An 895871-nucleotide genomic window follows, 5' to 3' on the forward strand; every position below is an offset into this window, starting at 1 on the left:
TGCAGGTAGCAGGACTTTCATGTGCGAAGTCACGGGGATGAGACAAAGCCAAATAGATTAAGATAATTCATATATCAAAAAATTGGTGAGCAGTGAGAGGATAAGAAGCAAAAGGCGCAGGTAAGTGGGAGAGTGACTCATATTTAAACAGCCATGCTAAAGAGTTCTAATTTCCACGAGCAGACTTTAGAAAGCCAAATCTAAAAAAACCAAAGAATGACAGGATCAGATTTTCATTAGAGACAATTTATCCTAGCAATTCAAACATTTCTTACATCAAGGCAACAAACTATGTTTAGTGCTATACCTTTGCTATGATAGGAAATAAAAATTGATAATGAGTTTTGCTGTGATAGTTTTCAGGCTGGTCTATGTAGAAGCTATTATCACTATCCCATAAAAGGTGGCAGGACCTTTAGGCACAGAACTTAATACTTCTACTTGATCCAATGTCTTGAATGAAAAGAAAGGGTAATTGATTCTTTGATCTGCCTCATTAGAAAAAGTTTTAAAAATTAGTTTGTTATGGTACATAAATATTTTATTAATATTCATAAAACTAATGTTCTGTGTCCCTTTCTACACGTTATGTACATTTTATTGTGGTCTGGGAATAGTACTTTGCTATTTCCTCCCATTATTCAGCAGATAATTATAAAGTAAGCAGATTTAATTGGCTAATAACTACCTACACTGTCAGACACAATCAATGATGCCTTGTATACTTCATCTCATGAAATCTTCAAGCAAATTTATGGAGCAAATATCACCATGCCCAATTAAACTGATGAGGAAATGAATGCTCAGAAAAGTAGGTAACTTGCCCAAGAACATAAAACTAGGAAAAAGTACAGCCCAGATTTTACCTCTTTCCACTATTTTTAAGGTCAAACCCATGGGAATTTGTCTAGTCACTTGTAGGTTGCATCTCACCTGCAAGAAAGAAAACAGGAATTAGTTAAGATTAAGATGTATGCTAAGGCACAGATGTATCCAATATTCTTATATCTCGACACAATAACGATGCCTACCTATCATTACTGAGTGCCTCATTATGCCCTCAGCCCCTGGAATCACTCTCGTAGGCTTGACAGCCACACCACAGTGTGAGTATTGTGATCAGCATTATACCGATAGAAACCTGAGGCTTAGAGAGAATAAAGAATTTGCTTGATGCATAAGAGATAAGTGCCATGGTTAGGATTCAACCCGGTTCTGACCCGAAGAGGAGCTCTTGTCCCTTCCGTAAGCCATCATTATTGTCTTTAGCCAACTCCTAACTTGCTGACCATCCTAACCCACTTCAAGCCGTAGCCGCTGGGCAAGAGGCAGTCAGTTCATTCACCACTTCAGATAAAGTTGTTCAAAGAAGTACAATTTTCACATTTAAACCACATTATTATTATATATTTTTCTTGTAAAGGCAAATCATAAAAATATGGCACTTTGATAATTTATTTGATAAATCAGGATTGACAATCTTAATATGGTTGTTATAACAGCCAGAAAATAAGGAAAATATAAAAAACTCAGTTTTGTTGTTTTTAGAGAAAAATGACAATTATTGTGTTCTATCATTAGCTGCTTTGTATATGCTTGACACTTTGAGATTAGCTACAGGTAAATAAAAGGACACTTTGTACTGACATTTACCATTTATATTTATATTTAAAAATATAAAGAGGGTGTAAAGTGCCCTGCTTTTAAGAAGCTATTGTTTTAGAATTTTCTACTTGAATATATATTGTCATCTATAAACCCAGTCATTTTCTTTCTATGATGGATTACCTTATCAGTTTGAAATAAAATCCAGCATTGGTGGGTTAGATATTTTGAAGTAAGAATGGCTCTTCAGGAATATGACACTCTGATAATGTTTTCAAGGATTGAAATTTTAACCACTAGGAATCTTTATAAATATTTACCCCAAGACTGATGTACCTGAGAGAACTTTCCAGTAGTGTGCCTCATCAAAACCCTGAGGACCAGAATCCTCCACAGCCACCCAGCTGGCTGTGCCCAGGCCACAGTGTGTGTCTTCCCTGACACCCTTGGCTATCAGGTTGTCTCCACCAATATGAGCTCACTCTTCCAGGAAATTCTTGCTCAGGAATAAAAATTGAAAATATTTTCATTATTTGTTCTGGGAACTTCTTAACAATACATTGGTCTGAACAGAAACTACTCAATATATTCTGGGAATATCCCTCTTCAGGACCACATGCTCTGAAATGATAGTTTTCTCTCCGAGACTCACTTTGAAAATCCAGCTATGCCATGTGCATCTCTTCTAAACTTGTTATGTCATGAACTTGCCTAATTCTAATCAGTCTCACATTCAAAGGCCCTCCTTAAATCAGACCTTCCAAAACACACAAACATCCCACTTTGCCTGCCCCTCTCCACAGATGAGAAAACCTTGTCAAGGGGGACTAAGTTCTTTGTATCAACAGATTATTTCAGCTGTATTCTTTTAGAGCAGCATTTGACAGACTCAAGTAATTCCTACACACAGACTAGAATATATATCTATGTCCTCAGTTTTCAGTAAACAGGTATAAAAATGACTTAATTTTGAATCATCAAAAATCTAAAGGCTTAATTCTAAATATTACCAACAACCTTCTTGGATATTTCTGTGAACATAAAAAAAAACTTGAATGATAACTCTCTCCCACATGCCCTTTCCATCTCCAGAAGATCATCTAGATCAGAGGTAAAAAATATATATATATATAAACAATGAACAGAACCAGGGGGAAATGAAGAAAAAAAAAAACAGAGGGAAGAGGGGGAGGAAGGAAAGAGAAGCAACAAAGACAAGAAAAATGATCATTTCCTGGTAACACATAGTTTTTCAAAAGTCAATAAAAAGTGAGTACAAATTCTTTATAGTCAACAGCAGAAGTTAATTCATGGGCGTGGACAGGCACAACGCCGGCTCCACAGGTACAGCAAAGCACTCTGACGCTTTTTTTAAGTTGTGTGTATGTGTATTTTAACATGTATTTAGTGCTTAGTGTTCACAAGGAGTTTCCTAAGCACTTCACAAATATTTAATTCTCATAGTCTGTGAATTATGAATGATTATAATCATCACACATTTCAAAAAGAATTCACAAAGTGGCTAAGTAACTCGTGCACAGCTGAGGACAGGTTTATGCCTTCCCTTCTCGACTCTTCCCCATCTGTTCTGCCTATTCTCTCCCTCAGCCTCTGGCCTGCATCTGTCCCTTCCCTGGCTCACCTTCCTGCACTTCCTTCACCATCTAAAACAGTAGTTTGCCGAGCACTGAATCATGGCTGGTGTCACAGGGTGAAATAAATATATTTGGGTATATTGCATTGAATAACATATTTTTGTTTAATTTTATTTTCTTTTTACTTATTTTCAATATAACTTCTAGAAAATATAAAGTTACATTTTTATTGAATGGTGTGCTGTCTGACCATTCATTCTCCAAGAAGCCAAAAGAATGTTCAAAAAAAGGGGGGAAAAAAAAGAGAAAATATTCTACTTTTTACTGTTTCTATAACTCCAAAATTACAATGCTTTTTTCTCTTTCTCTTTTGAGGGAGAAATCCTAAGAATATGAGAATAGTTGAGAACTATTTACATGTTTAAGCAAGAAACAAAGTGGCTAATCATACCATAAAATTCATAAACATATCAAATATGCTTGTACAACCTGAAAATAAACTCATTTTAGCTTTGTTTGTATTTTTATAATTACCAATCTACATAATCAAATTCTGTTTTAAAAGATCACTGTTATAGTTGAAATAATTTTTCAATACATGATGTTGAATTAGAAGCTGAGGGAACCTATTAGTAATAGGTTCAGGAATTCCTATGCATGAGGGCATGACATATTCTCAAAATTTGTCAGGAGCAAAGCCATTATTGACTAATAACATCAACATCAGCCTAGACACCTTGATCAAACACTCCTTTATTGCATGTATATGAGAAGGGCTAATTAGGAGACATATACAATGCCCTCGCTTTTAGCAGACAGACACATAAGCCTTGAATGCAACAAAAGTGATGAGCAGAGGGCTGAGGCAGAAACCAAAGGAGACAAGTCTAATGTAAACCAAATGCTCCAAATGCTGAGCATATGTGATCTTAAAAAGTCTCTCACTATGAGGCAGATATTTATATTTTTGTTTTACCTAAGAATCAAAAAAGTTAAGTAACTTGTCCAAATCACCCAGCCGGCTAATGGAATAGCTAGAATTTAAACCCAGGTCTGACTCCAAATATCATGGTTCTCCCACTACATTATACTGAACCTCCTCCTTGGTTGAGAAAAGTACCAGACCTGGCAGGAGATGAGTAGATGATGGAGGCAAAGTTGGGAATACCACCTGGGCGTTTTTGCAAAGGTGGAAAAGATGGTGAGGGCCTGAACAAGGGTGATTGTATTGAAAATTAGGAGGGAGGCCAAGTTCAAGAAAACATTTCAAAAAGTAGGATTATTATTACTTTTAGATTAGCTAAGAAAATTGGCACCTATGCTTCATTTGTCACTTAATACCCACTTTTTTTTTTTTTTTACCCCAGGTGAACAAAAACCCTGAAGCTTAGCTGAATATCTAATACTGGGACTTCTAAAGTGAGCAGCCCATGGTGAGGCCTGGGGGCCAGCTCTATAATCTGTAAGAGGTGTGACGATATCAGAGGAACAAATTTGTCAAAGACATTTTACAAATTTAAAATATAATCTAAATTATGATTTTCATAGAAATCTCATTTATCATTAGGTTCTTAAGAATTACAAATTAGCTATAGGATGGCCTCAATTAGCTTATACGAGCAAATATTCTGTTAATGGGGTGCACTTCTTCCCAGCAAATTCATCTTCATGTCCATCGTGCCTTATGTTTAAGTTGATTAAATTTTCATTGTCTTGTTTTGTTCATACACAAATGAATCAGGGTTCAAAATTGATTAATTGAAGTAAAAATGAAGAGGTGCAGTTCCAACGCAAATATTTCAACTTAGAAAAAAACACACTCCTGTGGGCAGACATTAACATTCTCCCCAGTGATATATGAGGAAACTGAGGCATGTAGAGATTCCTTAAACTAGGATTACTAAATTCCTAAGTGGCAGAGCTTGGATTTGAACCCTGCCATTGTGGATCTGGAGCCCGTAGTTGTAAGCACTGTGATACGCTGCCACACAATTAATGAGGGAAATTTGTTCTATTAGCACCCAAAACCAAAACCTGTGAGATTTTTTTTTTTTGCTGAATTAATGACAAATTTTAAGCCATTATTTATACTTAGATTCAGTACTAATGAAGCACCTGCTAAGTGTGAAAAAAGGAAGGGCATTCGTACTAGAATAAAACTGGTTCAACTCAAATGCCAATCCACAAACTACATTCACAGAAAGCAGCTGGCATTGCAATATGCCTCTTGGTCTTAATGCTGTGTTGAAGGAAATAGTAGAAATTGAAAAATTACCTTTAAACACTGAATATACATGTTCTTATCATTCTTTGTGAAGAGGTAGGAAGTGAGTTTGCTTTTTTAACCTAAGTGTGCTCTTGAATTAAGGGAAGGTGTAAGTGCTATTCAAGATTTTTTTTTAAGGGAAGAAAGAGATAAAGATATTTCTTTATTATTCAGATAATACTATTATGACTATCTCTAAAATTTCATGTAACTTTATCAATTTTGTATCTCAAAGATATTCAGTGTCTTAAATATGCTGAACCCATAACTTTTAAGCCAAAATATCATAATTTTTAATGTTGAGGAAAATATAGCAGAATTCCTGAATAAAACAAACTATGGATTAAACAGTTTAATCACCTGGAATTAACACCCTCACAACACTTGATTCTTTTTTAATTCAGTGGAGAAAAGAATCAATGGTCCATTATTGAATATATTTACAAACTATGCTAAGATCAAATACATTTAAAATTGCTTTCCGAGACCTATACACCCAAGGACTGGATTAAGAATCCATTCATAGCTATTATTCAAGTTACAAAACTTTCTCAGTGTTTGTGTGAGGTATTTGTCACCTTAATTGCTTTGAAGTACTGAAATTAGTAAAGAGTGAAAAAATCTTATCATTACTTTTGGGTCCATGTTCAATCCAAACATCCAAAACTTCCTGATAGAGTTACCAAACAATTACTATCATATTAGTGACTGATCATCATGTTAGGATTTTCTAATTTAATAGAAATAAGATATAACATACTTAATTGTATTAGATAGATTTGGTTCATTGAATATAACAGTATAACACCCTTAAAAGTTACTTTAAAATAATAGAAAGTTATATCTCTCTGTCTCTTTCTCTTTCTCTGTCTCCCTTCTTCAAGAAGTTGGGTGGATGGCAGTCCAATGTGGCTGTAGTTTCATTTGTCAGTCTAATCTGTCATTCTATCACTAGGTTGCATCCTCAAGATTATCACATGAGCCAAGATGGCTGCTAGAGCTCCAGCCATCTCATCTGCATTCTAGATGAAGAGAAGGATGGTAAGAAAGGCAAAAGAGCAAAAAATGGACCCACAGAGCTTAACCAACCATCCCATACACTACATTTTAAACTTGTACTTACTTTCATTGGCCAGAATTAGTCACATGGACTTATCTAACACTAAAGGAAGTCTTTTAAAAAAAAAAAGTTTATTGGGGTAACATTGGTTAATACAAATATATAATTTTCAGGTATACATTATAATTTGACATCTATATATTCTATTGTGTGATTAACACCCAGAGTCCAGTTTCTTTTAGCTACCATATATTTGATCCCCTTTACCCACTTCACCCTCCCCCTACACCCCTATATTTGACCCCCTTTATCCTGTCTACCTCTTCCTTCCTCCCTCACCCTCTACTCTCTGGTAACCACTAGATCATTGTCCATGTCGATAAGTCTCTGTTTGTCCTGTTCATTTGTTGCTTTTAGGTTTATATTCCACATATAAGTGATATCATGTGATTTTTCAACTTTTCCTGTCTGGCTTATTTTGCTTAGCATGATTATCTCGAGGTCCATCCAGGTTGTCGCAGATGACAGTATTTCATGTCTTCTTATGGATTAGTAATATTCCACTGTATACATGTACCACAGCTTCTTTAGCCAATCATCTCTCATAGGACACATCAGTTGCTTCCATATCCTGGCCATTGTGAATAGTGCTGCAAGAACATCAGTGTGCAAATATCTTTTTGGATATGGGTTTTCAAGTCTTTGGAGTAAATATCCAGTAGAGGGATTGCTGGACCATATAGTAGATCAATTCTTAGATTTTTGAGGAACCTCCATACTGTTTTCCATAGTGGCTATACCAATTCGCAGTCCCACCAGCAGTGTATGAGGGTTCCTATTTCCCCACATGCTCTCCAACATTTGTTATTACTTGTCCTGTTGATTATAGTAGCTATTCTAACAGGTGTGAAATGGTATCTCATTGTGGTTTTGACTTGCATTTCTCTAATAGTAGCGATGTTGAGCATCTTTTCATATATTTGTTGGCCATTTGTATGTCCTCTAGGGAGAAGTGTCTGTTCAAGTCCTCTGCCCATTTTTTGATTGGATCGTTTGTTTTTTTGTTGTTGTTACTGAGTTGTATGAGTTCATTGTATATTTCGGATATTAGGCCTTTATCGGAGGTATTGCTTGCAAATATACTTTCTCATTCGGATGGTTGTCTCTTTACCCTGTTCATGGTTTCTTTTGCTGAGCAGAAGCTATTTAATTTGATGTTGTCCCATTCATTTATTTTTTGCTTTTACTTCCCTTGCCTTTGAGGTCAAATTCATAAAATCCTCTTTAAATCCAAGGTCCTTGAGTTTAGTTCTTGTGTTTTCTTCTATGCATTTTATTGATTCTGGTCTTATATTCAGGTCCTTAATCCATTTTGAGTTATTTTTGGTGTGTAGTGATAGACTACAGTCTAGTTTCATTCTTTTGCAGGTGGCTTTCCAATTTTCCCAGCACCATTTAATGAAGAGGCTTTCCTTTCTCCACGGTATGTTTTTGGATTTTTTGTCAAAATTATTTGCCCATGGCTGGCTTTGGAAATTAGGGTCTTTTGTGCTTCCATACGAATCTGATGATTTTTTGCTCTAACTCTAAAAAATGCCGATGAAATTTTGATGGGGATTGCATTAAATCTGTATAATGCTGTAAGTAATATGGTCATTTTAACTAGGTTGATTCTTCCAATCCAAGAACATGGAATATCTTTCCATTTCTTTGTATCTTCACTGATTTCTTTTAATAGGGTTTTGTAGTTTTCATATACCTATATAGATCCTTCACATGTTTCGTTAAATTTATTACTAGGTATTTTATTTTTTTGTTGGTGTTGCAATTGCAAAAGGAATTATTTTTTCCACTTCTTTTTCTGACATTTCATTATTAGAATATAGGAACACTATGGATTTTTGAACATTGATTTTGTATCCAGAGACTTTACTGTATTTTCTTATTTTTCCTAGTAGTGTTCTTGTGGAGTCTTTAGAGTTTTCTACATAGAGAATCATGTCATCTGCAAATATTGACAGTTTGACTTTTTCGTTTCCTATTTGGATTCCTTTTATATCTTTCTCTTGCCTGATTGCACTTCTAGGACCTCCAATGTTATATTGAATAATAATGGCGATAGTGGACAGCCTTGCCTTGTTCCTGATCTTAGAGGGAAGGTTTTTAGTTTTTCACCATTAAGAATAATGTTGGCTGAGAGTTTGTCATGTATGGGCTTTATTATGTTAAGGTGCTTTCCTTCTATACCGATTTTGTTAAGTATTTTGTCTGCGTTCATGAGAGATTGGTCTGTAGTTTTCTTTTTTTGTGTTATCTTTACCCAGGTTTTGGTATCAGAGTAATATTGGTCACATGAAATGAGTTCAGAAGTATTGCCTTCTCTTGGATTTTCTGGAAGAATTTGGGGAGAATAGGTATTAAATCTTTTTTGAATGTTTGGTAGAATTCACTGGTGAAGCCTTCTGGTCCTGGACTTTTACTTTTTGGTAGATTTTTGATGATTGTTTCAATTTCCGCACTGCTGATCGGCCTATTTAGATTTTCCAGTTCTTCTTGATTCATCTAAGAAGGTTGTATTTTTCTAAGTATTGGTCCATTTCTTCTAGGTTATTAAATTTGTTCTTATATACTTTTTCATAGTATTCTTGCATGTTCCTTTGTATTTCTGTGGTGTATGTTGTAATTCCCCCTCTTTCATCCCTGATTTTGTTTGTTTGTGTCCTTCTTTTTTCTTTAGTGAGGGGTTTTGTCAATTTTATTAACCTTCTCAAAGAAACATCTCCTTGTTATATTTATTTTTTCTATTTTTTTTTGTTGTTGTTGTTGTTTTCAATTTCATTTATTTCTGCACTAATTTTGACGATTTCTTTCCTTCTACTAAGTTTAGGCCTCAATTTTTCTTTCTTTTTAGTTTTCTAAAATGAAGCATTAGGTTGTTTATTTGAGATCGTTCTTATTTTCGGAGATAGGCCTGTAAGGATATGAACTTTCTTCTTACAACCGCTTTGCCATGTCCCAAAAGATTTGATACATTGTGCTATCATTATTATTTGTTTCTTGTATCTCTTGATCTCTTTTTTTATTTCTTCCCTGACCCAGTTATTCTGCAGTAGCATGTTGTTTAATCTTCACGTATTTGTGGTTCTTCCTGTTTTCTTTTTGCAGTTGATCTCTAGTTTCAAAGCATTATGATCAGAGAATATGGTTGGTATGATTTCAACCCTCTTATATTTGTTGAGGCTATCTCTGTGTACCAGTATGTGGTCAATTCTTGAGAATGTTCCATGTGCACATGAGAAGAATGTATAAGCAGCTGTTTCGGGATGAAAGGTCTGTAAATGCCAATTATGTCCAGTTGGTCTAATGTGTCATTTAAGGATGTTATTTCCTTATTGATTTTCTGTTTGGATGATCTGTCTATATCCTACAGTGAGAGATTTAGGTCCCCTACTACGATAGTGTTTTGGTCTGTTTCTCCCTTTAGTTCTGTTAGTAATTGCTTTACATATCTCTTCTTGGTACATGATTCCCTTTATCATTATGAAGTGTCCCTCAGTATCTTTCTTTATCTTTTTTATTTCGAAGTCTATTTCATCTAATATTAGTATCGCTACTTCTGCTTTTCTTTGAATACCATTTGTTTGAAAGATCATTTTCCACTCTTTTACTTTGAGTCTATATTTGTTTTTGGAGCTGAGATGTGTCTCCTGGAGGCAGCATATGGTTGGGTTTTGTTTTTTTGATCCATTCTGCAACTCTGTGTCTTTTTATTGGTGAGTTCAGTCTATTTACATTTAGGGTGACTATTGAAATATGAGGTCTTCTTATAGCCATTTTATTGTTTGCTTTCTTGTAGCTCAGTGTTTCCATTGCTTCTTTGTCCTTGTGTTTCTGTTTTCTTTATTTTGGTTGGGTTTGTGGGTTTTGTCTCTGGTTCTTCTTGTTTTATGTTATATATACTTAAGTTCTAAATCTTTGGTGTGTGGTTACCATTATGAATATGAAAAGGATAGTTATATATATATATATATATGTAATATATATATATATAGTTTTATATATATAGTCACCCATTTTCTCTGCATATACCTTATCTCTTTTCCCCTTTGCTAATTTGGATCTTTGAATCCTCCCCTTTTCAGTCATTGTTATCTCAATTTGTTCCTACGTATGTTGAATGTTCGTTACTATCTTGCTCTAGTAATTCTCTTATTATTTAAGCTTCTATTTGCCTGATAGTCATTTTATTCCTAATTATGTATTTTTTGTTTTGTTTTTTTTATTTTGTGAGCTCACACCTTTCAGTATTTCCTGTAGCGCAAGCCTCGTAGTGGAGAATTCCCCCAATTTTTGTATGTCTGGAAAGATCTTAATTTCTCCTTCATATCTAAAGGAGAGTTTAGCTGAATACATTATTCTAGGCTGGTAGCTCCTTTCACTTAATAGTTTAAATATTTGATTCCATTCCTTTCTGTCTTGTAAGGTTTGTGCTGAGACGTCTGAGGATAATCTAATGGGTTTTCCTTAATAAGTTACTGTCTTCTTTTCCCTGGCTGCCCTGAGAATTCTGTCTTTGTCATTCATTTTTGATGACTTTAATACAATGTGTCTTGGTGAAGGCCTTTTGGAGTTGAGATAATTGTGTGTTCTGTTGAATTTTTGAATTCCAAGCTCGAGCTCATTCTTTAGATTTGGGAAATTCTCGTCCACTCTTTGTCTGAAAATGCTTTCTACTCTGCTCCTTTTCCTCACCTTTGGTAATGCCCATTATTCTTATGTTTCCTCACCTGATGGTATCAGCTAGTTCTTATATTTCTCTTTCATTATTTTTCATTCTTCAGTTTTTCTCTTCTTCCTTCTGATTTATATTTCTAGATTTCTGTCTTCATATCACTGAACCTTTCCTCATTTGGTTGACTCCATTTCCTAAGCTTGCTATTTCATTTTTCAGCTCTTGCAGTGTGTTTTTCATCTCCAGAAGTTCTATTTGTTTCCTTTTGAGGGTTTAAGTCTCCTTGCTCTGCTCATCTAGTTGTTTTTTCAATTCTTGAAATTGTTGATTTGAGTTGTTTTGGATCTCGTTGAGTTTTTCCAGAAGTACCATCCTGAATTCTTTGTCATTTAAGTCGCATATTTCTGTCTGTAAGCTTATTTTCTGGACATTTTTCTCTTTCTTTCTTAGAAGGCTTGTCACTTTGGTTGTTCATGGTGTTTAATGGACTATTTCTGTGCCTAGGCATTAATGGAAGTGTATTTTGTTGTTTTTCCGGAAAGAAGATTTATTATATAAAGGTCTCTCTTTAGCCTGTTGCAAAGAAGGTGTTTTTCTTTTGGTTTCCAGTAGGTGGCGTCTAAGCTTCTTGGATCCCTGCTTTATATAAAGCCTAAATGTCTTTTTTACTTTCTTGTAGATATTTAGTCACACTTGCTACTCTCAGTTTCAGTTCCTGTCAGTGTTAGCAACAGTTTCAGTAGTGTTTGCTCAGATTCCCTGGGGCTCCATGGTGTTCGGTTCTAACGGTAAGGGGGAGAGGGGCTCTCTGGGTTGGGGGTTCAGTGCTGCAGCTCAGCCTCGGTTTGGAACTGGGGCCGGTGAAAATCAACTGTTGTTTTTTTGCTATCCTGTCCCACTTCTCTGCTTTCTGCTCTGATGACTTGCCCCTGTTGCCCGCCGCTAAGTCCAGGCACTTCCAAGCAGGGCTGATCAGGGAAGTCGCCGCACCTTCACCCCTCCCCCTCCTCCTGCATGGAGCTTGAGCGGCTGCAAGAGGAAGCCTCTTTATTTGTTCCAGTCTACCACCTAGCACCAAGGGTTCTGACCTGTGGTAGCACTTATGCACAGATCCCATGCTCAGATGTGCTGGTGTGCAGTTTGGGTGTTTTTTGTTGAGTTTTAGATGTTCAGCTTATTGTTGTTTCAAGGGGAGAGATATGAGAATGTCTCTCACTCTGCCATGTTTCCCAGAATTCCCCGAAAGTCTTTTATTTTAGATAACAATGCACAAAACTAAGAAGTGGAGTTCAGAGTTTTGTTACTTAGTGGGAAGAGAATGGATGTTGAAAGTAGTTCTCAACCACTGAACCAATATGATGTGGAGAAACACATGTGGCTCATTTATCCAGGAGAGAATTGGGTGAAAGTTCTTCAAATAATAGCATCCCTTTACTGTAATTTGTTAAATTATTATTTTTAAATACTTTTTATTTATCGTTTTTTAATTCAAATAAATCTTTTTACTTCCTAAAATGGAAGTTTGCAAGTGTTGGACACTCATGAAATGAATGGTATGTGCCCAAAATTTGATATACACTTATTGTCATGACTCAATTTGAGGGGGTAAAAAAGCCCAGTTCCTCTAAACACCAACCCCACAGAGTTCCACTCTCCGCTGATCCTAAAATTCTCATCCATGGAATGAGCATGAGTTTTGCTGTATTGAACAAACCAAATAGTTTACAATTTATGACTGTTTCCTTGGCTGAAATATGAGCTATAGGGGGGCCATACCTCTACTATAGTCATTGTTATTTCTCAGGGCAAGGGACAGTCCCCAGACAGAGTTTGAATATGAAATAATATATCACCCAGTTTTACTCAAGGTTCTTGAATGATAAGCTATATGAGAATACTTGGAAAATTTTAAAAGTAGAGTTATATAGTTTATATCATATCATATCATAATATTATATTATATTATATTATATTATATTATATTATATTATATTATATTATATTATATTATATTATATTATATCATATTACATTATATTACATTACATTATATTATATTACTATACTATATAAGAATTGTGATTACCAATAATCTTCAGTACAGTAATGGCTTTTAGCTTTACAAATCTTGAGTTATCTTGAAAAAAGTTATCTAATTATATTATGTAGTATAATTATAAGTTCTGAGTTTTCTTTCCGTTTCCAGCATACCCATACTACACGATCTTTGGGAAAAAACACTGAGCTTGTCTAGATCCTAATTCTCTTTCCTATGAAATGCAGAAAATATATATTTTAATGTTCTAGAAAATGTGGAGACTATGACTAGTAGAAAAGGAATAGAGAAAAGTATAGGGGCTTCAGCAGACAGGAAAAAGATTGAGTCACAGCTCTGCCACTTTCCAACTGTGTATCCTGGAAATTAAAGGACCCCAGTGTGGGCCCCAGGCCTGTGAGACCAGAGCCTCCTCTAACCCGCTCCAGCTCTCTGCACTGGCCTGAGAAGCTTTGGGATCTGAAATGCAGCCCAAGCCTCTGTGGGCTTTGCTTGACATCATACCCTAGAGTGGCCACCTTGTCTGCTGTTCTATTGCCCTACCAGTTTTCCTGGGAACACTTCCTAATATATTCACTGAAAGCCTGGTCTCAGGGACTTGTGGGTGGAAGACACCACAAGAATAAAGGAACAACTAGAGGTAGAGAAGGGGCGTGGCCGAATATGGCATCATCAACACACAGTCCTGCCCAGAACTGGTCTCTTAATTTGCAGATGGCACCCATGGGCAGCCAATGAAAAAACTGTCACTCTGTACACTACACTTTGCAAAATCCTACTTAACAGACAAATCATTGTGTTTTTTTCACCCTAAATGTGGAAAACTATTATTCACATTAGCAAAAACTGTAAGGTACTTAGATGAGATATTTGGTAAAAAACTAAAAACATCTGAATCTGTATGAACACAGTTTTTTTTTTTATCTTTCCATCTAAAGGTTTTGGCACTAAGTAAACAGAGCCTGAAAAATATCACAGCTTGACTCATGTTAGCTAATATTACATAGATTTAGAAAAACAAATTGGCCAAGACACAGTTTTTCAAAACTGCTATGCAATAACCTAATGCTAATTTCTCCAGTGCAATTACATTTGGATCTGGCACTAAACAATGAGTAAATCTACTTTTCAATATCCCTTTTTAGCCTGTTCCTATGACTGAATTATGCACATTTCCCATGATGCTCTTAATTTCAAAACTCATTTCCTATCACAGTGCATATCATTTTTCTGAATGTTCCCTCATGATTTTGAGGCTGTTTCTGTATTTGATTCCTCCAACACCTGATTTAGGGCACACGGTGTGAGGAAAGCCATGTCACATATAGATAGATAGTTTGCTCCTTAGTAAAAAGATTGCTTTATATGATCCTTGGAGAGGAACTCATTGAAATGGAAAAGAGGGATTTACATGTATTTCATGGATCATGATAATGACCTAGCTTCATCACCTCTCAACAACTCATTTTAATTTGTTTTTCTTCCATTTCTTTTGCTCTAGTAATTCTTTTTCAGTTAAGCCTACAGAATATTCTATTTGAAAATTGGTCCAATTTATTCTCCAATTTAATTTGCTCAAAAGCCCTGGGTAGTAGATTTATAATCAATTGATATCCACTCTCTATTTTGTAGACCCAGAACAATTTGTCTTAATAATGTTCATTAATAGTTCTTAACATGTGTGAAGGCTTTTTCTAAAAATACCCATAATACAGTTTACTTTTATTAGCTTTGGGGAATCCAAGGAGTAATCAGACAAAAGTATAACCTACAATCATAGTGTCCTATTACTCCCAAGGATCACCAAACGAGCATCACCTCACTGTGCATCTTCCTCAGGGATAATCCCTTGCAGGATATACTTTCAAGCTAGAAAGAAAGGCCATTTTGCCTCTGCACCCTCCCACCTAGAATGAGGAGAATTCATCTATTTCAGCTGGATCATGAAACTGTCAAGGGACTCGTGACAGCATCCTATCAGAAGATAGAAATAGTGAGTTCCATGAAGCTACTCTCTCAGCATATGCCTAAAGCTACAACGATGTGTTCCAGCCACATTACCTTACTGACTTTGGCAAGATGTTCGAGCATAAACATGTTTTGGGTTAAAACACTGGAAACAGAGACCTAGACTCTATTAAATTTTCCATCTTTTGCAAAGTCTCACAGCTCCTCATTCAAGCACTGTACTGTGGGACAGGAGTACCTAAAACTTCAAGTGATGCCTGAGAAAGATAAGTGCCAACTTCAAAGTAAAGGGTCAAAACTACAGTTCGAGACCACCCAGAAAAACATCCAGGTTCCCGAGAGAAGTCTATGGAACTGTTCAAGGGAGAGTAAGGACCAAGAGAAGCCCCCAGCCACTTCAACAAGGAATGTTTAAATTTCAGTTCAGCAGCAAAGTAGGAACTCAAACATGAAGTCCAAGGTGGAGCTAAAATTTATTTTACTTCATTTTTTTAAATTACTTGTACAGCGATCCCACTTGAATCAAGATGTTCAGAGACGCAAAGTTATGAGATGGGTGAGAAATTGCCCTTACTAAGAAAAGGACTGGGTTGCACATCTAGCTCTGTTACTTACTAACTGTGTGTTCTTGGATGAGTTTTTTTAACCTTTCTTGGCCTCATTTTCTTCCATTATATAGGGCATAGGTTTAATTTAATTTAGTATTACATTCCTACCTAGAAATAAAAGGCCCAGTCTCCTATATAAATTCTTTAAACAACTCAAAATGAATCTGTCATGAGAGTAAGACCTAGATTGGATTCCTTTTTGATGTAAGGCTTTGATAGACAGAACTAAGAATCTCTGCCCTGTTCAGTTTTGCCAACATGTTCTCAGTACCTTTACTGCACATGCCAAGTGCTGCTGACAGCGTCCAATAAGGAAGAAGAGAGATCCAAGGAAAGAGTCACGAAGGTGGAAATTTTGCATGAAGGGAATTTAGTGGGCAGTTCTCTTAGGATCAAGTCCTGTAGGAGCAGGACTGGGCCGATGGAGGGACTGAACTGTACTGCAGTCACTGCATGAATTCAGCTGAACCCACGGGGCGCCCCAGAGCTGAGATGGTCCTGCAGAGCTCTTCCACTTTGACTCAAGGTAACTGGACCTTTAAACTCATCCACCTTCATTAGATAAATCCTTAGACCCTAGCAGCCCTGTAGAGGGAGCATGGTCTGACCACGGCAGCTTACTTCAGGAGAGGGGCCCAGCTGTGAGCTACTGGCCACCCACACTCCCAGAAGCTAGGGGAAGGGGAATTACTGCTTCAGCCTGGTAGTGAGGGACTGGGTGGTCTACCCAGCATCCACCTTAACCATACTCTATGCAACAGGGAGTCCTCTTTCTAAATCACTGTATTACAAAGAAGAATGTATCAAGTGCTGTGGTAAAGTGGGGAAAAAAAAGCAGAACAGTATGATCTGAAAAAAAATAGGATTAACTCTGTGAAAGGTCAGTTTCAAAAAAAAATTCTAACAGGAGGATTTTAACACAGAGCTAAAGAGTAAAATGTATTCAGTATCAGCTTTTCCACTCTTAGGTAATGACTGAAGAGAATTGAAGGCACATGTCTATAAAAATATTTGTACATGAATGTTCATAATAGTTTTATTTGTAATAGTCCCAAACTGGAAACAACCCAAATGTCTAGCAACAGGTGAATGGTAAATAAATTGTGGTACATTTATGAAATAAGGTACTCCCAGCAATAAAAGATTCTGAATTGATGATACATGCAACAATCTTATGATGAGTGAAAGAAGCCAGACAAAAAAGAAAGAGTACATTCTGTATGATTTTATTTATATAAAACTCTAAAAGATAAAAATGAATTTGTAGTTCCAGAAAGTAGATCAGTGATATCAAGAACAAAATGCATTGAACAATTAAAGATGTGATCTAATTCATTGTATTTTAATAGAGGGGATATTTGTTTGAGTTGGTTTCCGTAAGAATACTAGTTTTTGAGAAAATTGAAAATACTGAAAGTTAAATTTCCTTCATTTCTGAGAATTTTAGAAATATTCATTTTATATAAATGCTTATTTATCTCTAAGTTAATTAGAATATAGTTTCTTTCATTTAAGAGATTTTATAATCTAATTTATTAATACCATCTGGAGATAGGAAAATACTACACATTCACAAATGAGAAATAAAGGTTTTTCTAGGTAACAGACATATAAACATATGATTCAAAGATAGCTTATAACTTCAATTTAAAATATCAGCTATGAAAAAAAAATATCAGCTATGGGTCAAAGGTAAATTTAGAATTACAAACTCACTGTTTCATATCAAAGAACTGTTCCCTTCCCAAAGAGTCTAAATCCTTAACTGACTTGAGCTCAAAATAGACCTATAAAACAAACTAACAGATCAGATTCTTCATTGCCTTTCACCAACAGACGTAAGATCTCTATAAAGTATCAATTTATTCAGAAATTGCCAAATGGGTAGGTTATAAAACCCAAAGAGCCAGCACCAGAAAGCAACTAAGTACAAACACACACATACAAAAAGCACAACCAAATCCTTACACAGCTACTGGTAGAGAATCCTGATAAGGGTCAGAGCACAGAACTGAGAGTTGGTCACACTGTTGGGTGCCCATATGGCCTATCAGGAATGCAGCCCTTTGAAGGCCTCCTTACCTAGGGCAAGAAAATAGAGATTTGAAAGAGTGGTGAAATTATATGGAGTCACATCACCACATTGTCAAATACAAAATGCTTCATTCAGAGTCTGATGGGAATTATAAAGAAGAATAGAGATGGGCTCTATCTCAGAATACACAGGCAGTCCTTTATGTGAGCACTTTTTTGGAATACAAAGGGTGGGGAGATTTTGGAAAACAAAAGGACAAGAGGTGGATTTCTTAAGCATTGCTGTTTTTCAGGAGCACTGGGCTCAAGTCAAGTTCAATATTGTCAGTGGTTGGCTGGGTTCAGGGGTGGAGATGGGGAGAAAAAACAAGAAGGAAAGATTACAAAGGGTCACAAAGAAATTTGTGTTGTGATGGGTAACTTCTTTATCTTTACAGAGTGATAGTTTTACACATTATAAAAATGTGGAATATTATCAAATTGTACATTTTAAATATATGCAGTTTATTGTATGTCAGTTATACCCGAAGAAAGAAGTTGGGAAAAAATCCGTTTGATAGATTCACCTTACTGGCAAAATGTTTCAGGGATCATATGCTAATGTTATATTACATTCAAAATTTTGAAAATCCAACTACTATTAAAAACATATTTTACATGTATTCAAAGAATGAGCCCTTGTACCAAACTATACTCTGTATTTTAAAACTAATAATCATTTCAAGAGATATAATTATCCTAGATGTTATAAAGTTCTATCATTATTTTGAATTCTTAAAATTCAATCACTTGACTTAGATTTATTTTCTCAAGTCAGCTACTGCCATTACTTTATGAAAGTCTAGATTTCTGCTTTAATTCTAATTTGCTTTAATGTAATGAAAGCATCTCCAAAAAGTTATGAGAAGCATAACTTTTGTCAATTAACCATCATTAAAGTCAAGAAAATAATTCAATATTAAATTTTTATTCACTTTGTCATAAAGCCAACTTTAAAATAATCTAGCCTCTCTTTCAATTTCTGCTAATCAAGATTAAGGGAGGGAACTGAGAATCATATTCAGCTGGTGCATGTGTGTGAACATCATGTAGTTTATGTCAGCTGATGGGTCAAACAAAGCATGCTTTAAAATTGCTAGAGTAGAAGTCTTAATTGTTCTCTTGGATGAGAACCGAAGGCAGAATAAAAGCAGGGAAGAGAGAAGCAATAATAAGGACACAGAATATATAGTAGGCAGACATAATTAAATGTGGGGTGAGGGAGATTGCCTTTAGGATAACCACTGTTTTCTACCTTGTATTATTGAAAAGAGGTTGAGATATACAAACAGAGTCCAATGGCTGGGCCTGAAACTCAGATTTGGGATAGAGTTTGAGGTACTTATGCATCAGCCTGGGGAATATGAAGTTACCTGTTTTATAAAGGAGATATGCAGCTCAGCACAGAACTATGTCAGCCCAATAGATCTGAAAAACTGAACAAAAATAAAAACACTCTTCTACACCTCAAGGAAAAAAGTTGTGGTATTTAATATAAGAAACTGTTAAAGCCATTTGCTACTTGGTTTAATTCTTAATCACTGGAAAATATTTAAATTACTTTAGCAATATTCTTTTTTCATGAAATCATTTACAGCTAACAAATCATGATCTGGTATTGCTCACATATTGTAATTTTATTTTCAGCCTTCCATATACAAATTACTTACAAGAAAAATGGTTTGTCCTTGTTATGGGTTAAGTTATGCTCCTTCAAAATTTATATGCTGAAGTTCTAAACTCCAGTACTTCAGAATTTGATGTTATTTGGAGACAGGATTTTTTTTTTATGCACAAACATTATTTATTATCAGTATTCTACAACGTACAAACTTGTAGAGTAACTTAAATACAATAAAAGGCAGAGATAACTCTGAAGAACGTGCTTGATAGGACATTCAATATTTTTCTTAGAGATAAGATCTTTAAAAATAATTAAGTTAAAATGCAATCATTAAGTTGGGCCAGAATTCAATATGACTAGTGTCCTTATAAGAAAAGATTAGGACACAGACACATATACAGGGAGAATTCCATGTGAACACGAAAAGGCCTATGTACAAACCAAGGAGAGAGGCTTGGAAGAGATCTTTTCCTCACAGACCTCAGAAAGAACCAACCCTGTCAGCACCTTGACCTCTAACTTCTCACCTCCAAAACCATAAGACAATACATTTAAGCAACCCAGATTTTGATAGTTTGGTATGGCAGCCCTAGAAAACTAATACAATCTCCAATATGCTTTTAGAATGTTTAACTTACTCTGTTTATACCATATTGATATATTTTTTAATTTAACCTTTAGGTCAGTCCTAAAGTTGACTGTCATCTAAAGTCCACCCTGACTGAAATATAAGCAGCAAGCTGACAAATTAATTATTATTATTTTTTCTATTTTTTAAGTGTTTAAGAAAAACATCTATATATTGCTCATGTGTAGTTGCTAGTTCACCCAAGAGCAGCCGTGGGGCACTGAAATGAATATCCCCACATGGAGATAATTGTAGTGTGCATTACAGCCACAAGAGCAGGCAGTCAGCATGGTTTTAAATTTTCCCTGTACCAGTGGTGTGCCAGTTCTGAAATTAATATACAAAAAAAGTTTTTTCACTCAGAATAAAAGAACACTTGTTCAATCCTGATAAGTTAGGGAAAATTGCCTGATGTAAAAGACACATTTTTTGGTGGAAATAAATCTGACAAACTTATTAAAAACCAGTTGGAGAAATAAAGCAGTTCATCTTAGCATTAAAAAATTGTTAGATTCGCTAAAAATGTGAAACAGTGAAGGTTCTGCCATTTTGTGATTCATGGTATTCTCACTCAAGTCATCTCAACGTGATAAATTTTAGTAAATATTCAATGAAGAAGTTGAAGTTTTATGATTTTTTCCCGATTCTGCTTTCCTGGAGGCTGGCTGCTGGTGATATTAGGTAGTTAGGTAGGCGTGAGACGTGGAGGAATGAAGGAATAAAGGCTCCGCCCAAAGATCTCCCGGAAATACCCATTTTACAGTTCTAAATTATCCCTGCTTCCTGAGGAACAAAGTAGAAACTCACAAAATACTAGCTAGCTTAATCTGGCCACAAGCACATGCACAGTTAGTAGTACCCTAACCTCCCAGTGACATGGCTTCATTAAACCATCATTATAATATCATGCTTATGCCACGAAGTTCATGAGTCTAATTATAGCAGACTGAATTCTGAGTAATTGCATGCGCAGTAGGCAAAGGGTTATTTAATAGCAAAATGTCAATCAAAATGACCTTGTGTGTCAATCATTTAGCACCACCCTTGTAACCACCCACCACAGCCACAATATAAAGGTTTACTTCATGAATTCTACAGTTACAGACCTCTTCACTGTAACCTGCCTCTTCCTACTTTAATCAAACCCATTTCTCTCTTGAAACATACTTTAATAAATCTTACTTTTTCTAAATTTCACTGATCTGTAATTCTTTGATGCATTGGCAAAAAGAACCAAAGTAGCTTTCAGTGCTACCAGGGCATGACAGATTTTAATCACCTAAACAGTAACAGTGGGAGAGGACTACATTCTCTGCATGTGAAAACCGACGATACTGTCTACAGAATTTGGAAGTAAATTTTCAAATGATTACAATAATAACAAATATGGCAATCACTTCTCCTTGCTATTAGAAGTATACTATTGTTCATGCGAAGCAGATTTTTAATTAAGTAAATTACTAAGGTACCCTATGTAAAAGAGTTCTTTAAAAAGATTAGAATCTCTTCAAAGAGATTCTAGTAATTAAAGAGTTGTACTTTCCCCACAGCCTTTGGTAAAGTGTCATACTTATCTAACTTTGGAGTCTAGTGTTACACATTTTTGAAATTCCACTGTATACTTTATAATAATTTTTTTTAAGTAGATGCTCTTAACACTTTTTTCCTTTTACAGATTCTTACAGGTCTCTCTCTCCATCTCCTTCTCTCTTTCAATATAACTGCCTTTTCTTTCCCTCTCTTTCCTACTCTCTCCACCTGATCTTTCACTTCTATAGTTAAGTAATCTCATTTAATTTATTTGCTTTGTAATCTAGTGTCAAGTTGTATCAGTTAAGTTGAATTGGGCTGCAATAATTGTGTCTTGGCTACACCTATATTGAACAATAAAGACACATGCTATCTCACATAACACCATGTCTAGCGATGTGGCAAGCTGCAGGGTTGGTTGGCTCATTGACTTAATTCAACTAAAAGCCAAGTTCCATCCATCTCTCTTTTTGGCTCTCCTAAGAATCACCTTTATTCCTAACAGTCCCAGGCCCGATGTGATCCAGAGGATGAACACAGTTTATTTCTTCCTATGGCACTCCCTTAGGAGCAAGGTTGCTTTTCCTAGAATGCCTATCGCAGACTTTCTCACTCCTCTTGGGCTCTTCCCTGAACCAGTTGTTGATCAGGGAAGGAGAGATCAGTTGGGCTCGCTCCTGTGTCTTCCCTTGCCATTCTTGCTGTGGATTTTTGGTAAGGTAGACTGTTATTATCATCCTGATACTCCCAGTGTTCAGGCTTCTTGCTCTTTGATTTTCCTGCATTCTTCAGCCTTAAAAATTTAGCCTATCACACTGGGCTGATGTCAATCGCCTCTCCATGTCTACAAATCTCTTAACTCCAAAATCTTTCCAGTGTCTTCTTCTCTCCAGTCCCCATCACTAAACTAGTTGACTGCCTTGCTTGTCATGATACAGTTAATTGCCAACACAAATTTAGCAGGGCCCAAGGCTTCACTCCCACCTAGAACTTGGCAGGGTATAGCAGCCACACACCTGAGGAGATGCACAATTCAGTGGTAAAGAAAGAGAAGAGAAATTTGAGATGTGGTATTTTCAGAACCCTCTCTCCAATTATTAATTTTTATCCTTATTTGCACTCATTTGAGTTAGGATTCTCTTACTTCAACAAAAAAAGCCCTGTCTAATCAACCACTCACTAGCTAAATTTCTCCAAATCTTTGATTTTTGCTGGAATTAACATGCTATCAAGAGGAATTGCACAGACCAAATTGAGCAACTTGTAAGGAAATAGCAGAATCCTTAAGGAGTTTCAAGGCAAGCCAGGAAGATCTAATGCTGTGTGAAGTGGTGAGAGTAGGGTTATAAAAGGAAATCAGAGATAAGAACAAGAGGAAATGAGATCAGAAGAAGGAGGGGTTGAATTAACAAGCAAGGACAGCTCTGTGGGTGGGCACAGACTGGCCCAGAGGAACAGACCCAGGGTAGATGCCCTTCTTCTTAAAGGAGGAAAAAACAGTAGTTACCTCTCAAAATTGACGTGAGGTAGCATATAAAGTGCTGAGCACTTTGTTTTGGCAAATCGTAGATTGTTTTTCTCCCTAGTTCTTGTCAATAAATTGTTTTGAGAAATGGCATTTTCAATGAATTGTTGTTGAAGAATGACATAGTCTATCTTTTTAAATTAATCAATGCTCCTCATCCCTTTTGCCTTGTACAACATGGAAACTGATGTCCTCTTTTGCATCACCAGTGATTCAAGTCTTCCCAGTTAGCCAGACTTCCTCCATCAGTCTCTCCTCACCTTTGTAAATGTCTTTGCTAAGAGTCAGAATTTTAGAATTAACATAGGCTTGAATTCACAGAAGTGAAATGTAGATTGGTGTTTTGCCAGGGGCTGGGAGTGGAGGAAATGGGAAGATGTCAGTCAAAAGGTATAAACTTACACCTGTAAGATGAGGAAGTCTTGGGGATCTAACAATATTGTATTATATACTTCAAAGTGATCAAGAGAGTAGATTTTAAATGTTCTCATTACAAAAAAAAAATAATTATGTGAAGTAATGAACATGTTAACTAATCTTATTGTGGCAATCATTTAGCAATACATATGTGTATCAAATCACCATGTTATACATGATAAACAATGTTCTCTGTCATTTATATCCCAATAAAGCTGGAGAAAAAGAAATAACATAGGCCCTATTATTCCTTAGTTGATTGCTTAATTAAAACAGTGCTTGATACATTGGCTATTAATATTTTATTATTAATATTGTTATTGGAAAATAAATCTGAGAAGTAAATTCTTTATCTACAATATCTAAAATAAAAATATATTAATAATGTTTTACTTATGTCAGAGAGAAATGCACATATGGGCCAGAGGTTTCTTAATCTATCAGTAGCTTCAGTAGCTTATTATAATCTTAATATTTTTGTGTGCCTCATTCTGAAACACTCTTCCCACAGGTAGTTTATTTGGCCAGCTTACACACACATACACGTGTATAGAAATTATTATTTTATATACATATATATAGAGAGAGAGAATACTGATATTAGTCAAATTAGAAATAACACTGAATTAAACTCACTTGACATATATTCTAGTCTTGGATCTGCAACTAACATTGGATAAGCCACTTACTTTCTCTGGCTTTACTTTTCTACAACAATAAAATACAAGATTGGATTAGATCATCTTTTCAGGATCTTTCTTTTCTAAACACATATTATTAAAATTCTACTGAAACAATTTCAACCCTTGCAGTCATCTTATTGTTACTCTATTGTTTCTTGTATTTCTCACTAAGAGAATCATTTTTAACACTATCTCTGATAACAGTAGCTAATATTCATAACAGAAATCATCTAGTCAAGGCTACACTTATAATGGATAAGTCATATCAAAATGAAATTAATAAGGATAGAGTTTACTTTAAAAAACACATTGGAAAAAAACAAAAGAAATTCTATGTTCATCAAGAAAATTGTCCTGGAACTAGCAAATTCATTTAATCTAATAATTCCACATTAATATTGTTTTATACTTGGAGCTGAGTCACATGAAAGCTTATTAATGTAAAACAGATCAAATCAACATCTTTATTCTAGATTTTTCAGCCACTTCTCTAAGATGACCTAAGGGAAATCATTCTGGTAATGATAGGTTATATGAGAATATCAAATTTATAGTAGAATAAAATTGTAATATCTGTTGAAATTCCTAAAAGGTAAGCATTTCCAATTTTGAATAAATAAAATTTAACAAGTGATATATTTTTTTTTCTGATTCATACCATGAGTAAGAAATTTAGTTTTGTGACATTATTCATGGGAATAAAAAGTAATATTTATATTTTAATTCAACTACCACGAGTTTGATTTTTAAAGTTCTGTGACTAGATCCCTTTAGTGTTGGTCAAAATTAGTGGTGTCTTAATCCTCTCAGCTAAGATAAATATTGATTCTTTGAAAATAAACAATGTGAAAGACATTCTATGACAATGAGAGGCTGAGGTCATATCAAGGGTCTCCTATTACCCATTTATCTTGTACCCAAAATACTATTAAACATTAATTATTACTTACATTAGTTTCAGCCTTCTGCTGGATGCAAGCCATCTGCTAGACAGAGTTCTTTTTTCCAAAAGTCTTCTTCGGAACCTCATCCTCTTCTGAAGGGCAAATACAGAGGGTTTAACATGTAACCATATGACTGTTTAGGTGCTCCGGACACCCCCATGTGACCTCTCCTGGGACAGAAATGATGAGCTAATGTACAACCAATAATTTTGTATTTGATAGGTGATCAATTGGTAAATTTGTCTTTCTGATCTAAGATTTAAAAGTCCACAAGCATTACAAATTTTACTTTTTCAATATGCACAATGAGTATTTCAAAGAAAGGTGTTAATAAATCCTGATGTGATTAATTTAAAGATGATAGACAACAGTCACATTTTTCCAACCCCACAGAACTGTTTCCATGAGAAAGGTAAGACAGCATGACTAAAGGGTATCTACAAATACTTGGCAATATAGATTTTACCAATACTGTTACTGGTGAGTTGAAATGATGAAGGAGAATCTGTTAGGAAGACCATGGTTAGAGCTATGTGAAAGGACTAAAACTATAGACACCAATTCACTTTATAATTAGCCTTCTGTATTAATTTCCTATTGGATTTATGTCCCAGTGTTTCTGTCTCCACTCACTTTCACTCTCTTTCCCCAGATTTTTCCTGACAATGCATACTAGTATTTACCAAAGATTCATTTATTTTCAAAAAATCTCTTTTAGGCAGTCTCAAGGCTGATGATCATCAAGGCAGAAGGTCCCTTCACCTGCCTTTACTCAACCTTGGTGGGCCTAATCTTTAGCATTTTTCACCTTATATCTGGTATAAAATTAAAAAAAAATCTTTTCTTCAAGCTATTAATTAAACTCATGCATGTTCAGTACTTACAGTGTAGGTTTAATTTTCCCTGTCTTGTGTTCAGCTACATAAATCTAAAAAAAAAATCGAAAGATTATACCTTAAAATGTTAATGTACTAGTGTTCAAAATATTTTTAATTAAAAATGATGAGTTGTATTTATTCATTAGTTTGATAAAGATTAAAAAAAGCTAAAATCAATCTTAACAAGGATTTTTGGAAATAAGCCTTCTATTACACTGCTATTAGAAGCATATATTTCTACAATTCTGGAGGAAAATTTGGCAAGATGTATCAAAAACTTTAAAAATGTTAATATCTTGAATCCAGAAATTTTATTTCTAAAAATAAGACTTAATAAAGTTAAAATGTGTGCAAAGATGATAATTGCAGCATTGTTTATAAGAAAAAGATAGAAATATCTTCATTATTAAATAAAAGGGTAGTTTAGTTATTTATGGTGCATTCATATGATAGAATGTTAAAATGATTAAAAGGTTATTTTGAATTTTGATGCACTAATCAAGTGCATATAATTTCTAAAATTTTCTCTGAAGAAGAAAATCGTAAGCTTTAAAACAATGTAAAAATTAACAACATATTAGCATTGGTTATATCTAGTTGATGAAATTGCCGTTAAATGTTTATTTCTTTTAAATATAAATTTTAAAATTTTACTACCCTAATTTACATTTTTATATCTTTCAAAATTATTTTTTACAACTTTCAAGTCAATGCCATTTTTTAAAAGTCATCAGGACTGCTAATGTACCTACTCCATAATAATATTGAGCCAAATTTTTGAAAAGGCAGATAAACCTCTTCAGAAACAAACAAACAAAAAGAAGCCAGCAAAGGCATGGATAATTTAAATCCACAGATAGTTTAAAACTTATTTTTATCTCTTTTCTTTTTAAACAAAAATGCCTATCAATTACCAAGAAAGAAAATCAATCACTGAGTTTAATCTCAGCAATTCTTTGTGTTCCCTGACAAAATTAGAGGATTATGATGAGTGAACTAGAGCAAGAGGAATCATATATCAAAATAACCCACCAATTATGTATTAATTGTTCTATTGATTTGGTCAAGTTTGGCTATAAGCCCTTAATAGTCAACATTCATACTAATCAAAGAGGTTGAAAGGGCTCAGAATTTTTCTAGGGCTATTTCTGGAGTAAGTTGTTAAGGAATGAGGTATAGATACCATGCTATTTCTTGTCATGGTATTTTCTACACTGCTTTTTACCTTCATAATTATTATCTCCTATTAGATTGTAAACATTGAAGAGAAAGGACACATCTGTTCTTCTCACCATCATATTTCCGTTCTCCTCCATATGCCTAGTATTAGGCTACATTGGCAGTACACCGTATTTGTTAAATGAATGAATCAATGAATAACACATGCCTTGTTGATGCTCTTCCACCCATAAAGTGTATTGCAAACCTTCAGTTTCTGCTGCTTCTGATCCTGTGCTCTCACCAGCAAGGTTAGACGAGAACCCTCCCACCACACATTAGGGGAGACCATGGGCAACTTCCCTTCACCCTCCCAGGTCCTCTCACTCAGCCTGGGTATCCTCATCTAACAAGAACAGTTATATCTGCCTGGAGAACTACTGTGAGATGATATAGCCACTAGAGCTCTTAAAAGGCTGGAATAGTGTCTTCACTCTCCTTGAATCCTTAGTGACTGACTAAGGGTGGGCACCAGTGCTCTTGGTAAATGTCATTTTCCTTTCTCCCCTCCCTTCCAGCTATGAGGCTCGACCAGAATGCTAGGTAAACTTATTTGTAATAAAGAAGAGAAAACAAGTTGCTTTACCAGTGTTATAATTCAATTCCACACATTTCTTAGTCCCGGAAGGTCTCAAAAGGAAGAATTGGTCTGAAAATCTTTCAGCAATTCTCTAAACTGCCATTTGGCGCCAGGATAATTATTAACACCAATCTAATAATAGGAGGACAATCTGTTTGTAGATATTTTCCTGGCAGTGGTTATGGTGGTTTTAGTCCACTTAGTATCATTAAAAAAAGTTTCATTCTTTTACATTATTATCAAGCTGTGAATTTTTTACAGTTAAAGATTTTTTTCAGTGTTATGACAAAGACTTTGGGACATTTTCCTTTTACCTTTATTCATTCTCAGAAAGGAGTTGTTATTTTTAATAATAAAAAATTTATATATTTTTCTTAGAATTTTACATATGCTTTGGCTCTCTGAGATTTTACTTTCTCTTTCCTCAAACACATTTTGAACTGCTTTTCTTTTTTTAAGTTAAACAGCATTTTTTTAAGTTAAACAGCTTTTTTTTTAAGTTAAATAGCTTTTTTTTTTTTAAGTTAAACAACACAAACCAGAAAAATTTGTGTTTTCTGGTTTAAGTATTGATATGTGCATTTTTCTGTTTTCTGAAATTTTATTTTATGAAATAAATAACATTCATAAAATGGTACACTAACAATAAATTATAAAAGAGTGAAATAAATATTTTTAAAATCAGAGATTATGGTACATCCTCTTGATTAAACATAATGTTTCTGACATTGTTTTTCCCGCTTTATGCCATAACACCTTCCCGATTTTCTCATCTGTGAAGAGACTGTGTAAGTTCATAAAGCAACAGTTTCTATTGCTGGTAATTGTGATAATTGCATTCCCACTCGTTTTCTCTCCTACTTCATATTGTTATGGGATCGCATTCACCACCACATAATTATAGTTATCAAACACCTGTTATGTTTTATTCAGAATCTAAAAGCATTAAATACCACCTTTCGCTGTTGACTCCCAAATTTATGCCTCTAGCCTTGATGTAACCTTAAGCTTCAGCATCAAATTCAATTGCATACCTGATATCTATACATGACTATTTAATGGGTATTTCAAACTCAACTAATCACAAACATAGTTCTTATAAATAAGCCCTTAAAGATATTATCCTCCCAGATTTTCCTACCTCCATACCTGGCAGCAACTTCCACTCAATTACTAAACATAAAAACCAAGAGATAACATAAAGTCCTCCCTATTATTTATTCTTCACATCCAATCTAAACAGATATTAACCCACTTTTCTTCTTGGCTGAACAATTAACAAGCTTCTTTTTTTGATCTATACATTCCTTTCTGCTCTCTAGCCAAAATGATCTTTATAGAACACAGACCAGATCATTTTAACCCTAAACTATGATATGAACCCCTTCCCATTGCAGTTTGAAAAAAATACTGTTTTTAATGCTGGTTTTTTATGGGCTTACTAAATAATATCTTTGTGTTCTCCTAGACACAGGAGATAGGCACATAGTGAGGAAAGCACAATCTTTACTTCTGTTAACACGGTTAAGATAATGCAGCTCCAGGTGTGAGCCAAATGGCGCTATGGACACTGCAGCCCTGGAATGGACAGTAGTACTGCTGGACTCTCACAAGTTTTATGACAAGAGGAGGCAGAGCTCATCATATGGCAGAGCACAGATGTGACGCAGGCCGTCTGTAGGCAGGTGGGTTCCTGCAACAGAGAGAGAACCCAGAAGGGCCATGTGCTGCTGCTTTGTCTAGTCTCACCACTCAGCATACTCACTGGTCCCCTTAGGATAGAAAGAAGCCAGGAACATTGCCCTATTGGAGAACTCTCTTTGCAAGGGCACACAATTCTTCCAATCAGCATGGCTACAAGACTTTCCCCCATCTGGTTCCTGCCCTACTCCACTCGGAAGACTTCTTTACCATACCTCAGTCACAGTAACCTCCTCTCTCATCCTCAAATATATCAAATTCTTACTGCCTTCATGTATTTGTATTTGTTCTTCTCTCTGCCTGCAAAGGGCCCATCTCATCCCTGGATGCTTTTCATCCTTAACGTCTCAGATCAAATGGCGTGTCCTCAGAGATGGAAACAAGACTCCAGATGAAACATTAGAAATGTGTCCAAATCTATCAGTAATAATTATTCCTACTGGAAAGAGATTTAAAAAAAAGAAAATTCCATCAATATGACACTTATGTAAAGTTTAGAAACAGAAATGTTGAAAATAAAAAATTGGAAAAAGATAAGCCAAGCAAATCAAAAGGTAGTATAGAGATATTAATACCAGACAAAAGAGACTTTGAAAATAAATCATTAAGACAGATGGAGATGGTATATAATAATAAGAAGAAACAACTAAGCTAGTAGATATAATGAAATCATGAACTTGTATATACCTAACAAAATAGCCCTGTGGCATAAATAGATGATAGATTAGATAGATAAATGATAGATCAATAGATGATTGATAGATAGATAGATAGATAGATAGATAGATAGATAGACAGATAGATATAGATAGATGATAGACAATCTCAAAATCCAATGGAATCTTAAGGAAAATTGCTAAAACTTTTATAATTTGATGATGAGGGGATGTAATACATCTTCATTAGAAACTGATAGATCAAGCAGGAAATGCTAAGCCGCACTGGCTTCAGGATGCCTCACAAGATGGCGAAGGCTGGGTGGTCAGTAAGCAAATAGGAAGCTGATTTATGTCCAGTCAGAACAATACGCAAAAGTAAATGGACAATAAAGAGAATGTCTAATAAAATTATAGATGTGGCTACAGAGATTTCTATGGCAGAATGTTGAAAATGCAACTGGTTTCTTTTAGTTGCTTATGTTAAAATGTGAGAGAAATAAAATGAGTTAAAAAAAGGAACTTTTATTTTCAAGCAAAATTTAGAAGAAACAAACAACAACAACAACAAAATAAAAAACAGAACTTTCTGAGTTCCAAAATACAAATGTCTTTCATCCCCAGTATCTTGTAGTAAAAGATTCTGAACATTCCAAATTTCCTCAGAGCAAAGATCAAATTCAGGATGCTGCCAGTAAAAGAACAGCCTCAGGAACAGAAAGCTGTAAGACACTGTTAAGACTTCAGAAAGAATTAAGGCAAAATCTCAGACTCTCTCAGGAACACAAAAAAGTTTCAGTTTCTAAGTATCTTAAGAGTGTATGTACCTCCTAGACTCTCTCAAATAGACACTGGGGCCTCTAAGAATTTTAATTTATCCTACATCACCCTGACTTTCAGCTCAAAGTAGAAGGCGATCTGTCTGGAAGAGATTTAAGTAGAAGGTGATCTGTCTGGAAGAGATTTATGAGTGTGGCTTTTATTTGATCAAATAAATTTATAATTTGATACATAGAATCTCTATTAAACTTTTTAAAAGACTTATACTATATCAGACTAAACAGATTGGAGGTAGTTCAAAATGAAAAGAAGATTGTAGGCTTTCAGCTTTCTATGGAAGAAAACAGACTGTGTAGGAATGGGTTAACTTAGCAGAGTTCCTCACACCCTTCACACCCAAGGAAGGCCTATCTTCAGAACTGCCTCCTGGGAGATGAATTCTGAGTCACTGGAATACTCTTGCCTGATAAGAGTGATTTTGTATACTAGAGGCCTTAGAACAGGCGATACTGATTTGACTGGTTAGTTTATGCTAATAATATGATTTATGATGAATGTTTGCTTTTGTTAGGGGTGTATAAATTCTTCCCCACACCATCTCAACTGTTCTGGGACCAGAGCTACAACTGTGGTATCTGATTCAGGGATAATCTCCTAGCAAGAACTTTACCTCTAAACAGTTATGGTAGAATTATTAAGGTCTTCATGGGATTTACTGTATCTTTACCTGCTCTAGCAAAATTAGGATTGACAGTAAATGCAGCTATATCACCTGGTGGTTGAGATAGTTCAACCACTAGTTCTGTACCCATGTAAGCTTACTCCATATCCATGGAAGTAGACGCAGGAGGAGGCACTTGCTACACAAGTATTGTTGATGTATATTTGAACCAGCACAGTCATGGTACCTAATGTTCCTTCCAAATTGAAAAAGTTTTGGTAAAAATAAATGAGAAATGGAAAAGAAGAGAAATATTAGCTGAGGGGAAATGAATGCATAAATGATCTATGAAACAAGAAAAATCCAATATTATATTCCCATCTCAGTGGAGGCTCAAAGCAAGGAATTATACCGTCTTTCAGTTCAATTATTCCATATACCTGAAAGAGTGAAGCCATTTGTTGCCAATACCACACCTGCTTTTGTATCTGACAAGGTTGAATAGAAGTTTGCAAACCTGAGTGGCGTCACTCTGGGAGACATTTCAGTCATACAATATGATGATAAACTAGATTAATTTTTAATAATGAATGGGACTCTAATAATGTGTCAATATCTTTCGACTCTTAATTTTCAGGTTACATCTATTACAAAAGATATCATTTGGGAAGGAATTTCTGGGAACTACCCTGCATATAATCATTGGGCCTGGCAGATTGATTTGTGTAGCTATAAACTTGATGACCAAATGCTTAGAAAAGTCCCTCATTATAATGGATAAAACATAGCAATGGCATGCCTGACATGCTACAGTATGTTGTGCACAAACATATAACAGTCTTTTTTAGTGGATAAAAAGTTATGAAAAATAGAAAAGAATGATGAAAATTAAGCAGTAGGGAGCACAAGGTGGGTCCAAAATTCTCTGGGAAATAGCCTCGCTCTAAAACAAGGAAGGCTGTGGGTTGCTTTATGTCATACTCAGACTAATTTACATTTAAATGTGACTACCATTCACCTGACTCTAGTATAGGGACCTAATATTTTCGGACACAGAACAAGTATATAACTGCACTCAGGTCGTTAGTACACAATGGCAACAACATGCATGGTGGATTAAACAACACTGACCCACAAAATAGAAAAGGGATTTATGGGAAGTTTGGTGCTTGTCTAGGTATCACAGGTCAAGTTGAATTTGCTTTTAATGAGGAGTGGTATTCAAGAAGAAAAGATTTATTAGCTAGAATAAACAGATTAGAGAGAATTCTCTCCAAGGAAGAAGGCATAGAATTGGAGTCATCCTGGAAAGACAGTGAAGCTTTAGTGAAGCGGCTCACGCAACCTCAACAAACAAGGACACACAAAGCTAGGACTCAGCATTGACAAAGGCTAGTCCCTGGCCTAACAGAGCCTTTTGACTATTTTAATATAGATGAAGGCTGAAATAGCCCTGGGACAATGGCCTTCTATCCTAGCTGCTGAGATCCAAGGAGAACACCGACGGGAAACTTAAGGAGCACCAAACCTCCTTGTGGGCACTTATAATTAACTTCAATCCACTACGACAACTTTCGCCCTAAGAATAGGTCAAAATAAGACATATCCTGTAGTGCATTTAGCAAGGATAGAAAATATTTTGAATACCACATGTGCCATTCCTGTAGGAAAGAGGTAGGCCCCATTATATAATAGCACACAATGAAAACTAGTTTCAGTACAATCCTATAAACTGAGACAAGATGACTGGCTTTGCTCCAACCAACTTGGAACCCACAAATAACAAAATTATGGCCAATTGTAACTATATAATATCTGGTATATGGGCAGAATCATGAGCCTAACAGCTTCTAATCCCCGTGAGCCCTTCTAGTGAATCACCAAAGCTGAAAGTGGTCTTGAGAATGGTGTCTTGCTCCAAACAAATGTTATTTCTCATAGAAAAGAAATGTGACTCAGGGAGGAGCCAAGGGAAATTGAGAAACACTCCCAAAGGGCAGAATTGGAACCTAATCAAAAAACTAGCAATTTGCTCCTGCCAGGATTTTAGAATCCTTTGGACCAGTGACTGCTACAGGACTCTTATTTTCCCCTTTTCTGATGAGCAGTATCTGCTCACCAATGTGGGTTGGGTAAGTGGAAGACAGGTAATTTGAATCTCAAATTCACAGGTCTTCAGATTGAGAGGGCCTATTCCCAAGGAGCCTCATCTGCACTTGGACCTAATTTAGGTAAGAAGATCCCGGATCCAAGACCTGAGGCCTATGTCATAGTATAATGAGACATTTGGAAGTAATTATAGGGGTGAATGTATAATATATATGGTAGTATAATTCTGATACCAGTTTTAGTGTGTGTGTGTGTGTGTGAGTGTGTGTGTGTGTTTAATGCACTGCTAAGCAATTCTGCAACAGCAGTTGAGTTCCTACAATTCAACTTAGTTCTGACATTATCTACCTAGAGATAGCATCAGACCTCACAGGTTAAGGACTCGGTCCTACAAGACTGCCTATTCCCTATTTTAGACACCAAATGTAAGTGCAGGTTGTCACCTGTGCTTCTGACCAATCAGCTATAGATCAGAGGTTCCAACAACCCCCTCCTTGGGTTTGATTAATTTGCTAGAGCAGCTCACAGAATTTGGAGAAACATTTTTCTTACTAGATCACCAGTTTATTATAAAAGGATATAACTCAGGAACAGCCTGATGGAAGAGATGCACAGAGCAAGGTAGTGTGGTAAGGGAAATGGAGCTTCCAAGCCCTCTCCTGGAGTGCCACTGTCACAGCATTTGCATGTGTTCACCAACTAGGAAGATCTCAAAACTTGGTTCTTTTGGGATTTTATGGAAGTTTTATTATACAAATATGATTGATTAAATCATTGGCCATTGGTGATTGAACTCAATCATCAGCTCCTCTCCCTTGCTGAAAGTCTGTGGGGGTGGAGGGGACTGAAAGTTCCAATCTTTTAATCATATGGCACACTCTACTGGTAACCAGCCCCATCCTTAGGTGTCCAAAAGTCACCTCATTATCATAACAAAGTATATCTTTATGGCTATTATCACACAAAATTGCAAGGGGTTCAGGAGCTCTGTACCAGAAACAGGATGAAGATCAAATATATATTTCTTATTGTAAAGCACAATATCATAAGTAGAAACATAAATCATTAGGTGTCAAGAGATAGACTACGGTAGTCTGTTGAATAAGTACCTCATTTAACCACATCTCCCAATATTTGTGCTTCCTTTTGAATTCAGTCTGGGCGGGAGACTTGATTCACACCTTCTGACCCTCTAGTCTTCTTTCCTTAACTGCTCCCACAGCGCTACCACTGACTGCCCCCCTTCTCATCCAAACCTCCTTCCTCCCCACGCCCGTTCCAAAGAACATTGTGGAAAAAATGTTGTGCCAGTTTTGTGCCTATTCTTAAGTTCTCAAAGCTTCTATTTTTGCACTCTTGGGAGCCCTGAGCTTCCCATATAAAAATTTCGTTGGAGAGATCATGTGAAGAAACTTTGTGTGGGACCATGTGCATAGGCCACAGAGAATGAGAGGAAGTAAGAATCGGGGAGAAAAAAGAGAGAAGAGGAGAGGAGAGGGAGAGGAGAGAGGAGAGGAGAGGAGAGAGAGGAGAGGAGAGGAGAGAGAGGAGAAGAGAGGAGAGAAGAGAAGAGGAGAGAAGAGAAGAGGAGAGGTGAGGACAAGAGAGGTGAGGTGAGGTGAGGCGAGGAGAGACACTGAGACTATGCAGAAGAGAAATGAGGAAGAGCCAACATAAGATCCTAAGGCCTTAGACATATCACCCCTCTCGAGTGGTCCCAAGCAGCGCTCCAAGCTGTTAGGCTATCTTAACTGAGGAACCAGAAATGAGTGAAAAGAATATCTTGAACTTTCCATTCCCAAAAGACATCACATGGAGTGGGATGAACAACCCTCCTGAGCCTTGTCTGAATTCCTCCTAACTACAGAATCATGAGCACATAAAAAAAGGCTATGGTTTCTAATCAAAAACATTCACAATATAGAGGACAATCTGGTGATGGCCAGAGGGGAGGGGGTTTGGGGGGCTGGGAGAATGGGGTGAAGGGATAAAGAAGTACAAATTAGTAGTTGATAGATGGTCATGGGGATGGGGAGCTCGGCGTAGGGAATGTAGTCAGCATTAATGTAACGGCTAGGTAGAGAGCCAGAGAGAAAGAGCAATTAGGGGGATCATTTATAAACTATATAAATGTCTAACCAATGTACTGTATACTTGAAGCTAATAATAACATAAAAAAATTTTTTAAAAGGTTATGGTTTGAGCTTCAAAAATTTAGAGTAGTTTGTTTTGCTGCAACAGATATTACTTTAACAACCACTCTCCCAGGGTTCTACTCACTTTTATTTTACCAACTAGTTCTCCCTTCTCATCCAGAATTAAAGTCAAATGTTATTCATTTATTTTACTGGTAGATAAAATATCGGATATTAGTTTAAGGAACTGAGTCAGAATCCAGTTCTTCCACACTGACTCTGTGACTGTTTCTCAACTTCAAGTTTCCTTTTCTCACGCAGATATTGGGAATATAACATTGCCTCAGTGCCTTGTGATGAGGATTAAGTAAAATAATAATAGTGAGATGTGTTTGAAATAACTAAGCTTATTTTTCATTTGTTCTTCTCACAACTGAGACTATTAATTTTTAGATGGAGGAGCCTCTCCCCACTGTGCCCATTGTAGGACAGTCAAAATGGTGATTACACAGGCCATGTTCAAAGGTGTCTGTCAGATACTGTAACATGTTAGCTATTCCAGCCACAGAATGGGAAGCCACAGCCTTCCAAATGATACATTTTAGACTTACATATATTTTACAGTGACTATTTTGACTACCACTGAGATTATAGGGCCTTTAAGTAATTACTTTTCCATTCGGCATGAGCATAAACTTTGAAATTAGGCAAACATGAACTGAAATCCTGGCTTTATTGGTTACTCTTTGTGTGATTTTGGATGTTAACTCTCTGTAATCTACTTCCTTTTTTCGTGAAATGGAAATAGTACACAAATCACTATTGCTATGATATTTTTTGTTGGTTAGATATTATCATATCTATATTTTATGCTATATATAGAGCACCTATTCAATTTTTCTTTAGTTTTGTCCATAGCTTCCATGAAAACAAAATGTTTCTAATAAAAATAGTTGTTCTTAATTACCAGTACTATAATCAATATTTATCTATTCATTTTGAAGAATTTACATAATTTTACACAGGAAGTGCCTATTTTCTATTTCGTGAATAGAAAGACTTTTTGTGGTGGTTGTTTTTTTAATTAATGTTAGAATAAATTCTTATTGAATTAATTAGCCAATAGATAGTAGGACTTCAGAGAAAACTGAAGTTCTGCTGTCCCTTTGCAAAATACTATCTGCATAATCCAAAAGATCATTAATGAAGATAAAATAACTCCAATTTGGAGCTTTAAATTTGAACTGTGCATATTTATATTTTAAATGTTATACTATCTTCTTTCAGTCTAGTAATAATTTGCATTTTTTGTATAATTTTAATGCAAAAACATCCCATTAAACATGGAAATATGGTGGCATAATATACTATAAGGAAAAGATACTATTCATACACTAAGAAGGATACATAATTCATATCAGAATAGATGGCTTTGAGTTTAGGAAATATGTTTTTTAGGGAAAAGATAAGGCCCCTAAGGTATAATCTATAAGGAGATGGAGAACAAAGAAAGCTAATTTTTCCAATTTAAGAAAATGATAGTGAGACTAGGAGAGAGAAATTGAGTAACACAGAGACCAAGAGAAAATTCAAAGATATGAAGATTCCATAAGAAAGAGCTATCTAGGCAACATGCCTCTCCTTTATCTTATAGACATTTCTGAACTCTCCCACAAAATCTGTAGCTTCCTGAAGCATCTTGTCCTTTTGAATGTTATATAATGTCTCCCCCAGGCCATGTCATCTTAGGTGGTTTACTGGGCTATAAGCCTGGGGCTTCATTCTGAGGCATATTTGCATACTTTTGCAAATATTCTACTCCTTTTGCAGAATCTGCCCTCAAGTTTAAATCTACAAACAGCAGCTAGAGTAGAGTTTTGTAAATTAAAATAATATTCAGGCACACTGGGACATTCACATCCTATATTATCTTGGCACTCTTGGCAAGAGCTCAAAAGTAATTGTACATTGTAGTAATATTAAACAAGCCCTTTAAATTTTTTTCTGAAGGTAGTGATACAATTTCAATAGCTTTTTCCCTTCCCTAGGCATTTATAAATACCAAATTGGTTCAGTAAAGAGGCACTATTAGAAGGCGTCATCGTAAACTGCACCTCTTAAAACACTTTTTCAGTATATCACATAGAAATCACCACAACTATGGTACTGAAACAGATAGTACAGTTGTGCTGTTTAACACCCAAGCCCCTCCTTGGACTGTTAAATCCAATGAAGAAATTTATGTCATGAAAGGATAGATTATGTTACTGGTGCTGGTCAGCAGTATGTTTTCATAAGACCACACGTTTCTTGATGTTATATTATACAGTAGAAGAGAGAGATCTTATGACACATACCAGACCACTGTCAGAAATACAGAAGTTTAGTTGTAGGACACTCTAGGTTTGCCTCAGATAGAATCAAAGCCTCTTAGGATAGTTTTCAAGAAGTATATTTACAGAAACCTAAATTTTCACCATTTTTTTTTATTTGAGAAGCTCTTCTGAAGAAAGAGGGCAGAATAAAATAATGAAAGAATGAAAGAATGAAGTCAGAAGACAACATCTTATTTTCTGAAAATGAACAAAATAAGCAATAACAAAGCTTAAAAGCAAAGAAAACCATGCAGAAATCTTCCTACAAAGGAAGGGGTACATCACACTATTTATTATCTTTAAAAAGAGAATATTAAAGAAATAACAATAAAAGATACTAAGGATTTTTGAGTAGCTAACACTCTTGTTTCTCAACCCACAAAAATAATAAACCCTCCAAAACATTAATAATACCACCTAATTTTCAGAAAAGTGAGCTAATGGGATTTGGTTCTTTTGGAGGTTAGCCCCCCAAAACATAGAAAACCATTTTAAAGTAAAAATGCCTCTCACCACTTCAATAACTCACCACCTCCACTGTAGGCTGAGGGGGGCAGGGGAGCCAGGATTTGTCTTATTTTATTTTAAAAATTTTTAGTGGTAATAGAAAGGGATAAGAAGGTATTTGCTTAGGCTTCTTGGAGAAAAAATATCAATGTCAAAAAGGAAAACTCATCAATTATTGTATTAGTTTGTTAGGGCAACCAAAGCAAAATACCACGGATTATGGCTTAAACAACAGGAATTTATTTTTGTACAGTTTTGGAAAATGGAAGTCCAAGATCAAGGTGTCAGTAGGTTTGTTTTCTCCTACAGCCTTTCTCCTTGGCTAGTAGATGGCTGCCTTCTAGTTGTGTCCACACAAGGCCTGTTCTTTGTGCATGTGGTCCCCTGGTGTCTCTTCTTTTAAGGATGCCAGTCATAATGAATTAGAGCCTCATCCATTTAGCCACATTTTTACTTAAAATCTACCTTTTTAAAGGTCTTACCTTTAAATACAATCACATTCTGGAGTGTTGGAGGTTAGGACTTCAACACATAAAATTGGGAGGAGACACAATTAAGTCTTTAACAATTGTCTAAAATAAACTATAATCTATAAATAGAGATTTAGTGAAGATTGAAGACAAAAAAAAGTGAGTAGGAATTCCATTTTTTGGCATGAAAATGCAAGGAGCTCCATGGATCCACTCCACAATAGAACTGGTCAAAATTATAAAAAGACAACCATTTAAAGCTTCTGTAACTAGTTGTAAGGCTAAACAGAAGCATTTTTTTTTTCAAGAACACCTTAAAAAAGTAAGAATAGAAAGAGTCAATGGCATTTAAACCATGACCCATTGTTTGCTTTCTCCACTGTGATGGAAAATCCATTCCAGGTGAGTGTATGCAAGAAAACAGGATTCCCTCTCTCCCCAGTAACCAGATGGAAGACTAAAGTATCTTTCTGGAAGAGGTAGTATGTCAATATTTCTCAACCTGTCTCCAGCAACCTGTGGTAGAAGCTCAGTTCCAAAAAGATGCAACTAAGATATGGGCGTTTTCTTCTTCCACAGTCCCTATTTATGGAATTAAGACTCTAACTTGAGTGAGGATACTGAAAATACTGGAGCCCAGACTGCCTTCAGCTCATCTTGGCTTATAAGGCAAAGATTTCACACCTGGATAGGCAAGCCAAGAAGACCAGAGATGAATTTGCCAATTAGAAAAAAAAAATGTTACTTAGATTATAGCTGACTTCTTATCAGAATCATCAGAAATAATAGGAATCAAAAAGAAATGGGATATTTTCAAAGTGCTCAAAGGAAAAAAAACTTTCAACAAAAATATTATATCCAGCAAAGTTATCTTTTAGACATGAAAACAAAATATAGACATTCTCATGTAAACAAACACTGAGAGAATTTGTTGATAGCAGACATACCTTACAAGAAATACTTAACAAAATTCTTCAGGACGAAAGCAAATGACAGTAATTAGAATCCATATGAAAAAAAAAAGGGCTCTGATAAAGGTTATTATGTATTTACAAAAGACAGTATAAATGCATATTTCTTCTCTTTTCTTCTCTTAATTGATTTTAAAAGCAATTACATAAAATAAGATGTATATAATTGTATTGCTAGACCTATATAAAAATGTAATATATTCACCAATAACAGCACAATGGAAGAGAATGGGAGAAAAGCTGTATTGGGCTATGAAAATAACTCCAGATGGTAACTCAAAGCCATAGGAACAAATGAAGGGGATTAGCCATGATAAAAAATAAGGTTAATATAACAAAAGATATAAATATCTCTCAGAACAAAAGTAAAAATCAAATGTATTTGTTACTGTATTAGTTTATTTAATGCAGTAAGTCTTCAGCGTCATTGATAGATTCTGAGACTAAGTGAAACAACTTATAATAAAACCAATTTTATCATATGCTCGTTAACATAATCAAGAGTTAAGTTCTCATTCCATCTTATCAATGTTATAAACATTATCTGAGGACCTGCTGTATTAGTTTATTAGTACTTATTAGGGCTGCCATAACAAAATACCAAAGCACATGACCTAAACAATAGAAATTTATTTCTCACAGTTCTGGAGGCTGAGAGTACAAGATCAAGGTGTCAGCAGGGTTGGCTTCTCTGGGAGCCTCTATATGGCTTGTAGATAATTGTCTTCTTCTCCCTGTCCTCACATGCTCTTCGCTCTGTGTGTGTACATGTATGACATCTCTGTGGCCTAATTCCTCTTCTTAAAAGGTACTGCTTATATTGGGTTAGGGCCCATTCCAATGACCTCATTTTAACTTAATTACATCTTTAAAGACCCTATCTCCAGATATAGTCCATTCTCAGAAACTGAGAGTTAGGGTTTCAACATATGGATTTGGGGGACCACAATTCAATCCATAACAGTTACATAACACTTCTTCAAAGCCTACACTTTCACCAGTGGACAGAGGCAGGGTACTCAGAAGGTGTCACTTTTTGAAAGAAACTGTTTTGCTTTAATTCAAGGGGATGATTTTTATCTTCATTTTCAAATCTGATTAAATATTAACTACTACTATAGATGAATCAAAGAATCTGCTAAATATTTACAGAAAGATAAATAAATTATTGGAAATTTGTCAGAAAAGAAAACATTCACCTTAATTCTCTAATATTGCCAAGTTAAGGCTCTAGCATAAAAGGCTGTGGCATTTCTGAAGTAGCTGAGGCACCTGTTAATAATAAAAACACCACTCTGCTAGCAGCAAACAGTCTGAGGGACCCCAACAGCAGACTAACTTCTCTTAAAAGCCACAAGGCAAGACCATCAGGCACGTGGGGCCCTAACATCCAGGTTGCACATCTATCTCTAAGACCAAGCCGAATCCCACTTCAGAGAGGTTAAGATGTGCCCTTTGCCTTGACACAGTTTTACCCAGGAGGGCTCAAATTTAAATGGAAAGATTTCAGTCTTTCTTACATATAAAAAATATATTCTGTCATTTTTATTTTTATGAATGTAGAAAATGGAATTTTATATATAATGTATTTAAGAAAATCATATTATATCCTGGGCACCTATCTAACACTCCTAATCTCTATGGTTTAAAGATTAATTATCATAAAACTCCCGTGGCTTAAGAATTTTTGGATAATTCATGCTGAAGCTCAGTGGCCAGTTCTAGGCCTGATGTCACAGGAGCCACCAGAGCTGCTCAGCCTCCAGAATGAAGGAAAAAAGCACTCTGGGCTGTCTGAGCACTTTGCACAAGGCTCATACTAGATTCTTTCACATGTTCATCTTATCCTCACAAGTGTAGGAGGTATATACTATTTCCTTTTTGTTAAGAAAACAGGTTCAGAGCAGTTATTTTCGATTGTCAGTAGCTCATAAGTAGAAATGCCAAAATTCCATCCCGGGTTGTCTTCCTCTAAAACCTATGCCCTTTAGAATGCACGGGACTTCAGTAGAGTGCAGGGGGAAATGCATGGCCTATACTGGCCATCAGTGCATGGCAACCTGGTATATGGCATTTTTTGTAAAATGGAATCTTAATAACTTCTTAGGGACACTTAATCAGCACAAAAGAAGTTATATGGAGTTTTCAAGTTTTTGAAACTATAATTTCGAACAAGTATGTATATGAATTATTTTCAAAAGAACCAAGTAGGCCCAGAAGACCAGCTTATGTCAAAGAAGTTTCTGAGTGCCCAGTAAATATTTCTTGAGTGAAAGGATAGAAATACTTCAGGTAGTGGATAACTGAGAAACAGCATGCTTCCTATGGTGATGCACACTACATTTTCAGGCAGACTGACTCATTATGTAGTGTTGGGTAAGCTGTTAGTCCTCTGTGCCTCAGCTTTCTTATCTGTAAAATAAGTATAAAACTAATAGGTTAATGGACAAGTAACTTGCAGGACATCCAGACACTGGACTATTATCCAGTGTCAAAAGAAATGAGCTATCAAGCCATGAAAAGACATGAAGGAAACCTTTAAGCATATTACTAAGTGAAAGAAGACAATCTAAAAAAGGCTGCATAGTGTAAGATTCTACATGATATAGCAATATGACAGTCTGGAAAAAGAATAACTATGGAAGCAGTAAAAAAAAAAAAAAAAAAAAAGTGGTTCCCAAGAGTTAGGGAAGGGAAGGGATAAACAGAAATAGATATAAAATGAATACCTATCTTAGCCAGCCTGTCATGAGAACTACTGTAAACCAGTAAAACTGGGGCATCGTCAGCACTAGAGTCTCTTACTGCTACAATTACTTTTGTGCTAGCATTCTGAAGAAGGTAAGCGACCACATCCATTAATCTTGCAGACTACTTCAATACAGCCAAGGAAAGGAGGAAAGCCTTCTTTCTAAGCCAATGTGGATGAGTTAGCCAGATACTGAATGTTTTTTAAAGTAGAGGTTCACAAACTTGAGCACTAATAGACTGAATGGTTATGTCCTTCAAATTCATATCTTGAAGCCCTAACCCGATGTAATAGTATTTGGAGATGGAGCCTCTGGGAGGTAATTAGGTCATGAGGGTAAAGCCCTGAAGAATGAGATTAGAGCCCTTATAAAAAGAGACATGTGAGAGATACTCTCTCTCTCTCTCCTCCATGTGAGAACACAGCAAGAAGGTGGCCATTTGCAAACCAGGAAGAGGGTTCTAACCAGGAATGGAATTGGCTGGCACCTTGATCTTCATCTTCCTAGTCTCCAGATTCTGGGAAATAAATTTCTGTTGCTTAAGTAATGCAGTCTATGGTGTCTTTGTGATAGCAGCCTGAACTCATTGAGACATTGAATGAACATCAACAGCATTTGGAGGGCTTGTTTAGATACAGATGCTGGTCCTACCTCTCAGAGTTTCCAGTTCAGTAGGTATGGGATTGGGCCCAAAACGTCACATTTCTAACAAGTTCTCAGAGGTGCAAATGTTGCTGCTCTGAAAACCACACTCTGAGAATCACTAGTTTACTAAAAAGTCTGGTCCCGGGTTGGAGCTGGGGACAATGACCCAGGTGAGATTTATCAGTACAGGTGGCTAGGCAAGATACATTTAAATAACTGATGCTCCTGGCAGATCCAGAATTGCTTGACTTCATATTTTTTTCTATGAGGTAAAACCTAGGAACATATGAAAATTTGTAGGTCTCAAAACAATGAAAAAATAAAAGAAATGAAGCCTTCAGTTCTAGCAAAATGTCCCAGGCTTATCTATACTAGGAAAAGGAAGGGACCAATTTTTTAAAGTAAATTAAACTCCTAAATATTTTTTTAAAGTAAATTAAATCAATTTTTTAAAGTAAATTAAACTCCAAAATTTCCTATTAAAAGACAAGGGAACAACAAAGAAAATAGGCATATACCACTACTTTAGAAAATTAGATGGCAGAAAGAAGCATTAATAGTCTCATTAAAAAATTATGAGATACTAAAAACCTGGATAATTCAAAAGATAAGGAGAGAAAACATTCCAAGGCAGAGCCCATGCCAAGGAATAGTTTTCTATAGAAACCTCAGGTCTCAGCAGCATCGGCTTCCTTTATCTGCCAAGAGTGATTCTCCAAGGGAATAGCCATGCAGAGGTGGGAACACCTGCCCAAGGAGGCAGGCATGGCAGTCCTAAGCAATTCAACAGCAAGAAGTGATGCCTGCACGGGAGAAATAGAAGCCGTGTCATTTGTCAGAGACCTATCCTCAGCTCAACTCTAGGAGGTCAAGGACTGCCTGAAAAAAAGGGCGGGGGGCATTGGAAATAGAGGTGTGATCTTGCTGAAAGGGAAAGAAATGTACCTCAATAAAATCTTGGGTCTGCAGCTGTAATAAGTACAAATTTCTAATTTTTGCAAGAAAATTTGCAAAATACTGAGAGGAAGCAATGCACAGATGCGCTTTCTCCCAGCTTACTCCGTGAGTTCTCCCAATTAAACTTAATTTCATGCATTGGTAGAGATTGATTGACATTGTGGTGAGACTGAAACAAAGATTCTCTAGATTTTCTTTCTTCCCTCAGACATCTCATCTTTGCCCTGGTTTCAGGTTGGTGCCAACAGTGTGGTTCTACATTGTATTAATTTTTAGGTTCTGTGAACATCAGTTTGCTCCAGTTAACTGTGATACCAACAGCGATTTGCTTATATATGTGTATATTATGTATGTATGCATGTGTGTGCATACATATATACATCTATCTGTGTATATGTATGCACATAGATGTGCCTGTTTGTGCATGTATGTAGATGTAGATGTGTGTGTATACGTATACACACACATACATGAATGTATATATATGCATGTGATGGGAATGGAGCTGGTGGTGTGGTTTGTGTTCTATTAGCTCGCTAGATTCTTTAGAAAGTAAAACAGTGAAAGACTTGCATTACTTTGAATTGGTTGTACTTCTAACATCATGAAGAAAGTGGGTTTGGCAGTGACAGCCTGAGCTACAGCTGCTACCAGGGATCGCAGTGAAGACTTTCTGGCTGAAGCTGAGAGAAATAAAAAATGAAAAGGATCATTTTTGGTTTCACTTTTCTCCCCAGAAATCTGTTAATGTACAGAAATTTACAATGGTAAAATCTGGAGCATTTTTATTTTGCTGGCATTGTATAATGAGTATTTTTAGTTGGTCTTTTAGTCACAGTTTATAACATCTGGACATCTATACTTGACTACACAGTTGGGCAGGACCAGGGCTGGAGAATTGAACAGGAAGACAATTGTCATCCTTGGAACAATAATGTCCTAGAGCAAAAAGGGGTGCGGTGAATAACTGTGCTGTTATTCCAGCACAGTTGTGTCCAGATACCACTGACATATATCTGGAGTGATGCAGGCAAACCTGGAAGCCGGGCACCCATTTCATGAAAGCTGGAGAAAGGCTAATGAAGAAAACATTAACCTGCTGATTTCCTCCATCCAGGAATCAACCAAAAGCCTGTTATAGAAAATGAAACTCCCAGGAATGTTCTTCATGCCTTGGTTATTAACATGAGACACTTCTACTAGAAGAACATCTCTGGCCACTGGCCTCTGCCTCTATCCCTTCTCATTATCCCCGAAAGCGTCATGGCATCCCTGATTGGTGAATTCTGAGAGGTGACTGAGCTTGTCTGTGTTGCTCAACTTTTTCCTCTCCTGAAGGTAGCTGCTTGTCCTCCTGGCATGCAGTCTGTGCTTCCTCATGTAGTCAGCCCTCCAGTCTGCAGGGGAAGGCCTACATCTTGAGAGGGCAAGTCAATTCAGGCTGATGGTGATGAGGCAGGAGGGAGTGGGCATGGGGTTACTGGCTAGATTGCATCTGCATTCCCCACTTAAGCCTCATCGGCAGCACAGAAAAAATAATTTTGACCACCTGTCTGATTTCTGTATTTACTTCTCCATTGGTTCCAAACTTGGAGAAGGGACTGAAGAATGCATGATTATCAGTGCTTAAACCTCAGCTGTGGTAACAAAACATTTTACAGGATATGGCTAGATTGGTTGTGACTCATGAAGAGTGTTAGCTACAGCTTTCTCATTTCTATTTGCAACTTTGACACTCTGGCTCTCCCACTGCTAAAAAGGCTGGGACACATGCTCTAGAGGAATCATGATGTCTGTCTTTTCACCAGATTTATCACTGAAACTCAGCTAACAATTATGTCAGGTAGGGGAAGGTGAGGAAAAGTAAAATCTGCACAGATGCATAGTTCTAAATTGTAGTTCCAACTTTCTCCTTCATAACCCTTTAACTGTTACTAACCAAATCAAAACAAAACAAAAAAAAACTATGCAAACCATTCCTTCACTCTGTGAACTCCTAGAGTTTGTAATGCCTCTCTAACGCCATTCACTGTACGCTAACATATTGTAGTATTCATGCCTTATCTGATATCTGACTTTAAGCTACACAAGGCCAGTAACATCATTCTGTTGATCGCATACCCCTAGAATAGTGACTCGCAAAAACGACTTGATGTAAGTTTGTCCAATGAATGAAGTTTTATCTCCTATAGAAAGTATTGAAAGAGCTCACCATTACCACTTTGTACGTTCATCCTGTGGGGAATTATTCTTTACCACCCAGAAATTGTGAATTGCATTTCAGATGAAAGCTTTGGATTAAAACAGGCCTTTCTGGCAAAAGTACCTCATGTCACTAGCTGCAAGTGGTGCCAGGATACAAAACTGAGCCAGGTCCCATCCAGCTTTCAGATTTCAATTAACATCAATACTCATATATTTAAAATGTAAGCAAAATTCTTCAAAAGATCTTAAATTGTGTTGAAATGAGGATGAAATATGCTGCTGATCTGAGACTTGGCATGGCAAACAGAATTTCTCAGCCCTTTGATCAATACTGAAATGGATTGAGAGTCTTTCAGTGGAAATAACCATGTAGGTTATGCTGTCACCATCCCTCCTCTTATAGATGAGGAAACTGAGACTCAGAAAGGGTCATCGGTGTGGTCAATGACTTCACAACTGGTTAGGGTTGAGAAGGGACAGTACATACACCCACTGGCTCCAACTGAGACTGGACCATGAATACCATAGCAGAAATTCAGAGTTCATCCAAATCTGGCTGCTGAAAGAGCCATTAATGATCTTTGAGCATAAGAGTCTATGATCCAAGTTGTAGGAAGAATGGGCTGGAGGCCATGCTTGAGGTGAGGAAGAGGCAGAAAAGCATAGGTTAAGGAGGCCAGTAGGGAGACGCTGAGGCAAGGGGAAGCATGTAATGAACAATGGAAAGTTGTGTTTTAGGGGACAATTTGTGTAGACCAACTGAAAGAGCATTTTATAGAAATTATTTGTTTGATAAACTGCTTTCTAAACAAAATAACAATTATTAATCCTTGTTATGTTTTGTTATACTTATTTTCCAGGTCTCTTGCTGGATTTTCCCTCTGGGCAAGACATAATACAATGATGAAGTTAGAGTTTTAGCCGCGACAAGTAAAATAGGTCTCCTTTCATCCATCTCAGAGGAGGAAACAAAAAGCCCTGAATACACGAGATAGCATACATCCACACTTTGGAATATTATGCTGCTATGAAAAGACTGAAGTAGAGATTCTGTAATGATGTAGATCATTCCAAGAACACACATGTTGTTCTGTGAATAATACGAGTAAGAGAACACTATTAAAATACCAACCTATTTACTTAAAAAACAAACAGAACAAAGTTAGCATGTGCATGCCTCTTTGTTCATAAATACAGAGAAAACTACCTGGAATCATCTCTAGAGAAAAACGGAGCACATTCCTATTAGCCGATAGCCATGTGCTCTCTTCGAATTTTTGCTAACAAGAATATATTTACATGATATATTTTGTTAAAAAATAAATTTAAAAGCATGGTTACTATACCAATTATTTTTGTATTACAGACGCAAAGTAAATCTCTACCACATTTTCTTGGCTTATGGAGACAAGCAAAGTTAGAGCGAGAAAACTGAGAAGATGTGACTTTTAAAATATAGAGACAAACAGATACAGGAGCCTATAGCTTGGTGAACGCTGGTGTGGTGATGTACACATCTCTCCAGAGTCTTCGGCTGCTGTCACCATGACAAGACAGCAGACCCAGGGATCTAGCCAGTGATTCTAAGATGTAGTTTATAAGAATTTATTGCAGTCTACTGTACAGTTTGATCAACAATGTCTGTGCTTCTGTTTCCTTGATTTTCTATAATAAAAGTCCTTTCTTTTCATTAATTTAGCCTTAATAGATCAAGTAAGACAACCTCGCCATAGCAAGCCAACTTTTCTAACTCACGGAAAGATTAAAATGATATTAAAATTTTCACCTCAGTCTCCTTTCCCATCCTTCCTCCTTTTTTTTTTTTTTCACTTATCAAAATGATTTGCGTTTTTACTGGTCTATTTTATTTTTGTTTTGAAAACTACTTGGGTTCCTAAAAAAAGATGATCCAGCAATTAAATAATTGTTTTCAAGATTAATTAAGGATTGCCTAGAGGATTATAATTTAATTACAAACATACTATCCATAAACTACAAAAAAATAAGCAACTAACTTGAAGCTGTGGGAATATTGTTACTATAGATATTAACAAATGCTGAATGTGTCCCTTTTTAAAATGAGAAAATAACCTTCAGCTTCTTTAAAATGTAGAGTTTGGCATTTTACTAAATTTCATAGGGAGAAAATGTAATGAGTCAATAAACCCAATTTGGAGGCTGGTTATTGTCACATAAATTAATTTGCCTGCTAAATGATCAGATTCACATCCACCTTTTTCCCCACCATCTGCCTCACAACAAAGTTGGCATTGTACTCCTTTGAGGACGAACTGTAAAAATGTCATTACTTAAAGGCTTATTATACATTGAGTCATGCTAAACCCCAATTTCCCTGTACTTGCTGGCTGACCAGGTAAAGAACAGAGTTTGGAATTTTTTTTCAAAAAATTATATACACCAGTGGTACACCTCGAGGCATCAGTTTTTATTGGGCTACTATCCAAAGGAGCAGTGCTGCCATGTGACCTTGGACTCCTGCTTGGCAGGCCACCCCCATTTAGTGGTAAAATGGCAGGCCACGTTTTCATGGCTCGGTTTTGACTTGTCTCTCCAAACACTTGTGATCTGTGAAATCTCTCCTGACTGTCACACTGAGTGATCCCATTCCATTTCTCTGTGCAATCAGGCACCTGGCAGGCTTTGCCAAACAGAATGCTGGTCAGGGAGGGGTATGCTGGAGCCAGATTTTTGCTCTAGCCAAGTTCTAAATATGACCCTAATGGAATCCAAAGGCCAAGATAACCCTGACTAGGGTCTTCATACAGTCCTTGTTTGATGGAGAAGGGAAAATATGTTCAGTGGAAAAAACATAGTAACTGTAAAAGAACTATTTAATATTTAAAGATTATTAAAAATCAGAAATTAAATACAAAGTCACAAGTAATGGCCTTTTTTAAATAGCTAAGCTATAACACCCAGTGGTAGGTAATTTTTTGTGTGTTTTTATTTTTTGCTTTTTCATTTGTATTCTTCTCTAGCAGTCAAGATAGCATTATATACACTAACCCATTCTATGCTGTGTAACTCCTCCTGTTTACGCTTCATTAGAATGACATGGAGTAGATTTCTTGTTAGATAATTCAAATTTCTTTGGAAATACGTGACATATAAATAATGGCAGCTACCCAAGAAAATAGCTGATAATTATATAAGTTGAGGAAAAGATAATGGGAAATATATTTTGACCTCAGAATTTTAGAAATATATTGTTAATCCACTAACAATTCTGAGGATTTGCAAATATGCAAAAATAAATACAACATAAAGAGAGATGGTTCATGCCTATAGGGCTCCTTGTCTAATTCCAGCAGGAAATTCAGGCAAGTAAGAAAACAATCCACTATAGCATATGATATAAGAAAATATTATGTTAGGTATACTACATGAACAGAGTAAAGGTATCATGGAAAGTCTCCTGGTGACAAGGCCAGGGGTCCCTTAAGCAGGAGGATCCATATAACTGGAGGTCACAGAAATGAAGTTTGCAGTAAGGCCCCCAGGAGCCGCCAACTCTAGCATGGAATGTGATTGGCAAGTGTGCCAAGATATAGGCCAGAATTCAGCTCTCAAGGTTTTCAAATGTCATGCAAAGGACTTTGGGATCTATCTAGTTGTGAGCCACTGAAGAATTTTAGGCAGAAGGATAATGTGAGTTTTAGAATGTTCATTTATTCTAACATTGTAGGAAACATATTGGGGTGGGGTAAAATCTGAGAGAATCAGATTAGAAACTATTGTGAATTAATTTATAATCTTCAGGCAGGAGATTATAAATCAAGACTAAACTGCAGAAGGAATACAAAGAAGGATGGGTTTAAGATAATGAGCAGGAACAATTCATAGCAATTGGTGAAAATGACATCACCAGTGAGGAAAGGGAGATGTCAAAGATGACTATCAGATGACTATAAATGACAACACACTAGAATAATGTGGAATGACTTTCCATTTCCAATATACATTTTAAGAATTAAAAGCAATGAGAGACACTGATTATACAATTTACATGAAGGATAGACGATTAATTTTATGGATGGGAAGTAATGAGATTATGCTATTCCAACAGCATGGAGATGAAGCTGTAGAAAAATGACAGAAATCTTATCAAATACTATTTATCAAGCAACCATCTGGAGAAACATTTTGGCAAAGTATGACAACATATTTTAAAAGGTAAAGACATAGGGAAAGTGGGTTCAAGATTTAATTTTTTTAAAATTTGGGTTAAAAGTAGTGAAATGGCAGATAAAACATTGAAACATGCTAAGTATGTCTCCTGTTGGTGGCAGTGGCAGTGGCAGTGGGAGGGATCTGGAAGTCAGTTAAGAAAAGACGATGACAAGAGCACAGAGGACAAGGGCTACCTGCATACATGTGAACCCACCTGAGCATAGAGAGAAGCACTCAGTCTCAAGGGAGCAAAGTGGTTCAAGTGGCAGAAGAGGGCATTCAACCCTCCTCTTGAGTCCCAAGCCATTTTCTCTGAGCTTGCCATGTGCAGTGCCAGCCCCTGGGTCAGCTAGGAATTCTAGTCTCTGTAAAAGATCTGTTGAAAACTCAGTGAGTTTTCTCTATAAGATTCTGAAACATCTGGCTACTCTGAGTGTTTGGATAGCTTAAGGGAAACTCAAAATGATGAAAGGCTGATGAGTCAAGCACAAAGTATAAAGGGCTCCAGTCTGACACGAAACTTGTTAGTTTAATTTAAGTTGTGGAAACTAACTAAATCAATCATACTTCAAATATTTACCTTGAGACTTATATTATCTGAACCTGCTGTCTTTATTTACTCCAAATTGGATAATTTGCAGAGAAGACTTAATTCTTCATAGACTCAGCTTGAAGGATTCATTTCTGGAAGAAATTGGAGAATACAATCATGGCTTTGGTATAGTAGAGTGAAAGAGGATCCTTGCCAAGGTTAATCCTGAGGAAGGCCCAAAACTCATCCTGCATTGTGGTCTTATGTAAACACTCCCAACCTTCCACATATAGACTGAGTTGAGGAGAATGCTATTAAAAATCAAAGGCATTATAGAAACAGAGAAATTAAATTTATAAATTGTCAATTGTCTTCAGAAAATCTATCTATTGAAAAGATATTCTGTGAATTATTTATGTGATTTGAGCTTACTTGTATTTGAATGATTCTTGTCCTAACTCTAGTACCACAAAGCAGTCCAAAAACTTTTCATCCTTGTACTTTGTAAAAACATTTTTGATCATTTTCATATCATGAATGTTAGTGGAAATGGCAAAATCCATCTAAATTAGTTGAAATCTGATTTTTATTTTATTCATAGATACTCTTAAATTTTCAATTAAAAAATATTTGGCTTTGAGGCTGCCAGTTCGACAACATCAAACTTTTCCAAAAAAGTGGCGTTAAATTAAACATTGACTTCATTTAAAATTTGATTTTATTTTAAGTGTGTTAGAAATTAGGCATATTTATTTACTCTAGTAAAGAGCTCTCTAGGTCAAAATGCCTTTTAATAGTGTTGGCTCATTTTAAATTTTGGAAAAAGTTAGTTATGACAGGATATAATAATAGAAAATCAACTTTATTGTTCAGAATTTTTTATAGATTAAATCTTTTATGTCTCTGTAAGTTGCATTTCTGATTATGATTTATGAATTCCTATAAAATTTATTAATATTCTTTAATGTTTTATTATTATTTAATATATTTCAACATTCTATTATTGTTCCACTTCATTTTTACTTACAATTTTCATTCTCTCTCATTTTTTCTATAGTCAAAAACTACATGTCTAACACATCTTTAAATACTCTATTATTACTCAGTAATAATGAAGTAAATGTTTACTACAAAGATGTTGGTATAAAATCAATACCCAAACATATGGACATTTACATTTCATTTTTATTCCTGAATATTATCATAAATCTAAATACTAGTCAATTAAGAGGTGCTTGCTATTGGAATAGAATTTGCATTCTTTCAACAGAGATAAAAAGTAAAAACTTAGTTAAATGCCATAGATATATTTAATGTTGAATGAACACACACAGACACAGACACACACAGATACTGACACATACACACACACAACAAATGAATCATCAGTTTACCAAAAGTACTCGGGGAAGTTTGAAACTAATATATATTTGTCTTACAGCCAGAGGCACCAGAAAACTTATTCTACACACTCATTCAGATCTGTACTAGCAATTCTGAACTGGTACTATTGAAATTGAATTCTGTTAACTCACTTTGATAACATAACTAAGTCACTGAATATTGTCTGCTCACTACAGAAGCAAGTACAATTTTTCATGTACTGCTATTGCAACTTGAAAAATACATAGTGTTAACTATGCATTTCTTAAAAACTGTGGAAAAATATATTCTACTATTCAAAATAAAATGTACACAGTTTAATACATACATAATATTAAAAGGATATCTAATGAAAAACAACTACTTGATTTTAAAAGACTCTGGAGCTCAGTCTGGAAAATCTATAAAGTCATAATTAATGACTATCCCAATGCAATATTTTTGTCTCTGGTCTCCTTATCACGACTTGTGATAAACATAAATATTTTAAGAAAAAATTTTCTTATCTGTTTCTCACAAAATTAATATAGACTACTGTGTAACAATCACAATGGACTTCAGGAGTGCCAAAGTAAACAGGTTGGAAAAACATAGTGCACTCTCAGGGTCTGATTTGAGAAGATTCTTCAAATAATTTCTTGGTGTCTTGGTAGTTGAAAGACTGTCATCCTTTACTTCAGGGGACTGTACATGCATAATCTCAAAGCTATTTCTATGAATATGACAGTAAACCCCCAACAGAATGGGGATGTGTCTATAGCCTCTCTCCAGCTTTACAGTAATTGGCATAGATTCGATGTTCAATAAATATTTGCCGAATGACTGGATGGAACATTTCTAACATTAATGAGAACTAATTAGAACATTTCTAACATTAATGAGAACTAATCAAAGTCAAGAAAAGCCTCGAACAATTAGAAGATGCCAAGAACACATTGTATGCACTTCATATTCTATTTATATTGAATTCAACTTGATAGTTATGAATTAAGGTAACTACATAGTGAATATATTCACCAACGTAATCAGAGTCTACTTAATGCACCAGCCAGGAATACATATTGCTCAAAAGACCAAAGAGATCAATGGATAGCAAATAAATGCAAACACATCCTCACAAAAACCTGGGAATGGTGGAGATAACAGCTCAAAGTGTGATTCTAGTGAACAAAATGGTAGTGATGCCCTGCTGGTTGGCTGAGGACTTATTACTGAGCTAGCTCATATTATGAAGCTACCATGCTACATTAAGTCATAACACACAGAACTGGACAAGACAGTTGAGTGCCAATGGGAGACTGCAGATGGGCAGTTGATATTTTTGATTCAGAAAATCATACTTAGGCCTCCTGCCAGGTAGGCCCCCTAAAGCAACTTATTTTTGGATCCTTGAAAAATTGGGCCCTCACCCTTCCTTTCTGCACATTGCATTTCTCAAGGAACACCCTGCCTTTCTTTTCTAAATATTGGCTCTAGGACTGTTCTTATTTCTCCAGTTACTTTCTTCTTGCTGTCTCAGAAATATGCTGTGTTATTTTGGTTCTTACTATTTTACAAGAAAATTGGAAAGCATGGGGGGAGTTTCAAAGACTCAGGAAACCACATGAAAATAACTGGCATGAATTCTTTGTGCCCAATACCACTCTAAGTATTCTCCTCCTATTAGCACATCTAATCTTCAAAGCAAGCCAAGCAGGCAGGTACTATCATGATTAGTCTTATTTTTTAAAATGAGGAAACCAAAGTTTGCACTGTAGTTATTTCATTACTTGTATTGTAATATACAAAAATTCCTTATTTCTCACAGTATTTTCTTTGACTCTCTTCTAAAAGGCCTAGAAGTTTCTCTGTTATGAAACGATTTCTTCTTTGATTCCTGGAGTTCATCAAATCTACTCTCACAACTCCATTAAACATTCTCTTAATATCTTATACCTTCTCTGTGTGAAATAAGGGGAAATGGCACTTACTGAGCTATTTTACTAGTTGTATTACATAAATTCTCATAGAAAACTTAGGAAGTATTTTTGCTAATTCATAGAAGAAGACTTGGTTCTACACTTTTGCATCATTCCATGCTGCCTGCCTTTCAGGCAAGTCATTCATGACTAGTGATGCAGCCCACAACAAAAGATTGGTAGGGGAGAAGGCAAACTGTCTCTGTAGATTCAGAAGATGAAGCCAGGGGCACAGGGACCAAAGTCTAGAGGCCTCGACTGAGCAGGGAGAGAAACAGGGTCCAAGCATGAACACAGATGTTACCGTCCTGATTTGGCACACACTCACAGGGCTAAGCTGGGAACAACTGCATGTGTGTGTCATGCCTGAACTAAGTTCCTTGGCTCCCATATCTATCTCTCAGGTCACTTCGATGTGCCTTTTCAGATACGCTCTTCACCTTTCTCTGCCCTCCCCTAGACTCTACACTACCCCTAGAAGCTCCTGGTACCAGCAGGAAGCCCAGTGGAGAGAGAGAAAGAAGCTGAGCTTCTTTCCCTGGCTCCTCCCAGCCCTACAAGTGGAGTCCTTCCACTTAGGTCCCAACTCTCTCTAAAGTAACTGACTGATTATGTCTTTCCCTTCAAGTCTGGAGACAGCCCTGCTGGTTGCTCATATCCAGTCCATCCCTTTGTAAGTAGCCCTTTATTAAACCTTTCTAAATGATCCTCTGCAGATCCCTTGACCGATACATATATACAACTGCAAAACCAGTTTGAAAAATATTTTTATGATAGATTCCTAACTAAAGAAATTACAGAAAATAAAACAAATTAAATATAAGAAATTATACTTTTTCTGAAAGCCATACCTATTTAAAATTAATTTTTGAGCTGTCGAAGTGATGCATTTCCATGACATTAATAAGTCCAACAGTTTACCTCATTCTCCACTTCTCTACTCAGGGGCAATCTTCTCAAAAGCTACCACATTCAATTCATTTAGCATTACCTCAAGGTTTATCTCCATATTTCCAGTTTCAAATAATGCACAAAATGTCTGGTTTTTTTTTGTTTGTTTGTTTGTTTTTCAATTTGGTTAGATATAGTCTACTGACATCTGGTTGTAAATGGTAGAGATTTAGTTCTCTATCCTGACTACCGCTATTTTTCTTCCACTTTCCTCCTGATGTAAGGATATTGCAATGTTTTGTGTATAAATACTATTGACTTGTGAATATTTTTTCACTGCTGATCCAATCAGTGTACTATAAGTACATTTTCTCTTCTGTACAATATTAGTAATTGACTCATTTTTTTATTAGCTTAATTTTTCTATTTCCTTGTCTCTAACTCTCCTTAAACTTTTTAACAGTGTTATTTAAACACTTTTGGACACAATTTTCCACATAGTCAAACACATCTCATAGTTGATAGGTTCTGGTTTTCTTATCTCCCAGAGCACCCTGCTTAGGCTTTGACAAAAATTAGATACGTAGTTCTGCAGCTCAGCAGCCTCCCTGAACATTCGTTTCCCTCTTATCTGCATCATGTCACATGTTATTAAAACCTACATCTTGCTCTATTCCGATTTATACCTTTGTATTGAGAGAATGCGCGTTCTTTTCTATGGAAGTGTGTTTGAGTGGTAAATTTTTTGTGAACTATTCTGTATGGAGTTGTTTTTGCTCTACCCTCATAGAGTAGAATTATTTTTCTTTATAATTTAGGAGGTGTGTCTTCAATGTCTTTCTCAGTTCCATGCAATCTTTAAAAGAATTAGAGCATTATAATCTTCTGTTTGTGTTTTAAACATTTATTTTAATCTCGCAATATTTTTAGACTCTTTTCTTTATTTCTCACTGTATTGAGAAGTCAACTTAAGGGGAGCACAGACATGTAACTCAGATATTATTGTTCTTTAGTTTTGAAAAAATTCTGCATTTAAAAAATACTTTTCTTTGTTCTATTTTTTAATTTTATTTTGATTTTGATTTGTCATTTTTTTTTAAATTTCACCTCTCATAGTTATATTTCTTTCTATCAACACATATTTGGCCCCTTTTACCTCATCTATCTCCCTCCTCCCCCTCCCGCCCTATCCTCTGGTAACCACTAGTCTATTGTCCATGTCCATGAGTCTCTGTTTGTCTTGTTCATTTGTTGCTTTTAGATTTATATCTCACATATAAGTGATATCAACTTTTTCTGTATGGCTTATTTCGCTTAGCATGATTATCTTGAGGTCCATCCAGGTTGTTGCTAATGGCAGTATTTCATCGCTTCTTATGGCTGATTAACATTTCATTGTATACATGTACCACAGCTTCTTTAGCCAATCATCTAAGGTAGGACATTTTGGTTGCTTCCATGTTCTGGCCACTGTGAATAATACTGCTATGAACATCAGTGTGCAAATACCTTTTCAGATATGAGTTTTCAAGTCTTTGGAGTAAATACCCAGTAGAGGGATTGCTGATTATACCCATTCCAACAGGGGTAAGAAGGTATCTCATTGTGGTTTTGATTTGCATTTACCTAATAGCTAACGAAGTTGAGCATCTTTTCATATATTTGTTGGCCATTTGTATGTCCTCTAGGGAGAAGTGATTGCTCAGGTCCTCTGTCCATTATATGATTGGATTGTTTGTTTTTGTTGTTATTGAATCATATGAGTTCTTTGTATATTTTAGATATTAGGCCCTTATCAGAGGAGATGCTTGCAAATACATTTTCCCATTCAGATGGTTGTCTCTTTACCTTGTTGATGTTTTCTTTTGCTGTGCAGAAGCTTTGTAGTTCGATGTAGTCTTATTCATTTATTTTTGCTCTTACTTCCCTTGCCTTTGAGGTCAAATTCATAAACTTCTCTTTAAGTCCAAGGTCTCTGAGTTTAGTACTTATGTTTTCTTCTATGTATTTTATTGTGTCATGTCTTATATTCAGGTCCTTAATCCATTTTGAGTTAATTTTGGTGTGTGGTGATAGACAAAAGTCTAGTTACATTCTTTTGCAGGCAGCTTTCCAATTTTCCATTTATTGAAGAGGCGTTCCTTTCTCCATGGTATGTTTTCAGCTTTTTTGTCAAAAATTATTTGCCCATATAAATATGGGTTTACTTCTGGACTCTCGATTCTGTTCCACTGGCCTGGGTGCCTGTTTTTCTGCAAATTCCATGCCGTTTTGATTATTGTCACTTTGTAGTATAATTTGAAGTCAGGCAGAATGATGCCTCCAGCTTCGTTGTTTTCTCAGGACGTTTTGGAAATTCGGGGTCTTTGGTGCATCCATACAAATCTGATGATTTTTTTGCTCTATTTCTTTAAAAAATGCCAATGGGATTTTGATGGGGATTGCATTAAATCTGGTAATAAGATTATTTTAACAATGTTGATTCTTCCAATCCAAGAACATGGAATATCTCTCCATTTCTTTGTATCTTTTTCGATTTCTTTTATTAGGATCTTATAGTTTTCATCATATAGGTCCTTCACATATATTGTTAGATTTATTCCTAGATATTTTATTCTTTTTGTTGCAATTGCAAAGGTTACTATTTTTTCCACTTCTTTTTCTGACACCTCATTATCAGAGTATAGAAAAGCTATGGATTTTTGAACATTGATTTTGGATCCAGAAACTTTACTGTATTTGCTTATTATTCCTAGTAGTATTCTTGTGGAGCATTTAGGGTTTTTTTATATAGAGAATCATGTCATCCACAAACAGTGACAGTTTGACTTCTTTGTTTCCTATTTGGATGCCTTTTATATCTTTCTCTTGCCTGATTGCACTCTATAAGAACTCCAGTGTTATTCTGAATAACAGTGGTGATAGTGTACAGCCTTGTCTTGTTCCTGGTTTTAGAGGGAAGGTTTTTAGTTTTTAATTATTAAGTATAATGTTGTCTAAGGGTATGTCATGTATGGGCTTTATTATGTTAAGGTACTTTCATTCTATACCGATTTTGTTAAGTATTTTGGTCATAAATGGATGCTGTATCTTGTTGCAGGCTTTTTCTGCATCTATTGATATGATCATATGACTCTTATTTTTTAATTTGTTTATGTGCTGTATCACATTAACCGATTTGCATATGTTGAACCATCAATGTGCTCCTGAGATGAAGCCCACTTAGTAGTGGTGTATAATGTTTTGAATACGTTGCTGTATTCAGTTCGCCAGTGCCTATTTAGGACTTTTGCATCTGTGTTCGTGAGACATATTGGTCTGCAGTTTCCTTTCTTTGTATTATCTTTGCCACGTTTTGGTATCAGGGTAATATTGGCCTCATAAAATGAGTTGGGAAGTATTGCCTCCTCTTGGATTTTCTGGAAGAGTTTGAGGAGAATAGATATTAAATTTTCTTTGAATATTTGGTAGAATTCACTGTTGAAGCCATCTGGTCCTGGACTTTTACTTTTGGGTAGGTTTTTGATGATTGTTTCAATTTCTATACTGCTTATTGGTCTATTTAGATTTTCCAGTTCTTCTTGTTTCAGTCTAGGAAGGTTTTATCTTTGCAAGCACTGGTCCATCTCTTCTAGGTTATTAAATTTGGTGTTATATACTTTTTTAGAGTATTTTTGTATGATCCTTTGTATTTCTGCAGTGTCTGTCGTAATTTCCCCTCTTTCATCCCTGATTTTGTCTCCTCTTTTTTCTTTAGTGAGTCTAGCCAGTGGTTTGTCAATTTTATTAACCTTCTTAAAGAACCAGCTTGGTTGCATTTATTTTCTCTATTGTTTTGTTTGTTTGTTTTTCCATTTCATTTATTTCTGCTCTAATTTTGATATTTCTTTCTTATTTCTTTCCTTCTTCTAATTTTAGTCTTCATTTGTTCTTCCTTTTGAGTTTTTTAAGATGAAGCATTAGGTTGTTTATTTGTGCTCGTTCTTGTTTTTTAATATTGGCCAGTAATGATATTAACTTTTCTCTTATGATTGCTTTTGCCATGTTCCAAGAGTTTTGATATGTTGTACTATCATTACCATTTGTTTCTATGTATCTCTCTATCTTTTTTTTTATTTCTTCTCTGACCCAGTTATTCTTCAGTAGCATGTTGTTTAATCTGCATGTATTTGTAGTTCTTCCTGCTTTCTTTTTGCAGTTGATCTCTAGTTTCAAAGCATTATGATCAGAGAATATGGTTGGTATGATTTCAACCCTCTTATATTTGTTGAGGCTATCTCTGTGTACCAGTATGTGGTCTATCCTTGAGAATGTTCCATGTGCACTAGAGAAGAATGTATAAGCAGCTGTTTTGGGATGGAAGGCTCTGTAAATGTCAGTTATGTCCAGTTGGTATGATGTATCATTTAAGGATGTTATTTTCTTATTGATTTTTCTGTTTGGATGATCTGTCCATATCCAACAGTGGAGTATTTAGGTCCCCTACTACAATAGTGTTTTGGTCTGTTTCTCCCTTTAGTTCTGTTAGCAATTGCTTTATATATTTAGGGACTCCCTAATTGGGGGCACAGATATTAATAAGTGTTATGTCTTCCTGGTACATGATTCACTTTATCATTTGAAGTGTCCCTCGGTATCTTTCTTTACCTTTTTTATTTTGAAATCTATTTCATCTGATATTAGTACCACTACTCCCACTTTCCTTTGAATACCATTTGCTTGAAATATCATTTTCCACCCTTTCACTTTGAGTTTATATTTGTCTTTGGAGTTGAGATGTATCTCCTGGAGGTAGCATATTGTTGGGTTTTGTTTTCTTAAGCTATTCTGCAACTCTGTATGTTTTTTATTTTTGAGTTCAGTCCATTTACATTTAGGGTGGTTATTGAAATATGAGTTTTTCTTATAGCCATTTTATCTTTTGCTTTCTGGTATTTCAGTGTTTCCATGCTTTCTTGTCCTTGTGTTTCTGTTTTCTTTATTTTGGTTGGCTTTTGTGGATTTTCCCACCTATTCTTCCTGTCTTATGTTATATACTTCAGTTCTGAATCTTTGGTGTGTGGTTACTATTATGAATGTGTAGTTATATATATATACAGTCATCCATTTTCTTGTGTATGTGCCTTATCTCCATTCCCTTTTGCAAATTTGGATCTTTGAATCCTCCCCTATTCTGCCATTGTTGTCTCAATTTCTCCCTATGTATGCTGAACATTCATTACTATCTTGCTATAGCAATTCTTTTCTTATTCTGTAAGTTTATAATGCCCTGTTCTTAGTAAGGATTGCACTCCTCTGCTTCTATCTGCCTGCTAGTTGCCTTACTCTTAATTATGCATATCATTTTGTTTTAGGTGAGCTGACCCTTTTCAGTATTTCCTGTATCGCAGTCCTCGTAGTCCAGAATTCCTTCAGTTTTTGTTATGTCTAGAACAGTCTTAATTTCTCCTTTATATCTAAAGGAGAGCTTTGCTGGATACACTATTCTTGGCTGGTAGTTCCTTTCATTCAATAATTTGAATATTGGATTCCACTCCTTTCTGGCTTGTAAGGTATGTGCTGAGAAGTCCGATGATAATCTGAGTTTTCTTTTATGGGTTACCTTCATCTTTTCCCTCTCTGCCCTGAGAACTCTGTCTCTGTCATTGATTTTTTATCATTTTAATACAAGGTGTTTTGGAGAAGGCCTTTTGGGATTGAGATTATTGGGTATGGTGTTGACTTCTTGAATTCCAAACTCCAGCTCATTCCTTAGATTTGGGAAACTCTCGTCAACTATTTATCTGAAAATGCTTTCTAATCCCTGCTCCTTTTCCTCCCCTTCAAGAATGCCCATTATTCTTATGTTTCCTCTCCTGATGATATCAACTCGTTCTTGTATTTCTCTTTCATTATTTTTCATTCTTCGGTTTCTCTCTTTTTCCTTCTGATTTATTGCTAGGTTTCTGTCTTCGATATCACTGATCCTTTCCTCCACTTGTTCGACTCTATTTCCCAAGCTTGCTATTTCATTGTTTTCAATTATTGCAGTGTGTTCTTTATTTCCAGAAGTTCTATTTGGTTCTTTTTGTGGGTTTCAATCTCTTTGCTAAAGAACTCATTCTGGTCATCTAGTTGTTTTTTCAGTTCCTGAAATTGTTCATATGACTCATTTTGGATCTCACTGATTTTTTTCAGAAGTACCATCCTGCATTCACTGTCATTTAAATCACATATTTCTATGTCTGTTAGCTTATTTTCTGGAAATTGTTCTCTTTCTTTCTTAGCTGCCTGTCACCTTCGTTATTTATGGTGTTTAATCGACTATTTCCTTGCCTGGGCATTAATGGAAGTGTATTCTGTTGTTTTTGCAGAAAGAATATTTATTACGTAAAGGTCTCTCTTTAGCCCGTTGCAACGAATGCATTTTTCTTTTGGTTTCCAGTAGGTGGTGTCTAAGCCTCTTGGATCCCTGCTTTATAAAGCCTTAATAATGTCTTTTTTCTTTCTTATAGATGTTTAATCACACTTGCTACCCTCAACCTCAGTCCCTGTCAGTGTTAGTGACAGTTTCGGTAGCATTTGCTTAGATTCCCATGGGTCTCTCAGTGTTCAATCTTAGCGATATCGGGGAGGGCCTGCGGAGGCTGGTTTGGTGAATGGTGGCTGCGGCTCTTCCTCATGTTTTGCAGCCTCGGCTAGTAATAATCAACTGCTGCTTCTCTACCATCCCCACTTTTTTGACTTCTGCCTTGATTTCCGAGCACTGCGACTGCGTGGAGCTCACAGCTCTCTTAGGCAAGATTGTTCAGGGAACCTGCTACACCTTCTCCTCTCCCCTTCCACCTGTAGGGAGCTCTGGCTTTGAGAGGCAGCTTCTTCATTTCTCCCTGTCTATCTCCTGGAGTTCTAACCTGTGGTAGCTCTTATGCACAGATCCCACGCTCAGATGTGTTGGTGTGCAGGTTAGGTGTTTTTTGCTGAGTTTTATATGTTAAGCTTATTCTTGCTTCAAGGGATGAGATCTGGGGATGTCTTTTACTCCACCATGTTTCTGATATCAGTCTAATTTTTTTTCTTTTTAAATAAAATTCTTTATAGGACTTTGGATCTCACAGCTATTTTTCTTATTTTCTTATCTTTCCCCTTTTTCATTTTTTACCACATTATTTTGATGTCTTCTGGTAGGTTTTCTCCATTCTATCTTCTACATCTTCAGATAAGCATTTTAGTTTCTGTTCTCACATAGTTTATTATCCAAAGTTCTTTCTTGTTCCTTTTTTGTGCCTTCCAATATTTTTTCTTGAATAAAATGTCATTTATTATTTCCTTGAAGGTATTAAGTATAATTTTTAAAGTTTTATTCTAATATCTTTATTATCATTTGCCTACCAATTTCCTTTCTATTTTTATATTTTGTTTCCTTCTCTTTTTTATTCATTGCCTTTGTGACTTTATTGCTAGCAATCGTTGGCTGTTAATTCATAATTAAGATGAGATATTTAAAAAAACTTATTGAAACATCTTCATGCTGAGAAGGACTTGTAAGTGGTGAGCTTCCTTGAAGATAAGACTTCTGGGGATCTGGATGTCTCCCAAGTCCCTTATTTCAGGCCTTTCCCAGGAAGCTGTTTAGTTTCTCCAGAGAAGTGTCAACAAGTCTCCCACTGAGAAGGGAATGCCAGGATCCAATCAGAGGAGGACGATGAACATCTCACCATTCACCTCTTAGTTCCCTTGATTTCTTCAGCTCATCCCCAGCACACTCTTTGCTGAGCCTGCTGATTTTGGGTTCAATGTGGCTCATTTGCACCAGGGAATGAATCTCTAGTGTCCTTGTGGAAAAGGGTTTTTGTGGAACAGAGCAGAGGAGTAGGAGAATCTAAAATCCAACTATCGCGCTCATTCCAGATATTCCTCCTGTTCTCAATCTTCATCCTCTTTTGAGGTCTTTTTAGAGATTCCATGCTTGGCTGGGCTGTGCTGAGCAGAAGTTCCTCTGCAGGCACTTCCGGTTCTGTATCTGATGAAGAATAGATCAAAAGCATCCTTCATTTTTGTTTATGGGCTAATGTTTTTCTAAATTTTTTTCCTCATATTGGTGTAGAAGAAGTAAAAGAGTGCAATTTCACATTGTAACAGCCACCCAGAAACTTGGCAGTTCCCCCAAAAGCTTTGTCTTTCCATTTCAAACTTTTCCTTTTATTTCTAGGTGAAGAGAAAGAACTTATGGATCTTGTCTTCAATTCAAATGTAAACATTAAAATTTAACATTATTTATGTAGAGATGTTGGTTGCAGTCTTTTCTGTTATTATTCTCAAAGATTAAATTATTATTTTTCCTTTTCTGTTTCAGAGGACATCTTTGCATTGAGTGTTCTTTAAGACTGTGGGGGAAAATGTACATAGAAGAAGCTGTGCTGTGCCAGAGGCTAAGACTCAGTATCTTGACTGAACACGTAGGAGAAACTATATAGCACTGTCACAAAGAAGAGCCAAAAGCTAGCAGTTGTAATGAATAAAACTTTGCATTAAAGTCTAAATATGAATAGCACTGCCATTACCTTGGCTAAATATTCCTCTAGGCCTTAAGCTATTAGATATTTGTGGAAAGTTATTAAATAGAATGGGTGACTTTACTGACAAAATTCCTATTAACCTGCTTGAGTGACAGAGAGTTCAATATCCCTGAAAGGCACTAGAAATTTCCCCCAAAATTATTTATCTCCAGCTTAAAGACAGCTAGAGAAAGCCCGAAAACAAAACCAACTGAACAATAACAACTACAAAAAAAATCTTGTCTCTTAACTATTTAACTTTTATTCATGCCCACTTCTATCATAAAACACATGAACATCTTGTGAAAAAACACATTTATGTAGTGAATAAAACATTTAAATTAGTAGACTGAGTAAAGCAGATTGCTCTCCCCAATATAAGTGGACCTCATCCAATTAGTTGAAGGCCTGTATAGAACAATAAGCTGACCCTCCACCAAGTAAAATAATTCCACTGACTGATAGTCTTCAAATGGAAACATCAGCTCTTCCTCATTCTACAGCACCTTCTGGCCCTCACACTCAAACTGGAACATCAACTATCAGCTCTGCATATTTTGGACTTGCCAGCCTCCATAATCATGTAAGTAAAGTCCTTATGAATAGATAGATGGATGGATGGATGGATGGATAGATAGATAGATAGATAGATAGATAGATAGATAGATAGATAGATAAGGAGAGAGGAGAGAGAGAGAGCATCCTACTGGTTATCTTTCTCTGGAGAACCCTGATTAATACACATGGTTGGTAGTACTGACCACCCCTATCCCTTATATCTTGACCACTGTCACTGAGTGTCATGTCACATAGGAAGTGCAGGTCAATTACTACAACTGAGGGCCTTGACCACAGCTGCACATTGGAATCCCCAGAGTAACATCACAAAGTACATATATAGTGATTGCTCAGAATCTCCAGGGGGTGTGCCTATGTTTTGGAGGTTGTGATCCCAGGTTATAGAACATCACTTGCAAAATTTCACAGGATGACATGACCTAAGAAAACTGGGGTATCATTAACTCATGAAGCATTGGAGGGCCTACTCTTTTCATTGCACCTGGAACACAACAGTACACTTTATTCTTTCACTTAGCAAAAATGTATTGATCCCCTCCTGTATCGCAGTTCCTAGATTCTGAGAAACAGCATCTGCCGAAAGACAGAAGTCCTTCTCTCCTGGGGCTTACACTGTGATGGGGTGGAGGGGAACAAGCACATCAGATGGCAGAAACAATCATGTCATATGGCCATCAATAAGTGGGATGGAGTGTGGCTATGTAGGGAGAGTGGTGAGGGAAGGGGTCACTGGTAATGTGGCATTCCATTAGACTCTAAAAGAAATAAGAACCAATTTGGCAAAGATCAGGAGAAAAGCAGAGCAACAGCTAAGTCCTGAGTCTATTAAAAATTTAATCTAGTAGTTTTATGATCATGGTTTTCCAGATGAAAAGTCAAAGCTCAGAAAGGCTGGAAGACCACTCCTAGTCATATAGGATCTATCTGTTATTAGACACTCATTGTTATATTGTGATTAAGTATAGCTACTTGGCATTGATTAAGATGGTGTTGAGATTAAAATATTTTCCCTATAATACAAAGTTTTTTTTAATGTATTAGTTAGGATTCTTTGGTGATAAACAACAGGAATCCATTCTACATAACATGTGAAAAGGAATTAGTTTAAGCCAGATTCCCAGAATAAAAGGGAAACTGTAGAATTAGGCTTTGGAATGATTGTAACCAAGGGTAGCTCTGGAGACCTGGGTAGCAGGGATGAGTGAACACCTGAATATTTTGGGAACAGAGTCTGGAATGGCTAGAGAGCATCTCGTTGGCCTAGCAGGTCACCATTGATTGCAAAGGATAGGGGAAAACAATTTTATTTACAGTCCTAGCAAGATTGAGATAATGTGGGGGGTTACAGGGGTTACAGCACAAAATGTGGGTGCTGTGACCTAAGGAGGAACAGGCATTGGGTAGGCAAAACAAAATATGTCCATCTTTTCCTAATTCACAGCTCTGGCTTATTCTTGGTGATGCTGAATGAAAAGTAGTCCAAGCTAATCTGGGCAATTTCTCAATGCACCTTATTCCTAACAAGTGGGGAAAATATGGTTTAGTAAATGTAGAGTTGGGTAAAATCCCAAAGAAGGTAGAATTTCCAAGCCAACAGGAATAACTCTTTTATAATTGTTGACATTTTTTTTCAAGAGAATATAGCTATCAGAGATTAATAGAACATTAGGAGCTCTGTAATTAATGGTCTGAATTAGGTTTGATTTTGTATTTAACTAAATTTCCAATGATTGAAGAGCTGCGAATTATGAATTCTGAGTTTAGAGTTATGTTGGTATCATGGTAGAGTGAGAAGATTCTATTCTTTCTTTCCTTAAATTTGTTAAGTTGGACAACTATAACTCAACAAAGGATCCCCTGCTCAACAAACAAATACTCCTGCAAGAGCCACACATCAGAACATCTGAAGGTGGACATATTGAAACAAGTATGAGGGGAGTGAAAGGAGAAAGAACAAAGATGATGGCCCAGACAAAATTCGGTGCCCACCATGACTCCAGTGACCATGGAGGTGGTGGAGAAACTCAGCAGCAACTCTCACACTATAGCCTGGAGAGTAAGAGGGGTGGAAGCAGTCTCCCTCTCCTGCCCCCCAGGAAAAGGCATTTCCTTTCTCTCTTTCCCACCAGATCTGGATAGAGGAGGCTGAGAAGCCTTAAACAAAAACCTGGAAATGTCAGACTTGCCCCTGACCACACTGACTGGCAGAGCCCAGTAAAGAAAGTTGGAAAGCTTTAAACATCACAGCAATGCTAACACCCTTTGCTAGGAGGGGGGTGGAGCTGTGAAATGGAGAACTCACCTCTCCTGCCCTACCCACTCTGGCAGGGCCTCCTAGAAGCAGTGGAGACACCTCCAATAACATAGTCTGGCCAACAGTCATTAGTAAAAAGGAGGTAAATCTAAGAGTTCATAAAACTGGGTCTCCACCACCTGCTACCATCTCACAACACAGCAGTGGTGCCTTGTACAGAGGTAAGCTGATCACAGAGAGTAAACCCACCATCCCAAAGAGTATGTGGCATTTACTTTAACCAAAGTGATGCCACTAAACCATAATCCCAGAGGTGTAAATAGTGCAGGTAAGAAAAAACAAAAACCTGTGTTATGTCATTTACTGGAAAACTAAGTAAAGTGCCCTGCATGTCAACTTGCTATACAGTTGAGAACAAAACAGTATTTAAACAAGAAAAGAAATCACTACATCAAATGCACAAACAGAAACAATTCATCAAAAACTATGAACAATTAAAGTAATTCAGTAGCACAGAAAGAAAATGAGAAGTCTTTAGGAACCAAACTCAAAATCATGGAAGACTATAACTTAAATGACCAAGCATTCAACATTACAGTTATGAAGAAACTCAATGACATAGAAGAAAACTCAGAGAGGAAGTTCAATTGCTCTCAGAAGAAAAAATATATATTAATGAACAAAAAGAGTACTTTACCAAAGATAGTGAATCTAAAAAAGAACCAAACAGAAATGCTGGAGCTTAAGAACTCAATAAATGAGATAAGAAATGCATTAGAGAACAGTGGAAATAGAGCAGACCAGATGGAAGAGAGAATTTGTGAACTTTAAGATAGAAACCTAGAAATGACCCAGGAGAAAGAGGACAAAGAGTTTTTTAAAAAATGAAAAAAAACTCTACAAGAATTATCTCACTATATTAGAAAGAACAACATAAACATAATAGGTATAGCAGAAAGAAAAGGGAGTGAGAAGGGAACAGAGAGCCTACTCAAAGAAATAATTGATGGGAACTTCCCAAGCCTATGGAAAGAACTGGACTTTAGAATAGAGGAAGCTAACAGAACACCTAATTATATCAATGCAACAAACAAACAAACAAACAAATAAAAACCCTCTTCAAGATACATTTTATTCAAATTTTCAAAAATTAATGACAAAGAGGGGGTGGCTCCTTAGTGTAGTGGTTAGCACATTTGCTTTACACGCAGAAGGTCCTGGATTTGCACCCCAGGTGGAGCCACAGACCATATCATGAGTGCGCCAGGCCCCAGGAACATGCCATGAGCATGTGGGAGAAGATGCCTCGCCTTCAGAGATCCAGTTCTTAAGAGGAAACAGCAACATTCATAGGTCAGGGGTGGAAGGGGGGGGCAATTAAAGAGGGAAAAAAATTAATAACAGAGAAAAAATTATCAAGGCAGCCAAGGAAAAAATACTAACCTACTAAAGAAAAGCCATTAAATTATAATCAGATTTCTCAGTAGAGATATTACAAAACAAGAAAAGTGGAAGGAAATACTCAAAATACTGAAACAAGAACTATCAGCCAAGGAAAATACATCCAGCAAAGTTATCCCATAGATACGAAGGAGAAATAAAGGTTTTTCCAGACAAACAAAAGCTGAGAGAATTTATCATCACAAAACTTGCATTATAAGAAATGTTTAAAGGAGCACTTCTGCCAGAAACAAAAAGACAAAAGTATGCAAAACATGGAGGAAGATGACTAACAGACAGGCCGAAGCAGAAAGCCACAATTCTACTTCAGAAAAGGATATTAAACACAATTATAAAGTTTAAAGGTGAAAAAAAGGCATTAAAAATAACTATACTGCAATTTGGTAACAAATACACAACATAAAGAGAGACAATTTGTGACAAAAAAAAAGTATAAAGGGGGAGGAGGAAAAGGATTGACTAGATATAAGTGAATGAAGATAAGAGGCAATCAGAAGAAAAGGGACTATTGTATGTATGAGATTTTTACACAAACATAATGGTAACCCTCATAAAAATAATCCAAAGCTGAGACACAAAACATTAAAAAAAAAAGGAGATGGAGAAAAAATAGGAAACTACCAAATTAAAATCACAGACAGAGCCACAAGGGAAAAGAAACAATGGAGATACAGAACAACCAGAAAACAAAAGGTAAAATAGCTGTAGTAAGTCCTCACGTGTCCATTATCACCATAAATGTAAATGGACTGAACTCGCCAGTCAAAGGAACAGGGTAGCAGAATTAGAAAAAAAAAAGATGCAACTAAATGTTGCCTGTAGGAGACTCACCTCAGATCTGAAGATAAACATAGGCTTAAAGTAGCTACCACGGCAACACTTGGCATCCAGAGAAAAGAATGTATAGCAGTATTTATATCAGAAAAAATAGAGTGCAGTACAAAAAACGAAATAAGAGTCAAAGATGGGCATTTCATAATGGTAAAGGGGACAATTCATGACAAAGACATAACACATCAATATATGTGTCACCACCTGGGAGCACCACAATATATAAAGCAATTATTAATAGACCTAAAAGGAGAAATAGACAAAAATATAATTATAGTAGAGGACCTAAATACTCCATTGACAGCAATGGATAGCTCATCCAGACAGAAAGTCAATAATTAGACCATGTGGCCTTGACACATTAGACTACATGGCCTGAATCAATATCTTTAGAACTTTTTAACCAAAAACAACAGACTATACATTCTTTGTACAATCTAGTGTACATAGAAAATTCTCAAGAATACAGCATATGTTGGGGCACAAAACTAGTCTCAAGAAATTTAAGAAAACTGAAATCATGCCAAGGATATTTTTCAAACACAATATGAAACTAAAAATTAATAACAGAAATCTGGAAAAAATACAAATATGAGATTAAACAACATGCCACTGAACAATTAGGTAAAACAAGAAATAAAAAGAAGAAATTAAAGGATACAGAGTGACAAATGAAAATAAAAACAAGACATACCAAAATTTGGGGAATGCAAAAGTAGTACTAAGAGGAAAGTTGATTGCATTACGGGCCTACCTAAAGAAAGAAACAAACAAAAATCTCAAACACTCTAACATTACACCTTAAAAAACTAGAAAAAGAAAAACAAATGAGCCCAAAGGAAATAATTTAAAAAATCAGAGTAGAAAAAAATGAAATTGAGAACAAAAGAACAATTAAAAATTAATGAAATAAAAAGATAGTTCTTTGAAAAAATAAACAAATTGACAAACCTCTGTTTAGACTGACTAGGAAAAATGGAAGACTCAAATCAATAAAACCAGAAGTAAGAAAGGAGAAGTCACTATAAACACCACAGAAATACGAAGGATTACACAAGAATATTACTATGGAAGGCTATACCTCACCAGATTTGATAACCTAGAAGAAACAAACAAATTCTTAAAAATATACAACCTTCTTAGAATGAATCACAAAGTGGAAAACATAAATAGACCAATTATTAGTAAGAAAATTGAAACAGTAATAAACAAAAAAATCTCCCAAAAGAAAAAAATCCAGGACAAGATACCTTCACTGGTAAATTCTACCAAACATTCAAAGAAAATTTAATTGCTACCTTTTCAACATCTTCCAAAATTTGAAAAGATGGACTACTTCCTAACTTATTTTATGAATTCAACATTACCGATACCAAAAACAGGCAAGGACAACCGAAATAAAAAATAAAAAAATAATAGGCCAATATCTCTGATGAACATAGATGCAAAAATCCTAAACAAAATAGTAGCAAATCAAATAGAACAATACATTAAATGTATCATATATCACGATAAAGTGGGGTTCATTCCAAGGATGCAAGGATAGTTCAACATCCGCAAATCAATCAACTTGATATACCACATTAATGAAATAAGATATGAAAAAATCATGTTATCATATCAATAGATGCGGAAAAAGTGTTTGACAAGATACATCTATTTATTATAAAAATACTCAATAAAAATGGGTATAAAAAGAAAGTTCCTCAACATAATAAAGGCCATATATGACAAACTTTCAGCTAATATCATACTCGATGGTGAAAAGCTAAAAGTTTTTCCTCTAAAGTCAGGAACAAGACAACAAATACCCACTCTCACCACTGTTATTCAACATAATACTGGATTCCCTGGCCAGATAAATTAGGCAAGGAAAAGAAATAAAAGACATCCTAATTGGGAATGAAGAAGTAAAACTGTCACTATTTGCAGATGACATGATTTTATATGTAGAAATCCTAAAGATTTCACCAAAAAAAAAAACTATTCAAAACAATGAACAAATACAGTAAAGTTGTAAGATACAAAATCAATATACAAAAATCTGTTGCATTTCTATACACTAACAACAAAATATCAGAAATGAAGAAAACAATTTCATTTACAATTGCAACAAAAAGAATAAAATATCTAAAAATAAGCTTAATAAAGAGGTAATGGACCTGTACACTGAAAACTACAAGATACGATTTAAAGAAATTGAAAATACAAAGAAATGGAAAAGTAATCCATATTCATGAATTGGAAGAATTAACATTATTTAAATGGCCATATTACCTAAAGCAATATATAGATTTAATGCGATCTCTATCAAAATCCCAAAGGTTATCTTCACAGAAATAGAACCAAAAAAACCTTCAAATTTGAATAGAACCACAAAAGACCCCGAATAGCCAAAGCAATCCTGAGAAAAAAAAGAACAAAGTTGGAGGTAACAAATTCCCTGACTTCAACTATATTACAAAGGTACAGTAATTGAAACAGCATAATATTAGCAGAAAAAACAGACACACGGACCAATAGAACAAAAATGAAAACCCAGAAATAAGCTCATCCATAGATGGACAACTAATTTTGAGAAAGAATCCAAAAATGTACCATGGAGAAAGAAAATTCTCTTCCATAAATGATGCTGGGAAAACTGGAAATCCACATGCGAAAGAGTAAAACTAGACTGCCATCTGACACCATACACAAAAATTAACTAAAAATAAATTAAAGACTTGAATATAAGACCTGAAACAATAAAATACATAGAAGAAAACATAGGCATTAAACTTATGGACATTAGTCTAAAAGAGTTTTTTGCGAACTTAATCCCAAAGACAAGGGAAGTAAAAGAAAAAATAAATGAATGAGACTACATCAAACTAAAAAGCTTCTCTACAACAAAAGAAACCATCAACAAAACAAAAAGTCATTCAACCAATTGGGAGAAGATATTTGCCAATGACACCTCTGAGAAGGGGTTAATTTCCAAAATATATAAAGAACTCACACAACTCAATAACAAAAAACAAACAATTCAATTTAAATTTTAAAAATAGGCAGGGGACCTAAATAGACACTGCTACAAGGAAGAAATACAGATGGCAACAGATATATGAAGAAAAAAATGCTCAACATCAATAGATATAAGAGATATGCAAATCAAAACTGCAATGAGATATTACCTCACACCAGTTAGAATGGCTATTATCAATAAGACTGGAAATGACAAGTGTTGGAGAGGATGTGGAGGAAAGGAAAACCTTGTACACTGTTAGTAGAAATGTAAATCATTGTAGCCACTATGGAAAACAGCACAGAGTTTCCCTGAAAAATTAAGAATAAAGTTACCATATGACTCAGCAATCCCACTTCTGGGTATCTACCTCAAAAATTTGAAAGCACTTTCTCATAAAGATATACATAACCCTATGTTCACTGTAGCATTGTTCACAATAGTGAAGACGTGGAAACAACCAAAGCAAACTTCGATGGATGATTGGATAAAGAAGTGATATGTATTTACGATGGAATACTACTCAGCCATAATAAAGATGAAGTATTGCCATTTACAACATCATAGATGAATCTTGACAGTATTTTGCTAGGTGAAATTAATAGAAAAGGACAAGAACCATATGTTTTTACTCATATGTGGCATATAAAAAAATGCAACAAATGGACAAACAAAATAAAAAAAAAAAAAACCTCATAGATACAGAAAACAGAATGGTCGTTACCAGAAGGGAAGTGGGTGGGGGAAAGATGAAAAGGGTAAAGAGTGTCAAATATTTGGTGAGGAAAGGAAACTAGAAAAAAGGTGGTGAGCACATAATAAACAGATGTCGTATTATAAAATTTTGTACTTGAAATGTATATAATGTTATTAATCAATGTAACTCCAATAAATTTAATTTTTAAAAAATTAAATTCATAGAAATATAGAGTAGAAAAGTAGTTGCCAGGGGCTGGGAAGTAAGGAAAATAGAGAAAGTTTGGTAAAAGGTTACAAACTTTCAATTATAAAATGAAGAGGGTCCAAGGATTTAACATATAACATGGTGCTTACAGTTTTGTTACCACAGTGTTGTATAGCTGAAATTTGCTAAGAAAGTAAACTTAAATGTTCTCACCAAAAAAGGGGGAGCAGGTAAAATATGTGTGGTAATAGATGTGTTAATTAACTTAATGGTGGGAAATCCTTTCAAATACATCAAATCATCACATTTTACATTTTAAATATCTTACAATTTTGTCAACTATACTTCAATAAAGCTGAAAAATCCAAAAATGAATAAAATAAAAATGATTTTCTGTGAAGCTATAATATTAAATAACTAATAACTAAATAATAACTAAATAATAAATAAATAAATAAAATTCTGATTTAAAAGAAAGTAGCCAATTGTTTCATCCTGGAAATTATTTTGTACAATAAATCAAAGAAGTAGAACTTGGGTTCCTGGTTTTCCTCCTTAAGCAGAAGTCAAATTGAATATATTTTATTACAAAATAACAAGATATTTTCTCACTGTTTTAGTTGCATCATGTCCTGCTAGAGTTTACATATTTAATATTAATAGAGTATATCATAAAGATTTTTAGTTGTATTCTGTTAATTCCTATATTTAATTTCTGCTTACATATTCTATTGCACATTCAGGAAACACTTGAGAGTTTGCTCTATGCCTCTGTCCCGGGTCTACTGGGATACAAAGACACAAGGATGAATGGAACTTTACAGAGGTCATAGTGTAGCCAGTATGAATGGAGGACAAACACGCTGTCTATTGATTGCTTCTTCCGTAACAACTGCAGCATCATCATTCCCATTGCACAGAAGAGTTTGTCCCTGTAGTCTACAGAGCTGAAGGTGACGGTGTTGGAATTTCCACCCTGTGCTCCACAGCCTGTGCTATTTTAATAAGACAAGTCTTCTTCAGAGGAGCTAGATATATACATGGCTGCATATGATTTGATAAATGCTGTAAGAGGTTGTACACTCAGCTGTGGGACAACAGAAGAATGCACAATTCATTCTACCTGGAGAGGTAGTGACATTTGACTTGCATCTTGAAGAATATGTAAAATTATTCCAGGCAAAGAAGAGCAGAAAAGGCCTTTCAAACAGAAATATATATATACATCAGAAAAAGCATAGAGACTTAAAATCCACAGAAACTCTGTGGATTAATAAATAGCCACATGATATGGTACGTGATGAAAGCAGAGCCAGAAGATGATGCCGAAAAGGCCAGCCAGAGCCAATCATGAAGGTCACAAAACAATCAAAATTAGTTTTGTGTTCCTTGCTTGCTAGCTTGTTTTTTAAGCAGGAACATGACCAGAGCTGTGCTTATTATAAAAATGATATCACTGCCCATGTGGAGCACAGATGGAAAGAGAAGCCAGAGTGAAGAAGTGCACAGTGAGGAGAGCACTGAAAGTCTGGGACAGTGAGGTGGGAACTATTAGAAAGACTCGACAGGTAGCAAACCTCTAGTTTCTGTCACAGGGGCCTGAGGAAGGTAGGGTAGTAGTAAAACTGTCCATTCATGGACTGTCAGGAATATGGCATAAGGAAAAAGCAAGTGCTTATTCTAATTTTGTTTGCTCAATATACTCAGTATTCTCAAAATATTGATGACTGTAGCCAAATGTGGCCACTTGACAGAAACCATAAACTGATGTTTCATTTTCCCTATGTGGAGATATAGATATATAGGCTTGGGAGGTCTATATATTTATACATAACTACCTTTATCTGTCTCATACATTGACTAAGATGATGCCGATTTTCAGATGCAACCTTATAGTTTTTAGAAAATATATATGTTACAGAATGGTTTTTATATGTATGTATATTTGTATGATTTTAAAATATATGTATTTATACATCTATATAATCGTACATAATTCAGTGAATATATAAGACAACCTAATATTTTACCCCAAATCTTAGCATAGACTTAACTAAGAAAGAGATTATTAAAGGAGGATATTATTGCTTTGAATTGAGATCTTCTGGGACTATTAGACTGAGAGCAGAGAAAGCAGAAGCCAAGAAAGAAAAAGAGGATTACAAATAAGAAAAGGTACGTTTTACAAATATGTATTTAGGTATCTGTCCTTTCAGACCTATTTCACAAAATGTGTTTTTCACTTTGTAAACTATGTTTTATAAAATTATTAATATACTAGATATTCCAAATGTTGAATCCTGAGTATCATATTACAATGTAGACTCAGTATCAGAAACTTAAAATCACATAGATGTGGTGAAAATATGATAGAAATATTTAAATATCATTAATAGCACTTAAATTAGGTTGACACATTCCATTTGTTTGGCATCAAATAGAATATTTCTCTTCCCACTTCCTATCAACAAAATCACAACTCTAAATCCATTAATCTCTAAGAATATGTCTGTGGGTATTGTTTCTTATAGAATTATGTTGACATCTGTTAAATATGAGTAATAGGTTATCATTATAATTTTTTACCATGTTTTTAAAATATTTGAAATATTTTATAATTAGTTTTTTAAATGATAAATATTAAAAGGGAATATCTGTAGGTGCAGAACGATATAAAGTTTTTAAATAAAAGAAATTGTAAGAAGAGGATCTTCACACTGCTCAGTTTAATATCCTACCCTTAGTTTGGCATGACAGGTAGAGAGACACTCTGTGACAGGCACAGCCTGGCACAAACAGAATAATTCAATTCCAGAAAAGAGGATAAGCCTTCTTGTGCCTTAAGAATTTTAACTTCTGAAATGCTTTTTTATTTGTTTGTTTGAATGTGTAGCACTAGGGTGAGGGCCTTAAATTTTCACTAAAATAAATTGATTAGGCAAAATACAAATTTCTATTTTACTTCTACAGTATAAATTTAATTACCTTATTAAAGTAGCTTCCTTTTTTGTTGTTGTTCAAGGTAATACAATTAAGTATATTGAAGATGTCAGAGTGATCCAAGTAAAATTATTAAAGGAAGATAGGTTTTATTTTCAGAACTTTGGTCGAATTTTAGTAAAAATAAACCATATATAAAAATCAGGGTTGTTAAATTTCATGTTGTATTCTGTCATTACATTAAGGTATAATGCAAGACACCTTGACAAAATCTGACCAGGAGAAAGAAGCAGAATTTGAAGCCATTTTAGGACAGATTAGTGCATAGCTTTGTCTTCTTTAAATATACAAAAGTAATCTATTGTAAAATAAATCCACCTACCACCCCAAGTGGTCTTTCTTAAACAAGAGACAGATAATTCTGTTCAAATCCTCAAACAGATTCTTAATTCCTCAGAGTAATTGCCAGAGTTCCTAAGAACACATCTCTGATGTCTGGAAGCTGTCCTGGCCCTCGCAGATAGACCTAGTGTTCTCCTGTTGAACACAAATCATTTCACAGAACACCACCATCAGACAAGGTCATTTGGAGGGCATCCATTAAGACAAAAACAAGACCACTAAATCAAGTCTGAACACATTGGAAATATGTTTAAACCACAAAGTGACCAAATATCCCCCTCTCCTGGCAAGAATAAGTAACTGCAGCTTTTAAGTAAATTCCAGCTTTAGCCTTGCTTCTTTTCTTTTTCTTTTTTTTTTTAATTTTTTTTTATGGTGACATTAATTAAAGAAATCCAATAACTTTCAGCTATGTACTTTAACAGTAAAGCATATATATGTTTACACTGTGTGTTCACCTCCCATAGTTAGATTTCTTTCTCTCACTACATATTTGACTCCTTTTCCTGGTCTACCACCCCTCTCCCCCAACCGCCCTAACCTCTGGTAACCACTAGTCTGTTGTCCATGTCCATGAGTTTCTGTTTGTTTATCCTGTACGTTTGTTCCTTTTAGGTTTATATCCCACATATAAGAGATATCATGTGACTTTCGACTTTTTCTGTCAGGTTTATTTCGCTTAGCATGATTATCTCAAGATCCATCCATGTTGTCACAAATGGCAATATTTCATTTCTCCTTATGACTGAGTAATATTCCATTGTATATATATACCACAGCTTCCTTATCCATCACCTATCATAGGACACTTCGGCTGCTTCTATGTCCTGACCACCGTGAAAAATGCGGCTATGAACAACAGTGTGCAAATATCTTTTCAGATATGTTTCAAATTTGGGGGGATAAATATCCAGTAGAGGGATTGCTGGATCATATGGTAGATTAATTCTTAGTTTTTTCAGGAAATTCCATATTGTTTTCCACAGTGGCTGTATCGATTTACAGTCCCTCCAGCAGTGTATGAGGGTTTCATTTCCTCTGCGTCCTCTCCAACATTTGCTATTACTTGTTTTGCTGATTATAGCTATCCTAACAGGTGTGAAAAGGTATCTCATTGTGGTTTTGATTTGCATTTTCCTAACAGCTAGTGATCATGAGCATCTGTTCATGTGTTTGTTGGCCATTTGTATGTCCTCTAGGGAGAAGTGTCTGTTCAGGTCCTCTGCCCATTTTTTGATTGGATTGTTTGTTTTTTGCTGTTATTGAGTCATATGAGTTCTTTGTATATTTTGGATATTAGGCCCTTATCGGAGGTATTGCTTACAAATATATTTTCCCATTTGGATGATTGTCTCTTGACCTTGTTGATGGGTTTTTTTTTTTTTTTTTTTTGCTGAGCAGAAGCTTTTTAGTTTGATGTAGTCCCATTCATTTATTTTTCTTTTACATCCCTTGCCTTTAAGGTCAAATTCATAAAATCCTCTTTAAGTCCAAGGTCCTTGAGCTTAGTTCCTATGTTTTCTACTATGCATTTTATTGATTCTGGTCTTAAAATTAGGTCTTCAATCCATTTTGAGTTAATTTTGGTGTGTGGTAATAGACAACAATCTAGTTTCGTTCTTTTGTAGGTTGCCTTCCAATTTTCCCAGCACCATTTATTGAAAAGGTTTTACTTTCTCCACTATATGTTTTTGGCTTTTTTGTTGAAAATTATTTGCCCATATAAATATGGGTTTACTTCTGGACTCTCGATTCTATTCCACTGGTCCATGTGTCTGTTTTGCTGCCAATACTATGCTGTTTTGACCACTGCTGCTTTGTAATATAATTTGAAGTGAGGAAGAGATGCCTCCAGCCTCATTCTTTTTTCTCAGGAAGGCTTTGGCATTTCGGGGTCTTTTGTGCTCTCATACAAATCTGATGTTTTTTGTTCTATTTCTTTAAAAAATGCCAATGGGATTTTGATGGGGTTTGCATTAAATCTGTATAATGCTTTAGGTAATATGGTCATTTTAACTATGTTGATTCTTCCAATCCAAGAATACCTTTCCATTTCTTTGTATCTTCTTCGATTTCTTTTAATAAGGTCTTATAGTTTTCATTATACAGGTCCTTCACATGTTTCATTAGATTTATTCCTAGGTATTTCTTTTTGTTGCAATTGTAAAAGGAATTATTTTTTCCACTTCTTTTTCCGACACTTCATTATTAGAGTATAGGAACGCTACGGATTTTTAAATGTTGATTTTGTATCCAGAGACTTTACTAGATTTGCTTATTGTTTCTAGTAGTGTTCTTGTGGAGTCTTTAGGGTTTTCTATATAGAGAATCACGTCATCCACAAATAATGACAGTTTGACTTCTTTGTTTCCTATTTAGATGCCTTTTATATCTTTCTCTTGTCTGGTTTCACTCACTAGGACCTCCAGTGTCATATTGAATAAGAGTGGCGATAGTTGACAGCCTTGCCTTGTTCCTGATCTTAGAGGGAAGGTTTTTAGTTTTTCATCAGTAAGTATAATGTTGGCTGAGGGTTTCACATATATGGCATTTATTATGTTACAGTGTTTCTATACTGATTTTGTTAAGTGTTTTGATCATAAATGGACGCAGTATCTTGTCAAAGGCTTTTTCCGCATCTATTATGATCATATGATTCTTATTTTTTAATTTGTTTAAGTGGTGTAACACATTAATTGATTTGCATATGTTGAACTATCCCTGTGCCCCTGGGATGCAGCACACGTGATGGTGGTGTATAATCTTTTTAATATGTTGCTGTATTCGGTTCACTAGTATCTTATTTAGGATTTTTGCGTCTGTGTTCATGAGAGATATTGGTCTATAGTTTTCATTTTTTGTGTTATCTTTACCAGGTTTTGGTATCAGGGTAATATTGGCCTCATAAAATGAGTTGGGAAGTATTGCCTCCTTATCGATTTTTTGGAAGAGTTTCAGGAAAATAGGTATTTAATCTTTGAATGTTTGGTAGAATTCACTGGTGAAGCCATCTGGTCCTGGACTTTTACTTTTTGGCAGGTTTTTGATGATTGTTTCAATTTCCATACTGCTGATTGGTCATTTAGATTTTCCAGTTCTTCTCGATTCAATCTAGGGAGGTTGTTTTTTCTAAGTACTGGTCTATTTCTTCTAGGTTATTAAATTTGGTGTTATATACTTTTTCATAGTGTCGTAAGATCCTTTGTATTTCGGAGATGTCAGTCGTAATTTCTCCTCTTTCATCTCTGATTTTGTTTATTTGTGTCCTTTCTCTTTTTTCTTTAGTGAGTCTAGCCAGGAGTTTGTCAATTTTATTAACCTTCTCAAAGAACCAACTCTTTGTTGCATTTATTTTTTCTATTGTTTACTGTTTTCAATTTCATTTATTTCTGCTCTAATTTTGATTCTTTCTTTCCTTCTGCTGACTTTGGGCTTCATTTGTTCTTCCTTTTCTAGTTTTCTAAGATAAAATGTTAGGTTGTTTATTTGGGCTTGTTCTTGGTTTTGGAGATAGGCCTGTAACGATATAAACTTTCTTCTTATGACCACTTTTGCCGTGCCCCAAAAGTTTTGGTATGTTGTACTTTCATTATCATTCATTTCTATGTATCTCTTGAACTCTCCTTTTATTTCTTCTCTGACCCAGTCATTCTTTAGTAGCATTTTGTTTAATCTCCATGTATTTGTGATTCTTTCCACTTTCTTTTTACAGTTGATCTCCAGCTTCAAAGCGTTATGATCGGAGAATGTGGTTGGTATGATTTCGACCCTCTTATATTTGTTGAGGCTATCTCTGTGTCCCAGTATGTGGTCTCTCCTTGAGAATGTTCCATGTGCACTAGAGAAGAATGTATAAGCAGCTGTTTTGGGATGGAAGGCTCTGTAAATGTCAATTATGTCCAGTTGGTCTGATGTATCATTTAAGGGTGTTATTTCCTTACTGATTTCTTTTGTTTGGATGATCTGTCCATATCCGACAGTGGGGTATTTAGGTCCCCTGCTATTATAGTGTTTCGTCTGTTTCTCCCTTTAGCTCTGCTAGTAATTGCTTTACATATTTTGGGGCTCCCTGATTGGGAGCACAGATATTAATAAGTGTTATGTCTTCTTGGTACATGATTCACTTTATCATTTGAAGTGTCCCTCAGTTTCTTTCTTTATCTTTTTTATTTTGAAGTCTATTTCATCCAATATTAGTACTGCTACTCCCACTTTTCTCTGAATGCCATTTGCTTGAAATATCATTTTCCACCCTTTCACTTTGAGTCTATATTTGTTTTTGTAACTGAAATGTGTCTCCTGGAGGCAGCATATGGTTGGGTTTTGTTTTTTGATTCAATCTGCCACTCCTTATCTTTCTATTTGTGAGTTCAGTCCACTTACATTTTGGGTGATTATTGAAATATGAGGTCTTCTTATAGCCATTTTATTTTTTCCTTTCTGGTAGCTCAGTGTTTCCATTGCTTTCTTGTCCTTGTGTTTCTGTTATCTTTATTTTGGTTGGCTTTTGTGGGTTTTCCTTCTGGTTCTTTTTCTTTTATGTTATATACTTCAGTTCTGAATCTTTGGTGTGTGGTTTCCATTACGAATATATAAAGGATAGTTATATATCCATATTAGTCCATTTTCTTCTGTGCGTGCCTTATCTCCATTCCTCCTTGTGAATTTGGATCTTTGAATCCTCCCCTATTATGCCATTGTTGTCTCAATTTGTCCCTATGTATGATGAACTTTCAATATTATCTTGCTATAGCAAATTTCTTCTTATTGTTTAACCTTATAATGCCCTGTTCTTAGTAAAGATTGCACTCCTCTGCTTCTATCTGCCTGCTAGTTGCCTTACTCCTAATTATATGATTTTTTTTTCATGTTGTTTTAGATGAGCTGACTCCTTTCACTATTTCCTGTAATGCAGGCCTCATAGTGGAGAATTCCCTCAATTTTTGTCTGTCTGGAAATGTTTTTATTTCTCCTTCATATCTAAAGGAGAGCTTTGCTGGATACATTATTCTTAGCTGGCAGTTCCTTTCATTTAATAATTTGAATATTGGACTCCACTCCCTTCTGGTTGTAAGGTATGTGCTGAGATGTCTGATGATACTCAAATGAGTTTTCCTTTATAGTTACCATCTTCATTTTCCCTGGCTTCCCTGAGAATTCTGTCTTTATCGTTAATTTTTGATAACTTTAATGCAATGTGTCTTGGTGAGGGCCTTTTTGAATTGAGATAATTGGGTGTCCTGTTGACTTCTTAGATTCCAAGCTCCAGCTCATTCCTTAGATTTGGGAAATTCTCGTCATCTATTTATCTGAAAATGCTTTCTAATCCCTGCTCCTTTTCCTCGCCTTCGAGAACGCCCATTATTCTTATGTTTCCTCTCCTGATGATATCAGCTCGTTCTTGTATTTCTCTTTCATTATTTTTCATTCTTCGGTTTCTCTCTTCTTCCTTCTGATTTATTGCTAGGTTTCTGTCTTTGATATCACTGATCCTTTCCTCCATTTGTTCGACTCTATTTCCCAAGCTTGCTAGTTCATTTTTCAACTCTTGCAGTGTGTTCTTTATTTCCAGAAGTTCTATTTGGTTCTTTTTGAGGGTTTCAATCTTCTTGCTAAAGAACTCATTCTGGTCATCTAGTTGTTTCTTCAGTTCCTGAAATTGTTGATATGTCTCATTTTGGATCTCATTGAGTTTTTTCAGAAGTACCATTCTGAATTCTCTGTCATTTAAGTCACATATTTCTATGTCTGTAAGCTTATTTTCTGGAGATTTTTCTCTTTCTTTCTGAGCTGCCTTGTCACCTTGGTTGTTCATTGTTTTTAGTGGACTATTTCTGAGCCTAGACATTAATAGAAGTGTATTCTGCTATGTTTCCAGAAAGAAAATTTATTATATAAAGGTCTCTCTTTAGCCTGTTGTAACGAAGGTGCTTTTCTTTTGGTTTCCAGTAGGTGGCGTCTAAGCCTCTCGGATCCCTGCTTTATATCAAGCCTTCATAATTCCTTTTTAATCACACTCGCTACCCTTAGTCTAAGTTCCTGTCAGTGTTAGAGACCGTTTCAGTAGCATTTGCTTAGATTCTCCTGGGGCTCTGTGGTGTTTGGTCTTGGAGGATATGCCGGGAGGGACCCTCTGAGTTGGGGGTTGGGGGATGCAGTTCAGCCTCCCGTTATGCAACTGCAGCTGGTAAAAATCAGCTGTTGTTTCTCTGCCATTCCTGCTTTCTCTCATTTTCCTTCTGATTTATTGCTTGGTTTCTGTCTTTGATATCACTGATCCTTTCCTCCATTTGTTGGACTCTATTTCCCAAGCTTGCTAGTTCATTTTTCAACTCCTGCATTATGTTCTTTATTTCCTGAAGTTCTAGTTGGTTCCTTTTGAGGGTTTCGATCTTCTTGCTAAAGAACTCATTCTGCTCATCTTGTTGTTTTTTCAGTTCCTGAAATTGTTGATATGTCTCATTTTGGATCTCACTGAGTTTTTTCAGAAGTATCATCTTGAATTCTTTGTCATTTAAGTCACATATTTCTATGTCTGTAAGCTTATTTTCTGGAGCTGCCTGTCACCTTGATTATTCATGGTGTTTAATGAACTATTTCCCTGCTTGGGCATTAATGGAAGTGTATTCTGCTGTTTTTCCAGAAAGAAAATTTTATATAAAGGTCTCCCTTTAGCCTGCTGCAAAAAAGGCTTTTTTTTTTTTGGTTTTCAGTAGGTGGCATCTAAGCTTCTTGGATCTCTGCTTTATATAAAGCCTAAATGTCTCTTTTATTTTCTTATAGATATTTAATCACATTTGCTACTCTTAGTTTCAGTCCCTGTGATTTTGGTAGCATTTGCTCAGATTCCCCTGGGCTCCGCGTTGTTCATGTTGGAGGGAATGGGGGGCCAGGACTCCCTTGTTTGGGAGTTGGGGGCCGCAGCTCAGCCTTGGTCTCACAACTGGGGCTGGTAAAAATCAGCTGTTGTTTCTCTGCAGTCCCTTCCCGCTTCTCTGCCTTCTGCCTGATGACTGGGCCCTGCTGGCTGCGAACAAGCCCCAGCACTTCCAGGCAGGGTTGTTCAGGGAAGTTGCCACACTTTCACCCCTCATCCTCCTCCTGCAAGAATCTCCAGCAGCTACGAGTGGCAGCGTCTTTATTTCTCCCAGTCTACCGCCCAACACCCGAGTTTCTGGCCTGTGGTAGTTCTTATGCACAGATCCCGTGCTCACATGTGCTGGAGTGCAGTTTGGGTATTTTTTGTTGAGTTTTAGATGTTCAGCTTATTGTCATTTCAAGGGGAGAGATCTGAGGATGTCTCTCACTCCGCCATGTCTTTTTGTAATTTTCTTTTTTGTACTATCTTTTTCTGATTTTAGTATCAGGATAATGATGACCTCATAAAATGAGTTTGGAAATATTTCTTCTTCAATTTTTTGGAATAGTTTGAGAAGGCTAGATATTAATTCTTTAAATATTTGGTAGATTTCACATGTGAAGTTGTCTAGTCCCGGGCCTTTGTTTTTTGAGAGTTTTTTGATTACTACTTGAATTTCATTGCTAATAATTGGTCTGTTCAGATTTTGTTTCTTCCTGGTTCAGTCTTGGAAGGTTGAATGTTTCTAGAAATTTATTCGTTTCTTCCAGGTTGTCCAATTTGTTAGCATATAATCGTTCATAGTATTCTTTAATGATTCTTTGTATTCCTGTGATGTTGTTTGTCACTTCTCTTTCATTTCTGATTTTATTTATTGTGCGCTCTCTCAATTTTTTCTTGATGACTCCAGCTAGAAGTTTGTCTGTTTTGTTAATCATTTTAAAGAGCAAGCTCTTGATTTTATTGACTTTTTTCTATTTTTTTCTTTATTTTATTTTAATTCTAATTTTTATTATTTCCATTTTTCTACTTTGGGTTTTATTTCTTCTTTTTCTTGTTCCTTAAAGAGTAAAGTTAGATTTTTTCTTTCTAATTTGAGATTTTTCTTGTTACTTGATATAGGCATGCATAGCCATAAACTTCCCTCTTAGAAATGATTTTGCTACATCCCATAAATTTTGGAAAGTTTTGTTTTCATTTGTATTTGTCCCAAGGTAGTTTCTGATTTCCTATTTGATTTCTTCTTTGATCCTATGGTTTTTTAGTAGCATGATGTTTAATCTCCATTTATTTGTGTTTTCTCCATTTTTCTTCCTGTAGTTGATTTCTAGTTTCATGTCTTTTGGGTTGGAAAATATGCTTGATATAATTTCAATCTTTTTGAACTTATTGAGGCTTGCTTTGTTGCCTAATATGTGCACTTGAGAAAAATGTATATTCTACAATGTTGAGATGTAATGTTCTAAAAATGTCAATTATTGAGTAGATCTGACCTAATGAGACATTAGGGCCATTATATCCTTATTAGTTTTGTCTGGATGATCTATCCGCTGAGGTAAGTGGGGTATTAAAGTGCTCTACTCTTATTGTATTACTATTAGTTTCTGCCTTTATGTCCATTATTTTCTTTATATACTTAGGCACTCCTATTATGTATGCATAGTTATTTACACTGTTATATTTTCTTCTTGGATTGACCTCTTGGATTGACTTCTTGTAATGTCCTCTTTGCCTCTTTTTACATCCTTTGTTTTCAAGTTTATTTTGTCTGATATGAGTATTGCTACTCTAGCTTTTTTAAAATTTCTATTTGTATAGAATATCTATTTTCACCCCTTTACTTTCAGTCTTTGGGTGCCTTTCAATGTAAAGTTAGTTTCTTGTAGGATGTACATACGTAGATGGGCCTTGAATCTTTTTTTTTTTTTTAATCCATTCAGCCACCATATGTCTTTTAATTGGAGCATTTATTCTATTTACATTTAAAGTAGTTATTGATAGGTATGTGCTTATTGCCATTTTGCTAATTTTTTTAAAAATTTTTTCTGTTCCTTTCTTCTCCTCTTGATCCCTTTTTGGTTTGCTGGTTTTCTTTAGTGTTTTGTTTGAGTTTCTTTTACTTTATTTTTTTGTCTATTTTTGGATTTTGATTTGTGGTTACCATGAAGTTCATATATATTTATCTACATCTATAATATCCTATTTTAAGCAGACAGGCAATTAAGTTCAAATGCGTTTTAAAAGCACTACATTTTTACTCCACCTCCTTTATGCTTTTGACGTTATATTTTATCTTTTTGTTTTGTGTATCTGTTTATGTAGTTACAGTTAATTTCACTACTTTTGCCTTTTAATCTTTATGTTAGCTTTTTAAGTGGTCCCTTCACTATTTTTATTACATGTTTGCCTTTACCAGTGAGATTTCTTCTTTCCTCTATTTTTTCAAAACATTTTGTTATGGTCTTTTCATTTCTGCTTAAAGATCCTCAAACATTACTATGAAACCAGTGGTGGTAAACTCTTCTAGTTTTGGCTTTTTCAATTTTGAATTATAACCCTTCTGGGCATGGTATTCTAAGTTGTAGATTTCTTAGGACTTTAAATATTTCCTGCTACCCTCTCCTGGACTGTTGAGTTGCTGCTGAGATCAATTGATAGCCTTATGTGATTGCCTTTGTTTGTGACTTGTTTCTTCTTTCTGCCTTCAAAATTTTCTCTTTTTCTGGTAACTTAATTACAAGATGTCTTGGCGTGGGTCTCTGCAGGTTTATCTTGTTTGGAACTCTGTGCTTTCTCAGCTTGGATGTCTGTTTCCTTTACCACATTAGACAAATTTTTAGCCATTATTTCTTCAAATATACTTTCTGCCTCTTTCGCTCTTCTCCTTCTGGAGTCCTTATAATGAGAATGTTACAGTGAGTGATGTTGTCCCAGAGGTCCCATCTAACCTCAGTTTTAAAATTTTTTCTTTCATGTTGATGCTCTGATTGGGTGATTTTCATTATTCTGCCTTCTAGGCTGCTAATCTGTTCTGTAGTAATCTGCTGTCCATTCTTTCTAATATATTTTCATTTTTATTATTGTCTTTTTCATCTGTTTTTTTTTTTAAGTATATTTTCTAACTCGTCGTTGAAGTTCTCTTCGATTCTATGCCCAACTTTGTTAAACATTCTTGTGACTATTTCTTTGAATTCTTTATCAGGAAAATTACTTGTCTCTGTTTCACTGGATATTTTCTCTGTTTTTTTTTTTCTTTCTTTCTTCTTCTTCTTGGTTTTTCATTTGGGGCATAGTTTTATGTCTCCCCATTTTGTTTGACTTTCCGTGTTTGTTCTTATAAGTTGGAATGAAATATCTATCTCTCTTGTGTAGAAGCAGCCTCTTTGTAGACTGTGTGCTGCTGGTTTTAGCAGATTATTTTGAGCCAGAGCAGTGCAAGTGGTGTCTGGTGTGCCACCTGGCTAGAAGTAGTGGATTCCTAATGGTGCAGCCATTTGCACAGTAGCTCCTTATTCTGGTTGTCCATGGACAGAATGGAATTGGGGCAGGGCAGCCTGATGTGTGTGGCTTCTTTGACCTTCTGAGCTGGGCAGGGCTGCCCAGTATGCATACAAAATGCCCTGTTGTTTTAATTGTCTGTTGCCTGAGCTAGGTCTGTACAAGGCTGCCCTGTGTGCATGCAGAACAATGCCTTGCTAGTTCTGCACTTTCTCTGGTTGGGGCAGCCCTGACTGTGCACACAGCAGTGCCTACTAGTTTCACACTTTCTTCAGATAGGGCAGCACTATGTGTGGGTGCAGCCTAATGGGTGTTTGCAGCAGTACCCTGTTGTACCCACTGGACCAATTTCTAGATGGAAGGGCCCCGTGCCCGTGCACTGTGGCATCCTCCTCTTTCTGATGGACCTAGCTCTGGGACGGGTAGCCGGGAATGCACTCAGAGGCCTGCAGTTCAGACAGAGCCTCTATATAGAGCTCGCACCGACTATCCAATTGTAGGGAAAATGTAAATAATGGCAGTCACTGTTTCCTCCAATCTTGGAGGGTTTCCTGAGCTCCAAGTGACCTCTTGCCATTCCCCATCTTTCTCTACGTGGTCTCTATTGTGTGTGTGTGTGTGTGTGTGTGTGTGTGTGTGTGTGTGTGTGTGTGTGTGTGTAGAAGCTAGCTATTCAATTAGCCTTCAGCTGTATCTCAGGAGGAATTTCTCTAAATATAAGTGTACATTTGATGTGTTCTTGGGTGTGGGTGAGCCCACTGTCATTCTACATTGCCATCTTGGACTTTCCTACGACAGTATAGATTTTAAATGTGATGTCTTTGGTCTTATCTTCAACAATACTCTATTAATTTAAAAACATTAATTAAATTAGATGGAAAAGTGATTAGAAGTTTTTTTTTTTAATTTAAAAGCAAAAGGTAAAAAGCCACATTGTATTGGAGAAACACCAAAGGCCACTAAAACACACTTGTGGTTGAGGAAATTGGATTTATTACTTCTCACAGCTAGGAAGATTGCACAGAGTGTAAACCATGGACATCTCCGCAAGGGAGTGTTGGAAAGAAATGATTATAGGATTTGGGCTTGTATTAGGTGATTTTCCAGGATGTTTCAAACAAGCTGAGTTTTACTAAGGATGGATACTGCCAGGAAGCAGGGACAATTTTGTGATTGCGTATCTTAATTAATCTTGTCTTATTAAGAAGCAAGGCTAGGAAAGTGACCCCAGAAATATGGCAGAATGAGAGACATCCCCAGATATCTCTCCTTGAAACAACAATAAGATTTACATCTAAAACTCAACAAAAAACACCCAAACTGCATACCAGCACATATGAGCATGGGATCTGTGCATAAGAGCTACGACAGGTCAGAACCAAGGGTCTCGGGTGGTGGACTGGAAGAAGGAAAGAAGCTGCCTCTCACAGCCGCTGGAGCTCCCTGTAGAAGGAGTGGGGAGGAGAGAAGGTGTGGCGAGTTCCCTGAACAGCCCTGCTAGGGAGTGCCATGAGCTCCAAGCAGCCGGTGGCAGTGCCCAGTCATCAGGGCAGAAGGCAGAGAAGCGGGAATGGCAGAGAAACAACAGCTGATTTTTACCAGCTGCAGTTGCATAACGGGAGGCTGAACTGCATCCCCCAACCCCCAACTCAGAGGGTCCCTCCCGGCATATCCTCCAAGACCAAACACCACAGAGCCCCAGGAGAATCTAAGCAAATGCTACTGAAACAAACGGTCTCTAACACTGACAGGAACTTAGACTAAGGGTAGCGAGTGTGATTAAAAAGGAATTATGAAGGCTTGATATAAAGCAGGGATCCGAGAGGCTTAGACGCCACCTACTGGAAACCAAAAGAAAAGCACCTTCGTTACAACAGGCTAAAGAGAGACCTTTATATAATAAATTTTCTTTCTGGAAACATAGCAGAATACACTTCTATTAATGTCTAGGCTCAGAAATAGTCCACTAAAAACAATGAACAACCAAGGTGACAAGGCAGCTCAGAAAGAAAGAGAAAAATCTCCAGAAAATAAGCTTACAGACATAGAAATATGTGACTTAAATGACAGAGAATTCAGAATGGTACTTCTGAAAAAACTCAATGAGATCCAAAATGAGACATATCAACAATTTCAGGAACTGAAGAAACAACTAGATGACCAGAATGAGTTCTTTAGCAAGAAGATTGAAACCCTCAAAAAGAACCAAATAGAACTTCTGGAAATAAAGAACACACTGCAAGAGTTGAAAAATGAACTAGCAAGCTTGGGAAATAGAGTCGAACAAATGGAGGAAAGGATCAGTGATATCAAAGACAGAAACCTAGCAATAAATCAGAAGGAAGAAGAGAGAAACCGAAGAATGAAAAATAATGAAAGAGAAATACAAGAACGAGCTGATATCATCAGGAGAGGAAACATAAGAATAATGGGCATTCTCGAAGGCGAGGAAAAGGAGCAGGGATTAGAAAGCATTTTCAGATAAATAGATGACGAGAATTTCCCAAATCTAAGGAGTGAGCTGGAGCTTGGAATCTAAGAAGTCAACAGGACACCCAATTATCTCAATTCAAAAAGGCCCTCACCAAGATACATTGCATTAAAGTTATCAAAAATTAACGATAAAGACAGAATTCTCAGGGAAGCCAGGGAAAATGAAGATGGTAACTATAAAGGAAAACTCATTTGAGTATCATCAGACATCTCAGCACATACCTTACAACCAGAAGGGAGTGGAGTCCAATATTCAAATTATTAAATGAAAGGAACTGCCAGCTAAGAATAATGTATCCAGCAAAGCTCTCCTTTAGATATGAAGGAGAAATAAAAACATTTCCAGACAGACAAAAATTGAGGGAATTCTCCACTATGAGGCCTGCATTACAGGAAATAGTGAAAGGAGTCAGCTCATCTAAAACAACATGAAAAAAAATCATATAATTAGGAGTAAGGCAACTAGCAGGCAGATAGAAGCAGAGGAGTGCAATCTTTACTAAGAACAGGGCATTATAAGGTTAAACAATAAGAAGAAATTTGCTATAGCAAGACAATATTGAAAGTTCATCATACATAGGGACAAATTGAGACAACAATGGCATAATAGGGGAGGATTCAAAGATCCAAATTCACAAGGAGGAATGGAGATAAGGCACGCACAGAAGAAAATGGACTAATATGGATATATAACTATCCTTTATATATTCGTAATGGAAACCACACACCAAAGATTCAGAACTGAAGTATATAACATAAAAGAAAAAGAACCAGAAGGAAAACCCACAAAAGCCAACCAAAATAAAGATAACAGAAACACAAGGACAAGAAAGCAATGGAAACACTGAGCTACCAGAAAGGAAAAAATAAAATGGCTATAAGAAGACCTCATATTTCAATAATCACCCAAAATGTAAGTGGACTGAACTCACAAATAGAAAGATAAGGAGTGGCAGATTGAATCAAAAAACAAAACCCAACCATATGCTGCCTCCAGGAGACACATTTCAGTTACAAAAACAAATATAGACTCAAAGTGAAAGGGTGGAAAATGATATTTCAAGCAAATGGCATTCAGAGAAAAGTGGGAGTAGCAGTACTAATATTGGATGAAATAGACTTCAAAATAAAAAAGATAAAGAAAGAAACTGAGGGACACTTCAAATGATAAAGTGAATCATGTACCAAGAAGACATAACACTTATTAATATCTGTGCTCCCAATCAGGGAGCCCCAAAATATGTAAAGCAATTACTAGCAGAGCTAAAGGGAGAAACAGACGAAACACTATAATAGCAGGGGACCTAAATACCCCACTGTCGGATATGGACAGATCATCCAAACAAAAGAAATCAGTAAGGAAATAACACCCTTAAATGATACATCAGACCAACTGGACATAATTGACATTTACAGAGCCTTCCATCCCAAAACAGCTGCTTATACATTCTTCTCTAGTGCACATGGAACATTCTCAAGGAGAGACCACATACTGGGACACAGAGATAGCCTCAACAAATATAAGAGGGTCGAAATCATACCAACCACATTCTCCGATCATAACGCTTTGAAGCTGGAGATCAACTGTAAAAAGAAAGTGGAAAGAATCACAAATACATGGAGATTAAACAAAATGCTACTAAAGAATGACTGGGTCAGAGAAGAAATAAAAGGAGAGTTCAAGAGATACATAGAAATGAATGATAATGAAAGTACAACATACCAAAACTTTTGGGGCACGGCAAAAGTGGTCATAAGAAGAAAGTTTATATCGTTACAGGCCTATCTCCAAAACCAAGAACAAGCCCAAATAAACAACCTAACATTTTATCTTAGAAAACTAGAAAAGGAAGAACAAATGAAGCCCAAAGTCAGCAGAAGGAAAGAAAGAATCAAAATTAGAGCAGAAATAAATGAAATTGAAAACAGTAAACAATAGAAAAAATAAATGCAACAAAGAGTTGGTTCTTTGAGAAGGTTAATAAAATTGACAAACTCCTGGCTAGACTCACTAAAGAAAAAAGAGAAAGGACACAAATAAACAAAATCAGAGATGAAAGAGGAGAAATTACGACTGACATCTCCGAAATACAAAGGATCTTACGACACTATGAAAAAGTATATAACACCAAATTTAATAACCTAGAAGAAATAGACCAGTACTTAGAAAAAACAACCTCCCTAGATTGAATCGAGAAGAACTGGAAAATCTAAATGACCAATCAGCAGTATGGAAATTGAAACAATCATCAAAAACCTGCCAAAAAGTAAAAGTCCAGGACCAGATGGCTTCACCAGTGAATTCTACCAAACATTCAAAGATTAAATACCTATTTTCCTGAAACTCTTCCAAAAAATCGATAAGGAGGCAATACTTCCCAACTCATTTTATGAGGCCAATATTACCCTGATACCAAAACCTGGTAAAGATAACACAAAAAATGAAAACTATAGACCAATATCTCTCATGAACACAGACGCAAAAATCCTAAATAAGATACTAGTGAACCGAATACAGCAACATATTAAAAAGATTATACACCACCATCACGTGTGCTGCATCCCAGGGGCACAGGGATAGTTCAACATATGCAAATCAATTAATGTGTTACACCACTTAAACAAATTAAAAAATAAGAATCATATGATCATAATAGATGCGGAAAAAGCCTTTGACAAGATACTGCGTCCATTTATGATCAAAACACTTAACAAAATCAGTATAGAAACACTGTAACATAATAAATGCCATATATGTGAAACCCTCAGCCAACATTATACTTACTGATGAAAAACTAAAAACCTTCCCTCTAAGATCAGGAACAAGGCAAGGCTGTCAACTATCGCCACTCTTATTCAATATGACACTGGAGGTCCTAGTGAGTGAAACCAGACAAGAGAAAGATATAAAAGGCATCTAAATAGGAAACAAAGAAGTCAAACTGTCATTATTTGTGGATGACGTGATTCTCTATATAGAAAACCCTAAAGACTCCACAAGAACACTACTAGAAACAATAAGCAAATCTAGTAAAGTCTCTGGATACAAAATCAACATTTAAAAATCCGTAGCGTTCCTATACTCTAATAATGAAGTGTCGGAAAAAGAAGTGGAAAAAATAATTCCTTTTACAATTGCAACAAAAAGAAATACCTAGGAATAAATCTAATGAAACATGTGAAGGACCTATATAATGAAAACTATAAGACCTTATTAAAAGAAATCGAAGAAGATACAAAGAAATGGAAAGGTATTCTTGGATTGGAAGAATCAACATAGTTAAAATGACCATATTACCTAAAGCATTATACAGATTTAATGCAAACCCCATCAAAATCCCATTGGCATTTTTTAAAGAAATAGAACAAAAAACATCAGATTTGTATGAGAGCACAAAAGACCCCGAAATGCCAAAGCCTTCCTGAGAAAAAAGAATGAGGCTGGAGGCATCTCTTCCTCACTTCAAATTATATTACAAAGCAGCAGTGGTCAAAACAGCATAGTATTGGCAGCAAAACAGACACATGGACCAGTGGAATAGAATCGAGAGTCCAGAAGTAAACCCATATTTATATGGGCAAATAATTTTCAACAAAAAAGCCAAAAACATATAGTGGAGAAAGTAAAACCTTTTCAATAAATGGTGCTGGGAAAATTGGAAGGCAACCTACAAAAGAACGAAACTAGATTGTTGTCTATTACCACACACCAAAATTAACTCAAAATGGATTGAAGACCTAATTTTAAGACCAGAATCAATAAAATGCATAGTAGAAAACATAGGAACTAAGCTCAAGGACCTTGGACTTAAAGAGGATTTTATGAATTTGACCTTAAAGGCAAGGGATGTAAAAGAAAAATAAATGAATGGGACTACATCAAACTAAAAAGCTTCTGCTCAGCAAAAAAAAAAAAAAAAAAAAAAAAAACCCATCAACAAGGTCAAGAGACAATCATCCAAATGGGAAAATATATTTGTAAGCAATACCTCCGATAAGGGCCTAATATCCAAAATATACAAAGAACTCATATGACTCAATAACAGCAAAAAACAAACAATCCAATCAAAAAATGGGCAGAGGACCTGAACAGACACTTCTCCCTAGAGGACATACAAATGGCCAACAAACACATGAACAGATGCTCATGATCACTAGCTGTTAGGAAAATGCAAATCAAAACCACAATGAGATACCTTTTCACACCTGTTAGGATAGCTATAATCAGCAAAACAAGTAATAGCATATGTTGGAGAGGATGCAGAGAAAAAGGAACCCTCATACACTGCTGGTGGGACCACAAATTGGCACAGCCACTATGGAAAATAGTATGGACGTTCCTCAAAAAACTAAAAATTGATCAACCATATGATCCAGCAATCCTTCTACTTGAAAACTCATATCCGAAAAGATAATTGCACACCGATATTCATAGCAGCACTATTCACAGTGGCTAGGACATGGAAGCAACTAAAGTGTCCTATGACAGATATTGGCTAAAGAAGCTATGCATCTTGCAATGGAATAGTATTCAGCCATAAGAAGAGATGAAGTATTGCCATTTGTGACAACCTGGATGGACCCTGAGATAATCATGCTAAGTGAAATAAACCAGACTGAAAAAGTTGAAAATCACATATCACTTACATGTGGGATATAAACCTAAAAGCAAGAAATGAACAGGACAAACAGAGACTCAGAGACATGGACAATGGACTCGTGGTTATCAGAGAGTAGGGGGTGAGAGAGGAGGGAAGAGGTAGACAGGGTAAAGGTGGGGTCAAATATAGGGGTTTTGGAGGAGAGTGAAGTGGGTAAAGGGGATCAACTATGTGGTAGCTGAAGGAAACTGGACTTTGGGTGGTAATCACACAATAGAATATATAGATGTCAAATTATAATGTACACCTGAAAATTATATAATTGTATTAACCAAAGTTACCCCAATAAACTTAATTTAAAAAAAAAGAAAAGAAAATTACAGGCCAATATCTCTGATAAACACTGATGCAAAAATTCTCAACAAAATATGAGCAAACCAAATTCAACAATATGTTACCCTAAAGTATATATATTACCCTAAAGAATCCATTCATAACTGCATCAAAAAAATTAAATATCTAGGAATAAATTTAACCAAGGAGGTAAAAGACCTGTGCTCTGAAAACTATAACACACTGAAGAAAGTAATTGAAGGTTACACAAATAAATGGAATGTATATACCGTGCTCATGGATTAGAAGGGTTAATTTCATTAAAATGTCCATACTACACAAAGCAACCTACAGATTCAATGCAATCCCTATCAAAATACCAATGGTATTCTTCTCAGAACTAGAACAAATAATCCTAAAATTTATATGGAATCACAAACAACCACGAGCAGCCAAAGCAATCTTGAGAAAGAACAAAGTTGTAGGTATCACACTTCCCGATTTCAAAATATACTATAAAGTTGTAATAATCAAAATAGTATGGTACCGACACAAAATCAGGCACACAAATCAATGAAACAGAGTAGAGAGCCTAAAAAGAAACCCTCATTTATATGGTCAATTAATCTATGACAATAGAGACAAAAATATACAGTGGAGAAATGGCAATGTCTTCAACAAATGGCACTGGGAAAACTAGTCAGATACATACAAAAAATAGGACACTAGACCATTCTTTTACACCATATTAAAAATAAATAAATAAACTCAAAGTGGATTAAAGTCTTAAATGTAAGATCTGACACCATAGAACTCTTAGAAGAAAACATAGGTAGAAAACTATTTGACATTAGTCTAAGTAATTTTTTTAGGTATGTTCTCTTGAGTAAGGGCAACAAAAGCAAAAAAGAAAAAATGGGACTTTATCAAACTAAAATGCTTCTGCACAGTGAAGGAAACCATCAACAAAATGAAAAGACAATCCCCTCGAATGGGAGGAATATTTGCAAATTACATATCTGATAACAGGTTGATATCAAAATTATATAAAGAAATCATACCATTAAAAAACAAAATTAATAAACAAACAATCCAATTAAAAATGAGAAGAGAACCTAAATAGATATTTTTCCAAAGAAGACATGCAGATGGCCAGCTGACATATGAAAACACTCAGCATCACTAATCATCAGGGAAATGCAAATCAAAACCACGATAAGATATCACCTCACAAGTTAGAATGGCTATTATCAAACAGTCAACAAATAAGGAGTGTTGGCAAAGATGTGGAGAAAAGGGATCTCTCATGCACTGTTGGTAGAACTGCAAATTTATACAGCCACCATGGAAAACAGAATGCAGAATTTTCAAAAAAGTCAAAATAGAACTACCATACCACCCAGCAATTCCACTTCTGAGTACTTATCTGAAGAAAACAAAAGCACTAATTTGAAAATACGTATGTACCCCTATGTTTGCTGCAGTGTTATTTACAATAGCCAAGATATGAAAGCAACATAGGTGTCCATTGATAGATGAGTGGATAAAGATGTGATTATATATATCATATATATCATATATATATGTGTATATATATATATATAGAATAGTACTCAGCAACAAAAAATGAAATCTTGCCATTCGCAACGACAAGGATGGACCTAGAGCGTATTATGCTAAGTGAAATAAGTCAGACAGAGAAAGACAAATGAGGTCCTGCGGGGTTAAGACTTTAACATTTAATGGTGGGGTGGTGGGCAAAATTCAGCACATAGCGCCTAGCTTAGGGAAATGTTACCTGAGACCAGGCAACACTCTTTCCATCCTATCCTCAACATGAAATTGTGATGCAGACTTTGTCTTCCGGTGTCTCTTCCTCGGGAGGAAAGAGTACCATGTGTAAATGATAGTTCTGTCAGCGAAGCTCCCATCATAAAATAACAGTGATATTTTGAGACCTCTCAGATGGTCTCTGAATTTTAATGGAATTCCTAGATCTGAAAGTGTCTGAATAAACTGATAAAATTATTTCCTGAAGCTGGAAAGCTGAAGACAGGACCTTAATCTCACTGCCGTGTAGGTCTGCACCCTGTGCGGCCATCACACAGATTCCTCTGCAGATCCCTGCTTCCTACACTTCTAAGTCCACGGCTGCCTGCCTGCCTGCCTGCCTGCCCTGTTGGAGGTGTGGAAGGCCCCATGAGCTGTCGCCTTCCCCAACACTGTCTGTCACCTGGATCAGTGATCCCCAAAGCTTCAACTGCCCTCCACACAGTTGTGGTGGAGAGGAGAAAGAAGGCAAAGGGAGGAAGAACTATCTCTGTTACGGTGAGCTTAGGCAACACCTGGGGTGCACTGACCAAGTTTAAGGGTCCCCTGCATCCCTGAAGCTTGGCAATAAAGCTGCCTCTGGAAAGAAAAGTGGAAGGAATACCAGCATTGGAGTTAGCAAACTCAGGTTCAAAATGCACTCTGCCACTTACTAGCTACAGCTTCAGGCATGTTAGCGCACATCTGTAACCAGTTTTATCACCTATAGCTGCGCTGCTCAAAACAGTAGCCACTAACCACAAGTGGTTACTGAGCACTTCAAATGTGGCTAGTCCAAAGAGAAAGAAACTGTAAATACACACCAGATTTCAAAGCACAAAAACGAAGAATACAGAATATCTCATAAACAATTTTATGATAATTACCTTTGGAACTATAATATTTTGGAGATATTGGTTAAAAATATATAAAAATTAATTCCACCTGTTTCTCTTGCTTTTTTAATATGCCTATTAGAAAATTTAAATAACCTACCTCACTGGTGTCACATTTCTTTTGGATGCACTGATCTGTAGCACGAGTGCGAGGACAATTTGTCCTGTTGCACCCAGAACAGTCTTAAATTACACCTTGTGTCCTTATGGAATTACTCAATTTGGCACTTTTCCTGGATTTTGATTTTAATTTTAAACAAAAATTAAATGTACTAACTAATCTACTAACAGTTACATTGAAATAAGCTGGAATGTGTTCATAGATTCGCACTCTGTACTTCAGCTCTGCCACTCCTCATTTAGAGAGAGAGAGAGACACGTGTACAGTGAGCAGAAGCCGCCCTATGGCAGTTCTGGGCTTTTCTGGGCTCTTTCCAGAAGCAATTTTACTTAATCTCTCTTTCAAAGACACATTCAGGCACTTATGGACTAAAAAAAATGCACTCAGAAACACACGTGTTTACAAATACATGTGCATTTTGACAGCTGCAGCTTCTTTTTAGATTAGAACGGCACTGCAGCTGGTGTGGACACATGGTGAATGATGTCCGCACCACGACCAAACCTAAGTGCTTCTCTGCTCCACAGTTTTCTTAATTTAGTAAGACTACCATTTTTACCATGCTTCTGCATTCCACCCACAACCTTATCACCTCAAGTATTTTCCACTTGGTAGAATTTACTCTGCAATTACTAAGTGCTTCAACATCTGTAGAGAATTTTCTCAGTTAAAAGTATTATGGTCCACAGAGAGAAGTCAGTGGAAAGCACCAATAATTTCAACTCTATTAACTCTGCAACTTTGAAAGACTGTATGTAATTTTATTTTTAAAATTTTTCAATAATAACAATATTGAAAAAAATCATTTTCAGAAAAATACCAGTGCCATGATGTTTATATATATAATTGATTAGAGTATTTGAAATATATACCAAGAATAATGATTCCATTCATGTTATTTCAATAATCAGCTAATGTATATAAAGTAGCTTAATTTTTTCTTTAATATACACAGATATATGCTATTTTTGTTTTTAGAAAGGATTGATATTTGAAAATAATTTTTGAATATAATTACAGGTCTATCACTATACTAAAATCATTGTTTTGGTCAATTAATTGATATCTCTTTTTTTTTTTTTTTAATTTAAAGACTCACTTTTCATTCTCTAAAGTATTCCAGGCTAGATGGTCTACTATTTGGTTACCCCAGCCCAGAGGCAATCGTTAGCCTCTCCCACAGGGTTATATGGAGATTAGATACTGGACATATGTCCCAAGTCTGCTGGCTGCAGTATGGGATGTTTAACATATACATTCTTTCAGCTGCTTCAGTCCTTCTGTGGCTTCCCAGCCTCCTAGGGCTTTCCATAATGTTCCTCTTTCCGTCATTTCCATTTGCATCGTCTTCAAACGCCTTAGCAATGCGTCTCAGTGTTACTACACCTTATTACTGTGTTAAAGTAGCCTATAACTAAGAACTGAACCATTAGCATGTAAAATTTCTCACCCAATTTGCCTTTTTTGAGCTCTCCTTTTAGAGACTTCATAACATCCTATGGGACCAGAGGAAGTATCCTTTTCTGTGCAATGACTAAATGATCTCAGTTTAGAATTCGTATTACCTAGTAACTGTACCTTTCAAGTCAAGAGAAAACTAATTAATTCAAGGTCCTAGTAGCATAATTTTTAATCATTACCTAATTCATTAATATATGTTTAATTGTTAAACAAAATACAGTTTAATTTATTATGTTATATTTATGTTAAATATACTAATTTACTATACTAATTATTAAGACATCATCAAACACCTAAGATGGCTTAAATGTGAGTATGTAAATTTAAAAAAGTACCCAAGAAAGATGAAATAAAATTTCTTTTATCATTTTGAGTTATATTTACATTTTCTAACATGTGATCTTTTCATATTTTTTAATTTAGACTCTATAAGTTAAAATAGAAAATAAAAGCTAATAAATCAGTAAAAATCTGTCCTACCTTAAATTCTAAAACATGTGGGGATCAGGTGAATTCAGAGAAAAAGACTGACCAAACTTTCTCCTTCTCATTCCGTTTTGATTTCTAAGCCTGTGCTATGAAGCCCCAGCACACCTACGTAACATCCTCCCATGGAGGAGAGACGCATTCAGGTCCCCAGCCAGCCTTGTCTTGACGAAGTAGTCACGGAGCTCCCCATCATCTCCTTACTGGACCAGCAGTATCCGTAAAAGTTCAGGATCTCTAGACCTTCCAACAGCTGTATTCTTTTATGAACATAATCACTGAAAGCTCGTTATAGATCAGGCTCACTGCTGATATTAAAACAGAGGTCCTAGTTTAAAAATTTAAAACAATCAGTGATCTGGATAATAAGATTTTTTAAGCTTAAAAAAAAGTCTTACCTTGCTTTGATCCTAATATTTGATCTTTTTTGGCTAGTTCATTCAAGTACCATAAATTATGCTAATAGAGCTATTGAAAGTGAACTAACTCAATTAACTAATATAAATTGGTATAAATATATTATGTATTATTATTCACTATTGCATAATGTGTTAGGAGATATAGAGGAAGATTGTACCTTAGATTTGAATCCTAGCTCAACTGCTAACAAACTACATGATCTGAGGCAACTTATTTAATTTTTCTGGAATCCTATATCCATAAACAGGATTATGCTTGTTTGCACAAAAAGGAAACCCCAAAATGACAGTTTCTTAAATAAGATAGCTACGTGTTTATACCAGTCATAAACTACATAGTCATTTGGTCTTCGCAAACTTGCTATTTTTCTGATCTTTCATCCTCAAGTTCTGAGTCCAGTGGCTCTTATCTTTAAGATTCCCTCCAGGTCCAATATGGTACCTAGAGTTCCAGCCATCACTTTCATTCCCCAGGAGGCAAGAAGAATGAAGAGGAGAGAGTCAGAAGCCCAATTAAGTTAGGTTTCCTCAAATACTTCCCAGAAATCCCATACAGCACTTCTACTTACATCTCAGTAAACACAATGTAGTCTCATGGTCTTTTCTAGTTGTAAGAAAAGATAGAGATTTAAGCTTTTAACTAGGTGCATTGACAATCACAAATGTAATAAAATTACGCTCCTTAGGAAGAAGAAAATAATAGATATTGGGCGGCAGCTATTTCTAACAGTGTATTTATACATAAAATGGAGTAAATAATGCCTTACCATTTTGAGAATGAAAATAATATATGTAAAGTACTTAGCTTAGTATTCGAACAATAACTATCATTGTTATATATATATATTTTGAAATTTACAGTGCCACCTAGGTAATTTTGATAAACTTAGAATCATTGCTAGAATCAAAAGTACACAGCATTGTCTTTTTGGTATTCTTCCCTAAATATTTAAACTGCATTTAATCATGAGGAATCAATCAGACAAATCCAGAAATTGGGAAATTCAATGAAAAAGAAACCAACCTGGATCTTTCAATAAGTCAATGTCACAATGACAAGATAGAAAGACAAAAAGAAAGGAGGGAGAGAGGGAAGGAAAAGGGAAGGGAGAGAGGGAGGAAGGAGGGAGGGAGAGAGGAAGGAAGGAAGGAAGGAAGGAAGGAAGGAAGGAAGGAAGGAAGGAAGGAAGGAAGGAATAGGAAGGAAGGAAGGAAGGAAGGAAAGAAAAGCAAGCAAGGGTGGTGTTCTAGGTTAAAGGAGACAGAGCAACTGAATTCAAGAAGTAAAACTTGACTGGATCCTGGATTAAAAAAAACAAAAAGAACTACAAAAGACTTTTGTGAATAATAGAATAAATTTAAATATAGGGTAGGTATTAAATATTATTGAATTGATATAAAAATTTTGGCATGTGAAAATGATAATGTAAAGGGGAGACTGGGAGATATGGGCTGAAGTAGTTAGAGATAGTGTCACAATGTCTGAAATTTATTTTTAAATGTTTTTGGCAGGGAGGGGGAAATGTTTTTATATACACAGAAAACAACAGCACCAGGCACCAGGTGCCCCTCTTCAGAAGCCTGAGTCCCAGCCCCACAGACCTCTATACCAGCATTAGCTGAGCAGCACCTTGTCCCAGAGATTTCTGTCTTTGGGTCCACTGGACTCCCTCTAAGCTTCCATTTTAAAATCCCAACTTCCTATTTCACCAGCCCTAGGTATATTAACTACTTCCTAAATTTGCTACCTTTGTGGTATCTTAGTGTCTCTTTTTTTAGTTTTAAGTTCTTAAATACCTAGTTAACAATTTCTTATATGAAATTCTCTGCTGAAACAATTTGTGTGGTTCTGTCTCCTGATGTGACTCTGAAAAAAATACAGAAATTTGTGCTATGAGTGGTCCCAGTAAGTATACCTAAGAAATGGATCATTTTGGTTGTGATCTTAGGCCTGAGCACAGTGCAGAGCTCCTTGCCAACAGAAGCTTGTCATCTAAGGCATATAGGAGCATCATAACTAATCTTCATAATCACCTGTGCTTGATAGTAATTAAATGACTGCAAATAAAGTGTCTGCTGCCATTGGCCATTATGCAGCAATGGATTCTACTAACATTATGATATGGAATAGTTTCCTTAGAGTACTTGCAGAAAGAAAGTGAACAGCTCAGGTATTTAAACTCTCATCTCTTGTCATGATCACAGAGCCAGAAAGCTTTCATAGCAGTCCTAAAGGAGTTTCCTATGTCTTGTCCTACACAGTTATAGTGTTGAAAATTATACACAAAATTTGATAGGAAAGATTGCAGAATTATAATGTAAGCTGAAATTACAGCCACTCAAGTCTCTTGACTAAAAGTTACAGCAGTGATTGAGAAGAAATGGAATTCTAAGCTTTTAAAAGGGACATCAAGTTGAACTCAGAAAAAGCTGAAAATCTTTTAACTCTCAAGTCTCTCTGATCTTTTCCTTGCCATTAGTCAGACTTCTCCACAGAAACAGAATCGGTAGGATATAGATAACTGATAGATGATGATGATGATGATGATGATTATAGATGATAGATAGATGACAGATAGATAGATGATAGATGATAGATAGATAAATAGATGATAGATAGATAGATAGATAGATAGATAGACAGATAGATAGATAGAATTATGAATTATTGGTTCACATGATTATGGAAGCTGAGAAGTCCCCAAGGCACCCATTTATAAGCTGGAGACCCAGGGAAGCTGGCACTGTAGTTTGAAGGCATGAGAACTGGAGAGCCAGTGGTGTTCTAAAGACCTGTCAACCAGAAACACCAAGAGCAAGAGAAGACCAATGTTATGGCTCAAGCAGTAAATTCAACCTTCCTCCACATTGTGTTCTATTCAGGCCCTCAGTGGTTGGGATGAGGCCCACCCATATGGGGGAGAGCAATCTGCTTTATTGAGTCCACTAATTCAAATGTTAATTTATTCCAGAAACAACCTCATAGAAACCCCCCAAAATATTGTTTGAACAGCTATCTGGGAATCTATCGCTCAGTCAAGTTAACACATAAAATTAATTATCATACCAGTGGAATAAGCCCACCCTCCCTGATCTGAGCCTTCCTTTACTTGAAGACATGTAATAAGCTTGCCTAGAGTAGTTTCCATGTGAGAGGAAGCCAATTTTCCTTAAGATCCAACAACTGGTGAGACCCACAGCTGGTGATGTTACATACCAATATCTTCAGGGCAAAAGAAACAAAGTCGGACTCTGGAGGATATATTTGTACACAACTTAATTGAAAGATTTTGCTAATTTATATTATCAGAAAGGTGAAAAATCTGTATGAGAATGAATTCTCATAATGCTAGATCAAGGAGGATATTTTTAAAAACTGTAAAGAGCCAAATTTATTGAAATGTTTACACCTGCTAGAGATTCTAGATTTAATGTGTTAGCTCATGCTGTTGTAAATAGATCTGATAGTTTATTTCATTAGACTCAGTGAAAAATAAATCTGAGAAAAATAAATATATTGGAGTGGTTATATCATTCTGTGACCTGTATACCCACCCACTACATTCCCTAAGAGGAGCCAGAGAACCCTCTCTCCATAAAGGAATTGAAAAATGCATCAGTGAGGGGAGCACTGGTAACCTTGCAAACTCTGTCATGACTGTCATCCACACACCAGATATCATGGAAGGAAATGCTACCATTGAGATGGATTGCTCTTTTCAAAGAGTGTAACAAGGTTTTAGAGTGGCAGAGTTCAACTGGTAGTGCCTAACTTTCAAAGACAAAATGAGTACAAATGAAGGAAAAGAGAAGTAGTCATCAAAATATTTTGAACCACAGGGATCCTTTGCTGGGCTAATTGATTATGGTGTCCCTATGAATGAAGGAGATAGACAACCTACTAAAATGTTACTTGAGCTCTAGAACAGGAAACCTCCAGGTCTGTGACCAGAATCTTGACTTACATAACCACAACAGAGTCATTGCCTTTTACGTAGGTTCTCTATCTAAGCCATTCACAAACCCAGAGTGAAGGCCTTGACTGAAGGCACTTGACTTTGGCAGATCCTCTTGAAGAAGAACCCTGCAACACTAATACAAGTGTATACTATAAGTCCTCTCCTGTACTTCCCCAAAGGGGCCTGTGGCCAGTTTATGAAGTTACTATGGCCTGGGAAAAGGGAAATACCGAAAACTTGAGGATTACCAGGCATTGGTTCTGTATTGACACAATTTTCTGGGGACCCAAATTGCCATTGTAGTAGTTTAGCAAAAGTAGGAGCTTATAATGGTGAAACAATAAATGAAGTTTAGGCCCAGGTCTGAATCATGGAGTCAACATGTTCATGAACCAAATTTATGGTTATTTTTCTACTTTTGCTGAATATATAATTGAAAAGACATACTCAGCAACTGGCAGGATCCTCACATTGACATTCTGACTCCAGGAGCAAGGTACATTATGATAGAAAAGACCAAATAGAAACACTTAAAACTTTCTCTCCCTATCACAATACAAACCAGTGAGTATACACATTACAGGGCTAATTTAAGATATCTGTACATCATCGAAGACTAGAAAGATGTAGGGTTGGTGGTATTCATAACATCCCTATTTAATTTGCCTCTTTGTCTCTTTTAGAAGATAATTGATTCTTGGAGAATGACATTGGATGATCATAAACAAAATCAGATGATGACTCTAAATATAGCTGCTATTCCACATGTACTGTCTTTACTAGAGCAAATTAACACACTCTTTGATATGCAGATATTAATTTTCCAAATGCTCCTTTCTCTATACTAATTAATAAGGACCACCAGAAGCAGTTCACTTTACCTGACACAACCCATAGTACATCTCACAGTCTTATGTCGGTTGGTTCATCAATTCTCTTGCTCTTTTCCCTAATATGGTTCACAATATATTGATCATCTTAATAATCCAGGGAAAATATCACACTAGTCCGTTGCTTTGATGGACTTTCAATAATTGCTCCAATGAGCAAGGCATAGAAAATACTTTGGATGCCTTGGTAAGATACATGTAAAACAAAGTGTGGGCAATAAACTCCATGAAAATTTAGGACCCTCTCATTTCAGTGATATTTCTGTGGCCCAATGATATAGAGCATTTTATAATTTTATAAAGGAGAATGACAGGTTACTACACCTTGTGATGGCTACCACTGAAACAGGCATAATGCCTGATGGGCCTTTTGGATTTGGGATTTGGGTGGGTCTTTTGGAATAATATTCGAGTGTGCTACTCTGACCTACATATCAAGTGACCCAGATACCTGTAAGTTTTGAGAGCGAAATCAAAAGCAAGAGAAGGCCCTGCAGCATATTCAGCCTATAGATGCTCTTCTACTTGGGCTTATAACCAAGCATGTATAATGATACTTGTAGTGTCTGTGAATGCACAGAGTCTCTGGAAAACACTAATAAGGAAGTCACTCCTCAGATCTCTACTATTTTATAATAAATTCAAGGCTTCTGAAGATAACAATGTGGGGTTTTTTGAAGAGAGTGGGAGATTGGAGAAATACTTTCTGGTTTGCTCTTAGGACCTAATAAAAGCTGAATGCCTAGTGATCCTTCATCAAGTGACCATGAGAACTAAGCTGCCTGTCACGAATAGGTGATATCTGACCCACTAAACTATGATATTGGACATGTGTAGCCACAATTTATTATCAGGTGGAAAAGGATTTAATATCTTGCTTGAGCAAGTCATAAAAGTACAAGTTATAGGGCCAGATAGATAAGAAAACTTTCATCTACTCCTACCAGATTGCTTCCTTCCCTTCAAACCATACCTATAACTTCATGAAAAGTTTCTTATGACATGTTGAAAGAGAAAGAAAAAGACTGGGCCTGGTTGAAGATAATTTTACCAAATATCCTGACTTCAACTGGAAATGAATTATGGGCCCACTCAGGAGTGGCCTTGCAAGAAAGTAGTAAAAGGAAATCTCTCCATTGGAAAATAGGAATTCAGTGTCCATGGAACTGACTGATCTCACCATATATACCCTCACCTAGAATCGGCCAGACTAATATAACAAGAAAATAATCTATGGAAAACTCACTTATAATGACAGTCCAGTGATAGTGGGGGACCCTGAAAGCATGATCTTTTAGCTCACAGAATACAACAAACACTTTAAATCCATGACAACAAATGATGCTGTTTCTCCCATAAAATATGCTATACTGGTTCAGGAATCAAGGAGGTGAAAGTGGCAATAGCTCATCTTAGAAACCCACTCATAAAATTTTCATTTCTCATTCTCGACACTTTGAACTCTGCTACTTTGGAGGCCTTGGTTCAGAGCAGAATTCTATGACCAGGCATGATTACTCCATTAAATTAGAAGTAGTGACTTGTCTACCCTTTCACCTTTTGGAATCCTCATACCACTGAAACAACCAGCAAAAGGAGATAATTTTCCTAGTTATTTGATCCTGATTATCAAAGAGAAGTTGAATTTCTCCTACACAGTGAAGGCAAAGTGGATTATGCCTGGAAAACAAGTTCACTGAGTGACTCTTCATACTTCCATGCCCAGTAAGAAAACTTTACAGGAAAACTCTAGCAAAAACAAAAACAAAAATACAGAACCATTGTAATTCAGAGTTTGGCAGTAATGGTTTGGGTTATCCTACCAGGTAAAATATCCCAGTCAACTCAGTTCTTATAAGAGGGCAAAATAAATATACATTGACTAGTAGAAGAAGAATGTTATAGGACTGTAAAAGCTATGGACACTGCCTTTCTTGCTTCTGTCTACATATTAACCAGTTTCTTCTGTCTTCCTCTTCCCATTATTTTTTATACAAGATCTGTTGGTGATGGTTAGTGTTTAGGTAGCAGAACAGTCAAATAGATTTGTGATTGAATTTGAAGAGTAATTAACAACACTCAGAAATACATAGTATGATTGTTGAGACTGTGTGTCTTTGTTTTGGGGAAAGTGTGAGAAACTCTTTTTACCAAGGATAACTGCAGCTCATTAGGAAGATGTACAGAGTTGTTTTGGATGCTTTAATGAAGTTCAAAAATGTGTGGAAAGGTATATATGATCTTCAGTGCCAATTATGAACATACTTCTTTTAGCTTCGAACTCATCCTTCTAAACTCTTCTGGGACTGCAGACCACATTTATATTTTACTCACTGGCTCCACATTACACTCTTCCAATCAGGGGCAAGTGGGTGCTCATAAGATTAGAGGAAGAAAGAAGATACTACTTCCCTGTTTCCTGCTTATTCTGGCTTCAGCTTCTTGTCTGTGTCACCAGGTAATGTTCCCTCGCTCTAGCTGTAGCAGCTTGTTCCAACAGCAGCAGTTGAAGCACAGACCTAGGCTCATCATGTCCCTTCCAAGACACCAGCACCAGTTGACATCTCCTCTCTGAAAGTCTGGGTCTAGCCTCCTAAAGCCTTTTGTGAACCCAGAGACACCAGTAGGGTCAAGCAACCTTCCTTCCTCAGAGGACTGAGTCTGCTCTACAATATCCCTTATCCAAAGAGGTAAGTTCTAAGAATTCTACCCATTTTGCTTTATTCTCCCAGACTGAGAAGCAGTACCCAATTTCTGATGTTGCTACCTCTATAAAAAGGTGTGTCTGCCCTTCTTAGTTTTCAGTTCTTCAATATTAGTTAACAGTTGTTACATAAATTATCTCTATTAAAAAAAGAAAAAAACTGGTGTGATTTCTATTTCCTGACTGTCCTCTGACTGATCCAGTTAACAAAATAACTTTGAATTTTGAGGATTTGGGCACAAAACCTGGTGTACCACTGACTAGCTGAATAACTTTGGGTAAATTTGTCAGTCTAAGTCTTAGTTTTTTCATCTGTAAATATGAGGTAATAACATTGGGTAAAGCTGTAAGGATTAAGTGATAAATTTCAAGAACAGGTTTATTCATGAAAATCACATCTCAGATGTTAAAAATAATAATAATGATATTTTCCTATTACAGAAAACTCTCCTAGAAGGATTTCGAGACACTGCAGATTTGTAGAAAGAAAATGAGGTGAAAAGGAATAGGAAGTATTTACTTTCACTACAAACCACTCTGTATTGTTTGGATTTTCTACCACAGGTATAGTATTTCATTCTATTTTTTAAAAAGAGGTTATGTGGGCAGTGGATTATGAGTTATTTTTGCTTTTCTATAATATTTTCAAATAAAAATGAATTGGTGCTGGACTAATGGGAGAAGGGTCACATTACAAACTTTCAACACTGCAGATCACAAGGGTCTGATAAAACATCCTCTGTCCCATTTTACAACAACTCATCCCAGCTGCTGGCCTACTGAAGCCTCAGCATCAGGAAGGACAGGCACTCAGTTTGTGAAGAACAGGGCAATTCTCTGCTTCAGTAATTATGGCTTTTAGTCACATAAGGAATATTGCAGATTATGTTAGACGAGGCTTGTTTCAATTTATTATATATTATTCTATAAAGTATTATTTATTATTCCACATTTGTGTGAAAGATAATGTCTTCAGTAGGCTAGAAGCAGAATGTGACTAGGGAGTTTACCAAAAAGAACTGATTCAAAAGCATGCTTACTGATTATGATCCTTATTGGAGCAGGGACAGAAAAAGAACTGGTTATGTATTAGCAAAAATCAAATTGTGATTTAAAGACATTAATTTAGTTAACCAAATGTATGCATGTGATTAAAATGCAATATTGCTATGATTATAATGCAATCAACAAATTATTAAACTACAATCAAAATGTAAACAAGTCCTATGTGTCTGCCAGAAGTCTCCTCATCTCATTATTTTAACTCAATCTGTAAACCAATTTTTAGTAAATAGACTCTCATATTTCTCAACTGCCACACATTTTATTCTTTTTCTTTTTATTTGTTCACTGAAAGAAAATATCACAGGGATATTTTTAAAGAATATAGGGTATCTTTCCAAATATAATTTTTAAAAGTATATGAATCAGGATTAATCACTGTTATTATACAAAATAGATCTGCTAAAAGAAAAAAAAGTAAATTTAAGCATCTCATTCATTTGTTTATAATGTCACTATTAAGCAACATGTTAGTGAATGAGAAGCTTAACTCTATTTTCATCACTGGTAAGTTAGTTTACAAATTGATTTTTGAAAGATTATAGTCTATAAATGTGCTCAACGCTAGCATTCGATGTAACTACACTTTAAAAATATTTCAATGCAGGTGACTATTAGATGTTAAAATTATGAAATTTCCAAAATGTAACTATGAAAACAGTGCATTTTTTATACCATTCATGTTAACCACAGTCCTAACTTCCTTTGCTCTGCCTACATTTTTAAAAATACCTTGCTTATTTTCTTATCCTAAATCATACAAGAAAGAAATAAACGCTAAAATATTTCACCCACCTTATTCCAGTAGATACCCCTAAAAGAAAATCTAAAAATTTTTCATCAACAGTATCCTCATTTTTATTTCAATTTAACATGGTAGTGCCTATTGATTAACACAAACTGTCTTTTCCAGGCTTCTTTAGATTCTTATTATCTAAGCTTCAATAAAGCTTTGTTCTTCATTAGAACGTTCTTACTAGAAACTCTGTAGCTAGATGTTGTAATGTAGGAGGGCTGGGCTGTATTCGAAGGTTGAGACACAAAGAGCTATTTCATTTAAGTAAAATAGAGTGTCTCAGAATTGTTTTCTTTGACTAGGGTGGGTCCCAGGGACAATTATGGTATCTGAGGGTTTGCTTCCCAACAGCCTACTTGAGAACAAGCATTGTCTGTCTCTAGGACTGGAAGAGTTTAGTCATCTTAAAATTCACTTTGTTGTTAAAGGAATTGCAATTTTTCTTTTCTCTCCTTTAAAATAACAATCTACTAAGCTAAAGCAAAAAAGGTTAAAATATAATATTTTCTGATTCTAATCTTTAAACACTTGAAAGTTATGAATAAAATTAATGTATAAATATTATTAGGTATTCTATTTTTTGTTATCATTTTTATACAAAATTTTCATGAATCTACTTTTTCCACATGTTTGCCTTTTAATTATAATAAAATAGTCTATGACTTACTTATTCATTTTATAGTTAAATTTTGAATTTTTCTAGTTGTTAATAATACATTATGCAACTATCTTTATACAAAGAAAGTTTTTCTCACCTTTGGAATAAGAAGATAAATGAATTGGTGCAATCCATAAAACCAAAAATTTTTTAAATTATAATATTAAAGACAGAATTTGTTGAATTTTAAGAACACATTATATAAAACAATAATAATATGTGCAAGGCAATGTTCTGAGTGGCTTACACATATTAACATTTTTTTCTATTTATTTATTTAGTATGGTGATATCGGTTAACAAAATCCAATAAGTTTCAGCTGTACACTTTGACAGTAAGGCATATATATATGTTTAATATTTAGAACAATTTCATAGATGTAGGATAACCATTTTACAGATTAAAAAAATCAAAGCACAGAAAAATTAAGCGACTTGCTCAAGGTCACACAGATAACATGAAAAACCTGTTATTTGATCTCGAGCCATTTGGCATCAGACTGTACCTCCCAATAGTTACGCTGTTCTGCCTCTCCGAGTATAAGAGTAGAAGATCCAATCAGTAAGAAAGACTGGATTAAGATCATGGACTAAAAACAAAATGATAGGAAACACAAATAAAAGGAAGCAAAGAAGGAAGAGAGGAAGGGAGAAAACCAGGGAGAGAGGGAGAAAAAGAGGGAGAACAGAAAAAGAAAAAGAAGAAAGGACAGAAACAAGAAATTCCTAAGGGTGCTGGAAAACAGGAAATAGGAATCAATGGAAGAGAACTTGTGAGGAATTTCTGAATGCTAAGGCCATATATGAGTCTCACCCCCCTGGAGCAGGTGGACTGGCTGAGAGCTCTCCAGCGCCCCACTGTGTCTCCTACTCACCCCCGCACAGGCTGCAGTAGCCTTCAGCAGCTAGTTAGACCAGAGCTTTAAACCTGAAACAAGCCCTCTGAAAAGAACAAACTTACTGACTCAGGAAGATTTCTAATGGGGAATAAATACCTGAGAGAGAGGCAAGTATATCTCAAGAACCTCTGGATCATGATAACAAACATAAAAAAGAAAGAAATATAAAAGAAGCTTTTACCCAGAATGAGAATACCACACAGCCAAGTAAAGATGACTTTACTTTGTCCTTTGGGATTCTTGGGCTGCCTGATTCTGTCATGCTTGTGACCCTAAAGTGAAGCTGCCATTCATACATCTTACCCACCTTACTGACCTGCCTAAAATTAATTTTCTCACTCAAGGCAGAAGCTATTGAGAAAAATGGACCTACAAATCAGAGAAATTCACAGCAGCAACCTGCAGGGGAGTGGGGAGAATCACCAGATAGAACAATTGATCCTAAAAAATCAGAAGTGATTCAGGAAGCAGAGAATAATTTAGTAAAAAAATTACTTAAAAGTTATCAAGAAGATTTGAGAGGAAAATGCATAAAAAAAGAACAGTTATCTATGAAAAAAAGGGGCAGAAACAATAAGTTAAAATGTGACCGTCATCTGGGGGTAAGACATTCTATGTCTTAACTGTGGTGATGGTTAAATGGCTGTGTGTTTTAGTCAAAATTCATAGAACTGTACACTAAAAGGGGTAAATATTATAATATGCAAATTATACTCAATAAATATATTCTTAAAATAGTTTTAAATGTGATTGCACATTTAAAAAATTAAAACAGGTAAGTGGGAAAAAATGACACATTTAAATTAGTAATCTAAAAGAGTAAAAAGACAAAGTCAAAACTCCATGAACACAAAATAAAAAGACAAAAAGAACAATATGCAAAAACATTTTACAAGTCTGGAAGGATAAATTCACAAAATCCAATATGCTTTTAGTAGGGGAGTTTCAGTAGGAGAAAAAAAAAATGTAGAGAGAGGAAAAAATTAAATGAGAATATTTTTCCCAGCTAAAGAGAGGCACAAGTTCTTAAAATTCAAATGGCTAGTAAAATATCAAATGAGATAAGTAATCAAAGACCACTACCTAAACACATCCTGATGAAATAATAATAATAATTAATAATAATAATAACTAAAAGGACAAATATAACTCTTGATAGCGATAGAAGATGGGAGAACAAGGATCAGACTGGCATCGGAATTCTTATTGGCAATTACGTTGTTATTAAATAATGAATGTTATCTTTAGAGTTCTGAGGGAAAATACCAGGTTTCTCCACTGGAAAGGCACTATGTCCCCTTTCCATACTCTATTAGAAGCCAGTCACTATGCCTAGCCCATTTCTCCTAGAGGGAGAAGTATTAAAGAATACATGGACATATGTTAAAAATACCACAGTAAGAAATAGATTTTTTGGAGTCGATATATTGAAGCTATGCAAATATTCTGTTTCTCTTAAAAGTTTTAGGCTAAGCCTTCAGCTCATCTTCAAGTATCTTCAGTATGTTCCTACTTCTTAGTTCTGTCTTGTCATAGTTTTCCTCCAATATAGCAGCACATATTCTCCTTTCTTTTATGTTCCTGTCTAAACTAACACAGACCACCCCTAATCCTCTTACCACTTTCATTTTACATATAGCATAAACTGACCTTATCTTACATAATTACCTCCTACAAATTTTCTGAGGAAGGGATTTTGTTTATGTTCTTCACTACTTTATAGAATGTCAACATAGAGCCTGAAGTGTTTGATAAATAAAAAATGAAAATTAGTACAAATTGCAACCAAATAATTACAATATTGTAATTTATATTGACGTTAACTAATATTTCTCATCTTTTTAAAACCTTAGCCTATTATTCAGCCAACATGTTATCGAATATCTTCTATATGCAGGAGGTACATGGAGGGAGAAGGAAAAAAAATATATCATGAATAAAACATAACCCTGACTCTTGTTTACTCTTGTTTATAAATGCACAGGTCTTCACAGTGTCACTCAAGATGAAGGCCATAATAGACAAAATTCTGAATAATACTAAAACAAAGGATAAATAACTAGTAAGTTTGCCTGCATAAGTCAAAAATGGTCTCACGGGTGGAGTCACCATTTTAGTTTGGTCTTAGAAAATGAATTAGCCACTTAGAGAACAGATCAGAGGGTATTCTAAATGGAAGAAGAAAACTATAAACAGTAATAAGCAAACATGGAATCTTGAAAGAAGTTAGTGAATAATTGGTATGATGAGAGCCAGAGCCATCTTCATGGTTGAGCAATCCGTACAATTGCACATGGTCCTACTTTCAGAAGGACCCCATGCTTAATTTAATTTTCTGCTGTCACTGGTTTGCAATTCTTGATAATTTTATCTCTGAATTTGTATTTTATAAATAAAATGCAATGGGATGATAGAGTATGCACATGATCCACTGGCAGATAGTGTTGACAATGTCCCATGAGAATTCCTATGGACCCCTCACATGTGAGAGTTTAGCAAAATTTAAAGAGAAGAAGGGTAAGTGGTGAGTCTACCACTCAGTAAGCAGGGACACTGATGGCTCAGGTTGGCCATGCTTTCCATTTGAACCAGAACTTTCTCAGAACAAAGAAAGAAGGCATGCTATAAAATTCGAAAAACCATGAAAGTCTATCATATCCTTTATTACTTGTGTTCTCCCCTGTATTTACTAAAGATAATGATATTGAAAGGAAAAAAAGGTAGGGCAACTCATAGTTTCTTTCCTTTTCAGTCTTTTCTTACTCATCAATAAGCCAAAGACAGAGAGCCTTGATAAAATGTGCAAGTATAGAGAAGCAAAATGGAAACAGTTGAGTTTATTTTGTGTAGTGTTTCTGCTCTTCTCATAAGAATGAAGTATATATGCATGTACAAGTCAGGAAATATGAATAGTGTAAATTCAGTAATTCTGCATATGAGTTCAGTGCTTTTATATCTGCAGTTAAAGCTGCCATTGAACAACATGAAGATGAAGGGCAAGAATCATGTTAATAACTGAAAATCTTGAGGGCAGAAAACTTATTTGAAGAAATTATGGCTGAAAACTTTCCTAACCTGGAGAAGGAAATGATGTATAGATCCAGGAAATCCAGAAAATTACAAGTAATATGAATCCAAAGAGATACACTTATTATAGACTTATTATAATTAAAATGTCAAGTTAAAGACAAAGAGAAACTCTTCAAAGCAGCAACAGAAAAGATTATTTTACATACAAAGAAATTCCTGTAAGACTATTAGCAGATCTTTCAGCAAAAAATTGCAAGGCAGAAGGGAGTGGCACAATATAATAAAAGTTCTAAAAAGGAAACAAAACAAAACAAAAAACTTCCAACCGAGAATACTTTCCCCATCAAAGCTATCATTCAGAATTTAAGGAGAGGTAAAGTTTTCCAGACAAGCAAAAGCTAAAGGAGTTCATCACCACTAACCCAGCCTTACAAGAAATGTTAAAAGAACTTTTTCAAAATAAAAAGAGGGCTAATTAGTTATAAGAAAACATATAAAAGTATAAATCTCACTAGTAAAGGTACATATATAGAAAAGGTGGTAGATTAAACACTTATAAAGCTAGTATAAAAGTTAAAAGACAAAAGTATTAAAAATAACTATAACTACAATAATAAATTAAAGGATACACAGGATAAAAAGATGTAAATGTTACATCAAAAATATAAAATATGTGTGCGGGGTAAGAGTAAATACATAAACCTTTAGAATGCATTCAAACTTAAGTTGTTATCAACTTAAAATTGGCTATTATAAATATAGGTTATTATATATAAGCCTCATAGTAACCAAAAAGCAAAAGCCTGTAGTAAATACACAAAAGGTAATGAGAAATGAATCTAAGCATACTAGTAAAGAAAGTCATCAAATCGCAAAGGAGTAAAGCAAGAGAAAGAGAAAGAAACAGAGGAACTACAAAACAGCCTAGAAAACAATGAACAAAATGGCAATATTAGCACACCTATCAATAATTACTTTATGTAAATGAACTAAATTCTCCAATCAAAAGACTGAGTGGATTTAAAAAACAAGATCTATTCATATGCTGCCTGTAAGAGACTCACTTCGGATATAAGAACACATTTTGACAGAGTGAAGAGGTGGAAAAAAATGTTCCATGAAAATGAAAACCAAGAAATCTGGCATAGCTATACTTATATTAGACAAAGTAGACTTTTAAAAAAAGACTGAATAAGAGACAAAAAGGGCATTATATAATGATAAAGAGGTCTATCCAACAGAAGGATATACTATTTATAAATACGTATGCACTCAACATAGGAGCACTAAATATATAAAGCAAATTTTAACTAACCTAAAAGGAAAAAGAAATTGACAGCAGTATAATAATAGTAGGGCACTTTAATACACCATTGACATCAATGGATAGAACATCCTGACAAAATATTAATAAATATTGGCCTTAAATAACACATTAGACCATAAAGATTTAACAGACATATACAGAATATTCCATCTAGAAGGAGCAGAATATACATTTTTTCTCAAGTGCACGTGGAACTTTCTCCAAGATAGGCCACAAAATAAATCTTAATAAAATCTTAATAACATATATCTATCTTGTAGAAACTATATCAACCATCTTTTTCTTTCACAAATGCTATGAAACTAGAAATCAATTACAAGAAGAAAACTAGAATATTCACAAATATGTGATGATTAAACAACATGCCACTGAACAACCAATGGGTCGTGAAAAAATCAAAGGAGAAATAAAAAAACATTTTTGTGATGCAGCAAAAATAGTTCTAAGAGGAAAATTTATAAAATCCTATCTCACAAAGAAGAAAAACTTTAAATAAACAACCTAAATTTACACCTAAAGGAACCTGAAAAAGAAGAACTATGCTAAAAGTTAGTAGAAGGAAGGAAATAGCAAATATCAGAGTGGAAATAAATGAAATAAAGACCAAAAAAAAAACAATAGAAAAGATCAATAAAATAGAATTGGTTCTTTGAAAAGATAAATGAAATTGATAAACATTTAGCTAGACTCACCAAGGAAAAAAGAGAGAAGACACCAATAAATAAAATTAGAAATAAAAGAGATGTTACAATATATAATACAGAAATACAAAGCATAAGAGACTACTATGAACAATTATATACCGACAAGTTGAACAACCTAGAAGAAATGGATAAATTCACACAACCTTCCAAGACTGCATAATGAAGAAAATCTGAGTAGACTGATTGCAAGTAAGGAGATTGAATCAGTAATCCAAAAATTATCCAACAAACAAGTCCAGGACCAAACAACTTCATTTGTAAATTCTATCAAACATTTAAAGAATAGTTAATAACAATCCTTCTCAAATTCTTCCAAAAAATAAAAGAAGACGGAACTCTTCCAAACTCATGTTACTAAAACCAGACAAGGACACCACAAGAAAAGCAAATTATAGGCCAATATCTCTGATAAACATAGGTGCACAAATCCTCAGCAAAATATTAGCAAACTAAATGCAATGATACATTAAAAGTATTGTACAGCTTGATCAAGTGGGATTTCTTCCAGGGAGGCAAGGATAGCTCTACATATGCAGATCTGTCAATGTGATACACCACATTAACAAAATAGAAAATAAAAATCATATAATTATCACAATAGATGCAGAAAAAGCATTTGAAAAAAAATGCAACATCTATTTATGATAAAAACTCTCAACAAAGTAGGTAAAGAGGAAATGTACCTCAACATAATAAATGCCAAACCAACAACTAACATCAGACTCTATGGTGAAAAGCTGAAAGCTTTTCCTCTAAATCAGGAACAAGGTAAAGATCCACGCCCATGCCACTTTTATTCAACACTGTATTGGAAGCCCTAGCCAGAGCAAATAGGCAAGAAAAATAAATAAAAGGCATCCAAATGGGAAAGGAAATAGAAAAATCATCGCTATTTGTAGATAACATAATAAACATAAAACACCCTAAAGACTTCACACACAAAAAAAATTAGAACTAATAAACAAATTCAGTAAACTTGCAGGATGCAAAATTGATAAACAAAGATTGGTTGATTTTCTATACACTAATAATGGACTATCAGAAAGAGAAATTAAAAAAACAATCTCATTTACAATTGCATCAAAAAGAATAAAATACTTGGAACAAATTTAACCATGGAGCGAAAGACCCATATCTTGACACTTATAAGACATTGATGAAAGAAATTGAAGATACAAAAAAATGGAAAGATATTCTGTGTTCATTGATTAGAAGAATTAATATTGTCAAAATGTCCATACTACTCAAAGCAATTTACAAATTCAATACAATCCCTTACAAAATTCTAATGACATTTTTCACAGAAATATAACAATTCTAACATTTGTATAGAACCATGGGAGAACTATTGGGAAAGAAAAACAAAGCCGGAGACATCATACTCTCTGATTTTAAACAATATTACAAAGCAACAGTGATGGAAATAATATGATATTGGCATGATAACAGACATATAGATGAATGGAACAGAATAGAGAGCCCAGAAATAAACACACACAATATATGGTCAATTAATTTATAACAAAAGAGCCAAAAATATACAATGGGGAAATGACAGTATCTTCAGTCAATGTCATTGGGAAAATTGGACAGCCACATGCAAAAGAATGAAACTAAACTACTATTTTAGACTATACACAAAAAATTAACTAAAAATTGATTAAACGCTTGAAGGTAATACTTGAAATCATAAAACTCTAGAAGAAAACACATACAGTAATCTTCTTGACATTGGGTTTAGTGATGAGGTTTTGCATCTGACTCCAAAAGCAAAGGCAACAAAGCAAAAATAAACAAGTAGGACTATAGCAGTCTCTCCTTAGCCACAGTTTTACTTTCTGTGGTTTCAGTTACCTGCAGCCAAGTGCAGTCTGAAAATATTAAATGGAAAATTCCAGCAACAAACAATTCACATGAATTAAATTGCACACTGTTCTGAATAGCATGATGAAATCTTGCACTGTCCTGCTCTATCCCACTTGGGACATGAATCATCCCTTTGTCCAGCATATCCATGCTGTATACGCTATCCATCCATTAATCACTTAGTTGCTATTTTAGTTATCAGATTGACTGTTGCAATGTCGCAGTGCTTTTGCTCAACTCACTTTTATTCTACTTGATGACCCCAAAGCACAAGAGTAGTGATGCTGGCAATTCCAATATGTTTCCTTTAAGTGAAAAGGTATGGATGTATAAGGAAAAAAAAAACGTATATAGGGTTTAGTGCTATTCATGGTTTTGAGCACCCACTGGGGATCTTGAACTGTATCCCTCGCAGATAAGGGGGACTACTGTACACAAAACTAAAAATTTTTGCACAGCAAAGGAAATCATCAACAAAATAGAAAGACAGCCTGTAGAATGGGAGAAAATATTGGCAAGTCATATATCTGATAAAGGGTTAATATCCAAAATATATAAAGAAATCATACAACTCAATAGCAAAAAAAAAAAAAAATCCAATTAAAAATAGGCAGAGGATCTGAATAGGCATTTTTCCAAAAAAGACATACAGTTGGCCAACAGGCACATGAAAAGATGCTCAACAGCATTAATCATCAGGGAATTGCAAATCAGAATCACAAGATAACACCTGTTAAAGTATTTATTATCGAAAAAGACAAGAAATAACAAGTTTAGGCAAAAAAGTGAGGAAAAGAGAATACTTGTGCACTGTTAGTAGCAATGTAAATTGGTGCAGCCACTGTGGAAAATAGTATGGAGTTTCCTCAAAAAATTAAAAGTTGATCTACCATATGAGCCAGCAATTCCACTTCTGGGTATTTATCTGAAAAAAATAAAAATACTAATTTAAAGAGATATATGTATCTTCATGTTTATTGCAGCATAGCCAAGATATGAAACAAACCTAAGTGTCCATCAATGGATGAATAGATAAAGAATAAAAAAGAAAGAAATCTTGCCACTTGTCACAACATGGATGGCAAAGTGGATGGATCTTGAGGGCATTATGCTAAGTGAAGTAAATCAGACAGAGAAAGACAAATACCAAAGGATGTTGCTTACAATGTGGAATCTGAAAACAATAACAATAACAACAACACAAAACAAGCTCACACATACAGAGAACAACAGAACAACAGAGAACAACAGATTTACCACACATGGGATTGAAGTAGGAGAAATGGATGAAGGGGGTTAAAAGGTATAAACTCCCAGTTATAAGTATAATGTACAGCATGGTAACTATAGTTAATAACAATATATTGCATATTTGAAAGTTGCTGAGAGAATAGATCTTAAAAGTCATTATAAGAAAAAATTTTTTTGTAACTATGTGTGGTGACGGATGTTAATAGACATTGTTGTGATCATTTCACAATATATATAAATATTGAATCATTATGTTATATACCTAAAACTAATGTTATGTCAATTATACCTCAATAGCTTTTTTTTTTATTTTTCTTAGAACAATATTAAATAGCAAATTAAATGACAAGTTTAGAAAGAGATGGTAGAAGAAAGAGAAAAAAAATTTAGATGCTTTCATGCTTTATGAACAAGGGGCCTGTGCTTTCATTTTGCACTGAGTCTTATTGAAGATAAACAAAGCCAGGCACTAGTTAAAATGTTAAGGTCAAACTTTAATCAGTAAAAACTATGGCAATAGGGAAAAGAGTCCAGAGTGAACTGAACTCAACTTCAGTTTACTCCAAGGTGACTAGGTGTTTTGGAGGAAACAGGGAGGAAAGTAAATAGAAGCTCAGTAGAGTCAGGGAAGTGAATAATTGCAAAAAGCAGGAAGAAAGTTGGGCGGTGTGAGCAGGATGCTGAGTTTTCTAACAAGTGCTTATCTTTATCAAAGTTAGGCTCATACCTTCACGCAAAGGCTAGGAGATAGGGCCCCTATCTTCAAATGTTGTCTGGAACAAACAACGTATTCTTGGGCAGCCTTGAGCTTTCCCAGGCAGGAACTTAAGAGACTAGTGTAGTCATCTGAGAACTGTGACCTTGAGCTGTTAGAAACTATGCTAGTATTTGTTCAAGTCTGTTAGCATAGAGAGTGGACAAAATCATCTGGGCTGAGAGACTACAGTTTCCATAGGTCAAGGTTGAGGCCTCGTAGAGAAGAGGGCTCAGAAGAGTGTGGTGAAGAGAGAGTCTTTGTCAGCCTCACAAATTATTTGGGCCCTTCCAGGTGCCCACAGTTCATGCAATGACTAGGATGGTGATAGGAAAGAGAAGGTGACTTCATGTTGTGGATTCATATTCCAAAGTGGCTTTCTAATTCTAAATGATCATTTTTTAGCACATATTTTTTTCCAGAGGAACAACAGCATACATTTAGTAAATTCCCATTAAAAGTTATTCATAAATTTTATAAATTCCTTTCCTCATAGTGCCTGAAAGGACTTTAGAAATCATTCCCAACTTTTATTTTAGGAACAAGATAACTAGGACCCTAAAAGTTTGATTAGTAGGAACTAGTGAGAAACATTAGTGTCTGTCAACAACTCATGATAGAACGTGTATTTACTTTGTTTTATTCCCTTTGTGACATAAAATGGGTATTTTTGTTTGTTTATTTGGTTAATCTCCTTTCATAAGGTGGAAAGGGCAAAAACAGAGGAAAAGCAGTTCACCACCGTGAAGCTTTAATGATTACAGAGTGCTTTCACAACAGCATTTCACTTGACCCTCAGATTGGCATGGCAGATGATACGATTTTTCTATAATGGCTGGAGACTTTCAGGCTCAGAAAAGTGAAAAGACCAATAACATTCACTTCTGAACCTCCTCTGATGGCATGCTCTCGGAAATCTGTCTCAGTTAGCTCAGGCTGCTATAATAAAAATACATAGACTGGGTGATTTAAATAGGAGACATTTATTTCTCACAGTTTTGAACACTGGGAAGTCCAAGGTCAAGGTGCTGTATAATTTAGTTCCTGGTGAGAGCTCCTCCTGGTTTGCAGACAGCAGCCTTTTCACTGTGTGATCACATGGCAAAGGGAGAGAGATTATTTCTCTGGTGTCTCTTAAGGGCACTAATCTTATTCATGAGGTCATCTTCCTGAGTTAACTACCTCCAAAGGCCCCACCATCACATTGGGGGGGTTAGTGCTTGAACGTACAAACAGGAGAGGGAGCACAAATATTCAGTTCCAAACAAAATCCTAATACCTCATACCCATTAGTTAAAAAGTAACATAAAGTATTATATCCCCAACTCTTCATTATCGCACAGTGACAGGGAAAGAATACATAAAGTTTTGCCTCAGATGCTGTCAAATTATGCTTTCAAACTATGCATGTAATCAAAAGTAAAACTATTTTTGGCTAAATATTTTTTTAGTGTCTTAAATTCTGATTTCTGGCAAACCATAAAGAGTTAACACTAATTCTTTTTCAGTTTCTCTATTTTGACTCTTCAAAGTATCAATATGAATATTGTGTTGCTCCATGGTACAGAAAATAAGCTACTTTAAGTATATGCTTATATATTTAAGACTAAATGCGTCATTTGTAATGTCTGTTCGAAATTAGGAAGGTTTTCTCTAAATTCAGCAGTGGAGAAAATTAGCTCCATAAAAATTATTTAGAACTATATGGAAATGTTTTGTTTGTGTTTCAAGAAAGAAAAGTAATGAGTATCTAGGATCATTAAACTCTAAATTAAAAGTTCTTGTGCTGAAACAATTACTAAATAGTGAAAACATCTTTAAAGCCAATAATATGTTATGTCATTTTGGAAAAGATAACTCATTTGGGGAGTGTTAATGTGACTAAAATATTTAGTGAGCTTTATTCACTATCTAATATGGACTAGTTCACGAAGAGCAGATACGTTTGCTGATGTAGATAAGCAATAAGGAATCTACTTGTAGCATTTCAGAAATCTCATACATTAATATATGGCTCCTATAGGAAATTTTTCATCCATTCATATGTTTATTCACTTCACAAAAGCCTGTTGAGAGCTGGATCAATAAGACAAGGCTTCTGCCTGCCAGCCTGATAAGAAAGACAATCCAATCAAGTACGCCAGGAGTCCGTCCTGGAGTAAGTGGAGACGGCCAGGATAATCCATGCAGTTCAGAGTAATTTCAAAATAAGTCAAGTGTTCTCTTTACTTAGGTTTTCCTAGAACCTAACTCTGAGACAAGGTGTGTCCGTGATTTGGGTTTTGATGCCAGAGAAGCACCACCTGTGGAGAGGGGAAGTGAGCTGGGAAGTGAGAGAAGCCAAGAACGCATGTGTTATAATACTGCAGCTTCCCCGGGGCTCCTAGAGGTAAGTCTTGGCTGTGGTGCTAGAGTAGGGAGTAAGACCAGCGAGCTCCACGACAACAGCTGGGGGCACCTGTTGGGTAGGGGCCCAGCGTTGGGTAGAGACTCCGATGGGCTTTACATGGGTCTCTTAAACACTCTAAGTGAACATAAGACCCTCCTAATACTTCTTATGTGTCCCTTGGTCTCTCCTGGAAAAAATTCTTTCACTCCCAGCCGCTTCAGCTTTTAGATCTCTTTCTTCTGTCTCTGGTTTGGAAAAAGGTGAAATGCTGGAAACAATTTTAAATTGTTTGGTTTTGCCCTGAATTTTATTTAAGCCACACTACAGGCACTAAGATTGATCATGGGAGCACAGAGAGCAGAGTGGCAACCTATGCCTGGAATGGCTGGAGAAGGCCTCTTAGGAGGTGAGGCTTACAAAGAAAGAGGAGTTTAAAAGGTGGGGAGGGGAGTAAGGCTATCCTCGGGTGAGGAAAGAACATGAGCAAGTACATGTGCTTCGTGCCTGTAGTGCAGGCTACGACGGATGTTAAATAAGAGGGCTCAAGTTAAATAGGGACAGATTATATGCTGGAGAATTAGAAAGGATAGCTGCAAAAAAAAAAAAAAAAAAAAAAAAGCTTTCCTCCAAACTGGCTTAATAACACTAAAAGTTTACTTAACCCAAAGTTAAGTACAAGGACAAAATAGGAAGACGGAGAAAGGAAGCTGGGGTGGGGTGGGTAACATAGCCAAGTCTTCATTTTTTCATAATGGAAATCGTAAGTACTAAGTGCTAAGTAATCATAGAAATAATGAGTAACAAGGAAGAATAAAAAATAGCAATAAATGATGTTACCTAAAAGCAAGTCTATTAGATATTGCTAAATAAGCTAAAAATGATTGTATCTGGAAATGAGACTCAGAATGGGGAGGGAGAGACAAAAATTGATGAACAGTAATTTAATTTTTAAAACTATGAATATGAACATGCGTTACTTTGATAAAAGTAAGGTAATTTTATTATAACTTCTCAGTTTAATATTAAATGGATGTAGTTGATCAAGAAATATTATTTGTATGATAATCTATAAAATGTGTACTATCTGTATCTCCCCTTAAAAGATCCATTGAATATTATGATTGGGAGCTCTGAAAAAATTTTCTTGCTTCCTTAAAATTTATTAGAATTATGGTTGATAAAGCCTCCATATTATGGTTGTTTAGTGTGTTAAAAGTTTACTCTATAATCCGTTTAAATAAATTTCCATAAATACAGTCACTTTGAAGACCAAAAATTAGGAGAACAAAATGAATAGTTTGCTATTCCCCTCTCTAGAATTCAGCGGACACTTTAAAGCTGTAGAACTTTTAATCTAATTCAAATTTGCAAGATTAAGTGCTGAAACCTTGAGGAAGAGAGGCCACTAGAAGTGCATTCTTGGTTTTTTTAGTTTTTATAATAGAAAAGATTAAACATTAAAGCGTTTTCTGCTGAACAATCATTAACCTACAATCATTTTATAAAATCAATTTTCTAATGGCATTATTTTATTACCTATAGGTGAATGTTATTAACTCTTTAGCTAGGTCCCCTCATCAACAAAACCCTTGATCGCCAGGTGACAATCTACAAAGTCAGACATATTCAACAGAAAGACGGGATGTGCTTATGATACTCTGCTTCACAGTTTTGTCAAAAGTGTGTCTATGCACCTGTGTGGGTGTGAGCACATGCATACGAGGCTTTTCTATAATGACTGGAAAATAATTGATGCTTTAAAGTCCTTGTAAAATATCAAATGCAAATAAAGCGAATAACTTTTTCTAAAAATTTCTATCAGGGGCATTGCATCTGTCACTTATTGGACAGTAATTTGATATGCAAAGGCATCTGTACATCTTCTGCTGTCACAGATAGTAAATAACCCATCAATATATTATTGTGTAGTGTTTTTTACCTTAGATTTAGAATTACAATGCGAACCAGTTACCAAGAACAATAGTTACCTGGTTTTTCTGTGCTCACTCCCTGTTTCCACTGGGTAGGCCTCAGCCACCATGTTATCACCTCTGTCACCTAGTACTCTTGCTAACCTTTGGTGCATATTTTTATAATGGTCAATCAGAGTTGATTAATCACATACTGTGGCCATGAGATAATGCAAAGCTATAGAAACTGAGTTCCATATTGCAGCATTGGCTTCATTTGCTATTAACTAAACACATGAGTTAATCTGACTCTGTGCTAGGTCAAAAAACACAGATCATGTAACAAATTGTGGTATATTATGAACTCCAAGTTCAGCTACTCGTGATTGCCACTATGAAGAGAAAAGAAACAAACAAACGAAAAGGATGAGGTGAGACGGTCTACTTTGCAGTAAAACTAATGAACAAATTAAAATGGTAGATTAACAACTGTAAATTAACAATTTAGGCAAGAGACAGATTTATCAGCTATTTTATTATAAAAATTTGCGTTATAAGAGTTAAGTCTGCCAATTCCTTGTCCGGTACTTTGAAATCCACTCCCAAAATATTGAGTATTGGTAATTTTATAATAGGTATGAGTTACTCTTTTTACTTTTTAGTATAAGTAATCTCTCAAAAATTAGACAACCTTTTTGATTCGATGTGATTTAGTAATATGACATCTATCATGGTTTATATAATTAACACTCAAACTGCCTTATTTCCTTTAGGCGCTATCCTTGAAATGTGCAGCATTACCACAAGGTGGCAGTAGGGCTCCTGCTTTAAGTAATCTAAACGTTTCTTGAGAACCAAATTTCAACCAAGAATTTTGTACAAATTCTGTATGTAAATCCAGTGTCCATTAAAGCTACCAAACATAACAGATTAAGGGTACATAGGAATCTTATGGGTATGTGCCTCAAGGAAATTTGTGTCTGTTCCTAGCTGTGTCAGGACCTCAAGGATGGTCTGACGCTAAGTAACTGCTCAACGAATATTTCTGGAGAGGAGAAAGAATGATAGAAGGTTTTCTGAAGTGGATATAATTTGGCACCCTCCTCAATAATAACAACTATATTATTATCAGCAATAAATTATTATATTCTATTTATAGACTTTTTGTCTTAGAGTCAAACCCCTCCAAGGACTTGCCTCATTCTGTGATGAAAACGTAACCTACATTCCAGAGGCTCTCTGGGGAAATTTAATCGGCTATGTTTGCCATATTTACTCCTTCAAGAATATCAGTGTGGATTGAAGTAAAAATGTTCACTTGTATTTCTAGCAATCTTCAATACATCAAAGAAGGGAGCAGAAAGGATAGGCTGGCTAGAAATGGCTACGTGGTAACAATAATATAATTTACATTTCAATATGAGTGGAAGCAAGCAATTTCTATCTTCCTGTATTCTAGACTGTGTACTAAGTGCTTACTGCCTGCTTCCATGTTACCCTGCTGGGTATGCCTCAGCCTTCTTACCTTTAAAATGAGGATAATGCTACCTTCCTCCTGGAGTCAGTATATCAATGAGGTGGTACATGTAAATAGCTCACCACAGTACTTGTCAACACTCAATCAGCTTTAACCAATATTCTAGACCTGCAGACTCGGCGATAGATTCCAGGAGGTTGACAAATTTCATTCAAGTCACAAACCTAGGAAATGATGGAACTGGACCTTGAACCCAGGTTCACTAGTTTCAAAGCCCATTCTGTGTTCTGTATTGAGAAACCTTTCTGACTTGTTTTCTTCATCAAAATATTACTTTTCCTTCTTACATTTGCAGTTTCATCTGCTGTGTTCTTTTTGTAAATTTTCTCTAATTGAGTAGTTTTGAAAATTTTTTGTCACATACCACTTGAACATCTGATATAAATTCTGCACTATTTCCACCCCCAATCCAATGCCAAGACAATCTTGCACATCATTTCAAGAAGTTTACATGCCCCCGAAGTTCTTTCAGGGGATCTAAGTTTTAAAAGTCCATTCCAATCCTCTTTAACTAAATATCTTGTTTTTCAACTATTTTTGATATTTAATTGGTACCTGTTATACTGAGTGTTTGTGTCCTCCTTAAATTAATATGGTGAAACCCTCACCCTCAGTGTGGCCATATTTGTAGATGGGTTCTCTCAGGAAGTATCAAGGATAAACGAGGTCATAAGAGTGAGGCCCTGATCTGATGGGATTAGAGTCCTTATTAGAAACACCAGAAAGCTCTCTATGTTTAGTTCTCACTTTCTCTCCCTCTCTCTCCCTCTTTCTTCTCTCTTTTTCCTCCCCACTCACACGCACTGAGAAAAGGCCATGTAAGGACATAGAGAGAAGGCAGCTATCTGCAAACCAGGTAGAGGGTCCTCACCAGAAACCAAATGGGCCAGAACATAGATCTTGGATTTCTAATCCCTAAAATTGTCAGAAAATAAATTTCTGTTGTTTAATCCACTTAGACTGTGGTATTTTGTTATGGCAGCACAAGCCAACTAAGACAGTGCCCTAATAAGAAATGTATCAAATCCACAACCGCTCATAAACTCACTCTTTATGGAAATTTATGTTTTATGTTTTAAATTTTATTTTTAATAAACACATGCTTAGAGAAAATTGAAATAAACAGAAAAATATAACTAAATTAGCAATTTACTTCTTTTCTCCAGATTAAAGGTCACTATAAAATTTTAGGATGGTTCTAAAATATAGTTTTGATCATGTTACATATATAATTCTATATGCTTCTTCAGTTAACATTATTTAAAAACATTTCTCAATTTGATGTGTTAAAATAGCTTCATTAAATTCCTTCAAATATAAATATTTTCTAATTTAGGTTATTTTCAAATTTTGGACAAATTTTAAAATATATTTAATGTTACTCTTTGAGTGAATCACGGTATTAGGTTATTGGATCCTGTATCAATGTATGTTTTTTAAAGGCTTTTTGATATATTCTAAGAAATGTATCAAATGTTTCTAAATAAGAAAATAAATTTTTTTTATATTTTATAAGCAATTCATGCATGTGATATATATACAGTTTTTGCTTTACATGGTTCCAGTATGCATGATTTTCCATGATCATAATTTAGTTAAATAACACTAGTTCAGCTCAGTTCAAATTACACTTACAATGGTTGTATAGTAAAAAATTTGGCCATTTCCAAAGAAAGATGTGACCTTTGTCCCAGTTCCTGGGAGATAATCTCTAAACCTCTGAAATTTCTGGAGGAATAGGAGTGTCTTTGTTATACATGGTAGATTTCTAAAACAGCACTAATGGTTTATGCTACAAAGTGACTCATGGGCCACTTTATATCAGCCCAACATCTGGGGAAGATGGCAGGGTTAGAGACTGAGTTCAACCATGGGGCAATCACTCAATCAATCGGTCAGTCATGCCTACACAACAAACTTTCCAATAAAAACTCTGCACGCTGAACCTTGGGCAAGCTTCCTGGTTGGCGATACTCCATGTGTTGTTGCATATTGATGCCAAGAGGGTAATGTGTCTGGAGGTCAATGGAAGATTTGTATTTGGAAACTTTCTAGAAATATTTAATGTATGATAGCATATCGTAATTAATCAATCCTCTAGAGATGGATATATGGCTCTCATAACAATTATGAAATACAATAAAAGTATGTATGTGCTTTTTAATTTTCAAAGAGCTTTTACATTCATTGTTTTATTTATCACTCAAACACTCCTAAAGCTTATCTGCTTTTGACAGCAAATTATTGCTCTTTTTGATAAGTGATTCAGAAAATTCTAGATAGATAGAAAGACAAGCAGACAGACAGACAGATAGGCGATAGACAGACAAACAGAAAAATGGACAGAGTCATTATATAATCATGGAGTCTTACTGCTGGAAGATCATGCTATTGACAGTGTTCATTTTAAGCTATAAAAGATAAAGAGAATTGCCCCACATCACATAGCTATGTGGCAGAGGTCTCCTGATGCATAAATCTTCTTCTACAACACCAAGCTTCAATTCATTTACCCATAGAATAAGTTTAAATTAAAATGATTCTAAAGAAAATAATATTTCTCTCTTGACACCCATTATAAAAATTAAAAAATACATTTCCATGGATAATTATTCTCAAAAAATGATGACATGAGAGTGACATCAGAAATATGGAGAAGTGAGAGACATCCCCACTTCTCTCCCCTTGAAGCAACAATAAGCTGAACATCTAAAACTCAACAAAAAACACCAACCTGCACACAAGCACATCTGAGTGTGGGATCTGCACATAAGAGCTACCAAAGGTCAGAACCCTGAGAGTCAGGCAGTTGACTGGGAGAAACATAGAAGCTGCCTCTCGCAGCTGGAGCTCCCTACAGGAGCAGTGGCATGTTTCCTGAACAGCTCTGCCTGGGAAAGCTGTGAGCTCCACCTGGCCTGTGGCTGCGCCCAGGCATCAAGGCACAAAGCAGAGAAGTGGGGATGGCAGAGAAGCGGGGACAGCAGAGAAAAAACAGTTGATTTTTACCAGCTGGAGTTGCAAAATACAAGGCTGAGCCGCATACCCATTCCCCAACCCAGAGGTCTGCTCCCTGTATAACCTCTGAGACCAAACTCCACAGAGCCTCAGGGGAATCTGAGCAAATGCTATCGAAACTTTTGCTGACACTGACAGGGACTGAGACTGAGGGTGGTGAGCATGACTGAACATCTGTAAGGAAAAAAAGGGCATTATTAAGACTTTATATAAAGCAGGGATCCAAGAGGGTTAGAGGTCACCCACTAGAAACTAAAAGAAAAACGTCTTCTTTGCAACAGGCTAAAGACAGATCTTTATATAATAAATCTTCCTTCTGGAAAAAATGCAGAATACACTTCCATTAATGCCCATTAAACACCACGAACAACCAAATAGTCCATTAAACACCACGAACAACCAAAGTGACAAGACAGCGCAGAAGAAAGAGAAAAATCTCTAGAAAATAAGCTTACAGACACAGAAACGTGTGACTTAAATGAGAGAATTCAGGATGGTCCTTCTGAAAAAACTCAATGAAATCTAAAACATTTCATATCAGCAATTTAAGGAATTGAAAAAACAACTAGATGAGCAGAATGAGTTCTTTAGCAAAGAGACTGAAACTCTCAAAAAGAACCAAAAGAAACTTCTGGAGATGAAGAACACACTGAAAGAGATGAAAAATGAAATAACAAGCTTAGGCAATATTGTTGACCAAATGGAGGAAAGGAGCAGTGACATCAAAGACAGAAATCTGGAAATAAATCAGAGGGAAGAAGAGAGAAACCGAAGAATGAAAAAGAATGAAAGAGAAATACAAGAACCAGCTGATAACGTCAGGAGAGGAAACAGAATAATGAGCATTCTTGAAGAAAAGGAAAAGGAGCAGGGATTAGAAAGCATTTTCAGACAAATAGTTGATGAGAATTTCCCAAATCTAAGGAATGAACTGGAGCTTGGAATTCAAGAAGTCAACAGAACACCCAGTTATCTCAATATAAAAAGGCCTTCACCAAAACACATTGTATTAAAGTTATCAAAAATCAATGACGAAGAAAGAATTCTCAGGGAAATCAGGGAAAGAAGACAGTAATCTATAAAGAAAAATCCATTAGATTATCATGGGCTTCTCAGCACAAACTTTACAAGCCAGAAAGGAGGGGTATCCAATATTCCAATTATTAATGAAAGGAAGTACCAGCCAAGAATAATTTATCCAGCAAAGCTCTTCTTTAGATATGAAGGAGAAATAAAGACATTTCCAGACATACAAAAACTGAGGGAATTCTCCACTATGAGGCCTGCATTACAGGAAATACTGAAAGGGGTCAGTTCACATAAAACAAAATGAAAAAAAAAAAAAAAAGATACATGAGTATGAGTAAGGTGACTAGCAGAGAGATAGAAGCAGAGGAGTGCAACCCTTACTAAGAACAGAGCATTATAAGCTTAAACAATAAGAAGAGATTTGCTATAGCAAGATAGTATTGAAAGTTCATTATATATAAGGACAAATTGAGACAACAATGGCAGAATAGGGGAGGATTCAAAGATCTAAATTCGGAAAGGGGAATGGAGATAAGGCACACACAGAAGAAAATGGACGACTGTATATATATAACTATCTTTTACATATTCATAATGGTAACCACATGCCGAAGATTCAGAACTGAAGTATATAACATAAAACAAGAAAGACCAGAGGGAAAACCCACAAAACCCAACCAAAATACAAAAACAAACACACAAGGATAAGGAAGCAATGGAAACACCGAGCTACCAGAAAGCAAAAAGTAAAATGGCTATAGGAAAACATCATTATTTCAATAATCGCCCTAAATGTAAATAGACTGAATTCACCAATAAAAAGGCACAGAGTTGCAGAATGGATCAAAAAAAAAAAAAAAATCCAACCATATGCTGCCTCCAGCAGACACATCTCAGCTCCAAAGACAAATATAGACTCAAAATGAAACGATGGAAAATGATATTTCAATCAAATGGCATTCAGAGAAAAGCGGGAGTAGCAGTACTAATATTGGATGAAATAGACTTCGAAATAAAAAAGATAAAGAAAGATACTGAGAAACACTTCATAATGATAAAGGGAATCATGCACCAAGAAGATATAACACTTATTAATAACTATGCTCCCAATCAGGGAGCCCCAAAATATATAAAGCAATTACTAACAGAAATAAAGGGAGAAACAGACCAAAACACTATTGTAGTAGGGGAACTAAATACCCCACTGTAGGATGTGGACAGATCATCCAAACAGAAAATCAGTAAGGAGATAACACCCTTAAATGACACATTAGACCAAATGGACACAATTGACATTTACAGAGCCTTCTATCCCAAACAGCTGCTTATACATCCTTCTCTAGTGCACATGGAACATTCTCAAGGATTGACCACATACAGGAACACAGAGATAGACTTAACAAATATAAGAGGGTTGACATCATACCAACCACATTCTCCGATCATAATGCTTTGAAGCTGGAGATCAACTGTAAAAAGAAAGTGGAAAGAATCACAAATACATGGAGATTAAACAACATGCCACTAAAGAATGACTGGGTCAGAGAATTAATAAAAAGAGAGATCAAGAGATACATAGAAACAAATAACAATGATAGTACAACATATCAAAATTTTTGGGACACGGCAAAAGCGGTCATAAGAGGAAAGTTCATGTCATTATAGGCCTATCTCCTAAAATAAGAACGAGCCCCCAAACAACCTAATGCTTCATCTTAAAAAACTAGAACAAGAAGAACGAATGAAGCTTAAAGTCAGCAGACGGAAAGAAATGATTAAAATTAGAGCAAAATTAAATGAAATTGAAAAAATAAAATAAATGCAACGAAGAGCTTGTTCTTTAAGAACGTTAATAAAATTGACAAACCCCTGGCTAGACTCACTAAAGAAAAAAGAGAAAGGACACAAGTAAACAAAATCAGGGAAGAAAGAGGAGAAATTATGAGAGTTATCACAGAAATACAAAAAATCATAAAAAATATTATAAAAAAGTATATAACACCAAAGTTAATAACCTAGAAGAAATAGACCAGTACTTAGAAAGATACAACCTTCTGAACCTGAATCAAGAAGAACTGGAAAATCTAAATAGACCAATCAGCAGTATGGAAATTGAAACAATCATCAAAAACCTACCAAAAAGTAAAAGTCCAGGATCAGATGGCTTCAACAGTGAAGTCTATTAAACATTCAAAGAAGATTTAATACCTGTTCTCCTCAAACTCTTCCAAAAAATCAAAGAGAAGGCAATACTTTTATGAGGCCAATATTACCCTGATACCAAAACCTGATAAAGATAACACAAAAAAAGAAAACTACAGACCAATCTCTCTCATGAACACAGATGCAAAAATCCTAAATAGGATACTAGCGAACTGAATACAGCAACATATTAAAAGATTATACACCACTACTAAGTGGGCTTCATCCCAGGGGTATAGGAACGATTCAACAGATAAGAATCAATTTATGTGATACACTACATAAACGAATTAAAAAATAAGAATCATATGATCATAATAGATGCAGAAAAAGCCTTCAACAGGATACAGCATTCATTTATAATTAAAACACTTAACAAAATCAGTATAGAAGAAAAATACCTTAATATAATAAAGGGCATATATGACAAACCTTCAGTCAACATTATACTTAATGGTGAAAAACTAAAAACCTTCCCTCCAAGATCAGGATCAAGGTAAGGCTGTCCACTATCACCACCATTATTCAATATAACACTGGTGGTCCTAGCAAATGCAATTAGGCAAGAGAAAGATATAAAAGGCATCCAAATAGGAAACAAAGAAGTCAAACTGTCACTATTTGAGGATGATATGATTTTCTATAAGAAAACCCTAAAGACTCCACAAAATATACAAGAAACAATAAGCAAATACAGAAAAGCTTCTGGACACCAATTCAATGTTAAAAAAAAAAACCCATAGCATTCTTATACTCTAATAATGAATTGTCAGAAAAAGAAGTGGGAAAAATAATTCCTTTTGCAATTGCAACAAAAAAATAAAATTCTTAGGAATAAATTTAATGAAACATGTGAAGGACCTATATGATGAAAACTATGAGACCCTATTAAAAGAAATCAAAGAAGATACAAAGAAATGGACAGATATTTCATGTTCTTGGATTGGAAGAATCAACATAATTAAAATAACCTTATTACGTAAAGCATTACACATATTTAATGCAATCCTCGTCAAATCTCAACATTTTTTTAAAGAAATACAACAAAATATTGTCAGATTTGTATGGAAGCACAAAAGACCCCAAATTGCCAAAGCCATCCTGAGAAAAAAGAACGAGGCTGAAAGCATCACTCAGCCTGACTTCAAATTATTCTACAAAGTGACAATAATCAAAATGGCATGATATTGGCATAAAAACAGACACACAGAGCAGTAGAATAGAATCAAGAGTCCAGAAATAAACCCATGTTTATATGGGCAAATAATTTTTGACAAAAGAGAGTGGAGAAAGGAAAGCTTCTTCAATAAATGGTACTGGGAAAACTGGAAAGCCACCTGCAAAAGAATGAAACTAGACTGTTGTCTATCACCGCACACTAAAATTAACTCAAAATAGATTAAGGACCTGAATATAAGACCTGAAACAATAAAACGTATAGAAGAAAACATAGGAACTAAACTCAAAAACCTTGGTCTTAAAGAGTTAATGAATTTGACATCAAAGGCAAGGAAAGTAATAGCAAAAATAAATAAATGGGACTACATCAAACTAAAAAAGCTTCTGCACAGTAAAGAAACCATCAACAAAGGAATGAGACAATTGTATGAATGGGAAAATATATTTGCAAGCCAATGGCTCCGATAAGGGCCTAATATCCTTAATATACAAAGAATTCTTAACAAAAAAAAAAAAAAGAAGAAAAGAAATCAATTAAATAAAAAAAAAAAAAAAAATGGGCAGAGGACCTGAACAGACACTTCTCCCTAGAGGACATACAAATGGCCAACCAATATATGAAAAGATGTTGAACATCACTAGCTATTAGGGAAATGCAAATCAAAACCACAATGAGATACCATCTCCCACCTGTTAGAATAGCTATAATCAACAGAACAAGTAATAACAAATGTTGGAGAGCATGTGGAGAAATAGGAACCCTCATATACTGTTGGTGGCACTGCAAATTGGTATAGCCACTGTGGAAAACAGTATGGTCATTCCTCAAAAAACTAAGAATTGATCTACCATATGATCCAGCAATCCCTTTACTGGATATTTACCCCAAAGTCTTAAAAACTCATATCCAAAAAGATATTTGCACACTGATATTCATAGCAGCATTATTCACAGTAGCCAGGACATGGAAGCAACCACAGTCTCCTATGATAGATGATTGGATAAAGAAGCAGTGGTACAATGGAATATTACTCAGCCATAAGAAGAGATGAAATATTGCCATCTGCGACAACCTGGACGGACCTCGAGATAATCATGCGAAGCAAAATAAGCCAGACAGAAAAAGTTGAAAATCACATGATGTCACTTATATGTGGGATATAAACCTAAAAGCAACAAATGAACAGGACAAACAAACAAAGACTCATGGACATGGACAATAGATTAGTGGTTACCAGAGGGTTTGGAGTGGGGAAGAGGGCAGGTAGACGAGATAAAGGGGGTCTAATATGTGGTGAGAGAACGGAATCTAACTATGGGAGGTGAACACACAATGTAAATATATGTATGCCTTACTATTAAAATATACAGCTGAAACTAACTGGGTTCGTTAACCAATGGCACCAGAAAAAATTAATTAATTAATTAATTTAAAAAATGTTATATAAAAAGAAACACAAGTTGGTAGTTACAAAATGGTCATGGAGATAAAAAGTACAGCATAGAGAATGTGGTCAATAATATCGTAATAACTATATGTGATGTCCGGTGGGTACTAGAAATATTGGAGGGATCACTTTGTAAGTTATACAAATGTCTAACCACTATGTTGTACATCTGAAACTAATATAATATTAAATGTCAACTTTAATTAAAAAAATAAAATAAATTTTAAAAAATGGTGATGAGACGAGAGCAAAAGGGGGTACACAGGTATTGTGGCTATGTGCATTAGCTCTACATCATATGTATCTCTGCAAACGGTGAAGTGAGTAATATTATGGATCTGGTGCTCAGCTGGATCCAGGTTTACCTCTGAGCACTCTAAGACCCACTTTCTTTATCTATATAATGGGACTTATAAAAGTAGCATTTGTCCTAAGAGGGTATTGAGAGGACTAAAATTTTAAAATCCGCAAAAAGTATTCAATGTGGTGCCAAGTATACAACAAGTGCTCAGTAAATTTTAATTATACAGGTTTATATTAATGAGAAAAATTTTCCTAACTTCATTTGGTATGTAGCCCAAACTGACTAAAGCAATGTCCTTTGAAAGAGTGCCCATCTCAAATTGTAGAATTTCCACATACCCCACCCTATGTTCTTGCTCCTTTTGGAGCTTGGTCCTCTTTCTTTGAATACTCACAAAAGTTGGTCAAATCAATTAGTGTCAGACTTAAAACTGTGGGTTTCTCAAGAACAAACTAAGGAACTTAAAAATATTAATGCACATTCTTGGGGCCCTAAGAATATTGATATTTTAGCCATACTTCAGACAAATTTCAATTCAATTTGTCTGAGGTATGGCTAAAATAGTGATATTTTTTAAAAGTTTCTTAGGTATATTCAAGAATGAGATCCAATACTCTAAGTTATTATGACCTTTATCATTAAAATTTGAGGTTTTATAATTAAAATTCGGCCTTGCATAAGAAAAAAATTCACTAAGGAAACTCTGACTTACTACTGCATGACTTTAAATCAGGTACTAAGATATATCAAAAAACTAAAAGATATGATATCTAAAGGAATAATATATGACAATATTGCCTTACCACATAGAATATCAATAGAGAGAATTATTAAAAAAATAGAAATTCTGGAGTCGAAAAGTATAATAACTGAAATAAAAAAAAAATCACTAGAGGGACTTAACAGATCTGAATGGCAGAAGAAAGTCTTGGAAAATGTAAAGATAAGCAAAAGAGATTATCTAGTCTGAAAAAGAAAAAGAATGAAGAGAATTCCAGAGACCTGTGGACATCATAAAGCATGACAACACATAACAGAGTTCCTGAGCGGGGAGAAGAGCAAGAGGCAAAAAAAGTATTTAAAGAAAAAAATGAGTGAAAACTCCAAATGCGTAAAGGTATAAATCTAATCATCAAAGAAGCTCAATTAGCTCCAAATACTATAAACGCAAAGAGATTTATGCCTTAATATTCACAGCCAAACTATCAAAAGACAAAGACAAAAAAAGAAAATCTTAGAGCAGCAGGAGGAAAAAAGACTCATCCTGTACAAGAGATCCTCAATAAGACTGAAAGCGAACTCCTCATCAGAAACTACAGAGGCCACTAGGCAGTGGGATGACATATTCAAAGTGCTGAAAGAAAACAACTGTCAATAAGAATTCCAATCCAGCAAGACTATTATTATTCAAAAAGTAGGAGTCATTAAGATAATCCCAGGTAAACAAAAAAATGCATCACTAACAGTCCTGCTCTACAAGAAATACTAAAGGAAGTCCTTCAGATTGAAATGAAAGACATCAGTAACTCAAATCCACATGAAACAGAGTGCTGATACATGTAACTGCATAGGTGCACATTAAAGACGGTGTGGTTTTGCATGCAAGTCTTTTCTAATCCTATCTGATTTAAAAGACAATTGCATAAAACAATAATTTAAAAATGTATCAGTGAGCTTATAATGTATAAAGTTGTAATGTTAAAGATAATAATAACACAAGAGGAGGGAGGAAAGAGTGCTATACTGGGACAAAGTTTCCGTATGCTATTGAAATTAATATTTTTAAAGTTAGCATACCAATGTTAGGTAGCTAGTCAGACATGAACGATAGAGAAAAAAAGGAACAGAGACCCAGCCCAGAGACAGCCCTAAGAACACACCATTGGTAGTTAAATAATCACTCCTGCACTCTAAGAGACAAAGGACTGGAGGGCCACAAACCTATAGCTGGTTTAATCCTGCCACAGATGTTTGTGCAGAAGGTACCACCCTACCTGCCTACAACCTCAGCCTATTGAATTCTGGGTAAACACATGCACAAGTAGGCAGGGAGTTATAAGACAGCCAACTAAGTGTCAATCAAAATGACCTCATATGCCAAGCACCCACCACGGCCCTAATATAATACAGACTACCCCCTTCCATAGGGTTACAGCTCTCTTTCCATGCAACGACTTGCTCCTCAGGGGGAGTGTATCCTTGTTTCCACACAGTTAGTCAGTTTAGGCATGATCCGCTTCTACCTCAAAATGTACCTTTAATAAATCTTACTTCTCATAACTGTCACTGAGTTGGAATTCATTTCTTCGTCAGCCATAAGAACCAAGACTCGCTCCAATCACCCTAACAGTAACACTAATTGTAATCTCTAGGGAAACCACTAAGAAAATAACTCCAAAAACTACAGTAAAATAGTACGATAGCAAATACTTATTTAACCTAAAAGAAGGTACTAATGAGGAATAAAGGAGTGAATGAATGGAAGATATAAAAAAAATACATAGCAAAATGGCAGAAATAAATCTTATTGGTAATTATGTTAAGTGAAAATTGATTAAATACTCCAACCAAAAGGCAGAGATGGTAAAATAAATTCAAAAATCATGATCAACTATACACAAAGAAACACATTTTAGGTTCAAAGACTCAAATTGGTTGAAAGTAAAAGAGTGGTAAAAGATAAAGTATGGAAATAGTAATCGAAAGAAAAATGAAGTGGCTATACTAATATCAGACAAAGTAAACTCTAGATAAAATTGTTACTAAAGATAAGGGACATTTCATAATGATAAAAGGATCAATCAATCAGGAAGACAAGAAAATAAAATAATTACAGACAAAAAATAAAATAATAATGAATAGGTAAATGCATACAGACAGAAAAGTTGTCAGAGGCTGGGAGGGGATAATGGGTATGGGGTTTCTTTAGGGGGTTATAAATATCTAAAATTAGAACATACTATGCGTATACCATATTAGTGAATACACTAAAAACTACTGAATTATACACGATAAAAGAGTAAATTTTGTGGTTTATAAATTATATCACAATAAAGTTGTTATACAAACAAAGAAAGCAAAAGCTTCTAGAATGTTGCATTGTGGTCTTATTATTGTCCGTTAGGTAAATAGAGGAGCCTGACAGCATAAGTGTAACGCCAGCTTTATCGTCCTCAATTATTTCTGTTCTTAAACACTTTTAAAGGTAAAGTTGACTTTATTCTCCTTTGCTAAATAATAGCCATGACCTAAACAGTTGCCACATGTTTTAGCTCTTGACTAGAAGTTGACCAGGGAAAGCAAGACATAGAACACTTGTACTTTCTGTAGAGAAAAACATACTAAATTAATGATTCAATGACCAACTGTCTATATGATATTACCTTACAAACTCCCTAAATCACCTTGGACTGAGTGCTTAATCTACTTTCCAGTCATTTACTGGGAGAAAGGAAACTAAGGATCCAATGTTATTCATAGAAACTGCCAGAACTGACTATTTCTAGTGGACATTATTCATCAGAAATTAAATTAACAGCATATTTTCAACTGCTTGGCAAATAACCAGATAGAAAATACTGTCTTATAAAAGATGTCACCTAAATGGAGCAGCATACTTAGGACTTACTTATCTTAATGAAAACCACCTCCTTATGTATTAAGTAGGTAGAAGTATAGAATTCCTGATCATGCATACATATATTTACATATATGCCATATGTGTGGCAGGCTTCTTTCTAAAATATGATTATATTTCTCTCCCTAAATGTCTCTATCTTTTAATACCAAAATTATTTAGTTATCATGTCATAGTGCCTTTGCAGAGATGTGGATTGATATTTGGAATAAATATGATAATATTCTGATATGAAAATATCTTTTGTGTTATAATGAGAATCAGCTACATACTAAAGCACATTTATCAGTTATAATGATGTAGGGAGCACCATTTTAGTGTCAATTGTTGATGACAATTGAGAGGCTGCATGACTTCAAAGTTTTTACTAACTTTGTTTATGACCACTAAACAGTCACTAAAGTTTCAAATAATAGAGGAATCAACTAAACAGTCACTAAAGTTTCAAATAATAGAGGAATTAACAATAGTCGCTAATAATTTGATAACAGGAGTTTTTTACATTATAGCATTGTTTTAAATAAAGCAATAATTAATCAAACTTTGTATGCAAATCACTACATATTAAGAAGTAGAATCCCTATGAGGCAGATTATCATCATTCAATCTGCAGTTCAGCAAACAATGTTTATATAGAGCAATACTCTGGACTCTGCAGGGCTGCCTGCTCTTCCCTCCTGCTCCTGTCCCACTCTGCCCAAGTGCACGCCCTCATGAGTCCACAAAATCATTCCACCCAAACCCTCCCCACCCCAACCCCTGATTATGCATAGTGTTATCTCCACCTAATTTATATTAAAAGTTTGCTTGCTTACACGTTCCTTTCCTTCTCCTCTATTAAACTCCGTATGCAGAGATCTCGTTCACTCCCTCCAGCATGAGAACAACACCTGCACACATCAAGCCCTCAGTGCATATTTGCTGAATGAATAAATAAATTTAATTTCAGGCTATGAATGAAAAACATTGCAACTTCTCCTGGCTCCCTAGTTATACATAAACATGAAAGTCAATGAACTTTGAATCCTTCACCAGTTAGGAGCTGGAGCTTGGCCTTTGTCTCTCAGGCAAATTTTTGTCCTTCCTTAGTCTCACTTGTGAAAACTCCTGACTAGAAAGTCTTGGATTCTAAGAAAAGATTTAATGAGAATTGATTTGTCCAAGATCAGAGAGAACCAGAAAAATATAGAGGTGTAATTGGTGGCAGTTAACATTTGGTGAACAGAGTGACAGATTATATCTAAATGTTTGTGTTATTTTAAGACTCTCTCATAATTGCATGTTATTTTAATTCCTAGTGGTGAGTGACACTTGCTTGATAAAATCCCATCTGCTTTCTTCTGCCTTCCGGAGCAGCTGCATGTTGCTGGAGGAAATTACAAACCAAGCTGAATGGTTTCGCTTTAAATTCATGACCACAAAACTAAAACAGGCTCTTATCAGCTCGGGACTCCTACTATGTTTCTTTAGTAAAATAATATTCCCACTCTTCCAGGCAACTGCTTTAAACATTTTTCTCTTTACTAATCTCCTACCCATACTTGTTTCACTGAGACTCTAGAAGCCATAAATTAGGCACCTCTCATCTTTCTATTACCAACTCTATACAGCTATCGGGATCTGCCCCATCTTTTCTTCATTCTATTATAGGCCGAATTATGTCCCTCTCCAAAATTCAGATGTTGAAGTCCGAACCTCCAGTACCTCAAAATATATGACTGCTATAAACCCAATGTTTATGTCCCTCCCCCCTCACTCCCCACCCACACCCCGCCAAATTCATGTTGATGGCGTTGGGAGATGGAGCCTTGGGGTGATTAAGTTATGAGGGCAGAGCCCTCATTAATGGGATTCGTGCCCTTATAAAGGGAGCCCAAGAGAGCTTCCTTGCTCCATAAACCAGGGAACAGTTTCTTACCAGACATCAAATCTGCCAGTGCCTTGATTTTGAACTTCCCGGAATTCAGAACTGTGAGAAATAAACGTTAAGACACTCAGGCTTTGCTATTTTTTTTCATATGTATATATTTTATTTCCATGGATATTATGCCTTGTATTTGATTAAAGCCCCTATGGCATCTGGACTATTCATACTCAGTGTATACTTGCTGTTTTGAATTTTAAATATGGGGTCAAATATATGGTGGAGCTGCTGTTATTGTCATTTCTGTTACATTAAAAGGGTAAAATATCCCATTTGTAGGAAATATGAGCTTTACTCCCTAGATAAGAAATAAGAAAGTCACAGCTTCTTAATTTCTCCAAATCAATTTTTTTTCTGAATTCCCAAAATAAGCAAGTTCAACCATAGGCTCTACTGGAGTTTCTTCCACTCCCCTCAGGGTTGAATAAGGTCCTCAGCTTCCTATACCTTCCAGAACACTGGCCGCTGCCAACATTTTCACTGTCCAAGTCCAAAGGATTGGAAACTCAAATAATTCTGAGATAAGTTTGAAGACGGTGTTTAACAAAACAAACCCCCAGGATTTAAGTCTCCCAGGGACACACACAGTTGTTTCCCTCTGACATCCCCCCACTTTCCTAAAGTCCTGTGTGGAAACCCCCTGAGACCATGTTCCACTGGGTTCTCCCATCAATAACAACTGCTTTAGTCCACCCCCCCCCCCACTTTGCGGAGGTCCAGGTAGACTCTACTGGACTTCTCTCTAGGAACCTGTTTTAAAAATAAAGATAACTTTTGTTTTGTCCAAGTTTTTTAAAAAATGGAATTAGGAGAAGACAAAATTCTAGATATAGGTGAAAACAGATGGAACATATAACTAAAATTTTATTTATTTTATTTATTTAATCCAATAGAATTGTATTATGAGCTTACTCTTCGCCAAGCACAGTTCTAGATATCAGCTGCAACAACAAACAATGTTTCTGCCAGCATGGAGCTTATATTTTATAGAAAGACAATATATTTTAGAATCTATGTTCATTCAATTAATGATAGGTGCTATTTTTACCAGGGGCCAGGCAATGGACTGTGCACATTATGAACATTGTCTCATGTATCCTTTACAATAACCTTGTGAGGGTAGCATGACTGTCGTTAGAACAGAGATGAGGAAGATAGAGCTTAAATACATCAACTAGCAGGGCCAAGTTTCCTCAGCTACTTAAGGACTAGTTGCACATGAATGTGAGCTGTCTAATTTTAAGCTCAGACTAAACTACCATGCTAGATAATCACCCTCACGGCCCCATTGGTCATAATTCTTCCTCTGGGTGACACAGAGGCTTATCCTCTCATCAAACTACAACCCTTCAATATCAGAGGTAGGTCTCATGTCCTAAGCCAGGACACCACAGCTTAGTGTATTTCTACAGTTGCCTTGGTCAAGCCACAATCATCCTATGAAGGTTCTTAGAGCATCTCTTTATATAGCCATCTCCTACTTTTGAGTGCAAATGAAGAGAAAAGACCAAGTCCTCTACTATTTTCTATTTTAATTTGGTCTTTCTCCAAGCAACACCACACGCACATACACACACACATACATATACACACACACACACACATCACCTCTTAAATCTTTAATCATGACATTTGGTACAAAGATCTGAAATGGGGGAATTTACAGCTATATGTCACAGCTTGTTTTTCACAGAATTTAGAAGTTGTTTTTTTTTAGCAGAATTATCAAGTGTTACTATATTAAATTCCTTTATGTTCCTATATTGTTTCCAGAAAATTTTGATTTCTTAAGGATTAAATAAAAACTAATTCCAAACCCAGAAAGAAAAAAATTAACATTAAAATAATATTTTCTGTTCTGTAGTTTTTATTTGAAAAGTTCTAAGTCATATATAGTCACAATCTTCATTAATTGAATCTCGAAAAGATACAGAATATTAAGTCACTCAAGGCAGAATTTACATTTTAGAATAGAGAAGTACAGGAAACAAATGGCATAAACAAAGTTGTTTGAACTTTGAATTCTAGCTCTGCAACTTCAATTAGCTGAGTGATCTCAGGAAAATTACTTCAATTATCTAACCTTATTTTTGGTAAATTGAGGATAATGGTTTCTTATCTCATAGGATTTGGGGGGAAGTTTAACATGAGATAACAGTAGCTTCTGACTCAACTTTAATAGTCAATAAATGTTCTCCGTATTTTTGATGATGGTTATCCTTACCATACTCTCATAACATGTAAGTAAGCAAGCTTTGCTGTCCTCAATACTACCGATTAAGATCTTTAATATGAAAACACTTGCTTTATGAGACTCAACACTCAAATGCTCCCCACCATATTCAGTGGCTTTACCTGGATTTTCTAGGCAAATTAATGTCAAATATTTCTATATAGCCGTGTATTCAAAGATGCCCCCTGGGGAATACCAATACCCCACACGTTATTAGATATTCCATGAGAAAAATTCTGAAATTAATAAATTTGAGAAATAATTTAAATGATAGTCCTTCTTGAAAATTCACATGCACATTGCATAATAAGGGCTCATTATGCACATTGCATAATAAGGACTCCTTATAGTAAATAACCTATTTAAATTTGTTTTAATCCAACATTTTCTGAAACTATTTGTGCATGAAATATTTTTTCATAAACCATAGAGTACTATCTCTCTGAACTCTAGTGTTTCACAGAACTCAGTTTGTGAACACTTTATTAGAATATGGAAAAATGAAATAAATGACCACAAGGATAATCACCATGGAAGAACTACAGAAAAGTTGTATGGAAATAATTGTTTGGAATGTGCTTCCTTGGTGCTAAGGAACTCTGAGTCATTTCTTGAGGAAGTTGTTTTCTTGGAGATCATTGGCTTGAAATAAAACACCACATTATGCATAAGGCAAAGACGTGTACACTACTATTGGCTCAGGTTCTGTGAAAGTGGTCTGTTTATTTCGGCAGTGCCCATGTTAGTATTGCTATCATTTATTTTTAATAATATGGTTTAATTTGTAATTCTGTATTTCGAATACTGTTTTACCTTTCAAAAGTAAGCTGTCACACCAGGTAATTTCATAAATTGTGTAAACATAGTTTCTGCTTCCTAGTTTAGCAGCAATGGTGTGCAGGCAAAGGCACGGCCTTAAAGTCACAAACTTGGCTCAAGATAGAACTTTGTTACAAGCAGGCGTACCCTTTGGAGATCAGTGTCTTATTGGTAAGACTGAAACTTATGCAGTAGTGTTTCATGTAGTGTTCAATTCTGTGTACACATAAGGTATTAGTATGAAAGTTAATATTATAAGAAACTGGAGAATAAATGTCTACAAATGTGTATGAGCAAAAAATAAAAATTATGATTAAAAATTTGAGGAGGATCCTATTCCTCTTTATTAAGATTTCTAAATGAGATTTCTGTCCCATTTCCCCAAAAGGAACTATATCACACAACCAATTTCAGCCTTTCACACCATTTTCCATGTACAAATTGATTTATCTGAGCAGGGAGAAGTCAACATCTGACATCCAGGCCCCCTGTCATTTACTGGCTATGATGTTCACCTAGACCTTGGCGTCCAGCTCCTTGCTTTCTACTCATGGCTTCCTGCTTTTCTCCTCCCCAGGTGGCCTCCCTGGGCAGGCTAGGACTACAGAGTGGTGGGGAAAAGGGAGGGGAGCCTGCAGTTGATAATGTCAATTCAGAGATGCCATTAATAGCAACCTAATTTTCTTGCTCCACTTAGAAATTCTTAAAGCTGTTTTTATTTTTAATGTTTAATTATGGTAACACACCTCACATAAAATTTACCATCTTAACCATTTTTAAGTATACAGTTCAGTATTGTTAACTACATTCACTTGTCATCCTACCTGTCTCCAGAATTTTTCATCTTGCATAATTGAAACTCTTATACCCGTTAATCAACTCCTCCCTATTTGCCTTCCCCCTAGTCCCCCAACCACCAGGGTTCTCCTTTCTGTCTCTATGAATGTGACCACTCTAGGTACCTTATTAAGTGGAACCATACTGTATCTGTCTTTTTGTAACTGGCTTATTTTACTTACAACAACTTCTTCAGGATTCATCCATGTTGTGGCAGGTATCAGAACATCATTTCTTTAAACAGCTGAAAAATATTCCATTGTATATATACACTACATTTTGTTTCCATTCATGTATACGTGGAGACTGGGTTGCCTTCATCTCTTGACTACTGTGAATAACGCTGTTAAGAATGTGGGTGTACAAATATCTCTTCGAGACTGCGCTTTAAATTCTTTTGGATATATACCCAGAAGTGGAATTGCGGGATCATATGGTGATTCTATTTTTAACTTTTTTGAGGAACTGCCCTACAGTTCTCCATAGCAATTATACTATTTTACATTTCTACCAACAGTACACAGGTTCTTTTTCTCCATATCTTCACCAACACTTATATATATATATATATATTTTTAACTAGAAACCATACTAATGAATGTAAAGTGATATTGTGGTTTTGATTTGCATTTTCTTAATGATTAGTGATGTTCAGCATCTTTCATATGCTTATTGGTTTTGAAACTGTTAAGTTGCAAAATGTGGCAAATCCTTACAGGGCTAGTTATTTCATTATTAGATTCCCATCAATAATGCTAATCGTCTGATCCTTTTTCCTTATTTGGAAGCATTTTTCAGAAATCATGCCTTAAATGTATCTACACATCTGCAACAAAAGACATTTTAAAGTCTTGTGTTTTTACCAAGAAACATTACGATCATCTCAATAAACACATTTTTAAAAAAGAATACGTTATCATAAGCTTGGCCTACTAGCTGTAACAGTTGGGAAATTTTTGTCCTTATCCCTGGGTTGGTGGCCATATTAGTTTTCTAGGGCTGCCATAACAAAATACCACAGCCTGGGCGATTTAAACAACAGAAATTTATTTTCTTATGGTTTTGGAGGCTAGAAGTCCAAAATCAAGGTGTCATCAAGATTGATTTCTTCTGGGTTGATTTTCTCTGAGGCTTCTTTCCTTGGCTTATAGATGGGCTTCTTCTCTCTGCATATGTCTTGTGTCATAATCTCTTCTTGTAAAGGCACCAGGTACTTTACATTACATAATATATATATATATATCACATATTATAATACATATTATATGTTATATATATTATATTATGCATTATATAATATATATGTATATTTATATTAGGAAAAAATGTAACCGCAGAGGTAAAAGATCTCTACACTGAAAACTATGACATTAATTAAAGAAATTGAAGAAGATACAAATTGAAAGATATCCAAGATGCTCATGGATTGAAATAAGGCAACTCCAGGAGCAGCAGCAGAGTCAGTGAAAGCAAAGAAGGTAGTACCCAGGCAGGCATCCCAAGGTGAGGTGCCAAGAATCGTGGAGCCCTGTCATCAGTATACATAGCATGTATAGCACATGGGTGAACTGAAGCTGCCCTTCAAAGAGAGCCTTTTGCACCTTTCTTATCTCAACTCCAGAACTTAGAGGTCACCTCAGCACCATCCCTGGGCCCTAACCTGAGTTTATCTGCAATACCAGAATCACTTTTGTTGCAGGTTGACTGTTCATGCTTCCTTATCTTTATTCCTTCTCCCTTTCTAGACAGTTATTTTTTTCATAACATTAGTAGTCTTGCCTTCTCCCTCTCTTCTCTTCTCCCACTTTTCTTCACTGGGTGATATGAGTCTCAATAGACAGTGTTGGAATGCGTTTAAGAGTCTTAAAATAGAAAAAAAAGTTTGAAAAGCACATTCTTAAGAAAAAAAAACATAATGCCTTCTGGTTTCTTGCACTTAGGATATGTTAAAACTAAAGATGGATTCTAAATGACTTAAATTTACATTACCAGGATCAGTTTAGTAAAAATTGATTGAATTCTAGTTTGTACTAGGACCTGATGTACAAATTCATAACTAGGAGGAAGAATGAGACACATAACAAAGAATGGGTTTGAGGAAACAGAGAGTTTGTTTTCTTCCAATGAACAGCAGAATATATGAGTGTGGAGCTTAGGAAAACATCGAGGTGGCATATAGATTTCCAAGTCGACAAGTTCTATTCCAACTTTCTATTTAATTTCAGGTCAATCTTCCCCTAAAATTAGAAACACATATGTTCAATAAAAGCTAGAAGTTGTGAGATTTCCACAGATTATAATCTACTTCTGGCCAATCACCTGCACAGAGGAATCCAAGCACAGTACCAGGTGGAAATGTTTTATTGACCTCTGAGTTAGTCCAATGCAGGATTACTCTTTCTTGTGACACAAGTCACTTTAATTTCTCCAACATTTGTTCCTCCTCCTTTTTCTGTTGTTGGTTTTGTTTTATTTTGCTATTAATGCCTTTGGCTTCATACTGGTAAACATTTCACTTTTGAGTTCTTCAAACACTATTTGACATTTCAAATAAGTGAATTAAAATGGAAAGTTGCAAAACAGAAGGAATATATTTTAAACTAGCAATGTACAAAAATACTATAGCCCTATAAAACTACCTAAAAGTCTTATATTTGACGAATGCATCGTAGGGTCATTGTACAGAAAGTAAGCAAATAAACAGGTAAACAAATAAGTAAAATAAGCAAGTAAATAAGCAAACAATCATGAACATAAAATTCAGGGAAAAGCTACAAAGTTGTATATTAGATAGCCCTACTAAAGCAGGATATGAAAATGAAATGTTAGGCTGCTACTTGCTTTGTTTTGGGAGCTCTTAGTAGCCAGAGTAAACATATGAGATCAGGACTTACGTGGTATATAACTTTTCTCACTATTAAAATGTTCACCCAGAGGAGGTGAAGGTCAAGGGTGGCTCACAGGCAGGTGCTGACAGTGGCAGGGACCTTCGAATGTGTTCAGTTCCTCCAGCGCACTTCAGCACTTCAGTCAGATTAATTTCCTGGGTAGAAGCTCTTCTCAGCTTCTAAAGAAGCCCTTTATGTCACTACATATTTGACTCTGTTTGCCCTCTTCATCCCCTAGACTTCAGGTGGAGAACATATAATAGAGTATACAGATGTCGTATTTTAAAGTTATACATCTGAAATTTGTATAATGTTACTAACCAATGTTATCCCAATAAATTTAATGTTTTTAAAAAGCATAAATAGAGCATTTAAAAATCAATTTAACTCTAAATAGCAAGAGAAGTGAATCGAAGATCATATCAACTTCAGGGACCATAAAGGGATAAAACTAGCAACACAGGAGCCTGGAGTTCTGTTTAGTTATAGTGCGTAAAACTCTGGTTCGAATGTCAGTGAAATGGGAATGGCAGTAGTAATCCACTAATAGTAACCAGCTTCATCAGTATTTTCCAAATGCACTGATCTCAGCAGACTCAAATCTGAACATACCTTATTCTAGACCTACCACCATTTATGTACCATAATGTGAAACTTCTTGTGCTCTAAGAGAGTATTCGTGGTCACTGAAAAGTAATTTAAGCAAGAAGAAATTACAATTCAAATGCAGGTATCATAATGTTGAATATTAAATGTTTATTAATTAAAACTGCCTTTGGAAATGATTGGCAATAAAATTTTAATAACTTGTACAATATTAATACTGAATAAAATTAATTTGCTAATAAAGTTAGTATACTGAGTGACCTTACATAAAAAGTGTAAAAAATATTTACAAATTATATTTATGGTGTCACATTAATATTTTAAGATTATAAAAAAAGTATGAGGTTGGAGGGAGAAAAAGGGATTGAGAAAGTATCTGATTAATGATTCTGAATTTAATTCATCCAAAAAGCACAATTCCTTGAACTACTGCAAGTCATGATAGCATCCTGTACAGATTATGTTGGATTCTTCTGATAAGGTGAGTTTCTAGAAATAACCTTTTCAATATTAAGAACCAAATATTACTTGTGTGTGTTTACAAACATATTTAATAAGAAAGAGCATCCTGTTTGCTCAGAGAATACATAGCAAAACCACATTTAGGGAAATACTAACTTTTGGTAGAGCTATGACCAGGGATGATATTAAGGAAAGGGAGTGACTTTATATGAGAGTCAGGTGCCTTTGATAGGAAAGTCCCATCATTTCAGAAGTTTTTCAAGCCTGGACAATTGATGTGAAGGAAAGTTAAGCATCGGATGTTTAAAATTGAAACTGAAAGATCTTTCTAATCTTGAAATTATTCGGTAATAGTTTTAAACATTTAGAAATAATTCTTAATCTGATGTCATATTGGAGATTTGTGATGCCTTCTTTGTTTGATTTTTTGTATGTCAGTTGAAAATATCTACTTTAATATTTTAAAATTTAGAATGCCATTACTAGACATACATTCAAATAAACTAATGTCCCAACTTATTAGGCAGCATCAGCAATTTACCTACTATGAATAGAGAGAGAGAGGGGAGGACAGAGAGAGAGAATCACAGGAAAGATATCTTATCCCCATGAATAAGTACACCGAAGCAGTACTCTTTGGAATATCACTTGTTTGATAGAACCCACGTATTACTATTTGTATTTCTACTTAAATCTCAAATATTATTTTAAAGTTATGTATTATTCCGTATTCAAAGTTGAATAATGCTCATCTTTTATATTTATAGAGAAACTTTGTATCAATTGTGAACTAAGACAATTTGCTATACCGTTTAGTTACTTTTAAACATCTATAGCCTAGCTGTGTTATAAATGATATATGCTTGAAGTAAAATATTTAAAAAGTTAAAGTAGAAACATGGTTATGTGAGTCATATCACAAACACTAGGATGTAGTGTGGGCTAACTAATTTCCCAGAAAACAGCTTACTGAAAAAAAAATAAATAAATAAAACATTTAGTATATATAACTAAAGCATCAGGACTCTTCCCAGATATTATCATAGTTTAAACAAATTTGGAATTTTTTAAGGGAAGATGGTTTTATTCTTTTAAAATATGCCAATGAATGAACTTATTAATTTATGTATCTTTTCTTTCATACGCTTGCACTGACCACATACACCTTGAAATAAACCTATGTTGTTGTTTTCCTTTGCTTACTGATAACTGCCACAACTTAAAAAATATCTAGAAATAAATGTGAAATTTTTATAGAACATCCAATTCTAGATCACATTGGTAACGATGCCTTTTAAATACAAATACACATACTTTTCCCCAAAGTACTCTAAAAAACCGTCATGAACAAAGGTAAAATTTCCTGTCCTGCATTGTACATATATTTCAAGTTCTTATCAAAACAACTCTGTAACCTGGCAGAGGAGCTAAAGCAAATAAGTGACATACAGGCATAAAAAATAGCCAATTATCTCAAGAGTGAAGGTTTCACATAGATGCTTGTAAAGCAGGCACTCATTCTCCAAAAGGAGAGAAGATGGAATGATTTAAGTTACTGCAGATGTTCTGGCACAATTGCAGGTTAACTAGTATCTGACTAAAGATTTGTTTTCAAGCCCCTGCTCAGCATGATGCCCTGTGCAACCTTGAGTAAGTCATTCATAGTCTCTGGGCCTTATTCTTTTCATCTCTAAGCTCTCATTTAATTCTAAGCTCTTTGGATATGTTATAGAATTCAAATAGATATTTCTACACCCATGTTCATCATAGCATTAATCACAGTAGTCAAAAGGTGGAAACAACCCAAATGTCCATCAACGGATGAATGGATAAGCAAAATGTGGTATTAATATACAATAGAATATTATTCAGCCTTAAAAAGAATGGAAATTCTGACACATGCTATGACACAGATGAAACTTGAAAATACTCTGCACACTGAGATAAGCCAGACACAAAAGGATAAATATAATATAGTTCCACTTATATGGGGTATATAGAGTAGTCAAATTAATAGAGACAGAAAGTGGAATGGTGATTGCCAGGGTTTAAGGGAAGGTATTGTTTAATAGGTACAGACTTCAGTTTGGGATGATGAAGAAATTCTGGAGATGGATAGTGGTGATGATTGTACAACATTGTGAAATGTACTCAATGCAACAGAGCTGTACATTTAAAAATGGTTAAAATGGTAAATTTTATGTTACGTGTATTTTACCATAATAAAAAAATCATTAAAAATGTAAAAAGACAAAGATCCAGTAAAATTCTCTTTTAACTATTATAATAATAGTGACCAGTAAAGAATGAAAAATGTATTCTTATATAATATTAATTTATTCTTACATAATATCAATGATGAAAGATTAGAATAAATTCTAAAAATTTTTGACACTCACATTTACTTGAATAGAAGAATGTTCACTTCCTGAAAAAAATTCATTTCTTTAACTTCTAAACTACCTTAGCCATTTCAAAACATGACTTCCTGCTATATTATTACAGATGCTAAAGGAGAAATCATTTCAAATCATTGTTATGTCTAGGTACTTTTTCTTTTACTTTTTCTTTCTTCTACTTAAACCAAATGTCTCACATTGTAATTTAATCTCATTTCTTATTTTTCAATCTCTAGTGGATTTGTGGTATTTCATTCATCAAAGAAGATTCCATTTCCAAAACATTTTTAAAATGTGGTAATTAAACCAGCTTTAGGGAAGCAACCCTCATCTTAGATTTAGGTAAACTTTGATTTTCCTCAGAGGATGAGAAACAATGACTGGAGAAGAGCCAAACCGAATTCCTGAAACTGAAGCTTTTCCTTCAGGAGATCTGGTTAGATTGTAGTCATAGTGGTTTGGGTAAAACCCAGTGATGTTACCAAAACAAGGACCATCTGCACCCAGTCAACACCTACGCCCCGATAGGGAGCTCTTGTTTGTTGGTTTGACTTAATTAAGATATAGTTTTAGCTTTCCATGACCAATCTGTATCATATTCAATTATAATTTGCCTTCTTGATGTGCTATCTACTTAAAAGCAGAGTTGTGAAGTTTAAAAAAATCTATTTTAAAAAATTTTCTTTTGGAATGCTCAATCACAAAATATATCTAATAGAATCAATTAATCTCATTTTAAGTAAAACAAATTATAATGATAAATGTAATACTGCTAGGATATTATTTCCTTCTGGTCAAATATTTGCATTATCCAGAAACTAAAATGAATATTCAACGCAAAACTGGAGATTAGGTTTTCTTCTGGTCTTACCCCCCAAGTAATTACATTGTGCTAAAATGTATGAAAATAAAACACATATTGAAATCAGTATCTTTTATAGGTAACTTCAAATTTTGATTTATGAACGAGAATATAAAACATCTCATAAACATACTTTTTAGCAAGGAGATAGTTCAATTAATACATGAGTTATCAGCTCCTGCTTTTCTTAGTGACAATCACTCTTTAAGTCAATAAAAATTGACTTAAGAAGGTAGAACTAGCCAAAATTTGCGAAAAATAAGCTCACTGGTTCTGACAGAGGTGGAATGACATCTTTGCCTCCTGTCTCCAAATTTATGTAGCATGTTCCATAGTGTTAGTTTGCCTGGCATCTAAGATTTGAACAGAACTTTGCACATTACAAAGAAACAACACAGAGGCAGAAACTAGTTGGAAACAAGGCTGGCCGCTTCCAACCTTAATATCTTGATGTCAGCTATACTGCCTACTACTACGTCATTAAGAAAAGCCACAGTTGTTTTTATAACACTTAGGAAAGTTATGTTAGCTAAAGGTGAAGCAGAAATCACAGAATTAACTGAGAACTACTACAGATTAATATTCCTTTCATCCAGGCACTGAACAAGGCACTGAGGGGAACATAATGCATGGTCAAGTTAGGTCACACCCTACTCACAGCTCTCCAGAGTCTTTCAAATCTGTGATCCTCGACTGCAAAGCTTGCCCTTTGCTCACCTTCCTGGGTGTCTCCTCATCTCATTCCCAGGGCTCCCCAAGCCCACTGGGCTTGGTGCTTTTCCTCACAAGTACTAAGCACAACTCTTGCTCAGGACATTTGCATTACAGTTTCCTTGGTTAAAGGAGTCACCCTCAGATATTATCCTCGCTTCACTCAGGTCTCTGTTCGAATAACATCTTTTTACTCAGGCCTTCCTGGGCAACAACTATGTACATGTGGACTTCTCATTCCAACATAGGTTATTCCTCAGGCTACTTCATTTATCCCCGTAAGACTTATTCCTGCCTGATGTATCATACATACATTTGTTTACTGATTTATTATTTACAAAACAGAAAAATAATTAAGGAATCTAACATGATATTAAGAATTAGGTCAGAAATGTTAAATAACATTTATGTCCCCATGAGAACATAAGATCCATGAAGGCAGAGACTTTATTTCATTTGATGCTATGTTCCCATGGATTTAGAACAGTGCCTAAAACAGAGAAGATAGTCAATAAATATTTGTTAGAGAAAATAAATAAATGAATGAAGAGAGAGGCAGACATGTCACAGAGCAATAACCACATGGAAGCGCAGACTCCAAGTTCTTCTGGGGAAGAGGGCAGAGAAAAGGCTTCCCAGACAAATGAAATTTGAGAGAGATCTTGAAGATAAAGAGATAGATCCTAGGCAGAAAAGGAGGAAAAAGTATTATATTGCAGGAGGGGAAACATGTGCAAAGGCATGAAGTTACAACATGGTTAGGTTCAAGGACAGGTGGGAAGTTTGATGACAGTGGAAACAAAGTGGAGTCAAACTATAAAATGTTTCATACACTATGTGGTAACAAGTAAAGAAATAAAAACTCATAGCAGTGAGCATGGGAAGTTAGGTTCCTGGCATAGTCAAGCCAGATACTTACAAATGTGCATCAGTGTTGAGAGACACCAGGAAGTGATAATGCCACTCCTTTGAGGACCCTTTGCCAGCAGCCCTAGGCCAGAAGCAGAAATTGAAGAAAGGCAAGAACCCAGATAGTGCAACTAGAAGGGACACAGCCAACCCTGGGGAACAGCCAAGAGGCAACTAAGGAAAACCATCACCTCCCCCCAGCTTCCCATCATCTTCAGCCTTCCCATTAGCTGAATCTAAGTGGAAGTCTAAACTGAGGAATTTTTGCTGATATGGTCCATAGGCTTCCTGGGCCACACTGCAGGACAGAGAGAAAATTCTGAGGGACAATGAGAAGATATTCACTGGAGAAGAACTCTCGAGTGGGAAAAATGCTTCAATGGGCAGCTAGGGATAGATGGTGAGACCCCAAAGTCATGCCCAGGCTCATCGTTAAATACATACACAGGCAGCAATGAAAGAAGTTAGATTTTATCCCAGAGAAGGAGATGAGGGAAGAATGTAAGGAGAGAGAAGGGAAGAGTGGGAGAGAAAACCACTGTCTACTACACACGGTCCAGCTTCTCCCCAAAGACCACAGACCTTCAGCAGTTCTGCACATTCCTGAGTAGATCCATGGTTCATATGACTAGATCATTATTATTTGTGTGTGTGTAATCTCATAAAGGGACTAGGTGTCACATATGGGTCAACTTGGTGTTACCCAGAGATAGCTCTTGCATAAACAGAAGTATAGAAACAGAACAGGCCCTGAAATTCCCACTTATCTTTCAAAGTTCTTAGTTTTCCACTGGCTATGACATTGCCAAGGATTGCTCAATTTTACTGAGATCTTTTGGTTCCAAAGAGTTATGAGTTAAAATTATTAAGAAATGTGAATTTTTCTCTCCAAGCAAGGGTCAAAATATGGAGGAATTTATATACGGGGTTGTCATGGCAGCCATATGGAAAGTGCATGGAGTGGAAAGAGAATGAGGGCAGAGTGGCCACTTTAGAGGCTGTGGGAAAAGCTTAAGCAGGAAAGACGATGTCCTTGCCTGTGGCAAGACTGGTGAGTCAGCTCTGGGATCTTCTTGAGTATTATCGTACACTTAGGCCATGAATATCATTCTCAATATAATCACCCATAGCCTGTATGAGTTCATATATTCTTAGTCCCTAAACTGTTTCATTCAACATCTGCCATTTGTTCAACCGCATTAATCACTTCCTCTGTGCATTTTCTGATGCTGTTTTTTCCCTTGCTCCTTAAGTTTGTTTTAAACAAGGGTAATAACTTCCCTTTTCTCTTCCATGCAATGTGATACAGTGGTTCCGCTAAAGCCCCTATCTTTCATGTACACTCTTTACCATCTGTTAGTTTCATGAATTAATCATTCTAACTAGGGAATGATGGTTTCACCTTACTAGTACACAGGAAAATGTAAAGCTTCTGTTATGTAATATTGTGAAACACAAAGATGATTATTTTTTTCTTTTTACTAAATGTCATTCCTTTTCTTTAGGAAAAAACTATTTCAAGAAAACATGCTGATTTTTCATTAGTAAAATGTTCTTATTCTTTCTTATTTTCAACAAAGACATAAGTAGGATGCTGGGCTTCAACATATTAAATTTTAGCATTTTAAAAAGGCTAGAGCTTTTAGAATATCATTGACATAGCCAAACCTCATTGTACATAACCACTTCCTGTTCTGCACGCTTGTCTGAAAAGGCACAACTTAAAAGGAATGTCCGATTTAAAAGACCATTGTCCTTGGTAGAGACAGCAGCTTCCTAGAATTCAACAGTCCTGTTTCCTGTAATTTTCATCTTTGGAAAAACCATGATTTTTATGAGATATGACATTTATTTATGAGATTTTTTTAAATTGTCTAACATGAGCCATTTTGTAATAACTACATAAAGACAAAGATATAAACTGAGCCTCTTACAAAATTCACCTACTAACACTCCCACATTTTTCAACTAAAAAAAAAAAACAACACACACTTTTATGTACTTTAATACACCCTTCAGCTACTTATTTTAATAGCATGATCCATCATGAATTTTTATTTATTTTTGATATAAACTAGTTAAAACACTGTTGGACTTTTTTCTGCGGAGCATTGCAAAAACACTAAACAAAATCCCAATATACAAAAGTTTACTCATTGCATAGATATGGTGACATGCACCTAGGTTGTTTGAACCACTTGATTGTTTCTCAGTAGTTTACAAAACAGAAAAAGAATTAAGGACTCTAATGTGCTATTAAGAATTAAGTCAGAAATGTTAAAGAAAACTACTCCCCCAAAAGATGCATTTGGCATGTAAGAATCCAGCAAAACTGCTACTAAATCCTTTATTCTCATCTCATCTAAAATTACTAAGAATGAAAAATCCAAGGCAGTTTATTCAATTAAATTACAATGTATTTTAAAAGTTACGAGTTTGATTGGAATTCAATAAGGTACTCGACCCATTTCTGTCAAAATGTGAACCTCAAACCACCTGTGTCAGAATTAACTGTGGCATCAAAAATTCCATTTCCTAAATGTAGAAACACTTGGACCCCATAGCTTTGGCTTCTCTGACACGTGACAATGTTTCTTTCACCTCTGCAAAGCCTTGAGAAACTGCCGTCAGGAGCATGTGGCACTCCTATTCTGATCTCATGAGATAAATCCCAAAATGGAGAGAACAAAAGCATGAAATGTTCTTTGATCTTTATATCTTGCTCTAGAGCTTCTATATGCTTGGAACTTTGTTATATTTTTGTTACAAAACAGATATAGTTCTCTCACTGCCCTCAAATAAGAAAGAGTTGCAGTTTAATGCTGTTAACACTAATAAAAATGGGTAGTAGGTCCCCTTGCAAGGCAGCCTCTATAAAGCTTGACCGTGGATAACTTAACTAGCCAATATATGACACTCATTAAGTGCTGGGAATGTTTTGAGGGCTTTACCAGTGGTGTTGACATAGTGAACCTTTAGATAAGACTATCAGTTAGGTACCATTATAAATGAACACATTTTTGGTCACCTCTCCTGAGAGCACTGGATCTCAAGTTCTCAAAACTTTGAAACACATCACTCCAAAACAAAACACAACAAGCAAAAAAATTTTGCATAAGCAGATGTTGAAATTGGTTTTGAAAATATTTTAGTACTTGTATTATTTTGGGTGTAAAATAAAAACACTATTGAAATACTCTTCTGTCAGGAGCTCTGACGGAAATTTGGGCTATAACAAAGGAAAAGGTGTCTCTCTTCACATTTGGATAAGAAGCTCTTAAAATTTTGGGAGCTGCTCGAGATCTCAGTATTCTGAATTGGGGCTGGGGTATGGAGTCCAGAACACTTATGTGGAAGCTGTCACCTCCTCTACGTCACCTGAACAAGCCAGGGAACTCTTAGTTCCCTCTACCTCCCCAATGTCAAACCAATAGCAAAGAGGAGATAAGGTAATCTTTAATAAAAGAGGAAATCTTTTTCAATGCAGCATCTGCAGAAAGTACGGTTCACCCTTTTAATGTTAAAACATAATCATGTTGTTGAATGTTTTTCAAATGGTTCAAATTGGAGAAGGGAGGACAGGACACACCTCATATGAAAGTTCCTCTAAGAAGGACAAAGCTTCACACTGGGTGGGTAGAAGAGCTCATCTTAAAATGAAATCTAAACTGTGTGGGACTCTTTCTTTTAACACCTTACAATATCCAAATTTCGTAGGAAAGTGGAAGATTGTGAGATATAGGAAGGAATCAACATCTACTAACAGCTTATCATACTTTATACTTACCTTATTTTTAAATGTCTGGAGCAATTAAAAAAGAGTCATTGCAGTTTTGCATATCAGTTAGGATATATTACATTTTAAATAATGTAATAATCACATATGATCCCCACACATATGTGTGTATATGCACACACATATATACAGAGAGAGAGAGAGACAGAGACATACACAAGACAGAGAAAGAAAGACAGAGACAGAGAGGGTGTCAGAAAATACAGAGAGACATTGAGATTTATTTTAAGGACTTGGGTCATGTGATTGTGTGGGCCGGCAAGTCCAAAATCTGCGGAATGGGCTGTCAGGCTGGAGACCCAGGGAAGAATTTATGTTTCAGTGCAAGTCCAAAAGCACTCTGAAGCGGAATTCCCTCTTTCTCAGGGGACTTAGTCTTTTTATCTCTTCTGGCCTTCAACTGATTGGATGGGGCTCTTCCACATTATGAACGGTAATCTGCCTTACTCTAAATCTGCTGAATTAAATGTCGATCTCTTCTTTAAAAAAAAAACCTTCACAAAAATATCTAGACTAGTATTAGACCAAATGTCTAGACCCAATAGCCTACTCAAGTTGTCACATGAAATTAGCCATCATAGTAGGAAAACAGCCAAAATTGTATTGATGGGTGTTTTGTCAATTTAGTAACATTTCCCATTTTTATGGAATTTTAGGGCTGGAAAAACTTTTAAAGATGAAATATCTTAAAATCATAGATGTTTAAATGACGACTCCTAAATCAGAGGTGATAGTTGTCAAAATCATAAAGGGCCAGCGCTTTAGCTCTCTATTACATCCCTAGCACGAAAGCAAGCCTTGGCACTTAAGAATTAATCATCTATATTCTAATACATGTAGTACTACTATGTGTCAGGCATTGTTCTTCACAAACATTATCATTAAGTCCTCATAACAGTCTTAGAATGTGGGTACTCTATTATTCCTATTACAGATAGGAAACAGAAACATGGTAATATTGAGAGACTTACCCAAACTCATATGGCTAGATGAAGCAGAAGTGACATTAAGAAATTACTTCACCCTATTGATTTAATTCTGGGTGCAAAATGTTAAATAATAATGACTCTTCTGTCTACTCTTCCCTTTCCAATTTAACTAGGGTCCTAAAGTCAACTCCTAATCTGCATTTACATAGACATTTTCACAGGCCAGAGTGGACAACCAGGAATTCATACAGAACAAAATCCTGAAGGATTCATGACGAACAACAGGGCCCTGATCTCAAAGGTGACTCACAAGGTTTTTTTAGAATGGGGATTAAAACTCTAACAAGAAGACAGAATGAAAGACATCTCAAATAGTTTGCCATTGTGCCCCAAATAGGCAAGTGCTTATCCTCAGACAGGAGAAAATTGAAATATCTGGGCTCCATCTGGTAGATTAGAGATAGACAAGGTGAACCTTGTTACTCAAATATCCTTTGACCTAGTCCTGGGTACACTTGTTTCATATGTCTTGAGAGAGAAGGATATACTATGCTATGCTCCCTTTAAAAGAGATCATATGAAAGTGTTAAACAGTTAAATAGTAAAACAAAACAATAAAACCTCTCAGTTCTTGCAGCCACAGATGTATTGGCGCAAAGCAGGAAGGACATATGATTCTGCTTTAGAACACTATTTTCACAGTATGATCCCATGCCCCATTCAGATTTACTAAATCAGAATCTCTGGGGACGAAGGCCGGAAATTGGAGTTTTAACAAGTTCTCCATGTGATTCGCATGCACATCAGAGTCTAAAAACTACTACCTTAGTGGATATTTTTTTTGTTGTACCTCAAACTAAATCTAGAGGTGACACTTTCTCCTTTTCCCATCCACGAAATTCATGGCATAAGCTCATTTCACCAATACAATCCAAACAGAATGCAGAGGCATTGGCGAGCATGTTTGAGAAACAACATAGTACAGAGCAGCAATTCTCAAAATATGGTCTCAGACCAGTGGCTTGGGCACCCACGGGGAGCTCCGGGGTGTGGTTCAGCAAGCTGTGGTCCAAGGAGCTCTTCAGATGATCTTGATGCTGTGAGAACTTGAAAACTGCTGGTATGGAGGACAAATCATGGGCTTTTGAGGAAACTCTGGGATTAAAGCCAAAACAGGGTGACCTTGAGCAACGTGCATAACTTTCTATTGTTTCCCCAGTTCTAAGCGAAAATATGATTATTCATTCACTCATTCAACAAATATTTATTAAGCACCTACTTTGTTAGGGTAAAAGGCTAAGCTACTATTAAAAGAGCCTCAAAATGTGGAATGACTTAAAGAATAACAATTCTTCAACATTCAAAAAACATTCAAAAAAATGTTTTCTTCTTTTCACATAATAGTTGCAAAGTGAGCTGTCCGTGTTGGTAGGGTAGCTATTTCATGTGACCATTCATATTCAGGGATTGAGTTCCTTTCACTCCATTTCCCTTGGGTATTGTTGACATCTGCCAGGCTGAGGCCAGACACTGTGGGAAAGGGAAGGAGTGCCTAGTGTATGCAGACACTGTGGTAAGGCTTTTTGGCCCAGAAGGGCACAAAATCACTACCACTCACATTTCATTGCTCAATATTTCGTCATTTGGCCAAAATTCACAGTGCAGGTTGCTGGAAAATGTCCTGGTCCTGTACCAGGAGGAAAGGAGAACATATTTTGCTGCACGTCTCGCAATCTTCACTAAGCCAGTCTGCACTAGGCACTGCTCTGGCTTTTGGGATACAGCAGTGTTGGAGAGAAGAATGAAGTGCCCGCTCACACGGAGCTCACATTCTTGTAGGATGAGAATCATAAATACATAAATGGCACAATGTCACATACGGATGAGTGAAGAACATAAAATGGGACTGGGAGACAGACTGGGTCTGAGATAGGAGGGAAAATCTCTCTGAGGAAGTGACATTGCAGATGAGAAATACGAGAAAGAAAATAAGAGATAGTAAAATGTAAATGGCATAGCACGTATTATGCTATATATCTTTAAGAATTGTGATGATTAAGATTCAGTATGGCAGATTCACATAATTAGAAAAAGAAGGCTTTCTAGATTACATAAAACCCAAATCAGATATTTTACCTACCCTACTGTGGAAGCAAAACATTCTTAGAGATCAAATGGAATTTATTAATAGAAATTAAAATCTGGAGCATTTAGAGGTGCAGAACTGCTTAAGTTAACATCAAAAATTGCCTAAGTTACCACTTGAAGATCAGCTACAAGGAAGCAGCAGGCACTCAATGCAGATAAGCCTGAGGCAAAAATTTCTGTCGAAGAGGATTGCCTTAACACATGCAACAGGAGAAGAAATCTGCAAAAGATAAACTTGCCTGGCTAAAGTTTTCACTAATTGTAAAGAAAGAAATATTGAAAGCTAATTTAGAAAAAGCCAATTTAAGAACTCTAATATATATTAATAATTTGTTGCATAAAATTATGTGGACCTGAACTATAAACTATACAATTCTTATCGCACAGTAATCCTCATTAAATCCTTTCTTATCACCTACATTTTATAAAGTCCCAGGTTGAAGAACTCTTAATTTAATTATAGTTTTATTACAAATAAAAATGATATTGGCCTTGAGAGCTCAGAGAGATTGGAGGCTGGGAAAGGAAGAAGTGAACTTAGGCAAGTATATGCCATCCTCTTATAAAATGAGGATTCAAGGAAGACCATCTATGCTTGATAGAACAGGAAATGCAGCCTTACATAAACTAAATAGAAAATATAGTAGAGGAAATAGATTCAAAGGAAAAAATAGGAGAGCAGCAAGAATGAAATAAGTGAACAATTTCCATATCCATTATTGGAAGAGGATAAAAATGTCTAAATATGACAATCAATAAACAGCAGTTTAGATGATAATAAACAGCAGTTCACATATATTTTTGGAATAAGGGCAGATGAGTATCACAAGAATTTTCAAAGGAACGTTTAAGAGTGGTGTCCCTTGGGAAGAGTAAGCCAGAAGGTTAAGAAGGATAAGTAATGAAACTGTTGATTTTGTTTTAAGTTCTATAAAGATTTGGTTTTTATTAACCATGACACACATACTTTCATACAATTAAAAAACAAAATTAAAAAAAAAAAAGCCTTCGCAGGCATCATTATAAATAAATATCTAGATCAGTAGGAACTGACAATGAACTTTAAGTATTGTTCTGATGCTTAGATATTCACAACAGATAAGCAATACCCTTTGTGACATTGATTTTCAGTGTGCTATCTGAGGACAGCCTATATCAGACATGGGATGTGTCAAAAATCTCTGCGCCCAACTCAGAACTACTGACTGAATAGAGAGGGGAAGATGATGAGAATCAGCATTTTTAACATAAGAGGCTCAAGCCTTCTCTCATTGAAGAAAGTCAAAAGATTAACCCTTTAGAGTATTTTAAACTTTAGATTCTACAAAAATATGAGATGATAAAGCTACTGCTGTTTGGGATACAATGATACTTCTTAAATCAACAATTTTCTTTTACAATAGGGGCAAGTAGTAACACCTGATGTGATAGCTACTAACTATCTCAATCAGTACTTTCCAGAACCCCAGAGTCAGCAGTGAGACAGAAAACACAGCACTCAGGACCACATGGACAGTGACGTGGAGAGGTGGGACATCTCTATTCTGTAAGAACAATAAGAACGACAGTTAAGATCAAGAGATAACAGAACAGAGAGTGGCACCAGGGATGAAGCAGGTAGGCACGTAAGGCATCCATATTTGGACATTGCCAAAGGAAGATGTATATTTGGAAATAAGGTAAAACCTACAGCAATTAAACTGGTGGGATCTGGGGGCCAAAGACTATTTCTCTTACCACAGTTATTTTCACTCATAGTCTTTGATTACCTTGCTAGTATTGCCTAAGAAAGAAAATGATTGTCCATAAAGAAAGAAGATTGTCAGTGGTTTTGTTTTTTTGACCCAGATATTGAAAATATTTTTAATCAATATATGCATTTTTAGCAAGCACTTATTACACACAGCTTGTGGTTCATTTAACATTTTTTGTCCCTCCATTATATCTGAATTTAAGGTATGAAAGGTAAGTAAGAGAACATGTTTGCCCTCAAAGATTCAATTCAGTTAGGAAAGCAAATAAGTAAATGATTATAGAAGTGATGAAGAGGCAGTGTAACTCTCCTGGGAAGAGTCAGAAGGGTTGGTACAGTCAGAATGGAAAGCTTGAAGAGGGCTACAAATTGCCTAGCAGACTCTGCAGCTACAAACAGCTTGACAGCTGGAAAGATTGTGATGATAGATGACAGCGGAGAGGGAGATAGTGGCTTCAGTGGTTCTTATCTAGAAGAAATTTTGAAAAATAAAAAAGACGTCAGTGAAAATCAGAGAGTGGATAACTCCAAGCACCCATCTCTTCATGGAGACATAAAAAAAAATCAGATGGAAACTATCAGAGCTAACTTTACCAGAGCTATGGAAAACAGCCACAAATAAATGCTGAGTGAAAGAAAAGCCAACTTAAAAATGATAGGAAACCTTTACGGCATTTTTACCTGCCTTTGTCATACCCCTCCCAGTTTAGCAGTAGCTGTGAAGACATGAGATCCTGGTCCCTGGCTCTGGAAGGAGCAGAGCAGACCTTATTTGCAAAGAATGTATATATCTGTTCTAATCTGTCTGGGAGCTATACAAAGGACTGACGCAACATTTGTTTTTGTTTCACCTCAGAACTCACTTAGGTTGGAAAAGCAGCAGGCATTCCTCAAAAGCTTTGCAAGGTAAACTAAAAACCTATAGTCACCAGGAACAAAAGATTACAGTTTAGGTACATGATAAAGTGACAAAAACCTGAAGAAAAAGCCAGAGAAAGAGTTCCTTTAGGAAATTAGGACATTCAAAAGCTCATGTACACTAGGGAATTTCGAAATTCAAGCATACACTCAAGACAGGATGTATGCTCACAAAAGAACTGAGCAGGACTTTGTTTTTCACTTCTGGCTGATTTCTAGATTCAGTGCAAGCAGGAAGAGGAAGCTAAGACAGTGCTGTAAATGGCCTGGCTAAGTGTTGAAGGAGTGCACTAGTACAGGGTCAATCTGCAAAGACTGCAAGAGGGTTTTTTGGGGTTTTTTTTGTTTGCATTCTCCAAACACTAGCTGAATACTAGCTAAAGGAACAGAGGCTTCAGAGACCACACATGATAAAGAATACACACTTTACAAAAATAATTTGGAAGACTCACTAAACAAAAAACATTCTACCTCACACAACAAAAACAAATTCTGCAGAGGGAAGAGAATCTGATTTTCATACTTACTACATTATAATGTTTGAAATGTCATTTTCTACAAGAAATTGTGAAGCACACAAAGAAACTAGAAAGCATAGCCCATTCATAGAAAGAAATTAACAGAAACCGTCCCTGAAGAAGTACAGATTAGGACTTATTAGATAATAACTTTAAATTAACTCTCTTAAATATGCTCAAAGAATCAAAAGAATGCTGTTAAACAGAGAAAGAATATCAATAGAGATATAGAAATTATAAAAGAAACCAAATAGAAATTCCAAAGCGGAAAAGTATAATATGCGAAATGAAAATGAACTGTAAGACTTTCACTGGACACTTTGAGCTCCTCATGCCTCTGAATGAATGGGCAGACAAGCGAGTTACTATACTAGCTGGAGTGACTGATCCTTATTAAAAGGGGGAATTGAATTGGACTGTTCCTGCACAATGAAGGTAAGAAACAGCATGTCTGGAATATGTATCTCTTAGTACTACCATGCTTTATGATTAAATTCAATGAAAAACTATAACAACACAATACAGGCAGGAATGAAAATGTCCCAGATCCTTGTGTTATAAATGTGTATATATCAAAAAAAATCTTTATTTCTTCTCTTCTCTCTCTTATCCCCTTATTATGTAAGATGTGTTAACTTTACTTCATAGTATTTCAGTACTGGTTACTTGAAACCACAATATTCAAGTTGCGGGACATGAAGAAGAGTGAACATCACCCAAGAACTTTGCATCATTCTCTGTGGAAGGGGTTAGTGCATTTTTGCTTGTATGCAGATAGTTGTATCATGTTAGGCAGAAGTCTGACTTTGTTATTGTTTTTCATCTGGAGATAAAATATGGTTTAAGGAGATGTTGTACACATGGGGGTCAAGTTGGCAACAGGTGGACAGTGATTGTTATTTGTCTTGGTCTATTTGAACTTCTATAACAGAATACCATAGACTAAGTAGCTTATGAACAATAAAAATTTATTTCTCACAGTTTTGGAGGTGGGGAAGTCCAAGATCAAAGTACTGACATATTTGGTATCTATTGAGGACCCATTCCTAGATCACTGATGGCCTTCATCTCTCTCTGTTCTGACATGGCAGAAGGAGTGAGGGATCTCTCCAAAGCCTCATTTATAAGAGCACTAATCACATTCATGAGGATTCCTGCCTCAAGACCTAATCAACTCTCAAAGGCCCCATCTCCAAATACCACTACACTGAGCATTAGGATTTAACATATGATTGGGGCAGGGGCAGACATAAACATTCTATAGTAGTGGTCTCTAAACCCCAGGTCTGGACTGGTACCAGTCTGTGGCCTCTTAGGAACTGGGCCACACAGTAGGAAGTGAGCAGTTGGCAAGGGAAGCTTCATTGGTATTTGCTCCCAGCGCGGGCATCACCGCTTCAGCTCCACCTCAGATCATCAGGCATTAGATTCTCATAGGAACACTGGTCCCTGGTGCCAAAAAGGTTGGGGACCATTGGATAGCATTAATGTCATATGTCAACTTGGCTGGGCTTTGATAATATTGGCAGGACTCATTTAGTTAGTTGAAAATCTTAACAAAAGCTGAGGTTTCCAGAAGGAGAAGGAATAATGCCTCAAGATCGTAACATTGAGGTCTTACCTGAATTTTCGGCCTGCCAGCCACACTCCTATGAATGTCAGACTCAAGACTGCAATATCAGCTTTTACCAGTTCCCAGTCTGCCTATCTGACTATCCTGCAAATATTAAACTTGCCAACCTCTACATCTGCATAAACCAATGTCTTAAAATCCTCCCCAATCTGGAGATCCCTATCTAATATAATGAGCAAACTAAACACAAAGGTAGCAAAAAGGTAGAAAATAATAAAGATTAAAGTGGTAGTAAATGAAATAGAGAATAGAAAAACAAAATCAATGAAACTTAAACTCAGTTCTTTGAAAATATCAACATAATTCACATTTAGTAAGACTGATGATGAAAAAAAGAGTGAAAATGCGAATAACTAAAATCAGAAATGAAAGTACAGCCTTATGACCTTACAGAAAAAGAAAGGATTATAAGAGAATACTATGATCAATTGTATACTAATAAGTGCATAATCTAAATGAAAGAGACAAATTCTTATAAATATACAAATTACCAAAACTGATTCAAGAAGAAAAAGAAATCTGAGTAGACTTATGACAAGATATTGAATCAGTAATCAAATGTTTCTCAATAAAGAAAAGCACAAAGTAAATGGCTTCACTGTTGAATTCTACCAAATGTTTAAAGAAAAATTAACATAAATCCTTCTCAAACTCTTGCAAAAAAACAAGAGTAGGGAATATTTTCTAACTCTTTTTATGAGGCTGGTATTACACTGATACCAAAGTCAGGCAAATACGCCACACACAAAAATAAAACTACAGTTTATCCCTTATGAATATAGATGTAAAATTACTCAACAGAGGAACCAGCAAGCTGAATTCAGCAGCATAGTAAAAGAATTATACACCAAAAGAAAGTGAGATTTATCTCTGGAACACAAGGGTGGTTCGACATAAAAAAAAAAAAAATGAATCTGTCATACAATTAATGGAATAAAGTAAAAAAAAAAAAAAAAAAGCCAATTAATGAAATAAAGCAAAAAAACCCCCCAAAAAACCATGTGACCATTTCAATTGACCCAGAAAAAACATTTGACAAAAATCCAACACACTTTTATGATAAAAAAAAAAACACTCAGAAAACTAAGAGTAAAAGGGAACTTCCTCAAACTGATAAAGAGCATTAATGAAAACCTATAGCTAACATACTCAATGGTGAGAGACTAATATGTTTCCTCTTAAGATCAAGAATAACACAAGGATGTCCATTTCTACAACACTATTATGTTGCTGCAGATTTGTGGTTCCAAGGTGAGGAGTACGAGACTCGGGCAGTTGGAAGAAAACATAGGGAGCCGTAGACAACTGCGACAAAGCTCTTTATTCCAGCAAGGGCACAGCGAGCCTCATAGGGCAGCAGTGTTATCCAGCAAGGGCACACCCCCCACCCCCACACACGCATGGCAGCAGCGCCTTTTATACACGAGTTAAACAATAGTGGCACACTGCCAGATGATGGGAGCCCACGCATGCGTACTGGGCACATGGTTACATAAGGGGAGTAGTGCTGAGCTTTCTTCTGCTCGGAAATTAGCTACAGGTGTGGGTGGGACCCTGATTACGGTTATCTTTCTCCGCACAACTAATTAACATTACACTAGAAGTTCTGCCCAGAGAAATTAGCAAGGAATAAAAAACATTCAATTTGGAAAGGAAGAAATTAAACTGTATTCACAGATGACATGATCCTTTGTATAAAAAAAAAAAAAATTCCAAAGAATCTACAAAACATCTACTACAGTTAAGAAATAAGTTTGGCAAATTTGCCTAGTACAGGATCACTACACAGACATCAGCTGAGATTCCATACATTAGCAATGAATAATCCTGAAAGGCAGTTAAGAAAACAATTCCCTTATAATAGCATCCAAAAGAATAAAATTCCTAGGAATAAATTTAACCAAAGAGATGAAAAACTTGAATACTGAAAACTACAAACATAGCTGAAAGAAACTTCCCAAGAGGCAAATAAGTGGAAAGACATCCCACATTCATGAACCGGAAGACTTATATTGTTAAGAGGGCAATTTACAGATTCAATGAAATCCCTATCAAAATTCCAATGCCCCTCCTTTTTATTTGCCAAACTTGGAAACTTTTCCTCATATTTCTATGGCAATCTAAGTGACTCTGAATAACCAAACAATATTAACAAAGAAGAATAAAGTCAGAGGACTCACATTTCTCAATTTCAAAACTTACTACAAAGCTATGATAGTCAAGTACTGGCATAAGGATAGATATATAGACCAATGAAATAGAATTAAGATAAACAAACTCATACATCTATGGACCATTGATTTTTAACAAGGGTGCAAAGACCATTCAATGAGAGAAAGAGCATTTTTAAAAAATGGTGCTAGGACAACTGGATATTCACTTGCAAAAGAATGAAGTTGTACTCCCTACCCTATACCATATACAAAAACTAATTCAAATAACTAAAACCATAAAACACTTAGAAGAAAAATGAGGGGTAAATATTCATGACCTTTATTTAGCAATAGATTCTTAGACATGACCCAAAGCATAAGCAACAAAATAAAAAAGATAAACTGGAATTCAAATTTAAAAACTTTTGCACATTTAAAGACATTATCAAGAAAGTGAAAAGACAACCTATAGAATGAAATAAAATATTTGCAAATTATATATCTGATAAAAGTCTAGCATCCAGAATATTAAAAAAGCTCAACAACAAAATAATAACAAAAAATCCAGCTGAAAATGGGCAAAGGACTTGAATAAATATTTCTTCAAAGAAATATACAAAATGGCCAACAAGCACATGAAAAGATATCCCTCATTCCCAGTCATTAGGGAAATACAAATCATACTACAATGAAGTATCACTTCACACCCACTAGGACGGCTATAGTCAAAAAATGGAAAATAAGTATCGATGAGTGTGTAGATAAGTTGGAACCCTTGTACGTTGCTCGTGGAAATGTAAAATGGTTCTGTTGCTGTGTAAAACAGTTTGGTAGTTCCTCAAAAAGCTAAATATCCAATTACCACGGCTACACTCCTAAGTATTTTTAAAGGATTGAAAATGGATATTTAAATTCATTCACATGTGTGTTCATAGCAGCCCTTTTCACAAGAGACAAAAGGTGGAAACAGCCCAAATGTCTCAATGGATTAATGGATGAAAAAATTGTCGTATATACATACAATGACATATTATTAAGCAACAGAAAGGAATAAAGTACCGATACATGCTGCATTATGGATAAACTTCAAAAATATAATACTAAGTGAAAGAATCCAGGCATAAAATGTTACATATTGGACAATTTAATTTAGATGAAATATCCAGAACAGTTAAATACATAAAGACAGAAAAAAGATCAGTGGTTCCAGGGGAGAGGTGAGAAGGGGAATGGGAGATAACTGCTTAATGAGAATGTGGTTTTGTTCTGAGGAGACAAAAATTTTTAGAACTTAATATGGGTGGCAGTTTGCACAACATTGTGAATATATTAAATGCCCATAAATTATCCACTTTGAAAAGGTTAATTTTATGTTAATTTTACCTCAACAAAAAATGCAAAACAATAATAATAAAGTCCAAGACATTAACCCACACCAATTAAATCAGAACTTCCAGGTGTGAGACCTAGGAACTTTTAATTTTTAAAAGCTTCCCAGGTAATTCTAAGGAATATGCAGGATTGAGAACCACTGGGCTGGATTGTGAAGAATTTCCCTTTTAATAATACTTTGTTTGAATGTTTGTTTTTCATAGTTAGAGAAAAGAAAGCCACCGAAGAATTTTAAATAGAACAACAGACGAGATATGTCCCTTAAGATTTTGGTAGCAGAGTGAAGATAAATGAGGGGGCTAAGAATGGAATTGGGGAGACTGGGTGGGAGTGGGTTATCGGGACCAACATAGGCAGAGTCAATAAAGACTGAGGAGACTCAAGATATGAAAACAAGCCTGATCCCATCTGATCTCAGAAGCTAAGCAGGGTCAGGCCTGGTTAGTACTTGGATGGGGAGACAAATCTAGGAAGACCAGGTGCTGTAGGTGTAAAAAATAAAAAAATTAAGAGATGGTAAGTTGACAAGGTTCTTGCAATCTGTGAGGTCAACCAAGGGTTGTCTGGCCTTAAAAAAAAAAAAAAAAGAAGAAAAGAAAGAAATGAAGGAAGGAAAGAAGGAAGAAATGAAACACATGTGGAGGATGAGCGAGGATCCCAAGGATAGAGGTTTAACTTGCTGTTTTCTGGCTCAGACAATTGAGTAATTAGTGCCATCATTAACTGGAAGAAAGTCTGGGGAGATGGGAATGAGAAGAAATGCTAAATCCCAGGTTTGCCTTAATTTAAGATATGTTGAGCTTGAGGTGATGTGCCCATAAAATATGTGGGTAGAGCCGCATAATGAGCAGTCAAAAGTCCTCGCCTGGATGTCCGAAGGTGCTGATTGGCTTTTCACAGCATAACCTATCTAATACATATGAGATTCACAAAAAGACAAGTTAACACCAACAATAAATTAAGATTGGCAGTAATCTCATAACAATTCGGAGGGCATTTCAATAAAACTGGACATTTGAAGCTTAAACTGAATTATAATCATAAGCGATAAATGCTTTCTCACCAAAAAAAAGTAAAACTTATATTTTCCCCCATGACTTAACTTATGACTCTAAAGCTGAAGGTTTCTAAGTCCCTTAGTTAATACGAAGGCCTCTCCTTTGAGGAACCATCAAGATTTCTCTACTAGTACTTGTATACCTATAACCATTATGAGACTCTAGGTCCCAGAAACTAGCAGAACAAAAATTGGCAGGGGAGGAGGAAAGAGGAAGATTGACTCTGAGGTGCACAATATCCTAGCAGATATATAGGCCCAGTTACGGGTGGCTGCCTGAGCAGCACAGGCAACCCAGGGGAATAAGGATTTTCTAATACCTGACGCAGCAGCCAGATGTGTAGGCCCTTTGAAGAGGCAGTTTAAAAAGAGACACTATTGTCTCAAAAGATGAGAGAAGTTTAATTTCCCTACTTCTGCTAAGTACAATTAAAAATCCCTGGACATCACATATAAAATAAACATAAGAAGACTGAAAGTTGGAGAAAATAAGCCAGAGTGGCTAGGGATTTGTGGACCTAAAGAATGGCCCAGTGGTGAGTTCCCTGGGTTTTCTTTTTGCCTCATTATCCCAGGTGCTGGAGAAGCTGACAGAAAAAGTTCCAACATAAGCCTGTTATCTCTAGTGAAAAGATGAGGAGACGGACAGTCTAGTAATACAGAAAGCTTTTAGACAGTAACTGCTCTATTATCAAAGAAATCAACCTCTAGAATATGGAAAAAAACAAGGAAGGGATTCTCCCACAGAGCCTTCAGGAAGAATGTCCTGTTGACACCTTGATTTTAGCCTAATAAGCCTCATTTTTCAGATTTTTGACACCCAAAACTAAAAGATAAAAAAATTTGCATTGATTTAAGTAAGATTGTGATGATTTTTTATAGCATCGATAAGAAACTAACTGAAATTTTGGTACCAAGAGTAGGTACTGCTATAAGAAATACCTAAAAAATGTGAGAGTGGCTTTGGAATTATGTACGCATCAAAATAGAAGAATTTTGAGAATGATTTAAAAAACCTCAGATAGTCTTGAACAGACTGTTAATTGAAATATGGATGTTAATGGTTTTGCTAGTGAGGATTCAGAAGGAAGGCACGTGGCGGAGAAAAAGTGATAGTCTTAGAGAATAATTAATCATAAACAGGCTGTTAATAGAAACAAAGATATCAAAGATGCTGAAGTGAGCACTCAGAAGGAAATGAGGAAAATGTTATTGCAAATTGGGGGAAATAGGAATCATGATATATAGTGGCAGCAAGTTTAGCTGAACTGTTTCTTATTGTGACTTGGAAAGCAGAACTTGTAAGTGATGGACTTGGATACTGTTAAAGAGTTTTCATGATGCTTGTTAAAGACAGTAAGGCTGACCTTATTCAGGGGGACCACTACAGTGGGATTTTGTAGTAGGGGAGAGAGATCGACCTCAACTCTGTATATGTGTAACCATGCAAAGACTTCTTTAAAATGAGTTTTTCTTTTCTTTCTCCTTGATTCAAACTGACCTTGTCTTCTTTTCTTTCCTTATCCTTCCACTTTTGCACATACTCCATAACCACTCCCTTAATCACTAAGCCCTTGGGACATCAGATTCTAGTCATCCTCAGTCTTAGAAACAATACCTCAGGCCTCTTGACCACAGAAACAGAGTTTCAGTCAAACTAAAGATAACATCTTGACCAGCTGTTTCAGCTCCAGACCCATTAAGGTGGAACAACCCTATTAGCCACATGCCTTGAAATCAGACAGAACATGGACATCAGGACCTGATGCAATGATCAAATGCCTCCTACCCTAGGACCTGATGCAATGATCAAATGCCTCCTACCCTAGCCTCCTACCCAATCAGTAGAGCCCACAACTCCAACTCCTTTAGCTACCATGACTAATGATCTTTCCCCTATATGACCTAACCAGAGGCCTTCAGGAGCCAGGTCTTTGAACACTAGCTCACTTGTGTCTCTGGGCTTGGTGCCATTTCCTTAAATAAACCTTCACTTTCCTTTGCTGCAAACTCCAGCTCATATCTCATTTGGCTTTGATGCACGCAGGCAAAATGAACCCCCTTTAGTTTGGTAACATACAGAGAAGTAAAGATTTATAGCCAAGGAGCAGGGTGTGTATGTGTGTGAGAGGATGAGTATATGAAAATTTACTAAGAGGAAGTATTAGGGGTAGGGGGATTCTTGCTAAACTGACTTGACAGGATTTTTGCTAAAGGGAGAACAGAAAAGGTTGGGTATAAGGAATTTGTTCAGATATCAAAGGTAGTCAGATACCAAGGGCAGGGAAAGAGGAACTTGATCAGACATTAAGAATGAAGATCTTCACTAAATTGACCCAGTAGGAGTCTTACTAAAAGGAGACTAAATAGGCCAAGGACAGAGCCCAGGGGCAAGGCCTAGTCAAAAAGGGGATTCAGAGGATCTTAACCAAAGGCTGGTCAAAGGCTGGTCTTTGTCAGTATCTAGCTGAGAAGATTTTTAGGCAGTGTCAAACACATTGCTTGGTTTCTTCTTGCTGCTATTAGTAAAATGTGAGAGGAAAAAGGTAAATTAAAGGAAGAATTGTCAAGCAAAAAGAAATCAGAACTTGATAATTTGGGAAAAACTCTCATCCTATGCAGATTGCAAAAGATGCTAAATTTAAGAGATTCGTTATCAGAAAAACATTCTCAGAGAAAGCCAGGAGTATGGCTGGACCAAAAGGATGGAGTATTCAATCACACAGGGGGCTCTTTGAAGAGGTTAGGCTTTTGACTCATGGATATCCTCAGCTATCTAAGCATAAACCAGGAATAGGTATGAGATTATTCAGGAAAGATTTGGACAGGAACCTCTTGGCTAATGGAGTGAATCTCTAAGACATACATAGGAAACTCAACAGGTTCTTGGCAGAAACACTGAACTGAACTGAAATAAAATGGACAGACAAAACAAAATGAAAAAAGGCTGCCAAGGCTGTCAGACTTCTAAAATGCCACAGGCAGGAATAGGCTGATAAGACTATTCTACTAAAAATACTTGCTACCTTTCATGATAAAGGAAGGATGACTCCAGGTGTGGAGCCAGGCACTCAGAGAGCAGAACTGCAAGCCAGAGGTCAGAGTCAGGAATTCAGAAGGTGAATCAGTGAGCAAAGATGATTATTCCCAGGTGCTTGTTATGGCACGAACGATTCTGAGACCCATGGAGCCAATTGAGATTAATTATGAGCCTTTATTAGCCAGCACTAGATCAGCCCCGGCACTAGATCAGCCCCGAGCTTTCAGAGGAGGCAGCTTATAAAGCTTAAGACCACATCCTGGTGGTCTTCTGAACAAGCAAGCAGATTACAGAAGTGGAAGTTGGCTGTTAGCATATCTTTGCCCAGAACCACACCCTTAATTAACAAGTGGATTACAGAAGCAGACATTGGCCATCTTCATGTCTTATACAATACAATTCCTAACCCACACCCAAGCAAGTAGGACAACTTCTGGTATCTAAAGATATTTCTTCCCTGTAGCTGACTTAGCTAGTTGGTTCACTTGAAAATTTTTCACTCTAACATTCCCCACTGGTTTTCAGGGGAATTCAAACCATTGAATCTTCAACCTGGAGTGGCCGGTAGTGAGTTCTGAGAACCATGAGTTTTACTGCCTGTACCCGCTTTCTGACATAGGCAGTTATCCAATTAATTACACATGACCCAAACAAAAGGCCCAGGATGACTAGAATAAGAGGGCCTGTAATGGCTGTCAAGAGAGTTGTTAACCAAGGGGTGTTATTATGACAGGAAAGGGTCCGTCCCAGTGGGGCTCAAAGGCGGCTGTATGTATCTTCTTTACCCAAATCTAGTCACCAGGAGAGTGGCTAAGAGGTTTGAGTGACTGTCCAGGGCTCTCCTGGGTGACGGAGACTAAGTGTTGAATCTCTTTTCTTGCCAAGTGTAGTGCCTGTAAAGACTTAAGTAGTGAGAAATTGGGAATTTCAGTCACCTTTTCTACCCCTATCTTGGGTAGGAGAGGTGTAGGTCTCCCAAACGTGATTTCATATGGGGCGAGGTAAAGGGTACATCTCACCCTAAGAAGGGTAAGGGGGAGAAGGCTCACCCAGTTCTCGCCAGTTTCAAGTTTAAACTTGGTTAAAGTTTCTTTTAATGTACTGTTCATTCTTTCTACCTGGCCTGAACTCTGAGGTCTATATATACAGTGTAGTTTCCAATTAATACCTAACATTTTGGCTAAGGTTTGACTTGTTTTGGCGATGAACACCGGGCCATTGTCGGACCCCAGTGTTAAATGGCAAGCCGAATCAGGGTACTATTTCTGATACTAATTTCTTAGCTACTACCTGAGCAGTTTCTCTCTTAGTTATGAAGGCTTCAGTCTATCCTGAGCAGGTGTCGATGAACACGAGTAGATTCTTAAATCCAAAAGTTCCAAGGATTACTTCTGTAAAGTCTAATTCCCAATGTTCTCCCGGGGCTTGGCCCCTGAGTCTTGATCCAATTTGTACTTCAACAGGAGGCCCAGGGTTAACTTGGGTGCAAATATGACATCTTGTTGTTACTTCTTTCGCAGTTTTGTGTAGCCCTGGGATATAACAGTCTCTTTTCAAAAGTTCAATTAACTTTGTCCCTCCTAGGTGGGTGCTCTGATGGACTAGTGAGACTAGTTCCCAACCTAGGGCACCAGGTACTAGAGTGCGTCCATCTGGGAGGTGGATCCACCCAGTGGGTCCTTCAACCCCCTTTAGCTTACTGAGTAATTCAAGTTCCCCCGGGGGTGTAGACGGGTGAGTCTGAGAGCATCCTGGGGGGCAGAACTGGAAGAATGTCAATAGGCCCCACTGGTTTTCGGGCGGCTTCCTTTGCGATTCCTTTGCTATTCGGTCGGCAAAGGCATTGCCCCGGGCTACCTCAGACTCTGTTCTCTGGTGACCTGGATAGTGTATGATAGCTACTTTCTTAGGCAGCCAGATGGCTTCCAGGAGAGCTAGGATCTCTTTTCCGTTCCTGATTTCCTTCCCCGCTGAGGTGAGTAATTCTCTCTCCTTATAGAGTGCCCCATGAATATGTGCAGTAGCAAAGCCATACCTGCTGTCTGTATAGATGTTAACTGTCTTCTCCTTACCCCATTGGAGTGCTTGGGTCACAGCGATGAGTTCGGCTCGCTGAGCTGATGTTCCGTGGCTCAGGGCCTGAGCCCAGAAGACAGTCCCTCCGGTAACTACTGCCGCCCCAGCATACCTGACTCCCTCTGTGACGAAGCTGCTTCCATTGGTGTACAGTGTGGCATCTGGTTGTGGCCACGGGACGTCAGTCAGGTCTGGCCTGAGGCAGGTGATATTATCCAAAAGTTCGAGACAATCATGTGATGGCTGTTGAGGGTCATCTCAGGCAAGAGGGTGGCTGGGTTAAGAACAGAAGTTTTCAAGAATTGTACTTGTGGGGAGTTAAGGAGAAGAACCTTGTATTGAGTGATCCATGCATTTGAAATCCAACGATCAGGGGGGCTGCGGAGCATGGTTTCCACCACATGGGAGGCTATAATCTGGATAGTCTGCCCTAAAGTCAACTTCAGTGCTTCTTTGGTGAGGATGGCCATGGCCGCTATGGCCCGCAAGCAATTAGGCCACCCTGCTGCAACACAGTCCAGTCTTTTGGAGAGGTATGCAATGGGTCTCTTCCAGGGTCCTAGTGTCTGGATGAGGACCCCCTTCGCTATGCCTCTAGTCTCAGTCACAAAGAGTTGGAATGGCTTGTCTAAAGTAGGTAGAGCCAAAGCAGGGGCTGTAGTCAAGGCTATTTTTAGGGCTTCAAAAGCCTCATTTCTTCTTTTCCCCAGCTCAAGCCCTCAGACTTTCCTCCAGTGCTCATATACATAAGCTTGGCTAACTCTGCAAACCCTGGAATCCAGAGCCTCCAGTAGCCTACGGCTCTGAGAAACTCTTGGACCTGCCGCTTAGTGGTGGGTTGGGGTATTTTTAAAATGGCTTCAATTCTGCATGATGACAGAGTCCGGTGGCCTCCTTGTATTAAAGTCTTTTCTTTAGGTAGGGGCGTTGGGTATTCTGCAAAACTGAGTAAGTAGCCCCCATATCCACTAAAAAGTTTACAGGTTGGCCCCCGGCTTGCAATGTTACCCTGGGCTCCTGGGGGCTCATAATGTAGGAGCCCTGACCTCCTCATTCTGCATCCTCCAACATAATGAGTGGGGCCTTTTTCCCTGGGCCCTGGCCCTTTTCAGGGGACACGTTCTTCCAGTGTTCTTTCTTCTTACAGTATGCACATTGGTCCTTCTCTAAGTTACTCTGACCCCGGTCCGCCTTTCCCTCGGGGTGTTGGCTTGGCCCTTGCCCATCCTGGTCCCATCCCGGACAGGCGGGACCCGTGACTTATCCTGTCCAACAAACATAACCTTCTGGACATCATCCCTGTTGCTGAACACTTTCTGGGCAATCTCGAGAAGCTTAGATAAGTTCTCTCCCTCAAACCCTTCTAGTTTTTGCAATTTTTCTGATATCTGGGGCCGACTGACTAACAAAGGCTAGATTAATGGCTCCCGAATATTTGGGTCCTCGGGGTCAATGGGAGTATACAGTCTATAAGATTCTAGTAACCTCTCTAAAAATGCTGCCAGTGACTCATCTTTAGTCTGAATAACCTCACTTACTTTGGATAAATTAACTGGTCGGCGAGCCACTGCCCAGAGGCCTTGGAATAACAACTGGTGATACCTCAGGAGAGCCTTCTTACCTTGATCTGTGTTGGGATTCCAGTCGGGTCGGGTGCTGGGAAATACAAGTTACCCATGTGGGGTCACTGGTGGGCTGCCCAGTGGGGTCCGAGACCCCTCTTGCAGCTTCTCTTAGAATACGTTCCTTCTCTGTAGTGAACAAAACCTGTAAAAGTTGCTGGCAATCATCCTACATCTGTTGGTGGGTAAAAAAAATGGATTCTAAAAGGGAGGTCAAGAATTGGGGTTTTTTCTAAGGACAGAGTTTGCAATTTCCAATTATACAGATCACTAGTTGAAAAGGGGACATACCACCATGAAAGAGGTCTGGGTGTCTCCCCTAGGTGGGGTTGTCTGTCGGAGAGGCACCAGGACAGCTGCAGGTTGCAACGAATTGGGGATGGGGTCAGGATCCTGCGGAGGGTAGTAGACAGCCCCTGTCCGAGTGTATGGTGGGCTCCGAAGAGGGGCTGCCTCCCGAGAATCAGGAGGCCTAAAGGGGTTACCAAGAGAGCAATAGGGAGGGGGATTGAGGATCTCTGGATCCTCCGGAGGTGCCTGTAGAACAGGTTCAAGGGGTTTCTGAGGTGCCGGAGTGCTCCTTGGTTCTGCCAGAAGAACCGTATGAGAGGCAGGCACCGGCAGAGAGTCAGCCACTGGAGAGTCTGACTTACTCTGACAATTTTTCAGATACTTAGGAGCATCAGACACGATGTCTATCCAAACATTTCAGTAATGGGCCTGATCAAGGTGACCAGGATTCCCATAAACAACACTTCTGACTCTGAATGCAGTCTGCAAATCAAAGGAACCCTCAGATGGCCATCCAACTCCGAAGGTCAGCCAGTCTACTTGGCAGAGCCTCTGGAGATCAAACGGAGTGACTGACGACCCATAACCTCGGGCCTGTCGCCTGAAATCCTTAAAATTGTCCACAAGGCACTGCAAGGGAGTGGGGTTTAGAAGAAGCCTGTCCCATGGTGGCAGGAATGGATGTGAATGAGAATAAAAGTCCTGTGAAAGATAAGAATGTTAGACAAGGTCCACTCGGTGACTAGGTGGCCACTCGGGCGGTGCTGTAGTAGCGGTGCTGTAGCAGCAAAAAGAAGAATTAATAAACTAACAAGAAAAATCACATGAGATATTCAGGGACCAGAACAATCAGACAATGAGACAAACTTGACGGAAACCAAAGTAAGTAAACTTATGAGGACCAAGGCAATAGGAGGGTAACAGTACATTCGACCAGTCCGGACAAACATACACAATACAGACAGACAAAACGGACTACAGATAACACAAAATGCTAGCGTATCAGAAACCGAATCCGAAACAGGTACTGGGTCAGGGTCTGAGGTCTCACACCTGACAGTACTAGGGAAGTTGTGCCGCGTCCAGCCTTCCACTAGTTCTCAGGGCCCACAGACAGAAACAGGTCTAAGAGGACTCTTAGACTAACTCACCAGTGAGACTGGAACAGAAGGCTCGTGTCCAATTTTCAGAAATTTTTGTCCACCGGTCTCTCTGATCTAGGGCCGCCCGATGTCCGGGGCTGAGGAACATCTCTCAGTGGCCGCCCCCTGGACGCGGTCGTGCCCCGCCCGGAGCGACCGGGGTCTTGGGTCTCGGAGAAAACTCCCCTTCTCTCTCTGGGGAAAATCTCGCTGGGGCCTCCAAATGTTATGGCACGAACGATTCTGAGACCCATGGAGCCAATTGAGATTAATTATGAGCCTTTATTAGCCAGCACTAGATCAGCCCCGGCACTAGATCAGCCCCCGAGCTTTCGGAGGAGGCAGCTTATAAAGTTTAAGACCATATCCTGGTGGTCTTCTGAACAAGCAAGCAGATTACAGAAGTGGAAGTTGGCTGTTAGCATATCTTTGCCCAGAACCACACCCTTAATTAACAAGTGGATTACAGAAGCAGACATTGGCCATCTTCATGTCTTATACAATACAATTCCTAACCCACACCCAAGCAAGTAGGACAACTTCTGGTATCTAAAGATATTTCTTCCCTGTAGCTGACTTAGCTAGTTGGTTCACTTGAAAATTTTCCACTCTTTAACATGCTGAAACCTAATGGAGTTTGCCCAGTTGGATTTCTAAATTGCTTATAATCAGTAACTCCTTTTTTTCTTTCCATTTTCTCCATCTTAAATAGGAATGTCAGTAACTAGTATCCTATACCTGTCCCACCATTATATTTTGGGAACAGATAACTTGTTTTCTAGTTTTACAGGTCCACAGACTTACTGGAATTTTGCCTCAGGCTGGATTATGCAAATTTAAAACAAGGCATACAGAGCATGTTCTTTGAGTACAATGAAATCAAACTAGAAATCAATAACAGAAAGATAACAGAAAAAAATATCCAGACTTGGAAATTAAACAATATACTTCTAAATAGTCCATAAATTAAGAAGGAATCTCAAGGGCAATAAAGAATACATTAAATTAAATGAAAATTAAAACCTAATATATCAAATTTTGTGGGACACAGCTAAAGTAGCACTAAAAGGAAAGTTCATAGCACCCAAATGTTTAAATTAGAAAAGAGTAAATTTCCAAATAAATTATCTAAGCTCTTGAAGCACTAGAAAAAGAGCATAATAAATCCAAAAGAAGCAGAAGTTATTAATAAAGATATGAACAAAAATGAATAAAATTGAAGGAAAAAAACATTAGAGAAAATGAAGGAAACAAAAGTGTGTTTTTATTTTTATTTTTTTGTAAAGATCAATAAAGTTGACGGGCCTCTAGGAAGACTGATAGAGAAAAAAGAGAGAACACAAATTACTAATATCAAGAATGAAACAGGGGATATCCCTATAGATCCTGCATTCATTAAAATGAAAAAAGAACACCAAGAAACTCTATACACATAAATTTTGCAACTTAAATGAAATTACTACAACTCATCCAATATGAAATAGATAAGTTGAATAGCCCTATAATTCCTAAGTAAATTGAATTTTTAACTAAAAACTTCCTGGAAAAAGAAATCTCCAGGCCCAGATGGTTTCATTGATGAATTCTACCAAATTTGGGTTTAAAAAAAATAACACCAATTGTACACAATCTCTTCCAGAAATTATAAGAAGAAGAAATACATTCTAACTCATTCAATGAAGACAGTATTACCCTGATATCAAAACCAGACAAAGGTGTTAGGACCAGGAAGGTCCTAGATACACACACACACACACACCCCCTCTGTAGTGTGGGATGCAGACTCCTCCCTTACCTTCGTGTGGGAATCAGACCTTGCATCCTGGTTAGCAACACTACATGCTCACCTCCCACTTCACTGGATGTTCTTCCCTACCCCGCCAATTTACCCACCCAAAATATTTCCACAAAAAAAAAGCCTGCCTCAAGCCCCATATAATTTTCAGGTCCGCTTGCATTCGGAGCTGATGCCATCTTCGGTTCAGCCAGGCTGTCACTCTGATACAATAAATCTTGCTTAACCCCTTTGGCCTTGTGTGGTCCTCCTTCGGCGAATCTAACAAAGCCAGTATTAAAAAATGAAGACTACAGATCAATATCTCTCATGAATATAGATGCAAAAATTCTTAACAAAAAATTAGCAAACAGAATTCAGCATTAAATAAAAAGAATTTTACATCATAAGCAAATGTTATTTATTCTGCAGATGCAAAGCTGTTTCAATATTTGAAAATTAATGCTATCCACCATATTAACAGGCTAAAGAAAAATCACATGATTAGGTCAAAAGAAATAGAAAAAGTTTTTGACAAAATTCAACATCCATTTATGATAAAAACTCAGCAAAGTATAATAGAGGAAGAACATCTTCAATTTGATAAAGACTATCTATAAAAAACCTAAAGATAAAATTACGCTTAATGGTGTAAGACAATTCTTTTCCCCTAAGATCGGGAGTAAAGAAGAATTTTTATCGGTAATCAACATATTACTGGAAGTTTTAGGTAGTTCAAGAAGATAAGAAAGAAAATAAAGGCATACAAATTGGAAAGAAATACACTGTCCCTATTTGTAGTTGGAATGATAGTCTATATTAAAATCTCCAAAAATCTATTGACACATAAAAACTCCTAAAAGTAATAAGTGAGTTCAGCGAGGTCACAGGACACAAGGTTGACATACAAACACCAACTGTATTTTATATACTAGCAATGAATATGCGGAAACCAAAATTAAAAATTAAATATCACTTATAATCACTCAAAAAGTGATAAATACTTAGGTGTAAATCTAACAAAGTATATACTGAATTTGTATGTTAAAAAATACGAATAAAAAAATCAACAATGTTATTAATTGAGAGCTATCCTGGGTTCATAAATGGGAAAATTCAACATAGTGTGTCAATTATCTCCAAATTTTGAGATATAGGCTTATCATAACTCTTCAAAAAATCCCAGAAATATATTTTTATACATACAAGATTATTCTAAAATTTATATGAAAAGGCAAAAGAATTAGAACAGCTAAAAGAATTCTGAAGGAGAATAAAATGAGTTGAATCACTCTAATTATTATTATATAGCTTATTATATAACTAAAATAGTAAGACTATGTGGCACTAGCAGAAGGATAAAGTCATAAATCAGAAGAGAGAACACAGAAATGGCTCCATATGTATATACTGCCAACTGAGTTTTGACAAAGGCGCAAAAGCAATTTAATGGTGAGAAGACAGTCTTTTTAATGTTGCTCGAGCACTAGAATGTTACAGAAAATAAATGAACCTCAATTTAAACTCCATACCTAATATAATACATCAACTCGAAATATATCATAGATTTAAATATAAAATGTAAAACTACAAACTTTTAGAAGATAACATAAGAGAAAACCTCTGGGACATAGGGTTTAGTGAGGTGTTCTTAAACATGATTCCTAAACATCAACTTATAAGATAAACTCGATATATTGGACTGCATCAAAATTAAAAACTTTTGCTCTGTGAAAGACCCTGTTAAAAGATTAAAAAAAGACAAGTGATAGACTGGGAGAAAACATTTGCAAACTACAAATTTGACAAAAGAATCACATATAGAATGTCAAGAACTTTCAAAACACATTTAAAATACCAAAAAATTCAATTAGAAAATGATAAAAAGACAAAGAAACACTTTACTAAAGAAGGTATACCAATGATAAGCACATAAAAAATGTTCAATGTCACTACAATTAGAACAGCTAAAATAAAAATATAGTGACCATATTAAAGATTGGGGAGGATGAGGAGAATCTAGTCTTATATATAGGTGAGAATGTCACATGGTACAGACACTGGAAAATTGCTTGGCATATTCTTAAAAAAAATTACAACTAAACATATAATTACCATATGACCCAGCAACTGCACTTCTGGATATTTATTTCAAAGAAATGCAAGCTTGTGTTTACAAAACAACCTGTACACAATTGTTCATAGCAGTTTCATTTGTACTAGCCCCAAAATGAAAACCACCAAAGTGTCTCTCAATAGATAGATGGTTCAATTAACTGTGGTACATCTATATCATGGAATACTACTTTACAATAAAGAAGGACAAACTATTGATACATGCAACATCTTGGGTGGGTGTCAAAGACGTCACCTTGAGTGAAAAATGTCAATCTCAAAATGTCACATATTATATGGTTTCATTTCTATAACTTCCTTTACATGACAAAATATAGACATGAAAGACAGATTAGTGATTAGCAGGGGTTAGGGATAGAAGAGGAAGGGCGGATGTGATTATACAAGGATAGAAGATGTGAGATATTTGTGATGATAAAATAGTTCTGTCTTGAATACAGTGATGGTTTCAGGAATCTACACATGTAATAAAATTACATAGTTATATATACAGAAGTGATATCAGCAAGATTATAGACATAGACTAGGAGGTCCTAGCCCTCCTCCTCCCACAAAAACAATGTTTGAACAAGTACTCATGGAATAAAATAGATCTGGAAAAGTTCCAGAACACAACAAAAATCTTCGGGAACCCAGAGGAGCATAAAAGCCAAGGATGGCCAAATAGAAAGGTGTAGGAAGCATTTTATCAGGGTCAATCTCATACCCTGGCACAGCTCAGCATTGAGAGTGATTCCCTCAGCTGCAACTTCCCAATTTGAGGGAAAAGGAGAGTAGCAGTCCTTACCACTGCAGTAGACACCCTCAGCCTTTGCCACTGACTCCCTTAGTCTACGCTGATGCTGATAAAACTGCCCAAAGCTACATTGCTATACTGCACCTTCCCTAGCCATAGCCATCTCTGCACCAACTGTCCCTGCTCAGCTGGAGCTACCTCTGGAACTCTCTTGCCAGGACTGGAGCCACTGCGCGCGCACATGTGCCCACACGCACGCACACACTCACACACATACACACACATACACACCAGCCATGATGCCATGTGCTCCCTCATAATTGGTATGACCACATATCCCCCAGAACCAGCATGCTCATGGACGTCAAGAACTGGTGTCCCATTTACATCCCTGAAATGGTGGGTGCTAGACCTGCTGCTTCCATGTACCCCAACCAACTGACAAACACACACATACTGCAGGTGAAGTTCTTTCCTCACCAAAGCCACTCCAGTCTGGAAGAGGTGACTATTCCTTCAAATGTACAGACACCAACACAAAGCTATGAGGGACACAAAAAAATTAAAGAAACACGACACCACCAAAGGAAAACAATAAATTTACAGTAACTAACTCCAAAGAAATGGAGATCTACAAATTGCCTGACAAAATTCAAAATAATTGTTTTAAAGAAGCTCAATGAGCTATAAGACAGATAAAGAATTAAATCAGCAAAACAGTGCATGAACAAAACAAGAAGTTCCACAAAGAGAGAGAAATGATAAAAAAAGAACCCAACAAATTCTGGAATTGAAGAATACAATGCATGAAATGAAAACTTCAATAGAGAGCTTCAATAGTAGATTCAGTCAAGCAGAAGAGTTATACACGCATATTGCACCAACGTCAAGTTCCTAGTTTTGGTATTGTATTATAAATATGTAAGATATTAAACTGAATAAAAGGTACATGAGAACTCTCTGTACTACCCTGGCAATTTCTTTTGACTCTGTAACCATTACAAAATAAGAAGTTAAAAAAAAAGAAACAGGTCGAAATGTATTCAAATAACAAAATGATTAAGAATCTTGAAAGATAATTTAAAAGGAATTTTTTTCTTGCTAATACAGAAAACAAAAGTAGTCTTCAGAAGAAAAATGACAACAAAATTTGTAATAAAGCAAAATGAAAATGGCATGATTTTGAGAAAATGGTAGACTATAACAAAGAAGCATCTATTTAAACATTTTTTTCTTAATTGATATACTATTTCTAGAGTGACCAATATTTGCATAGTCCTAGTAATAGCTAGACTCAGGTAGTGATCTTCTGGCATCATCAGACAACAGCCATCAAAACTTTGGCAAGATTCCCAAGAGCACATTGAGGAGAGAAAAATGATATGAATAAACATGAACTGAAAATTTGGTAAAGACTGACAAAATGTGCAGAACAGCAGGATCCAGTCCAATTTACAGGTAGGTAATAAAACCATGTAGGTTATAAAGAGGTGAAAAATAGCTTAAAAACAATGAACAGGGCTAGAGTCTGATAACCCAAAAGTGTGTTACAGTTTTCTATTGAAACATAGTCAAAACAAAAGGTTAATTTTCACAAGGTATGCTAATAGACCATTAATTATGTGCATTAACTAGTTTATGGTTTTTACTCCTACTATTTAAGTTAGGGGGCTATACAATACACATATGTTTATGAAGTATGTATTTCTGTTGTATGACTTATTTTTTATTGTTAGTGTTATCAAACTAAAAAGATCTTGAATCATATTTTGGGTGTTGTTTTCTTGTCTGCTATTGATTCTCTTATTATTTAGTGACAACACTTTAGACCCTCTTATCTTGCCTTGAAGAACTGGGGCTAAAATCCTCAGAGAGCCATTGTTACTAAGCATGAAGGTAGTGGCAAAGGAACTTATCTGCCCATGTAAGTATAATTTTCAGCTTAATAATACCAACAATAAATAGGTCCCTTGGTACTCAGCTTCTTTGAATATCTAATGGTGATACTTACCATGTTCACATTGTTCTTTTCAGAAAAGTGGGAAAATTATCCAGGCTTCTGCAGATAGACTGAGCCATATAAATAGTTCTGGCCAATGAGTTCTGGGCAGAAATGATGTGGGTCACTTCCAGATTTGATCATTTATTTGCTGGCATAAGACACTTTAAGAGCTCTCTTTTCCCATTGTAAAAACTGTAGAATGCACAGCTTAATATGCTGGTGTCTGGAATGCTGAGCTAATCCATGGAAGACAGCTGCCTAGAACGTCAGCTGATAAACTTTTGTCGTGCTAAGCCATTTTAATTTTGTGTTATTTGTTAGAACAGCATAATCTAGCTTATACAGATTGTTATAGTTGAATGAGTTATGTATCGGGAAGCCATGTAATTTATTATACAAACCTGGACACTACTAAGAGTAAACGGGTACACTATTAATAATTACAAGAGAAAAACATTCATAAACTGGGAATACCCTGAGCAAACTCGGATGTATGGTCGGTCACCTTATGTCTGCAGTAAGTAAAGGAAGAGGTGTAATACCTGACCATCAGACAGCTTTCCAATAGTATTTTCAGTGGTATGTTGGGAGTTGAAACCACAGCAGATTGGACAAGTTTTAGATCATAAATCAATATAGACAATTTTTTTTCTAGTAATTTTGAATTTGAATTCATACTTTATGGAACCAATAAGAAATTTTAATTTGAATTATACTTTCATGTCAACTATCTCCAGATGATTAAAAAACTCTAGGCTCTTATATAAGAAATCATTGAGGAGGCTCTGCTGGCCATGAGCCATAAGTTTACAGTGGTTACTGCTGAGATGACCACTGTACCAGGTAGTGGGACCTTTCACTTCTGTTTCTCCTGATCCCATTCTACCTTTCAGGCATGAGAAAATGTAAAGATGGAAAATCCAAGTCTAAAAATCCAGCCTCCCTCAATAAACCAGGCATCCATTTCTTCTGAAGTTTTGCCTCCTGCTTAGAGCACTGCTTGATAAATAGGTTTTTGTTTTATTTTGCTGCTCAGTTGGAGCCAGGGTTGTCAGTTTCATTCCCATTCTGGGGAGGGTATGGGGGTTTACTGTTGTGTAAGAAAGCCTGCTTTCTGCCTTGCCGATAACGTCATCTCTTCAACGAGGAAAAAATACACGACTTGGATACCTGCTAAAACAGATTAAGGGAAAAAGAAAAGGTAGAGAATAAAAACATAAACTAGAATCTCAGAGATATATTTCATCTTTCAGCCTTTTAATTAGAAATTGAAGAAAGCTAAGAAAACAAATAGTCCTGCCTATCACAATCTAACTACAGCTTACCACTAAGGCCAAAAATTCACTATAATTAATAAAACATCATTATTTAATTCCTTAGTAAGAATTCTAGATTTTAAAAAGAGTTGTCTAAATAAAAAACACTCCTGGAGGAAAATCAAGCTGATTTTATATACTAGGCATCTTGGTGTGAATTTCCCTACTACATCATCTAGTCTTCCAACATGGTTCTAGCTGAGTGCTGAGTCCAACTGGACACACTGTAGAGAAGTAGAGAAAATGCTGGGTCATAGTACAACACAGACGAGGAAGATGTGAATGTGACTATAGAGGGGTACCTATACTGCCTCGGGGAGCATGAAGGCACTGTTTACTGAAGTTAGCAAAAAGAGGATAGCTGTGATACACTCTGCTCATGTTACACACTGATTTATAGCTAGTCCTGGCAGCAGGGGCAGTGGAAGCATTCTCATCCAACCATTTGTCACTTGGACTGCCTTGACCTTCAAAGTGGGTAACAGTGGACACTTTTCCAGACTGATTGGTGTGAAACAGAGTCTGTAAATATCCTTGAAAATTTGACATAGAATTTAAATCACATTCTGATTTATCCAGCATTTTGCTGAAAGGAATAGAGTTGATTATTTGGGCCAAGGCTCTGTTTTAGAATTTTTTATTTAAAAGTCTTTTTCTGCCCTAATAATGGATTTGTTGTCACAACCCCTATTTTTAATATTATTTTTAGCAAGCTATTCCATTTAATTAAAAAAAAACCTATTTTATCTATTTTAAGACCAGTTGGTTCTATTCAATTCCTTATAATTACTGTGTTCAAGATTATCAACCTATTTAGAGAAGGAAATACTAGTTATCACTTCAGTGCCTGGACTCATTACTGTGGTTCAGTATCTGATCAATAAAGACAGGCTTCTCGACCAAGAAATTTATCATCTTCATTTCAAAATTCAAATGCCATAGCTTAAGCAAAAGTGTGCGTGTGCACGCGCACACACACACGCACGCACACACACACACACACACACTTCATTAATACTGTGAATCATGAGGCAAAATCAAATGGTTTGATTTCACACCAATACAATGTACAGTGTAATTTTTAGTTCTGAAATAAGGCACTAGAGTCACACATTTATGGAAAATGTGTAGAAACGAACATGGCTCCTTGTTGCCTGCAGCATGAAATCTAATGACCACCAAAATCTGGTTGTAGTTTACCTTTCTAGACTTAGTTTCCATTAACCCTTCTTCTGCACTCTATGTTGTAGATAAATGAGATAAATCTCTGCTCTTTGAAAATGCACCATGAATTATCTATTTCAGTGTTACTCTTTATACTATTCTCTATCCTAAAATGACCACTCTCATCATCTTTGTAATGTAAAAATGCTAAACTTCAGATCTTGATTCAAGTTTGATTTCTAACATGGAGCATTTCTATAAAGCAACTGCATCTTATTTGTACTCTTATGTCATAGGTCACTTTGCATTGTATTATTTTAATGCATTTATTAAAAAGCAATTATGCCACTAATTGCTGTATATTTTCAGCATCTACCATAGTTTTTCAAAAAATGATCATTGAATTTTTTAAGATTCTTTACAAATTAATTTACAAATTATTACATAAATTACAAATTTATTACATAAGTTTATAAAAGGTTATTTATAGTTTCAATGTATCTAGTTTACAACAGATTTTCAATGATGGAAAAGTGACTATGCAGATTAAAAACCATAATAATTTTATTATTATTTAATTTTTAATTTTTATAAGAGTTTGAGCCAAACTGATGACATATGCCAGGGAACAAGATCTTAAATGCTTTCCAAACAATATTAATTTTAATGTTAGAGTTAGTCACTATTTCCTGCAGATAATAAATCAGAAATACTTATTTTCCTAAGTTTCTTTTGATATTGTTTCCTTTCACTGAAACAATTTACAGTATCCTATCAATATTAAATCTACCATAATTGCCAAGTTGGTTAATACTCAATCTATCTGTAAAACATTAGGAGCTCATATTTTATTGCAGCATATGTAAAACAAAATGAAATATAGAATACAAATATAGAGAATTTCAGAACTAAACTTTAGAAGTCATTTGGTGAGCTCCTAATTATTTAACCTGCAATATCTCCCATGCCCAGCATATCTTACTACCTAAAAAGTACTTGCTGCATGTATAAGTGAATCAATCAATTATCTATAGTGTTTGTCTTCTCTTCCTCATAAGTTTATATATTATGAAAATTCTATTCAATACTATTTGTGGAGCCTCTACCTTGAGCAGGCCACTGTGCTGGGTCCTAGGACTCTATTAAGCTTCTCACAATCTATTTGGAGAGGCCTGTCAACAAATTAAATGTGAACACAGCTATAAGAGAAGTTAAAATTAAAGTAATATGGGAAAGGTAATACAAAAGGAAGAATCAATTAATTTGGCCTGTATAAACTTTATTAAATGGAGAATGGGAGGCACAAATGGTTTTTAATTTTCTTTCTCCCTTTCCTTTCCTCTCTTTCCCCCTCCCTCTCCTCCTCCTTCTTAGCAGAAACATAGTATTTTATTTACAGAATATAATTCTCATGGTATCAGGGAATAAATAGTATAGAAATGAGTACTTTCAGTATTTTTCTTTCTCTATTTGTAAAAAACTAACCTTATCAAATTCGAAGGTTACATGGCATTACTTTTCAAGTTTATAACATGTTATAAATGTTATATGCTAATCTCTGTAATTAGCCTTGGTATGAAAAAAAGAAATCTAAAAATGGATCTGAATCCAGATGCAGGATGAAGGTTAGCTTGTTCTTCTATTACATATTAATCCCTAAAAACTGAGTAATTTATTATTTTTTAAATTTACTAGTGCCTGAATACCCACGGTAGAACGGAGATAATGAAAACTTGGAAAAAGGAGGAGAGAAAGAGGTTGAAAGTTTTCATGGAAACAGAACATTTTAAATGCTATTTTTGTCAATAAAATAACATCCGCATTATATTTACTGCTTTAGTAGTTTAAAATATATATAACTATGATATATAGTTAGCTAATTAGGGCAATTCCTCCCTTAAACTGTTATTTTAATGACAAGGAAAACCACATAATTATATTTGAATTCCATAAAGCAGTCTGTTTTGCAAAATTTGAAACTAAGATATAATGTAAATATTTATCATAGGGAAATAATTTTAACTTATTGTACTTTATTAGGGAGAGAGGCAAAATCTGATATGTAAAGGGAAGACAGGTTCCAGGGAAAGAAGAAAATAGGCAAAGATATAATTATTCCAATTGTTTAAGATGAAGCAATTAAAGTTCTTATACCATCACTTCCAAATTGTTATTTCATATATTTAAATGTATATAGCAATAAATTATCTAACTCATCAACTTCTTAAAGCCTCCTGACAGAAAAAACATATAAAAATAAATATAGCATGTTAGACAACCCAATCTCTCAAATCATTTTATAATTTTCTCTTTCATAAGACTGGCACTTGTCCTTCCCTTCGTATTTTCGCTCAATCGCTATCAATTTAATTAAATAGCAGATATTATACATCACTTTAAATACTATTTAGCCAATTTAATATTACAATAGGATAAAATTATAGTAGGCAAATGCAACAAATAACCTCAACACTTCTCAACTTAGGTGATCAAAGGGGCTATCTGTATAGCTTTCTCTGTCTATAATGACTTCTAAGTTAGCTGAAAAGAGGTGAAGAAAACAGTAGCCCATTATCAGGTAAGCTATTTTAAATAAATTTTATAAAGTGAGAAATGGGGCCTAAAACAGTCTGTCATTTAAATGTCTTCGATAGTTTTATATATTGTCAGAGAAGAGGGATCTATATATAAAAATATGACAGATAAGTACATATATTATGGTTTAACATGATTAAAGACATTACATTCCTAATTAATATTCATTTCTAATTGGTATAGTAAGCACAACAGATTTTGTTTTTAATATTAAATAGAGTAGAAATTTTGGAAGTATCCACTTAAAGAACAGCATTAAAAGAATTTGGGAAAGTATAATTTTATTTTTAATTGCAATTAAAAACATGCAATCCCGTATTAGATTTCAATGGTTATTAAATATGAGAAGTTAAAACAAATTTTCTGCTTTTCAGTATTTTGTTATGAATTCTTTTGGTGGAGGGAAGAGATAGGACACAGTGAGATATGTGCATTTACATTTTCTGTCTCATAAGAGTTGAATTCATTGATGTGCCATGTTGCTTTAAAGATTATTATAATTTTACATAAACTTTGTCATGGCATTTTTTTTTTAACATATTCGGAAGTTTAAGAAAATATAGAATAGCTTTAAAATGCTGGAGTCTACTGACCAATTTGGTATTCCGGCTGGGTAGCTTCAGAGAGAAAAAAAATAAAGTAAAAATAAAGTATGGTTACTAAAGGTTAAGGCTCATTAAAATAGCAGTGGTGCACAATTCTGGAAATTTTTCAAGTGTGGAAACAGTTTCAAGCTTGAGCAGTCTTTTTGGTCACATGCACAATCACGAATAGCATCTTTGAATGTGAACAATGACAGCAACAAAACAACATTATTTCATGGATCAAAGGATTGAGAAAGGTTCATAAAGGAACAAATATTGGGGTAGGTTCATGGTCAACGAGTACAATTTCCTTAGATAGCAGATGATTATTATAGAGATTAGGAATACCAGAAATGGAGCATTTTCTCCAAAAGAAGCGTATTTTCTACCCAATTTCATGTTATAAATTATATGTATTTTAGGAAAAAAAATGTATGTACTGAAAAAGTATATTTCATTGTTTGAACCCATAGTTCTCAAACTTTAGCATTCTTCTGATTTGTCCAGAGGAATTGTTAATTTGGGGTGAGGTCCCATGAATTTGCACTTCTAAATTCCATTATGATTTGATGCCTTTGGTCCCAGGCCATATTTTTAGAACCACTAGTTTAAACAAAGTCTTTCGCTTTTCTCTAGAGGACAGATATTTTTATGTTGTCCTAGAGCTCTTGATCCTTAATTTTGACTATAATGTTTCTCAATACGTAAAGTAATGATAGTGACAACAGAGGAACACAATACTAAAGAGCTATAATAGAAAGTGCTAATGGCTACAAAGGTTGTAAATTAGAAGATATCCTTTAATCTCTGTAAACTCTAAAATCGCTTCATATTTTCTCAATTTGTAAATTATATAGGTATCACTTTGTAAAGTAGGGTATTAAGCTTTCTCTTTCATTTTCAAATTCTAGTACTACTCTAGAAAACATTACCATCTTCCCAACAAAGTAACTTTGTTTCTTAAAATCAGTAAGGAAATGCTGATGTGTTTTTGTTTTTCAAACAGAGAAAAATAAGTACAGTGAAACTACCAGAGAGGAAGTATATGTGGGGGGAGGAGGTGATGGTCTTATAGCTATACTGACAATAGTACAAGGAAATAAAAGTTGCAGAACAAAACAGTTCCATATTTAGTAGGATTTAGTTCTGGGTTTTTCTAAGACACTGAAGGTCAAATCAAAGATATAAGGAAATTCTTTCAGGCCTCACAGACCAGACTTGGCACTATAATCCAACACACTTTTTGTAAATAACTAGATGATTTAAGGTTAATCTTGGCAATAAATGGAGACCTCCAATTCTGAGGCCTTAGAAAAGACACAAAACTCTGCCATGCTGTGGGAAATGTGAATTCCTAGGATGGCGATAGTAGTCTGTATGTTGAATTTGATTTATTTCAATAAGCATTTGTTGAATGTGTTATGTACTGAAAAAACAGAGCATTTCTCATACCACAAGGCTCCTACTTACACAGTATTTTGTATTCGCAAAGTACTTTTTTTTTTTTGCTTAATATTAAAATTGAAGCAACCTGGTATGAAAAATTAAGTTATTATAGCAAGTGTTACTTGCTGTTGCCAGGACCAGATTTGCTGTAACAATGGACCAACAACACTAGGAATAAATTGTCTGTGGGCTACCTAAATTATTCAAAGTTTAAATGAATCTCTAACTAGTTCTAGATGATGGAATAATTTAAAATGTAAATTACCCATTCAACAAATGCAGAGTACCAACATTGTTGCAGTGTACTAGGCACTGGAGAGTAATAGTGAACACAATGGGCAAGTGCCCAGACTTTGAGCATTACAAATTAGTAGGAACACACACACTCACCAGAAGTAAATTATACATGAAAGATGTTAAAAAGAAGCATAATTATAAATGGTCTGAAGTGGAGATGGGGTGGCACCATGAGGTATACTACAAGCAGGTCCATGCCTTTTTTGCTGTTCATCTATTCACCCACAAGAATAGCACTTTGTCCTGTTTATTAACAAGGTATTAAAAACCTTATTAAAAATGATCTGTGGTCAACTTTAATACAGTAGAGGAAGAAGAGGAATAAAAGCCTTAGAACACTGAAAAATTCCTATAACTGAATGGAGAAAGTCAATACTTAAATGGGGAAGGCTGTAAACAGTTTAATAATTTCAGCTATTTTCCTAACAACCATTTCTACTTATTTTGCTTATGGTAAGATATTTTCATGTGCTAAAATTTCTGTTTGGAACGGTAGAAAGCTAATCCTGAAAGATTGTTATGATTCCATCACAGGAGTGCTCTAGGACAAGGCAGAGAGCCAAAGCTTCAGTGACCACAGGCTCTAATTCAGAAGACAGATGAATATAGATTCTGCAGTTAGGAGCTAAGTATCCACTATATATGCATTTATATTTTAAACCCAAATTAAGTTGTTGAGTTGAATGTCACACCACCTTAGTAGCACTTTTGTTCTTCTTGGTAAGTTATTTTGTGACCTTGCATGCATGTTCTTTCATGATATATTAAGTACTTTTTGCACACAGTCAACTATGGTGGGAAACAGTAACCTAGACAAGACATCAAGGATGTTCTAACTAATTCTAATTTACCTTTACATAACCTATAAGCGTGGGTGGCCTACAATCTCTGCCAACACATTTGAACATCAAAATCGAATAGAATTCAAGCAAAGCGAGCCTACCGGTGGGCTGGAGAGGTATACACAAAGATTAGTGAATAGTATAGCAGAACACCGGCACAAAAATTACAGTACTTAACAAGAAGACATACTGCATTTTATGCATACTGAAGCTCACTCTTAAAATTACAAAGAGCTTGTTGACTAGATTCATCAAGGCAACATTTTCTCAGCTCTCTAGAACCTACGTCTCCTCTCTTCTCAAATTTCTATCCCTCTTCCTCAAAAACCTTTCCTTCTGGTAACGGGCTATGGGATGTTTAACCAAGCCAAGAGAAACCTGCTTGGCATACCACCATCACCGATGGAAAGCACTCAATTTGTTGAATGAAGAACACACGTTACCGTGGGACCAATAAGCTCAAGTCCCTAGCCAGGCCGAAAACGCTGGCTCTACGGGTACTCAGGGAGGCGGCGAAGAAACCGAGGGTACACAGGGAAACACGCGGGCCCCAGCGGCGGAAGCGTTAACGCGAGATGGACAAACTTTCTCAAGGCACAATCTTGAGAAAAATTCTTGGCTCTTCAGATAATCTGGTAAGCACTCTTCACAAAAGCCTCCGTAGAGTTACCCTGCAGGTAAGCACGCTCGCAAATACTCCGACACCGAACGGTCTTGTTCCCGAGCGCGGCGGAGTTGAACGGCCTCACTGAGGTAGGGCGTCCATCCCTGTGATCGCAGCTCCGCCACCACAGCCCGCCTCACGGGCACTCTGCCCCAGAGCCTCCAAACGCAGGCAAGGTGGCGTGGAGGCTGAGATCCTACTCTCGCGGGATCTCTCCCAATCGCTACGGTGCCCAGGCCCCAGTCAAGACCTCGCGTTTTTTGAGCCTGGGGGCGGAGCGATCCCAGAGGGGGCGGAGCCGGATAGAGGCGTCCCCAGGCCTTGTTGACTTCAGCATCCTCGAGCGGCTCTCGCGCCTGAGGCTCTCTGCGCATGCCCAGGATTCCGACGACTCTAGAGGCCGCGACGGTCCGGCTTTCTCAGCTGCGGGTCCGGGCGCCGCCCCTCCCCCCGACGGCGGCGTTGGCGACTTTGGCGGCGTTGTTTGGCGGTGGCGGCGGTCGGCTGCTGCGGAGCCGGCCGAGTCTTAGCGCCTGACCCTGCGCGCCGCTGCGGCGGGTCGGACCGACCGCCTCGCCGCAGGTACTGCCGCCACCCGTGCTCGGGGTCGTGCGGGTCGGCGTGTTGGGCGTGCTTGGGTCAGGCGGGCGGCGGGGTGTCGAGGGAGGTGGGGAGATCCGCGGCCAAGGAGTTGAGGGGGTGAGGGATTGAGGGAGTCTGAGAGGTACGGAGCGGCAGGGAGGTCGGGGGCCAGGCGGCTGAGAGGGGCCGGAGGCGGACTGTCCTGTAGCTCTGGCCGGCTCGGGGGCCAAAGACTCCGCGACGCTGCGGTCCTCAGACACCCGCGGGCCTTTTCAGACCCACCCCGTGACACTGTTGTTGTTTTGATTTTGAAGGAAGAGAACCCAGCCTACGTAAGCTCAGGACAGCCTTGGAGGCCGAGGCTGGGGAGGGATTTAAGAGGCTAGACTAGGCGCTACGAACATTTTCTTACTTTCTGTTTTTCCGTGTAAGCGTTTACTACTGTTTAAGTGTGGTGCCCGCTAGTCCTTAGAATATTTTAAACAGTTTGGAGAGGACTCAAGTGTAGAAGAACCAGAGAGAGTAATTTTGCAAATTCAAGATTTCTTTTTTAACTCCTAGTACTGTTTTTGTATGTCCTCCTTTTAAAATTGGGAAATCATAACTATATTTTTAAATTAAAAATTAGAAGAATTGGGGTATGGAGGATAAAGTATGGTTTTACCAGTAGTTATTTTCTCCCAGTTATTTTTAATTACAAAAGTACTACGTACTATTTAAGAAAAAAATTAAGCAGCCAAACACCGGAGACGTCGCTACCTTCCCCCCCCACCTTTCCCCCCTGTTTATACCCATGGTAGCCAGTCTTCAAGTGTGATTAGCCATGCAGGGTTTTTCTGTGTGTATGATAAATATGTTTTAAAAGTAACATTGGGATCATATATAGTATATAGTTTTAGCCACAATATTCACAGATATTCTTCCATTTTATAACCTCATTCTTTTCAAAAGCTACATAGTTACACACTTTCTTATTGCTGAACGTTGTCTCCAAATTTTCTGTAATCTTTTAGCTTTTAAATAGCTTTTTAAAAGGGCTGAAACATTTTGCAACATAATGTGGTAAAACTTTCAGAATGTCTAAGGGCCAGATGGGGATACTTACACATATTAGGCAAGTTGAGTAATATGTTTACACAGACCTTAATGGTAGTTTACATGAGGCTTAGATGACTTCATAAAGCAGGTTACTAAAATAGTTTACTTTTTGAGTTTTGAAGTGCATTTTTCAAAGTAAATTTAAATTCCATATGGTCAGTTGAAAATAAATTCAATTCCTTAAACATGAACTGGTTCACGTGTGGTAAAAAGGTAAGGTAGAAGGCCAGTGGCTCAGAAGTTTGTATTTCATACAGGTTAAAAACCCTCAGAAAACAGCCAGGGATAAAATATTTTGATAGTAACCCATAGAGAGTAAGCCGTAAGCCGTAAGGGTAATAACTACACTATTAAGACGGAAAGCTAGGAACTCCCTATTACATTTTGTATTTCTGTGTGCAGAAGAGCTGGAGGCTTTGTTGGTTTAATCACTGATTTGTATTTATTAAAAATGTACTGTGTATTCATCTTGGTGCTAGCTTCCAGGGAAAACAACTGAGTAAGATAATCACAGAGAACACTCTGTCTGGTTCTAAACATGTATAGCCTGAAATCTTAGGCTCATTTGTGTAACATTTTATTATTTAGAGGGCTGTTTAAAAGGAATCCAAAGCATCCATGGCATTTTAGTTACCCCTGCTGGTAATATGCTCATATATTTTTCACAACAACATAGGTAGTATTCTCCCTATTCTATAGATTAATAAATAAAAGCTCTGAGAGATTAAACTGTTCAAGGTCCCATAGCTGTTTTAGTGGTGGTGACTGCATTAAACTCAGGTATGCTTAATCCAAGAACCTGCTTTCTACTCTGCCATGCTACCTTCCATTAATGAAGACTGCCTTAACATGTTCCTTAGAGACGTGAATATAATCATATGTAATAAAAAATAATCTAAAGGATAAATAGTGTGAAACTCAAATTGTTTATTTTTAGATGAGGTTTTTGGTGGTGTAATATTAAAATCTTAAATTCCTTGAACCAATGCCATTAATCAAGAAGATGAAGAGATGTGTTACTTTAGTCACTTCGCTTGATGCTCAGGTAAATTTGGATATGATAGTAAGTCGTAGTTTCTACAGGTGCTTTTGTTTCTTACAAACTTGAATAATCTCATTACATTTAACAAGTTTATGAACCCAGTTACACTATTTGTAAACTATAAACTGATGAAAAGAATAGAAAGAGGGCCCTAACAACATTAAAATGTGCTTATTTCATTTTTGGTATTTTAAAGTCCCTTAAAAATGCACGATGACAATTTAATAGGATTTGTGTCATAATATTATGTTACATTAATCTATTTTAGTTTTCCAGCAGATCTGACAACTGTGGTTTAAAGAAATATGGCAAATACTGAAGTTAATAAAGTATGGTCAGTTGTAACATGTACTTGAGGAAAAAACACCCATAGAGGGAAATATTTGAGCTTTTATTCTTGGCAATTGTTAAGGATAGTAATTGGATTCACATCTAAATGGCATATCTGCCATCTATTATCTCTTGGACATCTTAACACTGGATCTGAGTGGGTTTTATAGTTGTGGTACCCAACAATGTTTCTGTACCAGAAAGAAAGTTTATTTTCAACGTTAGCCTGAAAATCCTTTTGGGGACATATATTCCTGAGTAGCCAAAAATCAATAAACTATTTAGATCCTATGAATGCTAACAGAAGCATCAGGTATGAACTCCTGGTGGTTTAACTATAAAACAACTATTGTGATTTGTCATAAAAGACCTATTCCTTGACAGTTCTGTTTTTAAGGAAACTGGTTAAGATGAAAGAGAAGCTGAAATACAGGGAGAAAAACCTGAAAAATGGCTGTCAAGTAGACAAAAGGAGAGAGTTTCCTCAAAGAGAATAGGTCATCAGAGTCAAACCTGTAGATGGATATCAAAGAATATGAGAATTTAGACATTGTAGTTCTTTGAGCTTTGGCATACTGAAAAAATAGCTAATTATTGTCCTGTGTTAGAGGTGTGTTTTGCTGGAGGTTGACTTGGAATAAGGAACACTTCAGTAACTTGCAGGCTCTTAAAAACCTATAATAATCACATTATTGTAAATCAGTTCAGATTATAATCTAAAGTAAAAATGAGCATCTGAAGAGCTGTGGAATATGAAGTGCTGTGAAGTTCTTGTCTTCGTTATTTCTCCAAGCCATTATCTCAGACTTGTCCTTTTTGCGATTTTTGTTCATTTTTTAATCTCATTTCTTAAATACAGGTGCTACTTTAGATTGAGTTCTCATCTTTTTTAGAGGTTTTTTTTTTTTCCCCCCTCTTTTCTGGCCCTACGCAAACCCACGGTTTCCACTGTTCATTCTGTTCTGTTTGTCGAGGCCACAGTTCTGCATCACCAGCCTCATTTTCTTCTTCTGCGTTCACACTTGACTTTTGTGGTTCTCCTTGTTAAACTCTTTAAGTGGCTGTCATTTTTTTTTTTAATCTTGAATCAGTAGATTTAAAATTCAGCTGTTTCCTTTGTAAATTTAATAATTTCTCTCATTTCCTTGTTTATATTAATGAGTTTAAACATTTTCTTAGGCTCAACATCAACGATCATTTTTAATTCTTCATTCTCTCCTTTTTTTCAGAATTTTTTTGTCATTTTATTGCATTGTGGTACCTGATTCTCCTGTCTCTGTTCTATTTTCCCAGCAGCTAAGTACTTTAAATCCTTTTGCCTCAACTTCCATTAACAGGAGACATCCCTAATCTCTAGATTTTACCATTTATCATGCATACTGTTATCAAATTAATTGTTCTAAATGCAGCCCTGATCATGTTTTCCCTGCCTAACAGTAGCCAAACAGTGATTGAATGCTTTATCAACCATTATCCCTCTTTGTTCTAATTGGTCCTCATAATAGTTTTACATTGTAAGTACTATTATCCCACTTTACAGATGAAGAAATTGAGTCATTAGCCTGAAGGTGTTGCTAGTAGGTAGAACTGGAATTTGAATCTTAAGCACGTCCTAACTTTCAAATCTGTTCTTGACATACTGCAGATCAACTCTGGAATAAAGTCCTTGTTCCTCAGTGTTACTTTCCAAAATGGCATTATTTGGCCCCAGTGCTCCTTTTCAAATTTATTTCTTGTTTCATTCAAACTTAAATTTACAGTCTTTCTGTAAAAATAAAGTAAAATTTTTTAGCTTCTCATGCATTTTCACTTCTTGGGATTTTCTTCCTGTCTCATCTCTGCCTTTTGAAGTCTTCCATGTACAGACTAGCTTATATACAATATTTCACGACAGCTTCCTCTTCCCCGACTGTATGGTAGTAAGGTCTCCTCTCATTCATATAATTGTTTAACTTCTTAATAACTTTCTACTCTGAATTTATTTTTGAGTACTCTAAAGTAGTAATTGAATTATGAAATGCTTGAAAGCAGAAAGCATGTCTAATTGTTCTCCCATTGGATGCTCAAGAAATAATGTGCGAACAAATATGAAAATGATCACTGGTCAGGTCAGGAGCTGCTTTAATGGCATTTAAGTAGTATTTGATTTTAGTCGCTAGATGGCACACGATAGTTTATTGGCGTTTTTATTTGTATATGTAACAAAACCAGATTTTTTTTTTTTTGTAGGATATCAGGTGAGTTTTTATTTTCAGATTGATTACTAGGTAATTATGATAAGCTGTTTATTTTTAAAAAATTCAGTTTTTTCCCTGTATGACATGTCTCATTGTTATAGTATATAAATTTTTTTAACAAGTAGCTTGACATTTGAATAATTTTCCATACTGTTGAATTTGACACATTTTCACATGAACTATATAATATTTTCATAAGCTCTCTAGCCTCACATTTTCTTCTGTGCTGATATGGATATGAAAAATAGAATAAAATTATGTCTATACTGCAGTGTCATTTTATTCCTTTTGGTGATATCAGGAAGCTTCAACTATGTGATCAGCTGAAATGCCCTCACACAGATTATATGTAACTCTTTGCTTCATAAAGATCCATGTGAAATTTTGGAGTTACTGAATCTCTCAAGGTTAATAGTTACCATGAAGAAGTTACAGTGATATATTTCTCCAATATTTTAACCTCTACATCCTAGGTTGTATTATAGTTTAACCACTTAATAAGTAATTCCTGCTTTATTTATAATCTTTGCTGTTAGGAATTGCGAATGTAGGAAACCTTGGTGATGGTGGTGAGGGTGACATTTGATTTTTTCTTTTTGGAATGCTAAATGCATGATTAGAAAGGAATGAGATTGATTCTCTAATTAATTGGTCAGTATATTTGCTCTCAATTTTATAAAGTATTATAATCGCAAGTACTTTCCTGAAGATAAAAGTTTTAAGCAAGTTTGAAATCATTGATTTTTAAAATAGATAACCGTCACATAGTTCAAGTGGTACAAAAAGTTTTATAAACTGAAATTGTCTCTTCCTTAGCCTTTCACTTTCCCCACTGGGAGGTAGCAACTCATCTCTGGAATGATAGGAAAGAAACAATTTATTTGTATAGAAGTAAATATGAGTAGGTGACCTTTTTTTTACACTTACATAAAGATGAGTTGCACTGCAAACCTTTTTTCATTTGTGTCTTTCACTCAATATCTCTCTAATATTCCATATTGGATAAAGAACTTCATTCTTAAAAAAATTTATAGATCGAATATAATTTATTTGTCCATATTCTCTATGGATGGCATTTAGATTGTTTCCTTTTTTTTTTTTTTTCCTGTTACACCTGTTGAGGCAGCAGTGTGAAGGAAGAAAATAAGTAGATTTTTCCTTGTGGGGCAAATAAAGTTTGAAATTTGAATTGGATGTTCCTTGGCAGGAAATGAAATAGATTCCTTTTCTGTCCTGATGCTTAATGGGTAAGTGAACAGAGAGGAGGTTGGAATCATGGAAGATGCTAGAATCCGTAGTTGGCAATTGAATTGGAAGGTTAGGGATGGCCTTGGTTGGTAACAGCTCCTATGACCAGTTGTCTGCTCTGGGCAAGAGTCAACCCTGCATGTATTGAGTTCTGTGCTTAGAAGTGATACTAGCCATCTGGAAACTGGTCTTTGGGACTATGGGCTATAATAGTATATTTAACATAGGAAAATCTGTTCAGGGGATGAATTAAGATCCTTGGATCATCTAGAAAGAAATGTCATGGCCTAAGGTGCAACATATTTTCTGTAATTTTTTTGTAGAATTATATGTTCAAAAATAAGATTTAAACTATGAACTAAATGAAGCTAAGCAAATTCCTTCAGTAAACCTCCGCCATCCACATGTTTCATGTGGGTTGCTTGGGTAATAGTTTTTAAACAGTGTGGTGTGAATCCTTTCAGGCTTTTTTATGTAAACAAAAATCATATAGTCATGCATCTTAAGAATGTCAATCAGAATCTTATTGAATAACAATAAGGATGATAAAATAATTTTATGAAATAAATGAATAGATGATGATGGGATATAAGGTAAATAGTGAATGCTATTTGGTTCCTTCAGACCAGGATGTTATAATTACAGAGCATTACTTTGTAAAGTAAAACAGCTACTTAGTTTCTGTACCTGGTCTATCTGGCTACTCCTAGCAAGTCATTTCAAGTTTCCCAAGATGTGCTTTTAATTAGCAGTTTTGACTTACTGAATAGTGATATGTTATTTTTTCTTCATTTTTTAATCATTCTGTGCTGCGAATGGGATTTGAGTGTTTCTGATAGGCATCAAAAATAGTTTTTAGATATTTGATAGCTAGGTCATTTCTTTTTACAGTTATACTGTATATGCTGCCTAGGTCTGTATGTTTAGATTTTTTTTTTTAACGCAAGTAAAAGGTCATTTGTTTTTGCATCTGTCCCCATCTAATAGCAGTAGGAATTCAATATAGAAAGACTAGAAAATATGGATAAAGTAGAAACAGATTATCAGCATATTATCACTAAGGGATAGTATGTCCTTTAGTTAGTTCTGAGAGACTTCTATGTTAACGAGAACACAACTAGAAAAGCCCAGCTTTATACATTTTGTTGCCATATAAGGCAAATAGATTTGATGATGGAAGCATGGAAAATGTGAGTGCTTGAGTTTTCACTGACCTAGATACTTTGTTTGGTAATCACAGCTGTGGTAGGGCCTCAACTTAGCATGTCAGGTGATCTGTGCACATATATGGCCAAGCACTTGACAGTTTAGCTGTTGGTGATGGGAGCTACAAGTGTGTTGGTGGATGGATCAGTCAAGTGATCTCTCCCTGCTTCTGGGTTACCAGTTTAGAGCTTTGGTTTTGATCATATGTCATTGTATTTTCATAGTTCATCTTTGAAATACTGACTTCAAGTTTGTTAGAAATATTTAGAAATGCCATAGTTCAAAAAATAAACACAAAACAATTTTCGTTACAGTAATTAGGATGGTTTATTTTATCCCTGTGACTCTTGTAAGTCCTAGTACTCTGCTTCCATGTTTTCGTAGTTTCTTGATGACTACAGTGGATTTTAAAATCCTTGGTCACCTTTCTATTTAAATATAAGAACAAATTTTGGAACACATAAAGGTAGTCATTATAGTTTGATCAACTGTCAGTGGTCCATGTATTGTAAATACCATCCTAAAAGAATTACTTTAAATACTTGTAAACCATTTTAATGGACTTGACTTTTTTTCTGCAAATAGAATGATTTGGATCTCTTTATGAACCAGAGAAATTGGAAAAATAAAAGATTTAGACTTTTCTGTGATTCACTTAAATATCTTTGTACTGTAACCATGAAATTAATTTGGATCTAGAGGAAAGAGAGAGAGAGAAATCACCATAGACTTATAAAGTAGTTGAGCTACTTGATTATGGCAAAAAAGCTTTATATAAGCTTTTTCTTGTTGAAGAGTTCAGTTATTACTGTATTTTAATAATACAGTAATAACTGGTTTTATTGTATCTAGATAATAAGATGAATGCAGTTCATACTAATAAATTTTTATGTCTGTGATTACACACACACATACATACACATACATGTAGACACAGCTCCAGTAGGCATTGTTCACATAGAATACAACATAATTGGCATTCCCTGTACTGCTTCAGGAAAACTCATACTATGTTCGTTTGAATGGTGCTTCCTCGAATTGTGCAATATAAAATTGTAATATCTTTAGATGCTTTAACATTTTTTTGTTTTCATAGAACTTTCTATTTATTTAATCTTAACAGTCTTGTCAAGAGGCAGGCAAGTATCATTCTCATTTTATAGATGCGTGAACTAAGACAAAGTTACTTCCTTTTCCTGAATCTGTCTTCTTTTTTTATAAAATGATATATAGTGTTTAAGGACACTGGACTTGGTGTAAGGTAGGTCTAGAACTCAACCCTAGTTCGGCCTCCTAAGCAAGTTATTTAATCCCTTTCTTTGGTTTCTCATTCTTGAAAATAATATTAGAGTTTTGTCAAGGTTGATTTAATGTCTTTAAAACAGGCTGGACCTTTAAATGCAGTTAAGTACTCAACAAATGATAGTTGTACTAATAACAAAGGTAATATTTTTTGAGTCATACTACTTTTTAAAGATTATGAGATTAACCAACACTTGGCAGAGAGCAAGGGACCTAATACAGTGGTGGTATTCATTTAATTAAAGGCCAGACTTGGGGGCAGTCTCACCATCAATACTGTGGACATGGAGAGCAAGGAGTTAAAAAAAAGGGCCTAAGGATAGCAAGAACAGTAATTGATTACAGTCAAGGACAGGCAGTTGAACCACATTAGGTCTAATATAGTTGTATGTAAAATAAAGCAGATTTGAATCTTCTAGTCACACAAGAAATGAGATATTACTGCATTGAAAGGGACAGAAAAAAATTCTAAATTGTGGAGTATTTATACAGTACCCATTGGCCTCTGAGGTGTTCTTGCCATGCCATTATCACTAATGTTTCTTGTAATGATTTGGAACCACTAAGAAATGGTTGAATTATGTTGGATATTCTCTAAGGCCATGGAAGTGTTAACACTATATATAGAAAGACTTTTGTTAATTTGTTTTTAATCTTTGAAACTTAAAGGAGGCATCTTTCAGTATCTAACAGTTCTTTTTCCAGTAGTGCTAGATAAAAATAACTTTATTTTACAAATTTGAATATGTACATTATTTCATTTGATTCTTAAAGCTGAGTTATAGTTGATGGTAAGATTAATGGCTGGTATGAAGTTAATGGCCACTGTTATGGTAAGGGCCAGGAGTTCAAATCTTCATAAATATGTTTGATTCTGGGCTTTTTTTCTTGCTGATAGCCCAAAGCTTGTTTAAAAAGTTTAGTGTCTGCTTGCCTCCTTTTGTACGTGTTAGTGCCTTCTGTTCCATAGAGCATTATTAAAATCAAAGCCTACTCCTAAATGTCTTAATTTCCTTTTGCCTAGTATGTCTACCCATTCATTTTTAGTGATACACAAAAAGCATTTACCTGCAGGGCAGTCTGTTCTTAAAAGGGTGCTCCCTCTTGAGGCCAACCTGGAATCATGCTACATTAAAGTTTGGACAATTTTGGATTTGCTGCAAATATCTTGGTGGTTATCAAAAGCTAAGAAAAGGTCAAGGCTATCATGTGCAGAGTTTTATTCATGCTGAATTGAATTTCTTATAAGTACTCAGAATGACTCTGTAGTAGCTTTCCACTACCCTAAAAGGTCAGGAGTTAAGCAGGAATAGTCATAAGCAGTTTTAAGCTTGATCTTTATATTTAGGCACAATTTTTCCCAATGGTGTAAGATAGTAGAAATATTGAAAAAATATTTTGTGTTACTGTGTCCAGGGGTTTGGTCTGGGCAAACATTCTGTTTTATAAGATAAAATGATTACGTGGTTTAATAATAACTAAACCGAAAGGTTGATTGTTTTATTTGTTGCCATGTTTCCATTTGTTACTACAGATTGAGTTTCAGGATCTTCATAAAGTTTTTGTACAGTTAGTCTATGGTATAGTTATTCCCTCAGAGAACTTGAGGCTGTCTTAAAAATGTTGCCATTCATTATATATGAGACAATAAATTCAAGTTCTATCAAGGAATAAGAGTGTATCTTGCCAGCGATTATCCTTGTGATGTGTTATTTTTTCCCTGTATTTGTGGGTGAGAAATAGGAGAGGTGGAATGGATTAGGGCTGCAGATGTACACATTTAAAGTGGATTTGTTTAAGTCCCTATGGAGCAGCATTCTGTTGGAGAGTAGAGGACAAATAAAGTTTGGGTGGTATAATAAACAAATAATTCCTCCCTCCCCCAAAGATTTTCATATTTTAATCCCTGGACCTGTTACTTTATATGGCCGAAGGGAATTAAAGTTACTAGTCAGCTGACTTTAAGATAGGAAAACTATTCTGGATTATTCTGATGGGCTTAGTGTAATCACAAGATTCCTTAAAAGTGGAAGGAGGAGGCTGAGTGAGGAGGACTCAGCTGGATGTTGCTCTTTTTGAAGATCAAGGTCATTGGCCAAAGAATGAATGATGGACACTAGACGCTGGAATATGCAAGAGAACAATCCCCTCTAGAGCCTCCAGAAGAGAATGCAGCCCTGTCTACACCTTGCTTTTAGTTTAGGCCAGTGAGATCTGTTAGATTTCTGACCTACAGAACTGTAATAAACTACAGTTTTAAGCCATTCCATTTGTAGTACTTTATTATGGCAATAATAAGAAACTAATTCAGTTAAGTGTATTGTGACCATTTGATTTAGGGAAATGATTGCAAAGCAACCTCTTCATCCAATAAAATATTAGTATGACATTTACAAAATTGATGAAACTAGTGTTACTGTGTTAAAAATAAATAAACTGGTGCTACTTGAGCCCTGCTGCATGGAATTTCCTGTCATTTTTGCAGCATCCCGAAGGTACCTCTCAATTTCCACAGCTTCTTTATTTATTGATAAAAGTGGTATACTGGGCAGGTGAATCAAAATGATATAAAGGATGCTATTGGAGTTACAGTAATCTAGCTAAAATTGATAAGGATAGTGACAATGAGATTTTCAGTAAGAGGAATGGGAGTAATTGAAAAGAGTGGCTAGTTTGAAAGGTGAGGGCCTATGTAGAAGGTTTTGGTTTCAGACATATTAAATTTGAAATTATGGTGGGAACCCCATCCCTGGGAAATTAATCTAGAAACTTATCAAATACATTGGAAATTTTATACTAAAGAGCAGGATGATTTTGAATCAGCAGAGCAAGAAAAAGGAGAAATATTTACCTGCCCTAAAATCCCTGAGGCAATATGTTGGAGAAAAGCAGTGACAAAATTAACAGCTGTTTAAATTGCTTTTCTGGCAGACAGAAGCTGAGGTCCTTGTACATTTGCTACATGGAACCTTCAATTTGGGTGAAAGTCTCATACTAGAAGAAGTTGTACATAACCTTTGTTCTCAGTAGGAAAGAAAGATTATGTCTGTGCATTCACTGTAAAAACACAAAAATGAATTTCTATTGTAGACTCGCTAGCTATACAAAATGGAGAGGTTACAGTAAGGTAGTTGGATAAAAAAAATTAGTAAAATTATTATCTTTGAAAGTATTTTTGTTCCTGCAAAACACATGTCTCCTACTCAGCACACATTAAAATAAATCAAATACCATATATAAACTTAAGACTACCTTGTAATTATCACTCTTCTTTGCTGTTCAGTTATTTCATTTTTAGTACAGTAGCTAAGTATGTCATTTACTGTTGCTCTCTTCCAGAATTGTTTTCTGCTAAATGAGTGATATAACAAATTTATTGAATTCTTTAGTGCTTGTTTACATATTTAATTTTTCCTCTGTGTTCCTACAACTTTGGGGCGGCTTTATTCCAGTGTTTTATGATGGTCTTTTTCTTCATTATTTGAGATGCCACTAGCAAAAAGTAACCTTTACTATTGCTTGTCTCTAGCATTTGTCTCAAGAATTTGGCTTTGCTTTTTCTCTGCTCCTTTATTCCTTTGTGAATTTCTGTTTTTAGCTTGCCTACTATGCCTACATCAACTTTAATGAGTTTTTTTCAGTGGTTTTATTTTGTCCTTTTCCAAGTGTGCTAATAATCATGGAGGAAGAAAGAAACAGGGGTACCAGAAAGATCATCTGCTTCAGCTCAGAAACTCATGTTTCAGCTGACTCCCAGGACATGAGGCCACTAAAGCATCCTCCTGTCTAAAAGTTTGATGTTTTGATGAATTTCCTGAGATGGCCAAATTGGCAGCCGCTGCCCTTGGTTCTGTTAGCTCTTCCATTTCCCTCTGTGATCAGGATGGACAGCTCTCGTAACACAGAAAAGCTTGTAACAATTATTTAATATTTTGCTAAAAAACTAAAACACCTAAGTACTTAGAAGTTAAAAAAAAAAAGAGGGGTTAGTGTTTGCAGGATATAACAATTTAAGTCAAGTCAAAGGAAATGTGAAATGTTTTGTCTGGTGAAGTATCAGGATCTCTTGTGTTCTCAGTTCATTTTACTGCCTAACTTCTTGTCTTTCATTCTCCAAATGATGTGAGTATATAGTCTCTCTGGTTTTCAGGATTGTATCAGTGAAATCCCAACAAGAAAGAGAAACCACACAGTAATTTGAACATAGAGAATTTAATATAAAGAATGATTAACTGTAACAGGATTGGTTAGTAAGTAAAGAGGACTCTAAAGAGTATAAAAATAGATAATAAGGAGCAGCCACTATCTCTAAGGGCTATAAATGAGCACCTAAGGAACAGGCCCATCCAGGGCTGAGATCTAGACCTTGTTGAGAGGGTGTGTACTCACTATGGGTGTGAAGTTGCTGCGGTGCCTCCTTAATGGAGAATTTGCCCAAAATCTCCCTGGGGTGCCAGGGAATGATGTTCACAGAGAGGTTTCACCAGAGGCTGTCTTCTGAAAACCCCCTAAGAGCTAGAGAACTCATATACTGAAGGAGCCAGCCAAGCAGCTAGCTAGTTTCCTCCTAATAGTAATCTCCCTACTTCCCATCCTGAGGATACTGAAGTATCAACTTTTCTACCTTTTGGGGGAGACTGTGTCATATCTACTGCAGTCTTCTCTGGTTCCCAACTTAACCATAGTAACATTAATTGAAACCACTGAAAATTACTTGTAAGTTTTAATACTTTGTGATAATAGTTTTGATATCATAGGTTTATCTTTCTCTGGCTGTTGCATTTCTTCTTGATTTGCTTTTATTTTGAACTCTTGACGCATTTACCTTGAGCTTTTTTTTTTTTTAATGTAGTATTACCAACTAAATTGTAAGTTCCTTAAGCCTTTTGTCTCTTCTCCAATGAAATGTACCACAAAGGAGGCTATATAATGCAGTGGAGTATATAACTTACCTAGTGCATAGATACGTGTGCTATTTTTTTCCATATTTTAAATAACTGGGAAATAAATTATTCATTAGTTGCAGGCTTTGAATTATCTCCTCTTTGTTATAAGGCACACCAGTCTCAGAGGCAAAACAATCCATGGGGTCTGTGTATCTCAAGTATTGGTCTCACCCTTTCATTTTGATTAAATGAATGCCATGCCAAAGATATTTTACTCATTTAGTCTCTTTCACCATTTACTGATTGTTTTCTGTATATTAGACTGTCTGCCAAGTCAGTGGTACCCACCCTTTTTGGCACCAGGAGCTGGTGCTCCAATGAGAATCTAAAGCCTGATGATTTGGGGTGGAGCTGAGGTGGCGATGCTACTGCTGGGGAGCAGTTGCAAATACAGATGAAGCTTTGTTCACATGCCCGCTGCTCACCTCCTGCTGTGCAGCCCAGTTCCTAACCAGTGCTGGTCCGTGTCCCCGGGAGTAGGGGACCCCTGTGCTAAGTGCTAGACATAAACAGGTATTTAGTATATAAAGCCTTTCCTTTAAGAGACCATAGTCAAATGGGTGGGAAGCAGAATAATAACCTTGTGGAGAGGTGATAGATATATTTAAGGCATTTGGAGAGCATTGAAAAAAGGCACTATTATGTGTCCCTGCAAGATTTGTATTGAGGAAGCCTTAAGCCCTACTGTAGCTATTTTTGACAATGGCTTCACTAGGGAAGTAATTAAGGTAAAGTGAGGTATAAATGGTGAGCTTTGATTCATTAGTGTCTTTAACAAAAGATGCTAGAGAGTTTGTTCTCACACACAAAGGAAACGCCATGTGAGGAGGACACAGGGAGAAGGCAGCCATACAAGACGAGAGTACTCACCAGAAACTGACCATGCTGGCATCTTGACTTTGGATTTCCAGACTCCAGAACTATGAGAAAATTTCTGGTTAAGCCACCTAGTCTTTGGTATTTTGTTATGGCATTCTGAGATGACTAAGATAAGCATCTAAGTGTTCTGGAAATGGGCTTTGAGAAGATTTCTAGGAGGGGATTCCTTCTCGTAGAATGACTGAGAGAGAATTGTTGATTACTAGGCTTCTGATAAATTTAGTTATTTAGTAAGGTACTTAAATTCTAATAATGAAGTAGACAAAATCAGGTCTGTCATTCCAAATGGAGGTTGAACTCATTATATTCTGCCTGCGGATGCATGTGCAAATGCAGCCATATTTGTAATACTGTTGTCAAGTGGGATGGAGTTATTAGCATGGAAATCTGGGAACTTAACTGCTTCTGTCTCATAACCTATTTTTCTGTGGAAGATGAAGTATGGCCATTTGTTGAATAGAGACCCCAATCTTGTGAGGATGATGACAGTGCAAATGAGTTTGCTGTGGGGAATGGGAGCCAGAGGTGAATAAAAACACAGAGGTATTGCTGGATCTTACTGAAATTCCATTTGAGATTGAGGAACACAAATCTAGTGGTACCAGTCCAAGTAGTGGATTTCTTTCCTTGGTAGCAATACATAACATAAAAGACTTCACAGAGTATGGAGATTATTGGATTGGTCCAAGGTCGAGTTTGCAAGAGGAGTGAGGCAGAAAGTTAGAATGAGGGGTTTAGAATAATGGAGAGTTCGTGAGTGAAGCCATGTTCATGGGACCTATTTGCTTTGGGAAGAAAGTGATAACTGGTGTCAGCAAGTTATAGCCTATGTGCCCACTGCCTGTTTTTGCATAGCCTACAAACTAAGAAGTGTGTTTATATTTTTTAAGTGGTTGGAAAAATTAAGAATATTATGATGTGAAAACTATATGTAATTTGTGTCTATAAACAAACTTTTGGAACACAACCATACTCCTTCATTTACATGTTGGTAGTGGTTGTTTTTGCTTGACAGGTAAAGAGTTAAGCAGAAACTATGGCCTGCAAATCCTAAGATATTTACTATCTGGCCTTTGATAGAAAAAGATTGCTAGAGGACTAGTGACACTGAAGATTAACTTAATTAGAAAAAGAATGAACAAATTACATGTAAGATGTAATTGTGGAATAAAAGAAGGATTCAGAAGTTAGTGGGTGGGTAGGTCTTCAGAGTTTAAGGAGAGTGTATTTGTTACCTTTGAAGCTCGAATGGTTACCGAAGATTCCCAGAATGATCCTAAAGAGTTGGGGATCAGAGAAGACTATAGTTGAGTTGCCAGAGGCCCCTCTAAAAATGGAAGAGTTGATACTTCAGTGTCTTCAGTATGAGAACTGGGGAGATTATTATTGATAGGAAAAATGTAATAAAAGTGCAAAACAGGTTCTCTTACACCTTTTCCAACAAGAGTGTTTTTTAAAAATCTATCAATCTTTTAGGGTTTCATAAACATGTATATGTTTTCTATATATATACATCTATATATACATATACATGTATATGTGTTTTCTATAGCTTCTATATTTTATACATATACATGTATATGTATATATATTTGTGAATGTACATATATTTTTTTCTCTTACTCGAATCATGACTTTACACTGATTACTCCAAGTCCATCCAATCTCACAAGGTATTTTCCCAAGGTCTCCCAGTCATTCTATGCTTTGATATCTCTCAGAAACACCACAGAGTAATTGAGATCTCATTGAAAATTGGCACCTAAGATCCAAAAGATTTTTTATTAGTATTAGATAGACATGTTTTTATTTTTTTAATTGAAGAAATGATTTTAATTTCTAATAGACATAATTTTTTATACATTTGATAAATATTTTTTGAAATGGGAACTTTTTTTGTGTGTGGATTAAGTAGGTTTGTATTAAATAATAGAAACAGGTAACAGGGACTGTTATAGGCTGTTTACATGTATTATCTCAGATACTTTTGAAATAAATTCTGTGAGGTAATTATTGTTAATATCGTTTTTTACCACGTAGCAGCTGAGCCCTAGAGAGGTGAATTATGTTTTCTGAGGTCACGTAGCTAGGAAGTTGTAGAATTATGGTTCTGACCTACAACCCAAAATGTATTATATGATCCTTTAAGTATAATTTTTATTTATATTGAAAGCACATCGTTAGAATGATTCTTAATGGAACATATAACTTGATAATGAAATAATAATTTGGTATACTAACATGTATTCTACAAATGATCCTTCTAAGAATAGCAAATGAGTAAAGTAAAATTAACAATATTCTTGTTGATATAAATCCTGTTGAGTTCTAACCAAAATTTTACGTCGCTGAGTTGTGTGATTCACCATAACCTGTGTGGATTCAGAATAGGCATATTTACTCATTATTACATGATTTTTGTCTGGAGATTGATGATAATTCATGAACTTTCTTGGGAAGAAAGTAACAACAAGAATAAAAATAGTCAAATAGGAACACAATGATTTTAGCTATCCGACTTTTATTACTATGTTTAATATAATAGTTTAATTTTTGGTATTTTTTTTTTCCTTACAATCTCCCACAAGCTGTCATAAGTCAGGATTTAGTAATATTGTTCGCTCCCAATAACTAAAATACTGAAATTAAGAAAAATTTTAATTTTTTTTAAAAGAAAGCATTATGCTCACTTAGTTTTAAGAAATCTAAAAGGGATAGATTAGGTTTTTTGCACTTATATATTCTAATGTTTTAATAGATTTTTCTCTTGTCTAAAATAATTAAATAATGACTTATGAAACATGTGTTTCTTTCCAACTTATGTGATCTTGGACAAGGCAACTGCTGGGACTCAATTCTTTATCCATGAAATAGAGTGATCTCTTCTGTAATTTTTACCTAATAAGCTGTACAAATTGACCTTAGATTCTGGAATATGGTCTCTGAACCCTCCATGCCTATCATGGTTCCTGAGTCATAAATAAATGATCAGTTTTTATTTATCGAATAAGGAAATTACTAGATGAATTCTTTGTGCAAAACACTTAAAAAGTAAAATATCAAAATGTAAGATAATATTAATTGCTTTGATAAACTTTCAAACATTGAGTATTTTAAAATATATTGTTAAACATAATTTTACTCACATAATTTAACTATTATTTATACTTAGAAACCCAATCTAATTAGCATAATAGTTCTCTATGTTATTAAGAGTCTTTAGTTCTATGAATTCATTTTAGCCAAATGCAAAGTAATTGTTAGACATTTGCCTGAAAATACACACTAACCATTTAAAAGATTAATTTCCTTGAACAAAGACTGTCTATGTGAACTGAAGCCATCCATTGACATTCTCTCCTCAATGTGCCTGTGTCCTACTCCTTGCTGGGCCAATAGTGAAGATATTGTTAATGCAGCCTGAAGGGAGGTACTGAATTATAGTTTCTAAAGCTTTCACAAGCATTTTGGTTATTCTGTTTGGACCATTTTGTCCAAATGAGTTTTTTTGACTCTAGGAACCATCGATGACAAATTAATCATTTAAACTTAAGGTGAGCTTCCTATCACTTACTTTAGACTCTGTAGCACTATTATGATCTTATGACAATTCTTTTTTATGGACTTCTTAAACTTTCTCTGGGTCATAAATAAAAATAAGGATAAAAATTATTTGTCCCAATAAATGAAATGAAACTATAGTATCAGTGTGGATTTGTGTATACGTGCGCGCATGCCACTTTTCTCAAGGGTCTCAGACCTACATTTTTAGTTGTATTTTCTTCTGATAATGTGAATATTGGTTGTAGTGTATGACATAAAATCTATGAATAAGTCCAAAACATCTCTGTGTTATTTGGGAAATGTAGAACAAATAATTTAGTCTTTTTTTTTTTTCTCCATTCGTATGGTGTAGGAAATACCTAGGGTAATTATGAAATTATATGAGTTGGTAATGAAGAACTTTGAAAATTAAGAATTATATATAACTAGATATTTTGTTTTATGCAACTTTTATTAGTATCTGTCCATAGGAAAATAATGATCATTTTTCTATTTGTATAATAAATGCACTTGGACTTTTGAAAGTTTTTAAAAGTGCCCTCAGTAGAATTTGATATAATATAGTGACTTTGTCTTCCAGATGGAAAAAACAAAACTAGAAAAGATAATGGCTTGCTCAAAATCATATAGTGTGACAGTGGCAATCTTTGCATTTCACAGTATGTTAAGATGTAGAAAGAGTATCTTGTGAGCTTGTTTTGGTTTACTCAGTGACATAATAGTGGAAGAGAAAAGCTACAGATCATTTGATGAGTAGCTCCCATGTTGTGTAATTTTGCTTAGAAATATTTTTAAAAATTTAATTTGAATATTCTGTGTGAATTCATAATTTTTCAAATAAAATAAATCCCACTTTGAAAGCCTGAGCAAGAGGAGCTAAAAATGTGTACTTTTTTTTATCTCATGCTTCTCTCTTGATCTCAGTACATCCTAAGAAGCATCGTCAGTCAACGGACTGAAACCAAAAAGCTCAGCTACCATTTCAGTGTTTTGGTTCAGACTTTTTCTGAGTTAGAAGAGATAAACGACTTACCTGTTTTAAAGGTTTTTCTAGGCTGTGGCTCCTGTAAGGATTTTTTAAAATTGTGTTAAGGATGGTTAGTATAGCACTTCTTATATTTCTTGAAAAATTGAAAGATGTTGAACAGTAATGCTGAAATCTGAGTCAGTACTCTTTGAGGATTGATTTTGTTAGCTCAAAGATATATGGAACTTTGCACGTTGAGGGCGTTTGTATATGGTTGAGGTTGTGTTTGGGAATTGTGCAGTGATATGGGTTTGAAGAGGTCATATATTCAGATCTTTAAAAGAAGAGGAGAGACTTTTTAGAGTTACATGATATCCTATAATTTTCAAAATAATAACATTTTAGATTGATTTGCTTCATATCTTGCTTTAAAATTTTTTTTTCATATTCCATTATTATAACCTCATATTCTATGACTTAAACTCTCATAGAACTACTACTAACCATTGTTTTTCCATCTTCTTGGAGTTCATGCTGTTCTCCACTGCTCCAGGGTGAGAATAGGAAAATTAAAAGTATGAGGGGGAAGGTGGAGAGAAAAAATAGGCATTAGAAGCAACACTGGAATAGTGGAATTGAGAATATAACTGAAGTCTATATGTGAATATAGGCATCTTAAAACTTGCCAAATATCAAAATATAGAATGTGGATACTTCCAACAGAAAACTTTCTTTTGCTTAAATTATTTGTAGTAGTGAATTGAAGGGTTAGGGGAGTAAACAATCAAATTATTTTGAGATGTGATTTATCAGTTGTCTCATCAGATGGAGATTCCAGAGTTCAAGGGATATAGATAAAAAAATATACCTTCATTTTGCTGTAGCGAATGTTCAAATTTGAAAGGATTTCCTAAAGTAGAAACCTAGAAGTTACTCTCACAGTGTTTTACATTTATTTGCAATTTATTAAATGCTAAAACCTTTACAACTGTGATGAATATTTTAAATATAAAATGTGATTTTACCTTCATTATTTTATCTTATTGAGTTTACAATCTGGGCAGAAAAGATGTGTCGAACCAAAGAAAATTATACAAGAGAGATAATTTTTGCTAAATTACATAACAAATGCTCCATCAGCAAAAACAAAAATTAGCACAGGCAGAAGTTAGCTAGTGAAGTTACTAAGAAGAGATTAGGTCCCTGACTGCGACGTGAGCACAGAAGGGCAGTTGGTCCTAATTTAGGCGCCTCAGCCTAGTTTATGGCCCAGAGTGTGACAGAAGGTACTGCTATTTTTTTTTTTACATTAACCTCTCTATTTCAGTCAGCTTATTTGTGAATGTGTGTATTCTTTTGGCTTCTATATACAGTGTTCTTTGGTTTTTCTTCTTGACACTGACATTTCTAATTTCAGGATTTACATTTATTTTTGCTCTGTAGTTCTGTCTTAAGGAGTTCACTGGTTGATAACTTCACTGGATTTCAGAACTGGTACTTCTTTGTTTTCCCTTTTTGGTCTTTTGTGTTTAAAAATTAAAGTTTCGAATATGCCTTTTGTCATAGAAGTGAAAGAAAGTGAAGTATTTATTAAATATGTGTGTATTGGAGGTTTATATGCAGTGCACTATATCCTCTTCACAAATTTAGGATGCAGTTATTTTTCCCATTTTATAGACAACAAAACTGAAGATCGCAGGTTAAGTATATTTGCCCGAGGCTGCAGTCAGTAAACAATATCAGATGCTTTATTTCCTACTATCCATTCTTTCTATGGAACCACTAAAAAGGGAGGAAAAAGAGGAAATAAGAGGGTGAGAAATCTGAATCGAACATCTTTTCAATTAAGAGAATAAAAAGCTTTTGAATTATGAGTCAGGAGCTTCTGTACAAATTGTTCTGTTTCAGAAAGGTTTCATGACTTGACAGTCTCTCTGAACTTTTTTTTTTTTTTAGACAAGGCAACCCTTGGTTGACCTCACAGATTGCAGGGACCTTGGCAGCTTGCAATCCCTTATTTTTTAATTTTTTACACCTGCAGCACCTGGTCTTCCTTGGTGGTCTCCCATCCAAGTACTATCCAGGTCTGGCCCTGCTTAGCTTCCGAGATCAGATGGGATCGGACTTGTTCAGGGTAGCATGGCTGTAGACAGTCTCTCTGAACTTTGGTCTTCTTATCAGTAAAATGAGGTTAATGCTTTTTCATAGGAGTATGGTGAAGAAATAGAGCTCAGTGTATGGTATGTAGTAGATATGTGGGGAATTGCATGTATATGTTGTCACTACTAAAAAATAGGTTTGTATTTATCATTGAATGTAGAGTTAATTAGATGGTCTTAGCTTTTGGCATGTGAGTATTGAACCTTAGCTTAGCTTATTTCCTTTTCTTTTTTCCTTATTTTATACAGTTGACCCTTGAACAAAATGGGTTTGAAGTGTACAAGTCCACTTATACATGGATGTTTTTCAGTAAATACATATAATACTGTAAATGTATTTTCTCAACATTTTTTTCTCTAAATTACCTTATTGTGAGAATACAATATATAATACATATAACATACAAAATATATGTTAATTATTGGTAAAGATTCTGGTCAACAGTAGGCCATTAGTTAAGTATTTGGGAAGTCATGTTATACATGGGTTCTCGACTCGGTGAGGGGAGGGGTGAGGAGGGTTAGGGTCTGTGCCCCTAACCTCCGTGTTGTTTGAGAGTCAGCTATATTTATATTTCATCATAACTGTTTGTCATCATTGAGAAAAATTTTTCCCTCTGTAGTTGCCTCCACACTTAAAACAGCCTTGGTCCATGACTCCCATGACAAGACCTTTGAGGGCATGAGGAAGAAAGATCCTTTGTGTTCATGCCCTCAGATAGTGTGTTCCCCTTGGGATCACTGGTCTCTCCCCCACAAAGGTTAGTGAGCTTTGTCCTCACCTTTGCAGAGAAAGGAGCAGCAAGGAGCGATTGGCTGCTTGCCACTGGTTACTAGCAGGGACTTAAAGTGAGTCAGCATTCATTCTCTTCTCTTTCCACTCTGACATCTGTCTGCCATCTGTCTGCTTCCGACCTCCTTTGACTTGTCTTTAACCTTTTATAAAACACTCCCTAAGCTTCCTGAAAGACACCATAATATTGAACTGGGCCTTCAATAATTCTTCCCCTAAACCAAATACATTAAAGCCACACTTAATTTTCAGAGAAGAGCAAGTAACTTTTGTTAAGCAGTCAGGGGACTGGTTACATCCTGGTGCATCCATGTGGTAAGATATTTTGCCTCTTGATTTTGGAGTAATTTTTGATGGCATGAAAAAGTGCTTAGGACATATAAAATGATAATCTGAAATATATACAGTGTAATACCAATATTGAGATTTAAAAAGCATATAGATGCTTAAAAAGTAACGGGCGCTTTGAATGTCAGGATTATGAATAATTTCTATTATTTTATTTGGTTTTCAAATTTCCTATGAATGCATATACTACTTTTATAATCAAGTCAGTGAATATTACGAAAATTTAATATTCATTTCCCACACAATTTTAGCAACAATGAACATGGTAAAATGATGTATCTTTGAAGCTCCATAGTATAAATTATTTATATTATCTCTTTTTTGTTCCCTGTTTTCCTACTGTAGATTATTTTATTTGTAAATATATTTTCATTCCTTAGGAAATTATTTTCCATGTGTCTGTTATATTTCATTTCGTATATATATCCCCTTTATTTTTACCTTTACTTGTCAGTTTTGTTCAAATAATGCATGTACACAGTTTAGAGTCAAGTGATACCATAGGCCTTGAAGACAATGCATAACAGTTCTTGGATTCAGTCACCTGTTACCACCCTGTGGCTCACACTCCAGAAGAAACAATGCATTTAGCTATTTCATATGGAACTTACTTCCACATTGCTAACTAAGATGCTTCTGTTCTTCATTAATTTTAGACAGCATTTTTTACTTTCTCTTATGAAGGTGTTAACTCTCTTACCCCTCTTTACCTCTTCCCTCTCATCCTCCCTGTGGGGTTAAATGACTATTTAAATTTAAAGCAATTGCGTTCCCCATCCCCTCTACCAAATAATATATTGTAATTATATTCCCTTTCTTTTACAGTTTTGTTTTTTTCCTTAACATCTTATTTTAAAATTAGTCATACAGTATGCCTCTCATTCCCTAAAAGCCATCCTTGGTTCCTATTGTCTGTAGGAGAAAATCCAAGTTCAGTGCGTGTATAACCTGTGAGCTTACCTGGCTCACTCTTCATTTTTCCAGCCTCACCAACCACTACTTTCTACACCAGAGCCTCAACTCTAGTTACTGTTTTGTAGTGCCTTGAGTGGGCATATTGCCTCTTTTCTCCTTGTCTTTCCTGTGTACAGTCTTGAACACCTGTCCTTCTGCCTTCTGTGCTTACCAAGGCTTCATCTTCTCTAGGAAAGTCTTTCAGTCCTTTCATCCCCATTCCCACTTCCAGCATGTCTGGGTTAGGTGTCCCATAACACCCTTGTATATAATTCTACTGTGGCTTTACTCATCTGATTTTATAATTGTTTCTGCTAGCTGTTCTCCAGATGTGGTCTGGGGTCCCTCAGGCCTCCTAAGATCCTTTAAAGCATCTAAGAGGTCAGCTGCTAGGTTTTTCTACTATAACATCTGAAAACAACTAATGTTTGCAACACAGCTTGTGAAAAAAATAACCTTGGGGCATGCCACTCAAAACCTATGCATCTGTGTAACCAGTTTACGAGGAAAAACAATAGCAATCTTAAATTTTTAGCACAGCTAAATCTGTGGGATTTGCACCGAGCATCGCAGTCAGTCCTTCACAGCCTTAAATGCTAGGTAGAGTTCATCTTTCTCCTTTGAGATTTAGGCCTTGGAATATAGTTTGCTATGGATATCATTTTTATCAGAATTTAAAAATCTGAACCTGGATATAGCTTTCATTAGTCTGTTGTTTTAATTCAGGGACAGTGTCTTAGCATTTTTTTTTTTTCATCTGCATTCATAGCTTCTAATTGCATCTAATTGCTATATATAATTTTCACCTTTTGCTTAAAGTCTTCCTAATTTGCTAAGGTATCTCTGTAATACATGATAGCTTGTACCTTCCTGTCACTTCAGCACATGAATAGGTATTGTAAACCACCACAACTTCCTCATTATCTCTACATCATTACCCTAAGTACTAAATGTATGCGATAACTTGTGTTAAACATGCATTGTCACAGATTGTACCTCCTATTCCAGGAAACCTTTCTTGACTGCCTCCCACCTGGATATCCTCATGGCTTTCTGTTCAGATCTGTTTGTCTTTCTTACCAGACCAGAGAAAAAGGAGTTTGGGAAATCTGGTTTCACAATTTTGCACTGCATGTTGACAAGGTCATGTTTTTTGCAGCTTCTGAGTACCTGGTCTCAGGTCTGTTGGAGTAGGTCTGAAGCACAAATTACACTGCGCTTTCTAAGATGAAAAATGTAATTGTCCCTTCCTTGTTAATATCTGTGACAGACTCTGTTGTCTATAGTAGATGTTCTTAGAGTGGAATCATGGTGTTACTGAATAAAAGGAGATTGGTTTTGCCTGCATGCATCAAAGCCAAATGAGATACGAGCAGGCGTTTGCAGCAAACAAAGGTTTATTCAAGGAAATAACGCCAAGCCCAGAGACGCAGGTGAGCCAGGGCTCAAAGACCTGGCTTCCTGATGACCTCTTGGGCAGCAGTTCCCAATCTTTTTGGCACCAGAGAAGGACTAGAGCTTCTATGAGAATCTAATGCCTAATAATCTGAGGTGGAGTTGAGGCGATGATGGGTTGCAAATACAGATGAAGCTTCCTTCGCTCCCCCACCACTCACCACCTGCTGTATGTTTGGGTTACTAGTAAGCCACAGACCAGTACCAGTCCGTGGTCCCAGAGTTGGGGACCCCTGCTCTAGGGCATAGGTTATAGAGGGGAAAGATCATTAGTCATAGTAGTTAAGGGAGTTTGGGTTGTGGGCTCCACTGATTGGTCAGGGCTAGGAAGGAGGCAGTTAATTGCATCAGGTCCTGATGTCCTCGTTCTGTCTGTTTCGAGGGGATGTGGCCCACAGGGTTGGTCTGCCTTCATGGGTCTGGAGCTGAAATACAGCTGGACAAGATGGTATCATTAGTTTGACTGAAACTCTGTGGTCAACAGACATGAAGCTTTGTTTCTAAGACTCTGATGCTGACCAGAATCTGATGTCCTAAGGGCTTTAATGATTAAGAGTGTGGTTGTGCAATATGTGCAAAGGTAGAAGAATAAGGAAAGAAAAGAAGCAAGTGGTCATGGTGCGTGCTATTAGACTAGACAAAGCCAGTTTGAATCAAGGAGAGAAGAGAAAAAGTCATGTTAAAGATGTGAAACTTTTTGCAGTTACAATGGATCCCTAGGAACTCAGGAACCTTCTGAAATTGTATGTAAAACTTCTGATTTATATTTTAATAGAGAGGGCATAGATATAATCAGACTCAAAAAGATTCAGGCCAAAAAAGAAATCACTAGCCTGCAGGTCTTACAGTACTGAAAAGTACCCAATTGCATGTAATTTCTCAAAAGTATCACGTGGTCTCTTGCTTAAATACCAGTTCTTTCCTCATCCTATAATTCCTTTACCATTTTAAAGCCATTATACAAATCATACCTTTAAGAAGATGTTCCTTGATCCCTGGATTCAGTTCCCACTTTGGGTTCCTTTGGGCTCATGTGTTATAGCACTCTATCCATTTACAGGTGATTTCTCACTTGTAAGCAGACATGTGAATGCCTTCCTAATGGGCTCATTGTAACTTTTAATGAGATAATATACAGATAACGCTTAGCCCAGTGTCTGTCAGCAAATGGTAGTAGTTCTTGTTTTCTTGATTCTTCCTCTTGTCTTTCTCACCAAAAGTGTGAGCTTCTGTGCAGTAAAGTCAGTGTTTTGCTGTGATAATTTTGGGTAGGTTAGAGTTCAGTAGGACTTGAGAAGAGTGAGGTCATTCTTCAGCCCTAGGACCAAACAAGGGGAATAATTTTTCAAACTAGTAAATTAATGGCATTTCCAGTAGAGCTATTTGTTAAACATCTATGCATAGTCAGAATTAGTTTTATAAAATCCTTAGGCATTTACCACAGTGGAAACTAAAGGAACTATCTTTCCATCTAGAAAAAGTAGTCACTTTTTCTTTAATCTTGGGAAGACATTCATTCTTTCGGTATGAAACCAGGTGAAAAAAGTTAACCTGCGCTTAGAAGCCATGTCATTAAAAAATAATCTTTAAATGCCAGAATTGCACTCAGGGACTTGAGATGCTTGAGCTATAAAAGGATGCCCAAACTACAACCCACTGAAGGAACAGCAGATTGACATCACCTATGCATTACATGCTATGAAATAACACTTGTGAAGGAGAATGGTGTTGTAACTTGTACTTTTTAAGTTATTTTATTTTTTGGATGTGGGAGCATTGGAGCCAGCCACATTTGTGTGAGTTTGAATGAATGTGATGTGAATTTACAGTATTTCTTCTCAGAAAGTTTAAAGAGATCATAGGAAAAGACAAAAGGGGATATAGACAGACACTGGGACAGGCTCTGGTGAGAAAACTGTCCAGTAATGTTGCAGCAGCTCTGTACCAGAGGTCTGAGGATCCTAATGAAGCTTGAGACCCAATTGCTTTTCTTGAGCATTCATCCTTGCCAGAGTTAGCCCTTGTTTTTGGTCACGAGTCTTTCATTTCTCGCTTTCCCTCTTTTAATACTTATTAACTATAGTTGAATAGAGCTTATTAACTATAGTTAATCTACTTATTAACTATAGTTGAATAGAGCTTAAATTGTGTATCCAGTATTGTGTATTGACATTTTAATTTAGTCTCAAGGTGCATTTGTTTCCATACAAAGATGCTGAGTTTGACTTGTTAAAAAAGTTAATTGTATGTGTATGTATGTAACATATGTTCTATTGCTTAAACTATTCAAGTTGTTAATGAAATTTGTGGTTTTATTTCTCACAAGGTTTACCAAATGAAATTTTTATACACACACACACACACACACTTTAAAAATGTGAGTCTGTTTTTATTTTTACGTTTTGTAATCAGTTTTTGGATATGTCATTCTTTGAGTTAACATTTTGCATTTATATGGTGTGTTTAGGAATTGTTAGCAGATTTTTAAGTGTAGGAGTTTTAATCAAGTAATCTGTACACATTAGACTAGGTTTACTATATTCTAAAGAAGGTCACATGGCTTGGTGAATAAGAGCATAGTTTCTGGGTCTGAAAGACCTGGGACTGTGTCCCAGCAATGTCACTTCTTAGAGCAGCACTATAATATGGCACCTAGTGGCCACACATAGCTATTAAGCACTTGAAATGTGGCTAGTATTGACTGACTGAATTTTAAATTGTATTTAATTTTAATTAATTTAGTTCTAGGGAGACACATGTGACTAGTGGCTACCATGAAGGGCCTCACAGTATGAGGTGACTTAACTTTTCTGTGTTCCAGATTTCCCATCTGTACAGATGAGGCCATATCTAAGCTATCTTTTGTGATTGTTCTAAAAACAAAAATTAATATATTTAACACCGTGCCTGTAATAGCTAATAGCATATGCCCTTGAGAAATGTTAGTTGTAATGACTATTACATATTTAATAAACTGAAATTACTTTCTTTTGAGCATTAATTTAAACCTGTTTATTTTTATTCCCTTTCAGGATTAATTTATTTTTGGAAATCAAGTGCAATATTAAAAGGAAATCAAACCATACTACATTATTGGAAGCCATTTCTGCTAATTTTATTACATTTTAAAATTTATGATTTGATTTGAATACTATCATGGGAGGAGCTGTGAGTGCTGGGGAAGATAATGATGACTTAATTGATAACTTAAAAGAAGCTCAGTATATCCGCACTGAAAGAGTGGAACAAGCCTTCAGAGCAATTGATCGTGGAGATTACTATCTGGAAGGCTACCGAGACAATGCTTACAAGGACTTAGCCTGGAAGCATGGGAACATACACTTGTCAGCACCTTGCATTTATTCTGAAGTTATGGAAGCATTGAAACTTCAACCAGGATTGTCTTTTCTTAACCTGGGAAGTGGAACCGGATATTTAAGTACAATGGTGGGCTTAATTTTAGGTAATTTTATTTTTGTAAAATTCTTTTTAAAAAGTAAGCTGTTTGTATTACTGTTTATAATTTACAGTGTTTGTAACTTTGTGTACAGTATATGTTTGTGTATACTCAAAAGTAGTTCTTTTTTTAAATGGAAACACAAGGTATTAGTAATCTTATTCTTAGCCTTGACCCTGATAGTTAGCTTCTACATTCAGTCCTAGACTAAAAAAAATCTTGGAACTGTTTCCCCAGTCATTGTCTGTATTTAAATTGAACAGCTGGTAGGCAGGAGACTCAGTAGTGTAATATAATGTATTTCAGATAAAGTATTCTGACTGCATAGATTTTGATGGTTATCAGTGTCTCATTTTAAAGGGAATGGTGCCAGGTTTTTTAAAAAAGATACAGGAGTATATGGGATACAAAGAGTATGGCACTGGTGGAACAAAGCAAAGGATTTGAAAAAAATAGGAGAGAGAAGTATATGTTGTCACTAAGCTTTCAGCATACTTATTGTCTCTTGTGCCAGGCATTACTTCTGGTGAGAGTATACAGCAGTGATCAAAAGGGACAGATACCTCTGCCTTTGAGAAGCTTGTTGGGTGCTTACTACGGGAACTAAGCATTGTTTAAAGCATTTTATATACAGTAACTTATTTAAGGTTCCTAATAACGTTTCTGTGAACTATAAACTATTATGATTCTCATGTATATAGGTGAGTTAAACTGAGGGATAGAGAAGTTAAATAACTTGCCTAAAGTCACATAGCTAGGAAGAGACAGCTGGAAAATATGGAATATGGGTGGAAAAAGCATGGCTGGAGGAAAATCTATAAAACATTATGATGATGAATGGAGGATGAAAACCATGAATTTTACTAAGCCATTTAGTATTTACTGAGTGCTACTGTGTGGTAGGCATTAATGTAGAGCATTAATGGCCCATAACATGGACTCTTACCCTTGAGTTCACAGACTGGTGTGGGTAGAGAGACAAAGACCAGTTTCTCATCCAGTGTGATATGTGTTATAATTGAGATATACGCCCAAGTTTTAGGAATGATACTGGTTTAAAATTTACTCTCAAGTGATGGGGAATCATTGAAAGGTTTTAAATAGAGAAATGACTATACTCTAGTAGGATAACTATGTCCCTGTGTGCTGCGACAGTCCTGGCTTATCCCTGTTGTTCTAGCTTCAGTATTAATAATGTCTTTTTCTTTCCCAAAGTGTCTCAGTTTGGACAATAAATTATGTGGTCACATATGGCACTCAAGGCATTTTTCAGTCCTGAAATTTCCCTTTCCTGCACACTGGCTGTCTTCTTACTTTCTCTCCTAGTCATGGAACCTGCAATGTATTTCTTTAAAAAAAAAAAAAAAAAAAGTACTTTCCTCTCATAGTTAAGTCAGTTCCTGATACATAACAACTGCTCAAAAATGGTAGCAAATTATTAATTTTTACCAATAAAGAAATTTATCGGCTAAATGTAAGCCGATAAACTTACTAAATGTAAGTTCTCCTTTCCCAAGACAGGAATTTCTCTGCAGATTGGGAAGCCTATCATTTCTATCACAGTGCCTCTTTGAGAACGGAATCTCTAGGAGTTGAGACTGCTTCCAAATCAAAGGAACTTAGTAGGGGAGTAGGGAGAGCTTCTTTTCAAAAATGAGTTACCCTCCTTGAACCAGTGCATTTCTTGACCAGCTCTGACAACTTTAGGCTGGAGTCCAGGCTTCTTACCATGTTTGGCAGTCTCAGAGCACCTGTTATCCTGTCTTCTACTTCTCCAATCTTGTCAACTGCCTCTTACTGAGGGAGGTCAGTGTAGCCAGAAGCCTGGCCAGAAGAGAGAGATCATAATTGGGAAACATCAGCAGTGAGGTGGCCCTCTTAAACCCCATTTCTTAGTCTCAGTCTCCAAGAGATGAGATCCTGTGCCCAGATGCATTTACAGGGCAACCTCAAAATTCATTGTATCTTGAATGTCTTACTTAATTCTTACCAGAGAGCAGTGTGGGGAAACAGACCCTTGTCTAAATGTTCCATAATGCACTAGATATTTTCCTTCTGTTACAAAGCTCCAGGGAGTCATGGGTCTTTAGTTACATGCATGACTGGTCACTGGACATTATTCTAGGACTTAACTGTGTATGATCCTGCAATATCAAGACCAAGATATCGTTCTTCTGATGGGAAATATTCATTTTGTGAGACAGGTAAAAGTACTTCAAAGAAGAAAAGGGAGAAAGAATAGAGTCTGTAAAACTATGATTATAGCTAATAAATCTTGGATCTATCCAGCTTTCGAGGAAGCTTAATCTTTTTTTCCCATCTCTTTTTTTTGTTTTGTGTTTTGAGAGCGTTTGAGTCAAGGAAGGGAGGCTACATCCATAAAAATCGCTTGGAAACTAGATCCAAAGAAGGATGCTCACATGCTCCCTATAATTTTCTGAGCATGGTGAATCACATATGTATGGTTCTATTGCTCCACAGTGACCTTATTAACAGAAGTTCTCTCCTTATTAAGTAACTCTAACACCATGGCTCTCGGCCACATTTATCTCCCATTTACAAGATGGGGATGACAGGTGCTCACCATCAACAGTGGTTCTCATCTGAGGACATGCTCAGTATAATCTGGAGGAATCCAGGCTAAGGCAGGGAGAGCAGGGCATCTGTGCTTTGATGATACAGATAAGGAAGATATCCCTTGAGTTTTCATGCCACTCCAGAAACACACTTATAGAGAGGTTGCGTTACCATCTTGAGAGAGCTATTGTTGTTCACTGAGAGGAAGTTAGGTTTATATTAACTTCAGGAAATTTCTTTTGAGTAAAGGACATTTAAAACAGTTTTTCATAAATGGAGTTTATTTTTGCCCCAGATCTGGAGAAGAAATCACCTCATTTAGACAGTTTGTTTATTTTCAAATTGAAGATAAATTCTTGTTCCACTCATTTCTTGAGGGTCTTCCTAGAACCAAGGAATTTCACAAAGAATCTTGTATTTAATCGATTCTCCTCTCAGTACTGTTTTCTTATATCTAGGCAATTCCATTGAAAAATAGGGTCTAAGAAAAGAAGCCTCCAGGAAGAACCAGGAAGGCAAGTTATTCTGATAATCTTTCTGATTCAGGTAGGAGTGGTTCTCCATTCTGATCCTTTTTGCTTAGGGATTCACTACCATTTTCTAATATAACCCATAATATAAAAATTAAGATTTCTTATAAAACCTATAACATCAGGGACCACTGAACTTAATGACTTCCTTAGTCTTTTGCCTATTTCCTCAGTTAAAAGGAGTAACTGCCAGAATCATTCCAATACTCTGTATACCACTACCTCAGCACTGCAGTATTATTTTCTAAGGGTGAAACAATTGGTAAGCTTGTGTGCCTAACAGGAAACACTGTCAACATGTGTAAATAGCAACAATTGCCGTATTGTCCAAAAGGGCTAATTAGTTAAGTGATACGATGTCAGCATGTTTGGTCTCTGTACTCTTTCTCTTTTTACCACAGGACATGGAATGGTCCTTATTCAGCTACCCTTATATTGCCTTTGACCTCAGATACTCATGTTTTCTCTTTCATTTTAGCCCCCCTCAGTTCAGTGAGTTTTATTAAACTTGCAGAGCTATCAATTACTGTAATCCAGTTTGAGAACACTCTCATCATCCCAGAAAAATCCTTCATGCCCAGTTGTATCTACTCCCTGTTCCTACTCCTGCCCCTGGCAAACACTCATCTACTTTGTCACTATAGATTTACCTTTTCAGTACATTTCTTATCAATGGAATTATATAATAAATGGTCTTTTGTGTATCTTAGCATTGTTTTCAAGGTTCATCCATGCTGTAGCATGTATTAGTATTCCATTCCTTAGGGCTGAATAACATTCTGTTGTATGGGCATAGCACATTTTGTTGCTCCATTCACTTAATGGACATTTGGGTTACCACTTTTTGGAAGTTATGAATGATGCTATGAATATTCACATATAAATTTTTGTGTGAACATTTTAATTTCTCTTGGGTGGATTCCTAGGAGTGGAATTGCTGGGCTGTATGGTAAGTTTATGTTTAATTTTTAAAGAACTTGTCAAACTTAAAAAATGGTTGCACCATTTTGTAGTCCCACCAACACTGTAGAGGTTCCAGTTTTTCCATGTCCTCATTGATGCTTGTTATTTTCTTATTAATAGGCATCTTAGTGGGTATAAAGTGATATCTCATCGTGGTTTTATACTTCTCTAAGGACTGATGATATGGAACATCTTTCCTGTGCTTTTTGGTCATTCTTATATCTCTTCTTTGGTGAAATGCCCATTCATATCTTTCCCCCATTTTTTAATTAAGTTGTTAGTATTCTTAATTAATTGTAAGTGTTCTTTATACATTATTCAGATATTTTCCTCCATTTTTTGATTAAGTTGTTAGTATTCATATTAGTAAGTTGTAAGTGTTCCTTATATAATTTTGGATACAATCACTTTATCAGAAATATAATTTTTAAATATTTTTTCATGCCCTTTTAGAAGGCTCTTGGCTCACTTCAGGCCATCAGATTCTCCCTCCGTGTGGTCCTCTGCGTCCCCCCACCTTGTTTTTATGGGGGAGTAAGACAGCACGTTCCGCAAGTTTCCAGGGTTCTCTTTAAGGTAGATTGTATTTTCTACATTTAACCAAACCCCAGTTTTCTCTCTGTCTGCTGTCCTCCTTTTTTTTTTTTTTTTTTTTTGGTGGTATAGAAGGAGGAAATTTTATTTTTTTTCTTTTGAGAAATTACAAATGTTGCTCTTGGTATGTGCTTTATTTTGGGATCTGAGCACATCTGTTTGGAAAAGAACCATTTCAATTAGGCTACTTGTCATTTTTCTGAAATCAACAAAGCGCTTCACTGTTTAAACTGTTATTTCTTAGTCCTCGTTAGGCTTTCGTGTATCTTCTGCCCGTACACCCTGTATCGAGTTGCCACTACTATTCTATATTTTATGGTTTTTTCCCCCCTCGTCACTTCTTTTGGTCGTGGAGTGGAAACATTACTCTTGAACATCTCCTCTATTGCACCTACCTCTGAAAATCAGTGATTTGTGTTTATGGATATTACTACTAATCATTCCAGAGCAACAAATAGTAAATAATAAAAATATATTAGGAAACAGTACAGGCTTTAGAAATTTTACAAAGTCTTCATAGCAATTTTTTCTGGTTATTATTTCCACATACTGTTCTTGGAAATTGTAAGGCAATCCTATCAGTGGTGCGAAAAGTCTTACTTGTGGTTCTCTGTGCATCTTGAGTTGTTAAATTAGGAATTAACTCTTCCCAACTTGGATCGTCTGTGTACCAAATACAGTCGATTCTTGTGAATTTGCCTACTTGCTAAAATTTATTTGTAACCCTCAAATTAATACTTGGTGGGGCTTTTGAGGTCATTCACACACGTATACAGAGGAGTGAACAATTTGAGTCTCTGTGAGCATGTTCCTCCCTAGCAGGGGTGGAACAGGTGAAGCTCCGCCCTCCTGTTTCCCCAGTCTTACAGGGTTAGTCACAAGAGGGAGACAGAAGTGGGCAGTGCGGTACAAGCACCTCTGGCTCTGAGACCCATTTCTGGTTTCATTAGTGGGGCATCCTCACACAAATTACTTATCACTTTTGAAGTTTATTTTTTTCTTTTGTAAAATAAAATAGGCTTAACCAGGATGAGGTTTCAGAATTTCATATTATCTGTTTCATATATGTTCACATGTATCCATATTGCCCTGGTATCAGTGGTTCTCTTTTGCTAATTGTTTGCTGGACTTTTTATAACATAAACTATCACAAATAATGAGTATTGATTGTATATATTTCAGAAAATTACTAAATCTTTTTGAAGTTATATGTGTGAAATAATTTGTGAGTCTCTATCTCCCAGTGTAGGAGCTGGTGCCTACAGAATTGTCTTCTCATAGTCTTACCTAGGCTGGCTTGGATCTTGTACTGAGTGCCGCAGATTAAAAACAGATTGACTTGAGTTGGTAGGGCTGCTTGGCCTGCTGAAGTTTTTGGTCCTTTCTGGAACCTGCCTTCACATTCTCTCTGGGTGGCTCCTGCAGGGTTAGTTCATCTCGCCTCCCAGACTTTTGACTTTCAAAGGTTGTTTCCCTGAATTTCAGATCTCTTTGCTTTGCCTTTATAAACACTCCTGTCCTTTTATGGAAGCTTTTTTGGCTTTAGCCTGTAGTGAAGGGCAGATCATTCTTCTGTCTTCAAGTAACAGCCACAAACAGAGGATTCACAGGTTTCTAGCACCAAGGTCTATCTGCCAAGTTCTAGACACTCTTGAATCTATCAAACTGTGCCAACAAAGTGGAAATTTAAATGTATAGTGCTTACTGCATATTTCTTCAGTGTACACAAGATTCTAAAAGTTCAGCCTGTCTCCAACTCAAGTTACCCTTTCTTACTCTATCCCACAAAATACAAAGCAGATCAGATTTTCTTCCTTCCTCCTCCTCTGTTTCCCATTTTGGTGAAAGGTGCTTTTTTCATCCCAAAATTACTCAAGGCAGAATCTGAACATCAGTCTCTTTCCTCTCTAATTATATTTTGTGGAGGTAATATATTCATAGGGTTAAAAAATCCAAAAGAATCAAAAGGCATAATTTGGAAGATTTTTCTTCTCTCTCTCTCCCCTCCATTTTATCGAGTTGCCTCCCCAATTCAAGAATAACTTTGTAGATTTCTAAGATTCTCTCCATTTTTGCATAATATAATTGAACCCATGAACAATGCGGGGGTTAGGAGTGCCCACCCCCTGGGCAGTTGAAAATCCACACATAATTTTTTTCCCACATGTAACTTTTGACTCTCCTCAAACTTAATAACTACATTCCCTTGGTATCTGTGGGGAACTTGTTCCAGGACCCTGCAGGTACCAAAGCCTGTGGATGCTCAAATCCCTTATGTAAAATGGTGTAGAACAATGCATACAGTTGGCTTTATACATTCGAGGATTCCCAACTGTGGATCAAAAATACTGTGGTGGTTGAATCCATGGCTACAAACCCTAGGGATACAGAGAGCTGACTGTATATATTTTTAAAAATCTGTGTATAACTAGACCTGTGCAATTCAATCCCGTGTTGTTCAATGGTCATTGGTACTTACATGATGATTATAGAGATGATAATTGAAGTCAGAAGAACTTTCTTAGGTACATAAAAAATATGTATTACATTTTAGAAGATTTCTATTAGACCGCTAAAATTAATAAGAAATTTATTTTGAATGGAATGTATTTTAACATTTACTTCTGTTAAATGCCTCATTCTGTGATAATATCAGACAAAATAGATTTGACATATACTTACGATTTTTTGCTAGTATATTTTTAAATCAAGACATGAAAAGTACGCATTTTTTGTTTTGTATGTATGATTTGCCTCAGTCTTATTTGTAAACCCTTTAAACTTGGGATCATAGCTACATTTATGTACTTTATTATTCTTTCAAAAAGTAGTTATATTTGACACTCTGTCAACTGCTGAGGATACAGTAGTATGCAAGACACATCTCATACCTTTGAAATTGTGCATGTCATTTCTGCACTAGCATTGTGTGAACTCTATGGGCCCTTCTTCATTTAGTTCAGTAAGTATTTGTTATTTATATTAATTGATCACTCTGCTGACCCCGGATTATCTTCAGGTACTTCACAAATACATATGCAGTGGAATGAAAGAGCTGATAAAAATGGCTTCCAGGAGAATGATACATTAAAAATGAACTTGGATCAAGATCTAAAGCTGTTTAAATTAGCTTTTAAAACTATTCTTTACTGTGTTATAGTTGAGCACATTTTCCCTCAGTTTATTGATTTTGCTTTGGTAGAAACTTATCTCTTTTTTAAATTCCAGTGTAGCTGTATGAGGTATAATCACAAATTGCTCTGGACATATTAGACTTGAATATTTTCAGCCTGCTGAGTAGAAATATGTAAATGAACTGATCGTGACATCTGTTCTTGATATTTTTGACATTTTAGACGTAGTTACATCGGGGTTTGGGTCCATTTTCCGTAACTGTTTAAACCAACATTCAGATTTTGTGTAAACATATTTCTGTGATTCACATGTAATAAAACAGCACATATATCCATAAGCTGAGATGAGCCCAAGGGACTGGAACCTGAACTTTCTGGTAAATTTCAAGACTTGCTTCATGAGGACTTTACTAAACCTAGAGAGCAGAGAACACATCTGTAGTCTTAGATATAGCCAGCCAGCTGGAGAATGGTTAAGCTAACAGCAAGATTCAGTAAACATTTGAAAGTGTTTGTCTTTAATATGCTTTTTTAGTGTGATATAGTAGTATGATGGAGAAACCATAGAAAATTAATTATATCTTAATAAGTAGCAGTACATTAGATCAATGTCTCTTTAGTTAGTGATTAATTTTTTGCTGATTCTCTCCTTTACCTTTGCACTGTTTAGTGTCTACATTATACCCTAAGATGGTCATGGAAAAAAAGAATGAAACTTATACTTGTTTGCATTTCACCTGTTATTTGTCTCTGAATTTTTATGAAGTTACTTATAAATCTTCTCAAAGATGCTTAATTTCGTACAACTAAAATTAGTAATAAAATAATATAACTTTTTTTGAAGATGTTTTTACATATATATATTTTAGTTCTCATTGAGAAACTTTATACTAGTTTCATAGAAACCAAATAACTGATTAACCTGCTCCCTCTTGTGGTAAATATTTAGTTTTATCCAAAATGATTTTATTTGTAGTCATGTACTCTTGGTATCACTTTACTAATGAGAACAGAGATTTGGATAGTCCAAAGAGATTTTAAAAATTATTTAGATTGGGCTTTGTAATAATTAAGAAGGTATGGCGGGTGTGGTTAACCTGAGCTGAGCTGCATGTTAAGGTACCTGCAGAACCAGAGCTACACCTGAGAGATCCCTCTACCTCTTGGGGGTGGGACACAAGCATTTACAGTTTAAATTAAATTTAATCTACTTTTAAACTTAATTTAAAAATTCCAAGGTTATTCTAATATGCAGTCAGGGTTGAGAACCACTTATATAGGTTATGGTTTTGTTTCTATGACTAACCAGTTTGGTATGCAATGAGAGGGCACATTATAAGTTCTAATGATTTGTACCCATCTTGTACTTTATAGTATGTGAAGCACTTCTACATAATTTACATGGTTTTCTCTGGGACCCATTTTATACAGTAGGAAAGTCTTCAAATGGTAAGTGACTGGTCTCAGATTGTATAGCTGTGAAGAGGAGGAACCAAGGTTGAACACTTAAGACATCTGCCTTTAAATCTACTATTTTTCTCACTGTCCCACAGTGTTTAGATCTGAGTCCTCAGTTGAAATGATGGATCTTGAATTAGTTCACCTTTAGAGCTTTTCTAGTTATGTATTATGAAGTATATTTTGCTTGTGGCTATGTGTTTTATAAATTAGCCTTACTTAGAATTCTGAAGGTACCAAGAACTTTATTTAAATGTTGAGTGAAGCTCTCAGATTTCTTTGGCCTGCTTCAAGAATACTTCTGCCCTGCACACTATACCCAAAACAGCTTTTTGAAGTACTTCAGAGTCAACATAGATGTAAATAAGAAATGTAGATATTGCATAAATACTTCATACTTATATTTAGTAATTATTGACCTTTATGTATAATCTTTGATTATTGACTAGTAGATGATAAGTGAGCTAGATTAGATCCAACTACTACAGAAGAAAAAATCTCGGTTTTATTATATTGGAGTTTTATTATATTTGTTATTACTCTTATTAAATGGGTTATTAGCCTTAAAAATAATTTTTAATATGATATACCTGGGTTTTTCAAATAACTTTGTCATAATAGACGATTGTATATAGTTCTTTCTATTTTCTCTTTAATATTTAGCCATTTTTAAAAATGTGTTACAAAAATTAAGCATTTATTATTTCATAGAAAAATCTTCATATTGGCAAATATAGAGTAACATTAGAATCTATTGAATACAAAGTCAAATACTTCATCTGTTAGACGATGTTAGAAAGTGTTAATACTTTTCTTATGGATACCATTTCATTTTTTCTATTGACAGCTTGTACCTTTCTGTGTGTTTATATTGTTTATTTTTTAAAAATTTTTATTTTTAATCTCTGACAAGCTCATTTTTTATTGAAAAGCTGTACATGCATACAGTTAAGACAAACTTTAGACAAGGGGTATAATAAAAAAATCTCTTATCCTAGACCTCTTAGTCTCATTCCTTAGAAGCAGTATGTATGCTTTTTTAGGTTTCTCTGTTTCATCTTTCTGTTCTATTGAATACAAATGTCAAATATAAGTTGTAATAAAAAGCACCACATAACATTTTTATCATACATTTGATGTGTTCTAGTTGTATACTGCATTATAAATAAATGAGATATTGGTGACATTGCTATTTAAGTTCTGCCTTTTATTAATGCATTCTTTTTATTTTCAATATGTTAATTGTCAATTTATTAGTGATAATTATAGATATGTCTCCATGTTATTTTAAAAATAAACAGTTACATCTATTAAAAAATCATAATGATGTCGGCACTAGAAATCAATGCATAGTAGTATATTCTATGTATATGTTTATTGTCAGATCCTTTGTTGATGAAATTGTCTTCATCTGTGTCAAGGTGATGTTAAAAAGAAGTTATATGAAAAATGTTCTTGATATTTTCTTTAAAAACTTTAAACCTTATTTTCAAAAGTTGCCACTTTGCTTTTAGATAGTAAGAAAGCAAGGAAAGGAAAAAGAGACCATTGTCTTCTTTAAGTGAACAACCTATGTAGTAGTCTCTTTTGACCCAGAACTCTGAAGTTCACACTCCCTCTGTTCAGGCATTTTCAGATGTCGAATAGAAGCCTTGATTTTCGGATTATTTACTTGACACATTTATTATAGTGCTTATGCATTCGGTCTAAAGGAAACTTCAGATTCCAGCAATATTGACCTTTGTTGATCTCTTATAGCCCTAGTTTTCTTAAAAATGGTTGATTGATATAACTAGATTCTTAATGGATAATGGATATAAAAGTCTATTATGTTTTAGGTTCAATGGGTTACCTTAAAAGGTTAGAAAAAAGCAGATCAATTTCATTGAACAATATTTTCCGTACTATGTACCTAATGTTAAGTAGTTGTAGCTTAATTTGAGTTTTTAAATGAAAACATTAATCAGTTTTCCTAACATTCTTTGTTTCCTTATGGAAATTCAGATTTTGAAAATATTTAGATTCAATCTTATATTTAAAAAAATGACATCACTGCTTCTCTAGATTTGATTTTTTTGCCACTTTTATTTTTTGAAAAAAATTTTAGTTTTAATAAATTTATGGTAATGATAAGGAATCTCAAGAGGTCTTAAATGGCATTGGATGAATATTCCAGTTTTAACATAAGACCAATGAACAGTTCGTTCAGAATAATTTATTTTAAAAACTATAAAAACATTGCAAAGAAAATTCTGTTGTGGTTTGATGGATCAAGTACCTTTTTAATCTTTTTATTTGAATACATTTTTAAAGTAGAGTCATTTTTTTTTTTGTGATAGAAATATATAGTAGGTTAAAGCATTATCTTTATCTGATGTTGGCTTGAAGATAGTATCTGAAAATTTTGGTGTAATTTTTATAGTTTAGGTACTTCCTAGATCACAAATCATTTTTTTCATGTGCCCTCTAAACATAATTGATAGCTGATTTTTTATTTTAAAATTTCAATATAGTATTTTTAATGATATTTAGTTGGTGGCATATCTACTTAAGTAGTTCCTAAGATAAATATAAGATGCAGATACAAAATAAGTCCATATAAGATACAGAAAATAAGGAACACACAAACACACACTTTTCCCTAGGAAACCAATCTCTCAGTAAAACAACAAATGTAAATTAGAAAACCCGGTTGACAGTTGCAGAAAGGAGCTGGCATAACTAGAAGAAATTGTGTGTTACTTTCACGTGGGTCATGGAGCATGCACAGTAGCCTTAGGAAACGTAAATCCAGTTAGTCATAATCGCAGAAAATTGTTACCAGGGTGGAGAAAGAGCCATCTCAGAAACATCTGGGGCTGAGAAAGCTCTCCTGTATTTCTCTCCCGTATTTCTCATCCCTAGAATGTCACTCATTCTTGGCTATGTATAAAAAAAATACCAGGTAAGAAGTGTGAAGTATGCTGAAACAGGAGAGTAAAATCAGTTCTGCAACAAGTAACTGATGGCCACATTCTGCTAGATGATGGGAGCTCCAAAAGGCAGGATGTGGTCTTGGCCCTTGAGGAAGTTAGCATTTACTGGATAGTAGTCAGATGTCATGAGATATTTATACAATATCTATGTCAGCCTATGGTTTCAGGATTTTAGAAATTATCAAATTTTTAACAATAAATATAATGATAAAGAACTTAAACCTCATATAGTGTATGACTATTTCTTTGGCAATATTGTCCTGATAGATAAGCATATTTTTAAGTTAAAGTAATGTTACTAGATTTCTGATGAGCTTTTTAAATCTGTGGCTAGCAGATATTCAAATATTTCACGTCTTCTTTAAATGCTCCTGTGATAAATGAACAGAAATTAAAAGCTCTGTAATGACATTAATTTTTTTTATAAAAATGCTGCTACGATTGCAGGTCCTTTTGGAATAAATCATGGGATCGAGCTTCATTCAGATGTGGTGGAATATGCCAAGGAAAAACTGGAGAGCTTCATCAAAAATAGTGATAGCTTTGATAAGTAAGTATATCTATAGTTTTGGTTTTAAAGCACTTGATAGATATGTGTGACATGTCTGTTTTCAATACTATTATTGATCCTGAGTTCCTCAGTTGAATGCAGTAAAAATCAATGTAGTATAAAGTGAGAGAAGAATTTAACTTAGAAAAATTATTCTATAGTATAATTTTTATTTTATAAGTCTGTAGTAAATAATAAATGAAAAAAATTTAATTTTATGCTACTATCACTTTATTAGTAGGGTAATATTCCATTTATTAAATATCATACAGGTACCTTTCTTGAAGATACAAAGATGCTTGAATTGGAATACTTTTCTGAAACTAGTTTTATACCTTTGGGATAGTAATTTAATAGTTCTGCCCTCTTTATTTGTAGCATAAGGGTGATAACCTGTTAGCATATAAATGGCTTAAAAACACTCAATTATTTTGTAATATATCTAGAGGAAATTATGATAGAAATACATTGATATATCTTGTATGATAGGGTTTTGTTTGAGAAATTTGTTTATAAAACCATTGTATTGGACTCATACTTTGCCTTTGAGGAAATACTGCATAGACTCCTTGAGCTGGCAGGGAAGTCTATTTGGTGCATAACGTTTCTAAAATTCATCAATGATAGTACTATGGAGCAAGGGCTTCTTATGCTAAAGTCCATGATCTCTGTGACATTATATAAAATTTGGAGGGCATTTATATCTCAACTAAGTCATATTTTCAAAGAATTCCTCAAAGATAAAAGGAATCACAAGCTTAAAACTTACTCATTTTATGTAAGTAAGTTTTAGTGCAAAAATATTCACAATTTCAACTTAGCCTGCTGGGAGTGTGCCTTACTCATCTCTAGGCCCCGGCCATGACCATGGAGGTGAGCCACTTGGAAGAATCTGGATGAGAGCTGAGGATTTTTTTCTAGAGTTTAGGCTTGGGGACAGTGCCAAGATGGAAGCCAAGAAAGCCCTGTGAATAGCCCCTAGAGTGTATCTTTCTCTGCATCTCCCTGCCCCTTCCCCTTACCCTTTCATTTCCCCTTGCCAGTTTGTATCTATCCTCTGGCAAGTGGCGCTTGATTGGTTGAAGAACAGAAAACTGATACACTGCAGTAAAATCCTCAGTGTTGTAGAGGGAAGGGGAAGTTTTGTATCTACCAAGTGTGATTGTAACTAGGTTATTCTTCAATAACAGACAAGCTTGGGAAAGTTTGGAACTGTTATTTTGTTTTATGACTAATTCTCAATGGATATGAGCAAATCATTTGAATTTTCTGCATCAATTTGCTGAACATTCTTTATCTTATTTACGTTTGTCTTTATAAATAGTTAATATTTCACATTTTGAATCATTCTTCTAGTGCTTACCGTGTTGGTTCATATTCTCTTTCTAAGAATAACGTTGACGAATAAAATACTTTTTTGCCTAAGTAATTTTATAAGAAATTGAGATTCAATTTAGCATTCTTTTGTTTTTCTTTTTGTCTGATGATTAGTAGCATATTAAGAGCTTAAAATCTGGACCTAAATATTTTTATATTGTTTATTAAAACTATAGAATTTTGTTAAATTTATTTAATTTCTACTATTTTAAGTATTGTTTTGATGTTGAAACTGTACACACAAGGACCTTTTGAATGCATTTGAACTTAGAAATTACAAAAGTAATATTAGTAAAAGCAAATTTCTGAGGTTTGTTGTAAGGTCTTTTATGTCTGTTAGCTACATCTCATGTATTAATACTTGAGGGCATAGATACTCAGTTTTGGGTCATAAATCAGGCAGAACAAACTCTAGGAAGAATCTGGAATCACTGAAGCACCTCTATACAAGTATCTATGGACCTCAAATTTATTGCTGACAAGTGGGCATGGTCCTGGGAAAAAGTAAAATATGTCTTATTTAAAGCATTTTTCTATGTTGATGTAACTTAAATAATCCATAACAGATAAGTTTGAAAACTATATTTAAGTGCCTCAATTTTTTAAAATTTTCTAAAATCATTTTCATGTAATTGTAAAATGATCAAATTTCCCCGGCTTATATTTCTTGAGTTTTCTTGTTTACTGAGTCATTTAGATTATTATTTATAAAATGATGAAGCATAAAATATGGTTATGTGACTGATCTAAATGTTTCTTTATACTTTTTAATGTTATTTTAGTTAAAGTAATGGGACATGTTATAGTTATTTCTGAAATGTTGCAACTAATTTTTAGGACAGATTCTTCTGTTAATAAACTAGTCTAGAAAATGAGACAGTTCTGGAAATGTTATTTATTCTGAATTTCAAGTAGCATTCTGAAATATTAGTTATATATTTCAGAGTATAAAAGTATTTTGCATACAAAGAGTAGTAGGTACCTGGGAAAATGTTTCATTTTGTGTAAAGTCGTGAGTGATTGAAAGTTAAGTATTCAAAGTTGATGAGTCATTTAGTGGGCTCCTTTTTTGTCTTTTTATAACAAGTGATTTTAGTGACAAATTATAAAGATATAGTAGTTTTCTTCCTATCTTTTTTGTGTTTGATGATTTCCTTGAAATTTTTCTTGATGTTTGTGGATAGTATTTCTACTTATTTTCAGTTTTTTAAGTTAAAAATAACTTGTCCTCTAAAGTAATTTTAAAAGTACCATTTCAAAGAAGTTTCATTATATTTAGTTGTATACAGGTCATCAAAATATATATTTTAATTAATGAAATATAAAGTAACTCAGGAAAATTAATTACTATTTATGTATTTCTTAGTACCAGATTATCTTTGATTATGTATAACACAGAATTGATAACTAAAACCTCATACTCTTCCAATCTTATTTATCCTGTTGGTTTGGATCTTTTTTTATCAGTTCCTTTTTTTCAAAAGTATTGTCATGTCATGCTTTATAAAGTTTCTTACATATATCTATTGGAGATCACAGTGAAATTCTAAATATGGTAGGTGAGAAAAAATTGATAAACTCAACATTCAAATGTATAGTATCAAATGACTTTAAAAGTACAAATGTGTGTTTTCGTGTGTGCTCTATGAAGCAAGCTTGGTTTCTGAGTCTTCAAAGTAGTATGCATCCCTTGTTTGAGAAACAAGTATCCTTAGTATAATTTATGTACTTACAAACTTTTTTCCTATGTCTTAGTCCCTTATCAACAGATGAAATAATTTGGAGAAGATACTTTGAATTTACTTTGCTTAGAGATGGGAAGGAAGATTTATTCCTTTACCTGTGGTATTCCCAGATTCCATATATGAAATCTGGTTTTCAATATATGAATTTATACTGATGTTTGATTCAAGTGTTCTCTAAAACATTGGCAAATGTTTCCATTAAAGGACCAGATAGTAAATATTTTAGTTCTCCTGGGCTAAATGGTCTTTTTTGTAACTGCTCAGCTCTGCTGTCAAAAGCAGCCACAGACACTATGTAAAGAAATGGGCATGGGGCATTCTGTGTGTGTTACGTGCTATTGAGTCGGCTCTGACTCCTGCTGACCATCTGAATGAGTGATCTCCACAGCATCCTGTTCTCAACAGCCCTGCCCCCTATAGAGTCATTCCTATGGCTTCTTTTACGGAGTCAGTTCATCTCATATTTGATCTTGGTCTTTTCCTGCTGCCTTCTATTTTTCCCAGTGTTATTGTCTTTTCCAAAGATCTCTGACTTCTCATCATGTGCCTGAAGTAGGAAAACTTTAGTTTTGTCATTTTTGCCTTCAGTGATGTTTGAGGCTTAATCTGCTCTGGGACTCACTTGTTCATTTTTTTCGGTGGTCCAGGGTATCTATTATAGACACTTTATCAAAACAAGGGGTGGATGGGATTTGGCCTGTTACCCATAGTTTGCTGACCCACTTTCTATTCTTCCCACACACTCTCCAGAACATCTTTATTTTAGCCCTCTCTGGTCTAAAGAAGTCTTTGGGCCTCTTAGGTATCTGGCCTTCATGAAGGAAGGAGAAGGTTGGGAAAGGTGAAATTAATATGAATCAGTATTTGACATATACAGTAAGCAAAATAATCTCTCCATCTGTAGTTACTTGGAAGGGTAAGTCAGTAAACCTTTACCTTTTAAATATTTTGCAAATGAATTAGTAATTGGTATAGCATTTATATATATAACTACATTTACGCATTTATATAATATATAAACATGTGCATGTAGTTGACTTAGCTTCCTAGACTGCATGCTTTGGAGTTTTCCATTTCCTTGTAAGACGATAGACCTATTCCCCCTCCCTTCTTGAGGATACTATAGCTGATTTTGGAAGTATTCTATCAGTAGCCAAATGAGTACAATATAGTTTGATTTATTGAAGATTTTCATTTTATTTGAATGGAGTCGTTTCTATATAGTTTGTCATATAAATGAGTCATGATATGAATACCAAAAACAGTAATGAGATGATAAAAATAATAGTGCCTAATATGTATTGTCTGTTGATTAAGTACCATGTACCATTCTAAGTGTTTTATCCACAGTCGAAGCAATATTGGTGTCCACATTTCCCAGATGGGAAAACAGAATTAAAGAGGCTGTAACCTCGGCTAGGTCAGTCTTTTTATTTAATTCTAATTGAGCTATGTTAATGTAAACACTGATTTATTCTAATATTTCTTCCAGCCATAAGCTGCTACCAATGAATTACAGCCAAGCAAGTTAGCCCCAGATACAAAGTTGAAGGAGTACTTTTATTTTCATCATTTATTTCCTTCTAATGAGAATTAAGGAGCGCTAACATGGTTAAATGCACTATAGCATTTTTATTACAAAGCGCTCCTACCCTGGTAATTAATGAGACCTACAACGAGAATTACTTTTGAGGACAGAAGCAGTGCATTCCTCAAATTTAGTTGAAGTGTAAATTTTAAATTCAGAGATAGTGTAGTCTTGTATTTTAGAAAGTTTAATTGATTTATGGCAATATATAGTGTCTTTTGTTTTTAATTATAGGTTTTAATTTTTCACGTGATACGATTTGCATTGGAAAACTTAAATGCTTCTGTATTGTCAGCTTTACCACTAAAGTAGTTCTGCTTCATCTTTAAGAGAATTATAGCATAGTTGAACTAGTTTTGTTATCTATTAATATATATTCAACATTATTTCAAAATATTTCTCAGATATTTAAATATTTTTATATGCTGGTAATTTTCAGATGGTAGTTTTATAGCAATTATTGCAGTTTGTAAACAGTTTTTAGTGACAAACATTCAATTGGCAGGACAGAGAAATGCTTAAAAATAGTCCTCAAGGCTGTCAGTTATATATTTTAACATCATTTAGAAATGGCGTAAAACTAGAATGGCTTCAAACACATTATTAAGAGAAGAAATTATTGTTAAAAACATGAAATCTCGCTTTTGCATGAAGTATTTGTCACGTTTCCTATATAAAGTTTAGAAATTGTTTTTCATCCTATGGATTTTCCTGAAGCTTCATTCAATAAAAAATCACTGGATTTACTTTTAACACTATGCTTTAAATAATGCTTGAATTATTCTGAGGTGAGTTTGAAGTTGGAAGGAAACACTTGGAAAGGTAAAGTCTTTGGTTTTTAATTTTTAAAAAATTAATAGCTTAATTATTGGTTGTAAGAGTTTTTGAATAGTATAACTGCATTTGGAGATCAAAAGATTAACATTTCCCTGGGTTTTCTTCCCACTGGAAAGTTCTGAAGTTTTGTCGTGTTCTAATGAAACAGTCATAGCTCTTAAAACTCAAAATGTGTATTTTGACGAAGTGTTTTACGAAAAAGGAGTTTCTGTGATTCATTTGGCAGGTTGTTTTGGATGAGGTATGAGAACAAGGTAGGATTTTTTCCTAAGTCCTTGAAATCCTTTATTCCATTGGAATAATTGTCTAAAATTTCAATGACAGCATCCTGTGGCACATGATTAACTAGGTGTGCAAATTGTCAGCCCCCACTTCAACAGTGTATTGAAGGGGAATGTTGTTTTTTCTACTCTCAGTCAGCTCCTAGACCTAGACTATCCGTCTAAGAGGGAAGCTGCAGGGCAAGGCTAGGTCACCCTGATCTCCTAGCAGCTTATCAAAAGAATTATATGGGCAAGTTGGCAAGGTCCCTGCTGTGAACGAAATCATCTGTCCATCTCAAGATGAAGATATTCCAACATGCACCTATAAAGAAAACCACTGCTAAGGTAAGTGATTAGAATCCTGGTGTTATTTCGGGCAAGTGTTCATGTTGTAAACAAGATATATGTGTGTTCTCTATTATCCCACATGATTTTCAGTGTACATTTCAGTAGGAGTATGTCAAATATTTTTCCCTCTCTACATAAGAGAGTCTAAAAAGTACTCATTAGATTTTAAGGTTAAGTCTAAAGTGAGTGAGTTTATAGTTATTACCCACATTTCAGAACTATTTTTTTTATACAGATAACATTGTTGGGAGGTATAACAATGTAATTTAGGAGTATGAGTCATCTCTTTCTGGGAAACTTTGTTTTGGTATTTTTCTTCAAAGAATAAAAATGATTGCTACTTTTCATTTTAATAACAGACATAAACTTTTAACGAACTCTCCTAAATCAAGTATAAGAACTAGGGAAAGAATGCATAAGCTGTAGTTCTTTGTGTAGAATTATAACCACTTAGGAAGTATCATTTTGCTAGACCTCTTGCTGTTTTAGTATTTTCTTTTCCTCTTTCTTAGATTTCACTTAGTGTGTGGTTGATGTGAAAAGGTGGTGGAATTTGGATTTTCTCTTTCATGATTTTGAATGTAGATTTTATGTGTAAATCTATAAACAGTCTAGTACTATTGTATAATGACCTGAAAATTTCTGGTTAGTTTATTGCTACAGTCTTCCAGATTATGCAGAAATTGTATCTGTGGTTTAAATATGTCCTTTGCCTCTATAAGTTTGTGGCAACTTAGGTAAGATGCAGCTTTCAGAAGATAGTAAAAGCCTAAGGTAGAAAATATTTTCTTTACTTTCTTTTCTACATTGGAAGAATTAATAGGAGTTATAATTTACTCTGATAACCTGGTAGCCATCATCTATGTCTCAGATCAGTATTTACTCTTGATATATATTATATGAACATGATATATGGATATGAGCATATACATAAACATTTATGAAAATTTTTAATCAGATTTTTTTGAAAAAATAGTTCAATTGGTATGAATTTATTTACACAAAATGCTATTATAAAAATAAGCCATAATTTTAGTGTCAGAATACAAAATATCTAAGTAGTATCCTCAACTGTGTACCTACTCAGAAATAAAAAGCTCATCTATAAGTCCTTTAGTAGGAAAGATGATCCACAGTCCACGTATATATGAAAAAAATAATGTTGTAAGTATATGCAATTTGAAAATAGTGTTTTCTTTACTAATGTGAAGGATTCATGTATTATTGGTGGAAAAGTTCAAGTCATAATTTTAAGTTTAATAAATAATCCTTGGATAGAACACTTTCTGGTAGACATTTTTTAAATAACTAGTGTTATTGGTTGTGTTGCAACTTCCTTGTAATGTGTTTGGTTGGCCTATGAATTCTCTATTTTATTCTAGATATTTTAGTGCCAACATTTCAAAATATTACAATTTTTTTTTGAATTTTACTAATGTCCTTGAAGTTTTACTATTTTGTATTTAGAAATAGTCCAATCCTTTTAGAATATTGTCTCAAGTCCAATTAAACTTTAAAATTTGAGTATTCTTGTAAAGGAAATTAAGTATGTTAAATGAAAGTGTAAAGACCCCATATGCATATGTCCTATTTGCACTAGTAGAAATTATTTATGAATTTAGGGATCTAATTTTTCTCTATAATGATCCTTTGTAATATACCCTAAGTAGAAGCAAGTATACTTGTTCTGATCTGTGTTAAAAGAGAAAACATTAAGTTGTTTCCTAGAATAATGGTGGCTTATTTAAGATCTTCAGAAAAGCTCCCAAAATGTACCTTTCAGTTATCTAGTTGATTTATTGATTGAAGGCAAGGGTTTGTTTTCTTTTACTATTTGGGTTTTCCTTCTTTTGGCATTTTGGGGGGAAACACATGTATTATGTAACATGAAGCTAGTTATTTATAGTAACCAATTTAGTAAAACAAGAGCCATCATGGTAGAGTGCCATAGGCATTTGTGTCTATTTTTTGTTTGTTTTTTTATTTCTGGGCAAGTTTCTAGTCCTGAGATTTTTGTGATTAATGCTTAATTTTTCAACTTTGGGTTCGTATTCAAAGTTGGTAGATGGCAAAGTTGACAAAACATTTATGTTTCTTACATGGTTCACTTATTTAGTGAATGTTTTTTGAGGACTGGAATAGGTTAATGAGACACAATTAAAATTCAGAAGAAATATTCAGAGATAGCAGGTAAACAAGGAGAATGTTTCAAAGGGATGATTGTGTTAAGGAGAAAGTCTTTGAAACTCCTGTTTACAGGTGATAAGTAGAAAGATATGCATGTATACACACATATACACACATATAAAAGATATTGAGGTACTTTACTTTTTTACTGAATCTTTGAAATTCCAGGTGAATTTTATTCTTACAGTACATTTCAGTATGGATTAGCCACATTTTAAGGGCTCACTATCCACAAGTGGCTAAAGGCTGCCATCTTGGATAGTGTGGCTCTAGATTGTCCTGCCTCATTTTTAAGATCATAGCTTCTCATTTCTCCAGACCATTCTCTGATTCCCCAGATCTGTTAGCTTCCTTTCATCCTCAGTCTCATTGAATTGTGTTTCTTTCCTTTAGAGCATTTGTCATAGTTGTAAATTAGATTGTTTGATGTTTGTCTCTTCCACAAATGTAAGCATGAGGGTTTCCCATTGTATTTCCAGTCTTTACATACAACTGGTGCTCAATAAAGAGTATTTGACATAATGAATTTTGCTAATTACTAGTACACAAGGTAACTTGATCAGAGTTACACATTTAATTTTACAGTCGGGCATTACATTTTTTCTAATTCATTTTGTTATAATGAGAATGTATAAAATATCACTCATATGAGAAGTAGTTTCAAGTTGTTCACTTGTAATTGTGTTTTCCTAGGAAACAGTTCTGTAAACTCACGATTGTAAATAGTAGGAAGCTTTTAAAACTATAAGAATATTTTTGAGTTCATTTAATAGACTTGATGGTAAAAGAGGTTTAATAATTCAAAATATTGTTTGTTTTCTGTTCACATCCTGAAAATTGACTGACTTAAATTATTATAAAATTAAATTACTTAAAGTGACTCCTTATAAGAATGAAAATTTTTGGACAGACTTCATTGAAAATAGTAGTCTAACTTTTTAAAGAAATACTTTTTCTGAGTTTGGTAAAGTGATTAAACTACCAAATATATTTTGGTTATATTTTAACAATTATACTTAATCTTGAGTATGAAAGAGAAATTAAACAGTTTCTAAAGCAGGTAAATTTACACTCTTGTGTGTTATTATGCAAGTGGAAAGAATTAGATACTGTTAAAGAGTTGGGTAAGATTTCATTGCAAAATTAATATCTTAAGTGTATGTGGAAGGGATAGTAGGCATTTATCAAGGGAAGAAGAGAAGAAAGAGTATTTCAGTCAAAGGAACAGCACATACCACAGCTATAAGGTTTTGGAACACTCTGATAGTTCCTCTAAGTAATTAGAAGCAAATAATTAAATCTGGCTACAATAAGTAATTGTGGGTGGAGGGCAGAGACAGAAAATGAGTCTGGAAAGACACTTTGACACTAGGATGATACAGAGCCCCACATGACCTTTAAAGGAGCTTGAACCGATCTTGCCTTGTTGGGAGCAAACATTGGAAGGGAGACCTGAAAAGTGTAAGCAGTGACATTAAAATAAATTTTAGTTACAATAAAAGAAATAATGGGCATATACTACTTTAGTGTGGGGATATGGGTATACATTGTTTACTCATCCCCATCCCAACCCCTTCAACCCTTCCCACCCCACTCCTACACCTCTTTACCAATAAGACAGGAAATTGAGGACAAGAATACTGTTAAACTCTTAATGTCAGGGATCATAATGTGAATGTGTTTTAATGAGTTTTAATGGCAACTTACTATGTAATAAGTTTATTAATTACCAGAGAACAGGATATGTTTTACAAAGTAAAAATAATTGTGATTCAATCAGTATCATTTTTCACTGCATGCTGAAACTTAATGTAAATTTCATCCTCAAATGATAGCCTGATTTTGCTGTGTGGTCATATTAACTTTAATCAACTTAAAAGTAAAAGGATATTCTATTAATTTAAAAAAATGATTACATGTTTTATTAGAGTATTGAGGTTTTAATTATATGTCATTTATTAGAGAATATTTTCAGATTTGTCAGAATTTAAGTAATAAAGAAGTCTAAATAGGGAACTTTGTAAAAGCACAACTCTATATACCATGAACCAACACTGTAACCAGGAACAAGTCATCAGGATAAAATGCCTTTGCTTGGAAACCATATTTCTTCTTTGGTTGCACAGGGAGACCTCAGGGGCCAAAGGAGCAGTAAGAAAGATCACTATTCATTCTGCTCTCTGTCCCAGTCCTATAACATAGCTCTGCTAAAATTTACTAGGAAAATCTCCCTAATCTTAGTGGTTGCAAGGGTATATGGTCATACTGGTGTCTTCCTGACAAAGCTTTGCCACTGTTAACTGCAGCAAAAATGTCAAGCACAGATGAATACTGAACAAGCCCTTCGCATTTCCACTGGCTCCTGAGCTTTTTTTGGAAAGAGCAGTGGAAAGTGAAGCCTTTTCTCTCTCTTTTTTTTTAATCCTTGTGATTCTCATTGTTATCATATATCATTCGTGGGGTGTCACAAGATTGTAGTGTGATGGACTTTTTATTTTTTAAGTCTTCAGTGAGGTTTCAGTGTGGCAAAAAATAGGTTATGTTTTCAAAATATGTATACTGTATCATTGATAATAAAATATATTTGATCAGTGTGAAACTTTACAAATGTGATATTTCAGTCAAATTTCACAATGATATTTTATCCTTAGAATTAATTTTGGTAACTTCACTATTTCAAAGAACTGGATTATGTTTAATTTTTTACATTAATTTTTTTCTTTAAATGAATTAAAATATATTTGTTTTTCCATACAGATTTGAGTTCTGTGAACCTGCATTTGTGGTTGGTAATTGCCTCCAGATAGCATCTGACAGTCATCAGTATGATCGAATTTATTGTGGAGCTGGAGTCCAGAAAGACCATGAAAACTACATGAAAATATTACTAAAAGTTGGAGGCATTCTAGTCATGCCTATAGAAGATCAGGTAACTTCTACTGTCTTTTTGCTTAATGGCATAAGAAACAAACATATTAGTTTAAGATGGGAAGTATAATATCTGTAAAAGTACATTGCAATTTTTAAAGAAGAAATACTCTTCTTAGGTGTGTTTACATAGAAAAACTTTGAAATGAACTCTTAACTATTTAACCAAAGCAGATATAGAAAAGATTCCTATATTAGGATTAGAAGAGACTTGGTCTTTCATCAGAGCTTAGCTACTGCCTGTATGGTGAAGTAGTCCCCCCTTATCCTTGGTTTCAGTTACCCATGGTCAGCCATGGTCTAAAAATATTAAATGGAAATTTCCAGAAATAATTTTGAGTTTTAAATTGGATGATATTCTGAGTAGTGTGATGAAATCTTGAGCCTTCTTGCTCTGCCCTGCCTGAGACATGAATCATCCCTTTGTCCATCATTATCCACAATATATACACTATCTGTCCTTTAGTCACTTAGTAGCCGACTCAGTTATCATCAGATCGACTGTTGCAGTAATGCAGTGCTTGTGTTCAACTTTTATACTTAATAATGACCCCAAAATGCAAGTGTAATGGCAATTTGGATATGACAAAGAGAAGCTATAAAGTGCTTCCTTTAAGTGAAAAGGTGAAAGGTCTCAACTATTAATAAGATATTGTATCATCTCACATCATCACATGAAGATGGGTGAGTACAGTACAATAAAGTACTTTAAGAGACCACGTTCACATAACTTTTATTATAGTATGTTATAATTGTTCTGTTTTATTATTAGCTGTTATTGTTAATCTCTTACTGTGACCAATTTATGAATTAAACTGTATCATAGGTATGTATATATAGGAAGAAAATATTATAAATAGGGTTCAATGCTATCAATAGTTTTAAGCATCCACTGGAGGTCTTGGAACATGTCTCCTCTTGATAAGGGACACTATTGCATTTGCTGAGCTGCTCCCTCCTTTTCTCACCTGGAGGCATTACATTGAATGTGACACTCTCTACTAGCTGCTCCATTTCCGACATTCTTTAATTCTTGAACATATAAAGTAGAAATACTGTTTGAGGTTTGGTTCGGACTGCTTAACTCCACTAAAGTAACAAGTAAATTTTAAATCTTTGTTTAGACTCATTTGAAAATACTTTTCAGCCATTTGCCTGCTGTGGTGTGGAATTGTTAAGTATAATATATATATGAAATACTACTTTATTCAGAAAATGGATCTTTCAAAAGCAAATTCTTTAAAAATTTATAAAAATTATTTTTAAAAATATTTTTAATATTTATATTTACCCAAATATGAGATGTTTAAAACACCTTGTGGTTTATATGGTAGAAGATAGATTTTCTAAGATGCCTGGTACCTAGCATGATGTTTTGGAGTTTATGTATCTTGGGGGGAACAATCCCTTCACATCACAACATGTTATTTGCATCTAAGTAGATTTTACCATTTTCATGTACTGTGCTTTGCAGCAAATCATTTGTCAGTTATTAAAAAGACCTAATATAAAAACATTCATAAAAAAACATTCCTGGAAAAATGTTGTTACTTGACTGTTTCCAGAGTTGAGATTCTCAGATAAACAGTCTTTTCTGTTTTTCTTTAAAGCTATATTTTTTGGACATTTAAAACATGGCTTGTGCTTGCTTCGACAATACTAAAACATGGCTTTCCATTTATGTTTTATTAAATATTGTTATGTATTGTTATACAAATGTAAAATATAATAATGATTTTTATAATATAAATTGAAAATGTTAACTTGATCAAGCCATGTACTGAGCTAATCTTTTTTTACCAAGGACTGTTGGCGGGTGTTTGCTGAGTAAGTGCAACTTCTAATCTTATTGTGACTAATTACATTTATTTGTGAAATATCAAGTTGAGATTAGAATATCTTATTACCATCATGGAAGATCTTGAAGTTGACTCACTAGTACAGTAATCAAAACATGGTTTTATTAACATAATGCTTTAACCAAACAACTGAACCTATGTGAAACATATTTTCGGAGCCAGTGGCAAGCATGAATTGGAATAATACCACTAGAAGCCATCAGACCCCAAAAATGATATGCAGTCACTTGGCCATATTTGGATATTCTCTTTGCCTTGAAATATCTATCTTGAACAGCAAATATTTGTGATTCCTTCTGTATTATGTTATAGTAAATACTTAAATGAAAGTGATTTGGTTGCATTCAAATACAAGTGATTATATAGCAATCATTGGCAATTATTTCATTAAAACAAAATTGTGACTGGAAGGCAATTACATTTCCAAAATTAAGCTATTCTATTTCTTTTTTTCCCTCTAAATAGTTAACACAAATTATGCGAACTGGACAAAACACTTGGGAAAGTAAAAATATTCTTGCTGTTTCATTTGCTCCACTTGTGCAACCAAGTAAGAATGATAATGGCAAACCAGATTCAGTGGGACTCCGTAAGTAACCATTGGTCCTTTCCCATTGAACTGTGACTTTAACTTTGATGCTCAGCATTTAATGAACTATATGATTATGAAGAAATAAATATATATGCAGTAATATATTCAGTGGGTTTAGTCAACTATTTTTTTCTTTTTTGATAAAGCCCCTACCTTGTACCAGATACCGTTAGCTGCCTTCACAGAAACATGACAAGAAGGGGCAAGTTAAACAAAATAAATTTAACTCCTTGCTATAAGTGGATAGAGTTAGTTGTTTGAAGGTAGAAAAATGGTGGACTATATAGAAAGTATTGATGGAGGAAAAAGAGGTATCTAAAGTTTGCCTGGAACAACTAGCTGAGCAATGGTACCATTGTTTGATGTTTGGAAGACTGCAGGTGGAATAGTTTGGAAATAGGTGTAGGAAGATCAGATATTTTATTTTGGCCATATTCGAGTTTTCTATTAGCATATAAATATCAGGTAGTCAAGTGAGTGTACACCTACTGCATTTGAGATTAGAATATCTTATTACCAAGGGAGGTATAAATTGAGAATCCTCAACATAAGGATGGCATTTTAAGCTATGAGAATGGATGAGACCACTTAGGGGAGAGTGAAGATATAGGGAAGAGGTATTAGGATTGAACCTGTGGTCCACCAAATTCAGAGATGAAATGGAGGAAGATGTACTAGCAAAGGAAGGGCCAGAGAGATGGGAGGACACAGTGAGCACAGTGTTTTGAAACCAAGAAAGAAAAGTTTTTCAGAAAAGGGAGTGATCAGCTTACTGAAGGCTAGCTACTAAGACCTTAAGAAAGAAGAAGAAACCATTAAGTGAAGTTCTTAATAAATGAACCTTACCTTAGTAGAACTTTTGCTTTAATTTGCTTTTTAATTGAATTTATATCATAGGAACCTGGGTTTGTAAAGAGATTCAATTTTATTTTCAGTTTTCATTTTACCTTCTTTTGAGCTCTGATTTTATGGCCCTTTGGAATGATATAAAGAATTATATGAAGTAGTATTTTTAAAGTGCTTGGCATGTAATAATTGCTTAATAAAAAGTAGTGTTGGGATTTGGGGAGGATCAGTAAATTATACCTGTTTATCCCTGCTCAAGTTCTTACCAATGGAAAGATGGACTTGGGATCAGAAAGCTAGGAATTGAAATGTCAGCTTTTGTTACCAACCAAAGTAGGTGGGAGAATATGGTTTAAGTCTCCACCCTTAAATTAGACAGACTTACCCAGCCAGTTACCCACAACACTGGCTAAACCCCCTACTGTGTGAGCTTACCCTCTAAACATGTAGGTAAGTAGAGCTCAGTGTACGTACTTGTAAGTAGACATATCGTAATGAGGGATGAGATCTCATATCTGTTTTTATTTACCTATGTTCACAAAACTAATCATTGGCAGAAATAGGACTTGAACTCCAGTCTAGTCAAAAAAGATAGATTTTGGGTATGCTCTGGGATCAAAAGAGACTTCTTTCTTTCTAGACCTAGAATTAAGTAATTGTCACTTGTATTCAAATGAGTTATACTATTATTTCAATGAAGTCTACTTTTCTTGTTGACTATATACACCCCTCTCCACATATATACTTGTGTGTGTGTGTGTGTGTGTATGTGTATATGTATAACGTATATACTACATAGTATATAGTGGACTATGCTATAATTATTGAATACTTAAAAATCTCTGTGCTAAAAGCAACAGTAGTAACAAAGTAAAACTATTTTCCCTCCTTATTTTCCAAGTATTGGAATTATAGTTTATGACACTTTTGTTAAGCCTATTCAAACTGGTTGGAGAGTTGTAAAGAGAAGCAATGAAAAAATTCCCTGACAATTTGGTTTCGACAGTGGCCTAACCATAAGCATAATGCGCATCATATATAACTTTACTTACAGAGTTCCTTGTAGATTTCTGCATAATGGCTATTTAAGTGTTTTACTTTGTAATTGACACTATTACAACCTTCAGCATTCTTCTTTTTATCTGATAATCTTCCTAATTTAGTTTCCTTTAGAAGAGTCTTGGTTGTAAATGTGGTTTTATAGTAACACATTTTAAGAATGGCATGGATGATGATGTGCTTTAAACAAGCATTTTTGTTCTTCCTCATTTTTAAGGATGTTAACACAGATTGATCTGGGTAGTTAATAAGACTGTCATTGGTTGGGTTTATTGACATTTGTAACTGTGAAAGTAAAGTAGGAATAAATTTGGTAGAAAAGGACAAAATGGGAGAAGAGCCTAAATTAAAAATAAAAGTCCACCATACTTCTGAAATATTTATAGGTAAAATAATGTCTAAATTTCTTATCAAAATAATATGGAGTGGGGATAGGAAGAGGAAATGGGAGTGCTGATGAAGTCAGGTTAGCCACAAGGGATAATTGTTGAGGCCGACTGTCAGGTATATGGGATTCATTATACTATAAACTCTATTTTCGTTTATATTTGAAAGTTTCTAATAAAAAATGAGTTAAGAATTATGAGTTTTTAAAAAATAACTTCATATAGTAATGTTCTTATATTACTTCATATAGTAATTTTTTCATATAGAATGAAAAAATTTTGAAAATTTGTCAAAATTTAATAGAATATGTGGAGAATAAGAAAAGTTTCATTTTTTGTTTAAATAGCTTTCTGGTCAGAGAACATTATTTTATTAATCATAGGGTGTTAAAATATGAAAGAATGTTAGTACCAAAAGCCCCTAAGAAAATATACATGTAAATCCTTTGCCAAATGTATTTTGTAGCTATGGAATTGCTCGTGTGAGCAGTTACTAAAATGTAACAGTTCCCCAAGTTATGCCTGTATACTTAAGCCCTTATCACTCACACTGACTTTGAGGCACATGATTTATACCCTCTTTAATAAAGAATTTGTACTACCATAAAAAAAAAGTAACAGTTCCTCAGATTTATCACTAATTTTTATTCAACTTAAAGGCATATTCCTTTCTCTTTTTTGGTATAGAACAGTCTAAAAATAAGGACACAGTGCTTAAAGTTCAGGGCAGGCCCTTTAGGAGAGGTAAAGGAAAAAATGCTATACCAAACTAAAAGAAAACTGTTTTCTCTGCATACAACCCACCAGTATTTCTGTATTCCAGATGTGTGGATTTTTCCACACACAGCAGTGCTTCAATTTTTTGTGAATACCAATGAGGTGTCTATGATCTCATTGATGTTCACAAAAAATTGAAGCACTGCTCTGTGTTTCAATCTTTTATGTCTGACATAGCCAGTCTTAGCACAGACCCCACAGGTTAAGAGCTCTGTCCCAAAGGACTTCCCCCTCCCTCCAGCTTCAGATACCAGTTGCACATCCTGTGTCATCTGTGTTTCTGACAACGTGCTATAAATTAGAGGTTCCCGTGACCACCTCCTAGAGTTTGATAGTTTGTGGCTCACAGAACCTAGGAAAAGTTTTACAGTTTACTTACTAGACTACTAGTTTATTTTAAAGCAGGAACAGCCAGATGGAATTGATGCATTGGACAAGGTATGCTACCTGCTTCGTACTTCCACGTGTTCATCAGCCCTGAAGCTCTGTTCACCCTTTTGGTTAGGGTTCTTTATGGAGACTTGATTGATTAACTCGATCTCCAGCCCCTGTTTCCTCCCTGTGGGGGGAAAGGGGAAGGGTGCTGAAAGTTCCAGTTCTCTAATCACATGGTTTGTTCCCCTTGGCAACCAGCCCAGTATCCTTAGGGGTTTACAAAGTCACCTTATTAACATAAACTCATGTGGGGTTGAAAGGAACTCCTATGAACAACAAAATATGACTCATATAACTCCTTTCACCTTTATGATCTTATTTAGGAAATTTCAAGTGTTTTAGGAGCTCTGTGTCAGGAATGGGAAGCCAAATGTATATTTCTTATAAATCACAGTATCACAAGGAATTAAGGAGACTCCATAAATTTTGGCGCTGTACCACATTGAGCTATGTGAAGTTGCTTTTTTTGTAGGGTAAAAATGGCCAAAACTGGTTGATTGGAGGGTTTGACCTAAATAAAATGTCTTTTTCAGTCTATGTTAACAAATGAACATGAAAGTGCTTGACTGCTAGGTTCTTATAAAATCTGTATAGAGATTACCTTTTGGGAAATGAATAGAGCTTACACGTATGTGTTAGAGATAACCTTAATTGTAATTATGGAGTGAAAACTTCAAAATAAGATTTTATAGCAGTCAGGATTAGTATTATCTGGTCTATTAAATTCTTATAACTGGAAGCATGGGAGTGTCAAAGAATAAAAAATATTAGGGATTTTTGAATAGGTAAGGCTGAGAATTATCTAGAAGTTTTTGTATCATTCAGAAGAACTTTGAAATGAAGCTCATGTGGATGCTATTTTTGTACTTATGAGTGTTAGAAGCTACTAAAGTCAAATCTGACTTCTTTTCAACTCTGAGTCTAATTGGTTCTTTATGAAGTTCAGGTATTCTGACAGTTTGGGATTGAAAAGTTCATCATTGTAAGAGTGTCCCTGGAATAGCAGACAGTGTTGGCAGAGAAAAGAACATAATTAAGGAGTTTAAAGAGAATACCAATAATGTGAGAGAAGTTCAAGAGACAGCTGAGACGACTAATTATAGCTTCTATTTCTTAACTCCTTTATAATTTCCAAAACTCTGAAAGGTTTATTTTCTACCCTCCTCTTTTGCAGCATTCACTCACAATTCTAGGCCTTTTCTTTGTTTATACTCCCTCTTGGGTCGTTGCTTTCCTAATCCTTGCCTGTCACGATGGGCTGGTGACTCCCACATTTCTATCTCTGTTCCTGACCTTGCTCCTAAATCCCAGCCATATTTAACTGCTTGATTAGAAAGGAGCATAGACTCTGAAGTCACATGCCTACATTCAGGTCACAATTCATGTCACCTATGACCTCTGTGACCTTGAGCGAGTTATTTAACCTCTCTCTACTTCATTTTCCTCATTTAGCATTAAGTGAATTATTGCATATAAAATGTTGTCATTACTGTTCCTGAAATCTGCATTTTTGATATGTAATAGACACTTCAGATTTAACACAAACTAAACAAGTATTTTCTTCTCTCCAAACTGTTCTTCCCCTTTGTCATGGTCAGTAATTGACATTGGCATCTGCCTTTTTGATTGGGCCCCAAACTCCCACATCAGGTCCCTGTCCATCCTGTCTTCAAAATATATTTCAAAATATATTTCAAAATATATTTCAAAATATATTTCACTTTTCTCCATCTTTACTGCCATCCCCCCTTACTCCCATCTCTTATCAAGTGTGGTCACATCTCACTGGATCACTGGGGTGTTCCAGCTGACCTGCATTCTTTCATTAGAATCCATACTCCACAGAGGAGCCAGAGTGTCATTTTCATTGTATTACAACCTCTGCCTTCTTAAAACCCTCCAATGGCTGCATGGCAAATACAATGTGCATTCTTTACCGAGGCCTACAAGACCGTGCATGATCAGATCTCTTAGTGTTTTCTTCCTGCTCTACACTTCATCTACACTAACCTTCTTTTAGCTTCTTGAATCTGCTAAGCTTGTTTACCTCTTAGGGCTTTGATAGTCCCTCTGCCTCAAGATATTTCTATGGCCGTTTCCTCATGTCATTTAGATCCTAGCTCAGACGTGACTATCAGGGAGACCATTTGGACTACTTAGTTGAAAGTAGCCATACCCTGATGTTACTTTCTACATCATTGGTGTGTTTTTTTTCCATATTCCCTGTTTTTTTCCCCCATAATTATTTGTATCTACCCCCTCCCCCAAATATATAATCTCCATGAAATCAGGGACTTTCGTAGGCTAAATCATCCACTCTGTATAACTTTAACAATTCTAGCATATAGTTCTTTAACAATACCTGGCATATATTTGAACACATAGTTGTTGAATGAATATTAAATAACTTAATGAACAATTTTGGGAGGTAAGCAGAGTAGGTGGTATTTTACATGTTTTAACATGAGGGATGAGATCTCATATCTGTTTTTATTTACCTATGTTCACAAAACTAATCATTGGCAGAAATAGGACTTGAACTCAAATTGTTGTGTGTTGTTTCCACTTCATATAGTTGGGCGGAGGTCCAAACGAAAAAAATGGTTTCAAGCTAAACCTACCCAATATAGATCTTTGGAATTCTTTTCCATTTTAGGTTTCAGTAGGGAGTTGAAAAAAGACAATTTTGTAAGAAAAGATTTTTCTTTTCTCCACATGTAATAATGCTGAGAGATCTTTGAATTGGTCTAAAAGATCTCCTACTCTGGGGTTTTAGGAAAAGCCGCATCTACTATTGCAGGGTGTATCCAGTTTGTGATTGGCCATAGCCCCAGGTACTTGGGTATGGTAGGCTGTTGCCGTGAGCCTTGGATAGGATGTTGTATTGTGCAAGGCTGGCTCCTACAGGGCCCTGTGGGGTGTACAAAGGGGAGATGCCACAGCTCTTCCCCTCCTAGAGCTTGCAGTCTGATGGCAAAGACAGACCGTATACGAGTAACTACACAAGGCAGGATTTCAAATGTTATAACAAGTTTGGAAGGGAGGTATGCAGAAAAGAGTACCAAAAGTAAAGAAATAAAAAACAAACAAGGATTTTTTGATACTGTTTAACTGAGGAGGATTGTGTTTTGTTTTGCTTAGGTATTTGAGAAAGATCTTAGATAATAGTTTAATTTTCCCAGGGGAGAAATGAACTTTAGGTAAAAACTAGAGAATTTATTTATCTATGTATAAAGTATTGGAACAGGCTACAAAGAAGAGTATGTAGTTCTAGGGCTTATTTATGCATTTATCTATCTGTGGGAGATGAGAGTGAAGAATAAAGGATGTGTTTCAACTTTGTGATGTACACACAGGCTTGTATCTAAAATCATAGCTTTAGAGCTTAGACTCAGGCAGCTGTTTTAATGTTGCCTTTGAGTTTTTTAATAGACTTTTTCACATCAAAAAGTATAAAAGAAATACGTATGGTAAAAATCTCTGCCGTTCTTGTCCCCTAACTATTTAACTCTCATGTACTGTTTATAAGTTCTTATTTTTCCTTCCAAAGAATTTTTATGAATATACATGGAGACATACACATCTGTACATAAAAACTTCTGCACTATCTACTGTTCTCAGTACTTAGAATGGTGATTGGCATTTGGGAAGCAACCTGAAATCTTTGTTATTTGAAAGTCAGAATTTTTATTCTTTCTTTGTTTTCTAACATTCACTAAAAGATATATATATTTTGTTCTGTGGGGAAATGAATAATATGTTTTATTTATGTTTTGTGCGTGTTGTTTGTTTGTTTTAGCCCCCTGTGCTGTCAGGAATCTACAGGACTTGGCTCGTATTTACATTCGACGCACACTTAGAAATTTCATAAATGATGAGATGCAGGCCAAGGGGATTCCTCAACGGGCTCCACCCAAAAGGAAAAGAAAGAGAGTTAAACAGAGAATTAACACTTATGTGTTTGTGGGTAATCAGCTTATTCCTCAGCCTCTCGACAGTGAGGAGGATGAAAAAATGGAAGAAGATAACAAAGAAGAGGAAGATAAAGATCACAGTGAAGCCATGAAACCAGAGGAGCCTCCTCAGAATTTACTGAGAGAAAAAATCATGAAGCTCCCCCTCCCTGAATCTTTAAAAGCTTACTTGACATATTTTAGAGAAAAATAACTTAAATCAAGAAGAAAGAATGCCTACTGATAATTCCTTTAGTCTTGAAAATGTAGCATTTGTTAGAAGTTAAGAGGAGAGCAGTCTCTCTCAGAGCGAATTATAGTGGGAAAAAAGTATAACTTGTTTCTGTCTTAGTAATACAAATAATGTATTCAGTGATTTAAAAAATCCTTTTATAAAATATATTTTTCTTTAAATCTTGGAAAAATTACTGTTTTAACTCAGTGACTTCAAGAGTGGAATGCAACAATAGTCAAGACTGTGTACTATAAATCCTTTTCTGATTCCTTACAGATTTGTAGTCGTGAGGATTAGATTTAATTTTATATAAAGTTAAATAATTGTTAAGCATATATGATCTTATTTGAATTGCAGTTATTTGCATTTCCTCTATGAAAACTTTCTTATCTAACGAAATCAAATACTTTGTAGACCCACTTACCATACTTTTTTTTGCAGTCACTATTGCTGAGTTACTCTAGATGTATTCCGGGCATATATGAGTGCAATAACAATACAGATATTGAATAATTTAGCTTTAAAAAAAAGTTTCATGGAATTCAACAGCACTGCTACTTTTGCTTTTGAATCTATTGCCAAAAGACATGGGGAAAATATTCGCTTCTCTCATAGAGATTTTAAGAGCACATCAAGTGATTGATTAAAGGAAAAAGTATATACTTAATACAACTCTTAATTTGTATGGACCCTTTACATTTTCAGTATTTAAAAATAATGAGGTTATATTACTCTCTTGAGTTTTAGAAGATAGTATATTTAGGACTTTTTTTTCTGTAATATACTGTATAAAGTATTTAGTTTAAAAAAATCCATCGTTCTATGACTGTTGATAGCACAGATGGTGAGTGAATAAGTACCAGTGATGGCCACTTTTTGGATCATGTTTGGTAGCACGGCCAGAGCAGATTTGGTCAGCAGGGTGCACTTTAGCAAGTGGAACTTCTAGTTCATCTGAGTATTTATCTTTGACAAGGTAGGGCTGAGCTAGCCTACATTTGCTTTAAAATGCATCTTTGTAGTAGAAGAAATACTCACAGAAATTGTATGTAGTTTAGAGTCATAGTGTAATCTTTGGGACCTATGTTGTGCTCATTTTATTTCTTCCCATGTTTTTCTTGTTATTTCTTTTGGTAAAATAATGATTTTCATTTTTTGCTTAATGTCACATACTTAAACTATCCATCATTTGAATGTTAATTGTAGCTTATCAGTGATAACACGGGTAGTGAATGCCATTATTAGTTTCTTTTCATCCAATTAGGGCCTGAAAACAGTCATTCCTTGTTCAGAAGGTATACGCGTATAACATATTTAGTAATTAGTATTACAAGGATTATATATTTTTAAAATGAAAAATTTGAGAGTGTCACTTATTACCACCAGCATCACTATTACAATAGTTGTTCAAATATGTTTAAAGAAACCCAATCAGTGTACAGTGAAGGGATTATCTCTCTGCAAAGATTCAACTATTAGTAATATATAGATGGTTTCAAAAATTTCAACTCTGGTAATTCACATCTACCAACAAGTATTTGAAATATTCTAAGTATGAGTTATCCCAAGTAAATGAGCATATTTTAGTCGTGTGAAAGTAATTTCATGAAAGGTTATTTGTTTTATACCAGTGACTGACAGAGGCTATGAGTTGAGAGTATCTCCACAGTTTTTCTCAGATGATTACTAAGCTGTTATTTAAAAATGCCCCATCTCATTTCTATCAAGGAAAAAAAAAATTTGTAAGTTGTCATCTATTAAAAATGTTGATTTCTTATTGAATTAAATGTTAGTTTTAGAATTTTGATCTTGAGTTCCTGGTGACCAGGTATTTTTATCTATTACCACCCCCAGCCCCCCCACAATACACACATATACATGTGCATGTGTGCAGACACACACAGACTGTTGTTTTTGGAGCTGTGGTCCAGATATGGAAACACTGATATTCTTAAAGGATGATTTTACTGTTCAGGAGAGAGTTTTTGTTAAGGATAAATTTGAAGATTGACTTTTTCATATTTTTTTTTTCTGTTGACCTTGGCAAAGTATTAAGTAGATTTTGTGATCATTGCATATTTTTGGTCATTGAAATGTATCTTCGTTTTTTCAATGCATTCATTTTACAGTTGTGACTTTAAAGAAGTAGAAATAAAAAATGAAAATTCAAGTGAAATTTATCTATTAATGGAATATTAGAATGATTAAGAATACGTTGGGGTTTGTGTTTATTTTTTTAATGCATTCATGTTTACTTGAGTATAGGTAATCGTGCTTTGTAAGTGGAGAAGTAGCAAATAAAGATGAAGTAGAATTAATTGAAAATGGTGAGGAATATATTCATGCAATTTTACAGCCAGATAAAAGAATAGAAATAATCTAATTCAGTCTTATTTTGCAAGAGAAAGTAGGCCTAAGAAAGTAGCATGGTTTTCCTAAGTCAGACAGCTAGTTGGAGTCAGCTCGAAATAGCATTCAGCATCTGATAAATCCCAAGAAGTTTGTCAATGGCAGCATAACTACTAAGAAAATAAATCTACACTGCTTAATTGGTCAATATATTTCATTCTAGTATTAATAAAGGAAAATGCCATTAAAATGGCATATACGGTGATTAAAATAAAATATGAAAAATGTAAGTGTTGGTTTCTAGCTGTCTGAGGGAATAAAAGCAAAACCTGTTAAACTATGGGAAGACTTGGAAAATTATTTTAAATAAACAATTGCATATAATTAAGCATAATTCTCCAGTGGCGTGGCTTTTTCTTTTTTAATTTAGAAAACCTCTACATCTATGGATATATGCTGAATTACAGTTACAGTTGTCTGGATTTTTTTTTTTTTTTTTTAGGCAAGGCAACCCTTGATTGACCTCAGAGATTATAAGGACCTTGTCAGCTTACAATCCCTTATTTTTTATTTTTTACACCTACAGCACGTGGTCTTCCTAGGTGGTCTCTCATCCCAGTTCTAACCAGGCCCGACCCTGCTTAGCTTCCAAGATCAGACGGAATCGGGCTTGTTCAGGGGTAGCATGGTTGTAGACCCAGTTGTCTATATTTGGACACCTCATTTCCTTTTGACTATCGCCAGCTCTAAGGAGTGTAGGGTTTTTTAAAAAAATTATTTTTATAAAATATTCAGTAGATCTGAAGCTTATTCATAAGATGTGTAAAGTACAAGGAATAATTCAGTGTACATGTAAATACAGCAAGTCACAGCATCGTTGATAAGTTCTTGGAAACTGACTTGAAATGCTGTATAATGAAACCAATTTTATATGCTAATCGATATAAACAAGAGTTAAGTTTCTACCTTCTATTTCTGGTCACATACTTCTAAATAAAGACCGAAACACTGATGATATTAAACATTGAGATATGAGTGATACATTTAAGAAGATGAATGAAAATAAGATCTTTTCCAACCCACTTATTCCAGCTAAGAGTTGTGGGTGGCCAGAATGTATCCCAGCAGCTCAAGGGCATGAGGCGGGACAGGACATCCTTCCATCGCAGGGTGCACTACACACACCCACACACTGGGACAATTTAGACATGCCATTTCACCTCAAGTGCACATCTTGGGGTGTGGGAGGAAACCAGAGCACACACAGAAAACAGTATCTGCCAGGAATCAATTTTTTTCTCATAACAAAATGATGTTGAAGGAAATGACTTTTTTTTTTTTTTTTTTTTTTGGTGAGGATCTGCTTTAAATGTGTGTTTTGACCACGAGGCTTGATTACCATTACCTGTGCCCCTTCCCAGTCTCATCTTAATTCCAACCTCCTCATGGGTAACCCTTTTGTGTTTATCATTACTTTGCTTTTTGCTATAGTATTTTATCATGTGCTTGTATTTGTAAACTATATTATTCGGCTTAATGCATGCTTATATATGTGTATCATGCTATATGCATTCTTTTGTAGCATACTTTTTCATTCCACATTACCGTTCTGAGGTTGGTCCGCATTGTATATAGTTAGGTTACTTACATTCACAACTCAGTTTAATTATTCATTCTAGTGTTGATGGACACTTGTTGTTCCATCAAAAAGTTTAATCTTTAACATTCTTCAATATGTCTTGTGGCTATACATGTGCAAGAGTCTTAGTGTATATATCTAGGATAAGTACTGGGTCACGGGACAAGTTTCTATTCGCCTTTACTAGATTGTGCATTTTTGTTTGTCAAAATAGTATAACACTATATGTTCCTTCTAGCACTGTTTAAATGTTTCAATTTTTTCATATACTCACCTACATTTGATAGTTTTGTCTCTGGTAGTGTGAAGTGATATATGGGCTTTGTTACTAAAGAGAGTTTTTTTACAAGTGTTTATTGATTTTAGGTTTTCTTTATACAAAGTTCCTATTCAAGGATTTCATCATTTATTTGGTTGATTCTTTTTAAAATTAGCTTGTAGGATTTCCTTCTGTAATCTGGATATTGATCCATTGTCAGTTAAATATGTCACAAATATTTTTTCTCAATTTGTGGTTTCTGTTCTCATCTTTTTTTGTGGTGTCCTGATGAATTGGCATTTTCAGTTTTGATTGTGTTCAATTCATCTTCTCATACTCTCAATCCCAAGATCATGAAAAAAATTAGCATAAATATATATATATATAAGTGTATATATATATATATATTTTTTTTTTTTTAACTAAAGTCCCACGATTTTTGTGATTCACATTTAAGTCAATAGCATACATGCTATTGCTCTTCATGTTAGGTGAGAAATAATAGTTCAGTTTCTTCATTTTACCTTATCAATTGTTTTAGCACCATTTTTTGAAAAATCTCTGAACTGCATGTTAACTTTATTATAAATTGTTTTCTTATGTTTGTGCTCTGTATCTAGGCTTTCTTTATTAGTTGATACATTGATCCCTTTGCTTCACTGTATTGTTTTACTATAAATGTATAATACTTGATCTAGTAAGGTAAGTTCCTTCAACTTATATTTCAGAAGTTTCTTGGCTATTCTTAGACCCTTAGACTTTTATATACATTTTAGAGTCAGCTTCTGAGATTAACACACATGCGCGTGAGCACACACACACGCACAATCCTCTTGAGATTTCATTTGGAATAACATTGAATTTAGATCAATTTGTGTGAGAACATATTTATGATGTGGAGTCCTTAAATTTATGAATATGGTACTTCTCTCTTATTTAGGTCTTATTAAATATCTTAATAATATACAGTTTTATCTCTGACCTCTTTTATTAGATTTATTTGTAGATATTTTGTACTTTTCAATGCCATTGTACTCATTAAAATTATATTTTGCTTCTTTTATTGATTTCTGTACATTATTTAAATCGGCACAGCCTTATGATTCTTGTAAGTTTTCTATAAGAAATAGAAAATCAAGTCACCTTTAAATAAAGATAGCTCATTTTTTCTTTTGAGTTTTATTTTATTTTGCCAGACTTGTTGGTTGGAGCCTCCAGTATAGTGCTGAATAGAAGTAATGAACAAGAGCAGCCTTATTTCTTATTTTTTCACCTCTATATAGTCATTTTTAATAAATGGCTTGGTGTGCCATGCACACACACACACACACACAGACACATATACATATATATACATATATACATTTCTGCAGTTCAGAGTAGTGTTCTATAAATGTTAGTTGAATCATTTTTAATTGTTAAAACCTAATATAGTCTAAACATCTTGTGTGTGTGTTACACCATCAGTTTTTTAGCAAAACTTTTCACTTTGATGATGAAATATCACTTCCTTGTAGTTCTTTCAGTTTTTGCTTTGTATATTTTGATGTGATGATACTACGCTTTAGGTTTGCTATGTCTGGTGATTTGAAACTTTAACATTTAAGGACTCTGTATTCTTTGTTTATAGCAGTTTTTTTTTTTTTTTTGGTTAGTAGCTATTGTATCTAGTTAGTATTGTATTTTTTTAAATTTCCAACCTTTTCTGTATCTTTATGTTTAAAATGTGTTTCTTATTAATGACATATAGTTGAGTTTCTCAAAAATGTTTGGACAGTGAATTTTATTTGAAGCATTCTACTCATACATTCATTCTAAAAATTACTACAGAATAATATTTTGTGCTATACATCTGTTTTATGTTTTTGTTTTCTCCTTTTTTTAGGATTATTGTTTTCTCCTTTTTTTAGGATTATTGTTTCTCCTATTTTTTTGTCCATTCTCTTTTTCTGTTCTTTTATTGGTTATCCTCAACATTTTAATACACGCATCCAAATTATCAAAGTCTAAAGTTATTCACACCCCTATCTTCCTCCTAAGTGATACAAAGCACTTTGGAACACTTTAATTCTGAAGTCATCACCTCAGAATTATATGCTAGTGAATCATATGTTTTATTTCTAAAGTTTTAAGCCTCTATTGTACACCATTACTAATGTTTATTTAATCAATGCTTAATTAACTTTACTCCCACATTTACACTTTTTTCCTGCTCATTTTTTCCTTTTTCTGTAGTACATCCTTTTGAATTTCTTTTAATGAAAGACTGCAGGTAGCTAACTTAGTTTCGTCTGTCTGAAAATAATATATTCTTCTCTTGGCATTGATAATTCTCTAGTTTCATATACTATGCTGAGGTATAACACACACACACACACACACACACACATATATATATATATATATATTTTTAATAAATAATTTATCTTACCTGGTATTTTGTAGCTGTGTGATTTGGTCTCTCATCAATTCTGGAAATTCTTGGTCTTTTTTTTTTTCCTTATGAATATTGCTTCAAGTTTTTGTCTCTCAGCATTGCATTCTAAAGAATTTGTTCAAATATATCTTCCAATCACTAATTCTTCCTTCGATTGCTTTAAATTTACTATTAAACCCTTACACAGTTTTAACATGTTAATTTTTAATTTCTAGTTCTGCTTTTTCAAATCTGCTTGGTTTTATAATTTTCTACTCAAATATGTCCAATTCTTTAAACACACTGAACCTAATTATTTTATATTTCTCATATCTCATTCCAATATTTGAATACCAGTAGGTAAGCTTATGTTCATTATGTTTCTGATGGCTAGTTTCATAACTCCATTTTTCTTGCATTTTGTGGGGTTCAACTGAGCTCGTATTATAAAACTTTATATGTGAGAATTATTAGAGACTTGGTTCGTTCTTGCCAGAAGCACTACTAGCTCATGATCCCTTTAAATTCTTGGTTTAAGTATTTCTAACCACTTAGGTATAGTGGCCTAAAAGTCCATGTAAAAAATTTAGTGATATTACATCTCCAGGGAGATTTTATTCCCTCATAGCAAGATTTGAAATGGGCAATTTTCCGTGTAGTATCTGGGTAGATGGAGGAAAGGGCTAAGGTGGATTATTTCTAGTTCATCCTTAATGAATTTGACGGAAATGCAGATTTTCCAATTAAGTCTCCCCATTTAGGAAAGAGCTTTTTTCTTCTCTTTCCCGTACCCCTGCTATCCCAATATCTGAAGCTAATTTCACTTGGTTAAGCAAATACTTGAGCTGGACCAGCCTTCACTGCTTACTTACCTTTCTGGCTCCTCATTTTCACTTCATTTTTGGATTCTTGTATATATGTCCTATTGCACTGAACACATTGATGCATTAGAAACTTCATAATATCTAGAACATATATTAGTTTTCTAATGGAGATTTGTCCTAGAGCATTGTCAAACCTACAGTCTCCATAGTGGCTGTGTCATGCATTTGGTTCTTCTGTGCCTTACAGTTCTCACCCTATACCCAGAGTAGGTAATCAGATTTTTTTTCCCTCATTGAATGTCAACTTAGCATTCTAAAGTACAAAGTTTTTAGTTCTTCCTTCTGGAAAAAATTCTCTATGAATATAAAGTCTGTTATATTTTGAACTGAAAACATAATGCACAAATGTGCATGTCTCATCTAAGTACTCCAAAATCACAAGCATTGGCAAGAGCATAGTAATTATAGGAGTGGAATTAAGAAGAAATTGGCTTTTTTGGTTAATGCTATACTTAGACAATAAAAGACACATTAACAACATCAAACATACTTAAAGGTTAATGTATGTTAAATTCATGGAGATTTAATTTTTTTCTTCTGATCATATTTTAATCAAAAGCCTCACATATTTAAATTTGAACATTTTGCCAAAAGAGGGCAGTATTCACCTATAGTAGAATGTAAAGGGCCTGACAATTTCCTGGGGGAAAAAGACTATAAAATTTAATACAATTTGACAACACTAGCACTCCACTCACTAGATTTGTAGTCTTATCTGGTCATCTGGGATTGTTGCCTAAATTGGACCATCCAAGTTTTAATTTGTTCTTCTGTTACTTTTACATTTTTAAAAGTGCTAGTTTAGGGATGATATTTGTTTGAGATTTTCAGTCCTTAAAGATAAAACCAAAAACCTTTCTCAAATATTTGTTTACAGAGTGATCAAAAAATGCATGTTTAACTTAAGAAGGCTGCTGTTTTCACCAGTGTCCCTGGAGAGGATCCGCTCACCCTAGTGAAACGTGGCCAGTTAAAACTGCTCATGAAAAATGAGACTCCAGCCAACAGCGCAGCCAACAGCGCAGCCAACAGCGCGGCCACCGAGTTCAGAAGTGTCTCAGCCTTGTTCTGCTTTACATACTTAAACATGTTTGTCTATCATTCTGTCTCCTCTACAAGTAGGTATATGAGTTTGAGATTTAAACATAGTTTTAAACATTAAATATTAAAGGAAGAAATCCGAAGTAGCTGGTTTGAATCCTATATGAATGAAATTCTATAGAATAGAATATATAGAAGGAAATGAAACCATTTTTCGAAAACAAAGTTTGGAGACTGGGAAGGACTTTGTGTTCCCAGATCAACTAATTAGAATTCTGCCTGCCCTTTAAGATCTGGTAATGTTATCAGATAAGACCAAACGCTCCTCTGTATGGATACGATAAATAAGTAATCAACTTGAGGTTCAAAAGGACAACTAGGGGCTAAAAGGCTGGAGCTCACAAACAATGTGCAGTGGAAGCTGGAAAAATTTTTTTGCATTATGCTGCCTAAAGAGCACATTTGTTGCACAGAGAGGCTTTTGCAGTGTGACAAGCTTCTCCGGGTCCTGGGAGTCCAGCTCCCTCTATAGCCACCTGGTGCCCTCGGCCCTGTAATGTGATCCTCCTGGATTGGGCAGGGGCTGCGTTTTCCCTGGGAGACACACTTAGCCAGGGCTCCCAAACTCGGCACAGCCCAGCAGCAACCACCACCGCCGCTGCGGCTGCTCTTCCTTCTGCTGCTTCGCTTCCAGCAGCGAACGGAACGATGGAAGCCAGATTGCTCTGCTGGACCACTTGCTCTCTTCCGGCCACGCGGTGCCTGCCAGTGCTGCCCTGCCCTAGCCGGTGCCTGGGCTTGAAGCGCGCCTCCGCGGCATGTGGTCTTGACGCTGGATCACATTCCTCAGGTGCCGCGGCAAACCGCAGTCCTGCAAGTGCCCACGGTTCCCCGTTCAGTGCTGCGTCATTGCCCTCTGCCATTCTTTTAATTTAGGATTCCCGATGCTCACTGCTTGGATATTTGGAAGAGATTTTTCAATTTTCAATTTTCAAACAACTTAGAAAATATGAGTAATGGTAAGCTGAAATACATATATTTGCCCTAAGTGCAGTTCTTTCTTCCAACATCTTCCAAAACTCACCATTGAGAATTTTCATCTTTCTTCTTCAGTAATTTTCCTGAATAGGTTCTCTATTACCTTTCATCCTCTCAAATTTTTCAGACTCTTAATTGGGTCAGCATGTGTCTGTCCCATTTGGAAAGAACTAATTTAGCTTCTGCATGTGGTTCCAATTTACCTGCTGGCAAATTGCATTTCTTTTGTTTATTTTTGGGCTTTGTATTGCGTGTGCATTCCAGGTGGGTGATGTTCTCAGCCTGACGCCCTTGAAACACTATTGGTTTTCCAAAGCAGACCCTCCAATGGTCTGCTAGAACTCTGGGTGCATAGAAACCTTACTGAGCAATGACTAACAACGAATCAGCACCTAGGAGGCATTAGGGGATGGTAGAATAAACCAGAATTTAGGACTCAAATGGGCCTGGATTCAAATCCTACTTCCTTGTGTTTAATACGGGATAATAAACCTGTATCACTGAATTGACATTTAGATTAAATTAAATAATATATGTGATGTGAAAATCTTTTATTATCATAATTTTCAAGCTTTACACCATGAGAGAAGAAAAGAAAAAAAATACAGAAAAGTTATACTGATTTAAAGGGTTCATTGCCCTAAGATAAAGTTTTTGCAGATTGTGTCATGTCCATGGAAGAGAGAACTGCTTTCACTTTTTCAAGTTCATTCTTGAACAGAGAGAAAAAACCTAAGACTACTGGAATTTTGAGATAAGAGACGATAAGAAGCTCAGCACTGTATATTTTTGGTCATAATCATTAAATGAGGATTTAGCTTGGTAATGAAAAATTGAAGTTGGTAGTTGATAGTTCCATAGAAAATGACATATGTGGTTCATCATCTTCTTAGTAATTTTTGTTAAGCATTCTGTTAATGGTATATGCTTGAAAATATCAATATAAGTCTTAATCTAAACTAACAGGACAGTTTCTTGAACGTGAGACCATTGCACTGCATTGTCGGAGCACAGCCTTAAAGGGGCCTTCGTACTTGTATCCACTCTTTTGTTCTTTTGTAATGGTTCTGGTAGACAGTAACAAAGCCTTAGATACAGGATGGCTTGTCTAATCAAGTGCTGTGGACTTAAATAAAATGTTATCTAAAATCCAGTCTGGACTAAGATTTTGCTTCTTAGGTGTTTCAAAGAAAAAATATTAGAATTCATTAGACACTGTCTTTTGGAGGTAATGAATGGAAAAAAGAGAACATTGTCCATGTCATTGTGAAAAGCCTTCCACAGTGTGTGGAGATAAAGGCTAACGCCTGTCTGTGAGCCTGATGGCACTACTGGTAACATGAGTGTTGCTTTGGGTGCGTTCTCAACTTCTTGATGTGCCTCAGTTTCCTAATCTGTAAAATGGAGATACTAATAATGTTCACCTTCTAAGATTATTCTGAAGATTAAATCAGTCAATGCATGTTAAATGTTTAGGGAAGTATCTGGCTGTACCAAGCACTATAAAAGTTTTCACAACTATTAATGATTATGTTTACAATTAAGGACAGGAGCTACAAACTCAAATACCTGCAGGAAATTGGCTGGCAAAGTATTTGAGGGAAGTGGGGTGAATGGAAGATAAACTACTATGTAAGTAGAATGATAGACAACAGCTGACCTTGAGCTTGGAGTCTATGGGGGACAATGAGGAGAGAGAGGCCTGATGGCCCAGCTCAGTTACTGAGCTGATTGCTGCCCTGTGGACATTTGGGCTTACTGTTGATGAGCTTACTAGATTTTTCAAGAAAATACGGATATCAAAATAAAAATCTCTGATTTTTAAACATTAGCAGATAATTAATTTTTACATATAATTTATTGGGGTGACATTGAAATTACATAGGTTTCAAATGTACAATTCAATAATACATCACATGTATATTGCATTGTGTGTTCACTACTCAAAGCTAATTAAATTTTTAAAAGTGAAAAGCCCAACTGCACATATTTGTAGGTTACTTTTAGCCCAGGACCTTTAGTTCGTCAGTTCTGTTAGAGAGAGGGTATAAAAGCTGAGAAATATATGCAAACTCTATAAAAACTGGTACACTACTTCTTATGGGCCAAAAATCCTGGACATAAGCCTACATTTTCAGGTAAACAATATCATGAAGGACTACAACTGACCTGCATTAAAATAAAAAATCTGAAAACAAAAAGCCAATCAGCTTTTGAAAGCTAAGATAAATGGGGCCTGGCTACATTTCCCCCTAACAGTAGAATCAAGAGGTTTTGTTAAACCACACTATTCAGTGTTAACAATGTAAATAACATATTTAACACTATAAATAGCCAAAGTGCTTAGTAAGTATTAATTAGGAGTATTGTTATAATTTCCCTGATATTTTACATGTTTTTAAAATTTTAATCTAAATACAGAAAATATTTTCCTCAACCATAGATAAGAAAACTTCACTATACTTAAAGGCTGATTATGGTTAATCAGGGTTTTAAGTTTAAAAAGATGAAAAACTGCTCTCCCAAATATTAATTTGATTTCATCCACAACTATATCATTGAGCATTCAAAGCAAATATTATTTACCAAATAGTCTACTACTATTTAGAAACTCTCACTCCACATACTATGTATTTTAGTAAAGCAAATCTTTCAAAATTAGAACTAGCAAACGAAAAATTTCTATTAATGAATACATCTTTAGGGAGCCTGCCGAATAATCAGAAGCATTCTTTAGCTTTGGCTCATTCTACTCTATTCCAGGGTCTTTAGGTTATACTTTCAGAATATTAGTTGCTGGTTAAGAAAAGTGATGTTCTTAGAAATCCCGGGAGTGGAAAGATTGAGACTCAGATGGACTCAGATTGCAATTGAACATACTCTAAATACCATCTTGATTGCATTAGAAAAATGTATACGCTTAGGGCTCATTTGATGATTGAGGATGTCCCCAGAAGTTCACAAGTATGTACAGTGCGAAGTTTTAAATATTTGATTTAAAGGCATTTCCCTTATGTACAAAGCTTGCTTTTCCCTTCAAATAATGCAAAACTAGAGCAAAAAGCTGGGGGTAGGAAATGGGAAAATAAGATTTAAGCTCAGTCATGAAAAAATGTATCCAGCTGGTAAAAATTTCATCTTGTTTAAGAAGAAAGTGGTATTACTTCAGCTCTTTCCAATTTCCATTCCAGCTAGATTTTTTTTTTTCTTTAATCCTCAGGGGTTACTTTGACTTTTGAAATGGAATTTTTCATAACTTTTTTATAACTGACATAACTTATTGGCTTTGAATTATCACTTAACAGTAGTGAATAGCCTGGAACTCCCTAAATAGTTTCCCCATTTGGTGTAATTGCAGTGAGGCATGAGGAGACCCAGCTGAGTTGCATCCAAATTCAAACCTAATCCTGTTGACCTGTTAAGGAAAGAAGTGGAACTGAAAGTCGAAATGCGCTTCTTATGTAATTGCCTATTAATAAGTCAGGGCAGTCTATTTCATCAATGTCCCCAGTCTTGGGCCTTAACATGGGTTCAGCCTCACTGTCCTCATGATGTAGGCCAGCATGGTCCTATGAGAGGAGCTGGAAGAGTCTGTTCTGGAAGGCCAGGCGAGTACTCATGGAGCCCAAGTGAGAAGAGTGGGTGAAAGGATAGTGAGAAAGCAGTTAAGGGGTGCAGAGAGGTAAAAGTCCATTGTCCAGAGTGCGACCTACCCTTGGTATTTGGGAGTCATCTTTCAATCAGACCAACTTATAGGAAAATTAGGTCAGGAGATAAATGAATTCCATTTGGGACATGTTAATTGTGTATTCCCCTGTGGGACAGTTGAAGATGTCCAGTAGGCATCTGTAGGAACCCGGAGCTACGGCTCTGTGCTGCTCAGTGCCCCTGTAAAGTGTGTACCAGGAAGGTGTGCGGTGAGAGGGGTGAGACCAGACCAGGTCTCCAGGAACACACCACTGAAAGGGAGAAAGTGAGCCCACAAATGAGACAGAGAAGGAACGGCTAAGAAGGCCAAAACAAGGAGAGGAGAAGGATGTTTCCGAGAGTGAGGTGTGACCCAGGTGCCACAGAGCCCAGCTTGGACACTGAAAGACAGCTAGGCAATCAGGACGTTGGATGGCTTGGCAAACACAGTTTCAGCAGTGAAGTGGGAACAGAAACCAGTTTGCAAGCGTTAAGGAGTAATAGGCTTGCTTTTCCAGATTTCGGAACTTGACCCCCACCAAGGAGGTGACCCTTAGCATCCCCATCTCTGAGCCTCAACATCCTCATCTGCATAATAGGGATGAATAATTGCCTAAGTGATGCCTGGATCCACGTTGGTCTGGTCTCAAAAGTTCCTACAGCAGCCTGTACTTAGGTGAGAAAAGCTGAGTAAGTTAATGAAATAGCAGTGTTTTCTACACTAAACTCTGCATTTCAATCCCTACTATAGATTCTATAACCGAGATGAAGGGAAGCATTACACAACAACAGCTTTTGGCAGAGTAGTTACAATACAAGGCAGTAAAGCCATGGTCCCCATTCTAGTTTTAGAACTAGTGCATATGTGAATAGTTGAAGTATAGGTCTGGTTCAGGAAAGACCAATCTGTTTTGCATTTATGGAGTAAGAAAGGATGGCAAATGTCCTATTTGTCGATTGGATGGGTAATGCAGATAGTAGAAATAAATGACAATAAAGGAGTGAAAATTTTGAAGAATAGACAAAATGTGTTGAGTTTTTCCTGGGTATGATCATGGAGCAGGTAGGGGCTCAGAAATACGGTAAACTAAGGAGAAATACATAGGCAAAGAATGCAGTCTGAGAGTCACTGGGTGCGCATTAAGTTGAAGGAAAGACATGAGATTTCTTAGGAGGCGCTTGTAGAATGAGAAAAGGTTACAGAGACTGGGACTCTGGAAAGCCCATAGTCAAAGAAACAAAAAATGTAAACAAGAGTCTGGATTGTCTCCTGTGGTGGTGTAGGGTGTGCACTGCGCAACTCCACATTGTGAAGAGAATGGTGCCCCTGCACTTGTACAACATGGTGACTCTGCACAACTCCACACTGTGAAGAGAATGGTGCCCCTGCACTTGTACAACATGGTGACTCTGGGGGCAAGAAAAGAAGAATTAGAGAAGAACACAGCAACCAGGAAAGGAGGAGGAGTACCAGGAAAGGGTATTCTTAGTAGTTCAAGAAGGAGAAGGAGGGTAGTCAAACCTGGCAGAGGATGTTGAGGTAGCAGGGTAAAAATTTTGCCTTCAAGAAGTTGGAAGAGAAGAAAATCAAAGTAATTTTATTGTTTTTGTTTGTTTTTTAAAGGACGAGGGAGTGTTTTATGTATGTGGTAGGCAAAGGGAATGAAAGCCGGATAGGAAGAATGAGGGTATGAAAGAAGAGATGGGGATGTGTTTTCATTGGACCTGGTAGTTCCAAGGAGAGGTGTTAGGAAGCATATTAGTGTAGCAAGTAACTGAGAGCTTGATGTCTGGATAGACCAGGCAGGATGCAGACCTCTTATATGAGAGGCAGAAAATCCAGCAGGATAGTGAGCCAAGGCATCTGAAGGCCATCTGCAGCAGATGTCCCAACCCAGGCACAGTATGAGTCTAACACTGATGTTTCTGGCTCTAAAAGGAGAGAGAAACATTATAATAATGTTGAGAATAACATTATTATAATGTTAAGCAATGAGATATTTTTTGTTAAGTTATTTTGCTGCTTCAATGGCATCTTTCACAAATAATTTCTGTAAGGTATTGCTTTATTCAGTGAAGTGGTAAATTTACTTCAGGTAATTGGCTTCGTCAGTTCAGGCTGCTATAACTAAATATCATAGACTGAGTAGCTTCAACAACATTTATTTCTCACAATTCTGGAGTCTGGGAAGTCCAAGATCAATGTGCCAGCTGATTTGCTCTCTGGTGAAGGCTCTCTTTCTGGTCCAGTGAGATAGCTGCCTCTCTCTGCATCCTTACATGGAGGAGAGAGAGATCATCTTTCTCCTGTCTCTTCTGATAAGGGCACTAATAATTCATGAGGGTTGCAGCCTCATGACCTAATCACCTCTCAAAGGCCACACCTCCTAATACCATCACATTGGCGATTAAGGCTTCAATATATAAATTTTGAGAGGACTCAAGCATTCAGTCCATAGCAGTGATTCAGGTTTGAGTTATCTAAATATTTATCAAAAACAATTAGGTTACTGATATAACTTAAACATCCTCGTGTGTCTTTTATTTAGCTTGTATGTTCCTTTCTGCTCTGAGATACAATAAACTACTTCCGAGGATACATGGAGGGCATGTGTTACACAATTCTCCTTTTTGCTATTGCATAAAATTGACCATGTGTGACCAAAATTGAAATTGCAGGAACTTTTCCACATGCAAAATGAAAACATTTAAGTATTCTGCCTTTCTTTCAGGGTAGCCTCAACAAATGACACAACATAGTTTTATTGTCAAAATCCAGATTACGTATTGAAAAACTAAGTTATGTTTAAAAACTTTTATTTTATTGATCTTTCTAATCAGCGTAGATAACTTTGTCAGTCCTTTCCAGTGATTCTTTATCTGAGTAGCAAAAAAACCAAAACACAAAAACTATGCAATTCTGACTGTTTTATAAATATGATTTTAGCTAAAGATACTTAAAAAAATTTCCAAAGTCTACTAACTTCATTTTTTAAACAAACCAAACTAAAAAGACCTCATTTAGCCTCAAATGCCACAGAGTGCTAATGATTAGATATAATATGATCAGTCTCCATAATATTTTGTCTAAATGATTTTTAAGAATAAGAACATAGATTTTAAAATTCATCTACCAATGTCACCTGGGGTGTGAGTCCTGTACTTAGAAGAGGCAACTGCCTACACATATGGTTTGAAAACAGCTTAGAGGTCTCCCACAGACAGCTTCCCCGACAGCTTACCAGATCCTGGCTATTGCTGTGATCTGCCCGAGGGTTACATCATCTAGGATCCCAATGAAAGGTATCCATTTTATCTTGCAAGAATGTTGTACTCTTATCAATTAAATAAGATCCCCAGATCAGTTCATTAACTTTGTACCTAACCAGAGTCTAGCCCCTGATACAATTCGAATGTAAGTGTATGGTGCTTCCCAATAGGCTTTGTACATGCTGCTCTCTCCGCCTGGAATACACACCTGCCTGCTGTTCCTCACTGACCTCACTTATCCTTCAGAAGTCTGCTTGGAGCTCACCTCTAGGAAGCTTCCAGGTCTCCTTTCCCTTACCTCCAGCCTGCACAAAATGGCTTTTCTGTTTTATCTGAGCATGGGAACTTTTCACACGAGATTGGTATCATTCACTCATTCTTGATGGACGGGGTCCCTCCAGGGCAGAGAAGACAGGCATCTTTTTTCTTTGAACGCCTAGGGCGGAGCCTGCCAACATAAAATATGTTGAATGAGTGAATGAATCAACTGACAAAATGAAACTTGAGGGGTGCCAATATCACCCATCTGGCAGTTTTGTGACGGCAGTACTTGCATTCTAAGAAAGCTGGAGACAGCTCTCTGGCATGGAGATGGCCTGACTGAAACGATTTCTGAATTGCACATCTTATCGATTGCCTCACCTGTGCTGAAGATGACAATTCTCACAGAAAGGACATGTGGCATTTAACTGCAAGCTTTGAGAAGAAAACATAACCCCAGAGGAAAAAATCCTCAAGGAAAATCAGGTAAGGGAGAAAAGAGAATTAGAGGCCAAAAATGTGGACAGGTAAACAGGAGATATCTGAGTGCTAACCGAGTGTGTGACGCTGTGTGTGCTGGGGGGATGGAGGTGGGGATGGGGGTGCTAGACAAGTAGGAAGAAACTTACGAAGATCTCTATTTCTTAGGCTTCATTCTCCTCCTCTGTGATATAGTGCTTACTATATGTGAGGAACTATTTAAATGTTACCTGCTGAAATTAGTTATAGCCATTGAAGCCCAGAGGTACAAATGGCAATTCTGGAAGGTTCAGTTTCTAGTTTTAAAAAATAAGGTAGGTTATAAATATAATTTACAAAGGTTGATAAAATGATCGAGTTACGGTATTTGTTGAAACTAAAAAAGTTACTACTGAGAAAGCATTAGAAACACTCCCTCTTAAGTGTGACTTTACTAAGGTTGCTAAGTGTCTGAAATGATGATTTAATGTTCAGAAAATGTTATTTTTTTCTCAAACTCAAGTTTTTACAGGTTGTGAGAAACATGAGAGTTAAATTAGTAGCATAGAGACTAGGTTTAGTAGATTGTAACCTTTTGATAAAATTTGTATATTTCGGCTTTCCAGTATAGCACACGTGTTTCAATATTATGGTCATCCTGCTCAGGTCTTGTTCTGGTCCCAACGTCACCACTTTATTTTAGCAAGCAGTTTTGTGTTCCTAGAAAGGAGGAGATTCTCCGAAGTCCCCATTGATTATAATATAGAAACATTTCCTAGTTCTCCTAGCCATGAATGGCACAGCTTTGAACGAAGTTTTATACCAATTTAAACCATAATTATAAATTGTTAACCTTTTCCCCCCCAAATTTCAGTGTGTATTTATAAGGATTCTGAGATTTATGTTGTGGGAAAATGTTCGCCTCATCTCTCCTTTGGGAGATATGTGTAGGGTAGAAGGAGAATCTTATTATTTTTTATTATTATTAGTTTCAAGTTTACAGTACATTGATTAGACATTTACGAAGTTTATAAAACGATACCCTTGATTGTTCTCTCCTCTGGCTCTCCACCTAGCCATTACATTATTGTTGACTGCATTCCTTATGCTGTGCTCCCCATTTCTGTGACAATCTATCGACTGCTAATTTGTACTTCTTTACCCCTTCACCCTATTCTTCCAGACCACCGATTCTGGCCGTCACCAGGTTGTTCTCTATATTTGTAAGTCCGTTTATGATTAGTTTGTTCTTTTTGTTCCTCAGATTCTGCATATAAGTGAAATCATATATTTATCTTTCTCTGTCTGACTTATTTTACTCAGCATAATAACCTCTAGGTCCATCCATGTCATTGTGAATGGTAGGATTTCATTTTTTTTTAATGGCTGAGTAATATTTCATTGTATATATAAACTATAACTTCTTCATCTAAACTTCTGTTGATGGGCATTTAGGTTTCTTCTATATCTTGGCTACTGTAAATTGTGCTGCCATGAACATAGGGGTGCATAAAACTTTACAAATTATTGTTTTGGTTTTCTTTGGATAAATATCCAGAAGTGCAATTGCTAGATCAAGAGGTATGTTCATTTTTAATATTTTGGGAAACATTCAGACTGTTTTTCAAAGTGGCTGTACCAATTTGCAATCACACCAATAATATATGAGGGTTCCCTTTCTCCACATCCTTGCCAACACTTGTTCTTTAATTAATTAATGATAGCCATTCTGACAGGTGTGAGATGATATCTCATTGTGGTTTTAATTTGCATTACTTTGAGGATTAGTGACCTCGAGTATCTTTTCATGTGTCTATGCGCCATCTGTATGTCCTCTTTGGAGAAATATCCATTCATGTCTTCTGCCCATTTTTTAATTGGATTGTTTGTTTTTTGTTGTTGTTGTTGAGTTATATGAGTTCTTTATGTATTTTTGGATATTAACCTCTTATCAGATGTGTCATAAACTAATATCTTCTCCCATTGAGGCAGTTGTATTTTTGTTTTATTGATGGTTTCCTTTGCTGTGCAAAAATTTTTTAGTTTGATATCATCCCATTTGTTTATTTATTTATTTTTGTTTCCCTTGCCTGAGGAGATATGTCCAAAAAGAAATTACTAGTAGCAATATTGGAGAGATTACTGCCTATGTTTTCTTTTAGAAGTTTTATGGTTTTGGTCTTACATTTAAGTTTTTAATCCATTTTGAGTCTGTTCTTGTACACAGTGTAAGAAGGTGGTCCAGTTTCTTTTTCTTTCTTTCTTTCTTTCTTTCTTTCTTTCTTTCTTTCTTTCTTTCTTTCTTTCTTTCTTTCTTTCTTTCTTTCTTTCTTTCTTTCTCTTTCTTTCTTTCTTTCTTTCTTTCTCTTTCTTTCTTCTTTCTTTCTTTTCTTTCTTTCTTTTTCTCTTTCTTTCTTTCTTTCTTTCTTTCTTTCTGGTCTTTCTGTCTTTCTTTCTGTCTTTCTTTCTGTCTTTCTTTCATAATCTTTCTTTCTTTCTTTCTTTCTGTCTTTTCTTTCTTTCTTTCTTTCTGTCTTTCTTTCTGTCTTTTCTTTCTGTCTTTCTTTCTTCTTTCATCTTTCTTTCTGTCTTTCTTCATCTTTTCTTTCTTTTCTTTCTTTCTTTCTTTCTTTCAACTCTTTCTTTCTTTCTTTCTTTCTCTCTCCTCTCTCTCTCTCTCTCTCTCTTTCTTCCTTTCTTTCTTTGTATATATCTGTCCAATTTTCCCGACACCATTTATTGAAGAGAATTTTTTAAGTGTGTTTTAGTGCATACACAGCTGTAGTAGTATGGAGCTTTAGAGTTCTTAAAAATAAAAGAGGATAGAGATAGTAAAAAGACCAGTGGTTGTCAGAGGTGGAAGGGAGGAAGGATGAATAGACAGAGCATAGAAGATTTTTAGGGCAGTGAAACTATTCTGTATGATACTACAATGGTAGATCAGTGTCATTATACATTTGTCTAAACCCATAGAATATACAATACCAAGAGTGAACCCTGATGTAAACTATGGACTTAGAGTATAACAATGTGTCAGTGCAGGCTCATCATTTGTAATTGCACCACTCTGGTAGGATGTTGATAGTGGAGGAAGGTGTGTGGTCATGGAGTGGGTAGGGCTAGAGTATATGAGAACTCTCTGTTCTTTCTGCTCAATTTTTCTGTGAACATAATACTATTCTAAAAATAAAGTTGAATTAAATAAGTAAAAGAGGATCTCTGTGGGAGGCACAGTGCAGTGGTCTTGAAAGGATCAGCAAAATTTGGAATACTAGAAAATACTCAGAAGGAAGGGGGAGGAAGGAAGCTGGAAAAGCAAACCACTTCTGAGTTCAAATCTCCTGGGTAAAGTTGCAGATGAACCCAGTTTTAGTGTGTGTGTGTGTGTGTGTGTGTGTGTGTGTGTGGCAGGGGGACTTGTGACAGGTCTACAAAGAAATGAAGCATCTCGGTGTGTATTTGTTTATAAATATGAGCAGCCAGTCATCAAGATCTGAGAGCTGAGTAAAGAAAGCATACATAAATTTGTTTTAAAAGGTTAGGTCCTAGCAGCATTACTATTAATAATATGACAGTGGTTTCTGTGTGGCAAGTGTTTCCTAGGTGCTTGGCTTGACTAAATGTAGTCAGACAAGCAGACAGTTCTCACGACTCCCCTGGGAAGGAGGTATTATCTTTACTGTTCTGTCCTATCACAGATTCAGCTTGGGGCCTGCTTCTTGCTGGGGCTGAGACAGGCATGGCGGGCTCCAGGAGCTTTCATTCTAAGGGAGGACACAGACGGTGCTGTAGGAGTGGCTTGGTCTGGGATGAAAGGATTCACTTGTTTTGGTGGAGTGGTCCCAAAGGCTCATTTGCGTTTTGTGGTATCTGAATGAGCAGAAGGAGCAAAATTTCCAGAGTATAAGCTGACCATAGCCAAGTAGGGACTAAAGGTAGGGACAAGCATGGAGCTTTTAAGGAGAGAAAGGGCAGAAAAAGATGAGGAGAGAAGGTAGGCGGGAATACAGCAGGCAGGGTGTGGGTGGCTGTGATCTAAGTACAGAGACAGCAGTGTGAATCCAGCATGACTTTGGTTACAGAGTAACACAAAATCCTGTCATCATGGTGAGAGCAGGTGGGAGGAAGGGTGGGTGAGGAGACAGAGCCCTGAAGTCAGAGGACAGTGAAGCGGAGGGGGCCAGTGCCAGGCCTCACCCTCAGAGGAGCTGGCACTGCGGTGGGGTGGACCATGGTCATCTGCCCCGTCTCGCCTCCTGACACACACTACCTTCCTGATGGCTCTTCTTCCCCTTTGCCCCCCAAAGCCTCCTCTCAGTGGAGCAGCAGAATAAAGGATTTCTTCCAGATGCTTCTCTCCATGACCCGCAGTTGGGTCCCCAGGCCCCATCACACACCACCCTCTCCATCCCTCCCTGCTCCAAGTCACCAGGTCTTCCTACCTTTTGTACTTTGTGTTAATTTGCTTTTGTTGTTTTAAGCCAAGGCTTTTTACATCTACAGGACTGTCTCCAAACTCTTGTCTTTCCCTTAAACATTGGAGTGTAGGACAGAGTCTGAGAGAGCAGAATCTGTCATTGTCTGGATAAAGGAATAGAAATCTGGAGTCCCTGCTTTAGAGGAAAAAATAATGGTGCCACTCAGTTGCTCCTGGATGCTAGAAGAGGAAATAAGAAAAAGTCATAGCCTTAGAAAAGGCTTTCTTCTTTATCTTAAAAAATGTGATAGAACCTTCCACCAAAATAATAACAAATGAAATATAAATTTAAAAGAAAACTTTAAAAGTAGTTTAGTGGATTTTTAAAAATATTTATTTTTTGGAGTCTAAGGCAAGTTTTTTGATAATCTTCCTTCTTTAACTCTTGCCTCTAGAAGGTTGTCTATATGTAATACATTTTTCTTTCAAAATGGGATTCGTGCAAAAAAATCTATCAATGAAAATTAAAATGAAAAAAAAATTAACCTGTTCCCAACACTATGTCTAATTTAATCATTTTGTTTACTTACTCATGTAGTGATACCATGATTTTCTTCTTTAAAAAAACAGTTTAATTATCTATTAATAATCTCATAGATTTCAATAGATTGGAAGCTATGGATATTTCATTATGGGTCTTGTTGCAATTTAGATTAATGCTATAAACTTCCCATAATTGAAAAATAGGAAAAATTTTACTAGAGAAAATATTTTTCATCTATATTATGTTTAGAGCAATAATAATAATGGATACAATAATTCATTTTTCAAAAGTGATTGAATCTGAAACACAAACTCCTTTTAATTTCCAAATATTTGTTTTTATTTCTAAACTCTAAACTCCACTATTTCTGTGCTCTTTCTCCTAAAAGATCCTCATTGGGTGAAATTATCTGGTAAGAATAAACCTTTTTCTGTTCAAGAACTGGTACGTATTTTGTGGAAAATCCAGGCAAATGGAAGTCAGAAAGTGCAAAAGAGAAGAAGATAATGCTCACAGTTTCTTTGATATTATTTATTTTGATGTGACATTTTAAATAAGGCAGGTATGACTCATGAAGGTCATGAATCAGAATACCTGTTTTCTTCTGACCCCAAGAAGGTTTATTGATCTTGGGCAAATCATTTAAGCTCCAAGCATGTGGGTTTTTCCTTTTTCTCAATCTATAAAGTGAAGACTATAACCAGTAACTGAGCTGGACATTGCCAAATGCTGATCATCGCTCATCCCTGAAGACTGTGTCATACCCAGTCTCACCTTTGTTCACTATCTGATCTTGCTAGACTCAAAATATTCTTTCTGATGATGAGGACAACCAAATTTTATCTCTCTGTCAGGGCATTCTTCAAAGTACAGATCTTTTCTAGAAATATCAACATACTTGTCAATCAAGGATAAATTTCTAATTTTATGAACTAACACATCATCATATGAGTGACATAAAACACAGTGAAAAAAAAAATGAGGGTATAATATAGAGAAAAAAAACATAGCCCAATCTTCACACCCTTGTGCAGCAACTACTGAGAACCTGGAATTTGTCCTATAGAACAGGGAAAGTAAGAAGGTACAAAGTATGGTCAGCCTAAAATAGATGGCCGGATAACACTGTGTCCAAAGAAATGGGGTATAAAAAGAAACAGGGAGGGGAAACACACTAGTGGTATGCCCCAGCAAGAAAGCAGGGACTTTAGTTCTGGATCCACAAGGCTGAGAACACCAGAGTCCATTTCGACTTGGTCCTCCTGGAGGACTCGGTGCCCTGGAAAGAAGTTATGTGTAGGACAGAAAGCACGGCGCACTGAGGCTTTGGGGGCCTGAGCTCATAGCACTCTTACCTGAGTCAGCAATTTGAGAATGGGATCATCCTTGCCAGAAAAGCCAGAGAATTGAGGCCAAGAGCAGAGAGCACATTCCAGCACTGGGCCCCCCACCTGTGAGACTGTCGGCTTCCAACTCCACCTACAGCCCCGGGCAGCAGTGAGGAGCAATGACAGTAAGCCATTGTGAGGAGACTGCTGGGAACTGCTGGTTGGACTAACACTCCAAGGGACAGGATTTTTGACACCACAAGGGAAAGGAGGGTGCTCCAGGGATGGGGAATTACATTACATGCTTGACCAGGTCAAGATAGCAGCCTGTTCTGCATAACAGAAGGTAAGGGAGGGGAGCTGATTTACTTGAGAGTAAACATCAATCATGGTCAGACAGTATCTAAGGAGGGTTTGCTGAAAGTGACCTCTGTTTCCACGGGGCCCAGCTCCTGGGACAGACAGCAGCCACATCATGAACAGTTTCTCCTCCATAACACAAGGGCAATATATCCACAAGTCCTGAAAATAATGAGCCAATTTACATACGTTTATTACTAACTGTTATTGAGTTGATCAGAAGAGCGATAAAATCCCATTTTGTTCCTTTGAACTGTACTTTAAATGTGCATGTCCTCAAGTGTCACCTAATGACCACGCGTATTATTTCATTCAAGTCCTTTAACTGGTACAAATAACCAGTGTTATGTTGTTTGTAATGAAACCAAAACAGTGAATTCTGGACTTAGAATGAGGACAACTTTTAGAATGTGTGAAGTACAATGATCAAAAGCATTTTAGAAATGGCTACTTTGTTCTATCTAAAATGAAATATTTAATACTGCCAATGATCTTGATGACGAGCCCAGGACTTTTACTGGAGACCTTTTGCCTATCTTGGGTGTTTGTTTATAATTTTATGAATCGTAGAAATATCACCAAGTGGAGCATTTCAATTATTTCAATAAATAAAAGATACATTTAAAGATATCTTAACAGTAACATAAATTTTCCTACTAAAAAAAAGGTAAAATGAATATTTTTTCAATTGTTTTAGGCACTGAAACATGATTGTTTTCTACACATACCATTCTATGCTATGAAATTTACAGCAATGGTGTAAAGGGAAGCGATGCAGAATGGTTTCAAACTTCAGGAGAAAATCTTGTGCTGCCTAGTCAGTGCACTTCTGATGAATGCAGTGTTTATCATGTGTCATACTCTTTATTATGTTTGCAGGCAGCCCTCTATATTTTATTACTAGAAGCAAATTGTACTTGTTTCCTTGTAATATTGATGCAATTAGGAGCAATGCTCATGCGAAAAAAAGATGGAGGGTACAAAGATTGACTATATTAAGAGGAGTACATCAAATAGGCTATTCAACTGTCATATTTTCTATTTAGTGTTGTATGAACTGTCTAAAGGCTCTTACATTACTTTCATACTCATAATGATTTTACATTGAACTTAGAACAAATGTGAAAGAAATACAAAATCCATGAATGAGATTATAGTATAAGTTCATTATGCTGATCTGGTTAAGAATTCACAAAAATAATAAGAAAGCATAATTTGTCAAGTAGAAATAATTCGTTTTTGACTGGTAGCATATGCACTTTGGTTCTTTGGCAATTTTACATAGATCTTCGCACATTAACAAATATAAAAGTGATGTCTCATTGAAATGTATAGAAAAGAGGTGGTATAGAAAAGTAAAATTGTTTATCAATATGTCCACTTCTTGCTATAAAAAAAGAGACTTTTAAAGTTTTTGATCTCGTAAGACTTTACAGTTTGCTAAATTAAGAATATCTTGAGATTTCTAAATAATTGTATTATACCATTATTTATTCTACCAACAAATGCTTATTAATTTATATTTTCCCTAATTGATCTTTTTTTTGCAGGAGAAAATATGTAATCAAAATTTATTTGTCTCCCAGAAGAGATGGACAATCACTACTTTAGAATTTCAGTCATAGAATCTCCAAATCTAAGGAATATAATTTTATCACATTTATTTAAAATATTTCATTCCATTTGACCAATTCCTTTCCAGTGAGACTTCCGAGCCTTATTAAATCTAGTAACAGGCATTTCATGGTGATGCTAGAGTAGGAGTCCAGCCATCCGACTGACTAAACTCCTTGAATTCAGAATTCATATTCCTTATCCAGTTTCCCTCTGTTGTATGGAGATCGCCTTTCCCCCAAGATTTATGAGTACCATGTTTCAATAATGATTTCCATTATTTTACCCTCTGTTTATCCCCTATTGAAGGTAGTAAAGTATTATTTCCATACAGTTTAATTTTCATGATGCATGAGTGGGAAAAAGTTGAAATTTATAGTATTCTGTGTTATTTCAGCTTCTGATTCCTTTGTGAACTCTTCTGTTTTACAGGGATGTGAACTCTCTAGAAAGCCAAGCCAATATAGATATCTATATCTATATCTATATCTATATCTATATCTATATCTATATCTATATCTATATCTATATCTATATCTATATCTATATCATCTATATCTATATCTATAGCTAATCTACATCTATATATAAATAGATGTACTATGAATGAAGGAAGAGAAGATGAATAAGTTCTTTAAGGAGTGTGTAGTCTACTGAATGAAAATGAAAGTAACTCTACTAACAGGCGTGATGAGCCCTGCAGTAGAATGGAGCTAATAGGAGCACTTTATCCATATATGTTAGAACACAGCAGACTTCTTTCTGTGGTGGCTTTAAAATATGGCAGCTAATTTTTTAACATTCTTGCCATTGAGAGATAATATTTATGCCTCTTTCCTTGAACCTAGGATGCTGTGACTGCTTCAACCCAGAGTATGGTGAAAGCCTGAAACCTCCCTGAAGGCTGAGCAGCACTGCTCAGTTGCTGGGTGACTTGCTCCCAGTGGTGACAGTGGTACGAGTCTGGGGACAGCATTTTGAATGGCAGGGATTGAGATGACATCTTAGAGCTTATGACTGCTTGTGTCTATGTAAATGATCATATGTGACCTCTGTGATGCTGCTAGAATCACCACAGCTGAGAAAAGCTTTATGATGGCTAACTATTATTGGCAGCCTTTTCGTTGCCATTGACAAGTACCTTTATCAAAGCAGAAGAAGAAAAATGGAATTTATTGACACACGTATTCAGAGAATATCCTGGCTCAAGGTTGGAACAGAACTAGAAGCTCCATTCCATCAGAATTCATGCTCTATCTCTGTCTGTCCCTCACACCTGTGGGCTCAGCCAAACTTCCTGGGGCACACGGTTTCCTCGGCCAGTGAGGAAGGTCACCACTGGTGGCCCCAGATTCATTTCACTTCTTATTTATTGTGCTTCGCTCTGCCATCACCATCAGACCTGTTTTGATTCCTTTCCTCACCCTCACTCTCACTCTCTATTGTCCCCTACATATAGGATTTTGTGTTAGATAGGGCAGTTTTCTTTCACATACCTTGGAAACTCGCAAAGGTGTTGTGTGGATTTACCCTACCTGTTGTCAGACTGTGCTGTGTTGTGGCCATTCCTTGTTCACAACCTGGTCTAGAGGACACTAGACATTGGTTTATAGGGTGTGTGTGTGTGTGTGTGTGTGTGTGTATGTTGAGGGGTGCATATTTATTACATAGAGTTTGTGTGGTAATGAGAAACTATAAACCTATAAACATAAAATGTTAATATTTATCCATAGTCTGACTACAGTATTATATTTTCATTCTATTCCCTTTTTATTAGTGCTAATTTATTAAAAAATTTTTGTTTTTAATTATATGCAAATATAGTCTTTTAGAATTATAGCAGAGCCAGGTCTGGGTGATACCCCTTAGGTAAAAATAGAGACTCAAAAGAAACCAGTCAGCAACACAGAAGTTTCTTCTAAGTTGTCAGTTTTTGCATGCTTTTTAAAATCTCAGAACTGTAAATAGCAAAATTCAGTATGTTCTTTAGAAAGTAAAAGAGCACACTTTTGGAAAAGAATACTTGAAAACACTAATCATAAATAAAATATAGCTTCTGGCAACAATTGGAATGCCAAAAAGACATAAGAGTTATTTTAAGAGTTATCATTATTTTTCATTTAAAAGTGAAAGTGTGGGCGGCTGCATAGCAAAAAAAAGAGCTAGGTTTTAAACTCTAACAGCTTGAGTTTAAGTCTTGGCTCTGCTATTTTTCAGCCCTATAATCTAGGGTAAGATGCTTAATCTCTTGGAGCCCATTTTTTTCCCCTCTGTAATAATAATATCTAACTTTAAAAGTTGTGAGTATGAAATAAATAATGAGTATAAAGTATCTAGAGAGTGCCTGATCCATAGTAAACACTCAGTGAATTGTTGTGATTTAAAAAAATGTGTGTAGAGGAATGATGAGGAGAATTGGGATATTAGATGTACAATGTTTAGTGATTATTCTATAAGATCAAAAAATTAGAGATGAGGAACCAAGCCTACCACTGAGATCTGTCATTGTAGACATGAAAGAAGGGACTCATAGCCACACTCTCAGAGTTCCCATCTCAGGAGCATTTATAATAGCAAAAAATTCTTGTGAAGGAGTATAAGGTCAGACTGGTTTCAGTTATTTGTTAATTTATTGATAAATGTTTATTGTGGGTCTTGAGTTTGTAAAAATTTGTCAATCAATATCTATGGCTCTCATATCTGGCTCTATATTTCTGTTCCTTTTGCATTTTCCCAAATACACACTAAGAATAATTTCAGCACACCCGATCTGACTTTATAAAGCCTGTGTTTGGTACCAACTAAATTTGTGACTTAAAAAAGTCAATTAACAGAAACTTGAGAACTGAATGTAAAGTTGGAAAGTAAATTTGGCCATTTTTTTTTCTCTTAATGGTTAATGATATTTTATCTGGCACAAGGTACTCTGTGGCAGCCATGGGTTTGTTTTCTCCTTTTGATTATTTTTATGGAGCTTACATTTATTGAGAATTATTGCATTCTAAGAGCCAATCCAAGCACTTGGAATTTATTGACACTTAATTCTCACCACAATCCTGTGAGATAGATAATAATATTTTCCTGTTTTATGAATGTAGAGAATGGCTCAGAGAGGATGAGTGACTTGCTCACAGTCACTCTACTAGGTAAATAGTGGAAAACTGAAACTTGTTTTCTGCCTCAGAGGAAGCACTAATATTTAACAGAAGTTTTAGAGGCTACAATCTCATCTAAAAAAAAAAATGGGCATGTAGCTACAAGACACCATATAGGAAATGAGTAGCAAATGAATTTACTTCTATGTTTACTTTTACTTTAATGTCAAAATATTAAAGGTTTGAATCAATGCTTGTGTAAACCTGTAGAGAAATACATTAAGTTGCTAACTGTAAAATGTGGAATAGCTATGCTGTTTATGCCTGCATTTATTACTAGGCTATTAATATTAAAACTAGAACAAAACAACAGGGGAAGTAAAAGAAAAATTATTCTGATACGTGTTAAAATAAGGAAGATTTTATTCAGGACTGCTGTGATAAGTATTAAGACTATCACAGCAGGGGAAAGAGATTGGGTTCAACTCTGACTATAACAAACACAGCTGGGGATCTATGGACAATGAACAGAATGAGAGGTCAGTAGATGGAAAATTACTAAGAGGAGACATCAAGGATTAGGGGGATTCTTGCTAAACTGACTTAACAGGATTCTAACTGAAGATGGAACAGGATGATCACATATCAAGGGTGGGAGATCCTCTCTAAATTGACTTAGAAGGATTCCTGCTACAACTGGACTAGGGAGATCAAAGACAGGACCCAAGGATGAGGCCTAGTCGAGAAGAGGGCCCAGCAGAGCCTGACTAAAGTTTAGTTAAGGACAGGGTCTTTGTCAGGGAGACAGCAAGGAGTCTTATAAAGAATCAGAGAAATGTTTTATACCCAGATTTGAAAACAGAACTGTTTTAGTTATTTGAATGGCAAGAATGGAGCAGTATAAGTTGGTTTTGGTATTTTTCTTAATTGAGTAATTTCATGATAAAGTTAATAAATATTGGAATCATTGATTTTCTACCTATTCTTCACATAGCTTCTTCTCTACTGAAGATATAAAATTTCGTTAGCTTTGTTTTCACTCTTAAATCACTGAATTTTGTTTTTTTAGTAATCAGATCAGCCTGTAAATTTGCACTAATGACTTTTGTGGATGAATAGATACTAATTAGTAAGTGAGCTACCTAAGTAAAAACTATTGTATAAACATGTTCAACATAAATAATGGAGAACAAAACCCATAAAAAGCTAAGTGAATCTTTTGTATATATATTTAAGTTTGAAAGAAAATGAATCACTGAAACCATAGACTCTGAAACCTCTTGTTTGAGTAAGTTATATGCAAAGTACAATTTCAACAATGACTTAAAAATACTTTATGTATCTTATTCTCAGGAGTGAAAATGTATTACAATATTAAGTGCATTTTCTTGGTCTGTTAGATAAACTTTATAGAACAATTTGGAGGAATTAGTTGCACACATTTTCTACTTCAAATTATAATTTTCTTGTTTATTTATTTTTCTTTATTTCTGCAAATATCATATGATATTTTTCATTTATCATTATAAAAGGCCAAATTGATGTTCTAACAATACCAAGGTTCACTGTTTTGTATCCACCCTATCCACAGACTTTTAATTTGTCTTATTAAACCTCTTTTGTGAATTTAGCTAGATTTACATGGTTCTTTTAAATGTCTAATCAATCTAAAGTTGTTAATATTTTAATCTTCAGAGAAGTAACATCGATGATACTTCTCTGAAAGCAATAAAGAATAGTGTTCAAAATGACAGCTAATAAAGCATTTGTATTAATAACTAGTGAGTACCATTGGAAGTTAAGCAACTTTTATGAGGTTTAAATTATTGCTGTTAAGTGGGGAGAACAATTTTGATATTCCTCCGAACAAAGTAAGAGTTAGGTAGAACACAGATCACAGTTTGAAAATTCACTCAAAGTTCTGAATATTATGAAATGAAAGAATCTTGTTGTTTTAATTACCGTTAAATACTTAAAATTGCAGAAATCTTAAATGACTTTCTTATAAATTATACTATAATGGATTAAAGAAGACATTCATTTCAAAGTGCTGTATTGCTATTATGATGACAATTAGTATTTGACACTCTTTTTAAGTTAAAATGATCTTCGACATAGTAACCATCTTTTTATATACCAATTTACATGTTTCCTACAATTTTTCTGAATATCGATCCCAGGAGTAATGCTATTTTTTAAAATGAGTATTTCATAAAGGAAGAAAAAGACTTGCTAAAGATAGCTACAAATCACTTTTCCATATATTGCACATAAAGATTCAGCTCAGTAGAGCCACCTAGAATAACTGGTAATAAGAGATGGGCCACTACCGAAAATGGCTTATATCGTACATGCTTAATGGAAGGACTTTTCAACATGAAACTTTCAAAATACTGTTTCTTAGCAGAATATTGAATTTAATAAATGGTAAATAAAAGTAACTAATCTTGTAAACTATAGCAAATTAATCTGGTTACAGTTGATCTTCAAGAAGAGGAATCCCAATTCAAAATGCAGGCTGTGTTGTTTCTGTGATGGAAACTTGTGAAGAGACTCTGGAAAGTGAATATGTAAGGACTTGGCCACTGCTTCGCCTGTGGGTGTCTACTTTGCTCAGTGAGTCTGGTTCTCTGCCCTCCTCTACAACATCCCACCCATCAGGCAAGAAGACTGCACTACAGGCCAATTAATTCAGGTTGGGCTCTCTTCTTCCAGGGAGTCCTGGGGCCAAGGAAACAGAAATATGTCAAGGAGTGAGGTTGATGTGGTACTTCCCACCACAAGCTCTAAAGTTAGAGGTGAAAGCTAGAATCCCAGCTCCTTTGCTTACTAGTCCTGACCTTGACTATGAGAGAAAAAAAAAAGGTAACAAAAGTACTTACCTCATTGTGAAGATTAAATAAGAGAATATAAAGCACATTGTCTGACACTTAATGAACAATCAAATGCTACTTATTCCTTCTGTTTTCAAATGTTCGAGTGTAAATATCAATAATTGACTTATTATCATCCTACTATTTCTGATTCTTTCTATTCCAAGCTATGTTAGCCCCTCTTAATATTTCAGTCTACATCTTGTCTTGGAAATTCTAGACAATTATTGTGTTATTATAAATGTTAAAGTAGGCGTATGTAACTTACCTAGAACCATAGCAGGCATACTAGTGTGCAATAAAGATAATGTCTAACTTCTTTGTCTGCTGTCTCCATTAGCAGAGTCAGTGTCCCCTTAGCCTTCTAAGTTGGAACCCTTTCAGTCACTCTGTGGTTCCTCAGTCTTCTTGGCTCTCCAGTGACATCCATCCACTCCACTCTAACCTTATAACTCAGCCCCTCCCCACTGCATGAAAGAACAACCCCAGTGTCTCATAGTCCCAATGTCTTCAGCCTTTCTCCCTCCCACTCACCCTCCACACCAAGCCCAGAGTCATCTCCTTAGCCAATCACCAGGCTGCCTCAGCCTGAAGGTAAAATAAGATCAGTCACAAAGTTGGATTCCTCAGCCTCCTGGTCTGAGAAAATTCCTCCCAGAGTGTTCGAGCAATCCTCAGGGCTAACATTCTTGGCACTGGGACATCTACCATTTTCCTTTTCTGCCACAGCTTGCTGATGCCAATAGCAGTACCTCTTCTGGGGGCTGCCCAATCTACTGAAGCTACTTCACCTCCAGGCTCTCCCACCCCGTCCTCTAGTTGTTACCAGAATTTTCTTCCTAAAAATGCAAACCTGATCCTGAACAGCCCATTAGGTTCTCTGATACTACATGATTTCTCCAGAAAGAGCAGGTGCCAGCTGGTTACCATCCAGACAGTAAGACCCATAAGGAAGTGGAACCTTGAGGCACCTAGAATGTTCACACCAACCCATCAGTGTCCTGTGACCTTTCTCTCTAGCTGACCTCCTTGTTAACTCCTCTTACTTCTTATTTCTATAACTGTTTCTCCAGTCCCTCTGACAAGTCACTCTCTAGCTCTGGGGTATGTTATGTTTCTTTCTCACTCTTGCTCTCACTCTCACCTCTCCTTTTCTTTCCTCTGTGTTCTGGGACTGCCCTCGACACAAATGGCATACTTGCAGAGTCCTTCTCCCCTTAACAGTCCCCAATGATAACTTAGAAGACTTTGGTGTCTGAGAGACAGTTTTTGAGGCCCGGATGTCTTAGGGTGCATTTCATGTGTCCCTCCTGTAGACCTTGTTGTAAGGATTACAGTAGATAGAGTAGATTATGTCATTATTCATTACTTACATGTATGTTTATTTTTTCATTAGAATAAAGGCTCTTAGTGTAATTAGGAAAGTATATTGTTTATAGCTTTCCTAATTTAATCACTTGTTATAAAATAACTGATTGGTAGTCTGTGTTTACTAAAATTTGTCATAATGTACTGCGGTGAATGGGTTTTGTTTTAAAACTTCCCCCTAACATTCTCTGTGTTATTGAGATTTATCAGGAGCAGAATGTTCCTTGAGTCACTTGATAGATTTGGCTAGACATATTTTTGAAAACCAAAATGTAAGCTCATAGTTTAAAAACACTCTAGTTCTGGTGTTGTTTTTGGCTTCCGCAGGGAGACTGATGGTAGCATGTTATTGCATGTGTATCATTCTCTTTAGTGTTCCTAGTCACTACTATCACTGCTGCTGTTTTCTGTGTGTCTGTAAAGGCTAATGGGGAGGAAACACTTTCCATTCATGGGGGAAATGGTATAGTAAGCAGTGGTGGTTACTGTTAGCAAGGTTTCCATGTCTCGCATATGAAGAGCCACCCTCTCTCTCAGAGATGTCTGTCAAGTGGCTCATCTGCCACTGAAAGCCAGCATGACACAGTCACTGCCTCAAGACTATCTGGAGAATTTCTTCTAATTTTAACATTTTCATTTTCTCCATTTTAATTTGCTATGAAGATATTTATCTCACTGGAGATGTGTTTTGTCTGGTTTAGAAATGTGGGTAGCCATCTTGATTTTAAATTAAATGAATAATTTGCACCTCAGAGCCTGGTGAAGGCTTGTTATATCCTGATCAAGAGACAAGAAGAGAGAGGATTATACTAAGATTGCTGCCTCTTGAATTCAGGGACCAATGGGGTGGAAAGCCAGGTACACTCTGCAACAAGAAAATAATGAGGAGAACAAAAGCACATTTAAAGCAAGAGGCAGGAAACCTGGATCCCATGCGCTAAACCTCCTCCAGCTGAGCTAGAGTTCTTGGAGCCTCTGTTTTCTCTTTTGCAATATTAGCTCCATGAAGGCAGAAACTCTGTCTTGCTTTGTCACCTTGATAATAGCTATTCACATAAAACTTATTGATAGAATGAATGTATGGCAGTTCTAAGTTTATAGCTTTTAGTACAAAATTTCTGTTAAGTGTCAAAGTGTGTATCATGAGAAAAGGAAGAAATCATCAGATTCATAAAGGCATGCAGTTCTTGAATAGCTAGAGAGGAAAAGGGGCAAAGATTTTATATCGGGTGTTTAAAAATACCAAGAAAATGAAGTTGAGATCTGTAAAGTCAGCACCAAATATCATATATCCTGAACCAAGATAAAGTCTGCTCAGTAACAAAATCAGAGATGAGAAGTTACCTAAAGGTAATCTAGATCCAAAACGGCACCTGTGAGCTGTTTTGAGAGCCAAGGTTGGCACCAAAGCCCAAAAGCTAGCAGAAAGCTTTGAGTCATCAAACTTTTCTAATACTAGAGATACTTTTTGGAGAAATGGTAATTATTAGAGGGGATGTAAGGTTGTCTAAGAGTCCTCGCCTGCTTCTGAGACTCAAATACAAATTCTGAAGAGTGATTGGTATTTATTTCTATGTAAGCTGTACATAGGAGGCCATTAATAAATGTTTATGGAATTAATCAAAGATGTAATGTTAATTGAACTTTGGTGTAAGGAAACTAAGAAATATGCAGTTAATCAGAATTTATCTGTTTGCCAATGATATGCATTCTTATTCATTCTATGTTTTAGTCTGATATATAATGTATAGAATGGTGGTTCCTGGACATGCCACAATCTTGTTTTTAATTTATTATGTGAGTGTATGTGCACTTGAAAGGCTGAACTCAGCTTGGCATTGAGAGGTTCCTTTTTTTCCTCTCCTTTAAATTCTATATGGCTTATTTTGGATGCCAAGAAATTTATTCTAGTCCTGTGTGATTATCTGAAAATTTGAAACTTGGCTTTTATTGATATTATGAATTTAAAAAATTTTTTTTTTTTACCCAGAGGTTGCACTCATATATAACTTTGAATATCAAAATTAACTTCTGATAATTCATTTACTTCTAATATAGCAGAAAGGTCACTAAATTTCACATAGAATTTGGATTCTTATAAAGACTCAATTATCAGCTAGCTACCTACCTTGTACAAGTCAGTTAAATTCTTTTGGCCAGAGGAAACACTTTTGGAATGTCAGAATAAGGACTTTCAAAAAACCACTTCTCCATAAAAACAAGAACACTGGCAAAAACTCTCAAAATAATTTTTTTTTTTTTCAGAATTCTCAAAACTAACCAAAGGCTTTCAACAAAGGAGCATTACATAAGAAAAATGGTTAATCACAGTAAGAACAGTGATATTTGGGATATTTTAACTTGTGTTATTCTCTTCTTATTCTCCCCAGCTCCACAGTAGATTGAAAAACAAAAGCTTCCTAGTCATTTTAACCATGAAAATGAGCTTCCTAGAAGCTAGTAAGAAAGAAGACATGTTTGGAAAGCCTCTAAAAGATCATTCCCCAGAGAATTGCCACTATTTGACTTATTTGGAAAAGTCTTATTCACAAGTATTGTCTTTATTTGATCTGATTCAGAGTTATCTCTATGAGGAAAGCTTTATCCTTAGGGCAGTGGAAAACGCTGAGCAGCAAATTTTTAACATCACAGCTGCCTTAGGCAGTGATAACAGTTAAACAAGAGACTGACCTTTTTTTTTTTAAAGAAATCTGAGAAATGAGATATATGTAGGTAGATAAATGTAAAGAAATATGAAAGATAGGCAGTATGGCTCATAGGAGAGAAAAAGCAATCAATAAAAATTGTCCATAAGGAAGCTCAGATATTGGACTTACTAGATAAAGATTTAAAGTCAGCTATTATAAATATATTCAAAGATCTTGAGAAACCCATGTTTAAGATCTCAAGAAAACCATTTATCCCATACAGGACAGTATGTGATAATGTCTTATGAAAGAGATATAAATTATTTGAAATAACTAGATAGAATTTCTGGAATTGAAAAGTACAATAAATGAAAAAAAATAATTTACAAAAATTTTGAGCTGTCAGAAAAAAATCAGTGAATTGGAAGACAGGTCAATGTTAATTATCTAATTTATCTAGTCTGAGAAACAAAGGAAAAGTCTGTGGAAAAAGAAACAGAGCTTAAAAGATCCATGGGGTATCAAGTGTACCGACATATACATAATGAGAGTTCTAAAAGAAGAGAAGGGAGAAAAAGGGACTGAAAGAATATTTAAAGAAACAATGGCTGAAAACTTCCAATTCGATGAAGTACAATGTACATACCAAAGAAATTCAACTCCAAGTAGGATAAAAACAATCAGATCCACACTTACACATGTCTTGCTCAAACTTTTGAAAGTCACAGACAAAGAACCTTAAAAGTGGCCCACACTCCAAGAAAAGATAAAAGACAAAAGAAGACATTATATTCAAGGAGTGTTCAATAAGATTAACAGCCAGTTTCTCATCAGAAACTATGGAGACCAGGAGGCAGGAGGACGGCATATTCAAAGTGTAGGAAGAAAAATGTTAACCAATAGTTCTGTGTCCAGGAAAACTCTCCTTCAAAAATAAAAAAGAAATTGACATTCCCAGATAAACATATACTGAGAGGATTCATAACTACCATACCTGCTCTACCAGATATACTAAAGAAAATTTTTTTCAGGCTGAAATAAAAGGACACTAACCAGTAACTCAGATCCATACAAAGAAATAAAAAAAACACTGTAAAGATTACTACATTGCTAAAAGTATAAGTGTGTTTTTGTTTGTAACTCTTTTCTTAGCCCAACTTAAAAAATAAAACTAGATAAAACTATTTAATAAATTACATTAATCACCTTATAATATATAGAAATATAATTTGCATGATAATGACAGCACAAAAGAGTGGGGAGGAGACAGAACTCTAGTAACTTTTTATTTGTAAACTATTAAAATTAAAGTGGTATTAGTGCAAACTAGATTGTTTTAAGTTGAGATGTCCACTGTATTCTCCAAGGTAACCACTAAAAAAATAGCTCCAAAAAATATTGTAAAAGAAACAAGGGAATTAAAATTACACACTAGAGAAATTTAACAAGAAAAAAAAGGCAATAATAGAGGAATAAAGAACAAGACATGAGATATATAAAAAACAAAAAATAAAATGGCAGAAATGAATTATACCTTATTAATAATTATATTAAATGTAAATGGATTAAACACTAATCAAAATGCAATAAATGGCAGAATGAGTGAATAAAACATGATGCAACTCTATAATATCTACACACGTTGGATTCAAAGATACAAATAGGTTAAAAGAAAAAGAGTAGAAAATATACAGTATGCAACAGTAACCAAAAGAGAATTGTAGTGGCTCTGCTAATGTCAGGCAAAATAGACTTTAAGACAATTTTATTTTGCTAGAGACAAAGCAGAAGTTTTAAGAAAAATAACGAAAGGGTTTATTCATGATAATAATAAACATATATGCATCTAACAATTAATCCCCAAAATTTGCATGAAATAAAAATTGACAAAATGAAAGGGAGAAATAGACAATTTAACAACAATAATCAGAGACTTCGATATTTTTAAGTAATTCAAAGAATACAGAATGTGATCTCCTACTGCCTGAAATAGAATTTGAAATTAATACTAGAAAAAGATTTTGAAAATTCACAAATATGGGGAAATTAAGCAAAACACACCTAAATAAAAATGGGTCAAAGAAGAAACTACAACGTGAACTAGAAAATACTTTGAAGTGAATGAAAGAGAAAGCTCAATATAAAGTCACTTAAGAGATGCAGCTACAGCCATGGTTAGAGGGATATTTGGAATTCTAAATGGCTATATTAAAAAGAATAAAGATCATAAATCAAGATGTAAACTTTCATCTCAAAAAAAAATTAGAAAAAAGTGCATACTAAACCCAAAGCAAACAGAAAGAAGGCAATAATAAAGATTAAAGCAGAAATAAATAAAATAAAAGGTGCTAAACAGGAGCAAATCAACAAAATCAAATATTAGTTCTTTGAAAAGATTAACAAAATTGACAAACCTTTAAGTAGACTTGACTAATAAAAAAAGAAAAGATTTAATTTACTAGAGTCAGGAATTAAAGAGAGAACATTACTTCTGAAATTCTAGAAATAAAAAAATTATAAGAGATTACAAACAAATTAGACAAACCAGGTGAAATGCACACATTCTTAGAAAGACATAAAGTACAAAAACTGACTCAAGAAGAATTAGAAAATCTGAGTCACTACAAAGATGCAATAATCAAGACTGGATGGTAATGGTACAATACAGATCAATGGAATACAACTGAAAGTCCATAAATAAATTCTTACATTTGTGATCAATTGAATTCTGACAAGGGTGCCATGACAATTCAATGTGAATAGAAGAGTCTTTTCAACAAATAGTGCTGGAACAACTGTATATCCACGTGGGAATGAATGAAGTTGGACCCATTTCAAATAAAAAAAATTACTCAAGATGAATCATTGACCTAAATGTAAGTGTGAAAACTATGAACTCTTAAGATAAAATATGAGTAAATCTTCATGGTCTTTGGATTAGGCAATAGATTCTGAGATAAGATGCCAAAAGCACTGTGACAAAAGAAAAAAATAGACAAATCGTTCATCAAAATGAACAAATTTTGCATTTTAAAGGACACCATAAAGAATGAGAAGAGAGGACGTAAGAAACATGGTAGAGTGAGAGGTGTTGCCAGCTAGCTCCCCTTAAAATAATAATAAGCCGAACATCTAAATCTCAACAAATAACACCCAATCCACACACACGCACATCTGAATGAGTGATCTGTACATAAATGCTTCCAGAGGCATTGGGGTAGATTAGAAGGAACAAAGAAGCGGTCTTTCGCAGCTGGTGCTCCCTGCAGAAGGAGGGGGAAGGGAGAAATTGCGGCCAGTTCCCAGAACAGCTCTGCCTGAGAGATTGTGAGCTCCATGCAGTGGAACCCAGAGATCAGAGCAGAATGCAGAGCAGGAACTAACTGTGGAATTGCAATAACTGGGTCTTAGCAGCTTCGTTTTGGAAATATGAGGCTGAGACATGGAAACTAGCAGCAACCCCCACCTACCAACCCAGAGAATGACCTCCCTGCACCACATCTACTTTAAGACTGAACACTCAGAGCCCCAAGGGAATTTGAGCAAACGCTACCAAAACAGTCACTAGCAATGATAGGGACTGAGAATGAGGGTAGCAATCATGATTGAATATTTGTAAGAAAAAAAAAAAAACATTATTAAGTCTCAAAGCAGGGATCCAAGAAGCTTGGATGCCAACTACTGGAAATTGAAAGAAAAACACCTTCTTAGCAAAAGGCTTAAGAGAGACCTCTATATAATAAATCTTTCTGGAAAAAAAGCAGAATATATTCCGATTAAGGGAGAGAACTAGTTCATTAAACACCATGAACAGCCAAAATGACAAGGCAGCTCACAAAGATTTCCAGAAAATACTCTTAAATACATAGAAATATGCAACTTAAATTACAGATAATTCAGGATTGTACTTCTGAAAAAAACTAAATGAGATCCAAAATAACTCAGATTAACAATTCCAGAAGTTGAGAAAAAAAATTAGACCAGCAAAATGAGTTTTTTTAGCAAGGAGATTGAAATCCTGAAGAAGAACCAAGTAGAACTTCTGGAGATGAAGAACACACTAAAAGAGATGAAGAGTGAAATAGCAAGTTTAGGAAATAGAGTTGACTAAATGGAGGAAAGGATCACTGATATCGAAGACAGAAATCTAGAAAGAATTCAGAAGGAAGAAGAGAGAGGCCGAAGAATGAAAAACAATGAAAGAATGAAAGAGAAATACAAGAACTAACTGACACCATCAGGAAAGGCAATATAAGAATAATGGGTATTCCAGAAGGAGAAGAAAAGGTGAAGAGATTTGAGAATTTCCCAAATCTAAGGAATGAGCTGGATATTCGAATCCAAGAAGCTAACACACCTCTGCTTGGACCTTCTTCAGATGACTGCCTCATTCTGTAGGTCACAATTTAAATGTCTCCTTCCCAGGCAGGGCAGCCCTGATGTTTCTAAATAAACTCCAATGTTTAATCACTGCACTGTTTTCTACGTAGGACATTTTAGAATTTCCACTCTGTATACTTGGGTTTATTTTCTTTATTATCTCTGTCCCTATTTTGAGTATAAGAGTCACAGGGAAGAGCCATGAAGTGCTCTGATTAGCACAAAATAGGGTCTCAATGAATGTTGGTGGGAGGGAGAGTGGGAAAGAGGCTGGAAAATTCTCCATAGGCAAGCATTATTAACAGATCAATTCTTCATCAAAAAATACTCTTAGACATGACTATTTGTTAGTTTGCCATGTTTTAATACTTATGCTGTGAAAAACTAAAATCAATAAAAAAAATTAAACAATAATGCAGCACAGCATTGAGTGTTCTTAAACTGGACTGACCATCAAAGAGCTAAGGTCATCACTCTCTGCAATGTCCTAGCCAGGTGTCTGAGTGTTGAACTTAACCTGGGTCTCTATTTTGATGTGCTGTGAGATACCTTGCTTGGTTGGTGATGGGGTTATTACACAGATGAATACACTAAGGCGCAAGTACTTTTGGGAGCCTAAAAGCCCTTAGTAAATCCTGCTAAATTTAGCCGCCTCCAAACACCCCTTAGGTGCCACCACTTGAGGGCCTCTTTAAGACTCTTTACACATATCTCAAACTTCTCTAGTAGCTCTTGGGTTAATTTTCTCCAGAAAAGAAAAAAGCTCAAATTTCTAAACAATTAGTTTGGAACTCAGGCTACTCTAGTTGGTATTCACACCAAACAAATGTATACTCAAGTATGTTATCAACATTAAAAAGTCTATCAAAACTATCTTCTTGTCAAGACTAATTAGGAAATTTCTTGTCTTTAATAAGTATAAGGAAAGTTAATTTTTAACTTTGATTCTTTAATTCCATATTTTAGTTGGTGTTTTATTTTAACAAGGTAATAGACCAGGAGGAGGAAATAAAGTTAATATGGTTTACCAAACAGCTAGAAAACAAAAAACAAAAAACACTATTTATGGTGAAAGTGCAATATATAGCATTTTGTTCTAAATACAAATATTGTTTACCTGACATTTCAGGGTACAGAAATAAAATAAATCTTCCTTTAAAAGTCTGTCACAGGGTATAAGAAAAACATATACACTGACATATTCTCAAGGGACATTTTTACAATATGAGAAATACTTGAACTTTCCAACTCCATGTAATATTAATGTAGAACACCTGTGATTAGAATAACATGTATTTTACAAAGCAAGTTTTTTTTTTAATAAAATGGACCTGTGGCATTTGAAAACATCAGCATTAATATTCATTATATGTAGTTAGCATGTGCAAATAGCACCAGTAGTGGGTGAGTTAGGTTCTACCCCAAAGCAGGAGTCCCAGCGTAGCTTTGAAATTCTCTTTTCTTCTTTATACAACAGAAATACTTGTGTGCTTTAGTTCATTGGGAACTCCCTGTCTCCGACCACTGTTAGCTGGAAGAAAATCATTGAAACTTTTCAGTAGCTCCTTACCATATAGTGCGAGAGACATTATGTGTTATTTAAATATGTCAGGTTCACAGAGGCCTCAGGACATTTGCTGAGACTATATTATAAAGTACATACTCTAGAGACTAAGAGCCTGTTTCTGTCACTGTTAGTAGCCACTGTTACTAACCTGATGACTTTAGTTTTACTCTTATGTAAAATGGAGTGAGGAATAATCCCCATCTCAAGGGATGCTTCAACTAAGCTCATATCCAGTGCTCAATAAATGTGTCATTATTTTATTACATATTGCTTCTGATAAATAATTAGGGTATACTGTACAATAATTATACACACACACACACACACATACACATATATATATATACATACATACACATATGTGTTTACATATACATGCTTATTATGTACTACATTTTAAAATAAAAAGCTAAGGTTTAATGTTTCTAGTAGACCTGCCCATGTCACAATTAAGATTAAAACTCATAATATTTTCTGGTGTTTCTTTTCTAATGCTCTTGTTACTACATGCAATGATTATACCTACTTTACCTAAAATATTTTCCCCTACTTCAGTGCTTCCAGAGTTTATTGTCTGATAAGAGATATTCCAAAATTGCTTATTGAAAAAAATGAGATCTATTACAGAAATTGAAATCACTTAATTTAAATCACTTCTCTTGCAAGATTAAAAGGATTTCTTGTACACCTAACATAATGTATTGCACGCACGCATGTATACATTACTTTTTAAATAACTACATTCTTAGGAAATCTTGCAATGTTTGTATATTCTATAAAGCGACTGGGGTTAGAAAATCTTAGAGTTTAGGATGAACAACGAATATGGGAAATAAAATTAAAGCATCTTTGAGACTGAAATGATAAAGAAATAGAATTCTGCTTTAAAACATTCCATACACTCCTTAGACATACATCTTTTAAGTAAAATGAGCTAGAAGAAGCTATAGCAATAATCAACCCCAACTCTCTCATTTCTCAAAGGAGGAAAGTAAGGCCAAAAGAAAAAAAAATTATAATAGCTTTATTGAGATACAATTTGTATAACAAAAATTTTGCTCATTTAAAGTGGACAATTCAGTGATTTTTAGTATATTAACTGAGTTGTGAAGCCATCATCACTATCTCAATTTAGAATATTTTCATCACCCCAAAAAGATCATACTATGTCATTATCTCCCCATATTTATATTATTGCTCCCTATTCATTATCACTAATTATCTCATTGTCTCAACCTCCAATCCCTGACAATAACTAATCTACATTTCTGTCTCTATTGTGGACATATTCTGGACATTTACATAAATAAAATCATACAATATATGGTGTTTTCCAACTGGCTTCTTTCACTTAGCAAAATGTTTTCAAGTATCATCTATATTGTAACATAAATCAGTACTTCATCCCCTTTTATTGCCAAATAATATTCCATTGTTTGAATATGCCACATTTTGTTTATCCACTTATCAGTTGGTGAACATTTTGATTGTTTCCTGATGAATAACACCACCACGAATATTGCATACAATCCTATAGTGTAAAAATGTTTTGATTTTTTTGTTGTTATTTATCCAGGATTAAAATTGCTGGGTTTTATGATAATTTTATATTTATTTATTTATTTTTAATTAAATTTTTTTATGGTGACATTGGTTAACAAAATCCAATAAGTATCAGCTGTACACTTTAACAGTAAGGCATATATATATATATGTGTGTGTATATATATATATATATATATACACATATATATGTATATATATATATATACACACATATATATGTGTATATATATATATATACACACACACATACGCTGTGTGTTCGCCTCCCATAGTTAGATTTCTTTCTGTCACCACATATTTGACCCCCTTTTACCCCATCTACCTCCCCGCTGGTAATTCTATGTTAAATATTTGAGAAATTGTCAAGCTGTTTTCCAGTGCGGCTGCTCTATTTCACAACTCCATCAGCAGTGAATGAGGGTTCCAGTTTCTCTGCACCCTTGCTAACATCTCTTATTTTCTGTCTTTTTTATTTTAGCCATCCTAGTATGTGTAAAGTTACATCTCATTTTGATTTTGATTTTCATTTCTGTAGTTACTAATAATGTTGAACATCACTTCATGGCTATTTGTGTATCTTCTTTCCAGAAACAGCTATTCAAATACTTTGCCCATTTTCATTGTGTTATTTTTTTATTGTTGACATGGAAGTGTTCATTATATATTCCGGATACTAGATACTGGTCAGACATATAATATTAAAATAGTTCTTCCATTTTTTTGTCTTTCTCATTATTTTTTGTTTGTATGTTTGTTTATTATGGTGACATTGGTTAAGGAAATCCAATAAGTTTCAATTGTACAATTCAACAGTAAGTCATATATATATATTGTGTGTTTACTATCTGTAGTTAGATTTCTTTCTGTCACCTCATTTGACCACTTTTATGCCATCTACCTTCTCCCTTCTCCAACTACCCTCTGGTAACTACTAGTCTACTGTTCATGTCCATGAGTCTCCGTTTGTTAATCGTGTTTGTTTGTTGCTTTTAGATTTATATCCCACATATAAGTGATATCATGTGGTTTTCAACTTTTTCTGTCTGGCTTATTTCACTTAGCATGATTATCTCAAGGTCCATGGCAGTATTTCATCTCTTCTTATGGCTAAGTAATATTCCACAGCTTCTTTATCCAGGATTAAAATTGCTGGGTTTTATGATAATTTTATATTTATTTATTTATTTTTAATTAAATTTTTTTATGGTGACATTGGTTAACAAAATCCAATAAGTATCAGCTGTACACTTTAACAGTAAGGCATATATATATATATGTGTGTGTATATATATATATATATATATACACATATATATGTATATATATATATATACACACATATATATGTGTATATATATATATATACACACACACATACGCTGTGTGTTCGCCTCCCATAGTTAGATTTCTTTCTGTCACCACATATTTGACCCCCTTTTACCCCATCTACCTCCCCGCTGGTAATTCTATGTTAAATATTTGAGAAATTGTCAAGCTGTTTTCCAGTGCGGCTGCTCTATTTCACAACTCCATCAGCAGTGAATGAGGGTTCCAGTTTCTCTGCACCCTTGCTAACATCTCTTATTTTCTGTCTTTTTTATTTTAGCCATCCTAGTATGTGTAAAGTTACATCTCATTTTGATTTTGATTTTCATTTCTGTAGTTACTAATAATGTTGAACATCACTTCATGGCTATTTGTGTATCTTCTTTCCAGAAACAGCTATTCAAATACTTTGCCCATTTTCATTGTGTTATTTTTTTATTGTTGACATGGAAGTGTTCATTATATATTCCGGATACTAGATACTGGTCAGACATATAATATTAATGTCCATCTGTTGTAGGACATTTCAGTTGCTTCCATGTTCTGGCCACCATGAATAACGCTGCTTTAAACATTGGTATGGAAATATCTTTTCGGATATGGGTTTTCAAGTCTTTGGGGTAAATACCCAGTAGAGGGATTGCTGGATCATATAGTAGATTAATTCTTAGTTTTATAAGGAATCTCCAAACTGTTTTCCATAGTGGCTGTATCTGTGGTCTTATCAACAGTGTATTAGGGTTCCATTTTCTCCACATCCTTTCCAACACTTGATGTCACTTTTCTTGTTGATTACAGCTATTCTAACAGGTGCGAGATGGTATGTCATTGTGGTTTTGATTTGCATTTCCCTAATAGCTAGTGATGTTGAGCATCCTTTCATATGTTTGTTGGCCATTTGTATGTCTTCTTGGGAGAAGTCCTTTTCAGGTCCTCTGCCCATTTTTTAATTGGATTGTTTTTGTGGTTGTTGTTGCTGTTCTTGAATTGTATGAGTTCTTTGTATCTTTTGGATATTAGACCCTTATCAGAGGTATTGTTTGCAAATATATTTTCCCATTTGAATGGTTGTCTCTTTGCCTTGTTGATAGTTTCTTTTACTGTGCAGAAGCTTTTTTAGTTTGATATAGTATCATTCACTTATTTTTTATTTTACTTCTCTTGTCTTTGAGGTCAAATTCATAATATCCTCTTTAAGTTAAAGATCCATGAGTTTAGTTTCTATGTTATCTTCTGTAGAATTTATTGTTTCAGGTCTTATATTCAGGTCCTTAATCCATTTGGGGTTAATTTTAAATTTCATTCTTTTGTAGGTGGCTTTCCAGTTTTCCCAGAACCATTTATTGAAGAGGCTTTCCTTTCTCCACTGTATTTTTTGGGCTCATTTTCAAAAATTATTTGCTCATATAAATAGGGGTTTACTTCCAGATTCTCAATTCTGTTCTACTGCTCCGTGTCTATTTTTCTGCCAATACCATACTGTTTTGATTATTGTCACTTCGTAGTATAATTTGAAGTTGGGCAGAGTGATAACTCCAGGCTTGTTCTTATTTCTCAGGATTGCTTTGGCTATTCAGGGTCTTTAGTGCTTCCATACAAATCTGATGATTTTTTGTTCTATTCTTTTAAAAAGTGTCCGTGGGATTTTGATATGGAGTGCGTTAAATCTGTATAATGCTTTAGGTAATAAGGTCATTTTAACTATCTTGATATTTCTAATCTAAGAACATGGGATATCTTTCCATTTCTTCATGGCTTCTTCAATTTCTTTTAAGAGTGTTTTATAGCTTACATTGTATAGGTTCTTCACATGTTTTATTAGGTTTATTCCTAAGTATTTTATTCTTTTTCTTACAATCTCATAAGGATTTTTTTTTCATTTTTTTCTGACAATTCAATTTAGAGTATAGGAAGTCTATAGATATTTGGACATTGATTTCATATCCTGAAAATTTACTGTATTTGCTTATTATTTTTAGTAGTGTTCCCATGAAGTCTTAAGGATTTTCTATATAGAGACTCATGACATCTGCAAATGGTGACAATTTGACTTCTTTATTTCCTATTTGAATGCCTTTTGTTTCTTTCTCTTGCCTGATTACACTTACTAGGGCCTCCAATATTATATTGAATAACAGTGGCGATAGTGGACAGCCTTGCCTTGTTCCTGATCTTAGAGGGAAGGGGTTTAGTTTTTCACTGTTAAGTATAGTATTGACTTAAGATTTGTCATATATGTCCTTTATTATGTTAAAGTATTTTCCTTCTATACCTATTTTATTAGATGTTTTGATCATAAATGGATGCTGTATCTTGTCAAAGGATTTTTCTGCATCTATTGATATGATCATATGATTTTTATCCTTTTTTTTATTTGTGCGGTGTATCACATTAATCGATTTGCATATGTCCACCATCCTTGTGTCCCTCAGATGAAGCCCTCTTGATCATGGTCAATAATCTTTTTTAATGTGTTGCTGTATTTGATTCTCTAGTATCTTATTTAGAATTTTTACATCTGTATTCATGAGAGATATTGGTCTGTGGTTTTCTTTTTTTGAGTTATTTTTACCAGGTTTGGTACCAGGGTAATAATGTTGGCCTTATAAAATAAATTAGGAAGTATTGCTTCTTCAAATTTTTGGAAGAGTTTGAGAAGAATAAAAATTAGATCTTCTTTGAATGTTTGGTAGAATTCACCGATGAAGCCATCTGGTCCTAGACTTTTACTTTTTGGAAGGTTTTTGATGATTCTTTCTATTTCCATACTGCTGATTGGTATTGGTCTATTTAGTTTCTCCAGTTCTTCTTGATTCAGTCTAAGAAGGTTGCATATTTCTAAGAACTTGTCCATTTCTTCTAGGTTATTAAATTTGGTATCATAATTTTTCATAGTATTCTTGTGTAATCTTTTGTATTTCTGTGGTATCTGTTGTAACTTCTCTTTCATCTCCGATTTTGTTTATTTGTATCCTTTCTCTTTTTTCTTTAGTGCGTGTAGGCCAGAGGTTTGTCAATTTTATTAATCTTCTCAAAGAACCAGGTCTTTATTGCATTATTTTTTTCTATTGTCTCTTTGTTCTCAACTTCATTTAATTATGCTCTAATTTTTGTTATTTCTTTTCTTCTGCTGACTATGGGCTTCATTTGTTCTTATTCTAGTTTTTTAAGATGTAGTGTTAGGTTGTTTATTTGGGCTCGTTCTTGTTTTTTGAGGTAGTCCTGTAATAATATGAACTTTCCTTTTATTACCACTTTTGCCGATATGATGTATTTTCATTCTCATTCATTTCTAAGTATCTTTTGATCTCTCTTTTTATTTCTTTATGACCTAGTCATTCTTCAGTAGCATGTTATTTATTCTCCATATATTTGTGGTTCTTCCCATTTTCTTATTACAGTTGATTTCTAGCTTCAATGCATTATGATCAGAGAATATGGTTGGTATGATTTCAACCCTCTTATATTTGTTGAGGCTATCTCTGTGTCCCAATATGTGTTCAATCCTTAAGAATATTCCATATGCACTAGAGAAGAATGTATAAGCAGCCATTTTGGGATGGAAGGCTCTGTAAATGTCAATTATGTCCAGCTGGTCTAATGTGTCATTTAAGGATATTATGTGCTTATTGATTTTCTGTTTGAATGATCTGTCCATATTTGACAATGGGGCATTTAGATCCCCTACTATGATCATGTTTTGGTCTTTAGTTCTCCCTTTAGTACTGTTAGTAATTGCTTCATATATTTCAGGGCTTTCTGATTGAGAATATAGATATAAATGTTATACCTTGATGTATGGTTCCCTTTATCATTAAGTGCCCATCAGTATCCTTCTTTACCTTTTATTTCATGAAATCTATTTTACCAGATATAAGTACAGCTACACCCACTTTTCTCTGGATGCCATTTGCTTGGAGTATCATTTTCCCCCTTTTCACTTTGAGTCTATATTTGTCCTTGCAGCTGAGATGTATCTCTTGAAGAAAGCATATCGTTGGCTTTTTTTTTTTAATCCAATTTGCAATTCCTTTTTTTTATTGGTGAGATCAGTTCATTTACATTTAGGGTGATAATTGAAATATGAAGTTTTCTATAGCCATTCTAAATTTTGTTTTCTGGTATCATGATATTTCCATTGTTTCTTTGTCCTATGTTTCTGTCTGTTATTTTAATTTGGTGAGATTTTGTGGATTTTCCCTCTAGTCTCATTTGTTTATGTTATATGTCTCAATTTTGGATATTTTTGTGTGGTTACCATTAAGATTATGTAAAGGATAGTTATATATATATATATATATATATATGTACATACACACACACACACACACACACACATACACATACATACATACATACATATATACAGTAGTTCATTTTCTTCTGTGTGCACCTTACCTCCATTCCCCTTTGCCAATTTGGATCTTTATTCCTTCCTCTTTCTTGTTTTTGTTGTTTCAAATTGTCCCTCTTTATGCTGAATGTTCATTTCTAATGCGCAGTAGCAGTTATCTTCTTAATGTTTATACTTATAATGTCTTATTCTTAATATGGGTTACATTATCCTTCTACTGTCTGCCTGTTGGTCATCTTATTGATAGTTATATATTTTTTGTCCTTTTGTCTCAGGTGGAATGATCTCCTTCAGTATTTCATGTAATGCAGGCCTTGTGGCAGAGAATTCTCTCAACTTTTATATGTCTATAAAGAACTTTATTTCTCCCTCGTATCTACAGGAGAACTTTGCTGGATATATATATTATATTTGGCTGGTAATTCTTTTTACTTAATAGTTTGAGTATTTGGTGCCACTCCTTTCTTGCTTGTAAGGTTTGTGCTGAGAAGTTCAAAGATAGTCTAATGGATTTTGCCTTACTGTCTTCTTTTCCCTGGCTGCCTTGAGAATTCTTTGGCATTAATTTTTGACAATTTTAATATAATGTATCTTGGAGAAGGCCTTTTTGGGTTGAGATTATTGGATTTTCTATTTGCTTTTTGAATTCAAAGATCCAGCTCATTCATTAGATTTGGAAAATTCTCATTAACTATTTGCTGAATATGCTCTCTGTTCCATTCTCCTGCTCTTCTTCTGGTATACCCTTTATTCTTATGTTGCTTTTCCTGATGATGTCAGATAGTTCTTTCATATTTTTTTATTGTCAGGTATCTCTCTTCTTCCTTCTGAGTCATTTCCAGATTTCTGTCTTTGATATCACTGATTCTTTCCTCCACATGGTCAGCTCTATTTCCTAAGCTTGCTATTTCATTTTTTATCTCTTTTACTGTGTTCTTCATTTCTAGAAGTTCTGTTTGGATCTTTTTTAGGGTTTCGATCTCCATCCTAAAAAACTCAATCTGTTGGTCTATTTGGGTTCTACATTCTTGGAACTGTTGGTCAGATTTATTTTGCACCTGATTGAGTTTTTCAGAAGTGCAATCCTTAATTCTCTGTCATGTAAGTCACATATTTCTATGTCTTTAAGCTTATTTTTTGGAGATTTTTCTCTTTTTCTCTGAGCTGCCTTGTCACCTTGGTTGTTCATGGTGTTTGATGGATTATTTCTCTGCGTGGGCATTAATGGGAGTGTATTCTGCTTTTTTTTTTTTAAATGAAGATTTATTATATAGTAGTCTCTCTTTAGCCTGTTGATAAAAGGCTTTTCTTTTGATTTCCAGTAGGTGGCATCCAAACCTCTTAGATCTCTGCTTTGAGTTTAAATATGCTCGTCCCCCTTACTGTCCCCCTGTCTAATATACTGTATATTCAATCCACGATCAGAAATCCTCACTTCCAGCCTGTCTGTGGTACCACCATGGTTTGTGTTTCAGTACTAGTTGTGCAAATTCCCTGGTGCTAAGTCTAGGAAGATATCTGGCTGGGGGAGGCCCTGCTCTGTGTTGATGGGATGTGCTGCCAGGCTCCATATCTTAGCCTCCTGCTTAGCAATGGTAGCTGCTAATACCCAGCTGTTGTCCCTTCACAGTTAGTTCCCACTCTGCTTTCTGCTCTGATCCCTGGGCGCCACAGTATGGAACTTGCTTATCCCTCAGGCAGGGCTCTTCTGCAAATTCTCTCCTCCCTCTCCTTTTTCAGGGACCTCAAGTTGCACGTGGCAGCTTCTTTGTTCCTCTCAATCTATTCCCAAGACTCACAGGGTTCCAACATTTTGAAGCTCTGATGTGCAGATATTTCAGATGTGCTTGTGTGAAGGTTGGTTGTTATTTGTTGAGTTTTAGATGTTCAGCTTATTATTATTTCAAGGGTAGAGATCTGGGGAGACCCCTCACTTTGCCATGCTTCTGACATCACTCCCTGAACCTTCATCATTTAATGTTGTACTCTCTTGTGCTCTCTAGTAACTTGTGCAGAGTGAGCACTTAAAAATGTTTGCCAAATGAATGAATAGTGCCACAATTCTACTAGTTAAAATGACATGACTTGCAAAGCCTAGATGAACTGGCTTCCTCTCAGAGAAGCATTTGATATATAGGTATTCATTATATTTTTTTCTTTTACCACAATCTAATTTTAAAAAAATGGATATAAATTCCTATATAGTAAAATCTCTATTTCTCCACACTGATGAAATAAGTACTTCTGGTTTTATCCTTTTGCTATAGTTTTTTTTTTAACCTTGTACATAAACTGTACATTTTTCTGAGACTGGTAAGTGGTTTTATATTTCAGTATCAATCTTTCTGGCTTGTTATCAAAATAACTAGCAGAAAAATGTAAAAATAAGTTTCAGATCTTGGTAATAGAAATACATAGTTTGAGGGTCAAAGTGTATTAATTGGTTGAGGTTAAGTGTGATTTTTCTATCAAGTCAAAAAAAGTAATGCATGTGAGTTTGCTGTGTCTGAGATGTTTAATGGAGATAAGTTGCATTAAAGCCAGGCTTTGGCTTACCGTCTTTCAGTTTTGCTTATTTAATTGTAACCTTGCTTTTAGAATGACTTTTACCTGCTTGCTCTAAATGGTCAGTTCTTAGCTGCCATAATTTTCTCAGTAAACATTATACCCTTTTAATCATTTTATTTCTTTTTTGTTTTTCCTGCCTTGTAAAAGAATTCTTCCTAACTTGACCTTAGCTGAATTTCTTTCTGTTCTTTTTATTCTACTTGCTTCAGGCAGAAAATGAACCAGATCACCAATGAACCATTCAGTGTGAGATGTACAAGTTTAATACTTCATTGAGTTACTATTTTAAGATGACTATGATCTTATGGATCAGAGTGAAAATGTTATTTTTTAATTAAAAAGCAATTATAAATAAAATTATGTCAGTTTATAAACATTTGAATTGCATTCTCGTTTTTCAATTGTCTTGCAGAAATAGAGGGATTATTTCAATTCCTGTGGGTCTTTACTCTTTCCTTAAAGACATTCTTTGTTAAGGATTCTACCTGGTATTTATTGTCTCTTACTTGGGAAATCATGTGATGGTAACTTAAAGAGAAAAATGAGTAATCAGTATTCACAAATACTTTTTAAAAGTAGCTGATAGCAGTTTATGACTTTAAATGAATTTAAATGGACAATGGAAAGCCAAATTGGATTTCTGTGGAAACTGTTTTCATTTGGAGGGCAAATCTGTGCTCTGAATAATGATTGTGCTATTCCATATTTATTGCATGGTTATAAATGGTCAAATGCTCACTGATGTGAAGGGCTAATGGTACTGGCTGGAGGGGCCAAGTGTTGGCAGGCACTACTAGCCTTCCCTCAGAGATTTACCCATTGGTTTTGACCCAAAAAACCTTAGCTACCACCACTCATCCCCTCACATTGTTTACTCATTCTGTGTGAGCAGCCTTTGTAAGGCGGAAAGTATTCATAGGGAGCTGAGCTGTAATCACCAAATTAACTTCCATATGCAATCAAAGCCAATATTTTTCCCTCACTGGTAAATAAATTCCCTGGGGCTACCATAACTTGGTGCTTTATTATAATCAGCAAATATCGCTGAAGTCACAACCAGTAATTTTAAGTAAGGTAAGCATTGAGAAAATGAATGATAAGGACAGTTAACCTTATTGCAAGTGGCATACCTATATCTAAATCCTCCAAAACCCATTTGGCAGGAGATTGTGGGTGATGGTATATAGTTTTGGTTCATATTGCTAGAATACATATACTATATTAAAATAGCCTATCTATGTGTGAATTGAATTATAAAAGTACTTACCTTAGATCAGTAGTCCCCAACCTTTTTGGCACTCAGGACTGGTCTTGTGGATGACAATTTTTCCCTGGACCAGGGAACAGGGGAATGGTTTTGGGATGATTCAAGCGCATTACATTTATTGTGCACTTTATTTCTATTATTATTACATTGTAATATATAATGAAATAATTATACAACTCACCATGATGCAGAATCAGATGCCATCAGATACAGCTGTACAATTGAAGTACATTAATTCACTTGCCACTGTAAAGCCTGCCACCAGATACAGCTTATTATCTTTTGCCACTCACTGATAAGGTTTTGATATGAGTCTGTAAGCAATTGATTTATTACAGTCTCAGTGCAATCAAACCTCTCTGCTAATGTTAATCTGTATTCGCAGCTGCTCTCCAGAGCTAGCTTCACCACCTCAGCTCCACCTCAGATCATCAGGCAATTCCTTAGATTCTCATAAGGAGTGGACAACCTAGATACCTTGCATGCACAGTTCACAATAGAGTTTGTGCTCATATGAGAATCCATTTATTGTCTGATGATATGAGGTGGAGCTGAGGTGGTGATGCTAGCACTGGAGAGCAGCTGCAAATACAGATGGAACTTTGCTTGCTTGTCCACCACTCACCTCCTGCTGGTTAGCCCGGTTCCTAACAGGCCACAGATGGGTACTGGTCCAAAGTCCGGAGATTGGGTTGAATTATTTAATTTAGAGCAACATGTGTTTAATAAATAATAATAATAATAATAATAATAATAATAATAATAATAATAATAATGTAGTTTTTAAAAATAATTTGTTTTCTTGTTGTTGAGTTGTATGAGTTCTTTGTGTATTTTAGATATTAACCCCTTATCAGATGTATGATAAGCGAATATCGTCACCTATTCAGTAGGTTGTCTTTGCTTTGTTGATAGTTTCCTTTGCTATGCAAAAACTTTTTAGTTTGATGTAGTCTCATTTGTTTATTTTTTCTTTTGTTTCCCTTGCCTGAAGAGATATGTCCAAAAAGAAATTACTAGTAGCAATATCAGAGAGATCACTGTCTATGTTTTCTTCTAGAAGTTTTATGGTTTTGGGTCTATTCTTGTATACAATGTAAGAAGGTGGTGCAGAGGTTATTGTGCTGACTGAAATAAGTAGGACAAAGACAAATGCCAAATGATTTCACTTATATAAGGAATCTAAGGAAAAAAAAGAACAAACTAATTGAAAACAGACTCACAAATATAGAAGACAATCTGGCGATGGCCAGAGGGGAAGGAAATTAGGAGTGCTGGGAGAAAGTGGTGAAGGGTTAAAGAACAACAAATTAGTAGTTGATAGATGGTCATTGCGATGGGGAGCATGGTAAAGGGAATGCAGTCAGCAGTAATATAATGGCTATGTGTAGAGCCAGAGGGAGATCATTTCATAAACTATATAAATGTCTAACCAATGTATTGTATACTTAAACTAATAATAAAATAAAATAAAATAAAAATTTATTTTCCTATAAGGAATTTGCTCACAGCTGGATGAGTAAGTTCACCATGGGAAATCATTAGCTTTAGTCCAGCCCTCTCATTTTCCTGGTACAGAAGTTAAAGATTATGTGATTAGGGTGACCAGTGAGTGGCTGGGAGGATGCGGGAGCTATCTCCTCACTTCACACCTGGTTTCTTACCACCACAGTGCCTTGTTTTCTAGGTCTTCCAAGTATTTCATTATATAATAGGTTTAAAAAAATTTTTGTAAAGCTACATATAACATAAAATTTAACATTTTAATCATTTTAAGTGTACAGTTCTGTGACATGAAGTACATTGCTTATTGTTGTGCAACCATCGCGACCATCCAGAACTTTTTTCATCTTCCTAAATTGAAACTCTGTTCCCATTAAACATCTCCCTTTTCCCCTCTCTCCCCAAGCCCTGGCCATCACCGTTTTACTTTCTATCTCTATGAATTTGACTTCTCTAGGAACCTCATATAAGTGGAATTATATGGTATTTGTCCTTTGCGACTGGATTATTTCACTTAGCATGTCTTCAAAGTTTATCCACGTTGCAGCAATAGGGTTGTTTTGAGGAATTAATATATAAAATATATGTAAAGCAATTATGATAATGCCTGACATGTAGTAAGCTCTTTATTATAAGTTATTTTATCATTAATATTAATTGTATTAGTTTCCTATTGTTTCTGCAAAAAACTCCCACAAACTTTGTGGCTTTAAGCAATACAAATTAAATCAGTTTCACTGGGCTAAAGTCAAGGTGTTAGCAGAGCTGGTTCCTTTTGGCCACTCCAGGGGAGAATCTGTTTCCTTGAATTGTCTAGTTTCTAGAGACTGCCCATGTTACTGGGCTCATAGCCCCTTCTTTCATCTTCAAAGTCAGCAGCATAGCATCTTCTCTGTCTAACCTCTGCTTCTGTCCTTCCAACTTCTCTGTGACCCCCTTGCTCCCTCTATGAGGACAACAATGATGATGATGATGATATTATGAAAGGAGTATTCTTATATATGAACTCTGTGTGATCACAGCAGCATTGGTACCACCTGGGAGATTGTTAAGTCTCAGCACTCACCCAGACCTTCGGATTCAGAATGTGAATTTTAAAAACAGACCCTCTAAAGCTTTTGAGTGCACATTGATGTTTGAAATGCCCTACATGGACTCTTATTCTCCCCATGGTTATTTAAGATGTCTGTCCTTCATCATTTGTCTTAATGAAGACAATATGCATGGATAAAGATATAGCCTCAATTTTATTTTCTCTGCTTGATCTTTCCTTGCTAATGAAATTACCATATTAAAAATTCAGAATCTGAATATTTAAGGTGGTTATAGGATGTAATGATGTTTGCTTTATGACTGATTGTTGACACTATTTTTACCTGAAGTTTGTGTCTAACATAGGACACCCCCATTACTCTCTGCCTCCAGAGTTATTACTACAACTCAGGGAGGGTGAGTACTGATTTATGGCACTAGTAGCAGAGTGGGAATTTGCCTTCTGCTTTAGATCAAATTGTTTGAAGGTGAATAAAATCTGTTACTCTGGCACATATTTCCTTTTGGTTATTTAGCTTTTTCCATTAACATAAATATAAAGATAACTTCTTATTTTAAAGCCTTGCTAGAAGGATGTGCAGGATTTTAAATGGAATCTGAAGAGAGGGGCTGGACAAACAGCATCAGGTGTTTTTGTCGTTCTCTGTTACATGGACTTTCTTTTTCCCGTTTAGTCATTTTGTTTTGAATTATTTTGCTTTGAATAGTATTTGAGGATTTTTGAAAGCTGGAAGGCTTGTCTTGATGTAGTGTTGAATTACTGATGGAAGGTTCTTGAAAACTCCTTTCTATTAGAATGTTGTCTAGAGCTAGTTTTATATTAAAATTATCCTATAGAAATTTGATATTTTCTCCAAATATACAATAGAAGACAAAATAACAAATAAATGGGTTTTTCAACAATCGCGTTCTGTTATAAATATTCATTTTGAAATTACCTAGTAATATGAAACCAGCAAATACTGTTTCTATTCATAGTTAGAAATTTCTTCTACTTTCGTTCCTTCACAACATATTGGAAAAATAATGACCCCAGCATTTATTTCAAGAATGCTCCTAAAGCAAACCAGAAAGTATTAAAAGTGGAAGTTGCCTCCTTGGTTCTACATTTGATTGTTTATTTTTTATTTTAATTTTTTAAAATTAAATTTATTAGGTTGACATTGGTAAATAAAATTATATAGGTTTCAAGTGTACAATTCAATAATACGTCATTTGTATATTACATTGTGTGTTCACCAACCAAAGTTAAATTTGCTTCTGTCACTATGTATTTGACACCCTCTACCCTTATCCACCTTTTCCCTCCTCCCTTCCCTCTGTGTCTATGAGTTTTTGTTTGTTTGTCTTGTTCTTTTGTTGCTTTCAATTTTATATCCCACATATAAATGAAATAACATGATTCTCAACTTTTTTTTCTGACTTATTTCGCTTGGCATGATAATCTCAAGATTCATTCATGTTGTTGTAAATGACAATATTTCATCTTTTCTTATGGCTGAGTAATATTCCATTGTATATATGTACCACTTCTTTATCCAGTCATCTATCAAAGGGCATTTTGGTTGTTTCTGTGTCTTGGCCACTATAAATAATGCTGCAGTGAAAATTGGAGTGCATGTATCTTTACAGATAAATGTTTTCAATTTTGGGGGTAGGTATCCAGAATAGGGACTGCTGGATCACATAGTAATTCTATTCTTAATCTTTTTTAGCACCTTCATACTACTTTCCATAGTGCCTATACCAATTTACATTTTCACCAGCAGTGTATGAGGGTTCCTTTTTGTCCACAAACTCTCCAACACTTGTTATTACTTGTCCTGTTGATGATAGCCGTTCTAACAGGTGTGAAGTGGTATCTCATTGAGCCTTTGATTTGCATTTCCTTAATAGGTAGTGAAGTTGAGCATCTTTTCATGTATGTTGGCCATTTGTATGTCTTCCTGGGAGAAGAGTCTGTTCAGGTCCTCTGTTCATTTTTTTTAATTAGATTGTTTTTGTATTGTTGAATTGTATGAGTTCTTTGTATATTTAGGGTATTAGCCCCTTATCAGAGACATTGTCTGTAAATATCTTTTCCCATTCAGATGGTTGCCTCTTTGTTTTATTGATGGTTTCTTTTGCTGTGCAGAAGCTTTTTCATTTAATATAATCCCATTTATTTATTTTTGCTTTTACTTCCTTGCCTTAGAGGTCAGATTTATGAATTCCTCTCTAAATCTAAGGTCCATGGGTTTACTTCCTATGTTTTTATTCTATGTAATTTATTTGTTCAAGTCTTCTGGTCTTTGATTCATTTTGAGTTAGTGGGGTGACAGATAGCAGTCTAGTCTCATTCTTCTGCACGTGGCTTTCAATTTTCCCCACATCATTTATTGAAGAGGCTTTCTTTTCTCCATTGTATGTTTTGGCTTCTTTGTCAAAAATTATTTGTGCTTATATATAGGGGTTTATTTCTAAACTCTCAATTCTGTTCCATTGCTCTGTGTGTCTGTTTTTCTGCCAATACCATGCTGTTGTGATTATTGTCATGTTGTAGTATAATTTGAAGTCAGAAAGTGTGATACCTCTGGTCTTTTCCTTTTTTCTCAGAATCACTTTGGCTATTTGGCTTATGAATCTTTGTTTTATTTCTTAAATGCCTTTGAGATTTTGATGGGGATTGCACTAAATCTGTATATTGCTTTAGATAATATGGCCATTTTAACTAGGTTGATTATTCCAATCCATGAACACAAAATATCTCTTCATTTGTTTGTGTCTTCTCTAATTTATTTTAATAATGTCATATAGTTTTCAGTGTATAGGTTTTCACATGTTTAGTTTATTTCTCGGTATTTTATTCTTTCTGTTGCAATTGCAAAGAAATTAAAAAAAAATTTTCTGAAACTTAGTGTATAGAAACACTATGAATTTTTTTATACCTTGATTTTACATCTTGCTACTATATTTGTTTATTATTTCTAATTAATTTTTTGGTGGAGTCTTTAGGGTTTTCTATATAGAGTTCATGTCATCTGTAAAAAGTGACAATTTGACTTCTTTATTCCCTATTTAAATGCTTTTCTTTCTTTTGCCTGATTGCTCTAGCTAGGAATTCTAACTACAGTGGTGATAGTAGACAGCCTTGTCTTGTTCCTGATTTTAGAGAGAAGGCTTTTTTTTCCCATTAAGTATGATGTTAGCTGAGGGTTTATTGTATATGGCCTTCATTGTGTTGAGATACTTTTCTTCTATACTCATTTTATTAAGTGTTTTAATCATAAATGGATGTCATATCTTGTTAAGTGCTTTTTCTGCATCTATTGATATGATCATATAATTTGAAGCCTTTGTTTTGTTTATGTGGTGTATCTCATTAATTGATTTGCATATGTTAAACCAACCCTGTGCCCCTGAGATGAAACCCACTTGATCATGGTGTTTAATCTTTTTAAAGTGTTGTTGTATTTGATTTGCTAGTATTTTGTTTAGAGTTTTTGCATCTGTATTCATCAGAGATATTGGTCTACATTTTCTTTGTGTTATTTTTATCAGGTTTTGATATCAGGGTAATGTTGGCCTCATAAAATGCATTAGGAAGTATTGCCTCTTTTTCAAATATTTGGAAAAGTTTGAGAAAAACAGGTATTAAAACTTCTTTGAATATTTTGTAGAATTCACTGGTGGAGCCATCTGGTCTTGGACTTTTACTTTTTGGAAGGTGTTTGATGATTGCTTTAATTTCCATACTATTGATGTGTCTATTTAGTTTTTCCAGTTCTTCACAATTCAGTCTAGGAAGCTTTTATATTTCTAAGAACTTATCATTTCTTCTAGGTGTATTGAATTTGTTGGCATATAATCTTTCACAGTATTCTTGTATGATCTTTTTTATTTCTGTGGTATATCACATAACTTCTCTTTCATTGCTGATTTTGTGTCTTTTCTTCTTTAGTGAATTGAGCTAGAGGTTTCTTTAAGATCTTTAATTGATCTTTTAAAAAATCATCACTTTATTGCAAAAATTTTTTCTATTATCTTTTTGTTCTTAATTTCACTTATTCTGGTCTAAATCTTATTATTTCTTTTTTTTTTCCTGCTGAATTTGGTCTTCATTTGTTCTTCTTTTTTTTGTTTTTAAAGATGTAATGTTAGATTGTTTATTTGGGATCTTTCTTGTTTCTTAAGATAGGCCTGTAAGGATTTGGACTTTCTTTTTATTACTGCTTTTGCTGTGTCCCAAAAGTTTTTATATGTTGTATTTTAATTCTCATTTGTTCCTATATATCTCTTGTTCTCGCCTTTTATTTTTCCCCGAACACAATCATTCTTTAGTGGCGTGTTGTTCAATCTCCACATATTTATATTTTCTCTCTCTCTTTTTTTTTTTTTTTGCCGTTGATCTCCAATTTCAAAGCACTGCGGCTGGAGAATGTGTTTGCTATGATTTCAGTCTTTTTAAATTTGTTGAGGCTAGTTTTGTGTCTCTACAAACGATCTATGCTTGAGAATGTTTCATGTGCACTAGAGAAGAATGCATAAGCTGCTGTTTTGGGATGATAGGCTCTGTAAATCTTATGTCCATTTGGTCTAATGTGTCCTTTAGTGTTGATATTTTCATATTGATTTTTTGTTTGAATGATCTTTTCCTAGCTGTCAGTGGGGTATTAGGTCCCCTACTATAATTGTGGTTTTATTTCTCCCTTTAGTTCTGTTAGTAATTGCTTTATATACTTGGTGCGTCCTGATTGAGAGCATAGATATGTGTTATGTCTTCTTGATGTATGGTCCCCTTTATCATTATGGAGTGTCTTTCTTTGTCTCTTGTTACCTTTTTTATCTTGAACTCTATTTTGCCAGATATAAGTATAACTATACCCACTTTTCTCTGGATGCCATTTGCTTGGAGTATCATTTTCTCCCCTTTTACTTTGAATCTATATTTGTTCTTGCAGCTGATATGTATCTCTTGAAGGCAGCATCTGATTGGGTTTTGTTTTTCGATCCAATCTGCTATTCTATGACATTTTTTGATGAATTCAGTCCATTTACATTTAATGTGACTATTTATATATGGGTTTTTATTATAACTATTTATTGTAGTCATTGAATAAATACTTATTTAGCACCTTCTATATAACATGGTAGCTTGTTCACCTTTTCTCTTCCAATTCCTTATTATATAGAATATGCCACTAAAAGAATGATGATCATTTTTTCTACTCGATAACATCTTCGCCTATTATTTCTTTTTAAAATTAAATTTATTGAGGTCACATCAATATAGGTTTAAGTGTACAGTTCTGTAATACATCATCTGTATATTGCATTGACTACTCACTACCCAGTTAAATTTCTTTTCATCACCATATATTTGACCTCCTTTACTCTTATTTACCCCACCCCTTTTCTCTGATAAACACTAAACTGTTGTTCATGTCCATGAGTTTTTCTTTGTTTGTCTTGTTAGTTTGTCGCTTTCAGTTTCATAGCTCATATAAGTGAAATCATATGGTTCTCAGCTTTTTTCGTTTGACTTAGTTTACTTAGCATGACAATCTCGATTCATTCATGTTGTCGCAAATGGCAGTATTTCATCTTTTCTTACAGCCGAGTAATATATGTACCACATCTTCTTTATCCATTTATCTATTGAAAGACACTTTGGTTGTTTCTGTGTCTTGGCCACTGTGAATAATGCTGCTATGAACATCTGGGTGCATATATCTTTATGGATAAATGTTTTCAAATTTTGGGAGTAGATACTCAGAAAAGGGGTTGCTGGGTCATATGATAATTTTATTCTTAGTTTTTCAAGGAAACTTAATACTGTTTTCCACAAAGATATTTTAACATATGCACATCATTTACTGTGATATACCACATAACAAAATAAAGAATCAAAATCATATGTCCATAACAGTAGATGCAGACAAAGCATTTAACAAGATACAACATCCATTTCTGATTAAAATGCTTAATAAAAAGGGTATAGAAGAAAAATACCTCAACATAATAAAGGCCATTTATGACAAACTCACAGGTAACATCATACTTAATGGTGAAAAACTATAAATCTTTCCTCTAAGATCAGGACAAGGCAAGGTTTCTACAATCACCACTGTTAGCCAATATAGTTTTCGAAGTCCTACGTAGAGCAATTAGGCAAGAGAAAGAAATAAAAGGCATTCAAATAAGGAATGAAGTTGTCAAATTGTTGCTTTTTTGCAGAGGACATGATCTCTATCTAGAAAACCCTAAGACTCCAGCAAAACACTTTTAGAAATAATAAACAAATAAAGTTTTAGGGTACACAATCTATGTACAAAAATCCTTAACATTTCTATACAATGAATTTTCAGAAAAAGAAATGAAAAAAAAATTCATTTGCAATTGCAACAAAAAGAATAAAATACCTAGGAATAAACCTAATGAAGCATATGAAGGTCCTATACACCCCAAACCACAAAATATTATTAAAAGACATTGAAGAAGACACAAAGAAATTGAAAGATATTTCTATACCCATTTTATCTTTTGTTTTCTGGTAGCTTTGTGTTTCCACTTTCTTCCCCCTTGCATTTCTTCTGTCTGTTATTTTAGTTCGGTGGTATTCTACAATTTTTCCCTCTGCTCCCATTTTATTTACATTATGTGTCTCAGTTCTAGATTTTTTCCCCCCATGGTTACCATTAAGTTTTGTAAAGGAAACTTTATATATACATTTCCATTTGCAAATTCAGTGCTTACTTCCTCCACCTTTCTGCTTTTGTTGTCTCAAATTATTCTTATTTATGTGAGTTCATTTTTGAGTTGTAGTAGCTATTGTCAACTTTTTCTCTTTGTATTTATTTATTTATTTTGAATTTTTTATTATTATTATTATTATTATTATTAATTATTAATGACATTAGTTAATGAAATCCAGTAAGTTTTGGGTGCACAATTTAATATATATAGGATTGTATGGTTCCCTCCCATAGTTAGATTTCTTTTTTTCACCACATATTTGATCCCTTTTACCCCATCTACCTCCCAAATTCCCCCTCCCACCCTATCCTCTGATAACCACTATTGTCCATGTCCATGAGTCTCTGTTTGTTTGTCCTGTTCATTTGTTTCTTTTAGGTTTATATCCCACATGTGAGTGATATCATGTGGTTTTCAACTTTTTCTGTCTGGCTTATTTAGCTTACCATGATTATCTCGAGGTCAATCCAGGTTGTTGCAAATGGCAGTATTTCAATTCTTCTTATGGCTGAGTAATATTCTATTATATATATGTACCACAGCTTCTTTAGCCAATCATCTATTGTAGGACACTTCGGTTGCTTCCATGTCCTGGCCACTGTGAATAATACTGCTATGAACATCAGTGTGCAAATATCTTTTTGGATATGGGTTTCCAAGTCTTTGGGGTAAATAGCCAGTAGAAGGATTGCTGGATCATACGGTAGATCGAGTCTTAGTTTTTTGTTTTCCATAGTGGCTGTATCAATTTGTAGTCCCACTAGCAGTGTATGAGGGTTCCTTTTTCTTTTCATACTTTCCAACATTTGTTATTACTTGTCCTGTTGATTATAGTAGCTATTCTAACAGGTGTAGATGGTATCTCATTGTGGTTTTGACTTGCATTTCCCTAATAGCTAGTGATGTTGAGCATCTTTTCAAATATTTGTTGGCCATTTGTATGTTCTCTAGGGAGAAGTGTCTGTTCAGTTCCTCTGCTCATTTTTGATTGGATCATTTGTTTTTTTGTTGTTATTGAGTTGTATGAGTTCGTTGTATATTTCGGATATTAGGCCCTTATCAGAGGTGTTGTTTGCAAATATATTTTCCCATTTGGATGATTGTCTCTTTACCTTGTTGATGGTTTCTTTTGCTGAGCAGAAGCTATTTAATTCGATGTTGTCTCATTCATTTATTTTTGCTTTTACTTCCCTTGACTTTGAGGTCAAATTCATAAAATTCTCTTTTAATCCAAGGTCCTTGAGTTTAGTTCCTATGTTTTCTTCTATGCATTTTACTGATTCTGGTCTTATATATACAGTAGCTTAATCCATTTTGAGTTAATTTTGGTGTGTGGTGATAGGCAACAGCAGGTGGCTTTCCAGTTTTTCCAGCACCATTTATTAAAAAAGCTTTCCTTTCTCCACTGTATGTTTTGGGCTTTTTTTTTTTGTCAAAAATTATTTGCCCATATAAACATGGATTTATTGCTGGACTCTCGATTCTTTTCTCCTGGTCCGTTTGTCTGTTTTGCTGCCAATACCATAACATTTTAATTATCGTCACTTTGTACTATAATTTGAAGTCGGGCAGAATGTTGCCTCCAGCCTCATTCTTTTTTCTCAGGATGGCTTTTATAATTCAGGGTCCTTTGTGCTTCCATACAAATCTGATGATTTTTTGTTTTAGTTCTTTAAAAAACACTGAAGGGATTTTGATGGGGATTGCATTAAATCTGTATAATGCTTTAGATAATAAGTTCATTTTAAATATATTGATTCTTCCAATCCAAGAACATGGAATATCTTTCCATTCCTTTGTATCTTCTTCGATTTCTTTTAATAGGGTCTTATATTTTTCATCATATAGGTTCTTCACATGTTTTGTTAGATTTATTCTTAGGTATTTTATTCTTTTTGTTGCAATTGCAAAAGGAATATTTTTTCCTTTTTTTTTTGACACTTTGTTATTAGAGTATAGAAATGCTATGGATATTTAAACACTGATTTTGTATCCAGAAACTTCACTGTATTCGCTTATTGTTTCCAGTAGTGTTCTTGTGGAATCTTTAGGGTTTTCTATATAGAGAATCATCTCATCCATAAATAGTGACAGTTTGACTTCTTTGTTTCCTATTTGGATGCTTTTTATATCTTTCTCTTGCCTGATTGCACGCGCTAGGACCTCCAATGTTATATCAGATAACTGTAGCGATAGTGGACAGCCTCGCCTTTTTCCTGATCTTAGAAGGAAGGTGTTTAGTTTTCACCATTAAGTATAATGTTGGCTGAGAGTTTTTCATATATGGCCTTTATTATGGTAAGGTACTTTCCTTCTATACTGATATGTTATGTGTTTTTATCATAAATGGATGCTGTATCTTGTCGAAGGCTTTTTCTGAATTTATTGATATAATCATATGATTCTTATTTTTTAATTGTTTATGTAGTATATTACATTAATCTATTTGCATATGTTGAACCATCCTTGTTCCCCTGGGATGAAGCCCACGTGATAGTGGTGTAAAACCATCTTAATATGTTGCCGTATTCAGTTTGCTAGTATTTTATTGAGGATTTTTACATTTGTGTTCATGAGAGATATTGGTGTAGTTTTCTTTTTTTGAGTTATCTTTACCGAGTTTTGATATTAGGGTAAACTAGCATCATAAAATGAGTTGGAAAGTATTGCCTCCTCATTGATTTTTTGGAAGAGTTTCAGGAAAATAGGTATTAAATCTTTGAATGTTTGATAGAATTCGTTGGTGAAGCCATTTAGTCCTGGACTTTTACTTTTTGGCAGGTTTTTGTTGATGGTTTCAATTTCCATACTGCTGATCGGTCTATTTAGATTTTCCAGTTCTTCTTGATTCAGGAAGATTGTATTTTTCTAAGTACTGGTCCATTTCTTCTAGGTTATTAAATTTGGTGTTATATACTTTTTCATAGTATTCTTGCATGATCTTTTGTATTTCTGCGATGTCAGTCGTAATTTCCCCTTTTTCATCCCTGATTTTGTTTATTTGTGTCCTTTCTCTTTTTCCTTTAGTGAGTCTAACCAGGGGGTTGTCAATTTTATTAACCTTCTCAAAGAACCAGCTCTTTGTTGCATTTATTTTTTCTATTATTTTTTGTTCGTTTGTTTTTAGTTTCATTTATTTCTGCTCTAATTTTGATATTTTTTTCTTATTTCTTTCCTTCTCTTAATTTTAGTCTTCATTTGTTCTTCCTTTTGAGTTTTTTAAGATGCAGCTTTAGGTTGTTTATTTGGGCTTGTTCTTGTTTTTAGAGGTAGGCCTGTAATGATATGAACTTTCCTCTTATGACCGCTTTTGCCATGTCCCCCAATTTTTTATATGTTGTATTATCATTATCATTAGTTTCTCTGTATCTCTTGATCTCTCTTTTTATTTCTTCCCTGACTCAGTCATTCTTCAGTAGCATGTTGTTTAATCTCCATGTATTTGTGGTTCTACTCATTTTCTTTTGACAGATAATCTCTATTTTCAAGGCATTATGACCAGAGAATATGTTCGGTATGATTTCAACCCTTTTATATTTGTTGAGGCTATCTCTGTGTCCCAGTATGTGGTCCACCCTTGAGAATGTTCCATGTGCCCTAGAGCAGAATGTATAAACAGCTGTTTTGGGATGAAAGGTTCTGTAAATATCAGTTATGTCCAGTTGGTCTAAAGTGTCATTTAAGGATATTATTTCTGTATTGATTTTCTGTTTGGATGATCTGTCCATATCTGACAGTGGAGTATTTAGTTCCCATACTATGACAGTGTTTTGGTCTGTTTCTCTCTTTAGTTTTGTTAGTAATTGCTTTATATATTTTGGTGCTCCCTGATTGAGAGCATAGATATTAATAAGTGTTATGTCTTCTTGGTGTATGATTTATCATTATGAAATGTCCCTTAGTATCTTTCTTTACATTTTTATTTTGAAGTCTATTTCATCCAGTATTAGTACTGCTATTCCCGCTTTTCTCTGAATGCCATTTGCTTGAAACATTGTTTTCCACCCTTTACGTTGAGCCTATATTTGTCTTTGGAGCTGAGATGTATGTCCCGCAGGCAGCATATGGTTGGGTTTTGTTTTTTAATCTAATCTTCAATCTGTGCCTTTTTATTCATGAGCTCAGTCCATTTACATTTAGGGTGATTATTGAAATATGAGGTCTTCTTATAGACATTTTATCTTTTGCTTTCTGGTAGCTCGGTGTTTCCATTGCTCTCTTGTCCTTGTGTTTCTGTTTTTCTTTTTGATTGGCTTTTGTGTTTTTTCCCTCTGGTCCTCTTTGTTTAATGTTATATACTACAGTTTTGAATCTTTGGAATGCGGTTACCATTACAAATACATAAAGGATAGTTATTTATATACTCAGTCATCTCTTTCCTTTTGTGCATGCCTTATCTCCATTCCCTTTTGCGAATTTGGATCTTTCAATCCTCCCCTTTTTAGTTATTGTTGTCTCAATTTGTCCCTATGAATGCTGAATGTTCATTATTATCTTTCTATAGCAAATCTCTTCTTATTATTTAAGCTTATAATGAATGCCCTGTTCCTAGTAAGGGTTGCACTCCTCTGCTTTTATCAGTCTGCTAGTCACTTTATTCCTAATTATGTTTTTTTTTTTTTTGTCATTGTTGTAGGTGAGCTGACATCTTTCAATATTTACTGTAATGGAGGCCTTATAGTGAAGAATTCCCTCAATTTTTGTATGTTGAAAGGTCTCTATTTCTCCTTCATATCTAAAGGAGAGCTTAGCTGGATACTTTATTCTTGGCTTTCTTTTAATAGTTTGAATATGTGATTCAACTCCTTTCTGGCTTGTTAGGTTTGTGCTGAGAAGTCTGATGGTAATCTAATGGGTTTTCCTTTATAGGTTACCATCTTCTTTTCCCTGGCTGCCCTGAGAATTCTGTCTTTTTCATTGATTTTTGATCATTTTAATACGATGTGTCTTGGTGAAGATCTTTTTGTGTTGAGATAATTCGGTGTTCTATTGACTTCTTGAATTCTAAGCTCCAGTTCATTCCTTAGATTTGGAAAATTCTTATCACCTATTTTTCTGAAAATGCTTTCTAATTCCTGCTCCTTTTCCTCCTCTTCGATAATTCCCATTATTCTTATGCTTCCTCTCCTGATGGTATCAGCTATTTCTTGTATTTCTCTTTCATTATTTTTCATCCTTCGATTTCTCTCTCCTTCCTTCTGATTTATTTCTAGATTTCTGTTTTCAATATCACTGATACTTTTCTCCATTTGGTCTTATCTATTTCCCAAGCTCGTTATTTCATTTTTCAATTCTTGCAGTGTGTTCTTTATGTCCAGACGGTCTATTCGTTTCTTTTCGAGGGTTTCAATCTCCTTGCTAAAGAACTTATTCTGTTCATCTAGTTTTTTTTTCAATTCCTGAAATTATTGATGTGATTCATTTTGAATCTCATTGAGTTTTTTTCAGAAGTACCACCCTAAATTCTCTGTCATTTAACTTGCATATTTCTATGTCTGAAAGCTTATTTTCTCTAGTTTTTTCTTTCTTTCAAATGCTTTGTCACCTTGATTTTTCATAGTGTCTAATGGACTATTTCTTTGCCTCGGCATTAATTGAGGTGTGTTCTGCTTTATTTCCCGTCCCCACCCCCCCGCGCCCAGAACGAAGATTTATTATATAATGGTCCCTAGCCTGTTGTAAAGAAGGTGATTTTCTTTTGGTTTCCAGTAGGTGGCGTCTAAGCCTCTTGGATCTCTGCTTTATATAAAGTCTTAATAATGTCTTTTTTTTCCTTATAGATGTTTAATCATGCTTGCTACCCTCAGTCTCAGTTTCTGTCAGTGTTAGCAACAGTTTCGGTAGTATTTGCTCAGATTTCCCTGGGGCTCCATGATATCAGTCTCATTGGGTATGGGGGGAGTGGCCCTCTGGGTTGGGGGATGGGACCTCTGGCTCAGCCTCGGTTTGCAACCATGGCTGGTAAAAATCAACTGTTGTTTCTTTGCCATCCCCATTTTTCTGCCATCCCCATTTCTCTGCCTTCTGCTCTGATGACTGGGCTCTGCAGTTGGCCGCGTTGAGCTCACAGCACTCTCAGGCAGGGCTATTCCTCCTCCTCCAGAAGGAGCTTCGGCTCTGAGAGGTAGCTTCTTTGTGTCTGTCTCCCAGTCCACCGCCCTACACCTGGGGTTCTGACCTGTGGTAGCTCTTATGCACAGATTCCATGCTCAGACGTGCTGGTGTGTAGTTTGGGTGTTTTTTGTTGAGGTTTAGATGTTCAGCTTATTGGTCTTTCAAGGGGAGAGATCTCGGGATGTCTCTCACTCCACCATGTTTAATCCAATCTCCTATCATTGACTTTTGACAATTTTAATACAATGTATCCTGGAGAAGTCTTTTTGCATTGTGATAATAAAGTGTTCTATTACTTTCATGGACTTGTATATCCAGTTCCTTCCCCAGGTTTGGGAAGTTCTCAGCTATTATCTCTTCAAATATGCTTTTTGCTCCCTTCATCCTCTCACCTCCTGCTGAGATACCCATTATTTTTATGTTGGACTTTCTAATGGAGTCAGATAATTCTCCAAAAAGAATAGATTTTATTTTTAACTTTTTATTTTTAATCTTAGTTCTCTCTCCTCTTCCGCCTGAATTATTTCTATTTTTCTGTCCTTGAGCTTGCTAATTCTCTTCTATATGATCTGCTCTATTTCTAATGTGTTCTTCATTTCATTTGGTAAAATACTCCTTCTGTTCATTGATTTTATTTCTAAAATCATTATATTACTTTTCTGAGTTTTCTTGTAGCTCAATGAATTTTTTCATAACAGCTATTTAAATTTTTATTAGTTAAATAATAAAGTATTTCATGTCTTTGGGTTTGGTTCCTGAAAAGTTGTCACTTACTTTTGTGATGCTGAATTAGCATGATTTTACATGGTGTTTGATGAAAAATGCCTCTGATGCTGCATTTGAAATACCAAACACCTTTCTTATTTAGGCAAAGCTTTGTTTACAGATGCTCCTTGACTTATGAAGGTATTGCATGTTGATAAACCCATCTTAAGTTGAAAATATCTTTAGTTGAAAATGCATTTAAAACACCTAACCTACTGAACATCATAGCTTAGCCTAGGCTACCCTAAGCACACTCAGAAAACTTACATTACTTGCAGTTGGGCAAAAACATCTAACAAAAAGCTTGTCTTAAAATGCTCAGCATCAGGAGAGAGTATTGTACTGCATATCACTAACCCAAGGAAAAATCAAAATTCAAAATTTGAAGTATGGTTTCTACCAAAAGCATATCCCTTTTGCAATATCATAAAGTTAAAAAACAATCTTAAGTTGAACCATCATAAGTTGGAGACCATCTTTACTTTGGTTCAGTTCAACAGGTTGATGGTTAAGAGCTTTCTTTTTGTTATCCAGGTGATGCTAAAGCACAACGTTTTGGTTTCTCTTACTGGAGGCAACTTGCTGCTGCTAAGGTTGGAAGTGGACACAATGAAGAAAAGTAAAGGGTGGTATGTGAGAGATGTCCTTAGCGCTTGGGGCCTTAGGTGTGCTCATGACCTGGTAGGGGTTTCTCAGCTTGGGGGAGGGATGGTCTCAAAGGTCTGTGGGCCATCCACTTGCCATCTGGGGCAGACAGCAGGAGACGCTTTCCTTCAGTTTTTTGTGTACTTCTCTTTTCTTTTCTTATCCCCAATAACTTTTTCTCTCCATAGAGAGCAAAGGCTCCCTCCAGCTGTACTGCGGTGTTCAGGCACACCCCCATTCAGTGCCTTCATCCTCCACTGGCTCTGTCAGAAAGATTGTGGTGGCTCACTACCAGACCAGCCTCCACTACCTCTGCCATCATTGCTTCTACTTCCACCAGCTACACGGCCATGTCCCTTGCTCTGTCGCCTCCTCTGTGTTCCAATCCACCCACTTTCTGGTGCACAGATGGGTAGATCTCCTGGGTATCCTGGTATGCTGTGCAGAGGTGCTGTGTGTGTGTGCGTGTGTGTATACATATATATACTCAGCATATTATTGATGACATGTATATACCATATATATATATATATATATATATATATATGCTCTACCTACTGCTAAACTCACCTCTTTGCACCCACATACAGTTTTTTTTTTTTTGGTTATGGATTTCCAATTAGTTGTAAATCAAAGAGGAGTGAAAAAAGGCATGATTCATGCCACCGTGATGCTGACATTACTCTATATTTGATTTTTACACAGGCTTCCAGGTAGTCTACTTTTAAAAAATTTTTTTCAGTTACAGTTGACATTCAATATTATTTTATATTAGTTTCAAGTGTATAGCATAGTGGTTAGGCATTTATATAATTTACAAAATAATCTCCTCGATTAGTCTAGTACCTGCCTAGCACTATACATAGTTATTACAATATTATTCCCTATGCTTTTCTTTATATCTCCATGACTATTTTGCCTACTTTTGACAACACTACTTAAAACAATTCTAATGAGATTGGCAAAAAAGGTAATTTTAAATAAAATAGGAGGAGCATTTTATGTGTCTGTTTTCCCTTTTTACAAATGGATGATGCTGCATTAATACCTCTCTGGAACTTAACCTATTATTGCACTTATATTTTAGAATCTATTAAATTTCAAGAAACAATTAAATCAGTATCCACAATTAACTCCATTGGTTCTATAAACTGTGCTCTTTCATCATGTTGCATTTGATGGTCTGTATCTGGCAAGTGCTTAAAATTTTCCCTAAACTTCTTTCTCTCAAGAAATGTTGTCCTTTCATTTTCAAATGACATTATCAACTGCCTGCTGTGGTAAATAAAACAGTTGTTTTTCATGAAACTTGTGACAACATCTATTGGATTTTACTTCTGCCATCTTATTCGCTGATACATATATATTTTAAAATTTTCTTAATGTCTTGATGTTTTGTTCCCTCCTTTTCCCCAAACTTCACTGTCTTCATTTTGAAATAATTATAGATTTACAAGTGGTTGTAAGAAATAAACAGAGATTTCAAATACTAGTTACCCAGTACCCCTAATGGTAACATCTTGCAAAACTATAGTACAATATCACAATGAGGAAATTGACATTGATACAATCCATTGATGTTATTCAGATTTTTACCTGGTCAACGTGCAGCCCCCTCCCTTTCTCTCTGTGTGTTTGTGCATGTGTGCGTGTTTGTATGTATTTAGTTCTATTCATTTTTATCACATGAATAGGTTTATGTGAGCACTGCAATAGTGAAAAATACAGAACAATTCCAACAGAAGAATTTATTGTGCTCTCCTTTTTTAGTCATACTCACCCTTTCTCTTACCCTCAACTATGGCAACCATTAATTTGTTCTTCATATCTTTAATAATGTCATTTTAAGAATGCTATATAAAAGGAATCATGCAGTGCTCAACATTTTGGATTAGCTTTTGTGTTCAGTGTAATTCCCTTGAGGTTAAACCAAGTAGCGATGTGTATTGGTATCTCATTCTTTTTTATTGCTGAGTAGTATTTCATGGTATGGATATGCCACAAGTTGTTTAACATTCACCTACTAAAAGGCATTTAGTTATTTCCAGTTTTGAGGTGTCTGGGGTATAAATAAAGCAGCTATGAGCATTCATATACAGGCATTTTTTGTGAGCCCAAGTTTTAATTTCTCTAGCATACTTTCCAAATAGAGCAGCTATTGGGTCATATGGTAAGCACATGTTTAGTTTTGTAAGAAATTGCCACACTCTTTTCCAGAGTTGCTGTAACATTTTATATTTTCCCCAGTAACAAATGAGTGATCCAGTTTACTCACATCTTCACCAACATTTGGTGTTATCATGATTTTTTATTTTAATTAATCTGAAGTCGAAAATCATTTGGCTATATTTGTGTGGGTTTATTTTTGGATTCTCTATTCTGTTTCATTGACTTATATATTTATCCTTTCTCCAATACCACATGGTAGTGATACTGAAGCTATATAGCTTTGATATTAAAGCTATATAGGATCCTTGACATCTCAGATCGATTCTTCTCACTCTATTCTTTTTCAAAATTTTTGTACTGTCTTTTTAGCTATTCAGGTTTTGTGTCTTTCCATGTAATATTTAGATTAAACATGTTTATTTCTAAAAAAGAACCTTACTGAATTTTTATAGAAATCACATTAAACATATATATCAATTTGGGAAGAAATGACATCTTATTATATTGAATCATTCAGTCAACAAACATGGCATGCATTTTCATGTATTTAGATGCTCGATTTCTTTAATTAGCTTTAATAAGCATTTTGTAATTTTCATGATGTAGATTCTATACACATTTTGTTAGAATTATTTCTAATTATTTTATTTTATTTACATCGACTAAATTATATTGTGTTTTTAATTTTGGCTTCCACAAATTTATTATTTGTATATAGAAATGCCATTAATTTTTGTTTATTAATTTTGTATCTTGCAATCTCACCAAAATCATTTATTACTTTTAAATGTTTGCTTATTTGTTTGTTTGTTTATTTTTTTGTAAGTTGTCGGATTTATAAGTGTAAAGTTGTTTGAAGGCTAGCATGCTGCTGGCTGCTGGATGTGCAAGAGGTCAAGATAATTTCTGCTCTTGGCTCCTTACTATTCAGGATTACTAAATAATCATTATATATTTACAATTTTGCTAAGTTCCTAAAATACAAAATTTCACGAAGTTACAGAGATGTGTTATAGAAGGGCCTGTTTTATTCTGAGAGAACCTGGAAAGATTTATGTGAGGAAGTGACATTTCAGGTCATATATGAAGAATAAAGAGGAATTAACCAGGTGGGAGTCATGTCAGTCATTAGAAGTTTACACAAGACAGAGGGGGCAGATGTTAAGTGAGGAGACAATCACTTCTCAGCTTAGCACTCTTAACAGGAGTGATGAGTATAAATAGGTGCTAGCGAGATGAGCTGGTCAGAAAGGACCATCTGAGGATCTGATATCAGCCTTTGTAGAAAGGTAAATGCACTATATGTGAACATCTTTCAGGCAGGAGCAGGGTGCACTGGAGGAGGAGACAGGGTAGAGAAAGGTTTCAGGGGCAGAATATGCAGGTGAGAGGAGCAATCATAGACCACAGAGTCTTCCACCTGGTTCAAGAGGAATGATGTTCATCCGGGTAAGAAGAGGAGAAAGAGATATTTAGCCTGGCTTAGCCTTAAGCAGTTTGTTCATTCTTTCATTAATTGAAGAAAAGTTCATTAATGCCTCTATGTGCCAATACTGTTCTTAAATAATAGGCCTACAGAACTGGAGTTGAGCAAGATATCTGTGGTCCTTGCCTGCATGAAATTTATAGTCTCATGTAGTTCTCTTTTTTTGGGAACATGTGACTGTCACATATGACATAGCAAAAGAACAAATCAAAATGAAATAATGCAAATGTTATTGTTAGAGCTAAAACTGTATAAGAGTTCAGAGTAGAGGATAGAGGTGGTTTCATCGTTAGAAAAAGAGAGTTTTGTTTTTTATCTGCTTTTATTTAATAAAAGAAATATGGTAAGGAGATGATGGCTTTGGTTTCAGAAATGAGGATGTCTTTTAGGCAGTTGGAAATATCAAACTAGAACATTGAACTGAGGTCAAGACTGGAGATGTTGAGGAAATGATAAACATAGCATTCGATGCCAAGTCAAAGAGAATGAAAGAATAATCCGGAAAGTACATCTTAAAAATTAGTATGAAAGTTTCAACCTGTTTGTATTATGTTTCAATTAAATTTCTTAAATTGTTTTTTTAATTAAAATTTTGATTTTTTGTATCTAAAAAGAATTGCTCTTATATAGAGAGAAATTAATTTTAAGCATTAAAAAATGTCAGTGAGACTCATAAACTTTAATACTTAAAAGTCTTGAATATTTTTCTGATTAGTATTTACTTTTTAAAAAAAACTTTCTTGCTTTTAAAAAGTTTTAATTATAATTAAGATTTAAACAATGACTATTTGTTGAACAAATTAATTGATGAAGGAACATGATGATCATAGCATTTGCTCTTTATAACTCCCCTCATATTCATCAGAGCACTGGGATAAACATCAATTGAGTTAATGTATATTCGATGCTATAAAAATGTATAACAATTCTATATTAAATGTTATTCAAATATATACAATGTTATATAAATGTATACAGTGTTGTACAAATGCTTTTCTCAGCAATCTTACTTTTCTCAGAAATCTCTGCTTTTTGCTTGTCTAGCTTAGTTAAGGAATTATGTCAATCTCAAAGGTATGAGCACTCATTAAAAATTATTAACAATTCAAGTTGGGGATCTATTAGGATTAGAGTGTGGGGATAGGCATTTAAGGAGAAAGACACTTTTTTTCAGGGAGAGCCTCAAAACCTTTCCAGAAACATAGCTATACAATCTTTATCATTGAACCATCTATCTACCTCAGATATCTCTTTTTAGGATATCGATTTGAAGACTTGATCATGTGCAATGTTTTGCACATGAGACTTCCAAAAGGTTCATGGTACTCACCTTTCATGTTCTCAGGTCTCTGCAGTGCTAATTTTGCAAAGTAATATAATTCTGAGTCTCAGTGGCTTCATGCTTGACTTAGCACTGTCTTTTAATTTTCCTGGGAGGTTTTAAAGAGGAGAGCAGAAAATCCTGCCTACACATAATTTATTAGGTATCAGCCCAGAAAATACCAGATGGTTTTGTCTGGCATCTTCCTGTTGTATTTAGAGGCATATTTATTTGAAATTACTTGGCAAAATGCCTATTTATATTATCTGTATCTTTTATCTGTCTCCTATTAAAATGTTAAGACTATTACACAAATACTATATGTCCATGTTTATGAGCTATAAATTCCTAAAGAATTAGAGATTATTCACACATCCACTTAGACTCATTATATTTTTAGGGCCCAGATTATTTTCATCAGTTTACTAGAACAAGTGGGAATTGAGTAGACCAATTTATCTAGGCCATACACAAAAAGGAATTTAAGGTATTGAAAGAAAAATTCCAGGTATGTTCTCTATTTTTACTTTAGTTTTCCTTAATTCTTAATTCTTAGTATATGACTTAAAACTAGTCTGAACTCATTGTTTGTTTATCTCTACTCTTCCCTGACAAATGCTTTTTTTAAAAAAGAAAATTGGAGCTTTAAGGCCTCCTCCCCCAAAAAAAGTTAGAAAGACACTATTCTCTTGATCAAAGCCTCATAAATACTGACAGTGAAGTTTTATGTAACAACAAAAATTAGCCACTCTTTGCTAGTAAGATGAAAACATAATCCCCCAATTTGAGGGATATACTTTTAGTCAAGGATGTTTAATGTTAACTATAAAATAGGCATTCAAGATGTTTACTAATATAAAATATTATATTATTCTGCAAGAATGCTACTTAAAATTCACTGTGAGCCAAGTAAACCTTCCTATATTTAGTATTTAGTTTTTTTTCCTTTATTTATATTTGCCAACTGAAGGTCTTCACCATAAATTCAATGCCAACAGCAGTCCCTATCTTGAAGGGCATTGAAAAGGAAGACTTTATTCAGTGAAAACAGCTCAGTTGTGAAACAGCATGTCTGTGGAACAGCATGGCTGTGAGACAAGTCAATCACGAAATAGCACAATGGTGGAACAGCACAGCTGTGAGGTGGTCTGGGCAAGGTTGCCTGGGTGAGACAGCCCGAGCAAGAAGGCCTTCGTGTTACAGCTTCAGTGTTGCAGCTCAGCTCTAGTGTTGCAGCTCAGCACCAGTATTGCAGCTCTAGCTGATGTTGCAGTTCCAGTGAGGGAAACAGACTTCCATGGAAACAGACAGTGCACTCCACTGAGATACAGGTTAAGCTGGCTTGCATAGAGAAGAGTTCCCATCCCTGGTCCCTGATTTGCAAATGAAGACTCTAAATTCTCACAGTTTAATTGGTCCAAAAAGCACTGCCCTGATTGGTTGGAATGGAGCCACTCTGATTTGTTGATAAAGATGTAAATGAGGACATACTTGCACAGCTCCAATTGGACAGAGAAAGTCTCAGTCCTATTTGTTGAATTTTGATCCTAGAAACTCTCTTTCAAGAGTCAACTAGATGGCAGGAGCACAGTGCTAGAGGCTTGACACTCTAGTCTGTGGCTTTTCAGTGGAATGTAGCATGCGGGAGAGGCCTCTGGAAACAATGGCTGCTAGACTCTGGTTATGAATTTGGGCCCAATTAACCATGAAGAGTCCTTTTTGGCAGGTATATTCTTCTCAGGATTAACATTTCCCCCTTTCAGTAAAGAACTATCAGCAGACGTGTTGATGATTGATCAGGTGAGTTTGTCCTGTGTTCATGCCAGAGTTAACTTGGCTACCAGCTCTGGTTATGTCCAGTTCCTTGGTGGGACTCCCGTTTCAGGGCAGTAGCCAATAGAGCAACTAGAGACATTAGTTGATGAGAGGTCTCTCAGGCATCTGCCAAACTCAAAGAAAATTTTCAGTAATCAAACAATTTGGAACAGGTTAAAGTACAACATAGGTATTCAATTTGTAACATTAGAAGAAAGCAGAGGCAATTGACAAAATAGTATTTGGCATTGGGAGTAAAGGTTTTAACCAACATAAATTACAAACGTGAAAGAGATGCTGTGTCTTGATGGATTATTTTCATTCTTTGTGCAACCATTGATTAAGTTTTCGTAAAGGGTTTTGAACATTTGTTTATATGAAATGTCAATAACTTAACAATGAAGTACATAAAGCAAATTAGAACAATAACAAATAGAACAATTTGCAGCCCAGACCTTAAAATAACCTTGAGCACAGTTAGGAGCCAGCTGAAAATATCAGAAAATTTAAATTCTAACAAGCCAGTGGCACTAGAAGCAGAACTGGAATGCCACTTAAGGGATTTGGTAAAATTAAGGAGTTTGGTTGTTTCTAATTCTACCAGAGAAGAGATATTTATCCAGCTCTAGCAAGAGGTATTGGTTATGGCACAAACTGCCCCTTGGGCTACAAATAATCTAAAGCAATTCCATTGTCAGGGACTACTTGAGCTAGGGAATCTAAAGATCTTTATTGAGCTCTGATTACTCTAGTGGCTGAGTGGGCTATTCCGTTAACGGTTATGGTTAGATTTTCATCATTATATCTAACTGAGCTGTGCCAAGTTCAACTTATGAAACCACAATCCCAACAAAGCAGTTGTTTACATAATAATCTCAACATTCTACCTGCCATCATCTTGGAGTGATTAAGATTCAGCTACATCTGAGAAGAGTTTAAAGGAATGAGCTAAAGGGAAATCAGAAGCTAAAATTATAATCTTACATGCTTTCTATTGATGACATTTAAAATTATACAACAGTCTTATTTTTTATATACATAAATCAGTATTGGAATTTAGAAAAAGCATTGTTTATATCCACAGAAAGTAGCAGAATCACACTTAGATTTACAGAGAGGCATACTAACCTGTTTACCATGCAACTATTTGTGAAGTTTGTAATGGTTAGTAGGATAAAATCTTCATGAACACAGTACTAATATGAAGCAAATTTATACCAATTAAGCAAGCAACTCAAGTTTACATAAAGGTAAAGACCTGATAGTCCCAAGTTTCCAGGCATTTATCTCAGTGTTAACTTGGTTTCTTCTAAATATTAACCTATTAGAAGAAAGATTTCAAATATTTCTCCCCTTCCAATACATCATAATACTTTCATAAGTGAAAAGAGAACAATTCAATTTCTTCACCATTTTTGACCAATTTTGTGAATCTTATATAATATTGTTGTAGTGCTTAGGATAAGATAGATAACTCTAAAGAATTTAATGAATTGAATTGTTTAGGTTCCATAATGTTGCTAGTATTACACAATAAGCCTATCTACCATAAAGCCACATCTCTGGTTGAAACATTCCCTAGATCACCAATTGAGAAATTAAGACCAGCTGCTAATAAAGTCAGATTGTTCCTTAATTGTCAGATAATAGTTTTCTCTTTCCTATCAAATTAAAATTTCTTCATGAATAAGACCAGGTCTTATTCTTTTCATGCATTCTCTTTAGCACTCACTAAAGTGTTGTGGACATGAGCACTGTTTGGTAGATGATATCTGGAAAAGGATCTTTTCTTTCTTGGAGAAAGCACTAATCTATCAAGCGGCATACTTTAACTCTAATAGTACAATTTAGAGTTGTTAACGACTAAAATTACATTAACTGTTATCCATACTAATAAGTTTTTAAAAAATGTTAAGCTTATCCTCTCTGACATTTAAAATGCATTTCAATTTTTTAAAACATTAGCATGAAGTGGAAGATAATTTATTCAAAAAAAGAAGTAATCTGCAAAATACCGAACACTATTCAATGCAATTAGCCTTGAGAATGAAGTAAAGAGATACAGCTTAAGGTATTTGGGAAAAGAACAATACACATTCTAAAATATTCATAAAGATCATGTAGAACAGTTTTTCTTAGCCATCAATTTTATCTCACCATGTTACTCTATATTACTTCAATTGAAATACAGGTTCTTTCCACTTGAATAACTGATCACATATTAATATAGGGGTTAAAATCCTTCAAGCAAGACTCAAAGTACTATTTACATTTAAAATAATGTAATTTTCATAATACTAGCGGCACTTCATTCTACTAAGACATACAGATTTGGCTTCATTGACTGGTCAGAAACAAGGGAAAACACATATAGGTCCAAAACAGCTCCTTGTAGAAGAGAAATGTGAGGTGCAAATTTCCCTCAATAAATCATTCTCCTTTAGGTTGTGGGTGAAATTACTAGACTGTCACCTTCAGTGGTAGAGAGGCAGGGGCATGCTGAATAGAGATGTTTCCTGCGATAGTGGCCTTACAGAGAGGGATTTCATAAAAATCAACAGTAGAGTTAGGGATGGTTGAGAAATTGATACAGGAATAATGATAGGATTATCGGTTTTACCAGAAGTAGAGGCAGGCATATAGATGACAAATTCAGCATTTCTGATAGATTCTCTGAGGAGACTAAGGTTTGAAAGCATTGTATCATAACATTTCTGTTGTATCATACCAAGTTTTCTAATTTACCAGGTTAAAACAGCAAATATCAGAAAGTACTGTATAGACAATAAGGAATAACTAGAACACATAATTTAAAATATAGGAAAGGTGACTGCCTTGTCACAAGAGAATTAAGATCACTATTATACCCAAGAATACAATTACTATTATGACAGCTATGAAATAAGCATAAGGATTTATGAATAGTAGGGGTTGACTTTACTGGCCTGGTCCTGAATTTTGAGAAAGTCCATTTGCTTTTTATTCAAGAGGTTGTTGTCTACGGGTAACTTTAATTTGAGGTCTCCTAGAGGTTGGATGTTTAATCAGATGAATAAGGTGCAAGTGTGGGAGACTCGTAAATGAAAAATATAAACTTATAAATCAATACCTTTTAACTTTTCAATGCAGGGATTAGTTAACAATAGCTGGTATGATCCTTTCCAGGGAGGCTGAAGTGAGTCCTTATGGAGATACTTCTTTCGATGGGTCATATCTACAATCTGTAGGCCATGATGTTTGATGTCTTTGTCTCCCAGGAATACACTGTGGAGAGATTGCTCTATGAGCTTTCAATTAATCTCAAGAGTTCTTATAATTTCTTTGCTACAAGTCAGAAGGTCTTAATAAAGCAAATTTGTACATTTCTTTATCTAGCTTCACAGGTCTTTCAGTAACGATTTTAAAAGGAGACAATGTTTACCAAAGGGAGTGGATTTTAGGTTAAGCAATGCCAACGGAAGGGCTTTAGGTTAAGGTGGATTGAAAGATTTAACAAATTTTCCAGTGAATTTTGATTACCTCAGCAATCTGGCTTGTTCCATAAAACCAGGACTGGGAATGATAAGTGCAGTGGAGATGCTGCAATATTGGCCAAATTTTGTGTACTTCGTGCAGAATTTGTCTTGTAAAGTAGGTCCCCCAATTACTGTGGAGCTCTGTGAGAATTTTTCAAGCAGGAAAAATCCTTTTTAGAAGGATGTTAGTGACTGTTGTAGATGTAGCCCATCTACATGGGAATAGCTCAACAAGAATGCAAACACATCATCACTAGTACATTATTAACTTTGAGAAGGGGGTGATAGGATTAAAATCCACTGTTCAAACCTGATTAGTTTTATTTACCCCTTTTATAAAGAGGGATTTTTTTTAACTTTATTTATTGATTTAATTATGGTGACAAAGACTTCACAAGCAACTACAGAAGTTTAAATGGTTAGAAGTGAAATTTAGTTCTCTCAGTGTTAGGAAGATTTGGTTAATCCAATCAAAGATCTGCCCATACAGAACACAGGAGATAATTTTAGCAAACAAAATCCTTACTTTCCCTTTATAATTTCTTACCAAAAACACACCAATAATATAGGAAAACTTCTGTCCTTTTAACAGAGAAAGAAACCTTAAATCCAATTCATGTTAACATACTTAAATAAGTCCATTCCAACCTCAGTTAGTTTGAACATATGTAATATTTATTTTTTAAGATTCCTCAATATACGAACCTTCAACTTTCATAAACCTTTTAGCTTGTGTCCTATATTTTCCCTACTTATTCTGAAATGATTATTTTACTCACAAAATTCTTTTCCTTCAATAAAACATATATCCATTTCTCATACATTTCTTATTTTCCATAAAAAATAATTTTAAATCATTATAACATCCTAATTGAACTTCATCACAAGTGTCTGGATCTTAATCTGAGGTATCTTGTGCCCTTCTAAACTTGCAAAATGACACACTAGGTCTCTAAACTATTTTCCTGCTTGTATGCCATTTCACAAGACCTCAATGTGATTAGCCATAATCTTTAAAGACATGCCTGTTTTAATTAAACCAACAGGCTTAAGCTTTTTTCCTATTCACTAAAAATTAATCCTATATCAAGTACACTTGAAAAGCAATTGGAGTAGTTTCTGTTCTTTCTCCAATTTGGTTAAGCCAATGGAATAGGGATCCTTTGTAGCTTAATTTTGAAATTATAAACCTACAGCAGTAGAAATATTCCATATCTATCTATCTATCTATCTATCTATCTATCTATCTATCTATCTATCTATCTATCTATCTATCTATTTATCTATACACACATACACATAAACACACAGACAACACAATAATACAAAACTGAAAAGAAAAACTGGATCTAAATTATGTTTTCTGGCAGATAGACTAAGAGGTTTTGCTCAGATGGCCCAAGTGTTTGAATGATGTAGGAATTCCTCTGAAGCTGTTTTTAAAATCAATTTGTAATCAATCAAAAAAATACATTTTATTTTCTCTAAGAGGTTTGAGAAACTCTTATTTAAGGATGCCTCTTATGGTACACTTATCGACAAACATAATCAAAAGGAATAGAAAACAAGTGTTTACAACAAAATTGGGAAACTCAGAAAGAGTGTGGCCCCAGAATGATTGATTTTAAAGGGGCAAATATCCCTTGACAGGGAGAGAAGATGGCACCGGATTTGGAGCCTGAGCACCAGATGGCTGCTGTCCCCCCTGCCTTTAGTCACCAGAGATAGAGAAGATGGGGGAAGGGAAAAAAAGCCTCAGAAGCCATTTAAAATATGATACCATTCAGTTTGTTTTATGTTAGAGCTCTCAAAGTACCAGTTAAAATTTTTTTTCCATTGTTACTGGGAGGTCCAATATTTCTTTTGATTGATCACTCAAATAGATAAGCTCTGGGATTCCAAAGGAGCCTCATCTTAGCCAACAAATCTTAAGATCGTCTCATATAATTTTGTCCAGAGGCCTAGCGAATTCTAATTCTCTGGTCCATAATTTTCATTGTACAAGTAATCAGCAGAAGTCCCCTCCCCTGCCACCAGGAGATGACTGTTCCTCTGCTGCTACCAGGAGGTGGCTGATTAACACGAGAATTTTAGGACACAGGTTACCCATTTTACACTCCTTCCTATGGGTGGCATTCCTCTCTCCTGTCCCCACAGTACCTGTAGCATGAGCATCATCACATGCAGCCCTCCTTATAAAAGCATCATCTCAGATGCCATTTGCTTGAATGTCCCCACAAACTTTATGGACAAGACTATGTCCCAACCTGGAGGATATCCTCCTGATGCCAAATGTAATGGAAAGAAACACTTTCAAAGCACCAAATCAAACTCATATGGAGAGGCCCTCTTGGTCAAAACATATGAACCAAGATCAGCAATTGAGAGTCCCCTACCTAAACTGAATGAAGGCCCTAAGATCTCAACTAAAAGTGTGGGAGACCTTGGATCTGAGAGGACTTACCCCAACCCCTTCACGTTCTGCCAGGAAAATTACTGGGCTCCAGGGGCTCATGGAAGCACCAAAGCGTTGGTTCAGGACCACGTCGGGAGTGGAGTTGGGTGCTGCTTCTGATCCCATCACAGCCACCATGAAATGTTAACTCAAGGTCATTGCTGCCAATTCAATGCCAACGGGAGTTCCCAATTTGGGGTGCGGTCAAAGGGGAGACTTTATTTAGTAAGAACAGCTCAATTGTAAAACAGAACCTATGTGGAATAGCACAGCTATGAGACAGCTCAATTATGAAACAGCGTGGCTGTGGAACAGCATGGTTGTGAGGCAGCCCAGGTGATGCAGCCAGAGGGAGGCAGCATGGGCAAGGATGCCCAATGCTACTGTTCTGATGTTACAACTCAGCTCTGGTGTTGCAGCTTAACTCTGATGTTGCAGCTCAGCTTCAATGTTGCAGCTATGGCCAGGGAAACACAGTCTTTGATAGAACCTGATAGTGTACTTCACTGAGACAGAGGTGAAGCTGGTTAATACAGAGAAGAGTTCTCATGCCTGGTCCCTAATTGGTTCATTCTCATGCAAATGAAAACTTCAAATCCTCATAGTTTAATTGGTCCAAAAGCACTGTCCTGATTGGTTGAAATGGAATTTCTCTGATTGGTTGATAAAGATGCAAATGAGGATATAGCTGTGCAGCTCCAATTTGATGGAGAAAATCTCAGTCTTATTGGTCAAATTTTGATTCTAGCTCTCTTTTTAAATTTAAAAAAACTTTTTAAATTACAGTTGGCATATGATATTATATTAGTTTCAGGTGTACAAAATAGTGATTAGACTCATATAACTTACAGAGTGATCACCATGATATAATACCCATCTGACACCATACATAGTTATTACAATATTATTGACTATATTCCTTATGCTATACTTTACATCTCCATGACTATTTTGTAACTGCCATTTATACTTCTTAAACTATTCCCTTTTCTCCCTCATCCTCAGAACCCGCTTCTCATCTGGCATCCTACAAATTGTTCTTTGTATCCATGAGTTTGTTTCTGTTTTGTTTATTTATTTTGATCTTTATATTCTACATGTAAGTGAAATCATATGGCATTTATTTTTCTCTGTCTGACTTACTCCACTCAGTACAATACCCTCTACATCGATCCATGTTGTTGCAGATGGCAAGATTTTATTCTTTTTTATGACTGAGTACTATTCTATTGACTATATGAACCACTTGTTCTTTATCCATTTATCCGCTGATGGACACCAGGTTGCCTCTGCATCTTGGCTATTGTAAGAAATGCTATAATGAACATATGGATTCTCATGTCCTTTCAAATCAGTGTTTTGATTTTCTTTGGATAAATACCCAGAAGTGGGATTACTGGGTCCTTCTTTGTCTCTTGTTATAGACTTTGTTTTTAAGTCAATTTTGTCTGACATAAATATTGCTACTCTAACTTTTTTTTGTTTCTATTTTAATGAAATATTTTTTCACCTCTTTACTTTCAGTCTGTGTATGTCTTTCAATCTGAAGTCTTTTTTGTAGGCAGCATAAGTAGGGTTTTTTTTTTCTTACCCATTCAGTCACTCTATCTTTTGATTAGGGCATTTAATGCATTTACATTTAAAGTAATTGTTAATAGATATGTAGTTATGCCATTTTATTGTTCATATATTTTTAAAAATCTTTCTTCTTTCTTCTTCTTAAAGAAGTCCCTTCAATATTTTCTGTAATATTAGCTTTGTGATGATGATCTCCTTTAGCTTTTTTGGGGGTAGGGTGGGTGGGTCTGGGAGGCTCTTTATCTGTCCATCAAGTGATAGTTTTTCTGGATAGAGTAATCTTTGTTGTAAGTCTTTACTTTTCGTCATCACTTTGAATATGCAACCCCTTCTGGCCTGCAAAGTTTCTATTGAGAAATCAGCCAACAGTCTTATGTAAGCTCCCTTGTAGATAACTGCTTTTCTCTTGCTGCTATTAAGATTATCTCTTTGTCTTTAACCTCTGGCATTTTAATTAAGATGTGTCTTGGTGTGGGCCTCTCTGAGTTCATCTTGTTTGGGAGCCTCTGTGCTTCTGGGGCTTGTATATCTATTTCCTTTGCCAAGTTAGGGAACTTTTCCATCATTATTTCTTGAGATAGGATTTCAATTCCTTGCCTTCTCTCTTCTCCTTCTGTTACCCCTATGATGCGAATGTTGGTATGTTTTTTATTGTCCCAGAGGCCCCTTAAACTATCCTAATTTTTTTGGACTCTTATTTCTTGTTGCTGTTCTGATTGAGTGTTTTCTGCTGCCTTATCATCTAAATCACTGATACAATCCTCTGCTTCATCTAATATAGTGTTGATTCTTCCTAATGTAGTCTTCATTTTAGTTACTGTGTTCTTTATTTATGACTGTTTCTTTTTACGTTTTCTATCTCCAATTTTATGTTTTCTATCTTTTTGCTAAAGTTCTCACTGAGTTCATCTACTCTTCTAAGTTCATTGAGCATTCTTATTTATAAGCAATGTTTTGAACTCTGCATCTTGTAGATTGCTTGTCTCCATTTTGTTTAGTTCTTTTTCTGGAGCTTTGTTTTGTTCTTTCATTTGGGACATATTTTTTCATCTCCCCATTTTGGCTGTCTCCCTGTGTCTGTTTCTATGCATTAGGCAGGTCTGCTGTGTCTTCTTGTCTTAGTAGAGTAGCTTTATGTAATAGATGCCCTTTAGAGCCCAGTGGCACAGTCTCCCTGGACACCTGAACTAGGTGCTTAGGAGCTCTCTTTTAAGCATTGACTCAGATGGCAAGAGCATAGTGCAGGAGGCTTGAAATTCCAGTCTGTGGCTTTTCACTGAAATACAGCATGTGTGAGAAGCCTCTGAAAATAATGGCTGCTAACGTAACTTTGGTTATGAATTCAGGCCTAATTAACTATGAGGAGTCCTGGCAGATATGTTCTTCTCAGAATCAACATATTTCACCCTCTGTTGTTTATTTCGCCTTTATGTCTCCTCCTTTTCTGAAAATGAATCACCAATAAACTTGATTTCTATTCATGGTAAACACATAGTTTACAAATCTTTTACTCTTATTCTAATTTTTTAAAAACAAAATCTAACTGAGCACACTTAATTTACATTTTGATGAGATCTGTCAATTCTGGGTCAACCACTTGGGAATAAGGTGGAAGTCATAGTCTTAATTTTGTCTAGAGGGCTCCATTATGATTGGAAAGGAGAGAAGAGGGAAGGAAAACATGTTACTTATCTGCATTTTTTAGAATGCTAATGAAGTATGTTTCATAATCACAAAGAAGGCCAATACAGGATTTTTCTTTTTCACTTTGGGCTTAGATTTATTCCTAGATTCAATTCTAAAACAATTTTCTAGGGAATGCTCATGCTGCAAATAAGTACTGAGCACCTACTATGTGACAGGCACTGTTCTCAGAACAAAACATATAAATAGAACTTAGACTCTCACTAGAGCTGTTAGGAAACAAGCTGCTCTAAACACAGCCACAACACAGAGAACAATGAATTGTTGAAACACACTTGGGAAACCACATCAGTATTTATTTATACATAAACATCCATTATGATTATTTACTTTTCTGTCTGCTTCCATTTGACAGTTAGACCTTAGTGTCAGAGACTTTATCTTTATCATCTTTGTATCAAAAGGGCATAGACAAGTAATGTTACATAATAGACAGGTTATAACGTGGAATAAGTTTTCAACTCACTTTGGTGCATACCATGCACAATTACTGGATCATATAGCATATTTCCTTTTGTAAGAAACTTCTAAACTCTTTCAAAGTGGCTGTAATCATTTTGCATTCTCACTAGCAATGAACATTTCAGTTGCTCTACATCCTCCCCAGAATTTGGTATTGTTAGTATTATGGATTTTGGTCATTCTGATAGGTATGCAGTAGTATTTCTTTTCTTATATATATTTGCCATCTGTATATATACTTTGGTGAAGTGTCTGTTTTGATCTTTTGCCCAGTTTTTAATTGGATTGTTTGTTTTCTTATTGTTTAGTTTTAAGAATCTTTGTATATTTTGGATAACAGTTCTTTATCAGATATGTCTTTTGCAAATATATTCTCCCAGTCTGTGGCTCATCTTTACATTATCTTCACAGTATCTTTCATACAGCAGAAGTTTTTATTTTTATGAAGTCCAACTTATCAATTTTTTCTTTCACAGATCGTGCTTTTGATGTTGCATCAAAAAGTTATCACCAAATCCAAAGCCTTCTATATTTTCTCCTATGTTATCTTCTAACAGTTTTATAGTTTTGCATTTTACATTTAGGTCTGTGATCCATTATGAGTTAATTTTTGCAAAGGATATAAGCACTGTGTCTAGAGTTTTTTTGTATGTGAATATCCAGTTGTTCCAGCATCATTCATTGAAAACATTATATTTTCTTTACTGTATTGCCTTTGCTCCTTTGTCAAAGATACATTGACTATAAATTTATAGATCTATTAATGAGCTCTCTACTCTGCTCCCTTATTCTATTTGTCTATTCTTTTGCCAATACCACACTCTTTCTTGCTGTAATTTTGTAGTAAGTTTCGAAGTCAGGTAGAGTTAGTCATCTGGATTTTGTTTTTCTCCTTCAATATTGAGTTAGTTAGTCTGGATCTATTGCCTTTCTATATAAACTTTTTGTTGATATCCTTAAAATAACTCTGTGGGATTTTGGTTAGGATCTGTTGAATCTATAGATCATATTGGGAAGAACTGATAGCTTGACAATTTTGAGTCTTCTTACCTTAAATATGAAATTTCTTTCTATTTAGTTTGTGGATAAAAAAGGGGAAAGTAAGCTCACAGGGCAATCTAATCAATCTAAATTCCTAAATGAGCAGGTCGTGGTGGGTAGTCACAACCTAGGCATATAACTTTTTAGTAAAAGTTTTATCTTAGCCTTAAGCAAGCCCTGTCCAGTGTTTCTGTGCATCTAGGTTAACACATCTCTGAAATAACCACCCCCAAGAGAGTATATAATCTTAACTATCTTTTAATTCCATCCTCACCTTGCTTCCTCCCACTTAATATTCCTTTAGTTCCCTTCTTAAGTTCAAATGTATAAAAGAAGCTACAAAATTTATTCACTGGAGCATTTGAAATCTTGCTTTCTGGCATATGTTGTCAGTTTGGCTCAAACTCATAAAATTTCTCGGGTTTAGAAATTTCTTACATCAACAAATTCCTCTTTGATTTCTTTCATCAAAATTTGGTAAATTCTCTTATATAGATCTTGTATGTATTTTGTTAGATGTATAAGTAGGAATTTAATTTTGGAGGTGCTAATGTAAATGATATTGTTTTAAATTTTAAATTCAACTTATTTATTGTTCATATATAGGAAAGTGATTAACTTTCGCATATTAGTCTTGTGTTCTGCAACCTTGTTGTAATTGTTTATTAGTTCCAAGAGTTGTTTTGTCAATTCTTTTGGATTTTTTACATAGACAATCATGTCATCTGTTACTGTTGAAAAAGTTTACCTGCTTGCGAAAGAAATTATATTGTTAATTATGTACCCTTCCATTGAAATCTGTCTGCAAATATGTTATTGTAGAGTACAAAGCATAGCTCTTATATATATCCCTTAGTAGTATCAAATTTCTCCTCATTAAGACTTTCCTAACCAGTTACCACTAATTCTACTAAGATTAGTACTATATTTTGAAAGACTTATCAAATTCAAAATTCTTATATTTAAATATTATGTGTACATAAGGTAAAATATCATAGCTGACTACATCGTAGATATTTTGCAAGTGTCGAATAAAGTACTACACAATAGCTAGAGTAATCTTTTAAAAACACAAATTGCATCAAGTCACTTTCTTGTTTAAAACTCTCAGTATGGCTCTTAGAATGAAATTCAGACTGTCTTCATGGCCCAGGGACTCTGATTTGACCTTGCCAATATCCAACTATATCTCTCTGCTGCTCGCTATTCTTCCAGGACCGAACTTCTCCCTTGTCTCAGGTTACTGAGTCATTGCCTGGAAAGCTCAAACTTCTGATTTTCAAAATGCTGGCTCCTCCTGGCTTACAGAATCCTACAGTGTCCACTTCTCCATGAGATATTCCTGATCCCTTGGGGCTGAATCAGCCTACATGGCCACCCATTGTCAATGGTTGTCATATCCATCATTTTTACATCCTTTTTTTTAGATGTCTTTCTAGCACTTTTTAATGCTCAATGTTATCTTGTAAAATTATTCATTTACTTATCTATTATCAGTAATCTATCTACCACTATATGTGTTTTAAGAAAGTTGAGACTTTGGGGGAGCATGTTCTTGGTATCTCCCTTATTAGAGCAGAATGCCCAGTGTCTAGTTATGCAGTGGATATTTGTTGCAGAAATTAAAGGGCAAGCACTATAAAAATAATAAAGACATCAAACCTTGCAAAAATTGAGTATGGCATTATTATAAAATGTAGACAATGTAAAGGAGAAATATACACATACATGGATGTATAAAATAATTCACATAATTCTTTGAAGATAAACTGTTTTCCTTGGTTATTTTATTTTGGTGGCTTTTGATATCTTTTTCTTTTGCTTTATGATATACATATGATCACTTGCCACCCCTGGTTGTGACTGAGAATTGAATCCGGAGCTGCCTTCAAAGAAGTGTGCTGCCTTCCATGTCCTCTCAGAGACACTTTGGGACTTACAGGGCTTTTTCCTTAAGTCATGGAGAATTTTATCTCTTCAACTTTAAAGAATTTCTTAGGCTTTCTTCATTCCTTAAATGGTAATTTGTGAGATATTTTTCAGCTTTTTACCTTATCTGTAAAAGATTAATTTATTAAAAGTATGATAAACTCACATGAAAAAATACCCATCCAATTAGCAGCAACCTAGAGAATGACTAAAATCATTTATCAAGCATTTGTACCAGTTAGATTTTTAGCATTATTGTGACTAAATTAGAGTTTTGTACAAATGGATGGATTATAGATTAGAAAACCACTGAATCGAACTTCACTCTTTGCAAATATATTAGTGTTGCAATAAGATAGCTAGAGAGTACAGCCCTTCTGCAGGCTGTGTGATGGATCTATGATACAATTACAGGTTTTACTAAGCTTGATCTTTGCCACAAGTTTATTTAAGAAAAACAAAATATATAAGCTTGGTTTGAAATTTAGAAGTTGATTTTGTTTACAATGTACATTTACATTGTAAATACTTGGGAGAGATGTAACCTTTTTAGAAAATAGGAGATTAAAAAAAGGAAGACAAAGTAATTATATGCCATTATGGAAAGTTTGTCTGGAGGTATGCATCATAAGTAGAAGTATGTTCTGATCTAAAAATAGGCCAAAACAGATATTTAATTTTTGCTAAGTGACTATTTGGAATTTGTTGTTAATAACAAATCTGCCAGAGGCATCTAGTGTTTAAAAATATTTAAATTTTTTTAAGAAAAAAGGATAAATATATAAGATTTAAGAGAACAAAGTTTTACTTTCATCTTCTTTTCTCTCTTCTTTCTTTACTTTATATTCCCAAAATAAATCCTTGGATTTTATATCCTTCTAAGTCATCCTGCAATAGCAGACAACTTTAAACACTAGCATGGCCATGAAGAGAAACATTTTTATGGTATGTTGCATTATTGGGAATGTTTAATGTTCATCAATTTATTGTTATAGTGGGTTATGATACAAATGCTTATGAACCCCTACTGTGTGTCAGGACTAGCAGTTTTTGTATTCTTGTTTTCAGCTCAATTTTAGTGTGCTCAGTTGTAAAATAATCCATAAATTAAATACAAATGAACAAAACAAAATGCTATGTTCTTTGATACAGGCGCAACACTATAAGGCAGTTAGGGTTAGGATTTGGAATTCTCAGGCAAACTCTGTCTCATTCCTAGCCTGTACTTATGTGTACTTATTTTTTAGCATCTCAGGAACAATTTCTTGCTTGATGCAGAATATTTGTTCTAATTAGTACTATATTGGCATCATCTTGTAAGTGTGAATAGACTCATTAGACTCTCATTCAAGTTGTACTTAACATTCTTGAACATGGAGGAAGCCGAGACCAGGGTCATGATGTATTCTCATTCATGAGAGTGATGGAGTCTTGTTTGGAAAAGAGTTGAAACTTTTTACTAAAACTATGCAGTATTGTATGGGTTTAAAAATCTAGTACTGTGTAACTTATTTCAAATAAGGGTAACAAATAAAACAAAATTTTTAATAGAATCTACTATTTTTTTCAAATACTACAGTTTTTTAATGGCTCGATGTAATAAAAATATTAGAATAATTTACAGCAGATTCATAAACTTTATAAATTACTTCAAATTTTATCTTAGGTTAAGCTGTATGTTGTTTTAAGTTTGTTTAATGTTCTATGAATCTGTTATCTTATGACCTAGACTGTGCATTAAAGAATGGCCTAGGTGAATAACAAAGAATAACTATTAACAGAAAAACCCTATGAAAGGTTTGAAGATCTGCCTTCCTCACTTACTAGCTCTCTTTGCAAGGTCACACCTTACTTTTCCTGGTTCCTCGTGAATTTTCTGTGAATAAAGAGGTGTAAGAATGGAATATGAGGGCAAATGTGTGGACATTTCAATGAATTCCATTTTTCTGGTTTTCACCAAGTCCCTGGGGTGAGCTGGGATATAATAGGGTAGAGGAGCACTGAATAAGGGATACATATTCATAGGAACTGAGAGCTGTGCATGCTATCTTGGGCTCCAGGGATAATGGAACTCAGCGCTGCTTACCTTAGAGCTCCCTTTAGTGGAAGAAATGGACTATAAAAGCATCTATTTGATTGTAATGGAGTTATAGCTACACTCAGCGTGTCAAAATCCTGCATTTCTTTCTGTAATGTTTACGTTACAGAATCAGTGTTAGAATTTCAAGAGATTCAAGATAATTTTAGAGAATCCTTATTTTACAGTTAAAAAGCTAGGGTTCAGAGGTTGAAGTGATTTAATCAGGGCTACACCATTAGTTACTGACTGAGCTAGAACATCTGTGCCAATATTTTTTAAATGGTCAGTGGTCCCATTTGAATCTAATAAAGCGAATTTTTAAAAATCCAATGAAATTAGCTTACATTTATAAGATGATCTACGTTTTACCTATATTTGAATATTTGCCTATTCACTTTTTAGTTATTTTGAATATTTAGTATTAACCCTTGTAAAAAGCAAAATAAATAAATAAAGTATATTTCCAAAGAAAACTGGACTCTATCCCTAATCGGAATGTTCTTCAGGTGTCCCCTTTCTCCTAAGACTTATAATTCATGCCTGGGAGTGTTTAGTGATACTGATATTATGACAATGCAGCAGCTAATGGAACATGACACTACAGGGGCCTGAGGTAGGGAATGTTCACCTTCTCTAGGATGGGAAGCAGCACAATGCTTCCAGGAAGAAAGCACTTTGCTCTTGAATGTATTCTTAAAACCTCATATTTTGAAGATAACACTTTAATTTTATAGCTAGATTTATCAAAGAATGAAATAAGTAATGTTAGAAACACACTTACAAAAACAATTAGGATTTTTGATTAGTTTATTTAATTTTTCTCCAAGTATTACTAATAACAACATAGCTTTTATTTCTAATTCTGGTATTTCTTGCTGATGAGAAAGGTAAACAACTTGCCTAATGTGGCAAATGTCTTATTCTGTCTGTGATTGATTAGCATAGCACAATGTGAATGAAGGCAATGCTGTTGATCAGCCAATAAACATTTAGGGAAAGCTTGATATTTTCAAGGCATTGCTATAAGCATCACGGGTGTAAGAGAAACATTAAAAGGCCTTTATCCTCAGGAGCTTATTATGTGGTAGAATAGAAAAGACATAGAATATCCAGAAATAAGTAATAAACAGTTTATTCTAACAGTTCGAAGAGTATAGGTGGACCTTGTAAGAGTTAAAGAAGTCTGGTTACTGGGTGAGATGAGCAATTATGGAATGATTCATGGAAGAGCTGGGCAGGGCATGATCTGAAGTATGTATGAATTTTAATCAACTGTAGAGAAGGCAAAGAGCTAATAGCACTCACAAGGACAGAGCGAAGAATCCCTAACGATAAAAAGATGGACAGAGAGCTATGAGCTTTCAGATAAATTTTTTCTAAGTCTCTTTTGAACTAAATCAGCTTCCACAGGATTGGAATGAGCCCATAGAAAGCCTTTTACTCACTTACTGTGGACTTTGCTAGTGGTAGCTGTGACATTTTATCACCTAATAAGTACTATTCATGGCAATCTTGACAAGCAGCCTATTCAAAGGACAGACACACCTTCTGCAGGTAATAATTTCAGGTTCTATTGAATATGTTCTCTTTCTTGAGATATGTATTACTCTTGCTTTTTGCAATATTGCATGCTCATCATTAGCTAATTTATAAAACAAATATATATGTTGTTGCAGGCATTGCTTGGTGACATGAGAGTATGATAGAGAACCAAACAGATGAGGTCTCTGTTCTTCAAGAACTCTGGACATCCTTCTCAATCTCCTTTAACAACAATCTTACCCTGAAGATTATCAAGTAGTCATCTCTAGCTCCGAACTCTCTTTAGAACTCTGGCAAAATGTACACAACTGCCACTGGACACCTTTATTTAGATGTCATACTCAACAAATACCAAAGTGAAAAAGATGTCTTTACACTTACCTTCCAAACTGCTCCTTTCAAAGATATTTCACAGCTTGGTGAGTAGACCCACCATCCAGTAATAAGCTAAGAGAAAATCATGCTTCTTGATTCTTTTTTTTTCCTCTTCCCTTTTCTGGACCCCCTGTCCCCAAGACATACTCACATGCATTCAATTCAATCATTAAATTCTCCCATCTCATCACCACTTTGCCCCTCACTGATATTGTCTTTGTCGAGGTACATATCCTTTCTGTTCTAAGTTATTCCAAGTGGCTGCTACCTGACTCTCTGTTATCAGATTTATTTTCTTCAATCTATTCTTCTAGTTGTCATCACAAGTAAATTTTCTGGAAAAACAAATCAAATTATTCCCTTTCCCTGTTCAATGTTTTCAATGGCTTCCTACTGCCTTTTGGAAAAAGTCCAGACATGGTTCATATTGCCCTTGTTGACTGGATGCTACATGCTTCTCCATCCCCCGGCCATGGCCCACCTCCACTCATGAGCCATACTGTTAGGGAGCTCTTTCAGTTTTTCTGTGACTGAAACACTGCACGCAATGTTTCTCTCCACTTTCAGCTATAAGGAAGATTTTCTTGAGATTCTGAGCTAGGTTAGTTGTTGCTTCCGGGGTTGCTTCTACGGTCACCTGAGGGGTTCTGATGCTGAGATTACCTTTGCAGAATTGCTTGCCTAATTGTTGGCTTTACCTGCTAGATCTTAAATTCTGTGAAGGCAGCATCTGAGTCTGTTTTGCTATTTATTTATTTATCTATCTATCTATCTATCTATCTATCTATTTATTTATTTATTCATTCATTCATTCATTTATACTTTTCTCACTTGTATCTAAAAGGCTTAGAGGAATTAGGAATAGTAAATTAAAGAATCTGGTTTGAATTCAGGTAAATCTGACTTTCAAATTGTATTCTTTCCACCACATTCCTCTGTCTTCCCTAAATTAACCTTACACTAATAGAGAAGGTGAGGATTATTTTGGAATACTGTTCAGAAGGGAGAATAATTATCCTTTATAGATTTTTTTCAGGATGTTATGCTTTTAGACTTTAACTCTATGTCTTTTTATTCTATTTGTAATTTTAAAGAAAAAAAAAATCCTCCTGTGTTTCTCCTCTACTCTATGCTACCCTTAATACTTCACTTCTGACACTTGTGGTTACTGAATATGGGGGTTCATTCTCCATAGCAAGCAATTTTGTGACACCAGCTAGATGTGCTACAATTCAACTCCATTCTGACATTACCTAACTGGAGATAGCATCAGGTTTCACAGGTTAAGGGGATTCCATAGGACTGCCTCCCACCCCTTAGACACCCTTCACAAGCCCAAGTTGTTACATGTGCTTCTGACTGACCCGCTATTGTTAAAAAAAAAAAAAAAATTCAACTGAGTAAATTCAAAGACCTAACTGGCTTTATTTAATGATTTATTAATCAGGCAGCATCCCATCTAGCAATTAGACAGGCTCCCCAAGGAGCTGTACAAAATGGAAGGCTCTTATAGGCAGAAAGGAGAGGGAAAATGGAAGTTTCTATCAAAGAGTAGCATATATCAGGCAAGGTCACCTTCCTTTGGAGAAGAGCTGATATCTCTCAGGCATATTACCTCACCAGCACTGACCAGATAATTATAGATGGATTGGTTAAAGGTCACATTTCTAGGAGAGGCCGAAACTACAATTAAGTGTCAGTTTGCACAGGTAACTCCATTTTGGGCTTGTTTTTTTTTTTTTTTCCACACTATAAATCAGAGGTTGCCATGACCCCCTCTTTAGATTTGATTAATTTGCTAGAGTAGCTCACAGAACTCAGAAAAAGAGTTTACTTACTAGTGTCAGCCTAAAATCTAGGAGGCAATAATAAAACAAAATGTGTTTATTTGGGATCAAAGGAATAGAAATTTGGAAAGTACAAATACAGGCAGAAGCCCAAATAGTGTCCCCTCCCACAAGAGAGGGGCTCGGGGTTTTTAAGGGAGAATGGTAGGAATATGAGGTAAGTTGTATTAAATAAGTGCTCCTTGGTGCTAGATGAGGAAAAGTTAAGCTTGTACGTCATAGATTGGCTTGAGATTTGGTCATCAGGCAAAAGGCTAGATTTGTATTTCATCGATTAGCAAGTTAGTCATCGGCAAAGTCCAATTTCGTCAATCCTTACAAACAGGGTATTCTCATTCTTACTGAATTTTTAGGATGTTATTGGCTTGGTCTAGTTCAGAAGGTAAAGATGTGTGGGGCAATTCCTCTGAAATGGCTACTTGGCTCCATTTTAATACGGCTCTACTCATGTCATCTTTCCCAATACATTATCAGTTTTTTATAAAAGGTTATCACTCAGGAACAGCCAGATGGAAAAGATGCCTAGGGCAAGGTATGTAGTAAGTGGCAGGAAGCTTCCATGTCCTCTGTAGGCATGTCAGTCTCCCAGTGTCTCTCCATGAACTGCCTCCTTTTGGGTTTTTATGAAAGCTTTGTTATGTAGGTATGCTTGATTAAACCATTGGCCATTGGTACCTTGTTCAATCTTTAGCCCCTATCCCTTACCTGAAGGTCACAATCAGGGCTGAAATTTCTAAGCCTCTAAACACAAGGTTGGTTCCCCAGGCAACCAAACCCCATTCTTAGGGGCTTTTCACAAGTCACCTCATTAACATAAACTCAGGCATGGTTGAAAGTATTTTGCTATAAATAAGACACTTCTTTCATCTTTTTTTTTTTACCTGGAGCTATTTCAGAGCCTGGGGCTACCTGTGGATAAAAGGTCAAATATTGTAACAAAAGATTCTCCCATTCCTTAGAAAATTCCAAGGGTTTTAGAAGCTGTGTGCTAGGAACAAGATGAAGATCAAATACATAATTCTTATTATAATTACAATATTAGAGCTATAGAAGTGAATTGAATGTAAAGAGTTGTTTTTTTGTGGTCTTGTTAGGTACTTAGAGCTGAGTGACAGGGGAAAAAAGGAATGGAAGCCCAGCCCAGCGACAGCCCAAAGAACACCCCATTTGTAGTTAAAGAATCACTCCTATATCCTGAGAGACAAAGGACTGGAGGACTATAAACCTATAGCTGGTTTAATCAAGCCACAGACACTTGCACAGAATGTATTACTCTAACCTGGCTATAACCTCGGCCTCATTATATCATCATTATAATACCACACTGTTAGGAGAAGGATGGCTGTAGTAAGGCTCCCTCCCGACACCCTTAGCAGCTAACTTCAGAGCAGAAGTGACTCAGCACTTTTGCCCTTATGTAACCATGTGTCTGGTATGCATGCGTGAGCTTCTGGCAGTGTGCCACTATTGTTCAACCTGTGTATTAAAGGCACTGCTGCCCCGTGAGGCTGGCTGTGCTCTTTCTGGAATAAAGAGCTATGTTGCAGTTGCCTATGGCTCCCCACATTTTCTTCCAACTGCCCAAGCCTCGTACCCCTTACCTTGGAACCTCGAACTTGCAGCAACACACTTGGCATAGTCATGAGCAGGATTCCTAGATAAGGGAGCCGCCCGCCCCACTGGAAGACTGGAGGGACATGTGGCCCCTACAGAGCATGTGGTATCCGTGGTGGTGGTATTGATGACTCGATCTCCACCTGAGCCTTGGGAGGCAGTTGATGGGTCCCCGATAAGTATTGAGAAGATGCTCTGTTCCCTAGAGGAGCTGCTGCCAGAAAAAGCATGAGCCGCGATCAGCTGAGTGGTCTTGGTGCTCTTACCAGCTTTGAAGCAGAATATGAACAAAGCTCTAGGAGAGGCCATGCAGGTACAGAAGATTTGGCAAAAGGCAAATGACTTGGATGCAAGGGTGGAACAACTGGAAGCCGAGCTCCAAAACGGTCCATCATCAAAGTCGCCCTCAGAGGTGGGGGAAGACGTCCTGAAAGAAGTCCAGCTGGTGGCCCCACGGTGACAGAATTCACCTCGTATATCCAGTTTATACCTGCAGAATTGTGGGATTTGGGAAAATAATGTTGGCTGCAATCTGGTGAACCGGGTTGCTGCACCTTTGGGATGAGAGGACCAACAGTATCTCACTCTCCCCTGACGAGATGGAGTAATTGGCATCCACAGCTATACAGCCCTAATTACAGCAGCATCTACAGAAGAGTCGCCGTTTGGCTGAAGGTCAAGCAAACCACATCCTGATGGAATGGCTTACTGCTGCTGTGCGGACAGTTTAGAATGAAGCCGGAGAACTCCCAGAGCATGTGAATAAATAGCAAACGTATGCTGAACTAACACAGATTATTCGTGAACTGGCATGTGACAAGCTATATTTAATTTGAATACTCAGGGACCAAATGATGAATGGTTTATGGCTGGCACGTGGGACCTAGTGTTAGGGGCTGCCCCCTCTACTGCTTTTGGCATGTTGGTTGCTATCCTGGCTCCTTTTGTGGGGTAGCATATACATGAAGTGACTACAGTAACGGCTGCTCTGGGGCATGTAGAGGCAGACGCTGTAAGGTGGGCTGCAGAAATTTCCGTGTGGTAATGCCCAGAGCCCCGAGGGGCGAGAAGAAAAAGAAAGCTCCTGGGTAAGGTCCTATTCGGGTAACCAGAATGCAAATGTGGACTGATTTTTCAGCTTTAGGAGTCGATCAAGACAAGATAGACTGCCAGCCTAATGCAGTATTATTAGAACTATGGTGGCAATTGAAATGTGAACAGCAATTCTGGCGTGGACAGAAACCTCCCACTGAAAGAGCTAGGCCTGTGGCCTTGAAGAACTTTTTGAAACCCTAGGACTCTCTGTTGACCCTATATGATTAGGGAGAAGGCTGAGGTGCTCATTTGGAGGGGATAGGCAAGGACCGGAGGCCACACATGGAAATGGCAATTCACTGGTCCCCATAGAATATGCAATAAGTCCTAGCACTGGTGGATACTGCCCAACTCTAGTCTTATCTATGGAAATCCAAACAGATTCCCTGGGCCAGCTGCCTATATAGACGGCTATGGGGGTAAGACTATTAAGACCAAAGCTGTGACTTTGTCTCTTGGAATAGGATGTTTGCCTCCACGTCCATATAAAGTATATGTTTCTCCAGTGCTAGAATACATCCTAGGGGTGGATATATTGCAAGGGCTCAATCTGCAGACCTCTCCTGGTGAATTTCATTTACAAATTTGGGTGGCGAATACTGTAGTGCAGGGACATACTCATCACCTGCCACAGAAGCTGCCAGAACCGAGGCTCATTGTCAATGTTAAGCAATATTGCTTGCCTGTGGACATAATGAAATCGGGATTACAGTCTAGGAAGTGAAGAAAGCTCAAATTACGTGCCCCACTTATATTCCTTATAATACCCCTGTGTGGCCCATGAAGAAGTCTGATGGCTCTTGGGAATGACTGTGGACTATTGGGAATTGAATAAAGCGACTCTCCCATTACATGTAACAGTACCATCCATCTATCATCTAATGGATCAACTAACTGTAAAGCTGGGAACGTATCACTATGTCTTGGATTTGGCTAGTGCTTTTTTTCTCCATAGATTTGGCTCTTGAAAGTCAAGACCAATTTGCCTTCACATGGGAAGGAAAACAATGGACTTTTGTGGTATTACTCCAAGGCTACTTATATAACTCAACAATTTGCCAAGGGTTGATAGCCAAGGATCTGGCAACTTGGATCCAACTGGCAATGGTGGAATTGTTTCATTTTATTGATGATGTCATATTAACCTCTGCTTCCCTTACAGATAGAAGAAGCAGCACCGGCACTGTTGCAGCACCTGTAATCATGTGGCTGTGCATAAATGCAACTAAGGTTTGGGGACCAGGCTTATTTGTCAAATTCTTGGGTGTTGGCTGCTTGGGTAAGATGAAAGCATACCCACGACCCACTACAATTAAAGAATAGCAGAGTTATGTGGGCTTTTTGGGATACTGGAGAGTGTTTATGCCCCACCTAGCACAGCTAACATGGCCATTATGTGGCCTGATGAAGAATGGGGCTCTTGGGACTGGAACAAAACAGTAGAGAAGGCATTTACTGCCATCAAATGGGCAGTGCAGCAAGCCCAAGTCCTGCAGGTAACAGATCCAAGTAAATCCTTTGAATTGGATGTGCATGTAACAGCAGAAGGATATGGCTGGGGCCTATAGCAACATTCATAACTAACTAGAACCCCGGTGGATTTTTGGTCCCAACCATGGAAAGGCACAGAGAGCTAGTACTTCCTAATAGAGAAGCAATTAGCAGCTGTATAAGCAGCCTGCAGGCCACTGAGGCAGTGACTAGCACGGCCAAAGTGCAGGTGTGCACCACTGACTCTATACAGGGTTGGTTACACACATGGATACAGGTCCCCAAAACAGGCGTGGTCCAAACCCTTACCCTGACAAAATGGGGTGCCTACCTGGAACAACGGAGTGCCATAGCCGCCAGTCCTGTGGCCATGGAATTACAGACGGTTTTAGGCCTGGTTAAGTTTACCACGGACAATATACTGAATGCTGCAGTGCCTACAGATTTAGAAGTGTCTCCCTACAAAGAAGGGAAGCCGCCCATACCCTCTGATGCATGGTACACAGATGGGTTCAGTAGGGGTCAGAGAGCCAAATGAGTAGCTATAGAAGTGTAACCAGCTACTGACCATTTTTGATATGATACAGGTATGCACTAAAGCAGCCAATGGGCTGAACTACATGAATGGTTATAGCCCATAAAGATGGCCCCTTGTCTATTTGGACTGACAGTTGGGCAGTATTCAAAGGCCTAACATTATGGTTGCCTATGTGGAAATGGCGAAACTAGCTAGTGAGCCACAGGCCCTTATGGGGACAAGCCATGTGGCAAGACCTTTGGGAGACAGGACAAGTAAAGGACATAACTGTGTATCACGTTACGGGTCACATCCCCTTGGTAACTCCAGGAAATGATGGAGTGGATGCACTCTCGCATGTGCGATGGCTAGAAAAGGCTCCTGCCACTGATGTGGCACACTGACTTCACAGATAACTGTAGCACATGGATGCCAAAACTGTGTGGACAGTGAAACAACAATGGAAACTTCCCTTGAAGTGAGAAGATGTCACAGATGCCTGTGTCAAGTGTCCGGTGTGCAGACAGGATACGCCACATCCTTGCCACATGTGCAGGTAACAAGGAGAAGGGTCCCATTGACCATGTGACAGATAGATTACATAGGACCTCCTCCAAAAGCTCACGGGGCATCTTATGCCCTTACGACAGTGGACACGGCTACCAGGTTATTGTTTGCATGTGTGGCTACAGACCAAAAACATACTATTCAAACTCTCAAACACTTCTGTGCCTTTTATGGTAGGCCGTTAGTGGTGGAAAGTGACCAAGGGACTCATTTTACTGGGCATGAGGTACAAATGTGGACCAAGCAAATGGACATTCAATGGAAATTGCATACCCCATATAATCCCAGGCAGCAGTCACGACTGAGCAGTACAATGGGCTGTTGAAACAGCACCTACGAGTAACCGTCAATCCCCCTGGACTGTGAGGTTGGGTGTCCTGCCTGTGGGATGTGTTACAGGCCCTGAATGAGCAACCTCATGCTGGAGGTAACTCCCCAGTAGAGCTGCTGTTACATAGGGCTGTGGCCCCAATCCAATAATAGGTAACTACCACTGAAACTCTGTTGAAACCTGGTCATAGACTCAAGGGCAATATATTCCTACCTGCCCCTACTTGTCTGAAAAGGGAAGAAACAGTGCAATGGACTTGGCCGTGGAAAATAAATGCACTGCATTGTCATTGGGTAGGTCTAATAGCCCCATGGGGCAAGGAGCTAGAGGTGAACTTACAGGTCATTTCTTGAGTAATGACTTACTGGCCACTGCAAATAACTGCGAGATATCCCACAGGAGAGATGGATTAAGAAGAATGTACCATCTTGAGGGGAACCTTTGTGTTATCACCATGGCCTGTCATGAGTTCTCCCATATTGTGTCATGTTGCCATGGCGGGATCAATGCTGCAGGGGGAACGGGTATGGTACCGACGTCCAGGCCGCGGCCCCTCGGCGGCAACAGTCTTATCACAAGATAAAATGCTGGCATGCATCTTGCCTGAGGGAAAGGTATAAGAGAGGAAGGAATCCTGAAAGGGTGGAGTGTGAGGTTCCTTCCTGGGAACCTCAGATCTGCAGCAACACATATGTCTATGTCTGGTACATGAATCTAATTATAACAGACTGAATTCTGAGTAAGAACATTCTCAGTACGCATGAAGTTATATAAGAGCCAAATGTCAATCAAAATGAACTCACATACAACTCATCTAGGACCTCCTATCATGGCCCACACCTTCCCACTTCTGTGTTGTTATAGTCCTGTTCACTGAAAACCCACTTCTCCCTTGGAGTGTACCACATCTTTTATCTTTTCACCTCCCAAATTGCACAGGGCTTCAACTTTCCTTAGCATGGTTCATCTCCTAAAATATACTTTCAATAAATCTTACCTTTCATAACTCTCTGTTCTGGAATTGTCTCTGTGACAGTGAAAACAACTGAGAATCTCCAGTGTTACAGAGGCAGTGCTGGAGTTCCGGTTGCTTCAAATGGTATAACAGTCTGTGGTCATATTTTTGTACCAGGTAAAACTTGTCAGATTGGAATTCTGAGTCCCTTCTCTATCATTTGAAGATAGTCTACAGATTAAAGCTGAACGATGGGCTGAAACTCTTTGTTTCAGGGTTACTTTCTGCCCAGTGAACGTTGGTCTAGTCAGAAGGTTTTGCTGAAATTTTCTCTGGTTTTGTGGCCTCTAAGTTATCAACTTTGGCTCTTTCAGGCTGTCACTCACTAGAGGCCTCCTCTTTTAATGAACAGATATCCTACAGCTGTGCTGGGACAAGATTTGGGAGGAAAATGAGGTTTGCCTTTGCTTTTGAGCTTGTGCCTGCCTGAGTGTTCGTTTTATTTGGCAATATTGAACACTTGTTTTTCTCTGCAAGTTCACCAGGCCAGGCCCTTAGAATGACACTATTTAGGGTCAGAGAGGAGCTGCCAGCATAAAGGAAAAGTGCCACGACAAATCACTGTTTGAATAAGTACTTTATTCAGTTACAAGGGTGGTATTTGATGTTTAATCCTAATTGTTACCCCCAAATAAACCAGTTGGTAGGTACAAAATCCACTTGATTTTTGATAGATAATGGTGTAACCACACACAAACTTCATTTCTTTAATATAGTTTTTTTCCTCTGATTCAAGCTGACTTTGCCCAGATAATGGCATTGTGACTCACCTTTTTCCGCCCTTATTCTCTGTATGCCTGCTCCTTTAATTATTAAGCCTTAGGACATAAGATTAACTGAGCCTCAGGTCTATAATTGAAGACAATAGATTTCCTTTGGATTTTAACTAAGAATATTTTGGCTTTACATGTGTTTCAGCCCCAGTCCCATCGAGGTAGAACAACCCCACCAGCCACGGGACCAGAGGGGATGGCGCCGTGGCTGATTCCAGAACCAGACACAGTGATCAATTACCTCATCCCCCTCCAGCTGTCCAATCAGTAACACCTATAACCTCAACTCCCTTAGTTTCCTTGACTACTTATTTTTCCCTAAATAATCTGTATTTCTGAAATACCTGGGGAGCCAGGCCTTTGAGAGATAGCCAGCCTGTGTCTCTAGGACTTGCAACTCTGTAACAAACCTATTTTGCTGCAAAACCTGAACGTATTTCTTCTTTGGCTTGATGCACACAGGCGGATGGACCCCTTTATTGTCCCAATAATGATGGCTAAGTTAATTTTACTTGAATTTAGGGATTATTCAAGGGAGAATTCATCTAATATTCTGCTCATAAAATACCCAAAATAATTATAAACATTCAAGATTGCACATTTTTTTTTTTTGCATTTTGGTTAATAAAAAAACAAAATGCTATGCATAAGTGCTCAGAAAAACATACATTTATTCACATGTGATTCATATAATTAATGTTGTGATTATGTCAAATAAACCTGATTATTAATAATATCTATTTTATAGATAATAGCTGATAGTGAACTTATGAAAATAGAAATGAATTAAAACTTCCATTTACAAAGACATTTTCAAAATGCAATAAAAATTACTTAGTATTAAACATACTTTTTAATTGAAATTATAGGAGTGGCATTGGTTAGTAAAATAGATTTCAAGTGTACAATTCAATAATACATCATATGTATATTGCATTGTGTGTTCACCAACCAAAGTTAAATTTCATTTAATCACTATATATTTGACTCCCTTTACCTATCTACCTCTACCTTCCCTGTTTCCCTCTGGTAACCACTAATCTGTGGTCCTTGTTCATGAGTCTCTGTTTATTTGTCATGTTGGTTTGTTGCTTTAAGTTTTATATCTCACATATAAGTAAAATCACACGAGTCTTAACTTTTTCTGTCTGATCTATTTTGCTTAGCGTGATAATCTCAAGATCCATCTATGTTGTCGCAAATGGCAGTGTTTCATCTTTTCTTACGGCTGAGAAATAGTCCATTTTATATGTGTACTACTTCTTTATCCAATCATCTATCAAAGGACACTTCAGTTGTTTTCATGTCTTGGCCACTGTGAATAATACTGCTGTGAACATCGGGGTGCATGTATCTTTGCAGTTAAATGTTTTCAAGTTTTTTGGGTCAATATCAAAAGAGGAATTGCTGGGCCATATGGTAATTCTAGTCTTAATTTTTTTGGGGAAACTCCATACTGTTTTCCATAGTAGCTGTACCAATTTACATTCCTACCAGCAGTGTATAAGAGTTCCTTTTTCTCTACAACCTCTCCAACACTTGTTATTACTTGTCCTGTTGATAGCCATTCTAACAGGTTTGAGGTGGTATCTCATTGTGTTTTTGATTTGCATTTCCCTAATAGTTAGTGAAGTTGAGCATCTTTTCATATGTCTGTTGGCCATTGTATGCCTTCTTGGGAGAAGTGTCTATTCAGGTCCTTAGCCCTTTGTTAAATTGGATCATTTTTGTTGTTGTTGTTGTTGAGTTGTATTAGTTCTTTGTATATTTTGCTTATTAGGCCTTTATCAAAGGCGTTTGCAAAATATTCTCTAATTCAGCTGGTTGCCTTTTTGTCTTGATGGTTTCTTTTGCTGTGCAGAAACTTTTTAGTTTGATATAGTCTCTCATTTAGTTTTGCTTCCACTTCCCTTGACTTTGAGGTCAGATTGATGAAATCTTCCCTAAATCCAAGGTCCACAAGTTTAATATCTATGTTTTCTTCTATGAAATTTATTATTTCAGGTCTTAGATTCTGGTCTTTGATTCATTTTGAGTTACTTTTGGTATATGGTGACAGTTTCATTCTCTTGCATGTGGCTTTCCAATTTTCAGCGCACCATTTATTGAAAAGGTTTTCCTTTCTCCATTGTATTTTTTTCTCCTTTGTTGAAAATTATTTACCCATGTATATGGGAGTTTATTTCTGGACTCTCAATTCTGTTCTGTTGGTCTGTGTGTCTGTTTTTCTGCCAATATCATGCTGTTTTGATTATTGTCATTTTGTAGTATAATTTGATGTTAGACAGAGTGATAATTTTGGCCTTGTTCTTTTTATCTCAGGATTGTTTTGGCTATTCAAGATTTTTGTACTTCCATACAAATCTGATGTTTTTTGTTTGTTTATTTTATTTCTTTAAAGAATGCCTTATGGATTTTGATGGGGATTGCATTAAATCTGTATACTACTTTAGGCAATAAGGGCATTTTAACTATGTTGATTCTTCCAATCCATGAACACAGAATATCTTTCTATTTCTTTGCATCTTCTTCAATTTCTTTTAATATCTTATAGTTTTTGGTGGATAGGTCCTTCACATGCTTTGTTAGGTTTATTCCTAGGTCTTTTATTCTTTTTGTTGAAATTGCAAAAATAATTTTTTTCATTTTTTTTTTTGCAAATTCATTGTTAGAATATAGGAACACTATGAATTTTTGTACTTTGATTTTGTATCCTAAAACTTTATTTATTACTATATTTTTTTTGGTGGTGTTTTTAAGGTTTTCTATACAGAGAATCACATCATCTGCTGAAAGTGACAATTTGACTTCTTCATTCCCTATTTGGGTGCCTTTTATTTCTTTCTTTTACCTAATTGCTCTGCCTAGGACGTCCAAAACTATACAGATTAACAGTATTGATAGCAGACAGCCCTGTTTTTTCCTGATTGTAGAGGGAAGCTTTTTAGTTTTTCACCATTAAATATGACGTTAGCTGAGGGTTTGTTGTATGTGGCCTTTATCATGTTTGGTTACATTCTTTCTATTTCCATTTTATTAAGTGTTTTAATCATAAATTGATGTTGTATCTTGTCAAGTGCTTTTTCTGCATCTATTGATATGATTATAATTTTTTTTGCTTTTGTGGTGTATCATAGTGAGCAGTTTACATATGTTAAAACATCCTGTGCCCCTGTGATGAAACCTCTTGATCATGGTGTATAATCTTTTTAATGTGTTGTTGTATTTGATTTGCTAGTATTTTATTTAGGATTTTTGTATTCATCAATATCTCTGTATTCATCAGGGATATTGGTCTGTAATTTTCATTCTTTGTGTTATCTTTACCAGGTTTTTGTATCAGGATAATGTTGGCCTCATAAAATGAGTTAGGAAGTATTGCCTCTTCTTCAATTTTTTTTGGAAAAGTTTGAGAAGAGTAGGTATTAAATGTTCTTTGAATGTTTGGTAGAATTCACTAGTGAAGTCATCTGGTCCTGGACTTTTACCTCTTGGGAGGTTTTTGATGACTTTCAATTTCCATTCTCTTGATCAGTCTATTTAGATTTTCTAGTTCTAGTTCTAGGAATGTTGTATATTTCTAAGAACTTGTACATTTCTTCTAGATTATTACAATTGTTGGCATATAATCTTTCAGAGTATTCTCATAAGATCTTTTGTATTTCAGTGATATCTGTCATAAATTTTCTTTTACATTTTTTATTTAGTTTATTTGTGTCCTCTCTTTTTCCCTTAGTGATTCTGGCTAGTAGTTTGTCAATTTTACTAATTTTCTCAAAGAACCAACTCTTTGTTGCATTAATGTTTTCTGTTTTGTTCTCAATTTCCTCTAATTCTGCTCTAATTTTTATTATTTCCTTTTTTCTACTGTCTTTGGGCTTCATTTGTTCTTCTTTTTCTAGTTTTTAAAGATGTAATGCTAGGTTGTTTATTTATGATCTTTCTTGTTTCTTGAGATAGGCCTTTAATGATATAAACTTTCCTCTAGTTACTGCTTTTTTGTGTCCCAGTAGTTTTGGTATGTTGTACTTTGATTCTCATTTGGTTCTATGTATCTCTTGATCTCTCTTTTTATTTGTTTGACCCTCATTCTTTAGTAGCATGTTGTTCAATCTCCACATATTTGTGCGTGTATGTTTTTCCCCCTACTTTCTTTTTACAGTTATCCAGTTTAAAAGTATTATGTTTGGAGACTATGCTTAGTATAGTTTTAATATTCTTAAATTTGTTGAGGCTAGTTTTATTTCTCAACATATGGCCTATCCTTGACAATGATCCATGTGCACTAGAGACGAATGTATAATCTGGTGTTTTGAGATGAAAAGCTCTGTAAATGTCGATTTGGTCCATTTGGCCTAATGTGTCATTTAAAATTGATATATTTTTTTGTTGATTTTCTATATGGATAATCTATCCATAGATGACAGTAGGGTATTTAGATCCCCTACTATAATTGCGCTTTTGTCAGTTTCTTCCTTTAGTTCTGTTATTAGTTGCTTTATATATTTTGATGCTCCCTGATTGAGAGCATATATATGATATTTATATATCATATTTATTCATGATAAATGTTATGTCTTCATGATGTATGGTTCCTTTTATCATCATGAATTGTCAATCAGTATCCTTCTTTACTTTTTTTATTTTGAAGTCTCTTTTGTCAGATATAAGTATGGCTATGACCACTTTTCTCTGAATGCCATTTGCTTGGAGTATCATTTTCTCCTCTTTCACTTTGAGTCTATATTTGTCTTTGCAGCTGAAATGTGTCTCTTGAAGGTAGCATATGGTTAAGTTTTCTTTCTTGATATAATCTGGTACTCTGTGCCCTTTTATTGTTCAGTCTAGTCTATTTACATTTAGAGCGATTATTGAAATGTGAAGATTTCCTATACCATTTTATCTTTTGTTTTCTGGTACCTTGGTGTCTCCATTGTTTCTTTGTCCTTGTGTTTCTGTCTGTTATTTTAATTTGGTAGTGTTTTATGATTTTTTCCTCTGTTCTCTCTTGTTTTATGTTATGTGTCCTAGTTCCTCAGTTTTTGTTTGTGGTCACCATTAAGTTTATATAAAAGAAAGTTGTGTGTATACAGTAGTCCTTTTTCTTCTATGCTCTCCTTATCTCCATTCCCCTTGAAGATTCAGATTTTTACTCCCTCCCCTTTTCTGTTTGTATTGTCTCAAATTATACCTATACTTGCTTTACATTTATTTCTATGTTGCAGTAGCTATTATCTTCTCTTTTAAAGTATTTTTTCACCTTTAACCATTATGTAATATTTAAACTTAAAAACTGTTCTTAATAAGGCTTGCAGTTTCCTGCTTTTGTTTGCCTGTTAGTCATCTTACTCATAGTTATATATTTTTTGTCCTTTTGTTTCAGGTAGAAGGACCTCCTTCAGTATTTCAGGCCTTGTGGTGGCAAATTCCCTCAGCTTTTGTATGTCTGAAAAGGTCTTCATTTTTTCTTCATATCTAAAGGACAACTTTGCTGTATATATTATTCTTGCCTGGTAATTTATCTTTTTTGATAGTTTGAATATGTGGTTCTACTGCTTCCTAGCTTATAAGGTTTGTGCTAAAAAGTCTGATGATAATCTGATGGGTTATCCTTTATAAGTTATTATCTTCTTTTCCCTAGATTCTTTGAGAATTCTTTCTGTTTTTAATTTTTGACCATTTTAATATAATGTTTTTAGAGAAGAACTTTTTGGATTGTGATAAGTGTTCTCTTTGCTCTTTGGATTCAAGAATCCAGTTCTTTCCACAGGTTTGGGAAATTCTCATCGAGTGTTTGTTCAAATATGCTCTCTGTTCCTCTCTCCCTCTCTTCTAGTATACCCATTATTCTAATAGTGCTTTTTCAGATAGTGTCAGATAGTTCTTGTAGAGGTCTTACTATGTATTTTTTTACTCTCAATTATCTTCTTCCTTTTAAATCATTTCCAGATTTCTGTTTTCAATATCACTAATTCTTTCCTCCATCTAGGCAACTCTATTTCCTAAGCTTGCTATTTCATTCTTCATCTCTTTTATTGAGTTCTTTAGCTCCAGAAGTTCTATTTTTTTTTTTTTTTCTTTTAGAGTTTCTGTGTCCTTGGTAAAGTATTCCTGTTTTTCATTGATTTTATTTATAAGTTCATTATGCTGCCGATCTGAATTTTCTTGCTTCTCGTTTTTTTTCAGAAGTGCAAACTTGAATTTGCTGTCATTTAAATCACATATTTCTATATCTCTAAGCTTATTTTCTGTAGATTTATTCATTTTCTTTCTGAGCTGCCTTGTCACTATTGTTCATGGTGTTTGATTAGTCGACTTTGTCTCCACCTACGCATTAATGGGAAAGTATTCTGCTTTTTTTAAAATGGAAAATTAACTATATAGTGATCTCTCTTTAGCAGGTTGATAAAAAGAGGTTTTTCTTTTGCTTTCCAGTAGGTGGCACCCATACCTCCTGCACTGCCCAGGCTTCTTGGATCTCTGCTTTGAGGTTTAAAATGCCATTTATTCTCTGGGGAAGTCGTGTGTCTCCTCTGCGACCAAGTTACCTTGGTCCCAGGGCTCCACCTCCATGATAGAATGTGAAAGGCGATCGGGGTCTGGGACTCTGAAAGCCTCTGAAGTCCGGTAGGGACCAACAGACAGATGTAGTGCTCCTCCGCTTCCTTCCCAATTTTCTTAACTAGGTGGGAATGGGGTAGATTGGGAGAAACCAGCAGTATGTCTGTGGCTGTTTTCCTTCCAATATTCCAGGCTCTCAAGTTTCAGCAACCTTGCTTACTTATATATCTCCATCCCTGTCATTGAGAATGGCTGCAGTGTGTGTTTTAGTTCTAGTTGTTGTAGTTTCCCCTGGTATGTCATGCTTGCTCTGGGAGGGTGCACTTTGAGATGTTGGGGGGAGGCGACCAGGCTCCGTGACTGAGCTTTTTGCCTGGCAATGTCAGTTGCTAAGACACAGCTGTCACCCCTCTGCATTCGGTCTCTTTCCTCTGTCTGCCATGACCGCTCCGCACTAATGCCGAAAGTACTAATCACTCAGGCAGGACTGTTCTGGGCCTCAAAGAGTGAAAACCACCACCTAACTCTTCTCTGTATCTTGCAGGGAGCTCCAGGCCACATACGCACCGTCCTGCTCCCCTCCCTTTCCTTCTTCCTTTCTCACCGGATTTACCTACCTTCAGAAGCTTCGATGCATAAATATCTCAGATGTATCTATGTACTATGCTGAGTGTTATCTATTGTTTGTTGAATTGTAGTCGTTAAGTCTGTTATAACTTTAAGGGGAGCGGTCAGGGGAGATGCTACATGCCATGCTTCTGAAATCACACTAAGCATAGCTTTTTAAAAAGTAGTTCAGACACAAAAAATGTCATACATGTTTTCTTTTTTAAAGAACAATTTGCTTCTTTATCATTTTTTGTCCTAAACTCAGATAAAGCTTATCTTTAGTTTGTGAATATTTTAACACAAATGAAAAGTTCATGATCCTGGAGAATTAAAAAAAAAAAATCCAGCTTTTAAAGATACAAAATCAATAGAGAACTTCATGCTGATAATCAACATAAGAATTTCCAGTTATATTTATAAAGAAGTGAAAATCTTCAGTTCTTGGAGTATCATATGAATGGTCACAATGAAAATTGTAAAATGAGATACTTTAGCAGACGTGCCCATCTTCGAGTTTTATAGCACATGAAAAAATATGTTACAATGCATTTTTAAAAACAATTTTATTAAAAATATAACTGAAGCAAATGTGACTGTGAAAAATGCGCCCTTTTATGGCAATGTATGTCAATACAGATAAAGACAAGCTCTTGTTTTATCTATGGTAGGTATTTCTTGGTTGCCTTGTGTGTGTCTGCCATGCTTTCTGAAGAGAAAAATGTAGTTATTTAATGCTGGAAAGCGTGTCGTTGAATTGAAAACTAATTCCTCTTTCACTTAACTTCCAATGTGGCCAATGACAATGGTGCTCCTTGACTCTAATCACTTACCAAAAGGAGGTGGGGCCTTCCTGCTGGGTTTAGGGCTAAAGATGGGAGTCCTGACACCAATCACCCACCCTCTCCATTTCCAGTTCCTGATTCCCAGGTGGGCACACTTCTCTCAGAGCTGCCTATGGCTGTAATGTTGGTGGCCATTTGGAATAACCCCAGGCCTGCTTCCTTTCCCTAGCACTACTTACTCAGGCACCCATTCCTTCCAAGTAGGCCTTGCTTTCTCAGGCTGTTACATGAAGAACAACCCATTTAAGAAAAGTGGTGACCACTCTTGGCTTTCTCTCACTTAGAGAGTAATTTAGTCAGTAGTACTGGTAATAAAAAAATCTTCTAGCTCGTTTACTTGAAGGACAACAGTTTAAGACAAAACATATTCAGCATGACACACTTTGCTTTTAGGTGACAATAATTTTTTGAAAACCCTCCTTACAATTAGTAAGAATATGAAGGCTTATTCTGTTTATGGCTTACTCAATATCTCTTCTTCCTTCCTCTTTCCAACAGCATCCTTCAGGGAGACTCTGGACCTGACTAAAAATTCTCATGTTCCCTCTTTTTCCTGCTAGGCCTGAAAGTTCTGGCCAGTGAGGCTGGTATGGGCTCAACTCATGGGCATGGCTTCAACTTCTCTTAGCTGTTTCTCTTATTCTTCAGCTGTTCTGTGGTCACTGGTGCTGCACAGGGATTGACTATGTTGTCACAACCTACCTAGTCACTCAGCTTTTATTTCCTGATTTGGAGCTTCTCAGACACTGCAACATGGGAGAACCAACCCCAAATTGGGGATGTTGACATTCATGCAGCCGTCATTGATGAATTGCAGATGGGCACCAAAGGAAAGAAGCTTTCTCTTTTGTCTGCCAGGGGTGCCATTTTGAGAGGCATTTGGAAGCTTCTCGGAAGTTCTTTTGCAAGTCACCTATGGTGACAACCAAATGGATAATGTATCCTTCTCCTTTTCCTCCTTTCCTGTTCATTCACCTCAATCTGTACACCTACCTATTCCCTGGGATCACATTCCCAAACAAAATACCTGCTTATACGCCTTTCTTTCAAGTTCTGTTTTCAGGGAAAATACAGAAATATACTATTATAAGATAGAGTGGAAGAGCAGAACTCAAGGGCATCTTTTTAAAAGGGAAAGAGATTCAGATTCAGCTGGTAGGTCCCTTCTTTCTCATTTCTGCTGGTAAAAAAAAAAATAAACTTTTTGTCATGATGAATATAAGGACTGCATGCAAAGGATAAAGCAAAATGGTTGTCCCCGATTACATTGCTGAATGCTTCCTAGAAAATCCCCCTTGATTTTTTTGTTTGATGTATCAGTTTGAGCATGATTTAGATGTTTTATTGTTTGCAGCTAAAATAATTCTTAACTGATATAGTAGGAAAAAATACAAATAAAAGAGATACATCTTTATATAGTGATTAAAAGCTTGCTTAAAAAAATTCATCTATCTCTTCTTCATGCATGTGTGAGAAATCTGAGGAAGCAGTCACTTTCTTCCTGATTGCAGAAGCTGCACACGCAATGGTTTTCTATCTGCCCTTGAATCAGTCCAAAGGTTTTCTCCTACTGTTTTCTTACTTCTCATATTACCATTTATTTTGTGTGATATAAATTAGACACACTAAATATAACCCAGAAAGAGTTATGGCATACATCCAGACTTTTTGTACCATTGTCATAAAGGATTCTGAAATGTCTTATTTTTTATGGGGTCTTTTCTTAACTAAAGATACATTTGGCTTTCATTGATTCATCTTTGTTTTGCATCGTGAATGCAGTAGCTTATACAAATGCACAGCATAAAGACAAATTAGATAACTACACTTCACTTTAACTATTATGTCAGATTGAAAGTCAACCCCATTTTGTGGAATCAGGAAGGAAAAAAGAGCACTTCTATTTTATACATTTGAACATTTGAATACATTTTGCTTTAAGGTTTTGTCTTTTTGAAGGGATAGTAATGCAGCCAAAACTGCAATGGCCCCAAGGTACAGTTGTCAAGAAGTATGTACCAAAATTGAATTGCTTCATTAAATATAAAACTTTCCTTTGTTCATTGGGATATTGCCAGATGAGAATTTAATGTTTAGAAGGCAGGCATCCATGTGGAATTTTGTTCTTGACATTGATGAACAACTGTCTGAATCCCACGATGGAGGTCTTACTATAAGGTTTCAAAGAGTGCCATCCAGAGTGTGACTAACTTTTGATCATATGGATATCTGTAAGTGACAAGCCAGTCTATGGTTGACTGATCACAGTAGATTGTCAGTATCTATGAATCAAAAAGATAAAAGTAAACTTTTGAATTTAAATTTCCATATTGTAAGATTCTTCCAAGTCAACCAAATATCATTTTTTTCAAAACATTTCTATAGAACTTACGGGTACAGTAACTTATTATGTCTGATAAGAAGCACAAGCAGAGCATACAGAACATTTGAATTGAGAACAAAAGAATTGAAATTTATAACATAGAAGTCTGGACTGCCTCTGATTATACTAGCTCTATGAGTCACTTGATTTGTCACCTGACTGTGTCCATGAACTTGACTAGAAACACCTCTCCTATATACTTCATAAGTATCTTTGGAGAGTGAACAAACTAATTCATATTTTAATATTTATAGAGCCCTTTATGTGGCAGGCATCATGCTAAGTGTTTCTCTTTTGTTATTTTTTGTCCCAGAAAGTGAATGTGGTAGATATTTATATTTAAAGAAACTAAGAATTAGAGAAGTCAATAATTTCCCACGGTCACTTATTAGTAAGTGGCACAACTGAGATTCAAAGTTAATTTTGTCTGACTCAGAAGTTATTTTTCACTCTTCTCTGCTGCTAGTGTAGTAATTACAAATGTATTTAGTTGAGTCAGAGCTGGGTTCACACTCCAGCTTTGCCAATGACTAGATATGTTTTTGGGTAAATATCTCAATATCTTGCCTTCTCCATTTTGTTATTCAAATCACAGATATAAAATAATACCTATTTCAGTATTATTGGGAGGAGTAAATACTTTATTCATGTAAAGAAAGTATAGTGCATGGCACATAATAAGCACTCATTAAACTATGATCTTTTTGCTTTTACTGGTAATTATCTATGTCACATTTACTCATTCGCTGTTAGCAAGATTTGAGCCAAAAAATGTGGCAATTACATTGTACACATTTAAGCCTTGCTCTTAGCTGCATCACAAGTTTTGTTTTTCTTTCTTTTGCATTTATTTTATAATTTATGCCAATGTCTTTTTTCTAGCTTTATTCATGTATGATTGACAAATAAAAATTCTACAGATTTAATGTATACACTGTGATGTTTTGATATACACGTAAATTGCGACATTATTACCACAATCAAGTTAATGCAATTGTCTTTTATTTTATGTATCACTAAAAGCTAACTTAGATCTATTTTGGAATACAGGAACATATAAATATATGCCTACAAAGAGATTCTTACTAGGGAAAAAGCACCTCGCCAGCTTTAAATTCATGGGAATGTCTTTCAATTTTGGTGGCAGCATTTCATAGGTTTATATAATAGGCAGTGCACCTGAGGTATTCTAAATTCACAAATGTTGTCTATGTTTTAGAACTCTGGCCTAGAATCCATATATGCCTGTGAGTCATAGAAGTTTATTTAAAATATGTTAATGAGACAAAGCTAGATTGTTTTATTAGGGGATGGAGAATTGAGGGTCAAATCAACAAGAAGGAAACATGTTCATTTTGAGTTGTAGAGGAAAATGAGACTTAGGAACAAGACAAATTATGAGAGCAATGAAACCCCAGCTAGAGGCTGTTTTGTTGTTTTTATTAATTTTCATGGCACCTTTGTCAAATTGTGAAGCAATAGTTTATCTGAATAAAAAAATAGCTACTTTTATTAAGGACTTCTATGCTCTAGGAACTGGGATAAGTATTTTATATACATTATCCTTAATATGTATAACAATCTTGTTAATCAGGTATTTTCATTTCCATTGGAATAATGAAACCAAAGCTCAAATAATTAACTTGTCCAAGATCCAAAAGTTTGTAAAGCTTATTCTTCTTCCTAACATTCTTTATAAATGGCTCATCTTACACCAAAGTCTATGCTATTAACTATTACAATATATCTCCTACCACATATTGCACTCATAGCTCAACACAGAATAAGAGGCTGTTATAATAATAATAATGATACTAAGGCAAACAAATTTTGCTTGTTCTAAGTTATTTCTTACAAGTGATTGGATCAGAAGATGAGAAAGTGTGTGTGTAAGAATATCTAGACATGGAAGCATTACATTCATTGATTATATTCTCCTTTCTGAATAAAAGTGAAGAGAAAAAAATTAACTAATAAAGCCTAATGTTCATACATTAAGAGATGAATGAAAACTGGCTAAAACACTAGGAATTGTTCAGAAAGTTGAAGATTTTCACGTTAGGAATACTGATGATTTCTTAATATTCCAATTTATTCAGACACATTAATGACTTATAAAGTAGGAACTATTAGCCAAAGAAAACATTTGTCAATACTCAAATGAATAAATGTACTAACTTCCTCCTTTTTTATGGGTTAGGTAATTCCACATCCTACTTAGACCTGAATAGTTCCGGATGTATTGAAGGAAGTTGCTGAAATCTACGATTCAACAGGAAACTAGCGACATTAAACATGACGCTTCAGTCTAATCTCTGAGCTCCTCGAGGTTTCAATCCCTCATCGATAAAACTGGAAAGCAAACAATCAAGCAAACAAATCAAATACACATGTTTTGGGGACTTCCTCCTGTGTTTAGTGTTATTTCTCTCCCTTATCTTGCATGCATATGTTAAAAAGCCATCTCCTTTGCCAACTTCCTAGAAGGCTATCACCGCTGAACCACCACCAAATACATCATTTCAATACTCTTTATGTTTAAAAACGTTTTTATTTATAACTTTTATGATGTCACCAGAGACTTGGATCATATAATTTTATGGATGACAGAATGAGGTGACAGCACTAAAATAAAGCAGCATATCAAGTTAATAAATATGAAAAAGAGTTTGTCAAAAACAAGATGATAATATGGAAGAAATAAGTGTACATGACATCAGGAGAAGAACAAGATCTACACAGACAACACTGTGTGCTAGCCTGGAGAGCCAAATGAAGCAAACATGAGGGAGATGGGGAAGTGCCATGGTCACAGTGAGAAAATATCAAATAAGTAAAAATAACCAAAGAGTTATCACTGAAGATATCACTGAAAAAAAAAAAATCACAGAGTTTATTGACATCATTGTGATACAGAATATAAAAATATAGAAAGGAATTCTTTCTTTCCAGTCAGTGCAGTCAAGTTTTTATTATGTTGCCATATTTACATTTAGTATTCATCTTTTAAGAGGCAACAGAAACCTCAGAAAGAGTTAAGAAAAATGGCAAAGATGTTGGTAAATAACTCTGGCCCTAGGATATCTGTGTAGTGGCAATAGAAAGGGTTTAATTTTGCAAGAGAGATTGAACATGCTTGCTTTATGGCTTGTGATTTCTTTCTTGACTGAAGAGAGAATATTAACACTTCATTAACGCTTTCTCTTTTCCTTGAAAAAAAATTGCAGCTTTTGAATATGTGAGTTGAGTGGGAAAACAGCAGATAATAAAAAGAAAAAAAAATCTGACTGGATATATATCTCATTTATCGTAAAACGATTGATCAGATTCATTTTAGTTTGCAAAATGATAGTTATTTCCCTTTTGAATTATTCTCTTCTCTGGACTATTCTCTCTTGAATCGTTTGTGAAAATTAGTAAAATCCTTCTGGATTTTCAAATGCTTTCAGAATTGTATAATTGTGGTAATAGAATCTCAATAATTAACAATCTCAATATTTAAACCTGAATGTTTTCCTCAACATTATGCCCAGAAAGCCTTTTTTCCCTTGAGCCGTTAAAAAAAAGGCACAGACAGCTTTCCAGAATGATTGAAGTATCTATTCACTACAGAGATATTAGATTGTCAACAGGCTAGTGGTAATAGAATGCTATTAGAGATTTCCTCAGAACTAAAAAATGATGATGCTGGATAATAGCACTGTAATATTACTAAATCAGTGAAATGATGTCTTGGATTCATTAACAGTGCAATGTACTCAATGATAAACAATCATTCAATGAAGCAATGGAGAGAATCTGGATGCACAAAGAAAATGTGGACTCATTTGTTAAATCCAAAATACGAGGCTTAGAAGATAATATTCTATGAAATATGACCAGTTTATGAAAGTCATTAAAGATGACTTAATTTTTTAATGGTTCTTTTAAAAAATTTTATTAAATTTATTTGGGTAATAGTAGTTAATAACGTTATATAAATTTCAGGTGTAAACTTTATAATATGACATCTGTATACTCTGTGCTTACTACCCAAAGTCTAGTCTCCTTCTGTCACCATATATTTGACCCCCTTTACCTCTTCATTTCCCCCAGCTTCCCTTCCCCTCTGGTAACCATCATTCTGTTGTCTGTATCTATGAGGTGTTTTTGTTTGTTTGTATGTTTGTTTATTTATTGCTTTTTATTTTATATATGAGTTTTTGTTTTATATATGTTTTATATATGAGCTCACATATGAGTGAAATCATATGGTTCTTGTCTTTTTCCATTTATTTTATTTGTCATAATACTCTTGAGATCCATTCATGTCGTTGCAAATGACAGTATTTCAATTTTTTTAATGGCTGAGTAGTATTCTATTGCATATATGTACCACAGCTTCTTTATCCAGTGGGATGAGTTAATTTTACCAGTTCTAATATTTAATTTTTAATGAGAGACTGAAATCAATGTATTATCTATTTGGAATAGCTTTGGAAAGGGCTTTAGGGTGATTACAGAACTTGTTATTTTTGTAATATCCTTCATTTGAAAGCTCTGACCCAGTAATTTATATTTTTATTATATGGATTTTACAAACATACTGATGTAGGGAATTAGAGTGATGTAGAGAAAAGATAAGGGTCTTTTTTAGTAGGACATTTTATTTTAATAAGACAAGTGACTTTTGCTTGGATTTGTCTAATATACTTTGGGGATACATATCAATCTTAATTAAAATTAATGGCCTACGATAATAAATTCATATTTTGTAAATCAGCTTTTCTTATATTACAAATGAAATCTCAGAAAAATGTATGTGTTTTCATGGCAAGCATTTTATTTTTCATTGCATTTTTTTCTACTTTGATGACAAAAAGATAAAGCTCATTTTTCTAAATAGAGTTTTAGGCATGTTAGTTTACACTGAATGAATTTTTCATGGTTAAATAATTGGTTCTCAGTACACATATACCAGTGGCTTTATCTTCTAAATAGTATGAACTGATCACAGAGAGCACAAATGAGGTTGGCCAGCCTTGTCTATGGAACCGGGGTGACTGTAAAGCTGCTGCCTCAGGATGTCGGTTAAAGGTGTTTCTTTCCACTTTTCAGTGTCCTCGTTTGGATGCCACATTATACCATCACTCTTCATTTAGTCAGCTGCTGCTGTTGATAATACTACTCTAGGAATTTAAAGTTTCTCCATTAAAAAAAATCTAGGCATATCAATCCTGAGATAAGAAATGCTTTGTGGCTCTATTTCAGGTGAAACTTTTTATGTGTCTATGCCTTTGCACAGCTGCAAACTGATGTTATAAATACTTCATAAAGTTTAAGAAAATTTGTCTAACAAGACTTTCTAAAGATAAAGGATATTACTGTTTTGAGATAGTGTATTTCATATTGTCATTTAGAAAAATACAGATGGATTAAACCTCAAATATTAGTTAAGCAGGATTTTTATATACTTGTTGTTTAGGAGATAAAAATTACCTAAAAATTATTTCACCTGAAGATTTAATGTGGTCAGTACCCTTTCGGCTCAGTCTCCCATACTTTTTATTTTAATGGTTTATTGTTGTATAATGTGAAATAATGTTCAGAATTAATTCTCTGAGACCCTGAAAAAATGTGAAAAAAAGAATGCATGAGGGGCCAAAAAATGTGAATAATTAAATAAATATTATAGTTTATTATATGCTAATCATAAAATATTAGAAAAACTTCCAAAACTGGTTTGAAAGAAATATTTTAACAGTTAGCCAGAATTTAGTAAACCAGATTATACAATTTTCTGAATATTGTGTTTGTTCTAGATTTATCGGTGTGGAACATGTACCTAATGTCTAAAATTTGCCATATAAGGCAAATTATCTTTTCTTATACTATAGGACCTGAAGTCACTTTTTATTCTATAAGAACTAAAGTCGTCTATTTTTTCTATATTAACTTTGAAACGTGTTCAATGTCTAAATACTTATTCAATAAACATTTATTAAGTGATGAGAATGTCTCAGGAACAGTTTCTAGGTGCTCAGGATATATTAATGAACTAAACAGAGAAAAATTCCTGCCCTCATGGGCTTACATTTTAGCAGGAGGTTAGAGAAAATAAGTAAGAAAAATACTAAACATACTTTATATGGTAATAAATAATACATAAAAATGAAAACTAGAGTAGGGTAAAGAGTCAGGTAATGTAAAGAAAATTACATAGCCACAGTATTTTTTGTTGACACATTGTAAAATTAATCGACCACCTATGTATATGTACTTTCTCTCTCTCTGTCTCTCTGTCTTTCTGTCTCTCTCTCCCTCTCTCATCTGTCATCTATTATCTATCTATCTATCATCTATCTATCTATCTATCTATCTATCTATCTATCTATCTATCTATCTATCTATTTATCTATCTATCATCATCATCATCTACCTAATCTATAATATGTATACCACGTACATGTGTGTCAGCACTGAGCTGATCGAGAAGAGAAGGTTTCAGTGGTGAGAAATCCAGTTGGAAGAATGCATGAGGGGCCAACATGAGAATGAAATGGCAGGCACCAACTTTATTGAGGGGAACGTGCTTCTATTGTGGGGAGCATGCTTCTGCTTCTGCTCTTCTTCTTCTTCCTAGGGGACCGCATGGGCTCCACACATATCAGAGTATAATAGTGGCATTCAGCCACACATGCGTGATACAGTAAGCTGAATTATGTTTACATATTTTAAGCTCAGGTGCCCTTCTACACTAATGTAACATTCTAAATCTAGGGTCCTATTCCTAGCCACGAGCCTGGATCACAGCCAGACCTGGGATTAGCCAGGCCTGGGACCTACAATGTGCAATATACTTTTGGAAATAATGTTCTAGGTCAGTGCCTCTATTTAGGAATTGTGCAACACAAAGCCTCTTAACAAAATAAAGACACTTAACAAAAGTAAATTGACAAAAGTAGTTGGAATCTGGAATAAATCTAGAATCCAGAAATCACAATTCCCTAGTATTGTATTGTTTTTTTGTTATATGTATTGTTTCTTTGTTATAATTCTAGAGGTTTATGACAAATTCTCAACTGTATTAAATCTTTGTAATTTATATAATATGAAGACAAACCATATATATAACTCTGAAGTAAAAGATCATAAACATTTATGTTATCAAGAGACAATTTCATTTTCACTTGAAACGGAAGGAGAATGTTGCTTCTACACAAATTTTATTGATTTAAAATTTGGAATGTAATGGTTTTTGTCCTTTTATTTAGAATTTCGGCAGAGGCCTAGGACAGAGGAGACGTTACAAAAAATGCCCATTCCTCACCACAGAAAAGTAAAGCTTAAAAAAAAACTAACTGGTGTCTAGTATGAAATTTTTAAAGCTCAAAAAGTTGTAGTTTTGTTAAACAAAGTTCAAACAATAAATTCAATTAGTAAAGCAATAATTATTTTCTAAATAAGCTAAAAAATTTAATGTATTAAGCATTCTTTTATTCATAAACCAAAACTACTCTTAGCATAGTAATATTTTATCTTGATTTACATACATTGATGCTTAATTTCAGAAAAGAATAATAAAAGATTTTAGTAATGCAAATATTAAAAGACAACCCGCTGTTTACTTAAGCCAATTCTTCCTCTTCCCACCCCCTAGCTTTAAGTTTGTGGACCTTTTATCCTTCTGTTGCTGCTGGATCTCAGACTACAGTTTTCACCGTTAGAAACATTGTCCCCTTTGCTTATATAGTTGCTACTAATACACTCCTTTAAAATTTGAGAAACTGTCATTTTACACATATAATTTTGAGTTTCTTTTAAGAACATTCAATTATTCTTTCTGCAAGTCTTAACTGATCTGATAGGAAAATATGCTCTGTAGCTGGACCCACACAAGGAAAATCAAGAAATTTTCTCCCCTCCAGGTGTTCCTAATAGAGTCAAAACAATGGTAAGGGCTCTAACAGAAACAGGGAGAAAGGGTTTGGAGAGCTCAGAGACAGAAATGTTTGATCCTGCTAGGCTCCCTAAAAATATGATTTTGAATATTGTCAAGAACTATGAAGAAAGTGTATTATGCAATTTTGTTTAAAAACATTAGTAATTGATTTCTTTGGCATGCCTATCCCTGTAATACCAGATTCTGACATGCAGTCTTACAAGACAGGCTGCCCGGAATCAGTTAATTCAAAGGAGTCTCAAAGCCCTCCACTCGGCTGCAGTTATAGAGATCAACCAAGCAGCCAAAGGCAAGGAGAATGAGGAAGGTATTTTTTACCTCTGTTTTTCAAAATTAAAATATCTTAAATGCCTTTTCTGGTTAAAAAAGCAATAGATGGTTCTTATGAAGTGTTGTGGAATAATATAAAGTAAAAATCATCCATAATCCTAATAAAACATTTGTGGAGACATTGGTCTATGCTGAAAGTCTTTGAAATTTGGTCCTGTCCACAAAGTCCACACTTAGAAACATCCACCGAACTGGTTCAAATAGCCCATGATGTTTATGTATACTTTTGATTTACAGAATTAGGACATAAAAGCATTATCATGTTTTATTGGACCAATAATTGTGTGTGGCTATAATGCCAATAATACCCTTTCTTGCCCTGGTAGCCTAGCTGGTAATAGTAGCACATGGGGTTAGGTAAATAGGTTATTGTGGACCAAATGTCTCCACAGAAATTTTGAACAGGACCAAATATCTGCTAACCTTCTGGACTATTTGTATGCATGGATTTTGTATATTTACTCATATTTCATATAGATTATATGATTAGAATAATGTTACATTACAATAATCAGATTTGTTTAATATAATTCTACAAAAATTATTTTTGTTATAATAAATATCATGTGTACATACACACACACACACATATATTTAAATATATGGATATCCTTATCACCTTAATCACAATATAAAACTCTACTATATTCATGTACCATAATTAGTTTAACCCCATACTCCTTGGTTGAAATTGTAATATTATCAAAATCAACAATTTTATGATCAGTTTATATCCTTGTGCCCTTGTCTGATAAGTTTCTCAGGATAAGTTCTTAAAAATGAGATTGTTGGGTTAAAATATATTTCAAAAATTATAGTTAAATTTTGCCGGATATACTTCTAATTGACATTAATAGTCAAATTTACTAATTTTTGCTAGTGCATTAGGTCAAATTTGCTATCTAATAATTTAATCTGCTTTTTTTGATTATTAACAAGGCTTAACACACTTCATTAATTTATTGGCTGTTTACCTTGTTTTCTCTTTCTCGGCAGTACTCCTTCTCCATCCCTTGAAAGTCTTCTTCTCTTCTATACAAACTCTAAATACTGGAATACCTTGGTATTTCATCTTAGGTCAACTCTTTTCTCTTCCTACTACCCACTCTCCTAGATTATCTCATTTTGTAGAACAGCTTTAGTGGCTGTCATATTTATAACTCTAGCTCTGACTTCTCTCTTGACTTCCAGCACCTACTTGAAACTTTAACATAAGATCTGGTACCCTATTCAACATGTTGATCTGATATCTTATATAACACGTTTAAAGAAATTCCTGATTCTCTCCCCACTCACATCCACCATTCTTCTCCATCTCAGTCAAACTCAGTTGTTTAAATCAAAAACCTAGAGGCCATCCTTTATTCTTCACTTTTTTTCTTACCATATCTATTGCTAACTTCTGCACATTTTACTTCCAAAACAGGTTCCAAATTTGTCTGTAGATTTGTATGTTCCAGATCTCTCTCTCCAGATCCTGTTTCTTTACAATCTCTTGCCTGGACTTCTGCTATTGCCTTTAGGAAGGATCCACTCTTGCCTGCTGTTCTCCAAAGGTTAATCTTCACAAAGTGACGTAAAGAATGTTTCAATATACAATCAGACCAAATTACTGCCCAGCAAATCTCCCCAAAACTTTCCATTCCACTTCAAATAAAATTAATTTTTTTATCATGACCCCAAATCACATAAAGCCTCTCTCTCCCAAGATTCCTTATCATTTTACCTTATCGTAATTCAGGAGCACAGGCCAGGAACCTGCAATTGGGATATTCCAGTAAAATCACCAGGGAGGACCAGAGGGGTGTGACATGCTATTTTTTACTCACGGAGCAGGGAAGCTTCAGCAGTGGCAGGAAAAGGCATCCTGCCAAGGGCAAGCAATGTTTTATATGTGAGCAGAGAGGAGGGTTTTACTTCATCCAGAGGAGTGAGGGTCTTCCCCCGTGGATGAGAACAGAACATACTGCCTAGCTAGCATTGGGGAGGATGGTGGACCAGCCCGTCCTAAGAGGAGCAGGCAGATAACGTCTATGGAAACTGCTGATGGAGAAGATAGTGCCCATGAGAACAACAAGAAATGTCCTTGGGGGCAAGCACAGCCCAAAGAAATTTCTGTTCACTGTTCTCCTTGAGGCTGCTGTCTAAGTAGTCCACTTATATTCTGCGTATATGAAGGGGCTATGTTTGAATTAACCCCACACCTATTTTGCTTTCAAATATTTATAGCAACTTTGTATGTATATTAATTTGTTTATTTCTTGTTTTTCTCAGTAGAACATAAGTGACACAAAAGAGGAATCTTGCATATTTTTACATCTATAGGAATTACTGTACTAAATTTTTCACCCACTTCACTTTTCACCCTCCGTTAACAAACTACCTGATTTTGAAATTTATTCCATTGAATTTCTATTTTAGTCCCTTAGATTATTATTTTAAAATTATTTATCTTTTAAATTTTAATAATTATATTTAAAATTATCTTTTGAAATATATGTAGGCCAAATTTGATATATGTATTTTTTAATTTTTCAGTATTTTCAGTGATTTTTTTGTTTGTCATGTTTTAATCTTTGTACTTATAATGCAAAGTATCTTTGTATGAGTCTTTGCATAGTTGAATATGATTTTCTGCAGCCAGCACAAATGACAAGCAATTAGCTGGGCAAAACAATATTGATTATAACGCTTTCTTGATAAGAGGTATCATTTTTGGCAAACTATGTGGCAGGTGAGAAATATGAGACTATTTTAGGGCCTACATGTTTGTAAGTTCCTTTCTATATTACTGATCTCCAATGATTTTTGCTAATTAATTATTTTTTATTAATTTTTTTGTAGTACAGGCCAATCTTAATTTCTTCTCTCAGTTCAACAATGTTTGTTCTATTATGTTTTTGAACACTATTTCCTATAGGTTCTGTTTTCTTTTTCAAAAATTTTCAAAAAATATTCTTATGAAAGGCCACCATTACTTTTCTTTCAGATTTGTAGTCCCTGATTACTTTTATATCTTTATTCTTTTCCTTTGAATTTAAGCCTGTAGTCCACATTACTGATCTACTTTTCTGCAATAACAATTCTGTTCTTTTCATTTTCCTGTGGAGTTTTAATTTTATAATAGTTTTTTTTTTTCTTTACATTTTTCTTCTTTCTGTCAGCTCTCTCTTCATTTCAGTCTACTTTCTTAGGTTCATTTTCTTTTCACCTCTATTGTACAGAGTGTAAGCTAGGTGCTTATGGAAACTAAGATTAGCCTATGGGTAGTGCCTTCAAGGAGCCAGTGGACAGGCACTTGTCCTCTTGCTCCAGGGTGATTTAGGTGTCTTCCTCTGTTCTCTGACTGGCTGTTTCACATGGATAAAAACCACAGAGCTCATCATATTCTGACTTACTTACTAACTCTCTCTTTAGGCTCTGAACTTCAAATGAACAAAAACTTTGTCTTATTCGATGTATATTCCTAGGAACTAGTACAACAACTGGCACAAAGCGGGCCTTTAGAAATTTTCATTGAATAAACAAATAAATAAATGTCAAGAAAATTTTAATTTAGCTGTAGTTATGGAAGTTATTTGTTGACCTTTGCTACTTTATTGGTCTAGGACTATTCATATTTGATAAGACACTGGTCTAAGTAGAAATTTCTGCACATAATGAGCTTATTGTCATGTGTCTGTCTCTGGTTTTTTTTTTTTAAATTTTAAATTTCGTTTAAAAATTTTTGCTATTGTAAATGGTATACTCACAATGAAGATTGTCTTTTTTCCCCCCAGCTTTATGGAGATATAATTGACATAACTTTGTGTAAGTTATGATGTATAATGTGATGATTTGATACACATATATATTGAGAAATTTTTACCACAAAAGATTAGTCAATGCAACCTTGACCTCTTGTAATTACTACTTTTTGTTATTATTGTAAGAACATTTAAGATTTATATTCATATAATTTATTTGAGATCATTCTTGTTTTAAGAAAAATTTAAAAAGTTTTCAAGAACAATTAGGGGGATTATTTTATAAACTATATAAATGTCTAACCAATGTACTGTATATTTGAAACTAATAATAAAATTAAATTAAAAAAATAATAAAGAGCTCCACCTCTGGTATTTGACAGAGGCAAAACAATGCTGTAAATGTTGTTCTTAGATCTGCTTTTTGCTATATTTCATAAGTTTTGGTATGTTGTGTTTCCATTTCTATTTGTTTGAACATATTTTTTGATTCCCTAATTTCTGTCTTCTTTAACTCATTGATTGTTCAGGAGTATGTTGTTTAATTTCATATCTATGTGAATTTTCCAGTTTTCCTCCAGTTACTGATTTCTACTTTCAAACTATTGTGATCAGAAAAGATACTTGGTATAATTTTAATCTTTTTAAGTTTGCTAAGACTTATTTTGGGACCTAACATGTGCTCAATCCTGTAGAATATTCCCTGCACACTTGAGAAGAATGTGTATTTTGTTGAGGATGGATGGAAATATCTATATATCTGTTAGGTCCATTTGATTTAAAGTATAGTTCAAATCCAATGTTTCCTTATTGATATTCTGTCTGGATGATCTGTCCATTGTTGAAATTGGAATATTGAAGTCCTCCGCTATTATTGAATTATCTATTTTTTCTTTCAGATCTATTAATGTTTAATATATTTAGGTGTTCCGATGTTGGGTGTATATTTATATAAAATTATCATATCTTCTTGATGTATCAACTCCTTGATCATTATATAATAACCTTCTTTGTGTCTTGTTACAGTTCTTGACTTAAAGTCTGTTTTGTCTGATATAAGAATAGGTACCCCTGCTCTCTTTTGTTTTCCATTTATGTGGAATATATATTTTTTTCATTCCTTCACTTTTAGTCTGTGTATGTCCTTAAAACTGAAATAACTTTCCTGTAGGCTTCATATACTGTGGTCATTTATTGTATCCATTCAGCCACTCTGTGCCTTTTGATTGGAGGATTAAATTCATTTACACATAAAATAATTATTGATAGGTAAGTACTTACTAATGCCATCTTATTAATTTTTTCCTGGATATTTTGTAATTCCTTTGTTCTTTTCTTCTTCTCTTGCCCTCTTCCTTGGTGAACTGATACTTTTCTGTGATGGTATACTTTGATTTTCTTCTCATTGTCTTGTTTGTATCTACTGTAGCTTTTGCTCTGTGGTTACCCTGGGATTTACAAAACTCTTAGAGATATAATTGTCTATTTTAAGCTGAGAACAACTTAACTTTTTCCACTTACAAAAACTTTCTCTCCCCCCTTTATTTTATGTTTGTTTGTTTGTTTGTTTGTTTGTTTATTTATGTTTTTGATGTTACAGTTTTCACGTAGTGTATCCTTTAATAAATTATTGTAGCTATAGATATTTTAAATAATTCTATCTTTTATTCTTTATTCTAGAGTTAAGTGATTGTCACATTACCATAAGACAGTATTCTGGTTTTGACTATATATTTACTTTTACCAGTTTATTTTAAATTTTCATATGTTTTAATGTTAATTAGTATACTTTCATTTCAGCTTAAAGAATTCCTTTCTAGCATTTATTATAAAGCAGGTCTAGTGGTGATGAATTCCCTCAGCTTTTGTTTGCCTGGAAAATTTTTTACCTCTCCTTCATTTCTGAAGGAGAATGGTACTGGATAAAGTATTCTTGGTTGGCAGTTTCTTCTTTCAGTGCTTTGAATATATCATCTTACTTTCTCCTGGCTTATAAATTTTTTGCTGAGAAAATTGCTGATAGCTTAATGGAAGTTCACTTATAAATGACAAGCTTCTTTTCTCTTGCTGCTTTCAAGATTCTTTCTTTGTCTTTGGTATAGAAAAGTTTTATTATAATATGTCTTGGGAATTTCTTGACTTGTATTTGTTCGAGGACCTATGAACTTCATGAAGTTAGATGTCCAAATCTCTCTCCAGTTTTGTAAAGTTCTCAGCCATTATTTCTTTAAATACATTTTCTGCCCCTTTCTCATACTCTTCTTTTTCTAGGATAATGATAATTTGTAGATTGTTTCTCTCCAATGTGTCCCATATGTCCTATAAGTTTTCTCATTTCTTTTCATTCTTTTAAATTTTTACTCCTCTGACTGGATAACATCAAATTATTTTTTTAAATTTTATTCACAGATTCTTTCTTTTACTTTGTCCAGTCTGCTCTTGAAGCTCTCAATTTAATTCTTTAGTTAAATCATTTTATTCTTCATCTCCAAAATTTCTCTCTTTGTTTTACTTTTTATGTTTGTATCTTTTTGTTGAACTTATCATTTTGTTCTATTTTTTCTCAATTTTATCAAAACATTTATATGTTCTCTTGTAGCTCTCTGAGCATCTTTAGAACAATTATAGTGATTTTTTTTTAAAGCAATTCATGTATTTCCATTTCTTTGAGGTTATTTACTGAACATGTATTGTGTTCCCTTGTGGTGTCATTTTTTTCCCCTGATTCTTCATAATTCCTGTAGTCTTGTGTAGATGTCTGCACATCTGAAAAAGCAGTAGCTTGTTCCAGACTTTACAGACTGACATTGGTGAGGAAGAACTTTCACCTGTAGGTGAGAGCAAGCTGTGATTCCGGGTCTGGTGGTACATGTCACCAAGTGCAGGGATATCTGGGTCTAGAGAGGCATGATGTCTCATCAGCTCAGGCCTCTGGGGTCCATGCCGTAGATGACTGTTGATCCTTGGAGAGTGCTCTAAGCCTCCTACAGTGGCTACAATGGCTTTTGTGTTCTCAGTGGCACTCCCAGGTCCAGTGGCAGGGTCTAGGAAAGGCGGTGGTGGTGGCTGGAGCCAGTGGTGTGCACACACTTGGCTGTGGTTTGGCTACAGGTACCTGTGTAGTCACAGAGACTGGGTGCAGACACACACATATGGAGGGTGGGCAGCAGGACCAGTAGCAGGAACTGGGGCCAATTGTGACACACTCGCAGCAACAGGGGCCCTAGTTGTCAATATACACTCTTTTGGCTGTAGAGATTTGCCATGGCACATTCATGGCAGTAGAGGCCAGTAACAGGAGTTGGGCCAGTGGGGTTCAGGTGCACAGTTCTAGGGTCTAGCTGCATGGTGCTGTGACAGGAGATAGGGCTGAATTCAGCCATACGAGCATCTCTGAGGGCCCAGGCTATCAACATGCACTCTTGCAATTGCAGTGACTAGATATAGGCAGTGAAGGCTGGTGGTGTGTAGGTATATAGCTGAAGAGGCTAGCACAGAACATGTGCACGATGGTAGGGGTTGACTGTGGGGTTTAAGGTGGCATTTTGTATTTGTGCAGCCAAGAGGCTGGGGATGGCTTCTGGTGCAGGTCCTGGGTTTCAGTTGGGGCAGGGTTGGGAGAGGAAGTTGATAGGAACTCAGCAAGCTACACTCTGTGAATACAATAACCTGTGGGACAAAAATCTAAATGATGAAATCTGCAGGGGGATCATAGTGGCTGTGCTGGCGATTTGTTTCTTTAGCATCAAAAGATCGTGGAGTCCTCACTGGGAACTGCTATCCCTACAACTGCGTGGCTGATATTTGTATTGCTATCCCCTGCCCTTCTTCTATTTCCCTAGCCATCTCTAGATGTCTCAGGTTTGCTGGTATCTGTTTGAGTCCTTCATGCAGTGTGCAAAAAGGCTGGGGAAACTGGTTGCTCATTCTACTCTCCATTTCCCAGTGATAAGAATTCTTTCAAGCCAAAGATTTCTCTCTTGGCACTAAGCAATATCAGCCTGGGAGATGGGATGATATATGCAAAATGAAGCTGTCCTTTCTTCTTTTTTTTTGGAGAGGGGTGGTTATTTTCAGAGTTTATGTGCCACTGTATAGCTTAATCTTCTTAACTAGACTCTTGAGCTCTCTCAGAGCTAATTTTGTGCATGAAAAATAATTCTTGATCTTAGTTACAAGGGAGGAGATGAAGGCTGGGGTCTCCTATACCATCCTGATCAAAAATTCTGCTTCTGTTTTTATTAAAAGAATATTTACTTCAGTGGGAGTAGAGAAGTAGCAAACAAACAAACAAACAAACAAACAAAAACTTTGGAAACACTGAAGTAGCTCAGTTTTACTAGAAGTGGGCACGATACATAGCAAATTGTTAAAATAGCTTTCTTAAGTTATCAATTTATTTATGGAACTAATCTACATTTTGGGCTATCATAAGCAGTGAAGTAGTCTAAGTGGACTGAGAAATTGCAATTCTTCTTCCCAATGCTACACAAAACAGAACTCTTTGGAATATAATCATGAACTCTTTAGAGTACCTTTCCACAGTGCTTCCACCTAAAGCCTTGCTCATCACCTTTGAATAAGCCTTCATTACACTTCTAGAACTGAAAAGTACTGTAGAAGTCTGTTTAATAGTCTTGGGAAAGACAGAATCCAAAGAAGAGAAATGATGAGCCTCTTATTGAATTCTGATTTCTCAGTGGCATTTGTTTCAAATTCTTGACAAATCTGGCCTTTCCTGAGGGAACTCTTGAAACTCAAATATGTTAGCTTTTAGAAAATTGTCTCCTTTATTTGATTTTCTTGAGTTTAGTTTGTAAACTCAACTTTAGAATTTTTATGCTGTTGTTCCTCCTATGTGAATCCTCAACTTTTTCACTCAACATCCTGCATTTTAACTGCTTAGTACTTACTGATCTAATTAAACTATGAGTTCTTTGAAGGAAGGCATCTTCCCTAATTCACCTTGGTGCCTTTTGTCAGTTTTGGAAAATTCTCAGACATTATCCTTTCATATATTGCTTCTGACTCGTTCTTTCTTTCCATTTCTTCCATTGGAAGGGTAATGAAAACAAATATTTCCCATTAGGATGAATAACTGTATATGTAAACATATGACTATCTGTGTATATATAAGTTTATGTCCATATAATGTTTTTACCAAGAGGTTTTGTCTGAATTTCTTGATCTGACATTGCCAGGAGCTGAACTCTACCTGAAGTTAAAGAAGGAAATCAATAAATATTTATTGACTGAGATAATACATGCACTGCTTTTTTTTTATTTAAATGTATTTTAAATCTAAGTAAACCAAGGAATTCCTAGTATAAGAAATATTCTAAAATAGTCCTAGTATAGGAAATAAGAGGAGAAAGGGAGGGGGAGAGGGAGGAGAGGAGGAAGAGGAGAAAAAAATGCCTTCTGTATCAGAAATCACATCATATTACTTAAGTAGGGTAATTTAGTACAGTGAGTTTCTATATTAGGAATTCCTTGTTTTACTTAGATTTAAGCTACATTTAAATAAAAAAACGGTGCATGTATTATCTCCTCTCCACCTTCATCCTTCTCTTCCCCTCCCTCTCTCTTCCTCTTGCCTCCCAAATGGTCCTCAGAATTAGTCAATAAAATTATTGTTTAGTTAATCACCATGCTTCCCATGAAATGCATTGTTATTATGTATCGTGTATTTCCTTTGTCTTATTAGCTGTTAATTTAATTTCTTGAGGGGTTTTATTAACAATATGCTAAGGAACAATTTCAGCACATGTGTGTAAAATATAAAATAAACTTCCCTTTAATTTTGTAGTGGCAAAAAATGAGGTCTATATTCACATGTTAAGATGAAAAGAGAGCCTGGATCTAGAGAGTAACTGATACCTAGGGTCAAGGTCTCCCAGTAGGCAGTCACTTTTCTGGTGACCCAGAACCCCATAAGATGGGCAGTTATGTGAAGACACCCCAGCCATGAGAATTAAAACCTCAAAGGTTGAACCAAGGGGCAGTATGAATATTTGCTGGTTTTAGTCTTGTCACTAAGTGAAAGAAAAAGAAACTCTCTCTTGAGAATTCCTAACCACAGCACAGCTCACAATTAGGTTTAGAATATTAATTCACATTACTTGAATGACCAAGTCCATGAGATGAAGATTTAATATAGTGTTTCTAGATAGGTGCTGATTATTAAGGTCCAATAAAGAAAATGTGTATATACTATATGTGTAGACTAATTATTAAGATTCAGAATATATGAATTCTTACAAATCAATAAGAACAAAAAACAGTAGCAAAGAAAACACAATATAAAAGGCTCTGCATGTCAGAGAATGCATTAATGTCCAGCCAACAATCCATTAAAAATGTATAACCTCATCAAACATCAGAGAAATGCAAATTGAAACAATAAGCTATGTTTAACATCCACTATATTGGCTTAAGTTAAAAAGTCTGTCATGCATATTGAGCAATGAGAATTCTTACACACTGGTGGGAGTCTGAATTAGTATTATGGAAAACGATTTGTTCATATCTAGTAAAGCTGAATATATGCATTTCCTACAGCTAGCAATTTCATTCTCAGGTACAAAGCTAGGAAAAAAATCTTGCACTCACACTCACACACTGTCATTACTATTTATAATAGCAAGTAAATGTTAACAACCCAGATATTGTTTGATTATTGAATGGATAGATTATGGTATATTTACAAAACAATATTATAGAGCAGTGAAAACAACTGAACTGCTGCTATACACATCAACATCGATGACTGAGTTAAAAACACAGGATATATGAAAATGATCCCACTTTATATAATGTTGAACAACATGCATTATGTATATTGCATCTGAGAATACCTGTGTATGATAAGCTGAAAGAAAATCAAGAGAGGAATAAACACACAAAAAATGTAGTTTAGCGATTACCTCTGCCTTGGAGTATTAGATTGAAAAGGGGCTGACAAATGGTATTGCAAAATTATTAGTACTTTTCTATTTATAAGAAAAATCACGAGGGAGTTTGTGGTGGGTAGATTTTGTGATTTCACAAGTAGGAAAGATTTCTGATAATAGATTGTTTTTCCTTACTAAAATTAAATAAATAAAAGTTCTAAAGCAATTTCGTACTACCTTGTTCTGGAAAACATTTGAAGAAATAAAAGCAAATACTCTAATTGTTCAAGAAAATATCTTACATAATATGTTACATAAAATATGTAACATAAACTAAAGCAGACTCTGCAACTCAAATTTACAAGAGGAATTCTTAGTCATGGTGTATTTAAATTGTTTATTCTTTCAGAATATATACTAGAATCAATAAGTTCATGAGTTGAAAAAAAATTAAACTAAGTATAAAATCCTTCAGACGGTGATTCTGAGTGGACACCAGAAGTTTCTCCCAGGACTAGGCAAACTTTGTCATTTGTAGTTTCTGCTTGAGTGGCAGAGTAGGGCTGGATCTGGGTTCCAGGAGTCTGTTATCAATCAGGTAAAAAGCAGATGATCAAGTGATTATGTTTTGAGAGTATTGGGTTAGAGTCAGAGTTAATAGCTTGCAAGTTTGGCAAGTAAAATGTAGAGAAACAAAAAGAAACACAGACCAAATTCTCAAATTTTGTCAAAGATATGATTGAGCTTGTCTATTTGAAAAAAAGTACAATGACGTTGACAGATAAACCAATGATCAAGTCTCCATAAATAGAGAACGTGTAGTTGTAAGGAAAACATTCACAAATTTTTCTTTACCTGCATTCCCTAGATAGCTTTAATGGGAAATACCACTATCTCTTTTACTATAAAAAAGCCTGAAATTGAAAAATCTATTCTGTACTATTAAATTATACCTGTAGAGAATAAATTTGATTAATGTATTCAATTCAAGTTACTTAGCATGGAAAATTAAAAGAAGTTTCCTAAGAACTAAAAGATTAATGGCAAAATGTAGCTATTTTCCATAGTACATATGGTGCTCTATGTACATTTAACTTTAGCTGATTAGTAAAGATTTCAGATTAGTAAAGACTAGTAAAGATTTCTACACCCAAAGTTGTAAAGTGTAGAAAAAAAATGTTTCTGAAAAGATTATTCTGAATATAGTGAAAATGTGGTGTAAGAATGAAATAATGAAAAACATAGCAGCTACCTGGGTGTTCAGTTTCCAGGATCCCTCTTTGCAATCAAATAGATTGTGTTTAGACAGAAAACAGCCTGGGAGTTTTGTTTCGATACCATATTTCTAGATTGGCTGGATAAATTTGGTAATGACTGAACAAGCGGGAACTGTTTTGAAACTATTAGTCCAAGTACAGTTCTGGGAACATAACAGTCTACAGTGATTCTTGAAGGAGGTAATTTTATTTAATCTTCATTATCAGCCATATGGCATTGATACTATTATTGGATCCTTTTGATAGATGGGGAGATAAAGACATTAGAGGTTAAGTGTCTTGCCAAATGTCCCACGTTTAGTAAACTATAATATTGAAAGGAAGGAAGGACCTGTATACTGGAGACTTTAAGAAATGTTGAAAGTAATTGAAGAAGGTATAGAGAAATGAAAAGATGTCCATGGTCATGATTGAATTAACATTGTTAAAATGGCCATATTACCTAAAGCAAATAAAAATATGCTCATAGTTACCAGAGTTAAAGTGGGATGTGGGGAGGATGAAGAAGGTAAAGAGGGTCAAATATATGGTGAGGAGAGGAGACTCCATTCTGAGTGTCAAGTACACAGGGTAAAGGGTGTCAAATATCTGGTAAGGAAAGAGACTAAACTTTGAGAGGTGAATACACAAAATATACAGCTGTCATTTTATAAAGTCGTACACCTGAAATTTATATAATATTATTATTAATCAATGTTACCCCAATAAATTTAAAATAAACTTTTGCTTTAAATTCAAGTACATAGCCATACAAATTAATCTCCCAGCTTTCATTAGAACTTGGGATCTGAATCACCTAATGCCCTTCTTTCTTCCTGCAAGCTCATTTGAAAGATTTTAGCATAGTGATAAGGGATGGCTGGGGCATGATTTTCAAAATATATATATTTTATGTATATATATATATATCTGTATATATATATATATATATATATATATATATATACCCATTTTATTGAGTGTTTTTATCCTAATTGGATATTATATCTTATTAAATGGTTTTTCTGCATCTGATATGATCATATTATTTTTATCTTTTATTGATTGATTTGTGAATGTTGAACCATCTTTGTATGCTAGGAATGAATCTCACTTTATCATGATATATGATTCTTTAATGTGTTTTTCTATTTTATTTGTTAAAATGTAATTTCAGATTTTTACATCTATGTTCATTAGAGATATTGGCCTATTTTATTTTTATTTTATTTTATTTTTTCACTACAAAATAATTTATTACAACACAGCTTTAGGGCAAGCTTCCTAAAGCAAGCACAGACTACCCTAACTAGGGGGCCCTCTTCTCTCTTGCCTTACGGACCTCTTCTATCAAATCTTTCAGATACTGGATCTCTTTGGCCAAGGAATCTGCTTTCTCTTTCAGAGCCTCATTCTTCTTTTCTAGCTCCTTACACTAACCAGTGAGAGCCTCCTGCTCTGCCCTCTTCTTCTGGCAGTACCTAGTGGCTGCTCTCTTATTCTGCTCCATTTTTTTCAGCTTCTTATCCAAGTTCTCACTCTTTCTTTTTGTTACCATCTTCTCTCCAGGAGGGTCACAGGGTTTGGGGTGGGCATAGCCACAGAGGGTACCCGGATACAGAAGGCTCCTATTTAGAGAGGCCCTGGATGTAGAGGGGTTGTGCTGGAGATATTGGTCTATTTTAAAAATATGTGTTGTTCTTGCTTGGTTTTGGTATCAGGGTAAAATGTTGGCCCCATAAAATGAGTTAAGAAGTATTTCTTCTTCAATTTTTTTGGAAGAGGTTGAGAAAGATTGATATTAAATGTTCTTTGACTGGTAGAATTTCATCAGTGAAGCCATCTTGTTCTGAAAAATTTTTTGTGAGTTAGGGACAGGTTTTTGATTACTGTTTCATTTTTCTTACTAGCAATCGGTCTATTTGGATTTTCCACTTTGTGATTCAGTCTAGGAAGGTTGTGCACTTCTAAATATTTGTCCATTTCTTCTAGGTTATCTAATCTTATGGCATACAGCTTTTCAGTATATTCTTGTATAAAGCTTTGTAGTCCTGTAGAGTCTGTTACAAATTCTCCTCTTTTATTTATGATTTTATTTACTTGAGTCTTCTCTTTTCTCTTTGGTGAGTATAGCCAGAGGTTTGTTAATTTTGTTTGTCTTGTTAAAGAACCAACTGCGATTTTTGGGGAGAAGATGGCAGACCAGGTAAAAGCAGTGTTCATCTCCGCCCAGGTCTGCATTGAAATTACAACCAAATTATAAAATAATCGACATGGAGAATCATCTGAAGACCAGCTGATCATAACACTTATGTCTGATAATATAAAGGATTTGTGACTTTGCCGATAGGAGTGGCAAAGTCACAAATCATGCTGGATGGACACCCGCGGGTGGTAGAAGATCACTGAGAGGGAGAGTGAGGCTGCAAAGACTCTCCTGAAGGACAAGGGGTACTGGTCTCATCTAGGGGCTCCCCAGCCCAGAGTCCGAGCCCAGGGAAGAAGAGATTCCAATAACTCTGACTGTAGAAACCAGAAGGGATTCTAACTATCTGGGTGAGATGGAAAGAGACTGAATCCCTATATGTCTCTTTGAAGGACCCACGCACAGGCTTTCTGAACTGCAGACACTCACCCAGGACACTGGTGTTGGGTCGGAGGCTTGCATGGAACTCATTCTGAGAAAGTCTGCATTATTTGGAGCCAGAACGAGGGCTGGAAGGGCAGCCACCATTGTGCCTTAGTCTGACCCTTCCTACAGGGTAATCTACAGACCACACCAGCTTGACTGTGCAGACCCCTCTCACAGAGCCATTAGGAAGTGCTGGTCAGAGGGGATCAGCCCTCCCTGCCCAACCTACAGACTGTCTGGGACATCTATTGCTAGATGGTTGCCAAGCCCTGCTCGAATTCAGGGCCATGCCTTCCCAACCAGCGGCCAGAGCTGTGAGCCACATTTACATTCCCAGCAGGCGACCAGCACTGTGAGTCGCATTTCTGAGATAGGGTCAGGTGGATCACTGCTGCCAATATGAACTTGGGCAGATATTGGGGTCCTGTGGGCCAGTCCCAGACAGCAGCTGGTCTTGCTGTGATCTGAGACTTATTCAGGAACTCAAAGTTTCAGCAAGACTGAGGCTGTATTGATATGACTGCTATTGTTTCTCTGAGATCCCACCCCATCCTACCCATAAATTGCTCCAGACGGCCCATTGTCAGTGAACTGCCACAACCCTGCTCCTCCCTTCCTTTGATCTCCTAATCCACACAGGCAACAAACTTTGGCTGGCACAGGATGGGCACTGCATGGAAATCAATGGCAGGCAGACCTTTGCTGCCTGCAAGAATTGCTATATTGAGTCCAGGGAGAGCAGGGGTCTGCAGGGTCGCCCCAGATGGCAACTCGTCTCATTGAGATCTGTGACTACAGCGGGAACACCCAGGCACAGAAGGTGCAGCAAAACTGAGGCTCTATTGGCCGGACGGACCTTGTCTCCCTGAGATCTCACTTCACCCAAGTCACAAAGTGGCTGCAGCCCAGTGACAAGCAGCCTCTTGTCCCCTGCCTGGCTCTGGAGTTGTGCAGTCAGCTTAGGCAACAGACCTTGGCTAGCGTGGTGAGCGAATTTTGAGGAAAACAGTTGTGGACAGACCACTGCTGTCTGTACGAGCTGCAATATTTCTTGAGGGGAATGTAGGGGTTTGTATTGGCATGATGGCCCTTGAATCCTTGAGCTCTTGCCCCATCCAATACACAAAGTGCCCACTGCACATTGATAGGCAGCTGCCCCTGCCCTGGGGTGGCGCCTTTAGGCCCAGGGTGGGTATTAGCTGACCTTGCCAAGAGTGGAAACTTGTACAGGGAGCCACAGAGACAGCGTTGGCATGTAAACTGACACTGAAGTGGCAGGGGGATATTTACTCAATAGACCCAGGAGACTCCTGGGGTCCCTACACCACCCAACATGCATATCATCCAGAGGCTCATCCAGTTTCAGAAACTTGCAGACAACTGACAGGCAGTGTCAGGCCTTGAGGAGCACTGATCTCTATGATCAACTGCCATAGGTCAGGGACAGGGGATAACCAACTGCTGTCTACAGTGTTGTTTCTTCCACTTACTTACAGATCCAGCATAGGCAACATCATCTGCGGACCACTTTGTAGTTCCCACCAGGTAGCCCTGAGCAATTAAATGCTGTGGCTGACCCTGGCCTACAGGAGGCCCCTTGGCCACGAAACCTATGCATCTAGAGGCTGGCACCAGACCACAATGGAGTAACTCCTGACTAGTCCCATTAGTAATACACACAAAGGGTGGTTGCAACAAGTACACAAGCTAGGGCAAATCCCACTCAGTGGGGTCAGCCCCCACACAACAACTCTTACCCTGTGGGTGTGGCCAATTCCCACAATTAGCCTGAGCGTTAATCTCATCCACTGATCTATTAACAACAATAAAGGCTTGGTGACAGCAGAAGATCACACATCACCCACACAAAGATCATGTCCAGAGCCCCTGGCATAAAGGATCAGGGAGAGTGCGCCACTGGGCCACACTGAACACCTTCCACATTAGGCCATCTGGCCAAAGCTGAGAGACAAAACAAATATTCCTGATACATAGAAATGAGCACAAAGAGGCTAATAAAATGTGAAAACAAAGAAACATGCCACAAGTGAAACAATGGGAGAAAACTCCAGAAAACAAGCTAAATGAAATGGAGGCAAGCAACCTACCATAGACAAAGTTCAAAATAATGGTTATAAGGATGCTCAACGAACTTATGGGAAGAATGGATGATCACAATGAGAACCTCAACAACATAAAAAGGACATAGAAACCATGAAAAAGAACCAGACAGAAATGAAGAATACAATAACTGAAATGAAGAATACACTAGAAGGATTCAACAGTAGATTAGACAAAGCAGAAGACTGAATCAGCGAATTGGAAGATGAGGTAGCAGAATACACCCAATCAGAACCACATCTAAAAGAAAAAGAATTTTAAAAAATGAGGATAGTTTAAGAGACCTCTTGGACAACATGAAGCGTAGAAGTATCTGGATCATAGGAGTACCTGAAGAGGAAGAGAGAGAGCAAGGGATTGAAATTCTCTTTGAAGAAATGATGACAGAAAACTTCCTTAACCTAGCAAAAGAATGAGACATACAAGTTCAGGAAGCACAAAGAGTCCTACGTAAGAGGAATTCAAACAGACTTATACCAAGACACATCGTAGTTAAAATGCCGAAGGTCAAAGACAAAGAGAGAATCTTAAAACCAACAAGAGAAAGGAAGCTAGTTACTTACAAGGGTACCCGCATAAGAATGTCTGCTGACTTTTCAATAGAAACTTTGTAGGCCAGAAAGGAATGACAAGAAATATTCAAAGTTATGAAAAACAAAAATCTACAACCACAGATACTCTACCCAGCAAGGCTTTCAATTAAAATGGAAGGTGAGATAAAGAGCTTCCCAGAGAGGAAAAAACTTAAAGAATTCATGACCAACAAGTCAGCATTACAAGAAATATTAAAGGGTCTTCTGTAAAAAGAGAAGGGGTAAAAAAGAAAATAAAAATAGCAAATACGAATAATAAAATGACAGTAACTATGTACCTAGCAGTAATCACTTTAAATGTAAATGTCTTTTAAATGTAAAAGACATAGGATAATGGAATGGATACGAAAACAAGACTCATCCACATTCTGTCTACAAGAGACCCACTTCAGATCAAATGACACTCACAGACTGAAACTAAAGGGATGGAAAAAGATATTTCATGCAATTCGTAATATAAATATAATTATTTAAACATGACAAAGATAAAAGTTGGCTTATACAAGTGTATATGAAGCACTAATAACTAAATTACTAAAGATAATGCATTTAATTTAGATCAGTTTGTGTAGAACATCTTATGTTTTCCTGAATGCACTTGTAATTATATAATTTTAAGAAAAAGACAATGATCAATGGTAGGAAGTTTCTACAGGAAACTCTTCTAGATAATAAGGGTCTTGAAGATATAAATTGTATTAACTCCCCCTCCCATTTTTCCTTCTCTCTCTTTCTATTTGGTCTAGAAGAATATATTGCTTATCCAATGTGTCATTAAATGCATTTATGCTAATAAATCCTTTGAATCTTTTTAGAACAAGAATAATTACCTTTTCTAATTCATTAGTTAGTTTTGAGTGTATTCCTCCATGTATGCATGCATGTGGATGTGCATACGTGCATGTGTGTATGTGAGTTTGTGTATGTACATGTGTATATGTTTTTAAGTGTTTATTTATGTGTGCATGTGATTATATATTTATGTGCATATATGTGTTTCCTGAGCCTTGAGTCATGTTTAGTGAAGTGCAGATTTCTGCATTCTAATGGGTCCAGATGTTCTTAGTTGAACCAGTGTCTTAGTCAGCCTGGGCTGCCGTAACAAATACCACAGATTGGTTAACTTAAACAGCAAATATTTATTTCTCACAGTTCTAGGGGCTGGGGAGTCCAAGATCAGGGTGGTAGCATGATCAGATTCTGATGTGGGCCCTCTACCTGGATTGTAAATGGAAGCCTTCTTATTGTATTCTTACATGGCACAGAGAGAGCTCTGGAGCCTCTTATAAGGTCACCAGCTCTATCAGATCAAGGTTCCACCCTTATAACCTCACTGGACCTTAATCATCTCCTAGAGGACCTACCTACAATGCAGGCATATGAGGGGTTAGGGCTTCAATATCAATTTGAGGTGGAGAGCCACAATTCAGTCCATGGTAACCCCATGAGTCTATTCTCTTAGTTAAGATGAAACTGGTGCTATTTTCATTGCTGTAGCAAGTGCACATTGTCAAAAACTGAAGTATATTATTGGGAAATAAAACACGTGATACTTATTTCAGACAATGCCATGCCCGAATTTGTACCTTTGTACAGTATTTTAAGAAGTTGAGAGCTGAAGTTTTATTCACCTTTAAATGTACTTCTTTGTATCAGCCCTGTTCCCTGAGGAAACTGAAAAATCTAGTTCTCCAAACCACTAGCCTGTGAAAGATATGAAGTAAGAGTCAAGGGAGCATGAAGTTGGAGATCAAATAGCCTTCTAATTATCAGCTTCCCCAGGCACTTGTCCTTGAAACTTTTCAGCTCTTATGTTCACTTGGTTTCAGATTTACCTCAGCTTTTTTTTTTTTTATAGCAGAGAAAAACTCGTGTTTCCTTAAAATAATGAGTTGAATTATCTAACATGAAAGCGTAGAGGAACTGTATTACTCAATATAAACACTACCATTATTGACTTGAAAGATGGCAGTTAATGAAGACCTCTGCCCTTTGTCTTATATGTTGTCTTTGAGGATCTCACTGATGTAATATATTTATTATATAATCACTGTGATATGAAACATAAGACATGGTATGTTGTGTTGTGGCAGTAGTATTTACTATGCCGATATTTTTTTCTGGTACAATTGATGATAATAATGGCAAAGTGGGAACCAAATATGTGCCAAATCCTGTGCTAAGTGTTTTTATAGGCTTTCTGTATTACACATATCTGATATTAGAGGTAAAAGGTGGTAAAGGAAATTCTGAGCAAAAAAGGGCTGCTACAGCCACAGTGAACCCCATAACCATAGCAGATATAGTCATCAGCACAGGTTCTCCTGATGAGCCTCTGAAATTAATCAGTTTTTAGCATCCACCTTTTTATGTCTACTAAACATGATTATGCATATATCCTCAACTGTTTTGCCTAGTCTTCAGAGAGATGCTGAGTCCACTTGGGTAGAAACAGAATGTATAACTTATTAATTTCAAAATCCATGAAAGTAATAAATAATAAATAGAAATCTTCTTTAAATAGCTCAAATATCAAAGATATACTTTAAACACAATATACCAGAGAAGATTATAAGATTTGGAAGCATCAAGAGTAGATTTTCATGGAATTTTAAGTCAGAAAGCACCCTGAGATGGCCCTAATATCTAGCTTTCAGCCCACTACCTGTTTAAATAAAATTAAATCTAATTTTGTCTCATTATTTTACAAATGAAAAACTTGGAGGACAGAGAGATTGAATATCTTGCATAAAGTCACACAATTTGCTAATTGTAAACTCAGGGCAAAAATCCAGATGTTTTTGTTCCAAGTTCAGTGCATTTGCAGCAATGGCACTGCCTAGCCACTGGAGATTAGTTTCGGAGTCACATGTTCTTTCTTTGTGTCAGAAAATATGCTAATCAAGATTTAATGCATTAACAACTCTCTTTGATAAAGTTACTGCAAATGTTACAACTTGGGCATTTAAATTCCTATCAGTCTATTTAAAATCTTTGTGAGACTTGAGTGTGAGTGCTTCTTCAGTTGTGTCAAGGGGACAGTCATTGCTGAAATGTTTTTCTTTAGGAGACCAGTCCCACACTCATTGCCTCCTGTTGATGGATGATGAGAAGAAAGCTGCTGTTTCCAGAGAATAATTATATTTTGGAATATTATTTGAAGAAAAACTAAACTATGATTTAGGAACTTTGAGTATATGATTGTGTTTATTAGGATCAATTCTTAGATTCTAGAGTTTTTCTCTAAACAGGATATATACTTTAAAAACTTATCTGCTGATAATGAAAAATGTTCTTCTATGTCATTTTAGCCTAGGCATTAAGAAACTGAATTAAAGAGATATCAGCTTTGGTTTCAAATTCTCTTACAAGATGGGTGCTGAGCAGGAAACTTAAAATAAATCTTGTATGAACTGAAGATAATATTTGTAGAGCACAAATTCAGTGGTTAGCATGAAATAAATAACGTGTTGTTATTAATCCTAAAATAATGACAGTATAGGTTAGTCACCTTTATGTAGAACCCACAATCTTTAGTTTATTTTTTACTTCAGCTTATTTTTTACTGCTTGACTAGTGTTTTGAGCAAACTAGACTGTTTACTATTTTGTGCTCTCCTCTTATAATAAGTGGAAGATATTTTCTTATTATATACAACTTTCATGATATTTATTTTTATGTTAGAATTGTCATAAATAATTTCAGTTATTTTTAGTATATTGGGATCATGGAGTAATATTCCTTAAATGGATAGAGACTCTGATATCTTTAGAAGATGTAGATTGTGTTTAAGCCCAAGGATTATGCCTGAAAATAAATTTAAAAATTTCCACCAAGTAATTATTAAGCCACAAATTTGTGATTTCTGATGTGAATCTAGATATAGATATAATTTATAAAATTTATTTAACTATGCATTTTTGTGTAGGTTTTATTTGTGTTGCAATTTGGAGAAGTTGAGACAGAAACATGTACAGTTCTGCTAGAACATATTTTCATGGGAAAGATGAGATCTTTTACTTCTTTGTTAGGGCAAAGAGTATTTTTAGTGGCAGAAGGCTATTTTAGAATTGTGGTATGCTATATCTAGTGAGCTGTGATCTAATAATAGTTAAGATATTCTTCCATTTGAATTTGAAACCTTAAATCATAGTGCTGGCATGATTCTAAGATGTGTCCATACTGGTGAGCCTCTCCCCATTCTCCCCATTCTCTATAATTTCTTTTCTTGGGCTATGCGCCACTAAAATCATCCTTCCTCCAATTCACCCTCTTCACTCTCATTTATTAAACTTTTGATTTAGTACTAAATTTTCAAATACTTGTCTGAGGAGCTTTTGTAGCCAAGGCAAAAATAATTACACTCTCACTGACTTTTCTCATGTTAAACTCAATTTTTCAATTCCCCACCCCCCACAACCCCCAAGCACATTACATTCACCACTCCAAATTCCCATATGAATCTGAATGGAAAAGATTCGAGAGATTTCCATATTGAAATCATTTAACATTTGTCTGGCTCTGGCTTTCTTTTTGTGTTTTTGGAAAGAGACATTTGAGAACAAATAATAATTAGCAGAATTAATTGATACCGATGAGTATATTGTTCTATGCTCATCAGTCAAATCCTTGTAGTTCCGTAACATATCACATGTGTTGAGAGAAAGAACTGAATAATCAAAACTCTTTAGAGCCCTGCTTTTAGGACCTCTCATTCCTTTCAGGTTCTGTTAAAAGATATACTTAGACATTACATTTTTAAGAGTTTATCTGAGCAAAAATCAATGCCAGTTAGGCTCTGCAAAACTGAAAGTGATTAAGAATGCTCCGTGGACAGGAGTTCGGAGAAAGGCTTTCCTAGAGCAGATGTGGAAGCAAAGCAAGAAAGTTATTTGATTTAGTATAACTTAAGCATTTACTTTATTCTGAAAAGCATAGTTGGCTGATTGTAATAGGTAGTTCTTAGATTTCTATTTCTTAACTTGAGGCATTTACAGGCTTAAGTTTTGGTTTGCTTATGTAAGCTTCCAAGATATTAGAACCACCTCAGTATAATAACTTCCTTGCTTAATTAACTAACAGTTCCTAGAAGCTGGCTTGGGTAAAGAGGAGGTTTCAAGACTGAGATGTCTATATTGCAGACTTTATCCAAGAAAGCCTTTCCCTCTACTTGAAATAGCTTGAGTCTATTTTGGCTTTGGCTGCCTAAGGCTATTTTAGTTTTACCTGTAAACAAGTCTAAATTTATGTTATAAGACCAAGACAGATTTGGGTTAGTAAGAGACTTGTTTGAATCAGGTAGGACTATGGGGATTTGAAATATACCATTTGAAACTGCATTTATGAATGTTAGCAGTCACACACATGCCTTTATCTTTTTTTCTGGCCTAAGATGAGGATATGAGTGGAGGGAGAAAGAGATTATCTTGGCATCATTCAATGGTGCCAATAATTAGTTATAACTCTGTTTTGATGACTTTTGATGATCTCCCTTAGATGATTATGCTTAACTTCACATTTTATTTTATATTAAGATTTTCCCCCATTTTAAATTACTTTCCTTAAGTCAAGCTAAATTTTAAATATTTAATCATAATTGAATAGCTATTTTCTTTAGAAGAACAAACTGTTGATAACCCAAATACAGTTGTGTTGGTTTGGTCTTTACGGAAGGAAAAAATAAAGAAGAGCTGACTTTCATTATCAGAGAGGTTAGGAGGACATTATTTTCTCTATTATTACTCTATTACATCACAGAGTCTGATAGACTCTTTTATTAGACTTTACCCACTAGCCGTTTGGGAGAAAATTAAATGTGAAGTCTGTGAAACTCAGGGAGGCATCTCTGTGGTGGTGGAACTTTGGTGGGTGCTTACATTTATCAGATATTTTAAAATCTAAATCTACGCTCCATCAGCGATGGTTCCCAGTATACCTCAGGGGAACATTGTTTTTCTAAAAATGGGAAAATAAATTCTAATTTCATAGAACCAGTTTCCTTGCTCTGTTATTTGTTTTCTTTAATTGGCAGCATGACTATACTGGTAGATAACTTTTTAGATAATTCACTGTTTGTTTGTTTGTTTTTAAATCTATGTTCTATCTTTTCTTCCTTCAGCAAGGCTCACTGTGGTGAAAAATTACAGAAGTGGTTACCTTATTAAAGTAACAATACAGCAGATAACAGCTTCTTAAAAATATCACTGCTTTAAGTAGCACATATAAGACTAACTGGTACACATGATGATGAACCAGTCACTTCCTCAAATAAAATGAACTAGCAGATCAAACAAGAATGAAAAGATTAGCTATATATTGATTTAACTGATAAAGGGGTTATGTATATATATATATGAAATTCTTCAGTAGATTTACATTTAAATTTTTGCCTAAAATAAGGCAAAAAATATAGAAGTCTGAGATGGTCTATGAGTTGGAGCTCTTGTACAGAGTTGAAACAAGTCATGAAGAATCAGAGAGCACAGTTGCTTTGGTATTGCCAGGGTGGATTCACCTCCTTCTGCAGAAGAATGGCTTTTTCATTTTATTAGTTGTCATTGTAAACACAGTGCAGTTTCCATCCTTGTCCAGTGGCTGGGCTCCAAGTGATTTCTAGACTGGCAACCTGCTGTTTGAACAGATGAGCCTAAATATAGTCAGCTCAGGGAGTGTGACAATGCATAAATTCTGGGGCATTCCTAACAGGAGTCTCTCAGAGCAAGATGTTCCTAACAGTGAGTATAGGGGGATTGCTGCAGCCCATCCAGGTGTGAGCTGTCTCAACATCCTAATATACAAAAATAGCTTATCTCTTTGTAAGACAAGTTTCTGAACCTTCAGGAGTTAAGAGGAATTCTGCTCAAGGATTAAGATAGTTATCCTGGGGATCTAAACATTCTTGGATTTCTGCAAGTAAAAATAAAGTAACTTTTTTTTATAGTATCATTATTTATTATACACACACACACACACACACACACATATATCTATCTCATTTAATTAATTAATTATTTCTGGTGACATTGGTTATCAAAATCCAATAAGTTTCAGCTGTACACTTTAACAGTAAGGCACATATATGTTTACACTGTGTGTTTAACTCCCATAGTTAGATTTCTTTCTGTCACCACATATTTGACCCACTTTACCTGTCTACATTCCCCCTTCCCCTACTCCCTACCTTCTGGTAACCCACTAGTCTATAGTCCATGTTCATGAGTCTCTGTTTGTTTGTCCTGTACGTTTGTTGCTTTTAGGTTTATATCACACATATATCTGATATCATGTGGTTTTCAACTATTTCTGTCTGGCTTATTTTGTTTAGCATGATTATCTCGACGTCCATCCATGTCGTCACAAATGACAGTATTTCATGTCTTCTTATGGCTGAGTAATATTCCATTGTGTATATGTGCCACAGCTTCTTTAGCCAATCATCTATTGTAGGGCACTTCAGTTGCTTGCATGTCCTGGCTACTGTGAGTAATGCTGCTATGAACATCGGTGTGCAAATATCTTTTCAGATATGAGTTTTTGAGTCTTCGAGGTAAATACCCAGTAGAGGGATTGCTGGATCATATGGTAGATCGATTCTTAGGTTTTTGAGGAATCTCTGTACTGTTTTCCATAGTGGCCATACCAATTTGCAGTCTCACGAGCAGTATATGAGGGTTCCTTTTTATCTGCATCCTCTCCAATATTTGTTATTACTTGTATTGTTGATTATAGGTATTTTAACAAGTGTGAGATGGTATCTCACTTCGGTTTTGATTTGCATTTTCTTAATAGCTAGCGATGTTGAGCATCTTTTCAAATATTTTTTGGCCATTTGTATGTTCTCTAGGGACAAGTGTCTGTTCAGACCCTCTGCCCATTTTTTTTTTTTTTGATTAGATCATTTGTTTTGTTGTTATTGAGTTGCATGAGTTCTTTGTATATTTTGGATATTAGGCCCGTATCAGACGCAACGTTTGCAAATATATTTTCCCATTCGGATGGTTGTCTCTTTACCTTGTTGATAATTCCTTAGGCTAAGCAGAAGTTTTTGAGTTTGATGTAGTCCCATTCATTTATTTTAGCTTTTACTTCTCTTGCCTTTGAGATCAAATTCATAAAATCCTCTTTAAGTCCAAGGTCCTTGACTTTATTCCTAAGCTTTCTTCTATGTATTTTATTATTTCAGGTCTTATATTCAGGTCCTTAATCCATTTTGAGTTAATTTTGGTGTATGGTGATAGACAACACTCTAGTTTCATTCTTTTGCAAGTGGCTTTCCAGTTTTCCCAGCACCACTTATTGAAGATGTTTTCCTTTCTCCAGTGTATATTTTTTGCCTTTTTGTCAAAAATTATTTGCCCATATAAATATGGGTTTACTCTGGACTCTCGATTCTGTTCCACTGGTCCGTGTGACTATTTTTCTGTATACCATGCCATTTTGATTACTGTCGCTTTGTAATATAATTTGAAGTCAGGCAGAGTGATGCCTCCAGACTCTTTCTCTGTTCTCAGGATGCCTTTGGTTATTCGAGGTCTTTTGTGCTTCCATACAAATTTGCTGATATTTTGTTCTATTTCTTTAAAAAATGCCAATGGGATTTTGATGGGGACTGCATTAAATCCGTATAATGCTTTAGGTAATATGGTCATTTTAACTATGTTGATTCTTCCAATCCAAGAACATGGAATATTTTTCCATGCCTTTGTATCTTCTTCGATTTCTTCTAATAGGGTCTTATATTTTTCATTATATAGGTCTTTCACATGTTTTGTTAGATTTATTCCTAGATATTTTATTCTTTTCATTGCAATTGCAAAAGGAATTATTTTTTCCACTTCTTTTCTGACATTTTATTATTAGAACATAGGAACACAATAGATTTTTGAACATTGATTTTGTATCCAGAAACTCAACTGTATTTGCGTATTGTTTCTGCAAGCGTTCTTGTGGAGTCTTTAGAGTTTTCTGTATTGAGAATCATGTCATTTGCAAATAATGACAGTTTGACTTCTTTGTTTCCTATTTGGATGCATTTATATCTTTCTCTTGGCTGATTGCATTCGCTAGGACCTCCAGTGTTATATTGAATAACAGTGGCGATAGTTGCCTTGTTCCTTATCTTAGAGGGAAGGTTTTTAGTTTTTCACCATTAAGTATAATGTTGGCTGAGGGTTGGTCATAGATGGCCTTTATTATTTTAAGTTACTTTTCTTCTATGCTGATTTTGTGAAGTGTTTTGATCATAAATGGATGCTGTATCTTGTTGAGGGCTTTTTCTGCATCTATTGATATGATCATATGATTTTTATTTTTAAATTTGTTTATGTGGTGAATCACATTAATTGATTTGTGTATGTTGAACCATCTTCGTGTCTCTGGAATGAAGCCTACTTGATCGTGGTGTATAATCTTTTTAATATGTTGCTGTATTTGGTTTGCTAGTATCTTATTTAAGATTTTCACATCTGTGTTCATGAGAGATACTGGTTTGTAGTTTTCTTTTTTTGTGTGTTATCCTTACCACGTTTTGGTATCAGAGTAATATTGGCCTCATAAAATGAGTTCAGAAGTATTGCCTCTTCTTCAACTTTTTGGCAGAGTTTGAGGAGAATAGGTATTAAATCTTCTTTGAATGTTTGGTAGAATTCACTGTTGAAGCCATCTGGTCCTGGACTTTTACTTTTGGGTAGGTTTTTGATGATTGTTTCAATTTCCATACTGCCGATTGGTCTGTTTAGATTTTCCAGATTTTCTTGATTCAGTCTAGGAAGACTGTATTTTTCTAAGTACTGATCCATTGCTTCTAGGTTATTAAATTTGGTGTTATATACTTTTTCATAGTATTCTTGTATGACTCTTTGTATTTCTGTGGTGTCTGTTGCAATTTCCCCTCTTTCATCCCTGATTTTGTTTATTTGTGTCTTCTTTTTTCCTTAGTGAGTCTAGCCAGGGGTTTGTCAATTTTATTAACCTTCTCTGAGAAGCAGCTATTTGTTGCATTTATTTTTTTCTATTTTCTTTTCAATTTCATTTGTTTTTCTTTTCAATTTCAATTTTTGTTTTCAATTTCATTTATTTCTGCCCTAATTTTGTTTATTTCTTTTCTTCTACTGACTTAGGCTTCATTTGTTCTCTTCCTTTTCTAGATTTTTAAGATGAAGCCTTAGTTGGTTATTTGAGCTCATCCTTGCTTTGTGAGATAGGCCTGTAATGACATGAACTTTCCTCTTATGACTGCTTTTGTCGTGCCCCAAAAGATTTGATATGCTGTACTGTCATTATCACTCATTTCTATGTATCTCTTGATCTCTCTTTTTATTTCTTCTCTGACCCAGTCTTTTGTGATTCTTTCTGCTTTTTTTTTTTTGTAGTTGATCTCTAGTTTCAAAGCATTATGATCAGAGAATATGGTTGGTATGATTTCAACCCTCATATTTGTTGAGGCTATCTCTGTGTCCCAATATGTGGTCAATTTTCGAGAATGTTCCATGTGCACTAGAGAAGAATGTGTAAGCAGCTGTTTTAGGATGGAAAGCTCAGTAAATGTCAATTGTGTCCAGTTGGTCTAATGTGTCATTTAAGGATGTTATTTCATTATTGATTTTCTGTTTGGATGATCTGTCTATATCCTACAGTGGGGTATTTAGGTCCCCTACTACCATACTGTTTTCATCTGTTTCTCTCTTTAGTTCTGTTAGTAATTGCTTTACATATTTTTGGAGCTCCCTGATTGGGAACACAGATATTAATAGGTGTTATGTCTTCTTGGTGCATGATTCACTTTATCATTATGAAGTGTCCTTCGGTATCTTTCTTTACCTTTTATATTTTGAAGTCTATTTTGTCTGATATTAGTACTGCTACTTTCACTTTTCTCTGAATGCCATTTGCTAAAAATATTATTTTCCACCCTTTCACGTTGAGTCTATATATTTGTCTTTGGAACAGAGATATGTCTCCTGGAGGCAGGATATGGTTGTTTTGTTTTTGTTTTTGTTTTTGTTTTTGTATTTTAATTCATTCTGCAACTCTAGGCTTTTTTATTGGTGAGATCAGTCCATTAACATTTTGGGTGATTATTGAAATATGAGGTCTTCTTATAGCCATTTTATCTTTCACTGTCTGGTAGCTCAGTGTTTCCAGTACTTTCTTGACCTTGTGCTTTGTTTTCTGTATTTTGGTTGGCTTTTGTGGCTTTTTCCTCTGGTTCTTCTTGTTTTGTGTTATACATTTCAGTTCTGAATCTTTGGTGTGTAGTTACCATTATGAATATGAAAAGATAGTAATATATATACAGTTATCCATTTTCTTCTGCATGTGCCTTATCTCCATTCTCCTTTGTGAATTTGGATCTTTGAATCTCCCATTTTCAGTCATTGTTGTCTCTATTTGTCCCTATGTATGCTGAACATTCATTACTATCTTGCTATAGTAATATTCTTCTTATGTTTAAGCTTATAATGCCTTGTTCTTAGTGTGGAGTTTACTCCTCTGCTTCTATTTGCCTGATAGTCACCTTACTCCTAATTATGTATGTATGTATGTATGTGTGTGTGTATATATATATATATATATATATATATATATATATATATATATATATATTTTTTTTTTTTTTTTTTTTTTTGTCATTTTGTTTTAGGTGAGCTGACCCCTTTCAGTATTTCCCTGTAATGCATAACTCAGTAGTGGAGAATTCCCTCAATTTTGTATGCCCGGAAAGGTTTTGATTTCTCCATCATATCTAAAGTAGAGCTTAACTAGGTACATTATTCTAGACTGATAGTTCCTTTCACTTAATAGTTTTTTAATATGTGATTTCACTCTTTTCTGACTCGTAAGGTTTGTTGAGAAATCTGATAATAATTAAATGGGTTTTCCTTTATAAGTTATCAGTCTTTTCCTTGGCTGCCCTGAGAATTCTGTTTTCTAGAATTCCCATTATTCTATATGTTTCCTCCTGATGGTATCAGCTAGTTCTTGTATTTCTCTTTTATTTTTCATTCTTCAGTTTCTCTCTTCTTCCTTCTGATTTATTTCTAGATTTCTGTCTGCAGTATCACCGATCTTTTCCTCCATTTGGTCAACTCTATTTCCCAAGCTTGCTATTTCATTTTTCAACTGTTGCATGTGTTGTTCAGTTTTTTTTTTTTTTTTTTTGAGGGTTTCTATCTCCTTGCTAAAGAACTCATTCTGCTCATCTAGTTTTTTCAATTTCTGAAATTGTTGATATGACTCATTTTGGACATCACTGAGTTTATTCAGAAATACCATCCTGAATTCTCTGTCATTTAAGTCACATATTTCTATGTCTGTAAGCTTATTATTCTGGAGATTTTTTATTTCTTTCTGAGATGCCGTGTTACCTTGCTTGTTCATGTTATTTAATGGACTATTTCTGCACCTGGGCATTAATGGAAGTGTATTCTGTTGTTTTTTCCAGAAAGAAGATTTATTGTATAAAGGTGTCTCTTTAGCCTGTTGCAAAGAAGGCTCTCTTCTTTTGATTTCCAGTAGGCGACATCTAAGTCTCTTTAATCCCTGCTTTATATAAAGTCTTAATAATGCTTTTAAAATTTTCTTGTAGATATTAATCACACTCACTACCTTCAGTTTCAGTCCCTGTCAGTGTCAGCGACAGTCTCGGCAGTGTTTGCTCAGATTCCCCTGGGGCTCTGCAGTTTTTGATCTCCAAGGGTATTAGGGGAGGGGCTCTTTGGGTTGGGATTTGGGTGCTGCTGCTCAGCCTTGGTTTTGTTCCTCTGTGGTCCTGTCTTGCTTCTCTACTTTCTGCCTTGATGACTGGGCCCTGCAGCCAGCTGTCCACAGGGAACTCACAGCTATCCCAGGCAGGAATTTTCAGGGAACTTGTCGCATGAACTCGCTGTTCCTTCTCCGCTACCCCTTCTCCTGCAGGTAGTTCCAGCAGCTGCAAGAGGCGGCTTCTTTATTATTCCCAGTCCAGCATTCAACACCGGGAGTTCTGACCTGTGGTAACTCTTATGCGCAGATCCCATGCTCAGATGTGCTGGTGTGCAGTTGGGTGTTTTTTGTTGAGTTTTAGATGTTCAGCTTATTGTTGTTTAAAGGGGAGAGATCTGGGGATGTCTCTCACTCTGCCATGTTTCCAAAGATCTCTTGATACTTTTTTTATTTTTTATTTGACTCAGCCATTCTTTATTAGAATATTTTTTAATCTCCACATATTTGTGGTTGTTTCTTCTTTATTTTTACTGTTGAATAGTTTCACAGCTTTATGGTCAGAGAATATGCTTGGCAGGATTTTAATCTCCTTAAATTTTCTGAGGCTAGTTTTCAATATATGGTCTATCCTTAAGAATTTTCCATATGCACTAGAGATAAATGTATAATCTAGTGTTTTGAGATGAAAGGCTCTGTAAATATCAATTATGTCTGATTGGTCTAATGTGTTGTTTAAAGTTGAGATTTTCTTATTGATATCCTGCTCACATGATCTATCCATAGCTGACAGTAGGGTTTTTAGGTCCCCTACTATAAATGTGTTTTTGTCATTTTCTCCATTTAGTTCTGTTATTAGTTGCTTTATGTATTTTGGTGCTTGATGATTGGCAGCATATATATTGATAAGTGCTATGTCTTCTTGATGTATTTTCTCCTTTATCATTCTGAAGTGTCCATCTTTGTCCCTCATTACCTTTTTTATCTTAAAGTACTTAATCAGATTAAGTACAGTTACATCCACTTTTCTCTGGATGCCATTTGCTTGGAGTATCATTTTCCTCTCTTTTACTTTGAGTCTTACTTTGTCCTTGTAGCTGAGATGTGTCTCTCGAAGGTAGCATATGATTTGGTTTTGTTTCTATCCAATCTGATACTCTGTCTTTTTATGTTGAGTTCAGTCCATTTACATTTAGGGTGCTTATTGCAATATGAGGTTTTTCAATATCCATTTTATCTTTTGTATGTGTGTGTGTGTGTGTGTGTGTGTATTTACACAGTAGATCTTTTTCTTCCGTGTGGACCTTATCTCCATTCCTTTTTGCAGATTCAGATCTTTACTCCTCTTTTATTTTTTTGTTGTCTCAAATTATCCCTATTTATGCTGTACATGTATTTTTAGGTTCCAGTAGCTATTATCTTTTTTTCTTTTTAATTTTTTACATTTAACCATTATGTAATATTTAAGCTTATATTACCCTGTTCTTAATAAGGGTTCACTTTCCTGTTTCTGTCTATCAGTCATCTTACTTATAGGTATGTATTTTTTTTTGTTTCTGTTTAAGGTAGATGGACCCCCTTCAGTATTTCCTGAAATGCAGGCCTGTGGTAGAAAATTTCTTCAGCTTCTATATGTCTGAAAAGGTCTTTAGTCTCCTTCATATCTAAAGGAGAACTTTGCTGGATATATTATTCTTTCCCAGTAATTTCTTTCTCTCAATAGTTTGAATGTGTGATTCCATTTCTTCCTAGCTTGTAAGTTTGTGCTAAAAAGTTTGATGGTAATCTGATAGGTTTTCCTTTATAAGTTACTATCTTCTTTTCTCTGGCTTCCTTGAGAGTTCTTTGTTTTTAATTTTTGAAAATTTTAATATAATGTATCTTACATTAATGTATAATGTAAGTTGAGAAAATTAGGTGTTCTGTTTGCTTCTAGGATTCGAGGATTCAATTATTTCCATAATTTTGGTATGTTCTCACCGATTATTTGTTTGAATATGCTCTCTGTTCCTTTCTCTTCATCTTCTTTTTCTGGTATAACCATTGTTTTTATATTGCTTTTTATAATGGTGTCAAATAGTTCTTGTAGAGTTTTTCCTCCTTTTTTTTTAACTTTCAAATCTCACTCTTCTTTCATCTGCTTTATTTCCAGATTTCTGTCTTTAATATAACTAATTCTTTTCTTCATCTAGTCAGCTTTATTTCCTAAGCTTGCTATTTTATTCTTTATGTCTTTCGATGAGTTCTTTATCTTCAGAAATTCTATTTGGTTCTTTTTTAGAGTTTCAATCTCTTTGGTAAAATATTCCTTTTGTTAATTGATTTTGTTTCTAAGTTCTTTGAACTGTTGGTCAGAATTTTTTTGCATCTCGTTGAGTTTTTTCAGTAGTGCAATCTTGAATACTCTATCTTTTAAATCACATATTTATATATATTTTCAAGCTTATTTCTGAAGATTTTTAACTCTCTCTCTGAGCTTCCTTGTGACTTGGTTGTTCATGGTATTTGATGGACTACTTTTTTGCCTAGGCATTAATGGGAATATACTCTGCTATTTCTAAAAAAAGAAAATTTAGTGTATGGTGATATCTCTTCAGCAGCTTGATTTAAGAAGTTTTTCTTCTGATTCTCAATAGGTGGCGCCCAGACCTCCTACATGAGCAAGGCTTCTGGGTCTGTGCTTTGAGGTTAAGAATGCACTTTATTCTCTGGGGAGGTGTGTGTTTTCTCTGTGATTAGGTCAACCTGGTCCCAGGTATCCACTCCCACAGTACTATGTAAAGGGTCTGAAAAGCCCCCGAAGTGCCAGTACTGCCTCAACAGTCAGATGCAATGCTCTGCTGCTTCCTTCCCAATGAGCCTGACTGCTGAGGGTGGGAGAATTTGGAAGAGGCCAGTGTTGTGTGTGGCTGTTTTTCTTCTGGTATTTCTGGCCTTTAAGCTTCAGCTTCCTTCCCTGTCACTGGGACTAGCTGCAGTGTGTGTTTCAGTTCTGGTTGCTGCAGAATCCCTTGAGGCTGATTGCTAGCTCTGGGGTAGGGTAGGGGGAGGCAGACTCCATGACTCGTGTTTCTGCCTGGCAATGGGTGTTCTAAGACACAGCTGTCACTCCTCCTCATTCAGTCTCTGCCATGCTCTCTGTCGTGATCACTGGGCTCCGCTGCATGACACATGCTAATCACTCAGGTATGACTGTTCAGGGCTTCACAGAGTTTTGAAAAAAATATGTAATTCTCTCCTCCTCCTTCTCCTACAGGAAGCTCTGGGCTTCATTTTTTTGGCACCTGTTTTTATTTTCTCCTTCCTATTTGTGTGATTTACCCACCTTCAGATGCTCTTATGCACAGATCTCTCTGCTGTACTTATGTGCAGGTTGGATTCTGTTTGTGGGATTGCAGGTGTTCAGCTTATTGTAAGTTCAAGGGGATTGGTCAGGGGAGATCCTTTACACAGCAATGCTTCTGATGTCACTCAAAGTAAGCTTTTATAATTAGACAATTCTTTTAAAAAATGTGTCCTACCTTTTTTTTTTTTTGAAACATCTGTTCACCTCAGGCTGATTTTGTGTCTTAAGTTTGGCTAGAGCCTGATTTCATTTAAAACCAGCAGTGACCTGTATAGACGTGTTTGTGATATCATGCCATCAGTTGATGAGGACTGTAAAACATTAGAAGTTTAGATACACAAGTTAATTAAATAAAATATATTTTACCATTTGATGCTGTTATTGTTGTGACTAATGCAGAAAACTCGGAGTTATTAGATTCCAACCTCTTCTTCCAACTGGCCTCAACCAAAATGGTCACTAGATTGTTTTTTCAACTTTATACCTGAAAGTGAAAGTGAAATTTGTAAAATTCCTCTCTGTGAAGCAATTTGTCATTAAGTTTTAGGAGTTCTAAAATGTTAGACACTTTGGTACAATAATTCTATTTTTAGAACTGTATTCTGAAAATAAGACAAAAATGTTCATGATATAATGTTTTTAAAAAGTATAACAATAGCCATGATCCCAATTTATGTAGAATGACTACATAAATTGTCAACACATTACTTTGACCTCACTTTCTGTTTTGCAGTATGCTTCTCTTTGTTTTTCTTTTGAATTCCTCAAAGAATTGACAGCATGCTCTTTTTGACGTTAGCATGATTATATTATTCTCTTGCTTAAAACATTTAAATGAATTCTAAGTACCTGAAAGATAAAATTAAAATCCTTTGTCTGATTATCAGGCCTACATGTTCTTGACTCACATTCCTTTCCATATCCCTTTAGCTTTCTTCTCTTCCCTGATACATTTGTACTTTCTTTGCCAATATTGACCTGCTACAGCAGTTGTGTAGCAAGGTTTTTAAAGAAATATTAGGAATAAAATGTTTGCTGATTAAGTTTTATCACTCCCAAGGAAATAATTTTCTTACAACCTAGATTTCTTATTTCTATGAATAAAAGAAATGTCACCGAGGATATTGGTACTATGTAGATAATAATTGAAATGTTAATATTAGTGTTATTTTAAAAGCAATAACACTTTGACAACTTTCTAATCTTTCATTCTGAATGTAGGCTGTGGGCTTCAATGTGAAGTTATTTAGGCTGTATTTGACACACAGATCATGGTTTGCTTATTACTTATAATTTCTGTGAATGAGGTGTGTCTTTTACTTCATTTCCATAGATGTCTCTTGCTTTAAAACTACAATATCTCTATACTTATTATATCTTATTACAGTAACTATTTTAAAAACATGTCTATCTCCTTTATTGGACCATGAGTTCCAAGAATGAAAGAACTTTAATCTCTAGTGATTATACCTGGCATGGCACACAGAAAGAACTCAGTAGAACTATTAGATCAAGTTGAATCAGTCATATGATTTTGCTAATTGCATTCAGTAGGCATTTTGTGATGTGCTAATTATAAAATTATTTACATGTTTATAGAGAAAACTTGGAAAATAAAGAGAAATTAAGTTTCACATACCACAAATAGTTCTAGTTAACATTTTGGCATACATACGCATATACACATTATGTACTAGTTATACATTGCATATGTATTACAGTTGGGATCATGGCTATTGTTATACTTTTTAAAAACATTATATCATGAACATTTTTGTCTTATTTTCAGAATACAGTTCTAAAAATAGAATTATTGTACCAAAGTGTCTAACATTTTAGAACTCCTAAAACATAATGACAAATTGCTTCACAGAGAGGAATTTTACAAATTTCACTTTCACTAGCTGAGTAGAGATGTCTAGTTTTGCTACATTCTTGCTACCATTGAATATTTTATATCATTACTATTATTTAAACTTTCGTCATGTCATATCACATTTTACTATATATTAAAAATTATTTTTGCATTTCTTTGATATTTAATGAGGGTGACCAATTTTCTTAAATGTAGTACTCATTCATATTTATTTTACTGTGAATGTCTATTTACTGGCTTTTACCAATGTTTTCCTCTGGGGTTTTGATGATTTCTTATTTATTTGTAAAATACAAAATATTAATAATATTAACCTTTTCTGATTTGTTATAATCATTTCTTAGATTGTTCACCTGAGTTTTATAAATTTTTGTGAGGCATCACATTTTCAATGTTATAAATATGTTTTGATGCAATCATTTTCACTTATTCCATTTCTTCACGTCTATAAAGCATTTCATCATTCAAATCTTATAAATTTTCTTGTATTTTTATTGTTCAGCCTTTGATTATGTTCAACTTTTTATCTATCTGGAAATTATTTTGATATTTTATATGAGGTAAAGATTTAATTTACCTTTTTTCTATTAATTCTTGGTTAATTCTCATGTGGTAAGACACAAGAATTTCATTGTCATAAAAAACTACTGTTGGCTCCATCCATTATGCTCAATGAGTGTTAAAAAGATCAATTTTGGGGACCGATAGTCAGGTGGGACTCATTAAGTCAGAGAACCTAATTGGAGAAAAGCTATCAATTATTACTATTTTGCTGACTCTTATTTCAATATATAAGTCAATAGGGAAAGCAGAGGTTTCCATTCTTTCTTTTGTTGTATTAGCTCATGGTAACTCTGAATTATTCTAGGCTGGAAAGAAAGTTTGGCTGTGGTTCCTTATACTGGATTATCTCCGGAGATATAGATATACCAAAGCAATACTATGGGATGTTATGACATTACCTAGCAAGTTCTAGAGAACTGTTTAAACACAAATTTATGGTGTACTTGGTTAGAGAGGATCTATTTTCCAGATTGATTTACTTCTTACTCTATTGGGAAGAGAAACTGAAGATAGAGATTACACACATTTACTTCTGACTTATTAGAAAGAATGGGAGGATTAATGGCAGAGAAAGCTAATTTTTAGGCATGCTATCTTTGGAATGTGGCAAGAATACTTGAATTTTCTCAATCAGGAGAACTGAAATTTGAATACCTGAATAGAAACAAATATATTATGTTACTTATACTCTTTATGTAATATTCATTAATTCAATAAATCTTGTTTTTGTTTTGTTTTGTTTTGTTTTTGCTGTGGGAATGCCTTTTAAAATATAATGGGAGAGTATACAAAAAACAAATACAACATATACCAATATAATCGAAAGTACAAAATGGATTAAAGAAGTTGGGAGACAGTATGTTCATATGTGTGTGTGAATCAGGGAAATGAGGTTCTGAGACTTCAAGGAGAAAGTATGATTTATGGGTGCTTTAAGTCTAACATTTGATTTGAACATAGCAGTGCTTGTGTGTGTGTGTGTGTATGTGTGTGTGTGTGTAGAGAGAAGACAGTAAGGGAGGAAGGGGTTGAGATTAGAACTGATGAAAAAATATTCAGACGGAGGAAATGATATGAGCACAGGCCCAGAGACAGGAAAATATTTGATGTGTTCTGGGAATATTAAGAGATAATAGGGTTCCCAGAGAGGATAAATAGACAGCGTTAGTGGTTTCACTCTATGAGGGCATTGCTAAATGTTGGTAATGTTTTTAGTTGCCATAGTAAGTTGGGAACACTAACTGGCATTTGAAGAATAAGGGCCTCACTTATTAGACAATCTGAAATAATTGGGGCAGACCTAGTCAGTAAAGGAGTTTTCCATATCCTCAACTTTTAACTTACCCACCAGACATTCATCTAGGTGAAAAACCTGTGCCTAAGGATCTTGGCCTAGAACCCAACTCCATTTTATACAATAAGTTGCTAGTATAGTTGATAGAGATAAAGATAAGAGGGGGATATAATAAAAGCAGAACTATTTATACAAATAGGTTTGTGCCAATTAAAAAAATACTTTATTGACAATATTTGTTTTCTATTGCTGCATAACAATAGTGCTTTACAGCAGTATCCATTTATTAGTTCATAATTATGTTGATCAGACATCCAAGCAAGGCATGGCTGGGTTTCAACTCAGGGTCTCCCACAGCAGACATCAAATATCATCTGGGGCTGTGATCTCATCTAGGTCTGGCTCCTTTTGCAAGGTCATGCAGCTTGTTGGCAGAATTCACATCTTTGCAGTCATTGGGCTAAGATCCTTCCTTCCTGGCTGACTGTCACTTGGGGGTCTTTCTCAGCTCTTAGAAGAAGCCTACTGTAATCTCCATAAAATAGCCATTTGCTCCTAAACACCAGTAGGAGAATATCTCCATGGCTTTGAATCTCTGATGTCCAAAAATGGGAAGAAGTCAGGCCTACCCATTTAATTTCTTTTGATTAAGTCAAAGTCAACCAATTAGTAATCTTAATTATATCTGTAAATTCCTTTTTGTACATACCACAACATAATCAAAATGTGATGCCTCATCCTATTCACTGGTTCTGTTCACTCCAAAGGTGGGTGTGGGGGATTATACAGATATGTATCCCAGGGAATGAGGCTCTTGGAGGCTATTTTAGAATTCTACTTTCTACATTGTCTAGAAGCATCCAGAACACTTTGTGCTAGGACCGAGATGGAATCTCTGCCTCTTTTCTTACAGTCTTGCTAAGATTCTTGTAAAGCTTCAAAGTGTGGTCTATGATGATGCTTTTTGTTCAAAAGTTTTAAAGGAGCTAGAGGTGAGGGCTAAAAGCACCTCTTAATGTATTTCTACTTTGCTCCATCATCTTACTTATTTCATCTTGTTAATCAGGCTGAGCATGCTGTGTTAATTAATATTTCTGGGTCTTTTTAATTGATCATAGATTTTTTTTATAAGCTATGATCTTCTTTTACACATTGGTTTAGGTCATTATTTATCTATAATTTGTCGTATGTGCTGTTTGAAACAAGAAAATGTCCTAGTCCCCATAGTTCTTAAAGTGTAAGTAGTGTTGGCATCACCTAAGAACTTGTTAGAAATAGAAATTCTTGGGCCCTACCTCAGACTTACTTCATCAAAACTCTAGGGGTGGAGGTTGGGGTGATTTCCAGCCATCTGTGTTTAACAAGCACTTTGGGAGATTTTGAAGAATTCTAGTTTGATAACCAGTGCTCTAGTCATGTTATACAACTCTCTCTCTTTTCTCTCTCTCTCATCTATATCTCCCTCATCTCCTGTCATCTATCTATCTATCTATCTATCTATCTATCTATCTATCTATCTATCTATCTATCTATCATCTATCATCATCATCTATCTGAACTTCTTATTAAAAGGCTGGTGACAATAAATACATTTTATACATTTCCAAAAAAACTTAGAATATTTAGGCTAACAAAAATAAACTTGATTGCAGCTAAAGAGGAGGTAAATCAGGAGAAATTAAGTGGTATAGGGCATATAAGGCTATCACAGATGTACAGCACAATTGTTCATCAACAAACAGGTGAAGGCTGTAGCCGTGTATGAGTAAAGAACCATAAAGGCAATGGAGCTGTTACTTCTTGAGTTTATGTGAACAAACACCAACGAGTTCCCCTTTAAAAGTTCTTCATCACTTATAGTAGGAGATTAGGCAAAAGGCTTATAATAAGCTTGTTCTCTTTTTGTTTTTAACATTTTAACAATGAAGTAGTAGAAACTAACCCACAACAGCAAAAATATATAGGAAAAGATAACGGTTTTGGCAGTGCTTCTATTAAAAAATTTTCTGACTGAAAATTTTCTCCATAAAACTCTTTCCTAGAATGTATATATAATGTTCAAAATATTCTATACAGATTGGTTTATGGTTTTTGTAATGTTCCATGTCTAATAGCTATGTTTTTTAAAAAATTTTTTACCACAGCACTTATATAATAATTTGCTAACTGTATTTTAATATTAGAATGTAGAAATCACTGTTTTATTTTTTTAAATGGTGTGATTCTACGTATTTTTTTCTTCCTTATAGTTTTTCATATTTTAAAGTATTTTTATGTGTGCCTATATGCATTTACTCTTCTAAAAAATTGTCCCAAATATGTCTTAGACTCTCTCTCTCTCTCTCTCTCTCTCTCTCTCTCTCTCTCTATATATATATATATATATATATATATATATATAATTTTTTTTTTTTAGGCGAGGAACCCTTGGTCGACCTCACAGATTGCAAGGACCTTGTCAGCTTACAATTCTTTTTTAAAAATTTTTTTACATCTACAGCACCTGGTCTTCCTAGGTGGTCTCCCATCTAAGTACTAACCAGGCCTTACCCTGCTTAGCTTCCAAGATCAGACGGGATCAGGCTTGTTCAGGGTGGCATGGTCGTAGACTTCTAATATATTTTTTAATGGTAGATACATACTGATTTCATAATAGAGTGTGTAAGTTTTGCAAACTGCAAGGTAGTGCGCTAATGTCCAGTGGAAACAAAGCATCACTGAAAGCAAAAGTTGACAGATATGTGCTGTAAACATGGCATGACACGTATGTGGAAAAATGCTTCAAAACTGCAGTAAAACTGTGATTCATATTTTTGACTTGAGTTACTTTGAAGATGCTATAGTGCCTTTTTCCTGTTAATGTTATAACCTTGTAAAAATAATTATGCTCATGGTCATATGTGGGCCATTCCCTGAGACAGACTGGGTAGAGGGTGGGGCAGCAGGAGCCTGGGTGCTTGCTGGGTCCTGGGGATGACCTTACATTACCACTCACCTGTACAACTGCAGTGCTAAGGGTCCCAGGGCCAGACAGCTTGTGCAAGGTGATTAACTGGAATACTACTCTTGAGAACTTCAGAAATAAATACCAGGAAGCCAGATATCCATTTTCAATTCTGTGGGGCTAGAAATGGAAGAGAAAGTTTAGAGATAAATACATGAATAGTCTGGGGAGTGAAGATTAAGGGTCTCTGGGGGAAATAAAAAGTAAAACAACTAGGGAGAGCAGAGTGATTCTCTTATGAGAATTTCTTTATGGGTGAAGATGGTCTTCAAAGGAGTGTGTGGGGAATGATAAGGTATGTATTTGGCTTGTGAAATCTGAAGAAACCTTTTTGTTTGCTGTGTTCTTACAGAATTTGCTCTTTTTTTTTTTTATCAAATGGGTCAGCCCATGAATGATTCAGTTCTACCCAGAAAGGTACATTGGGAATCCTGTATTGAATCAGGAGTCTGTCCTTCCTTCTCCAGTGGTGAAATCATCGTACAAATTTATCTCTCACACCTGGATGAAGAACCACCAGGCCCATAGCCCCAGACATGTCTCAATGGTGTTTCTGATCAAATCCAGGAAGCTGTTGATCTTCTAGGGCTCAGTTAGATCTGGGAACGCAGGTCAAGAAAATTCCATACTAAAATAGTATCATCTCCCTCTGATGAAAACAAATGTTTTCTACCTAATTAATTCTCTTCATCACTAATCTTCACAACAGTCCTACAAGATAAATACAACTTAACAATGAGAAAATTGAGGCACAGAGACATTAATAACCTGATCAAGATAACACAGCTAGTAGTAGCAGTCTGAAGCAAGAGCCCTACGCATACATGTGTTCATGGTGTATTGCCTTGCCTCCATATGGCTGGAGAAAACAGCAATGTTGGCAAGAAGGCAGGAGGGTACCAAAGACTTACTGGCATTTTTCCACCACTCATTAAAAGTAAATTCTGTTTGTCAAGAAGATTAAATAATGTCACAAAGGCATTGTTTTTGAGAATATATAAATTACTTCTTTTAAACATACACATATCATATAGTATTAAATATACCAAGAAAATAATTTTCCTCCCTGTAATAAACTTTTACTTATAAAATTGTCAATGAAATATTCCTATGTCTAGTAGATATTACCTTAATTGGCCAATTAATCATGAAACCCTAGATAAATTTAAGAAATAACCCAGGAAAAATCACCACCCTTACTTTTCTCTTTTTTGAAGTGAATCATGTTTTACAGTCCAAAAGCTTTAATTCCAGCTGCATGCATACCAGGTCCGGCTGCCACACAAACATCTGGCCTCTAGTAAAATCATTTTCATTTGTACAGTGTCCCTCTACTATGAATAAAATGAAATCATAGTCTTAAGTACATAAGCACAAGTCTGGAGACTTTGATGCTCCATCTTAACAACCAGAGGAGAAACCATAAAAATTTGTTGTAAATTTTAAAAAAAGTGAATATTTTTGAGAATAAATCAAAATAAGTGACAGGAATAGTAGTAGCCTGTGAATTTTATAGTGTATTATTCATAAACAAATTTCAGATAATAATAGCTTAAGATTAAATGAAACAATTCTTTTAGCTAATAGACATATGTTTACCAGGAGAAAGTTATATACATATTGACAGAGACAACCCTTACCCTTTTATTAGTCAGTCTCACTTTGATGAAGTTGTTCTGACAGGATGAATAACTGTGGCTTGCACTTAGCTTCTGAAGGTTGTGCATATTCATGAAATGGGCACTTGTCAGCCCATCATTTTGTGCTATGAAAGGAAATTCTATTGCCAGACTTTGAAATTCTATTAAAGTTCACATAATGCTGACCACATGCTAAATATCTCTCTCTATAAACTGAGGTTTGGGGCCTAATGCAAAGTAAAATGTCTAGTCCCTGACTTCTTAGGAATAAATATGTTAAATAAATAAAATGAATACATGTAGACCCAAAGATGAGCATAAAATAGTGAACTACCTTGCAGAAGATCATTGAAGGAGAAAAATCGTATTCTGCTGGAGAAAGAACTAGAGTTTATAAAAACAAATGAATTTCAAGAGTACAGAATAAATGGATTGAAGAAGTAGGAGAGTATTTAGCAAATGATGAGCTATATAGATTAAGATGATTAATAGCCAAAAGCTTATTCTAAGTTTCTTATGGATTCATAGAATGTTATCACTAGAGAGGACCTCTAGGTTATTGACTCACACTGTTACTGTCCAGGAATCTCAGACCTGGAGAGAAAATAAAATTTGTCCATATTCTAAAGAAGTGTAGCTGAAATGATAAGTAAACACTTTGGAAGGAGACAAATCTGGATTTGAAACATGGCTCTGCTATTAACTACGTGAGCAAATAGGTAATACTTGGGCAAGTTATTTATTTGCCTTGTATGTAAGAGATGGCATGCCAATCTAACAAGGCAATGGTGTAATGTAAGAAAGAGCTGACCCAGTCAGTATTCACTGAATGGTGGCTCTTGTTGCCATTTCTGATACAACCAGGATGAGGATCCAAACTTCTGACTCTCAGGACCATGCTCCTCTAGCACAGCAAACTGCTCCCATATCAGTGCTAAATACCACTTTGAATTTCACGGGAATGAAAAGAAAGACTTTTAGGAGATAATCTCTAGCTCTCTTCAATGTGCAACTTTCCCTTCAGTAATTATCCTTCAGTAACAGTCACTTATTTTAACTGAACAGTAACAAAAGTCCCTATTTGAAAAAAATCTGAAAAAAGCAATCGGTAAGAAGTTTCTCTTTCCAAAGTCATGACATTCAATATTTCAAGGGTTCTCCTTTACACCCAATTCAAGACAGCCAATTTGCCATTATTTCCTTTACATTTCAGTTAACTGGTGCTGAGAGATTCTAACTCCCAGAGCTTTTCAGTTTTTAGTCCTTGAATCCATCTAGGCACCAGTCAGCCTGAGTTTTCTGCATCACTGAGCAGAATCATGAAGCTGCAATACAATTGTCTTTTTAGGATACATAATAGAGTGCCTTCTCGGACACAATAAGAGGAAAACAGGCAGTGACTTGAATCCTGCTCCTTAGAGGCTATAAAATAGTATAAAATGTATACAATTCAGACACTGAATATATTTTATGAATTTCAAAGATGAAAAGACAATTTTGAAATTTATTGGTGGAAAATATTGGATTTATAAATTGGTCATGGAATTTAAAGCAACTTTAAGTTTTGGGCCACATTGTTTCAAACAGTGCATTTTAAAATAACTTTTTATTTTTTCTTTAAGTTCTCAGAGATTTTTTTAAAAAGACAATTATTTAGAATCTGTGATGTGTTGGCATTTTTGCTTAAATATCGAAAAAATTATACCTACATCTAAAAACCTATAAAAGCCTAAATATCTCTTAAGTCTAAATTGCTGGGGGGCTAATATTTTTTCTGCACATCATCTCTGTACTTAAACAAACTATTTCGTGAGGATGGTCTTTCTGACTCTTGGGTTTCTAACCCTGGTTTTTCCATTTAAAGGATCATAGATTCTCTGCATTAAAAGGATTGTAAAAGTTAAAAACATCTGCTTGACTCTTCTTTATACTGCACTAATTGAGTTGTCATCTAGCCTCTGTTGAAGAGTCTGTGGTCATGAGCACTGATTGTCTTTCAAGACCATTCATTTAATTGGTCAACTCGGATTTAGAAACTTAAAATGTTTATTAAGCCAAAATCTGTCTTCCTATAGTTGCTGATTTTAATTGTCTTTTGAGAGGAACCCATAAGCATATTTTCATTATAACATATTATCATATTTGTTAAAGAGGTATTTGTTTATTGTAGAAACTTTGGAAAATATTAAAAAAGAATAAAAAATGAAATTCACTTACATTTCCACCCTGCAAAGATAGTCACTACTAGCATTTGGTATCTTTTTTTTTTTTTTTTTTTGGTATATGTTTTCCCATGTGTGCTTCTAAACACGCTCAAGTGAGAAATTGAATTTGAACTATTTCATACACTGTTTTCAGAACGACTTCCTATGTTGAGAACATTTCCCCAGATCATTAAATATGCTTCCAAGGTATGGTTTCAAATAGTCCAAAATTTTGATGTGTGACAATTTACTATATCCTTAGATTTTTTGGTCACTTAATTTAGATTAACGTATATATATAAAACTTGGAATTTTCAAATATTTAAAGAGAGTATTTATGTTTTTCTTGAGTCAAAGTTAAAAATCCCTCAATTGTTTTTCAATTGTTTCTCTTCTTATACTGTTCCTCTGCTTTTCATCATGTGAATTACTTTCTCTTGAATTGAATCCTGTTTGCTTATACCTTTTACCCACAACCAAACACAGTAAAATGGTTAGCATCTAAACATTTCAGAGCAAATTAGGATATATGTTCCTATAATTGATGAATTTTCTTTTATAGTCTAATGATGCAAAGTAATATTTCATTAGCTTTTTCACTGACTAATACTAGATAATACTAGCTGTACACTTAATTATTTTTAGTTTGTAGGACCTCACAGGGTACCTGGTACATAGTTCTTGATGAACACTAATTAATGATAAAAATAAAATAAAAAAAATTATTTCTCTTCATCCTAGACTTATACAATTTGGTATTTGTACTGGAAAGAATATTCATTTAAAATTTGTGTCATTATTCTAAGGATCACTTAGAAAATAACTTAAGTGAACCACATATGACGTTTCTTGCAAAGCTTCAGGCTATTTGTAGCTTTTATTTCCTTCTCTAATCATTCTCTATTTTACTAATAAGATGTTGAACCAGACAGAACTGAAGACACAGTTACTAGCACTCTTGTAGAAATCTTCTTTTAAGTTGAAGTTGATTCATTTACCTACAGTTATTGACTATGCTTTCACCCGGTCCTAGTGAGATAGTTTACTTAATGCCACTTCTGTTATAATTGCTGCATTTGCTAGATTCCAAGACTGTTAAAGAATGATTTGGCTTGCAAGAATTTATTTTTGGTGAAACCATGCTAATTCTTGTTAATCTTTTTAAAAAATTCATGTGCTCGTTAACCTTCAAAAAATTCCTTTTAGGGGTGGCTCCATTGAGTAGTGGTTAGCATGTCTACTTTACAGACAGAAGGTCCTGGGTTCGCTCCCCAGGTGGAGCCATAGACTATATCCTGGGTGCTCCAGGCCCCGGGTGCGCCAGGTCCCAGGTGCACACCAAGAGCATGTGGGAGGAGATGCCCTGCCCTGCCAGAGATCCAGTTCTTAGGGGGAAAAGGCAATATCCATAGGTCAGGGGTGAAAGTGGAGGGGGAATTAAAAAAAGGAGGAAAAATTCCTTTTAGTTTATTTTCAAAATTCAAGTCAAATTCACTTACTCATCAACTAAGCCACTTAAGTTACTTATGCCTCAGTTAATTTTTAAAATTCTTTTCTTCTCTCTGTGTTTTATTTTTGATAATTTTGATTGCTATGTATTCAAATTCACTAAACTTCTATAATACTTAATGTGCTGTTAATCCAATTCAATGTATTTTTTTTCATTGGGAAGATTATCATTTTTATTTATAGAATTTTTATTTTATTTTTTTATTTTTTTAAAATGCCAGTTTATTTATTTTTTCATACTATATAAATAATTTTTTTTAACATTTTATTTTTTTATTTTCCCCCTCTCCGCTTCCCTTTCCCTTCTGGTAACCACTAATCCATTGTCCATGTCCATGAGTCTCTGTTTGTCCTGTTCTTGTGTTGCTTATAGGCTTATATCCCATATATGTGATATCATGTGATTTTCAACCTCTTCTGTGTGGCTTATTTCACTTAGTATGATTATTTCAAGGTTCATCCATTTTGTTGCAAATGGCTAAGTAATATTCCATTGTAGTAGTGTTCTTGTGGAGTTTTTAGAGTTTTCTATATAGAGAATCATGTCGTCTGCAAATAGTGACAGTTTGACTTCTTTGTTTCCTATTTGGATGCATTTATATCTTTCTCTTGTCTGATTGCACTCGCTAGGACCTCTACGGTTATATAGTGGACAGTCTTGCCTTGTTCCTGAACCTAGAGGGAAGGTTTTTAGTTTTCCACCATGAAGTATATTGTTGGCTGAGGGTTTGTCAGATGGCCTTTATGATATTAAGTTATTTTCCTTCTATTCCAATTTTCTTGTGTTTTGATCATAAATGGGTGCTATATCTTGTTAAAGGCTTTTTCTGCATCTATTGATATGATCATATGATCCTTATTTTTAAATTTGTTTATGTGGTGTATCACAGTAATTGATTTGTGTATGTTGAACCATCACTGTGCCCCTGGGATGAAGCCCACTTAATCGTGGTATATTATCTTTTTAATATGTTGCTGTATTCAGTTTGCTAGTATCTTATTTAGGATTTTTGCATTTGTGTTCATGAGAGATTTGTAGTTTTGGTTTGTAGTTTTCTTTTTTTGTGTTACTTTAACAGATTTGGTATCAAGGTAATACAGGCCTCATAAAATGAGTTGGGAAGTATTGCCTTCCCTCCGATTTTTTGGCAGAGTTTGAGGAGAATAGATATTAAATCTTTGAATGTTTGGTAGAATTCACTGGTGAAGCCATCTGGTCCTGGACTTTTACTTTTTGGTAGGTTTTTGATGATCGTTTCAATTTCCATAATGCCGATTGGTCTATTTAGATTTTCCAGATCTTCTTGATTCAGTCTTGGAAGGTTGTATTTTTCTAAGTACTGGTCTATTTCTTCTAGGTTATTAAATTTGGTGTTATATACTTTTTCATAGTATTCTTGTATGATCCTTTGTATTTCTGCAATGTCAGTTGTAATTTCCTCTCTTTCATCTCTGATTTTGTTTATTTGTGTCCTTTCTCTTTTTCTTTAGTAAGTCTAGCCAGGGGTTTGTCAATTTTATTAACATTTTCAAAGAACTAGATATTAATAGGCTCTTTGCTGCATTTCTTTTTTCTTTTTTTTAAAAATTTCATTTATTTCTGCTTAATTTTGATGATTTCTTTCCTTCTGCTGACTTTAGGCTTCATTCGTTCTTCTTTTTCTAGTTTTTTTAAGATGAAGCTTTAGGTCGTTTATTTGGGTTAGTTCTTGTTTTTGGAGATAGGCCTGTAATGATATGAATTTTCCTCTTATGACCGTTTTTGACTTGTCCCAAAAGTTTTGATATGTTGTAGTATCACTATCATTCATTTCTATGTATCTCTTGATCTGTCTTTTTATTTCTTTTCTGACCATTATTTTTCAGTAATATGTTGTTTAATCTCCATTATTTGTGATTCTTTCTGCTTTCTTTTTGCAGTTGATCTCTAGTTTCAAAGCATTATTATCAGAGAATATGATTTGTATGATTTCAATCCTCTTATATTTGAGGCTATCTCTGTGTCCCAATATGTGGTCAATCCTTGAAAATGTTTCATGTGCACTAGAGAAGAATGTATAAGCAGCTGTTTGGGGATGGAAGGCTCCATAAATGTCAATTATATACAGTTGGTCTAATGTGTCATTTAAGGATGTTATTTCCTTATTGATTTTCTGTTTGGATGAGCTGTCTATATCTGAAAGATCCCCTACTATGATAGTGTTTGGTCTGTTTCTCTCTTTAGTTCTGTTAGTAATTGCTTTACATATTTCGGGGCTCTCTGAATGAGATATTAATAGGTGTTATGTCTTCTTGGTGCAAGATTTCCTTTATCATTATAAAGTGTCCCTCAGTATCTTTCTTACCTTTTTGATTTTGAATTCTATTTTCTCTGATATTAGTGCTGCTATTCCTGCTTTTCTCTGAATGTCATTTGCTTGAAATGTCATTTTCCACCCTTTCACTTTGAGTCTACCTCTGTCTTTGAAACTGAGATGTGTCTGCTGGAGGCAGCATATGGTTGGGTTTTGTTTTTTAATTCAATCTACAGCTCTGTGCCTTTTTTTTGGTGAGTTCAGTCCATTTACATTTAGGGTGATTATTGAGATATGACGTCTTCTTATAGCCATTTTATCTTTTGCTTTCTGGTCGCTCGATGTTTTCATTGCTTCCTTGTCCTTGTGTTTCTGTTTTCTTTATTTCGGTTGGCTTTTGTGGGTTTTCCCTCTGGTCCTTCTTGTTTTATTTTGTGTACTTTAGTTCTAAATCTTTGTCCTGTGGTTACCATTACGAATATGAAAAGGATAGTTGTATATATACAGTCTCCCTTTTCTTCTGTGTGTGTGCCTTATCTCTATTCCCCTTTGCAAATTTGGATCTTTAAATCCTCTCCTTTTCAGTCATTGTTGTCTCATTTTGTCCCTATGTATGCTGAACATTCATTACTATCTTGTTATAGCACATCTCTTCTTATTTTAAGCTTATAAAGCCCTGTTCTTAGTAAGGATTGCACTCTTCTGCTTTTATCAGCCTGCTAGTCACCTTTCTGCTAATTATGCATTTTTGGTCATTTTATTTTAGGTGAGCTGACCCCTTTTAATATTTCCTGTAGAGCAGGTCTCATAATGGAGAATTCTCTCAATTTTTTTTTATGTTTGGAAAGGTCTTTATTTCTCCTTCATATCTAAAGGAGAGTTTAGCTGGATACATTATTCTTGGCTGGCAGTTCTTTTCATTTAATAATTTGATGATTTGATTCCACTCCATTCTGACTTGTAAGGTTTGTCCTGAGAAGTCCGATGATAATCTAATGAGTTTTCCTTTATACGTTACCATCTTCTTTTTTCTGGCTTCCCTGAGAATTCTGTCTTTGTCATTGATTTTTGATAATTTTAATACAATGTGTCTTGGTGAAGGACTTTTTGGGTTGAGATAATTGGGTATTCTGTTGACTTCTTGAATTCCAAGCTCCAGTTCATTCCTTAGATTTGAGAAATTCTCATCAACTATTTGTCTGAAAATGCTTTCTAATTCCTGCTTCTTTTCATCCTCTTCAAGAATTCCCATTATTCTTATGTTTCTTCTCCTGGTGGTATCAGCTGTTTCTTGTATTTCTCTTTTATTATTTTTCACTTTTCAGTTTCTCTCTTCTTCCTTCTGATTTATTTCTAGATTTCTGTCTTCAATATCACTGATCCTTTCCTCCATTTGGTCGACTCTATTTGCCAAACTTGTTATTTCATTTTTCAACTCTTGCAGTGAGTTCTTATCTCCAGAAGGTCTATTCGGTTCTTTTTGAGGGTTTCAATCTCCTTGCTAAAGAACTCATTCTGCTTATGTAGTTGTTTTTTTCAATTCCTGAAATTGTTGATATGATTTGTTTCGGATCTCACCGAGTTTTTTCAGAAGTACCATCCTGAATTTTCTGTTTAATTGTGCTCATTAACCTCAGTCTTAGTTCCTGTCAGTGTCAGTGACAGTCTCAGTAGCGTTTGCTCACATTCCCCTGGGGCTCCGCGGTGTTCCATCTCAAAGGGTATGGGGGGAGGGGCCCTCTGGGTTGAGAGCTGTGTCTTTTAAATCATACATTTCTATGTCTGTAAGCTTATTTTCTGGAGATTTTTCTCTTTCTTTCTGAGTTACCTTGTCACCTTGGTTGTTCATGGTGTTAATGGACTATTTCTCCACCTGGGCATTTATGAAAGTGTGTTATGCTTTTTTTTTTTTTTTTCCAGAAAGAAGATTTATTCTATAATGGTCCCCATCCTGTTGCAAATAAGGTGTTTTTCTTTTGGTTCCCAGTAGATGGTGTCTAAGCCTCTTGGATCTCTGCTTTATATAAAGTCTACCGCCTGACACCCGGGGTTCCGACCTGTGGTAGCTCATATGCGCAGATTCCACACTCAGACATGTTGGTGTGCAGTTTGGATGTTTTTCGTTGAGTTTTAGGTGTTCAGCTTATTGTTGTTTCAAGGAGAGAGATCTAGGAATGTCTCTCATGCCGTCATGTTTAATCCAATCTCTCCTAGAATTTTGATTTTAATAGCTATGTCACTATTTAATTTTTTGACCCATGGGATACTGATTTAATGTCTTTGACTATATGGTTAATATCTGTATCAGTTCTGGATCAGTGTCAACTGATCAGTCTTTTTCTTCATGATGAGGCATGTTTTCCTGCTTCTTTGCCTATCTGGTAAACTTTGATTAGATGTCTAACATTGTGAATTTTAACTTCTTGGACATTGGATATTTTTGTATTCCTGTAAATCCTTATGAATTTTGTTCTAGAATACAGACAAGTTATTTGGAAATAGTTTGACCCTTTTGGCACCACTTTCTTTGGTACTGTTCGTCCTTTTAAGTGGTTCTTTCTGTGGTCCTGGGTTGTATCGTCTCACACATGTACTAATCAATATTTGACAGATCTATTGGGTTCTTTATGTATTTCTCTCTTCTCTTATACTTTGTCCTGATGACTCTAGAACTGAGGCAATCATTGGGTTGATCTCATTTGTTTCTCATATCCAAGGGATCACTATCATTCATTGCATGCTATCCAGCAGTGTTTATATTTTGTCTGCTTTTTCTTTACTATTTCAAGTGGGAGGACAAATCTGATCTTGTCTTTATTACTCTATTTTGGCCTGAAGTACAAAACTAGCAATTTGAATTTAAATTTTGGATCTGTCACATGCTAACTAATTAATTTATCTTTTTACCCATTCTAATGATCTTTGTATTTTATGTGGAACATTTAGTCCATTTACATTTATTGAAAATATTGATATTTATTTTTACTAATTTTTCTGGTTTCTGTTTTTCTGGCCTTTCTATGTTTTTCTTTTTTAAAATCTCTTTCTTGACTTCTTTTGTACTAATTGATTAGTTTCCTTATCAGTTTTTTTTCTGAACGTTTAGAAGTTAATCATTTCCTTTTTATATTTAGTGATCTTTACTAGATTTTTAGCATATATATGCTCATCTATCAGAGTTTAAATAAATTGATATTTTTACCTTCCTTCCAAATGTGAACTATACAAAATTTAATTCTAATAATTCCCTCTGAATATATCTTCCTTTTTATTGTACAATTTAATCTTCTCTTTTTAAGCTTCACAATAAGCAATTATTTTAAAATTTACACCATCAATTTAAATTTAGATTTTCTCACGTTATTTGCTAATTCTTTGCTGTTTGTTTGTTTTTGCAAATAAATTTTAGCATAGATATTCTAAGGAAAAATTCTTAGTCCCTCTTCTTCTACCTAGTATACTGACAGACCTTCATGCAGAGATAGCCATACTCAGCAAAGTGAAGACTGCTGTACTTGTAGATCCAGGAGCATGATCAAGTGCTAAGAATAGGTCACAGTTTTGGAGTGGTGTGGAGTGTCAGGGGATGGAATCTACCAAGAACAATTATCTGAGTTTATAGTTATTCTTAGGATTTACCATAAATGTGAAGTAGAGACAAAAATTAGTAGAGAATATATAGTTACATTAATTGAAAAATGATGGCAGCATCATTTGTATACTTTGGGAGAAAACTTAGGCTTTAGTTTCCAGATAGGATTGGGTGAAAAGTGAAAAGGTATAAAGGTCTTTGTTGTAATTTCTGGAAGGCTACAAAGGAGGAACATAATAAGTTTTATTGCAACATCTAACTCCTAAGAAGGACACTTCACAATATTTCTGTTTGGGGGCATGTGGATTTCAAATACCATATTATTAAGCTAATACAGACCAATGGCAATTTTACACCTAATTAATAGATGTGGCAGGAGTGTCACTCAGCACAGATCTAGAGTAAGTTCATATTTCTCTCAATGAAAACACTTCAGTTTACAGAGAATAAAGAGATTGCCAGTGCCATGCAGGTAATTAATAATAGATATTAATTTCAAATTCAATGCTTTTTCTATTGCATCATACTTTATCAGTAGTGACCAATTTAAAAGTGATGAATACAGCATAAAAATGATTTATCATAAAAATGATAAATAAATCATAAAGGTATTACTTCATTGTTCATCAATGCATTTGTTAAATTAAAGAAAATATGGAGAGATGTAACAAATCTTTGTTCTTAAGGTGTTCATAGAGGTATTGTGTTTGTGTGTTTGTGAAGTATCATTTTTTTTAATGGTTAAGAAATTCTATCCCTTAGATTATCATGTCTCTCTTTTGGATTCTGAGGTTCAAAGAAGCTACCTTAAATTTACTACTGACCAGTATGGCCACCTTGCTCTTGATAGTTATTTTACAATCCTTGGTTAATTAAATCAAGAATTCAATCTAACTTTGATTACGTGTGTGGTGTATATGTGTGTGTCTAGAGATGTAATATATTCTTGCTCATTTGAAACCCTGAAGTTACCCTGAAAAGTCTGAACAACTGTCTCCTAATCAAGAGACTAAAGGATGCCATGAATTATAAATTGGCTAAGAAGTTTCAAATGTTTCCAAAACCTAAGTAAGCAATTATAATCATTCCATCATCCCAGTCATACAATAAAATTGCTGACAAGGAATTACAATGAATTGTGCAATCTTATTTTACTCATTAAAAAAAAATTTTTTTTCTGAAAACAATGGGACATTTTTCTAAAAAAAGGATATTTTTTTAAAAATTTAGTTACTAGAAGCAAACAGTAATGTACTCTAAAGGAAAATCACTTTTATCAAAGTCAAAAGATCTGAAATCTAGTTCTCTTTCTAGTTCTAGTTAATTCTGTGAATTTTTTTAAACTGTGTTTTCTTATTCTTAAATTTGGTTTGAAATATGTGATTGATAAGATTTCTTTCACCATATTATTTTTTGATGAACCTGAGGGATAAAATAAATTTATATTTTAATGTATTCATTCATTGTTATTCATTATTCATTGATTTACTTATCATATCGTTTCTGAATTACTTCAGTGTATAAGCTACTGTATTATTTATTTTAATAATACTTATTTTTAAGTAATATTTATTTTTTGAAAGAGCCCATATTTATCCATCCATGCATTTGTCCTTCCATCCATCCATCCATCCATCCTTCCTTCATTTGTCAACAAATGTTTATTGATCACTTGTATGTAAGAACATTTAAAATTTATAGACTTCCGATCAGGTAATATTTCTAGAAATGTGTAGACTGTTTTATGAAAATATGTTTTTATATTTACCTTACATGCAACTTAAAGAAAGAATGGTTTTAATAGAAGATAATCTTGCTTAATATATTTGAATTTTTAATGACATTGGTAATTATAATAATTTTAGAATTATGCATATAAATAGCTATAGAAAATTTCGTGACTTGAATTTTGATTTTGTACCCTAAATTGAAGCATAACAACACCAGTAGTCAGTCACATAAATTTGTACAAACAAATTATAGGCACTATAAGAATAAATAGGTTGAATAAGATCCTTCCTATAAGAGATTTTTTTCTTCTTTCAGCTTGCTTCATGATTAGTTCATTGGAAATAAGCTTTGTATTATGGTAAAAACTCATGGAAGTGAAGGAACAATATTCACCATGACCCTCAGCCGGTTGGTCCCACTTTTTTTTTTTTTTAAGCTGCCACAACCTTGGTAAATTTTTGGGGGTTGGCACAAAAATTTTTCACCTGTGACGTCCAAAATGGAAAGTCCAGTGACTTCTCACTCAGGGGATCGGCTATGTTGCAGGCAAATTTTACAACAGCCTGATACTTTAGACAGATGATTTTCAGGCATGGAATACTGATGGAAGTGGATTCGTGAAAACTTGTTTCTGAGCATTAAAACAAAAGGTTTTGCCATGGAATGAGCAAACATGTAATGTGATCACATATTAAAGGCTAATTCTGCGCAGATCTCTAGTGCTAATAGATTTCAAAAAAAACATACTCTTCTCTTTCATGTGTTTTTAACAAGAGGAACTGAAGTTGTGCTTCCAAATGGGTCTACTATGAATAAATTTTGGCTATTGTGGCTACTTTCTAAGCATGTTGATTTCTCTGTTTTGCTACCTAATTATATAATGTAGTGAAGTTGTAGACATTTATTTAAGATCCATAGCTCTTTGGCTAAGAAATTATTGCTGATTTATAAATAAATGCACTATTTGCAATTTTCACTGTGTGTGGTTTTGGTAAGGCTATTACAGTAAAAGAAAAAAAAACACTTTTTTTTTTTTGCAAAAGGTGATTTCATTGGAACTCCAAAGAATGTAATACATTCATTCATTCATCTCTTTATTGAACCAATATTACATCCCAGTGGTCATGCTGAGTGTCTGGCACAGAAACTATGGGCTATGTTGCAGGTGTTTACAGAATAGTAGCTAAGGAACGAGTGGGGTAAGTACGCTGGAGACATAATCAAGCTTTCTTTTTTTAGATTCTACATGTAAGATCATACAGAATTTGTCTTTCTCTGTCTCACTAATTTCATTTACTATGATGTCTTCAAGGTTCACTCATGTTGCAAATGGCAAGATTTCCTTCTTTTTAATGACTGAATAATATTCTAGTGTGTGCATGTATCACATTTGTTTTCTTCCACCATTTATCAATGAACACTTAGATTGTTTCCATGTCTATTGGTTATTGTAAATAATGTTGCAATGAACATAGAGTGCTTATATCTTTTCAAATTAGTGTTTTGTTTCCTTCAGATAAATACCAAGTGAGATTTCTGGATCTTATTATTTTCCATAGTAACTGCTCCAATTTATAATCTCACCAATGGTGCACAAGTGTTCCATTTATTCCACACCCTTACCAATAATAATTGTTTCTTTTTTTTTTTTTATAACCTTTCTAAGAGGCATTATTGTATTTTTGATTTGCATTTCCTTAGTGGTTAGTGATGTTGAGCACTTTTTCATGTACTAGTAGGCTACCTGCATGTCTTCTTTGGAAAAAAATGTCTATTCAGATTCTCTGCTCATTTTTTAATTTTTTTTTTTTTTTTTTTTTTTGCTGTGGAGTTGTATGTGTTCTTTATATATTTTAGTTATTAACTACTTATCAGATTTATGATTTGCAAATATTTTCTTCTATTTATTAGGTTGCCTTTTCATTTTGTTGATAAATTTCTTTGCTGTGCATAAGCTTTTTAGTTTGATGTAGTCCTGCTTGTTTATGTTTGACTTTGTTGTCTTTGATTTTGGTGTCAGATCTAAAAAAGTAATAACCAAGACCAGTGTCAAGTAGCTTACTGCTTATATTTGCTTCTAGGAGTTTTATGATTTCAAGTCTTAGGTTCAAGTCTTTAATCTGTTTTGAGTTAATTTTTGTATATGGTGTTCAATAATGGGTTCAGATTCATTCTTTTGTATGTGGCTTTCCAGTTTTCCCAACACCCTTTAATGAAGAGAATGTTCTTTCTCCATTGTATATTATTAGCTCTTTTGTCATAAGTTAATTGCTCACATATGTGTAGGTTCATTATTGGGTTGTTTATTCTGTTCCATTGATCTATGTGTCTGTTTTTATGCCAATGCTATACTGTTTTGATTACTATGGCTTTGTAATACAGTTTGAAACTAAGAAGCATGATGCCGTCTATTTTGTTATACTTTCTCAAGATTGCTTTGACTATTTGGGCTCATTGTGGTTCCATAACAATTTTTGGATATATGTTTTTTAATTTCTGTGAAAAATACCTTTAGAATTTTGATATGGGTTGCATTGAATCTGTAGATTGCTTTTGATAGTATGTCCATTTTAACAATACTAATTTTTTCAATCCATGGTCATGGAATATCTTTTTATTTATTTGTGTCTTCTTTAATTTCTTTCATCAATGTTTTACAGTTTTCAGTATGCAAGTATTTCACCTTCTTAGTTAAATTTATTCTTAGGTATTTAATTAATTAGTTTTTTGATACAATTGTAATGATTGAGCTTTCTTATGAGGTTCATGGCTTTATAGAAGTGATCACTATTTAGCAGAATGTTTGAAGATAGGTGTGTATTTTCTAGAGTAGAATGGCAAGAAGTAATTCTAAAAAGAAGAAAAACAGCGTGGCGAAATGCATAACAATGTGATACATCTTGAGATGTTTCAGAGATTGAAAGTACTTTGGCATGGCTTAAAGGATAAGGCAAGGAGGTAGGATAATCAGGGAGAGCCTCATATACCAGATAAGCACTATGATTTGGTTCTGCTGGCTAGGGAGAACCAATAAAGGATTTTAAACTAAGAAATACAATTAATCAACAACAAAATAAATTTTTTTTGCTTTCCTACAGAAATTTCTCACAGCTCTGTGCAAGAAAAATGTAAGGAATGCAAGAGGATGGATCATCAGGACACTGATAATGTAAGTGCAGGAATTGTCTGGGGAAGGATGCAAGGACATTGATAGCTATATGGATATGCTTTTAGTTTTCTGTTGTGTCTGGGTAATTAAAAAAAAACAGATGGAAAAGGAAGATGTTTTAGGCTTTGGAGAAAGTTGAGGTACCTTTGGCACATTTGTCTATTAGAGAAGTCAAATGGGTGGATTAATGTCAGGCACGGAGGACATGGGAGATATCTAAGAGAAAGGTAGAGATTTGGTACATGTGTGTGTCTATGTATACATGTACATATGTGTGTATACACATATACTTATGTTTCCTTACTCTTACATATATTTTCTGTTTCCTTATTTTTGTACAGTTTCATGGAAACCAAAAGAGTGAATAGGGTTGCTCAAGAAGGATAAGAGAATAGAGAAGAGGGCATAATCTTAGGGACATCTACATTTAAGAGGTGAACAAAAAAACATGATCTGGAAAACAAGTCTAAGACAGACTGGAGAGAATTGAGACAAACAAGAGGGCTTAAAAAAGAAGTGAGCTAACATTACTAAATGCCAACAAAAGATAAAGGAGAATGATGACTCAAACAAATTTATTGATTTTACCCAGCAAGAGTGAAAAGATAACTTGTGCCAGGAGAATTTGAATGAAGTGATAAAGGAGGATGTAAGTTTGCAGGTTATGGTTGGTATTCAAATCTTGGTATGGGAGATAAAGCAAAAATGTTAAATAACTTATTATAATTATAGACAGAAATATATTTCCCAAAAATATTTGAGAAATTGAGATCATTGCAAAATCTAATGCCTTTGTTCATTTCTTTGAATAGTTACAGGAATGAAGTGGTTGGTGTATGGATATTTGACTCCTAGAGAGTGCCTGTGGCATAGAGGTCACATTTCCCAATGCTTGGGCTGACCTGGTGTATGACACTCAGATACAGAATCACAGTAACAGTGACCAGATTGGTTAGTCTCATAGAGAATTGTACATTCAGTTAACTGATTTCTCTTTTCTTAATGAAAAATTGATTTTGACTTTGAGTATGTTTTCACTAATATTTACAAAAGTTGATTTTTCATTTACTAATGCTAATATAGGTGTCTTATAGGCAGCTGAACTGAAACCTAATTTTCCATTTGTTATATATTTATAGTATTTCCTATTTTGCCTGTTATAGACAGACCATAGGTGGTTCATTCCACTCTCTTTTAATATTTATACTACTGGAATTTGTGCTGTGTATATAAAGATGACTAAGATATACTCTCTGCTTTTAAGGTGCTCTAATTTAGCTGTGTTGGGTGAGAAGCAGAAATTGTGATTAGACAATTACAATGTCATATTTAAAATGTTATAATAGCAGAATTTATATTAATAACAATAATATTACAACTATTAGCACTTACTACATGTGAGGCACTCTTCTAAAGGATTTGCATGAATTGTGGCATTTAATACAATAGCCTGAGTATCATTATCTGCATTTTATGATGAGGAAACTGTGAGAGTATGGGCCTCACAGACAATACTCTGTGGGAGTATTGTCTTGAAAGATACTTGAAAATGTAATAGAGAGAGAAGAAAGAGAAAGGCATTTCAGGTAAAAGATAAGCATGTGTGCATGTATAGACTTATAAAACAGTGTGACCAGGGTGTGATTAAAAAGCTCAACTTATTGTCCTCCACTGTGTTTAGGGGGAGGTAAGGAGGTGTGGATTTGGATTTGTGCCATGCAAACAGGTCCAGCTTTGTCTTGTGACTCAGGACACCCCGGAAGTAGACTTTACTCCTGACAAGTAAATGGTGGGTGCTGGGTAGGGAGAACCTTGTTGACTCTTCTGGAACAAAGTAGCAGCCCAGTTGTAGTAAACAGGAAGGACAATCAAGATTAATGTAATGCAAGGTAAAAATATAATCAAGTCTGATCTCAGTGATTCTGTAATATTCGTTCTACCTCTGACCATGTTTACTAGCTCATGTGCAAATGTGCCCATACTTGCCTATCAGGATCCTGGCTGTCCTCCCAGGCACAGGACATTCTGAAGAGCCATGTTTAATGTGAAGAGGGGACAGAAAAAGGTGAAATTGTTGCAGAGTATAATAATGATTCTAATACTGTGAATTATATTGTCATTATTTTGAAAAAATGAAGTCTGATTATTTTAAAATACATTTTCACCAAAATGACAAAGTTGGAAATGTTTTAACATTCAAAAGACTACACTTCACTTTTGTGTGAAAATTCACTTAAAACTTCTTATTCCCTGAAAGCTATTACTTTATGTGATATGGTGTATTATTACTTCAGAGTGAAGCTTTGCTGCTGGCTGCTATATTCACGTGCAAATGAATGTGATTCGGTGCACACTATTCAGCCTGTAGCCTAGTGGCAAATGACACTTAGCACAGATTAAACTATCTCACTTCCCTTGAAATCACTTTGTTACCTGAAAGAGAGGACTACTCTTTAGTGACATCTTCTGGAAAGACCAGTTATGCAGAGGAGGAAGAAATATGAACTGTTTTGTCAGCGTTTTCTGTTTTCTCCGGGTTTCCACATATAGTAACATGACTTCTCAAAATTACAGTGCTTTCTTTTACATTTGGATGCTTTGAGTTACCTGAATTATGCAGCTGCACAATCATGTCCACGCTGACATACCTTGGACTAGTTAACACTTTCCATAAACATCGTCACTGTGAGCTCTTTTGTGCAAATAAAGGGTATTGTCAATTTAAACCACATAATCCTTGAAAGAGAAGGGATTTCAAATGAAATACTCTTTGAGGAAAGAAGACATTCCATTTAGGATAATGAGGTAGAAATTATACTATAATAAAAATCAGGAAACCAGTTTTCTGATACATATAGTCAGGGATTGGATCTGTAAGACAGCTTCTTCTTAAAAAGTTTAAGTTTTCAAGATTATAACATTAGTATTATTTCTCTGTAAGAAACTGGGACATTAGAGAAAAGTACAACCTTTAAATCTATGTTTATGCACACGCATGTGTGTGTGCGTTCCCTGTTATCTACCAATTTTAACTTCCTATGAGCACTTAACAGTGCTCAGCATTTTAAGACCCACAAAATAATTGATTTTCTCATCCTAGGGATTTTGTGATTTTGTAATCTCTTCAATGGAGAGAGCTATAATCCAGCTTGGGTTAATTCATAGTTTCAGAGGGGATGCAATCCATTTCTGGAAAATAGTGTGGAGCTGGGCTGAGCTCTTTAATTTTATTAAAGAGCAAAATGAAGAAGCTAGATTGAATAACTGATATAAGGTTGTTCTAGTATCTTATACTATGTATAAGCACTTTAGCCATTGTTGGAAATAGTAGATAAATATCACACGTGAAAAACAATAAAAGAGAAAACCCCAGTACCATCTGCCCTGCACCAGCCCCAGGCAAAGGTCCCAAGATGCCTTCTCTTCCTTTCTCGTGCTCCTTACTTGGTGATGCCAGTACAGCTGGTGAGATGATTCTCACTTGAACTCTACAGAAGCCTCTTGTTGGGAGTGGAGACTCCTTAGAGCGTTCTGATATGAAAATGTGATCTCAACAGACCCTTCAGTAACTGCACGTATTCTATATAAGTTTAAAAGTTCTGGCTGAGATTCCCTGGCCTGGACTTCCAACCCCACTTCTTACCCAGGACTGTTTCACTTACTGACACTATGTGTCCCACCCTTGTAAGGGATGACACTCAGCCTAGTGGGGAGCAAGTCTCCAGAAAAGCTTCATTGAATGAAGGAATGAATGGACACCATACTTTCTACCTCAGCAGAATGGATCATATCAGGTGTATTAGGGTTTTCTAGAGAAACTGAACCAATAAATGAGATGAACAGAAGATGAGAGAGAGAGAGCGAGTGAGCGAGCGAGAGAGAGAGAGAGAGATTAATTTGATTAATTTTAAGGAATTGGCTTATGTTTCTGTGGGTGCTGACAATTCTGCAGAGCAGGCCAGCAGGCTGGAGACCAGGGACAAGGTGACTTGCAGGTTGAGTCTGAAGGCATTCAGAGGGCTGAATTCTCCCTTTTTCAGGAAACCTCCAATTTTTTCTCTTCAGGGCTTTAAGTGACTGAATGAGACCCACTTACATTACGGAGGATAATCTACTTTACTCAAAGTCTACTTATTTAAGTGCTAATCACATATAAAAATATACCTTCACAGCAATATCTGGTGTTTGACCCCAAAATTGGTACCATGGCTTAGCCAAGTTGACATATAATTAACCTTCATCAGGCAGACAAACAGCAACAGATGATGGCCTCAAGCTCTGACTGTTATAGCATTTGGTAGGCAAAAAAAAAATGCACCTGAGATCAGAGAAAATCAAGAAACATTTCTTAGCTGTGAACACAATTGGGAATCAGGCAAGACATGTACAGAATGGTGCCCCCAAGTTATTTTTCTCAGAACTGGAAAATATATTTCCAATTCCCACACTGAAGGGGCTATAAAATGGAAAGATAAAGAAGACTCTTTAGGATAGCAGGGAGAGGTTGTGGAAAATAGCTTATATTCGTCCCCTGATTCTAAAATCTGGGAAGTGAGGATAGTATTGTCCAGACACCATGAGTGAAGAAATGGCACATGGGACACAGACTGAGGCAGAAAACAGAGGGACAGAGCAACTCCATGGAGTTGGGATCAGAGTGACTGAGGGGCTGGGCTGCAGGAAGCATATAGTATGCACTGTGCTCTGACTCCAGGCACAGGCCAGAGGCAGGAGTGCACAGATGTGAACTCCTGGAGAAGAAGATGATGGCCGAGCTATCAGGAGTCACCTTGCTCCCTCTTGCTTTCCATGGACATGTGCAGTGTATTCTGTTGTTATTAGTGACTTAGTCACATCCCTGCCTTTAACAGGAATGCTTTGGGCTCGAGTACAGCTCTGCTTTTTTTTTTTTTCATAGAGATAAGCTTTCTGCCACAATGAATATTTCTCAGTTATGCGAGAAACAAGTAGCATACTAAGACAAAAATCAGCCTGTTAAAATGTCAGTCCCTAAGAGTTTCACCTTATTTGTTTTGCTCTCTCTGTATGGTAGTGGCTAGAAAAGGGCCCACTTATTTCAGGGATGTACTCATAATAAAATTGAAGATCATCTCCAATGTGAGACATTTTTAGAAAGAGCCACACCACAGTGGGACCAAATGAGCTGTGTGGCCTGGGTTTCACCTTTAAGAAGAAACTCAAATTTAGACTTTTGATTTTATCTCCTAATGACATTATACATTCAGTCACACAACTAGGCTGATACTATTTCAAAGGCAACACGTTCATTTTAAGAACTTAAACTGGACCATGACATTGGTACTGCAAACATTATGTAATCTTGAAAGTAAATTCTATAATCATTTTGTGAATTAGATAATTATAGACAATTGCACTTTTTGTGTAGTAATTTGTTTACAATGTTAACATTTGTTAATATTTAATTTTCCCATTTGTTCAGTGTTAATATAAAATATGCCCTAAATTTTGTAATTTATAAAATATACTGGTGAAGAGGAATTTTCCACTCAAATGGCTAAGCTTGTAATCAGCTCTTTGTTCTGCTTCTGTAGTCTGCTTGCCATATAGGCAGAAAGGCAGGGTGACCTCAAGATCAACTGAAGACTTATCCTCCCCTTTGCTTGTTCTGTCTAGATAACAGATGTATTGCCTAAATTCCTGTCTGAGAATCTCATGCTCTGTAACTGCCTGTAGCCCATAGCAACTCCTGCACTCTGTAACCACCTGAGGACAAATTAACCAATTGGCTCATGCCAACTGGTTAAGCCCTATAAAAGCAAGGTTACCCCTGAGTTCAGGGCCCAGATTTTCAGAGCACTAGCTCTTCTGAGTTCTCTAACTCTCCAAGTGCTGCTTAGTTTCTTACCGGTCTGATTTTTCTGCAACACTGGGAACCTCAGGATTTGTACAAATTCTAGTCTCTCTATTCCTCTGCAAGGTCTTTCTTTGGACTTTTCCACACATTGGCATGACATAATTCCATCTAACCCACCTAGAGGATGTGTACTGGGTTGCGATATGGCCTGGTGTGCACAATTCCCTAGGGGATTAAATGGCATGATCTTGAGTTTTGTTAATTCAGGGGGCTAGTTCACATTGCTTTCTGCCCATTCTTGCTCTCTGGCCTCCTTCTACAATAGGGAGTCATTTTAAAAGCCGAAGAACCTTATGGACTGTGTTCAAGCTAAAAAAACATCTCTTATTGGTCAGAAACATTAATTTCAAATTTCTCTCTCTGAAGAGCATTAAACATTTCTTCCTCAGATTCAGCAGCTTGGGCCAGGGCAGGCAAGGGAGACAGAGACACAGACAAACTTATGTTTAACCAATCTCAGTAAGTTCCATATACTCAGCTTTTATCTTGGTGCTATTCTTAGAATTGCTTCTAAATTGCATAGCAATGTAACCAATTTTTGTATATTAATTTTGTATACTGCAATGTTACTGAATTCATTTGAGAGTTCTAATAGTTTTCTGGTGGAGTCTTTAGGGTTTTCTACATATGGTATCATGTCATTTGCAAATAGTGACAGTGTTACTTCTTCCTTTCCCATTTGAATGACTTTTATTTCTTTTTTTTTCTTGTCTGATTGCTGTGATTAAGACTTCTAATACTATGTTGAATAAAAGTGGTGAGAGTAGACATTCTTGTCATGTTCCTGATCTTAGAGGAAAATCTTTCATAATGTTCATGGTGGGTTTGTCATATATGGACTTGATATTGTTGAAGTTATGTCCCCTCTATACCCATTTTGATGAAAGTTTTTATCATAAATGGGTGTTGAATTTTGTCAAAGTATTACTTCTAAATTGAATTCAAATAAACAATGAATGGAGTAAAAATTGTGCTAAATAGCAATTGTTATTATGAATATTTTTATTAATATTACATGTATTATAATGCAATGAGTTATTCAGAATATATAATTCAATTTTCACTCTAATCATATAAAGAGTGAAAACACATTGCTACATTTTATGCTAAGAAAGTTTTATATAAATGACAAATTTTATATAAGTAAAATTGCTAGTGACACATCTTGGACATAATAGAAGCTATATTGGAAAATGAATTATATTTTGGGGTAAACTATTTACACAGAAAGCAACATGATTCATATTTGGTGGTCATTTGAATTCAAATTATCTACTTTTTAGTTTAATTATATGTAAAAACATATTTGCTGTCCTAAAAAAAGAAAACATCTGTTTTTCCACTGTATTTCTCCTGTATTACACAAAACACTTCACTTCTATTTATCAAATGTGTGGAGGTTTTTCCCCACATTAAGCAATCTTCTGTGACTCCAGCTTGCTGTTCTACCATTTAACTTAATTCTAACACTATCTACTTGGAGACTGTGTCAGATCCTAAAAGTTAAAGGCTCAGTTCTACAAGATTGTTCCCACCTTACTTCAGATGACAGTCACAAGTAGTAGATACTCAGGTTATCCAAACTTCCGTTTGATCCGGTTACAAATCAAAGGTTCCCACAACCCCCTCCTGAGGTTCGTCTAGTTTGCTAGAGCAGTTTACAGAATTCAGGGAAACACTTACTTATAGATAACCAGTTTATTAAAGAATACGATAAAGGATACGGATAAACAGCCAGAGAAAGAGACACTTAAGGTGAGGTCTGGTGGGGGCGTCCCGAGCCCAGAAGCTTCTGTCCCTGTTGAAGTATAGTACTCTTCTGGTATACAGATATGTTCAGCAACCTGGAAACTCTCCAAACACCACAATTTTGGGATTTTCTGGAAGCTTTCTCATGAAAGCATGATAAATTATTAACTCTATTTTCAGCCCCTCTCTCCTCTCTGGAGAATGGGAGTTGAGGCTTAAAATTCTAAGCTTCTAGTCACAGCTTGGTCTTTCTGGTGACAAGTTCTCATCCAGAAGCCCATCCAGAGTCATGTCATTAAAACAAAAAATAATACACCTAGTGCTCTTGTCACTTAGGAATTTACAAGGGTCTTAGGAGTCCTGTGACAAAGGGAGGGTCAAAGACAAATATTAGAGTAAGAGATGCTTCTAATAGTCTTATCACTTAGGAAATTACAAGGTTTCAGGAGCTCCATGCCAGGAACTGGGGTCAGAGACCAATAGATATATTTCTATTATCTCACTCCTATTCTAATAAATGCATTGTATAATGTTCCATATGCAATCTAAAATGCAGGAATTACAATTATGAATGAAGATCTTTCCCCAGAATTTTAGTTTATAGGGTATCTAGCTATAAAAGTTTATGTGGTAGCATATACTAGCCAAAAAGGACCAAGTGTTAATGTACTGATTTTGGGGCATTTGCAAATGCCTTATTGGAATTTAAGTCAACTTGGAGAAAACCTTTGGGTCTTTATGTGTACTTTGCTTCTCAGGAAGTGTCTCCCTGTGTCTGCCTTCCTAATAAGAATGGTGAATCTGTATCACACAGTCCACTGAGTAACACTTGAGATGATGGCTCTCACCAGACTGTTCTTGTGGCAGGAGAGCTTATTTTTATTGTTATTATTGTTAGTGAATAAAGATAAGGAGGATACTTTGATTAAAAAACAAACAAACACACTTAGCACTTTGACTTTCAAATCAATCCAGTGAAAATTCTCAGTTTGTAAACTGGTGATTAGTTCAAGCATCTTATTGCATTATTTTTAATTGCTCATATTACTGCTATAATGTATTTAGTTGAAAATACATTTCGAATTAGCTTAATTTTGTAAAACTGAAGATGTGAATACCCTATGATTCAGCAACCCAAATTCTAACTATTTACCCCAGAGAAACATTTCTTCATGTATACAAGGAGACATGTATACATGTGTATTGCAATACTGTTTGCAAATAGTGTTGCAAAACATTGAAAGCAATCACAATGTTGTTAGTACAGGAATATGCAAACCAGTTGTGGTCTCTCTGCATCATGGAGTACTATAGAACTGTTAGAGACAAATACCTAGAGCTTGATGTGTCAACAGGAATGATATAGAAAAGATGTAGTAGAGGAGGAAAAGAGAACTTTGAAAAACTGTATATAAAGTTTGATACTATTTTCATAAATTTAAAATTACTATGTATTTTATATTTACCTATTTTGTTTATTTTCATATTTATATGCATGTATATTTTATCTTATATTTATTCATGTATATGAATATATGAATATATATATCTGAAGAGAGGCATCCAATGCATAGTGGTTACATCTGGGGAGAGGAGACTAAGCTAAAGGTTGTTATTATTTTCACCTTTATATTTTTCTGAAATTTAAAAATTTTTTAAAGCCTCAAAGGAGGTTTATATTTGATTTCTTCTTGTACTGGAATCTCAATTTGGGAGAATTATTGGGATTTATGGTTTAATGGGAGAGAAAAAATTCTTTTTATAATTTAAAGCTTCTGTATTTAGGGAAAACCAATGTTTCTAGGGTATTTGGGTTGTTAACCGAAAAATAAAAGGCCAAAATGAAAGGAAACAAGCAATTATTTTAGACAAAAAAAATTGCAATTCTGGGAAGCATTGACTCAGGCAGAAACCCAAATAGTGTTCTGATTAGGAGGTGAAGGCAAAGGATATTTATGAGAAGGGAAAGGGGAATAATTACATAAATAGGTGAAGGAATTTCTATTAGCGTTAATAAGCCAATGAAGAAATTGTTATACGTGCGAATAAGCTAAATTATTCTTTAGCTATACTTAGTGATGCTAATTATAATTTTCCTTTAGGTAGTCAAAATGTCTGCTTCCCTGTTATCTTTGCAAACAGTATTTTTGGACACAATATTGCTTTGGCCCGATACAACAGTTATTGTGCCCAGTCCAAACATTCCAAGGTTTGAGAAGTAAGATCTGCTTAGCAGTTCCTCTGGGATGGTGGCTCTGACTCAGTTTGGAAATGGCTTCATTAGTATTCTTTTGAGAGTCTATATAACTTTATGTCTTGTATGTTTATAAGGTGCATCTCATGTAACTAATAAAATTTCATTTAAAATTATAGTCTAAACACATCAAATAACAATGCACGATATTAAATTAAGCAATGCATTCCATCTTACAAAAAAGTAGAATTACAATGAGTTATTTTATTTTTGAAAATAACAGTTTTTATGAAATTGTACATATTTTCCCAAAGTCAATTCAAGAGAAATATAAAATAATATATAGGAATATAGGATTTTAAGGTAATATTATAAAAATTTATGAGTCAAATAATTTTTAATTTGAGAAATTGAAGAGAAGTAGAGATAGTTTTGTTTTGAGTTATTTGTTTTGTTTTGCTTTTTTCCCCCCTGACACCCTAATGCCCTATAGAATTTTTCCGATATGATTCTCCAGGAGTTTCACATTTCCAAACAAATTATTTCACTTTTCTTCTATGCTCCCTGCATTAGTGATAGAAACTCAGCTCACATAGTTTATCAAAATGACAATTTATTGCCCAAGGTATCTGAAATGTCAAAGAGTAAATTTGGCATAGCTGGATCCAGGGTTTTATTTCTTTCCCCACATTTTGACCTTATTTGTCTCTGCTTGGCTTTATTCTCAGGCTGATTCTTTTTAGTCTGGGCAAGATGGACACTAGTATTTCTAGATGTTAATTTTTCCGTAAGTTCTGAATCTCAAATAAAAAGCATAACTATTTTATTTAGCAGCCATATCAAAGCTCATGAAGGACCCCAACTGGCTTTGCCTGAGTTATATGTTCCCCATGAAAGAAACAGTGTGTCTTGGGATATGGTGCTTTCAGTTAGCTGTCCTTAGTCACCCTTTTGGGGGATAATGAGGCACATGATCGATGTCTTCACCAAAGTCACATGAATAGATCAAGTTGTTCTCCTACTGATAGAGGGCTCTAGGCAGAATAATACTTATGTTGGCTATCTGTGCATAGCATTTTATCTGTTCCTATGTTATACCACTGATGCTTTATATCCTAGTACTATAATAATTTGCTTGTGACTTACAACTGAACTATGCCTGCTCAGTAGCAGGGGTCATACCTATCCTCATATCCCTATTACTTACCATGATATGTGGCATGAAGTTGTCACTTAATAATTTATATGCTGAATAAAGTAATATATTAATCGATGAAAGAATATGTTGGTTGTGGAGAAACATCCCTCTCAAACTAATTATTTTGTTGACTTGCTTTTATTTTTCCTTAAAAGGTTATTATATTCTTGGACTATAAAGAAAAATTAACTGATTAATAACTTTGTCTACAGTTAAGCAACAGTATTATATTGAGCTGATAACTGACACCTGATATATCAATATTATTTTCCAAACTAAATGTACTCAAGTAACATACTGCCATATATAGAATTTGTTTTAATATTATACCAGTCTGGTACTGGAATCAACATATTATAATCTTTCTTCCTTTTTTATGTTCTCAGAGACTTGAGGTTTAACAGAATAAGAGAAATTCCTGGGAGTATCTGCAAGAAACTCAAGAATTTGAACACTCTGTGAGTACTTATTGCTTGCTTATCTGTGTGATTTCAAAATTTATGAGCTAATCATATTGCACTTTAAAAGAAGTCACTTTGAGGGTAAAGAACAGCTAGTTCTGGAATGAAACCTTGCTTGAGGTCTCACAACCAGGAAAATTTCTATTTCTTTCCACTGCCTATATTTTTGCTATCTGCTGAATTTGAGAGATTTTCTTACTTATCTGATGCCATTTACATTATATTTGTTTAGAAAAGCTTCTTGAGATGAAGAAACAGAGAAGAAGTAGTTAAATAACTTGTCTATGGGTCCCATAGCTAGGATAATAGAAATGGAATTAAAACTCATGACTCCAAAGCTCATATTTTCTGCAGTATGCTGTTGGATTTCCTTATTAGTGACAGTATGAAAACCCTAAAATCATGTATTTAGAGAAAAATTGCAACTTTATGGCTAACCTCTGATAAGAATTTTAATATTTAAATTTTAATATTTAAATATTTATTCACTCTATAGATATTTATTATTTGTTGTGTTCTTATCAGTTTGCTGGCTTTGGATCCAGACCAAAATTCCCATGATCCTGCTATGATATAGCTGAGTCTGACCTTGTGGGATGATCAGTAAAAATAACCCAACAGTAAAACATACGTAATAAAAATGCAGTAACCGTTAAAATGAAAAAGAGTAGAATCTATGAGAGGATGACAGGAGCCTCAGAAGTATTAACAGTGCTTAATATTTAAAATAATTTTATACTGCATTTATATTAATACACAGAGTGAAAGTACTGAAAGTTAAGAATATTCATCATTGTTAGAACCATGTGGGTACATTCATCTTCTTGTCAAAATGTTTTCATAACTGGGTTAGTAATAGTATCAATTTAGCTGAACTTCTCACCATGTTATAGCCAAGCTAGTCCTTCTAACTTTAGAGATGAGATCATAACTTTACACCTGTACTTTTCCCATCTGGTTTCTTTACAATTACTAATGCCTGAATGCACATTATCTCTGGTTGGGATGATGTAAGAGCATAAGAAAGTAAGGACCGCAGGTTTATTCCTTGCTTAACAATAAAGCAATGGTTCTCAAACTGTAATGTTTAAAAAAGCTTCCTGTAGAGCTTGTGGACATGAAAATGTCTAGCCTCTTCCCAGAGATTCTGATTTTAACACTTATCAGGGGGCTCGCAAAATTTGCTTTTTAATGAGTTTCCTGGGGGTCTGATACTTGGGAAACACCATCATAGAAGCTTCCACTACTGCCTACTGAGATTTATAGGTGATAACTAACCAAATATCTTATTAATTTATCAAATTGTTAATATTGCCAAATGTTATCAAATCTCTTCATTAGAGGAGTATAACAAAATGATAATCTCTGTTGAAGTTTGTCCACGTTTTGGAGTATAGTACACAATAATTATTAATGAATAACCTACCTCTTCGTTTGGTAGAAAACATACTTATTATTAGTTTCTAAATATCTTTATTACAAAATCATATAAAATTATAATCATTTATAGTGTTAATTATAGGGCTCATTATATACTAGTGACTACATATTCTAGCTTCATTCTTTGCTACTACACTGTATGATAAATGTTATTATTTTCATTTTACAGATGGTGAAACTGAAGCTCATAAATGTAATGTAGTTTACTCACATTTATATAACTAGAAAGGGGCAGAGTCAGGATTCACACACAGTTTGATTTGTTAACCATTGTGCTGTATGGTTTCTCATGATAGCTATCAGGAAGGCTAGTTCATCATAACAGATGATGAATGTCAGCACTGAGATGATTGAGAAGGAAAGTTTTTGGTGGTGAGACTCCCAGTTGGAAGAATGCACAAGGGGTCAATATGAAAATAAAATGGCAGGCACCCACTTTATTGTGGGGAGCATGCTTCTATTGCAGGGAGTGCAGTTCTATTGCGGGGAGTGCGCTTCTGCTCCGGCTCTTCATGGGCTCCACACATATCAGAATACAATAGTGGCATTCAGCCACACGTACATGATACAATAAGCTGAATTATGTTTACATATTTTCAGTGCAGGCACCCTACTACACTAATGTAACATTCTAAATCTGAGGTCCTATTCCTAGCCGTGAGCTTGGATCACAGCCAGATCTGAGACCAACCAGGCCTGGGACCCACAATGGATCACTTAAATGGCAACTTGTGTAAGAGAGAAGGAAATGAGGTAGGAAATGGGATGATGAAAGACTCCTGGGATTGGAGAGAACTTGTGTAAGTGAGGTGAAGACCCAAGGACTTAATAGGTTCAGAGGACCCATCAAATTTACACTTATACTGAAAGTATGTTCATGAAAGAAAGTGAAAAGTAAAACTTTTAGTTCATTATTAAGTTCCTAGTTATGTTTTTTTTTTTAAACTACCAAACTACCAAATTTTGTAAGAAGATCTCAATATTTAAAGAATTCCTCAATTTTGATATAATTACAGGGTCTGCGTTACTGTGTTTTATACAATGTGATGAGAACTCTTTACTACGTTTCATTTTATGAAAGCTCTTTATCATGTTGATGAATCACCCAGTCATTATTTCATTTATTTTCATTCAAAGATCTGACAAAGTGCTATCTTTAATTTTAAGACTTTAAAAGACTGATGTTTAATGGTTTGCCAAAGTTGTTATTCTATAAGTAGCTATACTTTAGCTAAGGTATCTGATTTGTTTTTAAAGTTATTGATGTAGCAAAGGAGCAAAATTTCCAGCAGTAAATAAATATTAGCTCAATTTTACAATTAAAGATATGTGAGAAAATTTAAACCAAGGCATTAATTTCTAGGGTAGTGGAAATGTGAAGATTATTGTTAATAGTTAATAGTGATCTTATTGCTAACAATTGGCTTTCTACCAACTATTAGCAATAAGATCACTTTGCGACTGCTTTAATTTGTACCTTCTTTACTTTGTAACTTACTTTTAGGACGAAAAGATAGCCACAAGGGGATTTATGCTGACCTAGCTGGTAGCATATAAACCATCTGTGTGAAAAAAAAATTACAAAGATCTTGATGAAATACAAAAAAACTACTCTATAAAAGTATCAGCTGGCAATCAAGCAGCCAGGAATTAAAAAGCTAAAATCTAGGATTCTGGGAAAACATGGTAGAGTGAGAGATGTCCTCAGATCTCTCCCCCTGAAACAACAATAAGCTGAACATCTAAAACTGAACAAAAAATACCCAAACTGCACACCAGCACGTCTGAGCATGGGATCTGTCAATAAAAGCTACCACAGGTCAGAAACTTGGGTGTTGGGTGGTGGACTGGGGCAAATAAAGAAGCTGCCTCTCACAGCTGCCAGAGCTATATGCAGGAGGAGGGAGGGGGTGAAGATGCAGCGACTTTCCTGATCGGGGGAAGTGCCGGGACTTTTCTATGAAGCCAGCAGCAGGGCTCAGTCATCAAGGCAGAAAGCAGAAAAGTGAGACGAGACAGCAGAGAAACAACAGTTGATTTTTACCAGCCCAGTTGCAAAACTGAGGCTGAGCTGCAGCCCCTAACCCCTAACCCAGAGGCCCCTCCCCCATACCCTCCGAGACCATCACCATGAAGTCCCAGGGGAATCAGAGCAAAAACTGGGGAGACTGAAGCTACTTCTCTCAGACTCTGGAGCTCCTTGAAGGAGGAGGGGAAAAGGAGAAGGTGCAGCAACTTCCCTGAACTGATCTGCCTGAAAGTGCCGGGACTTATCTACGCAGCTGGCAGCAGGGCTCAGTCATCAGGGCAGAAAGCAGAGAAGCGGGACGAGACAACAGAAAAACAGCTGATTTCTACCTGCCCCAGTTGCAAAACCGAGGCTGAGATGCAGCCGCCAATCCCCGACCCAGAGGGCTCCTCCCCGCATACCCTCCAAGACCGATCACCATGGAGCCCCAAGGAAATCAGAGCAAACACTACCAAAACTGTTGCTAACACTGACAGGGTCTGAAACTGAGAATAGCGAGTATGATTAAAATCTACAAGAAAATAAAAGATGTTAGGCTTTATATAAAGCAAGGAACCAAGAAGCTTTGACTTCACCTACTTGAAACCAAAAGAAAAGCACCTTCTTTACAGCAGGCTAAAGAGAGACCTTTATATAATAAATCTTCTTTCTGGAAAAACAACAGAATACACTTCCATTAATGCCCAGGCAGAGACGTAGACCATTATACATTATGAACAACCAAGGTGGCAAGGCACCTCAGAAGGAAAGAGAAAAATCTCTAGAAAATGAGCTTACAGACATAGAAATATGCAACTTAAGTGACAGAGAGTTCAGGATGATACTTCTGAAGAAACTCAGTGAGTTCCGAAACGTGTCATAGCAACACTTTCAGAAATTGAAAAAACATCTAGATGAGCAGAGCAAGGAGATTGAAACACTCAAAAAGAACCAAATAGAACTACTAGAAATAAAAAATACACTGCAAGAGTTGAAAATTGAAATAGCAAGCTCGGAAAACAGAGTTGACCGAATGAAGGAAAAGATCAGTGATATCGAAGACAGAAATCTAGAAATAAATCAAAAGCAAGAAAAGAAAAACTGAAGGATGAAAAATAATGAAAGAGAAATATAAGAACTAGCTGATACCACGAGGAGAGGAAACATAAAAATAATGGGCATTACCTGAGGCGAGGAAAAGGAGCAGGGACTAGAAAGCATTTTCAGACAAATAGTTGATAAGAATTTCCCAAATCTAAGAAATGAGCTGCAACTTGGAATTCAAGAAGTCAACAGACCACTTAAGTATCTCAACCCAAAAATGCCTTCACCAAGACACATTGTATTAAAATTATCAAAAATCAATGACAAAGACAGAATTCTCAGGGAAGCCAGGCAGAAAAAAATGGTAATGTATAAGGGGAAACCCATTAGATTATCATCGGACTTCTCAGAGCAGACCTTACAAGCCAGAAAGGAATGGAATCAAATATTTAAACTATTAAGTGAAAGGAACTGCCAGCCTAGAATAATGTATCCAGCTAAGCTCCCCTTTAGATATGAAGGAGAAATTAAGACATTTTCAGACATACAAAAATTAAAGGAATTCTCCACATGAGGCCTGCACTACAGGAAATTCTGAAAGGGGTCAGCTCACCTAAAACAAAATAACAACAACAACAACAAAAACATCAGTAGGAGCAAAGTGACTATCAAGCAAATAGAAGCAAAGGAGTGCAACCCTTACTAAGAATAGGGCATTATAAGCTTAAATAATAAGAAGAGAATTGGTATAGCAAGATAGTAATGAGTATTCAGCATACATAGAAACAAATTGAGATAACAATTACTGAAAAGGGGAGAATTCAAAGATCCAAATTCACAAAGGGGAATGGAGATAAGGCACACACAGAAGAAAATGATGGCTGTTTATATATATATATATATATATATAACTATGTTTTTCATATTTGTAATGGTAACCACACACCATAGAGTCAGAACTGAAGTATATAACATAAAACAAAAAGGATCAGAAGGAAAACCCACAAAAGCCAACCAAAAAAAACAAAAACAAAAACATAAACACAAGGACAGGAGAGCAATGGAAACACCGAGCTACCAGAAAGCAAAAGATAAAATGGCTATAAGAAGACCTCATATTTTAATAACTACTCAAAATGTAAATGGACTGGATTCACCAATATAAAGGTACAGAGTTGCAGAATCGATCAAAAACCAAAACCCAACCATATGCTGCCTCTAGCAGACACATCTCATCTCCAAAGACAAATAGACTCAAAGTGAAAGGATGGAAAATGATATTTCAAGCAAATGGCATTCAGAGAAAAGCGGAAGTAGTAGTGCTAATATCGGACGAAATAGACTTCAAAATATAAAAAGTAGAGAGAGATACTAAGAGACTGCATAATGATAGAGGGAATCATGCATCAAGAAGACATAACACCTATTAATATCTATGCTCAATCAGGGAGCCCCGAAATATGTAAAGCAACAGATGAAAACACTCTCGTAGCAGGAGACCTAAATACCCCACTGTAGGATATAGACAGATCATCCGAACAGAAAATCAATAAGGAAATAACATTCTTAAATGACACATTAGACCAGCTGGACATAATTGACATTTACAGAGCCTTCCATCCCAAAATGGCTGCTTATACATTCTTCTCTAGTGCACACTGAACATTCTCAAGAATTGACCACATACTGGGACACAGAAATAGCCTCAACAAATATAAGAAGGCTGAAATCATACCAACCATATTCTCTGATCATAATACTTTGAAACTAGAGATCAACTGCAAAACAAATCAGGAAAAAACACAAATACATGGAGCTTAAACAACATGGTACTGAAGAATAACTGGGTCAGAGAAGAAATAAAAAGAGAGATCAAGAGATACATAGAAACAAATATAATGATAGTACAACATATCAAAACTTTTGGGACACGGCAAAAGTGGTCATAAGAGGAAAGTTCATATCGTTACAGGCCTATCTCCAAAAAGAAGAATTAGCCCAAATAAACAACCTAATGCTTCATTTTTAAAACCTAGAAAAGGAAGAACAAATGAAGCCTAAGTCAACAGAAGAAAAGATATCATCAAAATTAGAGCAGAAATAAATGAAATTGAAAACAAACAAACAAACAAAAAACAATAGAAAAAATAAATGGAACAAAGAGCTGGTTCTTTAAGAAGGTTAATAAAATTGACAAACCTTTGGCTAGACTCATTAAAGAAAAAGAGAAAGGACACAAATAAACAAAATCAAGGGTGAAAGAGGGGAAATTACGACTGATATCACAGAAATACAAAGGATCATGCAAGAGTACTATGAAAACATAGATAACACCAAATTTAATAACCTAGAAGAAATAAACTATTACTTAGAAAAATACAACCTTCCTAGACTAAATCAAGAAGATCTGGAAAATCTAAATAGACAGATCAACCATATGGAAATTGAAACAATATCAAAAACCTATCAAAAAGTAAAAGTCTAGGACTAGTTGGCTTCATCAGTGAATTCTACCAAATATTCAAAGAAGATTTAATATAAATTCTCCTCAAACTCTTCCAAATAATCGAAGAGGAGGCAATACTTTTCAATTTATTTTATGAGGACAATATTACTTTGATACCAAAACTTGGTAAGGATAATACACAAAAATAAAACTACAAACCAATATCTCTAATGAACATAGATGCTAAAATCCTATATAAGACACTAGCGCACCGAATACAACAACATATTAAAAAGATTATACGCCATGATCTAGTGGGCTTCATCCCAGGGGCACAGGGATGGTTCAACATATGCAAATCAATTAATGTGATACACCACATAAACAAATTAAAAAAATAACAATCACATGATCATATTAATAGATGCAGAAAAAGCCTTCTACAAATTACATCATCCATTTATGATTGAAACACTTCACAAAATTGGAATAGAAAGAAAATAACTTAATATAATAAAGGCCGTCTATAACAAACCCTCAGCCAACATTTCACTTAATGGTGAAAAACTAAAAACCTTCCTTCTAAGATCAAGAACAAGGCGAAGCTGTTCATTATTGCCACTGCTATTCAATATAACATTGGAAGTCCTAGCGAGTGCAATCAGGCAAGAGAAAGGTTAAAAGGCATCCAAATAGGAAATGAAGAAGTCAAACTGTTACTATTTGTGGGTGACATGATTCTCTATATAGAAATCCTAAAGACTCCACAAGAACACTAGTAGAAACAATAAGCAAATAGAGTAAAGTTTCTAGATACAAAATCAATGTTTAAATATTCATAGTGTTCCTATATGCTAATAATGAAGTGTCAGAAAAAGAAGTGGAAAAAATAATTCCTTTTGCAATTGCAACTAAACGAATAAAATACGTAGCAATAAATTTAACGAAACATGCCACAAAACATGCGAAAGACCTATATAATGAAAGCTATAAGACCCTCTTAAGAGAAATCGAAGAAGAAACAAAGAAATGGAAAGATACTCCGTGTTCTTGGATTGGAAGAATCAACATAGTTCAAATGACCATATTACTTAAAGTATTATATAGATTTATTGCAATCTCCATCAAAATCTCATCGGCAATTTTTAAAGAAATAGAACAAAAAATTATCAGATTTATATAGAAGCACAAAAGATCCCGAATTGCCAAAGCCATCCTGAGAAAAAAGAATGAGGCTGGAGGCATCACTGTGCCTGAATTTAAATTATACTACAAAGTGACAGTAATCAAAACAGCATGGCATTAGCAGCAAAACAGACACATGGACCAGTGGAACAGAATCTAGAGTCCAGAAGTAAACTCATATTGATACTGGCAAATAATTTTTGACAAAAATGCCAAACACGTACAGTAGAGAAAGAAAAGCCTCTTCAATAAATGCTGCTGGGAAAAGTGGAAAGCTACCTGAAAAGGAATGAAATTATACTGTTGTCTATCACCACACAGCAAAATTAACTCAAAATGGATTAAGGACCTGAATGTAAGACCTGAAACAATAAAATGCATAGAAAGAAACATAGGAAATAAACTAAAAGATCTTGGACTTAAAGAGGATTTTGTGAATTTGTCCTCAAAGGCAAGGGAAGTAAAAGCTAAAATAAATGAATGGGACTACATCAAACTAAAAAGCTTCTGGTCAGCAAAAGAAATCGTCAACAAGGTAAAGAGATGACCGTCTCAGTGGGAAAATATATTTGTAAGCAACGCCTCCGATAAGGGCCTAGTATGCAAAATATACAAAGAACTCATACAACTTAATAACAACAACAACAAAAAAAAACCCAAACGATCCAATCAAAAAATGGGCAGAGAATCTGAACAGACAGTTCTCTCTAGAGGACATACAAATGGCCTACAAACATATGAAAAGATGCTCAACATCGCTAGCTATTAGGGGAATGCAAATCAAAACCATAATGAGATACCATGTCACACCTATTAGAATAGCTATAATCAACAGGACAAGTAATAACAAATGTTGGAGAGGATGTGGAGAAAAAAAAGCCCTCATACACTGTTGGTGGGACTACAAATTGATACAGCCACTATGGAAAACAATATGAATATTCCTCAAAAAACTAAGAATGGATCTACCATATGAGCCAGGAATCTCACTTCTGGGTATTTACCCCAGAGACTTGGAAACCCATATCTGAAAAGATATTTGCACACCGATGTTCATAGCAGCATTATTCATAGTGGCCAGGACATGGAAGAAACCAAAGTGTCCTATGATAGATGATTGGCTAAAGAAGCTGTGGCACATATATACAATGGAATATTACTCAGCCATAAGAAGACATGAAATACTGCCATTTGCGACAACCTGGATGGACCTCGAGATAATCATGCTAAGTGAAATAAGTCGGATTGAAAAAGTTGAAAATCACATGATATCACTTATATGTGGGATATAAACCTAAAAGCAGCAAATTAACAGGACAAATAGAGACTCAGGGACATGGACAATGGATTAGTGATTATCAGAGGATAGGGGGTAGAGGAGGAGGGGAGAGGTAGACAGAGTAAAGGGTTTCAAATATAGGGGATGGAGGGGGAGGGTGAAGTGGGTAAAGGGGATCAAATATATAGTAACTGAAGGAAAGTGGACTTTGGGTGGTAATCACACAATAGAATATATAGTTGTCAAATTATAATGTATACCTGAAAATTATATAATTGTATTAACCAATGTTTCCCTAATAAACTTGATAAAAAAAAAAGAAGTTAAAATCCAGGAAGGAAAGGAAACTCACTGAGCTGATTCAAACGTTCTGTGCAACTTTTCCTTCTCTGGCCATTTGCTAATTCAATATGCAGAGCATGGCAGCCGAAGAGAAGGCGATGGCCTAGATTTCATGGCAGTCTCACTGGGCTGGGAGGACAAAGACTAGAGTTTAAGACCACAAAGACAACAAGCACGAAAAGGCCAAGATACCTGAGAAAAAACAGCTGCAGAATAGTGAGGTGAAGAGTTTGCCGGCCATTTCAATGGAGGCACTTGCCAGTTTAGAACCTATGCACATGGTGAGAAACTGTTCAAAAACCCATGCAAAAAGCAGCTGTTAAGACTCAAAGAGCTAATCAGAGATTTTGGTAGTTTTGAGATACCAGAAAAACAAAATAAAAGTTTAAGGCCCATCACAGAAAAACAGGTCCTGATAAATACTCCTGGTTTTAATTTTGTGCCTCTGGAGAGCTGTGCTCTAAGATAAAAAGACCATGGTAGACTGAGCCAAGGTGAACTGCTGTATTCTGTATGCCTCAGAAAAAACACATTATGGAAAATATAAAATGATCCAAACACTTTTTCATTTACAATATCTGGTATCTGATAAAAAACAGCCAAGCAGGCCAGGCAACGGAGAGCAAAAACAGACAACTAAAAGAGCCACAGTTGTTTAATATTTTGGAGTTACAAAATATGGACTTTAAATAACTAGAATTAATATAGTTAAGGTAGTATATGAAACAATACCAATTTTTACCAGAGAAGAGGAAATTATTATATGTTTTTCTTAGAAATGAAAAAAATTGTGAAATGTAGGGATTGAATAGATTAGTTCAGTAATAGAGTAGAATACAACAGACAAGAGAATTTGAGTACTGTAAAATATGTCATTTAAAAATTACCCAGGTAGTAGCACATTGGGAAAAAAGATGGAAAATATGAGAAGGAGAATAAAAGACAGAGACGACAGAGAAAATGGGTCAGGAGCAATAAAGAGATTTTAAATACATGTATTTTCTCAAGACAAAAGACACCAAGCAGCATATTCAAGAAATTTCTATGAAACATATAGACTAATAAAAAGAAAACTATGCTCACTTTCCTGTTTTTGCATGTATCTGTCCAGTTTTTCCAACTTCATTTGTGGAATAAACTGTCTTTACCTCAGTGTATATTCTTGCTTTCTTTGTCATATATTAAATTGCCTATTCACAATAGTCAAGATATCGAAGCAAAGTAAGTGCCTATCAATAGATAATTGAGTAAAGAAGTTATGGTATGTATATACAATGGAATATTACTCAGCTATTAAAAAAATGAAATCTTACCATTTGCAACAACATGGATGGACCTAGAAGGTATTATGCTGGGTGAAATAAATCAGTCAGAGAAAGATAAATGCCATATGGATATTTGTGGATTTATTTCTGGGCTCTCTATTCTGTTTCTTTGATCTATGCATCTGTTTTTATGCCAGTACCATGCTGTTTTGATTACTATAACCTTGTAGTATAGTGTGATATCAGGTAGTATGGTACCTCTAACTTTGTTCTTTCTCAAGATTGCCATGATTATTCGGGATCGTTTATGGTTCTATATAAATTTTTAGATTATTTGTTCTAGTTCTCTGAAAAAATGCCATTGGTATTTTGATAGGGATTGCACTGAAACTATAGATTGCTTTGGGTTGTATGGCCATTTTAACTATGTTGGATTTTCATACCCATGAGCATGGTATATATATGCTTCCATTTATTTGTTTCTTCTTCAATTTCTTTTTCAATGACTTATAATTTTCCAAGAATAGGTCTTTTATCTACTTGATTAGTTTGATTCCTAGGTATTTTATTGTTTTTATGCAATTGTAGATGAGATTGTTTTCTTAATTTCTCTTTCTGATAGTTCATCATCAGGTGTATGAAAATGCAACTGACTTCTCAATATTAATTTTGTATCCTGCTACTTTACTGAATTCATTTACCAGTTTTTTTTGTGGAATTTTTAGGGTTCCCTATATATAGTATCATGTCATCTGCAAAAAATGACAGTTTTACTTCTTCATTTCCAAATTGGATGCCTTTTAATTCTCTTTCTTTTCTGACTAGAAGTAGCTAAGACTTCCAATACTATGTTGAATAGAAATGGTAAAAGTGAGAATCCTTGTCTTGTTCCTGATCTTAGGGAAAATGCTTTTAACCTTTCCTCATTGAGTATAATATTAGCTGTAGGTTTGCCATATATGACCTTATTATGTTGACGTATGTTCTCTCTATTCCCACTTTGCTGAGCGTTTGTATCATAAATGCATGCTGGATTTTGTTGAAAGCTTTTTCTGCATCTATTGGTATGATCATAGGATTTTTATCTTTCAATTTGTTAATATGGTGTATCGCATTAATTAATTTATGGATATTGTACTAATCTTGCATCCCAGGAATAAATCAAACTTGATCATATGTGTAATATTTTTAATGTATTGCTGAATTCAGTTTGATAATATTTTGTTGAGAATTTTTACATCAATGTTCATAAGAAATATTGGCCTACAGTTTTCTTTTTTTTTTTGTAATGTCTTTGTCTGGTTTTGGAATCAAGGTAATTGTGGGCTCATAAAGGGAATTAAAGAGCCTTCTCTTTTCTTGAATTTTTTGGAATAGTTTGAGAAGAATAAGTGTTAATTCTTCTTTCAATATTTGGTAAAATTCACCTATGAAGCCATAGGATTGTTTTTTTGGAAGTTTTTTGATTACTGATCCAATTTTGTTGGTTGTAATCAGTTGGATCAGATTTTCTGTTTCTTCTTAACTCAGACTTGGGAGATTGCATATTTCTAGGAATGGATTCGTTTCTTTCAGATTGTCCAATTTGTTGGCATACAATTGTTCATAGTATTTTCTTATAATCCTTTGTATTTCTGTGGAGTCCATAGTTACTTCTCCTCTTTTATTTCTGATTTTATATTTTGTGTCTTCTCTCGTTTTTTCTTGACAAGTCTAGATAAAGGTTTATCTATTTTGTTTATCCTTTCAAAGAACCAGCTCTTGGTTTCATTCATCTTTTGTATTGTTTTTCTAAACTTTATTTTGTTTATTTTTGCTCTGATCTTTGTTATTTCCTTCCTTCTACTCACTTTGGATTTCAACTTATATTATGAAGCCAGCATAATCTTAATAGCAAAATCCAGAAAGGAAAATTTCAACTCAATTTCTCTCATAAATAAAGACTTGAAAGTGCTAAGTGAAATATGTACAAAGTGATTCTAGTAGCATATGAAATCATGATAAACTTTGACCTATTCCAAGAATTCCAGGTTGGTTTAATATATTAAAATCAACATAAATATAATAAAGATGAAAAAATTATATTATTCTAGTAGAAGCAGAAAAACATTCCATAACATTAATATTCATCGAGATAAAACAAAATCTCATTGCAGGCTATGAAGAGAAGAAAACTTTAATCTCATAGAGGATATCCACTAAAAATAAGTAATAAACATTCTAATTAATAATTAAATAGTGAAAACTGTCCTCCTAAAATTAGCATTGAGAGATGTACGCTTACTCCTGCAACTTACATTTGATATTGTACTGGAGACTTTTTTTTTTGCCATAAAGCAAGATAAAAAATAAAAAGTGATAAGGATTGAAAAAGAATAATTCAGATAGTATTTATATATGTCATATGAGTATATATGTAAAACACAAAATAATGTTTCAGATTTACTATTACAGTTAATAACTCAATGTAGTGATATTGTAAAAATCAAGTACATTTCTATATTTTAGCAACAATTATCTCAAAAAAATTAAGTGATACCTTTTGTAATAATATTAAAAATTTTTATGACTAAAAGTAAATGTCACAAAACCTACCTTTATGAAAAAACTATAAAATATTACTGAGATATTAAATAAATCTGAAATGAATGAATATATCATGATTATGGATTAGATGACTCAATATTATTATGACATCACTTCTGATGTGATCTATATATTCAGTGTGATCCCATTCAAATCTCAGCAGGCTTTTTTTTTTTGTGGAAGTTGGGGGATTTACAAGCTGAATCTACAAAAGGCCAAGCATAACTAGTCAAACATTAAAGAAGACCATGGTAGAAGCACCTAAGCTGTTAGATATCAAGACTTATTAGAAATAAAAGAAATTAAAAGTATGGTATCAATTTAATGACAAATAGAGGGACTAATGACAAATAAAGAAACAGAATGCAGACACACATGTAAGTGATCACTTGAGTTGTCACAAATGTGTAGTACATTGCAGTGGGCAAACAACTTTCAAATAAATGGTGCAGAGTCATTTAGATATCCATGTAGAATAGATAGATTTTGACACTATTTACTGCTTTGCCTCATACACAATAATCAATTCCAGATGCATTATAGGTCATGTAAAAGGTAAAAATACCAGATTATAGAAGATATCAGAAAAAAATTCTTTATACCTTAAGACAGACATAGATATCTCAGGGAACACAAAAAGCATTAACAGTTAAGAAAATGATGGTAAATTGGATTTTGTTAAAATTAACTACTTCAGCTCACCAAAGGCATCTTTATGATTTAAAAGAGAAGCTAAAGACTGGTATATTTGTAATTATGTATATGCAATAAAGAATTTGTATCAGGAACTCTTACAGATCAATAAGTGAAAAACAGAAACACAACTAAAAAGTGAGTAACATCTTTGAACAGTCATTTGACAAGTGATAATATCCAAATGGCCAGTAAACTCAAGAAAGATATTCAACATCACTTATCAGCAGGGGTTATTTATTTTTAGCTTCATTCTAATTGTTTGGAAAAGATACCTTACATGATTTCAAACTTTTTAAGTTTATTGATATTTGATTTATGGTTCCACATATGCTTTTTCTTGGAAAATATTCCATGTGCACTTGAGAAGAATGTTTATTTTTCTAACATTCTAAAGAATGTTTATTCTCCACTGTGTAAAGTGTAATGATATATATATATTTATTATATATATATGTATATAATGGATTAAATATATATCATTATATATATATTTCTCATGTAATATATACATATAATATACACAATCATATACATATCTATAATTGTATATAATTACCTACAATTATAAACATGTTTCATAATTAATTTGAATTGAAAATATGCCATTTATAATTATAAAGTCAAATATATCAATTTAAATAAATATATATGCTTTCTTGATGTTAAAGATATAATTAAATGTGATCTTATAAATTTGTTAATTTCTATTATGAGGTAATATGGATTCAACATAAGTTTGGTAAACAACTTTATGATAGCAGAGTTCATGTGAACAGAAAGCCTAAAGTTGTTCAAATACACACAGCCTGGATGATGACAGCTTTAATTCTTTGGTCAGTCTTTTAATTTTTGATAATGAAAGTAGCATTTTTAATTTATAATGGCAAACTGATTGGCTTGTATATTTACATTTTGCTAACTTTACTGATTTGCATATTTAAATTGAATATTTGTTAAAATATGCATTGTCTTTTTGGTTCACAATGACAAATATTGGCTCTTGAAAGAGGTTTTATTTATATTTTACTGGATCCACTATTTTGAATGTTTGTCGACATAACTAAATTCACTTTTGACACTTGCTATTCAGCAAAAAGGACAGCAGACTTGAAAGTTTGTTTGGAGCTTCTAAACAGAGCATATATCTACCTGAGAATGTTATTCTCCTCTACAGAGCAGTAGTTGTATAAAGGATATACATTAAAAAATGTAAAGGAAACAGGTAGCATTGCTAGCCAACCAAACTGGGAATCTTAACATGAGAGTTAGTCATTGCCTCAGTCAAAACACTCTTATTATTAAATGAGGTTTTAGAAAATTAATTGAGGTAGGGATTGTTTTGTTTATTATAGCAAAATGGTAGTTTTTTTATAGCCATACATCATAGAGAATAAAAAGCTGCTGAAGGTTGTCTTGGCTTATATATTCCTACATATATGTAGGTAAACTGATAGGTAGGTAGGTAGATAATTATCTGAATGGCGGCTGGCATATAGTATTATATATATGTTACTTCTGGTTATTATCTTTGATAAAATACTTCTTGTTTTCCTGATTAATTCAGATCATTAGATGTTACTATCACAATAGAGCATTTTTAGCATAAAATATAGAATTAGGTTTTAAAATTGAAGTTTTTTGTTGAGTCCTCAAAGATATTGCTTTATGACAGAAATACAGAAATTTGACCATAAAAGATTTTAACTCTGATATGATACAATGAAATCCTAATTCGTTCATTATTTAGGGAGGCTCAAACTACAGGATATTTGATCAGCTCTTTAGCAAATCTGGTTATAAAGAAGAAAAGAGTGATAAAATTCCAGATCGCACTTTCTTCCCTAAGGTACCAAAAAAATCTATTTTGAATAAATATATTAAAGACAGATAATTATTGAGCTTAAGCCAGGAAATCACTTCAATGCCGAGTTTTTCATTTTTCATTTCTTCTATTGTGTGACTATAACTTGCTACTTTAATTCTTCCCAGCTTTTCAACTTGATTTTATCTCTAAGCAACCCCCATTCAAGTGTTACCAGGTTCTTATAAAAAATGTTTACTCTTATTCCTGCTATCCCTCTAGACCACTGCATGAAATTCAGATCCTGACACTTTGCACCAAAAAATAGATTTTCTCTGCTAGAAAAAAAATCATTATATGTAATATTTTTATATTTATAATATAACATATCATAGTATGTGTCATATGTCATTATTGATTTATATTTTAACATTTCATTAAATATTAAATTTTAAACTTGTTTTTAATTTGAATGAATCTTAAGGAGTCTACGTAGATGGTTTTAAAATGGAAGAATTAGGTGGCTTGACTTACTTGGCATTAGCTTAAAGATTCATCTATACAGTAATATTTGTGTTTATAAATATTTGGTGGTGATGGCGTTTAGAAGTCACATGAGTGTTGTATAATTTATAAGGGTAATATTTTAAAATCACATATCTGTTTTCTTCCTATGGATGAAAAAGTCTTGCCTTGTTTTAGTCTTTAGAATCTTAGGGATTCTCACTAAGTTTCCTATAAAGCAGGCACTCTCAATGGCAACAGAAATGTCGGTGACTTATGTCAGTACTATGACTAGGACCTTGTCACTCTGGCTTCAAATTAAATGCTTCTTTCTTGTGTAGGAACCTTGTAAAGGTACCTTGCTTGTACTTTTAGTAATTTTGCAGGTTTCTATGTACTGTGTTTTATTACATTTATATCCTCCAGGATTTATGAATATACCTTTTCATAATAGTATTTAAAATTTTAAATTATTTAAAACTCATGTTAATTTTTTATTACTTAATATTTAAAATTTAGTTTATTTAAAAAAGTAAGTTTCATTAATAAAACATGCATAGTAATGGGTAATGATCATCATAAAGTATAAATCATTATCTTATTTTGACTAGTTGATTGCAGATTCATGTTTAAAATGACTTTCAGACTGGGAACCTCTGAGCCCCTGGTTATGTTACATTTCTTGGCTTGGATTTGATTTTAATAATGTTGAATTTGCTTTGAGAACAGGAGGACTTATATGTATCAGAAAGACATGGCGAAGTAGAATAAACTTCTAATCACCACCTTTTCATTTGCTTTCTTTCTTTTTATTGCTGACAATCATCTTCGCATTAGTTTACTGACAGTTTGTGATTATTTTAGGAAAATTATTATTTCTATTCAGTGGATTGAAAAAAAAGGAAATATTTCTTATGACGAAACACAAAACGATCACCATAAAAATACTGTTCTTAGTAGTAATGTAAAAATGCTAAATTTAAAGGCCATACAACCACAACAATTTTGGTAATAAATATTTCTTTCATGGCTAAAGTAGCGGGGAAAAGACACCTAACTAAACGTTGTATTTTTTCCCTGCCTTTGAGACAGATTCATTTCTGCCCTCACCATCTGGGTCTAGGCACAGGCTCAGAGAGGTCAATCTGACCAAGATCACAGGGTTTTGGAAGACCTGACCTACTCCAAGTGATCTGTGTGAAGTTCTTTCACTCGGAGATGTCTGGGTCGGAGTACCTTCAGAGTCACTTCTGGATGACTTTGTGCTCCTGGTTCTGATAAGATTCTGGCAAGAAAAGGGAGGCTTTTTACCTGCCTGGATTTCTCTTAATCACAGTATCAAATCTGTAAGCAGCCTCTACAGCATACTTTGATCAAAATAGCAAAAAAGTAAAAATGACAGTACAAGAGAGGGAAGCACACAACAAAAAAGCTGGGCTAGGTGTCAACCATTCTTTCAAGAACACTTAGGGAGCCCTGTGGCAAGGTTCTGTGCTGCATGTGTGGGACGACCATGGGGAAAGAGAAAAAGCTCTCCAGCACCTTCCATGCAAAGTAGGTAGAGATAAAGTATAAGCAATTGTAGTGGTTAGAATACTAGGCAGAGAATGTGTGATTAAATGCTAATATTGATTATGTGCCAAATAAACACATGAGCACACATGCATGCACACCCATATACTTCAAGGAGTGAAAGAGACCAGAGTTACCACGAACTCTTCTTTGCATACATAATTCATTTAATCTCATTAATAGTTTTTGGAAGATCTATTGTCATCCTCAGGAGATATGAAGCACCAAAGTTTAGGTAACACATCACTAGTAGGTGGCGGAGCTGGTGTCAGGCCCAGAGTGTAGGCTCTACTGCTACTCTAAGCAGTAGAGAGTGACTGGCCCAGGTGGAGCATTTCTGTCTTAGAGGGTTTAACTTGAAAGAGAAGACATGGAAACCCTTTAAATAGTGAGTTGAAGTTTCACATCATGGAGCATGGGAACTCTTATACTTCTTATTAAACACTAAAAATGTTATATTGAGAAGAGCAGGTTTTGTGAGGATGCAGGTAGCAATCCCCCTGGTCTTCCTACTCAGATAGGGATGATAAACCACCCTGTATGCTTAGCACTAATGATAGAATGAACATTTGAGCAGGAGGAGACAAAGGGCAGGCACGTGGGTCCAGTTTAGTTCCCTTCAGAGGTCTGAAACTTGATTTTATCTTTATCAAATATTAGAAATAATTTAATACACACAACTCCTGCTTTTGCAGAATACACTGAGGTCCAGACTGGCTATATGGATTAATCACTTAGCAGGGGAGCCAGGGCTAAAATCTGGTTCCCTCAAGTCCTCATTCAAAGCCATTTCTACTGCTGCTTGTTCATCTTGCTGTTGATGGCTGTTATACAAATTTATTGTCCTATGATCACTTTTTATTAGGTGTCTGTTTATTGAAGTTCATATGTTACAATGTCATCATTCTAGGTGATTTCTAATATTAACACAAGTTGCTTAATGTACACATTGTTATTGCTATATCCTCAGGCATGTATATAATCTCAAACTACATAAAAATAAACCTCTATACTAGTTTTCTATTGTAGCATGGCAGAGTACCACAAACTTCATGGCTTAAAACAATACCCGTTTATGAGTCTGCAGTTCTGTGTGCAGAAGACTGGCAGGTTGGGCTCTCAGCAAGGCAGCAGCAATGAGCTCTTCTCTGAAGGTGCGAGGGAAACACCAGTTCTGAGGTTCATTCAGCTTCTCCTGGAATGCAGATCTGGGTAGTTGTAGGACTGAGGTTCCTATTTCCCTTTTGGGAGTCAATCTCAGCTACATCATGCCTTACTTACTGGTGGCAGGTGGTCCCCTCCATCTTCACAGCCACAAAGGCCCTCCAAATCCTTCCTATGCTCTGGGTCTCTCTGACTTCCCCTTCTGCCAGAAATAGAGAAAATACTTTTAAAAGGCTCATGCAATTATATAAGGTCTGTCCAAAATTTTCATCTTGATTAACCTTAACTCAATGGATTAGTATCTACATCCAAAAACTTCCTTTTCATATATAAGGTAATATAGTCACAAGCATGACATGATATATCATTATATTCAAAGTCTCATCCCTGGGGAATAGATCCTGTTGTGGAGAATCATAGAATTCTGCCTGCCATTCCCTTCTAAGTCTGATTTCTGTTGCACTGTATCATTCATTTGATAATATATATCTAGTACTCATCTGACACCATACATAGTTGTTATGATACTACTGACTATATTCCTCATGCTGTATTCTACATCCTCATGATTATTTTGTAACTACCAATTTGTATCTCTTAATTCCCTCCTCTCTTCACTCATCCCTGCCCCCACATCTGGCAACCATCAAAAATGCTCTCTGTATCTATGAGCTTGTTTCTGTTTTGTTTGTTCGTTTATCCTGTTCTCTAGATTCCACATAAAAGTGAAATCATATGACATTGCCTTTGTCTATCTGACTTACTCCACTCAGCACAATACCCTCTGGGTCCATCCATGGTGCTGTAGATGGCAAGATTTCATTCCTTTTTATGGCTGAGTAATATTCCATTGTACATATGTAGCACCTCTTCTTTATCCATTCATCTACTGATAGACACCCAGGTTGCCTCCATATCTTAACTATTGTAAATAATGCTGTGATGAACAAATGGATGCACATGTCCCTGCAAAGCAGTGTTTTGGGTTTTTTCAGAAAAATACCCAGAAGTGGGATTGCAGGGTCCTTCTCTGTTATATAGCCTTTGTTTTAAAGTCTATTTTTTTTTTCTGATGTAAGTATTACTACCACTGCTTTTTCTGTTTGTTTTTGTTTCTATTTTCATGAATGTTTTCTTTCTATCCCTTTACTTTCAGTCTGTGTGTCTTTTGATTGGAAATGAGTCTATTACAGGCAGTACATGTAAGAATTTTGTTTTCTTTTACTCTATATCTTTCAATTGGCACATTTAATCCATTTATATGAAGGTCACTGATAGAAATGTAGTTATTGCCATTTTATTATTCATATTTTTTAGTTTTTTCTTCTTCTTAAAGAAGTCCCTTTAACATTTCTTGTAATTTTTTTTTTGGTATTGATGAATTCTTTTACCTTTGTCTTGTTTAAGAAGCTCTTTATCTGTCCTTCAGTTCTAAATAGTTTTGCCGGATAGAGTAATCTTTGTTGTAGGTCCTTGGTTTTTATTACTTTGAATGTTTCATGCCAATCCCTACTAGCCTGCAAAGTTTCTGTTGAGAAATCAGCTGACAGTCTTATGGGAGCCCCTTCGTAGGAAAGTAATTGCTTTTTTTCTTGATGCTTTTAAGATTCTCTCTTTGTCTTCAACTTGGCCATTTGAATTATGATATGTCTTGGTGCTGGTCTGTTTGGGTTCATCTTGTTTGGGTCTCTCTGCACTTCTTGGGCTTGTATGTCTATTTCTTTCACCAGGTTAGAGAAGTTTTCCATCATCATTTCTTCAAATAGGTTTTCAATTCCTTGCGCTCTCTCTTTTCCTTCTGGTATCCCTATGTTGAGAATATTAGTATGCTTAACGTTGTACCATAAGCCCCTTAAATTATCCTCATTTTTTTGAATTGCTTTTCTGATTGGGTGTTTTTTACTACCTTATATTCTAATTCACTGATTGTATCCTCTACTTCATCCAATTTACTCTTGATTCTTCCTAAGGTAGTCTTCATTTCAGTTATCGTATTCTTCATTTCTGACTGGTTCTTTTTTATGATATCTATCTCCATTTTTATGTTTTCTATTTCTTTGTTGAAATTCTCATTGAGATCATTGAGCATTCTTATAACCAGCATTTTGAACTCTGCATCTGGTAGATTGCTTGTCTCTACTTTTCTTTTCTGGAGCTTTGTTCTGTTTTTTTTAAATTTGTAACATGTTTTTTGTCTCCCCATTTTAGCTGCCTCCCTGTGTCTGTATTTGGTAGATCTGCTATGTCTTCCCATCTTAGTGGAGTAGCCTTATGTAGGAGGTGTCCTACTGTGTGGCACAGACCCCTCAACCACCTGAGCAGAGTGATCCAGGTACGTACCTTGTGTGGGTTGTATGTACCCTCCTGTGGTAGTTGAGCCTTGGTTGCTATCTGCTCACTCATGGGGGGAATTGACCATCAGGCCAATTGGTTGTGAAGACTGGCCATGATTTCAGTGTAGGAGCTGTTGTGTAGGGGCTAAGGCTATGAAGCAGAATTTACTTTAGCATGGTTCTGGTATCTATCTAGTCTTCTCTTTAGGTGTGTCTTTTTTGGAGGTGGTGGGTGGTGCTCTGGTATAGTTTGAAGCTGACCACTAGGTGTTTTGGTTCTGGATATCCCTTTGGAGGGGTTCTGTTGCAGGCCAAGTCAGCAGCCGCATACTCCCTGTCTAGGGCTACTTGTTATGAGCTATAAAGTGATTTGCAGATGGTTGCTATTTGTGCTGAGCTCGGAGTTGCGTGAGAGCGTCTAAGCTGTAAACCAAGGCTGGATGCTTCTAGTGTCAGGCTTGGGGCTGCTCAGCTAGAACATGGGGCCTGTTGAGGCCAGATGTTGCTTGTTTGGTATTTGTAAACATTTGAGAGATTTTAGAATAGTCTGCAGCATAAGCTCAGACTGGTCATTTGTATTGGAAAGCCACTGGAAGCAGCTTGGGTGGGCCCACATGTTGGGTGGGACTAGTCTTAGGGAGTCCTGGGGGGAAACTGTGTTAGCCAGTTGATGGAGACTCAGATATGACAGCCATCTGTGTCTGCACAATGGGTCTGGGGAAGGCTCAACAAAGGAACAATGGTTTCTGGCAATACTTCTGACCTTTAGTCCTTGCCCTGAAGCCAGACAATTCAGTTTCTCTTTGTGTATCCTTGGCGCCCTTTGAGCTGTTGCCCTAGTGCTGGAGGCCAGAGTGAGTGAGTCTGTCAGCAAGTAAGTTGTGTGCAGGCTCTTTAAGAGGAACACCTGGGGCTCCAGCTGTCTTCTATCTCTCCTGGTTTTCATAGCCAGAAGTTGTGGCAACTTCTTTCCCTGGTACTGGAAGCCTGGGCTGGGGTGTCTGATGTGGGGGTGAGACCCCTCGCTCCTCATGGGGGACCTCTACAACTGAGATATCCTTCCCAATTTTTAAGTGCCACACATGGGTCCTGGGACAGCCTGTTCCTTGTCTCTTCCCCTCTACTAGTCTCAAAAGTGGCTTCTTCCGTATGTCTTTTGTTAGAGGACTTCTGTTCAGCTAGACTTTAGGAACTTCTCAATGATGATTATTCTGTAGTTTAGTTTTAATTTTGACGTAGACATGAGAAGAGGCAAGCATAGCGTATACGTACTTTGTCATCTTGATCAGAACCTAATAAAATACTTTTAAGTGCTCTATAGTTTGGGAATACTAAATTTCATTTAAATTATATAGAATACATGTTTGTATATTACTATAAAACAATTAAATACTATTCTAAAACCTATAGGTTACTAGCAACTTTATAATGTGTGGAAATTTGTAATATTGCTCACACATGGAAGCAGAAAAAATTTGAGGGTAATATTTATAAAATCCATTTGAACACAGATATACTTGATGTATATTCCTACTAATTTTTAAATGCAAAAATTAGCAAGATAGAAAGTACATTTCGTTCATTTTATAATATATTAGCAATATCATAAAAAGTATGATTCAAGTATCAATCTTTTGCTAAACTCTTAAATGGTAAACTATACTGCTATTTAACAATCTAATTTTCATTTATTTAGAAGCTCATGAAAATGACAATGTAGTGTCCTGAGGAAGCACACAAATATAACTTATTTGTCAGAAGAAACTATTTTTGTTTCTCTAAGTGTTTGAGTTGTAAGAAAGTCTCAGCTGGAAATATGCAAATGTCATGGTTACTCTATGAATTAGGTTTTTGTAATATCCAGAATTCCAAGAAAACAGTCAGTAACAGGAAAGACATTAAGGGAAAATATTTGCAATATATTCCCTAAAACCACTCTGGGAATATACTATAGTGTTTTATATAGCAAATTAGGAAAATGCTTTATTTTTTTATCTTATATGTTTAGAGTTTTCAATACTCCCTGGTTTCCAGGATTAAAGGCATTTGTGAAATCCTCAAAATATATAGAAAATTCCTTCAGGTTAGCTCTCAAAAATATGGCTTCAAGCCACATGTCTTCAGCTGTTACTTTTAGTTCAATAACAAATTTATCCAATTTTTTTTTTGGTAATATCCTCATTGTGTTCAAAAACTACATTTTCAGGTGTTCTCTTAAAAATACAGTAGGTTTTCACAGCAAAATTTGTGAAGTCTATATTTTTGAAGTCAAAATTTTTGAAGATCTATATTACAGATCATATGCTCCAGATTGTCTACCCAAGTCTAAAAATATTTCCCCAAATATACAAAGGATATCAGAGCTTTCACCTGTGTAAAAGAAAGCTAGAATCTCAGAGCCTTAACTATTCTTTTAATAAGAGCGAATAACAATTTTCTGGCACTTATTAAGGACCATACTGTACTATGTTAATTCTCATGACAATAGAATAGGAAAAGGCATTGTTGACCTTAGAAACAAAAGTCAACTAGGTATTCCATCACCAGAAAGCATTTATTCAGGAAAAAAGAAAGTTACAACTGGGAGGAAGAGAGCCAGGAAGAAGGAAAAATCCCCTTTTACAGAGGGGAAGAGGAAGTTAAGCAGAGGGGCCGTTATAGCCATAGAGCTCGGTAGCAAACATAGAGTTCTTCCTGAAGGTAAACATAGAATTCTCCCAATGACACAGAGTATAGGAGATCCTTCTGCAGGCCCTAACTCCTCCCACAGGCCTTCCCCATCTCTGCTCAGTTTGAGGTATCTGTCATAATTTTTAACAGCATTATTATTATTTTCTTCACTGTGCAAGCTAAGATGGTAGATTTGGATCTGGAAATCAAATGTGAGCCTGTATGAGACCAGAGCACCAACTTTTAACCACCAAAGTACTGACATTCTTTATGAATGATCAGTTCCCACATGGAGCAACATTTTGATTTTTAATTTACCTTTCTGCAGAGTCTTGCTCTTCTCCATGAGAGGCCTAGGCACTGACTTTTCATGGGATGCCTTCACACCAGAATGTACATTCTCAGGCACTGTAGTTGAGAACTCACTTCACAGTGCGCTGAGAAAGGGGAACTTAAATAACAACAGTTGGCTGGTAGTTGGAGACTACTGTGCCCTTATCATTAAAAGCAGATATGGTTTTTCACAGGAATATAGTCACAATTTTAGAGTATCTGGTTCTTAGATTGCAATTCCATCCTGATTCTGCTAAGTCGACCCATCAGGCAGGATGTTATTTAATTTTTAATTTACTATTTAGTTTATTGAAGTCCATGGAAATGGACTCTGTCCTGAATGCCAACACCTACTGAGTTTCAAATCGTAAGGCCTCACCTTTCTGACTTTACTTTGTTAGTGTTTCCTATTTCTGGCCCATTCTCTGCGCTGGAAATTGCTAATGTTTTTACCCTTTAGCTTAAGTTCTGCTGCTGCCATATAGAGTGTCCAGTGACTGGCAGCTTTCTAAAGAGAGGCAGCACCTGGGAGCTTAGAAGACCATTTTCATTGCACAATGACTCAACAGGGAGCTGAAACTTGGCAATCAAAAAAAAGGCAATGAATTTCAAAATGGTGGAATTTTCTTCAAAAGACCTTTCATTACCATTTGGAAATCTTTGTATTTGAATAAGACTGGAATAGAAAACTTCTCACTGTATGCATGTTTGTGTGTGTGTGTGTGTGTGTATGTGTGTGTGTTTCCTACTAGAGTCAGAAGGAAAGAGGACAATTTCAGATTCCTTTGACTTTCTTTTCTCTTTCTATTATCAGGAGATCTAGCAGATATTTCTTAAACCCATGCATAATTTATGTTTTAAAATAAGCGTACTGGTTTCATTATAAAATTAACACATAGTTGTATACATATCTCATAAAAGGCAGAAAATTTAAACATTAAATATCAAACTTAAAGCAAAGTTCCAACCTCAGAGAACATTGTCTTGCTAATATTTGGTATGTTTCTATTCAACATTCACTAATTCAGAAATTATTACCTTTTAAAAATTATATTTTTTTAAGCTTCTTGACCACTATTTAGCACATATGAAAACTAGATGGAAAATTCAGGATTGTTTTGGTAATGCTGTTTCCAGTGGCATCAATAGACCCAAGAAACTGTGGTACTTAAGAGAAAAGCATTATACTTGAAGAATGAAATTCTAACTTTGAAGTTAATTGAAAGAGACCGATAGAGTGTTTATATATTTTACTTGCCCTATTTTTGGTACCTCTTGTTAATCTTTTGCAACTTAAAATGCCCAAATACATAGAACCAAATATTATCTTTTAATGTCATCTAATTTCAAGAAATGGGTAAATTAAAATTTTACTGCTTTTAAATTTAATGAGCATTTATTTAACTTAAAGAGGTTTGAAAGATTGGGAATGCTTTTGGCCAAACTGTCAGATTGATGAGCTATGTTTTGGATTTACTTCTCTCAGGCTTCCCCAGGGATTCTCTGTTAAGAGTCCAACCTCCTGACCCTTCTCTAAACCTCTTAATTCCTTTCACATGTGTATGCACGTGCACACAGAAACACATACATACACAGATATAAATATAAGTATGAATAAAAGTATGTGCATGTGTGTACTTTTCTCTAGAAAGAATTTCCTTATTTTAGTTTTTAGCCCAAAGGAGACCCAACCCCCGGATTTACACTTTGCTGCTTGTAAGCACCTCAATTATAGTCTCTCCCAAACCGAACTAGTGACCCACCTGACTCAACAACTTCATATTCCTCTTACCATATTTTCCTTCTTGCCAAATGGTGATGCCACGCTCCCGGTAGTTCAGATCTGAAACGTGGAAGAAACTTTTGTTATTTATTTATACCCCTATATTCATTTGCTTATCAAATATGGTTGATTTTACCTCTAAATCTTTAGATCCTTCTTCTCATTGCTTACAGACTTAATTTAGGTTCTTGTCAAGTCTCCCTTATATTATCTCAGTGACCTCCTATGTCAGACATTGTCTGACCAGAAACAATGACACAAAAAAGTTGGACACTGTGAAGAGAATTTAGTTAGGGACTATTACAAAGGTTTGGACATAGTGTAGAAAAACACAAGAAAAAACATAGTATCCCATGCCTTTAAGATTTTATTACTACTGAAGGGACAAGTGGAGGGAGCAAATATCAAACATAGATACAGAGTTTGCTCAGAGTTATGTGTAGAGAGATGCTTGACAGGAACTGTGATCTTTAGATGGAGGCAGTTAGCCCTCTGAAATCTTAGGAAGGAAACCAGGGAGTAGATATCTCGATTTCATTTTCCTTCCTCTCTTCAATATTTTGCTGTTGTTCTCCACTGGCTGAAGCCAACTGGAAGTTGGAGAAAGAAACCAGTTTTAGTTTCTACAAGTCAGGACAGGGCTGGGTGGAAGAGGGCAAGGATTAGACCCCTGAGACAAATAGAAAATATCCCACATACTTTTACTCCAGCTTCCTTTCATCATCTTCCTCCATATCTCTCCAATCTAAACAAAAAAGACAAAACAAAATAAAACAACAAAAACAATAACATTTTTCATTTTATTATCGAGTCGATATTTGTAAATGCCATTATTCCTTTTGCTAAAGAGTTCTAATGTATCTCCAGGGATTTAAAGATAAAAAGGAAATGTGTAGCAGGTCATACAAATTATTCAGAATTTCCCTCTATTTGCTTCTAGCTTTATCATATTCTAACTGGACCCTTCTAATTGCACATCTTTAATGTCCTCTGACAATGGTAGACATCCACAACTGTGTGACATTCCCTGCAGCACCTCTGGGACCGTCTCCTGGCATCTTCTCTTTTACTTCTTTAGACAATTCGCATCTGTGCTCCAAACTCTACCTTCTCTCCTCTGGGAAACTTTCCTTGATTCTTTCATTCAAAGATTTGTTTTGGACCTGACTTATCTCTTAACACTTTAACACAAAAATTTCTGAGAAATTCATAATTTGTTATTTCTCTGATACTCTTGTTAGTTTTGAGAATGTTGAAGGCAAAAGCTTTGCCTCATCACTTTGAAAACAGAGACAGGTATATAAAGAAGTGTTTAAAACTATTTATATATTTATTATGAAATATTTAAGGCCTCTTAAAATGTCTAATAATGAGCACACTGTAATTATCATCCCAGTTAAAAAATAAACTGATAATAAACCTAATCTTATCTCCTTTTCTCACTACCAAGGTAACTACTATACTGAAATTATAATTTTTAATTTTCAATATTTATTTTTATTTTAAGTAAAGGTCTTATATATTCTTAAATGATACATTATTTTTTAATGTTTAAAACTTTTTAACTATGTAATAATGATAGTGATATTTTGATTGGATATATTAATAAATCCAACCAAGCTGCCTCAACTACTAACTCCAAAACTCAAGGTGACAAGAGGAATTCTAATATTACCTCCAATGACACAAAAAATGACCCTTCTCTGGAGTATGGGTGCTATCTATGTGTATGATAAGGTATCACTTTTTTTGTGTGTGATTTACAGTATATGACAAAAATAATGGGATTTTTCATATTTAATTAAGGTCCCTAATCACTTGACTTTTATTAAATCAAAAGAGATGTTATCCTAAGTGGGCATGACATATCAGCCAAGATCTTTAAAAGTGACTCTGGGCAGCAGACATGCTCTTCCACTGGTGTGAAAGGAGAAAAACAGTCATGCTTGAACTGTCTGTGGACAGAGGTGGCTTTTAGCAGCTGAGGGCCTCAGTCCTCCAGCTGTGAGGAAGTGAATTCTGCCCATAACTTGAATGAGTTTGAAAGAGGACCCAGAGCTCCAGATGAGAACTCAACCCAGCTGATACCTCAGTCTGGTGAGACCTTAGCAGAAGATCCAAAAGAGGTGTGCCTGGACTACTAATCCATGGAAACACATAATAAATGAGTGCTAATATAAGCAACTAAATTTATGGTAATTTGTTACCTAGCAATAAAAAATTAATAGTATACTTACCTTTTTCCTCTAATTACTTTAAGAACATTTAAATTTAAGATAGCTCCTCTATTAAATGTCCTTTAAGAATATTTTGATATAAAGAGAAGAAAAATCTATTAACTGATAGTCCTGAGGGCTGAATAATATTAGAATTATAACAATATTTATTTATTTATTTTTAAATTTTTACTATATTTTTTAAATTATCATGGACATACAATATTATATTAGTTTTAGATGTGCAACACTGTGATTAGACAGTTACATAACTTAAAAAGTTATCACCCAATAAATCCAGCACTTATCTGACACCATACAAAGTTATTACACTACTATTTTCACACTACTATACCCTACATCTCCATGATTATTTTGTAACTATTAATTTGTACCTCTTAATTCCCTCCCCTCTTCACCCATCTCCCCCACATCTGGCAACCATCAAAATGCTCTCGGTATGTATGAGCTTGTTTCTGTTTTGTTTGTTCATTTATCCTGTTCTCTAGATTCCACATAAAAGTGAAATTGTATGACATTTGTCTTTCTCTATATGACTTACTCCATCAACACAATACTTCTAGGTCCATCCATGGTGCTTCGGTGGTTGAGTAACATCCCATTGTACATATGCACCACCTCTTCTTTATCCATTCATCCACTTATGGACACCCAGGTTGCCTCCATATCTTGGCTATTGTAAATAATGCTGCGATGAACAAATGGATATGCATGTTCTTGCAAAGTAGTGTTTTGAGTTTCTTCAGAAAAATATCTAGAAATGGGATTACAGAGTCCTTCTCCGTCTGTTGTTATATAGCTTTTGTTTTAAAGTCCATTTTATCTGGTATAAATATTGTTACCACTGCTTTTTTTGTTTGTTTTTGTTTCTGTTTTCATGAATGTTTTTTTTTCCTATCCCTTTACTTTCAGTCTGTGTGTATTTTGATCTGAAGTGAGTCTATTTTAGATAGCATATGTAATTTTATTTTCTTATACTCTATGTCTTTTGATTGGAACATTTAATTCATGTATATGAAAATAATTGATAGATTACTGCATAGTTATTGCCATTTTATTATTAATAGCTTTTTTTTTCTTCTTAAAGAAGTTTCTTTAACATCTCTTGTAATACTTATTTGGTGGTAAAGAACTCAACTTTTTCTTGTCTGGAAAGATCTTTATTTGTCCTTTGATTTAAGTAATAGTTTTGCCAGGTATAGTAATCTTTGTTGTAGGTCCTTGCTTTTCATTACTTTGAATGCTTCATGCCAATTCCTTCTGGCCTAAAAAGTATCTGCTGAGAAATCAGCTGACAGTCCTATGAGAGCTCCCTTATAGATAACTAACTGCTTTTTTTCTTGATACTTTTAAGATCCTCTCTTTGTCTTCAGTTTTTGCCATTTGATTTATTATTTTATTATTTATTCAACTTAATTAATTAATTAATTCATTTTATCATGCTAATATTGGTTAATGAAATCCAGTAAGTTTCAGAGGTAAAATTTAACGATGAGGCATATATATATATATATATTGCATTGTGTGTTCACCTCACATAGTTAGATTTCTTTCTGTCACCACATATTTGACCCCTTTTATCCCTTCAACTCCCCCCTTCCCATCTCCCTGCTGGTAACTACTGGACTATTGTCCATGTCAATGACTCTGTTTGTTTCTCCTGTTTGTTGGTTGCTTTTAGGTTTATATCCCACATATAAGTGATATCATGCGGTTTTCAACTTTTTCTGTCTGGTTTATTTAGCTTATCATAGTTACCTTTGAGTCCATCCATGTTGTTGCAAATGGCAGTATTTCATCTCTTCTTATGGCTAACTAATATTGTATTGTATATATGTACCACACCTTCTTTATCTAATCGTTTATTATAGGACACTTCGGTTGCTTCCATGTCCTGGTCACCGTGAATAATGCTACTATGAATATCAGTGTGCAAATATCATTTCAGATATATGTTTTCAAGTCTTTGGGGTAAATACCCAATAGAGAGATTACTAGACATATGGTAGATCGATCCTTAGAATTATGAGGAAACTCCATACTGTTTTCCGTAGTGGCTGTACCAATTTGAAGTCCCACCAGCAGTGTATGAGGGTTCCTTTTTCTCCACATCTTCTCCAACATTTGTTATTACTTGTCCTGTTGATAACAGCTCTTCTAACAGTTGTGAGATGGTATCTCATTGTGGTTTTGATTTTCATTTCCCTAATAGCTAGCGATGTTGAACATCCTTTCACGTTTGTTGGCCATCTGTATGTCTTCTTGGGAGAGATGTCTGTTCAAGTCTTCTGAAGTTTTTTTGATTGGATCATTTTTTTTTGTTGTTTTTGTGATTATTGAGTTGTATGAGTTTTTTGTATATTTTGGTATTAGGCCCTTATCGGAGGCATTGCTTGCAAATATATTTTCCCATTTGGGTGGTTGTTTCTTTACCTTGTTGACGGTTACTTCTGTTGTGCAGAAGCTTTTTAGTTTGATGTAGTCCCATTCATTTATTTTTGATTTTACTTCCTTTGCCTTTGAGTTCAAATTCATAAAAAAACTCAAGTCCAAGGTTCTTGAGTTTAGTTCCTATGTATTCTTCTACGCATTTTATCATTTTAGGTCTTACATTCAGATCCTTAATCCATTTTGAGTTAATTTTGGTGTGTGGTGATAGACAACAGTCTAGTTTCATTCTTTTGCAGGTGGCTTTCTAATTTTCTCAGCAGCATTTATCGAAGAGGCTTTCCTTTTTCCACTGTATGTGGAAATATGGATTTACTTCTGAACTCTTAATTCTGTTCTACTGGTCCATGTGTCTGTTTTGCTGCCAATGCCATGCTGTTTTGATTACTGTCGCTTTGTAGTATAATTTGAAATGAGACAGAGTGATGCCTCCAGCCTTTTTTTTTTTTTTCCCCCCCCCTCAGGATGACTTTGGCAATTTGGGGTCTTTTGTGCTTCTATATAAATCCAATGATTTTTTGTTCTATTTCATTAAAAAAATGCAGATGGGATTTTGATGGGGAGTGCATTAAATCTGTATAATGTTTTAGGTAATAATGTCATTTAAACTATGTTGATTCTTCCAATCCAAGAACACGGAATACCTTTCCATTTCTTTGTATCTTCTTCGATTTCTTTTAATAGGGTCTTATAGTTTTCATTATATAGATCCTTCACATGTTTTGTTAGATTTATTCCTAGGTATTTTATTCTTTTTGTTACAATTGCAAAAGGAATTATTTTTTCCACTTTTTCTTTTCTGACACTTCGTTATTAGAGTGTAGAAATGCTATGGGTTTTTGAACATTGATTTTGTAGCTAGAAACTTTACTGTATTTGCTTATTGTTTCTTGTGGAGTCTTTAGGGTTTTCTTTATAGAGAATCATGTCACCTGCAAATAGTTTGACATCTTCATTTTCTATTTGGATGCCTTTTATATCTTTTTCTTTCCTGATTGCACTCAGTAGGTCCTCTAAAGTTATACTGAATAACAGTGGTGATAGTGGACAGCTTTGTCTTGTTCCTGATCTTAGAAGGAAGGTTTTTAATTTTTCACCATTAAGTATAATGTTGGCTGATGGTTTGTCATATATGGCCTTTATTATGTTAAGCTATTTTCTTTCTACCTATATTGTTAAGTATTTTGATAATAAAAAAAATGCTGTATCTTGTCCAAGGCTTTTTCTGTATCTATTGATACAATCGCATGATTCTTATTTTTTAATTTGTTCATTTGGTGTATTACATTAATCAATTTGCATATGTTGAACTATCCTTGTGACCCTGGGATGAAGCTAACTTGATCATGATGTATAATCTTTTTAATATGTTGCTGTATTAGGTTCGCCAGTATCTTATTCAGTATTTTCGCATCTGTGTTCATGAGAGATATTGAACTGTGTATTTTTTGGTGTATGTGTGTTTTCTTTATAAGATTTTGGTATCAGGGTAATATTAGCCTCACAGCATAATTGCCTCTTCTTTGAATTTTTGGAAGAATTTGAAGAGAATAGATGTTAAATCTTCTTTGAATGTTTGGTAGAATTCACTGGTGAAACTATCTGGTCCTGGACTTTTACTTTTTGGAAGGTTTTTGATTATTGTTTCCATTTTAATACTGCTGATCAATCTCTTTAAGTTTTCCAGTTCTTCTTGATATCATCAAGGAAGGTTGTATCTCTGTAAGTACTAGTCCATTTCTTCTAGGTTATTTGGTGTTATATACGTTTTCATAATATTATGGTATGACCCTTTGTATTTCTGTGGTGTTCGTCATTTCTCCTCTTTCATGTCTGATTTTTTTTTATTTGTATCCTTTCTCTTTTTTCTTTAGTGAGTCTAGCCAGGGGTTATTAAGATCAGGGTATTATAAGCTTAAATATTGTATAGTGGTTAAAGGTAAAAAAAAAAAAAAAAAAACCTTTAAAAAAAGAAGACAACAGCTAGTGCAATCTAGAAATGAATGTACAGCCTAAATAGTGATAATTTGAGATAACAAAAACAAAAAGATGTATGGAGTAAAGAGCTGAATCTGCAAAGGAAAATGGAGATAAGGCATACACAGAAGAAAGGACTACTGTATATTATAACTTTCCTTTACTTAAATTTAAAAATCCCGTTATGAGACACATAACAGAAAACAAGAGGGAACAGGGGAAGAAAACATAAAGTTCCATCGAATTAAAGTAACAGAGAGATACACAAGGACAAGAAAGAATAGAGACATCGAGCTACTGGAATATAATAGATAAAATTGCTATAAAAAACTTCATGTTTAAATAATCACCCTAAATGTAATTGAACTGCATTCTAAATAAAAAGGTATAGAGTAAGCAGATTGGATCAAAAAACAAAAAACAATTATATCCTGCCTTCAAGAGACACATCTCAACTCTACAGGCAAAAATGACTCAAAGTGAAAGGGTAGACAATGACTTCTAAGCAAATGACATCCAGAGAAAAACTGGCATAGCCATATTTACATCTGATGAAATAGACTTCAACATAAAAAAACTAATGAGAAACAAATGTAGACATTTCATAATATTAAAAAGACATAACCAAAAAAACATAATTGATTAATATTTATGCTCCCATTTAGGGATCACCAAATATATAAAGCAACTACTAACAGAACTAATGAGAGAAACTGACAAAAATACAATTATAGTAGAAGATCTAAATATTCCACTATCAGCTATGGATAGGTCATCCAAACAGAACATTAATAAAGAAATACCATCTTTAAATGACAGGTTAGGCCAATCGGACATAATCAACATTTACAGAGCCTTAGCTCAAAACATCAGATTATGCATTCTTCTCTAGTGCACATGTAACATTCTCAAAGATAGACCACATGCTGGGACACAAAACTAACCTCAACGAATTTGAGAAGATTGAAATCATAGGAAGCATATTCTTTGACCATAATGCTTTAAATCTGGAGATTGACTGTAAAAAGAAAGTAAGAAGAACCACAAATGTGTGGAGATTAAACAACATGCCAGGAGAAATGAAGAGATACATAAAAAACAAATGAGAACGAAAGCACAATATATCAAAACTTTGGGACACAGCAAATGGTTTTAATAGGAAAGTCATATCATTACAGGCCTATATCAGGAAACAAGAACAAGCCCAAATAAATAGCTTAACACTACATCTTTAAAAACTAGAAAAAGAAGAACAAATGAAGCCCAAAGTCAGCAGAAGGAAGGAAATAATAAAAATTAGCGCATAATTAAATGAAATTGAGAATAAAAAGGCAATGGAAAAAACGAATTCAACAAAATTGACAAACCCTTGGCTGGACTGACTAAGAAAAAAGAGAAAGGACACAAATAAACTAAATCAGAAATAAAAGAGGAGAAATTATGACAGATACCAAAAAAATACAAGGATTATACAAGAATAGTATGGAAAATTATATGACACCAAATTTAATAACCTATAAGAAATAGATAAGTTCTTAGAAATATATAATCTTCCTAGACTAAATCACGAAGAACTAGAAAATCAAAATAGAGTAATCAACAATGAAAATTAGAAGTCATCAAAAACCTCTCCAAAAATAAAAGTTCAGAACCAGATAACTTTACCAGTGAATTCTAGCAAACATTTATAGATTTAATACCCATTCTACTCAAACTTTTCCAAAATATTGAAGAGGCAACACATCCTAACTCATTTAATGAGGCCAACAACCCTGATATCAAAACCTGGTAATAATAACACACACACACACACCCAAAAAACATAGACTGATATCTCTCGTGAACACACTGTAAAAATTCTAAATAAAATAGTACTAAGTCAAATATAACAACATATTAAAAAGATTATAGACTATGTTCAAGTGGGCTTCATTCCAGGAGCATAGGGATGATTTAACATATACCAATCGATTAAGGTGATACACCATGTAAACAAAATAAAGGATAAACAACATATGGTCATATCAATAGATGCAGAAAAGGCAGGACTTCATCCCCTGCAGGAAGGAGGGAGATGCTCAGCTCCCTCACCTGCTCAGGATTTGCGCATGGGCTGGTCTGCGGAGCAGCTCCTCAAGTTGGCTCTTTTTAGCACCTACTTAGGATATGAATACTTAGGATATGAATACCAGCTGTGTGACTTCAGGCAACTTACTTGGACTCTCCATGCCTTATACCCTCTCTGTAAAAGAGGGTTAATAATAGAACCATGGATTTGGAGAAACATGGCAGAGTGAGAGATGTCCCCTGATCTCTCCCCTTGAAACAATAATATGCTGAACATCTAAAACTGAACAAAAAACACCCAAACTGCACACTAGCATGTCTGAGCACGGGATCTGCGTATAACAACCACCACAGGTCGGAACCTTGGGTGTTGGGCAGTGGACTGAGAGAAATAAAGAAGCTTCTGGAGCTCCATATAGGAAGAGGGGGAGGGAAGAAGGTGTGGAGAATTCTGTGAACAGCTCTGCTTGGGAGAGTCATGAGTTCCACGTAGCCAGTGGCAGAACCCAGTCATCAGGGCAGAAAGCAGAGAAGTGGGATGGCAAAAAAAATCAGGCGATTTTTACTGGCCACCGTTGCAAAACCAAGGCTGAGCCACAGTCCTCAACCCCCAACCAGAGGGACCCTCCCACAATACCTTCCGAGACTGATCACCATGGAGCCCCAGGAAAATCTGAGCAAATGCTATTGAAACTGTTGCTAACATTGAGGGTAGCAAGCATGATTAAATATCTACCAGAAATGAAAAAAGCATTATTAAGGCTTTATATAAAGCAGGGATCCAAGAGGCTTAGACACTACCTACTTGAAACCAAAAGAAAAGCTCCTTCTTTGCAACAGGCTAAAGAGAGACCTTTATATAATAAATCTTTCTGAAAAAAAAGCAGAATACATTTCCATTAATGTCCAAGTGGAGAAATAGTCCATAAAACACCACGAACAACCAAGATGACAAGCCATTTCAGAAAGAAAGAGAAAAATTTCCAGATAATAAGCTTACAGACATAAGCTTACAGACATATGCAACTTAAATGACAGAGAATTCAGGATGGTACTTCTGAAAAAAATTCAGTGAGTTTGTAAATGAGTCATATCAACAATTTCAAGAAAAAAACAACTAGCTGAGCAGAGCAAGGAGCTTGAAACCCTCAAAAAGAACAGAATAGATCTTCAGGAGATAAAAAAAAACACACTGCAAGAGTTGAAAAATGAAATAGCAAGCTTGAGAAATAGAATCGGCCAAATAGAGGAAAGGATCAGTGATATCGAAGACAGAAATCTAGAAATAAATCAGAAGGAAGAAGAGGGAAACCAAAGGATGAAAAATAATGAAAGAGAAATATAAGAACTAGCTGATACTATCAGGAGAGGAAACATAAGAATAATGAACATTATCGAAGGCAAAGAAAAGGAGCAGGGACTAGAAAGCATTTTTGGAGAAATAGTTGACAAGGATTTCCCAAATCTAAGGAATGAGCTGGAACCTGAAATTCAAGAAGTGAACAGAACATTCAATTATCTCAACCCTAAAAGCCCTTCATCAAGACACATTGTATTAAAATTATCAAAAATCAATGATGAAGAGAATTCTCAGGGAAGCCAGGGAGAAGAAAGCAGTAATTTATAAAGGAAACCCTATAGATTACCATCGGACTTCTCAGTGCAAATCTTACAAGGCAGAAAGGAATGGAATCAAATATTTAAACTGATAAAATGAAAGGAATTACCAGCCAAGAATAATGTATCCAGCTAAGCTCTCCTTTAGATATGAAGGAGAAATAAAGACCTTTGCGGACATACAAAAATTGAGGAAATTTTCTACTACGAGGCCTGCACTACAGGAAATACTGAAAGGGGTCAGTTCACCTAAAAAAAAAAAAATGACAAAAAAAATGCATAATTAGGAGTAAGGTGACTATCAGGCAAATAGAAACAAAGGAGTGCAACCCTTACTAGGCACAGGGCATTATAAGCTTAATGAGAAGAGAATAGCTATCGCAAGATAGTAATGAACGTTCAGCATACATAGGGACAAAATGAGACAACAGTGACTGAAAAGGGGAGGATTCAAAGATCCAGATTCGTAAAGGAGAATGGAGATAAAATATGCACAGATGAAAATAAATGACTGTATATATAACTATCTTTTACATATTCATAATGGTAACCACACATAGAAGATTCAGAACTGAAGTACATAGTATAAAACAGGAAGAACCAGAGGGAAAACTCACAAAAAGCCAAAACCAAAATAAAAAAAAAAAAAAAAACAGAAACACAAAGACAAGGAGGCAATGGAAACATCGAGCTACCAGAAAGCGAAAGATAAAATGGCTATAAAAAGACCTCATATTTCAATAATCACCCAAAATGGAAATGGACTGAATTCACCAATAAAAAGGCACAGAGCTGCAGAATGGATCAAAAAAAAAAAGAAAAAAGAAAAAAGAAAAAGAAAAACCCAACCATACACTGCCTCCAGGAGACATATCTCAGCTCCAAAGACAAATATAGACTCAAAGTGAAAGGGTGGAAAATGTTATTTCAAGCAAATGACATTCAGAGAAAAGCGGGAGTACCAGTACTACTATTGAACAAAATAGACTTCAAAATAAAAAATATAAAGAAAGATACTGAGGGACACTTCATAATGATAAAGGAATCATGCAACAAGAAGACATAACATGTATTAATATCTATGCTCCCAATCAGGAAGCCCCCAAAATTTATAAAACAATTACTAACAGAACAAAAGGGAGAAACAGACCAAAGCACTATCGTAGTAGGGGGCCTAAATACTCCACTGTAGGATATGGAGGAATCATCCAAACAGAAAATCAATAAGGAAATTCCGTCCTTAAATGACACATTAGACTAATTGAACATAATTGACATTTACAGAGTCTTTCATCCCAAAACAGCTGCTTATACATTCTTTTCTAGTGCACATGGAACAGTCTCAAGGATTGATCACATGCTGGTATACAAAACTTGCCTTAACAAATATACAAGGATTGAAATCATACCAACCATATTCTCTGATCATAATGCTTTGAAGCTAGAGATCAACTGTAAAAAGAAAATAGAAAGAACTACAAATACATAGAGATTAAACAACATGCTACTGAAGAATAACTGTGTCAGAGAAGAAATAAAAAGAGAGATCAAGAGATACATAGAAACGAATGATAATGATAGTACAACATATCAAAACTTTTGGGACACAGCAAAAGTTGTCATAAGAGGAAAGTTCATATCATTACAGCCTTATTTCTAAAAAGAAGAATTAGCCCAAATAAACAACCTAATGTTTCATCTTAAACATCTAGAAACGGAAGAACAAATGAGGCCTAAAGTCAGCAAAAAGAAAGAAATTATCATGATTAGAGCAGAAATAAATGAAATTGAAAACAAACAAACAAAAAAACAATAGAAAAAATCAATACAACAAAGAGCCGGGTTTTTGAGAAGGTTAATAAAATTGACAAATCCCTGGCTAGACTCACTAAAGAAAAAAGAGAAAGGACACAAATAAACAAAATCAGGGATGAAAGAGGGGAAATTATGACTGACATCAGAAATACAAAGGATCATACAAGAATACTATGAAAACATAGACAACACCAAATTTAATAACCTAGAAAAAATGGACCAGTACTTAGAAAAATACAACCTTCCAAGACTGAATCAAAAAGAACTGGAAAATCTAAATTGGCTAATCAGTAATGTGGAAATTGAAACAAGCAACAAAAGCTTACCAAAAAGTAAAAGTCCAGGACCAGATGGCTTCATCAGTGAATTCTACCAAACCTTCGTAAAAGATTTAATACCTATTCTCCCCAAAATCTTCCATAAAATCGAAGAGGAGGCAATACTTCCCAACTCATTTTATGCAGACAGTATTACTCTGATACTCAAACCTAGTAAAGATAACACAGAAAAAGAAAACTACAGACCAATATCTCTCATGAACACAGATGCAAAAATCCTAAATAGGATACTAGCGAACCAAATACAGCAACATAGTAAAAAGATTATACACCATGATCAAATGTGCTTCATCCCAAAGGCACAAGGATGTTTCAACATATGCAAATTGATTAATGTGATACATCACACAAAAAAATTAAAACATAAGAATCATGTGAACATATTAATAGATGCAGAAAAAGCCTTGGACAAGATATAGCATGCATTTATGATCAATACAATTAACTAAATTGGTATAGAAGGAAAATACCTTAACATAATAAAGGTCATCTATGACAAAACCTCAGCCAACATTATACTTAATGGTGAAAAACTAAAAGATTTCCTTTTAAGATCAGGAACAAGGCAAGGCTGTCCACTATCACCATTGTTATTCAATATAACATTGGAAGTCTTAGCAAGTCAGGCAAGAGAAAGACATAAAATGCACCAAATAGGAAATGAATAGTCAAACTATCACTATTTGCAGACGACATGATTCTCTATATAGAATATCCTAAAGATTCCATAAGAACACTACTAGAAACAAGCAAATATAGTAGTTTCTAGATACAAAATCAACATTAAAAAATCCATAGTGATCCTATACTCTGATAATGAAGTGTCAGAAAAAAGAAGTAGAAAGATAATTCCTTTTGCAATTGCAACAAAAAGAATAAAACACCTAGGAATAAACCTAACAATGCATATGAAGTACCTATACACTGAAAACTACAAGAGAAGTTGAAGACAGAAATAAGATAGAAAGCTATTGTGTGTTCATTGATTGGAAAATTCAACATAGTTAAAATGACCTTATTACCTAAAGCATTATACAGATTTAATGTAATCCACATCAAAATTCCAATGGCATTCTTTAAGTAAATAGAAGAAAAAATCATCAGATTTATATGGAAGCACAAAAGACCCCAAATAGCCAAAGCAAGTAGCCAAAGCAAGTTGAGGAAAAAGAATAAGGCCAGAGGTATCACTCTGCCTGACATCAATTTATACTGCAAACTGTCAAAAATCAAAACAGCATGATATTGGCAGAAAAATAGACACACAGACCAATGGAATAAATAGAGAGTCCAGAATTAAACTCTATATGTGGGCAAATAATTTTCAACAAAGGAGCCAAAAACATTACAATGGATAAAGGAAAGCCTCTTCAATAAATGATGCTGGGAAAATTGGAAAGCCACATGCAAAAGAATGAAACTAGACTGCTATGTATTACCATGTACCAAAATTAACTCAAAATAGATCAAAGACTAAAATATAAGGCCTGACAATACATTACATATATACTAAACTCATGGATCTTGGATTTAGGGAGAATTTCATCAATCTGACCTCAAAGGCAAGGGAAATAAATGCAAAAATAAACGAATGGGACTATATCAAACTTAAAGTCTTGCACAGCAAAAGAAACCATCAAGAAGGCAAAGAGGCAACCATTTGAATTGGGGAATATATTTGCAAACAATGCCTCTGATAAGGGTCTAATTTCCAAAATATATAAAGAACTCACACAACTCAGCCATCAAAAAACAATCAAATTAAGAAATGGGCAGAAGACCTGAACAGATGTTTCTTTCAGAACAACAGACATACGAAAAGATGCTCCACTTCACCAGCTATTAGAGAAAGGCAAGTCAAAACCAGGATAAATAGATATACCTGTTTTAATGACTGTCGTCAACAAGACAAGTAATAACAAGTTTTTGAGAGGTTGTGGGGAGAAAAGAACCCTCATATACTGTTGGTAGGAATGCAAATTGGTACAGAAACTATGGAAAACAGTGCGGAGGTTCCTCAAAATATTAAGTGTAGAATTAGTGTATGACCCAGCAATTCCACTTCTGGATATTCACCCAGAAAGCTTGAGAATATTTATCTGCAACAATATCTGCACCTCGATATATGTAGCATTAGTCACGGTGGCCAAGACATGAAAACAACTGAAGTGTCCTTTGATAAATGATTGGATAAAGATTTGGTACATATACACAATGGAATTTTACTTATCCATAAGAAGAGATGAAATACAGCCATTTGTGACAATATGGATGGATCTTGAGACTATCATGATAAGTGCAATAAGTCAGACAGAAAAAGTTGAGAGCCATATACTTTCATTCACATAAGGAATATAAAACTGAAAGCAACAAATGAATGTGACAAAAAACAGAGTCTCATGGACATGACAGTGGATTAGTGCTTCCCAAAGGGAAGTGGGGATAGAGGAAGTAGATAGAGGTAAAAGGGGTCAAATATTTGATGATGAAAGAAAATTTAACTTCGAGTGGTGAACACACAGTGCATTATACATATGACACATTATTGAATTGTACACTTGAAACCTATTTGATTTTATTAACCAATGTCACCCTGATAATTTTAATTAAAAAGTAAACATAATCATAATAAACAGAAGCAGATCAACATTATTGCCATCTGGAAAAAACAAAAGAATTACTGTCTTATTTGTATTTAAATGCGGACATAACGATTAACTTTCAGAGTAAATCTTGCCATTTTTCAAATGGAAATTTTACGTCATACATGAGAAAGCTCTATTTTGCTTCCTCCCACTCATTTTGATGAGTACATAACTATGCAAAATGCTTTTTTTTTCCTAATAGCTGCTTATCGCTTTTTAACAATGTATTTCCAATGACACAGTACATTTTTGTATACTATCAAATGTACATATGTGTACCCTGTGTTTAAAATACTACATTTCAGCAAGAGAAGATGCAGTTAATAACATGGGCCTGTTGGTTTATGCTGGTTCCTTTTTTTTCCGACAAGGATTTGATCATCAAAGTAAACAAATCTCCTGTCTTCAGGAATTATTTTGTTTTCTCAATAAATATATAACTTTTTTTACTTGAGTTTTATTCTTTTTTGTGATAGAAAAATACATTCAACTGTGAACCACTTTAATAAATTTGTTTCTTGTCAGTAATAAAAATATTTATAAGAAGCCCTTGAGTTACATTGCTTGATCTCATACTTTAGATTATTAACATTCATATTGAACTACAATGTTAAATAAAGCAACTTCACTGCAATTTTTAGAAATTTTATATTTTATTTTTACTAAAAGATTACTACATAAGAATATGCAGAAACATAGGCATCAAGTGCATTTTATATATTGAAAAAGATGAATTATGATATGTAGCATATTTTCTTTTCAAAATTGTGCTATTAAGAGAAAATATAGCACTAATTCCTGAAGGCATCTTTGTATGAAATAGATCAACTTCTCTACTAGTCATCACTTTTGAGTAAATTAAGAAAATAGTCAAAAATTGTTTCTGTGTTCTGTGGTTTAGATGAGATTGTATACACATACCATGTACCACACATATACGCCTATCACAGAGATGGGCAAATTACATATATATGTAATATATGCACATGCACATATAAGCACATATATACATATATGCATCCATACATATGCAGACAAATATACACACATATATATGCATATATACATATGCTTTTTTCTACATGCGTTGGTGCATGGAATATGTTTAATAGAATATGGGGACAGAATAGTCGTTCTTCAAGTAAAAATAGTTATATGGTGATAGTTTTGTGACCTAAAAGATGTGTAGAAATGGATTTTGAACATTAGATTAAGAGAGTATACAGAAGGAGTAAATGACTAACAAATTCTCTCAGGACAATGTTTGCGATTGATATCAATTAAATATTAGTTAGCCATGTTGTTTTAGCCAGCCTAAAATTCCTTGAGCAGATCATATGCTATAAAGTTTTTTGGGTCATTGACTGAAACTAAAACTTATCAACAAAAATGGATACTATCTCTGTATGGCATCAGCTTTAATTCATACTGTAGATGGATTGTTCTGCCTCCCAATGTCTAGAACACTAGATAATCATAAATGGTGAGACTGGCTTTGGTGCTACAGGTGGAGTGTCAGATAGTGGCTTCAGATGCTGTTTGGGAAATTGTGTGGTTGAGCTTTTAGCAGTGAGGTAAGTGGTGAGTAGGTTAGGAGTAGTCAAGATTGAGAATGTATTGACTCTCTGTGTATTGTGTATAATGAGTAAAATAATCATCTGCTCCATTGGCCAAAATACTTCTGTTTTCCTAATCAGTCATACACACACACACAGACACACACACACACACACAAACACGTACAAAACAAATATTTTATAATACATTGAAACTGAACCTCTTAGCATTGCAGTCTGGCAGTGGATTTTATAAGATTTGGGTTTTTTAAATGTCATAGAATATTCAGAATTGTGTGCCAGTTCAATTAGCAGACTTTCCCTACACATTTAGATATACCATAGTAATTTAAATTTGAAATAAATTATAGTGTATTTACCATAAAAATATACTTTTAATTAGAGTACTTTTTCAAAAGCTATCAAAGTTACTGAAAGGTGATTTTCTGTAACTTGTTTTACTGTTCAAATTCAATTTATTTGCCACCTGTTATTTTTCTTTCTAGATTTTTTAAAAGTCATTTTTCTACCATTAAATAGTACTTTAAAAAGAGCCCCACTTCTTATGATGTAATTGTTGATCAGTTCGACAGTTCAACAAATACACAATGAGAGTCCACCATGTGCCAAGAGCTATGATATTTATTTTTCCAAGGGAAATGCTTAAACCAGGGTGTATGTAACTCTCCATCTATTTATTTAGGAATATGCTCCTTTGTTACTATTATTATGTTAATAATTTTCCTTTTAAATGATATGCTCCAGGAAAATGAGAATTTTTATCCCTGGGTTTATAATGCATTTTTGGGGTATTTTAGGGTAATTTAATAAATATAAATTATTTTTGAAAAGTCTTCTGTGACAAACTTATGTTTTAATATAACCTTTTTAAATAGAAAATTATAAATTTCTAAATTTAGTGAGCCGTGCCAGTAAATGTTTTTCTACTACGTAAAATACTATATCTAGTAGAATTATTATAATGTTTGCAGAATCAGTTTCTTATTCTGGAATTTTTTTTTCAGTCTCCTGAATGACAACTGAATCAGAAAGATTTCCAGAAATGTTTTTGAAAATTTGCTATATCTGTAAGTTATATCTACAAGAAAGGTCAACAATAACTTATGATGTTGATAGATTATTTTGGCCTTTTTGTTTGTTTTAACTAAAATAATTCATCTTCTTGAAAAGGCCTGTCAACCTTTACACAAAACTCATACGAACATTTCTAAGTGAAGTCAATTGCTGCTTTCAACAGATTATTCATTTGAAAATATTTAAATATTTATGCACATGTCTACCGTCATCTGTACAACAAATATTTTAATTTAGAAAAAAATTAACATGAAACAGAGTTTGTTCAACTTTCACATTCAAATTGAATTAATAATTGTAAAAATTCTATAGATCCAAAAGAAGCTTTATGTCAATTCAGCCATCCATGACCTTCTGCCCACAATGAATACGTTAAAATTAGGAACTTTGATGAACTTGGGTAAGAACTAAATTTTGGAAAAGTTAACTAATAAATATGACTATTGAAAATTATGGTGCTCTTTTGTAGATAAATTATTATAGATAAATGAGAATAAAGAGATTTTAAATTATTCCATTTTAACTCAAACCAATGCATGTTGATAAATTGAAAGTTGGAGGTCATGATTGATATGTTTGTGTAGAAGAGTGAAGAAAGAGACCAGGGGGACCTTTTAAACAAAAGAATTAGTGCTGCAACTTTATTTTTAAAGAATATTGAGGAGGTAACTTACATTTTACACAAATATATCCGTTTGTCAATTCATTTAGCACTCTGTTTAAAAAACTGGTTATTCTTTTAAAGAGAAGATATCTCAACTCTTTTGCTCCCATCTAACTTATATAATTAAATTATTCAAATTCCATTTAAATTATAACAATCTTAGCCTCTTCCTGAAGCACTAGAATTCACATTACATTCCAACAAAATGACCTTACAGCTTCTTGTGTTCAACTGAGATACCCAGCCTGATATAGAAGGCCTTCTACAACTCTTTTCATCACTCAATACTAAATTCTTGATTCCTTCTTTGAATTGGTTCATTCTATGTGCTGTGCTAGTCATTCATGACCAATCTAACATGCCTAGCAGGTGCATGTCATTTTTGATTTTCACATGTTAAATATTACTAAGGATCCTTCAAGCTTCTAAACCGGTAGTGTAAAAAGTCTGCTCTTCATTAAATAAAGGAGCTTCATTCCTCTGTGTTTTATCCCAGTCCTGTGCTTCTGGGGCTCTATACTCATTGATTGCCATGTAGAGTAGTTCCTTTCTTCGGCCACTTTCATACTTATGTGTTCTTTACATATTTCCCACTCCTCTTCAAATCTTCCATGATTCTAGTTTTTATTTTTACCCTTTTCTCTAAATCTGTGTAGTTTGGCATTTAATTATGCTTAGTATTTATTTCTATTTCTCTCATTCTCTGTCTCTGTCTTTCTGTATGTGTGTTGAGGTATCCACAGTTGCATATTTGAGAATCAGGGTCTTGTTTGTATTTCTATATAGCACATTCAAAGTTTATGACACAATTCAACGCTTCCCCCAAACTTAACCCTTCCTCTAGGACACCTTTGTTTATCTCTGAACTTTTCAATAAATAGTACCATTATTTTGTGCACATTATTTGGCATCATGCTTGGGTTCTTCCTTTTTCATATGAAACTTCAGCACAGCCTGTCCATTTTGCCTCTAAAATCTAAATTTGTTTACTTTCTCCCTCTCTACTGAATCTACCCTTGTTTAAGCAATCATTATTTTCTTGCTTCACAATTATTTCATTTTAATAAAAGTTACACTCCCTATTTTGGCTATAAGTTCCAGCATGATTTTTGATCCATGCATATGTAAATTCATCTTATGTCTTACTTTCCTTTGCTTTTTATATTTAATCCATTGTTCTTTGATTTCTTCAAACACAGTAAGCAGTCACCCTGCAACACCATGTACCTTCACACATGCTGCTCATTGTTTTTCCCTTGGTGATTTTTTTTCTGTCTTGTCTCAGCTTTAATGTCATTTTTTTTTAGGAATCACTCTAAGTCAAGTTAATCCTCTCCACTTTTTTTTTTTATTATAATGGTACCCTGTTTGTTTAATTTATTACGATACCATAAAAATTAATGTTTTTCTCTCATATTTTTTACTTCTTTACTTTCCAATTCTCCCACTGTATTCTGTGCAGGTAAGTGGCCATACTTCTCTTATTTACCATGTATTCCAGCATCTAGAACCAGCATCTAGAACATAGTAATTTCTCACTAAGTCTTTTTTGAATAAATAAAATACCATAAGGTACTCAATAAATGCTTGATATTTGGGTAATACTCTTAGTTATGTTGAGTTCATTATTTCTTGAGAGGAATGATAACAACATTAAATGCTTCAGTTTTTTCAGTAAAACATATCAATCAATTATTTATATTATGCCTTTTCCCAAGGACTTCAGGTCTTTACATAAAGTAGTTATAGCGTTTGTATATTCAGGACGCTAGTTTTCACTTGACTAAATATACCACAGAATTGCAGTTTTTTTTCCTGCCAATACAAAGGAGAACACATATTTTTCTCTAAAGCAAAAGCATTTCAGAACTCTTCTGAAATCATAATGCATTTTGGTCCAAAACATATCATTAATTCCCTTGGGCAAAAACAAATTGAAAAGTCTTAGGACAAATTCTACTTTAAATTCACAAGAAAAGTACAATTGTTTGAGGATATCTTTGTAAATTGTGGTTTATTTAAGGTTTAGTGAATTTTAGACCCAATGTACATTGAAAAACAGAGAGCGAAATGTTCTTTTTCTTAGTTTAGCAGCCCAGTAACTGTTAAGAATAGCATTCTTTGTATTCATTATTATTAACCAAACTAGAAATAATCTAATGATAAACTCCCAAATAAAATTTATTGATTCAGAAACATCTTGACATCTACAAAGTGATAATTATCTCATCATTTGGAATATTGACAAATTTTAAAGAAATTCTTCTTAAGGCAAAATCTGTTATATATCTGTGCATGTTAAAGATAAATTAAACATCATTTGCTATTATATAAAGAGAAATTTCTTCCACATTTAAATCCATGATTCTGTTTCTGAGTTCCCATTTCCTAAGTTTAGTTTCTTTTCTGAATTATAGCTTCTTTTTCCTTCTAGCCCAGCTCTTGGCATTTTTGTCCTCATAAACTCCTATTATTGAATGCTACTGCCTCTGCACAAACTGGCCTTCTCAGTCTTTAGATGAATGTGTCATTTGTAGTTGTGTACTCAGCATTGGTCTTTTCCTTCTCTCTTTAGTCTCTGAATTTATTTAGATTTTTCCCCATTCCTTTTGCAACCTGTAGATAAAAAAGATATTCTTGTGGAAATATTGAACAAATAAGTGCCATTGAAGAATCTGACTTTTAACAGTGTAAACATGAGGGACAAAACTCACTATTTCTGGCTGCTCTGTTAACACTCTCTGAGTATTAATGACAATCTAGCAAAATAAATGAAATTTCTTTGGGGTTTCTTGTTCACCCTACCAGTGAATTTTTGCTGTGTACCAAACTACTCTAGAATTTAGAGACTTAGAACAATACAGAGTTTCTATTTGTCATGATTGATTTATGGATTAACTGGTCAGTTCTTCTGTCTAGGTTGGCTCAACTGAGGCTAGGAGGTCCAGGATGGTTTCACTCACATTTCTGGCAATTGCCCAGTATCAACTTGGATGATTTCTTGTTCACGTGATTGTTCTTTCTGTAGCCAATGAGACTGTGCTTGTTCAAAAGTGATTTTATTCTTAGTGCCATCAGTGATGAGCTTTTCATGCCTTACTTGTGTCATCTTTGCTAGTGTCCCATTTCCAAAGACAAATCACATGGCCAAGATCTGATTCAAGTATTGAAGAAATGGATTCTGACCTCTTGGTGAGCAAAAGCACCAAAATCTCCTTGCAAAGGGATGTGAATCCAAGAAGAAACCTGTGACCATTTCTGTAATTTATCACATTCATTTTAGGATTTGGGGGTTCCAAGAGTGAGGTGCAAGTTTTAATCAGTCAGTCATATCCTGGATTAGTCAGGATAGACTATGCAATGGGTACCATATTCACAAAGGGAGAAGAAGTGTCATGTCTACTTAGAGAGACACAGGGTTGGGTGCAAATTAAACTTGATGAAAGGAGCAATGTTGTAGCTTAATCTTGAAAGGCAGGTATGTGAGAAAGGGCAAGACATGGTCTGGTATGTTTAAGAAATGGCAAGTATCTTTAATGACTGGATTGTAGGGCTCAAATAGAACATGAGAGATCAGGCTGGTGAGTTTGCAAAAGCCAAATAATAGGAGAAGGTTATATGCCAAGCTCTCTGTCTCTACTTATTTACCTCTTATTTACTGCTACTCGCTTCAAACCAGCCTCCGTTCTTATCACTCCACTAGGAGTTCTCTGACAAAGGCCACTCATGTTGCTAAACATATTGAAAACATTCTATTACATACTGTGTTTAATTATGTCTAGTAGTTTTCTTTGTTGACCATTTCATCCCGAAAATCTCTTTTTTTGTTATTTAATGACATCTCATGCTCCTGGTTTTCCCTTCATTGTTCTGGCTGCTCCTTCTCAGACTCCTTCACCTAGAGTTTTATCCCATGCTCTGCTATTTTTCATACTTTGTACCTTTCTATGTACCTCTCTATTTGCTTCCATGGTATCAGTTATTATATAGATACTGCTTTCTCACAAATCTTTATTTCTAGCCTAAATTGCTTTTATGTTTCAAAATCTACACACACACACACAGACACACACACACACTTTTTGCTTAGTATTTCCATTGACTTGTCTCACAGGAGCTTCAAACTCAACAGGACACAAACTTAACCATCTTTCTCCCTTCAAAGTTGCTCCTATTTCCCTTCAAACATGGTTCTTATTTTGACATAATAACAGACTCATATAATCATCGAATGTAAATATTTAACCTTCTCCCAATTCCTCACCTGCTGTATATATCTAGTTGAAAAGTCCTGTAGAGTCTACTTTAACATTGTTTCTATCTTTTCCTCCTATCTGTCTTAACTATGTCAATTTTTATTTTTATCCTCATTACCCATCACCCCCGACTATAAGAAAACCTCATTTATCTCAAGTCTTTCCTCCTCTAAATCTCTGAAGGACAACCAGTTTTTTTTTTAAACAAAATCTTGATCATGCCATTGTCTGAGTCCTTCAATGGCTCCCCATTGCTGTTTGGATGAAATAAAATCTAAGTAGCACCACATACAAGATTTGACTTCACTGAAGTCTTCCACATTCTTGACAATCTCCTCAAACTGTGTTCCAAAATTTCTGGCCTCCGAAATAGCTGCCTTCAGATCCTTCCTGGGTTACTGGATTATATTGGGGTATTGTGTCTTCCTGTGAATTCTTCCTGCTCCCTGACCCATACTTAGATCACATTACAGATCTATTGCTTATTATCACCTGCTATGTGATACACAATTACAATACACAATGTCAAAAATCTGTGCAACAAAACTGTGAAGTTTTACAGATGAGAAAAATGAATACAATTAACAGAGACACAAATGTGGAAACACTGTGACTTCTAAGAACAAACTGGGGAATAGAAGGAAAACACGGAATCCAGAGTGGAAGTGGAGGAATAACACGTATCTCCTACCCTGTGTGGGAGAGAGTGCCCTGATTTACTGAGTAAAGTGGTCTTGTTTACGCAACAAGCATATCCACTGAGAGGCACAGTTGCATCAAACTCAATTAGAACAAGCATTAACATAGTGTAGCTCTCAATCTATTTTCATCATTTCTGATTATCATCTAATTTGCATATAGATTTGCCATTAGGGAAAGAATATGCTGACTAGCTAAGAGTATTCTGATCTTCAGGAAAGTCAAAATGCTTCTATTCTTTTATGAATTTGACTAAGGTAGATCAATTTCCAAAGGAATAATAATTTTTTGAGTGCTCTCACCAAATCCATTTTCTAGGACAAACCGAGGAACCAAGGTAATGACTTCTGGGAGAATAATGCAATGCCCTCTTTGAGCCATTAGTTCAACCTCTCTATACAACATCTGCTTTTTTCCTTTATGCTTGCAACTGTTTTCTTTATAGGAAAAGTAAGCAGAAGACATTTCAACATTGCTTTATAATCTTGAAATATTAACACTGATAGCATGTTATGGTTAGGAAATTTCAGTTTTTATCTATGTGTCCATCTTTCTATTTATTCATCAATTGAACTACCCAGCAATCTATCTATTATCTATCTATCCATTCACCCATCAATCATGTAATAAACACTACAACATGCCAGATGCTGTATTGGTCCTACTATACTGTGGTGAGCAAAAAAGAAATGATTCTTGTTCTCATAAAGTCTGTAGGCTGATATAGCAGATGAACATTATTTGTTAATTTTCTTACTTAATATTTTAATTATAGATTATCATGTCCTCTGCATATGGAATCAATGATGTCCGGAGTGAGGTTCAGGAAATCTCAGAGGGGTGTTTCCATTTGACCCAAAGTCTGATGTTTAATTTTATGCTTTCATGAATTTCCTAAAAATATAATATTTCAATATTTTTCTGGTATATATGTATTTATGAAGCTCTTTTGTGATACAAGCTCAAGCTTATAGAAGAATAGGACCAGAAAGGCTGCTTTCCTTGCCCAAATGATCAATGGTCACCAGAATTAGTTTTCTCCAGAGATCTCCTTCATTCTTCCCTCCTTCCTGATTTCTATTTGACTTCAAACCTCTTGAGACCATTTTTTTTTTTTTTATCCCAAATCTACCACCTCTCTGTCTCTCACTCTCCTTGGCAAGGTCTGTAGTAAATAGCTTGCAGGTTGGAGAAATTGGAGGGAGGACTGGATTCAGCATTACTTTGAATTGGATATTTGCTAATTAAGCTAAGACTGTCTTTGGAGTTTACATATCATTGCAAATTTACTTAATGAATATCCAACTATTCACTTTTTCCATGTAATTTTCCCAGATTTTTCCAACTGGAAGTGCTCTTCACATTTGAAACATCATTTCCAAGTAGTAATGGACTACTCAGTATCAAGGAATTTGTTAAATACTTTTGTTTTCCAGGTAATCTATTAACAACCTGGTTAAATAAATGATTCTTGAATTTAATTATATTTTTAATTTGTAAAGTGGATGACAGGGGAAACATGATATTTAAGTTTGATGGTAAATGTGTAAAACAAATTTGGACTTAGATACAGTTACAGAAAGAATGATTTCAGTTGTTATTCATTCATTCCATCCCCATTCATTCGACAAACTTTAAAAATTAAATTTATTGGAGTGACAATGGTTGATAATAACATCGTATGTTTCAGGTATACATCTTTACAATATGATAACTGCATACTTTATTGTGTGCTTACTATCCGAAGTCTAGTATTTGACCTTCTTGACTTTCTTTGTCCTCCTGCAACCCTCTTCCCCTATTGTAACCACCATTCTGTTGTCTCTAACTATAAGCTTATTTGTTTGCTTGCTTTGTTTGTTTGCTTTGTTTGTTCATTTGTTGCTTTTTGTTTTATATTTCACGAAAGAATAAAATTATATGGTACTGTGTTTTTTTCCCATCTAATTTTATTTAGCATAGTACTCTCAAGATCCATCCATGATATGGCAGATAGTAGTTTTTTATCTTTTATTATGGCTAAGTAGTAGTCAATCATATGTATGTACCACATCTTCTTTATCCAAATCATCCATGGGAGAGATTATAAGTTGTTTCCATGTCTTGATATTCAACAAAAATTTTTTAAGTTAAAACTTTTATTTTGAGATAATTATAGATTCACACAGATTTTTAAGAAATGGTACCAGAGCGATGCCATCTACTCTTTACCTAGTTTCCTCCAGTGACAAATATAACAAAACTGTAGTACAATATTATGATCAGGATATTGGCATTGATACAGTCAAGATACAGAATATTTTTATCACCTAAGAGATCCCTCATGTTGCCCTTGTATAGCACACACATTTCTCTCTGTTCCACCCCTTCTTAAACCCTGGAAACTACTAATCTATTCTCTATTTCTCTAATTTTATTATTTAATAATATTATATTATAGATTAGTGCAATATATAATCTTTTGAGATTGCCTTTTTTTTCCTCAGCAAAAATATCTGTAGCTTCATCTAGGTTGTTGTATAATACCAATAATTTATTCCTTTTTAGTGCTGAGTAACATTCCATGGTATGGATATTCCAGTTTTTAATCATTCCACTCATTTAAAGAGCATTTGGATTGTTTCTAGATTTTGGTTATTAAGAATAAAAAATTGCATACATATTTTTGAGTGAGTATAAGTTTTCATTCTCTGGAATAAATAAAGCCAGGAATACCCTTACTGGATTATATAGAAATTATATATTTAGTTTTTAAATAAATTTCTGAATTAACTTTCAGAGTAACTATTTTATATTCTCACCAACAATGTATGAGTGATCCTGTTCCTCTACATATTTGTTAACATTTTTCACTCACTATTTTTTATTTTAGACATTTAGATAGGTGTATACTAATATCTCATTGTGGTTGTAATTTATGTTTCCTTAATGGTAAATTATGTTAAAAATCTTTTATATTAGAATTTGCCATCTACATGTCCTCTTCTTTTAAATGTATTTGTGTATTTTGTCCACTTTCTAATTACATTACATATGTGTATTTTTACTGTTGTTTTAAGTGTTCTTTATATGTTGCAGAGAACAGTCCTTTGCCATATATATGGTTTCCAAATATTTTCATTTTCTTATTTATTATTCATTTATTTATTTTAAATGCTTACAGCACCTGGCATTCCTAGGTGGTCTCCCATGGTCTCCCATCCAAGTACTAACCGGACCTGACTTTGTTTAGCTTCTGATATCAGACAAGATCAGGCACATTCAGGCTGGCATGGCAATAGACTGTTTTTCACTCTCTTAAAAGGTCTTTTGAAGAGAAAAATTTTTTTTGGTTGAAGTCCAATTTATCAAATTATCTTTTTATGGATTGTGCTTTTAGTGTCACATCTAAGATTTCTTTGCCTAACCACAAATCCAAAATATTTTCTGCTGATTTTTTCCTAAAAGTATTGCAGTTTTAAAATTTACATTTATGTCTATGATCATTTTAGTGTTAATTTTTGTATAAGGTAATAGTTAAGCCACGGTTTAGTTTTTTTTTCTATGTATATGTCTAATTACTTCAGCACTGTTTGTTAAATTCTCTTTCCTCTACTGAATTGCTTTTACATTTTTGTCGAAAAAAAATTGGCCATATTTTGTGGGTCTATTTCTGATTCTCTATTTTACTCCATGATCTATATCTCTACACCTTTGTCACATAATCTTTTCAAATTGTTTTGGTTATTCTAATTCCTTTGCCTTTCTATTTAAAATATAAAACAATATTACCTATATCTATAAGAACAATGCTTAGTTTCGATAAAATTGTTTTAAATCTTTATATCAGTTTGGGATAAATAGCATATTTACTCTTTGAGATTTTAAATTCATGAACGTGGTATGTCTCTCCATTTATTTGGATCTCTGATTTTTTTTATCGCATTTTTAATTTTTTGCATAAACATCCTGTATAGTTTTTGTTTACACCAAAGTATTATTTTTCTTTTTTTGAGTAATTGTAAAGGATGTTGTATTTCTAATTTAAATTTTTTTTTTGTTTACATAGTCGTTGCTAGATTAATTAATACAATCGATCTTTGTATTCTCATGTATCCTGTGATAAGCGAATTTTACTTTTTAATTCTAAGAAAACTGTTTTTTGATTTGGGGGATTTTCTTCTTTTTTTTACTATATAATCATGGCATCTGAAAACATGAAGATTTTCATTCATTTTAATTTATATGTATTTTTCTTGTCTTTTTTTACTGGCTAGATCTTCTAGCACTATGTTTAATAAGAGTGGTCGGAGTAGGTGTCCCTGCCTTGTTCCTAGTCTTAGGGGGAAAGTGGTATTAGTCAGTGTTCTTCAAAGAAACAGAACCAAAAGAAAACATACGCACATGCATCACATACAAATTTATTATGAGAAATTGGCTCCCATGATTATGCAGGCGAAGAAGTCCCATAATGGATCCCAGGAAAGCCCATAATGATATTCAGTCTAAGTCCAAAGGCCTGAGAACCATGGAGCTGATAGTGTAAATCCCAGTTCATGGCAAGAGAAGATGAAATGAAATGTCTCAGCTCTAGTAGTGAGGCAGAAAAAATAAAGAGGCGGATTTCTTTTTTCTCAATCTTTTGTTCTATTCAGACCCTCAAAGGATTGGATGATGCCCACCCACAATGAGAAAATTATCTACTTTACAGAATCCATCTGGAAATATCTTCACACACATACTCAGAAATAATATTTAATCTGGGACTCTAAGTCCAGTTGACACATAAAATTAATCAATACAAATCTATCCCTTGTTAACTTGGCACCCATACACATCTAGTTAAACCATAGTTAATCTCCAAATAAAGACAATAGCAAGGTCATAATTCTGCCTAATGTGACACAATTATCTTAAGTAGAACCAAAAATATACTAACTCCTTTCTGAGAAGAGGTAAATTCTTTGAGTGATGTTAACTTTTTTCCTTGATGTCCTGTAACTTAAATAGTATGTTGTAAAATTAATACTTAAATATTCTGATAGGAAATAAACACATCTTACATTACATAATAAAAGAATAAGAGAAAAAAAACATATGCATACACACAAGTATTTACAGCAAAATAAAGAGGAAATACTCATGCCATTTACAGCCCCCATTTCTGTAACTTTTCACATGGTTGTAGCTGGTATTCATAACTACTTTCTTCTACTACCCATTCTGTGATTCCCTTTGCCTTAAGCAAGCAGCTCAGCTGATGTAGTTATTTACCTGGAAGGGTGACCCAAATTTTCATTCCTTAAGAGCCATTAGGTTTTCTGCCTGGGTGAGATTGTTGTAGTTTTCTGTTGACCTTAATTATAGGGTATGATAATATTAAGAGATACCTTAATGGACTTTCTGTATTTCAGACATACTCCTCTTTATCTCCATTGTGAAAAAGCAGTCCTAATTTCTCATTAGTAGCCAAGATCAATCGCTGAAGCCAACACCATAATTCTCTTCTTCGCCTGTTGATTCAGAGACATGAGATCAAAGTGACTGTTTGGCAGTTTTAACTTTCAGTTCAGTGGAATCATTGTTTTGACCTATAGTGGAAGCATTTTTCACTCTGAAACTAAATCCTCCAGGTCAGCAGAGTCTAGAGTCATGTTGATAGGAAGCAAAATTTTTGCTAGTAGGTCACTAGAGATAATAGTAAGTGGTACCACTTTCATTGCTACACTTTGATTCTTTGACCTGTGAATACTGGCTATTAAAGAAATTGCACATATAGTGGACAATGATTCAGAACATATATAGCTTTCTGGAGAATTTTGTTTTATCCCTGCAAGGTACTCCCATTTAGCTGGCACTGTAATTGAATCTTCAATTACCATTTTATCAAGCCAGCTGCTCCAGTATGGTAACATAGTAAGAAGAGTCCATTCCAAATGCATGTACCCATTGACGCACTTCTTTAGATGTAAAGTGAGGTATTAGATCAGATGCAATGCTATGTAAAATGCCATGATGGTAGTTAAAGCATTCTATAAGTTTACAGTTGATAGTTTTGGCAGAAATATTGCATGAATTGAAAGCAAGTCCCTAACCAGAGTGTCTATTCCAGTAAAAACAAAATGCTGCTCCTTCCATGATGGAAGTGGTATAATGTAATCAATCTGCCACTAGGTAGCTGGCTGATCACTTCAGGAAATGGTGTCATATTAGGTGCTCACTGTTGGTCTCTGTTGCTGGCAGATTGGGCCTTCAGTGGTGGTTATAGCCTGGTCATCCTTGGTGAGTGGAAGTCCATGTTGCTGAGACCATGCTTAACTTCCATCCCTGCCACCACAGACAATTTTTTCATGAACCTATTGTGCAGTGACAGAGATGAGTATGAAAAGAAACTGACTTGTATTCATAGAATGAGTCGTCCTATCTGATTATTAAAATCTTCCTCTGTTGAGGTCATATCTTGGTAAATGTTCACATGGAACATAAACATTTTTATGCTTTTTGCCATTCAGGAAGGTCTATCCACATATCTCTTCTTCAAAATTTCTTCATCACCAATTTTTCAATCATGTTACTTCTAAAATTCTGGCCATCCGGCCAAATTATTGGCTACAATTCATGCACTGGTATATCTTAGCACTTCTGGATGTATTTCCTTCCAAGCATACTGAACAATCATGTGCACTACTAGTTTTTTACTGATAGAGTTCCCTTTCATCACTGTTCTTCAGGATGTCCTAGGAAGGGCTATAGTGTGGCAGCTTTACATTTTTGGGTAGTGTCTGCATATCGTGCCGAACCATCTGTAGTCTAGGTTTGAGTCTTTGTTTTCTCTGGCAACCTGATCTTAGAAAACTTCCCACGAGGTCATATGTGCAGGCTGGAAGAGAGAAGTCAGTGTAGCAGAAGTGGGAGCCCTGAGCATTTGGGCGACTTATTTATGTAATCTACTTGTGCCTTTATGGCTTGCTTGGGCCTGATCATGTACATACAGCTTTCATTTGAGAATAAAGTGTTGCTGTTTACATCCAACTTCATAACTTTCTGGGTTGGATAACACCCAGCTAATGATGGGCAGCTTAGTGGCCCAAGTTTAAGCATTTAGTCTCTATTAAGGCCCAATAACAGTCCAAAATGTGTTAAAAGAGAGAGTAGTTAGATATCTTATTATAGTCCCACAATTCCCTGACTCTGTTCATCTTTTTCTTAAATCTGTTGTTCAGATTGGATAAATTCTATTGTTCTCTTTCCAAGATTACTGCTACTTTCTTCTTTCTCCTCCATTTTACTATCAACTCATTCACTGAGTATTTTAAAATTTCAGTTACGTATGTATTTTTAAGTTATAAATATTTTATTTGAGTCTCTTTTATATTTTCTATATTTTGGTTGAGGTTTTCCATTTTTTTTTTTTAATTTGTCTCCAGCAAAAAGAAAATCCAGAAACTGATGACTATACTATTCCTTGGGTCCTGAAGTTCTTTGGAAATTTGCTTTCTCTCTATCTTTTAGAATCTTCTTGTTTTTCTTATGAGTAATGTTCAGGAATTTGAATTGTGCTTAGCAAAACTATTATAAAAGATAATTTTTACTTCACCTTTCCAGCGACAGAAATCTTTACAAAGACTTTGAGTGCCTTTTTCAGTATGCTGTTTTCTCAGAGAGGAAAGGAGTTGTGGGGCTGGAGAATGGGTGAAGTTTAAAGAAGTACAAATTAGTAGTTGATAGAGGGTCATGGAGATGGGGAGCACAGCATAAGGAATGCAGACAGCAGTAAGGTAATGGCTATGTGTAAAGCCAGAGGGAAGATAGAATAATTGGGGTATCGTTTCATAAACTATATAAATGGCTAATCAATGTACTGTATACTTGAAACTAATAAAAAAAGAAAAAATAAGAAATAGCCAATAACCACAACTCTCAATATGTAATAACATTTCTTTGTTTTTACCACTTTAATAATTTTTAAGTGTACAATTCGGTGGCATTATGTATATTTACAATGTTGTGGAACCATCACTATTAATTATTTCTAGAACTTTTTAATCATTCTAAACAGAAAATCTGTACCCAATAAATAATAAATTCCCATTTCTCTCTCCCCTCAGCCCCTGGTAACCTCTTCTATTTTATGTTGCTATCTATTGGCTTATTTTAATAACCTCATATAAGTGGAACGATTCATTATTTGTCCTTTTTTATCAGCCATATTTCACTTAATACGATGTTTTCAAGTTTCATCAAGGTTATAACAGGTAACAGAATCCCAATTCCTTTCAAAGGCTCAATAGTATTCCACTGAATGGATATACCACTATTTGGTATCTATTCATCTGTTAATGGGAATTGGGTTGTTTCCATCTTTTGGCTATTGTGAATAATACTACTATAAATATGGCTATAAATGTATCTGTCTGTTTTCAATTTTTTGGTTATATAATAGAAACAGAATTGCAAAATTTTTTAATGCAATAATTTATTGATTATTACTTTCATTAATTTATATATTCATTCATTTTTCAACACATTTTTGATCAATATTCATTTGCAAAACACTTACTGATATTAATGTTAAATATTTTACATTTAGATAGTGTCTTACAGAATTTTTTACAAATCTTCCAGTGAATCCTCACAATAGACTTATTATTTGATGTAATAGCCTAACTACATAAATAAGGAAAATATGTTTTTATAAGTTTAATTTTCTGAGAGTTCCACCACTGAGTCCAGGATCACATTTCTGCCTTCTAATTTTGAGCCCAATACTCTTTCCATTGACAACCTTGAAATACTTAAACAAAGATTAGATTATTTGTTGAAAATGCTCTAAAAACATGTTCAGTAATTCAAACTCCCAAAAAATGTCCATAAAAATGAATCTCATAGATTATGAATAGATAATATTCTAAGATTTTAAACATCGTTTTGGTTTAAGTCTTATTTTTACAGTAGGAAACAATATCTCTGGAAATGACATTTCAGCAGTATACTTAGTTTGAATGATAAGTAAATGTTTAGAATCATATTAACTTAAGTTTTATTAATGTATTAATTTTGCATGCATAACTGTTTTCTAAAATATTTTTTGGAAATTCTGAAGTTGTGAGCTGATGACTATATTCTTGGAGTTTATCTCTGGCAATATTATTTCACTCGATTTCCAAAATGAATAAATGTTGATCAAAAATGATGATTCAAACCCTTGGCTCTGATTATTGTAGAACTCAAATATATTTGTTATTGAAACACCAGACTTGAATCTCAAGTGAAAATATTTCTGAAATATTTAATACATGTTAATAAATAGAATTTTACTTTCAGTAATTTAAATTATCTGGCATGTTTTTAAAGTACAGAGATAAGTAATGATAGAATTTTTAATTGTCATTTTTTTTATTACTATTTAGGATCTTTGGAAAATAATGGAAATTATACTCCGAAAAAATGCAGAACACAGTTTTAGAGTACAGGAGAAACTTCAGTTTGTCCCCAGATATAATAAGAATAGAAATGTCTTCAGTGTGAAATTTGCCTTTTTAAGACTTTTGCATATGTATCATTTGTTTTAGTTATAAAATAAGTCTACAATTTGACTTTCATGAATTCTAATTTTAATTTTAGAATTAGTTAATGAGTAAAACGTGATATTGTAGTATTTGTGAATACTATTGTTAGTAGAAAAACATATTTGAATAGTGAAGAAAGGGACCGGAAATGGCTTCTCTGGTGGCAGTTTTTAAAAATTATAAAGCTTTAGGGTTGGTGGGTTTTCATATTGCTGAAGACATTATTGTGAGGAATTAAGAAACAAGAAGGATGAGGAGGCAATAACAGAAGGAGAAAATTGAGATTTTTCTTATTCTTTTCCTTTCTTTTTTTCTTTTTTGGTATCTTTTTTTTAAAAAAAAAATAATATCATATATATTCTCTTAGTTACAATAGACCAAAATAAACAAACAATGAAAGTGCTCTTATAGGCACAAATATTATGTAATGCTGGCATCAGGCCTGCTTTGATCTAATGGCTCAAAGGGTTGCACTGAGTTTAGTTTCTTCACATCTTTCCAGCTGGCTGTCTCTTAGGTTTAGTTCATTCTGAAGCTCTACCTGATGGATCCTGGAAGAACCACATTTCCCCCCTTGAGTTTGCAAAATTTCTGTGCTAGATCCTTCATGCCACTCTGTGCAGTGAAAAGAGTGGGTTTCTTTTGTTAACTCATGGAGAAGACAAAGTTCTTTGATATATGAAAAGTCTAGCAATGTCTTCTTGTGTTTTACTGGCTTATGTCCTTCCCTGAGCCAGTCATTGTGGCCAGAAGTATAGAATGTCACTGACTTATTCCTCTGGAGCTGGGTGTAAGCAACTTAACTAAGAAATTGGGAGGTTGCTTTTCAGTGCTGTTGCTAGAAGGAGGCATATGGATGCTGCGCAGCAAAACCATATGTAAAAAATTGTGTATTTTTAGTATAACATCTAAACATAATATTTTCTGTGCTAAAATTATTATTATTATTTTTTTTTTAGTGCATCTGTCTCTAGCCAGGCTATTTGGAGAGGTTTTTGATGATGTTTCTCTGATTTATTACTGGAGAAAAATATGGGTTTATAGATTTAAATTAGTTTCAGTTTTACTGGAGGAATTATTTAGATTTTGGACTAGAATATTTTACTTAAATAGAATAATCTTTTTAAAATGGTTAAGATAGTTTAATGGTTTGAAAAAGTTATGATTGATGTATATGATAAAAATAATCTCATAATGTATTCAGTAGTTTAAAGTTAAACTTACTTTTAGATAGCATTCCCCATCTTGAAATAACTCCTAGTCCTTCCTTGAAGAGTTAATAATTAATGCTAAGCTATCTTACTTTTAAGTAAAGACAAACTTTATTTGCCTTCATAGAGGCACATGCAATTGTCATGTTTTCTTAAAAATGTGTGTATTTCTGTGCATCATGAAACCTTTGAAAGAACTAAAATGTGTGTATAATTTTATGTCATAAGCATTCAAATCTTTTTTATTTTCTCTCAAAATTTTATTTCGAAAAGTATAAGCAACAGGAAGATTGTTGAATACCTGTATACCCTCTATCTAATAAAAATTAATTAAATTAATTAAATTATTTAACATTTGCTTTATATGTTTTTATGCATAATATATTTTTACTAAATTATATGAGAATGCGTTGCACACATTATAGAAGTCATCCTTTGGTACTGAACAACTATCTACTTCAGTTCCTATTACTTGATATATCATGTCAATGCATAGAAATAGTTACATGTATGGCAGATATTAATCCAAATATATCAATAATCTTATGTGAATGGTCTAAAAAAAGCAATTAGAATAAAGACATTGTTTGAATGGATTAAAAAAAAGACTCAACTATAATTGTCTATAGGAAAGCCACATTAAATAAAACACATTTAAATTAAAAGTAAAGTGATGGAGAGATGTACCATGTTACATATACTAAAAGAAAAAGAAAGTAGTTATATTAATTTCAGATAAAACAGATTTCAGAACAAGATCTTATAATTCTATAAGAGCTAAAGATGGTCATTACATAATGATAAAGGAGATTGATTTTTTCAAGAAGACATAACAGTCCTTTATGTGTATGAATTGAATAACAGAGCATCATACTTTGAGACAAAAACTGACAGGCTTAAAAAGAGAAATAAACTAATTTACTAGTACAGTTGGAGACTTCAATACCCCTGTGTTAAGTAAATGGCAAATCCAGCAGTCAGAAAATCAGTAAGGACATAATTGAAATCAACAGTACAATCAATCAATGAACCTAATTAACATTAGAATAGTCCATTCAACAATGGCAGAATACACATTCTTCTCAAGTTCATATGGTAGATTTACTAAGATAGACCATATTTTAGGCCATAATACATACCTCAACAAATTTAAAACAATAGAAATCATGTTATCAGAAAACAAGGAATTTAAACTAATTTATAATAATAAATTATTATTCCAAATAATAGTTGGAATATCTCCAAATATTTAGAGTTTAAGCAATAAATTTCTAAGTAAAATGTAATTTTAAAAAGTCTCAAGATAATTTAAAAACATTTTGAAATGAATAAAAATGACAATCCAAACTATTGAAATTTGTGGAATACAGTGAAAGCAGGGCTTATAAGGAAATTTATAGAATTGAATACATATCTTAGAAAAGAAAAAAAGATCTAAAGTCAATAATTTCAGCTCTACTTTAGAGAATTAAATAAAGAAGAATGATATAAACATAAAACAAGCAGAAGAAAAAATACTAGAGCAGAAATCAATGAAATTGAAAACAGGAAAACAATAGAGAGAACTAATAAAACCAAATGTTGATTGTGTGCAAAGATCAACAATGTTGATAAACTTCTAGAAAGGAAAACAAGAAAAAAGAGAGAAAATACAAATTATTAATATCATAAATGAAAATGGGCCCATTCCTACTGATCCTATAGAAGTCTAAAATAATTCTGTAGATATAACATATATGGATAGCTTTCAGTTTTCAGTTTTGAGTCTCCTCAGTAAACATTGATAATTTAGTTTAATCTTTATGAATCAATTCATCATTATTTAAATATGACAACAATAAAGAAAACTATTAAAGGCTTTATGCAAATCACTATACAAATTGGTTCAATTTCTTTATGCTTCAGTGTCTGATACCCTCAAAGTAATGTGGTTCTTTGACCCTCTAGTATCTGAAGATCCTCATTGGAGAGGTCTATCTGAGCAGTTTGGAGTACTTTTGACCTAGTCCATACCCCCAGAATAGAGGTTTTCAACTTTATTGCCTACTATCACTGTGTAGTTTTGAAGCATCTTAATGCCTATTTCGAGTGTCAGATCCATTATTAAATCAGAATTTCTGGGTCCCAGGTATCAGTATAGTAACCCCCAACCCCCTAATCCACAGTTTTGCATTCCATGGTTTCAGTTATCCTCAATCAACCACAGTCCAAAAATAAAAATGGAAAATTCCATAAATAAACAATTTATAAGTTTTAAATTATACACAGTTCTCAGTAGTGTAATGAAATCTCATGCCATCCAGCTCTTTTCACTTGAGACATGAATCATCCCTTTGTCCAGAAGAGTGTTCATATTGTATATGCTACCTAGCTATTTGTCACTTGGAAGCCAACTTGTTTATCAGGTTGACTGTCCTGGTATTGCAGTGCTTGTGTTCAACTAACTCTTATTTTACCCATAGTGGCCCCAAAACACAAGAGTAGGATGCTGGTAATTCAGATATGCCAAAGAGAAGCTGTAAATGCTTTCTTTAAGTGAAAAGAAATGTATGTATGGGAAGAAACATTTATATATACATATATATGTATACATATATACATACATACACATATATATCTACATATATGTGTATATATAGACAGATAGATGATAGATAGATAGATAGATAGATGGATATAGATATAGATATTTCAGTACTATCTGCAGTTTCAGGCATTTATTGGGGGTCTTAGAATGTATTTCCCATGGATAAGGGGGGGGCTACTATATAAGACTTAAGAGAGAGCTCAAAATATTCTCTTAAAATGTTTTTGATTCACATACCTCTTCACTGATTGACATACATCCATGTTTGAGAACCACTAGTGTTTTTTAAGACCACAGCTCAATGCTCCTTATAACCTATTTGGAGAAATATGATTCTAGAACATTCTTTTTCTTGCCATCTTAACATGTAACTATATTTTTGAGACTTCCAGCCAAAGCAAGATCTTTCATAGTATTGAATAATGTTGGTGAAAAAATCTCCAGTTAGGTATAAATCCCCTCAAGTCATTACTGCTTTGAGAAACTTGAAGGAGTTCTAATCTGTGAGAAAAGAAAGTAGTTTGAAACTTCCAAAACTTCACTAAGCAAAATTTGGAAAAGAAGTCCCTTCATTGTTAGATAGAATTGTATTTCTATGGTTTCTAAGTTATTCGAAGATGGATTGTATTAGAATCACCTGGGAAACTTGTTAAACATAGTTTCCTAGACCTCACCCCAACGGAACTAGATAGAGCAGGATTTTTGGTGGGCTCAGGAATTGGTGTTTTTAACAAACCACCAGGTGATTCTGATGTACTCACAATAATTGTGAGCTGTAGCCTATGTAAAGGAACATTTCAAAGGAACTGGATAGAAAGTTTCAGGAATTCTGTTTGTCAGAGGCATAAGTAAAAAAGATCCAAGATTTCACATTAATAACATTTACAAAAACCATAAAGATTAGAGATGAAATGACTTTGCCATAGTTGAAGGAAAAAAGTACAAAGAACGTGCTCATATGTTAGATAAGTTGTTTTCATCAAATCTTTTGGTCAGATTGTATATACCACCATATTTGTAAATCCATTTACAGTATTCTTTCCTGTAGATTTTCAGCAGCAGCAACAGGAGAACAAAAATATATCTTGTGAATTGGTTAATACGTTTTTAGCCCCCTTCAGATGAGCCTTTATGGTGATATTTGCTAGTTTTGCAAATGTAACTCTCAGTTCAATATATTCAGTATGATAGAATGGATTTTTAAAAATTGTTACAGTTAGTCTATGGCCATACCACCCTGAACAAGCCCGATCCCATCTGATTTCGGAAGCTAAGCAGGGTCTGGCCTGGTTAGTACTTGGATGGAAGACCACCTAGAAAGACCAGGTGCTATAGGTATAAAAAAGTAAAAAATAAGAAATTGTAAGCTGACAAAGTCCTTGCAATCTGTGAGATCAACCAAGGGTCTCCTTGCATAATAAACAAACAAACAAATAGAAATTGTTACAGTTAAACTTATCTTTTTCTTATAGAAGTTACTACCCAGTGCATATGACCTCGTTAGTCGGATTTTTTTTTTTTTACAATCACTTTAAGTTTCAGAGCCTAAGGCAGTGATTCTTAATATTTTGGATCAAGGATCCCTTGGAGAATGTGATGAGAGCCTTGGAATTCTCTTACTCAGACAATCGAACATATTTCAGTGAAATTAATGTTTCCATATATTTTTAGGGAATCTATTAATAAAATTCCTATGTCCACACTATAATTTATAATAGTCATAATCTAAGATGTGTGGCATCTATAACAATTAATAATTTAATAGAATTTTATGTGTTTTTCAGATACCTGTACAAGGATGAAATTCATGCCCTAAATAAGCAAATATTTAAAGGAGTCATATCTCTGGAACAGCTTGTAAGTAAAAAAAACTTTCTTACTGAATTGTTGATGGTTATGGTTCAAATAGAAGTTTGGTTTTTTTTTTTAATGCCATTATGGATAGTTGAACAATTATTTTCAGCTTTATCATGCAGCTTAAATGATTGAATATTCTGTCATCTGTTGAATAAAAATCAGAATACATGATTGATTTGGTATGAGGGCAGAAAGACAGAACTCAGCTGGAATTCCACATTTATTTGTTGTGTGCCATCGGGCAAATTGCTCTCCCAGAGCCTCTGTTCAAATCTCTGAAATAAAGATATTTTTGATGTGAGGATTAAGATATTGCATAGAAAGAGACTAGCTTATTGCTTGACACAAAATAGGCATTTTAGAGAAGGCAATTGAGAGCTGTGATTATTATTAATTTATGAAACAAACTCATAGACACTTAACTGATATGAGAACTTTCAGAACATGAAATCTAACTTCTCATTTTACAAATAGTAAAGCGAAAGCCAATGATGATTAAATGACTTGTCTAAAATTGAAAGCTCATGGCATTATTATTAGAACCTAGATCTCCTGACTTCTACCTTATCACATTTTTAAGCATTTGACACCTTACTGCTGGTTTCAAAAATAAGTTTGATTCCCATAAATCTTAGATTCCACTGTCAGAATTTTAGAGTGAAATATAAATTCTTCAATATGAAAAAATCATGCAATGTAGTTACACTGCTGTGACCTACAATTTGATGTAATAAACACATTTCTCTCAATTATTAGTGTCTGCAACACAAATGCTAATTAGATATTTGAAGAGATTTTTTAATAATAATGACAAGCAAAACCCTTATCATTGTGATGTTTTTATCAAATATATTTACAGATGGTTTATAAAAATTTGCATATAAAAGGTTTTATTCCCATTTAAAATGCACATAATTCACATTAGTAAATTATTTGTATTGTGATAATAATTACTAGTTTTACTAATATTGAGTAATGCTAATGTTTAAAACCATGGAAACAGTCATTTCTGCTTTGTATTTTTAAAACATGATTTGATACTCTTGTGAATCACTATTTAAAGAGAATTTTTGATATCCAAAAATGTACTCTTTAATTCTTGAAATTTTTTAACAATTTTAATCATAACTCTGAAAACCAATTTTATTTTAGTGTATCTCTATAAAACTGAAATACAGCTTGAGGTGCCTAAGATACTTGTTTTTTGAAAGATTTATTTACATTGCCTTTCTTTTAATAATTCTTATTGTATATAATCTTTTTTGGATTAAATTTCTTATGAGCTAGGCTTGGTACATGATAGATGTTTGCACAGGCTTGCAAATAGAATATTGTAATCCAATTCCACTACTGACATGATTGTTCACAATCAGTATGAAAATAAACTTTTTTATTTTCCTATAGTCTTCTAAGACATTGTCTGTGATCTAAAACAGTAGAGAATGGAAAGTCAGGAAGGAATGTTGAAGAAGGATTTGTTAGCCTAATTTTTTTTTTTAATCTTTGGTCAATTGATAATTTGACAAATGACATTCTTTTTTTAAAAATCACTTTATCGAGGCATGATTAACATAGAAAAAACTTCATATTTAATGTATACAACTTGATGAGTTTGGAGATAATTATATATCCATGAAACAATTATGATAATCTATGGCATAAACATATCCATCATCTTCAAAAAGTTTTCTTCTACCCTTTTTTTATGATGATGATGATAATAATGGTGATAATGTGTGATAAGAATACTTAACATAAGGTCTACCTTCTTGGCAAACTTTTAAGCATATAATACAGTATTAAGTCCTGAAATTATAAAATTACTCAGAGAAAACATAGAGGAAATCTTCTTGACATTGTTCTTGACAGTAATTTCTTGGATATGACACCAAAAGCACAAGCAACAAAAAACAAAAAATAAACAGTTAGAGCTACATTAAATTAAAAACCTTATGCACAGCAAAGAAAACCATTAACAAAATAAAAAGGCAACCCATGGAATGGGAGGAAATATTTGCAGATATATATCTGATAAATCCAAATTATATAGGGATATCCTACAATTTGATAACAAACAAAAGAGACAAACTGATTAAAAAAAAAGGGCAAAGGACTTGAACAGATATTTCTCCAAAGACACACAAATGGCCAACAAGTATATGAAATTGTGTTCAACATCACTAATCATCAGGGAAATACACATCAAAACCACAATGAGAAGTTACCTCATACTTATTAGAATACCGATTACAAAAAAAAAAAAAAAAGGAAAGAAAAAGTTAAGTGCTGCTGAGGATGTGGAGAAAAAGGAACTTCTAGTACACTGTTGGTAGGAATGTAAATTGGTGTAGCCACTATGGAAAAGAGTATGGAAGTTGCTTAAAAAAATTAAAACAGAACTATTATATGATTGACCAATCCCACTTGTGAGTATATATCCAAGAGTTGAAATCAGAATCTCCTGCACTCCTATGTTCGTTGCAGCATTATTCACAATAGCCAAGACATAGAAGCAATCTAGATGTTTATCGCTAAATGAATAAAGAACATTTAGTGTATATGTACGATGGAATATTATTCCAGCTCTAAAAATCCTGCCATTTGTGATAACATGGATGACTTTTGAGGGCATATGCTAAGTAAAATGAGCCAGACACAGAAGGACAAATATTACATAGTTCCATTCATGATAGGAATGTAAAATAGTCAAATTCATAGAAACATGGAGTAGAATAGTGATTGCCAGCAGCTGGAGGGAGGGGGAAACAAGAGATATTAACTAAAGGGTACACAGTTTTAGTTATGCACGAAGAATAAACCCTTGAGACCTACTACACAGAATAGTGACAAACTACATTCTACTTCAAGGGTAAATGCCCTCTTTATGTTGAATTATATTATTTTCTCTGTGTTGGCTACATAAAGAGAAATTTGTGATTAAACACAACAAAATCATAGTGTAAAACACAAGTGTTACTTGAAGCATTAGTGAGGCATAGTTATTTCTGTTGAATAATTTGTTATATGGATTGTGTCAAGCCAGTAGATGGAGTAGGGAAGAGTAATTATCTTTATAAGATTTATAACCATTGAACGTTTATGTAGGAAGATAGAATGTTCATGTATTAGGAGAGTGCATATAGTAATCAGCGGATTTAAGAGGGCACAGTGAATTTTATCAAATGTAAATACCATTTTTTTTAGGCTTAATTTTCCATTTTATTTACAATATCATTAGTTAAAGAGGATGGTATCTCCAAAGCATGTTTATGCTTTACGAATGACACAGAGGACTCTAATGCTTCCACCTTTAAAAACAAGGGTAACTATTGTGTTCTTGGAAAACACAGTTTAATATTTCTTGTGTTATTAGTCAATCATTGTGCTTTCAATTACTCTTCTTCATCTAAAATTTCTATCTTTATTCCACTGATATAAAGGACATATTTTCATTGATTAAATTTTTTATTGCCAATAAATTTTTTGCCCTTGCCTCCTTAATAGGTATCACTATCTCTTTTGTAAAAATAATATCTTCTAGTCATGTTCCTTACATGACCATTGAATTAGAAGTAGTACTATCCATTTTAGTTAGCAATTATTGTTTAACCTGTATTTCCTTTTCAATGCATAACTTTATATCTTGCTTTTCTATTTTCTTTAGGTTTGTACTTACTTCTAAATGGCATTTTCATCTAGAGCACCTTTATTAGGTAATAGCAGGCTTTCATACCTGTATTAAACTGTTATGCATTGCTACATCTCTTAGATATAATCATGTTATTTCATCTTCTACTGCAACTACGGAAAGAGGTGAAGTGGTGATTCTGAGAACATAAGGTCTTAGAAATCAGACTGAACTAAATTTAATCTGACTGAAAATCTGTCGCACTTATTAGCTATTTGATTTTGAGCATCTTGCTTTAAAATTCTAAACCTTAGTTTTCTTTATTGTTTTTTTAAATGAGGATAGTAATAGCAATTTGCTAGACTGACTCAGATCAAGGAATAACATATGAACTACTTGGCAAGAGTAGATCCTGAAACAATAATGCCTATTACCTTTGTTATCATATTTATTACTATTTTGTAATAATAAATAATTATTATTTTATTAATTACTTTCTGCACTTCTTTAAAGAAACATCTAATATTAAGTGGTATAATTTTAAATACAAAATTAAATTTAGCTAGTGATACAATGTATTATTAACTTAATTTCTTTGACCTTTCTTGATTTATCTAGTTTGTTTTAAAGGATCTTCTAATTTTATTTCTTAATATAAGGCATAACTGGCTATACATGCTAAAAAAAGTAATCTTTTTAAACATGGAAATATCCTGATTTATAAAGTTAATATTTCAAAGGTTTTATTAAAATATATCATTATTTTACTCAGAAGCCTGATTCTAATTCTTTAAGAAACTAAAGTTACAAGGAATGGAATAACTAGCATGATAATTTTGGATTTATAATACTTTGAAAATCCAAAAATTCTGATTAGAACAAAAGAATACATGGGTAACACTTCTTTTGTTCATTTATTACCTGAAAGTTCTACATTAGAGCCATTTTGGGTTTATCTAAATTGTAATGCCATTTGTCCAAAGACTACCAGTAATACGTCTGTAGTTAAACAGGTTGAGTTTATCACTCACTGAAGTGAAGGAGAACACATCATGGGGAATCATGGAGAGTATCAGTATGAGGGTGTTAGAAAAAACATATTATAGAACTTAGACTTTCACTGGGTAATTTTGAAGAGGAAAAAAAAGCAGAGATTTGCTCTAAATTGGATGTCAGAAAGTGTGCACAACTCAACGATTGTGGATCTTAATAAATCTTACCTATAGAGAAGAGGGAATAGAATGAGAATAAAGCTGTAACTGAAAAGGATATAACATTCACTCAATCTGGCCAAAAGAAAACGATGCTTGTTTTATTGTGACTGGCACAGAAACCTTGTTTTTATCTGTGCTTAGACATTATTATGAAGTAGACTTTTTCTGTCCCATTTTATCAAGGTCTCAGGGTAACCTTGTTTTAGCTTGGACTTTGTGATAATATGTTCAATAAGAGAATATCATGGCTTATCCGTGAGTGTGAGGCCACCTTCTCAATGTCAATGTCAAGGATGCTTTTTTTTTGTTTTTTTGTTTTTTTTCTTTTCTCAAGATAGAGCCCAAAATTCAGAATAAAATATAGACCATTATGGTGGTAAAGATTCTTCATCAAAGACTATTAAAGATAATCTTTCTATCATGGTGACTTATTCTCAGTATAAAAAATATCTGTAATGTTATACATCTGGGAGACTTTCATTGCTTTATAAACAAGGAAAAATTTATGATTTTGACAATGATGGTGTAGGAGAGAGAAAATTCTGATTTTAAAAACTAGAAAACTAGACAAAATATGTGAAACAGCTATTTTCAGGCATTGTGATGATAGGCAACAAAGGACTATGATCCATGAGAGAAGGGACACATGAAGTAATCTCTATGATTGTTGTAGTTTTCTTCCTATGGCAGTTTATAGGATGATGCATAGAGAGTAGTTATACAACCAGAGACCAGCAGGCTTGCTAAGTTGAGGAGATAAAGATTGGAGTTTGGAGAGCCTAGCATGGTGAAAATTGGTGGCATGGAGTACCAGAGAGCAGGAAGCTGCACAGAGAGAGTGCCAGAAACCTACAGAGGCTTCCCCTAAAGTCTTCAGCTTGAAACTAATCTGAACATGTATGAAAAGAAACTACCTGTGGGCATAAAAAGAACCACTGGAAAAATCCAGGCCAAAAAATTCCCAGAAATTCCTACATAGGACCGAGAACAGTTTGTGTTACTACTAGCCAGTGTGGAAGAAACTAAGCAACGTGGCATTGGATAGAATCCCTAGAAAAGTGTCACCTCAATGGATGGGATATATGAGTGAATCTTATTATGAAGACCGCCTTAAAGCTGCTGTAGTAAAGGTTAAAACAAACCTAAGAGAATCAAACTGATCCCAGGTAATATAATTGTGTGCCAGAATAAAGTCCAATATTTTTCAAGGAATACAACAAAATTCAGCATCCAAAACCCAACATTCGCAATTTTTATCATTCAGTAAAAAATTACCAGGCAATTATAACATCACACCTGAGTTATAAAATTTAGAAACTAAAACCTAATAGAACTGGAAAGAGAAATAAGCAAATTCAACATCCCTCTGTCAATAATTAATAGAACAAAGAAATAGAAAAATCAGTAAGCATGCAGAAGACCAGACTAACAGTATCAACCGACTTGACCTAATTGATATTAACAGAGTACTCCATCTTAAGCCAAAGAATAAACAATATTTTCAGGTATACAAGAATACCAAGATAATCATATTCTAGGCTATAAAATAAATCTCAGAAAATTTAAGAAAATTAAAATTATGCAAAATATCTTTTCTGATCAAAACAGAATTAAACTAAAAAACAATAATAAAAAGATAACATATAAATTTCAATATTTACAACTACTAAGTAATTCAGAGAATAAATCATAAGAAAAGTTAGAAAATATTTCAAACAGAATAAAAATGAAGTGACAATATACTGAAATTTGGAGGATGTAACTAAAGCGCTGGCTAGATTTAAGTTTATACAATTAAATAATTATATTTAAAAAGACTAAGTGTCTCAAATCGATGATCCAGGTTTCTACCTTAAGAATCTAGTCAAAAAAGCAAATTATATTTAAAGTAAGCAGAGAGAAGGAAATAATAAATATAAGTTAAAATAAAAAAAAATTGAAAACAGAATCACAATAAAGAGAAGTCAATACACTAAAAAATATGACTCTTTGAGAAGAGCAATAATACTTATAGACCTAAGGCCAAACTATCAGAAAAAAGGAAGAAGACACAATTTACCAAAGTCAAGAATGGGTATGGATCAGCACAGATACTATAGAAACACTGATAGATAATAAGGGAATATCATGAACAATTTTCTGCCAATATATTTGATAATTAATGAAAGGAAAGATATTTTTGAAAAATGCAACTTGTGAATTTCATTCACGAGCAAAGAAATAATCTTCATAAGTGTATATGTGTACATTATATATATATAAGAAATTATATGTGTAGTTAAATCATTTCCAATTTAAAATAATTTCATATTTCAATGTCTTCACTGGTGAATTCTTAAATTTAAATAAAAGAAATAAATTAAACTTTATATATATGCTTTCAGAAAATAAAAGACACTCCCAATTCATTTTATGAGTTGAAATCATTTTCTGACACCAAAGCAAGACAAAAGCATTATAAAAGAGAAAATATGCTTGTAGTCTTCATTAACATATATGCAGATTCCTTAACCAAATATGAAAAAATGAATCCAGCAATTGTATGAAAGGGGTAATATATAAATTATACACAAGTCGGTTTAATTAGGAGCACATGTTGGTTTAACATTTTAAAACCAAAAATATATTTTGCCCTATTAATAGATTAAAGAAGAAAAATCATATGATCACCTCAATATATACAGAAAAATTATTTGGTAAAATTTAGCACCCATATATGATTAAAACCCTCAGCAAATTAAGAATAAGCAGGAATTTCTTCAACCTGGAAAGGGTCACCTAGGAAAGACCCTTGCCTGACTTCATACTCAACAGTGAAAGACTGAGCACTTTATACTTAATGCTGGCAACATGGCGAGGATGAAAGGAAATGAGCACATCATCATTAGTCATTAGGGAAAAGAATAAATATGTCAAATCAATGATCCAAATTTCTACCTTAAAAATATAGACAAAGATGCAAATTATATTCAAAGTAATTAGAAAGAAGGAAATCATAAAGATGTAAATTAAAACCACTATGAGATGTCAATGATATTCCTTTTAGAATGGCTAAAATTGAAGAGACAGAAAATACAAAATATTGGGGAAAATGTGGAGCAACTGGAACTCTCTCACACATTGCTACTGGAAATACAAAATGATACAGGTACTTTGCAACAAGGTTTGGCAGTTTCTTTTAAAGTTAAACACTGAGAGGGACACAGCAATTTCACTTTTAAGTATTTACCTTTCCAAAGTGAAACATATTTTAACACAAAGACTAATACTTAATAATAGCCCTAACAAAAACAACACAATTGTCTATCAACTGGTGAACAGATAACCAAATTATGTTATATCCATATCATAGGATAACATTCATCAATAAACAGGAACAAACCAATGATACCCATACATTATGGATGAATTTCAAATGAATTTTCTAAGTGAAAGGAGCTAGACAAGTAAGACTTGATACTGTCTGATTACATTTTATAGCATTGTAGGAAATGCATGACTACAGTAGCAGAGAGCAAGTGAGTGGTTTCCTGGGGTCAGAGTTGGGGGTAGGGGTAGTTTGGCTGCAAAGGGTGTGAGAGTACTTTGGGGATCATTAAAATATTTATGTCATATTTGTGATGCTGGTTAAATGACTTATTTTTATTACAACTAAATCGTATACTTAATTGGTGAATTTTCATATGTATGTTCTATCTCAATAAAGCTAACTTAAAAAAAGACAAATAAATATCTCTTTATTTACCAGATGTTTCCATGGATTCAACCCCATTCCCTTTCCCACTCCCTTGTTTGCTAGATTTATGATTTCTTATATTGATTTATTGAAGTCAGTAAAACCCCTCTGATTTTGATTTTTTTAAATAAAATGTTGGGATTCTTATATATTTTTTAAATTATCTCGTTCATTTCTAATTCTTCTTCTCCCCACCACCCCCCTACCATCCGCTCCACACACACCCAAACCATCAAATAAAGGCTCTCTGGTTGTCTGAGTGGAATTACATTGAATCTATAGAGCAGTTTGTTGAAATTTTTATTACCAAACATACTAAAAATGTTTTCAGACTAGATGTAATGAAATGGGTTATATGTGATAGAATTATATCCAAGCAAAAAATTTAGTCACCTAAATAATTTGGGTAAAATCAAAGCAAATCTTTGGTCAGTAACAGCATAACATGTATCTTGAGTAGAAGAACTAGGGGAACTCTCCTGGGAACTGAGGGACTTGAGGACTCGGTATGCAGTTCCAAGGGACAGAAATTTGATCTTACTACCTGAGCATCGTTAAAATTCAATTGTTAAGTACCTTTCTAAGTATAGTTTTGTTCTTGCATTTTGAAATGTTGTCTTACCAATTGGCTTTGTGATAAGGTTTGAGGTATGTTTGAGGAGAAAACGATAATACAACATTCTATGTTAACACTCCAGAGCATCCTATCTTGAGGACAAGCATTGGCTAACCATCAGGCTGAAAGTGGTGTAGTTTTTCCAATCCATCTCACAATGTCATTCTTATTCTTCACTGACATACCCCAGCATGAATCTACCTCTGGTGAACCCTCTTTTTTGGCGCTTCATGCAAAGAAGACTTTGAGTACCTTTCCCTCTTCCGTACAATTCTAGATAAAATCTGTAAGACCTAAAGAATAATCCTAACTTTGAAAATGTCCAGGTTTGTACTTCAAGAGAAAGTAGATGTTAAAAATCGAGCAGTTCTCTGATATTCTTTACCTCTTTGGAGAGATAAAGACATTCACACTGAGAAATGTGTCAGTGGAGGTAGGAATAAGTGTTTCTCCTCTCCCCTGTGTTGCTCTGTGTTGCACACAGGTGCTTATGACAGGCTGGGATCAGAGGGCAGGAATGGGCTCATGTTAGACTTCAAGTACCATTGTTGTTAAAATGTCTGGAGTAGAGAATAAGACTTGTAGATGTGAATATGTTTTGAAATCATTCTGTAAAAACAATTGATGCCAATTCATTTGTGTTAGGGTTTTTGATTGAATTTTATTTTCTAACATGTTTTAAGAGAACAGGTTATGGATTAAAACTTTCATCTGCCTTGCAATTTGTTCAGAAGTATTCCCAAATCAGAGAGTAACCAGCCTAGCAGCATGTAAGAATCACCAGCAAACATAAAAATAACACCATCTGCCCACCCTCATGATAAATCAGAATCTCAGGAATAGGATGCTGGCTTTGGTGATTTCTTTTAAAGTTCCCTGGGAGATCTAATGTGCAGTCAGAGGTAAGAATCACTAACTTTACCATAAAGTTATTACCTATCCTAGAGATATTATCCAATTCTTAACTGGGATTTATGTTTTCTTTTCTGTCTACAACCCTTTCCTACAGCCCTCTCCTAACAAGGTTTATAAACCACATCACCTAAAGTCTACTTTTATCTGACATAAAACCTATGCCAGGTACCAGCTAAATAAACACACTGGGTTTGAGTTTAAAATGGATTATTATACATATTTGGGTTTGAGTATTTAAGAAATAGAAATCTTAAAAATGTCATCTCCTTAACTTGTTTTTCTACACCTCAGAGCGCCTGTGTCACTGAACTTACTTTCTTGTACTTGTGTTCATCCCTGATATAATTGCATGGAAACTGCTGTAGGGGGAGCAGACTCCTTCAGTTCTATTTAGTGTTTTAGCAAATATACATGTTTGGCCAGTATACAACTTCGAAAATCAAATATAATAAAGTATGTGGTGTATTATCAAGAAGAAACTCAAAACTTAAAAAAATAAATGTATATATGTTATTGAAAAGAAGACTTGGATTATTTAACAAATGAGATGACTTTACCAGTTAATATTCTTCTGAGCACCTTCACTTCTCAGTGCTCTGGGTTGCATCATATACTACTCTTCCTCTGGACCCTTCCCATTTCTCCTTTGCTTTTCATCTCCTGTTCTTCATGATCTCTTTCCTTTAAAGATATGCTCACATTTTTTCCCCTACAAAGAAAGCCTATTCTTGAACCTACATTCTTGTTTAGCTACTGTTCTTTTTCCTCCCTTCATGTGTATCATCAAGTGTACATTATGTTGTGACAGAAAACTCAACCTATACTGGCTTAAACAAACAAGGGAACTCATAATCCCATGACTAATCAAAAGAAGTTAAAAAAAAAAAAAACCTCATAAAAGAAGAAACCAGGACACTACTCACTACTCCCACTCAGATAACAATAATGGTAATAATGACACAACATTGTATCGGGCTTCTTGTTAACACAATGTTTTTGTACACATTATGGAATTTAATTCTCCAGTAACTGTGAGGTAAATATTGCTAGCATAAAGGTTAAAAAAGAAGAAACAGAATCATAAAGAGTTTGATGTTAAATGTCTCGTGCATTGTTGCATTTAGGAAGCAGCAGAGTAAGATAAAAATTTAAGCTCCTTTGTTTCTAAGTTTCTAAATATCACTATATAGAATTGTGAAAAAAAGTAACAGGTTTTCTTGTTTTAGCAATCTTTTACTTTTTTATTCTGATAATTTCTTAAGTAGTGGTAATCAATATTTATGAAGTCACTGTTTCTAGTGGGATTTCTATCGTCGAGTCTGCTTAAGAGAAATATGCCTTCCTCTCATCAATAGGTGAAAACTACACTGACTTATCCACATTCTGCACTACAGATAGACCAGATGCATGGCCTCAATTGTTATAGCATCTTGATCTTCACAAAACATCTATTTCAAAGACTACAGATTGTGGTAGCAAAATTTAGTCAAGAACAGGTTATACATTAAGCAGTATTCAGGGTGCATTCTTGCTTATTGAGACATCTTCAATTAAATGCGGATGGTGACAATGTAAGAAACTGTTCGCCACCACTTTACTACTGGAGTTTGGCAATGACTGCATCCTGTTTCTGTGCTGGAAATTGTGTGTTGTCCACTGGGCTATGTCATTACAATCACCATCAACACTTTGAATGCATCCTTCTCTCACCTCTAAGCCTTGATGGATGCTCTTTGTTATTCTTGGAATCTCATTCCCATCTTCTCTACTTGACTAAACTCCTTCTTGCTCAATCATCTGTGTAAGTTAGGAAAGTGTTCTAATTTAAGTTACAGAAAACTCACCTTAAAGTGTTTCATATTCCACATGTCTGCTTACCTAAAAGAGCCTTGTTTTTATATCTTATTTGCTATTGAATGCATCTGTCATTTCCCCCATCCCCCAGTGAGTCCCATCTAGTTCCTGCCACCAGATCTCTGTATTGCGCTATTCTCTACAGCTGCTCCAGATGTAACCTGATGACTGATGACTGGCAGACAAGTTATCTGTCTTCCTCTGTCTACACTGGACAGGAAGAACAGAATAAATCTAAACAAACAAGCTAACAAATACTCCTCGGAGAACGTGGAGACTTTGAAACACACAATCATTGCCCATCAGTAAGTGGCATCTACGTAGACGCCACTTACTGATGGGCAATGATAGTACAAACTCCCTCCAGTGAATTCAGTTTCTTAACTAAGCAAGTTAGTAGCCCTATGTGTACTCTGGCCAAACCCCTTCTTAGTGCATGTTTTGGGGGGATATTCCTGCTTTTTGGCTGGGCAGTTTTAGCAGCCTACTTTCCACTCATGTCAGTTCAGAGGCTCAGTGATTGCTTTAATGTAGTCTTTGGGTTTGGGCTTTCCTATGACTACAATTCATCCATCCATCCATTCATTCATTTATTCATTCATACGCACATTCAAAATATTTACTGAGCACCTACTTTATGCTAAGTGTTTTGCAGACACTGGAAGTCATCAGTGAATAAAATAGAAGGTAATTGCCTCAAGGTGCTTACTTGAGGAGAGCAAACAAAGAAACAAGTCAATGTATTAGAATAGCAGGGAGATGGTTGCTGTGCTATTGTGAAAGTGTGACAGAGTGAGGGGTGGTGTTACATAGTGTATTTTAGCAAATGTTGAAGTGAGGGGACTTTGAACAGAGGCTCTAAGAGAGGCTGAGAATCATCTGGGACAGAGCATTTCAAGCAGAAGATAAGTGCAAAAGCTCTGAAGTAGGAACTAACTACATGCATTAAGATTAAGAAACGGTAGGGAGCTAGTTGGGTGGCAGTGCAGGGAGAGCAGAGAGCAGCAGAGATCTGAGCAGTGGTGGGTAGTAGGCACAAGCAACTTTGGCTTTACTCTGAGTAAGAGAGAATAATACTGGGAAATTATGAGCTGAGGAGTGACAGATCTGATTTATGTTTGAAAAGATAATTCTAATTTCTTTGAACTATTTGATAGGAGAAGGAAAGAAGTCTAGAGGCCAGAGTGGTAGAGGTGAGGAGGACAATTATTACTATTCTGGATATATGTTGCAGGTAAAACAGATAGGGTTTCCTAAAGAACTGGATTTATAAGGTGAAGGAAAAGGGAGAGAAAAACGCTTCCAAAATTTTTGGCCTAGGTGAGTGGTTTTTAATAGGGAATTTTGCAATTTTGCCTCCCCTAGAGGTCATTTGGCAACATGGAAACATTTTTGAGTAGGGGGGATGCTACAGAAATCTAGTGGGTAGAGGCCTGGGATGATGCTAAATATTCTATAACATATGGTATAGACCCCACCCCCAAAACAAAGAATTAACTAGCTGAAAATGTCAATAGTGCCAAGGTTGGAAACCCTGGCCTAGAAAAGTTTTCTTTTCCTGAGATGTGAATGAATACAAGCGGTATGGTTGGGGGAAAAGCAGGAATTGCACTGGGACATGGTAGACTGAAGGTGCCTCTTAGATACTTGAGGGAAGATGGAAGACAGGCACTTGAATATGTGTGTGTGGACTTCAGGATAGAGGTCCAGTAGGAGCTTGATATTTGGGAGTGTTAACTGTATGGATAAGATTTAAATTCAAAGGTAAATGAGATAAATTAAGGGAGTGCATGTAGAAGAAAGAAGAGATCTAGTGCTTGATTCTTAATTTACTCATGTCAGGTAGTTAGTCAGGCATGAGTGACAGGAGCCAAGGCCTAGCTCTGTAACCATAGAAACTTCCCTTGAAGACCTTCCTTAAGTACATTCCAGCAATATCTCCCTTTTAGGGTTGTAAATTATCCCAAATCCTAAAGCACAAAGGTCATAAAAACTGCTGGTTAAACCAGTTACAAATGCATGCACAGAAGGTCATTATAATATTATGTTTTATGAATCTAATTATAACAGACTGAATTTTGGGTAAGCACATGCACAGTAGGCAAAGTGTTATATAGCAGCCAGCTGTCAGTCAAGGTAACCTCATGTACAGATCATCTAGGACCTCTCATCACCACTCAAATATAAACAGACCTTCCAATTTCTGCCTTCTTACAGCTCTCCTTGCTGAAAACCCCCTCCTCCCTTTGGGGCTTATTGTCTTATCTCTTCACCTCTCAAATTCCACAGGGCTGTAGCCTTCCTTAGCATGGTCCATCTCCTTCTACAATGTACTTTCAATAAATCTTATTTTTTCTAAATCTCGCCAACTTGTAATTCTTTGCTGCATTGGCGGGGAAGAACTGAAGGACACACAACACACAACACCTCCCTCCTCCTCCCCCATGCCACTGAGGTGACATGGATTTCACATCACCCCAGTGGTAACACTTAGACATCTTGAGAATGAAACAAAAAAGAGAATTAGACATTGCTAGTGAATTATGATAACCTAGAGAAGGTGTTACAGAAGCCCAACAAACATTTTTAGTTCTTAAGGAATAATAAACCTGTTCAATGCTGTTGAGAAGTCAAGTAACACAAGGATGCAAATTGAATATCAGATTTTGCAAACTCATCATCAATCACACTCTTCACAAGTTATTCTAGGTGCAAACTTGGGGACACAACGTCAAGAAAGAGCGAAAAAAATCGTAAGACAATGACAATTGATAGCATACATATTTTTATGTAATTCTTTTCAATTTGTTTGTGTATATGTGTATGCACAACTGGGATGTAAGTGATGTTAAAGTGTACATGCACTGTTAAGTTGGGCTTCCTTTTTTTAAATTAACATTTATGGTGTTTATTAAATGTATTAGTTTTCTAATGCTGCCATACAACCATTACAAATTTAATAGTGTAAACAATACAAATTAATTTTTTAAATAGTTCTGTGGGTCAGAATTTTGGCATTGTCTCACCTGGCTAAAATCAGGGCTGTTGGCAGGGCTGTGTTTCTTTTCTGGACAGTCTAAGGGAGAATCCTTTCCTGCTCATTTGAGTTTTTGGCAGAAATCAGTTCCTTGAAGTTGTAGCACTATAAATTGGAGGCCTGTTCCAAACTTTTAGAGGTCACCTACATTCCTTGGCTCATGGCTCCTTTCCTCCATCTTCAAAAACAGCAGTGGAAGAATGAGTCTCTCATACTCCAAATCTCTGCTCTTTCTGCTGTTACTTCTCCCTAAAGGACCCTTATACCTTCCTTTTCTATTTTTAAGGACTCATGTGATCAGATTTATCCTATCCAGATAATCCAAGATAATGTTCTCATTCCAAAGTTCATACCCTTAATCATATTTGCAAAGTCCCTTTTGTCATGTGATGTAACACATTCGCAGGTTCTGGGGATTAGTGTGTGGATATCTTTGGGTAGCCATTATTCTGCCTACTGCAATACTATAACAGTAAATATTCTTTGATAACACAATTTAATGGCTGTATATTATTAACTATGTGAATGTATTATAATGAATTTTAAATATTTCTTTTATTGTTGGACATTTTTGTATTTTCAAATTTTGCTATTTTAAATAGTACTATGATGAAATCCTGTTACCTTCTTTTTTATTTTTATTCTTTATTATATCCAGGAGTAAAAGTATTTATATCTTTTTGACACAAACTGGCAGAACTTATTTCCTCCTCATTTTCTGTCTCCCCAAGTCATTTTCACTGCTGCAAGAAGCAAGGGAGAATCTGTAATTTTCAGTCTCAGGGCAAATGTCTAAATAATTTAAGGATGAGTCAAGTGACCTTTTTTTTATTAATATTTTAATCAATTTATGGTTGATACGATCTCTCCCTTTTTGAAATCATCTTACACATAACCACTAGATAAGACAGTTATGGAAATTATAGCATAGATTGGTTAAACTACTTCGCCAAGATCGAACAGTCAGTGAGTGGAGGAGGCAGGATTGAAGTCAAGAGTCTAGATCCAGATCTATGCTCCTAACCTCCATTAGGCTTCCTTTTCTGCATTCCTTCCCTGACTGTCTCTCCAGTCAGGGAAGGAATGCAGAAAAGCCAAGTAGAGTTAAACGTTGTCTCTCCTGTAGGTTTTTACTCTGCATGTCCTCTGCACAATTTTGTTATACTCCTGTGGATGGTTCTCTCTACATGTCTAGGTGGTAAGGATCCTTCAGGACCTGTGTTTACTCCACTGTTACCTGCAGCTCACTTTAAGTATATGCATGCATAAACGTCTTGGCCACTTAGACAATTGTCCTGAGCCCTGGACTATAGTATCTTCTGGGAATAATAACAATATTTACTTCACAGAGTTGTTGTAACATTAAATGCCACAGAAGTTTTTATCTTATTATTGTTCAGGTGAGAGTCTTGAAGGAGGATTGAATATTTAACAAGTACAGACTGGAATTTGAGGATGGAAGACAGGTAGGGAGAGCATACCAAACAGATGGGAATATGAGTGGACATGTGAGTAAAAGTGTTAAGGCATGAAAACTTGATGGGTAGGGAACTTACATAACTTCCTCATAGCAGACAGGAATTATGTTAGTTCCAGATCATGGTGGGCCTTATATGGCAAGCTAAGGTGTCATGTTGATCAGGAGGAGCTGAGAAGTGATTTAATCAGATTTATAGTTTAGATTTTCTGGCAGCTATTTGATAAATGGGAGGAAGGTAAATAAATTAAATTTTTTTTTTTTTTAAAGTCAGAATGAAGACACTGCCCTGGGGATGTAGGAGGGAGGGAGGAAGTTATATGTAGAAGCTACCGCAACTGATGCCTGAGTAAGCAGGAGGATGAAAAGAGGCATGGGTCAAGTAAGTGAATTATGTACTTTCCTGGATGAGGAACCCAGAAGGGACAAACTAGAAGGAACACCAATGGCATGCTGAGTCAGAGGTGCCACAGGACACCCAGGTAGAGATGTCTAGTAGGCAGTCGAGAATGCAAATCTGACCTGGAAGAATAAATTGGAAAGTTATTAGGTCATGGAGGTCAAGGTGGTTGGTGAGCTTTTATAGTAATCATTATTAGCAATATAACCTCCCCCACTCTGTTTTACGTAGAAATAACTGACATATATCACTGTATGAGTTTAAAAGATACAGCACGATAGTTTTATTTTTATATATTGTAAAATAATTACCACAATAGTCAGTTAACATTCATCATCTTACATAGATACATTAAAAAGACAAGAAAAAAATTCTTTGTGATGAGGACATCTAGGATCTACTTTCTTAACAATTTTCCTATATATTATACAGTGGTGTAACTATAATCACTATGCTGTGCATTACCTCCCTAGAACTTGTTTCTCTTATAATGAAAGTTTGTGCCTTTTTACCACCTTTCCATCTCCCCCTACCCCCACCTCTGGTAACCAGCATCATCTTTAAATGGCAATTAAACAGTAAGTACAATTAACATTCAATCATATACTGGAAAAGAATGTAATCAGAAGAATATGTATGTGTCTGGAAATACAGAGCTTGAATGACAGGAAGAATATTTAGTGACAGAAATAGAAGAGGCAGGCAGAGGTGGGATGAAGAGCCACGAAAATAGATATCATTGTTTATCCCAGAAATGGAAATTTCCCTGAAACTGCTGGGACATTTTTCCTCGCATACTCTCTAGATGTATCTCTAACCTTAGCAACCATTTGTCACGTAAAACTTTAGACACTAGTGGTTGAACAAACTTAACATTAACACGTACACTGACCCATTAGGCATTTCACACAATAAAATTTTAAAAACCCTAAGATTCAGTTACTCTGTGGTACTGGCACACAACTAACTCATGAACAGAATGCCTATTCTGATGCATTGTTAATGCGTCTTGCCTCCTGTAGGTGTCACTGTGAATTCACAGTCCCAGACTCTGCCAGCTGCGCACGCAGGCAGCTCGGTGAAGAATTCATCCACAGTGCCCTTCCTGTGTACCTCAGACTCTTGTGTCCAATACATGCTCATTGGGGAGATTCCGAGAACAGATTATAGTAAAGTGAGGGCGATGTTTATATTTTAGTGAAACTTTTATTTTGGTTAGGGGTAAAACTACGTGTGGAATAAATTTTCATATGGAGAAATATCTGGATTTTTGGTATTATCATCCACTACTCCTGCAATTGTAGAAACTAGCAGGCCATTTGACACACAACGAAGAGTTTGGGTTGGGTTTTCCTGTTTCTTATTTGCCACAACTCTATATAACCAGTATTTATGTTTTAGGGCAAATCTGAGGGCAAGCTTAAATTCAAGCATGAGTACGCACTATTATCAGATAACGTGTTTGTCTGCAGTTCTGTTTTCTGCTTGTCATCATGTAAGTGACTGTTGAACATGGACACTTACTAGGTTTTCTTTTAACAGTCATCCAATATTCTGTTAAGAGGAGAGATAGCCTGCCAGAATTTTCCTTGCTTCAGAAATCATTGGTTTTATGGTTGTGTCTTTGATGGGCTCTCGTTTTTGAACCTGACTGATCCTTATAGCACCATCTAGAGTTTCCTTCTGTTAAAGGGCTCCATATTTAAAACCATTTACTGAAATGGTTGAGTGAAAATATGTTATAAGTTGGATTCGTATTTCTGAGTGTGTGTAATTATAGATAGAGAGACAGAAGAATGAGTAGCAAAAAATGTTAGAGATGGTAATTACTGCTTGGTGAGATTTTTAGAGGTTTTTTTTAATGCACTCTGTCCTATTGTTAGAATTTTCCTCAAGCAATATATCATTTTTAATATTTTTATTAAAGTATAATTTACATATCATAAAATTCTCCCATTTAAAGCTATATGTAATTTTTAGAAAAGCCATAACACTATTAAAAACTCATGCACAGGTCAGACAAAAAACAAAATAGATTTCACAGAACATGTCTTTCCTGTATTTTTTCTGTTGTAGAAAAAGCAATTATGTATGGTGAATTTTAATAGTTTTTTGGGGGGAGATAAAGGTGACACATAAGCTCAATTAGCAATTTTTAAAAAACAAAACCAGTATATGGTTTAGAATTGTTCTTCCTTTTTAGTTCTCAGTTTTCTGGAACTGCATCTTATCAAGAACAATTCGACATGCTCTCATTTTAATAAAGCAGGTATGTGATAGACAATTTCAATGTTTTCCTGGTTGGTGTGGAACTTTATATTTCTAACCTTAAACTTGTTCAAAGATTCCGAAAGTTTCAAGATTGCAGTCTTGAGCTGGAAAACCCCCAAGAGCAATTTTCTGTGAAATTGTGCTGTTTCTATTTTAGGAAAGAAACAGTGACCATAAATTAGAATTTGATGATTTCCTGTTGTGTAACTGGGCACAAACCAAAAGTAAAAGAAGAGTTTCACTAATGTATCAAAACTGTTCAAATGATAACCTTTGAAATATGAGTAAATAATTGAGAAAAACTTAATTTTATTTATGTTAATGGTTTTAGTTTTTCAGCTAATGGTGGTGTCATGAGACAAATTTCACATCCAAAATGAAAATCCAGTATTACACATTTGTATGATATTTTTGACTCCGAATTATATGGGAAGATTTGCCTAAATGTTGTGAATTGAGATGATCTTCAAAAAAGCTCAGCAAAAGAGATTTAAGGATTTTTTTAAAAAAACTCGTAACAGTTTAAATGCATTGCCTTTTTTGAGAAAAGTCAGTCTGTCAATCCAGTAGTCCATTATATGTCAGCCATTAAAAAAAATATTTCCAAGTTCTAAGACATGCTTCCAAGCAAGAAGAACTTTAATAATAGCTCATGTTCATTATATGTCTATGAAGTGCTTAGCACTTCGCAGCCCTTCCAGTGGACATGAGCTGGGATTCATGGGGGAGATTGCAGGCAGCTACTGGTCAGCCAGCTGAGGACAGAGCTCGCAGACGAAGAAAGACTCCTGAGCGCTGGTGTCCAGGCCCCGAGCTAGGGGTCATTTAAGTTTGGAGATGCAGAGCAAAGTGGACCAGCAAGGGTGCGTCTGTAAATAAGGGGTGCTGGTCCAAACCCTCTTCCCCAGCCTCTCCCTACATCTGGGTCTCCTGTATGCAGCTAACACTGCAGCTTCCTCCTGCCTCCATGCCTCTTCCATTTACTGGTCGGACACATGCATCAGGGCCCCTTCCTTATGGGCCAAGGGGAAGGCCCGGCTCCTGCCTTATCGTCAGGAAACTCAGCTGCACAGGCGTAAGTGACCCCTAGCCACTTTGGGGCCCACAACATCGCCACTTCTTGACGCCCCACACAGGTGGTTCATGGGACTTTGCTCTCTTATCGTGGCCCTCTTGACCCTAATTAACTCAGGCCACAGGTCTCAAAGTTCCCCTGGGTCCTTCTAAAAGTGTGAGAAAATGAGTCTAGGACAGTAACACACGATTTCTGCCTTTCTGCCTTGCAGTACAGCTCACAGGCCTTTTCCCCTTGGAGCCACATTCAGTGCCATTGCGAGTTGCCAGGAAAATTCTCTTCAGTCATGTTTTCGTTGTTTGATCAAGTCCCAGTACTTCATCACTACGCGCTTCTCAAACTGGAGGATGCACAGCCCCGATTCTTTGCAGAGAGAATGCATAACGGAGTAGTAAATATATCTTTGCGGAGCATCCAATTTATTACAAGATTTGGAGGAAACCAAGTACTTTAATAAGGACCGCCCCTCCCCCACTAACATGGGAGAAGAGGGGAGTAGGGCTGGAGAGAAGGGCCCCAGAACGAACAGTCCAGTCTCTGGTTTCACCCAGGTGGAGGCCAGGGGTGAATTTGCAGTGAGGGCGGCCTCTTCTCTTGTCCTCCAGAGGGCTCCAGGCATCCTCTAGGCTCAGCCTGGGACGATACTTCTGAAGTCCATGGAATCACCATGTCCCATCCTTACTTGAATACTGTGCAGAGAACACTGGGGTAATTTGCACACTTCCATTGTCCACTAGACCAAGTCCTTCACACATAGCATGTACTCCTTGCGCTGATCCCACCTGCTGTTATTTTCATCCAGCCTCTGGTTCATCTCCTGCACCACAGTGCCAGCTGCCCAGGGCTCAGTATTTTCAAGTTCAGCATTTAAAATGCAGGGAGAGAAAGTTTGGAGAAACATAGCTGAGTGAGAGATGTCCCTAGATCTCTCCCCTTGAAACAACAATAAGCTGAAACAAAAAAACACCCAAAGTACACACCAGCACATCTGAGGATGGAATCAGTGCATAAGAGCTACCACAGGTCAGAATCTCCAGTGTCCAGAGTTAGACTGGGAGAAACAAAAAAGCGGCCTCTCGCAGCCAAAGCTCCCTATAGAAGGAAGGGGAGGGAAGAAAGTGCAGAGAATTCCCTGAAAAGTCCTGCCTGAGAGTACTATGAGCTCCACACGGCCGGCGGCAGGGCCTAGTCATCAAGGCAGAAAGCAGAAAAGCAGGACAGCAGAGAAACAATAGTTGATTTTTATCAGCCACGGTTGCAAAACCGAAGCTGAGCCGCAGCCCCCAACACTCAAACCAGAAGGCTCCTCCCCCATATCCTCCGAGACTGAACACTGTGGAGCCCAGAAGAATCTGAGCAAACGCTACTGAAACTGTCGCTAACAGACAAGAAAAGTTATAAAAGGCATCCAGTTAGGAAACGAAGAAGTCAAACTCACTATTTGCAGATGACATGATTCTCTACATAGAAAACTCTAAAGACTCCACAAGAACACTACTAGAAACGGTAAGCACTACTAGAACACTACTAGAAATACAGTAAAGTTTCTGGATACAAAATCAATGTTCAGAAATCCATAGCATTTCTATACTCTAATAATGAAGTGTCAGTAAAAGAAGTGGAAAAAATAATTCCTTTTGCAATTGCATCAAAAAGAACAAAATACCTAGGAATAAATCTAATGAAACATGTGAAGGATCTATATAATGAAAACTATTAAAAGAAATCGAAAAAAATACAAAGAAATGGAAAGATATTCAGTATTCTTGGACTGGAAGATTCAACATAGTTAAAATGACCTAAAGTATTATACAGATTTAATGCAATCCCCATCAAAATCTCATCGGCATTTTTTAAAGAAATAGAACAAAAAATCAGCAGATTTATATGGAAGCACAAAAGACCCCGAATTGCCAAAGCCATCCTGAGAAAAAAGAATGAGGCTGGAGGCATCACTCTGCTTGACTTCAAATTATACTACAAAGCGACAGTAATCATGGCATTGGCAGCAAAACAGACACATGGACCAGTGGAACAGAATTGAGAGTCCAGAAGTAAACTCATATTTATATGGGCATAAAATTTTTGACAAAAAAGCCAAAAACATACAGTGGAGAAAGGAATGCCTCTTCAATAAATGGTGCTGGGAAAACTGGAAAGCCGCCTGCAAAAGAATGAAACTAGAGTGCTGCCTATCACCACACACCAAAATTAACTCAAAATGGATTAAGGACCTGAATATAAGACCTGAAACAATAAAATGCATAGAAGAAAACATAGGAACTAAACTCAAGGAACTTGGACTTAAAGATTTTATGAGTTTGACCTCAAGGCAAGGGAACTAAAAGCAAAAATGAATGAATGGGACTACATCAAACTAAAAAGCTTCTGCTCAGCAAAAGAAATCGTCAACAACAAGATAAAGAGACAACCATTCGAATGGGAAAATATATTTACAAGCAACGCCTCTTTTAGGGCCTAATATCCAAAATATACAAAGAATTCATACAACTCAATAACAACAAAAAAGTAAATGATCCAATCAAGAAATAGGCAGAGGACCTGAACAGACACTTCTCCCTAGAGGACATGCAAATGACCAACAAATATTTGAAAAGATGTTCAACATCGCTAGCTATTAGGGAAATGCAAATCAAAACCACAATGAGATACCATCTCACACCTGTTAGAATAACTATAATCAACAGGACAAGTAATGACGAATGTTGGAGAGGATGCGGAGAAAAAGAAACCCTCATATGCTGTTGGTGGGATTGCAAATTGGTACAGCCACTTTGGAGAACAGTATGGAGGTTCCTCAAAAAACTAAGAATTGATCTACCATATGATCTAGCAATCCCTCTACTGGCTATTTACCCCAAAGACTTGAAAACCCATATCCGAAAAGATATTTGCACACCGCTGTTCATAGAAGCATTATTCCTAGTGGCCAGAAGCAACCAAAGTATCCTACTCTAGATGATTGACTAAAGAAGCTGTGGTACATATTTACAATGGAATATTTTCAGCCATAAGAAGAGATGAAATACTGCCATTTGCGACAACCTGGATGGACCTCGAGATAATCATGCTAAGCAAAATAAGCCAGACAGAAAAGGTTGAAAATCACATGATATCACTTATATGTGGGATATAAACCTAAAATCAACCAAAGAACAGGACAAACAAACAGAGACTCATGGACATGGACAATGGACTAGTGGTTATCAGAGGGTAGGGGTTGCAGGGAAGGGGGAAGTAGACGGGATAAAGGGGGTCAAATATGTGGTGGATACAGAAAGTAATCAATCCAGGAGAGGTGAAATCAATGTGTGTAAATACATATATATATATATATATATATATATATATATATATATATAAAAGTACATATATATATATATATATACACACCTTATTTTTAAAGTATACAGCTGAAACTTATTGGATTTTGTTAACCATCACCATAAAAAATAATAATAAAAAATAAAAAATATAAAATTAAAATTAAATTTTCTTAATAAATTAAAAAAAATAAAATTCAGGGTGAGCCCTGCCTTGATTGTCCACAGTTTATTACATCAGCTTCACTTGATCCCATTTTCCAATTTGTCATGCCACTACTTAGTAAATGTTCTATAGCAGAGATACCATAATAAAAAGTTCCAAACCCTCCTGTCTATCCCCTGACTGCCCTGGCTGTGGCCAGAGGAAAAGATTGGGCTCACACCACCTGGCTGCCTGGTGCGGGAGGAGTTTCTTTTTCCTTCTCTCTGGGGCTTCGCTACTGCAGCCATTGCTGCTGCTAGAGGAGACCCTAAGGCCACACAGGGAGCTGGGGGTTGCTGGTTCTCTATTTTGGGTTGGATAGGGGATTTGCCCTGACTCATGGTCCTCGGGATCTGGTTTGCTGACTTGCAGAACTTGGTAGGAATAGCAGGCTCACTGTAACTGCATTCTACTGTGTGTGCAGGGACCTCTGGCTAAACCTAGTGTGTTGGAGAAGAACCACAGTTGTTGGGGTCCAAGAAAGAGAGGGGCTTCACTGTGATGGTGCAGCCCACCACTTTGGGTTTCTTGGTGCTCAGGTTAAGTTTTGTTATAGCTACACTGTCATATCTCCTGCCTATTAATAAGTCCAGGATCCCGTCCCACTCAAAGTCCATCATCGTCATCATCTCAGTCACCCAGGGGTCTATGTCATCACAGGATGGCTTAAACCAGGCCTAGTTCCTCCTCCTGTTCCATATTTAGCTGTGAGTTCCTCATTATTTGTTTTACAGTTTCTCTGCTGCTGAGATTGAGGGTCATTCATTTCTTTAAGAGGTTTTCACACTCAAAGGAAATAAAAAATGAGACATGGTAGTATTTACTCATTATCTGCTGCCATAGCTCCCAGCAGGCATCTCCCATGAAAAGTAGGGTTCCAGTGACCATCTTGTATAGAAACACTCCCAGGCTCCTGATGTTTCTCACACGGCCATCACAGTTTTGGCTCAGGAATAACTCTGGGAAGGCAAATGAGAGGCTGCCATGCTTATGTGCTCAGCTTGTGGCTGATAAACTCGTTGCTTTGACCAAACTCTTCAATTTTTATATTCATCTGAGCATTAGAAAGTAGGTTTCCTGGCTTCTGGTCCTTGTGGATTATACTTTTTTGGAGGTAGTACTGCACAGCAGATATCAACTGCCGGAAAATGCCTTGGGCCTCACTCTCCATCATGTGGCCATGGTCCAGTAAATAATTAATTATATCCTCTCCATTAATGAACTCCATGATGAGGAATAATGTTTTTTGGTGTCAATCACTTCTAATAAATGTATGATATTAGGATGACTCAAGGCTTTCATGCAGTGGACTTCACAGAAAGTCCCTGGAGGCTGGGGATCTCTGCTAACTCTTATTAATGACCTTTACAGCCTTCTCTGTCTTGGTCAGGATGTGCCAGGCCAACTTCACCTTGGTGAAGTTTCACTGGTGGTGGTCTTAAGGAGCCCGCAGTCGTCAATATGAGTCTCTCCATCAGCTAAGTGACTGTGAAGCTCTGCGGCATGGTGACTTGCTAACTACACTGTGAATAATAACTAGCAATGATAACTATGCTTACTAAACATGATAACAAAAAAATACAAACTATACTACCTATGCTAATACTGATAATACTAACAATGCTAACTATGCTTACTAACTATGCTTTATTAGTTAATATTAATCATACTGACTATGCTTACTATACCAATAATACTAACTATATTAACTGTACTAACAATGCTAACTAACAATACTAAGGAAAAAAGTTTCTAAAAGAAAAAAAATGAGAAAAAGAACAGAAAATAAAGAAAAAAAATAAAACAGTGAAAAAAGAATAAAAAAGAAAACTGAGGGGAAAAAAAGAATAAGTAAGTTTTTATAGAGAAGGAAAGATAAGAAAGAGGCCAGTGATAGGAAAACAGCACAGATAATAGCACCAAAAACCCTAATCTCACTAACGGGTTATATGTGCTATGGAAGTTAAAGGAGATAATTGACAGGTTAGATTATATAGTATCTTGAGAATAAGAAAGGAGTGAATCTAATTTCATCCCTGTACATGACATGGAGCAATTGTACATTGATGTGATGGAGAGCGGCTGTAGGTAAATCTGACAGAGATACAGAGAACCATCTATTTGGAGAAATAATCATGGCAGGGAAACTTGCTAAGTGGTAATTACGGGTGTCAGAGAAGAGAAGCATATATGGAGAGTGAAGTAAGGAGGAAAGAGAGAATTAAAGGCTAACATAAAAGATGAAAGAAATGTGAAATAAAAGATATCTGCAGGGTTTCAGCATGAGAAATTTTTATAAACAAAATAGATACTTTAAGAAACTTGTTTGACCAATAGAAAAGTAAAAATGTTGAGATAAGATTTGATTATTCTTATTTTGAGTGTATGAGAAGAAATACAAGCAAAAATGTCATTGGTAATTTTAATTCTGAGATTTTAGGGTAAATAAATTATAAAATTTTAGACTGAATATGCAGAATAAAGACTAATGTAAAAGTATTATCTATGTTCAAGAGCAATGAAGAATTCTTTAAAAAAATAGAGAAAAAGAATAAGAAAGAAGGGAGAAGGAAGAGAATAAAAAAAATTGCTAATACGTGGAAGAGCTTAAGCTAGAATTGGAATATGAAGCTGGATTCTAAGTGAGTTCATAAATAAATGCAGATCAAGAAAGAGATTAATAACAGCAACAAATGTAATAATTGATGTAGCGCTAAAAAGATCAATTCTCTCAAGGAGTAAATAATAATGAGGGATCTGGGCTTGAAAAGTGAATAGAATTTTTTTCTGAAGAAGACATGAAAATGGCTAATACGTATATGAAAATATGTTCAGCATCACTAATCATTAGGAAAATGCAAATCAAAACCACAATGAGATATTGCTTCATTTATATTAAGATGGCTATTATCAAAAAGCCAATAGATTTTTTTTATTAAAAAAGCCAAAAGATAACAAGTATTGGTGAGAATGTGAAAACCTCTGTGCAACTGTTGGTGGAAACAGAAATTGGTATAGGCATTACAGAAAACAGTATGGAGGTCTCTAAAAATATATATATATATATATATGTATATATAACTTTTATATGATTCAACAATTACACTTTTGGGTAATAAAATCACTATCCCTAAGATATATCTGTGCTCTCATGTTCATTGCAACATTATTCACAATAGCCAAGATACAGAAACAATCTGTGTCCATCAGCAGATGAATGGATAAAGAAAATGTGGTACATATATAAAATGAAATATTACTCAGGCTTAAATAAGAAGGAAATCCTGCCACTTGCAACAGTGTTGATGAACTTGGAAGACATTACGTTAAGTGAAATAATTCATATAAAGAAAGAAAAATACTGCATTATCTCATTTGAATGCAGAATTAAAAAAAAGTTGAACTCATGGTAACAGAGAGTAAAACGATGAAGGAAAAGGGAGATATTGATCAAAGAGTACAAACTTTCAGTTATAAAATAAATAAGTTCTGGAGATCTAATGTACAGCATGGTGACTATATTTAAGAATAATGCATTGTATATTTGAAATTTGCTATGACAGTAAATCTCAAATGTTCTCACCATACGCACACACACAAAATTACTATGGGGAAGTGATAAATATGTTAATTAATTTGATTGTAGTAACCATTTTACAACATATATGTATATCAAAACATCACATTGTATACTTTAAATATATACATTTTTATTTAAAATAAATAAAAAATATATATGAAAAGTGATTGAAAGTCAAGATCTCTATTCTTACAATAAAAATAAACTGAACAAGATAAAAATAATTTTTTTTTTTTTTTGGACTCATCAGAGAACTGAGGTTTCAGGGAAATCATCATCCTCAAATCTGAAGACAGTCATCTCCAGGGCGGCAAAAGACTTGAGATTTGCTTACCTGGAGTAGAAACCATAGAATGCCACAAACTACTTAGAACATTAAGGTAGAAATTTTGACCAACTGCAAGAGGCTAAGTGTCAGCTGCAGTTATATAGAGCCCCCACACTTTTGGAAGCTTTTCCTCCAGAACCTCATTAGGTTCTCACAGGGAGGATTAAGGAGAATCTCAGAAAGCTCCCTGCTTGACTCTGGCAGGAAAAGAGAATGAATTACCATTATGTATCTGCCCAGACTTTCCTCTCTTACAGAACAAAGTCTTAACTTGAGGTAGGACATCACCAGAGGATAAGAGAAAAAATTCATCTTATCTCCTCCTCTTCAACACAACTCTACCCTCTGTTTCCTCTCAGAAAAATAAATGAGAGAAATAAAAGCATCAACCTAGAGGGGAGATGTTTTCAGACAGAGACTAGGAACACTGTAGCTGTAGAAGAGGTTAAGGGGCAGGGGGCAAATAACTCTACCCCTGGAGGAAGGACAGAAACATTTATGAAAGATATATTCTTGAGACACAGACACACTATGCAATCTCAAAACCAAAAATTAATAAAAAGACAAGAGAATAACCATCCACTACTCCCTATCCATGTGCTTAGAAATCTCCAGTAAAAATGATTCTGGATTAAAGCTGGAAAAATTGAAAGAGGCTCTCTCATAAAGCCTAAACCAAATGGGAAAATAAAAACATAATTTACTAGAGGAAATCACAGACACACATGCCAATAGTTCCAACAAACCCCAAACACAGTCCAACTCCTGGCCAGATTAACATAATTCCTCATACTAAAAGCTTGTTTACCTCAGTATCTACTACCTTGTACAACATTTGTGAATTTCAATAAAAAGATTATGAGGCATGTCAAAAGTTGAGGAAAAAAACTCACATTGAAGAAAAAAGGCAATTGCCAAAACTGCACTCATATATGATTAAAATGTTGGAATTTATCAGACAGTGAATTTAAAATGACTATAACATATTTTAAAGGTAGCAATGGAAAAAGTAAATAACTTGCAAGACTACTTAGATAGTCTCAGAGAGATGAAAACTATAAAAAAAAATTGAAAGGATATGCTAGAACTCAAAATCACAATAACAAAAATAAAGAATACCTTTGACATGTTCATTAGTATAGTTGATATAGCTGAGGAAAAAGTCGGTAAACTTAAAATAAGTCAATAGACCTTAAAATAATAATAATTATTAAAAGAAGAGAATATGCAATAGATGTGGAAAAACATCAAAGTTGTAACATATGCATAATTAGAATCCCAGAAGGATAAAGAGAGAAATGGGTAGTAGGAAATATTTGAAGAAATAATGGCTGAAAAGTTTCCAAAATTAATGCCGACTATTAAGCTACAGATCCAAGAAGATCAAAGGACACTAAGCAGGATAAATATCAAACAAATAAACAAACAAACAAACAAACAAACAAAACAGACCTGAACATGACATTCAAACCAAAGACAAGGAGAAACCCTTGATGGAAGTAAAAGAACAAAAACTAATCTTCACATGAACAAGGATAAGTATTACATTTGACTTCTTGTCAGAAACCGTGCAAGCAAGAATGGGAGTAAAATATTTAAAGGGCTAGAAGAGAAAAGCTGCCAACTTAGAATTCTATATTCAGTGAAATTATACTACAAAAGAGAAGAAAACAAAAATTTTCTCAGATAAACACAAATTGAGGCACACCCACACAACAGAAACTGAAGTTCTTCAAGCAGAAGAAAAATGATATAGATCAGAAACTTAGATCTATATAAACAAAAATTAACCTTCAGAAAAAAGAATAAATGAAGGGAAATATAATATTTTGTATTCTTACTCTTAATTTCTCTAAAATAATGAGAAAAGAAGATATAATACATCTTCAGAATGAATAAAACTGATTGAACATTAACTGTATACATTGAGAATAAAATGGGAAGGAAGCATCTATCCTAAATGCTGTTTAAAAGAAAAAGAAAAAAATATGTAGTAAAATTATATAAAGGTATTTTCATTCTTTCTTCTTCTAGGTTCTCTGTTTTGACTACCATTAGGTCAAGTCTGTGTCAACAGTTATGAAATGAGTATGAGGTGAGTATAAATGAAATTTCCAGTTCATCTTCTATAGGGCTAGGTAAGCTGTGTTCTGGCACTAAAGGACTCACTGAAAAAACTGTAATGGAGTGGAGGAAACTAAAATGAATTACCAGATAAAACCATTTTTTTGTTGAAAAATAATACATTTATTTTTCTCCAATGGTAGTTTGCATTACAGAGAATACAATAAAACTCTCCTCATTTAATAAAATAAATTTTCTTTGTGGAAAACAATCTTTTTACCTGATTATCATCCAATTATCTAGAAATGGAATTACCAACAGAAGTGGTATTTTTTTTATGAGGCCAAGCTTCACCATAAGAAAAAGATAATTATTTTAATGATAATTTAAAACTTTATATATTTACTAAGTTTATTGTGCATTCTGCAGTATGGGAGAAACAAAGTATGAGAGGAGCATAGTTAAATATCTATGATGTGCTTAAAGAAATATTATGTGCAAAATCAATCAAGGTATCATAATATAGATATAGATTTTAAAATATTCTTATATATAATAGAATGGAGCATGTAGATTGGAACATCTACAATATTTATCTATTTCTATCCTTTACTAATTTTTCATAATAACAATTATAAAACTATATTTTAAAGATAAATTTTTCTCTTTATTAAGTTTGTATATGTAGTCAACATATAGAAGTCATGGTATACTGGAAAATAATTGCCAGGTGGGCTAAAAGTCTGTTTTTCAATTTTAGCATTCCATTAACTTGCCTTGTAATTTTTGAGAAAATCAATTAATTTACCCAGTTCTCAATTTTATCAACAGAAAAACAAAATAAGGCAACACACGAAAATAAGATTTGAGCTCAATGATGACTGAAGTCCTTTCGAGATTAATATATCATGCTTGTATGAAAATAAAAAATTAACATCATCCCAAGAATAGTCACATAAACTTCATTCCCTATTACCTTTTTATATATCAGAAGTCAAATGTTCCCAAGGAGATTTCTATATTCATACTTTAAGGTGAATAAACATTACTTTGACCCCTTTGTACAGCAGGTCCCTCCATCCCAAAGGTGAGCCTGAGCAATGAGAGAAGAATTTTAAATTGATACAAAATTGAACTAGATCAGGCTAGATTTTTTTTTTTAATTCCTGATCTTTCAGAGATGAAAATAAGGGCTAGAACAGGAAAATCTCCAAGAATGTTTAAAAAGAGTGAGGGAGAAAAAGAGTTAGTGTCATGTTAGAAACCCCACCAAGCTCAGACCCTTGGATAAACAGTTAAGCATGGAACCCAGAAGAGCAGGGGCTTCGGTGCAGGAGGAGAGCACATTCATCTGCCTAAATGGTGCCACCTCTAGTGATCTGCATTTCACAGACATTCATCACCTTGCTTCCTATGACCCCCAAGTTATGATGGGAATTATGCCAAGTGATATGTGACCTTGTTTTAAATATAATTATATTATTATACATTCTTAAATACTCTGTGCTGCTTCTGGGGACTTTAGCTCTGAGGCTGAAGCTGCATCCTGGCCCCTGCAGACGAGGGCAACTTCCCTGGGATGACAGGGCATCAGAGCTTTCTCAAGCAACCCTGCCAGATCATCCCCAAACTGGCTGCCTCCAGCGAGAGCTGCAAACTTCTGTTGCTTCCAGTCTGAGGGCCCCTGGAGGGAAGCCATGGTTACTAACACTCTGGGAAGGCATTGCAACAAAAAAAGAGAAAGAAGAGCATGAAAAGGGAATAGTTTTAATAATTCTCTCAGCTATTTGAGGGGTGGGGGGTTGGGGCATGAAATTTGTGAAATCATAGTATTCAGGTAGTAATTTCTTGAGAAGGAGCTAAAACTTTCAGGTGGGATTCAAAACCTATCCCTGAATTTTGCCTCTGGTCCCTGGCTCTTACTCATTTAGCTCCAGCTGCAGTGTCTTGATGAGGGAGTATGGGCCCTGACTACAGAAGGATCCAGCAAAGTCGTCCAAGTCCATTGCCCAGACCATGACCCTGCCAGTCCTTTCTGCTTCAGATAGCTGATCTATGTGATGAGTGAGATGGGTGTGGAGGAGCTTAGGGAAGCCCAGCCTGGCCAGCTCCAGAGCCCAGCTTCCTCATCTAGACAAGGCCCTTTTTACCTCCAGCATCTCCAGGCACAGGAGTGATTGAGGCTTCTGGACACAGGTCTGGGCTGGTGGTCTAGATAGCTGAGTCCTGATCTTTGAAAGGCATAAGTCATTCTGGAATCTCCTTGTCCTGACATAAGCCTGGCCTGGGGTGGAGGTGTGAAGGGTGGATGAGTGTGTGGACTTTGTTAGGTTGGAAGCCTTAACATCTCGGTCTTTTCTGCATTGAGCTGTTGTATTTGAGGGTACTGTCTGCTGGTTGTGATGACTTTAGTTACCATAGGGAACAACTAAGCTTCCTCCAAAGGTCTGAATCAATTTTCTGTCTTCATATCTTTGTCCTTCCTAAGGGCCTTCTCTCCTCTACCAGGTTTCCTAAAGGTATGGCTTGTGTTCCTTCAGAACAGGCATCCTTGTCCTCTAACCCTGCCAGGGTGCCATGGCTCACCCCTGGAATAAGGCTGGGGTTGGAGGGTAGGGCTGGTCTGGAATCCTGGCAGACCACATCTCCCTTTCCAGCTACCTCCCTTCCTATACCAGTCACCCGAACAAGGTTCGAACCGTGAGGGACTACATCTTATTCTCAGAGTCCTTCCTCCCTTTTCCCCTCTACCATGTCTTTGCTACTGCAGTTTTCTCCTCAGGATGTCCATCATCTCTAGTTTGAGACTTTCTCAAAGACCCTTTCGCCATGATCCTTTCTCCCATGTTTCCCGGCCAGGATCACACTCCTTCCTCAATTCTCCCAGATCACTTTGTCCACACTTCTAGAAGAACCTGTCATTGTCTGCCATGCATAATAACTGTTGAGACGTATACAGATGGATGAGTGCACATCCCTCTGAAGGAGCTAAAGATTTCATTGGGGAGATAGGCATGAACACAACAAATACACTAAAGTTTTGAGCCACCAATATTGGACAGGAGCTGGGGGTCATGTGTGTAACTCAAAAGATTTATAATTTGAACATGCACCAAATATTGTCGACGGACTGAATAAAATGATATGCCACACTCTATTTCTCCTCTTTGTATGCCTATAGAATTTGATTGTTTAATAAATACTGATTCTTCCAAGAGTACCTCTCGATGTTGAGCAATTTCTTGTCATTCTGTCTTTTCTTAATCAATAGTGGTTAAGTTACAAAATGCTGTCACATGGAGATCTGTGAAATGATGGGGTATTTTAAAGGAGACTCCTCCTTGAAGAGATTCTGAATGCTGTCATTTGGTGTTACTGACAGGCCTCCAGCACACCCAGGACCACCTCTCCCAGCAGGGCTGGCTCTCACCTTTGTGAAGCTCTCCGCATCATCAAAACCCACCCACTGGTCACCTTGGAAGGTATAGGACACTTAGTCCTTGATTCTGTGCTCAGTGGCTCCCTTCCAGGATCAGATCTACAGTAGCAGAGGGCAGAGCTGGGGAGGAGGCAGGAGACACCTCAGGCAGCTGTGTCTCTCACCAAGAACAGACTAGAGATTTTCTTTTGAAATTCCATTCTACATGTCACTGGTCTCTGAAATTCTCCCAAAGATAGAACATGGTTTTCACATCCTGTCTTTTTGATTGCAAGAGAGTATGTGAGTGAGGGGAATTTTGACTTAGCTTGGTGAGCACATCTTCACACAAAGTCTTAAGAAAGAAAAATATATGAAGAAACTTTGGGAGTGGGAGAGTAGGTGGGCAGGTATAAAGCTTCTAGAAAAATGTGAGAAGGAGAGTGGAAGTTGCTCTCTAAAGTACTGTACATATCTTTTAGTGGATACCATGGAAAATTTTTGGAAGTTTAAAACTCAACCAAGAATTTCTAGTTCTTCATGAAACCAGGGGTCAGCAAGCTATGGCCTATGGACTGTTTTTGTAAATAAAATAATATTGGTGCATACCCATGTCATTCATTTACATAATATGCCTGCTTTTGTACTACAATTGCAGAGTTGAGTAGTTTAGAGAGACTCTATGGATCAAATCATTTACTATCTGGCTCTGTACAGAAAAACTTTGCTGGCCCCTTATATAGATAAGAGAAGTATATGAGGAAAATGAGAGAGAGTCATTTTATGGTTCAAAGATCTCTTTCTGGGACTTTACTCCAGAAATCTCCTTCTAGAACCCTCACAGTCACTCTAAAACCTAGAGTAACTCTAGTATAAGAAAATGATTCATTTAAAGTTGCATAATTGAGAGTAGGAGGGATAGACCTTTGACTATTAAAATAATGCTCAACTACTCCAAAGTTTATTTACAGAATGTTAGTAATAACATCAAAAGCTTTATAAATCACCACATTTTCTCTCAATGTCCACTTCACCTAAACTTGCTAAAGATATAAAACCCATTTACTCATAATTTCTAACTCTATCTTTTCATCTAATTACTCTCATGTTAGTAGAAATTGAGAGGAAACAATGGATTTAAAAGTTAGGAGAATCTAGTGATGTGTGAAGAGGAGCAGAGATGAGTGACTCTGTGGCCTCGGGCTGGGGGAAGAAATGGAGCAGACTGAGTTTCTCAGGACTTAGCAGATGCTGGCTCCAGTCTTTTGAGAAGCCCAGCTGCTCTAGTCTCTGTTCTTGGATTTCCTCTGTATTTTAAATAAATTTCCCCTCTTACTTAAAAAAAAAAAAACAAAAAAAAAACATGAGCTAAATGGAGGGAACAAATCGATTAATAAGATGATGAGCAGCTGAAGGAACTGACAAATGAGTGACAGAGCGACCAGGGCAATTAATTCATATCCCCAAATGATCAAAGAGTGAAGAGAAACAAGACTCCAGCAGAAAAATAAAGAAAGGCCTCCCCACTTGGCCTGTCTCAGAGGGATCCCTCCCTCCCCTACCAACATCAGGGGTCTCTATTCCTCCAGGGATCCAGGATCAATTTCAGCTGCAAAAGAGAAAAGTGGGTGGACGATGGAGAAACAGGGGAGATAGAAGGAGGCAGAGGATGGGTGGCGTGTGGAAGCTATACATCATTCTTTCCTCTCCTGCATGGAGCCTCCCTACGCTTATCTTTCAGAGTCCCAAACTTGACTTTCAGTGGTGAGAGGACTTGGGATCCACAAATATCATTAAAGAGATTTTCTAAAGCAGCATCATTCAACCTAGTGCCTCGGGTCCTCCCGCACACAGAAAGCCCCAGATCCTCCTTTGTCGTAGGCTGACTCATAGCTGGAGAGACACATTCAAGGCCCACTGCAGCATGTCAGATCTGAGGGGATTGCAGGATCCTATCATCTTCAGTGCCTCATTTTGCAGATGAAAAAGCAGAACCCCAAAGAGAGGAAAGGATTCTCTCAGGGACACACAGTGAGTGGCAGAGTAGGACTGGAATCTACCTCCAGGTGCTTGCTCAGACAAAACTCATTTTCTTTAGCAGACTCTTGGGTGATGGCCACTCTCAGAATAATTACTAGTCCTGAAACTCATAGTAGCATATAGTTGGTGTTTAGTGGGCATTTGTGGACTGAATAAATGATTATAATGGGACACAAAAAGCAGACCTTGAAGCTGGAAGTGGACCCCAAATCCTGTCCTCAAACAAGATGTCTTGGTCCTTTTTGGCCTGGGTGAAATGGGGGCTGAATATTCACCCCTTCTCTTTCAGGCATCACACTATATCCCACCACAGAAAAAGGGTAAACTTACAAGTTTCCCTGGAGAAGGTGGTCACATGACCTTGAGCTGACCAATCAGCACATTATATCCATCCTTCTACCTCCTCTGTTCCTCTCTGCAGCCACAGTGATTGGCTCAGGGCTGGGCATGTGACCAATCAGGTCCCAGGGGTCAGCCCTTAGTGTTAGAATTATGTGGCAAAGAAGCTCTATTTCTGTTGGGGCCCTGAGGGGACATGACATCATCCTGTGGCTGTTGGTGGCCATCTTGCTTTCATAAACGGAAAGTCAAACTCAGAATGACACCAGCACAGAGGAAAGTAAGCAAAATCAAGAGTCCTGGAGAGATGATTCCAGGTGATGTCATTTAGCACCCAGGTAAGGCCTTGCCTGAAGCTATCTGCCATTAGACTTTCTGATTGTATAAATTATTTCCTCCTGCTATGATTGCTTGTTTGGTTAGGCCATTTTGGGATTCTTCACTGGATATCAAAAAAGTTCAAACTGTTCCTTCTAGCTGGCTAAATGGAGCACCCTGGAACTGCAAATGTACAGATTTAGGCTAGCTTCAGGAAGACTTCCAGATAACACTGCAAAACTCCAGTCTAATGTAGAGCTCCAGTGGATCCCAGCATATCTGTTGAGGGCTGCCTATAGGCTGGGTCATTCACATTACTCAAATTATTTCTCATGAGATTAACCCTGTTAAAGGAGTAACTGATGTCCCATTTTAGAGGGGAAGACCAAGGCTCAAAGAAGGGAGATCACTGGGACATAGCGAGGAAGTGAAGAGCCAGACCGCACACCCAGATTTTGTTGTATGATGTGTCTTGTCCATGTGACGGGGCTAAAGTACCCAGCCTCATGACTGAGGTACTGTGGGTGCCTGAGATTTGGTAACTGCCATGTGGCCTTTAGGAGACTCCCGGAAACAATTTACACTGAAAGGAAAAAAGGTCTTCTTTCACCGGCACCACTACACCCTTCCAGATCCCCCACACCCACCAGTCTGTTCTCTTTTTTTTTGTTTGGCAATTATATAATCATGCTCATATGACCACACAAACAGTCCCCCATTCACAGGCCAGCATCTGGAGCTTACCCTCCCCCATTATTCCTGGGAACATCACCTTCCTTTGGGCTTTGGGGGATCCTACTCTCTACTTGCATACCAGTAATCTTTTTTAGAACATGCAGAAACCTCACTCAGTTTAGAATGGGATATATCTATCACTGCCTTTTCCATGGCTTCCTGGAAACTCAGCTCGTGTACTCCTTTCTCCACACTGCGGCCTCCTCTGGCTGACACAAGAGAGACCAAGCTGACAAAAAAATCATCAGTTCAAAACTTGAAGGTACATGCAAGGTGATATCTGACAGCTGGGATCTCACGCTTCACACTGGAGAGGCTGTAGAAGCCTCTTGGGGCCAGAAGCGGTACTTGGGCCAAAGTGAATCCACAGGCTTTTTTGATGGCTACAGGCTTCTGACCATAGTAGGGGTGGTATGGCGAGGTCACTGAGGTGTCCTGAAGGCCCATTGTGTGCAGGCTCAGAGTGCACAGTGCAGAAAAGGCAGAGTTTTTCACAGACCAAAGACAAGCCAGCCAGCCAGCTCATCATAGCTCATGAGCTGCTTTCATGAGTGAAGGGGGACAGGGGCAGAGACTCAAGTCTGCTGGGGAATTAGTTCAGGACAAATAATTTTTAATTAAGTCTTGAAGGCTGTATCAGTTAGATTTGTGTTTGGCTGAAGTAACAGAAAAGCCTAGTAAGAGTAGCTTCAAATACAAAGACATTTAATGTTTAATGTTTAAAGATGTGAGAGATATGAGATCCAGAGGTGGTCTGGTGGCCCAAAAATGTCATCAGTGACTCAGATCTCACCCACCTCTCCACTTCACCATTAGCAGAATGTTGGTGTCATTCTCTAATGGTTACAGGAGGGCTGCCTCCACTCCAGCTATCTCGTCTGCATAGTTAGCACTCAAGCTAGAAGCAAGGGGGCACCTGCTTTCCTGCCTATGTCTTTTCAAGAACGAAAATCTCTCACAGTGCCCTCCACTCCCTCTGATTCCTGATCCACTCTGGTTCTTCCAGGTGTGGCCTTGTGAGGTGTGCTGTGTTGCCTTCTCTGGGAACTGTGAGTAACAAACTATCTTTTCAATGGCAGATCATTTCCTGATCTGTTGGCTTACTAAACCTCAAATTTTCTATTAACATATTGTATTTTAAACCAACTTTACAAGACACTATGCAGATGCTTGGAGTAAACAAACAGAAACTATAAACCTTTTTACAATATTCTCAACAACTTTAATATTTCAATATATATTAGAGTTTCTTTTCCCCATTAAAGTGCAGCCTCCATAACAATGGAGTGCATACAGGAAATTATACGGACAAGATGAGACACCTGGGGAGTCCTAAATATTTGTCTCCCTAAACTAAGAGCTCAGGACAAGGCTTGGCCAAGTCACTTTTTGTCTTCACACCATGAATAGAATTTGGTTGGTTTTTGAAATCAAGGTTTTAAGGTTCTCAGCTTAGCAGGGAACTTATCAGTTCCAAACTCACATTTCTAGCAATAATCTTATACACCAAGCATGAGACAGCCTGTTCTCTCAGTTATTTAATACCTGCAGATTTTAGCAGGAAAATAATAAGCATAGCATTTACAAAAGTAGCTATATCTTTGGGAGCTGGTAGAGGTGCAGAAGTGTGAGCAGAAAGACAAGGTGACATCCCTGGAAGAGTCTCTCCAGACTCATTTAGTTAGGAGCATTGATCTTCACATGTTAGATTTCCAGAGAAGCACCAGGAGAGGAGAGTAGGATGTCTCTGAGCTTGGCTGTCATCTCATGGAAGGGGTTGTTGATACTTTCAGACAGTTGTGGTTCTTGGAGCAGCCTGATCCAAGGGAACCACCTAGGAAAGTCCCTCCCAAGACTGCTGTCCTGGTTATGATAAGGTCCAGCTGCTGTAACAAAGAGCCCCACATGTGTGTGGCAAAAAGAAGTTTGTATCTCTGTCCTGCTTGCTCTGGAGGCAGAGAGTCCAGGGCTGGCAGGGCTGCTCCAGGAAGCTCCTATCCCCAATTCCTCGTCAGCCCAGGTGAGTTGCCATTTTCAAAAAGGCTGCAGTCTCGGAGCTCACATTCTCAGCAGATGGACAGAGGGAGGCTCTGTCCATCAGAGAAGGAAGGGCCTACTTATCTACTTGGAAATATCCTAGATTTTGCTTGAATGCCTTCCCTTCATTGACTATTCTATTTCCATGCTCTTCTTTCTCTTTCTTTTGTAGCAATGCCTTCCCAGAATGTTAGTAACCATGGCTTCCCTCCAGGGGCCCTCGGACTGGGAGCAACAGAAGTTTGCATCTCTCTCCCACTCTCACTTGAGGCAGCTAGTTTGAGGCTGGGTTGCTCAAGAAAGGTTGAGGTTGAGGTTGCCCTCCTCCACAGGGGCCAGGATGCGGCTTCAGCCTCAGAGCTAAAGTTTCCAGCAGCAGCACAGAGGGAGAATCAGGAGGCATGGACTAGGAAATATCCAAGAAGTTGCACAAATCTCTTGCCTTCCCATGCTGGAGAGAAAGCCTGGTCACACGTCGAGCCTAGTAGCAGAGGAGGCTGGCAAGTCCCTGGCAGCCATGTACCAAGCTGTCAGTCAGGTGAGGGGTTGCTCTGAGAGAAGTGGGTAAGGCTATCAGGAGTCACCTGGATGTCTCTGCCACACAGATTTTACTGTTCCCTCATGCCACCCAATCATCCCCTAACCTGAGTTTCTGCTTTATGAGAGATTAAGTGTCATAATTCTGAAACTAGCTGAAAACCATAGGCCAGTGAGTGCTTTTCACTTGATTTGCTTGCAAATCACAAATGGGACTCCTCTGGGTCTGACTCCGAGGTTCTCTCCAACCCCGAGCCCACTGTGCATGAGTGACTAGAGGCCGCTTCTCCAGTGGCAGTTGATCCTCCCTGTTCAGGATCCCCTGCTCTTTACAACAAACCCAAAGCCCTTCCAGTGGATCTGAGCTGGGACTCATGGGGGAGATCGCAGGCAGCTACTGGTCAGCCAGCCGAGGACAGAGCTCGCAGACAAAGAAAGTCTCCTGAGTGCTGGTGTCCAGGCCCTGAGCTGGAGGTTCTTTAAGTTTGGAGATGCAGAGCAAGGGTGGGTCTGTAAATAAGGGGTGCTGGTCCAAACCCTCTTCCCCAGCCTCTCCCCACATCTGGGTCTCCTGTATGCAGCTAACACTGCAGCTTCCTCCTGCCTCCATGCCTCTTCCATTTCCTGGTCGGACACATGCATCAGGGCCCCTTCCTTATGGGCCAAGGGGAAGGCCCGGCTCCTGCCTTATCGTCAGGAAACTCAGCTGCACAGGCGTAAGTGACCCCTAGCCGCTTCGGGGCCCACAACATCGCCACTTCTTAACGCCTCACACAGGGTCGTTCATGGGACTTTGCTCTCTTATCGTGGCCCTCTTGACCCTAATTAACTCAGGCCACAGTTCTCAAAGTTCCCCTGGGTCTTTCTGAAACTGTGAGAAAATGAGTCTAGGACAGTAACACACGATTTCTGCCTTTCTGCCTTGCAGTACAGCTCACAGGCCTTTTCCCCTTGGAGCCACATTCAGTGCCATTGCGAGTTGCCAGGAAAAATCTCTTCAGTCATGTTTTCGTTGTTTGATCAAGTCCCAGTACTTCATCACTACGCGCTTCTCAAACTGGAGGATGCACAGCCCAGATTCTTTGCAGAGAGAATGCATAACGGAGTAGTAAATATATCTTTGGGGAGCATCCAATTTATTACAAGATTTGGAGGAAACCAAGTACTTTAATAAGGACTGCCCCTCCCCCACTAACATGGGAGGAGAGGGGAGAAGAGTTGGGGAGAAGGGCCCCAGGACGAACAGTCCAGTCTCTGGTTTCACCCAGGTGGAGGCCAAGGGTGAATCTGCAGTGAGGGCAGCCTCTTCTCTTGTCCTTCAGAGGGCTCCAAGAGTCCTTCAGGTTCAGCCTCGTATGATGTTTCTGAAGGCCACAGAGATGCCTGGTACCATCCTTACTTGAATCCTATGCAGAGAGCGCTGGTGCAGTTTGTACACCTCAGCTGTCCACTGGACCAAGTCCTTCACACACAACATGTACTCCTTGCACTGCTCCCACCCGCTGTTGTTTGTGTCAAGCCTCTGGCCGATCTTCCGCACCACAGTGCCAGCTACCTGGAACTCAGCATTTTCAAGTTCAGCATTTAAAATGCAGCAAAAAAGGCTTGAGCTCCCCAGTCTTTGGCTGTGGCCCTGCCTTGGTCATCCACAATTTACTGCAATAGCTTCACTTTGCTATGCCATTTTTTAGTGGACAGCCTACAGCAAAGGTGCTACAGTAAAAAGTTCCAGAGCCTTCTAACCATCTCCTGACAGCCCGGGATATGGCCAGAGAAAGAGGTTGAGATCTCTCCATTAGGTTGCCCAGCACGGAGGGGTTTTCCTCGTTGGTTCCCCCTGGGGCTCCACGACTGCTGTTGCTACTGGGCTTGTGGGTAGAAGGGGTGCCCCAAGGGCCAGGCCGGGGGACCAGGCTGGGAATGGCAGTCCTTGACTCCGGCCCGGCTGGAGGAGTGGCAGTACTTGGCTCTGGTCTGGGTGCACAAGTGACAGTCCTTGACTCCAGGCTAGCTGGGGGACTGGCTGGCTCTTTGTCTTTCTGGCCTGATGGCTGAATACTGTGAATCAAGAAAGGAGCGAAGCTGCTTAAGAAGGACTCCACAGCAGGGAAGGGCCTTACCGTGCTGGTACCACTCTTCCTCTTGGGCGTGCTGTGGCTCAGAATGAGGTATGCGGCCATTTCTGTATTGTACATCTTGCTTATGACTGCCTCCTCAATTTGTTCCTTTTCAAATCCTAGTTTTATAATTATGTGGGTTACCTGGGGGCTTATGCTGTCACAAGGAGGCTCCCTGTATGGCCTGAGTTCCTTCTCCTGCCCCATGTTTATCCATGAGTCTTTCATTAACACTTCCAGAGCTGCTTAGTCACAGGGTTTGAATATCAAAAATTTTCTTAAAATCTATATTCAAAAGAGGTGAAATAGGGGACATGGTACTGCCCTCTCAGGCTCTTCACTGTAGGTTCCTAAAGTCTTCTGCTGTGAATGGTCATTTTCCAGTGACTATTTTGTACAGGACGACCCCCAGGCTCCACACATTGACTCCAGGGCCGTTGTAGCCTTGTCTCAGGAAGCCCTCTGCGGAGACGTAAGGGAGGCTGCCACAGGAAGTACTTTGCTTATGGCCTGCATTCTCATTACTGAGCCCAAAGTCTGTAAGCTTTATGTACAGCTTGGCGTCTAAAAGTATGTTCCTTGGCTTCAGGTCCCTGTGGACAATGCCCCTCTGGTGGCAATACTGCACTGCTGATATCAGCTGTCTGAAGATGCCTCGGGCCTTAGGCTCTGTCACATGGCCACAGTCTTCAAGTCCCTTGTTCCACATGCTCCCTTATGAGGAACAGTGTATTTTTGGTGTTAACCATTTCAAATAATTTCATAATATTAGGGTGGTTCAGGGTTTTCATGGCGTAGACTTCTCAGAAAGATCTATAGGAACCCTACTGATTAATGACTTTGACAGCCATTTCTTTCCTGGTCAGAATGTGCCAGGCCAACCTCACTTTAGCAAAGCTTCCCTCACTAGTGGTGTTCAGGAGCTCTTAGTGGCCAGTTGGGGCTCCCCATCAGTAGACATGGCTGCAAGGTCGTATGACATGGTGACCCACTAACTACACTAACTGAAAATACTATCAATGCAAACTATGCTAGCAAATAATACTAATTATGCTAACTAATACTAACAATGCTAACTATGTTTACTACCGATGCTAATAAATGATATTAACTATACTATGCTAATACTAATACTAATAATGCTAACTATGCTTACTAACTGTGCTAATAAATATCATAATAAACAATGCCGACTACACTAACAATACCAGTACTAACTCTACTAAATGTAGTAACAATGCTAACAATACTAAAAAAATTTTAAGAAAAAAAAAAGACAAAGAAAATTAAAAATAAAAATAAAGAAGAAAAAAAGAGGAAAAGTGAAAAATTAAAAAAAAAAAGAACAATGAGAAAAGAGAACAAGGAAAAGAAAAAAGAATAATAAAACAGAAAAAGGAGAAAAGAAAGTAAAAACAAAAGGAAAAATAAGCAAAATAGCAACAAAAAAAAAGAAGAAATCAAGCTAACTAGTCTAAGTCCAACAAGTGACCACAAATAAGCTTCCTGGGCTCTAAGGACAAAAACCTCAGCCCAGCCAGGGCCTTATATAAAAGTTTTTTGTCCATCACAATGGTGCGTTATGAGATTGGAGAAAGGCAGAGACCAGTCATGGCTAGTGATAAACCATAGTGGTTTTCTCATTTCTTGATCTCAAGATACCGTTATGCTGGAAAAAAGACACCAAAGAGCTTTTTGTTTATGTGGAATATTGAAGATTGACATTTTCTTTATTATAAATTAAAATCTGTAGGATGCTTCAGTGAGCTTTTCAATTATAATTTGAAAATTTGTAATGATTTTTGTCTTTTAAAGACAGAGTGTCTATACTTAAAAATATTCAATTCCTCTTTCTTAAAAATGATGCTATAACTTAATGAATATCATGATATTATAGAAAAATGTTTTGCTGCATAAGACAAGGTACATTATTAACATCTATAAAGCTGAGAGAAGGTAGCTTTATCATGATTTTGCCAATAAGATCACGAGCAGATTTCTCATCAGAAACCATGGAGACCAAGGGGCAGAGGATTGATGTATTCAAAGTGTTAAAAGAAAAAAAGCTGTTAACCAAGAATCTTACATCTGAAAAAAGTATACAAAAATGAGGGAGACCTTAAGACATTCTCAGATAAGCCAATGCTGATGGTGTACTTTACCACTAGACCTACCCTGTATGCAGGGTATCCTTCAGGTTGGAATGAAAGGACGCTGGGCAGAGACCTAAAGCCTTATGAAGCAATAAAGATCACTGCTAAAACTCAATGCATGGACAATTAAAAAAGCTAGAGTACTATTGTGACTTTGGTGTGTAGCTCTACTTTTGTTTTCTACTTGATTTAAGAGACTAATGTATTAAAAACAATTATTAGTCTATGTTTTTGGACACAATGTATAAAGATGTAATTTAGTGACATCAACACCAGAGTAGGGTCAGAGCTATGAAAGAGCAGAGTTTTTATATGTTCTTGAAGTCAAGCTGGTACAAATTCTCATAACACATATAATTTTAGTATGTTAGGTCATCCAGGTGATCAAAATATATTTCTCATATATATTTGGTCTTCCTCTATGGTTTTTTGCTCATACACCCAAAACTCTTGGAATTTCCTGAGTGATAAGAGCAATAGGAACATTTTTTATTGTAATGTATGGTCTCTTATTCTCAGTTCCTGTAATCATGAAGATTAAATTACTTTCTTGTTAATCATAATAAGCCCCTTTCCACCACAACTGAGTTCTGGTAATAAGATGACTTTTTGAAAGCACCTAAGGATGAGGGCTAGTTGCCAAGGAACAGTCATAGATAGAGGGTTGAAACTTTTAGTTCCACTCCCTGATTTCCAGGAGCATGGAGAGGCAGCGATGGAGGTTGAATCCAACACCAGTGGTCTAAGAGTTAATCAACCACACTTATGCAATGAAGCCTCCAAGAAACCCCTAAAGAAGAGGGTTCAAGGAGCTTCCACATTGGGGAATCAGAATGCTTGTATATGCCACAATGCCAGTCTCTAAACTCCACAGGGATAGAAGCTTCTTTGTTTGGGACCTAGCTCTATGTATCTCTTAATCTGGCTATTGATATGTATCCTTGAATATCCTTTATAATAAACTGGTAATAGTAAGCTGGTTTCTTGAGTTCTGTAAGCTACTCTAGCAAATTTATCAAATCCAAGACGGGGAGGGGTTGTGAGAACCTCTTATTTACAGCCAGTCAAATGCACAGGTAACAACCTTGACTTATCATTGGCATCTGAAGTGGGGGGAGTCTTGTGGGACTAAGCCCTTAACCTTTGAAATCTGAGGCTACCTCCTGGTAGGAAGTGTCAGAATTTAATTAAATTGTAGGATGCCCAGTGGGTGTCTGAGAATTGCTTGGTGGTGTGGGACTCCTCTTCTTCACATCAAAATTGAGTACCAGAATCCTTACCAAGTCACAGTGTGACAAACTCACCCTGCTGTACACACAGGACACCAGCACTTTTCACTATATGTGCTGTTGTATAAAAAAATTGAAAAAAATAATAATATAAAAGGAGGAAGGAGGAGCGGGCATAGATGATATAGATTAGCAACGAACTGATAATGTTGAAGTTGAGTACATGGGATGTCATTATATTGTTTGCCTACTTTTGTATGTATTTAAAGTGTTCCACAAGAAAAAGCTGGAAAAAAAAAAAACCCACAAGAGTAAGAATTTGGGTGCATGCATTACTGGATTCCTGCTAAGTAGCAGGTGGTGAGCAGAGCACATGATTAACTGTGACTTCTCTGAGGAAGACCTGGAAAAGTTGGGCAAACTATTCACCTCTTTCAGCCACGATACATAGATAGATTAAACTTGGATCTACCATCATGATCATGCACGCTTGTCTGGATAAGTCCCATCAGAAAATCTGATTGAAGCCCTGGACCTCACTTCAAAAAAAAAAAACACACATACTCAACTGCAAATCCAGTCATGGAACTCCTGTGCATTGACCACAAAGAAACAAGCCAGCACTTTCTGTAGTAATTTAGTCAGGATGTCCTCACCTCCAAGGATGAGTGTGACTGTGTCCTGGTTTACAGAGGAGAAAACAGGCTGGAAGTGGCTAAGAAGTTTATTGGTGAGTTGTGGAGTGAGATTTGAACACAAGAGCCTGTCTTTCTTAGTCTACCATGCTTTATTACTTCAGAGGAGGCCCCCCCGCTCCCAACTCTCAGCCAAGATATTTGCTGAATCTGATCTTTCTTCCCTTATGCCTCTTCTTCATTTCCTGTGGTCAAACCCACACAGTGGGGCCCCTTCTCAAGAGAGAAAATGAAAGGCCTAACACCTGTATTATAGTCAGGAAACAAAGCTACACTTTGTTATCATATTGTGAATCTAAGTTTGTAATTAACACAGGCTAAAGGACCAAAAGTTCCCCTGGGTCTTTCTGTAAATATTAGGTACTGCGAGTGTAAAAACATAATACAATATCTGCCTTTCTGCCCTGCAGTTTGTCAGTCAGCAGTTCAGCTCACAACCTTTTCCCTTTAGAACAATATTTGTTACTGTTTGGAGTTACTGTGATAATCTCTCTCTCTCCCTCTCCCTCTCCCTCTCCCTCTCCCTCTCCCTCTCTCTCTGTTAGTTGTCTTGATTAAGCCCAAGTACTGCATCCCTACATGCCTCTCAAACTGGAGGATGCACAGCCCCAATTCTGTACAGGGAAGATGCAAAAACAGTATCTGATACATCTTTCTGGAGCATCAAGTTTATTACAAGATTTAGAAGAAAAAATTATTTTATTAAACCCATCCCCCTCTCACAAACATAGAAAGAAAGAAGAGATGGGGAGAGGAGAAGGGCCACAAGAAAAAATGGTTCTGTCTCTGAATATTCACCCCAGTGGGAATGAATGGTGAACTTCCACTTTGGTGGCCTTTCATTTTGTCCCCCAAGCTCATCAGACATTTTGGGTACAAGGATTTGGAGTACAACAGAGATGCTAGGCACCCTCCTGATATATATCCTGTGCGGAGACTCCATGGCAGTTTGTACACCTCCATCATCCAGTAGACCAAGTTCCCTTGCACACATAGTGGGTACTTCTTGCACTGCTGCCACCTGCAGCTGTTTGTCCTCAGCCTTGACATTCTCCCTACCACATGGAAAAATTCCTGGAAGCTTAGCATTTTAAAGTTCAGCATTTAAAATGAAGGGAAGCTGGCTTGACCTCCCCAGAGTCTTTGATTGTAGCCTGGCCTTGGGCATCCACAATTTAAGTGGACTCTACCCTGTTCCATTTGCCATGCCTCTTCTTGGATGGCCTAAGGCTGGCTTTCTCAAAATGAAGCCCAAGAATCTCCCGGCTACCCATTGCCAGCACTGGCTGGTTTTATCTGGGGTTCCACTGCTGCTCGTGCTGGTGCTGTAGGTGGAGGGTGAGTTCCAAGGGCCCCACTGGGGGGCTGGGCTAGGGGTGGTATTCCTCAACGCCAGTTTGAGTAGAAGACTATCAGGTTCTTTGTCTTTTTGTGCTGATTCTGTGTCTTCTGGCTGCTGATCAGCCTGGTAGAAGATAACTCTGGCTGAACCTCGAGTTGTGGAGGGACTATGGCTGTTGGGGTCAAAAAGAGCCTTACCACAATGACATGGCACTCTACTATGAATTTCTTGGTGCTCAAGATGAGGTATGTGAACATTACAATGTTGTATCTCTTCCTTGTTACTGAGTCCTGGACCTGGTCCCACTCAAACTCCAAGTTCTTCATTTCCTCTGTCATCTAGGGATCCATGTTGTCACAGGTCGGCTCACTGTAAGGCCTGAGTTCCTCCTTCTGTTTTTTATTTAGCCACAAGTCCCTCATGATTTCTATTAATCTTCCTCTGTCCTTGGGGTTGAGGGTCATCTATGTCTTTATTATATTTTAGCATCCAAAGATAGGAAGAATGGCACATAATATTTCCTGTTCAGTATCAGTTGTTGCAGATTCCACAAGGCCTTTCTCATAAAAGGCAGGATCCCAGTGTTCATTTTACATAAAACCACCCCTAGGCTTCAAATATCCACCATAGGGCCATCATACATTTTGCCCAGGAAGAGTTCTGGGCCAGGATAAGAGGAGCTGCCACAGAATGTGCTCAACTTAGTGCCACTTAACTGAGTGCAGAGCCCAAAGTTCACAATTTTGATGTTCATTTGAGAAACAAAAAGCATATTTGTGACTTCAAGTCCCTCTGGACCATGCTTCTCTGGTGGTAGTACTATACAAGTAGGTACCAGCTGCCGGAAAATGCCTCAGACCTCTTTCTTGGTCATGGGGCCATGATAACCCAGGTGATAGAACATGTCCTCTCCACTAAGGTGCCTCATAACAAGGAATAATAATTCCTTGGTGACAATCGCCTCACAATAACTTGACTATGTTCAGGTGATTCAAGGCCTTCATGCACTGGACTTCCCTCATTGGAAGTCTCTGGAGGCTGGAGGAGCCCTGTTGATTTATGACTTGGTCAGAATGTGACAACCCAACTTCACCTTGGTGAAGTTGTTCTGTCCAATGGTGTTCAGGAGCTCCTAATGGCCAATACGGGTCTGCTGGTCAGCAGAGATGGCTGCAAGTTCATGTGATATGGTGACTTGCTAACTATAGTGACTGACAATACTAACTGACCATGCTAACTATGCTTATTAATTATGCTAATAATAATAACTAATTAATTGCATTAACTAAACTATGTCAATAATACTATTCTGTCAATGCTTACTAAAAATATTCAAAAAATTTAAAGAAATCATGATAAAAAACAAAGATAATAAAAATAAAGAAAAGAAAAAAGAAACCAAATAATTGGAAAATTAAAATATAAGAATGAGAGAAAAAGAGAAAAAAATACGAGAAAAAAGACAAAAAGAAAAAAAAATGAGTAAAAGTGTCAAAGAAAAATAAGACAAAGAAAAATAATAATAAAAAAATGAGAAAAAATAAAACAAGAGTAAGAGAAAATGAATAAATGAGAAAACAAGCTAAGAGGTCCAGTTCTGACAAGTCAGCACAAATCGACTTCCCGAGATATAAGGACAAAAACAGCCTAGCTAGGGCCTTATATAGAAGATTTTTGTAATTTCATCACAATATTGTTTTAGGAGGTCAAAGCAAGGATTGGACTATTCACGGCTAAGGAGAAACCAAATTTGTTTTCCAACTTTTTGGTTTCAAGACCACTTATTCTAAAAAAAAAAAAATTCAAAGACCTTTTTATTTATGTGGGATAGTAAAGGTTAGAAATTAAAATGTGTAGGATGTTTCAGTGCTTTTTCATTTATTTTTTGAAAATCTGTAATATTTTTTGTCTTTCGAAGAACTTTTTCTTAAACTCTGATGTCAAAATGATGCTACAACTTAACTGACATCACAATACTATAAGAAAATATTCTGTTGCATAACACATGGTAAGGTACATTATTAGCATCTATAAACCTGACAAGAAGATAGTTTTCATTATATTTTCACCAGTAAATTTGTGAGCAGATTTCTCATTAACAGCCTTGGCGATTAGAGGTTAGTGGGTTGTTATATTTAAAGTACTAAAGGCAAAAAGCCATCAACCAAGAATGCTATACTTGACAAAACTACTCTTCAAAAGTGAGGGAGAAATTAAGACATTGCCAGATAAACCAAAGCTGAGAGAGTTATTTACCACTAAACCTGCCCCACACAGAGAGAGTCCTTCAGGCTGTAATGAAAGGACTCTAGACAGTAACTCGAAGCCTATTGAAGAGATATTTCTAATAAAGTAAGTACATAAATGATTATAAAAGCTAGTACTATTGTAACTTTGGTTTGTAGCTCCACTTTTTGTTTTCTGCTTGATTTAAAAGAGGGATGGGGAGCACCACAAAGGGAATGCAGTCAGCATTAATAAAATGGCTAAGTGAAAAGCTAGAAGAAAAAAAAAAGCAATTAGGGGGATTGTTTTATGAACTATATGTGTCTAACCAATTGTACTGTATACTTGAAACTAACGATAAAATTAAAAAAAGACTAATGTATTTAAAAACACAATTGTTATCTACGTTTTTGGACAAACAATGTCAATGCAACGGTGTGATTTTTTTGACATTAATGTCTGAAAGGGAGTAAAGTCATAGCTATACAGAATTGAGTTTTTATTTGTTTTTGAAGTTAAGCTGCTATAAATTCATGTGAGTATTATAACCTTAGGATGTTGGTTATCCAGATGATCAATATATATTTCCCATATATCTTTGGTCTTCTTCCATGGTTTTTTTGTTCATAGCATCCCAAACCTTTAGCATTTCCTGAGCAATAAGAGCAAAGGGAGCATCTTTTGTTATAATACTTGGTTTCTTGTTTTCAGTTTCTCAGGTTTCAGAACCATAAGGTAAGTTGGGTGTTTTGTTTTTCATAAAAGCCCCTTTCAACCAGAATTGCATTTATGTTAATGAGGTGACTTTTGAAAACCTCCTAAGAATGGGAGCTGGTTTCTAGGAGAACTAACCATAAAAAGAAAGTTGGAACTTTCATCCCCACCCTCTGTTTCTGAGAAGGCTTGATAGAGATGGAGGTTGAATCAATCACCAATGGCCAATGGATCAATCGATTGTGCCTATGCAATAAAACCTCAAAAAATTCCAGAAGAGAATTCAAGGATCTTCTACACTGGGGAACCAGAAAACTTCTATGTGCCGTCATGTTCAGTCCTCAGTCTTCACAGGTACATAAACGCCTTTGTTCAGGACCTCTTATGTATGTCTTCATCTGGCTGTTGATTTGTATCCTTTAATATCCTTTGAAATAAACTGGTAATAGAGTAAGGTAGTTTCTTGAGTCCTGTGAGCCTCTCTAGAAAATGTATCAAACCCAAGAAGAGGGTGTTGGGAACCCCTGACTTACAGCTATCGAGTCAGAAACACAGGTGGCAACCTTGACTTGTGATTGGCATTTGAACTGGAGGCAGTCCTGTGGGACTAAGCCATTAACCTGTGGGATCTGAAGCTATATCCTGGTAGAGAATGTCAGAATTGAGTTAAATTGTAGAACCCCTAGCAGGTGTCTGAGAATTGTTTGGTGGTGTGGGAAATGACGCTCTTCCCCCACATTAGCATTGGGCACCATTATCTTTACCGGCTTAGCTCATGTGTAAAAACTCACTCTGCTGCATGCACACTTAACACCTGCACTTTTCAGTTTGTGTGTTGTTTTTTAAAAAATAACAACAATGAAAGGGGGGAATAGATGATATAAGGTTAACTATGAGTTGATAATTATTGAAATTGGGGACATGGAGAAGTATGTCGTTATGCTGATTAACTACTTTTACGTATGTTTAATGTATTCCAGAAGACAAAAAACAAAACTCAAGAGTAAGTGAATTTGGGTGCATGCATTACTGGACTCCTGCTAAGTGGCAGATGGTGAGCAGGGCACATGATGAATTGTGGCTTCTTGGAGGTAGGCCCAGAGAGTATGGGCAAACTGTCCACCTCACACAACCATGTTACAGAGATAGATTCAGGTCAGCTATATCATGAACCTGGTACAATTTTTCTAGATGAGAGACCATCAGAGACTCTTATCAAACAAAGCCATGGATCTCACTCCAGAAAAACACATACAGTCAACTGGAAACCCAGTCATGGAACCCTTGTGCAGAAGCCACAAAGGTACAAGCCAAGACATCAGTCTTTAGGATGGCTGGGTCCAACTTTCATAGCTTCTGTGTGCTCTTTCTTGTTGTCTTAACTATTTGGAGTTGTGCTGGCTTGGGGAAAAAGCTGGCCAATATGCTCTTTGAGGGCAAGAAAATACATAGTCCAGGAGATGGTACCAAACATAAAAGATGGCAATGTTTATTGCAGCACCTGGCTGAGAGAAAATAAGATCTGTGTGATCACAATGGGCTGGGAGGTTGGGAAAATAGAAAGATATTAGTCCAGGGGTACAAAGTTGTAGTTATGTAGGATGAATAAGTCTAGAGATCTGATGGACAGCATGGTGACTATAGTTAACAATACTATACAGCATCAGTTCCCAACCTTTATGGCATCAGGGACTGGTGATCCTATGAGAATCTAATGCCTGATAATCTGAAGTGGAGCTGAGGTAGTGATGCTAGTGCTGGGGAGTGGCTGCAAATACAGATGAAGCTTCGCTTGCTGGCCCACCCCTCACCTCCTGCTATGTGGCCCAGTTCCTAACAGGCCACAGACTGGTACCGGTCTGCAGCCCAGAGGTTGAGGACCCCTGCTATACAGTATACCAGAAATTTGCTGAAAGTAGATTTCAGGTGTTTGCACTGCACATAACACACAGATGGTAACTATGTGAAGAGACAGATATGTTCATTAGCTTGACTATAGGAATCATTTTACTCTGTGTGTGTGTGTGTGTGTGTGTATATGTATGTATATATGTGTGTGTGTGTGTGTGTGTGTGTATATATACACAAAAATATATATTATTTTTATTAAAAAACAAACAAGTAGCTGTACCTGGACTCTGTCACCTCTACAATGGGCAGAAATGACACTTTTGCCAGATTCAGGCCTAACTTTTAAAACACTGGCAACTTTTGCTTTCTTGAGAGGAAGCCAACACAGCCACAGGAAGGAGGACCAAAGACCCTAGCCATCACCCCAGCTGGGCTCCTTTCATTGTGAGTAAGGCCTCAGATTATATCGCACGGGACAGAGAGAAGCAGTTCTGTGGGGCCTGCTTGAATTGTGAAATCCTGAGTACATATGAAGATTGTTGTTTTAGAGCACTGAATTTCAGGATGATTTGTTACACAACAGATAACCCAAACACTGCCTCACCTCTCTCCCCATGCCTGTTCCGATCTCTCAAATTCCCCTGACACCCTGTTATAGACTGAATGTTTTCCCCCTCAAATTCATGTATTGAAGCACTAACCCCCAGTGTAGCTGTATTTGATGGGGCCTGTGAGGGATGCTTGAGTTTAAATGAAGTCATAAGGGTGGGGCCCTGATCCACTAGGGCTAGTGCCCTTATGAGAAGATACCAGTGCTTGCTGCTTTCCAGCCTCCAGAACTGGGAAAAAACACACATCTGTTGTTCAAGCTTCTCACTCTGTGGAACTTTGTTCTGATAGCCGGAGCTGACTGATAAACCCTCTCCAGGCCCAAAGTCTTTGTACGCACTCCTCCTCCTGCCTGGAATGTTTCACACAGTTAACATCTCCTGACCATCGGCCACATAGCAAATGTGTCCCTAACTATTGGGGCATCTCTCACTGCCTGCCACACACTCAGCCAGCCTTCTCTCGTCTCAAAGCAGTCTGTTCCCCACTCCCCAGCATAGGCCAGCCTACAGCTTTGATTTCTTTGAATAATTTTTTAATGCTGCTTCCACTCCCCTTCCAGCTCAGCACAGGATCTGGTACGTGAAAGTGTTTCATTTTAGAAAAGACAGTGGCTTTACTCAGGAAGGTCAGAGCACACTTTGACCCTGAAGTTCTGCTCCTAAGTAGTACCATCAGTGGCCAGTGAGATGCGTGACATGGCCTGAGGCCTTGTGCTCCTTTGAGCTGGAATGGGCCTAGGGTGTCTATCAGGAGCATGGATGTATGTGGCCCATGCACACAACACTAAAGAGCCATGGGAATGCATGAGGCCTGGCCACCCTCAATAGCAGGGTAAGTTGCCCAGATAGCCAGTCCCCAAAGAGGGCATTCATCATAATCTACCTGATTGCAGCAAAACAGGCAAACTCAATGTCTCAGCTAAGAGGTGCTCACCTGAGAATTAAATTGTGAGGCCCAGCAGAGACATGATTGTCAAAAAATTCAGGATATCTGTCATTCTGAGGAGAGAGCCTGTTGTCAGGATGAACACCAGTGGCTTCTAGGCTGCTGGAAATGTCCCATTTACTGACTAGGGTGGTGAATACTAAAGCCATCTTTAAACTGTATACATACACATATGTATACATTTGTATGTATATATATTTTGTATGTGTCTTCTGTGTGTGAAAGCCTGGGGGGTGGTGTAGTGTGTGTGTATAAGAAGAAAAGGAATTGACAGTGCCCGTCTTTGAAGTTATATCACCAAAAGCTTCCATGGTGAGCAATAGTCATTCTGGTCCTGGGAGCTCAACAGTCTCGCTGTACTCTGGGAGCTCGCAGTCTAGGAAAGGATCGCCACTGTGAGATAGTGCAGCTCTTGTTGTACTCTGTTTGTGCTGTGCCTGGAATCCCAGCCTGAACCATAGCTGTATCTCTGGAATGTCTGGATGGAGTGATGCATAAAGAGTAGTAGAAGGGCAGGTGGTTCGGAGGCAGCACTAAATACAGGAGACTTGACTTTCTGGCCACTTCCAGCTGGTCTGAAAAGTAATACCACTAGCCAGACGCTCTGAGTATGTTTAAATTCCAGGGACCTTAGAAGGTGCAGTCTGGTGGCTTGGCTCATGGAGATCCTGTCCGCAGGAGAATGGGGGCCCAGGGTTCCAAAGCCTACTGGTAAAGGAAGCACAGAGTGGCAGAGTTATGCATCATGGGCTATTGGGGCACTTGGCCTCTGCTATCAATGGCTATGACTATAGCACTCTGAAATGCCTTGTCACTTATAATCTCAAAAGCCAAGCAAGGTTGGGCCAGGTAAGTGAGTACTTGGTTGGGAGACTACCAGGAAGACCACCGGGCAAAGAATTGTAGGCTTTTGCCACCTGCCTCTCCTTTTCTCCCTCCCCTCATGTCTCTTCCTTTCCCCACATGAAAAGCTCCTTTCTTTGGGCCTTGCTATGGGTGCCTGTGAGTGGAGTTCTGGTCAGGGCAGGTGTTGTAGGGGGTTCCAAGGAAGGGCAGCATTGCTGAGCCAGTGCCCTCTGGGCTCTTTGGTGGCTCCAGATGGGTGGGGCAAGTTGGGGTTCAGCAGAAAGACAGTACTGGTTGGTTATAAGGGCAAATTTTATATTATGTGAGTTTTCCACATTTAAAAGAAAAAAATCAGTCTCTCTGTTTTTCTCTCTTTCTCCATGTATATACATATACGGCTTAGAATGAAAAATTCATAAGCCAAATAAAGAAATGAATCGCATGCTAAGACATGGATGTTTAAAAGTTAAAAGTCAAATGTTCGGTTCCTCAGAGAGAGAAGTGGACAAGGCTATTGGGAGCCACCTGGATATCTTTGCTACCCTCTTTTACTTCTTTTAATGTTCCCTCCCACCACCTGATTACTCTTTACCCTGAGTTTGTGATTTATGAGAGATTGTCCATCAGATAAATTGCATTGGGTAATTTATAATTCAAGAATAAGCAGGAGAGTGACATCAAAATCACGGCGGTGTGAGCAATCTCCCTGGATTTCTCCCCTCGAAATAACAAGCTGAATATCTACAACTCAACAAATAACGCCTAACCTGCACACAAGCACATCTGAGAGATCCGCACATCAGAGCATCCAAAGATGGGCAAATCCATACAAGATTAGGAAGCAGATTAGGTATATGAAACAAAGGAGCTGTGTTACGCAGCTGGGAGCTCCCTGAAGTAGGAAAGGGAGGAAACATCTTGTGGATGGGTACTTGGCCTTTCGAAGCCCAGAGCATTGCTGCCTGAATGATCAGCATATTACACGCAGCAGAGCCCAGGGATCAGGGCAGAGAACAGGGCAGAGACTGGGTGAGAGGGGTGAAAGCTGTGGCTTAGCAACTGCTATTGCCAAGCGAGAGGCTGAGACACAGAGTCTAGCCACACATCGCCCCCTGCCACCAACCCAGAGCACACCCAGCCCCATATCCTCTCAGAGCGAACACCACTGAGCCCCAGGGGAATTTCTGCAACCAGTACTGAAAAATACAATACAGCTGGTACCACAGACAGGTGCAGTGATATTGCAGCAATACAGGTGAAACCTGGAGGACAGCACTAAGGGAAGGGAAACAGCCATCCATACACACCCGGACCTCTCCCAATTAACCCCACCCCACTCAGTCAGATGAGTCAGAAGGAAGCATTGTATCTGACTGTTGGGGCAGTAATGAAACTTCAGGACCTCTTCAGACTCAGACCCTCATCACCTATCACACCCTTTCATGGGAGTGAAGCACTGGGACTCAGGCACCTAATTGCAGGGGCACACAGGCACATACGAGAGAGGAAAGGGTATTTTGAGCCTCAAGCAGAGATCCAAGAGGCTTGAACACCACCTACTGGAAATCAAAAGAGAAAAACCTCTTATCCACCTCTTAAAGAGAAATAAGTATATAATCAATTTTCTTAACAAACAAACAAACAGAGTACATTCCCATTAATGTCCAGACAGAGAAATAGTCCATCAAACACCATGAACAATCAAGATCACAAGGAGCTCAGAATGAAAGTGAAAAGTCTCAAGTAATTTAAATGATACGGAATTCTGGATTTCAATTTGGAAAAAAAAATCAACAAGATGCAAGAAAATTCCGACTGACAATTCCAAGAAATTAGAAACAAATTAATTGAACAAAATGAATAATTTACCAAAGAGATTGAAATCATAATAAAGAACCAAATAGAACTTCTGGAAATGAAGAGCACATTAAAAGAGATAAAGAATTAAATATCAAGCTTAGGGAACAGAGCTGACTGAATGGAGGAAAGAATTAGTGATATCGAAGACAGAAATCTAGAAATTATATAGAAGGAAGAGAGAGACCTGAGAATGGAAAATAATTTTAAAAACTCTTTAAGAACTGTCTGACACCATCAGAAAAAACAACCTAAGAATAATGGGTATACCAGAAGGAGAAGAGAGGGAAAAGGAAACAGAGCATATTCAAACAAATAGTCGATGAGAACTTCCTAAACCTATGGAAAGAACTAGATCTTTGAATCAAAGAAGCAAACAGAACACCCAATTATGTTAACCAAAAGAGACTTTCTTTAAGACACATTATATTAAATATGTCAAAAATAATGACACAGAAAGAATTCTCAAGGCAGCCAGGGAAAAGAAGACAGTAATCTATAAAGGAAAACCCATTAGACTATCATCAGATTTGTAAGAACAAACCTCATAAAGTAAGATTTTTTGAGGAAGGAATAGAACCAGATATTCAAATTATTGAAAGAAAGAAACTACCAGCCAAGAATAATGTATCCAGCAAAGCTCTCCTTTAGATATAAAGGAAAAATAATAACCTTTCTAGACATGCAAAAGCTGAGGGGATTCTCCACAATAAGGCCTGCATTACAGGAAATACTAAAGGGTGGTTATTCTACCTTAAACTAAATAACAAAAATATACATAACTATGAGTAAGATGACTAATAGGCAGACAGAAGCAGGAAAGTGCAACCCTTATTAAGAACAGAGTGTTAAAAGCTTAAATATTGCATAATGGTTAAAGATAAAAAAAATGCTCTAAAAAGAGAAGAAAACACCGACTGCAATTTAGAAATAAATGTTCAGTATATAGCAATAATTTGAGAAAACAGAGACAGAAAAGAGGAATAAAGACCCAACTCCACAAAATGAAATAAAGATAAGGTGAAAGCAGAAGAAAATGGACCACTGTATATATATAACTATCCTTTACATAAGCTTAATGGTAACCAAACTCCAAAAAATCTTCAAACTTCAGAACTGTGACACATAACATAAAATAAAAGGGAACAGGGAAAATCCACAAAATACCAACAAATTAAAATAACTGGCAGAAACAAAGGAACAAAGAAACAATAGAAACATTGAGCTAACCAAAAAGCAAAAGCTAAAATGGTTATAGGAAAACCTCATATTTCAATAATCACCCTTAATGTAAGTGGGCTAAACTCACCAATAAAAAGGAACAGAGTAGTAGATTGTATCAAAAAACAAAACCCAACCATATGCTGCCTTTAAGAGACACATCTCAGCTACAAGGACAAATATAGACTCAAAGCTAATGAGTGTAAAATGATACTCCAAGCTAATGACATCTAGAGAAAACTGGGTATAGCTATACTTATATCTGATGAAATAGACCTCAAGATAAAAAGTGTAAAGAGAGACAATGATGGGCACTTTATAATGATAATGGGAACCATACATCAAGAAGACCTAACATATTAATATTTATGCTCCCAATTAGGGAGCATCAAAATATATAAAGCAACAAATAACAGAACTAAAGAGAGAAACTGACAAAAATGCAATTACAGTAGGGGATCTAAATACCCCATTGTAGCTATAGATAGATCATCCAAACAGAAAACCGATAAGAAAATATCATCCTTAAGTAACATATTAGACTAAATGGACATAATATTTACAGAGTTCTTCATCTCAAAACAACAACTTATACATTCTTCTCTAGTGCACATGGAACATTCTCAAGAATAGACCGTATGTTAGGACACCGAACTAGCCTCAACAAATTTAAGAAAATTGAAATCATAACAAGGATATTCTCTGACCATAATGCTTTAAAACTGGAGATCAACTGCAAAAAGAAAATGGGAAGAACCACAAATAGATGGAGATTAAAAAACATACTACTAAAGAATGACTAGGTCAGAGGAGAAATAACAAGAGAGATCAAGAGATACATAGAAACAAATGAGACTGAAAGTACAACATATCAAAACTTTGGGGACACAGCAAAAGCAGTAATAAGAGAAAAATTCATATTATTACAGGCCTATCTCAAGAAATAATGATGAATTCAGATAAACAACCTGATATCACATCTTAAAAAAACTAGAAAAAGAAAAAAAAAATGAAGCCCAAATTCAGCAGAAAGAAGGAAATTATTAAAATTAGAACAGAATTAAATAAAATTGAGAACAAAAAGACAATAGGAAAAATTAATGCAACAGAGCTGGTTCTTTGAGAAGATTAATAAAATTGACAAACCTCTGGACAGACTCAGTAAAGAAAAAAGAGGAAAGACAAATGAACAAAATCAGGAATGAAAGAGAAGTTACAACAGATATCATCAAAATACAAAGGATCATACATGAATACTATATTATATGAAAAATTATATGATATCAAATTTAATAACCTAAAAGAAAAAGGACAGGTTCTTAGAAATATACAAACTTCCAATACTGAATCATAAAGAACTGGAAAATCTAAAAGACTAATCAACAGTAAGGAAATTGAAACATCATTAAAAATCTTCCAAAAAGTAAAAATCCAGGACTAGATGGCTTCACCAATGAATTCTACCAAACATGCAAAAAAGATTTGATACCTGTTCTCAAACTTTTCCAAAAAATTTGAAGAAAAGGAAATACTTCCTAAATCATTTTATAAAGTCACCCTTACCCTGATACCAAAACCTAGTAAAGATAATACAGTAAAAGAAAACTATCGACCAATATCTCTCATGTACACAAATGCAAAAATCTCAAATAAAATGAGAAAATTGAATATAATGGTACATTAAAAACATTATATGCTATGATCAAATGTGCTTCACCCCATGGGAACAGGGTTGGTTCAACACATGAAAATCAATTAATATGATATACCACACAAACAAAATAAAGAATAAACTTCATATGATCATATCAATAGATGCAGAAAAAGCATTTGACAAGATACAGAATCCATTTATGATTAAAATACTTAATAAAATGGATATAGAAGGAAATTATCTCAATATAATAAAGGTCATACACAATAAACCCTCAGCTAACATCACTCTTCTTGGTGAAAAACTAAAAATCTTTCCTCTAAAATCAGGAACAAGACAAGGCTGTCCACTATCATCTCTATTATTCAATATTGTACTGGAAGTCCTAGATAGAGCAATTTGGAAAGAGAAAGAAATAAAAAGCATTCAAACAAGGAATGAAGAAGTCAAACTGTACCTTTTTGCAAATGACATGACTCTATATAGAAAACCTTAAATACTCTATTAAAAAAAACTTAGAAATAATAAGCGAATACAGTAAGGTTTCAGGATACAAAAAAAAAAATATGTACAAAAATCCATAGTGTTCCTATACTCTAACAATGAATTTTCAGAAAAAGAAATAATAAAAAAATTCCTTTTGTAATTGCAACAAAATGAATAAAATACCTAGGATTAAACCTAATGAAAAATGTGAATGACCTATACATTGAAAACTATAAGACATTATTAAAAGAAATTGAAGAAGAAACAAAAAAATAGAAAGCTATTCTGTGTTCTTAGATTGGCAGAATCAACATAGTTAAAATGACCTTATTACCTAAAGTATTATACAGATTCAATGTAATCCCCATCAAAATCCGAATGACAATTTTTTCAAAGAAATAAAACAAAAAATCATCAAAGTTGTATGTAATCACAAAAGACCCTGAATAGTCAAAGTAATCCTGAGAAAAAGGAACAAAGCTGGAGGTATCAGTCTGCCTGACTTGAAATTATACTACCAAGCAACAATAATCAAAACAGCATTATTGACAGAAAAAACAGACACACAGACCAATGGAACAGAATTGAGAGTCCAGAAGTAAACCCCTGCAAATATGGACAAATAATTTTCAACAAAGGAGGCAAAACTATACAATGAAGAAAGAAATTCTCTTCAATAAATGGTGCTGGGAAAACTGGACAGGCCCATGCAAAAAAATGAAGCTAGACTGTTTTCTATCACCACACACAAAATTAACTAGAAATGGATTAAAGATCTGAATATAAGACCTGAAACAATGAATTGTATATAAGAAAATATAGATACTGAACTCATAAACCTAGGTCTTAGAGAAGATTTTATGAATTTGGTCTCAAAGACAAAGGAAGTAAAAGCAAAAAAAAAAAAAAGAATAGATCTATATCAAACTAAAAAGGTCTGCACAGCAAAAGTAACCTTCAACAAGGCAAAGTGGGAAACATCAAAATGGAAGAATATATTTGCAAACAATGTCTCTAATAAGGGCCTAATATCCAAAATAATAATAATAATAATAATAATAATAATAATAATAAAGAACTCATACAACTCAACAATGAAAAAATCAGCAATCCAATTAAAAAATGAGCAGAGGGCCTGAACAGACACTTCTCCCAGGAAGACATACGAATGCCCGATATACATATGAAAAGATGCTCAACTTCACTAGCTAGTAGGGAAACGAAAATTAAAACCACAATGAGATACCACCTCACACTTGTTAGACTGGCTATCATCAACTAGGCAAATAATAAATGTTGGAGAGGTTGTGGGGGAAAAGAAACCTTTATGCACTGCTAGTGGGAATGTAAATTGGTATAAACATTATGGAAAACAGTATGGAGATTCCTTAAAATATTAAGAATAGAATTTGCATATGATCTAGCAATCTCTCTTCTGGGTAGGTATTTACCCAAAAAACATGAAACCATGTAACTGCAAAGATATATGTGCCCTGATATTCATAGCAGCATTATTCACTGTGGCTAGTACATGGAACAACTGAAGTGTCCAACAGATGTTTGTATAAAGATGTGGTACATATATAAAAATGGAATATTACTCAGCCATAAGTAAAGATGAAATACTGCCATTTGCAACAACATGGTTGGATCTTGATATAATCATACTAAGCAAAATATGTCAGATAGGAAATTTGAAAACATATGATTTCTCTCATATGTGGAATATAAAACTGAAAACAACAAACATGACAAACAGAGACTCATGGACATGGACTGTCGATTAGTGGTTACCAGAGGGAAGGGAGAGAGGGAGGAGGTGGATGGGGTAAAAAGAGTAAAATATTTGGTGATAGAAGGAAATCTAACTTTGGGTGGTATATGTACAATGCAATATATATATATATATATATATATATATATATATATATATATATATATATATATACACACACACATATATATATATGTGTATATATATATATATATATGAGACATACTGTTGAATTGTACACTTGAAACATTTGATTTTATTAACCAATATCATCCCAATAATTTTTAATTAAAAAAAGAACAAGCTGAAAATCATGAGTCAGTAGGTGCTTTCAAGTAGATTTGCAGGCAAATCGCTCGTGGAACCCGATTACTAACTCTAAGACTTTCTGGGTGGCTAAGGCAACAGGGCAGGGACAAGGGAGAACAATAACAAAGTACCAAATTGGATCAGGAGAGGTTCATGTGAAGGCTCTACACCCCAGGGGGAAAATAACACAAGCACACACCTGCACTCATTCCCCAAAATAATGCAGGAAAGGAAACACGCACAATTCAGTGAATCCACATCTAAATCCTTAGAAAGAATTCTTCTCCTCTACACCCTGTTACTCAGAACCTCATGGATACTACTTCCAGATTTGAAAATGCCATATTATTTTCCATATCTATTCAGCAAGGATTCAGAAATCTTGCTCTAGTCAAGATGGTAAGAGTGCAGTGGGTCTAGCATTCTTAGATGTTCCTCTGGAAAAAAGTAGGTGGTTCTACTCATTTGTTTGCAGCATCCTCTGGCAATACATATTAAGAAATTATAAAATTTATAGCCTTTGATTTAGTAATTCTACTTCTGAAAAAATATAGAAAGAAAATAATCAGAGATGAGGACAAAGATTTATGTAGAAAATGTTCACTGCAATCTTATTTATAATGATTCAAAATTGGAAGTGACTTAAATAAGGAAACTATAAAGACAATCAGGGTATACTATACAATAAATACCATATTGCTTAAAAATCATGTTTATTTACAGGTTCTTCATTATTTCTTGTAAAGTTCCTCTGTCACTGGGTCAAGAGTCATCAATTTCTTCAAGAGGTTTTTGTCTTCAAAAGACACAAAACATGAGACAGTGTAATGTCCACTTAAGAGTTTTGCTGCTGTAAGAAGTCCTCTCCCACAAAAGGCAGTATCTCAGTGACCATGGAATACAAAATAACTCTCACCTGCCACACATTCACTATAGGACCATTGCAGTCTGGACTCAGGAAGAGTTCGGGGGCAGCATTAGATGTGGGGGAGTGGCTATCAGGATAGGTGTTTAACTTATGGCTGATAAACTCATTGCTGAGGCCAATGTCTGCAATTTTTACATTCTTCTTGCATCGAAAAGCAGGTCCTCTGGATCCTTGTGGAAGACACTCTTCAGTGGCAGTACTGCACAGCACATAGTAGCTGCTAGAATCTGCATCAGGCCTTCTTCTCTGTTATGTACCCATGGTTCACAAGATAACCGAATATGTCTCTTCCACTAATGTACTCTGAGAGAAGGAAGTGTTTCTGCTGAGTTGATCACCTGAAACAATTTTATGACCTTGGGGTGATTCAAGGTTTTCATGCTCTAGACTTTGCTGAAAAGGCTCTGGAAGCTGAAGAAGCTCTGCTGACTCTTGTTAATGACCTTCCTGAAAGGAAGATATCTTTCATAATATTTACCCTAAGATATTCTTAAGCAGATTTTTCATTATCAACCTTGGAGATCAGATGGCAGTGGGTTGATCTATTGAACATGTTAAAGGAAAAAAGCTATCAATCACAAATCTTATATTTGGCAAAACTATCCTTCAAAAATTGAGGGAGACCTTAAGAATTGCACAGATAAACCAAAGACGAGAAAGTTCTTTACCACTAGACCTGCCCTGCATGAAGGGTGCCCTGCCAGTTGGAATGAAAGGACACCGGACAGTTACTCAAAGCCCTATGGAGAAATAAAGATCTCTGCTAAAAGTAAATATGTGAATGATTATACATAAACTATTGTTCTCATAACTTTGGTTTGTAGCTCCATGTTTTTGTTTTCTACATTTAAGAGACGGATGTTCTTTAAAAAAACCCATTAGTTTATGTTTTTGAACTCACAATGCATAAAGATGTAATTTTATGACATCAATAACTGAAAGAGGGTGAGGTCAGAGATGTATAGGGGCAGTTTTTTATGAAAAATATGAAATTGAAGTTAAGCTGGTAAAAACTTAAATAAGAGTGTTATAACCATAGGATATTAAATGTACTCTCCATGCTAACCCCAAAGAAAACAGCTATAGAATATACACAAAAGGAAATGAGAATGGAATTTAAACATTTAACTACAAAAAAGCCAATTAAACACAATGGAAAATTCTCATGTATGAATTGAGGAATAGAAGGCCACAAGGCATCTAGAAAGTAGTGATAACTGATAAGTCCTTTCTTATCAGTAATCACTTTAAATGTAAATGTATTAAATATTCCAATAAAAAGGCATAGATTGGCAGAATGAATAAAATCATGTGAACCAACTACAAACTACCTACAAGAAACTCACTTTAGATCCGAAGACACAAAAAAATTAAACTTGAAAGGATGAAAAAAGATAATCAAAAGAAAGCAGGGTCCATTCAAAGGGGGGGGAAATAATTGTGAATTAAATTCTCCAATCAAAAGACAAAGATTGGCAGAATGGATGAAAAAACACAATCTAAGTGTTTGTTGTCTACAAGGGACTCACTTTAGATCAGAAGACATAAATAGATTGAAATTTAAAGTATGGAAAAAATGTTCTGTATAAATAGCACCAAAAAGGGGGCAGGGATGGCTATACTAATATCAGATAAAATTAATTTTAAATCAAATATACCCATACCCAACATAGCACCATTATCACAGTAGCAAAAATGTAGAAGCAACCCAAGTGTTCTTCAATTGTTGAATGGATGAGGAACATGTATAGGCTTATACATCCAATGGAATATTTCTGAAATTTGAAAAAGAAGGAAATTATGCTAAAACATGCATGCAACTTGAGAACATTATGCTAAGTGAAATGAACCAGTCACCAAAAAGACAAATAATATGTGATTTCACTTCTATGTAGTACTTAAAATAGTCAAAATTAAAGAGACAGAATGTGAAATAGTGGTTGCCAAGAGCTGGGGATGGGGAGGAATGGTAGTTTTTAATAGACATAGTGATTAATTTTACGAGATAAAAAGAGCTCTGGAGGTGGATGATGGTGATGGTTGTACAACATTATGAATGTATTTAACACCACTACACTTAGAACTCTACACTTAGAAATGCTAAAGGTGGTAAATTTTGTAATGTGTATTCTACTGTAATAAAACAAACAAACAAACAAACAAAAAAATGGGAGTAGGGAGTGGGGAGTTTTATCTCTCCCCCACCCAGTTGTCCTGTGAATTTCTGGGTGTGTATTGGGCGGGCAAGGAAGTAGGAGAGGCCAGTAGAGAGTAATTAGCACTGTATAAAATTCCTAACCGAATTACATACTCTTGAGCAGGAAAGACTTCTCTCTTCTGGTTTTCATCATATTGATCTCAATCATTTCTTTCTCATTTTCCAGAATACCACATTAAACTGAAAATTATGACACCAAGAAGACCTAATTTTTGGCACTGAAAAACATGAAAGTGGGTTAGTTGTGGAAATAATTCTGAGCAATTTACTCACTATGAACACAGCTGATCTTCATCAGATTAAAGTGTCATGTCAATCCAGCCCATCCTCTAACATCTGTAGAGAAAAGACAAAGGGAACTTGAAGAAAACATATACTTACCTGGAAATTTTAGTTCGCAGCCCACCAATTTAACAGATCACACAAGGAAAAAAAATCTACTGAATATTAAACCAATTGATTAAACTAGATTTTGTCTGTTAATATAAAATACATCAATATCTTTACCAAGTCAAGCACATATTGAAATAAAGTAAAATTATTTACTAAGCACCAAAGAATATTTTCAATATTTAAAAAAGAATGGAAAAAAATTGAGACCTCAATCTAAATCTGACAAAACTAATTTAAAACAAAAAGAAATTTGGATATTTAAGAAGCATTTGTGTTAGTGTTCTCCGAAGAGAGAAAACAAATAGAAGATATTAATTAATTAATTAACAGATGTGATTGACACATCAGAATGGAGGTGAGAAGTCCCATGATCTGCCACTTGCAAGCTGGAGGCCCAGGAAAGCCAGTGGTGTAGTTCCAGTCCCATCCTGAAGGCCTACGAACCAGGGAAGCCAATGTTCTAAGACAAGAGAAGATGGATATCTCAGCTCAAAAAGAAAACAAATTTGCCTTTCCACCACTTTTTCCTCTATTTCGGTCCTCAGTGGATTGGATAATGCCCAGCCTCATAGGGAAGGGCCATCTTCTTTATTCATGTCTCCCGATTCAAATGCCAATCTTTTTAGAAATACTCCACAGACACACTCAGAAATAAAGTTATACCAGCTGTCTGGGGATCCCTTAGCCGGAGTAAGCTGACATCTTAAAATAACCACCACAACATCTAATGAATTCGGGTCCACCCTTCTGTTGCCTTATTGCTACTGTTGGTCAAGGCCCCTTAACTATTCTGCTCTCCTCTCTCTTTCTGTTGATCCCCCTTTTGATCTATTTTGATTTCTCCTCCTGTTTTTTATTTTTCACATCTCATTTTCTTTCACCATTACTATACCTTTCCGATGCATCTGCACCCAACCCATTCTCCATTCTCGATTTTTGCCGTCTATTTCACCTCAACTCTCCCTTACTCAATCTATTTTCCTGGTGCTTGTCTCTTTTATCCTCATCTCTCACCCCACCTGGACATTCAGGGATGGAGCAAAGATTTCTCTTATCCAGGAAAGAACACTTTCCAATGAGCCGATAGAAATATAAACACACCTACTAGGCAGTCAGTTGGATGGAATTTGGGACAGAATATGGGGTGTTACAGGAGAGAGACCAGTTACTGCCCCTAGTTCAGGGTTCAAGAGCCTGAGGGGTGACTGTGAAGGGGAACACTGCGGCGGGCGGGGGGGTGGGAAAGTAGCGCAGGGCCTGGCTGTTTAAGGAAGAGAATGGGCTAGTGATCTCAGGAGAGGGCTGAGGTCTGCAGGATCCCAGGATGGGGAGGAAGTAGCATCCTGGAGATGTCCTTGAGGGCCTAAGGGAAGAGCTTGGGGGCCAGGGAGGAAACTTACTCTGGAGTGGGGACTTGACAGGGAGTAGACTGGGAAAGGGAGATAATGTAGGGTTTAAAGCAGGACAGCTGGGCAGCGGAGGTGTCCATATAGGCCAAAGTTAGAAAGGCGGTTGGGATTTTAATGGAAATGGATTCTGACCTGGGACTGGCAGCAAATAGAACCCCTGGGAGCAGCTCAGAGTGAGGCTGGACTAGTGGCCAACAGGATGGGCGGGGTGGGGATAGTAACTTCCACAGCGACATCCCTACATGCGTACCAGCAGTGGGTAGGATATGGGGTGGGGGCACCCAGAAAAGCAGGTTTGTAGTGGAGAGAAGGAAACTCATTCCCTTGAGAGTGACTCTTTCTACAAATGTTTTCCATTATGTTGACAATAAACTATGAGTGAGGGTGAGGCGGGGCCTCGCCTCAACAGGGCCAGGGCCCGGGTGGGTAAGGCCGGTGGTTGGCAGGGCCTGAGCCTCTCACCTGTCCCGAACATCTCAGATTCTATCCATCCTTTTCCACAATGAAATTCCTGTCTCTGTGGTCAGATCCATAAGAATGGTTTGTTATCCAGTGGAGTAGGGCTTCCTTCATTATATTCGAGTTGGATGTTTTGACCAAAATAAGATAAAATCTTGGAGATGTGAGAGCCTTTTACACTAAATGCTGAGTTTTCTTCTTAAATCAAAAAGTTTCCTTGAAAAATCCTTTTTGTGAGAGGTGGAGACTGACAAAGTCTCATCTCCCTCCTTGAACAAACTGTACTCAGACTCTTTTTCAAATACAACTGACATTTGAGTTTCCTGTTCCTCTGTACTGTCAGTTTATCCAGACTCCTTCACCTTCTCTGTCTAATCAGCTCCCTCATCTCTCATCATTTCCTTAGGCGATGTCTGATCACTCTGGCCTGCCTTCAGCAGGAATCCTGTTAGGTGGGTTTAGCCAGAATCCCTCCTCACTCCTGATGTTTCCTCTTAGGACTTTCTCATCCATTAACCACCCCACCACCACCCTGTTTCCTGGCTATAAATTCCCACTTGTCCTTATCATATTCAAAGTTGAGCCCAATCTCTCCTCACTCCAAGACCCCATTGCAATGGTCTCTATACCTATGGAAACAGTCCTCCCTTGAATAAAAGTCATTTTACCATTGTTAACAAGTGTCAATAATAATTTTTTTATTTATTTAATGAGACAGATGTCCTGCGAGTGCCCCAAGTATGATTATCCGTGAGCAGCAGGCTCTACTTCCCTGCCAGCTCATGAGCAAGCCACCCTTTAAATACCACATAGTCCTCCCACCATCCTTGCAGGGTTGTTACCAGAGCAGGGTCCTTGCCCCATCAAAAGAGTGGGAGAAACAGTTTTGCAGAGAAAGGTTTATTAAAGGGAAAGCTTGTTGCACCAGGGAATGCACTCCAGAAGAGAATGGATGTGGTTCCCTAAAGTTTACAGGTACAGTGATTTTATATAGGTTTTTTTGGGTTGGGGACCACCCTTTCCCCTTTCCTTTCTCTCTCCCCAAATGTTGAGGTGGATCCTGCACTGAGCCTGATCAGTGAACCTACATGCTACTTCATGCTTGTGTGTCTCATTAACATCTTAAATCTTCACCTAGGGGAGTGTTTTTTTACTATGATAATAAGTAAAAGTTAACTATAGGATTGTTCTCTTAACTAATGTGCATGCACAGCTTTGGAAACTTTTCCCAGGCCACTTATCTCTCCTGTGATTATGGTTCTGTCCACATATTTTATCTTATTGACTAGGGTATGAGGCTCAAGGTTGTTTTCCTCAGTGGCAGGTTCCAGCTATGTGACTACCCTATGTGACCACTGACCACAGGTTCATTCTTTTCCTGAGGGCCCCCTCCTGAGGTCTCTGCGTGGTATACTGTCCTCTCTTAGGCTGCTAGTACATGTGATTAATAACCTGCTGTTTATCTCAACTGTCCAGTGTTAGGTGCCATGTGTTTGACCATCCTCATACCAACAAGGTGAAGAGGAGGCGATCACAACAGGCTGTACTCATCCTTGTGTCACTCAATCCTGAAGTCAGTCTCTTCTGTCATATAACTCTTCACCAGACTTGCTCACCTTGCCTTTCCAGGCTATTCCATGTCTTTGCTAAGATGTGATCCTTGCCAGACCCTCCTTTGTCTTTACTCCACTCTGCCCACACAAGGCCCAAGGTTCCTGACTACTCTGCAGACCAGCACAATGTCTGTGGATCGTCAATTTGAATTTCTAGTATATCCAATACAAAGAAAACAGACTCATGACAAAGAGTAAAGTTCCGTCTTCTTCATGTGAGCAAATTCCCTAACCCTATATATGCTGCTCTGTGTGGCCGCACAGGGGCTGTGGAGAGCTGCATAAGAGGCAGCTTTTGTTTCTGAGGACACAGATTCAAAGCCTTAAAAGAATATTAATCTAACTAACCAATCAACAAACCAACCAACCAAGGGAGAATGAGAGAGAGAGAGACAAAGCAAAAACAAACAAACAAACAAACAAACAACAAGAACAAAAACACCAAAAGCAAAGTCAAAAGATAAATTCAAAAAATGGGAAACATAATCCATATCATAATTAACAGGCCATTTCTCTAACATACAAAGAGCTGTTAGGTATCAAGAAAAAGGATAACTGTTTCATAGAAACATGGGCAAAGAATATAAACAGAAATATCCAGATATTCAACTGTACTCACTCATGACAAGAAATGCAAATTACACTACAAGGGACACGGCAGACAAATGATGGTCCCAACAATCCCTGCCTCCTGTTCTGACACTGTCGTGTAATCCCTTCCCCTCAAGAATGGGTTAAACTCAGTGATTGGCTTTTACCCAAAACAATCAAAGATGTCAATTCTGTGATTAGGTTACAAAACAGTGATTAGTTTTGTCAGCAGACTCTATTTCCTTTTCACTCCACACACTTTGATGAAACAAGCTGCTGTGTTGGGGAAATAACTGAGGATGGCCTCTGAGCAACAGAGGCCCTCAGTCCAACAACCTGCCGGGAGCTGAATCCTGTTCACACTATGTGAGTGACCTGGAAGGATGAGTGTGGCCATGGCTGACACCTCAATTGCAGCCTCATGGGAGATCCTGAAGCAGAAAACTCAGCTAAACTGGATCTTGGCTCACAGGAATCATGAGATAATAAATGGGCGTTGTTCTAAGTGGTCGGTTTTTGGGATAACTTGTTACACAGTAATAGAAACTAATGCAGTATACACTGAAATGGATTATGTTGAGGGCTGGGGAACAGGCATTTCCCTATGGTGTTGGAGGGAGCATAAATGGTCCCATTCCTGGGGTAGGTGATCTGGCGATGTCTGTCAAAGCCACAATGTGTTTACCCTTTGACACAACAATTATACCTACAACAATTTACCCTACATATTTGCTCAGGCATGTACAAAATGTCAAAGTTATTTATTGCAGCATTTGTTAGTAATACTCTTTTAAATTGTTATGGGTCAAATTGCATCCCTCCCCACAAAAAAATGACCCTCAGTAACTCAGAATATGACTGGGTTTGATGATAGGTCCTTTAAAGAGGTAATTAAATTAAAATAAAGTCGTTAAGGTGGGTCTTAATCCAATATGACTTGAAAGAAAAGGTGCCCTTGAAAGAAAAGGAAATTTGGACATAGACACATGGAGAGGGAAGACTATGTGAGGACACAGGGAGAAGACAGTCACCTATAGGCCAAGGAGAAAGACCTCAGAAGAAAGCAACCCTACTGACACCTTGATCTTAGATTTCCAGCCTCCAGAACTGTGAGAAAATAACTTTCTGTTGTTTAAATTACCCACTCTGTGGTATTTGTTATGGCAGCCTGGGCAAACTAATATGTTGGTAAACTTAAAAGGATATCGGAGAGAAATGGTTAAACAAATTCTGACATATCTGTACAATGGAATACTAAACAACCATTCTTAAAAAAAAAAAAAAGAAAGAAAGAAAGTTCTTTATAAATATAATAAAGAATAATCTCCAAGATATTTTGTAAAGTTAAAAAACCAAAACACCCAATGGTTTGTATATGTCATAACTTAGGTAAAAGGGTGAGAAGAAATATACAGAGACCAAAGAATAGGTGTAGACTTTTGCTTGTACATGAATACAATGTCTTTGATAGAAAAAAAAAAACAACCACCTGGGGCTCACTGGTTGCCTCTGATTAATCTGGGAAGCCTTGTCCCTATGCACACTTGTGAATCTTTTGAAAACTGAACGACATGAATGTTTTACCTTTTCCACAGTGATTCTCCTACTTCTCCTCCTGGGAGTTCCTGTTAGGGCTCTCACTAAGGCCCCTCATCTCTGCATCTCCCACCTGTGCAGCTGGTTTCCTGCTCCTGTCCCCACACACCTGCTGCTTCCTCCCAACTGTGCTACTCACCCTTCTAAATTCATCCATTGATCTCTTGCCTGCCTTCTGGCTTGTGTGTGTTACTGTGCTGTTTCTCTGCCCTCCCACTTGGCAAACCTGGTGTCCTTCTCAGAGTCCCCTACGCTGTTGCCTCCCCGAGGAGCTCAGGCACTGCACCAGAGGTGCTCGGAGGTGCTGTTCCTCCTGTCTGTACTCCGTGGCATTTTGGCTTGCATTTGATATCCAAATTCATTCTGCTGTGTGTCCTAGTGACATAAGCACTTGTTTTATTCCCCTAGGACAGTGAAATGGACCCAGAATGCGTGCTCTGGGTCATCTCAGGGTGGGGCCAGTACCCACCAGGCACAGAGGAAATACCAAACTCTTTTCCATAGTGGCTACACCGATTTCCAATCCTACCAACAGTGCAGGAGGGTTCTCTTTTCTTCATATTCTCAACACTTGTTTGTTGATTTATTGATGATAGCCATTCTGACCAGTGTGAGGTGATGATATCTCTTTGTTTTAACTTGTATTTCTCTGATAATTAGTAACATTGAACATCTTTTCATATGTCTATTGGCCATTTACATGTCCTCTTTGGAGAAAATCCTATTTAGGTCCTCTGCCCATTTTTTAATTGGATTTTTTTTTTTGGTGTTGAGTTTTATGAGTTCTTTATAAATTTTGAATGTTAACCCCTTATTATTGACAAATATCTTCTTCATTCAGTAAGTTGTCTTTTCAGTTTTTGATGGTTTCCTTTGCTGTGCAAAAACTGTTTAGTTTCATGTAATCCCATTTGCATAGAGAGATTATATATATCTATATATCTATATATCTACATATCTATATCTATCTATACCTCTATCTTTATATCTATCTATCTATCTATCTATCTATCTATCTATCTATCTATCTATCTATCTATCATCTATCTAATCACTAAGAGTAATGCCAAAGGGTTTACTGTCTATGTTTTCTTCTAAGAGTTTTATGATTTGGAGTCTTACACTTGAGTCTTTAATCCATTTGACTTTATTCTTGTATATGGCATAAAGTAGTCCATTTTGTTTTTTTTGCATTTATCTGTCCAGTTTTCCCAACACCATTTATTGAATAGATAGTCTTAACCCATTGTATATTCTTACCTCCTTTGTCATAGATTAAATCATCATATAGATGTGGGTTTATTTCCGGGTTCTCTATTCTGTTTCATTAATCTATGTGTCTGTTTTTATGCCAGAACCATACTGTTTTGATTACTATAGCCTTATAGTTTAATATCAGATAGTATAATACCTCCAATTTAGTTCTTTCTCAAGATGGCTATTCAGGATCTTTCATAGTTCTATATAAATTTTAAGATTATTTGTTCTAGTTCTGTGAAAAATGCCATTGATATTTTGATAGGGATTACATTGAATCTATAGATTGCATTGGGTAGTACGGACATTTTAATGATGTTAATTTTTCTTATTTATAAGCATGGCATATGCTTTCATTTATTTACACCTTTTTCAATATCTTTCTTCAATGTCTTATTTTTTGACTACAGGTCTTTTGATTCTTTTGGTTAAATTTACTGCCAGCTATTTTATTTATTTATATTTTGATGTAATTGTAAATGGATTTGTTTTTTAAATTTCTCTTTTCTGATAGTTTGTTATTGGTGAATAAAAATGCAACTTATTTCTAAATATTAATTTTGTATATTGCCACTTTACTGAATTTGTTTATCAGTTCTAATAATTTTTTTGGTGGAATAGTTAGGGTTCTCTATATATGGTATTGTGTCACTGTAAATAAGTTTTACTTCTTCCATTCCAATTTGGGTGTCTTTTATTTCTTTTTCTTGTCTGATTGTTGTGTCTAGGACTTACAAAACTATATCAAATAAACGTGGTGAAAGTGGACATCTTTGTCTTATCCCTGATCTTAAAGAAAATGCTTTTAGCTTTTCAATATCGAGCATGATGTTATCTGTGAGTTTGTCATATAGTGCCTTTATTACATTGAGGTATGTTCCCTCTATTCCCATTTTGCTAAGAGTTTTTTTTTAAAACCATAAATGCATACTGGATTTTGTCAAATGCTTTGTCCGCATTTATTGATATGCACATATAATTTTTATCCTTCATTTGTTTATGTAGTGTAATACATTAATTGATTTGTAGCTATTGAACCTAGCTGCATCCCAAGAATAAAATTCACTTGATCATGGTATATAATCTTTTTAATGTATTGCTGGATTCAGTTTGCTAATATTTTCATGAAGATTTTTGCCTCTATGGTCACCAAGGATGTTAGCCTATAATTTTCTTTTTTTTCTCTAATGTTTTGGGTTTTGGAATCAGGGTAAAGGTGGCCTTGTAAAATGAGCTTGGGAGCTTTCTCTCTTGAAATTTTTGGAAAGTTTAAGAAGGATATTGGTAAAATTTACCTTTGAAGCCATCTGGTCCAGGACTTGTGTTTGTTGGAGGTTTTTTGATTACTATTTAATTTCCTTTGTGATAATTGGTCTGTTCAGATTTTCTGTTCTTTTTGAGTTAGTCTTAGAAAATTGTATGCTTTAAGGAATTTCTTTCTTTCTTTCTTTCTTTCTTTCTTTCTTTCTTCCTTCCTTCCTTCCTTCCTTCCTTCCTTCCTTTCTTTCTTTCTTTCTTTCTTTCTTTCTTTCTTTCTTTCTTTCTTTCTTTCTTTCTTTATTTCAGATTGTCCTTCTTTGTCTTTTATTTTAAACTTTGTTTTGCCTAATATAAGTATTACCACCCAGTCTTTATTTTGTTTGTTTACATTTGCATGAAATATCTTTTTCCATCTCTTTACTTTCAGTCTGCGTGTGCTTTTTGATCTGAAGTGGATGTCTTATAAACAGCATATGTATGGGTCTTGTTTTTTTTATCCATTTAGCTACCCTATATCTTTTGATTGGAACATTTAATTTATTTACATTTCAAGTGATTATTGGCAGGTACATAGTTATTATCTTATTATTATTTTCACTTTTCTTAAATAGCTCCTTTAACATTTCTTATAATACTGGTTTGGTGGTGATGAACTCCTTCAGGTTTTTCTTGTCCAGGAAGCTCTTTATCTGTCCTTCTATTCTAAATGATAGCCTTGCTGTGTAGAGTAATCTTGGCTGTAGGTCCTGGCTTTTCATCACTTTGAATATTTTGTGCCAATTCCTTCTGGCCTGCAAAGTTTCTGTTGAGAAATCAGCTGATAGTCTTATGGGAGTTTCCTTGTATTTAACTAGTTGCTTTCCTCTTGCTGCTTTTAAGATTCTCTCCTTGTCTTTATCCTTTGATATTTTAATTATAATGTATCTTGGTGTGGGCTTGTTTAGAATTATCTTATTTGGAAAGCTGCAGTTCCTGGACTTGTATATGTCCACCTCTTTCACCAGGTTAGAAAGCTTTCAGCCATTATTTCTTTAAATAGGTTCTCAATTCTTTGCTTTCTCTCTTCTCCTTCTAGTACCCCTATGATGCAAAGGTTTTTATGCTTTATGTTATCTCAGAGGTAATTATCTTATTTTTTTTTTTTTTATTCTATTTTCTTTTTGCTGTTCTGATTGGGTGTTTTCTGCTACCGTGTCTCCAAATTGCTGATTCAGTCTTTTGCTTCACCTAATCTGCTGTTGATTTCTTTCAGTGCATTCTTCATTTCGGTTATTGTATTTTTCATTTCTGACTGGTTCTTTTTTATGGCTTCTATATCCTTTTTTTTTTTTTTTATCTCTTTGTTGAAGTTCTCACTAAATTGCCTGAACATTCTTAAAATCAGTGTTTTAACTCTATCTGGTAGATAACTTTATTTAGTTCTTTTTCTGGAGTTTTCTCTTGTTCTTTTATTTGGAATATGTTTCTTTGTTTCTTCATTTTAGCTGCCTCTCTGTGTTAGGTAGATCTGCTATGTCTTCCAGTGTTGGTTGTGTGACCTTATGTAGTAGGTACCCTGTGGGACCCAGTAAAGCAGTCTCCCTCTTCACCTACACTAGAAGCTTTAGAAGTATTCCTTGTGTGGACTGGTGTGACCTCCTGTTGTAGTTGAGCCTTGATTACTGTTGGCACATCAGTGGGTAGATTGACCCTCAGGTTGACTGGCTGTCAGGACTGGTCATGCCCACAGCATACGAGTTGCTCTAAGGGAGGGCACAGACACCATGGAGTGACTCTCCTCACAAGTTTCTGGTGTGTGTTGAGACTATCCCTTGGGTGTGCCACTTGTGAGGCTAATCAGGTGGTGTTCCGTTGGGCTCTGAAGCTGGCATTCAAGTGTGTTAGTCTGGGGCCTCTTAGAAAAGCTCCCAGGCCAAATTCAGCTGCCCCTTGTGACTGGTTTGGGGATACTAGAAGATATAAAGCTATCTTCCATTGGAGCCTGACCCTGCTGGAGCTGAAGGCACATGAGAGAGGACACACAGCTAACCAAGGCCAACTGCCACCAATACTAGGCCTACTGCAGCTTAGCATAAGACCTTAGGCACCCTAAGGCCTGAGGTTTGCCAGCTACCTGGAAACCTCAGCCACTGAAAGAGCCTAGAATATTACTCAAATTGGGTGAGACAGGGTCCCAGGGAGTCACCAAGGTGGGGCGAGTGATGTTCATTAGGTTAAGGCAGATTCAGTTTTGGCACCAGTGCTTATCTTGGCGCCACTCAGTCAAAGGATCAGAGCACATCGAGGCAATCCAACTCCTGTCTAGGACCTGTAGACCATTGAAAATTGTCCAAGAAATACTGCAGTTCTAGCTGGGGCTGGCTGCAAGCTGCCAAATGTGCCTCTGGTAGCACATGAGCTAAGGCCAACTCTTTGCTACTGAGAGAGCTTATAGCGATGCAACTTAAAGAGTCTCCAGTGGTGCATGAATTGGGTGTGGCGGGGTCCTACAGAGTCACTAGGGTGAGCAAGAGGAGCTTGCCAGGCTAAAAAGATTCAAATTTGGCTGTGTTGGGGGAGGGCCCAACACAGGAAAGATGGTACTCACCCATAGGCTTCAAAGGACGAGGGCTCAACACAAAGACTCTGGTGGCTGCCCTCCAATCCTTGTCCTGAAGCCACACAACTCTGTCTCCACCAGTATGTCTCTGGTTCCTCCCAAGTCACTGTCCCTCCACAAGAGCACAGAGTAAGTCCCTGTGAGCACGTGAGTCTGGTCTGTGTGTGGGCCCTTTAAGAAGTTGTCTGAGTTTCCAGCAGCCTTCTGTCTCACCCAGGCAGTCCAAATACCCATTGTTTTTCACAGCCAAATGTTGTGTGGGCTCCTCTTCTCAGCACTGGTCTGGGGAACCTAGTGTCGGCTAGAGCCCTTTGTTTTTCAAGGGGACTTCTGCCACTAAGATATTTCTCCTGATTCTCAACCACCACATATGGGTGTGGGACCAGCTCATTTCACATCTCAGACTCTCCTACTGGTCTTGATGTGGTTTCTTCTTTATATAATTAGTTACAGGACTTCTGTTTAGATAGTCTTCATATGGTTCTTCACATTAATTTTTCTATATTTTAGTTGTAATTTTAATGTGGTCGTGGAAGGAAGCAAACACAGCTTTTACCTATTTCACCATCTTGCCCCATGATCTCACTTATCTTTGATGTGCCATGCAAATCTAATATAATGAATGTTATTTTACACTAGCATTTTAGAAAGTTTACTGCTCTAGCAAAGCAGCTTGACTAAGTATTAAAAACCATGAGCAAGATATAGCCAAGTCTATCCAAAACAGATTATTGTGGTGATTGTTTAGTAATGTATATAAATATTAAATCACTATGATGTACACTTGAAACTAATAGAATATAATATGCCAATTACACTTCAATAAAAAATAAAAAAATAAAACTGATAGAAAAGCATTTTATTAACTGGCTGCTTTAGCTCCCTGAGCTATATATATATATATATATATATATATATATATATATATATATATATATATATATATATATTCATTCTGTGTGCATTATTGGTTTTAAACTTGTCTAAGCTCTCTCTATATGTATATATGTATGTATGCATTGTTGATTTTAAACTTATTTGAGTAAAATAAAAACACTTTGCACATTATATAATTAACATTTGCTTCAAAAAGGACTTCATCAAATTGTAGTTATAGTACAGGATTATATTTTATTGTTTTAGAACAATGGATCTCCACTAGAGCTTCTTATAAGAATTATCTGGAGAATTTGTGAAAATTACTGGGTCCCACTTAAATCAGAATCTCTCAGAATGGGTGCCTCACATCCTAATTTATTTTAAAAAGTTTTCCAAGCAATTATAATGTTTAGCCAGAATCAAGAATTAATGATAAAAGGTTACATTGAATTGACATGACTTCCAAATAGTCTATTTATTTTTGTATGTTATCTTCAAAGAAAGAAGAGAGCAGAATATATTAATACAAAATAAAAACTAGAACATTTGGTAAATGGAATTCAAGATAATAGGAGTTAACAATATTAAGCTCTATGGCTTTGATAACTTCTAATTATTTTCTTTTTAAGCTTTGATATTGAAGTAAGTCCTTAAGGATAGTTTAACTCTTGTAGGGCACTGAGAATCTATTTAATACATACTTTATATAACTTAACAGATCCCTAGTGTCATGAAACAGTTAAAGCAGCTCTGATCACATTTCACTACCAAGGAGTGATTTATAATATAGCCAATGGCAAGAATGGAGATGATTATATAACTCAAGGCAAGTGATATCATTTCTTTGTATTTCTCATTTCATTCTGGCAAATGAGAATAATACTGTTCTCTCTAGGGAATGCTAATATTTTAAAACTAATTTTATCTAGAAATATACCGGGATAGAATATCAATTTAAAGTAAAATGAAGAAGCATAAAATATTCTGATTATTTATCATAGTGTATTTCTTGACTAACAATCCTTTTACTTTGAAGAAAAAATATAAATAAAAATATGTTCTTGGAAAAAGATTGTAAATTATGTCTGTCAAAGCCAAGATTCTCACAGACTCTCAGGCTGACATACCAGTTTATTTGCTCAACAGGACAAATGAAAATCAACTTCTTTCTAGAGTTGACTTGAACTTATAATTTCTAATCAAAAGTGGCTAAGCAGTTTTCATAATCTGAACTCTACATTACTTTTCATATTTTACATAAATTTAGTAGAATAAATAAGACTGAATTCTTTGATTTAAATTGTATGATCCTGTTATTTATCTAAGAAAGATTTTTATAAATAAAGAATTTGCTTTTTAAAATTGCATGATTTTGTTTCAGAGAAAGGTTTAATAATATCTTTTTAGATTTAGTAACATAGAGAAAGAAATTATACTCACAGTTGAATCTATATATTTTTAAGTGTTTTAGTATTGAAAAGGATATGTCATTTTATACCTCAGTTATGATTCTAAATTAAAGTTTCACATCCAAGTAATTTAAACAGTTACTCAGAGGATTTCAAAACTGATTATATATCTTTATTAATAAAAAAACTTGAAGCATCTGAGTTCTTAAAATTTTATAAAGTTTGAAGAAAAGAAGGGACTAATGGAAATATGATATCAAAATGATCACAATTATTGTCAGTCTATGCTGTGTTTTATACATCTCTATATATGAATAATATTTTATTCACACTCATAAAATCTGTACAATATTGTTATTTTCATTTGTGATGAGTAAGAACACTAGATCTTATAGAGTTTAGGTTATGTGACAGAAATTACGCAGATCGTGTCAGAGTATACTCTTATTTCTATGGGAGGAGGACTGTACTATATCTAAATCCTGTGCTAAATTCACAAGGGAGAGAGAGAGGAACAGAAAATAAATGTAAAGATGACCTGTTCCTCATAACTCTCAAGGATATTAGCCATGGACAGGGAAGAAAACCATCTAAATAAACAGCTATAATGAAATTGGATAAATGTTTAATGAATGTATGTTGAGTGCTATGAGAACTTTGATGCTGGGCATTTATTTTCTGAGTTAACTTTCCAGAATTATTAATTATGTGTCCAGACATGATTTACCCACTACTCTGGCTTTCCCCTACAGCCTGCAAATACTTGAATAAAGTTGAATTGATGGACAGAGTGTATCCCCTACCTGCAATGTCCTTTTCTACACATCTACCTATTTACATAGAAGCAAATAACTATTTGTCCTTCAAAACACTAATCAAATATTATAGACTCTGCAAAATATTCCTTAATCTCCCGCTCTTCCTAAATGAACATGTTGCTCCATAATCCCATATCTCTAGTGATACTCCCCTCACTATATTAAAAAAAAGTTATTTTTTTTTTCAGACCAGACTATGAATTCCAGGGGGATAGAGGCATATCTTTTTTACTTATGAATTACCAACTCCTAGAACCATATCAGACAGTTGGCCACAGTGCTCAATAAATGTGTTCATGCATGCAGAAAGCAGTAAATGAATAGAAAGACAAATTATGCTTGAAATGGTGAGAAAAGTGCATAAAAACTCATTAGATTTTAACAGGATTTTAAAGTTGTGTAGAAAATTTCAAATCTGGGGGACTGGGCAAGGCACCACTCACACAACAGTAACATGAGAAAAATCACGATAGAGATTAGTTTGGTAGGGCTAGACTACAGAGGCATAATGGAAAGAGAGAAGTGACTGAGATGATTTTTAAAAGATAGCTAAGGATAGTATTGTCAAGGTCATAATATTGCAGAACCTCAAGAATTTGTCTAAAGATTTAATTTAAGGAACTCTGGGCTAGAACCACATAGTGCAAATATTGTATGTGAAGTTCATATTAGATAGGCTTGTGTAGGAAGACTAGAAGCAGGGAAGACTGAAGACTGGGAGCCTGGAAGACTGAAGACTGGGAGCCCAGTTGGAAGGTTATGTAGAAAGGTCTCCTGAGACAAAGTGGGAGCATGGAGGAAGACAGAGTTGTGGACTGAGGAGGAGGTAATTTTCAGAGGCCCTCACCACCAGAGTCGGGGAAACCAGCTCCATTCAGTCTCCGTCTAGTTCCTGAGAAGACTTGACAAGGAACTGAAAGAATCCTCATTTATTCATTCAACCAATACTGAGTACTTACCATATGCCAGGCACTCTTCTGAGACATGCAATACTGGGGTTTTCTGGAAAATACAGCAATGAGCAAAAACAAAGTCCCAGTCTCATGGTACCAATATTCTGGTTGGAGAAACAGACAAAAACAACACACATAGGTAAAGAGTTTTAAAATGGAAGCTGTAGCTGAGAAATACTCCTAAATGAGGTGCCAGCCAAATGCCAACATTTCAAAGTGGTGATAAGGAACCTTTATCTGTATTAGGAGTGAAAGATTTGAGAGATATGAGTTAGAAAAAAGATTTTTGAAAAAAATATTTTTCTGTAAAGAACTGTTATGCAGGGAAAATCTTAAGGAATTTATCACCAATGAGCCAGTAGTACAAGAAATGTTAAAGAGACTTCTGTAAAAAGAGAAGAAGTAAAAAAAGAAATAGAAAAACAAATACGAATAATAAAATGGCAGTAACTATGTACGTATCAGTAATCACTTTAAATGTAAATGTATTAAAGCTCCAATAAAAAAAACATAGGGTAACCAAATGGATAAGAAAACAACACCTTAGTGGTTAACAGAGGGGAGCTGGAAGGGCAGGATAAAAAAATAAAATGTTAAAAATTAAAAAAAGAGAAAAGTAAACAAGACCTATGCAAATGCTGTCTACAAGAGACCCACTTCCGATCAAATGACACTCACAGACTGAAAGTAAAAGAATGGAAAAAGATATTTCATGCAAATGGAAATAAAAAAAAGATATTTCATGCAAATGGAAATAAAAAAAGATATTTCATGCAAATGGAAATAAAAAAAGGGTAGCAATACTTACAGCAGATAAAATAGACTTTAAAACAAAGGCTATAATAAGAGACAAAGAAGGGCATTACATAATAATAATAATAATAAAGGTATCGATAAATCAAGAGGACATAACCCTAGTAAACATATATACATCAAACATAAGATCACCTACATACATAAAGCAATTATTGACTGACATAAAAGGAGAGATTAACAGTAATACCCTCATAGTAGGAGATTTTAACACCCCGTTGACACCAATGGACAGATCTTCTAGGCAAAAAATCAATAAGAAAACAATGGGTCTAAAATACACAAAGATGGATTTAATAGATATTTTCAGAGCATTTTACCCCAAAGTAGCAAAATACACATTCTTCTCAAGTGCACATGGAAAATTTTCTAGGATAGACCACATGTTAGGACACAAAACAAGTCTAAATAAATTTAAGAAGATTGAAATCATATCAACCATCTTCTCTGATCACAATGGTATGATACTAGAAATCAATTACAAGAAAAAAACTGGAAAATACACAGACACATGCAGGGTAAATAACATACTACTAAACAATGAATGGGTTATCAATGAGATCAAGAAAGAAATCAAAAGATACCTAGAGACAAATAAAAATGAAAACACAATGATTCAAAATCCATGGGACACAGCAAAAGCGGTCTTAAGAGAGAAATTCATATCAATACAGGCCTTCCTCAAGAAACAAGAAAAAGCTCAAATAAATGAGCTAAGCTTACAATTAGAACTAGAAAAAGAAAAGCAAACAAAGCCCAAAGTGAAGAGAAGGAAGGAAATAATAAAGACCAGAGTGGAATAAATGAGATAGAGTCTAGAAAAACAATACAAAAGATTAATGAAACCAAGAGCTGGTTCTTTGAGAGGATAAACAAAGTTGACATACCCTTAGCCAGACTCGTCAAGAAAAAAAGAGAGAAGACTCAAATAAATAAAATCAGAAATGAAAGAGGAGAAATAAGCTCGGACTCCACAGAAATACATGCAGGGAAAATCTTAAGGAATTTATCACCAACAAGCCAGTACTACAAGAAATATTAACGGGACTTCTGTAAAAAGATAAGAGGTAAAAAAGAAATAGAAAAACAAATATCAATAATAAATTGGACAATCTGGAAAAATGGATACATTCCTAGAAACATACAATCTCCTAAGACTGAATCCTAAAGAAATAGAAAATCTGACCTGATTACCACCAATGAAATAGAATCAATAATCAACCCCCACCCCCAACCCCAAAAAAGTCTTGGACCAAATGGCTTCACAGGCAAATTTTACCAAATATTCAAAGAAGAATTAACACCTATTTTTCTCAAACTATTTAAAAAAAAATTAAAAAAGAAGGAAGGCTCCCCAATTCCTTTTATGAAGCCACCATTACCTTGATTCCAAAACCAAAGACATTATGAAAAAAGAAAACTATAGGCCAATATCTCTTATGAACATTGATACAAAAATCTTCAACAAAATTAGCAAACGAATTCAGCAATACATTAAAAGTATCATACACCATGATTAAATTGGATTTTTTCCTAGGATGCAAGGTTAGTATGATCTCCGCAAATCAATTAATGTGATACACCACATTAACAAATCAAAAGATAAAAACCATATGATCATATCAATAGATGTAGAAAAAGTGTTTGACTAAATCCAGCATCCATTTATGATAAAAACTCTCAGCAAAGTAGGAATAGAGGGAACGCACATCAACATAATAAAGGTCATATGACAAACCTATAGCTAACATCATACTCAATGGGGAAAGGCTAAAAGCATTTTCCTTAAGATCAGGAACAAGACAAGGATGCCCATTTTCACCACTCTCTTCAACATTGTATTGGATGTCTTAGCCACAGCAATAAGACAAGAAAGACAAATAAAATGTATATGAATTGGAAAGGAAGAAGTAAAACTCTCATTATTCGCTAGTGACATGATACTGTATATAGAGAACCCTAAAGATTCCACCAAAAAACTGTTAAACTGATCAATGAATTCAGTAAAGTAGCAGGTTACAAAATAAATATTCAGAAGTCAGTGGCAATTTTATACACCAATAATGAACTTTTGGAAAGGGAAATTAAAAAAAAAAACAGGCCTATTTACAATTGCAATAAAATACCTGAGAATCAAATTATACAAGTGGTAAAAGATCTGTTTTCAGAAAATTATAAGTCATTGAAAAAGTAAATAGAAGAAGATTCAAATAAATGGAAGCATATACTGTGCTCATGGATAGGAAGAATCGACATGGTTAAAATGGTCATATTACCCAAATAATTTATAGATTCGATGAAATCCCTATCTAAATACCAATGCCATTTTTCAGATACCTAGAAAAAATAATCTTAAAATTTATATGGAACCATAAAAGACCATGAATAGCCATGGCAATCTTGAGAAAGAAGAACAAAGTTGGACGTATAACACTACTGGATATTAAACTATACTACAAGGCTACAGTAATCAAAACAGCATGGTGCTGACATAAAAACAGACACATTGATCAATGGAACAAAATAGATATCCCAGAAATAAATCCATACCTACACACTCACTTAATACATGACAAAGGAGGCAAGAATATACAATGGGGTAAAGACAGTCTTTTCAATAAATGATGTTGGGAAAATTGGACAGATACATGCCAAAAAATGAAACTAGATCATCATCTTACACTGCATACAAGAATAGACTCAAAATGAATTACTTAAATATAAAACCCAAAACCATAAAACTTCTAGAAGAAAACATAGGCACTAAACTCTGATATTGCTAATAGTAATTTCTTTTTGGACATATCTTCTCAGTCAAGAGAAACAAAAGAAAAAATAAACAAATGGGACTACATCATACTAAAAGGTTTTTGTACAGCAAAGGAAATTATCAACAAAACAAAAAGACAACCGACTGAGAGAAGATATTTGCTAATGATACATCTGATAAGAGGTTAATATCCAAAAATATCTAAAGAATTCTTACAACTCAACAACAAAAAAACTAACAATCCAATGAAAAAATGGGCAGAAGATCTGAACAGATATTTCTCTAAAGAGGAAATATAGATGGCCAATAGACATATGAAAAGATGCTCAAGGTCACTAATCATCAGAGAAATACAAATTAAAACCAAAATGAGATACCACCTCACACGTCTCAGAATGGCTATCACCAACAAATCAAAGAACAACAAGTATTGGTGAGGTTGCAGAGAAAAGGAAACCCTCATACATTATTGTTGGGATGGCATATTGGTACAACCACTATGGAAAACAGTCTGGAGGTTTCTCAAAAAATTAAAAATGGATATACCTTTTGACCCAGCAATTGTATTTCTGTGTATTTATCCAATGAAAACCAAACAATAATTCATAAAGATCTATGCACCCCAATATTCATGGCAACACAATTTACAATAGCCAAGATATGGAAGCAACCTATATGCTCATCAACAGACAATTGGATAAAGAAGTTATGGTCATATATACAATGGAATATTACTCAGCCATTAAAAAATTGAAACCCTACCATTCGCAACAACATGGATGGACCTAGAGGTTATTATGCTGAGTGAAATAAGTGAGAGAAAGATACCATATAATTTCACTTATATGCAGAATATAAGGAACAGAAAGAACAAACTAATCGAAAACAGCCTCACAGATATAGAGGACAATCTGGTGATGGACAGACGGTAGGGGGTTGGGTGGCTAGGAGAATCAGGTGAAGGGTTAAAGAAGTACAAATTAGTAGTTGATAGATGGTCACAGAGATGGGAAGCACGGTGTAGGGAATGCAGTTAGCATTAACGTATTGGCTAGAGCCAGAGGAGAGAAAGAGCAATTAGGTGATCATTTTATAAACTATATAAATAGTTTATATAGTCTAACCAAGGTACTGTATTCTTGAAACTAATAAAATACAAATTTAAAAAAAAAGAGGAAAAAGAAAAAGAACTGTGTCATGATCTCAACTCCAATGGTGGAGGATGACAGAAAATCTTTCCTAATTCTAAGGTAAAAATCCATTTTCCAAGCTTCTTTCAGTGTTTCTTGAAGTTTTGAGGGCAGAACAAACAGATGTCTTGTAACAAGAAGATCTGGAGGTCCAGAGAAAGCTGACTAGCTGCTTGGATGCCAGAGTAAAGAAGAGTATGTGGATTGGTAACTTACTTGGCTTTTACTAGAAGTGAGATGAGAAGACACTGAAAAGTTTTGAGCATATGGATAACAGAATTTGATTTACATATTTAAAGGATAACTCACTGCTGTGTGGCAAATAGACTAGTGTTATACTGGAGAGAAATTTCTAACAGTCCAGGTGAGAGAGATGATGGTGGCTTGGACTATTGTAGTAGTGGTAGAGGTGTTGAGAAGTGGTCAGATTATTAGTATATATGAAAGAGCCATCACAATATTTACTGGTGGGTTGAATGTAAAATATGAGACAGTGAGGTGCTAAAGGCAGCTCCCAGGTGTTTGGAAAGATGAGGCTGCCATCATCTGAGATGAGGCAGGTGAAGAAGGAGATTTGTTTGACTGAGGGATTGGAGAGGATTATCAGGTGTTCGGATTGGGATATTTAAGCTTAAGTTATTTACTAGACGTTAAGGTTTCAAGTATGTAGTTGCTTACACAGAATGGAGTTCAGGCGAGTTATAGAAACTGGAGATATAAATTTAGGAGTTTTCATAGTAAAAATATTATTTAAAGCCATGGCATGAATGAAATAATTTAGGGAGTGAATGTAGATTGATAAGAAAAGAGAAATAAAGAATGATTTAAAAGAATTCCAAATGTTACTAGTAAGGAAGATGAAGTGGGGTCACCAAAAGCAGTTAGAGGGAAATCGAAGGCTGATTGCCTTCACTAAGATCTCTGCTCTCAACATTGCCTCCCTCGAGTGGGACATCACAGCATAACACTGCCATTAGGTTGTTCACCCATGCTTTTCACCCTCAACAGGAAAAGATTGATCTCTCTGGATGAACATCCTTCTTTGATCTTCCATTGAAACTTTCTTCCCCTGTTCCTTTTAGAACTCTGCTTCTCAAAATGATTCCATATCTTCAAGTTTTTCCTTGAAAGTTCTTCCTGTCATATTTTCTCTTCAGCAGGAACCAAGCTCAGCCTCTCCCACATTGATGTTGTCAAATCCCTGTACAGTGAAGTTTGGTCAGATGAGGAGGCAGCATCAGCATCCTCTCACCTTCACAGTGCTGTTTTAGCAGCTGGTGTGATTTCAGGTCTTAAAGTTTTATGTTTTACTATGTATTTCTCTACTTGAGATAATGACATGATGCTTCAGATTAGTGTTTCTCAAAGCATGCTTCTTCAAAGTGTATGTTATAAAACAGAAATTTTGTGCACAGCTGCAGAGATTTAAAGCAAAAAAAAAAAATAGTTGTTGGCTCATTTGCAAATGTATCTTTTCTTCACTATTATATGATTTCCAGAGATCAGTTTTGGGATTTAATTTCTCCCATTTACCAGAATTGTATTTATTGAAGCTCCATTGTCTCCACAGAGCCGCAGAGGAACTTCCATGGTTGTCTGGACTCAACGTGGGGTGACACAGTATGTAGGAAATGAACATATATAAATTGATAGCATTTTGTTTGAAGTATTTAATCTTTGAAGTTTTAGCAACCCAAATTGGTTATGTTTTACCTTCCTTTAGCAGTCTGATGTACGAAAATGAATTCAGATTGTTCTATTGGAATATTGATGTATTACAAATAATTATACCATAAATATTTCAATAACCAAATTTTGTAATATGGCATTAAATTGAATAGGGTCTTAAATTTTGCATTTGAAAAGTTTCATCCAGTATCATTTGTATGTAGCAACCTGACACTTTCTACTACATATGAAATTAATGGCTTAAAAGAAAAGGACTAATGTGACATTTAGAAATATGTTACATTTGCTTACTAAATAACTGATTCTTCTTTGCAATTTTATTCATTATCTATTTCATGTGACTATCATTATGATTTTGTCTTCATATAGTTTCTGATCCTATTATCTTCTACATGTTAAATCTTATCTACTACTAATTTATTTCTTATGCTTCCAATGAGATAGAAGCAATTTATTCTTAATGCTATGCTAATATATCCAGCATTTCAAACAAACACAAACTTCTTTAGTAAGAAATACAGCTTTGTGCTCTTCTTCAATTATTATAAGCTGGTCTATTCATGGTTGACAGGCCTCCTGAAATCTGTGGCTTAAATCATTTATGGCTTAAATCCAAAAATGAAATATAAAATAAAACTATAGTTTTACATATGAGCATAGACAAAACAATGTTAGTTTATGAAAAGCTTTGGTTAAAGCCATTTCTAGTTCTCTTTGAGGTATAAAACCCCTGGTGGCAATCAACCATGTTAGGAAATTGGATTTATGGGTTCAACTGAGTGTATTTTCCAGGCCAGAACATTTAGATAATTATGAAATTTTAGACTTGGTAAAAATATTGTAGAGCAAACAAATTTAACATTTATCATGTATCCATTTAGAAAGTGAATTCGAGTTTCTGAAGCCAATTTAAAAAAATAGAAAGCAGGCATGCATGTATATAAATAATAACCCTTGTAGGTTATTTTCTCATTGTGAACCCATTATAATAAAATGTTAAATATTGTGAATCTAGTGAACTTTATTCAATTTTGAGTAATTTTTATTAGAGCCTCATTCTGTTTCCTACTGAAAAGTTTTGTTATTGATATAATAGTCAAATGCCATGTTTGTCTCTAGTCACAAAAAGAAGGCAATGAGGTCATATTAGTGTGTGAATTAAAGGTATTTTTGTCCATTGCTTAGTCTGACTCAGTTTCCCGAGCTAATCAAATGTAGCCCTCTACCTTCATCTTCAGGTTTGTCCCACCTCCGTATCTGAAGCAACTTTCACTGAGGAAGGAGAGACGTAGCTCCACTGCCTGTGGGGTTTGGACATAAGGTAATGGCCAGGCCGGGGCACATCAAATCCTAGCCTGTGATGCTTTCCTCACTGCTTCCCATCTTCAGAGCCTTCTTTTAACTATTCTGACTCTTTATGCCAAAACTAGCCTCAAAGCACACAACTCACTTGAATATATTAGCCTGTATTAATAGCTCTTTTACCTCATCTGTCATTTGTTAATCTCACTCTTGTATTCAAGTCCTTAACACACTTGCTAGCTGGAGTCCATTCTGTTTGGACAGATCTCATATTCCTGATTCTTACATAAATTGATTTTATTTTTATGAAAAGTCTAGAGGTTTAGGGATCATCTTATGGGATATAAACGTGAACCCTACCGAGATGCCATTTATCTCCTTTGAATGAATCCTCATACATCTTCCATATGATATACTACCCTTGCGAACAAATATACATTTAATGGTCAAGATAGTGACATATTGGAATACTTCTTCTTTTTTAATTTCGGTCCTTCCCCTCTAACTTCTTTCTGTCTATGCCATCTTCTTAGAAATCTTAGAAATCTTATGTTTTATAAAGTTTATTTTTCACCTTTTTCTTTACATAGTCAAATGGTTTAGTCTTTTCTTTTTCATCATATTTCTTTACCAGGTCTCACGTTGTTGCTCTCTTTTCTTTACAGCATGAGCTCTGAAATTTCTTCATTATGCTGCTTTTATCTGATATATTCTATGCTTTTTCCATTTTCAAAATTTTAGATGTATAAATCGTGTGTAATTCCTCATTCAGGAGATTTTATGGAAATGATCTCAGGAGGAGCTATCTGATCTGATGAATGTTATCTACTGTGACAATGTCATGAAATTATGGTGCATGAAGAAAATGTGAGATCATGTAGTTATTCCCTCAGTTTTAAATTAATCCAAAGTATTTAGCAGCTAACTTGGCCAAGTGATGGAGGAATTAGAATTTAGGGCTTAGAAGAAATATAACAAACACAGTATCCTGAGGCAAGGTACTATTTACTTTTTCCCCTTCTCATGTTTCTCTAACATTTCTTCTAAAGCTTACTGTATCCATGATAAGGGAGTGCCACATTTTCTATTATAGGTATTTCTCCCCTTCCCCTCCCACCCCCTACAAAAAGAAGGAGCAACTTTTATGGACTGGTGTTTGATATTCCTGGACCAGAGTTGCTCTGTGTGACCAATGCTTATGGGCAGTCATGCTCTTTCTGTCCTGCCTGTGGCTGGCCTGCAGTCCTCCTCCATGCAATCTGGTTTCTAAGTGGCTTTGGAGTGTGCTCTCCAGTCCTGGGAATATCTCTGAAAATTAGCTTGATAAGGAGGATCTTACAATTTAGATTTGAAAGCAAACAGTAAGAGGCCTTGTTTTGACCTCAGCACTAAACCAAGATATCTATTCCATTTTTTCACACTCAAAAAAACTGCATTGAAAGACAAAGAATGCTGACACACATTAATAACTGCCTCGTGATTGGCTCTTGACCCTCATGTATGTTGTATGAGAGAAAGGGGTAAGAGTGGTAGATAGGGGTAAGCCACTGTCTAAAGTTCTAAACCATGTGGACTTCCTCTGCCAAACACCCTGAGATGAAGCATTGTTAACTCCATCTTGCAGAGAGGTGAGTGATTTTTCCCAACATCCCAGAGTAAGGTGTCAAGTAAGGAGATGAGTGCAGGTTCCTGTGCCCAAAGCTTATACTCTCTCTATTGTACCATTCTGTCCTCGTGAAAGACCTGTGGTGACTGCTGTGTTTTCTCCTGGGTTGTTCATCACATTACATTTACTGCCACTTCATTCTAAGCCCTAACTTATTCTTTCTTACATTACTCTGGGAGCCTCTGAGCCGGTACAGTCCTTGTTCTGTCCCATCATATTACCTTTGGCCCCATTGTACCCCTAAATTGCAGCACTGATAATATCAATTCTTTGACCCTCAAATCCATTAATTACTCCCTAAAATAAGTACAAATCTATCAGGGAAGTCATTCTATCAGAGAAGGCAAGCAATAAAAATAATAAAATAAAATATTGTAAAAACTTTGAAAATGGAAAAAGCATAGAATTATGTAGGTCTATGGCAGAGATTTAAAAATATATTTATATGAATATGAGCAGAAACAAGGGAGGAAAGGGATTTAAGAGTGCCAAGGAAGTGGGAATATGGCTCCAATTTGAAATAGAAAGGATCAGAGGACCTCAATGAGAAGGGGCATTTCAGACTTGAAGAAGGAAGGGAATTAGGCATGTGCATGCCTTGGGAAGGAACATAGCAACAGGGGTCAGCTGCTACAAATACGCTGTTACGAGTGTGCCCAGCGTGTTAGAGGAGCAATTTGGATGCTGATGTGGCCACAGCAATAAGACTGGCTCAGGTAGCAAAGGACCTTCTAGATAAAAGGAGCCAATTTCCTTTGTATTATTGTTAACAATTTGTTTTTTGTTCTGAGCAAACATTTCAGTGTTTCGAAGAAAGATATAATAAGATTAATCTGACAGATTTTCAAATGATCACTCCGATTTCTGCATTTTCTGCCTTCTTCTGACTGCTATGTTGACAATAGAATAAAACCAGCAAGAAAAGGGGGCGTCAAAGGAGTAGTTAGCGGGCCTTTTATGTAAAGTAGACCAAAGAGGATGGTGCCTCTGACCAGAGAGGTAGCACTATAGTTTTTTGGTGGGTGCAGATTCTAGATCTATTTCGCAACTAACCACTTGAATGTAGGATGTGGGAGAAAGAAAGGAGTCAAGGATGTTATCAAGATTTTTGACCTGAGCAACTAGAAGGAAGTGTCATCAGCTGAGATGAGAGGGGCTCTGTGTAGGATGGGTGACGAAGGAATAATCAGGATTGCAGATTTGCACATGGTACATCTGAGATGTCTACAAGACAGCCAAGTGAACATGTGGGGTAGGCAGTAGAACCTGGACATTCGAAGTGTCAGAGAGTGGTCTGGACTAGCTATGAACTTTGGGTGTCACTGGCTACAGAAAGTGTTGACAGCCACAAGACTGGATGGCCTTCAATGTAGATAGAAAAGGGGAGGAGCCTCAGGGCTGATCCCTGTGTCCTGAACACATGTTGGGTAAAAGAAAAGGAAATGGGACAAAGGAACCCGAGAAGGAATGGCTATTTAAGTAGGAGAGAAACCAGTGAAGGAAGTATACTAAAAAGGAGGGAGTTATCAATGGATTGAAACATTGTTGAAAAGTCAAATTAGGAAATGTCTAAATATTGAACCGCAGCTTTAGCAGTGAAAATAAAAGTAAGCTGAACTCCTTATCTTGCTTGCTGTAGTGACAATTCAAAACTGTACTCCTCTGTCATCATTTCATACATTTCTTTGACATTTCATATTTGGCTCTGCCTTTTACCTAAGCAGAAAAAAAATGAAAGCAAATGTTAATAGACATCTTACTAGCTTTGCTTGCCACAAAGAAATTATGAATCAGTACTAGTCTGTTTCACTGGGACACTTTCTCTCAACCTTTTTTAAATGGTATCTTCCCATAATGTATTTGATACCATTTAATCTCTTTCCTCCTCGGTGAAATCTTTCTCAATTTATTCTTTGAATTTTTCCCTCTTCTTTCCTGGTACCCTTTTAATTAATTACTTTCCATCATTTATTTTTTCTGGGCTCTGAAATAGCTCCTCCACTCATGCAGCCCTTTAATCTATGGTCCACATAGCTGCCAAAATCACCTCCATGCTTCCATGCTTAAAAATTAAACCAGGCTCTAGCTCAGCATTTCTCAACCTCAGCACTGTTGACAAGTTGGGCCAGGTAACATTGTGGGGGCTGTCTGTGCATTGTAAATCACTGAATAACATTCCTTTCCCCTTCCTTCTAGATGCCTATAGCATTACCACCACCAGATATGAAAAATAAAAATTTCTCCACACATTGCCAAATATCCCCAGGGTTGGACAAAATCACCCTGAGTTGGAAACTACTAATCTAGTTCATCTCCCTTTCCCTCTAGCTAACTTCCAATCTTTCGTTCCCATTACTACCAAAATAATGTTTTTAAATAAAAATTTCACTAATAAATTTTATTTCTTTATAACTTTTAGGATAAAGTTATAACTTTCTTATTGAGCATAAAGGAAATGTGTAATTTGGTTCCTGCCTAGCTGTGCCATTCCTAAGCTTCACAGGCACTTATGCCTCTGTTCAATGACTTCTGCTCTGTGCAAGTCATGTGCCTTTATGCCTCTGTTTCACATATACTTGTCTTCCCACTTCTTAAACTGCCTTTCCTTTTTTGCATCTAGGTATGTATAGCTTGCCCATAAAATTAGCTATAGAATCCTACCCTCTGCACAACCTCTCTTTATCTTCAAATCTGAATTAGATCCTTTATACTCTTATATATATACTCTTGCATACCATTATCATAATACATACCTTATTAGACTATGGTCATTGATTTCCTGTCTTTTACCTCTTACCAGACTCTAATCTCCAATAAGGTCAAGGAGCTTGTCTTACATTTCATTGTCACACAATAAATGCTTATTAATGTTTAATACACTAAAAGATCACATAGGAGTAACGTTACTTTTGACACAAGTGATCAATAAGTCCTTAGAGGAGAAAGTATCATTTAAATTGAGCTTAGATGGATGAGAAAACATTTTAAACTTTAGACATTGGTAAAGAAAAAAAAAAGTCGGGGAGGGAGTCAGAGACGGACAAGTAGAAATTAGGTTAGAAGATGACTAGACTCTAGTCATCAGGTTGGCACAAGATCTTGGGAAATCTTGAATTTCACCTGTAAGCAGTAGGGAGACATTAGTGATCCTAAAAGGGACTGATATAATCAGCACTTTTTTCCGGACAATTTATCAATTTAATGTAGTAGATCAGAAAAAAGAGACTTGGTTTAAATATACCATATATAGATATTATTATTTCAGGCAAAATAAATAGAAACTTGAACTAAGAGATTAAAAACTTTTCATAACTCTCAATGACACTATGCTTAAACTATTTTAGAAACATGATTTTTTCCATAACTAATCTAATTTAGGATTGAAATAACTTCTTGAGGAGTCAAGCTTTTACAATATGATTTTTAACTGGTTTTAACTATTTAAGAATGAATACCTTTTGTATAATAGATTTTGGTAGATTACATTGTTATTGACTTCAGCATAGCATGCAAATAAGACACTAGAAAGTTTTTCTCTTGAACTTAATGCATTATAATAACTTAGGCATTTTTTCTTTTAAAATCAGTTAAAATAATTTGCTGAGCTCTAAAATAGAGTTATCCACTCATATGCTTAATTAACTCCTAAACCTTATGAATAATTTATTGCTGTAACAGATTATTTGTATTTGCTTTTTATGCAATGAAGCCAGAAAATGCATATTTTAATTTCACATAAAGTATACAGAAAGTTGGAGTCCCAATGATGCATCCAGTATGTAAAATTTCTTTGGTGGATACGGAGGCAGGGCACAATAGATCTCTACGCCAGCTGTCACCTCAATGCTCCTCTGAGATCTGTCTCATGTGCTAGGATTGTTGAGGTCTTAATTTAAACATCCCTTCATCTGCATGTTTCTAATTCATATTTCCTTAGCTTATATTTTGTATACACGTAGACACATGTAAAATTATACACACAGACACCACAAAACTCATACACACACAAATACAGCTTCCCTCTATCAGCATTACTCTTTTCTTTTTTTTTTTTTTTTTTTTTTTAATCACAAGCCTTTTGAGGAAATAAAAAGTACTTCCTTTTTTACAAAAAGGTTAGGGACATTAAACTTATATGTATATATATATTTGATTTTAACTGTGCAGTTAGATACCGATAAATATAGTATTCTTCACATTTTAGCTCCTATGTTAGAGTGGAGTTGCCAAGGTGATGGTGCGGCACAGTGGATTTGTTTTTATGTGGCTTAGTGAGTTCATGCTGAAAGCTAAATCAATACCAGCAACTTCTCACCCTGAGAATCATTCTCTATTATTTTTGTTGTCATTCTTTGGCCACATGTTCTTGCTTTGCATGTTTTAGAGAGACTGGGAAGATTTTTGTCCTCATTTTGGTTGCCTAATACCTGAAGATGGTTATGTAAGTAAACATTAGTCAGATAAGAGCTTTCAAGCATGACATTGATGCTCAAAACCTTGCAATTCTAAAATATCTCTTTGGAATGAGATTTAGCCTCTTTCAGAAAGCACAGGACAAATTTTCTAGATGTTCTCTAAGTTCATTATTGCCTAATGATTCTACAAGTTTTTAAGAAATACAATTAAACATATATTATTACAGATCTCACAAAAGTAAAGCTTGTGTCAAAATTTGGCATGGTTCTCCAAAGAAATGTGATGCCCTTATAGAATTTTGAACCAATATTAATGCCAATATTTTAAATTAAATTTCATAAACCTTTCTTTATTTTATAGCATAGAATGTGTTCATTGTAATGTTTTAGCTTCATGTTACAAAGGTACTGCTTGTGTAAAAATACTGACTGGTTATCATTCTTTCAGTGATCAACTATGTATTGAATATCTGTCAAACTTGTGCTAAAAAAGTAGGGATGTGGAAATAAGTTTAAACCCAGTACGGTGTGTATCTTCATAGAACTTAGAGACTAGTTAAAGAAGATAGACATGGATCAAGAAGACTCAAAAAATACAATATAGTGTTATAAGAGCTTGTAATAGAGAGATCTGACAAGGAGCTCAGGGAAGGCTTCATGCAGGAAATAACATAGTTGAGATAAAAAACAAAACAAAACTGGGTAGGTAATTCAACAGAAAAAAATGAGGAGAGAAACACTGGACTAAGAAGACAATTATGCAAAAATTCCTGTAGGCAGGAGTATGCCAATGTGAGAGACTGGGAGAAAGCAAGAGTGTTTAGTTTGAGATGGTAAAGGAGAGAAAGGTAAAATGAGATACTGGAAAAACATTTTAAAGTAAGATCATGAAGGCACATAGACTCTGTTATAGAACTTTAATTTTATAAAAATTGAAAGCCATTTAAGAGTTTTAGTATTTCTGTAGAGAGAAGGGAGCAGGTGAATGTGGGTAGACCAGTTGAGTAGTTCTTATAGTACAGGACCTGAGGGCATAGCTTTGTTTAGTGTGGGAGTAGTACATAAAAAGAGAATGGAATAAATTCAAGAGATATTTAGGAGGCAAAATCAAAAAGATTTTGGAGTTGGATAAGATATTATCGCTAGTTTTCTCACTTGCACGAATTGATATATGGTGGTTCCATTAATTGAGACAAGCAATAGCAGAGGAGAGCAGAAGCGGTAGGGGAAATTATGAATTGGATTTTAGACATGTTGAATTAGATATACCTTTGCAATATCCAGAGGATATTTAAGGAGATGTTAAATGTATGAATCTAGATCTTAGAGATAAATTGGGAAATGTAATTTGTAAGCCTTCTGTATAGAGATCAAAATTAAAGCCATGGATATAAATGAAATTATCTCTGGAGGTTGTGTTTGAATAAATATGAAATGATGATTTGTTTTTTGGCTTTCCACATATGAAAAGATAGCTGCTGATCTATTTATGTCTACATTTCTTGAAATGATTTAAACAAATTTCAAGTTCTTTCAAGTGATCATTCACATTTATCTACTTGCAAGATGCCTGAAAATATTGAGATTTTCAACAGCCTAATAAAAATAGAGTTATAGGAGAAGATAGACTTGTTATATTATTGCGCTGAGAAAGGAGTGAAAAATGAAAGCTAAATCTCTATTTATTTAACTAGGCTAAAGCCATGACATAAATCAAACAAACCTAACTTAAAACATCATACTGCTTTAAATTGGTTTAAAGTAAAAATATATACATATATTTTTGGAAATGATTTTTTGGAAAATTTGTCAAATTATACAGACAAAAAGCTTAAAGATATCTGCATTATAATCAATCAGAATTCGCTAAGTTGTCTTATTTCCCTGCTAAGAACAAAATCTACTTTTGTGCATTTTTCACAGTCATTAATAGTAAATGCAAATACTAGTTGCATATCCTACAGCATATTAGAGAGAAATCTAGAAGAATGTATTCTACATGAAAGGCATCCCTGGGTGAGTCTAGAACTGGGAATATTGATTCTAGGGAAGCATTGTTGGATTGAGGAATAAACAAGACGGTGATGAGTAGGTTCTCAGTAAGTATATTCTGGAAAAGATTATGCATTTCTGATGAATTACTAAGTATAAATTGGTCAGTATAAAATATTTAAATGTGAAAATTAGTATTTGTCAATTACTTTACTGTAAAATACAAATCAGTCACAAATTCTTTTGATGAAAAATATATGTTTCGTCCTTGACATCGCAGTAGCTATGATCTTGAAGATTTTAACATTGTCTCCCTGCCCTGATTTTAGTTAGCTTGGTAAATTAGAAGCCCTCTCAACAGAAAGCTCTCTCTATCCTATTTACCTTACTAGTTACCTTCCTTCTTGGTACCTCAATACCTATGAAAACTGCAGGATACATGATTGGTGATGACAGGACTAGTGCCAGTGAAAAATGTTTATGCTAAATTCAAGTTGTATTTGTGGTGAAAATTTTTAAAAAAAGAAATCATTCAAAGAAATGTAAAATGTAGCAAGGGAAAAAAAAAAACGAATTCATTCGTAAACCAGAATATTCACTTTTAAAATCTGAAGGTTGGTATTAATGTAGCTAAACAACAAATCTTGGCTTGTAACCTCTTTCTTTATGGCTTGTTAGGTTGTTTCATGACCTGAAATGCACTGCTTTTCTTCACAGTCTAGAAGAAAAAGATGGAGAATATCTTCCAGGCAACTGAGAAGCAGCCTCCAGGGGTGTGTAACATGGGGCTAGCTTGATTTGTGGCTTGTGTTTACTACTGATTAGCTCTGTGGCCTTGCACACTTGATTCTCCATTTAGAGTACCTGTTTCTATACCTAAGAAAGGCTTTGCTCCTGGCATTGTGAGATCAGATTTTAATAGGTTATCTATGTGCCCTCCACCTGTCAGTAGTCCATGTGTGCTGCTTTCTTTGCCCCCAGACAGGGCCGGAAGTGAATCTTGATTCCAACATTTCCAAACTGTGAGAAACCGAGAAAATTACTTAACTTCTCTATACCTCATTTTTCCCATTTGAATAATGGGGGAATTCATAGCAGGTATACCTCACAGTACAATCTGAGGATTAAAAATGACTAATGCATGTAAGGCCTTTAAATGTTTAGTGTTATTATTATTACTTATTATTATTTATTATTATTATTTAGTTCATGCTAAATTGAAGTTCTAATCAACATTCATTATATTCATCATAAAGTGTTTATTTATATTGTACATTTGTGAGCATGGAATCCAACGATGCAATGAATTTCATTTGGAAAGGAAAATCCTGTGATAGATTTTTTTCCAAATCTTTCTTCACTATAGTCACTAAAGTTCCTCTCCCTTTCCTCCTTCCTCTAGCACCCAGTCTTTTCCCTGTGGGTCCTAGGCCTGGCGGGTCCCAGGTCTGGCTGTGATCTGGGCTCGTGACTAGGAATAGGACCCCAGATTTAGAATGTTACATTAGTGTAGTAGGGTGCCTAAAATATGTAAACATAATTCAGCTTATTGTATCACGCATGTGTGGCTGAATGCCATTATTGTACTCTGGTATATGTAGACCATGTGGTCCCTTGGGGAGCAGAAGGGGAGCACAAGAAGGAGAGCAGAAGAGCAGAAGCAGAAGTCTGCTCCCTGTAATAGACTGCAATTCCCCCAATAGAACTGTGCTCCCCACAATAAAGTTGATGCCTGCAGTTTCATTCTCATATCAGCCTCTTGTGCATTCTTTCAATTGGGCATCTCACCACCGAAACCTTCTCTTCTCGATCAGCTCGGCGTTGACACCCCTAATATCCCATCCCTATCTCTTCTTTCTTTAACTTTCCCAGGCTCCTCCTCATCCATTATATGCTAGACCAGTTATGAAGGAAATGATTTTGTAGACAGAAGAGTGAGTGTGTGTGTATGTGTGTGTGTGTGAATGGAAAGTAACAAAATTATCTTATGCAAATACTAAAGCAATCATTATAGTGTCTTATACAGTGTCATTGTTTCACTTTCATAATAAGAGGAACTCTTGGGAGGAATTCTTGTGACCACCAACCAGGATGCCAAATTTCAGAGGGTGAGAAGGTGAAGCACTGACTTTAAGATACAACCTAAAGCAGTTTATAATTATTATTCCTTTCCTTCTACATTCTTTTTTATTCTATTATGATTATTATGCTTTTGCATTAGGTGTCTTAAGTGTTGCTCCTATAATAATGGTCTTATAAGAAAAGAACCTGTGAATGAAGTGGATGTTTCTTTAAATGTCTTTAATTTCTTATTTAAAAATATTTCTAATTGTGATTAAATAAATATTTTTTATGTAAACATATAAGATATAAAGGTTCTCTTTTTATTTGTGAGCCTTTACTTCAAGTTAAAGAATTTGAGTAAGTCAAGTGCAATTTACTGCGTCCTTCCATATGGACGTACTTCAGTATGAGACTGGGTTGTTTGTTTGCACGGTGGCTTTTGTGTTTGAGGTGCTTTCTGTGAGCAATTCACCACAGACTGTGATATATCGCTGTTGGTTTTATCTTGATGATTTAAAAAAGCTGTGCTTAGAAGTCAGGTGCAGGGTGAATTTTAAATTTTCATAGAGGTGTATGTAGCCTTACTAGTGGATCTAAGATTTGCTCTGCTCCGCTCTTTGCTTTGAAGGCATATTTCTTCATTTCATCACAAGATTTCTGAGGAAAATGTAAACCTTTTCATCATGCTACTTTTTATTTCAAGAGGAGCCTTTCTGAAATGGCAGCTTTGGAAATAACTACTGAATAAATCGTGTAGGGGGATATATGAGCACTAAAGGGATTAAAACAAGACACAATACATTTCATATATCCTCTGCCATTATAATTAATTCTTATTTCACATATTCATCATATGACATAAGATATGTCATTCTTTTTTTTTTCTAAAGAGGAAAATTGTCTCTATTATAAAGTGTAAATAAGCATGTAATCTCTTGTAATGTGTCTTATTATAATTTCGATCTGTCTTATTATTCTAGCTTCACTTACTTTAAGAGTTTTACTGAGTAGAAGAGTAACTTCACCAACAGCTTAGCATCTTTCTACGTAAGAGTTCCACCTAAGGAAAGGGGCAACTGTCAAGTAACAATTTCTGAATGGGCTTCCCATTCCCTGTTAGAACATCAGGTTTTTAGATTCAGGACTGTGAAAAGCAGGAGACTTGAAATATCTCAAAGCTGAATTTCATCTGAAGCTATTACTAATTCCTCAAACATTTTATTTTACTCACCAGCACAGGAAATAAACAATTTGATTTTGTGCCTTCTATGCACATTCACTTCAACCAGATAAAAACGCTACAGCCAGAAACTTTTAGAGACCTTCTGAAATTAGAGTTATTCTAAGTGTTGACTCTTTAGATGTCCTTTGCTTCTACTTTCTACTTTACATTTTTCTATTTATACAACATATAAAATGCCCTGGAGATCAGGATATTTTGTTGTAAGCCTAAGATGCAGAGCCTGTACCTTTGTTCTATAAAATAGAGTTAATATAAGACATTTTACAGTTTGAAATCAATGGGGAAATGAATAACCCAATTAAAAATAGGGTAAAAAGATGAATAACACTTTGAAAATGAGGTAAAACCACTTTGAAAAAATTATGGCAGAAACTATTACAATCGAACATACATATTCTCACGAGTTCCACTTCTAGTTATAGACAGAAGAGAAATGCCCATGTGTGTGCACCAGAAGATGCATTCTTGAGTGTTTATGGCAGCATCACTTCTAATAGCTCCCGCTGGAAACTACTCAAGCATCCAACAACAAAAGAAAATAGAAATAAGTCATTATACATTCATAGAATATATACAACAACATAGATGAATCTCAGAAACATTTGAACAACAATAAAAAATCCCAAACACTGAAAATTGTATAATTTGATTTTGTTTTTAGAAGATATTTAAAAACAGATAGCAGAAATATATATAGTATTTAGAAGGTAGACAGTGTTTACCTTTGGAGAGAAATAGGTGATCGAGAATGGCAGAAGGGAGTTTCTACAGTCCTAGCAATGTTTTGTCTTTTTTTTTTCCCCCATGGGTGGTAATTACACAAATGTCTTCACTTTTGGAAAAGTCATTGTCCTCTATATAATGATGTGTGCATTTTTCAGGTTAAATGTTATATTTCAATAAAACTTTATTAAACATCAATGGCAAACCAAGGGAATATTTGAAACCTCCTTTGCTTTGTCTTCTATAGATGAAGATACTCTGCTACTTCATTTTCTTTAATACTTAATACTAACAAATTTATTGTTTCTTTAGCTGAAGATATGGCACTTTCCTGATGAAAAAAAAAAAAGAAAATGCAGAATTACATAGTTAAACATAATTAGGATTCGATATTCTCAAACAAATCTGAATCGAAAGATTATAGTTTCCAAAAGGATGCCCTTTAATATTAATACACAGACTAGACCAGTAAAATTAAAAGGTAAAGAAAGCTAGTCAGCCATTGTGTTGCTGCAGATTCAAGGTTCCAAGGTAAGGGCTATAAGGCTCAGCCAGTTGGAAGTCAATGCAGGAAGCCATAGGCAACTGTGACATAGCTCTTTATTTCAGCAAGGGCACAGCCAGCCTCGCAGGGCAGCGGAGCCTTTTATACACAGGTTAAACAATAGTGCCACACTGCCAGAAGCCCGCGCATGAGTACCGGGCACATGGTTATATAAGGGGAGAAATGCTGACTCACTTCCACTAGGAAGTTAGCTGCCAGTGGTGTCAGGAGGGACCTTGACTGCAGCCATCTTTCTTTCTCCTCACAGCCATTTTCCCCTGTTATTACTGAAATAGTAGTCTAGGAGATAAATAACAATTATTATTATAATACTTCTCTATTTTATAGAAAAGAGACAGAGGCTTAGGAGGATGAATTGGCTTGGAAACAAACAATCATAGAACTAACAATTAGAAGTAATATCTAATTTGGGAGCCAAATTATATATGACATAAACTAATATTGAAATAACTTTAATTTGGATATTTTATCACCATCTGTATAAAAACATTTTTTTGACAATGAGAGTTCAGTATTTATACACCTTGCTTCAAAATTTGTGATGATAGAAATATGATTTTTTTCTTGATTTATTTTGCCTATTAAGCAATTACTTCCAGTCTATTTGGCTTAGAAAATAGATAATATCTTCCAATCTCTGATTATTGATGCAATTTCTAGTCTTTTAAAAATGTTAAGAGAATGAACAGCAGCCTTTTTAATGTTCATATTGAGCTACACTGGTTGTAAAATAGTGAAATTTATAGCCTAGCTGCATTATCCTATAAGCTATTTATCATGAAATTCCACTCCAATATTCTCTGAGATATGGAAATGGTTTAGAGCTTGTGGTGGGGAATGAGAATTATGTGTGACTTCCATCTGCACACCCCATCTTAACTAAGTGTTCACTATTTCTTCTCCAGTCACTGCTTTTGAGTTTGGTGAATTGGGTGGGAGAGGGAAAGATGAGTATAAGTAATCAAAATAGAAAAGGATCAGAGAAAAAATTTACGTCTACTCAGATGTGTATTAATTTCTAAAACCATACTTTTGCTTACTGCCCTTTACCTTAACCTGTAAAAGATAAAATAGTTAAAATAAAGCTAAAAACATAACAATGATGAAAAAATTATCAGATGATCTTAATTTTGAGATAGGAACACTAGTTGTGAAATTGTGTCCTTGAGAGGCTGGAATTGTTAACACATGCTAGACATAATTTATTCATTCTCATTTCCTCCAGTCTCAAGAAATAAATGGTATGGAGCTTTCCAATATTTTGCAGAGACTATTGTTTTGTCCTCTCTTTATACTCATGTTCTTTGTTGAATGTGGATTAAGTGATGCTAGTGATCAGACAGTCCCTAGCTAGTAACTTCTCTAGTCATAGTAGGAGGAGGTGATATGGCCAAAGCAGTCCAAACCAGTGTACGCTGCCCTGGTGGGAGGAAAGGGAAAAGTACTCTGGTCTGGGGTACTTCCCTCTGCCCTGCACTGTCTTCCATGGTGGAACCTAATCCAAAAGAGGAAGCCATGAGCAACAGAACCTGGGAAATGAGCTTCTCTGTGATCCCATCCATGGCAGCAACCATGATAACACCAAATGAGACTATAATTCAGCCAAACTATAGCTGGCCAGTAAGCTGAAATACAGACAAAGGATTGACATCCACAGGATCCAGTTAATCATGTTTCATTTGCAAGCTTCTACAGTCATATATTTTTATTGTGTCATTCTTCTTGGTGAATACATGGTTTATTTACCTTGATTTCCTATGTGTTTAAAGATTAGTTTTATCTAAATGTCTCTTTATATTTGTAATCTCTACCTAAATAAAACAAAAAGAATTCAAAATATGAGAAAACATTAATACAGTGGTAGATACATACATGTAAATCTTTAAAACAAATGCTTACATAAATGACACTGCTTCGTGTTTGACCTTTCTCATTGAAATACTTTAAAAATTGCATTTGGATTCATAATTAGGTAAAAAAAAATTGTCCTCTAAATTCATATTACTGTGCTGTGATTTAAAATTGTCTTTTGTCTTTCATATTTTTTGCCTAACAACAGATTATCTAAAATCTTAGCTGGGAGCTTTTCTCATCTGGATTCATTAAAGAGACTGTGAGTGAAAAAATTGCATAAACACAAAAACCTTATGATTTCTTCCCAGAGAAGTAATTCCCAAACAGTGATTTGCCTTCCTCTCCTTTTGCTGTGAAAGATCATTGCAGTTCTAGTGTGTTAGGCAGAAAATGGCTTTGTTAACTGCAGAGTTATAAAGGACACAGATAGTCTACTGAGCTTTCATGTATTTTCAAACCAGTGACATTCAAAAGGAATATTAAAGATTGACGTTTTCCTTGGTTCTCAGGAATTTCCTTGCTGAACAAATCTAGATTCCCAAGACTTCTTTTTTCTTTAACTTTTATTAAAAAAGAAATGTGAGAACTTCCGAAGAAAGTCTAACTTCTCTGTCCGGACTTCAGAAGTTTCCCCTCAGCACATACGTGGTTACCGGTACAGTTCATTTCCTTCTACATTAAATGAAACATAACTAATATTCCAATCCTGATCCTCTTAGAATCTCCACTGGCCTCACTTTTCTCTGTGTGAATCATTACTCTGATCTGTCTCTTCACCCTTACCTGTGTGTAAACTTCTGCCTTGTTGATGTTTTTCTCTTTTGCTATTTTTTCCTTCAGTACGCACAGATATAAGTTACAGTTATCAGGTAACAGTCTAATGTCCTTCTGTCCAATGCTGGTTGAAGAGCACATTGCGGAAAAATCAGAAAAGTATATCTCTCATCTGTTCTTCATGCCACTTTGTTGTTGTTGCCTTTCTGAGGTTGTATGCCCAGATCCAGGTTTGTGAGTAAGAGAATATTAAGATTAAATAAAAATCAGAATATTGAGAGAAATAAATTTGTGTTCAGTCGGTGCCGGGAAATAACGTATGCTTTTTGCATTTAAGAGGTCATGAATAATCAAGAGGACAATTGATCCAGTTTTTGTTCATTTTTATTTTCAAGTTTATATTCTCTATTTTCTTGGCAATTCTCATAGCAGATACACATAATGTTATCTCACAGTCTTTTCTGGCTTTGCTCTTTGTGCTCAAACTCTCTTATTTAACTGTTCTTTTTATCTGCAAAATTTTTCCTACTTGTCAGAACTGGTCACATCACAGAAATTTGAAATAATACACACATCTATTCACTATTGTTTTTTTGTTGTTGTTCTAATAGACTTTTTTTTTTTTTTAAGAATACTTTTGGGTTCACAGGAAAATTCAATCTCAAGTGAGAGTCTTGTAGGCAGAATATAGATGGGTCTAGTTTTTTAATCCATTCAGCCACCCTATGCCTCTTGATTGGAACATTTTGTCCATTTACATTTTAAAATACTTATTGATAGGTGTATATTTATTGTCATTTTGTTAACTTTTTTGGTTGTTTTTGTAGTTCTCTGTTCCTTTTTTCCTCCCTCTCTTTCCTTTTGGTTTTCTGGTTTTCTTTATTGTTTTGTTTGGGTTCATTTCTCTCTACCTTCTGCATATTTTTTGTAGTTATTTATTTATTTATTTTTTATTTTGTGGTTGCCATTAAGTAAATATAGATTTATCTATATCTATAGTAGTCTATTTTGAGCTAACAGGCATTTAAATTGAAATACTTTCGTGAAACAATACATGTTCACTCCTCTCTCCATACTTTGTGTTTTTGTTGTCATATATTTTTAACTTTTGTGTGTGTGTGTATTTTCTGATTATTTATTATAATTATAGATAATTTTGCTACTTTTGTCTTTTAACCTTTCTGTTTGCTTTTTAAGTGGCTGATTCACTGTGTTAATTCTATATTTGCCTTTACCTGTGAAAATTGCGCTTTCCTATATTTTTTTATTTCTGGTTATGGACTTTTTTTCTGCATAAAGAAGACACATTTCTTGTAAAGACGGTTTAGTGGTGATGAACTCCTTTAGTTTTTTCTTGTCTGGGAATCTTTTTATCTCTCTTTGAATTCTGAATGATACCCTTGCCAGATATAATATTGTATACTGTAGATTTCTTTCTTTCAGCACTTTAAATATTTTCTGCCACTCTCTTCTGGCCTGTAAAGTTTCTGCTGAGAAGTCAGCTGATAGCCTTATGGGATTTCCCTTGTATATAACTTGTTTTCTTCTTGCTGCCTTCAATATTGGCTCTTTATCTTTAACTTTAGTCATTTTAATTAAAATATTTCTTGGTGTGGGCCTCTTTGGGTTCATCTTGTTTGGAACTCTCTGTGCTTCCAAGACCTGGATTTCTGTTTTGTTCCCTGGATTCGGAAAACTTCCGGTCCCTTTCTCTCTCTCTTCTCCTTCTGGAATCCCTATAATGAGAATGTTAGAGTGCTTGATGTCCCAGAGATCCCTTATACTATCTTTATTTATCTTAAATTATTTTTTTCATTGTGCTGCTCTGATTGAGTGATTTTCACTATCTGTCTTCCATGTCTCTAATCTGTTCTGTTTTAATCTGCTGTCCACTCTTTCTATTGTGTGCATGTAAGGCATGCCCTGATTGACTGCTGCAGAAACCAGGTTAGACCTAGACAGCCTGTGGTCATGAGCTCTGTAGTACTTGGACAAATCCCTCTCACTCTATATTTAAACTTTGGCATTTTAATTATGATGTGTCTCAGTGTAGGCTTATTTTGGTTCATCTTGTTGGGGACTCTCTGAGCATCCTGGGGTTATATGTCTATTTCTTTCACCAGGTTAGGGAAGATTTCCATCATTATTTCTTCAAATAGGTATTTAATTTCTTGCTCTCTCTTCTACTTCTAGTATCCTTATGATATGAATGTTGGTACACTTGATGTTGTCTCAGAGGCCCCTTAAAATATCCTTATAATTTTGGATTCTTTTTTCTTTTTGCTGTTCTGATTAGGTGTGTTCTGCTACCTTATCTTCCAAATTGCTGATTTGATATTCTGCTTCATCTAATCTATTGTTGTTTCCTTCTAATGTATTCTTTATTTCAGTTATCTAGTCTTCATTTCTGACTTTTTTTTTTGTTTTTTATCTTAATGTTTATATTTTTATCTTTTTGTTGAAGTTCTCACTGAGATTATTGTGTATCCTTATAACCAGTGTTTTGAACTCTGCATATGTTAAATTCCTTGTCTCCATTTTGTTTGGTTCTTTTTTGGATATTTGTTCCAAATATTAGGGATATATTTCTTTGTCTCCCTTTTTTGGATGCCTCCCTGTATTAGTTTCTATGTATTAGGTAGAATTGCTTTGCCTCCCGGTCTTAGTAGAGTGTCCTTACATAATAGATGTCCTGTGGTGCAGTGGTGCTGTCTTCCTGGTCACCTGATTCATGTGCTCCAGTTGTTTTTCCTTTGTGTGGGTTGTGTGTGCCATCCTGTTGTAGTTGAGCCTTGTTTTTTGCTTGCATGTCAGGCTTATTGGTTGTGACTACAGTGGAAGAGCTATTGTGCAAGGGCTGACTCTACAGAACAGATTTTGCTTTAACAGGGCTCCAGTGCCCTCCCAGGGTACCCCTTTGAATGTGCCATTTACAGAGGTGGTTATGTGGTACTCTGGTGTTGTCAAAAGCTGGCCACTGGTGTGTTGACTCTGGGACCTCTTGTAAGGGGCTATTATGCAGACCAAAGTCAGCCTCTGTTTTAGCCATGCCCAAGGCCACTTGGTATGAGCTACGAAGTGATCTGTAGATGATTGCTATTTGTGCTGGGCTTAGAATTGCCTGGGAGAGGCTAAACTATGAACCAAGGCAGGCTGCTGCTAGTACTGGGCTTAAGGCTGCTTAGTAAGAGGTACAAGGCCAGATGCTGCTTGTTTTGGGTTTGCGAACCTTTAAGATAGTTTAAGTGTGCATCATGAGCCAATACAGGTTGTTTGTATAGAAAAATTACTAGAAGAGGCTTAGGTGGGCCCACAAGTTGGATGGGCAAGGTCTCAGGGAATCACCAGGGTGGGGCAAATAGTGTTAGCCAGCTTGATGGAGACACAAATATGGTGGCTGCCTAGGTCTGCACGCTGGGTTGGGGGAGGGTTCAACAAAGGAACAATGGCTTCTGCTACTACTTCTATCTGGGAGAAAGCTGTCCCTCCAGTCCTCACCCTAAATCCATACAATTCAGTTCTTCATATGTCTCTAGTGCTTTACGAGCTGCTCTCTCAGTGCTAGAGCTCAGGGCACATAAGTCTCCAGTAAGTCTGTGCATGGGCCCTTTAAGAGGAATACCTGTCACTCCAGCCACCCTTCATCTCACTCAGCCACAATCTTGGTTGGTTTTTACAGCCAGAAGTTGTGGGGACTTCTCTTCCCAGTACTGGAACCTTGGGCTGGGGAGTATGGTATGGGGCTGAAACCTCTCACTCCTCAGAGGGAACCTCCAAACCCAAAATAGTCCTCTCAATTCTCAACTGCCACACGTGGGCGTGAGACCAGCCCATTTTCATCTCTGCCCCTTCTATCAGTCTCCATGTGATTTCTTCAGTATATCCTCAGGTATAGAACTGTTTTAGCTAAACTTTAAGCAATTATCAATGATGATTGTTCTGTCATTTAGTTTTGATTTTAAGATGGTCATGGGAAGAAGCAAGAACAGTATTTTACTTACTCTGCCATTTTGACTGGAAGTCTACTAGTTTGATGGAAGCATTAAGCAAATAAAATCTATACCATTAAGTAACTTTTTAACAAATATGACATTTTTTATTTTAACAATTTAATGCTGCTAAATATAGTTATTTAGTGTATTTTAGTGTAATTTAATTTAAATACAATATAACAATCTTATGAAATGAATACCTACAATATACTTCAGAAAATTATCAGGCAATAAATCTTTCTTAAATTTATTAAAAATATATAGTTTTCTGAAAATATTCTTAATTCTAAATCTGGAGAGGATAATGATATTTTTTACTTTCAGAAAAAAATATTACTCTCAGTAACTTGATATTGCTATTGATTTTTAATTTTATTAATTTCATTAAATTTAATTAATTTTATTAAATTGTTTTGTTAAATTCCTTTATTTGCTTGTTTTCCTAAATTAAAAAAATAATATAAGTTACCAAAAATTATAGCATTTTTAGTCTTCTAAAGTCACATACAGCATTACTTATTACAATAAAATTTAAACAACATAACCATCCTTCTTATAAATATATTTATATTATCCTCTTATCACTGGAGGGTTTTTTTTTGTATGTGTTGAGTGTGACCTAACTATCGACAGAATTGTTAATTCTATTTAGCTAATGTCCCCTTTTAACCTTTGGGATGAATAAAAGAGAAAATTTATCATTTCTGTGCCTTTCAGCTACACATCTTTTGGCAAGAATGGAGGTATATACCATTCATCTCTTTCATTATCAATTTATTTCATGAGAAAAAAATGCTAGAAACGATTGTGGGAATATTGTAAAATTTAGCAAAATAAATAACATGTGCACTTGGATTAAGAAATAGCACAAAGAAATGTGTAAAGGGTATTTCCATTACACTGTACAAGAGACATCTCCATCATTTCCAGTGATAACTAGGCCTTTGGAATAAGAAAAAAAAAAATTCTTACTCTCTTTGAAAGCAAATTCAAAACACAGGGAACACATGCTTATCCATATTGATGTCAAGGAGGTTATCATGATGACTTATAGCTCGTCATCTGCATTAGCTGAATGAATCATACACAAGCACATTTATAGGCTTCCTTCCAATAACAAAGCCTCTACATTTTCTTTTAAGTTATCTCTATAAAAACGTTTAAAAATTACCACCGAATATAAATTCTTTTTTTTTTTTTTACACTTAAAAGAATTGTGGGGTGAAGAGTCAAAGAAGTACAAATTAGTAGTTGATGGTCATGGGAATGGGATGCACAGCATAGGAAATACAGTTAGCATTAATATGATGGTTAGGTGAAGAGCCACGGGAGAGAAGAGCAATTGGGGGGGAGGGTGATCATTTTATGTCTAACTAACAAACTGTATACTGGAAACTAATTAAAATAAATAAATTAATTTAAAAAAAGGAACGAATGAACAAATTTAACCCTGGGGTGGAGGAATAAAAAAGAATAATAATATTTCAGTATGTATAGTTTTAATTCTCAGTTTTCTTTAAAACAAATACTTGTTCATTTCATCTTAATATTATTTATTTAGAATCCAATACTGTAGTGGCTATTAATTAAGTGGAAACCACTTTTAAGTCTCAAAGTGCTTTCCAAAATATTGTAAATATAAAACCAGGTAAACATTTATTTCAATATGTTAATTGATAACTAGAAATCCCAAAGTCGAAAATGTGATACGGAAGGTAAATTAGATAAAATTAAATATTTTAATTAAAATTTAAAATAGAAATTAATAGTCACTTTTAACAGTTGTAATGCTTTCCTGCATGCCTAGGCATCTGGATTCCATTGCTCTCTCTAGTTTGTGACTGTGATTTAACGTGGCTTAGGGAATTTACGCAAGATTATGCCTGAAATGGTCAGCCTTAGGCTGCTGCTACGTGTGAATATCCCAGAAGGCTCCAACGATGCTCCATCTCTTCAGTTAAAGTAGAGAGATTTACTTGTGGTATGTAACGTTCTCTGTGACCATAAAAAGGAAATGTCTTTTTTTTTTTACCCTCTTTCTATACAGGCTTATTTTATAATACTGTATTTGGAAGAATATTATCAGGAAACATTTTTATAGAATGTGATTAAAAGTACAGTCAATTTCTTTTTCATCATCAGCATTTTTATTTAAGGAAATTTTTATGATTATAAACTATTAGAGCTGGAAGAGTCCTTGAGGATAATTAATTTCACTTGTATAATTTTGAAGGACAAATGTCAAGAAAAAATATTTTTCAACAAGAACGCTGACCATCGTTAGTCTTCACTTATGTCTCATTATTACTTAGGTTTCAATAATTTACGTTTATCAGCTTTAGATGTAATGATTGTTAATATTCACTGCTAGAAAAAAAACATTCAACAAATCCATTAAATGGTTCTTTTTTACATAAAATAGGACCACGAACATCACTTAAGTAATAAAAACTAATTTTAATGTATCTTTGTGTATTTTAAAACTTTTGGATTTAATAAGCATATGTTCATATTCTGACAAATTAACTATCAGGCTTTACTTAAAGAACTGAGTATAGCTTCTTAAGTTATTATTTGATTCTGATTTTAAACTTTTAATATAAATAATATCTCTATCTACCTATTTATTTATTACTATTATAGCTTTACATATGAATAAATGAATATAAATACATATATATATTTGTGTATATTAATTGAGCCTGCCTCTTGGAACTATATTCAGATGATAGCTTACAGCAGAAGTTTGCTTTCTAATGACCTATTTACTAGAAGCCAATTTTTGAATTTCTCTAAACAGATAATTTGAAATAAATTAATATAATTCATTTCTATCCAGATGGAGAATAAAAATGATTTGGTCTTTATTTCCAAATAAATCTCAAATTTGTTCATATCTTTCATCTTTACTGTCAACTTCTAGTTTGTGTCACAATTGAATGTTTCCTGGAATACATTATATCTTAACTGATGTCTCAGTGTTCATTTTTCTCCCTCTCTAATCTGTTATATTTGGGGAATTCATTTAAAAATATATATCTCATTACATCATTCTTTTGCTCTAATCCTTTTACAGCTTCCTATTTCTTAAAATAAAAAACAAAATCCTCAACATAGTTAACACTTTCAGTATGCTGTAGCCCCTGGCTGTTCTCTACAACCTCAGTTCATTACTCTTCCCTTCACTCAGTGATGTTTAGCCATCGCAGTGTTTTTTCAGTTCCTAGACATTCTTAAGCTTTGTTATCACTCAAGTACTGTCTACATGCTGTTTACCCTGCCTAAAATATTCTTACATCTCTTCTTCTATTAATAGTCATCTTCCTTTTCTTAAAAATTAATTACTTGGAAAGTTTTTATTTAATCCCTCTTCCTACACACCTTCTCCTTATCAAACAAACAGTGAATTAGATCTCTTTACAATCTCTCAAATCAAGTCAAGTCATTTGGTTTTTCATCTTAGCATTTATCACAATTTGTTATTATACATTTTGTGTTTAATTTTAGTTGCTTCAATGAAATTCCAAGCCCATTAGTACAGAAACTTGGTTTAGATCACTGCTTCATCATGAGTATTAGCAAAATGCCTCACACACCATAGTTGTTGAATCAGTTTTTAAAATAAATATATAAATCAATAAAAACATTTTATAAAAAGTGTGATTCCAAGATGTTGGTCATATAGGCTTTTAATGAAGTACATAAGATTACTAAATATATATGTAATATTCTCTATACATATAAGGTATGATTATTTGTTAATGATTGAAATATCTAATGATGTATTTATAAAATAAAAAGTTTTATTATTTAGAAAAATTTAAAGAAAATTATATTAAATTATAGGAAAGTGAAATTTCCCTTTGCATATTATTCTCTATAATTTAAATTTAATAATATTATCTGATTTATTAAAACCAATCTCTCCACTTCCTTATTAAAATAATTTAAATATTTCCATGTTTTACCATTCTATTATTACTCGAGAATGGAATCATTAATTTATATTGATAAGAAATTTTGCTCAAGCAGGTTTCAGGTCTAGACATATTATTTTTTATAAATTGTATAAAATGATTAGTTAGATGGCTAATTCTCTAGAGATAGTACCTACAAAATTGCAAGCTCAATTTAAGTACTTGTTTTGAAATACTGACCCATAAAATCAAACTCCATCCATAAATATGGTTGTATTGCACTACTAGAAATAAAAGCACAAGAACATGTATATTTACTTCATTAGAGATTCCTTTATGCAATACATCTTTTAAACTTCTAAAGTTTAAGTTAAGTACATGTATAGAATCTAAACTGGTACATGTATTACTGGGTAAATGCAGTTTTATGTCTAAAGCTGTAATGCAGCAAGTGATTAAAACCTCCTATAATTCATTTTCAACAATATCTTAGAATGCTATAATTCTGTATCTTTTAAAAATATACTATTAATTCTTTTGTTACAGAGAGTCTTAGAATCACTTTTTTTGTTTATATATATATATATTATTTTTTTCAGTTTCTTTTTATTAGTTTCAAGTATACAGTATATTGGTTAGAAATTTATATAGTTTATAAAATGATCCCCCTAATTGCTCCTTCTCTTTTGAGCCCTAAGACGTGGAGGTAAGATTAGAAAATACTATCTACTTCACCTGTTGGGCTGACAGAAACCCAACCTGAGATTACTTGGATACATAACAAGTAAATATACTGAGCACAGGCATATGTTATGATTCTATTTCTGATTTCAGTAATCTTTTTATCTTACTTTAATTCACTTATCTAGACATGACATTTCTAGAATTATCAGAATTTTTTGGAGATAAAAATTTCTTTAACTTTTATGTTTTGACTTGCTTTGGTATCCAAAGGACTTAAAATTGCTTATTGTCAGACATTGATGATGGTAAAACTGACTAAAATAAATTTATATTATTTTTAGAAGAAAATATTGGGATTATAAAAACTATGTTTTAAAATTTAATATAAGCTCATCTTAATTATTTTAGGTTCAAACTGCTATTTTATGTTGTAAGTTTCATACAGAAATTATTATAAGATTATATAAGTGAATTAACTAAAAAATTTGGGAGATTATTTAAAATACTATTCATTTATTTTATTCTCATTGTAGTATTTTATAAAACACAGAAACTATGTAAAATTAATTAGTAATAATAAACATTAAAAGTTAAAATAAAAGTGCTAAAAAGGAATGAGAAAATAGTATAAAATAGAAAATAAAATGAACTATATACTTGATATAGTTCAATGATTGTATTGTATTTGGAGAATTATAGTATCGCTAATTACATTATTAGTAACTAGCATGATTTGCATATATCTCTTTCATTCTTGCACAAAATCTCATTGATTTTCTTGTCATCTGTATAATAAACTCTGAATCTTTATTCTTTTATTTATCAGATATTCTAAGAGATATCATAAATATTTTATGCGCTTTTTGTGTATAATTTGGATTTCTAATTTAGTCAGAAACTCAGACATACTTGTAAAATTTGGTTTTAATTCTTGCAAAAACTAGTAAGTAAAGGTTAAAAATAACTTTGAAAGAAGGCAATTATAAATACTATTAAATCTGGAATCTAGCCCAGAAGAAAAATTTCAATTGATAGAACACTTTAATTGATTTTCACTTGGAGATCCTTCAAGGGTACTTGAGAAACAGAAATTGATGCTTATAACGTCTTAAAACTGCTTTCTCCGACATTTTACAGTTTAAATTCAGTCATTATATATTCAAGGTTACAAAGGACTGACTACTATTTAGAAAGAGACAAGTGAAAAATCATATTGCCTGATGGAATTTATGACATAAAGGTTTTAAATTTAGTGACTAAAAAAGCTAACATGCATTTGAAAGAAAATAAATCGAAAAAAAAAAAGAGATAAAATGGAGGAAAGGTGAAGTATAGGTAGGAATATGTTAAAATATTAACTATTTCATATAGAAAATTAAAAATAGAAGACAATTTATGCAAAAAATGTTTAACATCAACAAGTTTAACTTAGTGACTATTTGTGGTTGAATATTTTTTATGAAAAGATAATATAAATAGTGAAAGTGCATGAAACATAAAGTATAGTGTAGCAAATAATTTGAAACAAACATCTGTTTAACATAAACCAAGCTAAGAAATAAATATTGTCAGTTTATTAGAAGTTATGTAGAGTCCCTTCCTTAATATTATCCTATTCTTCTTCCCTGGAGATAACCTCTATCTTGACTTTAGGATGTTTAGAGTGGGTTAAGAGGAGTGGAATTAGACACAAGAAAAAGTAGACTTGTTATATTAAAAAGTAGGTTTGTTGAAGTTAAGTAGATTTCAGAATGTTTAAAGGACATAGTCTATAATGCAAAGGTCCAAGACATATCCAGTAGGAAAGGCTAGAAAGTAAGACCTGGAGGCAATGTTTGGGGAGGTAACAACTAGAAATTTTTCAGAAATCACTACTTGTATACAATAAAAATCATGAGATTTCGGGTTAAGGATTATATTGACTTCCAAACAGGTTTTAAAAAGAAATCTGCAACTAGTGCATTATAAGTCAGATAAAATCTTTCATTCCAAGGTAACTTGCAGATTTCCTTCAAATGTATAGCTTAAAATGACAGTTAACTATATTGGCTAAAAAGTATGAAATATATTTAGAGCGTTAAGAAAAAATATTGGTTTTCATCAATTTTATGATTTTCTAATGTTGAGGTTCTAGACCATAGAAATTTGGATAATTTTAGAGAAATTAAAACTGTGGCAAATATATTATCATAGTTACAGTAGGTTATAAGTAAGCCTTATAATTACATTCTAACTTACAGTTACAAATGCATTTCTATACAGAGGACATTTTAAATTTGTGAGTATGGATGATAACATTTATCTTTGTATTTCTGGTAGCTAGCCACAGTTCCTAGTTCTCAGAAAGCACTTAATAAATGCTTGTTGCAATGAATTGCCTTTAATAAAAGTTATTCATACTTCCACATTAAATAAAATGCGTTTATTGGCACATTTTCAAGGGGAAAAATCTAAGTAAATTTTATTTATGCAAACCTTTGTGTTTTTACATATGATTGCTGCTAGATTTATGTCAAACTGACAATGTAAAAGAATATATTGAATTGCGAAGGCTTGGTTTGAACTTTTGAAGGAATATTATGATTCATGAGCAAATAAATTTTATAAGCATAACAAAGAAGATATGAACAAAGAGGAAATAACCAGGAAAAGAAATTATGCATTTTAAATTTATAGGTATGATGTGTTGCTGTCCATTTTATCTTATTCTTAACATTGTGAATCTTGGTGAATATTATATTGTCTAGCCAGAAGATAGCATATACGCATCTGGTAATTTTTGATATTTTGTGATTCAGAGTTTTAGAAAAAATTTGTTTGGGCCCCATTTGCTTCATTTCCATATGTAATGTGCATATACATATATTTTTTCTCCTCCTTCTCCTCCTTTTTATCTTCTTGTCTGAATTCTGAGAAAATTGTTGCGTTATTACTAGTCTGTCCTCCTACAAGACTATCTCCATAAAGGAATGTACTGTGTCTGTCATATCAATGTTCCAAGGATCTAGCATGGGGTTGATTATCCATTTATTATAAAAGAATATAACTCAAGAACAGTCAGATGAAAGAGATGCATAGGGCAAGATATGTGGGAAGGGACATGGAGCTTCTATGCTTTCTGAGCACACAGCTCTTCCCAAATCTCCATGTGTTCACCAACCTGAAAGCAGCTAGAATAAATTTTGAAGAAATTAAGTCATCTTCTGAAAAGATGTAATAGCATTAAATATTCTTAATTGTGTTCAATGTTAGATAACTTCAGAATTATGTTTAAGATCATTACATTTCTTAATACTAAATGAACATTTGTATTTGAGTACTTTAAAAAACATTTTTTTTTCTGTCGTTCATTCCATAGTACTTATACGGAGTAGCTCTGGCAGTTTATACTTAGAGATATACTCAGTATCTAATTCTTTTGACTGTTCCCTGTATTATTACTGACCGTTTGAAAGCAATGCTGTTTTACCTGAAGTGAATGTCTTCAAAAATAACAAATTAAAGTTCCCAATTGACTAACTGGTACTTTTTCTTCAAATTAGGCTTTTCAATGGGTGAAAAACAGATTGCCTTCATCTGTCTAAATGAACTATGGTCATTGTTTGCTTCTCTATACTTTATGACAAAAATTGCTGAATAAGGATGATGATTTCTCCACCTCTTTAATATGCTTTAGTTTTGGGCCTATTCTGAAATTAACAGACAAAATTTATGTGAAAGTTGTTGACTCTGTAAAACAAGCAAATTAAAAAAAGAGAAAAGAGAAACAGGATTCTACCAATGGACTTTTTCCTCTATGAAGGATGTTATTGGTGGATAACATATAGTAGGTAATGAATAAATGTTTATCAGATGATGGGGGAATAGATTTCCTTTTTTGTGCATACATTTTTTAGTACTAAGTGTACTCATGTGAACATCTGTGTAATCCCTCACATACAATCGTTAAATATTTTTAAGGGGGAAAATGAACCTTGGCCTGAAAAGAAATTTCTGTAAAAATTTCCAACACATTTTCATGTGTCAGTAGTTTTTTTTTATGTGATTTTTTAAATCTGTAGTTTATGTACTATATAGAAATTTCAAAAAATATTATTAGTTTATTAAAAACAATAAACCCATTACATATTAACATATCGTGTATTTTATAATAAATAACTAAAATTTTCAAAATAGTTATAAGGGAGGCATTGTTTTACAGTTATAATCTTTCTTTTTAATTATAGTTGACATACAGTATTGTATTACTTTTGGTTGTACAACATAGTGATTAGACATTCATATAATTTATGAAGTAATAACCCCAATAAGTCTAGTACTCATCTGACACCATACATAGTTATTACAATGTTATTGACTGTATTCCTTATGGTTCGGGAGTTTTATATTTATTACTAAAAATAACTCATACAAGCACTGTTTCTTTTGATTATTGATGTAATGTGATGTTACATGTCTGAACCCTCTGGGCGACAGTCATCACTACTTGTATACAATGGGTTTTCCATTTAAATTGACAAATGACATTTTCCTAGTATCGCTAAAATGGTCCAGGTCAATTAAGGGCTTAACATCCAACAACTGGGGAAGTGGGGTGTTATTATATAATGCTGTCATTTAATTACAACTGGCTTTGACACATGTTGGCTTGATATAATTATTTCTATTACACTTTAACAAAGTATGAAAATATACTGAATGATTCAAAGTAAAGAGGTGAAAAGCCAACATATCTGATAATTTTTAAATGAGAGTTCAGAAGTATAAAATATGTTAAAGTATCTTTAATTTGGGAGAGACTGCTCAGTGTCTAAATTTGTGTTGCCCTGGAAGGCAAGACAGTTAACTTTCCTTTCTATGATGTCTAGACTTGAAAGCATGTCCAGGGTATAACTTCAAGAATGGGCAGGGACAACTATGAGTTAAATAAAATAATTTAGATTATTAAGATAAAAAATTTAAGTTGATATATGTAAAATATATTTATAAAGTTCTATATTCTCAGTCTTTTTAAGATTTGGATTAAATATAATGTATGTAAAACATACACTTCTAGCCATTTTTGGATTTGGAAGATGGTATTTGACTTAATTTGTTTGATGATGGGACACTCATCCAAAACATTCATGAGTCAGACCAAGATGAATATCAGTGTATGACCAGAAACTCAGCTGGGAAGGTCAAGATGCCATGCTCAGATATTACAGTCTTCAAGGTAAACTTTTTTTTTTTCCTGATTGCATTTAATGTAAGTATATCAGTTATCCATCTGTTATTTGTACTAGAAAGTGACCTTATATTGCTTCTTTAAATTATGTAATGCTTAAAACTGAAACAGTTGTCACTGGTTATCATTTTCTAATTTTTGTTTAGAGAAACATGAAACTTTTTCTCTTGAGTTTTATTTTAATTTCTTGCATTAGTTCTATTCCTTTTCAGTCACCATAGATGCTATTCTAAGACTTTGCTATTCTCCTTTTGATTACCTATCCAGCTTCCTCAAAAGATGACCCAGCATCCTGGGACAGTAGGAAACAATGACATCCAAGCAGGAATATCATCCTTTTTAGTAATTCATTCAAAAATTTTTTCATAATTCACTTGTTCAACAAATACATATCACGCACCCACTGAACTAGCTTTTGAAGACTTCAAAGTTAACAACCATGCTCCTTTAACTTTCCAGGGACCATATTTTCAATGACTTACATAAACCAGACACAATAACTGTAACACATTTTTATTAATATTATTTTGAGATAACAGAAATAGTGAGACACTGTCTCTCACCTTACTGAGCTTAGAGTGTGTTAGGTGACAGCCATAATTCAACAAAATGTTAAGTTTTATGGTGGGTAAAGAGAAGGTATAAGGCTTAAAGGACAGTTGTGCTCTGGTAAGTTTTTAGAAACTGGCTTTGAGGAGTGAGAGAGAAGCTCTGATTTGCAGCATTTGCCATTTTCTGTGATATAAATGATTTCACCATGGCCAATTTCAGGTTATTGATGTCACATTGCTAAATGTGGAGTAGGGAGGACATGTATAGTAACACACCATTATATAATATTTCTATGTAGACATAATAGATTTAAATAATCTCAAGACTTTGGATAATAATACAAAATAATTAGATGTGAAAAATTTATCTTTGATATTAACAAGATTTTTTAATTGTGTGTTCATGTAATTTGGAATAATGACTATGAGTTACTAGCAGCTTACAAACTTTTTAAAAAATTAACAACCAGGTCTCCAGAGCCAGCTGCAACATGCCCTTTACAGAAGAGGAGCCCTTGGAGCAGACTTGGAGAACTATGTTCATTCCAGAAAGGTTTCTCTAGGAACAGTGACATTTAAGCTGAAAGCAAGGACAAAAGAGAAAGCCAGATAAGTAGATTTGAAACATTATTTTAGCAGAAAAGTCAGTAAAAGAAAACAGAACAGGGCACATCCAAGACATGGATGTTCTGGATGCCATGAAGATACAGATGAGGAGCTGGAATTGCATGAGATTTGGTGAAACATAAGAAAGGGGCAGATCACTCAGACTATTCATGAGTATATCCTAAGAGTGATCACAATTAGATTTTTCTTTTACAAAGATTTCTCTGGCAGCAGTTTGGAGAACAAGCACAAGAACAAAGTAAGACAAGGAAGTTAGCAGGCTATTGCAATGACATAGAATTGAGCAGAAGCATGGATAGTGGGGTGGATAAGGTAATGATAAAGGGAGTAGAGAAAACTGCACCGAACTAAGAGTTATTCCAAGATAAATATTCATTTGAATTGAAGATTGAATATGGGATAATTATGGAATTTTTTTTTACAGTTCCCAAGTAATTTCTAACTGACAAACTTACTAGCTTATATAGCTCCTCAAAGCCTCATTCTCTTTCATCTCTGGGTGAAGCCCGCCACTGCACATGGAAGTATTCCTTCTTTGACTTCCTCTTGATCACTTCCTCTTTAACTTCCTCAGGATCATTTCCTCTTGATCCTGTCTTAAGTCATCACCCTTCTTTCTCAATCTTTCCGGTCTGCTTTAAATTGGCTATTCTCGATAGCCCTTCCTTCCCCTCTCTTCCTTCAGTCAACCCGAATCACATTCATTCCTTCTCCTTTGTGCTCTCCGTTTTAAAGCAATTAAACTTGAATAATTAATGTACAATTCATAGTTTGTATTGCTGATATCTTTTCTGAGACATGCACTGAAATTTCCACTGCCTTCTTGCTCACTTTTACACGTAAATTTTTTACATGCCTCAAACATATTTGCCTGTATTTCATCTCATGTTTGTCATCCTCTACTGCTACCCTTTCTTCATCAAGTCTCTAAAAATTTAATTCCAAGATGAATCATATTATCTTCTCTTTTATTTCCACTGCCATTGACTCACTTCAAAAACTTTCCTTATATGAATTATTATATCTTTCCCTCTACTCTCCCTTTCCTCTTGCCACCACATTTTGTCTGTGAGACTTTGTGCCAAACTCTAATAAAATGATTTCCAAGGTATACTGTAGTTTTTCAAACTATGTGTTTTTTCTTCAGCTGTCATAACTAAAGCATGAGCATACAGGAAAGAAATGTGTCGTGTGCATCTTTATATCTTTCCAATATCTGGCATTTTACTAATATGCTTAAGACAATCAATATTGTTAAAATTGAATTAAATCTTGATTGTTGAATTAGTTTAAATCGATTTATCTCTACCCTTCAGGATATATTCATCTGAGGAATTAAGGAGCCACCAAAACTTAGGGAAAATATTTAGGCATTTTTAACATCCTAATAAGTCTTTAATTTCTGCTTAAGATTCCCAGAAATGATGAAACTCTTATGAATCAATAAGAGTAGAACACCCTATATAGAAGTCTAAATATTGTATTTACAAGGATACTTGGTGAATTAATTTGTAGTATATTTCACTAAAAGTAACGAACTTTGACTAGGCATGGCTTAAACACGTAGTATATGCTTGTGTTATTTGTTCACAAGTAGTGCAGGAGTAGTCTGTACAGAGCTGCCACATTAGCTCATTACTCCAATAATATCTTTCTGTCTATTCAATTTTTATGTGTAGACCTCTTTTTTCCCCTCATAAGTGTCACCTCTTAGTCACAAGGTGGCTCCTGTAACCCAAACTCATGCCCGAATTCAGGCAGCAAACAAGCAGAAGAGCCTTGTCTAGTCGTAATCTCTTTTTATTTGGGAAGGAAACTATTCCCAGTGACGTGCACTTACATCTCATCGGCAGAACTGTGTCACATGGATACCTTTAACTTCAAGGGAGTCTAGAAAGGGGATATTTTTCAATAAGAACATTTGAACATTTAACCCCTAAAATAAAGTATAGATAGGTACTAGCGGTGTCCATACTACATCTTGGTGTCAAGGCAATCAGTCTTAAAAAAAAAAATACACACACACACACACACACACACACACTCACATATATACATATATACACACATATATATTTTAGATTTAATTGTATATAAATTTATTTTAGATTTAATTCTTTGAGAAGTTAATATGTGTGTATGTAATATTTTAGTATAAAATCATTTTGAAAGTGAGAATAATCTTGAAACCACAATGTAACATAAATAAACCTACATAACTTCTGTATTTTGTTTTTTTTTTTCCTCCTCTTTCCCTTAACCAAGCCTAGTTTTGCAATCTAGCCCCAAGACACAGAGGTTTTAATTGGCACCAGCACAGCTTTGGAACGTAAGGCCATAGGCCACCTGCATCCCCTTTGGTACTTGGACCTGGGACGTATAGAGCAGTGGAGAGAGATTTTTATTTAGAGTTTATTTTTTAAGTAATAGAATTTAAAAAAGTAATCTGTTCCATATCAAAACTTGGATTTTTTTTTCATTTCAGTCTTTATCCAAATCAACCATTAGTAATAAAAGAGATAAAGTCATTAATCTGGCAATAAACTGTCAAAAGATATTTGTGCTTCAGGATACTTTACAGATATAGGGAAGACCCTCCAGATATGAAAGTGAAAAGGCGATGCCCTACATCCAAGCTGTCTACTCAGCAGAGCTTCAAAATACAGTGATAGTTCTTATAAATAACCTGTGTATCAAAATCAATATTAAAACTATTCTGAACACAATAAATAATTTATATGCATAACCATGCAATCATGTTCATAAGAATTTGTGTTTTTGTGCTATTCTTTTGCTCTTAACTCTTGGCTGCCCATTCTATTGTGGCTTTTGTGTGTGTGTGGGGGGGTGTAGGTATGAGTGTGTGCATGCGAGCTTGCATGCACTCAACACTCCTTTGTGGGCTTAGAAGTTTAATAAACAGAATATGTGTTATTAAAGCAATGCCAAAAGTTCTATTTTGTTCAAAACAGTTTTTCATTAGTTGACAGGAGTACTATAATTCACAATTTTCCATTTCAAAGGCTTCCTGTAGTCATGAACATTATCATTTAGTTAAGAAATTTTACTATTTTACTTAAAATTTGCATAAGATTTTAACTATCAAAAAAATCAGATCCTGATAAACACAGGGAAGAAGAAACAGTTTAAAACTATGGAACTGATTGGCATAGTTCAGTACTAGAGTTGGGGTAACTTTAGGGCAGTGAGTGCTGGTTGCTTCTAGCAGTAAAACTGACTCACTAAAAAGCACAGTACATCTATCCTAGATTTTCAGCATTCAGTAAATGTTTTCTAAATTAAATTCTCTAGTATCAGCTCTTTAATTAATAGTATATTAAAAATGTCTTGTTTCCATTGAAATGTCTGAAAAAAAATTTTCCCCTAGAAATTTTAATATCATGAAAATTATTTGCTATGCACTAAAAAGGAGTAGAAATTAATTTTTTTCTTGAAGTCTTTGGTAATTCCTGAGAAAACTTACTTTTGAAGGACCCAAACATTATTTTTAGACTTTTAAAGTGTTCGATTTAAAAATATTTTCAAAGAAGCGTTTTTTTTATTGCTTATATTATTTTATGTTTCATATCTGTTTTTTAGAAGCATAATGCCTAATCAAACAGTTGCCACTAATAATTTTCTTTATTTCACATCGTGCTCATCTTTTGTTTCTTAGCTCTTTATGTTTAGTTTCTATTTGTTCTACTTGTTCATCTGCCTTAATTGATGTTTAACTAAACTCTAGTAACATTTATGGTCCTGTTCATTCCTTATACTACAATACACTAATGATTTCCTTTTGTCATCATTTTGCACTAAAATCACCGTCTACTTATCTTTTGTTCCTTGCAGTTGTGTACTTGTTACTTGTAGTTCTGTGTGTCAGAATTTTTAATTGGTCTTGATATTGTTCATTTATCACATAATAGATTTATAAAAGAAGCTTGTTTTATTTGACTAGTACATAGAGTAAATATTCTAAGATTTATCTCTTTTGGGTCTTCAGCAGATGTTCCATAACTTTTTTTTAGTTCTTTTTATGTCCATTTAAGCTAAGATCAAAATTACCCACATATAATTTTTGTCAAGAAAGTGGCTTCCAAAGTAATACCCTTGAATGTGTTTGTGTCTTTCCACGATGCCAAGTTGTTGAGTGGAACCTTTTCAGATAAGCCAATCAGGTACACATGTAGGTTAACACGCCACACACAGAGGAAATACAGAGTTTTATGTGACAGAGCAAAGTGATGAAAGCGCTTAGTGTCTCCAAAGTGAGCTCGGTTGACTCGAGGTAAGGATAGCTGCGTGGCAGTCATAAGCCAATGGCTACAATAGAGCAGTAGGTCAGAGTTTTCAGCTTTCAGTGCACCTGTCCATGATGCTCTGGGGTTAGTCTTGAACATCCTCTGTCTAAGGTATTCAGTTTATGTGGTCTTTATAAGGTGGGATCCTCATGCATGTCGGCCCCTGTAGTTGCGGGCTTATCCAGGGCAGTTGTGGCTAATGTCTCTGTGGTTTTGGGCATTCTGGTCATATCCTAAGGGTGTTCCGATTGTGTGCCAGTTGACATTACTGTCATGGCTCCCATGGATTCCCTTTTGTAAAGTCCAAAATGTCCTGATTTCTTTATGCTTTATACAATTTTCATTGCTAGACTGGCTGAGCAAATTATAAATAAAATGGAAAAAAAAAAAGCTTCAATAAAAGGTGCGAATCACAGTGTGGAGCACTTAGGTGAAAAGGCCTATTGTCATAAACAGTGTAAATAAAAATGCTTTCTTTGTATTACGTATCGTGATCATGGATTTCATAAAATACACTAGAATGTGTGTGGGTTTTAATACAATATCAAAATGCTTCATCTAAGCACATGGCATTTAACATTAGAGATGGGACTCTGATGGCCACTGTTGTAAGTGGAAGGACCAGAAATGTCAACCTCATCATTCCTTCTAGTTTCTCCAGACTTCACTACCTGCCTTTGTGATGTTCTTCTGTTCTTTTGGGTTTTCTCACAATTGAATCAAACTTTCTACATCAATCTATCAAGTCAGTCATTTAAGTGTTAGGAGTAAATGTACAATGATCATTTACTCATTTTTTTTCCCTATTTTTTTGGTAGAATGTGGTGTCTTGGGGAATTAAAAAAATATTTATGAGAACAATGTTTTTAACTCAGACTTGGCCAATTATGAGTTTTAGTGATTATTAAACAGTTGATATTAATTTTTCCAACATTGGTGTCTTGACTAAATTATTAGTCTTAACTATTACTTACTTTTGTTATATAGCTCTTTTACTGTGTCATAAATCCATTTTTAATGTAGAAATATGTTTGTTCATTTTAAGTAATTCTTAGTAATTTTAAGAATTAGTATAATTTCTGGATAGAACATTAGGCTGGGGTTGAGTGATGTAGCTTCTCATACTGTCTCTGTCACATACTAACTCTGACTGAGAGTAATTCAATTTAACCTCCCCCAGCCAGAATTTCTTCATCTGTGGAACACAGGTTGTTTTCCAGGTTGATCTTTTTTATAGGACTCTATTATAAATATCTTGCAGGTATTCCTGAGGGTTTTCATGAATTTAGGTGATCTTGTAATTTATGTTCTACCATAGTTATTTAGGTTGGCACCTTAGTTAGATTGAAGACTTTAAAATCTTTATTAACTGCACTCAATATAAAACCTAAAACAAATATAGTTTGTCAAATATTATTTATTTTATCATGTTTCTTGTATTTTTAGATGGTGGGTGGGAGTAAGGAATATCAGGAATTGTGCCGAGATCTAACAAAAGAGAGAAGTAATTTGTTAGGTTATCTAAGAAAGTTGTTTTGAAAATGTTATCACTTAGGTTATTATTGGAGATCATCACGCCTTTCTTAAATGGCCATAATGATTTATTTTTCCTATTAATAAAAGAGTCATAAAGAGACTTTATAACTGTATATGCAGCTATTAGTTATTCATTATTTAAACAAGTTCAACTGACTGTAAAACAACTGAATATTTGGAAATCTTTAGATTTTGACTTAAATGTGACTTTTCAAAGGTATTGTCTAATGTGTTGTGGGAACAATCATATTACAGATCATATTGTTTCTTTCTGAAATTAATAGAGAAACTTATTAAAATTTTATTCTGGGTATGAAAGTTTAGAAAAATTATTTTGTTAATGATTCAAATTTAATTTGTAGTTTTGAAAATTTCTATCATCACTAATAAATAACATTTATGAGGATTTGATCCTATGAAGCAACTTCTATAAGATTCAGAAGTAATTTCTTCTTATTGACTACTGTTTTTCTGTTTTGTAAATCATTTATGTGTATTGTTTCTTTGCAGTCAGGCACAAACAAATGCAAGTACTTACATACTCTTAATATCCTTCTTCATAAATAACTGGAAATAAACTCTAATTATTTGAACATATTATTTTCTTGTTAATAAAATTTTATAAAATAATCTTCAATTTTAATGTAATGTTTCATTCTCTTTAGTTCCTCCACAATTCACACTAAGCCCCAAGAAACCAGTGGTGATAGAATGATATGCTGTAGAATTTCTTTGTGAAGCAGAAAGGCATTCACCTCCAGTAATTGCCTAGACAAAAGCATATATTATAGTTATCTACAAATGATTGTATAAAGAAAGAAATATCATCTTTTTAGAAGAGTATAAAAAATAGTTTAAACTAATTATCATAGGTATATCATGAACATGAAATTTTATATATAAAGTAATCTTTGATTTAAGTATGTCTTCATAATTTCTGTTAAGTTTTAAGTTTCAGCATTTGAATATGTGGTGTTTCTTAGATCATCCACTCTGGGACTCAGTTTCCTGATTTTTAAAACAAAATTAAAACATTTTTTAAAAGTGGTAGAATGCTTTTGCAGTCCAAAATTAAATAAAATCATAAATGAAACTCTAACATATCAAATGAATTAAAAAGAGCTGCTGTCATTGAAGTGTGATTAGAGTGTGGGGCCTGACAAGCAAAGGCTACCTTCTCCGCTGATGGGGTCTGGTACTTCTAGGGAGCCACCAGGACATTACAGAGCAAGGTTGGCAATCTGTGAAATGAGAACTTCATTAAGATTTCTCTGGGTTTCATGGATTGTATAAATGTCTAACTTTTAAAAATTTAAATAAAAGAAGAAAAGAAAAATGTTTTAACCTTTAAAACAAATAAAAATCTAACATTAACCCAAACTTAAACACTAAACCTAAGCCTAACACTAGCCCTAACCCTAACTCTCGCCCTAACCCTAATCATAACCCTACCGCAAAGCCTAACCCTAACCATACTTTAACCCTAAACCTAACATTAAACTTAGTCCTTACCCTACCCCTTACTTTAAACCTAACCAAAAAAAAAAAAAAAAAAAGGTTTCCCTGGGTTTGGAATTTCTAACTTCTATGATTAGTTTAGGACTAGATTAAATTCTAAATATATAAACATTTGTGAATTGTGAATTTCTTTTGACTAAAGTTTTTGCTGTAGTCTTTATAAGATTACAGTGAGTTGGAGGTGGACACTGGAACTAGAAAACTGAGATTCACATCTCCACTCCTTGATTTGCTAGTCATATGACCTTGGGCAGTAAGTTAACTGGTGTTTACCAGAGTCTCTTCATCTATATGCTGGAATGATATAATTTCCTGTAACAGGTGGTTGTGGGGATTGGTTTGAATTATTTATACCTGTAAATATTTAGAACAGTAACTGGCACATCTGTGTATGAACTCAATAAAAGTTAGCTATTATTTTTTTCCTGTTATACATTTAATAAAACATATAATATGACAGATATTCACTGAAATAGTTCAGAATGACAATGTATTTATTTTATAATGGCCATAGGGAGTACAGGCTCAGAATAAGCTCAGAGTTAAGAAGTACAATGATGGCTAGGAGTATGGCCGTTAGGATTATCAGAGTGTCACAAAACCCACCATCATTGATATGCTACCTCAGCACTTTAAATGTTACAATTTAATAACTTTTTATATTCCAAAAACTGCACATATGTAATAAACAAATGTTATAGAGGTTATCAGATTAGTCTTGAAATTTGCACTCTAATAATGGTAAGTAAAACTGAAGGGGCAAACATGAGGGTGGGGGAATTCCTTAGGAGACTGAGCTGTAATTCCAATGGTGCCAGGTTTTCCAGATGCAATTTTAAGGCGGGGCCATCACACTATTTTCTGACAGCAAGAGTTTCCTGAGACCAAAGTGTTCGGGATGCACTCGTTTGTTGAATCGTCTTTGCCTGATTTCTGGACCTTTCATTTTTCTTTTTAATTTATTTTAACTTTTGTTTTCACATCATTTCACTTGCCTTTCTCATGTTTATTCTTTATATTTCTTACGGTGTTTTCACTCCAGAGATGTTCTAACCTTCAGTTATACAATGGTTTTACTTTCTCTATCAGTATTTTGCTCAACTATATGCAAATATATTATAAACATTGGGTGATACTAGTAATAGTTAATGAAAGCTTATTTTAGTACAGATCTCTAAACAGATTACAGCAGGGAGAAAGAAGTTGCCAAAGATCAGAACAATGTAGAAAACTCTGCTGTTACTCTCTGGCATTGCTGTATAGAGTGTTAATTATTTTGGATGTTAAATTGTAAATTAACTACTTCCAGTAAAAGCATGTGACTAGGTGGTTTCTCAAGAAAAACATATCTTTAAATAATCGACAAATCTAACATAATTTAAATTGTTTCAGGGATTAGAAAATATTGAATATTATAAAATGATTTTAATAAAACAAGCGTAATCATTATAACAATATCTTAAGAATTCATTAAATATAAAAAATTATTTTATAAAACTATGCAAAATATCCAGTATAAATAAATAATCATAAATCATAAAGAAGCAAAGAACACATTAAAAAATATTAGTTCACAATTAAAGGGGTATTTAGTTCAGAAATTCAAGAATGGCACACTAATAGAAAAGTTATTAATGCTTTTTACCATATTAACGGATTTAAGGAGAAAAATTATAATTCTTTTCACAGATACAAAAAAAAATTTGATAACATTTTTCATTCTCATTAAAAAACTCTTGTAACATTGTCTGAATAGATATTTCTTCAACATGATAATATAAATCTACTGAATATTCATTAGCCAGAACCTTGCTTCATAGAAAAATGATATAAATGTTACCATTAAAGAAAGAATAGAGCAATAATTTTTAATATCATCACTATCTTTTAATATAGATTTGAAAAGAAAAAAAATATTCTAATTAACCAAGAAACACAAGAAAGAATAACTAGGACAATTCTGTAGAATAACCGTAATTAAGGATGACTACTCATACTAAATAATGAAATACATAGTAATTAAAACAGTGCCCACATAGTACATTAAGACAAAAATATATCATCTACAAATTAATTCAATTTCATATAAGACTGTAATGTATAAAGAAGAAAACATTTCCTTCCAGTGAGAAAAAGATAATTCAATAAAAGATTTGGGAATAACTAGGTAGACATATCAAAAAGTATCACTGGGAGCATGTCACACAGATTTTGTTCTAGAGATGTCCCTCCATCTTGGCAAGTGTATGTGCTTGGCTCTCCCTGAGATCTGTGCCACAGCCTCTCCTGCACACGTCTCTACCTGATTTTCTCTGCTTTTAGTAAACGTTCCTTTAACTTTTTGTGGGGAGTGGGCTCTAGCACTTTCTCAGATTTACTGAAGAAATAAAAGTAGTAATTTTATAGATAAAACTGGTAGTACATTTCTGTTTCTCACTCTCCTTGTTACTTATAGATAACTTTTCTTTTTGATTAATAAAAAGGGAATAATACTACAATGCTGCCATACTACAAGGTTCCAAGTCTTCTTTTTAAAATTTAAATCTCATAATGTACACAAAATCCTTTTCCTTGCCTTCTTTCAGAGCAGTGACTCCAGTGGTTTGGGGTGTTCATCTGAGTATAGGGACTGGGAATAGGCAAGCCTTAGTTGCTCTTCAGACATTTTTCTTCTTTTTATTTTTTAATAATCTCTTCCTGGTGATGACGCAGAAAGTACAAGAAGACTGATTGCAAACCAATGGTTAGATGGCCTTCTCTTTTTTGTTGCTGTTAGGTCTTGTCTGGTCATCAGAGTCTTCTGTGTGGTAACTTCTCCAGCATTCATATGTATGTTGTTCAGAGGCCATAGCAAGGTCTCCCTACTATTCAGTATTCTGGTACGGGAGACTCAGTTCTAGCTCATGGCCTTTCAGCCAATTTTGTTTCTTCTTATAGCTGATCTATTCCACAGCCCCTGCTGATAGGGTTTTCTCACTCAATGGGTAGTCATAGAAAGGATACTACTCACTTGTTTCACAGAAAAGGCACATCGACTATGGCAATTAAACAAGTTTCATATCAACAGCCTTAGAAGTCACAAGATGTTGGAATCAAGTTTCCAAAGTGTTTCAAAAAATATAAATGAAATCTAGTATTGTATAACTATCATTTTTTCAAGGATTAGAGCTAAATAAAGTTTTTTTTAGGTAAACTGAGAGTGTTTGCTAGCTAAATACTACTTTAAAGGAATTTCTAAAGGCTAAACTTAAAGAAAGAACAGATTTTAAAAGAGTAAGATTTTAAAAAGAATGCAAAGTTGAATTAAGAAACTGGTGAACATGTGGGTAATATTAAAATATTTTCTGTGTTAAATTATAATAATGTTTAAATGTAGCATTGAATAAAAATTACGTAGTTAAATATTTCCTAACAGTGGAATGTAAGTTGGGAAAACGGTTACTGGAATTAAAGCAGTGTAATATTTTTGTATACCTGAACTGAAGGATTGGTTAATCTATTAATCTCAGATTTTTAAAATTATGAATGTAAAAAATATCAAGGTTAATTAAGAAAAAATAAAAATATAGATATAAATTTCAAATCAGAAAGGCAAAAAAGATGAATATTACCAAACCAACAGATTATTTAAATAAAATATAAGAAAGAAGTAAAAAAAAGGTAGTTAATTTGCAGACAAATCTGTAAATATACTAGGATAAAATTAATCCACTCCTATAAGACTCTTTCAGAGAATACAAGAAAATATTTTTCAACTTTAACTAAAAAAGAATATTATGAGAAAAAAATGATAAGTTTTACAAAATATTGCCTAACTGCATCCAATGACATTAATAAATTACTGGAAGACAAATTATAGTTTTAATAGATGCAGAGAAAATATTTGATTAAATTTATCATTTATGCATTAAGAAAAAATCTTAGCAATTTAAAAACAAACCATTAAAATATTTTTGGTATAGAAATATTTTTGGAATAGAAAAATATTTTTCCACCAAAAAATATTTTTGGTATAGAAAAAAAAGTACCAGAAGTAATGTTTTTTAAGATAAAATGTTAGAAATATTCCCTTTGGAATTAGAAAGAAGATTGCATTTACTCAATGCTGTAATAAGAGGTCCTAGACTGAAAAAAAAGGAAAGAAATAGAAAAAAGTTATGCATTCAACAGGAATACATACAATTTATATTATTTATATGTAATAGGATTTTTCTTTTATGTAATTCAAAAACATCTTCAGATAGACTATCAGAAATGATGAGTTTAGCAAAATTATTAAATATGACATCAACAAATAAAAATTATTTTCTTTTCTACATGCCACCAACAAACAGAATACCCAATTTTATTTTTAAAATGATGCTCCTTTAGCAATAAAGTATGTTAGTTAAAAATAAATCTAACAATACATCATTGTTGATTATAGGTACAATATTGTAGTTTCTAGTAAAGTATAATTTTTTTCTCTAACAGCCCTTACTTTTATCAAAGATAGACAAATTTAGACTAGTTTATTTGTAAAATAAGTCTATTTAAATAAACTTGGCTTGATTATTAGTATATACACAGCAAGAATATTAATTAACTATACAGGCAGTTTTAAATCTATTTTGTTGGCATCTTTCATGAGGAATCTTCAGACTGAACTTAAAAGTCCTCTCAAGGCCAGAAAAGCCAAGGCAAGAACTTGCCATCAGATATTGGTATTGTTGCCCGCCATACCTTTAGGTTTTAGCTGAGTTCCTCTCTTCTCAAGGTCCCCAAAACATCTTGAGATTCCTGCATCTTCCCAGGAGTGATATTTTTTTATAACATGGTAAGGCTTCTGGGAATCATGTCAAAAAGGTACCAGGACAATATTTCCAGGGGCTTTTATTGACTTTCATAAGTCAGTCTTAATTCCTCAAAGCTGTCTGGTCATATCTAAGTTTCTGAATTTCTCTCTCAAATATGACATTTCTGTCAAAGTCTTGGTAATAAAAAACAGTTTCTAATTATGTTTTGTTATTAAGAGAACAAATTCTTATTGAATTTATGCAAATAATAACATTGCCATGAGAATAAAAATACTCATTAAGATTTTCTGAATTCTGGAGAGATCAAGTAGGGAGAAAAAAATAAGTGTTTCATATCTGTTTACAAAAGTATTATTTACCACATTGCTAAGTCATAAGTAGTTGAAGAGAAACATGTTCCCTTTTATCTGTAAAATAAAGGTTAAAAAATCAGCAATATTTTAAACAAAATTTCATAAAAATTATAATCATCCTCAGTTTACTCAGCCCATATAATCAATTCTTATTTATCTTGATCACATGCCAGCATTTCATGAATACAATTATTCTTTAGAAGTTTATGAATCTATCCATTTTAAAGATATGATCTGAAAGTATATTCTCAGAGACTTATATTTTGGAATAAGTCAGAGTTCTCTCCATCTTTCTGAAGATGAAACATATTTGCAAAAGTATCAGAAGACAGTATAAACAGCAAAAGAAAGTAAAATAATGACTGTCTGCAAATGACCAAAACTTAAAATGACATAATCATAGATATGACTAGAATGCAATTGACTAAACATTTGCTTTTCTATGCAATATAACATTTTATGATACCAGCTAGAATTACAAATGAAAATATTATATCAGGAGATGCAGACTCTTGGAGATTATAAACAGTTGAAAATTCACTTTATTAATAAGAATGTATACATACAACTACAACATAATTATTATTTCTTTATTTGACAAAGCTCCCCATGTAATTTTAGTATATCAAATAGGCCTAATTACTTTAAATTTTCTGTTTTATAAAGAGAGAGATAGAACAAATAGTTGAGGCATTCTCAGGGCCCATTGGAATCACTCAAAGGTTAAGAAAAAGTCTCCTTGTATATCCTGAACACTGAGAAGTTTGTTAAACATGCTTGACCAAAAGAATCATATATCATGAAACAATATTAAAGTATGCATTTACCGAAAATGAAAAGATGTCAAAGATAAATACAGGTTACCTGTTAGCAAAACTATAGTTCTTAAGATTGAGAAGATTGTGGATTATAAAACAAAACACAATAAATAAACAAACAAAACAAACATATAAGGAAAAAACCTAATAGACAACAGAATGATGGTTCCATAGGGGAAGGAGAGTATAGAGAGAACAAAGAGGGTAAAAGGGGTCACACATATGTTGACAAAAAGAGACTAGACTTGGGGTGGTGAGCAATAGAGTATGCAGATGTTTTATTACAAAAGTTGTATACCTAAATTTTATATAATGTTATTAACCAATGTTATCCTAATAAATTTAATAAAAACTTAAAAAAATTAAAAAAAATCACTAATAAGTGTTTTTATCCCCTTATCTGTAATATATGGAGAATTTCCTAGTTCAATAGCAAAAAATAAAAATAAATTAGCAAATGGGGAAAGATAATGAATATAGTTTGGGAAAAAAGTTCAATTTGGTACGCTTGTTGGGATTGAACGTAGATGTCTATGAGATGGTTGGTTTATGAGCATGGAGCTACATTGTATAGTTCATGGTGTAAAGAAGTAATCTAGAACTAAGGTGGTATGTTAAGTGGGAAGGTGAAGAGGCCAAGGACAGGACTTCCTTGGAATGTAGAGGGGGGAAAATATCTGTGAATGGCATCATAAAGGAATGCCCAGCATGACACAGATATCCAGAGGAAACAGGCTTCTCAACAACTAAGAAAAAAATTATCCCCAGAGGGAGACAATGGTCGAATGTGTCAAAAGCCAAATATATATATATATTTGCTTTCAATATATATATATGCTTTCAATAAAGACTGGATTTTTTTTTTTAAGATTCTGATTATAAGGATCTAAACAAGAACAATTTTCATACAATCAAGGGAACCAAAGCCTTGGAAATAGATGTAGGAGTGAATGACATATGGTGTGATGAGCGGAGACTATTTCTTTTATTCAATAATTTTTTTTTTTTTTCATGAAGGGAAGTAGTAAAACAGTGGCAGTAAAGATAAGTCAGAGACATGAGAAAATAAGGTGAAAAGGTGACTGTTTTTCTGAAGTACTTTCTGAAGGGAAGGAGAAATCAGAAAGATGGAAGCAAGAATGAGTAATAAATAGTTCAAGACCTCCCAGGTGGCAAAAGTAGATGGAATTTGCAAATTCAGTGAAGCAATTTGCCTTTAAGTCAAGAGAATTGGAATTTCTTTGGTTTACATGAGTGGAGAGGAGCTAAGAGTGAGTGTAGAGAGAGATATCTCTCTGATAGGAATTTGAGGAATTTATATTGGAATGGCTCTTGTTTTCTCTGTGGAATAGAAGATGCATAATTTTATAGGAGAAAAATGTGTTGAGAAATAAAGTAGGTGACTTGAAAAAAGTAGTAAATGCTTAGAATACTTTTTATTTTTGTTAAATTGGACTGTAGTGACAAGAGCAGTTTGTCATTGACAATCTAAGACATGATTACTCCATATATTTTGAGAGGAGAGGTGAAAAGAAAACAATGAGGATATGTTGAACAGAAGGACAATGTTGTAAAGGAGCTGGAAGGGAAGTGGTAGAGGTGATGGAACTTGGGATCTTGACCAAAAAAAGAAGAGAATGAAAAACTAGGAGGGTGTTGGTAATAGGAAAGAAGAAGAAGGTTCCCAGGAGTTTAGATGAAGTTAAAATGAGGTGATAAAAGAGCAGTAGAGAGAGGAAGTTTTGCTTTAGAGTGTGGTATTAGACATTTCTGATGGTTGTACTTTGTCACAACCTATGGTAATGAGCAGTTGTTGTGACAAGAGGTGAACATGTTTGCAAATATTGGAAATCAGGGCCGTGATGTGAAATATTAGATGTTAGTGGCCCCTTGGTTGAATCAGAAGGGTCACTGCCATTGTAATAGATTCACCAGTCCTCATGAGATATCCACTTTGCATTGTCAGGAATCTCTAAGCCATGGTCTCAGCAAACCTGAATACATACATTCACTTAGCATATAAGAAAACAAAATAAGATTCTCATTTTAACAGATTTTTTTATCTTAGTAGTAATTTTTTATATTAAATTTTTATTTTTATTTCAGTCATACTGAAAGATATCAAGAAAGGTATGATAAAAACACTTATATCCACTACCGAAATGAAGAAATAAACATTACAAATATGCTTAAAAATGACTATTCATTCCTCTTCTTTTCTACTTGTTCTCAACTTCAGTCTACTTGTCTCTAACTTGGGTTTGGTGTTTATGATTCCCTTGCCTGTCCACATAGTTGAATTATTTTAATTAAATTTTTCATTTTGAGACAACTGTAGATTCACATTTGATTGTTAGAAACAACCAGAGAAATCCAGTGTACCCATTATCCAATTTTCCCCAGTGGCAACATCTTTCAACATGTGGTACAATATCACAACCAGAACCCTAATATGTCAAGATCCAGAAAATTTTCATAACTACAAAGATTCTTTATGTTGCTCTTTTTATAAGCCATGCTTACTTCCCTCCCATTCTCACCCCCTCCAGACTCACCACCAACTAAAACCCAAGCAACTACTAATCTGTTCTCTATTTCTACAATTTTCTCAAGAATGTTATATAATTGTTGCTTTCAGTTTTATATCCCACATATGAATGGAATCATATGGTTCTCAATCTTTTGTCTGGCTTATTTTGCTTAGTATGATAACCTCAAAATCCATCCAGGTTGTTGCAAATGGCAGTATTTCATCTTTTCTTATGGCTGAGTAATATTCCATTGTATGTATGTACCACATCTTTATCCAATCTATCAAAGGACACATGGAAGGAAATTTAACTTTGGGTGGTGAACACACAAAGCAATATATGTATGGCATTTTATTGAATTATATACTTGAAACCTATTTGATTTTATTAGCCAATGTCACCTCAATAATTTTAATAAAAAAGAAATAATTCAGACAGAAAAATTATATAGAAATAGAATCATAAATTGAATTTATATTTCTCTAATGACTAATGATGTTGAGCATCTTTCCATATACTTTTTGTCATCTGCATATCTTCTTCAGTGCAATGTCATGTCTTGCAGATTTTGTATTTGAATTGTTTGGTCTTTTATTGTTGAATTTTAAGGGCTTTTTACATATTCTAGACAGTAACCCTTTGTTATATATGTGGTTTGAAACTATTTTTCTTAGTTTGTAACTTTTCTTTTCATCCTCTCAATATGGTCTTTAACAACACAAACATTTTTAATTTTCACTGTCTAATTTATTATTTTTTTCTTTGAGGGATAGTGCTTTTGACGCAAAGTCTAAAACCTCTTTGCCTAGCCCAAAGATTTTCTCCTATTTCTTTTTTCTAAAAGCTTCATAGTCTTACATTTTATATTTACATTTGTTGTCCTTTTTGATATAATTTTTGTATAAGGTATGAGACTTAGGTTACAATTCATTTTCTTCCTATGGATAAATTTCCAATTGCTCCAGCATCATTTGTTAAAAAAGTCTTCTGTGTAATTGTTTTTGTACCTTTGTCAATATCAATTGAACATATTTGTGTGGTTCTATTACTTGATTCTTTACTCTCTCCGTTGATGTATGTGCCTGTCTTTATTATTGCAGCTATATAATCATTTTTTATAGGCATATTCCTCTTTATCCTTCTTTGTCAAAATTATTCAGCTATGCCAGTTATTTTGCATTTTCATATAAATTTTATAATAATTTTGCTTATATTTCCAAAGAATAAATCTTGCTGTAATTTCGATAGAAATTGCATTAAACTTAATGTCAGTTTGTAAAGAAATAAAATTTTTACTATCTTGAGACTTCCAATCATGAATATGATATGTCTCTCTATTTACTTAGATTTTATTTAATTTCTTACATCAACATTTTGTAGTTTTCAGCACACAGAACTGTGTACATTTTGTTAGATCTATTCCTAATTATTTTAATGTTTTTGAACACTTCTAAATTGTTTTTAAAATGTCTATGTCCATATGTTCATTGCTTGAATATATAAACATATTTTTTTTTTACATTTATCTTGTATCCTACAATCTTATTGAGCTCACTTCAAAGTATTTTTGTAGATTTCTTAGAATTTTTTACATAGACAATAAAATCATCTGCAAATAGAAAAATTTTATTTCTTTTTTTCCCCCAATTTGTATGCCTTCTATGTCCTTTTCCTTCCTTCTTACACTGGCTGAAACATCCAGCCCTAGGTTGAATGAAAGTGGTGAGAGCAGACTTCCTTGGCTTCTTTGCTATCTGAGAGGGAAAACAGTCACTCTTTCACCATTAAGTCAAAAGTTTTTTGTAGTGTTTTATTTGTCTATGTTCATTTTTAAAACGCGTTTAGTTGTTCCATTCCTATTTTTCTGAGCAGTTTTATTTAATTATAAATGAGTGTTGAGTTTAGCCAAACTCTATTTTGTATTAATTGATATTATTACATGGCTTTTCCTCTTTAGATGAAAAGGTGAAGAGATTAAGAAGTACAAATTGGTAATTACAAAATGGTCATGGGGTGTGAAGTACAGTATAGTTATTACAATAATATCGAAATACCTATATATAGTGCCAGGCAGGTACTAGACTAATGAGGGGATTACTTTATAAATTACATGAATGTCTAACCACCATGCTGTATACATGAAACTAATATAAAATGATATTGAATGTCAACTGCAATTAAAAAAAAAAGTAAATGTTTTACCCTCCTGAAGATTTGTTTTTTGGGATTTTAAACAATTGTCAATTCAGTTTTCTTAATAGTTACAGGGACATTCCAATTTACTATTTCATATTAGGTGAGTTATGTAGTCTGTGTTTTTTGAAAAAAATAAGGTAAGATTAAATCTTTTTATTTTAGCCAGCAATAAATGTTTGATGTTACCATATAACTTTACTTCAGACTTATAAAAAGATATTGAGAAAGAATAATGAAATTCTTGTACCCACTACTCATATGAAGAAATAAATATTACAAATATGATTAAAGACAGTGTGTATTCCTCTTCCCTTTTTTCTGCTCTCACTTCTACCCTGATTGCTACTACCTTGAATTTAATGTTTATTATTTTCTCAGATGTCCAAGTAATTGATTTTTTAAAAACTAGTGTGACTAACCAATATAGTATCCATATTTATACTATTTGACTTGGCTGGCACATATTGACAAAAATAATATTGATGTGACATTATTTTGGTTTGTTTCCACAGTTCTCCCAGTGTTTACTCAACTATCTCATGATACAAGTGTAAAAGTTGGAAGTAATATAAACATTTCATGTCATGCGAATGGAGAACCACAGCCCATAATTACTTGGAATAAAGTAAGAGCTCAAGGTAAGAGCTCAAAATACAGTAATATTAAAAATATTGACAAATGTATTGATCCACCGAAACAGAGGTAATGATTATCATATTGATTTATTACTGTTACGATTTTTGCTAGCAAGTAATACTTCTCACACGAAACAGGTTTATTTCGTCCTCCTCTTCCTCCTCCTCCTCCTTTTCTTCCTTCTTCTTCCTTCTCATTTTCCTCCTTCTTCTTCCTCCTTTTCCTCTCTCCGTCCCCTACCCCTTATCCTTCTCTTTCATCTTCTTCTTAAAAGTGACTATATTTGATTTTGGCTCAGGGCTTTGATAAAGTTTATTTTTTCTCATTTGCTTGGTAAATAGCTTCATAAGCATAACTAAATTCCTCTAAGGAAAAATTGCTCTTGTCATGTATAAATTAAGAGTTTTCATGGGTAGCAAGAAATAATTTTGCATGAATAACTCAGAAGTATATTAAAAGTAGGTCACTAGCTGATACAAGGAAGGAATGAAAAGCTTTGCATTAAGACAAAGTGACATGAAAAACAGTACTTCCCTGGTTCAAAACTTTAGTGACTTTAAAGAAACAATAACTTTACTTATATATCATACTCCCTTCAGTTCTTTAAGCCTTATTATTTCAACATAATTGATTCTTTAATTTTAAGTTTCTGGATATCTATTTCTCTTTTACCTCCTTTTCATTAGATTCATAGTGCTTCTCATCTAGTGCTTGACATGTAGTGGGCACTTAGTAAATATTCGTTGAGCAGATAAAACTACATGTAATGAAATGTAAAGATGTTATTTTATAAGGAATCACGTTTTCTCTCAGTGACAATTCTTTTTCACCCATGAGGCAGGTGCTCAGATTACTGATAGTGGTAAATTCCATGTCAGTGGTGGAAGCATGCTAACCATCATTGATGCAGGGCAAGCTGACCAAGAAGATATGACTGCGTGGCTCCGCTTGGAATTTGTTTGGCCTGTGGCCAAAGTGTTTCTCACAGTCACTGCTAAGTATTTATAGGTCCTCATACAATACTCAAATAAATGTCTTTGAACAGCTTGTACTCTTACTCCCAACTGATTTGCATCACTACCCAAGTTCCCTATACATTCTTTCTAACCAAACATGTTAATATTAAATTGAAGCTATTTTAATTTTTCAAAAAAATCTAAACTCTTAAGTGTAAACTATGTTAATAGATATTGAACAACAAAAATAATGATGCCAAAGAGGAACATAAATAACAAATATTTGCAAAGTATATCATTTTTTAAGTAATAAATATAGAATATAAAATATATTAATAGCCAAATAACTTTTGAGCCAGAGATTTAAAGACAAATGAACTTTACCATGATTAGTCACTCTGGCCTTGTATATTTAAGCTTAAATTAAAATTAAATATCAATCAATCAATCAAACTTCTAGATAAGATTTGCCACTGTGAGGACAACTATCTTAACATTTGGAAACATTTATAATTGGCCCAAGCTGCCACTTTTTACATTTTACCATTAATCTAGTTATATAGCTATAGCCCTTTGCTAATTGATTATAAATGGTGAATGTTTACAAAATTCAATTGCCATAGTTTTATAAAAAGTAAAGTCCTTTTTTTGTTCCAATTATTCAGTTCATACTAAAGGTAAGTGAGTCCATTTGTAGGCAGACTCAAATAGACTGAATTAAAACCTCAGCTGTAATTATAGAAATAGAGATGGGATGTGATGATCTATATGTTTTCCACGTGGGGAAAGCACTCAAGAAAAGCACAGTGTGTCTGCAAATGTGAGTTGACATTCCAGTTGCTTTTTTTCACACATGGTTTTAGGAGTTTTTGCCTTTTTGGCAATCAGAAGCGCAAATAAATGAGTTCAGCTTATAAGCATATGAAGTGCTGTTTTGGGTTTTACCCATTTATTTTTGGACTTCATAAATAGAGTTATGCAGATTTATTTATCCCTTTTATTTTTTCCATCTCTTATGGGTCAATAAGAGGTCTTGGGTACTCTTTTCATTATAAATACAGACCTTGTTGAAAATAGATTTATTTAACCAAATTACGTCCTCAAAGATGCCACTATTTTCCTATCGCATAGTACAATAATTTCATATTTCTCCACCTACAAACTCTTCTGAATATCCTATTTTGGGGATATTTTATATGAAATGTATATTTTCAATAATGGCACATCAATTTTCATGTATTTCATATACTGTATAGTAAAAAGTATTCTCTATAGAATTTTATTCTTAAAAAATATAGCAATGTAGCTAATAACCATCAAATATTTCTTCTAGTAGGTATAGGGATACTTTATTATGCAGAATCTCTTAATGTTACAATATCTTACTCTTACTCAGCTATTTTCTATAATTTCATGTGTTTTTTTTTCTGATTTAAAAATCTATGAGTTGTTTTTCCTTTATAAATTTATGAAGATCTCTTTCTGCTATCAACTATTTATGAGACCTATGGAAAAATATCTTTAAGGCAATCAGAAGAAAGTTATTTTTTATTAAATTTATTTCAGTAACATTGGTTAATGAAATTATACTGATTTCAAGTGTACAATTCAATAATATATAATATGTATATTGCACTGTATATTTACCACCCAAAGTCAAATCTTCTTCTATTACCACATATTTGACCCCCTTTTCTCCTATCTACCTATTTGCCACCTCCCTTTCCTTTTGGTAACCACTAAACTGTTGTCTGTGTCTATAGAAAAAAAGTTATTTTAAAATTTATGTTCTAGATATGTTAGACATCTTTAGCACTGAACAAACATTCTCTCTCTGCCTCTTCTTTTCTCCCTGTCTCTGTTTTTCTGTTTTGCTCTGCTCCATGCATAAAAATACTCTAATCGCAGTGGCAAACATTTTAGAACCTCCAATAAGAATTTCAATGTAGTTAACTAAAATTTAACAAGCCATCTTATATATACACATCAAAAGTAAAACATTCAGATTAAAATGTATTAATCATTCTAATAGATTTTAACACAGTGACAAGTAGCATTTATCACTATTATGTGCTATTGAGTAGAAAACAGAAAATTAATATGTAAGTATAAAATAATATAAAAAAGAGTTATTAAATAAAGAAAAATACATTTTTTTTTGCTCTGGGGGCATTTATATATCATTATAAGGGGAATTAATTTATATTTGCATCTAAAACCAAATACATTTATGATCTTAGAAATATTTTTTTATAAAGGGAGGAAAATATAAGAGCATAAATTTTAAAATTTTGAATAAATTTAAGATTTAAGACAAGAAGTGAGTGTACATGTGTTTACACAACCCAAGTTAGCACAACAGGGGAAAATGCATCAGTATAAAATATCACTTATAAAACATTTATGACTTAGACCCTTAGATTCACCAAGTTATTCTAATTAAAGGAAAAATGCCATGTTTTATAGAAGGATTTTCCAGTCTTGCTGCTCCTACTTAGCAATTACGGAATGTTGTTAGTCCACTCATGTGTAACAAGTGACACAAAGAGGGTTATGCTGTTTCAGTTTCTGTTTTATGTTGAGGAATATAACCATAGAAAGTAATCCAAATATAATAAAAAAATACGCAGTAGAAATTTAAGCAAAATCTGGGCAGTATATATAAAATGTACATTTTACTGACTAATGTTAAAAGCAAGACATTTATAATAGCAAAACAAAGTTTTCACAAGTTGTAATTTTTAAGGAAGTTTATTTTTTTCATAGATTTAATAGATTTTAATAGGTTCAATAGGTTTAAACAACCAATAAAGCCAATATAGCATTTACTAGGAAATTATCCTTTTTTCAGGAGCCCTCAATATATTTTATATAGGCAAATATTACCGATGTCCGGACCCTTCTTTCTCTAGATCATATTTGGCATCTGAATGCTATGCATTTTACTTTAAACTAAAAAAAAAAAACACCACAATTTTTGTTTGAAACAATTTTAACTACGTTATATATACTGTTAAGTGCTATGAAGTATAAAATTTATTTCTTGCTTATGAAATGATTCAGTCAACATGAGGACATTAGGTATTTATATTGAAGATTAAAGTGTGAGATAGTGGGAAAAAACCCTGGGTTAAGTCATCAGACTTTATTAATCTCAGCTACTGGATATCTTACTCATAACCGGAATTAATTTTCTCATTTCCTAAAAGGGTAGAATTGTACTCTCCCAAGAGTCCTTCTCAGTGAAGAATTTCTGTTTAAAATGTGCAATGAAAGTCCAGAAGCTGTTTATGGCATGTCTATTTGATAGAATGCTTACCACTGAAACATCTAAATACTATGTGGACAAAGCTACAAATGATGGTGACACAAAATTTATTAAACAAAAATTTTTGAGCACAAACATGCACATACTGTTTTTCGTTACATAAAGATAACGCTAAACAATGTTCTTTTTTATGAAATTCCGAGTTGAATATATAATTGTTGGACATTTCATTTTGGTTGACCCACAGTCCTCTTAATTCCAAATGTTAAAAATTGAGATTGAATGTATTCTAAACTGAACTCCTTGATTTCCTCTAAAAAATTTTGTATCTTCCTAGAAGCCCTTTAATATCATCCATATTCATATATGCAGGAAGCATGAGCCCCTCCTGATTTCTCTTTTCCCATTTCCTCCTTTATCCCACTACCGTTTATCTCGTTTTTCCTTCCAAACATTGCTTCTTTACCACTTTTATACATGACCTCCTCTTCCATAGTTTATCCTTTTGTCATTCAGGCTTTGGTCATACCTTTCTATATGATCTTCCTACCTATAATGTTCTCTACTTTGACTATATCTTCAATTCAATTAATAATTATTAAACTAAACTGAATGAGGATTAAGTTTACATTAGTGACTTTATTAGTGAGACCTTTTCTACTATGTTAAGTAAATAACATGTATTAAACTCATACTAATATTATAATAAAATATCTCAAATGTCAAAATCTAAAAATAAAATAATTGATTTCTTTCCCTTTTCAGTTTCTGAAAAAAACATGACACCTTCAAACAATGAATCCATTTACATATTTAATGATGTGAAATGATGACTAAGGCAGAATTGTTGCTGTTCAAAGAAAATTGTAACACAAAGGCAGTTATTAATGTCAATTTGTATGCTGTGAAAGTATCTGGTTTCCTGATAGTCTTAAGTGTCAGAGGTAGTCAGTGTCATTCTTTTTAGGGAAAGATTTAATGTGATAAAGGCTTTTTAGTAGTGATAGTTATATTATCTGGCTACTTTTCTCTAGGTGGTGGGGAAGGAGAGATAAAGAATATTCAAAAACCCGGTTGGCAATTGTGAAAGAAACTCGGCTTTTATGGAGGTCTAGGCATTTTGTAGTGGGAATGGCAACAGGAGCTCCACTGTTTCATTATAGTGTCCCTTTTCTAGGTTCAGTTCTCAGTCATCCAGAGCCAAACCTTTAATATGGTGTACATAATACTGTCGGTGGCCTATTTGTCTTATGCTCCCATTCCTGAAAGGACTCTAATTTGTCTTTTAACTTTATCCTAAGGGAGATGATAGTCTCACAGATAAATGGGCAGGACTAAAAGTAGATGTTCATCAGATAACTTGAGATATGTGTTTATTTCTTAACCTTACTGAAGGCTTTTTAAATTTTTTCATTAGCTCCAAGACTTAAAAGAAAATGATCCAGTTCTCTCTCTACTTCTGTAAATTTTGCATAAAAAGATGAAGAATATGTCCAGAATTTTATGATCATTCCTTTCCTTATGCAATTAATTGGGGTAGTTTTTAAGACAAATAATATATTAACGGTATTGCTTGATTCTAATACGCCCCTCAAAACTGAATTTGTTTTGCATAATACAGTCTCTTCTGAAGAAATTTGTAGAAATCTTTTTGCAATTTATACCAAACCAAATAATGCTGAAACCAAATGAATAATAAAAAGATTATTTTATTTTACCATAAAATTATAAACTAAAAAATTTATAATTAAAATAACATAAAAGTGAGAAAAATGTTCTCAAGAATATTTTCTGTGTGAACATATTACATATTTAATGTATTTTTGTGATTCTTTGAACAACTTTGATGTGTTTTTATTACCTTAAAATTTAATTATCTCAAAATATATTTACTTATTATGCCACTTTTCTTGTTACTTTCTCCTCTTTTTCACATCTACACACTTGTTGATTTCTTATGAATACAGAGAAATAGCAAATAAGTTGAAGGAAATGACAGAACACTGCAGTATCAATTGATAATTATGTGAAGGTTTAGATTAGGTACCACACATTTGTATTGACATCTAGCATCTAGTTTTAAGAAACTCTGTATGCATTTTTATTTGATAATCACACTTGATAATCATATCAGGCTGAGCTATATGCTGAGCAAGTCTTGTTATTTTTATTTTATGAAAGTCAAAAGATGAAGAATCGTTAAATTCCTTAAGCTTGTAAATTTAATACAACTATAGCAGCACAACTATTTTGTAAATAGAATAAAAGTGAAATTATCAAACAAATAAAATTCATATTAACATGGTAAGTGATGCTTTCCTAAAATTTAGCTATCACTTCCTATGTTCTGTCTGCCACAGTGAAAGCCTCTTGGGTTTTGGCATCTCAGTACTACTATGTGCGCAGCAATATCTCAGGACTAGGACACACCTTTTCTTACTTACAAATCTAAGTAGACCTTTGATAACATATACTGCACACAGGTGCAGTGGCCCAGTGACAATAACTGTCACGAACAAGAGCACTTCATGTCAGCTTTTATACTCGAGGTTCACAAGTGAAGGTATAAAAGGAAAACAATGGAGAAAGGTTAACAACTTGATTAATTTCAGTCTACATGTCAGCATAGATTGATTGATCTCTTTCCTTATTTCCAAGTAAAAGTAATAAATTAAGTAGACTCAGTCTTACTGACTTTTTTGTTAATGTATCATAAGTGGATTGATGTAACTATATTGAGACCCTTCCATTTTCTCACAATTATTGTTATTATATTGATTGCTTACTTGGTTAATTCATTTCTTTGTATATCCATACCACAATCTTATCATGCTCAATATATAAGTAACAATTATAATGCATTTAACTAGTATATATTTTAATTAAAGCATTTTATGGTAATATCTTTCAGCTCTCTAATTTTTAAAAAAAATTTGTTAGATTCAAGTATACAGTACATTGGTTAGACATCTATATAGTTTGTAAAATGATTCCCTCAATTGCTCCCTCTCTCCCCTGACCCTCTACCTAGCCAATGTATTAATGCTAATTGCATTCCTTATGTCACACTTCCTATCCCCCGTGATTATCCGTCAGCTACTAATCTGTACTTCTTTAACCCTTCATCCCATTCTCCCAGCCCTCCAAACCCTGCTCCCCTCTGTCCATCACCAAATTGTCCACTATATTTATGAGTCTGTTTTTCATTAGTTTGTTCTTTTTATTCCTTACATTCTGCATATAAGTGAAATCATATGTTAATCTTTCTCTGTCTGACTTAAATACATTCTAGGTTTATCACAGCAATATCATTTTCCATTCCCTTCCTTTTCCTATGTAGCGGTCTTGTTTTCTTATCCTTTCAGCCACTCTAACCCTTGGTTGGAGCACTTAATTCTTTTCCCTTTAAGGTTCTTATTGATAGGAATGTAGTTGTTACCATTCTTTATTCCTGTTTTTGATACATGTTTTTACTTCTTAAAGAAGTGTCTCTAACATTTCCTGTAATTCTGGCTCGGCGGTGATAAATTCATTTAGTTTGTTTTGTCTGGGAAGCTCTTTATCTGTCCTTCAACTCTAAATTATAGCTTTGCTAGATAAATTATTCTTGGTTGTATATCCTGTGTCTTCATTCTTTTGAAAATTTTTTGCCAAGCCCTTCTGTCCTGTGTAGTCTCTCTTGAGAAATCAGCTGCTAGTCATATGGATGTTCCTTTATATGTAATTATTTGTTTTTCTCTTGCTTTTACAATTTTTTTCTTTGTATTTAACCTTTGGCATTTTAATTATGATGTGTCTTGGTGTTGGCCTCTTTGGATCCCTGATTTTTGGAATCCTCTGGGATTTTATGTCCATTTTCTTCACCAGGTTAGGGAAGTTTTCCATCATGATTTCTTCAAACAGCTGTTCTACATTTTGATTTTCTTCACTTATGCCAATCGGATGAATATTTGGAGCCTTAATAGTGTCCCATATCCTCCTTAAGTCATCTTTATAGTCTTGACCTCTTTTTTCTTGCCATTCTGTTTGAGTGTCCTGATTCCTGTCCTCTGGATAGGGCATATGATCCTCTTCTTTATTCACTTTGTTTATTCCATTTAATATACTTCTCAACTCAGATAATGTGTTCTCCATTTCAGACTGATTCCTTTTATAATTTCCACTTCCGTTTTTATGTTTTTTATCTTTTTTGTTGGAGTTCTCTCCATTTTCCAAAAGTTCATTGAGCATCTTTATAACCCGTGTTTTGAACTCTGCATCTGTTAAGTTACTTGACTCTATTATATCTGGATCTCTGTTCTGTTCTGTCATATGGTTTCTGCTTCTTTGTCTTCCCATGTTGGCTTTCTTTCCATGTCTATTTCTATGTACTAAGCAAAGCTCCTAAGTTTCCTGACCTTATTAGTGTGAATTTGTAATGTAGGTGTCCAGTAGCACAGTCCTAAGAGGGGTTCAGGTGCAGGCCAAAGTTAGCCCAAGCCTCTATCCCTCTGGGGCCACCTGTCAAGATTTAGCAAGCAATCCACAGAAGTTGTGCTTATAGTTGCCTCAAAAGGTCACACCAGAAACCAAGGCACTACTCGGCAAGGAGCACTTGACTCATTGAGAATACACCTGGATGTGGCTTGGGTGGGGTCATGGGTTGGGGGAGATGGGGTTTCAAGGAATCCTCTGGCTGAATGACCCCTATTATCCAATTTGATGACATCACAGTTATGATGGCACTGTGTCCCCGCACTGGGAGGGGGGAGGGCTCTAGTAACAATGGATACCGCCGGCACTTCTGTACCGAGAGAGTCTCGCCTAGACCCTCTCTCTGACAATATCTCCTTGTAAATCCCTCGTGCTTCATGTGTGCAGTTGGAGAGGCACTGGTGCTCAGAGTGAGCAGGTGTGCCGCTGCCGCTGCTGCAGCCTCTGTCTCACTCAGCTGCTGGGGACTCAGCAGTCCCGCGTCCTTGCCCAGTCCTACCTTCTGTCGTTGCATGGTGCTTTCTTGGATTTCTCCCTAGTTGTATGGCTTGTTAATCTAGATCCCAAGTGATTTTTCCTTGCTGCTGCTTCTTGTTTCTGTTGCAACTTTGATTTGGTCGTCAGAGGAGTGAACACAGCCTCTATCATCTACGTCATTTTGAAGCCCAGTCCTCATTTCTCTAATTTTTACATTAATCACTCTTTTCAGTTTCCATCGATGTGTGTGTCCAGCCAATTCTAACTGCTAAATATGACATTCCATATTGTGTATCCACTGTATTTTTTGGTGCACACTCCCATTGCTTCACAATTTTTCTTCAATTCCTTCCACAAAAAGTTGCAATGAACATACTCATTTATACCTCTTTTGGATTTGTATGAGAATTTATCTGCATGTACATTTTATTTCTGAGATTAAAGTGATTTTGAACATCTTATGTACTTATTAACTTTTGGGATTTCCTCTTTTATTACTTGTCTATATATTTTTTTCTTAGATTTAGAAATTGCAAATATCATTATCCATTATGTCATTTATCTATAACTTTTTACCTTTTTTATTCATGTTCTTTCTTGAATACAAATTGTTAATTTCATATAATCAAATCTATAGATTTGTGTTTTTTTTAAATTGTATTTAGCTAATACATGGTCAATCTAATGTGTTTTTTGGACTAGAAAAGGCAACGCTGACTTTCTGGAGAGTAAATATTATATACAGGATAAAATTTGATTTGAATTGACATTGTAGTCTCCAACTTAACTATTACACATAATCTGGTTTACTAATAAGGGCTTATGACAGAGTTATTGACTTTACTGTTCTTATTATAATTTTTATACTGCTGGTGCTTATTTTCTTGAAAATTTTTTTATGTTGGTGGTCTTTTTAGAACACTTAATCAATCTAGCATGTGTATATTATCATAATGTAAAAGAATTTTCTCATAATGTCCACGTGTGGAATGCTATCTGGACCCATCTATTGTAAAATATATAAACATAAATATACATACATTAACATATATAGATATACATATATAATGTTTTAACACTATATTGTATTGTATATAATATAGTGTATTATATGTCATATATTGTATTACAATATATATATTAATATGTAATTAAAATTATGCAAAATGTATTCTTATTTTTATTTAAATTTTTCATCTCTCTTTTATTTCTCCTTAATGATATTATTTTCCAACTTAATTTTTGAAGGTATACTTACTCTTGCTTTCAATATTTAGTAGTGCTAAAAAGTTATTATTTTAATTGTCTGTCATATAATTTTTTGTACTTTTAATGGTCTCAAAAATGAACTAAATAATAGGAGCATGCTTAATTATTTTTCTTATATGAATTTTAGATATTTTATTCACAATCATTTTTATTTTACATTTTTTTCCTTTAAGGTTAAACTCTTAAACCATCATCTGGAGAAGATTTAATATGTTGAAAATTATCAACTCAAGTGAAAATCTTTTGTTTATGATATTCAACTTGACAGAAGTTGAAGAGCTATAGAAACAGTATGGATTATTTTTCACTGATATCTTACTGAGAGTTCAATTCTTGCTTTAAGAAACCTCTATATGGCTGTGATAATATTTAATTTGTTTTAATGTTTAATGTTAAAGCAAGGTGGCTGAAAAGATAGGCATTTTTATCTTCTCCAAGATGTCAAATTGCTAACACACTTGAATCCCATTTGAATCAGTGTTGTAAAAAAAGAAAATATTTCACATAGCTTTACTAGATTTTGGAATGTTTTAATTCCCTAAATAGCATTGTTATTGTTAGTGGAAGCTTGGCTTCAGGATAATTGCCTACCTCTCTGCAGTGGGCAACATCAAAGGCATATTGTACAACATTTTTATTTAGATGTTTTTCTAATGCCATTTATGTCATATCATTCTTAATTTAAAGATATGTTTGATACTTTTCACCATGCAATTGATTTTTAAAGCAATACGGAGTAGACAAGTTGGAGATGACTGTTGAGTTATCTATTCTTGATACTGTACAGAGGGTTGACAGTACAGTTAACTCCACATGAAGATATTTATTTTCACAGTAAGAATTTATCTTTTTTTTGATTACAAATTGTTTTCACTTCAATTCTACTTAAGTTTTATAATCTCCATAAATCACAATGGGAATAGCACATAAGATTGCCAAAGCATGTTTTCTTCACTCTGTGTGCATGTACTCCCATCTGAGCTAGCCATCATTGTCAGTTCAGCCTCAAAGAGACAGAAACTTGCTCCTCATAGAATCTAAATGGCATTAATTTATGTCACAGATTCACCCTTTATGGTCCTACAGTAGGTCCTACCAGACAATGGGCTCTATTATGCCAGCTTCCACCAGTGTCAGACCCAGTGCTTTTGTCAGTCCATGAATTGAAAGTGATAGTCAAGCCGAACACACCTGGTCATAAAATGTTAGTCCACAGGTGAAAATTTTGCTTAGAATATGCAGTATTTTGGCTTATTGTAGTTTGAATCAGGACATCTTTAGACTAGTGAAGACTTTCAGTTTTATTAACACCCCAATTGTTCTAATGGAGGCTCCTAGGATATTTTGCAACAATCTGAATGTATTAAAGAAAACATGATTATTGTATTCATACTCAAATAAAATATATACCCAGTCTTCACAATTGTTGGTCATAAAGGAACATCTTAAAATGCCAAGTATTGCCCTGCACCCTGCTTTCCCACAAATAGTATGGCATGATAGTCACAGATGGCTGTTCTACAACCATATAGCCAATGTTTATTCGTATTGTGATTCCTCACTTCATCACTATCTGGGTGACCTTGGGCAGGTAACTAAACATCTTTGAACCTCAGATTTCTCGCCAATATAATTGGGATCATTATAGGATGTATTTTCTAGGAGGATTGACTAAGTTAATAGAGAAAAAGTGCATAGGGGATTAGACATGCCTCAGCTGATCAAAATCTCTAATACAGTTTCACATTTTCAATGACTTTAATATTATTTTTTAACTCACTTAGTTCAGGTCTCATAATGTGTATAAACCAGTATTGTGTGCTAGTCAGTGGGCTTGGTGCTTGAGATATAAAGATGAGTAAAGCATCATCTCATTTCTAACACAGTCTTTCTTTAGTAGAGGAGACGCTGTCAGCAATTTAAGTACATTTTGTGTATGTAATGGATGCATGTAATGAAACAGAACAGAAAAGATGGCAGCTTGTCAGAGCTGTCAGGGAAACTTTAAAGGAAGAGTGATGCCTAAGCAGGAATTTAAAAGTGAGGGGAAATTTCCAGGCAGTTACATTTTGGAAAATAAAAGACAGAAAGTGCCACACATACTATTTTAGAGGGTTTAATGAGTCTCTAGGACCCATACAAGGACTCCGCAAGTTTATGAACACACTGATGTTACTTTTTATAGAAAACTATTTCAATCTTTAAGTCATTAAAAATATATCTTTAAAATTCAGCTCTGTTACTGGCATTTGGGATTCACTTATTAACAAATTAGGAAAAGAATCCACAGCTACCCTTATATCCTGGTGATAGAGCTTTCATTCTCAAACATTTGGAAAATGTAACATTCTTAAATGCACAGTAGATGTGAGATTCTTGGATTCTGAAGTTTTTCCTTGTAAAGGGTAATATCTTTTGTCATTTCCAGAAAACCTCACACTCCTAGTGATCGGCTGGCTCAGTTTGTTATCCTCATGATCCATTTACTGTATAAACAGCAAAAGTGAGAGAGATTTTTGAGCCCACACTTCCACTGATCCAGAAACACATGAAGTAGGGGCTCACTGCTGATTTGGAGGGCAGAGGTCAGCATTCTGTTCTAAGCCTACTACCCATAGCAAAACTGACTGGTCCTCAGCTGTTAATCTCCAGATCATCATGTCATTTAGAAATTAATTTACTCACCACTTTTATCGAATGAATGCAGGTATTTCTCATAACTGTAATTCAAAAATAAGGATGATAAATATATGCTCAAACTTGTCAACTTTTGCCATTTATATATGTCAAGTAAATCTAGAGGACTTATTTCATGTGAACATACTTTTGGAATCTGAAATATATCCCTGAGGTAATATTTCTCTGTTTATTATTGTAATCATCAAGTTATTCAGTGAATTTATATGCATTCCTTCCACCACCTATAAACCTATAACATATGTATTCTTACCCCCTTCTCCCTCTCGCTCTCCCTCTCTCCCTCTCTTTCTTTGTAATACTGAATGTGATCCTTTGCCATACATTGTTCTGAGTACAACATCAATGTCTACAGTCTTACTTTTCTTTACTCCCTTTAGAAAAACTGAGATATGATATTGAAGGCCTATTTGTGTGCTTGGCTCACCCCTTAGATGCTCTAAACAATTACTCCAAAGTACATTTGACAACCCTAACTGTCCATTAAGTCTTACATTTTGAAAGTTTCCATAACTAAAATATCCAAGTGAAATTTTCACATTAGTCCATATTGACAGTTTAATTAAACCTCCAGTTATTTAATTTTGAACCACATCAGGTATGAGTGAGTTATGGTCAGGTCTACAAAACACCTAGCTCTACATCTTTCTTCAGCTCCAGGTGAAAGTTGGGTCCATGAGTCTATCTGGACATCTTTGAGTTCAATTTTTCAGGAATAACTTAGTCTAAATCTATAATTAAGAAATTAGAAACAATCACTATCTGCATTATCTGAGATATAGCTTTGCTAAAATAGGCATCTGATGTTCATGATGATCATTATACTAAACCGAATATATCTTCTTATATATTCAAGAACTTTAACAATTTTTCCCCACAAAAAATTGTTATATTATTCTATCTCTATTTTATCATTTTTAAAGTTAAAGGCCTCCTTCCACTCCACAGGAGCAGCTTGCCCTTAAAGTGAACTCAGTAACCATGTCTTGGTATATAGGAATATTATTGTATCTGTCTAAGATTAAGATATCCCAGGGTCCAGCCAGAGACAGGCTAACACAGATAAAAGTCAAATAGTCCTGATATCATTAGCCAGTTCCTGATGATTAAATAGATAATGACTCTCAGCATGCAAGTCTTAGTGAATAATTCTTTGCACATTTGAGATAATGCTGTAATTTTAATCTCTGTTAAATGAGTGTCTCCAAGGCACAGTTGGCAGCTTGTGGTAGTTTAAAAGTTACTGCTTAATCCTGTCATATCAAGTATCTTTTAGTTAATAGTCACATCCCACATCAGCACACCTTAGATTCTGTCTTCTAGGAGAAAAAAAAAATCTACAAAGAATAATTCTAAAATGGAAAAAAAAAATGATTTACAGTCCTGTGATGAGGATGAACAAATCCTTACCAATATTATATTGGTAAAGTCACAGAACATGTCTCTTCTTCCTTTGTGTTCATTCTAGCAGTTAGTCATTGATCATAACATAGATATCACTGAGCAATTCCACTATCTTTGGAAACCGTTATAACTATCTTTCCCCTAGTTTTATTGGAACTTTTAGTTTTGCCCTAATGAAACATTGTTGGATGTAATGATTTCTGCTCAGCCAGAGTGACCTGTTCCCCACTGCACCTAGAGTTTGAGTTTCTCCCCTCTCTCCATCTCTAGGACACTTCTCTTCATTGTTCTGGCTGTTCTGCTTTCAGAATTCTACTGCAATGACTTGGTGTTCCCACACTACCTCAGCCTCATTGCCAGTTTATCTGGATGCAAAGTCCACAGGTATGTGCCAAACTGCTCTGACATGTGTTTCCATCGTAAGTACTGAGCCCAGGATGGAATGTGCAACAATCTGCAGCACCCCAAGTAGGGCGTGGCCACAATGGCCTTTGAGCGCATCCTGAAACCCATCTATGAGAACGGCTTCAACTTGCCCCACGAGGTTGGCCACCATGCATGGCCCAGTGGGTATCCTCTTCTGTCTAGTCTGGTCTCCACAGAGTTGGCGGCCATGGCAACTATTACCCTTGACAAGAGATACACATACATGCAGTGGGTCCGGTTTTTAGACCACGATTTACATCACATGGTGCCGGTATTAAGCATGTCTCACTTCTCTACTGGGCAGCCATACAGCTTTGTGTGCACTAATGACCCTTCATGCTTCCCCATTGTCATTCCTCACACTGACTGACACTCAGGGATCCATGCAGCATACATGTTCTTTGCTTGCTCCAGCCCTGTGTATGATATCAGCACGACCTCCTTGGTGATGAATTCGGTGTACACTTGGGAATGGATTAACCAGCTCACAGTATTCATTGATGCCTCTAATATTTATGGGCGCTCAGTGAAGGAATCCCATGTTCTCAGAGACCACTCAGAGCCCTGGGGACTCCTAAGGGTAGGCTTACCTTGGGCTTCTTTAGGAAAGTATTTCCTGCCCTTTTCTACAGGCCCACCCACTGAGTGCACAAGCAAGATAGTAACAGTCTCTGTTTCCTGTCTGGCGACCACAGGGCCAATGAGCAGCTGGCTCTCACAGTCATGCATAAGGCTATGGTTCTGGGAACACACCAGGGATGCTGCAGAGCTGTCTGTCCTGATAAAGGGAATGCAGACACTCTTTATCATGAAGCCAGGAAGATTGTGGGTGCTGAGCTGCAGCACATCACCTATAGCCACTGGCTGCCCAAGATCCTGGTGGTACCTGGCAAGAAGATGCTGAAGGATTACCAGGCAATCAACAGCTTTAACTGTTGCTCATGATCATCACACCTCAACACTTAAAATATTATTAAAAAGTTAAAGAATTATTTAATCATAAAATTTTGTCTGTAGTTGGCTTAATATAGAACACTAACATAAATCCCAATAGATGAAGGTACATTAATATGAAATCTTTCAGAGAAGTTCAAAATTGTTTTCAAATTATCTATATATAAAATGCCACTAGAATTTGTGCCATGCTTATGTAGAATATCAAACTGTGAAAATGTATAATATATTTAAAATAAATCTGAGTATCATACAGGTTAAATTTGAAAGATTCTACTGAAAAGAACACTGATTTTAGATTCATAGAGACTGGTTTAAATTTCTATTTTCATTTAATGCTGAGGGCTTGTAAAAAGTATTTAAAGCGTTTGAATCAGAATATCTATAAAATGAGAACATATTGCTTCCTCAGAATTGTTTAAAAATAAAATTATATAAAATATATAAAATATCTAGTCCAGTTAAGTTGCATCATGGGTAATCAATGTGTTACCTATAGACAGTTTTATTATAACATTCTCATTTTACTTGTTGGCATCATTATTATATTGCATAGCTGCTATGATCTAGCCTTGTGCTAGGCTCTGAGACGAAAGAAATAGCATCACTGTTCCGTAGAGCCTGACAGCATGCAGAGAAGGCAGGAGCTGCTGCAATCAGTATAAAAAGGGCCGTCATAGAGATGGGGATTGAACGTATAGGAACAAAGAACTCAGAAATGAAAGGTATGTGGGAGATTCACAGCAAGCTTCTGATAAAAGATGCCATTTGATCTGGTCTTGGAATTTTCTGTGTGTAATAAGTTAGATGATTCCTTGAATTCCAGGGAGAGGAATAGAAGCAGAAAATTGTGGTGTTGAATAGCAGAGAAGGAGACAGAAGGGTGTTATGGGACGGCATTTAAAGGCCATGTGTGCCAGGCAAAAAATTTAGATTTTCATCGTGTGTTTAACTCTAAATCAAGAGAGTGACAATATGGAATAATTTTTTTTTTCTTTTCCTTTTTAAAATTTCTGTTTTTCAATTAGAGTTGACCTTCAATATTATTTTATATTAGTTTCAGGTGTACAGCATAGTGATTAGACATTTATATCATTTACGAAGTGATCCCCCCGTTTGGTCTAATATCCACCTGGAGCAATACATAGTTATTACAATATTATTGTAATATATAATAATATTACACTTCCTGCCCTTTTCTACAGGTCCACCAACTTATATTCCCTATACTGTACTTTACATCTCAGTGACTATTATTTAACTACTCATTTGTACTTCTTAATCTTTTTGCTTTTTTAACGCAACCTCTCAACCCCCTCCCATCTGGCAATCACCAGTTTGTTATCTGTATCTATAAAACCATTTTTGTTTTGTTAATTTATTTTGTTCCTTAGATTTCACAGGTAAGTGAAATCATATTGTATTTTATCTTTCACTGTTCGACTTATTTCACTGAGCATAATATCCTCTAAGTTTATCCATGTTGTTACAAACAGTAAATTTTCATTTTTTTATGGCTGAATAATATTCCATTTTATATATGTACTACCTCTTCTTTATCTAATTGTCTATCGATGGGCACTTAGGTTGCATTCATATCTTAGCTATTGTAAATAGTGCTGCAGTAAACATAGAAGTGCACATATTTTTTCAAATCAACGTTTTGATTTTCTTTGGGTAAATAGGCAGAAGTAGAATTACTGGCTCATAAGATAGTTCTATTTTTTTATTTTTTGAAGAACTTCCAAATGTTTTCCCTAGTGGCTGCACCAATTTGCAGTCCCACCAACAGTACATAAGGGTTCCCTTTTGTCCACATCTTCGCCAACACTTTCTTTTTTTCTTCCTTTTTTAATTGATTTATTGATTATGGCCATTCTGATAGATGTGAAGTGATATCTCATTTTGGTTTTAATTTGCATTTCTCTGATGATTAATGACGTTGAGCATCTTTTCATATGTCTATTGGCCATCTGTATGTCCTCTTTGTTAAAAGTTTATGAATTTTGCTTATGTTTTCAAAGTACCAGCTCATGGTTTCATTGATCTTTTGTATTGTCTCTTTTAGACTCTGTTTGGTTTATTTCCACTCTGATCCTATCATTTTCTTTCTTCTACTCATTTTGGGCTTTGTTTGTTTTTCTTTTTTTAGTTTCTTTAACTGTAAGGTTTGAACATTTATTTGATACATATATTTTTTTGTTTCTTGAAGTAGGCCTGTATTATTATAAATTTCTCTCTTAGGACTGTTTTCTCTGCATTCTATAGATTTGGGATCCTTGTGTTTTGATTTTCATTTGTCTCAAGGTATCTTTTTTTTTTCTTTTTTGATCTCATTGTTAATCCTTCATTGTTTAGTAGCATGCTATTTACCCTCCATGTGTTTGTGGAATTCTTTTTAGTTTTTTCTTATAATTGATTTTGTTTCATTCCATTTTGATAGGAGATATGATTTCAATCTTCTTAAACATATTGAGACTTAATTTATAGACTAATATATGGTATCTCTTGGAAAATATTCCATGTGCACTTGAGAAGAATGTATTTTCTGCTGCTTTGGGGATAAATGTTCTAAAAATATATCAATTAAATTCATCTGATGTAGTGTGTCATTTAAGGCTGATGTTTCCTTGTTTATTTTCTGTCTAGAAGATCTGTCCATTAGTGTCAATGGGGTATTAAAGTTCCCTACTGTGACTGTATTACTGTCGATTTCTCTATGTCAGATATATTTGCTATATATATTTAAGTGCTCCTGTGTTGGGTGTATACATGTTTACTAGGATTATATCCTCTTGTTGAATTGATCTCTTTATTATTATGTAATGTCCTTGATTGTCTCTTATTACAGCCTTTGTGTTTTAAAGTCTATTTTGTCTGATATAAGTATTACCTCTCTAGCTTTTTTTTTTTTTCATTTTCATTTGCAACAGATATCTTTTTTCATCCCTTTACTTTCAGTTTGCGTGTGTCTTTTGATGTGAAGGGGGTCTCTTGAAGACAGTATATATATGGATCTTATTTTTTTATTCATTCACCTTCCTTATGTTTTAAGTGGAACATTTAATCCATTTACATTTCAAGTAATTATTAACAGCTACAAAGTTATTTTCATTTTATTATTCACATTTATGTTCTTCTCAATGCCTTCACCTTTTCTGCTTAAAGAAGTCCCTTTAAAATTTATTGTAATACTGGCTTAGTGGCAATGAATTTCTTTAGGTTTTTCTTGTCTTGGAAGTTTTTTAACTCACTTTCAATTTTAATTGACAGCCTTGCTAGGTAGGGTAATCTTGGTTGTAGGTACTTGCTTCATGTCCCTGAATAATATTTCATGCCAGTTTCTTCAGGCCAGCAAAGTTTTTATTGATAAATCAGCTGACAATTTTTTGGGAGCTTCCTTATAGGTAACTAACTGCTTTTCTCTTACTGTTTTAAGATTCTCTCTTTGTCTTAAACGTTGTCATTTTCGTTTTGATGTTTCTTGGTGTGAGTCTGTTTGGGTTCATTTTGTTTGGGACTCTCTTCATTTGAACTTGTATGTCTATTTCCTTCACCAGGTTAGAAAAAAAATTCAGTCATGATTTTGTCAAATAGATTCTCAATCTCTTGTTCTTTTTATTCTCCTTCTGGTACCCCTGTGATGCAAATGTTTTTACATTTGATGTTGTCCAAGAGGACCCTTAAAGTATTCTTATTTTTTTTATTCTCTTTTCTCAACGCTATTGCGATTGGGTGTTTTCTGCTATCTTGTCTTCCAAACTGCTGGTTCAATCCCATCTTCATGTAATCTGTTGATTCCTTCTAGTAAATTCTTCATTTCAGTTTTTGAATTCTTTGTTTCTAACAAATCATTTCTTATGCTTTCTATGTCCTTTTTCATGCTTACTATTTCTTTACTGATGTTCTCACTGAGATTATCTATTCTTCTAAGTTCACTGAGCATCCTTAAAATTAGGGTTTTGAACTCTATATCTGGTAGGTTGCTTGCCTCCATTTCATTTGGTCTTTTTCTAGAGTTTTGTCTTGTTCTTTCATTTGGAACATGTTTCTTTGTGTTCTCACTTTGGCTGCCTCTGTGTGTTTGTTTTTATGTTATAGGTAGATCTGCTATGTCTCCTGTCTTAACCAGGCGGTTTATATGGTAGGTGCCCTGTGTGTCCCAGTGGCACAATCTCTTTGATCACCTGTACCATGTGCTCCAGGAATGTCCCTTTTTGGGGTTGTGTGTGCTCTCTTATTGTTATTGAGCCTTGATTGTTGTTGGCATGTCAATGGGTGGGACTGACTCTCAGGCTTACTGTGAGGACTGGCCACAACCACAGCGTGTGAGCATCTGTGTTGGAGGTGACCGCAGTAAGTGGGACTTGCTCCAGCAGGCTCATGTGCCTGTTGAGGCCACCCTTTAGGTGTGCCACTTGTGAGGCTGATCAGGTGGTGCTCATTTATTGTTCAATTCACTTCAGTAAGATTGGGTAAGTACTTTGGATTCTCCTCAAGGCCCTCACAGCATAGAATCTAAGGGACACACACACTACATAATTCTGTTGTGTGACATATAGAGCAACAGGATCCAGAGATCGGGATGGATTTCTTTGAGAATGTGGTATGAAAACTGGGTCCTAAAAGAATAGTGGCAGTTATCTGTGAAAGACTATAATCTGAGAGAGGATGGACAGAGGTTATTTAAGATTTTAAAAATATAGAAAATACCTGTTACCAGTGTCAGTGTGATAAGCATGAGAAACTAAAAGCTATCAGTCATGCTGGCTTATAGAATGTGCTGCACAAAAGAGTCTAATCCTTGAAGAAGCAACAGACTCATTCCACTCCAAGGACATTAAGTCTTATGGGGGTGGCAAAAGTTCAGAAATAACAGAAGTAAAACTACTGAATCATCAAAGTAGTAATTAGTAAAAGTTCATTGTGCACACACCAAAAAGTTTGTAATCTGGGGATACTCAAACCAAAACATGGCATGAGGATATTATAAAGCAGCTTATATAGTAGGAAAGGAATAACTGTTTTCTCTTCACAATCATAGGTTATAATATTAGAATTTTCAGTAGTTATCTTATGTCAACTTTGGGAAACAGTTGAAGATTTGCTTCTGATCTCCTAAGGCATAAGCAAGAAAAGACCCAAGTCAGAGTCATCTTGCAAAATAATCTAAAGCTTTGCTGTGTGACTAAAATGGTTTTGTCTGTCCAGGAAATTTTCAAGGTTGGTTTCTTTTATTTTTTAATTTATTTTTATTATTGTTTTTAAATTTCAGCAGGAGAAACCGACTCTTTTTTCCTAGGTGACATTGTATATAGAGACTTGATAGATAAAGGAAGTAACTACAGGAGTCTGGAAGAAGCAGGTGGGTAGTTTTTGACCCCATGGTTTCTGCTCACTTCACTTCTCGTGGACCCAAACCCAAAGCCTTTTTGAGAAGTCTTTGTAAAATGCACAGGGTTTTTTCTTCCTTTTGTACCAAAAGCTGCAGGCAATTTGGGGGATATTTTTGGACAAAAGCATTTTATTTCTTACAGTTGTTTTAGTTAAAGTCTGTATGAAAATGAATTATTCTTTCTTTATAGGATTACTTTTGCTCTAAAAAATCATACCATTTTTATTTTTTGCAAAACATATAGAGAGCAGAATGTGAAAATTAATTATCCATGGAATAGCGAACATAAATTCTCAGATAGAGAGAAGTTATTTAAAAGCTATTTCTGAATTATCTTTTGAAAATAGAATGTGTGTATTTTTTGTAGATGTGGTTACTTTTAGTTCTTGGGTAAGCACATTTGTCACCCATTATCACAGATTGCCTCAGTTTTTTTTAAAGAATAGCTTATAATTCATCAACTGTGTAATTTCTATTCAGTATATACACCTATCTCATAGCTGCTTCATTTGATAATATAATAAAACAAACAAACAAACAAAACAAATACTTAGTTTCCCCCCTCTACCATTAGATACCATGAGGTCATTCTCTGCAATGATACCCTCTCAACAACTTGCACCATTTGTCTCTGATTTCCTGCCATCTCAGTGAGTTTGGCCACTTTTCTCATAACTTGGCCTTCCTTCTGCAGGATCTCTAACTCTCATTCTTCTAAATGTTTCTTGACTTTCATATTTGTACTTGCCTCAAAGGACCTTTCATCAACATTATCTCTTAAGTTTTACTATATAGTTCGTAGGTGTAGAAGCAGCAATTTTAGTTGCTGTAAAACAGTGATTTTTATTTTTAACCATTTCATATAAGACCATTTTACAACTCTGATAGAAGCTATGAATCTTTTTTTTTTTTTTTTTTTTTGCAGAAAAACACAATAAAACTACATACCTAAAATTCTGCATATATTTTAGAGGCACCATATATACTCTTCTTTCAATGATTTAACAAATATGTATTTTGCACCTATATTTATTTAGCATGCCTTTTCTCCCCAGGGCTTACCAAGCATACAAAATAGGTGCTCTTCCACTTTGCATTTCCAAACAGCTTCTCTCTTAACCAAAAAGTAGGCCCCAAATTTAAAACTACTATTAGTTCTTATTTCTTGCTCAACTATTCTTGTCTTCTATCCCTTTTGGAGGAAACAATTTTATTTTTTTAGTTGCAGAAGGATACTGGACTGTTTTAATATAACCAGGCTTCCAGACGACCAGTATTTTCTCCCCACTTCTTAATTCTGCTTCTTTCTGTTCAGGATTTATTTTTCTTTCTCTTTCAGCTCTCCTACCTTTTGTTTTATATATATGGTACACTAAAGATGACTCTGCCAGAGATCCCAAGTACTCCACAGTCTTTCATGGTATAGCTAACACTAGAGTACTGAGCAGCATATTTTTTCTAAACAATAATTTGATAAGTGTATTATATTGTACCATTACACCAAGTCATATTGTTTGATTTTAAATGCCATTTTTAGAGCCTTCTCTGTTCTGGTCATTTTTATTTCATCATGTTTCTGCCTTTCTAGAAAAAATATTAGTTTAATGATGAGATACCAAGAGTATGTCCTCTGTGTTAACAGATAATTTTCTAATTTTTCTTTGAATCCCCAGAACTAAACACAGGGCAGAACACAATAGAGCAGCTCAATAGACACTATATAATTTATTAGGGAAAATGTGATCCGCCTGGTGAGGTTCATTTTAGTTCCCCAATGGCCCTGGATTTGAAAACTATTCTGTTTGAAACCCTTGATCAGATATATATATATATATATATATATATATATATATATATATATATTTTATGAAAACTAGGTTTTTATACTTATCCATACCAATTTATTTTTTCATCAAAATTTGAGACTTCGATCAACTAAGGTGTATTAAAATTTCATATACAAAAATATTACAATAGAGAAATGTAATTCTTGCATTACCTTAATGCCAATTTCAAAAAAAGAAAATTAAAAACAGTCTAATATGTAGCCCTGTGACAAGGAAAATACATGAATGAGCTAATAAAAAGTGAAAAGAAGCTAATTAAAAATCAGTTGTCAGTCATTTATCCCCAAAGATCCAGTTCTTAGGAGACATTCAGTGCCATTCAGTTAGAACAGAATGCAAAATAATCATTCAACACTTAATTAATGACATTTAATTTTCTATGAGTTTTGTGTATTATATAGTGGTGAGTCTTAACAACTGGGTTTTAGAAATAAGCATATACATATATATATGTATATATCCTTTTTTTGCAGAATCTCCTTTTATTCCTACTTTCAAAAATTAATGCTATGTTAGATTATTTTACAATTATAACTCAACCAAAGGAATTTACACTATATTATACTATTATACTGTCCATATATTGTACTATAACTTAATTATTCCTGGTTATATACAATATAAAATTATAATATTTTATAGAAAACTTTGGAATGAACAAAATGTATGCTCTATTTTATTTTTAAATGCCATCTAACAAAAAAGTATATAAGCAAATATAATTTAATGTATTTTGTCTAAATCATCAAAATCTGACAAAACTAAAATTAAATTTTAATTATTATATATTTTAATATTGTAAAAGTAACATGCAATACAATGTACACATTTTAAGTATTCAATGAGATGACTTTGACTGGTATCATACCTGTGTATCATTACCCCCACGAAGACAAAGTGATTTAATCACTCCAGAAACTTACATTATGTTCTTCATAGTTAACCTTCCTACCCAAGTCTTCCCTAGCTACCACAGATTAGATCTCTATTATTATGTATTCATTTTGCTCATTCTAGGATTTCATATAAATGGAATATATAATAACTTGTGTACTCTTTTAAGCTTGGCTTGTTTTGCTCACCATGTTTTTAAAATTTACCTAATATATCAGATGTATCGATAAGTGATATATTTTGTTGTTAATTGTGAGTAGTATTGTTTGTATAAATGTACAAATCTTTGTTTATTCATTCACCTGACATGGCCATTTGAGTTGTTTCTAGTTTTTATCTATTCCGAATAATGCTGCTGTGAGAGTTTTTCTTGTGGAGTTAAGAATCCATTTTTTTTTTTTTAAATAAAAACCTAGCAGTACAATTTCTAGTTTACTTGGTGACTCTATGTTTTCTTGTTCTTCAGGTTGGATATTTTCTATTAATTTCTTTTTTAAGTTAACTGACTTTTTTTTCTGCCATTTTTAATCTCTTCTTGCATACATCAAGTGAAATTTTTACCTCAATCATACTGGTTCTAGAATTTACATTTTTATATTTTGTAATTTCTGTTGACATTTGCTTAGATATTAACTCATTAAAATATATTTTATTTAATTTTTGAATACATTTATAATAATTATTTTAATGTTCTTTTCTGATCAATTCACCACTACAGTCATATGTTGATTACTCTTGACTGTTTTCTTATATGGACCACATTTTTTTTATTTCTTTACCTGTCTTGTAACATTTAAATTCATATTAATAACTGTGATTTCACCTTGGACTTGTATAGGCTTTGCTTTATCCTTTGTCTGAGTGGAAATGTGGAAAACCCAATGTGTTACCTAAGACCTACTGACCTGATGAGACCAACCTCCAAGTTCTGCCTCCCACACACATCTTGGCAAGACTTGGTTTTAGTTCCTGTTAGAGTATGTTTTATCCTTATAAAGATAGAACTTATCCTATCTTGGTGTTAGTGTGTTGTTACTTGAGATGGGTGTCTGGAGTGTTATGAAAATGTTAAAGCAATCTTCCTTCTGATTCATCCCACTGTGGTTGTTGTTCTCTATAAGACAGAGAATCCCTCCTGCTCAGGTGCCAGCCAGTCCTTCCCAAACACTGGGAGGACACTCAAGTCAGCATCTGCTCCTTTCCCCACTATGTTCCAGCTGCTCCAGCTGCTCCAACTGCTCTGAACTCTAGTGGGGACCCCTTGCCCTGGTTGGATTGTAGCACCCTGTGTGGTGGTTGGGAAAATTTCCACCAAGCAGAAAGTTGGCCCATTGTCACAGGTTTCTCTTTTCTTAGGTTTCTTAGTTTTATGCTACATATTATCCAATGTTTGGAAATCATGCATTCATTTTATTTGTCCTCTTTTATGGTTGTTTATAATGAAAGAACTAGTTTCTCTTTGCAGTTACAATACCGTATCCAGAAACAGAATTTAACATTCATTGTAAATTATGGTTTTGTTTCCTACAGTTTTAGTCCTAGTGCAATTGTTTAAACAAAAAGTTTCACCTTCCTTAATTAAGTCTATATTTTAGGTTTTCTTTTACTTCCACTCAAATTTTTACAGCAGCTTTTTATATGTCTTTCTATACTACACTCCTTTCTTCTTACAGAATCAGATTTATTACAAGGTATTGATTAGAGTATATCACTTCTGCTTAAAAATATTATAGGATTTTCTCCTTCCTATTAGGTTAAATATATATTTATTACTATATTATATATCCATATTTATTGTTATTATTATTATTATTTTATATATATATAGTACTTGGGAACAAATTCCTTCAGACTTCAGACTCTGGTCCTAATCTAATGTTTCAGCCATATTTATCACTTTCCAATCCAAACTCAATGCTTTAACTACACTGTTATTCACTTTTCTCCTTTTCCTAGAGATGCTATAATCTTTCCCAACTTTATGCCTTTGAAAGCTATTCCTTCTGCCTGGAAAGCATTTCTTTTTTTAATCTACTTGGTTAAGACTTCCTGAGTCTTCCAGACCCAAATCAAAATTTTATAATTTTGTTTATCCCTGAAGAGAAATCTTCGCACTTTGTACTAATTTATATGAAAATGCTTCTTATTGTAATTGTTTTATATGTTCAACTTTTCCATTCAAATGTGAACATTCTGGAGAAAAATAGCAAATCTCCTTAAACTTTCTCTTTCATGTCTAACAATGCCTTGTTCTTAGTAAATAATTTGCTAAATAAGCAAAAGATTAAAGAATGGATTTCATAATTTTAAATTTTATTTTGTTTTTGTTTTTGAGGTATGTTAATTCTTTTTGCTTTGGATTAGGAATTTGGACTATGTAAATCATTAGCATTTTTAATATATCTTAACAGAGAATAAGAAACTTAACAACTACAAAATAGCTTTACGGCCACCCAGGTGCTGTAGGCATAAAAAATTTTAAAAAATAAAGGATCGTAAGCTGACAAGGTCCTTGCAATCTGTGAGGTCAACCAAGGGTTGCCTCACCTAATAAACAAACAAACAAACAATAAATAAATAAATAGTAAATAAATAAATAAATAAAACTTTAAAAGTAGAAGTGTAACTTATTTTTGATTTTAATATGAATACAAGAATTGGAACTTATTTGAAACCTATTTTTATTTAAGTAATTAAAATTTGAATTTTTAGCCGGCAAGCTTAACTTTTTCTTATTTCATAAGGACTTACTGACCATGAGCAGTCCCCAGCAGAGAATCACTTTTAAGACAGTAGTAGAGCAAAGTGTTTTATCAACTTTTTATTTATTAGCCTAAATTCTTAATAAGACATTTTGGTTTAGTATCAGACCTGATGCACATGGATTTATACATGACACATCTCTGAAGATCACCTTAGAATGACTATGGCAAAAACATTCATTAAAATATTTTTAAAAATAGATAATCTATAATAAAGTCCTTGTAACTAATATCTTGACTAATGTGCAAATGAGTTACTCATTAACATATTATTTTCTTTCAGCTTTATGTCTACATGTATCTAGGCCTCATAGGTCTCATTCATCAGTGAGTCATGTGGAGATACAGACAGCTTTACACTTTGGTGAAGAAGGTCTCTGGGGACAGAGGGTTTTCCCATGTCCCTGTGTCACACAGAGAGCACTCATCTTGGAACACTCACGCAACGCCTGCAACAACACTGTCAATGGGAGTCTGTACATAGAATCTGCCTTGACAGGTGGAAAGGAAAAAAAATGCAGTTGAGCAATCTCAATCACAAATCAAACATAAATGAATCCTACATTCAGGTTCCCTGTCAAGTCTATTTCTTTTTTCTTGGAACCAGCTGAAGCTGATTTCCCCTACTGTGACTCTGTTTATTGCCAATCTATAGAACTCATTTATTTCTCAGACAAGTGGAGCTAAGATCCATTAGTGTCAGTACCTATAGCAAGAGCATATATAGCCATAATTTACTATAATCTTCCCTCATAAAACTAAGAAATGAGCAGTGGGTAGCTATAGAATTGTATTATGACAGTCTCATTATCCGATGACATTATGCTGGTGATTTAAAGGGTTGGACTAACTGTACTGAGAGTCAATTGAAGTAAATATGAGTCTCTCATTAGACAGTAATAATTTTTTTAGAGTTTTGCAAAGCTATTTTTCTCTGCTAAAAAATAAAAAAGAAAGCAACAACATCTCATCTTTTTTTGTGATAGCTTCTACCATTCTTGTTTCCTCAGTCATTCCACAGCATTTTCTCTCCTTAGGAACCAGGTTATATAATATATTTCAACCCTCAACATTCTCTTTTATATATTGTCAACTTTTATTTTTTAATTAAACATACTCTTCTTTTAAAAAATTATGATAATTTTTCTGTTCTGTAATTTTCTTAATGATCTTTTTTCTAATTTCTTAACTTCAGTAAATCTTTTCTAAAATACTTCCTTCTACAATGACTTAGCTTTTGTTTGCATCCATGCATTGATCTTTTCAATATCATATCAATTCCACAAATATTTATTAAGCACTGTTATTTACAAACCAGGATTTGAAAACAGCACTGATGAATTAGATGCCATTCCTGCATTAAATAATCTCTAAACTGTAATTTGAAAGAATTTGTTAAACTTTGTTTCAGTTATCATGAAGGCTGTTTTGCCCAGCATGTGGAACAGTGTTTCCAAAGTCAGGAAAGGGTCCAGGGTTGCAGGACCTGAAGCTTATACATATATACATTTTAAAAACACATGTGACCACATAGAGACATTGTAGGGTCTTTCTAGGGCCTTGTGTGTGGCCTTGGTGTTTCAGGCTCTGAAGAATTACCTTCATTTGTTCCATGGTAAATCTTCCTCTGAGTAATTACTTGGTAACTAGACTTACCCACCACCGGTATGTTCCCTTGTCCAAGCACATGTCTATTGGGATTGCTGGCTATACTGCAACTTTGTAATGTGAGAGGCTGGCATAAATCGACCATTGTACCTATTTGTTTGGGTCAGCTCCGATTAACACCTGGGGTCCCTCTGAAAAGAATAAGTAAGTGATCAAGAGGAAGAGGACCAATCCCTTGGGGAGCTCCTTGGAAAGCCAAAGACTTGCAGGTATATGTGACCATAGAACTAGGGCCATATACCCCACGACCATAGGACTAGGGCCATAAACCCCAGGGCATTTTTGAGAGTGAAAAACAGCACTATGAATACAAAAACTTCATAGTCAATGTGAATACCCTTCAAGCCAGACTCTAACACAGAGTTTGGCTAACTATATATAGCCTAAAGGCTGGTCACCTGTTCTTATAAATATTTTTATTGTTACACAGACACACCTATTCATTTACATATTATCTATCGTTACTTTCCCATTATAATGGTAGAGTTGAGTAGTTTTGATAAAGATTATAAGGCCTGAAAAAGCAAAAAAATTTACTATCCATTTTTTAAGAACAAAGTTGCTGATGTCTGCTCTGATAGAATAAAAGGATAAAGAAGAATTTTATTCTTTGATAAATTATTGCAATTTATCTCAAGACTTGGGAACGATGCTGTTCATCTTCGGACTTAAAATTTTCTAATATTAAAATAAGACACTCAGCTATCAAAAGTCCCTAAATGTAAATCATATCTTTTTTGTTACTCTTTTAAATTTAATGAATTTTAAGACAATTTAATATATGCTTTTATTCATAACTAAACTGAAGTCATACATAACTATGCATTAGTTTCCTGTGACTGCTGCAACAAATTACCACAAACATGGCAACTTAAACAACATAAATTAATCATCTAACAGTTCTACAGGTCAGAAGTCTGAAATCTATCCTACTGGACTAAAATCATCATGACCCTTTCTGGAGGATCCAGGGGAAAATCTATTTCCTTGCCTTTCTAGCTTCTAGCGGCTACCTGCTTGCATTCCTCGGCTTGTGGCCCCTTCTTCCATCTTCAGAGCCAGAGAAGGTGGTTGAGTTTCTCATTTCACATTGTCCTGACACTCTTCTGTAGTCAAATCTCCCTCTGTCTGACTCTTCTGTCTCTCATTTCTACTTTTAAGGGCCCATATGATTACTTGGGCCCACACAGACAATCTGTCATGACCTTCCCATCTCAATATCTTTAACTTAATCACATTTTCAAAGCCATTTTAGCTGTTAGTTTACATATTCACAGGTTCCAGAGTTAACACATGCACCTCTTTGGGTTGCAAAGGGTGCATAACCACTATGCAAAACTAATCATTACCAATATCTTTTTTTTTCTCTTTTCTTTTAATTGTTGTTGGTGGAATTTTGCCTTTATTTTATAACAGGAGATTGTGAGAAACATAATATAACACATAGGAATAAAAGCTCTCTCTGATTTTTTTCTCACTGCATAGCCTTCTGCAAGCTTTCATAGTCTCATATTCCTTATCTTTAAAATGAGAATAATAATAGTAAGTTTATTGACAAGATTAAGTTATTTACGGCACGCCAAAAAGTAAATGTAACAAGAGTGTTTGACACATAAGAAGCTCCCAGTAAATACCAGCTAGGTCTGTGTACAAATTAGAATGCCAAGTTTAAATGAATCTGCTTTAGCTTCCAGTTGTTAGTAGTGTCAATGTGTTGATTCAGAAAAATTAAAGAAAAACATTCTTTAAGTAAAGCTGGAGAGAATCTGTCTCCATGATAACAAGGTTCTTCTTTTCTCTTTATGGCACCATGACATTCACATGAACAGTTTATTCTAGATTAAAAACAAAGACGATTGGCTTTAAATTATGCAAACATCATAGTAGCTTATGTGTAACTCAGTGTTTTCTTTTGCTAACAAAATACATATCAGAATGGCTGTCAGAATAATCTCACTTGTATAATTTCTAATCTACTCTTTGTATTAAATTATTGAGGAACTTTGATATAGTATATATAATAAAATTGTTATAATTTTAATGAAATTATTAAATAATAAAATTATTATTATTATTAATTAATAAAATTATTAAGTTTATGACCAGCAAACGATTTCTCCTAACCTCGCAATAGAAAGCACACTATTGTCACTGCTGAAAAACAGTGCTTTATGCCATGTAATTGGGTCAGTTGGTTGCCTCACCAAACACATAAAAATCCTAGGAGATGTTGAATCTACATCTTGTTGGCTGGAACTCAGGAAAGTTGATGTGGTTTTCTGTTTTAGTGGATGGAGAAAGTAATTATAACTTTTATCATGCAAAGGTAATAAATATACAAAAAATATTCTTAAGTCCTTGATATGTTATGGAAAATAAATTTGTTAATTAATATTTATACTTACCTGATCCATCATCAATATGAGGAAAGTGGAGATTAACAAAAGCATAGGACTAGTAATAGAACCTGGGTTCTTTTCTAGGTTCATAGTAACTGACTTCTTTTATCAATACATTCATTAACTTATTTTCTATTTTTAACTAAATAAAATAATATTTTAAAATACAATTTAAATATGTAAACACATTATACCATATTTAATATTGGTATGTTTTTTTTTTGTTATTCTTACCTATTCCATTATTGGAAAATATGACATAAAAGCAACTTTAAAAAGTATGGCATGTTTCATAAAAAATTTGACGAACAGTTTCTTTTTGGTGACAGTTTGATGTCAAGAGATTTTTTGAGAAATAACCATTTCAGTAAATTAAACTTCTTTTTTTGTTAAATGTTGAAAACTATTGAATAAAAAATATAAAAAATAGTCTTAAACATATCAAATTGAAAACAAAGGATGATTTTTATATGTCAGAAAGGATAAAGAAATGAAAAGTTGATGAGAAATTAATAGCTAATGTTGTCTTGGCTCAAGCATTATTATACATACTGGTTGTATGAATCAGAAGTTGGAATTTTAATACCCGTACAGAGTAGTCATGGCTTTCAGCCTGTCAGAGGTAGAGGGCTGAAACAGAATTTCTTGCATAAAGGCTGCCTCATATCTTCAGGGGATAAAAGGAATCAGAAAGAGGGCATTAGAAATTCCTATATTATGAAAGAGGAATTAGCAAGACCATTTCTTGACTAAAAAGCAAGGACTGACATGCAAATAAAACAGAAGCTTTATAAAATTTTTATCTAAGCCTATGTTAGACAAGAAGCAATTGAATTTACTCAAACATTGTGGTTCTGGAAAGACAAACTGATACATTATCATGAAAATTTCTCTGGAACACGTTAAACCACTAACATCCTGGCAGAAGCTACTGTGAAATCGCCATATAGGCATACTTCCACAAACCAGTATGCATGGAAAACCACAGGAAAGACAAAACATATTCCCAGGAAGTTCTCTCTTTCACACATACACACAAGTTAAATAACAATTGAGTAAATAAATTAATAGCCACAAGATATTCAGCAATGAGAAATAATGAAAAGCAGTAAAACAAAACAAAGAAGGAACTGGGATGCAAAATCAAGAGAGATCAGAATAATATGAAAGATAATATAAAATAAGTACATTTAAATAATTTAATAAGTAAAAAAATGGCTAGAAACCATGTTAAAAGAAAAGGGAAATATAAGAAATAGAGATATTTAAAAAAAAATAACAAGATTTTAAGACATCATATACAGAATTAAAATTACCATTTCAATAGATACATTAAACAGAAAATTAGAATAAAACTTCATAAACTGGGAGGGAGGAAAAACAATGGCATAGATGATAGAGGCTCTGTTCATCCCTCTGGCGACCAAATCAAAGTTGTAATGAAAACAAGGAGCAGCAGCAAGGAAAATCGCCTGGGATCTTGATGAACACAACTAGGGAGAAATCCAAGAAATCACCCCGCAACGGCAGAAGGTAGGATGGAGCAAAGACTCTGGGCTGCCCGGTCTCAAGCTGCTGAGTGAGGGGGAGGCTGTGGCAACAACAGCGGCAGACGCATCTTAAAGGGGCCGTGTCTGCGATGGACTTTTGGGTGATGGACCTGCTCGCTCTGAGCACCAGTGCTGATTCAGCTGTGCGCAGCGGGCACCAGGGACTTACAGGGAGACACTGAGTTGTCAGAGTGAGGATCGAGGGGAGACTCACTCTGTGATTCTCTACTTCAGAGAATCAGGGGATTCCCTGAAACCTCACCTCCCCCAACTCGTGACCCCACCCAAGCCACATCCAGGTGTATCCTCAGTGAGTCAGGTGCTCCTTGCTGAGTAGTGCCTTGGTGTCTGGTGTGGCCTTTTGAGGCAACTATAAGCACAGCATCTGTGGATTGCTTGCTGAATCTTAACAGGTGGCCCCGGAAGTGTAGAGGCTTGGGCTAATTTCGGCCTTCAGCTGAACCTCTTTCAGGACTGTGCCACTGGACACCTACTACACAAATCTACACTAATAAGACCGAGAGACTCAGGAGCTTTCCTTAGTACATAGAAATAAACATGAAAAGGCAGGCAAAATGGGAAGACAAAGAAGCAGAAACAATATGAGAGAACAGAATAGAGATCCAGAAATAATAGAGTCAAGTAATCTAACAGATGCACAGTTCAAAACACCAGTTATAAAGATGCTCAGTGAATTTTTGAGAAGTGTAGATAAATTCAGTGAGAACTTCAACAAAGATAAAAAAGATAAAAATGGAAATGGAAATTATAAAAGGGAACCACTCTGAAATGAAGAACACATTATCTGAGATGAGAAGTATATTAAATGGAATGAACAAAGGAATAAACAAAATGAATAGAGAAAAGTATCAAATGCCCTATCTAGAGGATGAGATAGACAAAGACACACAATCAGAAAGGTAAGAGATAAGATGTCAAGACTATAAAAATAATTTAAGGAGGAAAAGGGACACTATTACGGGTTCAAATATTTGTCTGATTGCATAACTGAAGAAAATCAAGATGTTGAACAGCTGTTTGAAGAAATAATGATGGAAAACTTTCCTAACCTAGTGAAGGAAATGGACATAAAACCCCAGAGGATTCCAAAAATCAGGGATCCAAAGAGGCCCACACCAAGACACATCATAATTCAAATGCCGAAGGTTAAATACAAAGAAAGAATATTAAAAGCAGCAAAGAAAAGTAGATAGTTACCTATAAGAGAACACTCATAAAACTGGCAGCTGATTTCTCAAAATAAACTATGCAAGACAGAAGGATTTGGCAAAAAATATTCGACAGGATGAAGACCCAGGATCTACAACCAGGAATAATTTATCCAGCAAAGCTATCATTTAGAGTTGAAGGACAATTAAAGAGCTTCCCAGACAAAAATAAGCTAAAGGAATTTTTCACCACCAAGCCAGTATTACAGGAAATGTTGGAGGGACTTCTTTAAGAAGAAAAAAATATATATGTATAAAAAAAAAAGAATAAAGAATGGTAACAACTACATTTCTATCAATAACTACCTTAAATGGAAAAGAATTAGTGTTCTAACCAAAAGATAGAGTGGCCGAAAGGATAAGAAAACAAGACCCCTACATAGGAAAAGGAACGAGATAGAAAAAGATATTGCTTTGATGTATCTAGAAGGTATTTAAGTCAGACAGAGAAAGATAAACACCATATGATTTCACTTGTATGCAGAATCTAAGGAATAAAAAGAACTAATCGAAAACAGACTCATAAATTTAGTGGACAGTTTGGTGACAGACAGAGGGGAGGGGATTTGGGGAGGCTTAGAGAATGGGGTGAAGGGTTAAAGAAGTACAAATTAGTAGCTGATGGATGGTCATAGGGATGGAGAGCACAGCATAGGGAATGCAGTTAGCAGTAATACATTGGCTAGGTGGAGGGTGAGGGGAGGGAGGGAGCAATTGGGAGGATCATTTTACAAATGATATAGATGTGTAACTAATGTATTGTAAACTTGAAACTAATTAAAATAAATTTAAAAAATTCATGAACTGGAAGATTAATCTCAAGAAAACACTCACATGTAGTACTGATGGATAATAAAAGTAAATCATAAGGGATAGTAAGAGAACTGGAGAAAAGACTGAAAATATCAAATATTTACAAACATTCCAAAAAGTAGAGAAAGGAATGCAAGAAAGACACAATTCGAAGAGTTAATAGTAGAAGAGTTACAAAATTGAAGAGACTTGAGTTTTCAAATTTAACGATCAGAACCAGTGTTAGCGTTCCCATCTACTGACTATCCAACCTATGAAAAAGAACAAGCCTGTATATCTGAGGCATGTATAGTCAAAATAGGCTAGGTTATGCTAATCAACCACCACAAATCTCACAGGCTGAACATAGCAGGAATTTATTTCTCACTTATAAGTATCTAACTGAGGTTGGAAGAATAAATGTAAAAACAAATTGATAAAATAGAAAGTTGAAAACCATGACTAATATATCCAAGAGCTGGAAATAATAAAAACATAAAGAGTAGAAGTTCTAACAAATTGCTACTTGTATTTTTATGAAAATAATTTTGACAATCTTATTAATCAATAATTTTCTAATTAGTCTTAGGATAATAGGAAGACCAATTTCAAATTAGAGCCTATAGAAATTTGAAATAATCAAAGAATTGCTTTTAAAGTCTCTGGGCCCTAAGTAGGCAAATTCAAATCGTAAAGAACATATTGTATTATAGAATGCATAAAGAGATATGCTTCATGATTAAGGAGAGATAATTTCAGGTATATAAGACTGAGTCGGTAAAATCAAATGATCACAGTAGAACATCTAATTATAAAACCCATACGATCATCCCAGAATATGCCAAAATGATATCTGGTAAAAATTGAACACACATTCAAGATGAAAGAAATAATAACAGCCACAACAATACTAACAATAACAACAATGACACAATTATTAGTATTCTGGGAATAAAAAAAATCTTTTTTTTTAATTTTTTTACCATTTTATTCATCTATTTATTCAATCAGTAATTAAGTTAATAAGTATTTATTAAATATCTACCCTGTCTTAGCTATTTGCTTAATTTTAGGCATACAGGCAATATTGTAATGAATAATGAAACACTAGCTTAGAACAGAAAATAACTAGCTATTGTGAAGCCAGTTGCCACCTCTTATATCTGTGACAAACACTGCTACACTCTCACAGAACTCTTTCTCACTGATATGCTCACAGAATTCTTCTTAACATGGCTCTCTTGGCAACTAGCAGTTACATTTGATTGGAACACCAGATAAAAACTGCTCATAATGCTTCACTAGACCTCTTCCAATCTGGAAACCAAAGATGACTTTATTACTATTAGCTAATACTGCTTTTGAATTTCAATGCAATGCCTCATATTGGGTCAAGTAAGTGAATAGAGATACAAAATAGAGACTGCTTATTCTCATAATTTGAGAATTTTTGCCATTTTAGAGTGTTGTGTTCAAGGGAGAATTGTAAGAGGAAGTAAAGGTTTAAAATGTATAGTGTCATAGTTCGTGGTGGTTGGTTGGGTAAGTACAGACTATGGGTTTTATTTGCTCTGTGAAGTAGGAGCATTGTTCATCTGTGAATATGAAAAGGTAGAACAGTGGGACATTAGATGTGGGTGGAAAATATCTGAAATAGTAATAGAGTAGAATGGAAGAGATTCAAAGTACCAAACCAAAATTGTTTTGCAGTTTTGGAGACACAAATGAAATTTATAAATAAAATGTTCACAACCGATATTAAATAGGACAATAAAAATAAAATGCCTATTATAGCTGGCATGTAGAAAAGATTATCTCATCTATATCTATCATCTATCTCTTTTCAATCAATTGATTATCAATCTTTCTTTTAACTACTATACTGACATATAGAGCATTACTTCAGAGACTTAGAAGAAATATCCAAACATTTTTGTCAAATGCCTTGAATTTCACCAATGAGTTCCTTTGTTTGTTATCTCTTGATTATATCAATAACACAGTATACTTTTATATAGTGTAATTTATGTTTTAAACATCTGTTCAGATTATTGGCTAGAAAATGTAGGAGTCATTAAGAATTTGTAGATTGAATAAAAATATTAATCGTTTATAACATAATCAAAAATTAAAATTATGATTTATTGCTACATTTCCTTACATGTGGGATGCTTATTTACCACAATATGAATATTAAATAATTTTATATAGTTTATAGACATGACATTCAATATCATTGTCTCATATAGTGAAAAATGTATTCCCTTTTCCTTTTCAGTTATTTTTCCATCTTTTTGGTTATGATATGAAGGAAGTCTCTTTTGGGAATACGTCTTTATCACCCAATACTTACTTGTTAATGAACCTTTTAAGCAAAAAGAAAACACTTCTTAGGGCTAGAGATTTCAAATCGTTACTGTACATCAGTAGAACTTAATAATTTTTTTTCAGTATTTGTATAGATCTTGACTGTGAAACATACACAAAAATGCAAATTTCTTCTCTAAATTGATCATTGTGGTAAAAAAAGGAGGAGAGGCTAATTATTCATTGTTGCCATACTGTTAATATCCAAATGTTATTTCCATGAAAGAGTTTCTCCCTGAATGTTTTTTTCAAATTTGCCAGTGTTCCATATTCATAAATTTATGATGAATATGAACCTGTCCCTTTTCCTGTAGAAGTCTATCTCAATCTCCATAAATGCCTAGATATGTCTCTGTCTTGCTCTTGATGCTCTGCCTTCATTGATTTTATGCTTTTATTCTGTTTCTTCTTGTTCTTTTTTCTATTTTTGTTCTTTCTTTTTCCCTTTTCCTCTAACTTATTACAATGTAGAATTTAAATGATTACTTTTATTATTGTACATAATTATAATGCTCTATATTCTATACTCTGTTTTTGAAAATTTGATGACTATTACATTTTTAGTTTTTGATCAACTAATATAACCTAATATAGCTTAGGTTATTTTCCTCCTGTAAAGTAGTATTAAAAAAAAGTTCCTCCTCCTGTAAAAGCAAAAACAGATGGTATTATATATTTGTTCAAAAAAGGAAAAAGTGATGATTAATTGTCCCTATTAGCTTAATTTCTTGTGCAATTTCAGTTACAGAAAAAATGTTTCTTAAAGATAGAGCTTAACAGCTCTCCAAAATTTTAATTATAGAAGAATCATAAAAGAAAAAGTACAGTGTCATTAAAATTTTCTTTCTGGTGTTTTAGTGACTCTAGTTAAGCACAGATTACATGGTACAATGTTTATGATCTGACTAAGCATGCCAGGGAGGTAGCATGTTCTCATTGCTTTAATTTTTCTGATAGTCATGTCATTTACTTTTCTCAATTTGAAATAATTATCCTGAGGCAGAAGAAATTTTATTTCATGTAAGAGTACACGATTGCATTTTTTTGAAGGACATGTCTCATATTTTCTCTTAAAAAGCTACTAAATGATGATATTTGTTCTAAAAATTCAAGATTCTCAGAAAGCCTTTCCACGAGGACACTTTTTTACAAAGCACCATTCCCCAGTGTTTGTGGTAAAGGATTTTATTTGTTTGTTTATTTGTTTGTTCATTGTTGATACACATATTCTCTAACATCCACAGCAATAGCCAAGGCCAAGTAAACTCACTCACAGTAGTCCACTGTACTGTATGTCCCGCTATTTCTTCATGTGAGGCCTCTAGAAATACATTAAAAAATCTACAGGATTGTTTTGAAATATGCAGAGTATATAAGTGAATACATCAAGGATAAGGCCTGAGATGCGAAAGGAATTTAGCAAATATTAGTTGAATTTTGTAACTTTTAAACTAATCAGAATTCAATGATGACTTTAGAAGTTAGAAGGATATATCAATCAATTGCATATTTGGCTCAAAATTTTAATGCAGCTTAATTCTTCAAAAATATCCATTTCCTTATTCACATTTAAATCTTTAATCATTCTTAATTTTGTCTTATCAATACTCCCCTTTCACAGATCATTCTCCCAAATTCTGTATTAACCATCTGAAGTTTTTCTGCATTTTAAATGTGAAATATCAAAGCTGATGTAAGCTTTTTATGTTATTGTTCATTGAAACAGTTCAGTGAAGTGAAATCATTTAGACCTGCTTAAAAAGAAAAAAAAGTACAAAATTTTTTATAAACAAATTTTTTTCTGATAAATTTGTTTCCAAAAATTCCTAAACTTGCACCGATTGTTTGGAAAATCGAGATCAAAAGTTGCTTCTTTCTGAAATAATGAGATGATTAAAGCAAAAGTATTTTGGGAAACTGCCTTGCTTCTCCACTGTGCTCCATTAGTGAAGATGTAACCAAAACATTTTGATCAGAAAGGTTGATTTAGGAAAAAGTGAATAACCCCAGGCACTACTTTTTTCTATATTGGTAGGTTTACTGTATCAGTGATTTTCATAAGGTTTTCTTTTTTTTTTTTGAGTATTTAAAAGTACTGCCATTTGTTTTTCAAAATTTTTCAAAATAAACTATTTCAGAATATTAGCAGTGGTTATATCTGTCTGAGTGAGATTCTATGTCTTTTGTGTTCTTTTTGCTTACTTTATGATTTTTTCCCTATAATGTATATGTGTTGCTTTTGTTTGCATTTTTATTTTTAATATAAGTGATACAAATAAGTAAAAATTCGATGGTACTTAAAGGTTTGTAACAAAAAATACACATGAGTCCCATCAGTCCCTTGACCAACTTCTCCCCACCTATCTTTACCCACATTTCACATAATCCTACTAAGTGTACTTTATTTTCTAAATGATATGTTTAAATCAGTATTTCTTGGTTTTTAGTTTTATATATTCATTTACTTCTTGTCAAGATATTTGAGGATTGAGCTTTTTTACACACATTACTACCACCACTTTGCTCTCTCTCTTCCTTTTAATATAGCCACACCACAACTTTTATTCAAATCAATAATTAGACTTTATATCTCTTGACGGTGTAAATATACTGTACTGATGAATCAAGTAAGAGACCATGATTACATTTTTCTTGAAAATCTGTTCTTCCTGGAATTAATCATTGCCTTGATTTTCATATACTTTTTAATATATCTAACCAGAATTTTATCTTAATGCTTTAACGTATCTACCAAACACCCATCAATAATATCTTCCAATACATAAACACATGATTTTTCATTTACTCTCTTATTTTGCTGAAGCACAGAATCCAGTATCTTATTCAAGGGGGTACATAGAAGGCAAATTTTTAGAGTGCTTGCATGTTGAAAAATGTCTTTATTCTATTCTTTTCATTGATTGATAATTTAGATAAGTTTGAGATCATTTTCCCTCACCATTTAAAAAAATATTGTTTCACTGTCTTGTACTTCCAACGTTGCCATTGAAATGGCTAATGCCTTTCTAGTATCCATTCTGTCTCTAACCTGTTTTTCTTTCTAGAATCTTCCAATTGTCTCTTGTATTCTGACAATTCACAATGATGTGCCTGAGAATGAGTATTTTTTCTTTGATTGTGTTGAATACATGAGGTTCTTTAGATCTTATCTGAAAAATCGTTTAAATTATTTCTTTACTAATTTCCTCCCTCTTATTTTCTCTGTTCTCTCTTTGTGAACTCTTTTTAGTAGGATGTTTGGAACTTTTAGGTTATTCTCTAGAATTATTGTCCTTTTATCTTATTGATCATCTTAGCATCTTTCCTTTCAATCGTCTAAGACAGATTCTCAATTGGGGTGGGGATTGTCCCCATCTCAGCCATTTAATGATGTTTGCTGATATTTTTGATTGTCACCACAAAGAAAATAGATATGAGCTGGCATCTAGTTAGCAGGCAAGGAAAGCTGCTAACCATCTTACGATGCACAGGAAAATCTCCCACAACAAAGAATTTCCAACCCCAATGTCAGTCATGCCAAGATTGAGAAATACCAGACCAAGAGAATTACTTAACTTTATCTTCTAACTTTCTACTAAAGTTTCTATTTTTTTACTTTAATAATTTATTTTTTATTCTTACAGTTGGCATATGATATAATAATTTCAGCTGTACAACGTTATTTTTTATTCTTACAGTTGGTATATGATATAATAATTTCAGCTGTACAACATAGGAACTAAACATTTATATAAATCTAGTACCCATCTGACACTGTATATAGTTATTATAATATTATTGACTATACTCCTTATTCTATATTTTATATCCCCATAACCATTTGTAACTACCAATTTGTACTTCTTAATTGTTTCCTCTTTTTTAACCCACTCCTCAATCCCCCTCCCACCTGGCAACAACCAAAACGTTCTCTGTATCTATGAGTCTCAACCATTACATGCAGGTGTGGGACCAGCCTGTTCTGCATCTCCACCCCTCCTGTCAGTCTCGATGTGATCTCTTTGGTGTGTCCCAAGCTGTAGGACTTATGTTCAGCTAGACTTAGGCGACTCTCAGGGATGACTGTTCTGTAGCTCAGTTGTAATTTTGATGTGGTTATGAGAGGAAGCAAGCACACTATTTATCTACTTGGACATCTTGAGCAGAACTCCCGAAGTTTCTATTTTAAACATATTTTCCCCTTTGTTTGATTAGCCCTTTTGTTATGGGAATTTTCACTTAAGAGATTTATTTGTTTTATTAAAATTATACATTGCTACGTTATCTGTCTTTCACTTTCTGAATCAGACAAACATATATAGCCCTAAAAAATTCCATACATGACCTTCTACCTTCATGTGTCTTCGAATGACCCAGTTGAATGAGAATTTTGATTATCATTCATTCTTCTGAAGCAGACTTTAAGCCAAACTGTCCTTAAGAAATTGGATATGGATTGGCATTGTAGTCTTTTTGTCATGAAACAGACTATTTCTAAGTTTGCAAATATTTTCTTTCAACTCTACGTCAAAATAGAAACTGAAAATATCACTTTTAAACATAGCTACAACTTGTTTACTCTTATTTATTAAATGTGTGTTTTTGTTTTGCTGTAATGGAAAAAGTTACAAACAAAATTTTAAATACAGTTAAATGTTATATTATCAAAACCAAGAGATTCTATGAAGACAATTTTTATACTTGCTCTGGGTAGTGGTCTCTAATGATGTACATATTTAGGGCAGTGTTATGATCAAATACCTGGAAACTTCAAATTTTCTTCTGTACTCAACAGAAAGGAGGATGGTGTGGCTGTCATTGTCACTCTTAGGAACATTCCCCTTCAGAGGCCATCTCAAATTATACAACTATTTACAGTCACAACCATGCTACCTTTACATTGGATTACTATCTTTAAGTATGGAACACATGTTGTTGACTATTAGGTTTGGGGAGGAAATATGACCAGTGAAATGACATATCAAAAATATTAATACAGAAATTGCTTTGCATTCCTATTAGGGACTAATTATAACCAAGAAAGAAGAGATATAATATCTATATTTGAAAAAGTTAAAAAAAAAAAAGCTGACATTCTCCTGAGTAATGCAGATAAATCAATAAGAGATTCCTTGAGAACTTATTAATCTCAGACCTCCTGCTAATGAAATTGGAACTCATTGTTATTGCTTCAAATATAAGCCATATATGATAGTAAGTTATTCAATATGATACTTGTAATGAGTACCATTAAAAGGCTCAATATTTATTAGATCTATAGGGTTAATTACAGTAAAAGCAATAAGTAACAATAGGAATAGGAATGATTAATATTTAGTTGAATTGGTTAAGGAATGAGAATCAGATCAATGTCAAAAGACTAAAATTGACAAAACCAAGATCACACTGTCTGGGAAAGTTAAATGTTCTAATTTCTAAAACCTCAAACTACCATTTCTTTTCAGAATGTTCATAATTGATTTTGCCTTATTTAACTTTCTGATTTCCATTAACCATTATTTTTCATACACTGTATAATTTAACTATAATTGAACTATTCAGAATGCTAAATATATTTGTGTACTATTTATTCTAAAAAATTATTTAATCATACCTTCAAAGATACAATGAAAATTACATTACATTAAAAATTAGCAGATGAAAACAGGACAATGATGACATTTTGGCAGAAAAATTGCCAAATCTGACAAATGTGATAGTACACTTTTTGTGACAATACTCCCCTAAATGATATATTTGTTGTAATTTCATTTAAGATCTTAATAGTACTTAGTTGTTGTATCAACGACCTTGTTTATTTTTATTTTTAAATTAGAGTTGACATTTATATTATTTTACATTAGTTTCAGTGTACAGGATAGTGGTTAGACATTTATATAATTTATGAAGTAATCCCCCAATTAGTCTAGTACCCACCAAGCATTATACATAGTTATTACAATATTATTGAATATATTTCCTATGCTGTAATTCACATCCTCATGACTATTTTGTAACTATCCATTTGTACTTCTTAATCCCTTTACCTTTTCTACCCAGACTGCAGCCTGCTCTCCCATCTGACAATCATGTTTCTTCTCTGTATTTATGAGATATTTTTCATTTTCTTTCTTTCTTTCTTTTGCTCCTTAGATTCCACATACAAGCGAAATCATATGGTATTTGTCTTTCTATGACTGACTTATTTCATTTGCATAATAACCTCTTGGTCAATCTATGTTGTTGCAAATGGTAAGATTCCACTTTTTTATGGTTGTGTAATATTTCATTGTGTATATGTACCAACTCTTCTTTATCCAATCATCTGTTGAAGAGCACTTAGGTTACTTCCACATCTTGCCTATTGTAAATAGTTCTGCAGTGATCATAGGGGTGCATTTATCTTTTTGAATTGGTGTTTTAGTTTTCTTTGGATAAATACCCAGAAGTGGAATTGCTGGGTCATAATGTAATTCTATTTTTTATTTTTTGAGGAAACTCCAAACTGTTTTCTATTGCAGCTGCACCAATTTACAATCCCACCAACAGTGTGCAAGGTTTCCCTTTCCTCCACATCCTCTCTGACACTTGTTACTTGTCAATTTATTGATGATAGCCATTCTGATAAGTGTGAGGTGATATCTCATTCATATTTAATTTGTATTTCTCTGACAATCAGTGACATTGAATATTTTTTCATATGTTTATTAGCCATCTGTATGTCCTCTTTAGAGAAATATCTATTCAGATCCTCTGCCCATTTTTTAATTGGATTGCTTGTTTTTTTTTGTTTCGTTGTCTTTTTTTTTTTTTTTTTGATGCTGAGTTATACAAGTCCTTTATAAATTTTTGATAACCTCTTATCAGATGCATCTTTGGAAAATATCTCCTTTCATTCAGTAGATTGTCTTTACATTTTGTTGATAGTTTCCTTTGCTATGAAATTTTTTTTTTGGTTTGATAAAGTCCCATTTGTTTGTTTTTTTCTTTTGTTTCCCTTACCCAAGGAGATAGATCAGAAAAACATATTACTAAGAGCAATGCCAGAGAGTTTGTTGCCTATGTTTTCTTCTAGGAGTTTTTAGTTTCCGGTCTTGCATTTAAGTCTTTAATCCATTTTGAGTTTATTCTTGTATATGGTATAAGAAAGTGATCCAATTTCACATGTTTGCATGTATCTGTCCAGTTTTCCTAATACCATTTGTTAAACAGATTGTCATAGCACCATTGTTTATTCTTGCCTCCTATGTTACAGGTTAAGTGACATAGGAGGCATAGGTTAAGGAATAGGTTTATTTCTCGGTTCTCTATTCTGTTTCATTAATGTATGTGTCTGTTTTTATGCCAGTGCCATGCCTGATTACCATAGCCTTGTATTATAGTTTAACATCAGGTAGTGTGATACCTCCAACTTTGTTCTCCTTTCTCTATGTGTTCATGGCTATTTCAGGTCTTTTATGGTTCTAAATAAATTTTTGTACTATTTGTCCTGGGTCTCTGAGAAATGTCACTGGTATTTTGATAGAGATTGCATTTAATCTATAGATTGCTTTGGGTTGTATGAACATTTTAACTAGGTTAATTCTTCCTATCCATGAGCATGATATGTGCTTCTATCTATTTATATGTTCTTCAATTTCTTTCATCAAAGTCTTATTTTCTAAGTACAGGTCTTTAACCTCCTTGGTTAAATTTATTCCTAGGTATTTTTTTTTTTAAATATACAATTATAAATTGGATTGTTTTCTTAATTTCTCTTTCTGATAGTTTGTCATTGGTGTATAAAAATGCAACTGATTTCTGAATATTATTTTTGTATCCTGCTACTTTACTGAATTCATTTATCAGTTCTAACAGTTTTTTGTTTGTTTGTTTCATTTTTTGGTGGAATCTTTAGGGTTCTCCATATACAGTATCATGTCATCTACAAATAATGACACTTTTACTTCTTCTTTTCCAATTTGAATATCTTTTATTTTTCTTTCTTGTCTGATTACTATGACTAGGACTTCCAATAATGTGTTGAATAAAAGTAATGGAAGTAAACATCCTCATCTTATTCCTAATCTTAAGGAAAACACTTTTAGTTTTTCCCCACTAATTATGATGTTAGCTGTGGGTTTGTCATATATGGCCTTTAAAATGGTGAGATAGTTTCTCTCTATTCTTCTTTTGCTGAGAAATTTTATCATAAATGGAGCTCTATTTTGTCTCATTTTTTTGCATGTAGTGATATGATCATATGATTTTTATCTTTTAGTTTTTTTAAGAGTGGTATATCATATTAATTGATTTGCAAATATTGAACTAAACTTGCATCTCAAGAATAAATCCAACTTGATCATGGTGTATGATCTTTTAAATGTCTTGTTGAATTCAGTTTGCTAATATTTTCTTGAAGAAATTTGCATTTATGTTCACCAGGGTTATTGGCCTATAATTTTTTTTTATTTGTAATATCTTTGTCTCATTTTGGAATCAGAGTAATGGTGGCATCATCAAATGTGCTTGGGAACCTTCCCTGCTCTGGAAATTTTTGAAATAGTTTGAGAAGAAAAGGTTTAAATTACTTTTGAATTTTTGGTAAAATTCACCTTTGAAGCCATCTGGTCCAGGGCTTTGGTTTTTTGAGAGTTTTTTGATTACTGATTCAGTTTTGTTAGAAGTAATCAGTCTGTTCAGATTTTCTGTTATTTCTTGACTACGTCTTGAGATATTTTGTATGTTTCTAGGGATGAATCTATTTCTTCCAGATTGTTCAATTTATTGACATGTAATTGCTCATAGTATTTTCTTACATTTCTTTGTATTTATGTGGAGTCAGTTGTTACTTTTTCTCTTTTATTTCTGATTTTATTGGGTCTTCTCTTTATTTATTGAGGAGTCTGTTTAAAGGTTTATCAATTTAGTTTATCTTTTCAAAGAACCAGCTCTTCATTTCATTGATCTTTTGTATTGGTTTATTCAACTATTTCTCTTATTTCCACTCTGATTTTTATTATTTCCTTTCTTCTACTCACTTTGGGCTTTATTCGTTGTTTTTTTTCCTAGTCACTTTAGGAAAAAAAGTGAGATTTTTTATTTGAGATATTTTTTGTTCTTTGTTTCTTGAGGTAAGTTTATATTGCTGTGAATTTCCTGACTAAGATTGTTTTTGCTGTCTCCCATTGATTTGGGGTCATTGTGATTTCATTTTCATTTGTGTCAAGATTTTTTTTTTTTTTTAATTTCTTCTTTGACTTTATGGTTAACCTATTTACTTTCAGTACCATGTTATTTAGCCTCCATGTCTGTGTGTTTTCAGTTGTTTTTCTTGTAATCGATTTCTAGTTTTATTCTATTGTGGTTAGAGAAGACAGAGTGAATTCAATCTTCTTAAGTTACTCACTTGTTTTATAGCTTAACATGTGGTCTATCTTAGAAAATGTTTTATGTGCACTTGAGAAGAATGTATATTCTGCTACTTTAGGGTGAAACACTCTAAAAATATAAATTAAATACTTCTGGTCTAGTTTCCATTTAAGACAGCTCTTCCCTTGTTGATTTTCTGTCTAGAAGATCTGTACACTGGTGTCAACGGAGTATTAAATTTCTCCATTATGACTGTATTATTGTTGATGTTTCTATTTGTGTCTTCAATATTTGCTTTATAAATTTAGGTACTCCTATGTTGGGTACATAAATATTTATTAGGGTATATCCTCTTGTTAGATTAAATTCTTTATCATTAATAATGTCCTTTTTTTCTCATTTATTATAGCCTTTATTTAAAGTCTATTTTGTCTGATATAAATATTGCTACTCCAGCTATTCTTTTAAAATTTTTATTTAAATAAAATATCTTTGTCCATCCCTTTGCTTTCAGTTTGTGCATGTCCTTTGATCTGAAGTGTGTCTCTTATAGATAGCTTATATATAGATTTTGTTTTCTTATCCATTCAGCTACTATATGTCTTTGGATTGGGTCATTTAACCATTTACATTTAAAGTGATTACTTTTAGGTACATAGTTATTGCCATTTTGTTATTCATATATATGTTCCTTTTTTTCTCTCCTTTTTTTAAAGAAGTCTTTTTAACATTTCCTGTAATACTGTTTTGGTAGTGATAAGCTCCCTTAGCTTCTTGTTGTCTGAGAAGCAGTTTTTCTGTCCTTAGATTCTAAATGATAGCTTTGCTAAGTAGGATAATCTTGGTTGTAGGTCCTTGTTTTTGACTACTTTTTATATTTCATGCCATTTCTTTCTGGCCTTCAAAGTTTCTGTTGAGAAATCAGCTGACATTCTTATGGGAGCATTCTTGTAAGTACCTAGCTATCTTCTCTTGCTGCTTTTAGGATTCTCTCTTTGTCTTTAATCTTTAGCATTTTAATTATGATGTGTCTTGGTGTGGGTCTATTTGGGTTCATCTTGTTTGGTACTTTTTGTGCTTCCTGAACTTGCATGTCTATTTCCTTCATCAGGTTAGGGAAGTTCAGTCATTATTTTTTTCAAATAGATTCTCCAATCCCTTTCTTTCTTTCTTCTTCTGGTACTCTTATGATGTGAATGATTTTATGCTTGATATTGTCCCCACAGTCCCTTAAACTACTATTTTTCTTTTTACTGTTTCAGTCGAGTGTTTTCTGCTACCTTGTCTTTAAAATCAAATCAATGATTTGATCTTTTGCTTCAACTTATGTATTGTTGATCTCTTCTAGTGTATTCTTTATTTCAAGTATTGTATCCTTCATTATTCACTGGTTCTTTTTTATGTTTTCTATGTCTTTTTTTAATGCTTATTATATCTTTGTTGTTCTCACTGAGATCATCTATTCTTCTCTTAAGTTCATCAAGCATCCTTATAACCAATGTTTCGAATTCTATATCTGGTAGGTTACTTACCTTTTTCTTATTTAGTTCTCTTTCTGAAGTCTTCTGTTTTTTCATTAGGAACATATTTCTTTGTTTTATCATTTTAGCTGTCTCTGTGTTGTTTTTTTTTCCCCTATGTATTAGGTAGATCTGCTATATTTCCCAGTCTTAGCTTGGTGGCCTTATGTAGTAGGTGTCCTGTACATCCATCTCAGTGGCATAGTATCCCTAACCGCCTGCTCCAGATGCTTTAGTAATGACTCTGTGTGGTTGCAAGTGCCTTCATGTTGTAATTGAGCCTTGATTGCTGTTGGCATATCATTGGGTAGAAATGACTCTCAGGCTTACTGGCTGTAAGGATTTTTCATATCCACAATGTATCAGATGTGTGTGGGCTGACCCCATGGAGGCATTTACCTCAGTGGTTTTGTGTGACTCTTCAGACCACTCTGCCATTGTGGGGTTAATTAGGTAGTGCCCTGTTGAGATCTAACACCAGCCTTTGAATGTGTTGGTTCTGGAGCCCCTTAGGAGAGGTTTTTGTGCAAACCAATGTCAGCCACTGCCTGTGACTAGTCTGGAGCTACTTGGTAAGAGGTACAAAGCTATCTGTGTTTTATTGCTGCCTTAGCTGGACCTGGAGGTATGTGGACAGAGCCATGTGGTAAACCGAGGCCACCTGTCACCTGCACTGGGCCTGGGGAAGCTCAGCAAAAGGCCCAGGGCACTCTCACGCCTGAAGCTGTCTGTCCATTGCCACTAAGGCTCAGCAGATGAATGAGCCTCTGGAATACCAGAATTTGATGAGATGGGGTCTCCTAGAGTCATTAGGGTAGAGCAAGTGGAGTCCCCCAGGTCAGTGCAGATAAAGATTTATTGCCAGAGCTGAGCCTGTGATCACCTGCAAAATTATCATCTTACACCCAAGCTATCTGCTGAAAGCCTCATGCCTACAGACCCTTGAGATTTGTTTAAGAAATACTGCAGTTATTTCTGAGGCTGTTGCCCACCACCAAAACTGTCTCCTGAAGTGTTCAAGTGAAGGCCTGTTGATTGCTGCAGAAGGAACTTCCTACTGAGGGTGTGGGATAATCCTAGTTGCCCAATAACCAACCAAAATTGATACAGGCAACTTGTGAGTTGGGTGAGGCAAGGTCTCAGGCAGTCACCTGGGTAGAGTGAACAGATCTTGCCAGGCCAATGCAGATTCAGTTTTGGCTGCATTGGGGGAGGGCTCAACACAAGATGGTTCTATCTTCAGGCTGCACAGGAGGAGAGCTCAACAAAGGAACAATGGCTGCTATCACTCCAGCCCTGTCCCTAATGCCACACATCTCAGTCTTTCCCCGCATGTCTCTGGCACCTCCCAAGCTGCTTTCCCTCAACCTGAGTCTAGGGTGAATGCTTGCAGATGAGTGAATCTGTGCACAGGCCCTTTAAAGGGACATCTGGATTTCCAGCTGCCTTCCATCTCACCTGGGAGGCCAGAATCCCCACTGATTTTTATAACCAGATTTTGTGGAGACTCCTTTTCCCAGCATTGTAATCTTGAGCTGGGGAGCCCTGGTGTGGGATTGGTGGCCCTCGCTCCTCCAAAGGGGGCTCCACGGCCAAGATATACCTCCCGATGTTCAACCACCACACGTGAATGTGGGACCAGCCCGTTTTGCATCTCTGCCCCTGATACCAGTCTCATTTTAATCTCCTCTTTATATCCTAGGTTATAGGAGTTATGTTCAGCTAGTCTCCAGATCATTCTCCAGATAACTATTTCATCATTTAGCTGCAATTTTAATGCCGTCATGGGAAGCAGCACACGCAATGTTTACCTACCATCTTGACCAGAACTTTCAAGAAGCTGCTTTTAAAATAACCCTGGTAGAGAGAATGGCCAAGAAGAATCTATGTAAGTTATTTGATCTTTCATTTAGCAACACTTATTGTAAAGCTTTTAGTAATTAAGACATTGCAATATTGATTCATGAATAGACAAGCAGACTGATAAAAGAGAATAGTGAGATCTAAATAATATGCTTACATATGGAAACACTATATTTGAAAGAACTGCAAACAAATTAATGAGAAATAAGAACATATTCAATAAATGGTATGTGTATGTGTGTGTGTGTGTGTGATAGTGTGAGTTAGTACTTTCTATGATTTAAAATATATCAAATACAAAAAATAAGTGACATCTTACTACAGAGTTTTTCTGACCATTGATAATATCACATAGCATTTATCTTTATAAATTCTTGCAAATCTTTGTAAGAAGAAAAGAAATAGAATGTTTAGACTGGCAGTAAAAATCAATGATTAAAGGATGCATTAGACTCACTACTGTGTTTGAATCTGAGCACCACTACTTAGAGCTGTTAAACTTTGGGAAGAATATCACTCTACCTGTTTCCTCATCTGCAAAATCTGTTTAACAAAGTAACATAGATTTCATAGATTGTGGCAAATGAAAATGATGTTGATAGTGCAAGAGTTGGCAGCAGGTCTGAGACTCCCTCCCTCCATCCTCTCTAAGGACCTATTGACCTGAGACCAGACCTTCTTGTGAAATTAAACTGAGAGCATTTACATGGAAAGATAACTGGAAATTATCAAAAATCTTTTGGTTTGTCCAAAGTGTTTCTTGTGAATAAACTCAAATTTATGAAATTATGAGAGACAACTGGGAGGAGACTGTAAATTGTATAATCTCTTTACGGTTGAAAGATTAACCAAGTATAAAAAAATTAAAAAAAACAAAAAACAAAACAAAAGCAAGCAACTCCCACCACCCTGCCTGAGTTGGCACTGTTAGTTCTCTTCTATCACTTGGTCCCAATGTGTTCTAGGGTGTTGTATCTTTCAAATCATTAGTAATGTATAGCTTTGAGTAAGCTAGAATTCTTGTGAACCTGTTTGACAATTTAACGTTTTGTATTATTGAAGAGATGATATATAAAAAGAACTTAAAACATTACCTAGAACTTTGTTTTTAATTAAAGTTATACTAAAAGTTATTCTTTACTTAGATTTTTTCCAAATCTTTCATTTATAAAATTTCTTTATTATGAATTATATTTTAAAGAAATTAGTAAAAGATTTAATTCCTTTTATGCACATGAGCAAACATTAATAGTATAATATTTATTTAATTAATTTAATAAATTACTTCTAGCACTCTGGATTTATTGCAATACATAATTGGGTTAATATGTACATATGGCAATATTTTAATTATATATGTTATCAAAAACTGATTATATTTTGGAAAGCTTTGTGGGTTTTTTTTTGTTTTTTGTTTTTTGTTTTTTTGAGTAAGTTGTCTTCCCTATGTGCATTATCCACATGCATTAGTTTTCTAGGGCTGCCATAACAAGGTATCACAGACTGGTAACATAAATTTATTGTCTTACATTTCTAGAGTCTAGAAGTTTGATATTAAGGTATTTTGAGGGTCGGTTCCTCCTCTCTCCTTGGCCTATAGATGTCCATCTTCACCCTGTGTCTTTGCATTTCTGCCTTATACCTGTTTGTGTTCTCATTTCCTTTTCTTATAAGGGCAATAGTCATATTGGATTACCCTCCCCTCCTCACAAATGACCTCATTTTTACTTAACTACCTCTTTAAAAGCTCTGTCTATAAATATAGTCACATTCTGTTGTACTAGGGGTTAGGATTACAACATATGAGGGACACAACTCAACCCATAATACCAATGTAAGAGGCAACAAGTCTTTGCTTCCTATCTTAATTTACTGTTGTATACCCAGCACGAGAAAAGTGTTTAGTTTATACTACTCAAATATTTCTTGAAGGAATAGACACAAAGTCTCATTTTAATAATGTTTTAAGCTATATTCTTTCATTTAAAATTGAAAATGTTTTTTCTTTATAGTCAATAGATATAAATTGAAATTAAAATTGAAAATGTTTTTTCTTTATAGTCAATAGATATAAATTGAAATTAAAATTGAAAATGTTTTTTTCTTTATAGTCAATAGATATAAAACATTTTAATAATGTTTTAAGCTATATTCTTTCATTTAAAATTGAAAATGTTTTTTCTTTATAGTCAATAGACTATTCATAGCATCTTTAGTTGGAGAACACAGTCCTTTTCATCTCTTCTCTTCTGCTAAACTCTTCTGTACTTGCTATGACCACTTGGCGTGAGGTCAGTACTCGTGCCAAGGTATGAACCTTTATTTGTTGACCACCAGCTTCTGCTATGAAACCAAAGAGTATTTACCCTGGCACAACTCACTCAACTGAAACAGAGGTCACTGGGTCATGTGCTCTGTGACAATGCTGACAACATTTAGCAAATCCAGGCTGATGTCTTCATGAAGGCAGAATATCCACAGGATTACATAAACTGCAGTGAAAACCAAAGGTTAATTTATGGTGTGTCAAGACTGCTGTGAAGGTCAGTAATAACATCATTAGCTCTGTTTGGATTTACGTGTGTGTGTGTGTGTGTGCGTGTGTGTGTGTGTGTGTGCGCGCGCGCGCACGTGTTTATGCATGCTTGTTTTATTTCCAGTGTTAAAGGTTATGTTAACTCAAACAAAGAGACGCATAGGAAAAAAACATGAAAGTTTTCTTCTTACTATAGAAATCAGATGGATGTTGACAGAGAGGACAACAGAAAAACAGAAGCCACTTCCTTTCCCCAACATCTTCTATTTCACATCAAACTTGTTGGAGTGGAGAGGGGCTTTGGTGATTGCTCTGGTCTCTTCATTCTCATTATATTTCAGATTACTACACCAAAGATCAAACTCCAGTCATTTGGTTCTCTCGGTTCTCTCTCTCTCTCTCTCTCTCTCTCTATATATATATATATATATGTATATCTAATATACATATATATCTAATATGCATATCTAATATGTATATATATACATATATATGTATATCTAATATACATATATATCTAATATGCATATCTAATATAATATTCATATCTAATATACATATATATCTAATACACATATATATCTAATATATATGTGTGTGTGTGTATATATTTATATATATATATTTATATATATATATATTTATATATATATATATAAATATATATATATATATATAAACTTCCTGATAGTCAGCTGATCAGAGAGAAGAGAAAAAATCATAGTAACCTGGCTAATTCAGTCTATTCATTCTCCATAAGATGTGCATCCATGTTCATTGTAAACTGGGGATGTCCTGATAGAGTTAGACAAGAAAATTTCTTTAATGATACAACATAATTTGCAACATCTACTACATCATCTTTTATGAGCTAAACTCTACCTAAGCTGCTTCATAAACATTTATTTTATCCTCACAATATCTGTTAAGAAATGTGGCTCAAGGCAGGCACCTGTGGATGTGAGAACATTGTGGGCAGCGCCTCCTGTTCTCATTGAAATTACAACCAAATTATAAAATAATCAACGGGGAGAATCACCTGAAGTCCAGCTGATCATAACACCTATGTCTGCTAATATAAAGGAGTCATATTGAAGCTGATCCAGTATAGGCAACAACCATCTGCATATCACTTTGTAGTTCTCACTACATAGCCCTGAACAATCAAAAGCAGATGCTGACCTTGACCTATGGGAGAATCCCTCCCAACAGGCCACAAAACCAAGCATCTGGAGGCTGGCACCAGACTAGTCAGGAGCAACTCCTGACTAGTCTCATTAGTGATACAACAAAAGGATGGTTGCAATAAGTACACAAACCTGCTAAGGCAAATCCCACTCAGTGGGGTCAGCCCTCTCACAACAGTTCTTACCCTGTGGGTGCAGCCAATTCCCACAATTAGTCAGCCTGAGCATTAATCCCATCCACTGATCTACTAATAACAATAAATGTTTGGTGACAACAGAAGATCACACACAACCCCCACAAAAAACACGTACAGAGCCCCTGGTATAAGGAATCAGGGAGAGTGCGCCACTGGGCCACACAGGACACCTTCCACATTAGGCCATCTTGTCAAGGCTGAGAGATGAAACAATATTAACACAGAGAGGCTAATATAATGAGGAAACAAAGAAACATGCCACAAATGAAACAACAAGAGAAAACTCCAGAAAATAAGCTAAATGAAATGGAGGCAAGCAAACTACCAGAGACAGTTCAAAATAATGGTTGTAAGGATACTCAATGAACTTATGGGGAAAATGAATGCGCACAATGAGAACCTCGACAGCATAAAAAAAGGACATAGAAACCATAAAAAGAACCAGGCAGAAAAGAGGAATACAATAACTGAAATGAAGAATACACTAGAAGGATTCAACAGTAGACTGGACAAAGCAGAAGAGCAAATCAGCAAATTGAAAGACAAGATAGCAGAATACACCCAATCAGAACAACAAAAAGGAAAAAGAATTAAAAAAAAAAATGAGGATAGTTTAGGAGATCTCTGAGACAACATGAAGCATAAAAGTATCTGGATTATAGGAGTACCTGAAAAAGAAGAGAGCGAGCAAGGGATTGAGAATCTCTTTGAAGAAATAATGACATAAAACTTCCCTAACCTGGCAAAGAAATTAGACATACAAGTACAGGAAGCACAAAGAGTTCTAAACAAGAGGAATTCAAACAGACCTACACCAAGACACATCATAAGTAAAAAGCTAAAGTCAAAGACAAAGAGGGAATCTTAAAAGAGAAAGGAAGCTAGTTACTTACAAGGGTACCCCCATTAGAATGTCTATTGACTTTTCAATGGTAACTTTGCAGGCCAGAAGAGAATGGCAAGAAATATTCAAAGTAATGAAAAACAAGAATCTACAATCACGAACACTCTACCCAGCAAGGCTTTCAATTAAAATGGAAGATGAGATAAAAAGCTTCCCAGACAGGAAGAATTTGAAGGAATCCATCACCAATAAGCTAGCATTACAAGAAATGTTAAAGGGTCTTCTGTAAAAAGAGAAGGGGTAAAACAGAAAAAAGAAATAACAAATATGAATAATAAAAGGGCAATAACAGTGTATCTATCAGTAATCACTTTAAATGTAAATGGATTATATGCTTCAATTAAAAGACATAGGGTAACCAAATGGATAAGAAAATAAGACTCACGCATATGCTGTCTACAAGAAACTCACTTCAGATCAAATGACACTCATAGACTGAAAGTAAAGGAATGTAAAGAGATATTTCATGCAAACAGAAATAAAAAAAAATCCAGTGTAGCAATAATTATATCAGATACAATAGACTTTAAAACAAAAGCTATAAGAGACAATAAAGGGCATTACATAATGATAGAGATTGATAAATCGAGAGGATATGACCCTAGTAAACATATGCACACCCAACATAGGAGCACCTATATACATAAAACAATTATTGACTAACAAAAAAGGAGAAATCAATAGTAATACACTCATAGTAGGAGGTTTTAGTACCCCATTGACACCAATGGACAGCTCTTTCAGGCAAAGAATCAACAAGGAAACAATGGGCCTAAAAGAAACACTATAACAGTTGGATTTAATAGACATTTTCAGAGCATTTTACCCCAAAGCAGCAAAATATACATTCTTCTCAAGTACACATGGAACATTTTCTAGGATAGGCCACATGTTAGGACACAAAACAAGTCTAAATAAATTTAAGAAGATTGAAATCATATCAACCATCTTCTCTGATCACAATGGTATGAAAGTAGATATCAACTACAAAAACAAAAAAAACTGGAAAATACACAAACACATGCAGGCTAAATAGCATGCTACTAAACAATGAATGGGTTATTAATGAGATCAAGGAAGAAACCAAAAGATACCTAGAGACAAATGAAAATGAAAATGCAACGATTCAAAATTTATGGGACAAAGTGAAAGCAGTCCTAAGAGGGAAATCCATAGCAATATAGGCCTACCTCAAGAAACAGGAAAACTCAAATAAAAAATCTAAGCTTACAATTAAAAGAACTAGAAAAGAAAAGCAAACAAAGCCCAAAGTAAATAGAAGGAAGGAAATAATAAAGATCAGAGTGGAAATAAATGAAATAGAGTGTAGAAAGACAATACAAAAGATTAATGAAACCGAGAGCTGGTTCTTTAAAAAGATAAAGAAAATTAACAGACCCTTAGCCAGACTCATCAAGGAAAAAAGAGAGAAGACTCAAATAAATAAAATCAGAAATGAAAGAGGATAAATGACCATGGACTCCACAGAAATACAATGGATCATAAGAATATACTACAAGCAATTATATGTCAACAAATTGGACAATCTGGAAGAAATAAATACATTGCTATAAATATGCAATCTCCCAAGACTGAATCAAAAAGAAACAGAAAATCTGAATTGACCAATTACTAGAAATGAAATAGAATCAGTAATCAAAAACCTTCTAAAAAACAAAAGTCCTGGACCAGATGGCTTCTTAGGTGGATTTTACCAAACATTCAAAGAATTATCACTTATTCTTCTCAAACTATTCCAAAAACTTCAAGAAGAGAGAGGCTCCCTAACTCCTTTTATGAAGCCACCATTATCTCAATTCCAAAACCAAAGATATTACAAAAAAAGAAAACTATAGGCCGATATCTATTATGAACATTGATGCAAAAATCCTCAACAAAATTTTAGCAAACTGAATCAGCAATATGTTAAAAATATCATACACCATGATCAAGTTGTATTAATTTCTGGGACGCAAGGTTGGTACAATATCCACAAATCAATTAATGTGATACACCACATTAACAAGTTTAAAGTTAGAAACCATATGATCATATCAATAGATGCAGAAAAAGCATTAGACTAAATCTAGCATCCATTTATGATAAAAACTCTCAGCAAAGTGAGAATAGAGGGAACATACCTCAAAATAATAAAGGCCATATATGACAAAACTACAGCTAACACCATACTTAATGGGGACAGGCTAAAAGCATTTTCCTTAAGATCAGGAACAAGACATGGATGCCCACTTTTACCATTTCTATTCAACATAGTATTGGAAGTTTTAGCTACAGCAATAAGACAAGAAAGAGAGATAAAAGGCATCTGAATTGGAAAGGAAGAAGTGAAACTCTCTTTATTTGCCAATGACATGATTCTATATATACAGAACCCCAAAGATTCCACCAAAAGCCTGTTAGAACTAATCAAGGAATTCAGTAAAGTAGCAGGTTACAAAATCAATATTCAGAAGTCTGTGATATTTTTATACCTCGATGATGAACTTTCAGAAAGAGAAATTAAGAAAACAATCCCATTTACAATTACGTCAAAAACTATAAAATACCTGGGAATCAAATTAATCAATAAGGTAAAAGATCTGTTTTCAAAAAATTATAAGTCTCGAGAAAAGAAATTGAGGAAGATACAAATAAATGGAAGCATATACCATGGGCATGGGGGAATAATCAACATCGTTAAAAAGGCCATACTACTCAAAGCAATCTATAGATTCAATGCAATCCCTATCAAAATACCAATGTCATTTTCAGAGAGGTAGAACATATAAGCCTAAAATTTATATGGAGTCATAAAAACCCCAAATAGCCATGGCAATCTTGCGAAAGAAGAACAAATGTGGAGATATCACATTACCTGATATCAAACTATGCTACAAGGCTATAGTAATGAAAACAGCATGGTACTGGCATAAAAACAAAGACATTGATCAATGGAACAGAATAGAGAGCCCAGAAATAAATCCACACCTATATGTTCACTTAATATATGACAAAGGTGGTAAGTCTATAAACAGGGTAAAGACAGTCGCTTCAATAAATGGTGCTGAGAAAACTGGATAGATACACGTGAAAAAAAGGGACCTGGACCACCTTCTAACATACACCATATACAAGAATAGACTCAAAATGGATTAAGGACCTAAATGTAAGACCCCAAACCATAAAAATTCTAGAAGATAACATACGCAGTAAACTGTCTGATATTACTAAAAGGAGTTTCTTTTCAGATATATCTCCTCAGGCAAGGGAAACAAAATAAAAAAAATAAACAAATGGGACTATATCAAACTAAAAAGTTTTTGTACAGCAAAGGAAACAATCAACAAAACAAAAAGACAACTGAATGAGAGAAGATATTTGCTAATGATACATCTGATAAGTGGTTAATATACAAAATATATAAAGAACTATACAACTCAACAAGAACAACAACAACAAAAAACCCAAACAATCCAATGAAAAAATGGGCAGAAGACCTGAACAGATATTTCTTCAAAGAGGAAATACAGATGGCTAATAGACATATGAAATGATGCTCAAGGTTGCTAACCTTCAGAGAAACGCATATTAAAACCTCAATGAGATATCACCTGACACCTGTCAAAATGGCTATCATCAATAAATCAAAGAACAACTATTGTTGGCAAGGATGTGGAGCAAAGGGAACCCTCATACATTGTTGGTGGGATTGCAAATTGGTACAGCCACTATGGAAGACAATCTGGAGGCTTCTCAAAAAATTAAAAATGGATATACCTTTTGACTCAGCAATTGAACTTTTGAGTATTTATCCAAAGAAAACCAAAACAGTAATTTGTAAGGAGCTATGCATTACAATATTCATGGCAGCTCAATTTGCAATAGCCAAGATGTTGAAGAAACCTAAATGCCCATCAATAGACGATTGGGTAAAGAAATTATGATTCATATATACAATGGAATATTACTCAGCCATTAAAAAAATGAAATCCTACCATTTGCAATGACATGGATGGATCTAGAGGTTATACTGCTGGGTGAAATAAGTCAGACAGAGAAAGATAAATACCATATGATTTCACTTATATGAGGAATCTAAGGAACAGAAAGAACAAACTAATCGAAAACAGACACAAATATAGGGACAATTTGGTGACGGACAGAGGGGAGGGATTCGAGGGGCTGGGAGAATGGGAAGACGGGTTAAAGAAGTACAAATTAGTAGTTTATAGATGGTCACGAGGAGCATGGGGGAGGGAATGCAGTTAGCATTAATAAATTGGCTAGGTGGAGGGCCAGGGGAGGGAGGGAGCATTGAGGGGATCATTTTATGAACTATATAGATATGTAACCAATGTACTGTATACTTGAGTCTAATTTAAATAAATAAATTAAAAAAAGAAATGTGGCTCTATTTTCTTTTACTAAATGAAGAAAGTGTAGTTTAAAAACATCATCTAAGTTGGAGTAAGTGATGACCAGGGACCAGAGAAAATATGCATTTTTTGCTGACACCTAAAAATAAACTCTAAGGGCTTGATGGTTCTGAGCAGAACAAGTTAGTGCTTTCACATGTGAGCACATCTATCAAGTAACAATATACTTGTGGCTCCTCATGTTGCTACCAACATATGAGCTACCATGTCCCCGTACCTGCCACATGTAGAGAGTATGGACCTTGGGCAGCTGATGTTCTCTTAGAAAGGATAGCCTACATCACAGCAGCAGTACTGGATAGTCATAGGATAGAGAAGGAAATGGTCAGCCCACAAATATCCCAGAGTGGGAAAAGCAAGTGCTACAAGAGAATATCTAACCAAAAACACTGACACTACACCTGAGTTACAGTTTTTTTTTTTTTTCCCCCTTTATGATGGTGTTTTATGAGTCAGAGCAAAAAATAATTAGTATTGTGAGGAGGATGGTGTACTTTTCCTTACTTCAAATTTTCGGTGATTATGGCCAGGAATAATAAAATATTTCCAACTCTCCAAAACATAAAAAACAAGGTGGTAATAGTCAAAATAAGATGAATGGTAAATAATAATACTCTGCTTCTTCTCCAAGCAGACCACTGGGCAGAGGCAAAAAGGGATGGCATGGCAGGGTTTGGACATGATGAAAATATTTGTGCCCTCAATGGAAGCAATTACTCACATCCAGGAACCACAAAGTCTGTGGTCCTATCATGTCCATATACACCATTTCTAGATATTCATACCTCTGGCCCTGTGACAGGTGATTCATGTATAACACCTACCTGATGTAATCTTCATGAGTCTTTCAAGGTGAATATTATTATCCCCACTATAGGTACATATGAGGAAAATGAGATGTTAAATACATATTTTGAGGTCACATAGCTGGGATCTTAAATTATGTATGACCAACTTGAAGGCCTCTGCTCTTTTCTCTGTGTGCACCACCTCCTGATAGCACCCAAAACACAGGTGCACAGCACGGAGACAGTGAACAGGTGCTCAATAAGGGAGCCTCCCTTCTTTGTCCTCCCTCTCTTTCAGTCCTATTGCTTCACTGTATGATCAGATTTGGACAGTATGATCAAATTTAAATACTCTCATTATTTAAATTTGAAATGTATTTATTATGAAGGATATTTATTATGGAAACTGCAATTGCAAACATTTAACAGGTAAGGGAAGGAGAGAATCTTGGATACACGAAGCATTCTTATTAAGATCTTAGTATGTGGTCTAACTAGTAGGAATGCCCTTTCTTTGACAGTGTCTCAAAAAATGTCTGGAAATTAATTAATTGTAAACATCTACTATAAAAGTTGGATAGAAAAATGAAGTGTTTCTTTTATGGCACTGTCATTCTCAAAACCGTGCTCGGTCACATGGCAGCACATGTCTTTCTTACACAACAATGCTCAGAAGGCATTTCAGGAGCAAAATCACCTAAAGGTATGAATATGTCACGTATGGTTTCAATCATAAAGTAAAGAATCTAAAAACTTTTATAATGAGAACCACTGTAAATGGATGCAGATAGTTTCCCTTGGACTTTTTGACTAATAAGCATGAATTTTTCAGAAAACAAATTAAAATTTTAAAAATGAGGAATTTTAAGTAAAAATTTTTAGTAACTGCTCAAAAGTGGAGCATTTATTTATGGCTCTGGGCTTCTTATAGCTGCCAGTAAATGGCAGCATTGCTGTGTATAAATTAGGGGTCTATTGAATCATTCAAGTCACCAAGGCATTACTTTGTAGATTGTTACTCTGTAATTTCCCCTAGGTCAAACATTTAATGGTCTGAATTAATGATGCCCCGGAGTGCCGTTATCAGCACATTATGTCCACCCTTCAGATCTGAACTTATTACTTTTTTTGAGGAAGAAAGCTGTATTGAAATGTTGCAGAAAAGATCCAAAATCAGACCGGCGAGAAACCAAGCAGCATTCGGAGAGCTGGAGAGCTGAGGTTTATTACGCCAGTGGACCCAGCAGGGCTAGTGCTCTGAAAATCTGGGCCTGGAGCTCAGTTGTAACATTCCTTATATAGACCTTTTTGGCACGGCTTGATTGGGTAATTTGAACTCAGGCCTCTACAAAGCAGCAGGAGTTGCTATGGTTGTAGGTAGTTACATTGCATTAAGAGGGCAGAAGTTGCTATGGGCAACTGGCAGTTACAAAGTACTACAAAGCAAGGGAGTTGCTAAGGGGTACAAACAGTTACATTTGTTGCTTACACAGAACAAGCAAAGAAAAGGTGAGTCTTTAGTCAATTTCAAGTACAGCCCATGCAGCTAGCATATTTACAGAAGCAGGACAGAGAGCTGATTAGCCTTTTGAATGAAAAATTCTTTTCAAAAGGACCTAGAAATTACCTTTACTAATCAGTACATTTGTCTTAGTCATGTTTTCATTCCTATTGAAGAATTCTTCACCTTCCTCTAATAATCTTATTCTCAGATTAAAACAAATATAATTATGGCATTTAAGTGATTTAATTGTTTTAATTAACATTATTCTAAAAAAAACAAAAAATAAAAAGCTCTGCTTGGAATTTAAATGGCCACTCTAAGCAATCTTAGTAGTTTATCTTTATTAAACTGATTCTCAACTGTATAAATTACTTTTAAAGAAGAATTTTTTTAAAAGACTATTTCTTCAGTTCTGTTTCCCATGAATAATAAATAGACTCCTGGTTAATACTGAATATCATCAGCAGTTTCCAAATTTTAAATTATAACTTAAAGAAAATACTGGGAAAATTCTTCCTCTCCTAAATGTGTGAGTACATTGAAATTAACTCCTAATCTGTCCAAAACAGTAATAATGTAAATGAAATTGAGTTTTGTGTAACTATATTATTCTTTGTAAGTAGAAGGCATAAGACCTAAAAGATGGATATAGGACTTGTACATCACTTAAAGAGCTGTGATGCTGTGGGTTTGTGTGGGTGCCAAAGCTGTGGAAAATTTTAGGATGTTAAGAAATAGAATTTTGTTTTCATTTTGCATGTCATTTATCACATTTCATGAAAAAAATTTTCTACCTTTTTACCCTTAACTTTTAAGTTTTCTCTGAAACTGGAGACAATTTTAAAACAGAATGCTTATTTTTTCTTTTTTCTGTTATGTCATCCGTCCCATTCATTTCATACCTCGTATACATTTCCCCGTTATTCATTCCATATATGTGTATACATATTTAATTCCTTTTAATTGCTACTTAATGTTTAATGGATATATTTGTGTATACCAAAATTTATGTAACTATCCTTTATATATAATTGCTTATATTTCCATAGACTAGATTATTATAGAATTCTAAAAGTAAAGTTTCTTACTTAAAGGATATATATTATTTAATAAATTTTATTCTGATTTATTTCTAAAAAGGTTAACTTAACAATTCCATGAACAATTACAAGAGTATGCATTTCTTCACTAATGATTGATGTTACAGCACTTTTGTTTTCTGATAGTCCAGTGAATAAAAACTTGATTATCTCATGTTTATTTTTAATTTACATTTCTCTATAGGTATGCTTAAGCAACTTTTTATATGACTATTGATTTGGGGAATTGGTTTCTTTATGCGTTGTGCATATGTCCTCTTATCAATCTGTATGAGCTCTATAAATTCTACATTATAATACTGGTAGGAGTGATCATCCCAGGCTTATTACTGAATAAAAATAATTTCATCATTTTCTCTGGATTTGCTTTTTTTTATGTATATATTTCTTTGTAGTTACACAGGTTTCTTATATTGCTATGCTTATCTTTAATAGGAACACACCTGCTCCTTTTTATCCATGCTGTTCCTTCCTCCTTTGCAGTGCCCTGTTCTCAGTCCTAGCGTGCAGAGAGAGGTTTATTAATATGAAAACTTTCTTTACTTATTTTCTTCATTTATTGTTATTTAGAAGTTTCCTTGACAGGTTAACCTTATTCATTTATGCCATTAGATGGATATGCATTACATTCATAAACACCCATAATGGATGTCGGTACTGCGGCAGGTGGAAGATGCACAGGTTTACTGATCCTCATCATTTTCTCTTTCTTTTCCCTTGTCTTAGGGTGGTCTGTTTTGTTTTGTCATTTAGTTTTTTTTACTCAAGTAATACTCTCATTTGGGGTACTCGTGTAAAATGTTGAGCTGTTTTATCATCAAATACCTTTTCTCCTTAAAAAGTGAAGGTCACCGTATTTTGTATACAATTCTCGAATTGTGGTCATTTTTTCTCATTGCTCATAAATGTTCCATGTCTGTTTCTTACCTTCTTCTATTGCAATTGGAAGGTTATATACTATATTTCCTGTTTATTTAGGTCTTTCTAAGTCTTTATTACTGTGATCCTATTAGAATTTCTTTACTCTTTTTCCCTCAGTTTCATAATTAGATCATAATATACTTAGATGTAATTTTTCTTATCAATCCAGTCTCAAACTTAGTGAGCAATTTTGATTCACACGTTGGCATTTTTTTCAACAGAGATATTTGAATTTCATATTTCCTTAATTATTGTATATATTTTAAATATTGTATAATATTACATTTTCCTTTTGAAACATCCATGATATTAAGTCTGCAGGATCTACCTTTTAAATTTATTTTTTTCTTCATATTTTTTCCTTTTTAATATTTTTTGCTAAATGTTCTGATATATTTTTTGCACATGACCACTAAATAACAAATTTGTTAATTTCAGTCTCATCCGTTTTCATTTGTCTATTTAATTTCTTAGTCCCAACATCATCTGTTTTTTTTTTTTTTTTATTCTGCAGCATTTACAATGTCTTAAAGCTTGTATCATTACTCTCTGTTTATTTCATCTCATAGGTCATGTTATAACTGTCCCAACCCTCTTCTGTTTTTGGCTGTTGGGCCCCTTGAATGCATAGTTACTTTTCCTCTTTTGGATCATTAAGGTTCGTATCAGGTTACTGAGATTACCTCCAAGGCAGAAACCATGCAGAATATAATGACTTGCTGTATTGTTCTACGGTGTGAGCCCCTCCCAGTTTGGAGAACACAGATGGTAAGCAGTTAACTTCTGACTGGAGCATTCCCAAGGTTTGCATAGTGATGTTGAACTCTTGTTCCATTACTATAGAAAGATTTAAAATTGCTTTTTCCAACTTATGATAACCAAGGCTTAGGAATAAGACCCTCAAAGCTAAAACAAACAAACAAACAAACAAATAAATAAAACTTGGAGTTCTGATACTTAAGTGGATATTTCTGCAGGCATGTTGCAACGCAAGAGCTCCAGGCCAGACCAGAAACATGCATTTGGGATATTCTGAAAAAAACACCAGGAGGACATGCCATTTATTACTCAAAATGCAGAGTAGCACTAATGGTGGCCAGTTGGAGCTGCAAGAAAAAACTGCTGCTGGTCACAGGCAGAGGGAGACACAGCAGAGGGAGAGATTATCTCACTAGGGGAGCAGCTGCCTGTGCTGCTTGGTTACAGGAGCAGATAAAGTCCATGGGAGCAGCAGAATGCATCGTTGGGATCAGGCACTACCAAGATCCCTTTGTATACTGCTTTCTTTATTACTGCTGACCAAACAGCCATCTATCTTCTTAATGTGTGGAGGGGCTATGCTTTGAATTAATCCCATACATTTTATGTGGAACAATTGTATGAATAAAGAAGCCCAAATTTGCAATTTACCTGGCATTAGGGTGGAGTATATAGTGACAGAGGAGTCAGATATCTAAGTCCATATCATCCTGACCATTTAGCTGGGTACCTTTTATATACTTTATTGTCACCTAAAATAAAGAGACAAGTATGGTTTACACACAAGGTTAAAGGGAAACTGTAATTTCCAGAATCTGAAGTATTTCACGATTTATATCCTGTCAATCTGTGAGAGCAGAATAAATTGTGAAATAATTTATAGTCTGGTTTTTGCAGCAAAAAGCTTGATTCTGTTGCCTGGCCAAGTAAGTCCAGATTTTTGGTCCACCCATATATGTGGTGTTTGTGGTGTTAGGCAACTTAATCAAGAGAGAAGCTGTAATAATGGTGGTTTGTAAGCCATCCAGATATTTGGTAATTTGGCAGATATTTGTGCCCAAAAGGGTAAAGCTAGAATCATTTACAGTCTTCTTGGTAGGTTTGAAAATGTCACATGCAGAATCAAAAGACAAATTTTGATTTTAATATTATTCTAGCATGTCACCTAGGAGAAGTATAGTATTAGATTTGCTTTTAATGTAAAGGGAAAAGTTTTTATTTATTGTTTTTATCTGGGTTAGAGACAGGCCTTGATTCTCTCACTGTTTTTTTTCTGGGCTCAAATGACTCACCAGAAGAAGAGGAAGAATGATGTCTTTCTCTTCGTGGATGCTGCACCTTGTCATTCACCCATCTTTCCTACTTAGCTCACCAGGTGTTTACATCAGCAGGAACAAAGTCTAGTTCAGGCATTATTTGCTCTATTGAGATGTTGACACAACCAACAATTAGACTGCTTAGTTAATAGTGTGGCTAGGCTTCGGTAAACTAGCATAAAATGGTGTTTGGTCTGTGCCCTACCAGTTGAAAAAGAGAAGGTTAATAAGAGTCAGAGGTAGGTTAAAAAAAAGCCCATTAGTGTAAACTTAAACAGGGAGGTAGGATAGAGATGAGCATTCTCTAGTCAGCCTTCTATAAAAAATTAGTAAATGTTGAAAAAGGTGTTTACTAATTACATTTAATTATATATATGAGTTTAAAAAGGGAAAGATAATAGGGGAAAGGGAAGTTTCTTGATTTGTAATCTTGGGAAAAGCTGTTTACATCATGGTGTTGTCTGCTTCTGGGGCTTAGGGCTTGACCCCGGAAATCCTTAGTTTAAGGTCATCTGTAAGAGACTGTTTCCAAGTTGTCTTGAGAGTTATGATCGGGTCTATTTTGGTGTGGCTTAGGATTTTTCTTTAATTTTGATGGCAGTGTGGGTTGTTAGCAGTACCTCATAAATCTTTCCCAACCAGGTAACAGGATGTGTTTTCTCCTAGAGACCTTGTTATATATCCAGTCTCCTGGTTGGAAAGAATAATAAAACTTGTCAGTTAGCTGAGGCCAAGTCTTTTTTACTTGTTGGTGATAAGCTTCAAGCATACTAGGTAGTTCTTGCATATCGTCAGAGTATTAAATTGTTCAATTTAGTTTTCAAAATATTCACTTAATTCAGTAATAGAAGATTTAGAGATTTCAGTAAGCATTTGGTATCCAATTATTATTTCAAAAGAGGACAGTTCATGTCTCTTATTTGCACTATTTTAGTTCTTTATAAGGGCCAAGGGCAAAACTTCTGGTTATGTACGTTCAGTTTCTTGATAGATCTTTTCTAAAGTCCTTTTAATGTCCAGATTTTTATGTTCCATTTGCTCTGATGCTTGAGGATGGTATGGGGTATGAATTTTTAATGAGTACCCCAGAGTTTTTATAAGCAGGTGGTTATGTCTTCTGTAAAATAAGTTTCTTGATCAGATTCAATCCATAAAAGAATGCCATAATGTGGAATAATCTGTTATTAGTTTTTAATCACTGTTGTGACATCAGCACACGTAGTCAAAAAGCGTTCAGTACACCCACTAACATGCAGACAAAAACCAAACAGTGACAATAGCCTAAAGATGGGGGGAAATCTATAAAGTCCATTTGGAGTATTATTAAAGGCAGTGTGGGCCTGTGAGGACAGTCTAGGGATACACTGATTTTTTTTCAAGAAGTCTGGTGAGATTTACAAGTAGTGCACTGGAAAATAATTTGGTTAGAAATTCTGTGGCTGGCAGGGTAAAACCAACTGTCTTTTAGTTCTTTAATTCGCCTCTGTCTGCACATATGTCCCACTTTGTTCAGGCAAAAAGTCAAAAGAAAAGGAGCTATAAGAAGTTCTTCTGGCCCAATATGTAATCCATCTGATAATTGTTTGCCTCCTTTTTGTATCCATTTCCCTTTATCAGATTGTGGGGCATTTTCTGAGTAGTTAATAATATCAGTCTGGGACAAAGGCAGGTTTAAAATTAGGCATAGAAAAGATAAGGGGATCCTTTTTGAGCTGCATTAAATATGCATTAAATATGCAACTTTGTCAGCCTTGTCATTCTTTAAAGATATAGAATTGGTTTCCTTAGTATGGGTTTGTCCATCAATAAAGACTAAAAAACAAATTAAATGTTTATTTAGGGTCTAAATTTTTTGAATACAAGATATGCAGATTCAGGTAGCACACAAATTGTGCTTTGGAGAAAGCAAAGAAAGCCAGGGTTTATAATGGCAAAAAACCAAAAAATGTAATTCTTTCAGGCAAATGAACGATTGCTGACTATGTTAACAGGGATTGGTTAGTTCTAATATGCAAATGAAGGAGGCAAAAACTACAAGGAAGGAAGAGAGGAGGTAAAGTCCATATGCATGTACACAGCAGCTGTTATTACAGGATGTTTATGACACCAGGATATTATGGCTTGGCACAGAGCTGAGTTTAGCAACAGGTGTAGCTCTGAGAATTGAGGCACAAGATGTACATAGGCCCCACTTCCCTAATAGCCTCCCGACTCTATTCAAAGACTCTCTTAGAAATATTTAGTCTATTTTATTTATTTTTTTCCATTATCAGGCTGAAGAGTGAACAATAGCAATTTTAGAAGAGAGGTGAATATCTTGAAATAGGGCAGCACTTATATGTCTGTTAGCGATAGGTATACCCACAGAAATTAAGAATCCATGGGATATCCAAATTGTGCCAACAACATGATAGACTCTAAAGGCATATTTAGAATCTGTGTAAATAATAGCAGTTTTATGAAAACAGTTTTTCCTTAGAGTTCTGTAAATTCTTACCAGGTTTAGTTTTATGATCTTAAAATTGTCAGAAACCTGTATTCACAATTCTTTTTATGAGTCTCATCAAAGATGGAGCACTTTCATAAATAACATCAGAGTAAAATGACAATTGTCTCTAAATGACAAAAGATAAAACAACATGGTTAAAAATCTGATTTCAATGCAATTGACAATATCTCTGTAATACACAATTTATAATAGTGACTAGAATTACGACTGATTACATTATACCAGGATATATCAGAACTTTATGAATTTCATATAATTTTAGAACATTTATATACCTAGATAGGTATAACATAAAAAAAAGGCTTACCACTGTTGTGTCCAGAATAACCAGACCCAACTTGAGTGCTCTTAACCAGGAGACAGTTTATTAGCCGGCGGCTGTCCTTGCAAAGGAGCAGCCCCGAATTACCAAGATACAAGGTTTTTAAGCCCCAAATCCCATTCCTAATTCTGTCTTAAACACAAAGGTCCATCTTTCTCCTATTCACTACCTGTCAACCCACTGGTCAGGTGTGCAAGCGGGAAGTACAGAAGCAGAAAGCTTGTTGTTAGAATGTTATGTTCCTATGGGTGATTGCCTGTGTTCCCATGGGCAATAGCCAGTGTTCCCATGGGCGATGGCCAAACAGTCATTTTCAGCTTATATACAATTGATTATTTTTCATGCCACGCAAGCAAGCAGGGTTACACAGGCTAAAATTGGCAGTTAGCGTATGAGCTCATTGTTACAAGTTTCATGATTAACAGAATGTGGTTAGGGGTTCCAGAAACTAGGCCTAAGTTATAGACTTCCTTTGTCCAGTTTCAGGTTTTAATTATTCTTTAACCCTTTCACATTTCAGCAGGCTATTACAACCACTATTTCTTATTTGATAATACTTCTCATGTAGTTTGACTATCAAATAAGTCTAATTAGTTTAATAATTCTTTTTAAAACACCTAGTTAAATAGGATCATTGTTCAGTATAAAACAATATTTAGTTATATGTTTAAACATGGTGACAATAAAAACTTTGCAGGCAAATACAGAAAATTAAACAGTAGTAGGTACAATTTAGCTTTCTTAATATTGAAAGGTTGATTTTAAGCAATCGAAGACCTGAAAAAGATATTATGAAGCACAGTTGAAAAGACACAAAATCTTTGTTTTCTAGGCAGAAAACTTTCAATCATATCTTATCAGGATCAGGCTAATAGTCCTTGAAAACTTTGTCCCTTTAGCATGTAAAAGAAAATTAAGTTTTAGATTCAAATAAGTACACTATTGATATTAGTTTATTTTAAGACCCTTATAACAATTTCCTTCAACATTATCCAGCTTGAGCACACATAAAATTCCATTCTCAAGATTCCTTCTTTATAAATTCTACAACTCTCTGTCCATTTTAGTTTGTTCCTTGTTCTTTCATCCATTCAGGAATAACTAACTTTATTTAGGACAAAATCACTCTAATTTCCCTTGGTAAATTTTACTCTCTACTTTGTATTTTATCCTAGTATAAAACAAATCTTGTCATACAAAGTTGTTTCTCTTATCATTTCAGTAGCTTTAATTACTTATATTAGAATTTTTAACTTAGAAACCTGCACTTTCTACTGAAAACCAAGAGGTAAATAACCATAAACTGTCCTTTTCTAGAAAATTTATTAATACATTTCATAATTTTTAGAAACATATAATTTCTTCACAGTATAATTTTTAAGTAAGGCACAAGACATATTTACTAACGAACCCCAATTTTTTTGTTGTTTTTCTGTAAGAGGAAGCCAAAAGGAGATAAACTTATGTTCAGTAATTAATGTTTTTTTATCTTAAGATCTAGAGATACAATAAATTTTCATCATTTTATTTAACTTAGCACAACTCTGAAGTTTCAGGTTACCAAAAAGATTTTGGGAAGTTATTTTTAAGTATATAGACTAAAATGTTTTAAGTATATAGATTAAAATGCTAAAAATGTTTAATCTAAAACTTTTAATTGTATTTATATCTATTTAATTTATTTTTAAATAACCATACTTAGATTATTCATGAAAACTTATGAGACATTAGATAAAGTCAATTATTATACCAAGCTATTTTTCCTGCTGACAAATTAACTTGACTTTTAGTACACTGGATAGAATAAAAATATTATAGTAAATGTGGATAACTCCAAAGATGTACCTTTTAAAAACTAAACTAACAACATAAATTTACTTGAATACTAAATATTTTCCTAGATCACATGAAATTGAAAAGTATTGGGTTAGTTTTTACTATTTCTTAATTTATGTAAATGCTTTCTTCCTTTAAGGCAACTAAATAGAGTTGTTTATAAACCAAATTTAATAATATCCTTTGATGGTAGAAAAACACCATAGTTTTATAGACAAACATACATCTATACATACATATATAGACACACATACAAATAAATACACATACAAATATACAGACAGATACAATCAAAGACTTGATAATTTTGTTTTGAAATTTTAGCTATGAAATAGGTATGATAATGTCAAACTCACTAATTTATAAATAATGGTTGAAATAAGTTAAGTTTATCTGTTTAGATAGTTAAGGCTTTTTATTATTTGTGGAGAGGACTTTTAAGATTTGTATTTTCCTTGACAAATAATTTTAAGAGAATTGGGTTAGATTCTGGGCTAGCAGTTTGTAGTTTTAAAAAAAGACCACTTTTTCTATCTTGTTTTTTACCCTTTTAGTTTGAGGTTCTACCAATTGAGTTACTTGGGCTCCATACATCTCAGGTGATTGTGGATTTTATTTCCTGGGATGTTTACATTTTAAAGACATGGTAAAATTTATAACTTCAAGAGATAAAGAAGAAATGTGAGTTTACTCCTAGAAGTTATGGGATAATTTCTGTTTAAAAATTTTAATTTCCTTTACTATCTTGATCCTTTATAATATCTGCAAGTTTTGAGAGAAATAAATGAAGTTTTGAAATTGGTAAAGATAGTTGGGCTTTGATTTGCTTCTAGAGTTGTTTTTCTGGTTTTACAAAGGGTTATAAGGCATACCAGTTACTTTTATTAGCCTTTAAATATTAGCTTCCAGCTGACTTATTGCATAATTATTTATAAGAGGACTTGAGAATTATTGAAGAAACAGTTTTTTTAAAAGAAATTTATGTTAGATTTATGTTTTAAATCTAATTTCTTTTATCTTGTTAAGGAATATTTAAATCTAAGCTGTTATATCATTTTTCCCCCTATATTTCTTTATAAGTGCTGGACAATTGTACTTTCAATGTACTTTTTTGACTTTTTACAATAACTGGAAATGTCTGAAAGCAAATAGGAAGAGGTCTGAGTGAATTTTTCTTTTATTTTTTATTTTTGTCCTTCCATTTTCTTAAGAAAGTCTTAATGGCTATCCATTATATCATAGCTATCTATTTTTTCTCAATTTAGACTTTACTCCAATCAATATCAATAGCTAATCAAACCAATAAGCCTTTTACAGTTTAATCAATGAAACAAGAAGCATCAGCCCTCACTAGATCCAGAAAATTTACTATCAGAGTTAGCCTAAAGAAATGGCGGGAGGGAGCTCTCTTTTATAAAATGACTGTTCTAAAACACAAGGAATCACATTTTCACCCCTTTGAACAGAATTCAGTTTTGGATTTCTTAAGCTTGGATCCATAGCCTGTTTCAAAACGTTGCTAGCCAGATAAACTAGACAAAAGAAAACAATGACTAGCTCCAAAAGGAAAAAGATCAATAGAAACAAGAATACTCAAACCAAGTTTTTATCAAAGTCACCATGCCTAAGGAACTAGATCCACAAATATTTTTTCTTGCTAGTCTAAATTTAGAAAAAGAGAATAAAAATTACCACTTTTATTCCCCCCTTATATCCTCCAGACAGAAATTCTGGACGGTTAAAAGGTTTTTAAAAAGCTTATGTGTTTGCCAGCTTGGTTGTCAGACCCCAGCATCTGTTAGCTACAGCCATCTGAGGAAAAATAGTTTTTCCTAGCTGGGAATTTCTCCTGGATGACTTACCAAAACTGTTTGGGAGTGGGAGAGTTCCTTCTCACCCCAATCCTGCTTTATCTATGACTGGACAAATAATAAAACAGAAAAAGTGACACAGGCTAGATTAATAGGAGAAAACCCAATTTAATACATGAATGTGGTAGGATCACACTATGATGCTCAGATTATAAAATCAGTCTCAAAGAAATAATCAAAACAGGCACTTTTTAATAATTTTAGAGAAAGGAAAAAATAAATTTGTGAAGAATTGACAGAACAAAAGGAAAAAAAGTTAGTGCTCATTAGCAAGGAATGTAAGTAAGTTTGGGTACTCATTAGTGAGGAATTTAAACAAAATGATGAATTAGAAAAGAGGCAACAAGATTTGTTTATACAAAATTTTTGGCTCTGAGGTTTTTAACTCTAGTGATAAAGGGTGTCTTCCAGGTGTGAGGAAGACACACTACACAGGGAAGATTTATTTCTTGCCTTCAAGGAGACAAGGAAAGTTCAAGGTTCCCTTCTGGCAGCAGCTGCTTGTCAAGTAACTTTAACTCAAAATAATCAATATGCCATTGTGGAATATTTTTGGTTAGTCTGTCTTGACCCATGACAAATCCCTGTGAGCTCCACGTTCACATGCTGCAGTTTCTGTGATCTTGTAACGAGCCATCTACCTATTGGGTCTGGCCAGAGACCTTTCTTCCTGCCTTTTGTTGAGCTGCATTCAGATCAAGGTCTTAACTCTTTGGGGAAAACATGGTATATGAATTTCCCTGTGTGATAGCATTAAATAGCAGCTATCATTAAATAGCAGTTCTTAAAGGTCATGGAGGTCACTGTTTAATCATTTTATACACACTATTGTGCATAAATATTATGCTATCGTGCTAAAAATACTATGAGACAAACTATAAGAAACCAGTTTTTATCTGAAGCTAAGGTAGGATCTGGAATTCAGTTATAAAACACTCATTTATTTGAAAATTAAAAAATACATTTCTATAAAACCTTAGCACAAGGAAAAAACAAGATATATATTAACTGTTTACTATGTCATCTAATCTCCTTCCTGTCCTGTTATCAGATAAGGTGTAAATCCCATGTCTTTTTTTTTTCTCCCTAAGTGTCCATTTCATTTAAAGACAAATTATTAAGATTTATTTTTAATATTGCACTAAGATCAAACTTATCACGACAGGTTTCTATTTGGTCATTTTGTTTCTTTGTGGAGAAACATGAGATATGATTTCAATTCTTTGAAGATGATTATCTTTTTTCCAATGTCTCTTCATGTTCACTAAATAGAAATCCCCCAAACTCCCTATTTTCTTCATGTTGCATGATTTAGAGTTGCTTCACTATTCTGATTTTGCATGTTATGGTAGTCTCAGAATACTATATTTTATCAAAATATTTATTAAAGTGGGATGTCCAGAAGTGAGCATAGTTATCAAGGTATGTGATAGATTTAGGACCAATTGTTCAGTCTGATGTATTCCCTTCCTAACAAAAATAAGTCCATAGGCCCTTAGTTTCAAAACAAAAATCACACAACTAACTGCCAAAAGGTTAGAGAACCCTTCTTCCATAGGCATCTCATTTGTTCTATTTTAATATGGACAAATTTTTGCTTTTTCCTCATGCATTTATTTCTCTGCTCAGCTTCTGCATTTTGACGCATGGATTCAAACTGCTCTCTCAGCTCTGATACTGTCAGTAGAAGCAAACTGCATCTAAATATGTGTGAACAAACACATCTGAATGTATCTAAAGGCAAATTGGATGCTATCTACTAGGATGACCTCCATTAGGGACAAATTCTTGATAATACCTGTTTAATGTCTTTGTTATGCCATCCTGCAGTGCTCCAGAACTCATTCCAGGAAGACTGAAATTTGCACAAGCACTATTATCACTGCTACCAGAGAAAATGGGAAAATGGCTTAGGCAAACTGAGAGCTATGTGCTGATTCTAGATAATAACTTGCTTGAGATAGATGCATGCTTTTGGTAGAAATGATATAGAAGAAAACTAGGATACTTATGAGTTAATCTTTTAATATAGTCTTCTGCGATTAATACTGGTAAGGATAAAGAAACAATATTCTAATTAAAGTCATTGGAGATTCCGGTCAGAGATTATATTACATTTTGTCCATGAGGTTTTAATTTTTCTGAGTATATGAGAAAATGCTTCTCAATTGACATGTCTATATGATGTCAAAAGAATTTACCAGTTGACTTAGAACATATATAAATGTTAGGTTAGTTTGTGGGAATAATTATCAGATGAATCAATTTCTTGATTTAGTGTTTTTCTTATTTCAGCCAGCAGCATAGTAATGATTCAGTGCCATAGATATGTACTGGAAACTGCTGCAAGTTCTCACTGAAAGCACAGAGAAAAGCATGAGCAACAAAGAGAGAGCTAGAACAGAGCCTTAGCTGTGAAGTTATAAATAGCAAGTATTCAAAGTATTGATTGACTTGATTTGATTTTAAGGAGAAGGGAACATGGAAACTCACAACGGAAATACTAAAGTAGTTATTATCAAAAGATTATAGCAATTGAGGTTAGAAAATGATGAAATAAATGAATTTAATAAGAAAGTTAATTTTATTTCATCAGAATATAAGAATGCAATAGAAAAGAATAAAATTTTGCCATTTGGAACAACATGAAAGGATCTAGAGGGTATTATGCTAAGTGAAATAAATCATGCAGAGGAAGACAAATAACTGTATAGTTTTACTTATATATGAGATCTAAAAGAAAAAAGAAGAAAACACAAAACAAAATGAAAACAGACTCAAAAAAACAGAGACCAAAGAGATGGTTACTGAAAGGGAGAGGATGGGAGATGGGTGAAAAGAGGAAGGCAAATGTAGTCATTAATATTGTGATGAGTTTACATGGTGACAAATAATTACTAGAATTAGCAGGGTTATCACATTGTAAGGTATAAAAATGTTGACTCACTATATCATACATCTGAAATTATTATAACCAATGTAAGATTGGATGCCAACTACACTTAAAAAAAGTCAAAAGAAGAATGCAGATTTCTCAAATTTTCATTGAAATTTTACATTTTATATCATTTGACATAATTTATAAATAGCATTTCACATTGCACTTTTGAGTTCTTTTCCTCCCTTAATTATCTCATTTATAGATTTTCAGAGCCAAAAATAACCTGAGAGATCATTTGATTTAAAAAAACACTTCATTTTAAGATTAGAAAGCAAAAGCTGAAAAAGTCTAAATAAATTGCCCTCAGGTAATTATTAGCCGAGCTAGGAATTTAACTCAGGTATCTCAAGTCCAGTTTTTCTTTTTGATTTTCCTTATCCTACCATGCAATCTCACAGCTAGCTTGTCTTTTCTTTCTATTGTCTATAATTTCTTCCAAGCCTTTTTGACGTGTAGTAACTATGGGAACTCTTCTTTATAATCCTATGCCAATGAATTATAAATGTGATACTTGATATTTTACCATCAATTTAATCTAATTTTTATTATCATCTAATCAATAGATCGAGTCTGTATAATATTGTGGGTATCACAGATCCAATTAAACAATATTCCCAAGTCCTTATTAACAATCTATTTATTTTAGTAAACACTATAATTGGCACATTTGCTTGTGCTGTAAATCAAATAAATCATACCCTATTGATAAAATTGATTTTACATATAGTGTAAAACATTTTCCTGAGAATCAGGTAGAAAATGATTTACTCTTCATTCATTTTAGAAATGAAAAATAACATCTAATGAAGGTGGTACATTTCTTAAGACAAGATAAGTAATATGTTAAGACACCATACCACTGAAATAAAATGTCCAAATGAAACAATTTTATAAGGAGCCAGCAGATGTATGTTTTCTACTGGGATTTATGGAACCATCTGTTTTTGCAGTTTCCAGCTGCATATTTCACATTAAGTTCTGTCTTTAAAACATCAAGTAATTTTAAATACAGTATGTTTTCCACACAAATGTATGCATTTATGTTTACTTATGACTTTAGTTCAAATAAATTGTGCTTATGTTTGTAAACTAATGAAAGTGTAATTTCTTCTAAAAGAGACTAATTTTATTACCAGAACATTTCATGACGCTATGGCTGTTTCATGCTTAACTCATAAAATGCCTTCAAAGTATCACTAAAGAAATAAGATTTCAGCAACTCCTATAAAGCTTTAATGAACTAATTAAATTGCAACAATGTTCTCAGGTTTGTCTTTGAAAGTCGTTGCTATTTTTAATAAAATGTCATAAGGACATCTCTCAGTCTCCTTTGTTCTGCTAGTACATAATATCTTATATGGAAAGCTTATTGTAATCAAGGTGAGAACAAACCTCAGAGCAGGAGAAAAGGCATTAAATAGTCCTGAAATGATACAAAACATGTGTTCAAAAGCTGATATAGTTAATGAATCAACCTCTACTGATAATATCCACTTTACATAGAGCATAAAACATTTGCTTGAAAATAACCATTAGTAAGCTTTGAGGATTTTAAGTTATCTTCCAAATACAGCATTCTGCATTTATTTACAATCTACGACATCCCAAGGTGGGTGGGGAATATTCCCATATTAGAACTAGGCTATTAATAAACAAAATTTCATTAAGTTGTTTAAATTAGTAAGTAGTCTCTTAATACCAAATTTTATTTTTTCATCAGATATGTTCCTTTTAGTATTATTATAAAATTTAAAAATTCTGATTATATTTAGAATTATTAATACTGATTAAGTATTAACATTGGTAATTAGTGAAATTTTGCTTTAAATATGCCTCTATGTAACATAAATGTACTTACCAATAAAAATAGAATGTATGTCCTGCAGAATGCAGATCACTAGGAGAATAAAATCAACAATGTAGAAACTAAAAGAAACATCAATGAACCATAAAATAAAAGGAAAGAAAGCTTATACGACCCACATATGGCTGAAGTTTCAATGCATTTAGAGAATTATTAAAAGTAGAAAATTTTTTAGATGTGTCTAAAAGCAAACTTCTACTCTACACCACTATAAGAGACATCGATAAGCAAAATATTGAGAACGATCAAACATAAAAGCATAAATAAGAGTAAGTCAGGCACGTGGATAGGTAGAAATGTGATTGGCAATTACAAAAAGTTGAATTTAAAGAAGGAAAGCATTAACTGACACAAGGTCTACTTTCATTTAATAATCTATACATGTCATAGAAATTCTGAAATAGCTTAATATCCATCCACTACACTTTAATGGAAGTATTTTTGAATATTATTAATGAAATCAATTTATGACAGATATATCTAAACTTAATTTTATCTTCAAAATTCATGGATAATTTTTTTAAAGTTGATTATATAGTGTATCACCAGAAAAACAAATGATCAAAAGCAAACTTCACATGGGCAATATTCTTCAGTTCACTAATCTAAAATTAAATTATTAAACTTAAAATAAAATTGTTATCTAGAAATTTTAAAATCATTTGAGCAAATAAATATTTTGTCAAAAAGTAATAAAAATTAAGTGGAATATTTAAAAGACAATATTATGTGTCAAAATTTAAAATTTATAAGTTGAAGAGATTTTCCTCGATAGAGTTAGAGACATTCTCCTACTGGTCTTGAAGAAGCAAATAGCCATGTTGTGGACTGCCTATGGAGAAGACTATATGATGAGAAACTGGGCAGCCTCTAGGACCTGGACGTTGTCCTCACTCACGTAACCATGAGAAGATTAATTCTAACAACAACCTGAATGAGCTTAGAAGCAATTCTTCACTAGTACGTTTACGAGGGCTGTCAGAACAAAGTAGTACAGGCTAGGTGGCTTAAGCAACAGACATTTATTATTTCACCATTCCGAAGGCTAGAAGTCCAAGATCAAGGTGTGACTCTTCTTAACTAATTACATCTGCAATGACCATATTTCCAAATAAGGTTACACTGAGGTACTACAGGTTAGGACGTTAGTATATGATTTAGGGGGGACACAATTCAATCTATAAACAGGTATTTGTATTGTTTTAAGCCGCTTGTTAAACTACAATATATAACTGATACAATTATAAAGTAAAAAGAAAATTGAATGCCAGTGAAACTATATAAAAATGTCAGTGTTTTCCTGCTGTGACTCTTAACTTTAAAACAATTGTGTGGTTACTTCAGTATTGCTCACCACTGCAGATGAAACATCATCTAAAGATATGAAATGTTGAGTTCTAGGCAAGATGGCGGAGTAAGAAAGTGATGTGCTTTCCTCTTCTCATGACTACACTAAATTACAACTAAATTATGAAACAATCAATCTGGGGAACCATCTGAAGTCTAGCTGAATATAACTTCTCTAACTAAGAATATTAAGAAGACACCACATAGAGCCTGATAGGAGGGGTAGAAAAAGCGAGTTGGGCCCACACCTGTGGGTGGCAGTTGAGAATCAGGAGTGCTAGATTGGATGCAAAGATCCCTGCTAAAGAATGAGAGGTCTCAGCCTTACACTGGGTTCCCCAGCCAGGGGTTCCATCGCTGAGAAAAGGAGTCCCCATAAAATCTATCTATGAAAATCCATGGGGGTTCCTTCCTTCTGGGTGAGATGGAAAACTGCTGGAAACCCAGATGTCCTCTTAAGGGACCCCCTCATAGACTTGCTCACAGGCACTTACCCTGGGTTTCGGTAAAGGGAAGGTGACTTGGGAGGTGCCAGAGACATACAGGGAAATGCTGAATTGTGTGGCTTCAGGGCGAGGGAGGGCTAAAGGGCAGCCACCATTATCCCTATGCTGAACCCTCCTCCCATGTAGCCTACAGGCAGGTGCCATCGTTCCTGTGCTGAACCCCTACCCTACACAGCCAAATCTAAATCTGCATTGGCCTGGTGAACTTCCTTCGCTCTACCCTGGTGACTCCATGGAACTTAGCTTTACAAAATTTACACACCACCAGAGGTATTTTCAATAGCTAGGTAACAAGCCCTGCCCTATCCATGGCAGGATGCTCTTTCAGCAGCAATCAGCAGGCCTTAAATCTCTTCCTGCTGAAGACAGTTTTGTTTGGTAGGCAATCAGCCTTTCTTGGGCAAATCTTGGGAGTCTTTGGGCCCAAAGTGGGTGGCAGCTGTCCTCGGTGTGCTATGAGACTTTGGTAAGTGGCCCCAACCTCAGGTGCCAATTTGAAATCTACATTAATCAGGTAAATACCATTATCCCCATTCTGGTGACTCCCTGGGACCCCATATCACTCAACTTCAGCACTGCCTGAGGCTCCTTCAATGGCTGATACTAATAGGCAGCTTGTAGGTGGCCTCAGGCTTTGGGGTACCCTGGATCTTTTGCTGAGCTACCCTAGGCCCAAGACTGGTGGCAGCCAATCTCGAATTGTAGTGTGGCCTCTCCCACGTGCCTCCAGGTCCAGCACATGGAGTGAAAAACTGAGGATAACTTTGTAGCTTTTACCAGTTAGCCTCAGGCTGGTCACAGGCAGCTGATGACTTTGGCCTGCACAAGAACACCTTCCAAAGGACCCCAAAACCAATAAACTTGGAGGCTGGCTACAGATCACAAGAAAGCACTACCTGATTAGCCTCACAAGAAGTATACCCAAAGGGTGGTCTCAACAGGGAGATGGGCCCACTGGGGTAAATTCCACTCCATGGAGTCAGCCTCCACACAACAATTGATGCAATGTGGGTGTAGACAAACCTCACAGCTTGTTAGCATGAAAGTTAATCCCACCCACTGACATGCCAACAGCAATCAAGGCTCAACTACACAGAAGGGCACACATGACCCACAAAAGAGACATTCCTGGAGCACCTGGTACAAGTGATCAGAGAGACTGCACCACTGCGTCCAATAAGACGTCTATTATAAGGCCCCTGGCCAAGACTGGGAGATGTAGCAAATCTATCTACAACATAAAAAGAATACACAGAGGCAACCAAAATGAGGAAACAAAGACATATGTCCCAAATGAAAAAACAGGAGAAAATTCCAAAAAATAACTAAATGAAAAAGAGGCAAGCAACCCCCAGATACAGAGTTCAAAATACTGGTTATAAGAACAATTAATAAATTTAGGGGAAAAATAGATGGTCTCAGTGAGATATCAACAAAGAGACAGTAAGCATATGAAAGAACATACCATAAAACATCAGTCAGAAATGAAAAATATAATAACTGAAATGGAGAATATACTAGAAGGAATCAATAACAGATAAGATGAAGCAGAGGATTGAATCAACGATTTGGAAGACAAGATAGCAGAAAACACTCAACTGGAAAAGCTAAATAAATAAATAAATAAATAAATAAATAAATATTTAAATATTTAAAATGAAGATAGTTTAAGGGAACACTGGGACAATATCACACTGAACAATAGTCACATCATAGAGTTACAAAAAGAAGAACAGAGAGAGCAAGGGATTAGGAACCTATTTGAGGAAAAAATGACTGAAATTTTCCTAACTTGGTGAAAGAAATGACATACAAGTCCAGGAAGCACAGAGAGTTCCAAACAAGATGAACCCAAAGAGGCCCATACCAAGGTACATCATAATTAAAATGACAACAATTAAAGACAAAAAGAGAATCATAAAAGAAGAAAGAGAAAGGAAGTTAGTTACTTACAAGAGAACTTCTGTAAGGCCATCAGCTGATTTTTAAACAGAAACTTTGCGATCAAGGAAGGATTGTCACCAAATATTCAAAGTGGTAAAAAGCAAGAATCTGCAACCAAAACTACTCTATTCAGCGAGGCTATCAGTTAAAATTCAAAGGTGAGAAAATGAGCTTCCCAGGCAGAAAAAAACCTAAAGGAATTCACTACCACGAAGGCAGTATTAAAAAAAAATGATAAAGGGACTTCTTTAAAAAGAAGATGAGGGCAGGCAGATGATGTAAATATGAATAATAAAATGGCAATAATCATGCACTCATCTATAATCACTTTAAAGATGAATGGATTCAAATCTTTAATCAAAAGATACAGGATAGCTGAATGGGTAAGAAAATAGACCCATACATATGCTATCTACAGAGACCCACTGCATATTGAAAGACACACAGAATTCAAAGTAAAGAAATGGAAAAAGATATTTTATGCAAATTGAAACAAACAAAATAAACTCTTCGGTAGCAATACTTATACCAGACAAAATAGACTTTAAAATAAAGGCTATAATAAGAAACAAAGAAGACTATTACATGATAATAAAAGGATTAATCCAACAAGAGGATATAACCCTAGTAAAACATTTATGCACCCAACATAGTAGCACCTAAATATATAAAACAAATATTTCAGACATAGAGGGAGAAATCTACAGTAATACAGTCATAGTAGGGGAATTTAATACTCCATTGACACCAATGGACAGATCTATCAATCAGAAAGGAAATAGCTGTCTTAAATGACACACTAGGCCAAAGATTTAATTGTTATTTTTAGAACATTTCATTCTAAAGCAGCAGAATATACATTCTTTTCAAGTTCACATGTGATAAAAAGGGACATTTTACCACCTAATATAGGTCATAAAACAAGTCTCAATATATTTAAGAAAGTTAAAATTACATCAAGCATCCTCTCTGACTAAAATGTTATGAAATTAAAAATTAATTACAAGTAAAAAACTAAAAATATACACAAACACATGGAAGCTAAATAACATGGTACTAAACAATAAAATGGATTAACAATTACTTCAATGAAAAATGAAAAGATACTTTGGAGACAAACAAAAATAAAAACAAATCAAAATCTATGGGACACAGTGAAAGCAATCTTAAGAGGAAAATTTATAAAATACTGGCTTATCTCAAGTAACAAGAAAAGTCTCAAATAAACAATTTAACCTACACTTAAAGAAACTAAAAAAAATAAAAAGCAAGCAAAGCTCAAAGTTAGTAGAAGGAAGAATAGAAGAAAGATCAGAGTGGAAATAAACACAATAAAATCTAAAAAAAAAAAAAGACCCACAAAAGATCAATGAAACCAAGAGCTGGTTTAAAAGGTAAACAAAATTAATAAACCTTTAATCAGACTCATTAAGAAAAAAAGAGAGAGAAACTAAATAAATAAAATCAGAAATGAAAGAGGAGAACTGACAGTTGACACCACAGAAACATATAGATTATAAAAAAATACTATGAACAATTATATGCCAACAAATTTGACAATCTGGAAGAAATTGATAAATTCCTAGAAACATATGATCTCCCAACACTGAGTCAAGAAGGAACAGAAGATCTGAATAGATCGATTACTATTAAAAAAAATCAAATCAGTAATCAAAAAACTCTCAACAAGCAAATGTCCTGGATCAGATGGCTTTACAAGTGAATTTTACCAAATAGTCAAATAACTAACAGCTATTCTTCTCAAAGTATTCCAAAAAATTCAAGAGAACAGAAAGCTCCCAAGCTCTCAAGAGAATGGAAGGCTCCCAACTTCATTTTACTAGGCTACCATTACCTGGATTCCAAAACCAAAGACATTACAAAAAAATAAGAAAATTACAAGCCAATATCCTTGATGAACATAGATTTTAAAAATTCTCAACAAAATATCAGTAAATCAAATTCAGCAAGACATTAAAAAGATCAGATATCATAATCAAGCTGAATTTATTCCTGAAATTGCATGGTTAGTTCAATATCTGTAAATCAATTAATATGATACACCACATAAAATAAAGAATAAAAATTATATGATCATATCAATAAATGCAGAAAAAGTGTTTGGCAAAATTCAGCATTCATCTATAATAAAAACTCTCTGCAATGTGGGAATAGAGAGAACCTATCTCACCATGTTAAAGACCATATATGACAAACCCACAGCTACCATCAAACTCAATGGGGAAAAGCTAAGTGTTTTTCTTAAGAACAGGAAACAAGACAAGAATATTTACTTTCACCACTTTTATTTAACACAGTATTAGAAATCTTAGCCACAGCAATCAGACAAGAAAAATAAGTAAAACACATCCAGATTGGAAAGGAAGAAGTAAAACTGTCATTATTTGTAGATGACATGATACTATATATGGAGAAACTTAAAGATTCCACCAAAAATTAAATGAAAAAACTGTTAGAATTGATAAATTAATTTAGTAAAGTAGCATGATCCAAAATTAATATTCAGAAATCAGTTGCATTTTTATACAGCAATAATGAACTATCAGAAAGAGAAATTAAGAAAACATTCTTATTTACAATTGCATCAAAAAAAAAAACCAAAACCCTAGGCATAAATTTAATCAAGGAGGTACTCATATTTGTACTCATAAAATTATAAGACTTTGAAGAAAGAAATTGAAGAAGATACAAATAAATGAAAGCATATATCATGCACATTGATAAGAAAATTAACATCTTTAAAGTCACCATACTACCCAAAGCAATCTATAGATTAAATGCAATCCCTATAAAAATACCAATGAGATTTGTCACAGAACTAGAACTAATCCAAAAATTAATATGGAACCATAAAAGACCCTGAATAGCCAAATAGCCACTGAAATCTTGAGAAAGAACAAAGTTGGAGGTATCGTGCTACCTAATATCAAACTATACTACAAGTCTATAGTAATCAATACAGCATGGTACTGGCATAATAGCAGCCATATAGACCAATGAAACAGAATAGAACTAATCCAAAAATTAATATGGAACCATAAAAGACCCTGAATAGCCAAATAGCCACTGCAATTTTGAGAAAGAACAAAGTTGGAGGTATCGTGCTACCTAATATCAAACTATACTACAAGTCTATAGTAATCAATACAGCATGGTACTGGCATAATAGCAGACATATAGACCAATGAAACAGAATAGAAAGCCCGGAAATAAACCCACATTTTTATGGTCTCTTAATCTATGACAAAGAATGCAAGAATATATAGTGGGGTTAAGACAGGCTATTTAATAAATGGTTTTGGGAAAACTGGACAGATATATGCAAAAAAAGAAAGTAAATCACTTTCTTATACCATATGCAAGGAAAAAATGGATTAAAGACTTAAATGTAAGACCTGAAACCATATAACCTGTAGAAGAAAACAGGCAATAAACTCTCTGACATTGTTCTTAGTAATACTTTTTCTGATATAGCTCCTTAGGCAAGGGAAGCAAAAGGGAAAGAAACAAATGGGAATACATCAAAGTAAAAAGCTTTGCTCAACAAAGGAAACCATCAACAAAATGGAAAGACTTCCTACTGAATGGGAGAAGATATTTGTTGATGATACATTTGATAAGGGCTTCATATCCAAAATTTATAAAGAATTCATACAACTCAATTCCAAACATCAAGCAATCTAATTAAAAAATGGACAGAGGATTTGAATAAGGATTTCTCCAAAGAGGACATACAGATGGCCTAAAGACATATGAAAAGATTCTCAATGTTACTAATCATCAGAGAAATGCAAATTAAAACCACAAAGAGATATCATCTCATACCTGTCAGAATGGCTATTGTCAATAAATAAAAAAACAACAGGTATTGGTAAGGATGCGGATAAATGGGAAACCTCATGACTGCTGGTGAAATGCAAATTGGTGCAGTCACTAAGGAAAACAGTTTGGAGGTTCTTCAAAAACCAAAAAAAAATAGAACTACCTTATGACTCAACAATTCCACCACTGGGTATATATTTGAATTAATTCAAAACAATAATTTGAAAATATATATGCACTTCTATGTTCACACAGAACCATTTACAATAACTTAGATATTACAATATTATTGACTATATTTTCTATGCTGTACATTACTTCCTTGAAACTTATTTTATAAGTGAAAGTTTAAACATCTTAATCTCCTTCCTCTTTTCCACCCATCCCCCCATTTCCCTCCCCTCTGACAACCATCAGTTTGTTCTCTGTAATTATTGATATATTTTCATTATATGGAATACAGCATTGGGACACCAGTGCTCCAAAGTTGCAGTTTTATTCAGTTCATTGAAAATGCATAATTTCCTGAGCTGCTGTAGCTTACCCCCCCAACTTGAACTTGTTTACCCTTCAAGATATGTCAATCCACTCCAACAAATTGGAATATCCAGGCATATTTCTAAAGCAACCTGCTGTCTTTAGAATCTTCTGATTCGGTTAAACTAATCATTTGTCTGTAATCCTTTGCCTCTCCTTTAAAAAAAAAAAAGTATGCTTTAATGTGCTGCTTCTTTAGCTATAATGTCTCTCTCTTTTTTCCCCTTTTTTACTTATTCACTCTATCAGCTTGTTCTCTATATCTATGGGTCTATTTTGTTTTTATTTCATTTGTTCATTTGTGTTTCTTTTAGATTCCACATATAAATGAAATCACATGGTATTTGTCTTTCTCTGCCTGACTTATTTCACTTATAATTCCCTCTAGTTTTCATTCTTTTTTTATGGCTAATTAATATTCCATCGTGTGTATAGATACATATACATATATATGTATACATATACATTTACATATATACATATATATACGTATAAACATATATATGGGGTCTTATAACACTATTTACTGTATTTCATGCCCCCAAGTCATACACAGACCAGAAATTTGACAATACTTAGACCAATCTGAATTTAAGTCATTTCCTTAATATCTCCCACTCTAAACTCATTCATTCATTCAGTCAGTCAATCATTCAGTCTGTCAGTCAACAAATAACATTACTATTTTTCTGAAAGTGTACAGACCAGAAATCTAGGAGCTAATCTTATTACTTCTATTTTTCTCATCTGTGCAGTAGTGTAGTAAATAAGAGGTTGGACATTCGAGTCGGACTGTCTGGACTCGAATTTTGGCTTTTCCATTAAAAAGCTGTAGTACTTTGGTGAAGGCAATATAACCTCTCTGTGACTTAATTTCCTCAAGTTAACAGTATGGATAACAATAATATCTACCACAGGTTACTGTAAAGTTTCAAATAGATAATTCATATTAAGCCTAAGAACAAAGTGTGAACATGTATATACACAGATATATATGTATGTATATATTTATATGTTATACATGCATGAATATCAATAAAATGCATCTACCAAATTAACATACTGTTTCAATTTAAATGTTTTTTTGCATAAAAGCAGAAAATTCAGCAATCAAGGATACTTTGCCTCTTCAGTAGTGACTAGTAATAAATACCAAGGCAAATTTAAAAAAAAAATGTCAGAAATAAAACAGCTGTCACATTAAAAGTGCTTCATGGTCTCTCCTATACTAGCAGGTTGCCCACTCAAGTCTTGCCACCAGTGGAAAGTCTCAGCACTCATTCTCTGGTGGAATAAGGGTTGGGTGAGGTGCTTGTCAGTGTTTCTCTTCATTTGTGTGTATCTCTATATACCTATTACATTGCCTGCATTATTCTTTACTGTTAGGTTTTATGCATATGACCTTGCATATGCTACTAGTGATTCAAAATAAATTCTAAAATTCTAGCTTTCCAAAAAATAAGTGAGAGACAATACATAGTAAATGTTGATCTACAACACATTTTCTCTCTATATATTTTTTCTCTATATATGAGGATTAGAAGGGGAGCAATTTGACTTAACTGGAAATGTTGTGTTTAACCGCTTGCAAACTTTTCAAAATCAGAACCACGCCTTATTCATTTTTATTTTCCTACACTGCTTATCCAATACTTTAACTTAAGTTCTACATAAATATTAATTTACAGAAATATACTATTCATAAATAGAAATACTGTTTCATTACATGATTGAAATTTAGCTGTATTCTTTTTAGTTTTATTTCTACTCTTTTGTTTCTTTTTTTTTCTTACCCAGATTAGCAGATGTATATGGATTATTGATTGATAAGGTACTAGGTTGAGGTAATAATGTAAAAGTAGACACTTATGGATCCATTAGCATAATGTATAGTTTTATCTATAACGTCTTCATTCCATTGTTATAAAAGTAACACAAGAAACATTTTCAGTGGCACACCTTTCCCACCAGTTCACTGCAAAGCTGACCAGCTGAGGTAGTTTTTCATTGCCATGATTCTGTCTCCCTTCTTAAATAACTCTGTCCCCAGGAATTCAGTATTTTTATGGTGATCCTTGATTGTCTGAAATATCTCATCTGTTCCAGGTCTTGGGTTGCTGAAGTGACTCAGGTTTTGAAAAACTCATTCTATCTTACTTCTATTTCCGGAAATCCTTTATTTAATTATGGCGATAGATAACAAAATGATAACTTGTAAATTTTACAAAAAGCTGTGTTTTTCTTCAATGAATAGATTTGGATTAAAAAACAATGATTTATTTTGTTAAAAACTGGGACAAAATAAAAGGTAGAGCTAGGAAAAAAAGACATAATAACCACATCCAAAATTCTAGACACATCACTGTTATGATTTTGAGATGTTTTAATTTCAACCTATTTCTCATATCTTTTAATATTGATGAGTTCATATTAGATAAAACATCAAATTTTACTTTTATTTTATGTCTAACTTTATAGCATTTGCAGTTAATTTTATTTAAAAATCTGCTTAAAGTTCATCTTCATGTTTGATTAACAATCTATCATGAAAAATACTCTTCTTAAATTTAATTTGCATATGTTAAGATAAATATTTAAGTTCTCTTTACTTACCTTTCCTAAAAAATAATTTGCTAATTCTCCAACACTGAAATCTATAAAGTAATCATTCCATCCCCTCCAATTTAGGTTGCCCAATATAATCTTTAGATTTGAAAGCATAGTTAGGTGCTCTGAGATTTTTATAACATTTTGATCTAATATTTTCCATTAGTACTAACAACTCCTTTTTTTAATTTTTTTTTGATCTTTATATATAATGATTTTACTGTGTGGAAAGGTAGGTTCTTACAAAGTTTGGTATTTTTGCCATAAGCATCTTTGCCTCAGATATCTTTGAATCAAGCATTTTTGCCAAAAAAATTTGCCAAAAAATTTTTGCCACACAACTAATTGGCTATAAGGCCATTTTGCTGTAAAAATAGATAAAATAACTAATTCACAGTTTTATTTGTTTGTTTTCTGCTGTTGTTTAGTTTCATTTTCTATTGATGACTCAATCACACCTTTGATATACTTAATGTATTTAAGCTAATTTATCAATTCATTTTTATTTCTTTATTGACAAAGTGCTCTCAGTTACTCCCATTTTCCTATTATACATAAATCTTATCTAGCCCTCATGATGATCTATTCAGTGATGTGTGGACTTGGCATCTGTGGTGGTCTTAAAATAGCATTTTTTCCAGATGACAACGATTTGTCCCAAGAGTTGGTTTCTTATTATGAGACACACTACCCTGGGAGGAGAAGAAGAGGTAGAGGGCCCTCTTTGAGGGCACAGAGTGTAACTTACATTTCCCATAGGACAAAGGCAAAACTTATGTACAATCCACAAAATAAAATAAGTTATTTGCACAGTATTGCCATGAATCTACGCACATTTTAAATGTATTCAAATATTTTGTATTCTGCAATAATTCTTTCAATTTTGTCTTTATTTAATGCCCCTCTTTAATTTTTCTTGATTTTATCTTTTTTTTTTTTTTAACTGCAAAACTGTCTTATAGCTAATTAGTTACACGGCAAAGTGTAGCAAACATCTCTAAGGCAAAGATGTTTACAGTGAAAATACCTAGAATTTGTCCCTATATTATTGTTTTTTTTTTTCCATGAAAATATCTTTACTTCCAGTCCATCTGTTTCAGATAAAATTTACAGGACTTTTTTTTTTAAGTTTTATATTTATGTTCACAAAGTTTTTCATATCATTCTTATATCTTTTTGTTGTGTTAAAAAAAATATACAACAGCAAAAGGAATATAGCCAATAATATTGTAATGGCTATGTATAGTGCCAGATGGGTACAAGAGTAACTGGGAGAATCACTTCATAAATTATATAAATGCCTAACCATTGTGCTGTATGCCAGAAACTAATAAAACATTTTTAAATGGTTCATGTGTACAATGGAATATTACTCAACCATTAAAAAATGAAATCCTACCATTTTCAACAACATGGGTGGACCTAGAAGTTATTATACTGAATAAAATAAGTCAGACAGAGAAAGATAAATATCATATGATTTCACTTATATGAGGAATCTAGGGAACTAAAAGAACAAACTAATCAAAAACAGACTCACAAATATAGAGAACAATCCAGAAGAGGGGAATTGGGGGGCTGGAAGAAAGTAGTAGAAGGTTAAAAAAGCACACATTAATAGTTGATAGATGGTCATGGGTATGGGGAGCATGGCATAGGGAATACAGTTAGCATTAATGTAATGGCTAGATGGAGAGCCAGAGGAGAAAAAGAAATTAGGGTGATCATTTTATAAACTATATAAATGTCTAACAAATGTACTGTGTACTTGAAACTAATAATAAAATTAAATTAAAAAGTCTATTTTTACAATATTTCAAAGTAAATAAATAAAATTATGATCTTAATCATTTTTTTAATCTTAACCATTTTTAAGTGCACAATACAGTAATGTTAACTATATGCACATTGTTGAGCAGTAGAGGTCATTTTAAAAACAAATCTCTATTCGGTAGCAGGTGTGTATAAGGTTCAAATTGTTCAAAATTTTAAGCATTCCACCCACAACACTTCTGATCCTTTCCACATTGTCGAATCCTTTAGCCAATAAAATAACATACTCTGTGATCCTTGTCTTTACTCAGATTCAGCATTGTTTTTCCCCTGGAAGCTCTAAAGTTTTTGCAAACTGCCTTACCTCATGTGCTTTAGTAAAAACAAATTCAACCATAGGACACTAGAAATATGTGACCTAGTATCAACCCTAACTGAATCTCTGTCTCTCTGTCTCTGTCTCTGTTTCTCTCTGTCTCTCTGTCTCTCTGTTTCTCTCTCTCTCCTCTCTCAAAGAAATAATGTAGACAGGAAGGTGGAACCCCATCTCTCACAATGTTCATGTGAATGCTTTCCCCCCACAGACTATAAGAGTAGAGGGCAGTTTAGAGCATTCACACAAGAATCTCAAAAGAAACTCTCTGGTCAGTACAGCTATCTTGAAGAGAAAAGTATAGACTTCAGTGATGTAACTATTAGGTATGTAAAGAAATATCTAAATTTTCTAGTTTATCTAGTATAGATTTGTTTCAAATATGCATTTTGAGGGGATGTATAAATACCATAGTTGACTCATTTACAAATTTTGTAAAGAGGAACAAACACATAGATAAATTTTGTAATATATATGGGTTCTCTTTCACTCTGTAACAGCATATCCAGGGCATGTTTGGCAATAAGTTTTTCTCAGTAAAGTGCAGAAAATTGCACATCATAGATGTTATTTTTGATTCCTTAAATCACATTATACATGTTCTTGTTTTTCAAATTCTTTTCAAAAACATAAAACTCAGCATATTGTTTGTAAAAAAAGGTAACATTTATCAAATTAAGTTGATTTTAATTTATGTATAGTGCATTGCAAGGAAGGCTTAATTTGTGGCCAAGATGGAAAATTTTTCAACTCTTAGGAAATTAGGAAATGTCAATCATATTCCTTTGAGATCTCTTAGGACTTCTCTTGTGACTTATATTCTAGCTTCATATATAGTTACTTTACAAAATTACTCCTCTCCATTGACTTGGAAGCTTCTGAAGATAGAAACATTGACTTGTGCATAGATATATCTAATATCTCTTTTTATATGTTCAATAGTCACTTGTGTAATCAAAGTACCAGCATAAAGACTGCAATTCACAGCCTCATAGGTTAGGTGCCACTGAAGGCACTATCCATAAAGACTTTGTCTTTCACAGCTTGCTCTTATGTAGTATAATTCAGTCAAATTCAAAATACATTTCTGGAGGCCATTTCCTTAATAACTAGTGGGAACTTGTGAAATATATAAATATGAATAAGACGTGGTCCCTGTCTTGTAGGCTTTACAGTCTACAAGAGTAGATAGTGTTGTGTGATAGAAGAGATGGGCAAAGTTTTAGATTCAGGCATACAGATTCATATTCTGCTTCATAACTATACAAGTTATGTAAAATTCCTGAGTTTCAGTTTCCTTGGCTATAAAATGGGTATAATAATACTTACTTTATGGGTTTGTTATGTTGGGAATATATATGTAAATATATATTTATTTATATTATATTAATATTAATACAGTACCTAACATTTTAAAGGCATTCCATAAAAGACAGAACAGCTAATGCTCCTATGGTGCTCACTATATACCAAATATTCTTTTAAACACTGTACAAATATTAACTCATTTAACAAAAATGCTCATATAAGTACTAATAAGAAATCCAATTAGGATGCAATATAGTAAACAACAAGGAGGATTAATTCTTACTGAGACCTTAGACAGGCTATACAGAGGAGATATCTTGAAGGATAGATTAAAAATTTGATAGAGATTGAGGGCTTACAGTATGAAAGTACGATAAGCAAAGTCATCAGAGCAAAGAGAAGTAAGAAATGTTTGGAGAGCATTAAAGTTGGTGGGGATAAATGACTGGAGTGTTCAATACTTAGGGATGAAGAACACTCTGCAAGAATGTTCTATAAAAGAAGATTGAGGCAGCTAGAGAAAGCCCTTCATATCTAGGCTAAAGAAAGCAAATCTATTTTGTGTGTTCCTGGTGTTTCTTCCAGCAAGGTGATTAGAATGTTGACTAGGAGTGGTGGCCCCAGTGAAAACTGTCTTCAAATAATTCAGGTGGCAGAGAACGGTCACTTGGCCCTTTATTGATTTTGGTATTTTATTTGGTTTGTAATTGATTCAACTAGGTGAGATGTTTCATCAGTACAAATTAGAAATGCATGTTGTACCCACATATTCGTGGGCAATTTCTCGTTCCTTATAAGATGTTAATGAGGATCTGGCTCTTCCAGTCATGTCAACAAGTGTATGGCATAGATAAAACACCCATTGCTGCCTTCTATCCTGCCCTACAGCCATTAATTGTTTAATAATATACAACTAATATATATTATTATCTAAACTCTTAAGACTAGAAAATAATGGTGGCTTCATCAGAGTTCTGCTTACATATTGCCTCAGTAAGTCAGCTTAAGATTGGTTAATTTCATGTTTAACCTCCTGCCAATCTTACCAAACTTGTACTCAAACACAAACCTTGCAACTGGGAGTTCCTTTTATCATTAACCTGACAAAAAATAATAAGAGCTTTGTTTTATCTTATAACTACTCATACTTCAGTAACCCTTCGTAGATTGGTCTGTTGTGCTAAAATGTATCATAGTTGTTTAGACCAAAGAGGGTCAAATCCCCTTAACTGATGCACACAAATCACTTGGATATGATTTCTCTTTTACCTTTCTCTGCACATTCATCTTTCTTGCATTTACCCTGTCTTGGTTGCAAATTGAGCCTTTCTTTCAATACACTATTCATGAATTAAAATCAGTGTAACTCGTATAATATTATTATCCTTTCTTTCAAACTCTATGATGAATTTCATATTTTAAATAACGATTTGAATTATAGCAACATCCATAATATCCATCTTTTTTTTCTTTTCAATAATATCTTTATCCTTGTCTCTCTTTTCTCCTTTTTCAGTGCCTAAAACACAAATCTAGCCATGCTTAAAATCACCCTCAGCACTTAATGAATGGAAAACATTCCATGTAGTGGTTAGGAAAGGATTTTTTAATTTTTAAAATCCTGATTTGCCTTCCAGCTGTCTAATTTAATAGCTATATAACATGGACATGTATTCTTATCTGAAAAACAACACTATATAAAGTGTCTCTTAACACTGCTGACTGGATTAAGTGACATGAAGAGGACTCCAGTACTTAGGCTACTGCCTGGTGCAGAGTAGAAGTTACTACATGATCCTTGAAATGGACAAAGAACTACAATCCTCTTCATAGTTTCTCTGAACTCATCCCCAATCCTTCAGGCAGAAGTCATTGCTTTCTTATTTGACTTTCTAATATTGTATCTCACCCTTGCTTATCAACCAATCTTTTCAGAAAGAATGTGAGTAGCCTACTGAAAACACCCTTACACCTATCTCAGCGTAATGCTGATACATGACATATACCCATATTTGTTAAACTGTGAATATCATCTTGTACATTTGGTTTTGCCAACATCAGCCATGCTTCATGTTCTTACATTCTGTACTTTAAATCTTGACTATCTCTTTATGCAATCATCCAGACTATTTTGTAGTTAAATACTTCTTGATTAGACAATGAGGATTTATAGGAGAGAACATTATGAAAACAAAATTATCAAATCATTTTAACTAAAATTATCAATTTTTATTAATGTTATCCCTGTCAACACTTGTACACTTGAATTGACTTTAACAGAGCACCATAGTGGAAGCTGGCATGTGGGCACTATATTGATTCATGTGCCAAAAATTCAGTGTCTTAAGGGACATACAGTTTAGTGACTAAGGCACTGGCATTGGAAACTTTTATTATTTTTCAGTGATTCCCTTTTCTAAATTTCTTCTCTGATGTAAGATTTAAAACATGTCCCTGATTTAGAAATTATTTTATAAGCGTATAGGATGTAATGTTTCTGGCAAGCCATTTTCTTACTGAACAATAGAAGACATATAGCAAGCAGGACAAAGTAGAACAATTTTGAAGTTACAGTGACTTCACAAGAAAAAAAATTTTAACAAAATTTAGAAAAAATAATAAAAACCTGAGACACAGATAACATGTCAAATAAATTAAATTTGTATAAATATATTTTTAATAGCACATGATAATCATAGATAGATGGAACTTTCAATTCAATTTCTAAACTTGTTATTTACCTGTCTTTTGAGAACTTCAGTTAAGCTCTAAGAAACATATCTTAAACTCTACTCAAGACTTTTTATTTTTTTTTATTATCTACAATACTGAGCTATTTTGCATCTGAAAATTGTTATTGTCAGACATAATATCCTTATCTTAACTTAATTCTTGCCATGAATTTGAAATAGAGTGAGGGACTTTTATACCTGGGTGCTACATAACATGTAATATTTAATTTGTCACAGTTGTTCATTGTGTAAAGTGAAATGAAAAATTAATTAGAAAAGACATACTTTGAGATCTAAATATGTCAAACATATATGTAATATAACATGACATTCCCTTTATTTCATAGGAAATACTTCCTTATTTAAAATGAACTATGTGAAGAAAATGTGACACTGGATTATCTTCTTCTATGCCATTTAATTTTAAATTCTAATTCCAGTCACATTTTTTTTATGATCATACAGAACGGCAATTACAATGCCTCGTTATGCTTCAAATGTCTAAGGAATATTTGTTAATTTTTTTTATCAACATGTGACTTCTATTTTTCGGCATATTATTTGCTTCTTTTATAAATAGGCAACAAGATAATTTGTACATGGATAAAGATGGTAGAAATGCGACACTCCTCACAAAAGAAAATTTACTCAGGATTTCAGCAATTCTTCAGTAGAAATTCAAAAAATCAAAGCTCTCAGAGTCCCCCCCCCCAAGTAACATGCCCTTATTACACAGATTGGAAAAACTAAATTAAAATAAAATATTAAATAACTCTCCAAATATAGAGTACAATATCAGATAATAGCTACATACAAGGGGATTTTCATTGCAATAATAAGTTGAACTAGAGGAAGGAGAGCTTGGGTGAAACTCACATTACACTGATACAGATAACTTCGTCCTTTCTATCTAATGCCAAAGTCTTCAATACACAAGATTCTAGTGTCCAAGGTTCTCTGCCAGTGAGTTTCTGAGTTTTTGTCAGCGCATTTCTGAATAGTTGTGTTTGGATGTTCTCTTCATCTCTGTGGTTGTAGATAATTTGTAACAGGCATAACACATACTTTTCTTATCTTTTTTCGGGGGGAGCGGGGATGGAGTCAAAGAAGCCTCTTAGGAATTACTGCTTTATCTGACTTCATTTCCAAAAAAGTTATTCTTAAATTTCCACCCTCCTCTGAACTCTTGTTTATCTTCTCAGTTGTTCTGGCTCATGGTTTAGTGTTTTGTTTTGTTTTTTCCCTAAAATTTGGGAAGAAATCAATAAGAAATTTGTCTCATATTAGAAATGGTGATGTTGATATTTTTATTCAGAAATATAAGACTGAATTCTTTCAAGGCATGGTGCTGTTCATTCCTTCTTAGACTTTAATGTCACTGTGACAAATATACTTTCCCTCCTACCATCAAAGGCCTTAAAGTAGAAAACATTCTGGAAGAGCTAGGGTCTGCTGTTAGGAGGTTCTGCCTTTACTAGTTATCTGACCTTGGCAATTTATTTACTCATTCAGAATATAAGTTCTCATCTGAACTTTCAGAAGTGTAGAGAGGATTGAATGAAATTATATGGTAGAAGCACTTTATGAACTGTGACCTCCTTAAAATATTACTGTTGCTTTTGAATGTAAACTCATCATTCTATTTGGAGACACAAAATTACCTGCTGCATGTGCTACACTTAGAGGCTGGCTGCACCATGGTATCAGTGCCCTTCCTTGTGACCAGAATGCCCATCTGAAATCACTTGACCAATCTGAGGCCAAAATAAATCTGAAAGACAAGAGGCATTGTTTCTAGAAGGTTATTCTTAAATGTTAAGGTTATTTCATCATGGAATAATGGAGTTTGGGACTCTGGGCCTCTGGGATACCACTGAGTCTGGGAACCTCTATTTCATTTGCAGTGAGTTTACATGTCATAGAAGAGAAGTTATAGTGGCAGGGGCTAGTCCTCAGACCTGGGCATAGAAGGGGCATCCTGTTAATTTAAATATTAATGTATTCATTCATGGAGCACATTTTTTTCCAAAAATTTATTTTATGGATTAGTATATACAGAATACATAAACGACAATTCAATCCAATTTTATCTACATATCAATAGTGATAATTTTATCTTTGATATGTGCTGTAGTGACTAAAAGCATTCAGACACCCCCAAAATGAAGTAGGGGTCCTTCTAGGTGTCTGATAACATTCTGAAGTAGCATATATCTCTAAATTTATCAAGACATGGCATTTTTTCCCTTTTAATTTGCAGTATCTCTTCTCTTACATTATAAATATTTAATAGCTGTGACTGTTTCACTACTAGATCCTCAGTACCTGATGCATAGTACTTGTTCAAAAATAATCAAAGTTTTTTTTTGTTGGAACACAGAAAGCTAGCTCCAGATCTATCAGAAATATAAAGGGTCCGATACGGCTGGACAAGGCTGGAAGACAAAGTTAGAAGGTCCTGAGACTATTGTAGATGTCCAAGGTTTACCTGAGCTTTGTTTCACATACAGGTGGGAAGAGGTTGCAGTAGTGCACAGTTCCATGTGCACACTGAATGACATATAACAAAAGCTCAAGAGATGGCAATCAAATGAATAAATATGACATAACATCAGCATTGGAGAATGCTGATTCACTTAAGAAATCAACCTAGGTCATATGAAGAAGATTTAAAAAAAAAAAAGTCAAGAGTAGAAAACAGAGATAAGCTGAATATATTTTCTGGGTGGCCCTTTGGAACATCTACAACTAGACCAGAGCATAAGCACTCAGAGGTGCACAGGATGATAAAGTCGTTTCCTGAAGGCAAAGCATATTTTCAGATACAAGCCCTTAAAGATTAATGAAATTAACATTTGCTGTTAATTTGTCGTTTGCTATACAAAGTCATGAGTTTTAGTGATCTGTGCTGAAATATGAGTTCTGAAAGTAAGCCTCTTAGCTAAAGAAAAACATTTCTGGCTGTGCAGCATGTGTTACTTTGTGGATTTTCTATTACTCATCAGAGCTGATGCAATAAATTCTGTAAATAATTTTTAAACCTTTATTTTATGAAAAACGAGCATACAGATAAAGTCAATGTGTATTTCTGGTGATTAAATTAAAGACAATGAAGAGGCAGATTGAATAGGAAATGCAAACTGTAATCCATAGTAACACTCATCATTTAGGAGATTATTGTTGTTCTTGAGATTCAACCTCTGTCAAGAGATTTTAATTGTCAATTATTAGCCAAGAGTTTCTAACTTTTACTTTCCAGCTCTAGGTTACATTTATGTTTATGTGGCTATGAAATAGTGTTGGTCTTAACATTATTTGTTGTTGATTGTTTAGATTTATTAAGTCATTTTAGAATGTATAGAAATGATATTTTTTTGATGCTGGTACCTAACCATGATAGAATCAAACCAACAAAAGTGGTCTCAAAATTTCCATGGTGTGTTATAGTAGTTGATAATTAGTAGGTTACAGTAGATCGTATTTGACCTTTTAATATGATTCTGATCATGTGGAGATAACTAGAACCATAACCACACTCAGAATATTTAATTATTTCAATTTGAGATTGTGCCAAAATTACCTGATGTGGAGAGAGAGAAACAGAGACAGAGAGACAGAGAAACAGAGAGACAGGGAGAGACAGAGAGACACAGAGAAAGAAAGTAGGAGAGTATATAATGAACAATAAGGTGATATATAAAAGTTTACACCTTTAATTCTAAAGTCTTCATGAGGTTTCAAATTATATGATGTCATGTTAACTGCTTTATAAAGAACAGTTGAAAATTTGGGACAAGTGCTCAGATTCCTGATGTCATTTTGAGTTAGTATAGAGAAAAACAAGACGAACATTCAGACTTTAAACCATTCACTTTTTAAAAGGAATCTAGACCATTTAAATAAACTCTTAAACAATTTATTTCATATTCTGTTCAAATTAAATAAAGCAGAAAATGTTGCATTTAATTTAATATTTAAAATTAATAAAATAAGTATAAACTATATATATGTCAAATTGATAATAAATGTCAAGATTTTAATAATATTAAACTGTATTCCTCCTATAGTATATGCTTTTTCCACAAGCCTTTGGTATAATACATATATATCTCCTTCTCTGGAATCTCTCATACAGATTTATTTTTATTTTATTATTGAGATTTATGGTTGTTACACCTCTGTCGTTATGACATATTGGCCAGAGCTAGAATTTATTTAGTGTTAAGCTAGGAATTTATCTTCTAAGTATATAATTTACCGAGCCTTCAATGGAAGGTCTTGCCCTCAGTTTATAAAAAATACAATATCTGTGAAGTGCAATAAAAGGAGGTTATGCCTGTAGCTACCTGCTTAAAAAATCACAAGGAATCTACTGAACACCTAGAATTAATAAGCAAGTTCACCAAGCTTGCAGAATATAAGATACACAAGATAGACATACAAAAATGAGTTGCATTTTGTATACTAGCAATGAATCCATGGGAGGACAGAGAAACTAAAGCTATGGTCCAGCATGTTCCATGACTCCCTACCAAATATCTTTTTCTTTTCAACTTTGTAATTAAGTTCAGAACAAAACTGCATCACATACTATAACTATATCTCTTTTATTTATGGTACGTAAAATATTCTCAGACTATTTCTCTTCTTGAAGAGTTTCTTTGTCATTTCATTAAAATTTGAAATTATTTTATTGCTCTAAATCCCTGAAGTTTACAATAGTTGTGTTACTGTCATTTGCTTATTTTGCTTTTCTCTACATTTCTCCTTGAGGATGGAAGTTACCACACACTTGAATATCTTTTCCCTATATTAGAATTACCTGTATTCTTTTATAAATTTTTGAAATTTATTCAACTTTAATGGTTTTCTTTTTTCTTCAGTATTTTTAGAAATAATTTTTTTTTTAGTCTTGCATTTATAGGTTATAATCATTAATATCCCTGGAGAGTTCTGTGATTTTCATTCGTGGCAATTATGACCCCACTCAGGTGATGGATAATTTGGCTCTCATATCTAATCATTTTAAACTCTGTCATTCCTGCCTCCATCATAATTTTTAATTCATCCCATCATCCTCTCCATTTTCACTGCTCATATAAAGCCAGAGGTCAAGTCTTTTTAGTTCATTAGTGTTTAGTTGGCACATATTAAGTACTTAATATTCTTTGGGGAATGAATAAATTAGTGAACAATGGATGTCACTTCCAAAGTACACTTTAATACTAAATTATCTCCAGTGAGCACATCCTGCTGTCATACTTTAACCCAAAACTGGTAAAATATTTTACAGAATCAAAGATTTTTTGACATCAAGATTTTTTACTTCCCCAATAAACTCTTAGTTCATGAATATTCACGGCTCTTCAAAATCTAGTCCTAACCCATATTTTGTCATTTATTTTTATTTATTTTCTTAATTTTTAAGAATTTTTCAATTACAGTTGGCATACAATATCATATTAGCTTCAAGTTTACAATATGATGATTAGACATCTATATAACTTATGAAGTGATCACCCTGATAAATCTAGTACCCATTTGACATCATACATAGTTATTACAATATTTTTGACTATATTCTTTATGCCATCTTTCTTCTATTTTCCTACTAACCATTTTCACAGCTTTTGTATTCTATCCAAATTAAAACACACGCTGTTAATGTCATCTCTTTTTAACTTCATCCATATATTTTCGCTCTAGTTGAAATGTACTGAACCCCTACCCACAAACCCGTATATAAGTAACCTCGCAGCCAAACACTACTTTTATTCAAGGCTTGTACCACTTAAATAGTAAATTCTTCTCTGACTAATCCCTTTTCTATTCCATTGTTCTGAAAATAATTGTTTATCTTTTAACTTCCATATCCTTGTGTATATGCATTGTGTGTATATATATATACATATATACAATGTATAACATACACACACACACACACACACACACATATATATATACACACTCTATACTCATATACATATATAATACAGGCCCAGATGTTGTGAATTATAAGAGTATTTACACACACATATATATGAGTATATATGCACATACATATATATGAGCATGTATATGCATATATATATTTATATATGTGTGTATATGTATGTATACTCATAGCACACAACATCTGGGCCAGTATCATTTATTTTTGTAAAAATTCACTCTCCCCTACTAGACTGCAGACTTTTTAAGAATAGAAACCTAAAATTCTGTATTATTATAGTTTCTTCTAGGCCTAGCTGACAAATAATGGATGCTCAAGAACTTTTTAAAAATAAATTGTCACTTTTATGGTCTGGTCAGTTGTTTGTCTCAAAAATTTTCTTGGGCACAATAATTTCTGTCACATATAAACCACCTTGGTCAAGTTATCAAAATTATTTTATAATTTAGAACCAAATAACAGAGTTCAGAAGAATCTGAAAGGGACACTCCTTAAGGAATATAAATATAATAATTCATAGGTATAGTGTAAAACACTAGAAAAGTCATTTGAGAATATGGGACCTAGTCCTAACGATGCATGTATTACTTTGCTAGCATTGCCATGACAAATACTGCAGACTGAATGGATCAAACAACAGAATTTTTATTTTCCGAGTTCTGGAGGCTAGAAGTCTAAGATGTTCATCTTCTCCCTGTATCTTTACATGATTTTCCTACTGTGTGTGTCTGTGTCTTAATCTCCATTTAGAGAATTCATATCGAATCAGACCCCATCTATATGACAACATATTAAGTTAACTGCTTCTTTAAGGAACTTATCACTAAATATAGTCACATTTTTAGGTGCTGAGGGTTAGGACTTCAACACATAAATTTTTAAAAAATATTATTTTTATATTTCAATTACAGTTGGCATACAATATTATTTTGGTTTTAGATGTACAACATAGTGCTTAGACATTTATAAAACTTACAAAGTGACAATATCAATAAATCTAGTACCCATCTGATACCATACATAGTTATTAAATATTATTGACTATATTTCTTATGCTATACTTTATGGCCTCATAAATATTTTCTAACTACCAATCTGTACTTCTTAATCCCTTCCCCTTTTAAGCCATTAACCTCTTCCCATCCAGCAACCCTCAAAATGTTCTCTTTATCGATGAGTTTGTTTTTGTTTTGTTTACTTGTTTATTTTGTTCTTTAGATTCCACATGCAAGTGAAATTATATGGCATTTGTTTTTGTCTGACTCACTTCACAGTGCAATATCCTCTAGGTCCATCTATATTTGTTGCAGATGTCAAGATTTTATTATTTATTTATTATGGATGAGTAATATTCCATTTTATATATGTACCACCTCTTCTTTACCCATTCATCCATTGATGAACACTCAGGTTACCTCCATATTTTGACTAATGTAAACAATGCTACAATGAACATGTGGATTTACATGTCTTTCTGAAGTAGTGCTTTGGGATTCTTTGGATAAATACCCAGAGTGAGATTACTGGCACCTTCTTTGTCTGTTGTTATAGCCTTTATTTTAAAGTCTATTGCTACTCCAACTTTTTTGTTTCCATTTTCATGAAACATCTTTTTCCATCCCTTTACTTTCAGTCATTTTGTGTCTTCGGAACTAAAATGAGTCTCTCGTAGGCAGCAAATGTAAAGGTCGTGTTCTCTTATCCATTCAGCCACCTTATCTTTTAATTGGAGCACTTAATCCATTTGCATTCAAAATAATTGTTGATAGATATGTAGTTATTACCATTTTATTATTCATATTATTGACCTTTTTATTTATTTTTTTCTTTTCTTAAAAAAGTCTCCAAAATTTCCTGTAATTCTGGCTTGGTGATGATGAGCTCCTCTAGCTTTTCCTTGTCTTGGAAACTCTTTATCTGTCATTCGAGTCTAAATGATAGCTTTGCCGGGTAGAGTCATCTTGTTTGTAGGTCTCGGTTTTTCATCATTTTGAATATTTTGTGACAAATCCTTCTGTTCGTATAGTTCCTTTTGACAAATCAGCTGCCAGTCCTAACTATAAGGTGCTCCCTTGTAGTTAAGAAACTGCTTTTCTTTTGTGGCTTTTAAGATTCTCTCTTTGTATTTCACCTTCGGAATTTTAATTATAATGTGTCTTAGAGCGGGACTTTTTGGGTTCATCTTGTTTGGGACTCTCTGTGCTTCCTAGGCTTGTATGTCTATTTCCTTCACTAAGTTAGGAAAGTTTTCCATCTTTATTTCTTCAAATCAATTTTTAATTCCTTGCTTTCTTTCTTCTTCCTCTGGTATCTTTATGATGCAAACATTGGGACGCTTAATGTTGTCCCGAAGGCCCCTTAACCTATCCTCATATTTTGGGTTCCTTTCTTTTGTTACTATTCTGATTGAGTATTTTCTGCTACCTTAATCTAAATCACCAATTCAATCCTTTGCTTCATCTAATTTACTGTTAATTCCTCCTAAGGTATTCTTCATTTCAGTTATTGTATTTGTCATTTCTGACTGGTTATATTTTATGTTTTCTATCTCTTTGTTAAAGTCCTCACTGAGTTCATCTACTCTTCCCCTAAGTTCAGTAGGCAGCTTTATAACCAGTGTTTTGAACTCTGCCTCCAGTAGATTGCTTGTCTCCATTTTGTTGATTTCTTTTTCTGGAGCTTAGTTCTATTCTTTCATGTGGGACATCTTTCTTTGTCTCCTCATTTTGGCTTTGGTTTGTATTAGGTAGAGTAGCTAGGTTCCCCAGTCTTAGTAGAGTGGCCTTATGTAGTAGGTGTCCTATGGGACCCAGATGCACAGTTTCTTTGGTCACCTGAGCCAGGTGCTTCAGGCGTGTTCCTTTTATGGGTTGGGTGTGTCCTCCTTTTGTACTTGAGCCTTGGTTGCTATTTGCACATCAGCTCCTCCTCAAACATCCCTGGCACATTTTGAGCTGCTTCCCCAGTGCTGGAGCTCAGAACAAGTTCATCAACAAGTAAATCTATGCTCTAGCCCTTTAAGAGGAATTTCTGGGACTCCTATAGCCCTCCGTCTCACTCAGACACAATGTCCGCTGATTTTTACATCCATGTTTTGTGGGGCCTTCTCTTCCATGTAGTGGAACCCTGAACTGGGAAGTCTGGTGTGGGTCTGGGACACCTTGCTCTTCCAGGGGAACCTCTGCAGCTAAGATGTCTATTTTGATTTTTAATTGGCACATGTGGGTGTAGGATTAGCCTTTTCCATATCTCTTCCTCTCCTACCAGTCTCCAGGTGGCTTCTTCTGTATGACCTCAGAGGTAGGACTTTTGTTCAGGTAGAATTCAGGAGATTTTCAATGAAGGTTGTTCTATAATTTAGTTGTAATTTTGGTGCATTTGTGAGAGGTGGAAGAACAGCATTTAACTACTCCACATCCTGACTAGAAAATCAACATGTAATTTTTTTAAGGGACACAATTTAACCCATAATAATGCAGCTATAACTTTCATAAGTCATTCAATGCTTTTGAACTTAGCTGCTTCTTTGGTAAAACTATATAATTTTCATTATTTATAAAAACTTTCTCAAACAACTTTCATTTCTCCATGCATTATTACTCTTGTAATATAGTTCTAGAATAATACCTTGGTGAATGTCACTGTACTTTATGCACCTTATGAAAAATGAAACTTTGGAGTCATTTTGCATTTTTCTCCCTTCCCAAATACCATATACAACTGAGCACCTTTACCTATTAAATTGTTCTGACTCACTTTTTTCTTCCCTGTTTGGGCCCATATGGATCTCATTGCCATCTTCTCTCCCTTCATTCCTAACTCTCACCAGTCTGTCCTTCATATCACTCTTATGGTAATTATAGGAATTTTCCCCCATTTTCGAGTCTTTAATATCTAAATTAATTTATATAACTGTCAAGATCCTAATATTTTTTACTGCCCACTCATCCAGCCTCAACTCCCACCAACATTCCCACTGTATCTTTTACCCTGCACAATTTTACATGTCTGAAATATTAACCCGATTTTGGTCCCAATGCTTCAGCCAAAACTTTTTTTTCATTTGTTTTATATGCCTCTTCTCTGCTTCTTCTCCTGAAAGACACAGTCATATTTGCACTTATAATAGCTCAAATGCTTTTTTTTTCATGTGAGGCCCCATCCCTACCCCAATTCCCTGAGGAAGAACTGGGAATAGCTTGTCTTCTGTTTCCTCTATACTTTGATATACACTCATCATCTAATAGACTTTTAGCTGTGGTTTATTGATTTGTCTTTGCACCAAATCAAGCTCTTTCAGAACCTGGATTATTTGCTTTATCTTTGAAACTTAACAAATATGTTATATGAATGCTGTTTATGATAATCTAGGCACAAAAATATACAATATTGATTAGTTGAATTAATATTTATGCTACTGATATTTTTCAAATATGTAATTTTACACATTTGATTTTAATTCAATTTCCTTTATAAATTGTTTCAAATATTAGATCCATATTGGATATTTTATCACATATAAGAAACTATTTATTGTCTTAGACACTGGATTATCCAGATTCATTAAGTTTTCAGTAAAAATTTTAAGAAAAATTATGTTGGCTTTGAAATTTCTTTTGCCTTCTAGGTATGTGCTTACAGAACAGAGCATTTCATCAAACTGTGTTATTTATTGGCTTTGTTGCTGCTATTTCAATTCTCATCACCTCCTATTTTAGATAAACAAGCTGGAGGCATGCCTTGGGCAGGCAGAATGTACAGATGATAAAGGGATTCAAAGGAAGGACAATGAACACTGGATGAAAGAAGACTACATTAACTGTACCTGTAAGGTATGTGATGCTGGAAGTTTTCCATCCTCCTTCTTCAGTTTTACTTCTGCTAGCCTGCCAGTTGAGAAATACATGGAAAATTCAAAAAGAGAAAAAAAAATGTTTTTTTTTAGTGAATAGATTCTATGCATATTTTTAAGGTCAAGATTTTGAGGTTTCTGATTATTGACATAAATATGACTACCATCTAATGAGTGTTTGCCAGATACCATAGTTTACTATTTTTACTAACAAATGAAAGAACTAAGATGCAGGAAGTTTATAGAGCTTTGCCCAAGGTCACACAAGTGTACTGAGGCACAACTGAGGCTTGACTTCATCTTATTATTCTCCAGTAAAGCTCACTACAAAAGTACTTGGTAAACTACACAATTCTATATAAATATTAAAAAGTGTTTTCATGATATCCACTGAAAGAAAAATGTACAGCATTTATTTGGTTTGCTTTTTGAACAGAATTTATCTTGCTCCTCCCTGCCCCTCTCCATCAATGAAATTCTTGAATTTCCCCAGGCATACCACATCCCATACCAAATGGTTTGGGAGGCGATATTTTATAGGTCAGCACTTCTAGCCTTGCCATTTATGATGCAAATGTATAGAAATAAAGAATTAATAGCAATTATATGTAAAATTTAGATCAGAGCATGAGCAATTTTTATTTCGTTGAGATTGTCAGCCTATCAGGTTATGTATTACAAGAAACTTTTTAAAAAGTAATTTTGCTGTAAAAAAACATGAAAATGATCTTTAAATGTTGCCTTTCAGAGTGGCCAGGTCATGCATATGGTGGTGACTTATCCCCCAGTTCCATGATCTAGTCTTGAATTAGTGAAATAAACCTTCCCTCCATTCTGCAGAGACTCAGGGATGCCAGCTGAGTCTCCAGAGAAATGTTTACCAATGTTATCCGCTCTTGAGCTCTGAATGAAGAATTTCATAGGAAAAGACAGTCAGGCACTTAGTACTTCAGCATTTTTAACCTGTAGTTACATACTTGACTCAGAAACCACTGACTTAAGAGCAAGCTAGTTCATTTAAGCCTTCGGCATACTGAAGATCTTTTCATTTGCTAACACTCTTTGCAATAATGAAAAATTAAAGGCTGTAAAGTGCACAGGATTATTTGATCTTAAGAAATATTTCTTATAGTTTTATATACCTTATATGTAAATAAAAATATATAATGTAATAATATTTTTTAAAATCTGAGGATTGTAGAAAATCTCTCATTTCAAAATTCAGAGAGATTTTATAATCTCCAAAAATTTTGAGAGAATGGATTTTGCACTTAGAGAAAACATCTGGAAAGATCTGTAATAAATTTGGCACAATATATAATGCTGTTCTCCACACTCCACTTTCTCTCTCACATTTAGAAACTAGACAATGGTCAGATTTTCCTGGGAGAGCCCTTAACCTTCATTAGGCTTTTATTTCTAGAATATTAGTGAACAGTTAGTGACAGAATTATTTTGGAGAACTTGCCATTTTTACATTTTGCTGGAAAATACAACCGCCATGAAGAAACAAGGCTTTAAAGCAGAGTTATTCAATATCTGACTTTTTCTTATTATTATCACCTGTGAGATGTCAAAATTAAAATTTGTCAAGTTTGAAATTCGGGAGCAATCTGAATTTCCTATCAGTGAGATTGAAAATGTTTTTTGACGTTTACAAAAGATGCTATAATGAGATTTTATCTAATTTGGGCATATTGTTATACCATTTGAAATATATTTCAGTAGACAACAAATTTATTTACTCGGAATTGAATATTTGGAAAATTAGGTGAGTTTCACTTAATATTAGATGAGTGATTTTAAAATAAGGTATAAAAGTGTTCACATGTATGTGGAGGTTGGTTGAAATCGTTGGTAGATTTCTTTAAAAAATTATTTGTTCTAAAATTATTGATGAAAGACTTTATGTAGTGTCCTGCACAGATGGGCTCTCAGGGAGATAGCTCTATTGATTTCTAACAAAATAAACTTAAAAAAAAAGCATAATTATTGATTAAAATGTGGTGTTAGTTTTAGTCAAAATATGTTCATAGTTTTGTACTATAAATGAAGACAGATGTTATCAGAGATTCGATACATCTCATTGTTTTTAAATGTGTTAGCGATTCCCTCCTAGTATCCGAAATAATTTTTTACTAAAAAGTTTTGAGGAAAAAACTTAATATGTCCTGAAATTGTGATGTTTAATATCTTTTAAAATGCAAAATAATTTTTAATTATACCAAGTTTTGAAAGAAAAAACCTAACAAGTCCCAAAAGCTTGATATTTGGTGGCCTTTTAAAACTCAACAATGTGAAATGAAGTTAAAATTTGTTCCTCAGAAATAATCACAGTAAACACTGCAAATGATAATAATGAACTTGTAATTATTTGGATTTCTCATCATTTTAATCTGTCATATTATCTTCTTATTGAAGTCTAAGCAAGACCTCTATGGTCGCTCATATTATTTGTTAAACACTGACTAGTTGAAGGCCACCTGTTACATATGTTTGACTCATTAAACATAATCAAATATCAAAATAACAGAATGAAATTATCATTTAAAATGGAACTGGATTAACCATATGGGAATTTTGAAAATTGCATATCAATTGACTATTAAGGAAACATAAAAATTCAGTCATTTTTGAGGGGACTGGCCAAGACGGTGTAGAAGGTAGATGCTGTGCACTCTCCTCTCATAATTACACCGAAATTATAATGAAACTACAGAGCAACCATCACTGGGAGTCTCCTGAGGTCTGGCTGAACAGAAGCCCTACAACTAGGGAAAAATATAAGAGGTCACCTTGAACAAGTAGGAATGGCAGACGTGAAACAGCCTGGAGTGAGGGGTCCTGGCCCCACACTGGGCTCTCCAGCCCAGGGTTCTAGTTCCAGGAAGAGAAGTCCTTGTAAAACCAGCGGAGATTGTGGCAGAGTGAGACAGAGGGCTGAGATAACTGTAGATGTTACTCTTAAGGGGCCCGTGCCCAGACTTACTCACTGATGGACTCACTTGCTCTGAGCTCCAATACTGGGGCAGCTGCTCCAGGAGCACCAAGGACATACTGGGAGACACTGAATTGTTGGGCTTCAGGGAAAAGGCTGGAGGGGCAGTTTTCTCCCAGACAGAGGTGCTGGCAGTATCTATTAATACTTCGTTGATCTCTACCCGCTGCCAGCATGCAGATGCAGGTGGCTGTCATATCTGAGTTACCATCAACCTGGATAACACAGCTCATTGCACCCAGATGATTCCTTGAGACTCCACCTCTCCCAACTTGCAGGCCCACCCAAGCTGCTTCTAGTGGTTTATTCCATACAAATGGCCTGTCTTGGCTCTTGCTGTGGACTTTCCTAAAATTTCTCAAAGGCTCACAAAACCCAAAGCAGCAGCATCTGGCCTCAACATGCCCCATACCTCTTGCTGAATTGCCCCAAGTCCCACGCTAGCAGCAGCCAGTATCGGTTCCTGGCTTGGCCTCTTGAGGTACCTATAAGCTCAGTACAGGTGACAGACATCTGTGGATTGCTTGGTGACTCTTACCAGGTGGCCCCAGAAGTGCATAGGCTACAGCTGAACTTGGCCTGTAGCTAGGAAGCTCCCAGGAGGCCTTGGACTGGCACACATAATGGCCTGCTTTGACCAGCACTGGAGCTGGAGTACCACCCATGACTGCATCTGAGGAGGATACACTGAAAGGGCAGACTGAGCAGGCACCAGAGCCCTGCTAAAGTGAATCCTGTTTTGTAGGGTCAGCCCTTCACTAGCCATAGCTCACAACCAATCAGTCCAAGAGTCAATTCCTCTCATTGGAGTGCAAACAGCAACCAAGGCTCAACTATAACAGGAGGGCACACACAACCCACAGAAGAGATAGACCTTGAACACCTTGCTCAGGGCCCCACAGGACACTTACTACATAAAGCTACTCTACTAAGACCCGGAGACTTAGGATTTCTACCTAAAACAGAAACAAACACAAGGAGGCAGACAAAATGGGGCGACAAAGAAACATGTTCCACATAAAAGAACAGAACAAAACTCCAGAAAAAGAACTCAACAAAAAGGAGACAAACAACCTATCAGATACAGACTTAAAAATACTGGATATATAGATGCTAGAAGAACTTAGGGGAAGAGTAGATGAACTCAGGGAGAACTTTAATAAAGAGATAGAAAACACTAAATAGAGATGGAAAACATAAAAGATAACCAGTCAGAAATGAAAACTACAATATCTGAGGTGAAGCGTATGTTGAAGTGAATGAACGGAGCGGATGAAGAGGAGAATCAAGTCAGTGATTTACAGGATAGGGTATTGGAAGAAATAATCTAAAAAAAGTAAAGATATTTTAAGGAGCCTCTGGGACAACATCAAGTGTAACAACATCTCTACCATAAAGATACCAGAAGGAGAAGATAGAGACATCAAAAAAGTGAAAACTATTTAAAGAAATAATGATGGAAAAATTCCCCAGCCTGGTGAAGGAAATAGACATACAAGCCAAAAAGTACAGAGCATCTCAGACAAGATGAACTCAGAGGCCCCCACAAAAACACATAGTCAGGGCTGAGCTGATCTTGTGGCTATGTCAAGTGTCAGCAGTAAGCTGATCGAGAAAGGAAGGTTTGATAGTGAGATGCCCAGTTGGAAGAATGCACAAAAGGCAGACACGAGAACGAAATGGCAAGCACCAACTTTATTGTGCGGAGCGCATTTCTGTTGGCAAGTTCCGTTCTATTGCGGGGGCCACATGGTATTTCACGCGCTTCTGCTCCCTTTTTCTGTGCTCCCCTTCTGCTCCCCCTTTCTGTTCTCCAGGGGACAGCATGGCTCCACGCATAGCAGAGTACAATAGTGGCCTTTAGCCACACATGAGTGATACAATAAGCTAAAGTATGTTTACATATTTTAGGCACAGTCACCCAACTACACTAATGCTAAATCTGGGGCCCTGTTCTTAGCCAGGAGCCTGGATCACAGCCAGACCTTGGACTAGCCAGACCTTAGGCCAGTTAGGCCTTAGATCATTTAGGCCTTGGATAACAGCCAGACTTTGGATCACAGCCAGACCTTGGGCCGGCCAGGCCTGGTGTCCACACACATCATAATTAAAATGCCAAAGATTAAAGATACAAAGAAAATCTTAAAAGCAGCAAGAGAAAAGCAATTAGTTGTTTACAAGTAATCTCCCATAAGATTGTCAGCCGATTTCTCAACAGAACCTTTGCAGACCAGATAGATTGTCATGCAATATTCAAACTAATAAAAAGCCAAGACCTACAGCCAAGATTACTCTACCCAGCAAAGCTATCATTTAGAATTGATGGACTAATAAAGAGCATCCCAGACAAGAAAAAGCTAGAGGAATTCATCATCACCAAGCCAGTATTACAAGACGTATTAAAGGGACTTCTTTAAAAAGAATATATATATATATATATATATATATATATATATATATATATACATCAAAAATATGAATAAAGAATGACAATAACTACATATCTATCAACAAGTACTTCAAATGAAAAAAAAAATAATGCTCCAATCAAAAAATACGGTGATCGAATGGATAAGAAAAGAAGACCCTTACATAAACTGCCTATGATAGGCTCACTTCAGATTAAAAGACACACAAACTGAAAGTGAAGGGATTAAAAAATATTTTATGAGAGCATAGAGCTGAATGGAATAAGTCAGTTAGAGAAAGACAAATGCCACATGATTTCAAGTATGTGTGGAATCTAAAGAACAAAATAAACAAACAACAAAAAAAGAAACAAACTGATAGATAAAGAGATCATTTTTAGGATTACCATATTAGACAGGGGTTTGGGGGATAGGTGAAAAAGGGAGAAGGGATTAAAATGTGGGAAAATATAATAGTTTCAAAACAAACTCCTGGCTGGACTCATCAAAGAAAAAAGAGAAAGGGCAGAAATAAACAAAATCAGGGATGAAAGAGGAGAAATTATGACAGACAACACAGCGATACAAAGGATCATACAAGAACACTATGAAAAACTATATAACACCAAGTTTAACTACCTAGAAGAAATGGACCATTACTTAGAAAAATACAACCTTCCTAGACTGAATAAAGAAGAACTGGAAAATCTAAATAGACAGATCAACCATATGGAAATTGAAACAATAATCAAAAACCTACCAAAAAGTAAAAGTCCAGGACCAGATGGCTTTACCAGTGAATTCCACCAAATATTCAAAGAAGATTTAATACCTATTCTCCTCAAACTCTTCCAAATAATCGAAGAGGAGGCAATACTTTTCAACTTATTTTATGAGGACAATATTACTTTGATACCAAAACTTGGTAAAGATAACACAGAAAAATAAAACTATAAACCAATATCTCTAATGAACATAGATGCTAAAATCCTATATAAGATACTAGCGAACCGAATACAGCAACATATTAAAAAGATTATACACCACGATCAAGTGGGCTTCATCCTAGGGGCACAGAGATGGTTCAACATATGCAAATCGATTAATGTGATACACCATATAAACAAATTAAAAAATAACAATCACATGATCATATCAATAGATGCAGAAAAAGCCTTCAACAAATTACATCATCCATTTATGATCAAATACGTCACAAAATTGACAGAGAAGGAAGATAACTTAATAAAATAAAGGCCATCTATGACAAAACCTCAGCCAACATTTCACTTAATGGTGAAAAACTAAAATTCTTCTCTCTAAGATCAGGAACAAGGCAAGGTTGTCTACTATCGCCACTGCTATTCAATATAACATTGGAAGTCCTAGCGAGTGCAATCGGGCAAGGGAAAGATTAAAAGGCATCCAAATAGGAAATGAAGAAGTCAAACTGTTACTATTTGTGGGTGACATGATTCTCTATATAGAAAACCTTAAAGACTCCACAAGAACACTAGTAGAAACAATAAGCAAATAGAGTAAAGTTTCTAGATACAAAATCAATGTTTAAAAATTCATAGTGTTCCTATATTCTAATAATGAATTGTCAGAAAAAGAAGTGGAAAAAATAATTCCATTTGCAATTGCAACAAAAAGAATAAAATACCTAAGAATAAATTTAATGAAACATGTGAAGGACCTGTATAATGAAAACTATAAGACCCTCTTAAGAGAAATCGATGAAGATACAAAGAAATGGAAAGATACTCCATGTTCTTGAATTGGAAGAATCAACATAATTCAAATGACCATATTACCTAAAGTATCATATAGATTTAATGCAATCCTCATCAAAATCTCATCGGCAATTTTTAAAGAAATAGAACAAAAAATTATCAGATTTATATGGAAGCACAAAAGATCCCGAATTGCCAAAGCCATCCTGAGAAAAAAGAATGAGGCTGGAGGCATCACTGTGCCTGAACTTAAATTATACTACAAAGTGACAGTAGTCAAAACAGCATGGCATTAGCAGCAAAACAGACGCATGAACCAGTGGAACAGAATTGAGAGTTCAGAAGTAAACCCATATTGATACTGGCAAATAATTTTTGACAAAAAAGCCAAAAGCATACAGTAGAGAAAGAAAAGCCTCTTCAATAAATGCTGCTGGGAAAAGTGGAAAGCTACCTGAAAAGGAATGAAATTAGACTGTTGTCTATCACCACACAGCAAAATTAACTCAAAATGGATTAAGGACATGAATGTAAGACCTGAAACAGTAAAATGCATAGAAGAAAACTTAGGAACTAAACTAAAAGATCTTGGACTTAAAGAGGATTTTGTCAATTTGACCTCAAAGATAAGGGAAGTAAAAGCTAAAATAAATGAATGGGACTATATCAAACTAAAAAGCTTCTGCTCAGCAAAAGAAATTGTCAACAAGGTAAAGAGACGACCATCTCAGTGAGAAAATGTATTTGTAAGCAACACCTCTGATAAGAGCCTAATATGCAAAATATACAAAGAACTCATACAACTCAATAACAACAACAAAAAACAAATAATCCAATCAAAAAATGGGCAGAGAACCTGAACAGACAGTTCTCTCTAGAGGACATATAAATGGCCTACAAACATATGAAAAGATGCTCAACATCGCCAGCTATTAGGGGAATGCACCATAATGAGGTACCATGTCACACCTGTTAGAATAGCTATAATCAACAGGACAAGTAATAACAAATGCTGGAGAGGATGTGGAGAAAAAGAAACCCTCATACACTGCTGGTGGGACTACGAATTGGTACAGCCACTATGGAAAACAATATGAATATTCCTCAAAAAACTAAAAATTGATCTACCATATGATCCAGGAATCCCACTTCTGGGTATTTACCCCAGAGACTTGGAAACCCATATCTGAAAAGATATTTGCACACCGATGTTCATAGCAGCATTATTCACAGTGGCCAGGACATGGAAACAACCAAAGTGTCCTATGATAGATGATTGGCTAAAGAAGCTGTGGCACATATATACAATGGAATATTACTCAGCCATAAGAAGACGTGAAATACTGCCATTTGCGACGACCTGGATGGACCTCGAGATAATCATGCTAAGTGAAATAAGCTGGATTGAAAAAGTTGAAAATCACTTGCTATCACTTATATGTGGGATATAAACCTAAAAGCAACAAATTAACAGGACAAATAGAGACTCAGGGACATGGACAATGGATTAGTAGTTACCAGAGGATAAGGGGTGGGGGGAGGAGGGGAGAGGTAGACAGGGTAAAGGGTTTCAAATATAGGGGTACAGGGGGAGTGGGTAAAGGGGATAAAATATATGGTAGCTGAAGGAAAGTGGACTTTGAGTGGTAATCACACAATAGAATATATAAATGTCAAATTATAATTATAATGTACACCTTAAAATTATATAATTGTATTAACCAATGTTACCCCAATAAACTTATTAAAAAAAAAAAAGAAGTTAAAATCCAGGAAGGAAAGGAAACTCACTGAGCTGACTCAAACTTTCTGTGCAACTTTTACTTCTCTGGCCATTTGCCAATTCAATATGCAGAGCATGGCAGCCGAAGAGAAGGCAGTGACCTAGATTTCATGGCAGCCTCACTGGGCCGGGAGGACAAAGACTAGAGTTTAAGACCACAAAGACAACAAGTACTAGAAGGCCAAGATATCTGAGAAAAACAGCTGCAGAATAGTGAGGTGAAGAGTTTGCCGGCCATTTCAATGGAGGCACTTGCCAGTTTAGAACCTATGCACATGGTGAGAAACTGTTCAAAAACCCATGCAAAAAGCAACTGTTAAGATTCAAAAAGCTAATCAGAGATTTTGGTAGTTTTGAGATACCAGAAAAACAAAATAAGAGTTTAAGGCCCATCACAGAAAAACAGGTCCTGATAAATCCTCCTGGTTTTAATTTCCTGCCTCTGGAGAGCTGTGTTCTAAGATAAATAGACCATGGTAGATTGGGCCAAGGTGAACTGCTATATTCTGTATGCTTCAGAAAAAAATACATTATGGAAAAATATAAAATGATCCAAACCCTGTACACTTTTTCATTTACAATATCTGGTATCTGATAAAATACAGCCAAGCAGGCCAGGCAACCGAGAGCAAAAACAGACAACTAAGAGAGCCATATTTGTTTAATATTTTGGAGTTACAAAACATGGACTTTAAAATAACTAGAATTAATATAGTTAAGGTGGTATATGAAACAATACTATTTTTTACCAGAGAAGAGGAAATTATTATATGTTTTTCTTAGAAATGAAAAAAATTGTGAAATGTAGGGATTGAATAGATTAGTTCAGTAATAGAGTAGAATACAACAGACAAGAGAATTTGAGTACTGTAAAATATGTCATTTAAAAATTACCCAGGTAGTAGCACATTGGGAAAAAAGATGGAAAATATCAGAAGGAGAATAAAAGATAGAGATGATAGAGGAAATGGGTCAGGAACAATAAAGAGGTTTTAAATATATGTATTTTCTCAAGACAAAAGACACCAAGCAGCATATTCAAGAAATTTCTATGAAACATATAGACTAATAAAAAGAAAATTACACTCAGTTTCCTGTTTTTGCATATATCTGTCCAGTTTTTCCAATGTCATTTGTGGAATAGACTGTCTTTACTCCACTGTATATTCTTGCTTTCTTTGTCATATATTAAATGACCTATTCACAATAGCCAAGATGTGGAAGCAACGTAAGTGCCCATCAATAGATAATTGGGTAAAGAAGTTATGGTATGTATATACAATGGAATATTACTCAGCTATTAAAAAAATGAAATCTTACCATTTGCAACAACATGGATGGACCTAGAGGGTATTATGCTGAGTGAAATAAGTCAATCAGAGAAAGATAAATATCATACGAATATTTGTGGATTTATTTCCGGGCTCTCTATTCTATTTCTTTGACCTATGCATTTGTTTTTATGCCAGTACCATGCTGTTTTCTTTACTATAGCCTTGTAGTATAGTGTGATATCAGGTAGTATGGTACCTCTAACTTTGTTCTTTCTCAAGATTGTCATGATTATTCAGGAACTTCCATATAAATTTTTAGATTATTTATTTCTAGTTCTCTGAAAAATGCCATTGATATTTTGATGGAGATTGCACTGCATCTATAGATTGCTTTGGGTTTCATGGCCATTTTAACTATGTTGATTTTTCCTACCCATGAGCATGGTATATATATGCTTCCATTTATTTGTTTCTTCTTCAATTTCTTTTTCAATGACTTATAATTTTCCAAGAACAAGTCTTTTATCTATTTGATTAGTTTGATTCCTAGGTATTTTATTGTTTTTATGCAATTGTAGATGAGATTGTTTTCTTAATTTCTCTTTCTGATAGTTCATCATTGGTGTATAAAAATGCAACTGACTTCTGAATATTAATTTTGTATCCTGCTACTTTACTGAATTCATTTACAGTTTTTTGTGGACTTTGTAGGGTTCCCTATATACAGTATCATGTCATCTGCAAAAAATGACAGTTTTACTTCTTCATTTCCAAATTGGATGCCTTTTAATTCTCTTTCTTTTCTGATTGGAAGTAGCTAAGACTTCCAATACTATGTTGAATAGAAATGGTAAAAGTGAGAATCCTTGTCTTGTTCCTGATCTTAAGGAAAATGCTTTTAACCTTTCCTCATTAAGTATAATATTAGCTGTAGGTTTGTCATATATGACCTTATTATGTTGACGTATGTTCTCTCTATTCCCACTTTGCTGAGAGTTTTTATCATAAATGCATGCTGGATTTTGTTGAAAGCTTTTTCTGCATCTATTGGTATGATCATATGATTTTTATCTTTCAATTTGTTAATATAGTGTATCACATTAATTAATTTATGGATATTGTACCAATCTTGCATCCCAGGAATAAATCAAACTTGATCATGTGTGTAATATTTTTAATGTATTGCTGAATTCAGTTTGCTAATATTTTGTTGAGAATTTTTACATCAATGTTCATAAGAAATATCAGCCTACAGTTTTCTTTTCCTTTTTTTTTTTGTAATGTCTTTGTCTGGTTTTGGAATCAAGGTAATGGTGGCCTCATAAAAAGAATTAAAGAGCCTTCCCTTTTCTTGAATTTTTTGGAATAGTTTGAGAAGAATAGGTGTTAATTCTTCTTTGAATATTTGGTAAAATTCACCTGTGAAGCCATAGGATTGGTTTTTTGGAAGTTTTTTGATTACTGATCCAATTTTGTTGTTTGTAATCAGTTGGTTCAGATTTTCTGTTTCTTCTTAACTCAGACCTGGAAGATTGCATATTTCTAGGAATGTATTCATTTCTTTCAGATCGTCCAATTTGTTGGCATACAATTGTTCGTAGTATTTTCTTATAATCCTTTGTATTTCTGTGGAGTCCGTAGTTACTTCTCCTCTTTTATTTCTGATTTTATATTTTATATTTTATATTTTTATATTTTGTGTCTTCTCTCGTTTTTTTCCTGATGATAAAGGTTTATCAATTTTGTTTATCCTTTCAAAGAACCAGCTCTTGGTTTCATTCATCTTTTGTGTTGTTTTTCTAGACTTTATTTTGTTTATCTTTGCTCTGATCTTTATTATTTCCTTTCTTCTATTCACTTTGGATTTCAACTTATATTATGAAGCCAGCATAATCTTGATAGCAAAATCCAGAAAGGAAAATTTCAACTCAATTTCTCTCATGAATAAAGACTTGAAAGTACTAATTAAAATATGTACAAAATGATTCTAGTAGTATATGAAATCATGACCAACTTGGATCTATTCCAAGAATTCCAGGTTGGTTTACTATATTAAAATCAACATAAATATAATAAAGATGAAAAAATTATATTATTCTAGTAGAAGCAGAAAAATATTCCATAACATCAATATTCATTGAGATAAAACAAAATCTCATTGCAGGCTATGAAGAGAAGAAAACTTTAATCTCATAGAGGATATCCACTAAAAATCAGTAATAAACATTCTAATTAATAATTAAATAGTGAAAACTTTCCTCCTAAAATTAGCTTTGAGAGATGTATGCTTACTCCTGCAACTTATATTTGATATTGTACTGGAGACCTTTTTTTTTTGCCATAAAGCAAGATAAAAAATAAAAAAGTGATAAGAATTGAAAAAGATTAATTCAGATAGTACTTATATATGTCATATGTGTATATAAGTAAAACACAAAATAATGTTCAGATTGACTATTACAGTTAATAACTCAATGTAGTGATTTTGTAAAACTCAAGAACATTTCTATATTTTAGCAACAATTATCTCAAAAAAATTAAGTGATACCTTTTGTAATAATATTAAAAATTTTGATAACTAAAAATAAATGTCACAAAGCCTACCTTTATGAAAAAAATATAAAATATTACTGAGATATTAAATAAATCTGAAATGAATGAATATATTATAATTATTGATTAGAAGACTCAATATTATTATGACATCACTTCTGATGAGATCTATATATTCAGTGCAATCCCATTTAAATCTCAGCAGGCTTTTTTGGGAGGAAATTTGCAAGCTGAATCTACAAAGGGCCAAGCATAACTAGTCAAATGATCAAGTAGGCTTCAGCCTAGGGGCACAGGGATAGTTCAACATATAAAATCAATTAAGGTGATACAACACAAAAACAAATTTAAAATAAGAATTATATGATCATATCAATAGATATAGAAAAAGCCTTCAACAAGGTACAGCATTTATTTATGATCAAAACACTTAATAAAATCAATATTCGAGGAAAGTACTTTAATATAATAAAGGCTGTCAGGAACAAGGCAAGGCTCTCCACTATTGCCACTGTTATTCAATATAACACTGGAGGTCCTAGCGAGTACAAACGGGCAAGAGAAAGATATAAAAAGCATCCAAATAGGAAATGAAGAAATCAAACTGTTGCTATTTGCAGATGACTTGATTATGTCGAAAACCCTAAAGACTCCACAAGAACACTACTAGAAAGAACACAAAATACAATAAAGTTTCTGGATACATAATCAATGTTCAAAATCCATAGCATTCCTGTACTCTAATAATGAATTGTCAGAAAAAGAAGTGGTAAAAATAATTTTTTCTGCAATTGCAACAAAAAGAATAAAATACCTAAAAATAAATCTAACGAAACACGTGAAAGTCCTATATAATGAAAACTATAAGACCTTATTAAAAGAAATTGAAGAAGATACAAAGAAAGGGAAAGATAGCCTGTGTTCTTGAATTGGAAGAACCAACATAGTTAAAATGACCATATTACCTAAAGGATTATACAGATTTAATGCAATCCCCTTCAAAATCCCATTGGCATTTTTTAAAGAAATAGAACAAAAAGTCATCAGAATTTTATGGAAGCACAAAAGACTCCAAATTGCCAATGCCATCCTTAGAAAAAAGAACAAGGCTGGAGGCATCACTCTGCCTGACTTCAAATTATACTACAAAGCGACAATAATCAAAACAGCGTGATATTGGCAGAAAAATAGACACACAAGCTATTGGAACAAAATCGAGAACCCAGAAATATACTCATATATATTGGCAAATAATTTTTGACAAAAGAGCCAAAAACATATAGTGGAGAAAGGAAAGCCTCCTCAATAAATGGTATTGGGAAAACTGGATATCCACCTGCAAAAGAATGAAACTAGACTGTTGTCTATCATCATACACCAAAATAAACTCAAAATAAATTACGGACCTGACTATAAAGCTTGAAACAATAAATTGCATAGAAGGAAACATAGGTACTAAACTCAGGGACCTTGGACTTAAAGAAGATTTTGTGAATTTGACCTCAAATGCAAGGGAAGTAAAAGCAAAAATAAATGAATGGGACTACATCAAACTAAAAAGCTTCTGCTCAGCAAAAGAAATCATCAGCAAGGTAAAGAGACAACCATTGGATTGGGAAATGTATTTGCAAACAATGCCTCTGATAAGAGCCTAATATCCAAAATATACAAAGAATTCATACAACTCAATGACAACAAAAAAACAAAAAATCCAATTAAAAATGGTCAGAGTACCTGAACAGACACTTCTCCCAAGAAAACATACAAATGGCCAACAAACTTATGAAAAAATGCTCAACATCACTAGCTATTAGGGAAATACAAATTAAAACCACAATGAGATACCATTTCACACCTGTTAGAATAGCTATAATCAATAGGACAAGTAATAACAAATGTTGGAGAGGATGTGGAGAAAAAGGAACCCTCATACACTGCTGGTGAGATTGCAAATAGGTACAGCCACTATCGAAAACTGTATGCAGGTTCCCCAAAAAACTAAAGATGGATCTACCATATGATCTGGCAATCCCTCTACTGAGTATTTACCCCAAAGACATGAAAACCCATATGAGAAAAGATATTTTCACACTGATATTCATAGCGGCATTATTCATGGTGACCAGGACATAGAAGCAACAGAAGTGTCTTACGATAGATGATTAAATAAAGAATCTGTGGTACATATATACCATGGAGTATTACTCAGCCGTAAGAAAAGATGAAATACTGCCATTTGCAACAATATGGATGGACCTCGAAATGATCATGCTAAGCGAAATAAGCTAGACAGAAAAAGTTGAAAACCCCATGATATCACTTATAGTGGGATATAAACCTAAAACCAACAAACGAACAGAACAAACAAGCAGAGACTCATGGACATAGACAATAGACTAGTGGTTACCAGAGGGTAGGGGAAAAAGGGATAGAGGGGAGGTAGATGGGGTAAAAGGAATCAAATATGTGGTAACAGAAAGAAATCTAACTATGGGTGGTGAACACATAATGCAATGTATATATACGCCTTACTGTTGAATTGTATACCTGAAACTTATTGGATTTCATTCACCAATGTTACCATAAAAAAAACCAAAAAGGTGAATGTTAAAAAAAAAATAGTCATGGTGATATAAAGTATAGCATAAGGAATTTAGTCAGTAATATTGTAATAACTATGTTCAAGGTCAGAGGGGTACTAGATTTATAGGGATGATCACTTTTCGAATTATATAGACGTCTAATCACTATGTTGTATAACTGAAACTAATATAATGTATGCTAATGATAAGTGAAAATTTAAAAATATTTAAATATTCAGTCACTTTTACAAACATGGTTATAAATTAATTATATGGATTACTTTTTGCTTTATGCATTTTACTGTATAAAATATACTAGACAATGGTTTAAATAATGTTTCATTTTTAAAGTAATATGCATATGATACAAATTTCAAATATTTCTCAAAGTTACATATACCTTTGCCTTCCATATTCTCAGTACAAATTCAATTGCTATTTTCAGTTTGGGGTATGTGTGACTTTGTATCTGTATATATTCTTCCACATGTTGTCTATGCAACTCAAATAAGATGATATTTCTTTTTTAATAATTTCTTTATTCTAAATAACCTTAAAACATTGAAAATACAAGTGTATCTGTTAACAATATTTTGACATATCAGATCCTACCAATAAATCTGCTTTAGGTAAAGTTTAACATTTCTTATATGTGACACTCTTTTGATGGGGGACAAAAAGAGTCAAAATAGATCAGGTGTCCTCCTTTTTCACAGAGAGGTATATACAAAGAAGAAAAAAAGACATCCTTGGGCTCACTCTTTTTCTTATTTCTTCAAATTAAAGAAAGCAAAGACCTTAGCCAGGCTGTGTGATTGTGTGAAAAGGTAGAAAAGCATCTCCTTTCTTCCAGGGGCACTTTAATTTCCATCTTATACTACCTACACACAAATATCCACACTGCCCATGAAATTAGATGGCACGTATTTGTTGGGGATATAGACAGCTTTTACTTTGGACTGACAGTTGAAAACAGAGCATTTAACTAACAGTCTTCAACACTCACATAAAGCAAATAACTGTATGAGAAGAATGACCTTTATGCTAACTTGCTTATTTTCTAGACCCGTATATTAGAGGGCAGAGGTAAGAAAAATTGTTAGGGACCAAGTAAGGATTTTATTTTTCATTTAATTGTTAAATGATAGTTACCTAGACTTACTGGACTATAATTACTATAAATATCCATTGACCAATGTCATGTGTAATGCATTTTTATTTGCGAATAAAATATAATTTATTAGTTAGCTAAATCAAGTTCATAGATAGCTCACACAGAAACCTTATCTTTCATTTTAGGAAAGATGTGCACTATTAAAAAGCATATTTACTTGAGTTTCCTCCAGATTTACTGGCAACGTAGAGTTTGTGAAAACAATGTAAAACCTATTTGTTTCTCACAAATATACAAAATGAGGGTTGATGTACTAAAAATAAGTAGTGCTACAATCTATATCTTAAATATAACTCCATATGCTGTATTTTAAGCCCTTGTGTTAAGATAATGTGCTGAGTTTTATTTCAAGTGTTAGAAATGAATCAGTGTTCAAGTTTGCATTTCAAACATAAACTAAAGAGAAAGAATATATGTTTCCAAAATTATGAAGCTCATTTTCAGTTCCATTAATATACTCTGTAAAATAAATGAGAATAATTTCTTTAGACTTAATAATTAACCAAAACAGTTCAACCGTAAGTTTTAGGGGTGTGTGTGTGTGTGTGTGTGTGTGTGTGTGTGTACACACACACACATACATACATATATTCTGGAAACTAAATATTGATGTTCATTTGGAATATACGTGTGTTAGAAAGATCCAATATAAAATTTTAAAATTGTACTTTTGTCTGTGAAAGGAAATATACTATGAAATTACTTATCCATTATTTATCTAGCTAGCCAACATCCATATTTTGGTGAATGGAGTCTTGAGAATACTCTTAATTCCATGTACATAAATATATTCTAAAATATTAGGAATATACAAAAAATCATTTAAGGAAGGATCTCTGATACAAAATTTAAAAATATATTGACTCATATGTTTTCTTCTGTATGTATCACATTATTTAATGAAAAGCAATTGATGAATACTTAAATACACAAAAAGTACATTAGTATAATATATGATAAATTAACAGTAATTCATGTATTTTTTAAAGAACAAAATTCTTCTCTAACAGGTAAAGAAATTCACTTTAATAATTCCAAATTTTGTTTCTTGTGGAAAATTACTTAAGAACACTTTAATGAGTCATCCACCAAGAGTGCATCTACATCAACATAGGAAAAGACATCTGGTGTTGTGCAAAGAACCTAGGCCTTGGAGACAGTGATTTGATCATGGAATGGCATGTCCAGGACTTAGAGGAGCTAGAATGACATAGCTTACCCTCATGAAGAGGTAACAATATTTTGGGAGCCAAAGGACTAAGTTTAGCTAGAAAAAAATAACATATTTAGAGATGTCATGTGTAATGCATAGAGTCTTCGAATTCTCTAAAAATTATAATGAAACCAACAGTTTTCTGGAAAAAACATGTTAAAGAAAAATATAATTTGCTGGTAGAGTAAGAAACTATGTGATTGAGATGGGAAACTCAGTCTAGAACATATAAATAGAATGCCGTTTGCCCACAAGAAAAAAAAAGAGAGAGAACATAAAAGAAAAATGACTTATAAAGATAAAGCACCTAAAATGTACGTTTGAATAACTATGAAGAGGGCAGTTAGAACCAGAGATGAGGAAACAGACTTGGAACCTGCACAGATATATACTAATGAGTCTAGATTTGGGTCACAGTTAAAGACTACGTAAAAATGTGAATTCAAATTTGCACAACCGTTGAAGTATAGAAATCCCAAGTTAAGAAATTAAGAAATTTCATTAAGAAATTAATGAAAACACTTCCTCTATGCCTATTAGGAAATCATAAACCACGTGAGGAAGCAGTTCATCATATAGAATATGCGAGAATCACAACAAATACAATTATTAGCACCTCAAGAATTTTAGATAATAGAATATTCTGAAAGAGACTAAAATATTCCAACTTTAAAGTTTTAAAGAAATAAGAGAAATAATAGAACCATAAGAATACAGGACACATCAACTTTAAAAGTGACAGTTAAAAAAGAAACAAATATAATGCTTAAAAAGAAAAAAATAATGATCAAAATAAAATATTAGTTGGCCTAGACAATGTTGAAGAGAATTTTCAACTGTAATATAGATGTAAGAAAGTTATGAAGAATGAAACATGGTACAATAAAGATAGAAAACATTAAATAAATTTTACAAGATAATAACTAATTTTGGACTGTTTTTAAACAGAGTAAAATGTAAGAATTAAAGAATATAACTTAACAGTGTGAGTGGCATCCACAGTTAAATAATTCTACAGTCTTTATTTTTTGGTAAAGTTTATAAGGAAATTGATTAACAATATATTTTAATTTGAGAATGTATTTAAAATTTAAGTGTAATGACTAAAATAATAGAAATGTATAATTTTCATTCAGAAAAACATGATCAATTCAAATGAAATCAATTCAGAGAAAGAGAAATAAAGAAATAAAGAAAAAGCTTAGTTGATGAAAAAAATAATATAGTAGCAATACATTTAAATGTATTTGTATAACATTAAATACAATGTTTGCTCATCAAATAAAATCCAGAGTCTCAGATTAAAGAACTATATATACAGACACATAACACATATACACACACATACACACAACATAAAACTAAAATGTCACAAAAAAATGTTGAGAATAAAGGGATAAAGAGAAATATGCTATATTTTACTGGTTTTTGTGTTTCTTTAAAAAGTATATGTTAAAGCTCTAACCCCAAGTACTTCAAAATGTGATGCTGATCTTCTTTGGAGATTGGGATTTCATAGAGCCAGTCAAGTCAAAGTGAGGTAATTAGGGTGAGTTCCAATCCAATATGATTGGTGTCCTTATGGAAAAAGAAAATTTGGAGGCAGATACAGACAGATTTTCAAACAGAAAGGACACCTTATGAACATGAAAATGGCCATCTAGAAACCAAGGGGAGAGGCTTGGTATAGATCCTTCCCAGAAAGTCCTCAGAAGGACCCAACCCTGCTGACACCATAATCTGTGAGCCAATACATTTCTGTTGTTTAAAACATCGAGTTCGTGGTACTTTGTTATAACAGCCCTTGAAACTAATGAGGTTAAATATAGTTATTTATTAGTGATAAAAAATTTATCAGAAAGGAATGACAATTCTGCACCTTAATAGACATAAAAACATCATAATATTCACATTTAGAACTGTCAGATTTACAAATCTATAATTATTCCTTTTTCAGATGTTCATATAATTTGTCAACCCCAAGAAAGAAGATATATACCAAGAAAAGCTCCTGATGGCTAACAGATATCAAATTTAAAAACAGCCTAACAGCCATTGCTAAACTGGCCTTTCACACAAACTCCACTTCAGGGAGAAGCCTGCAGTCAACTACCTGCCACATGATAGCACTGTTTCTGCTTTCTGAGCCAACCTTTATATAGCAGTTCCTGGAATTAAATTTCAGCCAATAGGATTGAGACTTTCCCCATCTGATCAGAGCTGTACTATATCCTCTTTAGCATCTTCACTGACCAATCAGAGTAGTTCTGTTCTGATCAATCAAGACAGTGGTTTTTGGGATATGGTTCCATAGTGTAGCGGTAAGCACATCTGTTTTATACGCAGAAGATCCTGAGTTCACACCCCAGTGGAGCCACAGTCCATGGTCTGGGGCCATGCTACCCTGAACAAGCCTGATGTCTGATCTTGAAAGCTAAGCAGGGTTGGGCCTGGTTAGTACTTGGATGGGATACCACTTAGAAAGACCAAGTGCTGCAGGCATAAATAATAATAATACATAAAAGAAGACAGTGCTTTTTGGACCAATCAAGCTGCAAGAATTTGGAGTCTTCATTTGCTTAAGGACAGAGTAGACCAGTCAGGGTACAGGAGCAAGGACTTCTCTCTATATAAGTTATATCCCCTCTAGCTTTGTGAATGCATTTCCCTTTCCAAAGAAGACTGAAGACTGAATTTCCCTGGCTAGAGTTGAAACATTGAAAACATCTTTCCAGACCAGAGCAGAGAGAATACAGAGTGCTGCCTCATTTGAGGGCTGCCTTTCTCAAAGCTCTACTTCACAGCTGTGCCGTATCATAATTGAACTTTAACACTAGTGAGCCATGGTGTTCTGCAACCATGCCATTCACAATTGAACTGTTTGCACTGAATAGTTTCCTCCTCCATGGCATCCCAAACTGGGGATTCCTGTCGGCGTTCAGGAATCCCATCGGTACCAATGACTACTGGTTGATAACTTCTCACAAAAACTGACATATAGAGCAGACAAAAGTCAAAATTTTAACAATACAATTAACACAGATGATCTAATGTTTATACATGCAAACCCGCCCCTAAAAGTAAAATAATACATATTCTTTTAAACTCTGCATGAAACATTTTCAAAAATAGACTCCAGATTACTTGGCATACTTTAACAAATTTCGGTGGTTGAGTGATATTTTACACATCGTGCTACTTCATAACAGCACAATCAAAATAGACAATAAGAAAAAAATGATACCATATACATGCGTGTTCATCAACAATAAAAGAATCAGAATGAATTTTATGAAATATTTAGATTGGACCTAAAATTAAAAAGAAAAAAATACTAGTTGAAACTTATGGAAAACAGCTAAAATTGTCAAGTATAATTGAGCAATGAGCCATAGTTTACTTTGACCTCATCTAAATAGTTTATATTTTTAGCTCTTAAGATTTTTCTCTTACCATAGTAACCACAGAATACCTGATACATAAGACTCTAATTCATGGAATGAGTCATTGTAGACATTTAGGGCAAAAATAACAATGAGAAATATGAAAAAAAATGTATAAATCTTAGAACATTTGGGGAAAAAATATCCTTTAGTCTGTTATCCTTTTGTATTGGCAGTGGAAAGTAATAGAAACACATAGTGGAGGAGGAACACTTATGCAGAGTCTCATAATTGCTAATTACATTAGAGTCACCTGTCTATTGATGGATCACTACTATTGTGAATGACAATAAATTTAAAATGATCTCTTTACAAATCAGAGGAGATAATGATGACCAAAGTGTGTAGTGCCTGTTTTATAATTTGTGCCTGGTGGCATGAAACCAGTATGTTAAAAGTCTTAGAAAAAATACCCAATGCTGCTTCTGAATTTCACAGCTTCAAATTGTCACAAATGTTGCACAACATAGAAAGTAAATATGCTTCCAATCTTTCCAAGTGTTTGAGGTTCAAATGAAAATAGAAAATAAGGCCTGCAAACCAATTTATTTGAATAGTACTTACAGTAAGCATTAGGAGCACTATTTCATATATATGTGTATATATATATGTGTGTGTGTATATATATATATACATATATACACACACACATATATATATATATATCACAAAATAAATGCTATATCATGAATATGTATGTGTGTATATATAGATATCTCCTCATATTCTAGTCTAATTTAGTCTACATTCTTTTTTTTTTTTAATGCTTAAAGGATACAAACAGAACTTTAAAGGAAAGCTTTAACATTTTTAGTTAAAACTACTCTCTACTCCCCTCCTATAGCAGACTACAGTGAATAGATTAGGGAGGAGGGGAAAAAATGGCATAGATGTTAGAGGCTTTGTTCATTCCTTTTGCGACCAAATCAAAGTTGTGAAAAACACGAAGCAAACAGCAAGCAAAGTCTCCTGGGATCTAGATGAACAGAAGAACTACATCTAGAGAGACAAATAAAAAATCACCTTGCAACAGTAGAAAGTAGGAGGGGGTGAAGATGAGAGGCTGCCTGCTCCCTAGCAGCTAAATGGGGCAGAGGCTGTGGCAGCAACAGCCAGCAGCTGCAGACACCTCTTAAAGGGGTCATGTCTTCCGCCGGACTTTCTTGGTGACTGACTTACTCACTCTGAGTACCAGCTCTGGAAGGTCACCAGGGACTTACACAAAGCCATGCTGATAAGACCAGGAGACTTAGGAGCTTGATTTAGTGCATAGAAACAGACACAGAAAGGCAGTCAAAATGGGAAGATAAAGAAGCAGAAACCATATGAGAGAATAGAACAGAGATCCAAGAATAATGGAGTCAAGCAATCTAACAGATACAGAGTTCAAAGCACTGGCTATAATGATGCTCAATGAACTTAGTGGAAGTTGAGTGAGAACTTTAACAAAGATATAAAAAACATAAAAATGGAAATGAAAATTAGAAAAGAGAATCAATCAGAAATGAAGAACACATTATCTAAGATGGAATATATTAGAGGGAATAAACATTGTGGATAAAGAAGAGGATCAAACCACTGATATAGAGAATGGGGAAGCCATGGACACCCAATCAGAATGGCAAGAGAAAAGAATCCAAGATTATAATAATGTTTTAAAGAGGCTATGGGACAAAATTAAATGCAAAAATGTCTGTGTCTTAGGGGTACCTGAAGGAGAATAAGAAGTTTAAGAGCTATTTGAAGAAATAATGACGGAAAACTTTCTTAACCTGGTGAAGAAAATAGACATGCAACCCCAGAATACTCAGAGAGTCCCAAAAAAGATAACTGAAAGAGGCCCACACCAAGATACATCATAATTAAAATGTCAAAGTTTAAAAATAAAAGAGAGAATCTTAAAAGCAAGAGAAAAACAGTTAGTTATCTATAAGGGAGCACCCATAAGACTGGCAGTTGAGTTCTCAAAAGAAACTTTTCAGGACAAAAGGGCTTGGCACAAAATATTCAATGTAACCAGGATCTACAACCAAGAATAATTTATCCAAAGCTATCATTTAGAGTTGAAGGACAGATAAAGAGCTTCTCAGACAAAAACAAGCTAAAAGAATTTATCAACACTAAGCTAGTATTATAGGAAATATTGGAGGGACTTCTTTAAGAAGAAAAAATATTTATCAAAAACATGAATAAAACATGGTAATAACTACATTCCTATCGACGAGTACCTCAAATGGAAAAGAATTAAGTGCTTCAACCAAAAGAGAGAGTGGCTGAATGGATATGAAAACAAGACCCCTACATATGCTGCTTACAAGAGACTCATTTCAGATTAAACAACACACACAAACTAAAAAGAAGAGGATGGAAAAGATATTGCCTTGATGGACCTAGAGGGTATTGCATTGAATGAAATAAGTCAGATAGAAAAAGACAAATATCACATGATTTCACATACATGTGGAATATAAAGAACAAAATAAACAACAACAGCAAAAACGGAAATAAACTCATAGATACAGAGAATATTTTGAGGGCCACTATATGGAAGGGGAGTTGGGGGGATTGTGAAATAGGCAAAGAAATTAAGAAGTACAAATGGATATTTATAAAATGGACATGGAGATATAGAGTGTAGCATAAGGAAAATAGTTAACAATGTTGTAATAAATATGTAACAGAGAAGAGGGATAATAGATTTAGTGGGGTGATTATTTTGTGAGTTATATAAATCTCTAACCACTATGCTGTACAACTGAAACTGGTATATTATTGTATGCCAACTTTAATTGAAAAACAACTCATTAAATTGTACAATGTAAATACAAGCAACTGTCAATAAAATTTATTTCAATAAAGCTGGAAAAAAATAATCCAGATTAGAAAATCTGGGTATCTGCTCTGCAGGCATTAATTATTTTGTCATTGTTTTTATGCAAAACAACTTTTTTTTGTATTGGTTTCTACAAACATTCCCATATCCTTTCATGTTTATTAATTAATTAATTTTTGTATAGAAACAGGGTCAGTAAGAAAACGAATTTTTAGTTGTAGATTCATTAGTTTATAAATTGTTGCTGATGATGTTTTGGAAAATCTGAAAGCGTCAATGCAGTTTGGATTGCTAGAATTGTATTTTTCACCAATCACTTTAGGCGTATATATATATATATATATATATATATATATATATATATATATATTTAATGTAATCCATTATCTTCACATTTACTTAATGTTAAAGTCCATCATGTGGTACCTAAAAAACTCTCATAATTTCTCCTGGTAAATAAATGTCTAATATTGTAGGCCAAGGAAAAGATACAAATTATTTTTTATTAAAATAATTCCTATGATATTAATACATTTTCTGTAATCTTGAAAAAAATTGTTATAGATCATGTATTTATTTATTTAATAATTTCCTACTTCTACATGGCAAGGACTATGTTATAGTATTTAGGTGTTCCGAACAATGACTTTGTTGGACTAAATGAATGTAAACTTCATTAATTGAACACATAAAATATGTGTCTCTTGAAAGTATTTAATGTGTTAACTTTCTTGATAATAAATGAAAGATTCTGTGTTTAAGCCATTTTCTGAGAGAAGAAAGGGGTGAGATTATTATGAAATATAAGCTAATGTCTTTCTGTATTACAATGAGGCATGATTCTTTTACATAATTAGTTTCAGGCAATAAAGGCATATTTTTGTGCTTTAAAACTGAAATAAATGTGCACTATGAGATCCAGGAATTATAAAGAATCTTAGGAAGAAGCAATTTTCTGAAGTGCAGTTTGAAGCTAGGTGTCATTACATTAACAGTTAGGAAATTACAGGAGCTAACATAACACACTGGCATCACGACAGCAGATGGCAGTCAGAAATGGAGTGGCTCAGCTTCAAAAACCTGAGCTGACCTGTAAATAAGAAGTTATACTGACTCTCGACCCCAGGCATTGTTCCAAGCAGCATGATACTCTATAGGCAACAGCGATGCATTCACCATCTTCAAACTTTATTTTCAAAGGAAGTAATACTATAAAACAAAACAAAACAAATACAACACAACACAAAACAACAAAAATATCTTTATCTTGATCATTTAAATAGTGTAACCATGAAGTATCTCAATTGTAAAAGCAGAAAAGTGTTATCTAGTTAATGCAGAATTACAAAATTTCTGAGGATCTGATCATTTAAATTATTCAAAGATTGGAATTACATACTTAAGCAAGCTTGTTTCTCTTTGATATTATTAACAAGGCATTATGTTTCCTAACATAAAACTAGAACTACAACAAATATAATGAGGATAAATCCCAAATTATTTGGAGAGTGTAAAGGCCAGGACAGATATAATTGTAGCTAGGAGTATAGGTTAAGTCACAGAGCCTAGGGGGCTGCCCTTTTTCCAAAGTAGAGACATATGGTAGAAATTAGATTTTGCATTCTTCAGCATATTGAAATTGAAACAGAAAATTAAGTCTATGTTTGAGGTCAGTCAACAGTAAACATTAAAAATAGAAGTAAACAATGGAATTGATACCCAATAAATTAAAACCCAGAGATCAAAGTAAAAAATTATGGGGAAAGGCAAGGGTAGGTTTTTATAATATATGTGTTTGTAAGTATTGTTTTGATAAATTCCAGAATGAATTGATGTCTATGGCATCTATTTTCATTCTCACAGTACATTCTTAATATTCTTTTATGTAAAGAAATTTGAAGTAGATATGATAATATCCTGACTGGATAGTACAACTCATCTACTTTATGATAGAATTTAAAGTTCATATCACTTTATTGCAAAACAAGAAATGGGTTTAAGATTATCTAAAATAAAACAAAACAATGATGCATAAGAGTTGTTTAGCTATACAATTAAGCAGTATATCATGTACATTTGGTAGTGGTCCATTTTTAAAAAATCTGCTCTTGGATGCTTAAGGAAAGACAAAGATTGTCAGTTTGGATTTTAAAAACAAACATCCACCCAAAAAGCTAGATCCACCTATATCTTGTTTACAAGACACTCACTTTAGATACAAAAATGCAACTAGTTTGAAAGTAAAAGATTAAGAAAGATGTACTATGAAAATAGAAAACAGAAAGTTCCAGTGGCTATATTAATATCAGATAAAATAGATATTAAAACAAAAATGTTACTGAGCATAACATAAATATTTTATGACAAAAAGATTTATATATCAGGAAGGTATCACAATTATAAGGATGTATGCACCTGAAAACAGCTCTAAAATACATTAGGCAAAGCATTAGAAAAAAGTTGAGGAAGAAATAGACAATTCAACAATAATAGTCAGAGAATTCAAAACTCACTTTCAATAATGGATAAAACAATTAGACAAAATATCAGTAAAGATATGGAAGAATTTTAAAATAGTATAAACCAACTAGAATGAGCAAATAGCAACAGAACATTACACTAGCACAATACACATTCTTTTTAATCAAATATGGAACATACTCCAAGACAGATATGTGTTCAGCCATAAAATAATATTTAGTAAATGATAATTAAAATCACAAAATATGTTTAATGATCACGAATGGATTGAAATTAGAAATCAATAACAGAAAAATACTTGGGATATTAAAAATATGTGGATTTTTTAAAAAATAAAAAAATTGTTAAATGACCAGCAAGTATGAAAGAAATCATGCAAAAAGATTCAATACTGTGAGATAAATAAGTAAAAAAAATTATATATATATTTATTTATATATATATATATATATATATATATCTATATATCTATATATCTATATCTCAAATCTGTGAGATGCAGTTAAGTACATGAACATAGGGAAATTAAAAGCTATAAATGCCTATATTAATAATGAAAATATTAAACTGATAAGAACAGATACTACACTTGATCTTATCCAGAAGGCCAAGAAGTAATAAGTAATAACAAGTGTTGGAGAAGTTGTGGGGAAAGGAACCCTCATATACTGCTGGTGGGAACGTAAATTGGTACAGCCACTATGGAAAACAATATGGAGATTCCTCAAAAAATTAAGAATGGAAGTACCATATGACCCAGCAATCCTTCTTCTGGGTATCTACCCCCCAATTTGAAAACGTTTATCCATAAAGATATATGCATCCTGATGTTCATTGCAGCATTATTCACAGTGGTTAAGACATGGAAACAACTGAAGTGCCCTTCGATAGAGGGTTGAATAAAAAAGATGTGGCACATATATACAATGGAATATTACTCAACTATAAGAAAAGATGAAATACTGCTATTTGTGACAACATGGATGTATCTCGAGATTATCATGCTTAGCAAAATAAATCAGACAGAAAAAGTTGAGAATCATATTATTTCACTTATATCTGGAATATAAAACTAAAAGCAACCAACAAATAAGAAAAACAAACAGAAATTCATGGATATGAATAGCAGTTTTGTGGTTACCAGAGTAAAATGTGGGAGAAGGCACGGTAGATAATGGTAACAAGAGTCAAATATACGGTGACAAAAGGAAATTTATCTTTGGGTGGTGAACACAATGCAATATATATATATAAAATATTATTGAATTGTACACTCAAAACCTATATAATTTTATTAACAAATGTAACCTGATAAATTTAATTAAGAAAAAAATGAAAATAATATCACAAATCAATATGTAACTTCCTACCTTAAAAAAATGGAAAAAAAAGGAAGAGAAATTAATGAAGTAAAAAATAGAAAAATAGAGAACAAAAAAACAAAAACAAATTAGTTATTTAGAAAGATCATCATAATTTGGCAGACTTTAGCTAGACTAATCAAATAGAGAGTAAGAGAGAAACACTCAATTACCAATATTTATGAAGAAAGAGGAAATACTACTATCAAATTTTGGAATAAAAAGGAATATAAGAGAATAATTATATGCCATAAAATTACATAACTAGATGAAATAAAAAAATTTCTAGACTTGCTACCAAAACTAACTCAAGAAGAAACAGAAAACGTGAATACATCAAAAACAAGTAAAGAGATTCAACTAGTAATTTCAAGAACTGCCTACAAAGGAGAGTTGGGCTCAGATCATTTCATTGGTGAATTCTAACAAACATTTAAAGGAGAATTAATAGCAATTCTTCACAAACCTTTCCAAAAAATATAGGAGTTAGGAACACTTTTAAACACACTCTTTGAGACCAAAATTATTCTGATACTAAATCTACACAAAGATATCACAAAGATCAATATCTCTTATGATTATAAATACAAAAACCTTCAGCCAAATACTAGCAAACAGAATCCAGTAACATATATAAAATTTATTTCACAGCCAAGTGAAATTTATCCCGAGTGCAAGGTTGGTTTTAACATCTGAAAATCAATTAATGTAATACACTATAACAATAAAGGACAAACAGAAAAACACATAGTTATCTCAAAATACACAGTGATAGCATTTGTCAAGATCTAACACCATTTGATGATAAAAACTCTCAACAAAATAGGACTAGAATGAAAATCTCTCAACTGATAAAGGACTTCTATGAAAAATCCAGTGCTAACATCATACTTAAAGGTGAAAGATTGAATGCTTTCCCTTTACAATCAGAAAAAGTTGTCCACTCACTATTTCTATTCAGTTAAGTGCTAAAATTTCTAGCCAGGAAACTAAAGCAAGAAAAAAATAAAGGCATTAAGCTAGGAAAGAAAGTAAAACTATCTCTATTTTTTTAAAAAAGTATGGTCTTGTACACAGAAAATCTTAAGACACCCACTAACAATTACTAGAAATAATAAAAAAGCTCAACAAAGTTGCAGGAATATTATATAAATATACAAAAACCCATCATATTCCTATATACCAGCAAGAAGCACAATGAAAATGAATTAAATAATTTTATTTTTAGCATCAACAAAGAATAAAATACTTAAGAATAAATCTAACAAAGAAACTATTTTTTTATTTTACAAACAATGATATATTGTTTAAAGAAATTAAAGAGAACCAAAATAAATGGAAAAACATCCCATGTTTATGAATTGGAGAATAATATTATAAAATGGTAATACTTGCCAATTTGATCTACGGTTGTATGTAGGACATCTCAGGTGAGAAAATCACAATGAGCAGGAAAAAAATATTTTTAGAGCACAGTGAGCAGACCATTTTGGTAAGAATAATCATGTGGACAGAGGAATTTCAGAAGACAAAAAAAGTCTAAGTTTTAAAGACTTAAATGCCAGTCTTTGAAGTTAGAATTTAATTCTTAGACCATGAGAATCATGTACAGTCTTCTGAGCAAGCTTGTGAAATATCCAGTGCTTTAGGAATTTAAGTGTGGAGAAGAGTTGCAAACTGGCTTAAAAAATAAAGACTTGGAGGCAATTAAATCTAAAATTTAGTCCATAAGACAATTTGTATACAGTGAACATAGACTATTCTGGATTATTCTCTTTTAGTTGCTCTGACTCCGCTGTCCAATATAGTAGGCATTAACTACATATGGATATATAAATTTAAATCTATTAAATTAGATACTATAAAAGTTTTACTTCTTTAATTTCGTTAACCATATTTCTAGTGCTAACTAGTCAATTGTAGCCTGTAGCTAGTGACTACCATATTAGACCGTACAGATAAAGGACATTTTTTATCACAAAGAAAGTTCTATCAAACAGAACTACTAAGAGGCTTACCTCTTCATCCTATGGACATAAGTTTTATATTTGAGGTGCGTATATAAGAACAGGCTGAGTGAGAACCAGAAGACAGAGGGCTGTGGATCAATAAACAAATGAACTTTTTCATAACTGATTCAATGACAAATAACAATGCCAACTGGATTTTTTTGTGTAAGATGATAAAAAATTGAATTATAGCCATAAATAACAAATGAAAAGTAATATGTAATTATAATAGGCATCTGAAGGGAAAATAATAGAAACTAATCCTTTATACATCAAATAGCTGTACTCAAGAAATAATTATTTTACTTTTTATATTGTAAATATCTTTATTGATGAACTGCATTTAGTTTTGATTATAATGTCTTAAAAATAAGAAATGTGAATATGGTGACTCCTGGTATTGGTGTAGCAACAAGGCCAACTTCTCTGACATAGAAGTGCTCATGTTTGCTTCCTCATGTCTTCATATGACTGTGCTAATACAAGTAGATATCTATGTTTAAAGCTTTCTGTCCCTTTTCTTAGAAAATCTAGATCTGCACAGAATCCCTGCTCCTAGCAGATTTCTGCTTATATTTGCTGGTACCTTGCCACCTGACCACACACAACTATAAGGGAGCATGGGAACATGAGTGTTTAGCTTTCATAGCTTCTGTGATGGGATGTCTACTTAGGGGAAAGAGGTTGTGAATGACTGCTGGATGGAGGATTTTTAGTGTCTGCCACAACTACATCAGTTTTTTATGCATTAGAATTATTATAACAATTGGTGAGAAATAATTCAATATATTGGGTTCCATTGTACATATCCAGCCAAGAACTGATAATGTTGTAACGTAGGAGCCCCAGGCCTAGAACTTGCATGCGGGTTTGGATATTCTGAAAAATCCACCAGGAGGACCAGAGGGTTAAAAATGCCTTTTATTACTTATGAGACAGGGAAGCTTCAGCAGTACCTGGTCAAAGATGCAGGAATAAAAACTGTTGCTAACCAAGTGCAAGCAGAGTTTTTATACCCCAAAACAGAGGGAGGGGTTATCTCATTAGGGGAAAGCCACCTTCTTAGATGGATGGGAGCAAGAGGCTAGGAAAAGGCAGGGGCAGCGTACAACTTGCTGTAAGTCTGAAAGAGAGTCAGAGGTTAGCATGACATCATCAATATAACGGTAGAGTTGTATGGTGGGGAGTTTAGCACAGCCAGTCAAATCCTCAGCCACAAAACCATGGCAAACAGTGGGACTGTGGAGATGCCCCATCGGTAGGACAGTGAAGGTCCATTGTTTTCCTTCCCAGGTAAAGGCGAATTGATCTTGACTGTCTGGGTGAATATTTTGGACGTGTCCTTGTCCCACAAAAAGACATCCAGACAAGGGGCTGAGGGTCAAGAGTATGCTCCGCTCGAGGTCCATTCCAAGGTGTGGACAGCTGCCCACCTGTTGAGAAGGGGTTGGAATTTCTTCTCTGATTTAAGCTGATGCCACAGGGCTGCCAGTACTATATTGGGTTGCTGATAAATCTTTTTTGGGTCTACTCTGGCCCTTATCAGATCCGTCCGTAGTTGTCTTTTGGTCACCTTTACCGGGCCATTCTTACTTTCCGCTTCACACCCACAATTGGTTGTCTTTCCCCTGGGCCCATTGGGCCCCCTGGTTTTGCCTGGCCAGTTCAATTTCCCTCAAATGGGTAACAGCCTGTGATGCTACCTGGCAGCAAAGTACCATAATAGGCCAGTGAGGCCGTCTGGATGACATGGTCCCGCATACCTGTAGTAAATGGCACCACATCAAGGCCCTCAAATAATTTGATGTAAATAGCATGTCGTATTCTCATCTCCCTAAGGAACACCTGCAGTTCCAACATGGACTTCCAGTATGGCTGGGCCATTGGCAAATCGCCTTCATTTGGCCAAGCTGTGTGGCTACCCGCCATGAGCCAAATCAGCAGCAAAGCGTTTTCTACATATTGGATTGCCCCATGTATGTGTTGGCACAAAGAAGGGTGGATGGTGACAGAGGCCATCTGGATCAATTCCTCCACAAACAGTATTATGCCATCCACATCAGTGTCCCAGAGGTAGAGTAGCCATCCCGTGATGGACCCTGATCTTTTTTTGGTAGAACTTGGCGGCCAGCTCTACCAACTCCGCCTATGTATATGGCCAGGCAGAGGTGTGTAGATGTTTAAGGGGAAGAGGCAGGTTCCTCTAATCTTGTCTCTCAGGACGTTCTTGTTGAGTCTTTAGTTTCTGAACAATTACTGGGCTGGCCTGAGACACACATGTGGCTTCCTCTGGGAGGGACACCTCTATTTCCTCATCTGACTCAGACTCACTTTCTGCTGTGGGATCCCACTTATTGGGATTCCATTCAGACTGTGCAATTACTGCCCATATGTGACCTCTTGTTAGCTTTTGCCCCCATACTTTTGCAAAGCAGCAAGATAGGTCCTGCAGTTGTTCATTAGTCTGTTCTGTCATCCCAGAATATCCTTGCTATTAGCCTGTGTGACTCGCAGGTCTCTTTCTAGTTTTGCTTCCTCTTCCACTTTCTTCACCCTTTCTTCAGCCGGCAACTGTTTAGTGGTAGCCTCACACAGTGCCTGAAGAAGAAGCCAGCCCACTGTGGCTGCTATAGCCCACAGCTCCTTCTTCTTTTTTAAAGAACGCAATTCCCCTATTTTCAGTAAAACCTGTAAAAGGCCTATAGGTGTGTTGGGAGCATACTCTCATTCCCTTGGTTGCCCCAAGAATGTAAAAAGGCTTGCTACTTCAAGCAACATGGATCCAGAGGCCCACTCGGGATTGCCCCCTGCAGACCCCTACCAGGCATGTTCTTCCCCTCACTCTAGGTCAATTTAACTTAGGTACTTTCCGGAATATCCTGCTGCTGCACCAATTGTAACAGAATCCCAGGCCTGGAACTTGCACGTGGGTTTGAATATTCTAGAAAAACTACCATGAGGACCAGAGGGGTAAGAAATGCCATTTATTATTCATGAGTCAGGGAAGCTTCAGCAGTGGCCGGTTGGAGTTTCAAGAATAAAAACAGCTCCGACCAAGTACAAGCAGAGTTTTTTATGCCCACAAGTAGAGAGAAGGGTTACTTCACTGGGGAAGCAGCCGCCTTCTCTGATGGATGGGAGCAAGATATGCTGCTTGCTTACTGGAGCAGATAACGTCCATGGGAGCAGCAGAAAACGTCCTTGGGAGTAGGCATTGTTGAAAGCTCTTTGTGTACTGTCTTCCTTGGCCTCTGGTCAGGCAGCTATCAGTCTTCTGAGTATGTGGAGGGGCTATGTTCTGCGTTAACTCTATAAATGTATATGAGTTAAATCAATTATTCTGGCTTTTGGGTATTCTTTCATTATATTGAAAAGATGTTATCTGACAGATTCATGGGCATTTCAAATTTTTTTGTGCATTTAATATTTTTATTTTAGAAATAACAGTACATTTCAGCTATCTTGATACTTTTTTCCCTCAAGAATGTCAAATGAGCGGATATCAGTGTTAACAGGCAGTTAGATTGAATTGAATGCCAAAAAGTAGCAATTGATTTTATATAAAAGTAAATTAGTGCTATTGAGCTCCACTTTGTTTGATGCATTATTCATGTCTAGAAGTTATTTATGCTTCTATATCATGAAAAAGTGAATGAGAAAACCACTGAAAATAACTACTTGACACGAATACATAGTGTATAGTATAATCAAATCGACTCTGATAATGCATACAACATTTTCTTAATGGTCGAGCAGGATGCAGCTAAATATTTGCAAAATTAGACTGAAAGATTAGTTCAGAGTAAATGTAAAAGGATAGATAGAAAACATTAGAAAACTATTATCTAATTTTAATGACAATAACTACTGTATTAGACCTTGAAGGTAAACAAATAAACCTCTTATCCTGGAAAACACAATGATACTTTTAAGTGTTCACGTTTACCTTCTGGAGCACCATACAAGCATCTCATCCCACAAGGTATCTCTAGACTTCAAGAATTCTGACTCCTGCTGTAGAGTTGGATCAGAATTAATTCAAGAGAACCAGCCATGAAAGAATAGCCTGCTATTATTCCAACCACCTATACAAATTTAGAAGGATCCCTAAACTAGGGCTTAAGCATATATAAGTAGCTCAGAATTAATAGTTTTCTATTACTTTCTATTAGAATTGGCTCCATAGAACATACTATTTCTTTTACCGCTCTTAGGTTAGTGGGATCCAAGTTTCTCAAGCAAACTTGTAATATTTTTGAATACATTAAAAGCAAAATATGTGATAATGGTAAAGGAGGATATATAAATACATAAGATATGTTTCTTCTAATTCAATGTTCTCCTTTCTAAAAGGAAAAATAAATGCCTAGGATAATTATCCAAATATGGAGGGGTTATTACTAACACAGTTATGAATAATAATGTGCTATATTGAGTTCTTAGATTGGCTTTAAAGGTTTAAAATTACTTCCCAGGTAGGTATATGATTCATAGACACACACATGCACACTCATTCTTCACCTTGAGAAAAAACATATTTGTTTTCTTAAATAAAATATTTAAAGTGATAGAAAAGAGAATGTAATGAATGTATATGTACTTGTATGTTTATATGCAATATAATTTTTACTGTATAGATATGTTTATCAAATATTGTCAAATTACTCTGCAAAGTTGTACAAATTTAAACTCCCAGTAGCAGAATATGAGAAATTTTATTCCATATATTTTCCCTTAGAAATCTTAGTATTGCCAAACTTTTAACGTCTAACTGCTATATTTGACAGACTGTCTGATTATGATTTTAATATGAATTTTTATGATAAAAAGTTAAAATGTATTTTCCATTCATATTTACTCTTTCTTGAGGAGAATTATCCTTTCTATTTTTATCCATTTTTCAATTAGGATTCTCATATTTTTAAACAGTGATTTTTAGGAATTCTTTATATATCCTACATACTAATCCTTTGTCGTTTGTATGTATTGCAAATATTTTACCCCAGTCTTGATTTATCTCTCTATTTGTCATAGTAGCTTTGTAAAATAGACGTTTCAGGCTTTAAATTAGTTGACATTATGAGGTTTTCCTTTATCATTTTTCTTTATAATATTAGTTTTTAAAAGAAATCCTTCCTAGTCTTGAGTAAAACCATACATTTTCCAACATTTTTTCCTGAGTGTATTTTTCTTTCTTTTCATATTAGTCTTGATTCTATCTGCAATTTACTTTTTATATAGATCTAATTATATCCTTTCAATAATAATAAATAATACTATTAATTAAAGAACTGATTCACTGTTTTTTAAGGCCTCTCCTGTTGTGTATAAAGTTTCCATGTCCAAAGGATTTGTTTCTGGACTCTGCTATATTGCATTCACTTATCTGTCTATCCTGGTGACAATTTCAACAAGCTCTCATCATCAGAGCTTTGGAGGGGGTCTGGATAACTGAGATGGCTAGTGGAGTCACTCTTTTCTTCTTTGGTGTCCTGATAAGTTTTGGTCCTATACATCTCCATATGAATTCTGAAATCAGGTTAAAGGTTCCTAAGAGAATTCTTATTGGAATTTTGATTGGAATTGCATTGAATTTATAGACAAATTGATATTTTATAATATTTTAATGATATTTTATAATATATTTTGATATTTTAAACTTTATGATAAAAATATTTTATGTTATTGAGTCTTTCCACGTATAGACTACATCTTTACTTTTATATAATTCTTTTCTGTACTTTTTAGTAGTACTGCGTTTTTTCCCACAAACGCGTTCCATATCTTTTGTTAGATGAATTTCTAGAAATATTAAGCTACTATGGCTATTATAAAATGGATCCTCATAAAACTATGTTTTCTATGTGCTTGTTGCTGACATATAAGGGTGCAATTTTTATACTGATCATAAAGCTAGTAACTCTTGATTTCTTGAATTAGTCCTATTAATTTATTTCTAGATTTTTTGAATTCCTTAGAATCTCAAACTATTATATCATATATGAATATTCGGTTTTCATTTTCCTTTTTAATACTATTTCCTTTTATAATTTTGCATTATTATATCAGCTAGGATTATCCATATAATTTTGAATAGCAGTAGTGATACAGAACATTCTCTCTTGACCCTAAATTTAAGTAGGATACTTTTAGCCTTTCACAATTAAGTTTGATATTTGCTATCAAACTCATTTGATTGTCACAGCAATACTGTGAGATAGGTAAAGTATATAGTATTTCCATTTTGTACTTGAGAAAACTGAGACTTAGGAATATTAAATGGTGTGTATATGATTACTCAGAATGGCAAGATAGAAATAGAACTCAGGTCTTATACCACTAAGGCCCATGTTCTTTCTGACACAACACATTGCTTCTCTAGGAATTTTAATGACAACAGACAATATCGACAGCATGTAATCCACACACTGAGTGCAGCAGAACCAAAATGTCAGCTGTCCTTCTCAGCTGTTCGAAAGGAGCTCAACCAGAGATAAAATATTACCAGTCAGAAAGAATGTTTCCTTGAGTCACTGGCTTCAAGATAAATCATTTCCTTCAGGTTGGGGAATAAAGTGTGGCAAGTTTACATACTGTCAAAAAAGATACTACCTTGTACTAGAGGAAGATTCTTTGAGTTATTTGTTTTATTTTATTTTTTCCTTATGAGTTGAATGTCTTGCACCTTTTCCATCTCATGTTCAGTACTTCAGTGGAATTTTTAATAATAAGTCAACTTGTTTACCTTGAGCCACCCTATACATATCAAGTAGCTCTACCTTCTGGTAGGTCTAATTAGGACTTTTAAAAAGCCTTTCAGGGAAATAGAGGGGGTCTCATTAATCTTTTTTTTTTTTTTGCAAACTTTAATGTTTATTTATTTGAATTATTTAATTATTAATTAAAGAATGCAGATACTGCTTTTTTCCTTTGTCATATGGTTTTAAAATTCAACTGTTCAACAACATTTATAGCTGCAGCCTTCTTATCTCTATTCATCTCAGCTCTCAATCTGCTGCCTCTCTCTCTCTCTCTGGAGTAGTTGCAAGCTGTCATACATGCTGATAACATAGAAATCGTTTTACCAGATCCTACTTTCGCACTTCAGGGCATTGTCGGCAATGTGACACATGTTCAGCATTCTATAACTTCACATGTTTAAGGTTGGTATTTCTATCTCTAGACCAAAAAACAAAATAAAAACAAAAACGATGTTAAACTATGTCCATAAGCAGAGATATATTTCTTAGGTTGTTTTCAGAACATTCTAAACAATACAAACTTTACCTTGAAGAAGATTATTAGAATACTATCTGTAAACAAATGAGAAATAAACTATGTAAATGAATATAGAGAGGTCATATGAGGCACTTCAGCTTCCGGAATATTATTATCAATATAAAACTAAGTCTATCAAACTATTAGTCAAGTTCATATTTTCAATGCAAATCGTATTTATATTTTTGTTACTAAAAATCAAGTTTATTATATGTAGGTTGGAGTATGTGATGAAAAATCATGTCCCTATAAAAACTATAAGTTAATAGGCATAAATCCAGGGACTAAAAAAGCCAAATCAACTGAATGAAATGAAAAAGTACAGGTGCCTGAATCTCTTTAACTTCCCTGATATGTGAACTAATCTGGGTCCTCTCTGGCATTATCAGGGGACTGGATGAATTTCTGAGATGTGTCACAGAAAATTCAAGTTAATGAATATGCAATTTTTTTTCTTAACTTAATGAAGTGGCATGAAATGTTAAATACAATAATATTGATTGTGAAAATTTGCTTTGAAAAGAATGTCAGGCATTTTCTTGAGATGATGTAATCTTGACCAGACACCAAACAAATGTGACCACTTATGTAGGCGCTGAGCTGATCGAGAAGGGAAGGTTAGATGGTGAGTTGCCCAGTTGGAAGAACGCACTAGGGGCTGACATGAGAATGAAATGGCAGGCATCAACTTTATTGTGGGGAGCACACTTCTGTTGGAGGATAACTCTTCTTCTTGTTCTCTTCTGCTCTCCAGGGGACCACATGGCTCCACACATAGCAGAGTACAATAGTGGTATTCAGCCACACATGTATGATATGATAAGCTGAAATATGTTTATATATTTTAGGTGCAGGCATCCTACTACATTAATGTAACATTCTAAATCCAGAGTTCTATTCCTAGCCACAAGCCTGGATCACATCCAGACCTGGGACCCACTTCTTACTTCATGTTAACTATGTTTTCCATGGAACCATTGAAGATGGCTTGCAATAGCTCTGCCAACCCCCATGACAATTAGCATTCCTGAATCATCTTAAATGTTATGAAAAACTGTGCTCACAATACATGCTCACCTCCTCTGCCTCTCTCGTAGCCTTTCTTTCCAATTAATTGGCACAATTAAGTGTCTTTTACACAGGGATTCCTGAGTGTCCCCAGCTGGAGGACAGTATGGTGGCTCCCATGGCTCAGGAAGGGCCCTGACACTTGCTCTGCACTCCTGGTCTCCCCTAGGAGTTCTGGATCTTGGGCATGTTTTCTGTCGGAGCTTCTCTTTCTTCACCTTAACAGGGGTGAAAGTTATACCTACCTCCTAGAGTTTTCTTGGGGAATTACAAATTTAAAATTTGAGCAATGATTAGTAGAGTAAATGTTGTGTCACTCTTTCTGTTATTGAAGGTCATAGAGGCAAAGACATACAAGATACTTCTTATTTCACTACTTCTAAAAAAGAAAAAAAAAACTTGCCAAAGAAAACTTACTTATGCAAACTTGTATCAGGTAGACAGTATTTCTAAATTCATCTAGTTTGGTTTCTTAACAATAAATGTGAAGGGAGAGAAAGAATAATAGCGTCAAAATCAAAGTTTAAATACCCCATGTGCCAATATGCATTAGAAGAGAAACTACTAATTTTAGAAATTACCATATAAGTAATTTTTGACACAAAATTACATCAAATCTATGTCCCCCCCCATGCCATTCTTGGAATTCTTTAGCTTCTGGATGTTTCCATTGTATGATAAAAGCTTTTGTTTTAATTGAGGTCAAAATAAATGCTAAATTAATATATATATATTTTTATTCCATCTGAATTTAATGTTAAAAAATATTTTCTAAAACAATATAAGTATAATTTTAACTTTTCTTGTGTCTTAGATATTTAATTGAAGTCTCAAGACTAAGAAAAATAGGTGATAAGTTCCCACTTTCAAAAGAATGGTGCTTGTATTAGTTAGGGTAGTCTAAAGAAATAAAACCACATATATATTTATCATAAGGAATTGTCTCACATAATAATGAAGGCTGACAAGTCCCAAGATCTGCCAGGTACAATTGGCAAGTTGGAGATCAAGAGATTTAGTGATACAGTTTCAGTCCAAATGTCAGATGACTTGAGGACTAGGAAAAGCCGATGTCTTATATGGAAGGTAGTCAGACAAGAGAATTCTCTCTTACTTGAGGAGGACTTTTTGTCCTAGTAAGTCTTTTAACTAATAGGATGTGGCCCATCCACAATGGGGAGGAGAATTTTCATTACTTAGTCTAGTGATTCAAATATTAATCTCTTCCAAAAACATGCTCACAGAATAATGTTTGATCAAATATCTGGAGATACTGGGGAAGAAGTTGAGGTGTGGAGATTTGAATTTCTGGGATTTCCCGCCTCAAAGCATATTCAATTCAATCATGATATACAGTGCTGCCATTGGGCTTAATGAGTCATGTGTGAACCTAGAGACTCATGACTATATTCTGCCTGTTGAAATCAGAAAGCAGGAAGCTAGCAGTGCTACCTGACTTAATAGGTGAAGGAGAAAGAAGATGTATGCAGAGGAATATTCCCATTGCTTAAAGTGGCAAAAGTATGTGCATCTTCCTTGGATAACTTGGACAGCTGAGAAGGTAGCCAAGCCAGAGCCTTTTTGATATGATCTTTTCTAAGAAAGCTTTCTGCCAGGATAAAGAAAAAGCAGCAGGAGCTGAGGGTAAGTCACATTAGGCAAATCAGGGTATTACAAAGGCAAAGTTTAAGCTAACAAAAGGAGATAAACTAAAATGCAGTGGCCTGAAATTTTCTTACATAAAAATCCAGAGGTGAGTGGAGAAGTATCTCTGCCCCACAGAGTCATTCAGGGCCCCAGGCTCCTTTCAACTGTTACTCCATCATCTCTAGGATATTTCCTTCCTCTGTACAGTCAAAGCTGATTTGTGCCACCTTTGAGTTCCCCCTGAAATTGGGTGAGTTTTACTTTGTTAGTACATCTAACAAAGGTCTTAATAATCCTGAGAGGGCCAGGATTAGACGTTTGGTAGATGCAGTTAGTCACTGAAAACTAGAGTGATCCTGGGAATTGTCTTCTCTAGCTTGACTACATTTATTCAGTTAATTTCCATTGCTATGGAACAACTGAGTAACTAACAGTCTCTGCAATTTGTAAATGTGTTCCAGGAAGCTTAGGGAGATTTTAAAAAGGAGGGAAGGTGAAGGAGAATAAGAGGTTCATACTTCCCGGTATAAAACAAATAAGTCATAGTGATCTGGTGTACAGGAGAGGGAATATAGTCAATAATATTGTGATAGCATTGTACGGTGTCAGATAATTGCTGGACTTATCATGGTCATCACTTCTTTAGGCATATAAATGTTGAAAAACTATAGCGTATACCTGAAAATTATACAATATTATATGTTAACTATAAATTTTTTACTCAAATCTTAAAAAAAAACAAAGCAGAGATTGAGAAAGGTAGACATTATTTAATGATTTTACTAATATCTGAATGAGAACGAACTAGTGAAAATTGGAACATCACAGTAGTGAAGCCTATTTTATTTTTATTTTGCTATATTTCCATCTATTAAAGTAAGCTTATATGTGTGTATATATGTATATATATGAGTACATATATGTGTATATATGTATATATGTGAATGTATATATAATATATATAATATTTTATATACATATACATATATATATGCATATATATATGTATATATATGTATACATATACATATATATATATGTATATGTATATAATCCATAAGATGCTGCATGAAAGTGCTGGTGTTTAGAGGCTTACCAAAGAGGGAGCATGCTCACTATTGCCATATTAGATAAGAGGGCATTCTAACAGCAGAATCCATACCTTGTGACCTTGAACTAATATATGAATCTAATATATGTCTCCTTTAATATGCTCTCTTCCTGTCTTGCCCCTGAATTTCCTACAGATGATGAGCTCTATATAGAAAAAGGAGGGCTAAAAGAATAGGCACAACCCCTTTCCCATTATATATCACCCAGACAAGGATCAAGCCTAAGCAGGAAGTTAGGGAGAATCCTTGAATCACATGTCAGATAGAGGGTTTGCATTAGCCTGCTAGGATCTTTCTACTTTTAGAATGCCATCAGAAGGCTTTAGGATATGTTCTGGAAGGAAAACAGCTGGAGGAAGAGGTGAGACAGAAGCAGTTAGTGACGGTAAATAAAAAAAGCTTTTTTCTATTTGCTCCTCATTTAGCTTAATACAATAATATACCTGTTAAAATAGTCTAAATGTCTTTAGTATTTTCTCCATTTTACTGTCAGTGTAGACTCAAGTACAGCAGGTGTGTTGGGGAAGAGTTCCTTATATAACCCCAGAGTACGGTGAGATTTTCACCTTCTCCAGAATTCTTAATAGGAAATAGGCATGAGTAGGTTTTGCAAGTTTACTGTCCCATCATTTTTATGTTATCAGTTAGCTTTTCAAGAAATGATACAAGTATATACATATATATATATTTATAAATATGTATAATGTTTTCATGTATCTAAATAATTAAAAGTGATGACAGTAATTTCTCAAGATAGAAATTTCATTATAAACATTCATCATTTATGATGTTTATAAATATATATATATATCTCAACTGTATACATTAAATTTATAATGAAATCAAAACCCCAAATCCAAAGCTTTGTCACTTAATTGCTGTCTTATTTAGACTAATTACTGCTTTTATTTTGGGTTATATTAATTGTAACATTCAAATTGTTTTTAAAGTTTTTAGCCATTATTTGAACTGTTTTCAAATTGTAATCTTACAGAACACAGAAGGATTAAACATTTTTTTTGCTTTTACTTCTGTTAATATGCAACCACATTATACAAGCACACACACACACACACACACACAAATGTGAATTTTGACCACATAATTTTGGTGAACTTCCTCATTATTGATTTTCCAGGCTCAATCAGGCAGAGAAGTTATATATAATAGTTTCTTTATTTAGCTATGAAATTTACTTAGTGGTTTTAAAAATCACTATTATTTCTATTAAGAAGGTATCTAGACATGTTTTTCAAAACTGTGGAATTATATAACTCTAAGAAAAGTAAACCTTAATTCTGTTGTATTTTGTGTAACTCTTATGATTTTTTTTATGAATAAATATAAATGCCTTCTGGAGTTTATTCCAAATAACAACTACAATGACAAAATATCTTTACTTCCTAACCAACTTGTTTTCCTGCATGTGTGTTTCACCATTCAAACCTGGATTATGTCATATATAATTATGGCCTTGGAGTTTGTGACTGAGAAAGTAGGAAGGACTACAATAAACATATAAATTAATGAAATGAGAATTTCACATAGCATAGCGCATTTTGAGAAAATGTTAAATCAATATGCCTCAGAAGGTGTTTTAATACCACTGTATTTTATGGGTATTGCATGTAGCTCTCCTCTCAATTATGCCATTTGAAGGGAATTGGTGTTGATTGTTTTCTTTGACTACCTTACAAGTCTGTTTCTGATAGGGCTTCTTTTCTCCAAGTGGATTTCCCTGACATCAACAATAGAGACTCACAAAAATCAGATCCCATAGACTCAGAGAAAAGATGTGAGCCAACTCGAGTAAATGTCGCATATTCTTTTATAAATGTAAATGGAAACTATGGTGTTTTCTAAGAGTTTAGAATGAAAGATGGCCCACAGTGAAGAATGTGAGGCATTAAATCTGTTACTTGCTGCACTGAGGACAAAATCATTCTATGAGGCACAGAGGAACCAGGCCAGAGTAGAATTTACTTCTACTTTAAGTGTGAGATTGTGGATACAGCACATTTTTTTTTTTCATCTCTATTAGGTGAATGAGTTTATCTTTAAATATCATCAACCATTGTTGTTTTATTTAGCAGCAAAACATTAGGCAATTTGGTTGTCAGGTAAGCTCATTTGTCCTTAATGGAAAAGAATGGCCTTTTGGTGTATTGGAAAAGAATGGCCTTTTGGTGTATTAGATGCTACAGAAGCCATATTATCTTCATATTTTATTAGGTACTATTATAATTATTATGTTTTAGTTCAAAACCATTTTATAGCTATATTGGCTTGCATATCCCTTTTTTCTTCTTAAAGTTATAATTTCAACTATATTTGTCAAAATTTCTTGTTTTAAGAAAAGTCTGTATTTTTTTCATGAAAATAAGGCTTTACTCAATATTTATCACTCCCAACACTCAATATAGAGATATAAATACTACTGGCGAGTAACTAAGAATAAATAAAGGAAAAAATACAAGCCTTTTCTTTAGGTGGGATGCAAATGGCTAATGGTCTTTGAAATTGATTTCGATAGAGTAAAAGAACACATTTAGCACATTAGAAATTAAATCATTGATCAAGAAATAGAAGCTATGGGTATAGATAATTTTTTTTTTTTTAATCACTGCAGTTAATGAAATAGAAAAGTTCCTTCAAAGTTTGAAGGAGAAAAGTAGTTAAGCAAGATTTTGTTTGTTTTTTTGCTGCTTTTTTAAAAGTTTATGTAGAGAATACTGAATGTTTGCAGATTATGGGGAACATCATGCAGAGAGGGAGCAGATGAAGATATGAAATTAGGAGTAGATAAATATCTTAGTAAAGTCACTGAAAAGGTGAACATACAGATGAAATTATGAAGATTTTCCTTTGAAATTGAAATTAAGAATTAGAGGATGCCAGAAGGTTTAGAAATTCTGCCAATTTAACAATATTATTTTCAGTATGTTCATAGATCTCCAAAAGAATTACAGCTATTCTTTGAGTAGGGCCCTTGTGGACTCACCAGATTCCTCCATCAAGAATGAACTGGTGATTTTCTGGTAAGGCCAAACTTTCTCCAGGTGGAAGCAAATGACTTACAACTCAGCCTTGATGCACTGCTCTTGGCCACAAAGCAGTCCACTTCAGTGTTATGGGATCTGTTAGTGAGAGCTCACATTGGATGTCTTTTATGAGATCCACATTTGACCATTGGAAAACACACCCTGTGCTCAGCCATAGGTGGAGAATGGCTCCCTTCTGCCGCATCTCTCTCTAGGCTCCATCCAGAAATGGCCTTTAGGAGTTTTCCCATGTGCCTCAGATATCCCTGTGTCCTCCAAACTCCATGGAAAAAATGAGTTTTTGAAGCTCCTCTTGTTTGGTGTTTATGGGGCTTGTATGAGAACAGCATTTTAGTCTTCTTTCTTGTTATATAAGCCTCCCTTTTTAGTCTTTAACTTTTTATTTTATTTTTTAGAAACTGGTGTGGATGGTAGGCTAATGACTGCAAAACCGGTTTCACATTGTCTTAACCTTTCCCAGCACAGAAAATCCACACCTGCTCAATCTTGGACCCTCTTGATTGTTAGGACTGTCAAGCCACTGATAAATTCCACTGATTATTTTGTTCTTATTGAATAAGAGGCAACCTTCTGAAGCATTTGCTTTGGTGACCCAAGTGCCCAGTGACCATGTGTCTTAAGTAGTAAATGTTTTACTTTATATTGGTTGTCTTTAAATAGGTGTTACAAATCAATCAGACTTTCTGCATCCTTGAGAAGATGTGTCTAAACAAAAGTCTAATAGTTCATAATTTCTGTGAGTCAGGCATCTAGATGATATCAGTGACAGAGATCTCAACTACTCTCTTTTCTGTTGACCTTTCCAAATTCAAAAGAAGAAACATATTTCTGGGTTACTGTGGTAGGTGGTCATGTAGGGTAGTCGCATAGCTGGGGAAAATAACCTTGAGCCACATTCCTTGGCCAATAAGAAAGAACAAGCAGACAGAACCAAAATTACAGTAGAAATAAGTTGCCCAGGAAAAGTTTTTAAAGTCATGCGCACACATTAGGAGCTGTTCTATAGTTAACTTTTTCTTATTATAGTAAAAACACTCCTCTAGGTGGATATTTAAGATGATAGTGGTGAGACATGTGATGTGTGAAATACCATGTAGGTACCACTGCACAGGCTCATTTCAGAATCTGCTTCAACATATTTGGGGAGGGAGAAGAGAAGGAGAAAAGGGTAGCCCCCAATCCCAAGAGCCTATAAAAGCACTGTATCTGTAAACCTTGAGGGGAGCCACATCCATTCTTTTTCAAAACCTGCTCCCTTAGTGCATCAAGCTTTCACTTTAATAAAACTTTCTGCAAAAGGTTTCACCTACTCTTTTGATTTCTATCTAGAGAGGAGCAAAGACCCCCAAAGGCAGCTTTGTTCATTTTTCCAGGGGGAGCTATATCAATTAAAACCAAGTCATGTTTGATCATTTAATTTTTTTAAAAAGTCTGTAAAGTATCAGCAATTCAGATAGATTTATCAAAAATATAACAATGTTAAAATTGGAGAGAGGTAGTTCTAAAAACTGTAATAAAGATAATTGGTAGTATTTAATTTTATTACAAAATATACAAATAGGTAAATTTCAAAATTTTAGGTTAATTTAAAGAATACATAGTCTAATTGAGAATCAATACTTTTAAGTTCAAAAGTGATTTCAGCCAAAGTGTAGGTCTCCTTGCATTTACAATTTTAATAACTACTTTTATAAGAAAGTTCACTTACCATGCTTAATCATATCTGAATATCCCAATATTCTTGGCCAAACTATAAGGATTTTCCTAAAATTTGCTTTTGTTTTACAATTTTAATCTACATGCTTCTTTTGATATAATCATTTTAGTCTTTAAAATAAAAAAAAATCTAAAATGAAATTTTCTGTTTATAAGTTATCAACAAATGCAAATAAATTAGATCGAAATCATGTTTCTTACCTGTTCTGCTTAATGAATTTAAAGCATTCTAAACTTTGGGTGTGGATATCACATTTACCTCTGAATAGTGTTTTATTATGACTTAAATAAGGTATTTTAAATCTTATAGTTATGTGTAGTTTTGTAGTTTTAAATCACTTGTTCCCACTTCAGTTTTGAAATATGTGATTTTCCTTTATATTGAAAACATTTAGATTCTCTCAAGGAGAATAATCATTTAAAAAAAATCATTGAGAATAACATTGCAACTTTTGGTCTTTGCAAACACTAAAAACCTCATAAAAGAATACAAGCCATATGTAAGCGTCATTCTTAATTATTTTGCTCATTATTTTACTCTTAATTGCGTAGTCATTAATTAGAAATTTCAGAACTTGGCAGCTGCAACATATGTAACATTAAGGCTTTTAGCAGAACATTCTATTTTGTTTCTTATTCACATTATTTGAGATCAGATATTATTATCCATTTCTTAAAAGATATAAGAAATACATACTGTTTATTTAGCATTTCCAAAATCCAATATACTCCAATATATCCTTAGAAATTTACAATGAAATTAAAATTAAATTTGGTATATAATTTTTATTGAGCACAGTAGAAATCCTAACTTACCAAAATGACATTTTCTGAAACAAGTTTGTTAATTCTCCATGCTCACACATATTGCAAGTAATAAATATTTTTAATCATTTACTAACTAATTCAGTGATAATAGATTGAATAAGTCAATATTTTTAAAAATTAATATAAAATCATTACATATTAATAAATTAATTGTCACTTATTTCATATTAATTAAATTCAATCGTTTATTCAGACAAATCTTCGTATGGTAGGAGGTAAGAAAATTTATTCTACTTTTATCGAGTTGTTTTTTTAAGTATATTTTGGTGAAAAATATTTTACTTTCAAGTTACATTTAGTTTTATCTAATTGACAGAATGACAATGGTGTGTTATTTTAGCTTAGTGATACACTCAAAAATAAGTTATGGTACAGAATATATTCTTTGTGGACTATAGAATCTAATTAGTCAAGAAAAGAGAGCTGGAATCTTTAAATAAAGTAATAAATCTGCACAAATATTTAATCTTAAAAAATGTATCATCAAGAATGAATCCATGTTTCTACCTATGAGTTCCAAAGTCAGTATTTCCAGGATCATTTTGATGCCAGACAGGACAAATTCCCCTGAGTTGGAGACTCATGCCCTATACTGATAGGGTACTTTGCTTCGCACAGGAAAAATTTAAGAGCGAGCCAGAGATAAAGACAAAGAAAAGTTTATTTGAGAAGGAATGACAGAGGTGTAGTCTCTTTTCAGAGTCAGAGAATGAAACCCTGAGCATCCAAAGAGCTGGGTTTATATGAACTTTAAAAAAAAATTCTATGAAAAATTACTTATTATAGGGAGTAAGGAATGGAATGAAAGTTTGGGTTTATCTTTAACTTGTACAAGGTAGAGCTTGAAGTCTGTTTTTCTTTTATGATATGGATAAACCTGAATATTGTGGGTAAATAGTTGTTAGTAATCTCTGTAGGAATCTTTCTTTATTCTGCAGATTCCTTGTGGTCTGGCCACATGGATAATAAACCAGATTTCATTTCTAACAGCATGTAGCAGGCTCTAAATTCCACTTGGTTTAATAGTTATTCAATTCATGTAGTTTTCGTGCCTCTTTCCTATATTAATTTAAATCAAAGGTCTGTAAATTGTTTTTGTAAGTAGAAAGATAGTTAATACCATAGTGTTTGTTACAATTTATTAAAGCTGTATTCGGAAGACAGCTTGTGTGTAGCTAGACTGTAGCCATCCACAGTGTGTAAACAAAGGGGCATGGCTGTATTTTAATAAAACTTTATTTACCAAAAAAAGCTCATGTCTAAGCCTCCCAATACTGAGATAACTTCTCTTTTCTTTAATCACAAAATATCTCAAGAGATATTTATATTTACTGTCTCCATTTTAGTTTAGTGTTTTTTTTTTTTTTTAAGTTCATTATTATCGGGATTTCACTCTCACTCCTTGGAAGACAGATAATTTTTCAGCCCATTCCACTTTTTCAGTGCTCAAGTTACTGAAATTCTCTTCAGAATTCAGCAAGGTTCACTATCCCTTCCTTCTTGACTTACCTCCCACTATCCTCTCAGCTTTCTAATGCTGGATCTTCTGTTCTTCTTCTCAAATTTGGGAGTTATCTCAGGTTCAGTCTCATCTTATTCCCTCCTTATTCTTTGCTTTGTCTATGGATAACCTTGTTTATTCTTATATCCTTACCTATCACCAGACTGCCGTCTCTTCTACATTCATTTGAAGTTTAGAAGGAAATTCCACTGATCTACTACTACTATTACCACGATTTCTGTTAGTATCGCTATTATAACTACAACTGGCATTTCCTATTGTGCTTATGATAGTGTCTGACACATACTAAGTTATTTTCAATGTTCACATCCAGGGAGGTAAGAATCAATTATATATATATATAGATAGATAGATAGATAGATAGATAGATAGATATAGATATAGATATAGATGTAGATAAAAAGTAGTACAACCAATGATTTCAGTCAGCTAATTCTGCTGCTCATATTTGCAGATAATAAGTAGTTTAAGTATTTCATTTAACATTAATCTCCATTTGTAGAAATATTCTATGAAGTCCCATCTCAGTTGATGAAGTTTATAATAACTTTTTAGAGAAATAATTTAATGTGTTATTTTAATTTGTTTTTTAGTACTCGGTGAATTATTGTAATCTCTGAGAGAATTACAAATTATTCTATATTATGAATTACCCTAAAATGTCTGTGTGTGTGCACGTGTGTGAAAAGAGAGCAGAGAGTTCTGATAATATTAGAATATTTAATAAAGAATTCTAGGTTGATTGAAAGAAAATAACAAAAAATTCTTTGGACCAGTAAACAAGAGAGAAAAATACCATGCATACATGTTGGAAAACTGTTACAAAATAAATAAAATAAACTTTTAAGTAAATTTCAGTCACCAGGTCCACACCTGAGGCTGCAGAAGCTGAATAAAGTCCACCCCAGGCCTGTTCCCAGGTCTGGCTGTGATCCAGGCTCGCATTTAAGAATAGGACCCCAGATTTAGAATGATACATTAGTGTAGCAGAGCGTCTGCGCCTAACATATGTAAGCATGATTCAGCTTATTGTATCACACATGTGTGGCAGATTTCCACTATTGTACTCTGATATATGTGGACCCCATGTGGTCCCATAATAGAAACACACTTTGAGCAATGAAGTCGGTGCCTACCGTTTCATTCTTATGTCGACTTCTCGTGCATTCTTTCAACTGGGCTTCTCACTTCCCTTCTCTCAGCGCTGACACGTGGCATAGCCAACTGGATGAGGTAAGTGCAGCCTCCAGTGCTTTGGATGGTCCCCGGGTAGAGGATAACTGGATGGAGGACATGTGGCCCCCTGCCTCCCAGTGGTATCTCATGGTCATGTATCTGGCCACATGAACGTCCCTGGATAATTGGGATGGAGTGAAGTTGTGACCGGAGGATGTCCAGAAAGCCCTGGAGATGCTGGAGCTAAATGTCCCAACAGCTTACTGAGAGGCAGCAGGTCAGGTGGCCTGGATGTTCCTTGTGGTGCTGCAGCAGGCCGGCCCGGAGTTTCAGGATCAGGTTTAGAGGGTGCAGCAGCTACAACATCAGGAAGAAGCACTGGAAAGGTGGCTGGCAACAGTGGCTCGAATGCTGAGAGACCCTGACTGGTCACTGCCATTGTCCCGGTCTGAGAGCCCACCAGCGACACCACAGCAGGCGCAGGTAATGATATGGCAACAGGTTGAAATGGAACAACGGTTGGTCCAGGGGGAGGGTGAGTAGGGAGAGCTGATGGTGCCCTCCAGATTAAAAAGAATACCACCTTGATTCAGTACATTCCTGCCTAACTCCGGAACCTGAAAAAACAGGCATGGCAGAGAGTCAGGGAGACAGTTCCAGGGTGGCTGCTGCGGCTGTGGGGTGATGGGGCCAAAGACACTGAATTATCTCCAGAAGAGATGTGCCTCCAGAATGTGGCGCGTATGGCATAGGGTACAGGCAATCACTTCCTGATCACGTCCACTGCACGGATACTGTGGGCCAACCCAGGGAAGATGCTAGAGACAATGAGCAGATGGACCACATACTTAGATCTGGTCCAGATAATTTGAGAAATGGGCATGCTACAGATGATGTTTCACACCCAGTATACAAGTCCTGATGAAGAAGTATTTACAACCCATATGAAGGATTTGATCTTGGCTTCAGGACTGGCTGGTACTTTTGGCACAATGATGGCACTACTGGCCCCTTACGTGGATAGGTGGATCCACAAGGCAAAGTTGCTATGGCTAGGTTGGGGGATGTGGAAGTGAAACGCAAGGAGAATTCCACCCGAGTGTGTGCTGTACCACACCGCCCGTACTGCCAGATCAGCCAGTGATGGACTGAGGCATGGCCAAAAAGGAGGAGAGGAGCAGTCCCCAGCCTGTTCAGCCATGAAAATGAGCCACAGGCAGATGTAGTTTGATCTCCTAGCAGCAGGGATCACTGCAGAAAAGACTGAGCAGCAACCTAATGAAGCGCTGCTGGTGCTGCGCCCTGACCAGCAATCGCTCTTATTCCTGAGAAAGCCACAACCTGTGAGGTGTGGCTGGTTGATTATTTCGGCCAGGAAACCTGGTTGGCGGGGAGCCAGTTGACCTGAGGCTGCAGAAGCTGAATAAAGTTACACCACACCTACATGCTACCGTGTCAAACGTCAAGGACATTATGGACCAGCTGTTACATGAACTTGGACGCTACCATTATGTGGTGGACTTGGAAAATACCTTTTTCTCTATTGCTATAGCCCCAGAAAGTCAAGAACAGTTTGCCTTCACCTGGGAATGGGGACAATGAACATTCCTCGTTCTTCCCCAGGGCTATCTGAGCAGCCCTACCCTGTGTCATCATCTCGTGGCTCAAAATTTAGCCACGTGGAAATGACCACTCACAGTGCACTTGTATCATTGCATTAATGGTGTTAATACTAACCTCTGATTCTCTTACAGAACTAGAAGCTCTCACCAACTGGGGTTGGGCAGTCAATGAGGACAAGGTCCAGGAACCTGGGTTCTCTGTCAAATTCTTGGGAATTGTCTGGTCAGGTAAGACAAAAGTAATGCCAGAGGCAGTGATTGATAAGATACAAGCATATCCCCAACCCGAAACCATGAAGCAGCTCCAAACCTATTTGGGACTCATGGGGTTTTGGAGAGTGTTCATTATCCATTTGGCATCCTTGATGTGACCCCTGCACTGTCTAGTGAAATGGGATGCCCAGTAGGATTGGACTCCAGAGATAGAAGCAGTCTTTAAGACTACAAAGCAAACAGTAGCACAAGCCCAAACTCTATGTGTAGTAGATCCAGCTCTCCCATTCCTGTTTATGGTACCGGTGCATGATGCAGGGTTTAGACAGAGATTGTAGCAGAAGCATGGTTCCTGGAAGGTGCCAATAGGTTTCTGGTCCCAGTTATGGAAAGGCACAGAGGTGCAGTATTCTCTGATAGAGAAGCCACTGGCTGCCATATATGCAGTCCTTCTGCCAGTGAGGCCATCACTAGCCCTAATCCTGTAACCGTGCAGTCACATACCCCATGGAGGGGTGGCTGTGGTCTTAGGTGAAGAGTCCCTGAATGGGAATTGTACAGACCCCTACATTGACCAAGTGGGGGGCGTACCTGGAGCAGCAGACACAGTTCTCTGCAAGCCTCCTGTCAGGTCAAGTACACTCCCTATTTGAAACAGTTTCAAACAGAGCTCCCAGAGGAGCCTGCTGAGTCGGGAGACCTACCGAGTCCCTATGTAGAGGGTTGGGCTCCCATCTCTGAGGATGCCTGGTACACAGACAGCTCATGCCATGGGCAACCCTCTATGTGGGCTGCCATGGCACTGAAGCTAACCACAGAAACCTTTGGGTACTAAACTCATGCTGAGCAGTCTAGTCATTGGGTGGAGCTTCACGCTGTGTGGTTGGTCCTCATGAATAAAACTGGCCTGGTGCACATCTGCACCAATAGTTGGGCTGTGTATCAAGGTCTAATTCTGTGTCACAATGCCCCTGATGTGCTGAGCAGCACCCAGATTGATGGTGGCTAAAGAGTACCTTGGGGGTGTTGCCCTGAAGGGCTAAGTCACTGCAGGAATGGAAAGTGGGTTGTGGGCCCAAAGTAGCACCCTCCGGGCCAGATCACACTCCATGACCCTGTAGGAGTGGAGCGTAGGGCTCAGGCCTGACTAGTCCCAGGTCTGGCTGTGATTCAGGCTCACGCCTTGGAATAGGACTCCAAATTTAAAATGTTACATTATTGTAGTAGGGTGCCTACGCCTAACATATGTAATCATGATTCAGCTTATTGTATCATGCATGTGTGATAGACTTCCACTATTGTACTCTAATATATGTGGAGCCCTTACGGTCCCCTAACTCAGAAGTGCGTACCCCACATACTTCCCACAATAGAAGTGTGCTCCCCGCAATAAAGTTGATGCTTACTGTTTCATTCTCATGTCAGCCCCTTGTGCATTCTTTCAACTGGGCATCTCAGGACTGAAACCTTTCCTTCTCGATCAGTTCATCGCTGACACCAAGATAGATATGAGGGATACAATAATAAATTTACTGAAATAACAAGTCTAGCAAAACAATGAATTTACTAAAAACAAGAAAGTAGATCCTTTAAGGTTTTTGTTTGTTTGCTTGTTTTTTGTTTTTTAATGACAATAGAGATAGATTTTTACTGATCCATTTTTAATCGTACATTTGTCTCTTCTTTAGTTCAAAAAGGGCATGTTTGATAGAATGAAGATCAAGCTAACATTTATTTTCTAAAAGAATTACACATACAATCTTGGTCTCCTTTAGCAACATTCTCACATCCTGGGTACAAGGTCCACAGACGTGGAATCAGTGGGGCTGTTAATGAGAACAACACATCATTGGTATAAATACTAAGAGACAGAGGTAATGCCAAATTTTGCTCTGTTGACACACATATTTATTGAATATCCCCTTCAAAATAAAGGGCAGGAAAATTCCTGGGCCATAGTATCAAACATTCTTAGATTCTATTCTTTGCTTCTGCTATCTCCACTAAGGAGTTCAGCCTGCATGTTACCCAGCTCGGACTTCAATCTCTGGGCTGATATTTCCAACTCCTAAGTGAAAATGCTACTGAGATGGTCTACCATCACATCCAAGAATACAAATCCAAAACAAAGTTCACCAATATTGCCCAAAACAGTATTTTTTTTATTGTTCACTTATTTATGTCCTTATCGCGGTCATTGTCTTGGTCATCCAAAAGACTGGGGGTTTCTTTTTTTTCCTTTCTTCTTCTCTGTCTCATTTTATCTTCAGTGCTCATATATAATCAATTGCCAAATTCTATGAGTTCTACCTTTGCGACACTCTGAAACTCTCCCTTTCCCTTTATTCCCCACAACTTTGGCTCTATCTCATCACTTGAATTATTTCTCAATAGATTATGAAAATAGTATGCAATCTGGGTCACCTTGATTTCAGCTTCTTTGATTTTTAATCTGGCCAAAACATTTATGATAACTTTAACGTGAAACTTCCTGATCAAAAGCATTCATGTGCAGATTACGTCACACCAATTAATTCATGTCCAAACTCCTTATGGACTCAAGGGGAGCCATCTTCTTCTACCCTGTACATACATATGTCACAATGAAAATAAATTGTTTACTGTTCTCAACCTCTGAATATTCCTAATTTTACTATTTGTGCAAGATATTTTTTCTAGCTAAATTAATGTGAAATTTGCCTATCAAAAGTTTACACAACCTCCAGGGGTCAACTCAAAACACACACAGAAAAACAATAAAAGTGAGAACAACAGCTTGTTTATCATGTTTTAGGTGCTTTGATAAACATTTTGTGGTCTTTACCTCATTTAACATTGACACTGATACTATCATGAGGTGAATTCTAGTGATTTTCCCATTTTTTCCAAAAGAAACAAATGCTGCTTGAAAAGTTAAAGAATTGTGTGTTTTTTATTGATAAGTCCCTCATAGTATTTATTCTATTTTGTTTGTGGTGCCATTAATTCTGTAAATGCCTCAGATTCCTTGATAACTTGCAAGTATATTGAGAGAAGAACCAGTCTTACTCTCTTTTAGATTCCTCACAGGATGTAGCTCATGCCTTGCACATGCTAGGTGTATATCACTTATTTGAATAGGTATACTATAAATCTTCTCATCTTCATGTCTATAACCACCTAGTTGCAGTTGCCTCACATTCTGATTACCTGACAATCTCTTATCAATGTAAATCTCCACTACAAATATTACATTATTTGTAAAGTCTTTGTTTTCTCCCATACGTATTTGACCCTTCCTGACTGCTTTTATGAAACATTATCATGATGTATCTCGTGTTTTAATTATTCGTCTGCTAATTTCATTCTGTTCTTTCCCCAGACACCACCAATAACCTAAAATTTCTACCTGCTTGTCTTCTCTCACAATACTTAATACATTGTCTTGCAATAGTAATTGCTAAGAATTAATTTAATTCAAGCGAACTATCTAAATTTCATGAATATTAATCATGGTTAAGGATTAGTAACTATAACAAGAAATCTCAAAATAATAAGACTTAAATGAAAAAGTATTTCATACTTACGTAAATATGTGTGGTGTGTCTTAAACATCGTTATATATCATTGAGCAGCTCAAAAAATGCCAGTCTCATGAAGATATTTTGGGCCATCTACTGACAGTGACTCTTTTCTCTAAAACATGTGTCTTTCAAGATCTTTCTAGTTACTCTAGCCAGTAAGGGCAGAGAAAAAACATGGCAGAATGAATTCAAGAGATCTTGTCAGACACAACTAGACATGGCATGTTCCACATCCACTCATGCATGATCCACTGGTTTTGAAGAGTTACATAACTATATCTAGCTGTAAAGGGGCTAATAAATATACCCTGAATGTAACTCATATCCCAGCTACAGACTACAACTCTACCTACAGGAAGGAAAGAACACCGTGTGTGTCAGAGTGCACCTCTTCGCCTTTATAAACCATTCTTCACACAATAGACAAATTCATCCCTTAATCAAACAAGACAACCTAAGTGCAATCCATAAGTCCAGGATTTGTATGTGATATGCAGTCATTTCATCAGATCTGGATGTGGCTCTGTATGGTATAATAATCTTTAAATTAAATGCAAGCTACCTGCTTCCCTTTTATCTTCCACTACACATAGTACTTCTAGTGATGGAACAGATCCAAGGCATTCATGATGCAACTTCCATAAAGAAGTCACTGCTTTATAGCAACTATTCAATCCTGTTGGTCAGGAATTTCAAATATTTTCTGCCTATGGCATCTTTTCAGGGTTAGCCTATCTGTCCTTTCCTAGCTAAAGAACTCCCTTGTGTGTTGGTCTCCAGTTCCTGACTTGGCTTTTTGGGAGATTCTTCACTGACTTCTGTGCTTTAGGCCACATCTGAAGTAGATGTTGGACAGTAGGCATCCTTTGAAGACCTCATATATTTAACAACCTGTTCCTGGGGGTGGTTCCCCCCACCCCTTCCCCCAAATTGTCCATATTCTAATCCTTGAAACCTATGAATGTGATCTAATTTGGAAAAAGAATTTTAAAGATGTAATTAAGCTGAGGATCTCAAAACAAGATTATCCTGGATTTTCTAAGTGGACCCCATATCCAATGACCATTTTCCTAATAAGAGACAGAAAAGGAGAAGGTATGAACATAGGCACAGAAGAGAAGGGGATGTGAAGATGAAGGCAGAGATTGAAGTTATGAAGCCACAAGGTAAGGAATGCCTGCAGCTACCAGAAGTCAAATGAGGCAAGGAAGGGTTCTCTCCTAAAGACTTCAGAGGTAGCATGGCCCTGCCAACACCTTGATTTTGGTCTTCTGACCTCCAGAACTGTGAGAATAAATCTCTGATGTTTTAAGACACCCAGTTTGTGGTAATTTGTTTTGACAGTCACAGGAAACTAACAGACTAGCATTTTTAGAGCACAAAAGGTAAGTTAAAAACTTGAAAAATCACAGGCATTTTCAATTTAGCCTTATAGTTTTATATGTAGTACGACGTAGAGATGTTTTAGATTCTGCTATTGCTTCATTCACAGTGGTACCACTTATATCCCAGACCATGCTGCCATCACCATTGCCAAGCTTCCTGTGCTGGCTGGATTCTTAGATAAGACCCAGCCCTGCATGATTCCCATGTCTACACTCCACTTCTGTGGACCCTGACTCACCCTTCCATTTCCATGTTCCGATGAGATGGCACAGCAGAGAGCATGAAACATGATTTCTGTAAGCATCGTGGGGCTGGGGAACACAACCTGGAATTAACCCACCACAATGAAGAATTAACTAATAAGAAATAGACACAAGAGGCAGCCAGGCAGATATACTCCACCTCCTTTCATGGACTGCTCTGGGGTATGCTTACCACCTCTCCTGAGAAATATATTATATCTTTTAAAGCTCATCCTGAAAAGGTGGCCAGCTTTTATCTTTGTTTCATTTCTCTTTTCCATCACATTCACCAACCTGAGTTTATACTTTCCAAATAAAATATCAACATTTTAATCCTGTCCTCAGGCTCTAGGTTCTTGAGAACTTGACTTAAAATGGTAGGTTTTGGATATAGGATCCTCAATCAATTTCATACACTAGTAAGTAAAATTAAAGTTCTGTCTGGGATTGGTTCTCATGATTGCTTAATTTATTTACTTCCTCACTCAGCTCAAGCATTTCTCCCAATTTAATGATAAATAGCGGAAAAGGGCTTCATTTTTCTCATTAGGTTTCAAAAGCATGTAGCTTTTCCAAACATGCAAATACTCAATTTCTGATATTTCAAGTTTTCCTTGCATTCCTGTTTGCAATTTGGCTAGTCGTTATCCGAGATCATCTCAGATACCTCTGATTATTTCCTCAGATGGATATAATATGTTGTATTTAGAACATCTTATTCCTCATGGTTTAATAGACTATAAAGTACAGCATATACTTGATAGAAAGATCTATGTTAAAATTTTAACTTCCTATTGATATGTTCTTCTTCGACAAGTTAATAAACTTCTCAAAACTTTATTTTTAATTCTATATGGTGGCCATAAATAGTACATCTTCTATGATTAATTTAAGAATTGAATTAACAGTGCTTATAACTGTCCAGTAAGTGAGAGGCATTTAGAAAACTTAGAATAAATAGTGGTTTTATTGTGAAGTCTCAAGAGATGTAATAGGTCAAACAGTTTTCAGTAAGCAATTAAGTACTTGAAAGAAGTATGGTTAGAAATACTTACTATGTGTAATCAATAAATATAATTGCCAATACACATTTTTAAGTGGTTATCATTTATTCAATATCTATCTAAATCGTTATTTATTTTTTGATGGGTAAGATATGTTTACAGGAAGTTAAAACAAGGTGTGTATTAAAGAAAAAAAAATAAAAGTCAGTGATAGGGCAAAAATTGAAGGATAGTAAGGTGTTTTAGAAGAGAGAAAGGCATACAATTTACTAAACCATTTTGGTTAGGAGGTGATAAAAAGATGAGATATAGAAAAATGAGAAGTCCATCATTTATAATTCAATAAAAGGGACATTTATGTGGCATAAAATCAGAAAAAAAATGTAGCTGATTCTTGCAACAGACTTTTCTATAGAAATGTTTATATTCTTTATTCAAAGACTTAATCTTAAAATGTATTATGTAGTCAGGACTTCATCTTAAAATGTACCATAGAGAATGTAACTATAAAATAGTTAAATTCATTATAAATTTAATTTTGAATATCCTATTAATCCTTATTTCAGGTTTGTATCAGTTGTTGGATTTTTCTAATATCATTTTGGCTCTGGCAGGAGCTGATATTTTCCTCTCTCCTCCCGATAGAAATGGAATTTGCTTTTTTCTCTCCACCTTCAATTTCATTACAGAGCTTTGCACTCTGGCATCCTTTATGTTTATTTGGCTGCTAATATAAAACTTGTCATATGAATGCCAGAAATGAAACAATTTTCTTCTGCTAGTTACCATAAAGCCTCATCTTGGCATTACAATCACTTTAATACAAAGTTTAAAAGGAAAAGAAACATTTTAAACAAATATCAGTTGATATTCTTTCAATTCTACCTTTTATGATAAAAAAATGTATCAACATTAATTAAATATTATAATATCTAAAGAGCATAGTTAAATTCTGTCCTGGACAACCAAACATTTTTCTTAATTCTGTTCACATACTCAATTGAAATGCACAGATGTGGTCTTAGGTCCATTGCACCTGACATGGTTCTCAATTATAACAAGTATATTACCTTATAATCACTTTTCTCCACACTTGTCGCCTACAATAGAAATAGGCTTTATGATAATAAACAATTCCTTTTATTTTCATACACCTTCAGTCTAACACATTACTTATGTTTTTAGTAGGCATTTAACAAATACTTATTTACTGAGTTATAAGCTGGCATGATTAAAAAGCATATAGCATTGTGGTTTTAAAGTAAACTATACAAATCTATAGTTTACCACATAAGGCCATTGAAGGTGAGTTTTTCCTGTAAGAGTGGCTTAGGTTGCCAGAATTTTATATACTGTGTAAAAATAAGGAAAGTGCGTAAGATACCTTCTTTCTTAACATTTTTGAGAGGGTTTTAATGAATAGAAGTTATTTTTTATTGACATAATAAAAATCTAAGACTTTTAATAATATAGGTACAGTAGTTCCAAATTGAACATCTAATCTCATATTACAGCTGCCATGCTTATTTATAAATAAATAGATGCTTATCCATTAAAATTGGACTATTTATTTTTAAATAAACACAATGAAAATGGTTTGGTGTATTTATTTGTCTTTTCTTCTTCTTATCAGTATGGATTTCTATCAGAGTTTGGTGGCATTTTACTTGGGGTGTGCAAAATGGTATGGTGTCAAATCATTTAAGCATTTTTACTTTACCTGGACCAGAGGACTTTTCACACCTAAGGGTAGAGTGAATACATTGTGCTGCATGTGCTTTACTGACCTGACAAAAAAAAGACACCTCCCAGAAGGCAGACCATTTGTTTTGTTCATGAGGAAGATCAAATTCATTATGTTTGGCTTATTGGAATATTGTAGAAAAATGACCTACACATCTATGAATATCAACATCATTGATAACTGGAATAAAATAAAATGTATTATTTTTCTAAATGGAATATTTTGAAAAGAGTAGCTATTTAGTATAAAATTTAAATATTCAGTGGCAAGTTCAGTGAGTAACAAATTAGTTGCTGAAAAAAAAACACCAACTTTTTGAGATGATGGACATCTACTATGTAAACTGCAGAGAAAAGGACTACTCTACATAAAAGAGCTTTGTAGTACAGCCCTTTAACTGAGCCAAAGTAAAAACCAAAACCAGAACCAAGCCAGACCAAACCAAACCAACAGCAGCAAATGGAGTAACTAAGAATTCCTAATGCAAGGCAGTGTTGGCAAGCTGTAGAAAACAGACTGAACATATCAGGAATTTCAAGTGCCATTTAGAGAAATTTCAAAAACCCAAAGACTTGAAGAATTCGACTTCAGTAAATAGCAATTCTTAATAGATACTAAGAGAAGACACAAAGTAAAAGTGATTTTTCAGAAAGTACCAGTGAGTTTTGTTTTCTGGCTATTAGTTATTCTCTACATAGAATAAAGTCAAATAAAAATTATTCTTAAATTTGCATATTTCACATTGTGACTGGTATATTTCTCAATACAGTGGATTGTTTTGATACACTTGCAACACACTGAAAGTAGATATTTTTCTTTTGAAGTGACAAAAAAAAAATTTGGCTGCTTTATATTCTAAATTGTCATCAAGCCAAACATGTAAAGGACTTTGTCAAAATGACAATTCTCACCTAAGGTAAAAATTTCAAAAGTGCTGTAATCATAAATGAAGTTAGCTTTTTCTAAAATACTAATATAAAAAAAGAAAGACAAAGAAAGCAGGTAATTGGTTTGTGAAAGTCTATGTTCAAAATTTTCAGATAATCTAGATTTCCAACCTTGAGAAGTATACGCTGTATTTAATAATTCATCACATAATTTTTCTACATTGGAAACATTTTTTGAAATAGCTGAAATTAAGGTGAGTAGATAAATAGATGGAGATTGATAGATAAGAATAGATATTTGAGTAGTTTCAAGTTGAACAAATGGGAACAAATGTCATATATCCGATAATTAAAAAATTAAAATGTGAAGAGAAAGTAGATTTTATCTAAGTTTTAAGGTCTTAATATAAAAGAGAGTCTAGGAAAATAATGGGATGGGGTGAGTATGACTTAATTTGCCATGTACATTTTACTTAAAATATCTTTCAGAAACAACACAATGGTATACTTCACTTGTTAAGTATATGTTCAGCCTACCATAAAACTATAAAACACCAATGTAACATAATTGCCTAAGAGTAATTTTCATGTTTAATTAAATGTCTGTTAAATTTCTTTATGTGTATATACACTTAAAAAGACTTATACATTAATCACACATATGAGCATAAAAATTCTTTTAGCATTTTTTTTTCCTTTTTCTGCATGGATCTTCTTCTCTAATCTCCTCCCCTTCCCAATATCATTTCCTTTCTGCCTTTAAGCTATCTATATATAAAACTTGTGTATATCTCTCAACATTTTTGTTAAGTATATGAATATTTATAAATAGTGATTATTTTTTAGTCAACATTGACTTTTTTAATAGCATCACACAAGACATACTCTTCCACATTTTGTTTTTCTTCTTCATACACAAAGTAAGAAACTTTATGAAAATGGGTACAACTCATTGAGTCTAATTCATTCTTTTAAATGGCTGCATTGATATATTTTGATGTGGATTTATCAGTGCATTTAATCAAATCCCTGATTCACAGAAATTCATTTTGTTTGAAACCTGTGCTATATTAAAAATTCTTTTCCATATGTTTTTCATATTCTTGACTTTATATCTATAAGATTGAGTCTAGCAATCAACTGACAAATTTATTTTTATATTTCGTAGGAGTGAAATTTATTTGCAAAAAGGTTTTGCTGTTTGGGCAGATGACCAGGCAGTGGAAAAGCTTTTCTCCCCTAACTCATTTAGTTATCCTTTCTACTGATGCTTGTACTACCTCCAATGTGGGGTATAAAATTTCTTTGGCAGTTGTTTCCATTCTACCTACTCAACTTGTAAGAACAGAACATGGAGAATGTTCATGAAAGGTTTCCATGGGGCAGACATTGAAGTGATACATATCATTTCCTCTTAGAATTTATTCATTAAAGTTATTCATTATGCTGCTATCTCTATCTTTGAGGAGACTGGGAGGTGGAGACTAGTGTTTTTATACTCAGGAAGAAGCCCGTGGTGTACTTTTTTCTACTTCATACTGCTTGAACTCTGTGAAGCCATTTGGTTTTCAGACTTGAACTTTTATATTACATTACCTCAGTCAAGTAAAGAGAAATTTTCTTAATATCTATTTAATTTAATTAGTATATATATTTTTTAAATTGAGGTAGGATTTTATATTGAAAACAAGCTTTTTAAGTTGTTTCATAGTGTGTTTTTTCATATTTTTGGAGGGAGGGTGCTGTACTTGAAAGTTAAGTAATTTATTTTAATTTGTTTTACTCCTTTTTTTTAAACTAAGGGTTTTATCTGAGTTCTATTTTTCTGATCCTTTGTTAGTTATTGCTGATCCTTTTTAGATGTCAGCTGAGATCCTCTGTTGTTAGCTCTTTGGTCTTAGACAGGTGGCTACGATATTCTGATAGCAGAAATACAATGGGTATACGATTAAAATGGGGTTCTCATTCCTGTTCCTGTACCTGAGGTCTAAAGGCAAGTTGTATTCTCATGTTGCGGTGCTTGAAAAAAGTGTCTTTTCTATACTATCTCTTTGTTCTTTCACAGATTCAAAGATAGATAACATTTCATCACACTTTGACTTATTCTTGCCTTTTGAAATTCTAAGGACCCAGAATGTCAATATTTATCTTCTTTTATGGAATCCTCAGGTATCAGAAAATGAAGCTCTTCTTAAAATAAAATTTTTCTTTAAATTTTTTTTTCTTCTTAAATTTATTGGAGTAACATCGGTTAATAAAATTATATAGGTTTCAAATGCATAATTCAATAATACATCATGTATATTGTATATTGCATATATGCATATTGCATAAATGTCCTTCTGTAACCATATACTTGACCCACTTTATTTTTATCTACCTCCCAGCTTTTCCTCTGGTAACCACTAAACTTGATGTCTATCTATGAGTTTTTGTTTCTTTGTCTTGTTTGTTTGTTGCTTTCAGTTTTATATCCCACATATGGGTGAAATCACATGGTTCTCAATTTGTACTGTCTGACTTCTTTTGCTTAACATGATGATCTCAAGATCCAACCATGTTGTCTCAATGGCAGTTTTTCATCTTTTCTTATGGCTGAGTAATATTCCATTGTATATATGTACTACATTTTCTTTATCCAGTCTTCTATTGAAGGACACTTTGGTTGTTTCCATGTCTTAGCCACCGTGAATAATGCTGCTAGAAATGAACATCAGGGTGTGTATATCTTTACAGATAAATGTTTTCAAATTTTGGGGGTAGATATACAAAAAAGGAATTGCTGGGTCAAATGATAGCTCTATTTTTAATTTTTTGAGGAACTTCCACAATGTTTTCCATAGTAGCTGCACCAATTTACATTCCCACCAGCAGTGTATGAGGGTTCCTTTTCCACCATAACTTCTTCAACACTTGATATTACTTGGGCTGTTGATGATAACCATTCTAACCTGTGTGAGGTATCTCATTATAGTTTTGATTTGTAGTTCCCTAATAGCTTGTGAAGTTGAGAATTTTTTCATATGTCTTGGCCATTTGTGTGTCTTCTTGACATAAATATCTGTTCAGATCCTCTGCCTATATTTTTAATTGGATTGTTTATTTTTTGTTGTTAAGATTTATGAGTTCTTTGTATATTAACCCCTTATCGGAGGTGTTGGCAAATCTCTTCTCCCATTCAATTGGTTGTCTCCTTATTTTGTTCTGATTCTCATTATCAGTTTGCCCACTGGTGGACGGATCTGTACATTAGTACTTTACAGAAATCTGGTTAGAAATCAAAGCATTAAATACTCTCCCCCTTAGGTCCTAGTAGTCACTTGAAATGGCAATCCCCATGCATTTCACAGTATACAGAAAGGAGGGCTTAAACAAGTGGTCTTGCTTCCAGAACATCCTTGTAATTGCGATTCTTCGTATTTTATAGATATAAATTTTCTTTATTTCCTATGTAATATGCAGGTTCATTATACAAAAAATATAATTAAACAAAAAAGCTTAAGTAAGAAAGTAAAAATTAACTTTTCTCCAATCCTAAGAATATTACTGTTAATATATTCTTATATACATGTTCTATTTTTTATGTAGGCTTAGTTCACATTTCTAATAAATTTAGGGTCACACTGTATATACTGTTTTATAATGGGTTTTTTATTTTATTTAACATTTTATAGTGTATACTATCGCATATCGATAAATTTACTCCTAAATATATTTATTTATTCTATGTATGATAATTTATTTTAAAAACTCACATTACTTATATCATTTCAATGTTTCAAGTTATTAACAATATACTACAGTAAATATCTTTATAATCCTATCATTATCACCTGATTTTGTTTGCTTGCATAGAAGAAGACACTTTACTTTTTAAGTTTCTCTGACTGGTTTAACAAGCAAATCAACATGAAAGAGATTAACAAGAGAAAATAACTGAATTTGATTACATACATATGTATGGGAACCCATGAGATAGTCAGTGATCCTGCATACAAGAGACGTTCAGAGACAGAAAAGGAAAATGAGGTGTATATCACATTCCGAGCTAGAGATGAAGTAAGGCTCTTTGGAGCTTCAGAGAGAAGGAAAGTTATTTCAGGACTATAAGAGGAACAGATGGTCAGTAATTACAAGCTTGTCCTATCCAATATATAAATGATAAAATGTTATTTCTAGTGATAACACTTATCATGGGTAAGGCCTCTAATTTAAATTTTTTAAGGAAAAGGTAAAAGTTTCTCATGAGCCCGGAGGGTCTTGATTGCCTTCAGCTCAAAATAATTCACATGCCAAAGTGGCATATTTGAGGAAGGCCTATTCTAAACCCCTTTATTTAATTTTTTTTTTACTCAAAAATTGCTACATATGAAATTTCTGAAGCAGAAGTATGTGCAAATTTAAAGATGAGCAAAAAGTCTCTAGTGGCTGGATTGGAAGAGATGAGGAGAAAGAGACATTGAGATTGGAGAGATAGACAAAGAACAAATCATGATGGAACTCCTTGCATTTTTTTTCTCAGTATTATTTAAAGCCAACAGAGAGTTTAAACAAGAGAGTCTTCTCTGCATTTTTGAAAGAGTGCTCCAGCTGCTGCATGAAGAATTGCTGTGGAAGGGCAAGAGTGTCAGCAGGGATATTGATTTGAAACATATTACAGGTAAGAAGCAATGGTGTAAAGTGGCCACATTCCAGGTATATTTTAAAAATGTGTTTTTCTGATTGAATATAGTCTTTGGTGAAGTAAAGAATGAAGGCTGATGTATATGTTGTAATCTAATCACTTGGAAGGCCATATAGTCATTGAGAAAGACTAAAAAGGACAGCATTTGGTGGAAGGGTCATGATTCAAACATTTTATTTTGCTCCTATAAATTCTGACATGACTTAGGAATGTAAATGGAAAACTGAACAAGTAGCATAGAATTTTAGGGGAGAAACCAGAGCTATACATGTTGTAGTCATAATATTTACAGCCATGGGGCAACATGAAATCAATTGAGAATGAATGCCTAGTGAAGTTCGATAAAAAAAAAAAAAAAAAGGTGAATGTATTCTATTAGACAAAGTGAAAAATATTGTTTCCAGATGAATAGTGAATATTTAAATGGTAATTCAACTTGTCAGTCTGCTAAGAGTTTGAATAAAAAAAAAAAAATAGGATACTAGAATTGGGAAAATAAAAGCCCATGGAAGCCTTGATGAGAATGATTATAGTGGTGGTGAGAAAACTTCCATTAGAGGGTTTATTAGGAAATAAGAAAGAGGAGCCAGTGATATAATCATTTCTTTAAAAGAGGTTTACTATTAAAAGGAACAGAGAAATAAGGTAGTAAATGAAAGAAGTTGACGGTCAATGTTATGCTTTAAATCATGGAAACAATTTAATCAATTTTCATCTCGGTAGGATAATTTGGACAGGGGAACTGATGATGCAAGAGAGCGATGATGCGAGAGGGGAAATCATGATGAATTTCTGGAGCTAAGCTCTAAGAAGATAAGAGAAGATGGAATCCAATCACAAGCAGAAGCATTGTTCTGAAATTGGAAGAGATATAGCTCTTCCATATTAGCAGGGTTTTTACTTGGATGGTTGAATGATATGGTCATTGTCTTCTTAGAGGTCCTATTTTCTAAGAGAAATAAAAATGAAGGTCACCTACTGAGAATGAAGAGTGGAATGGTGGTACTGGAAGTTGAAGAATGAAAACAAGTGAAATAGTTCATCAGCACAATGAGAAGCAGTGCTAGTAGAGAAGCTTGCTAGGATTGTGGAGATGGAGTGTGGAGGTTCACTGGAGATGTAAAGTCATAAATAAAAAATTATATCAGAAAGTATAGTTATATATTTTTCCCAGTCTTGTTAACTTTTACTAAGTGCTATTACTTTTCATGGAAGAAATTTGTGGATATAATACTTATTTGTTCTAAATGTTATGATTTGAATTAGCATGAGGCATGGAAGAAGTTCAAAAGTTAATTACAATCAGAAAACAGAAAGCAAATGCTCACCAAAACTTCAGTGAAATGAAGTTGACAGTTAATTCCAAAAATCTTCATTGGTTAAATTTTCATATTTTTGGTAATTTGCTTTTATGCTAGATAATTTTTACAAGATTAACTAGTTAGTGAACTAAACATGCTGTGAAATGTTTCTATAATTTTTTTTGAAATGTTTGATCTATTTACACATAATTTCTTAATTATAATGACATGAATCAAGAAGAGCATTTCATATATTACTAAAGATCAGTATCTGAATCATATGGAACCTACTGACGTGTAAAGACTTTTCATGTATGTTGAGACTTGGCAGATCAGGTAAGAAGTAGCCTGCATACAATCCTTAAATAGAAGCTATTGCTGCTTGCATGTGCAATTCAGAGAACAAATATTTTGTGGCATAGACACAAATAGTCTTCCTTTTCCCCACTCTCTGACTATGTAGTAGAAGTAAGTAAATGGATCTTGATAATAGTGAGGTATTAAAAAATTAGTACACTATTAATCTTCTCTATACATTTTATAGACAATTAATTTTAAGGATCACAGACAAGATAATTTAAGAAGTATGTGAGTGATCATGATTAGCTTCCTAGAATTTATTAAATTTAAGCTGAATTTTAGTAGAAAGCAAGATTAGGGAAATATTTGATTGAAAGAAATTCCAGTTGGATGCCTGAAGGATATTAGTATGAGCAAATTCATGAGGTGAAAGTAAGCAGAGCATGAAAATACACTGAGAAAAGCATTTGCATGAGATAAATGGTCTGGAACACTGGAGATAAAGTTTTAGTACCCAAGTTAAAATCAGGATTTTTCTTCTATATCCTTGTGTGGACTTGATTAGTTTCCTCATTTCTGAAGTGGAGGAACTGTTATGAGGAAATTGTTTAAGGTTTCATACAGCTGGGAGGAGAAGGAGAAGACTGAAGGATTCCCATCCTAAATAATTTGAAAAGTCTAATGAAGGTTTATTTAAATTTATTTTCTAACCATTCTGTTTTTAAAAATCAGTATTAGTATATCTGTTAAAGGCCGATCATCTGAAACTTATTCACCATTACTTACTTTAAAATAAAATTTTCTGTTCCTCTGAATTTTACCTTTCTTTTATAACATATATATTGGCTTCTGCATTTTATTCTCTTTCAGTGGCTTTACTGGAATATTACATTCTATACTTTGTTCTCTCGTGGTAGCTTGACTGATATGTCAAACTAGTTACACTTTGGGAAACCAGCTGTCACTTCTGGGGGAAAAAATAGCTATTTTTTTTAGTATGAAAACTTGCTAAAACAAGTAGAAATAGACAGCTTTTAGTCAGAATTCTATTTAACATGGAATGACATGTATCTTTGACACATGGGCTAATAAAATACTAGCTATATGATAGTTACTGGGTAAATATTTGTTAGATAAAGCAAATGATTTCCTGGCTTTATTTGTTGCCTTTGATAATCAGTTCACTTACTGCAGTAATGTTTACAGTTATTTCAGAAATTTATATGTGTTGTATTAATGAATTATCTCAAATATAGACATGCATCTTCTTAGTAATTAGTAGTACCTAGAGTTATGATGATGCAGTTGGCATTTATAAATAATATGCCATGATTAGTTATTTCATAGTTAGTTTGTTATTAAGTACCATAATACTATTTTTATTCAACCATGAACAGATAGCAAAAGTACCACTTTATTAAAAATACAAGTATTTTATTACATTGTATTTGCTCATCATAGACTCATGTGAATCAAATATAGGTCTGGGCCACTTTTTTTGGTAAGGTTTAAAGTATACTCAGAAACTTTGGATACAACACTGGTGGTAGATGCATGAAAAGTAGAAATGACTCACTTATAAACTTGAAAATTAGGAACTTCTTTCTCTAGAGCACCATACTTTGGAAGTATAGTGGCAATGTAGTTATTTCCAAAACAATGCTTACATTTTTTTTTCTCTTTCTCTAACAGTTAAGTGTTTTGAGAGGAGATTGATCCTTTAGCCTGCTCCAGGATGGGCATCGATTATTTTTTTAACTGAATCGAGTTACTACGTTACTCTTATTTCCCTTCAGTCAATGATTTTTTTAAAGGTAATATTCCACTTTCCTTAGCCAAAGGATTAAATTGGGAATGAATATTTGGCCACAAGACAGAAAGACAGGATGATGTTTATAAAAGTTGGCAGGGAGCAAGGAGGTGAGTTCAAGCTTCTGACTCTTATGAATGAGTTGCAGAATATCAATTCTCTCTTCCTCTGAGTCTTGAACAGATGAGAAATCTGCAAAATAAAAGCAACACAGAAGTGGGAAGAGTGAGAGAACCACAGAGATATTGATCTAAAATCCTACATGAACTATATTTGATCAATAACTATTACTTTACATTTTAAGATGTTTTGAATTGAGTTCTTTCACTTGTAGTTTAAGGAATTTTAAATAATTCAGAGATATCTTCCTCATTTTTCTTTCTATATTCTACTAGCTTGCACCAAGCCCTATTTTCTGCTCTACATCTTGTAATTTGACTATAAGGATGACTCTATTACTAAAATAGTTACCTACAATTTAACCAATATAAATAAAAAGGTTATTCCTCAGTTTTTTTCTTAAAAATTTGATTATATTACTTATTCTTTATTTTGATGTTTAAAACAAATATATATTTATTTCAATAAAAATAATTTTATTATTTATATGCCATGTAATAGTTTATACTTTAGATTTATTCTTTCCAATTATTTTATATTTCCATGATTTACATATTTTTGTTCCATCTTTTATTCCTTTTCATTTATTATTATTTAGGTTGTTCTTGAGTGTGCATTTCCCATTTGTTAATTTGGAGGGAGTCTTAGGATACCTTTTCATACCATAAGTGATTTCCTAAAGAAACATCAACTGAATCCCTTATCCACACCCCAAGGTTTCCATGTGAGTTAAGCTCTCACCTTTCCCCTACCTTTACCAAGCAGGCAGCAGCACTCTAACTCCACTGATGTATAATAAAAATCGTACCAGATGGGGTCAATAGTAGAGTGGACATGACAGATGACAGATCAAGAACATTAAGAATGGATCAATAGAATATATCCAATCTAAACATAAAATAGAATGAAAAATAAAGTGAACAGAGTCTCAGAGATTTGTGGGACAATAACAAAATAACTAACATTCATGTAGTTGGAGTCCAAGGAGTAAAGAGAAATAGTAAAACTGAAAAAGTATTCAAAAAGTGTCTGAAAACTTCTCAAATATGGTAAAAGATAAATATTCAAATCTGTAGGGTGGGAAAATACTTTTTTCCTCTTTCTTCTAAAGTTATTTTTTTATTAGTGCCCTGGATTCTAGCAATCTCCCAGGATGGAGATCGCCAGACACCAATGTATATAAATTAGACAAAGACAGAGAGAAGTTTCATTAAGTTTATGTGCAAGGAAACCAACACCATGGAAAAGAAGAAACAGATGGTTCTCTGAGGAAAGCTGGGACAGGATTTTTAAAGGGAGTTAACTGGGAAGAGAATTATGTCTAGTCATGTAGAGATGGAGTTTTCTTGGTGCCTGTGCAATATGGTCACTTGCTTTTTCTTGTGTCACATGTCTCATTAGAATGTTAAATCTCCATCCCTGGGCATAATTTTTAATATTATAATGAAGAATCTCTCACAAGTGGAACCAAAGGGAAAGTCCCTCACCTTTTTTAACAAGTTTTTGCCTTAATGCTGATTAGTCTCCCTAGGACTAGTACCCTTGGGGAATTTATCTAAGTATTATCAGCTAGCTCCTGTTTGTTCAACCTCTCTGACAGTAGGAAGTTGCCTCCCTGTCTCATTCCACCTGAGAAATTTTATCCTCCTTAATCTTAAGTCATAAGGGCTGAAAGTTTCTTCTTCTGAAACTACTTTCTGCTGACAGAAGAGTATTCTTGGGACCTTAAACCCAGGAAGATTAAAAATCTCTTGTGGCTGATCAAGGAGTTGGTATGATATTGAGTCTGGTGTCTCAGTGGTTGGAATCAGCTGGAACCCCTGCATGACCATCAGCTTTACATGAAACTGTTGAAACTTGGACAAAATGAACTTAACAAGGAGATTAAAAAGACAAGGGTCAAAAAGTAATTAAATTACTTTTTCCCTCGTTCTTCTAAGGTTCCCAGGTGGAGAAGGAGCCAAGTGATATATGGTAGGTACCGCTTAATAGAGTCCCATACACCTTGAGGGTTGGGGTTATTAAGATTTTGTAGCCATTTGCCTTGGTCTATAATCTTTGTGCTTTCTTCAATCTATCCACTGGCATTTACATACATGTAGCAGGAGATATTTTTTACAGCACACAACTCTCCTTATTCAGATAATAAATAATCTAGGGCTACTCGATTATCCAGTGAAAATTTGGCTAGGGTATCTACGGATTCTTAGAGGAGCTGGAAATCATGTCAAGTCTCTTTGCTGCTATTGCAAGGGAAGCAGTAGGTCGTGGGTGGTTGTGGTAATGTAGATTGACTCCCTCTGCCAGCCCTGGAAGCAAGCCAACCACAGCAACTGACATTGTTATTATTAAACTAATTTTTCTTTTTCCTGCGGTGATGGTTTAAAGGCTGGATTCCATTTGTAAAGGCTTGAATAACATCTGTTTCATGTTCATATATACTCCATACTCCAGAACCTCACAACTTCGTTCAGTAGAGACATTGTAAGGCTATCTCTTCCTCCTGAAAAACAAATTCATAAATTTTCCTAAAGACCCTGAAGTTATCTCCTGCTTGACAAAGAAACAGCACATCAGCAACACTAAACTATACTGCAGGAACAAAAGGAGTTGAATAAGAAGAGCAGTTGACATGTGAATGAAGGCCTAATGAAGAATTAAAGTATTTACTTTTAGCTGCCAAATACTAGTGACTTGTCTATACTTTGACCAGAGCTCCGCAAATTACACTGACAAAAATCATATTGATAGGAGAAAAGGCATACAAATTCTATTTGATTTTAATTTTTACATGACATGATGGCCTTTCCAGAAAAGAAATGAAGACTCAAAGAAGCCAAGATGCCTGAGAGCTTATATACATTTTTAACATAGAGCGATAAATTGTGAAGATGTTAAAGGACAAAGGAAAATGTTTTTAGGCTTCTGGGGACCGTAAACTGTGGATAGGTAGATATATATGAGAGAAACCAATGCAAGATAAGGACCATCTTACCAAGGTTTGTTTGTGCAGGTTCATCCTGGTGCCAACTTTCTAGCTTCTTCATGGTTGTAGAACATCTCTAGGGGAGGAGGGATTTATGGCAGTCCTCATTCATCAAAAGTTTCTGCTTTCATTCAGATCAGGGATGCTCTAGGAAGGCTTCTTTTTGCATCTATTGAGGCTGAAAACTCTTAAACTAAAAATAATCCTTATGCCAAAATGGGATATTATAGGTGGCATATTCTGACCTCAGTAGCTGAATAAATCTCAGATAGATTAAATATATAGAAATCCATGCTGACAGATCATAATTAAACTTCTAAAGGGTAAAGACAAAAGAACTTGAATGCATCTCAAGAGAAATGACATATTACAATAGGGAAATAGCAATTTGAATGTTAGCAAATAAATTCATCTGAAAAACTTCAAGCTATAGAAAAGAAGTATATTTTTCAAGTGCTGAAAGAGAAGAACTACTAACTATTTGAATTCTATCCAGCAAAAATATATGTCAAGTATAAAGCAGAAATCAGGACATTCACAGCAGAAACAAAACTAAGATAATTTTTTACTAACTAATTACCCATTCTTTAATGGCTAAGGACAATTCCTTAAACAGAAAGAAAATAACAGAAGAAAGATTAGAATTTCAAAATCGGAAGAAAACTTTGGAATGAATAAAAATAGGAACTATGACAGAATATTGTTCTTATTATAATTTTCTTAAATGGTATTTTATAGTTGAAGCAAAAACTATAACACCAAGTGATATGATGTTAACTGCATGCAGAGGAGATACTGAAGAAAAGTATATTAAAAGATTGAGGAGTATAAAGAAACCTAGATGGAAATAAGATTTCTATAGTTCACTCAAAATGATCAAACATTGATACCAGTGATGTTACATAAAGTATGTTACAATACCTAGAGCAACAATTAAAATGATGATATAAAGCCATGTATGAAAAGTCAACATAAATGAAGATGTGACACTAAAAGAAGGTAACTCAAAAGAAGGTAAGAATAAAAACAGGAAAACAAGAAACAAAGAAGAGGTAAGCAAAAAGCAAATACTAATATGTCAGATTAGATTGTCATTAATTGTCATTAATATAAAGAGTCTAAATACAGCAATTGAAAGATGAAGATTGGCAAAGCAAATCAAACAAAAAATACAAAACATGATTATTTAACTATATGCTATATACAAGACAATTACTTAAAATACAGTTATGTAGTTAAGTTAAAAGTAAATGAGTAGAGTCTACGGCCATGCCACCCTGAACACGCTCAATCTCTTCTGATCTTGAAAGCTAAGCAGGGTTGGGCCTGGTTAGTATATGAATGGGAGACCACCTAGGAATACCAGGTACTGTAGGTTTAAAAAAAAAAAAAGTAAATGAGTGGAACAATAATTCATAAAGATCTATGCAATCCAATATTCATGACAGCACAATTTATAATAACCAAGATATGGAAGAAACCTAAATACCCATCAACAGATGATTGAATAAAGAAGTTATGGTTCATATATATAATATAATATTACTTGGCCATTAAAAAAAATGAAATCCTACCATTTGCAAGAGCATGGATGTTATTATGCTGAGTGAAATAAGTCAGAGAAAGATAAATACCATGTGATTTCACTTATATGCAGAATCTAAGGAACAAAAAGAACAAACTAATCAAAAACAGACTCACAAATATAGAGGACAATCTGGTGACGGACAGAGGGGCTGGGAGAATGGGGTAAAGGGTTAAAGAAGTACAAATTAGTAGTTGATACATGGTCATAAGAACGGGGAGCATGGCATAGGGAATGCAGTCAGCATTAATATATTGGCTAGGTGGAAAACCAGAGGAGAGAAGGAGCGATTAGGGGGATTGTTTTATAAACTACATAAATGTCTAACCAATGTACTGTATACTTGAAACTAATAAAATAAAATTTTTTAAAAAAGTAAATGAGTGGAAAACATACCATGGAACATTAATTTAAAAAGTATAAGTGGCTATATTAATATTAGATAAGTCAACTTGAGATCAAAGGAAATTTTACTAGAGATGGTGGAAGTTACATAATGATAAAAGGGTCAAATAACAAAGAAGACTGTTGCTACAGATTTGTTGTTCTGAGGTAAAGGGTATGAGACTCGGGTAGTTGGAAAAAAATGCAGAGAGCTGTAGGCAACTACAACGTACCTGGCTGCAAGGGCACAGTCAGCTTACAGGGCAGAGCAGTTATACAGCAAGGGCACGGGCACAGCACACCTTCGCATGGCACACGGTGGTGACTTTTTATTCACAGGTTAAACTATAGTGGCACACTGCCAGATACTGGAAGTCTGCATGTGTACCAGGCACATGATTACATAAGGGAAGAAGTGCTGAATCACTTCCTCTTGAAAATTAGCTATGAGTGTTGGGGAGGGAGACTGACTACAGCTATCGTTCTCTCTCCACACAAAGACATGGCAATGCTAAAGGTGTATGCACTAAAGAAAAGAGCTGCAAAATATGTGCAGCAAAAAAATCGACAGAACTAAAAGGAGAAAAGGGCAAATTCGAAGTTAAACTTGAGAATGTAGAACATTCCATCCAACAAAAGAAGAATACACCTTTGTTCACAGGTACCCATGGAATATTCACCAAGGTAGATATCACATGCTTGTTTACAAAACAATCTCAATCAATTTTTAAAATATTTAAATTGTACAGAATATGTTCTCTGGCAGTAATGGAATGAAACGAGAAATCAGTAGCAGAAAGATATCAGGAAAACCTCTAATCACTTGAAAATAAACTACACACTTCTAAATAATCCAGGAGTCAAAGAGGAAATATCAAAGGAAAAATAAGTAGTACATATAAATGAATTAAAATGAATACACAACATGTAATTTAGATAAAGCAGTGTGAGAGAGAGATTTAAATGCTTCCATTATATAAAAAAGCTTTTGAATTGATAGCTTAATTCTTACCTCAATAAACTAGAATAAGAAGACTAAATTAGTCCAAAGTTAACAGGAAGAAGGAAATAATAAAGGTAAAAGAAAAAAAAATAAAACTGAAAACAGAAAAAACAATAGAGAAAATGAAGGAAATAAAGTTATTTCTTTAAGAAAATCAATAAAATTGATAAACCTCTAACAAGACTGACAAACATAGATAAGACAAAAATTATCAATATCAAGAATAAAACCAGGAATATCACTACAAGTCTTGTAGCCATTTAAAAAAAAAGATAATAAATGCTACAAACAGTTTTGCTCTCATAAATTTACCAACTTAAAAGAAATGGACCAATTCCTCAAAAACCATAAACTACCAATAGTCAATCAAGATGAAATAGAAAAGCTGAATACTGTTATTACTATTTAAGAAGTTGAATTTGTAATTTAAAATCTCCTAAAAAAGAAGTCTTCAACGCCAGATAGTTTTACTGGATAATTCTACCAAAAATTTAAAGAGTAATAACAATTTTACAAAATATCTTCCATAAAGTAGAAGAGAAACATTTCCTCACTCATTTTATGAGGCTAGCATTACCATGATATGAAAACTAGACAGTACAAAGAAAACTACAGATTTATATTGATAATATAATTAGATACAAAAATCTTCAACAAAATATTAGCAAATCAAATCCAATAATACGTAAATACATTATCATATCTTATTTTGTTCAAAACAATACTATGAATAGGTATTATTATCTTTCTCACTTTATAGTTGGACAATGGAGCCCAGAGAGCTGTAATAACTTACCCATATGAATAATCTTGGAATTGAGAGAAGCCTGGATTTCAATCTGGGTTGTCTAACCACAAAGCCTGTCTTCTTAACAATTATAATAATAATATACATTTCTTATTTTTCTTTTTGTGGTTGAAATTGCCAGTTGCCAAAATATTATCTCTGTATCGCCCTTCTTCTTTAGCTTAAAACCCTAATGTTAACATATTCCTGCTATATTTAAAGGTCATATCCTTGTTCCTAGGTATGTCCTTGTTACTAAGTGAAGGAAAATGGTATTTAAGCAAAATTGTTTTGTGAGATTTCAAGGTAAGCTTCTTGAAGTGCCTTGTCTTGCGCTTCAAATTCTTTTCTTCCAACTGCCTGTTAGGCTAATATGATGTCTGAGTCCCAGTAACTGTGCTGGACCATGAGGTAAATTTAGATGTTTGTTGCATACTGAGGATGGTAGAACAGAGGTTTGGAGACTGCTTCTAGGATGATATGTGGAGTTACCGTAGATACTATTGGATGTCCTATTTTCAAAATTTTTGTGAAAAAATAAATAACTATATAATTTAAACCATGGTTATTTTGGGTTTTCAGATATATGAAGTCTAACTTAAGCCTATCTCATACTCTTTCCATATTCTTCTGATTAATTCCAATACAGATAATAAGAAGCTATAATAATCTTATTAACACTCAGTTCTGCTGATTTTAGAAATTTAGACCTAGTCCTTTTGCAATTTTCTGATATTTAATTTGTCATTTTTATTTGCACTAAAAGGAATGATATATATTTTTTAGATTTCACATATCTCTTCTTTTTACTATTGCTTTTAAAGACTGACATTAATAGATGTATTTTAATTAAATTCTGTGGAATTGATGTTTGTCAGGTTTTAGATAATACTTTTTCAGGGTTCTCACAAAATATTGGTATTGGAAATAAAGTTGTTTTGCCTGCAGCCTGCCTCGGCAGACTGATTTATGATTGCCAGTACTTGGTAAGCTTAGAGAGCAAAGACTGAACTTGTCAGTGAGAGCATTCTATAAGCACATCTTTGAATTGTGAGAGGTGTCAAATAACATTAGTATTCTGAATGATTCTTTTACCACCTCATTATTTTTCCCTCATTGCATTAATATTGACTCTATATTGTTTTTTTAAAAAATTTGCTTAATTTTCATCCAGTTAAAGGAGGCAGTGTATATGTTTCTTTATGTTAAATTTCTCAGAATATTTTCATAAAATGCAATATTTAGGAGAGATCTATCAGGGTAATTTAATGGGGCTACTTTTTTAAACATTTAAACCAAATTTAATAGGGTGAGCTTCATGTTGTAAGCATATGCTTTAGGTTTTTGAGAGTGTAGTAAATCTCACAGGCACGACTTTTATCTTTGATCATTGACATGCAGTTAGTAGATACTTTTCTCTATAGGTTGAGAGATTAAATATTAAAGCAATTTTGAAGTTAAAGAACACTAACATTTATTTCTGCTGGCTAATGAGTTATTAAAGATACTTATAGTGATATTGATCAGTGGCACTAATGAATATCTTAGCATTAATAACTGAATCATTGTAAATAATCTCATAATGTCTAGATATCAAACATATAGTGTTCAGAAAAATATGAGGCAGAACTGAGTGCTCCATATGATTGCTGCGCAGATATAAACTTCTAACAATTTAATTGAATCATGTAGTTGTTTACTCACTCAAAAATAAATAAATATATAAATAAATACTCTATCGGAAGGTTATTGGAATGTTAAGGCAGATGCTTTACTCTATTTCCTAGTCAAAGTCATAAAATATATAGCCAGGCAGTTGCTTAGGCTACTCGCCAATGAGTAGAGAGATGACTCATTTATCCCACATCAGATGTGTTATGGTGCTATGTGCTATGGTTTGTGTCCCCTCAAATTCATATGTTGAAATTCTAACTCCCAAGATGATGGTATTAGGAGATGAGGTCTTTGGGAGTTATTGTCATAAAGCTGGAGCCTTCATAAATGGGATTAGTGTTACAAAAAAGACCCCACTGGCTGTGAATCAGACAGAGGGCCTTGGCCAGAAGTAATCAATCCTTGATCTAAAACTTTCAGGCTCCATAACTGTGAGAAATAAATTTTTGTTGTTTATAAGTCACACAATCTGCAGTATTTTGTTATAGCAATTTAAACAGACTAAGACAAGAGAAAGCCTCCAATGATATAAGAAATAGCACACATCACCAACAAGAAATGAATGCTTGAAATAGTTGTAGATAAAATTCCCATGTAAAAAGTTTGAGTGCATTGCTGAATTGTTTGACCACTTTGAAGGTTAAGAAATGGATATTAACTGAAATGAATATTTATTCTAATCTATTCCTTACTTTTCTTGTAACACAATTCTTCTCAGAGGTACAAGTAAAGGTTTGAAACTAAAATCTGCATATATTCAACCTGGAATTATTTTTTTTGCTACAAAAAAAAGGCAATAAAACATATTACATAAACATACCACATTCCCTGACACCCTCAGAGCAGTTAAATCATTGAAAATCAATAAGCAACTAAAACACTTGTTACTTATATCATATAAATAAGGTTCTAAGTGTTAGCTTAAATGTTCAGCTGATTATAATTATATAATGAATATGAGGTGAAGTAAAGCATTGAATTTATCTATATTGGATTGAAAAGTGGGAGTGAGGTTGGAGGAAAGAATTTATATTTTTCCCCTCACAAAATATTTCTTTCATTTTGCCCAATTTCATGATCCCAGGTCTATGTTTATACTTATGCATATCCATGGAAAGTACTATGAATGCACAAATGACAACATTCATACTGTTACTGTTGAAATCAAATTGCTACCATTAAACTTCCTAAAGGTACATTACAGTGGGTAATTCCTTTACTTCATATACCAACTTGTAGGTAATTGTGAAAATGGCTCCAATAAGTGACAGGAATGGTGCTGTGATTCTTTACCTGCCGAATCCTATTATATCTTGTCAGAGGTGGGGCCTAGTTATATATTTTAACTTGTCCACACTGAGCTTCTAGCAATTTGTCAATTACTGTTAGGTTTTCCTAGCCTGTTTTGGTTCCAGCAGTGGTGTCTGCTCCTGGATTACTGCTTGGGTAAGTTGTGATTCTCTGTATCAATCTGTCTGTCTCCCAGTTTTGGAGCTAGTGGTTTGCCCTCTGATTCCAATTATCTACTGTATCTAAGAAGAGTTAATTTTCACTTGGTTCAAGTTTTTTCTTATTGTGGGGATAAGACCAATGACTTTTAAATTCCTTAAATGCCATACTAGAAACTAGAAGTTACTCTAAACTACTTTTATATAGATTAGTTTCTTGTTCTTATTACATCATGCAAATCATGAAATCTATTGTAAGATAGCATTTAAGGCATTTATTTAAATGAACTCCTCTCTAGTAAATGGAATGATAAATCTCCCCTCCCCCAATTTATTTTATCTTATTTATCTTTCTGAGACTTACATATGTGTAACACTGATGATAAGTATGTTAATACCGAATGTGTCTATATTCTGTGTCTTTAGAATGCTAAACAATTGTGAATAACTCAGTTATCTCAATTGCTATAACTTCAAATAGTTGTAAGGTAAAATAGTCATAGGTATAAAACTTGGTTTCAAATACCATTTAGATAGATGATAGATGATAGATAGATAATAGCTAGATAGATAGATGATAGGTAGGTAGATGATAGGTAGATGATAGGTAGATGTTGCCATTTTTGATTTTCATAATACACTAAGATTCTAATTACGTTAGTTATTGGACTCTAACTCAGGTGTGGTCAAACTAAGCCCAGCAGGTTAAATTTAGCATATCACCTATCTTTATAAATCAAGTTTTATTGGCTCACAACCACAAGCTCAATTGTCTGCATAGTGCCCAAGGCCACTTTTGCAAAGTTGAGTATTCGCAACAGATCCTATATGTCCCACAAATTCTGACCTTTTACAAAAGAGATTTTCAGCCCTACTCTGAGATGTGGAAGAGATTTTTTTTGAATTTTTGTAATGCACTTATGTTTAAACTAAGCACTTTAAAAGGGTGAATTTGCTTTGGTTTTAAAATCTTTTTTAGAGTGTTTATATATGTTATAGAATATCTATATTTCAATCCTATAAGATAGTAATGTAAAATGAGAAAATTTTGTATTTATATTGTAGATTGGAACATTTAAGAATACAAAGTCTAGAAACTAAGATGAAATATTTTTTTGTGAGTTTCTCTGTTTATTATTACATTGTCATGATAAATTTCATATCTTTCTCATTTTTCTTTTTTCATTTTTAGGCAAGGCAACCCTTGGTTGATCTCACGGATTGCAAGGATCTTGTCAGCTTACAATCCCTTATTTTTAAATTTTTTATTCCTACAGCACCTGGTCTTTTTAGGTGCTCTCCCATCCAACTACTAACCAGGCCCGACCCTGCTTAACTTTTGAGATCAGACGAGATCGGGCTTGTTCAGGGTGGCATGGCCATAGACTAAATTTCCTATTTTCAGGTTATCTCTACTATGTCTTTGTATCAGTCTTAAGTATGTATCTTACAATCACTCCATTCATTAATGACTTTATCATTTGGCTTAATATCTTAATGTTCAAATTCTCTATCACTACTCCTTATGACTTAAAAACATTTGTAAATAACACTCTCACTCCGTTTTACCTCTAATGCCTTTTCCTTCACTCGAAGAGCATCTCTTCATTTCTATGTCATATGATTAAACTTATCACCACCAATGACTGCCCTGCCACTACTTTTTGGCATTTAGTTACCCTATGTGTTGTCGAATTCTCTCCATCAAGCCTGAATTTCATGGTACTTTGCTATAATTACTCTTTCACAGACAGTTTTAGCTCCCATCACCTCCTTCTCCTGTTAAATTTCCATGACAGAACATTAATGCTTGCAGAATTTATCTAGCCCCTATTCTGCTTGAGAACACTTCAATAGCATACTGGAGAGTCATACTCAAATTCATGACCACAGATTTCAAACAGAAAAACCTGAGTGTTCAACCATCTCACCATACTTTCTTACTATATGCTTTCTTCTTTATTAAATGTTTAACAACTTTTATCTCCTCATAAATTTTTAGATTTAGTCCTTTTAACTTTAAGTTGATGGTTTTGCTTTACATATTATTGAGAAAAAATAGAATAATCTAGCACATTTTCTTTCCTTATCACCACCAGATCAACAAACTACCTGCACTTACTTCCTATTCTTTTTCTTCTTTCTTATTACAGTGAATAAACTGTCTCAGTATCTATCAGAGATTCACCCTTACATGAGCACAGGTCTTACTTCTCAAAGATTTGATTCTTGATAGTTCCTCCTCTCCTCTGCATCATCAATATGCTTATTTTTATTGATTTAGTTTTTTCATCATGAACTTGTGCTTTCCTTTAATAAAAAATGTTTCATTTGATGCCTTGACACCACACACTTTTCTAGCTACTGCCTCAACTCTCTATTCCACTTACTAGAACAAGATAATATATATTTGTTGAGAGAATTTACCACACATTCTCTCCTCAGTCTTATCTAGTCAAAGCTTTGGCCTTACCTCTGTGTCATCAAATCCAGTGCTTACTTCTCTGCTTATATCTTACCGAGTTGCTTTTCAATATTTACACAACTGACCATGTTTTCCATCTTGAACTCTTTCTTCCCTGGGCTTTTATCAAAATAAAAATGTTCAGGTTTTCCTTCTACACAATGCTTCCCATTCTATTTTCTTTCCTTTCTTCCTGTTCCTCTTTCTTTCCTTCTTGTTTTTAAACAATTGCAGCACTTGCTCCTAGGCTTTTTGTTTGTTTGTTTTTTAAATCTTGTCCATCTACTTATTCTCTCTAATATTTCAACTCTTTCATGGCTTTAAATACATTTATATATCAATGAGTCTCAAATATATCCCTTAGCCTTGGCTTTTCTTCATAACTCTAGACTTGTATATGAGACTGGGTCCTTGACATTTTCATTTGGGTGTTTAATAAGCATTTTAAAATTAACATGCCCAAAATAGAATTTTCACAGCTATGTTTCTCAAATCCCAAATTTTGAAGTAATACATTAATAGTAATAGATTCACACTCAGAGTCCAGATTCAATCCATTATCAAGTCTTATTTATTCTATGACTAAATTACATCCTGAGTCTAACAAACTCATCATCTCCACATTATTTCCTTATTCTGGTTTATATCATCTGTCACCTAATTAATTGCATCCTTGTCTTACTGCTTTCATCCTCACTACTTTTATTCTCACTCCTTAAGATCTGTTTTTCACATAGCAAAAGGTAGAGATATTTTTTTAATGTGACCATAACACACATTTGCTTAAAACTTTCTGATGGCTCTTTATCCAAATTTATTTTTGTCTGCAAGATTAGGCCTATGAGTATATCTTCAACCTTTCTCTCCTTAATTTACTAAGTTTTGCACTGACTGATTCATTTTCAGTCACTTAAGTGCATTATATTCAATCTCAATTCACTAGCTATCCAGACAACTCTCTTCCCTGATTTTTACAGATCTTGTTATTTTCTCTTAGAGAGGGCTTATCTTCCCAACTAATGAAAGAAGCCATTCAATTATTATTCCTTAATCTTACATAATTCTCTGTCTAACCCCTAATAGAGAACTGATCTTATTATCATGTAAGAGAGAAATTGATTCTTATGAGTATTGGCTCTATTAGTGTCTAGGTCAATACCTGGCACTGACTACATGTCAATAATGTGAATTAGGTGACAAACTCTTGAGAGCTGAAGATAATCCAATGAGATATCAGGAACTTATCTAAAGGAATTGTGGGCCAATCAGATGGGAAGAAGAGAAAAAAAAAATTAGAACAGAATTAAGAAGTAAATAATTTTGTTGAATTTAATCAATAGATAACAGATTTTGGTTAATAATTTTCAGATTTAAATTAGATGAATTCTAGATCCTATACTCAGTAAATTATGGAATTTTGTTCTTGTAACTTCAGGGCTATGTGTTCTCAATTAGTGTCTTAGATAAGAATTGAGACCATTGTTCTGGCCAAATATCTCCATGGTTGATATAAAAATACTGAAAAGAGAATCTTGATTTGTTTTTAATGATATTTATAATTATTAATGGATAAGCATACTGAATAAGAATTCTAGAATAACTGGAATTAAATATAAAAATTATGAAGAAAAGTAAACTTATTTTTCAAATACTTTTTAAATTAAATTTGGAATTGTGTATTTTTAATATTATTATATTTATTATGCTTAAAATTTTTGACAAGAAATCTAACACATAAACCTTATTTTTCCATTTGAAATGTATAGAGACTAATTACTTTTACTTGTAAAATTAAAATGTATAAAAAATTTTTCACAAATTATAAGCAATATTATATTTAAGAGAAATTAAAGTTTATCAATTTTATGAGATTAACTCATTAAATTTATAAGACATATTTATTAATTAGCAATTTATTGTTTGTTATACTATTCCATACTTAGAAAATTGGATATGTTGAAATTATAATGTTTACAAGGGGAGAAAAAAAATGCATAGATGATAGAGGCTTTGTTCATCCCTCTTGCGACCAAATCAAAGTTGTTACAGAAGCATAGAGCAAACTGCAAGGAAAGTCACCTGGGACTTAGATGAATAAACTCTACAACTAGGGAGAGAAATAAGAAATAATCCTGCAATGAGAGGAGGTAGGAAAGGGCAAGGACGCAAGGCTGCCTGGTCCCAAGCGTGTGAGTAGGACAGAAGCTATAGTAGAGGCAACCAGATGGCTACAGACGCCTCTTAAAAAGGCTGTATCCATGAATGGACTTTCACAGTGACAGACCTACTCGCTCTAAACACCAGTGCCAGGTTGGCTGCACAAGGGGCACCAGAGACTTACAGGGAGACACTGAGTCATCACAGTGAAGGATGGAGGCTAAGATCTCTCCCAGACAGAAGAGCCAGGGTATCCATTGTTCTACTGTTAAGCTCTTCCAGTGTGCAGAAACAGGCACCACCATAGCTGAGACCGTCATCAAACTGGATAACAGAGGTCACTCTGCCCAGAGGATTCCCTGAAACTTTGCCTTCTCAAACTCACAGCCCCACCTAAGCCACATCGAGGTGTATCTTCCATGAGTCAGGTGCTCCTTGCTGAGCCAACTCCAAGACTCACACTGGTGGCAGCTGGTCTCAGTTTCTGGTGTGATTTCTTGAGGCAACTGTAAGCACAGCATCTGTGAATTGCTTGCTGAATCTTAAAAGGTGGCCCTGGAGGGGCACAGGCTGGGACTAAACTCGGCCTGTAGTTGAACACCTCTAAGGACTGTGCCACTGGACACCTACTACACAAAGCCATGCTAATAAGACTGGAAGGCTTAGGAGCTTGGCTTAATACATAGGCACCCAAAATAGGATGACAAAGAAGCAAAAATTATATGAGAGAACAGAACAGAGATCCAGGAATAATGAAGTCAAGCAATCTAACAGATGCAGAGTTCAAAACACTGGTTATAAAGATGCTCAATGAACTTGAGCAAAGTATAGATGAATTCAGTGAGAAAGTTAATAAAGAGATAAGAAGCATAAAAATGGAAATGAAAATTATGAAAGGTAACCAGTCAGAAATGAAGAACACATAATCTGAGATGAAGAGGAAGAGTATATTAGAGAGAATCAACAGAGTGTGTGAAGAAGAGGATCGGACTACTGATATAGAGGACGGGAAAACCAAGGTCACTCCATCAGAATGGCAAGAAAAAAGAATCCAAAACAATAATAATTATTTAAGGAGGCTATGGGACAAAATTAAATGCAAAAATATCTCTGTCTTAGGGGTACCAGAAGGAGAAGAAGAGGTTAAAAGCTATTTGATGAAATAATGATAGAAAACTTCTCTAACCTGGTTAAGAAAATAGACATACAACTCTAGGAAGCCAAGAGAGTTCCAACAAAGATGAATCCAAAGAGGTCCACACCAAGACACATTATAATGAAAATGTCCAAAGTTAAATACAAAAAGAGAATCCTAAAAGCAGCAAGAGAAAAACAGTTAGTTACCTATAAGGGAGCACACATAACACTGGCAGCTGATTTATCAGAAGAAACTATGCAGGACAGAAGGGCTTGGCACAAAATAGTCAACATGATGAAAACCCAGAATCTATAACCAAGAATACTTCATCCATGAAAGCTATGATTTAGAGTTGAAGGGCAGATAAAGAGCTTCCCAGACAAAAATTAGATAAAAGAATTTATCAACACCAAGCCAATATTACTGGAAATGTTGGAGGGGCTTTCTTAAGAAGATAAAACATGTATCAAAGACATGAATAAAGCATGATAATAACTACTTTCCTATCAACAATTACCTCAAATGGGAAAGAATTAAGTTCTCCAACCAAAAGATAGAGTGGATAAGAAAACAAGACCTCTACATATGCTGTCTACAAGAGACTCACTTTATATTAAAAGAAACACGCAGGCTAAAAGGAGGGAGATGAAAAATGATATTGCTTTGATGGTCCTAGAGGGTATTGCACTGAATGAAATGGGTTGGATAGAGAAAGACAATTCTCACATGATTTCATGTACATGTGGAAACTAAAGAACAAAATAAACAACAACAAAAGCCGTAATAAACTCATAGATATAGAGAATATTTTGAGGGCTACTAAATGGGAGGGAATTTGGAGTTGTAGAAAAAAAAGTCAAAGGGATTAAGAGGTATGAATGGATAGCTGAAGGATAGACATGGAGATGTAGAGTGTATAATGAGGAAATGGTTAATAATGTTGTAATAAATATTTAAAGGGAAAGAGGGGATACAAGATTTAGTGAGGTGGTTGCTTTGTAAGCTATGTGGATCTCTGATCACTAGCCTATACAACTGAAACTGGTATATTATTGTATGCTGATTATAATCGAAAAAACATTGAATTGCACAATATAAATATGAGCAACTAATTGTCTATTATATTTCAATAAAGCCAGAAAAAATATAATGTTTAAAACGTATAAAGTATTTTAATTATCTAAGATATAAAAATCTTATAAATGACAAAGTGCACTATTTTTTAACATAGTAATGATATTTATAAACTGAATTTAATAACTTAAATAGCTTAAATTGTTTATTACTTATGCTTCATTAAATTAAATAAATTGAATAATTTAAATATGTCTTTGTAAATAGAAACTACACTAGTGAAACTAGATGTCTATATTCTCATTTCTATTATCTAACATTTTTTTCTCATTTGATCTTTATAAATAAAGCCCTGTAAGGTGAATATACAGGTATTATCTCTCTTAAAAGGACATGCATAAATTCATATGGTTCTAAATAAATTATCCTCTTTGTCATCTGTGGGTCTTAGTTCCTGTTTCTTCTGCCTGAAACTGCTTATCCTTTATCTCTCTCCTCTAGGCTAATTTATCCTTATTTTTCCCAAAGAATCCTTTTCTGACCCCTCAAAATAGAATTAATGTGCTTCCCATATATATTTTTTTAGCTTTTGTACAAACTTCAAAACAGTCTTATTATTGTTGTAATTATTGATTTAGCTGTTCCAAGAAGCACTCTAAGAGCACTGTTGACAAAGAATCTATTTTTTCCTCACTGTCTTGCACACCTCACTGTCTTGCACACCTTTGTTTTATCAATCTTGATGAGTAATTTCTTTATTTTCCTTCAGTTTTATTGAAGTATAGATGACATATAAAATTGTATGTATTTAAAGTGTACAACAAGAAGAAAACATAGGAGGAAAACTCCTTGACATTTGTCTCAGTAATGATCTTTTGGAATTGACACAAACACCACAGGCATCAAAAGCAAAAATAAACAAATGAGACTCTATTAAACTAAAAAGTTTTTGCATAACAAAAAAAAAATCAACACAATGAAAATGTAAACTATGGTTGAAAATATTTGCAAACCATATATCCAATAATGGGTTAAGATTCTAAATATATAAGGAACTCTTACTACTCAAAAAAATAAAACATACTAAAACAAAACTAAGCAAAACAAACAAACAAACAAAAACCACAAATAATTTGATTTAAAAAATGGGCAGAGAATCTGAATAGAGAATTTTCCAAAGAAATTATACAAATGTTCAAGTATATGAAAAAAAGCTCACTAACTGTTAGAGAAATGCAAATCAAAACCACAATGAGATACCACCTTACACACATTTACAGCACGTAGTAGGTACTAGGTAAACATTGTCGATAATTAATGTTATTTGAATGAAACTACACAGCTATAGCTTAAATCCAATTACTTTACAGATTATACTTGTTCCAAATTCATCTTATCTTCTCGAAATCAATGAATATTTAAAAGTTCTCTGACATAAATATATTATGAAAATAGTCCCTAATGATTGGATATTAAAATATTGTCATATTATTAATAAATTAGGTTATTCTCCTGAAAAGAGTTAAAACTTATTGTCTGTGATAAATAAGCCAATTGGCCCAAATAGGATATTAGAAGATGTACATGATTTGGAAGCTGAAGAATATACATGTATAAAGCATGTTCAAATTATAGGCCATTAAAATCCCCAGCACCTTTATAATGGAACATGGATCAGTGATATATATAGAGTAAGCTCTCTGCCCTTCAGTAACTGACCATTCTCAGGTTCAGGAGGTGGATATCACATAGAATACACAATACAAGTTAGTAAAGGTTAAAAGTGATAAGAGCTATAGGAAACCTAGAGACATCCTGTACAAGTCTAGAGGAAAGATGGATGCTCGCCTCATAGATATGTCTCAACAGTTTTATACTGAGGACTGTGTCTGTCCCATAGTAGAAAATAAATAAATATTTGCAGAATGAATAAATGAATGTGGAATTAGTTAAACACATTTGGCCAAACTATATGAATAAATATTATTTACAAAATTCTATGACCCTTTAAAAATATTTTGGAGTATTTGATTAAATTTAGTCTTCCCTGTGTTCCCCCTCAGTACTCCTGCTCACTGCCTATATAGACATATGTATTTTAACAGGCACATTTTAAGGCCTCTACCTACATAACAATTATTGTAAAATATTAGAGTTGAGTGTTTCATAAAGAAAAGTTTTCAGAACTATTTACAGCTCTGCACATGAACAACTAACTGTTATAGTCTGAATAAAATACTTTAAAAAAGTTATTAAAGAGATTTAGTGACAAGCCTTTGGCTTTACATTAGCATTTTCATATGGAGGAGAGGATAAGATGATAAGAAAAATGAGATAAAGGAGGCTGACAAACACATTTTTGTGTTTATTTTCAATGCTTTTATTTGTGGTTATCTGCATTTTTGCTACTTTTATCTTTAAGTATATTTGTGCTCAACAAGCAAACATTTGCAATATTCAAGACTATTTGAGAATGGGAGTTTGAGAAAATCTTTCAAGATAATAACATATCTCAAGCAAAATTATAAGATTAAATGCAGCGCTTGAACTATCAAAGTTATTAAAATGGAATGCAAAATCAAGATGAACTTTATGATATTAAAAAATTAGTGAATTAATTATAGTTCTCAAATGTACAACAGTTTGAAGGAAAATTAAAATTTTGGTATCATGTCTTCTAGGAATATTTTATTTGTATAGGTCAAAAGATTTCATCATTTTGAATTCACAAATGTTTTTAATAACATTGTGCAACAATAATTGACAACAAGCTTTAATAGCAAAATTCACATTGTGCCCAACATGATATTGATCTCATATCATGAAGCATTCATTTGTTACATCTAATCTATGGATACTCGGATTTTTAATTAACATTACAAATATTTTCTGATTTCTTCAGATCAATATGTTCCCACAACTGGCATTAATTTATATGGGAGGAAAAAAATTAAGAGATAGTTTACAGTCTAGATTCACTCAAGTTAATACATTACTTACAAAAATTCTATCTAGTCTTTGAAGTAACAAATTTTGTAATTAATAACAGTTTATCAAACTCTTTCTATCTTTAAATCCATGATACTTTAAAAAGGTGTCATTTAAATGTACAGAGACTATACCTTCCACAGTGGTTTGAAATATATAGTGCACATTTAAAAATAATAATAATTCAACATTATTCAAAAATATCAAGTTAAATATTGACTATATTATCTATGAAAACTAATAATGAGGAACAAAACATTTAAATATGTATCACTCTGGTGCAACAACTATTACAATTTTTATATTTCCCATTTTCTTGTATCACAAAACTTCTCAGTTTACCTTACATTGAATTTTCTTTTTTAATACTTAACTACTCCATATTTTTACTGTAAAATATCTTGCTAATCCTAGAACACTTACCTGTTTTGTTAAATTTTTTATTTTTTTCATTTTTTAAGTATTTTTATTTTTATTAAATTTACTAGGGTGACATGGGTTAATAAAATTCTATAGGTTTTAAGAAGTGTTCAATTCTATAATACATCATCTATGTATTGCATTGTGTATTCACCACCCAAAGTCAAATCTCCTTTTGCTGCCATATATTTGACTCCTTTTACCCTTATCTACCTCTTCTCTTTCTCCCTTTCTCTCTGGTAACCACTAAATAGTTGCCTCTGTCCATAAGTCTATATTGTTCATCTGTTGCTTTCAGTTTTATATCTCATATATGAGTGAAATTACACGATTCTCAACTGTTTCTGTCTAATTTATTTTGCTTAACATAATAATCTCAAGATTCATCCATGTTATTGCAAATGACAGTATTTCATCTTTTTTATGGCTGAGTAATATTCTAATATATGTATATTAGAATATGTAGATTATATATAATATATATAATATATACATATATGTGTATACATATACATACATGCACATATATATAACATACATATATGTGTATATATAATATATACCAAATCTTTAGCAAATCTTCTATCAAAGGCACTTTGGTTGTTTCCATATCTTAGCCGCCATGAATGATGCTGCAATGAACTTGGGGTGCATATATCTTTATGCATAAATGTTTTTAAATTTGGGGGGTGGATACCCAGAAGAGGGATTGCTGGGTCATATATTAATTCTATTCTTAATTTTTTGTAGAACTTCCATAGTGTTTTCCATAGTGGCTGTATCAATTTACATTCCCATCAGCAGTGTATGAGGGTTTCTTTTTCCTTTTCCCTCACAACCACTCCAACACTTGTTGTTACTTGGCTTGTTGGTAATAGTCATTCTTACAGGTGTGACATAGTATCTCATTGTGATTTTGATTTGCATTTCCATAATAGCTAGTGAAGTTGAGCATCTTCTCATATGTCTGTTAGATGTTTGTACGTCTTGTTGGGAGAAATGTCTGTTCAGGTCCTCCAATAACATACAATGGAGAAAAGGAAGTCTCTTTAATAAATTGTGTTGGGAAAATTGGGAAGTTGCATGCAAAAGATTGAAACTAGACTGTGATCTGTCACCATACACAAAAATTAACTCAGATCAAAAACCTAAATATAATATCTAAAACAATAAGTTGCATAGAAGGAAAAAAATAGGTGCTAAACTTATAGACATTGATTTTAGAGAGGACTTTGTGAATTTGATCTCAAAGGTAAGAGACGTAAAGGTAAGAGACTAAATGAATGATAGTATATCAAACTAAATAGCTTCTGCACAACAAAAATATATATATATATCTATCAACAAAACAAAGAGGCAACCAACTGAATGAGAGAAGATATTTGAAGATTAGCCTCCGAAAAGGGCTTATCTTCAAAATATATAAAGAACTCATACAACTCAACAACAACAAAGAAAACCCAAACAATCTACCTACCTGCTTTTTATATTCACCTAATATTAACTTAATTGAGCCAAGGAGCTTTTATATTTATGCCCTCCATTATGTCATTGATTGCAGGCAGTGTTATTATTATTGTTAATGTTGTTATTGATATTATTTGTGTAATCTTATGTAATTATATAAGATCTGATTTTATTTAGTTATCACCACACCCTTTCATTGTTATAGAAAACAAGTTATTAACAACATAGTTTAATAAAATAGTAAATGGGTCTGACTAACCATTCTGGCTTTGTAATCGTTCATTTTGGTATCACAAATTTATAGTGAATATATATATACACATGGTTCATGTTCATATTGGATTTATTATCTCCATGTCAAGATTTATGTAAAAATGGCAGACTTGTCTATAGCTGGTAATCATACTTTTTTCCAGATGAACCAAAGAAAAACACAAACAAAAAAGACAAAAAAATTAACATATTTATAGTGAAACTTAACCACTTTTCTAATTGTTCAAGTGAGCCATTTACTTCTATCTTATTTTTTCTGTTGCTTCTAATTTTAATATATTGTAAATGTGAATAGGTTATACTTACCTGTTGATATTTCTTTCTATCTTCAAGCGTTCAGCTGAACATGCTAACTAGCCAGGATGAATTGGGATTCATATCACTGTTGTCTTAATTACATGACCAAATATCCTTGATATCGACATTTTTTTTTAAATAACCATGATTAAATCACTGGTAGATCATCAAATCTCCAAAAATGTGAGGTTAGAATTATGAATACCTGAATTTATCATTTTATCTGTGTTATTTTTTTTGCTCATACACAGTACAATTTTAGTGTTTCTGTTTGGTTGGCAGAGTTACTATATATATGGTGATTCAGGGAACCAGACTCTTTTTCAAGCTTTTTCATTCCCTAAGGGATGCAGGTGTAATACGAGCATTGGGATGGCACCCTACCAATTTTGACAATGAATAAGTAATTTAGGCTCTTTGGATTTCTATTTCTTCATGTGTAAGACAGAGAAGCTAGATTAGCTGATATTCTGGTATTCATAATTTGTGATTATGCAGTATTTAAAGTGGACCACTGAAGGGTTTTAAATAAGAAAAAGTTAAGGAATATACTTCACATGTATTTTCTCTACTCTAGAAACATGTGCAAAGCTTCATAATTTTTAAAGTTTTACACAACTCATATAGAAAGAACACAAAAAATTAAACTGAGATCTATCAACTTAGAATATAAATGAAATATTTTACAGTATTTAAATAATGTCAGCAAAACTGAAAAGGTTTATAACAATAATAAAAAGGTGATAAACTTTAGGAAATCTAACAAATAAAACATTTTATACTAGAAAAACTGCAAATTAAGACATTGTCCTTTTGCAGTGAAAAGGCATTTAATGACATTCATAAATAGATTTATCATATAATCCTTGGAAAAATAGAAATAGTAACATCCTCTTTAGCATTATAAAAATCATATCATCCTAGTAGCTGATATCATATACTAGTAAAACAGTACCTTTAATTTAGGAAAACAGAGAAGTCTAGATTCACTATTATTCTGAGCAAAGTTATATATAATGACAAATAAATGAGGAATATGATATTGTAAATGGGAAAATATGATTGTTATTTGCAAATAAAATGAGTATATATCTAGAAAACCAAGAGAAGCAATGCAAAAATTTAGTCCTAACACTAATTGTGACACTGAATTAGTTTTGCAATGAGAATGTTCAATAGGAGTTTTCAGTGAAATGTCTAGGTGAAGAATAAATCTGAGGGGAAAAAAAACACATTTTTCAGCATATTAGCAATGAACAATTGAAATATATAATGGTAGACACAATCGCATTTACATAGCATCAATTTATTCAATCAATGCATTTTTATTGGTTGGGAGGTAAAGTTTCTTAGAGATAATAAGAATGTTTGGATTTGTTCTAAGGCAATGGGAAGGCATTTTTCACAAAAGAAAATACATGCCAAAAGACTTAGAGGAAAGTAATCAATCTCAATAATAAAAAAAAAAAAATGTTTAAAAAAACTCCAAAACCCAGTAATCAAAAGAATATCACATGGGAAGTTAATAATAAAAGTCATCATTCTTAACACATTGCAAGTACAATGACATTGGTACTTTTATACATGAAAATAGTATCAAAGAACATAATTTTCCTAACAGGAATTAATACACATCTGTAGTTTTAGACAAGTTCATAACCATATGAATTATTGACTTTCTAGATGAATATATTCTAAAAAAATAATCAGAGATTATGACAAGATAAATATATTCATCATAGTATTTTATATAGAAAAATAAGTTTTATTTTTAGTACTTTGAATTGACTGAGTACAATTGCTTTAGAGTAAAACTAACCTCTAAATAAGATTTCCACTTCTGTCACATACTATCTGTGTGATCTTGGACAACTTTTTTAACTTCTCTGAGGCTCAATTTCCCCAACTGTAAAAGAGACAACTGTAATACCATTTAAAAATAAATGTTATTTAATTAAAAATTAAAAGACCTAATGCTTTCAAGGAAACTTATGTTAATGTTGAGTGAAAAATTATAATACAGTATGTAAACATATGATCCAATATTTAATCACTTAATCATTTTTCATGTGTATAAACCTATTATGAATATACATACAATATAAACAATGTTTGACTCTGGGTATTAACTACCTAGTGTAGATACACACACACACACACACACACACACATACTACATGAAAAACATTGTTAATTTAACTGTTTACAAAAACAGGTATAGTCTTGGCTGTCATAGTATTTATCAGTAAGGAGAGAAAATAGACACAATTAATTAGTGAAAATTAAATAATCACAAGGAAGCACAAGTTATAGGTTAGAGTAATATGTCTTAATTATTTTATTCATTTACTCAAATTTTAGAAATTATGTTTTTCAAAGTCTTATATATTAGCTTAATTTTCAGAAAAATAAAATTTTGATTTTAAAGCTTCCATCTATGTACACATTTTTAACAAATTAATAAGAGCTTTTCAATACAACTCACACAGATACATATACACATGTACACACACAGTCACATACAATCACACACATACATGCAAAGTGGAGAGAAAAAGAGAGAACACAATTAAGCTTTTAAGTACTTAGATTCTCAAAAGTCTCTTTTTATCTCTGTTACTGGGCTTGGGGAAAGTAGATGCCAGACTTCATTAAGTGCACTAGAAATTCAGAGCATCTGTCTTACAAACATGCAAGTCAGTTTTAGAAAACATAGGGTAAAGATAGTAATTGGTAACACTGATTCAACAGGCAAGTGTCCCGTGGGCTCTGGCCATTTTTAATCCTCACTGCCAAATCTCAATGCTAGTAATAGGCCTCCTGAGTCAAGCCACAAATCTGAGACCTGTTCATGAAAATCTGATGGTTGCTTTTCCACTTTTAGTCAAAGTCTCCATTTAATGCTCTAATCTCTGAGGCTGTAACTTCACTCCAGGGTCTTGTTTTTTTAACTGTCCTCAGGCTAGTGCAATTAAAATAATTGATTTGGTTTTTTTTTTTTGATTAAGAGAAATATATTTAGAATGAGAAAAAGCAGGATTGTAAAATCATTAAAATATGGGAAGTGGAGGTAAAAAGAAACTTGGAAAAGTTGTAAATCAGGTTAATGATTATTGAACTAAGGCAAGCAAAAGAAGAAAAGTTCAAAGCAAAATTTATATCTATAATTATGTGTGATGTAGCATCCACCAAATTCAAACTGTAATGTTTTGAAGAAAATTTACAAATGAGGTCAGACTGTAAAGGAAAAAAAATGAACATTACTGGTATCTTCCTAAAAGGATATTCTATTTAAAAAGATGAAGAATTAGTTCTCTGACAAAAAGATAAATACATTCAAAAGACTTTAAAAGAAACATAGGTGTACTCACATATTATTTTTATACTAATGAAATTAAAGATATTTAAGATTATTTTCAGAAAGCTACAATTTGGTAACGTGTGAGAATAGTAGTTAAAATGAAAATATTTTCTTTATATAGTTTTTTGATTATAACATGCACATTTTTACATAATTATTTGTGAAGATGCAAGCACAAATATAAAATAAAACACACAACTACAAATGAGAACAAAGTGAAATGACATATTGTTGAACTAGAGCTAGTTAAAGTGGATATAATTTGATTTATCATTAATTTCATCTATCTATCTATTATCTGTCTGTCTCTGTATCTATCTGTCTATCATCTATCTATCTATCTATCTATCATCTATCTATCTATCTATCATCTATATATATTCTATATATCTATCAGTCCAATATGTGCATAGCCAAGTTATAGAAATCATTGAAACAGTGTGTAGTTAATAAAGTAGAAAAATAATGAGACAAAAATTCAGGTCTATAAGAAGTAATTCAATCGATCACTTATTATAATTTGGCTCATTCACTCATTTATTTAGTAAACATTCATTAAGTGGCTAATCCATGACTTTAGCTAGGTGGTGAAAATTAAGTGGTTAAAGGGTGATATAGTTTTGTAGTTGTAGGTTATATTCTAGATGGGGACATAGGCAAAAACCTAGTAAATATCCATGAACAAATTCATGTTGTGCTAAGCTATAAATGAAGCAAACATGGTGCTGAGATAGAAAATATATGGGGCAGCAGGACATGACTACTGTAACATTTAGAGTCCACTTAGGAAACTAGAAGCCATACAGAGGATATTTACGTCATACTTCAGTAAGGAAGTTTATCAAAAACAGTTCAATGGTCACCTGATTTAGAGTAATAGGAAGGCAAATAGTGCTAGTAAAAAATTAGTGATATAAAAGCAGAATATTGTGCAAGTTAATTAAGGTTTTTGATTCAATGTCTCATATCTTTCACACTGATATAGTAAAAGGAAGAAAGATACTTTATTCCAGAAACATGTTTCCTCATTGGCATTGACATTTTGGCCAGGTGAAAAATATGCTATTATTAAAAATATTAGATAAAAATATTAGATGACTCTAAAGTATATAGATATAGATTTAAAAATGTGGTTTAGCAACTTCCATTCACATACACCAAATACATTTTTCAGATTTTAAAACCATACAGAAAGGTCACTACTGGCAAAAACTTAAATATTAACAGAGCCAACCACACTAGTAAAACTGAAGCTTGGATTAAATCTAGAATATTTGCCTTAGCTTTTTCAATTTGATAGCTCTTTCTTAAAATAACCTATTGCTTATTTATGTGGTTGCACAAATTCATTTAAAATTGATTATATAATGATTTGGCAATGATTTTATCAGAGTTTTGATATTTAAAGTTCTAAAAATAATATTATGGTCATGTATTTGAGAAACAATAATTGTCTCATCTCATTTTGGAGACCTGAAACTAATAAGAAGTTATTAGATTAAGGATTGCAGAGGACCCTGCTGCCACACCTCTTTCTGCTATTCTGTAGAGTATGTGGACTACCTTACTGTCTTTTGTCTAAATTAAACTTTGACCCTAGTTTCTTGCTCCCATCCTTGCTACTTCAGAACATTATTTTTTCAAAATTGCCCCTTATTCAGTTGATATTTTGTCTCTGTCTTTTGCTTCTCAGTCAACAGATATCCTCATGTTTCTGTCATCTTATTAAGAAGATTCTACTCAACAAACTAAACAATTAAATTAACAGCGAATCATACTGATTTGACCTTATATACCAAGGGCCAGAAACAGACCATCACCAATATCTTCTTCATCTTTACTCCATTCATATATTTGGAATAAAAGTATTCAAATATTGACTCTGTAATTTATTAACTCTTTACTTTAGAAATTTTGATTGAGTCTTTCTAATCTTCAATTCTCCATCAGTATGATGGAGATAGTATCCACTTGCAGGTGTCCTGTGCATAGTAGACATAGGCTAATGTAAGAAAAATGGAATACTACAATATCTGTAAAAAGCACTTTGTTGCTTAAGTACAAAAGTTTTTGAAGCTGATCCAAGTTTAAATCCAAGGATGTAAGCTTGTTAAAAATAAGAATTATTTCTTATATATACCCAATACATTTTTTTGCTTGACACACAGTTAAGAAGAATAGAAAGAAAAGACCAATCAATTTATTACTAAAGAGGACACTGATATAGGTTGGATGTGGAGTGTTAGTAAAAAGGTATACCTCTCACTCTAGACTATAATCTCCTTGAGAGGAGAGGCCTTATTTAATTTTTCTATTATAATCTTGTAATTCACTCTTAGTCCCATCATATAGTCACCAACTGTTTCTTGATTCATTTCCTAATGGACTACCTGTCTGGGAAAACTTTGTGGAAGCACCTGTTTGGTAAGTCCTTCATGAGTAATAAAACCAGAATAACTCTATTAGTCTACCTGAGAGAGAGACGTACTGGAAATGGCCATAAGGATTCTGCTCAGATTGTTCCTCTTTAGAGAAACAAACTAAATTTCCATCAACAAATGAATGAATAAGGAAATGTGTTATAAACCTACAATGCAGTACTCTTTAGCCTTAACGAATATGGAAATTCTGTAATATGTGATGATATGGATGGATATTAAGGACATTGTTGCTAAGTGAAACAAGCCAGTCACAGAAAGACAAATACTGCATGACTCTACTTTTATAAGAATATATAAAGTAGTCAAATTTATAAAGACAAAGAGTGAGATGACAGTTGTCAGAGTCTGTGAAGAGGAGGAAATGAGGAGTTACTAATCAATAGAAGCCAAGCTCAAGTCAAGCAAGATGAATAAGCTTTAGAGTCTTCTGTAAACATTGCAGCTATAATCAACAATAATGTGTTGTACAATTCGATTTTTGTTAAGAGGGTAGATCTCATGTCAAGTATCCTTGCCACAATAAAATAAAATAATTTTTTTTTAAAGAAAAATAAATTTAAAAAAAGAACAACAGGAAAAAACTAAGTTTTGGCTAGTATCTATAGAAATCTCACTCTTATATATTGTTTGTAGGAAAGTAAATGGTGCATCTGCTATAAAGCACAATATAGAGATTTCTCAAAAAATTTTAAAAAATAGAACTATCATATGGTTTAGCAATTCCATTTTCTGATATGTATCCAAAGGGATTGAAATTGGATCTCGAAGAGAGTTACACTCCCATGTTCAATTCACAATTACCAAGAATTAGAAACAACTGAAGTGCCCATTGACAGATAAATGCATTAAGAAAATGATATATATATATATATATATATGTATGTATATATATATGTGTGTGTGTGTGTGTGTGTGTGTATATATATATATATATATATATATATATATATATATATATACAACATTGATGAACCTGCAGGACACTATGTTAAGTGAAATAAACCAGACACCAAAGACAAATACAACATGATATCATGTATATAGGAATCTAAACTAGTCAAATTTTTCGAAGCAGAAAGTAGAATGATAGTTGCCAGGAGATGGAATGAGGTAGAAACAAGGAGATATTAGTTTAAGAATATAAAGTTTTAGCTATTTAAGATGAATAAGTCTTACAGATCTATTATCATCATAGAACAATATTGCATTGTATACTTAAATTTTTGCTAAGTATGTTAAGTATCTGTATCACACGTGAAAAAATAAATAAAAATAGCAAGAGGAAATTTTTCAGGGTAATGAATATGTTTATGACATAGATTGTGGTGATGTTTCATAGGTCTATAGAGATCTCTAAACTCAGGTTTATGTATTAAACAGGCATGGAGATCTATCATACCTCAATAAAGTAGTTTCAAAAAAAGGGAAGGAAATCCTACAATTTGTGACAACATACATGAACCTGGAAGACATTATCACTAAGTGAAATAAGTCAGTCACAAAGAACAAATTCTGCATGATTCCTTTTGTATGATGTTTCTAAAATAGTCACACTCAGTAATATGGAATACAACAGTGGTTGCCAGGGTCAAGAAGGTGGGAAAAATGGGGAGTTGTTCAGTGGGTATCATTCCACTTATACAAGATAAGTAAAGTCTAAAGATCTGTTACAAGACATAGTACTTATAGATAACAATAAGATATTGTACATATCAAAATTTAAGATGGTGAAACGCAGGAGCTCCAGGCCAGGAACCTGCACCTGGTCTTTGGATATTCAGAAGAAAACACCAGGAGGGCCAGTGGATTGAGACATGTCATTTATATATATTACTCACAGTACAAAGAGGCTTCAGCACTTGGTCAGTTGGAGCTGCAGGAAAAGGCAGCTGGCCAACAGCACGTGCTGTTTTATATGTGAGCAGAAGGGATGAGGATTGACTCATCCTAGTGAATAAAGGTCATCCCCTGTGGATGAGAGCCAGACGTGCTGCCTAGCTAGCATGCAGGAGGATGGGACCAGCTGTGTCCTTGAGCTAAGCAGGGAGATAATGTCCATGGAAATGGCTAAAGGAGCAAACAGTGTCCATAGGAGCAATGGAAAGTGTCCTTGGGAGCAAGAACAGCCCCGGGAATGCTTTGCTCATTGTCCTCCTTGCGGCTGCTGACCCAGAGGTCCTTTTTGCCTCCAGTGTCATTGAGGGGCTATGTTCGAATTAACCCCACAGAGGGTATATCTGATAAGCGTTCTTATCACACACACACACACACACACACACACACACACACACACACATGCGACAACAGGAAACTCTGGGAGGTGTTAGTTATTCCCTTGATTGTGATGATGGTATTACAGGTGTTTGCATATGTACAAACTCATTGAATTGTACACAATATGTGCAGTTCTTCGTATATAAATTAAACCTCAGTAAAGCCCTAAAAAAACTCAATGGATTAACTCAACAAAAGTTATTGTTATTCATTACTGACGCATTCTAAAATTTAGCAAAGTAAATTGGCATGCAGTTTTATGGGGAGCCTGGCTCTTTAGCATGAAAGATTTGCATTTAGCTGGGTACCTTGATGCCCAGATAGAAAACTACATTTTCCCACCTCCCTTGTAACTATATTCGTGCCTATGCAGACTCTCTATTTTTTTGTAAATCCCTTTTTCTCTCTCTGTTATGTTTAATGGTGAAATGTTCAAAGCAAACGCTTTAAAAGCATAAATAAGAACATGGAAGCTCACTTTTATTGTTTGAATTTAACATGTTCTTGAAATAATTGGGATAAATAAAATTATTGTGATTGAAAAGTAGGAATCAAAACTATCTTCATTTCAGATGACATGGTTTTCTACATAGAAAACCTATAATGATGTATAAACAAATTGTTAAATTTCATAATGTAATTCAGGAAGGATTCTAGTATAAAATAAATTTAGAAAAGTAAATTGTCTTCTGAAATCAGCAAAGAAATTAGAGAACATAATTTAATAAAATAAATCATGCTTAGAACTGTCTTAAAATATAATTGTTATAATAGGAAATCTTAGAATTTTGTAAAGAAAATGAAGAGCACACATTTTACATGAAAATTAAAAAAAAATGAACTTTAATTTGGCAAAAGTCGATATTTATGAAATATTACCAGTCATATTTTCACAAATATTTAAATACATTTGGGTATGTCTGTGAACATATCCAGAAATAATTAATTTATATTTAAAAATGTAAATTTCTTTCCAAAGTGTTATAATTCTCTTACACATTAGCAAATAAAACAAAACACATGGAAAATTGTATTTGTTATAAATAAATTTTAATAGTTAAAAGTTACATTAAGAAGTTACATGAAAAATATGAATTTTAAAAATTGAAATAAGAAAGATGGCTTTTCCTTCAATAGATAATATAAATAACTACTTCTTTATAATGTCCAAAGCTCTCTCATAAAAGATTGGCAAGCTGGTTACTTTGTTTTGCAATTAACAGGGAGCTATTTGAGAAGATTTCTAAACAGTGTGGCTCCTGTGAGATTGAAGAATTTAGTTGTTTTTAGAGAAAATTATGTTGATTTTAGGAATTTTACATATTTAAAGTAGTCGAACAAAGAAAACAACAATTAATTTAATCAATCAATAAATATAATACTTAAAATTAAATATAATTTCTAGACACTGGATAGCATATAATTTTGGTATAGCATATTTTATTCATAGCATAACACTTTTAACAGAGAAATAGTCATGAAAATCTAAATCATTGAATAAAGACCCTGACTTAAAATAATCATGTTTGTAGTTACAAAAGTGTGTTTTAATTTTCTGGAAAAAAATGGTAAGACTGTGGTCTGGTGAAATGAGTAAATGTATCCAACTATACATGCCATGTCATATTTGCAAACAATACATGTTTATTGCATTCAAAAGAAATTATTTTGTTACATAAATAAATCTTAAATACAATCAAGCCTTTCTGTAACTACCTTATTATACTTTCTTTTATATATGTATGTGTGTTATATGTTGTTAATTATTAACAAACATCAACTGTGCACTATGTGGTAAGCATTCTTCAAGATGATTAATATTTGTTAATTTATTTAAACCTCATAATAGCCCAGAGGTAGGTCCTTATATTATACTCAATTTTATCATTTAGAAAACTGAGATGTAATGAGGCAATCTGAATTCATAGCTCATGAGTTTGACCACTACAATTATATATCATATTAAATTAGCAACTATAGCTGTTCCATTAATGATATTTTCTTTAAACATTTTCTGTAATTTGATACATTAAAATTAAAAGATTTATGTGATCTATTATAATGTAGCAGATGACTCCAGGAATGGAGGCACTTCACTTGCTAATGAAGAAAAATAACATTGAAATGTAGTGATGAAAAGTTGATCTTTTATATAAATGATTCTGAATATCTGGAATTTAAAAGTAATAACTCTTGATTCTATCTCATGCCATATACAAAAATCAATCCTAGATTAATTATAGATCTAAATATGAAGGATGAAAAATAAAATTTTTAGAGATATACATAGAAGAATATTTTATGACCTTACTGGAGAAAAAAGCATTAGTCACAAAGAATTGCTGAATTGTATTCATTTATAAAAAATAACTTCAGATTACCAATGGCATCAGTAATTGAGTAAAAAAGTCATCCACAGAGACATAGAAAATAATCATAAAGCATATTTGACAACATACTGATATCCAGAATATATAAAGAACATCAAAAAATCAATAATAAAGCAAAAAACAATTTGACATAAAAATGAGTAAAAAGTCTTGAACAGACTCTTCAAATAGGGTATTCAAATGTCCAATAAACATACAAAACACAATTCATTTTGATTTTCCATCTAAAAAATGTGCATTAAAACTACAGTGTAATGCCACTACATAACTACCAGTAATGCTAAAAGGAAGATGATATTTTGTCAAGGATGTAGAGCAACTGAAACTCTAATGTACTGATAGTGTAAATATAAATTAGTACAACCATATCATAAAACTGTTTAACAGTGTCTGTTAATCCCAAACACATGTATAATTTGTGACTCAACAACTTCACACTGCTATGTAAATAATGAAATAAAATAAAGACATTATTCACCAAAAGCCATGCCAAAAATGAAGAATGGAATGAAACCATTTATAATAGCCTCAAAATAGGTTTTTAAAAACACATGCACACCAAATCTCTATCAACAAGGAATAAATAAAGAGTTAGCTATCAATAAAAATAGAATATTGTACATTAACAACTATGGTCAAAGTATAATTACGTGCAGTTTGGGTAAGACTCTCAAGTATAAGGTTTGGAAAAAAAAGGCCAACCATAAAGAGTAAATTTTTATTAATCTACTTATATATAGTAATTTACTTTTATAAGTCAATAATAGGGCCTGATTAATCTGTGGATAGTGGCTGCGTTTGGTGGTAATGGTGACTTGGAGGAGGCTCTGGGTGTGTTCTAGTGAGCTGGTAATGTTCTCTCTACCTATACAACGGATACAAGGGTACTCACTTTGTAAAAAATTACTTATAATTAGTACAACTCTCTCTCACCCTTTCTCTCTTTCTCTCTCTCTCTCTCTCTCTATATATATGTAGTTTATTTATGTATATGTGGTTTATTTATAGTTTATTTATATATAGTTGTAGTTTATTTAAAATTCTACTTCAAAATTATAACAGCATCTCTTAGAGTTATTTATAAAGACCTAAATTAAAATCACCCTTAACTTATGAATATTTATTTATGTTAAGTGTAAAAGCCACTTAACTTTAAACCTAGTAAAAGCATGGCAGTGTTGCAACTTTATTTTAATTTTTATCTTTTAGGTAAACATTAAAATTTTCACTGGGGCCAATTTCTATCATTTAGCAATTGTTTAAAATTCCTACAAGTTACCTAAACACTAACACGTAAAAACAAAAGGAAGAACACAAAATATTCTCTACAGTCTCTCCTGTAAGTCACGTTGATGAGAAAAAACTTTATGTGATGGAAAAGGAACAAATACAGGAAGAATTACTGATCAAAACTGGTACAAAAATACTTTACTTAAAAAGGGCACTTTTCCACAAAGCTTCTAATACTTTATTGGTAAATACTTGGTGTCAGCACCGAGCTGATCAAGAAGGGAAGGTTTTGATGATGAGATTCCCAGTTGAAAGAATGCACAAGGAGCCGACATGAGTATGAAACAGCAGGCACCAACTTTATTGCGGGTAGCGAGCACATCTGTGCTAGGAAACCACTTGAGCTTCATATACATCAGAGAACAATAGTGGCATTCTGTCACGCATGCGTAATAAACAATAAGCTGAGTCATACTTGCATAAGTTAGGCACAGGCGCCTTATTACATTAATGTAACATTTAAGTCCAGAGTCCTATTCCTAGCTGCAAGCCTGGATCACAGCCAGACCTGGGACCCACACTCGGACGAAAAGGATGAAATGTTCAAATGTTAAAACATAGAGTTGGACCAACTTCCAAATTAGTTATGCGACTCTATAATGCCTGTGCCTAAAAGAAGCCCTGCATTTAACTAAGACTAGGGGGCCGATTGTAATCCTCCTGGCTCTGTTATATTGGGCGAGACACTTAAAACCTCTTAGTCTTAAAAAAGTTTACTTGTAAAATGAGAGTAATACTTTTTACTTCATATACTTTTTTTTTACAATAGTGAATTTATTCTTTCATTTTTTAGTCTACAGTTTCTAACAGCTTAAAAATATTCACATTTCAATTTACTAACAATTTCACTTTGGAATTACGGCCTAGTTTTTGGCTATTGTGAATAAAGCTGCTATGAACATCGATGAGCAGATTTTTGTGTGAACATAAATTTACATTTTTTTCTGGGATGAATGTCCAAGAGTTTTCTAAATTTATAGCACCATTTTACACATTCACCAACAGTGTGTGAATGGTCCAGTTTCTAGATATTCTTACCAGCATTTAGAGTTATCACTATTTCAATTTAGCCATGTTGATAGATGTGTAGTGATATCAGACTATAGTTTTAATTTGCATTTCACTGATGGCTATTGATGTTGAACATCATTTCATATGCTTACCTGCCATTCATATACCTTATTTAGTAAAATATTCCTTCATGCCTATGCCCTTTTTAAATCTGGATTTTTAAAAATTGTTGAGCGTTAAAAGATCTGTATATATTCTAGGTTCTAGCCCTTTATCGGATATGTGGTTTACGAATGTTATTTCCCAGCCTGTAGTATATCTTATGTCCTCTTAAAAGAGTTTTCCACATAATTAAATTTAAAAAAATTGGAAAAATTCTAACATAACATTTATTTTTTCTTCCATGGATTGTGTTTTTTGTGTCACTTCTAAGAACATTGATCATCCTGTTTAGAGAAGTCCCCTAGATTATTCTGTTTAGAGAAAAAACTTTCTTTAGCCATTCTTGTGTCCATTGTAGACAAATTCTATTAATTTTCTGTCATCTGAAAAGTCCTGAAGGATATTTTCACTGGAAGTAGATTTTAGGTTTATAGTACATTTCTTTTAGCACGTGAAAAATATTGTCATCTCCTGGTAATCTCAGGGGCTTCTGGAGAAAAATTTTCTGTCATTTTATTGTTTTTTACCTACAAATAAGATAACGTTCCTGTTACTGAATTCAAGGTTTTATCCTTTGTCTTTAGTTTTAGAAATTGAAATATGTGTCTTTGTGTTTAAACTGTTCAGTGTTCACTCAGCTTTCTGTATCTGTGGGTGTATGCATTTTGCCAAATTTATAAAGGTTTTGACCATTATTTCTTCTAGTACTTTCTCAGCCCCACTTTCTTTCTCCTTTCCTTGCAGTAGTCTAATAAAAATGGCAAAAGTTTCATTATGATCTCCTTTGTCTTTGAGGTTATATTCATCTTTTTTTCAATCTATTTTCTCTGTTATTCAGATAGGTTAATTTTAATTTTTCTATCTACCAGTTCAAGTTTTTTTCTTCCCCTCCATACTGCTGTTGTATACATATGTAGAGGTTTTTGTTTGTTATTGTAATTTTAGTTTTCAAAATTTGCATTTATTTTTTTGTTTCTTTCCGAGATCTGTAATTGTTTTCCATTTATAATTGCTCATTGAAATATTATAATGATGGCTGTTTGACAGTCTTTGGTAACCCTAACTTCCCTTTCATTTGAGTATTGGCATCTATGGATTCTCTTTTCTCATTCAAGTTAAAATCCTCATGGTTCTTTGTATGATGAGTTATTTTCCATTGAAATTTGGACATTTTGAGCATTAGTTTATAAGGCTCTGAAACTAATATAAACCTGTTTTAATTATTTTCTTTTGATATTGCTCCAATAGGAAAATGGAGGTACCCCCTTATCATTACCAGATGAAAGTAGAAGTCCAAGTTCCCCACTTAACCTCTAATGACACATGAATGGGGAACATTTTTGTTGTTGGACAAAGTGGGAGTTCCAGCTCCCACTGATAGTTCCTTGCCTAAGTGTGTTAGGAGTACTTCATTACTGCCTCCCACTTACTGCTCTTCACCAACACCAAAAAAGAGTTGATCTCATTATTGCTAGGTAACGGTGAAAGTTCTGAGCCTCCTCTGAAACCACTGCACCACGGTAGATAAAGGGAACTACTTTACTACCAAGCGATGGTGGAAGTCTGGTCTCCAACCTGGTCTTCAAAATATTATTTGTGGGTGGGTAGGGGAAATTTTAGTAATGTTAATGGATAGCTCTTTAATTCTTTCCATATTCTCATTTTCCCTGTATCACTTTGCTATTATTGCTATGACTAATTACTACAAACTCAGTGGATTAAAACAACACACATTTATTCTCTTACAGTTCTGAAAGTCAAAAGTCTAAAATCGACATGTTAACAAAGGTGAGTTTCTTCTTGGGGCTTCAAAAGAGAATTGTTTCCTTGCTCTTTTCAGTTTTTAGGGACTACCTCCGTGCTTTAGCTCGTGGATCTTTCCTCATATCACTCCATCATCTTGTTCCCATTGTCACATATTTTACTAGTGACTCTGATTCACTAACTGCCCTCTTATAAGAACCTTCATGATTATATTCAGGTCACATGGATAATCCAGAATAATTTCTCCATCTCAAAATCTTTAACTTCATCATATTTGCAAAGTCCTTTTTAACATATAAGGTGACAGAGTTGCAGATTGTTACGATTAAGTCATATTCATTTTTTGGGGAGGGGCATTATTTAGCCAACCTCACCCAATCTAAACTATTGTCAACTCTTAGAGATTTCATCTTCAAAATACCTAGATTTTCTCAATCTTCATTTTTATCACCCTGATGTAAGCCTCCATTTCTCACCTTGACTATTGCCTCCATAGGTTTTATACAGCACCAAGAACTATAAATTAGAAACTTGAAAGGCATTTTGAAAGAGGTAAAAGTAGGGTTAAATTTAAAAAAATGTTAAAGTCTCTTATTGTGCATATGAGTGTGTAAAAAGCATTTCATTCATGGGTAATTTGATATAAACAATCTCGTGCTAATTGAGTTTTTACCATGTGCAAGGCATTGGTGTTAATCTTTGCTTGAATTAGTTCACAAACAGGCAAACAAATTAGGAGAGGCCAGATACATTAAAATATCTGAGAGGAAACTTGAATGTCTGTTATGCTGTAATCTTGAAATGAGGTGAGTATTGGAGAAATGGGTAGACATTGAATAACAATTATTAAATGAAACTAAAAATACCATTCTATAGAAAAGTAATTTAATTAAATTCAATTAACCTTGGTTGAGCATGTACTAGGTACCAGACTATTAGCTAGGGAAAGACTAAATATGGAAGACTAGTACACAGCACTTGCCTAAAGATGTTTAAATTCAATAAAGATAACACAGAATTTAAAACATAAATTAGATTGGAAACTGTGTGGAGTTTCCCAGAGGATTTGCACAGAAATCATTATATCTAGTGGTTTAAAAAGATTTTATTTTTTTATTGGCAGCAAAGATAGATAAAATGGACAATGTATAAAATGCAGTCAAGAGCAATTAACTCATTATCGCAAAGTCATAGTGAAAATCAGATGTCCAAATGAACAAAATGAGCATAATAAAAAAACTGTCATGAAAACAGCTTAGAAGATAAGGATGCAGAGAGTGAGAAGATAGAGAAATTGACAATTTTTAGAGACATTTTCTATAACATCCTTCCTTAATTTCAGAAAGGTTTTTTTCTGTTTTATAAGTAAGAATGATACATGGAGACACTTTTGCAGGATTCAAGAGTGGGTCTGATTTTTATTAATATTATAGTGATATCAGTTGTCACTTTTCTTGAACCTTTCCCTCAAGATATAGCTATATTATGTTTCAGTATCAAAATATGAGCCCTCCAACATCACAGAAAACTTAAAAGATCAAAGTTTATATCAATTATCTAGCTACCATAACACAATCTGTTGAATCATAGTTGACATTCAACAAATAATTTTGTTCTAAAGATTTGAGATAAAAGTTTGTTTTTCAAAATAGGAGAAATTTGTTTCCATGTGTGGATTTTATTAAATTGCCATACCTTCTAAGGCCTTGACAACTGTGAGTAATTAATTAATAACTGCTCATAAACTAGAGATTTGAGTGGCCCATTTTGGTACGATAATCTAAAAATAAAATTGTTTCAAATAGCTTATATTTAAAAATCTTCTTGTAAAATAGACTTCAATGTTTCAAATGTGTCTAGCTATTCACTGAATTTATAAGGGAGTCATTTTCACGTGCTGGAATCTATATGATAATGAATTGTTACTGGAACTGTATACTCTTAGGGAACTGAAGTAATTATGTTCCCTTGTCAAGGCATGTACCCTACATGTACAAACAATTTATCTTAGCAGAAGACATATACTAGCATTCTTTTAGTCAAAAGAAACAACTTGTAATTTCAGTGTTTTAGTAGAGAAAAATATTTTTGAAAAGTCCATTAATTAAACTCAAAGAACTATGCAGGCTCATTGTGGACTATACCCAGCATCACAAATTTCACATATTGCAGAGTTAATTGATAATTAAAACTTATTAATGTTGCCTATATTTAAAAAAAATAATACTTTAATAAATCAATTACAGTGTTCTTTTAGAATATAATATTGTACTTGTCATATCATCAAGAATATACATCATGGAATCCAGTCAAGACGGCAGAGGAGAGAAACATTGTGCTTGCCTCCTTATGTGATCACATTAAAATTACAACTAAATTATAGCACAATCACCCTGGAGAACTATCCGAACAGAAGTCCTATAACTAAGGATATAATGAAGAAGCCATGGGGAGACTAGTAGGAGGGGTGGAGGCACAAAATAGGTAACCCCACACCTACGTGTAGCAGTTGAGCATTGGGATGGATATCTCAAATGTGGAAGTTTCCCTGAGGAGCTAGAGCTTCCAGCTCCACACTGGGCTCTCCAGGCTGGAGAACTAGTGCCAAGGAAAGGAGCCTTCACAACATCTGACTTTGAAAACAGTGGGGTTTTTTTTTCCCTCCCAGTGAGACTGAGGACTACAGACTCAATGAATTAATATAGTTAAAATGTCCATACTACCCAAAGCAATCTATAGATTTAATGCAATTCCTATGAAGATACCAACGGCATTTTCACAGAACTAAAACAAATAATCCTAAAATTTATACGGAACCATGAAGACTTTGAATAGCCACAGCAAAACTAAGAAAGAAGAACAAAGTTGGAAGTATCATGCTACCTGATATTAAACTACTGTTTTGATTACTACAAGGCTGTAGTAATCAAAACAGAATTGTACTAGCATAAAAATGACATATTAATCAATGGAAAATAATAGAAAGCCCAGAAATAAACCCAAGCCTTACCACTTTCAATGAAGTGGATGGACCCAGAGAAAGACAAGTATCATTTGATTTCACTTACTTGTGGAACTAACGAAATAAACAAACATACAAAATGGAAATAGAATCATAGATACAGAAAACAAATTGATTGCCAGATGGAAGGGGGGTTGGAAGGCTGGGTTGAAAAGATGAAGGGACTAGAAGTACAAATTGGTAGTTAAATAGTCCTGGAGATGTGAAGTAAAGCATAGGGAATATAATTAATAATATTGTAATAAGTATGTATAGTGCCAGGTGGATACTAGACAAATAGGGGAAATCACTTCTATCATTATATAAATGTCTAACCACTATGCTGTACACCGGCAACTAATATAAAATAATATTGAATGTCAACTCTAATTAAATAATACAAATTTTAAAAAGATAATATACAGACATATTGTGAATAAAAAACTTACATATCAATAAGTAAGTTTAACAAGGTTGTCTGTTTATACATATATACATATAATCTTCTTTATGAAAATTAAGTTAAATTAAATTAAGCATGAGTTCATACTAATATCCTAACTATAATTTATTACCCTATGGACTAGCATCATATCACTCCAACAGTAATAAACTAGGCTTCCACCATCCACCATACATTTACTTGATTGTTTACTTCCAGTATACAAATTTTAGAATCAGTTTGTCAATATCTACAAAATACCTTGCTGAGATTTTAATTTTGATTGTGTTGCATCTACAGATCAATTTTGAAAGAATGGACATCTTAACAATATTGATTTTTCAAATCATAAATATAGAATATTTTATTTATTTAGATTTTATTTTTATTAGTGTTTTGTATTTTTCATGTTTTTATACATTTAGTTTTTACCAAAGTATTTCATTTATGTACTACTTAATTTGTATTGTATTTTTAAGTTAGATTATAGTTATTCGCTTCTGATGGATAGGAAAGTAATTGATTTTTTTTTATACATTAACCTTTTACCTGCAACCTTGTTAAACTTACTTATTGATATGTAAGTTTTTTTATCCAATTCTTTGGGAATTTCTATATAGAAAATCATGTAATCATCAGTTAAAAAGGATTCATGTCTTTCTTTCCAATCTATATAGATTTATTTCCTTTTCTTCTCTTAGTAGAAGTTACATTACCATGTTGAATAGGAATGGTCAAAGAGGTCATTGTTTGTTTCCAATCTTAGGATTTAAGCATATAGTTTGTTATCATTAAATAGATGTTTGCTCTCAGTTTTTGTAAAGGTTCTTTATTATTTTAAGATGTTCTCTTCTATCTCCTTATAGCTGAGAGGATTTTTTTAATATATTTTTTATTAGAAAAAGATGTTAAATTTTGTCAAATTCTTTATCTGAGTCTACTGATATGATGATATGATTTTTATCTTTTAGTCTGTTGATTTGATGGATTACATTTATATTTTCTAGTATTGAGCAACTTTCACACCTAGAAGAATTTCCACATGTTCATGGTGCATAATATTTTATGCCTTATTAAAATCAATTTGCTAAAATCTGTTGAGGATTTTTATATCCATGTTCATGAGCAATAATCATGTCATCCTCCTTCCTTTTAGTGTTTTGATTTTCAGTTTTGGTATTAGGGTAATTCTGTACATGTAAAATTCATGAAGAAGCCACCCTCTCTTATTTTTGGGAAGCAATTGTGAAAAATAGGTAAAATTTCTTTTCTAATTTTTTAATACAATTTACCTGTCAGACTAGTTTGTTTGGTCATTTCTTTTTTATGAGGTTCTTAATTAGTGATTTAAATACTTAAATATGTATAGGACTATTCAGGTTATCATTATCTAGTAATGGGAGTTATAGTAATTAAGTACTCAAGGAATTGATATATTTCATCTAGTTGTCGATTTTGTAATTATACAGTTGTTTATATTATCTTATGCACTTAATGTAACTGATAACATTAGCATTGCATTTATTATATCACTAATTTATCTTCAATGCCTATTTACTTACTTACCTACTTACATTTTTATGTGAACAAAACATTCCCTGGGCTGTGCTTGCTGTCAAGAACACTTCCTGTTGCTTCCGTGGGCACTATCTGCCCCTTTGGCCATTCCCATGGACGTGAACTCCCTGCTCTACTAGAGGACATGGCTGGTCCAGTCCTCCTGAATGCCAGCTAGGCAACAGGTTGGGCTCTCATCTGCAAGGGAAGACCCTTATACCCCGGGATGAGGTAATTCCTCTCCCTTCTGCTTATATATGAAACAATGCTGCTCTTGACTGGCTGCCTTTTCTTGAGGCTCCAAATGACCAAGTGCTGAAGCCTCCTTGTATTGTGAGTAATAAATGGCATTTCTCACCCCTCTAGTCCTTCCTCCTAGTGATTCTTCCGGAATATCCAAACTCAGTTTCTAGGCCTGGGGCTGCTCCGTTATACTTACTAACTCACTTATTCACTCGCCTGGCTAGAAAAGGATTACTTTTATTGACTCTTTCAAAACCCAATTTTTGGTTTTATTGATAGTCATTCATTTTCCTGTTTTAAATTTCATTGATTTCTGCTTAACTTTTGATTACATTTTGTGCTTTCTTTAGGCTTAAATTGCTCTTCTTTCTCTAATTTCTAACATGATTGCATAGGTAATTGATTTAGATCTTTCCTCTTCTCAAAATATACCTTGAATGCTATAAACTTTTTTCTAAGCACTACTCTCTCTGTCTTCTTTATATTTTAATAAAGCATTTCTTTTACCTCAAAATATTTTAAATTTTCTCTGGAGAATTCTAGGCATCTCTCTGTTATTATTTTCTAGTTTAATTCTATTGTTGCCTGATAAAATACTTTGCATGTTTTCTATTCTTCTAAATTTGTTCTGTTAATGTGATGTATTAAATTGATTGGTTTTATGTGTCAAACTATCTTGCATTTCAGTAATAAACTTCATATGATCATGGCATAGAATCCATTTAAAGTGCTTGTGATTCTGTTTGTTAGTATTTTGTTGAGGATTTTTGCATTGATACATCCCAGGGACATTGGTCTCTAGTCTTTTGTAGTGTCTTTGTCTGACTTTGCTATCAGGGAAATTCATGGAATGAGTTTAGAAATATTCTTTCTTCTTCAATGTTTTGGAAGAGTGTGAAGTGGATTTGTGTTGATTCAATTTTATTAAAATTTTAATGGTGTGTTTTATGGCCCAGATTGTGATCTATCTTGATAAATGTTCCATGTAAACTTTGAACAATGTGTATTCTTCAGTTGGTGAATGTATTCTATACATGTCAAGTACAGCAACTTGATTGATAGTGTTGTCCAGGTTAATATATCTTTAATGATTTTTTGCATACTTTATCTTTCAGTTACTGACACAATCTTTTGAAAGCCCCAAATATAATGCTGGATTGGTCTATTGCTCCTTTTAGTTCTATCAGTTTTTGCCTCGTGTAGTTGATGTTCTATTGTTTGGTGCATGAGTATTTAGAGTGTGTTTCTTTTCTTGGAACATTAGTAATTAGGTAATGCTTCTCTTTTTTTCTGATAATTTCCTTTGATCTGAAGTCTGCCTTGTTGGAAATTAATATAGCTACCCCAGCTTTCCTTTGATTAGTGTTAGCATCACACATGTTTCTCCACCTTTTTACTTTTAACTTATCTCAGTATTTTAAAAGTGAATTTCTTATACACATCACATAGTTAATTTTTGTGTTTGTTAATACACACTGACAATCTCTGTATTTTAATTGATATATTTAGACCATTTATATTTGAAGTGATTATTGATATATTCAGATTAATATTAACTGCTTCTAACATTTCTATTTATTATCAGAAACTTTTTTCTGCCTTATATGATTTCATTTGAACATTTTTATATAATTTCATTTGATCCCTTCTCTCAATGTATCAATCATACTTATTAAAAATCTTTCTTTTAGTGCTCTCCTTAGAGTTTGTAATATAGATTTTGAACTAATTGAAATATACCTTCAAATAGCACTATTTTGCTTTATGTTACTGCAGGTTATTTATAACAGAGAATTAGCAATTCTACCCTCACATCCCTTGAGATCTTGCTGTCATTTTTTAACTCATCCATGGGATATAATCACCTAATATTTTGTTAGTATTATTACTTTTAACAAGTAAACAATTATTTTAAGTATTATTACTTTTAACAAGTAAACAGTTATTTTAAGACTTATTAAAACTATATATTATTTTACTAGTGGACATTCCTTATCTGGTGCTCTTCCTTTATGTTGATCCGAGATTCTGATTTAAGTCATTTTCTCTCTTCCTGAAAAAAAACCAAAGTATTTTAATACTTCTTTTTGGCCATGAATTTTTTGTTTTTCTTCTCTAAGAAATTATTTCTCATTTACTTTTGAACTGACATTATGTTGGATATGCAATTGTAAGTCAATTTTTTTCTATTACTTTCTTCTTGCTTACATGGTTTCTAATGAGATATCTGATGTAATTTTTATTTTTGTTTCTTATAGATAGGGTTCCCAACCACCAGGTCCTTTCAAAATTTCTCTTTTCGTTTTGTTTTCTGCAGTTTTATCTATGATATGTCACAGTAATGTTTTTGTTTGTTTGTTTGTTTTCTCTTTTTCTGCTTGGGGTTCTATGAGCTTCCTGGATCTGTGATTTGGTGTCTGTCATTAATTTAGGAACATTTTCAGCCATTAATACTTCAAATATTTTTTCTGCTTCATTGCCCTTTTTTCTCCTTCTGGTATTTTTTTTTTTTTTTAAACAAACATCTTTTCAATTGTTTCACAGTTCATGGATGTTATATTCTATTTTTTAATTACTTTTTCTTTTTTTTCAGTTCGAGAAGTTTCTATTAACCTATATTCAAATTCGTTGATTCTCTTTAGACACTGTCTTGTCTACTGGTGACCCTATCAAAGGCACTCTTCAGTTCTGTTACCATGTTTCTGCTTTCTAGCACTTCCTTTTGATTCTTTCTTAGAAATCCCATCTCTTTGCTTGCGTTACACATCTATTATTGTATATTCTTACTTTTCTTATCAGAATCCTGAACTTATAAGAATTGAGTTGTTGCATTTTTTATAAAGATGAAACTCAAATAACATAAAATTCATTATTTGAAATGAACAACTCAGTGACATTTAGTACATTACAACTACCATGTTTATCTAGTTCCAGAATATGTTCATCACCTCAATATAAAACTCCATACATATTAAGTAGTCATTCCTTATACCTTCCTTTCTCCAGAACCACCAATCTTCTTTCTGTTCTATGGATGTGCTTATTATAAATATTTCATACAAATAGAATCATACAATATGTGACATTAAGTATTTGGCTTATTTCATTTAGCATAACCTTTTCAAGGTTCATCCGTGTTGGAGAATAAATCAACGTTGTCTTTTTGTTTGTTTTTCACTTTTCCTTTGTTTAAAAAAATGTTTTATTGCGATAAGATATACATAACACAAAATTTATTATTTTAACCGTTTTAAATTTACAATTCAGTGGCATTACATACAGTCACATTGTTGAGCAACTATCACCACAATCCATTACCAGAACTTTTTCATTATTCTAAACTGAAATTTTGTACCCATTAAGCAATGACTCTCTATTTCTCACTTTCTCCAGAAACTAGTAACTACTATTCTACTTTCTGTCTCTATGAATTTGACTGTTCTACATACTTCATACAACATTTGTTCTTTTTTTGTCTTGCTTATTGCACTTAGCATAATATTTTCAAGAGCTATCCATGTGATAGCATCCATTGTAATTTAATTATTTTTAAAGGCCAAATAAAATTCTGTTGTGTGGATATACTACATTTTATTAAAAGTCAAAATTCCATAGATGTTCTTTTGGCAATTGTGAATGGCTTTGCTGTGAATATTCATGTGCAAGTATTTGTTTGAATATCTCTTCTCAATTCTTTTGGATATATAGCTAAGTGGAATAGCTGGGTTATAGGGTAACACTATGCTTTATATTTTAAATTTCCATCAATAATGTGCAAGGTTCTAATTTTTTAATACTTTTACCAACACTTCTTATTTATTTATGAATTTATTTTTGTTATCACCATCCTGGTACATATTTCTTATTATTGTTTTTATTTACATTTCCCTGATGACTAACAATGTTTGGGGTCTTTCTATGTGCTTTGTGGCCATATGTATATCCTTTTTGGAGAAGAAAATAATACAAATCAAAGGAAAATCAATTAAGTAAAAAAACAGACAAAAGAGAAAAACGACAGACAAAGTTGATTTTTGAAAAAAATTAAAAATTTAATAAATATTTAACAAGTTTGAGCAAGAAGAAATAGATAACATAAAAATTATTGACTTATAATATATAATACTTCACTACAGATTCTCTACATTTTGAACAATTTCTGTCAATAGTCAAAGACAGATAAAGTGCACAAATTTGTTGAAAAAGTAAACTCATCTAAAGAAATGCAAGAAAAAAATTGTTGTATATATCTCCTAAAGAAATTAAATGTGTGGTTAAAAACATTTTCAAAGAAAAAGAATCTCCAAAATTCTTCACTGGAGAATTCCATCAAAATTTTAAAGAGACCAAAAATACACAAGATTGACAACGACATTATAAGAAAAAATATAGTCTTAGAAATGAGAGTGCTGGATCATATGGTAGTTATTTTTTTTTTTTTATTTTTTGAGGAATCTCTATGCTGTTTTCCATAGTAGTTGCACCACTTTGCACATCCATCAACAATGTATAAAATTTCCAATTTCTCCACAATCTTTCCAACACTTGTTGTATCCATGCCTTAGCTATTGTAAATAGCATCACAGTGAAGATAGGGGTGAATAAATCTTTTCAGATTTGTGTTTTAGTTTTCCGTTTTAATTAAATTTATTGGAGTGACATTGGTTAATAAAATTATATTGATTTCAAGGGTACAATTCAATAATATGCCAAAGTTAAATTTCTTTTCTTTCCATCACCATATACTCTACTGCCTTTAGGCTTATTTACCTCCCTGTCCTTCCCTCTGTTAACCACTAAACTGTTGTCAGTGTCCATGAGTCTGTTTGTTTGTCTTGCTCATTTATTGCTATGTTTTATATTTTATATATGAGTAAAATCATGTGGTTCCCAACTTCTGTGTGAATTATTTCGCTTAGCATGATTATCTCAAGATCTATCTATGTTGTCACAAATAGCAGTATTTCATCTTTTCTTACAACTGAGTAATATTCCATTGTATATATGTACCCCATATTCTTTATCAAAGCTTCTATTGAAGGACACTTCAGTTGTTTCCATGTCCTGGACACTGTGAGTAATGCAGCAATAAACATTAGGGTGTATATATCTTTATGGATAAATGTTTTCAAACTTTTGATGTAGATACCCAGAAGAGGGAGTGCTGAATCATATGGTAATTCTATTCTTAATTTTTGAGGAACCTCCATACTGTTTCCCATATTTCCCATAGTGTCTATACCAATTTACATTCCCACCAGCAGTATACAAGGATTCCTTTCCCCCACAACCACTCCAACACTTGTTATTACTTGTCTTATTGATGATAGCCATTCTAACCAGTGTGAGGTGGTATCTCATTGTGGTTTTGATTTACATTTCCCTAATAGCTAGTTAAGTGGAAGATATTTCCATGTGTCTGTTAGCCATTTCTGTGTCTTCCTGGGAGAAGTGTGTGTTCAGCTTCTCTGTCCATTTTTTAATTCGATTGTTTGTGTTTTTGTTGTTGAGTTGTATGAGTTCTTTATATATTTTAGATATTAGGCCCTTATATCTTCTCCCATTCAGATGGTTGCCTTTTTGCTGTGCAGAAGCTTTTAAGTTTGATATAGTCTCATTCATTAATTTTTGTTTTTACTTCTCTTGCCTTTCCGTTCAAATTCATAATTTTCTTTCTAAATCCAAGGTCAATGTGTTTAGTATCTATGTTTTCTTCTATGCAATTTATTGTCTTAGGTCTTTGATTCATTTTGGGTTAATTCTGGTGTATGGTAAGACAACAGTCTAGTATAATTCTTTTGCAGATGGCTTTCCAGTTTTCCCAGCACCATTTATTGAAGAGACTTTTTTTTTTTTCTCCATTGTATGTTTTTGGCTCCTTTGTCGAAAATTATTGGCTTATATATATGTTTCCCCCCTGCCCCTGGACTCTCAATTCTGTTCCACTGGTCTCTATTTTTTTTCAAATATCATGTTCTACTGATTATTGTTGTTTCGTATATAATTTGAATTCAGGCAGTGTGATACCTCTGGCCTAGTTCTTTTTTCTCAAAATCGCTTTGGCTATTTGAGGTCTTTTGTGATTTTATACAAATCTGATGATTTTTGTCCTATTTCCTCAAAAAATGGCATTGCGATCTCAATGGGGATTGCATTAAATCTGTATATTGCCTTGGGTAATATGGCCATTTTAACTATGTTGTTTTTCCAGTCCATGAGCAGAGAATATCTTTCCATTTCTTTGTGCCTTCTTCAATTTCCTGTAATAATATGTTGTAGTTTTCAGTATATCGGGCCTTCACATGCTTTGTTAAGTTTATTCCTAGGCCTTTTATTTTATTTTATTTTTGCAATTGTGAAAGGAATTTTTTTAACCTTTTTTGAAATTTCATTGTTAATATACAGAAACACAATGAATATTTATACATTGATTTTGTATCCTACAATTTTACTGTGTTTAATGTTTCTAATAGGTTTTTTGTGTGCATTGGGGGGTATTTAGGGTTTTCTATACAGAGAATCATGCTATCTGCAAAAAGTGATAGTTTGACTTCTTCATTTCCAGTTTGGATGCCTTTTATTTTTTACTTTTGCCTGATTATTCTACCTAGAACTTGCAACACTGTATCGAATAAGAGTGGTGAGCATGGAAAATCTTGTCTTGCTCCTGATCTTAGAGGTAAGGCTTTTAGCTTTTCACCATTAAGTATGATATTAGCTGAGGATTTGTCATATATGGCCTTTATTTTGTTCAGGTACTTACCTTCTATACCCATTTTATTAAGTATTTTAATGGTAAAAAAATGCTGTATATTGTCAAATGCTTTTTCTTCATCTATTTATATGATCATATAATTTTATTGTTTATTTTTTATGTGGTGTATCACATTAACTGATTTGTGTGTTTTGGTTTTCTTTGAATAAATTCATAGATCTTTTGGCTCATAAGATAGTTCTATTTTTAATTTTTTGAGGAATCTCCGAACTGTTTTTCATAGTGGATGCACCAATTTGCAATTCCACCAATGATGCACAAGGTTTCCCTTTTCTCTACATCATTGTCAAAACTTGTTTGTTGATTTATTAATGATAATCATTCTGACAGGTGTTAATTTTGGTTTTAATTTTCATTTCTCTGATGATTAATCACATCGAGCATTTTTCGTATGTCTATTGGTCATTTGTATGTCCTCTTTGGAGAAATGTTTATTTAGGTCCTCTGCCCATTTTTAATTGAATTGTTTGTTTTTTGGTATTGGATTGTATAAATTCTTTATAAAATTTTGGATATTAACTCTTTATCAGATACATCATTGCAAGTATCTTCTCTCATTCAGTAGGTTGTCTTACATTTTGTTGATGGTTTCCTTTGCCATGGTATGTCCCTAGTAGGAAGGTCAACCAGTGAACAGTGGTAAAGATGGAGTTTATCTTACTCTAGAGTCCATGCTGTTTGCAATTGAGCATGTTGTATTTCAGAAACTCCTATTTTACTTTAGAAAAAAAAATTGTTATTAGAAGTACATGTATACACACAAATACAAGTCAATCTCCATTTGATGCTTTCCACAGCCAGTCACTAGTTTCCTACCATGAAGAGTCACTGCTGCTATCATTTTCTTAACTGTCATAGGTTTTCATCAGATATTCTATCCAGCTTTCTTTTTTAAAAAATAATATTTCTTTGAAAAAATATTATCTATCATACATATTTTATTTTTGTCAGTTGATCCAATGATGTTTTTTGTAGCATTATTTTCCTTTAGCACAGATTTTGATTTAGGACTCTATGACACTTTTCCCAGCTCTTTGTGTCCTCACTCTTATAGCAATGGGTAGGACCCTGGATCTCTCTTAGAATTTTTTTTTTTGTTTCTACTTACAGATAATTTAAAGCTTTTGTTGTTCCCTATTTCCCAATATGTGGTTACCTGTGCTCTTGTTGTCCTTAGTGATTTTAAGACTGTTTTGGGTTTTGTTCTTGTTGTTATTGGGAAGAAGGAGCTTCAGAATCAAGAGTAGCCAAAGTTCTCTCTGCCTGTGTGATTTTGAGGCAAGTACATTCTTATCTAGAATGTGACTCCTGTCTCATGCAATTGTCATTCAATTTTGGATGTCCTTGTGGTTTGGACTGAGTCCTACTGACTATTAAAGAAGCATTCCCAATGAACTCTAATTAATTTTCCATTTTATAGTATATTTACTATTTTCATTAATCATGATTAGAGAAATATTCCAATGACTCAAAATTCCATTTGCTCCAAATATATATGTTCTAAATCACTCATTAGCTGTGCTTAGCTTGATCATTCTATTTGATTAATTCTTTTATCACTACCCTCTCATTTTCTTATGTACCACAAGGTTACTCCAAGGGCCATTTATTTCCTATTCTGCGATATAAATTGCATATATCCTTAATTTAATGTAACATAAGTTTCTCATTTTAATTAACTGCCATTACTGTGTGTCAGGCTTTGTGCCAAAAGCTGTACATATATTATCTCACTTAATCCTCATACATTTTAATGACATATATGTTAGTACTGGAACTTTAGATATAAGGACACTGGGGCACAGATTAGAACCCAGTATGATTCAAAAATCTAAGCCCTTAAATACTTGTTAAGATTTTATTACACACTTCCAGATTTATTATTGTTTTACCAAAAGAGAAGCCAGAAGGTTGAAATAAGAAGTCAAACTCTTGACTGAGGATGCTCTAGACCTGTTCTGGAAAATACTAGCTCAAAATCTTGAAATAGAATCATGGGAAAATGATAACATGCTACTAGATAACTTTTTTTATTTTTCCTCTAAAATCTACTCTTCTTCATGTCTACCTCCACCTTGCTTTCTATCCTAGAAGGATGAACCATATGGATGACATCAGCAAGTTAATTTTCTCTATAGCTTATGATGATTTTTCCAAAAAAAAAAGGAAAGGAAGGAGAAAGCTGAGGTTGGGCTTTCTATTTTTGGTATTCTTTTTTATGAAGTCATCCTTGGGTGATTATATTTCTCAACCAAAGGTTGCAGCTTCTCTCAAAGCATGAATAATATGAACACCACAGATTTGTTTATATGTACTTTGGAATAGAAATTTGCTTTTTAACTGTAAGTAGATTCTAATTTCATTAATTTTTTTTTCTTTATTTTGCTTTCCTTTTGGATAAAAGTATATTTTTAATCTTATTTTAAAGTTCTATTAAAACCTCCAAGTTCATTATTATAATGAGAGATATAAAAATGCGACATCCAGTCCAATTTTATCAAATATAAGTAGAAATATTTTCTGCTTTTTAAAATAATATTCTTGCATCAGTCTATGGCTATAATAAATTTTGAAACTTTAATTTTTTCAAGGTATTCATTTGTTGTTTAATTTATAACAAATGCAGTGTTACTCATCATCACTAACGTATAACATAATGTGCCTGACTCTGTCTTTTGTGCGGGAGTAATGGCCTAATAAAAATAAAAATCAGAACAAATCTTGCAAAAAGGATTAACATTTTTATATCAAAGTTTGAGTCAATATATGGCTTATGTGTCAGTATTGTTTTATAGGGAATTGTACCTACATAGTAATGCTGATTTTCCTACTAACTGTTATCAAGTAGAGTGCTTTTTACCAAATAGATACAAAATAAGTATGTAATAAATTAGTAAATACTCAATACTTTCATTTCAGAAATCAATTCAGCAAAGATACTAGTATGAAACTTGCTTATGTATCACTTAACGAAATAAACACTCATCGCCAGGAATGAAAGTACTGGGTCATAGTGTGTACATATGACTAGCTCTAGTAGATACTGCCAAATATAGATGCCAAAAAAAGATGACCAATTTATGTTCCCACCAAGCAACATATGAGAGTTTTAAGCTCCAAATCCTTGTTATACTTAGTATTGTCTCTCATTTTTATTTTAGCCATTCCGGTATGTTTATAAAATATTTCATTCCCATTTTAATTTCCGTTTCTCGATATTTGGTTTTCTGTATTCTTTTGATTGATTTTAGGAGTTCTTTATATATCCTGGAATTCAGTCTTCATTTGGATATATATTGAAATTATTTTCTCCCAGTGAGCCTATTTACTGTCTTAATGAAGTCTTATTGACTTACATTATTTTTTTTTTATAGTTAATGCTTTTGGGGTCCTTTTTTAAGAAGTCTTTACCTAGTCCAAGATAGAAAAGAATTCTTTTTCTTGTTCATTCTGAAAATTTGATAGTTTTGTTTTCTATTTTAGTTGTATAATTTATTTCTGGGTTGCCAGTGTGTGGAAAGAGCTTCCCACAGGTTTATGTTGATGTAAGAGAATTAGTCTTCCTACCACAAATAAACCGAAATAAGATAAATTATCTTGTCTCCATAGCTCTGAGGACATTATCCTCCACTATGAAACCTGAAAGAGATAATTTATTTAAATAAATGAAGAGAAATTGTGTAATTGTATTAATGCAAATTGTCTTTCTTTTGTCATAGAAATTACTAATAAAAAAATTTATGATCAGTGGCTCTCCTGCATCCATTAAGGTGATTTCCTCCAACAGTTCTGGCCAAATGGTTGTCTGAGGAGGCATTTTTAAAAATTGTAATCAGAGTAGGGTTAGGCTTAGATTGTCAGCTATAATTTATTTAAATTTAAGTTTGTTATCAACTCTTAGAGGAAGATATCTTCCAAATCATATATTTCATATTGATTATTAATTTATTTTTCCTCTTTATTTACAATTTTATTGACAGCATTTGGATGCTAATAAAGATTTCAAAGCAAGTTAGGAGATACTATTAAGTCTTCAAAGAGATGACTGCAATAAATAAAACTATTAGATAGTCTCAAAGGAATTCAGAAACGCAGTTTCCAGAAAAATAGAAATATATTCAAACACTTCATTCAAATATGTCTGATTGGCTATTTAATTATGGAGTCATTTTCTTATGTAAAATAAAGAATATAAACTAATGAAATGATGTAAAGAAGAGCTTTACATGTTCTTTTTATCCTTATGGTCTATCTCTATCAATGTAAAACTATGTTTATTTTTGAAATTTTGACTTATTAGAGCATCAATAAAATAAAATTAAGGTAAGAGAGTCTATAAAACAGATGTAACAAATAAATATTATAAACAGAATGTCCCCACACTCTTTAAAAATGAACACTTAAATCTTTTAATTTCTCTTGGTTTTATCAAAAAATTTAATTTAAAAACATGTTACATCGGCATTGTTTACCCAAGTATTTTTGCCCATCATTAGCAGATGAAAAACATGTTTGATCTAAATTACTTTTATTTATATGTAAGTAAAACAGGATCTACCAGCTTGTGTGGAAGAAGTTATAATTAAAAAGATAGATTTAATGATGAGTAGTAATTAAGAACACCACATATCCTTTATGATAATCTTCATGATGGTTTCTGAGAGTTCCTATTCCCCACTATTGCTCATCATAGTAAACATTCAATCCATGTAGGCCAACTGAATAAAAGTAGAGAATTAGAGGCCCAAAAGTTCACTTCCATTTTGATAGAAGGTTGGATAAGAGGGAAAAAAGGCCTACTCAAGCAAAGGCCTGTCTTTACTGCACTAAATATTACCTGACTATGTTACCTGTTTACACCATAAGGAAGTAAGTCCATAAGAGAGCAGGCCCATTGTCTGCTTCTTTCACTGTTGAATTTCCAGTACATAGAAAGTGCCTTTTATGTAGCAATATAAAAGCCCAAAATATGTCAAATGATTAAAAACTAAGGAGTCTAGTTATGACCTTAAGAGATTATAAATTATTGGATAGATAATTGAAATAAATTATGTCAAATTGAAATGTTTTTGTTAAACCAAATTACATTTTTAATTTAATATGAAAAATTTTACACTGTGAGTAAGATCACTAGGGTAGGCTGCCTACTCTAAATTTGCACACCCTGCTATGTAATTCTAATTACCAGTGAGATTTTCTGCAAAATGCCAGATGAAATCTGCCAATTGGAAATGGTTAACATTTGTGAATTTTCTAGCTTAGTAACTGACATATAGCAGTGGTTCTTTAAATATTATTTCCCTTCCTCCTTACTCTTGTATTCATTTAAAGTAAATGAGAAGCAGAGTGGTACATTTCTGAAGTTGATAACTTAATTTCAATGTTTAGAGGGAATTGTAACTGTATGTGCAAATATAATAGTACAATTTATTAATTTTATAATCAGATATATAATAGAAGACATATAGGCTTAGAAATCTGTCTGACCTTGAGTTGACTGTAGGTTACTTATTTATTAATTGATTAACCTTGGATAATAGTTTTTGTTTATTCAAAATTTATTCAAATGCAAAATATTAGTAATACTAACATCCCAGAAGTTGAATGTTCTCCCAAAAGTCCAATTTGACTTATTTTGTTAGTTTAGCTTGTACAGCAAGAGTTTTAACAGGGACCTAATACAACTGTAGTACAGCAAGATGAAATAGACAAACAGCAGATAAGTATACAGAAAGAACACAAAATAGACATGTTGAAGAAAAAATTCAGGTAATTAACCATAGCTCTAAACCATGGAGTAGAGACTGACTTGAAATAAACTATTTCACTTTTGTAAAAAAATACTGTGTCTTATGTTCAATAAGAGAATTCTCCAATTCAGGTCATACATTTTAGTCAACCAAAATAGTAGTGTTCTCCATTCTAGAAATGTGACTGATTTGACAAACATTTTCCTAGATCACTGTCTCTGAAGGTGAGAATATAAAAAAGAGAGGTCATGTTTTAGTATTGTAATGCCTTGAATAAAGTGATAACATGATTGTTCTGTGTAGAAAGAAAATCAGCATTCTAGATGTTAACATTGTCAACAGTTATCTTTCATATTAAAAATTAATATGCATTGTGTTTTCACATCTAGAGAAAATACGGCTGTAAAATCTTCAGAACAAATGTTCCATTGGTGCCTAGAAGTTCTAGTAAAAAATTCGGTAAGAGTTATCAGTAAATTAAGATTGATGGTACAATTTCCATTTTTTATTATAATTATTATTTATGCCTACAGCACCTGGTCTTCCTAGGTGTTCTCCCATCCAAGTACCAACCAGGCTCGACTCTGCTTAGCTTCCAAGATCCAACATCGGGCATGTTTAGGGTGGCACATCCATAGAACATGGACTGTGGCTCCATTGGGGCATGAACCCTTCTGCATGTAAAGCAGACGTGCTAACCGCTACACTATGGAACCACGTTCACACTTTCGATTTTTTAAAGTGTGTTTTAAGATAGTTTATGCTTTATAAACCTTATAAACAAATAAATATAAGTGTATCAAATATTTATACTACAGTTTACAGGTTTGGAATATTTGGCATCTTAGCATTGTGTTTTATTAAAAAAGATAACACATTATTACATGTAAAATCTCCCTTCTTGATGTGGCAACATCTAATATCTCATACTAAATATTAAACACAGAAATATAAGATCTGCTCCTATCTACAAAGAAACTCATAATATAGTTGGAATGCTATATGCAACATATATGTGAGTTCAGTAGTAGCAGTCCCTTATTTAATATGTCTGGGGAATAATACAATCATTCACTGCTAAATAGGACCAAAAGAAAAAATGCTAGGATTAAGTGATGGAAAATTACAGATAGAATAGGTAGAATTTAGATAGAAATGTGAGAGTGAAAATAGGTTTGGAGGAACACAAGATGACAGAGGAAGAAATATGCATTTTTGATTAAATGGACAGTATGAAAAGTGATTAGTACTGAGCAATTGAGTAGGAAAGTGAAGAGCAGAGAGTTTGGAAAATGTATATAGAGAACTTTGACTCAGTGCTTTGTGTTGTAGTCTTTAAAAATTAGTAAACAAGGCCATGGCACAATAAACTAGTTTTTGCTTCCTTCAGAATTTTTCTAGGGAGAGTGCTGAAAGAACTTGAGTAAGAAGTAACAAAAACAGAAAGACACACTGGGAGACTTTGGCACATAAAGAATTCCCTTCAAGAAAGGAGTTGCTGCCCAGCGGTGAGAAGTGTGAACAGCTGAGAGCATCCAACAATTAGCTCTGTCAGGATGTACATCAGCTTTCTAGCTCAGAGCATGCTCAGCTGATCTCACCCTGCAAGGTGGTGGTGCAAGAGCCTAGACATGTCTGCCTAACACCCTACTAATTGGTAATGCCTAGACGCTAGATGCCATACTCCATTTTCCCTCTCTTAAATCATCAAGTCCCATGAATTTAGCTTCTGACATATACCCTAAATCTTTCCACTGTTATATCTAAGTAAAGTCACACTTTTACCTAGACTACTAAACATTATTTACATGAATCAAATTACATTGCCAATATATATTTTAACTACAGAAAAAGCTATTTTAAATGGTGCAAATACCAAATACTAATATCCTCTCAACTAGTTTTATACTTCCACATACACTTGTGTCATTTAAAATTAAGTTCATCTGTGTATTACAGAAAACTCATGACTTTAATATATAAGGGCTCATTTTTCTTTTACAAAATAAGGGGTCCAGAGGCAGGTTATAAAAGGCTGCTGTGATGGCTTTATAAGTCATCAGAGACCCAGGCTCATTTATCCTCTGCTTATCCATCCTCAGTATGCGGCTGCCACCCGCCAGTTCACCATTTATTCCAAGACAGCTACTAGAACTCCATCTATCCTGCTGCCATTTTAGTCTGCAGAAAGGAGAAATGGTAGGTAAGATCATGCCACCCAGCTAAAACAACTCCTACATAGACTTGTTAGAGGTTCCATACAATCTGGCTTACATCTTCTTAGTATGGTCCCAACTACCAACAAGAGAGTTTGGATAACACAGGATTTTAGCTAAGAACACAGTTAATTGGGAAGAAGTGAGGGAGGTGGTATTGTGTAGGCAAACACACAACCTTAGCATCATTCTTTCTATAGCAGCCAGATTAATTTTTACTTGTTTGTTTTTTAAACTAAACTCCATACTTTACTGGGATGCATTAGTTTTTTCCCTATGCCCTTTATCTGCTCTAGGACCCCTTCCATAGTATTATATTTAATTTAATCACTATATCTGAGACTACTTTGGCTTTTGGTAAAATATCCCTCAGTATGGGTGTTTTTGATGTTTTTCTTAAGATTGGACTGAGGTTTTGTGTTTTGGGGAAACAGATTGCAGACATAAGTGCAATTCTCAACACTATTTCAAAGGTACATGCTATCAACATGGTTTATCATTAATGTTGTTAACTTTGATCTCCTGACTGAGGTAGTATTAACCAGGTTTGTCCGCTACATAGTGAATTCCCCTCCTCTACTTCTCTACTATACTCTTTGGAAACAAGTCATTAGATGTAGACCATACTTCAAGGGTATCCCACCTCTTTGAGAGGGGAGTATCTTCTTTAATTAGTTGGTATTCTTTATGAGATGTTTTTGCTCCTAGGGTCTTTTAATAAACAGAGCTAAAAAATATATGTATGCATACTAAATGTGTGTGTATATATATGTATATATACGTATACATATATACGTATATGTGTGTGTATGTGTGTGTGTGTATATATATATATATATAATCTTCTATAAGTACGAATATTAAGCTATAGAGTTCAAATTGATGTTTCAACTCTAATAGTTCATGATTCATTTTAACATTTTCTTTTTCTTGTCTCTACAAAATGATTTTCTAAGTATGTAATTCATACATTTTCTCTTTTCTGCTTAAAACCTGAAAGTATTCTCACCTCAGAATAAATTCCAAACTTATAACTCTGGTCTACAAGATCTTACAATGAAATAAATGAACTAAATTCATCATTTATTTTCTTAGCAATTAAGGATATCTGTAAGAAAGTGAAGAACCTGTCTGTAGCCCTTTCTTTATGTGATGAGAAAACAATCATAAAATAAAGGAAACATTACATTCATTTATTTGAATTGTAAATTTGAAAGCCATATATATTTTACTATTTAATCAATTAATTAAAATGAATTAACCTGGAATCAATTAAATTGATATCGTATTAAAGTAAACATATAATGACATTAAATTTTGAATAATGTTTCTTATTAAACATTTGGCCACCATGAATCAGTTAATCATGTTTCTTTCACGCAAATTTAAGAAAAATTAAATAAAGCTGTAATAATATGCATTGTGTGTCTGTGTATCGGGAATTAATTCTGATTGCAATTTTTGCTATTCTTGATACATGTATCTATATCAAACTAAAGAGAGAGCTTGAACAATAAGTAAGGTTTAACATGCCGTTAGTTTTTCAAATCTTAAAGTGAATATTCTAAATTTATAATTATACTCATTAGAAAAAGGGTATTGGGAACTTCATTCCACAGTACTGGAAACTCAGACTTGCCTTTAACAAGATCTAATACTTTGGAGATGTTTTTCATAATAGATGAATAAATAATACATAAAAGTTGAAAGTTTAGCATTTAATTTTGAAAGAAAGAAAGGAAAGAATTTACTATCATCTCTTTGGTTTCACTTATGTCTGAAATATATTTCTGCATATTCTGTTGTTGAATCTAAGTATTTTGATTCCAAAATACTTAACATGGGGATAAAACTCAATTATTCAATTGTCAAGATTCTCCTAAGTTTGTTTTCCTAAAAAAAAATGATAACTTTTTCTCAATATTGAAAAAAACTGTTAAGACTGAACTGAGGTCAGTTTTTCCAATGTAACAAATAATATGCTAAAATATGCCTTTCTGAAGAATTTAAAACAACGTGTCCCTCATTTTGATAAAATACGTGTACATCTTATTGGACAGAGAACACACTTAACTGGTAAGGCAGACTTGACCCTATGACTCTTAATGTACATGGTATGATGGAGAGCTGGACAGCATTGTCTATGATTTGCCAAAGTCATGCATTTCACTGTTTCTTTTAACCATAAAATATGCCTTTTATGAGAAATTATTTGTGGATGAAAGATGTTTATTGAGCTTACAAAATATGATTTCAGTCTCTACCATGGCTCCCAAAAAAGTTGCTTAGTAAATTAAAACAAACAAACAAACAAATATTTTCTGACTCAGTGAAAAACACTGAGTAAGAGATGATTCATAGTCTCATTTGATTTCACCTAGCTGTGTAAATATAATTATTCTTCTTCTGATGTGTAATTTCCATAGTATCATGATAAATAGGTTGGCCGACATTTATTCATGAGATTTTTTTCATTAACCTTGATTCTGGTTTTTAAGTTTCTCAGTAATCGAGTTACTTAGACGAGTTTTTCTTATGACTAGTATTCCTTTAAATGTTCCCTCTCTCCCCCTGGTTTCACTAGTTTGTGTGTCTTGCGAGCCTTAAGGGCCCAAAACAATCTATTTCTTATTATAAAACACACTTTCGATGATGTTTTAGAAAATTTTTTAGAATTTTTTTTTCAGAAAAATAAAATGATACAAATATTGCTAGCTTATGCTGTTTTCTGACAAAATTTATAAAAGGCAATATACAGGGAACTAGAAGTTTTGTCATCAAAAAAAACAATTTTAATTTTTAGGTAATTGTAATTGTACTCTCTATTCAAAATTACTTTTTCAGAGCCTGGGTACAAACATAACATTTAAATATATTACCTCTCACTCATATTTCAAATCACATTCCATGGGTCATGTTCTCCATTTGCATTTATATTGTTATTCTCAGTTTTTATTTTTATACTTTATATGTTAGTATTTTCTTCACTAGTAATTACTACTTTTTGCTTTAATAAATATTTTCAAGGTACTGATCTGTGAACAATATTTTGATAACAAAAGTAAGCAACAATATATGACTAACATAAAAACAAGTCGCTCAAGATGATGGCACCTGGCTATCTTAAGCTCAGCAGGGTCCGATTCACTTACTAATCATGGTCATTATTCCCCTCAGGTGCAAAATTTAAGGCTATACCAAAAAAGTCAACAATATATATTAATAATGTAGTAATTAAAAAAAATCAAAATCAGTGTAGAACTCCCTGATGAATAAAATATCAAACTTCTAAATTAGGATTAGTATTAACTTCTTTTTTTCTTCAGACTCCAATATAGTTCTGCGAAGCACTGACCAATTTAATAAAGTCTCTATGTAAAACTATTCATAAATTATACAGGCAAGTTGAGAAATGTTTACAAATCAGATTGCCTCTGCTTTTTCTACTGAAACCAACAAAGCAGTCATAAAACACATGATAGACAATTAGAGATTACAAGCAGTTTATTCTAAGAAAAGTCATTGAGAAAAATTTATCCATTTCATGTTTATGTTTTCTGATTGAAAAGACTAGTACTTTTGTATATGTAGACTTTTCTTTAAAGCTTGTCAACTATGGCCTAGTTTGTGACATTTCTTCATTAATTGCAAAGCTGTGTTCACATGTAAGCTGTAGCCATTATATGTAGTGAAGTATACTCTGTGCTCTATTTTTCTTCCATTCATAAAGATGTTTCCACAATTATATTTTTCAAACTCTACCATGATTTACACAGACTATTCCATATGCATTGCCATACATAAACATAAAATAGAGAATAAAACATCAATGTTTAATTAAAATTCTCTTTTACTTGGACTTGTTTCTACATGAAACCATTCATACAAAGTGGAATATATTCAGTGTTCTATATTTCAATTTTGTATATATTTTTAAAAATATGTTTTAGTATGTTCCAAATGTACAGTAATGAATTATGCACTTTAAATTTAAACTCTAGCTCCCTACATCAAAAGCAAACTTTCTTTCTATATAATATAAAATGTTTATAATTTTTGAGCAAATAAAATCAGTTAAGAGATTATGTATGCAACATAGTTAATGTATTAGAAAAAGATTAAAGAAAAATACAACATGGTGTAAAGTTCTACATTGTAAAAAGCATAAGACCGCATTTCAGTCATTTCTCCCATTAATAACAAAAGCCCCAGGGCTTGCCTTAGTGTGACAGGAGCACTTGAGGCAACTGTCATGGTAATTAAAATCACAGTATCTCCTTACCTCCAATTTCACATCATAGGAGTTTTCGAAGTCCTTTAAACAGGAGATACCTGCTTGGCAGCATAGATTTTAAAATGTGAAATGGGTATGAGGAGCAAACCTCTCTTTAATGTAAGGAGAGATCAGTCTGAGATTATGTCTAAGCAGTCTGCTTACCAACAAGTAGGAAAAATAATTTTTTATGAACAAAAAAAAATGTAATATTTCGTTTAGATTAAATTCAAACAGTTGAAAGTGAAAGTACTAAAGACAGTTGCTATTTGAAATAGTTTGGCATGGTCTTTTTCCTTCCAATTGGCTTAATGTCTTGGAAAAAAATCTCAGTTCAGGAAGTAATTCAAAAAGCAATTATTATTGTTACCGTCAGAGAGATCAGAGTTTCGGTAACACACACACCTCTAGGTCCTTTTCACTGCTGGAGAAATGAATTTCAAGTCAGGAATATGAGACTAAAATCGGCTAACCACGTGGAAATGAGATTAAGTACCACTAAGGTGGGGTAGGGGTTATAGTCAGAAAAGATGGAGAGCTGTAACCCCTGGGGAAGTGGAAGGTCTGCATTATATTTGGGGCTGTGATGGGGTGGTTCCAAAGGCATTCCTAGGTAATTGGCAAGTGAGGTTATTTTGATTGACACTTGGCTGCTATATAACTCCTTGCCTAGTGTGCATGTACGTATCTAGAATTTTACTACTATTGTAGTGTTCTTTGGGCGGTCTCTAGGCTGGGCCCCTATTCCTTTATTCCCCTGTTGCTCATGTCTGACTAGCTACCTAACAGTATCATTTAGTACATTAAAAAGAATCTCAAGGCAAGTCAGACACAGTAATGACAATTGAAAAAATAAAGGCATGAACATATTTTGTATACATATATCATGTTAATATTTCTAAAGAAAATTGATTTAGAATCTCTGTTTCTAGCAAGAAGTGTTCATAACTTCATAATTCAAAAGAAATACTTGCCATTTCCAAGGATGAGGAAAGAATAAAATATTTATTCTTAAAAAAAAAAAGTTTTCAAGAAGTCAGTGAGAAAGACTGAGTTGGAAGATTCTCTGGTTTTTATTTTACTGATTTAATTTCAAAACTCTTCTACCCGTATGAATGATGAATGGGAAATATCTATCAGGTAGATAAAAAAGTAACAGAGCTAGAAAGGTGTTTTTCAGCTTCGTTCAGAAAGATCTCAATGGCTTGGGAGAATCATTTACGTGTGATTATAAGTCCTAAAGGAATCTGTTTGGTCACCACATTTGGGAGATCTGGATGGGGATATTCAAGAAATGTGTCTTTATAACTAAAGCAAATGTTATGACAGGAATGAATCACTTTATGATAGATTATTAATGCGTCTCTTGGGGAAGATACAGTACTCGGTGCATTGAAAGTGGACTTCTGTTTAAATAGCTACTGCTACTCAATGAAACAGCTAAGATTAAGGGTGCAAGCAAGTAATAATCAGTTCCAAGATGATTTTTAAGTAGATGCATGAGCCTATTAGGATGAAACCAAACTTGATCCATTATTTTGTTGTGGCTTGGCCACAGGATAAAGATGAAGTCTTTGGATTTCAAAGTACAAATGAAAAATAATAATAATAAAAGTTTAAATTTATGTATTTATTTAATAAACTTTTAGATCAGTTTTAGTGTTACTGCAAAATTGAATAGAAAGTAGAAAGCTCCTATCTACCCACTTTGCTCTCCCCACCCAAACATACAACCTCCTTGACTACCAACACACTTCACCAGCATGGTATGTTTGTTACAACCAATGAATCTACATTGACACATCACTACTGCTCAGATTTTAGGTTTTGTTCATACCTAAAATACATATTTGGTCTAAGTGATTCATTTGTATTTTTTACACAATTATAAGTTCACATGCAGTTGTAAGAGATAATACAGCGAGAGTCTACATATTTTTCACCCACTTTCACCTAATAGTATCATCTTGCTTAAGTAGAGTATGTTATTACAACACAAAATTATTATTGATATAATCCATTATTCAAAGCCATTATTTTTACATGTAGCATTGTATATTTGTGGTTATATGCATTTTGTTTTAAGGAATTTTATCACATGTGCTGTCAAGATTGAGGAAAGTTTCATCACAAGGATCCCTTGTGCTACCTTTTATAAACCACAGGCTCCCTCTTTACCTAATCCTAAATCCTGGAAACCACTAATGCTGTCTTTGTGTTTATAATGATGTAATTTCAATAATTTGTATAAATGGAATCATATAGTATTTAATCTTTGAGTATTAATTTTTTTACTCAACAAAATTTCCTTAAGATCTATCCAAGTCAATGTGTATATCAATAGTTTTTTCCCTTTTATTGCTGCATGGAATTCTAAATATGGACATACCACAGTTTAATTATTCAACTGTTGAAGGACATATATATCGTTTCCAGTGGTTGGCTATTACAAATAAAGCTGTTAGAAATATTCATATACAGTATTTTGTATGGGAAGATAATTCTTATTTCTCTGAGACAAATGTCCAGGAGTACAGTTACTGAATTATATGGTAAAGAGATGCTTAGTTTGCTAGAAACTGCCCAACCATTCCCAGAATAACTATACTAACATACATGCCCAACAACAATTTATGAGTGATCCAGTACTTCTAGATTCTAGCCGGTGTTTGGTGTTGTCTTCTGATGGAGTGTAGTGATATTTTATTGTGGTTTTAATTTGGTCTCCCTAATAGCTAATAATGTTGACCAACTTTTCATATGCAATTCTGCCAACAATGTATGAGGATTTCTTTTCCTCCACATCCTCACCAACACTTGCTGCTTTTAGACTTACTGATGATAGCCAATCTGATATGTATGAGGTGATAATCCATTGCATTTAATTTGCATTTCTCTGATAATTAGTGACCTTGAGTATCTTTAGATATACATAATTTCTTATTATATTATGTTTGTTTATCCCTTCATGAAATTTATTAAAATCTACAAGAAATGGAACATTTATTATGCCATTAAAACAAGAGTAAATTTCCACATCATTTTTATCAGCTGTCGTGATTAATTTTGCATCAACTACGAGGCCATGGAACGCCAAGATACTTGGCCAAACATTAGTCTGTGTTTCTGTGAGTGTATTTTTGAATAAAATTAACATTTAAATTGGTAAACTAAGTAAAATAGATTGCCCCTCCTAATGTGGGTAGACCTCAATCAATCAGCAGTGGGATGCTTGAATAGAACAAAAAGGAATTCCTCTTGCCTGACTTCCTTTGAACTGAAACATCAGCTTTTTCCTGCCTTTAGACTTGAACTAAGTCTAAGCCTGCTGGCCTTCAGACTGGAATTATCAGAATATCTAATAATCAGACGAGTAAAAACTTCTTATATAAAATCTATATGACATCTCATCAGCTGTGTATGAGTTTTTATTTCCCTAAGCAGCCACCATGCTGGCAATAGATTTTGTGTATTAAACTTATTTTGTATTAAACTTACTACAAGGACATGGTTCCATAGTGTAGCGGTTAGCACATATGCTTTATACACAGAAGGTCCTGGGTTCACACCTCAGTGGAGCCATAGTCCATGATCTACGGCCATGCTACCCTGAACAAGTCCAATGTCTGATCTCAGAAGCTAAGCAGGATTTGGTCTGGTTAGTACTTGGATAGGAGACCACCTAGGAAGACCAGGTTTTGTAGGCATAAATAATAATAATAAATGAAAAACAAACAAACTTACTGTAGATATAACTTTAATTTTATTTCCCTGAAAAATGTTTCATACTTTTTGTACAATTTAGGTTTCTTTTCCTGTGCATTATGTTCTCTTACTTTTTGTCTATTTTCTTATTTATTCATATTATTATTTACATTTTTTAATATTAGTTTTTAAATTATAAATATAAAGTGTTTTTACATTTCAAAGTGATGTGGATGGCTTTTTCTTTTACCACCATCTATCTCCAGAACTATATAAAGATAGATGGTTTTGAATGGATCTTGGTCTTTAATTCTCTTAGCAAGATTTATGTGTGTGCATCTATAAAGGCCCAATCTGGAAGATAAGAGCCTGGAACTCACATTTGAATCTTTTCTTCACTTTTTTTATTGTGATAAAATTTATGTAACATACAGTTTATCATCTTAACCATTTTTAAGAGTACAGTTAAGTAGTATTAAGTACATTCCTGTTTCTACGCATCCATCACCATCATCCATCCTCATTAATTTTTTATCTTGCAGAACTTAAACTCTATACTCATTAAAAAATAACTTCCCATTCTCCCCTTTTTACTATCTTCATAGATTTCTCTGTTTCATAATGTCATATAGTTGGAATCATATAGCATGTAGCCTTTTCAGATTATCTTTTTATGCTTAGTAATATGTGCTTAAGTTCCTTTCATGTTTTTCATGGATTATTAGTTTATTTCTTTTTAGCACTGAATAATAATTTATTGTCTGGATGAATGATAATTTATTAATATATTCACTTACTGAAAGACATATTATCACTTTGAAGTTTTGGCAATTATAAATAAAACTGTTATTCTTTGGGGTAAATACCAAGGAACATGATTACCGAATTATAGGGTAGAATATGTTTAATTTTGTAAGAAACTGACAGTTTTCCAAAATGGCTATACCAGTTATCTCATCACCATTTGTTTAAAAGACTGTCTTTGACTCATTGTATTGCCTTTGCTTCTTTATCAAAGATCAGTTGCCTATATTTATGTGGGTTTATTTCAAAGAGTTCTATTCAGTTTTAATCTTAAATACTCTGCTAGCTCGTTGCATATATTTAATATAACTGCTTATTACATTACTTTAAATCTTTCTGTAAGTATATATTTACACTTTTTAAATATATTGAGCATTTTTAAAAGCAATCTGACAGGTGTTTTCTCCTAAAATACTATTTAGTTTTGATAAATGTAATAGATATTTAAATCTTAATTATGTTATCTATCTTTATGTTATAATTTTGGTTAAATGAATCTTTTAGCATATTGACTGTTTTCTCTTGTATTTGTGTATTTCTTTTTTTCTTTAGTTTCTTTGATGATTATTTTAGGAACTCTAGAAGCCACAGTATTTTTTGTTGTTCTTTTAATTTAGATTGGCAACTTAATTGCTGTTTGAATATATAAGAAAATTAACATCTGGCTTATTCTTCATTCATGTATGTCCACATAAAAATACTGCACAAATATAAATTTACATGTTAATGAATTATCACAAAGTGAATGTAAACATTTAAACAACTCTCAAATCTCTAATTCCAGTCTCCCCAAAGGTAACTGCTGTCCTGATTTCTACATCTGAAGAGTACATTTGTTAGTTGTTGAAGCTGACATAAACGAAACTATAGAACATTTGTTCTTTTTGTATATGACTTTTTTATTCAACTTTATATTTTTAAGATTCATTCTTGTTTTTTATAACAGTAAAGAGCTTATTTGATTGTTATAGTAGCATATCTCGTTGTGTAAATATATTCTCTAAATGGTATCTATTAAATAAAAGAGTTTGTTAATTTTAATTTTAATGTGTTATTTTAACCATCTTTTCTTTATGGGTAAGACCTCTTAAATTTCTGTTAAGGAATAGTTCTTCAAACTACATTTTATAGCTATTACCTGTGATTGCTAATTGTATGTGTCTAGAAGATCGGTGTCCAGATATTTAATCTAACATTATTCTGGATATTTCCATGAGGTTGTTTTGAAATGAGAGTAACGCTTAAGTTGGTAGATGGAATAAAGCAGATTACCTTCTCTAATATGGATGTTCCTCATTCAATCAGTCGGAGGCTAAATAGAATAAGATTGATGACTTCTGCTGTAAAAGAAAGAATTCTCCTGCCTGACACCCTCAAACTGGGACATTGGCTTTACCTGGTTCTACAATCTCTACCCAGGATATTGGCTGTGCAGATTTTGAACTTACCAGCTTTTATAATCACGTAAGCCAATTTCTTATTAAAAATCTGTGTTCTGTTTCTTTGGAGAATCCTAATATATTACACATGTTTTATTAGAGAAGCTTTATTGTTGTATTTTTTATATTGATTTTTTTTGTCTGATGTAGAGTAATAATTTTCAGAAGGTTATTTAGATAACTTGCAGAAATCAATGCAAACATGGGCAAATTTGCATGAATTAATATGACATATAGTTCTAGAAAAATTCTAGAAGGATACACAAGGAACTTTTAAAAATGATTATTATTTCACTGGAATAAGTCTGATATCATCAGATATGGGGATCACAATTTTTTACTTTATATGGATCAAGCAGAATATACAATGGTAGTTAAAGGGTGCTTAAAATCTATCTCTAACCTAATAGATATCTAAAATCAATATTTTGTAGAGTTAAAGAAAAAATTGAGATGAAAAATTCAACAGGAAGAGACTGTCAGGAAACAAACACCATCTTTGCCTTTATTATTATTATTATTATTATTATTATTATTATTATGCCAAAGAGCAAAAGTATAAAACATTTCTTTTTGCTGAGAGTCATCACCTCTTCTCTAAAATGCCACTTGGATACCCTGGAGAAACAGTATGACACTTTTTTTTAAATAACTTGATACAGAAGAAAAAAATTCTGTAAATAGGCCAAGTAATAAAACCTAGAGGAATTAGGAAACTCCTTATAATCCTGACTGTGATTTCCAATAGATAAACCTAATTAAATCAAATCCTGCTCAGGTTCAATATGATTATTTTATGATATGACCTTGGTGTGACTGTCTTTGGAACAAATTTATAAATACTTATTGTGCCTAATGGACATTCAAAGCTAATATTTTAATAATTCAAAACCAAACAGAGGTTTTTACAGTATAATCTGAGACTGGCACTTTAGTGTAATATGAGTTAGCACTTCATTTCCTCATTCTTTCACATAGGAAAAAAATGTAATTATTCAGTGACCTAAAAATGAAGACTGTATCATTGAATCTAGACTAATTAAATTGTAAATTTTCTGAAGAAAACTTAACAATCAATGGGAGAGTGAATAAAAAATACGAGTAAATAATTTTTCTCCTAGCCTATACATAAATGTTCTCTTATGTTGTTAACATGATGTAGTTGGTTGAGTATTGACCTAAAGATGCAAATGAGGATAATAGATGAGATATTAGGTATACTTATTGTTATAATTCAGGCAAAATTTAGGGTTTACTTACTAAGGAATTGAGGTTCATTATATCGTGTAACGACTGCAGTTTGGGGTCTATTTTCCATGAGTCATGGCAGTGACTATAACTTTAAATAAGTTGAAATTGCTCATTCCTCTGAGGTCAGCCTGCCAAGTGTGGGAGATGATATTCACTCTCATTGGAAAAGGTTGCACTGTGATCATTGGCAAGGGTACGGGTTATTGTTGTGGTTAAGTAATCTGGTGTAGTGAGGTATCATTAATGAGAAGGGCATGGCTCACACTGGCACAAAGGAAAATACCTTCTCAATAAAATTATCTAGGTTAGTGTCCTAATTGGGAAAAGAACACCTATAAGTCTTAAGTGATTAGTGTAATTTTAGCATTTTGCACTAAAAATGTCAGGTAATAGCTTCAGCAAACTGTTGCAGTTAGAAGGAACTGGTTCCAGAGGTATTGATCCACCAGTATAACAATTCAGTACTTGAAAACCTTTGCACATTGAAGTCTATTACTAGATTAAAATTTGCCAACTTCCAGCTAGACTAGAGCACATTCCAAATCTCTTCTTCCTATACAATGCTTTAAAGCATAAGTCAAAGAAGCAATTCTCTAGAAAAGCTAATGATTGTCACTCTTTTAATAGTTTTAGGTTGGGTTAAAAAGAAGATTCCTGATATCTTTGGGAGAAGAATCATTTTATTTGAGGACTAAGAAGATTTCTGTATAAGAAATTGCCCTATAGAGTGTTATAAACATGTTGGTCTGATAGCAAATCCTTGGCCATCTCATCGTATCAATCATTTAGATTTCTTTTTTGACTCTATCAGTTGAGAGAAAAATATTAATAAATTTTTTTATATTTTGAGAAACAAGGAAACATTTTAAAAACTCTATCAGACATGTGGCCACACAAAAGAAAATATGATTATAATTGGGCAAGAGAAACATTTTCCTACTTTTGCCCTGAATAGGCTCTAGAGAAGATAGTATCAATTTGTAATCTAAGAGCTTCATATTATTATCCATAGAGGGGATAGTATTGATAGTAGTCACGGTAGAATTTCCAGACCTGAAAAACAGGATCTCTTAAATCCCTGGGAAGTAGAGGCTCATGGTAAGACAGCTTCTAGAAGCTTCAAGAACCTCAGTAAAGGGCATCATGGAACACATATGGAATATGAAAGGATGGAAACAGCTAATATCATCTTGAAGTTTGTAGACTTATCGGGGTGCATAAGTAACCACCTCTTACAACATGTATAAATTCTAAAAAATGATTGGGACCAGGATGATACAGGGTCCTGGAAGCCAGCAATGTCAAGTGCAAATGTGAACTATGGGCAGTGACTAGGAATGTGTGTATGTTTGCATCTTCAGGCCGGACAGACTTGGGAAACATGAGTTTCAAATGTTAGTATATTATTCCGACACTCTCACATTTTAAAACCATTTGAAATAAACTTAAACACACTTGCTTTATTACCAGCATAAACATTTTAACTTATATTATGCTCTATCAAAAGTATATGATTGTGGAAGATTGTGGAAGAAATATTCCATAAAACACTACTTTGTGTTCCCCCAAATAATATGGATTGAATGAGACAGATTGATATTTTAACTAGATCTCTGTCAAGTGTTAGATCTGTAGCACTGAAAACTAGATAGATATTGTATAATAATATGAAATTTATTTGAAATTCTTTAGAAATTTTAATCTAGTGTTAAATCTAGTGTTAATCTAGTGTAATCTAGTGTTAAATGATCTTTGTATCTGTTTTCTTACAGTATTTAATTTACAAAATAGTTTAAATGTTATTTACCAACTTTACTACTGATGAAATAAAAAGAATGATCTCTGTCAAAGGAAACTAGGAGAATATCTCAAAACGGAAATCCTGTTTTTTTGTTATAGTGTATCTTCCCTCTAAATGACTTGTTCTCACATAGGACATAATTTTAGCAGAAACCTTGTTACTAAAACCAGAAAGAAACTCACTTTATTTGTAAACATATGCTAATAATATTTTGGAGGAACTAATTACTTATTGACCACAAAGCCTCAAGCTCTTATATGTGATAAAACAAATATAATATAGAGATAGAGAGACAGAATTTCTTAATATCCATCAAATGTCAGCTTTTCATACAAATGATGAAGAATGATAATCCAAAAATAGGTATTATTTTCTTTTGAGGATTTTATTTGAATATGGGATTATTTGTAGTAATTCATTTAAAAATAATGCATTAAAAGACTTACTTTTCAAAGAAACAGAAAATTACACTTTATGCAATTATTTTCTTTTTATTTTTTTTTAATTTTTCAATTATATTTGGCATGTATTATATTAGTTTCAGGTGTACAGCACAATGATTAGACATTTATATAACTTACGAAGTGATTACTTCAATAAGTCTAGTTCCTATCTGACACCACTGACACTATTCACAGTTATTACAATAATATTGACTATATTCTTTATGCTATAATTTATATTCACATGACTATTTTGTGGCTACCAATTTGTTCTTAATCCCTTCCTCTTTTTCAATCAATTCCCAAACCCCCTCCCGCTGGGCAACCTCAAAATGTTATCTGTTATTTGTGAATTTTTTTCTGTTTTGTTTGTTTATTTTGTTCTTTAGATTCCACATGTAAATACAATCACATGGCATTTGTTTTTCTCTGTCTGACTTACTCCCACTAGGTCCATCCATGTTGTTGCAGATGGCAAGATTTCATTCTTTTTTTTTTTAAAAAAATTATGTCTGAATAATATTCCATTGTATATATGTACTATCTCTTTATTCATTCAATCTCTGATGGACACCCAGTTTGCCTCTATATCTTGGCTATTGTAAATAATGCTGCAATGAACATATTGATGCATGTATCCCTTCAAAGTAGTATTTTGGGTTTCTTTGGGTAAGACCTAAAAGTGAAAATATTTGGTCCTTATTTGTCTCTTGTTACAGTCTTTGTTTTAAAGTCTATTTTGTCTGGTATAAGTATAGCTACCAAGATTTTTTTTTTTTTAATTTTTATTTTTGTGAAATATCTTTTCCCATCCTTTGACTTTTAGCCTATGTGTATCTTTCAATCAAGAATGAGTCTGTTATAGGCAGCATATGTTAGGGATTCATTATTTTATCCATTCAGTCATCCCATCTTTTGATTGAAACATTTAATTCTTTTACGTTTCATATAATTGTTGATATATATGTAGTTATTACTATTTTATTATTCATATTTTTATCTTTCTTTTCCTCCTTCTTAAAGAAGTCACTCTAACATTACCTATAATACTAGTTTCGTGGTAATGAACTTTAACTTTTTCTTGTCTAGGAAGCTTTTTATCTCCTTCCAGTTTAAATGATAGCTTAGTAAACATGATTTTAGGTATTTCCTTTTCAACACTGACTATTTTGTGCCAAATCCCATCTGGTCTGCAAAGTTTCTGTTGAGTAATCAGCTGACAGTTTTATGGGAACTCTCTTATGTGTAAATAATCGCTTTTCTCTTACTGCTTTTAAGATCGTCTCTTTGTCTTTAACCTTTGACAATTTAATTATGATATGTCTCGGTGTGGATCTCTTTTGATTCATATTGTTTGGGACTTCTATATTTCCTGGGCTTGTATGTCTACTTCTTTTACCAGATTAGGGAAGTTTTCAGTGATTATTTCTTGAAATAGGTTTTAATTCCTTACTATCTCTCTTCTCCTTCTGGTACTCTTATGATATAAATGTTTTTATGCTTGATCCTGTCCCAGAGACCTCTTAAACTTTTATCATTTATTTTTATTTTTATTTTTTGCTGTTCTGAGTGGATGTTTTCTCATACCTGTCTTTTAAATCACTGATTCAGTCCTCTGCTTCATGTAATCTACTGTTGATTCTCTCTAATGTAGTCTTCCTTTCAATGATTGTATTCTTCATTTCTGACTGGTTTGTTTTTATGTTTTCTATCTCCATTTTTTATGTTTTGTTAAAATTCTCCCTGAGTTCATCTACTCTTCTCCTAAGTTTATTGAGCATTCTTATAACCATTGTTTTGAACTCTGCAGCTGGTAGATTGCTGTCTCCATTTTGTTTAGTTCTACTTCTGGAGTTTTGTTCTGTTCTTTTATTTGTGACACGTTTCTTTGTCTCCCCATTTTGGCTGCCTCCCTTTGTTTGTTTCTATGTATTAGGCAGAGCTCATAAGCCTCCCAGTCTTAGTAGAGTGGCCTTATGTAGTAGGTGATCTGTAAGCCCAGTGGTACAATTTTCCCTGGTCACTTGAGCTGGGTGCTCCAGGTTTGTCCCTTGTATGGATTGTGTGTGCCCTCCTGTTGTAGTTGAGCCTTGGTTGCTGTTTGCTCATCAATGTGAGGAATTGGCCCTCAGGCTGATTAGTTGTGAGGAATGGCTGGTGAGAGATTGACCTTATGGAGCAGTTTTCACTTTAGCAGAGCTCTGGTACCTGCCTAGACTCCTCTTTGGGTGTGTTGTCCTTGGATGCAGTCCTGGGTGGTTTTTCAGCTTTGGTTGAAGCTGGTCCACTGGGTGCGCTGGCCCAAGGGCTTCCTAGAAGAACTCCTGCCAAAAGCACACTGCCCTGGGCCACCAAGCAATCTGCAGGTGGCCACCATCTGTGCTTGTCTTAAAGGTGCCTCGAGAGGCCAATCCTCAAACTGAGGATGGCTGCTGCTAGTTCCAGGATAAGGACTGCTCAGCAAGAGGTATGGGGCATACCAAGGCTAGATACTGCTCATTTGGGTCATGGGAACCTTTAAGAGATTTTAGGAAAGTCTTCAGGATGAGCCAAAACAGACCATCTGTATGGAAAAGCTTGGGTGGCTTGGGTGGGCCCAGAAGTTGGGAATGGCAGGGTCTCTGGAAACCACCTGGGCAGGGTGACCTGTCTTAGCCAGGTCATTGGAAACAGATATGGCTGCCTTGTGTGTCTGCACTCTAAGAGGGGGGAGGGCTTAACAAAGGAAAAATGGAGTCTGCCAGCACTTCTGTCTGGAGAAAGCTGCCCCTCCAGCTCTTGCCCTGAAGCCAGACAACTCAGTTTCTCCCTATATGTCCCTGGTGCTTTTCTAGCAGCTGCCCCAGTGCTGGAATTCAGAGCACATGAGTTTTTCAGTAAGTCCACATGCAGGCCTTTTAAGAGGAACATCTGCGATTCCTGTAGCCCTTTGTCTGACTCAGCCGCAATTTCCACTGATTTTCACAACCAGAGTTTGTGGGAACTTCTCTTGTATACCCTGGAACCTTGGGCTGGGGAGTGCAGTGTGAGGCTGGGACATCTCACTCCTCCTGGGAGACTTCTGCAGCTAAGATATCTCTCCCAATTTTCAACTGCCACACACGGTTGTGGATAGAGTCCTTTTCACATCTTTGCCCCTCCTACCAGTCTTATGTATGTCTCCAGTTGTAGTCTTTTTGTTCAGCTAGATCTGAGGTGACTCCCAATGATAGTTCTGTAATTTCGTTGTAAGTTTGATGGGGTTCTGAGAGGAAGGGAGCAGAGTGTTTACCTACTCTTCCATCTTGACCAGACTTTGCAGTTACTTTCTTGTTCTGCTTTTCTCTGACACTTCTCCTTATTGAGATTTAGAAAATAAAATTAAAAAAAAAATGTTGGCAAAAGCACCTGACATATACAGTATATACACTATTAATGCCAACTCTCTTTATATTTGATGTTTCCAATTGTAATACAAAAGGATGTAGAAAGTCATCATTTCTATTTTAATTCTTTAATATTGAAATTACATTCATTTGCCAGGATAGACTTTGAGGTCCATTTTGTTAGGGATTGTTTATTTGGTCTCTCAAATTTAACTAACAGTATTTTGAATATAAAATGTAAATTTTTGCCACTCCTATTCATGTGTTTCTCAAGAAAAAAAAAATTTAGAAAATTAAATTTAGCCTTCCAAATAAACTATAGGTACTTCATTAGAGGCCAAATAAAGAAAACTATCTCATATATTATAAGTATACTGCTTTCATTTTGTTTTCATTTTGATATTACTCATTATTCCCTGCTTGTTATCATAAGAGAGAAGCCCTTAGACAGAAGTCAAGGTTTTAATTAAGTTGTGGCTCTTATTCATTATTTCATTTTTTTTTCAGTTTCATTTTTATTTCTATATATTATATGTGTTTGTAACATTAGTTAACAGTTAGAAGCATCACTTTGGAGCCAGACTGTTGGAGTTCAAATCCGTTGAGTAACCTGGGCTAATTACACATCCCATAGGACAGAATTTTATCATCTAGAAATAGTGAGAACAGAATCCATCACATGGGGGTGGTTTTGAAGGTATGATGAGATAATATGTATAAAGGACTAGGGCTCTGCCTAGTACATTGTAGGATATTCATAAATATGTTATTTTATCCTTTTTATTATTATTGGACAAAGGTAAATGTTTACAGTATAAATATTTACTCAATTAAAGATTAAAGTAACCCATTTCCAATTCTATTTTGATCTTAATTGATGTTGCACATATTTGGGCAATTCTGTAATTGAAAGAATTTAATGGTCTCTTTGGAATTGTATGTTGATGACAAATTTACAAAAAAAAAAAATAGTGTATAAACCAAAGTGCAATGTAAAAATATATAAGGTACGTGAGAAAAAAAGACTTCAAGTATTCTAAATTCCCAGGAAATAAATATATGTGGAAAGAAATTTATTTAGAAGATATTTGATAAACATGGAATCAAAGGAAGATAAAAAAGTCTACATCAAAGTAAAAAGTTTCTGTACAGTGAGGTGATATCTCATTGTGGTTTTGATTTATATTTCTCGGATGTCTAGTGAGGTTGAACATCTTTATATATGTCTGTTGACCATCTGTATATCTTTTTGGAGAATTGGCTATTCTCCAAATTTCTTAATCGGATTTGTGTGTGTGTGTGTGTGTGTGAGTTGTGTGAGTTCCTTACATATTTTGGATATTAACTCCTTATCAACATATCATTTGTAAATATGTTCTCCCATTCAGTATGTTGCCTCTTCATTTTGTTGTATGAGTTCTTCCTATATTTTGGATATTAGGCCCTTATAGGAGGCATTGCTTGCAAATCTATTTTCCCATTTGGATGGTTGTCTTTTTACCTTGTTGATGGTTTCTTTTGCTGTGCAGAAGTTTTTTTAGCTTGATGGAGTCCCATTTATTTATTTTTGATTTTATTTCTCTTGCTTTTGAAGTCAAATTCATAAACATTTCTTTAAATCCAAGGTCCTTGAGTTTAGTTCCTACGTTTTCTTCTATGCATTTTATTATTTCAGGCCTTATATTCAGGTCCTTAATCTATTTTGAGTTAATTTTGGTGTGCGGTGATAGACAACAGTCTAGTTTTGTTCTTTTGCAGGTGTCTTTCCAGTTTTCTAAGCATCATTTATTGAAGAGGCTTTCTTTCTCCACTGTATGTTTTGGCTTTTTTGTCAAAAATTGTTTGCCCATATAAACATAGATTTACTTCTGGACTCTCGATTCTGTTCCACTGGTCCATGTGTCTGTTTTTCTGCAATACCATACCATTTTGATTACTGTCATTTTGTAGTATATTTGAAATCAGACAGAGTGATGCCTTCAGTCTTGTTTTTTTTATTTTCCCCCCCTTGGGTTGGCTTTGGCAATTTGAGGTCTTTTGTGCTTCCTTACAAATCTAATGATTTTGTTCTATTTCTTTAAAAAAGTCCATGAGATTTTGATAAACAGCATTTTTTTTTAAAAGTTTGATGACTTGGAATAGTTTAAGCCTATTATTTTCTATTCTTTGCGTTCTAACATACATTTATCAATTTTTTTTGGTAAAATTAATACTATATTTTTGAGCAAATGATAGATTAAAATTGAAGATCTTTCTAGAATTATTTTAAAGAAAATAGTAAATCTATCATCAGTCCTATAATTTGCAATAATTTCCATGTGTTTACTAATAAAATAATTATACTAATATCACCTATTTTTACCAGCAGGATTTATATTTTAATTTTTATCAGAGTAAGATGACTTTTATTTTGTTTTCTTTTATAGATTATTTTATAAAATCTGGGGTTTTTTGTTTGTTTTGTAAAGATAAACATGAACATAAAAATAAAACTTCCACAGTGTACTTACATCAAGTTATCACACAGAATATAATAAATTAATAGGGCAGTCTTCTACAACAAGATCATCAATTATATTCTAAGATCAACCATTTACTGGCTAAGTTAGTAAACACTCTGTCAGCATACTCCTATGTGAGATTTGGAGATATTCAGAATACTTAATTAGATCATATGTTGTTTGGGGCATATATAATAGTATAACAGTGCATAGAAAACAATAGATGCTAAGTTATTACCTGTCAATAATGATAGAAATATTTTTTAAATAAGTAAAAAATTCCAGTTGCAACCAAGATGAACTAGACTCCATGCTTCAAACTAGAAACCTGGGGAGTTGCCTAGTGACTTTGTAATTCAAGGAATCCACTAGGTTTCTTTTTACCTCACATGTATCCTGGACTGCATACTCTAGAACCTTCATAAGCATAGACAAAAGCATGGGGAAAATCCAAAGGAATAGGAGTGAGTAGAATAAAAATAAGAAAACTTTTACCTATCCTAATCCACCAAATACCAAAGGATGAGTTACAAACTGCACACACACCCTTCCACACCTAGCCCCTCCAAGCATGGTTTCTGTGTGTTCTTTGGGCAACTAATCTTCCATCCTCCATGAAGGCAGAGGCAGACACCACTCTAAATCCCCTACCGAGGTAGTTTTGAGGACTGCCAAGGGCTCATATTCTGGACCCCACTCAATGGAAGTAGCTTAATTCAAGTCCTAGCCGCAAGGCTGAGTGTTAACCAGATCTTCTACTTTTCTCCAGTAGAAGCAAGTGATGTTTGCATTTCTCCAACAGGGCAGTATCATCAGTATCCAACAGAGAGCTGGACCTCTTTCTCATCCAGCAACAATGAGGCTGAATGAGGCCATGTAAGTGGGGCTAGTCCATAAACCACTTGTAACCCACCCATCCCCTAGGGTCAGCAGGGCCCACTAGTGAGCTGAGCCTCCATGACTATCCTGTAGCAACAAAGAGGTATGAGTCAATCCACTTTCTCTGTTATCTGCTGAGATCTGGATCCAATAGAAAGGCGAACTTACATCACTAATCAGAGACAAAAAGGCAATGTGAGGCAGTACCCACTTTTCACCAGACGGGTGTCACCTGAGTGAATGAGGTATTGCAAATCTATACTCCCTGCTGTCAGGGTGAAAATGTTGAATACCTACACTCACTCAGCCTGCCTCAAAGGGAGATTGCTTGCTAAAGAGTTTCATAATATAATTTTGAAAATGTCTAAAATAAAATAAAAAAAAACACTCAGTGTACAAAAAAGCAGAAAAACCACAATTCAAATGAGAAAAGATAATCAATAGATGCAAACGTTGAGATGAATTAGGTATTAAAATTATGTGACAAAGATTTTAAAGTAGCCTTCAACAAGTATCAACAATTATTACAATCTTAAAATAAATGAA

General features: G+C 34.6%; 2 protein-coding genes and 6 pseudogenes across 4 annotated transcripts; 4 read left to right on the plus strand and 4 right to left on the minus strand.

The window, feature by feature from the left end:
* Window positions 1-193429: 193429 nt before the first annotated feature.
* On the plus strand, window positions 193430-258487 carry PCMTD1 (protein-L-isoaspartate (D-aspartate) O-methyltransferase domain containing 1). 3 transcript variants are annotated; one of them, XM_039868964.1, is made up of 6 exons: window positions 193430-193563; window positions 234227-234329; window positions 240293-240484; window positions 245432-245603; window positions 247927-248050; window positions 255356-258487. In XM_039868964.1, exons 4-6 carry the CDS (start codon window positions 245550-245552, stop codon window positions 255721-255723), a joined length of 546 nt encoding a protein of 181 aa, XP_039724898.1. In that variant the 5' UTR covers window positions 193430-193563; window positions 234227-234329; window positions 240293-240484; window positions 245432-245549; the 3' UTR covers window positions 255724-258487. The 3 variants fall into 3 exon arrangements, with proteins under 3 accessions (XP_039724898.1, XP_039724896.1, XP_039724895.1); XM_039868961.1 differs by lacking the exon at window positions 240293-240484 and adding an exon at window positions 221124-221554 and having other exon boundaries at window positions 193445-193563; XM_039868962.1 differs by lacking the exon at window positions 240293-240484.
* On the minus strand, window positions 214415-214533 carry LOC120607657 (uncharacterized; annotated as a pseudogene).
* Window positions 258488-262668: 4181 nt separating the features above from the next.
* Window positions 262669-739822, plus strand: PXDNL (peroxidasin like). Its single transcript, XM_039869313.1, is given in 18 exon segments — window positions 262669-265136; window positions 265138-265205; window positions 444113-444184; window positions 488364-488426; window positions 509183-509251; window positions 608005-608074; window positions 611305-611381; window positions 627092-627206; window positions 660599-661199; window positions 661202-661281; window positions 661283-661331; window positions 661334-661467; window positions 694801-694982; window positions 697501-697656; window positions 697658-697686; window positions 735276-735390; window positions 739685-739740; window positions 739743-739822. Coding segments are annotated over 18 exon segments (2112 nt in total). The 5' UTR covers window positions 262669-265040.
* On the minus strand, window positions 416038-416156 carry LOC120607651 (uncharacterized; annotated as a pseudogene).
* Window positions 508618-508736, plus strand: LOC120607652 (uncharacterized; annotated as a pseudogene).
* Window positions 739823-776906: 37084 nt separating the features above from the next.
* Window positions 776907-777006, minus strand: LOC120607622 (uncharacterized; annotated as a pseudogene).
* Window positions 777007-822287: 45281 nt separating this feature from the next.
* Window positions 822288-822406, plus strand: LOC120607645 (uncharacterized; annotated as a pseudogene).
* Window positions 822407-829177: 6771 nt separating this feature from the next.
* LOC120607525 (uncharacterized) lies at window positions 829178-829296 on the minus strand (annotated as a pseudogene).
* Window positions 829297-895871: the final 66575 nt, after the last annotated feature.

This window comes from Pteropus medius, unplaced genomic scaffold (genome assembly GCF_902729225.1).
Source record: "Pteropus medius unplaced genomic scaffold, Ma_sr-lr_union100, whole genome shotgun sequence".
Lineage (NCBI taxonomy): Eukaryota > Metazoa > Chordata > Mammalia > Chiroptera > Pteropodidae > Pteropus > Pteropus medius.

Excerpts from the sequence above, each read along its gene's own strand:
- PCMTD1 (XM_039868961.1), top strand. The coding sequence starts at position 221,248 with ATGGGAGGAGCTGTGAGTGCTGGGGAAGATAATGATGACTTAATTGAT. Across the intron at positions 221,555-234,226 it reads AATGGTGGGCTTAATTTTAG|GTCCTTTTGGAATAAATCAT; the intron begins GTAATTTTATTT and ends CTACGATTGCAG. Across the intron at positions 248,051-255,355 it reads ACCAGATTCAGTGGGACTCC|CCCCCTGTGCTGTCAGGAAT; the intron begins GTAAGTAACCAT and ends TGTTTGTTTTAG.